At 43.6% G+C, this 1,120,198-nt stretch overlaps 2 protein-coding genes across 3 annotated transcripts; one reads left to right on the forward strand and one right to left on the reverse strand.

Moving 5' to 3' along the window:
* Positions 1-85,324: 85,324 nt before the first annotated feature.
* On the forward strand, positions 85,325-657,133 carry MPDZ (multiple PDZ domain crumbs cell polarity complex component). Of its 2 annotated transcripts, XM_030194291.1 has the most exons (47): positions 85,325-85,396; positions 88,883-88,947; positions 97,558-97,724; positions 129,945-130,160; positions 134,002-134,141; positions 138,488-138,701; positions 158,971-159,099; positions 176,988-177,197; positions 185,638-185,752; positions 218,643-218,731; positions 238,135-238,330; positions 242,409-242,498; positions 264,828-264,907; positions 280,066-280,212; positions 294,822-294,989; positions 307,525-307,611; positions 313,782-313,964; positions 319,747-319,956; positions 345,888-346,004; positions 366,220-366,387; positions 383,871-384,230; positions 395,770-395,890; positions 422,239-422,437; positions 449,116-449,220; positions 483,733-483,825; positions 486,322-486,499; positions 491,683-491,793; positions 507,270-507,429; positions 516,371-516,567; positions 518,299-518,390; positions 518,639-518,729; positions 539,731-539,811; positions 555,507-555,599; positions 555,688-555,762; positions 561,109-561,283; positions 561,744-561,889; positions 570,885-570,968; positions 586,138-586,331; positions 594,609-594,756; positions 599,271-599,357; positions 602,078-602,174; positions 615,342-615,382; positions 627,042-627,164; positions 645,495-645,599; positions 649,289-649,401; positions 654,727-654,850; positions 655,598-657,133. In XM_030194291.1, the coding sequence occupies exons 2-47, from the start codon at positions 88,932-88,934 to the stop codon at positions 655,742-655,744; spliced, it is 6,282 nt and encodes a 2,093-aa protein (XP_030050151.1). In that variant the 5' UTR covers positions 85,325-85,396; positions 88,883-88,931; the 3' UTR covers positions 655,745-657,133. The 2 variants fall into 2 exon arrangements, with proteins under 2 accessions (XP_030050151.1, XP_030050152.1); XM_030194292.1 differs by lacking the exon at positions 345,888-346,004.
* Positions 657,134-1,036,422: 379,289 nt separating this feature from the next.
* On the reverse strand, positions 1,036,423-1,089,559 carry LURAP1L (leucine rich adaptor protein 1 like). The gene is made up of 2 exons (XM_030192441.1): positions 1,088,543-1,089,559; positions 1,036,423-1,037,292 (listed from the first exon to the last, which is right to left on the reverse strand). Exons 1-2 carry the CDS (start codon positions 1,088,756-1,088,758, stop codon positions 1,036,906-1,036,908), a joined length of 603 nt encoding a protein of 200 aa, XP_030048301.1. The 5' UTR covers positions 1,088,759-1,089,559; the 3' UTR covers positions 1,036,423-1,036,905.
* Between the last annotated feature and the right edge of the window lie 30,639 nt (positions 1,089,560-1,120,198).

The raw sequence follows: 1,120,198 nt of genomic DNA on the forward strand, positions 1-1,120,198 counted from the left end.
ACCAGATTGTGCGCTCCACTAGGTCTAGAATTGTTCCCCTTCTTGTTGGTTCCAGAACCAGCTGCTCCATAAAGCAGTCCTTGATTTCATCAAGAAAATTTACCTCCCTAGCATGCCCTGATGTTATATTTACCCAGTCAGTATCAGGGTAATTGAAATCATTCATTATTATCATGTTTCCCAGTTCGATAGCCTCTTAATTTCTGATAACATTTCTATACCCTTTTGTTCATCCTGGCCAGGTGGATGGTAGTACACTCCTATCACTATCCTTTTTCCCCTTTACACATGGAATTTCTATCCATAGGAATTCCAAGATGTGTTTTGTGTCCCGAAGAAATTTTAGTCTATTCGATTCAGGGCCCTCCAAAACATATAATGCTACCCTCCACCAATTCGACCCACCCTATAACTACAATATAATTTGTACCCTGGTATGACAGTGTCCCACTGGTTATCCTCCTTCCACCAGGTCTCAGATGTTTGTTGTTCCTATTTACAAATTTCTCAGCAGTTGACACTGATAATTTGCAACCTTGAAAATCTGTCTGCTTTTTATTTAAATACACTTGGTCTACTATGGTCTCTTTTGCAACCTCTCTATTGGGATGCCCTATCTTCCCTGTTATGGTGATATCTTTGAAAGATACCTTGAATCAAAAGCTAAATCAGGAAATATGGATGGATGAAGAGTGATGGATGCCTGGAATACCCTCCTGAATGAGGTGGCAGAAGCAAAAATGGTGTTGGAATTCAAAAAGGACCGGAATAAACACTGTGGATCTCTAAAGAGCAAGAGGAAGGAAACCAAGAAAGGAGTACCTCATCTCAAAACAGCCATGAAATGACTGCTATGTTCGATTCCCACTTCAGGCACAGGCAGCTCCTTGTGACTCTGGGCAAATCACTTAACCCTCCATTGCCCCATGTACAAATAAGTACCTGTATATAATATGTAAGCCACATTGAACCTGCTATGAGTGGGAAAGCACGGGGTACAAATGTAACAAAAATAAAAAATATAAAATCCTGCAAAATCATGGAGAAACCATGGAGAAAGTACCCTGCAATGTAAAGCAAGTACAAACCTCCCACCCCCAGATATAAAAACAGGCATAGGGAAAGCAACCTGCACTGCACAGCAATGGTAACTCTAAACAGAATGGATGGACTATACTGTTCTTTATCTGTCATCATCTACTCTAAGAGGCATATTTTCAAAGCACTTAGCCTCCCAAAGTTCCATAGAAACCTATGGAACTTAGCCTCCCAAAGTGCTTTGAAAATAAGCCTGTCTGTGTAATATACACAGACTTTTAGATACATTGAGGAACAGCAATTTTCAAACAGTCTATTCATATGGATAAATACTTTGAAAAATGATTTTCCTCTCATGTAACTGTTATATTCTTTGTCTTTTCCAAGTAACTTCATATACTTTAGTTTGTTGATATATTCGGTGCTGTGATATCAAAGGATTGTACTGACACCTACTGGTACAAATCTGCTTACAATTACATTAACATATTATAAATTGAACAAAAATGTGATCAAATCTATTATGTCTGGTATAGTGATATGATTTTTATCCACCATAATGTGTTTTCTTAAAGAAATAGCTCATTGTTATAAATGACCTATTTATAGATGTGAACAGTATGGGAGTAATTTTATAATAGCTTACATAAGCAAACAGCATATTCACATATGTTTGAAAATTGCCCGGGAACACCATGCAAACACTTTTACACCTGCTCTTTGGTGCACATAGTTTTCTTTGTGGGTGGGGGAACAGGCTTGGTTTGAAAATTCGAATGTAGGCTAGTAAGTGCAAATCCCTCTCCTCACCATGGATAAAAGTACATGCATATAGGCCCTACGTGAAAACTTTTATCCACATATTGAGCAGGCGCTTTTGTAAAAGACCCATGGGTAAAAGCACTGTTTTTACCCACAGAAATAGTTTTGAAAATTCCCCTAAGCCTATTTTCATAAGAACAGCCATATTGAGAAAAACCGATGGTTCATCTAGCCCAGTATCTTGCTTCCAGTAGGCCAATCCACATCCCAAATAGTAGCAAGATTCCATGCTACCAATAGCAGACTATGGACTTTTACTCCAGGAACTTGTCCAAGCTTTTTTTTTTTTTACCTGAATATGCTAACCACTGTTACCACATCCTCTGGTAATGAGTTCCAAAGCTTAACTATTCATTGAGTAAAAAAAATTTTGCCTCCTATTCATTTAAAAAGTATTACCATGCAACTTCATTAAGTGTCTCCTAGTACTTTTTGAAAGAATAGACAATAGATTCATGTTTACCTATTCTACACCATTCAGAATTTTATTGACCTCCATCATCTCCCCCTTCAGCTGTCTCTTTTCTAAGCTGAACAGCTCTAACCTCTTAAGCCTTTCCTCATATGAGAGGAGTTCCATCCCCTTAATCATTGTGGTTGCCCTTATTTTAACCTTTTCTAATTCCGATATCTTTTTTGAGCTACGGCGACCAGAATTGTATACAATACTCAAAGTCAGGTCACACTATGGAGCAATACAGAGGCATTATGGTATTCTTTGTCTCATTTTCAATCCCATTCCTAGCATTCTGTTTGCTTTACAGCTGCTTTTGCACACTCGGCAGAAGATTTCAGTATATTATCAACAATGATACCTAAATCTTTTTCTTGAGTGCTGATTCCTAAGGTGGAACCTAACATCAGATAACTGATTTGGATTACTTTCCAATGTGCATCACTTTGCATTTGTCCTCATTAAATTTCATCTGCCATTTGGATGCCCACTTTTCCAATTTCCTATGATCTTCCTCCCAGTTTTTCACAATCCACATGCATTTTAACAACTTTGAAAAGTTTTGTGTCATTTGCAAATTTAATCACCTCGCTCATCATTCCCATTTCTAGATCATCTATAAATGTCAAATAGCACCAGTCTCAGTATAGATCCCTAGGGCACTCCACTATGCACCCTCCTCCACTGACAGAAATGGCCATTTAACCCTACCCTCTGTTTTTTATCCATTAACCAGTTCCTAATCCACAACTGAATACCACCTCCTATCTCTTGGCTTTTTAATTTCCTCAGGACTCTGTCAAAAGCTTTCTGAAAATCTAAATACACAACATCAAGCAGCTCACCTTTATCCACATGTCTATTCATGCCATCAAAGAAATGAAACAAATTGATGAGGCAAGACTTCCCTTGACAGAATCCAAGTTGACTCTGTCCTCTATGCCTTGAATGATGAGCTTATAAGTACATAAGTATTGCCATACTGGGACAGACCAAAGGTCTATCAAGCCCAGCATCCAGGTTACAAGTACCTGGCAAGATTCCAAAACAGTACAATACATTTTAAGCTGCTTATCCTAGAAATAAACAGTGGATTTTCCCCAAGTCCATTTTAATAATGGTTTATGGACTTTTCTTTTAAGAACTTATCTTTTAAGAACTTTTTAAAACTCCGCTAACTGCTTTTACTACATTCTACATAAGTACATAAGTAATGACACACTGGGAAAAGACCAAGGGTCCATCGAGCCCAGCATCCTGTCCACGACAGCGGCCAATTCAGGCCAAGGGCACCTGGCGAGCTTCCCAAACATACAAACATTCTATACATGTTATTCCTGGAATTGTGGATTTTTCCCAAGTCCATTTAGTAGTGGTTTATGGACTTGTTCTTTAGGAAACCGTCTAACCCCTTTTTAAACTCTGCTAAGCTAACCGCCTTCACCACGTTCTCCGGCAATGAATTCCAGAGTATAATTATGCGTTGCATGAAGAAAAGTTTTCTCTGATTTATTCTAAATTTACTACACTGTAGTTTCATTACATGCCCCCTAGTCCTAGTATTTTTGGAAAGCGTGAACAGACGCTTCACATCCACCTGTTCCACTCCACACATTATTTTATTTTATTTATTTATTTTATTGCATTTGTATCCCACATTTTCCCACCTATTTGCAGGCTCAAAGTGGCTTACAAAGTTTTGTTAACATTGTCATTACAGGATATCAGGTACAATTAGTAATATGTAGCGATTAAGTAAGGGAAGAAAGAAGAAGGAAGGGAGTGATTAGAGTAGTTATAGAAGGTGGGCGTTCATAATTGAGTGGGTTGGTGAGGTGGCTCAGTGAGGCTATAGGTTCTCATTGTAGGCCTTGTTGAAGAAAAATGTCTTCAAAGATTTTTGAAAGATAGTTGTTTCATTCATTGCTTTTAAGTCTGTAGGTAATGCATTCCATAACTGTGTGCTCATGCAAGAGAAGGTAGTGGCATGCATCAGCTTGTATTTGAGTCCTTTGCAGCTGGAGTAGTGCAGGTTGAGAAATTTGCAGGATGATCTTGTGGCGTTTCTGGGAGGTAGGTCCACAAGGTTTAGCATGTAGATCTGGGGGTCTGCGTGAATGATTTTGTGAACAATCGTGCAGATCTTGAATGCAATGCGTTCCTTAAGTGGGAGCCAGTGAAGTTTCTCTCTTAGGGGTTTTGCACTTTCATATTTAGTTTTTCCAAATATGAGTCTGGCGGCCGTATTCTGGGCAGTTTGGAGTTTTTTGATTGTCTGTTCTTTGCAACCGGTGTACAGTGCATTGCAGTAGTCCAGGTGGCTCATTACCATTGACTGTACCAGGGTACGGAAGATGTGTCTCGGGAAGAAAGGTTTTACTCTTTCGAGTTTCCACATGGCATAGAACATATTTTTCGTCGTGTTTTTCACGTGAGTATCAAGAGTGAGGTTTCGATCAATGGTGACTCCAAGAATTTTTAAGTTTTGTGAGACAGGAAGGGAACACTATGGTGTGATTATGGTGGAGAAGTTTTTTGTGTTATGTTGTGAGGTGAGTACAAGACGTGGAGGGGCATAATTGATCGAAAACGTCTATCTCCATGGGCGTTTATCTCCGAGAACGGGTCCGTGAAGGGGCAGACCGAACCCTATTTTCGAAAAAAATAGACGTCCATGTTTTATTTGACAATTTGTGAGCTGGGCGTTTTTGTTTTTCAGTGATAATGGAAAATGAAAGCGCCCAGCTCAAAAACGAATAAATCCAAGGCATTTGTTCGTGGGAGGGGCCAGGATTTGTAGTGCACTGGTCCCCCTCACATGCCAGGACACCAACCGGGCGCCCTAGGGGGCACTTTTACAAAAACAAAAAAAAGGTAAACGAGCTCCCAGGTGCATAGCACCCTTCCCTTGTGTGTTGAGCCCCCCAAATCCCCCTCAAAACCCACTGCCCACAAGTCTACACCATTACTATAGCCCTAAGGGGTGAAGGGGGGCACCTGCATGTGGGTACAGTGGGTTTGGGGGGGTTGGACGACTAAGCATTAAGCAGCACAATTGTAACAGGTGGGGGGGGATGGGCCTGGGTCCACCTGCCTGAAGTCCACTGCACCCCCTAACAACTGCTCCAGGGACCTGCATACTGCTGCCAGGGAGGTGGGTATGACATTTGAGGGTGAAAATAAAAAGTTGTGAAACATCATTTTTTGTTTTGGGAGGGGGTTAGTGACCACTGGGGGAGTCAGGGGAGGTCATCCCCGATTCCCTCTGGTGGTAATCTGGTCATTTAGGGCACTTTTTGGGGCCTTATTCGTGAAAAAACAGGGTCCAGGAAAAGTGCCCTAAATTCTAGCTACAAACGCATACTTTTTTTCCATTATCGGCGAAAGGCGCCCATCTCTGTTCGGGTGATAACCACGCCCCAGTCCCGCCTTCACCATGCGTCCGACACACCCCCATCAACTTTGTACGCTTCCGCGATGGAGTGCAGTTGAAAACGTCCAAGTTCGGCTTTCGATTATACCGCGTTATTCATTTTTGGGAGATAAACGCCTATCTCCCGATTTAGGTCGCAATATAGGCGTTTTTGTCTTTCGATTATAAGCTGGATTGTGTTTTTTCTGTGTTAAGTTTTAGTTGGAATGCATCTGCCCAAGTTTGCATTATTTGGAGGCTTTGGTTGATCTCGTTGGTGATTTTATTTAGATCCTGTTTGAACGGAATGTAAATTGTGACGTCATCTGTATATATGTAGGGGTTGAGGTTTTGATTGGCTAGTAGTTTTGCTAGAGGTATCATCATTAGGTTGAATAAGGTTGGTGAGAGGGGGGATCCCTGGGGGACTCCACATTCAGGTATCCATGGGGGTGATCTGTCCGCGTTCGTTGTGACTTGGTATGATCTTGTGGTCAGGAATCCTTTGAACCATTTGAGAACTGTGCCTCCTACTCCGAAGTATTCAAGTATATGTATTAGTATATCGTGGCTAACCATGTCAAAGGCACTGGACATATCGAATTGCAGGAGGAAAATGTTGTTGTCAGTCGCAATTGCCTGTTTGAATGAGTTCATTGCGGACACTAGAACAGTTTCGGTGCTATTGTTACAAGAAATGATTTACTTGGGGAAAAGAGCTCTAGAGCACTCGCTACTGTTTATAATTTAAGAGCAGGTGCTGTATTTATAAGTTTTAGGATATTCATTTCTCCACCAATCACCAAAGGTGATAATTGCAATAAATTAAATAAATTAAGTATATATAAAAGATACCATATACTCAGAACACAAAGAGACCGTATTTTTAGCTTCAAAAACGTTGATTTAATATACAATTGCACACGAGAGGTAGGTTTTAAGAGATCTTTTACAGATAATCTGTACTTAAGTAAGGCAAAGTAGCAGGTCTAGATCAAAAGTTATGTTACTTACAAGTCCTTGTTACAAGCATGCTGTGGTCCAGCTGATTGATGAGCACATGGTTAGGACAGGAATAGGAGAGCTTCTGCAGTAAGTGGATCTGAGTTGCTTGCAGTTGAAGAGAATCTGACTCTTGGGAAACAGCTTTTGCTTTTATATCTTGCAAGCTGCAGGAGGATATGCCATGTGGATCTTTGTCCTGGTTTCCTGGTTTCCACACGACCCTTGGGCATTTGCAAAGCATTGTGGTATCTTGGTCTCATGTCTTATGACATCACAAGACTTGCTGTCTGAATCTTGCTGACAAATGGTCTTTTGATGTGAAAAGGCTTCCTGCTCAGTCTCTGGAGCAGATACACATTACAAGTCCTTCCTTTCTGCACATGTCTGAAAGCTGATGGGAGGGGCAGGTATACCTTTGACAAGCAAATGTCCTGTTTATGGTTTCCCCTCTGAAGTCTGTCTTCAATGGGGTATTCACACCTTTCCCACCTGCTTGTCTCCTTGCCTCTACTGGTTAGGTCCAATCTTTGTTGTGTTGATCAGAGGAATAGAGTCAATTTAAAACTTTAAAGCAGTCTTAAGTCTTTTGTTTAAGGAATGAGATTCCCCAAAGGGAGAGGGAAGAGGGCTTTTGGAATGAAAGCCAGTTCTGCTGCAGTGTATTTTTAAAAGCTGCACAAATATATTGGTGTATATATATGTATCTGATCCAACACAACATCATGCTACACATTTAATTCTGATGATTGGCTTATACCATAACAGTCCCTCTCTTGGTTGTGAGTGAAAATACATTTTTAATATATTGGATTGAGGAACCATAAAATGAACTATAAAAGCTAAAATTAAAAAAAACAACAACTCTAACCTAGCACAGTTGCATAATTTCAAAAGAACAATAGCAAAGGTACTGAACTGTTTACATGGGCATGTGTACTGGAAGAGGTGAATCTTTTAATAATGGACATTGAACAGATTGGACCGTGCAGGTATTTTCCTGCCGTCATCTACTATGTCACATCACTATGAATCTTGGAATATGTCCTTAGCTGGAATATGACTGTTATAAGCAAAAAGACTCATCATTATTACTTTTGTTTACTCATGACTTACATTTAGGCTGCTAGGGTTAAGTTTTCTGTGGTCAGTTTCATTAGGCTTTTATTCAGTCAGGTGGCAGAGTATGGCTTTGCTCTGGTTTAAAATAGGATTGCAAGTACACTTTATATGACTTCAGCCACAGAAGTGTCATTTTGTTCTATTTCCAGAGACCACCTCTTTTTGTGTCACCTGCTCAGGGGCATAGGCTGCTCCCAAGTTTGTGCCACAGGATATCTTACCCAGTATGCTAGCCAAATCAATAGCATGAGAGTGCGCAATTGACCAATTTATACCACCGCAATGGGGTGGAACAATCTATTCAGTCACTATTCTCAGCATTTGACATTCCAAGGAAAATCCTGACACTGTTAATGTTTCCCTATATTCTCTATCTCAGAGGCTAACTGAGGTATTCACAGCAGTGATAAAAGGACAGATAGTTCTAATACATAAGCAAGAGTGTAAATGTGGAGCTATTATACTACTGTTTCATTAGAAATAAGAAAGGCATATGTAAGCAATTATCATAGTAATTTCCTAGGTTACTATTACACACAAAATAATTATTCCTATCAATCCTATGCGATAATATTTACTTAATCATTGACCAAATAAACAAAAACAGAGTCATGGTATAGTGCCAAGAACTACCTTTCAGAGAGAAACTTTTTATTCTTCAGAGAGAAACTTTTTTTTTTTCAGAGAGAAACTATTTATGGGTAATGAGTGTGGTAAAAGGTTACCATATCTATCTGCTTTAGCAGTGTTTAATGTAGCAAATTAATAGACAATACTCATGTGTTTAATGTTGTAAAGAATTTAGAAAAGATATGTTAATTTTGCTTTGCACACAGCCAATATTTCATTCCAGAGAGAGACATTGTGTGCGTACTGGCTGTAATGTAGAATAAACTAAAAAGGTCAGAAACATTCCCTGTACTGATTGTACCTGATAGATCATGTAAAGAGAAACCTTTGCTCATAATTTCAAATATACACATGTGAATATATAACCTTAGATAGCAATTAGTAGACTTATTATATGTGAGCCATAGCTTGAATAATAGTGAACATGGTTTTCTTTTCTATAGCTCGTCTGCCAGTGAAAATGGTCTCTTTTTTTTTTTTTCTTTCTTGGACAATGTGAACTAATGGAGGGACTGTTAGTAAGGAGGGTCTATGAATGTCTGTGTATAGTTTCTTGGGTACCCCATAACATAAAACAAACATGTAACATGGAGACCACATGACAAACAAACAAGGAACTCTATTAGGCCTTTAGGTCTCCAATCGTCCATTCCAGATCCAGGATTGAGCTTAACCTGCAAGTAGAACACAAGAACACAAAAGCAACGTACGCGGCATCCATCTTGGATTGCCAAAGCATTTTCATTCATTTAGAAGTGAGCAACAATTAGCAAAATTAATAAAGCACAAAAAGCACCAAAAGCAGGACCTGCGGCATCCATCTTGGATTACCACCGCAGTTTCATTCATTTAGAAATAAGCAACAATTAGCAAAATTATATATGGTTTTTATCTCAAGTAGAACAGCATAGATCTGTGTATTTTTAAAATATAAGTAGAACAGGATTAGATCTATTTATTTAGAAATATATCTGAGAAAGCCATATATATATTAGTTACTAGCACCATTAAAAATATTAATATCTCATAAGTGGAACAGGATCACTATTTCATTAGAACTTGAACTCTGAAAAAGACAAGAAAAATAAAAACACTTTCACATTAGTTTTAGCAGGTCACATGGCTGGTTCTGGTAGGGGGATCCCTCTCTTGTTCACAGTTCCTTCCCATAATCTTAGACCATTGTATACGAGCAGCGTGCAGTGCAGGCAGACTTTATTTTCTTAAGCTTTAGTTTCTTTTCTATAAAGATAAGCATATCTTGTTAATTCACATTAAAGCACAATATTAAGTTTCAGCTCCAGCGGGAGTTACCTATTATAAGGAGGCATTTTTAAAACTTCTTACCCAGTATTTTAGTTTCAACTCCAGTGGGAGTCATTCATCAGAAAAAAAGACATTTCTGAATCCTTAAACAATATTATATAGGTACATCTATTTCTCAAACATACTATAGTCACAATAGAAGCTACATCTTTAAATCTTAATATTGCAGAGAGACATTATTAAATCTTATACATTCAAAAGAACAATAGAAGCTACATTTTTAATTAAAAGAACAATAGAAGCTACATTTTAAATCAAAAGAACAATAAAATCTACATTTTAAATTCTTATCAGTGTTCAAAAGGTTTATACATAAAACTTTTTCTATTTTCCTGTCCAACATATTTTAAAAATTAGCACCTGGATTTCCCTGCCATCTGCAGAGTGGGTCATGCTGTGGAGAAGTCCAGTCCAGGCTGGATGCGTCTCCTCATGTTTCTAGGAATTAAATTGCAGGAAGAGCTGACAGAATGTCAGTTTCTGGTCCAGCAGGACTTGTGGTTATAAGTTTCTGCTTATTTGGCGGCAAATTTCTCTTTTTATTGTTAGCTATCTGCAATGCCCTTGCCGTAAGGACACTGGTGGGTTTGTTTTCCCCATATGAAATATTCTCCCCATGAGGTTTAAAAATGTCACATGCTTGCTTGTGGTTTGCAGTAGCTACATACTTAGGAGCTGATTTCTTTATTAGAGATTCCCTTCTATGGGAGCTTAGATCAGAATGCAGCCCAGGTGGTGCATCTGTGTGTTGAGGAGCTGAATCATGAGCATTTAAATTAGACTGCAGAACAGGTTGTGCATATATGTGCTGAGGTTTGGGATGCTGTGAGGGGGCCTGGGAACTAGTGGTTCTAGTTGAACCTCCTGCTACGGGTGTGGCCTGTGATACTGTCACCACAGCTGAAACAGGCATGGCTGTATCTGTATTTGGGTCTGGAGGGGCACATGGGAGACCCGTAATGGCTGACCCCTGCAAATGTGAATCCTGTACATGATCAATATTCTCATCTATAGGGGGCATCTGCAGTGTTAATTCCCTGATCAAATGCTTCAAGCCTGGAACTTGGCTGGCCTGCATTTCTAAAGCTAAAATTTGGGCTTTCATTTTAGTCTCCTGTGCTGCCTGCCTTTGCACCTGTATTCTAAGGGCGTCTAATTGATCATTTAAGCAACTAGCCATTGTGATTAGAACATCCTTTTCTGTGTCTACCTGCATGCATTCTCTCTCTTTGGTTAGTAACTTCTCATTCAATTCTGCATGTTCTTTTAAGGCTTTCTTATATATGGTCCACATTAACCAGAGACAGGCAGAATTCCTCTTGCTCCCTGATTTAATTGAATATAAATCAAATTTTGTTTCAATATCAGAGGGGGTGGAAATATCATCAGTTACATTACGGGTCCAAGGATTAGGGCCAGAGGATTCTATGCATTGCTTAGGCAAAGTGGGGTTATCTATGTCCTCTTCAAAAGAAGCTGCAAAATTGGTTTTTATTTTATGCCAGAGCATGCCTAAAGATTTGATTATGAAATACATAAAGTACATGAGTGCATAAGTACCTAAATAAGACCAAACATCCATCCAGCACAGCATTCTAAATATTCTAAATGCCCTGAAAACCTTATCAATTTATCAATCGGAAATTTAATTAATGAAACCTGATACTCAGTTCTCTATAAAGCAGCAAAATACAAAAATATAATTTAAGAACACTGCTACTTGCACAGAATATCTGCCCACATTCTGCACCAATAAATATGTTACAAGAAATGATTTACTTGGGGAAAAGAGCTCTAGAGCACTCGCTACTGTTTATAATTTAAGAGCAGGTGCTGTATTTATAAGTTTTAGGATATTAATTTCTCCACCAATCACCAAAGGTGATAATTGCAATAAATTAAATAAATTAAGTATATATAAAAGATACCATATACTCAGAACACAAAGAGACCGTATTTTTAGCTTCAAAAACGTTGATTTAATATACAATTGCACATGAGAGGTAGGTTTTAAGAGATCTTTTACAGATAATCTGTACTTAAGTAAGGCAAAGTAGCAGGTCTAGATCAAAAGTTATGTTACTTACAAGTCCTTGTTACAAGCATGCTGTGGTCCAGCTGATTGATGAGCACATGGTTAGGACAGGAATAGGAGAGCTTCTGCAGTAAGTGGATCTGAGTTGCTTGCAGTTGAAGAGAATCTGACTCTTGGGAAACAGCTTTTGCTTTTATATCTTGCAAGCTGCAGGAGGATATGCCATGTGGATCTTTGTCCTGGTTTCCACACGACCCTTGGGCATTTGCAAAGCATTGTGGTATCTTGGTCTCATGTCTTATGACATCACAAGACTTGCTGTCTGGATCTTGCTGACAAATGGTCTTTTGATGTGAAAAGGCTTCCTGCTCAGTCTCTGGAGCAGATACACATTACAAGTCCTTCCTTTCTGCACATGTCTGAAAGCTGATGGGAGGGGCAGGTATACCTTTGACAAGCAAATGTCCTGTTTATGGTTTCCCCTCTGAAGTCTTTGTCTTCAATGGGGTATTCACACCTTTCCCACCTGCTTGTCTCCTTGCCTCTACTGGTTAGGTCCAATCTTTGTTGTGTTGATCAGAGGAATAGAGTCAATTTAAAACTTTAAAGCAGTCTTAAGTCTTTTGTTTAAGGAATGAGATTCCCCAAAGGGAGAGGTAAGAGGGCTTTTGGAATGAAAGCCAGTTCTGCTGCAGTGTATTTTTAAAAGCTGCACAAATATATTGGTTTATATATATGTATCTGATCCAACACAACATCATGCTACACATTTAATTCTGATGATTGGCTTATACCATAACACTACAATTCGACCGAAATCCTGATTGAGACTCGTGCAGAATTGAGTGTTTATTTAGGTATTCAGTAAGTTGTTTCATCACTATACCTCTATCATGTCTCCCCTCAGCTGTCTCTTCTCCAAGCTGAAAAGCCCTAGCCTCCTTAGTCTTTCTTCATAGGGAAGTCGTCCCATCCCTGCTATCATTTTAGTCACCCTTCGCTGCACCTTTTCTAATTCTACTATATCTTTCTTGAGATGCTGCGACCAGAATTGAACACAATACTCAAGGTACAGTCGTACCATGGAGCGATACAGCAGCATTATAACATCCTCACACCTGTTTTCCATACCTTTCCTAATAATACCCAACATTCTATTCGCTTTCCTAGCCGCAGCAGCACACTGAGCAGAAGGTTTCAGTGTATTATCGACGACGACACCCAGATCCCTTTCTTGGTCCGTAACTCCTAACGTGGAACCTTGCATGACGTAGCTATAATTCGGGCTCTTTTTTCCCACATGCATCACCTTGCACTTCCTCACATTATACGTCATCTGCCATTTAGCCACCCAGTCTCCCAGTCTCTGGCTTATTAGTTTCTAGTTTCCCTCATTGATAGGGTTAACACTCCCTTTTCTGCCAGACTCTATTTTGGTTTTGCAGTTCTTCCGCACTTACCTTACATTATTATCCACTCTCTGTGTGGTTTGTTTTCAATATGTATTTTGCCTTGTTTATTTAGGCATTTATTTAGCTTTGTGTTAGTGTCATTTTTGCTAATTATTTATAGACTAAAATAGTCTATAAATAATTAACAAAAATGACACTAACACAAAGCTAAATAAATGCCTAAAAAGCTAAGGACTATTGACTCCCTCCTGGAAATAGGTAACTTGACAGCTCTGAGATTGCATTTCTGTTTCTAGAAGGGAGCTTATGGGACTGAAAAAGCTACATATAGTTTGACCATTAGTTCGGCTATGTAATGTTATTTTGGTTACATTTAAATTGACTTCATGGAGCCAAACTTGGCTACTGTGGAGGAGTTGCCTAGTGGTTAGTGCAGCAGACTTTGATCCTGGGGAACTGGGTTCAATTCCCACTGCAGCTCCTTGTGACTGTGGGCAAGTCACTTAACCCTCCATTGCCCAGGTACAAAATAAGTACCAGTATTTATGAATGTAGTTGCAAAATACCACAGAAAGGCAGTGTATCATTTCCCTTTCCCAAACATTTTTTTCAAAGGAAATAGGTGAATATTTTTCTAGTATTTTGATTCTTACTAAGGAGAACCTGTGCTTTACTGATGAGTAAAAAGATCCCCACTCTTCTTTGGTCTCACTGGAGGACAAATCTGATAGCTTTTAACAACTACTCAGTCACATTAGCACCATTATCCTCCAAGAATATGACATCCCTCTGCCATCACTCTCCCCTCCATGTCACTGCAAGCTGCTAACAGAGAGCTAGAGTGCTAACCAGACCTAATTAGTGAACATTAAGTCATTTATTATTTAGGGTCCATCTCTCTTTTTTTGGGCCACCTCAGATGATTGCATTTTACAGGTCAAAATGATGTTCTCAGAGGGCTAGTTTAGGATTACCTACACTTATGTCCACTTCTGCTGCGTTAGAAACATTATGTAAGTTGTCCTCTTTTCAGATCTTTTTCAATTGTTTCTTGTTATGCATTGTCAGTTTATGTGCTGAGCTTTTTCTAAAGTGGAGTAGTAGCCTAGTGTTTAGTACAGCAGACTTTGATCCTGGGGAACTTGGTTTGATTCCCACTGCAACTCCTTGTGATTCTGGGCAAGTCACCTAACCCTCCATTGCCCCAGGTACAAAAAAGTTCCTGTGTATATACTATGTAAACTGCTTTGAATGTAGTTGCAAAAACCACCAAAAGGCAGTACATCAAGTTCTATTTCTTCCCCCCACCCCTTGATAAAATAAAGTGAACATACTGGGATAGATAGATAGATATTCTTTTTTTGTCTTGTTTCTTCTTTATATTGCTCATAATCATAAAGATGGTTAATAAACCCCAATAAATAAATCCATTTCCTTTAATATTGTTCTCTTTATCTTGTAAATGTTTAGTAAAAGCAACATTAGAGCAATAAAGGGAGGTTCTTCTTTTTGATAAAATATTGGTCACAATGAATCTATAGATATTTTAGTAATAAGAATGAAAACTCTTGATACTGACAGAAGAAAACAGAGAGCTTTTTAATTGTTTAAATGTGCATGTACATTGTTCTATTTTCTTTGGTTTCCATGTATGTTTGTGCATTAGAAAGGTATATTTGTTTTCAATGATTACAAAGATTTAAAAGATTTTTAGGCTACAGCAACAAAAAGAACCCTGATATGTTAAGGTCAAAGCAAAGCATTGAAATGTACAAGCCAGGAGGTAGTATTTAATGATTACACTAATTTATTTAGGGGTTCATAATCAAAAGAAAAAAAAAGTCCAACAAATGGTATGTGGTAGATGGAGTGTTTCTCACAGGAAAAAGTTTAAACCTGTCTTTAACCCCATTTGTGAATTTGCTGAGTTGGAGAGTAGAGAGGTGAAAGTGGTTGGTTGTGAGAAATAGTGGAGAATTGCTTAGTGCTTTGTTTGCCCCAGTCTGAACCTTGTGACCCTCACCTTTCCTGCCTTCCCTTCCCTGTGTCTCACCTCCTCAAGTCCTTGCCCAAACCTGCTAGCCCCTGAGCCATACCCATCCCTCACTCTGTATCTGGCCCCTTCTTCCACCAAACTGTCACTGTCTCCCAAACCCCATGCCTCTCATTTTACGTCCCTGCTTGTTGTCTCTCAGTGTATGCTTTTCCAGTCCCAGTTTGTTACTGTGTTATATGCTATTGATGTATGTGTGAGGGTTCTGTGGTGTTACTGGGGGAGTGGGTGCTTTGTGCTGCTGCTCTGTGTGTGAGGACCGTTTGGTGTTGCTGGAGGACTGAGTACTTTGTTTTGTGTGCTGCTGCTGGATCTCACTGTGCACAGTAGGTAGAGGTGTGCACAGTGGTGTTACTGGGGTTACTGGGTTGCAACTGAGGGGGTGGAACACCTGCACGTCATTCATGGATACGCTGAATGCTATTGTGCCTGATGCTTGCTGTCTATGGATGAGAGTTTGGAGGGTAGGCTCCAGAGGAGATACCCCTGTCTGGAAGTATTTAGGTACTGAGGCCAAGATGCACTAAAAAATCGTTAAAGCCCTTCCCTTACCGATTCCCTTAGCGAATCGGTAAGGAACGGGCATGCACCAAAGAAAAGGAATGCAAATGAGCTGCCCGTTGTAGCTCACTTGCATTCTCTATTCCGTCGGTAAACAGTCGGCCAGTCGGCCGATCGAGCATGCGCAGAGCAGCCAAACATTATGCTGGCTGCTCTGCGCATGCCAAATACACCTCTGTGCTGCCCGAAAGGAAGACGCCGCGCCACTCACCCCCTCCACGGCCTGCTGCAGGAAGGCTCTGATGCAGCTCGATCCTAGCAGGAGAGTGCAGTTGAGGACGTCCATCCAAAAAGACGTCTTTTTTGGACATCCCTCCCCTGCAATAAAAACGTCCTTTTTGGACATGCTTCACTCAGCTGAGAAACCTGGAAGTCTCTGAGCCAATCACAACGCGATGGACCTGAGTAAGACAGTTGAGGCTGGCAAAAAATATTTTTAAACTATTTTTTTTAGGGTGGGAGGGGGTTAACAACCACTGGGAGAGTAAGGGGAGGTCATCCCCGATTCCCTCCGGTGGTCATCTGGTCAGTTTGGGCACCTTTTCGTGTCGGAGGCATAGCAAAGGCGGGACTTGGGCATGCCTAACACATGGGTGTCCTCGACCCATAATCGAAAAAAAGGGCATCCCTGACGAACACATGGACAACTTTACTTGGTCCTTTTTTTTGTTACGGGTCGAGGACACCCATGTGTTAGGTATGCCCAAGTCCCGCCTTCGCTACGCCTCCGACACACCCCCGTGAACTTTGGTCATCCCCGCAACGGAAACAGTTGGGGACGCCCAAAATTGGCTTTCGATTATGCTGATTTGGGCAACCCTGAGAGAAGGACGCCCATCTTCCGATTTGTGTCGAAAGATGGGCGTCCTTCTCTTTCTAAAATGAGCCTGCAAGTATACACTGATAGTATATATGCAGCAGCTAGTGAGACTCACCGAACAGATGTCAATATGTAGAACTATCTAAAGACCTCCATTCTAAAATCAAAAAAGATGAAGAGCTTAAGATAAAGAAACGCAAATATATAGAAATGGTTGTATTGTTGGTATGTATAACAGTATCAGATCAAAAGGAAAAAGATGACCTGAAGTGGCTGGTCAAAAAAATATCATATCGCTCTGAGACAAATATATATATAACTCTGAGAGATAAAGAAACCGGGCGCTATCAGCCATGTGAGAGTAAAGAAATCAGACCATGAAGCCAGTATATAAACAAACAGATCTGTGGGAGAATGATTTGTAGAATCCAAATGCAGTAACTGCATCTGACAGTGTCAAAACACCATAATTTTAAATTATATGAAAAAACAGCTATATTGGAGAGCAGATTATGGTGCTGGCAATTAAAAGATGTATAAGAGAACTAAAAGCCACCGGCACATGTGAGGGATAAAATGTATACAAATGCAGCCAGCTAAATTATATATGTAGAACTAAAAACCATCCACTATCATTAAAGAAACAATTATATAGAACCCTGAAGGATATACAATAGTGGGCACTGTAAGCCATGTGGAAATAAAAACTGAATCGGAACATCAAGCCGATTCATAAATAGCATATCCATGGTCAGATTAAGAGTAGTATCCAAATACAAAATGACAACTATTAAATCTGCATCCAACAGTAACAGAACTCTATGATTTTGATATGTTAAAATTGCACATCTTTCTCTCAGACAGATGCCTTCAAAACTAAAACCAGTGAAGTCATGTTACCAAAAATACTCCCTCTTATTGTCCCAGGATTACATTACCTACATTTTCTTGCAACATGGGACAGCAGCAAAAAGGCCAAAACCTAGGGCAATCTAGAGCTGTGCAGGCAATGTTGCCACTGCCTGCACATCTCTCTCAGACAGATTCCTTGGGCATCTCCTCACCACTGATGGGCCAGGGTGCCCCCAGGACCCGGAAGGGGAATATCTGACCAAAAGGTCTTATCTCAGGAAAGGCCCTACTCACAGATGCCCTATGGCTATGAGCTGAGAGAAGGGACTGAAAAGGTCTTGTATGCTCCCCCCTCCCCCACCACCAATACGTAATCTGGTAGCATCTTTCGTATACCATAGACCTGTGTCAGGTGATGGAGTGGCCAACCCAAGTTCAACTGCTATTGCTGGATGTGGCAGACCATAAGATTTCCTGGCACCTCTTTCCTAGCTACTGGAGGCATGGCATAATGGCTTAGGGTTTGGATCTTAGAGGTGGCAGGTTCAGATTTTACTGGGGCTTCTTGTGGTGCAGCACACATTATATCCCTCTTAATTAAGCAGCCCTCTGGTTGAGCACTTGACATTAAGGAAAAGCTGCTGTAAGTACGGACACTGAGGACCCTTTGGACATAGCATTTAAACCACAGCAGTTGTCAGCCTTGCATATTAGAGAATCAACACACATTTTAGAGAATAGAGGCAGAGACCTTTGTAGGTTTATAACTGTAAACATTGTATTTGTAACAAAAATAAAAATTAAACTATTTACAAATGTTGTGGTCCATTGTCATCTCTGTAACTGCTGCTGCTCCTCATGGAGCATCCTGAGCTCTGTAAGGATTTGGCCCTGAATGTCACATCTCTCCACATGCCTATGATATGTATTACATGGAAATTAGATATACCAATTTCTCTTGTGTCATACGTTATATCATGAAGTTTTGTGATAATGGTCATAACTTTCATAATATGACCATAAAGTGTATATGTCAAATTGTTCTTATGTATTTGGGGTTTTTATTATTATGAATGTATTTTTTGTAACTCGCACAGAACTTTAGATGGAGCAGGACATACATTTATTAAATAAATAAATAAATATGTCCATCCAGGGGTCTTCCTTCTCCTCCTCTGCCTCCTGATATTGCTGGATGTGGTCCTGTTGTGGTATGAGGGGCACCTCCCACTGGCCAGGGTCCAATAAAACCTCCTCCCAGGCTCTCTCTCTCTCTTCAACAGGCTGGTCCAGGGAAGGCTGGTCTAGGGCAGGCTAGTCCAGTGCAGACAATTGAGATCAACACATCCTACATGGCTTGCATAGTGGTGCAGCTAGCTGTCGGTAGGCAAGGACAGGGACAGCTGGGGGCTGCTGGTTGTTATCTGAGGGACATCTATGATCTGTGGTACTAATGAGATGACATAGCAGAGAACACCAGAGCCAATGAGATGATAGATGTTTGTCCCCTGAGAGTGTTGTATCCCTATGGCCATACAACATGGATCCTGGCCCTGCTGGAGGGCCATGGGTTAGTAGGTACAGACTGGGAGATAGTATACTACTGCGCTGTTATATGGATAGGACCATTGTTACAGATCTTCTCAGGGATAAGGGTGTGTGTGTCCCCATGCCTATGTGGCCTACAGCTGGTTGGAAGATGGCAGGGGACCCTGTTTGATCCTCCCATCCTTCTGGCCACATCTGCTGGGACCCCTATGAGACAGGCAATTTACATACAGCAAGCTGGGAAACCTAGGTTTGGGGGCATCTGTCTGTGATGTAATCAGGCTAGCTGGCTTGGGGCCTCACAAATGTCAGTGGCTGCACATATCCCCATGACTCCTGGGTATGCGCTTGGAGTGAGTGAGGGGAGGGGAGGAGTACACATAGGTGGTGGTTTCCCTAAGGAGGGGTTTGTGTTCCACTATATATATATATATATTGTAAGGAGGTTGGAGGGTCTAAGCAGGTCAGGAGGAGGTATGGGGCCAGACTACATTCCCCACAAGGCCCTGGGAGAAGGGATCGGGGGGGGGGGGGGGGAGGTCCCAAAACCCGGTATGGCCCCCAAGTGGAAGGGAGGGGGAAAGGACTGGAAAGAGCAGCTGCTATGGCAGACGAGGGCCAGAAGGGGGAGCAGGGATGACAAAGCTCAATTCCCTTGGGTTAGAAATCAGTACAAGCTTCCTTCCACCTGGGATGGGGAGGAGGTCTCCAACCAACAGCCCAGCAGAGAAGCAGAGTTAATGGAGTTTGGAGGAAGGAGAGTCTGGAGGGACCAGCACACCAGGTTTGGAGGAGCCGGTTGACATGGACTGTAATTGTACTTTGGGGCAGAGTTGCAGGGACTGAAGGCAGTGGGTGGTCACAGGAGTCAATTAGCTGTGTTGTGGGCGGTGTACTGCCATTCTGCAACCACCCAAGCGGAAAGACTTTTAAAACTGAAACCCCGGCTGTTGAACGGGGGAGAACTTGGATTTAAAGGGAAGCTTTTTCCTTGTTGCTTTGTTTTGGAAACTGGATGGGACTTTAACCCCCTTGAACTGAGATTTGTGGAGGAGGGGAAATAAACTGTTTGGAACTAAAAGCTGTGTTGTCTGGAAGGACTTTGTTTGTGGACTGCTGAAGGGAGCCTACCACCCCCTGAAGGTTTGCTACCGGGATTACAGTTACTACAATATATATATATACTAGCTGTTGAGCCCGTTAAAACGGGCTAGTATGGGGTTTTGGCAAGGCCCCCTCCCCTCACCGTTGCCCCTCCCCCCGAGGTTGCCACTACCGGTCCCCCCCCCCCCCCCCCGAGTCGCTGCCACCACCCCTGCACCCGGCCCGGGCCCTCTCTTCGGTATTGAACTTACATCAGCGAAACGCAGGCAGCACGCAGATCAGCTGATCTCCCGTCGGCCTTCCTTCTCTGCCTGTGTCCCGCCCTCATGTGACGTAACGTCGGCGAGGGCGGGACACAGGCAGGGAAGAAAGGGCGACGGGAGCTCAGCTGTTCTGCGTGCTGCGTTTCGCCGATATAAGTTCAATACTGAAGAGAGTGCTCAGGCCGGGTGGAGGGGGGGCGGCGGCGACCTTAGGGGGGAGCGGTAGCAACGGTGGCGGCTTCGTGCAGTTTCCTTCTCTGTCCTGCCCCCGTCATCACGTATTGACGTGGGGGCGGGACAGAGAGAGAAGTCTCTAGTGCGCATTTGCGAGTGAGTACGGTCACTCGCCATTTATATGTTTGATATATATATATATATATAGGCAGGGACTCTTTCTTCTATGTTTGTGCAGCGCTGCATATGCCTTGTAGCGCTATAGAAATGCTAAATAGTAGTAGTAGTAGTAGGTTTGCAGGGGCCCCAGCTTGGGCTTTGAGAGATGTTTCACAGGGCACCATACCTAACTTTGGACCTCACAATGCTACAGTATATACAACCAGTGTGGGGTCTGGTCCATGAGAGGCCATTCATTTGGGTGACAACTTATGTTCTTATAGCACTCTGTGGTCAGTGTACTGTCCTCCTTGAATATTCCTTTGTAAGGTACCTGTGTGGGATAAGGGTTATGGCCATGGTCCCGCAATGCAGGTGATGTGGGTTTGATTCCCACTGTGGGTATTTCTGGTTACTGTTTTATTTACCCTGCCATGGCTGCTGCAATGTGCTAGGTAGCTGTGTGTGACATACTGGCCACTCTTCTATTAGTCACAGAAGGATGGTGTCCAACATCCTTTCCCCCTGCCCCCCTTCCTTTCCATGCCATCTTATAGGTTGGCTACAACACACTCTACTGGATATGGGGGTTGTGGGCACACTGTAATATGAGTAGCCGCCAGGGCCGTGCCTAGGGTCTCTGGTGCCCCCCTGCAGACTATCAGTTGGCGCCCCCCCCCCCCCCGTGAAAATGATCGCTCACCACTTGCTACACTGACAGGAATTGTCAGCAATATTCTTAGAAACAAATTGCTATGCATTGCAAAATAAGATAGCAGATGTAAATTCTCAAAGTGGACATATTCCAAACACTAAAATGAAAATAAAATGATTTTTTTCTACCTTTGTTGTCTGGTGACTTGATCATGCTGGCCCAGTACCTGATTCTGCTGCTATCTGTCCTCTTAACTCCGTTTCCAGGGCTTCCTTTCCATTTATTTCTTTACTTTCCTCCTTTCTTCTTCATTTCTTGCCTTACATCCGTAAGTAAAAGCTGGGTCCTCTGCAGACTGTCCAGTGGATTCAGCTTCTGCCTATTTTCTCTATCCATGTGCAGATTTTCTCCCTTTTCCCTCATCTCATCTCCTTCCATCCTTGTCCCTCTCTGCCCTTCCCTCCTCCATCCATATCCAGCAATTCTCCTCTCTCCCCTCCCCTCCATTTCCAGCAATTTCTCCTCTCTCCCTGGGCCTGTCCTCCCATCCATGTCCATCCATGTCCCTCTCTGCCCTACCCTCCTCCATCCATATCCAGCAATTCTCCTCTCTCCCCTCCTCTCCCCTCCATTTCCAGCAATTTCTCCTCTCCCTGGGCCCTGCCCTCCTATCCATGTCCATCCTTGTCCCTCTCTGCCCTACCCTCCTCCATCCATATCCAGCAATTCTCCTCTCTCCCCTCCCCTCCCCTCCCAGCAATTTCTCCTCTTCCTGGGCCATCTGCCCTCCCATCCATGTCCATCCTTGTCCATCGATGCTCCTCTCTGCCCTTCCCTCCTCCATCCATCCTCCCATGGCCATCTGCCCGCCCTCTGAGTCTGGTTTCTTGTATTTAATTTAAATTTACCTCCATCGTGGCAGCAGCTGCGCGTCAGTGAAAGCGCTGCCGACGTCTCCAGCCTTCCCTTCACGCTCATTCGTTCCCTCAGTGTCCCGCCTTCTTCTGACGTCATTTCCTTGCGAGGGCGGGACACTGAGGGAACGAACAAGCACAAAGGGAAGGCTGGAGACGTCGGCAGCAGTTTCACAGACGCTGCTCAGCTGCTGCGACGTCGGAGGTAAAAGATTTAAAGCCCCCAGGGCAGTGCAGAGCTGAGGTAAGCGGCGAGGGTAAGCACCACGGCGGTGCCCTCCAGAGGTCGGCGCCCCCCTGCGGTGCTTACCCCGCTTACTGTGTTGGCACAGCCCTGGTAGCCGCATATTGAGGCTTTGATCCAGGAGATGTAATAGGGGTGCAATATCAGTGGTACTTATATCAGGCCCTGAGGTGTTCTCTGTAGCAGCGCCTGAACACCTCAAGGCCATAGTGGTTGCCAAATCTTCTGCAGAACACAAGTTAGTGTTTAGACAGGGTTCAGGTGATGGGGCTTCTTTGCATCACATGCATATTTTTTATGACATGTTGTGCAATGCTCCTCACATACCCTGCGAAAGATGGCAACACTCAGATTGGGGGGGGCTGAAGGGGTGGGAATGCAGTGCAAAGGCACAGGTATTATGTGAGCTGAGGTGACCATGGGGATAGAGGATAGCATGGTGGCCTTTCTGTGGATCATATGCACTGTTGCTGGGAGGTGGGGGTGGGCAGTGGGGTACAGTAGTGTGCCTTTGGATGGCTGCATCTACTTTGGTGAGCTGATGCCAATGCTCCCATCAATATGCAGGCATGGGGCAGCATGTTGGAGCAGGGGGGATAGGGGGTCCAGATATGTGCAGTCCCTCATTTCAGCATTTCATGGTTAGTGGAGGGGACCCCATAATTTTTCTTGGCAATGAATATTTTGGACATTTCTTATGAAAAATCAATAAATGTATTGCAACAACAAAAGGAGCTCAGTGTATATGATCCCAGGGCCACCGAGAGATTGAGCCGGGCCCGGGGCAAGGCCGCCACCAACGCCCCCCCCCCCCCCAATGATTGCCGCCGTCCCGCTCCCGCCTCCCCCCAATCACTACTGCTGTCACCTCCCTCTCCTGCTCCTAGGCCGCCGTTGCCACAGTCCCCAGTCTCCACCTACCTACTGCGGTTTCCACAGTACAGAATCTGCACAGCAACATCTGTGAGCTGCTTGACATTCTACATTTGTACTTCCCGAATCAAGCCAGATAAATGCCACAGCAATTTCCGCCGATTTTCACTCCAGAAGAACTCATTCCCTTACAGACTATTTCTCTACATAAAGTTCCTATTCCAATACCACCTTTCCCAACCACTCCTGTGAAAGTGTTGATACCACCACCCTCCCCCGCTAGTCAGAGTCTCCGCAGGGAACCAACTGCTGAGAACCTTGCTGCCCTCGACAATATCAAGGAACCTGAGCCACCAGACCCACTGGACATTGGACTTTACCCTGTTGATAAGTGTCACTCTGAGCAGGTATCTGAAACCAATTCCCATTGGTCGAACGACTTCGACGACACTTATTTGGAAGGCGACACCAATCCTGACGACACGGACGGAACCAGCACCCGTCCGAGCGTCGTCTCAGCAGCAGTGACGGTGTTACATCAATACACCCTCTTCTTCTGCTTTCCATCTGCTCGATTGTTTGCTGTTGGACTCGTGTGCATCATCCTACTTTGTATAGGTTTGGTTTTGTTTTTCACTACCCTGTTTACCTATACTGCTGACAGTAACCTCCTGGATCTTTGGATCACACTTACTGCCTTTCCCACTGGCAACGTTACCTTGCCAGCCGGAAACGCCACGGTACTTGTAACTACCCCAGCAGTACTTGCAACTACTTCTGTACTTGCAACTACTCCAGCAGTACTTGTAACTACTTCGGTACTTACATCTACTCCTGCTCCATCACCTACTACAGCAGCCTACACAGAGCCCCAACAATACACCGCATTTACCCGCCTGTTTGGATACAGATCCCCCCAGACGACCTCAAAGATAGGTCCCATTGCCACCAGTCATCCCACCCCCTGGGCAGATACATCTGCCACGACAGACTTTTCAACTGGCTATCCTCCAGAGCCTATTGAAACCTCTGCGACTACTCCTGTCCTCACTGATTCTCCTGTTTTGCATTCTACAACTGTTCCCAATAATATCAGTAGCTCGGTCCATATTGTCCCCAATCTTACAACTACTTTTGAGGATAATATTACCTTGCTTGAATTACGACCCACCCCTCCTCCTAATTCTCTGGTTCCTCCTAGTGACGCTCCTCCTCCCACGAATACTACTTTAGCCACTCCAAACACCACCATCCCAGCCACTCGACCTCCCAGATAGCTCATCATCCTTAAGTAACCATCAATATATGTCCCAGAGTTTACCAGATAACCTGCCCTCTTCTCTGATGCTCTCCTCTTACATAATTTTTTTTATTTTCCTCCTTCCGATTTTCCCTCATATCCTCCTCCCTGGCCCCCATTTATACCCACGACCCGCCTCCTAACCCCTTGTCTAATTCTTGTATTTACGCAATGGTTCTTCATGACGCCTCCTAGCATTATGATTTCTTCCAATAAATTAACCACATAAATTGCACTGTTTAAGTTTTTCCTTTCCCCAGATGGATACAGGAATTCTGTTGACGTCCCTCACCGAGGAGACGACTGCTAGCAAAGAAGAGCTACCCGATAATGTGTCTGATCTGAAGGCTATGTTGCAGCAAAGAATCGCTACATTAAAGGACAGATGCACAGACCCCAACATTACCCGGTGTGAGATACGAGACATTATTGAGTGTGAGTTTCAACAGATACATCGATTGGTCCATGAGCGAAAGAGATAGGCTCTCCACTTACTGGAGTTGCAAGAAGCTTTGGCCTCTACCCTTCTTTCTGAATCGTCTAGCTCGTAAGTCCTGCTGGCCTCCTGCAGCTGAGGGCTCAACCCTTGGTGAATGTTAGTCATCGCAGGTGAAGATTCCATATCTATTGGCGATAGATGGCAACACATTGCCCTCCATACATCAATAACTTGAACATTTACCATCATCTCTAAATTTTTATTGTTAGTTTTTGTACTTTTTTTGTTCCATATACTTAACCATTGTTATTTTGATCATGTGTTCGTTAAAATTACCAATCTGTCTCGCACGTTATGCAAGCCAGAAGTGGGGATATATTATGCACATCCCAATTTGCAAACTACTGGACCACAAGTCTTGGGTCCATGTGAAAGATATACGTGTTTACTCAGTCGCAGAACCTGATGTTACCAGCCTAACCATCTCAAGACCAGCCACTTCCTTCAGCAGGCCAACCATGAAAATCCAGCCCTGTTAGATCTTCCAGATCTCCGTCCAGATTCTTCAGCGCTTCCACCGCCTCAACCATGATCGATGAAAGAGAGTTCAGAACTGATACTTCATTTGAGATTAACTGTTGCTGTTTATGGACATTATAGATTCATATTTTGTTTTATTTTCCAGTTTAGCAGCAATCCTGTCTATATATATTGAAAAGGTTTTATTTTTATTTTCCTATTATTTCCTTTATTGTTCTAATTGTTTTTCTAAGAGTTTCCCCGTTATTTCTGTTTATGTAATGCAGGTATAAACCCTGCTTGTATCAACCTGTTATGCAATTGTTTAACTTTGGTATAGGCTTACTTAAGCTGCATGTCTTTCTGTAGGTTTGACTAAGCTCCAAGTGGGGTAACGGATATATAAAATGCTTCCCATACTTCCAGGTCATTATGCATATGTCAATATCCATGCATGACCTTTGTTAATATAAATTTTCCTAGGATTGACCCTTTTTGCTGGATATGACAACCTCATACTTGTTTAAGGATTCTGAATACCTACAACCTAAAACAGCCTGCAATCTGAGTACTAACCATATATTTGTTGAGCCCATAACAATGCTTGATCGAAACCACTGTTCCTTCTCAAGACCACTGAGATAGATACATTAGATTATCTCCCCATGCACTATGCAACAGATACAATAGAAGCAATAGAAAGACCTGAAAGTATTTATTAGCATGATCCACCTGAAATTGCTATTACCCATATACCTATACTTCATGAGATTCTGTAGATGAACTCATGGATTTGTCCCATTCATAAAACCTCTCTCACTACAGGTTTGAGTAAGTCTCAAGAGAGATGACATCATGATTAAGCCCAAGGGATTGGGTAATATAAAGGGAATTCCATATGCCCATTAATATATCACCTGAGAATGAAGTTTCCTATCTTGCACCATACCTTCTAGCAATTTGTAAGACCAAAACTCCCCCTCTCGTTTGATAGCTTACCACCTTCTGGAATGGATGATGACAAGCTTGACGAGCTTTGTGTCACCCCTCTCCAGAGGGGGTGACAAGTGGGGAATGTATAATTATACTACAGCAAGAGGCCCTCACTGGATGCCCACCGAAAGGGTGGAAGGCCAGATTTTAGGACTCAGGCTGTAAAAATACCAGCTAGGTTTAAAAATCTATGACTGGCTGAGCATGGACTTGCTTTTCCTGCAAGTTAATATGTGTTCTACCCTAAGATCTATCCACTGGAATAGTGGCAGGCCAAACTACATAGCTTTGTACAGCTGAAAAGCACTGCCTAGGCCTGATAACCTACTAATGGCCTTATAGAACAAAATCAGGTACAAATTGAATGTAGCACTTATTAAAATGGAGTTTGTCTTTCTATAAGATGAAACTTAGATCATAAGATAATAAAAAAAGGGGAAGTGAAACTGATATGCTAAGAATAAGATGTTCTGGCAGAAGAGAAAAACATGTTGACAAAAGAGGAAATTGCGAAATAACTTGCAATAGCTGGAACGGAAAGAGTTGGGTACAGAACAACAGATGGCAGGACACGACAGTTTAACCACAGAAATTGAGAAATAGTTGAAAAAAAACAGGTCCCAAATAGGTCCAGCCATAGACTTCTATTGAGAGAAGAGAGTATAAAAGAAGGGTGATTTGGGCTTAATTTCGGAGTCGTCCCCAACGCATCTCAGACGGCAGAGCGCTGTGCCATTGAACCCAGAATCCATCCGATGTCTGTGTTAATTTGAAACTTTGGTAAGAATAAATGCCTTCTAACTGAAACCTTTCTCTGTCTTCATTTTCAAGTACTCCTTACCTGTCACTTATTTTACTAACTAAACTAAACACACACCAGACACTCATTTTGTGCACAAAATACTGATAGATTCTAATAGACTATATGTGGGAACATAAATGGCCCAGGATACACCTAGATCCAGAAAGGCAAAAAGCAGTAGTCATGGGGATCAGTTTTGAATTACGCCTTCTGATGCCTCCCCAGAACCAACCACCCTGGGATTGGAGGGAAACTATAAAGAATCTTCTGGATGAACTTAAGATGTTCCCCTCCCCATTTGGAAAAGTCCAGAAGGGGTCTAAAAGAGGTCAATTTAAAAACACTACCCTTAGCTCCCTTCTATCTGCCATCCGACCGCCTTCATTAAAAAAAATAATCTCGAAATTGGCAGCGCAGCACCTTCTGTGTGAAAGCGGCAGATCGCCTCGGGCGGGCCTTCCCCAGAGGGCGGGACACAGTGAGGGAAGGCCCGCCCCCTCCACTAACCTGCCTGTCTTGGTGAGGGCCCAGATTTTCTCTTAGTGATAAGCATAACGTACCCAATCACAGGTCAATCTATTGAAAGCCATATACTTGTACACCCATCTCGTGTTACATGGAACTGTCACGGAAAAAATGTTCCATTACTTTATTGTGAGTGGATTATATTACATCTGTCACTGCTTAAAGCTTTGTGAGCTCTAGTCACTAATTATTCTGTCAACTACTTTTTCTGAATCCAGCCGTCTAAGTTGCTTTGTTCCTGTTCCCTGTAACATAATTTGACCCCTTCTTCTGTGTTACCAATTAATTCAGGACTTTCAACACATCATTTGTTTTCAGGAATGCCTAGCCTCTACCAAGCAGACTTCGGGATGAATATTTCCAACAGAAGTCATTGATCTTGGGAAGAAGGAAAATGCACAAATTTTCTCAGACCACACTTTGATATAACAGGTTACCACAGGGTGTGTGATACTGATGATCTGCAATATCAGGTTCATACTCATCACTAATACTGTTCTAATCTGTCTTGTTCCAGGTTACCAAAATGAAAGCAAGTACAATCATCTCATGGTTTAACAGAGGCTTATTAATAATCAGTTCTTTCTTTGCAGAGCTGACTGCTTCCCTGGTAGGGCGGAGGGAGGAATAATAATGTATATATTACTAATTTACTAACCCCCATGTTTACTAAGCTGAGTTAGTGCCTGCTGTGTGGCAATACTGACACAGCCCATTCAAAGTGAATGGGCTGTGTCGGCATTAGCACACAGCACAGCTTAGTAAACAGGGGCTAAATCTCTTTAATGTTAACGAGTGTCATATCTAACACTAACCTCTGGGAGGTCACGTGACTAACAAAGAACACCAGTACTGACACTGTTAGTGTTATACTTTTAAGATCAATATTATTGTGACCCCACCTCTTGGCACAATTGCTCACCCTACAGTTACCCTTGGAATACCTCGGGTGAACTCTTGTGAAACGGACAGAGGTGAGGTGCACTTATCACTAACCTCGCTCTCCTGTTTCAAAAACAAGAGGGGAAATTAAACTAAAATGATCAGTTGGACAAAGTTTATATTCCAAATTAATTAAATTTATTTGCTTATTAATGTTTAAAAATAATTCAATTTTTCTTTTTCTCTTTATAGATGTATCGCGGCTAATATCACCAACTTGCAGAGACAAATATCAGATAAGTATATTTCATAAACTTAGCAAAACCCCCCTTTCCCCTCTGACATGTACAGCACAACAGTAATATATTCCCTAAATTCTTCTAAATTGTAAGAGCTGATCCTTTGTTTTGTTTTTTTTTCTCTTTCAGGTACCCCTTCAGGTAAACTTTAAGGTAAGTATAAGTCAATGCTGTTATTTTATTCTCTTTAACAAGTCTCTGTTGAATCCTTTCTCGATGTGCTTTCAATGTTGGTTTAAAGGATACTCTTTTCCAGCTTCCTTGTATTTTCTTCTTTTCTTCTTCTTTCCTTTATCGTTGGACACCATGTAATGTAGCGATGATCTCAGGAACCAGCAACCATGAATCAGTCGGGAAACCTACTACACTATTCTCAATGAAACTCAAAAACCCTAAAAAAATTCTAACTAATTTTGTGTCATTAATAATCCCCAAAGTTAGTTACGTAATTATTTTCCTATCTAACTATCCCAAGTAAAGAAATGGATAATTTTTAATCCCTATACTTTCCCTCCCACACTTACTCAAGCAGAAAGGGTATGTTAGAGGTAGTTTTCTTTCAAAACTACAGGAAATGTAAGATCCTCTGAGACTAAAATAACTCTCAACTGTTTCATATGCACTGCAACTTAAGTTCAGTGTAATATTTTTCCCTTTAAATAATCATTTATGTAAAACTTCAAGGCTTTCCACTTTTAAACTCCTACTAAAACCAATAAGGTTTGATAGGATTTAAGGTGCACTTCAGCCAGCACTTGTATTTAGAGTGGCCACAGAAAGACTTGAACAAAATTCATCACTTCATCAAATCTTCAGTTACTTAGTTTGATTTATGGAATCTATATTATTACATACTAGTAAAAAAGCCCCGTTTCTGATGCAAATGAAACGGGGGCTAGCAATGTTTTCTTCTGTGTGCATGTGGGAGTGTGTGTGTCCCTGCCCTCTGGCCTCTCTCCCCTCCCCCCTCTGAGTCCTTCACTGTTACAGAGCCAGTGATTTGATTTCGTGCTCTGCTGTTTTCCTTCACTGACTGTGTTACAGAGAGGGCGGGGCAGACACTCATAGGGAAACCGGATATCTCGCCCCCTTCACACTTCCGGCTGGAAGCTTCATAGAACGTTGGTGTTGCCTTTTATATAGAGAGATATATATTTTTTAAACCCCACAACGTATTCAGTCACCAGACAATCACCAGGACGGGCACCTCTCTAAAAGCCACCAAAACCGTGCAAGGCTTTTAAAATTAAACAATTAAGCTTTGTCACATTCCTCACACACAGCAACCAGTTTAAAAAAAAACCCAAAATCCATTCTTTTAAACAGATTTCCTACTATAGCTGTTCACAGACTACTAACATATGTCTGTACAGCTTCTTTATTACCACCCAACTGCCAGCCTGAGCTGTTTGTCACTCTCCTGAGAGTTCTATCAGCATGTGGAACACTCAGCGGGTGCACACAGACTACTCAGTTTCACTGCACTGCTCACTATCTCTACACCAGATCTAGAAGGAGCCAGGTAATCTTTTAAAATTTAACCCATAGGGTTACATTATTGCTTTTTTTCTCTTGTTGTATTTTTTTAACTTCATAATGTCCTGCTAGATACAAAATTTAAAGAAAAACAATTTTGAAGCAACATTTTACAAATCTTTCTTTTAAAGGTGGTGCTTGTGTCAAGGATCCATGGCACAAACTCAAAAACTTATTTGGGCCAGTGGGCACCCTTTTACCAATATAATTTTCATTTTGCCATGTGTGTAGTCACTGGTTTTTGTTATGCTGTAGCAAAGAAATAAAATATGATTCAATACTTTTGCTTTGGTTTATAGCCATATTTCATGATTTTGCTAGCAGATAAATTGAGTCATAACTTACTTTTATAAAGGTCCAAAAACAATAACATAAAAAAATGCCTATGTTTAAAAACTGTGGTGCGGCTTTTCAAATTCAAGTTCCAATTCAGTTTCAAAATCATATGCATGCATTTCAAATTTGTTTTCACATACTGAACTTTATAGAATTATAAATGTGTATATATACATATCCTCCCACATACAGGAGGCCATAAGGTACCAGTTTTCTTTCTACATTAATTGTATATGCCCATCATCATAACAGGTTTAGGCATTATGAATTTGGGTCTATAGATACAGGGAACAGTTACTTTCCAGACACTACACTGTCTAATACCAAAGTGTTGTGGTGTCATGTTTTTCTGTAATCTATACTAAGTATCACATTGCCAATTACACCCAAAAACAGAGTGTAACTGTATGCTCTGCACCTCTGGGAGTGAGTTCCACAGTGTGGTGGCTACTCCTGAGAAGGCTCACTGGCAATTATCACATTGTGTGATTTCTTTTGATGGATGTACAGTTAAGGTTGCTCCTTGAGAGGACCTTAGTGGCCTCAATGAGGTGTAGAAGGTTAACTTATTCTTTAGGTAGGGTCTTGAAAATAAAAGTTAAATTTGGCCCTGTAGGCTACTGGCAGCCAGTGTAGATTTTACTGGAAGGGTGTGTCACATCACTTGCAAGATTCTATAAGTCATGCTGGAGCATTCTGAATCAGCTGGAGCTGGTGTAAACTCTTTATGGCCTGACCAGTGTAAAGAGAATACATCTATCTGTGACATTATCAAAGCATGGACCACTGTGATCAGACTCATCATCTCAATATATGTGCAGAGTTTTCTTGGTTGCCACAGGTAATAGAAGCAGATTTTAAAGACTCTCTGCATTTTAAGTTAAGTGATGAATCTAGCAGTATCCCAAGATTTTTGACCTGTGATTTTAGAGAGAGTTCAAACTTTCTAAATGAGATTTTGAGATCAGGTACGACCTTAGGTTGCACCTCACGCACCCTGTGACCAAATCCAACATCACACCATCTCTCTTACCTCCCCCCCTCCCCCCCCCCCCCGGTCTGACATTGCACCCAATTCCCTCCCCCCCCCCCCATCCACAGGGTCTGACATTGCACCAGCTACCTTCCTGTACCACCACCACCACTGGGTCTGACATCATACCGGCTCTCGCTCCAGCTCCCCCCTCCACTCCTCTGATGCTGGTCCTCCACAGTGCAACCTGCATTTCTAGCCAGCAAAGACTTTCTTGTGCATGTTCCACTCACAGTAACTTGCATCACAGAGGTGGGATGCTTACTGGAAAGACTCGGTCAACTAGAAAGACAGGTTTCAGTGCTCTCTCTGCCACGTGTAGAGCATCAGTGGTGGGAGCTGGAGGGATGCTGGACCCATGCAGCCGCAGGAGGGAGGGGAGGGGGACAGGAAGAGAAGCATGCTAGACCCAGGACATGGGGGGACAGGGATGGGGATGGAGAGATGCCAAACTGGCCAGTGGGAGTAAGGCAGAGAGAACTGGAGCACAGGGGAGGGGGAATATAGGGGACAGATACTGAACTGCTGGAGGAGGAGCAGAAAGAAAGACTGGACCAGAGGAGAGAGAGACTGGACCAGGGGAGAAAGGAGGTCAGATGCTGGATCAACAAAGGGAGAGGAAGAGAGACATCAGGTCATGGAGGGTTGGAGGATGCAAGATGAAGGTTGTCAGAAATATTGCTATACAAATTCTTTTCTGCACCACTTGTTCCTCTTCCATACCAGATACCTTGAACACTGTCTCTCTGCTGTCTTGACAATAGGCTTTTTCTGAGCAAACCCAAATGTGTAGATATAGTATTCTCTAATCTAAATTTGCCAGCCCCTTCTCCTCCATTATTTGACGGTACATCACTGGTCTATAGTGAATCTGTTTGAATCTTAGGTGTAATTTTTGATTCCATACTGACTTTTAAAGAGTAGATCGATAAAGTGACCAAATCATCCTTTCTTGCACTCTTGTGTATACTCTCCATCCGGCCTTTCTTATCACTGGAATCTATACACTCTCTCATTTTGGCATTGGTAATTACCAGGTTAGGTTCTGCAACTCGCTGTATGCTGGCCTCCCACTTTGCTCTCTAAAGTGACTTCAATTAGTTCAATCAACTTCTGTTATATAAATACACCGTGAGCACCGTTTTGATCGTGTTACTCCTCTCCTCCAGCTCAAACACTGGCTTCCAGTCTCTTATCATATTAAATATAAGCGTCTCATGCTCACTTTTCAATGTCATATTTTATTTATTTATTTGTTGCATTTGTATCCCACATTTTCTCACCTATTTGCTGGCTCAATGTGGCTTATAATATTACATCATTAATCCTTCTGCTCATGCCTATTTGCATAAACTTCTGGTTCCTTACACTCCTACATGTGCCCTTTGATCGACTTCAGGTAATTTACTTTGTGATCCATCGCCGACGGCTCTTCACTTATCTCTCTCTCCCGTGATACCTCTTTTAGGGCCCTGTTTACTAAGCAGAGTTAAGGGACGCTAGTGTGTTTTACGCTTGCTAAATGCTAAGGACACCCATAGGAATATATGGGTGTCTCTAGCGTTTAGCATGCACTAATTTTAGGCACATGCTAAAAACACTAGCGCGTCTTAGTAAACAAGGCCCTTAGTTATTTAGGTCCCAGGTCTTGGAATGATGTTCCACCAGCTCTTAGAGCTGGCATGTCCCATCAATCATTCAAATCTCTTTTGAAAACTTTTCTGTTCTTGGCTGCCTCTCCCTCTGCTTAATTCACTGTCTCCCCTCCCCTAACCCCCCTAACCCCACCCCCAAGTATCAGAGAGAAGCCACTTGGAATCGGGGCTCATTTTCAAAGCACTTAGCCTTCCAAAGTTCCATAGGTTTCTATGGAACTTTGGAAGGCTAAGTGCTTTGAAAATATTCCACAATTTAAATTAGTCACCTATATAGGCTCAGTTTGCAGTATATCAAGTGTCTGGAAATAAATAAATAAAGGAAAGCTGGACATGGGGAAGGACAGGGACACAGAATGGGTGCTGGTCCTAGAGGGAAAATAGGAACAGTATTTGACACAAGGGGAGGGATAGAGACACAGAGAAAGGATAGTGAACGTAATGGGAGGATAGGGCCATGGACATAGAGGGGAGATGCTGGACAGGATGGATAGGGACACACAGAAAAGGTAAATACAGGACATAGAGAGATGAAATGTCAAAAGAAGAGGAGATCCTGAAAAAAGCAGAAGAGAGATACTAGGACCAAAACAATGCTCAGACAAGAAAACTTAGAAGAAAATTGTTTTTTTTCTGAATGTATTAATTGTAATATGTCAGCTTTGGTAAATGTGCATCCTCACAACCTTCCCCCACCCCTGGTCTCCACTACCTTGGGATCAATGGTATTATAGGGGACCCATATGATTTTTTCTGCCCTAGCTATGCCACTGATGCAGACCGTGTGTTCTTTTCCCAGAAAAAGGGATGTCAAGTGCTAGCCAGTGGTTTTTCAGCTTGTCCTGATCAAAAGAGCTTTTTATCAGTAGGGGCACATACCACTGCTCTATTTAGTGCTGTTGGCAACTGCTTTTCCACAAGAGAGGAGCTGACAATTTTAATTGCCCCTCAGGTGAGGCCTCTGCTTGCTAGCTATACTCTCCTTGCAGTATAAGAGTTGAGGGGGCAGGATATTGACTATAGACCTTTCAAAACCTTTTTTTTTTACAGCTTCCTCTGTTACCTGGTTGAATGAATCCAAAATAGCTATGCATGGGGGGGGGGGGGGGGGGGGGAGATGGGATGAGATGAGAAAGTGTTGTTAATTGGTGAAATTGCCTATAGGAAACTCACTGGTGGTCAAATGTGACTGGGAAAGCTGATGTTGAGGTGGTTTCAGTAGACTGTTTACAGTACTAATTTGAATAGCTACATGGTTGAGTTCTTATGTTCATATAGAGTTTGCAGGCTGAAACAAGCTATTAAATAACTAATAACAGGACAGATTGTCTTTTCTTCATTAGTTTCTTTGGGGATCTTCCAGCCTAAAACACAGTGCTTATGAGAGTTCTGTTTAGCTGGATACTCTAAACCGATTTTCACCTGCAACATACCCAACTAGGCTGGTAATAAAGTTTAGCAGATTAGACTTAAACCTATTTGACAAGATTTAAGCCTGAAATAACTGTGGTTAGGTTTGGTCTGCTAATACCTTTCTACCACCCCAATTCTAACCCCTAGACTGCCCATTCCAAGCTAGGGCATTAGACACATAGAAGAGCATTTTAGAAAGGATGTTAGGAGCTATGGACCAAGAAAGGGATCTGGGTGTTGTCGTCGATAATACACTGAAACCTTCTGCTCAGTGTGCTGCTGCGGCTCGGAAAGCAAATAGAATGTTGGGTATTAATAGGAAAGGTATGGAAAACAGGTGTGAGGATGTTATAATGCCATTGTATCACTCCATGGTGCGACCACACCTTGAGTATTGTGTTCCATTCTGGTCGCCGCATCTCAAGAAAGATATAGTAGAATTGTTGCAGCGAAGGGCGACTAAATTGATAGCGGGATGGGACGACTTCCCTATGAAGAAAGACTAAGGAGGCTAGGGCTTTTCAGCTTGGAAAAGAGACGGCTGAGGGGAGACATGATAGAGGTATATAAAATAATGAGTGGAGTGGAACAGGTGGATGTGAAGCATCTGTTCACGCTTTCCAAAAATACTAGGACTAGGGGGCATGCGATGAAATTACAGTGTAGTAAATTTAAAACAAATCGGAGAAAATATTTCTTCACCCAACGCATAATTAAACTCTGGAATTCGTTTGCGGAGAACGTGGTAAAGGCGGTTAGCTTGGCAGAGTTTAAAAAGGGGTTAGACAGTTTCCTAAAGGACAAGTCCAAAAACCACTACTAAATGGACTTGGGAAAAATCCACAATTCCAGGAATAATGTATAGAATGTTTGTACATTTGGGAAGCTTGCCAGGTGCCCTTGGCCTGGATTGGCCACTGTCGTGGACAGGATGCTGGGCTCGATGGACCCTTGGTCTTTTCCCAGTGTGGCATTACTTATGTACATACGTAGTGTTTAAAGAACTCATTTGTACCGATCAAACTATTTTCCTTAAATGTTTTTATTATTTTAAAGAAGTAATATAACAAACACCAGCCAGCCAGCTAGCCAAGCAGCCCAGCAAGCCAGCTAGACAACCATGGAAACCAGCTATCCCTGAAGAGGGCAGCCAAACAGCTAGCAAACTAGTGAGCCAGCCAATTCAGCCCAGCCAGTTAGCCAGGGAAGCCAGCCAGCCCAGCAAGTAAGCCAGCCAAGCCAAGATAGCCAGCTATTTATCATCATGTTTTTAAATCAATGATTTAGTGTATCTTCATGGGTTAAAAAATGAACTTTATTTATTTGCTGCATTTATATCCCACATTTTCCCACCTATTTGCAGACTCAATGTGGCTTACAATATAATACAACAACAATCACATTGATGGAATAAGAAAATCAGAATATAGATAACAGATAAGGTGCATAAGAATATCATGGCAATCATATTAACAGGGAAAGAATTTCAGCATTATTGCAGTTAAGGTGCATAAGAAAATTATGTATAATAAGAAGTGGATATTATTATTATTATTAGTGCTTCATTATCAGTATTAGTTTAAAAGACAAATAAAATCTTCCTTTCAGCCTTGAGCAGAGAGACATAGGGAAGAAAATTAAGACTGTGGGGATGGTGAGGGGACAGTGAGGTAATGGAGTTTACAAGATCTGCTTGACTGCAGGGATTGGGTGGAGACAGGAAAAACGTTGGGTTGTAGGGAGGAAATGGGCCTAGGGATGAATTTTAGTCCCCAGGTCACTCTCTAGGGAGGAGCACCAGCTTATACCACACCTTGCCTCCTGGGCCGATGATCAGAAGCAAACTCAGGCGCTAGAGGCTCTTAGCAGCTTACTAGTGCCTGCATTTGCTACCAGCCCATGATCAGAGCCCCCAAGTGCATGAAACAACACACTCGCAGGCTCTGAACGCAACTAGCAAGCAAATGCATGCAAAACAGGACTCAGCACAAGTATCATGCAAATGCATGCTAAACCTATTCATCCTCAATGATCAGCGACCAGCGTGTCAAAGATTGGCTCGCTGGCTGTAGCAAGCCCTACTCCAGCTTGGAGCTGGCGTTAGGGTATGCAGACCATTGGGGAGGAATGGTGAGCCCTGTACAGCATGCATTTGCATGCTAGCAGGCCCCCATTCCCCCTAATGCAGCAGCCCCCTGCAGGAACCCTGACCCAACCCTCCCTCCAGCGACAGGGGGCAGGAGGACCGGAAGACCTCCTGTCCCCCGACACAGGTTCAAGGGGGGCTGGAGATCCGGTGGGTCTCCAGACCCCCTAACCCCCCCCCCCCCCAGCATCCCTCAGATGTCCCTGGTGGCCCAATGGGCCATGGGTCAACCCCCTCCAACCTGGTCTACCAGCTCTTCTCAAGCCCCCTACTTTCAGTTAGAGGAGGGAGGTGGCCTTCCTCCTCTTCCATCGGCACCACCTTTAAAATGGCAGCACCCAGCCCTGCCAAGTGTATCCTGGGATGTGCTGGGCAGGGCTTCACACCATATAAGGGAGAAACTCCCTTATATGGTGTGAAGCCCCCCTGAACCTGTGCCATGGGGGTGTTGGGGAGACCGGAGGTCCACCGGACCTCCAGCCCCCATTTTGCTTGGCTCAGGGCAGGGATAGTTGGGGTCTGGTGGTCCCATGGACCTCCAGCCCCTGTGATTGACAGGTTTGGGCTTTTGACAGCCCAAACCTGTCAAACAAGTGCGGGAGGATTGTCAAGTGCGGGAGGATTGTGCCTGAGCGCATGATTGGCACAATGCTCCCGCACTTCTACCCTATGATCAAAGAGAATTGAGAGCTTAAATTTGCACACAATTACCTCTGATCATAGGGGTGTTCAAGTCCCGCGCTGTTCCAGCGCTATTTTTAGAATGCTGTTTGGAACAGCGCAGGGTTTATCATCTGCCTGTCAGTCTGCAAGTATCCTTGAGCTACTCATGAGCCTCAGAAACTAAGGATTCTTCCTCAGCAGACAGCTTCAGGCATACGTTAGTATTTTATACATTGAATTATATCTGTGGGTAAATTCCCTGTTTTTGTTGTAAGAGAATGTTCCTACATATCAACATATTTAATGTTCAAAAGAGTGTTTTAGCATATGATTAAACCTTACAGCTTGTAAAAAAAAATGGGCTTATTTTTGGGCTTGTTTTTGAACTGATATTGCTTATTTTGGGGTTGTTTTCTAAGCAAAACGTGTTTGGTTTTCCACGACTACCTGTAAACACTGCCTGGAAGGTTCACAATTTAAAAAAAAAATGGAAGAACTGAAATGGGATTTTGACCAGAGGCCCCTGGTTCTCAGCTCACTGCTCTAACCATTATACTATTCCTCCACAACTCGGGCATTCGGCACACACTCAGACGTATCAACCCCCGCCCCCTTCAATACCACACTACAAGCCGTATCTTCGATAGAATTGGATTTATTTTGGCCGCAGCCAGGAACATCAAAATTGTTACAACTTAAACAAATTACATTACATCTTCTACTAATCATTATGCCAGCATGCATTTCTACCCGGGTACACAGCTTCTACACGTAGTTGCATATTCTGGGCCACAGGCCAAGCCGTACCAAGCCCCTGTGGCCCCCTGTGCTGTTTTCCAAGCACCCGACGTCACTTGGTGTCTCCCGTTGAAGAAGGCACCTACCACATTTACAAAATGACGTTCTAGGCTTCCCGGCCGCCCAAGCCAGGAGACAAGCTGTATACACGTTGTTTCCCGTTGAAGGAGGCACCTACCACATTTACAAAATGACGTTCTAGGCCTCCCGGCCGCCCAAGCCAGGAGACAAGCTGTATACACGTTGTTTCCTTATAACAAGGCTGCTCACATGCAAGCCTACCATTTGCATCAACTTGATAATTTTCCACACAACTCTTTCTGCAGCAGTAGTTACCCCAAACTTGTAACTGTTATGTGTCAAGCTGCTGTGTACCCATTGCTGGCTGTGCGTAAACATTGTAGTCTAACGCCACAGGCCACGGCAACGACACCTCGTTTGCCGTGGTCCCCCACCCCTCCTAGCTGCGGTCATGCCCTAACGCTATGGCTTGTATCTATTCGCAAGTCATGTGGGATCGTATGACTTTTAATGCACACATGAATGCCTGAAGCATCCCTCCCTTACCTATACCCTGTTATGGCTACTCTATCGCCCTGGCTCCTCTATCGCCCTAACAACCCAGGCTTTCACTGTTTGGTCTCACTGCTGCCCTTCTATGCGCCCACCGCCTTTCCCTGTGCCTAATGTACATACAAGTGATGAGTGACCGCATATCCAAATCCGCTGCAGCTCATTCTGGATATGGATACCTGTAATAGAATATAATGGGAAGCGACATGTTAGCACAGTGCAAGCAACCATTATCACTTTGCTGTGGATGCCTTAATGGGTCCAATGTACCGCTCGTATACACTAGATGGGTCTGATGTAGCGCTTGTATACATTAGGTCGCCATCGGCCCAGTCTTTTGATGGCCTCTATGGACACTCCTAGCGCTGCCACTGCCGTAGCTGCCCTAATCCTAAATGAGTGGGTACTCTACATAGTGCATGAATCAGCAGGCTGGTCTTTGGTCTTTGTTTTAAGTCGGCTTGAAGGTTCAGGACAGGGCATGTCTGTTCCGATCCATTTTGATTTGCGAATAAGTAGGTCAGTTGCCGCGGCTGTAATGGCCGCGTCACGTATTAAGAGGGACATGCCATGGTGGGCATGCTTGTACGTAGCCACCAATTCACTGACTCGCAGAGCACCATGCAAAGCTAATGAGAATGCACATTTGACTTAACGGCCCTCAAACTCACTGTCACTTATCTCCTCTAATGATGCAAAGAGATGGCCCATTTCCCTGCCGGTACTGGGTTTTCTTTTACCTGGGTAGGGTACTCCTGGCCTGCCCCATCCTTTCATCAGTCTCGTGACAACAAATGACCTAGATGGATTTTGGACAGCCACCGCTTTGGCGAGAAAACTGATGGCTGCGAACATGATTGAGACCTGGTTTCTGCTAATTCCCTTCATACATGCCGGGGGCCGGGAATATATCAGTACCACCCTTCTCTTCTAAGTGTTGACTATATGTGCGGTTGTGTATCTTGTCCGCGAGGTATCTGTTAACTATCGCAGCATCGGGTCCCATTTCCAGGTCTGCGCTCTAAAAACGAGAAAGAGCATCCACTATAACCATTCTCCCTGCCTGGTATATGTTTAGCTGTAATCACTGCGGAACTATCTGTCTGCGCACATAACTTGTGGGAAGTGCATGGCGGACAACTACTGCCATATTGTCTGAGGGAATTACAATTGACTTGTGAGATATGCCAGGTCCCCCCAGGAAACATGATATCCTACGTGGTCCCTGCTGAAACCCGAGCTTGCTGCGCACCACGCTCCCTGGAAGTAAATCTGCCGCATCTGTAAAGAAAATGCAGGGCTTCCGTGAGAGTGGGTGAATCGTGCCAAAATGAAATCCCATGGGCCAAGAACCTGCTAAATCTTGCTTGATGTCCTGTGTACGTCTGAGATGAAAATGCGCTTTGTTTGTTCCCGATGTTGCTAAAGCTATTGGGAATCACCCTTATTGCGAAGCCTACTGGACCCAGGAGTTCCTGTATCTGCTTCAGCCTTGCTTTTTTACAGTGCCACCTCGTATTCGCCGCTCTGGCAAGCTTATCAATTTTGTCAGCCGGCAGTCTGGAACATCTAGTTCCAATTCAATACCTATAACGTAAGGATTCGCAGTGGGCCTACTGTTTTTTCAACGGCTAATGGGATGTCCAATTTCTGTGCCAAGTGGATAAAGACCTGTAACACATCCATCCACTCTTGTGATTCCCGGTCTTTGAACAGGAAGTCCTTCAGATGAGGACCAGAGACCTAGCGGGGGCTAGTTGCTCCACTACCCCATGCACAAACATGCTAAGCTCTTTGAAGTATGCGCACTAGATGTGGCCACACATGGGGACACATTTATCGCAATAAAACCTCTCCTGGAACCTGACACCTAACAAGGGAAAGGGCTGTGGGTGTAAAGGCAAGGTGCGAAAAGCCGAATCTCCGTCCACCTTAGCCCAATGTGCCTAGTTGCCTTGCCGCCGAATTATTTGAATGGCATTGTCTACAGATGCATATTGTACTGTACAGCTGCTATGGTCAATGTAGTCATTTACTGATGTTCCTATGTGGTGGGACAAATTACGACTGGGCCTACCTTTCCCCAGCTCCTTCCTTGGTATTATGCCTAGCGGAGACACTGTTGTTGCCGTGAAGGGCGGGTCCTCAAACAGCCCCGCTATGCAGCCTAGCAATAGTTCTTTGGTAATCTTGCCTGCAGCTATCTGTCGATGCATGTGAATCGAGGATGCATTGTTGGGGTAGTGTTGTCACTGTGGTATTGTCCTCTAATATGGAATCATGCAACCTGATTGGAAACCTGTGGTGATGCACCCGTTCTGTCAGGGTAACGGGCTAACCCTGAAGCTTGATGGCTTCCGGACCCTGTCCTGAGTTAATAGGTTGCTTTCTCCTGTCTCATAAGCTTGATGGGGGGAGCGCTAGCTCCCTCAGTACCCTGTCCCGTGTTACTAGATTGCTGTTCCCTGTCTCTGGGGAGCCTGCCTTGCCCTGCAGCATGCCTGCCCGCGCGGGCGTGTCGGGTGCTAGGTGCAATGTCCGCTGCCTCCGTCCTGCCTTTGTCCTGACGGCATTGCCTGACAGGACTACCACTGGTGCTGACCCGATATGAATGGATTGTCTGCACTGCTTTCTTGTAAATTTAATATCTTAGTTAAGCCATGCCTGTCCCCTAAATATCTCATGCGCTTTTAAAATTGTATTCCATATCCCACACCAAGTCCGGGCCCCTTTCCGTTTCCTTCACTATAGTGAGTGTCCTGAGTATGTGAACAGCTGAGTGTCCTAAGTATGTGAACAGCCTACGTCCAGTCCATGAAAGACCCGAATATCTTGGGGTCTTATCTGTTACGCTATCCCTGCCTACGGTACCCTCCTCATGCAACTCCCACACAAGGAGTGAGAAGATATCAATCCACCTGTATTGTGAGAACGGTACCTAATGCATCGCTCCTGTGATTAAGTACTCCCACATCCTGACTGGTCCCCTGTGCACCGACCGGTGCCACAACCGCATTCTGTCCTGCCATATTGGGCTCCGTTACCCGTTCTTATCGTCCCGTACTGCATATCTAGTTATGTCATGCGTCTGCGCTGGAAGGAGTGTGGTGCTGTCATTAAACTTACCCCTTGCCGGTACTGGCGGTAGCCCCGCAACTATGGAGGTGGAGTCTGCGGTGCTGCTACCTCCCTTGCAGGCCCCCGCACCGTCTGTGCTTGTGGTGTAGGTCCACTGTGACTTCTAAGGTCTGGGGCCACAGCACTCCGCGTCTTAGCTGGCGGAATTTTGGTGGGCCGCTTGGCTGGCCTTGCTGATGCATATGTCTCCTTCGCACACTACAATGACATTACTGCAATGGAGAGACTAAAAGAATAGACAATTTAAAGCAAAATGACCTCATAATAACTGATTGTGGTGACGCCGGCTTCCCCAATCTCTGCGTGCATCCTATGGTGCCTGTGTAAACTGTACCCTCCTTGCTCACAGCTACATATCCGACTGCGTGCTGTCTGCGCAGTGCGCCCTTCCTTAAATGGCCGGCCTAAAGCCCCACGGGCGATGGCTGTTACATTCAAATTTGGCCTGGTAGTCAAAACGGCTGCCGTATGCAAAATGGGCCGCTAAAATTAAAATGGCCGGGCCCCTGTAAATCCGGGCAGATAAATCAGTAAGACTGGTGGTCCTTCTATCAAAATGGCCACCGTTTTCAAATTAGCTGCTTTAGTCCACGTGGCCGCTCTAGTCAAAATGGCCGCTAAGTGCACATGGCCCTCTAGGACTAACACTGTTGTACCAACCCTTCCCCCCGTGGACCTGGTCCTAACGGCAGCTGAGAGTAGCATACTGAAACCGATATGTTTGTCTGATGCCCCTAAGTACTGTGTCCCGCTATGGCACCAAACGGTATGATATCAATTGTTCCAGCCTATGCCGTGTGTCAAAGACACATGCGTGCGGTATCCAAGGTGGCCGCTGTGGTTAAATTTGTATTGGAATGTCCATTCTAGTGAATTTTAGCGCCATAAAACTGGCTGCCTTTTCCAAATTTTACTGCTAGTCGGAATGGGTGGTGTATTGAAAGTGGCCACCGTTTTTACAATCAGCACTCATGCAAATGGCCACCCTATCGAAATTCACTGCTGCCGTACGTGCCTCTGTAGGTTAATGGCCGACTGTATGGGCGGGCAATTACAACGCATAGCGAAGCGCATGTCCCGCCAATTTTGGACTCCCCCTAAGTGGCCCGCAAGAGAAGACCCTGACTAGTGAGGATCGCAATGTGGACGTTTCTGCAAAAACCCGCATCTCAAATATCGCATGGCAGGCCAATCATACAGACATGGCGCCGGTAAGTAACGTTTAGGATGAAGCGTAGTCGACCGAGTAGAAAACATGGCATGGCCGTGGTGCTGCGTGACATGGGCAGCTTATACAACATGGCGACTTATACCGCACTAAATTTTACCGAATTAGATAACACGGTGTGGCCGACCACAATGGGGCTTGTATAGCTCTGCGTGGCCTGGGCGGCTTATACAGCATGAGCGACTTATACTGCACTCATTTTTGCTGCATTACATCGAAAATCTGGTGTGGCCGGCCATAACGGGGCTTAAGGTCCGTCGCCGTAGTGGCATAGACGGCTTATACCACATTAATTTATCGAATTTGATAACACGGCATGGCCAGCCACAACGGGGCTCAAAGGTCCGTTGCCGTATAGCGCGTAACTGTCGGCCAAGTATTATTGGCCGGCCATCACCGCATCTTAACATGCGGTGTGCCGCTGAGGCAGGAGAAGAGCAAAAATGACGTACCATTAAAGATGTTTTCGTCTCCCTGAGATCATTTGTGTTTCGGTTCAGTGCTGTGCACAAGGTCTTCCGAGTCGTGCCTCAGTGCCGTGCTATGCACTGCGGATTGCAAGCACTGCATGGCCGGCCAAAAACGGCAACCGCGCTGTGGCAAACCCATCTGCCATGCGCCATGGGCAGCTTATGTGGGACTCTAGCCTAGTGCGCGTAATGCCGTGAGATAGGCAGCTAACCCGAGATGGCCGGCCATCCTGGAAAAGCTAAATGGGGGTCGGCAGGAGAAAGCTAAAATGCCTTGCAGCTGCACAAAGTTTTAAATGTCTACATACCGTAAAATTTGTTCTCAATTTGCTGGAATATCGTGCTCTGCTGTAAGAGCTTCTTTGGCTGTACTCTGCACAAGCTCTGCCCAGGGTTGCTACATGTGCCTGTAAAAATTTCAGGAGCTGCTGCCCAGGGTTGCTCTTCTCCTGCTTCCAAATTCAAAAGGACTTCCTGTGCAGTTCAAATTCCTCTCTCCTCCTCCCTTGCTCCTCCCCTTCTTTCCTGCCCCCTCCCCTTGCTACCCCTTGTTTCCCTCCCACTACTACCTCTGCTCTAGCTAGGCCCTCCCTGTACCCTCCCCCACACTTCTGTCTTCGCTGGCCTTCAGCCCAGTTGTGGTCGGCCCCCCTTTAATGGGTGTGCCTGGTTCTTTCCACGTGGAGGTTTATTAAAAAGTTAATTTAAAGAAATTAATAACATGAATATCCATGGTTCCTGAAGCTATTACAGAGCCTGGTATCCCTTGCTGGTTTCACATTTGGGGGAGGGAGGAGGACAGCAACCATTGGGGAATTATGAGCATCTTTCTGTACCCTGGACATACTGAGTACCAGCTACAAATAAAATGAGTCGCTATTCAAAGCCATTTAACTGGCCAGAAATGGCTCCTGTCTACTTAAATTTCTTGTTCAGAGCTATCCACTGATATTCAGAAGTACTTAAGTGGTTAATAGCACTGAATATTACCACAGACCACTAAATTCAAACCCAACTATTTTGTGGGTGGTCTGGGCGTGGAGTCACCATTTATACGGTTAAGTGTTGATATTCAACACTTAACAGCATAAGTCAGTCCTTCCTTTATGCGGTGCCACTAACGTAGTTAAGTGCTGAATATTGTACTTAACTGCATAAGAGACAGCTGACTGAATAAACCTGGATATTCAATGCTGGTGCCCGGAAATGGCCTGGTATTGAATATCTGGGAATAATGCTGCTGCTGCCAACTATGAAAACACTGAACTTCACTGGCTGAATATTGACCCCAAGTCCATTTTGGGGGGGATATAGATGCCACTTCCCCTTCTGAAATCGGAGTTGGACATCCACATTTTGGCCCCTACCTAGTCCCACCCAAACACACACCCAGACTATGCCCCCTTGCCATAAGGACAAACACGGCAGTTTTAGACATCCACACCCCGGCTTTATAAAATTAGGATTTGGATGTTCATAAAATATGGATGTCTACGTGCAAGTTTTCAGACCTCCAAAAAATGAACAGAGCTTCTAAAATAAGAGCCTTAACCATTCAGTGTGGAAACCTTTTCATCTCTGGGATTTAGCCCTTAACTTTATAGTTAAGCAGCTAGATCCCTTTAATAATGCACCCCTATTTGGCATTAATGTTATCAATTCTTCATTAATTTGTTCAGTGAAAGTTGAGGTGAGGAGGTTAGAATTTTGATGTTATATGAATTCAGCAAATGACCCTTTTCTATTGCGTTGTAGCACGTCCCAGAAGAAAGTTACAGAGATAAGAACTCTCCACAAGAAGAAGTAAGTAGAGAAGTCCACAATATAAAGCAATTTTCACTCTTCAGGGTCAGCCTTTTGAACTCTCTTTTAATTCAGGGTGAAATAAAAGCATATAGCTCAAGCATTACAACTGAAAAAAGAATAAACACACCACCCTGTATCCTTTTTGCAATATTTAGGTTTCAGTTTCATTTGCCATATGTTGCCCTCAAAAGAAAAGAAAAATAAATCCAACAAAGGACCCGGGGGAGCAGTGGTAGAGCTAACATGCACCAAATTGATACTACCGCTGGGGTAGCACAAGTGCCTGGCAATAATTTTGAAGTTGTAATGTGCTGTTTCCTGCAGTAGAAAAATATTTTTCTATTTTCTACCATGGGGGGGGGGGGGGGGGGGGAGGTGTCCCAGTGATAATCAGTGCAGTCACATTGGCATGCACTGCCTGATTACCACACGAGTAGCACGTGAGCCCTTACTGCTAGGTCAATGGTTGGTGGTAAGTGGTCAGGCAGTAAATAGCTGCAAACTACTTTTAATTTTAGTGCACAGCCATTTACTGCCCCATTGTAAAAAGCCCTTTCCCCAGCTGCAGTAAAAAATAGTCCAGCATGTCAATTTCGCGTGTCCAAACTACCGCAGGCCACTTTTTACTACTGCTTATTAAAAGGGCCCCTTAGTGCCAGTTTCCGCACCCAACTCTGGGCACCTGTCTTATACCTGATGAAACCTGGTGTAAATCCTCCTATCCAACTTGAGCATGGAGACCCATTATTCTACAGCACTGCATGCAACCTTTTGACATGCCCATGGCTATGCCCCTTTTGGATTACATGCTATGAAATGTATAGAATACTGCGCAGACAGATAGATGCACACGCATATCTTAATTGGAGTCAATTAATGTCAATAATTGGTTGTTAGCAGCCAATTATTGATGACAGCTCATTAGTCAAATTGCATGCACATCTCAGCAGCACGCCTAAATCTGGGTGTCATATATAGACTAAGGGGAATAATGTTTTATTGTGACATAGCAAAAGAAGCAAACAAAAGCATGAAGGAGTAATGTTTTCTTCACAGTAGGGAAATGGGACTTGATATACAGCCTTTCTGAGGTTTTTGCAACTACAGTCAAAGTGGTTTACATATATTCAGGTACTTATTTTGTACCAGGAGCAATGGTGGGTTAAGTGACTTGCCCAGAGTCACAAGGAGCTGCAGTGGGAATTGAACTCAGTTCCCCAGGATCAAAGTCCACTGCACTAACCACTAGGCTACTCATTACATCAATGTGTACATTTTTAATACTGTTGCATGGTAGTTCTATTATTAGGTTTCAGTTTACTGTTTTATTGTAAGTCTGTTTATTGACGTATTATTTCAACATTACATTCAGAACTTTGTAACAAAGAACATTGCTAAGACAACCATGGTCTATTATGTCTGATACATGCGTCAAGTCAATTTCTTCAAAATATCCCCAATTTATTCCCTCCCCCATCTGACCCCTCCTTATCGTATAGATACTGAAACAGTATGTAATTGTAAACAGCCCACTTATTAGTATCTAGTAGCTATGATAACAGGTATATACATCTGTTAGAAAACATAATCTGAGCTGTGCATGGAAGCCATCGCCCCATTGTTGTCAGTCCAAGATGTTCTTCTTCCTCCACCTCTCCCCCTAAATGCAGTGTTCAGTATCTCTGCTATACTCCCTTTCCTGAGATCCCCTATATCCCACCCCTTCTCCTCCCCCCCCCCCCCTTTACTGCAGGAAAATCTCAAAAACTCAATTAATGTATGTCACCGTAAGTTATTGTTGATTGTGTCATGTAGGAATGTGAGGGTCCCCCAAACGATTAAGTATATAGCTACGGGCTCTGGGTGCAAGAATATGGATATAGCTCTTCCAGGTAAAATATAATTCTTTTTGTCTTTTGACTCTCAGGTAGACACCCCTCAGTTCCATAAGCAACAAGGCATGGAATCTATTACGCCATTGCCAATATGTGGGAGGATCCGGTTTAACCCAATTGATCATTATGCATTTTTTCCCTATTAAGCATGCTTTGTATATCAACAGGTTATGGTGAACAGCACCAGCCCCCTGTACGACGTCCATTCCCAGGATAGCGTGTTCTGGTCTTATCAAAATGTTCTTATGTAGCAAAAATCCTAAAAACCCAAATATCTTGATCCAGAACTGTTGGATCTGTTGGCATTCCCATATAGCATGATAAAAGGTACCAGGGGCTTCTTTACATCTCTCACATGTAGGGGAATCCATTCTTCCCATGTTATAGAGTCTCGATCTAGATGTGTAGGCCCGTAAGATTATCCGACCCTGACATTCTCTTAGCTCTGCGCTGTGTATATTCCTAGGAATCTGTCTCATACTGCTCATCAGCATTTGCATTGTTATCCTTATTTTAGTATCCGTTGACCATTTCACCATAATATGGTCTATGTGTTTATGTTGTTCTTGTTGTTGGAGCCTTTTATGAAGGAGTGATATTGATATAGCTTCGCTTGTGGGTAATTCGTATAGTTTATCTATTTTATTGGGTACATCCTTAACAAGTGATTGCTTCGGAATTCCCATAATATAGTGAGAAATCTGTTGGTATGCAAAGACGTCCATTCCTGTGATCGTTCCCAATCCCAAAGAATCTAAACGTTTAATTTTGCCAGTTAGGTCTACCATATCTTGCACATTATGTATTCCTTTTTGTCCCCAAGTTCTAAATCGGAAGTTGTCCATACCTGGGAGAAAGTCTCCGTTCCCTATGATAGGCATTAACCCATTTTGGTGGGCATCAAACTCCCATGTGCGGCCAAGTTCTCTCCACGCCAGCCTAAGCGGTCTAGCCAACAAACTATTTTTGATATTTTTCGGGAGAGAGGATTGTTTGGCTTGTAACACATATTGCAGTTGCAGCGGATTAACCCATGCTTCCTCCACGGCTCGTGGTGTATGAAACGTTGTTCCCGTTACCCAATCCCCTATATGTCTCATTAAGCAGGCTCTATTGTATCTGAGTAAATCTAGAACACCCATACCTCTCCGCTCCCAATTGTCTAACATGTTTTGCCATTTTATTTGGGGTCTTTTCTTTTTCCAAAAAAATTTAGAGAGCAGACCCATCAATTTTCTCCAGTCTCTTCTCAGAAGATATATTGGTAGTATTTGGAAGCAGTAAAGCCACTTCGGGAATAGGATCATATTAAATAAGCTAATTCGTCCCAACAAAGATATTGGCAAATTAGACCATCTCTCTAATAGGCGTTTTGTATACTCAAATAGGGCAGTGATATTCTTTTGGTATAGCTTTGAGGGATCCCCCGGTAATTGTATGCCTAAATAGATGAATGATCCATCTATTCTCCTGAGTGGGCAAGCTAAGCGAGACCACTCGTCAGCTGTCACGTTTAATGGTTGGATCTCAGATTTGTCTAAATTAAGTCCAAACCCTGAGAAATCCCCAAATTCCTGAATGAGCTCCAAAGTCACTGGCAAGATGTACTAGGTTGGCTGAGGATTACCAGTAAGTCATCCGCAAAAGCGGATATTTTAAAATGTTCATGCCCCACATGTATCCCCTGGATCTCTGTCATCCCCACAATATCTCTAATTAAAGGATCGATCACCAACACAAACAGGAGAGGGGATAAGGGACAGCCTTGTCTAGTGCCTCTTGCTATCTCAATTCTTCGGGATGTCACTCCATTCACCAAAACCTCTGCCAATGGGTCATGGTATAGTGTCTTAATGGCTTCCTGAAAGAACTCCGTTATACCGTAATTCTCCAGTACCGCGAATAGGAAGTCCCACCGCACCCGATCAAAGGCTTTGTGGGCATCAAAACTAATCAGCACTGAAGGGATCTTATCGTTTTTAATTTGCTCCAATGCCAGTAATATCTTCCTCAGATTTTTCGCAACCGATCGGTTTCGTATAAATCCTACCTGAGGATCAAGCACCAATTGAGGTAAAAATCTAGCCAACCTATTTGACAGCACTTTCACAAACAATTTAGCTTCATATGAGATTAGGGATATTGGACGATAGGATTCTGCCAAGGTTGGATCCCTCCCTGGCTTCAATAATACAATTATTTGTGCTGTCCGCAGTGAAGATGGGAGTTCCCCGTGTGTTACATAAGTATTAAAGACCTTTGTTAAACACTCTCCAATCTCATCGATTAAAAGTTTGTACCACTCTGATGTGAATCCGTCTATTCCCGGTGCTTTATACATAGGGCTATCTCGTATACACCACTGAACCTCCTCTACTGTGATAGCTGCATTCAATATCTCTTGCTGGTCCCTCCCAAGTCGGGGGAGATTCTGCCCCTCTAAATATGACATTGCTTCCAGTCCCTCGTTTTCTGGTGGTGAATATAAACTGGTATAAAAGGCTTCAAATACTCTATTAATATTCTCGTTTGTGTGATGTCTAGTGCCTTGTGCGTCTGTGAGTTGTGTTACCCATCTCCTCCCCCTCGTTTGGGTAATCAGCCTCGCTAAGAGTTTTCCTTGTTTATTGGCATATTGGTACATCTGATATTTATAGTATATCAAGGATTTTTGTGTGCAGGAATGAATTAATTGATTAAGTTCTGTCTGTGCTATCACCAATGCTTTCTTGTGGGCACTAGATTGTGTTCTCCCATATAGTTGTCTGAGAGAGCGCACTCTCATCTCCAGTCGTCTCATCTCAGCCTCCCTCATTTTCTTTTTATGAGCTGTGTATGATATTATATGTCCCCGCAATACAGCCTTAGCGGCCTCCCAGAATAGTACTGGATTTAATTGAAAGCTCTCTCGATTGAGTTCCCCATATTCTTCCCATTTTTCCTTCATAAAAGTATGAAAATGGGAATCATAATATAACGCCCTGGGGAATCTCCAGTAAGGAGATCTCGTGGGTTCATTATTCCATTTCAGAGATACCCAAATCATTGCATGGTCCGACACCTGGGTTGGGCCTATCTCCGCCTGTACCAGGTGAGTTGCAATATGTTGTGATACCAACAGGTAATCAATACGTGACTGCGTCCCATGAGCTCTAGATAAATGGGTGTAGTCACGCTCTCCTGGATGTAGCAAACGCCAGGAATCCAACAGCTCCAGTTCTGAGCACACCCAAGGCACTCCCCTGGAATAATTCAGTGGTCTAATCCGAGAGGGGCCAGTGCTGTCCACCAATGGGTCGTACACCTGATTAAAATCTCCACCCACTATCACCGGCATCTGTTCAAATCTCTGTATCTGCCTGATAAGGTTCTGGAAAAAATGCTTATCATATTGATTTGGGGCGTAGATATTAACTAATAGCAATGGTCTATTATTTAATGTGATGTGTTGAATGACATATCTCCCCTGAGAGTCAGTAACCCTACCATGTAATACATATTGGAGCCCTTTTCGAAATAGAATTGCCACTCCCGCTTTTTTGTTGGTCGTGGGACTATCCACTAGGTCCCCCACCCACCACCGGCACAGTTTTTTGTGTTCACTGGCATTCAGATGCGTTTCTTGAAGTAGAACTACTTGTGCTTTTTGTCTATTCAGTGTTTGTAATATCTTAGATCATTTGATCATTTGACTGGTGATATTATGCCCCCCACATTCCATGATAAGATCTTAACCATTTTTCTGTTTAAGTAATTCCATTACGCTGGTTTTTTAAAAAGTACATACCTTTTAGATTAGAGGGATATCCCAGCTTATCCCTCCCCTCAAATATCTGTGGTGACCCGTGAAATCCTTGAGTTTTGTCTTTCCCATCTAAATTTATTTCTTCCTGCAGGCCCAATCTCCTTCCCTTCCCTCTACTACTTTGCCCTACCCCCCTCCCCCATCCCCCCTGACCTTCCTAACCCCGACTCCCCCATATTCTAAAACCCCCATGTAGTTCTATGTAGAACCTGCCACGTATAGGTACCCCACTTCCTCTCTTTATATTGTTGATAAAAGCATTTTGAACATTTCAACAACTAGTTATACAGTCTCTATTAGGACATTTTGCTGTAAGACACCTTCAAACATTAGAAACATCATGTAACTCAAAAAAGAAAAACTATCTTAAAATTAGCTTAACTCAAAGGTCCAAAAGTAACGTGTATTTCCTTTGGTCTCCACCTCTGACGTTGCAACCTTCCCAGTTCTAAATTAGGCCTCATGGTGATCTATAGCAGTACTTACTCCATAAAGCCTCATAGTTTTTCATCCTCCTAGTCCAATCCTCTGAGGCCCTATTCCATGGTAATGGCTGGTGCAGTTGTTCTCGCCCATAAGAAAGTTGCCGTCATCTGATCCATTAAGCGTCCAGAGTCTCTGTGCCCTAGTGCTTCTTCTCTGGCACATTCTCTGCTAATCTCTCAAATATCCTTTCATTTTCCCTGGGTCATGTCCATCTGCCAGTCAATGACTGCTTGTTATATAGGTCATTTTGTTGATCTGGCTGGTAGCGTCTTCAGGAAATCCCTGGCCTTCTCTACTGAGTCATAGTTTTTTTCCACTCCATCCAGATAGAGTCTCAGCTTGGCAGGATAAAGTAGAAAGAATTTTATTTTGCGCTCGTATAGTTCAGCGCATATCGGAGCAAAGGCGCGCCTCGCCGTCGCCACGCTGATCGAATAATCCTGAAAGCATAAAATTTTTTGACTCTCGTATTGCAGTGTCTGGCCCGCTCGGATGGCTCTCAAAATCGCCTGTTTCTGTCCATACTGCAAGAGTTTTAATATAACCACCCTAGGTTTATCCGTTGTTGTACGGCGTGGCCCTATCCGGTGGGCCCTCTCAATTCGCAACGGATCTTGTAAATTATTTAATTGCAGGGTCTCCGTGAGCCAGCGCTCTAAGAAACTCACCAGTTCTGCATCTTTCAGGCTCTCAGGTAATCCAATGAGGCGTAGATTATTTCTTCTTGCCCGATTTTCAAGATCATCTATTTTTTGTTCCATCTCCTTCATTTTCTTTTGAAGCGTTTCTCTGGGTTCCTCGTTTTCTTGCATGCGATCTTCAATATCGCTAATTCGTTGTTGCATATGGTCCAGATCTAAGTGGAATCCGTCTAAGCGCTCGTGAGCAGCTTCTGCTCTATCGTATAGAGCCTGCAGTTTTTTATCTAGCGCCGCTTCCACCACCGCTGTCACCTCTGCAGTGATCTCGGCGGTCCACGCAGAACATACTGAAGCGCTCTGCGGTGGCGGGCTATCCGCCATTTTAGGTTCTGGGACCTTGCTCTTTTCTTTTTCCTTTTTCTGGATTCTAGAGGTCATTCCGCCACGAGGATGTGAGTACCGATTCTTATTTTGTTCGCCTTTCGTTCTAGTGTGCCCCAGGAAGTTAATATTAGCAAAATGCTGTATCAGATATTGATTTTGCAGATTAGTAATCCAGGAAGTGTGGGAGCTCCGCTTTTCAGCGACCGCTCTCCTCCATGGTACCACGTGACCTCCTTCAGTTTACTGTTTTAAAGTTTACCTCATTTATTGTATTTATGTTTATTCTTGGTTATTTTACTATTGTTATGCTGTTAACAAAATTTTAAGTTTTATGTTAAACTGTACCTACTGTACACCAGCTTGGGAGAATCTCTTCATAAAAGCGGTTAATAGATCCCAAATCAATAAATTACAAAATCTTAGAAAACTAATACATTTTCCCTTATGAAATCTAAATCAAAGTATCAGATAGCATGACTCTCACGTCCAAGACCAAAGAAAAATACCTCTAACTGACCCCAATCCAAAAGGAAACTAAAATAACAGCTATACAACTTTCCTCAGACAGGATGCTGACTCTGGTCCTGAGTCCAGAACGTAACAGCTGTCCAACAGTTGCGGATTTTATTTTCCTATGTTGGCTCTAGCCACCCAGTCCTCAGGATGGTGAGCCATGTATGGGATCCATAGATAAGGTCCCAATAGCATACATGGGAATAAATAAGAAAGTCTAATGTCCTATAGTGTTGCTTTGAATGATAGCACAGACAGTATTGCCCTGCAATGTTATGGGCATAACCTGTGTAAGGAAAATTGGCAAAAGTTTGGGAAAAAGACAAATGGCAAAAATCTTTGTCTCTGTAGATAAATTAGTAGCTTCCATCTTTACCAGTGGCATAGACAAATCTCTGACACTGGAAGCACTCTTTAATTTGGATGGATCAGAGATCACTGATGATAAAATAGCCAGACATTTGCTATCACGTGGAAGTCAGATCTACCAGGTCTTCAGTGATAAGATGGAACGCACAGGTACCAAGGCTGGCAGAAAATAGTGGCAACGCTATTGCATTTTCAAGGTCTTCACAGCTAGGCTTAAGGTGGAGAATGGCTTACACATCTGCTTCATTGCAGGAGAACAGTAGCTCTTTAATAATTCATACTTAGGCTGCTTGGCATTTCTATAGCATCACGTCTTGAAAGTATTTTGCAGTAGAATCCCTGTTGGTTTGGTTCTGGTTTCATAGGCACACAAAAGGTTGGTCAGGCTGTGGCCCTACAGGATGACTGGTATTAAACAGAGAGAGTAGCTCCCTGAGGTCTGTGAAAAACTCCTTTGCACTCCAGAATTTTCCAGAGAACGGGTATTTACAGGAATATAAACTCTCACTTGGATCATTAACATATAGTTTCAATATATAGAAGCCCCTTGCAATACAGTAAGTTCTGGATGCTGCACTATTGAACCCACATCATCAAGCACTTTGACTACAGAACCATTCTGGCTTCAGAACAGAATAAGTTGCATAGCCTTCATTGTAGCCACTGTTTGTAGCTTCTGAGATACGAGTACACCAGGTGCACAGAGCCAGCTTTCTAATGTTTTGGGGAGGTTTTGATATGTGGCCACAAGAAAGCAGTAGCCTAGTGGCTAGAGCATCAGCTTTGTCATCTCATCTCCTTGGGCTTTAATTCCAAGGCAGGTTCTGCTTACATAGTCACAGTGAGTTCACCTTCCCTCCATTTAAGGCTGGAAAATTCATACTTGGCATACATTATCTCCAAGAACAGCAGCTATCTTGTTACAACAGTGTTTGCTAAGTCCGGTCCTGGAGTACCCCCTGCCAGTCAGGTTTTCAGGATATCCACAATGAATATGCATGAACGAGATTTGCATATAATCGAGGCACTGTATGCAAATCAAGTTCATGCATATTCATTGTAGAAATCCTGAAAGGCAAGAGGTACCCCAGGACTAGACTTGGGAAATACTGATCCATACCTTCTCTGCGGGTACTTTGTGTGTCTGTAGAGAGCTCAACAGAAATGTTGGTGGACTTAAGAGCAATGGAGGGTTATGTGACTTGGCTAAAGTCACAAAGGTGCTGCAGTGGGAATTGAACCCAGTTCCTTAGGATCAAAGAGTGCCACAACAACCATTAGGCTAATGGTACACCTGGAAAAAATCACTGTATCACATCTTGATGGGGCATGTCTAAAGCAGAGGGATGAGAATGTGAAGCTCAGTGCCTCTGCATGTGACAGTGTATCCCCATGCAGGTTTTGTATCAGGTTTTGAGACAACACAGTGAAAATAATTGTGGAAGAACAAGGCTGTAGGAATCACTGCTACAAATGCCATTACCCTGTAGTACGTGTTTGAGCAAGATCCAGCAGTAGTGGACAGAGCACTAAGCAGAGGTACTTTGCTGTGAAGGAATGATCTAACGATTAATGCTGTGGGCTTAGAGCTAAGTATTTTGGGTTTGATTACTATGGCAGTTTCTTGTGACCTTGAAAAAGTAATTTAAACTTCTGTTACCTCAGGGGTAAAAGAAAATAGCAATTGTAAGCCCTCTGAAGACACAGAAAGTAGCTGTTCATAATGTGCGACTGTCCTCTGCCCTGAAATTGATGGCTACAAATAAGTTACCTTGTCTGTCAAGGGGATGGGGGTGCATGCACACAGAGATGTACATGCAAGAGCAGCACATGCACCTGTTGGGGTTGGAGTTGCAAGCCTGGTGGAAGCATTTTTGTTACATGTATTGCTCTAGTCTCCTGAAGTTGCTAGTGGAGTGAAAAATGAGCTTGTGTCAAGACTAAGAGTCTAAGTTCGAAGTCTTCCAATATTGGTTTCTCTGTGTCTCTGAGCTTGGCTTTGATTGTATGACTCGCGCAACCATTGTGCTATAACACCATAACAAGGCTGTGGGGATTTGTCCATGAATGCAAGCTATCAGTCAGTTATTTGATGATTATGTTATAAAAGGCACTGGAATGCTTCAATTTGATGAAGAGGAAGACTTTAAGAGTAAGCAGGACTCCTGCTGTAAGTGACTATACTTATATGCAGAGAAGCCTGTACTGGAATTTTAGATGTGTCCTTGACAGATCTAGTATCCACATAATTGAAGATTTTATTGGACTTTTTATTGGAGTGTTGATTGAATGATGTACAGTAATTACTCACATATATGATACAAGTTTGTGTTCTCAGTGAAACAGGGAACAGCTTATAACAATTGTTTTAAATTTATTTACTTTTGTATCAATAAAGATTTGTATTGTGATGTTTATTGTAATATAATTTATATTTATGTTTAATTGAATAAGATTAACAGTGAATATGCATGAGAGATTTGCATGCTCTACCTTTAAGGTAGCCAAATATATATGTCATGTAGATCCATAGTGGGTATCCTGTAAACCTGACTGCCTAGGTATGTCTCCAGTCCTGGCCTGAGACACCCTGGCTTCGGAGAATGTTAGTCTATATGGACAGGGTGCTGTTCCCTATGGGACCTGTTGATGCAGCTCTTTACATACAAACTTAGAGTGATCTAGGAGACGAAACAGGGTTGGCCACAAACAGTGAGGAACCAGAAACTTCAGTTGAGTGTGGATAATCATTCTATTCAAACACCTGTGGAAACTCCCATTAGAATGTACTCACTACAGCTGTAGTGTTTGGACCTCTGCCCCTGGCCACACCTGCTATTGCCTACAGCAAGAAGCCACAAAGTACAATATCAATCTAAACATCTTTTAAAATGCCACTACACTATTAGGCAGCTGTTCAAATCTTTGGTTCACTTCACCCTCTGGACATTGTCAGCCTAGACTAGTGTCACTGCTTTCCTTATAGGGAATTCATGTCCAAACCAAAACTCATCGTCTTTCCACCAAAACCCACTTCTCCTCTTCCTCCACTTTCTCAGTTGATAACACCCTCATCCTCCCCGTCTCATCTGCCCGCAACCTCGGAGTCATCTTTGACTCCTCCCTCTCCTTCTCTGCGCATATCCAGCAGATAGCCAAGACCTTTCGCTTCTTCCTTTTTAACATCAGCAAAATTCGCCCTTTCCTCTCTGAACACACCACCCGAACTCTCGTCCACGCTCTCATTACCTCTCACCTTGACTACTGCAACTTACTCCTCACCGGCCTCCCACTTAGCCATCTATCCCCCCTTCAATCTGTTCAGAACTCCGCTGCACGTCTTATATTCCGCCAGAACCGATATACCCATATCACTTCTCTCCTCAGGTCACTTCACTGGCTTCCAATCAGATACCGCATTCAATTCAAGCTTCTCCTTCTTACCTACAAATGCACCGTCTGCTGCCCCTCACTACCTCTCTACTCTCATCTCCCCTTACGTTCCCGCCCGTAACCTCCGTTCACAGGACAAATACCTCCTCTCAATACCCTTCTCCACCACCGCCAACTCCAGGCTCCGCCCATTCTGCCTCGCCTCACCCTATGCTTGGAACAACCTTCCTGACCCCTTACGCCAAGCTCCCTCCCTGTCCATCTTCAAGTCTTTGCTTAAAGCCCACCTCTTCAATGCTGCGTTCGGCACCTAACTCTTACTGTTCAGGAAATCCACACTGCCCCAATTTGACTGCCCCTATCGGACTGACTGTTCACTTGTCTTTTAGATTGTAAGCTCTTTGAGCAGGGACTGTCCCTCTATGTTAAATTGTACAGCGCTGCGTAACCCTAGTAGCGCTTTAGAAATGTTAAATAGTAGTAGTAGTATGGTGTCTTGGAAGGCACAGAGTGATTACATCTAGCCTGGGAAAAAGGTCCTCGCTGCAGGAGCAAACGTCAGGGGACAGTACACACATTTGGTTTTTAACTTTTATTAGTCTGCTGTCTTAGGTGCCTTAACTAATATAACAGAAAAAGGTTTAAGGCCTCACGAGCACATTAAACTATATCCACATTTTTGAAAGTCCAGCCTAACATTTAGATAGCCAACATGTGCTGCAGTGAGTTCAGACTACCTTTTCCAGATCTTTCCTTGCTGGCTGCTGACAGTGATGCTTCTCATCCAACACACCTCACCTTCTTCCCTCTGACCAGAACTTTAAGGGTCACAAAAGTGAGATGTTTATTGCAAATAAATATCTATCACACCTCCCCCCCCCCGCCCCCTATGTGCCAAATGATTATGAGAACTATGCCTGCCTGCGCTAGCATCCTTTCGTAGACATGCCTATAACATGCCCCCTTCTCCTCCCAGATCTGCCCATGTCCACATTAGCCATTAGTGCGTAGATTGCAACACACTGATGCTGATTTTAACACATCTGCAACTACCGCAGCACTGTGCTAGCAGTTCCCACATGCTAATCCATGCATTAACAGCCTAACGCAGTTTAGTAAAAGGTCCCCTAAGGTAGCACTAAAAAATCATCATCATGGCCTTATCTTCTCCACTGTAAGTTCTGGAGAGCCTCGTGTTCACAGCCTTTTTACATGTTTTCACCCCCTAGTCTTGTAAACCTCCTTTCAATTCCTGGTGTTTCATTCCTTTTTTCAAGTTAATAATAGTTTTATTATAATTTTTGAAATGTATAACGTTTCCCTTTGGGGTCTTAAATTTAATTTGAATATTGTAAACTGCATAGATATTCCTTTGATTTTGCGGTATATCAAATAAAATTGATAAGGATTTTTAAATCATAGGGTGTGAAATTAAAAAAAAAAAATATATATATATATATATATATATATATATTTAGAGACAATTTGAGCTGTTCTTTCATTCTTTTCTCACTTATAAAATCTTGGCTTTTTTCATTTTGTACAGAGTAAGTGCCATTTAAGGAGCAATGCTTTTAGAGAGAGCCAGGGGACAGAGATCAGGTGTGTAATAACAAAAAGCACTGCTTGCAACATCTGCAGCTTTCTCATAATCAGATTTTTTTTCCATTGTAATGTCAGTAAGGCTGCTATGGGACTAAGCTTTAATTCTGCCTAATTGTTTTAAGGCGTTAAACAAAAACAAGAACATATTTTTGTTATTGGACTCATTAAAAACTTGGAGAGTAGCCATTTTATAAGCCTTCAGCTAAAGTGTATTTTTAAACTGAAAACATTATTACTACTACTCAGTGTGTTTTTTCTAGAGAAAAAGGTGCCGGTACACAAATGCCAGGCCACCCTTGAGGGCTGGGGTGATCATTGAGGGACCCACCCCACAGCCAGCTGCCCTACAACCAGTCACAGAATCTATGACAAGGCAGAATTGGTGTGTAGGGCCTAAGTTCTTTCATTAAAACTTGGGGACCATGGGCCAATTTTAGCAGACAATGAAAAAGGTGCCGGTACTCAATACCCCCAAGTACCCCCTCAAAAAAAGCCCTGCTACTAATTTCTATAGTGCTACTAGACATACACAGCGCTGTACACTGATCATGAAGAGACAGTTCCTGCTTGACAGAGCTTACAATCTAATCAGGACAGACAAACAGGACAAATAAGGGATAAGAGAATTACTTAAGGTGGTAATGATACAACAGTCATGGGTACTGAACAAGTGAATAGGGTTAGTAGTTAAAAGCAGCCCCAAAATGGTGGGCTTTTAGCTTAGATTTGAAGACAGCCAGAGATGGAGCTTGGCATACTGACTCAGGAAGTCTATTCTAGGTATATGGTACAGCAAGTTAAAAGGAACAGAGTATGGAGTTGGCAGTGGAGGAGAAGGGTACAGATGAGAGCAGGGCCGTGCCAAGGGTCTCTGGCGCCCCCCTGCAGACTACCAGTTGGCGCCGCCCCCCCCCCCGCACCTGCCTGGCTCCAAGGCAGCGATTCCCCTCTCTCCCTGAGCCCTACCCTCCCACCCCGATCAAGCAATTCCCCTCTCTCCCTTCCATGAACCCTGCCCTCCCATCTATGCTCCTCTCTCCCCTGCCCTCCCATGTAGGAACTGCCCGCCCTCTTCTCCCCCCCCAAGATCCCTTTCCTTTTAAATTTACCTTCCTCCGGCAGCGCAGCGTCAGTGAAGGAGGCGGCGCTCCCAGTCCCGACGTCTCTAGCCTTCCATTGGTTCGCTCAGTGTCCCGCCTTCTTCGGCACTTTAGAGCCTGCTACTTAAACCCTTCTCAAACTTAAGACAGTTCCTCAAACGCAAACAGTCAAACACAAGCATCTACTTTCCTTCTCCAGCTGTCATCTTTTCCAGAGAGCTTCCCCAGTGTTTCCATCTACTCCCTACAGCTTTCCACCACTCTCTCAATAAAGCTGCCTGCAACCCTCTCACACCTGGTTCAATTCCCCAATCAACTGCTGGCTTCTCACCCTCCTGCCTAGAGTCCTCCCCCTGACTCTGATTCCCTTGCTGCTGCAGTGCATTCTGGACCTTGTAGTTCCCTGCCTCTTCACATACCCCCCTGGCCAAATTGCTAGTCCGTTTAATTTTTATTCCTTTCTTCAACGGACTAGCAATCCGAGACCCAACATCTGCTAGAGGTACCCCCTTCTTTGCCTGTTCCCCCGGGTTTCCTTCTCTTAGCAGCCACTCTTCCTGAACATCTACCAGCCCCGCTTTCCCTCTCACACAGTGGGGAAAAGCGGGCCAATCTCTGCCCAGAATTAACTCGTGTGGCAGTCTAGGTAATACAGCCACCCACACCCAGTGTGTACCTAAGGGCCCTTTTATCTGAACCTTCTGTAGGGGATATGTGAATACACTGAATATTAACCTTCCGGCCCCTGTTATCATCTCTCCATCTCCCTCAGGAACCGAGAAAGCATAGTCTGGTCCGCTCCTGAATCTAACAGTGCATTAACCCTGACACCCAGCACCTCCACTGTTCGCTGCCATGGCTTCACACCTGGCCCCTGGGAGTAGGAGGTGAATCCCAACCTTACAAAACAATCCTTTGTGTCCCTTTTTCCCACATCTATAACACATTCTCTCCTCATTCACACTCTGCCTGGCCTCTGTTCCCCTGGTCCCCTTTTCCTGAGAAGCCTTCTCAAACATGTTCTTGGACTGGGAGGCACACCCCCCTTGTCTTCCTAAACATTGTGACTCAAGGTAACATTCCATACATTTAATAGCTGCTTCTAACGTTTCACAACCTCTCTTAACCAAGTCAGTTCTTACTGTTCCAGGCAGAGCTTTTAGAAATTGCTCTAATACCCGCTCTTGTAAGATCTGCCTTACTGACTTCTTATCCGGGTCTAACCACTTTGTGGCAAGATCCATTAATTTCTGCGCCAGAGCTTTCGGGGTCTGGCCCTCCGTCCACCTCCAACGGTACACCTGCTCATTGACGCCATACCTGGCCAAGATGGCTCTTTTAAGGCAGCCATAGTCAGTTACCTCAGCTGGAGTCAAACCCAAAATGCCATCAAGGCCTCTCCAGCCAATGCTGGGGCCAATCGAATGGCCCACTGCTCCTGAGGCCACTCTGCTGCCACGGCCACCCACTCAAAGGTTCCCAGATAGTCCTTGATGTCATCCCCTGGAGCCACTCACCTGGCGAGGCTCTCCATACCCTCGTGTTCCTCCGGCCTGCATCCTGTCCTGTAACAGGTCTAGCAGAGGTTGCTGCTGAGCTTGTGACGCCGCCAGGGATTCCTCCAGAAACTTATGGGCCATCTCTTGTTGTTTCTGGAACTGAACATACTGCTTCTTCGGATCCATGCCTCCGGTCATATGCCTCCACCTGCAAAAACACAACACACAGGACCCAAGTGCCGCTCCTCAGAGTAGATATCCTATCTAGAGCCCATGACTTCACCTTTCTCACAATCCTCCCCCAACTCCGTGCCTGCTTACCAGACACCGGTGAGGTACTCGGATCTACTGGCGGGACTTTGACGGATCCCACCACTGCCACCATTTTGTGAGCTGGTCACCCTCCCAGACTCCAGCCAGGGCTGACCCTACTTAGCTTCCTCCACACACACGCGGTCACTGTTAGGCTCTAGCCTTCTCGGTAACTCACAGGATTCTGTCTCAAACACTGGGGAGCTTTCTGCCTCCTCTTCTCCCTTCACAAAACGCTCATCAACACCAGGCTTCTTATAATTAAGGGTTTTATTAATGGCCATTTAACATACTCCTCATGGCTTATTTCTTCTTCTTTAACATAAACATTTCCAAGTCAAACATAACAAAAAGGCACTTTACTCAGAGCCTGCTACTTAAACCCTTCTCAAACTTAAGACAGTTCCTCAAACGCAAACAGTCAAACACAAGCATCTACTTTCCTTCTCCAGCTGTCACCTTTTCCAGAGAGAGTTTCCCCAGTGTTTCCATCTACTCCCTACAGCTTTCCACCACTCTCTTAATAAAGCTGCCTGTAACCCTCTCATACCTGGTTCAATTTCCCAATCAACTGCTGGCTTCTCACTCTCCTGCCTAGAGTCCTCCCCCTGACTCTGATTCCCTTGCTGCTGCAGTGCATTCTGGACCTTGTAGTTCCCTGCCTCTTCACAATACGCACGCCCAGAAGAGGTAAACATGAAAACAATATATGAACTGATGAAAAATGTACAGAACTCACAAGCTCTGCTAATGTCAAATGAAAAACCACCAACAGCAAACAAGCTTGCACAATATTTTGAAGACAAAATAATAAAAATAAGAGCAAACCTAGCTGCAACATAAACAACACTCATAGATTTCCTACATGAATGTGAAATCAACCAGGACCACATCAAGACAGACAGAATCTGGTCCTCATTTAAGATACCAAGCTCAATTAAAGCACTACTGACAAAATATGGACACATCAATTGCCTACTAGACAGCTGCCCAAACTACATGATGGAAAACCAACCAGATTGGGTCATCAAACACTTAACTGAACACATAGAATACATGTTCTCGAAAGACCATTTCCCTTCGGACAAGGGCAACATCATACTCACTCCAATCCCTAAAGACACCACCAGAAAGATCAGTGAACTCACTAATTACAGGCCAGTGGCATTAATACCACTGCTGACAAAAACAATGGAAGGACTAGTAGCACGACAATTAATGGAAAACCTAATGCACTACTCAATCCTTCACAGCTCTCAATCAGGCTTCAGACCATGCTATAGCACTGAAACAGTCGTATAACCACTCTGATCACAAAATTCAGAAGAATAATAAGCCAAGGCTAGTAGTCAATACTACTACTACAATTCGATATGTCAAGTGCCTTCGACCTAGTAGATTACATAATACTAATGACCTTGCTCAATAACATAGGAATAACTGGAGCAGTAGCAGCCTGGTTCAATGGTTTTCTAAGAACTAGATCCTACCTTGTCAAGATATCCAGTGAATTTTCAGCCTCCTGGATCCCTGAATGTGGGGTCCCTCAGAGTTCCTCGATATCACCAATATTATTCAATATCATGATGGCTCCACTTGGCAAGAAACTGGAAAAAAAATGGGTTTAAACCCATTCATATATGCAGACGATGTCACCATCTACATACCTTTCAACAACAGCATCACAGAGATACTGGATAAGGCCAAAAAAGGATTCGGCCTCATGGAAAATTGAGCCACAACTATCAAACTTAAACTGAACTGAGACAAAACCAAACTCCTGGTTTTATCCAGCCAGCACAATCCCACTGCTTACCAAAACCTCATAATAGATCAACAATCTTACACAATCGAAACACAAATAAAAATGCTAGGAATCATTCTCAACAAACATCTGACCCTTGAAGACTAAGTTGCCACAATCACATCAAAATGCTTCAAAACACTATGGAAACTGAGAAGAATCAGAGACTATTTTCCCAGACAGTCATTCCATTTTATAGTACAAACGCTGATATTGACCCAACTAGACTACTATAATGCAGCATATGTAGGCTGCAAAGCAGGGGCGTAGCCAGCCTTCCGTGGGGGAGGGGTCCAGAGCCCGGGGGGAGGGGCACATTTTAGCCCTCCCCCCAGCGCCCCCCCTCCTGCCGCGAACCCGCCGCCGCTGCAGCCTACCTTTACTTTTGCTGGCGGGGGATCCCACTCCCCGCCAGCCGACGTCTTCTTCTCAGTCGCTTCCTGCTCTTCAATTTGTTTGCTGACGTCCTGCACGTTGTACAGAACTGTTCTCTGAGTCTGACGTCCTGCACGTACAACGTGCAGGACGTCAGCAAACAAATTGAAGAGCAAGAAGGACTGAGAAGACGTCGGCTGGCGGGGAGTGGGATCCCCCGCCAGCAAAAGTAAAGGTAGGCGGCGGCGGGGGCGGGTTCGCCGGGAGGGGGTCCGGGGGTGAATCTGCGGTGGCCCCGGCCCCCTCAGGCCCCACGTAGCTACGCCACTGCTGCAAAGAACACCTACTACAATCATTGCAAGCCATCCAAAACATAGCAGCGAGATTGATTTTCAAAAAGTCGAAATATGATAGAGCAACCCCACTACTCAAAATGCTACATTAGCTCCCAGTCAAGGCCAGACTATTTTTCAAGACCAGCACAATCATCTTCAAAATACTGTTTGGCATGACACTGGACTACATGCTTGACATGGTCAAACTATCACCAAGAAATGCAAACCCAGGAACCAGAGGTTACCTACTACTTCACCTGCTGAACTGCAAAAATGTACTATATAAGTCCACCTACACAGCGGGATTTAGCTACCTGGGCTTACAGTGGTGGAACTCAATTCCCATAGTCATAAGAAGCATCACGAACTGCCTCCAGTTCAGAAAAGACTTAAAGACCTACCTCTTCAGGAAATTCTATGAGTAAAATATGCACTAATCATTCTGCAACAACAATACACAATACAACCTCTAACTTTAACACATCTTAGGGGTACTATTACAGTGACAAATACAGTAAAGAAGTATTGGTAAATAGGTTGGGGTGATTCAGACAAAATGTTAGGGTGTGATCATGCGTCGGGGTTGAAAACTGCCCGTTTCCTGATTAAAATGCCATATTTCTTTATTCGGTGTTTATGTCAGATACTGTGGGGTATGCCTTCTTGAACAGGTGAGTTTTTAGTTTTTTTCGGAATTCTAGATGATTATTCGTAGATTTCAGGCGTTTTGGTAGAGAATTCCAGAGCTGTGTGCATATGTAAGAGAAACTTGACGCTTATATTGATTTATACTTCAGGCTTTTACAACTTGGGAAGTGAAGAGTTAAGTATATTCTGGCTGATTCAATTGTGTTTCTAATTGGTAGCCAGTGTAGTTTTTCCCGGAGGGGTTTTGCGCTTTCAAATTTAGATTTTCCATAGATAAGCCTGGCTGCCGAATTCTGAGCAGTCTGTAGTTTCCTTAGGATTTGTTCCCTGCAACCCGCATATACTCCATTGCAGTAATCGATATGTGTTAATACCATTGTTTGAATCATGTTGCGATAAGTTTCCCTCGGGAAGAATTGTTTTACCACATTGTGTGGAACATTGTCTTTGTAATGGCGGTGGCTTGGTTCTTTAGCGTTAGGTTGCTGTCAATAATAATGCCGAGGATTTTCAGGTTATCTGAGATTGGAAGAGTGTGTTCCGGGGTATGTATGGCTGTGGGGTAGTTTGTAAAATGTTGAGATGAAAGAATAAGGCAGTGTGTTTTTTCTTTATTGAGTTTTAGTTTGAATGTCATAGCCCAGGTATCCATTAGGCTTAGGCTGTGTTTTATTATATTGGTGATTTCTGAAAGGTTCGATTTGAAAGATGTATATTGTGACATCATCCGCATACAGAAAAGGGTTAAGGCTTGATTGAAAAGAGACTTGGCTAAGGGGGTCATCATTAGGTTGAAATGGATAGGTGAGAGAGGTGATCCCTGAGGTACTCCGCAGTTGGTTTCCCAGGGTGGAGAGATGTTGGAGTTTGACTTTACTTGATATGACCTTGTGGTTAGGAACCCCTTGATCAATTTGAGTATATTCCCTCCGATTCCTATCCTGTCGAGTATACTTAGTAGTATATTGTGGTCTACCATATCGAATGTGCTAGACATGTCAAATTGAAGTAGGAGAATGTTTTTACCTAGTGCAATTTCTTGCTTGAATTTGGCAAGAAGAGATACCAGTACAGTTTCTGTACTATGGAGGGGTTTGAAACCGGATTGTGATTCATGAAGTATTGAGAATTTGTCGATATACTCCGTGCGTTGTTTGGCTATGATACTTTCCATCAATTTGGTTGTCAGTGGGATGGATGCCACAGGACGATAGTTGGTGATATCATTTGATTTCTTCTTGGTGTCTTTTGGTAATGGTGTAAGTAAAATGTTGCTTTTGTCCTTGGGGAATAAGCCTTGTTGGAACATGTAGTTTAGATGGGATGTAAGATCTGCAATGAATCAGTCAGGTGGTGATTTCATTAAATAGTTGGGACATGCGTAATTCCGTTTGGATTTTTTAATCTCATTTTTGTATTTTCTTTGTGATTCTTTTCATTTGTTTAGTGTTTGGGCATTTCTATTTTTTCTCCACGCACTTTCAAGTCGTCTAGATATTGTTTTTAGTATTTTCAAATCGTTGTTGAACCAAGGTGTTTTATTGGGTTTCTATGAGGTTTTTGTTCGTATAGGTGCTATTTCATTTAAAATGGAAATACAGTGCAATCCGCTTAAGTGCAAGGGTCTGAGACCAAAGAAATACATGCAGTTAACCGGAGTGTGCACTTAACCGTTGTGACCCAAAGAAGCTTGACATATGATAAACATATGTACAGTACTGTTTATTATATGTACAGTATACAGTCTCTGTTAACTGACGTTAAACAGTCTCCGTTAACTGACGTTAGGCTTACTTGAAGTAATCAGTCATAGTCCTCTGTACACTCTTGTGTCTGTGAGTTCCATAGACTACGTCTGCCAGATGGTAAAAACTGTCATAGCACTGACATCCAGTGGCCTCCAGATAGGCCCGCACAGTGTTGAGACTCTCCAGCGCTCTTGCAAAAGTGACAGGAGGTTATTGAATTTCATCAGCATGTGCCTCGCTGCTCATTTCATCATCTGTTTCATCATCAGCCGTTGCCTGCGTGTAGGCGCATATCTTGACATCAGTGCTGTCATCAGCTGTTTGTAGATCGTAATCAACAGCTACGTAGTGATGAAACTCCTCTTCAGTAAAACCGGTTGGGATGTCAATAGCCTGTTCATCTGACGCGTTTGCAACAGCTGCATCTGTTTCGTCCCTCTCCACATCCTTAACAAAGCTTGCCCGCATGTAGCAGTTCACAATGGTTGCCTGTGTGACATGATTTCAGGCTTCTTTCTGCATATGTAGGGAATCCAACAGTGATAGATTACGAACCAGTTCAACAGCACGTTTATCCTTGCCAGTCTGGTCATCCATAACGCTCATCAGACGACGTAGCACAAGAGCCTGATAATGTTGTGAGAAATTGGCTATTATGCCCTGATCCATAGGTTGGATTAGAGAAGTAGTGTTTGGTGGCAGGAAGACCACCTTGACGTTAGACAGCCTGACATCATCACTGTGTGCAGCACAATTATCACAAAGCAACAAAATCTGACATTTTTGTGCCCGCATTCTAGTGTCTAACTTCTTTAGCTACTGCTTCCAAATTTCCCCAGTCATCCATGAATTTGCATTAGCCTTGTATGACACAGGAAGTCGCTTAACAGTTTTGAAGCAACGGGGCTGTTTGCTCTTTCCAATGATGAGGGGTTCCAACTTCTCACTCCCATCCATATTGCAGCAAAGGAGGATCGACAGTCAGTCCTTCGACGTTTTACTTCCTGTAGTTTCAGATTGTTTGAATGCAAGTGTTCCATCAGGAATCGTTCGCCAGTAGAGACCGTTTTCGTCAGCATTGAAAATGTCATGAGGTGCAAACTCGTTCAAGATGGTAGGAAGAACTGAAACAACCCAATTTTCAGCACCAAAGTCATCAGCATCTTGTTTTTCACCATGCTGTTTCTTGAATTTTATGTTGTTCCTCTCCTTCCATCTTTCCAACCATCCAACAGTGGCTTTGAGTTCAGTTAGTCCAAGACTTTCAGCTAGCTGATTAGCTTTCTCCATAAGCAGTGGACCGCTGACAGGAAACTGTCTGCTCCTGACTTGAGAAAACCAACAAAGAAGTGCATCTTCTACATCCTCAGCTTCTCCCGCCCATTTTCGTTTCCTGTGTGGATTTGTATTATTTTGCCAGTCTTCCAGAAGCTGGTCTTTTTGCTTCAAGATACGTGAAATTTGACTGGGATTGACACCATATTCTTTAGCAATAGATGCTTGACTTTGTTTTCTAATTTTTTAAGAACTTCTATTTGTTCAGCCAGTGTTAAATTCTTACAGTTGCGTGACGACAACGATGACTCCAGTGTACACTCTAACAACATTCTTTCGCTTATTCTGCCTGTGGCAGTTAACCAACGAGATTTCAAATTTAGTGCCCCTTTGTCACATGCCAATCGGCTTCCATATTCCATGTGCGCTTATGCGGAGTCTTTCCTGCAGAGGAGCGGTCTTAAACCATACATATAAGTGAATCTTGCACTTATCAGTAGTGCGCTAAACCGAAGTTTGTCCCCAAAGAAGTTGATTGCGCCAATAACTGGACTGAAGTACAGCATGCAGTTAAACAGAGCATGCGCTTATCCGACGTGCACTTAAATGGAATGCACTGTACATCTCTTTTCCCATTCCGCGAGGAAGTATTCAGAATCAGCTAAAACTGACCAGTTCTTGTCATATATCGATTGCCACAACGTTTTTACATCTACGCAACCTCTTATATTGTAAGTTGTTTTTTCTTCTACTTGGTGATGCCCCTTCTTCAGCCAATGTAAGGTTAAATTTAGTTTGAAGTGATCAGACTCTGTTAAATGTAAGCCACATTGAACCAAAACTTGTTTTTGGATAATTATGGGATACAAGCATGAATAAATTTGTCAATATTTAAGCACAAATTATATCTCTCCAACCATCCTGCAATAGCAACTAAACAGCCATTCAGGGAGTTCAGTTTTGGATCATGAGGATCGCAATAGCTGACTGACAATATGTCACTTCTAGCTGGGCTCCTGGTCATCTTTGTGGTCAGGGACTGACTTCCTTGCTTTCCTCTTAACTTTTTCTACCACTAGACAGCATAAGAACATAAGCATTGCCATACTGGGACAGACCGAAAGCACATTAAGCCCTATTTCAAACAATGGCCAATCCTGGTCACAACTACCTGTCAAGATTCCAAAACAGTAAAACAGATTTTATGCTGCTTATTCTACAGTGCTCAAAGTATGGAAACTTCAGACTGCTCTCCAAAATTTATTATTCAAGTCTACATGATAAAAAACTTTGTGGAGGAAAAGGCCTATCTTTTCCTCTAGAGGACTGCTGCTTGAAACTTATCTACCGTTGTGGATTATTTTTTGAAACCATCAGTACAGCTGACTCCATCATATATCAAGGACACAACACATTTTTAAAAATATTTTAAAAAGATTGAGGATCAGTCTACAGAAGTCTTTGTGGTGGCCACAATGGACATTAAATCCTTATTTATTTATGACATTTGTATCCCACATGTTCCCACATAGCCCACAACCATCTACACCAAGGAGGTTGGAGAAAGAACAGGAGATGACATGAGCCTATCTGGCCCATTGTGTGGGCTGAAGACAGTAGGCAAAGTTTGCCACCACATTGAGGTTTCAATCTAATTAAAGTTTTAATAAAAACTCTTGTATTTAAAAATAAAAACTCTGAATGTTGAGCACCTGATTCTCATAATATGATGTCTGTTTTGGTGATCCTTTACTAGGTGCAAAAATCTCAGCACCAATACAATGCCTACTAGGCATTGTCCCTATAACCAGTCCCCTCAAATGACACAATGATTACGGTTTAGTACAAATTGCTACTCTAACTGATAAATGGTTATTCCAATGCCATAGCTCTTCTGTGTATATCTGTATCCTGCACAAGACAGCTTGTTTCTAAATATAACTGAGATAAAAGAACAATGAGCAATGACAACATGGATACAGCTGATAGCCTCCTTGCTTTGTTCTGGTGTACCAATATGGCAGCTACTGGGGGAAATCAGCTTCAACTTTTTTATTTCATGAGTAATCCAAATCATAGTTATCTGATACTAGGGTCCACTTTAGGAGTCAGCACTCAAGAAAAAGACCTAGGTGTCATTGTAGACAATATCCTGAAATCTTCTACCCACTGTGCAGCAGCTGCTGAAAAAACAAACAGGATGCTAGGAAATATTAGGAGAAGGATGCAAAATAAGACAAAAAATATTCTAATGCCTCTGTATTGCTCCTTGGTACAACCTCACCTTGAGTATTGTGTTCAAATCTGGTCACCGTATCTCAAAAAAAAGTATAGCGGAATTAGAAAAGGTTCAAAGAAGATCGACCAAAATGATAGAGGGGATGGAACTGCTCCAATATGAGGAAAGGCTATGAGGTTAGGGCTCTTCAGCTTGGATAAGAGAAAGTTCAAGGGGGGTATGATTGAGGTCTACAAAATCCTGAGTGGTGTGGAATGGGTGGGGGTGAATTGATTTTTCACTTATTCAAAAAGTACAAAGACCAGGGAACACTCAATGAAATTGTATGGAAATACTTTTAAAACAAATAGGAAGAAATATTTTTTCACTCAAAGAATAGTTAAGCTCTAGAATTCATTGCAGGAGGATGTGGTAATGGCGGTTAGTGTATCTAGGTTTAAAAAAGGTTTGAACAAGTTCCTGGAGGAAAAGTCTATAGTCAGTTATTATGATGGACATGGAGGAAGCCACTGCTTGCCCCGGGAATGGTAGCATGGAATGGTGCTACTAATTGGTTTTCTGCCAGGTATCTGTGACCTGGATTGGCCACTGCTGGAAGCAGGATACTGGGCTAGATAGCCCATTGGTCTGACCCAGTATGACTATTCTTATGTTCTCATGTTATGTTCTTATGCTGTCTCTTGTTTTTTTTCCCCCGATCTCCTTGATCTACATCAAGGAAGTTTAATGACAGGAGATGGCATGAGCCTATCTGGCCCATTATCTGGGCTGATGGCAGTAGGCGGAGCTTGCTGCTGTATTGATCAGAACAAAACAATAATAATCACAACTGAAACCAATAGCAAACTTGTGAGGTTTATATTCTCTCTGTTAGCAGGTGATCAGGGGAGAGGGGGATGAAGTCCATTGATTTTCTGATATCAGAAAACCAATGGACCAATGGGAGCAAGTCGATGGATATGTCTGAAACATTTAACAATGTTGAGATTAGCATATATATCCAACCGGGCATTTAAAAGTCTGTCCTCTAATGATGTCGCATATTCAGAAATCATAGCCATAAGTATAGACAGTTATTCAAACATTATCACATGAACACACCAGAATAGGCATCTATACACACACTGCAAAAGTAAACCACAACTTCAACAGTACATAAATTGTTTTTTATTTCTTCTTTTCTAGCTTCCAAAATTCCAGACAACAGATGTACATATCTGTAGGACCCAAAGCAGTCCAAAACAAGTAAAGTCAGAAACAATACAGTTTATACCTAATTGTTCAACCACCCTTTGGTTTCACTTTTTGGTTTAAAAAGCAATATCATGTACATGTAAAGTCTGGATAAATGAATTAAAACCATCAATGTTTTAAGCAAAGTCCCAAATATGTAATACTTGGTAGCAATAATGAAACAGCGATGGAATATTCACATTGCAGGCAGACAAGATTTATTTTCCACTGAAAATAATTAAATTTGTATGAACTTGGTGGCTAATAGTGTGCTGCTTGCATTTACATTCAAACAAACTTTAAGTAGAAATAAATATATACAACAGAACTGGAACATTTAGACTGACTCTGGACTTCTGCATGAAGTAGAGCTTCCCTCATAGTTCAATACCTCTCTTTTAAATAGTAGTAATAAAAAATATCAAGTGCATTTTTATAATATACTACTGCATTCCACAAAACAAAAGGCCCATGTTCCCACATACCATCTTTCTTTTTTGATCTAGGCACAGGAAGAAAAGATTTTAAATACGTGGAGGGGCATAATCGAACGTCGCCGGCGATCTATTTTGGTGGTGGCGCAACAGCTGGCCGGAACCGTATTATCAAAAAGATGGCCGGCCATCTTTTTTTTCGATAATATGGTTTAGACCGGCCAAATGCCTTGGATGTCGCTGGGTTTGAGATGGCCGGTTTGTTTTTCAGCGATAATGGAAAAAAATGTTGGCCATCTCCAACCTGGCGACATCCAAGGCATTTGGTCATGGGAGGAGCCAGCATTTGTAATGCACTTACATGCCAGGACACCAACTGGGCACCCTAGGGGTCAGTGTGGTGGACTTCAGAAACAGCTCCCACATGCATAGCTCCCTTACTGTGGGTGCTGAGCCCCCCTCCCCCCAAACCCCCAAATGTGCACCCACTAAATGTGCTCCAGGGACCTGCACACACTCAGGCCTCTAGGACTTGTTGGTGCTGTATAACCTTGGCACAGCAGTTGACACCTGAAGACTAATGTCTTTGAAAAAGTGCTGTATTTGAATAAGCACCTTTACTCACAGTTAACTGCAGATCAGAGGTTGTGCCCCTCTGGCAAAGAGTCTCCCTGATACTGAGATTAGCAGTAGGTCCGAGCTGGCAGAATGCTGTACAATGCCCTCTTTCAGCAACATTCAAGGTAATAACGTTTTCTAACGTGGGTAACACATGAAAGGGATCTAAAACTGGCTTACAAAAATGGCCACTACCTCATGGACTACCGGAAACAAAACAGGGCACACTCTGACCCAGTTAGCAGAGGGGAAAAGCACCATGGGAGTATAGCCCAGTACCCTACACCCACCACAATGCATTGCTGATGTGACTCTGCAGGGCACCTAACAGAAAAGGTGTCACACTCACCCGAGAGCCACAATGCAACCACAGAAAGGCTGTCAGACGATACAACACATTCTGCTGTCATGGAGGTGGGTACGGGATTTGAGGCTGGCATACAGGCTGGCAAAAAAGTTTTTGATTTTAACTTTTGTAGTATGGGAGGGGGTTGGTGACCACTGGGGGAGTAAGGGGAGGTCATCCCCCATTCCGTCCGGTGGTCATCTGGTCAGTTGGGGCACCTTTTTGAGACTTAGTCGTGAAAATAAAAGGACCAAGTAAACCCGGCCAAATACCGCTTAACGCCGCTTTTTTTTCCATTATTGCCGAAAGCTGGCCATCTGGTAGCCACACCCATGCCCACCCATGCCCCGCCTTCGCTTCGCCGGCAACACGCCCCCTTGAACTTTCACCAGCGAGGCGACGGGAAAGCGGTGATGCTGTTAAAAAGCCAGCTTTCGATTATACACTTTTTAGCCGCTTTTGTGAAATCGCCTGCAATCTCCCGATTTGTGTCGGAAGATCGCCGGCGAAAAGTTTCGATTATAAGCTGGATAGTAACATGGTAACATAGTAGATGACAGCAGAAAAAGACCTGCACGGTCCATCCAGTCTGCCCAACAAGATAAACTCATATGTGTATACCTTACCTTGATTTGTACCTGTCTTTTTCAGGGCACAGACCGTATAAGTCTGCCCAGCACTATCCCCTCCTCCCAACCACCAGCCCTGCCTCCCACCACCCACTCTGGCACAGACCGTATAAGTCTGCCCAACACTATTCCCTGCCTCCCAACCACCAGTCCTGCCTCCTGCCACTGGCTCTGGCATAGACCGTATAAGTCTGCCCACCACTATCCTCGCCTCCCAACCACCAACCCCTCTTCTCCCCACTGGCTCCGCCACCCAATTTCAGCTAAGCTCCTGAGGATCCATTCCTTCTGCACAGGATTCCTTTGTGCATATCCCACGCATGTTTGAATTCCATTACCGTTTTCATCTCCACCACCTCCCGCGGGAGGGCATTCCAAGCATCCACCACTCTCTCTGTGAAAAAACACTTCCTGACATCTTTTTTGAGTCTGCCCCCCTTCAATCTCATTTCATGTGCTCTTGTTCTACCGCCTTCCCATCTCTGGAAAAGATTTGTTTGCAGATTAATACCTTTCAAATATTTGAACGTCTGTATCATATCACCCCTTTTCCTCCTTTCTTCCAGGGTATACATGTTCAGGTCAGCAAGTCTCTCCTCATACGTCTTGGAACGCAAATCCCATACCAATCTCGTAGCTTTTCTTTGCACCACTTCAATATTTTTTACATCCTTAGCAAGGTACGGCCTCCAAAACTGAACACAATACTCCAGGTGGGGCCTCACCAATGACTTGTACAGGGGCATCAACACTTCCTTTCTTCTGTTGGTCACACCTCTGCCTATACAGCCTAGCAACCTTCTCGCTATGGCCACCGCCTTGTCACACTGTTTCGTCGCCTTCAGATCCTCGGTACTATCACCCCAAGATCCCTCTCCCCCTCAGTACATATCAGACTCTCACTGCCTAACACATAAGTCTCTCGTGGGTTTCTACTCCCTAAGTGCATCACTTTGCATTTCTTCGCATTGAATTTCAATTGCCAAACCTTAGACCATTCTTCTAGCTTCCGCAGATCCTTTTTCATGTTTTCCACTCCCTCCCGGGTGTCCACTCTGTTACAAATCTTAGTATCATCCGCAAATAGGCAAACTTTACCTTCTTCCCCTTCGGCAATGTCACTCACAAATATATTGATTCAAACTTATACTGAAGGCAATCTCCCTCTAATACTTTCTAACCGAAAAACCGTGAGAACATGAAGGAGATAGGTAGAGACTCTACTGGCGTATATACTAATAGTTAATTCATTAAATCAAGAGGTGAAGCCTCAAGAAGCCCCCGGCTCAATGATTAAAGAGCTCACGGGAGGCTGGACTTCTTCATCATTGGCAAACACCCCACAGGTCTACTACAAATGTTCTTACAGAATATTATTTTACCTCATATCTCTTTTTTTCTTTTTTACACTTTTTCTTAAAGGTCAAATATATATTACTTAGCTTTATATCCAGGCTCTTAAGACGCTAGATATGACCATGACCAACGGTGGCCAGCGTTTCGTCACCTGCCTCAGGGTCAAATGGTCTGCGTTAATCTGTAAAAAAGAAAAACTATGTAAGAACCACAGACTGAAATAATCTCAGGGTCAAATGGTCTGCGTCAATGAGATTCGTTTGGCACGATTTCCCTCTGGTAAAACCATGTTGTCTCGGATCTTGCAACTTATTGGCTTCCAGGAAATTCACTATCCTTTCCTTTAGCATCGCTTCCATTACTTTTCCAATAACCGAAGTGAGGCTTATCAGTCTGTAGTTTCCAGCTTCTTCCCTATCACCACTTTTGTGAAGAGGGACCACATCCGCCGTTCTACAATCCCTCGGAACCTCTCCCGTCTCCAAGGATTTATTAAACAAATCTTTAAGAGGACCCGCCAGAACCTCTCTGAGCGCCCTCAATATTCTGGGGTGGATCCCGTACGATCCCATGGCTTTGTCAACCTTTAGCTTTCCAAGTTGTTCATACACACTCTCTTCCGTGAACGGTGCTATATCCACTCCATTCTCAAATGTACTTTTGCCAGTCCCTTGTGGTCCTTCTCCAGGATTTTCTTCAGTGAAAACAGAACAAAAGTATCTATTTAGCAAATTGCCTTTTTCTTCATCATTATCTACATAGCGGTTTGCTGTATCTTTTAGTCTCACAATTCCCTTTTTAGTCATTCTCCTTTCACTAATATACATGAAGAAATTTTTGTCGCCCCTCCTTATATTTCTAGCCATTTGTTCTTCTGCTTGCGCCTTTGCCAGAAGTACCTCTCTCTTGGCTTCTTTCAGTTTCATCCGGTATTCCTCCCCGTGTCCTCTTCTTGAGTTTTTCTATATATGCTCCCAGGTTTTAATCTAATTAAGGTTTAAAACTACGTTTGTTGTTAAAAGTAAAAACCTGATTCTCAGAACATGATGTCTGTTTTGGTGGCCCTTTACTAGCTGAAAAAATCTCAGCACCAATACAATGCATGCTAGGGGTTCCCTATAACCAGCCCCTCAAAATAACATAATGATTACGATTTAGAACAAGTTACTACTCTAATCAATGAAAGATTATTCCATTGTGATACTTCCTTAGTGTACATCCATACACTGCACAAGCTAGCATGTTTCTAACTATAGCTGAGATAAAATAACAATGAACAAAGATAGCATGGATACAGCAGCTGCCTGGGGAGATGGCTTCAGCTTTTTGATGTCATGGCTTCTGTCTTATTAAACCTCCTTGATCTACACCAAGGAGGCTTAATGACAGGAGATGCTCCTCTCTGCCCCTAAGGTAGATTACAACAGTTAAGATGAACCCATCAAGAAACAGGATACCCTCACTGAGATTTGGCCATGTATTACTGTATTGTATAGAACAGTGTAAAAAAAATGGGCATAAAATATAGAGAGTTTGCTATTGCTGTTTCTACCAGTTACAATACTTTTTAATGCGTTTAGTGATTTTCAATTTTATTTCATGATATGTATTTACATATGGGAAGCTAAATGTGGTTAATAAATCCCAATAAATAAATAATAAGGCTGTCAAATTAAAACAAAACAAAACCAAATATCATTATTGTCACCATAAGCAAAATAAAGGCATATATCACTGTTCAGGCCTCTAAGACTTGTAGCTTCTAAGTCTTATATCCTGACGTATAACCTCAGTACAACAGTTCACACCTGAAGACTCTATCTCTCTGAAAGTCCTTTATTTGAATAACACAATGTTTACTCACAGTCAACTGTAGATCAGAGATTCTGCCCCAATGGCAAACAGTCTCCGTAATTCCAGGACTTTGGGCTGATGTAAGAGAAAGATGAAGAAAAAAGCAGTTTATATTTAACTGATTTGCAGCTTAGATAGTGTAGATTAAGGTAGGATCGAGCAGTTACCGAAGAATTTCTGGATGGCAGATCAATTAAATCTAGCATGTAAGCAGGGGCTTCCCCATAAATTATCTTGTGAGTCAATGAGCAGATTTTGAAGGTAATATGGTCTATAATGGGGAGCCAGTGTAGGTTAAAACGAAGAGGCTGTGCATTATCAAAGCGTGATTTGCCTAATATTAGCCTTGCAGCTGTGTTTTGAGCAGTCTGGAGATTTTTCAGAATGAAATTTCGGCAGCCTGCATAAATTCCACTGCAGTAGTCAATATGTGATAGAACCAACCAGTGAGTAAGGGTTCGAAAGAGATCCCTTGTGAGGAATTGCCTCCACATGGAGTGGAACATTCTTTTTGTGATGAGTTTAGCTTGGCTGTCCAGTAGCAAGTGATTATCCAACAAGACACCAAGGATGTTCAGACTTTGTGAGATCGGAAGAGTGTAATCCTTGGTGAGGAGTGAAGTCGGGATAATTTGTTGATTACTACTATTTAAAACAAAGATATTAAATAATGAGGGCAGAGCTACCTTCATGCAGAAGTTCAGAGTCAGTCTAAATGTGCTAACATTTTCCAGTTCTAACAGGAGATCAGTAAAGTAAAGCAGGAATTGAATGCACTTAAAGCAGCTTCTAGGACTGCACAAAATCATACTGCAAAGAATCATATCACATTCTCACCTTCAAGCTCTGATGTTGGAGGCAGACTTAGATGTTGTTGCAATCACGGAGACGTGGCTCAATGGTTCCCATGAATGGGATATAAACACACCAGGCTATAATCTATTTAGGAAGGATAGAGATGGTCGTAAAGGTGGAGGAGTAGCTCTGTATGTGCGAAATGATATCGCAGCGACTGAAATGACAGGGACCTGGGGAAAGGAAGAAGCGATATGGATCACCTTAAAAAGAGATGATAGAACCTCTGACCACGTGGGTGTTGTCTACAGACCCCCGACACAATTGGAGGAACTAGATAAAGATCTGATCGCAGATATTCAAAAGTTGGGGAAGAAGAGAGAGGTGCTGTTGCTGGGAGATTTCAATCTGCCGGATGTAGATTGGAAGGTTCCATCTTCAGAATCGGAAAGAAGTAAAGAGATCGTGGATGCTTTTCAAAGTGCTCTGCTCAGACAAATGGTGACGGAACCAACGAGGGAGGGAGTGATGCTGGATCTGGTGCTCACAAATGGGGATAGTGTGTCAAATGTCCGAGTGGGTGCCCACCTGGACAGCAGTGACCATCAAACAGTTTGGTTTGATATGACAGCTGAAGTGGAGGGCGGCCACTCAAAACTCAAAGTCCTGGATTTCAAGCATGCTGACTTTAGTAAAATGGGGGAATACCAAGTGGCTGAGAAAATAAAGGCTAAAGAGTTGGCGTTCCTGAAATACAGAAAAACTCAAGAAGAGGAACACGGAGAGGAATACCGGATGAAACAGAAAGAAGCCAAGAGAGAGATACGTCTGGCGAAAGCGCAAGCGGAAGAACAAATGGCTAGAAAGGTAAGGAGGGGTGACAAACATTTCTTCAGGTATATTAGTGAAAGGAAGAAGACTAAAAAGGGAATTGTGAGACTGAAAGATGCTGTGAGCCACAACCACTATGTAGATAATGATGAAGAAAAAGCAAATTTGCTAAATAGATGTTTTTGTTCTGTTTTCACAGAAGAAAATCCTGGAGAAGGACTGCGATTGACTGGCAAAAGCACGAATGAGAATGGAGTGGATAGTGCACCGTTCACTGAAGAGAGAGTGTATGAACAACTTGAAAATCTAAAGGTGGACAAAGCCATGGGACCGGACGGGATCCACCCCAGGATATTGAGGGAGCTCAGAGAGGTTCTGGCGGGTCCTCTTAAAGATTTGTTTAATAAATCCTTGGAGATGGGAGAGGTTACGTGGGATTGGAGAATGGCGGATGTAGTCCCTCTTCACAAAAGTGGTGATAGGGAAGAAGCTGGAAACTACAGGCCGGTAAGCCTCACTTCAGTTATTGGAAAAGTAATGGAAGCGATGCTGAAGGAAAGGATAGTGAATTTCCTGGAAGCCAATAAGTTGCAAGATCCGAGACAACATGGTTTTAGCAAAGGTAAATCGTGCCAAATGAATCTCATTGAATTCTTTGACTGGGTGACCAGAGAATTGAATCAGGGACATGCTATAGACGTAATCTACTTAGATTTCAGCAAAGCTTTTGACACGGTTCCCCACAGGAGGCTCTTGAATAAACTTGACAGGCTGAAGATAGGACCCGAAGTGGTGAACTGGATTAGGAACTGGTTGACGGACAGACGCCAGAGGGTGGTGGTTAATGGAATTCGGCCGGATGAGGGAAAGGTGAGTAGTGGAGTGCCTCAGGGATCGGTGCTGGGGCCGATTCTGTTCAATATATTTGTGAGTGACATTGCCGAAGGGTTAGAAGGTAAAGTTTGTTTTTATGCGGATGATACTAAGATTTGTAACAGAGTGGACACCCGGGAGGGAGCGGAAAACATGAAAAAGGATCTGCAAAAGCTAGAAGACTGGCAATTAAAATTCAATGCGAAAAAATGCAAAGTGATGCATTTAGGGAGTAGAAATCCACGGGAGATGTATGTGTTAGACGGTGAGAGTCAGATATGTACGGACGAGGAGAGGGATCTTGGGGTGATAGTATCTGAGGATCTGAAGGCGACGAAACAGTGTGACAAGGCGGTGGCCGTAGCGAGAAGGTTGCTAGACTGTATAGAGAGAGGTGTGACCAGCAGAAGAAAAGAGGTTTTAATGCCCCTGTATAAGTCGTTGGTGAGGCCCCAGCTGGAGTATTGTGTTCAGTTCTGGAGACCGTATCTTGCTAAGGATGTAAAAAGAATTGAAGCGGTGCAAAGAAAAGCTACGAGAATGGTATGGGATTTGCGTTACAAGACGTATGAGGAGAGACTTGCTGACCTGAAGATGTATACCCTGGAGGAAAGGAGAAACAGGGGTGATATGATACAGACGTTCAAATATTTGAAAGGTATTAATCCGCAAAGAACCTTTTCCGGAGAGGGGAAGGCAGTAGAACTAGAGGACATGAAATGAGATTGAAGGGGGGCATATTCAAGAAAAATGTCTGGAAGTATTTTTTCACAGAGAGAGTGGTGGATGCTTGGAATGCCCTCCCGCGGGAGGTGGTAGAGATGAAAACAGTAACGGAATTCAAACATGAATGGGATAAACATTAAGGAATCCTGTTCAGAAGGAATGGATCCTCAGAAGCTTAGCCGAGATTGGGTTTCAGAGCCGGTGGTGGGAGGCGGGGCTTGTGGTTGGGAGGTGGGGCTAGTGCTGGGCAGAGTTCTATGGTCTGTGCCCTGAAAATGGCAGATACAAATCAAGGTAAGGTATACACAAAAATTAGCACATATGAGTTTATCTTGTTGGGCAGACTGGATGGACCGTGCAGGTCTTTTTCTGCCGTCATCTACTATGTTACTATTCGCCTTATTTTCGAAAGTGATCGCCGGCCATCTTCCGACATAAATCGGGAGACATAAATCGGAAGATGGCCGGCGATCTCGGAAAAGCGGCAAAATTGGTATAATCAAAAGCTGCTTTTTTGACAGCATCGCCGCTTTCCCGTCGCCTCGCCGGTGAAAGTTCAAAGGGGCGTATCGCCGACGAAGCGGAGGGATATGGAGGGCATGGGCGTGGCTACCAGATGGCCGGTTTACGTGGATAAGGAAAAAAATAGCGGCGTTAAGCAGTATTTGGCCGGGTTTACTTTTATTTTCACGACCAAGCCTCAGAAAGGTTCCCCAACTGACCAGATGACCACTGGAGGGAATGGGGGATGACCTCCCCGTACTCCCCCAGTGGTCACCAACCCCCTCCCACACGAAAAAAAATAAAAATAAAGCACTTTTTTGCCAGCCTCTATGCCAGCCTCAAATGTCATACCCAGGTCCCTGACAGCAGTATGCAAGTCCCTGGAGCAGTTTTTAATGGGTGCAGTGCACTTCAGGCAGGCAGACCCAGGTCCATCCCCCCCTACCTGTTACACTTGTGGTGCTAAGTGTTGAGCCCTCCAACCCCCCCCCCCCCAAAAAAACCCACTGTACCCACATGTAAGTGCCCCCTTCACTCATAATGGCTATGGTAATGGAGTAGAGGTGTGGGGAGTGGGTTTGGGGAGGATTTGGGGGGCTCAGCACCCAAGGTAAGGGAGCTGTGCACCTGGGAGCTTTTTTTGTATTTTTTAAACATATTTAGAAGTGCCCCCTAGGGTGCCCTGGCATATGAGGGGGACCAGTGCACTAAAAATGCTGGCTCCTCCCACGACCAAATGCCTTGGATTTTGCCGGGTTTGAGATGGCCGGCATTTTTTTCCATTATCGCTGAAAAACAAAACCGGCGATCTCAAACCCGGTGAACTCTGGCATTTGGCCGGGCTAAACCGTATTATCGAAAAAAAGATGGGCGGCCATTTTTTTTGATAATACGGTTCCGGCCAGCTGTTGCGCCGCTGCCAAAATAGATCGCCAGTGATCTATTTCGCTGGCGACGTTCGATTATGCCCCTACACGTTATTTCTTCTTCAAGTCAATTTTCAACAGCATTTTCTCAGATATTACCCAAATGCAAACACAATTAGAATGTTAATTAATACGTTTTGGATGTTACTGAATTCTATTATTCTGTCTTATTATATTTCCAGTTTTAGTACAGTATAAGTCATCATAAGGACAAAATATAAGCAAACCAATGGACTGCTTTAGGGGCTTATATCCCATTCAGTTATTTTTAAACAAATGAGAGATCTGCATGAAAGAAAACATACATTTTTATTATTTTGACTTATGAAAACCACTTGTCCCTGAAACATGCTCATAATAGAATAATCCATTTGTACAAAACAGATGAGATGACGATGTGATTCCATGAGCTCCAATTAAGGTTACCATACGTCTGGTTTTACCCGGACATGTCCTCTTTTCGAGGACATGGCCAGGCAACCAGGCGGGTTTTGCTAGCCTGCCTGTTTGTCCGGATTTGTGGACGAACAAGCAGGCTGGCTGGCGGATGGACAGGCGGGCGTCCTATCCTCCCTTTCCGTCCTTTACCTTAATGTGGTGCCCTGGTGGTCTAGTGACCTCTTCAGGGCAGGAAAGAGCCCCCTCTTTCCTCCCCGGCGAATCTGCAGACTGTCTTTCTCCTGGCGCCGATTCAAAATGGCTGTCGAAAGTTCAAGCGGCAGCTTTGAGAGACTTCCACAGAAGTCTTGCAACTTCACTGCTTGAATTCTTGGCAGCCATTTTGAATCGGCGCTGGGAGAAAGATATTCTGCAGACGCGCAGGGCAGAAGGGGCTCTTTCCTACCACAAAGAGGTCACTAGACCACCAGGGCACCACACTAAGGTAGAGGAGGGGAGGGGAGGGGTAGTGAATGGATTCATGTGGGTGGAGGCAGTGGTGTGCTGGAGCCGGCTCGCACCGCGAGCCGGTTGTTAAATTTTGTACCGACTTGCGAGCCGGTTGTTCCCTAGTGCGAGCCGGCTCTCCTCCCTCCCGATCGATCACGTCACTGACTTGACTTCTAATTCTTCGGGGCCGCTACCAGCGCTGACTCTCCCCTGGGTCTGCGTTTAGAGGAGGGGAAGAGAGAGGCTGCCCCCTTCGGATAGGCGGGAGAGCACACGACGGCTGCCTTCCATTGGTCAGAAGTTTGCAGCGGGGCGGAGCTTGCGCTGCTCTCCTTGCGGTCCCTAGAATCACAAAAGGCAACGCAGGGAAGCGCCGAGGCGTCCGGTAGCACCCGCACCCTGCAATCGCCCCTCCAACGAGGTGCTCACCCCTCCCCATTTTCCGCATTTTGTTTTGTTTACCCCTTCCCCTCCCCCCACGAAGATGTGGATTTGAAGAAGTGTGCTCCTCTCCGCCCCCACCCATCTCCCCGCGCACCCCCCCATCTTGGATGGCTAGGTGGAAGAGAGTTACTGCTGTTGCACTTGTAGGTAGAACTTCTGTCGCTGCTGCTTCTTCTGCAGAAAATGATCCTGTGAGTGACTGAAAATCGAACAGAAGGAGAAAAACTTATTATTTAACTCGCGGGACGAATTGAAGGTAAGCTGTGTGGGGGCTAGTCGAGTTGTGTGCGGGGATCGGCGAATGCCAGGGGGTTAGTGGAATCGGGTGCCTTTAGGAGCCGGAGCCCGGCACAGCCTCGCTCCCTGTGCCTGGAACAGGCCGAGCAGGGGGTGAGTTGCTACACAAACATCTCTCATGGTACAAATGCTAGAAACACCCAGCAGAGCGCATGCAGTACTAAAGATCATGGATGCTTCACCACATGCTAGTATTCGTAAAAATCTTCCTGAGTGTGTTTTTCCCCCACCTTAATGTTCTGCTAAGGACAGTGAAATTATTTTACCAATAAGCTGCCCAACATAAGAGGTTATAGTTCTTGGTTGAACCAAGTGGTCTTGATTTTATCTGCAGTCAAAAGTGTCTCCAACCCTGGCAAGTTGTATCGCTGCCGAGCATAAAGCAAGATCTGGAGAACATCAGGTTTATATAATTTCAGTTAATAATAACATTATTACTATATATGCGCGTTCAACCGCTTATTACATGTTGTTTTTTTTTAGTTGCGACTAAAACGTGAGTATTAAAAATACGAAATGCGTAAGAAGTGGCCCGCTTCTTTTTCAAAGTTGATTGGAAGTGCAGGGCAGGGGGAGAGAAGGGTCGCTGGACATGGGTGGATGGAGGGCAGGGGAGAGGAGGGGAGAGAGAAGAAATGATGGACATTGATGGAGGGGAGGGAAGAGTGAGGAAGGAGATGAGGGAAAAGGAAGAAAGGAGAAAAACTGCACATGGATGAAGATGATTTTAAGGAGGAGGAGTGGCCTAGTGGTTAGGGTGATGGACTTTGGTCCTGAGGAACTGAGTTCAATTCCTGGCATAGGCAGCTCCTTGTGACTCTGGGCAAGTCACTTAACCCTCCATTGCCCGCCACATTGAGCCTGCCATGAGTGGGAAAGCGCAGAGTACAAATGTAACAAAAAAAATAAAAAATAGGCAGAAGCTGAGGACCAGAAAGGAAAGAAATAAATGGAAAGGAAGCCCTGGAAACAGATTTAAGAGGACAGATAGCAGCAGAATTGGATACTGGGCCAGCATGATCAGAAAAACAGTCACCAGACAACAAAGGTAGAAAAAAAAATCATTTTATTTTCATTATAGTGTTTGGAATATGTTCACTTTGAGAATCAGGTGCTCAACATTAAAAGTTTATATTTATTTACTTATTTATGGCATTTTATCCCACATTAAACATGAATTAGATTGGAACCTGGGATCATTTAATTTTTTTTCTGGAGTAATGCATTGCCCCCCCCCCCAGGCTCTCGCCCCGGCTATAGCCAGCTCTGCAATTTGGGGGGGGGGGGTGCAGAGGGGGACAGGGGGCGCAGAGGGGGACCGGGGAGAGAGCCTGTTGTTAAACATTTACCAGCACAACTCTGGGTGGAGGCCAGGGAGACTGGAAAATTGGGGAGATCTACATAGGGGACAGAGAGGGAATTTGGCTTTCTTTGGGGGGGGGGGGGGGTCAAGGTGATGGGGTGGGGCACGGTGCAACAGGAGGCAGGGCATGTGTCCTTTTTTTCTTAGGGCAAATATGATACCCTAGCTCTAATAAAAGGAGAGGTTAATTTTACTTCCGATCTTTGCTTCCCAAGGCAGATTACAACAATAGTTAAAGACGAATCCATTGGTAAAGAGAATATCCTCACTGATATTTGGCCATGTGTTACTGTTCGAAGCTGTTTTAGTGATACTTTGTTTTGATTTTATGATATTTATAGCTAGATATTGGACTCTTTCAATAAATTAAAAAGTTGTCAAATAAGTAAACATACAAAAACTTTTCTCCATCTTTTAAGGCACTGCCTATCCAACTGGAACAGCGTTTGACTTTAAATAGACGGAGCTCGCATAGGCAATCCATTATTACTAATAATCTTTTGCTATTTGCTTTCAATATCGTTTGCTATTGTTTTGGGTGTACTTGTGATTACGCCTACTGGCTTCAATTCAACCCATATAACGGGACAGATAGCCTCGTACCGTCTTCTGTTTTCCATCAGCATCTTGGCCTCGCCCCGCCCCCTCTGACGCAATGCTTTTCTTGGCCGCGTCCCGCCCCCATAACGTAGAATCCTGTTTCCGGCGGGGCGGGTCGCGGCCAAGGAAAGTAACGCGTCAGAAGGGGTGGAGCGAGACGGAGGGAAGAACTGCTGTAGGTAAAATTTGTGTGATTCACGGCCGTTGATCTCAAACAAGTTCGAAGGTAGGATGATGGGGAAAGGAGGGGGAGAGATAGAGAGATGCCGGACCTCGGACGGTTAGGAAAGGGGGAGAGATGTTGGATCGAGGAGAAATAACGGACCGCGGGGGGCGGGGCTGCCGGCTTCTTGAGTGCGTTTGAAGGATGTTTGGTGTATGAGCGTATTTGGCTTGTTAACGAATGAAAATTTGTAGTCACTTTACTTATGGCTTGGGCAATTTAGTTGTGTTTGCAGGAACATAGGACAAATGTTGGATTTCAATTTATAGTTGGAAAGATGTTATAGATATATTTTTCCTAAAATGTAATCACTTTAATATGACTTAAGAAAATAATTCCATCCAGGTTGTATAATGAATAGCAGAAAGGTTAGTGATGGTTTTAATGAGCTCTCCATACAGTTATTTAGTAATGAATAGGTCTGTAAGTTTTGTGTAAGATCTTAGTGAGCACGTTCGAAACTGACCTCTGGATTCTGCATAATTTCTGATACATATCAGAAATAATATAGGTAAAGTTGAGTTTTTAAGCATTTGGAGATATGACCGGAGTACAAAAAGTTTATAGTTAATGGCTAGTGTCCTTTAGTTACTCGAACCTAGCAACTTTTTTTTTTAAATTATACATATGATTTGGTAGTATTAATGAATACAAAAATTGTAATAATTAACACCTGGTAGCTGTTTAGGCTGTTCTTTGTCTGTAGAAAAAGGTAGAAAATAAGTTGCTAAAATATAAGAGGTAGGTAGATGCCTTTGGGTACTTCTACTATAACTAATCCATGCACAAAACATCAGTTTTTCAATTTTCATATGAGTGGAGGAGACTGCTTATTCAGGCCTGTTCCTGGACTGGAGGAGTAGCCTAAGGGTTAGTCCAGTGGCTTGTGAATCAGAGGTTCCAGATTCGATTCCCACTGCAGCAGCTCCTTGTGACTGGGCAACTCACTTAGGGGCCCTTACACTAAGCTGTGATCAAAGTGGCCCCCTGCGCTAGTGGTGGCGGCTGTTTTTGCTGCATGCCAGGGCTCTTTTTACCGCAGCGTTTAAAAATAACTTGCCACGCAGACATTTTGGGGAGAGTGCTTACTGCCACCCAGTGAGGTGGTGGTAAGGTCTCCTACGCTAACCTGGCGGTAACTGGGTAGCGTGTGACGCTGCCCGATTACTGCTGGTACCCCCTGTGGAAATATTTTTTCAATATTTCCATTAGCGCCATAAATGGCGCATGCTGGGAGTGGAACTACCACCGGCACCCACGTTACTTGGGCCAGCGGTAGTTCCGGGTTGCCACATGGCAAGCCTTTAGTAAAATGGCCCCTTAGAAACAGAGAAAATGATGGCACATAAAGGCCATATGGCCCATCCAGTCTGCCTATCCATATCATCCATTCTCTTCCTCCTTCTAAGAGATTCCACATGCCTGTCCCATGCTTTCTTGAATTCAGATTCAGTCCTCGTTTCCACCACTTACACTGGGAGGTTATTCCATGCATCCACCACCCTTTTTGTAAAGAAGTATTTCCCTAGATCACTTCTGAGTCTATCCCCTTTTAATTTCAGCTTATGCTTTCTCTTTCCAGAGCTTTCCTTTAATTATTGTACACTGTTTTGACAATTCTTTAAGTGATTAATGAAATTTAAACTGTACCTTGAACCTTTCAGTTGAGAGACCTGCCCCCTGTTCATTTATGTGACGGAAATATTTAAATATCTCAATTACATCTTCTCTGTCTCATCTTTATGATGACCACTGACCATTTTAGTAGCCACCCTCTGGACCAACTCCATCCTATTTATCTCTTTTTGAAGGTGCAGTCTCCAGAATTGTACATGGTACTCTAAGTAGAACCTCATCAGAAACTTATACAGGGGCACTATCCTCTTCTTTTTCCTGCTGATCATTTCTCTTTCTGTGTAGCCACGCCAACCCTCCATTGCCCAGGTAAAAAAAAATGACTACCTATATATGTGTAAACTACTTTGGTTGTAACCATAGAAAAGTGGTATATCAGATCCCATCCCTTTCATTTCCCCACTTTCCTTCCTCCATTTTCTTTCTATTAAGAATTTAATTGAATTGGTTAATTTTTTAAAAATAGTTATAGTTTATTTCATTTACTATACTGATTGGCTAAAATATGTAAGATCACAGCGGTTTACAATATAAAAAAGATAAAAATATACAAAAAATGAAATCCATTAAAAATATGACAGAACCACACACATTATAGAAGAGACAAATTTCATAATCATCAAAAAAAAACCTGATCCCACCAGATTGCTCTTTACATATCAAGAAAGGTGACATTAAATGTCAATTCAAAAAAGTATGCTTTTAATAAATGTGTAAAGTATATCGATGATGACGTACCCCGCATTGACAGTGTAATTGACACAACTGAACTATCTTTTCTTTAAAAAATCCAGCAAGACAATCCACTGCTGGTTTCAGGTCCTGATCAGTGATAACCCCATCACATAGATGGTTTACCAGTTGCATGAGCTTATGTGCTGGGCTTTCAGCCTTCTCAGTCAACTCCTTATAATAGTCCTGCTTAGCTTTTTTTAACCTCCTGCAATTAGCTTTTTTAACCTCCTGCATATAAATCTGTTGTGGTTTGCTGGCGATAAATCTCAATCATATGCTTACACCACAGCTTCTCATAATATCTCACTTGCCTTTTCAATATGTGCAAACCTGCATGATACCAACACTGGCCTTCACGCACCACCTCTCTCTTCCAGAGTGGGGCCACTCGATCCATTACATCATTCAAAATATTATCAAAAGTAACCTTGTCAAGTAAACAATCTAAAAATTTATCAGGAAACTGCTGGGGACACAGTAGCAAGTTCAACACCACCTCCCCCCCCCCCCCCCCCAACAACGTGAATATACCTCCCCCAACTGAGAATTTACAGCCATACTCTCACCTGCCTGAATAGAAAAAATAATTATATATAATTATGAAAACAGTCTTATCGTCTTAATACTGTAGCAGCAATAATTCTTTGCTGTCTGTTAGTTTCTCAAAACCACCCAGAGAATTTGTGATATGTGTTCTTGCTTGGTTGTTCCATGTGCCTTACTCCTTTGTTGCATTCATGTGAAAAATGTAGGGTTTATTAAATTTCCTAATCTGTTTTGCCTCATGTTGAATAGCCTTACTATAGTACTTTTTCAAGTTTCAATAAAAAGTGAAAGGGGGAGGGATTTGTTATACCACTTTTCTGTGGTTACAGTCATAGCAGTTTACATATTAAATACAGGTACTTGTTTTGTACCAGGGGCGAGGGAGGGTTAAATGACCTGTCCAGAGTCACAAGGAACTGCAGTGGAAATTAAACCAAGTACCCCTGGTTCCCAGGCCACTGCAATAACCATTAGGCCACTCCTCCCCTCCGATTATAATTAATTTATTAATCAGGTTATAATTAATTTGTTATCCATTTGTTTTAATGCTTTTTGATCATTTATATTTTTCAGAGACATATGATACAATCCCTGTGTTGTAACTGGTCCAACTCAGAAAATCATGCTGGAATCAATAGGTATATATTTTTAAAATTTTATATTTGTTTCAAACCTTTATTATGTTGAACAGTGATGGGGAAAAAAGTAATAATTTCAGTTTTTATTTAGACTTATTTTTATATGCACGTCCTCAGCTGGTGTGAGGTATTGTTTATTTATTGGGCTTTATTAACTACCTTTATGAACAAAGCGGTGTACAGCAAGTCCTGTGTAGCATAAAACTTAAAATTGTATTACATCATAACAGTAGTAAAATGACCAAATACAGACGTAAATGTAATAAATGAGGTAAACTTGAAAAAGGTCAGTACATTACAAACAATACCATAATAACATGGAAGAATATTCAAATAACATAGATACAATAATTGTTCAAGCTTTCTTTTTTATTTATATACTTAGAGGATCTTTTACTATAGGGCTTTAGAATCTCAGCTTATCGTGTTTTAACGAGAGACTTTCACATGCACTAAGCCAAGATTCAACGTTAGAATTTAGGGCTTTTTTTTTTTTTTGTAGGTCCAAATGTTAATTTTTTTCCATTAGTACATGAGACTTGCAAAAAGGTTTTTAAGATAACACTGCAGCAAATACCACCTCCTATTTAGGAGACACTAAGTGCTCCTGCGTTAACTCAATAGTAGCCAGTTAGAGCATTCACATTAGCTTACACTCTCTGGTTAATGCTTCTTCTATCCCCCCCCCCCCCCATGATACACACCCGCTCTAAAAAGAAAATATATATTAAATAAAATAGCACTCTATCAGGCAAAATACCCAAAACATTTTGTAGTAGCCTGTTTTTGACGCACCTAACACCCCATGCTTTATTCATTTAGACTACGGGAACATTGTATATGCTAGTTTACCAAATATAGAGCTTAAGCGTTTACAAACATTGCAGAATACAACCATCAGAATTCTGGAATGTGCATCTTTGGGATATATACATCACAGATGTTTTTGTATTGTATTCAGTGGCGTAGACAGGTGGCTGATGGTGGGGTTTGAGCCCAAAATGGATGGGCACCAAATTTTCTCTATGCCTGAATGCAAAATATAAATACTTGAGCTGGCAGGGATCTCCAGGTCCCGCCAGATGAAGACTACCTCCTCTGGTCTGGTAGCCAGAAATCTCCCAAGTGCTGCAGCTGGTGGCAGTATCCCTGATCTGCTACTGCTGTGTCTCCCCCCCCCCCATTTGTGTTTGGTTTTCATGCATACATAAAAACCAAGCAGACGTGTGTGTGTGTGTGGGGGGGAGGCGGTGGTGGCAGCAACTCTGAAATACTGCTGCTAGAGAGTTCTGATCGCTTGATCTGAGGAGCGGGAGGAAGTCATCAGCTGCTGAGGCTTGGGATCTCCACCAGCCATAGCAGGGGAGATGTTATTTTTTTTTTGGGGGGGGGGGGGGGCGGGGGTAAACCCAAAGTGGGAGACCCAGCACCCCCCCTTGTGGTTATGCCACTGTCTTCAGTACAAAACGAAGTGCATTTCTGTTTTTATTTCTCCAGTGTTGCATTACTTGTCAAGTTTAACTTCTTGGGAGTCCCAGTTCGGTTTTGGTGTTCATATTTCTATTTCTGATTCCTTGTTCTGTATTTGTTGAAGGTCTGTCTGTGTTTTGTGTGTGAAGAAATCATTTAAAGTTGTATATGTGTGATGGTAATGGCTGTAGGTAACTGTTCAAGAGAATCCGTCAAGGGCGGAGAACTCAAACGTCCCATGGGAAAACACAGAGATAAGACAAAAAAAGTGGGAGTAGGACCACGGATGCCAAAGACTGGAAAGACATTTATTTAAGATCAAAAGTGTGAGTGGAAAGACTCGACACAAACGTTGTGTTTCGGTCACTAGGCCTGCATCAGGAGTCTGTTTAAACAGTAGCTGGTTGCATGCTGATGCGCCGGAGTGCAGGATTACTCGTCTGCAAGGAAATGTTTCAAGGTGCAGGATAAATCGTCTGCATGCAATAAATGTCCAATATAAAAGTGGATGTTGGTCTTTAAAAAGACCTTTGGTAAAGAAAGCGCATTTGCCAGCGAAGCAGGAGTAAACGATTTATCCTGGAACATTTGCTTGCAGACGAGTAATCCTGCACTCCGGAGCATCAGTGTGCAACCAGTTACTGTTTAAACAGACTCCTGATGCAGGTCTAGTGGCCGAAACACATTTGTGTTGAGTCTTTCCACCCAATAAACTTTTGACACGTCTTTCCACTCTTTGGCATCCGTGGGCCAACTCTCACTTTTTTTTTGTCTTATCTTAATGGCTGTAGGTAAGTCAGGTTCGTTGGGTATGAGTAGCTGCATATCATCCACGTAGATGTAGAGCCGAGTGTCCGTCGACCAAATTAGCTTAGCTAGTGGCTTGAGGTAGATATTAAATAGAATAGGTGACAGTATCGATCCTTGTGGTACCCCACAGGTCAGTGCCTAGGGTGGCGATGAGGTGCTGCCTCATGGACTGTTGCCTGTCTGATAGATAGGATCTGAACAACCAAGCAAGTACTTTTCCATTGATACCTGTTTCTGCCAGTCGTTCTAGCATGATGATATGATGCACAGTGTCAAAAGCTGCTGAGAAATCAAGTGGTACTAACACGGAGGCAAATCCTCTGTCTCAGTTTCTGTGAAGATCATTTAGTAGGGATGTGAGGACAGTTTCTTTTCCATAACCGGATCTGCATCCAGATTGACATGGATCTAGCCAGTTTCTCTCTTCTAGCCAATCATTGAGTTGAACACAGACTGTTTCTTCTATAAGTTTTCCTAGAAACAGGATGTTGGATACTGGCCGGTAACTTCCAAGTTTGTCCTGGTCAAGTTTGTTTTTCTTTAGCAAAGGGTGCACCGCTGTCCTTTTTAATGCTGTTGGTAGTTGCCTATTAGAAAGACGGGAATTGACAATTTTTGTGGCGCCTTCTATGAGGCCCATACTTGCCTACAGCACTATATTTGATGGGCATGGGTCGAGGGAGCAGGTAGTTGGTCGAAGGTCTCTTAGGATTTTTTCACGGCTCTCCTCTGTTATTAGGTTAAGTGTCCCATATGTCTGTGTCAGAAGGGGGCGAGTTTGTGCACTCTAGGTTAGGTAATTGGAGACTGGGTGGGATTGTCCGTAAATCCTGGTGGAGACTTTTTAAATTTTGTTGGCAAAGTATGTAGCAAAATGATTTCAGTTCAGTTTTGACTGGGCAGGCTGGTTCTGTTGTGTGGGTTGCAGTAGGTTGTTTACTATACTGAACAGCTGCTTGGTTGAATTGACAGCCTGTTCGATGCATTGAGAGAAATATTGTTTTTGGGTTGCTGTTAAGGCTTGGTGATACTTTGCCGTGTGTTTCCTACAGTTTAGTCTGTCTTCATCCAGGCAAGATTTATGCCATTTCCTTTCCAGTTTCCATCCTTCACGTTTAAGGATCCAATGTTCTAAAGAAAACTAAGGCGAGTGTTTGTAAGTGGGGCTTAAGACCTTTTTTAGTGGATTCGTTTTCTCTAAAGTCTTGGCTAATTGTGTATTCCAAATATCAACCTGTTTTGACACTGTGGTTGCTTTTTCATCCATCCACATGTGGATAATCCAAGGACTCTAGGAAATTCTCAGCGGTCAGCTTTTTTAAAAATGTTTTTGTCTCTGATCTCCTTCCAAACTCTGGGAGGTGTCATTTGTTTTAGGTGGTCACTTATGAAAAACTTTATTAGAAAATGGTCGACCATGATAGGGGCGTTACTTCAAAACTGCTGTCCTGGAATTCTGGGATGTTATCACCTTTGTAGAATACCAAGTCTAGTACGTGACTCTTTTCGTGGGTTGGAGAATTGATTACCTGTGTGAATCCTAGTTCTGTCATTGTGTCCAGTAAGACAGCTGTGGTGGTATCTGGGGCTTCAATGTGTAGATTGAAATCTCCCATGATCACCATCCCAGGGTAATTCAGGGTCACTTGAGTTATCAGGTCCAGGAGTTCTTGCACAGATAATGAGTTGTTACGAGATGCTCAGTGTACCATGAGCAGCCAGATTGGTGGTTTTTCTTCAAGCTGGATTAAAAGAGATTCTAATTAATTTTGTCGGGGGATGGTGATTCTGCGCAGTTTGATTGTATATTGAATCAGGACTACTATCCCTCCACCCATCTTCTTGGTCTTGGTTGATGTTGGATTTTAAAACCTGTTGGACATAGTTCAGCCAGTGGTAGACTCCTGTTTCATCTAGCCAGGTTTCATTTATTTTTTTAACATTATTAACACTTAACATTAGAGTATACTTTGTGGCCATATCATGTTGTAGGGAGCCCATAGCACAATGCACAAGCAGATGATGCATTACCTGCAGAGGTGCCAAGTGTATCAGATCTCCTCTGGCAATGCCACTGCGGGATTTGAGTTTGGTCCTTGATGCTGTAGGAGAGCCTCAAGGGCAGCGTCCCCAGGGAATATCACAAGAGAGGTTGTCTGTGGTAGCTATTACACTGGCCAAGAGAGTCTTGGAGATTTAGGCCTTCGCCTGTAGCAAATCATATGTAATAATGATTTAGGATAGGGTGAATTTGCATATGTTACCATCTTTCTTGCCAAAGATTGATTCAGATTGAAAGGGTGAAATGATTAGTCGTTACCTAGTTCAGTGGGGCATAAGGAAATTATACGTAATGAGGTCAAGAATATCACTTTACCTGGGAGCAAAATAACTGAAAATTTAACAGAACAAGACCAAATTTTACATGGTGGAAGAAGCAATGAAATTTCACCACATAACGCCAGGGGTTCAAGAGAAATACCCACCATAAAATGGGCCAGTGCCATTGTTTTTGGACAAAATGAGAGTAATTTTATAACATGGGTTAAGTGCCTATGTACTCATTACTTTATAAAGAAAAGTAGGTGCCTTTAGGCAACTTACACTATTTTTTTGTTTTTAAATGTGTACCTATGTTGCAGGTGTGGACATACAGCCCTAGAACTTGTGTAAATGTCCGTACTAACATTTTGCAAGTGCACATGTAAATTATAGTACTTGATAATTGATCTTTGTGCTTGTGCATACTGCTCACCCTCACTCTGCCCATGTGCACACCCACCAGCAAAGTATGTGTCTTGATAACCAAAGCGTGTACTCTTATGTGGTTAGTATTTTGTAAGAGGTCAGTTATGTGCCTATGTGGCCTTGTATGTCTGGGAATGACTTTATAGAAATACCATCAATTTGAAAAAGATGAAGCATGTGAAGTCTGAGCCTGCATTAATAAATAAAATAGTGATTGTGTTGCTATGGATGTAAAGAGACTATTTGGCTAACTTAACAGCTGCTAAGTCCCAGAACTAAAACATAAATACCTGCTAATGAAACACCATTATGAGATTCGAGGCAACTAAGATATTAATTTAGGTATTCTGAGGGATAGATATTCATCCAGCAGCGGTCAGTGTTTCGTTTGCCACTGGCATTATGCTCAAATATTCAGTGCAAGGCCATATCCTGGAACCAGCATTGAATATCAGGGCATATTCAGCTGGACAAAACATAGCAGGTAAAGTGTGATATTCAGCACTTAACAGGCTACGATGAACTGCATAAAGTTAGGACTGTGTGTTATGCGGTCCTATTTATGTGGCTGTTCTAAGTGATTAAGTGCTAACTCCGCCCCTGGAACTCCCACAAAGTAGCACTTTTAGTGTACACCTTTAGTGTACACTCTGGTGGATCCTTCTTCCACTTCTATTCCTCTACCAATCGGTGTACCTCAGGTTTCTGTTCTCAGTCGTCTCCTGTTCTCCATCTATACTTCCTCCCTTGGCTCTCTGATATCATCCCATGGCTTTCAATACCATCTCTATACTGATGACTCCCAAATCTACCTCTCTACCCCCGAAATCTCAACCAGCATCCAGACCAAAGTCTCAGCCTGCCTATCTGACATCACTGCCTGGCTGTCTCAACAACATCTGAAACTTAACATGGCCAAAACCGAGCTCCTCATCTTTCCCCCTAAACCTACCTCCCGTCTCCCCCCTTTCTCTATTTCGGTGGATGGCACTCTCATTCTCCATGTCTCATCGGCTCGTAACCTTGGGGACATCTTTAACTCCTCTTTCTCCTTTTCTGCTCACATTCAGCAGATTGCCAAACCTGTTGTTTCTTTCTGTATAACATCAGCAAAATCTGTCCCTTCATCTCTGAGCACACTACCAAAACCCTTATCCACACTCTTATCACCTCTCGTCTTGATTATTGTAACCTACTACTCGCTGGCCTCCCTCTTAGCCGTCTCTCTCCTCTTCAATCAATCCAAAACTTTGCTGCGTGACTCATTTTCCGCCAAAGTCGCTATGTCCACATTAGCCCTCTCCTTAAGTCACTTCACTGGCTCCCTATCCGTTTCCGTATTCAGTTCAAACTTCTCCTATTGACCTATAAGTGCATTCACTCTGCTGCTCCCCAGTACCTCTCCACTCTTGTCTCTTGTCGTTCCCCCTCGAGTACTCCGTTCTGGAGATAAAGCTCTCTTATCCGTCCCTTTCTCCTCTACTGCTAATTCAAGACTCCGTTCCTTTTATCTCGCTGCACCTCACGCCTGGAATAGACTCCCGAGCCTGTACGTCTAGCCCCATCTTTAGCCGTTTTCAAGTCCAAACTCAAAACCCACCTCTTTACCACTGCTTTTGACTGCTAACTCACTTACCCTGTCCTTTATCCTCACCTCTTTATTCCCTTACCCTTAATTGTTCTGTCTGTTTACCTGTCTTATCTAGATTGTAAGCTCTTTGAGCAGGGACTGTCTTCTGTGCATGGTGTACAGCGCTGCGCATGCCTTGTTGTGCTATAGAAATGATAAGTAGATAGATAGAAAGTAGCTGTTTTTTTTATTAGTATCAATACAGTACATGCTTGCCTGCTGCATTACGTGAAACAATCATTGCGATCATTACAATCAGCCCAGTCTTATGCCAATGACCGTCCCCCAACTCATGACTTCATTAACATTTTCTGCTTTTACCCCTACCTGAAAAGTCCCCTCCCTCCCCCCCTCAGATCCCCAATAAACTCTTCCATTCAAAAATGAAAAAAACATTCACTTCTCACTCTTTCCTCCCCTTCCCCCCCCCCCCCCCCCCCCCCCCCCCGCCTAGCTATTAAACAATTTGTTATGGAGCCTTACGAGCTAACTAGCTCCTCGAATGCCTTCCATAACTGTGCATAGTATCTGTTGTCCATGTTTGGGGAATGCTCGTACTTGGCCAGATCCTTTACCTTAATCAACCAACAAGTGTATGGTACCGGATCCTCACTTGTCCAAAACTAGGACCCTTGATCAATTAGGTCTGCTTGATCCCCCAACAACAGCGCAGGATAAGACCACTCCACCATAGCCTGGACCACTTTGTTAATCATTGTAAAGATCTCGTTCCATAAAGTTAGTCTGGGGCACTCTAAAAATGTATGCAAAAAGGTGCCGATTCCTATCTGACACTTCGGGCATTTATCTGACTCCCACAAGTTCATTTTTTGTCCTCTCTCTGGTGTGATATATGCCCGGTGTAACAATTTATACTGCGTTTCTTGCCAATCTGCAGATTTAACCATTTCATTCCCCATCACAAACAACAGGTTAAACTGGGACTGAGAGAACTGTGTTCCCAATTCCCCATTCCACTTGGAAACAGGGCCTGCCTCACATCTCTCTGGGATAGCTAATTTCGTCAGTTTATACCAAGTGGATAATCTGTTCCTTCCTGTGGGCAGGCGCAATATCATCTCATCCAGGCCACCATATGTCCATGAGTTTCCATATTTCCCCCACAGCTTCTGCCAGTAGTGTCTGACTTGCATGTAATGTAACATATGTTTTGTTAGGGACCCGCCACCTATCCTTCACCTGCGAAAAGGACAGGAAACTAGTCCCCTCCGAAGAGACCAAATTCCCCAATGTCTCACACCCATTCCCTGCCCAAGATTGGAATATTGATGGACCCATTCCCGTGGGGAAGTCTACTAGGCCCACCATTCGTAAGAAGGGTGATACAAACGGGTTTCTGGCCTGCCTACTTCGCCATCACTTCCAGGCATATCGCATCGGGTTAAGGAAACTAAATTGCCACTTTACCTTTGTTCCCTTCCCCAGAGGTGTATGCAACAAGTTTATAAATGTGTACGGGGAGCACCAGCCTTCCCACCACTGGGCTGGTGTAAATTTTGACTGACCTGCAATGCCTTCATATACTAGGCGCATTAACGCTGCCACATTATAAAGGCGGAGGTCCGGCAAGTTAAGGCCCCCTTTCTCATTATTTAGCACTAACACCTGATGTCCTATGGATTAAGAGCGTAGAAAGTAGCTGGTTTTGACTTGGGTACTAACAGTGCCGCTGAATATGCCCAGTTAGCCACGGACAAGCTATTTAATTGGCCAGAAGCCATTTCTGGCCGCTTAAATTATTTTGAATGTCAATATAAATGAATGTTTGTTTATATAAAATGTGGGCATATGGGTAAGTGAAATTGAGGGTTCTAGCGTGTGTATGTTTTTTCCTTGTTCAAAATGATGTTGATGTTGAATAGGTGAAATGAAATGGCTATGTTTCTTATTTTGCCCATGGCACTGATGTAATAAGTGTTTTGTGTATGCAGATACATACCGTGCGCTTCAGGCAGTGGAGCGCCTTCAAGCTAAGGTTCGTGAACGAGGTGACACAGCGAATGAAGAGAAACTGAGTTTGTTAAGATCAGTGCTGCAGAGTCCTCTTTTTAATCAGATTCTGAGCCTACAAGCTTCTTTTCAACAAAAGAGAGAACAGGTAGGGGCATTGAAAGAATAATCAATAGCTTACTATATGATGTTGCCTGTCAACTCTAGTAACTAGCTTCTTTCTGTGAATGGACACTAGTATATATCTCTTATTCTTCAGCATTATGAGGAGAACCCGGATACTGCATTTGTGTATGATATTTCAAATGTATTCCTCATGATTGGTAATCGAGTAATGAATGATATTGTAATTCAAAACTTGAAAGTGGACTACCGCTGAGACATGTTAACCATCAGACATACCTGTTTAACTTAATTACTTAAAGGAATTGTTTCATCAGTGCCCACAATTTATTAATTTCATAGCAGTTCAATATGTTATCTTATTTCTGGTTACCTGGTTGCCATTGGTAATCAAAAATTACCAAGGGTCTCATTTTCAAAGCTCTTACAAAGTTCTATAAGTTACTGTGTAACTTTGTGAGTGCTTTGAAAATACACCTCCAAGTTTCTTAAAATTGTGGGCATTATGGCAAGACTACATCTGGTGTGGATAGCAGCAGCTTGCGCCTTATCATTTATCTTCACAGATGACTAGGAGGGGAATTTGGAACAGTGTGAAAGATCCTCAGCATTTCTAAAGCCAATCCACTGACACTGGCTTTGGAGGCATCGTTGATCGATTCCTGGCCAAACTAGAGCCGACCAATATTCAGCCGGTGGCGGACAATGTTTTTTTTGCTGCAATCGGCACTAAAACTTGAAATTCAGTGCCGGGCCTGTATGGGCTTCGGCATTGAATTTCTGGTTTTTTTTAAAGCTGGCTAGTGCATGCCAAGTTAAGTCAATGTTCAGACTAAACATGACAGTTAGCTCTGAATATTGGGAGCTATCCGGACTCCGCCTCTGAAATGTCCTCAGAACACCCCCAATGTAACAGGCTTCTACTTTAATGCTAACTGATTAAGTGCCGCTGAAAATGACCCGATAGCCACATACAAGTGAGTTGGTTTTAGTTTCCAGCCGATTAACTCTGAATATCCGCCATGAGGTTTTTAGCAGACAGTATAGCAAATTGTATTGTATTTGTCATCATCTTTGACACTGAGAGCAGTCTGTTGAGGGAGGCCCAGAAGCATTGACATTGAGCCCCATCAGAGTGTGATGTCAGGAGCACCAAAATACCAGTGGCTCCTGTATCTTCACTACTCCCCTGAACGGGAGGGGGGGGGGGGGGGGGGGTCAAGGCAGCTGCCATGGACCTAGAACCAGGCCACTGATACTCCTCAGATGATTTCAAGAGGACATGGCCTCACCTACTGCATCTTCATTCTTTGCACTGGGAAGCCTTCCAGAAGTTGCTTAACAAGAAAACTAAAAAGAGGTTTCTTTGAATTCTTGCTTGATTCATGCCGCTGCTTTGATATTGTTGGTGTATATGGTCCTGTAGCTGATTATATTTAAGCCTGAGTTGGAATTCATAGGAGGCCTGCTGGATATTACACAGGAAAAATCCTTACTTCTGTAAGAGGTGATCACCATCTTGGTGTCTGTATTTCAAGAGATTGTATTGAGTAAGTAGACATCAGTATGGGACATGTTGAGGTCTCTGGATGGCATGGCCTGAACGTTACATGTTTCACTCTGAGATTGTCAAGGGAGGAGTTACGAGTCCAGTTGACCTTATGAACTCTGTATCAAAATCTCTGAATGGCCTTTGCATAGCAAACGTCTTGTGGATTCTCGTGTTAGTGGGTGTATCTGTCAACAAGTAGGATTGAATTGAGCACACAAATGGTAGGTAACAAGTTGGGATTGTTCTCTCAGTTAAAAGTTTTAAGTGTGCACACCTTCCTGAGTGCAGCAGTTTCTTAAGCTCCTAAGAGTTGCTTTTTCTGCTTTTTTGAACAGATGTAGAAAAAAGCTCTAGTTTTTTTTTCTTTGATGTTGTTTTAGTCCATTCCTTCTTTATTTTGTAAAAGAAAATTGCAAAAAAAAAAAAAAAAAAAAAAGGTTTGCTGAAGTTGAGATGAATTTTGACATTTATTCCAAGGAGTGCAAACATTGTGCTCAAATGTCTCCAAGTGCAGAGGGATTGCCCAAATGGCCTTCAGGAGCATTTTCAAGTCATGAAACAGCTAGTTTGTGGAAAATAGCACAAAAAGAACTCCTGTGTGCAGAAGACTCTTGCATCTGTGCATACCAGTTAGTCTATCCATGGTAGATTCCCATCAACCTCTAGGTGCAGTGACCTTAACAGTTCAGTTGCTCAAGGAGACGACTAGACAGATTTTTAAAAGCCTGAGAAAAAATTGATTAACCCTTGCTAAAACACTGATGAAGCAAATTGTACACCACCTTGGGTAAAATCTCTTCACAAAGGTGGTTAGCATAGAAAATCTTACTTCTAAGGGGAGATGCATAGACTCACTTTCTGCATAACATAAACAGCACAATGTTAACATTTCTTCTGTTGAGCCTCCTGTCACTGTGAAAGATACGTTCTGTGCAGACCAGTCTACCTCTGCGCATTCCTGCTTTCCAAGAGTTGGTTACAGCAGTTGTTGTCTCTTCACCTTTGGTGTCTCTTCAGTTTCCAGAGCATTCTTTTTCCTTTCTAAAAATGATGTTTGCTGCTTTTTGTTAAGTGTTATTTCAAAGACCTATCTGAAGTTCCTTCACCACTACAAGCTAATGAGCCCTCAGATCCCATTGTCTCACTGTTATCTACTTCAGATACAGAGCAGCATGAGCCTGCTTATTTGCTTCATTCCTTCTCTGCAGCTGGTCTCCCATCTAATATAGGGGATCCCTTAGATTTCTTTGATATCCAGACGCTGTGCCCAGATAATGGGGAAGAAAGCTGTACAGGAATTTCATCTGACCGTCCTCCACCGCTGAGGTTAAAGTCTCCTATGATCACCAACCTAAGGAAAGTCAGGGCCACCTTTGGTAATAAGATTGAGAAAGTCTTGCACAGATGATGTGGTGTTACAAGGTGCTTGGTATACTATGAGCAGCCAGATTGTTTTTTTCTTCTAGCTGGATTAAAATGGATTCTGATCCAGTTAGATTTGGGTGTGGGAGTGTGTGTGTGGCAATTCTGTGCAGTTTGATTGTGTCCTGAGTCAGAACTGCTACTCCTACACCCCTTCTCCCTGGTCATGGTTTGATGTTGGATGTTGAAATCTGTTGGGCGTAATTCAGACAGTGTTGTAATCCCATACTAGTTATTTCTAAGACGTCTAGATGCTGTTTACAAATATCATCATGGATCATTGGGGGTTTCCCAGTAGCTGCTGTGGCATTCACCAGACCTGTGATCCCAAAGTATTGGCCACAATACTCCAGGTGTGGTCACACCATGATGATGCAGGATCATTATGACTTTTTCTTTAAATTCCTTTTGTAATAATCCATAACATTCTGTTGGTTTTTGGCCACTGATGCACACTGAGAAAATTATTTCAGTATATTGGCCATAATGATACCTAGATTGATTGTTTTTCCTGTGAGATGTCTCCTAATGTGGAACTCAACATCATGTAGCTATAATTTGGTTATTTCCAATGTACATCACTTTTCACTTGTCCAAATTAAATGCCATCTGCCATTTAGAAGTGCAGTGTTCCATTCTTGCAAGGTCCTCTTGCATTTTCTTAGTACGCATGCAGTCTAACAGCTTTGAATAATTTTATCTCATCTGCAGACTGATCAGTTCATTTGTTCCCATTTTCAGATTTATAAATGTTTAAAAAGCACTGGTCCCCAGCTCCCTCTCATCTGCCCACACTCGTTTTTTCCTTTAAATTAGCACTCTTTATTCCCGTATGACAAAAGAACATGTCATGCTCCTTTGTGTGCTGACTTCAGGCACCCCCCCTTCTGGTTGTTTTCACTAGTATTTTTCTTCATCTTTGGCTTCTGGACCATCTTTGAATTCACTTCCTATTCCTGTGATATGGGATTGATACCTACCTCCATCACCACTTTCCAACCTTTCTAAAGATTTTAGATTTCAAATTAAGCTCTCTGAACCTTCTCTCTTTGACCCCCTTCCCCTATTACCCAAACATTTCCACAAACTTCCCTTCAAATTGGTCTCCTCAACATTCGTTCTATTTGTTGTAAATCACACTTCCTCTGTCATCTTATTTGTCACAAACTTGACTGACTTTGCCCTACTGAAACTTGGTTTACTGACTCTGACACTTTCTTTCTTGAAAGTTCTGCCCCCTTTCTTATCATTTTGCCTTTAATAGAGGGCAAAGGAGAGGTGGTGGACTGGGATATATTTCTCCCTTTTAAGACAACTTGCCTTCATTCCTATTCTTCCACTTTGCTTGAAGGAGTTGCTTTCCGACGCCACTCTTTGCAACTGGTTCTAATTCTCTTGATCTATCTCCCACCTCCTGTAAACCCACACAACACATCAGGCCTTTTGTGATGTAGCTTCTCCCTTCTTAATGGACCCAGCCGCTGTTATTCTAGGTGACTTCAGTATTCACTTCTCTGACCCCACTGCCTCTGATTGTAAGACTTCCCTCTTTGATGCCAATCTAATCTAACATATCCAATCTTCTCTCATTTCTGGGCAGTTTCTTGACCTGGTTATTACCCGTAGGTTCCGAGCTATAGCTAAGTCCCTTGGTCTGACCACCATTTTCTAAAATTTGATTATCCGTTCAAACAACACTGAAATCCTCTTGCCCACAGTATAGGCTATTTTGAAAATTTGGTCATCACCCCTGAACAATTGGCTAGCTATCCTGAATTCCCCACAGGTTTTACCTCTTTTTCTCTTGAAAGCCAAGTCTCAACTTGGAATTCTATTATGTGTGCAACTCTTGATAAGATTGCCCCTGTTCACAACACCAAAGTTCACAGCTGTCAAACTCATCCATGGTATTGTGGCCTTCACCCTTGTCGCCACCTACATTACCTCAAGTGCCAGTGGTGAAGACCTGCCTCCCATCTCATTTATCATTATTCAAGAGCTCAGCATCTCATTGTACCAAATTAGTCTTTTTCCCCTTCCCCCCCCAAATATGCCTATCTATTCTGTAAGGACACTAACCCCTCACGTCAATATCTTTAAATTGCAAACTCATCTCAAAACCGTTATGTCAGATGAGCTCACATCCGCATTTACCAAGAAGATTATTGATCTCCAGACCTCCATCTTACCTACTTTTGTACCCACTTCTGATTTCTCTGTTGGTACTTGCCTCTGGAGCAGTCTTTCTGCTTTTCAAGTGTCTCCTCAATCAGATGTTTCCAAAACTATTTCCTCAATGACTCCCTTCCTAATTACTTTCTAAAGCAACTGTTCATTCATCGCATTTCTTTACTCCACAGTAGCTATGAGCCTTTCTACTGGTGTTTTCCCTCCAGCCTAGAAACTCACTGTTATTTACCCTCATCTTAAAGGCGCCAACATTGATCCTTACAATGCTAGTAATTATCACCCTATTTCAAAACTTACATTTCTTTCAAAACTTACTGAAAAGATTGTGCCTGCACAATTCTTCTTTTCTAGATAAAAGAAATTGTCTTCACCCCTATCAAACAGGTTTTTGGGAGCACTTTCAGAACACACCCTGCTAGCCCTCATATACTTTATTCACTGTATCCTTGATGATGGTAGGGAACTCCACCTTATCTCCCTTGACCTCGGTACTGCATTCAATCTAGTAAATCGTGATATTCTTCTTCGCTGCCTAGAAGAGAGAGGTATTGTGAGCACACCTCTTTTCCTGGTTTAAATCTTACCATCATGAAAGAATATCTAAAGTCCTGTGGTCTGGCACATATTCTCCCCCACACCTGTCTTAAATGTGGTATTCTTCAGGGCGTTGTGTTTGGCCCTATTCTTTTCAATATCTTCCTTTCACCCCTCGCTCTTTTTCTTCATTCCTTACATATCATCTTTTTCATATATGCAGACAATGTGCAACTCCTCTTCCTCTTGGGTCTATTGATTCATTAGTCATCTCTGATATGTCTTGCGTATTAACCCTGATTGCCAACTGGTTTTCTACCCACTGCCCCCTCCATCTCTAGTACACCCATCCCCATTAAAGATGAGACCAGAATTCTTGGGGTCATTATCGAGGGCTGCTTTGCATTCAAATGTCACATTTCATCTATTGTTAGTAAAATCTAATCTAATCCACATTTTATATACCGCTGTATCCCAGGAGGTTTGCATAAAAAGAAACTCAGTCAAAAGTGAGGAATTTACATAGTAACATAGTAAATGACAGCAGATAAAGACCTGTACGGTCCATCCAGTCTGCCCAACAAGATAAACTAATTTTACAAGGTATGTGATACTTTATATGTATATCCATTTGATTTCTCCTTGTCATTCTCAGGGCACAGACCGTAGAAATCTGCCCAGCACTGAAGCTAATGTCGAAGCCCCTTAAAATTTACACTCCAGCCCATCCATAATTAATGATGATAAAATAGAAACAAAATATTAGCCATCATAATTGTCAAATAAAAGTTTTCAAGCTGTTATGTAAATGCATATAATTTTGAACTGGTGGTCCCTGTGCGACCATCACGGATTTTGATGAAATTTTCTGTGAACATTCATACATGTCCCCAATGAACACTGGTAAAGTTTTATGTTCGCCGATGCAATACTTGCTGAGATATAGTAATCTGTTTGACCCCATACTGCAACCTTCGCGCAGGGACCACCAGACCACTTGACATGGAATGACAACTTTGAAAAGAAAACATAGAGCCTAGTTGACGCTTAAATCGAAGATTTCTAAGAGTAGGGTATTTCAATAACAAATTGTCACGAATTCAGGTTGACATATAAAAACAATGAGAAACAAACTGAATTAATAATAATGAAGTATTACAATATAAAATCTGAAAAACTATACATGTGGCTTTAAAACTTAATCCGTGCACTAACGTGAAGCCAGTGAAATTCTTTAAAGTAATTGGATACTTTCTCACTTCTTTTATTCTTTGACAAATATGCTTTGCAAGATCCCTTTTTAATTAAACCCTCACTCCGTCATCTTATCCACTCTTTAGTCATTTTTCGACTTGATTACTGTAATTCTGTACTCCATGGCTTGTCCCAATACCAAGCACGTCAATTGCAAATTATACAAAGTAATGAAATTGGAATATGGCACAAAGTACTTTGCTAGTGTTACTCTGTTACTCTACACTGAACATTGGTTACCAATTCAATACCGGATTGGCTTCAAAATTATTGTTTTGATATTCCATATCCTTCAGTCTGGTCTTCCCCTGTTCCCATTCAAGCACCTCATTCCTTACTGCCCAAGCTGTTCTCTATGTTCTTCCCAGCAGCATCTTCTTGAGATACTGTGCTTCCTTCAAATTCATTCACACTTGCTGGGACTTCTACTTTTTCAATACTTGCCCCTACCCTCTGGAATGCTGGTCCCTGCACTTGCGAGCTGAATTTTCATTTCTTAGATTCAAGGCTTTCTTAAAGCCCATCTTTTCTCTAAGGCATTTCCATTGGAATCTAAATGTTTTAAAGTCTTCCTCCCCAGTTCCTTTCACATTGTAACAAAGACTTGCCATCACTCTCCCATTACCTTCTTCATTACTCCTTCCCCAACTTTTGTGTCTTTCCCTTAAATTTGTTTTTCTTTTTAGATTTTAGTTCCCCTATTGTATCCCTTAACTCCCTTTTGTATGCTTCCTCCCCTTCTTCTTGACCTAATCTATTTTATGATTATAAACTGCTTCGAAAAATATTTTATTTGCAGCACATTAAATGTGATCTGTGATCCCTTGGGTACGCCACTATTCACCTGCCTCCAATGAGAGAATTGGCCATTTAACCCTAATCTCTGTTTTCTATCTTTTAACCAGTTGTCAGTACACAAGAGGACATTGGCTTCTATCCCATGGCTTTTTAATTTCCTTAGAAGTCTTTCATGAGGGACTTTATGAATCTAGTTCTATTATATATCTTCCCACTATTCCAGCACTTGTGGGAATAGTCATGTCCATCGACCAGCAGCTGGAGATAGAGAACACAGAACTGAGCTACACTATATAGACCCTTCTGTCTAGCCCAGTTCCTCAGTATTTTCTATCTGGATGGACATGCTGTTTGGTCTGGGGTTCTGAGGCCTTGGTTGCTGGTCCCCAGATGAGCTTGTCGTGTGGCCACTGTGGAGGAGACATATCTGGTGGTACTTGGTCCCTGTCTGTGGTTCCTGCCTGGGTTTCTTTCCTCCCTCCCTCCTTCGCCTGCCACATTTGATTGGAGCCTGTTCAGCAACAGGCTTTTTTTACTTTTTTGTGGACCGTGGTCAGTTTGTCTTCCTGGGTTTGGGGTAATGTGGCTATCCTGGTTGGACACGGGGGGGGGGGGGGGGGTTGCATTGGCCCTCCGGAGCAGCTAGGGAGGAGTAGTGCAGGCGCCTTGGAGTATGTCTTGGCCTTAGAACAATGTCGGGAGCTGCAGGGAGAGCTCTGAGGGTGTGCGACTCTGGCTGTGTTAAAAAAAAAAGTCTCTTCAAGACCGCGTGGTGGCAATGGCTGCTGACGTGCTGCACCATATGTGGAGGCTGTTGTTTGTCCTCGGGCTGCTGCAAAGTGTGCAGACTGGCAGGCCCGACCGTCAGGGAGGAACTGGATGCAGGCGCCACAGTGTGTAAGAGTGGTCAGCGGCAGCCGCATTCAACAACCTCTTGCTTCCTGACTCAGCAGCAGCGCGGTTCGCCTCTATCAGAGATGGGAACGGGCACTGGATGTTCCCGTGCAGGAGGGACTGGTGATGGGCCTTCGGGGGAGGGGGGGGCAGCTCTGGCACAGTGTGTCGTTTTTGCCTGAGTTTGTGTTACTGCTCCATCAGGCCTTTTTGCTGAAGCAGGGGGCTTTTGTGCCAGTTTCTCCCCCTGTTTCTGCAGCTGTGGGTGTTTTGGCAGCTCTCTCTGCTCCCAAGAGGTCAAGATTGGATATACAGGAAGGTTGTGGTGATCCCTGGACCCAGGATCCTCCTTTTTTGGAGATGGCTTCTATGCTCAGAGGGGACCTCTCTAAGGGAAACTTTGGAGGAGGGCAAGCTTCCTCTGGGAGAGAGAGATGACCCAAGGGTCCTTAGGCTGTTTCTCAGGGAGAAGTTGAGTTTCCTGATTTCTGAGGCCTTGGCAGTGGTCTCTGTTGAGGAAGTTTCGGTGGCGCAGGCTGATAGTCCCTTTAGCAGGATGAAGTTCCTGAGGGGTCCGTTGAAGGTGTTTCCCATGCATCCAGATATTCAGGACCTGATTTTGGTGGAATGGAACAGTCATTACATCACATGAGACCTAGATCTGTGTAATGCGCTATGAAAACTGAGCACCCTTTATACTTTATATAATTTATTTTGGACATTTAGGTTATTTATTTTTATATTTTCATATTTTTTTAGTTCCACTTTTTATTCTTTATCATTGAGGTTTCTGGAGTACTTGTAGTTAAAATTTAATGCCAAGAAGTGCAGACTGATGCACTTGGGGTGCAGAAACCCAAAAGAGAGATACTGAATAGGAGGGGAGAGATTAGTAAGCTCGACTCAGGAGAGAGACCTTTGGGTGTTGGTGTCCGAGGATCTGAAGGTGAAGAAACAATGTGACAAGGCGACAGCTGTGGCCAGAAGGATGCTAGACTGCATAGAGAGGGGTATAACCAGCAGAAGAAAGGAGGTGTTGATGCCCCTTTACAAGTCGTTTGTGAGGCCCCACTTGGAGTATTGTGTTCTGTTTTGGAGGCTGTATCTTGCTAAAGATGTAAAAAGACTGGAAGCGGTGCAAAGAAAAGCTACAAAAATGGTATGGGATTTGTGTTGCAAACTGTATGAGGAGAGACTTGCCGACCTGAACATGTATACCTTAGAGGAAAGGAGAAACAGGGGTGACATAATACAGACGTTCAACTGAGCTACACTATATAGACAGAAGGGTCAATATAGTGTAGCGCAGTTCTGTGTTCTCTATCTCCACCTGCTGGTTGATGGACGTGACTATTCCCACAAGTCCTGGAATAGAACTAGAGTCAGAAAGCTTTTGACAAAGTCCCTCATGAAAGACTTCTGAGGAAATTAAAAAACCGTGGGATAGAAGGCAATGACCTGTTGTGTACTGAAAACCGGTTAAAAGATAGAAAACAGAGATTAGGGTTAAATGGCCAAGGTATTAATCTGCAAACAAACCTTTTCTGAAGACGGGAAGGTGGTAGAGGACATGAATTGAGGTTGAAGGGGGGGTGGGGGCAGGAGTAATGTCAGAAAGTATTTTTTCACGGAAAGGATGATGGATACATGGAATGCCCTCCCGCGAGAGGTGGTGGAGATGAAAACTGTAATGGAACTCAAACGTGTGGGATAAACTCAAAGGAATCCTGTTTAGAAGGAATGGATCCATGGAATCTTAGCGGCGATTGGGTTGGCAACACCAGGAAGCAAAACCGGTGCTGGGCAGACTTCTACAGTCTTCGCCCTGATCGTGACTGAATAGATGTGGATTGGCTGGAGTGTAAATTTTAAGGGGCTTCGCCGTTAGCTTCAGAACTTTTAGTACAAGAACAGTGCTGGGCAGACTTCTACGATCTGTGCCCTGAGAATGGCAAGGACAATTCAAACTCAGGTATACATATAAAGTATCACATAGCATGTAAAATGAGTTTATCTTGTTGGGCAGACTGGATGGACCGTACAGATCTTTATCTGCCGTCATTTACTATGTTACTATCAGTCATTGCCCTGAAGATCTGCAGGACCAGATGCTGGAACAGGCTTTGAAGCAGGCCTTTGAGGTGGCTGTCCTAGGACTCCAGGCATCCATGTGCAGTTGTTTTGTGGTACAGACCTGTTTGTAGTGGCATCACCAGACTGGCTCGTGGGAGGCTGACCATGTTACTCAGCTGGAGGCGGGTTTAGCCTATCTGGCAGATGCAGTTTATGACCTGTTATGGGCCTTTGGCCATGGGCATTGCCCTTGGCAGTTACCGCACAATGTTAGCTGTGGCTGAGGTCTTGGCGGCTGATGCGGCTTTGAAAGCTTGCCTGGTGAAGTTGCACTTTCGAGGCAAGTTGCTCTTTGGGGAGGACCTGAGCAACATGGTGAAGATGCTGAGGTGAAGCCACAGCGATTGCCTGAGGACAAGCCTTGGTCATCTGCCCGTGTTTCGGAACAGTAAGAAGTAAAGGCCTGGCCAGCAGTCCTTTAGTCAGCGGTCGCTCTTTCAGTCCCACCAGTTTTCCTTTCATGGAGACAAGAGGTCGAATGCCCCAATGGGGCTTGCTTCTGCCACCTCCAGACAATTACAATGATGCTGGGCTGGTCCACCCTCCCCTTTCGGTTGGAAGTGCCTCCAGGTGTTTCAGGAAGGTGTGGGCCAGCTATCACCACAGATTAGTGGATGTCCTACAGGATAGGTACGAAGTAGAGTTCTCCCACCTGGTTGCTGCTCTCTTCTTACAGACCCTTTGTCAAGGGGCCACCAGGGTGGCCCAGATTCAGGGCACAGTCGATTCCTTGTTGTTGATTCATACCATTGTGCCCGTCCCTTCCTCAAAGGAAGGCCAGAGTCGGTACTCCCATCTACTTTGTGGTCCCAGAGAAGGAGGGCATGGTTCAGCCAGTTTTTGACCTCAAGGGCCTCAACAGGTGGCTTTGGGTTTCCCACTTTCAAATGGATACACTTCGGTCAGTGATAGTGTTGGTTCAGGTGAGGGAGTTTCTGTCAACCTCAAGGAGACGTATCTGCACCTTCCCATCTGGGTACCACATCAGCAGTTCCTTCGGTTTGCAGTGTTGGGCCGGCACTTTCAGTTCAGGGCCATGCCCTTTGGATTGGCCACAGCTCCACGAATGTTTTCCAAGGTCATGGTCATGGTGGCAGCCTTTCTATGCCATTAGGGGATCCGAGTTCACCAGTACCTGAACGACTGGCTGATTCAAGCATTCTCGTATCTGGACAGCGTGGCGGTGACCTCAGTGGCTGTTCAGCTCTTGCAATCATTGGGTTGGGTGATCAGTTTTGAAAAGATCATGCTTATCCGTTGCAGCGGCTGGAATGTCTGGGCGTCTTGTTTGACAAACAGAAGATATGAGTCTTTCTTATGGAGGTCAGGTGCACAAAGTTGATGCACCAGATCCGGATGCTGTTTTGTCAGGCCAGACCCAGGGTCTGGAACTACGTCCAGTTTCTGGGTTCTCTGACAGTGGTGGTGGAGGTGGTCCTCTGGGCATGGGCGCATATGTGTCCCTTGCAAGGCGTCTTTCTCATCTACTGGTCTTCGGTGTCCCAGGATTACAGTGTTCGTCTGCCATGGATGTGAGCAGCCAAACAGTTTGTTGATGTCTGCTTCCCATGAATCTTTCTTTTGGAGTTTTGTTCCCTAGCTTATATTGGGAAGTAGTTACCACCGATGTCAGGCTGGGGGGTCCATTACAGGGTTCATCTGCCCAGGGCACCTTGTCACAGGAGGAGGCTCGTTGGCCTATCAATCGTCTGGAACTCTGAGCGGTCCCTGTGAGAATGTCCTCTGACAATGCGACTACGGTGACCTACATCAACAAGCAAAGTGGACCCACAGCAACTGGCAGTGGAGGCTGGCCTGCTGATGGCTTGGGTGGAGAAGAATCTCCTCTGCTTATCAGCGGCTCACATTTGAGAACAGTCTCAGAGATTGAGAGCTGTCTGACAAGGCCTTCCAGCTTGAGCGTTGGTGGGGAGTCCCTTTGTTGAACTTGATAACGACCAGGTCAGATGCCAAGGTTCCCTAGATTTTCAGCTGTCACAGAGATCTGGGAACTCTGGGTCTGGATGCTGTTCTGCAGGATTGGCCAAATGACGGATCACTATACGTCTTCCCTCAGTTGGCAGATGGTTGGTCGTTTGTTAAGGAGGCTGGCAAACCATCAGGGCTGTGTCATCCTGGTGGCTCCAGATTGGCCTCAGAGGCCTTGGTATGTGGACCTGGTGCTGGATGGGGGACCCGATGTGGTTCCCTCAGGATTGGGGCCTTCTCTGACAGGGTCCAGTGTTCATGGAAGATCCCTCCCCTATTGGTCTTAGTGCCTGGCCATTGAAAGGGCTTGGCTGAGGGAAAAAAGGGCAACCGACTTAGTTGTTGTGGTCATGATTCAGGCTTTGAAGCGTTTGACTTTTTCTACGTATGACCGTATGTGGCTCTTGTTTGAGGATTGGTGTGCCGAACGGGGGTTGGGTCCTTTCACCTCTGCCATTGGGCACATTTTGGCATTTCTGCAATCTGGTCTGTATAAAGGATTTTTTTTAGGTTCCTTGAAAGTCCAGTCTGAACCATGTGTTACTGAGCACCTCTCTACTTTCCTCTATGTTATAGTTTAAAAGAAAAAAATTCTGTCTCTTTTTCAGATGTTGGCGCCAGCAGCTAGGTTCTACCTCAGTTAAGGTGGACCCCCCCATCTTTTCTGAATAGACTCCTCCTTTCCCAAAATGTTGCCCAGTTCCTAAGAACTAAATCCTTCTTTCCTGCACCATCATCTCATCTACATATTGAGACTCCTGAGCTTTGCATGGCGCTTGGTCCTGTGCATGGAATGCTACCTTGTATGTTATGGATTTCAACTTTGTACCTAAGAGCCGAAAATTGACTGCCAGAATCTTCCTCCCATTCTTTCCTATGTCGTTGGTTTCCCATGTATACTAAGACAGCCGGTTCTTCCTCAGCACTATCTAAAATCTTAGCTATGTGATGCTTTCCTCCTAGAGTGGGGGGGTGGGCGGTCTTCTGTATGTGTATCATCTAGTTCCTTTCATAACAAGGACACCTAAAAATGAAACAGGATCAGGGGACTATTGGCCAAGATAGATATGGTTTCCTCTTCTTCAGGAGATCAATCAAACTGGCAAATTTTCCAACATTAATCATATAGGTTTTTTTTTTTTTTTAAAGAGTATCAGATTGCTCTTCCTCACACCCCGAATGTTGAGACCTTGGCTGCCTTGTCTACCAGTTAGCGTGTTAGATCTTTGTCTTCTATTAGAGACTTCAGTAGATGGTCAAGGTTTTAAGTGGAAGGAGTTGCAGTCTGGTGTGACAGAAATACCTCTAGATTTCAATTTTTTTTAATCTCATATAAAACTGCTTGAATACCTTGTATACTTCTCTGAGTCATATTTAAAAAACAACTCCATTAGGGTTCATTTTTAGTGGAATTGGCATGTATGACCAGGTAGAAGTTAAAATCATTTCTGGAATGATCTGGAGGTTTTTATTTTTGCTAGCATTCATTTCAGCATGCAGTGTTGGTGACTGACACATTGTACATCACATTTTTCAAAAATAGGATGATTCTGCACACTCGTACAAAATTCCTTCTTAAGATGGTATTGGATTTTCACCTTAACAATGAGTTTTCCTTATAGAATTTTTCATTAGGCATACGATGTTTTGCATTGTCAGCTTAACCATTGAACGAGTTGAGGCTCTGGCCCAGGGTGCCGATGATTAAGGGCACCAAAATATCCAGCCTCTGACCTCATGTAGTCTTCAGGTTAAACCTTTTCTACCCCCCCCCCCCCCCAATATTCTGATGCTAGGGTCCACCTTAGGAGTCGGCACTCAAGAAAAAGATCTAGGTGTCATTGTAGACAATATGTTGAAACCTACTTCTCGGTGTGTGGCGGCGGCCAAAAAAGCAAACAGGATGCTAGGAATTATTAGGAAAGGGATGCAAAATAAGACCAAGAATATTATAATGCCTCTGTATCGCTGCATGATGCAACCTCACCTTGAGTATTGCATTCAATTCTGGTTGCCATATCTCAAAAAAGATATAGAGGTGTATTTTCAAAGCACTTAGACTTACAAAGTTACATGGTAACCTATGGAACTTTGTGAGTCTAAGTGCTTTAAAAATGAACCCATTATGGAATTAGAAAAGGTTCAAAGAAGAGTGATTAAATTGATAAAGGGGATGGACCTTATCCCATATGAGGAAAGGCTAAAGAGATTAGGGCACTTCAGCTTGGAAAAGAGACGGCTGAGGGGGGATATGATTGAGGTCTATAAAATCCTGAGTGGTGTAGAATGAGTAACACTTTCATCCTCCCTGTCGCATCAGCTCGTAACTTTGGGGTCATCTTCTCTCTCTTCTCTTCTCTCTCTCTGTACATATTCACCAGACTGCTAAAATCTGTCATATCTTTCTCTGTAATATCACCAAAATTTGTCCTTTCCTTTCTGAGCACACTACCAGAACCCTTATCCATACTCTTATCATCTCTTGCTTAGACTATTGCAACTTCTTTCTCACAGGTCTCGTCTCTATGCTCATGTACCTCTCCACTCTTATCTCTCCCTACACTTCTCCCCAGGAACTCCGTTCACTGGGTAAATCTCTCTTATCTGCACCCATCTCCTCCACTGCTACTTCCAGACTCTGTTCCTTTTATCTTGCAGCATCATATGCATGGAATAGACATACTGAGCCGGTACATCAAGCTCCATCTCTGGCTGTCTTCAAATCTAGGCTAAAAGCTCACCTTTTTGATGTTGCTTTTAACTCCTAACCTTTACTCGTTCAGTACCCATATTTTACCATTCCCACCTTAGTAATTCCCTTAGCCCTTATTTGACCTGTTTGTCTGTCCTAATTAGATTGTAAGCTCTGTCGAGTGGGACTGTCTCATAGTGTACAGTGCTGTGTACGTCTAGTAGTGCTATAGAAATGATTAGTAGTACTGGTAGTTGTAGAATGGGTAGAAGTGAATTGATTTTTCACTCTTTCAAAAAGTACAAAGACCAGAGGACATTAAATGAAATTCAATGGAAATACTTTTAAAACAAATAGGAGTAAATATTTTTTCACTCAAAGAATAGTTAAGCTCTGGAACTCGCTGCCAGAGGATGTAGTAATAGCAGTTAGTGTATCTGGGTTTAAAAAAGGTTTGGACAAATTTCTGGAGGAAAAGTTCATAGTTAGTTATTTAGTCTGTTATTGAGGTGGACATGGGGAAGCCACTGCTTGCCCAAGGATTGATAGCATGGAATGTTGCTACTAATTGGGTTTCTGCCATGTACTTGTGACCTGGATTGGCCACTGTTGGAAGCAGGATACTGGACTAAATGGACCATTGGTCTGTCCCAGTATGGCTATTCTTATTTTCTTATGTTCTGTCTTCCCCCCCCCCCCCCCCTCCTCTTTCCCTGGGTTCCAGCACTGCTCCCTCACTTCTCTCATTATCCGCTGGCCCTGTAAAGTCTACGTCGGTGAGCAGCTACAGCTTGACAGGCTATCTTCGGTCAGCCATTGGGTCTTACCTCTGTTGCATCTCGCCCACAGAAAATCGCATTAGAGGAGGCAGGATGTGGCAGAAGGAAGACCTGGGACTGGCCAAAGGCACATAAGCACCGCCATACTGGGAAAAGACCAATGGTCCATCAGGCCCAGCATCCTGTCTCCGACAGCGGCCAATCCAAGCTTCAAGAACCCGGCAACCCCCCCCCCCCACAAAAATAAAAATAAAAAAAAATTAATTTTCAATAATGTTCAATGGACTTTTCCCTCAGGAATCTGTCCAAACCCCCTTTAAACTCCTTAAGGCCAGCTGCTGTCACTACATTTTCCGGCAATGACTTCCAGAGTCCAACTACACGCTGAGTAAAGAAAAACTTTCTCCTGCTTGTTTTAAATCTACCATATTCTAGCTTCATCTTGTGTCCCCTGGTTCTATTGTTGTTTTAAAGTGTAAACAAACGCTTCACATCTGTCCGTTCTACTCTGCTGATTATCTTGTAGATTTCTATCATATCACCCTTCAGCTGCCTTTTCTCCAAGCTGAAGAGCCCTAACCTTCTCAGCCTTTCCTCATAGGGATGTCGTTCCATCCCTTTTATCATTTTCGTCGCCCTTCTCTGCACCTTCTCCAATTCCTTTGTCTTTTTTGAGATGCGGCGACCAGAATTGGACACAATATTTGAGGTGCGGTCACACCATGGAGCGATACAACGGCATTATAACATCGTCGTGTTTGTTTTCCATCCCTTTCCTAATAATACCCAACATTCTGTGCGCTTTCTTAGTTGCCGCAGCACACTGAGCAGAAGTTTTTAACATCTTATCCACGATGACTCCCAGATCCCTTTCTAGGTCTGTGACTCCTAATGCGGCAGCCTGTCATACTACTGCTGCTGCTGCTGGTGACAGAACTGCGGGGGGAATGAAGGAAGTGAGGGAGCAGTGCTGGACCTGTGAGTAAGGGGAAAGAGAGATTTGACTTGGGGGGGGGGAGGGGTAGAGAGATGCTGAACCCATGGGGAAGAGGATGGGGTGCTAGAAGTGATGTAACATAGAGGGGGGAGGTGCGCCACCAAAGCAGTTTGGCTCAGGGTGCCACTAGCCTTTGAGCCAGTCCTGCGCTTTGGATTATAAAAGAGCCTGAGCCTTTTGCTTGGAGCAGACTACAGCCCCAAGAAAGTCATTCAGCTTTTTGTTGCTTTTGATCCCAGTAAACATAGTACTAGAAAATGTTCACTTTCCAGTTGACTTGCAGATTTCTGCTTCTTTGCTTATGCATAGGTAGGCTTGAGCTATGTCAAAACTCACAATGTTAGTTATGGTTGCATTTCTAGCTTAAGGTTAGCTTCTAGGAGGATATTTGTAGAACTATATGGAAATTAGTCAATTCACTTGGATCTCATTACCTTTAGAAAAGGGATTCTCTATTTGAAAGTAGATTTAAGCAGTCCGTTGTCCAGATTGCCTTTGGGGTTTAGAATGCAATGCCACCCCCCCTGGACCTGTTTCTTGATTTCTAGAATGCTTTGTTTGAAAAGCAGGGGGTGGGGGGGAGGACATTAAATCTAGAGATGAATTGTTAGCACCTCTTTTTCTCTTGAAGGCTTGTAGAACTTGCTACCCTGCTTGTCCTTGGAGAAAGCCAAATTGTTGAACCTGTAGTAGATGTATCCTGTGGTCAGCAGGGTACATACCTTTCCACTTCCCTTACAGTTGCCCTCTACTCTTAGCTGTTCAGTGATATGAGGATGACCTGCATGATAATACAAGTTAGGAAGTTGGTCTCCTGTGCAGTGATGCTTCAAAAAGTCTTCTAGAAAGTTACTAAACTGGAGAATTGTGAGGACTTGTATTCTGCTGTCTACAGAGATGATCTGCTACAGGTACATTGGTTTTAGTTGTAAACTGATTTTAACAATGTCATTTTAATAAATATGAATTGAATAAACATGAACTGCCCACTTTAAAATAGTACAACAGTTTTACTGTCTTATTTATTTTCTATAAGTGGAGTACATTTGGGATTCATTTCCTTTTACTCTGTGTATTGATGGAATATTTTCAACTGGATCTTTCATAATTGATTTGGAAACGCACAATGTTGCTGTATTTATTGATTTTCCCATTAATGGAAAGGAATTTAATGCTGAAGTCTAAAAATGTACAGAATGCATAATGTGGTTGATGTCTGTGGGAGCTAATCAGCTGGAAACAAGGTGCTTCCAAGCATTACCAGGAACTGTTATTGCTTTGTGTGGGCTGCAGAAATAGCATGCATTCTTCATCATTAAGTGGTTGTGATTTGTTTCAACAACAGTGTGCCTTTAACACCTCTGTAACAAGACATACACAGTAAAGATCTCTTCTATGGTACAAACTGAAAAGCAGGAACCTAACACTAATTAAAGAAAATAATATCAAAACTTTCTTTCCTATGGATTTATAAATTAGTGGTTTAAATTTACATACATTTTTCTTTTTCTTTTTTTTTTATTTTTATTATAAATGTTCTTTACAGCAAACTTTATATAACATTTCCTGGTTTGTCTTGGTAGTTTTTTTGATGTGAGCAAATTCCAATACTTTTTGCATAATAGGTCATGTCAGGTGGGTTGGGATTTTCTTCTTAATCCGTTTGCGATGTCTCACAGTGCTCTGTCCTACTCCCCTTTTAAAAATCTTTCTGGCACTCCTGACTTCACTTTCTACAGCTTTGCTGTTGGCTTATTCTTATGTGCTGATGATATCCAGTTGCTAGCTCTACTGGTATTGAGCCTGTTAAGGTATCTTTATTTGGTGGCACACTGACTAGCCCAACACAGGCTTGTTCTGAACCTGCAAAAATCTGAGGCAACTGGTTCTCAAAAAGGAAAGCCTTGCAGGATTAAGGCATGTCTGATTCTTGATAATACCATCAATTTGAAGAAGTGCATCACTGTCCTTGGAATTCAGGTTAACTCTGACCATACAGGCCCCCAAATATCAGCATTGATCTTTCTTGCTTTGTGGATGATTTTATTCTGTGATACCTACTGCTTGAAAATGATCTTAAACTGTTAGCCCACTCCCTTATTCTCAATTGATTGGACTAGTTCAATTCAATGTGTAATATAGTAACATAGTAACATAGTAGATGACGGCAGAAAAAGACCTGCACGGTCCATCCAGTCTGCCCAACAAGATAACTCATATGTGCTACTTTTTGTGTATACCTTACCTTGATTTGTATCTGTCTTTTTCAGGGCACAGACCGTATAAGTCTGCCCAGCACTAACCCCGGCTCCCAACCACAAGCCCCGCCTCTGCCATCCAATCACCGCTGAGCTCCTGAGGATCCCTTCTTTCCGAACAGGATTCCTTTATGTTTATCCCACGCATGTTTGAATTCCGTTACCGTTTTCATCTCCACCACCTCCCGCGGGAGGGCATTCCAAGCATCCACCACTCTTTCGGTGAAAAAATACTTCCTGACATTTTTCTTGTCTACCCCCCCTTCAATCTCATTTCATGTCCTCTAGTTCTACCGCCTTCCCATCTCCGGAAAAGGTTCGTTTGCGGATTAATACCTTTCAAATATTTGAACGTCTGTATCATATCACCCCTGTTTCTCCTTTCCTCCAGGGTGTACATGTTCAGGTCAGCAAGTCTCTCCTCATTCGTCTTGTAACGCAAATCCCATACCATTCTCTTAGCTTTTCTTTGCACCGCTTCAATTCTTTTTACATCCTTAGTAAGATACGGCCTCCAAAACTGAACACAATACTCCAGGTGGGGCCTCACCAACGACTTATACAGGGACATTAAAACCTCTTTTCTTCTGCTGGTCACACTTCTCTCTATACAGCCTAGCAACCTTCTAGTTACGGCCACTGCCTTGTCCCAAACCTGGTCCTGGAGGCACCCCCAGCCAGTCAGATTTTCAGGATACATACAATGAGTATTCTGAGAGAAATTTGCATGCACTGCCTCCACTGCATGCAAATATGTCTCATGAATATTCATTGTGGATATACTTGAAAACCTGACTGGCTGGGGTGCCTCCAGGACCAGGTTTGGGAAGCACTGGTGTAATGGTTTGAAATGTTCCTCTGTAAAAAGTCGAGCTTAATTTGTGCAAGAATGGAGCAGAATGGCATTGTGGCACTTCTTTGGACTCAGGAAGTGATGTTGACACCTGCGACTCCCCCGCGGTCTGGCTTCATTTCCTTCGTGATGGCCTCCCTCTCCTTCCCCCTCCTCATTTATACCTTTTCAAAACGGTCTTGACAGAGGTTGCTGGCAGTGAGCAGTGATTCACAGCGCACTGATTGTGTCAACATCTGAACCTTCTGTCTGATGCAACTTCCTGTTTCTGCACTATGGTATCTAATATGTAAATGTTAAGAAAAACACTGATTATTCCAAGATTTTGTTAATAATGTTGCAGATTTGTACTACTGTGGGTGATATTCTTTATTAACATTTCTAAAAATTAAATATATGAATTTTCCAAGTATATGTACGTACCAGCTTCTTTTTTATCATAGTACCATAGTAGATGACGGCAGAAAAAGACCTGCACGGTCCATCCAGTCTGCCCAACAAGATAACTCATATGTGCTACTTTTTGTGTATACCCTACTTTGATTTGTACCTGTGCTCTTCAGGGCACAGACTGTATAAGTCTGCCCAGCACTATCCCCGCCTCCCAACCACCGGCTCTGGCACAGACCGTATAAGTCTGCCCAGCACTATCCCCGCCTCCTAACCACCAGTCCCGTCTCCCACCACCGGCTCTGGCACAGACCGTATAAGTCTGCCCAGCACTATCCCTGTCTCCCAACCACCAGCCCTGCCTCCCACCACTGACTCTGCCACCCGATCTCGACTAAGCTCTTGAGGATCCATTCCTTCTGCACAGGATTCCTTTATGCTTATCCCACGAATGTTTGAATTCCGTTACCGTTTTCATTTCCACTGCCTCCCGCGGGAGTGTGTGTAAGAGTAAGTTCTCCAAGGACAAGCAGGCATAATATTCTTACATTTGGGCGATGTCATTCACAGAGCCTGGTGCGGACACTGCCGTAGTGCACTGTCACTTTAAAACTTTGAGGCAGTGCCCCCCACCGCGCATGCGCAGGTGCCTTCCTGGCCAACATTTGAGCATGTGACCAGCAGTCTATCTTTTTCTGCGGATCAGAGAAGTTGGTTTTCCAATCTCTTTTCAGCGCGTCAAACGTTTGCCTTTTGGTACCTTTTTCAGGATATATTTTCATATTCTTTTTTTAATGTATGTATTTGTTCAATTTATTCATTTAAAAAAAAAATTATTTTTCATTTTTCAGCCTTTGGGACCTCTGAGCCCTTTTGCCTGGGAAGCACCAACCGTTTTTGGGTACATGGCTACTAAAGCTCCCTGAGCTGTAGAGGCTTTCGACCTTTCATCAGCCGTTTTTCCCTTCATGTCAGCAAAGTTACCAGGCGGCTTTAAGAAACTATTTCAGGCACAGACTTCGTAACTGGTGTGTTCATTGCTTAGGTCTGGAGCACCAGGACATACAGTGTAGCTTCTGCCTAAGCATGAAAGTGAGGACCCTTAAAGCCCTCAGTATCCAGTGTGAAATATATTTTGATTCTGCATCGAACATAGCAAAGGATTTGGCAATCTGCATCAGCATTTACATCGGGTTAATCGACACAACATTGAGACGGTCTGACACTCTGTTCCACGTACTTCCCAAGAACAGTACACCATAGACTCGATATAATGTGGCTTGATATAATGCAGGATCAGTTACAATGTGGCCAAAGTTTGGACCCTAGATTTTTCAAGTGTTTCAGGTGTCATTTCAAGATCATTATTGAAAAAAGTTTAACAAACTGATCATTGATAAGGAAATTTTAACCATCACTGAATGTCTGAAAAAACTAACATTCTCCAGTGTTTTTGGTTTAGCAGGAAGGGTATGGGATGTAATAACCCCATTTACAATTGATAAGTCCTGGGATAGAGGGTTACATGAAGCATTTGTACCTGAAACAGGGGTACCGGAAGGTGAGTCAGACTCCAAAGACAAGGTGGAAGCTGTATTTCACGAACTGTTTACAGAGTGTGGTACTGAGGACACAATGGAATGGATTCGCATTCACGACGAATGCCCTAGATATGATTGTCTAAATGACCAGACAATTGCAGTGAATGCTTTAAGTCCTCAAGCACAAAATGAAAACCCAGCTCAAGACAGCAGTGATGAAAATAACTATCCACCTCCACCACCAAAACTAACATTGGCTTTAGTGGCCATGGATACTGTTCTTTGATGGATGCAACTGGAAAATGTAGACATGGTTCATATTCATTTGAAACTGATTATTGAAATTACAAAACGGAAGAAAGGAGAAGCAACAAAACAGTCAACTCTGGACTCAAATTACTAAAGCAGGATGTTAATTTTGGCCTGCGTTTTCTATGTTGTGATCAGATTTATTTTCCATGTGTGGATATTATGTTTAATAAAGTTCATTTGATTTATCGATGCAGCCTTTTACTGAAATGTGATGTGGGTGCCAGTGTGGGTAATGTAGACCTGATAAAATGCAGATTCACTCACAAAGTGGTGGAAACGTTTGGACCCCGTCTTCCACTTTACATCGAGTCTATGGGTGTACTTTGAAGAGTCAGACTCAGACCTCTCCTGGGAGACAGATCGGGATCCACAGGACCTCAGCTGAGGAGTCCTATGGCATCCCATCTGATCCTTCACCACCGGAGAAACATAGATATCCTCCAGAAAGTATATCCTTTCCTGGCTTTGTCCTTGAGATGGCTCAAGCCATACCTTTCAAATTAGAGACAGAGGACAAATCTTGTTCAGAACTGTTTGAGAATATAGATTGACTCTCCTCCTAGAGAAGGAATCACTGTTCCACCTCATACAATTATGAAAAATACTCTAATCAAAAACTGGGAGACTCTGCTGACAGTTCAAGTTGCTCCAAAGAAAATTGATACAATGTATAGGATACAGAAATGCACTAGGTTTGAGAAAACTCATCTATCTCATCTGCTTTAAATTGCACGCATAGTGTGAGATCTCGTGCTTCTCCTCTGGGCAGAGAAGCTAGAACAATGGACTCATTTGGCAGAAAAACATTTCAGGGTTCAATGCTAACTTAATTCCACAGTTATACTTGAAATCTATAATACAGAATACTCTCTTCTTTCAAGAATTTCTTTCTCCTGAGAAGGGTGAGTTCCATAAGCTTCACAGGAAACTTCTGGGTTGTCAATATCTGGCAAGGCAAGCCTTTATGCCTTTGGAGTGGCAATGCGGCATCTTTCCTGGCTGAGGGTCTTCGACCTCAAATCTGCGGTTCAGGAGCATCTAGCAGATGCCCCTTGTCATGGAGATAATTTGTTTGGTGACAAAGTTGAGGAAGTGGCCAACCTAATTACAAAAGTAAACAGATACGATTAAAACTGTATCCAGACCACAGACTTCTGCTGCCTCCTCTTGTAGAAGATTTGCAGGAGGATTTCGATGCTCCAATTACTATATGTCTATGCATAAGTACATACAGTGGTGGAAATAAGTATTTGATCCCTTGCTGATTTTGTAAGTTTGCCCACTGACAAAGACATGAGCAGCCCATAATTGAAGGGTAGGTTATTGGTAACAGTGAGAGATAGCACATCACAAATTAAATCCGGAAAATCACATTGTGGAAAGTATATGAATTTATTTGCATTCTGCAGAGGGAAATAAGTATTTGATCCCCCACCAACCAGTAAGAGATCTGGCCCCTACAGACCAGGTAGATGCTCCAAATCAACTCGTTACCTGCATGACAGACAGCTGTCGGCAATGGTCACCTGTATGAAAGACACCTGTCCACAGACTCAGTGAATCAGTCAGACTCTAACCTCTACAAAATGGCCAAGAGCAAGGAGCTGTCTAAGGATGTCAGGGACAAGATCATACACCTGCACAAGGCTGGAATGGGCTACAAAATCATCAGTAAGACGCTGGGCGAGAAGGAGACAACTGTTGGTGCCATAGTAAGAAAATGGAAGAAGTACAAAATGACTGTCAATCGACAAAGATCTGGGGCTCCACGCAAAATCTCACCTCGTGGGGTATCCTTGATCATGAGGAAGGTTAGAAATCAGCCTACAACTACAAGGGGGGAACTTGTCAATGATCTCAAGGCAGCTGGGACCACTGTCACCACGAAAACCATTGGTAACACATTACGACATAACGGATTGCAATCCTGCAGTGCCCGCAAGGTCCCCCTGCTCCGGAAGGCACATGTGACGGCCCGTCTGAAGTTTGCCAGTGAACACCTGGATGATGCCGAGAGTGATTGGGAGAAGGTGCTGTGGTCAGATGAGACAAAAATTGAGCTCTTTGGCATGAACTCAACTCGCCGTGTTTGGAGGAAGAGAAATGCTGCCTATGACCCAAAGAACACCGTCCCCACTGTCAAGCATGGAGGTGGAAATGTTATGTTTTGGGGGTGTTTCTCTGCTAAGGGCACAGGACTACTTCACCGCATCAATGGGAGAATGGATGGGGCCATGTACCGTACAATTCTGAGTGACAACCTCCTTCCCTCCGCCAGGGCCTTAAAAATGGGTCGTGGCTGGGTCTTCCAGCACGACAATGACCCAAAACATACAGCCAAGGCAACAAAGGAGTGGCTCAGGAAGAAGCACATTAGGGTCATGGAGTGGCCTAGCCAGTCACCAGACCTTAATCCCATTGAAAACTTATGGAGGGAGCTGAAGCTGCGAGTTGCCAAGCGACAGCCCAGAACTCTTAATGATTTAGAGATGATCTGCAAAGAGGAGTGGACCAAAATTCCTCCTGACATGTGTGCAAACCTCATCATCAACTACAGAAGACGTCTGACCGCTGTGCTTGCCAACAAGGGTTTTGCCACCAAGTATTAGGTCTTGTTTGCCAGAGGGATTAAATACTTATTTCCCTCTGCAGAATGCAAATAAATTCATATACTTTCCACAATGTGATTTTCCGGATTTAATTTGTGATGTGCTATCTCTCACTGTTACCAATAACCTACCCTTCAATTATGGGCTGCTCATGTCTTTGTCAGTGGGCAAACTTACAAAATCAGCAAGGGATCAAATACTTATTTCCACCACTGTAAGTATTGCCATACTGGGACAGACCAAAGGTCCATCAAGCCCAGCATCCTGTTCCAACAGTGGCCAACATTTTATACTGCTTATCCCAGAAATAGTGGATTTTCCCCAAGTCCATTTAATAACGGTCTATGGACTTTTCCTTTAGGAAGCCTTCCAAACCTTTTTAAAACTCTGCTAAGCTAACAGTCTTTACCACATACTCTGGCAACAAATTCCAGAGTTTAATTACCCGTTGAGTGAAGAAACATTTTCTCAGATTCGTTTTAAATTTACTACATTGTAACTTCATCGCATGCCCTCTAGTCCTAGTATTTTTGGAAAGTGTAAACAGACGCTTCACATCTACCCGTTCAACTCCACTCGTTATTTTATAGACTTCTATCATATCTCCCCTCAGCTGCCTTTTCTCTAAGCTGAAGAACCCTAGCCGCTTTAGCCTTTCCTCAATAGGAAGTCGTCCCATCCCCTGGCAGTGAAAGCAGCAGGCTCGGCGCGCCTCCAGCCTTCCCTTCCCTCTCACTGTCCCACCCTCGCGGAAACAGGAAGTACATCAGAAGAAGGTGGGACACTGAGAGGGAAGGCCGGAGGCGCGCCGAGCCTGCTGCTTTCACTGCCGCCGTGACTTGAGGTAAAATAAAAGATATAATCGCAGGGCGGTGGCAGGAAGGAAAGGAGGGCTGTCGGGGAGCTGAGGGCGGGCAGGTAAGCTGGCGCTGGCAGTCTGTGACCCTGCAGGTCAGGGGGGAAGGAGAGGCAAGTCGGCTCGCACTCCCAGAACAACTGGCTTGCAAGATGCCAAAAAATTTAACTGGCTCTTGCGAGCTGGTGCGAGCCAGCTCCAGCACACTACTGCTTAGGAGGATGGGGCAATATATGGAAAAAGAAAAGACTATATTGCAACAATGGGCTGCATCTCATTGTGGGAGGAAAAAGAATAGTTGGTGAGAAATGTAGACAAGATGTTTCTAGGCATTTAAACTAGAAGGCAGGTGTGGGTGGCATATGGAGGCAGGTTACTTCCAGTGGTCACCCCAGTTAAAGACAAGATGTGTCAGTAGTAAAGAAAGCAATGAGTACAACAGACTTAGAAAATCACTTCTTACCAATACAGCAGGAAGTGAGACTAAGCAAAAAAAATAAACAGAAGACGAGACTGCCATAGAAATGTAGCTGGAAAGTGATCACCACAAATGCTCACAGTCTAAGCAACAAAGTTCATGATCTGCAAGCCCTAATGTTAGAGGTATAGTTAGACATTGTTGCAATCACGGAGACTTGGTTCAATGATTCCCATGAATGGGATGCAAACATACCAGGCTAGTCTATTTAGGAAAGATAGAGATGGCTGTAAAGGTGGAGGAGTAGCTCTTTATGTGACAATATGGATCACCTTGAAAAGAGATGATGGAACCTGTGTGCTTATGGGTATTGTCTACAAACCTCCGACACAATCGGAAGGATTAGATAAAGATCTGGGTACAGATATCCAAGTTGGGAAAGAAAAGAGAGGTGCTGTTGCTGGGGGATTTCAACCTGCTGGATGTGGATTGGAAAGTTCCATCTGTAGAAGCAGAAAGAAATAGAGATCATGCATGCCTTTCAAAGTACTCTGTTCAGACAAATGGTGACAGAACCCACAAAGGAGGAAGTGATGCTGGATCTGGTGCTCACAAATGGGGAAAGTGTGTCTAATGTGCGAGTGGGTGCCCACCTGTGCTGCAGTAATCATCAAATAGATTGATCTGATATAACAGCTAAAGGGAAGGGCAGTCACTCAAAACTCAAAGTCCTGGATTTCAAGCATGCTGACTTTAGTAAAATGGGGGAATAAAAGAAAGAGCTGATGGGCTGGGAGGATATACGAGAAGTGGAAAGTCAGTGGTCCAGGCTGAAAGGAGCTATAAATATGGCTACTAATCTTTATGTAAGGAAAATAAATAAAAGCAAGAGAAAAAGGAAACCAATATGGTTCTCCATGCAAGTGGCTGAGAAAATAAAGGCTAAAGAGTTGGCATTCATGAAGTATAGAAAAACTCAAGAAAAGGAACACAGAGTGGAATACCAGATGAAACTGAAAGAAGCCAAGAGAGTTATACATCTGGTAAGCCAAGGGATATATACGTCTGGCAAAAGTGCAAGCGGAAGAACAAATGGCTAGATATGTAAGGAGGGGAGATGAATTTTTTCAGGTATATTAGTGAAAGGAGGAAGACTAAAAATTGATTTGTGAGGCTGAAAGATGCTGTCAACTGCTATGTGGATGATGATGAGGAAAAAGTAAATATGCTAAACAAATACTTCTGTTCTGTGTTCACAGAAGAAAACCCTGGAGAAGGATCAAGATTGGCAAAGGTACATATGAGAATGGAGTGGATATAGCACCATTCAAAGAAGAAAGTGTTTATAAATGACTTGAAAATTTAGAGGTAGACAAAGCCATGGAACTGGATGGAATCCATACCAGGATACTGAGGGAGCTCAGAGAGGTTCAATTTCTGCAAAGCCTTTGACACTGTTCCTCATAGGAGGCTCTTGAATAAAACTTGACAGGTTGCAATTAGGACCCAAAGTGGTGAACTGGATTAGGAATTGATTGACAGACAGACGCCGGAGTGTGGTGGTTAATGGAATTCATTTGGAGGAATAAAAGGTGAGTAGTGGAGTGCCTTAAGGATCGGTTCTGGGGCATCAACGGGAACTGCACTAATTTGGAACATGAGGACAATTCCAGGCAGATTTTTACAGTCTGTTTCCTGCAAATGAGCAGATGGATTTGGAAAGGCCAGAGCAGGCTTTGACATCAACTCCAGTAACTGTAGCATAAGGACAGAGCTGGGCGGACTTCTATGGTCTATGTCCCAGAAACAGCAAAGAAAGACCATGATCAAGTATATAATATCACGTTCATTGTTTAATCTTGAATTGAGAATGAATGTGACTGTTGGGCAGACTGGATGTATCATTCTGGTCTTTATCAGCCTTCACTTACTATGTTTATTTTATTTATTTGTTGCATTTGTATCCCACATTTTCCCACCTATTTGCAGGCTCAATGTGGCTTACAATGTGTTACTATATTAAGGATTGAAGGACATAAGATGGAGAATAAGGGATAGTAAATGTTAACAAATAGGAAGGATGGCCAAACTGGAAAGCTTTAAGACCTTAAATTTTACCCAGAATTCGACTGGAAGCCCATGATGACACTTAAGTAGTGGAGTAATATGGTCTGACCTACTTGCGTGCCAAAGGAGTGAAATAGCTGTGTTCTGTAAAAGTCTGTAGCTGCTTCATCGTAATAGCAAATATACCTGAATTAACCACATTGCAGTAGTCATAAAAAGAGCAAAAAGTATAGAATGGAAAGAATCGTGATTAAACAGAGATTGCACAGAATGCAATTGCTACAGGACAAGAAAACATGATCTACTAAGTGAAAAATCTGAGGTAGAAAAGAGAGTTGTGAGTCATGAACAAATATGCAAGTAATGAAAATTATCTACTTGCTTAATAGTAGTATTGAGTAAAGATAAAGGAGAAGTTGGAGTTGGCAAATGACCCCCCAGCCATCAAACAACAGTTTTTTTATGATTTAGAATGTGATCAGAGAGCCATTGTGTTATAGAATCTAAACAACATTGAAATGGTGCACGATCAGGGTAAAGCAATAGATTGCATAGAAATGGAAAGAAATCGAAAGCCCTTGTATTATGGTGGTAAGAGGGCTCTAAAAGAGATTAAACATGATAAGGGAAAGAATTGACCCCTGTGGAACCCCACATAGCAGATATTAATTGAAGTAGCAGAATATATAAGGACTCAAAGTCCTACAGGTTAAAAAAAAGAGCAAAACCAGGCCAATACAGTGTATGTCAGTCTCAAAGACCGAAGGTGGTTTAGCGAAAAGGAATGATCAATAAGATCAAATGTAGCTAATGGGGATCTCATTTCTCTCTTCCTTCCCTGAGCCTGAAAGACCTGCAAAATGTTTTTTTTTTAATTTTCTGAAGGTCATGGGTGAGAACTTTAAAGCACTTTAAACCTTAAGAACAACAGGCCAAATGTCCTGACTCACACATGGAACTTAGTAGTACTTTCTCTCTAGCCCCCTGGACCATAAGATCGGATAAGATTGTTCTCACTCTGTGGGGTGCACCTGGAAGAGCCCTTTGCTGTGTCTGCGTGGGAGGTCTCTCCTGTTTTTCTCGGACCCCACAGTGTTCTTTTTCAGTGGTAGTTCAAGGTGGTACCTTCAGGTATAGTAGGTGTTTTTCTATTTCTAAGTTTGCACCATAGTTTGTAAGTGAATGCCAATAGGGAAAATTGGCATTCTTGAAGTAATCGCTATTCATTCCCCCCATGTATAATGTTACACTTTTTATTAGTTTTTCTCTGTGTAGTAGTTCATCTAATCTAATATAATAAAACGCACCGTGAACGTTCTGAAGCCAACGTTCTGTGAAGCCGGAAACTTGAAGCCGGAAGCCTGAGTTCTGTGAAGCCGGAAACTTGAAGCCGGAAGCCTGAAGCCTTGAAGCCTGAAGCCTTGAAGCCATCTGACGTCACTCCCAGGCTGAGGCTGAAGGGTTCAGCCTGCCGTCTCTGCCCCGCCCTCGCGACAAAACAAACAAATCCGGAAGCGAAACGTCAGGGAAGGAGGCGGCGCGCCCGACGTCTAGCCTTCCCTTCGCTGTGTTCCGCCTTCAAAACAAGGCGGAACACAGCGAAGGGAAAGCTAGACGTCGGGAGCGCCGCCTCCTTCCCTGACGCTTCGCTGCACGAACCGCCACGGAGGTAAAGTTAAAAAGAATAATAAAAAAAAAAAGGATGCATGGATGCGAAGGGGGGGGGGGGGAGAAGAGGGCGGGCCAGGCTGGGACATGGGAGAGAGCGTAGCATGGATGCGAGGGGGTGGGGGGGAACATGGAAGGGCGAGAGGGGACTTGCTGGAAAAGGATGAATGGAGGCGGCAGGGGACAGAGGAGCATGGATGGGCATGGATTGGGAGGGCAGGACTCAGGGAGAGAGGGAAATTGCTGGATAGGGAAAAATGGAGGGGCCAGGTGACAGATGAGCATGGATGGGCATGGATTGCAAGGGCAGGACTCAGGGAGAGGGGAATTGCTGGATAGGGATGAATGGAGGGGACAGATGGGCATGGATGGATATGGATTGCAGAGCAGGCCTCAGGCAGAGAGGGGAAATGCTGGATAGGGAAAAATGGAGGGACCAGGTGACAGAGGAGCATGGATGGGCATGGATTGGAAGGGCAGGACTCAGGGAGAGGGGAATTGCTGGATAGGGATGAATGGAGGGGACAGATGGGCATGGATGGATATGGATTGCAGAGCAGGCCTCAGGCAGAGAGGGGAAATGCTGGATAGGGAAAAATGGAGGGGCCAGGTGACAGAGGAGCATGGATGGGCATGGATTGGAAGGGCAGGACTCAGGGAGAGGGGAATTGCTGGATAGGGATGAATGGAGGGGACAGATGGGCATGGATGGATATGGATTGCAGAGCAGGCCTCAGGCAGAGAGGGAAAATGCTGGATAGGGAAAAATGGAGGGGCCAGGTGACAGAGGAGCATGGATGGGCATGGATTGGAAGGGCAGGACTCAGGGAGAGGGGAATTGCTGGATAGGGATGAATGGAGGGGACAGATGGGCATGGATGGATATGGATTGCAGAGCAGGCCTCAGGCAGAGAGGGGAAATGCTGGATAGGGAAAAATGGAGGGGCCAGGTGACAGAGGAGCATGGATGGGCATGGATTGGAAGGGCAGGACTCAGGGAGAGGGGAATTGCTGCATAGGGATGAATGGAGGGGACAGATGGGCATGGATGGATATGGATTGCAGGGCAGGCCTCAGGCAGAGAGGGGAAATGCTGGATAGGGATGAATGGAGGGGGCAGGTGACAGACAAACATGGATGGCCATGGATTGGGAGGGCAGGGCTCAGGGACAGAGGGGAATTGCTGGAAAAGGATGAATGGAGGGGGCAGGGGACAGCTGGCCATGGATTGGGAGGGCACGGCTCACACTCTCTCTCTCATATACAGTGTCTTTCTGACTCTCACTCTCACACACTCTGTCTCACACTGTATCACATTCACTCTCTATGTGCCACACAGTCACTCACACACTCGCTTGGTCTCATACACTCACTCAAACAGAGAATCTGTGTCTCACACACACTCTCTCTCTCGCCCACACACACACACTCTCACTCACACTGTGTCTCACATACACACTTGCACACACTCTCATTCTCACACACACACTCTCTCACAAACACACTCACACCCAGACTCACGCTCTCTCTCACACAATCACACTTTCACTCTGACTCTCAAACAGTCACTCTCACATACACTCTCCCAAACATACACACTCCGAGGAAAACCTTGCTAGCGCCCGTTTCATTTGTGTCAGAAACGGGCCTTTTTTACTAGTTTTAATATAATGCTGATGATAATCCTGTTCTTTAACTCAACATCCTTTTGAAAATGGAGCTATTATGCAGTCATCTGAGACCATCGGATGTTTTGGCAGCTCATTTACCCTATTGGTGGCTATAGCTTGCTTGCACTTAATGTGAAATGGTGTCATGTAAAGGACATTGACCATTTCAGCTGAAAAATATTAAGCAAATCTAAGTGACTGTTAATTACTTATGTAAATAATTAGAACCTAAGGTGTTTATTATGTCCCTGTATTAATGTTTTTCTTGTACAGTATTGTCCAATTTCAGTAATAAAAATAAAATAATTATGTTCTATAATCAGTTACATTTTAAGATTATAATTGTATAATGTTTTACATTATTTCTAGGTTAATGGGTCACCACATCTGCCATCACCGAGTGCACATCCTATCCATCATGGTGTCAATTCTATGTCTTTCCAACATAATGAATCCTATTCATTGGCTCAGCAGAATGGTAGTGATGCTAACTTACTGGAAGCACCATCAAGATCTGTCACTGTTCAGATTAATGGTAAACCATCCAGTGAAGAATTTGATCAAATACTAAAAAAAACGGCAATGGTAAGAGCATTAGTATTGTTTGATGATAAAACAGTGTTTTGACATGGTTAAGAAAATGCCAAGATAGGTTTTCATACTGTAATAGCAGTTTATAGGTGTTAGTGGGGTTTTTTTTTTAATGACAGATCTGACAGACATAGAGGCTCATTTTCAAAGCACTTAGACTTACAAAGTTCCATAGATCACTATGGGGCTCATTTTTTACGCATACAAAGTTGTGTAGATTGCTATGGAACTTTGTAAGTATAAGTGCTTTGAAAATACGCCTCTGTGTAACTGTGCAAGTCTGAGTGCTTTGAAAATGCTTCTAATTGTGTGTGACACACTGAACACTAAAATTCACCACCCAACATAAAGGGCTCTGTTTACTAAGGCACGCTAATGCTAGAGACACCCATATATTCCTATGGGTATCTTTAGTGTTAGTGCACGCTAAAAACGTTAGCGCGCCTACAGCGCGGCTTAGTAAACAGGGCCCAAAGACTTCTAAATATTTAGTTGTTTGTTAAAAATAATGAAAGGAGAAGCTAACATATATTCTTAAATAGAGTTACTTTGTTTTATAAGTGGCTATTAAACTGAAAGTTCTTAATATTATTTTTTTCTAGGAATTATTAATCTTCACTTAGCTTTATCAGTGAGAAATCTGGGACTGATGTGTTGCATACAGTTTTTCAAGATGGGATTGAATAAGCAACTTCACACTAAACTTACAGTCAACATCAAAAAACTTATCCATTCTAGAGTCTACACAGATTATAGAGCTAGGATGTTTCTTTTTACAACTTATATTACAACACACAGAAGGGCACTAAAACCATGTTCCCACTATAAATCACATCAACTCAAAAAAGGAGGGAAGCACTAAAAGTGGAGCTTCAACATACAATTTTTCAAATTATATATTGGTATCATAGCCAATTTAAATGAGTATTGTATGTAGTAGATTGACAACTGGTTCTTGTGTCATTCTTTGTCCCACTTGTGCCATTCATGACACAAGTGGGACAAAGAATGTATCTCAAAACCCTGGAGAAAGGCATAGTGTATACCGAAATGCCTTGGTTTATGTACTGTGACTCAAATTTATATTTTGGCAATTATTGTTGGCATTGGGTGATCAAGTCAGAGTGGAGCAGCGCTATTTCAGATAAGTAGCTGCCACTTTTTAGAAGTTTCATGTTTGCTGATTTCATTTGGGCACACGTGTTTAAGGTTGGGCTATAATTTAGAGGACAGATGATTGAAATCATTATTAAGGGTTTGGAATTGTAATAGGTTGTACCTATAAGAGATCCTCTTTCCCAGTAAGACCTGTATTATGATGTCCTCTATACATAAATTGATGAATATATAATCCGAAAAATTGTATGTTGAAGCTCCACTCTCAGTGCTTTCCTCCTTTTTTGAGTTGATATCATCTTACAGCTTGCCATACAAAACAAATGTTTTCAAATTCTGGTTTTGCCTCAGTAACAGCAACACAAAATCCCTCTGCTGCCCTCTGATGTTTCTAAATGATAATTCCATCATCAAGATTGATAACTTTAATCTAAAACTTGATTCAGTTTCAAGAATACAGTGAAACCTCGGTTGGCGTCGATAATTCGTCCAAAAACTATCGACGAAAACCGAGGCAACAAGCCATTTTTCTTTGAAATGAATAAAAAAGACTAGTGTATAGAATAAATGAACATTTAACTTGGCATTTACCTTTCTGAAGACTCTTCTTGGTGTATGGAAGATGGAGAGAGAGAGAGAGGAGCAGAGATTATTGTTTGGAAGGGGGATCCCCCTCCATAAGGACACTATCTGGGGGGGGGTCACTTCCCTTCTTGTTCTTTTGCCACTAGGACCAGCTTCTGGGGGGGGGGGGTTACTTCCCTTCTTGTTCTTTTGCCACTAGGACCAGCTTCAGAGTCTGTGGACCCATGCCGTACAAGAAACGTGTCCAAAGAGGTTTGTTTCTGTCGCCTCTTTAAGATTTGCCTAAAATGGGTCAAGACATTATCATTGAACAAGTTGCAGACACGGCTTGCAACAGCTTTGTCTGGGTGATTTTTCTCCACAAACACCTGTACTTTACTCCACATGGAGAGGATGTCCTTAATCTTTGAAGAAGGCACATTGTCTACTGTTTTTTCTCATTATCCGAAGCAACTTCTTCATCTGCCGTCTGTTGCACTTCTAGTTGAAGGTCTTGCAGCTGTTCAGTGGTGAGTTCTTCACTGTGGTCATCCACCAACTCTTCCACATCCTCACCACTCACCTCCAAACCCATGGAATTACCTAAATGAACAATTGCACAACATGTGTAGGGTCATCAGGTGAAGGATCTAACCCTTCTAAATCTCTCTCATGCACACATCCTGGGCATAATTTCTTCCATCCACAGTTTATCGTCCTGTATGTCACTCCCTGCCAAGCCTTATCTATGAGGCTGATGCAGTTGAGAATGTTGAAATGGTTTTTCCAGAACTCTCTTGACAATTCTGTATCTGATGTCACCTCAAAGCACCTTTGAAACAATGCTTTTGTGTACAGTTTCTTGAAGTTGGAAATGACATTCTGGTCCATGGGCTGGATGAGTGGTGTGGTATTAGGGGGCAAGAACTTCACAGTGATAAAACTGAACTGCTCCAACAGTGCATCTTCCAAACCTGGAGGATGTGCAGGAGCATTGTCCATTAACAGGAGGCACTTAAGGGGCAAATGATTTTCCTGGAGGTATTTTTTCACACTCGGGCCAAACACTTCATTCATCCACTCAATGAAAATTGCCCTCGTGACCCATGCTTTCTTGTTTGCTTTCCACATCACACACAGTTTACTTTTGATCACATTGTTTCTGCTAAATACTCTAGGAGTTTCTGAATGGTACACCAGTAATGGCTTCACTTTACAATCACCACTAGCATTACCACACAACAGAAGAGTAAGCCTATCTTTCATAGGCTTATGTCCTGGCAGTGCCGTTTCCTCCTGTGTAATGAACGTTCTCTTTGGCATTTTCTTCCAAAACAGGCCAGTTTCATCACAGTTGAAGACTTATTGGGGGATGAATCTTTCAGCCTCTAAGTAATCTTTGAGTTCAGACACAAATTTTTCAGTACCAGACTTGTCCGAACTCGCAGCTTCTCCGTGCCTAGTAACACTGTTTCCATATCATCATGCTGACCAATCCATAGACTGGCGGGTTGTGTCCATCTACCAGCAGGTGGAGATAGAGAGCAATCCTTTTGCCTCCCTATATGTGGTCATGTGCTGCCGGAAACGCCTCAGTATGTTCTCTATCTCAGCAGGTGGTGGTCACACACAGCAGCAGCTCTGGCTAGGTCTCCAAGTCTAATTCTTAGGTTTTGTTGAGTACCTGGGGTTGAGGGCTCTTCTTGAGCAAGTGCAAACCTGTCCCTCCTTTTCTCCCCCCTCCCGCTGGCTCTTACCCTAGCTAAGTTAATGTTCAAGCACCTTTCTAACCTCATTTGCAACTTTCTTTAAATTAGTCTCTTATTTTCTTACTCCTGTTACTCTATCTTATATATGTTCCGTCTTTGCGTCCACCCTATTAAAATATTTTATTGTGTTGGCATTGTAACATAACATACTATGCCATACTTTGTATTGTTTGAATATTTTTACTGCTGTAATTGTCTATTCTTTATGTTTGAGTTGTTCTTGCAGTACACTGCCTTGAGTGAATTCCTTCAAAAAGACAGTAAATAAATTCTAATAAATAAATAAAAATGTCTGTTAGCACATGCTGAGCTTTAGTAAAAGGACCCCTAAATTAAAATGTGTCATGTTTGTATGTTTTTATGTGTATTCACTATTTTTTAAACAGGGTCGTCAAACTGAGGTGTTGAAGCTCATTAAACCCCTAGCTGGTGGATTGGGGTTTAGTGTTGTGGGCTTGAAGAGTGAAAACAGAGGAGAATTGGGAATATTTGTGCAGGAGATTCAAGAAGGCAGTATAACCCACAGGTGAGATATTCATAATTGCACATGCATCCCTAATCTCATACAATAACATTCAGAAAGCTAATCTGTTTTATTTATTTTGGATTTACTACACTGCCTTGCTCTTAAAGTGGTGTACCTAATCAGTTGTATAGATATACTGTTTGATCTGTTCATTCTAAAAAAAAAAAAAAAAAGTTTTTAAAGGGCCAAAATCTGTGTAGGAAACTGAGAATAAAATAAGATTTCTGACTGAGGCTAAGAGGAGAAATATGAATAACATTCATGCTGCACTTGTTTCAATAAAAGACCTTATTAAATTACAAAAAAAACAGCAGTTTACTGACACACATCCAACTAGGCATTTGGGAAAACATGGACTGAGAAAAGTTGAAGAAGCTGCTTCAGTGTGCAAATTCCAAATGACCATCAGAGATGTATGGTCTTTTAGAAAACGTTGGAATTTTATTCTATTTGCTGTGATTGGTGAACTGCTATCTCAAGAGAATACCCATTACAGGTCAACAACTTGACCTTCTCTGATTATGAACAGTGGAGTGGAGATTTATTCATTGGTTATATGCTCCAAGTTTTCAAGTTGATTCAGTTCTTGATTGACTGCCCTTGAGTAATCTTTCAGAGTGGTTTGCAAATTAAAATTTATGTAAATGTAATACAATCTTAGAGAAGAAGAAGAAGAATGAAATACAATAAAAATAGGACAGGAGAGTACTGAGTGTCTTCACTCCCCTTTGTACCCACACTATGAGACATTGAAAGTTACTGGAAAGGGTCAAGAACCAAAAGCGTGTTGAAATAGGAAAGTTTTTAGTGTGCTTTTAAATTTTTCTAAAAAAAGACTCCAGATGTACAGAAGAGAGAAAAGCATTCCAGAGAGAGAGGGTCCAAACACATTGAAAATTCTAGAGCGAACAGATTCAAAGCAAATGTTGTGATAGGAGGGGATTACAAGGTGATTTTGGTGAGTTGAGTGTAAAGCTGTAGAATATAGGGTATTAGTAATTGAGAAAGATAGAGGTTTTGTGAACCAGGTGAAGAAGTTTGTAAGTAATTTGGTGTGTTAACAGGATTCTAGTCTTCTTGACAAAGGACAGGAGTAATGTAATTAAATTTCATGGATCGTGAAATATGTCTAATTTTAAAATTTATATTATTTGGTGTCTTTGAATATCTTTTTTAAGTCTGTTTAGTGTCAGAATTACAATAATCAGTACCAGAGATTACCATGGAATGTGTTAGGATACCAAAGAACAGTTTTATCAAAAAGATGGTGTACCAAATAGATCATTCAAAGTTTAAAAAATTAGTGTGTTATGATATTAGAAATTTGAGATAAAATTGATAATGATAATAAGGACACCGAGAATTCAAATGGTTCAGATATAACATTGGAACCTCCCACAAAATGGGGCTGATGAGTGTAGGAGAGCTGGTACCTGAGATCAGGTGTCATTTTGATTTCTGAGGGTTGAATATTAGCCTGTATTTTTGAAATCACGGGAGTAAGCGGCAAAGAAATGTGTTTAAAACCCAGGTTACTGAGAAGAATGAGAAAATCAGCAGACCTGTTTGATTGATGGAGCTAGATTGAAATCTCTTAGGATTAGCAGGATGGATACTCAGATTAGTAAAAAGTGAAGACAGTTCTTCTAGCATCAGAAGGAGGAAAGGAGGATATTCAGGATTGTAAGATGAAGTCTGTGTTCAAACATGTCTTTAAAGTAATGATGGTCTGTGGCACTTACATGTCTAGGTTGTGCTAGGTTCAGCAGACAGGGATACGTTGGAGGACGGAGACCGAGAGGAGGCAGCCCATCCAGAATCCAGCGTGGCCTATGTGGCTGATGCCTTGTAAAATCTCATTAGGACTTCAGATAGGTTGATAGCAATTTCAGTTTTCTTACCATCAGCTCAACTGCTCTGCACGAATGGGTTATTATCCCTTCCTGTCAGCAGGTGGAGGTAGAGAAAAGACTGAATTCTACCCAATGATATCACCGGTAATAAGCTGTGGTGCACCCTGGAAGATTCCAGTACTTTTCTCTACCTTCAGCAGGTGGTAGGTTGCTGTTCAGTGCCCCCAAGTCCGTGGCCTAGCTTCTTGCTTTGCTGGTCGCGGCCATGCAAAGAGGTTGAGCAGATGAAGACCATATGGCTTATCCAGTCTGCCCATCCATGTCATCCATCTGCTCTCCTTGTCATTCCCTTAGTAATCCTATGTACTTGTCCCAAGCTTTGTTGAATTCAGATACTGTTTTCTTCTCCACTTCCACCAGGAGTCTGTTCCATGAATTCACCACCCTTTCCGTGAAGGAAGTATTTTCCCAGGTTACTTCTGAGTCTATCCCCTTTCACCTTCATTCTTTGCCCCCTTGTTTCAGAACTTCATTTCAGTTGAATGAGGCTTTCCTCCTATGTATTTATGATAGAGAAATTTAAATATCTATGCAGCATATCTCCCGTCTTCTGCCTTTTTTCCAAAGTACACATAAGTCTGTACATCCGTTAGGACAATTAAAAAAAAGTAGTATTCTTAGAATTAGCAGTGAAATGCATTCAGAAAGTAGGTGAGTGAGCCAGCCAGGTCTGTGGAAAGTGCAAGCAGCTTAAGCTAATCTCTCTATATAAAACGCACCTCCAACGTTATATGAAGCCTCAACAACTCCGAACATTCCACATGCATGGTGGTGAAACCCGAAATTCACGCATGCCTGATTGCCCTGCCCACGCGTCAAACGTAATGACATCGAGGGCGGAGCAATCACACACAACAAATCGGATCGCCGAAAACCAGCAAAACAAACCGTTAATAAGCGAAACGTCACCAAAGACGCATTGCGGAACAAGCCAGCTAAGGAGAAACAAGAGAAAGGCAGAGACAAGGTGACTAAAGGCGGAGAGAAGCAATGAACTCCCCCACCCGCTTCCTACAATCAAGGAAACAATCGCAAGCAGGTACTTCCAAGACCCGATTGAGAGAAATGGTTGCAGGGGGGAACAAGGGGAGACAGCAGAATCCCAGCCACATCAAATACCCCCCTCCTCCGCCCCGACACACAGCGACCCCCCCCCCCCCCCCAACGCCAACAGCGGCTGCAACAAGCTCCTCACCAATACCAGCGAAAGTGCATAGATACAGCAACCACAATGCCCCGCACCCCCGGGACTGCACACAATCACACCTACCCCCCTCCCCCCCCCAAGGGCCGGAACAACGAGATGATAGCGGAGGGGCGCAACTACTAGGAAACAAGAGAAGAGCAGAGTTCAGGAGACTAAAGAAAAGTTGTTTCTAACAGCATTCAGCAAAGCCAGATGTTCTTATATTATTACATAAAAGGACATCTTATAAGGCATTTGTGAGTTTGGCACGAAACCACTCCTTCAAACTTTGACACCCACAAAGCTATGAGAGAAGTAGCATCAGTGAGGCTGCATCATGGGGAGTGATTGGCGAGGGGGGGGGGGGAACAACAGAGCTTCTTATTTATTTAAGGTGGACCTGCATCAACTTACATGTACTGATCCCATGCTATCTGTCATACCATATATCATAGAGCCTGTGGTGCATTAACTGTCACTCATATACGCACTTGCACATCCTCATTCTCAAACACACACACACACACACACATTCTCTCTCTCACAGACACACTCCCACCCAGACTCACTCTCTCTCTCTGACACACACACACTTGCACACTTACACACACTGTCACAAACACAGTCGCAACCACTCAGTCACACACACACACTTGCACAGTCACTCACACAGACACTCTCTCTAACATACACACTCAGCGGAAAACCTTGCTAGCGCCCGTTTCATTTGAGCCCGAAACGGGCCTTTTTCACTAGTAGGAACCATATCACAGCAGAAACATGAGGTGAAAGAAGAAGAGAATGGAGACCTGGGTGAACTGATCTACTGCAGAGAGGGAATGAGACCACTTCCCTTCTTGAATCCTCAGGCCCTTCACTCCCCCATGTCAATTGTGTTTTGCCACAGTTTGCTGCAGCCTATTGGAAGCAAAACAGAAGGAAATTCTGGTTTATCAGTGAAGTATCTCCGACCCTTCTGGCATCTAGAAAGGAATCCACCAAAAAATCTAATTGGTTAAATGGAGTTGTATCAGGGCAACACCCAAGATCCATTCTTTTGCCTCCTACAAAAATTTCTTGAATACCTTAGTCTTGCCTTAAAATCAAATGGATTAAGTCAAGATCTAGTTCTCCAAAGATACCATGTGGTTATGGTAGGTAAGATTTTCTGTTACTGTGCCCACATACTTAATTTGTCCTTCTGCTGTACTTCCTTCTTCTCAACTTATTTATTTCTTTGTTTATAGAGATGGAAAATTAAAGGAAGCAGATCAAATTCTTTCTATTAATGGACAAGTACTTGATCAGACAATTACACATCAACAAGCCATCGGCATCCTGCAGAAAGCAAAAGAGCATGTAGAGCTTGTTGTTGCCCGAGGCCCATTGCCACAGCTCATGAGTCCTGTAGTGTCCCGAACTTCATCTGCTGCTGGCACAGTTTCGGATCATTCTAGTCCTGTAAGCACATCAAAGCTTAATTTGTAAACAGTTTATTTTTAATGGCTATGCTTTATTTCTCTAATATTTACTCTGTATTGACCCCTTTTATGAGCCACTGGACTTGTCAAATGTAAGTAAGTTTAATTTCTATATTTACCTGTGGGAGAAAAGACCTGATTGTGCTGGTAAGGAATCTGTACTTGAGTATTGTTCTATTGAGAATTTGTGCCTTAAAACTTGTGGAAAAGAGATTGTGGGTTAAACTGAATTAAATTCGGTGTTTATTTGAAAGTAAGAAAGAAAGCAGGACAGATTTAAATACTGTTTAATTAAAATTAAGTTATCAGGGTGGGCAGAAACTGTGTTCCATTCCTAGCCACCCCAGGCACGCTCTGTGATTTATCGGCTATTAAGAGGGTAGAAGGGAAACTTTTCACTGCAGGTCTTAATTGGGGATTTTATGTTTAAATCATCTTTATTAAAGCAGTCGATGAACTATAAACAAACATCACTTATAATTGAGGTACAACAATTGAAGTTCCAGTACATTGGATGTTTACCAACAATGAAATGTAACTTTGATAGTAACTCCCCCCTCACCCCCTTTCTCCCCTCTATATCTACCCTTCCTCCCCCCTCCCCTGAACCTTCAATGGTCCTTTAGACTGTAGAACAATTAAACCACATTGCGAGGAGAATCACAGCCCAGAAAGGTAATGTTCTAAGCTTGATTTAGTAAATGGCTACATGCCATGGGGTGTAATATGTCCCAGAATTGCTTCTAGGTACGCTGGAATTGTATTTTAATTGGGGATTTTAATCAAGTGAATAACTCTGATCTTAGTAACAGATTCATTCTTGGTCCTTCACAGTTCTGTAAGAATCAAACATAAAATAATATCATAAAATATACCAAATAAGGGGCTTTTTAAGTTTGTGTCCCTATTCCCTTACCAACTTAAAAAAAAAACTTAAACAGTCAGTAGTACTAAGATGCAGACAGCAGTCCTGCAGTGAGATGGTGGTTCTCTGGTCTTTTGTGGCAAGTGCTACATGTATGGTCATCTCCTTGGTGAGAAAATATGTGTGCACTTGATCCAAAATGCTCTTGGCTCTCGGAGCATGAGTCTCATGTCTGGAGGCTAGAATGGCAGACAGGTATATTTATTTTATTTATTTATTACATTTGTATCCCACATTTTCCCACCTATTTGCAGGCTCAATGTGTCTTACATAGTACCGTGAAGGCATTCACCTAGACCGGTAGAAACAAATACAAGGTGATATAGTGGTTGAATAATGGTACATGTGTTTTAGGTACAATGGGATCGAGAGGAGGAAGGTTATATATTGTCCATTACAAGCTTTGGTTTTACTGTGTTGCAGGATGTAGGTATTTATGTTGGATCGGTGGGGTATGCCTTTTTGAACAGGTTGTTTTTTAGTAATTTCCTGAAGTTTAGGTGGTCATAGGTTGTTTTCACAGCTTTTGGCAATGTGTTCCATAGTTGTGTGCTTATACAGTGGGGGAAATAAGTATTTGATCCCTTGCTGATTTTGTAAGTTTGCCCACTGACAAAGACATGAGCAGCCCATAATTGAAGGGTAGGTTATTGGTAACAGTGAGAGATAGCACATCACAAATTAAATCCGGAAAATCACATTGTGGAAAGTATATGAATTTATTTGCATTCTGCAGAGGGAAATAAGTATTTAATCCCTCTGGCAAACAAGACCTAATACTTGGTGGCAAAACCCTTGTTGGCAAGCACAGCGGTCAGACGTCTTCTGTAGTTGATGATGAGGTTTGCACACATGTCAGGAGGAATTTTGGTCCACTTCTCTTTGCAGATCATCTCTAAATCATTAAGAGTTCTGGGCTGTCGCTTGGCAACTCGCATCTTCAGCTCCCTCCATAAGTTTTCAATGGGATTAAGGTCTGGTGACTGGCTAGGCCACTCCATGACCCTAATGTGCTTCTTCCTGAGCCACTCCTTTGTTGCCTTGGCTGTATGTTTTGGGTCATTATCGTGCTGGAAGACCCAGCCACGACCCATTTTTAAGGCCCTGGCGGAGGGAAGGAGGTTGTCACTCAGAATTGTACGGTACATGGCCCCATCCATTCTCCCATTGATGCGGTGAAGTAGTCCTGTGCCCTTAGCAGAGAAACACCCCCAAAACATAACATTTCCACCTCCATGCTTGACAGTGGGGACGGTGTTCTTTGGGTCATAGGCAGCATTTCTCTTCCTCCAAACACGGCGAGTTGAGTTCATGCCAAAGAGCTCAATTTTTGTCTCATCTGACCACAGCACCTTCTCCCAATCACTCTCGGCATCATCCAGGTGTTCACTGGCAAACTTCAGACAGGCCGTCACATGTGCCTTCCGGAGCAGGGGGACCTTGCGGGCACTGCAGGATTGCAATCCGTTATGTCGTAATGTGTTACCAATGGTTTTTGTGGTGACAGTGGTCCCAGCTGCCTTGAGATCATTGACAAGTTCCCCCCTTGTAGTTGTAGGCTGATTTCTAACCTTCCTCATGATCAAGGATACCCCACGAGGTGAGATTTTGTGTGGAGCCCCAGATCTTTGTCGATTGACAGTCATTTTGTACTTCTTCCATTTTCTTACTATGGCACCAACAGTTGTCTCCTTCTCGCCCAGCGTCTTACTGATGGTTTTGTAGCCCATTCCAGCCTTGTGCAGGTGTATGATCTTGTCCCTGACATCCTTAGACAGCTCCTTGCTCTTGGCCATTTTGTAGAGGTTAGAGTCTGACTGATTCACTGAGTCTGTGGACAGGTGTCTTTCATACAGGTGACCATTGCCGACACCTGTCTGTCATGCAGGTAACGAGTTGATTTGGAGCATCTACCTGGTCTGTAGGGGCCAGATCTCTTATTGGTTGGTGGGGGATCAAATACTTATTTCCCTCTGCAGAATGCAAATAAATTCATATACTTTCCACAATGTGATTTTCCGGATTTAATTTGTGATGTGCTATCTCTCACTGTTACTAATAACCTACCCTTCAATTATGGGCTGCTCATGTCTTTGTCAGTGGGCAAACTTACAAAATCAGCAAGGGATCAAATACTTATTTCCCCCACTGTATAGGAGAAGCTGGATGCATAGGTTGTTTTGTATTTAAGTCCTTTGCAGTTTGGGTAATGGAGGTTTAGGTATGTTCGAGATAATCTGGATATGTTTCTGATTAGTAGGTCTATGAGGTCCGTCATGTATCCTGGGGCTTGGCCGTAGATAATTTTGTGGACCAGGGTGCAGATTTTGAAGGTAATACGTTCTTTGATTGGAAGTCAGTGTAGTTTTTCTCTGAGGGTTTGGCACTTTCGAATCACGGTTTGCCAAATATCAGCCTGGCTGCTGTGTTTTGAGCGGTCTGGAGTTTCTTTGTGAGTTGTTCTTTGCATCCCGCATAGATTCCATTGCAATAGTCTGCATGGCTTAGTATCGTTGATTGTATTAAGTTATGAAATATTTCCGTCGGGAAGAAAGATTTTATGCATTTAAGTTTCCACATTGAGTGGAACATTTTCTTTGTTATGGAGTTCACTTGGCTCTTGAGTGTGAGGTTGCAGTCGATTGTAACGCTGAGTATTTTAGACTGTTTGAGATGGGGAGGGAGTGTTCTGAGATGGGAGGTTGTGGGTGTGTGTGTATTGTGTTGAGAGGATGAGGCAGTGTGTTTTTTCAGTGTTCAGTTTTAGTTGAAAGGAGTTTGCTCATGAATTCATGGTGTTCAGACCGAGTTTGATTTCGCTGGTGATTTCTGTTGGTCATATCTGAAGGAAATGTATTTTGTGACATCGTCTGCACAGATGAACGGGTTGAGGCCTTGCTTTGATAAGGACTTATCCAGTGGGATCATCATTATGTTGAAAAGTATTGGTGATAGTGGTGATCCTTGGGGTACTCCACAGTCTGCTTTCCAAGGTGGTGATATGTTGAAGTTTGATTTCACTTGGTATGTTCTGGTGGTTAGAAAGCCCTTGATCCAATTGAGTATGTTTCCACCAATCCCAAAGTAATCTAAGAGTCTTAGTAGTATATTATGGTTTACCATGTCGAATATGCTCGACATATCGAATTGGAGGAGAAGTATGCTTTTGCCTGTGGCTATTTCCTGCTTGAATCAAGCCAGAAGAGTGACTAGCACAGTTTCGGTGCTATGGAGGGGGCGAAATCCCGATTGTGATTCATGTAATATTGAGAAGTTGTCTTCGTAGTCAGTAATCTGGTTACCATGCTCTCCGACAATTTGACTACTAATGGGATAGATGCAACTGGGCGGTAGTTGGCGAGTTCGGTTGTTTTGGTTTTTTTCGTATCTTTTGGGATTGGGGTGAGTAGGATGTTGCTGTATGCCTCAGGGAAAAGACCTTGTTGGAGCATGTAGTTTAGGTGAGATGTGAGGTCTGTTATGAAGCGGTCAGGGGCGGATTTTAGTAGGTAGCTGAGGCAGATATCCAGTTTGCAGTGGGTGCTGGAGAACCTTTTGATCGCGTGGGTGACTTTTTCGACGGTGAGGAGCGTGAAATTTGACCATGTTCGGTCAGCTGGGTATTCTCCAGGGTTTGGATCCAAATTATTGATGAAGTTCTTGGTATCAGTATTGTCCTGGGGTAGCGTTTTGCGTAGGTTTGTAATTTTTTCATTGAAGTATTTAGTGAGATTGTCTGCAGATGGAATGTCTGTATTGGTAGCAGTGACCGCTGTGGTGTCTAATAGTTTGTTCACAAGTTGGTATAGTTTCTTCGTGTCTTTGTAATCAGGCCCTAATTTAGTTTTATAGTTTACCCTTTTGTTTTGTCTTATTGCATATTTGTATTTTCATGAATATAGTAGTACAGTCCCACTTCCAAGGCAGCTTGTGTGCTGCCTTGGACGAGAGAAGTTACTTGGAAGAAGAGTATCATTTTAGTATGGCAGGTGGTCAGGACCTGCCTTCTGGGTGATTTATTCTTTTGCATCAAAAATGTATTTCCAGGGGTGTGTAACCAGGCAGGAAGGGTTAGGATGGTCACTGTTGACAACTCAGTCATTAGGAATGTAGATAGCTGAGTGACTAGAGGGCATAAGGATCACTTAATAACCTGCCTGCCTGCTATACCACCTAGATAGGATTGGGTTTCTTTGTGAGCAAGAGGTGTGAAGGGTCCAGGAAATCTAATATGAGCAATAAATAATAAAATAGAATGCCTTTATTATACATCACAAACAAAACCTCAGAGTAGATAAATGATGCAAATTGCAACTGTAATTCAATCTAAAGAAAACACATGGCTATTCCATATCATCAAGCTGATCAATCCATAGACTGGTGGGTTGTGTCCATCTACCAGCAGGTGGAGATAGAGAGCAAACTTTTGCCTCCCTATATGTGGTCATGTGCTGCCGGAAACTCCTCAGTATGTTCTCTATCTCAGCAGGTGGTGGTCACACACAGCAGCAGCTCTGGCTAGGCCTCCAAGCCTAATTTTTAGGTTTTGTTGAGTGCCTGGGGTTGAGGGCTCTTTTGAGCAAGTGCAAACCTGGTGGTGCCAGGTCCCTCCTTTTCTCCCCCCTCCCGCTGGCTCCGTTTAAAAAAAAAAAAAAAAAAAAATTTTTAAACGTCCTTAAAGGCGTTTATTTCGACGTTTATTTAAACGTTCATTGCAGCTACTCACTGGGACACCAGTTCGTTACAGCTCGGAGAGGACAGCAGGTAATTTTTACCTTTTTATAGCGGGCAGGGGGTTCCCCGATTCTTCTCCTCGTGGCATATGGCGTCGGAGGGCGAGGGCGCAAAGGGTCGCTCCCCGGATCGCTTGAGCGCTTCTAGAGGGGATGCGGGGGTCTTACAGCCTGATTCGCCCTTGTTGGGTGACAGTTTCGTGACCGATGAATGTCCCGGTCCTTCCTCCGGCGTGGCGGTTTTTCCCGCCATAAACGCCCATCCCCCGCTCCTCGCCTCCGCCATCTTGGCCGGCCACGCGGCTCGGACGGCTTCTTCGTGGGCCGCCCTTGAGGTTGGAGACATTAATGCCATGAACGCCCTTAATTTGGGCGACGGCACAAAAGCGGCTAAATTTAAGCGCCGTTCTTCCCGCGCGGCTCCTTCGCGGAGTGTCGCGCCGGACGCCATTTTGGATGCGCAGCATGTCTCTCCCCTGCTCTTGCGAGCGCCGGTTGAGGGTGCGTCTAGGGCTGTTGCCCAGGCTGCGGAAGTGCACAGTCTGGGGGGTTTCTTCCCCGTGTTTGTTTTGCTGCTGCATCAGGCTTTCCTCATGCAAAACGCTGCCCCTGCTCCCTCGTCTGGTAAAGAGGTTGAGGTTCCCAGAGGTAAACGCCCTCGGGTTGATTCCCAGGCCTTGGATGACTTTGTCTCCTCCGATGTAGATGAGGGCAGCGTGTCTGAGGTCTCCCAACGGTCCTTTGCGGATTCCTTGGAGGAGACGGATCCCCGCTCGGATGGAGCGGATGACCCCTCTGCAGCGGCTCTTTAGCTCAGAGGTTTTGCCCAACCTGTTAGTGCAGGCCATGGGCATTTTGAAGATTTCCTCTCCGGAGGACGTCTCTCCCTCAGCCCCTGTTGGCTCTGCCATTATGCTGGGGACGAAGCGCCCGCCTAGAACCTTCCACATGCATGATGCCATGCACTCCTTAATTTCGGCTCAATGGGATGTCCCGGAAGCGAGCCTTAAAGTGGCTAGGGCTATGTCCCGCCGCTATCCTTTGCCTGAAGGTGAACGTGAGGCCTTTCTGTGGCCTACCGTGGATTCTTTAATCACTGCGGTGACTAAGAAAACGGCGTTACCAGTGGAAGGTGGCACGGCCCTATAGGACGCCCAAGACAGAGGATTGGAGGCGGCCTTAAGGTCGTCCTTTGAGGTGGCTGCTTTAAGTTTGCAGGCCTCAGTTTGCGGCTCCTATGTGGCCAGGGCGTACCTGACTATGGTGCAGCGGGCTTCCCCCTCGGATCATTCCTTGAGGGCTGTTTGGCCGGCCCTGGAATCGGGCTTAGCCTATTTGGCAGACTTGCTGTATGATGTCTTGAGAGCCTCAGCTAAAGGCATGGCTCAGACAATCTCTGCGCGGCGGTGGCTTTGGCTGAAACATTGGTCTGCTGACCATGCCTCTAAATCCCGCCTGGCTAGATTGCCTTTTAAAGGCAAGCTGCTCTTTGGGGTCGAGCTGGACAAAATCGTGACCGATCTCGGCACGTCTAAGGGCAAGAAGTTACCAGAGGTCAGGGCTCGGGCTAGTACTCGTCCTGGTACCTCCAGAGGACGGGCTCAGGAAGCCCGTCGGTACCGCCCGGGCAGGTCGGGCTCCTCTGCCCTCTCTTCCTTCAAGAGGAACTTCTCCCCCAAGCAGCATTCCTTTCACAGAGACCGCCGTCCCGGAGGTGCTCCCTCCGGTCCTCCCTTAGGGTCTCGTACCCAATGACGGGGCCTTGGTCCACGCCTCAGTGCAGATTGGAGGACGGCTGTCCTCGTTTATGGGCGAGTGGACCACAATAACTTCAGACGCTTGAGTGCTGGAAGTCATCAGAGACGGCTACAAGCTAGAGTTCTGCCGACCCTTAAAAGACGGGTTTGTACTCTCTCCCTGCAAGTCTCCGGTCAAAGCTGTGGCAGTGCAGCAGACCTTGGACAATCTGTTCCGCCTGGGGGCGGTCGTTCCGGTGCCAGAGAATCAGCCTGGCAAGGGATGTTACTCCTTTTTCTTTGTGATTCCAAAGAAAGGAGGTTCTGTACGGCCTATCCTCGACCTCAAGGGGTCCATTGGGCCTTGAAAGTTCGGCACTTTCGCATGGAGACCCTCCGCTCTGTTATAGCGGCAGTGAAGGCAGGAGAGTTCCTGGCATCCTTGGACTTCAAGGACGCGTACTTGCATATTCCCATCTGGCCTCCTCATCAACGCTTTTTGCGTTTTGCAGTACTGGTCGACACTTCCAGTTCAGAGCCCTCCCGTTCGGGTTGGCTACTGCTCCGCGGACCTTCTCCAAAGTAATGGTGGTCATCGCGGCCTTCCTGTGGAAGGAAGGAGTTCAAGTCCATTCTTATCTGGACGACTGGTTGATCCAAGCCCCTCTTATGCAGAGTGCGGCAAAGCTGTGAACCGGGTGGTTGCTCTTTCGAGCTCCCTGAGGTGGATCATCAACTGGGAGAAAAGCCAGCTGCGCCCGACTCAGTCCCTGGAGCATCTGGGAGTTCGATTCGACACCCAAGTGGGCAGAGTGTTCCTGCCAGACAATTGGATTGTCAAGCTTCAGGCTCAGGTGGACTAGTTCCTAGTAGCCTCTCCTATTCGGACTTGGGACTATGTGCAGCTGTTGGGCTCTATGTCGGCCACGATGGATGTAGTGCCCTGGGCCAGGGCTCATATGAGACCACTTCGACAATCTCTGCTGCTGCGCTGGACTCCGATGTCGGAGGATTATGCTGTGCGCCTTCCCTTGGACCCAGCAGTGCGCAAGGCGCTGAGCTGGTGGACGCAGACAGACAAGTTGTCTGCAGGAATGCCTCTGGTGACCCCGGAGTGGATTGTCGTCACGACGGACGCCTCTTTGTCGGGCTGGGGAGCCCTCTTCTTGGGAAGGACAGCGTAGGGGCTCTGGTCTCCTGCAGAGGCAAAGTGGTCTATCAACCTCCTGGAACTCAGAGCCATTCGGTTGGCGTTTTTGGAGTTCATCCCGGTACTGGCGTTGAAGCCAGTACGGGTCCTGTTGGACAATGCCACGGCTGTGGTCTATGTCAACCGCCAGGGAGGTACCAAGAGCGCCCCTCTAGCCAAGGCAGCCGTGAATCTATGCCAGTGGGCGGTAGCGAGCCTGGAGCAGCTGTCAGCAGCCCACATTGCCGGAGTCATGAATGTCAAGGCGGATTTTCTCAGTCGCCATACCTTGGATCCCGGAGAGTGGCAGTTATCGGCTCAGGCGTTCTTGGATATCACGAAGCGCTGGGGCCAGCCGAGCCTAGATCTATTGGCGTCATCGGCCAGTTGCCAAGTGCCGCGTTTTTTCAGCAGAGGACGGGACCCTCGATCTCTGGGAGTCGATGCTCTCCTCTAACAGTGGCCAACACAAGAGCTTCTCTATGTGTTCCCGCCCTGGCCCATGTTGGGCAGGGTGCTAGACCGATTGGCAAAGCATCCGGGCTGGATAATCCTGGTGGGGCTGCCAGTGGAGCAGGGTCTGTTACATCAGGGTCCCGTGGTGATGGAGGATCCCTCCCCCTTTGGGCTTACGGCCTGGCTATTGAGCGGCAGCGTTTGAGGAAGAAGGACTTCTCAGACTAGGTCATTGCCACTATGCTGAGAGCGAGGAAGCGCTCTACTTTTACTGCTTACGCCAGGGTTTGGCGTACCTTTGCAGCGTGGCGAAGCAGGCTCATTTTCTTCATTCACTGCTCCAATTTCTTCAGTGTTGGCATTCCTGCAAGAAGGTCTGGAGAAAGGCCTGTCGCTCAGTTCCCTTTAAGTCCAGGTAGCGGCCCTGGCTTGCTTCAGGGACCGCCTGAAGGGTGCTTCCCTGGCTTCGTAGCCAGATGTGGTGCGTTTTCTCAAGGGAGTTAAGCACCTGCGCCCTCCTCTGCACTCAATGGTGCCTGCGTGGAATTTTAACCTGGTGCTCAGAGCATTACAGAAGCCGCCTTTTGAACCCTTGTTGAGGGCATCTCTGAAAGACCTGATGTTGAAAGCAGTCTTTTTGGTGGCTATCCTTCAGCCAGAAGAGTTTCCGAGCTCCAGGCACTCTCATGTCGAGAGTCTTTTCTGCAGTTCACTGAGGCAGGAGTGACTATTCGCACAGTGCCTTCCTTCCTGCCCAAGATTGTTTCTCGCTTCCATGTGAATCAGCAGCTCTGTCTCCCTTCCTTTCGTAGGGAGGACTACCCAGAGGAGTACTCTGCTCTTAAATATCTGGATGTGAGACGAGTCATCATCAGATACTTGGAAGTGACCAATGATTCCGGAAATCGGATCATCTGTTTGTCCTGTTGGCAGGTCCTCGTAAGGGTCTGCAGGCTGCTAAGCCTCCAGTGGCAAGATGGGTCAAGGAAGTCATTGCTGCGGCTTATGTGGCCGCGGGGAAGGTGCCGCCTATCCAGCTGAAGGTTCACTCCACTAGAGCTCAGGCGGCCTCGATGGCAGAGGCCGGGTCCGTCTCCTTGGAAGAGATATGCAAGGCGGCAACTTGGGCATCGGCCCATACATTCTCCAAGCATTACCGCTTGACTGTGGCGGCACGGGCGGAGGCCCGATGTGGAGCTTCAGTGTTGCGTTCAGGGATTTCTATGTCCCGCCCTGGGTGAGTACTGCTTCGGTACATCCCACCAGTCTATGGATTGATCAGCTTGATGATATGGAAGGTAAAATTATGTATAATCATACCTGATAATTTTCTTTCCATTAATCATAGCTGATCAATCCATAGCCCCGCCCAGATATCTGTATGGTTTCTATTCTGGTTGCATTTCAGGTTCAAGTTTAGTCTTCAGTTACTTCAGGAAGACTTCGGGTTCAAGTTTTTTCACTTGGATTCTTCAAGAGTTGAGACGAGTTTGTGTTACAGTGAGCTGCTGCATTCCTCTCCCCTCCGTTTTACGGGGCTGGATTGAAACATAAATTCTGCCGGCACTCCCTCCCGCTTCGTGCGGTTGTAGGGCAGTTTTGTACCCCTCCCGCTTCGGCGGTGCTAGGGTCAGTCAGCTCCTCCCGCGGTTGCGGTTGCAGGATAAGCCAGATCCCCCCGCATTGGCGGGTGTGGTGTCCCTCCCCCGCTCCACGGGGATGAGCTGGACGGATTCCCCTCCCCCACTTGTGTGGGGATGAGCTGGGTTAATTCCCCTCCCCCACTTGTGTGGGGATGAGCTGGGTTAATTCCCCTCCCCCGTTTCGGCGGTGGTGAGCTGGGCAGAGTGTCCCTTTGTGGGTGTAATTCACTAAGTGCTGAGTCCTGCAGATGGAGCTTTGATATCGACATACTGAGGAGTTTCCGGCAGCACATGACCACATATAGGGAGGCAAAGGTTTGCTCTCTATCTCCACCTGCTGGTAGATGGACACAACCCACCAGTCTATGGATTGATCAGCTATGATTAATGGAAAGAAAATTATCAGGTATGATTATACATAATTTTACCTTAAGCTGTATAGTTCGCTGTTCAATTTTACTTAGTATTCCACAAATAAAATAGTTAAGCAGTTTACAAATTAAAAATATAATTGAGGTTGAAATAGGAGGATGGGAACAAAGGGTAAGTTTGAATACATGGGAAATTTAATAAAATCCAAGAGTGGAATAAGAATATAATTAAAACCATATATATATGTTGAAGACCTCTGAACATGATAGTGTTATTGTGATTATTAAAATGTAATTGTCAGAATGATAGAAATTTTTTACAACTTTTTTACAAATGAAAATAAAATGTAATACTTAATATGAAGAGAGATCGGAAGATCTGAATATGTATACCCTAGAGGAAAAGAGAAATAGGGGAGATATTATACAGACATTTAAGTACTTGAAAGGTATTAATATAGCAGCAAATCTCTTCCAGAGATGGGGAAAGCAGTTGAACTAGAGGATATGAATTGAGGTTGCAGGGTGGTAGGCTTAGAAGTAACACCAGAAAATATTTTATAGAGAGGGTAGTGGATGTTTTTTAAAATTTTGTGGGGTAAACTGAGAGGATGGAATCAAAACATGATTATTGAGGCATTATGAAGAGCTAGAGTGGTGCTTATTTGGCAACTCCAGTAACTGGGAGCTAAGACCAATGCTGGACAGACTTCTAAGGTCTATGACCCGTAAATGACAAAAGACAGATAAAGATCAAGTCTGTGTACTTTATATCACATTAATATCATATGTTAGTGAGTGTGCTGTGCATTTCAAGGGAGGAGGGAAGACATCTTAATTTTGAAATTAGCAAGTTAAATGCTGTTAACAATATTGTAAGTTTAAGCATATATTGTTCCAAATCTGTGTCATGTTGAACTGCCTATATGTGGTTGGCATGATGGCAAATTGCCAACCAGTATATAATCAACAATGAATGTAACCTGTATGTAGTGGCGGGTTGGCCTCTGGCTGCCTTGTTGGACATATTGGAGGGACCATGCAGGTCTTTATCTGCTGTCATTTACTATGGGCTTCTTTTACAAAGCCGCACTAGTGATCCCATTCAGTTTCTATGGGCTTCCTCTCATTTGCCGCAGTGGAATCACTAGTGTGTCTTTGTAAAGAAGCCCTATGTTACTAAATAAAATTTAATATTTATCATTGCACCATCAGTCTTGGTTACAATAAATCCCAGTGATCACTTTTCCCGACTTGACTTTCATGTCATCTGCTTCTGAGGTTCACTTTATTTATTTGGAGTTTGCTGAAACCCTTATCAGAGACTTGGAGAACAATGAACCTTGAAAAAGGGATGATGTGTCATACTTATATAGAGCTACTCAGAGAAATGTAATGACATCAGCACTAAAGGTTTATATATCCAGCATGCATTTACTATAGACTCTCACAAATCAGTCAAACTTTGATCAAGTGTGTATGAAATGTCCATATCGTAATTTTCTGATGACGATGACTCTGCCTTGCTTTCGACCATAGAAACATATTTGGCTTTACACTTGGAACACATTTTTTGACCCGGCTTCACATTTGTTTTCAATTTATTCAAATCATCGGACATGGCTAGATCGACTTTCAACAGTCCATGTTTAACTATGTGATTTTGTTTGTCGAATGGGTTGCAGCACGACTTTTGCTTCATTTCGTACTTTTCCAAATACATCGCTTTGTGATGCAGGCAGATTTGGTCGTCGTCTGTGAACTCAACCTCCGATCGCCGAGAAATGAGCATTTTTTCATTGGCGGACAAGCTGTGGACATAATGCAGCCCAATTTCATTAGAATAAAATGAACCATGGTGGCAAGTTGACGACAATTTTTTTCCAACAACGCAAATGGGCAAAGTGGGATTGTCAGTTGACTCTTTGACATTCATTTTCGCATATTAAGCAAAATCGCAATATTCCTTGTCATCAAGCAGATGCAGCCATTACAGATGGGTTGTATCCATCAACCAGCAGAGGGAGATAGAGAGCACACTTTTTTCAGTGCCTCATACCAGCTTGCTCCACTGCCTCTCTTCAGTATTCTCTATCTCCCCTAGCAGAGTGGCTGCAGCTTCTTCAAGCTCCATCTAAAATCTGCCTGGAGGTTGCTCCTGTGCTTTTGCCAGTTGTTAGCAGGGGTGTTGGAGGCTATAGCAGCTTCACTTTAAAGGCACATAGGTTCGCCCTTTCCCTGCCTTACCCATACCTCCGTGGATGTGGACACATTGCTTAGCTTTCCCTGTCCTTCCCCACCAACAGTGGATGCAGGCACATAGGTTTGCCCTTTCCCTGCCTTTCCCACTCACCTGAGCCTCCGGAGTTCTATTTACCTCTGTTTTCCTCACAGTGTTAAAAAAAAAAAAAAAAAAAAAAAAGTTGCGTTGCGCTTTGGCGCTTGACGCTGGAACAGAGGTTTTTCCTTGCCTTTTTCTGTGGGACCGGAGCTGTGATACTCGGTCCAGTGAGGTAAGAGTGTTTTCTGACTCCTCCGGGGTGGGCCCGCGATCGGGGCGATTTGGCGTGAACCGCCATTTTGAATTTTACCGCCGTTTTCGGCGATGGCTGCGGAGACAGTAAAGCGCTGTTCCAAGTGTGGCAAGCGCAGATCAGCAGCGGGGCTCTGTAAATCATGCTGTACAGACGTTAGAGCCGGCCCGAGCATGGTGAGCGACGATTCTTCGCGCTCTGAGCTGGTAGCGGACGCCATTTTGAATTTACCACATGGCGCGACCTCCACTGAGACTGAGAGTCCTGAGCCCGGGGGGGAGGCCTCGGAGTGAGGCTGATATGAGAGCTACTAGCCCCGGCAGAGATCCGGGTGCCCAGGGTGAGTTTTTCTCTCCTGATTTTGTCTTATTAATGCATGAAGCATACATGCTTAAAAGAGCTCTCCCACAAAGCCCTGCAGGGGCCTCTTCTAATGCACCCCCGGTGGATTCTAGCCTGGGTATGCCCTCTGAGGCGTTATTCCCTGATATTTGGCAGAATATGAAGCGCAGAAGGGCTCTTTCCCCATCAGAGAGTGCTGCACCTCCATTCCCCCCCCCCCCCCCCCGTGGTCGGGCTGCGAGGATTCGGAGGACTCTGGCAGGCCTTCATGGTCTGAGGAGCCAGAGTCTGGTGCAGAAGTGACTCAGGATCTGGACGATCCCTCCGCGGTGAGGATTTTCCACCGTGATGAGCTGCCAGCACTTATTTCTGATGCCCTGCAGGCTCTCTCTATTGAGGACCCTGCCTGTGGCACAGCCTCCTCTGTGAATCCTAGGATGGCTAGTACCAAAAAGCCTGCTCGAGCCTTTCCTTTGCATGACTCCATCCAAGAGCTTATTTCAGCTCAATGGGCTGACCCCGAAGGACCTTTGAAAGTTTCCAGGGCTATGAGGCAATTATACCCTCTGAATGAGAAGCATATGGCTCGCTTTGCTATGCCTAAAGTGGATGCCCTAGTCACAGCTGTGACAAAGAGAACTACCCTCCCTGTTCACGGAGGTGTTGCCCTGAAGGATATTCAAGACCGTAGATTGGAATCAGCACTTAAACGGTCATTTGAAATTGCAGGTCTCACTATTCGGGCGTCTGCATGCAGTTGTTATGCTGCTAGAGCCTGCCTGGCTTGGTTGCAACAGGCAACAGCCCTTTTCAGATGTGGCTCCGCGGATGGCGTCGGCCTTGTCCTTTCTTGCTGACGCCCTTTATGATATTGTCAGAGCTTGAAGAAGCTGCAGCCACTCTGCTAGGGGAGATAGAGAATACTGAAGAGAGGCAGTGGAGCAAGCTGGTATGAGGCACTGAAAAAAGTGTGCTCTCTATCTCCCTCTGCTGGTTGATGAACACAACCCATCTGTAATGGCTGCATCTGCTATGACTAAAGGAAAGAAAATTATCACGGTAAGAACCTAATTTTCCCATTAATAATATGAAGTAAGTGTATTAAATTAATGCGAATCTGAAAAAGAGAAGTTATAAAGATTCTTATGTTATGACAGAAACATACTACACCTGCACAGTACAGAATCCTATAGCCGAAACATGCTAATGCGCGGCATCAATAAGGTACTTACAGAATATTTAACCAATGTCATTAGTGTAGAAGCACCGCTAGTAGACTAACAGATTCATATAGCATACAAAAATGAATTATAAACTTTAAACTTCAGCAGAAATGGAAAGAAAACGACACAATATAGAAAAATGCATGTTGAAGTATATGACGTTGCGATAGCAACGTCCTCAACTTTGTCCCTATTTCTAGGGCCTTATATGCCAGCGATGAAAAACCAACCCTACTTTTTAAAGGGGTTTGAAACATGCTCTTTCTAATGAAAATGATTAAAAAGAGTTTCCAGAAGGTCTTTTTTTGTAAAAGTGGCCTAAAACTACCCTATTTTTGGCGTTTTTGCCAAAATCATCAACTTTACACTCAATTTGTGAACTAATGTAAAATATTAGGAGAATGAAATTTTATATTCGAAAACCTTGTGTTGATAAGTTGTTGTGTGCAAAGTTTCATGTTTATCACACCTTTAATTCCAGAGATACAAAAAGCCAAACCTTACAATTTTTTCGTGCCGCAAATTTTTCGGACCAAGTTTGCTCCAAGTTTTCTTCATGGAAATCGCTCATGAAGATTTTTTTTATTATTTTGTTTAATTGAGCGCAAAAAGTTGTACAAGATGGTCAAGTTTTGTTTCTCTCAACCAAATATTGCCGGAGACAGTGTCTCAAAGTTACCGAAATCACGGAGTCATACCATAGAAGGCTGCAGTATGGGGTCAAACAGATTACTATATCTCAGCAAGTATTGCATCGGCGAACGTAAAACTTTACCAATGTTCATTGGGGACATGTATGAATGTTCACAGAAAATTTGATCGAAATCCGTGATGGTCGAGCAGGGCACTTCTCTGAAATCAGACCACTTGACATGGAATGACCCAACTGTGAGTGTAGTATAAGCATTCCTGTTTGATAGAGCTCAGATTGAGCGGCCTAATTGGGTTTTCCATGTTTCCCAGTGTACGTCTTTGAGCACCAATGCTTGGCTATTTGTAATACTGAACTTTCCAGGCTGCACGATACCCGTAGGGGACGAATTATTTGGAACTACTTTTTTTTCTTCATCCTCATCCACTGGTTGATGGGCATAACTCTCACCTAGACTGGTCTGGTGGGATTAAAGGAAATAAAATTAGCAGGTAGAAAATATTTTTTCCTTATTTCACTAGGACCAATGTGTACCTGGCTGCCATTCAGGTCTGAGCCACCTTGTCAAAACAGAGCGCAAAAAAGCTTTTCAGCATGAACTCCATTGGAATTTCCCGAGATATTATTTCTTCAACTTAATTCTTGGTGGAACAAGGTAGCTTTCTGAGTTCTCAAGAAGAAAAAAAGAGTTCAGATGCAGTGCTTAATAATTAATTCTATGCCAGTTGAGACCTTTTTGTTGGAGTATAAGTGTAACTACCTCCATACTATAGATTGAGCAGCACTGTTTTAGCTGGGACATGCAGCACACTCTTAATCTGCAATAATTGTGGTTTCTAGTTTCAACCTTTTCTTCTGTTTTTCCTGTGCATGGGCTAGCTCAGTGCATTTCTGCATCATCCTGACACTATCAGGGCTGCAGAGCTTGGCTGCAGCATTTCTTGAATATCTTTCATATGGGTTCAGTTAGACAAACCAGTGTGTAGATTCACCAGATCTGCATTTTCTCTTCTAAAAACAATACTGAATTTTAAAAGAAGCCAGCATAGAGAAATTAGTTGGTAGTTCTATCCCATCTTCAGTGCCCATAATTTATTTTAGCTGTAGCGTTCTGTGTAACTTGAAGATAAAATACCTAAGTAGGTTTCATGCTTAAAGTAAGAAATTTAAAAGTACAGGATCATGCATTTAGAGCCTCAGAAACCCAAGGGAGTGGTACAGTATAGGAGTTGAAGAAATCTGTCAGTGAAAGAAGAGAGGGATCTGGGAGTGATCATATCTGACAGTCTTAAGATAGCCAAAAGGTAGAAAAGACAGTGGCAAAAACCAGGAAGATGCTTGGGTGCATAGAAAGAGGAATAGCTGGCAGGAAAAGGTGGAGATAGTGCCTCTGTATAAGTCTGAGACCTTAGAATACTATGTACAATTCTGGAAACCTCACCTTTAAGAGGATATAAACAGGATGAAGTTGGTTCAGAGGGCAGCTGCTAAAATGGTCAGTGGTCTTCATTATAAAGCATATGGTGACAAAGATCTAAAAATGTATAGTTTGGAAGAAAGGCAGAAGATGGGAGCTATGATAGACTTTTAATTACTCTGTGTTAAACGTTCTCAGAAGGTGGACCTCTCATTTTAAAGGAAGCTCTGGAATGGGGACAGTATCTGAATTCAAGAAATCAAAGGACAGACAGAGAAGGATCTCCGAGGGAGAGGAAGAGAGATTGTAGAGCTTAGTAGTTGTTGATGGGCAGACTGGATAGGCTTTTACAAACCTAGGACTCATCTACTAATGTGCATTAAACATTTGAGTTAATCCCAAAATTGGTAAATAGGTCCTATTGAGACTAATGGTAATTGTCTTATTTAAACCACATTAATACACGTTAATTAAAGCATATTAGTAAATGAGATCTTTAGTTGTCCTACTTTTAGAATAGATTTTGCCACATGCATCCTATGTAATAACTAGTAAATAAGGCCCGTTTCAGAGAGAAATGAAACGGGCGCTAGCAAGGTTTTCCTGGGAGTGCATTTGGTTGAGAGAGTGTGTGTGAGAGTGTGTGAGAGAGAGAGACAGCGTGAATGTGCGTGTGTGACATATAGTGAGACTGTGTGAGAATGAGAGTGTGTGTGTGAGAAAGAATGATAGTGTGTGGCAGGGCCCCCCCCCCCCCGGTCTCCCGGCCTCCTTCCCCCTCCCCCTGTCTTCCCTCCCCCTTTCCCTTCCCCTTTTTCCTCCCCTCCCAGCTTCAGGGTCGTGGTGGTCCCCCCCTACCTCCGCCTGTCCCACTCCCACATTCAGGCTGGCTCCCTCCCACTCCCACGTTCAGGCTAAGGAAGGGAGGATTAAGGGATTGAAAAGAAAAGCTTCAAGTCTCTGGGCTCTGTGGCAACATGTTACATCTCTAAGGTTAAACAAAAAACAAATAAAAAGAAACCTTTTCATCTCCCTGGGAAAAAACATCTCCTTCAAAAGTTTTGCAAACTGTACCTCTTTCCCCAGCGAGAGCACAAGTTTGTTGTAGTGTGGTTACGGCGCCTGCGCGATGTGTCTTACCGGCTGGAGGGAGTGAACGGTCCATGAAGAGAGAGCCGGGCTAGGCTTCCACCGCTGCTGCTTTCCAGAGAGAGGCAGTATCGCTCTGCTTGTTCCCTAGTTTGAAAGGTTTTGTGGGTGCAGAGCGAAGGAAGGAGAGACCGGTCCCAGGAGGGAGGTACGGCTATGAGTGGCTCCAGGAATAACCGCGTGATGCTGGAAGGGGTGGGCGCCAGGGTGGCGTGGGGCACGGACTGGAAGTGGGGCAAGCAGGACGGTTGCGAGGGGCACCGTGCGCAGCTTTGAGAGGCCCGAGGAGGTGGTGGTGGTGTGGGACAACGGCACTGCTGGTAAGTTCCGCTGTTCTGGGGCCTACGGCGACGTCATCCGAGGCTTCACCCGGTCGCGGTTTTGTGTGAGGCGTCCGGCAATATTGTGGGACTCTCGTGCTCACTCGCGTTCTCTCTGGTGGCCTGGCGTTCTCGGGAGTGATCTTTGACGTTCCGGACATGTCTGTCGTGATGTTTCGTCGCGTAGCAACGGGTGCGCGATGCGATTCGTTAAGTGTCATTACTCCGCCCTCGACGTCATCACGTTTGACGCGAGGGCGGGGCAAACACTCATGGGCAAATTTCGATCTGCACCACCATGGATTTTAGAACGTTGGGACTTGTGGTAGCTTCATTAGAACATTGGGGTTGTGAATTATGTCTGGATGGGGCGTGGCTGAGGGCGGGTCTATGAGTGAGAGTGAGTGTTGCTGACAGCCTAGCCTACCAACAGTACAGGGCTTCAGTGTTTCCCTGGCACAGAGTGAGCTTCAGAACGTTGGAGGTGAGAATTATTTATATAGGTAATAATAATATAATAATAATAATAAACATGGAAGGCAATATTCAGAGCCTTTTTTGTGGGTAAAATTGCATGTTGCGCCACAGCATCTGTACTTTTACCCACAGTAAGGGGAGACATTCTGGTGGTGGGATTACATTGAGGAATGCAGCAATTGCTAGATGGATTAAAGAGATTATTGTTTCAGCCTATCGTTTGAGCGGCCGGGTTGCGTCAGAGCCTTTGTGAGCTCATTCAACTAGGGTGCAATCCACTTTGTGGGCCAAGACGTCAGTTCTATCTTTGGATGAGGTTTGCTGAGCAGCTACTTGGGCTTCCTTGCATTCTTTCTCACGCCATTATAGGGTGGATGTGGCCGCAAGGTCAGACAAGTGTTTTGTGGTGGCGGTGCTGGGGGGGTGGGGGGGCAAAGGATTCCCTCCTTTTGCTTTGTTACATCCCACCCATTACTGGAGTCATCTGTTGCCTGTGTTAGGGAAGGTAAATTTATGTCTGTCTTGATCATTTTCTTTCCTTTATCTGCAGCAGATGAATCCAGGATCCCTCCCGTATTTGTTACCATCATGTTTACTGTGTATTTTGTTTCTCTTCTGCCTCAAAAAAAAAAAAAAACAACCCTCAATACTAAAAGGAAGTGAAGCATTTAGACAACTTCGAGATTCCAGGATATGGCAGCCTTCTGTTTTTTTACGGTTCAGTGTTGGCTGTTATGGTTCTTCATTGTTCAGGAAGGTTTTCAGTTTTAGTGCCTGATTCTGCTTTGTAATTCGACATATACCGGCTGATAGAGGGGCTGGTCATCCAGTATCACTCACTTCAGTTTGTAACCTCTCTTTCCACCTGCTAGTAGATGGACACAACCCACCAGTTACTGCATTCATGTGCTGCAACTAAAGGAAAGAAAATGATCATGTAAAACATAATTGTACCTTTACAAGTATGGTAAGTGTAGGTAATGTTTTAGTGAATCAGCCCTATTCTGACTCAGAGCTGACAGAACAGTGCTACACAATGCATTGTGTGCATATTGTGTAAAAAAATTGTTTTTATTTTACAGGTTTATTGGCAGCATGTGGAGACTATTGAACTGGTAAATGATGGCTCAGGTCTTGGATTTGGTATTGTAGGAGGAAAATCAACTGGAGTTATAGTCAAAACCATCCTATCAGGAGGAATAGCAGATCAAGTAGGTTTTGCTTTTGAGCTTTATTCATATTTATTTTCTTTGTTTCATGAAAATCCCATCTGAGTGGAAGCTGTCTTTTGATTTTGGAATGATAGGTCCTGTGACCTATCATTATACACTCTTAGGTGGAGAAAGCTAATGGTTTAAAACATGTTAAATGTACACTTAATGTGACAGGCACATTTGAGTCTAGGTGAAGTTGTGAGAAGGGTGTATGTGGTGTATTCTATTTATGTGACAGGTGTAGCTGTGTGTTTGGGGAGAATTTGATGACGTGAAACAGAATGAGAAGGGGGGGGAGTGGGGACGCAGGGGCCATGCAGTGTATGCAGAATGCACATGCCATCCCCCTATCCTCCCTTACACACTCATTCCCCCCCCCAAAAAACAAAAAAAAAACAAAACCTTACTATCACCTACTCATGTTGGTTATCTTCTGAACATCTTCAGGTAGCAGGACGTAGCCTTCCTGCTACCTCTTCTTCATTATCTTTTCTGCTGACTCCTGTACATGCTTGGAAGGCAGGTCTGGTCCATCTTCTGCCAAGGGCTCTTACATTTGCATAGCTGTTGAGTCCTGGCTGTGCTGGCTGACTTTGGGTGGCATGGATTAACTTTCCCATTGCTCCATTGCTTCCTTTTCTGTGTCCCTATGCATTTGTTTTCCTGTGAGTAGGCCGGGTTGAATTGGGCACATAGGTGGTTGAGTCATGGGATAGAGCAGACCTCCCGTAGCTCAACTCAATGTATGCAATAGTCTTCTCAGCACCTCATTTTTCTTTTATACACTAATGAATGGATTCTCTGCAAATTTCTTCTGAAGAAAACAAAACTAAACAGAATTTTAATACACATGTTAGCAGGCAGATTTTAGATTGTGGAAAGGTCAAATCATATGTCCAAGTCAGGATATTGCGGGACGGGGGGGTGGGAGTGGGCGGCGGCGGGGGAGGGTTCGCGGCAGGAGGGGGGCGGCAATGGCGGCAGGGGGGGCGGCGCCGGGGGGAGGGCTAAAATGTGCCCCCTCCCCTCGGGCTCTGGAACCCCCTCCCACGGAAGTCTGGCTACGCCCCTGCTATTTAGTATTTTTATTTACAGACTTTTCTGTCCCCTCAGTTTTTCTCTGAGGGCAGTTGCTTGAACAGCTTGGAAGTTTCCCTCCTTCCTTTGTGAAACTTTTTATACTGGCAGTACAGGCCTACTCCATCCTCATCCTCCTCGACCTATCCGCCGCTTTTGACACTGTCAATCACAACCTACTTCTTGACACACTGTCCTCCTTTGGGTTCCTGGGCTCTGTCCTCTCCTGGTTCTCCTCTTACCTCTCTCATCGTACCTTCAGAGTACACTCTCATGGTTCGTCCTCCTCCCCTATCCCACTCTCTGTTGGAGTTCCTCAGGGATCTGTACTTGGGCCCCTTCTTTTCTCAATCTACACCTCTTCCTTAGGCTCCCTGATCTCATCTCATGGTTTCCACTATCATCTTTATGCTGATGACACCCAGCTGTATCTCTCCACACCAGACATCACCGCGGAAACTCAGGCCAAAGTATTGGCCTGCTTATCCGATATTGCTGCCTGGATGTCCAACCGCCACCTGAAACTGAACATTGCCAAGACTGAACTTATTGTTTTCCCACCCAAACCCACTTCTCCTCTCCCTTCACTCTCTATCTCAGTTGATAACACCCTCATCATCCCCGTCTCATCTGCCCGCAACCTCGGTGTCATCTTCGACTCCTCCCTCTCCTTCTCTGCGCATATCCAGCAGATAGCCAAGACCTGTTGCTTCTTCCTCTACAACATTAGCAAGATTCGCCCCTTCCTCTCTGAGCACACCACCCGAACTCTCATCCACGCTCTCATTACCTCTTGCCTTGACTACTGCAACCTACTCCTCACTGGCCTCCCACTTAGCCACCTATCCCCCCTTCAGTCCATCCAGAACTCTGCCGCACGTCTTATTTTCCGCCTTTACCGATATACTCATGTCACCCCTCTCCTCAAGTCACTTCACTGGCTTCCGATCAGATACCGCATACAGTTCAAGCTTCTCCTACTAACCAACAAATGCACTCGATCTGCAGCCCCTCCTTACCTCTCTACCCTCATCTCCCCTTACGTCCCTGCCCGTAACCTCCGCTCTCAAGACAAATCCCTCCTTTCAGTACCCTTCTCCACCACCGCCAACTCTAGACTCCGCCCTTTCTGCCTCACCTCACCCCATGCTTGGAACAAACTCCCTGAGCCCATACGCCAGGCCCCCTCCCTACCCATCTTCAAATCATTGCTCAAAGCCCACCTTTTCAATGTCGCTTTCGGCACCTAATCACAACACCTCTACTCAGGAAATCTAGACTACCCCAACTTGACATTTTGTCCTTTAGATTGTAAGCTCTTCTGAGCAGGGACCGTCCTTAATTATTAATTTGTACAGCGCTGCGTAACCCTAGTAGCGCTCTAGAAATGTTAAGTAGTAGTAGTAGGATATAGGAAATTCCCATAATATTTTACAAGAGGCTTCCCCCGTAATACAGGCCAACCTACGGCACATGCAAATAACCCCTTCCCGGTTTGCAATTCTCTCCCAGGTATGCTGTTTTTATCACATAATCTGCAACAAATTCAAGAGCTTAATTGTGTGTTGAATTAATAAAATATTCTCTCTAATTTGTTTTAAATGTAGTAGTTAATAATTTTATTGTTTTAAATGTAGTACTTTGTACTTTTTGACAGAGTAAACAACCAATGTGCATTTAATGTTCTCTGCTTATGAATTTTTAGACCATGGTCATCTCCCCTCAAATGTCTGTTCATTAAGCTGATAACATAAGAATAGCTGTACTGGGTCAGACCAGTGGTTCGTGTAGCCTAGTATCCTGCTTCCAACAGTGGCCAATCCAGGTCAGAAGTACCTAGCAGAAACCCGATTAGTAGCATCATTCCATTCTACCAATCTCGGGGCAAGCAGTTGCTTCCCTTTGTCTGTCTCAATAACAGACTATTAACTTTTCCTCCAGGAACTTGTCCAAACCTTTTTTTAAACCCAGATATGCTAACGGCTGTTACCACATCCTCTGGCAACGAGTTCCAGAGCTTAACTATTCATTGACTGAAACATTTTTCCACCTATTTGTTTTAAAAGTATTTCCATTTAATTTCATTGAGTGTCCCCTAGTCTTTGTACTTGAGTGAAAAATTGATTCACTTTTACCCATTCTACACCACTCAGGATTTTGTAGTCCTAACTTGTTTAGCTTTTCCTCATGGGAGAATTATTACATCCTCTGTCATTTTAATTGCCATGCTCTACCTTTTCCTAGATTATTACACCTTGTTTTGAGATGTGATGACTAGTCATGATGCTCGTAGTATTAGGGAGAGATACAATATATTCTCCTTTCCTAGTAATTCCTAATAGTGTTTGCTTTTTTGACTTTCACTGTACCATTTTTTTTTTTGGGGGGGGGAGTCTCTCTCTCTCTCTGTGTGTTTATGAATATATATATGTATATATATATGTATATGTGTGTGTATATATATATATATATATATATATATATATATATATATATATATATATATATAATGTGTGAACTTTTTTCCCAACAAGGTACCTTTTTTTTTCTTCCCCTTTATTCTTTCTGCTCTCATACAGAATCCTGTATGACGCTGGACTTGTTAACTTGTTCCCTATTGGGTTATAGCAGCAGTTCCCAAACCTGGTCCTGGAGGCACCCCAGCCAGTCAGGTTTTCAGGATATCCACAATGAGAGAGATTTGCATATACTGCCTTCACTTCATTCAAATTGCTTTCATAAATATTCATTGTGGATATCCTGAAAACCTGACTGGCTGGGATGCCTCCAAGACCAGATTTGGGAACCACTGGGGTTTATAGTATTGACTTGTATTTTGTGTATTTATGTGTTTAAACTATACTCTTGGTGCTTGTCCACAATTGAACATACAAATCTTTAGATAAAGCAAGCAAAACTATCTCTGTTATCAAGATAACCTTTTTACTAAATAGAGGAAAGGGCTTCAGAAACTCAACAACCGCTGATCCAACTTATAATTGGACCGCTGATTGCTCAGCTCTGCTCTACGTGGCCAATTGTTCGACCCACGTTGGTAGCAGAGTTGAGCAATTAGCGGTCCAATTATAAGTTGGATCAGCGGTTGTTGAGTTTCTGAAGCCCTTTCCTCTATTTAGTAAAAAGGTTATCTTGATAACAGAGATAGTTTGCTTGCTTTATCTAAAGATGTGTATTTATGTGTGCAATAACTTATTGTTTTAGCACTGGTTAGTTTTTTTTTCCTGCTTCCACTCCGTTGCCCTATTTTCTCTTTGTTTGCAGCTGGACTTGCCTCTCCTGTATTGGTGGAGTTGTTAAAACTGGGTCATAATGGATAAAAGTTTGAAGCACTGGATTAATCCACACTGCTGCCCAGGGCTTAATTTGTATACAAAAAGGAAGTGAAATGTAGAGTTGAGAGAGGGTATAGATGGTCCAAGGGCAGGAATGGCAGGAGAGGAGGAGCTAGACTAAGGAGTAGTGTGACTTCTCTGCTCCAAGCTCACCCCTTTCCCTCTTCTTTTTGCAGGATTCCTGGAAGGAAAGCATTGGAGCAGGAACACCCCTTCTCTGTAGTTTAAAAAGAAATGGTGGAACTTTTCTAGGCCATTTTTCCCAGAAATTAAGCTTTGCAGTTATTTATTTTTTCTTACCTGCTAGACCAGTTCAGACTAATGGGTTGTGATCCCCTACCAACAGATAGTGGTAGAGATACTGAACTCTTCCATTGACATCACCAGTATAAGGGATGGTGCAGCCTGGAACACTCTAGTATTTCTCTGCCTCCAGCAGATGGTATAGGTTGGACTGCTGCAGTAGAGTGAAAGCCTGGCTCCCTAGGTCACAATCCATGGCCTGTGTTTTTCACTTTGCAGTCCTTGGCACATACTGCTCCCAGGGTTCAGATTACAATCCTTACCATGGCTTAGTCCAGGGAGGTTCTCTCCAAAGCCGTGAGCTGAGTCCATGGACCCACAGTTGGTAAGGTATACTGTTAAGTCCCATGTAGCCTGTGCCTTTGATGGGTGTGAGGGCCTTCCCCCTTCCCCATGTGACCCTGCAGCTATTTGGAAAACAAAAAAAGAAGAGGAGGGTTTTGACTATTGAGCTTTATTCCGCTATCTATTGTAAAGGGAATAAATCTTCCTTACTTTTTATTTCTTTTAAAGAATTCTTGTAACCCATAGTGGCAGGGCAGAGGGGAGCACTGCTGAACTGGAGCAAGCAGCAGGCATACCTGAGAACCTTGTGGTAGAAGTTTCATTGGGTCCCGGGTACATATGGAGAGGGGCTTCTCGCTAGCCCGTGGCCTTGTGCATGCCTTAATGTGAGTTTTGCAAGAGCCCATGGCTCCTAATGCCCTGTTTGTGATAGGGCTTTTTTGCATTTGGTCTCCAAAAGGGATCCTGGAAGGGGAGCATGGTGATGGCCCACTTCCATTATGGCTGTATCGGCCATGATGGTTCTGTATTTGTTTAAAGGCCATTATGTAGTCTTCATTTCTCAGTGGTGTGGAGTGTGATGGGTTCAGTGTAGCTGAAGGGGGAGGGGGCAGCAGAGGGACCCCTGTGCCATCTGGTTTGGTTGGGAAGCCCAGATTCCTGGTGGCTGTCATCTCATGTGATAAGCAAGGTCTGGCTGGTGAACTCCCCTCAATTGTATGTGAGTGGTGAGGGCGTCTCAGCCTCTGATAGTTCAGGATTCTCAGTACCCAATCCCCTGTGCAAGGTGGCTGTGATATTTTAGTGATGCTTTGGACCTGGATGTTTCTGCTTAGCTCCCCAGCTGAGGATTCATGAGGATTAGTGGGGGAGTCCCTTGAGGGCCCCTTTCAAGAAGATGCCTCCCTGGAGTTAGGGAACCTTTCCCTGTACAATGATGAGGATTCTCCAGTCAACTACTTATTTAGGCGTGAAGAGCTCTGCCAGCTATTAGATTCAGTGATGGCAGCCCTGAGTGTGCATTCACATAAATTTTAACTAGCCATGGTGTATCTAAATTTCTACTGAAGGTAGTCATACCTTTCTACATCAATAATGCCGCATAACTTGCCACTTAAGACAGCTCTCCACACCCCAGACTATAAACAAGCTTTCACTTACCATCTGAAAAGGACAGTCCATCAGGAAATTTGCACAACAGTTTGTCGTCTTTGACTACAACTTGGTAGTACGTTGCCAAAAGTAGTACAGGCTTGGTACTACTTTTGGCAAAGTGTACCCTAGCTAATTAGCATCTTTTATTCAGTTCTGTTAATATGAAGCTGCTATTCCCCTACCAGTAGTATCAAACCTTACCAAGAGGCAGATGCTGAAAGCCAAGCGCAGAAGATCATAATGCAGAAAGGAGTGCAAAGAAATAGCAAAGTGATGCTCAAAAACAAATCGTTTGCAAATGATATGTGTGGTTAATTGGCGCTAACAAACCGAAAGCAAGGAGAGGACCATGTCTGGCACATTCACACAAAGGATTTGTGGAGAGTTCAGCTCTTGTGCGCATGCCCAGATAAACCTGGATGTGCAAACGCACATCGGAGCTGTTCTGTGCTTTAAAATAAGAGCCTTTCAAAAATTGTTTGCACTTTATTATTTTGAAATGTTCATATTTAAGCGCAGAAAATCAGGCATCGATGTTTGCTTTCACTTTTGGTTTTCTTTGGACTTATGCACATGCTTGGTTTTCATTAGCAGTGCTCAAACTTGTGTGGGCTTCCTTCCGCTTACAAAGGGAGACAAAAACCGCAGTGCAGTTTGAAAAACTGACCAGAAATCTTCCGAAAAGCATGTACGCTGCCCTTGAGCTGGTGGTACATTTTCAGCGTTCTGGCCATCATTTCCTTTGGTACCTTATGGTGCTTTCATTGTGCATTGGGAAGGAATATTACCTGACCTTACTATCATGCATTTTAGTACAGTTTGTGGCAATGTTTAGCACAATCATTAACACCCGCTTCCATATCATCAAGCTGATCAATCCATAGACTGGTGGGTTGTGTCCATCTACCAGCAGGTGGAGATAGAGAGCAAACTTTTGCCTCCCTATATGTGGTCATGTGCTGCCGGAAACTCCCCAGTATGTTCTCTATCTCAGCAGGTGGTGGTCACACACAGCAGCAGCTCTGGCTAGGCCTCCAAGCCTAATTCTTAGGTTTTGTTGAGTGCCTGGGGTTGAGGGCTCTTTTGAGCAAGTGCAAACCTGGTGGTGCCAGGTCCCTCCTTTTCTCCCCCCTCCCGCTGGCTCCGTAAAAAAAAAAAAAATTTTTGAACGTCCTTAAAGGCGTTTATTTCGACGTTTATTTAAACGTTTATTGCAGCTACTCACTGGGACACCAGGTCGTTACAGCTCGGAGCGGCAAGCAGGTAATTTTTACCTTTTTATAGCGGGCAGGGGGTTCCCCGATTCTTCTCCTCGTGGCATATGGCGTCGGAGGGCGAGGGCGCAAAGAGTCGCTCCCCGGATCGCTTGAGCGCTTCTAGAGGGGATGCGGGGGTCTTAAAGCCTGATTCGCCCTTGTTGGGTGACAGTTTCGTGACCAATGAATGTCCCGGTCCTTCCTCCGGCGTGGCGGTTTTTCCCGCCATAAACGCCCATCCCCCGCTCCTCGCCTCCGCCATCTTGGCCGGCCACGCGGCTCGGACGGCTTCTTCTTGGGCCGCCCTTGAGGTTGGAGACATTAATGCCATGAACGCCCTTAATTTGGGCGACGGCACAAAAGCGGCTAAAGTTAAGCGCCGTTCTTCCCGCGCGGCTCCTTCGCGGAGTGTCGCGCCGGACGCCATTTTGGATGCGCAGCATGTCTCCCCCCCGCTCTTGCGAGCGCCGGTTGAGGGTGCGTCTAGGGCTGTAGCCCAGGCTGCGGAAGTGCACAGTCTGGGGGGTTTCTCCCCCGAGTTTGTTTTGCTGCTGCATCGGGCCTTCCTTATGCAAAACGCTGCCCCTGCTCCCTCGTCTGGTAAAGAGGTTGAGGTTCCCAGAGGTAAACGCCCTCGGGTTGATTCCCAGGCCTTGGAGGACTTTGTCTCCTCCGATGTAGATGAGGGCAGCGTATCTGAGTTCTCCCAACGGTCCTTTGCGGATTCCTTGGAGGAGACGGATCCCCGCTCGGATGGAGCGGATGACCCCTCTGCAGCGCGGCTTTTTAGCTCAGAGGATTTGCCCAACCTGTTGATACAGGCCATGGACACTTTGAAGATTTCCTCTCCGGAGGACGTCTCTCCCTCAGCCCCTGTTGGCTCTGCCATTATGCTGGGGATGAAGCGCCCGCCTAGAACCTTCCACGTGCATGATGCCATGCACACCTTAATTTCGGCTCAATGGGATGTCCCTGAAGCGAGCCTTAAAGTGGCTAGGGCTATGTCCCGCCTCTATCCTTTGACTGAAAGTGAACGTGAGGCCTATCTGTGGCCTACCGTGGATTCTTTAATCACTGCGGTGACTAAGAAAACGGCGTTGCCGGTGGAAGGTGGCACGGCCCTAAAGGACGCCCAAGACAGAAGATTGGAGGCGGCCTTAAGGTCGTCCTTTGAGGCGGCTGCTTTAAGTTTGCAGGCCTCAGTTTGCGGCTCCTATGTGGCCAGGGCGTGCCTGACTATGGTGCAGCGGGCTTCCTCCTCGGATCATTCCTTGAGGGCTGATTGGCCGGCCCTGGAATCGGGCTTAGCCTATTTGGCAGACTTGCTGTATGATGTCTTGAGGGCCTCAGCTAAAGGCATGGCTCAGACAATCTCTGCGCGGCGGTGGCTTTGGCTGAAACATTGGTCTGCTGACCATGCCTCTAAATCCCGCCTGGCTAGATTGCCTTTTAAAGGCAAGCTGCTCTTTGGGGTCGAGCTGGACAAAATAGTGACCGATCTCGGCACGTCTAAGGGCAAGAAGTTACCAGAGGTCAGGGCTCGGGCTAGTACTCGTCCCGGTACCTCCAGAGGACGGTTTCAGGAAGCCCGTCGGTACCGCCCGGGCAGGTCGGGTTCCTCTGCCCCCTCTTCCTTTAAGAGGAATTTCTCCCCCAAGCAGCATTCCTTTCGCAGAGACCGCCGTCCCGGAGGTGCTCCCTCCGGTCCTCCCCCAGGGTCTCGTGCCCAATGACGGGGCCTTGGTCCACGCCCCAATGCAGATTGGAGGACGGCTGTCTTCGTTTCTGGGCGAGTGGACCACAATAACTTCAGACGCTTGGGTGCTGGAAGTCATCAGAGACGGCTACAAGCTAGAGTTCTGCCGACCCTTAAGAGACGGGTTTGTACTCTCTCCCTGCAAGTCTCCGGTCAAAGCTGTGGCAGTGCAGCAGACTTTGGACAATCTGATCCGCCTGGGTGCGGTCGTTCCGGTGCCAGAAAGTCAGCTTGGCAAGGGGCGTTAGTCCATTTACTTTGTGGTACCAAAGAAAGGAGGTTCTGTCCGGCCTATCCTCGACCTCAAAGGGGTCAATCGGGCCTTGAAAGTGCGGCACTTTCGCATGGAGACTCTCCGCTCTGTTATAGCGGCAGTGAAGGCAGGGGAGTACCTGGCATCCTTGGACATCAAGGAAGCGTACTTGCATATTCCCATCTGGCCTCCTCATCAACGCTTTCTGCGTTTTGCAGTCCTGGGCCGACACTTCCAGTTCAGAGCCCTCCCGTTCGGGTTGGCTACTGCTCCGCGGACCTTTTCCAAAGTAATGGTGGTCATCGCGGCCTTCCTGCGAAAGGAAGGAGTACAAGTCCATCCTTATCTGGACGACTGGTTGATCCGAGCCCCCTCTTATGCAGAGTGCGGCAAAGCTGTGGACTGGGTAGTTGCTCTTTTGAGCTCCCTGGGATGGATCATCAACTGGGAGAAAAGCCAGCTGCGCCCGACTCAGTCCCTGGAGTATCTGGGAGTTCGATTCGACACCCAAGTGGGCAGAGTGTTCCTGCCAGACAATCGGATTGTCAAGCTTCAGGCTCAGGTGGACCAGTTCCTAGTAGCCTCTCCTCTTCGGGCTTGGGACTATGTGCAGCTGTTGGGCTCTATGACGGCCACGATAGAAGTAGTGCCCTGGGCCAGGGCTCATATGAGACCACTACAACAATCTCTGCTGCAGCGCTGGACTCCGATGTCGGAGGATTATGCTGTGCGCCTTCCCTTGGAACCAGCAGTGCGCAAGGCGCTGAGCTGGTGGATGCAGACAGACAAGTTGTCTGCGGGAATGCCTCTGGTGACCCCGGAGTGGATTGTCGTCACGACGGACGCCTCTTTGTCGGGCTGGGGAGCCCACTGCTTGGGAAGGACAGCGCAGGGGCTCTGGTCTCCTGCAGAGGCAAATTGGTCTATCAACCTCCTGGAACTCAGAGCCATTCGGTTGGCGCTTTTGGAGTTCATCCCGGTACTGGTGTTGAAGCCGGTACGGGTCCTGTCGGACAATGCCACGGCTGTGGCCTATGTCAACCGCCAGGGAGGTACCAAGAGCGCCCCTCTAGCCAAGGAGGCTATGAATCTATGCCAGTGGGCAGAAGCGAACCTGGAGCAGCTGTCAGCGGCCCACATTGCCGGAGTCATGAATGTCAAGGCGGACTTTCTCAGTCGCCATACCTTGGAGCCCGGAGAGTGGCAGCTATCTGCTCAGGCGTTCTTGGACATCACGAAGCGCTGGGGCCAGCCGAGCCTAGATCTGATGGCGTCATCGGCCAATTGCCAAGTGCCGCGCTTTTTCAGCAGAGGACGGGACCCTCTATCCCTGGGAGTAGATGCTCTTCTCCAACAGTGGCCGAATCAAGAGCTTCTCTATGTGTTCCCGCCCTGGCCCATGTTGGGCAGGGTGCTAGACCGGGTGGCAAAGCATCCCGGCAGGGTAATCCTGGTGGGTCCGGATTGGCCTAGACGTCCCTGGTATGCGGACTTGATCAGGCTCTCAGTCGACGATCCTCTGCGGCTGCCAGTGGAGCAGGGCCTGTTACATCAGGGTCCCGTGGTGATGGAGGATCCCTCCCCCTTTGGTCTTACGGCCTGGCTATTGAGCGGCAGCGTCTGAGAAAGAAGGGCTTCTCAGACAAGGTCATCGCCACTATGCTGAGAGCGAGGAAGCGCTCTACTTCTACTGCTTACGCCAGGGTTTGGCGTATATTTGCAGCGTGGTTTGAAGCAGGCTCACTTTCTCCCTTCACTGCTCCAATTTCTTCAGTGTTGGCGTTCCTGCAAGAAGGTCTGGAGAAAGGCCTGTCGCTCAGTTCCCTTAAAGTCCAGGTAGCGGCTCTGGCTTGCTTCAGGGGCCGCCTGAAGGGTGCTTCCCTGGCTTCGCAGCCAGATGTGGTGCGCTTTCTCAAGGGAGTTAATCACCTGCGCCCTCCTCTGCACTCAGTGGTGCCTGCGTGGAATCTCAACCTGGTGCTAAGAGCATTGCAGAAGCCGCCTTTTGAACCCTTGTCGAGGGCATCTCTGAAAGACCTGACGTTGAAAGCAGTCTTTTTGGTGGCTATCACTTCAGCCAGAAGAGTTTCCGAGCTCCAGGCGCTCTCATGTCGAGAGCCCTTTCTGCAGTTCACTGAGGCAGGAGTGACTATTCGCACAGTGCCTTCCTTCCTGCCCAAGATTGTTTCTCGCTTCCATGTGAATCAGCAGCTCTGTCTCCCTTCCTTTCGTAGGGAGGACTACCCAGAGGAGTACTCTGCTCTTAAATATCTGGATGTGAGACGAGTCATCATCAGATACTTGGAAGTGACCAATGAGTTCCGGAAATCGGATCATCTGTTTGTCCTGTTGGCAGGTCCTCGTAAGGGTCTGCAGGCTGCTAAGCCTACAGTGGCAAGATGGGTCAAGGAAGCCATTGCAGCGGCTTATGTGGCCGCGGGGAAGGTGCCGCCTATCCAGCTGAAGGCTCACTCCACTAGAGCTCAGGCGGCCTCGATGGCAGAGGCCGGGTCCGTCTCCTTGGAAGAGATATGCAAGGCGGCAACTTGGGCTTCGGCTCATACATTCTCCAAGCATTACCGCTTGACTGTGGCTGCACGGGCGGAGGCCCGGTTTGGAGCTTCAGTGTTGAGGTCAGGGATTTCAATGTCCCGCCCTGGGTGAGTACTGCTTCGGTACATCCCACCAGTCTATGGATTGATCAGCTTGATGATATGGAAGGTAAAATTATGTATCATACCTGATAATTTTCTTTCCATTAATCATAGCTGATCAATCCATAGCCCCTCCCAGATATCTGTACTGTTTTATATTCTGGTTGCATTTCAGGTTCAAGTTTAGTCTTCAGTTACTTCAGAAAGACTTCGTGTTCAAGTTTTTTCACTTGGATTCTTCAAGAGTTGAGACGAGTTTGTACATAAGTACATAAGTACATAAGTAGTGCCATACTGGGAAAGACCAAAGGTCCATCTAGCCCAGCATCCTGTCACCGACAGTGGCCAATCCAGGTCAAGGGCACCTGGCACGCTCCCCAAACGTAAAAACATTCCAGACAAGTTATACCTAAAAATGCGGAATTTTTCCAAGTCCATTTAATAGCGGTCTATGGACTTGTCCTTTAGGAATCTATCTAACCCCTTTTTAAACTCCGTCAAGCTAACCGCCCGTACCACGTTCTCCGGCAACGAATTCCAGAGTCTAATACACGTTGGGTGAAGAAAAATTTTCTCCGATTCGTTTTAAATTTACCACACTGTAGCTTCAACTCATGCCCTCTAGTCCTAGTATTTTTGGATAGCGTGAACAGTCGCTTCACATCCACCCGATCCATTCCACTCATTATTTTATACACTTCTATCATATCTCCCCTCAGCCGTCTCTTCTCCAAGCTAAAAAGCCCTAGCCTTCTCAGCCTCTCTTCATAGGAAAGTCGTCCCATCCCCACTATCATTTTCGTCGCCCTTCGCTGTACCTTTTCCAATTCTACTATATCTTTTTTGAGATACGGAGACCAGTACTGAACACAATACTCCAGGTGCGGTCGCACCATGGAGCGATACAACGGCATTATAACATCCGCACACCTGGACTCCATACCCTTCCTAATAATACCCAACATTCTATTCGCTTTCCTAGCCGCAGCAGCACACTGAGCAGAAGGTTTCAGCGTATCATCGACGACGACACCCAGATCCCTTTCTTGATCCGTAACTCCTAACGCGGAACCTTGCAAGATGTAGCTATAATTCGGGTTCCTCTTACCCACATGCATCACTTTGCACTTGTCAACATTGAACTTCATCTGCCACTTGCACGCCCAATCTCCCAGTCTCGCAAGGTCCTCCTGTAATCGTTCACATTCCTTCTGCGACTTGACGACCCTGAATAATTTTGTGTCATCGGCGAATTTAATTACCTCACTAGTTATTCCCATCTCTAGGTCATTTATAAATACATTAAAAAGCAACGGACCCAGCACAGACCCCTGCGGGACCCCACTAACTACCCTCCTCCACTGAGAATACTGTCCACGCAATCCTACTCTCTGCTTCCTATCTTTCAACCAGTTCTTAATCCATAATAATACCCTACCTCCGATTCCATGACTCTGCAATTTCTTCAGGAGTCTTTCGTGCGGCACTTTGTCAAACGCCTTCTGAAAATCCAGATATACAATATCAACCGGCTCCCCATTGTCCACATGTTTGCTTACCCCCTCAAAAAAATGCATTAGATTGGTGAGGCAAGACTTCCCTTCACTAAATCCGTGCTGACTTTGTCTCATCAGTCCATGTTTTTGTATATGCTCTGCAATTTTATTCTTAATAATAGCCTCCACCATCTTGCCCGGCACCGACGTCAGACTCACCGGTCTATAATTTCCCGGATCTCCTCTGGAACCCTTCTTAAAAATCGGAGTAACATTGGCTACCCTCCAGTCTTCCGGTACTACACTCGATTTTAGGGACAGATTGCATATTTCTAACAGTAGCTCCGCAAGTTCATTTTTTAGTTCTATTAATACTCTGGGATGAATACCATCAGGTCCCGGTGATTTACTACTCTTCAGCTTGCTGAACTGACCCATTACATCCTCCAAGGTTACAGAGAATTTGTTTAGTTTCTCCGACTCCCCCGCTTCAAATATTCTTTCCGGCACCGGTGTCCCCCCCAAATCCTCCTCGGTGAAGACCGAAGCAAAGAATTCATTTAATTTCTCCGCTACGGCTTTGTCCTCCCTGATCGCCCCTTTAACACCATTTTCGTCCAGTGGCCCAACCGACTCTTTGGCCGGTTTCCTGCTTTTAATGTATCTAAAAAATTTTTACTATGTATTTTTGCTTCCAACGCTAATTTCTTCTCAAAGTCCTTTTTTGCCCTCCTTATCTCCGCTTTGCATTTGGCTTGGCATTCCTTATGATCTATCCTGTTACTTTCAGTTGGTTCTCTTCTCCACTTTCTGAAGGATTGTTTTTTGGCTCTAATGACTTCCTTTATCTTACTGTTTAGCCACGCCGGCTGACGTTTAGTCTTTTTTCCCTTTTTTCTAATACGTGGAATATATTTGTCCTGAACCTCCAGGATGGTGTTTTTAAACAGCATCCACGCCTGACGCAAGTTTTTTACTCTGCGAGCTGCTCCTTTCAGTCTTTTTTTCACCATTTTTCTCATTTTGTCGTAATCACCTTTTCTATAGTTAAACGCTAGCGTACTTGATTTCCTAGTTTCACTTCCTTCAATGCCAATATCAAAACCGATCATATTATGATCACTGTTGTCAAGCGGCCCTCGTACCGTTACCCCCTGCACTAGATCATGAGCACCACTAAGGACTAAGTCTAGTATTTTTCCTTCTCTTGTCGGCTCCTGAACTAGCTGTTCCATGAAGCTGTCCTTGATTTCATCAAGAAATCTTATGTCCCTTGCGTGTACAGATGTTACATTAACCCAGTCTATATGCGGGTAATTGAAATCCCCCATTATTATTGTGTTGCCCAGTTTGTTTGCGTCCCTGATTTCCTTTAACATTTCCGCATCCGTCTGTTCGTCCTGGCCAGGCGGACGGTAGTACACTCCTATCACTATCCTTTTCCCCTTTGCACATGGAATTTCAATCCACAGTGATTCCAAGGAGTGTTTTGTTTCCTGCAGAATTTTCAATCTATTTGATTCAAGGCTCTCGTTAATATACAATGCTACCCCTCCACCAATCCGATTCACCCTATCACTACGATATAATTTGTACCCCGGTATGACAGTGTCCCACTGGTTATCCTCCTTCCACCAGGTCTCAGAGATGCCTATTATATCTAATTTTTCATTTAGTGCAATATATTCTAACTCCCCCATCTTATTTCTTAGGCTCCTGGCATTCGCATATAGACATTTCAAACTATGTTTGTTGTTCCTAAGTACATCATGCTTAGTACTTGACAGTATTAATTGGCAATCTTTTGTCTGATTTTTATTGTTATTTAAGGATACCCGATCTACTACAATCTCTTTTGCAACCTCACTATCAGGATACTCTATCTTCCCTGTTATGGTGATATCTTTGAAAGATACCTTATCCCGAACCATGCTCTTTTGAGCGACTGTCGGCCTTACAGTGAGCTGCTGCATTCCTCTCCCCTCCGTTTTACGGGGCTGGATTGAGATTTAAATTCTGCCGGCACTCCCTCCCGCTTCGTGCGGCTGTAGGGCAGCTTTGTACCCCTCCCGCTTCGGCGGTGTTAGGGTCAGTCAGCTCCTCCCGCGGTTGCGGTTGCAGGATAAGCCAGATCCCCCCGCATCGGCGGGTGTGGTGTCCCTCCCCCGCTCCACGGGGATGAGCTGGACGGATTCCCCTCCCCCACTTGTGTGGGGATGAGCTGGGTTAATTCCCCTCCCCCGTTTCGGCGGTGGTGAGCTGGGCAGAGTGTCCCTTCGTGGGTGTAATTCTCTAAGTGCTGAGTCCTGCGGATGGAGCTTTGATATCGACATACTGAGGAGTTTCCGGCAGCACATGACCACATATAGGGAGGCAAAAGTTTGCTCTCTATCTCCACCTGCTGGTAGATGGACACAACCCACCAGTCTATGGATTGATCAGCTATGATTAATGGAAAGAAAATTATCAGGTATGATACATAATTTTACCTTTCGAGCCCACTGAACATTCTGCATTCTGTGTGGGATAATCGGGTGCTAACTACTTTTTAATCCTGGCATTAGTTTTGAGCATAGGCCCCAAATAAGAGCCTTTGTTGTAACCATAGCTCTTGAAATGTGCATCTATGGAAAGCATTTGCAAAGCATCTATCTGATCCTTTCTACATACTGTGCACTATTGCCTGGATTAGTCCTCATTTGATGACAGTGCCTTTAAGTAATACTTGTTCATATGAAGTTTTCAATCCATGCATATATAGGTGAGTGGGTTGCTCCCCAATGATGGAATGATTCTCTCAAAGATGGAGCAACCCAGACCTTGGAAGTTACCCACTTGTGTGTCTGATCTGCTTGTTAAAGAAGAAAAGTAGTGCTTTCTGATCTGTAACAGATGTTCTCCATAAGCAGAATTAATCAGGCGCTTAATCTCACCCACCTCCCAGAGACTTGATAGAGCTTCAAACTAACTGTGGGGACTGAGGAAACTTCTGCATGTGGAAAAGGTGATGATACCCAACTGTGTGCTTGATTAATCTTGTTGGCTATGAGGAAAAGCAGCTATTAGAGGTCAGACATTTTTCTTTACACAAGTGATGTTTAGTTGTACTTGCTGTTAGGGTAGATCACTGCTCAGCTCTGAGAAGTCTTGGAAGTTGTTTAAGGTTTAGATATGGTTTAGGGTCAATTGGCTATTTGTCAGTCTGCAAAAGACAGATATTTGTGGTAAGGTAAGGATATAAGCAACATCCATTTGCTGTTCATTTGGAAGTTGAGCTAGATTTACTAAATGGTGCTTCAATGTCTACAGAAGTAACAGATTCAGAGTATAGTGATATTTGTGCTTATGTACCGTATGCATTGTTTTCCAAAAGAACATTTTCTAATTGCCAAAGGAACTATTTTATGCTTCTTGCCCTCACCTCTCCCTGCCAACAGCATCATTCTGTTTTTGGTTCAAACACTTTTTATTTTAGCTTATTTGTTAGGTGAGATATTATGCAAAAGGAAGAACATTGTCAGTCAAAATATATTTGAATGAATTTGAAATTTGCTTGGACTCAATTTTTCAATTTACTTGGGTAAATACCAATTTATCCAAGTAAAAGTGCTTTCCAAAAAATGTCCTTACAAGTACATGTGGGGTTGCAGAATGTGTAGACTTTTAGGCATTCCTGGGTTTTGTTAAGCTCAGGAGAGAAGAATAATGCCTGTATATTGCAGTTTCAAATGTGCATATTGTGTTTTACATTGGAAAAAAAATCTGGTGCAAATGTTCATAGTACTTGTAATAATGTTTAAAGTGAAAGTATAGTAAGCACATGCATTCATTTCAGAGTTTAGTTCAAATACTGCTGCTAAGATGTATCTGGGCACTGTGAAGCATTGTCCTATTGAAAAATATGAAATCTTGATTTTTTTTCCTCCAAGTTTAGCACTTTGTATGCCACTGGAGAAGCACTTGGCCATTGACCTGGAAGATTTGATTTTTGTTTGTTGATTGATTAATTTAATGAATGCTAGAATGTTGTACCAAGTAAAACTCCTTATTACTTACTGGAAATTTTGTGCCTTTCTTTTTTTCTATAAATGTTTATTATAGACTAAATAAGGGGCTGAATTAGCTCAAGGTAACAGTATTGCTCATAAATTTGAATCATCAAGGTTTGGTGCTACTGACCACAAATTTCACATTTGTGCTAATTCATCTCACTTTATCTGTTACCATATTCCAATGGATGTCCATACTTTGAGTTTTATTATGAAACAGTTATTGATAAACTGTTTCATTTATCTAGCATGGAAGACTATGCAGTGGGGATCATATCTTGAAAATTGGTGATACAGACCTGAGTGGAATGAGCAGTGAGCAGGTTGCACAAGTACTGAGGCAATGTGGAAATCGAGTGAAGCTGGTGATCGCAAGAGGTCCTGTGCAGGAACCTGCTGCAGCAGTCCCAGTGGGTACTCCACTATCACACCCATTTCCATCTTTGTTAGATAAACAGGTAAATTCATATTAAATGCACATGAGTTTTCATTAATTTTTATACTCAACTGCCTAGGTTCTCTCTTTATTTTTAATACAATTCTCATAGGTTGCAGTATTGTCTTTCCTTAATGTCCTCAGCAGACCAATCCAGAATGTGTGGGCTAAGTCCATCAACTAGCAGATAGAGAAATAAAATAGTTCTGTGTGATTCACCCCTTAAGGGTGCCATGCAGCCCCAGATGATCAGTATTTCCATTACATAGCTTCCCACTATTCCAGAACCTATGGGATAGTAGTATTCATCAACCACCAGGTGGAGATAGACAACTGAAAGCTTAGCTGAGACATCTCTCTTGGCATCCTCAGTATTTTCTATCTCTTGCAGGTGGATGGGCACACTTTTCACCTTCTGGTTGTGAGTGATTTGCTCCTGGTCCAGTTGGCCAACTGGTCTTCAGTTGAGCTTTGCAGGTGGCTTGAGTCTGCAGAGTCATACCTGGATGTCTTCAGATCCCTACACTAGTACCCCCACAAATTTGTTTCTTCCCTCCACCTCTCCCCTGTTTCCTGTGGAGCTCTCCTTTTCCAGCACAAGACCCTTTAAAAAAAGGAGAAGGAAAGAGGTTTACTGGAGAGTGTGGGACACTATTGGGCCTGATCCTTTCTCATCTAGGGTAAGATTTTTGGAGACTGTGATCTTGGGGGGAGCAGCCAGGAGTGGCAAGTCTGACTAAAGTTTGAGTCAGAAGTGCTTGGAAGGCTGCAAGTTCTACTTGGTGCAGGGGAGAGATTTCTGACTCACCACTTCGGACCGCATTGTGCTGCTGTTATGACAGTCTGGGTGAATGGTGACTCCTTGCGGAGGCAGTAAGTGGTGTTCCTGCTATGGGATCCGCTGGCCAGCTTTGGGATGTTGCAGTGCATGCAAGACAGGATGAAGGAAATGGTCGGCAGCAGAACATCTTTGGACTTGGTGCAACATCTGAATATGCTGGCGACTTAGGGCTGTCTGGCAGGACTGGTGCACAGTTTGATGCAGGAGAGCGTGGGAATGGGCGCCATTTGTTCAGGGCTGACTGACAGTGAGGAATGGTCTCTGATTACACGCAGAGCACAGCCACTATTTTACAACTTCAGCCTGGCAGAGCATTCAGCTGCATTGGGATTTTTCTTTTCTTTGGAATTTTATATTGCTCTTACACCAGACCTATTTACTGAATCAGGGACAGTTAAAGTTGCTGCAAGGTGCCTCAGTTTCTTGCCTCGCTGCCCTCCAGCTCCTAAGAAATCTTGTTTAGACCTCCAGAAGTGGGCAGATGAGGCTATCTCCGCTTCTCCCTCCTTATCTGATGTGGCCTCAGTCTGTTCAGAGGAGCCATTGTTGAGCCGTTAGAGGAGATCTCCTGAGGAGGAGAATGATCCGAAATTATTGAGGTTCTTTCATGAAGAGGAGCTCAGTACTCTTATTTCTGAGGCACTGACAGTGCTTTCTATTGAGCAGCCTTCTGCTTTTGCTTTAGGAGTTTGTCGATCATGAGGGGGCTTAGAGGCCATTCTAAGGCCTTACCAATGCATCCAGACATTGAGGACCTGATTACAACTGAATGGGTTCACTGGACTCGGGGTTGAAATTGGGAAAAGACGTTACTCGCCTTTACCCTTTGGTTCTGGAGGAGAAAGATAGACTGCAGCCTCCCAGGCAGGACTCCCATGTTACAGCGGTGATTAAGACCACCTTGCTGGTGGAAGGGGGCATTACCCTAAATGAACTACAGGATAGGAAGCTTAAGAGGCTCGCTGAAACAAGCCTTTGAAATGGCCGCTATGGGTCTTCAAGCAACTAGCTGGAAGTGGGTTTGGCCTACTTTACGAGTGCTATTTATGACATGTTACAGGTTATGACCCATGTTATGTCTTTGGCTGTCACGGCATGTCGGCAACTCTGGTTGTGCGGATGCATCGTCAAAATCATGCATAGCTGAACTGCCCTTTTGGGGCAAGTGGTTATTTGGAGACTATCTCAGTAACTTGATGAAAGAACTGTGAGAAATTAAGCCATAGTGGTTGCTGGAGGATAAGCCGCAAGCCTCTGTTCATATGTCTTCAGAGGGCTCTCGAATTCTGGTCATCCTTCAGGAGGCTCCAATCTCAATTTTGAGACAGCAGACGGTACCGACATGCAGTGTTCCCTCTAAGGAGCGACCAGCTGCATGCAAATTTTTTGTTGAGTGAGCGCAGATAATAACCCTATAACCAAAAAAGAGTAGGGAGATCTCCCCCCCCCCCCCCCCCCAAGCTATCTGCGGAGTGGGGGGAGGGGGTCCCCTTGAGCTAAGGAGCAAATTTAGTGTTGCCCATTTCCTCTGAATTGCATGAGTTTTCTTACTTACAAGTAACTCTTATCTTGCAAGCGAGATGGGTTAATATACAGATTCTAGAACTTATTTCTGCATAATAGAACAGTGAAACAATGGGTATTCTCCCAATCTAAATTCTAGAACGTCATACACATGTATAGAACATACCAGTGAGCAATGCTTCCGGTTTCTATGAGTGATTGCTCACACGCTCACCTTAGAGGGAACACTGCCGGCCTGGTCGTCCACAATATGGTCAGAAGTTCTGCTTTCAGGTACGCCAATTTTTCATTCGGACAGGAAATCCTCCTCTTAGTCAGCTGGAGCACCCAGTGCCTCTCGAGTTTCGCAATGATGTGAGACTGGTTCACTGTTCTCTTCCTCTGGTGGGAGGTCATCTTCAGGAGTTCTGAGAAGAGTGGGCCAAAATCGTGACAGAACAGTGTGTTTTGGACATTCTTACAGAAATTTACAAATTGGAGTTCTCCTGCCTCTTTGCTCCTCTCTTCTTGCAGTCTCCTTGTTGAAAGGAAACCAAGGCGGTCGAGGTTCAGTCCACAGTAGATTCCTTGATGGCACTCCGGGCCATTGTTCCAGCTCCCTATCTACTTCATTGTCCCAAAGAAGAAAGGCACTTTTCATCCGGTCTTAGATCTTTAAACTCTAAACTGCTGTCTCTGCTTTTGAATGGAAACACTAAGTGCAGTCCAAGCCTCGATTCAAGCGGGAGAATTTGCCTCTGCCCTCAATCTCAAGGAGGCATACTTGCATATACCCATTGCATCAGAGGTTTCTTCAGTTTGTGATGCTGGGCCATCACTTCCAGTTCAGCGCTTTGCCCATTGGTCTCGCCACGGCACCAAGAACATTTACCAAGGTTATGGTGGTGGAGGCGGCCTTCCTTTGGCACCAGGGAATCAGAGTTCACACGTATCTTGATGACTGGTTCATTCTTGCATCATCCTATTTGGACAGTGTGACAGTGACGGACAATTGTCCATCTTCTGCAGTTGGCTTGGGTGATCAATTTTGAGAAGAGCAGACTAAATCCATCACAGATTCTGGAGTATCTGAGTGTTCTGTTTGACACAGCAAGGGAGAGGATCTGTTTGGAATGCAGAAGGTCGAAGCTGGTTCAACAAATTCATATTCTCCTCAGTCAAGGCAGGTCTAGGGTCAGCGATGATGGAAGTGGTGCCATGGGCAAAAGATTATATGCAGCCACTACAAGAGTCTCTTCTCAGCTGTTGGCCTCCAGTGTCACAGAAGTACGACCCTCATCTTCCTTGGATGCTGGTTGCCAGGAGGGAGTATGCAGTGGTGGTTGTTGTCCAAGAATTTGACTGTCAGTGCTCCCTTTCCATTAACACAATGGGAGGTGGTGACATTCCATTCTTTACATTGAACTTCAAGACTGTTAATACCACTGGGTTCAAAGTGGTTTACACATTTGAAAAGAATAAACTGAGATAAACTCAGAAATTACAATAACATAATGTCGGTAGAAACAAATAATTAACACAGAAACCTTTTTAAAAGAGTAGCGTTAAGATATTTCAAGAAGAGGGCATAACTGTGCAAATGATCTGGCGTTAATGCTACATCTTTCCAGATTCTTGGAGCTTGAAAAGCCAACAATTGCTCAAAAAGACTAAATCTTTTTATTCCCTTAGGAGAAGGAAGTGAGAAAGATAATTGGTTATAGATCTTCTAATCCTATTATGAATCATAAACGCCACATGTGATATTAAATAACATGGGCAATCTTTATTTAAACCATATGTTCAACTGTCCTAAACTCATTTTTTGTTCCAATTTTATCAATAAATTGTCCATATTTCCTCCTCTCCATGGGACAGTTGCCACAGAACAAAAAAAATCTGAATTTCTCAAATCTGTGATTCATTTTCACTGAATCTTCCATCAAAGGTTTATCCAAGACCTTCCTGTTAATGGCACTTTGATGTTTAATAACTCACTTAGGGTGCACTTGGTCTTCCCTATATAAAGCAGCATATAAGGGCAATAACAGGCATATACAAGTTTTACAGTTTGAAAACAAATCTCTTATCAGTAACAGGGAGGCATATTTTCAAAGCACGTAGCCTTCCAAAGTTCCATAGAAACCTATGGAACTTTGGAAGGCTAAGTGCTTTGAAAATATGCCTCCAGGGTGTTACAATGAATTTAGTAACAGGATTAACAGAACAGTTACCACCTGGAAAATGTCCACGTGGTGTGTTTTTCTCTTGTATAGCAGTCCTTTGAAACAAAGAGGGCATTAACCTGTCTTTCAGATTCATGCTTCTTTTGTGAAGATGCTTCAACAGTTTGAATCAGTTTGAACTATTTTCCAACAAAGAATTGTTGATAGAATTCTTTGTTGGAAAATGCTTCAACAGTTTGAATCAAATGCCAGTTTTTATCCAATATTTTTATATCATTCGACAGATGGTTAAACTCCAGAGTACAAACTATTCTATCTGTGTCATGCTTCTTCATGGAATTTAATAGTCCTTTTCTTTTCTTCACACAGGCTGTTTTATAACCCTCATTGATACAGCTATCAGGGTATCCTTTTTCCCTGAATCTAGATTTACGGTCAATCCCACGCTTCTCATATATATAGTCAGAGGTGCCCAAGGCAATCTGCAGCCCGAGGCAGGAGTCTAAAATCTACTGATGTCAGTAAACTCTTGCACTATGATAGCTGTCATAGCAGGGCTTTGAAAAAGATCTTACCCTACTGTCAATTTTTAAGAGCTAAAAGAATTTGCTCGGTGAACTATATACAGTGGCAGCCCTACCATTAAGCCAACTGAGGTGAGGGCCTCAGGTGGCACTGTCCAGGCACTGCACTCTCCTCTTTCCTCCTCAACCCTCTTCCCCACGTTTACCTTATTTTTTTATTTTCCAAAATGCGGCAGTGGCAGCGATTCCCATAGGCTGCCCTGCCGCTGGCACTGGCCTTTTCGCTCTACCGTGTCCCGCCTCTGAGAAAACAGGTAGTTAAGTCAAGAGGTGGGCTGCAGTAGGGATAAGAGGCTGGTGGCATGGCAGCCTATGGGAATTGCTGCCACTGATGCCTTATGGAAAAGAAAAAAATAGGTAAACACGGGGAAGAGGGTTGAGGAGTAAAGAGGAGATGCCGCTCCTGGAGAGTGCCGCCTTAGGATCCAGTAGGCCAGCTGAAGCGAGGGCCTTTCTTGAGAAGAGATGAAAAAAATTGTCTTAGCTAATATAGTCAATTCTAAAGTGTGTGGATGCAAATTTAAAATCTTGCAAGTAACATAGAAGATGAGATTTCTGCCATTTACTCTCTGGATGATGGCATTGTTGCGTTACAAACTATTGATACTAGGGATGAGAGTGCTTCAGGTGGACTTATGATTTAATTTGGATGCAGCTTTATCAAAAGCAGGTGTCATTAGAGAATTCCAGATAGAGACCTGATCATCTAAGATAAAAAAAATTAAAATATGAAGGAAAAGAATCACAGCAGGAGAGAAAATGATCTATAGTAACAGTATCAAGCTTCCTGAATTCTTTTAAGTGAATGTCGGAAACTGGTTGGGCAGAGGAGAAAAGGAAGTAAGTAAATATAAGAAGAGATTGATCAGACTTCTGTACAGGAAGAACATTAGTACTCAAAAGAGGAAGTAATTGCCATGCTGTATGAGTAGGAGATGAAATGTGCTGCCTTAAGAGTACCTCAGATAGGAAAGTATGAAAATTGTTTGCAGTTAAACTATTAGCATGAGAAATGTGAATGTTAAATTCCTTTAAGAGAATGGCTGCTCCTTCCGTAGCCTACACTACCCAACTTCCTTATTGTCAGAAGAGAGAGAATCTGAATCCGCAAGATAGAACAAGCAAAATACAGTGGTGGAAATAAGTATTTGATCCCTTGCTGATTTTGTAAGTTTGCCCACTGACAAAGACATGAGCAGCCCATAATTGAAGGGTAGGTTATTGGTAACAGTGAGAGATAGCACATCACAAATTAAATCTGGAAAATCACATTGTGGAAAGTATATGAATTTATTTGCATTCTGCAGAGGGAAATAAGTATTTGATCCCCCACCAACCAGTAAGAGATCTGGCCCCTACAGACCAGGTAGATGCTCCAAATCAACTCGTTACCTGCATGACAGACAGCTGTCGGCAATGGTCACCTGTATGAAAGACACCTGTCCACAGACTCAGTGAATCAGTCAGACTCTAACCTCTACAAAATGGCCAAGAGCAAGGAGCTGTCTAAGGATGTCAGGGACAAGATCATACACCTGCACAAGGCTGGAATGGGCTACAAAACCATCAGTAAGACGCTGGGCGAGAAGGAGACAACTGTTGGTGCCATAGTAAGAAAATGGAAGAAGTACAAAATGACTGTCAATCGACAAAGATCTGGGGCTCCACGCAAAATCTCACCTCGTGGGGTATCCTTGATCATGAGGAAGGTTAGAAATCAGCCTACAACTACAAGGGGGGAACTTGTCAATGATCTCAAGGCAGCTGGGACCACTGTCACCACGAAAACCATTGGTAACACATTACGACATAACGGATTGCAATCCTGCAGTGCCCGCAAGGTCCCCCTGCTCCGGAAGGCACATGTGACGGCCCGTCTGAAGTTTGCCAGTGAACACCTGGATGATGCCGAGAGTGATTGGGAGAAGGTGCTGTGGTCAGATGAGACAAAAATTGAGCTCTTTGGCATGAACTCAACTCGCCGTGTTTGGAGGAAGAGAAATGCTGCCTATGACCCAAAGAACACCGTCCCCACTGTCAAGCATGGAGGTGGAAATGTTATGTTTCTCTGCTAAGGGCACAGGACTACTTCACCGCATCAATGGGAGAATGGATGGGGCCATGTACCGTACAATTCTGAGTGACAACCTCCTTCCCTCCGCCAGGGCCTTAAAAATGGGTCGTGGCTGGGTCTTCCAGCACGACAATGACCCAAAACATACAGCCAAGGCAACAAAGGAGTGGCTCAGGAAGAAGCACATTAGGGTCATGGAGTGGCCTAGCCAGTCACCAGACCTTAATCCCATTGAAAACTTATGGAGGGAGCTGAAGCTGCGAGTTGCCAAGCGACAGCCCAGAACTCTTAATGATTTAGAGATGATCTGCAAAGAGGAGTGGACCAAAATTCCTCCTGACATGTGTGCAAACCTCATCATCAACTACAGAAGACGTCTGACCGCTGTGCTTGCCAACAAGGGTTTTGCCACCAAGTATTAGGTCTTGTTTGCCAGAGGGATTAAATACTTATTTCCCTCTGCAGAATGCAAATAAATTCATATACTTTCCACAATGTGATTTTCCGGATTTAATTTGTGATGTGCTATCTCTCACTGTTACCAATAACCTACCCTTCAATTATGGGCTGCTCATGTCTTTGTCAGTGGGCAAACTTACAAAATCAGCAAGGGATCAAATACTTATTTCCACCACTGTAGCTGATTTAAGATTAAGATAAATCTGTATTTTTTTCTTTTTGGTTGACCTGCAGTCCACTCTGTCAGGCGTGATGTCTACTGCCCTTTTGAGGATTCCATAGAGATTCCAGACGGCAAAAAATGCTTTTAAAACTGCTGATTTCAGGGTCAATGCCCCAGCCACCATTTATATTTACCTTACAAAGTAGGGTGCGTTTTCAAAATTCTTTAGCTGCTCAGGCAGTTGAGAACAAAGTATTTTGTAAAGTAGATTTTAAGTAGTGTGCCTTTTATGACAAAAACAGTATCTCATAGAATTTTAGGCCTAATAAAACATCATTTTGTTCTCTTCTCGTCTAAATTATTTAGAAGCACTTATTAATCTTTATGATAACTGACCTTTGAGGAAGTAAATTAAATATGTCATATTGTTTTTCATTTTAAAGAATATATATTTCATTTAATTATTCCTTGATTTTTTTTCTTGTCAGGAAAAATGATTTTACAAACTGGCATGACTGCTGAACCAGTTTAACTGCAGTCAGTTTTATGAAGAATGTTTGCTATGTGATGCTATTTCAGTAATTTCTAATAAATGACTGCAAGTAGAAACTCTGGGGTCTCAATATTTTTCACCTTCTTATGATCTTGGTAGATGGTGACTTCTGTAAGTAATGATGTGGACAGTGGCACATTTGATGTGGAATTGACAAAAAATGCCCAAGGTTTGGGAATTACTATTGCTGGATATATTGGAGACAAGAACTCAGGTAATGTTTAAAAAAAATGTTAAGTGCATGTATATATTTCTTTTTGAGCTCTAATTTTTATCTGATTTTATGAATTTACATTTTTTGCATTAGCTTCAGAGAAAGACATATATAAGTGTTACAGAAAAAAAGAGAAAAATGAGACACTTTTAGTGATGTGCTGTTGTTATAGTTTTGAAAGGGCAAAAGTTACATGCCATCTTTAAAGTATGTCTCTTTTTGCCTTTGTAAAGTCCTTATAAGTAAGTGATGTCATCTGATGAAGCATGGTGCAAGAAAAAGCATCTAGTTTGTATAGCTGTCTTATTTGTTTTTGGCTCTGAACTCCTTGGGATAAAGCAGAATATAACAATCAAAATTTTAGAATTAAAATGTATTTATTTAAAAGTGCTTGATATACTGCCAAATTGTACCACAGAAAGGCAGTATCTTAAGGGACTCATTTTCGAAACAGAAAAACATCCAAAAAATAGCATAACGGGCAGATACACGTATTTCTCACAAAAAGAAATGTTTAAAGTGCATAATCAAACAAAACAAAAACCAGCCCAAGTCTGCAAGCAGGCAAAAAGGCGACCCCAGAGGGAGCATTTTGTGGACGTTATATGGGTGGTATTACATGATGAATATTTATTGCTAATAACAGAATGACTTCCTGGGGGCAGAGAGAAAAACGCCCAGAATTAGACCTGCTTTAAAAGCATCTGGAGTAAGGCTAAACATTAGACTCATTTGTGATTTTGCTGAGTTGGAGAGTGGATAAGTGGAAGTGGTCATTTGTGAGAAATAGTGGAGAGTTGCTAAGGCCCCAATGCTCAGAATCAAATTTGGGCACTGGAGGCCACTAGCACTGGACTATCGTTCACGTTTGCTTGTGAACGATGTTCAGAGGCCCTTACCGCGGGGCATAACGAGCTTGCCCTGGAACAGTGCAAGTATAATGCCGTTGTATGTGAAAGCATGCAAATGGCCTCATTTCCTATTCCTCCCTAATGCTTGGACAACAGCGCCCTTCAGAAGGGTGCCCTTACTTTAGCAAACCGTACGCCAGCAGTGCTGGACCTCAGCTGTCCCTGCCTGCCGCCACAACCAACAGCACCAGTGAGCAAGGATGGAGCAGCTGTGCGAGCTTGAGCATCGGCCTGCTATTGTAACTTTACCTAAAGGAATAAAAAATGGAGACAGACGGTGGCAGGAAAGGTAGGAGAGAGTAAAGCAGGATCCCGAATCTTAGCATGTCTCAGTCCACGGGGACAGGAGAGTCTCCTGGGAGTGCAGTGATAGCCTCTCACTAGAGAAGCGGTCAACCATCAGCAGAGGAGATGGACGGCAAAGATGTTCACTTAGCAAAGTACGAAGCAGGTACGGTGTCATTTCTTGAGTGGTGAGAGAAGGGATGAGATTTGGGAAAGGCAGAGCTAGTGCCTCCTCCCACTGGTCATGCAGGCCTCCCTTGTGCACATGTGCTGGGCATATTCCCCTCTTCTTACTTCCCAGTGCTCGGTGCTAACAGCACGCATAAAATTTGTATTCCTTTATCACAGAGCATTGCGAAGTTCTTTGCTGTGTTGTAACGGAGTTTTTGTTTTGAGTATCTGCACCTCCATGCTTTTACTTTTGTGTTTTGCTCCTTTTTGAACCTTTTGACCGTTACATTTCCTGCTTTGCCTTCTCTGTGTCTTGCCTCATCAAGTTCTTGCCCACACCTGCTAGCCCCCCCCTACCCACAACCATCCCTTCCTCTGTACCTCACCCCTTCCCCCGCGAAACCCTCACTGTCTATAAAGCCCCACACCACCTATTCTACATTCCTACCTTCTTGTCTTCTGTTTATCATTGCTCCTTGGTTTGTCCAGTTCCAGTTTCAATGTGGGCCAGATGCACTAAACTTAATGAGCCCTTAACGACCAAGTAGTAGACCCTGGCATGCACTAAACGCCATTTCCCGATCACGGTAGCAGCTAACGAAAACGGAATGCAAATCATTATGAGCTGCAGTACCATTGCAAGGCTATTATAATGATGTGCACTAACGTTTACCGATTCCCCTTACGGTGGAAACCCTAACGTGAGGTCTGCACATCTCGTTAGGCAGGGGCTGCTGTGGGAAAGGAAAAAAAAAAAAACAAGCTGTGCATCTGTGGCTAACATTGACGTTCTTCAAGGACGTCCCCAACGAGCACTGCTTTCTTTTTTCCCTTCCGACGCCCCCCCCCCCGCTCGAGGTCGCTGCCGCCGCTCCCCCTCCCCCCTGCATTGAAAGAGCTTTCCGCAGCCCCCCCCCCCAGAGGCTGCCGCCGCCCCCCTGAGTTTGTCCCCGCTGCCGCTCCACCCGCCCCCCTCCGTCTGCCACCGGACCCTCACAGCGCCTCTCACCCTCGTGTGAAGGTGCTGCACCGGCCGCAGCAGGCAAGAGCTGATCACTTGGCTTCGGGACTTCCCTTCTTTCCTCCTTGGCCCGCCCTCGTCTGACGTAAGTTACCTACGTAAGTTACTTACGTCAGACAAGGGCGGGCCAAGGAGGAAAGAAGGGAAGTCCCAAAGCCATGCGATCAGCTGTTGCTGCTGCGGCCGGTGCAGCGCCTTCACATGGGAGTGAGAGGCGCTATGAGGGCCCGGTGGCAGACGGAGGGGGGAGCGGCGGAGACCTCAGGGGGGGCGGCGGGGGCGGAGCCACGGGGGTGCAGAGTATGGCGGGGAAGCTGTCATTTCAAGAGAGGTGGAAGCGGCGGCGGTGACCTCGGGTTGGGGGGGGAACGACGTTGATAGGCACGTCGTTTTTTTTTTTTTGTTTGTTTTATTTTTGACGTCCTTGGCATGCGCAGAGCAGCCAGCATAACGCTTGGCTGCTCTGCGCATGCTCTACCGGCTGATTCTCCAACCATTTTACGAAGGATTAGAGAATGCAAGTGAGCTGCCACGAGTAGCTCATTTGCATTCCCTTTTTTTTGATGCATTGCCGTTCCCTACCGATTCGCTATGGAATTCAGTAGGGAATGGCTCTAACGACGACTTTAGTGCATCTGGCTCAGTGTAAGGGCTGTGTGCTGTTCCTGGGAGAGTGAGTGCTTTGTGCTACTGCTGTGTATGTGAGGATTGTTTGTGTTGCTGGGCAAATGAGTCCTTAGTGCTGCACCTGTGTTTGTCTGGATTATTTGTTGGTGGTGGAGAGTGAGTGTTTTGGGCAGCTGTTGTGTGCCTGATGACTGTGTGCTGGGTCTCACGAGGTGGTGGTGTGCACAGTGGTGTTTCTGAGGTCAGTGGGTTGCACCTGTGGTGGGACACCTGTATGGCAATCACGGATGTGCTGCATGCTTTGGTGGCTCACTCTTTGCTGGAGGTGGATGAGAGTTTAGAGGGGCGGCCCTTGAGGAGATATCCCTATCAGAGTCTTTAGGCCCCGCACCCGCTTCCTGGACCGTACTGACCTGGGAATGACTTACTAGGACCTGCTTTGACAGTTCTGCCATACAGCACTTCTGTGAACAGCTGCAACCCCCCCTCCAGCCCAGGACACACAGGAATAATCCTGTGCCAATCCACCTGAAGACCACTGTCTCCCTTGCCTTTCTGGCACTGGCACCTTCCAGTCAGTGCTAGCAGTCAATGCAAGCCTCACCCAGCCTAACATTTTCATTGCTTTTGCCTAGTTTCTTGATACCTTCTGCTCCCACACTTCTGGCTATATATTACCTTCCCCATTACTACCCAGGCACTCCAGAACAACATAACTCAGTTCTACGTCATAGACTGCTTCCCCTCGGTCATAGGTGTCATCGATTGCACACGAGGGCACCTACAGGAATAGAAAATCATTTCACTTTATGAACTTACAGGTCGTATGTGATGTCCACGGGGAGATTGTGGATTTGTATGCCTGATACCCAGGCTCCACCCACGATGCCCACATCCTTCAGGAATCTACTGCATGTTTGACCAAGGGGAGATCACTGGTGGTTGGCTCCTAGATAAGCAGTGGAAACAAAGGAGAAAAGGGGGTCCACTCCTTCCACAATAACGCAAGCAAAGCAAACATAGGATGGAAGAGAACGAAGTCCAAGTGACCAGCCCAAACATAGAAGTAAGAGCTCCAACGTTTATTGGGACCCAACAAACTTTGTTTGGAGCTCTTACTTCTGTGTTTGGGCTGGTCACTTGGACTTCGTTCTCTTCCACCCTGTGTTTGCTTTCCTAGATAATCAGTACAGGAATTCTCAAACACCCCATCCCCTCGTAACCTTCAACACACTCCCTCCCTGTAAATGCCCCCAGAACTCACAACCATTACCCCACCTCCACAAGGTCACCATACCAGCCAAAGAATACCCATCTCTGTGATTCTGCTTCCCCCCCCCCCCCCCCACGGGTGACGAAGGCTACCACCTGGAGGAGGAGTAAACAACAGGCTTAAGAGCCACCCGTATTACATAGTAGATGATGGCAGAAAAAGACCTGCACGGTCCATCCAGTCTGCCCAACAAGATAACTCATATGTGCTACTTTTTGTGTATACCCTACTTTGATTTGTACTTGTGCTCTTCAGGGCACAGACCATATAAGTCTGGCCAGCACTATCCCCGCCTCCCAACCACCGGCTCTGGCACAGACCGTATAAGTCTGCCCAGCACTATCCCTGCCTCCCAACCACCAGCCCCGCCTCCCACCGTATAAGTCTGCCTAGCACTATCCCTGCCTCCCAACCACCAGTCCCGCTACCCACCACCGGCTCTGGCACAGACCGTATAAGTCTGCCCCGCTTCCCGATCTTGACTAAGCTCCTGAGGAGTGGCCTAGTGGTTAGGGTGGTGGACTTTGGGGAACTGAGGAACTGAGTTTGATTCCCGGCACAGGCAGCTCCTTGTGACTCTGGGCAAGTCACTTAACCCTCCATTGCCCGCCGCATTGAGCCTGCCATGAGTGGGAAAGCGCGGGGTACAAATGTAACAAAAATAAAAAATAAAATAAAATTCCTTCTGCACAGGATTCCTTTATGCTTATCCCACGCATGTTTGAATTCCGTTACCGTTTTCATTTCCACCACCTCCCACGGGAGGGCATTCCAAGCATCCACTACTCTCTTCGTGAAAAAATACTTCCTAACATTTTTCTTGAGTCTGCCCCCCTTCAATCTCATTTCATGTCCTCTCGTTCTATCACCTTCTCATCTCTGGAAAAGGTTTGTTTGCGGATTAATACCTTTCAAATATTTGAACGTCTGTATCATATCACCCCTGTTTCTCCTTTCCTCCAGAGTATACATGTTTAGTTCAGCAAGTCTCTCCTCATACGTCTTGTAACGCAAATTCTCCGAGGACAAGCAGGCTGCTTGTTCTCACGACTGGGTGACGTCCGCGGCAGCCCCCACCAACCGGAAAAAAAGCTTCGCGGGACGGTCGGCACGCAGGGCACGCCCACCGCGCATGCGCGGCCGTCTTCCCGCCCGTGCGCGACCGCTCCCGCCAGTTCCTTTTTTTCCACGCCTGGAGAGAGTCGTGCCTGTGCCGCTCTCTCTGTTTCAGCCCCGGAAAAACCGTCGCGTTTACGCGAACCTTTTTATTTTCTTTTATATTTCATTTATCGCCGCGCGCTCCACTTTTCTTTTCTTTAAAAAAAAAAAAAAAAGGAGCACGCGCTCCCATTTTCCCTCGCTTCCAGCGGGGACGTAGCGTTGCGGCCTAGTGGCCGCACGGTCGTTTTCATTTTCGAGGTGTGATTTCCGCCACCATCGACGACTTTAATTTCGCCGACGCGATTTTTCCGTCGATGTCCTCGAAGGTCCCGAGTGGATTTAAAAAGTGTGGTCGGTGCGGCTGGCCCATCTCGCAGACCGACACCCACGCTTGGTGCCTCCAGTGCCTCGGGCCGGAGCACAATTTCAAGTCGTGTCCCCTGTGTCTCGGTCTCCGGAAACGGACTCAGGTTGCGAGGCAAGTTCAACGGGACCGTATTTTTGGAACTTGCGCCGGCCCCTCGACGTCGACCTCGACGGCATCGGTATCGACGCCCGGTCCTTCGGTACCGGTATTGATGCCCGAGACATCGGCACCGATGGCATCGACCCCAGGAGAACAGGTCCCGTCGGCCCGCCGGTCCTCCGGTGAGGGTAGAGGTGAGAGGCCGCGTGGGCAGTCGGCCCCGGTCACTCCCTCAGCCCGTGGCCCACGGGACCGAACCCTGTCTGACCCGGTTCCTCGAGACCGAGGGGGATCGTCATCCTCCTCCTCCATGCCTCCCGGCGCCGGTGACGGGCATCGGAAGAAGGATAAGAAGCGCCGTCACCGGTCGCCCTCGATGCACGTCGGAGAGGAGTCGACGCCGAAGCGTCTCCATCGAGAGGAGAGATCCCCGTCGGTGATAGAGGTGCCGACGCAACAGGGTCCTGGCACCTCGGTGCAGTCTCCTGGCTCCCACCAGATCCGGGCACCGACACCCCTACCGGCCCCACCGCCTTTCTCGGCAGCGGGCCTGGACGAGTGCCTCAGAGCCATCCTTCCGGGGATCCTGGAAGGGCTGATGCGCCAGGCTGTGCCGGCGCCGGGGGTGCTTGCGCCCTCGGCGCCGATGACTGTGGCGCCGGCGAGCTCTAGCCCGGCGCCGGGGCCGTCGACACCGCTGCCGCTTGCGGTGCCGTTCTCGACCGCCACGCAGGTGGAGTCCCCGTCGACGTCGATGGAGGGAGCTTCGTCCCCGCCGGCGCGGGAGTCCACCGCTCGACGACACCGAGGCCTTGATGCCTCGACGTCGAGCCGGGCCCGGTTCAGGACTCAGCTACATGAGCTTATGTCCGATACCGAGGATGAGGCCTCGTGGGGGGAAGAGGAGGACCCTAGATATTTCTCCTCAGAGGAGTCTACGGGCCTTCCCTCGGACCCCACGCCTTCACCGGAGAGGAAGCTTTCACCTCCTGAGAGTCTCTCCTTTGCCTCCTTTGTGCGGGATATGTCTATCAGCATTCCCTTCCCCGTGGTCTCTGTGGAAGAGCCGAGGGCCGAGATGCTCGAGGTCCTCGACTATCCATCACCACCTAGAGAGTCCTCCACGGTGCCGCTGCACAATGTCCTTAAGGAGACGCTGCTTCGGAACTGGGTGCGACCATTAACTAACCCCACCATTCCCAAGAAAGCAGAGTCCCAGTACAGGATCCACTCTGACCCAGAGCTAATGCGGCCACAATTGCCCCATGACTCAGCGGTCGTGGATTCTGCTCTCAAGAGGGCACGGAGTTCGAGGGATACCGCCTCGGCGCCCCCGGGGCGGGAGTCTCGCACTCTGGACTCGTTTGGGAGGAAGGCCTACCAATCCTCCATGCTCGTGACCCGCATCCAATCATATCTGCTCTATATGAGCATCCACATGCGGACCTATGTGCATCAACTGGCGGACCTGGTCGAGAAGCTCCCGCCGGAGCAGTCCAGGCCTTATCAGGAGGTGGTCAGGCAGCTGAAGGCGTGCAGAAAGTTCCTGTCCAGGGGTATCTATGACACCTGTGACGTGGCATCTCGTGCTGCGGCCCAAGGTATAGTGATGCGCAGGCTCTCATGGCTGCGTGCCTCTGACCTGGACAACCGCACCCAGCAGAGACTGGCCGACGTCCCTTGCCGGGGGGATAACATTTTTGGCGAGAAGGTCGAGCAGATGGTGGACCAACTGCATCAGCGGGAAACCGCTCTCGACAAGCTCTCCCACCGGGCGCCTTCAGCATCCACCTCCACAGGTGGACGTTTTTCCCGGGCCCGGCAGGCTGCACCCTATTCTTTTGCGAAGCGTAGGTACAACCAGCCGGCCCGAAGGCCTCGTCAGGCACAGGGACAGCCCCAGCGCGCTCGTTCTCGTCAACAGCGTGCGCCTAAGCAGCCCCCTGCGCCTCCACAGCAAAAGCCGGGGACGGGCTTTTGACTGGATCCACGGGAACATAGCCGCCCTACAAGTGTCCGTACCGGACGATCTGCCGGTCGGAGGGAGGTTAAAATGTTTTCACCAAAGGTGGCCTCTCATAACCTCCGACCAGTGGGTTCTCCAAATAGTGCGGTGCGGATACGCCCTGAATTTGGCCTCCCTGCCTCCAAATTGTCCTCCGGGAGCTCAGTCTTTCAGCTCCCATCACAAGCAGGTACTTGCAGAGGAACTCTCCGCCCTTCTCAGCGCCAATGCGGTCGAGCCCGTACCACCCGGGCAGGAAGGGCAGGGATTCTATTCCAGGTACTTCCTTGTGGAAAAGAAAACAGGGGGGATGCGTCCCATCCTAGACCTGAGAGGCCTGAACAAATTCCTGGTCAAAGAAAAGTTCAGGATGCTTTCCTTGGGCACCCTTCTGCCAATGATTCAGAAAAACGATTGGCTATGTTCCCTGGATTTAAAGGACGCATACACTCACATCCCGATACTGCCAGCTCACAGACAGTATCTCAGATTCCGTCTGGGCGCACGGCACTTTCAGTATTGTGTGCTGCCCTTTGGGCTCGCCTCTGCCCCACGAGTGTTTACAAAGTGCCTCGTGGTGGTGGCGGCGTATCTACGCAAGCTGGGAGTGCACGTGTTCCCATATCTCGACGATTGGCTGGTCAAGAGCACCTCGGAGGCAGGAGCCCTCCGGTCCATGCAGTGCACTATTCAACTTCTGGAGCTGCTGGGGTTTGTGATAAATTACCCAAAGTCCCATCTCCAGCCTACTCAGTCTCTGGAATTCATAGGAGCGCTGCTGAATACCCAGACGGCTCAGGCCTACCTTCCCGAAGCGAGGGCTACCAATCTCTTGGCCCTGGCTTCGCAGACCAGAGCGTCTCAGCAGATCACAGCTCGGCACATGTTGAGACTTCTGGGTCATATGGCCTCCACAGTTCATGTGACTCCCATGGCTCGTCTTCACATGAGATCTGCTCAATGGACCCTAGCTTCCCAGTGGTTTCAAGCCACCGGGAATCTAGAAGATGTCATCCGCCTCTCCACCAGTTGCCGCACTTCACTGCTCTGGTGGACCATCCGGACCAATTTGACCCTGGGACGTCCATTCCAAATTCCGCAGCCCACGAAAGTGCTGACGACGGATGCATCTCGCCTGGGGTGGGGAGCCCATGTCGATGGGCTTCACACCCAGGGTCTGTGGTCCCTCCAGGAAAAGGATCTGCAGATCAACCTCCTGGAGCTCCGAGCGATCTGGAACGCACTGAAGGCTTTCAGAGATCGGCTGTCCTGCCAAATTATCCAAATTCGGACAGACAATCAGGTTGCAATGTATTACACCAACAAGCAGGGGGGCACCGGATCTCGCCCCCTGTGTCAGGAGGCCGTCGGGATGTGGCGTTGGGCGTGTCAGTTCGGCATGCTCCTCCAAGCAACGTACCTGGCAGGCGTAAACAACAGTCTGGCCGACAGACTGAGCAGAGTATTGCAACCGCACGAGTGGTCTCTACATGCCAGAGTGGTACGCAAGATCTTCCGAGCGTGGGGCACCCCCTCGGTGGACCTTTTCGCCTCTCAGACCAACCACAAGCTGCCTCTGTTCTGTTCCAGACTTCAGGCACACGGCAGGCTAGCGTCGGACGCCTTTCTCCTTCATTGGGGGACCGGCCTCCTGTATGCTTATCCTCCCATACCTTTGGTGGGGAAGACCTTACTGAAGCTCAAGCAAGACCGCGGCACCATGATTCTGATAGCGCCCTTTTGGCCCCGTCAGATCTGGTTCCCTCTTCTTCTGGAGTTGTCCTCAGAAGAACCGTGGAGATTGGAGTGTTTTCCGACTCTCATTTCGCAGAACGACGGAGCGTTGCTGCACCCCAACCTTCAATCCCTGGCTCTCACGGCCTGGATGTTGAGGGCGTAGACTTCGCTGCGTTGGGTCTGTCTGAGGGTGTCTCCCGGGTCTTGCTTGCCTCTAGGAAGGATTCCACTAAAAAGAGTTACTTTTTCAAGTGGAGGAGGTTTGTCGTTTGGTGTGAGAGCAAGGCCCTAGAACCTCGTTCTTGCCCTGCACAGAACCTGCTTGAATACCTTCTGCACTTATCAGAGTCTGGCCTCAAGACCAACTCAGTAAGGAATCACCTTAGTGCGATTAGTGCTTACCATTATCGTGTGGAAGGTAAAGCCATCTCTGGAGAGCCTTTAGTCGTTCGATTCATGAGAGGCTTGCTTTTGTCAAAGCCCCCTATCAAGCCTCCTACAGTGTCATGGGATCTCAACGTCGTCCTCACCCAGCTGATGAAACCTCCTTTTGAGCCACTGAATACCTGCCATCTGAAGTACTTGACCTGGAAGGTCATTTTCTTGGTGGCAGTTACTTCAGCTCGTAGGGTCAGTGAGCTTCAAGCCCTGGTAGCTCATGCTCCGTATACCAAATTTCATCACAACAGAGTAGTGCTCCGCACCCACCCAAAGTTCCTGCCGAAGGTGGTGTCGGAGTTCCATCTTAACCAGTCAATTGTCTTGCCAACATTCTTCCCCAGGCCGCATACCCGCCCTGCTGAACGTCAGTTGCACACATTGGACTGCAAGAGAGCATTGGCCTTCTACTTGGAGCGGACACAGCCCAACAGACAGTCCGCCCAATTGTTTGTTTCTTTCGACCCTAACAGGCTAGGGGTCGCTGTTGGGAAACGCACCATCTCCAATTGGCTAGCGGATTGCATTTCCTTCACTTACGCCCAGGCTGGGCTGACTCTTGAGGGTCATGTCACGGCTCATAGTGTCAGAGCCATGGCAGCGTCGGTGGCCCACTTGAAGTCAGCCACTATTGAAGAGATCTGCAAGGCTGCGACGTGGTCATCTGTCCACACATTCACATCACATTACTGCCTCCAGCAGGATACCCGACGCGACAGTCGGTTCGGGCAGTCGGTGCTGCAGAATCTGTTTGGGGTGTAAATCCAACTCCACCCTCCAGGACCCGAATTTATTCTGGTCAGGCTGCACTCTCAGTTAGTTGTTCTTCGTAGGTCAATTTTCTGTTGTACCCTCGCCGTTGCGAGGTTCAATTGACCTGGGTTCTTGTTTTGAGTGAGCCTGAGAGCTAGGGATACCCCAGTCGTGAGAACAAGCAGCCTGCTTGTCCTCGGAGAAAGTGAATGATACATACCTGTAGCAGGTGTTCTCCGAGGACAGCAGGCTGATTGTTCTCACCTACCCTCCCTCCTCCCCTTTGGAGTTGTGTGTTTCATCTTTTGCTAGTCATTCAACTGGCGGGAGCGGTCGCGCACGGGCGGGAAGACGGCCGCGCATGCGCGGTGGGCGTGCCCTGCGTGCCGACCGTCCCGCGAAGCTTTTTTCCGGTTGGTGGGGGCTGCCGCGGACGTCACCCAGTCGTGAGAACAATCAGCCTGCTGTCCTCGGAGAACACCTCCTACAGGTATGTATCATTCACTTCCCGTACCATTCTTGTAGCTTTTCTTTGCACAGCTTCAATTCTTTTTACATCCTTAACAAGATACGGCCTCCAAAACTGAACCATAGAATGGATCTTTGGCCAATTCAGCAATCGATTCAGATGTCTGGACTGTTCCAGAGAGGAGCTTCTCTACAGCTCTGAAAAGATTGCCAACATTTTCATGTCCTGCTGCACAACCTGGCTCTCCAAAGAAGACAGGCCCTGCCAGAGGACGGATAGGGCACCCTGACATAATAGCCCTGACAAAAGAACTCCCACAAAACAGCTTTGTAAAAAAACATCTCTTGACAAATCAGCCCCTAACAAAATAGCCCTTGACAAAATAGCCCCCTAGAAAAAAATAACACATCACAAAAAAAGATGATAAACTACAAGTGAAGTCTTCACTGATAAAGGCTCCTACCAGCATTGCATTGTATAAAGCATATATATATAAATAAACAAAATTCTATAGCTACTAACTGGTATTCGACGTGTTCTACTGTTTAAGGAAACTATTCTTCCATCAACATGCTAAGTAAAAAAAAATAAAAAAAAAAAACCCAACAATATTGTCATCATTTTCATAGTCTTACCAACCTTATCCTGTTTGGCAAGGTAAGATTATTAGGAAAAAAATGCAGTGTCATATTCTGGGCAGCCTAATCGGGCCCTTTTGTCGGGGGGCTAATTTGTCAAGTGCTATATTGTGGGCAGTGGCGTACCAAGGGCGGGGCGGTCCGCCCCGGTTGTCAGCAGGTGAGGGGGTGCTCTACACCCGCTGCTCCCACTCCTAAAAAAAAAAAAAAAATCAGTGAAGTGGCGTGGCAGGCAACGCCTCGCGTCTGCCCTGCTTGTAAAACAAGCAAATGTCGTCATCGGGCCTTCCCTCACTGTGTCCCGCCCTCGTGGGAATAGGAAGTTACCTCAGAGGAGGGCGGGACACAGTGAGGGAAGGCCCGACGACGAGGAGGAGATTTACTTCTTTTACAAACAGGGCAGACACGAGGCGCTGCCTGCCATGCCTCTTCACAGGTTTTTTTTTGGCCTTCTTTGTTAGATTGTACAGCGCTGCGTAACCCTGGTAGCGCGTTAGAAATATTAAATAGTAGTAGCAGTAGATTTTTTTAAAGGCAGGGTGGTGGCAGGAGAAGAGGGCTGTCGTCTGTCGACGGAGCTGGTAGTTGGGTTGGGGGGGTTCTCAGATTGGAGAAGGGAACTGGGAGGGGGTTCTCAGATGGTAGAAGGGGGCTGGGGAGGGGGTTCTCAGATGGTAGAAGGGGGGCTGGGGAGGGGGTTCTCAGATGGGAGAAGGGGACTGGGGTGGGGTGGGAGAAGGGGGCTGGAACTGGGGTCTGAAAAGGGGCCATGAGGGAAAATGGGGGCCATGCCTGGGGCTGGTATGAAAATGGGTATTGCCTGGGTTAGGTGGGAAAATGGGTCTGGGGCTGAAAAGGGGGGCCCTAATGCAAGGCATGTGGATGAAGGGGGCTGGAACAGGGGGCTGAAAAGGAGGGTAGGTGGGATAAGGGGGCTAGTACTGGGTCTGGGGGCTGAAAAGGGGCAGGGGCTGAAACTGTGGGGACTAGGGGCTGAAAAGGAGACGGAGAAGTGGCTGGGGCTGAAGCTCAGGACTGGTGAGAGAAAAGGGCTGGGGTTGAAACTGGGGACTGATGGGATAAGGGGGCTGGAACTGAGGGCTGAAAAAAAGGGGCAGAGAGAGGGGACATCCTGGATGGAAGGGGGAGTGAGAGGGAGGGCAGACCCTGGATGGATGGGAGAGGGAGGGCAAATGGTGGATTGAAGGGGCAGAGAGAAAGGGCAGACAGTGGATGGAAGGGATAGAGAAAGGGCAGAAAGTGAATGGAAAGGGGAGAGAGAGAGGGCAGACAGGCAAATGGTGGATGGAAGGAGCAGAGATAGAGGGCAGATGTGGATGGAAGCAGCAGGGAGAGAGGGCAGACATTGGATGGAGGGAACAGCAGAGAGGGCAGACACTGGATGGCAGAGAGAGAACGAAGACAGATGCTGGATGGAAGGAAGACAGTGAAAAGAAGATGAGGAAAGCAGAAACCAGAGACGACAAACTGTAAATAAAATATATTTTTTTATTTTTTTGCTTTAGGATAAAGTAGTATTGTAGCTGTGTTAATAAATGTTTATAGTAGAACATGTAAACAAGGTAATCTTTTTATTGGACTAATTTTAATACATTTTGACTAACTTTCGGAGAACAAAACCCCCTTCCTCAGGTCAGGCTAGGATACTGTAACAGCACTATACTGTATTGACCTGAGGACGGAGGTTTTGTCCTCTGAAAGCTAAATGTATTAGACCAATAAAATGGTATTATTTTATTTTCTATATTTGTTTTATTTCTATTTGTTAATTTGTAAAGTGGTGATTGGTACTTGTTAGTTTTTTCAAATTTACATCTGCTGTCTTTATATTTTGCACAGTACTAGGTAGGGGACATTTTCTGTTTCTGTGGTGTTGCATTGTATGCAGAGTCTGGCAGCTTGGGGGTTCAGTTTAATTTTAGTCTAAATAGAAAGTTTATGATTACTTATTCTATAGTGGATTAGGGTGTATCTGTGTTTGTGAAAAAGGCATGACTTTCAGTTGGCATTGACTGTGCAGGATCGACGATCTGTACTATTCTGTCTGGTTTCGTTTTACAATAGGTGAATTGATGTTCTAGTGCTCACTGTAGTTTTTAAGATGCTTTCCTTTTCCTTGTGTGACTTGTAGAAATGACTGCTTATGGTATGGTATAAATTGCTCTATAGGTCCTGAGGGTTTTGTATTCTCGGCATGCCTAGTATTGGATTTTGGAGGGGGGTGTTAGAAAATGACCAGCCCCGGGTGTCAACTACCCTAGGTACGCCACTGATTGTGGGCAGGCCATTTTGACAGTGACTATCAGCCCTAGCTTTCCCTCAGACCAGATATTTGTTGGCAGCATTGGTATAGGATAATGATAAGATTGCGAACCCCCAGGGGACAGATGGCTACAGAGTGCAGTGGTTTTGTAAGTGTGCAGTCAGCCCCATACTATGATCTATAATGCTGTTTCTGTGACTTGCTTTGTATTCTTATGGCTATGTAACTAGCTTCATTAGGGGATAATCTTCTTTGGTCATTTCACATTCAAAACCTTCCCCTAATCCCCAGAGGGAAACTGGATGAGCTCATGGCTGTAGGTCATCTGGAAGTGGGGCCCTTCCCAAGCTTGACTCATTAGACCAGATCTTTCCCTGCCAGATCCAAGGGGCAGGCCAGCCCCTCAGTTGGTGAGGAGCTGGCCTAGGGATCTGTCAAAGAGACATGTGCATGCATTGGCCACATTCCCTGCACATGTCTTTTAGATATTTGTCTTTACCATCTCTTCACCAACTGAGGGGCTGGCCTGGCCCCAGGACCTGGCAGAGCAATATCTGGCCTCATGACTCAGCCCGGGAATGGCCCCACTCCCAGATGCCCTACAGCCATGATCTGGGAGTTCAGAGAATGGAAAGGTAGACTGTAGTTCTGTGTGGTCCCCTCTCCCCCCCCCCCCCCCCCCCCCCCCGGGGACTAGGTGGCAGCTTCAATGGACCTTACACGTGTGTCAAGTGCTGTAGTGAGCAACCTTAGTTCCACCTTTATTGCTGGCTGTGGCAGGCCTAAAACATTTGCTGTCACCTGATTTTTGATTACTGTAGGCATCGCATGATGGTTTCGGGGTGTGGCCTGGGATCCTGGGGGAGTCCAGGTTGTAGTCCTATAAGGGCCGCCTTCTGCTGCAGTGCCCATTAGATTCCTCTGGTGGAGCACTTGACATTCATGGGGATCTGGTCTTATTGTAGACACTGAGGAGGACTCTGGACAATTCTTTCCTCTGTACCCCTTCCCCCCTCCCTTTCCCAGGGCTTGGCTAGTAGTGTTTAAACCACAGCACCTTTCAGCCTTGCATTTCATGAATTGAACACATTTTTTACAGTGTAGAGACACAGACATTTGTATGTAAACATTATATTTGGAACCATTAAAAACTCAAAACTATGTACAGTGGTGATTGTCTGTTGGCCTCATTGTAGTTGCTGCCACTTCTCATGTAGCATCCTTAACTTTGCCACTATCTGGCCCAGTAGTTTTTGTTGTGCCAGCAGCTCCTGCTGCAGGTCTCTTTGCATGGCTGAGACTTGCAGCAGGAGCTGGACTTAGGGTGTCTTGTTGGGTGGACCAACCAACAGGCATGGCAGCCGTTTCAGGCCAGGACTCAGCTGATGGACCCTCTAGCAAAGCTGTTGGGGGGGGGGGGAGGCTGTTCCTGCACCCCTTCTCCCTCTCAGTGGGGGCATTTCCCTCCAGGGGTCCGCCCCCTTTTCAGCCCCTGATATTGATGGAGAATTGGCACCACCCAGTGTCAATCACTGCTTCCTCCCATGCTTGATCTGAGACTTGCTGGGCCTGGGCAGGTTGTTCGACAGTTGGAGGATGCCCTGTTTATGTAAAATGTTTGCAATTGATATCCTGATATCCAATAGAGACCATTTACAAATATAACTCTAGTTAAATATTAGTGAAAGGTGCTCCTTGAACTTGTGTTTCTCCAAGGACAAGCAAGCCTTCGTATTCTCACAGCTGGGTGATGTCATCCAACGGAGCCCAGCACGGATGCTGACTAGCGAGTAATGTTGAAGTTTATACCAGTGTCCAACTGCGCATGTGCTTGTGCCTACCCACTCAACCCATAAGTGTGGGTACCTCAGTCTTCGTTTATCCACAGAGTTGGGAGGACACATTTTGTATTTTTGCCAGGAAGGTTCAACTGGAGCACCTTTTTGGCTCCTTGAATGCCTATAAATTGATGTTGGCACTGGAAGCATTGACCTCCATGGCTGCTAAGACTTCTACATCCAGTGGGAGTTCACCAACATCGAGGAGCTCTCCTTGTGACTTGACATCGGGCACTGATAACAGACCCCAGGACCGGTCAGTGTTGCATCCAATACAGAGGCTGCTTGCGGGTTCGACATCCTCATTGACACTGAGAGACTGGGATGCTATGCATCGGGGGGAAGCCCAAGAAGCATAAGCACCGGTCCTCCTCGATGCACAATGTCAGGAGTACCGAGGCACCACCGAGCACTGAGAGGAGCACTGTTCCCTCTTTGAAGAGGTGCCGGTGCGCAAGTCACTGAGCAGCTAGGTCCCCACATCGAGTTAGACACTGATGCTTTCTCAGATTGCCTCTCTCCTGGATCCCCTGCCTTTGCCAATGTCCACCTTCGATAAGTGGTTCCGGACCCTACTCGGAGAGGACCTGGTGCAGTTGCTGCAGGGGTATTCTTCACATGCATAGAGGGTGCTTGCGCCACCAACGGACAGCTCAGGCCCCCACTGAAACACGCCATTGATGCTGGTGCAGAGATCCTTGATGCCGGCACCTCGAAAGGTATCAGCATTGACATCGATGCATACAGTACCATTCTCGACGTCAGGGGAGGAAGCTTTCCTGTAATCTGAGGGAAGTGCTGTACCTTGGGGCTCTTTGGGGTGTTCACATAGATCCCCTAGGCCGTGGCAAGTGCAGACCCATTCAGCTAGTTCTGAATATGCTGAAGAGTCTGATTGGGACTGCTTGTGGAAATCAGAGGAGGATCCACATTATTTCTCAGAGAAGGAGTCCTATGAAATACCCTCTGAACCCTCCCCACCTCAAGAGAAATGAAAATCCCCTCCTGAAGGACTCTTTCACTGGGTTTGTAAAGGATATGACTTCTGCCATCTCATTTAAGTTGGAGACGGAGGAAGAGCCCTGGGTGGAGATGTTAACTGTATTGGGCTATAAGTCACCTCCTAGGGAAGGGAGTTACTTGTACCATTGCGCTCTACTCTTAAAGACACACTGATGAAGAATTGGGACTCTCCCCTCAGTGCAGGTCACATCTAAGAAGATGGATACACAATACCGTATTCAGAAGGCTTCTGGATTTGAGAGGGTGCAATTGCCACACCATTCCATGGTGATTGAATCCATTCTCAAATGGGCTAGGAATTTCAGGTCTCATGCCTAGGCTCCTGCAGGTAGAGAGGCTAGGACCTTATACTCATTTGGAGGAGAGACTTTTCAGGACTTGATGCTTGTCCACATCCAGTCCTATCAGCTCTAGACGAGCCTGTACGTGGAATCATTGGTTAACAGTACACTGAGTCTTGTGGATTCTGTCCCTCAGGAGTAGGCCGTAGAGCTTTGCCCACAGGCTAATAACCAGATGGAGTGTCAAACATATATGGCCAGGGGCGCTGTCCAGATTCTCTTCCATGGGTGTGGGGATGCCCAGACTCTCATGGTTGTATGTCTGACCTAGAACCAGCAGTTTAGGAGAGACTTGCAGATGTGCCATGCCGACGAGGCGATCTTCACAGATTGGTTGGGAGAAGTTGCTGACCTCATCAAAAACACACCATCCAATCTTTATTTTTGCACTTTCTATCCGCTTCATCTTGTACTAGAAGATTTCCGAGTGGGCCTTGGTGGTGGTCCTACTACTCTCAAAAGCATAGGTTTCCGCTGCCTTTTTGCTCTACCCAGGCCCCCCAAACGTTGCCAACCCCAGCCAGCTTTCCAGTCAAAGCAGGGAGCGGGCTTTTGACTGGCTCCATAAAAGCATAACCGTCCTGGATGGCTTACCTGTAGGGGGGGAGGCTGAATTTTTACCAGCTCAGACTGGTGGGTTTTTCAAACAGTCCGTCTTGGTTACACCCTTTATTGGCATCAGAGACCACCAGATTGCCCACTGAGATCATCTTACATCAACTCTCAGCACAAGCAAGTACTTGTAGAGGAAATTTCCACCCTTCTGCAGGCCAATGCAGTCAAAGCACTTAGACTTACAAAGTTCCATAGTATCCTATGGAAGTCTAAGCACTTTGAAAATACGCCTCAAAGTGTCCCAACCTGTGCCTTGTAAAGACATGCTACAGTAGGAGTTGCAGTGGCTCCCATGACTACTCCCTTGATTTGCAATTAAAATTGTGAATCAAATACAAAATAATTCTGTTTGATTACTTTCTCTGCCAGGACATTCAAAAATTTGACAGTCTCAAGATATTGATGTCCTCTGTAAATATCGATCTATCAATTGGAGGACTTCTTGTTGAGGGATATTAGTGTAAAGCGCTGTAAAATCCAAGCTCACCAGAATAACTGAAGATCTATTAAATGGAGCCTTTTCCTTCAGAATTTGCAACAAATGAGTAGAGTCTCTGATGTAAGATGGTATTTGAGAGAGGAATGGTTGAAGATGAAAATCCAAAAACTGAGACAAAGGTTCCAACAGTGAGTGCTTCCCTGAAACTATAGGTACCCAGGGGGTCTGTCCAAAGATTTGTGATTTTTAGGGATAAAATATAACACCAGGAGTTGAGGATATTGTTTATTTTGAAGTCATTTTTATTAGAATCATACACAATATACCATACTGGAAAATGAGCTTTTTCAACATGTATACTCCCCCTTCCCTCCCTCCCCCATCCTCCACCCTTCCTTCTTAAGCTCTGGACATTATTAGCCAAAACAATAAGTGAACCACTCTGGCAAGAACATAATTCTATTGATTCAGAAGTCTGCTACGTGCTGCAGGTTGCAGTGTGTCCCAGAAACGCTCCTAGGTCTTTTGGAAGTGGCCTCCCTTCGTTGAGGATATGTCCCTGATTCCACAGCGCTCCAGCTTTAGCAACTCTATCATGTGGGTGCACCACATGCTTACTGTTGGTGCGGTGGTATCTCGCCAGCATAGCAAAATCACTTTTTTTTCCCTATAAGAATAGCTCTTTGTAGGAACTGCTTAAATCCCGGACACACCGGCCTGGAACGCTTATAGTTATCAAACAAAAGTAGGGGCTGCATGTCCACTCTGCAGCTTTCATACCGATACAGTTCTTTCAGTATCTGCATCAAAAATTGTGAGATCTTAGGATATGTCCGTGAGTGTGGCTGCCTCCTGTGCACATTTAGGGGAGACTCCTGAAGACCCAAAGTTTGCTCTATGCGCACGAGCCGGAGAGATATACATGTGCAGAGCGAATTTGTACTGCAGCTCTTTATCTCTCACAAATGGAGTATCGTGCATTATTCTCAAAACATGTGATTTTGAATTGCTCTTCTGTCAGATCCGCTGATAGTTCCTCTGCCCATTTCCTCGCCAGAATCTTATAATCTAAGTCTTCTATCGAGTCTAACAGATATCTATGGTGATATCTCAAGGGCACTATATTGCAAGACCCCAGAGTGAGTGCTGTGTTTAAAGTATCTTGTACATCCTCGCGTAGATTAATCCAGTGCAGCATTGCAGCATAATGTTGTAGTTGTGTAGGCAAAGAGCTCTGTGGGCGGCAGTGCGTAGGCCCGCTGCAGTTCCATGAAAGATTTTAGATTTCCGTCTTCCTGCAATAACTGAAACAGGTAGAGGATCCCCAGCCTCCTCCAACGCCTGAACGTAGATGAGGTCGTCTCTGCTGGGAAATCCGGTTTTCGATACAGGGCCAAGAACGGGGTGGATGCTGCTGAAAACCTATGATGCCTGCACAACCACCACCAGGCCGCTCTCGCTGAAAGCAAAATAGGGTTATGGCATAGCACAGGGTCTGTTTTTCCTGGAATTGTATGTATCAGCCAGCTGATGTGTACTGTGGGTGACCATACTGTTTCCACCTCTGTGGCAGAAAACGTGTGTACATTAGTTAACCAATCTCGTATATGTCTCATGGAACATGCTACCGTTAAGTACCTCAGACTCAAAAGTCCCAGGCCTCCATGTGTCACGGGCTTTTGTATTACCGATAGTGGTAGTCTGGGATGCCGCCCCCTTCATAGAAAGCCCTGGATAAGTCTATTCAATAAACATTCATCTTTCTTTTTTAAGAATAGTGTTAACATTTGAAACACATACAACCACCGCGGGACCAGTATCATATTTATCAAAGCAATCCGTCCCATCAAAGAGAGGGGGTAGGCGTCCCAGAGTTGTAACCATGTTCTAGTTTGGGTCAATAATGAGAAAACATTCATCTCATATAGTTTGTGCAAATCATCTGGGATAGTGACCCCTAGGTATTTAAAGTGATGAGAGGCCCATTGCAAAGGAAACTGCCCCTTCCACTGGGATGGAATAGTCATTGGCAGCGACAGAGCCAGAGATTTTGACAAATTAATTTAAAGCCCGACAACTTGCCATAGTCACCCATCAACCTAAGTAAGTGGGCGAGAGAACTTTGAGGCTCACTCAGTATAAGCAAAAGGTCGTCTGCGTAAGCTAGAACTTTGACCTCTTGGCCTTGGACGTGTAGTCCATTAATTCTATTACTTGCCCGAATCATACACAAAAGTGGTTCTAGCGAGAGGAGGAGGAATAACAGCGGAGACAAAGGGCAGCCCTGTCTCATTCCCCGGCCGATAGCGAATTCTGCTGTCTTGATTCCATTGCCCAATATTGCCGCCCGAGGGCATTCATATAGTGCTTGAACGGCCCATATGAACCAGTCTTGGAGGCCTACCCAACATAGTGTCTCAAACATGAAGGGCCACAGCACACAATCAAAGGCACGTTCTGCGTCTAGACTCATCACCACGCACGGTGTTTCGGTTCTATGCCCTTCCAACATGGCCAATATCAGCCTACGGACATTGACCACCGACTGTCGCCTCCGCAGAAATCCAACCTGGTCACCTGCTACCAAATCAGGTAAAAGGGGCGCTAGCCGATCTGCCAAGATCCTTGACAACAATTTGACATTCACGTTTATCAACGAAATCGGGCGGTAAGAGCCAGGCAGGACCAGATCCTGCCCTGGCTTCGGAACAAGGCTAATTAGTGCTGTGTTGGTGTGGAAAGGAAACTTCTTCTCCTCCACCACAGCGGCATAAAAATCTATTAGAGGTCCCAGGATCTGAGGCTACATCATTTTATAAGATTCACCTGTATATCCATCTTCCCCAGGGGTTGAGAGTAGTTTTATCGCCCCTATAACCTTTTGTATCTTCTTTGCTGTCAATGGCTGATTGAGGGACCACGGGGCCTCCTCTGTGAGCTTAGGCATTCCTGAGGCCTGAAGATATTGCTGTATGGCCATGCTAATGTCTAAGGGCGACGTCTCTGATTTGTACAGTGTGGCGAAGTGTTTGTATAATATATCTGCTATATCCTCCAATCTAGAGGAGATGTGGCCTCCCGGGCTGCGCAGTGCTGAAATAAAATGTGATTTTCTGGCCCCTTTCACAATTCGCGCCAGTAGCTTTCCAGCTTTTTCCTCATGTTTATATAGACTATATTTGCGGTACATTAGTGTTCTTGTACGCTCATGCAGCAGGTTATTTAAGGCTGCCTTGGTTGCCTCAAGCGAATCCAGCAACGAGGCGGTTGGTCTTCGTGCATAACAACATCTGATAGCCCTTACTTTACGCTCCAGGGCCACTATGCCCTGTGCAGTTTAGCGGTTTCTTGCAGATACATACGATATAATATCCCCGCGAAGAACCGCCTTAGCCGTAGACTAGTATAATAAGGGGTCCTCTCTATGCTCTATATTCGAGGTGTCGAACTCCTGCCACTTGGTGTGGTAAGTATTTTGTGAAATCTTGAGAGGAGAATAAGTAGGCTGGGAAATGCCAACCCGGAATCTGTCTAAAGTAAGGCATGGCTTCCAGGTCTACCCATATCAGTGCATGGTCAGAAATCTCCTCTGGGCCTATTCGGGCTGCAAGGACCTGCAACATCAGCTTTTGCGATGTGAATATATAATCTAGGCGAGAGGATGTCTGGTGCTCTCTCGAGACATGGGTAAAATCTCTGTCCTCGGGGTGCAGCAGCTTCCAAGGATCTACCAAATTCAAATTAGTACAAAATGACTCCAGCACTGAGGGGCCTTGGAATCTTTGTCTTTGAGGGGGGCCAGATCTGTCCATGCAGGGATCAAATGTAAGATTCATATCTCCAGCCAACAACATGGGCAGACCTGGATATCTTTGGCAACAAGACAGCAACAGTATCTCCTGTCCTTGCAGGTTCAGTTTAAGGCCTAAGTATCTGCCTTCTGCATCCTTGAACAACAGCTGAGACTATACGTACCGGGTTTCCCACCATGTTAGCCATGGTTTTCCAGAAAGGGAGACCTCAACACCACACCTTCATTTGCCCACCCCGAGGCGCCCAGCCTCCCCTCGGGGCAGTTACTATCCACAATGTCAGGTGATTCATTCAGTAAACACATACATTTCCCAGAGCATTTCAATCTTCCCAAACAGAGCTGCTTACTTCCCTTCCCTCCAGCCTAATCCGCCCCCCAGATCCCTCCCTCCCGCCACCCTCTCTACCCGTTCCTCCCCCCTCTTCTTACCCTTTCCTGTGTAACCCCTTGAAGAAATCCATCTCATTCTCGGGATGGATTACAGAGACTCGTAAGATGCCTGAGGCCCTGCACCCCCTAACAATACTTAACCATGGTGGAACACCATCGTTTCAATATCAAAATCCATATGTTCAGCACTACCGTACTGGTCCTGGAACTTAGCGATTGTCAAAATGTGATTGTAATCCCTTGTTTTGGCCGTGCACTAAACTGCGTGTTCAGTATTTAATCCAGCTACAAACTCCTGTGCAGCTCCAATGTTGTCAAAGGTCTGCCATTGTCCATTGTGTTGCACCTTTAGAATCACGGGGTAGAGTAGAAGAAATCTAATATTTTTGGCATGTAAATGGCGGCATAGCGGCGTGAACTGTTTCCGCCTCTCCTGTAGTGATGACGAATAATCTTGGAAGATGCAGATGGTATTACCATCGTATTTCAGCATTTCTCTTTTCAATCTGTACCTTCGCAGTATTTCCACTTTGTGGATATAGTTGTGGATTTTTAGTGTGACTGGCCGCGGACTCCGTTGGTCATCTTGTTTCTGGCCCATGCGGTGTACTCGCTCCAGGCATAGAGGCCCTGCATGATCAGACAGCGCAAACTCTGCCGCCATCCAGCGCTCCAACACCGAGGATAGGACAGCGTCACCCACCGTCTGTGGCAGACATGAGCGATTCTCAAGATCATCGATTTTAGCAGTCAGGTCTCGTACTGTAGTAGTAAGCGTGCCGAGTGCCTCCGCAGAAGGGGAGCTGCGTCCTCCAATGGTGAGACCCTCTGTTCCAGCTCCCCCGTGCGTTTAGTTATATTCGACAGCAGGGTTTAAAAGTTCATAAATTGTTCCGATAGTCGCCCTATCTTAGGTTCAATCACTTTCTCAATCGCTGCGTTCAGTTGCAGTAGTTGCTCGGCCGAGAATGTCTCCCTCCCTGTAGAGACCTGTCAACCATCTTGCCCTCCGCCAAACGCGGATGTTCTTTCTCCTTTTTTGTGTCTTTGCCTACCATTCCTGTTGGCGAAACTGCCTAATACCTGTCCATCCGGTAAGCAGCTTGTTACTGAGTCAGTTTAAGGATGTTCCAGCCATGGATGTTAGAGTTTAAAGGTTGCAGGGGTGCAGGGGCCTCAGAGAGCGAGAATACACGTCCTTCTATCTCAGCGCATCACGTGGTCTCCAAGGATATTGTTTTTCTCCGAGGACAAGCAGGCTGCTTGTTCTCACTGATGGGTTGACGTCCTCGGCAGCCCCCTCCATCGGAAAGTTTACTAGCAAAGGCCTTTGCTAGTCCTCCCGCCCGAAACCGGCTCGAGCCGGCCAGTCTTCTTTCGTCCGCGCTCGGTATGGTCGTGTTACGCCGTTCGTGCCCCAGAGAGTCGACCTCGCGCGTCCTTTTCGACGTGTTTTTTCGCTGTTTTTTCCTTGAAAAAGTTCGGGAAGCGCTCCGGTAGTGTTCCGGAAGACCCTTTCGGGTTTTCTGCCCTTCCCGTATTTCTCAGTTTTTGCCCCGTAAGTTTTCTTTCGTTCTCGGGGTTGGCCTCTTTTGGCCTCGGTCGAGATTTTTCTCCCTCTAAATTTTGGGATTAGCCCAGTGGAACGTTTTGTTCTCGGGCTCTTCGTCGGCATCGGCACCGGAGGCATCGAGTGCATCGACGTCGTCAGCGTCCGGACCATCTTCCTTGGCTGCCGCTCCATCGACTGCATCGAGGCATCGGACCTCTGCATCGGCGCCGAGGCATCGGGCGACTGCATCGACGTCGGTGGTACCGAGACTTCGTCTGCTGATGTCGTCAGACGGAGGTGCATCGTCAGGAGTGCAGGTGAGGGCTGTCCATTCCCCTGCTGGTGGCGGTGAGCCTTCGGGTGGGTCTCCTCCTACCCTGAGGGCTCCTGCGGTACAGCCCCCCCGGGATCGACCCTCTTCGGTCTCGGCCCCGAGGAAGCGACGGATGGATTCTACGTCCTCCTCGTCGGTGCCGGGGAGCTCCGGTGACATGCTTCGGAAGAAGTCGAAGAAGCATCGACACCGGTCTCCTCCCCATGTCGGCACCGAGAGCTCTGGGTCGCCGAGGGATTCGGCACCCAGCAGGCATCGGCACCGAGAGGACCGCTCACCCTCTGTTCAGGAGGTGTCGATGCGCTCCACTCTGGACAGCCCGGAACAGCCTCCTCGCCCGGAACAGGTTCTAACGTCGACGCCTGCATCGACCTCTCAGCCTTTCTCTGCAGCCGCTCTAAACGAGAGCCTCCGGGCCGTTCTCCCAGAGATTCTGGGAGAGCTGTTGCGCCCTACCCCTCCTGTACCGGCGGTGCTTGCGCCTCTGGTACCGTCGAGCGTGGCGCCGGCTGGCCCATCGCCCAGGTTGAGGTCCCCGACGTCGGTACCGCGTGCGGTGCCGACAGCGGCCACCTCCCAGGAAGGCTCCCCGACTACGTCGGCGGAGGGAGCTTCGCCGATGCGGGCGAGGGAGTCTACCTCTCGACGCCCCCACCGTGGACGGGGTTCCACCGAGTCGAGCAGGGCGAGGTTGCAGACGCAGGTTCGTGAACTTGTGTCTGACACCGAGGGTGAGGCCTCGTGGGAGGAAGAGGAAGACCCCAGATATTTCTCTAACGAGGAGTCTGAGGGTCTTCCTTCTGATCCCACTCCCTCTCCTGAGAGACAGCTTTCTCCTCCCGAGAGCCTGTCTTTTGCTTCCTTTGTCCGGGAGATGTCTACGGCCATCCCCTTCCCGGTGGTTGTGGAGGACGAGCCCAGGGCTGAAATGTTTGAGCTCCTGGACTATCCTTCTCCACCTAAGGAAGCGTCCACTGTTCCCTTGCACCATGTCCTGAAAAAGACATTGCTTGCGAACTGGACCAAGCCACTAAGTAATCCCCACATTCCCAAGAAGATTGAGTCCCAGTACCGGATCCATGGGGACCCAGAGCTGATGCGCACCCAGTTGCCTCATGACTCTGGAGTTGTGGATCTGGCCCTAAAGAAGGCTAAGAGTTCTAGGGAGCATGCTTTGGCGCCCCCGGGCAAAGACCCTAGAACCTTAGACTCCTTTGGGAGGAAGGCCTACCATTCTTCTATGCTCGTGGCTGAGATCCAGTCTTACCAGCTCTACACGAGCATACACATGCGGAACAATGTGCGGCAGTTGGCGGGCTTGGTTGATGCTCTTCCCCCTGAGCAAGCCAAGCCTTTTCAGGAGGTGGTCAGGCAGCTGAAGGCGTGCAGAAAATTCCTGGCCAGAGGAGTTTATGACACTTTTGATGTTGCGTCCAGGGCCGCTGCTCAAGGTGTGGTGATGCGCAGGCTCTCATGGCTGCGTGCCGCCGACCTGGAGAATAGACTCCAGCAGCGGATTGCGGACTCGCCTTGCCGTGCGGACAACATTTTTGGAGAAAAAGTCGAGCAGGTGGTAGAGTCTCTCCACCAGCGGGACACCAGTTCTCCCGCCGGCAGCCTTCAGCCTCTACCTCTACAGGTAGACGATTTTTCGGGGGAAGGAAGACTGGTCCCTATGCTTCTGGTAAGCGTAGGTACAATCCTCCTTCCCGACAGCCTGCGGCCCAGACTAAGCCCCAGCGCGCTCGCTCTCGTCAGCAGCGTGCGCCTCAGCAAGGCCCCGCGGCTCCCCAGCAAAAGCAAGGGGCGAGCTTTTGACTGGCTCCAGCAGAGCATAGCCGACATCCAAGTGTCAGTGCCGGGCGACCTGCCGGTCGGGGGGAGGTTGAAAGCTTTTCACCAAAGGTGGCCTCTCATAACCTCCGATCAGTGGGTTCTCCAAATAGTCCGGCAGGGATACACCCTCAATTTGGCCTCAAAACCTCCAAATTGTCCACCGGGAGCTCAGTCTTACAGCTTCCAGCACAAGCAGGTACTTGCAGAGGAACTCTCCGCCCTTCTCAGCGCCAATGCGGTCGAGCCCGTGCCATCCGGGCAAGAAGGGCTGGGATTCTATTCCAGGTACTTCCTTGTGGAAAAGAAAACAGGGGGGATGCGTCCCATCCTAGACCTAAGGGCCCTGAACAAATATCTCGTAAAAGAAAAGTTCAGGATGCTTTCCCTGGGCACCCTTCTCCCCATGATTCAGCAAAACGATTGGCTATGCTCTCTGGACTTGAAGGATGCCTACACACACATCCCGATACTGCCAGCTCACAGACAGTATCTGCGATTTCAGTTGGGTACACGCCACTTCCAGTACTGTGTGCTACCCTTTGGGCTCGCCTCTGCGCCCAGGGTGTTCACAAAGTGCCTAGCTGTGGTAGCAGCGGCACTTCGCAGGCTGGGGGTGCACGTGTTCCCATATCTCGACGATTGGCTGGTGAAGAACACATCCGAGGCAGGATCCCTGCAGTCCATGCAGATGACTATTCGCCTCCTGGAGCTACTGGGGTTTGTGATAAATTACCCAAAGTCCCATCTTCTCCCAGTGCAGAAACTCGAATTCATAGGAGCCCTGCTGGATTCTCGGACAGCTCGCGCCTATCTTCCAGAGGCGAGAGCCAACAACTTGTTGTCCCTCGTCTCGCGGGTGCGTGCGTCCCAGCAGATCACAGCTCGGCAGATGTTGAGATTGCTGGGCCACATGGCCTCCACAGTTCATGTGACTCCCATGGCCCGCCTCCACATGAGATCTGCTCAATGGACCCTAGCCTCCCAGTGGTATCAGGCCGCTGGGGGTCTAGAGGACGTGATCCAACTGTCCACGAGTTTTCTCAAATCCCTGTATTGGTGGACGATTTGCTCCAATTTGACTCTGGGACGTCCCTTCCAAATTCCTCAGCCACAAAAAGTGCTGACCACGGATGCGTCTCTCCTGGGATGGGGAGCTCATGTCGATGGGCTTCACACCCAAGGAAGTTGGTCCCTCCAAGAACGCGATCTGCAGATCAATCTTCTGGAGTTGCGAGCGATCTGGAACGCTCTGAAGGCTTTCAGAGATCGGCTGTCCCACCAAATTATCCAAATTCAGACAGACAACCAGGTTGCCATGTACTATGTCAACAAGCAGGGGGGCACCGGATCTCGCCCCCTGTGTCAGGAAGCCGTCAGCATGTGGCTCTGGGCCCGCCGTCTCGGCATGGTGCTCCAAGCCACATATCTGGCAGGCGTAAACAACAGTCTGGCCGACAGAATGAGCCGGATTATGCAAGCTCACGAGTGGTCGCTCAACTCCAGAGTGGTGCGCCAGATCTTCCAAGCGTGGGGCACCCCCTTGGTGGATCTCTTCGCATCTCGAGTGAACCACAAAGTCCCTCAGTTCTGTTCCAGGCTTCAGGCCCCCGGCAGACTAGCATCGGATGCCTTCCTCCTGGATTGGGGGGAGGGCCTGCTGTATGCTTATCCTCCCATTCCTCTGGTGGGGAAGACTTTGTTGAAACTCAAGCAAGACCGAGGCACCATGATTCTGATTGCTCCTTTTTGGCCGCGTCAGATCTGGTTCCCCCTTCTTCTGGAGTTATCCTCCGAAGAACCGTGGAGATTGGAGTGTTTTCCAACCCTCATCACACAGGACGAGGGGGCGCTTCTGCATCCCAACCTCCAGTCTCTGGCTCTCACGGCCTGGATGTTGAGGGCGTAGACTTTGCCTCTTTGGGTCTGTCAGAGGGTGTCTCCCGCATCTTGCTTGCTTCCAGGAAAGACTCCACTAAGAGAAGTTACTTCTTCCATTGGAGGAGGTTTGCCGTCTGGTGTGACAGCAAGGCCCTAGATCCTCGCTCTTGTCCTACACAGACCCTGCTTGAATACCTTCTGCACTTGTCTGAGTCTGGTCTCAAGACCAACTCTGTAAGAGTTCACCTTAGTGCAATCAGTGCATACCATTACCGTGTGGAAGGTAAGCTTATCTCAGGACAGCCTTTAGTTGTTCGCTTCATGAGAGGTTTGCTTTTGTCAAAGCCCCCTGTCAAGCCTCCTACAGTGTCATGGGATCTCAATGTCGTTCTCACCCAGCTGATGAAACCTCCTTTTGAGCCACTGAATTCCTGCCATCTGAAGTTCTTGACCTGGAAGGTCATTTTCTTGGTGGCAGTTACTTCAGCTCGTAGAGTCAGTGAACTTCAGGCCCTGGTAGCCCAGGCCCCTTACACCAAATTTCATCATAACAGAGTAGTCCTCCGCACTCACCCTAAGTTCTTGCCAAAGGTCGTGTCGGAGTTCCATCTGAACCAGTCAATTGTCTTGCCAACATTCTTTCCCCGTCCTCATTCCTGCCCTGCTGAACGTCAGCTGCACACATTGGACTGCAAGAGAGCATTGGCCTTCTATCTGGAGCGGACACAGCCCCACAGACAGTCCGCCCAATTGTTTGTTTCTTTTGATCCCAATAGGAGGGGAGTGGCTGTAGGGAAACGCACCATATCCAATTGGCTAGCAGATTGCATTTCCTTCACTTATGCCCAGGCGGGGCTGGCTCTTGAGGGTCATGTCACGGCTCATAATGTTAGAGCCATGGCTGCGTCGGTAGCCCACTTGAAGTCAGCCTCTATTGAAGAAATTTGCAAAGCTGCGACGTGGTCATCTGTCCACACATTCACATCTCATTACTGCCTGCAGCAGGATACCCGACGCGACAGTCGGTTCGGGCAGTCAGTTCTTCAGAACCTGTTTGGGCTTTAGGATCCAACTCCACCCCCCGAGGGCCCTGTTTGTTCTGTTCCAGGCTGCACTCTCAGTTAGTTGGTAAATTTTTTAGGTCAATCTCAGTTATGTCCTCGCCGTTGCGAGGCCCAATTGACCATGGTTGTTGTTTTGAGTGAGCCTGGGGGCTAGGGATACCCCATCAGTGAGAACAAGCAGCCTGCTTGTCCTCGGAGAAAGCGAATGCTACATACCTGTAGAAGGTATTCTCCGAGGACAGCAGGCTGATTGTTCTCACAAACCCGCCCGCCTCCCCTTTGGAGTTGAGTCTTCCCTTGAAGTGTATTGTCTTGCTACATACTGGACTGGCCGGCTCGAGCCGGTTTCGGGCGGGAAGACGGCCGCGCATGCGCGGTGCGCATGGGCGCGCGAGGACTAGCAAAGGCCTTTGCTAGTAAACTTTCCGATGGAGGGGGCTGCCGAGGACGTCAACCCATCAGTGAGAACAATCAGCCTGCTGTCCTCGGAGAATACCTTCTACAGGTATGTAGCATTCGCTATATACAGTGGTGGAAATAAGTATTTGATCCCTTGCTGATTTTGTAAGTTTGCCCACTGACAAAGACATGAGCAGCCCATAATTAAAGGGTAGGTTATTAGTAACAGTGAGAGATAGCACATCACAAATTAAATCCGGAAAATCACATTGTGGAAAGTATATGAATTTATTTGCATTCTGCAGAGGGAAATAAGTATTTAATCCCTCTGGCAAACAAGACCTAATACTTGGTGGCAAAACCCTTGTTGGCAAGCACAGCGGTCAGACGTCTTCTGTAGTTGATGATGAGGTTTGCACACATGTCAGGAGGAATTTTGGTCCACTCCTCTTTGCAGATCATCTCTAAATCATTAAGAGTTCTGGGCTGTCGCTTGGCAACTCGCAGCTTCAGCTCCCTCCATAAGTTTTCAATGGGATTAAGGTCTGGTGACTGGCTAGGCCACTCCATGACCCTAATGTGCTTCTTCCTGAGCCACTCCTTTGTTGCCTTGGCTGTATGTTTTGGGTCATTGTCGTGCTGGAAGACCCAGCCACGACCCATTTTTAAGGCCCTGGCGGAGGGAAGGAGGTTGTCACTCAGAATTGTACGGTACATGGCCCCATCCATTCTCCCATTGATGCGGTGAAGTAGTCCTGTGCCCTTAGCAGAGAAACACCCCCAAAACATAACATTTCCACCTCCATGCTTGACAGTGGGGACGGTGTTCTTTGGGTCATAGGCAGCATTTCTCTTCCTCCAAACACGGCGAGTTGAGTTCATGCCAAAGAGCTCAATTTTTGTCTCATCTGACCACAGCACCTTCTCCCAATCACTCTCGGCATCATCCAGGTGTTCACTGGCAAACTTCAGACGGGCCGTCACATGTGCCTTCCGGAGCAGGGGGACCTTGCGGGCACTGCAGGATTGCAATCCGTTATGTCGTAATGTGTTACCAATGGTTTTCGTGGTGACAGTGGTCCCAGCTGCCTTGAGATCATTGACAAGTTCCCCCCTTGTAGTTGTAGGCTGATTTCTAACCTTCCTCATGATCAAGGATACCCCACGAGGTGAGATTTTGCGTGGAGCCCCAGATCTTTGTCGATTGACAGTCATTTTGTACTTCTTCCATTTTCTTACTATGGCACCAACAGTTGTCTCCTTCTCGCCCAGCGTCTTACTGATGGTTTGTAGCCCATTCCAGCCTTGTGCAGGTGTATGATCTTGTCCCTGACATCCTTAGACAGCTCCTTGCTCTTGGCCATTTTGTAGAGGTTAGAGTCTGACTGATTCACTGAGTCTGTGGACAGGTGTCTTTCATACAGGTGACCATTGCCGACAGCTGTCTGTCATGCAGGTAACGAGTTGATTTGGAGCATCTACCTGGTCTGTAGGGGCCAGATCTCTTACTGGTTGGTGGGGGATCAAATACTTATTTCCCTCTGCAGAATGCAAATAAATTCATATACTTTCCACAATGTGATTTTCCGGATTTAATTTGTGATGTGCTATCTCTCACTGTTACCAATAACCTACCCTTCAATTATGGGCTGCTCATGTCTTTGTCAGTGGGCAAACTTACTAAATCAGCAAGGGATCAAATACTTATTTCCACCACTGTAAATACTTGTATTATTTAATAGAAGTAATGCCCTGGTGATTAGCTGCTGATACTATCTGCATAGTGTGCACAATAGTTCTTCACCCCCTAAACTGTACCATTCCCTTGGGTTTTTGCAGCCCAAATGTGTGACCTTTCTAGTTTTGCTAAGACCTTCCTCATGTTAATCAACCCCATCAGGGGTGTCTACCCTATTGTAGATTTTAGTATCATCTGCAAGGAGTCAAACCTTACCAAACAGCCCTTCAGCAATATCGCTTTCAAAAGTGTTAAATCAAACAAAATAAAACATGGAAAAGAAAATAAGATGATACCTTTTTTATTGGACATAACTTAATACATTTCTTGATTAGCTTTCGAAGGTTGCCCTTCTTCGTCAGATCGGAAATAAGCAAATGTGCTAGCTGACAGTGTATATAAGTGAAAAACATTCAAGCATTGCTATGACAGTCTGACAGGGTGGGAGGATGGGGGTGGGTAGGAAGTATGCATGGGGACATCAAAGTATACCATTGGTATACTTTGATGTCCCCATGCATACTTCCTACCCACCCCCATCCTCCCACCCTGTCAGACTGTCATAGCAATGCTTGAATGTTTTTCACTTATATACACTGTCAGCTAGCACATTTGCTTATTTCCGATCTGACGAAGAAGGGCAACCTTCGAAAGCTAATCAAGAAATGTATTAAGTTATGTCCAATAAAAAAGGTATCATTTTATTTTCTTTTCCATGTTTTATTTTGTTTGATTTCTATTGATAACCTTAAGTGGACTAACACGGCTACCACACTCCTCTACTTAAAAGTGTTAAAAAGATCCGAACCTTGCAGCACACCACTGATCACATCCTTTTCCTCAAAATGAGATTAATTTACCACTACCCTCTGTCTCCTTCCACTCAACCAGTTTCTAATCCAGCCAGTAACTTTACTGCTGTAATTGTCTATAGTTTATGTTTGAGTTGTTCTTTCTGTACATCGTTTTGGTAGAGGATCCTTGATACAATAGGATAGACTGATTAAAAACTACTATCACAAGTCCTCAAAATGCTTCTGAAGTCTCCTTTCTAACCATAGAAATAGGCCTTGAGCAACAGTGCAGTCAGGAAAATACAGCACATGAGTGGTTGAGTCACTAAAAGCTTCTTAAGTTGCCTGAAACTAGAGATTTTTTGTTTCCTGTGGAAGGCTTTGCCAGATATCACTCAGTTGTGTGAGGACCTGAATCATTCTCTAGAAATAAAAAATTTGGTTTATTAGCGCAGCTATATGTACACTGCTGTATATTTGGAGAATGATACTTTTAAAACACCAGTCTTTGTGTTTTAAAAGTAACAGTAATGCTTGTAGTGGCATTTCATGTGGGAAGCTTTCCATTCTGATAGATGTTTTCTGTTATAAAACAGAGCCTTCTGGTATTTTTGTAAAAAGCATTACAAAAGGCAGTGCTGTGGAACATGATGGACGAATCTGCGTTGGAGATCAGATTATAGCGGTAAGTAGACACATGTAATGCTCTGCACGTTTAGCAATTCTGAAAAGTATGTTTAAATAACTTTGATCAGCTTCTAGAATTTATTAAGATTTACCCTGTTGATTAAAACTCAGAAAGTTTAGTTATATTGTTTCATTTGTTTTAGCATCTGAAACATAAATAAAGTTTTTTTTAATGTGAGTTTCGAGACTAATATCAGCTGTTTCAACCATGAAAGCTTGGTAGGGGGAAAGGGAAATGGGACTTGATAAACCGCCTTTCTGAGGTTTTGCAACTACATTCAAAGCGGTTTACATATGTTCAGGTACTTATTTTGTACCAGGGGCAATGGAGGGTTAAATGACTTGTCCAGAGTCACAAGGAGCTGCAGGGGGAATTGAACTCAGTTCCCCAGGATCAAAGTCCACTGCACTAACCACTAGGCTACTCCTCCACTCTAGGAGTTTGAACATTTGTATTACTATTAATTTGTAAGGTACTGTTGCTACCTTTGAGCAAAATAAAGTTCTTACTCTCTGGCTGATGTAATAAACTGTGCTAAGCTTAACGTCTGGGTTTACTTCTGTTTTAGCAATCATTTTTTATGTGCTAAGACAATATCATTAGTAGCAAGGGTTTTGGCACTCAAAATAATTAGCACTAATTTGGAAGTAATGCACCATGCTAATCTTTAATATAGCAAGCATGCCAAAATGAAGAGTTTTAGTGCCCAACGTGGGCTTACCGCTCGCTAAACTGGAAGCACCGCCAGGCTACTCTAGCAGCCCGGCAGTACTTCTCACACCTTGTGTGCCGTCATATCTAGCGATTTATTTTTTTAGCACTGGAATGTACCCAGTGGTAATTGGGCAGTGCTGTGCGGTTACCGCTGGGTTAGCGCGGGAGCCCTTACCGCCACTTCAGTGGGTGACGGTAGGGGTTCCCCCCTGAAATGGCTGCTCAGCAAGTGCTTTACTTGCCGCACAACCATTTCCTGCAGGAAAGAGAGACTTCCCTTTTACCCACTGCAGTAATAGGGGGCCTCTGTGCGTTTGAAAAATATTCGCCGACGCCAGCACAGGCCTCCATTTGCTGCAGCTTAGTAAAAGGTGCCCATACTGTGGTCTTACTACATAAGTCTATATGTTCCATTAAAACTGTTTGCTTTCTTTGCCAAGTGAGCCCATTAATAGTGAGCCACAATTCAAATCTACATTCTGTAGTGTCAGCTTCACTGTTCTATGCCAATGGATGTTATACCTTCCTACTAGCAGGTTGAGGTAGAGGAAACTGACTTCTACCAGTGGACTACCATCACGGAGAAGCCCCAGCCTACATGTCTGATCTAATAGATCTACCACCCAGAAATGCTAAAAGATCATCCCGAACTTTCCTCAACCTCCACTTCCCTAATTGCAAAGGCTTGAAATACAAGGCGCTGCACGCGTCAACCTTTTCTTACATGAGCACGCAATTCTGGAACTCACTGCCGCGCAACCTGAAAACGACCTACGAACAAGCCACCTTCCGCAAACTATTGAAGACCCATCTTTTTGAGAATACTTACGGAAAGAACCAAAACACATAAAGCCCACACCCACGGTTCAATAATGCTTCAATACAGCCACTCTGAATTCTCATCCCCTTAATCTCACCACACTCATATTTCTACTCACAGAAAATGTATGCCATATGCTTTCTTGTTGTTATGTACTGACCCTTTTAGTTTCCCGTTGTTCCCCCAATGTCTAAGTGCTCTTTTCCATTGTTATTCCTTAATGATACTCTGAGTTTGTCTCGCTTAACTCCTCACAATGTAATCCATAACCGAGTAGTAACAAATTGTATTTCTATCACTCACAACTTATTGTAAGCCACACTGAGCCCGCAAAAAGGTGGGGAAATGTGGGATACAAATGCAATAAAATAAATAAATAAAAAAAATAAATCACCAGTGTAAGTTAGGGTGCTTCCTGGAAAAGCATTTTTCTCTACTTCTAGCACTGTATTTTTCGCTACCTTTAGCAGATGGTAGATTGTGCTGATGGTGCTCCTGGTTCCTGGCCTAGCTCTTTGCTGTGCTGGTTGTGGCCGCACAGCATGGTTGAGCCTAATGACCACTCATAAAGATCTGTTCTTGGGAAACTTAGGTTGAGCATGAAGCTTTTCTCTACAGTCTACAGGCACACTTCTTAGTGCCACTGAGTGAAACTTTGGCTCGGTCCTGAAGGGCCTTACTTAAAAGATGTGGGTCCCCATATCCTTATACCTTGTAGTCCATACACCCTGTTTGGATGTGGACTTCCCGGGCTCCTGATGCAGCTCCTAGGTGTACATAAAAAAAAACAAAGAAAAGATTTGGCCTGGGTAGCTTTATTCCTTTGGTCAGGGGATAAAGCTATTGACAAAAAATAAAAAAAAATTAGCTCACTCCCGAGAGAGCCAGGGAATGGCAGAGACACCAGAGCCCTGGGCTGAAGCAGGGCAGGACTGTATGTGTCTTCCAAATGGTTGGGCATGTTGGCTGGAAGACTCTGTGGTGTCTGTAAGAGCCAACAACTCGGTGCAACTGCTGGCTCTGTGTCCCTTGTGGGACGGATCATTTTCTTTAGAAACTTTCCTGGGGGGAGGGAGGGGGGTCCACCAGCACTGGCGGGAATAGCAACCATTTTCCCCCAGGCTGTTTTTTCTCCTGCTGCTGTTTCTTAGAAACAGGAGAGCTCTTGGTCATCGTCAGGAGTTGCCTGGGTACGGGGCCTCCCTTTCTTACCTCTCTTGGTTCCAACTGTGGAGGGGTCTTGATGGGGCCTCTGGGGATTTTTGGTTACAGAACATAACCCAGATGGGGGTGTGGTGGCCCCTGGGGACCAGCAGGAGTTCTGTTGTGGGTTCTAGGCACCATAGAGGGGATACAGGTATCTCGGAAGGTTCGGCCTCCTTGGAGTTGGTAGCAGAGGACTTGGAGTGCCAGTTGTTCAAGTCTTGTGCTGCGGACACCTCTTAAGGGGACCCACTGCTGGAAGTCCTTGTGCAGCCCCCAAAGCATTTCCCACTTTATAAGGCCTTTATCCGTAGTATGCTGGAGGAGTGGGAGGCCTTGACTATGCCCCTCAGAGGATCCAGGGCCCTTGATCATCTCTATACCTTTGCTCCTGAGGAGGTTGAAAAGTTTGGGGCATTGCGTAAGATGGATGCCCCAGTTACCACAGTCATGAAGGTGATCGCTATACTAGTCCAGGGTGCTCAAACCTTAGGGAGTTCCATGAGAAGGAAGTAGAGCAGTTGCTCTACCTGGTCTTTTCAGTGGGGGCCTCCAGCATTCAGGCCACTATTTTTGGTGTCTAAGTAGCTATGGCCATGCTGCTTTGTTTGTAGCAGGAGCTGGAGTCCCCAGAGGTCGCTCACCTGGAGTCAGGGATGGTCTTTTTGGTGGATGTCCTCAGATCTAGTCTGTATGGCCTCTTGTTCTGTGGATGCTTTGGTGATAGGACACTGTTGGTTGTGGCTCCGTCACTGGATTGAGAATTCGGCCTCTAAGTAGCTTTTGAGTCTACTGTCATTTAGGGGGAACTTGTTCTTTGAGGATGCCTTGGAGAAGCTGGCTGAGGCTATGGGAGAGGCACGATCGCTCCATCTTTCTGAGCTGAGGTCAAATGGTGCTCGTCGATCCTCCTCCTCTAGAGAGTGCTCCAAGGGGGTAGGTTAGCCTGGTGTTCTCTGGCCCAAGGGGGGGGGACTGGGTAGACCCTTCAAGCAGAGCTCCTTTTGTGGCTCCAAGAGCACCGGAGGCTTGGGTCCCTCAGGCAGGTTATCACTGTCCAGCTGGTCCAGTGAGAGTGTGCTGGACCCCTAGTTGCATCCAGTGGTGGGGGGGGGGGGGGGGGGGGGGGTCAGGTTGTCTCTCCGCTTCGAGTGGGTCCGTAGTACCTCGGGTCAGTGAGAGCTGGAAGTGGTTGAGAAGGAATACTCCCTGGAATTAGCTCGCCTTTATGGCTTCCCTATATGACTTGGTCGTAAAGCAATAGGCTGTCACCACCATCCATCACTCTGCAGCATCTGTGCGATTTAGGGGCAATGAAGCCCATCCAGCCAGCAGAGTCCTGGAAGGGTCAGGCCTCCATTTATTTTGTGGTCCCAAAGATGGGTGGTTCCTTTCAATCCATTCTGGACCTAAAAGTGGAGAATGCTTGTATGTGAGTTCTGCATTTTCACATGGAAACTCTTCCCTCTGTGATTACCTTGGTTCATCTGGGGAAGTTCTTAATGTACGTGGACCTCACGGAGGCCTACTTATACATTCCTATTTCAGTTCATCCCAAGAGATATTTGCTTCTGTGTACTGGGGCAGCACTTTCAGTTTCGGGCCCTGCCGTTTGGCCTGGCTACTGTGCCGCACACATTTTCCAAGGTGATGATGGTGGTAGCTGCGCATTTGTGGCACCAATCCATCCATACCTGGACTGCTGGTTGATTTTGGGCTGATTCTTATTTGAAGACCAGTTTGGCCACCTCTCAGGTAATTTCTCTTCTGGAGTCTCTGGGTTGAGCGGTGAACTGACCCAAGATCCATCTGATTTTGTCTCAGTCTCTGGATTACCTTGGAGTTTATTTCTTTTCTTTATTTTTTTTTTCAAAATTTTGTGTTTGCTTGTTAATTTCAATAATCAAGTAAGCAAGAAAAAGCTCATCCAGAAAATAGGATAATACAAAAAAATCATGCCCTATATGATAATATATATTTAAGAAAATAAACGTTATCCTCCTGAAGTCCCCAATTTAGGGGGATCCTGAAACATTACAGAAGAAAATATCAAGAAACTAAATTAGAAGAAAAAACCATATTGAAAGGAAGGTGTTCTCAAGTATATACAGTGCACTCCATTTAAGTGCATGTCGGGTAAGTGCATGCTCTGTTTAACTGTATGCCGTACTTCGGTCCCGTTTTTGGAGCCATCAATTTCTATAGGGACAAACTTCGGTTTAGCGCACCACTGACAAGTGCAAGATTTACTTATATGCTTGGCTCCTCTGCAGGAAAGACTCAGCATAAGCACACACACGGAATATCGAAGCTGATTGGTGCGTGACAAAGGGGCGGTAAATTTGAAATCTCGTTGGTCAACTGCCACAGGCAGAATAAGTGAACTAATGTTGTTAGAGTGTACTCTGGAGTCGTCGTCATCGTCCAACTGTAACACTTTAACACTGGCTGAACGAATAGAAGTTGTTAAAAAATTAGAAAACAAAGAGGCATATTTTCAAAGCACTTAGCCTTCCAAAGTTCCATAGAAACCTGTGGAACTTCGGAAGGCTAAGTGCTTTGAAAATATGCCTCAAAGTCAAGCATCTATTGCTAAAGAATATGGTGTCAATCCCAGTCAAATTTCACGTATCTTGAAGCAGAAAGACCAGCTTCTGGAAGTTGGCAAAACAATACAAATCCATACCGTAAACGTAAATGGGCTGGAAAAGCTAAGGATGTAGAAGATGCTCTTCTTTGGTGGTTTTCTCAAGTCAGGAGCAGACAGTTTCCTGTCAGTGGTCCACTGCTTATGGAGAAAGCTAATCAGCTAGCTGAAAGTCTTGGACTAACTGAATTCAAAGCCACTGTTGGATGGTTGGAAAGATGGAAGGAGAGGAACAACATAAAATTCAAGAAACAGCACGGTGAAAAACAAGATGCTGATGACTTTGGTGCTGAAAATTGGGTTGTTTCAGTTCTTCCTACCATCTTGAACGAGTTTGCACCTCGTGACGAAAACGGTCTCTACTGGCGAGCGATTCCTGATGGAACACTTGCATTCAAACAAGCCAAAACTAAAGGAAGTAAAATGTTGAAGGATCGACTGACGATCCTCCTTTGCTGCAATACGGATGGGAGTGAGAAGTTGGAACCACTCGTCATTGGAAAGCAAACAGCCCCGTTGCTTCAAGAATGTTAAGTGATTTCCTGTGTCATACGAGGCTAATGCAAATTCATGGATGACTGGGGAAATTTGGAAGCAGTGGCTGAAGAAGTAGAATGTGGGCACAAAAGCGTCAGATTTTGTTGCTTTGTGATAATTGTGCTGCACACAGTGATGATGTCAGGCTGTCTAATGTCAAGGTGGTCTATCTGCCACCAAACACTACCTCTCTGATCCAACCTATGGATCAGGGCATAATAGCCAATTTCAAACAACATTATCGGGCTCTTGTGCTACGTCATCTGATGAGCATTATGGATGACCAGACTGGCAAGGATAAACGTGCTGTTGAACTGGCTCATAATCTATCACTGTTGGATTCCCTACATATGCAGAAAGAAGCCGTTAATCATGTTACACAGGCAACCATTGTGAACTTCTACAAGTGATGTGGAGAGGGACGAAACAGATGTAGCTGTTTCGAACGCGCCAGATGAACAGGCTATTGACGACCCAGCCGGTATTACTGAAGAGGAGTTTCATCACTACGTAGCTGTTGATTACAATCTACAAACAGCTGACTGATGTTGAGATATGCGCCTACACGCAGGCAACGGCTGATGATGAAATGAGCAGTGAGGCACATACTGACGAAATTGAACAACCTCCTGTCACTTTTGCAAGAGCGCTGGAGATTCTCAACACTGTGCGGGCCTATCTGGAGGCCACTGGATGTCAGTGCTATGACAGTTTTTATCATCTGGCAGACGTAGTCTATGGAACTGTACAGAGGACTATGACTGATTACGTCAAGTAAGCCTAACGTCAGTTAATGGAGACTGTATAACGTCAACGGAGACTGTATACTGTACGTATAAAGAGTACTGTACATATGTTTATCAGTTGTCAAGCTTCTTTGGGTCACAACGGTTTAAAGTGCACACTCCGGTTAACTGCATGTATTTTTTTGGTCCCAGACCCTTGCACTTAAGCGGATTGCACTGTATATATATAACTAGCATTTTCAAAGCTACAAATGTACTTTTCCAGCAATATTCTGCTCACAGAAAAAGCAGGTGGAAGTGACCATGTGTATTTGGAACCTGCAACAAATTTCAAAGGAAAAGTACACATATAAGTTCCGTTTGATAATTGGTACAAAGACCATATTAAATTGATTTTGTGTTAGTGTGAGATTTTTGACCAATTAAACTGTTGAAGTAAAAATCCTTAATGCTGTTAGTGGGCTATTATAAGGGTCCTAAAAAAGCGACATGTATCATGTAAGCCTCAGACTTTGGCATCATCGTTTAAGGAAAAGGTGATATGAAAGCAGAGCAGTGGCTCTGCTCTCATCCAGTGTCAACATTCTACTGCAAAAAGAAGCATCAATCCCTTTGACACCATAGGCAGAAGACTTGGAGATGAAAGTAGTCTTACTCTCCCTGTTTGCTCTAATTAGAGCTCCATGATCACTTGAGCATTGTACTGAGGGGTCATAATGCTGAGGATCAGTTGAAGAAGACAAGTATTGTCACTCATTCTCTTCAATGCATTACTGAGAACTGGGATATCTGGAAGATTGTGCTTCAACAACAAAGCAGCAACAACTTGAGGTTAGCCATGTCTCTGATCCAGTATGGTCACTGTAGCGGTTTTTTAAGATTCAGCTTCAAGCTTTGAACATCCCTCAAGGGGCTGCAGAGGTGATCACTCAGCTTGCCTAGGCCCATTATATCTTTGGCTTCAGTGGGACACCAAGGGAATAGTGGTGGGGTGTCCTGTCCCGCCCCACCCCTGGTACAGGCAATAAGGGGGGATGTATTGTTTGCCAGCACACCCCCTACAAATGCAACACCTCTTCCTCTGCCCACCTCCTTTCCATGAGTCAATACCTCTGTCTTCCTTCCTCAGCCCCTTCCCCCGGATCTTTCAAACTTTGGCTCTTCACGGCAGTGAAAGCAATAACACACTACGTGGACCATGTTAAGAAGCCTTCCCTCTGCCATGCCCTACCCACACATAAACAAGAAGTTACGTCAGAGCAGGACATGGCAGAGGTAAGGCTTCCAGGGCTGGCACAGGCATCGTGTTATCACTACCACTGCTGAGAAAAGCCAAAGTTTGAAAGATCTGGGAGGCTGAGAGAGGTGTGGAGTTGAAGGGAGAGGTGCTTCACCAATTGGGGGGGGGGGGGGGTAGGAGAGACCACAGTGAATGGGGTAGGAAAGAAGGGGAGGGAGAGGAGCTCTACCGGGGGCAGGGAGTTGTTAGAAGGAGTGGTGCTGGATCCACGGTAGGGGAGTGGGAGGGAAGGAAGGTGAGGGAGAGATATTGGACTTACGAGGAGGAGGAGCAGAAAGAAGAGGCACTGTGCATGGTAAAAGGGGGGGGGGGGGAGAGGTGCTGGACCCATGGGTGGGGGAGAGGGAGGGAAGGAACGTGAGAGAGATGCTTGACCCATGCAAGGAGGCACAAGAAATGCTTGACCTTCAGTGAGGATGGGGAGAGAGAGATTCTGGACTCTGGGGATGGGGGAGAGGGACAGGAGAGATTCTGGGGAGGGGGGGTTAATATGTCAGACTATAGGAGGAAGGGGTTTGAAGGTAAGAGGGACTTGCTGGACTGCAGGGATTGGAAGGAAGAGAGGTAGAGAGATGCTGGACGTGGAGAGGGGTATTGGAAAGGGAAGAGACAGAGAGATGCTAGCATATATGGAATGGAGGGAGGAAGGGGAAAGATGCTGGTCCCTCAGAGAGAGGGAAAGAAAGATGTTGGATGGGGGAAGGGGTGGAGAGAGATAGATATGCTGGATCATATGGGGGTTGGGGGAAAGATAGGAAAGATCCTGGGCCATGTTGGGCAGGGAGGGCAGAGAAGGAGGAGGAGCTGGGTTCAGTGTTCAAGATAGAAATAGGATGGTAGGAAGTACAGTCTGTCTTATCAGGCTTAGGATTAACAGCCAGCCATGCCTCCATCATTGACGGAGGCAACGAGTCAAGTCCCAAACAAAATTAATAATTAAAGTCAATATGGGAACCAACTCTACAGCAAAAGCCTGAAAGAATTCATTATTGAAATCAAGCCAAGAGATTTCCTGGTTGGCAAATCTTTGATAACCTGTAAAACTTGCCACACAGTGACCGGAGCTCCAAAATCTCCTTCTGCTGAGAGGACAATATCAGCAATGCCTGAGCAACCAAATAGCTGTCCATATCCTCCATCCTGAACGTATCATTCGCCGTATATAAAGTTCAATAGAAATGATGAAAATATTCCAGAATCTGAGAAGATTTAGCCAAAAATGACCTTCCTGAGTTCTGGAGACATAAAATCTGCCTGTCAGCCCTCTCCCTCCATAGCCTAGTCACTAAAAGGTGACCTGACTTGTTATTACATTCTTAGTGAGTTTGTTTCAAGCGTGCATTAAACTTCAGTTGGTCATCATAAAGTCCTCTGTCTGCTCCTTTGTACATTGGGAGAGCAGTTTCCAGCACTCAGAACAGGGAGAAAGTGGCCTCAATAAACCAGATACTGGTGGATGACATTGCTAACTGTATTATTTAAATGTGTGCTGGCTCCTGAGTTCTTCACCTGCTCCAAGTCCTCTGTCTGCTCCTTTGTACTTTGGGAGAGCAGTTTCCAGCACTCAGAATAGGGAGAAAGCGGCCTCTGTAAACCAGATACTGGTGGGTGACGTCACTAACAGTATTATTTAAATGTGTGCTGCCTCCTGAGTTCTTCACCTGCTTCATCAAAGATCTGTCTTAAATTCATCATATGCAGTAAGTCTACTTCCAGACATTATTTCACACTAGTCTAAAAATGTTCTTCCAATTATTCACAGTAAATTGGCTATGCATTACTATCCTATGTCAAGTTTTAACTGGTTCTCTCTCGCATCGCTTTAAAACCTACTTTAATATCCCAGTCATTATTTTTAACAGGTTTAAAGTTAAAGCAGGAAACCACAACACACAATAGGACAAATTCAATTATTGTAATCAACTAAATCATACATCAATCAAATAACACCTGACTCAAAGACACCATACTCAAAAAAAAAAAAAAAAAAACCCAAAACAAAACATAACCCTTTCTCAACCAGAAAACATCTTATAACTATTAAATGCAACACTTATAATTCACTCTCATTAACACCAGTCCCAATTGGATATGTTAATGCCAGATCTATAATGAACAAAACACAGATAATCAGAGAATGGCTAGAAGAAGAATAATTAGACCTCCTATTGATTACTGAAACCTGGTTAGATGTGCAAGATGATCTAATATTAAATAAACTATGTCCCCCAAGTTACAAAATTGTTCACCAAGCTAGAAAAGGGAAAAAAGGAGGAGGCATTGCTATCTTCTATATAAATAATTCTCACCTCCAACGTTCTGAACCTCACTGTGGGGCAGGGAAACACTGAAGCCCTGTAGTCTTCTAGGCTGTCATCACCACTCTCACTCATAGACCCGCCCTCAGCCACGCCCCATCCACACATAATTCACAACCCCAACATTCTAAATGTAAATTTGTAGTTGCAAGATCCCATGAGTGTCTGCCCCGCCCTCGCGTCACAACGTGATGATGTGGAGGGTGGGGCTATGACACTCATCCAGTCGGCAGTTCCACCGCCCTCCGATACTCCCCCCCCCCGACGCACAGCCAGAAACAATGACCTACGCAGGGCCTCCACCCCCCCCCCCCCGACGCACAGCGACAAACACCGCTACGCAGGGAGAGGAGTGCCGTCCGAACACCTGATCTGCTGGGACCCCGAAGCTGCCGCCCTCCACAAAAAACCTACCCACCTGCACCCTCCCGACGCTACCCTCCAAACACCTCACGACACTGCCGCAGGAAAACCTTGCTAGCGCCCGTTTCATTGCTCACAGAAACGGGCCTTTTTTTTACTAGTAATATATAAATCCTTTTTCAAAGTAGAACTGGTATCTCATATTAACTCCCCTATTCTCGAAACAATTGATTGCAAAATCAACAATGACACTCTCTCTGATCCTATCTGTATCATCCTTTTTTACCGCCCACCTGGGAGGTGGCAATGAACAGAAAACATCTTCACTGAATTTGTATGTAACATATGCACTAAATTTGATAATGTCCTACTAATAGGGGACATCAGTTTACATCTAGATAATCAGAATGACAGTAATACAAAAAAATTTACTTGTCTTTTAAACTACTGGCAAATCACACAACCATTCAGCAATACCTCTCACAATAAAGGTCACTTACTTGACCTATTAGCATATAAATTTGCAAACAACAACTTTCATCTAAGTAACCATACCTAGACTCAAACTCCCTGACCAGATCACAGTAAACGCGAGTTTTCTCTCTGTTGGAGGGAAAATACAAAATCAATGAAAAATAAAAGTACTACGATTCCTCACAAAACTAGAGGAAAAATAAATACCACAACATTCTGGTCTAACGTCTTAAATAATCCTGCTCTTCCTTCAGCAGACAATAACAGCTTCATGATTAAATGGGATGACCTATGTGAAAAGGCTTAAATAACATAGCTCCCCTCGAATCTACATCCAAACCAACTCTGAAAATTTCAGCTTGGTTTAATCAATCAATCCTTCTTCTGAAAAGAAAATGTAGAAAACTGGCGAGAAAATGGGCTAAAGACAAATCAAATGAAAACAAATTAACTTGGAAAATTGCCATCAAAACATATAAAAATGAGATCAAAATTGCAAAAGCTCAATACTATAACAAAATAATCGGTGGTAATTTCCTTACTACCAATAACTTTTCAATCTGATAAAAAGCCTATTATCCACAAAAGAAATAAGCACAACCACACAGTCTCCACCAACAGTAGAGCAACTGGCTAATTTTTTTAAACAAAAAATAGTTAAAATCAGAGAAGGATGGCCAATTTTGTACTTACATTTCCTTGTCTATGTCGTATATTATTTCAATCCAAGAATTTTCAATTTTTTGACCCTAAGCAACTAGAAGAATTTTTTATTTCAAAGGAAGAAATGAATGTGAATGTGCTAGTTAAGTAACAGAATGCACACTGTTTAAGATAGATTGGGAAAAGAGTATAGGTCAATAGCGTATCCTGTTTAATTACTTCAAGTAAGAAGTGTAATGCTACATTTTGTTATTTAATTATTTCCTTTCTTGGATCAGTAATTCCTGAATTTAAAGGTCGATAGTATCATGCAGATTTCAACTTATGTCAATAAGGATTTTTTGGTAGGATTTATAAAATTGCTATATTGTCTCTGATTGCGTGTATAATATATAATCAATAAAGAATAATTAAATATAAAAATCAGAGAAGGAGTCCTCAAATTAAAAGTCAACCATCAAAATATTTACGAAAAACAGTCAGAGACACATACAGGAATAGCCACCAACAGAATCTGGTCTTCCTTCCAACTACCAACCCATGACACAGTAAAACATTACAACTCAAAATGCATACTAGATCCTTGTCCTAGTTACCTTATGAAGGAAGCTTCTAATATATTCATCAATCGGCTTCAGCAGCACATCTCCTTCCTACTATTCCAAGGCACTTTCCCTGATAATAAAGGTTCTATTATCCTAATACCAGTACCAAAAAACAATTCAATCACCATAACTGAAGTAACAAACTACAGACCAGTATCCTCCATTCCTTTGATGATAAAGGTGATGGAAGGAATAGTAGCAGCACAAACTATGGACTACCTTTCACATTTCTCCCTACTACACAAATCACAATCAGGTTTCAGACCATTCTATAGCACGGAGACTGTCCTTACTACCCTAGTATCAAATCTCAGAAATTAGCATAGGGTCTAAGATCTTAATAATGCAGTTCAATATGTCTAGCACATTTGATGTAGTAGATCATAATATCCTACTAGACGTACTAGACAACTTTGGTATATGTAGCACAGTCCACAAATGGTTTCAAGGATTCCTGAAATCAAGATCTTACAAAGTGAAAATGAAAGGAGTGGAGGAGTAGCCTAGTGGTTAGTGCAGTGGACTTTGATCCTGGGGAACTGAGTTTGATTCCCACTGTGGCTCCTTGTGATTCTGGGCAAGTCATTTAACCCTCCATTGCCCCTGGTACAAAATACGTACCTGAATATATGTAAACTGTTTTGAATGTAGTTGCAAAAACCTCAGAAAGGCGGTATATCAAGTCCCATTTCCCTTCCCTTTCCCTCTCCTTGGTCACCGAAATTATCGCCATTCTGTTTAATGATGTCACCACTAGGCAACAGACTAGAAACAGCAAGATTCAAAACATTTGTATATGCTGACGATGTTACCATATACATAGGGGCTCATTTTCAAAGCACTTAGCCTTACAAAGTTCCATAGTAACCTATGGAACTTTGGAAGGCTCAGTGCTTTGAAAATACACATGTTTATCTTAAAAAAAAAAACCCATTAAAGTCATCTTACAAAAGGCAAAACCTGGCTTAAACGTGATGGAAACCTGAGCCTCAGAATCCAAACTAAAGCTAAATAAAGAAAAAAATAAATTCATGGTCATTAGCAACCTATTTGACCAAAACGACTTCAACAGTTTCACAATTGACAATACTTCATTCCCCATTGACAATAATCTGAAAATTCTAGGTATAATTATAGACAAATATTTAACATTTGATACTCAAGTTTCCTCAGTAATCACAAAATCTTTTAGGTCTGTTTGGAAACTAAAAAGGGTAAGACCCTATTTCTCATCAGAAATGTTCATACTATTGCTACAATCATTAACATTATCCCAATTTGATTATTGTAATGCCATGTATGCTAGCTGTAAGGAGTACCTGTTGAAAAAACTCCAAACAGCTCAAAACACTGCAGCCAGGTTCATATATAAAATCTCTTGTTTTGAAAGTGCCTCCCCTTTATTAATCAAATTACACTTCCCATCAAAGCGAGAATTACCTTCAAATTATGTACATTTATCTTTCAAGTATTAAATGGCACAGCTCCAGACTATATGGTACCATTAATAAACTTACCTCAAAGAAATACTAAATATGAGGCAAGAAATTATCTGACTACACCTCCAAATTGTAAAAAAGTGATCTACAAAACTGTCCACTCTGAAGACTTTACTTACCTAGGAACCAAATGGAACTCCTTACCACCCAAAATAAGAAACATACAGGAATATACTAGATTCCGCAAAATCCATTAAATTGTTCCTATTCAAACAAACCCTCAAAAAGAACAACCATATCTCAAATAATTAATTATTACCTGAATTGGTTATTACTGTATTTACCATTAACTTTCTCTTTGCTTCATGTACAATTTCTCATTCATAATAGATTTTCTAAATGTTAAACATCCATAGCTATCCCAGTATGTTTATGATATTGTATTGTAAAATTGGATTCTTACAACAAATTACTTTCTTATGCATTATTCTTTGTTATGTATCCTATACTGTTTATTGTAAGCTACATTGAACTCAGACTTGTTTGGGATAATGTGGGAAATAAATGTCACCATCAAATAAATAAAGATTGGGTAACTCCAGTCTGACAGCCTGAAGCTTTTGAAGGTCCGACACCGACCCAAAGGCCTTATTCTGAGCCTCCAAAAGTCCCAACTGTTCTAAACGTTGAGCCAAACATACTCCTTGAGCCCTGGTTCCCTGACTAACCTTTTGGAGAAAACAAAATCCCCAAGAAACAGCCTTAAAGGCATCCCAAACAATACCCAACAAAGGTCCAGAGTCCATATTAAGATCAAAATACTCCTTTATAATTTGGATAAAATCCTTCAATAACTCAGAATCTTGTAACAAAACATTATTAAAAGTCCATCTATGTTTCCTATCTTCCTTACATAAGGCGGGGATGGTGGCCCACACATGAGCATGATATATGCCCTATAAAGGTAGCAACCCTTATCAGGTAATGTTTTATCCACAAAAATGTAACCTAAATATGACTACGTAGCAAGTGAATAAGAATAAAATGTGTGATCTTGAATGGTGACCAAACCACCAGACATCATACAATCGTAAACTTTCAACCAAATGACCTAGAGCCTTGAACACTTCATAATGAACAGAAGAAGGGGGAAACAGAGTGGTCTAAACCAGGCTGCATAGTAGCATTAAAATTCCCTGCCAAAATAATCCGTCCCTTAGCAAAAGTCTGCAAAGCCAACCAAAGATGAGGAAAAAGGCAATCCTAATGCTCATTAGAAGCATAGACACTGGCAAGAATCACCTCCTCCTGGCAAGAATCACTCCTGGAGGATTGGCCTAGTGGTTAGGGTGGTGGACTTTGGTCCTGGGGAACTGAGGAACTGAGTTCGATTCCCACTTCAGGCACAGGCAGCTCCTTGTGACTCTGGGCAAGTCACTTAACCCTCCATTGCCCCATGTAAGCCGCATTGAGCCTGTCATGAGTGGGAAAGCGCGGGATACAAATGTAACAAAATAAAAATAAATATGCAAAAATAAATAACGACCATCAGGATCACGCGTTACATGTAAAAGGACAGCCACATGAAACAAAACGGGCACTCCACGTTTCTTAGCACTGTGTATATCAGATGCACAATACACTATGGGATATCTAGAATGGAACAGTAGGCCCTCTTGCTGTTGTACCTGAAGCAACTCTTGAAAGAGAGAGTGTCACTTATAAGGGGAATTTAAATCCTTAACATTGTAAGTATAAAGCTTTAAATCAGTCATCAAGACTTAAAAAGCAATTAATCAAAAGTAGATAGTAAGGAGAAAAAGAGAGAATGTGAAGAAAGACACCAAAACAAACTACCCCCACATCCAAAGAACTCCACCCCTGCCCCCACCCCACAACACCACCCGTCCTGTTCTCCATCCACCGTCACACATCCACCACCATCCTCACAATCTCCATCCAACCCAGAGATCTCAGAGTTGGGCAGCTGAGGGCATGAGTCTCCAGACGATATACAACCAGATTCTCTCCACTTCCACTTCTCAATCATACCACCCTAAAGAAGCAGATCAAAGATCCTCCCCATCCAACAGATACATCCACACCTGAGCAACAGACTAATGAATTCAAATATCCAAATGCAAAGCTGAGACAGTGTCATAACATAAACTAAAGTATTCCTCATTCCTCGCCCCCCCCTTTAGATGTTTGCAACAAGTCCAAAGAAAGCAGTATCAAACAGTCAGGGAGGGTACACAGTAGATCACAGATGAGGCGGCTTCTTCTGAGGTTTCTCCAGCTGTTGCCAACGTTGTAATTTCTCACGGGTCGCCAGTGCAACAGTACTCAGGTGCGATGTGGGAGCCAGATCCACTTCATGTAAAATCTTCTGTGCCTCCCCACGTTTGTGCACCCTAAGCACTTTACCTGCCACAGCAAAGTTCAGGGCAAAGGGAAAGGTCCGATATTTAATATGGGTTGAGGACAAAAATACAAAACAGTTTTCAGTACTTTCCGCGTTTGTAAAGTATAGGAGGAAAGATTTTGGTACACAGAAGCCTTGACCTCATTATATACATCAGCTGGGGTGTCTGTCGAGCTTTGTCCAAAATCGGTTCCTTATCCGAAAAGTGCATAAAATGTTCCACAATACCCCTAGGGGTAGAATCTCAGGGTCTTCCCAATGCTGTGTGGACTTGTTCAGATTGAATGGAGGCACCATCACCATTGGAGCCCAAAAGCTGCATGCAGAACAATTTATGTCCACTCATTAAGCTTTAATTTTCTTCTTTATTTCGGCAAAATAGTGCTTCAATTGGTATGGGCACAGAAAGTACAGAGTCAGATTCTGTGGCTGGAGCTGACACAACATGGTGACGCACTGATGTCGCTGGATCTTTGTAGCTGGCCTCCCACTTAGTCACCTCTCCCCTCTCCAGTCGGTTCAAAACTCTGCTGCCCGTCTCATCTTCCGCCAGGGTCGCTTTACTCATACTACCCCTCTCCTCAAGACCCTTCACTGGCTCCCTATCCGTTTTTGCATCCTGTTCAAACTTCTTCTACTAACCTATAAATGTACTCACTCTGCTGCTCCCCAGTATCTCTCCACACTCGTCCATCCCTACACCCCTTCCCGTGCACTCCGCTCCATGGATAAATCCTTCTTATCTGTTCCCTTCTCCACTACTGCCAACTCCAGACTTCGCGCCTTCTGTCTCGCTGCACCCTACGCCTGGAATAACCTTCCTGAGCCCCTACGTCTTGCCCCATCCTTGGCCACCTTTAAATCTAGACTGAAAGCCCACCTCTTTAACATTGCTTTTGACTCGTAACCACTTGTAACCACTCGCCTCCACCTACCCTCCTCTCTTCCTTCCCGTTCACATTAATTGATTTGATTTGCTTACTTTATTTATTTTTTGTCTATTAGATTGTAAGCTCTTTGAGCAGGGACTGTCTTTCTTCTATGTCTGTGCAGCGCTGCGTATGCCTTGTAGCACTATAGAAATGCTAAATAGTAGTAGTAGCAGACTTGTCCTTTTCTTTTCCCTGACCATATTGGGATTTCCTCATAATGACACTCTTTTCAAACGTCTGCCACTCCTGTGCAGAAAATTCCTCTGATGATGGATGCAAATAAAGGGAGATTCACTCAGGAGCAGACAAGAGGGAAAGAACTAGGCTGCCATCAAGCTAGATGACCTCACTTCCTCCCCTCGAGCCATACTTTTACATCACAGTACTGTTTGGATTAGTCTATAGTCAGAGACAGTACAGTCAACCATGCTGTCTGGCTAGTGTGTCTTTTATAACATTGCCAGCTCTCCTGTCTTTATAACTGTCTTTTGGACAGTTGTCAAAATGTAACTGAATTAAGCAGCTCTGAGCAGAGTTGCTCACTTTTGTGCCTGACTTAATTGCATGTCAATAGAAGCAGTATTGTTTCTCACCTGTAGTAGATTTGTTTGGTAGACAGCAGAATTGATCAAGCTCCCAATCCCTTCTGCTTCTGTGAGAATTGCATTCTTTCTTGAGCTGTTGAACTGACTGAAATGAGGAGACTGCTGATCATTGGAAGGGCAACACATCCTCTGAACTTTAGCTCTTTAGTTTTCAGAGAACTGTTTTATCCCAGTGCCACTGAATAATGTCACCTACTACTACTGCTACTTATCATTTCTATAGCGCTACTAGACGTACGCAGCGCTGTACACTTGAACATGAAAAGACAGTCCCTGCTCGACAGAGCTTACAATCTAATTAGGACAGACAAACAGGACAAACAAGAGATAAGGGAATATTAAAGTGAGGATGATAAAATAAGGGTTCTGAACAAGTGAATAAAGATAAACATAAACATTTGTTTGACCAGTTCTGCTTGTCTATGGATATCACTTGTGAAAGGTGAGAAGCAATATTTTGTCTTGCAGATTACCAAGCTCCAGCCTTTTGACACCGATCTATCCAGTTTGATTAGCACATGGTGGCTCTTCCCTAAGGTGGTATCCTGTTTCCGTCCCTCAGCTAATTGTTCTTCCAACATTCTTCCCATTTATAAACATGAAGCTTGTTGAGGCTTTTCCTTTCTATTTTTTTGAAATATTAACAGTTACTTGATTGTCCTGGAGATATATTTTCTTTTGGAAGTGGGACATTTGCTATAGATTTGAACTTCAGGAACAGAATAAACTGTACAGAAAGCCTATTTAGCTTTCTGTTCTCAAGAAGCCTGACCACCCAGTGACAAAAATTACTTTAGTGGCTCAATTTATAGTTTGCATTTTTCATTGTTATACTGTGTACATATCTGACCTTAACCATTGTTATCAGTACTCAGGTTATCAGAGACCAACAATGCCGCACGCCAATCTTAAACTCTCTCTCCTGAGAATAGATTTGCAAGGCTACAAAATCAAGCTATGATCACACACTTAACTATAACTATTGTCTTTATTTGACTCGCTGCTGAAATGTAAGGCTTGGCCTATCCATCCTTAAAGCTCTGTTGGAAGATTAGGCTCCATCTGTGGGATTTATTTTTGAAGGTTTCCAGGGTTGTTTGCTGTCTATGACTTAATTGATGCTATATAAATAAATAAATAAATAAATCAAAAATACAAACAGGTTCATCTTAGAAAAAAATAGTTCTGTGTTCTGATGTGTTTGCTTTGTTTGATCTTTTCCTTTATTTGAAGGCAATGTTTAGCTACTTAGTCTTGTGTATGAAATGCTTTTATCCTGCTTGCCATCAGAAAAAGGGCAGTTGCTTAACTACCATTGTTGTCCTACGATAACAGCAGAGGAGTGTTTAATATAATGCTCCATCTTTACTGTTTTGGATAGTACTGTTGTCCTTTCATAAATTAAGCTTTACTTTGTAAAAGTAAAGAACAGTCTATCCAGCAGTACATGGAAAACCATCCTTAAACATCTTGAAAAGCTTTTACTGGAAAATTCTAGAAGAGACTTCTGTGCTTGCATAAGGTGGCAATCACAGGACCTATGTTTGGATCACTGTTTTGTTTTTATTAGGGAAAAGAATTATGGGTAGGCCATTACTTGTTTCTCTAGGTGGATGGAACAAATCTTCAGGGCTTCACCAACCAACAAGCAGTAGAAGTTTTAAGGCGCACAGGACAGACAGTACAATTGACTTTGTTCCGAAAAGCACCTAAACAAGACATTGACTTCCATCCTGATGAGAGCACCATTATATCCCCAGAGAAGGATCTGACTATACAGAATAAAGAGGACGATGTTGCTAAAGGTAATGCAAAGTACTTAGATTAGTACTTCCGAATAAAGTGTTTACATTACAGTTAGAAACTGTAGGTGCTGTTTGTGGGGTCAGTTCTGTAAAGTGGGCAGAAACAGGTATGTACTGATTATGCGCTTAAATGTTTAGAATACTGGCATATACATGCATACATGTGCACATACGCACATACTGCTGGATTCTATAAATAGCTCCCAAATTAAAATTGTTCTCAATCCTGAGATCCGTGCACAAATTTGTTAATGAACCATTAACAATCAATAATGGGCTGATAACAATCAGTTATTGACATTAATTGACTTTAATCTGGGTTCACACGCTGAACTGGCTTTGCACGATTCTATAAAGTTCCACACCCAAAAGGAGGCATTTCTATGGGAGGGATCATGGGCAGATCAGGGGCATTCCAAAGAATTATGTTCAGTGTTATAGAATTTGGGGGCTGTAACACAGTAACATAGTAGATGATAGCAGAGAAAGACCCTTACAGTCCATCCAGTCTGCCCAACAAGATAAACTCATATATGCTACTTTATATGTATACCTCACCTTGATTTGTATCTGTCATTTTCAGGGCACAGACCGTAGAAGTCTACCCAGCACTAGCCCCGCCTCCCAACCACCAGCGCTGCTACCCAATCTCTGCTAAGCTTCTGAGGATCCATTCCTTCTGAACAGGATTCCTTTATGTTTATCCCATGCATTTTTGAATTCTGTTACCGTTTTCATCTCTACCACCTCTCGCGGGAGGGTATTCCAACATTTTGCTTGAGCTTGCCTCCGTTCCATCTCATTTTGTGTCCTCTACTTCTACCACCTTCCCATCTCCAGAAAAGGTTCGTTTGCGGATTGATACCTTTCAAATATTTGAACGTCTGTATCATATCATTACTGTTTCTCCTTTCCTCTAGGGTATACATGTTCAGGTCAGCAAGTCTCTCCTGATATGTCTTGTAACATAAATCCCAAACCATTTTTGTAGCTTTTCTTTGCACCGCTTCAATTCTTTTTACATCCTTAGCAAGATATGGCCTCCAAAACTGAACACAACACTCCAGATGGGGCCTCACCAACAACTTGAACAGGGGCATCAACACCTCCTTTCTTCTGCTCACAGCCTAGCAACCTTCTGGCTTCGGTCACCACTGTTTCGTCGCCTTCAGATCCTCAGATGCTATCACCCCAAGATACCTCTCCTGTCCGTACATGTCATTCTCCGAGGACAAGCAGGCTGCTTGTTCTCACGACTGGGGTGACGTCCGCGGCAGCCCCCACCAACCGGAAAAAAGCTTCGCGGGACGGTCGGCACGCAGGGCACGCCCACCGCGCATGCGCGGCCGTCTTCCCGCCCGTGCGCGACCGCTCCCGCCAGTTCCTTTTTTTCCGCGCCTGGAGAGAGTCGTGCCTGTGCCGCTCTCTCTGTTTCAGTCCCGGAAAAACCGTCGCGTTTACGCGAACCTTTTTATTTTCTTTTATATTTAATTTATCGCCGCGCGCTCCACTTTTCTTTTCTTTAAAAAAAAAAAAAAAAAAAAAGGAGCACGCGCTCCCATTTTCCCTCGCTTCCAGCGGGGACGTAGCGTTGCGGCCTAGTGGCCGCACGGTCGTTTTTCATTTTCGAGGTGTGATTTCCGCCACCATCGACGACTTTAATTTCGCCGACGCGATTTTTCCGTCGATGTCCTCGAAGGTCCCGAGTGGATTTAAAAAGTGAGGTCGGTGCGGCCGGCCCATCTCGCAGACCGACACCCACGCTTGGTGCCTCCAGTGCCTCGGGCCGGAGCACAATTTCAAGTCGTGTCCCCTGTGTCTCGGTCTCCGGAAACGGACTCAGGTTGCGAGGCAAGTTCAACGGGACCGTATTTTTGGAACTTGCGCCGGCCCCTCGACGTCGACCTCGACGGCATCGGTATCGACGCCCGGTCCTTCGGTACCGGTATCGATGCATGCGCGGTGAGCGTGCCCTGCGTGCCGATCGTCCCGCGAAGCTTTTTTCCGGTTGGTGGGGGCTGCCGCGGACGTCACCCCAGTCGTGAGAACAATCAGCCTGCTGTCCTCGGAGAACACCTGCTACAGGTATGTATCATTCACTGTCCCTCACCGTCTAACACATACGTCTCCTGTGGATTTCTACTCCCTAAGTGCTTCACTTTGCATTGAATTTTAATTGCCAAATATTAGACCATTCTTCTAGCTTCTGCAGATCCTTTTTCATGTTTTCCACTCCCTCCGGGGTGTCCACTCTGTTACAAATCTTGGTGTCATCTGCAAAAAGGCAAACTTTACCTTCTAACCCTTCGGCAATGTCACTGACAAATATATTGAACAGAATCGGCCCTAGTACCGATCCCTGAGGCACTCCACTGTTCACGTTTCCCTCATCCGAGTGAATTCCATTCACCACCACCCTTTGGTGTCTGTCCGTCAACTAGTTCCTAATCCAGTTCACCACGTTTGGTCCTTGCGCTCCATACACCAGGTTCCAGTTGGTGTAAGTCCTCGTGGCCAAAGTTGGGTGTCGGAATACGCGTTAAGTGCAATTCTGTATAAAGCGCTCAGCCCAGACTTCGCTATATAGAGTAACACTGAATGCAGATTTTTTCCAGTGCCATTTACTTAATCTGGCCCATAATGCTTAGGTGAATTTTTGGCATTTATTCTGTAGATATGTGCATGCCTTCCATAGCGTGTATTTGATAGATGAACACACACATTGGTGGAGCATGAGCAGGACTCTCAACATGCATAACTTATAGAATGCTGTAAGTTAGGCACGTATCTCCAGCATTTAGATATGAACATTTCACTGGCTGTCTGGTTTAAGTACTTATATCTAACTGCATAAGCAGTTATATTCCTTGTGGTGCTAGCAGTCCATAAAGGAAAGTAGAGGTCTACTTTCTATTATAGAATAGGCACCACATAGGCACACTCTAGCTGCCTATATATAAGTGCATTGTTATAGAATTGCCCCCTCAATGTGTAAATGGCATTCACATATAGGGCTAGATTCTATATATGGTGGCTAAAAAATTAGCACCAATAAACCTTCTTAATTGGTGTTCTGTAAGCCATGCCTAAAGTTTGGCACAGCTTATAGAATAAATACTTAGGTCGTGTGAAAATTTAGGCGATGCAAATACTCATGCCTAAATTTACGCACGGAGCTCTGTTTATAATTATGCGTGTAACTCAAAACCACACCCTCGAAATGTCTATGACCCTCCCATTTCCGTATCCTCTTTTTCGGGCTGTCTATAAATTTTAGGTGCAGATCCTGTGTCTAACTATGCACATAATCCTCAATTAAATCTAATTAGTGCCAATAATGGCCTGTTATTCTGTTAAATTGTGCGTGCAATCGGGGACGCGCCTAAATTTGCGAGCACAATTTTTGACCACCTTTATAGAATTTTGGTATAAGTGACAATTTTAGAATTGCATTATTTACATGTATAGAAAACAGCCATCAGAGTTTGAAACATAAAAAAGGCATATTTTGGGTATGGTTTTGGCAGTCCTTTGATTAATACCCATATTCTATTTCAGAGTGGTTTTAATAACTGCTCCAAGTCATTCATAGCACACAAACAACTTTAGAACCTTACACTTGGAGGTGTTGTTAAATTGAGAAATTTTGTTCATTTCTCTATCCCAAGGGATGTGGGTTTGAAATTCAAAGTTAGAATTGTGACCCTTCCATGCCACTTCCCCACTCCACCTCCCCTTGAAATCTCTGCATGGTGTGGATCTCCAATAGAAATTGTGGCTTTCTGAAATTATCACTTACACATGTGTGACATATGGGGCTATTTCTACTGCTAACAGCAATGCTGCATACTACCAGTGTTGCTAGCAGCACTGGTTTCTGACTTGGGAGGATAGTGAACTTGGGTCTTGGCTGGGTTCATTTTTTAGCGGTAAATGGAATGAAATAGAATTGGGAAATGAGGGAGCTTGGGGGATGTTAATGGAGGGTAATTCAAATAAATACAAGAAATCTTTCATTAGGACCTGTTGTCATAGCTAGAAGGTAGAAAGTTATATTAATTTTAACTTTCCTTTACAGAAAATTGTGAAAATCTGCAAGGTTCTCCATCTCTAAGGGACACTTCAAAAATGCCATACTTTGCACAGGAAAGCAATTTACTGCAATCAGGTTCTACTTTATTTTAATTATGCACAGTTCTTTTTTTTTTCGTGTTATGTAGACTGCCTGTTGTTAGTCTTGTAAATAACATATGCACTATGATTGTATGGAGAGTTTTTAAACTTTGTGTACAGCCAGTGTTTTCAATATGAATTTGTGTGTAAATGTACTTGGAGCATACAAAATCTAAATCAAAAAGAGTATACAAAATCTAAAATAACAATCAATATTGCAACAACTTTACAAAATAACCATTAAATGAGGTGGGAATTAGTTTTTATATATCTGTGTTTTCTACTTAGTAGGATGGATCATCCACCCAAGTGGGTGACATCATCTGATTGTGTTGGGATGAATTAGCCCTTTCAGAGCTCAGAAAGTACTGGAAAAGAGGATCCAAGATGGTGTTTGAGGCAGACATTTGTGCAAGAGCTCCCTGAAAGCTGAGAGAGTTTTGACTGACTCAAGTCCAGAGATGGGAAAGAGGAAAGTTAAGCGATGATCTAAAATCCTCCGCTACCCCTCAGATTTCTTTGAGTCGGCCAACCTTGGAAGCTATTAAGTTGCTCTGGTCCAGGAGGTGGGCACTTTTGAAAGATTTTCCTTGTCTTGGGAGCAGAGCAATGAAGGAGCCTTGTTGAGCCCTGATGTGTGGACTATACTGTTACAATCCAGAAGTGTTTCATTGGATGTCACACCTAATTCCATATCATCATGCTGATCAATCCATAGACTGGTGGGTTGTGTCCATCTACCAGCAGGTGGAGATAGAGAGCAATCCTTTTGCCTCCCTATATGTGGTCATGTGCTGCCGGAAACTCCTCAGTACGTTCTCTATCTCAGCAGGTGGTGGTCACACACAGCAGCAGCTCTGGCTAGGTCTCCAAGCCTAATTTTTAGGTTTTGTTGAGGGCTCTTCTTGAGCAAGTGCAAACCTGGTGGCGCCAGGTCCCTCCTTTTCTCCCCCCTCCCGCTGGCTCCGTTAAAAAAAAAAAAAAATTTTGGGCGTCCTTAAGGGCGTTTATTTCGACGTTTATTGCAGTTACTCACTGGGACACCAGGTCGTTACAGCTCGGAGCGAGAAGCAGGTAATTTTTATCTTTTTATAGCGGGCAGGGGGTTCCCCGATCGATCTCCACGAGGCCTATGGCGTCGGAGGGCGAGGGCGCGAAGAATCGCTCCCCGGACCGCGTGTGCGCTTCTAGCGGGGATGCGGGGGTCTTAAAGTCTGATTCGCCCTTGTTGGGTGTCAGTTCGGAGGCCGGTCAGTGTCCCGGGTCTTCCTCTGGTGCAGCGGTTTTTCCCCGCCATAAATGCCCATCCCCCGCTGCTCGCCTCCGCCATCTTGGCCGGCCACTCTGTTCGGACGGCTTCTTGGGCCGCCCTTGAGCTGGGAGACGTTAATGCCATGGCCGCCCTTGATTTGGGCGACGGCAAAAAAGCGGCTAAAGTTAAGCGCCGTTCTTCCTGCGCGGCTCCTTCGCGGAGTGTCGCGCCGGACGCCATCTTGGATGCGCAGCATGTTTCTCCCACGCTCTTGCGAGCGCCGGTTGAGGGTGCGTCTAGGGCTGTGGCCCAGGCTGCTGAAGTGCACAGTCTGGGGGGTTTCTCCCCCGAGTTTATTTTGCTGCTGCATCAGGCCTTCCTTATGCAAAACGCTGCCCCTTCTCCCTTGTCCGATAAAGGGGTTGAGGCCCCCGGAAGTAAACGCCCTCGGGTGGATTCCCAGGCCTTAGAGGACTCTGTTTCCTCTGAGGTAGATGAGGGCAGCGTATCTGAGTTCTCCCAACGGTCCTTTGGGGATTCCTTGGAGGAGACAGATTCCCGCTCGAATTGAGCGGATGACCCCTCTGCAGCGCGGATCTTTCGCTCAGAGGATTTCCCAACCTGTTAGTGCAGGCCATGAGCATTTTGAAGATTTCCTCTCCAGAGGACGTCTCTCCCTCAGCCCCTGTTGGCTCCGCCATTATGCTGGGGACGAAGCGCCCGCCTAGAACCTTCCACGTGCATGATGCCATGCACACCTTAATTTCGGCTCAATGGGATGTCCCGGAAGCGAGCCTCAAAGTGCCTAGGGCTATGTCCCGCTTCTATCCTTTGCCTCAAAGTGAACGGGAGGCCTTTCTTTGGCCTACCGTGGATTCTTTAATCACTGCGGTGACTAAGAAAACGGCGTTGCCGGTGGAAGGTGGCACGGCCCTAAAGGACGCCCAAGACAGAAGATTGGAGGCGGCCTTAAGGTCGTCCTTCGAGGCGGCTGCCTTAAGTTTGCAGGCCTCAGTTTGCGGCTCCTACGTGGCCAGGGCGTGCCTGACGATTGTGCAGTGGGCTTCCCCCTCGGATCCTTCCTTGAGGGCTGATTGGCCGGCCCTGGAATCGGGCTTGGCTTATTTGGCAGACTTACTGTATGATGTCTTGAGAGCCTCAGCTAAAGGTATGGCTCAGACAGTCTCTGCGCGGCGGTGGCTTTGGCTGAAACATTGGTCTGCGGACCACGCCTCTAAGTCCCACCTGGCTAAGTTGCCTTTTAAAGGCAAGCTGCTCTTTGGGGTCGAGCTGGACAAAATAGTGACCGATCTCGGCACGTCTAAGGGCAAGAGGTTACCAGAGGTCAGGGCTCGGGCCAGTGCTCGCCCCGGTATCTCCAGAGGACGGTTTCAGGAAGCCCGTCGGTACCGCCCGGGCAAGTCGGGCTCCTCTGCCCCCTCTTCCTTCAAGAGGAACTTCTCCCCCAAGCAGCATTCCTTTCGCAGAGACCGCCGTCTCGGAGGTGCACCCTCCGGTCCTCCCCCAGGGTCTCGTATCCAATGACGGGATCCTGGTCCATGGCCCAGTGCAGATTGGAGGACGCCTGTCCTCGTTTCTGGGCGAGTGGACCAGGGTAACTTCAGACGCTTGGGTGCTGGAAGTCATCAGAGACGGCTACAAGCTAGAGTTCTGCTGACCCTTAAGAGACGGGTTTGTACTCTCTCCCTGCAAGTCTCCGGTCAAAGCTGTGGCAGTGCAGCAGACCTTGGACAATCTGATCCGCCTGGGTGCGGTCGTTCCGGTGCCAGAAAATCAGCTTGGCAAGGGACGTTACTCCATTTACTTTGTGGTACCAAAGAAAGGAGGTTCTGTACGGCCTATCCTCGACCTCAAAGGGGTCAATCGGGCCTTGAAAGTTCGGCACTTTCGCATGGAGACTCTCCGCTCTGTTATAGCGGCAGTGAAGGCAGGGGAGTTCCTGGCATCCTTGGACATCAAGGAAGCGTACTTGCATATTCCCATCTGTCCTCATCAACGCTTTCTGCGTTTTTCAGTCCTGGGCCGACACTTCCAGTTCAGAGCCCTCCCGTTCGGGTTGGCTACTGCTCCGCGGACCTTCTCCAAAGTAATGGTGGTCATTGCGGCCTTCCTGCGAAAGGAAGGAGAAACAAGTCCATCCTTATCTGGACGACTGGTTGATCCGAGCCCCCTCTTATGCAGAGTGCGGCAAAGCTGTGGACCGGGTGATTGCTCTTTTGAGCTCCCTGGGGTGGATCATCAACTGGGAGAAAAGCCAGCTGCGCCCGACTGAGTCCCTGGAGTTATCTGGGAGTTCGATTCGACACCCAAGTGGGCAGAGTGTTCCTGCCGGACAATCGGATTGTCAAGCTTCAGGCTCAGGTGGACCAGTTCCTAGTAGCCTCTCCTCTTCGGGCTTGGGACTATGTGCAGCTGTTGGGCTCTATGACGGCCACGATGGAAGTAGTGCCCTGGGCCAGGGCTCATATGAGACCACTACAACACTCTCTGCTGCAGCGCTGGACTCCGGTGTCGGAGGATTATGCTGTGCGCCTTCCCTTGGACCCAGCAGTACGCAAGGCGCTGAGCTGGTGGCTGAAGACAGACAAGTTGTCTGCAGGGATGCCTCTTGTGACCCCGGAGTGGATTGTCGTCACGACGGACGCCTCTTTGACGGGCTGGGGAGCCCACTGCATGGGAAGGAGAGCGCAGGGGCTCTGGTCTCCTGCAGAGGCAAAGTGGTCTATCAACCTCCTGGAACTCGGAGCCATTCGGTTGGCGCTTTTGGAGTTCCTCCCGGTACTGGCGTTGAAGCCGGTACGGGTCCTGTCGGACAATGCCACGGCTGTGGCCTATGTCAACCGCCAGGGATGTACCAAGAGCGCCCCTCTAGCCAAGGAAGCCATGAATCTATGCCAGTGGGCGGAAGCGAACCTGGAACAGCTGTCAGCGGCCCACATTGCCGGAGTCATGAATGTCAAGGCGGACTTTCTCAGTCGCCATACCTTGGATCCCGGAGAGTGGCAGTTATTGGCTCAGGCGTTCTTGGACATCACGAAGCGCTGGGGCCAGCCGAGCCTAGATCTGATGGCGTCATCGGCCAATTGCCAAGTGCCGCGCTTTTTCAGCAGAGGACAGGACCCTCGATCTCTGGGAGTAGATGCTCTTCTCCAACAGTGGCCGACACAGGAGCTTCTCTATGTGTTCCCGCCCTGGCCCATGTTGGGCAGGGTACTAGACCGGGTGGCAAAGCATCCGGGCCGAATAATCCTGGTGGGTCCGGACTGGCCCAGACGTCCCTGGTATGCGGACTTGATCAGGCTCTCAGTGGACGACCCTCTGCGGCTGCCAGTGGAGCAGGGCCTGTTGCATCAGGGTCCCGTGGTGATGGAGGATCCCTCCCCCTTTGGTCTTACGGCCTGGCTATTGAGTGGCAGAGTCTGAGGAAGAAGGGCTTCTCAGACAAGGTCATTGCCACTCTGCTGAGAGCGAGGTAGCGCTCTACTTCTACTGCTTACGCCAGGGTTTGGCGTACCTTTGCAGCGTGGTGTGAAGCAGGCTCACTTTCTCCCTTCACTGCTCCAATTTCTTCAGTGCTGGCGTTCCTGCAAGAAGGTCTGGACAAAGGCCTGTCGCTCAGTTCCCTTAAAGTCCAGATAGCGGCTCTGGCTTGCTTCAGGGGCCGCCTGAAGGGTGCTTCCCTGGCTTCGCAGCCAGATGTGGTGCGTTTTCTCAAGGGAGTTAATCACCTGCGCCCTCCTCTGCACTCAGTGGTGCCTGCGTGGAATTTCAACCTGGTACTAAGAGCCTTGCAGAAGCCGCCTTTTGAACCCTTGTCGATGGCATCTCTGAAAGACCTGACGTTGAAAGCAGTCTTTTTGGTGGCTATCACTTCAGCCAGAAGAGTTTCCGAGCTCCAGGCACTCTCATGTCGAGAGCCTTTTCTGCAGTTCACTGAGGCAGGAGTGTCTATTCGCACAGTGCCTTCCTTCCTGCCCAAGATTGTTTCTCGCTTCCATGTGAATCAGCAGCTCTGTCTCCCTTCCTTTCGTAGGGAGGACTACCCAGAGGAGAATACTCTGCTCTCACATTTCTGGATGTGAGACGAGTCATCATCAGATACTTGGAGGTGACCAATGATTTCCGGAAGTCGGATCATCTGTTTGTCCTGTTTGCAGGTCCTCGTAAGGGTCTGCAGGCTGCTAAGCCTACAGTGGCAAGATGGGTCAAGGAAGCCATTGCAGCGGCTTATGTGGCCGCGGGGAAGGTGCCGCCTATCCAGCTGAAGGCTCACTCCACTAGAGCTCAGGCGGCCTCGATGGCAGAGGCCGGGTCCGTCTCCTTGGAAGAGATATGCAAGGCGGCAACTTGGGCATCGGCCCATACCTTCTCCAGGCATTACCGCTTGACTGTGGCTGCTCGGGCGGAGGCCCGGTTTGGAGCTTCAGTGTTGCGGTCATGGATTTCAATGTCCCGCCCTGGGTGAGTACTGCTTCGGTACATCCCACCAGTCTATGGATTGATCAGCATGATGATATGGAAGGTAAAATTATGTATCATACCTGATAATTTTCTTTCCATTAATCATAGCTGATCAATCCATAGCCCCTCCCAGATATCTGTACTGTTTATATTCTGGTTGAATTTTAGGTTCAAGTTTAGTCTTCAGTTACTTCAGGAGGACTTCGTGTTCAAGTTTTTTCACTTGGATTCTTCAAGAGTTGAGACGAGTTTGTGTCACAGTGAGCTGCTGCATTCCTCTCCCCTCCGTTTTACGGGGCTGGATTGAGACATAAATTCTGCCGGCGCTCCCTCCCGCTTCGTGCGGCTGTAGGGCAGCTTTGTACCCTTCCCGCTTCGGCGGTGTTAGGGTCAGTCAGCTCCTCCCGCGGTTGCGGTTGCAGGATAAGCCAGATCCCCCCGCATCGGCGGGGTGGTGTCCCTCCCCCGCTCCACGGGGATGAGCTGGACGGATTCCCCTCCCCCACTTGTGTGGGGATGAGCTGGGTTAATTCCCCTCCCCCGTTTCGGCGGTGGTGAGCTGGGCAGAGTGTCCCTTTGTGGGTGTAATTCTCTAAGTGCTGAGTCCTGCGGATGGAGCTTGGATATCGACATACTGAGGAGTTTCCGGCAGCACATGACCACATATAGGGAGGCAAAAGGATTGCTCTCTATCTCCACCTGCTGGTAGATGGACACAACCCACCAGTCTATGGATTGATCAGCTATGATTAATGGAAAGAAAATTATCAGGTATGATACATAATTTTACCTTCAGCTACGTTGAGATCATAAGTGCTGAAGTTGGGTGAGGAGGGAGCATCTGAGGTGCCTGCTTTGCGGAGTACTTTTGCTGGAATTCATGGTGCAGTAATGCCTGATCAAAAGGTGATGGTTCTGGAGCAAGTCACAGTTATGAGGCCAGCAGTCATTACCCTAGGTTTTGTTTGGGAAGCGATTCAAGGTCTAGAGGCATCATTCTCTTTGTTCACTAGTAAGATTAATCAAGATTTGGCAGTTTTACTGATGACTGATGAGGATCAGGAGAAAGATCAGTTACACCAAGCTGCCAAGCTTGTTAAAGTTTAGGAATGCCTGGAGTGTCTTGAAGAACCCATGGGACACTCTGGTGTGGTTTGGTTCTGGGGGGTTATCATAGAGGGGGAGATTAGGGGTTGTTATTATTTTGTGGTTGTCTGTTGGTGGGGTTCTGGGCCTTTGGAGGCTGTGGGGGTTGTAATATTACACAGTTTGCTGTTTTTTGTTTGACACTTTTTTGTACTTTTTACATTTGCGATTTTGTGTATTCTGCTTTTGTTTTGAAAGTAAAACATTTATTGATACAAAAGTTGAGGAACACCTGGGTGAGTTACAACTCAGGTTCATGAGAGTTGGAGTACTTGGAAAACCAGATGAGCAAAAATAATATAAGATTTTTTAATTTTTCTAAGCCAACACAGTTGTCTCCACGTGATTAAAAAAAAAATATAAGGGAAGTTCTTGACTTTACATCTGATAATATATCCCTGATAGTTCGAACACATCATTTGGCCGGGATTGGATCTGTGAATAAACCAACGGTTGGATCTGGGCAACAGGCGTCCTATTGAAGTTATTAACTTGACTGGCTTTTTGAAAGTTCTCTGGAAGTTATTATGGAGAGAAGAACTCCAAACTTTGATGGTTTGTTTTACTCCTGAACCTGATCCTAATACAATCTTAAACTTTATTTTAGGAAAGTGAATGTGAAATTCTTTGGATTAAGATTCATATTTTTCCCCACTTTCTCATGAAACATAGAAGAGGTGTAAGGAGTTCTAGGCCCTTAGGCCAAAGGCTTTAGCCTTGGGTGTGACTTTACTTTGAGATTTCCATGCAGATGTTTTGTGGTGTGACTTTACCTTGAGATTTCCATGCAGATGTTTTGTAGTCTTTGAGAATAAACAATTTTTGTTCTTTAATCTGCATCAATTGGAGAAATTTGCATTAGCTAGAGAGAATACTTCTGTATCTTTGATGCTTAACCCTAATGTGCGTACTTAATCAATCTTGACTTATATTTTTTTGAAATATGTATTTTTTCTTCTTTTACCTGACATTTGGTGAAATGGATAGAATAAGTTTAAAATTGTTATAAAATTAAAATTTTTGAAAAGTGCTGGAAAAGCATCTGAGCATCCATGTTTCTTTCCTGCATATAACACGCCCTCCCACACATCATGTCCCTTGGTAGGTGCCTCTGTTTCTTTATCTTCTCTGCTGAATGGATGTGCCTTTTAGCTCTTTCAGAGCCTCCTGTAGGATTCAGGCTATTTGGGGGGGGGGGGGGGGGGGGTTAAATCCAGAATAAAAATTCATTTTTTCCTTTGCCAAATAATTTTCGAAAATTTCAATGCATATAAAACTGTCTATGTGATAAGTAACATTGTTCCAAGTCCCAACTTGGTCTATGTGTCTGTATCAGAGGAATCAACCACTTCATCATGTTTCTACAGAACCTACCATTTTTATAGGTCCTCTGCCCTTGGAAAATGAGAGATTTATACATGTCATAAAAATGTACATAACCTGCTCTTGAGCAAATGATGGACATTTGGAACCTATGATTATATGTATATCTATCTTAGAATATATATCTATATAAAAGCATTTGTTGTAGTAATACAACTGAATGCTGCCCTTCCTCTTTTCATAAGATAGTTCTTAAGTTAATTTTGAAGGATGTGCATAATTCTTTTTAAGAATATGATTAAACCATTGTGGTTTGGATGAAGACATAGAAACTTTAAAAGGTTTTACATTTGTGATGGGAAGATACACTTCAAAGATGGGCATGGTATCTGCTTACTATGCTTCTGACCACATGAGGACAATTTTACAGCCGTGGTAAATTGTCACTGTAGGCCTATTTAAAGCACAGGCCTATTAGATGCAGAGCACTTAACTACACAGGAATCTGCTACCAACCCCCCCCCCCCCCCCCCCCAAAAAAAAAAAAAAAAAATCTTTAGTCCCAAGGTGTTCCAGATCCCCATCAAGAGAATGGGTTATATACCCTGAATATATTGGCCTTGTGAGTCTTACAATGGTCTGAATAGATGTTTCAGCTGGAGGATCTGATAAACATACAACAAAGCCTTTGTTGCATTGCCTTAAACTAGGCACTACTCTTTGGTGCCAGAAGACAAGCATCAAAGTTCTGTGCTATGATAGCAGTGCTTCACCAAAAATCTGATTCATAGATACTTGATTCAGTAATGCAGAATATAGGTGCCAGAGTGTTGGAGCAAACATTGAGTGCTATCTTCCAGGCATGAAACCTGAACCTTAAAATGTTAACATGTAGTTGGTCAGGTGTCCAGCAAAAGAAAAGAACATGATAATATGATAGTAGGTGGCTCTTTTTCACTTCTTGTTCAGATAAAGTGTGTGTGTGTGTGGGGGGGGGGTGATAATTTCCTTTTACTTTGGTTACTTAAAATAGTAGTCATAGAGGTAAATGGACAACTTTCTGCTTTTTTACCTTATTTTATTTTTTGCTAAATTGGCTGCTAAGACTGCATGGTTGACATTTTTAAGGATTGTCTAGCTTACTGTGAAAACAAACACAGCTGAATGATTCTTTGCAAAAATCCCAAATACTTTGCTATAAATTGTGCCTTTAGAAAGGATCAAGGAAACACCTGCTCATCAAGAAGTATTCTTATCTATCAGTCATTTAGTCTTCAAAGAGGATACTTCTGCTTTCTTTTCTAGATAATCACTAGAAGTTTCTTTCCATGCAGAAATTTTAGAGAATTTACATTCCAGCTTATAATCGAAAGTAATCGCCGGCTATTTCCCGACACAAATCAGGATATGGCCGGCGAAAAGCATATATTCGAAAGCTACATTTGTGATAGCTTTGCCGCTTTCCCTTCGCCTCGCCGGCGAAAGTTCAAAGGGGCGTGTTGGCGGCAAAGCGAAGGCGGGACATGGGAGGCTTGGGCGTGGCTACCAGATGGCCTGCTTTCGCGGATAATGGAAAAATAAATCCCGGCGATAAGCAGTATTTCGCCGGGTTTACTTGGTCCTTTTATTTTCACGACCAAGCCTCAAAAAGGTGCCCCAACTGACCAGATGACCACCGGAGGGAATGGGGGATGACCTCCCCTTACTCCCCCAGTGGTCGCCAACCCCTCCCACACTAAAATTATTAAAATACAAACCTTTTTTGCCAGCCTGTATGCCAGCCTCAAATGTCATACCCAGCACCCAGACAGCAGTATGCAGGTCCCTGGAACAGTTGTTGTTGGTTGCAGTGGACTGCAGAAAGGCAGAGCCAGGCCCATCCCCCCCCTACCTGTTCCACTTGTGGTGGGTAATGTTGAGCCCTCCCAAACCCCCCAAAACCCACTGTACCCACATGTAGGTGCTCCCCTTCAGCCCTTAGGGCTAGGGTAATGGTGCACACTTGTGGGCAGTGGGTTTTGGGGGGATTTGGGGGACTCAGCACACAAGGGAAGGGTGCTATGCACCTGGAAGCTAATTTGGTTGTTTATAAAAGATGTTTGAAGTGCCCCCTAGGGTGCCCGGTTGGTGTCCTGGCATGTGAGGGGGACCATTGCACTACAAATGCTGGCTCCTCCCACGGCCAAATGCCTTGGATTTCGCCGGGTTTGAGATCGCCAGCAGTTTTTTCCATTATTGCAGAAAAACAAAAGTGGCGATCTCAAACCCGGCGAAATGCCCACACCGTATTATCGAAAAAAAAGATGGCCGGCCATCTTTTTAGAAAATACGGTTCCGGCCAGCTGTTGCGCCGCCTCCAAAATAGATCGCCGGCGACCTATTTCGCCGGCGACGTTCGATTATTCCCCTCATTGTCACATATTTGTGCCGTGTGGAAGAGTTGCCTGTGAGTGTTCAATCTCACATTTCACTATCTCCACTTAGGGATACATCTCTGTAAGAGGATAAAATTTATCCAGAATTCGTATGGAAGTTAGCAAAGGAAATGCCTTTTAAGATTCATAAGGAAACAGCCAAGAAAGAGTCATGTTTGCCTTTACCAACTATCTCGGATCTCTCAAGGAATTGACTGCGGTCCCTGTTTACTGGTTGCTAAGAGATCTACAGACAAAGACCTAACAAACTCCAGTGTCCAATCAGAGGACTACTAGGAAATACAGAGTACAGCCTGCTCCTGGTTTCAATAATCTTTGTCTTAAATATGAATCAGTTATTATGGAGTCAACTGTGCAAAAGATGAAAAGATCTAAGATTTTTTGTAATATGTCACTGGGCAAAGATGCAAGGATGCTGAACCAAATAGGAAAGCAGAATATAGTAACATAGTAGATGACGGCAGCGAAAGACCTGCACGGTCCATCCAGTCTGCCCAACAAGATAAACTCATTTGTGCTATTTTTTGTGTATACCTGACCTTGATTTGTATCTGCCAGTTCCATGGCACAGACTGTAGAAGTCTGCCCAGCAGTAGCCCGCCCCCCCACCGACTCTGCCACCCAATCTCCGCTAAGCTTCTGAGGATCCATTCCTTTCGAACAGGATTCCTTTATGTTTATCCCATGCATTTTTGAATTTTGTTACCGTTCTCATCTCCACCACCTCCCGCGGGAGGGCATTCCAAGTATCCACCACTCTCTCCGTGAAAAAATATTTCCTGACATTTTTCTTGAGTCTGCCCCCCCTTCAATCTCATTTCATGTCCTCTAGTTCTTCCGCCTTCCCATCTGCGGAAAAGGTTCATTTGCGGATTAATACTTTCAAATATTTGAACGTCTGTATCATATCACCCTTGTTTCTCTTTTCTTCCAGGGTATACATGTTCAGGTCAGCAAGTCTCTCCTCATTCGTCTTGTAACGCAAATCCCATACCATTCTCGTAGCTTTTCTTTGCACCACTTCCATTCTTTTTACATCCTTAGCCAGATACGGCCTCTAAAACTGAACACAATACTTCAGGTGGGGCCTCACCAACGCCTTATACAGGGGCATCAACACTTCCTTTCTTCTGCTGTTCACACCTCTCTATACAGCCTAGCAACCTTCTAGCTATGGCCACCGCCTTGTCGCACTGTTTCATCACCTTCAGATCCTCAGATACTATCACCCCAAGATCCCTCTCCCCGTCCGTACATATCAGACTCTCACCGCCTAACACATACATCTCCCGTGGATTTCTACTCCCTAAGTGCATCACTTTGCATTTCTTCGCATTGAATTTTAATTTGCCAAACCTTAGACAGTCTTCTAGCTTCCGCAGATCCTTTTTCATGTTTTCCACTCCCCTCAGGGTGTCCACTCTCTTACAAATCTTAGTATCGTCCGCAAAAAGGCAAACTTTACCTTCTAACCCTTCGGCAATTTCACTCACAAATATATTGAACAGAATCGGCTCCAGCACCGATCCCTGAGGCACTCCACTACTCTCCTTTCATCCAAGCGGATTCCATTAACCACCACCCTCTGGCGTCTGTCCGTCAACCAATTCTTAATCCAGTTCACTACGTCAGGTCCTATCTTCAGCCTTTCTAGTTTATTTAAGAACCTCCTGTGAGGAACCATGTCAAAAGCTTTGCTGAAATCTAAGTAGATTACATCTATAGCACGTCACTGATTAAATTCTCTGGTCACCCAGTCAAAGAATTCAATGAGATTCGTTTGGCACAATTTCCCTTTGGTAAACCATGTTGTCTCGGACCTTGCAACTCATTGGCTTGCAGGAAATTCACTATCCTTTCCTTCAGCATTGCTTCCATTACTTTTCCAATAGCCGAAGTGAGGCTTCCTGGCCTGTAGTTTCCAGCTTCTTCCCTATCACCACTTTTGTGAAGAGGGACCACCTCTGCCGTTCTCCAATCCCACGGAACCTCTCCCATCTCCAAGGATTTTTTAAACAAATCTTTAAGAGGACCCGCCAGAACCTCTCTGAGCTCCCTCAATATCCTGGGGTGGATCCCATACGGTCCCATGGCTTTGTCCACCTTTAGATTTCCTAGTTGTTGATACACACTCCCTTCTGTGAATGGTGCTTTCTCCGAGGACAAGCAGGCTGCTTGTTCTCACTGATGGGTGACGTCCACGGCAGCCCCTCCAATCGGAATCTTCACTAGCAAAGTCCTTTGCTAGCCCTCGCGCGCCCGCGCGGCCGTCTTCCCGCCCGAAACCGGCTCGAGCCGGCCAGTCTTCTTTCGTCCGCACTCGGTACGGTTGTGTTTTCGCCGTGTCGAGCCCCGGAAAGTCGACCTCGCGCATCCTTTTTCGACGTGTTTTTCTTTGGAAAATCTTTAAAAACTGGGAAGTGCTCCGGAAACCCTCTCGGGTTTCGTTTGCCCCTTCCCGTATTTTTCAGATTTTGCCCCGGTAAGTTTTCTTTCGTCGTCGGGGTAGGCCTCTTTTCGGCCTCGGTCGAGATTTTTCTCCCCTTAAACTTTTGGTCTCACTTTCGTCATTTCGGATTTTGATTTCGCCGGCGTGATTTTTCCGCCCACGACATCGAAGCCTTCCAGCGGCTTCAAGAAGTGCACCCAGTGCGCCCGGGTAATCTCGCTCACTGATAGGCACTCGTCGTGTCTTCAGTGTCTGGGGGCCGAGCACGTCCTCAGAACTGTAGTCTGTGTTCCCTGTTACAAAGGCGGACTCAGGTAGCGAGATTGGCCCAGTGGAACGTTTTGTTCTCGGGCTCTTCGTCGGCATCGGCACCGGGGGCATCGAGTGCATCGACGTCGTCAGCGTCCAGACCTTCTTCCTCGGCTGCTAGTGTATCGGGTGCATCGAGGCATCGAGTCTCTGCATCGGCGCTGAGGCATCGGGCGACTGCATCGACGTTGGTGGTACCGGGACCTCGTCTGCTGATGTCGTCGGACGGTGGTGCATCGTCTGGAGTGCAGGTGAGGGCTGTCCATTCCCCTGCTGGTGGCGGTGAGCCTTCGGGTGGGTCTCCCCCTACCCTGAGGGCTCCTGCGGTACAGCCCCCCCGAGATCGACGTCCTTTGGCCTCGGCCCCGAGGAAGCGACGGCTGGATTCTACGTCCTCCTCGTCGGTGCCGGGGAGCTCCGGTGACATGCTTCGGAAGAAGTCGAAGAAGCATCGACACCGGTCTCCTCCCCGCGTCGGCACCGAGAGCTCTGGGTCGCCGAGGGAGTCGGCACCCAGCAGGCACCGGCACCGAGAGGACCGCTCACCCTCTGTTCAGGAGGTGTCGATGCGCTCCACTCTGGACAGCCCGGAACAGCCTCCACGCCCGGAACAGGTTCTGACGTCGACGCCTGCATCGACCTCTCTGCCTTTCTCTGCAGCCGCTCTGAACGAGAGCCTCCGGGCCGTTCTCCCAGAGATCCTGGAAGAGCTGTTGCGCCCTACCCCTCCGGTACCGGCGGTGCTTGCGCCTTCGGTACCGTCGAGCGCGGCGCCGGCTGGCCCATCGCCCGAGGTGAGGTCCCTGACGTCGGTACCGCGTGCGGTGCCGACTGCGGCCACCTCCCAGGAGGGCTCCCCGACTACGTCGGCGGAGGGAGCTTCGCCGATGCGGGCGAGGGAGTCTACCTCTCGACGCCCCCATCGTGGACGTGGCTCCACGGAGTCGAGTCGGGCACGGTTGCAGACACAGGTCCGTGAACTTGTGTCTGACACCGAGGGTGAGGCCTCGTGGGAAGAGGAAGAAGACCCCAGATATTTCTCTGACGAGGAGTCTGAGTGTCTTCCTTCCGATCCCACTCCCTCTCCTGAAAGACAGCTTTCTCCTCCTGAGAGTCTGTCTTTCGCTTCCTTTGTCCGGGAGATGTCTACGGCCATCCCCTTCCCGGTGGTTGTGGAGGACGAGCCCAGGGCTGAAATGTTTGAGCTCCTGGACTATCCTTCTCCACCTAAGGAAGCGTCCACTGTTCCCTTGCACCATGTCCTAAAAAAGACATTGCTTGCGAACTGGACCAAGCCACTAAGTAATCCCCACATTCCCAAGAAGATCGAGTCCCAGTACCGGATCCATGGGGACCCAGAGCTGATGCGCACCCAGTTGCCTCATGACTCTGGAGTTGTGGATCTGGTCCTAAAGAAGGCTAAGAGTTCTAGGGAGCATGCTTCGGCGCCCCCGGGCAAAGACTCTAGAACCTTAGACTCCTTTGGGAGGAAGGCCTACCATTCTTCTATGCTCGTGGCCAAAATCCAGTCTTACCAGCTCTACACGAGCATACACATGCGGAACAATGTGCGGCAGTTGGCGGGCTTGGTTGATGCGCTCCCCCCTGAGCAAGCCAAGCCTTTTCAGGAGGTGGTCAGGCAGCTGAAGGCGTGCAGAAAATTCCTGGCCAGAGGGGTGTATGACACCTTTGATGTTGCGTCCAGGGCCGCTGCTCAAGGTGTGGTGATGCGCAGGCTCTCATGGCTGCGTGCCTCCGACCTGGAGAATAGACTCCAGCAGCGGATTGCGGACTCGCCTTGCCGTGCGGACAATATTTTTGGAGAGAAGGTCGAGCAGGTGGTAGAGCATCTCCACCAGCGGGATACCGCATTCGACAAGTTCTCCCGCCGGCAGCCTTCAGCATCTACCTCCACAGGTAGAAGATTTTTCGGGGGAAGGAAGACTGGTCCCTACTCTTCTGGTAAGCGTAGGTACAATCCTCCTTCTCGACAGCCTGTGGCCCAGGCTAAGCCCCAGCGCGCTCGCTCTCGTCAGCAGCGTGCGACTCAGCAAGGCCCCTCGGCTCCCCAGCAAAAGCAAGGGGCGAGCTTTTGACTGGCTCCAGCAGAGCATAGCCGACATCCAAGTGTCAGTGCCGGGCGACCTGCCAGTCGGAGGGAGGTTGAAAGCTTTTCACCAAAGGTGGCCTCTCATAACCTCCGATCAGTGGGTTCTCCAAATAGTCCGGCAAGGATACACCCTCAATTTGGCCTCAAAACCTCCAAATTGTCCACCGGGAGCTCAGTCTTACAGCTTCCAGCACAAGCAGGTACTTGCAGAGGAACTCTCCGCCCTTCTCAGCGCCAATGCGGTCGAGCCCGTGCCATCCGGGCAAGAAGGGCTGGGATTCTATTCCAGGTACTTCCTTGTGGAAAAGAAAACAGGGGGGATGCGTCCCATCCTAGACCTAAGGGCCCTGAACAAATATCTGGTCAAAGAAAAGTTCAGGATGCTTTCCCTGGGCACCCTACTTCCCATGATTCAGGAAAACGATTGGCTATGCTCTCTGGACTTGAAGGATGCCTACACACACATCCCGATACTGCCAGCTCACAGACAGTATCTGCGATTTCAGCTGGGCACACGTCACTTCCAGTACTGTGTGCTACCCTTTGGGCTCGCCTCTGCGCCCAGGGTGTTCACAAAGTGCTTGGCTGTAGTAGCAGCAGCACTTCGCAGGCTGGGGGTGCACGTGTTCCCATATCTCGACGATTGGCTGGTGAAGAACACGTCCGAGGCAGGAGCCCTGCAGTCCATGCAGATGACTATTCGCCTCCTGGAGCTGCTGGGGTTTGTGATAAATTATCCAAAGTCCCATCTTCTCCCAGTGCAGAAACTCGAATTCATAGGAGCTCTGCTGGATTCTCGGACGGCTCGCGCCTATCTCCCAGAGGCGAGGGCCAACAACTTGTTGTCCCTCGTCTCGCGGGTACGAGCGTCCCAGCAGATCACAGCTCGGCAGATGTTGAGATTGCTGGGCCATATGGCCTCCACAGTTCATGTGACTCCCATGGCCCGCCTTCACATGAGATCTGCTCAATGGACCCTAGCTTCCCAGTGGTTTCAGGCTGCTGGGGATCTAGAAGACGTGATCCACCTGTCCACGAGTTTTCTCAAATCCCTGTATTGGTGGACGATTTGGTCCAATTTGACTCTGGGACGTCCTTTCCAAATTCCTCAGCCACAAAAAGTGCTGACCACGGATGCGTCTCTCCTGGGCTGGGGAGCTCATGTCGATGGGCTTCACACCCAAGGAAGTTGGTCCCTCCAGGAACGCGATCTACAGATCAATCTCCTGGAGTTGCGAGCGATCTGGAACGCTCTGAAGGCTTTCAGAAATCGGCTGTCCCACCAAATTATCCAAATTCAGACAGACAACCAGGTTGCCATGTACTACGTCAACAAGCAGGGGGGCACCGGATCTCGCCCCCTGTGTCAGGAAGCCGTCAGCATGTGGCTCTGGGCTCGCCGTCACGGCATGGTGCTCCAAGCCACATATCTGGCAGGCGTAAACAACAGTCTGGCCGACAGACTGAGCAGGATTATGCAACCTCACGAGTGGTCGCTCAACTCCCGAGTGGTGCGCCAGATCTTCCAAGCGTGGGGCACCCTTTTGGTGGATCTCTTTGCATCTCGAGCAAACCACAAAGTCCCTCAGTTCTGTTCCAGGCTTCAGGCCCACGGCAGACTGGCATCGGATGCCTTCCTCCTGGATTGGGGGGAGGGCCTGCTGTATGCTTATCCTCCCATTCCTCTGGTGGGGAAGACTTTGTTGAAACTCAAGCAAGACCGAGGCACCATGATTCTGATTGCTCCTTTTTGGCCGCGTCAGATCTGGTTCCCTCTTCTTCTGGAGTTATCCTCCGAAGAACCGTGGAGATTGGAGTGTTTTCCGACCCTCATCACGCAGGACGAAGGGGCTCTTCTGCATCCCAGCCTCCGGTCCCTGGCTCTCACGGCCTGGATGTTGAGAGCGTAGACTTTGCCTCTTTGGGTCTGTCAGAGGGTGTCTCCCGCATCTTGCTTGCTTCCAGGAAAGAATCCACTAAGAGGAGTTACTTCTTTTTATGGAGGAGGTTTGGCGTATGGTGTGACAGTAAGGCCCTAGATCCTCGCTCTTGTCCTACACAGACCCTGCTTGAATACCTTCTGCACTTGTCTGAGTCTGGTCTCAAGACCAACTCTGTAAGGGTTCACCTTAGCGCAATCAGTGCATACCATTACCGTGTGGAAGGTAAGCCGATCTCAGGACAGCCTTTAGTTGTTCGCTTCATGAGAGGTTTGCTTTTGTCAAAGCCCCCTGTCAAGCCTCCTACAGTGTCATGGGATCTCAATGTCGTTCTCACCCAGCTGATGAAACCTCCTTTTGAGCCACTGAATTCCTGCCATCTGAAGTACTTGACCTGGAAGGTCATTTTCTTGGTGGCAGTTACTTCAGCTCGTAGAGTCAGTGAGCTTCAGGCCCTGGTAGCCCAGGCCTCTTACACCAAATTTCATCACAACAGAGTAGTCCTCCGCACTCACCCTAAGTTCTTGCCAAAGGTCGTGTCGGAGTTCCATCTGAACCAGTCAATTGTCTTGCCAACATTCTTTCCCCGTCCTCATTCCTGCCCTGCTGAACGTCAGCTGCACACATTGGACTGCAAGAGAGCATTGGCCTTCTATCTGGAGCGGACACAGCCCAACAGACAGTCCGCCCAATTGTTTGTTTCTTTTGATCCCAATAGGAGGGGAGTGGCTGTGGGGAAACGCACCATATCCAATTGGCTAGCAGATTGCATTTCCTTTACTTACGCCCAGGCGGGGCTGGCTCTTGAGGGTCATGTCACGGCTCATAATGTTAGAGCCATGGCTGCGTCGGTAGCCCACTTGAAGTCAGCCTCCATTGAAGAAATTTGCAAAGCTGCGACGTGGTCATCTGTCCACACATTCACATCTCATTACTGCCTGCAGCAGGATTCCCGACGCGACAGTCAGTTCGGGCGTCAGTTCTTCAGAACCTGTTTGGGCTTTAGGATCCAACTCCACCCCCCGAGGGCCCTGTTTGTTCTGTTCCAGGCTGCACTCTCAGTTAGTTGGTAAATTTTTTAGGTCAATCTCAGTTATGTCCTCGCCGTTGCGAGGCCCAATTGACCATGGTTGTTGTTTTGAGTGAGCCTGGGGGCTAGGGATACCCCATCAGTGAGAACAAGCAGCCTGCTTGTCCTCGGAGAAAGCGAATGCTACATACCTGTAGAAGGTATTCTCCGAGGACAGCAGGCTGATTGTTCTCACAAACCCGCCCGCCTCCCCTTTGGAGTTGTGTCTTCCCTTGTATCTCTTTTGCTACATATGAGACTGGCCGGCTCGAGCCGGTTTTGGGCGGGAAGACGGCCGCGCATGCGCGGTGTGTGCGGGCGCGCGAGGGCTAGCAAAGGACTTTGCTAGTGAAGATTCCGATTGGAGGGGCTGCCGTGGACGTCACCCATCAGTGAGAACAATCAGCCTGCTGTCCTCGGAGAATACCTTCTACAGGTATGTAGCATTCGCTATATCCACTCCATTCTCATATGCACTTTTGCCAGTCAATTGTGGTCTTTCTCCAGGATTTTCTTCTGTGAAAACAGAACAAAAGTATCTATTTAGCAAATTTGCTTTTTGTTCATCATTATCTACATATATACCGATTTCTCATCTCTAAACTGGCTCATCAGGTACTGCAATATTGGATACCTGGATTTGCCAGCCTCACATGTTCAATCTTTGCAGATAGTCCTGAATCCTGAATTCAGCAGTACGACTACTGTATCATTTGTTAAAATTTGAACATGTTACCCCTTATTTGATTTCATCGTGTTTGCTACCTGTAGCTTATTGCATTAAATATAAATTGTTTCTTGTCCATATGTGTTTTGTACCAGTACTCTTTTTATTTTTGTATCTGAGTTCTGGACTGCAGCAATATGTTCCAACTTGCACACTGTGCACTGCAACTATTTGTAGACTAGTGATCCCAGACTTTCATGCTTTCCATCTTGAAAGCACGAGAGAGAGAGTATTTTTACTGTTGCTAGTCAACTGGAGTGGGAGTGAAACACATTGCCATTGGAGATTCAGTGTGAGAGACACCTTGCAGCTTTTAAGTGGTTGTTAAAACAGCATTTATTATGTCTGGCATATGGGATTGTCTTGACTGGACTGACAGCCACTGTTATTTAAACTTGATGGATCGCCAGTCTTGGCCAATGCCAAATTGAGTTGATATACAAACTTAAAAATTTAAAGAAACAGAAAACGAACTCCAATAAATGAAAGGACAGGCATAAATCATTCACAATGATAGAATGTGTTCTCACACATGGCTAAGGCCAACATTCAACCCACATTCAACAGCAATGCTACTGACACACACAGTCTAGCGCTCCAGGTTCCTCAAAAGCCAGATGGAAAAAATGGGTTTTCAAACTAGCTCTAAATTGCTTGTATGATATCTCTAATCTAATTGAGAGAGGTAAATTGTTCCATAAACTAGGTGCCAAAAAGAACTAAGCACTATGTCTATTTGACTCCAGCTTGGTGGTGTTAGGACCTGGAAGAACCAACCTTTGGTCATTGAACATAATAAATGTTGCGGCACATACGGAACTGTAAGATTTCACAAGATAGTCTGGTAGTCTATCATGAATTGCTTTGGATGCTAGTGTAAGAATTTTAAATTTGATTCGGAACTGTATTGGGAGCCAGTGAAGCTTATGGAATGAGGGAGAAATGGTCCCTACTTTTCGCCCTACTTAGGAATCTAGCAGCTGTATTTTATAAGAACTAAAATCTTCTCAAATTAGCTTGGATAATGCCAACGTAGATCGCATTGCAATAATGTAATTGAAAGCTCATGCCTTCATGTGTAAAAACTGATGAATGGATAACAGCTGATGAAGAGCAAAAAAGCTTGATTGAGGACTGTGGAAATATATTGTGTAAAAAATCAGATGAGTCTATGGTTACCCCCCATATAATGGAATAAATCGACTGGGGGGAATTATTTACCGAAAAGGGAGGAGGGGGGAAAATGATTGGTAATCCAACAGAGGACACAACAAGAAAGAAGAACAGGAACCCTTGTAGCCACACAGACAAATCAGTCACAACAAGGGTGACAAAAAAAAGGGGGGGGGGGGGCAGCAGACGATGTACAAACTTGCACCTTTATTAAACATCCAGGACTCGAGTCGTGTTTCGGTCCGCGAGGGCCTTCCTCAGGAGTTTCTAAAAACATATATACAAATAAAGAAATAAATAAAATTTCATTAGACACAGTATAAATACATAAAAATGTATAAGCGTCATATGTCTTTAAAATGAATGTTTCAATTAATGAGGATAAAACAAACATAATATGTATAAATATAACTTAGGAGCATAATGATTCATAAGAATAATTTTGGTCTATGTAAACAGATATAAAAATACATATTTAAAATATCACAACAAATACAAGTGTACAAAATAGAAATGATTTAAAAATAACCTAAAATATGTTGACAAATATAAAATAACATATTAGGCTGAACCCAAAATGATGTAGGTAATGTTCAGTGTCTGAAACGGGGGTAATTATATAATTTAAAAAATGCCTTATAAGTAGAAGTACTACCATGTTCTTTTTGTGTATATGTTTTTAGACACTCCTGAGGAATGCCCTCGTGGGCCGAAACTCGACTCATGCCGAGTCCTGGATGTTTAATAAAGGTGCAAGGTTGTACATCGTCTACTGCTCCCCCTGCTCCCCCTTTTTTTGTCACCCTGGTAATCCAACAGACCATAATTTTATCTACATTTAGAACCAAGTGAATGCTCTTTAACCAAGAAGCAATAGTATCTAGGTAATGTTGCAAAGATTGGAGATCGGTATAGCGGATCAAGAGAATATCATCTGCTTAAAAATACATGGAAATAACTCTGGGATTGTATCAAAACTTGGAGGGGGCTGACAAAGATATTAAACGATAGAAGTGACAAGGCTGATCCCTGAGGGACTCCACAGTGTAATGGATAGGAAGAAGATGTTTGATCAGTTTTATCCACTATGAAAGTATGACCCTGGAGTAGTGAACTGAACCAATCAAACACCTTACCCACAACACCCCTATCTACCAATCTGCTAAGTGAAATGAAATGGCTTACCAAGTCAAAAGCTGCAGAAAGATCTAATAAGACCAAAAGAGTAAATATCCACTGTCTAATTTACCATGAAGTTCGCTAAGAAGGGAAGTTAGAATTGTTTCTGTACTGTGATTTTTTTTTTTGTTACATTTGTACCCCGTGCTTTCCCACTCATGGCAGGCTCAATGCTGCTTACAGGTACTTATTTGTACCTGGGGCAGTGGAGGGTTAAGTGACTTGCCCAGAGTCACAAGGAGCTGCCTGTGCCTGAAGTGGGAATCGAACTCAGTTCCCCAGGACCAAAGTCCACCACCCTAACCACTAGGCCACTCAACCTTACTGATGTGGATGAAGAACCTGTAATGAAGTAGTGATTTTCGAGATAAAAGTTGAGAGTAGCTGGTAGTTGTTAGGAACTGAGGGGTCGGATTTGTAGTTCTTAAAAAGTGGGTAAACAGCAGCTGATTTCCAGAGATTGGGGAGAGACCCATCAGTTAAACTGTGAGAAACCTATTTATATGCAAATAGGAGAAGTTCCAGAGTTGGCACTCTCAACTAGTCTGGTGGAAAAGAGTCTGTTACTAAAGGTATTTTCTGTGATTTTATTTTTGTGCTGTTTGTATTATATATATTGCAGTGTTTCACCTTGAGCATTTCCGTTTTAAAATATAAAGATGGGATAAAAGCAAATACCATATAAATGTCAATGTTTATTTTGACAACAGCACTTTCTATTCAATTTTAGGGCATCAGCTAGTTTCAACTGCGGAAGAAGACATACAAAGTAAATGGAGGAAAATTATGGGTCCTAATTATGAGATTGTGGTATGTACATTATTTACTAAGTAATAATTATTTCTGCTAATATGCATTTCAAATATGTTAAGAATTCTGTTTCCACTACTGTTTGTATTGATGAATAGGATCCAAGAATATTCTGTCAAGGTAAGTTAAAGCATTTAATTGCCATGAAAATTAGGCAGTATTTATTTAATGGAACATAACTTTTCATTCTTAGAAATCATTGATTATATAAGGAGGTTGGTACTAAGAAATGACTATATTCTTACTGGTAAACTGGTATTGTATGCCAACCATCTGTTGTATTTTATTTATGTATTTATTGGTTCTTATATCCCACATTATCCAAAAACAATAAACCAGTGTCTAAGTGCTACACAATTAATGTAATTCGATATTAGTAAATATGCAGTGTATGAGACCTTCTTTCCTTGTGGCTGCCATTTGGACGCCTACACATTGGTGCTGGATGTTTTGAGTGCCGAAATGGCAGTCTCTGAATGTCCTCTGTATTTCTTTCTGCCTTCCTGGTGTAAGGTGCTGGGCTGGCAGCTGTAGGTGCCACACACAACCTCTGATGCAAGGTATGCATCCTCAGAGCAGCTATGATCTCCCTTTTGCTCTTAGGACGTGCACCTTGCACCAGACGTCAGTCCTAGGTGGGGTGGAGGGGATGATAAAGTGCATAGAAAACTTTTAGATGCTGTCATTTGGGTTCCCAGAAGTCTCATACCCTGGCAGATTTTCCCATAGCCTAGCCTATGCTAACGATATCTGAAACTGAGCAGTTTTAGAGAGGCAATTTCTGTTTTCTCTGAGGACAAGCAAAATGCAAGCCCTCATATATGTGTGTCATCCAACAGAGTTTGTGTGGAGAAAAGTCAAAACTTCTCTAGCTCTGACATTTTCTACTAGCTGAGGCTCTTTTACTAAAGCTTAGTGTGTACTAATGGACATTAGTGTGTGCTATGGGGGGGATCTTTTACAAAGGCATGCTAGCATTTTTAGTGCACTCTAAATGCTAGAGATGCCATAAGAATATACGGGCCTCTCTAGCGTTTAGCACACGCTTATTTTTAGAGCGTGCTAAAAAAAGCTAGCATGTGTTTGTAAATCGGGTCCTAAATGCTGCACGTCCTGTTTTATACCTGTGGGCCATGTGGCACTTAACACACACTAATCTTTAGTAAAATGGCCCCTTCGTTAGGATCTACTTCCCATGTGTAGCACTTCCCATGTTGTGACCTTCAGCAGAGCTCCCTCAGGGGCTTTTTTACTAAGGTGTGTCTAAGTGGCCTGTTCTGGTGTAGGCGCGTGTTTGGACACGTGAGGGTCAATTTTTCAGTGCGCCTGATGGATGTGCAGCAAAATTAGTACCAGCACGCATCCATTTTCGGCCTGATATCTTACCACCACCCATTGACTTAGCAGGAAAAGTCTCACACGCTTACCGGGTGGTAAGCAACCAGCGCATGTAAACTGCCGATTACCGCCGTGTTTTGGGCGCTCGTCAAAAATGGAGTTATCTCCTGGGGCACGCGGTAGCTGGCATGGTTCCAATTTGGTGCGCATTAGACGCATGTAGGCGCCTATACATTTTCGTAAAAGGGCCCCTCGGTTTCTTGTTTTGCATGGAGCTTATTGGATTTGTATTCCTGCCCCTATAATAAAACTGGGTATTTGGCAGTTGGTATTTGGCAGTTTTTTCAAAGTTTTATTCTCCACTGTTTTTTTTTTTTTTTATATGTTCCTGACTTAAAAACAAGTAGAAGCAATACATCAAGATCATATCTGGGTGGATATATCTAATTGGTATTTACAGTACTTAGGACCATATCACACATCACCTCATCAAAATTTGTGTCTCCAAAGACGCAGAGAAAACTTTAAAGCTATGAAGAGCGAAAGGAAGTTCTCTTTGGTATTAGCATGGGGGGCATCAGTTAGGAGCTACACTGGAGGCTAGGGATTCATTGACATTGAGGAAACCTTAATCTTTCCTGATGTTGTATGTTGATGTTGCTAGAGTCCACTGATGCCTTTCTGATGGAGTTTCTTCATTGACACTAAAGGCTGCTAGTGTTGTGCATCATAGAGGTGAAGAGTGCAGCGTTTAAAGCTGCCATATATACCATGCACTGCCAAATGGAGAACTACTAATCCTCCAAGTTATTTATTTATTTATAAGATTTCTAGACCATGTCATCTACAATTCTGAGCAGGTTACACAATACAATCACAATTATAAATATAAACACAAAACAATATAAGCACATAACAAGTACATCATGGACCCTATCCATAAGTAAGTTTTCTAATATAGAAATCCTACATTAAAGAGTTAAAAATACTCTTTGAAATAGTTTTTAAAGCTTTTTTTTATATCAGACATATTCTTCATAGACCTTATCTCTAGAGAAAAAGTATTCCAAAGCTTTGCCCATATGACATAAAAAATGACGTTCCTATACTCATCCAGATAAATCAGTTTAAAATGAGGGAACATCCAAAATATTACTAGATGTTGATTTTAGTCATTACAAGTTGATGTAAATGTAAGCTGGAAGCAATAATGGGAGAAATCCTATTTATCAAAACTTAAGCAATAATAAAATCTTTTGTACTGGATTCTGAATTCCACTGGTAACCAATGCAGTGAGGTGAAAGCTGGAGTAATGTGTTCAAATCAGCTTAGTCCTAATAACACATGTGAAGCAGCAGCATTTTGTGTGTAGAGCATTTTTCGGTAACCCCACAAGCAGAGTATTACAATAGTCAAAATGGGGCATCAAAATGCTTTGAACAGCTAACCGGAAATTCTCATGAAAAAGATAATCTTTCATTTGTCTAATCAACTTTAGCTTAAAGAAAACTGTACTGATTACTTTACCAATCTGAGGTTTCATTTTCAAAGCAGGATTCAGCAGCACTCCCAGAGATCTAATCATTTTATTAAACTTTATTTCAATCCCATTCACTGAAAACGACTTGGGAAAGTCAGCTATTGGAAAACTAGACATCACCATGACCTGTATTTTAGGCATAGTTAAACTAAGGCAGTTAGCCTTCAACCATTGTTTAATTGTTCTTAAGTAAGGAGAAGTTGGATACTTTATCTGCAATATAATTTTCAATTTTAAAAATTGAATGTCATCTACATTAATTCTATAATGAAGTCCTAAGCCCCTCAACAACGTACATAGTGGAAGAAGAAAGATGTTAAATAAATTGATGAAAGAGCAGAACCCTGAGGAGCTCCTGTTGCCAATTTAATGGTATCAGATTTATCCTGTCCCTAAACAACACAAAAACTGGGTAAATATAGGAAAGAGGAAAACCAATCAGCCACAATGCCTACAATCCCAGTCGAGCACAAACGCTTTGACAATAAATCATGGCTAATGGAGCCAAATGCAGCAGGTACATTGAGAGAGGCTATAATGAATGAAGCACCTTTATCAAAACGTGCTCTTAAAACATCTTTCATGGAAAGAAGTAACAATTCAGTATTGTGCCAGCGTTCTAAACTCAGAGATAATTATTAGGATCCATAATTTTCCTCCATTTACTTTGTATGTCTTCTTCCTCAGTTGAAATTAGCTGATGCCCTAAAATAGAATAGAAAGTTCCTTAGCAGTCCCCTGGATTTGGACTCTGTTCACTTATATATCTATCTAGCTTGTAGTAAAGACCGTGCACACGTTTTGACATAGATTGTATGCCATGATTCACATAGCGCCTACTGGCCCAATTATTAATTTAATTTATTTATTTATTACATTTGTATCCCACATTTTCCCACATAGCAGTAGGCTCAATGTGGCTTACAGGTTCCGCAGAGGAGAGTACCAAGTCCAGGAATATATGCAGAGTGGAAAATAGAGTAACAGTAGGTGCAAGGAAGCTGATAGGGTTCTGGAAAAGAGAATACAACTCTGGGACGAATATATATTAGCATATAGAGAGAAGTAATCCCAGTGAGGCTGATAAGTCTTCAGGGATGGGACTACAGCTTCTAGTGAGCAATACAGAGTAGGATAGGGGTTGAAGTTCACTTAATTGTAACTGGAGTGGTAAAATTCATACAGTTTGAAATAATAGGATTATGTGGAAGGGGAATTGTTCATTTCGTAGATTGAAAGATGTGATGCATTGTTCATGAATTAGTTCGCGTCTGCTGGGTAGTTTTTTTGGAAGAGGTGAGTCTTGAGGTCTTTTCGAAATTTTAGATGGGTGTTCACAGTTCTAATGTTTCTAGGTCACGATGGATGTAGAATCACTATACAGCAAACAATTATAATCAATTCGGAAGGCAATCTCCTCCTACCTCTGCTGTTTGTATAACAAATACAATAATGAAGGAGATATCTGAGCACAACTGGCGCTACTTCTGACCAAAGATCGAATCTTTTACTTATAGAGATATTGCCTCAAAAAACCCCCGGCTGTATAGCAAAAAAAGCTCACGGGGGCTGGGCTGTTTCATCACTGGCAAACACCTCATATAAAATTTTATACTTTTACATATATCTAATCGTTTTCATTCACTTAATGCTTCTCTTGCGATATGAAAATATATATACTATACGTCATTCTAAACTTGAAAACTACTTAGCTTTGTAGAAGTCCGATATTTTTTCTTTTTTTCTTTTTTATTTGACGCCAAGCAAAACCACGACCAACGATGGCCAGCGTTTCGTTACCTGCCTCAGGGTCATATGGTCTGCGTCAATCTCAACTCAAAAATCAAACAGCTCCAACGGCTGGCAATGAGGTGTTTGCCAGTGATGAAACAGCCCAGCCCCCGTGAGCTTTTTTTGCTATACAGCCGGGGGTTTTTTGAGGCAATATCTCTATAAGTAAAAGATTCGATCTTTGGTCAGAAGTAGCGCCAGTTGTGCTCAGATATCTCCTTCATTATTGTATTTGAATCACTATACAGCAACATTCCACATGCGGATGGCATAGCTACATGTGGAAGACTCCTAAAAAAAATCCACACTGGACCATCAATACTCACCAGAAACTATTACAAAATTAATCAAATTCATTTTAACTCACAAATACTTCCGCTTTAACAATGATATCTATTTACAAATAATGGGCACTGCAATGGGCACCAGGACAGCACCCCAATATGCCAACCTTTTTATGGCTGAGCTGGAAGAGACATTTCTGAATACATACCAGACCAAACCTCTAAAATACTACCGGTACATCGATAACATTTTTATGATTTGGACGGAGGGGGAAGAAACTGTGAAACAATTTTACTATTCCTTCAATACATACCATCCTACAATCAGATTCAAAATTGACTACTCCCCAGAAAAAGTCAATTTTTTGGACACCACAGTCTCAATCAGTGATGGCTGTATACAAACATCTATATACAAGAAACCCACAGACAGATGCAGCTACCTCCACAACTCCAGCTTCCACCCTTCACATACAAAAAGATCCATTATTTACAGCCAAGCCACAAGATACCACCGTATCTGCTCGGACCCAGAGGATAGAGACAGACACCTTGAAACTCAGACTGCATCCTTCAAACAGAAAGGCTACAACCCCAAAATAATCTCCAAGAATATTGCCTCCTCCCTCAAAACACCCAGGGAAAATCTGGTACAGTACAAGGAAAAAAAAAGCCACAGACAGAATTCCCCTTGTAGTGACATACAACCCAGAGCTGGAGAACCTGAGGAAAATCATAAGAGACCTATAGCCACTACTCCAGGAAGATGAATTACTGAAAGAGATATTCCCATCCCCACCAGTGCTGGCCTTCCGACAGCCACCAAATTTAAAACACAAGCTGATCAGAAGTAAACTTCCAACACAGACGGAAAAAGAAAAGGGCACGTTTCCCTGTCACACAGCCAACTGCAAACTATGCCAAAACATTTCACAAGACCCCACAGTCATTCACAAAGGAAAAATATTCAACATAAAGGACTATTTTACATGCTCATCTTCCAATGTGGTATATATCATTCAGTGTAAAAATTGTAACGAAAGATGCTATATTGGAGAAACAGGCCAGATGCTTAAGACACGAATCAATCTGCATAGACATCACATGAAAATAGCCGGTGCCAGTCAAGCCCCCACCCCTGTGGGCCAACACTTCACAAGACCAGAACATTGCACCAGTGATTTCACAGTAAGAATACTGAAAGGTAATTTTAAAACAGTACAGGAACGTAAGACCTTTGAAATAAGAATGATTGAATATTTTGACACCCAACAAACAGGACTTAATAAGGATCTGGGTTTTCTAACCCATTATAAACCATAAAGCTGTATTTCTCTGTTTATTTCTCTGTTTATTACCCTCCTCTCACCTACCAACACCCATCCTATTAGAATATCAATGAAATGCTTTGATGTCCCCATGCATACCCCTACCCTCCCACTCTGTCAGACTGTCAAAGTAATTCTTTGATGTTTCTCTTATATATACTATCTGCTAACACATTTGCTTATTTCCGATCTGACGAAGATGGGCAACCTTCGAAAGCTAATCAAGAAATGTATTAAGTTATGTCCAATAAAAAAGGTATCATCTTATTTTCTTATCCATGTTTTATTTTGTTTGATTTCTGTTGATAATGTTTCTAGGTAAAGCGTTCCAGAGCTGGGTGCAAATGTAGGAAAAGCTGGATGCATATGTTGATTTGTATTTTAGTCCTTTACAGTTTGGCTAATGTAGGTTTAGAAACATTCTTTTTTTTTTTTTTATTTATAACCATTTAAATTTTTACAAGCGATTAAACAACTTGCAAGAAATACAGAGAAGGTAATATATAGGAATTATTTCAATCAGGTAATTCTATTCTCTTCCTTAGACCACTAACTAGGGAGAGTGAAACAAGACAAGGAGATCAATTAAACAGTAAACAGAAAAAACATGTGGTATGAACCTGTTTTTTCCCCAGATATTACTCATCTAATTCATTATTCCACATTGATCATCTGGTTGGCTTCTTCAAGCCCAATATGTTGTATAGTCAATTCATTTCATTGAAAACATACTTATTATCCAATATTAGAAATAATACATCTGATTGCATTCTTTCTTTTTTAAAAACCTCAGAAGTTATTTAACAATACATATACTTAAGTCTCTAATTCAGATCCCACTGATTAAAGTAATCCCAGTTTTCACAGGCTTCACTCCTTTTAAAGTAATAATTGAGGAAATATTTCTGAGGAAAACTTTAGGAGTCATACCCGGAACTCTGGGAAAAACAGTAATCTCGATATTAATCATCTATAATAATATTCATTTTATTATTCAAAGTTTCTGGTCTATTATCATTGTCAAGATCATAACCACTTCTTGCTCGTGTAGAACTTTTGTTATATAAATTTTTCTCTCTCAAAGGGTTCAGTTAAATTATCCATGTAACTCTAATAAGATTATATCTGAAACAAAATTATTTACTGCCAACATTAGTTCCCGAAGGGCCTTCCAGATGATATTCAATGAGGCATATTTTCAAAGCACTTAGCCTTCCAAAGTTCCATAGAAACGTATGGAACTTTGGAAGGCTAAGTGCTTTGAAAATATGACTCAATGTAACCTCCACGGGAGCCAAAAACTCCAAGCTGATTTCTCTTAGGTGTTTAGGAGTGGTTCCGCCGATTCGGGTTCTGCTGTAAACGTCCTCCGTTTCAGCATATGCCTCTAACTCACTCCTCCACTCCTTTGGACATGCTGGTTGAATAATTCGGGAGCGATGGAGTTGTTTTTTCCAGGTCCAAGAGCATTGATGCTCCTTCGCCGGCGCTAATCAAAGGACTCGCCAACCCTTTCATCTGTGGGCAGTTCGTCGCGCTGCGGTCCCGCACTTGCTACTCGGGACAAAACGCTGGCCATCGGCGGCTGACTGCCGGTTGTCCCCTTCCTCTCAGTTAAAGTAACTGCAATTGCAGAGAGGAAATTTACGTGTTTAGAAACATTCTTGATGATTCAATGATGTTTCTAGTTGGTAAGTCGATAAATTTGGTCATGTAGGTTGGGGCCAGACGATGGATTATTTTGTGGACCAGAGTGCAAATTTTGAAGGCTATTCGTTCCTTGATTGGTAGCCAGTGCAGTATTTTGCGTAGGGGTTTAGCACTTTTGAATCTTGTCTTTTGGAAAATGAGTCTAGCTGCCATGTTCTGCGTGGTTTGGTGTTTCCTTAAGATCTGTTCTTTGCATCCTACATATATACGGCATTACAGTAGTCAACGTGATAGTACCATTGTTTGAATTATGTTACGGAAAGTTTCCCTTGGGAAGAATTGTTTGATCCGTTTGAGTTTCCATATTGCATGGAACATTTTCTTCGTGGTTGCAGAGGCTTGACTTTCCAGGGTTAGGTTGGTGTCAACAGTAATTCCAAGGTTCTTCAGTTAGAATTGATTCCCTCTGATGCAAAGGCTCATAGCTCTACCCCTGTGCAGGCTATTGTTTTCATGGTTAGTCACTCAAAACAAAGACCATATTCTCTATTCCAATCTTATTGTTAGCTCTTACAGCATGGAAATTGAGCAGAACTTAGTCTCCACTCTAGGACTGGAGCCTATTCAAGATATATTAGTTTTTGCAAGAAGGCCATTTACCAGATACATCTATGTTTTTAAGTGGAAATGATTTTGCATTTGGTGCTTCACAATTAGCTGGAACAATGTATGCTATCCAGTTGACACCGTTTTGGGCTACTTTTGTCATCTAGGTGGATTTCAGCTCTATCTTGGCCTATAGTATTCCAGTTGATAGTCTTCTAGCTCCTCAATCTCCTATCATTTTTCAGTTTAAGAAAGGCTTTCTCCATGTCAGACCACCACTGAAAAAGCCGCCTATGCCATGGGACCAACATCATCCTAAAATCACTTATGAAGTGATTGCTTAGGTCCTGATTCTCAAAGCTTACCGTGCTGGCAACATTTGATTTAGACTGATTTGTAGCCAGTCTAGCGCACACTTTATTCAGCATCTAATGCACAAAGGGGTTCTGCGTTGCTTATACCATTTGTGGCAGCTGCTAGCAATAACCCAATGCAGATGTATTACAACAAGCTCATTAGTATTAAAATGAGCATTCCGTGCGATGCACAGAATGGAGCACCTACTTTTAATGTTCAAAATGTTCCAGCAGATCTGGAGCTCTCATTGCATGAGGGCAACTTCTCGGTAGATCAGTCTGCTTGTATTTTTAAATAGTAGTTGCACGTGTATGTTAAATGTGGATTTTCCCCAAGTCCATTTAATAATGGTCTATGGTTTCGTAAAGGAAAAGTCCATAGATCATTATTAAATACACAACGAAACCAAAGCACATAATGTACATAGCATAATTCTTCCGCTCTGCGATTCCCTAATGTGTCTGTTCCACATGAACCTTATTTTACCACAACATCACTTTGTATTTTTTCATACCGGAGTCGGCAAACGCCTCTCCGGTACTATGTAAGCCACATTGAGCCTGCAAATAGGTGGGAAAATGTGGGATACAAATGTAACAAATATAATAAATAAATAAATGGACTTGGGGAAAATCCACTATTTCTGGGATAAGCAGTATAAAATGTTTTGTACTTTTTAGGATCTTGCCAGGTATTTATGACGTGGATTGGCCACTATTGGAAACAGGATGCTGGGCTTGATGGACCTTTGGTCTTTCCCAGTATGGCAATACTTATGTATTTATGAAGTTGCCAGACGAGGCAAAGGATAAAGTGAACGTGCTAAACAAATACTTCTCTTCGGTGTTCATGGAAGAATAAGCTGGGGAAGGACTGTGGTCGGCTGCTGAGGGAGTGTCTGGGAACTGAGTGGATATTGTGCCGTTCATGGAAGAACGCATTTATAAACTGCTTGAGAATATGAAAGTACAAAGCTATGGTGCTGGATGGGATACTCAGCGAAGTCTTGGCGAGACCTCTTAAGGATTTATTTAATAGATCTTTAGAGACGGGAGCTGTTCCTTAGGACTGGAGATGAACTGATTTGGTCCCTCTTCACAAAAACGGAGACAGGGAAGATGTGGGAAACTACAGGCCAGTAAGCCTCACGTCAGTGGTCGGAAAAATAATGGAGTCGCTGCTGAAGGAAAAGATAGTTAACTTTCTAGAAGCCAACGGGTTACATGATCTGAGGCAGCATGACTTTACCAAAGGCAAATCCTGCCAAATGAATTTTATTGATTTCTTCGACTGGGTGACCAAAGAACTGGATGAAGACCTGCGCTAGATGTAATCTACCTGGATTTCAGTAAAGTCTTTGATAGGGTCCCTCACAGAAGACTCATGAATAAGCTGAGAGGACTGACCTTATGACCCAAAGTGGTGAACTGGATAGGAAACTGGTTGACCAAAAGGCAACAGAGGGTGGTGGTAAATGGAATCTCCTTGGAGGAAAGGAAGGTGAGTAGTGGATTGCCTTGGGGTTGGTGCTGATGCCGATTCTGTTTAATATATTTGTCAGAGACATTACTGATGGATTAGAAAGAAAAGTGTGCCTTTTTGTGGATGACACAAAGATAGCCAATAGAATGGATACCCTGGAGGGAGTAGAAACCATGAGAAGGGATCTCCAAACATTAGAAGAATGGTCATGGGTCTGGCAGTTAAAATTTAATATTACAAAATTCGGGAAAATAAAACTAAAAACCTTATCCTTATCAACCTCTATAAATCAATAGAGAGTATCAAAAATAAATAAAATTAAAGAAATATGTAAATGTGGAAAAAAAATTTGCTCAGTTCAAACCATTCAAACCATTACAACCACAACTGGTCATTGGTTGACTGGGGGAACCATCATCGCACATTATTGAAGCATGTATTTGGTGAAAAGTTAATTCATGCTTGTGAGATAAGTAATGTGCTTCATTTTTTTGATGATTATTTGCATATTGTTTATGTTCTTTGTGTATATATCACTTGACTATGATTTTTTTTTTTTGCAGCTAAATAGTATGCCTGGAAAAGTGTCAGGTGTATGTACATAAATATTTGCATAGGAACATAAATGTTCCTCCGGTCAACCAATGACGCGTTGTGGTTGTAAAGGTTTGAACTGAGCACATTTTTCACATTTACATATTTCTTTTATTTATTTTTGATACTCTGTACTGATTTATAGGAGTTAAAATTTAATGCCAAAAAGTGCAGAGTGATGCCATTTGAGCTGCAGAAATCCAAAAGAGATATACCAGATAGGAGGAGAGAGATTGGTAAGCTCGGCTCAGGAGAGAGATCTTGGGGTGATGGTGTCCGAGGATTGAAGGTGATGAAACAATGCGACAAGGCCATGGCCAGAAGGATGCTAGGCTGCATAGAGAGGGTATAACCAGTAGAAGAGAGGAGATGTTGTTGCCCCTCCACAAGTCATTGTTGAGGCCCCACTTGTTCAGTTTTGGAGGTCGTATCTTACTAAGTATGTAAAAAGACTTGAAGTGGCTCAAAGAAAAGCAACAAAAATGGTATGGGATTTGTTTTGCAAGTCTGATCTGAACATGTATACCCTTGTGGAAAGGAGAGACAAGGGTGACATGATAAAGACATTCAAATATTTGAAGGAAGGCGTTAGAACTAGAGGACTTGAATTGAAGTTGAAAAGGGGCAGACTCAGGAATAATGTTGGGAAGTACTTGTGGTAGATACTGTGGAATGCCTTCCCATGGGAGGTGGTGAAGATGAAAACGGTAATAGAATTAAAAGATACGTGGGATAAACACAAAGGAATTCTGTTAAGAAGGGATGGATCCAAAGAAGCTTAGTGGAGATTAGGAAGCAACACTGGTACATAAGTAATGCCATACTGGGAAAAGACCAAGGGTCCATCGAGCCCAACATCCTGTCCACGACAGCAGCCAATCCAGGCCAAGGGCACCTGGCAAGCTTCTCAAACATACAAACATTCTGTACATGTTATTCCTGGAATTGTGGATTTTTCCCAAGTCCATTTAGTAGTGGTTTATGGACTTGTCCTTTAGGAAACTGTCTAACCCCTTTTTAAACTCTGCTAAGCTAATCGCCTTCACCACGTTCTCCGGCAACGAATTCCAGAGTTTAATTATTCATCGCATGCCCCCTAGTCCTAGTATTTTTGGAAAGCGTGAACAGATGCTTCACATCCAACTGTTCCGCTCCATTCATTATTTTATATACCTCTATTATGTCTCCCCTCAGCCGTCTCTTCTCCAAGCTGAAAAGCCCTAGCCTCCTTAGTCTTTCTTCATAGGGAAGTTGCCCCATCCCCGCTATCATTTTAGTCGCCCTTCGCTGCACCTTTTCCAATTCTACTATATCTTTCTTGAGATGCGGCGACCAGAATTGAACACAATACTCAAGGTGCGGTCGCACCATGGAGCGATACAACGGCATTTTAACATCCTCACACCTGTTTTCTATACCTTTCCTAATAATACTCAACATTCTGTTCGCTTTCCTAGCCGCAGTAGCACACTGAGCAGAAGGTTTCAGTGTATTATCGACGACGACGACACCCAGACCCCTTTCTTGGTCTGTAACTCCTAATATGGAACCTTGCATGACGTAGCTATAATTCGGGTTCTTTTTTCCCACATGCATCACCTTGCACTTGCTCACATTAAACGTCGTCTGCCATTTAGCTGCCCAGTCTCCCAGTCTCGTAAGGTCCTTCTGTAATTTTTCACAATCCTGTCGCGAGTTAACGACTTTGAATAACTTTGTGTCATCAGCAAATTTAATTACCTCGCTAGTTACTCCCATCTCTAAATCATTTATAAATATATTAAAAAGCAGCGGTCCTAGCACAGACCCCTGAGGAACCCCCCTGACTACGCTTCTCCATTGTGAATACTGCCCATTTAACCCCACTCTCTGTTTCCTATCCTTCAACCAGTTTTTAATCCACAATAGGACATTTCCTCCTATCCCATGACCCTCCAATTTCCTCTGTAGCCTTTCATATGAGGTACCTTGTCAAACGCCTTTTGAAAATCCAGATACACAATATCAACCAGCTCCCCTTTGTCCACATGTTTGTTTACTCCTTCAAAGAATTGAAGTAAATTGGTCAAACAAGATTTCCCCACACAAAAGCCATGTTGACTTGGTCTCTTTAATCCATGCCCTTGGATGTGCTCTGCAATTTTGTTTTTAATAATAGCCTCTACCATTTTCACCGGCACCGATGCCAGACTCACCGGTCTATAATTTCCCAGATCTCCCCTGGAACCTTTTTTAAAAATCGGCGTTACATTGGCCACCCTCCAATCTTCCGGTACCACACTCGATTTTAAGGATAAATTGCATATCACTCACAGTAGTTCCGCAAGCTCATTTTTCAGTGCTATCAGTACTCAAGGATGAATACCATCCAGTCCAGGAGATTTGTTACTCTTCAGTTTGCTGAATTGCCCCATTACATCCTCCAGGTTTACCGTGAAGTCAGTAAGTTTCTCCGACTCGTCCGCTTGATATACCATTTCCGACACCGGTATCCCACCTAAATCTTCCTCGGTGAAGACCGAAGCAAAGAATTCATTCAGTCTCTCCGCTATGTCTTTATCTTCGTTGATCTCCCCTTTTACCCCTCGGTCATCCAACGGCTCAATCGATTCTTTTGCCGGCTTCCTGCTTTTTAATATACCCAAAAAAAATTTTGCTATGTTTTTTTGCCTCTAATGCTATCTTTTTTTTGTAATCCCTTTTGGCCTTCTTTGTCTGTGCCTTGCATTTGCTTTGACACTCCTTATGCTGCTTCTTGGTAGTTGGGAAGCAAAATCAGGTCTGGGCAGACTTCTACGGTCTGTGCCTTGATCATGGCTGAATAGATTTTGACGGAATATTGTGAAGCTTTTCAGAGGCTTTGACGCTAACTTCAGAAATTTTAGAACAAGGATGGTGCTGGGCATACTTCTACGGTCTATGCCCTGAAAATAGCAAGGACAAATCAAGACAAGGTATACATATGAAGCACCACATATCATATGTAATGAGTCCATCTTGTAGGGCAGACTGGATGGACTGTACAGATCTTTATCTGCCGTCATCTACTATTCTACTGTATGTTAGGAGTCTGTTTCCTTTTAGCATATCACCTGGAAAGCAGTTGGCCTCGGCTAGAAGAATAAATGAATATGAAGTGTTAGTTATCTGTAATCAGTGCATTTAGTTACATCATAATAAGGTGATTCTTTGAACTTATGGCAAATTTTTACCTAGAGTGGTAATATCTTTCAACAAAAAATAGGAAATGGTGCATTCTTTATTCCATTCTGAACCTAATTAGAATCTAGCTGACAAAGCCTTTTTTTACACTATGGACTCTAAATGGGCTCTTGGTTACTCAGAATCCATCAAAGTCTGTTCAACTTTTTGTCTCCTTTGACCCCCCCCCCCACCCCCAAAACAGAAAATTGACATTCCAGTTGCTAAGTGAACTCTAGCAAATTGGCTGGCATCCTGCATCCATTTTCATTATTGGAAATGGAAGCTCCTTTAACTGCTAAAGAAAAATTTCATCAGGTTAGGTTTGCTGCAGCTACTGTGGCTTTCCTAGTCTGCCCTGCTGGGTGCTGTTTGTAAGGCAACTATCTGGTCCTGATTTGATTCTTTCAACTTACACTACTTGCTTGGACCAGTCCACAATTAGAGCGTATTTTTTCAGGCTGTGCTGGCCAATTTGTATAGTACTGCAACTCTTGTACTGTCTTTATGTGAGGTCTGTTCCTGAATAATTGGTAATACATAAACAGATGAGCAGCGTGAGCTTGGGAGTTAGCCACTGTATGCTTGTCTTGAATTCTGCTTGACAGAAAAAAAGGTTTTGCTCACTTGCAGCAGATGGTTTCCACAGGCTAGTGTATGTGGGAAGGGCTGTGCATGCTGAAACCTTTACACTAATCTCTGAGCTCTACTGTCCTAGTGACGTGTTGACATCACCCACGTATGCTCATTCAATCCTTTTGTCTATGTATAGCACCTGTTAGGGTGAGCAACAAGGCTATTTGGAAATCTGAGTAAGCCCAGTCATCATTTTTTGGTGACTAAAGTCAAGGTGCCTAGCTGCATAATGACTGGACCATTTGAATTTGTTCCAGTTTGTTAGTGTATGTAATAGTGTTGTAAACATCAAAAATATTAAGGATCTGCTGGAACTGTAAAAATGTTTTTCTTTCCCTTTTAACTCTTAGGTGGCAGAGGTTAGCAAATTTAGTGAAAGTAGTGGATTGGGAATAAGCTTGGAAGCCACAACTGGACATCATTTCCTACGATCTATTTTACCAGAAGGACCTGTGGGCCGCAGTGGCAAGCTTTTCAGTGGAGATGAGCTGCTGGAAGTAAGAAACATTCTGTAAATTTATCTTGGTGGTCAGTTTTCCAACCTAGCTGTCTGACTTTGGGAATTAGGTACAGTGGTGGAAATAAGTATTTGATCCCTTGCTGATTTTGTAAGTTTGCCCACTGACAAAGACATGAGCAGCCCATAATTGAAGGGTAGGTTATTGGTAACAGTGAGAGATAGCACATCACAAATTAAATCCGGAAAATCACATTGTGGAAAGTATATGAATTTATTTGCATTCTGCAGAGGGAAATAAGTATTTGATCCCCCACCAACCAGTAAGAGATCTGGCCCCTACAGACCAGGTAGATGCTCCAAATCAACTCGTTACCTGCATGACAGACAGCTGTCGGCAATGGTCACCTGTATGAAAGACACCTGTCCACAGACTCAGTGAATCAGTCAGACTCTAACCTCTACAAAATGGCCAAGAGCAAGGAGCTGTCTAAGGATGTCAGGGACAAGATCATACACCTGCACAAGGCTGGAATGGGCTACAAAACCATCAGTAAGACGCTGGGCGAGAAGGAGACAACTGTTGGTGCCATAGTAAGAAAATGGAAGAAGTACAAAATGACTGTCAATCGACAAAGATCTGGGGCTCCACGCAAAATCTCACCTCGTGGGGTATCCTTGATCATGAGGAAGGTTAGAAATCAGCCTACAACTACAAGGGGGGAACTTGTCAATGATCTCAAGGCAGCTGGGACCACTGTCACCACAAAAACCATTGGTAACACATTACGACATAACGGATTGCAATCCTGCAGTGCCCGCAAGGTCCCCCTGCTCCGGAAGGCACATGTGACGGCCCATCTGAAGTTTGCCAGTGAACACCTGGATGATGCCGAGAGTGATTGGGAGAAGGTGCTGTGGTCAGATGAGACAAAAATTGAGCTCTTTGGCATGAACTCAACTCGCCGTGTTTGGAGGAAGAGAAATGCTGCCTATGACCCAAAGAACACCGTCCCCACTGTCAAGCATGGAGGTGGAAATGTTATGTTTTGGGGGTGTTTCTCTGCTAAGGGCACAGGACTACTTCACCGCATCAATGGGAGAATGGATGGGGCCATGTACCGTACAATTCTGAGTGACAACCTCCTTCCCTCCGCCAGGGCCTTAAAAATGGGTCGTGGCTGGGTCTTCCAGCACGACAATGACCCAAAACATACAGCCAAGGCAACAAAGGAGTGGCTCAGGAAGAAGCACATTAGGGTCATGGAGTGGCCTAGCCAGTCACCAGACCTTAATCCCATTGAAAACTTATGGAGGGAGCTGAAGCTGCGAGTTGCCAAGCGACAGCCCAGAACTCTTAATGATTTAGAGATGATCTGCAAAGAGGAGTGGACCAAAATTCCTCCTGACATGTGTGCAAACCTCATCATCAACTACAGAAGACGTCTGACCGCTGTGCTTGCCAACAAGGGTTTTGCCACCAAGTATTAGGTCTTGTTTGCCAGAGGGATTAAATACTTATTTCCCTCTGCAGAATGCAAATAAATTCATATACTTTCCACAATGTGATTTTCCGGATTTAATTTGTGATGTGCTATCTCTCACTGTTACCAATAACCTACCCTTCAATTATGGGCTGCTCATGTCTTTGTCAGTGGGCAAACTTACAAAATCAGCAAGGGATCAAATACTTATTTCCACCACTGTAGCTAGATCATCCCATTTGAGAACTGACTGGAGCTGGTCATTAGGGGTCTAAATTTAGCCAGTCATGAAATGGATAGTTGCAGGGGCATGATTTGGAATGGGGCAGTCTCAGCTGGTTAGTGTTGATTTTCAGCACTAGCTATTTGTTTATCTGGTTACTGAGGTTTTGGTTAACTTATATTTTATACATTTTCAGCCTCAGCACTTATATCACCTCCTCTCCTCCTTTCCAAGCAGTCAAAAGAACCACCCATTTCCTTATTGATTTCAGTCTTCCCCCAACCTTGGCATCCAGTGATCTTTAACACTCGTTTCCCCACTGGACCAAGTGCCTGATTTCTCCTCCAATCTGATCTCCAATGCAGCAGCAAAAATTCTCTCTCTCTCTCCTTTAAGCAGGTTCTCCTACATTTAGTGGGCCTTCCCTCCCTCCCACCTGATCCATGAGATAAGTCCCTGAAAGTCATCCAATCCCCGTTAACATCCAGTCATTTAAAAATAAGTGAAGCTTCTGATACCTTGACCACAACCTGTCTGATATAAAATCGCTTCTTTGAAGTTTCTTTTGCTAAGGTGGCAGGAGGACACAGTATTACGTCTACTGACTTGGTGTCTAGCATTGCTTTGGCTAGATTCCTTACTGTGAAGAGTGGGATTTATTAGAGACATTGGGGTGGGGTAAGATGGGATGAGGGAAGGGGATTGAGATTTATTTTGCAGTAAGTGGATGGGGGAAGGGATTCAGAATGATATTCAAGAGGTGAGGGATTCTTTTTTGAGATTAGATGTGAGGAAGGATTTCCAGCTGATTTTCAGCACTAGCCGATTATGTTTAGGCAGCTGAGACCTGAGCTATCTGAGGTAGCCCTCGAGATCTCATTTTTAGTTGAAAAGAGATTCAGCTAAAAATGAACTTCATTTAGTTGGCCAAAATTTGACTGGTGAAGTTAGACACCCTATCAGTTTTTGACAATTCATCTCTAATTCTTGAAAAATCTTTTAAATGTCAATACAGTAAATTGTTAACACAGTGCAACATAGTTTGTTTAAAAAGGTTTATTCGCTACAATATTAGTAGATGTCCAGAGCCATGTACAATAATTAAAGAAAAAATATATATAAATAATACTTATGGAATAAAAAATAAAAATAATAAAGAACTATTACAAGAAGTAATTAGTACCAGAGCTGAGCCCAATATGCTATCTTCAAAATTGGCAAACGGGAAAGTAAAAACTTAACTGGAGGGGAAAAGACAAGTTGTAACATTTTCTAAAGGTAAGATGCTTGGGCTCAGTGCTAATATCTATTGGAATCTTATTCCATAAGGTAGGAGCTGCAACACAAAATATTTTGTGCCTAACCCAAGCACGTTGTTACTCTAATATTTCAAACATTTTTTATTCAGGATCAAATTTGTGGAAGAAGAAGCTTCATAGCAACATAGTGTTACAACATATGCAGTCATGCAAACAGTCAGTTGTCCTCAGATTGCCATAACCAAGCCAAGGAACAAGCAGATCTCGGTTTTACAGTTATCTTACATCTCCTGTGTCCGACTGAACTCTTCCATACACTGGTTCTCAAAATGTAAATACGATGGCCTTCAGTCTGGACTCTGACCTCAGGCCATCTATGGAGTGTACTGAAACATACCCTAGATTCCCCATCCCAAAACCTATCCCTAAGAACCTTCCCTCCCAACAAAGAACTCCCACATTTTCTGATACAAGTAGGGTAGTGTCATATCATACCCTGAAATCTGTTCAGCACCATGTTCTTTGCCCTGAGTGACAAAGATTGCAGGTAGCAGTCCCAGACTGACAAGGAGGCTTTCTGTTGTTTAGAAGTTTTGTATATGCCTTGTACCCCCCTGTATCATTAAAGCATATAGTCTGTTTCTCTAATACCAATATGAAGGGGGTATATCCTGTAACCAGTGATGTATTAACATTTTTTCCTCGGTATATATGCTTTGCTAAGGAACAGCCGAGAACTGCTACCTTGAGTCCCATTAGCCTCCCACTTTGCTAATATAATCCCTTTCCAGGAAAAAGGTATCCGATGACCCAAAATAGTTTCCAAGTATCTATGAATTGTTCTCCAAAAGGCATGAAGTAGAGTATCTTCCTGCTGACATTTTGACCAAATTGGCATGACAGCCCAACCTGCCCTACAAGCCTGAAGTTGTGAAAAATATGCTTTCTGAAATGTTTTATATTGACATTCTTGAAGCACATCACTGAACACCTGCTTCAGAATGGCTTTAATAGGTTTAAAGTCTATCCCCTCCAGTGATATCCAAGTTCTTTATTCCAAGCCTTCTTAAGAGAGAGCCATAATCCCTGGGGCGGGGACGACGACAGCTACCAATGCTTTGTGCAGCCAAGAGACTGTCACCCATCCTAAGGTGTCCCATTAAAAACAAAAGAGAACAACCCTCTTAATCTTCCCTCCAAGGCAGCCCATTGCATTTGTTTATTTAGTCCTGTAGTCCAGTATAATAGTGACATAATTGCATGTATGCAAAATAGTATGTCTGGCCCAGTGAATTTGGCTGTTGCATTTCCTCAAAGAAGTAAAGCCACCCTTCCTCATTAAGTAAATACCTAGTATACCTGAATGTAACTAGCCTTGAGCTACTACTGAAAAAAAGTAGGAGCAAAATCTAAATAAACATAAATAAATAAATACATGTTCAATCAAAGTAATGCCTAATTCTTGCCATCTACTAAATACCCCATACTCTAATCCTAGTGCAAAATCAGCATTTCCCTGTAGCAGCAACAAATCACTAATGTTTGAGTTTTGATGCTAATAATGCATCATTACATTACATTACTTGCTTATATTCCTCATATGCTTAGTCAGTTCTATGTGGATTACAGAAAAGAGAACTGGGAATAGCCCAGGGAATTACAATATAATCATTTTAACATATAATGCTAATAACTGTTGCTGAAATATCGTTTAAAACGCCATGTTTTCAAACATTTCCTAAAACCCTGATAGACATTAAAACATTTAAGGTCTATAGGAAGACCATTCCAGGTTTGTTTGTTTTTTAATCTCTCAATCTTTATTAAAATATTGTAAGAAGTAACAAACAGCAGAAGCAGATGTGTTCAGTCAAACTTTCATGGTAACAACAGAAGGTACATTTGTACTGCTGAAATCTGTAGTGTATCCTAGCGCATGTATCTCCTAACCTTTTAATCCTTTAGACAAACCACCCCTCACCTCCCAACCCCAACCTTCCATATCACCATGCTGATCAATCCATAGACTGGTGGGTTGTGTCCATCTACCAGCAGGTGGAGATAGAGAGCAAACTTTGCCTCCCTATATGTGGTCATGTGCTGCCGGAAACTCCTCAGTATGTTCTCTATCTCAGCAGGTGGTGGTCACACACAGCAGCAGCTCTGGCTAGGCCTCCAAGCCTAATTTTTAGGTTTTGTTGAGTGCCTGGGGTTGAGGGCTCTTCTTGAGCAAGTGCAAACCTGGTGGCGCCACGTCCCTCCTTTTCTCCCCCCTCCTGCTGGCTCCGTTTAAAAAAAAAAATAAAAATTTTTGAACATCCTTAAAGGCGTTTATTTCGACGTTTATTTAAACGTTTATTGCAGCTTCTCACTGGGACACCAGGTCGTTACAGCTCGGAGCGGACAGCAGGTAATTTTTACCTTTTATAGCGGGCAGGGGGTTCCCCGATTGGTCTCCACGTGGCCTATGGCGTCGGAGGGCGAGGGCGCAAAGAGTCGCTCCCCGGATCGCGTGTGCGCTTCCAGAGGGGATGCGGGGGTCTTAAAGTCTGATTCGCCCTTGTTGGGTGACAGTTTCGTGACCGATGAGTGTCCCGGTCCTTCCTCCGGTGTGGCGGTTTTTTCCCGCCATAAACGCCCATCCCCCGCGGCTCGCCTCCGCCATATTGGCCGGCCACGCGGCTCGGACGGCTTCTTCTTGGGCCGCCCTTGAGGTGGGAGACATTGATGCCATGAACGCCCTTAATTTGGGCGACGGCACAAAAGTGGCTAAAGTTAAGCGCCGTTCTTCCCGCGCGGCTCCTTCGCGGAGTGTCGCACCGGACGCCATCTTGGATGCGCAGCATGTCTCTCCCCCGCTCTTGCGAGCGCCGGTTGAGGGTGCGTCTAGGGCTGTAGCCCAGGCTGCGGAAGTGCACAGTCTGGGGGGTTTCTCCCCCGAGTTTGTTTTGCTGCTGCATCAGGCCTTCCTTATGCAAAACGCTGCCCCTGCTCCCTCGTCTGGTAAAGAGGTTGAGGCCCCCGGAGGTAAACGCCCTCGGGTTGATTCCCAGGCCTTGGAGGACTTTGTCTCCTCCGATGTAGATGAGGGCAGCGTATCGTAGTTCTCCCAACGGTCCTTTGCGGATTCCTTGGAGGAGACGGATCCCCGCTCGGATGGAGCGGATGACCCCTCTGCAGCGCGGCTCTTTAGCTCAGAGGATTTGCCCAACCTGTTAATGCAGGCCATGGGCATTTTGAAGATTTCCTCTCCGGAGGACGTCTCTCCCTCAGCCCCTGTTGGCTCTGCCATTATGCTGGGGACGAAGCGCCCGCATAGAACCTTCCACGTGCATGATGCCATGCACACCTTAATTGCGGCTCAGTGGGATGTCCCGGAAGCGAGCCTTAAAGTGGTTAGGGCTATGTCCCGCCTCTATCCTTTGCCTGAAAGTGAACGTGAGGCCTATCTGTGGCCTACCGTGGTTTCTTTAATCACTGCGGTGACTAAGAAAACGGCGTTGCCGGTGGAAGGTGGCACGGACCTATAGGACGCCCAAGACGGAAGATTGGAGGCGGCCTTAAGGTCGTCCTTTGAGGCGGCTGCTTTAAGTTTGCAGGCCTCAGTTTGCGGCTCCTATGTGGCCAGGGCGTGCCTGACTATGGTGCAGCGGGCTTCCCCCTCGGATCATTCCTTGAGGGCTGATTGGCCGGCCCTGGAATCGGGCTTAGCCTATTTGGCAGACTTGCTGTATGATGTCTTGAGGGCCTCAGCTAAAGGCATGGCTCAGACAATCTCTGCGCGGCGGTGGCTTTGGCTGAAGCATAGGTCTGCTGACCACGCCTCTAAATCCCGCCTGGCTAGATTGCCTTTTAAAGGCAAGCTGCTCTTTGGGGTCGAGCTGGACAAAATCGTGACCGATCTCGGCACGTCTAAGGGCACGAGGTTACCAGAGGTCAGGGCTCGGGCTAGTGCTCGCCCCGGTACCTCCAGAGGACGATTTCAGGAAGCCCGTCGGTACCGCCCGGGCAGGTCGGGCTCCTCTGCCCCCTCTTCCTTCAAGAGGAACTTCTCCCCCAAGCAGCATTCCTTTCGCAGAGACCGCCGTCCCGGAGGTGCTCCCTCCGGTCCTCCCCTAGGGTCTCGTACCCAATGACGGGGCCTTGGTCCACGCCCCAGTGCAGATTGGAGGACGGCTGTCCTCGTTTCTGGGCGAGCGGATCACAATAACTTCAGACGCTTGAGTGCTGGAAGTCATCAGAGACGGCTACAAGCTAGAGTTCTGCCGACCCTTAAGAGACGGGTTTGTACTCTCTCCCTGCAAGTCTCCGGTCAAGCTGTGGCAGTGCAGCAGACCTTGGACAATCTGATCCGCCTGGGTGCGGTCGTTCCGGTGCCAGAAAATCAGCTTGGCAAGGGACGTTACTCCATTTACTTTGTGGTACCAAAGAAAGGAGGTTCTGTACGGCCTATCCTCGACCTCAAGGGGTCAATCAGGCTCTTTCGCATGGAGACCCTCCGCTCTGTTATAGCGGCAGTGCAGGCAGGAGAGTTCCTGGCATCCTTGGACATCAAGGAAGCGTACTTGCATATTCCCATCTGGCCTCCTCATCAACGCTTCTGCGTTTTGCAGTACTGGGCCGACACTTCCAGTTCAGAGCCCTCCCGTTCGGGTTGGCTACTGCTCCGCGGACCTTCTCCAAAGTAATGGTGGTCATCGCGGCCTTCCTGAGGAAGGAAGGAGTACAAGTCCATCCTTATCTGGACGACTGGTTGATCCGAGCCCCTCTTATGCAGAGTGCGGCAAAGCTGTGAACCGGGTGGTTGCTCTTTTGAGCTCCCTGGGGTGGATCATCAACTGGGAGGAAAGCCAGCTGCGCCCGACTCAGTCCCTGGAGTATCTGGGAGTTCGATTCGACACCCAAGTGGGCAGAGTGTTCCTGCCAGACAATCGGATTGTCAAGCTTCAGGCTCAGATGGACCAGTTCCTAGTAGCCTCTCCTCTTCGGGCTTGGGACTATGTGCAGCTGTTGGGCTCTATGACGGCCACGATGGAAGTAGTGCCCTGGGCCAGGGCTCATATGAGACCACTACTACACTCTCTGCTGCAGCGCTGGACTCCGATGTCGGAGGATTATGCTGTGCGCCTTCCCTTGGACCCAGCAGTGCGCAAGGCGCTGAGCTGGTGGACGCAGACAGACAAGTTGTCTGCAGGAATGCCTCTGGTGACCCCGGAGTGGATTGTCGTCACGACGGACGCCTCTTTGTCAGGCTGGGGAGCCCACTGCTTGGGAAGGACAGCGCAGGGGCTCTGGTCTCCTGCAGAGGTAAAGTGGTCTATCAACCTCCTGGAACTCCGAGCCATTCGGTTGGCGCTTCTGGAGTTCATCCCGGTACTGGCGTTGAAGCCTGTACGGGTCCTGTCGGACAATTCCACGGCTGTGGCCTATGTCAACTGCCAGGGAGGTACCAAGAGCGCCCCTCTAGCCAAGGAGGCCATGAATCTATGCCAGTGGGCGGAAGCGAACCTGGAACTGCTGTCAGCGGCCCACATTGCCGGAATCATGAATGTCAAGGCGGACTTTCTCAGTCGCCATACCTTGGAGCCCGGAGAGTGGCAGCTATCTGTTCAGGCGTTCTTGGACATCATGAAGCGCTGGGGCCAGCCGAGCCTAGATCTGATGGCGTCATCGGCCAATTGCCAAGTGCCGCGCTTTTTCAGCAGAGGACGGGACCCTCGATCCCTGGGAGTAGATGCTCTTCTCCAACAGTGGCCGACACAAGAGCTTCTCTATGTGTTCCCGCCCTGGCCCATGTTGGACAGGGTGCTAGACCGGGTGGCAAAGCATCCGGGCCGGATAATCCTGGTGGGTCCGGATTGGCCCAGACGTCCCTGGTATGTGGACTTGATCAGGCTCTCAGTGGACGAACCTCTGCGACTGCCAGTGGAGCAGGGCCTGTTACATCAGGGTCCCGTGGTGATGGAGGATCCCTCCCCCTTTGGTCTTACGGCCTGGCTATTGAGCAGCAGAGTCTGAGGAAGAAGGGCTTCTCAGACAAGGTCATTGCCACTCTGCTGAGAGCGAGGTAGCGCTCTACTTCTACTGCTTACGCCAGGGTTTGGCGTACCTTTGCAGCGTGGTGTGAAGCAGGGTCACTTTCTCCATTTACTGCTCCAATTTCTTCAGTGCTGGCGTTCCTGCAAGAAGGTCTGGAGAAAGGCCTGTCGCTCAGTTCCCTGAAAGTCCAGGTAGCGGCCCTGGCTTGCTTCAGGGGCCGCCTGAAGGGTGCTTCCCTGGCTTTGCAGCCAGATGTGGTGCGTTTCCTCAAGGGAGTTAATCACCTGTGCCCTCCTCTGCACTCAGTGGTGCCTGCGTGGAATCTCAACCTGGTGCTAAGAGCCTTACAAAGCCGCCTTTTGAACCCTTGTCGAGGGCATCTCTGAAAGACCTGACGTTGAAAGCAGTCTTTTTGGTGGCTATCACTTCAGCCAGAAGAGTTTCCGAGCTCCAGGCACTCTCTTGTCGAGAGTTTTTTCTGCAGTTCACTGAGGCAGGAGTGACTATTCGCACAGTGCCTTCCTTCCTACCCAAGATTGTTTCTCGCTTCCATGTGAGTCAGCAGCTCTGTCTCCCTTCCTTTCGTAGGGAGGACTACCCAGAAGAGTATTCTGCTCTCAAATATCTGGATGTGAGACGGGTCATCATCAGATACTTGGAAGTGACCAATGATTTCCGGAAGTTGGATCATCTGTTTGTCCTGTTTGCAGGTCCTCGTAAGGGTCTCAAGGCTGCTAAGCCTACAGTGGCAAGATGGGTCAAGGAAGCCATTGCAGCGGCTTATGTGGCCGCGGGGAAGGTGCCGCCTATTCAGTTGAAGGCCCACTCCACTGGAGCTCAGGCGGCCTCGATGGCAGAGGCCGGGTCCGTCTCCTTGGAAGAGATTTGCAAGGCAGCAACTTGGGCGTCGGCCCATACCTTCTCCAGACATTACCGCTTGACTGTGGCTGCTTGGGCGGAGGCCCGGTTTGAAGCTTCAGTGTTGCGGTCAGGGATTTCAATGTCCCGCCCTGGGTGAGTACTGCTTCGGTACATCCCACCAGTCTATGGATTGATCAGCATGATGATATGGAAGGTAAAATTATGTATCATACCTGATAATTTTCTTTCCATTAATCATAGCTGATCAATCCATAGCCCCTCCCAGATATCTGTACTGTTTATATTCTGGTTGAATTTTAGGTTCAAGTTTAGTCTTCAGTTACTTCAGGAGGACTTCGTGTTCAAGTTTTTTCACTTGGATTCTTCAAGAGTTGAGACGAGTTTGTGTCACAGTGAGCTGCTGCATTCCTCTCCCCTCCGTTTTACGGGGCTGGATTGAGACTTAAATTCTGCCGGCACTCCCTCCCGCTTCGTGCGGCTGTAGGGCAGCTTTGTACCCCTCCTGCTTCGGCGGTGTTAGGGTCAGTCAGCTCCTCCCGCGGTTGCAGGATAAGCCAGATCCCCCCACATCGGCGGGGTGGTGTCCCTCCCCGCTCCACGGGGATGAGCTGGACGGATTCCCCTCCCCCACTTGTGTGGGGATGAGCTGGGTTAATTCCCCTCCCCCGTTTCGGCGGTGGTGAGCTGGGCAGAGTGTCCCTTTGTGGGTGTAATTCTCTAAGTGCTGAGTCCTGCGGATGGAGCTTTGATATCGACATACTGAGGAGTTTCCGGCAGCACATGACCACATATAGGGAGGCAAAGTTTGCTCTCTATCTCCACCTGCTGGTAGATGGACACAACCCACCAGTCTATGGATTGATCAGCTATGATTAATGGAAAGAAAATTATCAGGTATGATACATAATTTTACCTTCCCCCCACCCACCTATGAAGGCTTATTTGATATACACAATAAACAAAAGAAACTAAACAAGGTTAACAAAGAAAACCCAAACATGATTGGTAATCACCACTGAACATTGAGCCCATTGGAGTTTGAAATACTTACTTTTCCCCTATAAGGCAGCTGTAATCTTCTCGTATTTTTGTATCTCAGTGCAAACAAGGAGCCAGCTAGATAAAGTTGGACCTCTGGGATGCCTCTATTTTTACTGCCAATAAGAGAATCAATACCAAACATTCAGATAAAGGCCCCAGCCATGAGAAAGGAGCCATCCCAGCAAGCAAAGCTCAGGACTCAACTGCCACTCACAGCAACTCCACTTCTGCATATGGGACCAAACTCTGCGTCAGAATTGCCGGCTGAGAGGGCATTCCCACCACACATGTTCAAAAGTGCCCGCCACTCCACACCCACTCTAGCACAGTAATGTTTCACTGGAGATGTCGTTGGAAGAATTGATCCTAGTTGGGTACCAATATAGTTTCAAAACTATTTGGAGTTGCAATGGTTGATAATTAGAAGCAACTGAACATCTACACATATACTCATTAATACTAGACCACTCTGCTGCTTCCAACCTGAAACCCAACCAGCGCGCTCAACCTGCTTCATGTACTTGTTGTGGAGAAGGATAAACATCTGTCAAAGACTTGTAAGGAAGAGTTAACATTTTAGCTTTATCCAAGGACGTAAACAAAATGACTTCCGAAATGTGTAGGGATTTGAAAAAATGGGTATGTGCCATCAATTGCTGCAAAAACTCCCTCACTTGACAATATTGAGAAAAGGGAATTTTCATATCCAGTAAGTCTTGCAAATGGAGCCGAGTTGGAAAGACCCCCAATGGGTACAAGTCTTTACAATAAATCAATTCAAACAGCTCTATTTTTTTCCTCAAGGGAGTTAAATGCCCAGAGGTGAGGAGTGAATAGTCTCTGAGTAAACTGTAAAGATGGAACATTCTCACATTACCTACCAGTTTTTGCACCATTTCCCACTGTTATACATAATGCATGTAGAAAAATACATGGGCCATGAGAACATCCCTCTTTGTGCTCACCTCATCATTTTTTCCAGATATATTCATGAATGGAGTAGGGAGTTATATATTCTCGCTCTATTGGAATCCATAACTTTTCTGCAGACAGATTATGATGAGAGCCCGAAGAACTGCCGCTTTATAATAGAGCCCCAGATTAGGAAATCCCACTCTCCCCTTCTTCTTAGGCGTAGACAATCTACTCAGACTAATTTGAGCTCTATACCTTTCCCACACAAAAGTCCACAGAATCTTAACCCATTTTCTGAAAAGAGATCTGGGCAACACCAGGGGAAGTTTCAAAAACATAAATAAATATCTTGGAACTGTCATCATTGTAATCATTATTATTCTACCCATCCAGGAAAGGGATAACCCCTTCCATTCTCCCAGTATAGTTGTAATGGAATGTTCCAGGGGAATATAGTTTAAGCGAAATGTGATGAGGACTTTTCATTTATGTGTATTTTGACATTTTTTCAGTTGGCAACCCTGCCTATTTATGTCGGGGGGGGGGGGGGGGGCATTTTTTATTTGTTTTTTTGACTGGAATAATCCAAGTGTGCTGTGAGGCAAACCATCTGTAACCTCCTTTGTCTTGGAAGGCCGCCATCTGGTGGTGATTAGGTCAAATTATTGCCACAAGAGTCCATGCAATGGTACTTTAAGCACCAAGTGCAGGAGAGGTTCACTGTTAATGTCTTACTGTTCCTTGGATAACTGTCCCCCTTACTTGATGCAAGCTGCTCCTTTGTTTTTTCAAGTGGCTGTGTATGATTAGATTCAGAAACAGCTATCTCACGGTATATATCCATCTGAGTTGGGAGAAATAATTGTTACTTCTATATTAAAGGATTCAAAGGGAAATCTTGCCTCACCAATCTATTACATTCCCCTTTTACCACCCAAATCTCTGTTAAACAAAGAACATGTAATTTACAGTCTCTAGTTAAATCCTATACTGAAGCAGTTTTAGAGATAATTGAGTGAACATTTTAAAAATCCAATGGCCAGGGGTTGTCAAATTAACTTCACATGAAGTGATGGTACAACTTTAAAATGTGAACTTCACTCTTCCGCATCATGTACATATCTTCCCTCCTCATTCCTCTCGCTCAACAATCACATCTTTTCTATATCTTGACCCCAACCTCACTCTTCTCCCCATGTCCACCTCTTTCCATCAAACCCCTGTAGTTTGCCTCTGTCTTGAAACACTTCCCATACATATTTGAAGCCCAGAATAAAAAATGACTTGTAACAGTAATAAATTAAGCATATGAAATCTCACTCCTAACACCTATACACAAGTATAAACCTTTTCCAACTTAGATTTAACTATCAATCTTCTTCCCTGTCTGTCAACTTCTTACCTTGCTGCAGCTATTGCCATTATTTACTTCCATCTGCCTGAATTTTTATAGAAGCAATTGGTGCAGTTCAGTCCCAAAAAACAGAGACTTTGCTCTCAGAGACTGACCAAAATTGATGGTTTTGGTTCCGATGAAAATGAATCTGCGGCCAAAATCTACTGCTTGGTTTCAGCTGTAACCAAAGTTGAAGCAGAAAATGCCCTCCCCTCCCACCCCTATTCCGGCAGGAGCCCTTGTGGGACAGACTTTGGGAGTTCTCAAGTTGATGACTGACAGGAGAATGGTGATTACAGAGGCATAGAAGTGTAGTAATGGGGAGTGGTTGAAAGAGAATAGAAGCCACACAGGTTGCTCGATGGAAGAAATCTTTGAGTTAAGATAAGCACTCAGAAATTCAAGTGTTTTTGAAAATAAATGGAAAAGAATTGTTTATAGATGAAAAGTGGACTTGAAAATTGATCTACATGTTGAAGAATGATAACACAGTTATGCACAATTATAGAATTAAATAAATAGATTTAAAAAGGGACCATAAGGATTTTTGGTGTTGGTAAAGGAAAGTATTCTTTCAAGTTTCCCACCTTCTGATGATCCACAAAAATAATTTTAGTAGTTGAGAGAACTTTGTTGATTGAATGATTAATTTTCTGTTTCTTTAGATTTTAGATTGTGAGAGAATCTATATATAATATGTACACCGCTTTGGTTGCACCACAGAAAGCGATATATCACATGCTTTAACCTTACCTTATATAAACTGTACTAGACTACATATTATTGAAATGACATGAGATTCAGATTTTTTTTTTGTATGGTAACATTTATGCAGAAAATGTTCTAGTTCTGATCAGCATTTGTTGTTGGGGGAGATAGGGTTTTTGTGAATGCAGAGCATGTTTACATTTAATTCATAAGAACTGCCATACTACATCTTTCCAAAGGTCTTTGAGGGTCATGCATGCAGTGTGTCAAGTATGTGAGCATCGTCCATCAGGTGTATCTTGACTGAAAAAGAGCAAGTTCTCAACCCAAGTCTTGGGGCACACCCAGACAGTGGGTTTTTCAGTGTCCACAATAAATATGCAGAAGATAGACTTGCATATACTACCTCCTCTGTATGCAAGAATGGACTGGTATGTGGGCTTTTAATTGAAGTGGGCAGCACCATTTCTGATGAAAAGATAGGATACTAGATTTGATTAAAAAAAAAAAGCAAGAAAGCTATAGATAAGGTTTAATACCTTTCCTTAAGTTTTCTTGCCTTTAGCATAGGAATATGGCATTCTAACAATAGAAATTAGACCTGTGCTTTCAGACCCTTCTTTTAAAGCATTGTATATTTTTATTGCTTTGAAGACAGTTTGCTTATTCTTCTCCAGTAACAGTTTGGTTTTTCTGTGGTAGGTAAATAATATATATTTACTTGGTCAGAATCATAAGGATGTGGTAAATATTTTGAAGGAGCTACCTATCAGCGTGAGAATGGTGTGCTGCCGTCCAATTGTTCAACCTGATAGCCAGTCTGAAAAGATTTTCAGCCTGCCTGAAGAGATTATTCAGCCAGCAGAACAGGTGCTGTCCTTTTTCTTTTTTTCTTTTTTATTACATTTTATAATGTATTTACAATACACCTCAAAACAAAATTGTATAATAAATATTCAAACAAAGCAACCACATCAAAACATTAAAGCCCATATCAAGGGGAAGTCTTACAAAGCTATCTGAGGGGAAAAAAAAGATACAACAAAGCAAATAAAGGAAAATGAGCAGACCTGGAAAACAATTTAAACCCTAATTACCTTTTTCTTATTATATTAACCTCTGAGAAGAAGCCATTGGCTTCTTTCCTCAAAGTAGTAGATTCAGTTGTTTTTTTTTCATATCCTGCAGTTATTTTTTTATCTTACACTGTAATGCTCAAAGTGAGTTACAATCTAAAAACACCCCCCCCCCCCCAATGCCCAAGTAGGTGCATAGGTGCATTTTAGTTTAATACAGCACACAAGACACTCCCCAGCCATACTGCCAACGTACTCCGACTCCATGCAACCCAGTTGAAAGATAGATAAAAATCATCCCATCGACACACACGTAGGGCAAAAAGCTATTTGTTAAATCCTAGCCAACCATCCTTTGAATGAAATCACCCAATGGGCTACTTCCGAATATTACTAAAAATGTCTGAAGCTGTACTTCAGACCATTTCTGTTTTCTTCTTTTTCCTACAGTGCCTTGTAAAATCTTCACACTCGTGTACATTTTTCACATAGTTTAATAATGCAGTTCAAGATGCATTAAAATAGTAGTTTTGTTTCACTAGTTTACGTAACATACGCTGTGATTTCTATGGGAAAGAATATTTACAGAAGTGTTCAGAAGAAATTAAGCATAAGAAGCAAACCCAGATTAACTCCAGTTATCTATCTATCTATCTATCTATCTATTTTGCTCCAAGCCCCATAGATTTTCAGAAAGCTTTTGATAAAGTTCCTCATGAGAGACTCCTGAGAAAATTAGAGATAGGAGGCAAAGGTCTGGTGTGGATTAGGAATTGGAGTGCTACAGGGATCTGTACTGAGACCAGTACTATTTAACATATTTATAAATGATATGGAAATCGGAATGATGAATGAGGTGATTAAATTTGCAGATGATACAAAACTATTCAAGTTTGTTAAAACATGTGCGGACTGTGAAATATTGCAGAAAGACCTTAGGAAATTGGAAGACTGGGCATCCAAATGGCAGATGAAAAGTAATGTGGACAATTGCAAGGTGATGCACATTGGAAAGAATAATCTGAATCATAAATACCTGGTGCTAGGGTCCACCTTGGGAGTCAGCACTCAAGAAAATGATCTGGATGTCGTCGTGGATAATATGCTGAAATCTTCTGCTCAGTGTGTGGCGGCGACGGCCAAAAAAGCAAACAGGATGCTAGAAATTATTAGGAAAGGGATAATGAATAAGAACAAAAATGCTATCATGCCGTTATATCGCTCCATGGTGTGTCCTCACCTTGAGTATAGCATTCAGTTCTGGTTGTTGTATCTCAAAAAAGATATAGTGGAATTAGAAAAGGTTCAAAGAAGAGCAATCAAAATGATAAAGGGGCTGGAACTCCTTTCGTATGATGAAAGGCTAAAGAGGTTAGGGCTGTTCAGCTTGTAAAAATGTTGTAGAAATGAGTAGAAGTAAATTGATTTTTTTTTACTCGTTCCAAAAGTACAAAGGCTAGGGGACACTTGAGGAAGTTACATGGAAATACTTTTAAAACAGAAGGAAAACGTTTTCACTCAACGAATAGTCAAGCTCTAGAACTCTTTGACGAGGATGTGGTAACGGCGGTTATAGTATCTGGATTTTAAAAAGGTTTGGACAAGTTCATGGAGGAAAAGTCCATAGTCTGCTATTGAGACAGGCATGGGAAGCAATCGCTTGCCCTGGGATTTGTAGTATGGAGTGTTGCCATGATTTGGATTCTGCCAGGTACTTGTGACCTGGCTTGGCCACTGTTTGGAAAACAGGATACTGAGCTAGATGGACCATTGGTCTGACCCAATATGGTTACTCTTATGTTCTGAAAAAGGATGGTGGCCAGTCTGAAGGATCAGTACATAAAGTCTGCAGGGGAACCTGTGCAGTAAAAAGGCCTAGAGTGGAGTTTTCAGAAGACCTGGATGATGTGTCCCCTCTATGTGGGGATGAGCTGCTCCTGGGAGAGGAGGAGGATCCTCCGGCTGGAGTGAAGCAGGAGGAAGACTGTGGGTCGGAGTTTCCCTTGGGGGAGAAGATCTCTATAGTGTGGGGTCTTCCAATAGGATAAGCTTCAGGAACTTTTTTCAGGTTTCCCCCACATTGAATTTTGATGAGTCCTTGGGTAATATGGGAACCCAGGAATGTGAACCCCTTGCTAAAGGGGATCTGGAAGCCATCCAAGACTTTTCCCATGCTTCAGGATGTTGGGACGGTCATTCAAATACAGTGGAATTCTCCAGAGTACAGATAAAATTCCCAGAATACTGATAGAATTGAAAAATGAACTTGCGGAACTATTGTTAGTAATATATAATTTATCTTTAAAATCAAGTATGTTACCGGAAGATTTGAGGATGGCCAGTGTAAAGCCAAATTTTTAAAAAGCCTTTCAGAGGAGATCCGGGAAATTATAGACCGGTGAGCCTGACTTCGGTGCCGAGCAAAATGGTAGAGACTATTATAAAGAACAAAATTACAGAGCATATTTAAAAGCATGGATTAATGAGACAAAGCCAACATGGATTTAGTGACTGGAAATCTTGTCTCACCAATCTATTCCATTTCTTTGAAAGGGTGAGCAAACATGTGATTAAAGGTGAACCGGTCGATATTGTGTATCTGGATTTTCAAAAGGCATTTGATAAAGTACCTCATGAAAGACTGCAGAGGAAATTGGAGAGTCATGGGATAGGAGGTAGTGTCCTATTATGAATTAAAAACTGGTTAAAAGATAGAAAACAGAGAGTAGGGTTAAATGGTCAGTATTCTCATTGCAGAAGGGTAGATAGTGGGGTTCCCCAGGGGGGGTCTGTGCTGGGACCGCTACTTTTTAACATATTTATAAATGATCTAGAGATGGGAGTAACTAGTGAGGTAATTAAATTTATTCAAGACAAAATGTTATTCAAAGTTGTTAAATTGCGAGAGGATTGTGAAAAATTACAAGAGGACCTTACAAGACTGGGAGACTGGGCATCTAAATGACAGATGACATTTAATGTGAGCAAGTGCAAAGTGATGCATATGGAAAGAGGAACCCAAATTATAGCTTCGTAATGCAAGGTTCCACATTAGGAATCATCGACCAAGAAAGGGATCTAGGTGTCATTGTTGATGATACGTTGAAACCCTCTGCTCAGTGTGCGGCAGCGGTGGCTAAGAAAGCAAATAGAATGTTGGGTATTATTAGAAAAGGCATGGAAAACAAAAATGAGAATGTTATAATGCCTTTTTATTGCTCCATGGTGCAACCGCACCTCGAATATTGTGTTCAGTTGTGGTCACCGGATCTCAAAAAAGATATAGTGGAATTACTGAGAAGTTAGATGAAAATGATTTTATTTATTTATTGCATTTGTATCCCACATTTTCCCACCTATTTGCGGGCTCAGTGTGGCTTACAATACCTTGTGAAGGATGGAAATACATTGTTACAATACGATTATGGGTTACATTGTGAGGAGTTATGGGAAGACAAAGTCAAGTCTAAAATCGTGAGGGCGTGGAAACCATGTGAAGTTACAGTAGGGAAAAGATAGGCGATAGAACAATTTCAAGAGAACATAGGCTATAACATTGTATCTGTGTTTGGAGTTTGAAGTGTGGTGACAATGCGGGGTGAGAGTAGTTCAGATGGGAGTGTATTGATGCATTTCTATTAGTATGTATGGACTTCATGTGTTTTGATCCTTACAATAAAGTTTCTCCAAGAGATGAGTCTTCAGTTGTTTGCGGAAGTCGGTTAATTCGTAGATCATTTTCAGGTTGCGTGGTGGTGTATTCCAGAACTGCGTGCTCATATAAGAGAAGGTTGATGCATGCAATACTTTGTATTTTATGCCTTTGCAATTAGGGAAGTGGAGATTGAGGAAGGTTCTGGATGATCTTTTAGCGTTTCTGGGTGGCAGGTCTATTAAGTCAGACATGTATGCAGGGGCTTCACCGTGGATGATTTTGTGGACCAAGGTGCATACCTTAAAGGTGATACGTTCCTTGAGTGGGAGCCAGTGTAGTTTCTCACGCAAGGGTTTTGCGCTTTCGTATTTTGGTTTTCCGAAAACGAGTCTGGTTGCTGTATTCTGGGCTGCTTGAAGTTTCCTCAGTATTTGTTCTTTGCAGCCTGCGTATAGTGAGTTGCAATAGTCCAGGTGGCTAAGTACAAGTGATTGCACTAGGCTGCGGAATACAGACCTTAGAAAGAATGGTTTTATTCTTTTCAGTTTCCACATGGAATAAAACATCTTTTTGGTTGTGTTATTCGCGTGAGTCTCCAGTGTTAGGTGGCGGTCAATAGTGACTCCAAGGATTTTTAAAGTTTCAGCGATTGGCAGATTTAGTTTAGGTGTGTTGATAGCGGTAAATTTGTTCGTGTTGTATTGGGAGGTAAGTACGAGGCATTGAGTTTTTCTGCGTTCAGTTTTAGTCGGAATGCATCTGCCCAGGTATTCATGATGTATAGACTTTGGTTGATTTCGTTGGAGATTTCGTTAATGTCTTCTTTGAAAGGAATATATATCGTTACATCGTCTGCATATATGTAAGGGTTAAGGTTGTGATTTGATAGAAGTTTTGCCAAGGGGATCATCATTAGGTTGAGATGGGTTGGCGAGAGGGGGGATCCCTGTGGTACTCCACATTCAGGGTGTCCATGCGGTAGACGTAGTTGAATTTGATGTGACTTGGTATGAGCGCAGGGTTAGGAACCCTTGAACCAGTTTAGGACATTGCCTCCAATGCCAAAATATTCAAGTATGTGTAATAGGATTTCGTGGTCAACCATATCAAAGGCACTTGACATGTCAAATTGTAAGAGGAGTATATTGGTGCCGACAGCAATTATTTGTTTGAATTTAGTCGTTAGGGTAATTAGTACTGTTTCTGTGCTGTGATTTGACCGGAATCCTGATTGGGCATCATGCAGTATTGAAAACTTGTTAGATAATTTGTGAGTTGTTTGGTTACCATTCCTAAGGTTATTTTGGTTATTAGTGGTATAGATGCTACTGGTCTGTAGTTAGTTATTTCGCTTGCGTTTTTCTTTGTGTCTTTGGGAATTGGGGTGAGTAGAATTTTTCCTTTTTCCTTTTTCCTTTTTCCTTTGAGAAGAGTCCGTTTTGTAGCATGAAATTCACGTGGTTCGTTAGGTCTGTTATGAATTGTTGAGGTGCTGCTTTCATGAGGTTGTTTGGGCAAATATCTAATTTGCAATGGGATTTGGCGAATCTTTTGAGCATCTTAGAGATGAGGTCCTCTGACAGTGATTCAAATTCGGTCCAGATCCTGTCTGCTGGGTGTATTCCGTCTTCTGGGTCTAGACAGTTTAGGAGTGTGGCGTATTCAATAGGGCTGGTGGGAATTTTATTTCGTAATTGTATAATTTTCTCCTTGAAGTGTTTCGCGAGGGTCGTCGACCCCTGGTATATCTTTGCTGTGTTTGTAACTGGTGTGGTGTCTAGCAACTTATTTACAAGGTAGAAGAGTTTGTGTGTGTCATTGTAGTTTGGTCCAATCAATGTTTTGTAGTGTAGTCTTTTAGTCTGTTTTATGGTATATTTGTATTTCCTCTGAAGTGATTTCCAGGCATTCATTGTGTGTTCATCTTTCTTTTTGTTTCATGCGCGTTCTAGTTTTCTGACTTGTGTTTTGAGTTTTTTCAGCTCTTCAGTGAACCATGGATTTGATTTTTTCTTACATGATGTTCTGGTTTGGATTGGGGCAATTGTGTCCAATGTTGTTTTACATATGTCATCCCATTCTTGGAGGAATTAAATGGTGTCTGTATTTGTTGACCATTCATTTTGGTAGATCTGTTGCCAGAATGTTATGGGGTCTATTTTTCCTCTCGTGGTGTATGTTGTTCGTTCGTGTTTGTTGATTGCGTTTCTGTGTATTTTTCGCCAGTGGAGGGAGACATGTGCTTTATGGTGGTCTGTCCAAAGTGTGCGTGTCCGTCTTGTGTCTGTAAGTAGGAGAGTTGAGTCTGAGTCGAATTTGTGTGTAATAATGTCTAGCGTGTGTCCTTTTGCATGTGTTGGTTGAGTATTAGGTGCGTGTAGATCCCAGAGTTTTAAGAATTCTTTGCATTCTTGTGTGCCTGTTGAGGTGTCTTCTTCGAGGTGTAGGTTGATGTCTCCTATTATGAGGATGTTTGAGACAGAGACACATGTGTTTGAGATGAAGTCCATGAGTTGCGTTTGGGAGTCTTCCATTTACCTGGTGGTCTATAGAATAGGATTGTGCTGAGGTGTCCTTGTAGGTTCGGATGAGTGATTCTTGTCGAGGCTATTTCAAGTTGTGGTGAGGTGGATTCGCCAGTGGTTGTGATGGTGAACTCGGATTTGTAAATTATGGCTATTCCGCCACCATCTTTTTTCCAGTTCTTGCCCAGTGGGTTATTTTGTAATCTGGTGGGCATGTCTCTTTGATGGCAGGGTCTGTAGGGCTTTGGAACCATGTTTCCGTGATGAATAGAAGGTCTAGATTCTCTGTGGTGATCCAGTCTAGTATATCTATTGAGTTGCTTACTGCTGATCTTGCGTTGATGTATCCTAATCGGATTGAGTGGTATGGTTCAGTAGGGAGGTTAGATGTTTATTTTTATTAATTGTCTGTTTCCTCGGCGGTTGAGTTTGTCATTGTTGTTTTTTTTTCTTTTCTCTTTCTGTTGGTGGTGTTCGTATGTGGGGGTTTTTCCTTTTGGTTGGTTGGTGTATTTTTGATCTGGTGAGTTATTAATAGGTCGTGTATAGAGTTGTGGTTGGGTTGTTGTTGATGTTGGGGGTGGTCCATGCGTGGTGGATTATGGGAATGAGGTAGATTATTATTAGTAGCTTATTAGTATTCATGTTTATAATGCAGTGCACTTAGAGCCAGTTGTAGTCATGTGATAAAAGCAATACATTTAGAGACAGTTATGAGCAGGCGCTAAAGCGCTGATGCAGTGCCTTGCAAAATAAAGTATTGTCTTAGAATTAGAGAGTAGAGCTGCGATATTTGGTCAGTTAGATGTTTAGCAAGTCAGTCGAGGCAAGGCATTGAAAAGCATTTAGAAGCAGGATATTTAGAGCATTTAAAACATTTAAAAGGCCTTTAGAGTAACATATTAACATAGTAACATAGTGGACGACGGCAGGAAAAGGCCTGCACGGTCCATCCAGCTCGCCCCACAAGGCAAACCCACATGCGCTACTTCTGTGTATACTCTACCCTGATTAGTGATCTTAGTGTGGCAGGGCAATACAATCATTTATATTAGCATTAAACGTTTATGTTTAACAAGTCATTTGTAGGGCAAGCATTTAAAGCATTTAGAAGCAGGGTATCTAAGGCTGTTAGAATGTGTTTAACACAGCTATGTTTAGCAATTCATTTAAAGGCTAGGCACTGGAGAGCATTTAGAAGCAAAGCATTTGAAATTTTTTTTTTTTTAATGTGTTTAAAAGTAGCGTTGCCTTTAAAACATATATGCTAGCGAGTTTTCTTAAGAGTCCATTGTTACAATGTTTCAAACCTCCGTCGATCGTCCGGAGCAGTCTCTCATGCAACCTTCTCGTTCTGCGTGGTGTCGTGGCGGCTGGTCACGAGCCGGGTCGATCCCAGAGGGTTCGATGTGGTCGCTCTCAGCTTCATGCAAACAGCCAGGCGGTAACCGGGTTCCAAATTTAGCCCTTTGATTCTTTCAGTAAAAATTTGCCGTCTCTCTTCTCTCAGATGGAAAGTGTGCTCTCCTCTCAGCTTTTAGTGGGGCCTTTTGTCTCCGGACCCACGTTAGCCCTTTCTCCGGTGACTCTGTTCTTGCCCGGAGGAGGTATTCCACCTCTCCTATGGCTGCGGGGGTCTGGAGCTAGATCGCGATCTCTGCGGAGCCTTCTTGTTGGAACTCCGCGCGATCCTCCAATTTCCAGTGGGCTTCGTCAGTTGATTTAGATCGCTGTCTTTCAGGACACAGATCTTGCTCGGGGAGGTGAATCCTTTGCCTATGGCGTCGGGCTCGGATCGCGATTTCAACGGGGCAATTTCGCTTAGGACTCACCTAGAATTTGCTTAGAATTTGGTCCTCTTGCGGAGCTCCCGTCTCGGCGTCCGTTCAGTTCGCCATATACCAGGCAGATCTCAGCAGCGCCGGAGGTTGGAAGGCTTGGGCCCCAGCGTGAGGGAATCTTCCGCTCTCCACCTGATAAAGGGAATGGGACGACTTCCCTATGAGGAAAAGCTAAAGCGTCTAGGGCTCTTCAGCTTGGAGAAAAGACAGCTGAGGGGAGATGTGATAGAGGTCTAAAAAATAATGAGTGGAGTGGAACAGCTTGTTTACTCTTTCAAAAAATACTAGGAGTAAGGGCATGCAGTGAAGCTACAAAGTAGTGAATTTAAAATGAATCTGAGAAAATATTTCTTCACTCAACGTGTAATTAAACTCTGGAATTCATTTCCAGAGAATGTAGTAAAAGCATTTAGATTAGTGGAGTTTAAAAAAGCATTGGATGGCTTCCTAAAGGAAATGTCCATAGACCACTATTAAAATGGACTGATGGAAAATCAACTTCTTATTTCTAGGATAAGCAACATAAAATGTATTGTACTTTTTTGGGATATTTATTTATTTATTTATGGCATTTATATCCCACATTATTCCCACCCATGGACAGGCTCAATGTGGCGTACAATAGTCTATTAAGCAACATTAGTGGGGATGGGACGACTTTCCTATGAAGAGAGGCTGAGAAGGCTAGGGCTTTTCAGCTTGGAGAAGAGACGCTGAGGGGAGATATGATAGAAGTGTATAAAATAATGAGTGGAATGGATCGGGTGGATGTGAAGCGACTGTTCACGCTATCCAAAAATACTAGGACTAGAGGGCATGAGTTGAAGCTACAGTGTGGTAAATTTAAAACGAATCGGAGAAAATTTTTCTTCACCCAACGGGTAATTAGACTCTGGAATTCATTGCCGGAGAACGTGGTACGGGCGGTTAGCTTGACGGAGTTTAAAAAGGGGTTAGATAGATTCCTAAAGGACAAGTCCATAGACCGCTATTAAATGGACTGGAAAAATTCCTCATTTTTAGGTATAACTTGTCTGGAATGTTTTTACGTTTGGGGAGCGTGCCAGGTGCCCTTGACCTGGATTGGCCACTGTCGGTGACAGGATGCTGGGCTAGATGGACCTTTGGTCTTTCCCAGTATGGCACTACTTATGTACTTATGTACTTATTAATACAAAATACAGGAATTAGCGGCAGAGAAGGGAAAGAGGAACAACAGGAGGGAGAGGGAGAGAGGGGAAGGTGACAATTTGTCGATGTGGCTGCCTGGCTCAGAGGGATGTAACACCAGGAGGGCCCACAGCATATGCTCTACCGAGAAGGTCTTGAGCCGCTTCTTAAAGATCGGGTGATCTAGGGTGAATTTGACCACTTGGGCCAGTCCGTTCCAGAATAGAGTGCTAAGATAAGAAAAAGAGGAAGCATAGACAGTCTTATATTTGAGGCCACTGAGAGCTGGATAGTGGAGATTGAGATACGTGTGAGCTGACTTGCGGGAGTTCCTGGGCGGCAAGTTAATGAGAGTATCCATGTAAGCAGGAGCGTATCCATAGATGATTTTGTGCACCAGTGCGCAGATCTTGAAAACGACACGGTCCTTCACAGGAAGCCAATGCAACCTCTCATGTAATGGGCTTGAACTTTCAAAGCTCGATTTGCCGAAGATGAGTCGAGCTGCTGTGTTCTGAGCAGTTTGCAATTTCTTTAGTAGCATGGATGTGCATCCCCCATAGGTACTGTTGCAGTAATCGAGACGACTTATAACTAGGGACTGAACTAGGTAGCGGAATACCTCTCTAGGGAAATAAGGCTGGATACGCTTAAGTTTCCAAAGAGTGAAGAACATTTGTTTGACTACAGAGTTCACGTGCTGCTCCAATGTCAAAGATCTATCAATTATGACTCCCAAGATTTTTAGGGACTCCGAAATTGGCAGGACGAGCTCAGGAGTGATTAGTGTAGGAGGTCTGAGTTTGTTAAAACGAGAGGTGAGGACCAAACAATGTGTTTTCTCGGCATTGATTTTGAGTGGAAATGAGTTGGCTCAGTCAAGCATGGTGTTAAAGCCTTGTCGGATCTTACTAGTTATTTCATTTAGGTCTTTCTCAAAAGGGATGAAGATAGTGATATCGTCGGCATAGGTAAATGGGTTTAGTCCCAGTTTGGAAAGAGCCGCTGCCAAGGGAATCAACATCATGTTGAAGAGGGTTGGCGATAATGGGGAACCCTGCGGCACTCCACAGTCTGCTTTCCAATGAGGTGATAAGGTAGAGTTAGCATACACTTGGTAAGTTCTTGATGTAAGAAAACTTCTCAGCCAGGCCAGCATGTTACCACAGGCACCGAAATAATCTAGAAGCCGCAGCTGGATGCCATGATGCACTATGTCGAAGGCACTAGACATGGCAAACTGTAAGAGCAAAATACTCTTCCCTACTGCTATTTCCCTCTTGAAGTTGGACAGAAGAGTGATAAGCACAGTCTCAGTACTGTGGAGCGGCCGGAAGCCCGATTGCGAGGCATGCAGAATATTGAATCTTGCCAGGTACTTGTGACCTGGATTGGCCACTGTTGGAAACAGGATGCTGGGCTTGATGGATCTTCGGTTGTCCCAGTATGGCAATACTTATGTACTTATTTAGAGTGGTGTGTAACATGATACTGGTACCATATTCCTGAGGAGGATCAGAATATCTCGCTCACAATGACAGTGGATGTGTTGATGTCTGTGGTGCTGAAGACAACTCCTATCCCTAAATGGGGGAATGGCACTCAAGGATTTATAAGGCAGTCACATGGAGACATTGTTGAAGCAGAGTTTTGTTGTTTCTGCTCTGGTGCTGCAGTCAATGATCTGCAGGTGCCTGGTAGCCAAGGCCTGTTTCTGTTGGGTGGAAAGGGTTCTGAATTGTCAGACTGATGACTGGTCCTTAGTGGATCCAGAGATTTCTAAGAATGGGATGGGTGCAACATTATTGCCTGTTCTTTAATTACTTTAGGAATTCATAAGAGAAAACAAATACTAGCTTTAACTCCACTTCCACAATTCCACAATAAGGTGAATTGTAAATATGACAGAATATGTAGAAAAACAGAACTCTTTGTTAGTTGTAGTAACATTTATTAATTGCTTACAGGGTACCAGATGCTGTGAACAGACATTATTGTCCAGAATAGCCTTTTATTTAGGTAAGGTTCTGTGCTGCAGAGAACACCATAGAACTTTAAATTTTTACTTATATTCATGTTTGCTTTAGCAGTCTTTTCCTTCACAGTATGCATCTTTTGAAACAAGTGGCCTAGTTGGTGTTTGGAGGAGGAGTCTAGAGCTGTGGAAGTATGGTCTCAGGAACTACTGCTTCTCCTTGGGCTCTCAGATTTCGATTCATGGTCACTAATTTATTAGATGATTTTCACTTTGTTGGGTAGTACAACTTAATGTCTGAACGCAGAGCTAAAAGAAAACACGACTTCTTTAAGCATATCCATCCCATAAGTCATGTCATTGGAATGCTTCTGTCTTTCACTTATATTCTGATATTTGTCAGCTTTTGCTTATTTCCGATCTGAAGAAGAAGGGTTACCTTTGAAAGCTAATCAAAATGTATTAAGTTAATCCAATAAAAAAGGTATCTTGTAGCGCTATAGAAATGCTAAATAGTAGTAGTAGTAGTATTTTCTTTTCTGTGTTTTGATTTATTTCTATTTATTTCCTTTAAAACCAGGGTCATAGCCAGACCTCGCGGTGGGAGGGGGCCAGAGCCCGAGATGGGTGGGCACATTTTGGTCTGCCGCCTCACCACCCTGCCGCTCCCCACCCACTGCCGTAGCAGATACCTTGACTGGTGGGGGTCCCCAACCCCCGCCAGCTGAAGCATGCTCACTTTCACTAAAAGGAGCGTGCTGGACGTGAGGGGAAGACAGAGCAGGGCAGGCAACGTGGCAGCGCCGGAGACCGATGCTGGACTACACTTCAGCTGGCGGGGGTTGAGGACCCCTGCCAGCAACACCAGGAGCCCAGAGGAAATTTGGGAGGGCCCAGGCCCCCTGTGGCCCCACATAGCTACACCACTGTTTAAAGGTGGATTAACAGAGCTACCACACCACTTTACATCCTATAAGTAAAATCACTTTTCAAAGTTGATGTATTTAAATATCCAGAATACTTAGAAGATACAAGCTTGAAGAAACCTTTATAAATTTACTGTATCTGATTGCTGTGATGTTTTCCTATAAAGCAATATTAAGCATATAATTATTTTTTGTATTCATTGTTTATTTGTATCTAATAATTTTTGTCTATTACAGACATCAGATTTGTTGCTGCCTTCATTCCCTAGTCTGTGGCAATATCAGGAGGAGCAGGCTGAGATTGCAGACAAAGCTATAAGACAGGTATTGCTACTGGTGATAGAACTGAGAACAGTTTTTAAAAGAATCAAGGCGCCTAACTGTGGTGCCTAGATCCTTGTTCTAAAAAGCTTACTTGGGCATAGAGGCTAACTTTTAACTTCATTGTTTCACCATGTGATTATATTCAACCCTTGACAAAATGGGAGGTCTGGAAGATTGGGTTAAGTAGCAATTTTAGGTTATAATTATTGGGTATATGATTTATTTTGATATTTTATGCTGCTTTTTAATGCTATATTTGGAGTATTTCAGTATAGGCCTTTTAAAAATGTGATGGCATGTTTTATGTAGAACCTAGAGATGTCCAGGTCTGATATACTTGATTCCAGTGTTATTATTCAGCAGATTCTGCTGTTTGCTGGCTTGCACAGTGGGAGCAGCCATTTTAGAAATGTACAAGTGGATAAAATGAAAGACACTGCTATATGTAGCTGCCCCCATTTTTATAAGCCTACACATTTAAGTACTCTCAATGAAGTAAGAAAGCTTCAATTTTAATTTGACTTCATTTTGAAGGTGCAAGTAAACAATGGAAGATTAAGGATATTGACTTCCTTAGTCATTCATATAAAGCCCTGATATCTGTTCATGGCTCTAAGCTAGTGTAAAACTTGGTGAGAATTCTTTTCTCAGTAGACATGTATTCTTGTTGTAAAATGTGAAGAATTTTTCCCAGCCTGAGCCTATCCCCACTATGCCCAGTTACGCCCACTTGAAATCTCTGTGTGGTGTGTTAGCCACATATAAATAGTGGCTTTCTAAAATTGATGTTTTATGTGCTTACATGATCTACACTTTTAAATATTGCTATTTACATGTGGAGATGCTTTCAAATAGAGGCCATAATTTAACAGTTTTTATTTTAGAAAATACATGCAAATATTGTATTTAGTTTCCAAATATGTGGGTATATTCCAGCCTATGGTTGACTTTCAGGATTAACATTGCAAGGTATACAGTTGCTATATTTGTTTCTGTGAGGACAAGCTGGATATGAAGTCCTTATTGATGAGTGACATCATCCATAAAAATGGGTACCTAGCTGTTGGTTTTAAAGCTTCCTAGAACATTCTATAGCATATGTGCTGGAGCTCCCATGCCATTCCTGTTGAGCGGCATTGAACCGTTTGATTTCACTTCAGCTATTTTTACTTTGATGTCACAAAAGAAAGGGACTACTTTGTGGCTTCAGCAAGTGAGGGTGGTGTGCTAGTACCATGTCAGTTGATCCCTGGATTATTTTCAGTGCAGTTTTGAGTCCTCTATAGTGCTGGTGCAACTGGGAAATCAGTCAATCGTGCTCTTTTTCTAGCAGATGATACAGATGTTTGAACTGCAAATGGTGCACTATTGGTAGAAGATACTCTTGAGTTAGATGGCTTCTTACTCTATTCTTTTTCTGAATACTAGAAACCGAGTCCCTAGGGACTTAGGTCAGCAATCTGCTTGGGCTGATTTTCCTTTTCCCTTTGGAGGGTCTGCATCTGTCTGACTAGAGTGGGATTCCAGCACAAACAGGTTTAGAAGCCTAATGGCTATGAACTTTGAGTGTGTGGCTGGCTAGCTCAGGAGCCTTGCAGCTGGAAAGAGCCATTACAGTAAAACTTAAAACAAGATAAAAAAAAGCATCAAACTATGTCTCAGTTGACTGGAGCCACGGCCAGAGTGGGACTCGAGCACTGGTAAGGCTTCCATCTCCAAGGATTTGTTCACCTCTTGCCACCTGTAGGGCCCCCCTTATCAGAAGCCATTCATGTCCTTTAAGGCCTTCTGGTCCCTGCCCCAATAGGAATACTAGTGGATGCCACCACACAGGTCTACCAACCCTTCTTTGAAGGCGCGCCTGCACCGCCTTCCAATACGCTTTAGCCTTTGGACATGTCCACCATATGTGTCCCATAGTACCCACAGCACCACATTTCCTCCAACAACTGTCAGGAACCTGCACAAACATATGGTGCAAACACGCCGGAGTGAGGTACCATCGTAAAAACACTTTAATTGCATTCTCTTTCACAGACACCGACCTTGCGGAGTGCATAATCCCCTTTTCCAGCTGTAGCCATTTTTCATCTGCCAAAGTGAAATCTAATTCCTGTTCCCACCTTCTCCTATGTAACAATGAAGGCTTTTGGTGTGCTACCAAGGCCGTATATAAAAAGGTGATCGTATCCCTTGTACTATGATGCTGCACACACACCTCTTCCATTGGGTGTGTTTCCCTCTTAAGACCCCTCCTTACATTTCTAGCCATTTGTTCTGCTTGCGCTTTCGCCAGACGTATCTCTCTCTTGGCTTCTTTCATTTTCATCCTGTATTCCTCTCCGTGTTCCTCTTCTTCAGTTTTTCTGTATTTCAGGAATGTCAACTCTTTAGCCTTATGGTTCTCCAAGCAAGTGGCTGAGAAAATAATCTGTTTCCTTTTTCTCTTGCTTTTATTTACTCTCCTTACAGAAAGGTCTGCGGCCATATTTATAGCTTCTTTCAGCCTGGAGCACTGTCCTTCCACTTCTCATATGTTCTCCCGGCCCATCAGCTCCTTCCTCAGGTATTCCCCCATTTTATTAAAGTCAGCATGCTTGAAATCCAGGACTTTGAGTGGCCGCCCTCCACTTCAGTTGTCTTATTAAACCAAACTGTTTGATGGTCACTGCTGCCCAGGTGGGCACCCACTCGGACATTTGACACACTATCCCCATTTGTGAGCACCACGTGGAACCTTGCATGACGTAGCTATAATTCAGGTTCCTCTTTCCCACATGCATCACTATGCATTTGCTCTCATTAAACGTCATCTGCCATTTAGACGCCCAGTCTCGTAAGGTCCTCTTGTAATTTTTCTCAATCCTCTTGCGATTTAAAGACTTTGAATAATTTTGTGTCATCAGCAAATTTAATTACCTTACTAATTACTCCCATCTTTAGGTCATCTATAAATAAGTTAAAAAGTAGCGGTCCCAGCACAGACCTCTGGGGAACCCCACTAACTACCCTTCTCCATTGAGAATAGTGACCATGTAACCCTACTCTCTCTTTTCTATCTTTTAACCAGTTTTTAATTCACAATAGGACAGTATCGCCCATTCCATGACTCTCTAATTTCTTCTGGAGTCTTTCATGAGGTACTTTGTCAAACGCCTTCTGAAAATCCAGATACACAATGTCAAGCAGCTCACCTTTATCCACATATTTGTTCACCCCTTCAAAGAAATATAATAGATTGGTGAGGCAAGATTTCCCTTCACTAAATCCATGTTGGCTTTGTCTCATTATTCAAAAGTTCGCATGGGCACCATATATAGTAAACAACCTGTACAGTCTCACAATTAGAAACATGAGTGAGAAAATAAAATTTCTCTGTTCTTGGAATAATCATTTTGTCAACTTCAAAAGCAAATTGTCAAAAAATATAATGTCCAGATTTCCAATAACCCTTATCAAGTACAGCCGTGTAGTGTTCGTAATCACCCCGCCCTTGAGGGAACTCTGTATAGTTGCCAGGGAAAGAAACACGACATCAGAAGGAGAAGGGACCAACCAAAAGCCTCGCACTTGCTCTGTGTCCCGCCCTCGGAGGGAAGGGAAAGCTGCATATAATATTCACCCACCGGAAGTTCGTTCCCTTTCTCCGAGTTCCAGGGTCGTCGTCTGTCCCCCTCCCTCCTTCCCAATTCCAGGGTCGTCGTCCCTCCCTCCCTTCTAGTTCCAGGCCCCCTCCCTCCGAATATTAAAAGTCATCCTGACTTACCTTGCGCGGTAAAAAGCGTGCAGGCTCGGCACTTACTTAAGTTTTCCCTTCTCTGTCTCTCAGCTCTGGTCCCGCCCTTGCGAAAACAGGAAATGAGGGCTCATCCCAAGTTCTTACTGAAGATAGTGACACCTTTCCGTAGTAGGAGAGTGCTTTCTACTATCTGTGCAAGACCACATAACCCTCCACATGATGTTCCTTCAGGCTCTGGAGAATAGTTTTTCAATGCTACCTGAAAAGAACAGTCTTTCAGGAAGTCTGCACAGTTCTTTGTCTTGTTTGATCTTATGTATTGCTCATTGATTATTGGGTTCAATTCTGGTTGACGTATCTAAAAATATAGTGGAATTAGAAAATATTCAAAGAAGAGCAACCAAAATAAAGGGAATGGAACTCTTCCCATATGAGAGAGGCTGAAGAGGTTAGGCCTCTTCAGCTTAGAAGAGACACAGCTGAGGGAGGATATGATTGAGGTGTACAAAAGTGTGAGTGGAGTAGAACAAGTAAACGTGAATTGATTTTTCACTCTTTCAATAGTACACAGACCAGAGGACACTCAATGAAATTACACGGAAATACTTTTAAAACAAATAGGAGGAAATATTTTTTCTCTTAACAAATAGTTGAGCTCTGGAACTCATTGCCAGAGGATGTGGTAACAGCAGTTAGCATATCTGGGTTTAAAAAAGGTTTAGTAAAGTTCCTGGAGGAAAAGTCTATAGTCTGTTATTGAGATGGACATAGGGGAAGCCACTGCTTGCTCCGGGATTTATAGCATAGAATGTTGCTACTAATTGGGTTTCTGCCAGGTGCTTGTGACCTGGGTTGGCCACTGTTGGAAGCAGGATACTGGGCTAGATGGACCATTGGTCTGGCCATTATGGATATTCTTATGTCTTATCAGTAGCCAAACAAACTTTGGTAAATTGAGTGGCATCTGTTTCTTTTGTGAGCAAACTGGTCTTCCTGTAACCAGTAAAGTGAAATTATCAAATCGGAACCATTGTAGCTATTGTGATCCCCTTGAAGTCGCTTTTGCTGGATTCCATGTGCAAAGAAGCAACTTGGTCCTCCTAATACCTTTTCATGGTGGTACTCTTTTGATCAAACCATAATCAAGTGAGTGCATTTGATGAAAGTGTGCTGGCCAACCTGTCTTGTAGCATTACAAATCTCATGTCCTCTTGTTAATTGGGTTGCTCCTGGACGGTGGATAGCCTTGAAGTTGTCAGTCACCCACTTGTGTGCCTGACTCAGTCCTGCTTTCTGACAGGAAAAACATTGTTTTTCTCTAGTAGCAGATTTTTTTTCTGTAGACATCGGGATTTATCAGGCCCACAGTTCTCCTTACTAGTTCCATTTCCATTCCTTCTTGACATATAAAATTGACTTGAGTCAACCACTGCACACTGTAAGGACTGCATATTCCTGGAACCTTACACTTAGATATGACAATTAAGAGAGCTGTCCCTTCCCAGTAACATGCAATGATGTTGCTCACTTGTGCCTTATTTATCATTCTGCACACAGAAAATATCTGCTCCAAATGAGAAACACTATTGTATGATTGTGCATCATGCTGGAAGTTACATCTAAAATTATTAGCCTGATTTTAATTGAAACAGGGAGTATTATCAGCTAACATTTTTTTATTCCCTCCCCCCTTCCTTTATAACTTTGGAACAGCTAGCTCTAGTTGCTCAGAACGTTTTGAGTTTGGTATATTGATTGATTGGTCACGGTTTTCAAACGGGATACTAATCTTGATGGGCCTTCGGTCTGTCCCAGTATGGCAACACTTATGTTCTTATGGACATATAATTTTTCTACTGGTCAAATTTAGTAGTTTTTTTTTTTTTTTTTTTGTTAGAAGTGTACTAGATGTAATGGAAGTGCATACCTGTATCTCCACTTATGACTTTGGAGTGAATAGACCTAGATATACAAAACTTTACGTGTGGATATGTTCTTGGTGGGAGGTGAGACTTTGCCTCCCTGGCTTCTTTATCGTTCACAAATGTTCAAAACTAGAAGTAGTAACTTCTGAAATGAAATTCATGGGGTTCAATCAACGACATCTAGGTATAGAAATCTAGATAGTGATAGAGATACCTACACACAGGTTTCAGGATCTGATTCATATGGGTGTGTTGCAGTCTACTCAAAGATCTTAGTGATATAAAATTTACAATAGGATGATGCCTAGTCTTTGATGCTTACCAGATAGTAAAAGAAATAGCAAAGTCGAGAATTTCCAATTAGCATCATTTCATTTTATTTTTTTAAGATTTATCTCTGCCCATCATCACACTTCTAGGTGCTTTATAAAAGAAAAGACATAAGACTTGTAGAACATACACTTACAGAAAACATAATATATTGTCTTTTCTGTTTGCATTCTCAGATAGATTTTGATGAAATCCTTGGTTCCTCAGAAACAGATGATCTCTCTGTGGAAATGACTGCTGTGGGTCAGGAGACTGAAGAGTTCCAGGGATCTTCATTGGCAATGTGGGAAACGGACATTCAGGATATAGAGTTGGAGAAAGGGAGCATTGGGCTTGGTTTCAGCATACTAGACTATCAGGTAACAGCTGTTTTGATTATGGTGGAGCTAGCATAAGTTTATGCCATAAGATTTTGAAGAAGATTTAACAAAACTTTGTTATATCGTTTTTCTATGAAATGTATTTCATTTAGTGCTTGATTTTTGAAGAACTTTTTTTTTTATGTGGGAAAATATTATTGAACTTGGCCTTATATATGTTAACCCTTGGATCCAAATAATTGGAAAAATTGCATAAGGTATTGCATTAATCTATTTTTTTGTCACCAAACTGGAGTTGAGCCTTTCCTCAGCAATCCTCCGGACCCATCAAGATGCTTGGGTTATCCACTTCTACCAGCAGAGGGAGACTGAGAACACTAAAACTTCTTATACAAGTAGCCTGTGCAGACCTTCTACTAACCAGTATTTTCTCAGTCTCAGCAGAGGGTAGATGTGTGCAGCCTGTGCAGTGTACTCAGTCTGGTAGGCCCGTTTGGGGTTTCTAGGTTGGGTTGTAAATGTTAGAGAACCCACACTTGGATCTCTATTACAGGGTGTAAGTCCTAAGGGGCTTCTTATTCCCTGTGGGGTGTCACACCCTGGTGGCCTGGTCCCTCCCCCTGTGCTCTTCCTCTGGAGGATTGCTTGACCTCGGGTACAGACCTCGTTCTGTACCCTTGAGGCGTTAGCAACGAGGTTTAAAAAATAAACGTTTTTAAAAGGCGGCTATTTTGGCCATTCTTGTGGCAGTCCAGAGATAAAACGTCTTCAAGGGCGTTCTTGCCTTAGGCGGTTTTGCCTATTAGTTTGTCAGAGCACAAAGCAACTGTTTTTTTATTGTGTTCGCGGACATTATGTCTAAGCTGGCGCGGTGTCGATTTTGCGCAAAGCGCGGCGTTGAAGTGAAAGCTGGCCAATGTAAATTTTGTGGGGAGCCATTTTGGCTGCGCGTCCCGGGTCGGCCTCGACGGAGCCATTTTTGGCTCCGTACCGGCGCCAGAGGACCCGTGTGTGGCGGGAAGCACGCCTAGTTTAGCCGCGGATCACGCGGACCTGCCGCCTCGGGAGCGAGGGGGGTCCGTCATGGAGACTGCAGGAAGTGTTGTTGGGGCTTCAGCAGCATCGGGGGTGGGGTCTGGCTTCCCCCCTGAGTTTGTTTGGTCTCTGTATAATGCCTGGAGAGCTGGCCCCTCTCAGGCTGTTTGTTCCCCGGAGGCTGCTAGCTCAATGGGAGTTAAGCGCCCACGGGTGGATATTTCGGAGCCTTTGGAGATACTTTCTCTGCTTAGGTCGGATGTTTGGAGTGACCCAGGAGAGGAGGATCTCTTAGATATGTCTGATGATCAGGATGGGCTAAGGCCTGGGGAAGATTCTTCAGTGGTTTGCATTTTTCATAAGGAGGAGTTGTTAGAGCTCATTGATCAGGTGATCTCTACTTTGAAGTTTGCTCCAGCGGCCACTCCCTCTGCGGAGGGACCCCAGGTAGATTCCTTGGTTAAGGGGATTTGGAGAGCCTCCCGTTCCTTTCCCATGAATTCAGACATTAGGGACATGGTTTTTCAGGAATGGTCTGTGCCGGAGGCTGCTTGTAAGGTGTCTAGGGCTATGGCGCGGCTGTATCCCTTGCCTCCGGAAGATTTGGCCCTGCTGAAACCACCTACTTTGGATGCGGTGGTTGCGGTGGTTACTAAGGCTACGGCCATTCCAGTGGATGATGGTACAGCCTTACGGGATCCTCAGGATAGGAAGCTAGAGTCCTTTCTGAAGCGCAGCTTTGATTTGTCGGCTTTGGCCTTGCAAGCCTCTGTGTGTGGGGGCTTGGTAGCCAGAGCTTGTTTCCGTTGGGCGGAGAAGCTCTTGGATGAGCCTGCGTTAGATAGGACTGGTATGGTTCAGGACCTGGCCAAATTGGAGATGGGGTCTTCGTTTTTGGCAGACACCCTTTATGATTTGCTAAGGGCTTTGGCTAAGAATATGGCTCTGGCGGTGACTGCTCTCAGGGCTCTTTGGCTTAGGGACTGGGTGGCAGATGCGGCCTCTAAAGCAAAGTTGTATTCTCTATCTTTCAAAGGTTCTATGTTGTTTGGAGAGGAATTGGATAAACTGATGAGTGGTCTTGGGGATACCAAGGTCTCACGGTTGCCGGAGTTACGGCCTGAGGTGGTTCGGCTAGAGGTCGGTTGAAGGACGCGAGGCGGTACAGGCCGGGCAGATTTGTGTTTCCTTCTAAAAGCCGTTTTTTCCAGCGGACGCAGTCCTTTCGAGGGGGTCGTCGAGGAGATCGGGACTCCTCCGGAGGTGCCGGAAATGGTAATAAGTCCTCCTTATGAAGGTGTGCGGGTCCAGCCTCTGGTGAAGGTCGGGGCGCGACTTAGTCTGTTTTATCGGGGGTGGACCCAAATTACTTCAGATCAGTGGGTGCTGGAGGTCGTTCGCGACAGTTATGCGCTCGAGTTCGAGCACCCGCTGCCGGATCTGTTTCTTCCCTCTCCTTGTCACTCTCGAGTCAAGTTAAAGGCTATTCAAGAGACTCTGGGTCGCTTAATCCAGTTGGGAGCTGTGGTACCCGTTCCTCGGCACAAGCTGGGAATGGGTTGTTATTCCATTTACTTTGTGGTGCCGAAGAAGGAGGACCAGTTTCGACCCATTTTAGATCTCAAGAGGATCAATGGGGCGCTCAAGGTGCCATCCTTCCGCATGGAGACTCTGCGCTCGGTCATAGTGGCTACTCGTCAGGGAGAATTTCTCACGTCACTGGATCTCACGGAAGCGTATCTGCACGTGCCGATTCGAGAGGCCCATCAGCGTTTCCTTCGTTTTGCTGTTTTAGGGAGGCACTTTCAGTTCTGTGCTCTGCCTTTTGGTCTGGCAACAGCTCCATGCACCTTCTCCAAGATAATGGTGGTGGTAGCAGTGGCTTTGCGGAGGCAGGGAATTCTGGTGCATCCGTATCTGGACTACTGCTTGATCCGGGCGAAGTCGCGGACTCACAGTGTGGCGGCGACAGCTCAGGTGGTCGCGTTTCTGGAATTGCTCGGATGGGTAGTGAATGTAGTCAAAAGTCAGTTGATCCCATCGCAGAGTCTGGAGTACTTGGGAGTGCGGTTCGACACGGCAGTGGGTCATGTTTTTCTGCTGGATTCTCGGATCGCCTCTCTTCAGCAGCAGGTCCGGCTGTTAACGTCCGTTCAGAGTCCAATGGTTTGAATGTACCTACGGGTTCTGGGCCTCATGGCAGCGACAATAGAGGTGGTACCATGGGCCAGGGCGCATATGCGTCAGCATCAGGTGGCTCTGTTGTCCCGGTGGTCTCCCCAGGTACACAGTTTGGAGTTGCTGTTGCCATTGAGGGGGGCTCCTCGGTGCAGTCTCCAGTGGTGGCTGAGCTTGGCCCATCTGAAAAAGGGCATGCCGTTGGAACCTCCTTAGTGGGTGATTCTGGTAATGGGTGCCAGTCTGCTGGGCTGGGGAGCTCAGTGTCTCAGTCGGTCCGCGCAGGGGCATTGGTCGACTGAGAAAGCTCAGTGGTCTATCAACCGGTTGGAGACGAGGGCGATTCGGCTAGCTCTGTTGGCGTTTCGCTGAAGTGTGGTCGGAAAGGCGGTAAGAGTCATGTCCGACAATGCGACAGCGGTAGCGTATGTCAACCGGCAGGGCGGTACAAAGAGTCCGCAGTTGGCAATCGAGACGGCTCTGCTCATGAGTTGGGCAGAAAGGCATCTAGTGCAGATTTCGGCAGCGCACGTGGCCAGGGTGGACAACGTGAACGCAGATTTTCTAAGCAGACACATGTTGGACCCCGGAGAATGGTCTCTGCACCGGTCGGCGTTCGACCAGATAGTTCTAAAGTGCAGAATGCCAGTAGTGGATCTCATGGCGTCGGCACAGAATGCTCAGGTTCCTTGGTATTTCAGTCGGCGTCGGGATCCACGAGCGGAAGGGATCAATGCGTTGGTCCTTCCATGACCTCAGCGGGTATTGCTGTACGTGTTTCCCCCATGGCCCTTGATAGGTCGAGTCCTACAGAGGGTAGAATGTCATGCGGGTCCGGTGTTGTTGGTGGCTCCGAATTGGCCTCGTCGGCCTTGGTTCGGGGATCTGATGCGCTTGTTAGAAGGCAAGCCTCTTCGGCTGGGGGGCTCGATGCTGTTGTGTGAGGGTCCAATTGTCATGCCGGATCTGGATCGGTTCTCTCTTACGGTGTGGCCCTTGAGAGGGAATGGTTGAGAAGGAAAGGGTTTTCCCTCGGATGATTCAGACGATGCTGCAGTCTCGCAAATGTTCGACGTCTTTGGCCTATGTGCATGTGTGGCGCATATTTGAAGATTAGTGTGGGGACCGGGCGTGTGTCCCTTCAACAGCTTCTGTGTCGTGCATTTTAGATTTCTTGCAGGATGGTTTTGAGAAGGGCCTTTCATTGTCATCTTTGAAGGTGCAGTTGGTTGCTTTGGCGTGTTTTCGGGGTAAGGTGCAGGGCAGGTCGGTTGCGTCTTCCCCGGATGTGGTCCGTTTTTTGAGGGGGGTGAAGTTGCTTCATCCTCCTCAGTGGCTGGTAGTTCCTCAGTGGGATCTTAATATCGTTCTTGAATCTTCGGCGGGTTCTCCTTTTGAGCCCTTGGAGTCTTGTTCGATAAAAGACCTTACTATGAAGGTGGTCTTTTTGGTAGCTATATCGTCGGCTCGCTGGATTTCGGAACTTCAGGCTCTTTCATGTAGGCCTCCGTTTCTGTGGTTTTCTAAGGAAAAGGTTTTGCTGCGTCCAGTGCCTTCGTTTTTGCCTAAGGTGGTATTCTCCTTTCATGTCAATCAGGTGATTTCGTTGCTGGTCTTGGGGAACCGAACGGGGATGCTTCTCAGCGTCGTTCGGCGAAATTGGATGTGCGCAGAGTGTTGAAGGTTTACTTGCGCAGGTCGGAGGAATTCAGGACTTCGGACAGGTTATTTGTCTTTTATGGGGGGGCCCAAGAAGGGAGCGGCTGCTTCTAAGGCATCTATAGCTCGGTAGTTGAAGGATGCCATCTCTTCGGCTTACATATTGCATGGCCGTATGGTGCCGGTGGGGCTCAAGGCACATTCCACTAGGGGGATGGCGGCTTCTTGGGCAGAGAGTAGTTTTGTTCCACCGGTGGACATTTGTAGAGCGGCGGTGTGGTCCTCCCTGCATTCTTTTATCAAACATTACAGAGTGGATGTACAGGCAAGGGAGGATGCCAGTTTTGGAGCTGCAGTCCTGTCCTCTAGGCTTCGCAGGTCCCACCCTTAGATGTGTTTACTGCTTTGGTACGTCCCAAGCGTCTTGAATGGTCTGGAGGATTGCTGAGGAAGGTGAAATTAGGCCTTACCTGCTAATTTTCTTTCCTCTAGATCCTCCAGACGGTTCAAGAGCCCACCCAGTGTATCGGACAGTTCAGTATGATAATTACTTTAGACTTCAGTTGCTGATATTTCTAGTAGCTCCTGTGATTTGGGTCCTGGAGTTTTACTAAGGGCAGTTTGTGGTACCGTTTGTGCCCATCTGCAGCTGAATTCCCCTGTCTTAAGGGGAGGAGGTCTGAGTGTGGATTTAGTAGTTTTGTTTAGGTGGAGGTGTTTTATTCCTCTGCTTTGTTACTGTTTTACTGGTTAGTAGAAGGTCTGCACAGGCTACTTGTATAAGAAGTTTTATTGTTCTCAGTCTCCCTCTGCTGGTAGGAGTGCATAACCCAAGCGTCTTGAATGGTCTGGAGGATCTAGAGGAAAGGAAATTATCAGGTAAGACCTAATTTCACCTTTATTTGTAATGTTCAGTACAGATAATTGATGTTTTCTTTCCTATTTTCAGGACCCTGTTGACCCTGCAAACACAGTAATTGTAATTCGGTCTTTGGTTCCTGGTGGTGTAGCTGAGCAAGATGGGAGACTTCTGCCTGGAGACAGGCTTATGTTTGTCAATGAGATCAACTTGGAAAATGCTAGCCTTGAAGAAGCTGTACAGACACTGAAAGGCGCTCCTGCAGGAAGAGTTAGAATAGGAGTTGCTAAACCTTTACCTGTAAGAATTTGGTTCTAAATGCATGCTTTCTGTAGTTGCAGTCAAAATATGGGAATCGATGTAATTAAGGCTTCTATTACTTTTATAAATTGTAAATTTAGGTGCTTGTTTTCCAGTTAACTAGGGGTTTTGGAGTGTACAGAAAAATCAGTGTTTTAGTGCCATCAGTACTGTTATCGGTTACCTTTTTAGTGGAAACAAACATGTAATGTTTGTGTCACTCAAGAGTCATTAGCACAGAAAATTGAGTAAGGATGTTTTATCAATTTTTACAGGTTAAAACCTAAAATCAGAAGCTCTAAATATAGTGTAATATTTTAATCTAGGGAAATATTTATGGTTATGACTATGTTGCTAATGACACAAGACTATACTGTAGTGTTAGCACATGGTAACACACATTAATGCATATTTTCTACTAATAGCATTCTTTAATGATGTTAGTGCCTACTAATGCAATAGGGCATTTTAGTTTATCTAGCCTATAATTAAGTACGATATTAAGGGGCTCATTTTAAAGCACTTGTACATACAAAGTACCATAGTAACATATAGTACTTTGTAGTCTAAGTGCTTTGAAAATGAGCCTCTAAATGCCTTTAGGTAGATTGCTTTTTGTAAATATGTTTAGTTGGAGTTTTAACTAACTTGAGTCTTCAAACTTATGATTAACTGTTGATGTCTTAATCTATCAGGGAACACTTTCTTCCCGCCGAGACTAATTTCGTGAAAAGTATTTGTCAGGCTATATTGCACAAGGTTAAAGCATAATTTTAACTCTGCTTGCCTTTCCTGGTAAGTTCATTCCGCTGCTGTGGACCTATTTTTAAATAACTGTTGTTGTATATAACTGAATTCAAGGCAACCAGACTGAACATAATCAACAGGAAGAATGCTTATCCTCTTTCTTGTGTGTTATTCTATGTTGCAAACTATGCAGGACAGAGACTTGATTAACTGAGCATATGCAGCTTGATGACAATATATTCTGGATCTTCTTTCGACTCACCTCTGTCTGATGTGTGTCTGTGTATCTGTGTGTGCACACGTATGCAGGAATGGGAAATCGTTCTTGCTCATAGCAAATAGTAATCCAATTGAACAACAGGCAGCCATTAGGCATTGGCTGTCGGTTCTGCAGCCGCTCCTCTCGCCACTTACGTCGCTGCGCTCCTCAGGGGTCTGCTCCAGGGGCAGTGACGTGAGAGGCGAGAGGAGCGGCTGCAGAGCCGACAGCCAATGCCTGATGGCTGCCTGCCGTGCCGCGCTTGCTTTTTAAAAACAGCTGTTTTTGTATTTGTAGCGGCCGCTGCTGCTCAACAGGAGAAGCAGCTGTGGACGGAAATGGGAGCTGGCGTCGCGTGTTTCGCGGGAGACTTGGCAGGTCTGTGTTGGGTGGGCGAGCCTGGAGGGAAAGTGACTGGGCTTGTGTGGCAACCTCGGGGGGGGGGGGGGGGGTGGAGGGGGCAGCACTGGCTGCGGCGACCTCGTGGGGGTGGAGGGGGAGGGGCGGGGACTCGTGCTGCTGTCATGCGGTTGGTCAGTGTTGCGTATGACGTCAGCCTGGGCTTCGGAGCCTAGCAGACCAACTTTGAAGAAAGCCACGGATATAGGCAGCAAGATAGAACGTTGGAGGTGAGAATTATTATATAGGATAAGAGGTCCCTATTATAGTACCGTGCTCTTAAGGTATGCCCGCTTCAATACCTTTGATGGATAATTCCGATCCTGCAGGTTCTGTTGGAATGCCTGTGTTGTGTTTTAAAATCTTCATCTAGGGTGCATATTCATCTAAACCTCAACATCTGCGAGAAAGGAATACTCTCTCTTAATGATATCGGATGACTGCTCCCATATTCTAAGATGGTGTTTCTGTCGGTTTGACGAATACCTTGGTGTTAAAGGTACGGTTGTTTAACTGAATGCTCACATCTTAAAAATGTATTTGAGTATCAGAAGAAGCCATCGTAAACTGTATACTCCTGTGGCAGGTGTTAAGGCACTCATATAGAACGCGCAACTCATTTTCTGTGCCCCACCATAGCAAGAAAACATCATCGATAAATCTCCTCCATAGGAGGATTTTCTGTTGGAATGGTGACCTTCTAATCCACTTCACTTCGAACACGTTCATAAACAAGTTCGCCAATGTCGGGGTGAAGGTAGCTCCCATCGCTACAACAGACTATTGTACATATAAATCATCCCGAAAGTGGAATAGTAGCAGTATTGATGCAACAGGTCTGTAGTTGGTTATATCATTGGTTCTTTTTTTGGGATCTTTTAGGATAGGTGCGAGTAGGATGTTTCCCTTGTCCATTGGGAATTTTCCTTCTCCAAATATGAAGTTGAAGTGGGATGTAAGGTCTTCAATGTATTGGTTGGGGGCTGATTTCATGATATAGTTTGGACATGTGTCGAGTTGGCAGTAGGCTGGAGAGAATTTTTTTAGTCTTTGGGCTACTGTTTCAGTGGAGAGGTGGGTGAATTTAGTCCAGATTTGTTCCGCCAGTGTTTCGTTTGTTTGTGCGTCAAGTTTGTCTATGAAGGTGTCTAATTTGTTGGACTCGTGGGGGAGTTTTCTGTTTAGTTTGGTGATTTTTTTTCCTTAAAGTATTTGGCAAATGGGAGATCTTTGTCTGTTTATGTTACTGATTTGGTGTCTATTAGTTTGTTTTAGATTGAGTAGTTTTTTTGAGTCTCTATAGTCGGGGCCTAATTGCTGTTTGTAGAATTTTCTTTTGGCCTGTCAAATCTTGTGTTTGTATTTTTTTGTATTTCTTCCTTGTGGCTTTTTCCTTTACCTTTTTATTCTTTGCCCATGCACATTCTTGTCTTCTGCGTTGTGCTTTTTATCTCTTAATTCTTCATTGTACCATGGTGCTATGTTCCGTTTTAGTGTGGTTTTGGTTCGGAAGGACACTATTACATCTAGTGTCATGGTACATCTTTTGTCCCATTCATTTATTTATTCGGTAGAGTTTGTAGTTGTTGACCATTGGTTTTCATAGAGTGCTTGCCAGAATGCTTGGTTGTCAACTTTACCTCTTGATTTGTACGTAATGCTGTTGTCTGTATATTGCGATCCCGACTTCTTCCAGTGGAGAGTCAGTTTGAAGACCATGTTCTGGATAGCTCATAAACAATCAGTGTTATATTTAGGCAATCCCTTGAGAAGTGCATTTCCAAAATCAAGTCTACTAAGTACTAAAGCATGTACTAATTTATGCAAAGATGGCTGATCCAGATTAGCAGAAACTGACCTAATAAAACGTAAGGCAGTAAAATAGTTTTTGACCACTGTAGAAATATGAGAATGAAATTATAATTTTGTGTTAAAAGTAACACCTAAGACAGGTTCAGCTGCTGCATCTTGTTCTAATAATTGGGTGGAGGACACATTTGGAATAGGAAGAACAACTGTAATCCAGGTTACTTGGGACTTACTACTACTTACTACTACTAAACATTTCTAAAGCGCTGCTAGGGTTACGCAGCGCTGTACAATTAGTTTCATTCCCGTTTCCTCTAACCACGAAGCTATAACATGAAGTGATATGTTAAAAGCAGACATCTAAACAGTCATGGTCTACACATGTTATAAGCCGAATATCATCTCAGTGATCCTTAATTCTTGGATATGAAGCAGAAGTATACTGAGATAAATTAAACAATAGTGGTGATAACACTAAGCCCTGTGGAACACTTCATTGCAGCAATTGCTTCCAAAAACACATTGAATTATGTAGTACATAAAAGGAACAATTGTTAAGAAGTGATTCATACCAAGAATAAATTGTTCCTTGAAGACCAGTGTTCTTCAGTTGTGCTAATAGCATCTGATGGTTCAGTAAATTGAAAGTCGCTGAAGTCCAATGACATTATCAGCACAAATTTCCCTCTGTCTAGTTATTCAAAAATATCACTAAGCATAGCTACACACTGTTTCAGTACTGTGATGTTCTCTGAATCCAGCTTCATGGATGTAATAAGTTTCCCTTATCAACAGTCTTTTAGTTGTAAAGAAAACAAGCTCTTTCAACAAGCTTAAAAATGTGTGTTAAATTAGAAACCTATCTATAATGTTATGGCAGAACTGGATCTAGAGAATACTTTTTAAGCAAAGGCTTTACCATTGCTGCCTTTCTCTGCTCTGGAAAACGTCTTGAGCTAAGGCTGCTGTTACTGTAACCTAGAAATGTGGATTGTATAGGATATAAATATTTTAATATGTTTTCAATAAAATAGCTAAGAGAGATGCAGAAGATGAAGTGAATTAATAAGAAATTTGGGTGGAACAATATCTAAAACTGAAGTCATTAGATTAACCTGTTTTAACAATTTATCAAAAGCTGTACTGGACAACAGATTATAAAAGTATGCCATCTAGATTGTAGTGCCTAATTTGGTGAAAGCTTTTCTCCTGATTAGCAGACAAAACTACTAAATCAGGGGCAACTATAAATGATTCTTGTATTTTGCCAGTCTTCCCAGAGAAATAACAGTCTTCCCAGAGAAATAATTTACTGATTGATCTATTGACACATGGAAACCCATTCCATCTATTTGACCTGATAATTCTCTAGTAATTTGAAAAAGTGTCTAATCTGAACAATTACTTGTCTGTATTTAATAATTTCATTTAGCTAATCATCATTTCTTTAAATAATGCCTGATCCTTTCATTTGCTTCATCTGATATAATAGCCCAGCATTACCTCTCAGCTCTTCTAACCTGCCTCTCTAACAGGAAAGAAAAGGAGATTGGACTTGATATATCACCTTTTTCTAGTTACAATCAAAGTGGTTTATGTGTTATTTACAGGTAATTTTTGTGTACTTGGGGCAGTGGAAGATTAAGTAAGTTACCCAGAGTCACAAGGAGCAGCAGTGGGAATCAAAACCATTTCCCCTGGGTCTCAGGCCACTGCACTAACCATTAGACCGTTCACTTGTCTTCTAGATTGTAAGCTCTTTGAGCAGGGACTGTCCCTCTATGTTAAATTGTACAGCGCTGCATAACCCTAGTAGCGCTTTAGAAATGTTAAGTAGTAGTGGTAGTAGTAATTAGACCGTTCCTCCACTAAAGTGATAATCTGGCACGATACAAAGACCCTTTAAGTTCCTATTTCTTCTGTAGTTTAACTAATGGAGCATGGTGGCCGAACGCCTGATATAAGATCTTATTCCACTGAGAGACCATAGAAATAATATCTAAAGGTAAAGAACAGTCTCAGGCTCTGTCTTTGGAATATATCAATACTATGTAGGAGTAACGGATAGACGTGAATCAATTGTTTACTCTTTCCAAAGATACTACTACTACTACTTATCACTTCTTGGACTAGGGGGCATGCAATGAAGCTACAAAGTAGTATATGTAAAACAAATTGGAGAAAGTATTTCTTCACTCAATGTGTAATTAAACTTTGGGATTTGTTGCTAGAGAATATAGTAAAAGCAGTTTGCTTATCAGGGTTTTAAAAAGGTTTGGATATCTTCTTGAAAGAAAAGTCCATAAGCCATTATTAAAATGGACTTGGGGAAAATCCACTTCTTATTTCCATGATAAGCAGCATAAAATGTATTGCACTGTTTTGGGATCTTGCCAGATACTTGTAATCTGGATTGGCTACTGTTGGAAACAGGATGCTGGGCTTGGTAGACCTTTGGTCTGTCCCAGTATGGCAAGTCTTATGTAGTTATGTAAAAACCAAAGTATACGTCTGTCCATAGTAATGATTTTTTTCCTACTACAGAGAGCAGAGATGAAATATCAGATGTAGACAAAATCAAATCTAGAAGATGGCCCTTAATATGTGTAGGACCTACCAAAAGTTGATGTAATGCCAGTCCTTGTAGGGGAAAAAAAGAATAAAATTCCTGTGTTGAATAAAAGCTGGTGAATCCAAATATATGTTAAAAATCGCTTACTATATATAAATTTAACTCCCTGAGAAAAGGTGACTAAAGTATCAGATCCGAAATGTTCTGAATGGCTCCATAAGCAATCTGTAAAAGCTATTTAATTTCTGTGACATTTAAAGAAACGTTTCACATGAAAGGATGGGATAAATGTTGCTCTACCAGAATTCATTAAAACCCCATTTTTTGTTTCTGGAAACTTTAGTCACCTTTTCCCAGAGATGGTCACAAATGTGAGCATTAAGCAACATGTTCCAAAGTATGCTGTAATAGGGCCTATTTAACTGAGATATATATATATATATATATATATATATATATTGGAAAAACCATTTTAAGTGGACGTGAAACCTCACAAAAATAATGCTAAACTGCTCTATCTACGACTTTCTCTATGCCTGAAAAAACAGGTGTAACCTGGAGGATAAATCTCAGTTAAATAGGCCTGTTCCCCTTCCCTCAACCAGGTCTCAGCAATCACCAAAAGTGACAGTTGTTCTTTCTCAGATAAGTCCTGTTTTAAAGTAACATAACATAGTAAATTACGGCAGATAATCCAGTCTGTAGTGTTGGTTCGTAAAGATTTTTTAAATTTTTAGTTCAAAAAGTTTTATTAATTTTCAAGGAAATGTGAAGAAGAGTAAAATTTTATATTGTTGCAGTATCAAATAGAAACAGCAACAACAACAACAAAGCACATGAGCGTCCGCAAGAAAACAATGTGGCATTGCTAAGTATGCATAAAAAAATTAAAATATAGAATATTTTAACAGATTAGCAGTAATTGAGTACCTTAATACATAAGATAAAATAACAGGAAAAAAAGAAAAAGAAGGTAAGCCTCCTTAATATATAAAGATCTAACAATCAATAATCCTAGCTTAAGTTGGCCAGAAGAGTCATTCTTAAAGCTACCAAAATTCTGTAACTAATTACAGATTTTTATATCATAATTCACTTCAGATGCAATATTGCAAAACACAGTTTCATGGGATCTCTAATCGAGATGGCCGTTTAGGGTGATGTTGTCCATAAAGCACTTATCATGTTTTCAAAATACTCAGAATACCAAGGAAATAATACCAAAAAACACTAATACACTAGTTGACCACATGTTCCAAAAGATTTAAGAGAATCACTAACCTGGAAGATTAATTGAAACAGCCAAGGTTCACAATCCTTTACCCTCTTTTGCACTCCTGTGCACATGCTGCAACTAGTAGCAATTTATTGCTAGCTTGTGACGGCACCTCCAGGAAGATTAGGGGTGAGTCTTCAGGATAATACTTGTACAACAGTACAGGTACTGCAAACAGAGAAAACACTCTAGGAGGATTAGGTGTAGATCATGACAGACCGAGAAAACACTGTAGAGATACATAACATAGTAACATAGTAAATGACAGCAGATAAAGACCTTATGGTCCATCCAGTCTGCCCAACAAGATAAACTAATTTTACTTGGTATATGATACTTTATACCCAAGTTTGATTTCTCCTTGTCATTTTCAGGTCACAGACTGTAGAAGTCTGCCCAGCACTTTTTTTGTACTAAAAGTTCTGAAGATTCTGGAATCCTAAAGAGTTACAAGATTCTGGAATCCCAATTAGTAGCAACATTCCATGTAGAACCCCAAAGAGTAACATAGTAATAAAATACAAAATTAAAAGCAGGCTAAAAATCTACATCAAATGGATAGTTGAACCTGGGTAACTTTGGGAAAATTGCACTCTTCTCACTGGCTTCATTTATGCATATAGGTTTCACAACAGGTGTACTTGTAGGTACAGAGAAAAGGCTTAGGTCAAAGATAACACTGAGCATACCTTTATGAGTACTTAGCTTCTTTCTGCTGGTAGTCACTTGGCCTTTTCTTTTAGGCTTACCCCTAATGAAAGAAATAATCAGGATCAGTTCAATGTTAAGAGAAGACACTCAGACTGTGGGTGAGAGAGCCTTCTAATGAGTTCTAGACTTCATATATCTGTAAACCTCATTTTTATTAGCCTACTTTTCGAAACAAAAAAGGTTTATGAGATTACTGTTTGTGTCATTTACTATGTTACTATGTATGTATGTTCACCCAGTAATAATTTAGTCCAGCGTCAGATAGAGTAGTAATTAAAAATAAAAAGTGGAACACTGAAGCTAACAAGAAAGGACTTAAAAAAGATCTGACTCCTTTCCCATTATAAACCATAAACTTTTACTGCTTTGTTACTTGATCACTCATACATTTCTCTTCCTTTGTTCTCCCTCCATCCCTATTTTTCTCCTTTAAGCTGTCATTTGAATACATTTATGTTTCACTTATATATTCTAATTTTGTCATATTTTGTTCATACAGTCCTCACCTGAGCAAGGAGGTTTTGACTTCCAAAGCTAGTCAAAAGATGTATTCCATATCATCAAGCTGATCAATCCATAGACTGGTGGGTTGTGTCCATCTACCAGCAGGTGGAGATAGAGAGCAAACTTTTGCCTCCCTATATGTGGTCATGTGCTGCCGGAAACTCCTCAGTATGTTCTCTATCTCAGCAGGTGGTGGTCACACACAGCAGCAGCTCTGGCTAGGCCTCCAAGCCTAATTTTTAGGTTTTGTTGAGTGCCTGGGGTTGAGGGCTCTTTTGAGCAAGTGCAAACCTGGTGGTGCCAGGTCCCTCCTTTTCTCCCCCCTCCCGCTGGCTCCGTTAAAAAAAAAAAAAAAAATTTTAAACGTCTTTAAAGGCGTTTATTTCGACGTTTATTTAAGCGTCTATTGCAGCTACTCACTGGGACACCAGGTCGTTACAACTCGGAGCGGACAGCAGGTAATTTTTACCTTTTTATAGCGGGCGGGGGTTCCCCGATTCTTCTCCTCGTGGCACATGGCGTCGGAGGGCGAGGGCGCAAAGGGTCGCTCCCCGGGTCGCTTGAGCGCTTCTAGAGGGGATGCGGGGGTCTTAAAGCCTGATTCGCCCTTGTTGGGTGACAGTTTCGTGACCGATGAATGTCCCGGTCCTTCCTCCGGCGTGGCGGTTTTTCCCGCCATAAACGCCCATCCCCCGCTCCTCGCCTCCGCCATCTTGGCCGGCCACGCGGCTCGGACGGCTTCTTCTTGGGCCGCCCTTGAGGTTGGAGACATTAATGCCATGAACGCCCTTAATTTGGGCGACGGCACAGAAGCGGCTAAAGTTAAGAGCCGTTCTTCCCGCGCGGCTCCTTCGCGGAGTTTCGCGCCGGACGCCATTTTGGATGCGCAGCATGTCTCTCCCCCGCTGTTGCGAGCGCCGGTTGAGAGCGCGCCTAGGGCTGTTGCCCAGGCTGCGGGAGTGCACAGTCTGGGGGGTTTCTCCCCCGAGTTTGTTTTGCTGCTGCATCAGGCCTTCCTCATGCACAACGCTGCCCCCGCTCCCTCGTCTGGTAAAGAGGTTGAGGTTCCCAGAGGTAAACGCCCTCGGGTTGATTCCCAGGCCTTGGAGGAATTAGTCTCCTCCGATGTAGATGAGGGCAGCGTGTCTGAGGTCTCCCAACGGTCCTTTGCGGATTCCTTGGAGGAGACGGATCCCCGCTCGGATGGAGCGGATGACCCCTCTGCAGCGCGGCTTTTTCGCCCAGAGGATTTGCCCAACCTGTTGTTACAGGCCCTGGACACTTTGAAGATATCCTCTCCGGAGGACGTCTCTCCCTCAGCCCCTGTTGGCTCTGCCATTATGCTGGGGACGAAGCGCCCGCCTAGAACCTTCCACGTGCATGATGCCATGCACACCTTAATTTCGGCTCAATGGGATGTCCCAGAAGCGAGCCTTAAAGTGGCTAGGGCTATGTCCCGCCTCTATCCTTTGGCTGTGAGTGAACGTGAGGCCTATCTGTGGCCTACCGTGGATTCTTTAATCACTGCGGTGACTAAGAAAACGGCATTGCCGGTGGAAGGTGGCACGGCCCTAAAGGACGCCCAAGACAGGAGATTGGAGGCGGCCTTAAGGTCGTCCTTTGAGGCGGCTGCTTTAAGTTTGCAGGCCTCAGTTTGCGGCTCCTATGTGGCCAGGGCGTGCCTGACTATGGTGCAGCGGGCTTCCCCCTCGGATCATTCCTTGAGGGCTGATTGGCCAGCCCTGGAATCGGGCTTAGCCTATTTGGCAGACTTGCTGTATGATGTCTTGAGAGCCTCAGCTAAAGGCATGGCTCAGACAGTCTCTGCGCGGCGGTGGCTTTGGCTGAAACATTGGTCTGCGGACCACGCCTCTAAATCCCGCCTGGCTAGATTGCCTTTTAAAGGCAAGCTGCTATTTGGGGTCGAGCTGGACAGAATCGTGACCGATCTCGGCACGTCTAAGGGCAAGAAGTTACCAGAGGTCAGGGCTCGGGCTAGTGCTCGTCCCGGTACCTCCAGAGGACGTTTTCAGGAAGCCCGTCGGTACCGCCCGGGCAGGTCGGGTTCTTCTGCCCCCTCTTCCTTTAAGAGGAATTTCTCCCCCAAGCAGCATTCCTTTCGCAGAGACCGCCGTCCCGGAGGTGCTCCCTCCGGTCCTCCCCCAGGGTCTCGTACCCAATGACGGGGTCTTGGTCCACGCCCCAGTGCAGATTGGAGGACGGCTGTCCTCGTTTCTGGGCGAGTGGACCACAATAACTTCAGACGCTTGGGTGCTGGAAGTCATCAGAGACGGCTACAAGCTAGAGTTCTGCCGACCCTTAAGAGACGGGTTTGTACTCTCTCCCTGCAAGTCTCCGGTCAAAGCTGTGGCAGTGCAGCAGACTTTGGACAATCTGATCCGCCTGGGTGCGGTCGTTCCGGTGCCAGTAAGTCAGCTTGGCAAGGGGCGTTACTCCATTTACTTTGTGGTACCAAAGAAAGGAGGTTCTGTCCGGCCTATCCTCGACCTCAAAGGGGTCAATCGGGCCTTGAAAGTGCGGCACTTTTGCATGGAGACTCTCCGCTCTGTTATAGCGGCAGTGAAGGCAGGGGAGTACCTGGCATCCTTGGACATCAAGGAAGCGTACCTGCATATTCCCATCTGGCCTCCTCATCAACGCTTTCTGCGTTTTGCAGTCCTGGGCCGACACTTCCAGTTCAGAGCCCTCCCGTTCGGGTTGGCTACTGCTCCGCGGACCTTTTCCAAAGTAATGGTGGTCAAAGCGGCCTTCCTGCGAAAGGAAGGAGTACAAGTCCATCCTTATCTGGACGACTGGTTGATCCGAGCCCCCTCTTATGCAGAGTGCGGCAAAGCTGTGGACCGGGTAGTTGCTCTTTTGAGCTCCCTGGGATGGATCATCAACTGGGAGAAGAGCCAGCTGCGCCCGACTCAGTCCCTGGAGTATCTGGGAGTTCGATTCGACACCCAAGTGGGCAGAGTGTTCCTGCCAGACAATCGGATTGTCAAACTTCAGGCTCAGGTGGACCAGTTCCTAGTAGCCTCTCCTCTTCGGGCTTGGGACTATGTGCAGCTGTTGGGCTCTATGACGGCCACGATGGAAGTAGTGCCCTGGGCCAGGGCTCATATGAGACCACTACAACACTCCCTGCTGCAGCGCTGGACTCCGATGTCGGAGGATTATGCTGTGCGCCTTCCCTTGGATCCAGCAGTGCGCAAGGCGCTGAGCTGGTGGATGCAGACAGACAAGTTGTCTGCGGGAATGCCTCTGGTGACCCCAGAGTGGATTGTCGTCACGACGGACGCCTCGTTGTCGGGCTGGGGAGCCCACTGCTTGGGAAGGACAGCGCAGGGGCTCTGGTCTCCTGCAGAAGCAAAGTGGTCTATCAACCTCCTGGAACTCAGAGCCATTCGGTTGGCGCTTTTGGAGTTCATCCCGGTACTGGTGTTGAAGCCTGTACGGGCCCTGTCGGACAATGCCACGGCTGTGGCCTATGTCAACCGCCATGGAGGTACCAAGAGCGCCCCTCTAGCCAAGGAGGCTATGAATCTTTGCCAGTGGGCGGAAGCGAACCTGGAGCAGCTTTCAGCGGCCCACATTGCCGGAGTCATGAATGTCAAGGCGGACTTTCTCAGTCGCCATACCTTGGAGCCCGGAGAGTGGCAGCTATCTGCTCAGGCGTTCTTGGACATCACGAAGCGCTGGGGCCAGCCGAGCCTAGATCTGATGGCGTCATCGGCCAATTGCCAAGTGCCGCGCTTTTTCAGCAGAGGACGGGACCCTCGATCCCTGGGAGTAGATGCTCTCCTCCAACAGTGGCCGACACAAGAGCTCCTCTATGTGTTCCCGCCCTGGCCCATGTTGGGCAGGGTGCTAGACCGGGTGGCAAGGCATCCCGGCAGAGTAATCCTGGTGGGTCCGGATTGGCCCAGGCGTCCCTGGTATGCGGACTTGATCAGGCTCTCAGTCGACGATCCTCTGCGGCTGACAGTGGAGCAGGGCCTGTTACATCAGGGTCCCGTGGTGATGGAGGATCCCTCCCCCTTTGGTCTTACGGCCTGGCTATTGAGCGGCAGCGTCTGAGGAAGAAGGGCTTCTCAGACAAGGTTATCGCCACTATGCTAAGAGCGAGGAAGCGCTCTACTTCTACTGCTTACGCCAGGGTTTGGCGTATCTTTGCAGCGTGGTGTGAAGCAGGCTCTCTTTCTCCCTTCACGGCTCCAATTTCTTCAGTGTTGGCGTTCCTGCAAGAAGGTCTGGAGAAAGGCCTGTCGCTCAGTTCCCTTAAAGTCCAGGTAGCGGCTCTGGCTTGCTTCAGGGGCCGCCTGAAGGGTGCTTCCCTGGCTTCGCAGCCAGATGTGGTGCGCTTTCTCAAGGGAGTTAATCACCTGCGCCCTCCTCTGCACTCAGTGGTGCCTGCGTGGAATCTCAACCTGGTGCTAAGAGCATTGCAGAAGCCGCCGTTTGAACCCTTGTCGAGGGCATCTCTGAAAGACCTGACGTTGAAAGCAGTCTTTTTGGTGGCTATCACTTCAGCCAGAAGAGTTTCCGAGCTCCAGGCGCTCTCATGTCGAGAGCCTTTTCTGCAGTTCACTGAGGCAGGAGTGACTATTCGCACAGTGCCTTCCTTTCTGCCTAAGATTGTTTCTCGCTTCCATGTGAATCAGCAGCTCTGTCTCCCTTCCTTTCGTAGGGAGGACTACCCAGAGGAGTACTCTGCTCTTAAATATCTGGATGTGAGACGAGTCATCATCAGATACTTGGAAGTGACCAATGATTTCCGGAAGTCGGATCATCTGTTTGTTCTGTTTGCAGGTCCTCGTAAGGGTCTGCAGGCTGCTAAGCCTACAGTGGCAAGATGGGTCAAGGAAGCCATTGCAGCGGCTTATGTGGCCGCGGGGAAGGTGCCGCCTATCCAGCTGAAGGCTCACTCCACAAGAGCTCAGGCGGCCTCGATGGCAGAGGCCGGTTCCGTCTCCTTGGAAGAGATATGCAAGGCGGCAACTTGGGCTTCGGCCCATACATTCTCCAAGCATTACCGCTTGACTGTGGCTGCTCGGGCGGAGGCCCGGTTTGGAGCTTCAGTGTTGCGGTCAGGGATTTCTAGGTCCCGCCCTGGGTGAGTACTGCTTCGGTACATCCCACCAGTCTATGGATTGATCAGCTTGATGATATGGAAGGTAAAATTATGTATAATCATACCTGATAATTTTCTTTCCATTAATCATAGCTGATCAATCCATAGCCCCTCCCAGATATCTGTACTGTTTTTATTCTGGTTGCATTTCAGGTTCAAGTTTAGTCTTCAGTTACTTCAGAAAGACTTCGTGTTCAAGTTTTTTCACTTGGATTCTTCAAGAGTTAAGACGAGTTTGTGTTACAGTGAGCTGCTGCATTCCTCTCCCCTCCGTTTACGGGGCTGGATTGAGACTTAAATTCTGCCGGCACTCCCTCCCGCTTCGTGCGGCTGTAGGGCAGCTTTGTACCCCTCCCGCTTCGGCGGTGTTAGGGTCAGTCAGCTCCTCCCGCGGTTTGCGGTTGCAGGATAAGCCAGATCCCCCCGCATCGGTGGGTGTGGTGTCCCTCCCCCGCTCCGCGGGGATGAGCTGGACGGATTCCCCTCCCCCACTTGTGTGGGGATGAGCAGGGTTAATTCCCCTCCCCCGTTTCGGCGGTGGTGAGCTGGGCAGAGTGTCCCTTCGTGGGTGTAATTCTCTAAGTGCTGAGTCCTGCGGATGGAGCTTTGATATCGACATACTGAGGAGTTTCCGGCAGCACATGACCACATATAGGGAGGCAAAAGTTTGCTCTCTATCTCCACCTGCTGGTAGATGGACACAACCCACCAGTCTATGGATTGATCAGCTATGATTAATGGAAAGAAAATTATCAGGTATGATTATACATAATTTTACCTTAAGCTAGAGTAGACCAATAAAGTATTACCTTATTTGTTGTTTTTATTTATTTAACCTATCCATACCAGAGTTCAGGACATGCCAGGTAGAACTTGATGACTATGATAGGGGTGGTGGTTTATTATTATTATTTTTGGTTTCTGTTATGATCATGGATATATGCACCCGTTCTGGAAAAGAGACTAAATGAAACCTCTTGTTTTAATTCATCTGTAGATTAATGAAGCTTAAAAACAGTTTTCTAAAAGAGTACAAAATTATTGTCAATAAATCAGAATGGTTTGAGTTTTTCTGGAAGCAGAAACCAGTGGTAGTACAATAAAATGTGACTGCTGCAATAACAGATGAAAAGGTGCGTTCAGAAAAAATGCTGTTGGTATGTTCCATTAATAAAAATGAAATATATGGAATACAGATGCTTTGAACCAGCACTGCAAAATTTAAAATATAAGAATACACAGATATTGCAAAAAAAAAAAAAGAAAAAAAAAGTGCACACCTTTACACTTGCTATAAGTGACACCAAGTCCTCAAACAGCTTTTTTGGGTCCTGGTGCATAGATTGCTGGTGCCAAGGTTAGCTTGAGAATTCGTGGTTGGTCAGTTTTCTTCTTTATACTGATTTTTCTGCTTTCTTGCATGCACTTTCCTTCTTTTTATCCTTATTTGCCCTCTTGTTTGCTTTTTGCCCCTTCTCTATCTGCATCTTATTTGCTTTTTTATCTGTGTCTATTCTGTTTGTCTTCTCATCTAACTTGAATGGTTGGGGATGGCTGAAAAAAAGAAGCCAAGGCAATTAAAAGTCTTCAGGTGAATAAAACATTAAATATCTCTAGAGAAATAGGGAAAAAAGGGTAACGTAGAAAACCGTGTATACCAATGTCTGTAGTATGGGAAATAAGATTCTGGATCTGGAGGCCGTGATGGAAGATGCTGACTTGGATTTAGTGGCTGTCATGGAGACATGGTTCACAGAGAACCATAGGAGCCAGTTTTTCAAAATGATTGCGGGTGCAATGGAGATTCTCTCCTTGGACACTGCTAAAGAGGTTGCTTAATATTGGGTGCTCAAGCACTTTCAGAGCTGGCTTCTATGCAGAGAATCACAACTGAGATTTAATTATACCAGGCTATAATCTGTTCAGGAAGGAAAGAGTAGGAAAAAAGGAAGGAGGAGTGACATATGTTAAAGATAGGTGACTTCAATATCCAAATGTTAATTGGGACATCCTAAATTCTTTGTAGGGAAAATCGTTCTAGCAATTGGTTATTGAACCCACATGGGATGGGGGCCATACCAGACCTGATGCTTACAAATTGGGAGAATGTTGCTAATGTTATAGTGGGAGATCACCGAATGTTAAGGCACGTGGAGAGGGTTTATTCAAAAGTAAAGGTTCTAGACTTCACTTAAAACTAACTTTGACGAGATGGGGAATACCTTAAGGAGGAGTTTGGTGGATGAGGAACAGCTGGGGGAAGTAGAAAAAAGGGGTAGCAATTTTTTTTGTTTTTAGATATGTAAATGATATAACTCATTTAATCAAACTAGGTGTCACACTGATGGAATCCTGGGCGTCCAATTTCAAATTAAAGTTCAACACAGACAAACCTTCCATCCAAAAAAAGAGAGAGGATTCATCCTCCCCTTCGTTGACACCAAGAGTCCAGATGCGTAGTGTCAAGTGGAGTCCAGAAAGCATCCACATACCCTGTTGGAGCCTGGTGTCAAAATATCAGTGTAGTACATTCTCCAGTGCTGCCAACATGACCGTGTATTAAATAGTGCTCATCCTGTTTGATGATGATGGAATTGCAATAGCCTCCAAGGGACCTGAGAAGAAGCTACTGATACTCTACAAGTAACTCAAGAGGTTGTGGCCACTCCTACTTGTCTCCTGGCACCTTTGGCATTGGCATTTTTTGAGGAGGAGCTCAATAAGAAAATCTGCACAGTATGACTGCTTGACTTCAATATTGTTAATGTTGATGCAAAGGCTGTTTCAGCAACTACTAGAAACTCGTGTGCTGCCTGAAGGAAATTCATTGATGCCCAGTCATCAAATGGTCACAGATTCAATACTCGCCACACCAATATTGATATCAGAGGAGGAAACTTCACTAAGGCATTGAAAATCATCACTGTCTAAATGTCCTCATTTCAGATATACAGAGGTCTTATCAGGCACAGACCCAGACTACTACTCTGACATTTTTCTAGACTAGAGATCCAAAGTGCCTCACATTTGACAGGATTCAGAAACAATCCATGGTTATCCAATCAGATCTTGATCTTATCTATTTTTCCTCCAAATTTATCTGAAAAATTGCTATCCCAGGAATCATGAGCTACAATCAGCTGATTATCATCTGCATAGAAATGGGCATGTAACCCTAGATCCTGTATTAATAATTTAATATGTTTTTTTAAATACTAAATAGTGTAGGGGCTAGAACCCGGAGCCTTGGGGAACCCCATAGGTAAAGAAGATGGCTGTTAAAAATTGGTCATTAACAGAAACCTGAAATGTCCTACTTGAAAAGTATAAATGAATGAGTCATGACTGCTTTTAGCTGCCGGGATGCTTGGTGAAACTGCATGTAGGTCTTAATGGAGACCTTTAATTTTGCTTGCAAAGTATATGGCAAAACTATTGTTACTGTTGTTGCAGTAAGCTATTTACTCTTTTGAACAGCAGTTTGGTTGAATTTGCGCCTGTTCAATGCATTCCAAGAAATATTGTTTTTTGCTACTACTAAGACGGTGGTAAATTTTCACGTTTCCTACAGTTGTGTCTGATCTAGTCTAGACAAGATATATGCCATATCTTTTCCAATATATACCCTTGCCGCTTATGAACCATTGATGTATAGAGAGCTCGGGGGGAGGGGGGGAGCATTTGTACATGTAGCATAGGATCTTCTTTTCCAGGGTCACGTTTTCTGAGGCCATTGTTAAATGCATTCCAGATGATGACCTGCTCTGACAATGTAATCACCTTTTCATCTGCTGCAACAGAGATAGGATAGGGTCTCTAGGAAACTCTATGTTCAGTTTTCTCATATTTCTGACTTCTTTCTAAACTCTGGTAGGGGCCATCTATTTTAGGGTGTCATTTAGAGACGTTTTAATTAGAAAATGATCCGCATGTGACGGGTGTTATCTTGACACCACTAGCTTCGTGTTCATGGTTGAGTATTCCTTTGTTAAATGCAAAGTTTAGCATGTCCCATTTCATGGGTTACAGGTTTGATCATCTGTGTGAATCATAGTACTGCCATTGTGTTGAGGAAAACGGTGGTTTTGTGATGGTGGTGTTTCAGAATGTAGTTAGTCTCAGTTGAGCACTAACCTAGGGAAGCTCAGGGTTACTAGATCCAGGAATTCTTGCATAGATGACATTCTATTGCAAGGTGCTCAGTAGATAATGAACAGCCAAATATGCTGTTTGTCACCCTCCTGGATTAAGAGGCATTTTGACTCAGACAGGTGGAAGATATCAACTCTGCATAATTTGTCTTTTGGATTAGAACTGTTGCATGTCCAACCTACTTCCCTGGTCTTGGTTGATGCTGGGTTATTGGTCATAGTTCAGTCACCTGGACTCCCCCAGATTCATCTAGTCAGGTTATTCCCAAGATGTCTAGGTGGTGGTCACTGTTCATGACATGAATTACAGAAACATTTTTTATTGGTCAGCCTGTCATTCCTGAGCTTGTTTTCAGATGGTAGTCGTGCGTGTGCCCTGAGATGATGCATATCTAAATCACTCATCTGCTCTCTAATGGGCAATCTTCACTGTCTATTAATTTAAACCATGAAATAGGCACTATTTTAGTAAATTTTATATCATTTAGATTTTCTTATCAGTTATCAAATGTGGTAATTGACTAATGTGGCTAATTTTAAAATCTACAAAATGAAAAAATTAAGCCCTTTAGTGTAGTGTCCAATGTTCCCATAATAAGCCATATGGGAAGAGATTGATGGGAACATTGGACACTAAAGGGTTACGGTAAAAGATTATTCTCTTAATTTACCTGCAATTCTTGGTGGTGATAGTGTGATTGGGTTGAGGTAAATTGGAGGCTTTTGAAAGCACATAGCTAGAGACATTTCTATTTGTATTGAGAAGAGGCTATAGGTTGGGGGAAGAAAAGTACATATATGAATTACATTTTCAAAGCGTTGCTTATACTTTACAGCAAAACATTGACTGCAGAAAATATAGGTGCAAGTAACTTTGTACCTGTAGCAAAGTTGAAATGGAAAGTACACACACACTTCTCTTTGAAAATGTATGTAAAGCATGCTCATATAAAATAAGGTGTTTTTCCAGATGTGGGTAGCTTTAGAATTGTCCCCTCTGTATGCCAGCCTTTATATATGGGACTACTACTACTACTTATCATTTCTATAGCGCTACAAGGCATATGCAGCGCTGTACACCATACACAAAAGACAGTCCCTGCTCAAAGAGCTTCCAATCCTTGTTAGGATCGATTCATTTAACAAGCTCAATGCCAACAGTTGGTTTTTCCCTCTTTTAGAGTTTTGGAACGTACGTTCAAGTGCATAGCCTATATTCATTTATGCATGCAGTTAATACCTAATAGGGTATCAAGTTATTTAGTAGATATCCGTCTACCTTAGGATAATTTAAGGCATAGATGAAAAAAGTCATGACTTAGAACTAATAATTAGAATAGATTTTAACTTAGGATGATATGAGAAAACTCTTAGAAATCTGTAGACTAAAAACATTCAAAAAAGCTGGCAGTTGTTGATAAAGACAGCAGCCATTGTTATGCCTCATGCAGTAGGGGATGTGCTTTCATTATCACGCATTTGGTCTGTATTGGTGCTTAGAAATTTCAAGTGAACAAAGATTGCTTGGGACCACACTTATACCTATAAATTAACAAGTGGAGGAGTGGCCTAGTGGTTAGGGTGGTGGACTTTGGTCCTGGGGAACTGAGGAACTGAGTTTGATTCCCACTTCAGGCACAGGCAGCTCCTTGTGACTCTGGGCAAGTCACTTAACCCCCCTCCATTGCCCCATGTAAGCCACATTGAGCCTGCCATGAGTGGGAAAGTGCGGGGTACAAATGTAACAAAAATAATAAAAAAAACAATTTCCAAATGCAAAAAAAGGTTAGTGCATGCATATGATGCACTTAAATCACAAATATATGGAAGAACCATGAATATACAAAAATCACCAAAACATTGTTTAAAACAAGCACTAAATGACCTTTTTTTGATGGGGGAGGGGGCATAGGCATACCTATTATGTAGTTAGATGACCTACAGGTATTGGGCATTTTCTGACCATTTTGTAAGTATTTGTGGTGCTTCTGTAGTTACAGTATTATTAAAGCCACTTACAAAAATGAAAGTGGAAACAATACTGAAATGCTGATAATAGATGTGCAAATCACTCTTTTCTTTATTCTTTATTTTTTCTTACTTTCTTTCCTAATTGTTGGGCTCTAAGGTAAGTGTGCCTTTTGCCTTGATTGATTTTAAAGCATAAAAATTGTGTAGAGGGAAGGCTTTGGAGGTTTTTTGACCTATGATGATTGACTGTTCTGCACAGTGTTTTTGGTAAAGAATTTAAGCACAGCGGATGTTTGAGGTCTTTTCCTCCATTTTTTAAATTTTTAGTTAGGAAAGAAAGTAAGAAAAAAAAGTATAAAGAAAAGAGTGATTTGCACATCTATTAGCATTTCAGTATTGTACTTATTTTTGACAAGTGGATTGTTGAGGTTATTAGTGGGATTTATTAAAGCCACAACAGTCTCAATAATCTACACAATATATATCACAGTATGTCTTTAAGAGCGTGTAACCCTTAAATTACTTTGTAGTAATAGCATTGGAGGTGTATAGTCATAAGACTTAAATTCAGCTTCGTACAAAAGGATTTATTTTTAAGTATTAAACTTTTTGTTAATGATGAAAGTATAAAGAGTCATGGAGAAGCAGAAAATTTCAAACTCTTGAATCCATTACCAAAGTATTAGTTCATACTAATGGGTTATGTCTATTGACCAGCAGACAGAGATAGAGAACACTATTAATTTGTGCTATGTCTGGTTCTGTATAGTTATCTTTAGCCAGTATTCTTTATCTCCAGCAGACTGATAGTTCCTGTTCAGCTCTGTGACTGATGCGGTGGTGAACTCTATCCTTCCAGTAAGGTTTTGGGAGTTTTGAGGTCGAGTGGCTTCTATAACCAGGGTGCAAATTTGGTGGTTCAGGTCCCTCTCCCCTTGTTCACCCTTCTTCTGCCTTCCTCTTCCTGTTGTCTCCAGCCTTCTTTAAAAAAACTATAAATAAAATACAAAAGGCTAGCGGCGGGGGAGTGTGTAATCTTTGCTACACTTTTAAGGAAAGCTGTTCACTTGTGCCTCGGATCTGGCATTCCTCGAACTGTGAGTACTTCTTCCTCTTTATTATGGCAGTGGAACATGTTAAGTGTTGTTTCTGGTGTGGCAGCCAGAGAACTGCATTGGGACAGTGCAGGATGTGTGCGGGGACTTCGGGGGGGCCCAGAGCTAAATTTGGCTGACCTGGTGGCTGATGTGCTAGTTTCGGTAGGCTTTTACAGGGGCTTGCGATTCCACCACGGCCATTTTGAAAGATGTGGAGGGCTTGTCCCGTGCACTTCCTGCCCGATTCTCAGGCCCTCTCCTCCTCTTTGCAAGGGTCCAATGCCCCCTCCATGGGAAGCAGTACTTCTGTATTACCTTTCTCCCTGGACTTTGTATTACTTTTACACCAGGCAGTTTTGCTTAAAAGGCAACAGCTGGCTGATCAGCCTTGTGCTCCTCTGGAGGGCCAAATGCATAAAAGACGGAGACAATCCTGTTAGGTAGCCTGAGGATTTTACTCCTTTGTGTCTCCACATGAGTCCAAGGGGGACCTTCTCAATTGCTTTTGAGCTTTCTGAGACTGATTGCGAGGCAGATGAGGATGTACCTAGGGCTGTGGGAGATGATCTGTCGGTGGCTAGATGTTTAAGTAGGAATTTTCCTTGCTAATTACTAAGGTCTTGGAGGTTTCCACATTTTGCCTCCTTCAGGTCAGGGAACTCCATGACCCCCTTCCATAATGACTGACACTAGAAAGCCTGCCAAATGTTTTCATATCCATGAGGCCATGCATGAGTTTATTTCAGCTTAATGGGATTCTTCGGAATGTAGCCTTGGTGTGGCCAGGGCTATGGCTAAGTTTTACCCGATCCTTCCTATGGAAATTGAACAGCTAGGTGCACCTGTTTTCCAAAGCCGGGAGGGAGCAAATTGCAGAGTTTTTTTTTTGTGAAGCTGTGGACTGCTACCGGATGCTCACCTCCCTCCCAAAAGGGGGGGAGGAGAGCCGGGCTGTTGGGACTGTTTAAGGTGGCTCCCCCTGGTTCCAAAAACAGCGGGGATTGAGTTGTTTCCTTTTTGCTTTTTACCCCTGCCGTGCGTGTGCCCTGAGAGTAAAACAAGAGAAGACTGTTTTGAAGGGCTACTGTATTTCTTTTGAACTTGCTGTACTGTGAATCCCTGAAAATAATAGCAGCAGCTTCAGAGAGCATTTTCTATCTCACAGATAGGCTGCAGAGAATACCCTACCCCTCTACACACCCACCCCTAGAGTGACATGTCTTATATAACCTCCCTATCAACCCACTCATTACTTTTACCTCACCCATTTCTATTCTTCTATCACCTTCTCCCACTACTCCAACCAGAGTTACACCTAATCACACTGACCACCCTTCAACATCTTCAGTCCTTCTGTGACTGTTCTCTTGTGCTTGACTGCTTAAATATTTTAAATTTAAATGCTTTACTTTTTGTCTATTAGATTGTAAGCTCTTTGAGCAGGGACTGTCTTTCTTCTGTGTTTGTACAGCGCTGCGTACACTTTGTAGCGCTCTAAAAATGTTAAATAGTAGTAGTAGTAGTAGTACCTAAGGTAGATGTACTGTTTATGGCGGTGACCAAAAAGACTACTATCCTGGTTTAAGGTGGTACAGCACTTAAGTAAACATGTGACTACAGAATAGAGGTTGCCTTAAAGTTATTTTTTTCAGATTGCAACTCTGAGCTTGCAGGCAACTATTTGTGCCTCCTATGCTGCTAGGGACTCCTTATCCTTGGAACAGCAGATTGTTACACCCTCCTGATTTTATGTCGTCTCTCGAGATGGGCTTGTTGTATGTGGTGGATGCTCTCTGAGTTGTTTCGGGCCTCAGCTAAACAGATGGCGGTCACTGTTTTAGCTAAGAGGTGGCTTGGTTGAGTCATTGGTCTGCAGGTGGGGCCTCTAAATCACGCTTGGTGAGTCTTCTGTTCAGAGGGAAGTTGGTTTTTGGAGAGGATCTGGAGAAGCTAGTTAAGGATCTAGGGGATTCTAAATCCCAAGGTTTACCCAAAAGGCTCGGGTTAGAAAGGCAAGGTGCGATAGATCTGGTAAGATGGGCCCTAATCCTCATTTTTCTCCAGATCAGTCTTTCTTTCAGGGAGCTAGAAAATCTCACTCCTCTGCCTCATGCTCCTCTCCTTCCTCAGCGCCTGCCCAGTGACTGGCTGCTGGTTCATTCCTTGCCTGACAATGTGGGAGGATGTTTCTCCCTCTTTTACAAGGAGTGGGCAAAATTACCACAGAGCAGTGGGTTCTGGGCATTATAAGAGATGGTTACAGGCTAGAATTGTGCCGCCCTATCATAGATCTCTTCTTGGAATCTCCCCGTGCAAGACACCGTCCAAGTGTCAGGCAGTTCTGTCCACTCTTCAGTCACTGTTGGCACTCAGGTTGGTGCAGTCTGTCCTTCCTCAGGAGTGGGGATCCGAAATGTATTCCATCTACTGTGTGGTCCCAAAGAAAGGTGTGGCATTTCATCCGGTGTTGGACCTCAAATGTGTTAACAGATCGTTCAAGCTGCATCACTTTCGGATGGAGACGCTGAGATCTGTCATAGCCTCGGACTGGCCGGGATAGTAATTTACATCTTTTGACCTCAAGAATGCTTATTTGCATATCCCTATCTGGCCGATTTGCAGTTCTAGGGAGGCATTGTCAATTCCAGGGTATGCCATTCAGGCTGTCCACGGCACCCCAAACCTTTTCCAAGGTCATGGTGGTGGTATCTTCCTTCCTATGAAAGGAAGGGATTCAAGTTCATCCTTATCTGGATGACTAGCTAATTCGAGCCTCTTCCAAACAAGAGAACATTGTGGTAGCCTACAGGGTGGTGTCCCTCCTGATCTCTCTGGGTTGGGTGGTGAACTTCGACAAGAGCCTCCTTACTCAAACTCTGGAATATCTGGGGGACTGGTTCGATATTCTCCATATAAGGATTTTTATTCATCTTGCTCGCCAAGTGAAGCTCCAGGACCAGATCCACCATTTCTCTTCTCTCCCGTCCCACGATTTGGGATTATGTTCAGGTCCTGGATTCGATGCTTACAAGTCTAGAGGTTGTCCCCTGGGCTCGTATTCCCCATGTGGCCCCTTCAGGCATCTCTGCTAAGTCGCTGGTCCCCAGTTTCAGAGGACTACAAGATGTGGATTTCATGCCCTCAAGAAGCTAGGGGAGCATAGACCAGTGGCTGCTTCCTCATAATCTCTAGGCAGGCTTTCCTCTCGATATGGTCACTCGGTGTGTCATCAGATACCAGCCTGTTGGATTGGGGAGTGCATTATGTCCATCACATAGTGCAAGGGCTGTGGTCTTTGAGAGAGGCCTCTTGGCCCATCAACAGACTAGAGCTCAGAGTGATCAGGAATGCTCTTTTGGTGTTTGCTTCTCTCATCTGGGATGTGCCGGTGAGAGTGTGCTTGGACAACCTGAACCTGACAGTAGTTTTCTGTGTCAACAGACAGGGAGAACGAAGAGTGCTCCTGTGGTCAAGGAGGCCTGTTTTCTCTTCCATTGGGCATATGGGAACGTTCCTCTCCTCTTGGCTGCTCACATTGCGCGAGCTCTGAATACAGAGGCTGATTACCTAAACAGAATGTCTCTTGATCCGGGGGAGTGGCAGCTGTCCAGTCAGGTGTTTGATCTTATCACTTCCCACTCTGGATCTGATGGCAACCAGGGACAATGTGCAGACATGCACCTTTTTCAGTTGTGATAGGGAGGCTGAATTTCGGGGAGTAGAAGCTCTAGTTCAGCCTTGGCTGGCTGTGGACCTGTTCAGTGTTTCCACCTTGGCCAATGATAGAACTCTCATATGCATAGCTCTACATCCAGGCCAGGTGATTCTAGTGGCACAGGACTGGCCCAGGCGTCCGTGGTATGTGGATTTAGTGCATCTACAGGTAGCCCCTCCTTTATGCCTTCCCTGCCCATGGGACCTATTACATCAAGGACCAGTTCTCATGGAGTATCCCTCCTCCTGTGATCTTATAGCCTGGCTGTTGAAAGGGCTTAGGTCGGGAAAGAGAGGGTATGTGGAGGATGTCGTAGCCACCACATCTATGGCCTATGGCAGCGTTTGGAGAACCTTTGAGAGTTGGGCAAAGCAGTGAGCTGTTTCCCCCCTGCAGGCTTCATTGCTGGACATTCTGTTCTTTCTTCAGGACAGTTTAAAGCAGGGTTTAGCCCTGAACTCTTGAAATCTCAGTTAGTGGCTTATTACAGGGGCCATGTGCAACGCACTTCATTTGCGGCTCATCCTGACGTGGTACTTTTTAACATTTTTTATAACAATTTAACATATTTCAAGACCATACATCCTGATACAGAACCTCAATCAGATGATTTTTCCTCCCTTTCTTTTGGAGGTCTCTTATGCATTATCTGAAGGCTACCAGTGACTTCCAGTGTTCGGATCATCTCTTTGTCCTGTTATCAGGCCTTAGGAAAGGTCTGCAGGCTTCTGAACCTACGGTAGCATGCTGACTGAAGGACTCTATTTCTGTGTCATATTTGCTTGTGGGAAAGGCTATTCCCTTGAATGTTAATGCCCATTCTATGTACTCTTTTCTACGTTCTTTGCAGAATCTCAGTCTTTCATTGGAAGAAATTTGTTGCTCGGTCACATGGGCTTCTTTTCATACCTCTTCGAAATACTATCATTTGGATTTATGTGCGAAAGCGGAATCTGCCTTTGGCACTAAAGTGCTGTCTGTGGTGGTGTCTTGCTCCTGCCCTACTTAAGGATTGTTTTTCTACATCCCATTTTTATGGACTGATCCTTTGGTGACAAAATGGAAGGGAAAATTAGTTCTTACCTGATAATTTACTTTCCTTTAGTCCCAAAGGATCAGTCCAGGACCCACTCTTTAGTATCTTGCTATGTTTTGTACGTAGTTCTGGGTTGCTTGTTCTTGGGCATAAGTTGGACTTCCTCTTCTGTATGGATTTCTTCAGTTGGTAAAGAAGGCAGGAGTTTTTTTTTCTTCTGATTTCTATTGGCATCCTTCTGCTGCTTGGTTATCAAACAGTGGCTAAAGCTAACTGCATGGAACCAGATAAGCACAAATTAGTGGTGCTCTCTATCACCGCCTGCTGGTTGATGGACATAACCTATTCGTATGGACTGATTCTTTTGGACTAAAGGAAAGAAAATTATCAGGTAAGAGCTAATTTTTCCTTTTCAACTTGATTTGAAAACAGTTGTTCCTTGAAAGTGTTTTCTATCTTTTGCCTTTGTAAACCTTTTAACATCACTCACACTGCATGTTCTGTATGTTGCTGTCTTGTCCAATTCAGAGGTTTATTCTTTCTGCAGCTTTCTCCAGAAGAGGGTTATGTTTCTGCTAAGGACGACTCATTTTTCTACACTGCACAGTCATTTGAGGAAGAAGAGCCAGCTGAGGCAGCCCTTTTCCATGCTGAGCTGGCTCTGGTTAGTGACAGTAATTTACTAAGCATTTCTGTTAAATAACATTTGTTTCTTATTTGTCCTAACACTATAATAAGCAATCCTTATTTCATTTTGTACTTATTTTAAAAAACAGCATCATTTATTTTCCTAAAACAAGCTTTTGTTTTTATATATATGTATGCTGTCAAATGGATCACCTGACTTACCAAATGTCATCTGGTAAAGCTTCCCAAATTCAGTGTTTTAATATTCTAGAGCTATCCATCACTGGATTTTCTGCAACTGATCCCATTTTCTAATTAGACACCCAGGATTGTTCTGTCATTATTTTTCTCTTGACTTTATATGCAGAAAGGTAAAAAGAGCTGTGAACACATTGGATTACAAACGAGCCTTAGGGCCCTGTGTACTAAACCACGCTATAGGTGCGCTAGTGTTTTTAGTGTGCGCTAACAGTAGAGACATCCATAGGAATATTTGAGGGTCTCTAGCGTTTAACTTGCTCTAAAAATGCTAGTGCACCTTAGTAAACAGGGCCTTTTAGTCTTCCAGGGCCTTTAGTCTTCTACTTTGAGCAGCTGAGGTCACAAAGGGTGTGCATTCTTTTCTAACAAATAATCTGCTGATCCACAGGTTTGTAGGAAATTTGTTAGATTTTTAGTCCACCGTGAAACTTAAGTCTTGAAGTCCTTTATTTGTTGGTTGTTCACACAGCCAAATCAATCCTATTGCAGGAGAGAGGGCATGAATTTTATTTTGTCTAGGTGCTGAAAAACATCAGAGAATTTGGACCTGTTGAAATTAATATCCACAAAGAGATGCAGCCTAGTTAAAAGAAATATCTCATATTCCATTTTAAATGTCCGACATTTCTTTTATCATGTTGTGGCTTATAGTTTAGTATTGGTAATACTACTATTCTCATTATTAGAGATAGGTCTGACAGTATATTTACACAAAGGAGGAATACGTGTGTTTTCTCAAACTGGGTAGGTGACACCTTGGCACTCTCATCCCAACCATACACTATATATATCCCAACCGTATACTATATATATATCATACACTAGACAAGTTATCCAAGAAGAAGAGTGGAATTTATTATGGCCACAGTATTCTGCAACTTACATATGTAAAGACATTTACAATAATGAGCCATTACATTCTTGTATACAGTTTACAGCAACAAACAATTAAATATGACTCGATCTTCTAACTAGAGCATTTCAGGGCAAGGGATCTAACCTTTTGTCACACAGCTCCTTCTACTTCTATCTTACTCACGATGTAGATTTCCTGCTCTGCCCTGGACATATACCGCAGACATGCCTAGGCGCGAACATCACAGCTTTGATCAGGGGATTGCCGTACAAGCATCTTCCCCTTGCATTGGACTTTGATCCTGGGGACCTGAGTTCGATTCCCACTGCAGCTTCTTGTGACTCTGGGCAAGTCACTTAACCCTCCATTGCCCCTGGTACAACCTGAATATACTATGTAAACTGCTTTGAAAGTAGTTGCAAAAACCACAGAAAGGCGGTATATCAAGTCCCATTTCCTTTTCCCTTCCCTTTCTCAACCATTGACACTCTTTCTTGAAGCCTTCAGCCTCCCCATTCTGTCCAAGTCTAAGGTAGGCACCGCTGTTACTCTGGCATTGGTCCCCCTCCATGCAAGAGGGGGGACTACATCATCCATGAACCTGCTAGCATGGGACAAACCACTTCAAATTTAACCTTAATTTGGTCTGAGACATACTGTTGTGTACTCTATCAGGCTAGGACCCACCGCCTGTTGAATGCTGCGTGAGACCCTAACCTCCCTGAGATCGGGTGGGTGGGTGAGCTGTAGTAGTACTACTACTACTACTACTATTTAACATTTCTAGAGCGCTACAAAGTGTACGCAGCGCTGTACAAACACAGAAGAAAGACAGTCCCTGCTCAAAGAGCTTACAATCTAATAGACAAAAAGTAAAGCATTTAAATTTAAAATATTTAAGCAGTCAAGCACAAGAGAACAGTCACAGAAGGACAGAAGATGTTGAAGGGTGGTCAGTGTGATTAGGTGTAACTCTGGTTGGAGTAGTGGGAGAAGGTGATAGAAGAATAGAAATGGGTGAGGTAAAGTAATGAGTGGGTTGATAGGGAGGTTATATAAGACATGTCACTCTAGGGGTGGGTGGGTAGAGGGGTAGGGTGGGTGGAAGCAGGAGAAGGTATTCTCTGCAGCCTATCTGTGAGATGGAAAATGCTCTCTGAAGCTGCTGCTATAAGTTGTTAGCAGGCAAAATGGCGATTGCACCTTTGCATCCATTGCCCTTGTTTCCTCCAGTGGCCATCCTTTTCTATGCCTCCTGGTCTTCCCCTCTGGTTGCCTCCCCCTTACCTTTTTCCTTACTCCTTCCCCCTTACTATCCCCAACCTAACTTGTTTAAGCCTGCCTGTGTGCGCTTTGCTAATTCCCCTCCCATTCCCTCATCCCCGGTTTGTGCTGAGTCACCGCCCATTTGTGCTTCTGACCGCCTATACAGCAGGGTCATTCTCCTTTCTTGTACAACTGACTGCTAGTGATGCCTTTTTCTTAAGCTCATATTTTTTCAGTAGTACTTTAAGTGAGTTAGATTCAGGTTTAGTAGATACTTCCCTGTCATCGGAGGGTTTTCAGTTTAGTTCTGTACCTGAGGCAATGGATGGTAAGCAGAAGAATTAGTAGGATTTGAATTCTTTCAAGGGCCAAGAGATGATAGTGAATCGCCAAAAGCAGTTGTTGTAATGTATGTGATAAATTATATCATGTCCTATTTCATAGAGCAACACCAAAGCAGACACTGTGAAGTCCAAAAGAGTATTTATTCAAACAAGTCTTGTTGTGGCCATGTTTCACCAAATAGGCTGCATCCGGGGTAAGCATAAACAGCTAATCAGATTCACATAGGATTTGCCCTGGCAGTGAGACTGAGTTTCCAAGATGACTTGAATGCAGCTTATTATCCTCAGAGGGCAGAGCAACAGCTTCACATGTCCTATTTCATACCAGTAGAAAATTCACACTAAGGCATAGATTAAAAATAATTTGCCACTTTTCTCCTTTAATAAGAAAATAAGAACAGCCGTACTGGGTGAGACCAATGGTCCATCTAGCCCTATCCTGCTTCCAGTAGTGGTCAATCCACGTCACAAGTACCTGTGAGAAACCCAAATAGTAGCAGCATTTCCATGCTACCAATCCCAGGGCAAACAGTGGCTTCCCCCATGTCCATCTCAATAAAGGCAATGGACTTTTCCTCTAGGAACGTGTCCAAACCTTTTTTAAACCCAGGTACGCTAACCGCCGTTACCACATCCTCCGGCAGCAAGTTCCAGAGCTTAACTATTCTTTGAGTGAAAAAATATTTCCTCCTGTGTGTGTTTTAAAAGTATTTCTATGTGATTTCATTAAGTGTCCCCTAGTCTTTGTACTTTTTGAAAGAGTGAAAAATTGATTCACTTTTACCCATTGTATACCACTCAGAATTTTATAGACCTCAATCATATCCCCCCATCAGCCTTCTCTTTTCCAAGCTGAAGAAGTCTCCCTCTTTAGCCTTTCCTCATACTAGAGGAGTTCCTTCCTCTTTATCATTTTGTTTGCTCTTCTTTGAGCCTTTTCTGAACTCCTGAATGCTGGTTTTCGTGCCTTTTTGCCTGACAGCGTTCAGGAGTTTAGTGGCTTTTAGACAGTCACTGTGAAGCAGTTATACCATGATTCACTTGTATTTGTCTGCTTTATAGCACCACATATATGAGCATTGTTATTTAAAGAGAATTGTATCTGACCTCTGACACAGGTGGTTTATTCTGCCGAATCATGGACCCATGTCGGGTCTAATTTGGTGTTTTGAATAAAGGATTTATATTCTTATACATGTGAAGTCGTGTGTCAGCTTCTACTCCTTGGAACTTATTATGATCTATGCAGAAGTTACAAATTTCGCTTACTCTGTTTCTTATTTCAGTTTTCAAAGGGTTACATGATAGGATTTCTACTACTATTACTGCCAAACTGTGCGTTTATCAGCCAATGAGATTGTTGCATTCCATAAATTCTGCTGTTCTAGTTGTACCCAATTATTGGGATGTTAGGTTGGAGGAATTTTGGCACATATTGCAGGGCCGCAACTTTGGAATTGGCTACTTTAGTGTATTAGAGAATTGCAAGAAATGAGTAGGTTCAGGAAATCGTTAAAAACATTTGTTTCGTCAGGCATATAGTGCAGACTGATGTTTACTGAGTGGGGTCTTTGTGGCATGGACTTAGTTGTATTTACTTTATATTATATTTATGAACTGTATTTGTCTTATTTGGGTCGCATTTTTGTTAATGGCTTAGTTATATATTTGATCTTATTATTATGCCTGAGTTTGCTGTACTCCACCTAGAAAACTATGGATAGAACGGAATATAAATTTGTAGGAAACTGGTGTTAAATATTCTTTTACTGTAGTTTGCCAACTTCCACCACCCTAGCATATCTCTTTGCAAATTGAGCTCCTCAGTTTGAAAAGTCTTCACTTTCTTCTCCAATTTGGTCATTCTGTGTGATTTTATCATCCATATTAACAGTCCATCTATCCCAGTTTAACAGGACAATTCCTTTAATGGAGGAACATGGGTTTACTCAGTGACGAGATGTTTCTACCCATGTAGCTGGTTATACCCTCACCTCCTATTCTTTCTCACCTCATTAGGCCCCCCTTTTTTTCCCTAGACCGAATTTCTGCCTTTCCTTTATCCTGGTGCAATCGCTTATCTACCACATATATCCTTCTTGTAGCTTGAAAGTTACAATCTGTTGTTGTTACTATTATTTCAAACTTGTATCCTTCTTATATCCAAGAATCAGAGTGTCACATTTAATGAGCATCACACAATTGAAACTAGGTTGTCAGGTTTCCCCCCCAGAATTTCTCAACTCTACGTTTGGATTTTCAATTACCATAAAACCTTTCAGAGAATACATTATTAGAACCATTCATTACCATCAATTCTATCATTCTGCTCAGTGTCGCCTAAAGGAACTAGGCCACCATGTAGAAATACATGGACACAACTGCCAAACTTGAGAGACCAGTCACTCTTTATCTCTTCAGGGTACTGAAGAGTCTTGTGGAACCTAGTGCTAACCCTTTCAGGAAGTCATCTACACTCTCCTAAGCTGCTCCTTTCGGAGTCTGACGTCGCTGCACGTTGTACGTGCAGGAGACTTCCTGCACGTACAATGTGTAGCGACGTCAGACTTGGAAAGGAGCAGCTTTGAACAGCACGGACTCCGGAGGACGAAAAAGAACTTTAAAAGACCTTGGCTCTGCTGGCGGGGTTTGGGGTCCCCCGCCAGCCGAAGGAATATTTTTAAAGGCAGCGGCAGGAGGAAGCGAACCTCGGCTGGCAGGGGTTGGGGTCCCCCGCCAGCAAAGGTAGGTGACGGCGGTAGGGGGTCCAGGCCGAAATCTGCGGGGGCCCAGGCCCCCGTGGCCCCACGCAGATACGCCCCTGGGCTGGAGTGGGCTTTGATGGCAAATCCAGTGGTTGGAACATAAGGACAGTACCAGGCAGACTTCTATGATCTATGTCCCAGAAATACCAAAGAAAAATCAGGATCAAGTATTTTATGTTCAGATCTTTATCTGCTATCATCTGCTATGTTAAGTATGGTATCCAAAATAATTAAACACCTATTGGCAGAACAATAAAATGGCTTTCTAGAAAAAAAAAAACATTTTACATCACAATCAGACTAATTTTTCATAGTTCACTTGCTTTGCTCACATGTACAGACTCGCATGGATCAGGATAAAATTATTATATTACTATCCTTAGATTTATCTGCAGCATTTGACCAGGTGGATCATCGGTTATTAATTCATAGACTTCAATCAACGGGTATGATTGAAACTGTTCTATCTTGTTTTAATTATTTGACAGATTCTGTATGGTTATTCCTATTCTGATCCATACACTTGTACATTCTGGATGCTTTAGGGTTTTATATTTGAGTCAGTGTTGTTCAACGTATGGTTCCATTGCTTGGACTTATTCAGTTCTTGAATTATAAGCTTTCGTTTATGCAGATGATTTTAAAATTCTGACAATATTAGATCTGCGTAATGCTTATGAGATTGTTTTGTTAATGTGAAGCTTGCTAGGTTTTCAAACTGGCAAGTTGAAACTAAATCCTGAATAGAACAAGGACATGATTTTCAATAAGAGAAAACCATGCACCAGAAGACTCTTCAAAATATGGTAGTCAAACTTATAAAAGGTGCAAAAAAAAGCATCATGTTCACTAGTAAAAAGAACAATAGCTTCCAGTTTCTCACAGAATAACTCTTAAAATACTAATACTTTTATATAAAGTCTATCACTGGTTTGCCATTCTCCCTTTCCCATTATCTAATTTGTCACGCTCCTCTCAAAAGAATCTTCTGGTGTTCCATCTTTCAGACATATATACACTTAATTATAATTCATCATTCTATTTTTTACTACTAATCATTTCTAAAGCGCTACTAGACGTACGCAGCGCTGTACACTTGATCATGAAGAGACAGTCACTGCTCAACAAAGCTTACAATCTAATTAGGACAGACAAGACAAACAAGAGATAAGGGACTATTAAAGTGAGGATGATCAAATAAGGGTTCTGAACAAGTGAATAAGGGTTAGGAGTTAAAAGCAGCATCAAAAAGGTGGGCTTTTAGCTTAGATTTGAAGACGGCCAGAGATGGAGCTTGACATACCGGCTCAGGAAGTCTATTCCAGGCATATGGTGCAGCAAGATAAAAGGAACGGAGTCTGGAGTTAGCAGTGGAGGAGAAGGGTGCAGATAAGAGAGATTTACCCAGTGAACGGAGTTCCAGGGGAGGAATATATTGAGAGATGAGAGTGTAGAGGTACTGAGGAGCTGCAGAGTGAATGCACTTATAGGCCAATAAGAGGAGTTTGAACTGTATGCGGAAACGAAGCCAGTGAAGTGACTTGAGGAGAGGGCTAATATGAGCATAATGACACTGGCAGAATATTAGTCGTGCAGCAGAATTTTGAAAAGAATGAAGAGTAGTAGGTCTTTCCCTTTGGAACAATTTGCAGTACTTTTATGAATGGAACCGTCTTACCAGATGCTTTAGAAAGATCTTGAGACATTTTTATTCGGGGATGCTTTTGAGACCTGATTATGGCAGGACTAAGTGAGCAACAAAACAAGAAGCGGAAAAAGGAAGAAAGCTTGACAGACGATGGGATAAACAAATAACTTTAATTGCTGTAGTATATAGAAAGTACTTAAGACTCGACACGGCACTGCATTTTGGCAGTGTAGTGCGTGCTTCAGGTGTCTGACAATGATAGAGCTGTAGGACTGAAAATAATGCAGCCAAATACAACAATGTTTGAAGGTCTTTAAAAAGACCGTGCATAGATGAATGCTGCACTTTCCAAACATAGAAAAGATGCTGAGATGAAAAATGCTGGCAAGGTTTTTCGTAAAGGTAGAAGAATTTTCTCCGCGCAGCAAGTCTTGTCAGCATTTTTCATCTCAGCATATTTTCTATGTTTGGAAAGTGCAGCATTCATCTATGCACGGTCTTTTTAAAGACCTTCAAATGTTGTTGTATTTGGCTGCATTATTTCCAGTCCTACAGCTCATATCTTTGTCAGGCTCCTGAAGCAGGCACCACATTGCCAGAATACGGTGCCATGCCCAGTCTTGTGTACTATCTATGTACTACAGCAATTAAAGTTGTTTGTTTACCCCATCATCTGCCAGGCCTTCTTCCTTTTCCTGCTTCTTGTTTTGCTGCTATTATCCCGTGGGACTTTTTGTGTTCAGTTACCTTTTGGTTCCTGTATTTGCACATGACTAAGTGAGGACATGGAACACATGACAACAGTCTTTTTTTTTCCCTCATTATCTCTATTTAGATTTCTTTTTCTCTTTTCTGTTACCTTATTTCTATGTTATGAGCTTATGTTAATGAAGATTGTAAACCAATCTGCTGATATATCCAAATGTTTGTATGGCAAACCTTGAATAAACTGTAAACTTTTAATACATATATGCATGCATCCAAGGAGCTGTCCCTGTAGGAAGACAAAATGCAGAAGCTTCTGGAGTCACTCCCCAAACAACTTATAGAAGTCCCAGCACTTATTCCCCCATCCCCAGCTCTATGGCTTCCCTTTCTCCCATTGCTGCTGTGCTTCTACAGCCTAGAGGTGTCAGTGGAGATAGCTGGATTGTCCCATCTGAGTTGGAGGAGGCAGATATAAAAGCATAGCAGTGCAACTAGTGCTATCGGGCAAAGACAGGAGGTGGGGGGAGAGTTAGGGTTGCCGTGTGTATTTTGTGGATATCTTCTGGTACTTTATTATTTGTCACTGAGCTGGCCATAATGCAAGGAAGAAAAAAAAGAGAAAATTAAGTAGTTTCATCAACCATACTTTTATATGTCATTACCCACTGGTTCCAGAGGCATAGGGGCCCTTTTACTAAAAGATGTTAATCCTTTAATATGGCATTAATGCGAGAAACAAGGCTACTGCAAAATGTTAGTGTTTTGTGGTATTATGCCTGCTTTCGCAGGTTAAGTACATGTTAATTATTTTTTAGAAACATTTTAGTATAGGGGGTATGTCATGGGTGGAGAGAGGGCGTCCTGCACTATCCGGCTAGTGCATTCTGATTAGCACACACTAACCAGATAACACGGACTTAATCCTGGAGCGCTTAGTGCCTCCTAAATAGGAGCAGTAAGTGCTCTCCTGTTAATTTTTAACAGGTTATCCATGCTGTCAGGATCACTCCCTGGGTCCTCACCACTACTTCACAGTCTCTGCCTCATCAGCATTGCACACCATCCACTCCCAGAGTTAAAGGTCTGCAGTCAGTTTCTCAGGAAAAGAGAAGATGCACTGGAAGTGCTCTATTATCCCCTTAATGCAGCGATTCTTCTTTAAGTCTTCTCAGACCTTCTACTCTACCCAGTATAGTCTTACTTTAATCACAGTTCAATTTAATACTGCTCTCAACACCGTTCAATATAGCACTGCTTTCCAATACAGTTTTTCAACACAGTTCCACATAGCACTGCTTTTCCACACAGTTCAGCTTAGCACTGCTTTCAATACAGTTCTGCTTAGCACTGCTTTCAACACAGTTCAATTTAGCGCCGCTTTCAATACAGTTCACTTCCACAGCAATATGGTCTAAATCATTTTCTCACTCTTGGACCTAATGACCCATCTCCCTCATTTGTCAGCACAAATTCACCTGACATCCACCCACCGGGTCAATCTAGCAAGTCTTCATTCACCCTCTCATGTTCAGTTCATAATTCACTTTAAGAGCCCTCCAGCAGTACTTCCATTCTCTCCTCCCCTTCCTCTCGATCTAGGGGCTCCTCCCCCTCCCACATCTGATTCCATTTCCCAATCAACCACAGGCTTCTCCCTTTCTTGCAGAGAATCCTCTCCCTTCACCTGTTCCCTCTGCTGTTGCTGCACTGCCTTCTGGACCTTGTAGTTTCTTAGTTCCTGGTTTCTCTGCTGTTGCCCTGCCTTCTGGGCTTTGTAGTTTCTTTGCTCCTCACAATGCTAATGAAAGCATTAGCGTATGGCCTTCAGTAACTAGATAAAAAGGCCCTAAAAAGCACTGCGTTAAATCTGGGCTTAGTATGCCGGCAAAGTGCTACATTAGAACATGTTAAACCCAGATTCCAAAACACTTTAGTATAAGGGGCCTCGTAGTCTGAATTTCATGAACCAATTTAAGAAAACCTCAAATAAAGAATCACAACACTTAACATGATTAAAATTTGGAATAGTTTTATTGCAATGTAGCAGTTAATTAAGTATGTCTGTTTCTTGTTTATGGTTAAACTTTATTTGATAATGGCACTGTCATCTTTGATAAAATATTTCTCCAACAGCAAGCAGGCAATTGTATTCTCACAGCTGGGTAACATCATCTGACGGAGCCTGGTGTGAATGTTTACTAGCTATATTAACTTTAAACTTTCTAGCAGTGTCCCACTGTGCATACACTGGTGCGTTCCTGCCTGTCGCGCAAGCACAGGTTCCTCAGCTGCGTTCCTCCGCAGAGCAGGGAGAAACACTTGTGTCTCTCAGTACCTACTTTTTCGTTCGCAGTGCCTTCTTGTGCGGGTAATTTTATCCTGTTTTTCAATATTTGTCATTTTTTTCCTTTATTTTATTTCCCTTTAATTTTAGTAGTTTTTTTGGCACATAAGGTTTCCTTTCATTTTCATGAGTTCCTATGCCCGTTTAGACTGGAGCACTGACTTCAGTTTGAATGCTGCTCCTTTTTGCTGCTTACAGTTGAGGAGTTTAATTTGGTTGCAATTCTTTTCTCGATGCCTCAGAAGACCCCCAGTGGCTTCAAAAGGTGTGCCAAATGTAATCAGGTGATGGTGCATTGGGTGCCTTGGCCTAACCATGAGCCTATAACTCTCTTGCTTGCTCTGTTTGAAAATGTAGCCTCAAAGATTGATGCATCATCATTGCCACCGGAAGCATTGGCTTCAGTGGCTACCAGGACTTCAGCAACCACTGCGGCATCGAAAAGGTCTCCACCTCTATTGACATTGGATGCTGAGAGTAGGCCCTGGGGACCGGTCAGCATCGGACCTGACACCAAGGGCATGTGTGGGTTCTTTGATGTCCTCATCGGCACCAAAGGACCATGATGATGAGCATGGGGGGGGGGGGGGGGGGTGGAATTCAAGGAGCACAACACCGGAGCATTGACATTTATGATACCTGAAAAGCACTGGTAGGAGCACACTCTCTCTCTGGAAGAGTTGCTAGTGCGCAAGTCTCCAGGCATCCAGGTCCTGTTAACCAGTTTTGCACTGATGCTTTCTCAGGCTGCCTCTCTCCTGGCTCCCTGCCTTTGCTGATGCCTACTTTTGATGAACAATTTTGAGCCATGCTCAGAAAGGAGCTGGCTGGTGCAGATGCTGCAGCTGCAAACCACTCAGGCATCGAGGTTGCTTGTGCCAGCTGTGGATCAGCCCCAAATGCTTTTTGAGTCTCCATCCATGCCTGTACAGAGATCCTTGATGCCAGCACCTTGAAGGGTGTTGATGTCAACATCAACACATACAGTACTGCTCTTGAAATCAGGACAGTAAGCTTCCCAGAGTCTGAAAGGAGGGCTATAAATCTGCGCTTTTTTGGGTGTGGACATGGTGCCATTGAGCCGAGGCAGGCACAGACTCACTGAGCCCGGTCTGAGTATGGTGAGGAGTCTAAATAGGACTCGGAAGAGACCCCTTATGCTTCTTAAAGGAGGAGACATGGGGATACATTCTGATCCCTCTCCACCTCAAGAGAGATGTAAATCTCCACCTGAGGGTCTCTTTCACCAGTTTTGTCAGGGAGATGGTTTCTGCCATCCCATTTAAGTTAGAGACTGAGAAGGAGCTCAGGACAGAAATGTTAACTGTCCTGGACTACGAGTCTTCTCCTAAGGAAGGGGTCATGGTACCATTGTACCCTATCTTTAAAGTTGCACTGACAAAGAACAGTATCTTTTCCAGAAGGCTTCAATATTTGAGAATACTCAACTGACACACCATTCTTTGGTGGTTGAATCTGCCCTCAAATGAGCTAGGAGTTCCAAGACCAGATAGAGAGGCTCGGACCACGCTCATTTTGGAAGAAAGTGTTTTGGGCGTCGATGCTCATTGCCTGCATCCAGTCCTACCAGCTGTACACAAGCCTTTCTTGTATTCTTTGGTCCACAGTACACTAAGTCTTGCAGATTCTCTCCCACAGGAGCAGGCTGTAGACCTGGACCAATTGACCAGTAAGCAGCTAGAGTGTTGTAGAAAGTATCTGGCCAGGGGCGTATACGACTCTTTTGACATAGCATCCAGACTCTCTGCCATGGGTGTGGAAATGTGCAGACTGTGTGTCTGTGACCTGGGACCAGCAGTTCAGGAGAGATTGACGGATGTTCTTGCCAGGTTACAGTCTGTTTGGAGATGAGGTAGAAGAGGTCGCAGACCTCATAAAGAAACATACTGATACCATCCAGTGACTCTACTGCTCTCAGAGGTGTAGGTTTCTGCCACCTTGTCATTCTGCCCAGAATGGCTAGGGCCAGTGTTCTCGGCATCACCAGGCCCACCCTGAAGAAGGCCCAGCTGGCTCCCCAGTCAAAGCAAGAGACAAGGTTTTGACTTGCTCCAAGAGAGCATAGCCACACTAAAAATAATAGTCTCAGATGGTTTACCGGTAGGGGGGGAGGAGGCTGATTTTTTACAAACACAGGTGGCCCCTTGTAACCTCTAACTGGTGGGCTCTTCATATGGTCTATCTCTGTTATTCCCTGCATTGGCATCAGACCACAAAATTGCCCACTCAGAGCATTGTACATCAAAATTATGGAAAATATTGTGTACGATTTAATTGGGTTTTTTTTTTTTTGAGAGATTTGAAATCTTGGATCCAAATCAATTTGGTTTTAGAAAACAACATGATGTTTGATGTAGTGAGATCTGGATTTGATAAAGGAAAACACTATCTATTGATTACTTTAAATACTTTAAATATGTCAGCAGTGTTTGATACAATTGATCTTCACATTTTGTTGAATAGGTTGAAATCAATTGGAATCGATGACACTGTGTTAAGATGGTTTGCTTCATTCCTTGAGAGGCAATTTTGTATAAGTCAAATTAATTATAAAAAGTTTTGTTCATCTAAAAATGGGTTCCACATGGATTGTGTTTGTCAGTGGTTCTGTTTAATATTATTTTTGTTGCCTTTGTGTAGGCTGTTGATTAATTGCAAGATATATGTGGGTGATATTCAATTTTTGATACCTTTTGAAACTACAATGGATGCTACCTTTAATAAGTTAAGATATGCTTACAATCTATTCAGACTTGGATGAAAGCAAACCATCTTAAATTAGATGTAGCCAAAACTCAGATTCTTTTATTATCTTATTTTGAGGGTAATGATGTGCCTTCTGAATTTGTTTTTGGTTCTGCTACAATTGTGATCTTAAATAAGATTTGAAACTTAGGTGATAATTGATTCTGTATTGAATGTAAAATGGCATGTGCAAAAAGTGATTAAAGATGTATTTTTGAAATTGCATGTATTGAGAAGATTAAAAACCTCGCTGGGACATAGCAATTTCAGAAAAGTGATCCAGAGCATGATTTCACCTTGTTTTGAATAGTGTAATTGATTAATGCTTGGTCTAAAAAAGCCTCAGTTACGAGCTTTACATGTAGCTCAAAACACAGTAGCAAGGGTGTTGACAGGGAAATCTAAATGTGATCACATTACTCCAGTGTTGAGAGAACTACACTGGATGCTGATTGAACAAAGGATTAAATTTAAGATGTTTGATGTTTAAGGTACAAAATAGACATGTCTCATTTTTGGCATAAAAGCTACATATGTACCAGCCTAGACAATGATTGAGATCTAGAGAGCAATAGTTGTTTGATGTGGCTTAATACCAAGTCATTAGGTTGGAGGAATATAGAAATAAGATCTTCTTTATACTTGGTCCAATGCTTTGAAATACAATCCCAAAATGGTGGAGAGAGTGTCAGACTTTGACTGAATTTAAGAAAGAAATTAAACCTTTACTATTCATTGAGGCCTATGATGGACCCTAACTTGTTCAAATTTAGAAGTACAACACGTTGATATATTTTGATACTTGAGAATAATGTATATTAGAGTGAATTATGTCTGTTTCGAGTCTGTTAGTAATGTTGTAAAATGTGTATGAAGTGTATTATTGTGTATACAATTTTTTAATCCACCTAGAACTTTGGCGATAGTGCAGAATATAAATCTTTTAATAAATAAAAATCTATTGACACAAGCAGGTACTTGTAGAGGAAATCTTCGCCCTTCTGCAGGCCAATATGGTTGAACCCGTACCACTAGGGGAAGACCATTCCAAGTACTTCCTTGTGCCCAAAAAGATGAGGGAATGTCATCTCATCCTAGACCTAAGGGCCCTGAACAAATTTCTGGACAGTTCAGGATGATTTCCCTGGGCACCCTTCTCCCCATGATTCAGGAACATGATTGGCTATGCTCTCTGGACTTAAACAATGCCTGTACCTATATTTCGATACTAACCAGTCACAAGCGGTATCTCAGATATTCTGAATAGAGAAACACCACTACCAGTACCGCGTTCTGCCATGTGGCCTCGCATCAGCTGCCAGTGTATTCATCAAGTGTCTAATGGTAGATGCGGTATATTTGCACAGAGTGGGAATATACATGTTTCCCTGTCTGGACAATTGACTGGTCAAGAGCCCATTGCAGAAAGAGGCCTCAGTCAATGCATCTAACTATTCGGGTATTGGCGCTACTAGGGTTCGTTATAAACTATCCCAAGTCCCCCCTCCTCCCGGTTTAGCAGTTGAAGTACATAGGAGTCCTGCTCAGTACATTGCAAGCTCGTGCTTTTGTTCCACAAGTGAGAGCAGAGACCTTATCAATACTTGCCTCGCAAGTCCGAAGCAGCAAGCAAGTCACAGCTCGGCAAATGTTGAGATTGATGGGCCACATGGCCTCAACGGTGCATGTCACACCTTTGGCATCTCCATTTGAGATAGGCCCAGTGGACCATAGTTTTTCAGTGGTCTCAGGTGGCTGAGAATCTAGTGGATGTAATTCAGATTCCTCCAGAGTTAACTCATGCCCTTCTATGGTGGCCAATTCAAACAGACTCCACTAAGATGTGTTACTCATTTAAATGGAGGAGGTTTGTTGTCTGGTGTGAGGGCAAGGCCTTAGATCTCGTCACCTGTTCTATCTAAAATTTGTTTGAGTGCATTTTACACCTCTATGAGTCTGGTTTGAAAATCAGCTCTGTAAGGGTTCATCTTGATGTAATTAGTGTTTATCATCATCCTATAGAAGGTAAGCCCATCTCTCTACATCCTCTAGATGTTTGCTTCAAGAGAGGTTTGTTATTAACAAAGCCAAGCCCCCCTGTCATACCTCGAACTGTCATGAGATCTCAATACTGTCTTCACCCAGCTGATGAAAACTGTTTGAGCCGCTTGATAGCTGTCATCTGAAGTATTTGACCTGGAAAGTTGTGTTTCTGGTGGTGGTCACTTCAGCTCACAGAGTCAATGAGCTGTATGCCCTAGTAGCTGATCCACCTTACACTAAGTGTTTCACCACAATAGAGTAGTTCCCAAGAAGTCAACCTACTCATGATTCTCCCTCTGTTATGTGCTTGAATGGACTTTACTCAAGAAACAGCATTTAATATTGGCTATGTTGGCTCCTCATTTGTGGAATTCATTGCTGCAATAACCTTTGACTTGAAATCTCAGAGAGGAAATTTAAAGTAGACTTAAAGGGTCATGTCTTTGGCATTTGGCCTTCATGTGTTCACTGATGACTGGGGATACTAGCACATAGCTTGACATCTTTGTATTGTCTTTTTCTAAATTTTTAATTATTGAAGCATATTGTTAGACCACCCTGTTGTATGCACAAACAGTGATGTAGTATATTAGTGAAATTAACAAACTAAGGGCCCTGTTTACTAAGGTGCGCTAACGTTTTTACTGTGTGCTAAAAATTAGCATTCGCTAACGCAAGAGACATTCATATCTTTGGGTGCCTAGCCTTAGCGCACGCATCAACACTCCACCTAGTTTCTGACTATTTTCTTTTTACATCTGGTCTCTACGGATTACCAACAGTCTGTTCGTCTGTCCAATTTAGATTGTAAGCTCTGTTGAGCAGGGACTGTCTTTTCATGTTAATTTGTACAGCGCTGCGTAAGTCTAGTAGCGCTATAGAAATGTTTAATAGTAGTAGTAGTAGTTCTCTGCACATTCTCTATTCCTTCCTAAGGTAGTGTTAGAGTTCCATCTTAATTAGTCAATCGTCCAACCAACGTTTTTTCCCAAACCACATGGCCATCCTGGTGAGAGTGTATTGTATACCATTACAAGTGAGCCATAGCCTTCTATCTGGAGCAGCCCAAAGCCCATAGACAGTCCACCCAGGTTTTGGTTCTGTAGACACTGTTGTATATCAGAGAGTCACTTAAACAGCAATTACTCTGGACTTGTATTGCTAAGGATATGATCAGTGCCTAAATTTAGATTTTTGTTAATCTGTCTACAAATGAAGGAATAATGCCAAAATGGGAAAAAAATACAGTGCACTCCATTTAAGTGCACGTCAAATAAGCGCGTGCTCTGTTTAACTGCATGCCGTACTTCGGTCCCTTTTTTGGCGCCATCAATTTCTATGGGGATAAACTTCGGTTTAGCACACCACTGATAAGTGAAAGATTCGCTTATATGTATGGTTTAAGACCGCTCCTCTGCAGGAAAGACTCCACATAAGTGTGCGCATGGAATATGGAAGCCAGTTGGCGTGTGACAACCAACATGATTTTATTTATTTATTTGTATCCCACCTTTTTCCCACCTATTTGCAGGCTCAAAGTGGCTTACATAGTTTTGTTAACACAATTATTCTTGGATGTCAGGTACAATTATTGTTGTATAGAGATTAGTTAAGGGAAGAAGTAGAGAGTAGAAGGAAGGCATTAGGTATAGTGGATGGTAGGTTTTCAGCAATGGATTAGTAAGGTTCTGGGTTTTCGTTGTATGCTTTGTTGAAGAGATATGTCTTGAGGGATTTGCGAAAGATAGTTGTTTCGTTGATTGTTTTCAAATTTACCACCCCTTTAACTGCCACAGGCAGAAGAAGCGAAAGAATGTTGTTAGAGTGTACACTGGAGGAGTCGTCATTGCGGCGGAACTGTAAGACTTTAACACTGGCTGAACGAATAGAAGTTCTTAAAAAAATTAGAAAACAAACAAAGTCAAGCATCTATTGCTAAAGAATATGGTGTCAATCCCAGTCAAATTTTCACGTGTCTTGAAGCAGAAAGATCAGCTTCTGGAAGACTGGCAAAACAATACAAATCCACACAGGAAACGTAAAAGGTCGGGAAAAGCTGAGGAGGTAGAAGATGCTCTTCTTCGGTAGTTTTCTCGAGTCAGGAGCAGACAGTTTCCTGTCAGTGGTCCACTGCTTATTGAGAAAGCTAACCAGCTAGCTGAAAGTCTTGGACTAACTGAATTCAAAGCCACTGTTGGATGGTTGGAGAGATGGAAGGAGAGGAACAACATAAAATTCAAGAAAGAGCATGGTGAGAAACAAGATGCTGATGATTTTGGTGCTGAAAATTGGGTTGTTTCAGTTCTTCCTACCATCTTGAACGAGTTTGCACCTCATGACATTTTCAGTGCTGACGAAAACGGTCTCTACTGTCGAGCGATTCCTGATGGAACACTTGCATTTAAACATGCCGAAACTACTGGAGGTAAAACGTTGAAGGACTGACTGATGATCCTCCTTTGCTGCAATATGGATGGGAGTGAGAAGTTGGAACCACTTGTCATTGGAAAGAGCAAACAGCCCCGTTGCTTCAAGAATGTTAAGCGACTTCCTGTTTCATACGAGGCTAACACAAATTCATGGATGACTGGGGAAATTTGGGAGCAGTGGCTAAAGAAGTTAGACACTAGAATGCGGGCACAAAACCGTCAGATTTTGTTGCTTTGTGATAATTGTGCTGCACACAGTGATGATGTCAGGCTGTCTAACATCAAGATGGTCTTCCTGCCACCAAACACTACCTCTCTGATCCATCCTATGGATCAGGGCATAATAGCCAATTTCAAACAACATTATTGGGCTCTTGTGCTACGTCGTCTGATGAGCGTTATGGATGACCAGACTTGCAAGGATAAACATGCTGTTGAACTGGCTTGTAATCTATCACTGTTGGATTCCCTACATATGCAGAAAGAAGCCTGGAATCATGTTACACAGGCAACCATTGTGGAGTGCTACAAGTGGGCAAGCTTTGTTAAGGATGTGGAGAGGGACGAAACAGATGCAGCTGTTGCAAACGTGTCAAATGAACAGATTATTGGCATCCCAGCTGGTGTTACTGAAGAGGAGTTTCATCACTACATAGCTGTTGATTACGATCTACAAACAGCTGACAACAGCACTGATGTCGAGATACGCGCCTACACGCATTCAACAACGGCTGATGATAAACAGATGATGAAATGAGCAGTGAGGCACATGCTGACGAAATTCAACAACCTCCTTTCACTTTTGCAAGAGCGCTGGAGAGTTTTAACACCGTGCGGGCCTATCTGTAGGCCACAGGATGTCAGTGCTATGACAGTTTTTACCGTCTGGCAGACGTAGTCTATGAAACTCACAGACCCAATTTTGTACAGAGGACTATAACTGATTACTTCAAGTAAGCGTAATGTCAGTTAATGGAGACTGTATACTGTACGTATAATAATAAACAGTACTGTACATATGTTTATCAAATGTCAAGATTCTTTGGATCACAATGGCTAAGTGCACGCTCCGGTTAACTGCATGTATTTCTTTGATCCCAGACCCTTGCACTTAAGCGGATTGCACAGTCTGTGTATATATGTATGTATGTGTGTATGTGTATATATATATATATATATATATATATATATATATATCCTGAGAAGAGATTACCTTCCTAGCTTATCAGCTAAAGTAGGACAATGTCCACTTGTCTGAGCAGAACCTTTCTTGTACAGGCAAAGACCAAAGTTACCTAAGCTGTGAGCATAAGAGGAAAATTCCTGCTTCTCTCACCCTCATGGTCCATAGCTTCAGAGTCTGGTTGAGGTGATGAATCAGCTGCTCCTTCAGTCTCTAGCAGAATTCCCCTGCAAGCCCCTACTGATCAGGATTTAGTTCAGGGTCCATGCTCTGTGCAGCCGGTTACTGTATGTAGAAAGCTGCCAAGAACTTGGCTTTGGGCTGCACTAAGCAGGAGGAATTACAGTTCACAGGTGTTTGGGCAAATCAGTTTCTTTCTCCTGAGAGAGATCGTACACCATGAAATCTTCTTCTCTTCTCTCTGTTCTTCTTTTTCTCTCTCTTTCTTGCCCAGCGTTGCCACTGCCCTTTGGGTCCACAGATGACCATCATGGACCAATCACGAACCATCTGTCCAGGTCATGATGATGAGGTCCTTGTTGGCATCCTGAAGAACCGCTTATCAGTCAGTACCAAACTCATCTCCATAGTTCACAGATGTTCCCGGAGACAATGTCTCTGTGAAGCATGCTCCTTCACACCTTCCCAGGAGATAAATTTGAAGGCTAGTTTCAAGTAAACAACATGTCCTTCAATGAAGTCACCAGCACAGCTGTGCCAAAAAGTAGTTTTAAAAGCTGGTTCATGTTGTATTGAGGCCTCAGGCTCTAGAATTCATATTGATTTTACAAAGATGGTTCAGGCCTAACAAGTCTTCAGACCAGCAAAGGTGAGAGAGCAGGAAAACTCCCTACAGTTCTTTTGATCCAAACTGGATGGGGATAGCTTTCGGCAAACGCACACTTTCTAATTGGCTAGCAGTTTGCATCTCCTTTACCCAGGCTGGGCTGACTCTAGAGGGTGATGTCAAGGCTCATAATATCAGAGCCATGGCTATGTCGGTAGCCCACTAGAATCCAACTCCACCCCTCTAGGCCCAGTCTTCTTTGGTTCCAGGCTGCACCTTCACAACTAGTATGTAAATAGTTTCAGGCTAATTGACTTAACAGGCCTCAATGCTTTGAGGCCCTATTTTCCTAGTATTGTTTTTTGGTGAGCCTGCTAGCTAGGGATTCCAAACTGTGAGAATACAACGGTCTGCTTGTCCTCAGAGAAAGCAAAGTTGTCTGTAGCAGGTGTACTCCAAGGACAGCAGGCCAAGCATTCTGACATACCCTCCCACCTTTCCTTGGAATTGTATTCTTCAGCTTTTTTACAATGACTGAGGAACACATGCTTGCGTAATTTCAGTTGGTCCATGTGATAACACCTATTTACCATTTTGTTTTCTATCTTTTTAATACAGTTTGTTCCAAAAAATAGTCTTTTCATTAAAAAAAGGTATAAACTATTTCAAAATTCAGGTTTAGAAATTAAACGTCTAACTGGTAAACTCAAAACGTTAACTGGCTAATAACTCATTTTTCATGGGCTATAGTGTAAAAAAAAAATACAATTAAGCATCTTCAAATTGATAGTGATAGATATGAAAGTATTCTGTGACAGTAGATAATTTGACTAATTAAATTGCATTTGTTAGGTGGACTCAAGTGAAACTGACTTAGCAGATGCATCAACCTTTGAACCACCATATTCTCAAGAGAATGAGAACAACTTACAAGTCTCTCTTATTGCACTACATGGCAGTTCTTGTAATGGAGATCTGAATTATAGTAGTCAACTCTCACTTCCATCATCTATTTCAGAGGTAAATATAAAATATATATTTTATGATGGGATTAAAGTAAGAACTTGTTTGAAGAATGTTAGCGTTTGTCCATTTGTTGTGAAACATTATAGCACTCTTGATCCATCTGTCCATATGTTCATTATCAGTATTGGCAGGATATATTTTAGACATTTTTTAACTGTTTTTTTTATTAATTTCCAATTATACAAAACAATGCTCTCATTTACATCTTATCATTCACAACATAATGCTGAACTTCTATGCCAACTCTTGCTATTATTCCCTCTCCCCCCTCCCCCCCCCCTATCATCGTGGTGCTAATGTCTGTTCATGTAAGTGTTCATTTAGTTGCCACACTTTGTTAAAGGCTCCCATTCGCCCTCTTCTCATAGCTGTCAGTTTTGCCATCTGGTATAGGAAGTACACTCGTTGCATGACCCTCCTCACCTCAGGCGGCTGTGGGTTTTTCCAGTCTCTGGCTATAGCAAGTTTGGCTGCCACCAAATATTGTGTGGCTAGCTTGTGCTGAGGCCCTGTCATTGAAGCCGGTTTGAAATGAAGAAGGCGATGCACCGGCATGCAGGGGTAGGGGCATTGAAGAACTGTCGATCTCTAGCCTGCAACCCATATTCCTCCTGTAGTTCTGTAAAGCTTATTATCTTGTCAGCATCCCACAGTTGGCCCAGCTTATGGAGCCCCGCCCGTGCCCAGTGTTTGAAGGTTATCTCAGTGGCTCCTAATGGAAAACCTGGCGCCCTGCAGATCCCTGTCTGATGGAAGTATGTGCGTTCTGGGAACCACTGTTTCCTAATTTGGTACCAGGTGAATAAAATGTGCCTAAGTCCAATGGGCATTCTTCACCCTATATTCCTCAGTTCCTTACTTGGTATCCATAGGAGATCCCCCACCTCTCTCATCCCAAGCCAGGCCCTTTCCCAATGTAACCATTTTTTATTAACTGCTGGGTGCCAATCGGCAAGGATTCTTAATTGGACCGCCTGATAATATAAAAAGAAGTTGGGGACTCCCATCCCACCCCTCTCTTGTGGTAGAAACAGTATAGCACGCCTCACCCGTGGGGGCCTTTTCCTTCATATAAAAGCAAACATCTTTCTATTGAGGCGTGTAAAGAAACTCCGAGGGATAGGAATAGGGAGCACCATAAACAGATATAACATTTTAGGCAGCATCATCATTTTAACGGCGCTAATTCGACCCTTCCACAAAATATTTAGACCTTCCCACCTATCAAGTTCAGCTATTAGCTCTGTTATTTTCATCGGAAAATTTGCCTCATAGAGATCCTCTACTTTAGGGGTGATCTGTATCCCCAGATTTTGTGGCCCACACAAACGGGAATGCTGCCCTCATCTGCTCTATCTCATGGTCAGGTATTGTAATATTAAGTAACTCTGTCTTATTAATATTCACCTTGAATCCCGACCTTTCCCCATATTGTGTCATTAATTCTATAGCCCGCCGCACCGATGGTTCAGGGTTCGTCAGTGTCATCAGCACATCATCTGCAAACAGCATTAGCTTATGTTCCCTCTTTCCTCGTACCACTCCTTTTACTCCTGTATCCACTCTTATAATACAGGCCAGTGGTTCAATTGTTAGGGCAAACAATTGTGGTGAAACTGCACAGCCCTGTCTGGTACCTCTTTGGAGTTTAATAGGCTCTGAATAGGAACCATTGACTTTTAATACCGCCAATGGAGCCTGGTAAAGTAATTGCAGCCACTTCAGGTAACAGCCCCCTATCCCGACTCTTTGTAGCATTGCAAATAAGAATGGTCATTCCACTCGGTCGAAATGCTTTTTCTGCATCGACTGATAGCACTACGGCTGGCTCCCGCTCGTCTCTCATTTGTTGGAGTAAATGCAACAAACATCTAGTATTGTCAAAGGCCTGGCGCCCCGTTATAAAACCCACCTGATCTGGATGAATTAGCTTGGGCAGTACTATTTGCATCCTATTTGCTAAACTTTTTGTGAAAATTTTATAATCTACATTTAAGAGGGATATAGGCCTGTAGGACCCACACTGCTTTGGGTCCTTCCCTGGCTTAAGCAATAGGGTCACCGCTGCCATTCTCCATGAGTATGGCAATTCTTGCGCTTGATCAAAGGTTTGAAAGAGCCGCAATAAGAGTGGTGCCAAAATATTAGCATACAATTTATATATCTTAGCGGGGAACCCATCGGGCCCAGGGGCCTTAACCTGCGGAAGGGCTTTGATAGCATCCTTAATCTCCTCTAACCCTATAGGTGCCGATAGTTTATCCCTTTCCCCTGGCGTCAACTGGGGTAGCTCTATCCCCTGCAAGAATTCTTCTATATTATTAGGGGTTACCTCCACTTCAGATTTGTACAGACTCGTATAGAATTCATGAAAAGTAGCTTGAATGTCACCTGTCAATGTTACAGTCTGGCCTTGTTGGGTTATAAGACTATGGATCTGATTACGAGACACCTGCTTTTTCAGCTTATTCGCTAATAATCTACTCGCTTTATCACCCATCTCATAATATTCTTGTTGCACCAGTTGCAATTGGTGGGCCACCTCCGTCATCTGTAACTCATTTAACTTTAATCTAGTTTTATGGAGTTCTGTCATTGCCTTCCCATCTCCTGGGTCAGCTTTATGTTTCCTCTCTGCCTGTTGAATCTGTTCCCTCAGCTCACACTCCTTAGCTTCTTTTGTTTTTTTCAGATGGGCCTTAAGGGCAATAAGCTGCCCTCTCACCACTACCTTCATTCCTTCCCACAGGCTCGCTGGGTGGATATCTCCCACATCATTAAACTCCAAATATTCTTTTATATATTGTTCAATCCTCCCCACATTCTCTGGGTTGTTTAGCATTGCCTCATCTAGACGCCAATATCTTTGTCCCCCATCTACTCTCCCTATCCGTAACCTTAGGAGGACCGGGGCATGATCGGACCATGTGCGTATTTCTATATGTGTCTGCTGCATAGCTTTGGCCACCACCCCATCCCCCAACCAAAAATCTATCCTAGAATAGGAGTTGTGTGTTGCTGAGTAGAAGGTGAAATCTTTATCTTGCCTGTGCGTTGCTCTCCATAAATCTATTAAGCCCCATCGTTTCATAAAGCTGCTCAGAACCTCTCTGTCTTTCCTAGCATATGCCGCTTGCCCCGAGGAGTTGTCCATCAGGGGATCTATTGTCAGATTGAAATCTCCTTCCATCAATAGCTGACCTTGGACATGCTGTTGTAATTTTTGCTCAATTCCATCCAGAAATTCACCCTGCCCTTCATTAGGTGCATATAATGTGACAAATGTATACTGTGTGTTATAAAGTGAGGCCACCACCAAAAGGAACCTGCCTGCCTTATCCGTTACTGTTTTGATAATTTCCCAGGGGAGCGTATCCATAAATGCCATGAGCACACCCCCTTTTTTTGGTTTTGACTACTTGCGGAGTGTATTACTATGGGATATCTCCTATGGACCAGCACTTTCTCATAACAATGTTTTAAATGTGTTTCCTGCAGCATAATTACATCGCCTTTCATTCTTAACATTCCTGTAAACATTCGTTTGCGCTTTATTGGGGAATTAAGGCCCTTAACATTCCAAGTTACAGAATTGAACATTCACTATAATTGCCTCCCCTGTACGCTATCCTAGTCAGCAACCACCAGATACTTAGATAATGACCCCAACCCATCCCTCCTTCCCCTTCCCCCCATTGCCAAAAAAGACATGTCCCAAAGCCCTCTTGAGGCATGTCTATTGCTGAGAGGAGTGACGTCTCCCATTTGTCTCTCAGCTTATTCCATAATTCCATCCCCGTGGTGTGGTTCGCTCACCATTTGTCTATTAAGCCGCTCATCCTTCTGTCAGGTGCCCTTTTGCTCTTTTCATTTTCCTTTTGATGAGCTTAGTTGCTTCCCAGATATCTATCTCCTTAGGCGACCACGGCCTTGCGATACTCTTTGCCATCTGGGCTTCTTATCGTGTGCTGCTTCTCCTTGTGCGTTGTGTCGAGGGTCATCCGTTGCCTCCCTTTGTTTCAGATAGTCTTGCGCGTCCTCGAGCAATACCACTCTCCTCTGTTTCCCTTCACAAGAGAAGGTTAGCGCAAAGGGATATTGCCACTTATAAGGCACTCCTTCCTCTCTAAGTTGCGCTGTTAGTGGGCGCAGCTCACCCCGGCGCTTCAGGGTTATGGCCGAGATATCTTGATATAGCTCAGTCGGGTAGCTTTCCCAGAGCACGGGGCTCTCTAGTCTCGCCTTCTTCATCACTGCTTCTTTTAATTTGAAGTCTGTGAAGCAGGCCACTATATCTTTTGGCTGGTTTGGTCTCCTGGCGCCCAATGCGCGATGCGCACGCTCTAGGTGAATATTAGCTTTATCATAAGGCTGGTCCTCTGTGGATAGAACTTGCGCTGCTATAGACTGCACTATTTCTTCACAGTTATTAAATTCCGTCGATTCGGGTACCCCACAAATTCGGATAGTGGAGCGTCTGCTCCGTTTCTCCAAGTCCTCAATTTTATCCATGAGGTACTGGGCTTCTGCTTTTCACTCAGTAAGCTGCTGTTCAACTGCCTTATTCACTTCTACTTGTTCTTCCTGGCCATTTTCAATCTCCATTACTCGGCTGCCCAGTTCTGATATTTCCCCTCTTAGCTCGGCACTCAATTGAGCAAAGTCTTTGCGCATTTCCTTTAGTTCCGTTTTTATTTCCTGGAACCAAGTGCATAATTTTTCCCATACCTCGGGCTTTGCCTCAGCTCTGTCGATCGATAGCTCGCCTCGTGTTGGTTCTGGGTCTTTTTGTGCTATTGTCGACGCATGGGCGCCATCTTCTTCCGCCACTGATCCATCGGTTTTTGCTTTTTGCTGGTAGGAAAAAACAGCTAAATCCGGCGTTTTAATTTTTGATTGCGACATCTTTCAGCTCGGCGTGCTTTCACCTGCCAAACTCGGCGTGCTTTCACCTGCCAAACTCGGCGTTTTCCGCTTTTCCCCCAGGGACTGGAACGCTATATAATCGCTATTTTAAAGCTGATGGACAGGAGCTCTGTTTTCACCGCTCCATTTGTTAGCGTGACGTCACTTCCTCTATTTTAGACATTTTAACTTTTGAAATAAACATGTAAAATAGAAATAGAAAATGTAATAATGTAAAATATGCAAGTTAAAGCAATGTATAATTCTGGTTTAATTATGTAGGGATCTTTTATAAAGCTGCGGTAGAAAGTGGACTTAGTATATCCTTACACGTTTTTTTTCCCTGCATGCTAAGGCTATTTGTATATCAGCAGAGAAATGGGTGATTTTCTATTTTCAGTATTATTTGCCATGTGCTAATGTCACCGTTAGCAGGTTGCCATTAGAAACAATTCCCTTGTGAGCGCTTGCTGCCACCCTTTTCGAGGCAGTAAGGGCTCATGTGGTAATCCGGCACTAATCAGTTAGTGTGCGGTAAGGTAGATGTGCTTACTGATTAGCACAGACATGCCCACTGTTTGCCTCCAGACACGCCCCTCAACCAAAAAATATTATTTTTTTAGCACATGAATAGTGTGTACACCTTTGGAACTTACTGCAGCATACCTGAGTGCATCCTTCGGTAAACCCTTGTAAACTGCGGTAAAAAGGCACTACCGCTTGTCTCAGCTTTGTAAAAGGACCCCATAGTGCAAATTATGTATTCATACGTACTTAAGTTTAAAATAAATATTTGACCCATTCATTATTTTTGATGCATATTTGATATAGCAAGTTTATACCTATTATTTTTTAACTTTATTATGGTATATCCAATTTACAGTTACATCATAACAGTGATACAGAAAAATGCTTAAAATAAATACAATTTTTGATTTCGGCCACAATTATCTTAGGAGCCAAATAGTCAATAATTAAAGAAATATGAAAAGCAAAAGATGTAAATGATGTGGAAACAAAAATTAAAAGTCTGGAAAGAGAATTTTCTAAATTGAAATCAGAAACTAGCAAGATACATAATGTTCTTCAATCTGTGGCCTAAATTCAAAAAGCCCAAACTGTTTGTATGACAAATCTTTCTGCAATTCTTAAGATTGAAAGTGTTGAAAATTAACATTAGAAGTGTGAACGTAAGAGTTTTGAACTTCCCTTGTTTGTTGGCTATATCTACTGAAGAATGCTTCAAGAACTATATAGAACACTTGAAATTATTATATGTACATCCATTGATTGTACATTTATTTATTATTTGCCTACTCAGAAGAAGGGAGGGCATATGGAAAGGGGTGAACTTACAACTGATTCTTTGGAAGTGGAGGAAAGTGAAGAGGGGCAGTTTGATCACTCTAGAGCAATGGTCTTCGCTAATTTTTAAGACGGGGTCACTTTGGATCCAAATGAGCTGAGGGAGAACCACTAAATATTTTCTCATATGGGGCCACAACACTGCTAACCAGTGTATGTCAGTGGCATCTATCCCCAGCAGCACACCTTTAAATTATTTATTTGGTGTATCCTCAAGGAGGAGGGCTTTTCCAAATATATTTTCTTTGTCTGTTAAGTGCCAAGCATGTGGCTGTTCCTCCCATTCACTTCTCCCTTTGTTGTGAGCTTGGGTAGAGAGACAGAATGTAGCAGAAAAAAAGCTACAATGTCAGTGAGGGCTGCCCCAGTGGTCTTCAGGGGCCACTATTGGCCCCCGGGCCTTGCATTGAAGAATACTGATCTAGAGCTACTTTGGTTGTAACACTAGTGACAAGCACTGATAGACACATTCCCTCCAATATTTACAGCTATTTAACCGGACAGATGGCCACTGACTAGTTAAAAAGCATATCGGCGCCTAATCACTGAATATTGCTGGTAAGCATGACTTATCTGGTTAGGTGCCAGTCTTTTGTGCCTAATTGGATAAGTTTTGTGGTCAAATAGGACTGCGCAAATAGCTGTCTTATCTTTAACCGGTTAAAAGTTAACCGGTTAGCACTGGGTATCTGCATAACTGGTTAACTCTTTAGCAGTTTAAAAAAAAACCCAAGACCCTGGATATTGAATGGCGGTCGCTGGAATATCACTGCCCGCCATGGGCTGAATATCAGGGGGAGGGGTGGGGTGGAATTTTACTTAAGTTATATTTCAGGTCAAGAGAAAAATTATTTATGGTTGTCCAGGAGTTTTGTAGTTGAGAGTTAATTTTTATCTGAAATTTGCCTGCAAATGTATTGTAAACTGTCAGTCTCATACATATATTTTCTGCATTTAACATTTTTGGCTTTTGACTAAGTTTATAGTAGTACTTTAAGAAGTAGAAGGGGGTGTATAAGCTTAGTGCAAAGCTTCTTTTAGTACAAAGCTAATTTTCCTTAATTTCCTTTGTTTAGAGGATTTTCTTGGTCTCCATTTAATATTGGATCCCTTTATAGTGTACTTTAGCTATTATGGTTTATTACATTTAATATACTGTGAGCGATGCAGAAAAGGAAAGGAACTACAATAATGACAGGGAAGATAAGAACTAGAAACATGAGATGTCCAGTAAAATTATATAGCAGAGGTAGATGAGAATAGATTTGTCTTTGGACCTGCTTTGAATTTGAGAGAGGACAATGCTAGTTGCAAATTCTTGGGGAGGGAATTCCAAAGGGAAGGTGCCAAGTAGAAAAAAAAACTGAGGATCCAAGTATACTCTAGATGTGCTGAGGAGAGAGAAGGGAGGCAGAGGTGACGATCATCAGGCGGTCATAAAGTGCATACTGGAGTATAGGGTATAATGTGAGGTGAAAGGTATGGAGGGGAACCATAGTGAAGATCTTGAGCTTTATCCTGGAAACAACCATTCTCCGAGGACAAGCAGGCTGCTTGTTCTCACTGATGGGTGACGTCCACGGCAGCCCCTCCAATCGGAAACTTCACTAGCAAAAGCCTTTGCTAGTCCTCGCGCGTCCATGCGCACCGCGCATTCGCGGCCGTCTTCCCGCCCGAACCGGCTCGTGTTCGTCAGTCTTCTTTTGTCCGCGCTCGGTACGGTCGTGTTTTCGCCGTGTCGGGCCCCGCAAAGTCGACCTCGCGCGTTCGTCGTGTTGTTAAAAAAAAAAAAAAAAAAACATTCTGTGTGGAAAAAGACTCTGTGGTCTTTTTTCCCTCCGCTATTTTCAGCTTTTTCGCCCCAGTAAGTTTTCTTTCGTCGTCGGGGTAGGCCGCTTTTAGGCCTCGGGTCGAAGTTTTCTTCCCCTTGTTTTTTCGGTGCCTTTTCCGCCATTTCGACTTTTGATCTCGCTGGCGTGATTTTTCCGCCCATGACATCGAAGTCTCCCAGCGGCTTCAAGAAGTGCACCCAGTGCGCCCGGGTCATCTCGCTCACTGACAGGCACGCGTCGTGTCTTCAGTGCTTGGGGGCTGGGCACCGCCCGCAGGCCTGTAGTCTGTGTTCCTTTTTGCAAAAGCGGACTCAGGTAGCGAGATTGGCCCAATGGAACGTTTGTTCTCGGGCTCTTCGTCGGCATCGGCACCGGGGGTATCGAGTGCATCGACGTCTTCAGCGTCCAGAGCTTCATCCTCGGCCGCCAGTGCATCGAGGCATCGACCCTCTGCATCGGCGCCGAGACATCAGACAGCTGCATCGACGTTGGTGGTACCGGGACCTCGTCTGCTGATGTCGTCGGACGGTGGTGCTTCGTCTGGAGTGCAGGTGAGGGCTGTCCATTCCCCTGCTGGTGGCGGTGAGCCTTCGGGTGGGTCTCCCCCTACCCTGAGGGCTCCTGCGGTACAGCCCCCCCGAGACCGACCTCCTTCGGCCTCGGCCCCGAGGAAGCGACGACTGGATTCTACGTCCTCCTCGTCGGTGCCGGGAAGCTCCGGTGACATGCTTCGTTCCAAGAAGTCGAAGAAGCATCGTCATCGGTCCCCTTCCCGTGTCGGCACCGAGAGCTCTGGGTCGCCGAGGGAGTCGGCACCCAGCAGGCATCGGCACCGAGAGGACCGCTCACCCTCTGTTCAGGAGGTGTCGATGCGCTCCACTCTGGACAGCCCGGAACAGCCTCCACGCCCGGAACAGGTTCTGACGTCGACGCCTGCATCGACCTCCATGCCTTTCTCTGCAGCCGCTCTGAACGAGAGCCTCCGGGCCGTTCTCCCAGAGATTCTGGGAGAGCTGTTGCGCCCTAACCCTCCGGTACCGGCGGTTCTTGCGCCACCGGTACCGTCGAGCGTGGCGCCGGCTGGCCCATCGCCCGAGGTGAGGTCTCCGGCGTCGGTACCGCGTGCGGTACCGGCTGCCGCCGCCTCCCAGGAAGGCTCCCCGACTACGTCGGCGGAGGGAGCTTCGCCGATGCGGGCGAGGGAGTCTACCTCTCGACGCCCCCATCGTGGACGTGGCTCCACAGAGTCGAGTCGGGCGAGGTTGCAGACACAAGTCCGTGAACTTGTGTCTGACACCGAGGGTGAGGCCTCGTGGGAAGAGGAAGAAGACCCCAGATATTTCTCTGACGAGGAGTCTGAAGGTCTTCCTTCCGATCCCACTCCCTCTCCTGAGAGACAGCTTTCTCCTCCCGAGAGTCTGTCTTTTGCCTCCTTTGTCCGGGAGATGTCTACGGCCATCCCCTTCCCGGTGGTTGTGGAGGACGAGCCCAGGGCTGAAATGTTTGAGCTCCTGGACTATCCTTCTCCACCTAAGGAAGCGTCCACTGTACCCATGCACCATGTCCTTAAAAAGACATTGCTGGCGAACTGGACCAAGCCTCTAACTAATCCCCACATTCCCAAGAAGATCGAGTCCCAGTACCGGATCCATGGGGACCCAGAGCTGATGCGCACTCAGTTGCCTCATGACTCTGGAGTTGTGGATCTGGCCCTAAAGAAGGCTAAGGGTTCTAGAGAGCATGCTTCGGCGCCTCCGGGCAAAGACTCTAGAACCTTAGACTCCTTTGGGAGGAAGGCCTACCATTCCTCTATGCTCGTGGCCAAAATTCAGTCCTACCAGCTCTACACGAGCATACACATGCGGAACAATGTGCGGCAGTTGGCGGGCTTGGTTGATGCGCTCCCCCCTGAGCAAGCCAAGCCTTTTCAGGAGGTGGTCAGGCAGCTGAAGGCGTGCAGAAAATTCCTGGCCAGAGGGGTATATGACACCTTTGATGTTGCATCCAGGGCCGCTGCTCAAGGTGTGGTGATGCGCAGGCTCTCATGGCTGCGTGCCTCCGACCTGGAGAATAGAATCCAGCAGCGGATTGCGGACTCGCCTTGCCGTGCGGATAATATTTTTGGAGAGAAAGTCGAACAGGTGGTAGAGCAGCTCCAGCAGCGGGACACCGCATTCGACAAGTTCTCCCGCCGGCAGCCTTCAGCCTCTACCTCTACAGGTAGAAGATTTTTCGGGGGAAGGAAGACTGTTCCCTACTCTTCTGGCAAACGTAGGTACAATCCTCCTTCTCGACAGCCTGCGGCCCAGGCTAAGCCCCAGCGCGCTCGCTCTCGTCAGCAGCGTGCGCCTCAGCAAGGCCCCTCGGCTCCCCAGCAAAAGCAAGGGACGAGCTTTTGACTGGCTCCAGCAGAGCATAGCCGACATCCAAGTGTCAGTGCCGGGCGACCTGCCAGTCGGAGGGAGGTTGAAAGCTTTTCACCAAAGGTGGCCTCTCATAACCTCCGATCAGTGGGTTCTCCAAATAGTCCGGCAAGGATACACCCTCAATTTGGCCTCAAAACCTCCAAATTGTCCACCGGGAGCTCAGTCTTACAGCTTCCAGCACAAGCAGGTACTTGCAGAGGAACTCTCCGCCCTTCTCAGCGCCAATGCGGTCGAGCCCGTGCCATCCGGGCAAGAAGGGCTGGGATTCTATTCCAGGTACTTCCTTGTGGAAAAGAAAACAGGGGGGATGCGTCCCATCCTAGACCTAAGGGCCCTGAACAAATAACTCGTCAAAGAAAAGTTCAGGATGCTTTCTCTGGGCACCCTTCTTCCCATGATTCAGGAAAACGATTGGCTATGCTCTCTGGACTTAAAGGATGCCTACACACACATCCCGATACTGCCAGCTCTCAGGCAGTATCTGCGATTTCAGCTGGGCACACGTCACTTCCAGTACTGTGTGCTACCCTTTGGGCTCGCCTCTGCGCCCAGGGTGTTCACAAAGTGCTTGGCTGTAGTAGCAGCGGCACTTCGCAGGCTGGGGGTGCACGTGTTCCCATATCTCGACGATTGGCTGGTGAAGAACACATCCGAGGCAGGAGCCCTGCAGTCCATGCAGATGACTATTCGCCTCCTGGAGCTACTGGGGTTTGTGATAAATTATCCAAAGTCCCATCTTCTCCCAGTGCAGAAACTCGAATTCATAGGAGCTCTGCTGGATTCTCGGACGGCTCGCGCCTATCTCCCAGAGGCGAGAGCCAACAACTTGTTGTCCCTCGTCTCGCGGGTGCGAGCGTCACAGCAGATCACAGCTCGGCAGATGTTGAGATTGCTGGGCCACATGGCCTCCACAGTCCATGTGACTCCCATGGCCCGCCTTCACATGAGATCTGCTCAATGGACCCTAGCTTCCCAGTGGTTTCAGGCTGCTGGGGATCTAGAAGACGTGATCCACCTGTCCACGAGTTTTCTCAGATCCCTGTATTGGTGGACGATTTGGTCCAATTTGACTCTGGGACGTCCTTTCCAAATTCCTGAGCCACAAAAAGTGCTGACCACGGATGCGTCTCTCCTGGGATGGGGAGCTCATGTCGATGGGCTTCACACCCAAGGAAGCTGGTCCCTCCAGGAACGCGATCTGCAGATCAATCTTCTGGAGTTGTGAGCGATCTGGAACGCTCTGAAGGCTTTCAGAGATCGGCTGTCCCACCAAATTGTCCAAATTCAGACGTCAACAAGCAGGGAGGCACCGGATCTCGCCCCCTGTGTCAGGAAGCCGTCAGCATGTGGCTCTGGGCTCGCCGTCACGGCATGGTGCTCCAAGCCACATATCTGGCAGGCGTAAACAACAGTCTGGCCGACAGGTTGAGCAGGATTATGCAACCTCACGAGTGGTCGCTCAATTCCCGTGTAGTGCGACAGATCTTCCAGGTGTGGGGCACCCCCTTGGTAGACCTCTTCGCATCTCGAGCCAACCACAAAGTCCCTCAGTTCTGTTCCAGGCTTCAGGCCCACGGCAGACTGGCATCGGATGCCTTCCTCCTGGACTGGGGGGAAGGTCTGCTGTATGCTTATCCTCCCATACCTCTGGTGGGGAAGACTTTGTTGAAACTCAAGCAAGACCGAGGCACCATGATTCTGATTGCTCCTTTTTGGCCGCGTCAGATCTGGTTCCCTCTTCTTCTGGAGTTGTCCTCCGAAGAACCGTGGAGATTGGAGTCTTTTCCGACCCTCATCACACAGGACGAAGGGGCACTTCTGCATCCCAACCTCCGGTCCCTGGCTCTCACGGCCTGGATGTTGAGAGCGTAGACTTTGCCTCTTTGGGTCTGTCAGAGGGTGTCTCCCGCATCTTGCTTGCTTCCAGGAAAGATTCCACTAAGAGGAGTTACTTCTTTCTATGGAGGAGGTTTGCCGTCTGGTGTGACAGCAAGGCCCTAGATCCTCGCTCTTGTCCTACACAGACCCTGCTTGAATACCTTCTGCACTTGTCTGAGTCTGGTCTCAAGACCAACTCTGTAAGGGTTCACCTTAGTGCAATCAGTGCATACCATTACCGTGTGGAAGGTAAGCCGATCTCAAGGCAGCCTTTAGTTGTTCGCTTCATGAGAGGTTTGCTTTTGTCAAAGCCCCCTGTCAAGCCTCCTACAGTGTCATGGGATCTCAATGTCGTTCTCACCCAGCTGATGAAACCTCCTTTTGAGCCACTGAATTCCTGCCATCTGAAGTTCTTGACCTGGAAGGTCATTTTCTTGGTGGCAGTTACTTCAGCTCGTAGAGTCAGTGAACTTCAGGCCCTGGTAGCCCAGGCCCCTTACACCAAATTTCATCATAACAGAGTAGTCCTCCGCACTCACCCTAAGTTCTTGCCAAAGGTCGTGTCGGAGTTCCATCTGAACCAGTCAATTGTCTTGCCAACATTCTTTCCCCGTCCTCATTCCTGCCCTGCTGAACGTCAGCTGCACACATTGGACTGCAAGAGAGCATTGGCCTTCTATCTGGAGCGGACACAGCCCCACAGACAGTCCGCCCAATTGTTTGTTTCTTTTGATCCCAATAGGAGGGGAGTGGCTGTAGGGAAACGCACCATATCCAATTGGCTAGCAGATTGCATTTCCTTCACTTATGCCCAGGCGGGGCTGGCTCTTGAGGGTCATGTCACGGCTCATAATGTTAGAGCCATGGCTGCGTCGGTAGCCCACTTGAAGTCAGCCTCTATTGAAGAAATTTGCAAAGCTGCGACGTGGTCATCTGTCCACACATTCACATCTCATTACTGCCTGCAGCAGGATACCCGACGCGACAGTCGGTTCGGGCAGTCAGTTCTTCAGAACCTGTTTGGGCTTTAGGATCCAACTCCACCCCCCGAGGGCCCTGTTTGTTCTGTTCCATGCTGCACTCTCAGTTAGTTGGTAAATTTTTTAGGTCAATCTCAGTTATGTCCTCGCCGTTGCGAGGCCCAATTGACCATGGTTGTTGTTTTGAGTGAGCCTGGGAGCTAGGGATACCCCATCAGTGAGAACAAGCAGCCTGCTTGTCCTCGGAGAAAGCGAATGCTACTTACCTGTAGAAGGTATTCTCCGAGGACAGCAGGCTGATTGTTCTCACAAACCCGCCCGCCTCCCCTTTGGAGTTGTGTCTTCCCTTGTCTTTGTCTTGCTACATACGGGACTGACGAACACGAGCCGGTTCAGGCGGGAAGACGGCCGCGCATGCGCGGTGCGCATGGACGCGCGAGGACTAGCAAAGGCTTTTGCTAGTGAAGTTTCCGATTGGAGGGGCTGCCGTGGACGTCACCCATCAGTGAGAACAATCAGCCTGCTGTCCTCGGAGAATACCTTCTACAGGTATGTAGCATTCGCTGTAACCAGTGATGTTACTTTAATAACGGGGAAACTTAATCAAAGCGACCATATATTTGATTTCCTAATTTTGGGGCTTTTCTCTATTTAGCATTCTGTACAAGTGATTACCTGATTATTTTGTTTGAATTTACTAAATAAAAACAATTTTTTATAAAAAGGTATTCTCCCCTCCCCCCCTCCGAGATGCATAATGCCCTCATTTGTAGCACAGTGGCGTAGGCATGAGAGGCTTGGGCCCCCCGATTTGGGTTCAGGCCCCCCCCCCCCAAATTGATATGCAGTCTGCAGGTTTGGCTGGCAGGGGTCCCCAAGCCCTGCCAGCCGAAGCTTTCCTCCAACCGTTGCTTGTTTTCAGAGCCGCCGCGCTGCCTGCCATGCCCCTCCCCCTCACTCACATGCTTGGTTTTAGTGAAATTGAGTATGCACAAGGGAGATTTGCTCCTCCTGTGCACATGTGAAAACTGAGCATGTTCAGGGAGCGGGCCTCCCTCATGCAACCTCAATTTCACAAAAACTGAACATGCACCCAGGCAGGCAGCATGGCGGCTCAGGGAGGAGGGCTTCAACTGGCAGGGCATGGAGATCCCCCGCCAACCCAGGTATGTGGAGTTGGGTTGGAGAGTGGCAGGTAGGTGAGGCAAAATTGTGTGCCCCCCCCCCCCCCCCCCACACACACTTTGGGTTTAGGCTCCCCCCAAAACCTGAGGTCTGACTACATGCCTGTCGTAGCATACGATAATGATGATATACAATATGCAGACTTGATCTTCATTTGCCCTTTGCCATTTGCAGGACACCAACTTTAGAAGTCTGCCCAGCACTGGCCTTCAGTCCCAGCTACTGGAGTTGTCAAATCTACATCTATCTTTCTCTATTTGCGGGGCACAGACCATAGTCTGTTTTCAGTGTGACCTTAGTTACCAACTACTGTTGCCCAACATAACACCTCAAAAGTCATATTATATTTCTTCTTGCTATTTAGGCATGCCCTGTGTTTATCCCACACATGTTTGAATTCCCTCACCATTTTTGTCTCCACCGCTTCTACTGGAAGGGCAATCTAGGCATCCACTACCCTTTCTGTGAAGAAATCATTTCCTGACATTACTCCTATGTCTACTATCCTGCAAAAGTTTACTTATCCCATTCCACTCAGGATTTTATTGACTTCTATCATATCTCACCTCAGTTATCTCTTCTCCAAGCAGAAGAGTCCTTACTACTTTTGCTTTTTTTATATGAGAGTCATTACATCCCCTTAATCATTTTGGCTGCACATCTCTGTAACTAGAAACATAAGATTCAACAACTTTGAATAATTTTGTGTCATTTGCAGATGTGAACAATTTACTCATTCCCATTTCTGGATCATTTTTAAAAATGTTTAAAGCACCGGCTATTCTCATGTTCATTTGTTCTTATATAGTCCCTGATTCTATCCATTGAAATCAGTGCTGCAGGTCCCATACTCCATCAGAATGAGATTGCCAGAAATCAGATCTGGCCAAAAATCTCCCTCCTGGAATTTGGTAACTTGGATGCTCTGTTTTAGGAGGGAATGAAATCTCTATGTTCAAGTTGCTTAGTGTTTTCTTTTATTCTTCCCTCCCCCTTTACTGATCAACATACTTCATGCTTGCAGTATGTATACCAAAGTTTCCCTGTTTAGTATTGAATCCTGTAGGAAATTCTTCGTGGATTTTTTGCCTTGTGAATCCTGTGACTTCTGCTTTTAAGAATTACTTCAAAACACTTTTTTGTTGCTGTGTCCCTAGCCCTGTGTGATCTGGGGAAAATATTTTGGAACCCTTGTTAAAAAATTTGTTTAAGTTCTTTGTCATCATGGGGCAGCACTCTCCTGAGGCTTAATCCATTAGCAAGAGGTCTAGGGAATGCAGACTTCAGAATCCAGGAGGTTTCTCAGTCTTTTCTCTCTCTCAGGCACAATACAGATAAAACATTGTCTCTTGGGTCTCTCAAAATATCACAGGACCCCAGGTATTGAGATTTACTACTGCTAGTGATGCAGACACTTAACACCTTGGGGCAAGTCTGAGTGCCAACATCTAGGTTTCCCACTACAGGCATGGATTCCCTTTGTGAAACAGAGAATGTTTGTGTATTTATTTGCTCAAATACTGCTGAAGCCTGGGATAGAGGCAAAAATTAGTTTATAATAAAATCTAAAAAAAAAAAAAAAAATTCAAATACATCATTTAAAATCTAAACTAATAATAGAGGAAACAAGAAAAATATTAGGTAGAGACTGGAAAAAAATAGAAAAAAAACGGATTTTGAGAGCTTGTTTGAATTTGGGAAGGGAAGGCTGGTTTCTGATGGAAAGTGTTAACTCATTCCATAATTTAGGATCCAGGTAACAAAAAGCAGATTCACGAGTGGAGAATATGTTTGATATTCTTGATATACTGCCTTTCTATGATACAACCAAAGCAGTTTACACTTTCATACGTGTTCAGTAGATATTTTCCTTCTCTAGTGGGCTGCATGTCTGTATTGTCATCCCACCTAGACCACTCTCTGTCTGCCCTTTCACTGCTCCCTTGCAGTCTAGATGCACTTAACCTATCTGATACCTGAAATGCCCCTGTTATAAAATGGTATTTAAACATCTGAGCCTCTTTTAACCATCAGGAAACATCTAAAATATGGGTCATAATAATCCCTTAAGCCCTAAATGAGATGTGACTCCAAAAGGAGAAGTAAGCCAAACCACACAACTTAAATAAATCCATACAAAAACAAACTAATTCAAAGTAACAAAAGTAGCTTCTAGGTCTTATATTATCAAAACAGTCTGCTGAGTTACATGGTTCTTGTATTGCTTTCTGACCTGTTTTTGCAATTTGTATTTTAAAAATAGTATGAAGAATCCTTGGTCTACTAAAAACAAAGAATTCACTTCAGCCCAGTAACTGAGTATATACGCATACTATATGTTGCTGAGCCTGTGAACCTGCTGGCAGTCAACAGTACCCCACAGCAACCTGCATAAGAACACCATTGTAGTCAGCCTATAGTGAATTTCTACAGAAATTAACCAAAATCCCATGGGGTAACCACAGATTTTTGTTCCGAATCTTGCCCTTATATAATACTAATATCCTTCATATTTTTATTACGGGATACCCTCGTGGATATTATTATTTACAGCCTGAATATACTCTTCCTTCAATTGGTTTAGTTTGTAATTATGTAACAAGAACTATTTTATAGTTTTGGTTTGCTTTGTGCCAGTGATTAGCTTATATTGCAACTCTGTGATTTCATCAGTAAAGGAAATGTTGATAGTATTACAGACTGTTTATGGTTCATGGAACTACAGAGAAAAATGCAAATCCAGTACTATATGTGAGCTGCTTTTTGAAAAATAGGAAGTCCTGTCTTGTTTATGATCTCTGCTTTCTTTCAACTAACCTTTCAATATGTTTTTAAAAGACTACTATAGTGCTTCCTCAATAACATTGTGACACTGCTATTTGCAAACTTTCAATTCTGTTTTCTAGACTGTCGGACAAGAATCCTATGGGGAAGACTCATTTCCATTATCTCCAGAGCTTGCTGCTGAAGATCAGTTTTTCCCTGTGGAGAAATTTGATCCTACCTCTCAGTCTTGGGCAACCTCAACACCAGCACTAGATTTTAGGATATCCAGCAAAGATATGTACAATATGGAAGTAAGCCAAAAAGTGACAGAGAGCATACCGGTTATCAGAGACATGACTATGGAACCTACTGTTTTTACACACAAAGATGTCTTGGTTATTGATTCTCATGAGAAACAAGTTGGAAGCACAGCTGCACTCACACTGATTGAATCTCAGCCCATGGTTGAAGATCTGCCAAAGACAAATATCGCTTCTGAAGTAGGTTTTTATTTTTAATTTTAAGGTAGCGCTACTATAGTAACTGTACTGTATAGAGAGATATCTATGTCTAAATATAGATAAAGATGATATAGTTTTAGGTCAGAGGGCTTTCCTACTCAGAGCAACATAGTTTGTGTTCTGTTTCTTTTAGCACTTTTGGTGTTTGGAGTTTTTTGCTTCTGCTTATTCCACTGTCGCAGTAGACATTCTAGAACTGCTGGCAAGGAAGAGTTAACATGAGCTTAGTGGAAAAGTAAATGTTTTTCAGCATAAGTCATGTTCATTATGATTGTAGTACAGCTGTATAAAAATCAAGAAATTCAAAATTATGGCTGGCCTGGTATTCGTCAGTCAACATCCAAATGATTTTTCAACATATCCTATGAATGTGTGAAGTGTGGGCCCACACTTCATACAGTTATGGGGTGTAAACAAGACAATAGACCTGGGCCCCAAGCTTTTCTGGAGCTTAAGAAGATACTGCTAGTGGGCAAACTTTCTACGCTGGGTCCCAGCATGTTAAATACCAGCACTGAATGTGCAAGATTAATATTTTCATGTACAAATAAATATAGGAGATTAATTTTATATATATATATATACGCACGCACACACACACAAATTATATAACCAGATATTGTAAATATTTAGTATTTTATGTAGTTCTATACTTGGACAGCAATTAATGTGACGTATATAAACAATGTCTTACAAAGTACATTTTGTAGATTCTACTATTTATAGATGTTGACTCACATTTTTGTGTTTTGCATTGTTGATTGCTTGACTGTTTTAAAGTTGAAAGTATTTGTAAGTTCATTGTCCTTGATATCTCAGAGGACACTGAACCAGGTCAGGTTTTACTGACTTGGGTTGTGGTTGCATACTTGAAAGGATTGACAGTTTTCTTGTCGTCAGTCAGAAGAATCCATAGGCAACTGGGTTATGACCATCTGCCAGCAGGTGAAGATAGTGGACAATACTGAACTCTAATATAAGATGGTGAGCAGCTTGGTTAGTCAGTATTTTCCTTTATCTCAGTAGGTGGCAGACTGTCTCCCAACAACTCTTGGAATTCTGTGGCTCTTGTCCCGGGTATCTGGTTCAGTTCGGGCCGGGGGTCTTAGGCTGCGCTGGGGCCTATCTGGGTGTACATCTGGTGGTGCCAGATCCCTCCCCCCATCTTATGCAAATCTCTCCTTCCTCATATTTAAAAAAATAAAAAGATTTAGAGGGAATAGTGGCTTTTGTCTTCTGTCCACAGTATCCTGTGGTGAGCGATTTTCACTCGTAGGGGTTGAGTGTAGTGAAATCCAGCAATTTGCCTCACATGGAGCAGTCCTGAAGCACATGGAATGCATTTTGGGGCTGAAGTGAGTATGCCTTTAAATTTTTTATTACTGTCAGGTGTTGCCTGGGCTTTGCTTTTATTTTTCTTTTAGGGCCAGTTCTCTCTTCCGGTTCATTTTTGCATTTTCAGGGCAAGTTTGCTAGCCAGGAACAGTATGGAGGATGGTTTTTACCTTAACTTTCCACAGCATTAATGGTGGGTGCGGGTAATCCCTCTGCAGACCTCAGTGCGTTGCAGTCTGTCTCTCTTTAGGTGGGGAATGCTCCGGCAGCCATTTTGGACTCCTGCAGGGTAGAGTCTTTGTCAGGATCTGTTTCAGCTAATTCTGCAGCTGCAGCTTTGGGGTTCCTCTTGCTTACTGCTGTAGCTCCTGACACTGCTGCTGGGCTCTCCTTTTCCTCTGAATTTGTGTTGTTTCTTTGCCAGGCCTTTTTACTGGAATGCTGTCAGGATTCCGAGGGGGGTAGCTCAGGGGGGCTTCCGCTGCTGTTCCCTCCTTGGAATCTGTGAAGCAGAGGTGCTTGGATTCGCCTGTTTTGCCACCTCCATCACCACCTCCTTGTTCCCTTGAAGGGGGAGTTTTCTGCAGCTTCCGTTCATTCCTTTTTGCCTGAGGGGATGGAGGAGAAGAAGCTGCCCATGCATGAGCCAGATGACCTTACAGTGGTCTGAATGTTTCACAAGGAAGAGTTGCCTACCGTTATTACCAAGGCTTTGGAGGCACTGAATATCTCTGCTCTGGGGACCCAGTCACCTGTGGTTTTCAATCCTATGATGACTAGTACCAAGATGCTGCCTCGGTCCTTTCCTGTTCACAAGGTGATACAAGAATTGATTTCAGCGCAGTGGAATACCCCATATTCTGGCTTGAGGATAGCCACGGCCATGGACTAGCTCAATCCTATTGTGCCTGAAGAGTTGGAGAACCTGCAGCTGCTTAAAGTGGACACCTTGGTTACTGCAGTGACTAAGATGAGTACCCTGCTGGTAGAGGGGGAATTGCCCTGAAGGATGTTCAGGATCGGAAGTTGGAGTCCGCCTTGACATAGTAGATGACTACAGATAAAGACCTGTACATTCCATCCAGTCTGCCCAACAAGGTAAAAACATAACATAAGGTATGATGTGATGCTACATATGTATACCTGATCTTGATTAGTCCTTGCCATTTTCAGGGCGTAGACTGTAGAAATCTGCCTGACACTGCCCTTGTTCTCCAACTTTTGAAGCTGTGGTCCTTTGAGGTTTCTGCTTTGGCTTTTCAGGCCTCTATGTGGCTCACATGTTGTCAAGGCTACCTTATCTTGGGTACAGAGGGAGCAGATTCCATGGCCGGTTCAGGATATCCGTATTCACGCACTTTGCCACTCATGGAAACATGCTTGGCCAATCTGGCCAATTCATTGTTCAATTTAGTCTGGGTATTGGCCAAGCAGATGGCATTGGCAGTCACGGCCAGCTGCTTACTTTGAATGTGTTACTGGGCAGTGGATGCTGCTTCCAAGCAGAAGCTTACTTTAGCTAACTTTTCGACTAAGGCTCCTCTTTGGGGAGGATCTGGAGAAGCTGGCGAAGGATCTCGGCAACCCTAACTCACAGAGACTTCCCGAGGATAAGCCTAAATGGCCACTTTGGGGTGGCCAGTCATGTCCACGCTTCAGAAAGTCTAAGAGGTATAGACCAGGGCATGCTGTGTCCTTCTAAAGGCCGCGGTATCAGCAGAACAGATCTTTTGGATTAGCAAGTGAGCCTCCTGTCAGCCTTTCAGATCCTCCTCTGCCTCCAGGGTTTCAAAATGATGCCCTTCTGGTCCACTCCTCTCCCATGGGTTGGGAGTCATCTTGAGGCCTTTCAAGTAGAGTTCTCCTCTTCTGTTGCAGATTTTTTCTTTGAATTCCTGTGCAAGTCTTTGGTAAAGTGATGGGTGGTTCTGGATATGCTGCACTCCTTGCTAGGACGTGGGGGGGGGGGGGGGGGGCGATGATTCCAGTGCCCACTGTCAAGCGAGGCCATGGTTGCTACTCCATCTATTTCATGGGTCCCAAGAAGGGACCCTCCTTCTGACTAGTTCTCAACCTCAAGCATGGCAACAGGTGTTTGTGGATCAAGCATTTCCACATGGAAACTGGTCAGTCATAGTGTCAGTCTGGCCGGGTGAGTTCCTCATATCCCTGGATCTGAAGGAGGCTTACTTTCATATCCTCATTTGGCCCCTGCTCCAAAGATTTCTTTTGGGTTACAATTCTGGGCAGGCACTTCCAGTTTCTGGCCATGCTATTCAGCCATTCCAAGGAACCTTGGACCTTTTCCAAGATTATGGTTGTTATGGTTGTAGTGGCAGCTTTCCTCAGACGAGAGGAGATCAAGGTGCACCCCTACCTGGACTGGTTAATCCAGGCGGATTCTTATGATAGTTCAAGGGTGACTTCTCAGGTGATCGCCTTTCTGCAGTCCCTTGGATGGGCCATTAACTTTACCAAGAATCAATTGGAGCCTTCTCAGACTCTGGAGTATCTGTTAGTTTGCTTCAATGCTCTTTTTTGCAGAGTGTTTCTGCCAGATCACAAGAAAGATGAGCTCCAGCTCCAGGTTTGTTAGCTCCTTCAAATTTCCAGTCCTCGGATATGGGATTATATTCAGGTCCTGGGCTTGATGGCAGCCATTTTGGAGGTGGTGCTGTGGGCCAGGGCTCATTTATGGCCTTTTCTTTCTCTCCTGCCTCATCACTGGCCACTGGGGTTTGCAGGAATATCACCGTCACCTCCCTTGGTTTCCTTGGGCAGTGGTGGCTCCAGTCCAGCCCCCTACTCCGGAAGATGCTTCTAGCATTCCTTCAATGGTTGGTGGTAGTGACGAATGTGAGTCTCAAGGGCTAGGGGAGCTCACATACAGCACCATTCTCAGGGTTTCTGGTTCCCGCAGGAGGCTTTGTGGCTAATCAGTCGGTTGAAGTTCTGGGCGGTTCATCTGTCTCTCTCGGCCTTTCAGTCGTACCCCAGTTTGGGTGCTCTTGGACAATGTTACGGCAGTAGCCTACATCAACAGATAGAGAGGGACGCGCAATGTACAGCTGGCCTTGGAAACACACTTTCTGCTAGATTGGGCAGAGCAGTGAAACAAAAAAAGTGAGGAGAAACCAAGGCATCCTCCTTGGTTTCTCCTCACTTTTTTTGTTTCACTTCTCACGGCAGCGTGAGGTTTCTACCTCCTTTTTTTTTGTGAGGTTGCGCAGAGCGACATGTCCCTGCTGTTTTGGCAGCGCACTGTGCTGGAGAGTTAAACACGCAGGCAGATTATCGCAGCAGAAACTTTCTAGATACGGGAGAGTAGAAGTTGTCTTCTGGGCCTTCCAGAAAATCACAGAATGCTGGGGGATGCCAGTTGGAGACCGCATGCTAACACACAGCAATGCAAAAATTCAAAGGGGATTGACACAGTTCTCCAGTGTTGGCTGGAGTTGGATCTGCTCTATGTGTTCTCTCCGAGGCCAATGATTGGGAAAGTGCTCCACAAAATCCTCTGTCATCCGGGGCAGATGATTCTGGGCTCTCCTGATTGGCCACGCAGGCCGTGGTATGTGGATCTGGTTCAGCTTTGGGTGGCCGAGCCATTTCAGCTGCCTCTTCTTCCAGATCTCTTCTCCCAGGGACCAGTCCTATTGGAGGATCCCTCCTTGTTTGGTCTTACAGCATGGCTATTGAGTGGTCTCAGTTATGGAGGAAGGGTTATCTGGAGGATGGAATTTCCACCGTGCTCCAGGCCCGGAAGCGCTCCACCTCCTCGGCTTATGCTCGAGTCTGGAGGTCTTTGTGATATAGTGTATAGAATGAGCTATTTCTCCTTTCCAGTTGTTGCCTCAAATTCTTACCTTCCTCCAGGAGGGGTTCAAAAAGGGACTCGCCTACAGCTCCTTGTGGATTCAGGTGGCTGGTTTAACACACTGTTGTGAGCTGTTGACTCACTTCTCCTTGCCAGTGCATCCAGACATTGTTCATTTTCTTAAAAAGATTAAGCACCTGAAGCCCCCCCATACATGCTTCCTGTCCTTTTTATCTCAGTCTCATCCTTCAAGTCTTATAGAAGCCTCCCTTGAGCCCCTGATGAAGGCTGTGTTTAAGGATCTCATTTTGAAAACGGTGTTCTTTGTGGCCATCTCCACCAAGATCATTTCTGAGTTACAGGCCTTGTCTTGTAGATATCCGTTCCTTTTGTTCATGAAGTGGGGGTGACTGTTCATGTTGTTCCATCCTTTTTACCAGTGTTTCGGCCTTCCATCTCAACTAGCTGTTGCTCCATCCTTCCTTCAAGACTGCCAGGTGGATTTTGCCAATTTGTACCTCTTGGATGTGTGGCGGGTGCTGGTGTGGTACTTGGAAGTGTCTAATGAATTCCACCACTTGGATCAACTCTTTGTTCTTTTAGGGGGCCCTGGAAAGGGTGAAGTCACCTCCAAGTTATCCATTGTGAAATGGATTAAGAAAGCCATTTCGACTGCCTATATTCTTTCGGGCAAGCTGCCTCCACTGACTTTCTGAGCTCAGTCCATCAGGGCTTCGTTGACCTTCATCTTTTCATTGGATGACACGTGTTGTGTGGCTACGTGGTCTTCTCTGCATACCTTTATCAGGCGGCATGAGCTGGATGCTGCAGCCAGGTCAGAGGTTTTCTTCAGAACTGCAGTACTCTCAGCCGATGTGTCCTGGACCCTCCCTACTTAAGATTGCTTTGCTACATCCCAGTTGTCTCTGGATTCATATGCTTGATGACGAGGAATGAAAAATTATGTTCTTTCCTGATAATTTTCTTTCCTTAAGTCATAGCAGATGAATCCAGATGCCCGCTCTCAGTGATTGCCTTCTTTCTGTTTCAGTTAGTTCAAGTTAATTGCTGTTCATTCCTGCAGGGTTGTTCTTCTGTTAGCTTGCTATTGGTGTGGTTCTTATGAGGAACGAGGGCGCCATGGTTCTGTTTCTTCTGCTTTGTTATTGAAAATACTGACTATTCAATCTTATCTTAAAGTTCAGTATTGTCTTCTATCTCCCTGTGCTGCTGATAGATGGTCATAACCCAGTTGTCTCTGGATTGATCTTCTATGACTTAAAGAAAGAAAGAAAAAATTATCAGGTAAGAACATGTTTTTTCTATGTATGTGTATATATGCCAGTTTTCAGGTAAAAACTAACTTTATCAATAAAGGCATAAGGAAATGAAAAGCAGGATTTAATTTGCAAGTGGCATTGCTGTATATACAGTAAAAAATGGATGTATTTTAATTCATTTGTACTTTTCTTTAAGAAACAAGTAGGGAAAGCATGCTGATTATAACTTATGGAATCTTTTCCAATCCCTCTGCTTGTATGTTTGTGTTTGTCTGTGTCTGTTTTGTGTGTGTTCGTCTGTGTCTTTGTTTTGTGTGTGTGTGGTCATTGAGAATTTTTACAATATACAATCACAAACTCCAAGCAGCAAGTGTAATGCATTGGTTCTCAAACCTGGTCCTGGAGTCACCCCAGCCATTCAGGTTTTCAGGATATCCATAGTGAATATTCATGAAGAGATTTGCATGCAGTGGAGGCAGTTCATACAAATCTTTCTCACTCTGGATATCTTGAAAACCTGACTGGCTTGTGGTGCCTCCAGGACCATGTTTGGGAATCTCTGGTGTAATGAGTAAACATCCCAGCAGCAGCTCATCTGTGTCATTTATAGAGACATATATTCTACCACTTGTCTGTAGTTAATGATGAATTATTTATTTATTTATTACATTTGTACCCCGCTCTTTCCCACATACAGCAGGTCCAGTGCGGCTTATATAGTAAAAGAAAGCATCTTACATGGTAAAGAATACAGTAAAAACAAGGAAATGTAGGAACAGTATTATAAATTGTGATGATCATAACTACTTACATTATGAAAGGCATTACAAAGGACATGTGAAAAGAGCAATGATTCACAATTAGTTTTAATGGAGTAGTGAGCATAAAATCGAAAAGAGAAGCATCTGGCTTAGAAAGGCTTGCAGACAGTACTGACAATTATTCAATGACTATTTTAGCTACTTGTCCACCTGAAATATTTTTGAAATGTATGCCTACACTGTCAACCAAACGATGGTCAACCCTGGGCAATAGTATATGTGTGATATGATGAACTCATTTATGTGGCACACGACCAACATTTAGAGTCTCTGTTTTGGAGATCTTTGAACTGTAAGCAATGCTAGATAGACCCAATGGGTGAAGAAAAAAAAATGGATTTTGTAGCTGAAGCAGATAATGAAACCTAAAATCCATCATTTCAAAAATATGTCAACTGTTTTGGAATAAATTCTACGCCAGCATCTTTCCCAGATCTTTTGACTGCTATGTTCTTATTTATCACTTTCAGGCCTAACATTTTATAGAGTTTGGAGCCTGAGTGCAAGGAAGTGCAAATGAATGAGTTAAATTCTTTATCTCTCGATGTGTGTTTAAACCATTCCACACAAGGGAATGACGGAGTTGTAGAACTGATTATGTAGGAGACCAAATTCAGCTTGTAGTTGTACAGAAGTTTAACATATTGTGTATCAAGTTCATGACCTAGAGTCCATATGCTTTTTGCTTTCCATTGTCCCCAAGATACCATCTTGTTGTTGATCCTGATTTTACTATTGTTCCAGTTACTGATTCATGGAGAACATATCAGTAGATCCAGATATCTTTCCAGATGATTAAAGTCAGCCAGTGTTATAGAGTGGACTAGGAACTCTTGTTCTTGCTGTGGGGTCATGGCTGGAACAGTGTAGAGAGGAAATGATTTGGACTTCCTAGAGGATGGGGTCCAGGATGGCAGCCTAGAGCTGATTTTCTCCTCAGGTGGGTTATTTTTCTTCTGGAATCACTGTATATTCTTCTACAGATTTCTCCTACTTTGCAAATCTGCTCCTAAGCATGGTGTCTCTCAAACCCACTAAATTGGATTTTAATTCTGTGGCAGGGCAAGGTACTAAGAGATTGAAAGTGGAGCCCCCGTCTCCTGGCAAACCCACGGCTAGTAAAGACCCAGAGGTAACATTATTGACAGTGTTGGCGAGGTACTTCAAGTGAAAGATTTGATTAAGGATAACAATGTAGCCCTAGCTGAGATGTGAGAGGAGATGGCAACCATCAAAATTCAGTTGGCAATGATGGTGGGTTGCATAGAAACCCTCTAGTTTCAGGTAGATGTGCATACTGATCAGCTCCAGGAGTTGCTCATCCACAATCAGCAGCTCCTTACCCTGGAAAGTGCTACCAAAGACCAGAACAAAAGGGCACATAGAAACAATTTGAGGCTGATAGGACCCGATGTGGTGAACTGGATTAGGAGCTGGTTGACGGACAGATGCCAGAGGGTGGTGGTTAATGGAATTTACTCGGATGAGGGAAAGGTGAGTAGTGGAGTGCCTCAGGGATCGGTGCTGGGGCCGATTCTGTTCAATATATTTGTGAGTGACATTGCCAAAGGGTTAGAAGGTAAAGTTTGACTTTTTGCTGATGATACCAAGATTTGTAACAGAGTGGACACCCAGGAGGGAGTGGAAAACATGAAAAAGGATCTGCAGAAGCTAGAAGAATGGTCTAAAGTTTGGCAATTAAAATTCAATGCAAAGAAATGCAAAGTGATGCACTTAGGGAGTAGAAATCCATGGGAGACCTATGTGTTAAGCGGAGAGAGTCTGGTATGTACAGACGAGGAGAGGGATCTTGGGGTGATAATAGCTGAGAATCTGAAGGCGATGAAACATTGTGACAAGGTGGTGGTTGTAGCCAGAAGGTTGCTAGGCTGTATAGAGAGAGGTGTGACCAGCAGAAGAAAGGAGGTGTTGATGCCACTGTACAAGTCCTTGGTGAGGCCCCACCTGGAGGATTGTGTTCAGTTTTGGAGGCCATATTTTGCTAAGGATGTAAAAGAATTGAAGTGGTGCAAAGAAAAGATATAAAAATGGTATGGGATTTACATTACAAGACTTGATGACCTGAACATGTATACCCTGGAGGAAAGGAGAAACAAGGATGATATGATACAGACGTTCAAATATTTGAAAGGTATTAATCAGCAAACAAATCTTTTCTGGAGATGGGAAAGCGGTAGAACTGGAGGACATGAAATGAGGTTGAAGGGGGGCAGACTCAAGAAAAATGTCAGGAAGTATTTTTTCACGGAGAGAGTGATGGATGCTTGGAATGCCCTCCCGAGGGAGGTGGTGGAGATGAAAATGGTAATGGAATTCAAAAATGCGTGGGATAAACATAAAAGAATTCTGTTCAGAAGGAATGGATCCTCAGAAACTTAGCGGAGATTGGGTGGAAGCACCAGTGGTGGGAAGAGGGGCTAGTGCTGGGCGGACTTCTATGGCGTGTGCCCTGAAAACGCAGATACAAATCAAGGTCAGGTATACACATAAAGTAGCACATATGAGTTTATCTTTGTTGGGCAGACTGGATGGACCGTACAGGTCTTCCTCTGCCGTCATCTACTATGTAGATCCCGGGAAGAGTTGTGCTGCAGAGAGCAGCTGAAAATAGATAAAGGTAGCTGTATTATCCACTTCAACTGCTGACAGGTTCCAAACTTAACCAATCCATACTCTTTGCTTCATGCCATGCCACTTCAAACAGAAGATCTTTTTATTTATTTATTTTATTTTCTTTATTTAATTTCTTATATGGCACCTGCAAGTCTAAAACAATGTACATTCAGGTATAGGAGGTATTTTTTTTCTTGGAGGACTTGCAATTTGAGTTTGTATCTGAGGCAATGGAGAGTTAAGTGACTTGCCCGAGATAACAAGTTGCTGTAGTGGAATTTGAACTGGGCTCCCCTGGTTCTCAACCACTGCTCTATTAGGTTACTCCTCCACTGAGTTGAACATTAGCAGGTGTTAAAACAAACATATGCAGCTGGATCCTAGGAATTAAGCCCAAGGGAACCTGCTGAGATCTTTTACCAATAAGAGAACATTCAATATATCACAATATCAGCTGTGTTAAATCGAGGCATTGAAAAAGTCAAGAACGCAACAAAATACTTGACTTGTTGGTTGGCAGCACCCAAGATGCTTTCTCTTCAAGAAAGCTGGTGTGCGCCATAGTGGAATTTAGTTGAAGATTCATGGTAGTTAGTTCCTCTCTCAGCTCTGTGATTACATCAGTTACTGTTAAGCATATCTTTCAGTTGTGAGATCTTGATAGCCTTTAGACTTGCACTTTGTGGGGTCTCATTGATAAATGAGAAAATGAAGGCTCTGGTTTCAGTCGATTTACTTCCAGTCTGGTAGGGCCAGAAAACTTCATGTTTGTTTTGACATTGCCAAGTTTAAAAATGTCCGGATGTGTAGCAAAATGATTCCTGTGAGGTATTGTGAGAAATCCGATTGTTAGCTCAATCTTGGTGGAGCTCAGGCCTTATGCCATCATTGTGAACTATACTCATTAGAGCTTATTCTTCCCCTATGTGTATCGGTTTATCTGTTTTGTGTGTTTGTCTTTGTGGGCTGGTATATCTATGATTTGCACGCTTAAAATTTCTAGCGTTCATAAAATGTGTGCTCAAAGAACAAATATTTGAAAGAAAACACACACAAAAAATGACAGTTAAGAAAAATGTGTTTAAAATAATGATGAGCCAAACAGTTTGGCTGTGCACACCCTTACTGGAGAATTCTATAAATGACGCCTGAAGCTAGGCGCTAATTCTGCACCCAACGTTTTGCATGAAAACGCATTCTAACAGATGCAAGGTACTGAAATGGGTCTGAAACGGCAGATCAGTGATGAAATACATTTACACACCCAATTAAAGGATAGCGCCTCAGTGTATCTGTGTACAATTGCAAGGGGGGTGTTCCAATGGGAGGGACATGGGTGGATCAGGGGCGTTAAATTGCACCCAGTATTATACAATACTGTGGATGCATGCCCAACTTGTACACCAGGGTTTATTACTGGTTTCAGTTGGTATAAGTCCTTGCACCAAAGTTGGGTGTGGAATTCAGTGGCCAACACTATTCCATAAAAAGCGCTCATCCTAGAGTGGCAATTATAGAATATTGTTGGATGCCATTTACTGAATCTAGCCCTTTATGTAATCTTATATATGAGCCTCTGCATTTTGTCTTAAATTGATAGTTCTGTTAATATGGTCTTTTTATTATTTTAGGATGACGGACATTCATTAGATAAGAGTTCTCCATTGGTTACAGAAGACTGTAGCACACCATTAGCATCAAAAAGCATGTTTGAGAAGACAATTACTATAGCAAAAGGCAGTTCAAGTTTGGGTAAGAAACTTTTGTTTGCTTTTATGTGTTGGTATGTCATATCAACTTACTGTCCTTTATTTCATACTTTCCAATAGGCATTGTTTTCCCTACATGTAATTTGGTGTACTGTATTACTCAATGGAGTTTGTATATGATCTGTTTTGGGGTTTTGAAAGCTTCTTTGTCAGATAATTTTCTTGTCCAATTTCCTTTTTGTCTGTTGTATAATAGGTTAACTTTGCATTTTAAATGAAAAGTTATTTATAGTGATCTGACCAAATATGTGGAGTTAAAGCTAGATCATTAATAAAAGGGGAGGGAAGATAAAGATTGCATTTAAGGCATGTCCTCCATTGTGTATGGCCAAGGATGGAATCTAGAACATAACTGAAAGAGGACATAAAATCCATTTAAAAAGAAAAAAAAAGTTGCACTGGCATCAGAAGAATTCTCTAGGTATAGATCAGTGGATCCCAAACCTGGTCCTGGAGAAAACCCAGCCAGTCAGGTTTTCTGATATGCACAATGAATATTCATGAGAGAGATTTGCCACATATTTTAGGAAAAACATGTAGATCATTGATGTGAAAGCTACATTGCAGATGATTTCTTAACATTTAGAATTAAATCAGACTCACTCATCCAGTCTGTTAGAATCTTGAGTTTTCCATTGAACCCACAGTTATTTATTTATTTATTTATTTATTGCATTTGTATCCCACATTTTCCCACCTATTTGCGGGCTCAGTGTGGCTTACAATAAGACATGAATAATAGAAATACATTTGTTACGACTAAGTTATGGATTACATTGAACAGAGTTGTACGAGACATTCGAATATCAATGGGAGTATAACAATGGGACATCAACATAGAAACATTAGAAGGAGACAATGGGAAAAAAGGGCATTGAAAGTATCATGGTACATTGTTCCATAGGTAGGTGAATGATTGACTGGATAAAGGGATGTGGGATCAGAAGTGGATGTGTATTGAGTTGGTGAACAGTGAGTGTGGTTTCTAAGTGTTTTGGCTTTTTCCGTAAGTTTGTTCAAACAGGTGAGTCTTTAGTAGTTTACGGAAGGAGGCTTGTTCGTTAGTCGTTCTTAGGTTGCGCGGTAGTGTATTCCAAGACTTCGTGCTCATGTAGGAAAAGGTTGACGCGTATATCGTCTTGTATTTCAACCCCTTGCAAGTTGGGTAGTGAAGGTTGAGGTGAGTTCGGGATGATCTTTTGGCGTTTCTGGGTGGTAGGTCTATTAAATCAGTCATGTACACTGGGGCTTCACCGTAAATGATCTTATGGACTAGTGTGCAAATTTTAAAAGTAACGCGGTCTTTGAGTGGAAGCCAATGTAGTCTCTCGCGCAGTGGTTTTGCCCTTTCATATTTAGGTTTTCCGAGGATGAGCCTGGCTGCTGTGTTCTGGGCTGTTTGAAGTTTCTTCAGTATTTGCTCTTTGCAGCCTGCGTATAATGAGTTGCAGTAATCCAAGTGGCTGAGGACGAGGGATTGCACTAGGCTGCGGAAGACGAATCTTGGGAAGAATGGTCTTATCCTTTTCAATTTCCACATGCTGAAGAACATCTTCTTGGTTATGTTGTTTGCGTGGGTTTCAAGTGTTAGGTGGCGGTCGATAGTCACACCGAGGATTTTTAGCGTTTCTGAGATTGGAAGTTTTAGGTTCGGTGTGTTTATCACGTTGTATTCGGTTGTGTTGTATTGGGAGGTGAGTATCAGGCATTGGGTCTTTTCTGCATTTAGCTTCAGGCGGAATGCATCTGCCCATGTGTTCATGATATGTAGACTTTGATTGATTTCGTTGGAGATTTCTTTGGTGTCTTGTTTGAATGGGATGTATATTGTCACATCATCGGCGTATATATATGGGTTGAGGTTATGGCTTGATAGGAGTTTCGCTAGAGGGATCATCATTAGGTTAAATATGGTTGGTGAAAGAGGTGATCCTTGTGGGACTCCACATTCAGGTATCCATGCTTTGGACGTGGTTGAGTTTGATGTCACTTGATACGAACGCAGGGTTAAGAACCCCTTGAACCAGTTCAGGACACTTCCTCCGATGCCAAAGTATTCAAGTATGTGTAGTAGGATTTCATGGTCAACCATGTCAAAGGCGCTTGACATGTCAAATTGTAGGAGGAGTATATTGTTGCCGGTTGCAATTATTTGTTTGAATTTGGTCACAAGGGTGACTAATACTGTTTCTGTACTGTGATTCGAACGGAATCCTGATTGGGCATCATGCAGTATCGAGTGTTTGTCTAGATAGTTTGTGAGTTGTTTAGTTACCATGCCTTCGGTTATCTTGGTTATTAGTGGTATGGATGCTATTGGTCTGTAGTTCGTTATTTCGTTCGTGTTTTTCTTTGTATCTTTAGGAATTGGTGTGAGTAAGATTTTTCCTTTTTCTTTTGAGAAGAGTCCATTTTGTAACATGTAGTTTATGTGGTTTGTTAGGTTTACTATGAATTTTTGAGGAGCAGATTTCATGAGGCTATTCGGACATATGTCTAGTTTGCAGTTGGATTTGGCATATCTTTTGAGAGTTTTAGAGATGAGGTCTTCTGATAATAGTTCAAATTCGGTCCAGGTTCTGTCTGCTGGGTGTGTTCCTTCTTCTGGATCTAGGCAGTCTAGGAGAGTGGTGTATTCTATAGGGCTGGCAGGTATTTTGTGTCGCAATAGTGTAATTTTCTCCTTGAAGTATTTCGCAAGGTTGTCGACACTTGGTATATCTTTGCTGTTGTTTGTAACAGGTGTGGTGTCTAACAGTTTGTTCACGAGGTTGAAGAGTTTATGTGTGTCTTTGTAGTTTGGTCCTATTAGTGTTTTATAGTGTAGTATTTTTGTCTGTTTGATGGTGTATTTATATTTTCTCCGAAGTTGTTTCCAGTCGTTTAGTGTTTGTTCGTCTTTCTTTTTGTTCCATGTTCGTTCAAGTCTCCTGACTTGTGTTTTCAGTTTTTTCAGTTCTTCGGTGAACCATGGATTTGCATTTTTCCTGTGTGATGTTCTGGTTTGGACTGGGGCGATTTTGTTTAGTGTTGTTGTGCTTATATCGTCCCATTCTTGGAGGAATTGGATGGTGTTGGCGTTTATGGTCCATTCGCTCTGGTAAATCTGTTGCCAGAATGTTGTGGGGTCTATTTTTCCTCTTGTTGTGTAGGTTTTTTGTTCATGTTTGTTGATTGTGTTTAGTTGTGTTTTTCGCCAGTAAAGAGTGACATTTGCTTTATGGTGGTCTGACCATAGTGTAGGTGTCCATCTTGTGTTAGTGAGTGTGATAGTTGAGTCCGGTTCGAATCTGTTTGTTATGATATCTATCGTGTGTCCTTTTTTGTGGGTTGGTTGTAAGTTGGGTGTTTGCAGGTCCCAGAGTTTTAAGAATTCTTTGAGTTCCCGTGTACTTGTTAGTGTGTCGTTTTCTAGGTGTAGGTTGATGTCGCCTAGTATGAGGATGTTTGAGGCTGATACGCAGGTATTCGAGATGAAATCCATGAGTTGTGTTTGGGTGTCTTGCCATTTTCCTGGTGGCCTGTAGAATAGGATTGTGTTAAGGTGTCCTATTAGGCTTGGATGGCTGATTCTAGTCGATGCAATTTCAAGTTGTGGTGAGGTAGATTCGCCTGTGATTGTGATGGTGAATTCAGGTTTGTATATTATCGCTATTCCGCCTCCTCTTTTTTTTCCATTTCTTGTCCAGTGCGTGATTTTGTATTCTGGTGGGCACGCTTGTAAGATGGCTGGGTCTGTGGGACTGTGGAACCAGGTTTCTGTGATAAATAAGAGGTCTAATTTGTCTGTGATGATCCAATCTAGTATGTCTACTGAGTTTCTTACTGCTGATCTTGCATTGATGTATCCTAGTTGGATTGGGTGATGTGGTTCCATGGTGGGGTTTGATGTGTTTATTTTTATTAATTGTCTGTTTCTTCGGTGGTTGAGATTACTGTTGTCATTATTTTCCTTGTTTTGCCGGTGGTGTGCATATCTGGGGTTTATTCCAGTTGGTTGGTTATTGTGTCTTTGATTTGGTAGGTTGTTTAAATATTGTGCGTAGGATTGGTGATATGTAGTTGGGTTGTGATGATTGTTGTTTTGGGTGTGCATTGTGTGTGTGTGAGTGTTGTGCGTATTGTGGGTGGTGGGGTTGTTGCTGTCGAGGTTGTGGGTTGTGTTAGCGTGTAAGAATATAGTGAGTATGATGAGACTCTGGATGGTTATGAGTGTGTTGCTGGTGTTCATGTCTATGTGTTGGGCGCTGAGATAGTTAGGCGTCTGGTTTACATTTGAGTGATTCAGTTTACAATTGCATTTGAGCTTGGCTACAATTCAAGCAAGTTAGTGCTAACATTGTCAGTTGAGCTTAGCAATAATTAGGTTAAAGCTAACATTTGAGCGATTCAAAGTTTACAATTGTATTTGAGCTTGGCTACAATTCAAGCGAGATAGTGCTAACGTTTTCAGTTAGGCTTAGCAACAGTTTAGTTTAAAGCTGGCAGCGGTTCAGTGCTAGGCATGCGCAGTAGTGCTTATAATTGTATTTAATTATAGCAACAATTTAATTTAGAGCTTGGCATCGGATTATTGCTGGGCAAGCCTGCACTGAAAGTTTGGCAACAATTCTTTATTAGGCAAATGAGGTAATATTTGCATTTGCATTAATCTTAACGGGAGTTTGATTTAAAGCATGGCAACAGTGGCTTTCAGTAAAAGTAAGCATAGCAAAACAGGATAAAGCGAGGATTTTTAAATTATGTTAAAGCTAAGCAGTGCATGCATGCAGTTAAAATGAGCAGGTATTTTATACTCAGTTCGGCCACAGCAGGTAGATCTTGTTCAGGCGGTTGACCCTCACAGTCGGTTTTGATTGTCAGCAGTCGTCCTTGGCGGCCCGAGCGGCGATCAGTAGCACGGTCGTTTGGTCAAAGGAGAGCTCGACCTGTTCCCCGCGATCCTCTGAGCTCGTTCCTGCGTCTCGATCAGTCTTCGGCGTTGCGTGGCCTCAGGTCGCCGGTTGATCATCTGTTTGCGTTGGGCTCGGTGGGTCAGGTCGTGCGGTCCCACTGGATTCAGCAGGGTCAGCTCTACGGCGAATCAGGCTCTGCAGCTCCGTTGCTCTGCGTTCGGCGGCGTCCTTTTCGGCAGATCACTCGGAGCCGCCTGGTCAGCCTCGGCTTGCTTGTTGTCTTCCCGCTGTTGGTCGTTCCTCGATTTGCGGCCCGGAGAATCAGACCTGGCGTTTGCCTTCAGGTCCTCCGATTCAAGAAGGTTAGCTGATTCCTTTTAAGGGCCTCGGCTTCGGCACTGTCCGAACCCTTCCGGTGCGGTCAGGGCGTTCTTCGCTGCTTGGGTGATCCAGCGATTCCGCTTGCTCTGGGTCTTGGTCGCCTGCAGGCAGATGGGCCTCGTGGCGTGGTCAGCTCCTCCAAGACTCGCCGGTTACCCTCCCGAACTTTGCCTGGTTGGATTATTCAGTGCTAGGACCACAGCGGTAGGATTCGGTCGTGGTTTAATTCCCTCCCGGTCCGTTCCGGTCCGGTCAGGACGGCTCAGGTAGTCAGTTCGTCTGGGTTTTTGGGAGTTTGGCGAGGGAGCTTCTCAGGGAGCTACTCTTCTGTCGGCCATCTTGTTACTTTTTCTTGATTATTTTCCTCCATAAAAACTATGAGCTGGATGTCATAAGCAAAGCGCTGAAAATCTGTCTTCCAGCTCTCTAATTATAAATTTAAAAGGGTCGTTGATAACAATCCTTGTGGAACACCTCTCTCCAAATCTTAGCAGAGAGCTCATGATTCCATCAGATTGACTGTGTGCGGTGAGAAAAATAAGAGCCAAACCATTGAAAGACTATTGATTTAATTCCAATCGCAAGATGTTGCATTAGCTTTGAATGAGATACAGTATCAAAGGCTACGGTAAGATCTATCTGTACCCATAAGGCATCAAAGCCCTAATCAGCCTTTACCAGTATCTCATTCACTATTTCCAGCAATAGGGATTCAGTACTATAATCACAACGATATCGTTTATATCCAAGAAATAATTTAATTGCAAAAGAACAGACTTTTCCAGAATCTTTGTCAACAGGCATAGATTGGAGACTGGCCTAAAACCTGCATATCCATCACATAAATTCATCCCTTTCTTAATAATTGGAGTGACTATAGCTTCCTTCAACTGAGTTGAAACATTGCCAGTACTTAAAGACAAGTTGGTGAGATGAGTCAGAAATCGGGCAACAGTCTCTTTACATGAAGATAAGTAACAAAAAGGAATTTTGTCTGACAAAACAGCATATGAATTTATGGACCCGAAAAGTTTGATCACTTCAGCCTGAGATACTGATTCAAATTGAGTCCAGACTCCATCCACTTCTGTAGAAGAGAGACTGCGTAAACTGTTCACACTCAACTGAATTTAAATTGAGCACAAAGTTATATCCTTTCAAAGAATTACTTTGCAAACTCACGTTTGAAATGTTACTATTAACATAATCTGAAATCCCAGTAGCAGTCAAAGACTTTCAAAACCACACCAGAAGAGGATGATGAAGTCATGTCTGTAACAATTTTAAAAATATGGTGAGGATTCTCTAATTCTGATAATTTTTTGTTTTTATATTCCTTTTTGCTCCTCAGAATCTCTTGATAATAAAACTTGCTTTGAGCTCTGCACTTCTTACGCAGCTCATCTGAAATATATTTACAACACTCGTGTTCCAGCTGGCGTTGCAAAAGAAACACATCTGAATGATACCATTTATTTCTAGAAAAAACGGAAAAAGCCACCCACTTAGTTTGTAACACTTCATCTTCAATGTTTTTTGAAACCACATGCCACTGTTCAGTTCCCTCATTTAGAGACAAATTCTGAAATGACAGAATCAAAGATGAAACAGTATCCGAAACATTTTTACCTATCATATTTTACTTCAAACTAATCCTCTTTATGTTAACGGACTCTAATTCTTTGGCCACTGGTCCCCGAAACTATGGGACCAACTTGAACTTCCTGAACAGCGTGGCTCAAGCTTACAGAAAGTCATGTCACAGTGGGAAGCAGGAAATATGTGTGTGTTTTTCTACACCATCACCACAACCTGAAAACTCTATTTGGGGCAAAAAAAAAAATTCTGGGTGCCAGAATGCAATTTTTAGGTGCTGTGGAGGGGCATTTTTGAAAGGGACGTCCAAGTTGCGATTTGGACATCCTTTCAAAACGGCAAAATCCAGGGGTGGGGAAACCCATATTTTCAAAGCAAGATGGACGTCCATCTTTCGTTTCAAAAATACTGTCAGAGACATCCAGATCCTTAAATTTGGACGTCTGTAGATTTGGTTGTCCCTAGACATGGACGTTTCTGACTTCCAGCGATTTTCAAAACCAAAGACGTCCATGTCAAAAGTGGCCAAATGCAAGCCATTTGGTTTTGGGAGGAGCCAGCATTTGTAGTGCACTGGTCCCCCTGACATGCCAGGACAGCATCTGGGCACCCTAGGGGGGCACTGCAGTAGACTTCATAAATTGCTCCCAGGAACATAGCTCCCTTACCTTGTGTGCTGAGTCCCCCAAACCAACCCCCCCCCCCCCCAAAAAAAAAAAAAAATCCAAAACCTACTACCCACAACTGTATACCACTACCATAGCCCTTACGGGTGAAGGGAGCACTTATATATGGGTGCAGTGGGTTTGTGGTGGGTTTTGGAGAGCTTGCTGTTTTCTCCACAAATGTAACAGGTAGGGGGGGTATGGGCTAGGGTCCACCTGTCTGAAGTGCACTGCAGTACCCACTGAAACTGCTCCAGGGACCTGCATGCGCTGTCTTGGACCTGAGTATGACATCTGAGGCTGGCATAGAGACTGGCACGACATATTTTGAAAGGTGTTTTTTGAGGGTAGGAAGGGGTTAGTGACCACTGGGGGAGTAACGGGAGGCCATCCCCGATTCTCTCCGGTGGTTATCTGGTCATTTCGGGCACCTTTTTGTGCCTTAGTCGTAAGAAAAACAGGTCCGGGTGAAAACGTCCAAGTTCATCAGGGACATCCTTGTTTTTTTCAATTATGGGTCAAGGATGTCCAAGTGTTAGGCATTCCCAAGTCCTGCCTTCGTTATGCCTCCGACACGCTCCCTTGAACTTTGGCCATCCTTGCGACGGAGTGCAGTTGGAGACGTCCTAAATCAGGTTTTGATTATACCAATTTGGACGTCCCTGGGAGAAGGACGCCCATCTTCCCATTTATGTCGAACAATGGATGTCCTTCTCTTTTGAAAATGAGCCCAATAGAGACCTGGTGCCTGGGGTTTGTCAAGTTCTGTATTAGACAAAGGAAACCTGAGCAAACACGCACAAGGTTTTAAATTATTGCTTAATTTCTTTAAGGAACAAAGCTCCCCCACATCACCCTTGTAAAAATGTAATTGCCCCCTAAACTTTATAACTGGTTGCACCACCTTTAGCAGCAACAATTGCAGCAAAGTGCTTCCTGTCATTTGATATCAGTCTTTCACATTACTATTGAGGAGTCTTAGTCCACTGTTCTTTGCAGAACTGATTTAATTCTGGCACAGGTTTTCATGCATGGGTTGCTTCTTTCAGGTCCTGATGCAGCATCTCTGTTGGATTCAAGTTAGGAATTTTGCTAGGCCAATCCAAAACTTTAATTTTGTTTCTCCTCAGCCATTCAGATGTAGACTTGCTCTTGTGTTTGGGATCATAATCTAGTGTTCTCTGAGGACAAGCAGGCTGCTTGTTCTCACTGATGGGTGACGTCCACGGCAGCCCCTCCAATCGGAACACTTTCTAGCAAAGTCCTTTGCTAGTCCTCGCGCACCGATGTGCACCGCGCATGTGCGGCAGTCTTCCCGCCCTGAACCGGCTCGTGCCGGCCAGTTTTCTTTTGTCCGCGCTCGGTACGGTCGTGTCTCGCCGTTCGCACCCCGAAAGTTGACCTCGTGCGTCGTTTTTCGACTTCGCTTTAGAAAAAAAAAAAAAAAGGTGTCGGAAGGAGACCTTTTCGGTCTGCTCTCTTCCTGTACTTCTAGTTTTGCCCCGGTAAGTTTTCTTTCGTCGTCGGGGTAGGCCCTATTTAGGCCTCGGTTCGAAGTTTTCTTCCCCCTATTTTTGTGGTGCCATTTTCGCCATTTCGAGTTTTGATCTCGCCGGCGCGATTTTTCCGCCCATGACATCGAAGTCTTCCAGCGGCTTCAAGAAGTGCACCCAGTGCGCCCGGGTAATCTCGCTCACTGACAGGCACGCGTCGTGTCTTCAGTGTCTGGGGGCTGAGCACCGCCCGCAGGCCTGTAGTCTGTGTTCTCTTTTGCAAAAGCGGACTCAGGTAGCGAGATTAACCCAGTGGAACGTTTTGTTCTCGGGCTCTTCATCGGCACCGGGAGTATCGACTGCTTCGACGTCGTCGGCGCCCGGACCTTCATCCTCGCCCCCGATTGCATCGAGTGCATCGAGGCATCGGCCCTCTGCATCGGGGCGACATCGGAGGGCTGCGTCGGTGGTATCGAGACCTCCTCGTCTGCTGATGTCGTCGGACGGTGGTGCTTCGTCTGGAGTGCAGGTGAGGGCTGTCCATTCCCCTGCTGGTGGCGGTGAGCCTTCGGGTGGGTCTCCCCCTACCCTGAGGGCTCCTGCGGTACAGCCCCCCCGAGACCGACCTCCTTCGGCCTCGGCCCCGAGGAAGAGACGGCTGGATTCTACGTCCTCCTCGTCGGTGCCGGGAAGCTCCGGTGACATGCTTCGTCCCAAAAAGTCGAAGAAGCATCGTCACCGGTCCCCTTCCCGTGTCGGCACCGAGAGCTCTGGGTTGCCGAGGGAGTCGGCACCCAGTAGGCATCGGCACCGAGAGGACCGCTCGCCCTCTGTTCAAGAGGTGTCGGTGCGCTCCCCTTTGGACAGCCCGGAACAGCCTCCACGCCCGGAACAGGTTCTGACATCGACTCCTGCATCGGCTTCCATGTCTTTTTCCACAGCCGCTCTGCACGAGAGCCTCCGGGCCGTTCTCCCAGAGATCCTGGGAGAGCTGTTGCGCCCTACCCCTCTGGTACCGGGGGTGCTTGTGCCACCGATACCGTCGAGCGAGGCGCCGGCTGGCCCATTGCCCGGGGTGAGGTCTCCCGACATCGGTTCCGCTTGCGGTAGCCTCCCAGGAAGGCTCCCCAACTACCTCGGCGGAGGGAGCTTCGCCGGTGCAGGCGAGGGAGTCTACCTCTCGACGCTTCCACCGTGGCCGTGGTTCCACGGAGTCAAGCCGGGCACGGCTGCAGACACAGGTCCGTGAACTTGTGTCTGACACCGATGGTGAGGCCTCGTGGGAAGAGGAAGAGGACATAAGATATTTCTCTGACGAGGAGTCTGAGGGTCTTCCTTCTGATCCCACTCCCTCTCCTGAAAGTCAGCTTTCTCCTCCTGAGAGCCTGTCTTTCGCTTCCTTTGTCCGGGAGATGTCTACGGCCATCCCCTTCCCGGTGGTTGTGGAGGACGAGCCCAGGGCTGAAATGTTTGAGCTCCTGGACTATCCTTCTCCACCTAAGGAAGCGTCCACAGTACCCATGCATCATGTCCTCAAAAAGACATTGCTGGCGAACTGGACCAAGCCTCTAAGTAATCCCCACATTCCCAAGAAGATCGAGTCCCAGTACCGGATCCATGGGGACCCAGAGCTGATGCGCACTCAGTTGCCTCATGACTCTGGAGTTGTGGATTTGGCTCTAAAGAAGGCCAAGAGTTCTAGGGAGCATGCTTCGGCGCCCCCGGGCAAGGACTCTAGAACCTTGGACTCCTTTGGGAGGAAGGCCTACCATTCTTCTATGCTCGTGGCCAAAATTCAGTCCTACCAGCTCTACACGAGCATACACATGCGGAACAATGTGCGGCAGTTGGCGGGCATGGTGGACCAGCTCCCCTCTGAGCAAGCCAAGCCATTTTAGGAGGTGGTCAGGCAGCTGAAGGCGTGCAGAAAATTCCTGGCCAGAGGGGTATATGACACCTTTGATGTTGCGTCCAGGGCCGCTGCTCAAGGTGTGGTGATGCGCAGACTCTCATGGCTGCGTGCCTCCGACGTGGAGAATAGAATCCAGCAGCGGATTGCGGACTCGCCTTGCCGTGCGGATAATATTTTTGGAGAGAAAGTCGAGCAGGTGGTAGAGCAGCTCCACCAGCGGGACACCGCTTTCAACAAGTTCTCCCGCCGGCAGCCTTCAGCCTCTACCTCTACAGGTAGAAGATTTTTGGGGGGAAGGAAGACTGTTCCCTACTCTTCTGGCAAGCGTAGGTACAATCCTCCTTCTCGACAGCCTGCGGCCCAGGCTAAGCCCCAGCGCGCGCGCTCTCGTCAGCAGCGTGCGACTCAGCAAGGCCCCTCGGCTCCCCAGCAAAAGCAAGGGGCGAGCTTTTGACTGACTCCAGCAGAGCATAGCCGACATCCAAGTGTCAGTGCCGGGCGACCTGCCAGTCGGAGGAAGGTTGAAAGCTTTTCACCAAAGGTGGCCTCTCATAACCTCCGATCAGTGGGTTCTCCAAATAGTCCAGGAAGGATACACCCTCAATTTGGCCTCAAAACCCCCAAATTGCCCACCGGGAGCTCAGTCTTACAGCTTCCGACACAAGCAGGTACTTGCAGAGGAACTCTCCGCCCTTCTCAGTGCCAATGCGGTCGAGCCCGTGCCATCCGGGCAAGAAGGGCTGGGATTCTATTCCAGGTACTTCCTTGTGGAAAAGAAAACAGGGGGGATACGTCCCATCCTAGACCTAAGGGCCCTGAACAAATATCTGGTCAAAGAAAAGTTCAGGATGCTTTCCCTGGGCACCCTTCTCCCCATGATTCAGGAAAACGACTGGCTATGCTCTCTGGACTTGAATGACGCCTACACGCACATCCCGATACTGCCAGCTCACAGACAGTATCTGCGATTCCAGCTGGGCACACGTCACTTCCAGTACTGTGTGCTACCCTTTGGGCTCGCCTCTGCGCCCAGAGTGTTCACGAAGTGCTTGGCTGTAGTAGCAGCGGCACTCCGCAGACTGGGGGTACACGTGTTCCCATATCTTGACGATTGGCTGGTGAAGAACACATCCGAGGCAGGAGCCCTGCAGTCCATGCAGATGACTATTCGCCTCCTGGAGCTACTGGGGTTTGTGATAAATTATCCAAAGTCCCATCTTCTCCCAGTACAAAAACTCGAATTCATAGGAGCTCTGCTGGATTCTCGGACGGCTCGCGCCTATCTCCCAGAGACGAGAGCCAACAACTTGTTGTCCCTCGTCTCGCGGGTGCGAGCGTCCCAGCAGATCACAGCTCGGCAGATGTTGAGATTGCTGGGCCACATGGCCTCCACAGTTCATGTGACTCCCATGGCCCACCTTCACATGAGATCTGCTCAATGGACCCTAGCTTCCCAGTGGTTTCAGGCTGCTGGGGATCTAGAAGACGTGATCCACCTGTCCACGAGTTTTCTCAAATCCCTGTATTGGTGGACGATTTGGTCCAATTTGACTCTGGGACGTCCTTTCCAAATTCCTCAGCCACAAAAGTGCTGACTACGGATGCGTCTCTCCTGGGATGGGGGGCTCATGTCGATGGGCTTCACACCCAAGGAAGCTGGTCCCTCCAGGAACGCGATCTGCAGATCAATCTTCTGGAGTTACGAGCGGTCTGGAACGCTCTGAAGGCTTTCAGAGATCGGCTGTCCCACCAAATTATCCAAATTCAGACAGACAACCAGGTTGCCATGTATTACATCAACAAGCAGGGGGGCACCGGATCTCGCCCCCTGTGTCAGGAAGCCGTCAGCATGTGGCTCTGGGCTCGCCGTCACGGCATGGTGCTCCAAGCCACATATCTGGCAGGCGTAAACAACAGTCTGGCCGACAGGTTGAGCAGGATTATGCAACCTCACGAGTGGTCGCTCAATTCCCGTGTAGTGCGACAGATCTTCCAGGTGTGGGGCACCCCCTTGGTAGATCTCTTCGCATCTCGAGCCAACCACAAGGTCCCTCAGTTCTGTACCAGGCTTCAGGCCCACGGCAGACTGGCATCGGATGCCTTCCTCCTGGACTGGGGGGAGGGTCTGCTGTATGCTTATCCTCCCATACCTCTGGTGGGGAAGACTTTGTTGAAACTCAAGCAAGACCGAGGCACTATGATTCTGATTGCTCCTTTTTGGCCGCGTCAGATCTGGTTCCCTCTTCTTCTGGAGTTGTCCTCCGAAGAACCGTGGAGATTGGAGTGTTTTCCGACCCTCATCACACAGGACGAAGGGGCGCTTCTGCATCCCAACCTCCGGTCCCTGGCTCTCACGGCCTGGATGTTGAGAGCGTAGACTTTACCTCTTTGGGTCTGTCAGAGGGTGTCTCCCGCATCTTGCTTGCTTCCAGGAAAGATTCCACTAAGAGGAGTTACTTCTTTCTATGGAGGAGGTTTGCCGTCTGGTGTGACAGCAAGGCCCTAGATCCTCGCTCTTGTCCTACACAGACCCTGCTTGAATACCTTCTGCACTTGTCTGAGTCTGGTCTCAAGACCAACTCTGTAAGGGTTCACCTTAGTGCAATCAGTGCATACCATTACCGTGTGGAAGGTAAGCCGATCTCAAGGCAGCCTTTAGTTGTTCGCTTCATGAGAGGTTTGCTTTTGTCAAAGCCCCCTGTCAAGCCTCCTACAGTGTCATGGGATCTCAATGTCATTCTCACCCAGCTGATGAAACCTCCTTTTGAGCCACTGAATTCCTGCCATCTGAAGTACTTGACCTGGAAGGTCATTTTCTTGGTGGCAGTTACTTCAGCTCGTAGAGTCAGTGAGCTTCAGGCCCTGGTAGCCCAGGCCCCTTACACCAAATTTCATCATAACAGAGTAGTCCTCCGCACTCACCCTAAGTTCTTGCCAAAGGTTGTGTCGGAGTTCCATCTGAACCAGTCAATTGTCTTGCCAACATTCTTTCCCAGTCCTCATTCCTGCCCTGCTGAACGTCAGCTGCACACATTGGACTGCAAGAGAGCATTGGCCTTCTATCTGGAGCGGACACAGCCCAACAGACAGTCCGCCCAATTGTTTTTCTTTTGATCCCAACAGGAGGGGAGTGGCTGTGGGGAAACGCACCATATCCAATTGGCTAGCAGATTGCATTTTCTTCATTTACGCCCAGGCTGGGCTGACTCTTGAGGGTCATGTCACGGCTCATAATGTTAGAGCCATGGCAGCGTCGGTAGCCCACTTGAAGTCAGCCACTATTGAAGAGATTTGCAAAGCTGCGACGTGGTCATCTGTCCACACATTCACATCTCATTACTGCCTGCAGCAGGATACCCGACGCGACAGTCGGTTCGGGCAGTCAGTGCTTCAGAATCTGTTCGGGGTTTAGAATCCAACTCCACCCCCCCTAGGCCCATGTTTGTTCTGTTCCAAGCTGCACTCTCAGTTAGTTAGTAAATTTTTTAGGTCAATCTCAGTTATGTCCTCGCCGTTGCGAGGCCCAATTGACCATGGTTGTTGTTTTGAGTGAGCCTGGGGGCTAGGGATACCCCATCAGTGAGAACAAGCAGCCTGCTTGTCCTCGGAGAAAGCGAATGCTACATACCTGTAGAAGGTATTCTCCGAGGACAGCAGGCTGATTGTTCTCACAAACCCGCCCGCCTCCCCTTTGGAGTTGTGTCTTCCCTTCTCTTTGTCTTGCTACATATGAGACTGGCCGGCACGAGCCGGTTCGGGCGGGAAGACGACCGCGCATGCGCGGTGCGCATCGGCGCGCGAGGACTAGCAAAGGACTTTGCTAGAAAGTGTTCCGATTGGAGGGGCTGCCGTGGACGTCACCCATCAGTGAGAACAATCAGCCTGCTGTCCTCGGAGAATACCTTCTACAGGTATGTAGCATTCGCTGCATATCCCAATTATGCTTCAGCTCATGAACAGGTGACCAGACATTCTCCGTAATAATTTTCTGGTATAGTACAGAAATCAGGGTTCCTTCAGGTCCTGAAGCAGCAAAACATCTCCATACCACTTTACTACCACAACGTTGTTTGACACTTGGTGTGTTCTTACTGTGGAAATCTGTATTTGCTTTACATCAAACCTAATGGGACCTGTGTTTTCCACAGAGTTCCACTTTTGTCTCATCTGTCCATAGAACATTATCCCAAAGGGCATGGGGTCATCCAGGTGTGTTTTTGCAAATGTGAGACAAGCATTAGTGTTACTCTTAGATTGTATTGGTTCCTGCCTTGCTGATCTCTTATGAATCCCATAGCATCCAATTGGACCTTTTTAAAAAATTGACTCTTCGCATCCTCATCCACTCACTTTTGACTTCAAATGTAGACTATTGCAGTGCTCTTCTGTATGACAAGATATCCACAGGCTGCAATTACGTAGTTCAAAATGCAGCAGAAATGTTGGTGAGGGGATCAAAGAAGTTTGATCATGCTCCCCACTTCTTCTTGAGGAACACTAGTTCCCAGTCACCCATAGGCTCTCCTATCTATAAGATTTTTACTATAGTACAAAAAAGTTTTTATTCAGAGATCACATTATCTGTCTCTCAACTTTTAACAACACTCTGGGACGTGCCCTGTGATTTTCACAGCTTAACCGACTTCATGTAGACACATCTACTTCAATTACTAGATACCTTCTAACATCACTATAAATCAACATTGTTTCTTCACCATCTTTACTTCACATTACATTATGTACAGTTACCAAGAAAAATAAATAATATCACTTTTCTCAGGGCTGGATAATGAATTTGCTAAACATCTTGTTATACTAGTTACTTTACCTACCCTTTCTATTAAGACACAAAAGCCATTTCACTAGTGCTTTTAAATTCATCTATAATATCCCTGTGATATACACCCCTAGGCACTATATATATGGGTTACCTACCTAATAATCCTTTTACTTTCGTATCCCAATACCTGATTCATAATGCTCTAAACATCACACTTCCCACTAACTATCATGACAAAACACTTTCAAAACCTCATACAGCAAATGCATACTCACTAAAGTCCCATTGTCGATTACTGATAAGCATTCCTACCTCCCCCTGCCCATAGGTTATATCATTGCTTGCTTGGTTGTTAACAGAACCAAAATCATTAAAGATTGGATAACTGAAGCTCAATTTGGTCTAACCCTTATCTCTGAAATGTGGCTACGTACAAAAGATGATCCAGCAATCCTAAACGTATGTCCACCTGGATACTCCATTCTTCATTTCCCCAGCGCAGAAAGAAAGGTGGCTTAACTATTATTTATAAATCATTCCTCCAGGTAAAAACTATTACTGAATTTCAATCCCCTAACCTAGAAATTGTTGCCTGCTCTATAAAAGACAATTCCCTATCCAAATCTCCTATTACAATAGCTGGAACCTGGCCGAGGCTGAACTTACTGAATTTATATCCAACATGTGTGTCAATAATGACAATATCATGATTGGACATATCAACTTACATCTTGAAAATGCTATTAATCTACATAAGCAATTCTCGCTGTTCAATGGCATGTCTTCCCACATCAAAGGACAACATCTAGATTTATTAGCAACCAAATTTACAGACCTTATTAACTTTCACATATCAATCGCAATGGTCCCCGATACCTTGGTCAGATCATAGCAGCCTTTCTTTCACGCTAAACTGGAAAGAATCCACCCATTCGTCTAAGCCTACTAACACATCGCATGCCTTCAAAACCAGAGGTAAAATCTCAATATTTTGGTCAAACAAACAATTTGGTAACTTACTTTCCTCTAATCCATATATTAATTTCATCCAACAATGGAACAACATTTGCAAAACTGTTCTAGACAAACTTACACCAATTACAACCAAATCCTGGCCAAAAAAGAAGTTATCTCCATGATTTAATGAAGACTTCCTACTAATGAAACATAAATATAGAAGACAAGAAAGAATTTGGATCAAAAACAAATCCAATGAACTAATTGGAAAAAACTCCTAAAATCATACAAGAACATGATTATCAAAGCAATAACCACTTACTGTTGAAAACTTATAGGCAAAAAAACCAGCTAATTCACAAAAACTTTACACAGTAGTAAACAAGCTATTGAATACTCATCCTGTAACTGCTACAAACGAACCCACGCAACGGCTGATTAATTGGCATCATATTTGAGCAGAAAATAATTAAAATCAGACAAGAACTAAATAACTCCCTAACATTAATAGATCATTTTCTTATTCTGTATGATCCTTCACCACTATGCTCTCAAGCAGACAGAATCTGGTCAGCCTTTCACCCACTTACAACTGATCAAGTCAAATGCACTCTTCACAAATATGGTAAATCACAATGCCTACTTGATAACTGCCCTAGTTACCTTCTCAAATCAGCCCCTAGTTTATTCATAAGCTATTTGTTCTCAAACATAACTTTAATGCTATCTCAGGGCCTATCCCACCCCCTCAAAATGGCAACATTATTTTGACTCCTATACCGAAGAATACCCAAACCATCCTAAGTGTAGTCTCTAAATACAGACCAGTGGCTTCAATCCCATTTTTGGTAAAGGTAATGGAGGAGTTAGTCACGCACCAACTAATGGGCTATCCCCAACTTCACTCCATTTTACATAGCTCACAATCCGCTTTTAGACCTTCTCACAGTACTGAAACTGTTCTCACCACCCTCCTTGCTAAATTTAGATGAGAACTTAGCTTTTGTAATAAAATATTATTACTCCAGTTTGATATGTCCAGTGCCTTTGACACTGTTGATCATAATATCCTTCTAAACATCCTTGTCCATTATGGAATCCATGGAGCTGTGTTAAAGTGGTTCTCAGGCTTCCTAAGTTCTAGATCGTACCACATGAATCAATTGGGTACAATTTCATCAGCATGGTCCCTTGTTTGTGGAGTGCCCCAGGGCTCTCCAATGTCCCCCATCCTATTTAACATCTTGTTGTTTCCATTAGACAATTTACTGGAGAAAAATGGTCTCCCAGCATTCATTTATGCAGACGATGTTGCCATGTGTATTCATATGATTAGGTTAGGTATCTCTCTAATGGAATCTTGGGCATCCAATTTCAAATTAAAACTCAACACCTATAAAACTAAATTCTTAACAAATACTAATCCTCATCACTCTATAAATCTTAAATCATTTACCATTGAGAAAATCACATATCCCCTTGACTCAACTATGAAAATTTTAGAAGTCACAATTCACCATTTCTCACTCTAGATAACCAAATTTCCAAAGTGGTATCAAGTGTCTTCAATTCATTATAGAAATTGAGGTGACTAAGACCATTCTTTGTAAAATCAGTCTTCAGTACCCTAGTTCAATTCCTGGTCCTAACAAATTTTGATTACTGCAACTCTATGCCGTACTTAAAGGGGATCTCCTCAAAAAACTACAAACCACTCAAAACACAGCCACACGTCTCATATTCAGACTACCACGCTTCACCACGCACCCCCTTCTATACGTTTTGCATTGGCTGTCAATAAAAGAGTATCATTCAAGCCTTCATTCACAAAACTTTGTATGGTTGAATTACCCTCACATAATGCCGCTAAATCATCTAGAGAATATCTTATCTTACATTTCCAGAATTGCAAGAAAGTAACCTACAAAACAATCCATACTGCTAACTTTTCATATCAAGGCACTAATATTTGGAACTCCTTACCTAAAACCATCAAATGCATCGATGGTTATTTCTTATTCCGAAGTCTATCAAAAACTCACTTCTTCAGTCTAGCCTTTAAGGAAATAAGCACTCTTCTCAAATAAACTCATGGCATTAATTTTTACCTTCTCCCACCTCCTGTTTATCCTAGCTAACCCTAGCCCTTACCTTTTTCCTCCGTATTTCAATTAATTAGCTTAAATAACTAAGGAGGGCCCTGTTTACTAAGCTGTGCTGTAGGCACGCTAGTGTTTTTAGCGCATGCTAATGCTAGAGCTACCCATAGGAATATATGGGTGTCTGTAGCGTTAGTGCTTGCTAAGTTTTAGCATGTGCTAAAAACGCTAACGTGCCGTAGTAAACAGGGCCCTAAGTATTTACTTACATCTACTCCTAACTCGGGTTTTACTAGTCTAACATTATATGATGTATTTTACTTTTTGTTAATATACTTTGAATATGTTTATGCTTTTCTAATTGTTATGTAAGCCACATTGAACCTGAGTTCTCAGGCTAATGTGGGATTTAAATATAATAAATAAAATAAAATTATGTCAGAAGTAGAGTTTTTTTTTCAGTTTTTTTTGTTCGTTCACTTTGAAACACTCTGCCTTCCAGTTTGTCCTGAGAGATCCTTTAGTTATTTCAAGATTGACTTAAAGACTTTTCTATTTCAAGATGCTTTGGAGTAATATAAATCCCACTGTGCCCACTGTGGGTGATTGGATCTATAGTACTGATACTCTTCTCTGACCTATTAAATATGTACTTCACTTTCTTATTTTGAATATGTAAACCACTCTGAAAGGCCTCTCTAGGGCAGTATGTCAAATATAAATAAACGTAAATCCCATTTTTGCCCAGTTTTTCTTATTGCGGAGTAGTGAAGACTGAACTTTATCTGAGGTAGTTCTTTGAATGTTCCTTTGGGATATTTTGTGACTTCACCCTTGAAGTAATTTTAGCAGATTGGCCACTTCCAGGAAGATTGTCCTAAGTCTTTTTGGAGCTAATGGCTCTGTGTGGTTTGGTGCAGTTCCATTTGGGTTTGTAACCCTTTCCAGACTCATATAGTTGAACCACTTTATTTTTAATCTCTTCTGGAATTTCCTTCGATAATGGCATAGCATTCTTGTTGAAACTTTGTGGTGACTACTTTACTGCCATGGTAGTGTACAATATATAATATTTAGATTCAGTAGGTCTGGTTTCAGTCAACCCTGGTTCTATTCAGTCAACTGAATCTAATTATCAATTAAATTTGGTCAGTTGGTTGATTAAGCAGCAGTTACTTTTTTACATGAATGATATGGGTGTTGGATAACTTGTTTCGTAAATAAATGATGTCATAATTTAAAAACTGTTGTGTTTACTCAGATTCCCTTTGTGTAATATTACATTTTGTTTAAAGATCAGAAACCATTCAGTGTGATATATATATAACTAGTAAAAGAAGCCCGTTTCAGAGCAAATGAAACGGGCGCTAGCAAGGTTTTTGTCGCCAACACCCACCTCCCTCCCTCCCTGGCCAACCCCTTCGTTGTTCTGGCATTGCTCCTCCCCCAACGTCATGACGTTTGACGCGAGGGCGGGGCCCGGAGCAATTTCCCACCCCCCCCGCCTCCCTGCCTCCCTCCCTGCCAACCCCTTCGTTGTTCTGCCATTACTCCGCCCTCAAGGGCGGGGCCCGGAGCGATTTCCCACCTCCCTGCCTCCCTCTCTGCCAACCCCTTCATTGTTCTGCCATTGCTCCGCCCTCGAGGGCAGGGCCCGGAGCGATTTTGCTGACTTCACCACCACGAACCTTCGAACCTTTTTGAAGGAAGTCAGAGCTTGGCTTCACTGACGTCAGTGTCCTCAGAACGTTGAGGGTGAGTTTTATTATAGTAGATAATAGGGGAAATCAGGAGAGGAGTAGTACTTTTTCATATCATTGTACATAACATAATTGTTGAGAAGGGACACAGTAGTTTAAATACCCTAGAGATTATTTTTAAAATTTGGAAATGTGGAGTCCTATGTATAAAAACTAAACTAATGAAGAAGGTAGTGTGATTTTGCCTTGGCTCATTTTCAGAAGGGACTAGTGTTGCCCACCCCTTTGTCAAACAGGATTTCGGTTAGGCTACATGATAGAAACCATCTTGGCGGTCTGCATTTGGATAGAGGAAAAGATTCAGGGGCTGATGCAGAAGGCCTCACAGTAGAGCTGGATTAGCACACAGCTGTACCTCAAAACTGTCATAGAAAAAAAACCTGCGGCATGCTATAAGCCATGAGCAAGCACATTAGTGCCGTGTTAAAATTGCGGCAGTAATCTGCAGCTCATTGCAAAATGTTATCTTTCCTGTCAGTGCTTGAACTGTGATTGGCTCAGGCACTGACAGGAAGGGTGACAAAAAATTGCTGGCAGGCATGGCCCCGAACTCCTCCTTTTTCCATCCGACCTGAAGCCCCACTTTTCCCCTGATATTAAAAGTGCCCTGGAAGTCAAGTGATCCCCCTTCCAGAAAACATCTATTCTCTGGTGTCTAATGGCACCCCCTGACTGACACCCTCCCCTTTTGCAGGTACTCAAGACCCACCTTCCCTGATTAAAAACAACTCTCTTCCTGGTATCTAGTTCTCCCCCCATCTCAAAATAAATTCTCTGGTGTCTAGTGGCACCCACCCAATCCATAACTTATATCCCTGTACCTTAAGTGAGGCAACCAAATAAGGAAGCTGACAATTTTGAGGAGCATTTATTGAGGGAGAGACACATGCAGAGGTTTGCAACTGACTGCTGAATGTGGAAGTTATGGGATTTATATTTGATTGTTATATGGGATTAATGGACGGGGAGAACAGAGTGAGTAGATTCTTAAGTGGATTTTGTAAATAACTTGTAATCTTACAGAATTACAATATGTCAAGCAGGGTAAATAAGTAAATAATGTGTTAAAAAGTGTTTACACTGACTTCATTTAATTTATTAAATCCTGTATAATGCTATTCTGTTCTTTATAAACAAGTAGAATAAAAAATATAAGATAACAAATATTTAATATAAAAATACATATTACATACCCACCACTCAAGCGTTAAGAAGGGGGTAGGTACTTGTAAGTGACTTAACCTGTGAAGGACCCATGAGATTTTTAGAAGGACAGATTACCTTCCTTCCTTTGACATACTTCAGACATTACCACCTGTTTAAAACCTCCTTCAAGGTAACATCTACAACTTCAGTTGTTTTCAACAAGTAAGTTATTGGAGCATTTGTGGGCAGAGATAACTTTTACTGGCCCTGTCATTGAAAATGCCCTAATCCTACCTCATACCTCTATAAATATACTCAAGGCTGACACTTCAAGAAATGGTTTCTCTTGGAGACAGTGTCTCTAAGGATTGTAATTACTAAGGCGTGGCAAAAGTTGACACCTGTGGTACATGAATTAACACAAGTTTTGATCAACTCCTTATATGACATCTTGACTGCTAGTGATAGTACCATGAGACTTCTAGGGGTCATCGGTGTCATTTTGAACCTAGCACAGGCAGGGAAAGGAGTGAGTGAGGATTGTTCATGCCTTGAATTCTCTAGACCATTGGAGATTGGGAGAGATAGACTTAGGTGCGGATCTTCTGGGGGAGGTTCTACAGTGATGATCATGGAAGATGGTGTCTACTAGGGTGTCTTCAGAAGAGGGAGGCACTTTAGCTCGTCAGGTCCTTTAGGGTTCTGTGTGGGAGTATTTGGCCATAGGTTAGTGGCCGGATGTTCCCTGGCAGGAAGAATTGTGCCTAAACAAATTCCTAAACCAATGTTCATCATGGAAATATAATTTAACACATGTAAGAGAGCAAATAACACATCTTAGTAACTGTCCCCCTAAAGAATGTGGTAATCAACATGCTGTACCTCTAAGACGTATTATTTTAAACAGGTCTCATTTTATGCATTGAGAACCACTGTGGTTAGCAGTAAAATAATACTTTTTAACTGTAGCCCACATTGATAACTCCCCCCCCCCCCCCCCCCCCCCCTCTAGCATGCGCACACATACACACACACTTAATATATTTTTGGTTCACACATAACCATTACAGGAAAAAGACGTCTTCTTTCTGGAATTTTTAGATATATATAGGCAACCTATCAAGGTATGGTTTGAAATTTGTTTTTAATCTGACCTCTGTGGCGCCCAGTATGATAGAAAATATTTATCTGTCACATTTTCTTGTTTCTGTCTACATTACTTTGTATTTGAGGATCTTCTCTTTTTTTTCACTCGGCACTGACACCTTTATTATCAGTGCCATTCTCGTGTATTTCTTCTTTAGCACTATTCCCATTTTCCTTGCATTCAGTTGGAATGAGAATGACCCCAGGTGAACACAGCTTGTCGGGTTTACCATAATTCTAATAGGACTGTGATCCCATTGCTTTTCTCGTATAGTGATGATGTAGTGTTTACAAAAGTTCCAGTGTTTGAAATGTGTTGCCACATGCTTTTCTGTATAGAAATTTTCTCCCATCAGAACTTTACAGCCAGCTATTAGATATGAGTAACCATTTTCCACTCTTCCTTACATACATGTCAGTTTTCCCAGTTTTTTTTAATGCTTGCTGTGAGCCTTCTTGTCTGTAGCCCAGGTTTCAGTTCAACCCCTCAACCATTTATGTGTCTGGTTTGATATATGGTTCATGGAATAACGGTTTATATTTCCCATTGCTGATCTAATTTTTTGAAGAACTTTTTTTGTTCCTCTTGTTTTGCCAATTCTGTTGCTTTTTTTTACTATGCGAAGTGTTGGATTCTTAATATTACTTCTACTTTTTGGAATGCTTGCGAAATTTGATTATGGAGCCAGATTGTGGGCATTTATGTGTATTTGAGTATATTGATGCTGTTGAGTAAAAATTAAAGGCCTATTATACTAGATCTATGGATAGTCTTTTCCTGTGAGGCCTGGTTTTCCCTTGGTTTGAGGAATGTACAATCTTGGCATATACCTGGACATGTAGGAGTGAGTTTGTACATCTAATTTTTCAGGATCTTTGAGGCTAGTCTACAGTTCTAAAGCTGCATGAGAATTGAAAGCTGATTAATGGCTTATATCTTAGCCATGCTGTTAAAGTACTTCTCAATGTCAGTTTTAACCTCTTGTAAGTATGCTTTACTGATGTTCTCTAAGTGGTTTGTGCTGGAATATGGCTCTTATCTAAACTCTTAGATATTATTTCCACCTTTCTGTTCAAGTTTCTTTGTTAGTCATCAATCAGAGACATGTGGATGCTTGGAATGCCCTCCCGCGGGAGGTGGTGGAAACGAAAACGGTAACGGAATTCAAACATGCGTGGGATAAACATAAAGGAATCCTTTTCAGAAGGAATGGATCCTAAGGGGCTTAGCCGAGATTGGGTGGCAGAGCCAGTGGCGAGAGGCGGGGATGGTGCTGGGCAGACTTATACGGTCTGTGCCAGAACCGGTGGACAGGTACAAATCAAGGTAAGGTATACACAAAAAGTAGCACATGTGAGTTTATCTTGTTGGGCAGACTGGATGGACCGTGCAGGTCTTTTTCTGCCGTCATCTACTATGTTACTATGTAATGTTGCTCAGTTTTCCTTTAAGGAAGGTTACCTTAGTTTATCTATTTTTTTCAATTTGTTGTTAATATAAATCACTCAAGCCATGATGCAATAAAACAAGAAAAATGCAATTAATTATATATCAAATTGGATTTTTCAGTCTCTTAAGCCACTGCTTTCAGGATGTATGTTTGCCACTTGTCCTTGGACAAGTTGGTGCGATTCTAGGATCTGCTTTGAAAGCTATAGTAAATTTCTTCATTGTGATCAGGGTAGTAAGCAACTGTCAAACCTTTGCTTAAAAGGAGCCGCCTTGACCCCAAAGCAGTTTATAGCTCTGTCCTGTCTCATTGTTGCCAATACTGGCCAAGATGATTGAAAGGATTGCATGTCTCATTTTTGGATAGCACTGCTGTTGGACCCTTTTCGGTACAGTTTTAGTAGAGCACATTGAAACAGCACTTGTTACAGGCAGACTTTGGATAATGAGCACGTAATCTGCGGGGCTATTTTATTTTTCCTTTTTTTAAAATGTGTGTGGTTTGTTGAAATGAATGTGTGTTATTTTGCATGTTACCTTGAACTCCACCTTGGATAAAGGAGATTATAAATTGAAATAAATGAAATGAAATAACACAGAAACTTTACTTTTATCAGTATATGATGTTCTGAGGCAAGGACTGGATAAATGTAGGAGTTTCTTCTTAGTTCAGTTAGACGTCTCTGCTGCATTTGGTATTAATCATCAGATATTATTAAGTAGCTTGCAGTTGTTTGACTTATCTGGCAGTGTGCTAAAATATGTTTTGCATTGTTTCATACAAACATGACACAAGAGGTGTGGGTCAGTGGTGAGCTCTCAACTCAGAATTTAATCACTGGTGTCCCTTAGTTCTCCCCATTATCTATAATTATTTTTTAACTTACACTTAGCACCGCTGTGCTAGAAGTTGATAGCTCTGGACGTACATTATGGAATGTACACTGATGGAATTGGTTTTTCTTTTCATTCAGTGACACTCCTGAAAAAACATTGATTGAACAGCAGCAGTTTTTTACGAGTATTGCTTTCTGGCTTAAGATGAATAGCTTGGTATGGAATGGAAAAAAATTGAAATCGCGGACAGGCAGTAATCTAATTTTGAAAAACTCATACGCTGCAATACTGGCCTAAAGTGTTCAGGTGGGATCAAGGACTTTAACTTAACCAACATAATTTAAAAAAATGAATCTCAATTCATGGTCTGAATTTGAAATTTTGAATGACAGAACAGAATCAATCACTTAATTCTCCATTGCCTCAAATGCAGATTGTGAGCCCTACAGCAACAGAAAAATAGCTACTGTATCTGAATGTACACAGCTTCAATAGTTTTTAGGCTTGCAGCCAGTATATAAGAAATCAACTAAACTATGAAGTGATAGTGGAAGGGAAGATGAATCAAATTGTGAACCAAATTAATAATCTTGGCATATTGATTGAATCTGTTCTGTCATTCAAACCTCAGATTCAGACTGATTTGAGATTCATTTTCTAAATTGCTTTTTAGTAAGTTAAAGTCCTTGATTCCATCTGGGACAGCATTCCAGAGTCAAAGGTGTCTCCCTCCAGCGGGTAGACCCCTCTCCATTATTGATAAGCGGGCATGACGAGAACAGCATAGCTGTATCCTACCAAATCATTGATCAAAAATGCATGCAAAAGTTAATTACTGCCACCTTGGCTTTGTAAATAGCATGACAATGACAAATTAGAAATCATCATGCTATTTGCTTATATAGGTATGTTATCTTTTAATTTGCTTACATCCATTATAAATGATTGCTGATTGGATCCTGTGATACAGTTTTAGTAAATTATGCTATTTTTAACTCATATGGTATATGCTAAATATAGCATGGGTTTAGTATGCCCCCTATTTTGAGCAAAGAGCTATTTTTTCTGGCACTATGCTTTTGTTTGAGTTCTTTATTTTTTAACAGCATCGTCTATCAGTTGATCTTTGTGTTTATCTTTGTGAAAATTGTAAATCAAATATAAATTTCTTAGGTATTGCAGTGATATTGTACTCTTATATTTATATTTGTTAGGAATGACAGTCAGTGCCAATAAAGATGGCACAGGAATGATAGTGCGCAGCATCATCCATGGTGGTTCTATAAGTCGCGATAGGAGAATTGGTGTTGGGGATTGCATCTTGGCTATAAATGAAGAGTCCACGACCAATTTAACAAATGCCCAAGCAAGAGCCATGCTAAGAAGACATTCTCTAATTGGACCAGATATAGAGTAAGTTAAATTCAGGTACTTTTTAGGAGGGCATAGGGGACCTAAACTTACTCTTATAGAGCTCATGTGATGACATTGCTGGGATAGAATCACCTACAATTTGGAGCGGAGTTCTGATATGAGCCACAGTATTCTTTAACACTTATATATTCCTCTTATTGCATCTTTTTGGTGTAATGCGAACTCTGTATGTCACCTTCCCTTCAATAAAGATATTTAAAAAATCAGGTACTTTTAAGATGTAATTTTAAAGGCATTTCCTTTAGCCATGGAAATATCCTCTATAAAATAGCCCTCCTGATATGCTGGTAAAAGCGAGCATATAAATCTTATATGCTCACATTTTTATCTGTATTTGGGAAGGGCATTCTTTGAGTGACAGGATGGGAGCAGTGTTGATTCACTTACATAACTTTAAGTTTTTAAAAAGTATGTGCTTAAACTTTCATTAAAAAAACTAGCTCCACTGTAATTTGTGCAACTAGTTTTTCCAGGCTAATTTCAGAGTGAATTTATATTCATAAGTTTTGCTTTGAAAATTAGTGTAATATAGTGGTTCCAAAACCTGGTCCTGGAAGCACCCCAGCCACACAGGGTTTTAAGATATCCGCTATTAATATTCATGAAGAAAATGTGCATGCAGTGGAGGCAGTGCATTCAGATCTTTCTCTCATGAATATTCATGTGAATATCCTGAAAACCTAACTGGCTGGGAGGTTTGGGAACCACTGTAACATGTTTGTAGCAAAAGTTCAAAATCACCTATATCCTACAGGTTTTATTTTTGGATTAAGGTTTTGTCTTACATACTGAAAAAATTAATATGACTTGATAAAGTGATAGTATTTTTTTTCTTACAGAACTGTACATTTGATTTATTATATGATGCTCACCCTCCATCCATTAAAACATTTATTTTTAAAATTCTGTAAACCGCTTGACTGCAATTTCATTAGACTCCTGGAATCACTTATTGTAAGGACAATGCCATACATTACATGGAATGAGATTTCATTGGTTCATTCAGTTACATACATGTAGATTAATTGGAATCAGTGTGTGTGATATTTTCTGACTCTTAAAGATATGGCATATCAAAAGGTGACATATCAAAAGGTCTTGTCACGTCTCTTTACATCTTTAGACATTTTTCTTCCGCTTGTGCTTTCGCTAGCCATATTTCTCTCTTCGCTTCTTTGAGTTTAATTCGGTAATCTTTTCCGTGATCCTCTCATTGCGTTCTTTTGTATTTCTTGAACAAAGCCTCTTTTGCTCTTATTTTTTAAGCTACTTGTTTGGGTAGCTATATAGGCTTCCTGTTTCTCTTGTTTTTGTTTACTTTCCTTGCGTAAAGATCAGTTGCCATATTTATAGCAGCCTTTGGCTTTGACTACTGTTTTTCCACTTCTCCTACGCCTTCCCATGCCAACAGCTCCTCCTTCAGGTATTCCCCCATTTTATCAAAATCAGTATGTCTGAAATCCAGTACTTTGAGTTTTGTGCTTCTGCACTCTGCCTTTGCATTTTTATCAAACCATAACATGTGGTTACATAGGTGGGCATCCACCCGGATATTAGAAACACTTTCTCCATTCGTGAGCACTAGATCCAGCATTGACCCTTCCTTAGTGGGTTCCATCACCATTTGTCTGAGGAAGGCACTTTGACAAGTGTCCACAATCTCCCTACTTCTTTACGATTCTGCAGACGGGATGTTACAGTCTGCATCAGAAAAGTTGAAATTTCCCAACAGTAGCACGTCCCCTTTCATACCAATCTTGTGAATATCTTCTATCAGATCCTTGTCTAACTTCTTCGTTTGTGCCGGAAGTCTGTAGATAAACCCCCATGTGGATACAGGGTTCTGTCTTCTCTTTCCAGGACAATCCATAAAGCTTCTTCCTCTTCCCAGGTCCACCGCATTTCAGCCACTTTGATATTGTCTCTCACATACAGTGCCACTCCTCCATCTCTTCGGCTCTCTCTATCCTTCCTAAAAAGATTATAGCCCGGTATGGTCACACCATTGAACCATGTCTCTCTAATGTTTTCTTCATACTCAGGGTTTGCAAGTCTTGAACCTTTTTACTTAGACTATGAGCATTTGTGCTCATTGCTTTCCATGTGCTTAGTAAATTTAGGTGGTTTTCTATATTTAGATGACCTTTCCCTCTGCCATCAAGTTTATTCTGGAGGTGACTTTCTGAATTCCTTTGTTTCCTTTTGTCACCCCCACCCTCTAGTTTAAGTGTCTAGAAACATAATGTGAGCAAGTGCAAGGTGATGCATGTGGGAAAAAAGAACCCGAATTATAGCTACGTCATGCAAGGTTCCACGTTAGGAGTTACGGACCAAGAAAGGGATCTGGGTGTCGTCGTCGATAACACACTGAAACCTTCTGCTCAGTGTGCTGCTGCGGCTAAGAAAGCGAATAGAATGTTGGGTATTATCAGAAAAGGTATGGAAAACAGGTGTGAGGATGTTATAATGCCGTTGTATCGCTCCATGGTGCGACCGCACCTTGAGTATTGTGTTTAATTCTGGTCGCCGCATCTCAAGAAAGATATAGTAGAATTGAAAAAGGTGCAGCGAAGGGCGACTAAAATGATAGCGGGGATGGGACGACTTCCCTATGAAGAAAGACTAAGGAGGCTAGGGCTATACAGCTTGGAGAAGAGACGGCTGAGGGGAGACATGATAGAGGTATATAAAATAATGAGTGGAGTGGAACAGGTGGATGTGAAGCGTCTGTTCACGCTTTCCAAAAATACTAGGACTAGGGGGCATGCGATAAAACAAATCGGAGAAAATGTTTCTTCACCCAACGTGTAATTAAACTCTGGAATTCGTTGCCGGAGAAAGTGGTGAAGGCGGTTAGCTTAGCAGAGTTTAAAAAGGGGTTGGACGGTTTCCTAAAGGACAAGTCCATAACCCGCTACTAAACGGACTTGGAAAACTCCAAAATTCCAGGAATAACATGTATAGAATGTTTGTACGTTTGGAAAGCTTGCCAGGTGCCCTTGGCCTGGATTGGCCGCTGTCATGGACAGGATGCTGGGCTCGATGGACCCTTGGTCTTTTCCCAGTATGGCATTACTTATGTACCCTCTTAATTTGTCCCCAAGGATCCTTTTTCCTGTTACAGAAAGATGTAGCCCATCATTACAGTACAGCCTGTTATTTTTCCATGTATTACCCCTTGCTCCTATGTATCTAAAACCTTTTTCTTTATACCAAGACTTAAGCCACTTATTGAATTCCAATGTTTTACGTATCTTTCCTATCCCTTCCCCTATGTAGGAATTACTTCAGAAAAAGCTGCAGTCTGAACCAAAGAGTTCAGTCCCTCCCCAAGCTGCTGGAATGCTCTCTGTACAGTAATCTTGCTATTGTTGGCCAGGTCATTTGTCCCCAGGTGAATTACAACATCATTATTTGAAGCCTTGCTCTCGGATCACATTCAGTATTTGGTTGGTACATCTAGTGGCTGAGGATCCTGGAAGGCATTTCACTAGGTTGGAACACTTGAATTGTGTTCCTAAGTTAATGTCTCTGATAATAGAGTCTCCGAGCAGTAAAAATTTTCTGCTTTTCCCGAATCTGTCACTGTTTGAGGAATGTTGCTTGGGTTGTGTTACTTTCATTGCCTCTGGTTCCACCACAGTACTTCTTTTTTCAACATTATAATGATGCAACGCAGCAAAAGAATTAGACAGGGGCAAAGGTGGGAGAGTGAGTGCTTCTGTGTCACAGGTCTTGGGGGACCTTTTACTAAGGTGCACTGAAAAATGGGATGCGGTAGTGTAGGCATGTGTTGTGGACACGCACAGATTCATTTTTCAGCGCAACTGTAAAAATGCTTTTTTAAAATTTTGCCAGAAAATGGACATACAGCAAAATGAAAATTGACGCGCATCCATTTTGAGTCTGAGACCTTACCGCCAGCCATTGACTTAGCAGTACGGTCTCACGCGTTAACCGGGCGGTAAGGGTGGCAAAATGAAAATTGATACGCGTCCATTTTGGGTCCGAGACCTTACCGACAGCCATTGATTTAGCAGTAAGGTCTCACTTGTTAACCGGGCAGTAAGGGTCTACATGGGTCAAATACCTTTTACTGCCTGGTAGCGCTGCACGCCAGAAAATAAAAAATATTTTGTGGCGCACGTAGGGGACGCGCACCAAAAATGAAATTACCGCCTTTCGCACACATTGCACGTAGGCCCTAACGCGGCTTAGTAAAAGGACCCCTTAGTCTACCAGAGCCTACTGTGACCCATCTACTCCTCTTTTGTTTCATTTTCTGTGGCAGTAGTGGTGGTAAATTGGCCTGGAATTGAGTAATCCTGGATACTTCTTTATTTGTAACTAATTCCTTCTTGAGTTTGTTGATCTCGTTTTTCAAAGCTGATATTTGGAGACATATAGGACAAGCTCTAAGGTTCCAGATAATTTGCCTTAGAATTAAAGCACAACATGTATTGTACTGAATGTTTATGTTGATGTGATTCACAAGTGTGAAAAGGGTAAACTATGATAAGGGACAAGTATCTTCATTACATCATAATTGGTCAATTCTACTCCTTGTTCTATATAAAGGGAGTTCACCTTGGGGTGGGTGGGTGGTGAGTCAGACCCTCTTCAAGTGAAAAGATAGGTCTATTTTTTTGTTGAATGTATCACTGTATTCTATATACACAGTTCAATTTATCTATATACATGTATCACTGTATTCTTGAGAGATTCTTTCTCTTTAGATCTTTGAGATTACACACACATTTTTTGATATGTATATTGTTCCTTGAAGTTCTTTCCGGTATTATTCATCCTGTTTGCATATTAGTGATATCAGACTTACCTGTGCACAGCTATTTCACTTCTGGAACTTTGGCTTTTCTGACACGTAGTTCTCACACTTTTCTCACTTCTCATTTGTTTTTTTAGTAGTTGTTCCATATGGCCCACTACCGACCAAACAGTGTGGTTCACGAGTTCCCATAAGCTTTTCTCTCTTTTTTTCTGATTAACCAGTATAGCCCACTAATTCCCGAACCTGGTCATGGAGGCACCCCAGCCAGTCAGGTTTTCAAGATACAATGAATATTCATGAGAGATATTTGGAGGCAGTGTATGCAAATCTCTCTCATGAATATTCATTGTAGATATCCTGAAAACCTGATTGACGGGGGTGCCTCCAGGACCAGGTTTGGGAAACATTGATGCAGTCCATTAGTGCCGACAAGTTGACTGTTTAGAGCAAACAAGCCTTTCTTTATTTCTAATGCATATGAGAATTTTCTGTCTATTTTATTTATACATTAGAACTGTTGCCCTATCATATTTCTTTATTTCTGTTTTTTTGGTTTTTTTTTTTTTTTTTTAAATCTCTGCCCACTCAGACCAGTTCATCACGGCCAGTTTTGGCATACCAACCTCTAACAGGATAAGTATTGCACTAGGTTAGTACACCCTGCGTTTTATGTTCTATGCATTTTAATATTGGTCATATTTTTGTTTTCTAAGTCTTAATGTATTTGTTTATATATTTTATATCTTTTGGATTCCAATTCTCAATAACATTTATTTATATATTTTATACCTTTGGTATACTTTGGGGCTTATTTTCAAAGCAGTGCTTTGAAAACACGCCTCTTTATTTCATATAACTCAGTGTAACACCGTATGGATGTTTTTAATATTGTGTCCCTGATTTATAAACCAACATACAGTTTTATCTGTTTGAAATTTGGTTACAAATCACTAATTTATAATTTGATCAATATTCTGTATATGTATTTACTAATTTACATATCTTTCCTGACAATGTATTTGTTTCGTGTTTCTACCGAAAGATATAAACAGAATGGAGTCGGTCCAGAGGGCGGCTACGAAATTAGTAAGCAGTCTTGAATACAAAAATTATAGGGACAGGCTTATGAATCTCAACATGTATACGCTGGAAGAAAAGAGGGAGAGAGGAGACATGATAGAAACGTTTAAATATCTCAAGGGCATTTATGTACAGGAAGAGAGCCTTTTTCAAATGAAGGAGAGCTCTGGAATGAGGAGGCATACGACAAAGTTAAGAGGGAATAGGCTTAGGAGTAACCTAAGGAAGTATTATTTCACAGAAAGGGTGGTGGAGGCGTGGAATGGCCTTCCGGTGGAGGTGGTGGAGTCGAGGACTGTTCCAGAATTTAAAAAGGCATGGGATAAGCATGTGGGATCGCTTAGGAACAGGAAGAATTAGGGGTTACAGAGGATGGGCAGACTAGATAGGTCATATGGCCTTTATCTGCCATCATGTTTCTATGTTTCTATATATTTTTTTTGCATTGCTTTATCAAATTGTTATTTTTTCTAGCATATTCATCCTTCATTTATAACACACCTTGAGCATTTTTACTTTTTGTGTTTGTGTTTTTTTATTATAACTTTTCATGCTGTTATTGCATTATTCTATGTAGTTTGACATATTTGTCATTTATAGACTCCTGAGGCAGACACGTTTAGCCGAAACACAGTGCCATGTCAAGTCTTTTGCTACTTACAATAGAGTGTTCCAAAGCTTGGGTGTTCGAGGTTTGTTTTTGAAGAGCCGTCTTCTGTTTCCCACTCCATTCTTTGTGTTCCATTATGGGACTCCAGTGTTTATCCACTTCCGTGGGTTCCATGCTTGAGAGATCTACCTGTACCAGAGATGATTTTCAAGGGTGATGATGCGGAGGGACTGAAAGAAATCTTGGTGAACCTGGAAGATGTACAGAGCCAAATCGACAAATAAAAGAGTAGTAAATCACCTGGACCGGATGGTATACACCCTAGAGTTCTGAAAGAACTCAAATATGTAATTGAAGATCTGCTGTTAGTGATCTGTATCCTGTCGTCGACATCATCCATACTACCTGAAGATTTGAGGGTGGCCAGTGTAACACCTATTTTTAGAAAAGGGTCCAGGAGTGATCCGGGAAATTACACATTGATAAGCCTGATGTCAATAGTGGAAACTATTATCCTATATAATAATTCTCACCTCCAGCGTTCTAATGTGCCCGGTACCGTGGCTCCCTTGGCATTGGCTGTCGTCACTGCAGCCGCTCCTCCTCTCCCCTCCACATCACTGCCCCTGCAGGAAGACCCCGGAGGAGCGCAGCGACGTCAGAGGGGAGAGGAGGAGCGGCTGCAGAGATGACAACCAATGCCAGATGGCTGTCTATGGAGCCGTGTTTCAGGTTTAAAATCATTTTTTGGCTTTTTTCTTTTTGAACCGGCCGCTGCTGCTCAACAGGAGACGCAGCAGCAGCCAGACAACGTTAGTATTGGCGGCTGCGGGTGGCGAGGGGGTTGGCGTGCCTGAGGGGGGGGTAGGGGCTTGGGTGATGCGCTGGGGGGTAGGAGTTTGGGTGATGTACCGAGGGGGGAGGGGAGGGTCACTGGACATGGGTGGCTGGAGGGGGGGGAGGGTCGCTGGACATGGGTGGCTGCAGGGGGAGAGGAGGGTCGCTGGACATTGATGGCTGCAGGGGAGGGCAGGGAAGAGGGAGGTGGGGAGGGGGTCCTGAGACCAGATGGGTGGCTGCAGGGGAGACAGAAGGGACGCTGCAGGGGGGGCAGGGGAGAGAGGTGGGTCGCTGGACATGGGTGGCTATAGGGGGGGCAAGGGGAAAGGAGAGGAGGGTCGTTGGACATGGGTGGCTGCAGGGGGAGAGGAGGGTTGCTGGACATGGGTGGCTGCAGGGGGAGAGGAGAGTCGCTGGACATGGGTGGCTGCAGGGGGAGCAGGGGAGAGAGGAGGGCCGCTGCACATGCGTGGCTGCAGGGGCAGAGGAGGGTTGGTGGGGAGGGGGTCCTGAGACCAGATGGGTGGCTGCAGGGGGGCAGGGGAGACAGGAAGGACGCTGCAGGGGGGGGGATTACCTTGCTAGCGCCCGTTTCATTGCCTACCGAAACGGGTCTTTTATACTAGTAAAGAATAAAATCATTGAACACATAGACAAACATGGTTCAATGGGACATATTCAATATGGATTCAGCCAAAGGAAGTCTTGCCTCACCAATTTGCTTCATTTCTTTGAATGCCTGAATAAAGATGTGGATAAAGGTGTGTCTAGATTTTCGGAAAGCATTTCACAAAGTCCCTCATGAGAGATTCCTGAGAAAATTAGAGTCCAAGGGATAGGAGGCAGTGTTCTATTGTGGGTTAGGAATTGCTTGATGGATAGAAAAAAGAAGGTAGGGTTAAATGGAAAATTCTCCCATTGGAGGAGGGTGAATAGTTGTGTCCCAAGGATCTGTGCTGGGACTGTTGCTATTTAATATATTTATTAATGATCTGGAAATGGGAATGATGAGTGAGGTGATTAAATTTGCAGATGACAAAAAATGATTGAGTTGTTAGAATTCATATGGATTGTGAAAAATTGCAGGAAGACATTTGGAATTTGGAAGACTGGGCATCTAAATGGCAAATGAAATTTAATGTGGACAAACGCAAAGTGATGTGCATTGGGAAGAATAATCCAAATCATAGTTACTTAATGATAAGATCCACCTTAGGAGTCAGCACCCAAGAAAAAGATCTGGAAGTAATTGTAGGCAGTTCGCAGAAATGTTCTGCCTAGTGTGTGATGGTAGCCGAAGAAGCAAACAGGATGCTAGGAATTATTAGGAAAGGGATAGAAAATAAAACAAAGAATATTATAATGCCTCTGTATTGCTCCATGGTGCAACCACACCTTGATTATTTTGTGCAATTCTGGTCACCTTATCTTAAATATGATATAGCAGAAATAAAAAAAAGTTCAAAGAAGGGCAACCAAAATGATTAAGGGAAAGGGGGGAAAGGAAAATGGGACTTGATATACTGCCTTTCTGAGGTTTTTGCAATTACATTAAAAGTGGTTTACATATATTCGGGCACTTATTTTGTACCAGGGGCAATGGAGGGTTAAGTGACTTGCCCAGGGTCACAAGGAGCTGCAGTGGGAATTGAACTCAGTTACCCAGGATCAAAGTCCACTTCACTAACTGCTCTAACCACTAGGCTACTCCTCAACTTCTCTCATATGAGGTTAGGTCTCTTCAGTTTAGAAAAGAGACAGCTGAGGGGGTATATGATTGAAGTCTGCTAAATACTTAGAGGTGTAGAACGGGTAAACGTGAATCAATTTTTTTACTCTTTCAAAAAGTACAAAGACTAGGAGACGCTCAAGGAAATTACAGGGTGCTACTTTTAAAACAAACAGGAGGAAATATGTTTTCACTCAACAAATATTTAAACTCTGGAACTCTTTGCCAGAGGATGTGAAAAAGTTCATAGGCTGCTATTGAGATAGACAGCTTGCTCCTATTTGGGATTCTGTTAGGTACTTGTGACCTGAATTGACCATTCCTGGAAGCAGGATATTGGGCTAGATGGACCATTGGTCTAACCCATTATGGCTGTTCTTATATTCTATATGTTCATAATTCTTGGTTCAAGACCTCAGAGTATTGGCCACATTTTTCAGGAGCTCCTGTACAGAGTGGCACACACGGCACTCTTGAGCTTGTTCTGTGATTTCATAACCTTAAAAGTAACAATCTTTTACAGAAGCCCTGCAGTTTAGGGACCAAAGACTGGCTGGAAGAATGTTGAAAGGTCCTTTTTCACCTCAGAGACCACCCCTGCCCCTTCCCCAGTCCTGGTCAGGGTTTGTCCAAGACTGTGCCAGGAGCAAGGTTATTCAGGCAGCTCCCTCCTTTCCTCAGGAAGATAGTCTGAGTGAAGGGATGCAAGCTGCAGTAGGCTGTGCCTCTGCATAAAGACCCTTGGAGTTTCCTCGCTGTGTGGTGGGCACTGCTCAGAGGAACCACCTTTGTGCTTTCGGTAAGCATTAAAGTTGATGATATGCTGCAGTTAGGCCATGGAATTTGGAGCTCAACGGAGGGTTCTATGCCTGCCTGCTCGGAGGTATCTTAGCAGAATGACAGTCTGCTTTTCAGGTAGTTTCCTGCTAGGCTGTAGAGGGGCAGTCTTCCAGGGTTATCTAACATATAGTCCTAGTTTTGGTATCTGTTCAAAACTACCTCAAGCAGCTAAAAAATTGTGTTGTGGAGCTATGCTTCTTTATTGACTTTCCTTGGAGTGGTGGTTTGTAAAATCTTGTACGTACACATGCAAATATGATTACTTACATGTGTAGGTAGCACAAATGTATGAATTATGGAGGTGATTATATAACTGGCACCCACATTTGTGCATCACTTGTGCATGCGAGTATACAGAATATCTGCCGCATAAATGGCAGCAAAACCGTTTAGTGGTATTCTGTAAGGGCGCATTCAAGTGACGCGGTAAATAAATGCAATGGAAGCATTCGCATGGGCAGACCAGGACCTGCCACTTATGTACACCACTTACAAAATACTGTAAGTTATGCTCACCCTTGCTGCATTTAGGCACCCACACTTACACCAGATGTATGGCTGGTGTATCTGCAGACAACTAGATTTTAGGCGCCCTGATACCAGGTTACCCAAATATTCTATATCATCTTGGTTCCCAAATGCTGATATAGAATAGGTTCTCACTGCATGGCTTCAGGGCATCTAAAGAGAGGTGCCAACTTATAGTATTACCTCCTAAATGTATAAATGCTGGCATTACATATACAAAGGCCCAAGAGATGGCACCATTTTATTGAAAGTGCTTTTTTTTTTCCTCCTTCTGTTAAAATGGCTCTTCCAGCTGAACATATCACCAAATAACACATAAAGCGAGGTCAGAAAGACTCTGCATTCAGAGATCCTTTACAATACACTTAAATTGTGAATGTCAAATACAAAGCTATGCTTATGGGAAATAATTTTACAAATTAAAGGATTTTTTGTTCAAATTGTTCTGTGGTATATGCTTGTTTAAGTACATGGTATGTACTTATATGTGTGTCAAGTAGGCATTTCTGAGATTATAAATCGGGCAGAATGTGAGTTCATATATACTTTTACACCTGCTTCAAAGCAGATGCAAATGTGTGCACTGGCATATGTGCACTATTAAGACGTTGTGGGTTCTTAAAAAAAAAGCAAGCACATAGGTGGCTATGTTGCATTTATAAATAGGCTTAAAACAGGTGCTGTTGTGAACTTCACACATAGTCTGTTATAAGATAAGGCCCATAATGTGTGTATACTGTTTTTCTGTTTGTGGTTTTTTTTCTTTTGAAAGGTTGAGGTACTGTATTTTTTTTTTCTTGTGTATGGGAATGTGAATTTGGGTTTCATTGTGTTGTTTCTGCATGCTAAATCTATTGATTTGTTATAGATATGAATAGGTTGGAAGAAACGTTCTAGCTCTTTAGGGTGGATATACCAAAACTTGTTCTCATTTTGCTCTAGTGCAGTGGTTCCCAAATCTGGACCTGGAGGCACCCCAGCCAGTCAGGTTTTCAGGATACCCACAATGAATATTCTTGAGAGAGATTTGCATGTACTGACTCCTCTGTATCCTATGAATATTCATTCTGGATACACTGAAAACCTGACTGGCTGGGGTGCCTCCAGGACCAAGTTTGGGAACCACTGCTCTAGTGTAAAAAATGGCTTCAGATTTATCAGTTGGTGTTTGATGTAACCAATACCAGTGTAAAACTGGAGCAGTCGTTATACCAGAGCAAGACTATCCTTCATCTTCCCCTTTATTTTCACCCTTGGGTGCATATTGGGAAACCTTTCATTTCAAAAAGCAAAAAAAAGGCCTAACCATATTCATTCAGAAGAACTTGAAATAATCTCAGCAACTATTACAGGTGATAAACAATGCCTTTTCTCTTGCTTCTTTCCGTTTCCAACTCTTTTGGAATCAGATTCCACTGGGCTGAAGTGCCATGATAATTCATTCATAGCTCTCTAGAGTTTTCCACCTAATGTTCTAAACAGAAAATAGCTTAGCAGTTGCAGTGACAGTTTTTGTGTAGTGGCTAAGATTCTTCTTTCCTCTGATTCCACACCTATCCTCTGGTTGTGAAAGGAATTGAATTTTAAATCACAAATGTTCAGGTCTTAAAGGTTTCTATATCATAACAAACCCCATTGTAATTGTTTTCAGCTGTAGCAAATATTTTATCGTCCTAAATCAGTCTTACATATTAGGCATTTATTTCTTTTCATTTTCCTAGTGCAGATGCGTAAAAGAACAACTTATATTGGCTTCCAACCCATTTGTTATAGAAAGGGCTCTAATTTAATTTTGTCATATTGTCAAAGCTAGAATTGTAAGCATTAATCATAATTGTTCATTCATTCATACTTAACCATTTTGTCTCTTTTGCAGCTTGTATTGATGCTTTTAATGTGTTAAAGCGAGCCATAATCAAATCATTGTTGGAATTTGTATCTGAAATTGTGTTATCTCTTCTATGCACACATTCTATTTTGGCAGTGATTGCTGTGTGTTAATACAGACCAAGTGTGACTTGTCCATCTGTATTTTTATCTTGAAATATCAGCAGAGAGCAAAATGGAATTGCAGCAAGATAGCATTGTCATTCTTTGGTAAAATGATGCTCCCAAACCACGAAGAGTGTATTTATTTCCTAGAGAATAAGCAAAAGTGATAGCTCCCTCCCCCCAATAATTCTGTTGGTAGCCAAAACAATCAAAACCCCAAACTACCATATTTTCTGTCTTTAGTTGTTAAGGAGATACCTTTATTTACATCTAAGGTGTCACAAATCTCCTCCTGCTCAGCTGTTCTAACCTTATGACTCCAAAGAAAATCTGAGATTTAGGATTTGGATTTAGCTCACTCTTCTCAATGGTTCAGGGTGAGTTACATTCATGTACCCTAAGTGTATTCTTGCCTCCCCAGAGGTTTTACAATCTAGGTCTGATTCAATGGAGAGTTAATGACTTGCCCAAGATCACAAGGAACTGCAGTGAGATTTGACCCTTGTTTTCCTAGTTCTAAGCCTGCTGCTCCAATCATCAGGCTACTCTTGCACTGAGCAGGCATAAGGACATAAACGTTGCCCTGCTGGGTCAGACCAAAGGTTCATCTATCCCAGTATCCTGTTTCCAACAATGGCCAATCCAGATCACAAGTACTGATAGGATCCCAAAAAGAAGCAAGATTTCATGCTATTTAACACCAGGAATAAGCTGTGGCTTTCCCTAGGTCTTTTAACAATGGATTGTGGACTTTTCCTCTAGGAATTTCTCCAACCTTTTTTTTTTTTTTTTAATCCAGCTATATTAAGGGAGTCTTTTACTAAAGCTTAGCTGGAGTGCCCATTTTATTCCTATGGGCCCTGCTGCAGATAACTCAAGCTAAGCTTTAGTAAAAGACCCCCTAACTGCTTTTACCATTTGCTCTGACAATGAGTTCCTTAAAACAAATAGGGGGAAATATGTTTCCACTCAATGTGTAGTTATGTTCTGGAACTCATTGCTTGACTATACGTTGCGGAAACGTATGTTCTATTTGCTTTAAATGTGCTACTATGGAACTTCAAGGAATGTTCCTAGTCTTTGTACTTTTTGAAGGAGTAAGCAATTGATTCACCTTATGCATTTAGATCCAGTTAGGCTTTTATAGACCTCTTATCATATTTCCCTTCAAACCTCTCTTCATTCTCACTCATATAAAACATGACTATAGTACCATGAGCTCTTGAAAAATGGATGTCTGTGAAAACATGTTACTGTTTGGGTTGTGCAGACCACAAATTTTCGTTTAGTTATTTTTTTTCTGTGTTTGAGATGTTTCATTTTGTATATGATTGTTCTGCTTGGGGAGGGAGGGGGGAGGAGGCAGCAGCAGCAGCAATATTGCGTGATTATAGTGGACAATTTGCAGTGGCATGCACTATTCTCCACTAGTGAACCTATTACAAAATGCTATCACTCAGTTTGTCAGATCAGGTTTTAAATGATTTGAAACAATATGGAAAATGAATGCATATCCCTAGTTTCTGTGCCATGGTTCTTTAAGGTCTCTTCCTATATTAGGAATTGTTATATTCTAGTACCGAAAGATAAATTATTTTTTTCCAATAACTTTTTATTTGTGATTTTTCTCAAAGTATTACAAAAACATTATCAATCAAATAAAAGTTTGGCAGAGCGTTAACAGTATGAAAATAATATAACATATGCAGTGCAAATAATGAGATTAATGAAGTGGTTTACAATAATAGTTTTCTTTTTAATTAAAATAATTATGAAATTTAAATACTGCTGCCTCTTCATAGTTTCTAATGGCACAAAGATGGTTCCACCATTCATGCATATTGAAGGTAGAATTGTTTTTCCATTGATAGACAATGAGGTGGGAGGCGATAGCCAGCATCAAATCAAATAATTTCCTATGTATATCAGATATTGCCAAATCTGGAGTGGAGGATCCTAAAATAGTCGTCTTGTAATTTATAACAGCATTTATATCCACTGAAAGAATTGCAGTGGATTCTTCCCCAAATCATAGTCCAATAGTTGATTACATTAGGGACCATGTTTATTAAGACACGCTAGTGCTGCTTAGTAAACAGGGTCATGGGACAATAAAATAGAAGATGAGAGAGTGAACCTTCTTGGGAAGGGCAGGACCAGCATTTAGGTGGTTGATGACTTCTATTATATTTTGCTATTTTAGTATCCCCACCATCTTACTAAACACCATCTCTCCTACTGTCACCCCCCCCCCCACCCCAATCTGTCATATCCCCAACCTCTCTCTCTCCACTGCAACTGTCCCTGTCACCTTCAAGCATGCTGTAGTCACACCACTCCTCAAAGAAACGTCACTAGACCCTACCTGTCCTTCCAACTACTGCCCCATCTCCCTCTTACCCTTCCTCTTCAAGATACTTGAACATGCCATTCACAGCCGCTGCCTTGATTTTCTCTCCTCTCATGCCATTCTCGATCCGCTTCAATCCGGTTTTTGCCCTCTACACTCGACAGAAACGGCACTCACTAAAGTCTGTAATGACCTGTTCCTTGCCAAATCCAAAGGTCACTACTCCATCATCATCCTTCTCGACCTATCCGCCGCTTTTGACACTGTCAATCATAATTTACTCCTTGCCGCACTATCCTCATTTGGATTCCAGGGCTCTGTCCTCTCCTGGTTCTCCTCTTATCTCTCCCACCGTACCTTCAGAGTACATTCTCATGGATCTTCCTCTACCCCCATCCCGCTCTCTGTTGGAGTTCCTCGGGGATCTGTCCTTGGACCCCTTCTTTTCTCAATCTACACCTCTTCCCTGGGCTCGCTGATCTCATCTCATGGTTTCCAATATCATCTTTATGCTGACGACACCCAGCTTTATCTCTCCACACCAGACATCACTGCGGAAACCCAGGCCAAAGTATCGGCCTGCTTATCTGACATTGCTGCCTGGATGTCCACCTGAAACTGAACATGGCCAAGACCGAGCTGATTGTCTTTCCACCCAAACCCACTTCTCCTCTCCCTCCACTCTCTATTTCAGTTGATAACACCCTCATCCTCCCCATCTCATCTGCCCGCAACCTCGGAGTCATCTTTGACTCCTCCCTCTCCTTCTCTGCGCATATCCAGCAGACAGCCAAGACTTGTCGCTTCTTTCTCTATAACATCAGCAAAATTCGCCTTTTCCTTTCTGAGCACACCACCCGAACTCTCATCCACTCTTTCATTACCTCTCATTTTGACTACTGCAACCTACTCCTCACTGGCCGCCCACTTAACCATCTATCCCCCCTTCAATCTGTTCAGAACTCTGCTGCACATCTTATCTTCCGCCTAGATCTATATGCTCATATCACCCCTCTCCTCAAGTCACTTCACTGGCTTCCGATCAGGTACCACATACAGTTCAAGCTTCTCCTACTTACCTACAAATGCACGCAATCTGCAGCCCCTCATTACCTCTCTACCCTCATCTCCCCTTACGCTCCTACCCGTAACCTCCGCTCACAGGACAAATCCCTCCTCTCAGTACCCTTCTCCACCACCGCCAACTCCAGGCTCCGCCCTTTCTGCCTCGCCTCACCCTATGCTTGGAATAAACTCCCTGAGCCCATACGCCAAGCCCCCTCCCTGCCCATCTTCAAATCCTTGCTCAAAGCCCACCTCTTCAATGTCGCCTTCGGCACCTAACCATTATACTTCTATTCAGGAAATCTAGACTGCCCCAGTATATATTGACTGCACTTTTTGTTCTTTAGATTGTAAGCTCCTTTGAGCAGGGACTGTCCTCTGTGTTAAATTGTACAGCGCTGCGTAACCCTGGTAGCGCTTTAGAAATGTTAAGTAGTAGTAGATATCCAGTATGCTTTGTGCATGATGAAAAAGAACGATTGTGAAATCCCAGCAGATAAAGAGGGACATTTAATTTTAGCCCAGAACATTTGTCAGTTAAAACTCTCTGATTGTAAAGCAAATTCTTTTCCCAGTCTTTTTCCACTTTCGTACAAGGATTAAGTAAGTGTTCATTAGCTTTTTCCATATTTTGGAGGCTTTTTTTTTTTTCTGGAGCACAGCATCTGACAAAAAGAAGAGAGATCCGAGGAGGTTTGGGAAGCTGAAGTAACATTATTTTAGTAGGCAGTTTTTTTAGTTGACACCGTAATCCATATTGATGCATAAGTAAACCAAGAGGTGATTCAAGTTTTGAACCAATGAATGACTTGAGATACTACCAAATTCCATATTCCTGCCATAATGGCCAATTTAAGAAAGAATTATTAATTGTAAAGTCAGAATTATACCACAATGAGGATTCCAGAGGTGAATCATCGGCGAGTTTAATAATGTTCTTACATTCCCTTATAGTAGATACTGTCATTTTAATTATCCTTAAATGATCAGGGTATTGATACCTATCCATAGGTAGAAAAAGAGGGAGAGGGCATGGATAAGCTAAATTTGTTTCAAATGTTAACCGTTGAGGGATGTCAGGTGTCGTTATATTTTGATACCAGTAAATGACTTGGGACATTCTGAAGGCCAAATAATTGGATTTGAAATTGGGTAAATTAATACCACCATTGTACTTGTTCATTTTTAGCTTCTGTAGGGCAATTCTGGGATAGTTGGTGATTTTATTATCCAACTATACAGGCTGCTAAAAATAAAATGGTACTTACTCCAAATTAAATTTTAATTGCCTCCACATGAAAGATAAATTATTTAGACCACATATTCATCACATTGTAAAACCCAACCAACTCATGGGTTTGCATTATTGTAATTTCTCTTTAAGCATCACACTTTTAATGTGGTTATTTTAGTTCACAAATGATAAAAGAATAGTTTGCATGAGCTAATTGTTATTTTATATCTGATTGAAAGACAACTGCATTAGAATGAGTGGCTCATGTTACTGCTAGCTGGTGACCCTTACACAATTAAAAAGAAAGAGCACAAAGGGCCTTTAAAAACGGGAAGGAACACAGTTTTTTTCATTAAAATAATCCTTTAATGGTGAACTTTGATTGAAGAAAGACCCGACACGGGCCGTGTTTCGGTGCTGCCGCACCTGCGTCAGGGGTCTCCAAAAAAAATTGGCGGAACTCGCGCAACAATTTTTTTGGAGACCCCTGACGCAGGTGCGGCAGCACCGAAACACGGCCCGTGTCGGGTCTTTCCTCAATCAAAGTTCACCATTAAAGGATTATTTTAATGAAAAAAACTGTGTTCCTTCCCGTTTTTAAAGGCCCTTTGTGCTCTTTCTTTTTGTTTGGTCTTTTTGTACTTGGTTCCCTCTCTTTGTTATACTATACGACCCTTACACAATTGAAATTCTTAAGTTTGGTCCTCAAGACCCTCAGTGTGATTTTTCTTGCACATTAGCTAGTTATTTAACCACATTTGTGTAGATATTGTTCATATTCATTATGTGTATCCAAGTTTTAAAACCTCTACCTCAAGGATTTAGTAGGCTGGATTTCCTTATTTGTCAGATTGGTGCAGTGCTGGAGGCAGGAGTGAGTGGGCATCTCTCCTGCCTCTTTTAAGGTATTCCTGGGGAGCTGGGGAAGGATCAGGGGGTGCCACTAAAACATCAGGGATTTATTTGTTACATTTGTATCCCACATTTTCCCACCTATTCGCAGGCTCAGTTTGGCTTACATAGTACCGTGAAGGCAATCGCCTAGACTGGTAGAAACAAATACAGGTGATATAGTGGTTGTATAATGGTACAAGTGTTTTAGGTACATTGGTACAAGTGTTTTAGGTACAGTGGGGATCGAGGGGGGAAGGTAACATATTGTCTATTACGAGCTTTGGTTTTGCTGTGTTGCAAGATGTAGGTCTTTATGTTGGATCAGTGGGGTATGCCTTTTTGAACAGGTTGGGTTTTAGTGATTTCCTGAAGTTTAGGTGGTCATAGGTTGTTTTCACAGCTTTTGGCAATGCGTTCCATAGTTGTGTGCTTATATAGGAGAAGCTGGATGTAGGTTGCTTTGTATTTAAGTCCTTTGCAATTTGAGTAGTGGAGGTTTAGGTATGTTTGGGATAATCTGGATATGTTTCTGATTGGTAGGTCTATAAGATCCGTCATATATCCTGGGGCTTGGTCGTGGATAATTTTGTGGACCAGGGTGCAGATTTTGAAGGTAATACGTTCTTTGATTGGAAGCCAATGTAGTTTTTCTCGGAGGGGTTTGGCACTTTCGAATTGTGGTTTGGCAAATATCAGCTTGGCTGCTGTGTTTTGAGCGGTCTGGAGTTTCTTTGTGAGTTGTTCTTTGCATCCCGCATAGATTCCGTTGCAATAGTCTCCATGGCTTAGTACCATTATTAAGTTGCGAAATATTTCCCTCGGGAAGAAAGATTTTATGCGTGTAAGTTTCCACATTGAGTGGAACATTTTCTTTGTTACGGAGTTCACTTGGCTCTCAAGTGTGAGGTTGTGGTCGATTGTAACGCCAAGTATTTTCAGACTGAGATGGGGAGGGAGTGTTCTGGGGTGATTAAGGTTGTGGGTTTGTACGTATTGTGTTGAGATGAGAGGATGAGGCAGTGTGTTTTTTCAGTGTTCAATTTCAGTTGAAAAGAGTTTGCCCATGAATTCATGGTATTCAGACCGAGTTTGATTTCGTTGGTGATTTCTGTTAGGTCATGTCTGAAGGGAATATATATTGTGACATTGCGTAGATGAACGAGTTGAGGCCTTGCTTTGATAAGGACTTGGCCAGTGGGGTCATCATTATGTTGAAAAGTATTGGTGATAGCGGTGATCCTTGGAGTACTCCGCTGTCTGCTTTCCAAGGTGGTGATATGCTTAAGTTTGATTTCACTTAGTATGTTCTGGTTGTTAGGAAGCCCTCGATCCAGTTGAGTATATTTCCACCAATCCCGAAGTAGTCTAAGATTTAGATTTTTAAAGTTGGAAGAAGGGGGAGGGAGAGGGCCTGGTAGACTACTGAGAATTATTATTGGAATATGAGAGGGAGGGTGGATAGCAGATTGAGGTTGGGACCACTAGGCCACCAGAGCTTTTTGGTTTTCCTTAGAGCAGGGTGGCGCAGGATCGGTTTGGGGGTGGAGGGAAGGGACCACTAGACTACCAGGCAAAGGTTTATGCCTTGGGAGGGAGGGTTGGCTCGAGGGGCTTTTCTTAACTGTTCTATGTTGTTGCAGGTTTGAAGCTTCTCTGCATTGTTGCAGATTAGCTAATATCCTCTTGACTATGGTTTTAATATGCTGTGTGCTATCTACCACATGAGTTAATTTGAGTATTGAGCCTTTTTCTGCATCATGCTGCCCATAACAAACATGTGGACCACTTGTTAACTATGCACTTCTGCCTGCAGTTGCTCTCTGCATCACCCCCCCTTCTCTCGGTGTGGCATTTGTATCTGCAAATTCTGTGAGTACATTTGTACCTGTGGTCTCCACTGAACACAGAACTGGTTTTAGTGGTTCAAAATGCAGACATGAAAGGAGAGCTGCTTCCTCCTTTCTTCAAGTTCCTGTGGGATGCATTCCATCATACCCACCCTCCCCTTTAAAGATGTATAGGTGAGCCCATGGATAATGCATTTTACAGCCTTAATGCTACTGGGCCATAGGTATGTGCGCTTTTAAGGGGACAACCCCAACTGCACACGCCTGTTCAGAATGTTCTGTAATTCAAATGATGGTGCCCTTTTCAGGCTGGCACACTGTGTACCGGGAAATCCATACTTGTCAGAATTTTTATTTTTCCTAATTTGGATATAACTTCATCAAAAAGAGAAGAGGACAACAAAACTATCCCTTCCCGTATCGGACACCCTGAAAATTCTTGGAGTCACCATCGATCGACATCTAACACTTGAAAGTCATGTGAAAAATACAACTAAAAAGATGTTTTATTCAATGTGGAAACTAAAAAGGATAAGAACTTTCTTCCCAAGGACCATCTTTCGAAACCTGGTACAATCATTAGTGCTTAGTCACCTAGATTACTGCAACGCACTCTACGCTGGCTGTAAAGAGCAAATCATAAAGAGACTGCAAACCACCCAGAACACTGCAGCTGGACTCATATACGGAAAAACAAAATATGAAAGTGCTAAACCCCTAAGGGAAAAATTACACTGGCTTCCACTTAAAGAACGCATCGTGTTCAAGGTATGTTCTCTTGTTCATAAAATCATTCACGGAAATGCCCCAGCCTACATGTCAGATCTGGTAGACCTGCCACCCAGGAACGCTAAAAGGTCATCCTGCACATTCCTTAATCTTCACTTCCCTAGTTGTAAAGGTCTAAAATACAAACTAACGCACGCGTCAAACTTTTCTTACCTGGGTACACAATTATGGAACGCATTGCCGCGCAACTTAAAAACTACTTATGAACTAACTAACTTTCGCAAATCCCTGAAGACCCACCTATTCAACAAGGCATACCAATAAGATCAGCAACTGTAAACATAATACAACGCGACCTTACCTATTATCAGAACTGTTTTTGTTTATTTCTGCTTGTTTGAATCTCGATTATGCTATTTTCTGTGGCATCTCCACCTTACATATTATCAGTATTGTTCTACTTCTACTTATATCTACTTGTTTAAATTTCGATTATGATATCTTTTATGTAACACTAACTGCCACCTCCCAGTCTGCTATCTACCAATAACGATACATTGTAAGCCACATTGAGCCTGCAAAGAGGTGGGAAAATGTGGGATACAAATGCAATAAATAAATAAATAAATGAAAGAGTGAGAACAAAGATACTTAAGACATAAGTTGCATGCTTATTTTTGACAAAATCTTTTTTTTTCTTAAACCCTAACTTGAGTTTTAAGAGTCCAGGACAGCCAGCTTGCTTCCCAGGTTTTATTATTTTTCACTAAGAACCAGATGTGCAGCCTCCCAAAGAATGCATTCTCTTCTGCTTCTCACTCCACCTTGCCAGGAGTTCTTACATTCTGTGCTATAATAAAAGCCAGGGCTTCGCACTTAACAGCAGCTGCTGCTAACATCTGCTGTCTGATTATGGAGCTGAAACAGAAATTCACCTGCTTTAACCTAAAGTGTAGAATGAATTTCTGATCAAAGAATAACAGATTGATTGCAGTTACATTTTGCCATTCTTGTTAATAATCACTGCTATAGACTCTAGTAAAGAGCAGATGCCTGCTTGGGGAGGTGTAGATACAAGAAAGAATGGGGGGAGTGGGAGAAAGAAAAAAAGAAGGTGCCTACCCCACTTTTAACTACATATGTATGCATCTCACATTAAGCACAAGACACTGACATTTGTTAACACCATTGTAAAAAGATGCTGTATCGTATGCTTCACATGCTAGATCTTCTCCAGCACCTGCTGATCATCAGTTCCTCTTTTATGTGTGAGTATTGGTGATTCAAAGACTCATTATAGCTGTATGTTGCAACTTGTCTGCAAAATCAGTTAATGCTTTAATAACATCTGATTTCATATATACATCCAGATACAGGTGTGTATATTTGTGTGTGTGTGTATATATATATATTTTTTTTTTCTAATAAAGCTAACTTTTACATTAAAAATAAAGTATTGATTCTGACACTGTAAACAAAATTGGAATAAACTTATTTTTTCAAGATTTCAGAATTTGTTAGTACTTTCTGGCCACAGAAGAATTAATAAAAACTATGGGCCCTGTTTACTAAGGCACACTAACATTTTTAGTGCACTCTGCCGCTAAAGACACCCATATATTCCTAAGGGTGTCTCTAGTGTTACCACGTGCTAACTTTTAGCACATTCTAAAAACAGCGTGCCTACAGCATGGCTTAGTAAACAGGACCCTATATGTTAATCTTTTGCTAGTGAACACTAAATGATGCATACCTGACTAGCCTGCTAGCTGGATGAATATAACTGTTTTTATCATCGTCCCCCTCCCGCCCTACATGGCTAGAGGTTCTGGGTTTCATAATTCTTCTTGATTGATATTTTTATTAATTGGTTTTACCTAATGTCTAGGGTGATTTTTTTTTCACATGGAGTTGATCATCCTATTATTTTTTGTTGCTTGCTTTATATTTGAAATGTTTGCATACTTTCTGCAGTTGCTTTTTATATTCTTTAATTGTGTTTATCATATTCTTTCCAACTGCTTTCCTTCAGATTGTCATGATGAAAAGCCACAGGTTTCATCTTAGGTGACCAAGGAGATGTAGGTAAATGGAACAGATTCTTGAAAAAAAAATCCCAAAGACAACATTTTGCTCTTTCTATCATAAGTACATAAGTAATGCCACACTGGGAAAAGACCAAGGGTCCATCGAGCCCAGCATCCTGTCCATGACAGTGGCCAATCCAGGCCAAGGGCACCTGGCAAGCTTCCCAAAAGTACAAACATTCTATACATGTTATTCCTGGAATTATGGTTTTTTCCCCAAGTCCATTTAGTAGTGGTTTATGGACTTCTCCTTTAGGAAACCGTCTAACCTCTTTTTAAACTCTGCTAAGCTAACCGCCTTCACCATGTTCTCCGGCAACAAATTCCAGAGTTTAATTATGTGTTGGGTGAAGAAAAAGCTTCTCCGATTTATTTTAAATTTACTACACGGTAGTTTCATCGCATGCCCCCTAGTCCTAGTATTTTTGGAAAGTGTGAACAGACGCTTCACATCCACCTGTTCCACTCCACTCATTATTTTATATACCTCTATCATGTCTCCCCTCAGCCATCTCTTCTCCAAGCTGAAAAGCCCTAGCCTCCTTAGTCTTTCTTCATAGGGAAGTTGTCCCATCCCCGCTATCAATTTAGTCGCCCTTTGCTGCACCTTTTCCAATTCTACTATATCTTTCTTGAGATGCGGCGACCAGAATTAAACACAATACTCAGCAAATGACATCAGATAGGTATAAATTGGTCTATCTGATATGTTCAGTTTCTCTTAGTCTGTGCAACTAAAGGAGTATCAGCTGCCAGGAGTAGATAACATAGGGCCCCTTTTACAAAGCGGCAGTAAGCCCAATGTGGGCTTACTTACCACTCACTAAAAAGGAAATACCACTGGGCTACCATAGCAGCACAGCAGTAGTTCCCACCCCTAGCGCTCATCATATCCAGTGCTACAAAAATATTTTTATTTATGAATCGCTAGTGTGTACCCAGCGATAATCGGACAGTGCTGCTCGCTGCCCAGTTACCGCCAGGATAGCACAGGAGCCCTTACCCTCCTCCTCAATGTTCACTTGCCACACAGACCTACCTTTTATCTGCTGCTTGGTAAAAGGAGCCTTCAGTAGACTATGGCAAGTGAAGAGCAATTGACCCATTCAGTCTGATCAGATTTGTGTAACAATTGTCTTTTTTTTTTTTTTTTTTTTAATTTGTACTTACACTCTTGTATTTTCTGTAATTTCACCTCAATGTACCTTTTTTGGGGTGAGGAGGTGAGCAGGGACAAAGTGGCACTTACCTACTCTTTAGGGTTTTCAGCTCAGCTGGAATATAGTGCCTTAAATCTTCATTCATAACTGTACAGGGATATCCCCCTCCAAACACACAAAACATTGTTTTGTTTTCTATTTCTTTCCAACTCACCAAGCCCTATCATTGCAGCAACAATCTTGGGTCATGGACTATTTACCAGGGCTCCTTTGAGAGCAATGTTGTTATGGGTTCAAAATCCAGAGACAAAGTATCGCTGCAGAATGATGACAAGGACACCCTCTCCCAAAAGGTTCTGAATGCTACCATTGATTTTTCTTCTGATACCGCTTTCTTCTGGGTCTGTTTTAAGATAAATCTGTCAGTTTATGACAGAGAGGGAACTAACATTTCTGGAATATACTTTAGGAGATGAGGAAAGAGATTTCAATTCCAAGAAAAGATATCCATGTTCATTCCAGGTTTTTATTTCGTTGCTGGTAAATAATATATCCGATATGGGGAGGGTATAGCTTGGGCCTAGACCTTGAGAACATCTTTCAATGAAATTGTAAAAGTTTCTGTAGGAAATATCTTCTCTGATGTAAGGGGAACCAGCATTCTGAAGATTCCTGTATTTCTTCAGGTTCTTGATATGTTCAAGTTTTCTTCTTAGTGCTACTTTGTCATGTACCAACAGAACAGCCTACGTCTGTAAAGATTTGTTTTAGACCAAATGCAGATTTCTTTCTTTTTCATATGTTGAAGACATTCCACAAAACAAATTTACCATAGGTATCGTTCTTTTTTTTGTGCGGCCCTGATTGTCTTCATTCTTGTTTGTTGCAGTTAATAATTTGATTTAGTACTAACTTTATCTTCAGAAAACTGAAAAGGAAATAGTTTTGCAGTTTCAGTGGAAAATAGTTACTATATTAGGAAACCTATTGAATTTGTGGTTACAATTTTGTATTGTTAAAAAAATAGCATGTCATGTTTAATTCAACCAATTCATATGGGTGCTTTACTGGAATAATTGTAAAATTCTGTTTTCTAAAGCTAGTATTTTGTGATTGAAAGCTCTGTCGGGCTTAGCCAGCTGTCAGCCTCAGCAGTCACTGGCCTCAATTTGATGTGTCATGTGTCAGAGTCTTGTTTTCTGCTGCTTTCTTAGCACTATAGAGGAAAATGAGAAGGTAAAGTTGAGGCCAGTGGCAGCTGCAGAATACAGCTGGCTAAAACTTGCAAAGGTTTTAAATGTAACTTGTTATATATATATATATATATATATATATATATATATATATAGATAGATAGATAGATAGATAGATAGATAGATATAGAGAGAGAGAGAGATTTTTCTCTCTCTTTATAGATCTATCTATATATGTGTATACATTGAGAGAAATGCAGTGAATTCTATAACTTATTAGGTTTCAGTAGCCAGTATATAAAAACAAGTCATGTATTTCTGCTGGTTAACTCTTCAAGTTCCTCTATCCCCAATTACACAAAAGACAAAGATGAGTTCCATTGGACTCAAATCTCTTGACCTTTTTGGATATATTTGAGATGTGTGAAGCATAAATGTTTGGAGCTGATAGAGTTTTGAAGGTGTTTCTTCACAAATTAATGTCTAAACTCTGAAGAGAGAAACCCGTATTAGTTTTAGTTTTGTGTGTAAGTACTTTTATTGTCGTGGTAAAAGCAGTTCCCTCAATTTTTCAAAATGTTTTGTGTCACAAATGAAACTTTAAAAAAAAATGTATCTAGACCATAGTAACAAATACGGTGCCTGCGGCTGTTTATCTGGCTCCTACTAATCTGCTTTGGACAGCAGTCAGAAAATCCAGGTGCCAGGCTTTGGCAGATATTCTTTGTGGTGGCATCGGGCTTACTGGCTAGTTTCCAAAGCCGTTAGGTTAGTAGCAGTGGAGACACCACCAGCTGTGCGACTTGATTACAGCCCCAGAAATACCAGAGAATATTGTTCTCAATTTTGAGTTGTTTTATATTTACAACTTCCTTCATGGAAGCCGTTTTATATCCTAGAATAGCTTTTTATTTTGCAAATACATTGTTTGGGACTCCATATTTCCTTGTTTTTTTTCCCCAAAATTACCATGATTGATAGTCTAAGAAGTTGATCAAGTGTATATTTAACATATTAACACATAGATTATACAAGTACGTAGAGTTCACATTTGCTGACTTTACCATCCATTCTCCATATCACTGTTGTAATTGTTATTGAATATATTAATCATGTTCCTAATTACACACTAAATTTACTTTCACTGCATACAAGAAACTTAGACTTAAAAAAACAGAGATCTGAAATACTGAAAAAACCCTGAGGAAAATCATCAATCAAAGTCTAAGTAAATTACCTATGCAGATATCAGAGCTGCAGGCCTATATCTATCCTTATATATATATTTTGGAATATGTTTTACTGTATTCAACTTGTGCATATAATTAGAATGGATACGTGTTGACATTTTTAATTGCTAAGTAGGATAGAGTTTGTTCTGAAAATGCAGGTTCAAAATGTGATAGAATTTTTTTAATATAACTGCAAGGATATTTATAGGGTTGTGAAGCTTCCAAGATCTTATCAATTGTGAACTGATGTTGTAGAATTACTACTGTGATAATATAGCATCTTAAATTACCTAACTAGTTTATATTTCTCAAATTTAGGTAATACACAACATTTTTTGCAACAGAGGAAATATACATTGATAATATTTTAGTCTTGCTAATCCTTGAGCTGCTCAGCTCACCCAGAAAATGATACCATATTATTATTATTATTTTGTATTTGCTTTTTTTTATTCTAGTATTACATATGTGCCAGGACAACATCTGGAAGAGTACAGAAACTCTATGGGACAGAATCTTGAAGGAGCTGTTTCTTCAGATCTGTTCTCTTCACATTCTGTCAGGTAAATTAGATATCATGTCCTTATATATTTTTCCCCTTCTGAAATTCTTTCAACGGGGTTAGTTTTGAACTGTAACAGTCCTGTAGCACCCTATATTCAAATTATAAATAGCAGATGGTGCACAGCACATAGATATCCATTCCGCCATACATTTTAAAATCCTGTTCTAAAATAATAGGGGAAACTTCAGACATCCCAACTTGAAGGTCTGATTTCCTATTTGAATGTTCTTTTTAAAATGCCTTTCATTTAGTTAAAGAACAAAAAAGTGATACTGGGACACTTTTTCAGTGTTTTGTCTTTCATTTCACACTGCCAGGGTGACCTGCAGCAGGGCATTTACTATCAGGGTCGCTGTAAGATGACAGTTTTTTTGTGGCTGTTTTTCTTCCCATTGAGGATGCAAACCTCATGGGGTTGTATGTCATTTATAATGTAATAACCTATTGCTGACATATATCTGCTGTTGGAATTGTATTGCTATAAAGGCATTTCAAATATAGCGGATAGTTTCCAAAACTACATACGCCTGTTCTCTCTGTTCAGCTAAAAGCATACATGGACTTTCATGCATGGGCCTTTGTTTGTCAGGCTGAAAACAGATGTTCCAAAGCAAACTTACAAAGGCGCTTAAGGTTTTAAAATGATATGCTGTTTTAATAGTGGGCCCAACATACACAAGTGATTTTGTGTCTGCTGATTTTCAGAGGGGGATAAAACTGCAGCATGTGTGGTCTACATTTTGAATAATACGGGCTACTCAAAATTAACCTCAGTAGTGCCTACACATTCACAATTTGTTTAATTAAACATGATGGTTCTGCTTTGTGTAAGCTTGATGTTTGGTTGAGAGTGATGGTTTATATGCTTTCTGTAAGTTTACATAATGTATACGTTTACATAATGCATATGTTTTATGTGTGTGATTTTTTTTTGCTTAATACACAAAGGGAATAGTGTTTGTTTATTTTATATCTTTGATATATCACCTAATCTGTGCGGCAGGCCAAGGCAGTTAATAAGTAAAACCATGTAAAGAAAGAGAGCAGTTAAAAACATGTTAAAGAAAGAGAGTAGAACTCTATATTCAGTGATAGGATAGATATAATTATTCAAACCGAAATAGGTTAACACTAAATTAATAAAATTGTAAAAAGACCAAAACAAATAACAGAATGCGTGTGTGAATATGAGTATGGGAGCCAAACAGGTGGCGAAGGGAGATGACACCTGAAAAGTATTATTATTCAGGAGATATAGGCCACTAAGGCAGAAAAGAGGCTCAACAAAACACGTTGATCAAAAGAGCACCACTACAGCATAATCCGTCAACTATTGCTATCTAGCCGCACTGAAACTGAATGCTGTAAACCCACAAGTCTCCTGGAGACTAGATGCTGCTAAAAGGATCAGAGTATAAACTGCTGGTGAAGAACAGGCCGGGAAAGTTGGTGGTGAATTGTAGCCTAGCAGAAGTGTGCTCGTAAGTGGTACCCATATGCAATCCAAGAAGCAGTATGGAGCAAAAATACAATATCCTGCTTAGTGCTGACACAGGGTATTCCATGGGACCCCTGGCTCTGCTCAGAACATCTTACCAACCTCCACTCCCAATTCTGTTCTGAATTAGATAACGACCCCATCATTGGTTTTACTTACCCCACTTCCCATTCCCCCTCTACTCATCCCATCCTTCTCTTCTCTATCTCCCCTTTATTTTACTCCTCCTTACCCCTTTACTCCCAAATTATACTATCCTATCCTGTCCACCCTCTATTATACTAATCATACACTAGCAAGTTCAACTTATAATGTTTTGAAATTTCTATTATATGACTTTGTATTTCAAATTACTATACTACTACTTAACATTTCTAAAGCGCTACTAGGGTTACGCAGCGCTGTACAATGGACTAATTGTCAAGTTGGGGCAGTCTAGATTTCCTGAATAGCAGTTACCTGAGGATAGGCTGAGGCCTTCTTCCAAGGGTCCTGTGTTTCCCTCCTCTTCCAGACCTCACTTCTGTGAAGCTCGCAGGTATTGCTCGGGGCGCTCTACTAGGTTTTCTCAATGTGCCCGTTTTCAGCAGAGGAACTCCTTTCACTCGGACAAACGTTCCACAGCGGCTGGTTCAAGGCCAGGAGTTCAGGGGCGTCCTCCACAATGATGGGACGCCGGTCCACTCCTCAATTCCTGCAGTAGGAGGACGTCTTTCCCTCTTTCTAGAGGAGTGGGCCAAGATTACCTCGGATCAGTGGGTCTTGGACCTGATCAGAGAAGGTTACCGACTGGAATTCGGTGCCCCGGTGAGAGACGTGTTTGTGGAGTGCCAATGCGGCACTGCCGTAAAACGGGCGGCGGTAAAGGAGACCTTACAAGTCTTGCTGCACCTTGGAGCGGTGATCCCGGTGCCTCCCGCCGAACGCAGCTGCGGCCACTATTCCATTTATTTTGTCGTGCCTCGAAAAGGCTGGTCTTGCAGACTGATCCTCAATTTACGAACAGTCAACGAGGCCCTCAGAGTACGACACTTGCGCATGGAAACCCTGTGCTCCTTCATTGCGGCGGTACAGCCAGGAGAGTTTCTCACGTCTCTGGACCTAAAAGAAGCATATTTGCACAATCCTATCTGGCCCCCGCATCAGCGATTTCTCCGGTTTGCGGTGTTGGGACAACATTTCCAGTTTCGGGCCTTGCCTTTCGGCCTAGCCACAGCTCCCCGTACCTTTTCCAAGGTAATGGTGGTCATAGCTGCCTGTCTCAGGCGAGAGGCTATCAGAGTTCACCCTTATCTCAACGACTGGCTCATCAGAGCGGATTCGGCAACTGAAAGTCGTCTTGCCACAGCCAGAGTGGTGGCAGTCCTGCAGGCACTAGGCTGGGTGGTCAATATACCCAAATGTCACCTGACCCCCCTCAGTCTCTCAAGTATTTGAGGGTCCGGTTCGACACGACCTCGGGGTTTGTCTTTCTCCCCGACCAAAGGCGGTGCAAGCTTCAGAATCAGGTCCGTCTGCTCCTGCGGATGCCTCGCCCGCGAGATTGGGACTTTGTCCAGCTGCTGGGGTCGAAGACGGCCACCTTGGAGGTGGTTCCTTGGGCGAGAGCGCATATGAGGCCTCTGCAGATTGCCCTGCTTCAACAATGGTCTCCGATTTCCCAGGAATATCAATGCAGACTAATGTGGCTCCCTGCGGCCCTGCTCAGTATGGAGTGGTGGCTTTCGACAGGATGCTGCGTCAAGGAATGCCGCTTGCGCTTCCTTCTTGGTGCCTGGTGATAACAGATGCCAACCTTTTGGGCTGGGGAGCGCATTGCCAGGGAAGCTATGCTCAGGGTCAGTGGACAACTGTGGAAGCGGGGTGGTCCATCAATCGCTTGGAACTGAGAGCGATATTCCAGGCTCTTATGGCCTTTCAAAAGACTCTGAAGGGGCTTGCTGTCCGGGTCCTGTCAGACAACACAACAGCGGTGGCCTACATAAATCGTCAGGGCGGCACTCAGTGCAGGGCCCTGGCCGCGGAGGCCGCACAGATTTGCCACTGGGCTGAGCTCCACCTGCAGCTTCTGTCAGCAGCTCACATAGCAGGTCAGAGCAACGTGCAAGTCGATTTTCTCAGCAGGCATCAAATCAACCCGGCAGAATGGGAACTGGCAGAAGAAGTTTTTCTTCAGATTTGTGCCAAATGGGGGACACCCGGAATGGATCTAATGGTGTCCAGTGCAAACGCCAAAGTGCCTCGCTTTTTCAGCAGAAGGAGAGATCCTCACTCGGCAGGGTTGGATGCTCTGGCTCAACCCTGGCCCTCGGGCCTCCTGTATGTGTTCCCGCCTTGGCCCTTGATAGAGCGAGTCCTACTTCGGATTCAACTACACCGGGGTTTGGTGATTCTTATCGTTCCGGATTTGCCAAGGTGACCGTGGTATGCGGATCTCCGTCAGATGATTGTGGAGGCTTCATTTCATTTGCCCCTGGTGCCGAACCTGTGGGTTCAGGGCCCAGTGTCTATGGAAGGATCCCTGCCGATTTGGTCTTATGGCCTGGCTCTTGAGAGGGCGCAATTGAGAGACAAGGGCTATTCTAACAAGGTCATTTCCCCTCTCTTGCAGGCCTCAAGCTGTCCACTGTTACGTCTGTGCCGTGACCACCCTCAGACTTACCCTGTTTCTGGGAGTCAGTGGCTGTGCTGGCTTCTGCTTGTCTCTGTGTCTGTCTCTGTCTTAGTTTATCTCTGGCTCTGTGTGCTGATTGCCCTACTGAACCTCACCTGTGTGTGCTATGCCTTTTCCAAGATGGCTGCCGCCGACTCCTCTATGCCAGTATCCAAGATGGCTCCCGCTGGGCTGACTTCTCTGTGTGTCAAGCCTCTGTTTGGATGCAAGGTGATTGCTGCAGCTGTGCCTCTGGTGTGGAAGGGCTTTATTAATCACTTAGAGACTACAGCCCGGGCCTTTGCATTTCATCTAGGGCCCTGGTGTATAGAGTGCTCTGTACACTGTTTCAGTGTTTGCTCTGTGTGAGTTTCTCTGTTTGACTAGATAGCTTAGGCACCGTGTGGCTTGTTAGCCTGTGTATAGCTTTGCTAGTGCTCTGTGTTTGTTTAGACTAGCCAGCTTAGGCACCGTGTGGCTTGTTAGCCTGTGTATAGCTTTGCTAGTTCTCTGTGTTTGTTCCTAGGGTTAGACTAGCCAGCTTAGGCACCGTGTGGCTTGTTAGCCTGTGTATAGCTTTGCTAGTTCTCTGTGTTTGTTCCTAGTGTTAGACTAGCCAGCTTAGGCACCGTGGGGCTTGTTAGTCTGTGTATAGCTTTGCTAGTGCTCTGTGTTTGTTTAGACTAGCCAGCTTAGGCACCGTGTGGCTTGTTAGCCTGTGTATAGCTTTGCTAGTGCTCTGTGTTTGTTTCCAGTGCATGACTTGTTAGCTTGGGCACAGCTTTGTTGTTAGCTGGTGTATAGCTTTCAAGTCTCCTGAGTGTGCTCTATGTATGTTTCTTGTGTATGACTGGTTTGCCTGGGTATAGCGTTTCTATTAGCCTAGCTACAGTTTACTAGTCATTGTGTTTAAACCTGCCGACTGCCAGAACCCGGACAGTCCCTGCCTGTCGGCCTTGCCTGCGCCTAGGTGCCAGGGGGCACTCCTGGATCTTCATTCCTGCTGTTCCTGCTTGCAAGTTCCAGTTCCGGGTTTTCCTGTAAGTCCTACCGGCTGCCAGAACCTGAGGGCTCAACCCTTGGGGAAAGGTGGTCAAGCGTAGGTGAAGCCTAGGTCCAGTGTGTTCCAGTCCAGCGGGTTTCACTCCTGTATGTTCCAGTCCTGTGGGGCCCTCCAGTGTGTTCCAGTCCAGTGGGCTCCACTCCAGTGCGCACCCGTCCGGTGCGTTCCAGTTCCGAGTGTTCCGGTGTAGAACTCCAGTCCGGGGTTCCGGTCCAGTTTTGTCTCATCTCTACCTTGGAGGTGATCTTGCCTGCCACTGCCGCTCCACGGTAGTGGCCCATGGGCTCACGAACCCAGTGCTCCCGGGGAAGAAGCCTGACAGTATGCCAAGGTCCTCGAGCACGCGACATCCACATCTGCAGCTTATGCTCAGATCTGGCGCAAGTTTGAGGCGTGGTGTGTTTCAAAGGCAATCACTCCCATGCGGGCTTCTGTCTCGCCGGTGCTGGACTTTTTGCAGGATGGCTTACAAAAAGGCCTGGCTTACAATTCCCTGTGGGTTCAAGTGGCAGCATTGGCATGCTATCGAGGGAAAGTCTCTGGCTTGTCCTTTGCTGCTCATCCGGACATTGCCCGATTTCTCAGAGGGGTGCTTAGGCTCCGTCCTCCCGTGCGGTTGCCCTGTTCGGCCTGGAACCTGGGGCTGGTGTTGAAGGCTCTCCAGTGTTCGCCCTTTGAGCCGCTTAAACGAGCTTCGGAGAAGGATGTGACTCTCAAGACAGTCTTTTTGGTTTCCATGACATCGGCTAGACGCGTGTCTGAGCTGCAGGCGCTGTCCTGTCGGGACCCTTTTCTACAATTCTCGGAGTCCGGAGTAACGGTATGTACAGTGCCTTCCTTCCTGCCTAAAGTGGTTTCAGCGTTTCACCTGAACCAGCCCATTTTTCTTCCTTCCTTTTCTAGGGAAGATTTCCCAGACTCCTTTGGGCAGTTACATCTTTTGGATGTCCACAGGGTGCTGTTGCAGTATCCACAGATGTCAAATGACTTCAGGACTTCTGATCACCTTTTTGTATTGTTGACAGGTCAGCAAGTATCTCCTCATATGTCTTGTAACGCAAATCCCATACCATTTTTGCAGCTTTTCTTGCACCGCTTCAATTCTTTTTACATTCTTTGCAAGATACGGCCTCCAAAACTGAACACAATACTTCAGGTGGGGCCTCACCAACGACTTGTACAGGGGCATCAACACCTCCTTTCTTCCGCTGGTCACACCTCTCTCTAGGCCACTGCCTTGTCACATTGTTTCGTCGCCTTCAGATCCTCAGATACTATCACCCCAAGATCTCTTTCCTTGCCTGTACATATCAGACTCTCACCGCCTAACACATACGTCTCCCGTGGATTTCTACTCCCTAAAGTGCATCACTTTGCATTTTTTCGCATTGAATTTTAATTGCCAACATTAGACCATTCTTCTTGCTTCTGCAGATCCTTTTTCATGTTTTCCACTTCTTCCGGGGTGTCCACTCCTTTACAAATCTTGGTATCATCCGCAAAAAGGCAAACATTACCTTCTAACCCTTTGGAAATGTCACTCACAAATATATTGAACATAATCAGCCCCAGCACCGATACCTAAGGCACTCCACTACTCACCTTTCCCTCATCTGAGTGAATTCCATTAACCACCACCCTCTGGCGTCTGTCCGTCAACCAGTTCTTAATCCAGTTCACCACGTCGGGTCCTATCTTCAGCCTGTCAAGTTTATTTAAGAGCCTCCTGTGGGGAACCGTGTCAAAAGGTTTGCTGAAGTCTAAGGAGATTACATCTATAGCACGTCCTTGATTCAGTTCCCTGGTCACCCAGTCAAAGAATTCAATGAGATTCATTTGGCACGATTTACCTTTGGTAAAACCATGTTGTCTCGGATCTTGCAACTTATTGGCTTCCAGGAAATTCACTATCCTTTCCTTCAGCATCACTTCCATTACTTTTCCAATAACCGAAGTGAGGCTTACCGGCCTATAGTTTCCATCTTCTTCCCTATCACCACTTTTGTAAAGAGGGACCACATCCGCTGTTCTCCAATCCCACGGAGCATCTCCTGTCTCCAAGGATTTATTAGACAAATCTTTAAGAGGACCTGCCAGAACCTCTCTGAGCTCCCTCAAAATCCTGGGGTGGATCCCGTCCGGTCCCATGGCTTTGTCCATCTTTAGATTTTCAAGTTGTTCATATACACTCTCTTCTGTGAACTGTGCTATATCCACTCCATTCTCATATGTACTTTTGCCAGTCAATCATGGTCCTTGTCCAGGATTTTCTTCAATGAAAACAGAACAAAAGTATTTGTTGTGGAAAATGATACCTGGCATAGCACCAGACTTGGTGAAAAGAAAAATTACCCATTACTGCTGATGGCTGCTGCTGAATAGACTGTGGCATGCTCACTCTGACAGGGAGAATTTGTTTAATAATGCCTTGGGTTTATTTTTTGTTTTTAACAAGTTCTCAAGGACCAGGACCAAGACTAAGAACCATTTCCAACCCCAGACAGATACCACAGAAATCAGAAGAGTAGTAGGAAAAAAAGAACTTCCTTGTTGAGAAAATAAGCTAAACAGCCCTTAGCGACCTCCAGCGTGAGAAGAAGCAGCAAAATAGTGCTGAAAAACCTGGCCATAGAAGCATCTCCTTTTGCCAAGTTTTTCCTGACAACCGCAGCTCTTAAGCCACATGACTGTAGAGTGACAGTTCTGTTTATAATTAGGATCTGCCTCACCCATTTGGGCAGCGGAAGCCATGGGCTCTCTGTACTATCCTAGAGAGAACTGCAAATCCCCTCTAGATACTTAATTACCCCAACCTTAAATCTGCTCATGACAGGCTTACACCATCAAGGCAGTATAGACCCTTGTAATTAGAAAGGAACCCAGTATTCAGTGGATATAATAAGATAGTTTATTACAATCTTGCCAATGGCAGTACAGGCAAGTTAAGCATTCACATAATGGGGCAGCATATCATGGCACATCCTCTCTCTCTAGCCTTCTGGAGTCTTCCTTCTCTGGTCTTCTTCTCCTCTTGTCTGCTCTAATACCCCTCAAACTGCTGCTTATATACAGTTTTGGCCCTATTCATTTCAATGGACCCCAGCTGTCTCAACAGGGCTCCTAGCCCTTATCAGTTTAATTAAAATGACTTCACATGTTCCCAAACCTTTCTCTAGCCCCCCCTTTGGATGTTCTCACCCGGGGTGCCGCTGACCCAGTACTATCTCTACATAACCATAGCAACTCTTGCTCATGACGTCTTGCAGGTGCCAGTCTCAGGATTGTTTATAGAGTAGATTGCCCCCACCCTTGCCAGTTCTCAATTACCTCATTTCAGCACTTGCCACAGTGAAATGTAACTTTGTCAAAGGTGATCTCTTATTTTTACAAGCTAGCTCTCTTTTATATCAGAGATGGTTTTGATTTTAAGAGGCCTAGCTCTTATTATGAGCCATTGGCCTGTATTTTACTGAGAGCAAGGGCTAGCATAACTCTTCATTCCCCTCTTGCCAGGCCCCTCAGAGGGGGCTGGCACACATGACTATTAGTGGGTGTGGCCGTCCTTTCCAGAGTCCTGTGGGGGGGAATGTATAGGGATGAGGTGACAGGAGTGCTCTGTCATGACGTGGGACTTAGGCTATAGCAAGAGTCAGCATGTGGATATATAATTATATGCTGGATGAAATGCAGCATTAGGTTTCCCCTTTTATCATAACCAAGGGGCCTATCTATCTTACACCCACCCCTCTAGGGCGGAGCGAGACTTGGAAACTTGTGAAGTCAATTAAGTCTAGGTACCATACAATGGAATCAATAAGGTTGAGTGTATATGATTGCAATTAACTAATATATACAAAGCTGATGTTGGAAGGCGGAGGAAAGACATTTTCAATCAAAGTTTATCTTTAGTCAAACTTTGAATGTGTAAATATAGCTAAAACTGGTGTTAATAGGGAACAATTATTTCATTTTAGCATTCAAAAAGGATTAATATTGGCCAAATAATGAATAACTACTGCAAACTCAGGAGCATTATAATTACAAGTATTGCAAAGGGTAAGCTATGGGTGTTATAGGCCTACATTATATATGAAGGACCTGCTGCTTGACCCACAGTAGTCTTATAATTATGGGCAAGATAATAGTGTTGTAGTTATGAGCAAGACAATAGTTTTGTAATTATTACACTCAGAGTTTTGCCATTATCTTACTACTGGGTGTAATAGATCTAGATCATATATGAAGGCACTGTTGTATTATAGTGTTTTTGGAAAATACATAGGAACATAATCTTCTTCTTCCTTTGTACAGAAGATAAAGCAAATGTGTGTTAAAGAAATGAATTGATCTACTTCATTTTCTCTTGATGATTAAGAAATCATCAACAGTAGAAAACAGTCTGCTTAGTTACTATTTGAGGTCCAATGATGAAAGGTACAACAGTTTAAAAATGGAAGGAAAACAATCTAAACCTGTCTATACAAATTGGCAAAATGTAACAAACTAGAAAGAAACATATGATAGTTCAATTAAACAGCATAAGCAGAATGAATATCTTCCTTAATAAAAGAGGTATACTTGCGTTACATGCATTAATAGGTAAAATAAATAGCAGTGGTCCTACACAAAATTTATGATGGAAATGTAGTTTGCCTTGTACTGAGAGTAGTAACAAGGAGGCTTAAGACAAACCTCTGAACATAGGGAATAATGTACCAGACAACAGTATCAACACCTGATTTAGTAGCTAATTCTGTTGACTAAGGCAGAAAGGTCTTGTAATGCCTTTATAATGGAATCATCAGTGTCAGTATTACTGGGAATGTTAGTATAACAATGATTTCTGGCTTTAAATTGATCAAGTACCCCTCTTGATAGTAACAATAGAGGATGAAAAACCAAGGATGCCACCCACTTTGACCAATGCTGTAAGTAACATACCAAAAATATACAGGTTCTCTGATAGAGGGTCTGATCGTTGGATGTGTAATCTGTTAATTTTAATTTGTCCACATCCCTGGAAAATTTCAAAGTTATCAAACAAAACAAATGATGATTCGTATTGTCAGGAATAATAGAATTAAATAGAATTAAAAAGGGCAAGTAAAGATTAGATATAGGGTTTCAGTTAAAACAGAGTAAATCAACTGTTGGGGTACCTAGGGTGGATTTTTGTGATTATTGCTATGTATACTGAAAAAACCTGTGAGTCTTATCAAATGTATAATAGATTAGTCCTGGAACCAAAATTAGGAATAATAGAAGTACAACAAGTCCCAATACAGTTGTTGGAGTACAGAGTACAGTGTCCTCTTGTGGGTAGATGGACTTGCATCACATGGTTCCACTGGAAAGATGGCAAGTGCAGTAGTAGGCTCTCTTTGACGTGCAATGTTCTGTTCAGGTATGGTGGTTTCTTCCTGTAAGGTAATGTCTGTAGTTGTCAGATGCTTGGAAAATGTTTTTAGTCCATCAACTTGAAGTGGTGGCGGAGGCTGCAGAACCAGTGGTAACTGCTGAGCTGGTGGTGATGGCTTGAAAGGGACTGAATCAGCAGCCTTGTAGATGAGGATATCTTTTAGGTGGACCCAGGAAGTGTGGCCTTGCAACTTGACTAATTTGGAAGGGTCCTACGTAAATAGGGATGTAATACTTCCGGTGAACCAAATCTCCAACTTTGAGAGCTTTTGGATGACTGGTGGCAGGGGAAGGGCTATCATTACCCTCCCCTCTTCTGACTGAGATTTCCTGTGAAAATCGAAGACAGAAAAAGTAATGATATTGGGTAACACATCGTAATATACAGAATATTGGTCAGGCAGGTGGTTATTAGGATTAGCTTTAAGAAGGCACATATTGTGGCCTGGACAGATCTAAAAAGGAGACAGTTTAAAAAAAAACTGATGGGGTGGCTCGAAGAGCTAACAAGGCAAGTGGCAGAGCATTGAGCCAATTTTTAATTCCATTTAATATAAGTTGTCTCAATGCCTTCATATATGATCTAGATCTATTACACCCAGTAGTAAGATAATGGCAAAACTCTGAGTGTAATAATTACAAAACTATTGTCTTGCTCATAATTACAACACTATTATCTTGCCCATAATTATAAGACTACTGCGGGTTAAGCAGCAGGCCCTTCATATATAATGTAGGCCTATAACACCCATAGCTTACCCTTTGCAATACTTGTAATTATAATGCTCCTGAGTTTGCAGTAGTTATTCATTATTTGGCCAATATTAATCCTTTTTGAATGCTAAAATGAAATATTTGTTCCCTATTAACACCAGTTTTAGCTATATTTACACATTCAAAGTTTGACTAATGATAAACTTTGATTGAACATTTCTTTCCCCCGCCTTCCAACATCAGCTTTGTATATATTAGTTAATTGCAATCATATACACTCAACCTTATTGATTCCATTGTATGGTACCTAGACTTAATTGACTTCACATGTTTCCAAACCTTTCTCTAGCCCCCCCTTTGGATGTTCTCACCCGGGGTGCAGCTGACCCAGTACTATCTCTATCTCTACATAACCATAGCAACTCTTGCTCATGGCGTCTTGCAGGTGCCAGTCTCAGGATTGTTTATAGAGTAGATTGCCCCCACCCTTGCCAGTTCTCAATTACCTCATTTCAGCACTTGCCACAGTGAAATGTAACTGTGTCAAAGGTGATCTCTGATTTTTACAAGCTAGCTCTCTTTTATATCAGAGATGGTTTTGATTTTAAGAGGCCTAGCTCTTATTATGAGCCATTGGCCTGTATTTTACTGAGAGCAAGGGCTAGCATAACTCTTCAGTTCCCAGCAAAAAAAGCCCAAAACACGTTTTGCCAAAAAACATCCACAGGGAGAGCATAATAATAGACCATTTACCTCGGTGAACAGCAAAACTTGAGAGGAGGAAGTGAAGTAAAGAAAGAGAAAATACTCCCTGCTTTAAGAGGTCCACACAAACGTACTGTGCCTTATCCAGTTTTTGCTAGCCTCATTTCACTTGTTATAGGGGAAAAACCCAGGGAAGAAGCACAGCTGGAGGGGGGAGGGACCTGGCAGCATCGAGTTTCACCCCTGCTGGGAGGATGAGTGACTCAGCATCACCTGGAGTCATCTTAACTCATCAGGAACTGCAATGTAGAAAGAAGTCATTTATCCAGCAATAGGAGGAGTGGCCTAGTGGTTAGAGTGGTGGACTTTGGTCCTGGGGAACTGGGTTCGATTCCCACTGCAGGCACAGGCAGCTCCTTGTGACTCTGGGCAAGTCACTTAACCCTCCATTGCCCCAGGTACAAATAAGTACCTAAGCCGCATTGAGCCTGCCATGAGTGGGAAAGCGCGGAGTACAAATAAAAAATAACCTCTGTTCAACTGTCGCCAATAAAAATCTGGTTAGGAGCTTCTAGACCAACACCAAGAAGGAGCTGCATGATCCAGCTACCATCCACTTGGAGTCGGAGAAAAATATTGAACATTCCGGACTGCATGATACCCTTAGGGGCAAATTACTTGGAACTAATTTTTTTTGTCTCCAGCCGCTGGTAAATGGGTATAACCCATTTGTCTGGACCTGTCTGGAATGGATGAAGAGGAACATAAGAGACCTCAAAGAACTTCATCCTGCCTTGACATCTGTGGAGGAAGCTTACCGGAGTTGAGATGGGAGCCTGCTTCTCGATGCCGGTCCTGAGGACATGGCTCTTCTGCAGCGAGGTAGGTTTGGGCTCGGGACGTCCCATAGGGAGATACTGTCCGACACAGAGGAGGAGCACTCCTGGAAGTTGGAGAAAGATCCCAGATACTTTTTCTCAGATGAGTCTTATGGGATTCCCTCTGAACCTTCCCCACCACCTGAAAGGAGACGGTCTCCACTGGAGAGCCTTTCATTTTTGTCTTTTGTCAAGAAAATGTCTGATGCCATCTGTTTACTCTTTCCAAAAATACTAGGACTAGGGGTCATACGATGAAGCTACAAAGTAGTAAATTTAAAACGAATCAGAGAAAAGTTTTATTCACTCAATGTGTAATTAAACTCTGGAATTCGTTGCCAGAGAATGTGGTAAAGGAGGTTAGCTTAGCGGGGTTTAAAAAAGGTTTGGACGGCTTTCTAAAGGGAAAAGTCCATAAACCATTATTAAATGGACTTGGGGAAAATCCACTTCTTATTTCTGGGATAAGCAGCATAAAATATTTTATACTTTTTTGAATCTTGCCAGGTAGTTTTGACCTGGTTTGGCCACTGTTGGAAACAGGATGCTAGGCTTGATGGACCTTTGGTCTGTCCCAGTATGGCAATACTTATGTACTTATTTCCTTTAGAGGATGAGCCCAGAGCCAAGATGCTCGAGGATCTGGACTATACATTTCCTGTTACGGAGGCTGTCACTGTACCCCTCCACGAGGTACTCAAGGAAGTCCTCATCAGGAACTGAGTGTCCCCTCTGTCAGTCCCTGTCGTGCCCAAGAAGATAGACACCCGGTATCAGATCCACAGTGAACCTGGGTTTGTAAGGCCTCAGTTGTCTCGCGATTCCTTGGTGGTGGAGTTCCCTCTCAAAAGAGCCAGGAGTTCTAGGGGACTATGCCTTGGTGCCCCCAGGCAGAGAAGCTTGAACCCTGGATTATTTTGAGAGGAATAAGTACCAGGCTTCAATGCTCATCTCCCGAATACAGTTTTCTCCGAGGACAAGCAGGCTGCTTGTTCTCACTGATGGGTGACGTCCACGGCAGCCCCTCCAATTGGAAACTTCACTAGCAAAGGCCTTTGCTAGTCCTCGCGCTCCCATGCGCGGCCGTCTTCCCGCCCGAACCGGCTCATGTTCGTCAGTCTTCTTTTGTCCACACTCGGGACGGTAGTGTTTTGCCGCCGTTTCGCACCTCTCAAGTTGACCCTCGCGCGTCTTCGCGATTTCGCTAAAAAAAACAAAACAAAACAGAGACCTTGGTCTTTGTCCCTTCCCGTGTGTCCAGTTTGTTTCCTCTACGTAAGTTTCCTTTCGCTTTCGGGGTAGGCCTTTTTTGTGCCCTCGGTACGGGTTTTTTCTCTCTTCCTTATTTTTGGTGCCCTTAGTCACCATTGCGAATTTTGATTTCGCCGGCGTGATTTTTCCACCCAAGTCATCGAAGTCTCCCAGCGGCTTCAAGAAGTGCACCCAGTGCGCCCGGGTAATCTCGCTCACTGATAGGCAAGCGTCGTGTCTTCAGTGTCTGGGGGCTGGACACCGCCCGCAGGCCTGCAGTCTTTGTGCTCTTTTACAGAAGAGGACTCAGGTAGCGAGATTGGCCCAGTGGAACGTGTTGTTCTCGGGCTCTTCGTCGACAACAGCACCGGAGGCATCGAGTGCATCGACGTCGACTGCATCGAAGTCTTCGACCTCGGTATCGACTGCATCGACGATATAGAGATTTCAACCCTCTGCATCGTCGGTACCGAGACATCGGAAGGCTGCGTCGGCGTCGGTGGTACCGGGACCTCCGCTGTTGCTGATGTCGTCGGACGGTGGTGCTTCGACTGGAGTGCAGGTGAGGGCTGTCCATTCCCGTGCTGGTGGCGGTGAGCCTTTGGGTGGGTCTCCTACCCTGAGGGCTCCTGCGGTACAGCCCCCCCCCCCCCCAGACCGACCTTCTTCGGCCTCGGCCCCGAGGAAGACTGTTGGATTCTACGTCCTCCTCGTCGGTACCGGGAAGCTCCGGTGACATGCTTCGTTTGAAGAAATCAAAGAAGCATCGACACCGGTCACCTTCCCGCATCGGTACCGAGAGCTCTGGGTCGCCGAGGGAGTCGGCACCCAGTAGGCATCGGCACCGGGAGGACCGCTCACCCTCTGTTCAGGAGGTGTCGATGCGCTCCACCTTGGACAGCCCGGAACAGCCTCCACGCCCGGAACAGACTCTGACCTCGACGCCTGCATCGGCTTCCATGTCTTTCTCCACAGCCGCTCTGCACGAGAGTCTCCGGGCCGTTCTCCCGGAGATCCTGGGAGAGCTGTTGCGCCCTTCCCCTCCGGTACCGGGGGTGCTTGCGCCTCCGGTACCGTCGAGTGAGGCGCCGGCTGGCCCCTTGCCCGGGGTGAGGTCTCCGACAAGCGGTACCGACTGCGGCCGCCTCCCAGGAAGACTCCCCGATGCCGTCGGCGGAGGGAGCTTCGCCGGTGCTGGCGAGGGAGTCTACCTCTCTGCACTCCCACCGTGGCCGTGTTTCCACGGAGTCGAGTCGGGCACGGCTTCAGACACAGGTTCATGAACTTGTCTGATACCGATGGTGAGGCCTCGTGGGAGGAGGAGGAGGACATCAGATATTTCTCTGACGAGGAGTCTGATGGCCTTCCTTCTGATCCCACTCCCTCCCCTGAAAGGCAGCTTTCTCCTCCCGAGAGTCTGTCTTTTGCGGCCTTTGTCCGGGAGATGTCTACGGCCATCCCCTTCCCGGTGGTTGTGGAGGACGAGCCCAGGGCTAAAATGTTTGAGCTCCTGGACTATCCTTCTCCACCTAAGGAAGCGTCCACAGTACCCATGCATCATGTCCTAAAAAAGACATTGCTGGCGAACTGGACCAAGCCTCTAAGTAATCCCCACATTCCCAAGAAGATCGAGTCCCAGTACCGGATCCATGGGGACCCAGAGCTGATGCGCACTCAGTTGCCTCATGACTCTGGAGTTGTGGATTTGGCCCTAAAGAAGGCCAAGAGTTCTAGGGAGCATGCTTCGGCGCCCCCGGGCAAGGACTCTAGAACCTTGGACTCCTTTGGGAGGAAGACCTACCATTCTTCTATGCTCGTGGCCAAAATTCAGTCCTACCAGCTCTACACGAGCATACACATGCGGAACAATGTGCGGCAGTTGGCGAGCTTGGTGGACAAGCTCCCCTCTGAGCAAGCCAAGCCATTTCAGGAGGTGGTCAGGCAGCTGAAGGCGTGCAGAAAATTCCTGGCCAGAGGGGTGTATGACACCTTTGATGTTGCATCCAGGGCCGCTGCTCAAGGTGTGGTGATGCGCAGACTCTCATGGCTGCGTGCCTCCGACCTGGAGAATAGAATCCAGCAGCGGATTGCGGACTCGCCTTGCGGATAATATTTTTGGAGAGAAAGTCGAGCAGGTGGTAGAGCAGCTCCACCAGCGGGACACCGCTTTCAACAAGTTCTCCCGCCGGCAGCCTTCAGCCTCTACCTCTACAGGTAGAAGATTTTTTGGGGGAAGGAAGACTGTTCCCTACTCTTCTGGCAAGCGTAGGTACAATCCTCCTTCTCGACAGCCTGCGGCCCAGGCTAAGCCCCAGCGCGCGCGCTCTCGTCAGCAGCGTGCGACTCAGCAAGGCCCCTCGGCTCCCCAGCAAAAGCAAGGGGCGAGCTTTTGACTGACTCCAGCAGAGCATAGCCGACATCCAAGTGTCAGTGCCGGGCGACCTGCCAGTCGGAGGGAGGTTGAAAGCTTTTCACCAAAGGTGGCCTCTCATAACCTCCGATCAGTGGGTTCTCCAAATAGTCCGGGAAGGATACACCCTCAATTTGGCCTCAAAACCCCCAAATTGCCCACCGGGAGCTCAGTCTTACAGCTTCCGACACAAGCAGGTACTTGCAGAGGAACTCTCCGCCCTTCTCAGCGCCAATGCGGTCGAGCCCGTGCCATCCGGGCAAGAAGGGCTGGGATTCTATTCCAGGTACTTCCTTGTGGAAAAGAAAACAGGGGGGATGCGTCCTATCCTAGACCTAAGGGCCCTGAACAAATATCTGGTCAAAGAAAAGATCAGGATGCTTTCCCTGGGCACCCTTCTCCCCATGATTCAGGAAAACGATTGGCTATGCTCTCTGGACTTGAATGACGCCTACACGCACATCCCGATACTGCCAGCTCACAGACAGTATCTGCGATTCCAGCTGGGCACACGTCACTTCCAGTACTGTGTGCTACCCTTTGGGCTCGCCTCTGCGCCCAGAGTGTTCACGAAGTGCTTGGCTGTAGTAGCAGCGGCACTCCGCAGACTGGGGGTACACGTGTTCCCATATCTTGACGATTGGCTGGTGAAGAACACATCCGAGGCAGGAGCCCTGCAGTCCATGCAGATGACTATTCGCCTCCTGGAGCTACTGGGGTTTGTGATAAATTATCCAGTCCCATCTTCTCCCAGTACAAAAACTCGAATTCATAGGAGCTCTGCTGGATTCTCGGACGGCTCGCGCCTATCTCCCAGAGACGAGAGCCAACAACTTGTCCCTCGTCTCGCGGATGCGAGCGTCCCAGCAGATCACAGCTCGGCAGATGTTGAGATTGCTGGGCCACATGGCCTCCACAGTTCATGTGACTCCCATGGCCCACCTTCACATGAGATCTGCTCAATGGACCCTAGCTTCCCAGTGGTTTCAGGCTGCTGGGGATCTAGAAGACATGATCCACCTGTCCACGAGTTTTCTCAAATCCCTGTATTGGTGGACGATTTGGTCCAATTTGACTCTGGGACGTCCTTTCCAAATTCCTCTGCCACAAAAGTGCTGACTACGGATGCGTCTCTCCTGGGATGGGGGGCTCATGTCGATGGGCTTCACACCCAAGGAAGCTGGTCCCTCCAGGAACGCGATCTGCAGATCAATCTTCTGGAGTTACGAGCGGTCTGGAACGCTCTGAAGGCTTTCAGAGATCGGCTGTCCCACCAAATTATCCAAATTCAGACAGACAACCAGGTTGCCATGTATTACATCAACAAGCAGGGGGGCACCGGATCTCGCCCCCTGTGTCAGGAAGCCGTCAGCATGTGGCTGTGGGCTCGCCGTCACGGCATGGTGCTCCAAGCCACATACCTGGCAGGCGTAAACAACAGTCTGGCCGACAGGTTGAGCAGGATTATGCAACCTCACGAGTGGTCGCTCAACTCCAGAGTAGTGCGCCAGATCTTCCAGGTGTGGGGCACCCCCTTGGTAGATCTCTTTGCATCTCGAGCCAACCACAAGGTCCCTCAGTTCTGTTCCAGACTTCAGGCCCACGGCAGACTGGCATCGGATGCCTTCCTACTGGATTGAGGGGAAGGTCTGCTGTATGCTTATCCTCCCATACCTCTGGTGTGGAAGACTTTGTTGAAACTCAAGCAAGACCGAGGCACCATGATTCTGATTGCTCCGTTTTGGCCGCGTCAGATCTGGTTCCCTCTTCTTCTGGAGTTGTCCTCCGAAGAACCCTGGAGATTGGAGTGTTTTCCGACCCTCATCACACAGGACGAAGGGGCGCTTCTGCATCCCAACCTCCAGTCTCTGGCTCTCACGGCCTGGATGTTGAGAGTGTAGACTTTGCCTCTTTGGGTCTGTCAAAGGTTGTCTCCCGTGTCTTGCTTGCTTCCAGAAAAGATTCCACTAAGAGGAGTTACTTCTTTTTATTGAGGAGGTTTGCCATCTGGTGTGACAGCAAGGCCTTAGATCCTCGCTCTTGTCCTACACAGACCCTGCTTGACTACCTTCTGCACTTGTCTGAGTCTGGTCTCAAGACCAACTCTGTAAGGGTTCACCTTAGCGCAATTAGTGCATACCATTACCGTGTGGAAGGTAAGCCGATCTCAGGACAGCCTTTAGTTGTTCGCTTCATGAGAGGTTTGCTTTTGTCAAAGCCCCCCCGTCAAACCTCATACAGTGTCATGGGATCTCAATGTTGTTCTCACCCAGCTGATGAAACCTCCTTTTGAGCCACTGAACTCCTGCCATCTGAAGTACTTGACCTGGAAGGTCATTTTCTTGGTGGCAGTTACTTCAGCTCGTAGAGTCAGTGAGCTTCAGGCCCTGGTAGCCCAGGCCCCTTACACCAAGTTTCATCATAATAGAGTAGTCCTCCGCACTCACCCTAAGTTCTTGCCGAAGGTAGTGTCGGAGTTCCATCTGAACCAGTCAGTTGTCTTGCCAACATGTTTTTCCCCGTCCTCATTCCTGCCCTGCTGAACGTCAGCTGCACACATTGGACTGCAAAAGGGCATTGGCCTTCTATCTGGAGCGGACACAGCCCAACAGACAGTCCGCCCAATTGTTTGTTTCTTTTGATCCCAACAGGAGGGGAGTGGCTGTGGGGAAACGCACCATATCCAATTGGCTAGCAGATTGCATTTCCTTCACGTACGCCCAGGCTGGGCTGGCTCTTGAGGGTCATGTCACGGCTCATAATGTCAGAGCCATGGCTGCGTCAGTGGCCCACTTGAAGTCAGCCACTATTGAAGAGATTTGCAAAGCTGCGACGTGGTCATCTGTCCACACATTCACATCTCATTACTGCCTGCAGCAGGATACCCGACGCGACAGTCGGTTCGGGCAGTCAGTGCTTCAGAATCTGTTCGGGGTTTAGAATCCAACTCCACCCCCCTAGGCCCATGTTTTATTCTGTTTCAGGCTACACTCCCTGTTAGTTGGATAAGTTGTTAGGTCAATCTCAGTTACGTCCTCGCCGTTGCGAGGCCCAGTTGACCATGTTTGTTGTTTTGAGTGAGCCTGGGGGCTAGGGATACCCCATCAGTGAGAACAAGCAGCCTGCTTGTCCTCGGAGAAAGCGAATGCTACATACCTGTAGAAGGTATTCTCCGAGGACAGCAGGCTGATTGTTCTCACAAACCCGCCCGCCTCCCCTTTGGAGTTGTGTCTTCCCTTGTCTTATTTTGCTACATATGGGACTGACGAACACGAGCCGGTTCGGGCGGGAAGATGGCCGTGCATGCGCGGTGCGTATGGGCACGCGAGGACTAGCAAAGGCCTTTGCTAGTGAAGTTTCCAATTGGAGGGGCTGCCGTGGACGTCACCCATCAGTGAGAACAATCAGCCTGCTGTCCTCAGAGAATACCTTCTACAGGTATGTAGCATTCGCTTTACCATCGCTTCACGAGCATTTACTTGTGAAAATCGGTGAGACAGCTGTCAGACTTGGTGGATACGGTCTCTCCGGAACAGGCCGAGCCTTTTGACCAGTTGGTCAAGCAGCAGAAGGCATGTTGAAAGTTCTTGGCCAGGTGCATTTACGACACTTTTGATGTGGCATCGAGGATCTCTGCTTCAAGTATAGCAATGCACAGACTCTCATGGCTGTATGTTTCTGACTTGGAACATTCTTTTCCTCAGAGGTTGGCGGATGCCCCTTGCCAGGGGGGATAGCCTTTTTTAAGAGAAGGTTGAAGAGGTTGCTGACCATATTAGGAAACGCACTTATACTATCTTTTCTCTCTCCTGCCGGGCACCTTCTGCATCAACCTCCTCATCTAGGAGGGTTTTTGACAAGCCACTGAGCAGTCCCTACTACTATTCTAGGCATAGGTACACTCCTTCGGCTAGTCAACCTACTCAGCCCCAACGTGCTCGTTCCCATCAACAGTGTGCACCTAAGGCCCCTGCTGCTTCCCAGTCAAAGCAAGGGACAAATTTTTGACTGGCTCCAGCAGAGCATAGCTGCAGTAAAAGTATCTGTCCCGGACGACTTGCCAGTCGGAGGTTAAAATTTTTTCACCAAAGGTGGCGTCTTATAACCTCTGACAGGTGGGTTCTTCAAATAGTCCATCTCGGATATGTCCTCAGTTAGCTCTCCAAACCTCTAATTTGCCCACCGAGAGCTCATTCATTCAGCTCTCAGCACAGGCAGGTACTTGCAGAGGAAATCTCTGCCCTTCTAAAGGTCCATGTGGTCGAACCCTTTCCACCGGGGGAAGAAGGGTAGGGATTCTATTCCAGGTATTTCCTTGTGCAGAAAACGACAGGGGGGATGTGTCTCTTCCTAGACCTGAAGACCCTGAATAAATTTCTAGTCCGAGAAAAGTTCAGGATGGTTTCTCAGGGCACCATTCTTCCAATGATCCAGAAAAACGATTGGCTGTGCTCTGTGGACTTAAAAGGATGCATATACTCACAACCTGATACTTTCAGCCCACTGGAAGTATCTTCAATTCCAACTGAGAATATATCCCAAATAATCTTTTAAGAAATAGCCTCATTCATATTCTGAAAATATTCTTGTTTCCAACTAGCCATTTTCCCCAAAAAACATTTCATCTTGCAACAGAGTTTTTTTTGAAGCGCCAAGATTTCTGCTTAAACAGAGAGGTAGTTATTCTAAACATATTGTAATATAAGCATGATCAGAATTGTGTTGTGGTTTGATTGTACTGGTATGCAGTGCACTAACTAAAGTCTTAGAAATAAACTAATAATCCAAGCATGATTATGACTGATGGGGTGATGAAACAAAATATATAATCCAATATATTTGCATATGTAAGGCGCCTAGCATTCACCAATCCCCAGACCATTACCAGTTGTTGGAATATTTTATGGGATTTGGTAGTCTGCTCCAAGAAGGGTAAATTGGTGTGCAAGGTCTTGAATATATTATGATCCAGATTTAGAGCATCTATTTTAATAGATGCATATTTCTTTTTCACGAGTTGTAATATCACAATAATCAGTCTCCCTTCTGCATCTGCTAGGTGAAATAGGACAGTAAGACAATTGACACTAAAATAGCCATTTTTTTCTACCCGGCTATGACAAATAAAAATGGTCTTGTACCCATTCAATTTTCAGTTTGTTTCATTCATAAGCAGATATATGATTCCTGTAAAAAAATAAATAAAAATAGATGGGGAGAACTTTGTTAAATATAGTAGTATTTTATTTCCTTTTGATAGGCCATGCTATTCCTTTTATATTTAAAGATACTAACTTAAAACTCTCCATACAGTGGTGGAAATAAGTATTTGATCCCTTGCTGATTTTGTAAGTTTGCCCACTGACAAAGACATGAGCAGCCCATAATTGAAGGGTAGGTTATTGGTAACAGTGAGAGATAGCACATCACAAATTAAATCCGGAAAATCACATTGTGGAAAGTATATGAATTTATTTGCATTCTGCAGAGGGAAATAAGTATTTGATCCCCCACCAACCAGTAAGAGATCTGGCCCCTACAGACCAGGTAGATGCTCCAAATCAACTCGTTACCTGCATGACAGACAGCTGTCGGCAATGGTCACCTGTATGAAAGACACCTGTCCACAGACTCAGTGAATCAGTCAGACTCTAACCTCTACAAAATGGCCAAGAGCAAGGAGCTGTCTAAGGATGTCAGGGACAAGATCATACACCTGCACAAGGCTGGAATGGGCTACAAAACCATCAGTAAGACGCTGGGCGAGAAGGAGACAACTGTTGGTGCCATAGTAAGAAAATGGAAGAAGTACAAAATGACTGTCAATCGACAAAGATCTGGGGCTCCACGCAAAATCTCACCTCGTGGGGTATCCTTGATCATGAGGAAGGTTAGAAATCAGCCTACAACTACAAGGGGGGAACTTGTCAATGATCTCAAGGCAGCTGGGACCACTGTCACCACGAAAACCATTGGTAACACATTACGACATAACGGATTGCAATCCTGCAGTGCCCGCAAGGTCCCCCTGCTCCGGAAGGCACATGTGACGGCCCGTCTGAAGTTTGCCAGTGAACACCTGGATGATGCCGAGAGTGATTGGGAGAAGGTGCTGTGGTCAGATGAGACAAAAATTGAGCTCTTTGGCATGAACTCAACTCGCCGTGTTTGGAGGAAGAGAAATGCTGCCTATGACCCAAAGAACACCGTCCCCACTGTCAAGCATGGAGGTGGAAATGTTATGTTTTGGGGGTGTTTCTCTGCTAAGGGCACAGGACTACTTCACCGCATCAATGGGAGAATGGATGGGGCCATGTACCGTACAATTCTGAGTGACAACCTCCTTCCCTCCGCCAGGGCCTTAAAAATGGGTCGTGGCTGGGTCTTCCAGCACGACAATGACCCAAAACATACAGCCAAGGCAACAAAGGAGTGGCTCAGGAAGAAGCACATTAGGGTCATGGAGTGGCCTAGCCAGTCACCAGACCTTAATCCCATTGAAAACTTATGGAGGGAGCTGAAGCTGCGAGTTGCCAAGCGACAGCCCAGAACTCTTAATGATTTAGAGATGATCTGCAAAGAGGAGTGGACCAAAATTCCTCCTGACATGTGTGCAAACCTCATCATCAACTACAGAAGACGTCTGACCGCTGTGCTTGCCAACAAGGGTTTTGCCACCAAGTATTAGGTCTTGTTTGCCAGAGGGATTAAATACTTATTTCCCTCTGCAGAATGCAAATAAATTCATATACTTTCCACAATGTGATTTTCCGGATTTAATTTGTGATGTGCTATCTCTCACTGTTACCAATAACCTACCCTTCAATTATGGGCTGCTCATGTCTTTGTCAGTGGGCAAACTTACAAAATCAGCAAGGGATCAAATACTTATTTCTACCACTGTATATCTAATGTCAGCAAGATTCATGCAGACCAGTAGCAAACTGTAATCCAGTATCTTAATATATTCCAGATAGTACCAGCACATATTTGTCTAGTTTACTTAAGAACTGTTTATATTGCCTTATATCCTTACAAAGGAGAAACAAAGGGATTCAGTTAATATGGCCCTTATATCACAGACAAACAAGTTCCAACCCCCCTCCCCCAACAATTAATTGCATCATTGAGCAATATATTAACTATCCCCAAAAGGCTATCAAAAACAAATATGTCTTCAAAGCCGTCTTGATGCAGGTATAGAAAGCTGATTCCAGTACTGAAATCAAGTTGGGAAATATGTACAGAGTAGAGCCAACAAATCTGAAATGTAAGTGGGTATGCCAGTAAAGTAAACCTTATAGATTAAAACAATATCTTAAAACAAATCCTAACTGAAACCGGCAACCAATGAAGAGCTTTCTAGACTGGTGTAATATAATCAAATCTGCCTGTACCTAGAAGTAATCAAGTAGCTGAGTTTGCTGATTAATATAGGTCATGATATAGAGAATGATAGTAATCAAATTGATTTAAAATAAGCGCAAAAGCTAAGATTTTCAAACACTGAGAAAAAAATAAGGCTTAACCAAACATAATTGCCAAATAGCCTTACCACTGAAGTGATTTGTGCCTCAAAAGTAAAAAAAAAATATATATATATATATATATATATCTCCAAACGAGAAGTCCTTCCTGTATTTCACATAATATTTTTATTATATATTCTAGTTATCATTGCTTTTATTCTGTCATTATAGATTATAGGGCAGGTTTAATTAGGTCAAAAGTAAAAAATGCATCAAATTTAGCACCAGGTGTTTTAATGCAAACCAGAACTGACACAGGAACTTTGTTAAGCAGCAGTTGCATATCTGGAAGAGGAGGATGCCTCCTTATCCACGTTGCCCTAGATTTTGTGGGATTAAGTTTCATGCCATTCTGACATTACCAATCAGCTCCAAAACTGAACTCACGGCCAGATGCACTGAACTTAATGAGCCATTAACGAGCAAGTAGTAAACCCTGGCATGCACTAAAGACTTTTTTCCGACGATGGTAGCCGCTAACGAAAATGGAATGCAGATGAGCAAATTGTGTAGAAACCCCATTGTAATGAGTTGCACTAAACTTTTCCGATTGCCTTAACGCTGGAAAATTTAACGAGAGGTCTGTTCCTCTCGTTGGTGCTGCGCTGGAGCTACAAAAGTAAAGATTGGCAAAAAAAAGTCAAGTGCTCATCAGGGACATCCTTTATTGGCGTCCTTCACTCACAAACAACGTCTTCCCCCCCCGCCCCCCGAAGACGCCGTGCTGCTTACCCCCCTCCGATGCGGCTCGATCCAGAGGTGCAGTTGAGGACACCCATTCAAAAAAAACCGCCCATTTTGGCCATCTTTCCCCCCTCACAATAATAAAAAAAAGTCATTTTTGGCCATACTTAACTCAGCTCAGAGACCTGGAAGTCTGTGAGCCAATCACAACGCGTTTAGCTCAGCTAAACGTGCTGCGATTGGCTCACAGACTTACAGGTCTTTCAGCTGAGTGAAGCACGGCCAAAAAAGTCTTTTTTTTTATTATTGCAAAGGGGGAGTGACGGCCGAAATGGGCGTTTTTTTTTTTTTGGTTTTTTTTTGAATGGGCGTCCATTTGGCTGTCTTTCCCCCCTTGCAATAATAAAAACATCTTTTTTGGCCGTGCTTCACTCAGCTGAGAGACCAGGAAGTCCCTGAGCCAATCACAACGCGTTTAGCCAAGCTAAACGCGCTGTGATTGGCTCAGAGACTTCCAAGTCTCTCAGCTGAGTGAAGCACGGCCAAAAAAGACTCTTTATTATTGCGAGGGGGGAAAGACGGCCAAAATAGGCGGGGTTTTTTGCTGCTCTGCGCATACACGATTGGCCGACTGTTAAGCGATGGAATAGAGAATACAAGTGAGCTACAAGGAGCAGCTCATTTGCATTCCTATTCTTTGATGCATGCCCGTTCCTTACCGATTCGCTAAGGGAATCGGTAAGGGAAGGGCTCTAATGATTGTTTAGTGCATCTAGCCCTCAATTCTGTAAGATCAGGACTCAAATCATTAGCATAATAATGACAACTCACAAGGTAAACTTAAGTTCTGTTTTTTTTTCTTTTACCACACAGCTGTATACAAATTGCCCCTCCTCCAGAGGTATGAAGTCTATGAGTCACCAGGTGCTATGTAACCAAATTGATTGAATTAAGTCTCTGGCACTGAAGATTCAAAATGCAATTCTAATAAACACACCTTTAAGACAGACACCAGAGCCACCAAATTCTGTGTAACCAAATTGATTGGATTAAGTCACCTGGCATAGGTTCAAAACACAGTTCTAATGAGAGCACCTTTAAGACAATTCCAGCATAAAAATATGAAATCACTGGCACAGAAGTTCAAAAGACAGTTCATTAAAAGCACTTTTAAGATAGTACCAGCATAAAAATATGAAATCAGAATGCAACAACAATTTTAAGTTATAGGCAAAAGACAGTTTAGAAACTTTCAGAGGTCAGACCCTCTGCAAGTGAAAAAAGATTTTTGTTTTGTTTTTTTCTTTTAGTAAGATAGAATAGAAAGCAGGTAATCAGGAAGATATTAAGACACAGCTAACATCAGTTTACAATCAAACCAAGTCTGAAAATGCCCAGCGTAGCTCGGACTAAAAGATCAACTTGAATTGTCTCTTTTGTTTATGTTCAGGACAAGGATTCTGTCATGTTACTATTTTCGTTTTCAGAATAGAGAATTTTTTTATCTAAATTGTGGATTTTTCCAGATGTTTGTTTAAAACAAAAAACCATCCAGTACAGGCAAATTTTTTCTCTGTTTCCCATGTAAATGCATGGTTAAGGGCTCCTTTACAATACCACAGTAGTGATTACTGGCAGGGCAAATGTGACGGAGCCCATTCAATTCCTATGGGCTTCATTACATTTGCTATGCAGGAACTGAATCACTACCACAGCTTTGTAAGAGAAGCCGTAAGTTTGGTGAAGCTTTTTTTTTCTTTTGTTTTTGTTTTTTTATTTAACCAGCTCAACTGCTTACTTTTTTGGTTTCTAGAGCAAATATTAAACCAACTAATGTGACCTAATATTATTATGAAGGTTAAATACAAGGTTTAAGGAATAAGCTGGGAGTGTTGGTTGTACTTTCTTTTCTTTTGTTTTTGTTTTTGTTTTTTTGTTACATATATGAACTCTGGTGTTTCTGTTCTTGGATGCCTACTTTAAGGTCTAGGATGTCCTTTTTCTTGTAATAGAAACTATTATTATTTCTTTTTTATTTCCTTGTTCATACTGATTTTGTTAATTGGAACATTTTTATTCAAGATGTTTATCTTATTAAAATTATTGTAAACTTGAATAAATATTTTTAAAAACAAACAAAAAGCTGCACTAACAAGCAAAATTAATGCAGCTCAGCTTCTTTCAGTAATACATTTCTAATTCCGAGGGGTCACCAATGGAGTCTGACCGAATATCTCAACATAAAGCCAGATTGTTTAGGGTATAAAGCACTAGTTTTCTCCAAAAAAAAGTAGTAAACTGAAAATGAACAATTTTCTCCAAAACCTTAGATGGAAAAGGAAGATTTGAAATTGCTCTATAATTATCCAGTTGGGACTGCTCAGATCAGAACATTTCAAAATGGGTCTAATTATAGAATGTTTCAAGCTGAAGGGAAAAACACCTGCAGACAAATTAGTATTAATAATGGTAAGCAAAAATGGCAACAATTCAGACAAATTGTCTTTGATAAAAGATGATGGATAATTATCTGCTGACGTAAATGTAGATGACGTAGAAGAAAGTGTTTTCCTTAAAGATACTGAAGTGACCAACAAAAAAGAGGACCATGTAGAAGAACTGACATAAGCAATAGAATTCACAACAGAGACTGAAGATGGAACATTCATATAAGCCCCATTTATAGCAGAGGATACAAAAATCTGAGCAGTGAGGATTTAAAATCCAAAATTATTGTACGAAAAATCTTAGTTAGTTTGTACCTACTGATTTCTCTCTAACAAACATGCAACCAATCACACCAAACATACAAAACTCAAACAACATGCAATACAGAAAACCCCCACTGGGGAAAACCAGGGGTTGAGGTCTGAGATGTAAGTAAGCAGAGAACAGAATCAGCCCAAATCCAACACCATCATATAATAAAACAATAACATAATAGCCCATATAGACAATAGAGCAGGAGGTCGCATCAACTAAACCAAACCACTAGCATTAACCATACCTTATCCTGCCCCCATATTCCTTCGTCTTATTCTCTATACAATTTGTATCTCTGTAAAATGATGTATCCATAGCTTATATTATCTCTGCTACACCTTATTCCCATTTATTGTAAGCCGCACTGAGCCCATGTCATCTCTGTTACACTTTGTTCCCATTTATTGTAAGCCGCACTGAGCCTGCTATCGAGTGGGAAAAAGCGGGGTATAAATGCTACAAATAATAAAAAATAATAATATATTATGTACTAATATTGGTGCCAGTCAGACAAAATCTATACCTATTGATTTCTGGTCCAAAAATTATTGATCCAGCTGTTTGGGATCAACATATGTTTTGGTAACATTTCTGTGCATAGCTTTCATGTACATTGGAGCAAGGAGCACATATTTTGTCTCCAAGGCCTTAATGCCAAAAAGCATTTGCATGTATCAACTGTTGCTTTGGTTAAATTCACTAATATAGAGATTGCTGCTCCATTACAAAGGCTGAGCAGCTTTAGCAGCATGAAAGATCTTTAATACCTGAGGAAAATGGATCATTTTGAGGACAAACGGGTACGGGAGTTTGAATTGCATTCAGGCATGTTGGGTCTTCATGTGCCCTTTCAGTCTCAAGCGGATGCTTCAATTGCAATTTTAAAAGTTTTGGTAGACGTTCTTCCATAAACCAGAATAGATCCTCAACCTTACAACCTTCTGAAAGATCAAGGATTCTTACATTGTTGCGCTAATTTTGATTTTCTGCGCCCTTTATGGCTGCTTGTAACTCCATTGCCATGTTGGAAACTTTATGCCATGCACTAGCAGAGTAATCAAGATCACCAATCCAGTGCTCCACTGTGCAAATTCTGGCCTCAAAAGCAGAGACCCATGTATGCAGCTGATTTATCTCTATTTTAATATCCTTGATATCGGCACTGTTATCAGTAAGTAGCTTTGTAATAAGTTGCAGTTGTTCAGATATTGCTGCCATGTCTCCACTCTCTTTCTTTTCTTTAATGGGTTTACTTGGCATCTGTGGGTCCAGATTTATTGATTTGACACTAAAGCTCAATGCAAAAGCTACCTCGAGAGAGAGATATATATATATATATATATATATATATATATATATATATATATACACACACACACACACACACATACAGTACACTCCATTTAAGTGCACGTTGAATAAGCACATGCTCTGTTTAACTGCATGCTGTACTTCAGTCCAGTTTTTGGTGCCATCAATTTCTATGGGGACAAACTTTGGTTTAGCGCACCACTGATAAGTGCAAGATTCCCTTATATGCATGGTTTAATACCACTCTTCTGCAGGAAATACTCCGCATAAGCGTGCACATGGAATATGGAAGCCGATTGGCACGTGACAAAGGGGCGGTAAATTTGAAATCTAGTTGGTTAACTACCATAGGCAGAATAAGCGAAAGAATGTTGTTAGAGTGTACATTGGAGTCATCGTCATTGCGCAACTGTAAGATTTTTAACACTGGCTGAACAAATAAAAGTTCTTTAAAAATTAGAAAGCAAACAAAGTCAAGCATCTAATGCCAAAGAATATGGTGTCAATCCCAGTCAAATTTCACGTGTCTTGAAGCAGAAAGACCAGCTTCTGGAAGACTGGCAAAACAATACAAATCCACACCGGAAACGAAAATGGGCAGAAAAAGTTTAGGAGATAGAAGATGCTCTTCTTTGGTGGTTTTCTCAAGTCAGGAGCAGTTTCCTGTCAGTGGTCCACTGCTTATGGAGAAAGCTAATCAGCTAGCTGAAAGTCTTGGACTAACTGAATTCAAAGCCGCTGTTGGATGGTTGGAAAGATGGAAGGAGAGGAACAACATGAAATTCAAGAAACAGCATGGTGAAAAACAAGATGCTGATGACTTTGGTGCTGAAAATTGGGTTGTTTCAGTTCTTCCTACCATCTTGAATGAGTTTGCACCTCGTGACATTTTCAATGCTGACGAAAACGGACTCTACTAGCGAGCGATTCCTGGTGGAACACTTGCATTCAAACAAGCCGAAACTACAGGAAGTAAAACGTCAAAGGACCGACTGACGATCCTCCTTTGCTGCAATATGGATGGGAGTGAGAAGTTGGAACCACTCATCATTGGAAAGAACAAACAGCCCCGTTGCTTCAAGAATGTTAAGCGACTTCCTGTGTCATACGATGCTAACGCAAATTCATGGATGACTGGGGAAATTTGGAAGCAATGGCTAAAGAAGTTAGACACTAGAATGCGGACAGAAAAGCATCAGATTGTGATGGTTTGTGATAATTGAGCTGCACACAGTGATGAAGTCAGGCTGTCTAACGTGAAGGTGGTCTTCCTGCCACCAAACACTACCTCTCTGATCCAACCTATGGCTCAGGGCATAATAGCCAATTTCAAACAACATTATCGGGCTCTTGTGCTACGTCGTCTGATGAGCGTTATGGATGACCATAATGGCAAGGATAAACATGCTGTTGAACTGGCTCGTAATCTATCACTGTTGGATTCCCTACATATGCAGAAAGAAGCCTGGAATCATGTTACACAGGCAACCATTGTGAACTGCTACAAGCGGGCAAGCTTTGTCAGGGATGTGGAGAGGGACGAAACAGATGCAGCTGTTGCAAACGCGTCAGATGAACAGGCAATTGACATCCCAATCGGTGTTATTGAAGAGGAGTTTCATCACTACGTATCTGTTGATTACGATCTACAAACATCTGACGACAGCACTGATGTCCAGATATGCGCCTACACGCAGGCAACGGCTGATGATGAAATGAGCAGCGAGGCATATGCTGACAAAATTCAACAACCTCCTGTCATTTTTGCAAGAGCGCTGGAGAGTCTCAACACCATGCGGACCTATCTGGAGACCACTGGATGTCAGTGCTATGACAGTTTTTACCATCTGGCAGACGTAGTCTATGGAACTCACAGACACAAGAGTGTACAGAGGACTATGACTGATTACTTCAAGTAAGCCTAACGTCAGTTAACGGAGACTGTATACTGTATGTATAATAAACAGTACTGTACATATGTTTCTCCGAGGACAAGCAGGCTGCTTGTTCTCACGACTGGGTGACGTCCGCGGCAGCCCCCACCAACCGGAAGAAGCTTCGCAGGTGGTCCGCACGCAGGGCACGCCCACCGCGCATGCGCGGCCGTCTTCCCGCCCGTGCGTGACCGTTCCCGCTCAGTCTTGTTTTTTCCGCGCTGGAGAGAGTCGTGCGTCGCCGCTCTCTCTTGTTCAGCCCTAAAAACCGTCGCGTTTTCGCGAATTTCTTTAGTTTTGTTTGTTTCTAGGCGCGTTCCGGCCTTTCTTTTCTTAAAAAAAAAGAAAAAGTGTGAACGCGCTTGTTTCCCTCGTTTTCTAGCAGGGGCGTCGCGTTGTGGCCGCACGGCCGATTTATTTTTCGAGGTGTGATTTACCGCCACCATCGACGACTTTAATTTCGCTGACGCGATTTTTCCGTCGATGTCCTCGAAGGTCCCGAGTGGATTTAAGAAGTGTGGTCGGTGCGGCCGGCCTATCTCGCAGACCGACACCCACGCTTGGTGCCTCCAGTGCCTCGGGCCGGAGCACAATATCAAGTCGTGCTCTTTGTGTCTTGGTCTCCGGAAACGGAGTCAGGTTGCGAGGCAAGTTCTGCGGGACCGTCTTTTCGGAACTTGCGCCGGCCCCTCGACGTCGACCTCTACGGCATCGGTATCGACGGCCGGTTCTTCGGTACCGGTATCGATGCCCGCGAAATCGGCACTGATGGCATCGACCTCAGGAGCACAGGTCCCGTCGGCCCGCCGGTCCTCCGGTGAGGGTAGGGGTGAGAGGCCGCGTGGGCAATCGGCCCCGGTCACTCCCTCGGCCCATGGCCCTCGGGACCGAACCCTGTCTGACCCGGTTCCTCGAGACCGAGGGGGATCGACCTCCTCCTCCTCCATTCCACCTGGCACCGATGACGGGCACCGCAAGAAATCTAAGAAGCACCGTCATCGGTCGCCTTCGATGCATCCGGCTCTCGGTACCAGTGAGGAGTCGACGCCGAAGCGTCCGCGTCGAGAGGAGAGATCCCCTTCGGTAGTGGAGGTACCGACGCGTCAGGGTCCCAGCACTTTGGTGCAGTCTCCTGGACCCGAGCAGCTTCCGGCACCGACACCTCTACCGGCCCCACCGTCTTTCCCGGCAGCGGGCCTGGACGAGTGCCTCCGAGCCATTTTTCCGGGGATCCTGGAAGGGCTGATGCGCCAGGCTGTGCCGGCGCCGGGGGTGCTTGCGCCCTCGGCGCCGTTGACTGTGGCGTCGGCGAGCTCTAGCCCGGTGCCGAGGCCGCCGACACCGCCGCCGCTTGCGGCACCGGTCTCGACCGCCACGCAGGTGGAGTCCCCGTTGATGGAGGGAGCTTCGTCCCCGCCAGCGTGGGAGTCCACCGCTCGACGACACCGAGGCCTCGGTGCCTCGACGTCGAGCCGGGCCCGGTTAAGGACTCAGCTACATGAGCTTATGTCCGATACCGAGGAAGAGGCCTCATGGGGGGAAGAGGAAGACCCCAGATATTGCGTTGATCATTTTTGCTTGTCATTCAACTGAGCGGGAACGGTCACGCACGGGCGGGAAGATGGCCGCGCATGCGCGGTGGGTGTGCCCTGCGTGCGGACCGCCCGCGAAGCTTCTTCCGGTTGGTGGGGGCTGCCGCGGACGTCACCCAGTCGTGAGAACAATCAGCCTGCTGTCCTCGGAGAACACCTGCTACAGGTATGTATCATTCACTATATCAGATGTCACACTTCTTTTTTGGGTCGCAATGGTTAAGTGCACGCTCCGGTTAACTGCATGTACTTTTTGGGTCCCAGACCCTTGCTCTTAAGTGGATTGCATTGTATATATATATATTTTTTTTTATTATTATTATTATTTTTTTTTTAATTTAATTTAATTTTATTTATTACATTTGTACCCCGCGCTTTCCCACGTACAGCAGGTTCAATGTGGCTTACATAGTAAAGAAAAGCATTACAAAGTACATGTAAGAAGAATATTATAAACTGTGGTAAATATAATGGCAACAGTGCCCAAGAATAATGAATTGGAGTAGGGGAGGTAGACAAGGAAAGGATAGGTAAAGGGAAGGAGATTGGGGGGAATGGTATAAAAGGTAGAGAATAGAAGAGTGGATTGAGTATAAGGGGATTTGGAAATTAGGTCAGAGGTGTGATTGGTGCCAGATTTAGTGTCATCTTCAGATCAGGGGTAGTGTAGGTGGGCTGGTAGAATTAAGTTGGCTGGTTAGGGTAAACTTGCTTGAAGAAATGGGACTTTAACATTTTCCTTAATGGTAAATAGTTGTTAATTACTCAGATGGGTCTAGGAGGTAGTGCATTCCAAAGTTGACTAGCCAGAAAGGAGAAGCTGGATGCATAGTAGATTTTGTATTTGATAACCTTTGCAGTTGGGAAGGTGTAAATTGAGATACGTTCATGATGATATAGATCTGTTTCTAATTGGAAGGTCTATAAGAGGTGTAGAGGAGTCATCCGGTCCCAACAGCTGAGAGCACAGGGTGCGAATAGTGGCTGGAATGTCTTCCGTCTGATCTCCTTTGGGAATGCCACGAAAACTTAAATTCTTACAACGCTCCCAATTTTCCAGATCGTTCATCTCAAACTACTGCTTCTCCAGCTGCTAAGTATGAGAGGCATGGGATGCAATTGAGTCCGCATGCTCTTCCAGTAAGCTCCGTGTCTTCTGTTCGACCTACCAACTCACGTAGGTCAGAACTCAGCTTCATCATGCGTTCCAGTATCTCATATTTTTAAGATTTAATTTTGGACTGGATCTTGGACAAACACTGGCAAAGCTCATTAGATAGAGAAAGAGGAACTGGGGAAGCATTGTGCATAGGGCCCTTACCGGCAGCACGGCTTAAAGAGCATTCCTTATCTTTCTTTGTGGATAAAGAGGCTTTGCTCATGGTGATGCCAATTCCCCAGGACACTTTCAAGAAGGTAATTCAGAAAAACTTCCCAGGATGGAGTAGGATTAAGCTAATAATAGTGTGAAAGGACTGGAGCTAAGGAGTTAGGCAGACATTCGGTGCTGTGACGTCACTTCTTCCTAAGCTACCTCGATTTTTACCAAGCTTTCCATTACTCATAGTATCACACATAAGACCAAAAGTGGCACCAAAGGGCTTAATATTAATTAAAAAAATTAGTGGTGTGTTCTGGGGAGCTTTCGTCCTATTTCTCCATATTCCTTGAGCTCTTGAGGACCCATACTACCCTTCTTTTGAAGTTTTAAATATTAGTTTCAGTCCTGAGATACTGCGGCAGAGAATTGCGTGGTGCTGATTATATGTGTGCTAAATTTTACAAAAAAAGAAAAACAAAACAAAAAAACCCCTGAAACCTCATAGTAACAGCATGCATGCTTGTGTATTTATTTTTATAGTTCTTTTCCTTGAAGATGTGATGTTCTCACCAATAATTCTCATTGTATAGCAAGTCAGTTTACATCTTTCAGTCATAACTGCTAAACTTCTTAAACCCACAACTGAATGGGTCATATTCAGAAACTGCTTGACACAGATTTGGACTAATACTTTGATAAAAGCAACTGATCTAGATTAATGACAGAGGGATTTCAACTCAGATGATGGTACAAGCAATATAAGCATTTCTTATTGCTTATTAACAGAGAAATCCCAGAATTGCCTGAACGTGAAGAAGGAGAGGGAGAGGAAAGTGAACTTCAGAATGCAGCTTTTAGTAACTGGAATCAACCCAGGCGGTGAGTACCACACAACTAGAGGTAATTTTTATAGTGCGTGTTGTACAGATGTAAAGTGGGTTTTCCAAATTGCATATAAGTCTACATGCAAAACAAAGTAGGGTGGTACCACAAGATTCACCTATTTTTATGTAATCTGTGCATAGGCATTCCTGATGGCATAGTTTTGGGTGAAACTGAGGTGCAGTTGTGATATATATGAATGTATTTTACAAAGTACATGTGTGCATCATAGAAAATGCACATATTTATGCTTCCAGAGCAGATGTAAATTTGTGCAAGAGAATTTGTGCTCTTGTAACAGTTATTTTAGAAGCACACAACATAGTTAAAAGATGAAGTGAAAGAGGCTGTTAGAGCCAAAAGAGCATCCTTCAAAGAATGGAAAAAGGAATCTGAATGAAGAAGAAAAGAAGCAACATATCAAGCTAGATGCAAAGCATTGATAAAGAAAGCTAAAAGAAAATATGAAGAAAAACTTGCCACAGAGACAAAAAATGGATAGTAAAAATTTTTTCAGATACATCAGAAGCAAAAAGCCTGTGAGGAAATCTGTGGGACCGTGGGCACTCAGGGAGGACAAGGCCATAGTGGAGAGATTGAATTAATTAATTTTTGCTTCAGTTTTATGGAAGATGTAAGAGATCTACCTGTACCGGAAATGGTTTTCAAGGGTGACAGTGCGGAGGAACTGAAGGAAATCTCTGTGAAACTTTAAGTCTTCAAGTTAAAGAGTGATAAATCACCTGGAGCAGATGCTATACACCCCAGGGTACTGAAAGAACTCAAAGATGAAATTGCAGATCTGCTGTTAGTAATTTATAACGTTTTGTTAAAATCACCTGTAGTACCTGAAGATTGGAAAGTGGCCAATGTAACATTGATTTTTAAAAAGGGTTCCAGGGGTGATCCAGGAAATTACAGACCAGTAAGTCTGACTTCAGTGCCAGGCAAAATAGTGGCAACTATTATAAAGAATAAAGTTACAGAACACATAGAAAAACATGGTTTAGTAGGACAGAGTCAGCATGGATTCAGCCAAGGGAAGTCTTTTCTCACCAGTTTGCTTCATTTCTTGGAAGGCATGAATAAACATATGGACAAAGATCAGCCAGTTGATGTAGTTTATCTAGATTTTCAGAATGCTTTTGACAAAGTTCCTCAGGAGACTCCTGAGAAAATTAAAACATCATGGGATAGGATGCAATGTCCTTCTCTGGATTTGGAATTGGTTATTGGACAGAAAACAGAGGGTAGGGTTAAATTGCCATTTTTCTCAATGGAGGAGGGTGACTAATTGAGTTCCGCACTTGGACCGGTGCTACTTAACATATTTTTAAATAATATGGAAATCAAAATGACGAATGAGGTGATTAAATTTGTAGATGACACAAAACTATTCAAAGTTTTGAAAACACATGAGGATTGTGAAAAATTACAGGAAGACCTTAGGAGACTGGAAGACTGGGCATTCAAATAGCAGATAAAATTTAATGTGGACAAATGCAAATTGATGCATATTGAAAAGAATAATTTGAATCATAGTTACCTGATGCTTGGGTCCACCTTAAGAGTCAGCACTCAAGTAAAAGATCTAGGTGTCATTTTAGAAAATATGCTGAAATCTTCCCAGTGTGCGATAGCAACAAAAAAAAAAGCAAATGGGATGCTAGGAATTATTAGGAAAGGGATGCAAAATAAGACCAAGAATAATAATATGCCTCTGTATCGCTCCATAGGTCAACCTAACCTTGAGTATTGCATTCAATTCTGGTTGCCATATTTCAAATAAGATATAGTGCAAGTAGAAAAAGTTCAAAGAAGAGTGACCAAAATGATAAAGGGGATTTAACTTCTCCCATATGAGGAAAGGCTAGAGATTAGGGCTCTTTAGCTTAGAAAAGAGATGGCTGAGGGGGGATATGATTGAGGTCTATAAAATCCTAAGTGGAGAAGGACAGGTAAAAGTGAATCAATTTTCAAAGACCAGGGGACACTCAATGAAATTACATGGAAATATTTTTAATAGGAGGAAATATTTCTTTACTCATAGAATAGTTAAGCTTTGGAACTTGCTCATGGATGATGTGGTAACCACAGTTAACGTATCTAGGTGTAAAAAGACAAGTTCCTGGAAGAAAATTTAATAGTCTGTTATTGAGATGGGGGGGGGGGGGGGGGAGCCACTGCTTGGCCTGGGATTGGTATAATGGAATGGCCATTGTTGGAAGCAGAGTACCGGGTAGATAGACCATTGGTCTGAACTAGAGTGTCTATCCTTGTGCACTGCTCTCAATGAAGTTTAAAAAAACAACACAGTGCAAATAATTGCAATTGAAATTACGTCAGAATATATTGTGGCATGCAGTAATGCAGGATTTATCATCTACCATTTCATTGACCTTACTGCCCTGTATTTTGTGATATGTCACAGTATATCACTTATAACATCTTTCCAGTTGATTCTTGTCATTGTTTGTAATAATCTATTTGTAGAATTGAGCTTTGGAGAGAAGCTAGTAAAACACTTGGGATCAGCATTGTTGGTGGGAGAGGAATGGGAAGCCGATTAAGCAATGGTGAAGTTATGAGAGGAATCTTCATCAAACATATTTTGGAAGATAGTCCTGCTGGAAAAAATGGAACTTTAAAGACCGGAGATAGGATAGTGGAGGTACAGTACAAAAATTGTTTTATACAACTGATATTTATTCTTGAAATATGTGTTTGGTTCCCCTCTTTCTTCTCCATTCACATTTCCAATCTTCCTCTTTTTTTAATCAACAGCTTTACATTATTTGAAAAATTGTTCTTTTGTATTTGATGTCTGTCAAACACACATTTGTGCTCGCTTCACTTCGGTTATTGAAACAGATCAATCATCAGTTTCTTCGATTCCTCATATTCTTTTCTCCAAGCCTTTGAAAATACATTCCTTTTTAATCTTCCCCATTATTCCTATATTTCTCTCTTCTTGGATTCTGCACAGGTTCTGTGTGAAATACTGCTGTTACTTCAAAACTGTTCTTCTTGCTCAGGGTGGGAGTCAGGATGGTGCCATGATAAGATGTGTTTATTTCACACTCCTGCACTGAAAAATTTTTCTTTTTGTTGTTTCCTGCAAGATAGGTAAGAGGAAAGGGAAACAAACTCCTACCTTAACAAAATTGGTGTTTCGGGGGCTAATGTGATGCTCATGTGGTCCCTGTCTTGCCTCATGCTGTGAGTGGGAGCATGAGAGTGGCCTCACTAAGTAAGCTCAAATTTTTGTTGAGCTCTGACATCCCATGCCTACTGCCACAATTGCCAACCTGTGCAGAGGAAATTCTTGGATATTTTGTGACTGATTTGGAATGGGAATGAGCTGCTTCTGCCCCCTTTAGGAGGGGGGTGTAATAGCGGGAAGATAACGAGTTTAAGGTGTGAATCCAAAGGTGCTGAGGGGTGTTGAAATCGAGGTAATCATGAACCAGTTGCATGTTGTATGCATATTCCTTAGGGATATCCGGAAAACCTGACTTGTTTGATGACCTTCAAGACTGCAGTTTCATATCCCTGTTTAGAAGGATTAGTGTCTGCCTCAGCAGTAATTACAGCTCCACTTGTATACCACTACTGACCTTCCCAAGTGGAATAGATATCTCCCCCAAGAGTAATTTTTCCAGTGCCTCTAACTTAAAATGAATTCCAAGGCTATCTTAAAATGAAGGCTTCTCCAGATTTCTGTACTGTAACTACACGGTTTCCGTATTCTTCAATCATTGTTCCATTTTCTTTAACCTGTTTTTATGGTCTCCCGCACTCTGCCGTGAAATATCAAAGAAGAGAAACAGATTTAAGAAAAGCTTCAATTTTTCTCAAGGCTTTGCACAGATCTTCCAAGGAAACCTTCCTCCTCACAGAAGCCTTAAGCGCACACCCCCTGTATTCCAGGTGTTTCATTAAGTAATGGAACTGAAGCATGCAAAGTAAAAGGACCCGGCTTGAGTTGCCATCACATTCTCAGCATTCTCAATTTTAGACCACCTACTGCAACTTTGAGTCCTTATCGAGCCTTTGGTCTGGACTATGAAGTTAACACCCAGGATTCACACTTGATGCCCTTTTTCTGTTCAGGAAGAAAACTATCATTTCTGAGAATTCTAGGCTATAGTAGTGATGACTTAAGTCTTTGAGAGATTTAGGTGGTCAAATATGGTTGTTTGCATTCAGACAAACAGTTATTTTCTATTGGAACACACAGGGAGGACTAGGATCACTGATATTGAACTGGGATATCTCTCAAAGGACAGTTTTAATAGCCACATATGACGTGACATAAGATAGCTTCCTGGCTGACAAACTTAATTGAATTTGAGACCATCCCCCAATGGTCTGTGGACAAGGAAGTAGTGGACAAGATGTTTTTTTGAGTGGGGAATGTCTGGGATAGATCTATTTGGGACTTCATTAAGTAGGAGGGTCCTAAACCAATGCTCCAGGAGAGAACCAGAAAGCCGCCTTCCTTTATTGTCTTCTGTGTGTGTACCCTCCGTACGCATCTGATTAGAAGGAACTTGATAAAATTCTACAGAGATCAAGGAAGTATGATTTGTATAGCTCTAACTTGGCTGAGACAGATACAGTGGTGGAAATAAGTATTTGATCCCTTGCTGATTTTGTAAGTTTGCCCACTGACAAAGACATGAGCAGCCCATAATTGAAGGGTAGGTTATTGGTAACAGTGAGAGATAGCACATCACAAATTAAATCCGGAAAATCACATTGTGGAAAGTATATGAATTTATTTGCATTCTGCAGAGGGAAATAAGTATTTGATCCCCCACCAACCAGTAAGAGATCTGGCCCCTACAGACCAGGTAGATGCTCCAAATCAACTCGTTACCTGCATGACAGACAGCTGTCGGCAATGGTCACCTGTATGAAAGACACCTGTCCACAGACTCAGTGAATCAGTCAGACTCTAACCTCTACAAAATGGCCAAGAGCAAGGAGCTGTCTAAGGATGTCAGGGACAAGATCATACACCTGCACAAGGCTGGAATGGGCTACAAAACCATCAGTAAGACGCTGGGCGAGAAGGAGACAACTGTTGGTGCCATAGTAAGAAAATGGAAGAAGTACAAAATGACTGTCAATCGACAAAGATCTGGGGCTCCACGCAAAATCTCACCTCGTGGGGTATCCTTGATCATGAGGAAGGTTAGAAATCAGCCTACAACTACAAGGGGGGAACTTGTCAATGATCTCAAGGCAGCTGGGACCACTGTCACCACGAAAACCATTGGTAACACATTACGACATAACGGATTGCAATCCTGCAGTGCCCGCAAGGTCCCCCTGCTCCGGAAGGCACATGTGACGGCCCGTCTGAAGTTTGCCAGTGAACACCTGGATGATGCCGAGAGTGATTGGGAGAAGGTGCTGTGGTCAGATGAGACAAAAATTGAGCTCTTTGGCATGAACTCAACTCGCCGTGTTTGGAGGAAGAGAAATGCTGCCTATGACCCAAAGAACACCGTCCCCACTGTCAAGCATGGAGGTGGAAATGTTATGTTTTGGGGGTGTTTCTCTGCTAAGGGCACAGGACTACTTCACCGCATCAATGGGAGAATGGATGGGGCCATGTACCGTACAATTCTGAGTGACAACCTCCTTCCCTCCGCCAGGGCCTTAAAATGGGTCGTGGCTGGGTCTTCCAGCACGACAATGACCCAAAACATACAGCCAAGGCAACAAAGGAGTGGCTCAGGAAGAAGCACATTAGGGTCATGGAGTGGCCTAGCCAGTCACCAGACCTTAATCCCATTGAAAACTTATGGAGGGAGCTGAAGCTGCGAGTTGCCAAGCGACAGCCCAGAACTCTTAATGATTTAGAGATGATCTGCAAGGAGGAGTGGACCAAAATTCCTCCTGACATGTGTGCAAACCTCATCATCAACTACAGAAGACGTCTGACCGCTGTGCTTGCCAACAAGGGTTTTGCCACCAAGTATTAGGTCTTGTTTGCCAGAGGGATTAAATACTTATTTCCCTCTGCAGAATGCAAATAAATTCATATACTTTCCACAATGTGATTTTCCGGATTTAATTTGTGATGTGCTATCTCTCACTGTTACCAATAACCTACCCTTCAATTATGGGCTGCTCATGTCTTTGTCAGTGGGCAAACTTACAAAATCAGCAAGGGATCAAATACTTATTTCCACCACTGTATGCTGTGAGGTTAAGTTATCCACCGACTCTGATGATGCCAAACCAAATAAGGGATTTGGAAGAAGTTTGCCATCCTGTAAGAGTAAGCAAACTAGATCCTCTCTCTTTCACTACAAAAAATGAAAACCTACCTATATTTTTATTTTATTTTTTTAAGAATTTGGCTTCAAAACCAGTGTGATCACAAACATGTAAAAGGAAACTTCTTTCTATTTAGGTGTCGGAGTTATGCGAGGCTTCATTTTGTTGAAAAGATGTGCAATGCCATAGGGCCTCATCTTGGTATGGACCCAGCTAATGAAAGTCGTTCTTAGCCCTGATCTGTAGGTTCAGATGTCTAACCTCGAAGTTTGTTTTTGGTTGTGATCACTTTGGCCGGTAGATTTAGCATAGTGCTTTGTATGCATCCCTAATTCCTGCTAAGGAGGTGTCTGGTTTTTACATTAATCAGTCAGTTCTACCAACATTTTTCCCCAGTCCTCACTCATCTAAATATGAACAAGTTGTACATTATTTGGATTGCAAAAGAGCATGTGGCTTTCTACCTGGAGCAAACTAAAGCATATAGGTGGTCCACCTAACTCTTTTTTTTTTCCTTTTGAGCCCAACCAATCTGGGATTGCTCTCACTAAATGAACAATTTGTAATTGAATAATAGATTGCATTTGATTTGAGAAGGTCATATAATGTTGGAGCCATAGTTGCATTTGTGTTCCATCTGAAGAGATGTCTGAAACTTCTTTTCCCCCCACCCCCCTTTTGAGCCCACCAATCTGGGATTTTTCTCACCAAATGATCAGTTTGTAATTGAATAGTACGTTTCATTTGATTTGAGAAGGGCATATATTGTTGGAAACATGGCTGCATTTGTGTCCCATCTGATGTCCACAGCTGAGGCATTTTCCATTGACCCATTCACTTAACTTATTGTTCAGACGTTGATTCCCAGTGCATCAGTAGGTTTGGTCTTCTGTGGGCCTCTTTGATGGTAGAATCCAACTACATCCTGCCTAGGATCCATTTTTAATATTATAGGTTTTCTTACATGTGTTAGGTAAAAATAATGAAAGCAAAAATGTTATGAATGAAATGTATTCCACTAGTCTTATTTTCCTCTTTTTTGTTAACTAGGGATTCTTACTTGTGTGGCTGACTCATACTGCTTGTCGTCAGAGAAAGTAAATTTGCTTGCTTGTTATAGGTGATCTCTAAGGACAAGCAGGTATATTGGCCTCACATTCTTCCTTTCCTTCCATCTTAAAGTTGTTTAAGATGGAAGTAAAGGAAGAATGAGGCCAATGTACCTCACGTTCATATTAGCTATTATATGAGACTGATAATGATTCTGTGAGGTGGCATGTGGACAGGAAAATATGTAATTACTCAGAAAACTGTTTTCTGATTTTCCTAGAATTTTCTATGGGATCATCCATGTTGGTTTCTTTGAATATCATCAACCATTGATTATCCTGTGGTCCTTTGAGAACATCTGTGCATTTACTTTGCCAAATATTTTGAAGTATTTGTGTGCCAAGATTATACATTGTCTTTTTCAAATAGCATTTAGGACCAAATTTGTAGAGTAAAAATTTTATACTTTATGAATTTCTTTGTGATGTTGATCTTAAACTTCCATTCTAGGTGGATGGAACTGACCTCAGAGATGCTAGCCATGAGCAAGCTGTGGAAGCCATTAGAAAAGCAGGCAATCCTGTAGTCTTTTTGGTACAAAGCATTATAAGCAGATCAAGGGTAAGGCTTTAAAGAATGAAATGTGTACATCTTAGAAATATTCAGCACAGCAGTATTTATTTTTAAATCTTAAAATCTAATGTATCGTAAACTACAGAGATATAGTTGACTGTACATTACTAAGAGAGAAAATAATCCATAAATATTGCTTAATCCTAGGCAATTCAGGAGTGTCTATAAACAGTGTTTATATTTTTGTGTGTGTGTGATATGCCTAATTTCTGAAATCAGTTAACTGCTATAATTACCCTTACCAGTTGGCTTCTGCCAACAGCCACATGAATGTTGGTTTATAAATACTAATGTATATGAGCAAGGAGTTTTTATGGGTAATTATATTTCTCCGAGGTCAAGCAGGCTGCTTGTTCTCACATATGGGTCGATGTCCGCGTCTGCCCAGGAATCAGCATTTTGCAAGCAAAATATTTTAAAAAGTTTTTGCCAGAGTCTTCTGGCGCGCGTGCAATGCGCACCACACATGCGCGGACTGATTTCCCGCCCGTTACATAAACGTGTTCCCTCAGTTTTCTTTTTTCCGCGTTGAGGTGCAGTAGGTTTTTATCGCCGTTCCTTTCAGGCCCAGGAAAAGAGACTTTGCAAATTTTTCGCTATTTATTCTTTATTTTGTTCTTTATTTTACTTTTTGTGCAGTTTTCACAAAAAAAAAAAAAAATCCGTAGTGTCTTTTAGATCTCTTCACTTTTTAAAGTTTCCTTTAAACAGGCACAATTGCGTCTTTTGATTTCGCCGAAGCTGTTTTTCCTTTCATGTCATTGAAGACACCCAGCGGCTTCAAACGTTGTACTCGGTGCAACCGGACCATCTCAGGTACCGATACCCACGCCTGGTGTATCCAGTGCCTTGAGCCCAACCGTAGCACAGCCGCTTGTAGTCTGTGTCTTCGTATGAAGAAACGGACCCAAGCGTTTCGAGAAGCCCAACGAAAGAAGCTTTTTGGGGCTCGGTCCGGTCCTTCGACTTCGGTACCGAGGGCGTCGGGAGCAGAGATAATGACTGCTGAGAGACCAGTTCGCGCTGGGAGCATTGAGGTATCGAGTGGGTCTCCACCTGTCTCGAGGCCTCCTGTTATGCAGGCCCCCCAAGAACCGACCTTTGTCGGACCCAGCCCCGAGAAGGCGAAAGGATTCCACGTCCTCATCGGTACCGAGGAGTCTCGATGACGGGCGTCGAGCGAAGGCGAAGAAGCACCGTCATCGTTCTCCTTGGACACGGTGCCGGGAGCTCCAGGGCCTTGAGGGAATCGGCACCCGAGAAGCGTCAGCGCTGAGAGGATCTCTCCCCCTCTATTTAGGAGGTCCCGATGCGTCGGTCTTCTGACAGCCCGGTACCTGCTCCCGAGCTTCAACAGATTCTGCCACCGGCTCCTTTACCAACCCCGCAGCCTTGTCCGACGGCGGCTCTCGACGAGCGCATCAGGACCCTGCTTCCAGAGCTTCTGGAAGGATTGCTACGCCAGTCCGCTTCGGTGTCGGGGGTGCTTGCGCCTTCCGTACTGTCTGCTGCAGCGGCATCTGGCCCTTTGCCTGTGGTGAGGTCCCCTGACATCGGTGCCACCTGTGGCATCGGTGTCGGCTGCCACCCAGGTCAACTCCCCTTCGACATCAGTGGAGGAAGCTTCACCGGAGTCCAGGCGGACGTCGACTTCTCAGCACCGCCATCGAGGACATTGTTCCTCGGCGTCAAGGCGGGCTCTGAGGGATGTCTTGTCCGATACTGAAGATGAGGGTTCGTGGGAGGAAGAGGAAGAGCCCAGGTACTTTTCTTCTGACGAGTCCTATGGGATTCCCTCTGAACCTTCCCCTCCCTATGGAGGTTGAGGATAAGCCCAGGGCAGAGATGCTCGAGGTCCTGGATTATCCTTCTGCGCCTAGAGAGGCTGCAATGGCTCCTTTGCATAATGTACTGAAGGAAGTCCTTATGCGAAACTGGTCGTTCTCTCTGTCTAATCCCATGTTCCCGAAAAAAAAACTGAATCCCAATATCAGATCCACAGTGAGCCTGGATTGCTGAGGTCTCAGCTACCTCACGATTCCATGGTGGTGGACTCCGCCCTCAAAAGAACCAAGAGCACTAGGGACTATGCCTCGGTGCCCCCAGGCAGAGAATCTAGAACCTTGGACTCCTTTGGGAGGAAGACGTACCAGGCCACTGTGCTCGCTGCCAAGATCCAGACATACCAGCTCTTCACGAGCTTCCACTTGCGGAATTCAGTGAGGCAACTCTCCAGCTTGGTTGATGGACTTCCTCTGGAGCAGGCCAAGCCTTTTCACCAGCTGGTCAGGCAGCAGAAGGCGTGTTGAAAATTCCTGGCCAGGGGTACGTTCGAAACTTTTGATGTAGCATCCAGAATCGCTGCCCAAGTTGTAGTGATCCGCAGACTCTCATGGCTGCATGTCTCTAACCTGGATTATTTGGTCCAGCAGTGGATGGTGGATGTTCCTTACCAGGGGGATAATCTTTTTGGTGAGAAAGTAGAGGATCTAGTTGACCAGATCAAGAAGCGCAATGATGCTATGGATTGTCTCTCCCTCCGGGCGTCTTCTGCTTCTACCTCCTCATCTAGGAGGTTTTTTGGAGGGAAGAGGAGTGCTCCCTATTCCTATGCTAGGCGTAAGTACACTCCTGCTTCTCGGCAGCCTGTTCAGGCTCAATCCCAGCGTGCTCATTCTTGTCAACAGTGTGCGCCTAAGGCCACTGCAGCTCCCCAGCAAAAGCAAGGGACTGGCTTTTGACTGGCTCCAGTTCAGCGTAGCCTCAGTAAAAATGTCCGTACCGGATGACTTGCCGGTTGGGGGGAGGTTAATGTTTTTTCACCAAAGGTGGCCTCTTATAACCTCCGACCGGTGGGTTCTTCAAATTGTCCAGTTAGGATACACCCTCAATCTGGAATCCAAACCTCCAAATTGCCCACCGGGAGCTCAGTCCTACAGCTCCCAGCACAAGCAGGTACTTGCAGAGGAACTCTCTGCCCTTCTATAGGCCCAAGCGGTTGAACCCGTTCCACCGGGGAAGAAGGGCTGGGATTCTATTCCAGGTACTTCGTTGTTCAAAAGAAAACAGGGGGGATGCGTCCCATCCTAGACCTAAGGGCCCTGAACAAATTTCTTATCCGAGAAAAGTTCAGGATTGTTTCCCTAGGCACCCTTCTTCCCATGATTCAGGACTTAAAGGATGCTTACACACACATCTTGATACTTCCAGCTCACAGGAATTATCTTTGATTTCGGCTGGGAACACAGAACTTTCAGTACCGTGTACTGCCTTTTGGCCTGGAGTCTGTGCCCAGAGTGTTTACCAAATGCCTAGCTGTAGTCGCAGCGTCGCTATGCAGACTGGGAGTGCATGTGTTTCCTTATCTCGATGATTGGCTGGTGAAGAGTCCATGCGAATGACTATTCAGGTGCTGGAGCTACTGGGGTTCGTCATAAATTATCCCAAGTCCCATCTCGCCCCAGTCCAAAAATTGGATTCATTGGAGTTCTGCTGAACACTCAGACAGCTCGAGCTTATCTCCCCGAGGCAAGGGCGGACAACCTTCTGGCCCTGGTGTCCATGGTTCGAGCATCTCAGCAGGTCACCGCTCGGCAGATATTGAGACTTCTGGGTGACATGGCCTCCACAGTTAATGTAACGCCCATGGCACGTCTACTTATGAGATCAGCTCAATGGACCCTAGCTTCCCAGTGGTTTCAAGCTGTGGGGAATCTAGAGGATGTAATCCAACTATCCACCGACTTTCAGAATTCTCTTCAGTGGTGGACGTTTCTTTCCAATTTGACCTTGGGACTACCATTCCCTCAACCAAGGAAAGTGCTGCAGACGGATACATCTCTCCAGGGGTGGGGAGCTCATGTAGACGGGCTCCACACTCAGGGAGCCTGGTCCTTTCAGGAAAGAGGTCTGCAGATCAACCTTCTGGAATTAAGAGCGGTCTGGAACGCTCTAAATGCTTTCAGCGATCGGCTGTCCAACCGAGTTATCTTAATTCAGACAGACAATCAGGTTGCAATGTTTTACACCAAAAAGCAGGGGGCACCGGATCTCGGCTTCTGTGTCAGGAAGCCATCCAGATGTGGCTTTGGGCTTGTCACAGCATTTCCCAACTGTGAGTCTCCCGGCAGCGGCGTTAAGTATGGCTTATGGCGCCGTCCAGAGGTCGGAGCCCCCCTGCCATGCTTACCGGGTTGCGCCGGCCCTGTTGGCATTGAAAAATGCAAGCAGACTGGTCCTACCAGAAGTCTCCCTCACACAACGACAGCTCCAGACCTGCTGGAAAATTTTGCACATTGAAAGTAGACGGTCCTTTCTGTTTCAAGTTTATTTAGATGTACTAGTCCGCCTGCTGGTGTACTATCTAGGTGGCTTACAATTTATTCAAAAGATTAGAAAACAATAAAATGTGCGTATAGGCAGACAATTTAAAGTGGTGAAAGGGAGAGGAACTCCATGTTTTCAAGTAAAAGAGGGGGAAGGAGAAAACGATTAGAATGCACTTGGTAGTTCAGCTGGGCGCTCTTCAAAAAAGAGATTTAACTGAAAGCGTCTTTAGTTCAGATTTGAAGGTTAAGAGTGAGGTCTGATGTCACAAAGAGGTGGACAGAAGATTCCCGAGATGTGAGCTTTGAACTGAAAATAGTGAGATTCGAATGTGCTCACGGCTAATTTGTTTATAGGTCGTAACAATAAGTAGGTTTTGAACCTGTGAACAAAGAGAATGCAATGGAGAGCACGGGAGCAGAAAGCGGTAAAGAGGTTCCTTTGTAGCTAAGACCTTGAAAACTGTGAATCACTCGGAAATGTCTGTTCATCACTCAGCATGCTCATTTTAATACTAATGAGCTCTTTGTAATAGATTTGCATAGGATTATCGTTACCTGCTACCCCGGATGGTAAAAACCACACAGAACCCCTTTGTGCATTAGATGCTGAATAACGTGATCGCTAGACTGGCTAGAACCAGTTTAAATCAGACGTTGCTAGCACAGTAAGCTTTGAGCATCAGCCCCTGAGATGAGGTATGTTTTCGGGACACCTGGGAAGGCTCGAGATTTCAAAGAGTGTCATACAATGCCCTAATTGACAAAATTAGCAACAAACAATGAAGACATCACCCAGCTGTTTGGTGATTCTTATGTTTTAAGAGAGTGCCTGTTTCAGGTTGACATCTTTACTTTCTCACCTCTCCATCTTTCACCCAATTAATACTTAATTCTCAGTCACATTTACAATTTCCCAGCACTCCATCTGTTTTATTAGTTCCAAGGATTAATCCCAACCTTCCTCCCACATCTGTTTCATACCTACTCCTCCTGCAAGTTTTCCTCATCATTCTCTCTCTTTTCTTAAAATGCTGTAGATCCTCTACTAAGCAGTGATTAACACAAGTCCAGTCTAGCCATAATAAATAGCAAGTTTCTCTAGCAGCCACAATACCTCCATATCATCAATTGGCAATTCCTTTACTTATTGATGGCTCATTGTTGCTGCACATCTGTTGTTCAAGTTAAGTGTGGCTGCCTGCTTAGAGCAGGGGCTTCCTTGAGTTCCTGAAATCTCCTGCAGCAGATCACTGTTGGCATTCTGAATAAAAGCACTCCAAAAAAAAATGTTGTTTATGTTTTCAGTGTTGAGCATTCTAAGCTATTTTTTTTTCTTTGAGTAAAGAATGTATACAAAAATACACTGAATCATATTTGCATTCAGCTGAACTTCCTCATTATAGGTATGATGTGTTTATTTATCATTCATTTACTATGTATCACTTCCTCTTTGTAGATTAAGAGTATGATATTTATAGATTAGTCCTCGTTTAACTTTTGTTCTCCAGCCCGAGTCTTTGTTTTGTGCTTCATCATCTATTTTTTTTCCGTGGACAGAATTCCACTAACCCATTTTACCATCAGTCATCTCAGGTAATATTGCTTGCAGAGTATTACTAAATTGAGTTTTTGCAATTAGCTTGTTCTTGAATGATAGCAATGCTGCTTTATAAGTTGTTTGATATCTGGATGATGCTTTGCTGTGGTTCTCTCCCTTGCTCCTACGCTCTTTGTTATGACCCCTTTTCCTGTTTAAAAACACAAAGGTAACTGAGTTCATTTGTAAAAAGCATACACATTCTTTGCTCTTTGAAGAGAATTTTCAAAATATGTGCATACTTCCATTTTGAACATTATTTCAAGGTATTTATGTACTAACATTTACACCTACAGTACATTTGACTGTACACCAGTTTGCTGGGTTAATTTATTGAATATGCAGAACAGAGCATTCTCACAATTGGGTGATATCACCAACAGAGCACCAAGTCAAATGCTGCCCAGCATACAAAACATTCCTGAAGCCTTTGGCAGGTCTGACTGCACATGCGCAAGTGCCTCCTCACCAGGGATACTCATACGGGATTCCTCAATTTCATCTTTTCCCCTGGAACTGATCAGCTGTGTTGCCTCTTATCTGATGTGTTTTTTTTCTCTGGTATTTTTTTTGCTGCTTTCCTGTACTTACCATAAGTAGCAGGACACTTATTTCTTGTTTTATTTAATTTTTTTCCCTCCTTGCTTAATTTCTAGATTTTGCAGCCTGTTTTTAAATTTTTTGTGGCGTGTGGCCTCCCTTGTAAAGGGAACAAAAGGGAGGAGGAGGAGAAACCTCATGTGGATGTAGACAATGAACAAGAGAGTGAGGACAACTCAAAGAGGATGTCAAGAAGTCTTTAATGTGAACAGCTAAAAATCGACCCAACACTGCCATGTTTTGGCACCAGGACCTGCATCAGGGGTCAAATGTGTCTAAAGAATGAAAATAAAAATCAATAACGTAAGAAATAGAAATCGATAGCATAAGTAATAACAAATGCAAACATATATACAGTATGGGTTAAGCTTTCCTGCCACATCACACGAGGTGTATTTATACTTCATTTACAAGATACCGATTGGTGTATACACACAGTCCTAAGTGCAACCATTACCGATTATTATTATTTTATATTACCTTTTTACTTTTACATTATGTTCTTAACTTGGTATGCTTTATATGTTAATCATCCATATATTAGCATTTATTTATTGTTCTGTAACATTTTATTATTAGTTTTATCAGGTTAACATTGTTGTCCTTTTCATTTGTATTGTATGAAGGTTATTGTTCCTATAACATTTTTTTATTTGCATACACGCATTTTTTACCTTATGGTCCTTTTCAGAGTTCTTTTAATCTATGTGATTCATTTTTTATGATATTGTCCTATATTTTACACTATATGTATGTTTGCATTTGTTATTACTTACGTTATCGATTTCTGTTTCTTACGTTATTGATTTTTATTTTCATTTATTTTCACTTTTTAGATACATTTGACCCTCATGCAGGCCTTGGTGCTGAAACATGGTCATGTCGGGTCGATTTTTAGCTGTTCACATTAAAGACTTCTTGGCATCCTCTTTGAGTTGTCCTCACTCTCTTGTTCATCATTCACTTCCTTGTAAAGGCCCATACAGTCGAACCCATCCCACCAGAGGAAGAAGGGAAGGGATTCTGTTCCAAGTACTTCCTCGTGCACAAGAAAATGGGGGGGGGGGGGGGGGGGGGGGATTTCATCCTATCCTAGACCTCAGGGCCATGGTTAAAGAAGCTTCAGGATGATTTTCCTTGGGCACCCTTCTTCCTATTATTCAGGAAAATGATTGATATGCTGTCTGGACTTAAAGGATGCTTACACCCATATTCAGATATATCCCAGTCACAGGAAGTATCTAAGATTTTAGGTAGGGAAGCATGTACCATGTCCTGCCTTTTGGCCTCACTCTGCTCATAGTAACATAGTAGATGACGGCAGAAAAAGACCTGCACGGTCCATCTAGTCTGCCCAACAAGATAAACTCATATGTGCTACTTCTTGTGTATACCTTACCTTGATTTGTATCTGCCATTTTCAGGACACTGAAAATGCTCCCAGAGTCTTCTCAAAATGCTTAGCAATAGTCACAGTGTCGCTATGCAGACTGGGATTTTGTGTTTACTTATCTGGACAATTGTCTGCTCAAGTGGACATCAAAGGAAGGTGTTGGAGTTATTAGGGTTCATAAGCAACTACTGCAAGTCCCATTTACATCCCGTTCAGCAATTGGAGTACATAGAAGCTCTGTTCGACACAGTTCAGGCTCAAGCCTACCTTCCTCATGTACGGGCGGATGCCCTCATCTGCATTGCCACTGAGGTTCAACACAGCCTGCAAGTCACAACTTGGCAGATGTTGAGGTTGCTAGGCCACATAACCTCCACAGTTCATGTCACACCAATGGCATGTCTCCATTTGCAGGGCACCAAGTAGACCCAGGCTTCCCAGTGGTGTAGTGCCATATGGCATCTGAAGGATGCCATATCAGTCACCCAGATTTGCAACAATCTCTTCTCTGGTGGTCAGTTTGGACCATTATGACTCGAGAACTTTCATTCCAAATTCCTCCTCTGAAGAAAATTCTAACCACAGATGTATCCAACCTAGGATGGAGTGCTTAGGTAGATGGGCTTCACACTCAAGGTCACTGGTCCAAGTCAGGATTCTCAACTTCATATCAATCTCTTGGGGCTGCGGGCAATTTGGAATGCTCTAAGGACTTTCAGAGATTGGCTGTTGAACCGAATATATGTAAACGATCTTCCTCTAGACGAACTTGGTGAAAAGAGGAGGACATCCATTAGGCCAGTGGTTCCCAAACCTGGTCCTGGAGGCACCCCAGCCAGTCAGGTTTTCAGTATATCCACAATGAATATTCATGAGATAAATTTGCATGCAGTGGATGCAAATCTCTCACATTATTAATTCATGACTTTTATATCTCACATTAGCCTGAAATAGACTCAAGTTCAATGTGACTTACAAGCAAACAATAAAATGAATACAACATAATAATATACAGAATATAAAACAAATTAAAATAAGTTCAAGAAGCAAATTAATACATATACAATAAGTAACCAGGGATTTCAATTACCTCAAGGACAAATAATTAAGAGTGGATAGGTGAGAGCATAATTAGGCAGGACTAGATGGGAAATGAGATTAAGAAAAGGGTGTGGGTATCCAGAAAACCTGACTAGATGAGGTGCCTCCAGGACCAGACTTAAGAACCACTGCATTAGGCATCAGTACTCTGGATGGGCGATACATTTTTGACCATTGCTACTTGCCTAAAGGTGTTAAAGTCTAACAGTAAGTAATATCTTAAATTGAATTTACCAAACAATTCGAAACCAGTGACGTTTTAAAAGTTGAGGGGTAATATAATTGTAATGCCTCCGCCCACCCATGGTACGTGGGCCGAATGCCTATACGTCTGTTATTGCCTACCCGATGGTGTGGTCCAAGTATCTATGAACCTGTCACCGCCACCCAATGGGGTGGGCCAAGTATCCATGAACCTGTCACCGCCCACCTGATGGTGTGGATTGAGAATCTGCGAACTTGTCAGTCTTGTTCGCACAGAAATTTCTGGTTTTCTCATAATCAATTAGATCCTTGCCTCCATGCTGTTATTAGAGGGCCTCCGTCCAGTCAGGCCTTACTCCTCCTAGGGTTCAGTTCAAAGCAGCAGTGTCCAACAAAGTTCAAACAGTTCAGTATTATATATCTAAGCATCAACTATCCAGGAAGCTGGCCTTCTCTCTCTCTTATTCACTGAGAGCACACACAAGGATCCAGACAAAACCCATGTAGCTTTGCCTTCAGCTACCACCTTCCTCCTGGCAGCCTTTTAAGCTACTTCCAAAAAAACAAAAGAAAAACACACCAAAAAATAAGTATATAAATCTCTCTTGAATATTCCTTGTGGATATCCTGAAAAACCTGACTGGGAAATCCCAAAACAGATTTGGGAATCATTGACATAGGCTGTTGAGAGACAACATACAAGTAACATATTCACCATAAGCCTTTATAAAATTACTCCAGGAAAAATAGGTACACCCGATTACACCTGCTCTGAGAGGCATAATTCTATGTGTGATTGTGCTGAAGAGAATAGGCGTATATGCATGAATTTTATAAAGCACACGTGAAGGATAATTTTTAGGTACCAAGATTACACATATTTGTAGCCTATTATATAAAGGAAAGTAGTTGCCTACTTTTCTGTAAGGAATACTAGTGTAATAGATCAAATACAGTTCCTGTATTTTAGATGGAAGCACTTACACCAGAGCTAGTATAAATGTTAGTGCTTGGATTTTAAGAGTACATGCATAGATTGTAGCGTTTTATAATCTATATCAGTAAATGTGCCCCCCCCACAAGCTCCATCCATATGTAAAGTATGTGCATCATTGACTATTAGTGCATTCTTATAGAATAGTGTGTAGCCAGAAATGGTCATTTAAGTGGATATGTTTTTGTATATATGTAAATGACTAGAATACCGGTATTATGCATGTTCTTGGCAGCTCTTTATAGAGTTACTCTCATAGCACCAATTCCTTCACACAGCTATTCTTTACCTCCAGAAATGCGTACAGGTACATCCCATAAAAGTAGGTGATCTCTATCTTTTCAAATATTTTCTACATGTCTGTACCACAGGGCAATCTTGTAAGAGCCCATTTGAATGCATAAAACATAGCTATGCACACTCAAGTCCCTTTATAAATTTACCCCCCTGAATCGAAGAAGACCTAAAGTGAGTAAGTGTAAAATAGAAAACAAGGTTTTGCGGTTCTAAATTGGTACCTATTAAGCCCTATGAAGCTCACAAAGTTGTAGTTGTAGTCTAATTTAATCTGAGCCAAATTTCAAATGTGAGTTAGTTTTAGTCAGTTTAAAAAATACACTGTATTTTATAGCCTTCCAGCAGAATGCAGTAGCTTATCTTTGATATAAATATGAATCAGTTTTCAGAGCAGAGTGTTGCCACTTCCCTATGACAGACCTAATGGGAAATTTAGATAATCAGATGGAAGACTGTATTAGCTGTAACCCATATGAAATTTTATGATATCAATCTTGAAAAATAAAAAAAATATCTCAGACTCTAAAAATTCTACAAGAGAATTAAAATGATTGATTGGCATCCTGTGAGTTTTGCCATGAAGCTATAGAAATTCTAAAACTTATTAATATCATGTTCTGATTGCATATTCTGTAAATCCAAATCAAGTATTCAGAACATTGAACTACTTACAGGAGTCTACTTGAGGAGACTTATCACTGAATACAAAAAAGATCTTTGTCCTTACCAAGGAAGTAGAGGGATTCTGTGGGCCTTATATTTAAAAGTACAGCATTAGTTGTCTTTTAAAAATAGGGTCCTATCGAATTGTTCGCTTGTTTCCATGTAATATGTGTTAGTTCAGAACTCCTTGTTCTAAACTGGAGCTTTTCATTTTAATTTCAAGATTTGGAGAATGCCAGAGCACTCATACAATTTTTAGTAATGGATCTGCCATTAGATGTACTTGTATAACAAGCGAAGATCACTGTTAATTTGATATTTTCTCCGAGGACAAGCAGGCTGCTTGTTCTCACTGATGGGTGACGTCCGCGGCAGCCCCTCCAATCGTTGATCTTCCCTAGCAAAGACGTTTGCTAGGCCTCGCGCACGCACGCACACTGCTCATGCGCGACCATCTTCCCGCTCGAACTCGCTCGTGTTCGTCAGTCTTATTTTTTTCCGCGCGCGGGACGGCCGTGTTTATCGTCGTTCTGTGCCCTGAGGGAGACCCCCTTGCTTTTCTTGCATCCTTCCGTTTCGCAAGTCTTCTTTTTTTGTACTACTTCGCGTGTTCTTTAAAAAAGAAAACTTTCCTTTATTTTCGAGTTCTTTTTCCCGTACACGTTTCCTTTCGCTTTCGATAGCGGCCCTGTTGGCCGCCCGTACAGGTTTTTCTCCCTTTTTATTTTTGGTGCCTTTGCCATCATCGCGAATTTTGATTTCGCCGGCGTGATTTTTCCGCCCATGTCATCGAAGCCTCCCAGTGGCTTCAAGAAGTGCACCCAGTTCAACCGGGCTATCTCGCTCACTGATAGGCATGCTTCGTGCCTTCAGTGTCTGGGGGCTGGGCACCATCCTCAGGCCTGTACTCTCTGTTGTTTGTTAAAAAAGAGAACTCAGGCAGCGAGATTGGCCCAGTGGACCGTTCTGTTCGGGGCCTCGCCTGGTGTTTCGATGGTCTCAGTATCGAGGTCATCGGCCGGTGCATCGACGTCAGCGGTACCGAGGTCATCGACTGGTGCTCCAGCATCTACGGTACCGAGATCATCGTTGGTACTGATGTCGTCGGAGGGTGCATCTTCGTCCGGAGTGCAGGTGAGGGCTGTCCATTCCCCTGCTGTTGGCAGTGAACCCTCGAGTAGGTCTCCCCCTGCCTCGAGGGCTCCTGCGGTACAGCCTCCCCCCCCCCCCCCCCCCCCGGGATCGACATTCTTCGGCCCCGGCCCCGAGGAAGAGGCACTTGGATTCGACGTCCTCGTCGGTACCGGGAGGTTCCGGTGACATGCTTCGTGTGAAGGCAAAGAAGCATCGGCACCGGTCACCTTCCCGTCGTGGTACCGAGAGCTCTGGGTCGCCGAGGGAGTCGGCACCCACTAGGCATTGATGCCGGGAGGACCGCTCACCCTCTATTCAGGAGGTGTCGATGCGCTCTACCCTGGACAGCCCGGTACCACCTCCGCGCCCCGAGCAGATTCTCAGTTCGTCGCCTGTACCGGACTCCCAGCCTTCCTCGACAGCCGCTCTAAGCGAGAGCCTCAGGGCCATCCTTCCAGGGATCCTGGAGGAGCTGTTGCGCCCTTCTCCGGTACCGGGGGTGCTTGCGCCGCCGGTGCTGTCGAGTGAGGCGACGGCTGGCCCCTTGCCCGTCGTGAGGTCTCCGGTGCTGGTACCGCTTGCGGTGCCCGCGTCGGCTGCCTCCCAAGCAGACTCTCTGAAGACGTCGATGGAGGGAGCTTCATCGCCGCCGATGCGGGAGTCTACTTCTTGACGTTCCCACCGTAGCCATGTGTCTACGGAGTCGAGGCGGGCACGGCTTCGGACAGAGGTTCATGAACTAGTGTCCGACACCGACGGTGAGGCCTCGTGGGAAGCAGAGGAAGACGTCAGATATTTCTCAGATGATGAGTCTGACGGTCTTCTTTCTGATCCCACTCCCTTCCCTGAAAGACAGCTTTCTCCTCCTGAGAGTCTATCTTTCGCGGCCTTTGTCCGGGAAATGTCTACGGCAATTCCTTTCCCTGTGGTTACGGAGGATGAGCCAAGGGCAGAAATGTTTGAGCTTTTGGACTATCCTTCACCACCTAAGGAAGCGTCCACAGTACCTATGCATCATGTCTTCAAGAAGACACTGCTGGAGAACTGGGCGAAGCCACTAACTAATCCCCACATTCCCAAGAAGATCGAGTCCCAGTATCGGATCCATGGGGACCCTGAGTTGAGGCGGACTCAGTTGCCTCACGACTCTGGGGTTGTGGATCTGGCTCTTAAGAAGGTCAAGAGTTCTAGAGAGTATGCTTTGGCGCCCCGGGGCAAAGACTCTAAAACCTTGGATTCTTTTGGGAGGAAGGCCTACCATTCCTCAATGCTCGTAGCCAAAATCCAGTCTTACCTGCTCTACACAAGCATTCATATGCGGAACAATGTGCGGCAGTTGGCGGACTTGGTGGATAAGCTCCCTTCTGAGCAAGCCAAGCCTTTTCAGCAGGTGGTCAGACAGCTGAAGGCGTGTCGTAAATTTCTGGCCAGGGGGGTTTACGATACTTTTGATGTCGCGTCCAGGGCCGCTGCTCAAGGTCTGGTGATGCGCAGACTCTCATGGCTGCGTGCCTCCGACCTGGAAAATAGGATTCAGCAGCGGATTACGAATTCTCCTTGCCGGGGGGATAATATTTTTGGTGAAAAGGTCGAACAGGTGGTAGAGCAGCTCCACCAGCGGGACACCGCTTTCGACAAATGTTTCCGCCGGGCGCCTTTAACATCTACCTCAACTAGTAGATGTTTTTTATGGCGGAAGAAGGACTGTTACCTATTCTTCTAATAGGCGTAGGTACAATCCTCCCTCTCGCCAGCCTGCTGCCCAGGCCAAGCCCCAGCGCGCTCGTTCTTGTCAACAGCGTGCGACTCAGCAGGCCCCTGCGGCTCCCCAGCAAAAGCAAGGGGCGGGCTTTTGACTGGCTCCAGCAGAGCATAGCCGAAGTCAAAGTGTCTGTGCCAGACAATCTGTCGGTCAGGGGCAGGTTAAAATGTTTTCACCAAAGGTGGGTTCTCCAAATAGTCCGGCTGGGATACTCCCTCAATTTGGTTTCCAAGCCTCCAAATTGCCCACCGGGAGCTCAATCCTTAAGCTTCCAGCACAAGCAGGTACTTGCAGAGGAACTCTCCGCCCTTCTCAGCGCCAATGTGGTTGAGCCCGTGCCACCCGGGCAAGAAGGGCTGGGATTCTATTCCAGGTACTTTGTGGAAAAGAAAACAGGGGAGATGCATCCCATCCTAGACCTAAGGGCCCTGAACAAATATCTGGCCCGAGAAAAGTTCAGGATGCTTTCCCTGGGCACCCTTCTTCCCATGATTCAGAACAACGATTGGCTATGCTCTCTGGACTTAAAGGATGCTTACACTCATATCCCGATACTGCCAGCCCACAGACAGTATCTGGGAACACGGCACTTTCAGTAATGTGTGCTACCCTTTGGTCTCGCCTCTGCGCCCAGGGTGTTCACAAAATGCTTGGCTGTAGTAGCGGCGTCTACGCAAACTGGGGATGGTAGGGAAGGGAAGATCTTTGTTTTATGTTTTTGTAAGATGTTGTTGAATTGTGTGACCTGCTTAGACTTGCAGGGACAGTGTGGCATAGAAATTTAGTAAATCAATAAATTTCTAATTTTTGGTCCTTTATTCTGTAATTGATGAGGGTTGGTCTGTGGTCTGCATGTGATCGAGCAGGTGAGAGTTGCTGCTGGTATGTGGTTTGTATGGGAAACCAATGATGAAAAATTGTGGTAGTAAGCTGACATTTTGCTTGCTTGAAAGATACCACTTCAGATGGTTCCCTAACACTTATTTCAAAAGTTTATATTGTAGGCATCTGTATTTATTTAAGGTGGCAGGTGTTTCTCTAGTGCCCACCCATCCAACCTGTTGGCCCACCCAAAAATTGCCTTCTGGCTACGCCACTGCTGCAAAGGACATATTATAGAGGTACTGCAGTTGGTATATAAAAGACATCATTCTCTGGGAAGAGAAAAAAAAACCTCATTCACTTTCTCCAGACTAGCTGCGTGTCTGCTAAGAAGGTTAATGTTATTTTTGTCCTTTAAAGATTGCAAATCCAGTTGTACCTTAAAATGACAATTCTGTTTCTTGTATTTTTCCATAGAACTTGCATCTGTATTATGTGAATGCTTGTCATATCTCAGTGTTTTCCAGTTCCAAAGGCTGGTTATCATAGCATTGTCTTGTTCTTTACAGGCATCCAGTCAGTCTGATTCAGAACCAGAACAGACTTCATTTTGTAATTTGCCCCTGCCTCCTCCTTCAGAATTTTCTGGAATGAGCAGTGATCTTGCACAGTCAACCTGCAGCATTATCTCAGAAGACCCAGAAGTAGATGAGTTTAGCTACAGCTGGAGTAAGTGAAGTATAGAAGATATAAATTGCCCAGTATTAGTAAGAGTAGGGCTAAATTTTCAAAAATATACATGAGAAATTTCAGTAACCATTTCTGCATGTAATAGTGTCATATGCACAGATATGTGCACAAATATCTCAAACTGCAATTCAGAGATTACAATCCAAAATACTACTGCAAAAATTGTATTAGAGAAACGCAGATGGGAAAGAGCAAATCCTCTGTGTTAATTACATTGGCTTCCAGTGTTGGCACAAATTGATTTTAAAATTTTATGCTTTTTTAAATGTTGTTTGGTTAATTTCCATTTTATTTGGAAAAATATCGAGTCACAAAATTTGGTCTGAGATCTAAGAGATTAGTACATTTGAGCCAATTTAAATTACGATCAGCCATTATTTTCAGGAATCAAGAGGTTTCTAGGTGCAGTGATGGCAGATTTATGGAATTCCATGCCATATGAATTAAGATGCAGGTAGATTATTTGAGATTTAGAAAAGCTTTGAAAACTGTAAAGTATTTATAATTTTTTTTACTACTGTAATTGCTGAATTGAGCAAATTATTCTGTTTTTTAACCATCTTTTTATATAAACCATTATCTTTGTGGTTAGACAGTATATAAATACTATGTTATGTGTGTGTGTGTGTGTGTGTGTGTGTGTGTGTGTGTGTGTGTGTGTGTGTGTGTGTGTGTGTATAGATATAAATAAATAATGTTGGATTCACTGGTGCAGACAGGTTGTGATTCCCATGGTAATTAGCATGTAAACAATGCTATTTTGTAAATAGGGGCCCAGACTGTACATGAAGCGACAGATGATGAATGGGACAGCTGGTGGTGATGTGTCTTACACATGGTCATAGAGTATTGGTGGGATTTGAACCCTGACTCCCCTGGTTCTCAGCTTGATGCTCTATCCACCAAGCAGTAATACTACTATACATGGATGAAATCAAGAAAAAGTGATGCAACTTTGCATAAAATAATGTGAATAAAAAACATAGCAATGAAGAAAAAAATATTGTGCCACCTTGGGAAACGTTACATGTGGACCTCAAACCTTTCTCTTGAATCCAAACTGAGTCAATTTCTGGATCTGTATAACAGAATAATTTATTACTTTAAAGTTTTATATGCTATTTCAAGTTAACAAAAACTATTGAAGTGGTTTACAGTTATAATCACCCTACCCACCCATCCCAAATGCTTACAAACAATATTAAAGACCATTTATCTCCCAAGGATGCCCCACTCCACCTTTACATAGCAGCAAATAAGTAGGATATGCCCTAGCAATAAACAATAAAGTCCTTGCTTCTATCTGACTGCACTGACCGCCCCAGCTTGCTCCAGGTAAGGAACAGACATCTAGTGCGCCCTCTTAATACAAAGTTTTTTAACATTTTTATTTCTCATTATCAGAATAAATGTACAAGTTAAACCACTTGTGACAGAAAAGCAGAAAGAAACAATTTACAAAGGGGTTCTTTTAGTAAAGCACACTAACAGATTTAGCGCACACTAATAATTAGCGTGCACTAAATGATAAGACTTCTATTATATTCCTGTGGGTGTCTTATCATTTAGTGCACACTAATCTTTAGTGCGCCTTAGTAAAAGAACTCCAAAATTAAAAGTCAGCTTAATTATACAAGAAAAGAAAAAAAAAATTCCTCCTTAGACCACCAAAATTGGGAGAAGTCAGAAGTAAAACAAGGAGATCAAATAGAAGCAAACATAAAGTAAGGCTACAAATGTGAGAAACTCTGGCAATAAACTATGGGGCCATTTTACTAAACAGTTGCCATGCGGCAATCCAGAAATATCGCTGAGCTACTGTAGCAGCCCAGTGGTAATTCCACCACCAGTACACACTATTTCCAGTGCTTCCCCTCTGAAATGGCAATGCAGCAAGTGCAAACTTATTGTGTGGCCATTTCTTTTTTCAACCTTTTAAGGGGTCTCGGCGCACAGCAAAAACGCGCACTGCTGCTAGAGCAGTGTCCCTTTTACCGCAGCTTGGTAAAAGGGCCCCTATATTACTTTCTATGTCTATCCATTGGTGATCTTCTTAATGTCCAAGACGGCCTTCAACTGATCTGGTTGAAAAAAAGTATATTCCCAGATAGTTTGCTAAACACTTAACAGGGCTATCTGTCAGATGAAAGGTTTCCACGGGCGCAAGTAAAAATTGCAGCTTTGTAGATCAGCCTCATGGCGCCATCATGCCAGAGTTGTGTACAGCAGCTGGGACAGCCGTCAGAGGCCAGAATTGGGCTGGGTGTTGGGGGCAGGGAGAGTATTTCCTTGCTCCACGTAATGAAAATAACATAGTAGATGGCGGCAGATGAAGGCTTGTACGTCCATCCAGTCTGTCCAACATGATAAATTCATTACATAAGGAATGATGTGATACTTCATATGTATACTTGATCTTGGTTTGTCCTTGCCATTTTCAGTGCAAAGACCATAGAAGTCTGCCAAGCACAACCTTTGTTCTAAAATTTCAGACGTTATCAAAGCCCCTGAAAAGCTCCACTCCAACCCACCCAAATCTATTCAGCCACAATCAGGGTACAGACCGTAGAAGTCTTCCCAGCACTGGCCTAGTTCTCAACTTCTGAAAATGAATCTATCCAGCCACAGTCAGGGCACAGACTCCAGAAGTCTGCCCATCACTAACTTTGCTTCCCAATTACTGGTGTTGCCACCTAATCTCCGCTAAACGTTTTTGGATCCATTCCTTCTAACAGGATTCCTTTGTGTTTATCCCATGTGTTTTTGAATTCCAGCAGCATGCCCAATTAGGGCAGATGAAGATGTGGTTGCTGCACCCAATGCCTCAGTTCCATGGCCGGTTCATTTCGCCTTGTCTGTGATGGAGAGGCAGAGGGGCAGTTGGTTTCTTGTGTGGGCAGTAAATTTGAGCACGGCCAGGGCCTAGGAGGTGTGAAGATACCACCTGCTGTGTCAGTGATGTTTTTCGCATTGGCAAGAGCCATGGCTATTTTGTCAGTGGCCTGTGTGTTTCCTATGCAGTGGGAATTAGTAGGGTGGGGCAGTCCTGATGGTAGAGATACCCCCTGGGGATTCTAGGGGCAGTCGTGGATAGAGTAGACTATTTCTTCCCTTCTAGGGCAGTGTTTAGTGCAGAATATAGCGGACTGCCTCTACAAGGCCCAGGCCTCTCCAGGTTCTAGAATGGAGGGGTGGGGGATGAAGTGCAAATCTCCTGGGTATCGAAGGGAAGCACAGCAGACTCCTTCACAGAACCTAGATATTAAATGACTCAAAACTGGACAGGGGCATAGGAGAGGTTTTGGAGCCCCATTCTGAGATCAGCTCTTGAGGATGAGTGAACCTGAGTGGAAGGAGAAATTTCTCTTTCAGAGAGCCTTTCTCCAGAGGAGGAGGAGGGTTCACGCTCAGAGTTTGAGGAATCCCCCCGTGGTCCCCTTATTTAGGTGGGAGGAATCCTCCTCGAGATGGTAGAAGCACCAGTGGAAGGTGGACAGGAATCCAATCCTGGAGGAATTGCAGAAGCAATCAAGATCCTTCCCACTCCATAAGGCCCTCCGCAGGATTGTCTTCCAAGAGTGGCAGGCCCCAGAAGGGGTGTTCAGGGACACCAAGGCGGGAAAGCTTTATCTGTTTTGAGAAGACCTGGAGCAGCTCTTCTGGCTCACTAGAGTGGACATTCTGGTGAAAGCAGTGACCACAAAGGTCCTAGTTGTGGAGGATAGAATGACCCTAAAGGACTTGCAGGATAAGTCAAAGTGCTTCTGAAATAGACATTGGCATCTTTGGAAGTGAGGGGCCAAACTATGATCTGTGTATGTGGCCAAGAGCTTCCCTGTCAGAATCTCCCTAGTCAGGGAGCCTTTTTGACAGATGTGCAATATTATCTCATTCATATTAGGTCAGATAGGTTGCCTCTGTGATGGTGACATTGTAGGACATTCTGGTTTTTGAAATGGTCAGTAGACTGAAGTTGAAGTGGAGGAATGGCCTAGTGCAGTGGTTCCCAAACCTGGAGGCACCCCACCCAGTCAGGTTTTCAGGATATCCACAATGAATATTCATGAGAGAGATTTGCAATCACTGCCTCCACTGCACTGAAATCTCACTCATGAATATTCATTGTGGATATCCTAAAACCCTGACTAGCTGGGGTGCCTCCAGGACCAGGTTTAGAAACCACTGGCCTAGTGGTTAGAGCCCTGCTCTTGACATCGAGGTGCCTGGTTCAAATCCCACTTTCTGAATTTCACAAGTAACTTTAGGCAAGTCACTTAACCTTCCAATGCCTCAGATGCAAACTTACCCCCCTGTTTTCTAAGCTGTGCAAAATTGAGGCTATTATTTTATTTAACTTTTGGTTTTAAAAATGTTTTTTGGCGCCAGTTTATTAATGACGTTTAACCCACATAGTTGCTGGTTTGCCAATGTTCCTTTTGCAAGCAGTACTGTGGTTTGTCTGTGAGCACACTGCCATCTTCTGGAGAGTGATAGGCAAACCTTCTTTAACTTCTTGAGTTTCAATGGTGCGCTGCCCTCTCCTGGATATCAGCAACCATGACTTTCTTTTTAAATGCCATATTTCTTTCTCTGTCATTTTTGGCTTTCAGATTTTGCTAGGTGTATGATAACTTTGCTGTTTTGTCATATGATACGCTGCCTTTCCCAAAGGTTTCTTTTGGTGAGTTTTAAGTTGTTTTTGTGTATTCTTTGGTGGTAAACAGATTTGTGCACACCTTATAGTTATGTGTTCTATTTCTATTAATACGTTATTTATCACTTTATGGTTATGGGTGCTGATTGTTTGACATACATACATCATTGCTTATGTGTATTGACCCTGAGTTGGTGATTTTGTATTATACATGTCACATTTATATACTTTTATCTGCCTGTCATGGTGTTATGATCGTGGTCATAACCCCTCTCAAACTTACCTTTTTCCTGGGGGTTAGCTTCTTTGCTGGCTTCTGTTTCTTTTGTCTGTCCTTTCTGAGCAGCTGGCTCTCTCTCTCTGTGCTGGCAGCTTCCAGCAGCATGGGGTTAATTGTTTCACTTTACTACAGCTGTGTGTGTAGACGGAGTTAGCTCTAACTCTCTTTGGGTGTACTGGCTTCAAGTGCTTCACGGCGTTGCATTGGTGTGGGTTGGGCCTCTATGGGTTTCAGTGTGCTCTCTGGGTCAGTGTGCTGTTGCCTGGGTCTAGGGAGTGTGACATCATCAGGGAGGGCCTTGATAAGGAAGTGGTGGTGTTTCCTTCAGAGCCTTTGCAACGGTGGTGTTTGCTTTAGGTAGGGTGGTGCAGTGTGCACTTCTGACTTTGTGTCTAGTTTCCCTGCTTGCTTTTGCTAAGGTCCAGGTTAGTGTTAGTGCAGTGTGCACTGGTGTCTGTGTGTTTAGCTTTCCTGCTTTTCCCTTGTGGTTCCTCTGCTTTTCCCTCTTGGTTTTGGAAGCACCTTGTTAGTTTTGTGTCTAGCTTGCTAGAGTAGTGCTTAGGAAGCACCTTGATAGTTTTGTGTCTAGCTTGCTAGGGTAGTGCTTAGGAAGCACCTTGTTAGTTTTGTGTCTAGCTTGCTAAGGTAGTGCTTAGGAGGCACCTTGTTAGTTTTGTATCTAGCTTACTAGAGTAGTGCTTAGGAAGCTTGTTAGTTTTGTGTTTAGCTTGTTAGTTTAGGGCTTTGGAAGTCCTTTTGTTAGTGTAGGCCTAGGAGTGCCCTGGTTAGTCCAGTTCATTGGAGCACTGCTGTCTCTTCTGTTTCCAGTCCTGGTCCTTGTGTCATCCGGTATCCGGTAAGTCCTGCCGGCCACTCGAACCCAAGGGCTCAACTCTTGGGGGGGTAGTGGCCAAGCGCAGGTGAAGCTGTACGGACCAGTCCAGTGTGCTCCAGTCCAGTGTGTTCCGGTCTGGTGTGTGTTCCAGTCCTGTGTCCTCCAGTCCAGGGGATTGCAGTCCAGTGTTCCAGTCCTGTGTCCTCCAGTCCAGGGGATTCCAGTCCATGTGTTCCGGTTCACTGGGCAGTGCCTGCAGTCCCTGCCAGTGTGCTTGCCCAGTGTTGGTTGGTGGGTTTTGCCTGCTGCTGTCGCTCCTCGGCAGCAGCCCAAGGGCTCACGTTTGCTCCAGAGCCTGGCCCCGCAGGCTCTGAACCTGAGAACCTGACACATGGTACTTAGTCTTTGTTTTGTTGTATATTATTAATATATTATTTATTATTGTTTGGACTCTTCATAATTTTGACTATTTAATATTTTGTAGCCCTGTGTTCGGCATCAGTTTGGTTTGTGTTTTATTTATTTATTTTATTTATTTAAAGCATTTATATCCCACATTTTCCCACTGGTTGTAGGCTCAATTTGGCTTACATAGGCTAAATCACTAATAAAGATGTGTTTGTATTTCCCATTGATCTGCTTGGTTTGTTTCCATGTTGGAATTTGTAGATTGGTTGCCCTGGGACTTACCTCTAACTGCTGGCACCCATGACAGCGACCCTGGATCTAGTGCTGTGGGCTAGGGCTCACATGTGGTTGCTTATTTTCAGGTGGTCTCAGTGGTCACAGGACTACAACATTCACCTCCCACAGGACTCTTTCCTGATGGCATTCCCTCAGAAGCTTCTCAAAGGGGTGCCCCAGTGCTCCTCAAGTGATAGATGCTTGTTTTCTGGACTGGGATTTATTATCTGGAACAGGTGGCACAAGGGCCCTGGTCATATCAGGAGGATCATGTTCCATCAGCAGGTTGGAAGCCAGAATGGATCCTGTCAGACAGTATTTCAATGATGGTGTACCTCAACAAGCATGGAGATACCAGACGTGTGGCAGTAGCCTTGGAGATAGCTCTGCTGTGCAAGTGGATCGAGGATCATCTAGTGCCATCTCAGCAGCACACATAGTAGGCATGGAAAATATCCAGAAGAACTTTCTGAGTTGGAATGTTCTGGATCCAAGCAAGTGGAATCTTGGGGCTTAGGCCTACTAGCTTGTGGTAAGTTACTGGGAGATGTCAGTGTTCAGTCTGATGGCATGTATGTGGAATGCCAAAGCCAATCACTGTTTCAGTCAGTGAAAGGAGAAGGGCTCCAAGGACATCAATATGTTAATTCAGTTTTGGCTTTAAGTGGCACTGCTATATATGTTTTTCCTATGACTGTTCATTAGCCACATGGTATGTAAGACTGTGAACCATCCATCTGTGGTGATTCTAGTGGCTCAAGATTAGTTGTGGTGTTTATGGTATGCTGATCTAGTGAAACCTGGGGTTGGGGCAGCTTCTCTGGCAAGGACCTATCTTCATGGAGGATCCAGATCCCTTCTGGCTTACAACTTCACCCTTGAAAGGTGCAGGCTGATGTGAAAGGTTTACTCAGCGGCTGTAGTTTGCATGCTCTTGAAAGCATAGTAGGTTTCTGCCTTTCTGGCATATTATCAAATTGAGCAAGCATATGAGGCCTAGTGTAAATGGCAGGGGTCGGTCAAATGGCAAGCAGATGTTTCCTCGATGTTGGCCTTCTACAAGCAGGGTTTGAACAAGGCCTTGGTTGTGCAGGTTGTGGCACTAGTGTTCTACCAGGGACGAGTGGAAGGTTTCTTGCTGGCAGCGTATCCAGATGATGAACACTTCTCAAGGGGAGTTAAACAGCTGCATCTGCCACACTGGGTGCTCACAGTCTTCCTGGTGGTGATCTATTCAGCCAAACATGTGTCTAAGTTGCAAATTCTGACTTGTAGAGACCCCTAATTCTTCTTTTCACCATATAATAAAATAGTAAGTGACAGCCTTCCTTTCTTCCCAAGGTGATCTCTTCATTCAAATCAGACAATTTATCTCCTGGCCTTCTCTAGGAAAGACTATGATGGCCACATGAGTCCCCATGCTTTGCATGTCTACAAAGTTTTACAGAAGTTAGATCACCTTTTTGGCTTGTACAGTGTCCTGTGTAAGGGAGAGGCTGCCTCCAAATCTTTGCTAGCTCGCCGGATCAAGGAAGCAATTAGCTTGATCTATTTGTTACATAATAGGGAAGTTATGCCTTGTGCTGAGAGCGCATCTGACAAGGGTTCAGGTGACGTCCTGGTCAGAAGATAGAGCAGTGTGTCCAGTGAATATTTGCAGGATGACAATTTGGTCCTCCGCATTCCTTTTTTAAGCACTACAGATTAGACATGCAGGCAAAGGAAGTGTGGGCCTCATGGAGACTTTGTCTTCCTATCTGGTACAGTGAAACTTGGGTATGTCCCATTTGTCTGGACTGCTCTAGCAGGAAGATAAGGAAAGTGACATTTTATCTTACTTGCCAATATTCTGTATTATCACTTGGTCATGGCAAAGGATATGCATTAAATATCACTATTGAAGATGTACAAACAGTAAAAGCATTTTTTAGCGTTAGTGTAAACTGTAACTATAAAATAGTACCCATAGCAATAATGACTTCCTAATGAGATACTTTAGTGGTTAATGCAGGATTAGGTATATAAATGTGATTGTTTTGAAATTTGTCTGAATAACTAGCATAACAATTCTTCTGAGCCACCTGCTTAAATGTTCATCCAGAGCTAGACATCAAAACACAGGCACCAAACCAGATTATTTGTAGATTGTGATACCATTCATTCTACTAATATAAGAATAATTCAAATATTTTACAGTACATGTGCATTCTTGACCAAACCTGTTCTTTCTTCAGATGTAACCCAATAGTGATGTCATCTTTGGAAAAAATTAGCTCATGTAGGTATATTTTATAGGTCTTTGATGGCATCTCTCAGTTTTCTACTGCCAGAAACATTCTGTATGTTAAGTTACTAGATATCTCAGTTCAGTTTAAAGAAATATTCCGTAACAGTAAAACAAATTAGTTTCATTTCCTTTTGAATTGTATTTCATAATGCCTTTCTTTCCCTGTTCATTTATGTTTAGAAGGGATTTTGCAGCGTTATGGAAATCTACCAGGGGAGCTACATATGATAGAGTTGGAGAAAGGGAAGGCCGGTTTGGGCCTTAGTCTTGCTGGCAACAAAGACCGATCCAGGATGAGCGTTTTCATTGTAGGAATTGATCCAAATGGAGCAGCTGGCAAAGATGAGAGGTTACAGATTGCTGATGAATTGCTAGAGGTTAGTTTCAGTGAGTAATGACTTTAATTGCGACATACTGAAATTAATATAGGAATATTACCAGGTGGGTAAAAATAATGTGATAATATAAATCAATTTGAATAATAGAACATAAATAAGATGCCTGGGTTGGTTATTGCTAGTAAGTTACCTGTTGAAAAATGCCTTTGGCAGCACAATGTTGGTAGAAATTTCATTTTTCCATTAATAATAGAAATAATACTGTACAGGTCTGTAATTTTTAAAAGAGGCTATGTATTGTCATTCTACTTACTGTGGTTCATAAGTAAAAGCCCTCAGCTGTCAATTCTACTGTTTCTATTCTGTAATATCACAAAAGGCTTGTCAAAAAGTAAATAATGGAGTCTCAACTGAATCATAATATTAATGTAGCATTTCATCATGGAAGAGAACTTAAACCTTAGGGACATCTGGGTTTTCACAATTCATTCAAATGCTGATGTATAGGCAATTCTAAAAGCCATTTTTTATGTGTAAAGCATTGTTTTATGCTTAGATGTAGGCAGTTATAAAACTGCATGTCTGATCTGTGTGCAAGTTACATTTGTATAATCTATACATAACTCAGATTTAACTAAACAGAACAAAAGTGTTTTGATGTGATGTTGGGGAAAGTGTGCATTTAAGCACATATCTTTAGACATATGTGCATCTGTATAATATAGCCCCAAAATATGTTTGTGGTGAAGTTCATTTGCAAATGTAAGAACATAAAATATCTCTGGGGTAATGTTGAAAAACAGAAGTATGTGAATACTTAGTTTTGAAAATACACTAGTATCCACCCATGGAAAAATATGCATGTGCTGTCTACACCCACAACAGTCAGCATTTTTATATGCATTGTCTGCTATAAGTTGCATTGTACTTTTTTGGGATCTTGCCAGGTACTTGTGACCTGGATTGGCCCCTGTTGGAGACAGGGTTCTGGGCTTGATGGACCTTCGGTCTGTCCCAGTATGGCAATACTTATGTATTTTTCTATACCCCGCTATTCAGTGTCATAGAGGCAAGTTTTGGAAAGCTGTTTCTCTGACTTAACATTGGCGCTGAATATTTGTGGTACCCAGATAACTTCCAGCTCCACCTTAACTCTGTTCTCCAGACCACCTCAGCACTACCTGGATAGAGCCAAGGCAGTTAGACATGATATTCTAGAGAATTATGCAAATGGAAGGAATGGCCTTATGTTTAGTGCTGTGTGCTATGATCCTGGCAAACTGGGTTCAATTTCCACTGCAGCTCCTTGTGACCTTGGGCAAGTCACTTAACCCTCCATTTCCCCAAGTACAAAACTTAGATTGTGAGTCCTCTAGGGACAGAGAAAGTACCTGCATGTAATGTGTACCGCTCTGCATATGTCTAGTAGTGCTATAGAAATGATTAGTAGTATAATGCTGTTGAATATTACTGCCTGGGGTTGGTGAATGCTAGTTATTTGAGCGGCAGATAAACTGGCTTTAAATTTCAGCCCCAAAATTATGCCCTTCAGGTCCTAGAGTGGTTTCCAATGCCAACTAAGTCACTTTCTGCAAATTAGTTATTTATTGCATAATTTATTTCTAAAATGTTTAACTAGAAGTAGACATGAAAGGTTGTCATTGGTGGAAACTGTAAACCTGATTTATTGATATTCCGTGGCTATTCATATTTAAGTTTTGGGAAATGAGAAATATCTCGTGTTCTCATAAGCCTTTTTCATTTATGTAGATCAATGGTCAAATTCTTTATGGACGAAGCCATCAGAATGCCTCCTCAATAATCAAATGTGCACCATCGAAAGTAACAATAATTTTTATCAGGTAAATCAGATCTGTCTAATAAATATGTTTAAAGGTCATATTATATTTCATTTTTATATTAGTGAATTGGGCAACATGGCATGATTAAAGGGTTTATTTATTTATTACATTTGTACCCCACAGCCTCAATGTGGCTTACATGATACCGGAGAGGTGTTGATAGACTCCGGAGTAAAACAAATACAAATAATGTTTAAGTTGAGGTAGGAAGTTACTTACTTTTAATATGCATGTTTCACATTTTGCAGAAACAAAGATGCTGTGAATGAAATGGCTGTATGCCCTGTGAAATCAATGGAACCGTTATCTTCCACCCTAGTGGCTTTTCAAAACAAGGAGGTAAACAATATATCCTTTAAATTAAATATTCATAAATGTTGAGCAAGGAATTAGCAACAGTTACGTAGTAGACTATGCACTGATGAAATAAGTCTCATTTTGGTATCTTCAAGACTTTTGTTAAAAGACTTAATTTTGAATCTTCAACTCAGATTGCCAAAATCTGCGAAGAAAGCTTTTCTGATATAATGAGTAATTTAAGCCATTTTTCAGATAAAAGCACATTTTCCTTTTCTTTCCACCAGACCCCAGTCCACAGGCAGAGAACAACTAATGACGTCACCCTATGTAGAGTTCGCTTCAGTTCGGCTTTCCAGTATATTCTCTCTCTCTCCCTAACAGATGGTAGGACAGTACCCATAAAGCCAACGTTCTGGACAGAAGAAAAGAGAAATTAATTTCTGGGACACTGGTCCTTTGGGGATCTTCCTTCCCATTGAAGCAGAAATAGCTTGTAAATCTGTCGAGCACTGGTCATTCAACCTGGGGGAAGGCAGCAGTTGGTCTGGTTCCCTCACCCCCCCCCTCCCCCACACACACACACACACTATCCTGGTTGGTTTTTGTCACTAGAGCAGTAGGGCCTTCCTCCCTTGTGGCCTGAGTTTCTCTGAAGAACAAAAAGAAAAAACATCAAAAGAAAAGGAGGAGGAAGGTCACTGGAGATGAGCAGCAATAGATTAAAGGTACCCCAAGGAGATGGTGGTGGTAGCCACTCTGTGATCCCTGCTCGGAACAGGTGATTAAAACTCCCCAAGGCACACCACTATGAGGAAATTACCTTGGGCTGACAACAGCATGCGCCACACACCCTATGGTGACATCGATGAGCAGGCATTGCCACATTTTTGAGAAGTCTGGGAGAAGCACTCCAGGGACCTCTCCCATGCATAAGAAGCCTAGTGTATGTTCCCTGATGTCTTAAGTGGAATCAGCAGTGGCCCTGGGGGGACTCCATTTCAACAGGAATGTTGGTCATATTGCTCTGCCAGCCATATGGATGAGCAGGCTACAAGGTCTCCCCTATTATGGTCTGTGAGTTGACATATTCCCTTTTCATCTAGGATTGTGATTATAAATGAGGCAAGGGCCTGCTGAAATGCTTCCTTGTGTTCTATTGGTTCTAGTCTTGACTTCTTGTACTCTTAAGTCCTCCCAAACATCCTAGATGGGTGGAAGAATGGGATCTCAAAAGCTGTTTTTCAGCTCAGGATCAGACCCCCTCCAGGGAAAATGGACTTTTGGGACTTGGAGGAAGGATAGATCCTGACAGTAAAGAGCAGTGACCCTACAGTCTTGTGACTTTCTGTGGAGGAATAGAAATATGACAGCAGATAAGGGTCAAATGGCCCATCCTCAGTAACCTCTAACTCCTCCTCCTCCTTTTCCTAAGAGATCCCATGTACCTGTCCTGCGCTTTCTTAAATTCTGACACAATCCTTGTCTCCACTGTCTCCACCAGGAATATTTTCTTAGATTCCTCCTAAGCCTATTTCCTCTTATGACAGAGACCGCTGACCAATTTTTTAGCCACCCTCTGGACCGACTCCATCCGGTTTATATCTTTCTGTAGGTGTGGTCTCCAGAATGGGGCCTCACCAGAGACTTACACAAGGGCACTGTCACCTCTTTTTTTTCTCTCCTTATGCAACCGAGCATCCTTCTGGCTTTGACCGTCGCCTTTTCTACCTGTTTGACCAACTTAAGATCGTCAAACACAATCACCCCAAGTCCTGCTCTTCTTTCATACACAGAAGCACTTCACTCCCTATATTGAAACCCAGGTGCATGACCCTGCATTTCTTAGCATTAAATCTTAGTTGCCAATTATTGGGCCATTCTTCAAGCTTCAATATATCCTTCCTCATGCTATCCACACCCTCTGGGGTGTCCATCCTGTTACAGAATTTGGTATCATCCACAAAGAGACAAATCTTACCAGATAGTCGTTCCATAGTATAACTCACAAAGATGTTTAAAAAAGCTGGCCCTAGGACCGATTCCTTCAGTATACCACTGACAACCTCATTTACTGACAACATGATTTATCAGAAATCTTCAACGATGTCAAGAGTGGATTGAACACCATGCACTCATGAGCAAATTTATTCCAACTGAAGCTAAATACCGACAAAACGCATTGCCTTATCCTCTCATCCCAGCACAACAACTACAAACCCACAACCTTATTCGTATCAGATCTTTCCCTCCCCATCTCTGATAGTCTTAAAATATTAGGTGTTAATATTGATCACAGTCTTACATTTGAGACCCAAGTCAACTCCACCGTAAAGAAAATGTTTCATTCAATGTGGAAACTCAAGCATATAAAACCTTTCTTCCCAAGGGACGTTTTCCGTAATTTAATTCAATCAATGGTACTAAGCCACGTTGATTACTGCAATGGAATTTACGCGGAATGTAAGGAACAACTCATAAAGAAACTCCAGACGACCCAAAACACAGCAGCCAGGTTGATATTAGGTAAAACACGATTCGAAAGTGCCACACCACTCCGCGAAAAATTGCACCGGCTTCCTATCAGAGAGCGTATCGCTTTCAAAATCTGCACCTTGGTCCATAGGATTATCTATGGTGTTGTCCCAGGTTATATGGTCGACCTGATCAATCTCCCAATCAGAAATAGTATCAGTTCATCACGGTCTTACCTGAATCTCCACTACCCAGATTGTAAAGGACTAAAATACAAGACTATCCATGCGTCCAACTTCTCTTACATAAGCATGCGTCTGTGGAATGAACTGCCAAACATGGTGAAAACAACTCACGATCACCTAAAATTCAGAAAATTAATAAAGACTCACCTATTCGGAAGGCATATCCGAGTGACCCAACTTAAATGCCTCAACCCTGCAACACTTCACTATCAAAGATCGTATTGGACATTCTCCGAGGACAAGCAGGCTGCTTGTTCTCACGACTGGGCGTAAACAACAGTCTGGCCGACAGGCTGAGCAGAGTCATGCAACCACACGAGTGGTCGCTCCATTCCAGAGTGGTACGCAAGATCTTCCGAGAGTGGGGCACCCCCTCGGTGGACCTTTTCGCCTCTCAGACCAACCACAAGCTGCCTCTGTTCTGTTCCAGACTACAGGCGCACGGCAGACTGGCGTCGGATGCCTTTCTCCTCCATTGGGGGAACGGCCTCCTGTATGCTTATCCTCCCATACCTTTGGTGGGGAAGACCTTGCTGAAGCAAGACCACGGCACCATGATTCTGATAGCGCCTTTTTGGCCCCGTCAGATCTGGTTCCCTCTGCTTCTGGAGTTGTCCTCCGAAGAACCGTGGAGATTGGAGTGTTTTCCGACCCTCATTTCGCAGAACGACGGAGCGCTTCTGCACCCCAACCTTCAGTCTCTGGCTCTCACGGCCTGGATGTTGAGGGCGTAGATTTTGCTTCGTTGGGTTTGTCTAAGGGTGTCTCCCACGTCTTGCTTGCCTCTAGAAAGGATTCCACTAAAAAGAGTTACTTTTTCAAGTGGAGGAGGTTTGTCGTTTGGTGTGAGAGCAAGGCCCTAGAACCTTGTTCTTGTCCTGCACAGAACCTGCTTGAATACCTTCTGCACTTATCAGAGACTGGTCTGAAGACCAACTCAGTAAGGAATCACCTCAGTGCGATTAGTGCTTACCATCATCGTGTAGAGGGTAAAGCCATCTCTGGAGAGCCTTTAGTCGTTCGATTTATGAGAGGCTTGCTTTTGTCAAGGCCCCCTGTCAAGCCTCCTGCAGTGTCATGGGATCTCAACGTCGTCCTCACCCAGCTGATGAAGCCTCCTTTTGAGCCACTGAATTCTTGCCATCTGAAGTACTTGACCTGGAAGGTCATTTTCTTGGTGGCAGTTACTTCAGCTCGTAGAGTCAGTGAGCTTCAAGCCCTGGTAGCTTATGCTCCTTATACCAAATTTCATCATAACAGAGTAGTACTCAGCACTCACCCTAAGTTCCTGCCAAAGGTGGTGTCGGAGTTCCATCTTAACCAGTCAATCGTCTTGCCAACATTCTTTCCCAGACCGCATACCCGCCCTGCTGAACGTCAGTTGCACACATTGGACTGCAAGCGAGCGTTGGCCTTCTATCTGGAGCGGACACAGCCCCACAGACAGTCCGCCCAATTATTTCTTTTGACCCCAATAGGAAGGGGTCTCAGTTAGTTGTTCTTCGTAGGTCAATTTCTGTTATGCCCTCGCCGTTGCGAGGTTAAATTGACCTAGGTTCTTGTTTTGAGTGAGCCTGAGAGCTAGGGATACCCCAGTCGTGAGAACAAGCAGCCTGCTTGTCCTCGGAGAAAGCGAATGATACATACCTGTAGCAGGTGTTCTCCGAGGACAGCAGGCTGATTGTTCTCACCTACCCTCCCTCCTCCCCTTTAGTTGAGTTTTACTCATTCCTTTGCTTGTCATTCAACTGAGCGGGAACGGTCGCGCACGGGTGGGAAGACGGCCGCGCATGCGGGTCCGCCCGCAAAGTTTTGTTCCGGTTGGTGGGGTCTGCTAACTGAGAGTGCAGCCTGAACAGAATAAAATCGGGTCCTGGAGGGTGGAGTTGGATTCAAACCCCAAACAGATTCTGCAGCACCGACTGCCCGAACCGACTGTCGCGTCGGGTATCCTGCTGGAGGCAGTAATGTGATGTGAATGTGTGGACCGAAGACCATGTCGCAGCCTTGCAAATCTCTTCAATAGTGGCTGACTTCAAGTGGGCCACTGACGCTGCCATGAGGGTCGGAAAACACTCCAATCTCCACGGTTCTTCGGAGGACAACTCCAGAAGCAGAGGGAACCAGATCTGACGGGGCCAAAAAGGCGCTATCAGAATCATGGTGTCGTGGTCTTGCTTGAGCTTCAGCAAGGTCTTCCCCACCAAAGGTATGGGAGGATAAGCATACAGGAGGCCGTTCCCCCAATGGAGGAGAAAGGCATCCGATGCCATTCTGCTGTGCGCCTGTAGTCTGGAACAGAACAGAGGCAGCTTGTGGTTGGTCTGAGAGGCGAAAAGGTCCACCGAGGGGGTGCCCCACTCTCGGAAGATCTTGCGTACCACTCTGGAATAGAGCGACCACTCATGTGGTTGCATGACTCTGCTCAGCCTGTCGGCCAGACTGTTGTTTACGCCCAGTCGTGAGAACAATCAGCCTGCTGTCCTCGGAGAACACCTGCTACAGGTATGTATCATTCGCTTTATCAAACCCTTCTACCCTAACCCAATTTGACTGTATCTTATCTTCTCTATCCCATTATAGCATCTTTTGTACTTGTCCCCTATCGGACTTGGCGAATGCCTTTACGGTATTATGTAAGCCACATTGAGCCTGCAAGTATGTGACAAAATGTGGGATAGAAATGTAACAAATAAATTTAACCAGTTTTTAACTCAGTCAGTTGCTTTAAGTCCCATACCGAGGGCCCTCAGTTTATTTATCAGTCGCTTCTGCGGAAACCGTATCAAAGGCTTTACTAAAATCCATGTACACCACATCTAGTTCCCCTCCCATGTCCAACTGTTTGTCACCCAGTTAAAGAAATCAGTAAGATTTGTCTGACAAGACCTGACTCTAGAGAAACCATGCTGCCTCGGATCCTGCACTCCATTTGATTTGAGAAGCCTCACAATCCTCCACTTTAGAAGCAGTCTGTAATTTGCAACCTCCTCCTTACTTCCACTCATGTGCAGAGGGACCACATCTGCCCTTCTCCACTCCTCCGGGACCACTCCAAACTCTAAGGAGGCATTGAAGAGGTTACACAGCGGAGCTGCCAGAACTTCTCCAAGTTCCTTGAGTACCCTCGGATATATTCCATCAGGCCCCATCACTTTGCCTACTTGTTGTTAAGCAGTTCAGCTTTATCCTTATTAGCTTCTACATATTATGGCACTTTCTCCTGTCACATATCTAAAAAAATATCTTGTCCCCAATTTTACCATATCGGCTATGTTTTCTTCCATTTGCCTCTTTGCTTTCCTGACAGCTTTTCCAGATTCTCTTAGATTTTTCGGATATTTTTGCCTGTCTTCCTCTTTCTGAGTCATCTTGTAATGTATGAATGCTAACCTTCTTTCCCTTACTTTTCAGCTACTACATTTGAGAACCAGGGCAGCCTTCTTTTTGTCTTACGTTTAAGTAATTTTATAGCATAAAGTTTGTTCACCTTTAAAATATCTCCTTTCAGTTTTGCCCACTGATGTTCTACTTCCTTCAGCTGTTCCCATCCATCTAACTCTTCCTTGAGAAATTTCCCCATCTTGGCAAAGTTAGTTCTTTTGACATCTAGAACCTTCAATCTTGAGTAAGACCGCTCCTTCTTTGTCTTAATATTGAACCACACCATTCGGTGATGACTAGATGCGAAATGATCTCCCACCGTAACATCAGAAACATTGTCCCTGTTTGTAAGCACAAGGTCTAGAATCGCTCCATCGCGCCATGTATTCGTTACCCACTGCTGGAACAATTCTTTCTGTAGAAAATTAAGATCAAACCAGTATTCAGTGTTCAGGAATCCTTTATGGAGACAAGCCTTCAGGGTCTAGAATCACTTGCAGGTTATGAAATCTATGGCAGTGGATCTGGATCTGACCGTCTCAGCACACTGGCTATTTTCATGTTTTCTGTAAAAGCAGTAGTTCTAGCTGGCATTTGAATCTAGTACTAAAGAGCCTCCCTGTGAACCAATTTTAAGAATTTTAAGTTTTTCACTTTTAAAATGGTATGTTTAGTTGCACTCTGTTCAGCTGACATCTGTTTTTCAGCACTATCTTTGTTTTAGATTTCACCCTTGTCTGACTCCAGTTACATACTTTGCTTATGATGATAAAATTTGTTTTGGGTTATGTCCTTTGCTGAACAGGTTTTTTGGGCAGGCTGTGCTGACAGAAAGGCTCATGGGGTCCCTCCTGATTAAAATAGTAATTTGGGTGCATCCCACATGGATGGACAGGTCTGGTGGAAAAAAGATAAAGGGCTCAAACACCTCCCCCACCCCCAAAAAGAAAAACAGCTTGGTTTCATGGCAGTTCAAACTGTCTTCTCCGGGAGGCACAGTGTTGTAGTCAGTGTATCTTTTTCTCATCACATTCTAGTGTTCACCCCTGATGTAGCCCTTACTGAGATAAAACATGGCCATGTTAGGTTATGATTTTTAGGTGAATGAGTAAGGGAAAGGGAATGAGAGTTGATATACCACCTCTCTGTGATTACAGTCAAAGTGGTTTACATATTATATACAGGTGCTTATTTTGTTCCAGGGGCAGTGAAGTGGGAATCAAATCCAGTTCCTGGTTCTCAGACCACTGCACTAACCATTTGGCTACTCCTCCATTTTATGCTGCCCTGGGGAAATCTCTTCCTAAAGGCGGTTAATAAATCCCAATAAATAATAAAATTGTGTTGTATTCTTTGTTGTTTATCTTGGATTTGCTATAGATCTTTGGCTTCTGCAGATCTGTTGCCTTTTTTGCCTTTAATTTAATTTGCATAGTTATGTTTTGCATCTTATATGTAGACCCAGGAATAAAGCAGGTTGCAATACACAAATAGAATATAAATGTATTCCAAATAAATAAAATCAAAGAATACAAAAATGTGAAAGTATCAATTATTGAATGTCTTGCCCCTTAATCACAGAAATTGACAGTCCCAAGCAGAATCTGTGTAATGCTTAGGTGTCTTAGGTTTGCAGGTTTCTTTGAAAATCAGGGCAAACGTGCATATAAAACATAGCTTTAGACTTTGTACCAATGTGAGCAGTTAGAAAGTTCTGTCACAGAAAAATGGTTAATGTCGAGTTGAGCTGAGTACATGGATATTAATCTTCTTTCAACTTATTTTATGTTTCTGTTTTTATGGCTAAATTTTTCTATGTAAAACTGCAAAGCATTTATGGCACAATTCAAGTGAACAAAAGAAAATTTCATGGCAAAATTATAATAGCACGACGTAGGTCCTTTTTATTATGCATCTGTGAATTTGTAAAAAAAAAATTAAAATGAAATAAGTGTTATTCACAAACTGTTTACAAGGTTCATTCTCCATAGTTGGTGCTTTTGGTGTAAAAATTGCCACACATCTAATACAAAGTTTTGTTTGGAAATCTTTGAGCAATCTGTAGATGGTGCCACGTAAAATAATCATGCTACCCACCTCTACCCACAGGGTGATTTGACTAACTTTTTTGTTGTTCACGCTGGTTGCTGCCTTAATTAGGAGTTTTTCAGTGAGTTATTTGCCAAGTCAAGTTTTGTGCACTAGAGTTCTGCACGGGAACGGGGATTTGTGAGAATCCTGTGGGGATGGAATCAGTTTTGCGGGCTTCCTGCGGGGACGGAAGCAGTTCTGAGAGCTTCCCATGGGGACAGAAGCAGTTCCTGCAGGGTTCCCTTGGGAACGGAAACAGTTCCTGCGGGATTCCCATAGAAGTGTAAGCTGTACCTGTGCCAGTCTCTCACCTGCCGAGTACCAAGTTCTTTGAGTGCTGTTTCCTCCTCCTTGCTTCAACAGCACAGATGCGGAAAGCCTTTCATTAAGAAGGTGATAGAGATATCACCTCCTTAAATTGACACGGTTCCCCACAGGAGGCTCTTGATAAAACTTGACAGGCTGAAGATAGGACCGAACGTGGTGAGCTGAATTAGGAACTGGTTGACGGACAGATGCCAGAAGGTGGTGATTAATGGAATTCACTCGGAGGAGGGAAACGTGAGTAGTGGAGTGCCTCAGGGATCGGTTCTGGGGCCGATTCTGTTCAATATATTTGTGAGTGACATTGCCGAAGGGTTAGAAGGTAAAGTTTGCCTTTTTGCAGATGATACCAAGATTTGTAACAGAGTGGACACCCCGGAGGGAGTGGAAAACATGAAAAAGGATCTGCATAAGCTAATAGAATGGTGTAATGTTTGGCAGTTAAAATTCAATGCAAAGAAATGCAAAGTGATGCACTTAGGGAGTAGAAATCCACGGGAGGCGTATGTGTTAGACGGTGAGAGTCTGATATGTATAGACAGGGAGAGGGATCTTGGGGTGTGATAGTATCTGAGGATCTGAAGGCAAAGAAACAGTGTGACAAGGCGGTGGCCGTAGTGAGAAGGTTGCTAGGCTGTATAGAGAGAGGTGTGACCAGCAGAAGAAAGGAGGTGTTGGTTCCCCTGTACAAGTTGTTGATGAGGCCCTACCTGGAGTATTGTGTTCAGTTTTGGAAGCCGTATCTTGCTAAGAATGTAAAAAGAATTGAAGCGGTGCAAAGAAAAGCTACAAATAAGGTATGGGATTTGTGTTACAAGACGTATGAGGAGAGACTTGCTGGCCTGAACATGTATACCCTGGAGGAAAGGAGAAACAGGGGTAATATGATACAGATGTTCAAATATTTGAAAGATATTAATCCGCAAACAAACCTTTTCCAGAGACAGGAAGGCGATAGAACTGGAGGACATGAAATGAGGTTGAAGGGGGGCAGACTAAAGAAAAATGTCAGGAAATATTTTTTCACGGAGAGAGTGGTGGATGCTTGGAATGCCCTCTTGCGGGAGGTGGTGGAGATGAAAACGGTAACGGAATTCAAAAATGCGTGGGATAAACATAAAGGAATCCTGTTCAGAAGGAATGGATCCTCAGAAGCTTAGCAGAGATTGGGTGGCAGCACCAGTGGTTGGGAGGCGGGGCTAGTGTTGGGCAGACTTCTACGGTCTGTGCTCTGAAAATGGCAGATACAAATTATGAACAGGTATATATATATAAAGTAACACATATGAGTTTTTTGTGTTGCGCAAACTGGATGGACCATACAGGTCTTTCTCTGTCATCATCTACTATGTTAGATACAAATGGTGACAATTCAAAAAGGCGTGGGATGAACACGGTGTACAGCAAGAATATTCCTCTGTTCATTCCTCTTCTCCCCCCTCTCACCCAGCAAAAGTGTACCCCCCACCCCATTAGTATTGCCCACTCCAAAAGAACCCCTGTAGACTCTCCTTCCCCCAGAGAACGTACCTTGAGTCCCTTGTGGTCTAGTGTAGGAAGAGCAGGAGCAATCCCTGCACATCGTGGCTCAGTTCAAAATGGTACCACCTATATACCATAGATAACACGCATATAGGTCGTCCTCAAATGGCATCCTGACTTTCACCCTTGAGTATAGGCCACATTCAGAAGCAGTGGCACATGGCAGGAGAACATCTCTTTCCCATTCCTTATCCAAGTATATCCCCAGCATATCCCCTTTTCTTCTCTGCCCCCCCCCCCCCAATCCCCGGGTCCAGTATCTCATCTTCCATTCACTCCCCCAGTCTCTTGGCCAGCTTCTTCTCCCCTCTCCCTTCCCCATGCAGCCCACATTAACCTACCTATTCCTTCATATCTACTTGTGAAGAGCATAAATTCACTAGATAAAATATAGTCTGTCTCCATGTTAAGTTCACTAATTTATACATCCAGACCTTTGATAGAGCGTCCTTCTGTCCCATGACTGTTTATTGCAACATTGGTAAGTAACTATAAGTGAAACTTTCAGAGTAACTTAAGTTCATAAGCATATTTCAAGGGAAATGGCTATATTCCAGTGGATTAAACACTGTTTTAAAACAGGGTCAACTCGGGAAAGTGGCCACGATGGTGGCGTGGACTCTGGCTTTGGTTTCTTTGTCCGGTGCTTTAACTGGTGTTTCTTCTTTGTTTCCTTTCCTACTCGATGCCGCATACAAAAAGAAATGTGGTTGTCAAGACTTTGCATTCACTGGTCAGGACTTCCTCTCTTTCCAACACTTCCTCTACAACCAACACTTCCTCTCCATCCAACAGAAGATAGGCCAGTATGCTGCCAGAACCTCACAGATGAAATCCAGAGGTTTATGCCCTACATTTGAATCTTTAGAGCATAATATAACTTTGTTTGCTCTGGTGGACAGCTCTCCACCATGTCTAGCAGACTCAGCAGTTGTAAGCACGGGGATCCTTGCTTCAGAAGTTGTTCCACAGAAGATTCCCGACAAGGGTGTCCCGCTCAGTGAAAGGACTGCCAAGAGAGAAATCACCAGTGCTGAAATGTGTACAGAGGCTCCCATGATGGTTACTTTGGAGACTGTAGGGAAAGTTCTGTAGAAGTTGGATTCCACTGTTGCCAAGTCCACAGAAGAAGTAACTCTTCTTGTGAGTAAAGTGGATTTACTATCTAAGAACTTGGATAGGGCCTAAGTTAGCTTGTTCAAACCAAATAAAACATGTACAGGAAAATATTAAAGCCCTACAAGAGGCTACAGCTACTATTGTGAAAGATAAAATATTGTGAAAGATTGAACAAATTGAAAACTATAATAGGAGTCTTAATCTTGGTCTTTTGAATACTACTACTACTACTACTATTCAACATTTCTAAAGCGCTACCAGGGTTGAGCAGCGCTGTACAATTAACAAAGAAGGACAGTCCCTGCTCAAAGGAGCTTACAATCTAAAGGACAAAAAGTGCAGTCAATCAAGATTGAGGCAGTCTAGATTTCCTGGATAGAGGTTCAATGGTTAGGTGCTGAAAGCAACATTGACGAGGTGGGCTTTGAGCAAGGATTTGAAGATGGGTAGGGAAGGGGCTTGGCGTATGGGCTCAGGGAGTTTATTCCAAGCATAGGGTGAGGCGAGGCAGAAAGGGCGGAGTCTGGAGTTGGCGGTGGTGGAGAAGGGTACTGAGAAGGAGGGATTTGTCCTGTGAGCGGAGGTTACGGGTAGGAGCGTAAGGGGAGATGAGGGTAGAGAGGTAGTGAGGGGCTGCAGATTGAGTGTATTTGTAGGTTAGTAGGAGAAGCTTGAACTGTATGTGTACCTGATCAGAAGCCAGTGAAGTGACTTAAAGAGAGGGGTGAAATAACGTGAAGCGACAAAGGTCTCCATAGACGTCCCGCTAAAGGAAAATGCTATGAAGGTGCTATACAGGTGGTACCTTACTCCTGATCGCCTCCAGCGCATATACCCAAACATATCAGGTCTCTGCTGGAGGGGGTGTGGTATGAGGGGGACTATGGGGCATCTCTGGTGGAGCTGTTACAAAGTGAGAGCTTTCTGGAAGGCGGTTCAAAACAGGCTGCAGAGCTGGTTACAAACACCCATTCCATGGGCTTCGACGGTGTTTCTTTTTGCTGCGAAAGTAGAGGGCATGCCAGCTGCGCAGCATAAACTGCTGAGGCAGACGGTATGTGTCGCCCGAGTGACAATCGCCCAGCACTGGAAACGACAGGGGGTCCCTTTGGTTAAGAGATGGCACAATAAACTGAAACATGTGTGAGATGGAAAGACTCTTGGCAGTCAGGAAACATCAAACGCACAAGTGGCATGACATATGGCAGTTTTTTGTTAATGCAGCAGGCAATGTTTAGAGCAGGCACATACGAGAAATGTGAGTGGCACATAGTGAGACAGTTGTGTAGGGCGGGAAAATAGATGGGGGTGGGAGGGATTGGGCAGGATTTAGCAATAGAGGGGGGCTGTTGATAAGATGGGGGATAGGGGGGAAAAAATTTTTTTCAATAAAAAGTTGAAGTTTCTACAGTTTATATTTAATTGTTGTATTGTGGCAGTAAATTGCACTACCTGGTTTTCATCTTGTCTGGACTAGATTGTAAACATGCCAGTGTAGAGCGATAAATATTGTATGTTGTCTAATGAGAATTTTCAATAAAAGACTTCTTACAAATAAAAAAAAAAGAGAGGGGTGATATGAGCATATCGGTCTAGGCGGAAGACGCGCAGCAGAGTTCTGAACGGATTGAAGGGGGGGATAAATGGTTAAGTGGGAGGCCAGTGAAGAGTAGGTTGCAGTAGTCAAGGCGAGAGTGGATGAGAGTTCGGGTGGTGTGCTCAGAGAGGAAAGGGCGAATTTTGCTGATATTATAGAGAAAGAAGCGACAGGTCTTGGCTGTCTGCTGGATATGGGCAGAGAAGGAGAGGGAGGAGTCGAAGATGACTCCAAGGTTGCGGGCAGATGAGACGGGGAGGATGAGGGTGTTATCGACTGAAATAGAGAGTGGAGGGAGAGGAGAAGTGGGTTTGGGTGGAAAGACAATGAGCTCGGTCTTGGCCATGTTCAGTTTCAGGTGACGGTTGGACATTCAGGCAGCAATATCAGATAAGCAGGCCGATATTCCCAAATCCCGTGGGATATCACCTGGAGACTTATTAAAAAAAAAACCAATTGACGTTTTGAAGTGCTCCCCCAAATCTATTCCCCCTTTAAATAAGATTTGCTTCATTCCAGTTTCTACAAAGAATATACCAGTAGAGACTCCAGTGGATCAAATTCAGGAAGGAAGAATTGATGTGAATAATTTGCCAGCAATTTTGGAAGAATCCTTACTGGAAGAAACTGAAAGGGCCACTCTGTTGGCATTTTTTGTTTTTGGGAAAGATCTAAATGCAGTGTTAAGATTATGCTTCTGGAATTTTCATTATCTTATGACCAAAAATGTTGGATATATCCAGATGTGACTAAAAACACCCAAGGAAATGTTTTTCGGCCATAAGACAGAAAACTAGAAATTTTGGACTGTTTTTTCTGAGTTTTATCCATGTAAATCTTTGGTTCAATATGCTGGGACTAAATATATATTTCTTTGCCCTGGAACAATTAGCAGCTTTTTTGGACTTAAAATGATCTCAGGTGGAAATATTTGTGTTGTTGGTTGGCTGGCTATTTATAGTTATAATGGGGATTTGCTTCACATGAGGCCTTATGTTCTAGTCTATAATGTACTTAGTTCAATCTCCTTATTTTTTTTCGACTCCTCTATTGGATAGTGGTCTAATGAAGGGTGAATGATTGTTTCCTTTCCTTTTTTCTACTTATTTTATGTGTTTACTTTAACAAGTATATACTTGTGTTAATGTTGCTGAAATAAAAATAAAGTAAAACAAAATACAGATATAAAAACAGGATCACCCCTTCTTTACAAGTTTGAATATTGAATGTTCTGAATCCCATTAGCTTCTTTCACACTTAACTATAAAGCACATTTTTAACTTGAAGCACAAAGATAAATATTTTGTGTCCCTTTCCTTACCGTCTCACCCCAGATCCAGCATCTCCCCATCCCCCAAAGGTCCAGCATCTTTTTCTCATGTTCTCTCCCCTGATCCCACAACCAGCATTGTTTTCCCCTTCCCTTCCGCGTGCTTCCACTTTCAGCCTACCTTCTCCCATGATGCATTTCTCGTCAGGGAGGGAGTGGGATGTGGCTGCACTTGAGCATGGGCTTGTACAGGAATACCCCCACCCTAGTGAAGAGCACCTTTAGAGTGTCAGAAGAGGTATAGGGCACAGTAGCTGCATAGGGAAGGGAGGGGTGAGACGATGCTGGACCTGAGGGAGATACAAAGGGGAAGGGGAGGTGCTGGACTCAGGGTGGGTGGATAAGGAAAGGAAATGCTGGATCTGTGGATCAGCTCACCTATAGGTTGCCTCCCTGACATTTAATGTTCAAGTTGGTCATAAATTTTGCAGCCTATATGTGAGGATCTATGGTAGATTTCTGTGTCTTTATAAACTAGATTTCTACAGTGATTCTTACAGCCATAAAGATGCACTCTCATACATTTACACCTGCTTCAAATGAGGAGTAAATCTTTGCATGTAAACCTCCAAGATGTAGTTTTCAGTTGGCAGTTTATTACTTCTGGGAGTAGAGGAGTGTGGTAGCCGTGTTAGTCCACTCTTAAGGTTATCAATAGAAATCAAACAAAATAAAACATGGAAAAGAAAATAAGATGATACCTTTTTTATTGGACATAACTTAATACATTTCTTGATTAGCTTTCGAAGGTTGCCCTTCTTCCTCAGATCGGAAATAAGCAAATGTGCTAGCTGACAGTGTATATAAGTGAAAACATTCAAGCATTATTATGACAGTCTGACAGGGTGGGAGGAGGGGGGTGGGTAGGAAGTATGTATGGGGACATCAAAGCATATCATTGATATTCTAACAGGATGGGTGTGGATAGGTGAGGGGAGGGTGATCAACAGAGACATACAGCTTTATGGTTTATAATGGGCTAGGAACCCCAGATCCTTGTTAAGTCCTTTCTGTTGGGTGTTAAAATATTCAATCATTCTGACTTCAAAGGTCAGAATTAAGTATTAAGTTATGTCCAATAAAAAAGGTATCATCTTATTTTCTTTTCCATGTTTTACTTCTGGGAGAATTCTGTAAAAATCTTTGAACATTCTGCACACAGTATTTAAAGAATTCTGCAAAATTCTGCATTGATTTTTGTAGAATTTTTGCACAAAATTTCCCCATCATAAGGCTTGAAATTCCTTCTGTCTTTTCCCTTCTCAGCTCCAGCCTCTATAGTTCCATTGCTCCCAACAAGATCCCTAATTCTGCCACAAAAGACTGCTCCCACATGCATATCACCACCTCTCATTCTCCCTTCCCCCAGGCTTTCACCTCCACTTATTCTTTCTCCTGCTCTCCCCAGCTATCATTCTATTTCCGCCATCCTGCCTACGACACACCCTGAAGCTTAATTTCCCCCTTTCCCCACACCAGTGCCACAGTCTCAGCTTGTTCTGCACTGACCCCCCACCCGCATTGCACAATCTTGGCTTTCATTGTCCCCTTCCTCTGAAACCACAAGGTACATTCTCATCCCGCTTTGCGCCCCCTCCTCACCCACCCCGCATAGTGCCCCCTCCTTGTGCAGCACCCTCTTCCCCTATCCACTCCCACAGAGATCATGTGGCAGGAGGAGGAGAAAGTTAACCACTATGCACTGGGTTACTGCCTCCTCCTCTGCCATCTTAGACCCAAATGAGTACATGAATCAAGTGGTTTGTATACATAGAAGCCAGTAGAGAAAGCGACCTGATGTGCAGGAATACACTTCCTCCTCCTGCCATGTAATATCTGTGGAAGAGGGGGAAGAGAGACCCAATGCTGGCATTTTATAGAATTCTGCAAAAATTGTGCACTGCACGGTTGTGCAGATGTCTCCCTGGATTAGAATATCAAGTATTATATAAATAAATGTTACATAAAAAATTTGCATAAAAAAATAAATATTTCAAAAAGTGCCAACTCTCACTATTTGGAGAGTGAGGAGGAGAAAGCGGACCTGCTAAGCAAATACTTCTGTGTTCATAGAGGAAAATCCTGGAGAAGGACCACAGCTGGCTGCTAGGAGTCTATTTGGGAATGGAGTAGATGTTGCACCATTCACAGAAGAAAACATTTATGTACAACTGGAAAAATCAAAAGTAGATAAAAGCATGGGGCTGGATGGGGTATATCCTAGAATATTGAGGGAACTTGGAGAAACCTGGTGGGGCATCTTAAAGGTTTATTTAATTGATCCTTGGAGACGGGAGAGGTACCATGGGATTGGAGAAGAACAAATGTGGTCTTGCTTTACAAAAATGGGGACAGGGAAGAAGTGGGAATATACAGGTCAGTAAGCCTCACTTTGGTGTTTGAAAAAGTAATGGAAATTTTGCTGAAGAAAAGGATAGTGAACTTCTACAGTCTAATAGGCTGCAAGATCTGAGGTAGCAAGGTTTTCCCAAAGGAAAATCCTGCCAATCTGATTGATTTCTTTGACTGGGTGACCAGATAACTGGATAAAGTATATGCGCTAGATATAACCTACTTGGAGGTCAACAAAGGTTTTGATTCCGTTGCTCACAGGAGGCTCATGAATAAGATGAACAATATAGTTAGGACCTAAAGTGGTAAATTGAATTGGAAATTGGTTGAGTGACAGATGATAGAGGGTGGCTGTAAATGGAACCTGCTCAGAGGTAAGGAAGGTGAGTAGTGGGGTGCTTCAGGGATCGGTGTTAGGTCCAATTGTATTTAATATACTTGTGAGCAACATTGCTGAAGGTTTAGGAGGAAAGGTTTTGCAGATGACACAAAGATTGCAGACAGGTACCCCGGAGGGAGTCGAAAACATGAGAAGAGATCTACAAAATTAGTCTAAGGACTGGCAGTTGAAATTTAATATGAAAATGTGCAAAGTGATGAATTTGGGATGCAGAAATCCAAAGGGAATGTACCAGATTGACGATTTGAGACTGATGAGCCCAAGCCAGGAGAGGGACCTTTGAGTGATAGTGTCTGAGGATCTCAAGGCAGCAAACCATTGAGACAACGTAGTGGCTGTAGGCAGAAGAATGCTAGGATGCATAGGAAAAGGTATAACCAGCAAAAGAAAAGGTGTTGATGCCTCTGTACAAATCATTGGTGAGACCCCACTTGAAGTATTATGTTGAGTTTTAGAGGCCATATCTCACTAAGGATGTAAGAAAGGTTGAAGCAGTTCAAAGAAAAGTAACAAAAATGATGTGGGGTTTGGACCAAAAGATGTACGAGAAGAGACTCTAGGAACTGAATATATATATCCTAGAGGAGAGGAGGGATATGGGTGATATGAAATCTTATCCAGAACAGGGGGAGCAGTAGAACTAGAGGATATGAATTGAGTTTGCAGGCATGTCGACTTAGGAGTAATGTCAGGAAGTACTTTTTCACAGAGAGGGTGGTGGATGCCTGGAATTCCCTCCCTTGGAAGGTGGTGGAGGCAAAAACAGTAATAGCATTCAAAAATACTTTAGATAAACACAAAGGATTCCTATATAGAAAGAGAATAGAATCAAAACAAAGTGTAATGGTGCTTAGACAGTAACTCCAGTAATTGAGAAATATAGCTACTGCCAGGCAGACCTCTGTGGTCTGTGTCCCAATTATGGCTAGTCAGATCTAAATGGGATGGAGTGGGCTTCGACGGCAGCTCCAGTAGTTGTGGAGTATGTCCAGTGCCAGGCAGACTTCTAAAGTCTTTGCCCTGAAAATGACAAGAATAGATCAAGAACAAAAATATGTATGTTATATTGCATCATATGCTATGAATTTATCTTATTGGGCAGACTGGAAGGACTGTGTAGGTCTTTATCTGCCATCATCTATAGGGTGCGGCAAAAAAACAGTAACCCCCCTAGGGTTTTTTTTTTCTGTTTTCTCAGCAACCACTTGGAATTTAAACTTGACATTTTAAAGCTTTATTTGTTGTTACTATCTGCGTTTATATGCTGTGTGGAATGAGATCATCTTTAAACATGGTGGTTTGACTTTTTAGCATGACCACCCTGCAATTTTCGCATGTTCAAAAATATTTGCACTGTAAAACTACCATTATTTGAAAAAAAAAAAAAAAAAAAACCTGGCTACCAGCCAAGCTAAGTTAGTGACGTAGACTTTTGTCTAGCGAGCAATGTTGGATGTCTATCACAGACTCCACCCAACGCCGCAAAGAGTTGCTGAACTCAAAGAAGCTCTCCAAATAATCTGGGGCAGCCTGCCACAGGGAACGATCAACTGGAGGCCTGTGCTTTCCCCATTTGTTTTGCCCTACTTTTATTCAAAACTTAGGCTTGGCCCTTAAATTTAATACCTAAAGAGAGAAGATGGACACTTTGTACATTCACAATGACTGCAAAATTCTGACACACTATTAATTGTATCATTTGAATGACATTTTACTGTGTGTTAGCTCGAACATTTTTAATGTGCAAAAATCGCACGGTAACACTAAAATGTCAGTAATATCAACATAGCTTATGATAATTAAATATTGTTTAATAGTAATCTATAAGTATAATGAGTAAATAAGTGCATAACATTTCTTGTTGAAATTCAAAGCAGTTGCTGGGAAAATGGCGAAATGTCTAGGGTTTCTTTTTTTTTTTCCCCTCCTTACCCTGAACTACTGTGTTGCATTTCTGCTCCATCTCTACTCAAACTACACTTATAGGAACACTTATGCCCAGATTGTGTAAAGGTAGAATGCTATCTTGCGATGTGCTTATGTTTTGTGCATCTCTACTTGCATACAATTTTATAGGAACCTGTTTCTGCATTGTTATTACCAAGAGGGTGCCCGAGCCCAGGCTTTTGAACTGGCCTTTAAAAAAATTTTTTTAAAAGCCTCAGATGAAACACCCTTTCTTGAAGAACAGGATGTACAAGGGGACAGGGACGTACCTCGAGTTGGAGTAGGACTAGAAGGGAGTGGAGATCTCAGATGCCTAGAAAGCTTTTCTGTGGGAAGGCTAATGAGGGGATAAACCCTGGGGAGGGAGAACCTTCCTGTGTGTACAAACAGTATATAATGGCTTCCAGCAGGTCCAGAAGTGTGGAGCTCCTTCATATTCCTGAGACCCCTGTTGGAGCACAAATGACTGAGCCTGACCATATGGACTGTACTGATTTGGAAGCTAAGTTTGAGTACTAGTGTATGGAGATGTGAAAGGAGGGGGGGGTTAGAATTATAACCATTCTTTTGAGGAAAGACACATGCTGTTTTACCAGTGTTTGTCAGCTATGGTGTGGTGGATAGTGTCATTTGTTTGAAGTGAAACTATTCTAAGGGGAGTTGCTGTCAGAGGCCCAATGAGAAAACACTGAGGACTGTTTTTTTTTTCATTGATAGACTTGGACTGAGAAATGCCACAGGAAAAGACTGTTAAAAGCAACATTGGCTGGGCTAGAAGCCAGACAGCAGTGCTTTGCTTCCTTAGAGCCTCATTTGCATATACAGTTATGGACTGTTTGAGCCTTTGGAATTACAAGTTGTTTGCGGACATTATAGGTTTGAAATTGTTAAATAGACTGCTAAAAACACTTATCCAATGATGCAAAGTAAAAAGTCTGTCGCCAAATTTGAACTTATTTATTCACCCTAAGTGTGAAGACAGCAGAAAACAAGGATCTTGGCATGACAATGGCAGTAGCCTTGCAGATTCCTCAAGGTTGCCCAACAGTGATGATTAGTCTTGTTGTGGAGGACTCCTTACGTATTACCGAACATAAAACATGCTTTTATAAAATTATTCCTCACTACACTGTGGGAGTATGCAAACTAGTATACACACATTAAATGCATTTTGAACGTGCACATGTTACATTGTGAGATTTGTAACAGAAAACTTTTCCACTTTTCTCGGAGGATGACATATCGTATTTGTAGTAAAATCTATGAGGGACCTGGTTTGTGTGATTTATAGAAATCCAGTACAACATGATCATTTTTAATGAGAAAAAATACTAACAGCTACTGGTGCAATTGCCGTAAGAGATTTTCATCATTATTCTTTGATTAAAATTATTCTGGGATTTGGTACAAATTCTGTAATGGCTTTCAATGGGAAAGTATCCTGAATGATACGGTTACTATCCTTACAGACTAAACAGATCAACTGTTGAGAATGAAGCAACAGGTAAATTAGTGGATCACCCTTTTGGTTGCTGAAATACTACTAGAACTAGATTGCACAGCAACCAATCTCTTTTAAATTGGCATACGTTATTTTGCCAAATTATAGCAATGGAGAAGGTTAAGGCTTTGATTAGAGCAGTACTTGTCAATATTTTTGTGGCTGTGACCCCATGATTGTGACCAAATAAAAATGCGTGACCCCCATGAAAGTTCTGAATAGTGATACACCTGTGGAGAGCCCACACATTTCACAACCCCAGAAAAGGGGTTTTGTGACCTCATTTGGGGTCCAGACCCACAGTTTGGGAAACTCTGGATTAGAGATACCAGGAAGAAGTTGATTGAAGTTTGGAATGTGTTCGATATTTGTTTGCATCAACTAGATGAAATTGAAAGATAAATGCATCAGATGTGTTTCATATTGAAAGAAAATTAGTGCAAACGCATTTCTAAGATGTACACGTTTTCCTTGTTAATGTGATGCATGCTGACCTCCACATATAGCATTAGATTGATGTTTTAACTGTGTGTCCTCTGTACATAAAACCTGTGAATAAATGGAAAGTTAAAAGGGAAGAAACATTTTCCCAGGAAATTGTAGTACTTTTACACTCTCATTGGAAGCACTTTGTTTCTGGTTATTAGACCATTGTTTGTATGCACAACTACTACAAATCAAGCACAGTTCTTCCATGACCTATGCTGAGCAAATATTTCTTCTCCCCCTTCATCAGATTGAACAAAGTGCTGCAAATTCTGTAACTGCCACAAACTTCAGTTCATTCAAAAACGTCCAGCAAGTAGAGCTGCCAAAGGTAAATGTGTGTTATCTGTGTACATTGTCACATCAGTTCAGACAGTTAACTCTGTTACCTCCCAGTTAATTAATCTTTTGTGCTTATTGTGATCAATATTTTTTGCATCCATTATTTTGGTCTACTTTCTATGCTATTTGAAGATTAAGGACAACCACACTATCTCTATCATTACAGAAATCGAAACCTAAATAGTATCTCACCCTCTCAAAATGTTTCCCTTTTACCTTGATTTCTTGCTCTATTGATCATATTTCAAGACTTTCCTTCTTTTTTTTCTTTTAAGATGCTTTTATTATCTTTAGGGTTTCTGTATCTATAGACAATAAAAGGCATGCACATATTAAGAGCATATTTTCTAAAATGCATTTCTTATACATGCATGCTGATTTCCATGTCTGAATAAACTTTTCTATGTGGAAGTTTTGTGTAACCATTTACCTTCTAATGGGTTAATTTTATAACAGTGCACCTAAGCTTTCATGGCACATATTTTGTTCCTGTTTAAAAAAAAACATCACATATACACCTATGTCCTTTTTTACAAAACACCTTACTTGAAAGCTGCTACACAAATTTACACCAGCTACGAGGCAGAAGTAACTTTGTATATGTGCCAGCAAAAATCATTTCATATTTGTGTATTTTATAAAATAGACATCATAAGTGCTGGTCGTGTCTCTCCCCCCCCCCCCCCCCCCCCCCCCCCCCCCAACTCTATCCATTCTTTGCTCCCAGGAACATCTAATCTTATGTTGCTTAAAAGTAGGTGCTTTGTTTTCTTAATGCCTACTTTTATGTGGTATACCTCGGGCAGTTCCGGGAGCCTGTACTTGAGTGTGTAAGTGCTGTTCTATAGTCTCAAGTTGCTTATAAAATTACAACCTAAAAGATCTTTACCTCTTAGTATAGTCACATGCCAATTTATTAAAATTCCCCTTTCCTGAATCTGCATCTATGCTTTTTGTAGTGCAGACCTATTTTATGTGTATCAGTACGTTCTTTAGTTTTTCTGGATGTCTTTGTGTGTGTTCTAAAGTGGCTTTAGTGTCGTGGTCTATTGTAGTATTTCCCAAGTCGGTCCTGGAGTACTCCCTTGCCAATAAGTTTTTCAGGATATCTACAATGAATATGCATGAGATTGATTAGCATACACTGCTTCTATTGTATGCAAATCTCTTTCATGCGTATTCATTGTGGATATCCTGAAAACCTGGCTGGCAAGGGGGTATTCTAGGACTGACTTGGGAAACCCTGGTCTATTGTCAAACGACTGTGAACCTTAGGATAGTCTTGCTAAAAAGATGAAGTTTTAGGTTTAAAATGTATTTGATTTACTGCCTGTTTTAAATTATCTTAGCCGTTTCCAATTCTAAAACTAATTTTGCAATTCTCATAAAATAATAAGGCAAAGTAGAATGAAAAAAGGACTTCAGGGTGGAGAAACTTCATTCTCTTTTTATGCAGCTCCAAGTACATTAATTTACTAGCTCAACTGCTAAATAAAACTAATGCAAAGAAAGGCAGTGCAAGTTAAAAGTAAGCTTAAAGTACATCTTTAGATCTTATTTGATCCAAGAGTAAGACATTTCCAGCCTTATATCAGAGGGTAGCTCACAATAGAAAGAGAGCGCAACAATATTGAAGTCAGTGCACCTAGTGGTTTTCAGTCTGATTTGAGGGCCCCTTTTACAAAGCAACGGTAAGCCCAATGCGGGCTTACCGCTCACTAAAAGAGAAGTACCACTGGGCTACAGCAGCAGCCCAGTGGTATTTCCCACCCCCAGCGTGCCATCATATCCAGCACAACAAAAATATGTTTAGTTTTATAGAGCCAGTATGTACCCAGCAGTAATCGGGAGTGCCATGCACTGCCCGATTAACGCTGGGTTAGCACAGGAGCCCATACCGCCACCTCAATGGTGCATGGCCATTTCCTGCAGCAAAGCAAGACCTATCTTTTACCCACTGTGGTAAAAGGGGGCCTCGGTGCACGTCGAAAATGCATGCCATTCCAGGCCCCCTTTTGCCACAGCTTGGTATAAGGGGCCCTTAGTGTATTTTGAAAAAAATTGATCTGAGATGAAGGGAGTTTGCAACAGGGTGTAAGGAACAAGTAAACATGGAAAAATCAGAGACATCAGAATAGAAAACCAAGTGAAATATGACTAAGATGGAGAAGACTGGGAGCTAGTATTGTTGTTTGAGCAAAGTAGTTATGTGGTCATATTTTCTGGCACCACAGAGGCGGATGATTGCCATATTTTGTACCAGCTGTAAGTGCCTAATAGGTTCTAGTATAGTCATTAGCAATGATCTAATCTATTTAGCTAGTTATTTATTATGAGATTGCTACCCTGCATTTTCCCAAGAAAGCTCAGGTTCAGTGTGGTTTGCATAACAAATTAAGAAGAAACATTACAAGGCAATTGATATTAATACAAAAATAGAACTATTAAAAGAAAATTGATTAAACAAGTATGGATAAGGATGTGCATGATCCTGGAGTCCAGAATTAGATGGGTAGAACATATTGGCCTCAGCGCATAGAAAGATCTCTATACTACTGTAGGTCTGAAATATGCTGATTTGATTTTAATAGAATCTTTATTAAGTATAGGTGGCCCTTTTATACAGAGGGAGCAAGCAATAGTTGGAGTGCCACTTCTTTAAAACAAACAAACCTTGCTTCAGTTTTCTCTGGATTCAGTTTGTGTTTTCTCAGCCAGCCAGTATTATGAAGGTTTGCCTTGGAAGTTGTATAAATCTGATTTAGTTAACAATTTAATGTCATCTGTATGCAGGAAAAGAATTAAGTCTAGATTGTGAAGCAGATTAAGATGTATGGCTAAAAAGATGTTAGCAAAGGATACCACAGTGGAGGAGGTATAAAACAGAGGTGGAATTATCCCAGTAAATATGAAACAGCTTGTTGTGCAGATAAGAATGGCACTAATCAAAAACAGGTCCTTTCAGACCCAGTTCACGGAGATAAGCAGAGAAGGATCCATGAGATTAAAAGCCACCAACATGTCTAGTGAAATGAATACTTAAAAATCAAGCAACTAAGTTTAAACATAGTGTGACTCTCAACTAGATGCCAGTGCAGTTTTACCAATAAAAGAGAAACTTTTTTCAAATTTTCTGGCATAACAGTAACCTAGCTGATGTCTTTTTGCAGCTTTTGTAGTTTGACAAAGGTTTTCATGTACATCTCACACACAAACCTTTACAATAATTAATTGAGTTCAGTTAACAGATTAAACTATAATTTTGAATTGGTAAAACTGAAAATAACTTCTATGTTTAGAAAGTTGACTCATCTTTCAAAAGATCTTTCTAATTAAAGCATTCTTTCGGTATTCCATTGAGAGCAATAGGTCAAGAATTAACCCAGCACTTTTAGTGAGATTTCAAATGGGAAGTGAGAGCAGCCAATATCTGTACTTCGATCTCACATTTCGCTTCTACTACATTAAAACATTTTTGAACAGTAGCTATATTCTTTGTTGCCAAAGAATGTAATGGGATGAGCAAAGTAATAAATGCATACCTATAGTAATACATCCATTTCCAAAGGTTTTGGAAGTAACCCCAAGAAAAATAAATTGTGTATACATGTAGTAAGCCAATTAAAAAAAAAAGAGTAGTTTTCGGTAAATAAGTAGGACAAATATCTAGTGAGCAATGCAGTTCAGTAAGTTAAGAGCTTTTGAACTTCTGTTAATTGAATTAGGGAAAAGAATTCCTCAATTTATCAGCTGGAACAGCAGAATCTAGAGTTAATTCTGAACAATTATTAGGAATGGACAAATGTTCTTTATTTCTTAAATAAACTGCCAATTCATCAGTCTTGGGAGTGGATGATGGTGATAGATGAGGTGATATCTAAAATCTGACACAACTTTATACAAGGATACTTGTGCCGGAAATGGTATTTAAAAGTGATGAGCTGTAGGAACTGAAACAAATCTCTGTAAACCTGGAAGATGTAATAGAGCAAATTGAGAAACTAAAAGTAACAAATCATCTGAACCGGATGGTATACGTCCTAGAGCAGTGTTTCCCAAGTCCAGACCTGGAGTACCCCTTGCCAGTCAGGTTTTCAGGATATCCACAATGAATATGTATGAACGTGATTTGCGTACACTGCTTCCATTATATGCAAATCTCTTTCATGCATATTTATTGTGGATATCCTGAAAACCTGACTGGCAAGGGGTACTCCTGGTCCAGACTTAGGAAACACTGTCCTAGAGTACTGATAGAACCAAAAAATGAAATTACAGATCTACGAGCAGTGATTTGTAATTTTATCTTCAAAATCAAGTGTGGTACCAGAAGATTGGAGGGTGGCGAAGGTAACATCAGTTTTTTAAAAGGGTTCTAGATGTGACGCGGGAAATTATAGACCTGCGAGTCTGACGTTGGTGCAAAATAGCAGAGACTATTATAAAGAACAAAATCATTGAACATGTACATAGGCATGTATAAATGGGACAAAGCCAACATGGATTTAGCCAAGGGAAGTCTTGCATCACCAATCAACTATATTGCTTTGAAGGGGCGAATAAACATGTGGATGAAGGTGAACTTTAGGTTGATATTATATGTCTGGATTTTCAGAAGGCATTTAACAAAGCATCTCATAAACGTCTCCTGAGGAAACTAAAAAGTAATGGGACAGGAGGCAGTGCCCTCTTGTGGATTAAGAACTGGTTTAGAGATTTAAAAAAACGTAGAGTAGGTTTAAATGGTCAATGTTCTTAATGGAGAAGGGTAAATAGTGGGGTTCCTCAGGGTTCTATGCTGGAACTACTGCTTTTTAACATACTTATAAATAACCCATAAAGAGGAATAGCAAGTGAGGTGATCAAACTTGCTGATGATACAAAATTATTCAAAGTTGTTAAATCACAAGAGGATTGTGAAAAATTGAAAGAGGATCTTACGACTGGGAGATGAGGCATCCAAATGGTGGATGATACTTAGTTTGAGCAAATGCAAAGTAATGCATGTAGGGAAGAGGAACCCAAACTGTAGCATCACGATGCAAGGTTTCATGTTAGGAGTTGCTGTCCAGGAAAAAGATCTAGGCGATGGTACATTAAAATCCTCTTCTTAGTGTGCAGCAGCGGCTAAGAAAGCAAATAGAAAATTAGGAATTGTTAGGAAAGGAATGGAGAACAAAAGTGAGAATATTATAATGTCTTGTATTGCTCCTTGGTGTGACCACACCTTGAATATTATGTGCAGTTCTGGTCACCGCATCTCCAAAATGATACAGCAGAATTAGAAAAGGTACAGAGAAAGGTGACCAAAATGATAAAGGGATTGGGACAACTTCCTTATGAGGGAAGGGTAAAGAGGCTAGGGCTCGTCAACTTGAAGAAGAGATGGCTGAAGGGAGATATGATAAAAGTTTATGAAATCCTGAATGGAGTGGAAGGAGTAGATGTGAATTTCTTGTTTGCTGTTTCCAAAATTAGAAGGATAGGGGGCATGCAATGAAGCTAATAAGTAATACATTTAAAATATATAATTAGGCTCTGGAATTTGTAATAAAATTAGTAAGCATTGTAAATTTAAAAAGGTTTGGACAAGTTCCTAAAAATAAGTTCTATGAAGATCCCTTGTAAAGAGGCAACCACCACTGGGGCGTGTGTTCAACTTCAGGTCTATCAGATCACCAGGTTGGTACTGCAGAGGTGGAGGAGTAGTATCTGAAGGAATCTACAGACAAGCAGTCTGTATCATGTCCCTAACAACAAACAGCTGAAAAATATAAAGCAAAATCATCATTTTCTTCCAGTCAAAAGCATAGGGGGGAGGGGTCAAACTGAGTGAGAAAGAGGCATATTCCTAAGAGAAAAATAGAGGGAAAGAGTGAGAAAGAGGCATATTCCAGGGAACGGGTAATGCTTGCAACCAGGTGAGATCAGTAGCTTCAAGACTCTTCCTTAATTTGTTTTTTTTTTTCAACAGGAAATCCAAACCTAGGAAAAAATTTCACTAAGTGAGGCATAAGCAACAAATTCTGCAGATTCATGAGTTAACATATTTCTACAGCAAAGTTTTCTTATCAGGAAGCCACCTGAAGTTGTTGCATCATACACAGCACAGAAGTATTTGGAAAATTTTGGTTGGACAAAAATAGAACCAAGATACTGACTACTAGAATCAGAATATTAAGAGCAACAAATAGTTCAAAATCACTATCCCTTCTAAGTACATAAGTAATGCCACACTGGGAAAAGACCAAAGGTCCATCGATCCCAGCATCCTGTCCACAACAGCGGCCAATCCAGGCCAAGGGCACTTGGCGAGCTTCCCAAACGTACAAACATTCTATACATGTTATGCCTGGAATTGTGGATTTTTCCCAAGTCCATTTAGTAGTGGTTTATGGACTTGTTCTTTAGGAAACCGTCTAACCCCTTTTTAAACTCTGCTAAGCTAACCGCCTTCACCACGTTCTCCGGCAACAAATTCTAGATTCCAGATTCTAGATAGGGTTACCATATTTTGTCCTCTCAAAAAGAGGACACATGTCCCACCCACCCACACCCACCCCTTTTGTATCCTTGCCCCGCCCCCTGTCAGATATTCCCCTCCCCCCGGGTCACATATCCACCTCCCCTCCCCTTACTTACTATCTACTGCCCTGGTGGTCTAGTGACCTCTTCGGGGCTGTCCTTGCACCGCATCCTGTTGCTTTGATGGTCTCGGGATTCAAAATGGGCACCGAGAGTTGAAGTCTCGCGTGGCCGCTTTAACTCTCGGCGGCCATTTTGAATCCCAAGACCGTCGCCGCAACAGAATGCAGGAAAAGGACAGCGTTCCGGGCAGGAAAGAGGGGATTCTTTCCTACCCCGAAGAGGTCACTAGACCACCAGGGCAGTAGATAGTAAGTAAGGGAAGGGGAGGCTAGGATAGGCCTGCCCACCCATTTGTCCAGAAATCCGGACAAACGGGCGGACTGGCAAAACACGTCCGGACGCCCGGACATGTCCTCAAAAAGAGGACATGTCCGGGTAAATCCGGACATATGGTAACCCTACTTCTAGAGCCCAACAACATTTAATTACTTAAATCATTCAGTTATTTATTTTCTTTTTCTTTTTTTTTCTTTTCCAAAGCATTTCTATTGGCAGTCAGTGGTAAAATTCTTTGTTATCCTTTCCTGTCACTAAAATAGGAAATTATCATCTTAAATCTAAGCTGATGTTTAAAACAGTCAGTACATGAGCCCTCCCCCTCCTTCCTCCCAATCCCCAGTTGCAATCCAGGGGAAAAGGAAGAAAAGACTTCCTTAAATCTGCTGTATGTTACATTTTAGTTATCAGACTTAGAACTCAGGGGAAAGAACAGACCAGGCACATTTAAATCATTGGATTCACTTCCTCATCCGTTCCCAGCACACAGACAAGACACTTATTAGCAAGCTTTATCTGTACTATTTTTACTAAAGGTTTTTTGTTCCTACATTTTGGCTTAGATCTTCTGACAGATGACAAAGTTAAACAAAGAGTTGCCAGCATGTGACTGCAAATCAGTTACAGGGACTGCACATAAGATTAACCACAATACATGACTTGTTTGTGTTGTAAAAAAAAATCATCTTATTTATTTTCAATTTCTATACCTCTTAAATGTAAGCGGTATACAAAATACAAACAAAATATACATTAAAGGAAATTAGAAATAAAATTACAAATAAAATAAACCCACACACTCTCTGCTGATAATGCAACATGCTGTTTTAACTACTCCATATATTACTGTTCCAATCTAGAATTACAGAAATACCTCAACAAATAAAAAGGTCTTCAAATAACATTTAAATTATGAAGCTTCTGTACACAATCGTAACTGCCCCTTCAAAGAGTCCACATGGAAATCCCAGCTATAGAAAAGGTTGAGAGCTTTGTATCATTGTATATCACACCAGCAGATGAATCAAGTGAAAAACGCATTGCTGCCTGTGACCTCAGAGTCCTACGTGGGCGATAAATGCAAAAACAATCCTTTTTGCATCTACCGCCCAGGTAGGACCTTCAGATATTGTGGTGCCGGCAAGTAAATCGCTTCATAAACAAAACAGAGTACTTTAAACTGTATACGGAAATAGACTGGCAACCATTGCAGTTGTTTCAAAATAGGGGTGATATGAGTAACCCTAGGCACACCAGTAACCAGCCTTGCTGCTGTTTTCTGTGCCAACTGCGGCACCTAATCCTGTATTTACATAATCCTAATCCTGGATTTACATAATCCAAGATGCAGAGCATTGCAGTAATCAATCTGAGACAAAACCATACTCCGTATCACACTACAAAAATCGCTTAATAGTAACATAGGCTTCAGCCTAAATAAGAGACAGAGTTGAGCAAAACAAGTCTAAATAATATTCACCACTTGATATGTCATTGTCAAGCCTGAGTCCAAAAACACCCCCAACAGTTTCACCACCCTTTGAACAGGTAAACTCATCCCATTCAACAGCAAGAAAGAGGGCCAAAATTCTTCAACATTTCTACCCAAATCATAACCTCAGATTTTTTTCAGTATTCAAAAGTAGACCACGTTCACGCATCCAAACATTAATTTCATTCATATATGACTGTACTTGTAAATCCAAGCAAGCATCCCATACAGTAATAGGGAAGAAAATTGGATATTGTCAGCATATAAATGATAACTGAAGCCTAAGTTTTGAAAAATGGTCCTTAAAGAGGCCATATACACTTTGAACAATAGGGCAGAACCCTACTTCACCCCTTTCTCTAAGTAAACCTCATGAGAAACTTATCCCTCACTCCTCCCACTCGAAGAATGTCCCACCAAGTAGGATGCGAACCAATGTAACACTCCATCTTTCATCCCTAATCTACTTAGTTTAGATAACAGCTGGGCGTTCACAGAATCAAAAGCCCCTGAAATATTCAACAATATGAAAAACAAGCAAATATTTTTATCAAACCCTCTCCTTATCTCATCTATTGTAGATGAGCCCATGAGCCCTGTGAAAACCAAACTGACACACAACCTACCTTCTCAACAAACTTCTCCAGTTGGCACAATACAATTTTTTTCAATACTTTCCTAAAAAAGGAACAACTGAGATTGGTCTAAAATTACTCATGACATCTAACCCCTCTTTCTTCAATAATGGTTTCACTGTCGCTCGCTTATAGTCCAATGAACAAGTACCCTTTACCAAAGATTTATTAACAATCAACAGTTGAGTTTCACTGATATTTCTCCCTGCTTTTCTTCATTTGTGCATTGTATCCATGTATCCATATGCATTTTATCCATGTATGTAATGTGTCTAAGCAGTACTTAGGGGTCCTTCTTTTGGCCAAGATGTGTATAAATGTGAGTGAAACATTTAAGGGTTTTTTTTTTGTTTGTTTCTAAGCGTTTAATAAAGGAAGCTTTTAGCTTGAATATGAGATCATAGGGCCTCTTTTACTAAGGTGCGCTAGGGTGTGCTAAATGTTAGCGACATCCATAGGATTATATGGATGCCGCTAACATTTAGCACGCCCTAAATATTACAGCGCACTAAAACACTAGCACACCATAGTAAAAGACCCACATAGTAACTTTTTGTGTTGGAATATTTACAATGAATATTCAAGAGAGATATTTGCATGCACTGCCTCCACTGCATTCACATCTTTCATATGAATATTCATTGTGGATATCCTGAAACCCTGACTGGCTGAGGTACCTCCAGGACCAGGTTTGGTAGCAACTGAGTCAAAGGATACTGTTTTTATAATGTCACAGTACATATGGTGCAGTTTGTAAGCCTATTAAGTAGTAAGAATACGTGGGTTTTATTTTATGATCTCCAAATATATTTTTCTCATTTTTATGTCAACTGTTAGAAGTTTGGGACTACTACAGTGTTCTCCACAGTGCTTTCTTTTATGTATTAGAAAGTTTTAGTTGTTTCTTACTGTTATCTCCAGACCATTCCCCACAAGTGGGTATATGCCTTCTTACCAGCAGTTGGGGGAGACTGAGAACACCTGAATCACATCACCTAATAAGGTGGCATGCAGCCCTAGGTCAGCCAGAATTTCTCAGTCTCCTCAGCAGATGGTAAGTGAGTGCAGCCCTGCATAGATATTTATTGGCATGGCCTATTGGTCCCATGATAAAGAGAAAGAGAAGCCAGTTCGTAAAGACCAGGAAGTTTTCCCTCTGACAACGGACTTAACCCATTAGTGCCCAGTGTTCCCATTTTATGGCTTATTATGGGAACATTGGGCACTAATGGGTTAATTTAAGAAAGAAAACAAAAAGAAAAAATACATCCGGGAACTCTGTGCAAACCTGGTTTGGGTCTGCTGCCACCGGTTGAGGCGTCTCACTTTGGAGCTTGGCCCCGGGGGTGCACACGCCAGACTCCAGGTCCCTTGACCTACTGTTTGAGCTTGCCTTGGCCTCCTCCCACTTCCTGAAAGGGGGGGTGGGGTTCCTTGAGACCTACTCTTTGGGTACTGGAATCAACCCTGACTGCTTGTCTGAAGGGAAAAAAAAGAAAACAATAAGAATGGAAGAGTCCAGTGGAGCTTTGAGTCTCACCTGTTTGTTCCGGTCTGGGGGTTGAAAGTGTCAGCACTATTGGCAGAGGGAGGCTGCACTGGGCTCTGTGTATTTTCTGTTGGTATGCAAATGGTGGCTATAGCGCCTGTGATGCTGCGCACCAAGTTTCAGCAATTACCAGTCTCTGCTGTGTCTATTCTGAAGCAGGTGCGGCAGACACAGCACTGAAAGACTGCTGGCAGTGGTCTCTCTGAACGCCAGATCAGTGTGGCTGAGAACCTATGGAATACTTAAGAAGCCCCCATTTCAGTGGCAATTTCAGCAATTTTTGGTTAGTTTGAGGGAGCAACAGTCTGTGCTCCAGAACGCTGATTCTATCCAGGCAAGTTGTGGGGGTGTGGACCATCCCCTTCCTGCAATTTGTGCTGCTGCTTCATCAGGCATTTTATTTGAAACAAGGCCTCCCTGTTTCCTCTGCTCTGCAACCTCTAGGGATTCAGGAATTCAGTGAGCCCTCAGGGTAAAAGCAGTGCCTGTCTCTGAGAGAAGAAGCAGAGGACTTTGATTCCATGTCCTCCCTTCCTCCTTTGGGGGAGGATGAGAACAGGTCTGGATGAGGACTTAGAGGACTCTGGACAATACTTCTCAGGGAGGACTCCTCTGCGGTCTGTATTTTCAGGAGACCAGAACTACCATATTCGATTTCTCAGGCCTCTTAGTTTAGAGGATGATCAGCCTCAGGTGCTCAGAAAGGGAGGGAATTTGTCATCCCTCCCAAAGCCTGTCCCTTCAATGAGGATCTCAAGGAAATGGTGGAGGCTGAATGGCAGTCTCCAGGTGCCACCATCAGGATTGATCGGGCTGTGGCAAGACTTTACCTGCTTCCCATACTGGAGAAGGAGAAATTCTGTTTGCCTACTGTGGATTTGCTGGTCACAGCGGTCATTAAGCAGACCACTATTCCAGTGGAAGGCTGCTATTAAGGACCCTCAGGATTGCCAATTGGAGGCACTCTTGAAAGAGGTCCTTTGATTTCTCCACATTGGCCTCGCAGGCAGCAGTTTTTGTTGTGGGGGGGGGGGGGTATATGGCCAGAGCCTGCTTTTACTGGGTGGAGAGGCTCCCTGATTGTCCATGGGAGAGTCCGGACATGGTCATTAACCTGGAGATGGTCACTGCCTTTTTGGCTGATGCCTTCTATGATTTAGTTCAGACTTCAGCCAGGAATTTGGCCTTGGCAGAGTCTAAGCGGCATTTTCCTTGGCTCAGAAATTGAGCCACTGACCTAAAGTGCATCTTAGTCAGTTGCTTTTTGGGGCAAGCCGATGTTTGGAGAGGATTTGGAGAAACTGGTGTAAGACCTTGGTGCATGCATGGTGGCCGCTTTAAGGAGGCCTGCAGATACCACCTCAGCAGGGCAGGTTCCTCCCAGAGGGTGCATTTTTAAGAGACAGTCCTTTCAGTCCTTTTGAGGGGGCCGCCAAGGTGATCGAGATCCTGAACAAGTGGTGTCCACATCCTCCCAGTCTGCCCAGTGAGGGTTTGGGGACTCATCCTACTATGATTCCCATTGCGGGTCATTTGCAATTAAGAACATAATAACATAAGAATTATACTGGTCTATGTAGCCAGGTATCCTGCTTCCAAAAGTGGCCAATCCAGGTCACAAGTACCTGGCAGAAATCCAATTAGTAGTAACATTCCATACTACCAATCCCAGGGCAAGCAGTGGCTTCCCCCATGTCTATTTCCATAACATACTATGGACCTTTCCTCCAGGAACTTGTCCAAAACTTTTTCTAAAACCAGATACGCTAACTGCTGTTACCACGTCCTCCAAGAAGTTCCAGAGCTTAACTGTTCTTTGAGTGAAAAAATATTTCCTCAGGTTTATTTTAAAAGTATTTCCATGTAGTTTCATTGTGTCCCCTGGTCTTTGTACTTTTTGAAAGAGTGAAAATTTGATTTACTTGTACCCGTTCTACATCACTTAGGATTTTGTAGACCTCAATCATATCTCCCCTCAGCCTTCTCTTTTCCAAGCTGAAGAGCCCTAACTTCTTTAGCCTTTCCTCATATGATAGGAGTTCCATCCCCTTTATCTTTTTGGATGCTCTTCTTTGAACCTTTTCTAATTCCGCTATACCTTTTTTTTTTTTAGATAAAGGCAGCACAGTACTCAAGGTGAAGTCACATCATGGAGCAATACAGAGGCATTATAATATTCTTGGTCTTATTTTGCATCCCTTTCCTAATAATTCCTAGCATTCTGTTTGCTTTTTTGGCTGATGCCGCACACTGACCAGAAAATTTCAGTGTATTGTCTAGAATGACACCTAGATCTTTTTCTTGGGTGCTGATTCGTAAGGTGGACCCTAGGATCAGGTAACTATGATTCGGATTATTCTTCCCAATCTGCATAACTTTGCATTTGCCCACATTATATGTCATCAGCCATTTGGATGACCAGTATTCCAGTATTTCTAAGGTCTTCCTGCGGTTTTTCACAATCCACATGTTTTTCTTTTACATCTTTCAGTAGTTTTGTGTTATCTGCAAATTTAATCACCTTACTTATTCCATTTTCCAGATTATTTATAAATATGTTAAATAGCACCTGTCCCAGTACAGATCCCTGTGGCACTCCACTATTCACCCTCCTACATTTCGAAAAATGGCCATTTAACCCTGTCTTCTGTTTTCTCTCCAGTAATCAATTCCTAATCTACAGAAGGACATTGCCTTTTATCCAATTAGTTTTAATTTTCTCAGGAGTCTCTCATGAGGAACTTTGTGAAAAGGTTTCTGAAAATCTAGATACACTATATCAACCGGCTCACCTTTATTCACATTTATTTATTTTATTTATTACCAGCCTTAATATTCCGCTATGGCCTAACACAAAGGCATAAAGCGGTTTACATGGTATAAAATTTACATAAAACAGCAGTTGAAATAACAAAATATACAATATACGGTGCAAACAGAGCCATGGAAAAATAAAGTTGAGCATTGTGAAGGAGAGGGGAAGGACAAGGAAAACAAAGGGGTCTTCAGGGCTCATTTAAAGGTCGGGAGAGAAGGTTGATTACGGATGGTAAATGGGAGGTTTTTCCAAAGTTTTTTCCTAGATAACTGAAAGCGGTCTCACGAGTGGTAGACAAATCTGTGTAGGGGAGGAGAGGGTGAAAGATTATGGTCAGCAGAACGAAGGAAATGTAAAGGTATATATGGAATGAGACAATCAGCAACATAAGAAGTGGTGGAAAAAAGCTTGGACTTAAAAAAAAAAACAAGAATAAAGATTTTATACTGTATCTGAGCTGATGATAAAGGGAGCCAATGTTCAGAAAGAAGAAGGAGGTGTAACCTGTTCAAATCTACATGCATTGTAAAATAGTTTAAGGGCCGTTGATTGAACTGTAATTCTTGAGAGAGTGTAAAGGGAGACCGGCATAAAGAGCATTGCAGTAATCTAAATGGGAAATGACTAAGGCAGGAAAGGACGCACAGCACAAATTTGGCGAAGAGTGAAAAAAAAGCAGACCAGAGAGCTTCATCAATTTGAGGTTTGAATGAAAGATCAGAATCAAAAATTTTGATGTCGTCTGCATAACAGAAGTGGGTACACCCTTGATCCTGAATAAATATTAAAAAGGGCTGGGGAAAGAATAGAACCCTGGGGGATTAAATCATGTACTGCTGCTAGCAAAGTCTCTGTACTTTGATGGTGATGAAAACCAGATTGAAATGGATGTAGAACATTACTGTTTTCAATATGCTGGTGTAATTAATTGTGAACTAGTTTTTCTGCAACTTTTGCCAGATATGGAATGTTAGAAATTGGTTGAAAACCAATGAAGCAGATTTGAGAGGCAAGACTTCCCTTGGCCAAATCCATTCTGACGCTGTCCCATTAATCTATGTTTGTCAATGTGCTTCTTAATTTTATTCTTTATAATATCCACTGTTTTGCCCGACACTGAAGTCAGTCTTTCCCTTCTGTAATTTCCTGAAGCACCCCTGGAACCATTTTAAAAAAGACATTACATTTGCCACCCTCCAATCTTTAGGTACTACGAATGATTTTAACGAAAGGTTACATATCACTAACAGCAGATCAGCAGTTTCATGTGTTCTTCAGTACCCTGGGGTATATATACCATCAGTCAATTTGACTCAGTATTTGACTCAGTATGTCTTCCAGGTTCACTGAGATTTTTTCAGTTCCTCGCATCATCACCTTTGAAAACCATTTGTGGTACAGGTAGATCACATCTTCCATAAAGAAAAAAAATCAAAGAATTCATTCAGTGTTTCAGCTATGGCCTTGTCCTCCCCGAGTACCCCTTTTGCTCCTTCATGATCTGATGCTCCCGCGGATTCCTTTACAGGCTTTCTGCTTCTGATGTACCTGAAAATGGTGTTACTGTGAGTTTTTGTCTCTTCGGCGAATTTTTCTTCATATTCTTTTTTTTTTTTAGCCTTTATCGATGCTTTTCATCTAGCTTGATAGTGCTTACGTTGGTACTCATTTGCTCTAACACTGGGGGACAGCGTTTTCATTTTGATGACCGTGCAGAAGAGCAAGTTTTACCACCATACACGGTCCTTATACCTTCGAGATCCCTGACGCAGGCTCTGTGCGCCAAAACACAGCCCATTGGGTTATTGTTTGAAGATTGTTTCCTAAGTTGTGTGATTAAAGGATTCTTGTCCCAATTTCTGAAGGCTCTTGGTGCTTTCTTTTTGCTACTTGGACTTTGTCTTGTGCTTTGTACTCTCTCTTTGTTGTATTATTTGGGTTTCTGCCAGGTCCTTGTGACATGGATTGGCCACAGTTGGAAACAGGATACTAAGCTAAGTGGACCATTGGTCTGACCCATTATGACTATTCTTATGTAATTGATGAGTGGGTTTGCCCGATGTGGAAGGAGGGAACTAACACCTCAGAAATTCTGTATCATTAGTTTGCTTCCCCCTAGAGCAAGCAGATAAGCTCCTTTTAAAAAAAAATCTAGATCCCCTTCTACTAAACAACAGAAGATAACCTCACAGCTAACCCTACAATATAAAACTAGAATTTCAAAAATCCCTTTTATAAAGAAATGCTCTTACTCTTAATTACACAGGATCAAGATGGATTAGGTATTGCAATTAGTGAAGAGGATACAGTTAATGGAGTACTTATCAAAAATATAACGGACTATGGAGCAGCAGCAAAGGTAAGACTTCTAAATGCTGGCCTGGTAAAAGGAAAGTATTATAACAGGATAGTATTTGTTTTAATGCTTTTTCTGATTGCTTTCATAGGATGGACGAATCAAGGTTGGTGATCGAATCTTAGCAGTGGATGATGAATGTGTTTTGGGCCATCCAACAGAAAAGGTGAATAAGGAAAATAGTTATTATGGCACACAGTCAGCACAGATTTTGACAGCAAGCGAAGTTAGGAACTCCTACATTAGTATTGAAAGATTTTGTTTTGCAATATTATTTTGCATAAGACCATCTTCCAGGGGCAAGATTTAACTTCTCTTTCACTTTCCAGACATGCATACTCTGCAGATTTATATAAATTGATATTTGTTGTCCTTATGTTGCTTTATTTATTTTTTTTTTTACATTTTGTTCTCTTTTCTGCACACGGGAGCAATTCTGTAAGTGGGTGCCTCCACTTAGGTGCCACGATGTCAAGTGCTGAGAGTCGGTTCTATAATAGCTTCTAGGTGCCCAGATTATGTTATAGAATATAGCGTAACCCGATTTCAATGCGCTTTACATTTATTTGTCCATAGTTATTCCAGCAGGGATGCGTGTAACTTACAGTATTCTGTAAGTTACATGTGTAAGTGGGAGACACACCGATATCCTGCCCATGTGAACCCCCCCTTACATTTATTGCACAATGCCACTTACATGCACTGTTACAGAATAGTACTTAGATGCCCTGCTGGCACTTTTCTGGGCAAATATGCTCTTACACATGTTAGCTTTAGTATTCTGAACATTTATACATGCAAGGGGTGTGTAAGGGTGAGTGCCCAGTAATTGAATTGCCCTTTACATGTATTACACTTTGCTCTTAGCAAATTAGATGTTTTTCTTTTGTGAACAGCAGAGCTTTCCAAACCGTGGGCCATAAAACCCATGCTTATGGTCGTAACCTGGGTGGGTGCTATACAGGACAGAATTTTTCTGCGCTCACCAGGGGTTGTTTGAATGAGGGTCGCAGCTGCTAAAATATTGGTGAGTGCTGATGTATGGCAAAGTAGTCATTTACTTCAAAGGTTCTAGTAACCTAAACAGCCCTTTCTCTACCTGTTGAAGCTATAGACATCCCAACCTACTGTAATTCTTTATTTTGTTTCCTAATTGTAGTTATTGAAAAGTAGACTTAAACAAAATCCTCACTTTGAAAGTTGCCGAATTAAGGGTCATTGACTTGATATTCTGCCTTTCTATGGTACAGCCAAAGCATTTACGTATTCTATGCAGGTACTTTTTCTGTCCCTAAGGGGCTCAAAATCTGTTTTTGTGCCTGGGGCAATAACAATAAAGGGTTAAGTGACTTCCCATAGTCATAAGGAGCTGCAGTGAGAATTGAACCCAATTCCTCAGGTTCTCAGCCCACTGCAGTAACCATTAGGCTACTCTTCCTCTAAATCATGAACGTGTTTTTAAATGACAGTCTGTGTGATTTTTATTGATGTCTCTTATTTGCTAACATGTTTCCTTATCAACTTGCTAGATGGGGTCATGTCACTCAGCCAATGGAGGCAGAGAACACTGATTTCCACTGACATTATTAGCAATATAAGGAAACAAGCACATCTTATAATAGCTGACCTAGATTCAGAAAACTCGAACGAGCATGGAGAAAAACAAAAGACGAACACACACGCAACACATGGAAACAATCACAAAGAAAATACAAATACTCAATAAGGCAGACCAAAAGATCATACTATAAAACTAAAATAGGGACAGATTACAAAGACACGAAGAAATTATACCAACTCGTGAACAAACTCCTAGACACCAACTTGGTCACTATATCGAATACAGACATCCCATCTGCAGACAATGAAAAAATTGCAAACCTACGCAACACGCTACCTCAGAACAACACTGACATTGAAATATTCCTTAATGATTTGGACCCAACCACGGGAGATTACCCGGCTGACCGAACCTGGTTAAAATTCGCCCTCCTTACCGTTGATGCAGTTGCACAGGCGATCATCAGGTTCTCCAACACTCACTGTAAACTAGATACCTGTCCCAACTACCTAATGAAATCCGCCCCTGACGCTTCATAGTAGACCTCACATCCCACCTAAACTACATGCTTCAGCAAGGTCTCTTCCTTAAGGAAAATGGCAATATCCTACTCATTCCAATACCAAAAGACACCAAGAAAAAAACAAATGAAATCACTAACTACCGTTTAGTAGCATCCATTCCGTTATCAGTCAAGCTGATGGAAAGCATGGTAGCCAAACAATTTACAGATTATATAAACAAATTCTCAATATTACACGAATCACAGTCAGGTTTTCACCCCCTCCACAGCACAGAAACAGTACTACTCACTCTCCTAGCCAAATTCAAGCAGGAAATAGCAATAGGCAAAAAACATCCTCCCTCTCCAATTCGACATGTCTAGTGCATTCGACATGGTAAAACCATAATATATTAATATTACTAGATAAGTTTGGGGTTGGTGTAAACATACTTAGCTGGATACCACAAGAACAAGTGTGAATAAATTCTGAAAGCCACATCTCACACTTAAAAAAAAAAAAAAAAAAAAAAAAAACACAACTCTCTTGGCTCCTCTAATTACCAATTAATGCTTTTTGATCATTTATCTTTGTTTTCACATTTCATTAAAGAGGCTTATGAAATCGGCTGATCTCCTTCATTTGAGGTTCCTTGATCTAACCAGTGAATTCCTAGCTCAGGGTACCACTGATGCTCACCTTCTGGGATCAGCTAAACCTTTTATTTTATGGGTGCAACCAGATGACTTGAGGAACTCCTGCTTATTGCCCTTGGAGGCACCTCTTCAAAGGCAGAATCACCTGTGAGATTGGAAAAGAATGGGTTAATTTAATGTGTTGCAGTGATGGATTTATGCGGAAAGTTGACAGTCCTAGACCTAGAGATGGGAATAACTAGTGAGGTAATTAAATTCGCCGATGACACAAAATTATTCAGGGTCGTCAAGTCGCAGGAGGAATGTGAACGATTACAGGAGGACCTTGCGAGACTGGGAGAATGGGCGTGCAAGTGGCAGATGAAGTTCAATGTTGACAAGTGCAAAGTGATGCATGTGGGTAAGAGGAACCCGAATTATAGCTACGTCTTGCAAGGTTCCGCGTTAGGAGTTACGGATCAAGAAAGGGATCTGGGTGTCGTCTTCGATGATACGCTGAAACCTTCTGCTCAGTGTGCTGCTGCGGCTAGGAAAGCGAATAGAATGTTGGGTGTTATTAGGAAGGGTATGGAGTCCAGGTGTGCGGATGTTATAATGCCGTTGTATCGCTCCATGGTGCGACCGCACCTGGAGTATTGTGTTCAGTACTGGTCTCCGTATCTCAAAAAAGATATAGTGGAATTGGAAAAGGTACAGCGAAGGGCGACGAAAATGATAGTGGGGATGGGACGACTTTCCTATGAAGAGAGGCTGAGAAGGCTAGGGCTTTTCAGCTTGGAGAAGAGACGGCTGAGGGGAGATATGATAGAAGTGTATAAAATAATGAGTGGAATGGATCGGGTGGATGTGAAGCGACTGTTCACGCTATCCAAAAATACTAGGACTAGAGGGCATGAGTTGAAGCTACAGTGTGGTAAATTTAAAACGAATCGGAGAAAATTTTTCTTCACCCAACGTGTAATTAGACTCTGGAATTCGTTGCCGGAGAACGTGGTACGGGCGGTTAGCTTGACGGAGTTTAAAAAGGGGTTAGATAGATTCCTAAAGGACAAGTCCATAGACCGCTATTAAATGGACTTGGAAAAATTCCGCATTTTTAGGTATAACTTGTCTGGAATGTTTTTACGTTTGGGGAGCGTGCCAGGTGCCCTTGACCTGGATTGGCCACTGTCGGTGACAGGATGCTGGGCTAGATGGACCTTTGGTCTTTCCCAGTATGGCACTACTTATGTACTTATGTCCTATTTTTCTCTGGTTCCCTGCATGATGTCTCTGATGCACTCCTGTGTTGTTTGCTCGTTGGGTTGCCTGGTACCTGGGACTGAAAAATTCTGGTACTGGTTTAACAGCTTTTCCACAGACTGTGTAGGTATCTAATGATTTTCGGTGTACGTTTCTATCTCCTGACCCATGAGTCAGAATTTCAGAGAGAAAATGGAAAGCACATATGTATAGTTAAGGATTTGTTTGCAGGGGAGAGGTATAAATCCTTAGCACAGATATTAAATAGTGAGGAGCATCATTTTTAAGGACTTTATGTATTAACAGTAAAATTTTGAACATCCCATGAAATTGTACCAGAAGCCAATGAAGGGTCTCCAACTTGGTGGGGGGGGGGAGGTAATATGATGATATCTAGAGACTCTTAAGCATGCAGCTGCATTCTGTACAAGTTTTAAAGACTGCATAGAATTCAAAGGTAAGCCTAGAAACAGAGAATTACAGTATTCGAATTCAGGAGGTATCATAACTTGAACAGATCTAAAATCCTCCTGAGAAAGATTGCTCATTAATCTTTCCAACATTCACAACTTGAATAATGCATCTCTTACCATATTAGGAGCAGCTTTCAAACACTGTAAACAAATGGCATCTTAGAAACTGAATACAAAACAAAATGAAATAGTTCTAACTAGTAAATCAAATATCTGATGCAGTTTATTCCTTTAAGGCTATAAATTGACCATCTGGAGATATCACTAAGTAAAAATTGGTTTTCTTGATTTTCTGTGTGACTGCTTTGTTATTTCCTACATGTTTGCTCAGTTTATTTCTATTCCCAGTTCCTGAACAGTGAACACAGGCATGCCAAGGTTAGATGTATCATTTTGTAGCTGAAACTAGTTAGGTAATGGTGATGCAATTATTTGATAAAAGTTAAAGGAAAGTCATATTCTGTGAACTTCATATTCCAGCTGCACATTCATTAAGTAAATTGACATATGTAAGAGGGTTTGGGCTGTCCAGGTTACCCAATATATGCATAAATGTATAATCTAAAGGATTTGTATAGTTTGTTTGTTCTGTGGATGTCAACAAAGCTTTTGCATTGGTTTGATTTTGAAAGTTGCTATGGTTAAAAAAAAAAAAAAACTGCAGGGTAAATATTCAGCCTGCGGCAGTGAGTATTTTGCTGATCACTGCTGAAATTCAGTGCTGATCCGTGTTCGGGATTTGGCATTGAATGGCGCTGGCTTACACATAGATGGTTAAATCAGTGTTCAGAACTTAACCAACCATGGGTTGCCGCATAAATATATAACTGCTTTATGTGGTCCCATTTATGCTGTTACCCTTTGAACACCCCCAAAGTAGCCAGCTTTCATTTAGGAGTTAATCGCTAATTTTCAGTGGCGATAAACACTTAAGTGCTGCTGAAAATTAACAGATAGCCCCAAATAAGCAATTTTAACTGGTCAGAGGCTGTTTCTGGCCAGTTAAATCATTTTGAATATCGACCAGTGCAGTTCATATCTTCTTTATTGATGAGCTTATAATACGTTATTCATCAGGTTATCAATCTGTTGATAAAAGCAAAGAATACTGTAAAGCTGACAGTCAGTGCAGTTGAACCAGATATCGAGAAACCCCTTCCCTCAGCACACTCATTTGGCACCACCAAAATGGAGAGGAAGAATAGTCAGCAGCCTGCTGTAGCATCGTTCCCTGAAGCTGAACCAGTCGAAAGTAAGACTGTAATTACCTTATCTTTAATTACATTAAGGGAGAAAAAAGAAATCTCCTATGTTATACATTATACTCAATTTAGCTTAGAAGACCAAGTTGTAGTGCTGTTTTTTTTTTTTTTTTGGGGGGGGGGAAGTTACCAATGTGGGATACTATTAAGACTTGTTATCTTATTATTAATCTGAGTTATTAGTAACTAGGTCTCATTTCATAAAATGGGACCCGTGGTAAAATAGCGCATCATAACGATGGCCTACATTGATATCTGTGCCCCCTGTTGTTTGTGTCATTGCTGCTTTCATCTTTATCAATAATCTTCAGAAATGCAAAACCTCTTTAGTGAGCTTAAACAGGTACCGGCTATATCAGCATGTCAGTAATACTCTGATATATTCCATTTTGTGTTTCTAGGAACCATATCTCTAGGTTACCATTTATGTTGTATGTTTTATGATTTCAGGTGCAAGCAGATCATCAACCCCTGCCACTATAACCTCAGATCCAGCTACTTGTCCAGTTATTCCAGGATGTGAGACAACCATTGACATTTCCAAGGGGCGCACAGGGCTTGGACTGAGTATTGTTGGGGGTGCAGACACTTTGCTGGTGAGTTTGTTGTGCCATATTGATGTCCCATATCAGCACAGAACACAGTACTAAAATATTGGCATTTCATGTGTGTCTGACAATCCTTCTATATCAAATATTTTATTGACAAGTCATTAGTTTAAAAATTCTTTATGCTGCTTATCTGCACGTCTCCTGCATTCTGGAAAGCGACCATGATAAGGCGAGAACCACTAATTATATTATAATCTTTAGAGGGAATTGGTTCCTGTCAATTGTGGTGTCACTCATGATTCAAGTACAAGGTAGGTAAAACAGAGTCTTGCCATTCCTGTAGTTTAAGGAAATGGAAGGATAATACTGTCAAAAATTTTATAATGGTCGCAAAGTAAATTGTTTCATTGGAACAGAGTGGGTATCATATAGCAAGTACTAACATAAGTATTGCCATACTGAGACAGACTGGAGGTCCATCGTTCCAGTATCCTGTTTCCAACAGTGGTCAATCCAGGTCACAAATACCTTTCAAGATCCCAAAAAAGTACAAAACATTTTATACTGCTTATCCCAGAAATAGTGGATTTTCCCCAAGTCCATTTAATAATGGTCTATGGAGTTTTCCTTTAGGAAGCTTTCCAAACCTTTTTTAAACTCCGCTAAGCTAACCATCTTTACCACATTCTCTGGCAATGAATTCCAGAGTTTAATTACACGTTAAGTGAAGAAAACATTTCTCTGATTCTTTTTAAATTTACTACTTTGTAGCTTCATCGAATGCCCCCTAGACCTAGTATTTTTGGAAAGAGTAAACAGATGCTTCATGTCTACCCTTTCCACTCCACTCATTATTTTATGGACCGCTATCATATCTCCCCTCAGCCGTCTTTTCTCCAAGCAGAAGAGGCCTAACCACTTTAGCCTTTCCTCATAGGGAAGTCATCACATCCCCTTTATCATTTTCATCGCCCTGCTCTGCATCTTTTCTAATTCCACTATATCTTTTTTTAGATGCAGTGACTAGAATTGAACACAGTATTCGAGGTGCGGGTCGCACATGGAGCGACACAAAGGCATTATAACGTCCTCATTTTTGTTTTCCATTCCTTCCTAATATTACCTAACATTCTCTTTGCCTTCTTAGCCACCACAGCAGACTGAGCAGAAGGTTTCAACGGATCATCAATGAATACACCTAGATCCCTTTCTTGGTCAGTGACTCCTAACATGGAACCTTGCATTACGTAGCTATAATTCGGGTTCCTCTTTCCCACATGCATCACTTTGAACTTGCTCACATTAAACGTCATTTAGACGCCCAGTCTCATAAGGTCTTCTTTTTCACAATCCTCTTGGGACTTAACTTTGAATAACTTTGTGTCATCAGCAAATTTAATTACCTCACTAGTTACTCCTATTCTCTAGGTCATTTATAAATATGTTGAAAAGCAGCGGTCCCAGCACAGACCCCTGGGGAACCCCACTAACTACCCTTCTCCGTTGAGAATACTGACCATTTTAACCCTACTTTCTGTTTTCTATCTTTAACCCAGTTTTTAATCCACAGTAGGGCACTACCTCCCCATCCCATGACTCTCCAATTTCCTCTGGAGTCTTTCATGAGGTACTTTGTCAAATGCCTTTTGAAAATCGAGATATACAATATCAACCAGCTCACCTTTATCCAAATGTTTATTCACCCCTTCAAAGAAATGTAATAGATTGGTGATGCACAATTTTCTTTCACTAAATCCATGTGGCTTTCAGGCTTTTTTTTCAAAAGGAGAAGGGCGCCCATCTTTCGACACAAATCGGGAGATGGGTGTCCTTCTCCCAGGGTCGTCCAAATCGGCATAATCGAAAGCCGATTTTAGGCGCCCTCAACTGCTTTCCGTCGTGGGGATGACCAAAGTTCCCGGTGGTGTGTCGGAAGCATAGCGAAGGCGGGACTGGGCGTGCTTAACACATGGGTGTCCTCGGCCAATAATGGAAAATAGAAGGGCGTCCCTGACGAACACTTGGCCGACTTTACTTGGTCCTTTTTGTTTTTACAACCAAGCCACAAAAATGTACCCTAAATGACCAGATGACCATGGAAGGGAATCAAGGATGACCTCCCATTACTCCCCCAGTGGTCACTAACCTCCTCCCACCCTTAAAAAAAAAAAAAAACTTTAAAAATATTTTTTGCCAGCCTCAAATGTCATACCCAGCTCCCTGACAGCAGTATGCAGGTCCCTGGAGCACTTTTAGTGGGTGCAGTGCACTTCAGGCAGGCGGACCCAGGCCCACCCCCCCCACCCCCACCTGTTATACTTGTGGTGGTAAATGTGAACCCTTCAAAATCCACCAGAAACCCACTTTACCCACATGTAGGTGCCCCCTTCATCCCTTAGGGCTATGGTAGTGTTGTACAGTTGTGGGGAGTGGGGTTTTGGGGGGCTCAGCACCCAAGGTAAGGGAGCTATGCACCTGGGAACTTTTTCTGAAGTCCACTGCAGTGCCCCCTAGGGTGCCCGGTTGGTGTCCTGGCATGTGAGGGGGACCAGTGCACTATGCTGGCTCCTCCCACGACCAAAGGGCTTGCATTTGGTCGTTTCTGAGATAGGCGTCCTTGGTTTCCATTATCGCCGAAAACCGGGGACAACAATCTCTAAGGTCGACCTAAATGTTGAGATTGGGCGTCCACGACCGTATTATCGAACGAAAGATGGACGCCCATCTTGTTTCGATAATACGTTCCCCGCCCCTTCACCGGGACGGCCTGCGAGGACATCCTCAGGAAATCTTGGGCGCCCCATTCAATTATACCCCTCTTTGTCTCATTAATCCATGGTTTTGAATATGTGCTGTAATTTTGTTCTTTATAATAGTCTCTACCAATTTGCCCGGCACTGATGTCAGGCTCACCGCTCTATAATTTCCCGGATCTCCTCTGGAACCTTTTTTAAAAATCGGCGTTACATTCTCCACTTTCCAATCTTCCAGTACCACGCTCTATTTTAAAGATAAATTACTTATTACTAACAATAGTTCCACAAGTTCATTTTTCAATTCTGTCAGTTCTCTGGGGTGGATACCCATCCGGTCCAGGAGATTTACTACTCTTCAGTTTGTCAAATTGCCCCATTACATCCTCCAGGTTTATAGAGATTTCATTCAGCTTCTCCAACTCGTCAGCTTTGAATACCATTTCTGGCAAAAGTATCTCTCCTAAATCTTCCTCGGTGAAGACTGGAGTAAAGAATTCATTTAATCTCTCTGCTATGACTTTGTCTTCCCTGATTGCCCCTTTTACCCATTTTACTATTTACTTATCAAAATATTTCATAATGTAGAATAAGCTGTTTTCTTTTACATATCCTGATAAGTTGTTAACTACCTGTTCATAATAACTCTTCCTCAGCAAGAAATCTTTTGCGGATTGTATTTGAGGTTAATCCAAACTCTACCTAACACCTCCTGGTGACCTCTTTTATGACAATTATGTCCCACAGCAAATTCTAAATATAAAAGCTTATTTCTTTTAGCATTCTTCTAATATCTGAAGAAAGAATCTTTTCTGGTTTCAAAAATACATGTTCCACTTGTTTTGTTTGTTTGTGGTTGTTGGCCAAAGGTACAGAATCATGATTTACAAGATTATTACTTAAGGTACATTAATGCCAGATTTATTCTGTAGCTATGTGCTATGGTAAGTGCTGAAATCTTTGCAGATATCTTTGCTAGAAATTAGATATTTCCTGTTTGCTTTTTTTTGTACCAAATCTGTGTAATTTACTACTGCTGGAGACTTAAGTACTACTTAGCCAGATCTGTTAGATAATACTTTCTGTGGAAGCCATTGGTTAAGAGGGTCCAAAGGCATAATTGCTTCAAATTATGCTGGTATTTTTTTCTTATTTTCATTATTGTATTTATTTTGTTTCTGTTTAATGGCTGCTTTATTCTTATAACTAGCCATTCAGCCCGTAAAAACAGGCTAGTATAGGAGGGGGGGTTGAAAGGCCCCCACCACGCCGCCGAGTTCACCGCTGCCGCTCCCCCTCCAAGTTCGTCCCCCCCCCCCCCACCCGGAGTCGCCGCAGCCGCCACCCACCTTCCACCCAGTCGGGCCCTCGCTCCGCTACTGAAACAGCGAGGGCACGCAGCACACAACTCTACTGCTGAGCTGCCGTGGCCTTCCTTCTTCTCTGCCTGTGTCCCGCCCTCGTGTGACGTAACGTCGTCGAGGGCGGGACACAGGCAGAAGAAGAAGAAGGAAGGCCGACGGCAGCTCAGCAGAGCTGTGTGCTGCGTGCCCTCGCTGTTTCAATAGCGGAGCGAGGGCCTGACCGGGTGGAAGGTGGGTGGTGGCAACGACTCCAGGTGGGGGGGAGCATTAGCGACGGCGGTGTCCCTCGCAAATGCGCAGTAGAGACACTCTCTGTTCCGCCCTCGTCATCACGTATTGACGCGGGGGCGGGGCAGAGAGGGTCTCTACTGCGCATTTGCGAGTGAGTACGACACTTGCCATTTATATATATTGATTGTAATCCTCTTTGTGTTTTATTGAAGTCCAAAGGGTCCATACATATAGCTGTGGCTTTAGCATGCCTTTATGTAGGTCTTTCCCGCACACTAAGACCATTTCTACTGTAGCCGGTAATACCCACCCTGCTAGTACCCTGCGGGTACTGTACCCACCCTGCAAGACTGACTATGAGAGACTGTTATATACACTGTCAGCTACCACATTTGCTTATTTCTGATCTGACGAAGAAGGGCAACCTTCGAAAGCTAATCAAGAAATGTATTAAGTTATGTCCAATAAAAAAGGTATCATCTTATTTTCTTTTCCATGTTTTAATTTTGTTTGATTTCTATTGATTACTGTAGCCGGAAAATGGCCGATTTTCTATTTTCTCAATTAATGGTCATGTGGTAATGTTGCCTTTTACCACGTGGCCATTAACAAAAATTAGCACATGAGCCTTTACCTCTATCTATTTTGTAGACGGTAAGGGCACACTTGCTAATCTTGTGCTAATCAGTGTGTGGCAGTGCCGAACCACTATCTGATTAACGCATAAATGCCTACTCTCCACCCCCCCCCCCCCCAGATATGCTGCCCTCAGCCAAAAAAAAAAAAAAGCAAGTTGGTAATATGCGTGCATTTGGAATTTACCATGGACACCTCAGGGCATCCCTCAGTAAACCCTTTTAAACTGCTGTAAGCCCGCATTAGTTCTTATCGAAGCTTAGTAAAATGACACCCCCCCACCCCCAATTCAAACTTTCTATTGGCAAGCAGGATTGGATTGGGCACATAAGTGGACAGTATTATAGTGTGAAGTTCTGAGCATATGCATTCTCCTCTGTGCCTCTGTTTTGATTTTTTATTTTCCATTCAGCCTAATGGATGTGAAAACAAAACATTTATTTTGTTAAAATTTGTCTTTTTTTTTTTTATTGTTCAACTCTTTTATTAACGTCGTCAGAGAAAAGAATGACAAATTGAGAGGTCCTTTTACCAAGCTGCAGGAGAAAGGGCCCTGCTCTGTTGGCTGGGGCTGTTTTTCCTACACACCAGGGCCCTTTATAACGCAAGTAAAAAGCCCCCAGACAAACATGGCCATGCGATAAGAGAGCTCCTACCCCATGGCCATGCAGTGAAGAACCCTTACAGCCACCCTTTGAGGTGGCGATAAGGGCTCCTGCTGTAACCCTTACAGCCATTTCCAGGGGTTTTCTTTTTCCCCTGGAAATGGCACACACTCGGGGCGGAACTACCACTTGTCAATTGAGAAAGCCAAGCTTCTTATGTATTATAAGTGAGAAAGCCAAGCTGCGAAAGCCAAGCTGCTTATGTATTATAAGTGTGCTCCGTAGATAGCAGAATTAATCAGGAAGCTAGTCTCTTCCACATTCTCAGTAGTTTGTGTTAAGCTTTAGATAATCTGGCTAGACTCTGAGGACTGCTACAGATGGAAAGGACTGCACATGCTCATACATTTACATTAATTGTGACTTTTGAGAGAGCTGTTCCATCCTTTTGCCATGGAAAGACACCACCCACTTCTGCATCAGTAATCCTGCTGCCTACAGAGTAAACATCCATTACAGATAAATAATTTTATTTTACTGGCTTACTCCTAGGGCTAGGTTCACTAAACAATCGTTAGAGCCCTTCCCTTACCGATTCCCTTAGCGAATCGGTAAGGAACAGGCATGCATCAAGGAATAGGAATGCAAATGAGTTGCTCGTGTAGCTCACTTGCATTCTGTACTCCATCGTTTTATATATATATATATATATATATATATATATATATATATATATATATATAAAAAGACGAGCTGTGCCTATGCACGTCCTTTATGGACATCTCCCCCCCCCCCACCCCCCCCCCCCCCCCATAAAAGAAAGCCAAGTGCTCATCAGGGATGTCCCTGAAGGTTGTCCATGTAGGCAAGGACGTCCCTGACGAGCATTTGGGACACGCAACTTCTTTTTTTTTTTTTACATGAGTGTTAGGTCTTCATGGGTCCCTTCACAGCAGCCCCAGCCTAACAAGAGGTGCAATAGTTATGTACTTATGATGTTTTGCTGAAAATGTCTAAAATTCTCATCCTGAAGATAGCAATTTCTGAACGGAAAAAGTCTTTTTTTGTTTGTTTGTTTGTTTGTTTCAAAAATCGCTATTTTCCAGACATTTTTGTGCTCAGTATGTATTTTTTAGGTACTGTTTAAAATAAATAAATAAAAAGTCCTAGAGAAAAATGCAGAAAAACAAGTCATAGGTATGATTGTGTGCCACCATTCCTAGTAAACTGGCCACAGGGACATCCCAGCAGATCATAGGGGCAGCCTAGTGGTCAGTGCAGTGGACTTCACATACAGGGAACCAGGAGAAAATCCCACCTTAACACCCTTATTTTGTATTGTGAGCCCTCCGGGAACACCTACAATCCTACTGTAGTTTTCACCACTACAAAAGTCCTCAAGTCTGCAGTTGTCTCCTATCTCTAGGTACAGTTGGTATTTTGTGGGATTTGGACGGCTCACAATTTCGACCATAAGTGTACTAGTTAGAGTGGGATATGGGCCTGAGTCCCTTTCTCTGCAGTCCACTGCACTGACCAGTAACCTACTCCTGGTACCAGCTTGTTGCTCTAATAGGAGTATCCATAGTATATGAAGCTATCACAGAGCCTCAAATGTACTGTCAATGTCACATTTTTTGGGGGTGGGAGGGAGGTTGGTAGCCACAGAGGGGGGGGGGTCATGCCTTAGTCCCTCCAATGGTCAGTTAATTCACCTTTTTGTGACTTAGACCCAGATGCACTAAACTTTAATGACCCTTTAACAACCCTTTAAAGAAGAATTTTTGAACCGTGGCATGCATTAAAGGCCATTTTCCGACCACGGTAGCAGAAAACAAAAGCGGAATGCAGATGAGCAAATTGTGTAGAAACCCCATTGAAACGAGTTTTCCGACTACCCTAACGTAGGAAAACTGCCGAAAGCTAACGAAAGCTGTCGTTAGGGCTATCCGACTAAAAACTTTAATGTAAAAAACAAAAAAAAAAGTGAGGGGGCGAAATCGCGCGTCAGGAGCGTCTTTTATTGACGCCCAAGGTCGCTGCTGCTCCCCGCTCCCCCTGCATCACTATAAAAGTGAAAAAAAAGGTTCAGGAGGGGGCAAAGGCGCTCGTCAGGAGCGTCCTTTATGGACGGCCTTGCCCCCCGCCCGTGGTCGCCGCTGCTGCTCCCCGCTTCCTCCACCAGCATTAAATAAAGAAAACAAAAATCAAAGCTTTAAGAGCCCCGGACCCCCTCCCTTCCTGTCTCTCAACTCTTTCTTTCTGTACACAGCTCCGCCCCCGCCATCCTCCGCCCCCCCTGAGATCGTCGCAGTCGCTCCCCCCCCCCCCGGGCCCCCCCCCCCCCCCCCGCATTACCGGACCCGTGCAGCGCCTCTCACCTCTGTATGAAGGCGCTGCACGGGCAAGAAGACCATCAGATTGCTGCAGTCTTCAGGACGTCTCTCTCCTTCTCTGACCTGACCCCGCCCCCGTCTGACGTAAGAAACCTACGTCAGACGGGGGCGGGCCCAGGTCAGGGAAGACGAAGGAGAAAGACGTCCTGAAGACTGCAGGGATCTGATGGTCTTCTTGCCCGTGCAGCGCCTTCATACAGAGGTGAGAGGCGCTGCACGTGCCCGGTAATGCAGGGGGGGCCCGGTGGGGGGGGGGCGCGGCGACGACGACCTCAGGGGGGGCGGGGCGGAGGGAGGCGGAGCTGTGTGGAGAAAGAGTTTAGAGACAGGAAGGAAAGGGGGCCAGGGCTCCTAAAGCTTTGAGTTTTGTTTTGTGTTTTTATTTAATGCTGGGGAGGACGCGGGGAGCAGCAGCAGCGACCACGGGTGGGGGGGGGCAAGGCCGTCCATACAGGACGCTCCTGACAAGCGCCTTTGCCCCCTCCCGATTCACGTGTTTGTGGGTTTTTTTTGTTTGTTTGTTTGTTTTTTGACATTTGTGACATGTGCAGAGCAGCCAGCATAACGCTTGGCTGCTCTGTGCATGCTTTAGGGGCCGATTACCGACGGGGATTCCACCAGATTGATGCATAGTACTTTACAATACCGCACCGAACATGTGCGACTTGTTTTTTTGGAGCATTGTTCGTTTTTTAAAATTCGGTAACAGCTTTTACGTTTTTGCTTCTTTTACGTTTGGTTGATGCATCTGGGCCTTAGTCATGATTGAAACAGGTCTAGATAAAAATGTCCCAATTTTTGCCCTTTACATTTTTATCTTGTTCCATTATCCCTGAAAAACGTCCAAATTCTTGGCCTGCACGAAACATGCCCTCTTTCGATTTTGATGAACTGCAGAGAAAACCTTCTCAAGTCTGAGTTTTGAAAATCATTAATTTGGATATTTTCCTTTGAAAATGTCCATCTGATGTGTTGTTGTTTTTGAGACTTTTTCTCTTTTGAAAATGAGTGCCATAGTGTGTAATGTTGCAATTTGTTTTGTTGGGCAATTCCAGGGAGCAATCATTATTCATGAGGTATATGAAGAGGGAGCAGCATCCAAAGATGGAAGACTCTGGGCTGGTGACCAGATTTTGGAGGTACAGTAAATTTATGTACTTATTGACTAAAATTTCTGTAAATGATTTATTTTATTTATTTGTTACATTTGTATCCCATATTTTCCCACCTATTTGTAAGCTCAATGTGGCTTACATAGTACCGTAAAGGCGTTCGCCAATTCCTGTATGAACAAAAAACAAAGTGATATTGTGGTAGAATAAGGTTCATGTGTAACAGACACATTAGGGAATCGTGGAGAGGAAGAGTTATTATTTGGTTTCGTTGTGTTGCAGGGTTCAGGCATTTAAGTTGGGTCGGTAGGGTATGCCTTTTTAAACAGGTTAGTTTTTGTGATTTCCAGAAGTTTAGGTGGTCATACGTTGTTTTCACGGCTTTTGGTAGTGCATTCCATAGTTGTGTGCTTATGTATGAAAAGCTGGATGCAAAAATTGATTTGTATTTGAGTCTTTTGCAACTTGGGTAGTGGAGATTTAGGTATGTTTGTGTTGAATTACTTCGCCATATGTACAAATTGTCATGCCTATAGAGTTTCTTGAATCTGAAATATTTTTATGAAAAGGAAGAAAAATAAATAAGGGATTATGGGAGGTGTTAAGATGGCGGCCCAAGCTTGAGGTGTCGCAGGTTGTGTCGACTGTATTTCTCTCGAATTCACACAGAGAATTGAATCTTAAAATGCCACATACCAAGAGAAGGGGGTGGTAAAAGTTATTTATAGTTTAATATTAGCTTCATACAGTTTATCCAGAGAAAGTGGTAATTGGACCCCTAAATATCTGGTGACCTCACCTCCCCATGAAATGGAAATTGCGCCTCTGCTAAATCTTCACGAGTAACATTGATAGGAATAGCAACTGTTTTTTGCCAGTTAAGCTTGGAGTTCTCGTTTTTTCTGGATACCATGTAAATCATATTCCCCCGGATTCTGTACATGGCACCCATATATGTGCACAAAAATTAATTGAATAACGAGCTGTAAGCCATCAGTAATTGGTTGCTGTTGTTAATTGGCACCCATTAAAATTTCTATGGACATCTGGCTGTGCGCTATTCTATAAAGCAGGGCACCCAACTCCCATAACGTTCATCTCAAAAGGGGTGTGACCATCGGAAGGGCATGGGCGTATCAGGGACATTCCAAAATGTTACGCATGCAATTACAGAATTGACTCCTGTCTGACAACCAAAGAGAGAATTTTTAGTTTTTTTAAGAACAGGTTTATCTAATAGGAACATCTCTATATGAGTAAGATCAACATAAGAATAGCCATTCTGGATCAGACCAATGGTCCATCTAGCCCAGTATCCTGCTTCCAACAGTACCTGGCAGAAACTCAATTAGTAGAAGCGTGTAGAGGAGTCCTAAAGGAACATAGTAGAGAAGTTCTACCTCCAGCCTGGCAACGTTTGAGCTGCCATGGTGGAGCATAAAAACATAAGAATAGCCATACTGCGTCAGACCAATGGTCTATCTAGCCCAATATCCTGCTTCCAGTAGTGGCCAACCCGGGTCAAGAGTACCTGGCAGAAACCCAATTAGTAGCAACATTCCATGCTGCCAATCCCAGGGCAAGCAGTTGCTTCTTCCATGTCCATCTCAATAGCAGACTATGGACTTTTCCTCCAGGAAATTGTCCAAACCTTTTTTAAACCCAGATATGCTAACCACTGTTACCACATACCACATTCTCCAGCATTGAGTTCTAGAGTATTCTTTGAAAAAAATAATTTCCTCCTATTTGTTTTAAAAGCATTTTCATTTAATTTCATTGAGTGTCCCCTGGTCTTCATACTTTTTTGAAAGAGTGAAAAGTCGATTTACTTTTAGCCATTCTACACCACTCAGGATTTTATAGACCTGAAACATATTCCCTCAGCTGTCTCTTTTCCAAGCTGAATAGCCCTTACCACTTTAGCCTTTCCTCACATGAGAGGTTTTCCATTCCCTTTATCATTTTGGTCACTCTTCTTTGATTCTTTTCTAATTCCACTATATCTTTTTTGAGATAAGGCAACCAGAATTGAACGCAATACTCAAGGTGAGGTCTCATCATAATATTCTTAGTCTTATTTTGCATCCCTTTCCTAATAATTCCTATCCTCCAGCTCAGCAGAATCTGCATAGTGTAGAGGCAGTCTGTAAGAATGTTCAGAAGCACTATCTAGATAGAACCTCTGAATATCCCGGTGCTGTAATCCACATAAATGGTATGAAATATTGACCTGACAGATTTTAATTCAAATTTGTATGTAACTTTTCATAAAATTTTAAGCGTGCAGAAAATAGGTGCAAATATTTGTGACAGTTTTCAATGGAAAATTGCTTGTGAACTCTCCCTTTCTCTGTTAAGTCGTAAGAACATCTAGCCCAGTATACTGCTGCCATCAGTGGCCAGTCCAGGTCACAAGTACTTGGCAGAATCCCAGAGAGCAACAAGATTCCATGCTTCCAACCCCAGGGATAAACAGTGGCTTTCCCTGAATCTATCCTGATAGCAGTTTATGGACTTTTCCTCCAGGAACTTTTCCAGATCTTTTTTTTTTTTTTAACCCAGATATACTAACTGGTTTTGCCACATTCTCTGGCAATAAGTTCCAAAGCTTAACTATTGAGGGAAATAATATTTTTCCTATTTGTTTTAGAGGTATTACTATGTAACTTTATGATGTGTCCCCTAGTCTTTGTACTTTTTGAAGGCATAAACAATCCATTCATGTTTACCCTTTCTAATCCACTCAGGATTTTGTAGACCTCTATCATATCCCTCATCAGCCATCTCTTCTCCAAGCTGAAGAACCCTAACATCTTTTCTCATATGAAAGGAGTTACATCCCATTAATCATTTTGGTCGCCCTTTTTTTAACCTTTTTCATTTATTTACAGACATTTGATATACCACTAATCTCAAAGAAGTATCGAAGCAGTTAACAAAAAATTCAGAAAGAGGGAACATACGAGAAGAGAGAGAAAAAGAAAAATTTGCTCTTATTTTCATTTGCATTCCCCTCTCTTTCCTTTTCTCTTGTCTTTCTTTTCTCCTCCTCTCTCTCATCCTTTATGCAGAGAAAGCACAAGTAAAGAGAGGTTTTGAGAGATTTGAATAGCATAATATTTGAATATCATCGGCATAACAGTATGGACTGCAACCGGCGAATTGAATGAGTAATTAGAGATGAAAGACAAAAGATTAATAGTAATGGAGTGAGGATGGATTATTGAAGGACACAGTTGGTTTTCGGTGTGGGGGGGGGGTTTAAATTTTTTTATTTATTGCAGTTTTTACAAATCATCACACAAGTGTCCACTTGCTCTAGAAAATAAGACTAAATAACATAGTAACATGCATCAATTGAACCAATTGAATAAGAAAAAGACTCAGTCCTCCTTAGACCACAAAGTAAGGGAATGCTCAATTAAGGATAAGGAGATCCCAAAAAAAGTAACATTAAGGAAAAAGCTTAACATGAATATATACACAAAAATATTCTTAAACACAGTCTTCTTCATATCAGTGAAAGCTTATGTTGCTCTGGGACAAAGAAATTTTATTTAGTCCACCTAGCTTGACTAAACATTTGTAAGGCTATGCAAGAAGGAATGTGGCTCCTAGATCATCATTTCTTGTTGTATTGCAAGAATGTTTTCCTTCTCTCTTGTGTAGTCTTAGTAACATCAGGATAAATCCACATTTCTGACCACAAAATAATTCATTACAGTTTCGAAAGTAAAGTTTCATCACCAAATTTAAATCTTGCTCAAAAACAAGCTAACCAACAATGTGGCCCGCTGTGATATTGAGAGACTTGTTTTCAAAGCACTTAGGCTTACAAAGTTCCATAGGCTACTATGGAACTTTGTAAGTCTAAGTGCTTTGAACATATGCCTCATAGTTTTCTAAAATTGCGAAAATACTGTTTAAATTCACTTGAACATTTTGAACCCCTTGAACTGTTACCACACCCTGGGAATCTTTCAAGGCAACAGGCAAATACATTTTATTTAGAGGTGGAAGAGGATTGAAGAATTTTCAAAATTTCCAAAAGGTATTTTTTAAACAAATTCTGGGTGGGCATAACTGGATAAACTGGAAAATTTAACAAATGGTGGTTAAGCCTTCTGTTACAATTCTCAATTTGTTCGATTTTCCTATGGACTAAATGTCTATCTTTTGTCATAATTATTTGAAAATCCTGGAATACCTTCACATTCTCCTGCATTTGCTGAATCTTACCAGATTGGTCTATCTGAATTAAATAGTACAAGTTAAAGAATCAACTTTAGCAACAATTATTGTTACTTCCTGTGAAGTTTTAATAGTTGTCTGTCTCAAGTCCTGTAAGAGCTTCCATAAGCTTTCCATTGTCACCACCGCAGAGGGCACTGGCAATTCTGTCGGTGCTCCTTCATTGTTCAGCTTCCTTGTGGCATTCTTCAGCGTCTCACCTGTGCATGCAGGTGAGACGACTTCAACTTCCGGACTCTCTAGCTGCACTAAAAAAGCCATTGATGATAAGTACATAAGTAATGCCACACTGGGAAAAGACCAAGGGTCCATCGAGCCCAGCATCCTGTCCACGACAGCGGCCAATCCAGGCCAGGGCACCTGGCAAGCTTCCCAAATGTACAAACATTCTATACATGTTATTTCCCGGAACTGTGGATTTTTCCCAAGTCCATTTAGTAGCGGTTTATGGACTTGTCCTTTAGGAAACCATCTAACCCCCTATTAAACTCTGCCAAGCTACCGCCTTCGCCACGTTCTCCGGCAACGAATTCCAGAGTTTAATTATGCGTTGGGTGAAGAAACATTTTCTCGATTTGTTTTAAATTTACTATACTGTAGTTTCAATCGCATGCCCCCTAGTATTTTTGGAACGCGTGAATAGACGCTTCACATCCACCTGTTCCACTCCACTCATTATTTTATATACCTCTATCATGTCTTCCCTCAGCCGTCTCTTCTCCAAGCTGAAAAGCCCTAGCCTCCTTAGTCTTTCTTCATAGGGAAGTTGTCCCATCCCCGCTATCATTTTCGTCGCCCTTCGCTGCACCTTTTCCAATTCCACTATATCTTCCTTGAGATGTAGCGACCAGAATTGAACACAATACTCAAGGTGCGGTCGCACCATGGAGCAATATAACGGCATTATAACATCCTCACACCTGTTTTCCATACCTTTCCTAATAATACCCAACATTCTGTTCGCTTTCCGAGCCGCAGCAGCACACTGAGCAGAAGGTTTCAGTGTATTATCGACGACGACACCCAGATCCCTTTCTTGGTCCGTAACTCCTAACGTGGAACCTTGCATGACGTAGCTATAATTCAGGTTCTTTTTTCCCACATGCATCACCTTGCACTTGCTCACATTAAACGTCATCTGCCATTTATCTGCCCAGTGTCCCAGTCTTGTAAGGTCCTTATGTAATTTTTCACAATCCTGTCGCGAGTTAACGACTTTGAATAACTTTGTGTCATCAGCAAATTTAATTACCTCGCTAGATACTCCCATCTCTAAATCATTTATAAATATATTAAAAGCAGCGGTCCTAGCACAGACCCCTGAGGAACCCCACTAACTACCCTTCTCCATTGTGAATACTGCCCATTTAACCCCACTCTCTGTTTCCTATCCTTAACCAGTTTTTAATCCACAATAGGGACTTTTCCTTCTATCCCATGACCCTCCAATTTCCTCTGTAGCTTTCATGAGGTACCTTGTCAAGCGCCTTTTGAAAATCCAGATACACAATATCAACCGGCTCCCCTTTGTCCACATGTTTGTTTACTCCTTCAAAGAATTGAAGTAAATTGGTCAGGCAAGATTTCCCCACACAAAAGCCATGCTTACTCGGTCTCAGTAATCCATGTCCTCGGATGTGCTCTGTAATTTTGTTTTTAATAATAGCCTCTACCATTTTCCCCCGGCACCGACGTCAGACTCACTGGTCTATAATTTCCCGGATCTCCCCCTGGAACCTTTGTTGCTGGACACGGTGGAGTACTCAGCTGTGAAAAAGAAAGTGAAACATCATGTCCCAAGGAGGCAGCTGCTCCTTCATGCTGCCCCACAGCAGGACCTACAACTCCAGTAAAGTTTGTGGTTCCAGCAATGAACTGGTCTATCAAGCTGCAATGGGGAAGAGGCATGGGTAGGCATGGAAACTGCCCTCACCCTATCCATTTTCTCTTAGTATGGGGCATCGATAAAAGGTAAAGAATAGAAAACAGCTCAGGATAGCATTAACACAGTTCACCAGCCTGGAGTCGTGCCGTCATCTTGGCCATTCCTCAACCACAGTTGTGTCACAACTGTGGTCGTGACTCTACTTTCAGTCTCACCTTTTCTTCTGGTGGTCAGCTTCAGAGGGTAGCTCCAGTCTGTTCTTTTCTTGCATTGTTGCCTCTGCTAACGCTTCCTGTGTGTTCCAAGCCTCACTTTGGTGTTCAGTGTGTTTCCAGTCTATTTCCTGTAGTCTTGACATCATCATGGAAGGCCCTCATAAGGAAGGTGAGGATATTCATTCAGGGCCTTTGCAAAGTCAAGGTTCTCCAGGTTTGTCGGTGTGCTTGTGAAGGAGTTCTGCCCTGTTTCGAGTTGGTGTGCTTGTGTAGTTACTTTTGTCATGTTTCCTAGTTACTGTACTAGAGTTAGCACTTCTGCTTTAGTTCTTCTGTTTGTCTATGTGCTAGGGTTAGCACTTCTACTTGAGTTCTTCAGCTCGTTCTGTGATCAAGGGTAGCAATTCTGCTTGGTTTTTGCCTGTTTGATCTGTTTGTTTGTGTGGCCAGCCTTGAGCTCTGCCTATCTGGCCTTGCCTAGAGCTCTGCTAGTCTCCTTTGCTTCTGCTGTTGGTTGGGTTCCAGTTTGGCCTTGTGGCCCGCATGAGAGGGCTTTATGTGCATGGGTTCCAGGTCGGCCTTGCGGCCCATTTGTGTGTTTTCTGGCTTTACTTGGTTCTGTCCCTGTGTTTCCTGCCTAGTCCAGTCCTGGTTTGTATCTTGGTACAGCCTGTGTGCTCTGTGCACTTCTGGTCTGTTCCTGCCTGTGTGAGTATTGCACTTCTAGTCTGCTCCAGTCCTACTTGCTCAATCCAGTCCTGGTTTGTTTCTTAGTACTGCTTGTGTGCTCTATGCACTTCTAGTCTGATGCAGTCCTGCTTGTTCAGTTCAGTTCTGGTTTGTGTTTTAGTACAGCCTGTGTACTCTGTGCACTTCTGGTCTGTTTCTGTCTGTGTGCTTATTACACTTCTAGTCTGTTCCAGTCCTGCTTGTTCAGTCCAGTTCTGGTTTCTGTTTTAGTACAGCCTGTGTACTCTGTGCACTTCTGGTCTGTTTCTGTCTGTGTGCTTATTACACTTCTAGTCTGTTCCAGTCCTGCTTGTTCAGTCCAGTTCTGGTTTGTGTTTTAGTACAGCATGTGTGCTCTGTGTACTTCTGGTCTATTTCTGCCTGTGTGCCTATTGCATTTCTAGTCTGCTCCAGTCCTGCTTGTTCAGTCCAGTCCTGGTTTGAGGGGCTGCCTTCTGCTGCCATTTGTCAACAGCAGCCCAAGAGCTCACGCTGTCCCTGAGAATGTGACAGTTTGCTATGACCCTGACACCGTGACAAATTGTAATTGACTGACTCAGAAAGGGTATTATGAATTGAGATTTGAAAAGAGCAGTGAGATAGGTATAAAGAGAACCAAGAAGATACAGTAGATGAGATAGCCGTAGAGGAGAGGTGATGGAGGAGAAGCGAGTGGTCAACTAAATCAGAAGCTGGAGAGGTCTAAAGAAGCAACAACGACTGATGATTTTTTAGGCAAAAAGAAGTGACCCCCCTAGAGTTTTTTGCTGTTTTCTCAGCAACCGCTTGGAATTTGAGCATAAATTTTTACAGCTTTATTTGTTGTTACTATGTACATGTATGTGCCAAGTGGAATGAGATTGTCTTTAAACACAGCAAAGTTACAGACTTTTTAGCGTGGCCACCCAGCAGTTTTCACACATTCAAAAATATTGCACTGTAAGACTACTATCATTTGGGGAAAATAGGGTACCAGCTTGCTGTTAATGACATCTTAGTAGGACTTTTGTCTAGGGAACAAAGTTGGAGGCCTATTCAAGCTCCACCCAAAGCTTCAAACAATCGCCGAACTCAAAGAACACTGCAGATGATCTGGACAGCCTGCCACAGAGACTAGTCAACAAGGCGAGAACTTCCCAAAGCGGCTGAAGACCTGTGTTAAAGCTTGGGATGGACACTCTGACCATTCACACATATAAAATCTGATTTTAGAAAGCCAGTATTTAATACCTTTCAAGTGACTCTGAAATTCTGACACATTGTTTATATGACATTATTTTACTGTGTTTTAGCGCGAACATTCTAACTTGAAAAAGTTGCTAGTAATGTGAAAATGACAGTAACATCAACATAGCTTAAGATAATTAAATGTTTAATAGTAATACATAAGTATGATGATAAGTATGTAAAATTTCTAGTTGAAATTCAAAGCGGTTGCAGAGAAAACAGCAAAAAACTATGAGGTTATTTTTTTGTGCCTCACCCTTTACGTATTTTATTATAGAGTGCCACAGTAGAGTTTCAGTGTTATGGGCAGTACGGAAATCTGGCCTGCCTAGGATATAGAGCAAAAGTTTCATTTCAGAAAGAGATTAATTTGAGCAAAGATTATTTTTTCAAGTAATTTAGCAAAGGGGAGAAGATTGGAAATGGGACAATAGTTGAGGGGATCCTTGGATCTAAATTAGGCTTCTTCAAGATAGGGATTACAACAGAATGTTTCCAGATTACCGTCACCAATCTTTTTTTTAAATGCAGCAACAGAATTGCACACAATACTTGAAGTCGGTCTAGAAGGTGGCTACAAAATTGGTCAGCGGTCTCAGTCATAAACATATAAGGACAGGCTCATGAATCTCAACATGTATATGCTGGAAGAGAGGCGGGAGAGAGGGGATATGATCGAGTCATCGTTTAAATACCTTAGTAGGGTTAATGTACAGGAGGTGAGCCTTTTTCAAATGAAGGAAACCTCTGGAATGAGAGGGCATAAGATGAATGTGAAGAAACTGTGTGTATTAAGCCTGTAAAATATATTAGATATTTTCCTGAAGTGTATTTCTCCTGTTTCGCCAGCAGGTGGTATTCTTTGCTGTAAAGCTGTTATAGGGAATTGAATTACAATTTATAATATTCTCCTTACAATACTTTGTAATTCTGATTACTATGTAAGCCACATTGAACCTGCTGTGTGTGGGGAAAGCGAGGGGCACAAATGTAATAAATAAATAAATGTTCTTTTTTCTTTAACACAAGCAGGAAGCAAGCAGCAGTATACCTTTAAAACTTATTGACTAGGTTCTGATTAGCATGGAGTTGAAATTACCCCAGCAGTTGTTGCTTCAGTTTCAACCCAGGAGAAGAGAGAGAGCTCTTTGCTGAAGCCCTGTAAAAAACAGTTATATTTGATAACTTGTGAACAGTGGAGGAGTAGCCTAGTGGTTAGTGCAGTGGAGTTTGATTCCCACTTCAGCTCCTTGTGACTCTGGGCAAGTCACTTAACCCTCCATTGCTCCTGATACAAAATAAGTACCTGAATATATGTAAACCGCTTTGAATGTAGTTGCAAAAAAACTCTGAAAGGCGGTATATCAAGTCCCATTTCCCTTTCCCTGTATATGTCCTGATCTCCCCAGGTACTTCTAGGAAGTATGCAGATGTTTAATTAGTTTTCTAATTGATCTATTTTTTTAGTTACTTGTTACTGTTTGCTATTTGCACATTTTTTGTCCATTGTTCCAAGTTCTGAGAATAAACACATTTGTTTGTTCGTTCTGCCTGTCGGGACTGATAAAGAATCCTGGTGGTTTGTGTGTTGAGTCTGAGTGCTTTCTGGAAACTATTGGATCACTGGGAGTGTGGCTTCAGTAACCTAGAAATCACAGGGGATAATTTGAGAGCAGGAGACACGCCTAGAGGTGGTTGTGACCCAGTCGGTGGGAGGAGGGTGCTAGTGTAGAGCACAAGTGGCGGGTGCAGGTGGACATGAGCTGTGCTGGGGATAGACCCTCTAAGGGGACATGGGGTAACCCCAGGCAGGTGGCTAGGCGTTTCATGACAATGAAAGAAATAGGCTTAGGACGAATCTGAGGAAGCATTCTTTCACTGAAAGGGTGGTAGATGCGTGGATTAGCCTCCCGGTGGAGGTTGTGGAGATGAAGACTGTGTCAGAGTTTAAGAAGGCATGGGACAGACACATGGGATCTCTTAGGAAAAGGAGGAGTTAGCGATTCCTAAGGATGGGCAGACTGAATGGGCCATACGGCCCTTATCTGCTGTCATGTTTCTATGTACCAATCCATACTAGTACTATTGTTTCATTGTTTTATTATTTGTTTTTTCATTGTTTTACTGGATTATATTTTAAGTAGTGCAGTCCAAGCTCTTATATTATGCAGTTTTTTGCCCATGTATTTTTTCTATTATGTATTCATATAATATTTTGCTTATCATGTGTTTATTTATGAAGCTTTTATATTCAGTAACGAGTGTTTAATGTATTTGATATATGTTTTTATACAGTCCTGTGACCCCTGAAGCAGGCGGCAAGTCCGCTGAAGCACAGACCCATGTCGGGTCTGTCTTTGGTGCCTTAATAAAGACTGTTCGTCTACTACCTCTGTCTTGAGAGTCGCGAGTCACCGTTCTACTTTGTGTTGCATCTTGAGTCCTTTGTAGAGGCTTTCTCCTGTTTTTCTAGTTTAAAAGCGGCCATCTCCTTTTTAAATGTTAGCACCAGCAGCCTGGTTCCACCCCAGTTAAGATGAAACCTTTCTTTTCGCAATAGGTTCTCTTTTCCCCAGAATATCACCCGTTCCTAGCAAAACTAAATCCCTGCACCATTGTCTCAACCATGCATTCAGACTCCAGAGCTGTGCCTGCTTCTTGAGTCCTGTGTGTGGAATTTGGAGCATTTCTGAAAATTCTCCCAGGAGGATCTGGATTTCAACTTTCTACCTAAGAGCCTAAATTTGGCTTTGAGGCCCCTCTCCCGCATACCCACACACAAACACATTTTCCTATGTTAATGGTACTCGCATATACCAAGACAGCCGCTTCTCCCCAGCACTAGGCAAGTGACCAAGCGATCCTCACTTCCTTCGGTCACTCAACTATCTCCATGCTTAATGATCTAATCACCAACTAAAGCGGCCTTTCTAATCCTTCCCTCTTGGATAGAAGCCCCTGTAGAGACATCCTCAGGGCAAGAGAATATTCTATCTCCTGGAGGATAGGTCTTGACTACAGGCTCACTTCCTGCTTCATCAGGGCAATGCTGTCCTTTCAGTTTAAGATACACATAGGGAAATCCACTTCTTGTCTACTATTTGGGATTCTGCCAGATACTTTTGACCTGGAGTGGCCACTGTTGGAAGCATGATACTGGGCTATGTCTGTTCTTGTGTTCCACCATGGCAGCACAGAGTTTTCCAGGCTGGAGGTAGGACTTCTCTGCTATGTCCCTGTATTCTACATACTTCTCTGTCTGCATTAGCTCATCCAAGTCTGCTACTCTAGGCTCCAGGGATCAGACTCATTCTCTGAGTCCTAGGATCTGTTTTCACCAAGATACACACATGACCTGTCACCAACTGACAGCCAGATTGCACAAAGATCCCAGTAAAGAATTGCTCTGTATTTCCACCTTGGTAAAAAAAATACTGATTTGGAAATACAGAGGGATTCACAAAGTGAATTGTATGCAAATGAGCTAGTCACTGCCTTTGCGATCAGCTCATTTGCATGTGATAGTGGGTGAACTCAGTCGGTGAGCTGAGCATGGTCAGAACAGCCAATCGCTAAGCATGACTGCTCTGCGCATGATACAGACTTCTTTCATATGAAGCCAGCATAGCTTTTTTTTCCCCTTAATGTGAGGGTGGGGTTGTGCATGGTGAATTGCTTTCCTCCACCTCCCTCAACAGGCAGCTTGGAACTACCCATCCACTTCTGATTGGCTATTAACATGAATGAGCCCCTGGATGAAGCAATGAGCTGCAGACACGGCTGGAGCACACACCCATTCAGCATGTGACTGATAATGGAGGCTTGTCACGTGTGGTGAGGTTAAAGTAATTGTCACTATCAGTGGGGAAGTGGCCTGTAGGGCAGAAGACTTCCAGCTGGATGAGGTTCTTCATGTACAGACTCTGCATTTACTTGGCGCTGCTGTGTGGGAATGTGTTCATTATAGTGCTGTTGGGGCCGGAAACTGCCACAGTCATGTTGCTGATGCCGGGAGTGTGTACTATTCGGTGCCTTCCACTCTCCTGCTTGCAGAGGTTGGGGGGAGGGGGGTTGCAGACCCAAATAGTGGAGCAACTTTAAGTGCTGATGCTGGCCCTTTAAGGAGCGTGCACTCTTCCCCTGCCCAGCCCACTGCAGAGCCTGCAGCCAGGTTTGTTGTTTGAAAAGGTGTATTTTTTTCTTGACTGGTGAATGGTGGGTGCCGGCAAGGCTGCTCCAGTGCATCTTGTTTCTCCCTGCGGGTCCTTCTCCTCTTGCAGGAGTGGCAAAGGAGGTGGCTGTGGAGCACTTGCAATGAAGGACTGTCATTACCGACAGCTCCAGACCTCCCATTAAATTTTCCACAATAAATGTAGGGACTGCTTGTATGCATTATTCGGAAAACGGGTGTGCATTGCTTTGCATGCACATTTATATAGTAATTAGCTTATTATTGTAAGCTCTTTGAGCAGGGACTGTCTTTCTTCTATGTTTGTGCAGCGCTGCGTACGCCTTGTAGCACTATAGAAATGCTAAATAGTAGTAGTAGTAGTTATTATAATACCTTGCATACGATTTCGTTAGCTTCTACCGTGACAGGAAAAGAGCTCGCAGAACCCTTTTGTTTATGGCTGTATTCTGTGCTTGCTGAACTGGCTAGAACCAGTGTAAAAACCACATTGCTGGCTCATTAGGTTTTGTGTATCTGGGAGTGGGAGATTATCAAACACAGGGCCGTGCCAACACGGTAAGCGAGGTAAGCATGGCAGGGGGGCGCTTCCCTCTGGGGGGCGCCACCGCACCATGCTCACCTCGCTCGCCTTCCCCCAACATCCCTTTTCTTTTTTTTTCTTTTTAAATTTACCTCCGTAGCGGTTCCGGCAGCGCTGCGTCAGTGAGGAGGCGGCGCTCCCGACGTCGCTAGCCTTCCCTTCGCTGTGTTCTGCCTTCTTCTGACGTCAAATGACGTCAGAAGAAGGCGGAACACAGCGAAGGGAAGGCTAGCGACGTCGGGAGCGCCGCCTCCTTCACTGACGCTGCCGGAACCGCTACGGAGGTAAATTTAAAAAGAAAAAAAAAAGAAAAGGGATGTTGGGGAAGAGAAGAGGGCGGGCAGTTGAACAATGGGAGCGGGAGGGGCAGGGGAGAGACGAGAGCATGGATGCGAGGGGGGGTCATGGAAGGGAGAGAGGGGAATTGCTGGAAAAGTTTGAATGGAGGGGGCAGGAGACAGAGGAGCATGGATGGGCATGGATTGGGAGGGCAGGGCTCAGGGAGAGAGGGGAATTGCTAGAAAAGGATGAATGGAGGGGGCAGAGGACAGAGGAGCATGGATGGGCATGGACTGGGAGGGCAGGGCTCAGGGAGAGAGGGGAATTGCTAGAAAAGGATGAATGGAGGGGGTAGGGGACATAGGAGCATGGATGGGCATGGATTGGGAGGGCAGGGCTCAGGGAGAGAGGGGAATTGCTGGATAGGGATGAATGGAGGGGACAGATGGGCATGGATGGATATGGATTGCAGGGCAGGGCTCAGGGAGAGAGGGGGATTGCTGGAAAGGGATGAATGGAGAGGGCAGGGGACAGAGGAGCATGGATGGGCATGGATTGGGAGGGCAGGGCTCAGGGAGAGAGGGGAATTGCTGGATAGGGATGAATGGAGGGGACAGATGGGCATGGATGGATATGGATTGCAGGGCTCAGGGAGAGAGGGGAATTGCTGGAAAGGGATGAATGGAGGGGGCAGGGGACAGAGGAGCATGGATGGGCATGGATTGGGAGGGCAGGGCTCAGGGAGAGAGGGGAATTGCTGGAAAGGGATGAATGGAGGGGGCAGGGGACAGAGGAGCATGGATGGGCATGGATTGGGAGGGCAGGGCTCAGGGAGAGAGAGGAATTGCTGGAAAAGGATGAATGGAGGGGGGCAGGGGACAGAGGAGCATGGATGGGCATGGATTGGGAGGGCAGGGCTCAGGGAGAGAGAGGAATTGCTGGAAAAGGATGAATGGAGGGGGCAGGGGACAGAGGAGCATGGATGGGAGGGCAGGGCTCAGGGAGAGAGGAGAAATTGCTGGACATAGAGGGGAGGGAAGAAAGATGAAGGAGATGAAATAAGGGAAAAGGAAGAGAGGAGAAAAACTGCACATGGATGAAGAAAATAGGCAGAAGCTGAGGACCAGAAATGAAGAAGAAAGGAGGAAAGGAAAGAAATAAATGGAAAGGAAGCTCTGGAAACGGAGTTAAGAGGACAGATAGCAGCAGAATCAGATACTGGGCCAGCATTATCAGAAAAAGAAAGTCACCAGACAACAAAGGTAGAAAAAAATCATTTTATTTTCATTTTAGTGTTTGGAATATGTCCACTTTGAGAATTTACATCTGCTATCTTGTTTTGCAATGTATAGCAATCTGTTTCTAAGAATATTGCTGACAATTCCTGTCAGTGTGGCAAGTGGTGAGCGATCATTTTCATGGGGGGGGGGGGGGGGGGGGGCGCGCGCCAACTGATAGTCTGCAGGGGGCGCCAGAGACCCTAGGCACGGCCCTGATCAAACATATGATACTCTGTGCAAAAAACTGGATAGCCCCCGTCTCACTATTGTACTGCTATCTGCATCTTAGTAACAGTGAGTTGTTAATTAAGTTGATAATGAAGTAGGAGTATGTAAACTAAAGTCCCTTATGACTACTATTTATATGCTGTGCTTTGCTGCTATTTAGTTATTTATGTTTAGCTTTCATTCTAAGACCTAAAAACACTGTATTGATAAAAGCTTACTACATACATTAAGAGTTCCCTGGACTTTATACCAAACAGGGTAGTTTAAAAATTGCTCTCTTAATAAAGACTTGCTGAACAGTCTACTTATACTATATTTGCATTGCAGGTGAACGGAATTGACCTTAGAAACGCCACTCATGATGAAGCAATAAATGTACTTCGACAGACACCACAGAAGGTCCGTCTGACTGTGTACAGAGATGAGGCCCAGTATAAGGAGGAAGATATGTATGACGTGCTTAGTGTGGAACTTCAGAAGAAGCCAGGCAAAGGACTTGGATTAAGTATAGTTGGGAAAAGGTAGTACTTGATCGCATATCTAAAAATGTTGAAAATTGCAATAAATATAATTTTAATCATAAACCCCAGGATTCTATATAATACGATGTAAGTTGTGCACGCAAATCCAGTCATATTCTAGATTTGCATGTGCAACTTAATTAGTTAACAAGGCAATCAGCACTGATAATTGCCAATTACCAAGCAATTATTGACAATTGGCATTAATTAAAATGTACACACAGAACTGTCTAAGTGTATTCTATAATGTGATGTTCATAAATTTTAAGTCGCATAGTTGAAAAGGGGGCGTGGGCATGAAATGGGCAGGTTCTGGGCATTTCTGAAATCTGCATGTGGTTACAGAATACACCCGGTATGCAACTAATTTATTCATCGGCATTTATACCAAGGTTTACTTGGCAGAACTTCCCACGACTAAATTTAGTCACACATATGGGCAGTATATTTTATAAACCACACAGAAATCTAGGCTTATGCTATAAAGCATGCCTAATACTTTATAGAATACGCCTAAGCATATTTCATTTTGGTGCTGATTTTTTAAACGTATATAGAATCTCGTGCAAAGTTTATAAAATAACATTGAATTATAGCCATATGACTTAGCAAATGTCTCAGGCTGATAGAAAAGTCTTAGGGCTGGCCTAGTGATTCAGTAGTATGTGTAGCTCAGTGAAGGTCCATCAAGGCGGAGGAACATTAAGATCCCATGACAAAATACTGGAGAAACAAAAGACGTGGAAAATAGACCATGCTAGCCTGGTCTATTTCCCACTTCTTTTGTCTCTGCGTAGCTCAGTAACATGCAGGCAGCCTATGTTTATTCCCAAGCCAGTAGTCTGCTTACCAGGTCATTTTGTGCTTTCCCGGGGAATAGCACTCTGTCAGTGGTGATATGTGAGTGATCATTTCATAACAAGATGACTAAGTAATATGTCTAAAAAAAGGTGCCTATTTTATAAAGACAGATCCAAGGTAATGTCCAAAAAAGGTGAAAATATCAAAAAGTCCTTTCAACCCACTTCTTTAACCAGATTTAGGGTCTGTGTTGGCTAGTTTTCATAAGAAATTATAGTTTGTAATTACTGATCAAGAACCTTGAGTGTGGTAAGTAAAAATAGATGAAAATTCTCTACATAATTGCAAGTTAAGGCTTATGGTGCTGCAGACTAATAGAAGCTAAAAGGAAAAGGAAGAAAATACCAGGACAAAAATGTTCCTATTATGCTATGTCAAACCATTCTAGACAAGTGGGTTATGTCCCTTTTCCAGCAGACAGAGAAAAAGAAGGTTCAGAGCTGACTTCCTATAGGCAGCTAAAGATCGTATGGCCTATCCAGTCCGTCTTTCCATGCCATCTGTTCTCCCTATCACTCCCTTAGAGATCGTATGTATTTGTCCCAAGCTCTCTTGAATTCAGATACTGTTTTCATCTCCACCACTTCCACTGGGAGGCTGTTCCACAAATTCACCATCCTTTCCATGAAGAAGTATTTCCTCGGGTTACTTCTGAGTCTATCCCCTTTCACCTTCATCGTATGTCCCATTGTTCCAGTACTTTGTTTCAATTGAAAGAGACTTGCCTTCTGTGCATTTATGTTGCATAAGTATTTAAATTCTCTATCATATCTCCTCTATCCTGCCTTTCTTCCAAAGTATACATTTTGAGATTTTTGCCCTTATATGCTTGATGACGAAGGCCACTGACCATTTTAGTAGCTGCCCTCTGGATCAACTCCATCCTGTTTATATCTTTTTGAAGGTGCAGTCTCCAGAATAACCTTGACCAGGGCAAGCTTGAAAGTTACTGGCTAGTACTTAACTTCCCATTTCTAGGAAACTAACAGAACAAATTATCTGCATTTAGCTGACCAACTAACTAGAAGAGAGAAACTGATTAGTTCCATGTCTATCTGGATTCAGATCCGGTTATAGAACGGAGATAATCCTTGTATCCCCTACTAGATGATCTTCATAAAAACCAAGACACGGAACTCACCTTTATATTAGTACTGCTAGATTTCTCAGCAGCTTTTGACACAGTGGACCTTATTATCATATTAGCATGACTGGCAGAAACAGTACTTGCCTGATTTAGATCCTATTTGCAGAATATTACAAGGATTAATACTGTTGCCTGTTTTGTTTAATATCTGCTTCAAGACACAAGCCAAGTTGATTGAATCAGAAAGCGCTCAGTTCTACATCTTACATCAATGACGTGCAGCTATTCTTATTCATTGAATCAGACTTACCTACATCCCTGAATAAACTGATTACCCGTTTAACAGCAATTCAGTAATAAAACTTTGCCAGAATCCAAGTAAAACTGAACTTATATGGGACCCTAATAGAAGCGGTCACATACCTGACATCAAAATTCCTTTTTAAAGCATTGTAAAGCAGAAGAATGGGTCTTGAAAATATTCGTCCTCCTCAGTGCAGAAGTTGGTTGACTGCACAGTCCAACGGGTTGTCTTCTATGGGTGATGCCTTCTTTCTCTTAGGGAGAGGCCTAACTAGAGATTAGCCATGTAGAAAAGAGATGTACCATATCTCTTTGGAGCAGACCATGTACTGGCTGAAATATCTTGACTGTCAGCACACAGAACCTCTGTCTGTGTACATTAGTCTTAGCAAGGAGCAACATGTCAAAGCACATACTTCCAAAGAAGCTGCTAAATGGTACTCAAGTGCAAAAGACAACAATTACAGCACAAACCAAAAACAAAAGAAAGTTCTTGCATCTCGTCTTACTTCTCTAGCACCCTAAAAGCTCCACCATTAGTATTCCCGTGCAAACCAAACTCTTGTGCCATATTAGGTTCTGAGATCCTTGGCAGTTGGTGCTGATTTTGGAGCTGTGCCACAACACAGAAAGTCATCAGGCCCAGATCAAGCACAGGAGTCCTTTCATCTCCATGGCCTTTGCAAATCTTTGGGAGGTCTCCAAACCTCGGTAAATTCACTCTTATACTAAAAAGCCACTGATACCAACTCAAATTTTAGTTATAGTAGCAGATGATTCCACTCCTCTCCTCTCATATCCTTGCCACCTCCAGAATAACTATTCTTAAAAAAAAAAAAAAACATATAATTAGTGATTTTAGAAAAGGATATTTCAAGGAAATGCCAGGAGTCACTATTCTCCAACTTGTGCCACAGCCTACTTAGTCCACTGAGATTACACAGACACAAAGAAGGGGCATGGTCTTCTCAGTATTCTGTGATTCCCCTCTCATCTTTATTGATTCTGGATCACAAGAAAAGCATTCCTTGTCTCCTCCTCCCTTAGCATACTCTCAAGCTATTCTGGAAGACTTTGTAGAACCACATTCCCTAGCTTATGACACTATCCAATCCAGTTCATCTCCACCTCCTACAAGAAACTCTTCACAGTATAAGAAAATATCATATTCTAGATTCATGTGAAAGATGATTAAGGAAGTATCTTTCTCATTGCAACAAGAAGCTGGACCCCAAGGATTGATTACTGTAACGTTATGTATTTAGGTTGTCCCAAATCCCATTAAAAAAAAAAACAAACTTCAAACTCTCCAGAACACCGCCATCCAACTTCTTTTCCATGCATGTTGTACAGATCATATATCACCATTACTCCAAAAACACCACTGGCTTCCTGTAGAACAAAGAATTATTTTTAAATTATTATTTCTCACCTTTAAGGCCCTGAGATCGGCATTCCTAATTACCTGTCATCCCTTACTATTCCCTACACTCCATCCTGTTCACTCCGCTCCCTTAGTGACCATTGCTTTATCCTCCCAAACCCTAAACAAACAATTCTACTCCAGATACTCAAAGCTGTGGGGACTGCAGCCCATTCTGGACATTAGGAACATCACCCTTTTCCTCCAAAAGAAGAGTTTAAAATGAGTACCCTAGCCACTATTCTCTCTTCTTCAACAAAATAGATTTGGCTGCATTTGCTGGATATCAGGAATGCCTACCTTCCTATCTTCATTCTTTTCAGTTGCAGACATTATCTTCCATTTGTCCTCTAGATTGATCATTATTAGTATATAGTCCTTACTTCTAGTCTTCTCTTGGCACCCAAATTGATCACCAAGTGTCTGCTGATACTAGCAGCTTATTTATGCAAACAAGGTTATCTCAACAGTTTACTGCTGATAGACCCATCCCCAGATCTGCTAATCTCACTGAGAAACAAAGCCTTAACTCTTTGGTCCTTAGAGTTCCTTATAAACTTTCTTCTGGAAGTCAGACTACAGTGCTGCTTTCAGATAGTTCAGTCTCATTCACAGCCTACTTTCAAATGCTGTATCATATGTCATTCACAGTACACATAACTCCTTTTTCTCATCTGAAGATGAGGAATCGGCAATGGGCCCTACAATTCCAATGGAATCAACTCTCGCCCATGTTTTCCAAAACGTCCCCTCTGCTCATTTGCATACCATGCTCCGGTGGTGGACTACAGAAGCCAGCCACCTTTGTGAATTTGTTTACCCCACGATCATCGATGTGTATTCACCATAGATGATTACTCTATCTTCGACACATACAAGGCATTTGGACCATGACTGAGAAGCTTCTTCACATCGTTCATCTGAGACTGAGAGCAACAGTTTACTCTCTTTGTATCAGTCAGTGCTGATCTAAACCAATAATCAGGTGGCAATGTTTGATATCAACAAGCTAGCAGAAGAGGAATCCCTTCAACTATCTGGAGAGGCAGCACAGATGGGATTTTGTGATCATAATTTAGATATCTATTCAGGGCGACATCCCTGGAAAACCAAACCACATAGCAGAGAGATTCGGCAGAGCCGTGAACCTCACAAGTGGTCACTGGACCTGTAATTTTTCCACTCTATCTTCCAATTCTTAGGAACTTCTCAAATAAACCTGTTTGCCAGCAGCAAGAATAACAAGCTAACTTATCTCTTGTTCAAGACATTTGTCTTCAGCTTGTCTTGTGGAAAAAGAATGGGCTTGATCGCTTCTCTATGCATATGCAGCAACATTTCTAATAGCAAAAACTCATCATAAGTTTCAATGTCCAAGCACAATGGTTCACATAGAACCTCATTGGCCTTGAAAGAACTGCCCTCTTAAGAGTTTACATGTTCAGATTACCACTGATCCCAGCCCTAATAATCCAAAATCAGTGAATGTTCTTGCATTGTCTTAATTCCCTATTGCTCAATAGCCGCACCTAATTGCTTACTTGGAATGCAACATGCAGTCCAAGAAATAACAAGTGGCTGCAAAGAGACCTTTCATGAGGAAATACTATTCAATCAAGGGGAAAAAGTTTTCCATTTGTTGTGTGTGACTAAGATCTTTAGATCTTTTCACATGCCCGCAGAATGCTATCCTACAATACCTATGCCTATTCTATCAGCAGAGTCTCCAAACATCTTCTTGCACCTCAGTACCCTATTGACCTATGAATCTGATTGTTTCCAAATTCATGAAGGGATGACTTCATATTAGTCCTCCACTTCAGAAACCTGAACTTGTACTTTATTCTCTCATGAAGCCACTTACTGAACCACTAGAACTCTAACCACTAGCACATATCTTAAGTGTAAAGTAAGTTTCCGAGTAGAAGTTAGTTCATCCAAAAGAATATTGAATTCATGCTTTCATCACATCTTAAGTTCCTATCAAAGGTAGTCATTTCTTTCCAAACCAATGAATAGATATCATTTCCTACCTTCTACCCAAGACCTCATAATCATGCACGTTGGAAAGTTTTCCATAACCTGGACTGTAAACAAGCTCTTGCTTACTACCTGAAAGACAGTCTGTCAGGATATCTGTGCAGCTGTTTATTGTGTTTTACTACAGTAGACTTATGTTAGTCTGGTTGTGAGCCCTTGGGCCCCGGCCGAGGCCTAGTATAGGGGTTAGGCCAAGGAAGAGGGTGGGCCGAGCAGGCACTACACACTACCCCAGCTACCAAGCCCTGTACACACACACGCAGCAACCAACTTGCACCTCAGAAAAGGGAAGATAGGGCAATCAGGCGGGCCTCACGGCCTATCTGGAACCGATTCACTCAGAATTCAAGCATGCGGGCCTCACGGCCTAACTGGAACCGACTCATACTTAGGGAGGGTAGATAACTGACGTCAGAAGAGGGCGTACACAGGAAGACAAAGGAGACATCGGAGGAGACAGAAGAGCTAAAGAATAGCTGATCCATCCTGTGCAGCACCTTCAAACTTAGGTGAGAGGCGCTGCACCGGCCATTGTGGTGGAGGGGGGGTCCGGTGGGGGGGGGGGGAGCAACGGGGACGAAATCGGGGGGGGCGGGGCACGGAGGTGGAGGAGGGCAGGAGGCGGAGCATTGCCGACTAAAGAAGAGAGACACAGGAAGGGAGGGGGAGCCCAGCAACTGCAAAGGTTTATTTTTAAAAGCTTTTATTTCTCAAACGGAGCAGCGGGGACTTCGGGGGGGGGGGGGGGGGGGGCAAGGCAAGGCAAGGCCATCCATACAGGACGCTGCTGATGAGCGCCTTTGCCCCCTCCCGATCCTTTAATTTTTGTGGAGACATGCAGGGGAAAGTGGGGAGCCACGTGTTTGTGTTTTCTTTTTTTTTCTTATGTTTCTGGCATGCGCAGAGCACCCAGCATAACGCTTGGCTGCTTTGCGCATGCTTTACGAGCCGATTACCGACGGGGATTAGTGCATCGTTCTTTCCAATACCGCACCAAACTTTTTGGGGCTGTGTTTTTGGAGCATGCTTCGTTATTTGAGATTCGGTAAAGGTTTTTACGTTTCTGATTTTTTTACGTTTGCTTGATGCATCTACCCCAAAGAGTTAAACCAAGCTCAGCACACAGCAACCAGAGGCAGGGAACACTGCAGACAACCAGTGAAAAACAAACAACCCCCACAGAGAGAAACAAAGGGCAGGACCTGCCAAGCAGAAAACAAACACAGCAGGAAGGGAACTCTGAAGGAAGGGGAAGAAGCAAAACAAACCAACTGGAACAGAATGAGGAGGAACTCACCACACAGCACCAGAGCAAACAGAGAAACCCAGGTGTAGTGAGAGAGGTAATTAGACACACACAGGCAGTAGCCGGCAGACAGAGACTGAGCAATAGAAAACTGCAAGCCAGGAAAGGAATAACAAGTCCACACAAGCACAGTGCTAATAGCTCAGACAGAGCAAAGGTAAGGCTTCAGAAGAATTGGAGAAAACGCCAAAGCAGGGGTTGACAGGAGAGGTGAGCTTAAGTAGATCAGACTGACATCAGCTCAGTCCCTGATGGACCAATCAGGAGTGGCTCCAAGCATTCCCCTGTCTGACTAGCAGAATTCTAACAGAATCATAACAACTTAGTTTTCAAGTGGCAAAGTTTTCTTTATCTATTTGGTTAGTGTCGTATATACAGCTGTGTTATGATCATGATTGTATTCTCTTGCCCAGCAGTGTCAAACCTCATCAAATCAAAGCCACTGCTTAACTGTAGCTCTTTTGAAATCTGAACTTTAATTTATTTATTTTAAAAACTTATATACCACTTACAGCTAATTGAAATTCTTGAGAGCATCTGCAAATCAGCTCCTCATGGCATGCTTTTACATTATACTACTGGCTGAGTCAGTTAGTTAGGCAGTGCCCTTGGTTAAGCTATACTAAATATGTCCATGTGAGCTTTTTAACTATTGTATATATAAACTATACAAGCAGCTTGCTGCTCGATAGTGGGTCAATTCTTTCAGATGTGGAGCATTCCTGAGCTGAAGTCATCCACTTGTGTAGCTAATTCAATCTTACTTGTTGAGAAAAAAAAAAAGCTACATTTCCTGACTGTAATAAATGTTATCCATAGTCAGCCAGGTTAATCAGGCACACAGCCCTGCCCACCTCACAGAGTTGGTTCTGATCTTTAAACTATAGAGGAGACTGGTGGTTCTGGGGTACATGAGAAGGACCGCAAATGTTCTGAACTTGTAGTTATGAACTTTGGGAGACCTATTTATCCCAGCATCATCAGATGATGTCACTCATTTGTGTGCCTGATTAATGTTGCTGTCTACAGAGAATACCCGTTACAAGTAAGCATCTTTGCGTTAAGGGATTCGTATAAATAAGAGGATGTACCATATCTTAAGTATGTTGCAGTGTGACAACAACTAGCTGTTGAAACCAAACTGCTATCATTCTCAAAAAGTGCTTGGAAGAAACAGTATAAATGAAAAATGAAATTTGTATGACTTCAGAGGTTGAAAATCAAGTTGTATACAAATAAAGAACTGTGTGTTTGCAGAAACGATACTGGGGTATTTGTGTCGGATATTGTAAAAGGAGGAATAGCAGATGTCGATGGAAGATTAATGCAAGGAGACCAGATATTAATGGTGAATGGAGAAGATGTTCAAAATGCCACTCAGGAGGCCGTTGCTGCTTTACTAAAGGTAATTGAAATGTAGTGATGTCATAGTGTCACATTGAGGATAATTCTGTAAGAGGGTGCTTAGATTTAGGAGTGAGAAAAGTGTCTGTGTGAAGCCTATTCTGTAAAGAAAAGTGTACTCCATTTTTTTTATAGAATACAGTGCAGTCTCGTTTATCCGACCTTTGCTAATTCAATCATCTGGCATATCTGGCAGCTCCCTCCCCCGGTTATGTCATCGCGTCACCGTTAAGAAGCAAGCAGTTTCTCTTTCCATTTTCGTTAAGAAGCAAGCAGTTTCCCTTTCCATTTTCCGGCGTAGCACAGAGGGAAGTTTCACACCTGAGACGATCAACTTCGAACCTTGGACTCTACTTTTACTGCAAAACAGCACCATTGTGACCCGGAACCCTGCTTTTTCTTCAAAAGAGCACCATTGTGACCCAGGACCCCGCTTTTACTGCAAAACAGCACCGTTGTGACTCGGGACCCCGCTTTTTCTGCAAAACGGCACCGTTGTGACCCGGGATCTCGCTTTTACTGCAGAACTGCACCGTTGTGACCCAGAACCCTGCTTTTACTGCACAATGAGTTTTATTCTTTTTTATTTTTTTTCAACATTTCTGTAGCATTTTTAATAGGTACATAATACACTACAGTACTGTATTTTTATTCTTCCCCTTCAGATCTGTAGAAGATCACTTCTGAAACAGCCAATCAAAATAGGAAAAAAGCTATTTTATTTATAGAGCAGAATCTTGACACTTAAACAGACTTTACAAGGATAAATCCATCCAAAAAATTGCAACAGAACTATGAGGGGGGAGAGTAACAGTTGTATTAAAGCAGCATGCAGTTCCCAGGAGTAGCCTAGTGCACTGTAGAGAAGGGTATATTATATTATAAAGTATATTATATTCCTGTTAAATATGCGGGGGGGGCCCAAGTGATGCCTTTGCAGAGGTGATACAAGAGGCTCCATTGGATGATTTGAACTTGTCAGCATTATTGGAAGCATCTTTGAATGAGAACTCAGAGTGGACGATGCAGGTTGCATCTTTTGTGTTTGACAGCAAACAAGAGAGGATCCAAAAGTACATAGAGGAAACCAGCACAAAAGGGCTTCCAGAACTGTAACAATGGTACAATCTTAAATATAATAGACCCGACACAGGCCTTGTTTTGGTGCTCAACAGCACCTACCTCAGGGTTTCTGTTCAGCAGATTGTACCAAGCACTCTCAACCACCATATAGGCTTCTGAAAAAAATTAAAAACATCAAAATGCAGGACACTGTTAAGAGACTGTACTTTAGGAATTCTCAGACTGTCTTCTATGGAAGAAAAGTGTGGATTTATTTGGACATAACTAAACAGACTCAGGACTACAGGAAGGCCTTTTTGGCCTTATGTCAACAAGTATTATCTTTGGGGGCCTCTTTTTCTATTGACTTATCCTTGCAAATGTTTAATTAAATTTATGGGGACAAAGTGTGTGTTTTTTCAACCTGAGCAGTTAAAAATCCTTTTTCGATTTCGAGAAGATGACAGGTGAAATGTCCTAAGCAAGTTGGATTAAGTTTATGTGGATGGGATGTATATCATGTTAATGATCTTTCTTTATATATTTTTTTCTTTTTGCCTCTTTAGAGCTTATCTTTATTTGCTATTGCAACTCCCTCTCTCAGTTTGTGGTCTAAGAAGAAATTTTTGCTTTGTATTGAAATGGGTTTTTTTTCCCCTGATATAATTATTTCTTTCTGTTTTTCTTAAGCAAGTGGTTTAACTTGTATTGTTATTTGGAAATTATGAATTAAAAAAAAGAGAGAGAAGGGGACCGCCCATATCATACTTTGTTGCATTTTTGGTGGAAAATGAAAGCCCTCTAAAACACACAAAAAACATACTGTACCTACTTATAGGTAACACCTGCAGCCATAAGGGCTTTTGTAGTTGGTACAGTAGGCTTTTGGTTGGTTTTGGAGAAAACACATTGAGCACAAAACATCTAGGAAAGGGCCATTTTTAAAATAAAAAGACATTTTTCTTATTCGAAAACACTATATTCACCACTTGATTCGTGGACATTTTCATCAAAACATACAAGATGGGATTTACATGTCATCAAAAATGTCCCTCTTAGAGCAGCTAAAATATGCCTGGGCTTCCCTGAGGGGTAATAGAGAATAGAAAAAAAAATGGGCTTAAATTTGATTTCCCCCCCACCCTAGCTATCCACAAAAGTAGCAAGTGTATTTAATATGTAGGCAAATGTACAGTAAATCACTGATTAGTTTGCCTTTGAAGGTACCTATGTACTTTACATTGTGTGAGCTATTGAGAATTGTCCCTTTAAGGTAGAAAATATAACTTAATGCCTGGTGCACAAAGTTTACCGTGCTGTCAACGTTTGCTTTAGACTGGTTGTAGCCAGTCTGAAGCAAATGTTATCTACTCAGTAATGCACAAAGGGTTTTTCTGTGGCTGTAACGTGTGCCGTTAGCAGCCACCGAGAACCCTATGCAAATTATTACAATTCCATGCAATGCAGAGCTCCAGAGTATCTTGCTTTAATGAACTAGATTTCACGGCTTCTCTGGCGCTGTCGAAGGGGAGGGAAACAGGCAGCTGTGAAGACTGGCTGCTTGTGCTTCCTACATTCCCCTCCCAACCCCCCCTCTCCCCCCCCCCCCCCCCCCCACACACAACCCCCCAAACCAAAAATCTCTGGTGGTCCAGTAGACCCTGACACCCCATCCCGACCCCCCTCCACCCAACCATCAATCCCTAGTGGTCTAGTGACAACCCCCCCCCCCCCCCACACACACACACACACACACTCTTACCTTAGATCTGCATGAGAGCAGAAGCAATACCTCTGGGCTCAGCTCTCTCAAAATGTCAATGCCCAGCCCCTGCATGGTGCATCCTTGAATGCACTGAGAGGGACTAAACACCATATAAGGGGGGGGCTCCTTATATGGTGTTTAGCCCCTCCCAGTGCCTCCTGCGGATCTAAGGCACGTGGGGGTGTAGGGGAGGTCATTCAACAGGGAGTGATGGCTATAGTGACAGGAGGGGGTTCTGCTTGGATGGGTCTGGGAAGGAGTAGGGGGGGTATCAGTTCACTGGACCACCAGGGAATTTTTAAGACATCATTGGGGGGTCGGGAAGCAGTCCGGGTCGGGTCAGGAGGCAGTCCACTGGTCCACCAGGGATTTCGTGCAAGCTGTTAAATGCATCTCATTTGCATGTGATCCCCTTTGTACATTGGTCACTGTTTGCAACAGGGTACGTTTTTCCAGCCGCACCCATATTTACTGGGTGCCTCTGTGCATCAGCCCCTTACAGGCTTATTTTCGAAAGAGAAGGGCGCCCATCTTCCAACACAAATCAGGAGATGGGCGTCCTTTTCTCAGGGTCGCCCAAATCGGCATAATTGAAAGCCGATTTTGGGCGTCCTCAACTGCTTCCCGTCACGGGTACGACCAAAGTTCACAGGGGCATGTTGGCACCGTAGCGAAGGTAGGACTGGGGCATGATTAACAGATGGGCGTCCTCGGCTGATAATGGAAAAAAGAAGGGTGTCCCTGACGAACACTTGGCCGACTTTACTTGGTCCATTTTTTTCTTGCGACCAAACCGTGAAAAGGCGCCCGAACTGACCAGATGACCACCGGAGGGTATTGGGGATGACCTCCCCTTACTCCCCCAGTGGTCACCAACCCCCTCCCACCCTAAAATAAAAAACTTCAAAAAAATTTTTGCCAGCCTCAAATGTCATACCCAGCTCCATGACAGCAGTATGCAGGTCCCTGGAGCAGTTTTAGTGGGTGCAGTGCACTTTAGGCAGGCGGACCCAGGCCCCTCCCTCCCTACCTGTTCCACTTGTGTTGGTAAATTTGAGCCCTCCAAAACCCACCTGAAACCCACTGTACCCACATGTAGGTGCCCCCCTTCACCCCTTAGGGCTATGGTAGTGGTGTACAGTTGTGGGGAGTGGGTTTTGGGGGGCTCAGCACCCAAGGTAAGGGAGCTATGCACCTGGGAGCAATTTGTGCCCCCTAGGTTGCCCAGTTGGTGTCCTGGCATTTGAGGGGGACCAGTGCACTACGAATTCTGGCTCCTCCCATGACCAAAGGGCTTGGATTTGGTCGTTTTTGAGATGGGCGTCCTCGGTTTCCATTATGGCTGAAAACCGGGGGACGACCATCTCTAAGGTCGACCATCTCAATATTTAGGTCAACCTAAATGTTGAAATTTGGGCGTCCCCGACCGTATTATCGAAACAAAAGATGGACGCCCATCTTGTTTTAATAATACGGGTTTCCCCGCCCCTTTGCAGGGCTGTCCTGCGAGGACACCCTCAGGAAAACTTGGGTGCCCCATTCGATTATGCCCCTCTTAGTGTGCATAAAACACCTTTGAAAGTTTATATGATATATTTTAATAACAGTATAGGATAATGATATTTTAAATGTAAATTATCTATAATGGTATGCCCTAGAAAATGTATAAAATGTGTTCCATTCTTTAGTGCTCAATAGGTGCAGTGAAACTCGATGTTGGAAGAATAAAAGCAGGTCCATTTCATTCTCAAAGGAGGACATCTCAGAGTAGCCAGGTTAGTAAAAAGAAAGTAAAATATGAACTGAAAAGTCTGCAGTTTAACTGTAGAAATTAAATTTTGTAGGTTCTCTTGTATTCTCCATGAATTGAGGACTTTGGTTTTAAGCTTATTTATTTAATAACTTATATTCCACTCTTATTAATAATCTTCTAGGCAGTATACACCAATAACAAGCATAATCATTAGATATCATAAACAACTCTAAAATCTATATATACAGACAAACAAAACAAACAATACAACACAGAGTCCACATACAACATCTCAATATTGCTAGCAACCCATCCCTCCCCAACTGCTCCCCCTATACAGCACCTTCACCTCCTAACATCATAGTTCAGTACACGCTTCTCTCCCTTCCCTCCAGCATCTCCCTCCCACGGGTCCAGCGCCCCTCTCCCTTCCCTCCATCATCTCTCTCCCATGGGTATAGCGCCTCCCCTCCAGCAGCCCTCCTCCATGGGTCCAGCAGCTCTCTCCCTTTCCTACAGCGCCTCTCTCCCCTTCTTCCAGGCCCCTTCTGCCATGGTCCAGCCACTCTCTACTTTCCCACCAGCCCTCTCTCCCTTCCCTCTTGCCCCCTCCTCTGTGGTCCAGCACCTCTCTACCTTTCCTCCAACCCCCCTCAGTGGTCCAGCAGCTCTTTACCTTCCTTTGTGGTCCAGCCACTCTCTCCCTTCCCTCCAACCCCTCTCCTTCACAGTTCATCTATAGTGTGTCCAAATCTCAAGGGAGCGTGTTGTGGCCATATTGAGGGTGGGATTTGAGCGTTCTAAGACCTGGGCATTTTTCAGCCATAATAGAACAAAACGAAAATGTTCAGGACTAAAACTAAGACGTTTTGAGCTAGACTTGTTTTAATAACAACTAAGCCACAAAAAAATACCCTAAATGACCAGATGGCCACTGGAAGAATAATGGATTGACCTCCCCTTATTCCCTGACCCCCTCCCACCCCCCAAAGATGTAAAACAAACAGTATATACCAGCCTCTATGACAGCCTCAGATGTTTTAGCCAGTCCTATTAGTGCAGCAAGCAGGTCCCTGGGATAGCCTAGTGGTCAGTACAGTGCATTGTGGAGGAGACCTAGGCCCATATCCCACTTGAATTGGTTACACATGTGGTGGAATGCATCACCCTCCAAAACTCACCAAAAACCTCCTGTACCCACATACAGGTGACCCTTCACCCATAAGGGCTATTGTAGTGGTGTACAATTGAGGGCAATGGGGTTTGGGTAGGTTTTGGGGGGCTCAGCAGTCAAGATAAGGGAGCAATGGTGAGATGTGCACCTGGGAGCTTTTATATGAAGTCCACACAGTGCCCCCTAGGGTGCCAATTGCTTTCCTGGAATGTCTGTGTGGTCAGTCTACTAAGAATGCTGGTTCCTCCTACATCCCAGTGGCTTGATTTTCTGTGTTTTGCACTTAGACGTTTTTGTTTGTTTGTTTTTTAAATGAGCCAAAAAGATAAACGCACAGAGCAGTAAAACACCTAGCATTTGACCATTTTCAAAAACACAAAACAAAAAAAGTATTTTGCTGTTTCAATAATGGCTATATTTCCTATTTGGATGTGGGACGTTTAGTGCAAAAAGTCCAAAATCCGATTTAGATTTCATATCAGAAATGCCTCTCATAGCAATCCAAGCAACCTATTATAAAATTATGGAAATAATTTTACAAGGCACTTGAGTTTTTGACATTGTATGTACATAAATGGTAAGCACAAAGACATTGACACAATATGGTGCTTAGTTTAGAAGTGCTGTTCACATTTTAGACATGCATAGACCTGCATTTACACATTTATATTACATAAATATCTAAATCTAGGATATACAGATCTAAAACTAAAAAAACATTCATATAGCAAGGAGGGTTGTGATCTGGATTTTTATTTTGGGTGGGACTAGGGCTGGCCAAAAAATAAATGATCCCTTTTCATCCTAACTAGACCAGTCGAGAACCAATGGGTTATGCCCATCACCCAGAAGATGGAAACAAAGATAAATGAGCTGAGATCTCTGTAGTAATAAATATTAATGCAACAACAGCTCGTCTATGTCTCCAGCAGATATTGTTGAGCATTCCATGTTGGTCTGGTGAAGAGCTCTTGGGCCCAGTTGAACTGGTTTCCCAGTAGAGCTGTTTGGGGCAAAGAGGATCCAGGGCAGCCAAGTATTCAGAGGAGATACTTGGAGTTAAGGTCCCTCCACTGCCTTACCAGTCATTCAGCAGTGGGATTGATTTATCCCTCACTTTATTATTTTAAAAAGAAAATTGCCTTAAGTGGAAGTTTTTAATTCCTCGTTTTCAGAAAGGTAGTAGTGATGTAGTTACTAAGCAAGCAAACAAGATGACAAAAGGGCAAGACCTCCAGAGAAAAGGGTTTTTTTTTCTTTTACTTTGAGACAGTATAGTAGTATTGAGGAAAATAGTTGAAACAGCTGAGCAACTGATTGGCAAGGACAGATGAGGAACAAATATGTGCATTTTATTCTACCATGTTAGGCAGAGATGGACTGTCCAGACCTTTATCTAGCATCATTTACTATGTTGCATAAAGGAACGATGATTGGAAAGACAAGAACAAAATAAATAATTAGATTGTTTAATTCCTGACCTATGCATGTTTTAAATTTCACAGTTAGGTTTGTGTACTGAAGAGCACAAACAATTTAAAATATGTTCTTGGGTATTATTTTCTTAGGTCAGTGAAGAAAGTAGCAGTCTGTCATCATTCAGTTTTCCAGTATTGGGATCAAACGTACCCGATACATTTGAAATTGGTCCAAAGAAGCTTGCTGGTAAGATTCCTGTTTTTATCTTTAAGATCTTAGTGGTTTGGTAAGCCACATTAAAATCGACCATTATCCGATGTTAGCAGCTAGTTTGTACAAGAACATTAGTAAATCTCAAGGAGGTTTGATTGAGAACAGGAAACGATACGAGGCTATCGTAGCTTTGTGTCAGTAGGCGAAGTCACAAGTACACCCAAAGCAAAAGCAAACACTATTGAAAGCAATAGTAAAAGATTATTTGAAATAATGGACTGCCTATGCATGGTCCATCTGAAAAAAAAGTCAAAAGCTGTTCCAGTTGGATAAGCAGTGCCTTAAAAGGTGGAGGACAAACGGATTTTTTTTTTTTTTTACTTGACAGCTTTTTAACTTATTTGAAAGCATCCCATATGTAGATATAAATATCATGAAATCAAAACTGAATATCACTAAAACAGCTTCAAAAATTATTGTAGCTGGTGTAGAGAGGTGTAGCTGGTGGAAACAGCACGAATAAAGGCTGTATTTTGTGCTGACTTTTCTACACTGTTCTATATAATACAGTAATACATGGCCAAATTTCAGTGAGGATATAGGTTCATCTTAACTGTTGTAATCTGTTTTGGGAAGTCTGGTGTTATAAAGATTGGAAGTAAAATTAAACTCTCCTTTCTTTGAGGCACATGGAATCACATCTTCACCTCATCTATTTTGTACAAATGGATTTTTCTGTTTTGAGCATGTTTCAGGGACAAGTGGTTTTCACAAGTCAAACTAATAAAAAATAAATATTTTCTTTCATGCAGATCTCTCATTTGTTTAAACATAACTAAATGGGCTATAAGCCCCTAATGCAGTCCATTGATTTTCTTATATTTTGTCCTTGTGATTACTTATACTGTGCCAAAACTGGAAATACAGTGAGACAGAATAATAGAATTCAGTAACATCAAAAACTTAATTAACATTATAATTGTGTCTGCATTTGAGTAATAAATAAGAAAATGTTGTTGAAAACTGACTTGAAGAAGAAATAAATATATCTCCCAGAACTGGAAAATGTTTGCACCTTTAAACTGACTCTGGACTTCTGCGTGAAGGTAACTCTGCCCTCATTTAATATCTTTCTTTTAAATAGTAATAAACTATATTAAGTGCATTTTTATAATATACCACTGCATTCCACAAAACAAAAGGAGCAAGTTCCCACAAACCATCTTTCTCTTTTGATCTAGGCACAGGAAAAAAAAAGATTTTAAATGCTCCCAGGATTCAACCTAATTCATGTTTAATGTGGGACATAGCTGCCATAAATAGATAGAAACTCTAAATGTTGAGCACTTGATTCTCATATCATAATGTTTGTTTTAGTTGCCCTTTACTGGGAGAAAAATATCTCTGCGAATATGACACACGCTAGGGTGTCCCTATAACCAGCCCCTCAAAATAACACACTGATTACGATTTATAATAAATTAGTACTCTACCTTTGAAAAGTTATTCTGTTATTATACTTCTTTTATGTACATCCGTATGCTGCACATTTGAAAATATAAGTGAGATTAAATAAAAATGGTACCTACAATAAAGAACAACACCATGAATGCAAAGCTCATAGGGTTTTTCTTTGTTTTGAGTGTACGCAGAAAGACTGCTGCATGAGGAAGGAGATACATAGACTAACCTAAGTGGCTTCAGCTTTTTGGTGTCATGCTATCTCCTGTTCTCAGTCAAACCTCTTTAGTAAATCTGGTTCCAAAATGGATTTTTCAACATTTGAAATACTCGTATATTGCTTTTGTGATAAAGTAAGGCCACATCTGCTATAGCTGTTGCGCGCTGTCTCGGCTTGTTGTCTGATGATAAAGGTAAAGAGCTGCGGCAGGGAGGGAGGGGAGGTACTGCATCCAGAAGACAGCAGGCAAGTGCTCATATTTTGGGGGTGCCTATGTCCTTGGTTTTTCATGGTCAGTTACTCCATACTGGTTAGTTTAGCATATACCATGTTAGGAACAAACCTAATTCCTAAGCCATGGTCTTTTGGGCATGATCTGAATCTCTCAAATATTTTTAAAAAGCAAACCAAAGAATCCCAGTAAGATGTTTCCAAGATTATTCAGCAGGGGTAGCAACACGGAGGAGACAGTTTTCGGAGGTTTGCTCAACGCTATTCCAAAAGAAAATAAGATTTGCACTACAATACCCTGCCAAATTGCGGGTCACGCATAATGGCATTACTAAGACATATGAGACGGCAGGGGCGGCTAAAGAATTTCTACAACAGCTGGGAACATTATCTTCAGATGCAAGTTGAACAGCATAGAAAGAGAACACTCTGAGAACACTGAGTAATATCATACGGAGAGGTCAGCGGAGACCTGATTGGTCAAGATATGACACTACAGTAATCTCCCAGCCAAGAACAAAGATGGACCACTTATAGTAGCAGAAAGATTGGCAAGAAGGCTGCAGTTGGAAAGTTAAGGTCCTATGGTTTGTGAGTTAGACTTGAACGTTGATTTTTATTTTTTTTTTTTTTATTTTTTTTTTTTTTGCTGTTAATTAAGACACTATATGGCAGACACGGCCTGTGGGTGAACCGATTTGAACCCCTGGTAAGAGGGGGGAGACCCTGTAAGTGTCTGCTCAGCTTGACAAGAAAGTTATGTTTTATGTTTACTGTAACATTGTATAATGCGGAGGGGGGAGGGAGAGACGTAAGGAAGTCAAGGTCCTAATTGGTGGACCTGAGAATAAGGGATATAGGGTTTGGGGGGGGGAGGGGGTGGGGGGAGGGAAGAAGGATGCAAGCAGGGCACAAGTCTTAATTAGTAAGGATGTAGAACATAACAATGAAGTTGACACAGTGGAGGTGCAAGTGGGGGGGGGGCAGAGGCTGGGATGTCCCCCTCGAGTACAACAGTGGACATTTATGGAGAAAGGCACACACTTTCAAATCCAAGAATAGTAAGAATACTAACGTGGAATGTAGGCGGAGTTAATTCGCCAATCAAACGTTCTAAGATTTTACAGCAATTAAATAGGCAAAGGGCGGACATAGCACTCTTGCAGGAGACGCATCTGAACCAGATTGAACATGCCAAGCTCAGCACCTGGTGGGTCGGGGATTGTATAGCAGCAAATGCACAGGGTAAAAAGGGAGGAGTAGCGATACTAATTAGAAAAGGCATAGCCTCTGTAATTAATCCACTTCTGATTGATACTGAAGGCCGCTATGTTATATTGGAAGTGGTAGTTGGGAGACAGAAACTGCTAATCTGTAATGTTTATGCTCCAAATAGATATGATCGGAAGTTTTATCAAACTTTGATAAATTTTTTGCTTAGGCAACCGCACGCAGCTATAGTGCTGGGGGGTGATTTAAATGCAACTTGGGACCCCTCCCTGGACAGATCAGCCCCGGAGACGGCCTCTTCATGTTATAATAATAGAGGCCTCTTACAGTTGAGCCAGATGTTGGGCCTGGTTGATGTGTGGCGGGTGCTGCACCCAGGTGAGAAAGACTATACACACCTGTCGCGGGCCCACTCCACTCAGTCGAGAATTGACTATATTCTGACATCACGTCAGATGTTTGGGGAAGTGACAACAGCGGAGATAGGACCGTACATGGTGTCGGACCATGCCTGGGTTAAGATAGAATGGATACCAAGCGGTACAACTCCACAGGAATACAAATGGCAATTTCCCCTGGAGTTCAGTTCAGATCCAATGCTTAAAGGCAGGTTACAAGCTTGCTGGGCGGAATACAGTACTCATAATCAAGAACACATAGAAGACCCAGTTTTGTTTTGGGAAGCGGCTAAGGCGGTTCTTAGAGGTGAAGTGATAAGTCATGCACACTTTGTGAGGAAGACACGAGATAGAAACATCTTGCGTTTGAGTACCCAACTTTGTAAGTCACGGAAGAGATATGGGGAGACACACGCGATAGGTGATAAACAACAAGTGCTGGAACTTCAGACCGCCTTAAATGTACTTTTGCAAGAAAGGGCACACAAGTCACAGTTATACTATAGATATATGCTCTATAAACATGGTAATAAAACAGGCAAGTTGATGTCCAAAATAATTAACCCCCGGGGAGGGACTAAGAATATTTTGGCACTGAGACAAAGGGGGGGAGGGCTCCACACATCAGACAAAGCAATATGTGAAACTTTTCGGGCCTTTTATCAAGAGCTGTACGCTTCCCCAGAGGAAGACGGTCTGCTAAACCAGATGTATTTAGAAAATCTGGCTTTACCAAAGCTTACAATACAAGAGCTGGATAGTCTCAATCAATTAATTACTGAAGATGAAGTCAGTTTGGTTATTGCTCACAGCCCACGACTAAAAGCCCCGGGACCAGATGGTTTAAGGGGAGAATTCTATAAATTAATGGAAGGAGGGGTTATACCTGCAATTACTAGATTTTTGAACCAAGTGATAGAGAGACAAAGGTTACCCCCAGACTTGAATAGGGCTCAAATAATAGTTTTGTTGAAACCGGGGAGGGACCCTCTAGAGCCGACATCGTACCGGCCTATCTCCCTGTTAAATTATGATACCAAGTTATTGGCAAAAATCTTGGCTAATAGACTGGCGAGGCTGCTCCCAAGGTTGATTCATGAAAGTCAAGTAGGATTTGTGGGAGGTAGAGCTGTGAGTAAAAACTTGAGAGCAATATTGACATCACTAGAACACAGCTCGCAGGCGAAGGTAGCATCATTGCTGATCAGCTTTGATGCGGAAAAGGCCTTTGATAAGGTTCACTGGAAGTTTCTTTTTGACACGTTGGAACAATATGGATTTTCAGGGAGATTTGTTGAAGCAATACATGCTTTATATGCCAACCCATGTGCCACTCTGAGAGTAAACGGGATAGAATCGGAAAGTTTCTGTATTAGGAGGGGCACGAGGCAGGGGTGCCCATTGTCCCCTCTTCTCTTTGTTTTGGTTTTAGATCCCCTTATTAGAGACATCATGGCAAACCCTTTGATCCGGGGAGTTGGCTTAGGGACACACATGTTTAAGATTGCAGCATTTGCGGATGACATTTTGGTACATCTCACAAACCCAAGGGAATCCTTAGATACGTTATTGGAAACCTTTCGTGAATATGGCGACTACTCAGGTTTCCGTATTAATCTAGACAAGTCAGAAGCGCTGGCTTCGCCAGAGGTGAACCAGAGGGACTGGGCTCCCGAATTTCCGTTGAGATGGGCCAGAGAGTCCTTTAAATATTTAGGAATCCGACTCACAATGAATACATTAGATTTATATCAGTTGAATGTTAAAATCTTACTGGAATATACAAAAACTAAATTGGACTCTTGGATGAGTCTGCCACTGTCATTAATGGGACGGATACATGTAGTACAAATGGTGTTGTTTCCGCGCTGGTTGTACGTTCTTCAAACTTTACCCATACGTCTATCGCGAGTTGATTTGAAGCGGATGATGCGCCTTTTCAGTAGATTTTGTTGGGCAGGCAAAAGCCTAAAGTTAGCCAAAATCAGTTAATAGGGAGCTGGAGACAGGGGGGAATGGGTATCCCGGATGTGTTCCTATATAATCAGGCGTGTTTGCTGCGCCACTTAGTAGATGTGGTGAATGCCACGCAGTATTATACACCTACGGGCTTGGAGGAAGCTTTTTTTGCTCCCTATGATATATTAGCATTGCTCCACTTACCTCGAAGTCAGCTCCCCTCTAAATTTAAAAAAAGTATCATACTACAACCCCTTCGGGAGGCGTGGCAGTGGTGGATGCGGCAAATGGGGGGCCAACCACACGTTACAGATCAAATCCCAATCGTAGGCAATCCTGCTTTTGAGGCAGGGATAGATAACCCGACATTTGGCAGGTGGCAAGGGCTGGGCATCACAAGATTGGAACACCTATTGTTGGACAATGGGGAAATGATAACATTTGACGCTCTTCAAGATAAAGTGGGATCAGCTTGGGGTAATAGATTTGCCTATGCACAGGTCCGACACTATGTGAAGTCCCTGAGCCAAATATCCCTGAGAGGGCAGATGGGAGAGCTGCTAAGGGTTTTCTTTGAGGAGTTGCAGATGGAGAAACAATCTGTATCAGCACTGTATGGGGCACTGGCTAGGCGTAGGCCTCAGAGGCAATACGTTGATCTTAAGCGAAAATGGGAACAAGATTTGGGGATCTCCCTGGCAACATGGGATGTGTCAGCTACCTTGAAGGGCATACGGGCGTTGGTAACAGATGAGAGGCTGAGGGAGTGTGGTTATAGAGTGGTCTTACGGGGGTATATGTCTAGAACACAACTGGCTCATATGTTGGGGCCGGACAACTCGGGATGCTCTAAATGCGGAGGGGGTCCCAGCTCGTTATATCATGCATTGTGGCAATGCCCCAAGGTGCGCATGTTTTGGCAGAGGGTAAGAGGGTTTTTGATTCGATTGGGGAACAGAGTTCAAGGAACGGAGCGGCAGTTTCTGTTGGATCAACCAAGAGCGTTTGCCCCATTAGGAGCCCCCGCTATAATGCTATGCAGAAAGCTGAGCTTGGTAGCGCGAAAATGCATTATGCAATACTGGGTCTCATCGGAAGGGCCAGCTTACTGGCATTGGCGCAATCAGGTGCATCTCCTGGCCTCTTGGGAGGCTAGGGATTCAAACGATCGCCTAAACGAAGAGTGCGATTTCTGCAGATTTGGACACCATACCTGCAAATGCTTAGTCCGAGGGGACGTAGTCTGCTTGTTAATGCCTGATAAATAGTAGAATAATGGAGAATACGGATAGCCTGGAGTAGATAATTTAATCTAAAGTGGAATTCTGCTTGCAAGGGGGGGAGGTATTGGGGGGGGGGGGGTTTGGAGGGGTTGAGTGAGACGTAAATGGCTAAGCTTGGCAGTGATCTAGAGTTTTGATGTTTAGTTACTGATATTTTGTGATAAGCACTATTTTACCTAATGAAGTATTCGAGAGTATGATATTAGGAACAAGAGCCACTCAAAACCTAATGTTAGCATGGGACAAGGAATTATCAAAAGGGGAGGGGGAAGGGGGGGGAAAAAATTGGGGATGAAAAGTGTTTGGCGAAGTTGAATATGTTGTAAAAATGCTGTTTTATATATCAAACAATGCTATATGCATATTCTACATCACTTTGTATTGTGAGAATTGTTAATAAAACAGTTTAAACATAAAAAGCAAACCAAAAACCTAGTAAATGACAGCAGTTAAAGACCTGCACGGTCCATCCAGTGAATATACTACTACACATGCCTTAGTGTTTGCAGTTTGCCAAAGAAATCTATTTTATGGAGTTCATAGGATGTAATATGCAGGAGTAACATTGCTAAGTGTGCTTGGAAATTCCTTTTTAATCAGTCTATTGGTGCCAAGAACAATCAGAACAATTTTTGTGTTTTTCAGCCACTTCTTCCTAGTCTCGATTGGATTGCTTGGTACTTGTGGAGCTTCTCTTTCTCCATCCTTAGCATTGAATATTAGCTTGATACAAAAACTGCCCATTAATATCTTTCTTGTCATTTTCTTCTTTGCCACTGTGTCCAGTTTTTTTGCATCAAGCTTTTTAGCAGTTGAATTGAAAATGTTCCAAATGATCACAACCTCTTACTTCTACAGTTCTGTTAGGGTCTTGTTTCCAGTATTTCTCTGTTACAGGCAAAGTTAGTGCTGCTAGGACAGTCAGCACTGAAGTCCCTGCACTTTCCAATAAGACAAGTTTCTGCAAAGATACTAGGCAGCTCAGTAGAAGGGAACACTGTTAAACAGGGATAAATCAGATAAAAACACAAAGAGGAAGAGAAAGGAACAAAAAACAAGGCAGATTCCTCCCTTAATATATCAATGAGAAGAGGAGGGAAGGAATGCAGAGACTGGAAGTTAAGGGTTTCTCCTGACTTCTGAGACCCTGTTGGTCAGTCAGGAAAGGAGGAAGAGAATGTAACGAATAGCAAAAATACTGACTGATATCATTTCCTCAGAGTCAAGACAGGGTTCTTTGTCTGCCCTACCTGCTAGGGATTGAATCTGAAGCAGATGCTGTTCTGTTGTGCTACAGCTCTTTTATTGAGTAACCTATGTACAACAGCATTCCAGCCAACAAGTCCAGGTTTTCAGTGCTGCCATCAACGTCCTCTCCTCCACATTTCCTTTTACGTTTTTTGTACTGAAGCATTAATTCAACGTACTTTATCAACTAACTGGACACTCATACTATACAACCACTGCTGTCTCTGTCTGCCTGCCTTGCCTTAGTACCATTATGGTCTGATATGGTGTTGTGTACCTAAAGAAAGCACAGGCTTACTGTTCAGATGCATGTGGCATCCGTTATAATGGTTTTTGTGCCTGTTCTTTGTCACTCATACAGTTTTTGCTCAATTTGCCTGTCTGCCTGCCTCAATACCATGAAGTTTGGAGATGTGTTCCCAGATATGGAGGAGAAAAGAGGACTAACCCCACAGATGGACAATAACATAAGAACAGCCATACTGGGTCAGACCAATGGTCCATCTAGCCCAGTATCCCGTTTCCAACAGTGACCAAGCCAGGTCACAAGTACCTGGCACAAACCCAGTTAGTAGCAACATTCCATGCTACCAATCCCAGGGCAAGCAGTTGCTTTCCCATGTCTTTCTCAATAGCAGATTGTCTAAACCCAGATATGATAACCACTGTTACCACATCCTCCAGTAGATTATCAGGAAAGCAGGAGTGGTGGAGAAAATTGTATATTGCAATTGTGGATAGTCGATACCCTGCCCTCTTGGTTCTGGCGTAATAACTTTCATGTGCTCATGTTGCTGGAACTGAGAGGGGCCCGATTCACCCCCCAAGAGGAAGAAAAGTTTTATTAATTTGGAGTAAATATATTCAAATGCTTTCACCTAGAGCATGCAGCTTGGTATTAAATACTTTCTGAAGGAGTAATGATTTGAATGCTGCCCCTCCCCCAAAGGGAAATATAGGAGGGATAACAGGGAAGATATGAGGGGAGGGGCAGATGCAATGGAATGGGATATGTCATTGGTGGGAGATTTATGATTAAGGCGGCAAGAGGGATTATAAGAACCAAGGTTTCTCATGCCTCGATTACTCTACCTTGAAGAGAGGTGGGAGGAGGGGAATTTTTATTTTTATGTAATGTAATCAAATAGTTTTGGATTTTTTTTTTTACTTTATTTTTCTATATTTTCTGAGGGTACAACAAAGCATAGCGTTACAGTTGGGAAGAACAAAATTGTTTTTTGTCTCACTGTTGATGTTACATGTGTGACGTTTGTGAGCTCTTGGCCCAGAGGTGGCCACGTGAGAATCACTCAACCACCTCTGGGTAGACCAAGTCCCCTCACAACTAAGAGTCCTCCCAAGAACTGGACTGGACCACAAGTGGAGATGAACTGAGGCAGCTTCATTAGTAGCAAAAAACACAAGGCTAAAAGGTTAGCCAAACGGCACAGAAAGGAAAACAGGCAGCCTAGCTATACAGTCTAACCTAGCTGAAGCAAGGCAAACATAAAACATCGAATAAGGTAAAGTAGAACAGCCTAGCTGTATAGGGAAATCAAACATAAGCAGCCTAGCTGCGCATCTCAATACTGACAGAGCAATGCAAACATATGGCATACAGTAGAACACAATAGACTAGGCAACGGGCCCACCCTAGCGGGACAAAGACAAACAGGCAATAGGGTTCATACTGTCAGTACACTCAGATGAGCCGCTGAACAATTGTGGCAAGCTCCCTCAAAACTAGAGTGGAGCAGAAGCAAAACAAAAGGAAAAGAAAGAGTCTCTTGAGGACCTGCACTGCAGGTAGAGGCAAGAGCGAGTCACTCCGCTCACAGAAGACTAGGGATGTCGCCTAAGACAAGCAAACAGTCACAGAGGCACCCGAGCCGAATGCTCCCAAGGCAGGCAAGATAAAGCAACAAAGCCTGGGCCAACGCTCCCAAGACAAGCAAGGTGAAGAAGCCAAACCTGAGCCGATGTTCCCAAGACAGAAGACTAAACAGCCCTGCACAGCACCTGAGGGCAAGGAACCGCCCATACGGACCCCTCCGCGCTCCAAGCACCACTCCCTCGTCCAGAGATGCCTCGAGATGTGGCCTCAGCCGCTTCACCTGCAGCACTACCCGTCATCCAGCCCACACAGTCCCAAACAAAGTACAAAGCCTCTCTCTGCACACAGCGACCAAGGACTCACGGTGGGCGACAGGAAATTCAGCTGAGGCACGGAAGGCTCTGGACTCACAGGCTTGACAGGCAGGCTTCACTGGGTCAAAGCAAAGGTGAAAGCTGAAGACAAAGCTTTTACTCCTCAGGACTGCCAGGCTTGAAAGCAGGCTTCACAGGAACACAGCATAAGGTGAAAGATGTAGACAAAGCTTTTACTCCTCAGGACTACCAGGCTTGAAAGCAGACTTCCACTGGAAAACAGCATAAGGAGAAAGCTGTAGCAAAGCTTTACCTCTCAGGACTACCCAGCTTGGAAGCAGACTTCCACTGGAACATGGCATAAGGAGAAGCTGTAGGCAAAGCTTCAGGCCATGGCTTCGCAAAGAAGCAGAAGTTGGAACTAGCAGAGCCCCAGGCAGGCCTGGGCTGAATCAAGGATAAATTGCCAGAACACTGAGCACACTCATAAGCCAGCTTAAGAAGAGCTCAGTGCTGATGTCACCACCAGCTTGGCCTCCGCCACTCTACAGTGACCCCACAGGTCACTGACTGGAACTGCAGGTAATTTTAAAAGGTTGAGCAAGGCACGGATGTCGCCGATGACAACCTTGACAATATGGTTTAATATATTATATGTTAATAAAAAAATATGAAACAAAGTTACCATTATCAAGGGGCAAGGGGAAAAGGAAAGAGGGGGAAGAAGAGCCAAAAGAAGGGTAGAGAGGAGAGATGAATGGGAAATGGCAGAAGTGGTGAGAAGGAAGGAAAGTAAGATAAAGAAAAATGAGAAAAGGGGGGAATAAAAAATGGAACCTAGCAATAACATAAGCAAAAGAAAGTTGACAAGATAGAAAGATCTAGAAGAAAATTTGTGAGAATAAAATGGGTAACAGGAGAAGAAAACTTAGAAATGTGGAAAAAGAAAAATGCTAGAGATATGAAAATGAATCTAAAATTTAAAACAAAGAAATACTTCTGTTTGAAAATAGTTTGTGTCATGCTCCTACATACCCAACTGAACATATGGCAAGGTTGGGGCTGGTGGTGGCAGACCTGGGAGAAGGTGCATGTTATGGAAATTTTCCCTTTACCGAAGAAACTCGCAGAACTCTGGGCTCAATTATATAAAGATCTTTATTTGTAAATCAAACCTGCATGCAGGGAGACTGCCAAACATAAGGAAACTCAGTCAGCAGTCTGTCAATACTGATTTAATGTAACCTTAAATAGTCAGGAATATTATCCCACAATCACCAGGTGCTATAGTTCTGGTTAACAAATAATAAGAAAAAAGAAAATATAACCCTTCCTTGCCCCTCCAGCTATTTTTTTTTAGATAAGGCACATACACCTCCTTCATTCTCTCAGTTAATTAAAACATTCCAAACTCCTGAGATGATTCTGGCCTACTTCTCACTAACAAGCTAGTTAATTACAAGCATGACATATATGTGACCTTTCTTACTTTAGCAACTTATTTCAGTGATTATTATATTCTGCAGTAAGATCTGATACAATTTTATTCTACAGCGTGTAAATTCTATAACAAAGAAAGCATGATCATAATATATATATATATATAGAGAGAGAGAGAGAGAGAGAGAGAGAGAAAGAATGATCTTGATTTCCATTACAGTCCGGGTTGATAAAATAAGTGTGTGTGCCCATCCAAGAAAAGGAAGAGAAAGCTCATACCGCCCTCCCCGCCTGTTTTGCCCTTCAATGCAGGTAGACTATGCCTATATTATACCCTGTTCCTTTGTTATTTTTGATGCTTCTTTCAATTTTTAGGTGCGCGTGCTTTGTATATCCTCTAAATTTTAAATGTAGGTTTTAGGGCATGAAACTACTAGTATATTATCTCCTTTTTCAGTTCTAGCTAATGCTCTTGAACTTTAATAGTTTCTACAGACTGTCTCCTGCTGCATTAGGTTCATGAGTAGCTCCATCATGGCATATAGCTACACCAGGGGTGTCATTTCTACCTGAAGCATCTGCACTAGCTTTACCACCAACAGCCCCAGTGATTTAGTTAAGGGTATGCACATGTTTATCCTGGACAAGGATGTAATGGTTGGTGATTTCTTTGTCCCTTTTCTTCTCTTTTTCTCCTGTCCCCTTTCCTTCTTTACTCTCCTATTTTGCATTGTAATCCTTTTCCCTTTTCTGGATTCATTTTAAATTGTTAGCCACTTTGTGCTTACTGAAAGGTAGTATATCAAATAACTAATAAACATAAAGGAGTGGCCAGTATGAATTTTTTCTTTTTTTCTGTTGGTAATCATCAAAGTACTGAGAGTTGGTATAGATGTTAAACAGTAAAGTCACCATTAGGCACTTAGGAGCCTTTATACTAAAAGCATTAAGCCCTTACCTTGGTGATAGCATGGGAAAACAAGCTATTGCAAAACGTGTTAAGGTATTGTACAATATTTTGTGCCTGTTTTCACGTGCTAAGTGCATGTTAACTATTTTTTTAATATATATTTTTAAAGTGGGCATTCTGCTGGTGTTATCCAGTTTAGCACATTATGATTAGCACATGCTAACCGGGTATTGCAAGATTAACATGGGAGTATTTAGCACCTCCTAAATAGGATGCAGTAAGTGCTCACACATTAATATTTTGCAGGTCTCACATGCTAAAGACATTAGCACACAACCTGCAAATAAAACAAAGCGCCATGTTAAATCTGGGCTTAGCACATGGGAAAGTCCTGCCTTAGAATGTGTTGAGCTAAAATCATATCACAAAAATGTTGCTTTTAACTGACCTGTCACTGCCTGCTTTTTTTTTTTTTACCATTGTCTGTCATTTTTCACAGTATATTTTGTAGAGTGCTTTGGGTAAGAGCATCTCATAGATACAGAAATAAGTAAAAAATAAATGAACTTATTGCTATAGTAGATTTTTGAATTAATAGCTGAATAAAGCTGTTGAGAGACAATATTTTGAAAACAATTGAATATATTTTTACTAAATTATGTTTTATTGTAGCATCTGAAATACAAGGCCTAAGAAAAGTGGAAATAAAGAAGGTATGTATGAGCATGAAATGTGCATGCACTAGCCAACCTGATGATCCAGATGTTAGTGCTGCAGTGTCATATGAATGAAATTTGTCACCTTAATAGAGATGTAAAGTAGAAGTACTGCTTCCACACCAAGCTTCGTCAAATTCTGAAACAGATACATAGACAAAGATATATGTTAGCAAATTTCATCCAAATTTAACACTTCAGGAGACATATGGGAGCTCAGAGCCCCCCACCCCACCCTCAGTGGTCATAGAGGAAGTGAGCATCAGGTCTCTGAGCCCCTCCCTAACCATCTTCAAATCCTTACTCAAAGCCCACCTCTTCAATGTTGCTTTCGGCACCTAACCTTTTACCTTTCAGGAAATCTAGACTGCCCCAGTTTGAAGACCCCTACTTGTCTGACTGTACATTTGTCCTTTAGATTGTAAGCTCTTTGAGCAGGGACTGTCTTTCTATGTTAAATTGTACAGCACTGCATAACCCTGGTAGCGCTTTACAAGATAACATAGTAAATGACGGCAGAAAAAGATCTGCATGGTCCATCCAGTCTGCCCAACAAGACAAACTCATATGTGCTACTTTTTGTGTATACCCTACTTTGATTTGTACCTCTCCTCTTCAGGGCACAGACCGTATAAGTCTGTCCAGCACTATCCCCGCCTCCCAACCATCAGCCCCGCCTCCCACCACTGGCTCTGGCACAGACCGTATAAGTCTGCCCAGCACTATCCTTGCCTCCCAGCACCGGCTGGCTCTGCCACCCAATCTCGGCTAAGCTCCTTAGGATCCATTCCTTCTGAATAGGATTCCTTTATGTTTATCCCACGCGTGTTTGAATTCTGTTACCGTTTTCATTTCCACCACCTCCCGCAGGAGGGCATTCCAAGCATCCACTACTCTCTCCATGAAAAAATACTTCCTGACATTTTTCTTGAGTCTGCCCCCCTTCAATCTCATTTCATGTCCTCTCGTTCTACTGCCTTCGCACCTCCGGAAAAGGTTCGTTTGCGGATTAATATTTTTCAAATATTTGAACGTCTGTATCATATCACCCCTGTTTCTCCTTTCTTCCAGAGTATACATGTTCAGGTCATCAAATCTCTCCTCATACGTCTTGTAACGCAAATCCCTTACCATTCTCGTAGCTTTTCTTTGCACCGCTTCAATTCTTTTTACAACCTTCGCAAGGTACGGCCTCCAAAACTGAACACAATACTCTAGGTGGGGCCTCACCAACGACTTATACAGGGGCAACAACAACTCCTTTCTTCTGCTGGTCACACCTCTCTCTATACAGCCTAACAACCTTCTAGCTACGGCCACCGCCTTGTCACACTGTTTCGTCGCCTTCAGATCCTCAGATACTATCACCCCAAGATCCCTCTCCCCGTCCGTACCTATCAGATTCTCCCCGCCTAACACATACATCTCCCGAGGGTTTCTATTCCCTAAGTGCATCACTTTGCATTTCTTCACATTGAATTTTAATTGCCAAACCTTAGACCATTCTTCTAGCTTCCTCAGATCCTTTTTCATGTTTTCCACTCCCTCCCGGGTGTCCAATCTGTTGCAGATCTTAGTATCATCCGCAAATAGGCAAACATTACCTTGTAACCCTTCGGCAATGTCACTCACAAATATATTGAACAGAATCGGTCCCAGCACCGATCCCTGAGGCACACCACTACTCACCTTTCCCTCCTAGCGAATTCCATTCACCACCACCCTCTGGCTTCTGTCCGTCAACCAGTTCCTAATCCAGTTCACCACTTTGGGTCCTATCTTCAGCCTTTCCAGTTTATTTAAGAGCCTCCTGTGGGGAACCGTGTCAAAAGCTTTGCTGAAATCTAAGTAGATTACGTCCATAGCTCGTCCCTGATTTAATTCTCCTGTCACCCAATCAAAGAACTCAATGAGATTCGTTTGGCACGATTTCCCTTTAGTAAAACCATGTTGTCTCGGATCTTGCAACTTATTGGCTTCCAGGAAATTCACTATCCTTTCCTTCAGCATCGCTTCCATTATTTTTCCAATAATCAAAGTGAGGCTTACCGGCCTGTAGTTTCCAGCTTCTTCCCTATCACCACTCTTGTGAAGAGGGACCACCTCCGCCGTTCTCCAATCCTTCGGAACCTCTCCCGTCTGCAAGGATATGTTAAACAAATCTTTAAGAGGACCCGCCAGAACCTCTCTGAGCTCCCTCAATATCCTGTGGTGGATCCCATCCGGTCCCATGGCTTTATCCACCTTTAGCTTTTCAAGCTCTTCATACACACTCTCTTCCGTGAACGGTGCTCTATCCACTTCAATCTCATTTATACTTTTTGCAGTCCATCGCGGTCCTTCTCCAGGATTTTCTTCTGTGAAAACAGAACAGAAGTATCTATTTAGCAAATTTGCTTTTTCTTCATCATTATCCACATAGCGGTTCGCAGTATCTTTTAGTCTCACAATTCCCTTTTTAGTCATTCTCCTTTCACTTGTATACCTGAAGAAATTTTTGTCACCCCTCCTTACCTTTCTAGCCATGTGTTCTTCCGCACGCGCTTTCGCCAGACGTATCTCTCTCTTGGCTTCTTTCAGTTTCATCCTGTATTCCTCCTCGTGTTCTTTTTCTTTAGTTTTTGTGTATTTCTGGAACGCCAACTCTTTAGCCTTTATTTTCTCAGCCACTTGCTTGGAGAACCATATCGGTTTCCTTTTTCTCTTGCTTTTATTTACTTTCCTTACACATAAAGGTTTGTGGCCTTATTTATAGCTTCTTTCAGCCTGGACCACTGTCCTTCCACTTCTCGTATTTCCTTCCAGCCCATCATCTCCTTCCTCAGGTATTCCCCCATTTTACTAAAGTCAGCACGCTTGAAATCCAGAACTTTGAGTTTTGAGTGGCCGCTCTCCACTTTAGTTGTAAAATCAAACCAAACCGTTTGATGGTCACTGCTGCCCAGGTGGGCACCCACTCGGATATTTGACACGCTATCCCCATTTGTGAGCACCAGATACAGCGTCGCTCCCTCCCTCGTGGGTTCCGTCACCATTTGTCTGAGCAAACCGCTTTGTAAAGCATCCACGATCTCTCTACTTCTTTCCGATTCCGCAGACGGAACCTTCCAATCTACATCCGGCAGATTGAAATCTCCCAGCAACAGCACCTCTCTCTTGTTTCCCAACTTTTGAATATCTGCAATCAGGTCTTTATCTAGTTCCTCCAATTTTTTCGGAGGTCTGTAGACAACACCCACGTGTATAGAGGTTCTATCCTCTCTTTTTAAGGTGATCCATATCGCTTCTTCCTTTCCCCAGGTCCCTGTCATTTCGGTCGCCGTGATATCATTTCTCACATATAGAGCTACTCCTCCACCTTTACGACTCTCTCTATCCTTCCTAAACAGATTATAGCCTGGTATGTTTGCATCCCATTCATCCGAACCATTTAGCCACGTCTCCGTGATTGCAACAATGTCTAAGTCTGCCTCGAACATCAGGGCTTGAAGGTCATGAACTTTATTGCTTAGACTGCGAGCATTTGTGGCCATCGCTTTCCATGTACATTTCCTGGTATGTGCTTCAACATTTGTGATTTGGGGTTGTCTTTTCTCTTTGGGTACCTTCATATCCTTTTGTTCCAACTTCATTTCTTTCTTTAGAAATGTTAACTAGTAGTAGTAGTATTCTAGATAAACATCTATCACCAGACAATCAAATAGTAGCAGTAACATCAAAATGCTTCAGAACACTATGGAAATCGAGAAGGATAAGAGGCTACTTTCCCAGACAATCATTCCGGATAATGGTACAATCAATGATACTATCACAACTAGACTACTGCCACATGGCATACGTAGGGGTGCAAGGGAAACACTATAAAATCAATACAAACTGTCCAAAATAGAGCGGCAAGACTTGTATTCAAAAAGTTGTAATACGAAAGAGCTACCCCACTACTCAAAACACTACACTGGCTACCAATCAAGGCAAAACTACTTTTCAAAGCTAGTACCCTCATTTTCAATATAATATTTGGAATTTCACCTGTATAAATGCACAATATTATTAAACTATCTCCAGGGAATGCAAACCCAGAAACCAGAAGCTGGAAGACTGGAGGGTAGCCAATGTTACTCCGATTTTTAAGAAAGGTTCCAGAGGAGATCCGGGAAATTATAGACCGGTGAGTCTGACGTCGGTGCCGGGCAAGATGGTGGAGGCTATTATTAAGAATAAAATTGCAGAGCATATACAAAAACATGGACTGATGAGACAAAGTCAGCACGGATTTAGTGAAGGGAAGTCTTGCCTCACCAATCTAATGCATTTTTTTGAGGGGGTAAGCAAACATGTGGACAATGGGGAGCCGGTTGATATTGTATATCTGGATTTTCAGAAGGCGTTTGACAAAGTGCCGCACGAAAGACTCCTGAAGAAATTGCAGAGTCATGGAATCGGAGGTAGGGTATTATTATGGATTAAGAACTGGTTGAAAGATAGGAAGCAGAGAGTAGGATTGCGTGGCCAGTATTCTCAGTGGAGGAGGGTAGTTAGTGGGGTCCCGCAGGGGTCTGTGCTGGGTCCGTTGCTTTTTAATGTATTTATAAATGACCTAGAGATGGGAATAACTAGTGAGGTAATTAAATTCGCCGATGACACAAAATTATTCAGGGTCGTCAAGTCGCAGGAGGAATGTGAACGATTACAGGAGGACCTTGCGAGACTGGGAGAATGGGCGTGCAAGTGGCAGATGAAGTTCAATGTTGACAAGTGCAAAGTGATGCATGTGGGTAAGAGGAACCCGAATTATAGCTACGTCTTGCAAGGTTCCGCGTTAGGAGTTACGGATCAAGAAAGGGATCTGGGTGTCGTCGTCGATGATACGCTGAAACCTTCTGCTCAGTGTGCTGCTGCGGCTAGGAAAGCGAATAGAATGTTGGGTGTTATTAGGAAGGGTATGGAGTCCAGGTGTGCGGATGTTATAATGCCGTTGTATCGCTCCATGGTGCGACCGCAGCTGGAGTATTGTGTTCAGTACTGGTCTCCGTATCTCAAAAAAGATATAGTAGAATTGGAAAAGGTACAGCGAAGGGCGACGAAAATGATAGTGGGGATGGGACGACTTTCCTATGAAGAGAGGCTGAGAAGGCTAGGGCTTTTCAGCTTGGAGAAGAGACGGCTGAGGGGAGATATGATAGAAGTGTATAAAATAATGAGTGGAATGGATCGGGTGGATGTGAAGCGACTGTTCACGCTATCCAAAAATACTAGGACTAGAGGGCATGAGTTGAAGCTACAGTGTGGTAAATTTAAAACGAATCGGAGAAAATTTTTCTTCACCCAACGTGTAATTAGACTCTGGAATTCATTGCCGGAGAACGTGGTACGGGCGGTTAGCTTGACGGAGTTTAAAAAGGGGTTAGATAGATTCCTAAAGGACAAGTCCATAGACCGCTATTAAATGGACTGGAAAAATTCCTCATTTTTAGGTATAACTTGTCTGGAATGTTTTTACGTTTGGGGAGCGTGCCAGGTGCCCTTGACCTGGATTGGCCACTGTCGGTGACAGGATGCTGGGCTAGATGGACCTTTGGTCTTTCCCAGTATGGCACTACTTATGTACTTATGTACTTATGTACCTGCAGCTCCATCTACCCAACTGCATGAACATAACATACAAAACCAATCTACACAGCAGGTTTCAGCTACCTGGGATCCAAATGTTGGAACTCAATACCAAAAGCCACAAGAAGCATCACTAACTATCTTCAGAAAAAAACGGAAAACATGCCTCTTCAAAAGAAATTCTACAGCTAACCACATAAGCTACAAATGACATCTTTAAGTCACAACTGTACAACAATACTGTAATTTTACTGTAAACTGTAAGCCACTTTGAACTGAAACTTGTTTTTGGATAACACTGGGATACAAGTATAAACGTTTAGCTGCATGCCGTACTTCGGTCCCTTTTTTGGCACCATCAATTTCTATGGGGACAAACTTCGGTTTAGCGCACCACTGATAAGTGCAAGATTCGCTTATAGTAACATAGTAGATGCGGCAGAAAAAGACCTGCATGGTCCATCTAGTCTGCCCAACAAAGTAAACTCATATGTGCTACTTCTTGTGTATACCTTACCTTGATTTGTATCTGCCATTTTCAGGACACAGACCGTAGAAGTCTTGCCCAGAACTAGCCCCACCACCCAAACACCAGCCCCGCCTCCCAATCTCGGCTAAGCTTCTGAGGATGCATTCCTTCTGCACAGGATTCCTTTATGTTTATCCCACGCATGCTTGAATTCCGTTACTGTTTTCATCTCCACCACCTCCCGCGGGAGGGCATTCCACGTATCTACCACTTTCTCCGTGAAAAAATACTTCCTGACATTTTTCTTGAGTCTGCCCCCCTTCACTCTCATATCATGTCCTCTCATTCTACCGCCCTCCCATCTCCGGAAAAGGTTCGTTTGCGGATTAATACCTTTCAAATATTTGAACGTCTGTATCATATCACCCCTGTTTCTCCTTTCCTCCAGGGTATACATGTTCAGGTCCGCAAGTCTCTCCTCATACGTCTTGTAACGCAAATCCCATACCATTCTCGTAGCTTTTCTTTGCACCGCTTCCATTTTTTTTACATCCTTAGCAAGGTACGGCCTCCAGAACTGAACACAATACTCCAGGTGGGGCCTCACCAACAACTTACACAGGGGCATCAACACCTCTTTTCTTCTGCTGGTCACACCTCTCTCTGTACAGCCTAGCAACCTTCTGGCTGCAGCCACTGCCTTGTCACACTGTTTCGTCGCCTTCAGATCCTCAGATACTATCACCCCAAGATCCCTCTCCCCATCCGTAACTATCAGACTCTCCCCACCTAACACATACTTCTCCCGTGGATTTCTACTCCCTAAGTGCATCACTTTGCATTTCTTCGCATTGAATTTTAATTGCCAAACCTTAGACCATTCTTCTAGCTTCCTCAGATCCTTTTTCATGTTTTCCACTCCCTCCCGGGTGTCCACTCTGTTGCAGATCTTAGTATCATCCGCAAATAGGCAAACTTTACCTTCTAACCCTTCGGCAATGTCACTCACAAATATATTGAACAGAATCGATCCCAGCACCGATCCCTGAGGCACTCCACTACTCACCTTCCCCTCCTCCTAGCGAATTCCATTCACCACCACCCTCTGGCTTCTGTCCGTCAACCAGTTCCTAATCCAGTTCACCACTTCGGGTCCTATCTTCAGCCCTTCCAGTTTATTTAAGAGCCTCCTGTGGGGAACCATGTCAAAAGCTTTGCTGAAATCTAAGTAGATTACGTCCATAGCTCGTCCCTGATTTAATTCTCCTGTCACCCAATCAAAGAACTCAATGAGATTCGTTTGGCACAATTTCCCTTTGGTAAAACCATGTTGTTTTGGATTTTGCAACTTATTGGCTTCCAGGAAATTCACTATCCTGTCCTTTAGCATCGCTTCCATTACTTTTCCAATAACCGAAGTAAGGCTTACCGGCCTGTAGTTTCCAGCTTCTTCCCTATCACCACTTTTGTGAAGAGGGACCACCTCCTCCATTCTCCATTTGCACGGAACCTCTCCCGTCTCCAAGGATTTATTAAACAAATCTTTAAGAGGACCAGCCAGAACCTCTCTGAGCTCCCTCAATATCCTGGGGTGGATCCCGTCCGGTCCCATGGCTTTGTCCACCTTTAGGTTTCCTAGTTGTTCATACACGCTCTCTTCTGTGAACGGTGCTAAATCCACTCCACTCTCACATGTACTTTTGTCAGTCCATCTCGGTCCTTCTCCAGGATTTTCTTCTGTGAAAACAGAAAAAAAGTATCTATTTAGTAAATTTGCCTTTTCTTCATCATTTTCTTCATAGCGGTTCGCAGCATCTTTCAGTCTCACAATTCCTTTTTTAGTCTTTTTCCTTTCACTAATATACCTGAAGAAATTTTTGTCACCCCTCCTTACCTTTCTAGCCATTTGTTCTTCCGCACGCGCTTTCGCCAGACGTATCTCTCTCTTGGCTTCCTTCAGTTTCATCCGTGTTCCTCTTTTTGAGTTTTTCTGTATTTCTGGAACGCCAACTCTTTAGCCTTTATTTTCTCAGCCACTTGCTTGGAGAACCATATCGGTTTCCTTTTTCTCTTGCTTTTATTTACTCTCCTTACATAGAGGTTTGTGGCCCTATTTATAGTTTCTTTTAGCCTGGACCACTGCCCTTCCACTTCTCGTACGTCCTCCGAGCCCATCAGCTCCTTCCTCAGGTATTCCCCCATTTTACTAAAGTCAGCACGCTTGAAATCCAGGACTTTCAGTTTTGAGTGGCCACCCTCCTCTTCAGCCGTCATATCAAACTAAACCGTTTGATGGTCACTGCTGCCCAGGTGGGCACCCAGTCGGACATTTGATACACTATCCCCATTTGTGAGTACCAGATCTAGCGTCGCTCCCTCCCTTGTGGGTTCCGTCACCATTTGTCTGAGCAAAGCACTTTGAAAAGCATCCACGATCTCTCTACTTCTTTCCGATTCCGCAGATGAAACCTTCCAATCTACATCCGGCAAATTGAAATCTCCCAACAACAGCACCTCTCTTTTCTTCCCCAACTTTTGAATATCAGCGATCAGATCTTTATCTAGTTCCTCCAATTGTATCGGGGGTCTGTAGACAACACCCACGTGGACAGAGGTTCTATCCTCTCTTTTTAAGGTGATCCATATCGCTTCTTCCTTTCCCCAGTTCCCTGTCATTTCAGTCGCTGTGATATCATTTCTCACTTACAGAGCTACTCCTCCACCTTTACGCCCCTCTCTATCCTTCCTAAAAAGATTATAGCCTGGTATGTTTGCATCCCATTCATGGGAGCCATTGAGCCATGTCTCTGTGACTGCAACTATGTCCAAGTCTGCCTCCAACATCAGGGCTTTGAAGGTCATGAACTTTATTGCTTAGACTGCGAGCATTTGTGGTCATCGCTTTCAATCTACATTTCCTAGTATGTGTTTCGGTTTTAGTGATTTGGGGTGTCTTTTCTCTTTGGGTACCTTCATATCTTTTTGTTCCACCTTCCTTGCTTTTTCTTTTTCTTCCGCCTCAGTTTTATTTTCAGGAACATCACAGTGCTGTAGTGGAGCAAAAGAATTCTGTAGGGGCAACACTTGTGAGGGCACATGCTTCTGTGTCACATAACGAAGCCTGCCTGAGCCTACTGTGAACCATCTATTCTTAGGTGGTATTATCCTTTGAGGCAGTGGTGAGAATTTGGTATGATTCTGTGCAGTATGATTTTGTGCAGTCCTAGAAGTTGCTTTAAGTGCATTCAATTCCTGCTTTACTTTGCTGAGCTCCTGTTTTAAACTAGCGAGCTGAAGACAGATAGGACAAGCTTTAAGTCTCCAGATGCTTGGCCTTGAAACTAAAGCACCACAATTATTACAGAGAATAAATGTCATCCTGATTTGTTGAAATGGGTATGAGCAGGTGTACTATGATGGGGTTGTAATTAGGGTGGTTATATATGCATGGTTTAAGACCGCTCCTCTGTAAGAAAGACTCTGCATAAGTTCGCGCACGGAATATGGAAGCCGATTGGTGTGAGACAACCAACGAGATTTCAAATTTACTGCCCCTTTAACTTCCACAGGCAGAATAAGCGAAAGAATGTTGTTAGAGTGTACACTGGAGTCGTCGTTGCCGCGCAACTGTAAGACTAACACTGGCTGAACAAATAGAAGTTCTTTAAAAATTAGAAAACAAAGTCAAGCATCTATTGCTAAAGAATATGGTGTCAATCCCAGTCAAATTTCACATATCTTGAAGCAGAAAGACCAGCTTCTGGAAGACTGGCAAAACAATACAAATCCACACCGGAAACGAAAACGGGCGGGAAAAGCTGAGCTCTTCTTCGGTGGTTTTCTCAAGTCAGGAGCAGACAATTTCCTGTCAGTGGTCCACTGCTTATGGAGAAAGCTAATCAGCTAGCTGAAAGTCTTGGACTAACTGAATTCAAAGCCATTGTTGGATGGTTGGAAAGATGGAAGGAGAGGAACAACATAAAGTTCAAGAAACAACATGGTGAAAAACAAGACGCTGATGACTTTGGTGCTGAAAATTGGGTTGTTTCAGTTCTTCCTACCATCTTGAACAAGTTTGCACCTCGTGACATCAATGCTGACGAAAACGGTCTCTACTGGCGAGCGATTCCTGATGGAACACTTGCATTCAAACAAGCTGAAACTACAGGAGGTAAAACGTTGAAGGACCGACTGACGATCCTCCTTTGCTGCAATATAGTTGGAACCACTCGTCATTGGAAAGAGCAAACAGCCCCGTTGCTTCAAGAATGTTAAGCAACTTCCTGTGTCATATGAGGCTAATGCAAATTCATGGATGACTGGGGAAATTTGGAAGCAGTGGCTAAAGAAGTTAGATACTAGAATGCGGGCACAAAAGTTTCAGATTTTGTTGCTTTGTGATAATTGTGCTGCACACAGTAATGATGTCAAGCTGTCTAACATCAAGGTGGTCATTCTTTCGCTTCTTCTGCCTGTGGCAGTTAACCAGCAAGATTTTAAATTTACAGCCCCTTTGTCACGCGCCAATCGGCTTCCATATTCCATGCATGCGCTAATGCGGAGTCTTTCCTGCAGAGGAGCAGTCTTAAACCATGCATATAAGCGAATCTTGCACTTATCAGTGGTGCGCTAAACCGAAGTTTGTCCCCATAGAAATTGATGGCGCCAAAAATGGGTCCGAAGTACGGCATGCAGTTAAACAGTTAAACACGTCGCTTATCCGACGTGCACTTAAATGGAGTGCACTGTACTTTCATAGTAAAGTAAACTTTGTGTTAGACAATGAACTCCAAAGCATTTTAATTTTTAAGTAATTAAATACCAGATATATTTTCTAAAAATACTCAATTAGGTAAAGTACATAAATACTTTTGGCTGGTGTAGTCTTAAACAGATTTTGAAACACAAACTACCATATAGTTATATTTAAAATAGATATTCTATACAGATATGTACCCTGTATTATTTTTTAACTTCACCCCCTTCTAAAAGCATCTCCTATACCATCTCTCTCCCACCGTCCTTCTTGACCCCCCTGTCATACCAAGAAATCACTCCCTCCCTCAAATATAGCTACTGTAGCAGGAGGAAGTATGCTTGCTTGCTTGCTTCCTTCCTGTTCCAGCATCTATTACAAATAAGGGCATTAGTAGTGCAACTGTTTTCAGTCTATTGTGTCCATTAGATTAGTGTACTTTTAAAATGTTTATTTAAAAATTTGATTTACTGCTCACCTTTTTCAAACCAGAGCAGTTTACAGTTAAAATGTCCAGTAAAGATTTCATATGAAAATAAAAACTCCATAAAACAATAAGATAGACCTATTCCATACAAGCCAAGTCTAAATACCATAACTATACAACAGTTTTATAAGGGTGGAGTAGCCAGCATTAAAAAGATTCATAAAGCTTATCTGTTGCAGGAAATGTGTTGCCTTTCACATTGTTTCTAAAGAACAACATAGGCCATAGATAGAGCATTGATATGTAAGACCTTATAGCTACCTACTTGAGTAATTCTTAATAAATATTTTAATCAAATACAGAATCTGATATTGTTTCATTAACATACTAATAGGGCCCTTCTGATTCACTGGGAATTAGCATTGCCGGAGGTGTTGGAAGTCCCCTTGGCGATGTTCCCATATTTATTGCCATGATGTATCCAAATGGAGTTGCAGCTCAAACTCAGAAACTAAGGGTAAGTTTGACTTTTTCCATAAATTTATGGAGCTAAATCTATAACTTGAAATAATAACTGCATAGTTTTCTAAAAACTGACAGCCTATCCAACTGAAAATGAGTTTGTTTTGATGCAGACACAAAATAATTCAAAATCCCTTATATATTTTTTTTTCTACTGTTATCATATAAATGAAAATGTGGAAGGAAAAAGCCTCAAAATCCCAATCAGTAGTAGTAAACTGTTGACTTTAAGGAACATTATATCACTGGCTCAAAAAAATCTTACATTGTATTATATGAAAAAACTTGCATTCACTTATCTTAAATAACATTTTTTTAAAAATCACACATCTGTCCCACCAACGGTGGCCAGCGTTTCACTTTTCACTGCTTCTGGAAATAAGGGCTGTGCGCTCTAGAAATAAAAAACACAAAATTACTTCATAAGTACATAAGTAATGCCACACTGGGAAAAGACCAAGGGTCCATCGAGCCCAGCATCCTGTCCACGACAGTGGCCAATCCAGGCCAAGGGCACCTGGCAAGCTTCCCAAATGTACAAACATTCTATACATGCTATTCCTGGAATTGTGGATTTTTCCCAAGTCCATTTAATAGCGGTTTATGGACTTATCCTTTAGGAAACCGTCTAACCCCTTTTTAAACTTCAGTATGTCCAAACACCCATTAGAGAAAGCATTGCATACTTAATATATTCATATATCATTTAAATCACAGAATGTGATTCTTGTGCTCTTGACTCTCAAAAACCGCTGTTTGATCTTATAAATGCCTTCATTCTGTTAACATGCAACCTTATTTCCCACTTTTACGTCACATGTTGTAGATGCATGTTTCAATACATCAGTGTGTAGAGTGGTCTCAGCCTCAACTCCACAGCAGTTGTCTTTGTCAGAAAACGTATTGGGACAGACTTAAAGATCTCAATATGTATACTTAGGAAGAAAGAAGCGAGAGAGGAGATATGATATACCTCCGTGGCATAAATGCACAGGAGAGGAGTCTCAATTGAAAGGAAGCTCTAGAATGAGGGGACATAAGTTGGAGTTGTGGCTGACTGCATCTTCTGGTGATCTTTGTTCTCCTGGTGTCATAGATATGGCTGGAAAGTCAGCTTTGACTTCACTGACCACTATAGTTAATGCCCCCCTACATTTAAAGACAACCTGGCCAGCTGTGTTCACAACCCACCATGCTTTGTTTTCCTTTTTATGGGCTTGGTAATGTGTGCTGAATTGAGCACCCCCAATCATTATGAAAAGTTGGCTCCAATGATATAAATGCTTATTGATTGTGCATATCGTGAAAACCAAACTGGCTGAGTGTGCCCTAACAACTGGGCTTGAGAACCACTGGACTAGGGGAATGTCATTGATCACAGGAGGAGCAGGAGACACCAAATGAGGGGTGGGAAAGTAAATGGCTTCACATTTGGCTTGATTTTAAGAAATAATTTGTTGCCACTGAGGCAAGTAGTGACTGCTTTAAGGCAGGTTCTCACAGCCAAGGAATCAGATGCAGAAGCAGGGAGCATAAATAGAATTTGTAAGTCATCTGCAAAACAGTAGGAATGGGAGGCCTCCAAGCCTAATTTTTAGGTTTTGTTGAGTGCCTGGGGTTGAGGGCTCTTTTGAGCAAGTGCAAACCTGGTGGTGCCAGGTCCCTCCTTTTCTCCCCCCTCCCGCTGGCTCCGTTAAAAAAAAAAAAAAAAATTTTGAACGTCCTTAAAGGCGTTTATTTCGACGTTTATTTAAGCGTCTATTGCAGCTACTCACTGGGACACCAGGTCGTTACAACTCGGAGCGGACAGCAGGTAATTTTTACCTTTTTATAGCGGGCAGGGGGTTCCCCGATTCTTCTCCTCGTGGCATATGGCGTCGGAGGGCGAGGGCGCAAAGGGTCGCTCCCCGGGTCGCTTGAGCGCTTCTAGAGGGGATGCGGGGGTCTTCAAGCCTGATTCGCCCTTGTTGGGTGACAGTTTCGTGACCGATGAATGTCCCGGTCCTTCCTCCGGCGTGGCGGTTTTTCCCGCCATAAACGCCCATCCCCCGCTCCTCGCCTCCGCCATCTTGGCCGGCCACGCGGCTCGGACGGCTTCTTCTTGGGCCGCCCTTGAGGTTGGAGACATTAATGCCATGAACGCCCTTAATTTGGGCGACGGCACAGAAGCGGCTAAAGTTAAGAGCCGTTCTTCCCGCGCGGCTCCTTCGCGGAGTTTCGCGCCGGACGCCATTTTGGATGCGCAGCATGTCTCTCCCCCGCTATTGCGAGCGCCGGTTGAGGGTGCGTCTAGGGCTGTTGCCCAGACTGCGGAAGTGCACAGTCTGGGGGGTTTCTCCCCCGAGTTTGTTTTGCTGCTGCATCAGGCCTTCCTCATGCACAACGCTGCCCCTGCTCCCTCGTCTGGTAAAGAGGTTGAGGTTCCCAGAGGTAAACGCCCTCGGGTTGATTCCCAGGCCTTGGAGGAATTTGTCTCCTCCGATGTAGATGAGGGCAGCGTGTCTGAGGTCTCCCAACGGTCCTTTGCGGATTCCTTGGAGGAGACGGATCCCCGCTCGGATGGAGCGGATGACCCCTCTGCAGCGCGGCTGTTTAGCCCAGAGGATTTGCCCAACCTGTTGTTACAGGCCATGGACACTTTGAAGATTTCCTCTCCGGAGGACGTCTCTCCCTCAGCCCCTGTTGGCTCTGCCATTATGCTGGGGACGAAGCGCCCGCCTAGAACCTTCCACGTGCATGATGCCATGCACACCTTAATTTCGGCTCAATGGGATGTCCCAGAAGCGAGCCTTAAAGTGGCTAGGGCTATGTCCCGCCTCTATCCTTTGGCTGTGAGTGAACGTGAGGCCTATCTGTGGCCTACCGTGGATTCTTTAATCACTGCGGTGACTAAGAAAACGGCGTTGCCGGTGGAAGGTGGCACGGCCCTAAAGGACGCCCAAGACAGAAGATTGGAGGCAGCCTTAAGGTCGTCCTTTGAGGCGGCTGCTTTAAGTTTGCAGGCCTCAGTTTGCGGCTCCTATGTGGCCAGGGCGTGCCTGACTATGGTGCAGCGGGCTTCCCCCTCGGATCATTCCTTGAGGGCTGATTGGCCGGCCCTGGAATCGGGCTTAGCCTATTTGGCAGACTTGCTGTATGATGTCTTGAGGGCCTCAGCGAAAGGCATGGCTCAGACAATCTCTGCGCGGCGGTGGCTTTGGCTGAAACATTGGTCTGCTGACCACGCCTCTAAATCCCGCCTGGCTAGGTTGCCTTTTAAAGGCAAGCTGCTCTTTGGGGTCGAGCTGGACAAAATCGTGACCGATCTCGGCACGTCTAAGGGCAAGAAATTACCAGAGGTCAGGGCTCGGGCTAGTACTCGTCCCGGTACCTCCAGAGGACGGTTGCAGGAAGCCCGTCGGTACCGCCCGGGCAAGTCGGGCTCTGCCCCCTCTTCCTTCAAGAGGAATTTCTCCCCCAAGCAGCATTCCTTTCGCAGAGACCGCCGTCCCGGAGGTGCTCCCTCCGGTCCTCCCCCAGGGTCTCGTACCCAATGACGGGGTCTTGGTCCACGCCCCAGTGCAGATTGGAGGACGGCTGTCCTCGTTTCTGGGCGAGTGGACCACAATAACTTCAGACGCGTGGGTGCTGGAAGTCATCAGAGACGGCTACAAACTAGAGTTCTGCCGACCCTTAAAAGACGGGTTTGTACTCTCTCCCTGCAAGTCTCCGGTCAAAGCTGTGGCAGTGCAGCAGACCTTGGACAATCTGATCCGCCTGGGCGCGGTCGTTCCGGTGCCAGAAAGTCAGCTTGGCAAGGGACGTTACTCCATTTACTTTGTGGTACCAAAGAAAGGAGGTTCTGTCCGGCCTATCCTCGACCTCAAAGGGGTCAATCGGGCCTTGAAAGTGCGGCACTTTCGCATGGAGACTCTCTGCTCTGTTATAGCGGCAGTGAAGGCAGGAGAGTTCCTGGCATCCTTGGACATCAAGGAAGCGTACCTGCATATTCCCATCTGGCCTCCTCATCAACGCTTTCTGCGTTTTGCAGTCCTGGGACGACACTTCCAGTTCAGAGCCCTCCCTTTCGGGTTGGCTACTGCTCCGCGGACCTTTTCCAAAGTAATGGTGGTCATCGCGGCCTTCCTACGAAAGGAAGGGGTACAAGTCCATCCTTATCTGGACGACTGGTTGATCCGAGCCCCCTCTTATGCAGAGTGCGGCAAAGCTGTGGACCGGGTAGTTGCTCTTTTGAGCTCCCTGGGATGGATCATCAACTGGGAGAAGAGCCAGCTGCGCCCGACTCAGTCCCTGGAGTACCTGGGAGTTCGATTCGACACCCAAGTGGGCAGAGTGTTCCTGCCAGACAATCGGATTGTCAAACTTCAGGCTCAGGTGGACCAGTTCCTAGTAGCCTCCCCCCTTCGGGCTTGGGACTATGTGCAGCTGTTGGGCTCTATGACGGCCACGATGGAAGTTGTGCCCTGGGCCAGGGCTCATATGAGACCGCTTCAACTCTCTTTGCTGCAGCGCTGGACTCCGATGTCGGAGGATTATGCTGTGCGCCTTCCCTTGGACCCAGCAGTGCGCAAGGCGCTGAGCTGGTGGATGCAGACGGACAAGTTGTCTGCGGGAATGCCTCTGGTGACCCCAGAGTGGATTGTTGTCACGACGGACGCCTCGTTGTCGGGCTGGGGAGCCCACTGCTTGGGAAGGACAGCGCAGGGGCTCTGGTCTCCTGCAGAGGCAAAGTGGTCTATCAACCTCCTGGAACTCAGAGCCATTCGGTTGGCGCTTTTGGAGTTCATCCCGGTACTGGTGTTGAAGCCTGTACGGGTCCTGTCGGACAATGCCACGGCTGTGGCCTATGTCAACCGCCAGGGAGGTACCAAGAGCGCCCCTCTAGCCAAGGAGGCTATGAATCTTTGCCAGTGGGCGGAAGTGAACCTGGAGCAGCTTTCAGCAGCCCACATTGCCGGAGTCATGAATGTCAAGGCGGACTTTCTCAGTCGCCATACCTTGGAGCCCGGAGAGTGGCAGCTATCTGCTCAGGCGTTCTTGGACATCACGAAGCGCTGGGGCCAGCCGAGCCTAGATCTGATGGCGTCATCGGCCAATTGCCAAGTGCCGCGCTTTTTCAGCAGAGAACGGGACCCTCGATCCCTGGGAGTAGATGCTCTTCTCCAACAGTGGCCGACACAAGAGCTTCTCTATGTGTTCCCGCCCTGGCCCATGTTGGGCAGGGTGCTAGACCGGGTGGCAAAGCATCCCGGCAGGGTAATCCTGGTGGGTCCGGATTGGCCCAGGCGTCCCTGGTATGCGGACTTGATCAGGCTCTCAGTCGACGATCCTCTGCGGCTGTCAGTGGAGCAGGGCCTGTTACATCAGGGTCCCGTGGTGATGGAGGATCCCTCCCCCTTTGGTCTTATGGCCTGGCTATTGAGCGGCAGCGTCTGAGGAAGAAGGGCTTCTCAGACAAGGTCATCGCCACTATGCTGAGAGCGAGGAAGCGCTCTACTTCTACTGCTTACGCCAGGGTTTGGCATATCTTTGCAGCGTGGTGTGAAGCAGGCTCACTTTCTCCCTTCACTGCTCCAATTTCTTCAGTGTTGGCGTTCCTGCAAGAAGGTCTGGAGAAAGGCCTGTCGCTCAGTTCCCTTAAAGTCCAGGTAGCGGCTCTGGCTTGCTTCAGGGGCCGCCTGAAGGGTGCTTCCCTGGCTTCGCAGCCAGATGTGGTGCGCTTTCTCAAGGGAGTTAATCACCTGCGCCCTCCTCTGCACTCAGTGGTGCCTGCGTGGAATCTCAACCTGGTACTAAGAGCATTGCAGAAGCCGCCTTTTGAACCCTTGTCGAGGGCATCTCTGAAAGACCTGACGTTGAAAGCAGTCTTTTTGGTGGCTATCACTTCAGCCAGAAGAGTTTCCGAGCTCCAGGCGCTCTCATGTCGAGAGCCTTTTCTGCAGTTCACTGAGGCAGGAGTGACTATTCGCACAGTGCCTTCCTTCCTGCCCAAGATTGTTTCTCGCTTCCATGTGAATCAGCAGCTCTGTCTCCCTTCCTTTCGTAGGGAGGACTACCCAGAGGAGTACTCGGCTCTTAAATATCTGGATGTGAGACGAGTCATCATCAGATACTTGGAAGTGACCAATGATTTCCGGAAATCGGATCATCTGTTTGTCCTGTTTGCAGGTCCTCGTAAGGGTCTGCAGGCTGCTAAGCCTACAGTGGCAAGATGGGTCAAGGAAGCCATTGCAGCGGCTTATGTGGCCGCGGGGAAGGTGCCGCCTATCCAGCTGAAGGCTCACTCCACGAGAGCTCAGGCGGCCTCGATGGCAGAGGCCGGATCCGTCTCCTTGGAAGAGATATGCAAGGCGGCAACTTGGGCTTCGGCTCATACATTCTCCAAGCATTACCGTTTGACTGTGGCTGCACGGGCGGAGGCCCGGTTTGGAGCTTCAGTGTTGAGGTCAGGGATTTCAATGTCCCGCCCTGGGTGAGTACTGCTTCGGTACATCCCACCAGTCTATGGATTGATCAGCTTGATGATATGGAAGGTAAAATTATGTATAATCATACCTGATAATTTTCTTTCCATTAATCATAGCTGATCAATCCATAGCCCCTCCCAGATATCTGTACTGTTTTTATTCTGGTTGCATTTCAGGTTCAAGTTTAGTCTTCAGTTACTTCAGAAAGACTTCGTGTTCAAGTTTTTTCACTTGGATTCTTCAAGAGTTAAGACGAGTTTGGGTTACAGTGAGCTGCTGCATTCCTCTCCCCTCCGTTTTACGGGGCTGGATTGAGACTTAAAATTCTGCCGGCACTCCCTCCCGCTTCGTGCGGCTGTAGGGCAGCTTTGTACCCCTCCCGCTTCGGCGGTGTTAGGGTCAGTCAGCTCCTCCCGCGGTTGCGGTTGCAGGATAAGCCAGATCCCCCCGCATCGGCGGGTGTGGTGTCCCTCCCCCGCTCCGCGGGGATGAGCTGGACGGATTCCCCTCCCCCACTTGTGTGGGGATGAGCTGGGTTAATTCCCCTCCCCCGTTTCGGCGGTGGTGAGCTGGGCAGAGTGTCCCTTCGTGGGTGTAATTCTCTAAGTGCTGAGTCCTGCGGATGGAGCTTTGATATCGACATACTGAGGAGTTTCCGGCAGCACATGACCACATATAGGGAGGCAAAAGTTTGCTCTCTATCTCCACCTGCTGGTAGATGGACACAACCCACCAGTCTATGGATTGATCAGCTATGATTAATGGAAAGAAAATTATCAGGTATGATTATACATAATTTTACCTTCTTGATTCCGTGCTTATTTTTCGTTTTGCTAAGGTTATTAGTTCTGCCATATAACTTGGTGCTAGACCGAATATGATTTTTGTGTGCTATCTTACATAGTTTGAAGGATATTCTTGCTTTGACTGGGAGCCAGTATAAGGCCTTAAGTATTGGTGTGGCTCTGTCATAGCGTAATTTTCCATGAATCAGCCTTGCTGCAGTGTTTTGTGCCATTTGTAATTTTCTTTGGACTTGATCTTTGAATCCTGCATATATCCCATTATAGTAATCTAGGTGTGCTAAGATTAATGTTTGCAGTAGCTTGCGGAAGATTGTTCTTAGAAAGTAGCATCTTATGCGCCTTAGTTTCCACATTGTTCGGAACATGTTTGTTACGGCATTTGATGTCTGTTGTTCGAATGACATGTTTCTGTCTATTGTGATCCCTAGGACTTTCAGGCTGTCTGCTATCGGGTGGGTATATCCATTCAGAGTGATGCTGAGGAAGGTGTTCTTGCAGTAGGTGGATGTGGGAATTAAGAATTGTGTTTTCTCGCTTTTAATTTGAATGCAGTTGCCCAGGATGCTAGGATACTTACTCTTTGGGTTATGTTGGTTGCGATTTCTGTCATGTCTTTGTCAAATGGTACGTAGATTGCTACATCATCTGCATAAATGAATGGGTTGAATCCATATCTTGCTAGTCTGTTGGCTAATGGGACCATTATTATGTTGAAAAGTAATAGTGATATTGGTGATCCTTGTGGGACTCCACATTTTGCCATCTATTTGGGGAAGAGTGTGTTACACCTCTTTACTTGGTATGATCTGCATTTTAGAAATTACTTGAACCATTCTAGTACTTCTCCACCGATGCTGATTTTGTCCATTAGTCTTATCAGGATCTGGTGATGAACCATGTCAAAGGCGCTTGACATGTCAAATTGGCGGAGCAGGATTTTCTTGCCTTTGCTGATTTCCCTTTTTAAGTTGGCTAATAGTGTTGTTAGTACTGTTTCTGAGCTATATTGTGGCCAGAATCCCGATTGTGAGTTGTGAAGTATGAAGAAATTGTTGAGGAATTCCGTGAGTTGTTTGGCTACTAGGCCTTCCATAACCTTGGTTATGAGAGGTGTGGAGGCCGCTGGTCTGTAGTTGGGGCGTTCATCTAGCCAACAGAATGGAGTACTTTTTTACAGTTTGATTAACAGTGTCAAATGTGGTAGGATTGAATGATATCCAGATTTGGTCCGTGATGATGCCTTCATGTTTCTTTTCCATTTCATCTATGTATGTGTCTAGGTATCTGTGGTAGGTTGTTAGTCCCTCCTTTAGGTCTTCGATTTATATATATATATATATATATATATATATATATATATATATATATATATATATATATAAGTTTGACATAGATAAAACTAACGAACCTGTCTTTGAGCTTCTCACAGAATTTTCTGTGCCTTGGAGTCTCTCAGTTCCTAAACCTCCCCCCCACCCCCCACCACCATCTTCACTTTTGGGATGAGTCATTCCTTGGTCCCTCTTTCTGCCTCTGGGAGTGGGCCTTTGAGTGCTCTTTTGGGACTCAGAAGGAGAGAATGTGCAGTGGGAAGAGGCAGCATATTTCATCCAGCTCTGAGTTGCATGTCCCTGCCATGCTGCAAGAAATTCAAGAAGGTTGTGTGCCAGGTGTGTGGGGAGCCCATCCCTGGCACATTGGAGGCTCTTGTTGTGTGGCCCTAGCGCATGGAGGATATCGCCATGCTGTCAGAGATCCAAGCTGTTTGTGTCCCAAGTTTGTGGGAAATCCATCCATGGCAGTTCCAGCCTCAGTGGTGGGCTCAATTGCGGGTCAGAAAAGTGATTCCCTCAAGCTGTCTCAATTGAGGCAGTATCCAAGCAGTTCCAGCCTCGGTGGTGGCCTCACTTGCAGGTCAGAAAAGTGATTCCATCAAGCTGTCTCGATTGAGGCAGTATCCATTCCAGCTGCAGGAAACCCATTATTGGCAAGAAACTCCACAATTTTGCCTCGAGCTGCCTACACAGCTTTTTGTTTAAAGAGAGATGTGGTGCAGCTGGTTGACTGTCATTTATCCTGGCCAACGTTGAATTCTGAAGGCCAAATTCCATCTAAGAAGCTGAGGAACCTTATAAGGTAGTCTGTGTATGGTCAGGTGGCTCTCATAGCTTGTTGGAGGATCAGCCAGACATGCAGGAGGACCTGGTTTCATAGATAATGGTTTGATCCGTTCAGTTCCCCACCACCACCACCCCCCAAGTAAGGATTCCACTCTGATGAGAATATTTCACTGGGGGAGTTGCTGGCTTTAATTGTTCAGGTCTTGGCAACTTTGAAAATCTCTGATGAACATCCTGTGGACTCAGGCAAAGGGCAAGATCCTCTCTTGGGTGGAATTAGAAAGTTTTTGAGGGCATTCCCTATCCATAGTGCCATTAAGAAAATGATTGAGGCAAAATGGGAATCCCCAGATGCAGGTTTTAAGGTTGGTCATTCACTTAAGTTCTATTTAATTTTGACCAATGTAAAAGATAGTTATTGTGTTTATAAAGTAGATACTCTAGTATCGACAGTTACCAAAACAATGCTTATTCTGGTGGAAGGTGAAATTGCTTTGGAAGACCCTCAGGATCATCATATGAGGCTATTTTGAAGCAGGTGTTGGTGGTTTCTGCCCTGGATTTACCAACAGTTGTTTGTGGTGGTTACACTGCTAGGGCTTGTTTTAGATGGTTGGTGCAGTTACCTGAGGTGTCAGTCCAGGATTCTGTGGATAGAGCTTCTGTAGCAGATTGGCAGATATGTTGTATGACCTGATTCATACTTCTGTTAAAAGTATGATATTGGCAGTAGCTGAGAGAAGGTTTCTTTGGTTTAGGAATTGCTCAGCAGACATAGCATCTAAAACAAGGCTTAGTAAGCTTCCTTTTAATGGGTGATGTCTCTACAGAGATGAATAAGTTGGTGAAGAGCCTATGAGGTACCATGGTTCCCGGAAGACCATGGTGAATGTCTGCCTGAAGGGCCTCCTATTGGAGATACTGTAGAGAATTCAGGAGGTATAGACTGGGTAGAGAAAGTGCAACTCAAACATCTTAGTTTGTGGGCAGCAGGGGTGGCATTAGGAGGTAGCAAACATGGCAATTGCCCTTGGCCCCCATGCCACTGGGGGTAACAGGGTGCCCCAATCTGCCTGAAGCTAAAGGAGACATAGCTTGCAGGCAGGCTTTGGAAGTCTCTTCCTAGTTTCTGCCCCGGACCCATCTATGTCTAACACCTGCCCTGGAGGACAGAGATTAGTACTTTCATGGTGGATGCTAAAGGTGGATGAGATTCCAGAGCAGGAGTTTCAGGAGCTGTTTCAGCACAACAGTGAGGCCTTAGAGGCCCATGCTGTATTTCACATAGGGGGCAAAATTTGACATTTTTACCAGAGGTTGTTCCACTTCAGATCGGTGAGATCTCAAAGTTATTTGGGAAGGCTGTGCTCTAGAGTTTTCCCACCCTCTGTCTCTTTGTCATTCTTAAATCAAAGCAGTTGCAGTGAGGAGCACCTTGGACAGACTAATAAACCTGCAGGTGGTAGTGCCAGTTCTCCTAGGTCAGAGAAGAACAGGAAAGAAATCCATCTTATCAGTACTTCATAGTACCCAAGAAAGAGGGTTTGTTTCATCCTATTCTTGATCTCATAGGTGTAAATCAAGGCTTAAGAGTTCCACATTTCCCAGGGAAATCTTGTGATCAGTAATAGTAGCTGTTCAGTGGGAGAATTTTTGACATTCCTGGACTCATGGAGGCCTTTTTACACATTCCCATCAGAAGGGAGCATCAGCATGTTCTCAGGTTTGCTATTCTAGGGCAGCATTTTCAATATCAGACTCTGGCATTCCATTGGGCTAAGCGCAAAGGGCATTTTCCAAAGTGATGATAGTAGTTGCTGTAGATTTGTACAACGAAAGAATGTTATTGGATCCCTGTTTGGATGATTGACTCATTCAAGAATGTCCTTCAGAAGAATTGAGAATGCCACATATCAAGTGGTTTAAGTTCTCCAAGAGCTAAGGTTAGGTAATCAAACTGGCCAAGAGCAAATTGCCGGAATATCTGGGGACACGGTTCATCACAAAGCAGTGGGAAGTTTTCCTATTAGAAGATCATATCAGGAAGCTTCAATAAGTCAAGACCTTAGGCAACAGTCTCAAATTAATGGTGTGGAATTATCCCTAGGTTTTGCATTCCATGGCAGCAACTCTGGAATTGGTCCCTTGAGTTCAGTCACATGTGAGGTCTCTTCAAAGAGCTCTTCTTTCCTGATGTTTGCCTCAGTCACAAGACCTGAAACAGATTTTGCCTCTCCTATTGACAGCAGTTTTACCTGGTGATTGTGCACCATCAACTTGAAGTGAGGAATTGATTTGGAGTTTCCACAGTAGCTGGTAGTTACAATGGATGCCAGCCTCTTTGGTTGATCAACAATAGAGAGGTCCTGTTCAGTTATCTTAAAGCGAGAGGCATCCAGTCGGTGTTGCTGAAATTCCAGTCATGCCTTCTGAGCAAGATGGTGCAAGTGTTATTGGACAATGCAACAGTGATGTTGTATGTAAGTGCTAAGGAGGAACAAAGACTCAAGTAGTAGCACCGGAGGGCGATCTGTTGATGCATTGACAGAGAGTCATCTTTGAGTCCTGTCTGCATCTCACATAGCGGGAATAGAAAATGTTTGGGTAGGTTTTCTCAGTTGAAATGTTCTGGATCCAGGCAAATAGAGTCTGACCAAACAGGCATTTGGCAATATAGTACTACGCCGGGGACATCTAATCATGCATCTGATGGCTACTTTCCAGAATGTGAAAGCACCCAGGTTATTCAATCACAGGAGAAAGTGGAATTAATTTGATAAGAGGTTTTACACTGTCATCCCTTAGTGTTCAGTTAGCAGTAGTGACATATCAAGGTTTAGTGCAGGATTGGTCTTTGGAGGCTCACCCAGACGTTAACAGGTTTATCAAAGATGTCAAATTATTCAGACCATCAAGACATCTGATGGTGCCTCCTTGGAATCTCAGTTTAGTAAATGTAAAGGGTTAAGGGTAATGTATTTGATATACTGCCTTTCTGTGGTACAGCCAAAGTGATTTACTTTTATTGTATACAGATTCTTTCTCTGGCCCTAGAGAGCTGCCAAGCTAAGTTTGGGGTTTTTTTCTATTCAGGGCAATCAAGGGTTAAATGACTTACCCAAGATCAAAAGAAGCCACAGTAGGAATTGAACCGACTCCCTCAGGTACTCAGCTCACTGCACTAACTATTAGGCTACTCCTCCACTCTTCATAGCTATTTACCTCTTTCAGCTTTGGTATAAGCTCCCTCTGAAACGATACCTTGAAATCTTACCTTCAAGCCAATTTTTCTGGTTTCTGCCTTCCTGTCTGTTCATCAAGAAGAGTGTCACAGCTGTCACAAACTGTTTTTATTTTAATTTTATTTTTTGGGAGGGAGGGAGGAGAAAAAAGTGGTAATTAGACCAGTTCGTTCCTTTCTTCCTAAAGTAATATCTCACTTCAATCATCCTTCTTACCAGACTTTAAACAGTCTGGAGATGGGAATGGGAACCTTCGTGGTTATCTCCATAAGTTGTATATGGGATGGATGCTTCATTGTTACTTATCTGGAACCTGTAAAATAAGGACATCAGAGAGGCTTTTTGTGCTATTTGGTGGGCCCAGAGTGGGAGAAGTTACCTCGAATGCTGCTGTTGCTCAATGGATTAAGGAGGCAATTGCTTCAGCATACCTTTTATCAAGCAGACCAGTTCTCTCAATTTTCAAGTCTCATTCGACTCGAGGGCAAACATTGTTGTGAGCAGGTTGATTCTGCCTCAAGAGGTTTCCAAGACGGCCCCTTGGTCATTCTTGAATGCCTTCGTTCAACATTAGAGGCTAGATGTTCAGGTAAGGCAAGATGCTTTTGGAGCTGTGTGTTGTCAGCAAGTGGCTCTAATTAACGCCGTTAAAGAATATAGCTTTGGTACATCTCATGTATGTAGACTGGCTGGAGAGATAAGGAAGGTGAAATTAGGTCTTATCTGCTAATTTTCTTTCCTTGAGTCCCTCAGTCAGTCCAGAACCTGCCCAATGACTCGGTTATAAATAGCTATGGTGGTTCTCTTGCTCAAGTCTCTCGATTTGTAGTTCTGTTAATTGATTCTTCAGATGTTTACATTATATGTGTAATTGGGTTCTCATAGTGTTTATAAAGGGTTAGATTCACTGCTTTTTTAAGAAGCTACTGGCTGATGCTAGGCTGCACAGAATGTCATAATTTAGTAGTTCTCAGTCTCCACTTGCTGGCAGGAGATCATATACCCAAGTGTCTGCACTGTTCTGGATGGACTCAAGGAAAGAAAATTAGCAGGTAAGACCTAATGTCACCTTTCTACCTGTTACCATAATTGGAGTTCATTGAGGCCTGTTGGCCCAAATAGGGAGTCTGAAACAACATGGCCTGAGCAAAGGAGGCAGTTGAAATTTATTAGGCATCAATACTTAACTTTGGCATCAGTATTGGTTCCAGAGGACTAGAGACAGGCAATTATTTTTTCCACCTCACGAAAGGTAAAGTGGGGAACAGACTAAACACTGTAGGCCAGTTAATATGACCTTAGTGGGGAATGAATTAACAGAATCGCTGTTAAAACATAGAATAGAGTGATTTCTAGAATTAATACAATACAGTCTCTGAGGTAGGTATTGTCAGACAAATCTGATTTCTTTGACTGGGTGATTAGATAGTTGGATCAGACATAAAACTATGTGCATGAAAGAAGAGTGAGATCTGGGATTGATCATGTCTGATGGTCGTAAGATGGCCAGACTGGTAGATAAATACTTCTATTTTAAAAGCATCTCTACATGTAAAATAGCAGCATTTACATGTGTAACATAGTAAATAAATAACGGCAGATAAAGACCTGTACAGTCCATCCAGTCTGCCCAGTCTTAACAATAGATGACACATGCATTTTGAACGAACCTTCCAGGTACTTCAGATGGCAGAAATCCAGTAGATTGCACACACCTGTAAAAGATGATTTTAGAAAGCCATTGTTTATATGTGGAGATCCACACCATGTAGAAATTTCATGGGGATATGGTTTGGGCAGGGCTTGCTTGAGGCACAGATCTACACATGTATTCCTCGTTTCACAAAGGGAGTAATTGTCTATGGGGTAAAATATTTCCTTTGGGTTTTACCCCAGTTCAAAGCCACTTACAATGTTTTTTTAACTGCTCATTTTGGCAAGTGCTTTACACAAAAAATTGAGGCGCCTTCAAAATACTGCAGTTAGACTCCTTTGCCATGCCCAATGGCTTGATCATGTTTCCCCTCTACTCCACAGCGCCCATTGGCTTCCAATTGAGCAGCATATATCATTCAAGCTTTGTATGCTGACCTTCAAGGCAAGACAGGGTTACTGCCATATCTGTCTTCCTTTAAAATTCCATATTCTCCAACCCGGTTACTTTGTTTGTTAAACGACCATTACCTAGTCCTACCTGGCCCGAAACAAGCTCTTTTGGAATCTGCCAGACATCATGCCTTCTTTTTTGCTGCACCCACTGTATGGAACTCTTTGCCTCCCCACGTTTGAGCTGAATTCTCACTTGAAAAATATAAAATAGCCCTTAAAACTTGTCTCTTTCACTGCGCTTTTGATGCTACCTAAATTGCTTGTAGGACTCCTGTCATTCAGTTAACCCCTTATTTTATTTCTTTGCTTTTCACCGTACTCTTTCTCCCTTTTGCCGCCTTCTCCCAATTTCTTCCCTGTACTTCTCCATGTTGTATGATTATTGTTCTTTCTTGTCATTTTTTGTACTTTCTTTTCCATCCATTTTTATCTTTTGTTTTTAAAATTGTAAAATTGCTTTGATCAGCAAGTTAGCAAATGCCAAGAAATAAATAAACCGGAGCTTCATTACTTAATTGGAGGCATTTACATATGTAGGTTTGTAAAATGGGGCAGCTGACTCATATGAATGCTGCCACTTAAATGTGGTATTTGTGGTTTCATGCCATTAGTTTTATCTATGTGTGTATTCTTAAATTGGCTGCTTCATGTATGTGCTCACAAATATATAGAGAGCCATTTCTAAAATACTTTTCATACTGAGCACATCCCAACCTGAACATCTCAGACTTGATTTGTACGTTCTGTGTAAAATGAGCCTTCACATGACAGTAACAGCCAGAAGAAAGCTTGGGTGCGAAGAGAGGAAAATGGCCAGCAAGGAAATGGATGTGAGAATGCCTCTGTATAGCCTCTGTTGAGACCTTACTTTGGAGTTCTATGTGTAATTCTGGAGTTTGTACCTTCTGAAGGATATAAACTGGGTGGAACTGGTCCAGATGGTGGAGACTAAAATTGTCCTAATGCAAATCAGGAACAAATATAGGCACCTGCAATTGCAGCAGCCATGGTCTTGGCATAACTGCAGATTCTTAACATAAGTGGCAGCATCGTCCATACCCCTCTCATGCTCCATGATAATTTCTCCTTGCATTTCAGTGCTATGCCATTAACAAATGCTCTTACAGAATAACATTTTGGTGCCACTTACGCACATAATTGTACACTTATCTGGGAAAGTGATGGTATTCTAAACATTTACATGCATAACTGGTGCTTCAGTGTGGATGTCCAGTTATAGAATTGCCTTTATTGTGAACCAAGTTGTTTTTCATATGATGATCCTAAGGGTCACTTGTTTGACAGGAAGTGAAGATACCCTAGCAGATAAATACTAGCAATATCCCTCTAAGAACTGATGTCTTGTATGCAAAATTTTCAGCCTATGTGCAGAAATTTCCACTGACCAAATTTGCAAGCAGTTCTATGCAGAAGAAGCTCTTGATTTAAAATCATAATCAAAACAAGGCACAAAATTTGGAAAAATATAAAATGTGTATTATTACATTAGTATAGTAATAGCATGTATGTCTGTCTTTAACATAGTAGTGTAGAACAGGTAAACATAAATCAGTTTTCTTACTCTTTCAGAAAGTGTAAAGACTAGGGGGCACTCAAGGAAGCTATATGGTACTATTTTATTTTTTCACTCAATGAATAGTTAAGCTCTGGAACTCATTGCCGGAGGATGTGGTATCAACGGTTAGTGTATAGTGTATCTCAGGGGTGTAGCTATGGGAGGCCACGGGGGCCTGGGCCCCCACAAATTTCATCCGGGCCCCTGGTTTGGCTGACTGGGATCCCCAACCCCCCCCCCCCCCCCCCGCCAGCTGAAGCCTTCAGCACGGTCTCCGGCGCAGCCGTGTTCACTGCCTGCCCCCTGCTTTTCTTTCTGAGCGTCAGCATGCACAGGAGGAGCAAGGAGAAAGAAGAGCAGGGGGCAGGCAGTGAACGCGGCTGCGCCGGAGACCGTGCTGAAGAAGTTTAAGGAGTTGGGGACCCCCACCAGCAAAGATATTTGTTTGTGAGGGGGCGAGGTGAAGCGGTGGGGGGGGGGGGGTGAGGCGTGGCGGTGGAGGGATGGCACTCAAAATGTGTCCCCAACTTCGGGCTCTGGCCCCCTCCCACCTTGAGGTCTGGCTACGCCCCTGGTGTATCTGGGCTTAAAAAAGGTTTGGACAAGTTCCTGGAGGAAATGCCCATAGTCTGCTATTGAGATAAACATAGGGAAAGCCACTACTTGTCCCTGGGATCGGTAGCATGAGTCTTGCTACTGTTTGGAATTCTGTCAGGTACTTGTAACCTAAATTGGCCACTGTTGGAAGCAGGGTACTAGGCTAGATGGACCATTGGTCTGACCCAGTATGGCTATTCTTATGTTCTTAAGCCACCTTCTTTCTTCTATCTATGATAGCAAAAAACATAATGAAATCAGAACCTCATCGTTATTATACCACACTGACTGAGATAGGTGTGATTCCCTTTCTTAATATTTGTCAGAGAATGCATTATGCAAGGACCTTCTCCAAGCCAAATAACTCTAAACCAAGGATCATAAATCCCATCCTAGTATTACCCTCTAGGTCTTACAGCCTGTTGTTGAGATTGTAGTAATAATGAGCAGAGGGCTTTCTGAGGAAGAATCGCTGGGCCTTCTGGCTCAGAGTCAGCCTATCAGAAGGTCAAAACTGCTTAGGTAGTTTCTACACCATGTTAGTGCAATTGGTGTATCCCACCATCTTGGAGAAGTGAGCAAATTGTATTCATCATTATTTGACAATATATGTAGAGCATGCTTTATTTGAAGCCTCCTGCAGCACAATGTCTTTGGTATCAACTTTGTTGAAAAAAAAAACTTCCTTTGATGGTCTCAACATGAGGGAGGAGCTGTGCTTCACATATTAGATTACAAAAGAAGACTTCCCATGTGTTAGTTTGTCCATGGAAAATGCAAAGTTACTTGCCTATAGCAGGTGTTCTCTGAAAACAGCAGGGTACAAGTGCCCATGATATCCACTTGCCTCTTGTAGGTCAAGACTTCTAGCAACTGTATGGCTATAAACAAAATGAGTAACCATGCATAACCATACATATGCATGATAACCTTTCTGATCACTTCACCCATGTTTGAGCATTTATATTCTGTTGTCTTCAGAGAACCCTTGCTACAGAAATACTTTGCTGTATCTTTTTGTTAGACCATGCAGTCTTACATAAATGGGTAAACTTAAACAGATAGCAGCTTAAAATCATCACTATCTGTTAACTCACCCCAGCTTTTTCTAAATGGGTAACTTTTGGCTGAAAATCAAGTTGTCTAGCTTAGAAGTAATACGCTAGCTAGCCCCAAATTTAGAAAAAAATAAAAGCATTGATATGGCTAACTCCTTTAGAATATCAACTCCAATGCGTTCATTTAACATGTACATCAGAGTTCTGTTTTCTTATATTTAGTGTTTTTCGATAATGAGAACCCACCATTCTCTTTCAAAAACTTATCATCTGCAATAGAATGTTAATGGGTATGACATGATTTCACAATACTGAGCAAGAATTTACAATTGTCTTCCCCCACCCCAAAGGTTGGAGATAGGATTGTGAGTATTTGCGGAACATCCACTGACGGCATGACACACTCCAAGGCTGTCAGTTTATTGAAAAATGCTACAGGCACTATTGAACTACAGGTAAGAAGGTTCCTGGTAGAAACATTTCAGATAAAATTTATTTTGGGACTGCAAAATAAAAACATAAATGCTTTAATCAAAACATCTAGTAAGAAGAATTGTATCTTGATCTTTTGCAAGTAAATTCCTTCCATGAATGTCATGTCAGTAGACAAGGTAAATTATGCTTTTCTTAGGGGTATGTTTGCTAAATGTTAGTTAATGTATGGATACAGTAACTGTTACCACACTGGCACAACAGCACATGCTAATTTGTGTGTTAATTTCATGCCGTGTTACAGGCCAGGGAATTGACGGAGAATGGGCATGGACTGCACATTACAGTTAGCACATAGTACTTACTGCACAGTGTCACCTGTGCAATTAGCATGAGTACACTTACCACCTCCTGAAGAGGAGGCATTAAGCATATCTATGCCTATTTGGGGAAAAACGCACAACAAATACCCTTTTGTGTAATAACGGCAGAGGATGAGTTGGGCATGCTCTCAACAGTTACCGCATAGCCTTTGCACTTACCATGCAGTAACTTTCCCCGTTAAAGTGCAGTGCGTGTGGAACTTTACCACACTTTACTAAACAGGATCCTTAGTCTAAGATACCACAGAGCAAATCTATAAGAGGAAAACTTAGCTATTTCTTCATCTTGGATCAAGAAACACAGAATCAGACTTTGAAATGGTTTACAAATGGATATTTTGATTGTATGTGATGCATACAGAATACAGCTTGATCTAGGTTAGCTAAATTGGTTTTGTAATTGATGAGAGTAAAAGAATTGTATGGTGTAACTAGTAAACAGAACCAGACGGCATGAAGGGGAATTTTATGGTCACACCTAGTTAACATACTGTATGTTTTAACATTCCTTTTTTATGTCTCCTTTATAAAATACTAATGTAGGTGCCAAAGAACACATGTGCATGTAAGTGCTGGCATGTGCATCACCTCTTTGGCTGGTGTAAATACTAGCATGTACTTTACACACATATAACCATAAATTAAGGAATTTTATAATCTACACACGTAAGTGCAAACCCTTGAAATTTTCATGCTTGCTTTCATTCAAATCGGTATTTTATGTCACTTACATGCATTAATAGTCATTTATGTGTGTAAGTGGCTAAAATACTGGCATTTGCACTTACCTCCTAATACTAGGTGCTCATGGAAAATTACCCCCTGGGTGTCTATTTTTATTAAGGAGGACTTCTTTTACAAAGCTGTTCTAGCGATTCCCATGCAGCAAATGAGAGGAAGCCCATAGGGATTGAATGGGCTTCCTCTCATTTGCCACACTGAGAATCAGCAGCGCAACTTTATAAAAGAGGCCCTTATTTTGCTAAATGATTTCTTTGATGTTATGTACTTCAGGTCCTTTGTGTGATTCATGTGAAATGTATTGATGAGGTGCCTTTGGTTTCCAAAGGTAGAATGTGATACTTGTAAGGAAAAAAACACAGCTGGCAATAATTGGCACCCTAGTGAGCAGTCCTTACAGATGAAAAATTAATCAGCAGGACAATTGAACCACCATCTCAATTAAAATATGATTCTTCTAGATGGTTTTGAGGCACTATACAACACCTACACTGCCAGGCTCTGGATCTGGATAGAAAGATTATGATTTCCAGTGTGGTCAGCCTGGCACATTGAATATGCAATTATTTCACTAGAAAAATAAACAGTACTTCATGATTTTAAGAATTAGAGGCAGTAAGTATTTTCTTGCCTAGTGTTTTAATGGAAGCAATCAAAATTGACATGTAGGAGGAGGTACAGCTCCTGCATTTGAAATATGCAGAAATTATGGAAAATACAGGATCATGCGTTAGGATGTAGAAATTCAGGGAAATATTATATAATGAGGACAGAAATAATGTTGGTCACCAAGCAGGAAAGGGACTTCAGCATGTTCATATCTGATTATCCCAAGGTGGCAAAACAGTAAGTTTTGCTTCTGACTCTGACTTCACAGCCCTGGTTGTGAGTGCAAGGTTCTGAACAGTGTTTCCCAAGACCAGTCCTGGAATACTTCTTGCCAGTCAAGTTGTCAGGATATCCACAATGAATATGCATGAAAGAGATTTGCATATAATGAAGGCAGTATATGCAAATCAAGTTCATGCATATTTATTGTAGAAATCCTAAAAACCTGACTGGCAAGAGATACTCCAGTACTGAACTTGGGAGGCATTGATCTAACCTATCAACATATTTCTTGAATTTGATAGGTACACTTCCGATTGCGAGAGAGCCATCACCTTTTACCTGTGGTGACCTAAAAACCTCAGAAAGGCAACCTAGGTTCTCCTTCCCAAGACTGAGATAATCATGTAAAAATTGGATTGTACCAGTTTAGATAGATTGCATATCCTTCATTTATCCCCAAGTGGGTTTAACCTTAGAGTGGTATGTCAATTTTCCTAATACCACAGCCTGCATTGGTAAGCCAATTTAAGTTCAGCCTCTGTTGATGAAAAGATTTTGCAAGTTTGGGTGGTCATTAAGTTTTCCCAGCTTTATTTTGAGCATATCCTTAGGGTAACACACTTTTTGCTAGACTTGCCCTCAAAATTAATTAATTAAGCTACTTATTGTAATGGGTAGTCTTTGAGGACAGTAGTTCACCAATCACTTTCCCTTCTGGAGCTGAATTCATTGGCTTAATGAGAGGAATGAGTTAAGCTATGGGCCCATGGCTGCACATGAACTGCTACACTTTACTGGAACTGAAGAAGCTCCTTGAAAGCTCAGGAAGAGAATGCATCATCCAGTTGTGTGACTGGTGAACCATTATCCTTGGAGAAACCCGTTAAAAGCATGTATCATCATTTACATACCCCCTAAGACATGTAGTCCTGGTTTGGATAGACAATTACACATTAAATGAGGCTAACTAATCAAGAGTTAGGAATAAAGCAACACCAGCAAGGGTTGTTCATTAATACTTAGTAGTAGTATTAGGACTAAAATTGACACTTGAACTTGGTGGTTTATGATTTTGGTGGAATAGTGTATAGATTTGTGGCCTAGGTTTCTGATTAATTTTAGAACACATAAAACTATAATTCCTGAAGATCTATTAACAGTAACAGTAATACCAATATGCATGATTAATATTAAGGACACTGGGGGGTTTTCTTATATATAGGATAGGAGTTTATAGAACCTTAAATGTATTTATTTATTTGTTACATTTGTACCCCACATTTTCCCATGTATTTGCAGGCTCAATGTGGCTTACATAGTACCGTGAGGCGTTAGCCACCTCCGGTGATGAAACAAATACAAAGTGTTGTATTGTCAATGAGATAAATGTGTTACAGACACATTAGGGAGTCGTACAGAAGAGGAGTTGTATAGTGTTCATAGTGTTCATTACAAGTTTTGGTTTCTTTGTGTTGCTGGGTTCAGACACTTAAGTTGGGTTAGTAGGGTATTCCTTTTCGAACAGGTTGGTCTTTAGTGATTTCCGGAAGTTGAGGTGGTTGTACGATTTGAAACCTTTGTTTATACTTTATTGTCCTACATTATTGGTGATTATTGTAATGTGAAAGGTAAAAGTGAAATTAGAATATTTCAACTTAACGTAAATAAGTCTTCAGCTATTGAAGTTTTACTGCTATACTTCTGTACTATCATATCTTTGCTTTCTTTGTTGTAATTCTTCTATTTACAATTCCAAGGTGGTAGCTGGAGGTGATGTCAGTGTAATAACTAGCCAGCAACAAGAACCAGCTGGATCCAGCCTCGGTTTTTCTGGTCTGACTTCAAGCACCATTTTTCAGGATGATTTAGGGTAAGCATCTATCATGTATTTTTCAGAGCCTTCTATGTTACATTATTACATATGTATATAATATGTCTAATAGATGACAACTGTGGTAACTTTCTCTCCATCGATGTTTTCTGATTCCGGCTGAGAAGGGGTGCTCTGTGCAGTATAATGTACATACATAGAACAGACAGCACACAGTTATTGAAACACCATGTAGGATGAGGGAGAAAGCTGCAGGGAAAGAGACAGGCATCAGGAACACCAAGCAGGGTGGAAGAGGATAGTCAAAGCAGAAGCCCAGAATGAGAAGGTATGCTGGAAGCAGCCTGGACTGGTAGGGGAAATATGCTGGGGAGATGAGGGAGTGAACCAGTTTTGGACATGGTGGGGCCCAGGGCAGAAATTAAGGAGGGGGGCCCTGATCCTCAATTCCCCCTCCCCACTAGTATCCTCACCTGCATTGCAACTATACATGGTCCAGGCATCTCTTACTCTTCTTACCATCACAATCCGTCTCCCTCTCTCCCCCTCACCTTGTGGTTGCCTTTAAAAAATGTATTTCCCTTCTCAGAGGAGCCCCATCCTCACAAGCTGCCTCGAAGCTTTCCCTCTTTGTCGCCTGCAATTTGCCCAGGTGGAAACAGGAAATTGTGTCAGAAGGGGGCAGATCATGGTAGATAGGGAAAGCTTCAGGGTAGATAGAGGTAGCTTGTGAGGATGGCCGCACCGGGGCCCCTCTGAGAAGGGAAATACATTTTTAAAGAAGATCGGGAAGGTGAGGGGAAAAGAGGAGGAGACGGACTGTGGTGGGGAGAAGGGGAAGAGATGCCTGGACCGCAGGGCCCAGGGCAGCTTCCCTGTATGCCCCCCCCCCCCCCCCCCCAAATGCTGACCCTGTGAAGTGCAGTTGCTGACATCTGCCTAAGGAAGTAATGTTTTAAGGATCTCCTATCTCTTATGATGTTCATGGAGCTGAGAAGTATCTTGACAGAATGAAGATCTATGATCAAGACTTTATAATCATATGTTGATATGATTATAAAGTCTTGATCATAGATTTTCATTCTGTCAGTAACATATGTTGTTTCTTCATGTGGCAAAAAACCTGTCTCTCTTCACAGGTGCTTTACTGGATATTATGATATCACCATCATAGATTGGGAATGTGTATGCTTACCTATATGGAATATTGGCTAGTCAAAGACAGTTTTAAGGCAAAAGCCAACAGATCTGTGCAGATTGTAAGCTCCTTTGAGCAGGGACCGTCCTTCTTTGTTTATTTTGTACAGCGCTACGTAACCCTAGTAGCACTCTAGAAATGTTAAGTAGTAGTAGTAGATTGTCACAGAGATGTTGGTGTTTTCAAGGGTCATGTCTCTGATTCCCATCTAAGACAACCACCCTCATTGTAATTTATAGATGCTCTGGATGATATCTCAAGCCAAGAACTGTCTTCACCAAACAAGAGCACAATGCATCATTACCTAAACTAGGAATAATAATATAATGTCAGTAGACTTCAAATAAGTCCCCAACAAAAATGATAGGTCACACCTATTATCATTCTTATTGTTAATCATTTGTATAGTGTGTACCAGATGTGCAGAGATATTTCCTTAGGTGAATCTTCTGCCTTACACCCCCTCCCCCTCCATTAACTTTCAGACTCCAAGCTTCTGTCACTCTTAATACCACTCCTTCCCCTGAAAGATCCTATTAAAATGCATAAGTAGATTATATAAATATAGATAGATATAATACATACACAGATAATGAGGGAGATTCCAAAAGCCATGCTCCCTATGGGTAAACATATGTGCTAATGCATCTGTTAGTGAAGGTTTAGGTTTATTAACACTTGATATACCGCAAATCTTAAAGTCTTGACGGTTTACAAATCAACATAACATATTAAAAGAAAGAAAATAAATCCATTACTGATAAGATAGACCTATTCACACACACAACCAAAGAGCCACTATTAGACATCAATAGTCCACCAACCCCACCCCCTACCATCTAAACATATTTACTGTCTGTTTCTCATTCTGAAAGCATTGACCAGCTTGTGCTTGCATCAGTGAACTAAGCTCTCCTTGTTGTGTCAAGTGACTCACTACCTGTGTTGGTAACCAGTGTACAGTGCACCTGTCATGAACGATTCAGCTCTATTAAGGATGTTTTGATGTGCTCTCTGTAAAAAAAAAAAGGGGGGGGGGGTTCATTATAGGCAAATTAGGAATGTTCCCTCTGCCATAGCTTTTCAACAGTCAGGCAACTTTTTCTGAGAATCTACTTTTAATACTGAAACATGATCCATTAAAGATCTGAAATGTGTACACTCATGCTCAGAAGGCTATTTGAGATCATCATATAGGGCAAACAAATTTGGATCTGAAGTATACTCTTCTGATTTCCATGTTTAAGCACTCTATGCCACAGCCTAGGAATAGTTCCCCACTGAGTATATCCCTAACTGATTTTGTTTACATAATGTCAAAGGCCATTCCTATAGAGTTGTAGGTTGAGGGTGAACCCGGTTGTACCCCTTTTTGACTACCTCAAATATATGGATGCACTAAAAGGTCTAGTGGTATTAAGATAATACAGGAAACTCCATACCCTGTTTCCTGTTAGTAAGGAAGCAGTTATGAAACATTGTATCTGGGCAACTGAGTGATTTGGCAAATCCCAACTTCCATGCCTGGTTTTCAAATCTTCCCTAAAACCCAGTGGCGTTCCTAGGGTGGCTGACACCCGGGGCAGATCGCCGATGCGCTCTCTCCCCCCCCCCCCCCCCCCCGGGTGCATTGTGACCCCCCCCCCACCCCCCAGTGAAAGGACACCTCCCCCCGGTGAAAGGACACACCCCCCCCCCCCCCCCCCCGGGTGCATTTTTACCTGCTGGGGGTGTGCCGCGCGCCTGTCTGCTTCGCTCGTTCCATTCTCCCTCTGCCCCGGAACAGGAAGTAACGTGTTCCGGGGCAGAGGGAGGACGGAACGAACGGAACAGACAGACACGTGGCACCCCCCCCCCCCCCCCGCCCCAGCGGCGTCCTCCCGGGGGCAGACCGCCCCCACCGCCCCCCCTTGGTACACCACTGCTAAAACCAGAAAATATATTTTCTGTTCCCACTCATGAGAGACTCCTGAGAAAATTAAGGAGTCATGGGATATAGGAAGCAGTGTTCTGTTGTGGATTAGGAATTGTTTATTGGACAGAAAGTGGGTAGGGATAAATGGTCATTTCTGTCAATGGAGGAGGATGAGTAATGGAGTGCCACAGAGATCTGTACCGGGCCCGGTGCTGTTTAATATATTTATAAATGATCTGGAAATTAGAACAAGTGAGGTGATTACATTTGCAGATGACACAATACTATTCAAGGTTGTTAAAATGTATGCAGATTGTGAAAAATTGCGGGAAGACCTTAAGAAATAGGAAGACTGGGCATCCAAATGGCAGATAAAATTTAATGTGGACAAATGCAAAGTGATGCATCTCACAAAACTCCTAGCAGCCCACCTGAGACTACCCCGCAGCCACTTAGAGGGTCTATCCCCAGCATAGCTAAGGTCTGCCTGCACCTGCCGCTTGTGCTCTACACTAACACCCTCCTCCCACCGACTAGATCCCAAATGCTACTCTCAAATTATCCCCATTGATTACTGAGGCCATACTCTCAGTGGTCCCACAGTTCCTAGAAAGCACCCACAGGATTCTTAGGCCAGACAAGCAGAGGCAATAAACTAAAAATATTTATTGTCATGAAAAATTAGAACAATGAACAGAAAAGGTGCAATCAGCATACAATAACAGGTAACTGAAATATGGATCAATTATAACACTATCTAAACAATTAGTCACTACCAGAATAGTGCCTGGGGAGACCAGGACCATAGAGCTGCTCACGGGCTATCAAATATAGCTGTTCACAGGGCCTCAGCAAAGAGATTTTTCTCGCTTTTCTCCCTGGCTAAGACTGAATACATCCTAGATGAATTGCGCTCCTGGGCCAATCAGAGCCCAGACCACCAAGTTTTGAAAGTAGCTGGCCACAGCACTGCAGGTTAGTTCTTATGTGTGTTAACTAAAGAGGGAACTGTCATTCCTCTGCAACAGCTTTAAAAATAAACATGCACCACCTGCTGGCCAAACTAGAGAAATACACTTCAAGAAATAATACAGTTCTATAGGCTTAAAAACCTACTGTTTCATCACAGTGCACATGGGGAAGAATAATCTGAATCATGGTTACCTGATTCTAGGGTCTACTTTGGGGGTCAGCACCCAAGAAAAAGATCTAGATGTTGTAGACAATACGCTGAAATTTTCTGCCCACTGTGCGGCGGCAGTGAAAAAAAACAAACAGGATGCTAGGAATTATTAGGAAAGGGATGGTAAATAAGACAGAGAATACTATAATGCCTTTGTATCGCTCCACGGTGCGACCTCACCTTGAGTATTGCATTCAGTTCTGGTCAACGTATCTCAAAAAAGGTATAGCAGAATTAGAAAAGGTTCATAGAAGAGCGACCAAAATGATAAAGAGGATGGAACGCCTCTGTGTGAGGAAAGGCTAAAGAGGTTAGGTCTCTTCAGCTTGAAAAAGAGACTGCTGAGGGGAGTTATGATTGAGGTCTTGATTTTAATTGCTTATGGGCTTGTAGAGTTTTTCTTTCAAAGTGTCATGCCTGGTGGGTACTATGTCTCCACAGAATTTGTAGGTGCAAACTCCAGAGGTTGTTGGAGACGTCTTAAGGTTGAAATTAAAGCTACATTGTTGGATTATTAGTTTGTGTGATTGCATCATATATAGCTGCCTATATGTGGCTGGCATGGTGATGAATCACCAACTGCCCTGTTTGTAATTGGGAGGGGGGAGGGAATGGGACTTGATATACTGCCTTTCTGTGGTTTTTGCAACTACAATCGGTTTACATAGTATATACAGGTACTTATTTGTACCTGGAGCAATGGAGGGTTAAGTGACTTGCCTACAGTCTCAAGGAGGGACTGCAGTGGGAATCGAACCCAGTTCCCCAGGATCAAAGATCGCTGCACTAACCACTAGGTTACTGTTCTGTTGTGAATAAGTGTAACCTACACAGAGCAGCGGGTTTGGCTCGGGCTGCCTTGTTGGGCAGACTGGATGGACCATGTGGGCCTTTATCTGCTGTCATTTACTATGTTACTGTAAACTCCATATATACTTTTCAAGGACAGCCCTGGTACCACACCATTCATCTGAAGTTGGGGATGGGAATAACTGAAATGAGTTTTCTTTGCAGGCAGTTGAGCCCTGTAATACAGTCCTCTAACTTTTTAAATATTCTCTGTTGTAGACCTCCCCAGTATAAGACCATTACTCTGGACAGAGGACCTGATGGCCTCGGCTTCAGTATTGTAGGAGGATATGGAAGCCCTCATGGGGATTTGCCTATTTATGTGAAGACAGTATTTGCTAAGGTAAATGCTTAGGCATAAACAGTACTTCATTATTTGTGGTCAAGAATTGGTTTATTAGTTCATGGCCTGGGGTGACAAGTCAGTGATGATTATCAGTCTACCACATTGCCTCAGCACTCTCTGCCACAGTATTTCATGAAAAATAATCTAGATTTGGAGACATTAATGAGATACATTACATTTGTGAGCTTTGTAAATAAGTTTTACAAGTTACATCCCTTGACCTACTTGTGTATTTTTATGATGGATAATGTACATGGGAATATACAAATGCATGTTTCAGTTTTATATAACAGTGTCAGTCAAAATAGTTGGGTTTGTTTACAGCAATATCTACAGTCTGTAGTTTTTGTTTATTTACGTGTTACCTGAATAGAAAAGGACAGAAATATGTTGACTGCATATAACCTCCATTTTACTGGTGAAATATGTGCAGTCAAAACTGACACATGAGCCTCAGTTTGGTTTTAATGAGCAGAAACTGATTCTACTTAGTAAAGAGAAATGAGGAGAAACATCCGTATATAGTACTATATTTGCAGACACCTTTGACACCGAGAATCCCAATTTTACTTCCTCAGTAAGAATCTGTTGCAGAGAGGCAATATGGGGAATGAAAGTTTATCGATAGTATTCAAAAATTAACAATGTCATTAATTTTTACACAGTTCTTTGTACAGTCAGTGCAATCAGGTTAATATAGAAATGCATAGGTTTGCACTTCTAAGCAGTTTGTTATGCTTCTAGGGTGCAGCCGCAGAAGATGGACGCCTGAAGAGAGGTGATCAGATTATTGCGGTGAATGGGCAGAGTTTGGAAGGGGTCACCCATGAGGAAGCAGTTGCTATTCTGAAGCGAACAAAAGGGACCGTCACTTTGACTGTACTTTCCTAAGCTGGCAATCTCATAGCGTATTGATAGTTGAACATATATATTTAAGTAAAGAGATTTGGAAATGCTTATGTAGGATTCCTGCCATTGCAGTATTACCAGACTAGGTTACAAAATGAATGTGTTGCCTACATGTTTATTTCTAGTAGGGATTTGTATGCTATTTTCATTTACTGGAATTAATTTATGTACACAGCGTTAATTTTCTTAGCAGAGTAATGTATTTAAAAATACAGGTAAGCTTATATTAATGACTGCACTGCAAAATTAGAATATTTGCAGTTGTTTAAAAAGTTGAATAATTGTTACAACAAAGCAGACTACCTGAAAAGAATAAAGGTCAACAACATAAAATCACAGAGAGTAAAATGAATTAGAACAAAATATAAGCCAGAAACTAAAATAAAGCAGAGCAAGTACTGAGCAAATTGTTTGCTACCGTATAGAAAAGACTCCAATGCTTAGAACAGGTATATCCGACATTTAAAAAAAAAAGGGGGGGGGGCACTGGCATTTTTTATTAGCACATATCCTGTAAATTAACTTTTATAGCTGTGTGTTAGAATATTCTGCACTTTGTAGCAAGCAGAACAATATGTAGATCATGGATTATGTTAGTGCTGATTTTGAATATAACATTAAAACACTAACAGGGCAATATAGAAATACATCATTTAAAGGATGCACCCTTTATTTTTTTACAAGTGATCAATACAGTACTAAAATATTTGAAAACAGAATCATTTTACATCTGAGTGTTAAATACAGAGAAATTTGCCATTAATTTACATATAAAGTACATACTACACCAGAAAATTCAAAAAGAGAGAATTTCCACTAACCAAAAAAATGACCACTTCAGGAATGAAAAAGGCCTTAATATATTGCACTCAGCATGAATATTGACACTTAACTTTAAAGTCTGTACTGGTCTGGGGATCTCTTTGCCACATAGAGTGCTCTGCTGCACTATCTTCGCCCTCTAATCCCGAGCCGACGATGGCCAGAGTTTCGCGCTGCTGCTTCAGGGTCTCGGTCAAGGTGCTGATCTGCTGACAAATCAAAAACACATGCCAGTCAGTACAGAAAAAGTATCTCTAGACTTATTCACAGACAAGTACACAAGCACCAACATTAACAGTACTTGGAGCAGCCACAACTCCTCTTTCCAGGGTTCCCCTCAACATCTGATCAAGCGCACTGCATCTGCATGATATGGCTATTGTGACATCAGACGCCATCTGAAAATCTGCCAATAGGTAACTCAGAAAAAATAATAAGTGCCTATTGGGAACTCAGAAAAAATGACACCACTCTATGTGGGTAAAAAAGTATAACAAATCAGTATTTCCCCTTTCTTTCAGTGTCTGTTTACGAACTACTTTGACAATAACACACATAGTAACATAGTAGATGACGGCAGAAAAAGACCTGCGCGGTCCATCCAGTCTGCCCAACAAGATAAACTCACATGTGCTACTTTTTGTGTATACCTTACCTTGATTTGTACCTGTCCTTTTCCGGGCACAGACCGTATAAGTCTGCCCAGCACTATCCCCGCCTCTAAACCACCAGTCCTGCCTCCCACCATCGGCTCTGGCACAGACCGTATAAGTCTGCCCAGCACCATCTCAGTCTCCCGCCACCGGCTTTGCCACCCAATCTCGTCTAAGTTCCTTAGGATCCATTCCTTCTGAGCAGGATTCCTTTATGTTTATCCCACGCATGTTTGAATTCCGTTACCGTTTTTGTTTCCACCACCTCCCGCGGGAGGGCATTCCAAGCATCCACTACTCTCTCCGTGAAAAAATACTTCCTGACATTTTTCTTGAGTCTGCCCCCCTTCAATCTCATTTCATGTCCTCTAGTTCTACTGCCTTCGCATCTCCGGAAAAGGTTTGTTTGCAGATTAATACCTTTCAAATATTTTGAACGTCTGTATCATATCACCCCTGTTTCTCCTTTCCTCCAGGGTATACATGTTCAGGTCCGCAAGTCTCTCCTCATACGTCTTGTAACGCAAATCCCATACCATTCTCGTATCACATCTTAGACAAAGCAGACACCTTGGATTTTGTCATAATAAGTAAGAACCACCACCAATGGATTAAGTCTGAGATTTGTCAAAAGAGGTTTTACAATAATAATTTTGACTTTTATGTGGGACTGTATTCAGGTTGCCCTGAAATAACTGTAAGGAAAGGCAACATAGCAGAAAGCTGTGCTTAGATATAAGGATTTCCCAAGAATACAGAAGATTGGAAACATCTCGCTTCTTATACAGACATGTCAATTATGGTCACTGTAGCTTGAAAAACTCAAAATAACCACCAAAAAACCTAAATTGGCTATTCAAAAAAAGGAGGACAAGACCTCAATAAACTGGTGCAAAGTCCCCTGATTACTTGGAACCTTTTTTCTTAATCAATCATGGCTGCAGCCAGTTCAAGTGGAGCAGTGCTGTGGGAATAAACTGCAGCCGTGTGGAAAGAGAGTGCTTTTGCTACAAGACTTCCACTAAGCTAAGAGTTTTGTTTTGTTTTTGAATAGCCAATTTAGGGTTTTTTTGTGATTATTTTGAGTTTTTCCAAATTTCACTGTATTCACTATTTTGATTTAAGGTTGCACCTGTAAGTATTTCAGTGAATAGATCTTGTGTATCGAATTCTGGTCACTATCCAAACAATCATTTTTTGGTCATCTCTCCTATACCACACAGTTAAACATGTTGTAAAGTTATTCCGGTAAAAGTCATATTTAATTGAAAGCATTTGACTTGTCCTTTTGAGAGCACTGTATATGATATCCGTTATTATATGAACATCTTTTTTTTCCAAATGTACTATGATTTTGATTATGTCTCTATAGGAATAATGGTTGGAGCACTGAACTATAGTTTAACAAAAGTCCTAGGAAATGAATTGAATCCTCCCCTCTGCCTCCAAATGTCTTTGTGATCTGAGACAAGTTACTTATCTCCGTTTGGATCCATTGCCCAACTACAAACATGATGTTGGCTACAGAATAGCTTGTCCTGTTGAAACAAAAACCAAATAAAGACTAATAGGAGTAATTAGCTTAGGATTAGTGCTATAGCACAGTTTCCAAGCATAACCAGTCAGAAAACCAAAATTTCTTTAGTTATTCAGCAATTTATCACTGTGGTACTTCTCATATAAGAGAATCAGGTTTCATTCCTTCTTCCACCTCATACTTTGTAGTAACCTCTTTGGGTTATATAACTTGGAATTATGCATTTTATGTTGTACAAGGCTGTATACACTGGAAGTAGAGTTTAAAATGAGTTGTAAACCTACCCAGCCCTGTGACTGCATTACTATAAAAATAAAATACAATTAATTTCTGCTCTGAGTCTCTGATGTTTTGCTGTTGTTTAGTCTTGTTTGAAACAAATACAATTTAAAGAAGAATGAGCAAAAACTGCCATCAGTTTCCACAAAACTCAGCCTCTCATAATGTTTCTTAGATGAAAGTGTCATAGAGCACAATACTCAAGAATATGTGGATGAATGCCGAACATATCAAAAAAGAATTTGAGACATTAAGGAGGCAATTTTAGAAGGCTTTTATATATAAACAAGACTATCTAAATGTGTAAGTTGTCATACATGAATAAGAAGCAATATTAGAAGAGGTGCACATGGAACATAGCTTTGAATAGACTTTGAAATTACATATCTATACCTTAAAGGCCTATTCAAAGTTTGGACGAGTTCCTGAAGGAAAAGTCCATTGTCTGTTATTGAGATGGACATGGGGGAAGCCACTGCTTGCCCTGGGATTGGTAGATGGAATGTTGCTACTAATTGGGTTTCTATACTAAAGTAAAAGGGCAAACAAAAATATATGTATATACACACCCTCCCTTAATATAAGTCAATAATAATGAAAAGAAATGTAAATAAGTGTAGCAAACTCCCAAAGTAAATGAATTACAAAAACTTTTTTGTTGAATGTACCGAGAAGGCAAGTTGGCATCAGATATACATAAGAACAAGCTATAACCACACAGCTATTTCAGGGCGCACAGCTTATGTGAAAGCATCAGTCATTTGCCTACATGTCTCTCAATAATTTTTTACTTTTATTCAATACTTGACAAAAATGATAATCTCCAAAAATTATATATATATATATATATAATCAAAACAGAGACTACTTATCTTCAAGAGTGCCCACCACACTGTATGCTACCAACCAAACAATATTATGTATTTGTGTGTTAGACATTTAAAAACCAGCATTTAGATGTCCAATTTTATAAAGCCAGGAAAGGGGTGTCTAAAAATACAGTATGTCCATATGTGAAGGGGTGTGTTTTGGGTGGGTCGAGGGAGGAACCAAAATATGGATGTCTATCTCTGATTTCAGAAGGGGAAGAGATGTCTTATATCCAAAAAAATGGACTTTGCCATTTAGACCTGCTTCCCCTGATGACTAAGTGATTGAGCATCACTCCACTGAAAGGAATGGAAGTCACCCACTTAATCCCTCCAGTTGTTGCTGGCCCCCCCTGAATGCTAAACTGGCAAGATGTAGTGGGGTCTGTGACAGCATCAGGAAATATGGACATTCATGGAACTAAACTGGTGAGTGTAAATGTTCACAGTGCCGGGCAGTGGATGTTCCTGTGCTACCACGTTGGCAGCCATGTCCCTATTATTGCCCTGTTCATATATTAGGTATGTTAGATCAGGCTCTACCATCAACAAATCTCGTTCTAAAATACTAGCACCACCAGTGCAGTATTGACTTGGACGTTCTTGTTAAAATACCATTCTGTATGTCTGGGTGAACAATAAATATACACTTTGCTATCTCTCCACACATTTCTATGCAGGCTTTTTCCAGGCCATAAATGATTAAGCATGTAAGCATTGCCTTACTGGGACAGACTGAAGGTCCATCAAGCCCAATATCCTGTTTCCAATCCAGGTCACAAGCACCTGGCAAGATCCCAGAACAGTAAAACAGGTGCTGGTTATTCTAGAATATGCAGTGTATTACTGGTTCTCCTGCATTCAGAAGCTTTAGGCGTCCTACATAAATCATGATGTAAAGTTTTTCACTTTAAGGTGGAACTTAATATTTTTAAAAATGTAAATTTACAGAAGAAATAACTGGCCCTTTTTAACATCTTTGTAAGTGATATTGTGGAAGGGCTGTCTGGTAAGGTTTGTCTTTTTGTGGATGTTACCAAACTCTATAATAGGGTGGACACCCCGGAGGGTGTGGATGGCATAAGGAAGGATCTAGCGAAACTTGAAGAATAGTCTGAAAATTGGCAACTAAGATTTAATGCTAAGAAATGTAGGGTTATAATAATCCAAGGGACTGGTACAGTGTAGGGGGTGAAGTGCTTCTGTGCATGAAAGAAGAGCGGGACTTGGGGGTGATTGTGTTTGAAAATCTTAAGGTGGCCAAGCAGGTAGAGAAGGTGACAGTCAAAGCCAGAAGGATTCTTGGGTGCATAAGGAGAGGGATGACCAGCAGGAAAAAAAGACGTGATAGTGCCCTTGTATAAGTCTCTGGTGAGACCTCATTTGGAGTACTGCGTGCAATTCTGGAGACCGCACCTACAGAAAGATAGGATGGAGTTGGTCGACAGGGCGGCTACCAAATTGGTAAACTGTCTCTGTCATAAAACATATAGGGACAGGCTTATGGACCTCAACATGTATACGCTGGAAGAGAGGCGGGAGAAAAGGGGATATGATAGAGAAGTTTAAATACCTCAATGGTATTAATGTACAGGATGTGAGCCTTTCTCAAATAAAGGAAAACTCTGGATTGAGAGAACATAGATTCAAGTTAAGAGGAAATAGGCTTAGGAGGAATCTGAGAAACTATTTCACAGAAAAGGTGGTGGATGCGTGGAATGGCCTCCTTGTGGAGGATATGGAGATGAGGACTGTGTCGGAATTTAAGAAAGCATGGGACAGGCATGTGGGATCCCTTAGGAAAAGAAGGAGCTAGTGGTTAATGAGGAAGGGCAGACTAGATGGGCCATTTGGCCCTTTTCTGCCATCATGTTTCTATATCCACAATGAATGTGCATATAAGAGATTTGCATGCATTGCTTTCTTGATATGCAAATCCTCATCCATCTTCATTGTGGATATCCTGAAAACCTGACTAGCTAGGTGCACCCTTACAACTGGGTTGAAAACCACGGATTTAAACTAAACTGTACATTTCATAAGTGCATTGCAACTACAACTCCTATTACATAAGTACATAAGTAATGCCACACTGGGAAAAGACCAAGGGTCCATCAAGCCCAGCATCCTGTCCACGATAGCGGCCAATCCAGGCCAAGGGCACCTGGCAAGCTTCCCAAACGTACAAACATTCTATACATGTTATTCCTGGAATTGTGGATTTTTCCCAAGTCCATTTAGTAGTGGTTTATGGACTTGGCCTTTAGGAAACCATCTAACCCCTTTTTAAACTCTGCTAAGCTAACCGCCTTCACCACGTTCTCCGGCAACAAATTCCAGAGTTTAATTATGCGGTGGGTGAAGAAAAATTTCTCTGATTTGTTTTAAATTTACTACACTGTAGTTTCTTCGCATTCCCCCTAGTCCTAGTATTTTTGGAAAGCGTGAACAGACGCTTCACATCCACCTGTTCCACTCCACTCATTTTATATACCTCTATCATGTCTCCCCTCAGCCATCTCTTCTCCAAGCTGAAAAGCCCTAGCCTCCTTAGTCTTTCTTCATAGGGAAGTCGTCCCATCCCCGCTATCATTTTAGTTGCCCTTCGCTGCACCTTTTCCAATTCTGCTATATCTTTCTTGAGATGCGGCGACCAGAATTGAACACAATGCTCAAGTTGCGGTCGCACCATGGAGCGATATAACGGCATTATGACATCCTCACACCTGTTTTCCATACCTTTCCTAATAATACCCAACATTCTATTCGCTTTCCTAGCCGCAGCAGCACACTGAGCAGAAGGTTTCAGTGTATTATCAACAAGGACACCCAGATCCCTTTCTTGGTCCGTAACTCCTAACGTGGAACCTTGCATGACATAGCTATAATTTGGGTTCTTTTTTCCCCACATGCATCACCTTGCACTTGCTCACATTAAACATCATCTGCCGTTTAGCCGCCCAGTCTCCCAGTCTCGTAAGGTCCTTCTGTAATTTTTCACAATCCTGTCGCGTGTTAACGACTTTGACTAACTTTGTGTCATCAGCAAATTTAATTACTTCGCTAGTTACTCCCATCTCTAAATCATTTATAAATATATTAAAAAGCAGCTGGCCTAGCACAGACCCCTGAGGAACCCCACTAACTACCCTTCTCCATTCTTCATGTGTGTGTGTGGTTTACGGTAAACCTTTCTATGCTTCTCCAAGCATTAATCAAATTAGTGCAGAGAAGGGCGACAAAGATTGATACAGGGGATGGGACAACTTCCCTATCAGGATAGGCTGAAGAGGCTGGGGTTCTTCAGCTTGAAGAAAAGGCGGCTGAGGGGAGATAGAGGTCTATAAGATAATGAGTGGAATGGAACGGGTCGATGTGGAGCGGCTGTTTACGCTTTCCAAAAATACTAAGACAAGGGGGCATGCAATGAAGCTGCAGTGTGGTAAATTTAAAACGAATCGGAGGAAAACTTTCTTCACTCAACGCGTGGTTAAACTCTGGAATTCGCTGCCAGAGAAGGTGGTTAAGGTGGTTAACTTAGCAGACTTCAAAAAAGGGTTGGACGGCTTCCTGGAGGAAAAAGCCATAGAATGTTATTGAATGGACGATGGAATACAGTATTTCTAGGATGGGCGGGACAATTGCTTGTTCTTTTGGCCGCGGTCAGTGACAGGGTGCTGGGCTCGATGGGCCCTTGCTGGCTTATTTTCGAAAAAGAAAGACGCCCATCTTCCGACACAAATCGGGAGATGGGCGTACTGTCTGGGTCGGCCAAATCGGCATAAATGAAATCCGATTTTGGTCGTCCTCAACTGCTTTCCGTCACGGAGATGACCAATGTTCACAGGGGCGTGTTGGAGGCATAGCGAAGGCGGGACGGGGCGTGGTTAACACATTGGCGTCCTCGGACGATAATGGAAAAAAAAAGGGCGCCTCACGAGCATTTGGCCGATTTTACTTGGTCCCTTTTTTTTTCACTACCAAGCCTCGAAAAGGTGCCCAAACTGACCAGATGACCACCAGAGGGAATCAGGGATGACATCCCCTTTCTCCCCCAGTGGTCACCAACCCCCTCCCACCCCAAAAATAAATATTAAAAAACATTTTTCCAGCCTCTATGCCAGCCTGAAATGTCATACCCAGCTCCATCACAGCAGTGTGCAGGTCCCTGAAGCAGTTTTTAGTGGGTGCAGTGCACTTCACCCATCCCCCCTACCTGTTACACTTGTGGTGGTAAATGTGAGCCCTCCAAAACCCACCACAAACCCACTGTACCCACATCTAGGTGCCCCCTTCACCCATAAGGGCTATGGTAGTGGTGTGCAGTTGTGGGGAGTGGAGTTTGGGGGGCTCAGCACACAAGGTAAGGGAGCTATGCACCTGGGAGCTTTTTCTGAAGTCCACTGCAGTGCCCCCTAGGGTGCCTGGTTGGTGCCTGGTTGGTGTCTTGGCATGTGAGGGGGACCAGTGCACTATGAATGCTGGTTCCTCCCACGACCAAATGCCTTGGATTTGGTCGTTTTTCAGATGGGCGTCCTCAGTTTCCACTATCGACGAAAACCGAGATCGCCCATCTCTAAGGCCTGCGATCTCAACATTTAGGTTGACCATCTCTAAGGTTGACCTAAATGTTGAAATTTGGGTGTCCCCAACCGTATAATCAAAATGAAAGATGGACGCCCATCTTGTTTTGATTATACAGGTTGTCCCGCCCTTTTCCAGGGATGTCCTCAGAGATGGGTGCCCTTAGAGATGGTCGTCCCCATTTGAAAATGCCCCTGTTGGTCTGTCCCAGCATGGCGATGCTTATGTACTTATGATCAATCTACTACTATGGTTGGCAATGAGTGCAGTTGATGTGGCAGCCACCAAATCAGGAGACCTAACCTAATATGGTCCCCTGAATGTTTGCAGGCAAACAGATGATGGTTCCAGTTAATCTCAATTATGCTTCCAGCTAAGAGCCAGAATTTGCTACTGCTATTCAGAAGTATGTGCTGCCTTGTTTTCATTGTCATTATTTAAAAGACTTATACTTTGGTGTGCTGGTGGACTTGTGAGGTATACACTCCATATGGACCATAAAGAAATAACCACTTATTACATGTAGCAAGATCTGTTTCATCTTCTTTCTAAAATTTAATAGCAGTGCTTACTTGCAAGAGTTGTGTTGGCATGGCTTTAAGTGAAGTGAAGGAAAACTCAGGTAATTCTTTTCAGTGGCTCAAACCATGAAGAGCTTCGAATATGAGCACACTTTCTCTTTGAAAATCAGTGCAAAGCATTCAGAGGTGGAGATGCGGGCCATATCCCGAGGCTCACGCTGGCGTCTCATTTGCATACATCAGTAATCAGGAGCTAAAAAGTGGGGCTTTGTATATAAAGCACAGTGGTTCATTGAAAGGTCCAACTCCGTTTTTGGCACCATCAATTTCTATGGGGACAAACTTTGGTTTAGCGCACCACTGATAAATGCAAGATTTGCTTATATGCATCGTTTAAGACTGCTCCTCTGCGGGAAAGACTCCGCATAAGCCCATGCACGGAATATGAAAGCCGATTGGCACGTGACAACCATTGAGATTTCAAATTTACTGCCACAGGCAGAATAAGCAAAAGAATGTTGTTAGAGTGTACACTGGCGTCGGCGCGCAACTGCAAGACTTTAACACTGGCTGAACAAATAGAAGTTCTTTGAAAATTAGAAAACAAAGTCAAGCATCTATTGCTAAAGAATATGGTGTCAATCCCAGTCAAATTTCACGTATCTTGAAGCAGAAAGACCAGCTTCTGGAAGACTGGCAAATCAATACAAATCCACACCGGAAACATAAACAGGCGGGAAAAGCTGATGATTTATTTATTTATTTTGGTGCATTTTTACCCCACATTTTCCCACATGAGCAGGCACAATGTGGCTTACATAAATTCAAGAGGATACAATACAATACAGAGAAGGCACAGATTCAGAGTGTGACAGGAGGGGAAGGAACATGGATGGCACAGGTTAAACATTGGATTAGCTAGTGGAATAAGCCTTGTCGAAGGAATGTTTTTAAGGACTTCTTTGAACAGTTGAAGGTCAACTAGCTCTTTGAGCTGTTTTGGCAGGACATTCCAGGATTTTGGACTGATGTAGGGGAAGGACGAAGCATAAAGGTTCTTGTATTTAACATTCTCCGAGGACAAGCAGGCTGCTTGTTCTCACAACTGGGTGACGTCCGCGGCAGCCCCCACCAACCGGAAAAAGCTTCGCGGGCGGTCCGCACGCAGGGCACGCCCACCGCGCATGCGCGGCCGTCTTCCCGCCCGTGCGTGACCGTTCCCGCCAGTCCTTTCTTTTCCGCGCCTGGAGAGAGTCGTGCTGTTGCCGCTCTCTCTTCGTCAGCCCCGGAAAACCGATCGCGTTCATCGCGAATTTGTTTATTTTTTGTTTATTTTTGTTTCTGTTGCCGCGCGCTCCAGTTTTCTTTTTTCCTTAAAAAAAGGAGAGCACGCGCTTTATTTTCCCTCGTTTCTAGCGGGGGCGTCACGTTGCGGCCTTGTGGCCGCGCGGTCGATTACTTTTCGAGGTGTGATTTACCGCCACCATCGACGACTTTAACTTTGCCGACGCGATTTTTCCGTCGATGTCCTCGAAGGTCCCGAGTGGATTTAAGAAGTGGTCGGTGCGGCCGGCCTATCTCGCAGACCGACACCCACGCTTGGTGCCTCCAGTGCCTCGGGCCGGAGCACAATATCAAGTCGTGTTCGCTGTGTCTTGGTCTCCGGAAACGGACTCAAGTTGCGAGGCAAGTTCTGCGGGACCGTCTTTTTGGAACTTGCGCCGGCCCCTCGACGTCGACCTCGACGGCATCAGTATCGATGGCCGGTTCTTCGGTACCGGTATCGAGGCCCGAGAAATCGGCACCGATGGCATCGACCCCAGGAGCACAGGTCCCGTCGGCCCGCCGGTCCTCCGGTGAGGGTAGGGGTGAGAGGCCGCATGGGCAATCGGCCCCGGTCACTCCCTCGGCCCATGGCCCTCGGGTCCGAACCCTGTCTGACCCGGTTCCTCGAGACCGAGGGGGATCGACCTCCTCCTCCTCTATTCCACCTGGCACCGATGATGGGCACCGCAAGAAATCCAAAAAGCACCGCCATCGGTCGCCTTCGGTGCTCGGTACCGCTGAGGAGTCGACGCCGAAGCGTCCACGTCGGGAGGAGAGATCCCCTTCGGTTGTGGAGGTACCGACGCGTCAGGGTCCCAGCACTTCGGTGCAGTCTCCTGGACCCGAGCAGCTTCCGGCACCGACACCTCTACCGGCCCCCCCGTCTTTCCCGGCAGCGGGCCTGGACGAGTGCCTCCGATTTATCCTTCCGGGGATCCTGGAAGGGCTGATGCGCCAGGCTGTGCCGGCGCCGGGGGTGCTTGCGCCCTCGGCGCCGTTGACTGTGGCGCCGGCGAGCTCTAGCCCGGTGCCGAGGCCGTCGACACTGCCGCCGCTTGCGGCACCGGTCTCGACCGCCACGCAGGTGGAGTCCCCGTTGACGTCGATGGAGGGAGCTTCGTCCCCGCCGGCGCGGGAGTCCACCGCTCGACGACACCGAGGCCTCGGTGCCTCGACGTCGAGCCGGGCCCGGTTAAGGACTCAGCTACATGAGCTTATGTCCGACACCGAGGAAGAGGCCTCGTGGGGGGAAGAGGAGGACCCCAGATATTTCTCCTCAGAGGAGTCTGCGGACCTCCCCTCTGACCCCACGCCTTCACCAGAGAGGAAGCTCTCGCCTCCTGAGAGCATCTCCTTTGCCTCCTTTGTAAGGGTCATGTCCATTTGCATTCCCTTCCCCGTGGTCTCTGTGGATGAGCCGAGGGCTGAGATGCTCGAGGTCCTCGACTATCCATCACCACCTAGAGAGTCCTCCACGGTGCCGTTGCACAATGTCCTCAAAGAGACACTGCTTCGGAACTGGATGAGACCACTATCTAATCCCATCATTCCCAAGAAAGCAGAGTCCCAGTACAGAATCCACTCGGACCCAGAGTTAATGCGGCCCCAATTGCCCCATGACTCGGCGGTCGTGGATTCTGCTCTCAAGAGGGCACGCAGTTCGAGGGATACCGCCTCGGCGCCCCCAGGGCGGGAGTCTCGCACTCTGGACTCGTTTGGGAGGAAGGCCTACCAATCCTCCATGCTCGTGACCCGCATCCAGTCGTACCAGCTCTATATGAGCATCCACATGCGGAACAATGTGAAGCAACTGGCGGACCTGGTCGATGAGCTCCCGCCGGAGCAGTCCAGGCCTTATCAGGAGGTGGTCAGGCAGCTGAAGGCGTGCAGAAAGTTCCTGTCCAGGGGTATCTATGACACCTGTGACGTGGCATCTCGTGCTGCGGCCCAAGGTATAGTGATGCGCAGGCTCTCATGGCTGCGTGCCTCTGACCTGGACAACCGCACCCAGCAGAGACTGGCCGACGTCCCTTGCCGGGGGGATAATATTTTTGGTGAGAAGGTCGAGCAGCTGGTGGACCAACTGCATCAGCGGGAAACCGCCCTCGACAAGCTCTCCCACCGGGCGCCTTCAGCATCCACCTCAGCAGGTGGACGTTTTTCCCGGGCCCGGCAGGCTGTGCCCTATTCTTTTGCAAAGCGTAGGTACACCCAGCCGGCCCGAAGGCCTCGTCAGGCACAGGGACAGCCCCAGTGCGCTCGTTCTCGTCAACAGCGTGCGCCTAAGGAGCCCCCTGCGCCTCCACAGCAAAAGCCGGGGACGGGCTTTTGACTGGATCCACGGGAACATAGCTGCCCTCAAAGTGTCCGTACCGGACGATCTGCCGGTCGGAGGGAGGTTAAAATTTTTTCACCACAGGTGGCTTCTCATAACCTCCGACCAGTGGGTTCTCCAAATAGTGCGGTGCGGATACGCCCTGAATTTGGCCTCCCTGCCACCAAATTGTCCTCCGGGAGCTCAATCCTTCAGCTCCCATCACAAGCAGGTACTTGCAGAGGAACTCTCCGCCCTTCTCAGCGCCAATGCGGTCGAGCCCGTACCACCCGGGCAAGAAGGGCAGGGATTCTATTCCAGGTACTTCCTTGTGGAAAAGAAAACAGGGGGGATGCGCCCCATCCTAGACCTGAGAGGCCTGAACAAATTCCTGGTCAAAGAAAAGTTCAGGATGCTTTCCTTGGGCACCCTTCTGCCAATGATTCAGAAAAACGATTGGCTATGTTCCCTGGATTTAAAGGACGCATACACTCACATCCCGATACTGCCAGCTCACAGACAGTATCTCAGATTCCGCCTGGGCGCACGGCACTTTCAGTATTGTGTGCTGCCCTTCGGGCTCGCCTCTGCCCCACGAGTGTTTACAAAGTGCCTCGTGGTGGTAGCGGCGTACCTACGCAAGCTGGGAGTGCACGTGTTTCCATATCTCGACGATTGGCTGGTCAAGAGCACCTCGGAGGCAGGAGCCCTCCGGTCTATGCAGTGCACTATTCAACTTCTGGAGCTGCTGGGGTTTGTGATAAATTACCCAAAGTCCCATCTCCAGCCAACACAGTCTCTGGAATTCATAGGAGCTCTGCTGAATACCCAGACGGCTCAGGCCTTCCTTCCCGAAGCGAGGGCCAACAACCTCCTGTCCCTGGCTTCGCAGACCAGAGCGTCTCAGCAGGTCACAGCTTGGCAGATGTTGAGACTTCTGGGTCATATGGCCTCCACAGTTCATGTGACTCCCATGGCTCGTCTTCACATGAGATCTGCTCAATGGACCCTAGCTTCCCAGTGGTTTCAGGCCACCGGGAATCTAGAAGATGTCATCCGCCTCTCCACCAGCTGCCGCACTTCACTGCTCTGGTGGACCATCCGGACCAATTTGACCCTGGGACGTCCATTCCAAATTCCGCAGCCCACGAAAGTGCTGACGACGGATGCATCTTGCCTGGGGTGGGGAGCTCATGTCGATGGGCTTCACACCCAGGGTCTGTGGTCCCTCCAGGAAAAGGATCTGCAGATCAACTTCCTGGAGCTCCGAGCGATCTGGAACGCACTGAAGGCTTTCAGAGATCGGCTGTCCTGTCAAATTATTCAAATTCGGACAGACAATCAGGTTGCAATGTATTACACCAACAAGCAGGGGGGCACCGGATCTCGCCCCTTGTGTCAGGAAGCCGTCGGCATGTGGCGTTGGGCTTGCCAGTTCGGCATGCTCCTCCAAGCCACATACCTGGCAGGTGTAAACAACAGTCTGGCCGACAGACTGAGCAGAGTCATGCAACCGCACGAGTGGTCGCTTCATTCCAGAGTGGTACGCAAGATCTTCCGAGAGTGGGGCACCCCCTCGGTGGACCTTTTCGCCTCTCAGACCAACCACAAGCTGCCTCTGATCTGTTCCAGACTACAGACACACGACAGGCTAGCGTCGGATGCCTTTCTCCTCCATTGGGGGACCGGCCTCCTGTATGCTTATCCTCCCATACCTTTGGTGGGGAAGACCTTACTGAAGCTCAAGCAAGACCACGGCACCATGATTCTGATAGCGCCCTTTTGGCCCCGTCAGATCTGGTTCCCTCTTCTTCTGGAGTTGTCCTCAGAAGAACCGTGGAGATTGGAGTGTTTTCCGACTCTCATCTCGCAGAACGACGGAGCGTTGCTGCACCCCAACCTTCAGTCCCTGGCTCTCGCGGCCTGGATGTTGAGGGCGTAGACTTCACTGCGTTGGGTCTGTCTGAGGGTGTCTCCCGTGTATTGCTTGCCTCTAGGAAGGATTCCACTAAAAAGAGTTACTTTTTCAAGTGGAGGAGGTTTGTCGTTTGGTGTGAGAGCAAGGCCCTAGAACCTCGTTCTTGCCCTGCACAGAACCTGCTTGAATACCTTCTGCACTTATCAGAGTCTGGCCTCAAGACCAACTCCGTAAGGAATCACCTTAGTGCGATTAGTGCTTACCATTATCGTGTGGAAGGTAAAGCCATCTCTGGAGAGCCTTTAGTCGTTCGATTCATGAGAGGCTTGCTTTTGTCAAAGCCCCCTATCAAGCCTCCTGCAGTGTCATGGGATCTCAACGTCGTCCTCACCCAGCTGATGAAACCTCCTTTTGAGCCACTGAATACCTGCCATCTGAAGTACTTGACCTGGAAGGTCATTTTCTTGGTGGCAGTTACTTCAGCTCGTAGAGTCAGTGAGCTTCAAGCCCTGGTAGCTCATGCTCCATATACCAAATTTCATCACAACAGAGTAGTGCTCCGCACCCACCCAAAGTTCCTGCCGAAGGTGGTGTCGGAGTTCCATCTTAACCAGTCAATTGTCTTGCCAACATTCTTCCCCAGGCCGCATACCCGCCCTGCTGAACGTCAGTTGCACACATTGGACTGCAAGAGAGCATTGGCCTTCTACTTGGAGCGGACACAGCCCCACAGACAGTCCGCCCAATTGTTTGTTTCTTTCGACTCTAACAGGTTAGGGGTCGCTGTCGGGAAACGCACCATCTCCAATTGGCTAGCAGATTGCATTTCCTTCACTTACGCCCAGGCTGGGCTGGCTCTTGAGGGTCATGTCACGGCTCATAGTGTTAGAGCCATGGCAGCGTCAGTGGCCCACTTGAAGTCAGCCACTATTGAAGAGATTTGCAAGGCTGCGACGTGGTCATCTGTCCACACATTCACATCACATTACTGCCTCCAGCAGGATACCCGACGCGACAGTCGGTTCGGGCAGTCGGTGCTGCAGAATCTGTTTGGGGTGTAAATCCAACTCCACCCTCCAGGACCCGAATGTATTCTGGTCAGGCTGCACTCTCAGTTAGTTGTTCTTCGTAGGTCAATTTTCTGTTGTACCCTCGCCGTTGCGAGGTTCAATTGACCTGGGTTCTTGTTTTGAGTGAGCCTGAGAGCTAGGGATACCCCAGTCGTGAGAACAAGCAGCCTGCTTGTCCTCGGAGAAAGTGAATGATACATACCTGTAGCAGGTGTTCTCCGAGGACAGCAGGCTGATTGTTCTCACCTACCCTCCCTCCTCCCCTTTGGAGTTGCGTTTTCATCTTTTGCTTGTCATTCAACTGGCGGGAATGGTCGCGCACGGGCGGGAAGACGGCCGCGCATGCGCGGTGGGCGTGCCCTGCGTGCGGACCGCCCGCGAAGCTTTTTCCGGTTGGTGGGGGCTGCCGCGGACGTCACCCAGTCGTGAGAACAATCAGCCTGCTGTCCTCGGAGAACACCTGCTACAGGTATGTATCATTCACTTTCTAGCAGTGGGAGATATTGTGATGCAAAGTGGGAGATAAGCGGTGCAAAGAAAAGCTACGAGAATGGTATGGGATTTGTGTTACAAGACGTATGAGGAGAGACTTTCTGAGCTAAACATGTATACTCTGGAGGAAAGGAGAAACAGGGGTGATATGATACAGACGTTCAAATATTTGAAAGGTATTAATCTGCAAACGAACCTTTTCAGGAGCTGTGAAGGCGGTAGAACAAGAGGACATGAAATGAGATTGAAGGAGGGCAGACTCAAGAAAAATGTCAGGAAGTATTTTTTCACGGAGAGAGTAGTGGATGCTTGGAATGCCCTCCCGCGGGAGGTGGTGGAAATGAAAACTGTAACGGAATTCAAACATGCGTGGGATAAGCATAAAGGAATCCTATGCAGAAGGAATGGATCTTCAGGAGCTTAGTCGAGATCGGGAGGCTGGCTAGTGGTTGGGAGGCGGGGATAGTGCTGGGCAGACTTATACGGTCTGTGCCCTGAAGAGCACAGGTACAAATCAAAGCAGGGTATACACAAAAAGTAGCACATATGAGTTGTCTTGTTGGGCAGACTGGATGGACCGTACAGGTCTTTTTCTGCTGTCATCTACTATGTTACTAGAAATTCTTAAATAAATAAAAAGATGCTGCCATTGGAAAGAAACTCCAAAGCACTACATGGCTACTTATACATGTATTTTCTACAGCGCTACTAGACATACACAACACTGTACACAGTATATGCAGGTACTTTATCTCTAATGGGCTCACAATCTAAGGTTGGGGGGGGGGGGTAGTGCCTGTGGCAATGGAGTGACATGGCCAGCATCACAGGGAGCTGCAGTGGGACTCGAACCCAGTACCCCAGGATCTCAGCTCACTGCACTAACCATTATGCTAGTGCACTACAGTAGAAGTGATGGGGGGATAAGGTGTACTCTTCCTCACAGCTACTACTCTTACTCATAGTATAAGGACTTGCTGGGAACACCACTGGAATCACACGGAAATGCGCTCTTGCCATCTAAATTTCTCAGGTTAGTTTCCACTGTGCCCCCAAAAGCATTAAATGAAGGACATATGGAAGGTTGTAAATTGGTCTCCAGTTTTCAGATCTGGTGACATTTATTGTCAGTTTATCTCACAGCTTTTCAAATTTGGAACTAGAACCCCAGTGTATCCATATCTGAAGGGAGCATGTTCTGGATATGTTTTAGGCGGAACTAGCAAAGGGCCAAAATATGAATGTTCAATTCCAATCACAGAAGAGGAAGTGATGGAGTGCTCTATCTGAGGTCCCACCCTATTGAGAGGTAGTTGTGGAGGAGGATAAGACACTGTTACTGCAGTTCTATCTTGCATTTCCAAAACCATGAACACACCTGAGAGGATGCTGCACACTTCAGTGTCTCCTCTCTTCATGCAGTTTCTCATAAGTTTATCCATGGACTGCTCCCCTCCCCCTTTCTCCATACATGAGAGAGCAATTAATATCCCCTAATCTAAACTCATGTTGTTTCTGCTGACCAATGAGTCAAATGCTATTTTGTCTCCTTTGTGTAAAACCATTAACAGTAATTCATGTCACCTCTCCTTACCTCCTTAGAGCAGCCTCTTTTTTCTTCTCTGTAACATCTGAGGATCCCCCTTTGGTAATTGTTCGGTTGTCCAGTACTACAGAGCGCAGCACAACTTCTGACATAGCAGCCAACTTTTCAGAATGATTAGTTGTGCTAAACTCACCCCAAATTATTCCACCTTGGACAAAGTGAAGGGTGCTCAAGCACCTGATTTAATTCTGGCATTTATAATCCGTTTAATCATCAAGTTCAAGGCAGAGAACAATCACACAGTATGAGCAGGTACTTTCTCAGTCTAGTAGGCTCTCAATCTAAGTTTTTGTACCTGAGGCTATGGAGGGTTAAGTAACTTGTCCAAGGTCACAGGGAGCTACAGTGGGAATCAAACTTGGGACCTCAGTATCACAGCCTTCTACACTAACCATTAGGCCACTCCTCTCAGCCCTGCCCATGGGGTGCTCCTGATGGCCTAACAAGGATCAAAGACTGCAGGCCCATCCCTGAGGCTCCCTGAGGTTGGAAAGAAGAAATTAGAGTTCTGCCTCACAGCAGATATAAAACTGTTTAGGATGCACTCACTTTAGAGGGGTTGCATCTGCCTACTGACAACAATACCCAGAGGTAGGTTCGCTAGGCTGGAGTAGGGAGAGAGAGGAAATGTCCAGAAGCTGCTTGTCAATTAAGAACAAGAGAGAGTAAAGTGAAGGAAGACTAGAAGAGAAAGAAGGAAGGGTGGGTGGAGCAGGTGAAAGAAAGCACTTGGGAGGGGGGAGGAGTTAAGGGCTCCCGGGCAGAGATGGGAGTATTTGAGGGGGTTATTGAAAAGGAATAATTGGGAGAAGTGAGGGGATGGTTGGTGAAGAGGGTCAATGTGAGGATGGTGGTGGCATTAAGTGGAAGCAGGGTTGGGGGCAATAGGCTAAAAGATCCAAAATAAATGTATTATGGAAATATCCTTTCCTACCCCCCCCCCCCCTTCTTCCCTTGCTCCCTGTAGCCCTAGTAGGTCCTTTCTCCCAGCCTACTGTTCCAGTTATTAGTGGTGAAGTGGTAATTGGAGCAGGAGCGATGCCCACTCGCTCCTTCCCGGGCTGGCTCCATCATCAAAATGGCTGCTTCGAGAAAGCTGCTAGAGGTCATTGCAGCCGTTTTGAGGATTGAGATGGCCTGGGCAACAGCAAGTGGACATTGCTCCTGCCCCAAAGACCACTTCACCATCAATGACTGGAACAGTAGGCCCGGGGGGGAGGAGCCTACTAGGATTGGGGGCTACTGGGGGAAGAAGGAAAGAAGGTGGGCCTTGTTCATGCGGGAAAGGAAATAGTGCATCCCCTTATGTGGGTCACAACTGAATATTGGCCAATACCTGCATAAGTCCTGGCACCAAGAAGCAGTCCAGTCATCCCTGAATATTCAGTGTCCGTGGCTGGACATTGCCCAGCATTGAATATTAGGGCCCTATTTTGCCCGTGGTCATCAGTGTTTTAAAAAATGATCACTGCCACCTGCTGAATATTGACTGGAGACTTTTTTTATGATAAGTTCTATGGGAAATGTCCTAGTCTGCTCATTGTTTAGGGGGGAGGGGGTTGTGGATGCAGAGTATATGTTTAAATTTAACATTGTTATGGTCCTTTGTACAGCATGCCACATATATGAGTGTAATCTGTTAGTTATGTCTTGACAATGAGAAAGTTGAGAGCCACTGGATTAGAGGATAATCATGGGATTCACACAAGTAATATAGGATGCCACTCTTGTCATAGGATAGAAACAGCCCTAGGGTCTTTGGTAGATGATCTAAGAAGGAAGCTAAATAAAAGGATATACTATCTAGTGGTTCTTTTGTATTTAAGATTGGCTTTTCAAACAATAACCCATGCTATTTTGATATACCAACTGATTCTGTCTGCCTAACAGAGGTGTAGCTAGTTTGGATGCAAGGGGAGCAGCCGCTCCCTTAAATAGATTTTGAATGAAACAGCGCCTATGCGTAGCAACCCTTCAGCCTCACACTGACACCTATTTTACTATGTAAAAACTATAACATGACTTATGGTGAATACTAGGTGCATACTGCAAGTCATGTTATGGCCCTAAAATGACAGCAAAATAACGCCTAGTTTTAGCTGAGGTTATTTTACTGCCTTGGAGCATCAGATCACCAAGTCAAGGCCCGATGCTCCCAGATATCACTTTATGGAGTTCTGCCACAGCCCTGATGTCCTCACCGCCCAAGTCTCCTCCCTCTTGAGCAATTCACCTGCTCCACCCAACCTCCCACCCCACGGTCAATCCCTCTCCAGGCAAGCTTCTTACCCCATGGACATACTATATGGCCTTGTGCTCCAGTGGGTGTTTGGGCAGGATCAATCCCCAATCACCCTCTGCCCTTCTGCCACTGTTCCTCAAAATGGTGCCCCAGCCATAGTCATACATTAGTACCACTAGGGGTCATGTTTCCTTATAAGTAGTACAAGACTACCAAATAGTTTGTGATGCAGGATGCTAGCATTATGGGTGTGCTCATGAGAATCAGGCTTTTGAGGCCTACATGATTGCCAGAAACACTGTTTTTTTAAGAATCATATTCTCTGATCTAGCTGAGAGATTTCTAAGCTGTTGCCAAGGCATATTTTTTCCTTTCCTGCATAGTTTACATTCCCAAATAATACATGCTAGGCCCTTTTGTTATCAGCTATGCCTGGAGCAGTGGCATAGGCACAGGTGGGCGCAGACGGGCAGGGGCCCACCCAGTGGCGGCACACATCATTAGTGCAGCTGGCAGGGACCCTGAGCTACACCATCTGAAGAGTCCTCTTTGGAGTTCCCCCTTCCTCCCCCCCCCCCTCCCCTGGGCAGTCAGCAGAACGTTTCCAGCTGCCGATGCTGGCACTCCACCTCCCACACATGCTCAGTTCAGTTGGCACCCCAACGCATGAGTGCATTGGGGATAGAAGTTGAACTGAGCATGTAGGGGGGGGGGGGGGCAATGCTGGTGACAGCATCCTTAGCAAGATACAGCCTCCAAAGTGGGACCTCACCAATGACTTATATAGGGTCATCAACACCTCCTTTCTTCGACTAGTTATACCCCTCTCTATGTAGCCTAGCATCCTACTGGCAATGGCCACTGCCTTGTCACATTGTTTCCTCACCTTGAGATCCTCAGACACCATCACCCCAAGGTTCCTCTCCTGAGCCGAGCTTACCAATCTCTCTCCTCCTATCTGGTTCATCTCTTTTGTATTTCTGCACTCCAAGTTTATCACTCTGAACTTCTTGGCATTAAATTTTAACTCTATTATCAAGAACTTTACTACTTTACAAAAATCATTTATAATCAAACCATCCATTATCCATTATTGCCAGGCATCATTGCACCAATTCCCTCCCTACATGCCTGTTCTTGATATACCACCAGCTGCTTGATAGACCAATTTGTAAATTAATGCAGTATATATCACTTAGCTTAGGTGAGATAGTTGATGTCCTACGTTCATGCAAATGATGTTGATACTCTTGCAAAATTGCTTCAAAGGAGCACTTTGTGAAATGTGACCCTCGTCGATCCTGTTCTCAATATGAGTCCATGTTTTGCTATACGAAGCATCTTCAGGAGAACAAACTCAAATGAATCTATCATTCACTTCTTTACCATGAACCCAATCTCCGTCTCCTTCTAACAGCGCTCTCAACCAGAAACCGTAAATGCCTGGCAATAGTGGATGATTCACGAAATTGGAAACATTCAGGGCGAGTCACTATAATCACTATCACTCTGAGCACCACATAAATTAAAAAATTAAGATTTATATAGTTTGAACTTGAATATAAGTATATTATGAGAAAATGATTTGATGATTGTGAAGTAGGAAGGTTCTTGATAATAGAGATAAAACTCATATAGAACTTGGTGTTATTTGATATCCCAGAAATCTTCATGTCATCCGCAAAAAGACAAACTTTTCCTTCTAACCCTTCAGCAATGTCTCTCACAAATATATTAAACAGAATTGGCCCCAGCAGCAACCCCTGAGGCACTCCACTGCTCACCTTCCTTTCCACAAAGTGGATTCCATTTACCGGAATCCCTATGTCTCTTCTGAGACCTCAGCTAAATGCTATGATTCTCTGCTGTGAATATATCCTATCTGCTTATCTAATTGTTTGCTGATGAATAATCCAGTGGCCCAACCGATTCTTTTGCCGGCTTCCTGCTTTTAATATACCGAAAATAATTTTTGCTATGTTTTTTTGCCTCTAATGCTATCTTTTTTTCGTAATCACTCTTGGCCTTCTTTATCTGCGCCTTGCATTTGCTTTGATACTCCTTATGCTGCTGCTTGTTATTTTCAGGCGGTTCCTTCTTCCATTTTCTGAAGGCGTTTCTTTTAGCCCTAATAGCTTCCTTCACCTCACTTTTCAACCATGCTGGCTGTCTTTTGGACTTCCGTCTTTCTTTTCTAATCCGCGGAATTATGCAGGAACATTAGTGGTAATCAGGTATCATTACTAAATAACATGTGTTATGTATCTGAACCAAAACATTCTGTTGTCAATACAGGGACAGCGTCAATGTCTTACTTGGACCCTGAGTTGGTCTCTGCTAAAGTGAAAATGCAGGATGCACCCTGTAGCAACTCCTTGAACCCAATTCAAGAGCTAGCCAATCTCTTGAATCATGACCATATGTCAGGAGTGCCTGTTAACTCAGGAGAAGGTACACATGGGAGATTATCACCACAATGTGTGTAATCATTTTTGTCAAGTAACAACATGCTAACCACTTCTGGGTTTCCTTTCTCTACTAGCCTCAGGGACTTGTTGTTTGTGATGGGGCTTATCAGAGATATCAAATTGCTAGGTTGTCTCAGATCTTACAGCCAGTGGGTGGAATCTCACTGACCCCGCAAACATCAGCAATAATTGGCTGCACCTCCTTGGTATCACCAACTGCAAATAAAAAGCTTTTACATTTTCGGTGAGTCCAATGTGAATTTGTTTGCTCCTCATCTACGAGCCATGCATAGAATTGTGAGCTGTGGCACTATCTGGGTTATCGGTGGCCACACAGCAGTGTAAACCAGTATATCCATGAGATATGGGGGAACTTGACTTTTACAGCTGGGGAACTTGAGGGGGGCAGATAAGAGGTGTCCAGATTGGAATGGGTTATTGCTGGGGGTGTTGTCCAGAAGGGGATGCTCAGATCAGGGTGAGGAGTTGCTTGGGGGGTGTATGGCTTGGGAGGGCTTGCTCAGAGTTTGCAGGTGCTAATTGGGAGGTTGTGGTTGAAGAACAGCACTGTGTGTCCTTTCAGATGTGGCCTGGGCTGATGGGCAATGCAGTACATGTACACATTGATAACTTCCCCTCTTAATATTTAGGTTAAACCTTTGCCAATGGATTACCAGAGTTGGACTAGCAGAAACTCAACTCCGGGCTCAATCGGTGGGCGCCGGAGAGTAAAGCTGTCTATTGTCCGCTGTTTAGGAGAGGATGCAAGAGCTGGAGAAGGTAAAACTCTAATAATCCCCTTTCTTTTGGTATGCGGCATATTGGCACAAAGAAAAAAGTTTAACTGCAGCAAGCATTCGATCACCTAGGCCACTCCCCTCCTGACAGAACTTCCTGTTTCAGACAGAGGCTTGGAGCTGGGTGACACGCAGCGTGCTTTGAGTGCAGTGGCTGTGAGAAGCAGGGAGAAGGAGCTGCAGAGGAAAGGAGTGTGCTGGAGAAGAAAGAAAAAGTGCAGACAGAGCAATGCTGGATGTTTACAGGTGGGGGAGAGAGAGGCGTTAACTTACATTAAAACTTTTAATGAGAGTTAAACATTTAACGTGTTAATCATGTTATTAACATATTAAATGCACAGCCCTAATTAAAAAGCATATTATTTAACCCACAGCCATGTACAGCTGTGCTCTGAGGTATACCACAGGGACATAATAACCAGAAACCTACAGTGAGGTCTGAAACATGCAGAGAAAGCCTCTGCAGTTTGTATCAGCCCTATCAACCACTCTTTCAACCCAACCCCCTGCCCTACCAGAAATAAAAATAAATTCCCTTATGTCTAGTGGTACCCTCCCACCCACCAACATGATTCCCTGCTTCAATCTACTTAAACAGTTAGCACCACCCTCCACCCTCTCTCAGACATCACCCCTTCCCTGACTTTAAAAAACACTGGTGTTTAAAAAGCACTGGGCACACCCTACCTCTGACCCTGACTTGACTTTTCAAAAAACTTCCTGATGTCCACTGGCCCCAACCACCCCCCCCCCCCCCCAGGCCTATCTGTGTCTGAAAGAGGAAGGAGTGATACCCACTTTCTCCTTCCTCCAGTTCTGTCAGCTTGAAAAATGGTGGCACCTGGCCTCCCCACCCCATGGTTCATCTGCCTGACTACCAAATAAGAGACAAATCCCTTATATGCAGACTGACCCTGCCCAGTGAATCGTAGGATGTACTGCATAGAGACAAGTACTACCGTTTTTCAAAGATGGCAGCACCAGGGCAGCTCAGATCAGCTCAGAGTCTTTCCCCAATGATCATAGTAATCCTTTACATTGTTTCCTTGAAGTTGGTTTCAGTGAGTGCCAGTAGAGCTGTAATGAAGGTGTGTATTGGACATGATTCTTCCTCTCTCCCTTCAGTAACCTGAGTTTTGATTCCCCCAGGAGTCAATGTTGTCTTTACTTTTCATCCAATGATCCAACCCATATCTGAGACCTCCCCAACCCCCCACCTGCAAGCTAGGTAGGCTCTCCCAGGCCTACCTGTGCTCTCTGGTGATCAAGTGGGGCACTGGGGGCAAGAGCAAAGCTCCCTCACTCCTGCCCCTTATTCCCACAGGGGTCATTGACCCCCATCCCACCCCCCCAAAGATGCGAATAAAAATAGTACTCACTTGCCTCTATGACAACTGCAGCTGTTATAGCCACTTCTGTTAGAGCAGCAAGCAGGTCCCTGGAGTAGTGGAGTGGTTGGTGCAGTGGACTGTAGAGAAGGAGACCCAGGCCCATATTTCATTCTACCTATCACACTTCTAGTGGAAAGTGTGAGCCCTCCAAAACTCACCAAAAGCCTACTTTAGCCACATATAGGTGACCCTTTCACTCATAAGGGCTAGTGTAGTGGTGTACAGTTTGGAGCGATGGGCTTTCGGTGGGTTTTGGAGGGTTCAGCAGACAAGATAAGGGAGTGACGATGAGATGTGTACCTTGGAGCTTTTATAAGATGTTCACAGCAGTGGCCCATAGGGTGCCCCATTGCTTTCCTGGGATGTGTATGTGGCCAGTCTACAAAGATTGCTGGCTCCTCCTACATCCCAATGGCTTGATTTTGTGCATTTTGCACTTGGACATTTTTTTTTAGTAGACCAAAAAGATAAATGCATGGTGCACAAAACTATCTAACGTAGCCATTTTTGAAAAAAAAGTTAGACATTTTGCTTTTTCAAAAATGGCTATATTTCCTATTCGGATTTGGGATGTTTAGCACAAAATGTCAAAAGTCCAACTTAGACGTCATATTGAAAATGCCCCTCATATAGTCACTATGTAATGAATTCAAACTTACTTTTTTGTTTATTAATGTTTGATAGAACCTAATTATCTTTGATGATTCTCTTTATTCATCTTGACCTATCATAAGATTATTTTTTTTCCTTTAGTGTTTTCTGTACTGTTTTTATATACCCTGATGATTTCAGGAAACAAAAGGACTGATCTGTATCGAACATCCTAGGATATCTGATGTCCTTCAATGTCTGTTGCAATGCAGATTCTGTAGTAACTTTCAGCCAGGCAAACCAAAGCCAGAGAATCAATTCTGGCTGTCCTACAGCCATGCATGAAGCTCCAAAAACCAGCATAATATAAATTGGTTCCATGGAAGATTAATGAGGATATGGGTACTAACATGTGCTTAATGCCATCAATATCATCTGCCCATTATACAACAGATGGTTCTTGAAGCTGAACTGTGCTCCAAGGAGAAATATTCATGCCATTTGTGAATACACAGTATTTATGACAATACAATCTGCACAGTTCACCAAGTTGCCTGGTGTTAAAACTGGTGTCCCCACACTAGGAAATTAATACATAAAACAAATTGTATTCTGAATCCAGGGAAAGCACATTCTTGGCAGAAGGAGATTTAATTTCCTCACTGGAGCACATCAACCTGGTTGTTCCAATCTAGTTTAACAGTTGCAATTAGTATTCAGGGTTACACTTAATGTAGATAGATTATATTTGTTCTGCCATCCTGAAACTGGTATTCTTTTCTCACTTATTAGATTACTGGAACAATATATATCCTTTTTTTTTTTTTGGCTTATCTGGGAGCCTAATTTATCCAACTGAAAAATTAAAATCTGTTTGTTGTTGTTTTTTTCTTAAAGTTCAGCTATGTTCAACTGATCAGATTCTATTAAATGTACGTTTTCTGTTGCATTGAAGCCTATTCTTATGAACTGGAAAGACTGTATACCAAATGAGATACAAATCACTGACTGGAACACCATCTGTAAGGTATAGAAATATCAGGCCCCTGCAGCTGAAACATGGGAACCTGCAAATGTCTTCAGTGGAATATTGCAATATTTTCTTTTTCTCAATTAACATAGTAACATAGTAGATGACAGCCTGTACGATCCATCCAGTCTGCCCAACAAGATAACCTGATAGCATAAGGTATGATGTAATACTGCATATATCACAATTATAGAGGAAATCCCAATATAAAAAAATTCAGTACCAAAGGAAATTTAAAAATATATATATATTTTTATGGACAATCAGATGGTGGGTTCTTCCAGGTTTTTTTCATGTGTGTGACCAACACACACATAATCACCTCACCCTTTTTCCTCATCGGTCCTTATTTTTAGCCATATTAATTTCAAACTTCTCTTTCATTGATACTTTCCTTTTACTAATGCTTTTTCATTTACAATGTACATATTATTCAACTTCTTCAATAAGTACTTATCTGAAACAATGAAGTCTTCAGCGTCAGCCTCAGCCTCATCACTTATCAGGTCGTCTTACTATACAGAGACTATATCAGTATTACAACATAAGAATAGACATACTGGGTCAGACCAATGGTCCATCTAGCCCAGTATCCTGTTTTCTAAACAGTGGCCAAGCCAGGTCACACATACCTGGCAGAAACCCAAATTGTGGCAACAGAATCGGCCCCAGTACTGACGCCTGAGGCACTCCACTACTTACCTTGCTTTTCTTTGAGTGTATTCCATTTACCACCACCCTCTGTCATCCCTTGGTCAACCAGTTTCCAATCCAGTTCACCACTTTGGGTCTTAAGTTTAACCCTTGAGTTTAGCCCTTAATTCTCATCTCTTTGAATAAACTGAGAACTTTGTGGACCATTTTCCACTCCAGAGACTCAAAGACTTTATGTTGTTCATTTTTTGTGTTTTCTGTCTCTTATTTCACCTCCTGCAAGACCTGTAAGAGAGAAGTCACCAGAGCAATGGTGAACCAGAGACAAGCAAGAAGTTGCCAAGCTTTAAGATCCAGATATAATTGGACTTTTGCATGCTTATAATGTTTTTAGTTTAAAAACACCAGGCAGGTAGTGGTCTGTACAGAGGGGATTAGTGACCACTGGGGGAGTAGGGGGAGGTCATCCCCGATTACCTCTGTCACTTAGGGCACATTTGTGTGGTTTGGACATAAAAAAAAGGACCAAGTAAAGTCGGCCAAGTGTTCGTCAGGGACGCCCTTCTTTTTTCCATTATCGGCCGAGGACGCCCATGTGTTAAGCACGCCCCAGTCCCACCTTCGCTATGCTTCCAACATGCCCTCATGAACTTTGGTCGGCCTCATGACGGAAAGCAATTGAGGGCACCCAAAATTGGCTTTCGATAATACAATTTGGGTAACCCTGGGAGAAGGACGCCCATCTCCCGATTTGTGTCGAAAGATGGGTGCCCTTCTCTTTCGAAAATGAGCCCAATAGTAGATCAAGAAAGGGATCAGGCACTAGAACAGATGCTGATCACAAAGGTATGCTAGAAATATTGGGCTCTCTTCTACAGTCCCCAGGGGAAGACAGAAGTCTGATCCTAGCCCAGAACTAAGAGCCAATAGAGAATGTCCACAATACACAGGAGGCAAGGATACATGCTCAGAAGTAGTCAATCATAGGAAACTGTGAACTATAGGGATAGTAGCCTAGTACACAATACTATCTATACACAGACAATGCAATTGAAAACAAATAATACTTATACTAAATATACATAACAGTGTACCCTGCTCCCACCCTAAAAAAAAATGTTAAAATATTTTTCCAGCCTCTATGCCAGCCTCAAATATCATACCCAGCTCCTTGACAGCAGTATGCAGGTCCCTGGAGCAGTTTTAGTGGGTACTGCAGTGCACTTCAGGCAGGCGGACTCAGGCCCATCCCCCCCCCCACCTGTTAAACTTGTGGTGGTAAATGTGAACCCTCCAAAACCCATCAGAAACCCATTGTACCCACATCTAGGTGCCCACCTTCATCCTTAAGGGCTATGGTAGTGGGGTACAGTTGTGGGAAGTGGGTTTGGGGGCTCAGCACACAAGGTAAGGGAGCTATGCACCTGGGAGCTTTTTCTGAAGTCCACTGCAGTGCCCCCAGGGTGCCCGGTTGGTGTCCTGGCATCTGAGGGGGACCAGTGCACTACGAATGCTGGCTTCTCCCATGACCAAAGAGCTTGCATTTGGTCGTTTCTAAGATGGGAGTCCTCGGATTCCATTATTGCCGAAAATCGGGGACAACCATCTCTAAAGTCGACCTAAGTGTTGAGATTTGGGCATCCCCGACCGTATTAACGAAACTAAAAATGGACGCCCATCTTGTTTCGATAATACGGGTTTCCCCACCCCTTCGCTGGGATGTTCTGCGAGGACGCCTTCATTAAAACTTGGGTGCCCCGTTCGATTATGCCCCTCCACGATTCCATCAAGATTCTTCAGCACATTTATGTCCCTTTTGAGTATTACAGTTCTTCCACTCAGCTAGGATGCATCAGGAGTCTAAAAATGACCAAATAAAATATCATAAAACAATTTTGTATTTTTATGCATTTATGTATTTATTTGGTTTGCAAGGGTTATTGTTGACTTCATGTATTAAGTCAGCACTGCTGCCAGTTTCTATGGACATAATGTCATGTTTTTGTCACCTCCTTTTATAATTGTTTTGATTTGTTGTGTACAAGAATCTCTTTTCTTTTAATTTGGTTTCTGTACATGCTTCCACAGACTGGTTGATGACATCTTTTTATCAACTATGAATCTCTTTGATGTTAATAGAACTTGTTATCCCTAGTTTTTTATATGCTTTTCTATGGACATCCAATGTTTTAAATTATTGAATATCTATTGAACATCAAAGTCCAGTTTGGTGTCTATTCAAGGACCATATATGCATTTATCCACTATGAGGAATCTTTTATTTAAATGTTTATGTTCCTTTTCTAGTCTTACTCTATTTACTTCAGTATCTCCTTCATAATTATTAACCTTATATACCATACACAATTATTTACTTATTTCCGCTATTTCCTTCAGTAGACTGGATGAACTCTGTTTATTTCCTTTCCACTAACTCTAGCAGAGATGATTCTCTTGTATTTTTTGCGGTTCACACAAAATGGGTAACACTCTTTGAGCTGTCGTTTGTTTAAAAGGATATTGCTTGACATAACCACAGATATTTTGGTCTTTTAGCACCTTCTTGTTCCATGGAGTTTTTTTTTAAAGAATAAACTATTCTTTTGGCAGGTTGACACGTTCAGACTTACTTTGAAGGTATTATAATATCATGCAAACATTTACACCCCTGTTTACTAAGCCACGTGGCAATGCTGACACAGCCCATTCAAAGTGCATGGGCTCTGTTTTAATTAGCGCATTCAAAGTGCATGGGCTCTGTTGGAATTAGCGCACATCAGCCGCTACAGCGATTTAGTAAACAGGGGGGTTAATGTTCTACCAGAGATCTCGATTGCATAAGCATAGTGTCATTAACATTTCCATTACCATGTCTTTAAATCTCCTGCCAGAAGACCAGGCTAGGTTTTGCTAATACTGGAATTCAGCATTGAACTGCATTGAATGTGTCAGATGATAAGAATACAAAATTTGAGTATAGAATGTGCCCTTGCAGTTCAGTAAAATGGCAGGTTCTTTTTCTATTTACTGTGAAAAAGGAGTTTTGCTTAGGGGCTTTGCCAGTGAGTTTGCTTAGCATTTGGTTATTTTATTGTACTCGCAGAGAATTTTCCACTTGTGATTTTTGCACTAGTCAAACCATTGAGCTGACACTATAACAACATCTGGCGCAAGCCCAGATTGTCCATATTTTTTGCGTTGTTAAAAACGTTAAGTCTGTTTCTGTTTAGGTTCACTTTATCAACATGAAAACAAACAGGAGGCAGCCTACTGCAGAATAGAAGCAAACAGGACAACAGCAACAGCGATCCAGAAAGTTTTTTTAAAGTTTTTTTTCAAGTTAAGCACTGTTTGCAGATAGTTTTTACCAACTCTGTGGGTTTCTTTTAGTTTTTTTTTTGGTTTTTTTTTTTGGGGGGGGGATTAGAGCTTTATACTAGTTTTTTTTTTACCATTGTGCAAGGATTACTGTTTTTAAGTTACATTGATCTTTGTTTTATACATCTTTTTACTTATTGTGTTTCGGAAGTTGTACAAGTGTACCTTGGTCTAATATAAGTTTTTATATAGCGTTTTTAAAACTCTCTTTGCCTAATAGCAGCAGTGCATATGTTTCTTTCTGTAGCACAATTTTTTCATCATATCTTTCATTATGTTTATCTATTGCACTATTGTAATGTATATTGTTAATGTGTAAGCTGGCATTATATCATTAGTGTTGTGCCGATTTTTAGTACTTTTTTTTAAAAAGCACAGAACAGTCTTATGTTGATATATTGGCTTTGAGTGTGGTAAGATATGCTGTGCTATAGTTTTGCACAGCATTATTGAGCATGAAAGATCATTTTAAATTGAAAATGGCACATTGTTTGACAGCTTGAAGAATTTTAGCACTTTTTTGCAGATTTATTTTTTGGTAAGGAAAGAAAAAGACATCTGTGACATCAGAATGGATATGGATGTCTTTTTTTTTTTTAAGAGGTCCCTTTACAAAAGCACACTGAAAAACAGCTTGCGATAATGTAGGGGCAGATTTTGGACACACGCCGATCCATTTTTTAGCGCACCTGTAAAAAAGGCCTCTTTTTTGTGAAAAATGGACGTGCGGCACAATCAAAATGACCACGCGCTCATTTTGGGTCTGAGACCTTACCGCCAACATTTGACCTAGTAGTAAAGAATCTGGGCGGTAATGACCTACGTGCATCAATTGCCACTTGGCATGTGTCCGTTACACGCGCCAGAAAATAAAAAAATGTTTTTCAGACACACGTAGCGGACACATGCCAAAATTGAAATTACCGCAAGGGCCACGCGGTAACCGGGCGGTAACTCCAATTTGGCGCACATTTAGTAAAAGACCCCTAAATTTGTTGCATTACTAATTTACTTGTATTCGTGGCTGTGTTTGTAGCAGTTTTGTGATATCATCTTCTTTAAGATTATGTGATTGGGTCATATAGATTGTCTGTTTTGGCATGTTTTTATTACAATGCATTCACAAAGTTTCTTCATGAAAATTCTTATTATTATTTATTCTTACATCCCACATTATCCAAAAGGCACATTTCAGTTCAATGTGGCTTATTTATTTTATTTATTTATAGTACATTTCTACCCCATATTTTCCCACGCATGCAGGCACAATGTGGCTAACATAGGATAAGTAAAATGACAATACAATAAGAGAAATGGTAAGAGACAAAAATTAGGCAAGGAAGGGGAAGGGGGCATAACAGTTTCAGGGGTATGTAAATGGGGCTATTGATCTCTAAGAGTGTAAGGGGAGTAGACCATTCCAAATAGGTGGGTTTTCAGCAGCCTCTTGAACAGTTGGTGATCCATTTGCAGTTTTAAGTATTTTGGCAGGACATTCCAATTCTTGGCAAAGGAGTATTGGAAAGACGAAGTGAAGATCTTCTTGTATTTGACGCCTCTGCAAATTGGGAAGTGCAGGTTGAGATACGACCTCGAGGTGGCTACTGCCTTTCTGGGTGGGAGGTCGATAAGGTGAAGCATGTATTCCGGAGCTTGTCCGTAAATGATTTTATTAGTTAGTGAGCAAATTTTGAAAGAGATACGTTCCCTCATGGGCAACCAGTGGAGAAGGAAACGCAGAGGTTGAGCATGCTCAAAACGTGATTTGCCCAGGATTAGTCTCGCCGCTGTGTTTTGTGCAGTCTGGAATTTTTTCAAAAGATATTCATGGCAACCTGCGTAAATCCCGCTGCAGTAATCTAGGTGTGATAGCACCAACCAATGAACAAGGGTGCGAAACAGTTCTCTAGTTAGGCAATATCTAACCTGCCGAAGCCTCCACATTGCAGTAAACATTCTCTTGGTGACAACTAGTACCTGATCATCCAGATGCAGATGCTTATCCAAGGTCACCCCAAGGAGCTTTAGACTGCCAGAGCCGGTGGTTGGGAGGAGGAACTGGTGGTTGGGAGGCGGGGATAGTGCTGGGCAAACTTATACGGTCTGTGCCCTGAAGAGCACAGGTTCAAATCAAAGTAGGGTATACACAAAAAGCAGCAAACATGAGTTATCTTGTTGGGCAGACTGGATGGACCGTGCAGGTCTTTTTCTGCCGTCATCTACTATGTTGCTATGTTACTATGTAAGTGATTGGGACAAGCATCCAGGCCACAGTATTTGCTAGAGAACTTACGCAGGGCTTTGGATACCGTATCAACCGGGACTCCACTAAAAACAGTGAATATAACAGTATACATATATTGGAATGAGATTTCTGCATTAATGATTATATAAAGAAATATATTTTTTAACAGATAAGTTTTTAAAGCTTTTAAGAATACAAGACAGGAGCTTATGCTTCTGATTTTATTTTGGAATGAGATTCCACCATTTGGATCCTAGATAACCAAATCCAGTTGTATGTTACATTTTTACAACTAGGTAGATGTAATAGCAAATGATATATACCAAACATTGGTTATGTTGTGGGATAAAGATGTACATTGTGTTTCCATCAGGTGGTTCATTTGTAATTATGAAATTTGTTATTTGTATAATATTTTAATATAAATCATACTAGTAAGGATTACTTATTGTTGGAAAGAAGCAGAGAGATCATGAATGACTGTCAAAGTGCTGACAAACTACAAGAATGAACATTTCATTATGTTATATAATAAATTTCATAATCCCCATAGTTCCTACCTTAAAAATGAAGGTATCGTTACTAAGGGCCCTGTTTACTAAGGTGTGCTAGCGTTTTTAGCGCATGCTAAAAATTAGCATGTGCTAACACTAGAGACACCCATGGGTGCTTCTAGCATTAGTATGCACTAATGTTTTGGTGTGCACTAAAAATGCTAGCGCACCTACAGCACAGCTTAATAAATAGGGCCCTTAGCATCTAAGACAGTGGCGTAGCTATTGGTGGAGCTGGGTGGGCAGAGGCCCACCCAATTTTGGCTCAGACCCACCCAACTTCAGTGGTACACTACTCTCTTCCCGCCTCTCCTCCGTGACATCCCTTTCCCTCCACGGTGTCAGTACAAGTGTCTTCGGTGCCTGCAGCGATTCATTCTTGCTGCTTGTGCCGGCCCCGCAGGCTTCCATCTTCCACATTCTGCCAGACTGGAAACAGGCAATGACATCAGTGAGGGCGGGACATGGCAGATAGAAGCCTGTGGGGCCGGCGCAAGCAGCAAGAATGAATCGCCGAGGACATCTGTACTGACATTATGGAGGGACAGATTTCAGAGACAGGAGCGCAGATGCCGGGATGCCGCAGAGGAGAGGGAGAAGATGTGGGGTAAGTGAAAAAAAACCCCTCTATGTTCTTAAAAAATAGCTCTAGGAAGATATTTGTAGTATGTGGTTGGGGGGGGGGGGGGGGGCACATGAGCGTGGAAGGGTCCATCCAATTTACCTTTGGGCCCATCCAAAATACCGAGTCTGGCTATGCCTCCGATCCAAGGCATCTCAATGAGTTAGTCGTATCAGAGAGCATATATAATCATCCACCCACTTAATAATGAAAATTTAATTGAAGTATGATATTCAGAATTACAAAATTGAAATTGAAATTATCAATGCTAAGAGGTAAAACTTCAAAGCATTGTACACCAAGGTCTGCCTCTTGCTGTGTTCCTGCCTTCTGGTGCTATGTCTCTGGTGCTGCTCTCGAATTTGTTGTTGGAGAATGTAATAAAATCAGTTAGTGTAGCTGTGTTTGAAAAAGGGTTGGATAAGTTATTAGAGGAAAAGTCCATAAACTGTGGGATGATTTTCCATGAGATGCTGAGCAGAGATGGTGACAATCTTTCAAAGAAGGGAATAAGTGTCTCCAGCAGCAGAATGGTTAACTTATTGAAAAGGGTTTTAATGTAGAATTGAGCCTGCAAAAAGGTGGGAAAATGTGGGATACAAATGCAACAAATAAATTTATAATTCTATTTCCAGGAATTACTTATTGCATCTTTCTTTTTATCTCACCTTCATGTGGGCAATGTTACATTAATTCTAATATTTATTTTATCATTTATTTATTAGGATTTATCACCTTTTTGAAGGAATTCACTCAAGGTGGTGTGCAGTAAGAAAAAAATCAAACCTAAGCAATAGACAATTACAGCAGTAAAAATATTCAAATAACAATACAAAGTATGGCGTGGAGGGGCATAATTGAACGAAAACGTCTATCTCCATGGGCGTTTATCTCTGAGAACGGGTCCGTGAAGGGGCGGACCGAACCGTATTTTCGAAAAAAATAGACGTCCATGTTTTATTCGACAATTTGTGAGCTGGGCGTTTTTGTTTTTCAGTGATAATGGAAAATGAAAGCGCCCAGCTCAAAAATGAATAAATCCAAGGCATTTGTTCGTGGGAGGGGCCAGGATTCGTAGTGCACTGGTCCCCCTCACATGCCAGGACACCAACCGGGCACCCTAGGGGGCACTTTTACAAAAACCAAAAAAAGGTAAAAGAGCTCCCAGGTGCATAGCACCCTTCCCTTGTGTGTTGAGCCCCCCAAATCCCCCTCAAAACCCACTGCCCACAAGTCTATACCATTACTATAGCCCTAAGGGGTGAAGGGGGGCACCTACATGTGGGTACAGTGGGTTTGGGGGGGTTGGACGACTAAGCATTAAGCAGCACAATTGTAACAGGTAGGGGGGGGGGAATGGGCCTGGGTCCACCTGCCTGAAGTCCACTGCACCCCCTAACAACTGCTCCAGGGACCTGCATACTGCTGCCAGGGAGGTGGGTATGACATTTGAGGGTGAAAATAGAAAGTTGTGAAACATCATGTTTTGTGGTGGGAGGGAGTTAGTGACCACTGGGGGAGTCAGGGGAGGTCATCCCTGATTCCCTCTGGTGGTAATCTGGTCATTTAGTGCACTTTTTGGGGCCTTATTCGTGAAAAAACAGGGTCCAGGAAAAGTGCCCTAAATTCTAGCTACAAACGTATACTTTTTTTCCATTATTGGCGAAAGGCGCCCATCTCTCCTCGGCCGATAACCACGCCCCAATTCCACCTTCACCACGCCTCCGACATGCCCCCGTCAACTTTGTATGCTTCTGCGATGGAGTGCAGTTGAAAACGTCCAAAATCGGCTTTCCATTATACCGATTTATTCGTTTTTGTGAGATAAACGTCTATCTCCCGATTTGGGTCGAAATCTAGGCGTTTTTCTCTTTCAATTATAAGGTGGATAGTATACTACTTACAAAGTCAACACAATATGTAATAAAACATTTTCATAGACCGCTTAGGGTATAAGCAAAGACAGATCATAGATAGGTAAGAGAGTAAGAGGAGTAAGAAAACAAGGGGGCCCTTTTACTAAGGGGGCCTACGCATGTCCAACGCGTGTCAATTTGGAACTACTGCCTGGCTGCTGCGAGCTCCAGGCGGTAATTCAATTTTTTATGTGCGTCTGATATATGCAGCAAAAAATATTTTTTATTTTTTACAGCATGGCACTAACTGGGCGGTAATTGGCAGTGCACACACTCTTATGATTACCACCCGGTTAACGTGTGAGACCTTACCACTAAGTCAATGGGTGGCAGTAAGGTTTTAGGCCCAAAATGGACGCGCTCCAATTTTTATTTTGCCGCACATCAATTTTCGGCAAAAAAAGGCCTTTTTTGCATGTGCACTGAAAAATGGACCTGAGGTTGTCCAATACACACGTCTATACCAGCGCAGGCCACTTTTTGACACACCTTAGTAAAAGGACCCCAAGGGGACCAATTTAAAGAAAATTGTACATGAGATCAGAAAGGTGATTAAATATTATCTCGGCTAGGGTAGGAGTGGATAAACATTTTGTTTAAAATTTGACAATACTATCTTGCCTATTATATGCTGTAACTCCAATAAAGAATCTAATTTCATAAGGAAGATATTAGTTTTTTGTATTGTTTCAGACCACTAGATAGCACTAGAGAATAACTAAGGAACTCCTGGACCGTGCATCAAAAAAGCTGTATTTTTCCTGCTTTCTCTTTCTGTGTTGTAACGAGGCCCAAAGGCATAGGCATGCACATTGTTGAAGGTTATTGCATCTGTTCTTATGTTTCCAGCTTCTGTAGCATCACTTCAAAGTTAAAGTGGAATATTAAATGGAAAAAATTTGGGGGGAAAAAAAGAAAAGAATCCAGAACTCAGCATTCCGGTTTACATCATTCTGAATGCTTCAGAGGAGCTATAGAAAAGACCATATTACAGCCCAGTGGAAAAAAAAGTCCATGCTTTCCTTTAACACTTGGAACAATAATAAGCCCCTAGTGTAAAAGTATACTCTATAAAAATGTGGATGAATAACAGAAACAATTATTATCTAGGAGAAAAGTCAGTTAGTCTATTTTATTCAACTTTTTCCTGTATAACAAGGGGCCCTTTTACTAAGCTGTGGTAAGTGTCCTGTGCTAGTGTGGGTGCGTGAAAAAATTAGCACTCACTGGGCCAATTTGTACTGTGGCAGGTAAAAAGGCCTTTTCTTAATGGGGCAGTAAATGGTCGTGAGCTAATATTAAAAGTAGTGTGTGGCTATTTACTGCCTGAGCACTTACCACCACCTGCAAGGGCTCACACGCTACTTGTGCGGTAATCAGGTAGAGTGCAGCAATATGGCCGTGCTGCTGATTACCACCAGGAATGCTCTCCTATGGTACAAAATAAAAAGTTATTTTCTATCAAGGGGAACATTGCGTGCTAACTTCAGAATTACCGCCAGGTGCCCGCACTACTCCCAACAGTAGTGCTGATTTGGCGGGCACTACCTACATGTTACCCCTACCATAACTTAATAAAAGGGCCCCTAAATATTGTAAAGAAAATTCTATAATCTAGGCACCCGCATTTATCCACCCCTTGCTTATTTTTATTATCTGACTTTATATACCGCTTTTCATAGTACATAACAAAGCAGTTTACAATATAATATATATTTAGAAAAATGGAACACAATTATAGTAAAAGGACTACAGAGCTAGAAAAGTGAGAAGCAGAAGCAGTGGCGTAGTTAGGTGGGGCCATGGGGGCCTGGGCCCCCCAAATTTCATCTGGGCCCCTGGTTGTGCTGGTGGGGGGTGTGGCAGGGCGGTGAGGTGGTGGTGGTGGTGGGGAGGTCGGTGGCAGGGCGGCAGACTAAAATGTGTCCCCCACCTCGGACTCTGGCCCCCTCCCACCGCGAGGTCTGGCTACGTCCCTCAGCAGAAGAGAAGGGGAAAACTAATGACAGAACAGGAGAAATAAAGGCTACAGATGAACAGAAGGTTTAGATCTGTTATCTTGATCCCATGCAACTTGCCAGTTCCCTGAAGGCCAGATTAAACAGGGGAGTCTTAAGGGCAGCCCTAATTTTCATAAGAGAATGTTCAGATTGTATTGAAGAAGGGAGAGCATTTCAAAGCAGGAGAGCCAGGCAGAAGAAAGCACTCCATTGGGCTGATTTAAGACTTACTTGAGAAATCGATGGGATACATAAGTGGTGATTGTGCAAGGAGAGCAGGGTATGAGCTGGTGTATGAGGAATGGAGGTGTATGGTATGAATTATCTTACAGATCAAGGTTAGGATCTTAAATCATGCACAGACTCAATAAGAAGCCGGTGATGAACTAATAATGTAATGTCATTTTTTTAGCTTAACAGGGAATCCTTATAGACGTAGAAATGTTTCAGGAGAGAATAATCGATACCTGTTTGGATAACTTTGTAATAATCAAATCTAGAGGCCACTAGAGCATAAAGTAAGGTCAGGTTAGGCAGATTTGTTAAGAAATGATCATACTGCATGGAACTGTAGCAAGGCTAAGAAGCAGCTACCTGATAACCAAATGAGAGTTGTTAGTCCAATAGGATTCCAAGCATCTAAAATGATCAACCAGGATGGGAGGGGCAGAGAATAGAGGAACATCTGTGGGTTGAAATAGATGCCCAGTTAACCAGGAAGCTACAGTCTTGGAAGGATTAAGAACTAAGGGGTCCTTTTACTATGGCATGCTGAAAAATGGCTTGTGGTACTGTAGGCGCAGGTTTTCGGCATGCACCGATCCATTTTTTAGCGCGCCTGTAAAAAAGGCCTTTTTTGCCAAAAATGGATGTGTGGCAAAATGAAAATTGCCGCGCGTCCATGTTGGGTCTGAGACCTTACCGCCAGCCATTGACCTAGTGGTAAAGACACATGCGGTAACTGGGTGGTAATGACCTACATGTGCTAAATGTCACTTGGTGCTTGTCCGTTACGCGCGCCCAAAAATAAAAAATATTTTTCAGGTGTGCGTATCGGATGTGCACCAAAAATGAAATTAATCACAAGAGCCACGCAGTAGTCAGGCGGTAACTCCATTTTGGCACACATAGACGCTTACACGGCTTAGTAAAAGGACCCTTGAATCACTCACAAGTACAACCGTGAAACAAAATAGTAAATATAATGAAATTTGAAAAGCCTAAAAAAAAAGACCTAAATTATCCATTCAAAAAATAGGAGGAAAAAAAGACCTCATCAAACTGGTGCAAAGTCTTTTGGTTACAAGAGCCTTTATATATAATCACTCTTAATCATCAGTCAGCAAAACCTCCTTTAAAGTGTCCAAAATCAGTTAAAATGTGACCTTCTATACACCAAAATCCAAATAATAAATAATTGTGTCTAAAAGTCAAAAGCACACTCAGCTTTGTAGAGATCTTTCAGCAAAAGCAATCTCATTCTGCAACAGATTTCTAAGCATCCAGGCAATGCTGTGGCTTTCCATGCAGTGCTGCTCCACTTAAACAGAGAGGCAAGATAGCATTGGTCCCGACAGGGACCCTTCGCCAACGGCTTCTTCTGGAGACCACACCACTGATTCTCTGCCGCTCTTTCTAGCTCAATGTTGCAGAATGAGATTATATTCACTATTTTGTTTCAGGGTTAAGAACTAACCAGTGATAATGTAGCCAAGATGCATCTGTATCAAGTCAGAGACAGATACAAGCCAAATCTGGATTGTAAAGATCCATGTAGAAAAGAAGGAAGATGTTATCAGCATATAAAACAGCATTAATTCCAAACTTTTGAATTAATGTGACCAAGGAACCTAGGAAATATATTGAACAATAGGGGAGGCCAGGATGGAGCCCTAGGGGACCCCACTAGTGAGACTGATTGGGGAGGAAATAGACCCAGAAAAAGAAAGAGTGAAAGCATGACCTTGCATGCAAACCCTCAAATTCTGTATGGGTAACCCAAAGTTAGGTGTGCAATTTAGGGCACAGATCACAGATACACGTATAAAGTAATTTATACATGTATCTGTGATCTGTGCCCTAAATTGCACAGTAATTGGCTAAAATGGTGATAAGTACATCTAGCCCAGCATCCTGCTTCCTGCAGTGTCCAATCTAGGTCACAACTACCTGGCAGAAACCCAAATAGTAGCAACATTCCATGATACCAATCCCATTGCAAGCAATGGCTTCCCATGACTGTCTCAATAGCAGACTATGGACTTTTCCTCCAGGAACTTGTCCAAACGTTTTTTAAACCCAGATATGCTACTCGCTGTTACTGCATTCTCCGGCAATGAGTTCCAGAGTAATAATATTTCCTCCTATTTATTTTAAATGTATTAGCATGTAACTTCATTGAGTGACCTCTTGTCTTTTGTACATTTTGAAAGTGTAAAAAAATCAATTCACTTCTACTTGTTCTACACCACTCAGGATTTTGTAGACCTCAATCATATCTCCACTTAGCCATCTCTTTTCCAAGCTGAATAGCCCTAACCTCCTTAGCCTTTCCTCATATGCGAGGAGTTCCATCCCCTTTATCATGTTGGTTGCTCTTCTTTGAACTTTTTCTAATTCCGCCATATCTTTTTTGAGATACAGTGACCAGAACTGAATGAATACTCAAGGTGAGGTCACATCATAGAGCAATACAGAGGAATTATAGTATGTTTGTTCTTATTTACCATCCCTTTCCTAATAATTCCTAGCATCCTATTTGCTTTTTTGGCCGCTGCCGCACACTGGGCAGAAGATTTCAGCGTTTTGTCTACAATGACACCTAGATCTTTTTCTTGGGTGCTGATTCCCAAGATGGACCCTAGCATCAGGTAACTCTGATTTAGATTATTCTTCCCAATGTGCATCACTTTGCATTTGTCCACATTAAATTTCATCTGCCATTTGAATGTCCAATCTTCAATATTGCTAACAAAGCAATATAGGCATTAACAAGATGCTAATTGGAACTAATTACTGGTTACATGCATATCTGTTCTGCCCCCCTATTCTATGACCTATGCACCAAATGTATCTCATGTTCAACTCTAAAGGGGTGTGGCCAAGGGAGGGGCATGGATGGGTCATGGGCATTCTCAGATTTTAGGTGCAGAGTTATAGAATACTTCAATTTCTGCACCTAAATGCAAATAGTTAAGCGCAAGCATTTACACCTGCCTTTGGCAGGCGTTAATGCTCACATCTAAATTTATCTACTAAATACTCAATGCAACTTAATGAATGAGTGAAACCAGCTTCTCTACAGATGTCTTGTTATAATTTGATGTGAAGGGCTGTAAGCCTCAGCCGTGCTGCACTGTGTCCATACACTTTTATGCAGAGACTTATGCGCTCACCTTGTCATTGGCTCAACAACCCCCACAACCTCCAATTATTAATTCAACATATGTAACTACTTTTCTTAGTTTTCTAGTGAAATTTATGCTCATCTTAAATGTGAACTTTAGTATATTGTCGACAATAGGGGTATAGTGCTCTGACATGGCACGTGTTTCGCAAATGCTTTATCAAGGAGGTCCCCTACAAAATACAAGGGTAAAATGTTAAATACACCCCATTCATATTGAAATAACCCACCATCTATCTTTTCCCACTACATTACTTTACCTAGTAATCATTTTATTCCAGCCTACCGACATCCTGCTTTGATCAAGATGACGGCGGTGTCTACTCACAGGTTCTTATAGATTCAAGACTCACGATCCCCCACCAATCACAGGACAAAGAATTTTTAAAGGGACATCTATATTGAAGACATCCACTCAATTTCCGCATTCAAGCCACTAGGGGCAACAGTATTTAGTGTGAAAATCTGTTGTTGTTCCTTGTAATTCAACCATGATTCCTGATTCCTGCCCTCCCACCCGATCTTAACCTGATCAATGACTCTCCAACGGAGGTCTGCCACCGAATGATTTTTTAATAACCAGTGGGTGACCAGAGGTGCCTGTTCAGTCCTAGTGCTGATCTTTGACTTATGTTCATTGAGACAAATTTTTATAGGTCTACTGCTCTGTCCCACATATACCAATTTACACGGACATTGTACGATATAAACTACATTAGAACTAATACAAGAGGTGTGTCCTCTAGCTTGTATTTCCAAACCTATCTGGTCATCGATCCACAATGGTCCCATCATAGTTAATGGGCACCATTGGCATCTATTACAAGAAGTATGTCTCCCTATATCTGTGTCCACACTATCTTGGCCATATCTTTGCTTGGATACTATCTCCCCTATAGTTCTCCCCCAACTGTATGGAATTAACGGAAAGATATCAAACATTGGGAGGACCTGCAATATATGCCAATGGGACCATAATATCTGAACAAATTTTGGAGATAATGAATTAAATGGCATGACATAAGTTAGAGTGTCCTCTTGAACGGGATGTTTATCCTACTATATAAATGAGCTCTGACCGAAGTGTTTGGAATATGTCCAATTTGAGAATTTACATCTGCTGTCTTATTTTGCACTGGGTATATTGGAGCTGTAACAGCTTACAGAAATTATTTATAATGAAAAAAAATCACGTTATTTTTTTTCTCCTGTACTAGTATAATATTTTCAATGATGTCTGTTATATTTGCCATATTTGCTTACTTTATTTATTTTTTGTCTATTAGATTGTAAGCTCTTTGAGCAGGGACTGTCTTTCTTCTATGTTTGTGCAGCGCTGCATATGCCTTGTAGCGCTATAGAAATGCTAAATAGTAGTAATAGTAGTAGTAGTAGACTGGTAAAGGGGGTGTGGTTAATGTGGGCATGGCTATCATAGGTGTGTAGCCATATGTGGTGACCCCGCCCATAATGAGTACCGGCACACTTTTTTCTACAAAAAAAGCACTGAGAATATGGTGCCCAAAATTAGGCACTTGGATAATGTGTACCAAGCACAAATTCTATAAAAGAAGTTCCATGTGGAACTTTCTTTATTGATTGCTAGCTTAAGTCATTATCATGTCTAACTTTAAATGTGCAATAAACCAGTACCTGGCATAACACCACCTTTTGCTGGTTCCTCACAAACACATCTACTAAATACTCAATGCAACTTAGAAAACTAAGAAAAGTAGTTACATATATTGAGTGAAACCAGCATCTCCACAGACATCTTGTTATAATTGGATGTGAAGGGCTGTAAGCCTCAGCCGTGCCGCACTGCGTCCATACACTTTTATCCAGAGACTTATGCACTCACCTCAACATTGGCTCAACAACCCTCACCAACCTCCAATTATTAATTCAAAATACGTAACTACTTTTCTTAGTTTTCTAGTGAAATTTATATTTATCTTAAACATGAACTTTAGTATGTTGTCGGCAATAGGGGTAAAGTGCTCCAAAACGGCATGTGTTTCGCAAATGCTTTATCAAGGATGTCCCCTACAAAATACAAAATAAACTGTTAAATACACCCCTTTCATATTCAAATAACCCACCATCTTATCTTCCCACCACATTAATGCTGAGAAAACCCATTGCCTAATTCTCTCCTCTCCCTACAACAAATTCACGCCCCCAATATTAATCACTCCTGAGCTTGTCTTGTCAATCTCAGAATCCCTAAAAATATTCTGTTTCCCCGAAAGTAAGACATCCCCTGAAAATAAGACCTAGTAGAGGTTTTCCTGAATTGGTAGATATAAGGCTTCCCCCGAAAGTAAGACCTAGCAAATTTTTGTTTGAAAGCAGGGCCGCCGAGAGCTGGACAAGGCCGCCCCCCCGGGCCGTCCCCCCCACCCGAGGTCGCCGGGCCCCCCCCCTCCACCCACCCTCCATCGCTCCCGGAACTAACCTTAAATGCCTCCGTTCACCTTCGCAGCAAGCAGCAGCAGGGCAGACCTCTCCTTCCTTCCATGCCCTGCCCTCACGGACGTTACGTCAGGCGAGGGCGGGACACGGAAGGAAGGAGTGGCCTGCCCTGCAGCTGCTTGCTGTGAAGGTGAAAGGAGGCGTTTAAGGTTAGTTCTGGGAGCGACGGAGGGCGGGCGGGCCAACCCCGATGTTTCCCCGAAAAATAAGACAGCCCCTGAAAATAAGACCTAACGCATTTTTGGGGGCAAAAATTAATATAAGACATTGTCTTATTTTCGGGGAAACATGGTATTAGGTGTCATTGTTGATAAAACCTTAACCTTGGAGCAGCAAGCGAACTCTACAACCAAGCAAATGTTCTTCTCTCTTTGGAAGCTTAAGCATATACAACCTTATTTCCCTAGAGAAGTATTCCGCAGCTTAGTTCAATCACTAGTTATAAGTCGCCTTGATTACTGCAATGGAATCTATGGGGGATGCACAGACATGCTTCTAAAAAAACTACAAACTGCCCAGAAAGTATATCGTAGTGATAGGGTGGACCGGACTGGTGGAGGGGTAGCATTGTATATTAACGAGAGCCTTGACTCAGATAGATTACAAATTCAGCAGGACACAAATCACACCTTTGAATCATTGTGGGTTGAAATTCCATGTATAAAAGGGAAAAAAACAGTGATAGGAGTGTACTACCATCCGCCTTGCCAGGATGAGCAGGTAGACACAGAAATGATAAAAGAAATCAGAGACGTAAACAAAATAGGCAATGTGATAATAATGGGTGACTTCAATTATCCAAATATAGACTGGGTAAATGTAACATCAGGACACGCTACAGAGATACAATTCCTTGATGAAATCAAGGACAGCTTTATGGAGCAACTGGTGCAGGAGCCGACGAGCGAAGGAAAAATTCTAGACTTGGTCCTTAATGGAGCGCATGATCTGGTGAGGGACGTTATGGTACTGGGGCCGCTTGATAACAGTGACCATAATATGATCAGTTTTGATATCGACCTTGAAGTAACTGTACACAGAAAGTCAAATACATTAGCGTTTAACTTTAAAAAAGGAGACTATGATAAAATGAGAAGAACGGTAAAAAAAAAACTTAGGGGGGCAACTGAGAGAGTAAAAACTGTACAACAGGCATGGACGCTGTTCAAAAATACCATCCTGGAGGCCCAGGCCATACACATTCCGCAAATTAGAAAAGAAAGACGGAACTCCAAAAGACAGCCGGCCTGGTTGAAAAGTGAGGTGAAGGAAGCTATTAGGGCTAAAAGAAACGCCTTCAGAAAATGGAAGAAGGAACCGTCTGAAAATAACAAGAAGCAGCATAAGGAGTGTCAAAGCAAATGCAAGGTGCAGATAAAGAAGGCCAAGAGGGATTACGAAAAAAAGATAGCATTAGAGGCAAAAAAACATAGTAAAAGTTTTTTTCGGTATATTAAAAGCAGGAAGCCGGCAAAAGAATCGGTTGGGCCGCTGGATGACCGAGGGGTAAAAGGGGCGATCAAGGAAGACAAAGACGTAGCGGAGAGACTGAATGAATTCTTTGCTTCGGTCTTCACTGAGGAAGATTTGGGTGGGATACCGGTGTCGGAAATGGTATTTCAAGCGGACGAGTCGGAGAAACTTACTGACTTCACGGTAAACCTGGAGGACGTAATGGGGCAGTTCGGCAAACTGAAGAGTAGCAAATCTCCTGGACCGGATGGTATTCACCCTAGAGTACTGATAGAACTGAAAAATGAGCTTGCGGAGCTACTGCTAGTGATATGCAACTTATCCTTAAAATCGAGCGTGGTACCGGAAGATTGGAGGGTGGCCAATGTAACGCCCATTTTTAAAAAAGGCTCCAGGGGAGATCCGGGAAATTATAGACCGGTGAGTCTGACATCGGTGCCGGGGAAAATGGTAGAGGCTATTATTAAAAACAAAATTACAGAGCACATCCGAGGACATGGATTACTGAGACCGAGTCAGCATGGCTTTTGTGTGGGGAAATCTTGCCTGACCAATTTACTTCAATTCTTTGAAGGAGTAAACAAACATGTGGACAAAGGGGAGCCGGTTGATATTGTGTATCTGGATTTTCAAAAGGCGTTTGACAAGGTACCTCATGAAAGGCTACAGAGGAAATTGGAGGGTCATGGGATAGGAGGAAATGTCCTATTGTGGATTAAAAACTGGTTAAAGGATAGGAAACAGAGAGTGGGGTTAAATGGGCAGTATTCACAATGGAGAAGGGTAGTTAGTGGGGTTCCTCAGGGGTCTGTGCTAGGACCGCTGCTTTTTAATATATTTATAAATGATTTAGAGATGGGAGTAACTAGCGAGGTAATTAAATTTGCTGATGACACAAAGTTATTCAAAGTCGTTAACTCGCGACAGGATTGTGAAAAATTACAAGAGGACCTTACGAGACTGGGAGACTGGGCGGCTAAATGGCAGATGATGTTTAATGTGAGCAAGTGCAAGGTGATGCATGTGGGAAAAAAGAACCCGAATTATAGCTACGTCATGCAAGGTTCCACGTTAGGAGTTATGGACCAAGAAAGGGATCTGGGTGTCGTCATCGATAACACACTGAAACCTTCTGCTCAGTGTGCTGCTGCAGCTAGGAAAGCGAATAGAATGTTGGGTATTATTAGGAAAGGTATGGAAAACATGTGTGAGGATGTTATAATGCCTTTGTATCGCTCCATGGTGCGACCGCACCTTGAGTATTGTGTTCAATTCTGGTCGCCGCATCTCAAGAAAGATATAGTAGAATTGGAAAAGGTGCAGCGAAGGGCGACTAAAATAATAGCGGGGATGGGACGACTTCCCTATGAAGAAAGAATAAGGAGGCTAGGGCTATTCAGCTTGGAGAAGAGATGGCTGAGGGGAGACATGATAGAGGTATATAAAATAATGAGTGGAGTGGAACAGGTGGATGTGAAGCGTCTGTTCACGCTTTCCAAAAATACTAGGACTAGGGGGCATGCGATTAAACTACAGTGTAGTAAATTTAAAACAAATCGGAGAAAAGTTTTCTTCACCCAACGTGTAATTAAACTCTGGAATTCATTGCCGGAAAATGTGGTGAAGGCAGTTAGCTTATCAGAGTTTAAAAAGGGGTTGGACGGTTTCCTAAAGGACAAGTCCCTAAACGGACTTGGAAAAATCCAAAATTCCAGGAATAACATGTATAGAATGTTTGTACGTTTGGGAAGCTTGCCAGGTGCCCTTGGCCTGGATTGGCCGCTGTCGTGGACAAGATGCTGGGCTCGATGGACCCTTGGTCTTTTCCCAGTATGGCATTACTTATGTACTTATGTACAGAACACAGTGGCGGGGCTCATCTTTGGTAAATCAAGATTTGATAGTTCACGACCACTGCGTGAGAAGCTGCACTGGCTTCCTGTGAAGGACCGAATTGCTTTTAAAATTTGCACTTTGGTGCACAAAATCATCTATGGTGAAGCCCCTGCTTATATGGACACCCTAATTAACCTGCTGCCTAGGAACTCTCACAAATCAGCTCGTTCGTGCCTAAACCTCCATTACCCAGTTATCTATGGCCTCAAGAATAAGACCACTTATGCATTCTCCTTCTCCTTCTCCTATCTCAGCACTCAGTTCTGGAATGGGCTGCCTCAATTGGTCAAACTTACTCTTGATCACCCGACCTTCAAGAAGCGCCTCAAGACCTTCCTCTTTAGTAGAGCATACGCTTCAAACCCGCCTGGCATCTCTTCCTTCTGAATTCCAAGTGACGTAGCGACACATTGTTCACCCCTACTCTTTCCCCTTTTCCCTCCTTAGCTTTTTCCCTTACCCTCAGTGGTGTACCAAGGGGTGGGGGCGGTCCGCCCGGGTGTCAGTGGGTGGGGGGGGTGCTCCGCTAGCGCAGGCGCTGCAGTCAGCACTCATCTCCTGCAAGAAAAAACAAGTGGCGTGGCAGGCAGCGCCTCGCGTCTGCCCTGCTTGTAAATGAACGAAGTAAATCTCGTCATCGACTCGTCGAGGGCGGGACCCAGTGAGGGAAGGCCCGACGAGTCGACGACGAGGAGATTTACTTCGTTCATTTACAAGCAGGGCAGACGCGAGGCATGGCCGCAGGACAACTGTGAAGGAAGGGCCTGAAAGTGATGGCAAGAAGAGAACGGTGTGGGGGACCTTCTGGGAAGCGCCGTCGTCGTCGGGGCTCTGAGGCAGCTGCTAGGCGCGCGCGCTGTGCGGATTGGCTCCCCTTGGTTTCAGATGGGAGAGGGAGGAGTTTCAGATGGGAGGGGGGTTTCAGATGGGAGAGCGGGGGTTTCAGATGGGAGGGGTGGGTTCAGTGGAGCTGAAACTGGGGGTTGAAAAGGGGGGGCTGGTGGGAGATGTGGGCAGGGGCTAGAACTAGGGGCAGGTGGGATAAGGGGGCTGGAACTGGGGGCTGAAAAAGGGGCAGAGAGAGAGGGGATAGATCCTGGATGGATGGATGGATGGATGGATGGGGGGGGGCAGAGGGAGGGCAGACCCTGGATGGATGGATGGATGGATGGATTGGGGAGGGGGAGGGCAAATGGTGGATGGAAGGGATAGAAAGGGCAGACAGTGAATGGAAGGGGGAGAGAGAGAGGACAGATGGTGGATTGAAGGGGCAGAGAGAAAGGGCAGACAGGGGCAGATGGTGGATGGAAGGGGCAGAGATAGAGGGCAGATGTGCGTGGAAGGGGCAGGGAGAGAGGGCAGACATTGGATGGAGGGGACAGCAGAGAGGGCAGACACTGGATGGCAGAGAGAGAACAAAGACAGATGCTGGATGAAAGGAAGACAGTGAAAAGAAGATGAGGAAAGCAGTAGCCAGAGACAACAAACTGTAAATTAAAATATATATATATATATTTTTTTTTCTTGCTTTAGGATAAAGTAGCATTGTAGCTGTGTTAATAAATGTCTATAATAGAACATGTAAATAAGGTAATCTTTTTATTGGACTAATTTTAATACATTTTGACAAACTTTCGGAGAACAAAACCCCCCTCCTCAGGTCAGGTTAGGACACTGTAACACACTATACTGTATTGACCTGAGGAAGAAGGTTTTGGCCTCTGACAGCTAAATGTATTAGTCCAATAAAATGGTATTTTATTTTCTATATTTGTTTTATTTCTATTTGTTAATTTGTAAAGTGGTGATTGGTATTTGTTAGTTTTTTTCAAATTTACATCTGCTGTCTTTATATTTTGCACAGTACTAGGGGACAGTTTCTGTTTCTGTGGCATTGCATTGTATGCAGAGTCTGGCATCTTGGGGGTTCAGTTTAATTTTTGTCTAAATAGAAAGTTTATGATTACTTATTCTATAGTGGATAAGGGTTTATCTGTGTTTGTGAAAAACACATGGCTTTCAGTTGGCATTGACTGTGCAGGATCTACGATCTGTACTATTCTGTCTGGTTTCGTTTTACAATAGGTGAATTGATGTTCTAGTGCTCACTGTAGTGTTTAAGATGCTTTCCTTTTCCTTGTGTGACTCGTAGAAATGACTGCTTATGGTATGGTAGAATTGCTCTATAGGTCATGAGTGTTTTGTATTCTCGGTATGCCTAGTACTGGATTTTGGAGGGGGGGTGTTAAAAAATGACAGGCCCCGGATGTAACTACCCTAGGTACGCCACTGCTTACCCTTTTACGACATTAATTGTTTGTTTGCTGAATTGTTATATGTTTTTATAGACAGTTGTACGCCACATTGAGCCTGCCCTTGGGTGGGAATATTGTGGGATATAAATGCTATAAATAAATAAATAAGTTTACCCAGTCATCATTTTATTCCAGCCTGCCAACATCACTGAAATGCAGCAGTCGCTCCAAATATTTAGAGATACGATTAGACTGACCAAAATCAAGAAGTTCAGAAGGGATGAAATGGACTATCAGATTGGGTCTATTTGTGGGCTCAGTAAAAGCATCTGCCTGGGAGAAAGAAGAAGGTAGCCTTTGAGGGCTCATCGGGGGATTCCAAGGGTCCGAGTGAGGAAGGGTAACCCTTAGTGAACCCTATACGGAAGCCATGTGGAACAACAGTGATAGGCAGGCCCCAGGAAGGACTTGGGCCAAAGAGAAAGGGAGAGATCGACCCGCTCAGGTGACGAGATTGTGGACGAGATCGAAACCCAATCAGCGACGCCTGTGATAAATTTATCATCAAAACATTTGTCAGAGGAAGAGATGGCAGTATTATCTTTAGGTTTGGGTTTTGTTCCAATGGTTGCATATGATCTGTTCAAGATGCGGATTGCCCTTTTTCAGTTTTTACATAAGCTACAGTTAAAAGTGTATTTCAACGAGAATCTGCCCTCTCCTGATATATCAGTATGCTACTCGAAGTCAAGCTGGTGTCCTCCAGGGACAATGAACCCTTGGATCTGCACTTTTAAAGAACTTGTGCTGAGAGACCTTTCACAAATTGAATACACATCCCCTCTGCCTCGGTGGGAGGGCTAATCTCACAGGATTGGAAGCCAGAGGTTTGAAACAATTACAAACATCCACTTCACTACTGGTGTTGAAAGCCTATAAAGGAGGGGCAACTGCATAGGCGTAGTTTGACTGTTTCATTTGGGGGGGCAAAAAATGGGCGGAGCATATTAGCATATCATTTGCATATATACATATGCAAATGAATATGCTAATATGGAGGAAGGAAATGAAATTTACAGGCAAAATATCACAGATGCACATTTCAAAAAGCTGACACATTTCAATTAATAAATTATGAATAAAATAAACTTTTATTTACCTTTGTTGTCTGATCATGTAGTTTTTCTATTCGCTTTGATCCCAGTGTCTTCTGTTTTATGCAGTGTCTTCTTTCCAGTAGGCTTCCCTCTGCTCCCCACCCTCCCAGTCCCATCCATCTCCTGCTCCTTCCCTCTGCTCACCTCCTTTCCCAGTCCAATCCAATTCCTGGTCCTTCCCTCTGCTCCCCACCCACCCCTCCCAGTCCCATCCATCTCTTGCTCCTTCCCACCCCTCCCAGTCCCATCCATCTCCTGCTCCTTCCCACTGCTTCCCACCCTCCCAGTCCCATCCATCTCCTGCTCCTTCCCACTGCTTCCCACCCTCCCAGTCCCATCCATCTCCTGCTCCTTCCCACCCTCCCAGTCCCATCCATCTCCTGCTCCTTCCCACTGCTTCCCACCCTCCCAGTCCCATCCATCTCCCACTGCTTCCCACCCTCCCAGTCCCATCCATCTCCTGCTCCTTCCCAGCCTCCCAGTCCCATCCATCTCCTGCTCCTTCCCACTGCTTCCCACCCTCCCAGTCCCATCCATCTCCTGCTCCTTCCCACTGCTTCCCACCCTCCCAGTCCCCTCCATCTCCTGCTCCTTCCCACCCTCCCAGTCCCATCCATCTCCTGCTCCTTCCCACTGCTTCCCACCCTCCCAGTCCCATCCATCTCCTGCTCCTTCCCACCCTCCCAGTCCCATCCATCTCCTGCTCCTTCCCACTGCTTCCCACCCTCCCAGTCCCATCCATCTCTTGCTCCTTCCCTCTGCTCCCCACCCCTCCCAGTACTATCCATCTTCCCTCTGCTCCCCACCCCGCGCGAGGTCCAAGATGGTGACTCCGTTTACCCCCTCTCTTCCTCCCTCCCTCCGGCGCAGGCAGCAGTCTTTTCCAGCGTTCCTGGCAGCTGTAGCGATATACACGCTGCCTTCGGTCTGCCCCGGAAGCCTTCTCTTCAAGTTCCTGTTCCCACCTATGCGGGAACAGGAACTTGAAGAGAAGGCTTCGGGGCAGAGCCAAAGGCAGCGTGTACAACGCTACCGCTGCCAGGAACGCTGGAAAAGACTGCTGCCTGCGCCGGATGGAGGGAGGAAGAGAGAGGAGTAGACGGAGACGCTCCTCTCCGTCCGATTGGCTTCCCTGCCCTCTCTGTCTGCGTCCCGCTGAAAGGAAATGACGTCAGAGGAAGGCGGGACGCAGATAGAGAGGGCAGGGAAGCCAATCGGACGGAGAGGAGCGCGTGCCTGCATGTGTTTTTTTTTTTTTTTTTAACTTTTTTTTTTTTTTTTTTAACTAATGGAGCGGCAGCGCCTCGCGTCGTTTGGGGGGGCACTGCCCCCCCTCGCCCCCCCCAGTCTACGCCTATGGGCAACTGTGGTACAATCCAGAAGTGATTATCATGAGGAGGCTTTAAGGCATTTGCCTGATGCTACCACATATTTTAATCTACAGGTGGATCCAGTGCAAAATCTACAGGAATGTATTGAATCTTTGGTGATGCCATTGTTGAAGCGGGGCATGCTTACTTCTAAGGAAGCCACTTTTCTTATGGAGCAGGGGCGTAGCCAGACACCCAATTTTGGATGGGCCTGGGACCAAGATGGGTGGGCAAAAGAACCCCACCCCATCCCACAGGTGATTTGGTCTCTCCCTCTCTCGCCTGCATGCCATATGGTCTCTCAAATATCCCCCCCCCCTCTCCTGCACACCTTTTAAATAGCAGATTTTCACCGGCAGTAAGCAGCAACTAATACACAGTACTTATGTTGGCCCCACATCCTTCCCACTGATGCAGCTTCCTGTTTCTGCATAGGCGGGAATAAGTCAGAGGGGAAGGCTTTGGGGCCAGTGCAAGCAATATGTATCAGTCACTGCTTCCTGCAGGCGAAGATCTGCTATTTAAAAGGTATGCAGGAGGGACAGTTGTTGGGAGTTTTCAGCTTGGGAATCTCTGCCAGCCACATCATAGGTGTGCTGCTACTGGTGGGCCTGAGCTCAAAGTGGGTGGGCCTGGGCCCACCCAAGCCCACCCTTGGTTACGCCACTGTTATGGAGAAGCATCCAAGGACACCAAAGATCTATTTTGTACCCAAGATTCATAAGAGTTTGGAACATCCACCAGCATGTCCCATTGTCTCTATAAGAAATTCCATTTTGGAGCCTCTTTCACAATTTGTGGATTTTTTTTTTTTTTTGAAACCTTTAACCTTTGAAATTCCATCCTATATAACAGATTCTACTCACTTCCTTCAATTATTATAACAGGTTGATGTCAATATGGAAGGGTTATGGTTGGGATCATTTGATATCATTTCATTATATACTAATATCTCCAACAAGGTGCTCTGAATACCCTCAGGGTAGCTTTATCTGAAAGACCATTAGATGCTTGGATTTCCACTGACTTTTTGGTAAATCTCTCAGAGCTGGTTATTAAGCATCACTATTTTTGGTATGAGGAGGAATTTTATCAACAAATACAGGGGGTGGCCACACTAGCCCCATCAGTGGCCACCTTATATGTGGCTCAGTTTGAGCATAAATTATTGTACAACTCTCATCAGTTCCAAAATGTGGTATTCTGGAAGCGGTTTTTGGATGATGTATTTTTTCTTTGGAAGGGCTCTGAGGAGGATTTACAATTGTTTGGAAGATGGATTAATACTTTGGATATCCATCTCCAGTTCACGTTGAAATATGACTGGATTAAGTTGGAATTTTTGGACATTTCAGTATCCAAAGATTGTCATCAAATTTTTCAGACAGCCAATTGAAAGAAACATCTTTTTGCATTTTTGAAGCTTCCATCCTTACACTCTCAAATTTAACTTGCCCATTAGCCAGTATGGTAAGAAGGTTATGTAGTGACTTGTTGGACTTTAAAATACAAGCAAGAAAATTGACTGCTAGATTTCTATGAGGTTATCCTCATTAGGCACTACGTCAAGCCTATCTTAGAGCAAGCTATGCTAATAGAGATCTTTTATTACAGGACAAACCGTAAAGCCCGTTAAAACGGATGACATTTTTGTTGTGAAAAATGTAATGAAATAGCCAAAGCAAGAAGTGAGAGTGGATGTCTACAGTACACTTTTATATTCTACGTTCTTTGTGAAAACAGAATTTGAACCTTGTTATTGTTTGACTTATTTGATTTCCCATGTCCCTTATTGTTCTAATATTTTGTGTGTGTGTATGAGAGAGAGAAAAAAAAAGTGTGTGTGCGTCTGTCTGTCTGAAAGAGAGAGAGAGAGAGAGAGAGAGAGTGAATTCAGAGAGAGCGAGAGAGAGTGTGAGAGTGAATTCAGAGAGAGAGAGAGAGAGAGATGCTAGGAGTCCCTGTGACAGTGGAGGGTCAGTCGCTCCGTATAGCCAGTTGTTTGAGGCAGCAAAGCAGGGCTCGTTTTTGAGTTGCCTACCCCCCCCCCCCATACATCTTCCTGTAACCTATATGGGGTATGTTGCGGTTTTGTTGGACTTCAATGAGTTCACTGTATGTGTGGTGTGTGTGAGCAATGTGCCTCGGATCCATTTCCGGCGTCGCTGTCCCACTGTGTGTGTGTGTGAGAGAGAGAGACAAAGTGTGTGTGTGTATGTGTGTGTGTGTGTGTGTGTCTGTGTGAGAGAGAGAGAGAGTGAGAGTGTGTGTATGTGTGTGTGTGAGACAGAGAGAGAGAGAGAGAACGAGAGCTGCTAGGAGTCCCTCTGACAGTGGAGGGTCAATCGCTCATTGTAGCCAGTTGTTTGAGGCAGCAAAGCAGGGCTCATTTTTGAGTCTCCTGCCCCCCTCCCCCATACATCTTCCTGTAATCTATATGGGGTATGGTGTGGTATTGTTGGACTTCAAGGACTTCACTGTATGTGTGTTGTGGGCGAATGACATCCCTTATGGTTGTAATAATATTTTGTGTGTGTGTGTGATAGAGAGTGTGTGATAGAGAGAGAGAGAGAAGTGCCTCTGATCCATTGCCGGAGTCGGCTGACTTGCGCTTTCGTTGTTGAAACTCAGCGGGTGCTTTCCAACTGCACCCAGTAGTGGCTGCAGTTGAAAAGCGCGAGCCAGCGTCAGAGGTACTGGGTGCATTTGAACAGCAAAAGCACGAGTCAGCCGAAGGTGCGGGACATCGATGCCACATTTGAACAGTGAAAGTGCGAGTCAGCTGAAGAGGTGGGACAGCTACGGTGGCAATGATACGTCAGTCAGAGCTGAGACCTGCTGTGTTTGGCGCATGCGCAGCACGATTGGAGGCACATGGCTCAGAGCTCAGACTTGCTGTGTTCGGCGCATGCGCAGCACGTTTCGAGGCACGTCGGTCAGAGCTTGCGGCGTCGACCTCGTGGGATTGGAGAGGGGTGGTAGCGGCGGCGTTGTGGGTGTAGTGACGCTGTTCTGCACATGCATGGCACGTCAGGAGAAACCTGTGAAGTGACATTTACGCCAAATGCGTACGCCTACGCCTAAGTTAGGCGCAGAGTGGGTGTTTCTGTAACAGTGCACATTGTTTCCAGAAATGTCCACGATCTGCCCATTCCTTGCCCATACCCCTTTTTCCAATCTGTGTCTTAGAATTTACGTGCATCACTTCATAGAATACTCTTAGAAAGTTGTGCGCGTAAATTCTTATTAAAGCCAATTAGTGTCAATAATTGCTTATATGGCGCTGATTGGCTTCTTAAGATAATTAAGTTGCACGTGCTAGTCAGAATATGACCTGATTTGTGCACACAACTCAAAGTCACACTATATAGGATCTGGGGGTTAATGCAGAGAAAAAGTTGTCTTCCGTTGTGCAGGGGCATCTAGATAGATAGGCCCAAAAGTGAGATATCTTGCATAAGGATTTGCTATCTGCTATGTTTTTCTCTAACACTCAGTCATTTTGATATGTTTTAGTTATGTTTACCTTTTTTGCCCTTTGAAGTGCTTTGCACCGGAAAACCTTTGTACTTTGGGGAGAAATATAGCCTGTTATGAGCCTACTCAGGGTAGTTTGCAGAACATTCCTACTAGACTTTAGGTCCATCTGTAATATTGAAGGTCTCATGGCTTTATAGTAACTGCACTGTTAATATGAAATAGGCTTTCTTTTGTCATGAGAAGTGAGACTAATCATTTAGGGAAAAGCTTACTAAAAAGTGCTACTTTAAGTAGTTACCACTTATAATGGCTACCATGCCTTAAAAGGGACACCAAGAGCAGAGGTGGTCAAACATGGAGTTGCAACCACAGGTCCAAGTGTAAGTTTTTTATTAATAACTGACCCGACACGGCCGTGTTTTCACACAATGCCTGCATCAGAGGTCATTGCCTTAATGTACAGCAGATATCTGTACCACACTCATGAAATCCAAAAATCAAATAATCTGAAAAACAGATATGTATGAAGTAACTCAATGCTTAATGTAGCGTGGTGCTTCAACAAAAGCAGTTCTCAGCCTGGTATCCACTTCTTCTTCAGATTTTTTCCTATTCTCAGTTATATTTGCATAATGACGAACAGCATGTAAGTACATCTTTCATTGTTCTCTGACTATTACTGATATGATTGTTACAAGCCACTGTTATCCAGTCAGTAATGTTGTATTATAGCCAGATTTAGTTAAGTTCAGTTTCCGTACATGCATATGAAATATCATCATCATGCTGGCATCTTTCCTTTCATTCCTGTTATCCCTTTCTCCTTTTGCCGTTTAGCATTTAAGAGGAGTTTGTAGAATTGTTTCTTATTTTTATTCTGGTCAATATTCAAAGAGATTTAAGCAGGCCAGGAGAGGCTTCTGTCTGCTTAGTTTGGAACCAGCTAACCACCTAAATTCAGCGGCACTTAATCGAGAAGTGCCACTGAATATCAGCACAAAAGGGCCATTTTTGAGTTAGGCTGCATAGGGGCATTACGGGGGCAGAGCTGCTGGCAACATTCAGTGCCGACAACCACATAGCTAACCGGGCAAATTTAGGACTGCTGTAGGTACTTTGGTAGTACTGTGGTCTCACAACAATCATGTTTTAGAGGCAATCGCTAGGGGCAGGAGTCAGGGGGATTCGCTACTGCCCCCCCCCCATCGCACTGCTGGACCACCAAGGAATTTAGATAGGCATAATGGGGGGGGGGGGGGATTGGGAGAAGGGGTTGGACCTCTGGGGTTGGGAGGGGGTGTAGACCTTGCTGAGGGTGGTAGAGGTCTAGGCCTTACCAAAGGGGGGGAGGAAATCAGGGCCAGAGTGGTGGAAGGGTGAGAATCGGATGGGCCGAGAGCGCTTTTTTATGTGATATGGGTCTCGGTCAATATTCTGCTGAGGCCCCGGCTGAATATCAGCCAGGACCCACGTATGCTCCGCTGGCCATTACATGCTCGATTAGTCCCGGATATTCAGTGCTATGTCCCGGACATGGCCTGGCACTGAGCATCAGGAGCTAATTCTGCCCACAGTGGTCAATGTTTAAAAAATGATGATCGCTGCGGGCTGAATATTGACTGGACTACTATTTTGATTATTTCTCTGTTTCTGGAGGGTGTTTGGCATGTTCAGTTTTAAGCTTCCTTCTTTACTTTCTTTCCTGTTTTTTTCTTTGCACCTGCAATGGCCATTGTATCTAAAACTTCCTGCCAAGACACGCTCATTTTAGTACTGTAAAAACAGCAAGAAGACTGGATCAAACAGGCTACTCACGAGATAGAGCTTGGCACTGAATCAGAGAAGGACAGCTTAACCGAGCTAATATTCCAGATGTGCTGGACTATGTCTCTGTCATGTTTGACATATGTATAAAGGAGGACAGTGCCTGGTAAAATAAGGATCAACAACAGTTCAAGTTTTCATGAGTTATTAAAGTAAACTTATTCATAAGCAATTTGCATGGATAATAGTTAGTGGTTTCTACGTAATAAAGATATTTTAAAAAAATTGGGGAGAGGTAGCCCTTGAAAAATGTGAGTGCTTGTTGCTAGGGTGTCAAAATCCATACGATCACCAAAAATGCTCTATAAATGGCTACACCACATCCTAATAACTGAATGACACTGCATGTGATAGAGATGTATGGAAACATACTTAATTCATTTTTTCATCATTTTCAGATTTTTGGCTGGTTTCCTGACATTTCCTTGGTTTGGTTCAGAATTCAGTGCTTATAAAATATGAGTAGTGCATGTAAAAATCATTTAATGCACATAAATCCACTTTATATGCATTATGGATGTTTTATGCAAGTAAAGTTGATTTACTACACATTGCTTATCTGCAGAAACTTTTCTGAACCAAAATGAAGAAGGGCAACCTTTGAAAGCTAATCAAGAAATGTATTAAGTTATGTCTAATAAAAAAGGTATCATCTTATTTTCTTTTCCATGTTTTATTTCTATTGATAACCTGAACCAAAATTGGAACCCGAATGCACATCTCTAACATGTGGAGTCTATATGGGTGGAGGCAAGGTTTCATGGACATAAAAATCAGTTCTAGATTCATTGAACTACACAAAATTTAAATGTGGCTGAAAATTCAAGATGGCTGCCACAAGAAATGCACGGTGAGTTATAGTCTTTCGTGGATTCTCTCTTGCCACAACAAATGGTAATTTGCCTTAGCTTTACAGCTAAAAAAATATTTTTCAGCAGCAGTTTTTCCTTTTTAACTGTTCAATTTTTAAGAAGGTAAATGTCAGTAGAGAAATCATAAGTGAATATTCTAAAAATCTGTATATATAAAATAAGACTTCTGTTGTATACTAATTACACAAAGAGTTTAAGAGAAAAATACAACACATGAGTTTCTTTTACTAAAGGGTATATAGGAAGTATACAGAACACTGCCCCTCACCCTTGAGGATAGTCCCTCAGATAGCCTGAGCCACCTTAAACCCATTAGTCCTACCTAGCTGGAACCAAAGATACAGGAAGGAGGAATATAAAAGAGAGGGCCAGACTGGGGTAAAAAAGGCCCAGAGAAGAAAGTTGGTATGGCCATCTCCCTCTCTCTCTCTCTGGCAGCCCCTTACTCAGAATCTCTCACTCTTTGCTTCCTCCTGCCATGGCTTCCTCCTTCCCTGCATCTTTGGCTCTACTCCTGTTTGGCCCTGTCAGCCATAGGCCCTGGATAAGACTGCATTCGTTAAACCAAAGAGTTTTCACCTTGTGTTCCTGGCCCAGTGATGTAACAGGCTTCAGGTTTTCCATTAATAAAGTACTTATTTTAAGTTTACATCTTTGTCTGACTGTGTTATGGTGCAGGCCTACCCCCACCCCCCCCCACCCCAACCCTCACTTGCAGTATCACAGGGTAATACTTCTATAAAAAGCTGCCTAGATTTAGATGGGAAGCACACATGTAAGTTCCAGTAGTCTGGTCATCTACATGTCTAAATGATAATATTCCAACTATGTGTTATGCTATAAGTATGCACCAGTCTTCGGTGGTACATACTTTGCAGGTAAGCATTCATATGGGAAGAGTTTAGGCAGATACACAATTATATGCATAAATTATAGAACATTTTTACTTACGCATATCCGTTAACAATTTAGGGCGAACATTTATAGAATCCGGCCCATAGCACCTTTAAAACTTCCCCCTTCACATGAAGTCAGGCCACTATTATATACTACCAAAGCCAGGAACAGGCAAAGTTTCTGACTGTGACAATATTTTATTTATTTCAATACCCTACGTGGCCTGGGAAGTATTTTCATTTTTTACGCACGCCAGAAATTTTCTAGCGTGCGGCGCTAACCGGGTGGTAATCAGCAGTGTACGCGCACTGACATTTACCACCCAGTTAACACGCAAGACCTTACCACTAAGTCAATGGGTGGCAGTAAGGTCTTGGGCACAAAATGGACGCGCGCCAATTTTTATTTTGCCACATGTCCATTTTCAGCCTTTTTTTGCAGGCGTGCTGAAAAATGGACTTGTGCGCATCCAATACACGTGTCTACCCCTCAAATACTGTGTGCAGTTCTGGTTACCGCGTCTCAAAAAAAGATATAGTGGAATTAGAAAAGGTACAGAGAAGGGCGACAAAAATGATAAAAGGGGATGGGACGACTTCCCTATGAGGAAAGGCTAAAGCGGCTAGGGTTTTTCAACTTGAGAAGAGATGGCTGAGGGAGGATATGATAGAGGTCTATGAAATACTGAGTGGAGTGGAACGGGTAGATGTGAATCGCTTGTTTAATCTTTCCAAAAATAGTACGACTAGGGGGCACACAAAGAAGCTACTAAGTAGTAAATTTAAAATGAATTGGAGAAAATATTTCTTCACTCAATGAGTTGTTGCCAGAGAATGTGATAAAAGCAGTTAGCTTAGCAGGGTTTATAAAAGGTTTGGATAATTTCCTTAAAAGTCCTTAAGCCATTATTAAGATTCACTTGGGAAAATCCATTGCATATTCTAGGATAAGCAGCATAAAATCTGTTTTGTTGTTCTGGAATCTTGTCAGGTACTTGTGACTTGGATTTGCCACTGTTGGAAACAGGATACAGGGCTTGATGGAACTTCATTCTATACCAGTATGGCAATGCTTATGTTATGTTATGAATGAGCAGTTTATTGTTTTAATGCTGTGCCAGTATTTTGCTCTGACTGAAAATAATTTAGCATCATAAAATCTGTTTTGTTGTTCTGGGATCTTGCCAGGTATTTGTGACCTTGGAAACAGATACTGATGGGCCTTTCGGTCCGTCCCAGTATGGCAATGATTATGTTATGTTATGGATTAGCAGTTTATTGTTATAATGCTGTACCAGTATTTTGTGCTGACTGATGATCATTTAGCTGAATATTATGAGTATTAAACTTGTCTCCTGCCCTTATTGACTTATTCATTTTCTATTCTGATAGCTCCTTTTTTGGGGGGCTCTTGGATGGTGAAGTTGACCCTTTATATTTACCAGTATAGTTTCTGTTCACTCTGTGGTGCATTAATAAACCCCAAGTTAAATACAGAGGACAGACTTGTAATTAAGGCAAGAAATATGACAGTCACTTAAGACTGAGACTCTCGATTTTAATTTTTCTCTCAGCATTGACCCAGCTGAAATCAAGACATTACTAAAAGTGGACACAACCATTCTTTTTGGGTGTTCTCATAATAAGGTCTCTGGAGACTCTGTCCAGGCTGTTTCACTCTTATCATAAAATCTTCACGCAGATTTCCTCTAATGGAATAACGTAGATAGCTACTGGCTTGGCAGAATCATCTATATTCAGATTAATGTATTGCCAGGGATATATGGCTGGTTCCAAGCACTACCAGTCAGGGTATCTACAAACATTGCAGGATTTGCAGAAGAACATTCTAGTTGTTTGAAATCCTGAAAATAAAGACCCACAATGCTAAAGATATTGCAAGAAGCAATAGTTTTTTTTATTGCTGTAAACCAGCATTTCCCAAACTGTGCGCCACAGCTCTCTGGTGTGCCGCAGCTAACTCTCAGGGGTGCCATGGCACCTCTTGACTTCCCTCTCGCTGCCTATAATCCAGCATCACTCCCTACTTTCCCCTCCCGCAGGTCCAGAATCTGCCGTTTCCTGCTTCTTCCCCCACCAGTGCAGTGCTTGCAGCTTACATTTTCAGGCTATCTGTGATTCATTCAGGCACTGCGGGGACTTCCCTCTTCCACATCACAGAGGGCCGGACACGGCAGACTGGGAAGGCCCTGGAGTGTCTACCTATGTGAATTGCGGATGGCCAGAAAATGTAAGCTGCAAGCACTTCAGCGGCAGAAGGAGAAAAAAGTGGCAGTGATCCTGGACCTGCAGGAAGGAAGGTAGCTTGTGATGCTGGATTTGGGGAAGGTAGAGGTGTGCTGGACTTTCTGAGAAGAGGGAGCTGCAGGGAAAGGGAAACTCATGTGGCCAGGGGGAGGGGTGCGGAGACCCATGTGGCCAGGGGGTGCTGTGAAAAATTGCTCAGACACTAAGGGTGCCATGAGCCCCAAAAGAATTGGGAACCCCCAGTAGAGGAGTGGCCTAGTGGTTAAGGTTGTGGACTTTGGTCCTGGGGAACTGAGTTTGATTCCCACTTCAGGCACAGGCAGCTCCTTGTGACTCTGGGCAAGTCACTTAACCCTCCATTGCCCCAGGTACAAATAAGTACCTGTATACAATATGTAAGCCGCATTGAGCCCACCATGAGTAGGAAAGCACAGGGTACAAATGAAACAAAAACAAATAAACACATTTCTTGACTAGCTTTTGAGAGTCCAGGGGAGGGGGTGCGGAGTCCCATATAGTCAGGGGGGCTACCACGAAAAATTGCTTGAACACTAAGGGTGTCATGAGTTGAACATGTTTGGGAACTCCTGCTGTAAACACATTTCTTGACTCGCTTTTGGGAGTTAACACACCCTTTCTCAGGTCCCAATAATATAGGCAACTTAGAGAGAAAGACAACATGATAGGCAAATTTCATGATTCCAATACCTGATAATACTTTCTATTATTTTTGTTCTAAATAAATATTGGATATATTCATGACACAGATAATCTATGGGGGTCTTTTACTGAGCCGTGATAGCATTTTTAGCTGTGGTAGAAATCAGCTGGCAGTAAACGCTGAGACACTTGTGAGTGGGCATCTCAGCATTTACCGCCAGCTGATTTCTAGCACAAGCTACCACCAGTAGCTAGCCTTCCGACAGCCACCCAACTTAAAACACAAGCTAATTAGAAGTAAGCTCCCAACACAGACTCAAAAAGAAAAGAATAGCACACATCCTTGCAATATATCCTCCTGCAAACTATGCCAAAACATTTCACAGGACCCCACGGCCATTCACAAAGGAAAAATATTCAACATTAAGGAATCTTTCACGTGCTCATCTTCCAATGTGGTATATATCATTCAGTGTAAAAAATGCAATGAAGGCTGCTACATTGGAGAAACAAGTCAGATGCTAAAGAAGAGATTTAATTTACACAGACACCATATGAAAAATGCTAGTACCAATAAAGATGTCATGCCTGTGGGGCAGCATTTTACAAAACCAGAACACTGTACCAGTGATTTCATGGTAAGAATCCTAAAAGGGAACTTTAAAACAATACAGGAACGTAAGACCTTTGAAGTCAGAATGATTAAATATTTTGACACCCACCAGACAGGACTTAACAAAGATCTGGGTTTTCTAGCCCATTATAAACCATAAAATTGTACTGCTTTGTCACCCTCCTGTCTCCATGCATATCTCCCTGTCCCTCATCCACCCGACTCTTCCTGTCTCTCACCTATCCACCCCCATCCTGTTCGACTGTCACTGGAATGCTTTGATATTTTACTTATATATACTGTCATCTACCACATTTGCTTATTTCCGATCTGACGAAGACGGGCAACCTTCGAAAGCTAATCAAGAAATGTATTAAGTTATGTCCAATAAAAATGGTATCATCTTATTTTCTTTTCCATGTTTTATTTTGTTTTATTTCTATTGATTACCACAAGCTAAAAATGCTACCGTGGCTTAGTAAAAGACCTCCTAAACACCCCAAATCCTTGGGAACTATGTTTTAATCTTATATGTTGTTTTCTGTATGATTGAATTCTGCATGTTATTTAAAATGGTTGAGGTTGTAAATAAATAAATAATAAATATGGCAGAATTTTACATTTTATAGGTTATTGGTACTTTCTATACCGCTTGGACTGGCCAAGTAAGGCTAAGTGGTCGACATACTAAAATACAAATAGGAAAGGAAAGGAAAGGAATGCCATTGTTTAATAGAAAAGGACAGTCATTCACTCTCTATAGAACACTCACGAAAGGAAGTGAGAGGGAAATAGAAGGGAAGGGAAACTTTTTTAAATATAAAGGGGGACAGAAACAAGAGGGTGGGTGATAGAAATAAAGTAAGTATTAGTGAAATGTATGCTCAAGAACTGTGAGGTATTGGCCTCACTGTATTTGTTTTAAGGCTCCTCTCCACCCTTCGCCCAGTGGATTAACCCTCTCCACTATATTCCCCTCCACCGTCCCCTAGTGTTTTTCTGGATTATTTCAGGACTAGGTCAATTATATGAGAATGGTATAGGCAGTCAGTAAGGCTTCACTCTAATCAGTCAGCACACAATAATATAGCATAAGAACACTCACTCTCTGTCCATGACATGTCCCCTGAAAAAAATTTATTTAGTGCATGGTTAGCACGTGCAGGTTTTACAGTTACATAGGGGACCTGAGCGTATCCCACAGTACTTTAAATTTTTTTTTCTGTTTTAGGTACATATCATTCTCCGAGGACAAGCAGGCTGCTTGTTCTCACGACTGGGTGACGTCCGCGGCAGCCCCCACCAACCGGAAGAAGCTTCGCGGGCGGTCCACACGCAGGGCACGCCCACCGCGCATGCGCGGCCGTCTTCCCACCCGTGCGTGACCGTTCCCGCCAGTCTTTTCTTTTCCGCGCCTGGAGAGAGTCGTGCGTCTGCCGCTCTCTCTTAGTCAGCCCCGGAAAACCGTCGCGTTGTTTGCGAATTCGTTTATTTTTTGTTTCTGTTTTCGCGCGCTCCAGTTTTTTCCTTTTTCATTTAAAAAAAAAAAAAAAAAAAAGAGAGCACGCGCTTTATTTTCCCTCGTTTTCTAGCGGGGGCGTCGCGTTGCGGCCTTGTGGCCGCACGGTTGATTATTTTTCGAGGTGTGATTTACCGCCACCATCGACAACTTTAACTTCGCCGACGCGATTTTTCTGTCGATGTCCTCGAAGGTCCCGAGTGGATTTAAGAAGTGTGGTCGGTGCGGCCGGCCTATCTCACAGACCGACACCCACGCTTGGTGCCTCCAGTGCCTCGGGCCGGAGCACAATATCAAGTCGTGTTCTTTGTGTCCTGGTCTCCGGAAACGGACTCAGGTTGCGAGGCAAGTTCTTCGGGACCGTCTTTTTGGAACTTGCACCGGCCCCTCGACGTCAACGGCATCGGTATCGATGGCCGGTTCTTCGGTACCGGTATCGGTGTCCGCGAAATCGACACCGATGGCATCGACCCCAGGAGTACAGGTCCCGTCGGCCCTCCGGTGACGGTAGGGGTGAGAGGCCGCGTGGGCAATCGGCCCCGGTCACTCCCTCTGCTCATGGCCCTCGGGACCGAACCCTGTCTGACCCGGCCCCTCGAGACCGAGGGGGATCGACATCCTCCTCCTCTGTTCCACCGGGCGCCGATGATGGGCACCGCAAAAAACAGAAAAAGCACCGTCATCGGTCCCCATCGGTGCGCCCGGCCCTCGGTGCCGGAGAGGAGTCGACGCCGAAGCGTCCACGTCGAGAGGAGAGGTCCCCCTCGGTAGTGGAGGTACCAATGCGTCAGGGTCCCAGCACTTCGGTGCAGTCTCCTGGACCCGAGCAGCTTCCGGCACCGACGCCTCTACCGGCCCCCCCGTCTTTCCCGACAGCGGGCCTGGACGAGTGCCTCCGAGCCATCCTTCCGGGGATCCTGGAAGGGCTGATGCGCCAGGCTGTGCCGGCGCCGGGGGTGCTTGCGCCCTCGGCGCCGTTGACTGTGGCGCCGGCGAGCTCTAGCCCGGTGCCGAGGCCTTCGACACCGCCGCTGCTTGCGGCGCCGGTCTCGACCACCACGCAGGTGGAGTCCCCGTCGACGTCGATGGAGGGAGCTTCGTCCCCGCCGGCGCGGGAGTCCACCGCTCGACGACACCGAGGCCTCGGTGCCTCGACATCGAGCCGGGCCCGGTTAAGGACTCAGCTACATGAGCTTATGTCCGATACCGAGGAAGAGGCCTCGTGGGGGGAAGAGTAGGACCCCAGATATTTCTCCTCAGATGAGTCTGTGGGCCTTCCCTCTGACCCCACGCCTTCACCAGAGAGGAAGCTCTCGCCTCCTGAGAGCCTCTCTTTTGCCTCCTTTGTAAGGGACATGTCCATTTGCATTCCCTTCCCCGTGGTCTCTGTGGATGAGCCGGGCCCGGTTGAGGACTCAGCTGCATGAGCTTATGTCCGATACCGAGGAAGAGGCCTCGTGGAGGGAGGAGGAGGACCCCAGATATTTCTCCTCAGAGGAGTCTGTGGGCCTTCCCTCCGACCCCACGCCTTCACCAGAGAGGAAGCTCTCGCCTCCTGAGAGCCTCTCCTTTGCCTCCTTCGTCAGGGATATGTCTATTTGCATTCCCTTTCCCGTGGTCTCTGTGGATGAGCCGAGGGCTGAGATGCTCGAGGTCCTCGACTATCCATCACCACCTAGAGAGTCCTCCACGGTGTCGTTGCACAATGTCCTCAAAGAGACACTGCTTCGGAACTGGATGAGACCTTTATCTAATCCCATCATCCCCAAGAAAGCAGAGTCCCAGTACAGAATCCACTCGGACCCAGAGTTAATGCGGCCCCAATTGCCCCATGACTCGGCGGTTGTGGATTCTGCTCTCAAGAGGGCACGGAGTTCGAGGGATACCACCTCGGTGCCCCCGGGGCGGGAGTCTCGCACTCTGGACTCGTTTGGGAGGAAGGCCTACCAATCTTCCATGCTCGTGACCCGCATCCAATCTTACCAGCTCTACACGAGCATCCACATGCGGAACACTGTGAAGCAACTGGCGGACCTGGTTGATAAGCTCCCGCCGGAGCAGTCCAGGCCTTATCAGGAGGTGGTCAGGCAGCTGAAGGCATGCAGAAAGTTCCTGTCCAGGGGTATCTATGACACCTGTGACGTGGCATCTCGTGCTGCGGCCCAAGGTATAGTGATGCGCAGGCTCTCATGGCTGCGTGCCTCTGACCTGGACAACCGCACCCAGCAGAGACTGGCTGACGTCCCTTGCCGGGGGGATAATATTTTTGGCGAGAAGGTCGAGCAGCTGGTGGACCAACTGCATCAGCGGGAAACCGCCCTCGACAAGCTCTCCCACCGGGCGCCTTCAGCATCCACCTCAGCAGGTGGACGTTTTTTCCCGGGCCCGGCAGGCTGCGCCCTAAGCTTTGCCAAGCGTAGGTACACCCAGCCGGCCCTAAGGCCTCGACAGGCACAGGGACAGCCCCAGCACGCTCGTTCTCATCAACAGCGTGCGCCTAAGCAGCCCCCTGCGCCTCCACAGCAAAAGCCGGGGACGGGCTTTTGACTGGATCCACGGGAACATAGCCGCCCTCAAAGTGTCCGTGCCGGACGATCTGCCGGTCGGAGGGAGGTTAAAATTTTTTCACCAAAGGTGGCCTCTCATAACCTCCGACCAGTGGGTTCTCCAAATAGTGCGGTGCGGATACGCCCTAAATTTGGCCTCCCTTCCACCAAATTGTCCTCCGGGAGCTCAATCCTTTAGCTCCCATAACAAGCAGGTACTTGCAGAGGAACTCTCCGCCCTTCTCAGCGCCAATGCGGTCGAGCCCGTACCACCCGGGCAGGGATTCTATTCCAGGTACTTCCTTGTGGAAAAGAAAACAGGGGGGATGCCCCATCCTAGACCTGAGAGGCCTGAACAAATTCCTGGTCAAAGAAAAGTTCAGGATGCTTTCCTTGGGCACCCTTCTGCCAATGATTCAGAAAAACGATTGGCTATGTTCCCTGGATTTAAAGGACGCATACACTCACATCCCGATACTGCCAGCTCACAGACAGTATCTCAGATTTCGCCTGGGCGCACGGCACTTTCAGTATTGTGTGCTGCCCTTTGGGCTCGCCTCTGCCCCACGGGTGTTTACAAAGTGCCTCGTGGTGGCGACGGCGTATCTACGCAAGCTGGGAGTGCACGTGTTCCCATATCTCGACGATTGGCTGGTCAAGAGCACCTCAGAGGCAGGAGCCCTCCGGTCCATGCAGTGCACTATTCAACTCCTGGAGCTGCTGGGGTTTGTGATAAATTACCCAAAGTCCCATCTCCAGCCAACCCAGTCTCTGGAATTCATAGGAGCGCTGCTGAATACCCAGATGGCTCAGGCCTTCCTTCCCGAAGCGAGGGCCAACAATCTCCTGTCCCTGGCTTCGCAGACCAGAGCGTCTCAGCAGGTCACAGCTCGGCAGATGTTGAGACTTCTGGGTCATATGGCCTCCACAGTCCATGTGACTCCCATGGCTCGTCTTCACATGAGATCTGCTCAATGGACCCTAGCTTCCCAGTGGTTCCAAGCCACCGGGAATCTAGAGGATGTCATCCGCCTCTCCACCAGTTGCCGCACTTCACTGCTTTGGTGGACCATTCGGACCAATTTGACCCTGGGACGTCCATTCCAAATTCCACCGCCCACGAAAGTGCTGACGACGGATGCATCTTGCCTGGGGTGGGGAGCTCATGTCGATGGGCTCCACACCCAGGGTCTGTGGTCCCTCCAGGAAAAGGATCTGCAGATCAACCTCCTGGAGCTCCGAGCGATCTGGAACGCACTGAAGGCTTTCAGGGATCGGCTGTCCTGCCAAATTATCCAAATTCGGACAGACAATCAGGTTGCAATGTATTACACCAACAAGCAGGGGGGCACCGGATCTCGCCCCTTGCGTCAGGAAGCCGTCGGGATGTGGCGTTGGGCTTGCCAGTTCGGCATGCTCCTCCAAGCCACATACCTGGCAGGTGTAAACAACAGTCTGGCCGACAGGCTGAGCAGAGTCATGCAACCGCACGTGTGGTCGCTCCATTCCAGAGTGGTACGCAAGATCTTCCGAGAGTGGGGCACCCCCTCGGTGGACCTTTTTGCCTCTCAGACCAACCACAAGCTGCCTCTGTTCTGTTCCAGACTTCAGGCACACGGCAGGCTAGCGTCGGATGCCTTTCTCCTTCATTGGGGGACCGGCCTCCTGTATGCTTATCCTCCCATACCTTTGGTGTGGAAGACCTTACTGAAGCTCAAGCAAGACCACGGCACCATGATTCTGATCGCGCCCTTTTGGCCCCGTCAGATCTGGTTCCCTCTTCTTCTGGAGTTGTCCTCAGAAGAACCGTGGCGATTGGAGTGTTTTCCGACCCTCATTTCGCAGAACGACGGAGCGTTGCTGCACCCCAACCTTCAGTCTCTGGCTCTCACGGCCTGGATGTTGAGGGCGTAGACTTCGCTGCGTTGGGTCTGTCTGAGGGTGTCTCCCGTGTCTTGCTTGCCTCTAGGAAGGATTCCACTAAAAAGAGTTACTTTTTCAAGTGGAGGAGGTTTGTCGTTTGGTGTGAGAGCAAGGCCCTAGAACCTCGATCTTGCCCTGCACAGAACCTGCTTGAATACCTTCTGCACTTATCAGAGTCTGGCCTCAAGACCAACTCAGTAAGGAATCACCTTAGTGCGATTAGTGCTTACCATTATCATGTGGAAGGTAAAGCCATCTCTGGAGAGCCTTTAGTCGTTCGATTCATGAGAGGCTTGCTTTTGTCAAAGCCCCCTATCAAGCCTCCTACAGTGTCATAGGATCTCAACGTCGTCCTCACCCAGCTGATGAAACCTCCTTTTGAGCCACTGAATACCTGCCATCTGAAGTACTTGACCTGGAAGGTCATTTTCTTGGTGGCAGTTACTTCAGCTCGTAGGGTCAGTGAGCTTCAAGCCCTGGTAGCTCATGCTCCATATACCAAATTTCATCACAACAGAGTAGTGCTCCGCACCCACCCAAAGTTCCTGCCGAAGGTGGTGTCGGAGTTCCATCTTAACCAGTCAATTGTCTTGCCAACATTCTTCCTCAGGCCTCATACCCGCCCTGCTGAACGTCAGTTGCACACATTGGACTGCAAGAGAGCATTGGCCTTCTACTTGGAGCGGACACAGCCCCACAGACAGTCCGCCCAATTGTTTGTTTCTTTCGACCCTAACAGGCTAGGGGTCGCTGTCGGGAAACGCACCATCTCCAATTGGCTAGCAGATTGCATTTCCTTCACTTACGCCCAGGCTGGGCTGGCTCTTGAGGGTCATGTCACGGCTCATAGTGTTAGAGCCATGGCAGCGTCAGTGGCCCACTTGAAGTCAGCCACTATTGAAGAGATTTGCAAGGCTGCGACGTGGTCATCTGTCCACACATTCACATCACATTACTGCCTCCAGCAGGATACCCGACGCGACAGTCGGTTCGGGCAGTCGGTGCTGCAGAATCTGTTTGGGGTGTAAATCCAACTCCACCCTCCAGGACCCGAATTTATTCTGTTCAGGCTGCACTCTCAGTTAGTTGTTCTTCGTAGGTCAATTTTCTGTTGTATCCTCGCCATTGCGAGGTTCAATTGACCTGGGTTCTTGTTTTGAGTGAGCCTGAGAGCTAGGGATACCCCAGTCGTGAGAACAAGCAGCCTGCTTGTCCTCGGAGAAAGTGAATGATACATACCTGTAGCAGGTGTTCTCCGAGGACAGCAGGCTGATTGTTCTCACCTACCCTCCCTCCTCCCCTTTGGAGTTGCGTTTTCATCTTTTTTGCTTGTCATTCAACTGGCGGGAACGGTCGCGCACGGGCGGGAAGACGGCCGCGCATGCGCGGTGGGCGTGCCCTGCGTGCGGACCGCCCGCGAAGCTTCTTCCGGTTGGTGGGGGCTGCCGCGGACGTCACCCAGTCGTGAGAACAATCAGCCTGCTGTCCTCGGAGAACACCTGCTACAGGTATGTATCATTCACTGTACCTAATGCAGCTTAGTAAAAGGGCCCCTTAGTTATTTAGGACCAGATATACCAAACGTTTGTCCCATAAACACCAAGGGGCCTATGCAATAAACTCAATGGCTTATGCTATTCATGACATTTTGCTTTGCACGCTAGCAAACAGGACATTGAGAAAACAAGACCCATTTGTTCTCAACCTTTTTTTCCAAAGATTATTTAACCACACTATCTTTTTCCATCTTCTCCTTTCATCTCTTCCCTTTTCTTTAAAGTCCCCATATTGTTTGTAAACCACCTTGACGCCTATGTGCAGATCTTTAGCGGTAGGGTATTGAACTAAATATAATATTGTCACAGTCAGAAACTTTGCCTGTTCCTGGCTTTGGTAGTATATAATAGTGGCCTGACTTTATGTGAAGGGGGAAGTTTTAAAGGTGCTATGGGCCGGATTCTATATAACTCACCTAGAGATCTGTTCCAAAATCAATGTACATTATTTAATTGACTTAACAAGCTAATCAGCATTGATAACAGCACTTAGGGCCCTGTTTACCAAAGTGTGTCAGTGTTTTTAGCACTCATACACTTAGTGCATGTGCTAACCATGTAGGTGCCTATAGGGATATTGTAGGCACATACATGGTTAACACACGTTAAAAATGTTAACATGCCTATAATGCTGCTTAGTAAACAGGGCCCTTAACAAGCAATAATGAGCACTAAATTGGCAATAATTAGAATTTATGCGCACAACTCGCTAAGTGTATTCTGAAATGAACTGCGCCTAAATTATAATGTGGGCAGTTCAAAAGGGGTGTGGCTATGGGCAGAGAAATGGGGATTTCATGGGCGTTCCAAAATTTATATTCATAGTTATAGAATATGTCCCAAAGTGCATAAATATACAAGAAGACATAGCTGCCGAGAGGGGGGGGGGGGGGGGGGGGGCAGGGGGGACAAAATTCTCCAGGCCCGGGCCTCCAAGGGGGACCCGGCGGCACAGTCCCACTCGCCCTCCGTCTTCGACTGTCTGCCACTGGGCCGGGCCCCCTGCATTGAAATCACAGTGCCTCTCACCTCCATGTGAAAGCGCTGCAGGCAGCAGGGCAGCAGATCGCCTCCCTTTGGGCCTCCTTCCCTCCTTGTGCCCCGCCCTTGAGGAAGTTACATCAGATGAGAGCGGGACATAGGGAGGGAAGGAGGCCTGAAGGGAGGTGATCTGCTGCCCTGCCTGCAGCGCTTTCACACGGAGGTGAGAGGCGCTGTGATTTCAATGCAGGGGGCCTGGCCCGGTGGCGGACGGAGTCGGGTGGGTGGTGGGGGAGCGGCGGGGGCGGGGCCCCGGGGGCTGCCTTGCCCCAGCCCCGGCCAAGTCTCTCGGTGGTCCTGCAAGCAGAGCCACATTTTCATTTGTGTAAATAGATGCACATAGTTTTAGGTGCTTGGATTTCAACTAAGCAGATTCTATATACCGTGCCTAAATCTAGGTGCCACTTATAGAATACGTTTAAGGTGGCCCTTTATGTCAAACTTCCTCCTTCCCCAGTTGCTGAAATCTGTAGTGGGTCATAAGAAGGAGTAAGGAGCACCCTTTCTTTCTTCACTCACTCACAGCCATGGCCTAGGCAATGCCTAAAAATATCCTCTTTATTGAAGCCCTACCTCTCTGAAACCTCACTCTCTTAAATACAAATGACAACATAGTTTCTACCAAGCATACTCCAAAGTACCACAGCAGTAGAGGGCTCCTGCCAACTTGGAAAATGGCACTAGCTATTCCCTAGCACTTCTTTTCAATTTAATGCTAGGGATAAGTTGGCATCAGTGGGGTAGGAGTGAATAGGATTCACTCTTACCCTTTGGGCCCTAGGGATGTGCATAGTTTGCCTAATAGGCAATTATTTCAAGGGTACCCGGAGGTATAACACTGCTCTTGATTCTGGATGATTTTACCAACATTACTGTGTGTGGGAGATACTTTCTAAAATTTTTCTAATGTGTTTGACAAATGACAGATTGACAGGACTAGATACAAGGTCCTTCTTTTATTCACAGAACTCATATGTCATGGAAGACGATAAAAGAAAGAGGAAGACCACAGAAGCGGAAGACAGAGGTCCACTACATATAAAAGTCCACACAAAAGGAGTAGTGTGACCAGCAAGGCTCTCTCAATAACAACAGGAAGACATAACTACAGTGGAAAGACTGTATTCTTATAGTGCCCAACACATAACCGTGCTTCGGCCAAGTGCCTGCCTCAGAGGTCTTAAATAGCCAAAGTAAATAGGCTTAAAAGTATAATACACTTGTTGTCTTGAAAAAGGCGCAAAGTACAGATAGAACCCAAAAGTCCACAATGAGGATGATGGCTGCAGGAAGATGATAATGCATACCTCCTCACACTGCCCTACCAAAGTGCACTGGACCCATCTCCAAGTGTGAGACAGGAATAAGCCGGTCTTCATGCCTGTGCAATTTGTGGTTTCTCTTCTGAGACTACCAACAGTGTCCTTTAATTAATGCCACACTGCAATGAGGTTCTTTTGGATCTAGGCTGCCACTTCCTTTTCCATAGACCATCAAACGACTTTCAGATGCTAATGGCTTTTGGTCACTTCCTACCAGAGATGGATTTGAAGTGGTGACATAGGAAAGCTCTGACAACCCTGGGCCAGTTCCCTGAGCTACTATATGTGCTCCCATGCAAATTCTTATTTCTTTTCTATTAAGGATAAGTACTTTACAGTGTATTAGCAATTACAATGTGAAACAATGCTTTCTTGAGCTGAAGTAGGTTTTGGTTTTGAAAGCTAGTCAAAAAATATATTAAAGTTAGTCTAATAGAAAGTATCACCTTATTTTCCATTTTGGAAAAGAGATGGCTAAGGGGAGATATGATTGAGGTCTACAAAATCCTGCGTGGTAAATGTGAATTGACTTTTTTACTTTTTCAAAAAGTACAAAGTCTAGGGGACACTCAATGAAGTTACATGGAAATACTTTTAACAAATAGAATGAAATATTTTTTTCACTCAAATAATAGTTAAGCTCTGGAACTCGTTGCTGGAGAATGTAGTAACAGTAGTTAGTGCATCTTGATTTAAAAATTTTGGACAAGTTCCTGGAGGAAAAGTCCATAGTCTGCTATTGAGATAGACATTGGGGAAAGTCACTGCTTGCCCTAGGATTGGTATCATGGAATGTTGCTTCTATTTGGGTTTCTGCCAGATACATGTGACCTGGATTGCTCACTGTTAGAAACAGGATACTGGGCTAGATGAATTGGTCTGACCCAGTACAGCTATTCTTACGTTCTTATTTATTAATGCATGGCAATGACAAAGTAAAACTACATCATGAAGACAAAATGATTCGCCAGTCCTAAAACAATTAGGTGGGGGACGTTATCAACATAAGCTACCATTAAGACATGTTATTTCACTATTAACTCCAGTTATTAATAACTAGGTTTCATTGCATAAAATGGGACCTGTGCTAAAACATTCACTAGCAACGGATATGATACATTGTGATATGAGACAGTATAATATATGGTTTGTTTTATGTTGTGTGGCTGTCTATGCTTTTATACCTATGACATTTGCTCGTTTCCATTTTGATTTTCATTCTTTTCTAGATAGACCTTGTCGACTTGCCACCCAGGAATGATAAAAGATCAGCCCGCACATTCCTCAATCTGCACTTCCCCAGCTGTAAAGGTCTAAAGTACAAACTAACACATGCATCCAGCTTTTCCTATATGGGCACGCAATTATGGAATGCACTACCACGTCACTTAAAAACTATCTATGAACTAACTAACTTTCGCAAACCTCTGAAGACCTATTTCTTCAGTAAGGCATATCACAACGATTAATAATCGAAACCGTAACACACCACCACTTTACCTTAAACTCTGACTGATTCTTTCAATGCCTTTTTACGTAACTCTACTATACCATCCTACTCTTATGTAACACCAACTGTAACTATTACTCTGGAATGGCGAATGCCATAGCGGAACATTGTAAGCCACATTGAGCCTGCATATAGGTGGGAAAACGTGGGATACAAATGCATCAAATAAATACAGTGGTGGAAATAAGTATTTGATCCCTTGCTGATTTTTGTAAGTTTGCCCACTGACAAAGACATGAGCAGCCCATAATTGAAGGGTAGGTTATTGGTAACAGTGAGAGATAGCACATCACAAATTAAATCCGGAAAATCACATTGTGGAAAGTATATGAATTTATTTGCATTCTGCAGAGGGAAATAAGTATTTAATCCCTCTGGCAAACAAGACCTAATACTTGGTGGCAAAACCCTTGTTGGCAAGCACAGCGGTCAGACGTCTTCTGTAGTTGATGATGAGGTTTGCACACATGTCAGGAGGAATTTTGGTCCACTCCTCTTTGCAGATCATCTCTAAATCATTAAGAGTTCTGAGCTGTCGCTTGGCAACTCGCAGCTTCAGCTCCCTCCATAAGTTTTCAATGGGATTAAGGTCTGGTGACTGGCTAGGCCACTCCATCACCCTAATGTGCTTCTTCCTGAGCCACTCCTTTGTTGCCTTGGCTGTATGTTTTGGGTCATTGTCGTGCTGGAAGACCCAGCCACGACCCATTTTTAAGGCCCTGGCGGAGGGAAGGAGGTTGTCACTCAGAATTGTACGGTACATGGCCCCATCCATTCTCCCATTGATGCGGTGAAGTAGTCCTGTGCCCTTAGCAGAGAAACACCCCCAAAACATAACATTTCCACCTCCATGCTTGACAGTGGGGACGGTGTTCTTTGAGTCATAGGCAGCATTTCTCTTCCTCCAAACACGGCGAGTTGAGTTCATGCCAAAGAGCTCAATTTTTGTCTCATCTGACCACAGCACCTTCTCCCAATCACTCTCGGCATCATCCAGGTGTTCACTGGCAAACTTCAGAAGGGCCGTCACATGTGCCTTCCGGAGCAGGGGGACCTTGCGGGCACTGCAGGATTGCAATCCGTTATGTCGTAATGTGTTACCAATGGTTTTCGTGGTGACAGTGGTCCCAGCTGCCTTGAGATCATTGACAAGTTCCCCCCTTGTAGTTGTAGGCTGATTTCTAACCTTCCTCATGATCAAGGATACCCCACGAGGTGAGATTTTGCGTGGAGCCCCAGATCTTTGTCGATTGACAGTCATTTTGTACTTCTTCCATTTTCTTACTATGGCACCAACAGTTGTCTCCTTCTCGCCCAGCGTCTTACTGATGGTTTTGTAGCCCATTCCAGCCTTGTGCAGGTGTATGATCTTGTCCCTGACATCCTTAGACAGCTCCTTGCTCTTGGCCATTTTGTAGAGGTTAGAGTCTGACTGATTCACTGAGTCTGTGGACAGGTGTCTTTCATACAGGTGACCATTGCCGACAGTTGTCTGTCATGCAGGTAACGAGTTGATTTGGAGCATCTACCTGGTCTGTAGGGGCCAGATCTCTTACTGGTTGGTGGGGGATCAAATACTTATTTCCCTCTGCAGAATGCAAATAAATTCATATACTTTCCACAATGTGATTTTCCGGATTTAATTTGTGATGTGCTATCTCTCACTGTTACCAATAACCTACCCTTCAATTATGGGCTGCTCATGTCTTTGTCAGTGGGCAAACTTACAAAATCAGCAAGGGATCAAATACTTATTTCCACCACTGTAAATAAAATAAAATAAAGGGAAATGGGACTTGATATACTGCCTTTTTGAGGTTTTTGCAACTACATTCAAAGTGGTTTATGTATATTCAGGTACTTATTTTGTACCAGGAGCAATGGAGGGTTAAGTGACTTGCCCAGAGTCACAAGGAGCTGCAGTGGGAATTAAACTCAGTTCCCCAGGATCAAAGTCCACTGCACTAACCACTAGGCTACTCCTTCACACCACTCAGAAGGTCTGTCCTATGGGCAATATATCAAATTTTAAATAAACTTGGAAACTTGGTAAAATAACGTCTTAACAGTAGTTTTAGGTACTGGCATATCAACTAAGCCTATTCTATATACAGTGGCTAAAACTAGGCGCCGCTTATAGAATACAGTTAGGTAAAACATTTCCACATGGATTTTTTTTAGGAACCATCTATATACATAGAATCCCCCCCTTAGTGGTTAGCCTGGTCACTGACTATGTTGCACGACGTAGAGGGGCATAATCGAACGGCGCAGGCCAAATAGATGGCCGGCCATCTATTTGGCTGACGCCGCAAAGAGCAGCCCCGAACCGTATTATCGAAAAAGATGGCCGGCCATCTTTCGTTTTGATAATACGGTTGGCAAATGTCAGAGATAGCCGGGTTTGAGATGGCCGGCATCGGTTTTCGCCGATAATGGAAACTAATGCCGGCGATCTCAAACCCGGCCAAATCCAAGGCATTTGGTTATGGGAGGAGCCAGCATTTGTAGTGCAGTGGTCCCCCTGACATACCAGAACACCAACTGGGCACCCTAGGGGGCACTGCAGTGGACTTCAAAAATAGCTCCCAGGTGCATAGCTCCCTTACCTCGGGTGCTGAGCCCCCCAAACCCCCCCCAAACCCATTCCCCACAACTGTACACCACTACCATAGCCCTTAGGGATGAAGGGGGGCACCTACATGTGGGTACAGTGGGTTTTGGAGGGCTTAACATTTACCACCACAAGTGTAACATGTAGGGGGGGGGGATGGGCCTGGGTCTACCTGCCTGAAGTGCACTGCACCCACTAAATACTGCTCCAGGGACCTGCATACTGCTGTCAGGGGAGCTGTGTATGACATTTGAGGCTGGCATAGAGGCTGGCAAAAAAAATATTTTTTGGGGAGGTGGGAGGGGGTTGGTGACCACTGGAGGAGTAAGGGGTCATTGGTCAGTTGGGGCACCTTTTTAAAGCTTGGTCCTGAAAAAAAGGGACCAAGTGAAGCCAGCGAAATGCTCATCAGGTCCGGCTTTCTTTTTTCCATTATCGGGCGAAGCCGGCCATCTCGTGAGCACGCTTTGTCCCGCCCCCGTCCCGCCTTCACTACCCTACCAACACGCCCCCTTGAAGTTTGGCCGGCTCCACGACGGAGAGCAGTTGGCGCCGGCCAAAATTGGCTTTCGATTATACCGATTTGGCCGGGTTCAGGAGATCACTGGCCATCTCCCGATTTGTGTCGGAAGATGGCTGGCGATCTCCTTCGAAAATAAGCTGGATAGCCAGCTAGCACCAATATTCATTGGCTGACCGGCTAAGTTTAGTGGCCAGATAGACCTGGTGAGTTGATAAATATTAGCTTAACTGACCTTTTTTAGCAGGGGGGTGGGAAGGAAATTCAATGCTGGTCACCGGATACAGCCTTGGCATTGAATTTTGGGGTTTGTTGCCAACAGCTGGAGTTAGCCAGGCTCCCTCCACAGTCTCAATATTGGGCCCTGTGAGAACAAATGACTTATAACAGCAGGTGAAACACATGCTGGTGTCAGCCCTGGTTTTCAGCGAATGCCGGTTTATATTATTCATATATTCTAAGGCATTGAAATCAGGCAGATTCATACTCATTGTGACAAAGATGATCTTGAGGATACGCAAGTGGATGTACCACTATTGACTTTTTCTTCTGTTAGTCTAATTATTGTTTTATCCCTCTGCTTTTGGAGTGCTACAATTAACAGTTTGGCAAATACCCCATATAGCTACAATTAAGTCAAAAATAGAGCAAGCAGCTGTTTTTGCATTAATTAAATCAGGCAGCACAAATTTAGGAATGCGGAAAACCATATTTGTAAAGCATAATTTTGACTCTTGGCATTAAAAAAAAAAAAGGCTCAGCCGTACACCCTACACCATCTGTTTGAAGCAAGGTTCCAGTAGTCACAGTATAAATAACCACACATTCCTCCTCTTGACAATAGAAGAACATGCACAGATTCTTGAAGCCTATATTTAAGGATTCTTTTTTTCCAGCGGCAAAGCAAAACATATTCCAAGCTGTTATCTCTTTGAGGACTTCAGTACGGTGTGCTTCCAAATAAAACTCTGGAACGATATTTTTCTTTCTAACAACAAAATCATTGTCATCACAAAAGTCACAGAGAATCAGTTTCGTTACTAAGTCACTGAAGGCCTTTGGAGAGTTGAACATGCTGGATTCAAGCTTTCAAAATGGGTTGCCTATGTCCCACATGTCAGCTGGGAGAAATATTTCCAAAACAGTCACACTAGGGTACCGCAGTTGCTCCTAAATGAGGCTAGCTGCAATGAATATTCATGAGACATATTTGGACATCTCTGATCCAGGGAACTGGGAAATTTGTATACTTTTGATATTTTGTAAACCAGACATGATTAAGGGTCTCTAGGTCAGGGTTTGAGAACCACAGCTGTGTACGAGTCACATACAAAAGACAAATGGTCAGTTTATTCTGCCATGCTTCCTAATCAAGTATTTTAGCAAATGAGGATAGTCCACAGGAAGAGAATCAGTCAACCACCATAAACACTGAAATTATATGCCATTGGAAAGTTTTCAGTTCTTTTTTTCTTTTTAAGTTTAAAAAGCTCAGCAGAAAAACCTGTCCACTAACTTTGCAGTGCTGTACTCAGCTTTCTATCTCTCAGTATTCAGCAGCTGGGGTATCATACATTTTGCTTCCCTCTTCTCCATTTCTCCTAATATTCAGGTCAAACCTAGTATGGCTGTGATGTTCCATTAGTCATATATAAAACTTGAAATCAGCCAATCATGTCGTCTCTGCCTGACTTTAGGGTCTATGTTTCAACCTGTATTGAAATTAGCAAGACAACACACATTATCTGCTGCTTATAATGTAGTAGGAAGTAGGTAGTGCACGTCCTCAGGACACATTTAGCCAACCAGAATGAAAATGAACGACATAGATTGCATGAACTATCTTCATTGTATGTAAATCTATTTCACTGTATGTAAATCTATATGATGTATTGTTATATTTCTGGGTTGTAAGCCAGTAAACTACTGTAATCCCCTGTTAAATTAGGATTACTAATGAGAGTAAGTCCCTGAGAGAGAGTCGCTGAGGGGAGTGACTGCAAGTTCCCTGGATTGGAGAAAGCCCCAGCCCAGTGGGAGTGATTAGGGAATAAGATGCAGAAAGATAGTGCATAGGTTGGAGTTAGTAACAGTTCTGGGAGGAGATTGGAGGAATAAAAGTTTTTGCCTGTGTAAACACAGGGTCCTTGGTTGCCCAGAGGTCTTAGGATCACCTACAAACCCCTATCAAGTGACCAATGAGGAGGAAGGGTGTCCTGGATTGCAGGGTAAAGTTTGGGCTGAAATTAAGGAGCAGTTATTGTTCTATTCACAGTAACTGGAGAAGAAGCCAGAGCTTTGGGAAGATTGGGGAGTCCTGCCCACAAACGGGGTTCAGGGCAGGATGGTGCCTGCTCAAGGCTGGGGTGTAGCCCTGCGAGGTGCATCCTTGGAAGGAGGACAGCCGGAAGGGTCTGGGCCTTAAGGTACATCTGGATTCCAGGATAGGCATGGACAGTGTTGCTGATATGTACATATCCTTGTAAATAATCTCAAGAAGGGCAGTGGTAAAGGTGTTCCTCCTGGGAGCAACGGAAGTCTGGATTTAACATATTTAGAAACTAATTAAATGACTGGTTGGAGATAAATTTAATTTGCCACCTGCCTGTTGCAGAAAGTTCAATAAAAGTTGAGTTATTGTTTAAGCCGCTGGAGTGCGGTGTGGTTCCTGGACTGTACAGTAAGTGGAACCCTGAATGGACAAGTATCTCCCAGACCCCCTGGATTGCTAATCCAGACCATCACCCACTCCCAGCTCAACTGGAGATCAATTATAGCCTGAATGAGTGGTATATGTCTATGTGCCCAGGAGCAGAGCTAGAACCGGGTGAGACCTGGGTTACACTACGATAGATTGATCTCATGCCAGCTGGCCAAGGAGAGCAGCTATGCCTCAGTAGGTCAGGGGACGGGTGGACAGGCAGGATGAGGAGCTAGGCCCCACTGATCATGGACAGATACAGTGGGGGAAATAAGTATTTGATCCCTTGCTGATTTTGTAAGTTTGCCCACTGACAAAGACATGAGCAGCCCATAATTGAAGGGTAGGTTATTGGTAACAGTGAGAGATAGCACATCACAAATTAAATCCGGAAAATCACATTGTGGAAAGTATATGAATTTATTTGCATTCTGCAGAGGGAAATAAGTATTTGATCCCTCTGGCAAACAAGACCTAATACTTGGTGGCAAAACCCTTGTTGGCAAGCACAGCGGTCAGACGTCTTCTGTAGTTGATGATGAGGTTTGCACACATGTCAGGAGGAATTTTGGTCCACTCCTCTTTGCAGATCATCTCTAAATCATTAAGAGTTCTGGGCTGTCGCTTGGCAACTCGCAGCTTCAGCTCCCTCCATAAGTTTTCAATGGGATTAAGGTCTGGTGACTGGCTAGGCCACTCCATGACCCTAATGTGCTTCTTCCTGAGCCACTCCTTTGTTGCCTTGGCTGTATGTTTTGGGTCATTGTCGTGCTGGAAGACCCAGCCACGACCCATTTTTAAGGCCCTGGCGGAGGGAAGGAGGTTGTCACTCAGAATTGTACGGTACATGGCCCCATCCATTCTCCCATTGATGCGGTGAAGTAGTCCTGTGCCCTTAGCAGAGAAACACCCCCAAAACATAACATTTCCACCTCCATGCTTGACAGTGGGGACGGTGTTCTTTGGGTCATAGGCAGCATTTCTCTTCCTCCAAACACGGCGAGTTGAGTTCATGCCAAAGAGCTCAATTTTTGTCTCATCTGACCACAGCACCTTCTCCCAATCACTCTCGGCATCATCCAGGTGTTCACTGGCAAACTTCAGACGGGCCGTCACATGTGCCTTCCGGAGCAGGGGGACCTTGCGGGCACTGCAGGATTGCAATCCGTTATGTCGTAATGTGTTACCAATGGTTTTCGTGGTGACAGTGGTCCCAGCTGCCTTGAGATCATTGACAAGTTCCCCCCTTGTAGTTGTAGGCTGATTTCTAACCTTCCTCATGATCAAGGATACCCCATGAGGTGAGATTTTGCGTGGAGCCCCAGATCTTTGTCGATTGACAGTCATTTTGTACTTCTTCCATTTTCTTACTATGGCACCAACAGTTGTCTCCTTCTCGCCCAGCGTCTTACTGATGGTTTTGTAGCCCATTCCAGCCTTGTGCAGGTGTATGATCTTGTCCCTGACATCCTTAGACAGCTCCTTGCTCTTGGCCATTTTGTAGAGGTTAGAGTCTGACTGATTCACTGAGTCTGTGGACAGGTGTCTTTCATACAGGTGACCATTGCCGACAGCTGTCTGTCATGCAGGTAACGAGTTGATTTGGAGCATCTACCTGGTCTGTAGGGGCCAGATCTCTTACTGGTTGGTGGGGGATCAAATACTTATTTCCCTCTGCAGAATGCAAATAAATTCATATACTTTCCACAATGTGATTTTCCGGATTTAATTTGTGATGTGCTATCTCTCACTGTTACCAATAACCTACCCTTCAATTATGGGCTGCTCATGTCTTTGTCAGTGGGCAAACTTACAAAATCAGCAAGGGATCAAATACTTATTTCCCCCACTGTACAAGCAACAAAGTGGGAACCCACTCACACACAGGGGCTGATGGCTTATCAGGAATCCACTCTTACACTGAAGCTGGCAGTTTCACTGGAACCCACTCAGACAGAAGCTGAAAGCAGTAGTCACATTACTGTCCCCATAATTGCATAAACTTGGACACCCAACTGTACAATTAACATGCAAAGCTTGGTGCCCAAGTTTCACAATAGTCAGTTGCATGCCTTTTGTGTGTGTGGGTTCCAGCTATGTTGTTTGCTCTGTGATGTTCCCTGTAGCCTGTATCAACCAATTACCAGAGAGATACAGCCAGTAATAGCCAGAGCTGGTACAAGGTAGTGGATGCCCTAGTCTGCGCTAATTTTTAAGCTAGGGCCATTGTGGGTCCAAAAATGCTGAAGGAGAACCAACAAATATCTTCATACTTGGGGTTCCTACCAGAACACTTGGCCTTGGTCACACATGCAGAACACAGACAAGACCTCAAACAACACTCTAAGATGTCAGACTCTGCAAGCTGTACAACACCAGAGAAATACAAAGAAATGCATTTCTTCCTGACAGGGTCACCGAGGTGGGGGGAGGGGGGGGGGGTGGCATCAGAGTCTCTCTCTCTCTCCTACTCCTGACAGGATCCAGGTGATCATGTCCCAACTGGAGCAGGAGAGACAAGAGAGAAAGAGCAGTCGCAGGGGCAGGCCAAGTGGCAGAATGAAGAAGAGCAGTGCTGGAGGAAGATCTCTTCTGCTGGTGGGGCCTGGGGATCCCCGGCAGCCAAAGTATTTACAGTTGCAGTGGGTGGGGGACGGCAGCAGTGGCGGGGGGGCAGTGGCAGTGGTGTCAATGATGATCCTTGGGGGAGGGGCGGCGGTGCTGCCCCGGCCCGGTTCAGTCTCTCGGCGGCCCAGCTTCCTGAACAATGTATTGTTTATTGTTTATTATTTACTATACCGTTACTTATTGCTAGCAAAACAGAACGGTTGACATAAAAGAAAAAATTTAAAACATATAAAAACACTCATAATAACATCTAGGAAATCCAATAATTGATAGGAAAGCACAGCAAATCAAATATACAATAATTAGTAACAAACTAATAATCCTAAATAACCACATGCTTAACATGCATCATAATTCAAGCTATAAGACTAACATCTCTTTCCTAATTTTTTTTTATCCTTTATTCTGCATTGTTATTAAATGTATTTTGAAAAAGGTATGTTTTTAGAGCTTTTTGGAAACAAATATATGTATCTTCAAGTCTTAGTAGTTTTGGAAGACTATTCCAAAGTGAAGGCGATAAATAAAAGAAAGCTGACTTTCGTGTGGATTCTCATCTAGCCCTTGTTAATGGAGGAATAACTAATCTGTTATCTGTTAACGATCTAAGGGTACATATCGGTGCGTAAGGTATAGAGGGGCATAATCGAACGAAAACGTCTATCTCCATGGGCGTTTATCTCCGAGAATGGGTCCGTGAAGGGGCGGATCGAACCGTATTTTTGCAAAAAATAGACTTCCATGTTTTATTCGACAATTTGTGAGCTGGGTGTTTTTGTTTTTCAGCGATAATGGAAAAAGAAAGCGCCCAGCTCAAAAATGAATAAATCCAAGGCATTTGTTCGTGGGAGGGGCCAGGATTCGTAGTGCACTGGTCCCCCTCACATGCCAGGACACCAACCGGGCACCCTAGGGGGCACTTTTACAAAAACAAAAAAAAAGGTAAAAGAGCTCCCAGGTGCATAGCACCCTTCCCTTGTGTGTTGAGCCCCCCAAATCCCCCTCAAAACCCACTGCCCACAAGTCTACACCATTACTATAGCCCTAAGGGGTGAAGGGGGGCACCTACATGTGGGTACAGTGGGTTTGGGGGGTTGGACGACTAATAAGCAATAAGCAGCACAATTGTAACAGGTAGGGGGGGATGGGCCTGGGTCCACCTGCCTGAAGTCCACTGCACCCCCTAACAACTGCTCCAGGGACCTGCATACTGCTGCCAGGGAGGTGGGTATGACATTTGATGGTGAAAATAAAAAGTTGTGAAACATCATTTTTTTGTGGTGGGAGGGGGTTAGTGACCACTGGGGGAGTCAGGGGAGGTCATCCCCGATTCCCTCTGGGGGTAATCTGGTCATTTAGGGCACTTTTTGGGGCCTTATTCGTGAAAAAACAGGGTCCAGGAAAAGTGCCCTAAATTCTAGCTACAAACGCATACTTTTTTTTCCATTATTGGCGAAAGGCGCCCATCTCTGTTCGGGTGATAACCATGCCCCAGTCCCGCCTTCACCACGCCTCCAAAACGCCCCCGTCAACTTTGTACGCTTCTGCGATGGAGTGCAGTTGAAAACGTCCAAGTTCGACTTTCGATTATACCGCGTTATTCGTTTTTGTGAGATAAACGTCTATCTCCCGATTTAGGTCGGAACTTGGGCATTTTTCTCGTTCGATTATAAGCAGGATAGTAAGATTAGCCAAATATAATGGAGTTAGTAAATGTAGCGCTTTATATGTCAAAATATAAATATAAAAGCTAAAGACAACAGATGCAAATTTTCAGAACTCACATATTTCAAAAACTAAATGGAATTTGAAATCATATTTCCTACCTTTGTGGTCTGGTGATTTTATTTTTCTACATAAGAACGTAAGAGTAGCCATACTGGGTAGGACCAGTGGTACATCTAGCTCAGTATCCTATTTTCTAAACAGTGGCCAAGCCAGGTCACAAGTACCTGGCAGAATCCCAAATTGTGCCAACACTCCATACTATAAATTCCAGGGCAAGCAGTTGCTTCTCCCTGTCTGTATCAATAGCAGGCTATGGACTTTTCCTCCAGGAAATTGTCCAAACCTTTTTAAAACCCAGATATGCTAACTGCTGTTACCACATCATCCGGCAAAGAGTTCCAGAGCTTAACTATTTGTTGAGTGAAAAAGTATTTCCTCCTATTTGTTTTAAAAGTATTTCCATGTAACAAAGATTTACTTCTACTCGTTCTACACCACTCAGGATTTTGTACATCTCAATAATTTCTCCCCTCATTAGTCTCTTTTCCAAACTGAAGAGCCCTAACCTCTTTAGTCTTTCCTCATGCAAGAGGAGTTCCATCCCCTTTATCATTTTGGTCGCTCTTCTTTGAACCTTTTCTAATTCTGCTATATCTTTTTTGAGATACGGCGACCAGAACTGAATGCAATACTCAAGGTGCGGACGTACCATGGAGCAATACAAAGGCATTATAGTATTTTCAGTCTTATTCACCATCCTTTTCTCATAATTCCTAGCATTATATTTGCTTTTGTGGCCACCGCCGCACACTGAACGGAAGATTTCAGCATATTACCTACAACGACACCCAGATCTTTTTCTTGAGCGCTGACCCCCAAGGTGGACCCTAGCATCAGGTAATTATGATTTGGATTATTTTTTCCAATGTGCATCACCTTGCATTTGTATTCACCATCTCTTTTCTAATAATTCCTAGATATCCTATTTGCTTTTCTGGCCACCACCGCACACTGAGCGGAAGATTTCAGCATATTATCTACAATGACACCCAGATCTTTTTCTTGAGCACTGACTCCCAAGGTGGACCCTAGCATCAGGTGATTATATTTCACAGTCTGCATGTGTTTTAACAACGTTGAATAGTTTTGTATCATCTGCAAATCTGATCACCTCACTCATCATTCTGATTTCCATATCATTTAGAAATGTGTTAAATAGTACCGGTCCAAGTACAGATCCCTGCGGCACTCCACTGTTCACCCTCCTCCACCGAGTCTCTGGTTGCACTTCTCTTTGTATGTGCTCTTAATTCTGTTTCCATGGCCTCCTTGTTCATTTGTTGTTTCTTTTCTCTTCTTCTTCACTTTCTGCCCTACATACGTCCACTTTTAGCACTGATTTTTCACTTTCTTACATTTTTCTGCCTCTTCAGATCTATCTACATTTCCATCTCTTCACTTCTCCTGCATCCATGTGCACCATCTTCTTCCTTTCATCTCTCCTGTTCTCCAGCCTTAGTGATCCTCCCTTTCTCTTCACGTCCCTTGCATCCAACATCACTCCTCTGCATCCCTCCTGTCTCCTTTTCTCGAGAAATGTCCCTCTGTGTCCCTATTGCTACATTCTCTCCCCATCCAGCATCTCTTTGCTGTGTCTCTTCTCCTCCCCCCAAAGTCCAGGTAGTCCAACATCTCTTTCATTTTCCTGCATCCCATGGTAAGCAGCCCCTCATCCCCTGTCTGGCATCATTCATTCTAGCTCTCCCTCCCCAAGGATGGCATCTTCTCATCTCCCCCCCTCCAGGGCAGATCTTTGTGACTCTGGGTAAGTCACTTTGCCCCAGGTGCAAAATAAATACATATCTATCTATCTATCTATCTATCTATCTATCTATCTATCTATCTATCTATCTATCTATCTATCTATCTATCTATCTATCTATCTATCTATCTATCTATCTATCTATCTATCTATCTAAATATATATGTAAACCACTTTGATTGCAACCACAGAAAGCTGGTATATCACATCCCATCCCATCCCCTTTCCATAGTTGCTGGATTTGCTCCTATATGTAATTGCAAAACCTCCAAAGCATTTTGGATGGAAATTAAAACACACTGATTCTCTCCTTTTCCTAATGTACTGCCTCAGGGCATGCAACCTTAGTCTAATAGCCTGTTTCCAAAAACCATCTTTCAGCACCATTTAAATTGGCATGAAATTGAATTTCTGCTTGCTCCATGCTGTTTTGTTGCACAGATTTTGTACTTCCACCAGCCTTAAGAAACTGTTACTTCTATTTGTATATTTTATCGATGAGAGGTTTTCATTCCTGACTTGCTTTCCAAATGTTCTTTTTTTTCTCCCATTTCTTCTAATCATTCTGACTGTTTTAGCCCTTTTTATGAAGTTGCCAACAACAATAGCAGTTGTTCTGTTTCTCTAACTTTGTAAGCAGAGGTCTGTGTTTTTAATTGTTTTTCAAAAGACTTTCCTCTTGAAAGAAAGAAATCTCCTTGACCACATCAGTTCTCTGGTGTTGTTTTCTTTCTTTGATTTTGATCTGAGGCTTTCATATCATGTTGGAATAATCTATGAAATATCCAGTGTTATCCAGAGGTTACGGATTTTGAACATCTGGATCACCTTGAGATTCCATAGTTCTTTTCTGATTTATGTTGATAGAAAAGTTGGCCAGATCTGAGGGATAAAAGTTTTATCATCACATTATGCCAATTGTAGGCTCTAGCCTTCACATGATCCTACTCCCTGGTGTCTTTCATTTCCATCTCTCCTGTGATTTTTCCTTAAGGGTACTCTTTGAATTTGTACACTAGGTGAATCCGATTGCACTATTGAAACCTGCGGTGGTTTCTCAGGGGCCAGTACAATCATCTAATTTTACCATGTTTGGGGTTTATTGGGGTGATAGTATCTGAGGATCTCAAAGAGGTGAAATAATGTGACAAGTCAGTGACCAAAGTCAGACGGATGCTCAGCTGCACAGAAAGGGAAATAAACCAGCAGAAAAGAGGCGATGCTAATGTCTTATATAAATCATTGATGAGGCTTCCCTTGGAGTACTGTGTTCCGTTTTGGAGGCTGTATCTCAGTAAAGATATAAAGAGACTGGAGGAAGTTCAGAGGAAAGTGACCAAAATGGTGAGAGGTCTGCATGAGAAGCCATATGAGGATATATTAGAGGTCTTAAATATGTATACCCTAGAGGCAGAAGGGTCATAGGAGATATCATACAGACCTTTAAATTCTTGAAAGGTATTAGAGAATAAATAAATCTTTTTTCAAAATAAAGCTTTAGAACTAGATAACATAATATGAAAGGTAGCTGACTCAATAATTGCACTGGGAAATATTTTTTCACAGAAAGGGTGGTAGATGCCTGGAATGCCCTCTCAGCAAAGGTGGTGGAACAAATATAGTGAATGAATTCAAAAAGGACTATGATGTACAGAGAGGATCCTTAAAAGACAAGAGAATGGAAACCAAGCATAGAATGTGTCAGCTTAGAAGAGCAGTGAAATGACATTTTTTGCACTTCTAAGGTTACACCCCTTACTGGGCCAGATTGATCTTATCTGCCATCATTTACTATATTACTCTATGATCTATCATCATTTTGGTCCTGTACCGCCAGTGCACAACTCGAGCTAACACTCACTTGTGAGGTTCACCTTCTTCACCTCCACCTCTGTGATGGGTGAAGTGTACCTAATTAATTCTCACACAACCGGTTGTCAATTCAGCAAATAGCAGTCAATAATCATAAGTGAAACCAAAGTGCAAGCAACTACTAATACATAGAAAAAGAGGAAAAAATAGATTACAATTGGGAAGAGCTAGGAGACACCTGGCTTCCCAATTGCCCGGTTGGAAATACATAGATAAATGAATAAATTGGTGAAAATATACATCTGAAGTAAAGCAAAATAAAATGAAGTAAAACAAACAGGTTCTAAGCATATAAAATGCACGATATGACATATAAAACTAATGGTAAAGACATTTAGAATATATAAAAATATTATTGATTATATAAAATAAATATTGTTACATGTATTAATGTTATTGGATATACAAAATAAAGGATATTTGTATCCAATTTGTATAAAAATCTTATAGACATCCATTATGCAAACACATGGGTAATATTGTGATTAAAAAATGAAAAACGGGTAATCAATAATAATGAGTGATGATAAAAAATAATAATAAGGAAAACAAATATAAAAAGTTATATGAATTCTAATAAAGTAAGATGAAAGTGGAAAACATGTGTGGCAAAAAGAATAAATGAATTGGTAATAAATTGTTTTGTGGTACCTCTGGTGTTGCAGTGTAATATTAAACACTGGAGAGAGATAAACACCCTGGTCTTGGAAGCAAAATCCTTCATTTGTCTATACTGTATATAAGTGAACAAATACATGTCATTACATCAAGATCAAAAAATGGTTCCTAAAAACAGTGTGTTATGATAAGCCAACATCAACAGAAAGTGTTAATGTACAGCTGACACAAACGACGTGGGTGAAAATATGTAAAATATATGAAGAGTGGGTGGATTCAAAATGGCCGCCAACTAGATTGGACGCTCAGCAGCTCTCGGAGAAAATGCCGAAGAGAAGGGGCCGCGTTTCCTCCTCAGCAGCCCCGCCGTGGCAAAATCCTCAATTAACCCAAACCACCATGACCGCTCACCTCCGAAGGATAGAGATACTGACGACATCGGGACCGGACCCGCTAGGTCTTCCGGATGTAGATGGAAACGCAACGGAGACCTCTGGGTTGGAGCTGTTGCTCAGCCCCGATGCTAGAGCACCTCCCATGCAACACTCGGGAGCGAGCACGTCGACGCCGGTTTCTAGTGGGACGCCGCCGATGAGTGAAGCAGTCCTTTGGACTGAGGAGGGGAGACATCACGCGGAGACTGCAGGCCTACGAGAACAAGGCACCTTGAAGAGGGTTGAAACAACGTCTAATTCCCATGAACAGATGGCAGCTGGAAGTCAAGAAAGAGTGCAACAATCCACAGAAGCTGCAGAGGTACTATTTCCTTTTTTTCAAAAACACACTGAAATTACACTAGAGTCTCTTTGGACATTGATTGTGGACTTGGGGAAATCCCTAAGTCCACAAGTAAAACAAATCTCACAGGACGTTGCTAGTCTTGACCAAAGAGTTCAAGTCACTGAAACCAGGGTAGAGACTATGGTGAACCGACAAACAGAAATGGAGAAAGAATTGAAAATTGCACAGTTACAACAAGACACTATGATGAAAGATCTGACTAATTTAAGGAGAAGAACTGAGTTTCTGGAGAATGTAACTAGAAATAATAATAATATCCGCTTCTTGAATTTCCCCCCCAAAATTGGGGTTTTACCAAGGGAAATGTTAAGGAAGTATATCATAGAGATATTAGGTGTCTCAGAAGAAATGGTTCCACCATTTACGCAAGTATATTATATACCTCAAAAAAATCAAACACCTCAGACAAATACTGCATTAGATATCTCGAGGATCTTGGAATCCTCATATACTGAATTCGTTAATGTTTCCACTTTAATTGCCACAGTAGCTCTGTCGTCAGATAAAAACTGGCTGATGAGGCTTTTCTTTCAAAATAAAGACAAAATTTTCCTTGGCTTGAAGGTTCAACTCTTCCCGGATGTTACTAAGGAAACTCAAAAACGCCGACAGAGATTTTTACTTTTGAGACCTGGAGTACTTCAGATAGGGGGGACATTCTTCTTAAAGTACCCTTGCAAATGCCTAATAAAGTATGATTCTAATAAGTATGTATTCTATGACCCCTCATAGCTGTCCTCTTTCTTGGCGGCAAAGAGGCAAGGGACTAATTAGATCATAGCTTTAGGTTAAATGAATGGTATCCTAATGAGCAACTAATCTAGTGAGGTTTTCCTAATTTTTATTTTATTCTAAAATTCCATATCATAAATTTTGAATCACCATATTGTGGACTTTAATTAACTAGCTGTACCCACTTGACCTAAATAGTTTATTTCCTTTGTTTTTGAATGTACAACATAGTTATTTTCTTGAGAAGTGAATATTCTTGTTTGATGATATATGTAAATGAATAAATAAATAATAATAAAAAAAATATATGAAGAGTGCATGAAAACAACTAGTACATGAATTAGGCAAATTGGAGACCTGACCATGTTAAAATAAATGGTCCTATTAGAATGAAGAGTTGTATGATAAAAGTTGTGTTGATGGTTTGAGTGCAGCATGAATAAAGAGTGTATATTGGAGAAGAACGGACAATTTGAATAGCATGGTAAGAAAAGACAACAAAGCTGATACTGATATAACAGTGAATTTTAAAATACAAAGACATCAAAACAATGTGAAGCAAAACATATGTGTATTAATGAAAATGGAAAACTATAACCGCTATATAAAAAATGTGCTATATACATTTTTACTAACAAGATCTTAATAGCGGTGGGACCCTGTGCTTTGATTGATAGAGAGGATGTTGATGACGTATTTTGTGAAAAAGGTGCTAAAAAAACTGAGATAGTAAAGTGAATACTATATACGATGCGCAACGTTGTGACTTGAAATTGAAAAAATCTATTTGGAAAATATGGATTGTGAAATGATATATTAAAACCTTTTATTTATTTATATACCGTGTCTGAATGACTCTCGGATACTGTACTTTATTGGTTAAGAGGATGTTGACGTCAAAGTTTTGGAAAAGGCGCCAAAATCAGGAATGTATTAGTCGAAATAAAGCTATATCAATACCATGAATGAAACAAAATGTGGCTTGAAGACCTACCTTCAAATCAGACAAGTATAAATTTATTCTATACTTTTGTGTTGTCTAGTGGCAACGAAAATGTGAAAGTTGAAAGAAGTCTAACCAAGTCAATACCATTGGCTGTTATTATTATTAAATAAAAAACGGAGTAAGTGCAAGCTTGTAAAAAGGTGAAGCCCTTACCTCCTCTCTTGTAAAGCCGCTGAGTACCAAAACAACGTGCTGTTTGCTACAACCAATGATCCAAACTGGTGTAATCGGAATGAAGTTAATTAAATAGACTGAATGAAAGGACATGACGTCTATCCAAAGAATGTTAATGGAAGGACATGACGTTTGTGTTGATGACGTGTTTGATGAGTAATTGAAGTGAATGATAGCCAGTCGCCAAATACAAGAGATTGGAATCAAGACTATCGACTTTGAAGATGAGCTTCACAGGTACAGGTCTGATCATAAAGTCATTGAATAGCTTAAAATGGATCTGGAGAAAACTAATAATAGATCCTGATGCAATAATATTTGTCTACTTGAAATCCCAGAGGGTGAAGAAGGCACTCAGTCTATATCTTTTATGGAGGAATTTATACCAAAAATGTTTAATCTGAATTTTAAATTACCCTTTGAACTGGAATGTATGCATAGAGTTCCCACTCACAAACTCACACCTATGAGGGGACACAGACCTTTTGTGATCAAGGTTTTACGATACCAACAGGTAGTAGAAATACTCAATAAAATAGAAACAATTCCGGAGATTATTTGGAATGGATCCAAAATCACAGTGGGCCCTGATATTCAGACTGTGGGAGCTCTTTGTTGAACCTTTTCTAATTTCACTGTTATCTTTTTTGAGAAACGGCGACCAGAACTGAATGCAATATTCAGGGTGCGGTCGCACCATGGAGTGATACAAAGGTATTATAGTATTTTTGGTCTTATTCATCATCCCTTTCCTAATAATTCCTAGCATCCTGTTTGCTTTTTTGGCCACCGCCGCACATAGAGCAGAAGATTTCAGCTTATTATCTATAAAGATAGTTAGGGAAATTCAGTGAAATAAATTAGTTAGGGATTTGGTTTCTCCCTTTAATTTTGTAAAGAATAGTGTAGTAGGTTCAGCCGGACCTGGTTCCAGTTATTATCAACACATCGTGATCTTACGGTCCCACAGATTCTCTTACAAGCTTTCTGCTTCTGATGTACCTGAAAAAGTTGTTTCTATGAGTTTGTGTACCTGGGAACATTTAAGTGACGTCTACTGCAGTGCACCCTGGGGTGCCCCACTGCTTTTTTGGGATGTTTGTATGGCCAGTCTACTAGGAGTGCTGGCTTATTCTACATTCCAATGGCTTGATTTTGTGCATTTTTCACATGGCCATTTTTTTAATGAACCAAAAAGTTAAATGCAAAGAGCACAAAAACTTATTGCATGTGGCCATTTTTGAAAAAACAAAATAGACGTTTTACTGTTTTGAAAATGGCTTTATTTGCTATTCGGATTCTGGACATTTTGAGCAAAATGTCCAAAGTTGGACTTAGATGTCATATTGAAAATGCCCCTCTCTATGTACAATTTACATCAGTTTTGGATAGATTTAAGTTTATATATGTTTAAATATTTTTGAAAACAAAAACTTAATATTGTAGAATATTCTGCTCTTCCATTTGCTGGTGTTGACTTTTATCTATTGGCAGATTATAGTCATTGGGATGAACAACGCTTTTTTTTTTAGGTTATAAGGGATGATGTAGTTTCAGGTGAATAATTGTGCTACAAGAAACTGTCCTCAGACCACAGCTCAGTAACTTGAAATCATTCTCCACAGGGTATCAAGTGCAAAACATAGCTTTTGAAATCCATGTATAATCCTCTCCTTTATCCACACCAATGTTGTGGGAGAGCTCAGGAATCTGAAAATCTTTCTGGGAAAGGATGTGCCAAGCTACGAATGTCAGCAAAGGGGCATAATCACTTTTAAATTGCAGTTTCTCCTACTTTCTGTTTTCTCCTCCCTCCACCCCACGCTACAACTTTGGAGCTTTGAAAATTTTGAAAAAGCTGGTTCCCTGGGTAGAAAATTTAATTTAAATCTCCTATCTGATCTGTAATAATCTTTTATGGTAAAATTATTTAATGATTTTAGTTACTGACTTTTCTTTCCAAAACAAGCTAGGATGTGGCCAAACCTAAAGCCCTGTTTGCTTTACAGTGGTCAAAATCCTTGCATAATTACAGAGGTAATCTTAGGAACTAAGAGCTATAAAAAAAAAACTGTGGGCACCTCTGCAATGGAGTAGTCAAATGGAATCTCATTTACTGGGACATTGGTGTATGTTGCATTGCACTATATCTATCATGATGGTTTGTTATAGCTTTTTAACACAGGGAAATATGACCTTTTTTTTGCAAGATACTGGCCAAAAGTTTACACTGTTTTATAAGTCGGTTATACCTCTGGTATAAATCAGATTTAGGGCTTTTCAATACACATCCTCACTTGGGACAGGGTGCAATTTGATCATGTAGTGTGCCTGATGCCATTTGTCATATCACAACCAATGTATTTTAATCAGAGTGCCTGAGGTAATTTCTGGCTCATGCTGACATGACAAGTTGAGAGGAACTGTATAAGAACTACTTTTAAGCACTTGGGGGTCTTTTACTGAGCTGCATCAAACAGCTAACTGGAGTTTTACTGCATGGTAGATGATAGTGTAGACCTGCAATAATGTCTACTACATGTTAAAACTAGCAGTTTGGCAAAAAACCTATGGGCCCCTTTTACAAAGCAGCGGTAAGCCCAACGCGGGCTTACCGCTCACTAAAAGGGAAGTACTGCTAGTCTACCACAGCAACTCGGCAGTAGTTCCCTCCCCCAGCATGCATCATATCTGCTGCTACACAAAAAATGTATTTTTGTAGCGCTGGTGTGTACCCGGTGGTAATTGGGCAGTGCCGCGCACTGCCTGGTTACCGATTGGTTGGCACAGGGGACCTTACCGCCACCTCAGTCAGTGACAGTAAGTGCTCCCCCCTCAAATGGTCATGCGGCAAGTGCTTCACTTGCCGCACGGCCATTTCCTGGAAAAAAAAGAAAGACGTTCCTTTTACCCGCTGTAATAAAAGAGGGCCTCGGTGCATATCAGAAACACGCACTGACACCAGCACAGCCCAGTTTTGCTACAGCTTCGTAAAAGGGGCCCTGTGATAGCTGCCTAACATGAGTAGGGGTGGGAGCTGGGTGTGACACAGATGGGTCAGAGAAATGGCCTGCTGTGACAGCTAGCATGTGGGTGTATACCACACACTAGCTTTCGTGAATGTGATAGCGCAGCTGCACTTACTGCTGACTTAAGAGGGGGCCTTTTTACAGAGCGGCAGTAAGCCCAATGTTGGCTTACCGTTTGCTCTTCTGGGACTATCGCTGGCCCAACGAAGCCACCGGTGGTAGTCCCACCCCGAGCGTGTGCCATGATGTCCAGGGGGAAAAGAAAACTCCCGGAAATTCACGGCGATAACCCAGCGGTAATCAGGCATCGCCATGCACTGCCTGGTTATCGCCATGTTAGTGGAGGAGTCCTTATCATCACCTCAATGGGTGGTATGGACTCCCCACTGCATGGCCACACAGTAAGTGCTCACTCACTGCATGGCCATTATATGGGGGGCTTTTACCGGCTGCGGAAAAAAGGGCCCTGGTGTGCGGGAAGAACAGCCCCTGTCGCCAGCGCAAGGCCCTTTTTCCTGTAACTTTGTAAAATGCACTAGTGTGGCCAACGGAACTAATGTTGCCAGTCCTCCACCCCCGGCTGTGGTAAAAATCGCTTTAGTGTGTGGGAGAAGCTATGTAAATGTGTGCTAAGGCCTATTTTTATTGTAACTTAGTAAAAAGGACCCCTTTAGTAAGACACTCCCTTAAAAAGACACAAAACAGCACTTTTTCATTGGAATAGTGTGAATATTAATGGTTTGACATGGGTATGCCTGAAATACTTCATAATGTGTTGCATATTGTTTAGACTGCAGTCCTCTTTCCCAGTGTGTGTGTAAGGAACTACATGCTTAGTCATAAACCTCTGCTGGAACAAAACATTTATGTCAACAATTTTAGAATCATAAACATTTATTTTTCTTGAAACTGTCACAGAACTCAGTATCCCTCGTCAGTTTTAGCTTTTGGGTTGGGGTGTGGGGGTGGGGAACCATCAACCACTGAGCTACTAAGGGAGTGACCTCCCCTAATCCTTCTAGTGGAGGTTCAATTAACCTAGACATCCTGGGTAGCAGGTATTTATTTATTTATTTATTGTTATTAATATCCCACATTATCCGATTTAAGATTATCAGTTCAATGTGGCAAACATACCATTAAAGTATTACAATGAAAAGAATATTAATGAACATATAGATTACAAGAGTAATTAGATATGTCAAGCAAATGAAAAAGTTATAGAAGCAGTCATGATAGGATTAGACATCTTGTAATAGAAACTTTTTAAAAAGGAAAGTTTTCAGGAATTTGCGGAAGGTCAGATAATTGTTGATGAGTCTTATTTCCTTTGGAATGGAGTTCTGCCATTTAGAACCGAGATGAGAAAAGCCTTTGTTCAGTTTTGACTTGTATTTTATAAATTGATGGGTTGGAAAGTGGAGGATCATCAGATAGTCCCTGGCACCTGGTATAGTATTGTGAGTTGGGAGGTCTATTTGGAATCTGCATGTCATTCTGCTTTCTACTTTCTTGGTCCTAAACTTTGGAACGATTTACCTCCCTCTATTCAGTCTGAATCTTCCTTTAAGAAATTAAAAACTTTACTTAAATCCAATTATTTCTCTATTGCGTTTTGAAGGGTTCAGTGTTGATGTTTTTCTTGACTGGGAGGATAATGTATAATGTATGAATTTTTTCAAAAAAATTTTAAAGTATTGCATGTTTTCTGGAGTGTACGTTATCTTTACTGTCCTAATGGAATTCATGTTTTCTTCTCTTTTTTTATCTCTTGTTTTTATTTCTGTTGTTTTTATATATCCTGTAAATGCCCTGACCTCTTTGTTCAGATAGGGTGGTATAACAAATTTTAATAAACATAAACATATTATATCTTGCATGTAGTCAGGTGCCAGCCCATATAAATCCCAATGTTGATCTTTCTGGATATACATGTGCATGCCCCTTCTAAGATGTGAAATACATGTTTATATCTACCCTAGTCCCACCCAAAAAAAAAAAAGTCTAAGCAATAACCCCTTGCCAGATGCACATTATTCACTTTTAGACACATATATCCAAGCTTTGTAAAATTGGGACTTAGATGTTTTTCGCAATATAAGAGGCCCTTTTACTAAGGCACACCCAAAAGTGACCTGCGCTGGTATAGGCATGTGTTTTGGACACACGCTGGCCCGGCTCCTGAGCAAGCCTGGAAAAAAGGGATTTTTTTAATGTGCCGGAAAATGGACGTGTGGCAAAATGAAAACCAGCTCGCGTCCATTTTCGGCCTGAGAACTTAACACCACTCGATGACTTAGTGATAAGGTCTCATGCGCTAACCAGGTAGTAAGCATTTAGCGCGCCAGCTGAAACACCCTGTGGTAGAAAATAGAAAATATTTTCTACCGTGTGTTTTGGGTGCACACCAAAAATGGAATTACCACCTGGGGCATGTGGTTGCCGGGCGGTAGTGCCAATTTGACGCGCGTTGGATACGCATAGGTGCCGCCTTTGTAAATGCTGGTTTATGTACACCTAAAACCTAAATAGTACTTCTAAAATAAGTACCTTTGACTAAAGATTAGTTGCTTTGCATGATTCACAGCTCATTATTACTTAATGTATGTTGTGGCTAATGTGGTAAAAATTCCTGCATTAATGGCAAATATAATATATTAGTGCCATTACACAGCTTAGTTTAATAGGCTTTTATGTTTTGTATTTGAAGCTAGAGAGGATGAAGTGATTTCCCAAAGGTCAGTCAATGGGAGAAGTGGGATTTGAACCCTTTTCCAGACTACTGTTCTAACATTTAGTCTATTCCTTCTTCTTCAGAGCTTAATGTTGCAATCCTTGTCTGTTGCAGAGTGAATATACAGGCAAGAGGCAGCTGTGCCAGAGTTCAGGCAGCTAGAATGAATTTTCCTATTCAGAATATCATTGGTTGGATGGGGGAGTTGAGAGGTATTGTGTGTTTTGGCCCATGTTCTGCCACGTAAACTTAAACTATTGTAGGATCAGATGGTTTCTCCCTGACCAAGGTACAAGTTCCATCAGAAAGACTCGAATGACTGCATTCTGCAACAAAGCTCACTTATGAATTCCTTTACTTGCTCGTATTTGGCATTAAGACTTATTTGAAGCCCATGGGGAAACAGATGTAGTTTTCCTTAAACAGAAATGTGATTTGCAAGTAAGGACTGATCCATACTTTGATGACTGGTCCATAGGTCCCATATAGAAAGGAATTAAGTATTTAAAAAAAAGTAGAATTAGACAATCAGATTAGTGAGTTTGGCTTATCTCAGTATAAGTTCTTCAAAATGCTAAGCAATTTACAATAAATATCAATCAAAATCAGATATGAGAAAGACAATGTATATGCAAGAAATGTTGCATAGAGTTCTAGAGAGTGGGGGAAGGGTGCATGGCAGTGTTTAATTACCATATGTTATTATTCCCAGAAGAAGAATCAAGTAATACCTATTGGGAATTTTGCACTTCCTCCAAACATCTGGTTTTTATGCTGTATGTCATTATAATAAGCAAAATTTAATTACTTCCACTTTTCTATGCTGTGCATCCTATTTTCTGGATTTCTGTCAATTGTCCTGCAGGTTTTCGTGTTTTTATTGCAGACAGTAGAAAAATCAGCAAATAAGGCATTTCTTCATGCACCTAGACCATGTGTATTTATCCTACCTTCCCATCTCTAGAGAGCATTTTATCTAGAATAAAATGCCTTTCCTTAGTTCTAAGGAGCTCTGCCCAGTAGACAGCCTCAAAATAAATACATGGGAGTTTTGGTATTCCTTCATAAGAACATAACTATTGCCATACTATAACAGACCAAAGGTCTATCAAGCCCAGTATCCTGTTTTCAACAGTGGCCAATCCAGGTCACAAGCACATGGCAAGATCCCAAAACAGTAAAACAGATTTTATGCTGCTTATCCTAAAAATGAGCAGTACATTTTCCCAAGTCCATCTTATTAATGTCATATGGACTTTGCTTTTAGGAAATTAGCCAAACCTTTTTTAAACCCTGCTAAGCTAAATGCTTTTACCACGTTCTCTGGCAACAAATTCCAGAGTTTAATTACACATTGAGTGAAAAAATATTTTCTCCTGTTTGTTTTAAATGTACTACTTAGTAGCTTCATTGCATGCACCCTAGTCCTAGCATTTTTGGAAAGAGTAAACAAGTGATTCACGTCTACCCGTTCCACTCTACTCAGTATTTTATAGACTTCTATCATATCTCCCCTCAGTAATCTCTTCTCGAAGCCGAAGAGCCCTAGCCACTTTAGCCTTTCCTCATAGGGAAGTCATCCCATCCTTTTTATCATTTTTGTCACCCTTCTCTGTACCTTTTCTAATTCCGCTATATATTTTTTGAGATGTGATGACTAGAATTGCACACAGTATTCTAGGTGCACTCGCACCATGGAGTGATACAAAAGGCATTATAACATTCTCATTTTGTTTTTCATTCCCTTCCTAATAATTCCTACTATTCTACTTGCTTTCTTAGCCATAGCTGCACACTGAGCAGAGGGTTTCAACATGTCCTCAACGGTGACACCTAGATCTTTTTCTTGGGCAGTGACTTCTAATTTGGAACCTTGCATCACTCCTAATGTGGAACCTTGGGTTTCTCTTTCCCAGGTGAATCACTTTGTACTTGCTCACATTAAAAGTCATCTGCCATTTAGATGCCCCGTCTCCCAATCTCGTAAGGTCCTCTTGCAAATTTTTACAATCTTCTTGCAATTTAACAACTTTGAATAACTTGGTGTCATCAGCAAATTTAATTACCTCACTAGTTATTCCCATCTCTACATCATTTATAATTATATAATTAAAATGCAGAAGTCCTAGCAAAGATCCCTGGGGAACCTCCCTATCTACTCTTCTCCATTGAGAATATTGACCATTCAACCCAACTCTCTGTATTCTGTCTTTTAGCCAGTCCTATCCCATGACTTTCTAATTTCTTCAGCAGTCTTTCATGAGGTAATTTGTCAAATGCCTTTTGAAAATCCAGTATAACTGGCTAGCTGCTAAATATTGTCAGATAGCCGGTTATAAGGCATCACTTTTATCTGCATGGTTATTCATCCCTTCAAAGAAATGTAGTAGATTGGTGGGACAAGATTTCCCTTGACGAAATCCTTTACAAATCACCGCCTTCATACTCTGCATGAACTCTGATCCCTTGAAAAAGCTCAGCGAAACAGGAGCCTGTTGGGATTTGGAGAGCTTGCAGCAAGCAGAGATAAGTGACCCGATAGAGAGCATTATTACTCACTGCCATTGCCTGTCATAATATGTACTAAAATATTTCAAATTCAAAAGAAAAAATCTGTTTGTATAAATATAGATATACATTTGGTTGGAAGGGGTTTTTTTTGTCAATGATTAAGCCAGTCACAAAAAGGGTTCCATCCATATATTGGGTGCCGATTGTGAGAATCATGACCCTGTGACAAGTATGAGACTTTTTCTCCCCCCATATACCAAATTTGTAGTGAACCCACAATCTACTGTTTTGGAGTTATGTGGACTAATCAGGGATGACATTTGAAGATTATTATTATATGTGTTGTGTGGGGTAATGGCTGATGATTTAATATATCTGTGTTAATTTTAATAAAGATGCAGCTGGTTACTGTCACATGTCAGTAGTTGATTTATTCTGGTAGAGCGGGAGGGAAGGGAAGAATACTGAAAAGATAAGAAGGGGAAGTGTGAATGCTTATATTAAGTATTATAATAATATGCATAACCCTGTATCCCACTCACACTCAAATGTATACACATCTGCAAACAACATGGTATTGATGATATTTCCTTAGTTATAGAATAGTGCATAGGTGTGTATCCAGCATTTGCATGTGTATGTACACATATATTCTAATGTTCTAAACAGTTACATGTGTAACTGGTACATAAATATTAGTACTTACTTTACAGGATTGTCCCTATACTGTATATACCTGTCTTTGTGTACTTTGCAATGAAGTGTAAATTGCTCCAGTTCTTACCAGGATGTCAAAGGTTTCTTGTCTTATTGATTACCTTAAGGTCTTGATGGAACCTGATAACTAGTTGTGCTAGGTAGCTTACAATGAAATTTCTGCTGAACTGGAAAAAGATTGTCATATAAGGCTAATTAAATGGGAAATTACAGCCTGGACAGAGATAAATCACTAAAGCACATTACTCACTATATCCATGATACTTCCTCTGCAGATGTACTCAGCTATGTGTCTCCCTGGGTTTAGGATATAGAAAAACTTTATTATTTTAGTTCTTTCAGTTCCAACTTTCCAGGCATTGATGCTGTCTGGTTTCTTGCAAGAAAAAGGAGTGACCTCAGAATGCCCCACTGATTCCTCATGCCTTTCCGAATCTAGTAACAAAAAAGAAAAAAATCTTTCATGCATAGAAAATGTTATGTGACCTTAAAATTCCTTCTCCTGTCACAGTTGCTACTACAATTCCTGCTTCTTCTCCCCACTCTACCCCCAATCTGAAGGCAGGGTGTTATCTGCATCTCCACCAAAAATATCAACTAGCTTCTATCTGACCAGTTCTTTCCAAATACTGGTTCAAAGTTCATCTTTTCCCATGACTTTGATTTTTGCTGTAATTTCTCCAGCAATCCTCTCTCTGATCCAATTTTTTTAAAGGTCTCAGCTTTTACCTTGTTCCTTTACTGTCTTGTGTTTACACTCATTCTACGTTTCCCTCTCTCTGAACTATTTTACTCACATTGTTATCATTTCTGGAAAGTGTTTTGGGATGCACTAGAATGAAATAAAATATTACATTGTTTTATTATTTATTATTATGTACAGCTGTGACTCAAGGTAGTTCCTAATGTATCAACAAGCTATTCTATGTGGTGTTATGCATTGAAAAAAATGAAATGGAAACCATCAAGCTTTTCGTGCTAATGTTCCAATTACTGTAATGCTTTGACTGTAAGAATGTACAGTACTGCTTAAAGGATGCCTCAAGATTTAACTGATGTATGAGAGATTGCTTTAGAAATGACAACTTTTGTCCTAGTGGGAAGAGTAGTGCCAGATGAGATTTGATGTGAGCATGTATGAAGTCATACAGTTGGGGCACAGAAATAGACAACTTCATTACACTTTGAAGATGTTAGTAATCGATAACACTAACCAGGAGAGAGACCTGGCAATAACGATGGTGATAATTGCAAAAACCAAGAAGGAGCAACTGAAGTAGGGAACATGGGTACAGGCAAAGCAACAAAGCAGTCAATATCCGCGGGAGGTGGTGGAAATGAAAACGGTAACGGAATTCAAACTTGCGTGGGATAAGCATAAAGGAATCCTGTGCTGAAGGAATGGATCCTCAGGAGCTTAGTCAAGATCGGGAGGCGGGGCTGGTGGTTGGGAGGCGGGGATAGTGCTGGGCAGACTTATACGGTCTATGCCAGAGCCGGTGGTTGGGAGGTGGGGCTGGTGGTTGGGAGGCGAGGATAGTGCTGGGCAGACTTATACGGTCTGTGCCCTGAAGAGCACAGGTACAAATCAAAGTAGGGTATACACAAAAAGTAGCACATATGAGTTATCTTGTTGGGCAGACTGGATGGACCGTGCAGGTCTTTTTCTGCCGTCATCTACTATGTTACTATGTTACTATGTAATATGTAATTAGGACCTGAATGCATAACTTCATAAGCTCAAATCAGACAGCTTATCCATATAAATGCACCCTTTCTATTTCTAGGATTGGATTTAAATGCAAAGTTATCTATAGAGTGGCTGAATATTGTTGCTGTATGCCACAAATCTCAACCAGATTCGAAATGTATATTTCCGGACATTCAGAAGCAGTTGTCTGGGTAGCAGGTACTGCTATCCGAATAAATACTGCTGATGGGGTCCACTCCAGCATTTTCAGCAACATTATCTGGACAGTGAAGTTAACAATCTCTGCTGACCTCCTGGGCGCTGTTGGGATTGTGCTCAGGGTGGTCTGGGTCAGAGTCCGGGCAGTTACCCAGACACCAGTGATATTCAGCACCTGTATCCAAATACATATCTAGATAACTTAGGAAAGCAAAATAGAGGCCCTGTTTACTGAGCTGCGCTACACTAGCATTTTTAGAATGTGCAAAAAATTAGCACGCGCTAAACACTAGAGAAGCCCATAGGAATATGGGTGTGTCTAGCATTTAGCGCGCGCTAATTTTAGTGTATGCTAAAAAATGCTAGCACACCTTAATAAACAGGGCCCTTGCTATCTTAAGTTAATCTGGATAGTTATCCAGGTAATACCTCTAAATATTGTCATTACCTGGATAATCATGGCTTTGCTTATTAAACCTAGATATTCAGTGTGATGTAGAGATGACATCAGATGCCAAGGTTTAAAGTTGTTATCAGTACGGCATTTGGATTGAATATTCACTCATGTGCTTATATTTTATTGTTTTATTGCTTTTGGTTGTTTTAGAATCTGCATTCTGCTAATTTGAAAGAAAAACACTAGATATTTTATGCATGGATTTTACTGAACAACTAAAGTCATTTGGAATGAAAAAAAAATCTCAAAAGATTTTGTCTAGGAGAGAGGTGGCAAACTTTAATCTATAAAGCAGATGTCTTTCAAAGTTTTAAGGAAACCTATTGACTTCAAGCAAAATAGCATATTTTTCATTGCCACTTTGCCCATCCTGTGGTTCAGTCTGGCAAGGTTTGAAGGGCATATGAAAGCCATTCTGTAATACTGCATATATTTAAAATGCACTTTCCATGTGAGAGTCTCAGCCTGATTATATTTTAAAAAAATAGTTGCTGGTGTTTCTTGGAGTCAGGTTTAGTTATGATGCATTAGCATTTTTTAAAGATGACATAATTTGAATCTGCTAGACACTCTTCATTTCATGTCTATGTGGAGTACAATTACAGCCTCTTGTTACCTCTCCTACATGAAATGGTTTATCAGAGTTTGGGATGATCAAAACAATATCCTGTTTTATGATGATTACTAGAAAGGCTTAATTCTGTAATAAATCTTTGTGTCTACTGCAGGAAACAGATCAGTTTTATTACTTTCAATTGGGCTGACGACAGGTTTCACTTCAATGGTCACAGCAAATCTGTGGTCCATTATGGGGAAACAAGCATTTTCCATTGGTGTGATATAATTTTTGCATAGGAAAAATGTACTGTATTTTCACGCATTGATTTTTACAAACCATACATACCCCCTGTGTGCTATATGCATGGGTGCATTGTAGCAGTTATTTTTACTAAGACATATTTACTAAAAAATTAGCAAATTAGTTTTTAAGGCTTTTTCTTTTTAGGTTTTTGCAGGTTTCATGCAGTAATAATGCCTGCAAGAACCTAAAAAGGAAAGCCCTTAGAAACCAATGTGTTATTTTGGCAATTAGCTTGTCTCAGAAAAATAAAGCAATATAGTACATGTTATGGACCAAATTTATAAATGTCACCAAAATATTGGCGCCAAACAATAGCAATAAGCGATATTCTATAAATGGTGCTCCAAGTTGGGATCCATGACTAACTTTACCCACGAGGATTTACACCAACTGAGCCTTGGTGTAAAATCCTCATGCCTAAATTAGGCACAGATCCCCCTTATTCTATAACAGTGCGCACAAATGGCGGGAATGTCCTGATCCACCCATGACCCTCCCATGGCCGAGATCCCTTTTTGGAATCATATATAAACATTACGCGTGGATCCCGGCACATAAATAGGTGTGCGTAAATTTAAATTAATCCAAATTAGCACCGATAATTAATTATTAGGACCCAATTATTGGCGTTAATTGGCTCATTATTCAATTAAATTGAATGCACACCTAAATATGCATGCAGAATTCCAAGCACTATGTCTAGAATTCTGGAGTACATGTGGGTGTTATATTAATTTATTTTTACATTGACTCACAATTTGGAGCATTATGCCCGGGATTCTATATATCATGCCTTAATGTCCGTGTGGAAATTGAAGCGTATTCTATAACAATGTGCATAACTGGTTAACTAGATAATCAGTGCTGTCAACTGGATGTTAACAAGCAATTATCAGCATTAATTGGCATTAATTACGATTTAGTACAGAATTCGCTAAGTGTATGCTGTAATGTGGTGCACATAAATTCCAAGTCGCACAGTTGAAAAGGGGGCATGGTTATGGGCATGGAATGGGCAGGTCATGGGCATTTCAAAAATCTATGCACATTGTTATAAAATGCACCCGCTCTGCACCTAATTTAGGCATCAGGATTTACGCCAAGTAAAACATGGCCTAAATAGAAGCAACCAAATTTGGTCACGTGCAGAAGCATGCAGTGTTATTCAATATACCACATGGAACTTAAAGCCTATCCTATAGCATTTTAGCGTACTTTAGAGAATAAGCCTAGGCATATTTTTTTACCGCGCAGATTTTTCAGGCGCCATATATAGAATCTAGCCCTATGTGTGTGGGTGTATTATGGGTCACATTCCATATATGGTGCCAAAAAATCATGCCAGAAAAACACATGCTTAGAGATATTCTATAAACCTCACCTAAAGTTAGGCACAGTTTATAGAACATGCGTAGCACCCATCCCAAGATTAAAATTTAAGCGTAGCCATTTACTCAGGGAAATCCAGAAAAGGAAAACAAAAGTTCTGCAGAAAGAGCAGTACAGTCCACAGAAGCAGAACATACATCTTCTAACAGTTAAAATCTATTTTCCCATTCATATTTCTGATCAAAATATCTAGAAAGGGGTTCTCTCTCTTATCATAACTCATCTTAAACTTCAAATTCAGATCACATTGATTAATCCATAAATGGAATTCATATTTTTGTAGAAATGCTTCTTTAAAACGTATGACATGTAAATTTGCAATAGAAGGGGCCATAGATGACCCCATTGCGGTGCCTTTAGTCTGTTGATAAGATCTTTTAGATTGTAAGCTCTTCGAGCAGGGACTGTCCTTCCATGTTAAATTGTACAGTGCTGCGTAACCCTAGTAGCGCTTTAGAAATGTTAAGTAGTAGTAGTAGTAGTAATCTTCTTTCAAACATGAAATAATTTTCTTTGAGTGCTATGCTTGCCAACTGTAATTTAAATTCTGTTGGTATTCTCTTAACCTCTTTACGTGTAATCAAAGAATTCTTTATAATATCTAGTGCTTCATCTAACGGAACATTCATATACAAAAATTCTATGTCCATAGTTACCAAGTAGTGTCCCTCATCACAATTAATGTTTAATAGATCATGTGAGATCTATTTTTCACAAAAGAAGGTATTGTTGGTACTAATGGATTCAGAAACTTGTTCATGAATACTGATAAAGGTTCTAAAACTGAACTGATACCTGAAACAATAGGTCTTTCAGGGGGACACTCTAAGGACTTATGTATTTTGGGAAGTGCATAAATATCTGTCCCTCTGATAAACCCTCCCTCTGCCTCTTCCTCTTCCCCTTATCCCAAATAGATCGAACCTTGGTCTCTCTTGATCCCTCTTTGCTTATCTGTCAGTCGTCGAATCCCTTCTCCACAATTCTTCCATCCGAAAAACCTGAGGGTTTATATTGTTCTTTGTGGGCGTAGTGTATCATGAGGCAGAAGGGTCAAAAACCTCCTCAGAGGGACAGATATGGCTACAATCAGAATGTGAACAGGAACAATCAGTATATGAATCAAGGCAATTGGAACAGTTACAACAGGAATCAAGGCAGTTGGAGCAACAAGTACCTACCATTAGCAGAAGACAACCTCTAGAAAGGGTATATAATTTATTTGATAGACATCTTTCTATAGATGAATATGCAGTTTTGGACAAAGGTATGACATTTGCTCCAGCCCCTCATTACAATGCTTTCAACAGAAGGACTGATTTATTCAAATTAACTAGGACGCAGTATTGATATGTCTATTGTTAAGAAGGACAGTAGATGGATTCCTTCAGGTAATACACACCATGCCATCCAAACATATGAAAGCCTTGTAACAATGCATGCAATTTTCAGGAATGCCCATGACCCGCCCATTCCCCCACCCATGGGCATGCCCCCTTTTGTGATCCATGCATTAGAATTTATGCAGGCCATTTTACAGAATACTCTTAGTAAGTTGCATGCATAAATTCTAATTAGTGCCACTAATTCAGAGGCGTAGCTAGGTGGGTCTCCAGGGGAGTGATCGCTCTCCAAAATGGACTTCTGATGGCACCGGCGTCTAATTTTCACGTGATCTGTCACGTGAAAAAAAGACACCAGTGCCATCAGCAGTCTGCTCTCCGCTTCTTATGAAACCTCAACCTGGCTACGCGTCTGTGATAAATGCTAGTTATTGGCCAATTATTGGTGCTGATTAGCCTGTTAAACAATTAAGTTGCTCAAGTAGCATAAAAACATGATAATCATTTCTAGATTCCATCTCTGGGCACAGCTCTTATATTTGGATATTCTCTTTGTTCTATGGGCCTCCTCACTTTAAGTTACTCTGATAAAATGGCTCCTGCCTTCTTGCCCAACAGCTTCAGACTCAAGTGAGAGACTTTCTGTTTAAGCCCAAATAGGACAATTCTGTAAAATGACATTTACGTGCATATTATGTGGGTAAATGTTTAGAATATTAGCATATACACTGTGACGATTCCAGGCTGTCTTGGACATGGATCCTCAATGTTCTAGTGTCTTCTATAGGCCAGTGAGACAACCCTGCCAGCAGTCCCACTACTTTCAAGGGCCTCATACATAGCAGAACCACACTAAAACTTTCCAATATCAAAAACTTTTATTGTTCTTAACAACAAAAAAATTCATGCCATCTCTATATCACTAACTTGGGATCCTTTCCTTTCCCAGTTATAACCATTCAACAGGTAATTCCTTATATCCCCCTTTTACAATTCCTGTTTTACATGGCATTCTAGTCCAGGTTTTCTAACACACACAGCAGTGCCTTGATACAAAGTCTATGCACTGAACTGCAGTCCCCCTTTCCAGTACTGCCCAGCTTTAACAGACCTTCTTTATTGTATACCTGTTCTTCATATTTCAGCCTGGGGCAACCTTTTTCATCTGCAGGTGCACTCTTAAACTTTCAATCTCTTATCCCCTCCCTTCTAGAATCTGGATAAGAGAGCAAATCTCCACAAACTAGAAGCAAAGTTTTCTGTGAAGCAAACTCACAGATAGCTTCCTGGACACCTCTTTCTTCCTGGACTGTTTTTTACCCTTTCACCCACAGGCTTTTAAATACCTTAAACTTCTTAAGCAGTTGACATGAAAGCCTGTTGGAAGCTAACCGCTTCTCCTTCCACAGACTCCCAGCTACCTACTGTGGAGACCAAACAACTTAATCTAGGGGAAATCCTTCCTCCTTTCCCTGTAGGCTGTGTACCCTGGCTGTGCCCCTTCTAAAAGACAAAACTTTCTTTTAAAGTCCCCTCAGAGCAAGATATGGGTCAGTAATCAGGCACTTGGGAGCTTGCTAGTTAGCTGTCTTCCCAGGTTCCTGAAACACATGCTTCCTCCAATTCCAGCCCTACTGCCTTCTGGGAAATGCAGTCCAGCTTTCTGAAAGAAGTCTATGCTTTATATTTCCTTATGCTTAAGGAGTGTAAGTTAACCCTAAGTTTCTCCCCACCCCAACCTCCTCATATGACAAGTGCTTCCTAGCTGCTTTTCACAACACACAAAAATGCATATGTACATACGTATATGCCAGCATGCTGCATAAGCTCTATTTTCCAAATACCCATTTAACTTACCAAGTGTATTTTTACAAGGGGTTGTAGGCAGGGGTGGAGCATGGGTAGGACATAGACAGGGCTCCCAACTTAAAGAATTCTGTACATTACACAGGTACTTCCCACATTTAGACACTTTCACACCGAGGGGTGGCCCAAGACAATCTGCCACATGAGACAAGAATTGAGCTGTCATCCTGGCTCCTCCACCACCACCACGCCTGCCCGCCCTGCCTTCCCCAACCCCCTTTTCCGAAATTACCTTTTATTTTTTTCTCCCTTGTTTTTCAAAAGAAGGTGGTGGCAGCGACACCCATAGGCTGCCCTGCCTCTGGTCCCAGCCCTTTCTCTCTACTGCATGTGACCTGCCTCTCTGATGTAATTTCCTATTTGCTTGGAGGCGGGCCACCTGCAGTAGAGAGAAGGTCTGGGACCAGCAGCAGGACAGCCTATGGGAATCGCTGCTGCTGCCTTCTTTTGAAAAATAAGAAAATGAAAAGGTAATTTTGGGTAAGGGGGTTGGGGAGGGAAGGGTGGGGGTGATGCCACCTTACAAGAGTGCTGCCTGATGCCCTTGCCTCAGGTGGCCTAATGATAGGGCCACCACTGTTCACAGCAGCTCAATGGCTGGCATAAGAGCGAGCACCTAAATGGTAGGCCCATTGATACCTAGTTGTGCTAGTATTCTATAAAAGAATGTAGGTACCTATGTACCTTTATAGAATAGGGTCCTAATGGATGTCCTCTGGGTACTTAAGTCCAGGCATCCAGTTATAGAATTGCTCCTGAACTGTGCAGAATAGTTAAGGCCTGTGGCAATTCTCTTCTAGATTGAGACTTGATTCCTTTGTAGAGATGTCCAAGTTTGTAAAAATAATTTTCCTGAGTTTCAGTGATGCTAATGAAGCAGATTTGCAGGTGAAAAGAAATATTTTTATGGCTTCATGCTGAGGGAGCAGCAAAACGTATATACAAATTGTGGAGGCTGAAGATTAGGCAAGATTAATATTTTGCCAGTAGAGGGAGACCAACCAAAAGGAGAGGGAGTCAGTGGCACAGTACAAACAGCACATCAAAGAGAAAGCACAATGGGCCTCAGGAATGGGGCAGTCTTTATTTAGAAACCCGACATAGGCTGTGTTTCGGCAATATGCCTGCTTCAGGGGTCAATTGTTGTTATTGTTCCAAAGATACATAATCCAATGATTTATGGGTCAATATGTATTCAACTGAGCTGCAAGCACACTGTGTGTGATGCTAAAACAGTTTGAACTGTGGAGCACAGTGTATGTCAAACTAAAACAGCTCTCAATGGCGATGCGCCTGATGCGATCGCTGCCAGAAAAAAACTGGATTACTTATCACTGAAACAATAACAACAGCTGACCCTTTATGCAGGCATATTACCGGAACACATTCCCTTGTCAGGTCTTTTAATAAAGTCTGTTCCATTCCTGATGTCCATTGTGCTTCATGTCCAGTAGAGGGAGACAACAGAAAGAACAGATCCTGCTAAACTGGGATAGACAATGGGATATTTGGTAATGATGTGAGTGTGTGTGTGTGTGCAGGGCCACTAAGAGGAGGGGCAAGGGGGGTAAAATTCCCCGGGCCCGGGCCTCCAAGGAGGGCCCAGCGCTGGGGTCAGGCTGCTGGCGCTGCAGTTCCCGGTCTCACTTGCCTGCCTCCTTGGCTCCGGGCCCCCTGCAATCGAAGTGGTAGTCACAGATAGCCTCCCTTCGGGCCTTCCCTCCCTGTGTCCCGCCCTCGTGGAAACCGGAAGTTACATCAGACGAGAGCAGGACACAGGGAGGGAAGGCCAGAAGAGAGGCGATCTGCGACTCAAGTGAGGCAATCTGCGACTGCCGCTTGGAATGCAGGGGGCCTGAAGCCGTGGAGGCAGGTAGGTGAGACTGGGGACTGCAGCGGCAGGGGTGCGACGGGGGGCGGCAGCGGTGTGGGGAGCGACAGGGAGCTGCAGCAGCGGGGGTGGGGTGGAGTGGAGGCAAGGCAGCCTAGCCCTGGGCCCGGCCTAATCTCTTGGCAGCCCTGTGTGTGTGTGTGTGTGGGGGGGGGGGGGGGGGGGGGCAAAGGAGCCAAAATATGATTCTAAAGAAGGGTCCTCAAACCCAGTTCTTGAAGTCCACAACCCAGCCTTGTTTTCAGGATTTCCACAATGAATATGTACGGGATTTATTTGCATTCACTGCTTGGATTGCATGCAAATAGATTTCATATATATTCATTACGGAAATCCTGAAAACCAGGCTTGGTTGTAGATCTTGAGAACTAGATTTGAGGACCCTTGCTCCAAAGTAATGGCATTATTAAACACCAACTGGTAAGACCATACTTTGTACCACAGGAAGTAATAGGAAGCCGAAAGGAGAAGATAGAGGTCAGGAACACAAATGAAGAGATAGTGGGGAGTAAATCAAACATGCAGCTAGACAAAGGGGAAGAGGTCAAAGGTAGAGAAACAGATCTGGTTGAGGTTGACTTAGAGGTGATATTTAAAACTAGAGTGTTTGATCCTGCAGTGAAGTGAAATTTCCTGTGGTTGTATTTTGAGTTACCAGTATATCTTGTGCTCTGACTTGAAGGAGAGGAGCGGTTGTGAGAGAAAGCATAAGAAGAGAAAACCTGTACAAGATAAATAAAAATATCTTCAGAACAGGGGAGAACCACTGTGAGGTAACTGAATCTTTTATGTGGGTATGGTTCACTCAGTGTCATCAGTTCAGAGAAAAACCAATACACTTTTGCCAGTTTACTTGACAGACAGAAGCCTAAAGCTCATGAAAACTAGTGCAAATTGATTTGGGGATAAACACTTCCTGAACCTGTTGGAATGTATTAGGGAGTGCTCCATTTCTATTAATCTTCCTTTCTTGCAATCCGTAGTTCTAAAAGGATAAGGTTCATTTCCAGGCTGCCTAGAGGAGGAGTCTTACTCTTTGATTTTAGCCCAAGGATAATGTTAACAACATAATATATCCCAGTGTCAGCCAGTGTTACAGAGTGACTCAGATTTTGAAAGTGATTTAACAAATTGACTGTGGTCATTCATGCTCGAAGGAAGCAGTGGAGAGGAAGGATGAGAAGCAAATTGTTCAAGTGGAACAGCAATAACTTAACCAAAGCAAATTTGAGGTCATCGAGGTAATGTAATAATCAATCTCATTATTTCGGGTCAAAATGGTCAAGCATACTAAAGTCAATGTCAGATAGGTTATCTCCCTATTCGTTTAGAAGACCCAACAAATAAAAAGGAAAGATTATTTCATGTTTCAAAGCAGAAGGTCACAGAAGGAGAGAGACAAATTAGCTGCCTGTTTTGGAACTATGGGGATCATTTTCAAAAGAGAAAAATATTCAAAAAGTGGCATAAAGCAGCATTTGGACGTTTTACTTGCCAAAACATTCAAACCAATATTTTTTAAACCTATTTTGCAGACGTTTATATATGCATTTCATCTGCAGTGTATCCAAATCACAAAGGGGTGTGTCGGGGGCAGGATTTGGGTGTTTCTAACAGACATTTTTCTGCCGTAATGGAACAAAACAAAACAAAAACATCCAGGACTAAAACTAGGATGTTTTGAGCTAGACCTTTTTAAAATAATGACTAAGCCTCAAAAAAGTGCCCTAAATGACCAGATGACCACTGGAGGAATAAAAGTATGACCCCCTTCCACCCCCCCCCCCCAAAGATGTGAAAGAAACAGTACATACTAGCCTCTATGACAGCCTCAGATGTTATGGCCAGTCCTATTAGAGCAGCAAGCAGGTCCCTGCAGTAGCCTAGTGGTTGGTGCAGTGCATTGTGGAGAAAGGGACCCAGGCCAATTATCCACTGTAACTGTTACACTTGTGGTGGAAAGTGTCAGCCCTTCAAACCCCCCCCCCAAAAAAAAATAAAGCCTACTGTACCCCAGGGGCATAGCTAGGTGGAGCCACGGGGGCATGAGCCCTCACAGATTAAGCCCTGGCCCCCTCTACTTTGGACCCCCTCCTATCACCGACCCCCCCCCCCCGCTGCTACCGACCCTCCTCTGTCACCGCTGCCGCCAGGTACCTTTGCTGGTGGACTCCTCAACCCCCGCCAGCAGAAGTCTTCTTCAGCGCCGGTCGACTCTGGCGCCTTCGCTGATGATCTGTTTCTGACTCCTGACATCCTGCGTGCACGTCCTGCACGGGGCTACATACAGGACGTGCACGCAGGACTTCGGGAGTCAGAAACAGATCATCAGCAAAGGCGCCAGAGTCGACCGGCGCTGAAGAAGACTTTGGCTGGTGGGGGTTGGGGACCCCCGCCAGCAAAGGTACCTGGTGGTGGCGGCGGCGACGGGGGGGGGGGGGGGGGGGGTTGGTGTGTGTGTGGGGGGGGTTTCGGCGGTGGGAGGGGGTCCAAAGTGGCGGGGGGGGGGTCGGCGGCTGGGGGATGCGGGCTAAACTGTGCTCCCCATCTCGGGCTCTGGACTCCCTCCTGCAGAGGTCTGGCTACGCCCCTGCTATACCCACATATAGGTGACATCTGCAGCCATAAGGGCTATTGTAATAGTATATAGTTGGGTACAGAAGGCTTTTGGTGGGTTTTAGAGGGCTCACTGTACAATATAAGGGAGCAACGGTGAGATGTGTACCTGGGAGCTTTTAAGTGAAGTCCACTGCAGTGCTCCCAAGGGTGCCCCATTGTTCTGCTGGGATGTCTGTGTGGATAGTCTGCTGAGAATGCTGACTCCTCCTACATCCCAATGACTTGATTTTGTGCCTTTTTCACTTGGATTTTATTTTTTTTTTCAAAAATGGACCAAAAAGATAAATGCACAGAGAATGAAAACATCTAGCAAGTGGAAAACAAACAAGCAGATCAATAAAACATCAAAAGATTATATTAGTGATAGTGTATACCAGAAAAATGCCCGACACAGGCCGTGTTTTGCCCAAAGGGGCTGCGTCAGGGGCTAAAATAGACAAACACATAAAATTACAGACAGGTAGACCCAGGCCCATACCCCCCTACCTGTTACATTTGTGGAGGAAACAGCGAGCCATCCAAAATCCACCAGAAACTCTCTGTACCCACATATAGGTGCCCCCCTTCACCCATAAGGGCTATAGTAGTGGTGTACAGTTGGGGGTAGTGGGTTTTGGGGGGGCTCAACACACAAGGTAAGGAGCTGGGTACCTGGGAGAATTTTATGACGTCCACTGCAGTGCCCCCTAGGGTGCCTGATTGCTGTCCTGGCATGTCAGGGGGACCAGTGTACTAAAAATGCTAGCCCCTCCCACATCCAAATGGCTTGACTTTGGACGTTTTAGACTTGGACGTTTTTGTTTTCGAAAATGGCCAAAAATCAAACACGCCAAATGCAAGGACGTCCAAATCCAAGGACTTCCATGGTATTTTCGAATACAAATATGGATGTCCATCTTTTTTTGAAAATGATCTTCTCCCCACCTCCGAATATGAACGTTTTACAAAGACGTCCAAATTCCAACTTAGACGTTTCTTTCGAAAATGCCCCTCTTTGTGATATTAGCCCATGCTTCTAAGCACGAAAATTCTAAAGTGTGGATCTCAAAAGAGGGCATGGCCACGGGAGGGTTAATTAATTAATTAGGATTTATTTACCGCATTTTTGAAGGAATTCACTCAAGGTGGCGTACAATAAGAATGTGGGCATTCTTAAAAATGATGTGCATTGTTATAGAGCATTCCCAATTCGCGTATAAGTTAGGCACAGGCATTTGTACCAGGTTTTAGCTGGTGTAAATGGTCGCACCTAAATTTTAGTCACAGGAATGGGCGCTATGTGTATTCTATAAACTGCGCCTAACTTAAAGTGAGGTTTACAGAATAATGCTAAGTGCATTTTTTTCTGCATCAGTTTTTTAGGTGCCATATATAGAATCTGGTCTCATATGGGTTGTGGACACTAGGCTATTTAATAGTTTAACTCTTCAAAGAAATGCAGTCAGAATCTCTATTAAGAGGAATTACAAAGCTGTTGATTACATTTTTTTTTGAGTGGGGAGCTGTGCTGTGTGTGCTTATTGGAGAATTAGACATGCTTTTTTTCTGGTGGATTACAAAGCACAGTGGAGTGCTGAGACGTGCCTGTGCACCCTCCCTTGAGGAGTAGGCTGAACAGCTTTGCAAGCAGTTGAACCTATTGAATTTAAGGTGGATTGCTATTTGTAGCCCAGGAGGAAAGAGATTGTTCCTAGTTAGGAAGTAAAAGGGAAAGTAAAAACAAAAAAAGTGGGAATATAAAGGCCAGGCTATCCAAAGATTGGAACCAAACTGAAATTAAAATAACCAGTGTTTAATAATTTTCAAACAAATATTAATAAAACAATTACACATAAATATTGACTCGACACAACGTTGTGTTTCAGCCGGATAGGCCTACATCAGGAGTCTTATGCTAAAATACTGAAATGAGAACATCAACTGATATAATGATTGAATCTCAAAACATAAGTGAAGGATTCCAAAAATAAAAGAACTGCAGACAGAACCTAACAAGTGGTCTTTAAAAAGACCGTTGTGCAAATGATCTGTCTGTCACGCTTTTGCGGAGTTTCGCTGTGACAGACAGATCATTTGTTCCCGTTACAGACTGCAGTTGGAGGTGCCCAAAATCGGCTTTCGATTATACCGATTTGGGCGCCCATGAGAGAAAGGCGCCCATCTCCCGATTTGGGTCGAAATATGGGCGTCTTTCTCTTTCGAAAATAAGCCTGTAGGGCTTTCAGCTTGGAGAAGAGACGGCTGAGGGGAGACATGATAGAGGTATATAAAATAATATGTGGAGTGGAACAGGTGGATGTGAAACGTCTGTTCACGCTTTCCAAAAATACTAGGACTAGGGAGCATGTGATGAAACTACAGTGTAGTAAATTTAAAACAAATCGGAGAAACTTTTTCTTCACCCAACGTATAATTAAACGCTGGAATTCGTTGCCAGAGAACGTGGTGAAGGCGGTTAGCTTAGCAGAGTTTAAAAGGGGGTTAGACGGTTTCCTAAAGGACAAGTCCATAAACCACTACTAAATGGACTTGGGAAAAATCCACAATTCCAGGAATAACTTGTGTAGAATGTTTGTACGTTTGTGAAGCTTGCCAGGTGCCCTTGGCCTGGATTAGCCGCTGTCGTGGACAGGATGCTGGGCTCGATGGACCCTTGGTCTTTTCCCAGTGTGTCATTATATCTACTTATAACTACCCTCTCCGTGAAAAAGAATTTCCTGACAATACTCCTAAGTCTACTACCCTGCAACCTCAAGTTATGCCCTTTAGTTTTATCGTTTTCCCTTCTCTGGAAATTATTTTTTCTATATTAATATCTTTCAAGTATTTGAATGTCTGTATTATATCTATTAATATCTTTCAATTATTTGAACATCTCCCTTGTCCCTCCTAGGGTATACATATTCAGGTCTTTCAGTCTCTTTTCATATGTCTTTTAGCGTAAGCCCAAACCATTTTTGTCATCTTTCTCTTTACCGCTTCAAGTCTTTTTGAATTCCTAGTAAGATATGGCCTCCAAACTGATTACAATACTCCAAGTGGGGCCTCACCAACAACTTGTACAAGGGTATCAACATCTCCTTTCTTCTGCTAGTTACACTTCTCTCTATACAGCCTAGCATCCTTCTGGCTATGGCCACCGCCTCGTCACAATGTGTCATCACCTTCAGATCCTCAGATACTATCACTCCAAGGTCCCTCTCCCTATCCAGTTATAATCCAGTTTTACCTGCACTTGGATAGGCTTGTCTATTTACTATGCTGCATTATGGTAAATAGTACATGTTTGTAAATTAACATGTGTTAATATACAGTAGAATGCATTGCTAGCCAATAATTCAGTTTGATCCCCTGCTAGCATTCTGGGGTATCCTTGTAGGTACTGTGGGGCAGAAGTGATGCCCAATCAATCCTGCCTCAGCAGTTCCTTCTTCAAAAATGCTCATCAAGGATCCTACAGCAGTAGTATTTTGAGATTACTGCTAAGGGCCTGATGCTGTCATTTTTCAGGTGGGATCAATCTGGACAGGAGCACCTGGGGATCGTTCTGGGGATATTCTAGAAGGTGAAGGGTCACCAATGTTGTGAATTGAGGGGTCCAGAGCCCCCCAAGAAGGCTGGAGTGACCTTAAATCTGACTCCATCTCTAAATAGCATTAATACTGGGGTAATCAAGGAGTTGTGAAGTTCTAAAAGGAATTGCCACTAAGAGAGATGTTAGGTCTAAGGAAAAGATACCAGCCTTATGACAAACTGGATTTAGATTACAAGTTATACAATGCAGAGAAAGATAGCCTGATACAGCAAAAGCATTTAAACTTACAGCCTTTCATCATTAAGTGAAGCCCACAAATCATCATTTGGAATGAGGAGTTTATTTGCCAAGGTACAAGTCAAATCAGTGATTGACAACAGGCACGTACAATCAATTAGTTATAGGAATATAATAATCCAGCTGCAAACAGGTGTTAATTAGTTCCTAATCTTTTATAATTTCTCTTACCAATTAGAGGTTTTACAAGGGAAAGCAATTTGTCAATTCTGCTGGACACATTGGTTTCCCTTGGAGAGAGAGAGTGGCAACCCTTTTCTCTCTAACTTAAACCAGGAAATACCCTGATTTTTATAGGTGCCCTCAGGATATGGATAATATGACAGTAGATATACCTGATTGGATGTATGCTAATGTCATGGTTGTCACTGATTGGCTCATGCTAATGAGTAGCTTCTATCTTGCTAACATGGTTTTGTCTTTAGCTCGCTTGACCCTGCATCCAGCTACACCTTTCCTTTCTCACACCATGGCTGACCACAATCCTGCTCACAGGAAAGTCTCATTTCTCAAGAGAACAAAGGAATTTCCTTTAAGCAATATTTTAAAGAGTCATTTTTATTTTTTAGCATTATGAAAAAGATGGGAGTGGGGGATCTGATTGGTTAGGAACTGTTCATTTGTGTACAATTTTATACTGAAGAGTTTGTGGTTTAGGGTTGCTTTAGCTTTAATGTATACTTCACATACTAATGAAGCCAATTTACTTTTTGCTTCTTGACAGAGTTTGCAAAGTTAGCTGAAGGGGCTCTTATTTTACTGGGGATTTTAATATGATCCAATACCCTTCATTGTACACAGCCAGCCCAGTTTCAAAGTCTCTTGCAAAGGAGGTAAAGTTCTTTAGCAATCATTTATTGGCTTTTGGTATCTTTGATGCCTGGCAACATCTCCATCTGAGAGATATACACTTTTTAACCATCCCTGCATGATTCATATTCAAGGCTGGGTTTTTTTTTTTGCTGCTAAAACTACATTATTCAGACTTATGTAAGTATCAATTGCCTCTGGTGATGCCCCTCTGTGGCCTGAGTTGGGAAAATTTGCAAGCTGGAAACTGGAAGATTCTTTTCTTAAAGATCTGCAATTCCATGACTCTATTGTGGAGACCATTGCTGAGTTTTTGATATAACTGATACTGGAGAAGTATTGTTACTAGCCCTGTGAAATGCTGCTAAATTTGTTATAAGGGGCAAGGTTATTGTGCTTATTCTTTCCAAATATCTTGGAGCTCCTCAGTAAAGTGAGCTAGGGTATGCCCATAACAGCTACAAGAATGCACTGGTCTTCCTTCTCTAAGGACCTTTAAAAGTGCAGCACTTCAGGACTTTCTTCTTGAGAAAGCTGTCAAGATTATTTTAAGGTTGAAATAGCAGTTCTAAAAAGGGGACAATAAGGTAGGGAAATTTCTGGCGCATTGTTTTAGATTATCATGAACAATAACCACAATCATCTCCCTATGGACTTTAAAGTCTGCCTTGGTCACAGATAGTACAATAATTTTACCATGTTTGTCAAACTTTAGAAGTCCTCATCCAAGAGAAACTGTTTTCTGGTTAGTCTGACTTACCCAAACTTCCAGAACAAGCTAGGGACAAAATTACTCTCCCTGAAGTGCTCCTGGCAATTAAAGCTCTTAAGATAGGAATAACCCTGGGAATAGACAGATTTAGGCTGATGTTGGCTTTCACCTAATAGTTAGCCCCAATATTTGTAAGGGTCTTTATCTCTGTCCTGGTAGGTAGTGGGCTACCTGACTCAGGGGGGAAGTTATCATTGTGGACCACCTGAACTTGATTGGGATAATGCGGGGTACAATTGTCATAAATAGATAAATAAATATAAGTACATAAGTACATAAGTACATAAGTAGTGCCATACTGGGAAAGACCAAAGGTCCATCTAGCCCAGCATCCTGTCACCGACAGTGGCCAATCCAGGTCAAGGGCACCTGGCACGCTCCCCAAACGTAAAAACATTCCAGACAAGTTATACCTAAAAATGAGGAATTTTTCCAGTCCATTTAATAGCGGTCTATGGACTTGTCCTTTAGGAATCTATCTAATCCCTTTTTAAACTCCGTCAAGCTAACCGCCCGTACCACGTTCTCCGGCAATGAATTCCAGAGTCTAATTACACGTTGGGTGAAGAAAAATTTTCTCCGATTCGTTTTAAATTTACCACACTGTAGCTTCAACTCATGCCCTCTAGTCCTAGTATTTTTGGATAGCGTGAACAGTCGCTTCACATCCACCCGATCCATTCCACTCATTATTTTATACACTTCTATCATATCTCCCCTCAGCCGTCTCTTCTCCAAGCTGAAAAGCCCTAGCCTTCTCAGCCTCTCTTCATAGGAAAGTCGCCCCATCCCCACTATCATTTTCGTCGCCCTTCGCTGTACCTTTTCCAATTCTACTATATCTTTTTTGAGATACGGAGACCAGTACTGAACACAATACTCCAGGTGCGGTCGCACCATGGAGCGATACAACGGCATTATAACATCCGCACACCTGGACTCCATACCCTTCTTAATAACACCCAACATTCTATTCGCTTTCCTAGCCGCAGCAGCACACTGAGCAGAAGGTTTCAGCGTATCATCGACGACGACACCCAGATCCCTTTCTTGATCCGTAACTCCTAACGCAGAACCTTGCAAGACGTAGCTATAATTCGGGTTCCTCTTACCCACATGCATCACTTTGCACTTGTCAACATTGAACTTCATCTGCCACTTGCACGCCCATTCTCCCAGTCTCGCAAGGTCCTCCTGTAATCGTTCACATTCCTCCTGCGACTTGACGACCCTGAATAATTTTGTGTCATCGGCGAATTTAATTACCTCACTAGTTATTCCCATCTCTAGGTCATTTATAAATACATTAAAAAGCAACGGACCCAGCACAGACCCCTGCGGGACCCCACTAACTACCCTCCTCCACTGAGAATACTGGCCACGCAATCCTACTCTCTGCTTCCTATCTTTCAACCAGTTCTTAATCCATAATAATACCCTACCTCCGATTCGATGACTCTGCAATTTCTTCAGGAGTCTTTCGTGTGGCACTTTGTCAAACGCCTTCTGAAAATCCAGATATACAATATCAACCGGCTCCCCATTGTCCACATGTTTGCTTACCCCCTCAAAAAAATGCATTAGATTGGTGAGGCAAGACTTCCCTTCACTAAATCCGTGCTGACTTTGTCTCATCAGTCCATGTTTTTGTATATGCTCTGCAATTTTATTCTTAATAATAGCCTCCACCATCTTGCCCGGCACCGACGTCAGACTCACCGGTCTATAATTTCCCGGATCTCCTCTGGAACCTTTCTTAAAAATCGGAGTAACATTGGCTACCCTCCAGTCTTCCGGTATTACACTCGATTTTAGGGACAGATTGCATATTTCTAACAGTAGCTCCGCAAGTTCATTTTTTAGTTCTATTAATACTCTGGGATGAATACCATCAGGTCCCGGTGATTTACTACTCTTCAGCTTGCTGAACTGACCCATTACATCCTCCAAGGTTACAGAGAATTTGTTTAGTTTCTCCGACTCCCCCGCTTCAAATATTCTTTCCGGCACCGGTGTCCCCCCCAAATCCTCCTCGGTGAAGACCGAAGCAAAGAATTCATTTAATTTCTCCGCTACGGCTTTGTCCTCCTTGATCACCCCTTTAACACCATTTTCGTCCAGCGGCCCAACCGACTCTTTGGCCGGTTTCCTGCTTTTAATGTATCTAAAAAAGTTTTTACTATGTATTTTGCTTCCAACGCTAATTTCTTCTCAAAGTCCTTTTTTGCCCTCCTTATCTCCGCTTTGCATTTGGCTTGGCATTCCTTATGATCTATCCTGTTACTTTCAACTTATTGCATAAAATGGAACATATTCTAAAATTGCACAAATTGATGTTAAAATAACACATCTTAATGCTATCCCACATTACTAATGCCCCTCAATATTGATTGTTCATATTCAGTCATCTATAAGGTGTACAGTTCTCTCCTAAATTATATGATGCTAAGATCTGGGCAAAAGTCCTGGCCATTGCAATGGAGAACTTTCTCCTGTTGCTGGTGCACAGAGACCAAGATGGGGTTTATTCACAGGCACCAAGGCACTGATAACGTAAGGCATATTGTTAATTTGATCCACCATAGAGATAAACAGAGGGATTCATGTTAATTTTATTGGACACTGAAAAGGTGTTTGATAAGGTAGAATGGCCTTTTCTTGTCGCAACACCCAGGGCATTTGGGTTTAGACACACTTTCTGAGCTGAGTTCAATCTATATTAGGCTCTGAAGGTACAAATTAAGGTTAAAGGCTTTATTTTTCACTTGTTTCAGCTATCTAGAGGCATAAGACAGGATTGTTCTCTGTCCCCACTTTTCTTTGGCCTAGTCATGGAGTTGTTCATGATAGTGACCCGTGATCACTCTGAGTTTTGGGGGATTGTGGATCTGGATGGTGAATAACATCCATCTTTATGTTTCTTTTCCAACCCTATCTCATGTAATTCAATTTTTAGTTAGTTTACAGGTTATAAAGACTAACGCTTCTAAAAATGAGATATTGGTTATGCAAGTCTCTCCTAGGCTATAAGTATATTTACAAGACACTTTCCCTTATATATGTTATAAATCTTCTCTGAGATATTTGGATATTCTACTCTGTGTTGATGTGAATCAGTTATATAATTAGAATTTTCTTCCCTTGCTGAAGAAAATTAGTGTAGATCTAGAAAAATGGTCATTCTTCAACTTTCATGGTTTTGGAAGATTGCAACTATCAGCACAAGTATTCTTTTTCAAATAAACTTCTCATTTGACATACTGCCTATCTTCATTTCCCCATAATTTTTTTAAGAAACTCCAAAAAAATCATTTGTATGGAATCAAGAAGCCAAGGATCTCTTAAAAGATTGCTTTCCTTAAGGACAAAGGAAGACAGGGTATTCTGAAACTCAGGAGATGTTATCAGGTGACCCTACCTAAGAGAATTTACTAGTTGGACTCCAGATATGTCGACAATCACTGGATCTTGTTAGAACTTAGCATGATTTCAGAGGCCAAGCTGTTCCCCCTTTATCTGGGGACCATTCTGATTCTGATGGTCTACAGTAGCCCATCACATTAACCATATGCTTATTTTTCCAGTTCTAGATGTATGGGGAGATTCCTTCTCAAGATTTTCTCTCATTCTTACTGATAAGAGGTGGCCTAAGTTTGTGAGGCCTTCTGTCGTGATGCTTTCCAAAAATATCCCCTCCCGCATTCTGAAGGTTGCTTCTATGCTCTTTCAAGGACAGCACTTTATTCTCTTTGATGTGTTCAGGGCTCAGTTCTAAGCTAAGGGTTGGTCTTTTTTTGGATATATGCAGCTTCACAACCTCCTCTTTAAAGAGCTATTTAAGTCAGGTTACAGCCAATCATTGATTCCATTTGAAAAGTGGTTGTTCTTGCTCACTATGAATAAAAACTTGATAGAATTTGCTAGATTTTAGCCTCTTGTGATATACCTACATTGCAGAGGTTAAAGCTGACTTAGGTAGCCAAAACAGGTGGCAGCCTTTCAGATAGAGGGACATGATAAATGCTACGGTGTAGGAGAATGGATATAAGATCTTTTATAGGTGATACTATTCCACTGAGAGGCAGGATAAGATGTATTGGCTTTCATCTCCTGCATGCTAGTGTCTGTGTGGGAAGTTAGTTTTGGAGTTTCCATATTTCATAGTTGTGCCCAGTGGTCTGAAATTATATCTTGGATCCATAAGACCACTGGGCTCCAACATTCTTTCCAGCCTGCTCTCGTGCTGCTTGGCCTTGATTTGTAGAAATTTAGACCTAATGTTGACAGAAATGCATGAGTAACTGACCATCTATTGGTTGCATGCAGGTGGATCATTGCTTCTTCCTGTAAATTACCCACAAAGCTCCTCATATCTTTATGGCTGCATTACACACACTCAATGAAGAAACTTTTGCTGTTAGTTAAGGATAATAATCCTAATGGTCATTTCCATTAGAAACCCATTACAGACTTTTTAAAAAAGTTGAATAATTAGATTGTAAGCTCTGTCGAGCAGGGACTGTCTCTTCATGTTCAAGTGTACAGCGCTGCTTACGTCTAATAGCGCTTTAGAAATTATAAGTAGTAGTAGCAGTAATTCTGCAACAGTCTTGTGATAGCATGTGTCTTGCTTTAGTGCTCACTGTTAGACATTGCTTAGGATTATGTATGGAAGGGTAGAGCATGGTGATATTTTTATCTGTAGTCAGGAGAGTTAAATCTTTGTTTAGTTTATTTCCTGATTGTGGCCCTCAAAGGCTGTGTGGAAAGGGCAAACCTCTTTTTGTTTGCATTTCCATTGCAAGAACTGAGCTTACCCCTCCTTCGACTGGACTAGGATACGTTAGTGTATTCCTTTCTGGTGAAATATTGTGCTTCCTCCAGCTGTATGTTTGAATAAAAAAATGACAAAAGAAGCAATCACACTGTAAGAAGTAAAATGACTTTTAGAAATAGTCCTTATAACAATTTAATTTTAGAACTGTTAACAGTAAGTTTTAGCTGCAATTTTGTCATTTCCTAGTCAGAGTATCAAAGGTAAGTCAGTGGGAAACAGAAGAACACAGTTGGCCATGATAAGATTCCTAAAATGTAAATAAAGTTACAAGTTAGTATATAAAAGCAAATGCAAACAGCTGTTACCTTGGTGAAAAGACAAACTCAAATAAACTTCCCTGAGTAGTAGCATTAAGCAAACATTTGTAATATTAAATTGCACATTCCCAGTGACACCAAAAGACGCAAGCTTTTGTCCTTGGGCTATTGAGAACTCTATTGGCTTTTCAGCTAAGGGTCATGGCAGACTTGAAATGGGAGCCTCTTCAGTCATCTGTGATCCATGATGATGCTCAAAGAAGCTTTTGCAAACAGAATCTACACAAAGACCACAAGTGCCTTTTCTGGGGAAGTTGGAAAAGGTCTGCTGTGGTTGGAGTGCATTCCTCTTGCATACTCACAGTTCATGGGCAGGTATGTTTGCCAATTCAAACAGTAACATTTTTTGTGTGTGTCTTTATTGGAAGGGGTGGAGTGTGTTTGCAAAGAGTATTTGGCAGGATGATAACAGGGGGCTGGGGAAGAATATTATACTTAGAACATGTTGCTATTATTGAAATATACCGTAAAGCATGTTAATAATGCCCTACAACATGACTACTGAAATGATATCAATCAAGGAAGTGATGTCCTCTCTAATGCTGCTCAGAAGCATCAAATATATTCTAAAGGTTAGTGAGGGCAAATTATACATGCTGCGTTGGCTTATAGTAAGCGGTACATTTTCAGCGTTAACTGTCTTTTGCTGTAATAAGAATAATAGACTGAAATAACAGGAAAGAAGACACCCACCCACCCACTGAGTAAAACCATAGGATTTATGGATGTACATAGGAAAATGTTTAACATGATTTATTTTCCAATCACTCACCCATTCAGTTCATTTTCAGATAGAGGGGCATAATTGAACGCGAACGCCCATCTGCATGGGCGTCTATGTCCGAGAATGGGTATGTGAAGGGGCGGAACAGACCGTATTTTCGAAAAAATGGGCGTCCATCTTTTTTTTCGATAATACGGTTTGTGCCGGGCAAATGCATCGGATTTGTGCGGATTTGAGCTGGGCGGTTTCGTTTTCCAGCGATAATGGAAACCGAAGGCGCCCAGCTCAAAAACGAACAAATCCAAGGCATTGGGTCGTGGGACGGGCCAGGATTCGTAGTGCACTGGTCCCCCTCACATGCCAGGACACCAACCGGGCACCCTAGGGGGCACTTGTAAAAAGTAAAAAAAAAAAAAAATTAAATACCTCCCAACTCCATAGCTCCCACCCCTTGGGTGCTGAGCCCCTCAAATCTCCTCCAAAACCCACTGCCCACAACTCTACACCATTACCATAGCCCTTATGGCTGAAGGGGGCCACCTACATGTGGGTACAGTGGGTTTTGGGGGCGGTTTGGAGGGCTCCTATTTACCAGCACAAGTGTAACAGGTAGGGGGGGATGGGCCTGGGTCCACCTGCCTGAAGTGCACTGCACCCACTAACAACTGCTCCAGGGACCTGCATACTGCTGTGATGGAGCTGGGTATGGCATTTGAGGGTGGCATACAGGCTGGAAAAAAGTTCTTAAAGTTTGTTATTTTATGGTGGGAGGGGGTTATTGACCACTGGGGGAGTCAGGGGTGATCATCCCCAATTCCCTCCAGTGGTCATTTAGGGTACTTGTTCGTGAAAAAAAAAAGGTAAAAAAAATGACCCAAATTCTCGGTAAAAACTCCTTTCTTTTTTTGATTATCGGCCGAGGGCGCCCATCTTTCCTCGGCCGATAACCACGCCCCAGTCCCGCCTTCACCATGCCTCCGACATGCCCCTGTCACCTTTGCCCGTTTCCGCTACAGATTGCAGTTGAAGACGCCCAAAATCGGCTTTCGATTATACCGATTTGGGTGCCCACGGGAAAAAGGAGCCCATCTCCTGATTTGGGTCGAAATCTGGGTGCCCATCACTTTCGAAAATAAGGCGGATAATCATTCAGTTCTATTAAACTCAATTGGACAGGCAGTTTTGTACTATAGCAGGGGGTTTTACACTCGTGTTCACTGAATCTTGCTTGAAACTGGATGAGAGGAGTAGCCTAGTGTTTAGAACAGTGGGCTGAGAATGAGGTAATACAGGCTTCAAATCCCACTGCTGCTCTGTTGTCTCAGGTACAAACATGAAGGGCAATTCTGTAACTGTGTAGTTATGTGCTTGTAAGTGCACAGAATTGCACCACAAGCAAGTAAGGGCACTACCTGCTCTTCTATGAGTTGGCATGTAATGGCACGTGGGCATGGACATGAAACCAAAAACATTATAGGAAAGGATAATGGATGATACTAGGAAGTGCAAGTCAATAGATTTACGAAGAAGTCTATGGGAAGAGAAAGGTTTTTAGCCTCTTCCTGAAGCTGTTAGCTGTTTTCTGTTCTGATGGCAATAGGTAGAGAGTTCCATATTTTAAGTCTAGAGAGCTGAAAATCTTCTGATTTCTTTTGAAATGATGAGGCTAGCATCAGTTGTTCTTTTAATTTGTTAGACTGGACCAAACATAACGAAGCAGTCTTAGTCAGCAGTTCAGAAGTGAAACTCTGTATGATTTGAAAATCTAAACAAGCAGCTTTGAACCTGAGTCTTTCTGCTATGGAAAGCCAGTGCAGTTTGTTAAGATGAGTTGAAATACTAGCAGGGCCGGTCTTAGGGCGAGGCGACTGAGGCGACCGCATAGGGCCTCGCGCTCAAGGGGGCCCCGCGCAGCGTGCCTGAAGTCGCCCCTCCCCGACCACCCGAGCTTCAGTCCCCCCTCCCTTTGGATTTTAAAAGTTACCTCGCGTTGACGTCGGGATGGGTTACAGCGCCGGCAGGTAGCAGCAGCAGTCAGTAAAAGTGTGTGAGCTGCTCGGCGCTTCCTTTCCCTCGCTCAGTTCTGGTCCTGCCCTAATTTCCTGTTTCTATGAGGACGGGACCAGAGCTGAGCGAGGGAGGGAAAGGAAGCGCCAGCAGCTTGCACACTTTTCACTGACTGCTGCTACCCGCCGGCGCTGTAACCCGTCCCGACGTCGATGAGGTAACTTTTAAAATTCAGAGGGAGGAGGGAGGGAGCTGGATGGGAGGGAGGGGGGCCTTTGGAGGTGGAGGGGGGGCCTGTAGAGCTGGGAGGGGGGCCTTTGGAACTGGGAGCTGGGCCTTTGGAGCTGGGATCTGGGAGGGAGGGGGGCCTTTGGAGCTGGGCCTTTGGAGCTGGGAAGTGGGAGGGGGGCCTTTGGAGCTGGGAGCTGGGCCTTGGGAGCTGGGAGCTGGGAGCTGGGCCTTTGAAGCTGGGAGGGAGGGGGGCCTTTGGAGCTGGGATCTGGGAGGGAGGGGGCCTTTGGAGCTGGGATCTGGGCCTTTGGAGCTGGGAGCTGGGAGGGAGGGGGGCCTTTGGAGCTGGGAGCTGGGAGGGGGGCCTTTGGAGCTGGGAGCTGGGCCTTTGGAGCTAGGAGGAGGGAGGGGGGCCTTGGGAGCTGGGCCTTTGAAGCTGGGAGCTGGGAGGGGGCCCTTGGAGCTGGGGGCCCTAGGGGGGAAGCCCTGGAGCTGGGGCCCTAGGGGGGAGGGGGCCTTGGAGATGGGAAGGAGCGGTGGCTGGCCCTGGAGCTAGGGTGGGGGCGGGGCTAGGGTGGGGCCCCTTCAAATTGGTCTGCATAGGGCCCTGCACTTGCAAAGACCGGCCCTGAACACTAGTATATCTATTCAATCTGTATATTAGTCTAGCAGCTATATTCTGTATGATTTGCATTTTTTTATGATATTGACACTTAATACCAAGAAATAGAACATTACAATAATCCAAGTGAGGTAGGACTAACATTAGTAGTGCAAAGCATTTTGGTCGAAGAATTATCTGACTAGACGTAGCTGTCTCATTTTGGATAGTGTTTTCTTCCATAACTGGTTAATATGGGATGAGAAAGTGAGTGAAGAATCAAGCAAGACCCCTAGTACTCTGGTTCCAGACTCGACTGTAAAGCTTTGACCATTGGACAAATATATTGATGATGGGACCTCAACTCCCTGATTTCAGAACCACAGGACCTTAGTTTTTTGTGCATTCAGTTTCAGACTAGACTCGAGACAGGCCGTGTTTAGCCAATAGGCTTATATCAGGAGTCTAAAAAGCAAATAAACAAATAAAAAACACCCATATGAAAACTATATACATACTTCATAGATATTGAATGATATTGTATGCAAGGCTATTGACCGAAACAAGACCCATGTCGAATCTAGTCTTATCTACAATAAAAAGCTTTTCAGCACCCACAGTATTGCTTTGTTTTTGTGTCACCTCCGCTGTTCTGTTGCCTAACCTTAGGCATGCCAGTGCCAACTTATGACAGTAATCTGTAGTTGAAATCCAAAAAATGTGGTCACAAATTCTCCACAACAAAGTAACTTTACATACAGAAATCAACCAAAAAAGTTCCCTTATAATCGCTATTTCAATAATATTTGTAAAGGACCATCAGAAGGTGAAAGTGACAGTTGTGACTTGACTCTTTTTACACACCTCATATCGTCATCGGTCCATTTTTTTTTATTTTTGCATACATTTTTTTCATATCTTCTGCTGCATTGTTAGTTCAAACTTTTATAATTTCACTTACCTTAGAATACTGCGCTTGAAACCACATTTCTCCTACTGGTTCACAGAAACCCAAGCTACTTGGTTGCACTAAACCATTCCGACAAAGCGCTACGTTTCGCTAGTCCAGCTGCATCAGGAATTCAGGGTTTCATTTAGTTTTACTTCAGGCATATACTTCTGATATCAGCAGAATTCAACAAGAAATTTTCTGTAGTGGCATCTTGTGACAGATGTGGTTATAGAATTGGTGCTCAGTGTGCAGCATTGGTGCCCTGTTATAGAACTGGCACCTTAGAATGTAACTCACTTTGACCTACTACTGAAAAACTTTGAGCTAAATCCAAATATTTTTTAAACTTTCTGACAGATATGGAGGGGCATAATTGAATGAAAACGCCTATCTCCATGGGCGTTTATCTCCGAGAACGGGTCCGTGAAGGGGCGGACCGAACCATATTTTTGAAAAAAATAGACGCCCATGTTTTATTCAACAATGTGTGAGCTGGGCGTTTTCGTTTTTCAGCGATAATGGAAAATGAAAGCGCCCAGCTCAAAAACGAATAAATCCAAGACATTTATTCGTGGGAGGGGCCAGGATTCGTAGTGCACTGGTCCCCCTCACATGCCAGGACACCAACCGAGCACCCTAGGGGGCACTTTTACAAAACCAAAAAAAAAGAGCTCCCTGGTGCATAGCACCCTTCCCTTGTGTGTTGAGCCCCCCAAATCCCCCTCAAAACCCACTGCCCACAAGTCTACACCATTACTATAGCCCTAAGGGGTGAAGGGGGGCACCTACATGTGGGTACAGTGGGTTTGGGGGGGTTGGGACGACTAATAAGCATTAAGCAGCACAATTGTAACAGGTAGGGGGGATGGGCCTGGGTCCACCTGCCTGAAGTCCACTGCACCCCCTAACAACTCCTCCAGTGACCTGCATACTGCTGCCAGGGAGCTGGGTATGACATTTGAGGGTGAAAATAAAAAGTTGTGAAACATCATTTTTTTGTGGTGGGAGGGGGTTAGTGACCACTTGGGGAGTCAGGGGAGGTCATCCCCAATTCCCTCCAGTGGTCATCTGGTCATTTAGGGCACTTTTTGGGGCCCTATTCGTGAAAAAACAGGGTCCAGGAAAAGTGTCCTAAATTCTAGCTAAAAACGCATACTTTTTTCCCATTATCGGTGAAATGCGCCCATCTTTGTTCGGCAGATAGCCACGCCCCAGTTCCGCCTTCGCCACACCTCTGACACGCCCCCATCAACTTTGTCCGCATCCGCGACGGAGTGCAGTTGAAAACGTCCAAAAATCGGCTTTCGATTATACCGCGTTATTCATATTTGTGAGATAAACGGCCATCTCCCGATTTAGGTCGGAACTTGGGCGTTTTTCTCGTTCGATTATAAGCAGGATAGTAACAGAGACACAAGAATGTCATGAGGACCCCATAGCACTAATGGAGGGACAAAGAACACTAATAGTGGCATCTCTAAACTACCATGAGAAGGGTAAAGAGGCACAGACAGTGGAATGAACACATCAGAGCAAAGTGGAAAAACATCTGCAGGAAGACCTCAAAGTAATATAGAAAGGATAAGGTGGTAACAATATTGGCAGTGTTCTTTCCAGTATATTTTCTATCAAGTTTTTCACTATAGAAATGTCACTATAGAAATGGTGTGCTCTGAAAAACTAAACAAGCAGCTTTGAACCTGAGTCTTTCTGCTATGGGAAGCCAGTGTAGTTTGTTTAGATGAGTTGAAACACTAGTATATCTATTCAATCTGTATATTAGTTTAGCAGCTGTGTTCTACATGATTTGCAATTTTTTCTGATATTGACACTTAATACCAAGAAATAGAATGTTAAATTAATCCAAGTGAGGTAGGACTAACATTTGGACTAGTAGTGTGAAGGCATTTTGGTCGAAGAATGATCTGATTAGACGAAGCTGTCTCATATTAAATAGGGTTTTTTTCCATAGCTGAGTAATATGGGAAGAGAAGGTGAGTGAAGAATCAAACTAGTACTCTGGTTTCAGATTTGACTGTAAAGATTTGACCATTGCTCAAAGATATTGATGATGGGACCCCAACTCCCTGATTTCAGAACCACAGGACTTTGTTTTTTTGCGCATTCAGTTTCAGTTTATTGGTCAGGGCCCAGGTGCTAACAGCAGTCATAACATTTGCTACAGACTGAGCTGGATCTATGTTTGAAGATGTCATGAGTTGATGGTTTCCTTAATGGCATGCTGTACTTGCATTATCCCCTGAGTTAACATTCAGAGGAAAAGTTTGTTTGTTTTTTATTCCACAACGCACATGTTCAGAGGGAATTCCCCAAGCTAACACATGGTGTGAATTTTATCTGTGATCCCTGAGGCAGGCGCTCTTTGCGCCAAAACACGGACCTTGTTGGGTCCTTTGTGCAAGTTGTTTTATTAAACGTCTTCAACATCATTTCCCGAGTTGGTCTGTCTATCAGTCAGCCTCTACTCTCGTTGGTTTGCTTTACTTTTCGTGGAGGCTACTCCTGTCCCTTTGGTCCTTCCGCATAGGATAATAGTTCATTAAGTCCTAGGTTTATTGAGGCAAGGGATGACATAAAGAGATTGATCAGGATAGGTGAGAGGGAAGATCCCTGTGGGCCCCCACAGTTAAGAGACCAGAAGTTGGAAAGTTGGTTGTTTTGCTTGACAGAATAGCTTCAAATTGATAGGAATTCATTGAAGCTCAGGTATTGAACTATAAGGATCAGAGAGGTACAATAACACATCATCTGTTAGGTTTAGGTATTACAGTGATAATTGCTTCAGAGAATAAACTGTGTGATACGTTATCTGGAGATAAAGAATTAAAGAGAGAAAGGAGAATAGTGAGAGATCAGTTTTGAAAAGTTTGTAGAACTCTATCGGAATCCCGCCTGGTCCTGGAATTTTCTTTTTGGGGGGGTCTCTAATTGCATGGTGAAGCTCTTGCTCTGTGATCTGTTTCCTGAGGGATTCAATATCATTTTCCGACCATCATGGTCGCTCCATTGAGGATAAAAAGTTATTTACATTACCACGAGTATTAAGGGATTCTGATTGATACAAGTTGGAATAGAAATCATAAAATGCCTTAGAAATGTCCTCTCTCGATGTGCTAGTTGTTTGTTTGGACAATTTAATAGCAGGAATTTGAACTTTGAGTCGTTTTCTTTTCAGGTAATTTGCTAGTAATGGAGTTCTTTTATCTTTTTCAGCAAAATATTTAGGATACAGCTCAAATATTTGTTGTGCTGCTTTAAGACTAAGCAGTTTATTGAATTTGTATTTTAAGTTGCAGAAGGTATTGAGTAAAATATTCCCTGATTGAATATATTTAGCTTCTGTAACTTTGATTTGTGATTCCAATTCATTAATTTGAGTTCTTTTTTTGCCTTGTATGAAGCCAAAGAAATAAATTCACCCCTCAGGGCAGCTTTAAATGCTTCCCAAACCGTATTGGTGTTTATTAAAGTAGGAGTATTATTTTGAAAAAATTGCTCAGTAAAAGATTTAATTTTTGAAAGAGCTTCTTCATCACTAAGAAGACTAGGAGATAATCTCCATAATGGAGACTTCTTGGGAGAAAAAGCTGACCAATTTATAGTTAAGGAGACTGGTCCATGATCAGAGACTAATATCAGGGCCGCTGAGAGGGGGCAGGGGGGACAAAATTCCCCGGGCCTTCAAGGGGGGGTTCAACGCCGCAGTCCCACCCACCCTCCGTCGTCGATCGTCTGCCACCGGGCCGGGCCCCCTGCATTGAAATCACAGCAACTCCGTGTGAAAGCGCTGCAGGCAGCAGCAGATCGCCTCCCTTTGGGCCTCCTTCCCTCCCTGTGTCCCGCCCTCGTCTGATGTAACTTCCGGTAGGGAGGCGATCTGCTGCTGCCTGCAGCACTTTCACACGGAGGTGAGAGGCGCTGTGATTTCAATGCAGGGGGCCCAGCCCGGTGGCGAACGGAGGAGGGCGGGTGGAGGGGGAGTGGCGGGGGCGGGGCCCCAGAGGCGGCCTTGCCCCTGACCCGGCCCAGTCTCTCGGCAGCCCTGACTACTATAGGTGAGATGGAGGAAGTCTTAATTGCCTCAACTAGAGAACTGGAGATTAAGAAGTAGTTCAATCTGGAAAAACTTTTATGTGGAGCAGAGAAAAAGGTAAATTCTTTAGTGGTAGGATTGCATAATCTCCACGGGTCAACAAGGTGTAACTGGTCAATAAATGAATGTAAAGTGGTAAATGATTTAGAAGGTAATAGTTTGATTTGTGAGTTTCTATCTAGGTGATAATCCATAGGAATATTGAAATCTCCAGCCATAATAATGGGAATAGGATCTTGTGACTGAATAATTTGAAAATTATTAGACAAAAATTCAGGGGAGTCAACATTGGAAGCATAAATGTTGACCAGCAATATTATTTATAGAAACTTTAACAATTATCCATCTACCATCAGGATCAATATACTGGTCCAGGATGGATGAGTTGCTATCTTTGTGAAATAAGATTGAACTCCCTTTTTTCCTGCCTTGTGCTGGAGAGGCTAATTATTTATTTATTTATTGCATTTGTATATTGAGGTGGAAATCCAATTAAATTGCTTAATAAATTATGTAGTGTTTGGAGAATGAGTTTCTTGTAAGAAAATAATTTCTAGTTTGAGTTTTTTAAGATATATAAGATCCTCTAAATGTCTTATAAGGGGGAGCTAACTATTATATAATAATGTTGAAAGCTCCCACGGCTGTCTGTGAGAAAGAGATGGTATATAGTCACGTAGTATACCTACAGAACTTATTTTATTGAAAACTTATGGGGGGGGGGGGGGGGAGCCTAAAAGTGCCTGGATCGAAAACAATCACACAAGCAATGATAGATCCTGTTGACCAATCACTCGGTCTTAAGGGGATCTGCTCTTCATCATAGGCAAAAAAAAAAAACACCCCAAATGAAAAACAAAAGAGGAAAATGCTGGGAACCTCCATAATAATTCCTCACTCAATCAAAAGAGGAAAGATACTAGGAACTTCCCTAATAATTAATTCCTCCTTACTGTCCATCGTTAAGGTCTTTAACACAGTGTAGGTTGCTGCTCCATATGTATCCATTCTTCACATACACAGACGTTGACCAGCATTTCGCTGTGCTTACAGCAAGCTCTAGCTGCTTCAGGGTCCGTGTAGGAAGATCAATGTCTTCAAGAAATAATGACATCTCCTGAAATCCCACGCCTATGCTGACTTCATACATGTCAAATTCTTGATGACCTCCTTCCAGTCTGCTCTTTCACTTGCCAAACAGGACTACTACATCAAGTTGACAAACTCTTTTGGCTCCAACCCTTGGCGCCACATAGAGCCTGCCTTGGTTGGATTATGCAGGATATAAATGTTCACAATAAATAAATAAATAAATAAAAAGTCAATTTTTTGGACACCACAGTCTCAATCAGTGATGACTATATACAAATATCCATATACAAGAAACCCACAGACAAATGCAGCTACCTCCACAACTCCAGCTTCCACCCTTCACATACAAAAAGATCCATTATTTACAGCCAAGCCACAAGGTACCACCATATCTGCTCTGACCCAGGGGACAGAGACAGACACCTCGGGATCCTGACTGCATCCTTCGAACAGAAAGGTTACAACCCCAAAATAATCTCCAAGAATATTGCCTCCTCCCTCAAAACACCCAGGGAAAATCTGCTACAGTACAAGGAAAAGAAAGCCACAGACAGAATCCCCCTTATAGTCACATACAACCCAGAGCTGGAAAATTTAAGAAAAATCATAAAAGATCTACAGCCTCTACTCCAGGAGGATGAATTATTGAAAGAGATATTCCCATCCCCACCAGTGCTGGCCTTCCGACAGCCACCCAACTTAAAACACAAGCTAATTAGAAGTATGCTCCCAACACAGACACAAAAAGAAGAGAATGGCACACATCCTTGCAATATATCCAGCTGCAAACTATGCCAAAACATTTCACAGGACCCCACAGTCATTCACAAAAGAAAAATATTCAACATTAAGGAATCTTTCACATGCTCATCTTCCAATGTAGTATATATCATTCAGTGTAAAAAATGCAGTGAAGGGTGCTACACTGGAGAAACAACTCAGATGCTAAATTAATTTACATAGACACCATATGAAAAATGCCAGTACCAACCAGGATGTCACCTCTGTGGGGCAACACTTTACAAAACCAGAACACTGTACCAGTGATTTTATGGTAAGAATCCTAAAATGGAACTAAAAAACAATACAGGAACGTAAGACCTTTGAAGTCAGAATGATTAAATATTTTGACACCCACCAGACAGGACTTAACAAAGATCTGGGTTTTACAGCCCATTATAAACCATAAAACTGTACTGCTTTTTCACCTTCCTATCTCCATGCATATCTCCATGCCCCTCATCCACCCGACTCTCCCTGTTTCACCTACCCACCCTCATTCTGTTAGACTGTCACTGACATGCTTTGATGTTTCACTTATATACTGTCATCTACCAACATTTGCTTATTTCCGATCTGACGAAGATGGGCTACCTTCGAAAGTTAATCAAAAAATGTATTAAGTTATATCCAATAAAAAAGGTATCATGTTATTTTCCTTTCCATGCTTTATTTTGTTTTATTTCTATGGATATTAAGAGAAATTTTAGCAGCAGCAGTGTTCGCATCAAGAACAGATACAAATGTTAGAATGTATTGTCTTAGGAACTGTATTGTCTTAGGAAAATGTGTTCCTTTTTTGAGGTAAAGCATTTTTCAGTTCTGGCTCAGGTGGTAATTCTATTTAAACTGGACTACTGTAATGGTTTATATTGTCTCCTTTCAGCTAGTTTGATTTTGAGATTACAAGTGATTCACAATACTGCAGCTAAGATGATTCTGGGACAGAAGACGTCAGATCATGGTATGCCCACATTGATAAAAATTCACTGGTTACCTATTAAAGCACATATTATTTTTAAATTTTCATGTTGGGTTTATAAGATGTTTAGAGGTAAATGTCCAGAATATGTATTTTTTTAATTCTCCTTTCTACTGTCTCCTTCTTCATCTTGAACCATAGATCCTTATCAAATCTATTTTCCATCTTTTGTGAAAGTTAAATATAAAAAGTCTTCATCAACTTCATTTCCTTACCAATCAATTTCTGTGTGGTGTTCTTTACCTGCTGATCTCAGAATGATCTCTTCATATCTACTATTTCATAAAAAATTGAAGGCCTGCTGTTTGTTTAAAATTTATTTTTTATTAAGGCGGTATCTTATACAGCTTTTATATCTCTTTTATTCTATTTGCTATTTTGAAAAATTTTAACTGTAATAATATTATCCACTTTGAACCTATATAAGGGAAATGGTGGACTATAAGAAACATTACCATTACCATATTTATGAAATGCATTTGTAAATCATGATTTTTCCACATTCTACCTTAGTTCCACTTCTATGCACAACTACTGTAAAACTGCCTGCCAGCTTTCACTGTACACTATAGCCCCCCGAGCCTCAGTTGGACCCTCCCCGGTCCCACCTTGAAGGGCCCTGGTGGTCTAGTGGACTCTGTGGGTGCAGGAAAGAACAACACTCCTTCCTGTCTGCAGCCGCTATTCTGCCTGGAACCATGCTGCTGTGTTTTAAAAATGGCTGCCAAGACTCCCTGTGGCAGCCTTGCGAGACTGAGACCCACGAGAGTACTACGGAAAGTCTCGGCAACCATTCTGAAAACATGGCAGCACTTGGCTGAATACTGGTAGTGGGCAGGAAAGAGTGGGGTTCTTTTCTGCCCTGGAAGAAGGCACTAGACCACCAGGGCTCTTGAAAGTTGGAACGGGAAGGGCCCACTGAAGCTCAGAATACTGTAGTGTATGGGAGGGGGGCAGCAGCTGCTGCGGTAGGGGGGGGGGGCTGTGGTGTGTAGGAGGGGGCGGTGCAGCATGGCTGCGGGCAGTGGCCAGGGGGGGTCCAATAACCTTTACTGCCTGGGGGCCCAGTTTACTGTCGGTCTGTGCTTGACTATGTGTACTTATAGGATTGGCCTAATTTTTATAAAAGCCAATTGACACACCTAAAACTTTATTTTAGGCGCAAACCCCTGGATTCTATATATGGCGACTAAAGTAGCACATGCAAATCAGCGTGTATAACCAATTTGTGCACACAAGACAATTGATTAATGAGTCAGTCAGAAACAATAATTGGTTGTTAAAAACCAATTATTGGCATTTAATTGGTCTTAATTGGGAGTTAAATGCACATCATTCATTCATTCAAGTATTTACGTATATACTGCTTAGACCTAAGCGGTTTACAGCTTCACTTTACAGGTACTCGATCTGTCCATATTGGGCTCACAGTCTAGGTAGTACATTGTACTACTGTTGTACCTTGTGCAATAGAGGGTTAAGTGACTTGCCCAGGGTCACACGGAGCTGCAGAAAGAATTGAATGTGATTCCCCAAGATCTTAACCCACTGCCAACCATCAGGCGGATGGTCGAAGTAAGACATCTGGTAGTCCGAGATCGCACAGCAAACTCCCCTTGACAAAGCCAGGAGGGCGAAACAGGCTCCTGTCGGGGTGTGCTGAATTCCAGACATACAGATAAGTTATGTACTAAAGTCTTAAAGCCATCTCCAGCTATGATGTGAATAACCAGCTAGTAGTGCGCTAAAAAATTTATAAAAATAGTGAACACTGTAATTATAAGTGCCAAAAAATAATAGCGGGTTACGTACTTTTAATCGATGGTAGGAGGGCGGGCATGAGTCAATGATTAGAATGTTGACAGCCATAAGGATATGAATATAGGCTGCTACCAGTATATGAGATCTTCCCTAAAAACAACTCCACCATATTAACTCTCCCATAGATCTCTACTTTTGCTTTTTGGTGTTGATATTAGATAAACTAGGTAGAGTGTTACTGCGTTGTTTTGGCAACCATCAGGCAGTAGCAGGAATTGAAACCAGTTCCCTGGGTCCACAACCTACTACACTAACCATTAGGCCACTCCTCCACTCATCATATTCAATAACTGCTATAGTGCATCATTTCAAGGGGTATGTTTAGGGGGCATTTCTATGAGTTGCACCTAATTTATTGGATATTTTCCTGTATTGTGTTCTGAAGTGTATTTCTCCTGTTTGGTGAGCAGATGGTGCATGTTTATGCTTAAAGCTGTTACAGAGGACTGACTTCTCTTTCATTATTTGGCACACAGATAATAGGAAGTGTCTGTAGTGATGTAATCAGGTTTTATTTGAAACTAGACTGTTCTGATTGGCCTGGAGTGTTGAAAATTACCCAGTAGAGTTGACTGTTGCGTCAGTCTTAGCCTGGAAGAAGAAAGATACCTTTTTGCTAAGGCTCTGTGAACAATTATATGTCCTGATCTTTCCAGGTACTGATTAGACAGAATATACATGTTTAGTTAGTGTTCTAATTGATCCATTTTTTAGTTGCTTGTTACTGTTTGCTATTTCCACAGTTTGGTTCATTGTTCAATTTTTATGAGAATAAACAAAATTGTTCGCTCTGCTTGTCTGGCCTGATAAAGAATCCTGGTGGTTTGTGTGTTGAGTCTGTAAGTGCTTTCTGTGAACTGTGGGATCACTGGGAGCATGACTCCAATAACCTAGAAATCACTGGGGATAATTTGAGAGTGAGAGACTTACCCAGAGGTGGTTGTGACCCAGTTGGTGGAAGGAGGGTGCTAGTATAGAGCATGAGCTGCAGGTGCAGGCAGATCTGAGCTGTGCTGGGGATAGACCCTATAAATGGCCATGGGGTAACCCCAGGTAGGTGGCTAGGTGTTTCATGACATGTGGATTAAGCACTTATGTGCTATTCTATAAAGTGCGGATACCCTTTCTAGAATAGCGCTCGACGTGTAAATATTTCTACAATTGTTTGGCACAATTTACTGAATCTAAGATAAAATGGTTTATCAAATTTCCCTTTGCCTCCATTTAATACGTTTGTTGAATTTGATACCTTTATTGGGTTCATTTCTTGAGCTTGATATTCAGTATTGAAGTTTGCATATACATTTGTCTATTGGGTTGGTTTTTTTTCTTTTTAAATCTTGATGTTATTTTTGTTCATGTGGACTTTGATTTAATCCAGTTTTGTGTGACTGGTGTATACTCTTGCAGTAGTATCATCAAAATGACAGCATTATGCAAGTTTTCTCATACAATAGCTGAATCTATGTAGAATCTCTTGATGTATAACCCAGTTAACAGAGAAAAGTCCTCATATCATGAAACTATGAGTCCTTTTTACTTTTATTTTTTTTATTAGTAACATATTACACATAGACACAGAATCAGCAGATTTTTAATGTTGCACTTCAGTTCAGTCTAAGCATGCTCAGCTATTCTGAAATGTTCCCCATGGATGGAAAGCAGAAAAATAGCATTAGATATCTTTAGTTAGAGGTCATAGCTTTCTAATGAAAACGTAGGATTTCAGAGCTTTCTTTTGGCTCCCATACAAACAGCTGCTATAAGAACTCAAGATTGCCTCTAATAAACTCAGCAGGTGCCTAGAGTGCCACCAAGAATGGAAGGATACGTTTTCTCAAGTGTGCTTTTAGTTGTGTTATATTGAGAAAATGATTTCATAATCAAGATGTTCTCTTTTCGACTCAGTAGTTTCTTCCTGCTCCTCTGGATTTCCAACTCAGTTGGAAATGAGATCTGTTCAACACAGCACCACACTTTTTATTCTTTTTTAAAAAATATGTTTAATATATCTGATTTGTTTATTAATTGAATGGTTTATGTTATATATATATATATATATTTTTTTTTTATTGCATTTGTATCCCACATTTTCCCACCTCTTTACAGACTCAATGTGGCTTACAATACATCATGAACAGTGGAAATATATAAATTTATATATAAAATATATAAATTTACGTTCAGTGTGGCATAAGGATATTGGGTAACATGTATATATAACATAATTCTAACTCAGGTTCAAATATAGACAAAGGTTGCACATAAGTATCAAACTATAAACTATCAAGCAACTGTACAGCACTTATTAACCAATTCAATCTTTATTAGTTATCAAAATATCAAAAAAACTAAACATAATATACTGTCATCCTTTCACATTTACACACTCTCATTCATACCCACATGCACAACCTAAAATCACTACACATAAACATTAAAGGATTTAAAACTTATACAATAACTACTATATGAAGATCTGCAGCAAATCTTTTCATAATGTTGTGGAAAATCTCTTGCTCAACGTGTAAACTCCTTTTCTGAGCAGATGTAAATAGTCATTGCTTGACGCATAAACTCTGAAATGAGCTCACTCTGCGTGTTCACCGCCAAATCATACCATACGCTGTAAAGTGGCTCAATGCTCAAGGATCTGCAGGATCTGTTGCATAATAGTCAATAAGCACTGCAAGAGTCAGTCACAAAGGTAGCTGCACACTCAATAGTAGTGCCAATTCAGCTTAAGCAATCTTGTTCACTGCCTTCTCAGCAGTAAATTCAGCTTAACTCAACTGGTGATAATGTTCAAAAAAGACCGACATGGCCATGTTTCGCTAGCCAGCGTCTTCAAGGGTCTTTCACTCTAAATCAAGAGACAATATATGTAAACTTAACCCACCTTATATAAACTTCACAAACACAGTCAAACAAGGCAATAAAATTACTTACTAACTACTCTCCGTAGTCAGGAACTCGTCCCAGCAAGCAGCCGGTGGAACCATCAAAAGGACGCCCATGCCTGCGCACTAGCTGGTTGAGACTCCCAGCGGTTTAAATATACTCCTAGATGCTCAGCCAATCAATCTCTTTATTGAGCCCACCTGGGGGCACCCTAGCCTTTATTTGCTGTCTTGGCAGAAGCTGCTCTTAGAAGGTCAAGCTCTCTACTGAGAACTTACTGCTGAGCTATCAAATCTGATAAAGATAGTGTGACAAAATTGGAGGCAGAAAGCTCTAAAACTACCCCAGTCTCATTGTCAGCATGAATCACCCTCTCTACAGAAACTGAGGATAAAAGAGGAGCAGCCTCCACTACAGATGTGGAAGGGGAGAGAATTCCTTTTCCCTGGTGACAAGAGCATCCCACTCTTTCTGAGAAAGTTAAACAGACAAGTGAAAGAAATGACAGCTCCTCAGATCAGGTGGAGCAGTTCTCAGAGCTTGTATGCTCCATTAACTTTTCCAGCCAAACACATGCTACAGCCATAAGTCCGTTTCATATACAGAGCATTAGTAAGGGATGTGCTAGTGCCTCTTCATTTATTTATTTATTTATTAGGATTTATTTACCGCCTTTTTGAAGCTATTCACTCAAGGCGGTGTACAGGAAGAATAGATCAAACATGAACAGGAGGCAATTAGAGCAGTAAAAATATTCGAACAACAATACAAAGTATGGCATGTTTACTACTTGCAATGACAACACAATATGTACTAGAACATTATAATTGGTAGTGAAGGGTAAGGCAAAGTTGTAGCATATAGATGAGTAAGAAGGTAGGAAGAATTAGAAAGTAAGGTGATTGATTTGAAGAAAGTTGCATGTGAGGTCAGAGAGATGGTTAAATATTATCTCAGCAAGGGTAGGAGTGGATAATCATGTCCCACTGCAGTATGAGCAGCCCGAGTCGATCCTTTTTTGTGTTAGTTACTACTACTACTACTATTTAGCATTTCTATAGCGCTACAAGGCGTACGCAGCGCTGCACAAACATAGAAGAAAGACAGTCCCTGCTCAAAGAGCTTACAATCTAATAGACAAAAAATAAATAAAGTAAGCAAATCAAATCAATTAATGTGAACGGGAAGGAAGAGAGGAGGGTAGGTGGAGGCGAGTGGTTACAAGTGGTTACGAGTCAAAAGCAATGTTAAAGAGGTGGGCTTTCAGTCTAGATTTAAAGGTGGCCAAGGATGGGGCAAGACATAGGGGCTCAGGAAATTTATTCCAGGCTTAGGGTGCAGCGAGACAGAAGGCGCGAAGTCTGGAGTTGGCAGTAGTGGAGAAGGGAACAGATAAGAAGGATTTATCCATGGAGCAGAGTGCACGGGAAGGGGTGTAGGGAAGGACGAGTGTGGAGAGATACTGGGGAGCAGCAGAGTGAGTACATTTATAGGTTAGTAGAAGAAGTTTGAACAGAATGCGAAAATGGATAGGGAGCCAGTGAAGGGTCTTGAGGAGAGGGGTAGTATGAGTAAAGCGACCCTGGCGGAAGACGAGACGGGCAGCAGAGTTTTGAACCAACTGGAGAGGGGAGAGGTGACTAAGTGGGAGGCCAGCAAGAAGTAGATTGCAGTAGTCTAAACGAGAGGTGACAAGGGTGTGGATGAGGGTTTTGGTAGAGTGCTCGGAAGAAAGGGGCGGATTTTACGGATGTTGTAAAGAAAGAAACGACAGGTCTTGGCAATCTGCTGGATATGAGCAGAGAAGGAGAGAGGAGTCAAAGATGACCCCAAGGTTTCGAGCTGAGGAGACAGGGAGAATGAGAGAGCCATCAACAGAAATAGAAAACGGGGGGAGCGGGGAGATGGGTTTGGGGGGGAAAATGAGAAGCTCGGTTTTGGCCATATTTAATTTCAGGTGGCGTTGAGACATCCAGACAGCAATGTCAGACAAGCACGCTGAAACTTTGGTTTGGATGCAAGGTTAGATATCAGGGGTAGAAAGGTAGATTTGGGAGTCATCAGCATAGAGATGGTAGGAAAAGCCATGGGATGAGATTAATGAATCAAGGGAAGAAGTGTAGATAGAAAAGAGGAGGGGACCAAGAACAGAACCCTGAGGTACGCCGACAGGCAGAGGGATAGAAGTAGGAGGATCCACCAGAGTGAACACTAAAGGTGCGGAGGGAGAGGTAGGAAGAGAACCAGGAAAGGACAGAGCCCTGGAATCCAAGTGAGGACAGGGTATCGAGAAGTATGCTGTGATCGACAGTGTCAAAAGCAGCGGAAAGATCAAGAAGAATGAGGATGGAATATTAACCTCTGGATTTAGCCAGTAATAGGTCATTGGAGACTTTATTAAGCGCAGTTTCGGTTGAGTGGAGAGGGCGAAAACCAGATTGTAGTGGGTCAAGAATAGCATGTGGGGAGAGAAACTTACTTCTGACTACCCCCCCCCCCCCCCACATTGTCCAATAGTGAAAGTTTTTTCCATTACGCTAATGTCAACAAAGCAATTAACTGTCCAAACATATTCAGTGTTTCCCAGTGATTCTTTTGCACAGCAAAGAAAGTCCAGAAGCAAACCCAAACACACATTCTGTCAGAGAAGAGGTCAGAATGAATGGGTGAAGCTAGGTTACCGAGAATTCATATATGTAAAGAAGCAACTGCTAAAGAATTTTCCCTGATCATCCTAGCATTGTGAGAATCAGGGGTGTAGCCAGACCTCGAGGTGGGAGGGGGCCAGAGCACAATATGGGGAGGGCATATTTTGGTTTCCTTCCTGCCGCTGCCCCCCTCCGCCACTGGCTTGCTGCCCTCCCTCCGCCACCCATTGCTGCCGCTGTAACATCTTGGCTGGCGGGGGTCCCCAACCCCCGCCAGCTGAAGACTTCATCCAGTGCTGGTCTCCAGCACCACCACATTCCCTGCCCTGCTCTCTCTTCTCCTCATGTCCAGTATGCTGCTTTTAGTAAAACTGAGCATGCTCAATTTCACTAAAAGGAGTGTGCCTGATGTGAGGGGAAGAGAAAGCATGGCAGGCAATGTGGCGGCACCGCCGCAGACCAGTGCTAGACGAAGTCTTCAGCTGGTGGGAGTTGGGGACCAGAGCAAATTTGGGAGGCCCAGGCCCCTGTGTCCCCACCTAGCTATGCCACTGGTGAGAATACATGGAAATTTTCAAACATTTAATCTGCTGTGCCGTATTTCATTAGGTAACGAATCAGAGCATTTGCAATTTTAAGAATCAAGGTTCCACAATCTATGTAATAGTTATTCCTAATCCAGTTTTGACTTTATTCACAGAATCAAAGAAGATTGTATTACCACCAGACTACAAGCATGTTTATCTAGTGTGTGAATGTGAATAATTAATTAATTTTTCTTTTTCCTTTTTCAGCAGAGCTGACCTGAAAACATGACAGGGGCCATGGGGTGGGGTGTTAATATGCTAATATCCGAATCTGGGAATGAGTCACATGATGATGCTTACTAACCTACTAACATCTAACATGTGGAATTAACAGGATAACTTCAAACATAAATTGATCAGGGCCGCCAAGAGATATAGCTGGGCCTGGGGCAGAACTGGACTGCCGCAAGCTGCCCTCCACTTGCATCGCCTTCTGTCTTTGCCTCCAAGGGGGGCCTGATCTCGGCGCCGGCAAGCCACTTCCTGCATGCCTGCTCCCATGGTCTGTCCTCTCCTGCTTCTCACTGTGCCGGGAGTCAGGACCCAGTTGATTGCAATAATGTGATATGCTGATGCAATTATCCAGGTCCTGGGCAGCATGCAGGAGCAGGGGAGGACAGACCCAGAAGCAGGCAGCAAGAAGAAGCTTGTCAATGCTCCCCTTAGAGGCTGGGTCAGGGGGATTTGTCACCCCATGCCCCCCCTTTCGGTGGCCCTGAAATTTGTAACCTTGTAGTTCTACTTTTACTATAGTTTTCATGTTTCATATGTGCATATACCCCTTTGAGGATCCGCTTTTATCTTGTACCATTTGTTTTTTTGTTTTTGATTTTACTTGGGGCTTTTCCCATTGGTTTTCCTTTTTTGTTCTAGACAGAATCACATAATGTTTTTTTTTTCTCCTAAACTGCCCAGTCTATTTTTCCAGGCAGATTTATAGTTGCTGTTTTGTGTCACAGGATCCATGACACATTACATAACTCATTTTTGCCTTTAGGCATGTTTTAGTTTTTACCATATGTAAATGGTTACTGGTTATCTGTTTTATGCTATAGGAAAGAAATGGCTCAAAAGTGGAAATTCATATCCCAGTTTCAATGCCAGTGCATTCCAAATTTGAATTCAAGTGTCTCAATGATCTGAGAATTGTAGAAACAAAATGCTATGTGAAAGATTTGAACCATTACTGTTATATGTGTACACAGATATACCTGCCTATCCTTTCTGCATCTACTCTGCATAATTACCACAGATCCAGGTACTGCTCAGTTACACATACCTAGCCAGCACATCTGTCTTTCTTGGGTATCTCAAAGAGGCTCTCTCTCTTTACACATATATGTTCTTTCCTAAATTTTCCTTTTCTTGACATTTTATCTAAGGTTTTTTAAAAAGGTTAGGTCACATATATGTTAGGTGCAACTTGTATGTTAGAAAATGTCATTTGATGCGCTAAAGGCAGGTTAGCGTTTTTAGCGCACACTAAACATTAGTGTTTGCTTAATGCTAAATACACCCATATATTCCTAAGGGTGTCTCTACCATTTAGCGCATGATAATTTTAGCGTGCACTAAAAACACTAGTGCGCCTTAGTAAACAGGGCCCTGTGGGGGTCTTTTACTAAAGATTAACTGAAGTTGTCTGCAGCAGGGTCCATTTTATTCCTGTTGTCCCTACTGCGGATAACTTGAGCTAATCTTTAGTAAATACCACTTAAGTTTTTACACCACACACATTTCTGGTACAAGTTACTTTCCATATTATACTGCATATACACTATGATTATTATTTCTTCTGATACCAGTGTAACTTGAAAAAAGTCTTACACATCTTAAATGTGTTACATGTTCTTATATCAACACCAACAGAAGGTAACCACTACACTGAAGATCAAATGCCAAGCAAAGGATAGTGGAGCAAAAAACCTCTCTCACTTGGTGTTCACAGTAACATCTTTATTCAAATGAACAAAATGGGAGACCCGACATGAGTCGTGTTTCGGCCCTACTGGTCTGCATCAGGGGTCTACAACAAGTAATAAGAAATATAAAAATGTCAATGCATAAACTTATAAATAATGAAACAAATAATAAAATGAAACAAAATAAAATATATATCATTCATATAAGGAAGAAAACATACTTAGGAATTTGTGAGACAATATATATTCCTAGAACAGTCGTATTACAGCCAAATCTCCTATAGTGTATAAATAAAAACGTAATGTTGATCAAAATAAATATACATATATAAACATAGGATAAAGCACATAATATACAGGTCACAAATATAAACGAAAATGTAAAAGGCTAGGTCATTATCAGGCTTATTTTTGAAAGAGAAGGGCGACCATATTCCAACCCAAATCGGGAGATGGCCGTCCTTCTCCCGTGGGCGCCTAAATCGGTATAATCGAAAGCAGATTTTGGGCGCCCCCAACTGCAGTCCGTCGCGGAGACGAACAAAGTTCCCAGGGGCGTGTCGGAAGGGTAGTGAAGGCGGGACAGGGGGGTGCAGGGGTGTGCTTAAGAGATGGCCGCCCTCGGCCGACAATCGAAAAAAGAAGGGCGGCCGTAGCAAAAATTTGGTCCGCTTTTTTTGGGCACTTTTTTTTCACGACATAGTCCCAAAAAAGTGCCTGAACTGCCCAGATGACCACCGGAGGGAATCGGGGATGACCTCCCCTGACTCCCCCAGTGGTTACCAACCTCCTCCCACCAAAAAAAACAACTTTAAAAACTTTTTTTGCCAGCCTGTATGCCAGTCTCAAATGTCATACCCAGCTCCATCACAGCAGTATGCAGGTCCCTGGAGCAGTTTTTAGTGGGTGCAGTGCACTTCAGCCAGGTGGACCCAGGCCCAACCCCCCCCCCCCCTACATGTTACACTTGTGGTGTTAAATGGGAGCCCTCTGAACCCCCCCCCAAAACCCACTGTACCCACATCTAGGTGCCCCCTTCACCCATAAGTGCTATGGTAATGGTGTAGAGTTTTGGGGAGTGGGTTTTGGGGAGGAATTGGGGGGCTCAGCACACAAGGTAAGGGAGCTATACACCTGGGAGGTATTTTAATGTTTTGTTTTTATTTTTAAAAGTGCCCCCTAGGGTGCCAGGTTGGTGTCCTGGCATGTGAGGGGGACCAGTGCACTACGAATCCTGGCCCCTCCCATAACCAAATGCCTTGGATGTGTTCGTTTTTGAGATGGCCGCCTTCAGTTTCCATTATCGCCGAAAACCGAGGCCGGCCATCTCAAATCCGCCCAAATCCTAGGCATTTGGCTGGCTCCAACCGTATTATCGAAAGAAAAGATGGCCGCCCATCTTTTTCGATAATATGGTTGGGACTGCCCCTTCTCGTAGCTGTTCCTGGAGATGGGTGCCCTTAGAGATGGGCGGCCCCTTTCGATTATGCCCCTCTATATGTATCCATTTAGATTACAATTTATATATAGACATCTAAAATTGAAACATATTAACAAATAAGCCAAATAACAAATATGCCCGATTACCGCCAGGTACATAGAGGCGCTACAAAAATTGAAATATTTTTGCAGTGCCGCAAATGGCATATGCTGGGGCGGAACTATCACCGGGCTGCTGTGGTAGCCCGGTGGTACTTCCCTTTTAGCAAGCGGTAAGCCTGTGTTGGGTTTACAGCCACTTTGTAAAAGGGCCCCAACTGTTGTGGTAAAAATGGCCTTAGCCAAGGGGCACTAAGACCGCTGTTTACTGCAGCTTAGTGAAAGGACCTCTTATTTCGCATGCGCATTAGTTGTCAATTGAAGCAACAAACTTATCAATAGCTAAATAAAATTCCTAAAACACTGGTTCCAAAACACTCTTTCCAGTTTAGAAGAAGACATTCTATATGGGAAATAAATCTAGAGGACAAATGAATTAATAGACATTAGCTCCCCAGAAAGATAAAACAATGATATTTGCATGACATCACTTTCTCCAGAAGACATTTCCATCTTCATATAACATGCAATTAGGGCAAGGGGCATGGAAATTACAGCACATACACGGCTTTATATTTTTCTTCACATTCATCATGCTGCAGCAGTTTCTTGAAAGGAATATTTATTTAATATAGCAGTTAAATAATATAGCACAGGGATGCTTAACCCACTCTGGAGAGAGCAAAGAATTCTGTTCTTGAAAGCAGTCTTTTGGTAAAGAATCCAAGAGAAAGAATGACTTAGTTCAATTATAATGATACCTCCTCCCTAGTATGCTGAGGAAAATGGAGAAGGGGGGAGGAGATAATAGATTGGTAAGGTCTGTTATTTTTATTATGTGATGTAATGTTTAAGAGGTTATGATCTCTTGGAGAAAGGAAGGAAAGAAAGTACATTAGTGTTACTATTGTAGGTTTGCACTGCAGGACATAAACAGTAGCTATGAAAAGCCTCATATTTATTGATGTATACGTTAGTGACAAGTCATCAATCCCACACATCTCTCCTCCAAAAAGTTCAGATTTAATTCAGACTTTTATGATTACCTTCCTGTTTTTGCAATGTAGATGTTAAAAATTTGCTCCCAGAAAAATAACTACCGTGTATCCTTGATCCCTTTAAAAGATAAGAGTACCCTCTGGACTGCCCCTCAACTGACCACACTGATGATACCTGTAACATTAAAACATTCTCCAAACCACCAACCTCAATCCATGTTAAAATAGAAGACATCTGTACCCTTCTCCTCCACTGCCGACTCTAGACTCCGTTCTTTTTATCTTGCTGCATCATATGCCTGGTATAGACTTCCTGAGTCAATGAGACAAGCTCCGTCTCTGGCCGTATTCAAAGCTAGGCTAAAAGCCCATCGTTTTGAGGCTGCTTTAAGCTCCTAACTCCTATTCACTTGTTCAGTACCCATGTCTGTTGTAATCATTCCCACTATAAGTAATTCCCTAATCTCTTATTTGTCCTGTTTGTCTGTCTTGATCAGATTGTAAGCTCTTACGTGTTTACCCCAGAATTCTATAAAAGTCGCTAAAAATTGCATGTGCAATTTTATTGAATAACAAGCCAATTAGCACAGATAATTGAGCCCTAACAATCAATTATTGGCTTCAGTTAGAAATTATAAGCTAGATTCTATATATGGCACCTAAAAATTCCACGTGGAGGAAAATTCTGCCTAAGCATATTCTATAAGATGTAGTTGCGATATTTAGAATACGCCTAGGGGCCAACAAGCATGCACGGTCCGTGACTTTCTGTTTATGTGACTAAATTCCCTTGTTCCACACAGTATATAGAACATGCTTGAATTTATGCACCGTATATAGAATACGCCTACCAATCAGTGCGGATATGATGTCACAGCATTATATCCGCAGGGATATTTGTAGCAATGGCACCAAAGAGAAGAATGCCCAATTTCTGCCTGGATGACACCAAAGCCCTTGCAAGTCTGTTCCTCCGCAGGAAGGAATGGTACTTTGTCAACCCAGACCACAGAAGGGCGTACTTATGCTACAGAAGGGCAGGGCCACCGAGAGACTGAGCCGGGCCCGGGGAAGGGCTGCTGCCCCCCCCCCCCAGGATTGTTGCAGCCGCTCCCCCAGGATCACTGCCACCCATCACAACTGTAAATACCTTGCCTGGAGGGGATCCCAAGGCCCCTCCAGCAGAAGAATCTTCCTTCAGTGCTGCTCTTGTTCACTCTGCCGCAGGGCCTGCCCCTGCGGCTGCTTTTTCTCTTATGTCGCGCAGGCTTGGTTTCAAAAAACAGCTCTTCTGCCATTCTTAAAAAGCAGATGATCCAGCTTAAAAAGGTGCTCTTTTTTGGAAAGAAAAAGAAAAAAGAAAAACAAATACTTATTTTTCTGTGTCCTTTTTTAAAAAGAATAAAAGAAAAAACAAATGCCTATTTTTCTGTCCTGTGAGATAAAAAGGTTAAGGTACACATGCACATCTAAATTCCACCGAGGCTATAGGGGGCGGTGTCATTTTTTTAAACTTAACTTCCTATCACATGCCATCTTAAAAAGGGGGCATGGCTGTGGTGGCCATTTCTGTGACATCACCAAAAGGGGTGGAGTTTGGGGTGGAGTTATGAAATGGGGTGGGGGTCATGGCAGGACTGTGCAAATAAGGTGTAGCAAGGGTGTGTTTATGCAAAGGGGTGGGCTTTGGCAGGGTCAAAGTATCATATATGGTGATGTCATCCAAGGGGGCACGGAGTGGGCACGGCTGGGATGTGGTTCAGGCTGTGACATCATCAAATGGCGGAAGTGGCACGGCTTGCGCATATCCTCACTTCTGACTGCCTGAAAACCCAGAAGTGGACAAATGCTGGTGAGGTACACTACTAATTTGTTTGTGTGCGCATCTTGGATCCGTGCCGAAAGTTTGGTGCCATACATAGAATCTGGGGTACAGTGGCTAGGGAAGCAGGAACCAAAGATCTTTCCCTGCACTGTGTGGTTTGATGGCAGTGGAAGAAGGAGCCAGAGACAATGGATTTGAAAATGGGCTGGGTATTTATGCCAGCATACTTTCCCTCAGAATCTGTGGGCACTGTTCCCTCTAAGGCAGGGGTTCTTAACCCAGTCCTCAGGACACACCTAGCCAGTCAGGGTTTTAGGATATCCACAATGAATATGCATATGAGTGTGCACTACCTCCATTCTATACAAATGTATCTAATGCTATTCATTGTGGTATCCTGAAAATCTGACTGGCGAGGTGTGTTCAGAGGACTAGGTTAAGAACCCCTGCTCTAAGGTAAGTTGAAGTCCTCCACCTACAGTCCTGCCTGTGGGTGGTGCTGTTTCACTATCACATTCTCAATAGTGAGGGAGAGGCAAACACTGCAGGACTCCAGGGAACCTGCCTGTCTCTAGCAATTGAAAACAGGAAGTTGAAGCACCACCCCCCAGTAGAAGCAATGCAGTTGGAGGGAGCTCAGCTTAGAGGGAGCACTGTCCATGGGGTACGCAAAAGCTAAATTATAATTCTCAGGTAGAGCCAATGAAGCATGAAGGTCTCTGCAATTCCTTAAAGAAACAGAATCTTAAATCCTCTGCAGTTTTTTTTTTGTTACTTAGTAGGCAGCTTTGAGAAGAGAGTGTCCCAGAATAATATAACTGTACCTAATATATATTTTAAACAGGATGGTCAAATTGGAATTGAGATGTCCAAGACACGATGTCTCAAGTTCTACTGGTATTTTAGAACAGAATCTCCCAACATAGAGCCTGTTCTAAAATACATAGAGAAATGGGTGTTTTTACAGTGGAACATCCATTTAGGAAAAATAATAGTGAAATATCAACATGGTGAAATAGGCAAAATGGGCATATACATGTTTATATACTGGCACATGAACATTTAGTACTACTACTACTTAACATTTCTAGAGCGCTACTAGGGTTACGCAGCACTGTACAAATTAACGAATAAGGACGGTCCCTGCTCAGAAGAGCTTACAATCTAAAGGACGAAATGTCAAGTTGGGGTATATGAGATTTCCTGAGAAGAGATGTAGTGATTAGGTGCCGAAGGCGACATTGAAGAGGTGGGCTTTGAGCAATGATTTGAAGATGGGTAGGGAGGGGGCCCGGCGTATGGGCTCGGGGAGTTTGTTCCAAGCATGGGGAGAGGCGAGGCAGAAGGGGCGAAGCCTAGAGTTGGCGGTGGTGGAGAAGAGTACTGAAAGGAGGGATTTGTCTTGAGAGCGGAGGTTACGGGTAGGGACGTAAGGGGAGATGAGGGTAGAGAGGTAAGGAGGGGCTGCAGATCGAGTGCATTTGTAGGTGAGTAGGAGAAGCTTGAACTGTATTCGGTATCTGATCGGAAGCCAGTGAAGTGACTTGAGGAGAGGGGTGATATGAGTATATCGGTTAAGGCGGAAGATAAGACGTGCGGCAGAGTTCTGAATGGACTGAAGGGGGGATAGATGGCTAAGTGGGAGGCCGGTGAGGAGTAGGTTGCAGTAGTCAAGGCGAGAGGTAATGAGAGAGTGGATGAGAGTTCAGGTGGTGTGCTCGGAGAGGAAGGGGCGAATTTTGCTAATGTTATAGAGGAAGAAGCGACAGGTCTTGGCTATCTGCTGGATATGCGCAGAGAAGGAGAGGGAGGAGTCGAAGATGACACCGAGGTTGCGGGCAGATGAGACGGGGATGATGAGGGTGTTATCAACTGAGATAGAGAGTGAAGGGAGAGGAGAAGTGGGTTTGGGTGGGAAAACAATAAGTTCAGTCTTGGCCATGTTCAGTTTCAGGTGGCGGTTGGACATCCAGGCAGCAATGTCGGATAAGCAGGCCGATACCTTGGCCTGGGTTTCCGCAGTGATTTCTGGTGTGGAGAGATAAAGCTGGGTGTCGTCAGCATAAAGATGATAGTGGAAACCATGAGAAGAGATCAGGGAGCCTAAGGAAGAGGTGTAGATTGAAAAAAGAAGGGGCCCAAGGACAGATCCCTGAGGAACTCCAACAGAGAGCGGGATAGGGGAGGAGGACGAACCATGAGAGTGTACTCTGAAGGTACGATGGGAGAGATGAGGAGAACCAGGAGAGGACAGAGCCCTGGAACCCAAAGGAGGACAGTGTGTCAAGAAGTAGGTTGTGATTGACAGTGTCAAAAGCGGCGGATAGGTCGAGGAGGATGAGGATGGAGTAGTGACCTTTGGATTTGGCGAGGAACAGGTCATTGCAGACCTTAGATAGTGCTGTTTCTGTCGAGTGTAGGGGGCGAAAGCTGGATTGAAGTGGATCGAGGATGGCATGAGTGGAGAGAAAATCAATGCAGCGGCTGTGGATGGCGCGTTCAAGTATCTTGGAGAGGAAGGGTAGGACGGAAATGGGGCGGTAGTTGGAGGGACAGATAGGGTCAAGTGATGGTTTTTTGAGGAGTGGTGTGACCACAGCATGCTTGAAGTTGTCCGGGACAGTTGCAGTGGAGAGAGAGAGGTTGAGGATATGACAGATGGTGGGGGTGATAGTAGGAGTGATGGTGATAAGTAGGTTGGTGGGGATGGGGTCTGAGGAACAGGTGGTGGATTTCGAGATGGAGAGGAGATGGACGGTTTCCTCTTCGGTGATAGCAGTAAAAGAGGAGAAGGAGGCCTGGGTAGGTTGGTTGAGAGAGTGGGTTATAGGATGAAGAGGAGGAGAAGGTTTGGTGGTGAATTCGAGGTTGATCTTCTGGACCTTGTCACGGAAGTAGTCGGCCAGAGATTGAGGAGAGAGTGAGGGGGGGGGGGTGGGAGCATGAACATTTAGCCCCAGATTCTATATACAGCGCCCAAAATTGCGCATGCAAATTTGACCGCATGCCCAATTCGTGTGCACAGTTTAATTAACAAGCTGATAACTAGCAAGAATTGGGCATTAACAACCAATTATTGCACCTAATTGGTTCCAATTAGGATTTACACATGTATCTTGCTAAGTGCTATTCTATAAAGATGTGCATGCAAATGTTTTAGTGCACAAATAAAATGGAGGTGTGGCCATAGGGGCATATGTAGGCCATGGGCTTTCTCTAAAGATGCATGCAGTAGTATAGAATTTGGGGGTTGTGCCTAATTTATTTGTGAGGATTTACACCAGGTTTCAGTTGGTGAAAATCCTCATGCCCAGAGTTGGGCGTGGATCCCGGCGCTATGCACTAGTCTATAAATGGTGCCCAACTCGGAGTGCTGTTTATGGAACAGCGCTCAGCATGCATTTTTTCCGTTGCTCAAATTTGGCGCCATTTACTGAATCTAGTCCTTACTGGATGTTGTGGAATAGCAACATAAATGTTTTTGTCCCTGAACATGGACATTTGTCACTACCGTTTTAGAAACAAACTTTTCTGAAACTGTCACACAGTCCAGCATCCCTTACCAGTTTTGCTTTCGGGGGGGGGGGGGGGGAAGGACATCAAGCACTAAAGGATTAACAGAGTGATCTCCCCTTGTTTCTGTAGTGGAGTGCTACTCAATAGGAACACGTTTCCAAAATCTAGACGTCCTAGATAGCAGGTGTAAATCCAATACATTGATCTGTTAGTATGAAGATGTTAATTCCCCTTCTGAAATTGGGAATAAACATTTGTTTTTTTAGGCCCATTCTAGTCCCACCGAAAACATACCCAGACCATGCTCTCATGCCGTTTGCCAGAATCCACAACAAACAGGAGAAACACCTCTACGGAGAGTCAAAGGAAAGCAGAAATGTAGAGAGTGCAAATATGAGCTTCAACACAGGAAGTGCTGAACAAATCACCTTTATTAAACCAACGGCGCCAAGGAGACTTTTGGATAGTGTTTTTGGATCTGGGTGATTCCATTACATATAACTAATCTAGGATAACATCACCACAGACACTGAAAACTTCCTTGTCTCACCAGCAGTGGAATTCTTGACCCACTGATGCAGGCAGCTCTTTCTGCTGAAACACGGCCCTGTGTTGGGTCTCTGTTTGGTTCAATAAAGGTGATTTGATCAACACTTCCTGCATTGAAGTTTGTGTTTGCACTCTCTACTTTTCTGCTTTCCTTATACCATTTGCACCACCTTCAGCTTTAGATATATGTACCTCTGCTTTGTAAAATTGGAATTTACAAACAACAAAAAAAGGAACCAAGGGCCTCCAGAACTGGTATAGCAAGTAGATCTTTATTGTCAGATCCTACACGGGCTGTTTCGGCATCTACACCTGTGTCAGGGGTCAATGTGGTAATTCTTCAGAAAGATTAAAAACTATCTGAAATGGAATGGTCCAGTCAATTGATATGATGATCAAATCCAAAGGCATCAGGTCCACCTTGAACAAGCATTAATAAGCCAAGCAAATCATGACAAAACTGTGAGCTGTTTGGCGTATTGACGATTGTACAAGGTGGACTTCTGACGCATTTAGATTTGATCATCTTATCAATTGACTGTACCATTCCATTTTGGATAGATTTTGTTCTTTCTGAAGAATTACCACATTGACCCCGGATGTAGGTGTAGATGCCGAAACACAGCACGTGTCGGGTCGGGTCTGAGAATAAAGATCTATTTGCTATCCCAGTCCTGGAGGCCTTTGATGCTTTTTTAGTTGTTGTTTCATGTGTTGTGCTTTGGTTTCCCTCTCTCTGTGCCAAAATTGGGACTTAGACATTTATGCATGATTGACGTTTAAGGGCCAGTTCATGCATATGTAAAACATGAATGGTGCTTGTAAAATAAGCACCTTAGCAAATAAACCTACACGGAAGTAAAGAGCAGTGAATATATATAAAAATAACAGGTCCATTTTTTCTATAATTTGACTGTAGATTTTAATAAATGTTCTAATATAGCTTCAGTGCAATAAATCTAGTAAGTATGCTGGTATTTCTGCTATTTCTGTTTTCAGCCCTCTCTATTCAGTCAGTTTAGCTAGTTGTTAACCTTGATCATAAATATACTTTAATGGCCTACTGTAATAAATAAGGCTGGATTGTGTTGTCAAGTTTCCCTTAACACTCTATTACACATCTGGGTATGCTGACTTTACCTTTAGATGTACCTATCAAAATTAAACTTGCCCTGTCAAACTACTTGAATTTTGTTTTCAGCAAATATGTAAATAACTTAAGCTTTTTCCATTTACAGACATCATAACACCAAGCTACTCATTCGAATAATACAACACAGCATGGTAAAGTCAGGATGAAAGCTAACTTTTTTCCTACTTGAGTATGGCATTTCATTCCAGAGCTGGTATCAGTTTAAAAAATGTAAATCCTTCCTCGGCATTAAATTAATCAGCTTACCTAGCTTCCATTCATATTTCTGTTTTACTAGTTTGCTTTGAACTGATTGCCATCTCTTTTTGTGTGTGTGCTGAGGAGGAGGGAGATGGATATAGCAACATTTTTAACACTGACACAGGGAGGATACTTTTCAAAGCCTTTATGGGGGGAGGGGGATTAGAACAGTGCTTTTCCTATGGAAATGTGATAAAAATTGTCCTGCCCCCCATGCAGGTAAAATTCTGAATATAATTACTAATGCCAAAATGGCACACCAGCTAAAAATGACCACCTCCCCATTTTTCTGAGGAATTATCTCAGCGAGAATGTCATCTTAAGCATTATCACAGTTCATGAGATTTGTTGATTTCTCAATATAGGTAAAGTTCTTGTGATTCAGAAGGTCACCACTAGGGCCGACTCAACCTATGGACCAGCTGAGGCACTGGCCCAGGGCACTAGTGCTAAAGGGCGCCAAAATCCCAGTTTGATCTACCTTCAGACTCCTAGAGGGATAGATGCCAGACTGGGATTTGGTTCCCCACATCACCAGCATCCTGAACCAGTGCCTCATCTGCTCCAGTATGAGGAGGGGACTTCAGAGAGAGGGGGAGATACTGGATCATAGGCAGGGGTGGGTGAGAGTAGAGAGAGAAATATCAGATTGAGGTGGGGGGGCACCAATGAAAAACTTGGCTCAGGGTGCTAAGTCCCTTGAGCCGACCCTAGTCACCTACAAACCTAGAAGGGACTCGGAGTGTGCTTGTATCAGGATCATAACTGGTTATTTGATCCCCTGGGTGTGCCTCAAGGGAAATTATGGCCCCTGTTTTCTATATAGTTATATGGAGCAGCAGACAAATACAGATGTGATGAACATTTTACAAAGTGTGTATGCTAAAGTGGGGGAAAGAATTATCTGACAGAGATTTTACATGTTAATGGTGCCTGCTAATGTAGTACCACATGTCAGAAGGTCTAGCTGTTGTCTCTATGGTAAGTCTACTGACACCATTCAATAGCTGTAGCTCAGCAAGTTGTCTGGAGTGAATTTCTAGAGAGAAGTACATTACCTGATTCGTTTGCTACCTTTCTTGATTTAAAAAAAATGGAGATGAAAAGAAAAAGAATTACAAAAATTGGGGGATTGGTGTAGTGCAATGGTTATGAGGAACAGGGCAAGCTGAAGAGGATGAGCTGCCCTGTGCCAGCTTTTGCTCTGGGGCCCCATCTTTGGGCCAATGATGCATCCCAATGATGAGCTGTGCAGATAGGGTACATTTTCAGCTAGAGGAGTCAACCGGCTTGAGTTAGATGCTGACACCAGCATTTTAATTAATATATTTGATGTCACTTAGGGGTCCTTTTACAAAGGTGCACTAGCAGTTTTAGGGCACGCTAATCATTAGCGAACGCTAAACGCTAGCGATGCCCATAGAAATATATGGGCGACTCTAACGTTTAGCATGTGCTAAAATGGTAGTGCACCTTTGTAAATGGATCCCTATATGAATTAGGAGTGGTGCTGAAAATACAGGTACTCTAGCCTTTCTCCTCTTCTAATCACATAGAAGGGCATGTTTGAAACAATGTCCAAGTCAGAATTGGGACATTATGAGCTGGGCCATCTCCCAGACATTTTCGAACAGGAAAGATGTCAGGAATTCTTGTTTGAAAATACGTAGAGCGTTCTTTCCCTGAAATATCCAAAATGAGCAGTCATTTTTCAAAATGAAACATACAAAATACAAATGCCAAAAATGCAGCATTCGCACAAAAATGGACACACAGACGTCTTTGCAGAGCAGAGGGGCAGCCTAGTGGTCAGTGTCCAGTGCACTTTGAACAATAGGACCAAAGTAGAAATCCCACCTTTACGTGCTATTGTGAGCCCTGTAGGAACAGTCAAAAAACTACTGTACCTAAAGATGCACCACTATAATAGCCATCACACTTGCAGGTGTCTTACAAATGCAGGTACAGTAGGTATTTTTATATTCCAGGAGGGCTCCCATATTTGTACATAAAAGAGTTAAAAGTGGGAGCTACATCTGCTCAAAGTCCACTGACCATTAGTCTACTCCTTATAGTTGCTTACTGCTCTATTAGGAACGCTCATAATACCTGAAGCTGTCATGGATCCTGGTATCCACTGTCACTTCCACTTCTCAGGGGGGTGAGAGGAGGTCAGTAAACAGTCTATCCAAATCTGTCTTGTCATTTATGGGACACAGATCATAAATGTCTGCCTGGCCCTGTCTTCACGTTCCAAATTACTGGAGTTTGTTGAAGCCCTCTCCAGTTTATCCTAAACTGGATTGCCATATACAGGACCCAGACCGCACAAGCCTGCCCAGAACCGTCCTCAGTTCTTCACAGCCAGAGATACCATCTAAAGCGCTACTCAACATGCAAATCCACATGCAACCATTTAAGTTTCATTTTTTATACCATTCCATTCATTTTCTAATTAGAGATGCTCTGTGTTCTTCCCACGCCATTTTGAATGCCACCACCATTTTTTTCTCCACCATCTCTCTTTGGAGAGCATTCCAGGCATCAACCACCCTCTCCGTGGAAAAGAATTTCTTGACATTAATCCTAACACTGGATCACTTACAGGCTTATTTTTGAAAGGGATCGCCGGCAATCTTCTGACACAAATCGGGAGATCGCCGGCGATCTCTCAATCCTGGCCAAATCGGTATTATCAAAAGCCGATTTTGGCCGGCCCCAATTGCTTTTTCGTTGCGGCACCAGCCAACCTTTAAGGGGGCATGTTGGTAGGGTAGTGAAGGCGGGAAGGGGGGTGGAGTGAGGCATGGTTATGAGATGGCCAGCTTCACCTTATTATGAACAAAATAAAAATGCCGGCTCAAACGAGTATTTCGCTGGGCGGACTTGGTCCATGTATTTTTAGGACCAAGTCCCAAAAAAGAGCCCCAACTGACCAGATGACCACCGGAGGGAAGTGGGGATCACCTCCCCTTACTGCCCAAGTGGTCACCAACCCCCTCCCACACACACACAAAAAAATTAAAACATTTTTTGCCAGCCTGTATGTCAGCCTCAAATATCATACCCAGCTCCCTGACAGCAGTATGCAGGTCCCTGGAGCAGTTTTTAGTGGGTGCAGTGCACTTCAGGCAGGTGGACCCAGGCCCATCCCCCCCTACCTGTTACACTTGTGGTGGTTAATGTTGAGCCCTCCAAAACCCACTGTACCCACAAATAGGTGCCCCCTTCACCCCTTAGGTCTATGGTAATGGTGTAGACTTGTGGGCAGTGGGTTTTGGGGGGGGGGGATTTGGGGGGGCTCAGCACCCAAGGTAAGGGTGCTATGCACCTGGAAGCTAATTTTGTTTTGCTTTTTTAAAGAATTTTTAAGTGCCCCCTAGGGTGCCCGGTTGGTGTCCTGGCATGTCATGGGGGCCAGTGCACTACAAATGCTGGCTCCTCCCATGGCCAAATGCCTTGCATTTCGCTGGGTTTGAGATGGTCGGGTCCGGTTTCCATTATGGCTGAAATTTGGACCTGGCCATCTCATCTAAACCCGGCGATCCGCTGGCGATCCTATTTTAAACCCGGTGAGCGATTTGGCCGGAGCCAAGCGTATTTCGAAAATACGCTTGGCTCTGCCTGCTTACGGCACTGGGCCCGAAGATAGCCGGCCATCAATTTCGCTGGCGCCGTTTGTTTATTCCCCTCTTAGCGACTCCTATATAGGAGGTGCTAAGCTATTCAGCATTAACTCAACTGTTATCTAGTTAGCACACGTTATCTAAAAAGTGCTACCTAGCAGGACGTGTCCATGCCCATGCCACACTTCTCCCAGACAAATTCTCTAATGTACACACTAACAGGTATATTATTGCTGAATGCTTTAGCGTGGTTATGCAGTACTCCTGTTAGCATGCATTGAGGCTTAAAACCCTTTAGTAAACATAACCCTTTACTGAATAAATACTAGGGAATCTGCTGGAAATTCTGCCTATCTTAAACATGAAAGATTCACCATTCCTTTTTTTTTTTTTTTTAATCTACAGAGCCATGCAGTCTTCTGCTATTCTGAAATTTACTACTGATATATCCAAAACAGTTAAATCATAATAAAAAACAAAACAAAACATTACCAGTTCAACTGCTATGTGTGTGTGAGAAAAAATGGGGAGTAAGAGCTTCTCTTTACAAACTGACCCTTTCAGTGACCTAACTTTGCAAACTGCAGAAAGGAAAATCAAATACATCAACATAGGATACTCTTAAGATGGAACCCCTCCCCCATCAGTTGACACAGTTTTTCCCACAGTGATTCTGTAGCATCAATCTTTCTGAACCTGAGGAGATCAGCAGAAAGGGGAGTTTTGTACCTGTGCAATCTCTGATGGGATCCATATGTCTTGTGTTGAGAATTTTACAGCCTTAAGTTAGGAAGTGTGAGTTTTAGATGGATATACTGTATATAGTGTGTGTATCTGTCTATCTAGTTACACACAGAGAGACAGAGAAATAAATACAACTTCAAGGATTTGTTGGAAAGTACTAAGGAGTATCATATTAATCCACCAAATAGTAAATGACGGCAGAAAAAGACCTGCACGGTCCATCCAGTCTGTCCAACAAGAGAAACTCATATGTGCTACTTTTTGTGTTATCTTACCTTGATTTGTAACTGTCATTATCAGGGCACAGACTGTGCAAGTCTGCCCAGCACTATCCCCGCCTCCCAACCACCAGCCCCGCCTCCCGCCACCGGCTCTGGCATAGACCGTATAAATCTGCCCAGCACTATCCCCGCCTCCCACCACCGGCTCTGGCACAGACTGTATAAGTCTGGCCAGCACTATCCCCGCCTCCCAACCACCAGCCCCGCCTCCCACCACCAGCTCTGCCACCCAATCTCGGCTAAGCTCCTGAGGATCCATTTCTTCTGAACAGGATTCCTTTATGTTTATCCCACGCATGTTTGAATTCCGTTACCGTTTTCCTCTCCACCACCTCTTGCGGGAGGGCATTCCAAGCATCTACCACTCTCTGTGAAAAAATACTTCCTGACATTTTTTTTGAGTCTGCCCCCCTTCAATCTCATTTCATGCCCTCTAGTTTTGCTGCCTTCCCATCTCCGGAAAAGGTTCGTTTGCAGATTAATACCTTTCAAATATTTGAACGTCTGTATCATATCACCCCTGTTTCTCCTTTCCTCCAGGGTATACATGTTCAGGTCAGCAAGTCTCTCCTCATATATCTTGTAACGTAAATCCCATACCATCCTCGTAGCTTTTCTTTGCACCACTTCAATTCTTTTTACATTCTTAGCAAGATAGGGCCTTCAAAATTGAACACAATACTCCAGGTGGGGCCTCACCAACGATTTGTACAGGGGCATTAACACCTATTTTCTTCTGCTGGTCACTCCCCTCTCTATACAGCCTAGCAACCTTCTACTTACAGCCACCGCCTTGTCACACTGTTTCGTGGCCTTCAGATCCTCAGATACTATCACCCCAAGATCTCTCTCCCCGTCGGTACCTATCAGACTCTCATCACCTAACACATACGTCTCCCGTGGATTTCTACTCCCTAAGTGCATCACTTTGCATTTCTTCGCATTGAATTTTAATTGCCAAGCCTTAGACCAATCTTCTAGCTTTCGCAGATCCTTTTTCATGTTTTCTACTCCCTCCCGGGTGTCCACTCTGTTACAAATCTTAGTATCATCTGCAAAAAGGCAAACTTTACCTTTTAACCCTTCGGCAATGTCACTCACAAATATATTGAACAGAATCGGCCTCAGCACCGATCCCTGAGGCACTCCACTAGTCACCTTTCCCTCCTCCGAGCGAATTCCATTCACCACCACCCTCTGGCGTCTGTCCGTCAACCAGTTCCTTAACTATGAATACTGAATGAAATCTAAGATTTTCTTCTTATAAAGTATTATAAATATTTTTTGAAGTTTGTTTGTTGGCTTATTTATCTTGAAAGCTCACTGAAACAATATGAGCTAGAAACATTATTTTCTAAACAGATACTACTTGTGACCCAGGTTGCACTTAACTGGATTTGTTATATCTTGAAATCAGTTCCCTCAGATCCTGAAAAAGGACACACATTCATCCACACACACATACCCCATGTTGGAACCCTGCACCCACCCCAAACACACTCATTGACACAACCACGTACTTCCATTTATGCACACCAACACATTAACCCTCCATGTTTACTAAGCTGTGTTAGCGACTGCCACGCGGCAATGCCGGCACAGCCCATTCACTTTGAGTGGGCTGTGTCATCATTATCGTATCGCAGGCACTAGTGCAGCATAGTAAACAGGGGGGTAAATATCCATAGACACCCATTCACCTTCCATGCACAGACACCACCCATATACAGACAGCACACACAAACTCTTACATACCTCTACCCTCCAGTCTTCCATTGGAAGCCCCTATACACAAATCCACAACCTACACATGACTATACTTTAATTCCCATCATCCACACAATCACATATGCCTATCCATCCAAATGTACATATACACATCTCCTCATGAATACAACTCCACCCCCCACATAATATACACCCCTATACATCCCACCTACATCTCCCCATTTGCCTTAAATAGACTTCCAACACAAATCATACTCAAGCTTTACATACAACCCTTTTACAAATCCGTGATGGAAGTCATAGATTATCTTCTGCCCACTATTTTCCCTCAGGTGTTATTTCATCACACAATGGCACTCATTTCCATTCCCCATAATGCCCCCCCCCCAAAAAAAAAAGTCCATCTGCCAAAATGTCCAAACTGTGATTTTTGAAAGGCAGAATTTGGACATCCTACACTGCAGTCCGTCCAAATAGCAAGGTGGCAAGTTGTTGGCATATTTAGGGCATGTCCAAATTTAGGACGTTCCCAAATTTAGAATGTCCAACAGCAATAATCAAATGGGAAGAAATATTCAAGTCAAAAAAGAAGGGTGCCCCATGTTACACCTGCTTCAATCATGTCCAGGGTATAAAAAAAGTGCCTAGATGTTGCTAATCACTTGGGGGGAATTAAGGTATGACCCCTCATGAATTCCCCAGTGGCTACTGTCCCCCTCCCTCACCACTAAAAATGACCCAGGAAAGGGAAATAGGCTCCCTGACAACATCAGGTGCTATGGGCATTTTGAACACAACAGCAAACAGGTCTGAAGGGTAGCCTAGTGCATAAGTACATAAATACCTTGCCATAGTGGGAAAGACCAAAGGTCCATCAAGCCCAGCATCCTGTTTCCAATAGTGGCCAATCCAGGTCACAAATGCCTGGCAAGATCCCAAAAAAGTACAAAACATTTTATACTGCTTATCCCAGAAACAGTGGATTTTCCCCAAGTCCATTTAATAATGGTCTATGGACTTTTCCTTTAGGAAGCTGTCCAAACCTTTTTTTAAACTCTGCTAAGCTAATCACCTTTACCACATTCTCTGGCAACAAATTCCAGCGTTTAATTACATGTTGAGTGAAGACAACTTTTCTCAGATTCGTTTTAAATTTACTACATTGTTGTAGCTTCATCGCATGCCCCCTAGTCCTAGTATTTTTGGAAAGCGTAAACAGACGCTTCACATCTACCCGTTCAACTCCGCTCATTAGTTTCTAGATCTCTATCATATCTCCCCTCAGCCATCTTTTCTCCAAGCTGAAGAGCCCTAGCTGCTTTAGCCTTTCCTCATAGGGAAGTCGTCCCATCCCCTTTATCATTTTGTCGCCCTTCTCTGCAGCTTTTCTAATTCCATATTTTTTGAGATACAGCTACCAGAATTGAACACAATATTTGAGGTGCGTTCACACCATGGAGTGATACAAAGGCATTATAACATCCTCATTTTTGTTTTCCATTCCTTTCCTAATAATACTTAACATTCTATTTGCTTTCTTAGCCGCAGCAGCACACTGAGCAGAAGGTTTCAACGTATCATCAACGACGACACCTAGATCCCTTTCTTGGTCCGTGACTCCTAACGTGGAACCTTGCATGACGTAGCTATAATTCGGGTTCCTCTTTCCCACATGCATCACTTTGCACTTGCTCACAATAAACGTCATCTACCATTTAAACGCCCAGTCTCCCAGTCTCATAAGGTCCTCTTGTAGTGGTCATAAGGTCCTTTTGTAGTGGTCAGTGCAGTGGATTGTAAACCAGGGGGCCCAAGTTCAAATCCTACTTGAACTCTTGTTTGTTTGTTTTTTTACACCTTTAAATTGTGAGCCCTCCAGAAAAAGAGATATACCTACTGTACTTAAATAGTAAAGATACCGACAAGCCTCAGGGCTATTGAAGTGGTGTACAGTAAAGTACAATATGTATTTCCCTGTCTCTGGAGAGCTCACCATTTGAAATAACAGAGTTGCGGTGGAATATGAACCTGGGTGTCCTGGATTATAGTCCATTACACTAACCATTAGACTGCTCCTCTGCTCTGCAGGGACATCTGTGTGACCATTTTTGTACAAATGCTGCCAGACAGATGTCCTTGTCCCAAGCTTTTTCACAGTCATAATTTGGCTGTTTATTTTGTAAAATGGCTGTTCATTTGGGATGTTCTCATGTATTTTTGAACAAGAAACCTTGACGTTTTTTCTTTAAAAAATGGCTGTGAGATGGACATTTACTTGGACATTATGGGGTAAATTTTATATATGGCACCAAAAAAATCAGCACTGAAAAAAGCACTGTTCTACAAAACGCACTTGAAGATATGTGTTTTTTTAATAGAATAGCGCTTATGCCCTGGAATTGCACCTAACTTTAGGCGTGGCCAATTGCACCAATTAAAATGTGGCGCAAATACCCCCACGTAAATTTAGGCATGGATGCCCTTATTCTCTAACTACGTGTGTAGCTTAAAGAAATGCCCTGACCTGCCCATCACCCTCCCATTTCCACACACCCTTTTATGACTCAAGCATAAAATTTAGGTGCAGATCCCACACCTAAATGTATGTGTGTACATATCAATTAAATCTAATTGGTGCCAACAATTGCTTGTTAAAAAAGTCAATTACTGGTGCTAATGATCTCATTATTCAACTAAATTGCATACTTAAATTGGGCACGTGCCCAAATTTGCTCGTTCAATATTAGCGACTTGTACAGAATTAGGGGGTATAAGTGGGATGTCTCAATTCTGTCTTGTATTTTATTTCGGAAATACCCTTTCATGCATGTTGTAACCCGTGTTTCAAAATTGACTTTGAGGGGCATACTCGAACGTCGCCAGCGAAATAGATCACCGGTGATCTATTTTGGCGGCGGCGCAACAGCTGGCCGGAACCGTATTATTGAAAAAGATGGCCGGCCAGCTTTTTTTTTCGATAATACGGTTTAGCCCAGCCAAATGCCAGAGTTCGCCGGGGTTGAGATCACCGGTTTTGTTTTTCAGCGATAATGGAAAAAAATGCCGGCCATCTCAAACCTGGCGAAATCCAAGGCATTTGTTCATGGGAGGAGCCAGCATTTGTAGTGCACTGGTCCCCCTGACATGCCAGGACACCAACCGGGCACCCTACACCCTAGGGGGCACTTCTAAAAATGTTTAAAAAATACACAAATAGCTCCCAGGTGCATAGTTCCCTTACCTTGGGTGCTGAGCCCCCCAAATCCCCCCCAAACCCACTCCCCACAACTCTACACCATTACCATTGCCCTTATGGGTGAAGGGGGCACCTACATGTGGGTACAGTGGGTTTAAGGGGGGGTTGGAGGGCTCAACACTTAGCACAACAAGTGTAACAGGTAAGGCGGGGATGGATCTGGGTCTGCCTGCCTGAAGTGCACTGCACCCATTACAAACTGCTCCAGGGACTTGCATACTGCTGTCAGTGAGCTGGGTATGACATTTGAGGCTGGCATACAGGCTGGTAAAAAAAGGTTTTTATTTTTATTTTTTTAGTATGGGAGGGGGTTGGTGACCACTGGAGGACTACGGGGAGGTCATCCCCCATTCCCTCCGGTGGTCATCTGGTGAGTTGGGGCACCTTGTTGAGGCTTGGTCGTAAAAATAAAAGGACCAAGTAAACCCGGCGAAATACTGCTTAACGCCGCTTTTATTTTTTGCATTATCCGCGGAGGCCGGCCATCTGGTAGCCATGCCCATACCCGCCCATGTCCCGCCTTCGCTACGCCACTGACACGCCCCCTTGAACTTTCGCCGGCATGGCGATGGGAAAGCGGCGATGGTGTAAAAAAAGCCGCTTTTGATTATACCGATTTTGCTGCTTTTGAGAGATCGCCGGCCATCTCTCGATTTATGTCGGAAGATCTCTGGCGATCACTTTTGAAAATAAGCCTGTTTATCACACACAAAAAATTTACCAACACTATAAAATAAAAGCATCACAATTTCTGTGGAAAATATTGTTCTTATAGCTGTAATAATTGGGTGAATGTTATTGTGAATTCAAATCCCCATTTTTTTAAATTAGGGAACTCCATTTCCATGTGAAACATGTAGCAAATGAAACAAGAACAGTAACAGGGCTGCACAAAAGGGGAAGACATATTAGATCCAAGAATACCAATGATACCTACAGATGAAAGATTACAGCTTCCCCTCTGCCTAACATTTGTCATGTCTATTAATAAATCACAAAGACAAACATTCAAAGTTGCTGAAGAAGACTTTCAATTTGATTAATTCAAGTCACGTGGAACTATGCATTGTTACTTTAAGGGCTGAAATGGGGAATATTCTGTATGATCTTCCTTGAAAGGAGGGATATGAAGGCTCAAGCTTAAGGTTCAGAAGCAAAGCTTTCCAAAGTTGTGGGCCAATGTACGCAAAGGCAACAGCTTAAGTGGTATCCAAGAGTATCACAGAGGGAGGGGGAAGGTGAAGAAGGTGCTGCTGAGAAGAATGTAGTGAATGGAGGGAATAACATGGTATGAGTAATCTTGAAATATAGCCTGGGGTTGAAGGAAGCAAAACTTTATATACCAGAAGTGGCTTGTAAGTAATCCGGAAAGAAACAAGCAACCAATGTTCGAACTGTAGGAGGGGGGTAACGTGATCAAATTTCGGAGTGTTATGTAAACGTTTCACTGTAGTAGACTGTATAAGTTCCAAACGTTGTAATAAGGATAGAGGGAGGGAGTTGCAGTAGTCTAGATAGGCAATAATAAATGAACATAAAAGAATATGGATATATGAGGTGGAAATGTAAGACCTAACCGATCGGATCTTTGTAAAGCAAGGAAGGATAATTGAATGATGCTATTAATATGGTGTTTGAAAGAAAGAGTTGGATCAAAAATGACCCCCTACACATGGACCTTATCAGTAAATATGAGTGTGTGACCTTGAAGAATTAGGGGGGGGGGGGGGATGGAGGTGGGAACAGCACAGTAGGAGTTATCAAAATGTAGTACTTCAGTTTTGGAAATGTTCAGTGATAGCTTATGCTTGTCGAGCCAGGTAGCTACTTGCTCAAAACAAGAGTTCAAGGAAGAGGAATCTTTGGAATCTGAAGCATAGGAAAGTAGAATTTGGATGTCATCCATATAGAAATATGAACTGCAGCCAGAAGACTGAATAAGTAAGACAAGATGCGAAAGAAAAAGATTAAATGATATTGGGGAAAGAATAGAACCTTGGGGCACATCTAAGGTGCAGTGGTATACATCAGAAGACAGGTGTCATGATCCAAATAGGAAAGAATGATGGTGTAGATAGGAAGTGAACCAGGCTAAAACCGTGCCTGAAATTCCCAGAAAAGCATGACAACCCAGAAGAAGATCGTGATTTATCATGTTGAAGGCAGATGACAGATCCAAAGATTCCAGAACCACAAACGACTTTTATTCCAATGAAACAAGTATCTTGTTATAGAAGGCAGTGAGTAGAGTTTCTGTACTGTGTGATGTGCAGAAGCCCGCTTGTCTTGGATGAAGTATTAATATTTTATCTGAAAAGGAGATTAATCATTTAAGAACAGTTTTTCCAGGATTTTTGAAAAGATTGGTAAATTAGAGATGAGACGATAGTTAAGAGCCAAGGAGGGGTCTAAATAAGGTTTTTTTTAAGGATGGGTGTGATAATGGCCGATTTCCATGTGTGGTGAACTGAGCCTGAATCCAGGCTCTTTACAATGAGAGAATGAAGAAAAAGCATGAGGACCAATATTAATTGCTTCACTAATGTAGCTTACCAAGAATCGAGAGCTGAGGAGGTCAGATGGATAGAAGACCACAGGTCAAGTAAATCTTGAATTGATGGAAGAGTAAAAGTGTGCCAAACTGCAGTGGGCATGAAGGTGGAGTCTTTGGTATTTAGAGGAGAAACTGACTGATTCATAGTACTTCTGTGGTTATCAATTTTACTTTGCCAAGCCAGAGCGATAGTATCAAGGAAAGTAAAGAACTGTGAGAGAGGCAGGGGAGATAAATCAGGAAGAGAAATAGATTTTATTATTTGAAATAGTTTCTGTGGTTTATTACTGGCAAATTTAATAGTCTCTTTTGGCAGCAAATAAATAAATAAACATTGGAACACAATATTCAGTGTATCTAAGCTTGAAATGATTGTGAGACTTACGTCATTTCCTCTCTTCCCTAGTGAATGCTTCTGTAAGCACAGCACTAATTGTGCTAGTTTTTTTCCAATAAAATATTCTTTGTTAATGTAATTAATGTAATTCATTCATTACTCTTTTTACTTTATTTTCCATGGAAAATACCAGCCATTTCTGCTAGTAATAAAATTAATTAGGGATGACATGAGAAGCAGAAGTTGATCAAATAAAAACACAATCATAAGGGGACCAAAATCAGGGGCCCTTTTACTAAGCTTCGGTATGCACTAGCGCATGCTTACCGCAGGTTAAAAAGGCACTACCTTGGAATGTGCTCAGGCATCCCACTGTAGTTTTGGAATTGGTGCACATTTCTCACACACTAAAAAATTGATTTTATTTTTTGCTGCAGGGGCGTGTTTGGAAGCAGAGAGTAGGCATACCCTGTGCAAATTGGTTAATGCGTGGGCATTAGTACAGGATTAGTGGGGGAGTTCCTACTGCTTACAAAAATAGGTGGCGATAAGGGCTCTTGCAGCAATGCTAATTGGGAAATTAGCGTATAGCCATTAATGGAAATAAAAAATTTGCATCCATTTTTTAGCCATACTAAAATTGGTCTCAGTGCATGAGAAACCCACGTGCTAAAAATAGAGCAGCCCGCTTTTTAACACAGCTTAGTAAAAGGCCCCGCAAAGAGGTAAAAAGAAGGAAATGGAGATTTCTTGAATATTGATACTCAATCCTATTATCGGGATTTGTCCGGCTAGTCTGGCATTCAAAACAATCACTATAAATATGCATGAGCTATGAATATGGATGGATACAGAGTGGAGGGAATTCAGTAAATGGCACTCAAAGTTGGGCATGCAAATATGGGCATGGACCCTACTACTACTACTATTTAGCATTTCTATAGCGCTACAAAGCATATGCAGCGCTGCACAAACATAGAAGAAAGACAGTCCCTGCTCAAAGAGCTTACAATCTAGTAGACAAAAAATAAAGCAGACTAAACAATTAATGTGTAGAGGAAAGAGGAGAGGAGGGTAGGTGGAGGCGAGTGGATACAAGTGGTTACGAGTCAAAAGCAATGTTAAAGAGGTGGGCTTTCAATCTAGATTTAAAGATGGTCAAGGATGGGGCAAGACGTAGAGGCTCAGGAAGTCTATTCCAGGCTTAGGGCGCAAGACCCCGGATAAAAGCCTGAATTATTTATTTAATTAGGTGGTAACAATTAATTATTGGCGTTAATTGGCACTAATTAGGAGTTATACGTGCAACTGTCCTGCATCCTATTATATAACATGCATGCCTAATTATCATGGCATTTAACTACAAAGACAGTGTGGCCATGGGAGGGGTGTGGGCAGGTCAGGGCCATTTAATATTATAGAATACTGTCATTTCTGTGCCTACGTTGGGTGCCAGGATTACAACAGCTTTTTGCCGGCCTAAAGCTAGTACCCAAAGTTGGGCATGAGATTTATTTATTTATTTGTTACATTTGTATCCCACATTTTCCCACCTTTTTGCAGGCTCAATGTGGCTTACATGGTACCGTAATTGGCGTTAATCGATTTTGGTATGAACAAATACAAGTTGCGATTAATATCAAGGTGATATTATGGTACAGTGAGATACATGTATGGTAGAAGACAATTGGGGAGAACTTAGAGAGGGAAAGGAAAAGTTAGGATAAGCCCGTTACGATCTTTGGTTAACTTGTGTCACAGATGTCTAGGTTTTTTATGTTGGGTTGGTGGGGTATGCCCTTCTGAACAGTTCTGTTTGCGCACCAAAGTAGTATTCTGTAAAGATCATTCTGCATACAGTACCCTTTACAGAATACTAGCTTAGCTCAGATCATTTCGGTGTCTAACTTTGGGCATCATTTACTAAAATTCCCCCAGTATGCAGATATTCTCATTCATATTCATTGTGGTTGATTCTAATCTAATCATATCTAATTCATGTCTTATATACCGCTCTATCCCAACAGGAAGTTCCAGGTGATTTACATAAAAAGAAACTCAATCAAAGATAAGAAATTTACATAATGATAAAAGTAATTAAAAAATATATAAATTTTAACCATCACAATTATCAAATAAAAATGTTTTCAGCATCTTACGTAAGTGCATATAAGTTTGAACTGTTCAAATTGTACCCGGTATATTATTCCAGATAGCAATTGCTTGAAAAGAGAACATACAGCTTAGTTGACGCTTGAATCGAAGATTTTTAAAACAGGGAATTTAAATAACAAACTATCATGAACGCGGGTTGACATACAAAAAACACTGAGAAAAAAAGCTGAATATTACCAAAGTATTACCATATAAAATCTGGAAAACTATACTTCATTGATTTTCCATTTCCTCACCTAGAAAATCATCCGAACTGCTGTATTCTGTAATAATTGCAATTTATAAAGTAGCTTATTACTCAAGCCAACATATAAAGAGATACAATAATCTAACTTAGACATAACCAACATCTGAACCAGAAGAGCAAAGTGAGAATTATGAAAAAAAAAGATCTAATCAGCCTCAATTGACATAAACGAGAAAAGGACTTCTTCCAAACTTGATTGGGTTGAAACCTGGAGAATATGCTAGAGGAACCAGGAACAAATTATAGTTTATAGTTTATTCACGCTTTCTATGCCACCCAAGTTGACTAGGAGAATTGGGCAGTGTACAAAGCTAAAAAATGAAGTGAAAAACTTTAGGAAAAGAACTACAATGTATTGACAGGAAAGGTAGTATCACTCAGACTGTAGCAGGCACTCAGCAAGGTGAAGCAACATGTTGTCATAAATTATGGGTATGCTTTCAGTAAACTGAGTCAAAGAGCAGCCCTTGTAAACACAGTGAATTGCAAAGAAGGGGAGCAAAGTGGATGAATGACAATAGCATCAGGGTATGAGAACCATTAGAAAAAGGACAGAATATACAAGGAGAAATATGATGGAGGTGATAGATGGAAGATGAACTTTGCAGACTCCAAGAGAGAAAGATGATGAGCTTAACTAAGGTGTATCCCGAGTCAGGAGTAGAGCAATGACAGGATGAAAAAGGATAAAAAGCACTGTATAGGGCATTTGAGAAGAAAAGAGCATCCAGTTTAAGATAAATTGAGAAGGCAATGATTGTTCCAACATTTTTGCAAGATTTCTGCTGGCAAATCTTCAAACACCACTTCTATTATGAATGCATTTGAAAATGTTTGACCTGAGGGAACTAAATTCCCTGGTTCACTTTCATTATTAAATACATCTACTTCACAAGTCTGTCAACTTGTCATACAGGTATCATCTTTGTGAAGCCACTGAATGTGGTAAACTGTATCAGGTATATTCTGAATAATGTACAATAACTGCCTTAACATGTTAGGAAGAAAGTCAAGCTGTCAAATGAAACAGAGATGAATGTGTCATCCTGGAAATCCGAGGGAAATGCTACAGAAAGAATGTTTTTCATTGTATATTTTGTGTGGATGAACAAGCTTGGTCCAGGATCACTGAGAAAAATGGATTGAAACAAATTCAATTAAAGTTGAATAAAATGTAAAATTCACTCTCTTCTCATTTTCTGCTTTCTCAAATCTTAAAGCCCCTCTGATCTTACTTTCTCCCATCATATCCTCTCCACCTCTAATTTCTTTTCACACCCCAAAAGACCTCTGATCCCCTCTCTCTTTGTTTCTCACTTCTACCCATTCAGCCATCCACCTGCACCATCTCCAATCATCTCAGTCTACTCACCTTCCTGCATGACCTCTGCTTGCTTTGCCCTCTCTCCCTTGAATCTTATCACTCTGTCCCTGCAACCTGCCTCTAATCCCTTCACTTGCATCCTGCAGCCCTCTGATCACCTCATTTATTTTCTTTCCTCCCTGAAACATCCCCAAAATTCACCAATCCCTGTGATTTATTTATTTATTGCATTTGTATCCCACATTTTCCCACCTGTTTGCGGGTTCAGTGTGGCTTACAATATGAGATGAGTGATGGAAATACAGTTTGTTACAAATTGGTTATGGATTACATTGTGCAGAGTTATGCGAGACAATCGAGGTGTCGTTAAGGAATGTAACAATGGAACACAAACATTGAAACATTGGAAGGAGACAATGAGAGCTTAGAGGGCGATAATAAGGCATAAAGACATATGGGGTCTCTTGGTTAGGGGGTGGAACATAGGAGACGACTCTGTGGGTGCTGTGGGTGCTTGAGCACCCTCAATATTGAGAAAAATTCTTGTATATGTCTAGGGAGGAGTTATTTCCACTGGGCATAGCACCCCCAATAATTTTGAAAAGTTGGCTCCCATGGGGTGGAAGCATGATTCAGGGGCTAGGGAGTTCTGGATCAGGGGATGGAAGTGCGATCAGTGGGGTAGGGGGTCTTGATAGGTGTTGGGAGTGTGATCAAGGGGTGGGAGTGTGATCAGGGGTGGTCTGGGTTGGCATCACATTCCCTTAAACCTATGTCCCAGGAGAATTGGGCCACGGTTTTAGCACTGCTTGTGAGGTGGCTCACAAGCAGTTATTCATTTACCATGGTGTTTACTGCATCTTGATAACTCTCCCCCACTATGGCAATTATATCCAAGGCCAAAAACCAAGAAAGCTGATATCCCAGTTCTATCCATTAAAGAATGCCTGCTGAAAAAATAAGTTCTACATTAGGAGCAAAATAATTCCAAGTTAGTCAGCATAAACCTTTATTCGGCATTCCTCTGGCTCTGCTTTGAAAAAAAAAGAAAAAAGAAATAACCCTCAGAGACCAGAAAAATGTCATTAAAGCAACCCTATTACTGTATTGTAATTCTGTATTACTCTACGTCTGAGGAACATAGAAAAACATGTCATACAGGAACCTGGTCTGTAAAGCTAAGTAGGGGCACTATTTGAGCCCTGTCCTCTACAACTTGTGTTTTCCAGATGCTTTGTGGTATGCCAAGACTTGGAGCTGCTAAGGCAGTACTTCAGGCACATATGCCAAGAACACAGGCCTCTCATCCAGTGCATGAGGCAGCACTTGGCAGAGGAAAGTGACTAGCAGCTACCTTGCATCACAATAACAGCCATATCCTGAAGCTATGTATGTGTATGCAGCAACCTCAGCACAGTGCAGCTACAAACCCCACATACACTACAATGTATTGGCGCTAACACAAAACATTGATAAGGCGTTTAAAGGGTGGAGGGATGGTATGTGCCCTGACATTCTTCAGTACTAAAAATCAAAGCACTGAACATCCCACATACAGGTACATATCACATAGTGGCAGCTAGGGTGGGGGAAAGGAACCTGTCCAGATTCATAAGGAGCTGCAGTGGGAATCAAACCCAGTTTCTCTGTGTGCAGTGCCCACAATCCTATCCCTTAGGCCACACTTCACCCATACCTTACAAGGTAGCATTCACAGAGGACACAACAGGGACCACAGGCACTATCACAGCATGGGCAAAAGTCTATTATGTAAAATATCTAGCCATCACACCTTTCATCACCCTCAGTAGGAGCCATTAAACTTCTAAATAGATAGGTTTCCCCCCACTATAGCCAAAGCACAAGGTTGGAATAATACCCCCACCCCCACCCAGAACATGCTCCTTATTTTGATTCATTTAGTAGATCTTTTTGAAGATTAAATGAAGAGAATTCACAGTGACTTTCTGGGGGAAGAGAGAAAGTTTCCCATGTATGAGAAGAGAGTATCCAGAATCATTTACTCAAGTTCGTAGACTAGAGTTTCAGTTACCTTTATAAAAGATTAAACTGGGGTATTATAACCTGGATCACTTGTCAGATTATGGTTTATGGTTCATTACATTTGATATACCACCTTTCCAGAAGGCATCACAAGGCAGTGTGCATATCAAAGAAAGAATGGAAAGGAACGTCAAACTAGATTAGGAAGGAAGCAATCATTCAAATATCATAAATCAAAGTAGTAATCCAACACACAATGCATACGCCATGCACTCTTGATCAAGTCTTTTAGGTTTGAGTTTTTGTTGTATTCAGTTCATGTGATTAATAAGTCTGTGACCTTAGGGTTGGTGCCTTAAGTACTGAATAACTCAATTATAAAACTGATTAAACACTGAGTCATCTTAGGTTTATTTTAATGAAAGCTGTAGACAAGAAATAAACCAACCACTCTGGGCTGAATTACTGTATAAAGTGCAATTAGGCTTGTACGCTACTGTAGGTGTGTTCAGGGATGAAGTTGGGCAAAGTGTGCTTAGAACTGCAGTTTACTTACATAGTTTATAAAATATGCATGCAACATGAGTAACTAGTAGATCACGGCAGATAAAGACCTGTATGGCCCATCCAGTCTGCCCCTTCAGACCCCACATAGCTACGCCACTGGGGCACAGACAGTAGACATCTGCCCAGAACTGGTGTTGCTTCCCATTACTGGTGTTGCAATTAATTACTGCTAAGCTTGTTTGGTTCCATGCATTCTATACAGGATTCCTTTGTGTATTTTTTTAATTCCGTTACTGTTTTCATCTCTACCACCTCCTATGGGAGGGCATTCCAGGTATCTACCATCCTCTCCGTGAAAAAGTACTTCCTGTCATTATTCCTGATTTGGCCCCCTGCAACCTATCTGTATCATATTACTCTTATCTCTCCTTTCCTCCGGGCTATACATGTTCAGGTCCTCAAGTATCTCTCATATGTCTTGTGACGCAGACCTCATATCATTTTTGTCACTTTTCTCGAACTGCTTCAAGTCTTTTTACTTCCTTAGCAAGATACGGTCTCCAAAATTGAACACAATACTCCAAGCGGAGTCTCTCTAACAGGGGTATAAACATCTCCTTGTTTCTGCTGGTTATACCCCTCTCTATGCAGTCTAGAATCTTTCTGGCCATGGCCACTACCCTGTTGTATTGTTTGCCACCTTGAGATCCTCAGATACCATCATCCCAAGGTCCATTTCCCGAGCTGGTGGATAAATGTCCATTTCTCCATGTATTTTAAAACAGACTAAATATGAGCCGATCTTATCCTAAAATACTAGCTAAACTTGATACTTTCTGACCAGGACATCTCAATTCTGATTTGTATATCCTCTCACCTGTTTAGTCACTCTGAATATACAAATTGTTTTTAAATGTATTTATTCAACAGAAAACTAACACTCTAATATTGGAGAGGGGGGGGGGGGGGCACACTCTATATCAAAATTTGTTGTACATCTATTCATATTTTTAAACATTTTTGAAATCCAGCTTAACAAATCAACCAAATTCATCTGGTTCTCCCCCCAAATTTCTCCAAAAATTAAAAATACGATGAGAAATTATTCAATTTAGCAGAATTATTAATTGGCACTTTACATGACAACACCCTGCCCCCTCTTCCTCATTACAATTATTGCAACTCTCTCCATTTCTGGTAGGGCTACCAAATTTTTATGAAAGGCCCTATATTATTCCATCATAGTGCAGTGAGCTTTGACATTAAATATATGTATCGATCTTGGCTAGAACTTTATCCCTTGGGGATACTTTGCTTTGTTTCCATAGTCACTTGTCTGCAGTAGCCATTAACACAATCAGCCTCTATACTGATATAGTATTTTGTAGCCATGCTCTATCAAGTTACTAGCTATGGGAACTTTAAGGAACCTTCTATACAGTGGCGTAGCCACAGGTGGGCTTGGGTGGGCCAGGGCCAGGGCTTTTTTTGAGGGGGTACTTGGGGGTACTGAGTACCGGCACCTTTTCCACTGTCTGCTAAACGTGATCCATGGTTCTCATATTTTAATGAAAGAGCTCAGGTTCTACATGCAAATTCTGCCTTGGCATAGATTCTATAACTGGTTGCAGGGGTCCTGGCTATTGTGGGGTGAGTCCCTCAATGATCACTCCACCCCTGAAGGGTGGCCTGGTATTTGAGTACCGGCACCTTTTTTGCTAGACAAAATGCATTGGCCAGGGCCCACCCATTTATGGTTCAGGCCCAGCCAACAGTAGCACATGTTTAGTGGTAACTGGTGGGAATCCCAAGCTCCGCCAGCTGAAGATTTCCCCCTGATGGTAACGAAAATGCTACTCTCCACAACACCGGCACCTGCGCATACTCAGTTTACAGTGCATGCTTCTGCCAAGGTGGAAAGAAGTGTTTTCCCACCAGCTGAGATTTTTTTTTGGGGGGGAGGAACACTTGGTGCCCACCCAATTCTTGCCTAGGCCCACCCAAAATCTGTTGTCTGGCTACGCCCCTGCTTCTATACACCTGCTTTCACTGTTTATCCTCTAGAGTAATGGTTCCCAAACCTGTCCTGGAGGCTCCCCAGCCAGTCAGGTTTTCAGGATATCCACAATAAATATTCATGAGAAAGATTTGCATGTTCTGCTTCCACTGCATACAAATCTCTCTCATGAATATTCATTATGGATATCCTGAAAACCTGACTGACTGTGGAGCCACCAGGACAGGTTTAAAAATGTGCAGCTGCTTACAACATTTCTTAATCTTCATACTGCTTTACCAGATCTGTCCTAAAAATCCTCTACTGGCAAGAGGCACTTTTCTGCTGCTTTTGTCTATGATTATTATTATTACTATTGTATTTATATAACTCATGCTAGATGTAAGCAGATCTGTTCAGAGACACATAATAACTCATCGTAACACTTTGGAGTCAACAACCTAATCGAGACAGACAAGACACACAACGAGAAACAAAAAAGTGACTTAGAACTAAAGGCAGTAAGGCTATGAAGATGAAAGAAGGGTTAAGTCTGCACAGAAGTACATCACAAGTCACTTTATTAAATGCTGAAATGGAAACCTGCAGACAAGTCAAGCACTGACCCCTTTTACCAGAAGAAAACTAATCCTACACTGAAGGAATTTAAATTATCAGTAAGAGCCAAGGTATCTTACTTTGATGGATGGGCTCTATCAGTAACATGTCTAAATGTTGCTGCTTATTCAGTGAGATGACATGAAACATGTAAGCGATAAATACTAGCAGGTAAAGATACACATATCAGTGCTGGATTTCTTCATTGCAGAAATGGCTAGCATATGCTTGTAAGACATACCTACATACACACAAGCATACTGAGCCCTACATGGCTGAATTTCTTCAAAGAATGCTGGCACAAGGGTAGTACTGAGAATAATTTACAAAATATGAAATTGTAAAAGTACAAAAATGTTAAGACTCCGTAAAATATAAAATCATAAGCAGATGGGAACAACAAAAAGTTAAGTCCCATTCATATTGAAATAACTCACCGCATATCAGCTGGTAAGAACACAACAAAAATTCAAAAGTAATGAAAGGTGAAATGCTGAAAAAAATATAAAATTCTGAAAACTGATCTAAAAACATTTTAAAGGAAGCACTGGCTGGGGAAGTTGAGAAGACTTGTCCAACATTCAGCCATGGCGTCTTCTATAACACAATTCAAGATGGCGCGCCAACAACGTCACTCTGCAAAAATAAATAAATAATTAGAACATGATGTCACACAATAACTTTATTTAAACTCAAAGTTAAATTAAAGCACAATAGTCCTTTCAATATCATCATTAAGACCCGTGAGTGTCATGACTGTGGTCGTGAGTCCTCTCTGACTCACCTTATGTCCTGATGGTCAGCTGCTCTGATGGCTAGTGTCTGCATGGTTTCTTTCCTGTGTGTTTAAAGCCTCACTTTGGGTTCTATGTATTTCCTGCCTCTGTCCTGTAGGGTTTACACTTCCTGTGTGTTTCAAGCCTCACTTTGGTGTTCAGTGTGTATTTTCTGCCTCTGTCCTGTTTATAAGGAAATGGTGCACTTTCATTCAGGGCCTTTGCAATGCCAAAGGTCTCCAGGTTAGTCTGTGTGCAGTGTAGCACTTCTGCCTTGTTACTACTACTACTTAGCATTTCTATAGCGCTGCCAGGGTTACGCAGCGCTGTACAAGTTTAACACGGGAAGGACCGTCCCTGCTCAAAAGAGCTTACAATCTAAAGGTTACAAACTATGTAGTCAGTGTAGGTATCAAGAGTGGGGAAGGTGGTTATGCGCCAAAAGCAAGGGAGAAGAGATGGGTTTTGAGTAAGGACTTGAAGATGGGCAGGGAGGGCGCATGACGTATGGGCTCGGGAAGGCTGTTCCAGGCATATGGTGATGCGAGGCAGAATGGGCGGAGTCTGGAGTTAGCGGTGGTGGAGAAGGGTACAGATAGGAGTGATTTGTCCTGAGAGCGGAGGTTACGGGTGGGAACATACGGGGAGAGGAGGGTAGAGAGGTAATGGGGGGCTGCAGATTGAGTGCATTTGAAGGTTAAAAGGAGAAGCTTGAACTGTATACGGTAGCGGATCGGGAGCCAGTGAAGTGACTTGAGGAGAGGGATGATATGAGAGTATCGGTTCACGTGATAGATAAGACATGCGGCAGAATTTTGGACAGATTGAAGGGGGGATAGATGGTTAAGCGGGAGGCCAGTGAGAAGAAGGTTGCAATAGTCAAGACGAGAGGTGACGAGCGAGTGGACGAGGGTTTGGGTGGTCTGTTCAGAGAGGAATGGGCGAATTTTGCTAATATTATAGAGGAAGAAGCGACAGGTCTTAGCTGTCTGCTGGATATGGGCAGAGAAGGAGAGGGAGGAGTCGAAGATGACTCCGAGATTGCGGGCTGAAGCGACAGGGAGGATGAGGGCATTGTCAACAGAGACAGAAAGTGGGGGAAGAGGAGAAGAGGGTTTGGGTGGAAAGACAAGGAGCTCAGTCTTTGCCATGTTCAGTTTCAGATGCCGGTTGGACATCCAGGCAGCGATGTCTGAAAGGCAGGCCGAAACTTTGGCCTGGGTTTTGACCGTGATGTCGGGAGTGGAGAGATAAAGCTGGGTGTCATCAGCATAGAGATGGTACTGGAAACCATGTGATGAGATCAGCGAGCCCAGGGAAGAGGTGTAGATCGAGAAAAGAAGCGGTCCAAGGATAGAACCTTGAGGAACCCCAACAGAGAGCGGGATGGGGGTGGAAGAAGAGCCATTAGAATATACTCTGAAGGTGCGATGGGAAAGATACAAAGAGAACCAGGAGAGGACGGAGCCCTGGAACCCGTATGAGGACAGTGTGTCAAGAAGTAAATTATGATTGACGGTGTCAAAGGTGGCAGATAGGTCGAGGAGGATGAGAATGGAATAGTGACCTTTGGATTTGGTGAGGAACAAGTCATTACAGACTTTAGAGAGTGCTGTTTCTGTCGAGTGCAGTGGGCGAAAGCTGGATTGGAGGGGATCGAGGACGGCCTGCGAGGAGAGGAAATCAAGGCAGCGGCTGTGGACAGCGCGTTCAAGTAATTTGGAGAGGAAGGGTAGAAGAGGGGGCGGTAGTTGGAGGGACAGGTGGGGTCAAGTGATGGTTTTTTGAGAAGTAGTGTGACTACAGCGTGCTTGAAGGTGTCAGGGACAGTAGCAGTGAAGAGAGAGAGGTTGAGGATGTGACAGATTGCGGGGTTGACTGTAGGAGAGATGTTGTTAAGCAGATTGGTGGGAATGGGATCAGAAGAACAGGTGGTGCACTTAGAGGAAGAGAGAAGGCGAGCAGTTTCTTCTTCGGTGATCTCAGGGAAGGAGGAGAAGGAGGAGGAGGCCAGGCTAGTTTGGTTGGGGGAGTGGGTTAAGAAGTCACAGGGAGGAGAAGGCTTGGAAGTGAATTCAAGGTTTATCTTCTGCACCTTATCGCGGAAGTAGTCAGCTAGTGTTTGAGGAGAGAGTGAGGGGGGGTGGGGTGGGAGCGGAGGGCACTTTAAGTAGGGAGTTGAGGGTGGCGAAGAGGCGACGAGGGTTGGAGCCGAGAGAATTAGTTAATTGAGAATAGTATTCCTGTTTGGCAAGGAATAGGGAGGACTGTAAGGAGGATAGCATGAATTTGTAATGGGTGAAGTCTGACAGGGTGCGAGATTTCCTCCAGAGTCGTTCAGCAGATCGGGTGCAGGAGCGAAGGTAATGGATGCAAGGGGTTAACCAGGGCTGAGGATTGATGCGCTTAGTGGGTCGAGAGACAGATGGTGCTAGGGTACCCAGAGCAGTGGAGAGAATTTCATTGTAGGCAGAGACAGCCGTGTCGACAGATTCGGAAGACGAGATGGAAGGGAAGAGATTGGAGATGTGAGAGGATAGGGTAGGGGGGTCAACGGCCTGGAGATTCCTGAAGGCAGTGGCTATAGTTGGGCGAGGTTGAGGGGGAGGGTGATGAAGTGTGAGGGTGATTAGGTGATGATCTGAGATAGGAAGGACTGAGGTGCAGAAATTGGAAGGTGAGCAGGAAGAAAAGAGAACGAGGTCGAGACAATGGCCATTACGGTGAGTAGGGGTGGTAGAGCATAGTCGGAGGTTAAAGGAGGATGTCAGAGTGAGGAATTTAGAAGCGTAGGAGTTGGATGGGTCGTCAACGTGAATATTAAAATCACCAAGAATGAGGGATGGAGATGAGGGGTCAAGAAAGACGGTGAGCCAAGCGTCGAAGTCAGTAAGGAAGGAAGAGAGGGGCTTATCAGGGGGGGCGGTAGATGACTGCAACTCTGAGTGGTGTCGGGTAGAATAGCCGGATGGCATGAGTTTCGAAGGATGAGAAGCAGTGAGACTGTGGCAGGGGGAGGGGTTGGAAACTACAAGAGGGTGAGAGAAGAAACCCAACGCCTCCACCGTGTGCGTCTGGGCGGGGAGTGTGGGAGAAAAGATATCCTCCATGGCATAGGGCTGCGATGTTCTAGTCTGTGTGCCTGTGGGCACTTCTGCCTTGATTTCTTGTTGCTTTGTTCATAGCCTGTGTGCCTGTGGGCACTTCTATCTTGATTCCTTGTTTAGGGTGCCTGTGTGCACTTCTGCTTCTGTTCTTCTCTGTCTGTTTGTGTGCTAGGTTCAGTCTTCAGCCATAGTTCTGTTGTTTGTCTGTGTGGGTCAGCCTTGTGTCCTGCCTAGTCTGCCTTGCTTGTTCTAGTCCCCTCTACCTTAGCTTCAGCCTTAGTTCTGTTGTTTGTCTGTGTGGGTCAGCTTTGTGTCCTGCCTAGTCTGCATTACTTGTTCTAGTCCCCTCTATCTTAGTTTCCGCCTTAGTTCTGTTGTTTGTCTGTGTGGGTCAGCTTTGTATCCTGCTTGTGTCTGCCCTGTTTGTCTTCAGATCCAATCCCCTTCCTGCTTGTCTCTGCCCTGTTTCCTTTCAGCTTCTGTTCCTGCCAAGCTTGTTTGAAAATCCTGAATCCTGCTTGAGTATCCTGAATCCTGTTCCTGCCAAGCTTGTTTGAAAATCCTGAATCCTGTTTGAAAATGCTGACTCCTGTTCCTGCCAAGCTTGTTTGAAAATCCTGAATCCTGCTTGAGTATCCTGAATCCTGTTCCTGCCAAGCTCGTTCACGTATTCTGAATCCTGTTCCAGTCAAGCCAAGTCTGTTCCACTTTTTGGTTCCAGCCAAGCCAAGTCCTTTCCGGAATCCGATTCCAGCCAAGCCAAGTGCATCCTGAATCCTGTCCAGTCCTGCTTGGGGGGGATTTTTGCCTCCTGCTGCCGCTTGACGACAGTAGGCCAAGGGCTCATGTTGTTCCAGAGTTTGTGACTATTTATTTAAAGCCTGGGATCGTGACAGTGGGTCTAACTGTATGCAAGGTGAAGATCCAATACTGTTCACAAGAAAGCAAAAACACTTTCATGTCTGCTGATATGAATCCAAAATCTGTTCAACAACAAACCAGACCAACTGAGAAAAGGAGTGGTTATTGTCTAAACAATGGGAAACCATTGGAGCTGTGAATCAGAGAGTATTCATGCGACTGTGATGTTCGCAAATTCTGATTTTGACAGGTCTAATGGTGCAATCCACATAGAATATTTTACAGGGGCACATAATTATGTAAACTACAAAAGAAGAGGTATAAGATGTAATAGATGATAAACAAAAAAGGGTTTTTTTTTTATCACTGCTACATTCTATGAAAATAGAATGTCTGTCTATGAAAATGTTTTATTATGTATTGTATTGACATTGTAATATGCCATACTTTGTATTGTTGTTTGAATATTTTTACTGCTGTAATTGTCTAATGCTTCTGTTTGACTTATTCTTGCTGTAAACCACCTTTAGTGAATTCCTTCAAAAAGGCGGTAAATAAATCCTAATAAATAAATAAATTCTGAAATGAGGATTTCAATGTACTTTCTCTGATGACCCTAAGACCTTTTTTTTTGGGGGGGGGGGGGGGGGGGGGGGGTGGGGGGGGGAGGGGGGATGATGACTCCTAATACAGAACCTAGCATCTTTAGTTAGGATTATATTTTCTTATATGCATCACTTTGCACTTGCCCACATTAAATTTCATCTACTCTTCTGGGAGCCCTTAACTCTTATCAGGTCCTACTACAAAACTCCCAATCTGTTTGTGATTTGAATAATTTTGTGTTATCTGTGGATGTAATCACCTCAATCACTCTTCCTTTTTCCAGAAAAGTAATAAATATGTTAAAAAAAAGCTGAAGTCCAAGTACAACCCCACAGTCTGTCATGTGCCTGGAGCCTGGAACAGAACTGAGGGTCTCTGTGATTGAATTGTGTTGCAAAAAGATCCACTGAGGGGGTGCTCCACACTCAGAAGATCTTGTGGGCAATGCCCATGTTGAGTGACCACTCATGTGGTTGCATGACCCTGCTCAGTCTGTTGACCAAGCTGTTGGATTTGCCCACTAGGTAGGAGGCTTTGAGGAGCATCCCATTCTGGACTGCTCAGTGCCACATCTGGACAGCCTCCTGACACAGTGAGCATGATCTGGTACCCCCCCCCCCCTCATTTGTTGGTGTAGTACATTGCAACTTGATTGTTTGTTTGAATGAGTACAGTTTGGTTGGACAGCCGATCTCTGAAAGCCTTTAGTGCAGTGGTTCCCAACCCAGGTCCTAGAGGCACCCCAGCCAGTCAAGTTTTCAGAATATCCACAATGAATATACATGAAAGAGATTTGCATGCACTGACTCCACTGCATGCAAATCTCTCTCATGAATATTCATTGTAGATATCCTGAAACCCTGACTGGCTGAGGTGCCTCCAGGACCAGGTTTGGGAACCACTGCTTTAGTGCACCTAGAGCTCCAGGAGGTTAATCTGAAGATCTGATTCCTGAGCTGACCAAGCAGCCTGGGTGAGAAGCCCATCTATATGAGCTTCCCACCCTAGGTGAGATGCATCCATCATCATCACCTTCTGGGGCTGAGGAATTTGGAATAGAAGTCCCACAGTCAAATTGAACTGAATTGTCCCCAAAGGAGAGACTGAATCAACTCTGGTGTTACCTGGATGACATCCACTAGGTTCCCCCGAGGCTTGATACCACTGGGAAGCTAAGGTCCATTGGGCAGTTCTCATGTGAAGATGTGCCATGGGCATGACATGGATAGGGGAGGCCATGTGGCTTAACCTCAACATCTTTTGAGCTGTGACCTGGAGGCTGGCTTTGACCTGACTAGCAAGAGCAACAAGAGTGTCTGCCCTCAGCACAAGGAGAAAAAAAGCCCTTGCCTGCTGTTTGTCTAGCAGGGCTCTGATGAGCTCCATTTGCTGAATGGGATGGAAATGGGGTAGTTTGAAAGGTACCCTAGTAGCTCTAAAACCTGAATAGTTCTCTGCATGGACTCTTGAGAACCATCCTTCAACGTGCTCTTCACTAGCTAATCATCCAGATAGGGGAACACATGGACTCCCAGTCTGAGTAGCAATGTTGTGACTATTGAAAGACAATTGGCAAATACTCTGGGAGCTGACGCAAGGTCAAAAGGCAACACGCGGTACTGGAAGTGAAATGTCCCTACCTGAAACTGACCTGGAAGTATTGGGATGTGAATGTAAGCATCCTTTAAGTCCAGAGCGCATAGCTAATTGTTTTCCTGAATCATGGGAAGAAGGGTGCCCAGGGAAATCATCCTGAACTTTTTTATTTGACCAGGAATTTCTTCATGGCCCTTAGGTCTAGGATAGGATGCATCCCCCCTGTTTTCTTAGGCACAAGGAAGTAGCTGGAATAGAATTACTGCCTTTCTCCCCTGGTGGAACTGGCTCGATTGCATAGGCCTTTAGAAGGGCGGAGAGTTCCTCTGCAAGTACCTGCTTTTGCTGAGAGCTGAAGTGAGACACTCTTGGTGGACAATTTGGTGGTCATTGATGCTAATGCAGGGCATAACCGAGATGGACTATTTGGATAACCCACCTGTTGGAGGTTACAAGAGGCCAACTTTCTTGGAAAAAATTCAGTGTGCCCCCAACCGGTAGGTCATCTGAGATAGTCACTTTGACTATGGCTATGATGTGCTGGAGCCAGTCAAAAGCTTGTCCCCAGCTTTGACTGGGGAGATGACTGGACGTTGGGTACATTCTGTTGATGAGAATGAGTGCACTGGGACTGAGCCTGCTGAGGCTGAAAAGAAGAAGGAGCATATCTAAGTCTCTGAGAGTACTAAGAGACTTAAATATGCTCTTTCTTCTTTTCAAGCACCCTTCTTTGACTTGCTCAAGACATCCAACGAGAGAGAGTGTCAATAATGTCAGTGTGTTTCTCCTCCACCTTGTCTCCAATAAGATCATTTCTCCTGTGCGTGGTATCTGGACCACAGGGTCCAAGTAAGAGACACCAAACCATGAGAGTCTGTGCATTGCTAAACTCTGTGCAGAGATCCTGGATGCTACATCAAAGATGTCATAGGCACCTCTGGCCAAGAACTTTCTACACACCTTCTGCTGCTTGATGAACTGGTGAGGCAATGATGACGTCACTGCCCTCGGTATAAGTAAAAGGCGAAACGGGATTAAAATGGAACAAAATGCAAACATTTTTTATATATAAAAAACTGTAAGGACATATTGAGCATACCATAAGCTGTTACACCAGATGGCAAAGCAAAAAGATCAAGCCTTGGGAGCGCCTGACGAAATGCTGGCGGCATTGCAAAAAGATAAAGCCTTGGGAGCGCCTAACGAAATGCTGGGTACTAGATAACGCTCTGATTGTTCTAAAGACAAAATACCTTCGCAAAATCAGCACTGGTTAGTATGAAAACTTAATGAAAGCTTACTGAACACCTGAAAATAAAAATCAAAATAAAAATACTCACCATGCACGAGAATGCGCTGTACAGCTATGTGTACACGATTATAAGCAAAACGTCGAACAGCTCACAGCCGCCAGCATTTCGTCAGGCGCTCCCAAGGCTTGATCTTTTTGCTTTGCCATCTGGTGTAACAGCTTATGGTATGCTCAATATGTCCTTACAGTTTTTTATATATAAAAAATGTTTGCATTTTGTTCCATTTTAATCCCGTTTCGCCTTTTACTTATACCGAGGGCAGTGACGTCATCATTTTTTATGGCGCAGCGTCATGTTCATAGATGCCGATATTTTCTCAGTTTTCTTCTCATTTTTCTTGTTCTTGCACGAATTATGATCATAGGATCGTTTAATGTAACATCTGCAAGGGTTCATATATAGGGCATATAGTTGTTTTCCCTTATATCACGTTGTGTTTTTATTGCAGTTTAATGTGTGATTTGATAGGTCCTTTCCAGTACACGCCACATATTAGTTTCATTATATTTTTATTGTCATCTCCATATTTTACCACTATTTTAAGTGTTATTATTTTTTAAAAGCAATATTAGTTATTTTTGTTTCACCATTGTTTTGTCAGGCATTTATACTGCCTTCGGCATTTGCCAAAAACTTTTTTCGGCGGATCGCCATAGTCTTGCTTTATTCCCATTCTCATTTTCATACATTTTTTATTTTTGATTTGTCATCTTCACACGTTTGTGTTTACCAACATTATGTTTTATAGTTCATCATTTCATGAATTAATTGGTTCTGAGATCCCGGTCCATATTTCTATTCCCTGCTCTCATTATAGTTATTCTATCATTTCTGTATCCTGTTATACATGATTGAATGGACAGTATGTATTTATTCATTTCATTGTTTTACATATTTATTATAGATATCGTTTTTAGCAATTTTAGTGCTATTTCTTTACTTGACCTACGTGGCACTTTTTTCTACAGATACGCTAGGTATGTTCCTTATTTTGACATTATATAATGCTGTGTATTATAATTTATTTCCTGTCTTCATTATCTCTGCATGGATAAGTTCATACCATTTATTTACATTTATATTTCCATATTCCTTTTATAATTTATTTTTCATTCTGATGTTTTAATTGGTTCATATATATAAATTAGTTTATGTTGATGTTCATGTTTGTATTCGTTTTTAAGTACATTTGTATTTTTATACATTTCTATGTTTATTATGTTGTTGATTATTATTTTATAGACCCCTGACGCAGGCCGTACGGCCGAAACATGTCACGTGTCGGGTCTATAGACCCCCGACACAATTGGAAGAACTAGATAAAGATCTGATCGCTGATATTCAAAAGTTGGGGAAGAAAAGAGAGGTGCTGCTGTTGGGAGATTTTAATCTGCCGGATGTAGATTGGAAGGTTCCGTCTGCAAAATCGGAAAGAAGTAGAGAGATTGTGGATGCTTTCCAAAGTGCTCTGCTCAGACAAATGGTGAACGAACCCACAAGGGAGGGAGCCACGTTGGATCTGGTGCTCACGAATGGGGATAGTGTGTCAAATGTCCGAGTGGCTGCACACCTGGGAAACAGTGACCATCAAACGGTTTGTTTTGATGTAACGGCTCATGTGGATGGCGGCCACTCTAAACTCAAAGTCCTGGATTTCAAGTGAGCTGACTTTAACAAAATGGAAGAATACCTGAGGAAGGAGCTGATGGGCTGGGAGGACATACGAGAAATAGAAGGACAGTGGTCCAGGCTAAAAGAAGTAATAAACAGGGCCACAGAACTTTATGTAAGGAGGGTAAATAAAAGCAAGAGAAAAAGGAAACTGATATGGTTTTCAAAGCAAGTGGCTGAGAAAATAAAGGCTAAAGAGTTAGCGTTCCAGAAATACAAAAAATCTCAAGTAGAGGAACATGGGGAGGAATACCGGATGAAACTGAAAGAAGCCAAGAGAGAGGTACGTCTGGCGAAGGCGCAAGCGGAAGAACAAATGGCTAGAAATGTACGGAGGGGAGACAAAAACTTCTTCAGGTATATTAGTGAAAGGAGAAAGACTAAAAAGGGGATTGTGAGACTAAAAGATACAGCAAAACGCTATGTAGAAAATGATGAAGAAAAAGCCAATTTGCTAAATAGATACTTTTGTTCTGTTTTTACTGAAGAAAATCCTGGGGAAGGACCGAGAGGGACTGGCAAAAGTACACCTGAAAACGAAGTGGATAGAGCACCGTTCATGGAAGAGAGTGTATATGAACAACTTGGAAAGCTAAAGGTGGACAAAGCCATGGGGCCGGACGGGATCCACCCCAGAATACTGAGGGAACTCAGAGAGATTCTGGCGGGTCCTCTTAAAGATTTGTTTAATAAATCCTTGGAGACAGGAGAGGTTCCGAGGGATTGGAGAACGGCGGAGGTGGTCCCTCTTCACAAAAGTGGGGATAGGGAAGAAGCTGGAAACTACAGGCCGGTAAGCCTCACTTCGGTTATTGGAAAAGTAATGGAAGCCATGCTGAAGGAAAGGATAGTGAATTTCCTGGAAGCCAATAAGTTGCAAGATCCGAGACAACATGGTTTCACCAAAGGGAAGTCGTGCCAAACGAATCTCATTGAATTCTTTGACTGGGTGACGGGAGAATTAAATCAAGGACATGCTATGGACGTCATCTACTTAGATTTCAGCAAGGCTTTTGACATGGTTCCCCACAGGAGGCTCTTGAATAAACTAGAAGGGCTGAAGATAGGACCCGAAGTGGTGAACTGGATTAGGAACTGGTTGACGGGCAGACGCCAGAGGGTGGTAGTGAATGGAGTTTGCTCGGAGGAGGGAAAGGTGAGTAGTGGAGTGCCTCAGGGATCGGTGCTGGGGCCCATTCTGTTCAATATATTTGTGAGTGACATTGCCGAAGGGTTACAAGGTAAAGTTTGCCTTTTTGCAGATGACACCAAGATTTGCAACAGAGTGGACACCCCGGAGGGAGTGGAAAACATGAAAAAAGATTTGAAGAAGCTGGAAAAATGGTCTAACATTTGGCAATTAAAATTCAATGTGAAGAAATGCAAAGTGATGCACTTAGGGAGTAGAAATCCAAGGGAGGCGTATGTGTTAGGTGGGGAGAGCCTGATAGACACGGACGGGGAGAGGGATCTTGGGGTGATAGTATCTGAGGACCTGAAGGCGATGAAACAGTGCGACAAGGCGGTGGCCGTAGCGAGAAGGTTGCTAGGCTGTATAGAGAGAGGTGTGACCAGCAGAAAAAAGGAGGTTTTAATGCCCCTGTATAAGACGTTGGTGAGGCCCCACCTGGAGTATTGTGTTCAGTTTTGGAGGCCGTACCTTGCGAAGGATGTTAAAAACATGGAAGCGGTACAAAGAAAAGCTACGAGGATGGTATGGGAGTTGCGTTCCAAGACGTATGAAGAGAGACTTGCTGACCTGAACATGTATACTCTGGAGGAAAGGAGGAACAGGGGTGATATGATACAGACGTTCAAATATTTGAAAGGTATTAATCCGCAAACGAATCTTTTCCGGAGATGGGAAGGCGGTAGAACGAGAGGACATGAAATGAGATTGAAGGGGGGCAGACTCAGGAAAGATGTCAGGAAGTATTTGTTCACGGAGAGGGTGGTGAACGCTTGGAATGCCCTCCCGCGGGAGGTGGTGGAGATGAAAACAGTAACGGAATTCAAGCATGCGTGGGACAGGCATAAAGGAATCCTGTGCAGAAGGAATGGATCCACAGAAGCTTAGCTGAAATTGGGTGGCGGGGGGAAGAGGGGTTGGTGGTTGAGAGGCTAGGATGGGGGAGGGCAGACTTATACGGGGTCTGTGCCAGAGCCGGTGATGGGAGGCGGGACTGGTGGTTGGGAGGCGGGAAATACTGCTGCACAGACTTATACGGTCTGTGCCCTGAAAAAGACAGGTACAAATCAAGGTAAGGTATACACATATGAGTTTATTGTGGGCAGACTAGATGGACCGTGCAGGTCTTTTTCTGCCGTCATCTACTATGTTACTATGTTACTATGACTAAAAAGGGGCACTCACCAGAAAAAATTGAGGGACAAACGCCCGACTGGAATGCAGGTCTAAGAGGGCCTACAGAGTGTGCTAAAAATAAAGAAAATTTAAAAGTGGGAAAAATTAAACTAAAACTCTATAGGAAGGGAGAGGAACTTTTCCAAAGAAAAGAAAAGAAAAAAGCAGTGTAAAAAACCCCGAAGGGAGGGCACAAAATCAAAAAAATAATGTTCATGCACTAGATGCTGTGAGGAGCACGGGACAACTGCGGTCTCTCCTCACTGCGGATGAGAAGAAACTGATGGTCCCGCACTCTCGCAGCAAGTGGGAAGGCACTCGTGCATGCACAGTGGGGACGCTGCGCATGCTCTTAAAGCTGTGAAAGCTTTGCACTGGGCGGTGTGGATGATATCACCCACATGTGAGAATATGAAGAAAGGAGGTGTTGATGCGCCTGTACAAGTCGTTGGTGAGGCCCCACCTGGATTATTGTGTTCAGTTTTGGAGGCCATATCTTGCTAAGGATGTAAAAAGAATAGAAGCGGTGCAAAGAAAAGCTACGAGAATGGTATGGGATTTGCATTACAAGACATATGAGGAGAGACTTGCTGACCTGAACATGTATACCCTGGAGGAAAGGAGAAACAGGGGTGATATGATACAGACGTTCAAATATTTGAAAGGTATAAATCCGCAAACGAACCTTTTCCAGAGATGGGAAGGCAGTAGAACGAGAGGACGTGAAATGAGATTGAAGGGGGGCAGACTCAGGAAAAATGTCAGGAAGTATTTTTTCACGGTGGATAATTGGCATGCCCTCCCGCGGGAGGTGGTGGAGATGAAAACGGTAACAGAATTCAAACATGCGTGGGATAAACATAAAGGAATCCTGTTCAGAAGGAAGGGATCCTCAGAAGCTTAGCTGAGATTGGGTGGCAGATCCGGTGTGGGGAGGCGGGGCTGGTGGTTGGGAGGCGGGGCTAGTACTGGGCAGACGTATGGTCTGTGCCCTGACAATGGCAGATAGAAATCAAGGTAAGGTATTTATTTATTTTTATTTATTAATTGCACTTGTATCCCACATTTTCCCACCTATTTGCAGGCTCAATGTGGCTTACAAAGACCTGTTATGGCATCACCATTTCAGGGTACAGAAATACAATTGGAGTTACAAATATATTAAGAGTAACAAGGCTAACAAGTCAATCTAATCAAGCAATTGTGGAAAGAAGGCAGTTATAGTAAGGGCGGAGTGGTGAAGTGTTGTGGTTGGTTATGGATTTTCATGGTAGGCTTTGGTGAAGAGATAGGTTTTCAGCGATTTACAAAAGTTTGTTATTTCGTTAATTGTTTTCAAGTGATTTGGAAGTGCATTCCACATCTACGTGCTTATATATGAAAAGCTGGATGCGTGAGTTAGTTTGTATTTTAATCCTCTGCAGCTGGGGAAGTGAAGATTGAGAAAGGTATGGGCAGATCTTTTAGCATTTCTGGGTGGGAGGTCTACAAGGTCAAGCATGTAGGATGGGTAAATAATTTTATGAACAATTGTACAGATTTTGAACGTGGTCCATTCTTTAAGTGGGAGCCAATGTAATTTCTCTCTTAGGGGTTTTGCGCTTTCATATTTTGTCCTTCCAAATACAAGTCTGGCTGCGGTATTTTAGCCTGTGTAAAGTGCATTGCAGTAGTCCAGGTGACTTAATACCATTGACTGTACCAGGTTTCGGAAAATGGCCCTTGGGAAGAAAGGTTTTACTCTTTTGAGTTTCCATATGGAGTGGAACATTTTCTTAGTAGTATTCTTCACGTGGTTTTTAAGCGTGAGATTTCGATCAATGGTAACACCAAGAATTTTCAGAGTATTAGAAGCACAAATGAGTTTATCTTGTTGGGCAGACTGGATGGACCGTGCAGGTCTTTTTCTGCCGTCATCTACTGTGTTACTATGTTACTGTGTATGACCTGCTTGTCCTTGAAGAATTCTCTTTTCACTTTTTTTGAGCTTTATGTATTATTCTTTTCTATGCTCTTCTTTTTGAGTTTTTCTGTACTTCATAAATATCATCTCTTTTGCCTTTATTCCTTCAGTTTTTTTGTGAACAATATCCATATCCATTTCCTTTTGTTTACTTTCCTTACATAAAGATCTGTTGCCATTTTTATAGCTCCTTTCAGCTTGGACCACTGACTTTCCACTTTTCTTATATCCTTCCATTTTGCTTAGTCTTTCTTCCGGTACCCTTTCATTTAACAAAAGTCAGCATGTCTGAAATCCAGAACTTTGAGTTTTGTGTGTCTGTACTCCACTTTAACTCTTATATCAAAACTAGCAGTTGAGCCCGTAAAAACGGGCTGGTATTGGGGTTTTCCTTCCTTCCCCCTCCCTCCCTGCGAGGTTGCCACCGCTACCGTACCCCCCCCCCCCGGAGTCGCCGCCATCCCTCCACCTGGCCCGGGCCCTCTCTCTCTAGTCCGCTACTAAACTTACACATCCATTCGCCGGAACACAGCACGCGCATCAGCTGAGCTGCCGTCGGCCCTTCCTTCTCTGCCTGTGTCCCGCCCTCCTGTGACGTAACGTCAGCGAGGGCGGGACACAGGCAGGGAAGGAAGGCCGATGGCAGCTCAGCTGATGTGCATGCTGCGTTCCGGCGAATGGATGTGTAAGTTTAGTAGCGGAGAGAGGGCCCGGGCCGGGTGTGTGTGGGGGGAGTAACGGTAGCGGTGACCTCGGGTGGGCGGGTGCAGTATCAACCTCGGCGGCGCAGTTTCCCTCTCTGTCCCGCCCTCGTCATCACGTATTGACGCGGGGGCGGGACAGAGAGGGAAGTCTCTACTGCGCATTTGCGAGTGAGTCGGTCACTCGCCGTTTATATGTTTGATATATGGTGTGATGATCACTATTGCTTGGGATGTACCCACCTGGACATTAGACACATTTTCCCAGTTCGTGTGCACAAGATCTAGTGTTGCCCCTTCTCTTATGGGTTCTGTCACCATTTGTCTGAGCAGAACACTTTGAAAGACATCCACAATCTCTCTACTTCTTTCTGATTCTGGACAGGGAATATTCCAGTCCACATCCAGCAGGTTGAAATCTCCCAGCTACAGCACCTCCCTTTGATTTCCAGCCTTTGGATATCTTTAACTAGACCTTTATCCAGATTCTCAGTTTGTGTTGGAGGTCTGTAGACGACACCTGTGTGAACAGAGGTTCCATCTTCTTTCTCCAAGATGATCCATATCACTTCCTCTTTTTCCCAGGTACCCTGCATTGCAGATGTTTTAATGTTGTTTTTCACCTTTCTGGCCATCTCTATCCTTCCTAAAATGATTATAGCCTGGTATGGTTGTGTCTTATTAATGGGAGTCATCAAACTATGTCTCTGTGATAGCATGAAAATCTAAGTCTGCCTCTAACATCAGGGTTTGCAGATCCTGAACTATGTTGCTTAGACCTGTGAGCATTTGTGCTCGTTATTTTACAGCTATATTTTACTGTCTCTCCTATTTCATAGTTTTTTTCCTAGTCTCCTTTCCACTTTGTCGCTGATAAATGATTTGGTAAGATAGTTTATGTTATTATTTCTCTCACTGTTGTCCTACTTTTGCTTTGCTGGGGGGTGACTTCTTGAATTCAACTGTTTCTGTGTGCCGTACCCACCAATTAGCTTTCTAAAACATGAATCTATACCAGAATTGTTGGTGGGAATATTGCTTGAGTTATTTTATTTCCTGTCACTGTTTGTCTTGTCCAAGCAGTTGAAAGAAACAGTGTGCTTACTAGCACTCAGCTGTCTCCCGAAAACACCTTAATGCAAACACAAGTGCACAATGTATAGATAAATAATGACAAAGACACACAGTTTTAAATAAAATGTTTTATTCTAAACAACCCTGTCGCCTCTTCTTCAGCAATTTTTCTTTTCTTTTTTTTTAATACTGAATATGTTGACACAAATACAGAAGCCAAATTGAGGCATACCATTCACTCGATATGTAACATAAGAATCCCATCGTGCCTTCTACAAGTCTATGTAGGAAAGTATTACCAAACACATGCTGCTACATATTTCCCCATTTGTTTTGGCTTACTTTGCTTTATTTTGGCTTTCCTCATACTCTCTTTTATCTCTCTAGCCATTCCCCCCCCCCCTTGACTTGGATCATTCCAGCTTCTACTTGTCTGTGGTTCCTTCATCCCTGGGTTCACCACTGCGTTGGTTCCTTCATAACTGGTCTGCCAACCACACTACTGAGGCACAGCTCCCAAGGGCAGAACGCCCGTGATCCGTTTCCTTCACTTTCTCAGAAGCATTAGCACAGCTCTTCCTTTTTCCATAACCTCATTCCCCCAGCAATGCCACACTCATAAACTTGGTGAACACATAGACATAACACATAAAAAAGAAGTGTATCCCTTCAAAGAACCCAAATTTAAAGAAGAACTATACTTTAAGGGAAAGGGGATGTGATTTGAGATTCTACCTTTCTGTGTTTACAGTCAAAGTGGTTTCCATATTATATTCAAGTACTTTTTTTTGTACCTGGAGCAATGGAGTGACTTGCCCAGAGTCACAAGGAGCTGAATTTATCCTGAACAGTCTGCTTATAAGATTTTGTGAAGCATGCTTGTCATTCATAGTTTGTTAGGGGTTTGCAGTGAAAAATATGTTGTTTTTTTCCATTTTCATGTTTTTTTGTTGCTTTTTCCTTTTCTTTCTTCCTGCTTGTTGGCTTTTTCATTTCATTATGGGGGAAATTCATCAAGCAGCGTGAGGGCCTTAAGTCGCATTAACCTGATTTAACTACTACTACTACTACTTACCATTTCTGTAGCGCTACTAGACGTACGCAGCGTTGTACACTTGAACATGAAGAGACAGTCCCTGCTCGACACAGTGGCGTAGCCAGACTGCCAATTTTGGATGGGCCTGAACCCAAAGTGGGTGGGCACAAAATTTTCTCTCTACCCCCCTCCCCCAGCAAAATTTAGTCACGCTAATCAGATGCATTTGTCACACAGGGTAAAGTGCTGCTTTTCAGTGCATCAGATTTCAGAAAATGTATTTAATAGCCTAACACCCTTTTCAGTGAGCTTTCAGAGGCCAAAACCTCCTGCCTCAGGTCAGTATAATGCTGTTACGGTATCCTCGCCTGACCTAAGGAAGGAAGTATTGGTCTCTGAAACTTTATTAACACCATATTACTTTATCCTAAATTAAAAATACAATTATTTTCTTTACCTTTGTTGTATGGCCATTTACTTTTTCTCATTGTGTTGCTCCCAGTCTCTAGATTCTGCTTTCCTTCGTTTTCACTTAACTCTTCTGCCACGGTTTCCTGGCCATTTCTCATTTTTCTCTCCTTTTTCTTTGCTTTCTTCAATATTTTTCTGCCTCTCTCTCTCTCTCTGTCCTGATTTAATTCATTCTTACTATCCATTCTTTAATTTCCTTCATCTACTTATGGCTTTTCATCTTTTTCTCACCCTTGTTCTCCCCATGCCCCTTCCTCTTATTCTCCAGTCTTTCACTACTCTCCTTTTCCATCCTGCAGTTCTCTTCTTTCTCTCCCCATCCTTCCAGTCTCCCCTCTCTTGCCCCATCCTTCCAGTAGTCTCCCCTCTTTCTTTCTGCATCCTTCCGTCCAGTGTCACCTTTCTCCCTACCCTTCCATCCAGCGTCTTCCCTTTCTCTCCCCATCCTTCCATCCATCTACCCTCTCTCCTGATCCTTCCATCTAATGTCTCTCTCTCCCTCTTTCTAACCAGTGTCTCTGTATCACTCTACCCTTTTCTGTTCAGTGTCCCTTCTCTCTCCACATCCTTCCAGTCTCTCCCCTTTCTCTCTGCATCCTTCCAGTCTCTCCCATTTCTCTCCCCATCCTTCCATCCAGTCTCTCTCCCCATCCATCCGTTTTCCCTCTTTCTCTCCCCATCCTTCCATCTGTTTTCCCTCTTTCTCTGCCATCCTTCCATCTGTTTTCTATCTTTTCTCCCCATCCTTCCATGTTTTCCCTCTTTCTCTGCCATCCTTCCATGTTTTCCCTCATTCTCTGCCATCCTTCCATCTGTTTTCCCTCTTTCTCTGCCATCCTTCCGTTTTCCCTCTTTTCTCCCCATCCTTCCATGTTTTCCCTCTTTCTCCCCATCCTTCCATGTTTTCCCTCTTTCTCCCCATCCTTCCATCTGTTTCCCTCTTTCTCTGCCATCCTTCCATCTATTTTCCCTTTCTCTGCCATCCTTCCATCTGTTTTCCCTCTTTTTCTCCCCATCCTTCCATCTGTTTTCCCTCTTTTCTCCCCATCCTTCCATGTTTTCCCTCATTCTCTGCCATCCTTCCATCTGTTTTCCCTTTCTCTGCCATCCTTCCATCTGTTTTCCCTCTTTTTCTCCCCATCCTTCCATCTGTTTTCCCTCTTTTCTCCCCATCCTTCCATGTTTTCCCTCTTTCTCCCCATTCTTCCATGTTTTCCCTCTTTTCTTCGACGAGGCCCGCCCTGCGTGCCAGCGCCAGCCCCAGCTCCCATTGCCAGCCACTGCTGCTTTTCCTGTTGAGCAGCAGGGCCGGCGCTACAAAAAGAAGAAGCGCTAACGGCGCTAAGGAAGACGAAAAATGTAAAAAAAAAAAAAAAAGCGCGGCACCGGCAGGCACTGTCTAGGCAGCCTTGAGGCATTGGCTGCTGGCTCGCAGGCTCCTCCCCTCTCCTACGTCACTGCAGTGACATAGGAGATGGGAGGAGCCTGCGAGCCAGCAGCCAATGCCTCAAGGCTTCCTAGACAGTGCCTGCCGGTGCCGCGCTTTTTTTTTTTAAACATTTTTCGTCTTCCTTAGCGCCGTTAGCGCTTCTTCTTTTTGTAGCGCCGGCCCTGCTGCTCAACAGGAAAAGCAGCAGTGGCCGGCAATGGGGGCTGGGGCTGGCACTGGGTGGGCCTGGGCCGAAATTGGGTGGGCCTGGGCTCAGCCAGGCCCACCCGTAGCTACGCCCCTGGCTCGACAGAGTTTATAATCTAATTAGGACAGACAAACAGGACAAATAAGAGATAAGGGAATATTAAAGTGAGGATGATAAAAATAAGGGCTCTGAACAAGTGAATAAGGGTTAGGAGTTAAAAGCAGCATCAAAAAGGTGGGCTTTTAGCTTAGATTTGAAGATGGCCAGAGATGGAGCTTGACGTACCGGCTCAGGAAGTCTATTCCAGGCATATGGTGCAGCAAGATAAAAGGAACGGAGTCTGGAGTTTAACACCTCTTGAACAAAAATACTGCACTAATATTTAAGCTGTCACAGGTTAGATAGTAATGAAAGGCAAAATATGCATGTTTTCATCTCATTACTATGCACATATTTTAACCTACCATGTGGTGATACACCACAAGTTGCATTAGGGCCCAGAAATCACAGTAAAATAAACCTGAGCCACCAGATCAGGGTCATCCCAGGATTCTGTACTCCCTGACTTACCCTCCTCTGTATAAGAATCACCCATCCCCCACAAGAACTAGTCCCCTACTCCTCCTCCCCCACTCCCACCAGTTGGTATCATTGGTGGTCCAGAGGGGTCCAGGGGTCTTTCTGGGGTTTGGGGGCCTTCAGGCAGGAGCAATACTTAGTCACTCCTGCCCAATTCTGTGTCAGCTTCAAAATGGCACCCTTAGCGGTATCTCATGTGATTACCACTAGAGGTCATATTTCCATATAAGGAAATTGTAGTTGTGCCATTTTGAAGCTGGCGCAGAACTGGGCAGAAGTGATTGGGGATTGCTTCTTCCCAAAGACCCCTCAAGGACTTCAGGAAGACCCTGCCCTGGAATTCCTCCTGGACCAACAATGATACAAAGAGGTGAGACTGTGTGCTGACAAACTGCATAGCAAATGGTTTAGAAAATGGGTTTTGAAAATAGCAATTTGAATATTTTGGTAAGCAAAACATCCAAATGCCACTTTATATCACTTTTTAAACATTTTTCTCTTTCAAAAATGAGCCCCTTAGAGATACAAGCTGACAGAAAGTGGTTAAACCTACAGTGTGCAGATTTGAATCAGAGATGTGTAATAAATGTATTTATTTATAGCATTTATACACCGCTCTTTCCCGCTCGATAGCAGGCTCAGTGTGGCTTACAATGTCTAGGTACATATTGGCATATTTTCAAAGCACTTTGGGAGGCTAAGTTCCATAGGTTTCTATGGAACTTTGGGAGGCTAAGTGCTTTGAAAATGAGCCTGATAGTATCACAGGGTTAGCACATTTTAAGTGTACGAAGTATCACAGAGGTACTACAATGTATGGGTAAAAAGTATCATTAGGATAATACAGTTTTATAGAGAAGGATAAAAGGAAGAGATGTGGGGGAAGGATTGAGGCATGTTTAATGTTAGTGGTGTGGGTTAGAGTCATAACTTAAGTTGGGTTGTTTGGTTGGAGGAAATCACTTGGGATTAAGTCATGCAAGTGGATATAAAAGTAGCTGTATGTTAACTGAGGAAAGTTGTTAATACGTCTAGGAAAGATTCCCCTCTAAAGTACTGGGTCGATATTCAGAAGGTTAGGTGCAAGATAAGTGGACAGCTGTGGCATTTATGCCGGCAGCAGTGCCATAATCAGACAAGTATGACATACAGTTGTGCCGGACAACAGAATATTTGCAGTGACTGCCATCAGAAGCCTTGATAAGTGCGGAAGTGTGTCAGGGCATTCCAGGGGCATTGTCACAAGTTAGTGTAGACCATGTCAATATTCAGCGCTGCATCTGCAGACAGCTGTTGATGCTGACCCGGTCATACTTAGGACAGCTTTTTCTGCAGTTGCCTTTTGTCAGTTTTGAATATTCAGGCATAGTTTGTGCAGTCAGATATACTCTGACTTTGAATATCCAGGTCTAAGCTACCCGGCATCAGTGCCTAGATTCTTACTTCATCCCATCCATGTTTTTTTTTTCCATAGAAAGTGTGTCCTTATCACAGTGCATCAGTGTTGCAGCAACTGCACTCATCCAGTCCACTTCATGACCACTATCAGCCTGCTGCATAGTAGAGCTTGTTGCTATGTACAGATTGCCTCTTGTTATTTTGACTTTGTGCTAAACTCTTACCTCTGGTTGGACCCTTAATATTTGTGTATGGCAGTCTGTTGTGTTAGGGTTTTCTTTCAGCACTGAACCAAGCACACATGTTTGGGAGCCATATTGATCTACCCATGTATCACAGCCATACAACTGCAGGGGTCAGTGTGAAAAAGCTGCAATTGGCAGATGACACATGGATTCCATACCTCCTCCTCCTTTGTATAGCACTACTAGATGTACACAGCACTGTACACATTATATGTAGGTACTTTCTCTGTCCCTAGAGGGCTCACAATCTAAGTTTTTGTACCTGGGGCAATGGAGGGTTAAGTGACTTGCCCAAGAAGGCACTGCAGTGGGACTCGAACCCAGGTCTCCAGAATCAAAGCCCACTGCACTAACCATTAGGCTGATCCTCCACTCCATACCTCATACCCAACATGCCTTACCCAGCTTAGGAAACATACATGCTAAGATGAAAAACTGTGGGAGTTTATCTTACCTTTCAAGCCTGCTCTGGAACCTTCGCTATAAATTCTGGGAGGTGTACATACAACCCCTCTGATTTTCCAGGTACATTTGTGCCTCATGCCAGAGAAACAGTTTGCTCAGCTGTAGGGCCTCCTCCTTTGAGAAATTCAGGAATCTCTTATGAAAGGGCATCTCGGTGTTTGTCTCCAAGCCACAGAGGATGGGTGGAATTTAGTAAATAGCACAAAATGGCACCCAAAGTTAGGCACCAGGATGATTTGTGTGAAGCTAGCATTCTATAAAGGGAGCTTTGCACCAAGCATCTCTATAGAATACTAGCTTAGTGCTCATTTTGTATCTAACTTTAGTTGGCAACACTTATGCCTGCCAAAACCTGCTGTTGGAAGTTGGGGGAAGGCACGCCCCTTTGGAGTTGCATGCTATGAAATTTAGGCACTCGTGTTCTAGAATAGTTTACAGGGCAGACACACACCTAAATCCTAATTAATGCCAATGAACACCAAAAATTGATTGCTATTGGCTGATCAATTAGTTTAGATGTGGATCTGGTATCTGTGCCCAAAATTACCCGTTCAACTTTGGGCGACCTATATAGAATCTGGGGAGAGATGCTAGAAAGAGGGCAGCACAGCTCCACAGAGTACAGCATGCCCCCAGATATGAAGCATCGTATACCCTATTATGTAAGCAAATACCCGCTTCCCAAGCCACCTGCACCTGGGAACAGGGTACCACCTACCTGGTTACACTGGTACTAGCAACCAGTTACAAATGGCCACATATCTGGTTACAACACCATATGCACCTGTGTACATGGTGGCGGGTAACATAATTTCATCGTCTGGGTGGCACTCACACAATGTCTGGTGGAGGAAGCTCAGCTTCTCGTTCCCTGGTTAGAGGTTCTTTCTCAAATTTATTTTGTTTGGCGGGCTGCTGTGTAGGCATGCAGATCTAGTTTGGCTTCTAGTGGAGCTTCTCTGCAACCACTACTTCCTTCATCCAGATCCCCTTTGGTCATTTGGTTTGGCCTTTCGGATGCTACGGCTTAGGTTGAAAGACTGCTTAACGTGGTCATTGCAACTGCTTTGCCTCTGAATTGTCTGCTCTAATTGGGGCATTTTTCAGAAATGGTGCTCCAAGTGGATCATATATTCCTTTTGGGTCTTGTTGGAGTGCATTTTGGCTTCTTCCAGGTGGACTGGACTCAGGGATCGGTTGGCACTTCTCTCCAAGTGTAGGTGTCATGGTCGTCGTCGGTGACATCTGTGCCTTGCTCATCAGGGCACTCGTCAGTGCCCTGTTCCTCCTTCTAAACCTTCAAATATTACCTGCAGTTCCAGTCAGTGACATGCAGGGTCACTGTAGAGTGGTGGAGGCCATGTTGGCAATGTCATCAGCACTGAGCACTTCTTAAGCTGGCTTCTGAGTGTGCTCAGGGTTCAGGCAATTACCCTTGATGGGGCCCAGGCCTGCCTGGGCTCTGCTAGTTCCAACTCTGTTTCTTTGTGAGGCCATGGCCTGAAGCTTTGCTACAGCTTTCTCCTTATGCTGTGTTCCAGTGGACGTCTGCTTCTAAACCAGGGAGTCCTGAGGAGTAAAGCTTGGCCTACAGCTTTCACATTATGCTGTGTTCTAGTGGAAGTCTGCTTCCAAGCCAGGGAGTCCTGAGGAGTAAAACTTTGCCTACAGCTTTCACCTAATGCTTTGTTCTTGTGAAGCCTGTTTTCTAGCTTAGTGGTCCCGAGGAGTAAAAGCTCTGCCTACAGCTTTGCTTGGGTCCAGTGAAGCCTATGAGTCCAGAGCCTCCCATGCCTCAGTTGAGTTTCTATTCACCCACCGTGAGTCCTTGGTCGCTGTATGCAGCGAGTGGCTTTGTGCTGTGTTTGGGACTATGTGGGCTAAATAACGGGGAGTGCTGCAGGCCATGTCTCGAGGCATCTCTGGATTAGAGAGTGATGCTTGGAGCGCAGAGGGGTCCGCGTAGGCTGATTCTGGCCCTTCGGTGCTGTGCAGGGCCATTGAGGTTTCTGCCTTGGGAGCATCGGCTGAGGTTTGGCTTCTTTATCTTTCTTGCCTTGGGAGCGTCGGCTCAGGCTTTGTTGCTTTATCTTGCTTGCCTTGGGAGCATCCGGCTAAGGCGCTTCAGTGACTGTTTGATTGTCTTAGGTGACATTCCTAGTCTTCTGTGAGCGGAGTGACCCGCTCTTGCCTCCACCTGTAGTGCAGGTCCTCAAGAGAATTTCTTTTCTCTTTGTTTTGCTTCTGCTCCACTCTGGTTTTGAGGGAGCTTGCTGTGGTTGTTCCGCGGCTCATCTGAGTGTACTGACAGAATGAACCCTTTCCTTCACTAGTGGTGTTATCTCTGTCAGCCAAGTATTGTCTGTTTGTCTTTAACCCGCTAGGGCAGGCCCTTTGCCTAGTGTATTGTGTTCTACTGTATGCCATATGTTTGCAGTGCTCTGCTAGTATTGAGTGGTGCAGCTAGGCTGCTTATGTTTGATTTCCTTATACAACTAGGCTGTTCTACTTTACCTTTACTGTATACTTTATGCTTTGCATTGTTTCTGCTAGAAGTGAGATGCACAGTTAGGCTGCTTGTGTTTGATTGCCCGATACAGCTAGGCTATTCTACTTTAGCTTATTCTATGTTTTTGCCTTGCTTCAGCTAGGTTAGACTGTATAGCTAGGGTGCCTGTTTTCCTTTCTGTGCCGTTTGGCTACCCTTTTAGCCCTATGTTGTTGCTGCTAATAAAGCTGCCTCAGTTCATCTCCACTTGTGGTCCAGTCCAGTTCTTGGGAGTACTCTGAGGGGACTTGGTCTACCCAGAGATGGTTGGGTGATTCTCACGCGGCCACCTCTGGGCCAAGGGCTCACAAACGTCACAGAAGGTGGCTGTTCCCACTTGTACTCAGGGTAGAATTCTGCTTTTTTCCCCACACATTGTTCCCATTGGCGTTCATCTCTTAATAGGGGTACTAGGCTCTGCCCTTCTTTCAGTCAGCCAGATCCTGACTTACCACTTATTCTGGTGCTTTGTGTTCTGAACTTTTTGAGCCTTTGCAACAGATGGCTCAGCAGTCATAGCCACTGCAGTCTGTTTCCTAGTTACTCACTCATGGGCACATCGGGAGCAGCCCTGCAAGCTGTCTTAGCAGAGGCAGGTGCATGCTGTGCACGGTCTTTCCTATCTCCAGAAGTTTCCTCCTTTTCTTTCAGACACCTCTTTATGTCTTTATTCCTGTTTCAGGAAGGTTAGGCATGGAGGTGATCTTCTGCCAGTTCTGGAGGGTTGGTGCGTTTGACTTCAGTACCTCATGTTTACCATAGAGTTTTTGCCATTCAGGTCCCGTGTTACTTTTCTTCCCTGGACCTCGTGGGAGTTAGGTGACTTTTCAGTGACTTTTGTTTGTGTGGTCACAGGCTATTGTGTCTCGGTTTCTTCTGTCGGGGTGCCACATTCCGGGCAGTCTTTGATGCTTTCTCTCCGTCCCTGGTGCTCGCATTTGTTTGTTGGCTCATTGGGTGAAGGTATGCTCTGCTCGGCATCTTGTTACTAGGCACTTTCACCTAGAGGTTGCTGCGAGGTTGGAAGTATCAGTGGAAGCGTCAGATCTTTCCGCGAGAGTTTTAGCTTCCCACCCTTCCTAAGGACTGCTTTGCTATATCCCACGTCTCTGGATTCATCTGCTGCAGACGCTAAGGAACAAAAAATGATACCTTATCTGATAATTTTCTTTCCTTTAGTCAAAGCAGATAAATCCAGAATACCACTCTGGCTTTCATTTGATGTCATTTGTTAGTTGCTATGGCTGGGTTGGGACAATTCTCTTTCTTTCGTAGGTTACGAGTTTACTATGGTTACAGTTTTTTTGTTTTTTTCTGTACTGTGAGGAAGGAGAGATGTTATGATGAATGTTTTCTTCTGCTTTGTTATGAGAAATACTGACTAAACAAGGAGCATCCCATCCTATAAGGCAGAGTTCAATTCAGTGCACTCTATCTCCACCTGCTGGTAGATAAACACAACCCACAACCCCTGCCATGACTAAAGGAAAGAAAATAATGAGGTAAGGCATAATTTTTCATTAACAGCATTAGCATGTACTAGTGCAGTAGCTCACATTCATAACTCTAGGTGCAAATTTGTTAGCATTCCTAATTTCTTTTACCATTTCACCATCTGTCCTTTCATTCTGTGCAGAAGGATTGGAGTATACTTCCACCACTATACTCTTTCCCTTTACACATGGAATTTCTATCCATATAAATTCCACATTTCATTTTATGCATCTGTACACCAGATAATTTTAGAAAGGATGACTTCTATGTATAAAACACAGTTTTACATGCTGGAACAAATTTTTAAATTTGACTCATAATTTGTGACCGCCTCATTACTTTAGTGCTTTCTGCAGTTTTTATGTTTAGTATGCCTTGCTCAATTGAATTTTACTGTAATGCTGCTACATATTTCTCATTCAGAATTGGGCTAACAGACACACAGAGAACACAGAAACTTGTTTAGACTGAGCTCCATACTTGCTCTTGTACCAACAGTCTTAGAGAAGTCTGTAACGGAGGTTGAGCTGGTAGTTCACCTTAGTTTTCAGAAAAATCCCTGGAAAAAAAACTGCTCCCTTCAAAAGTCTGATCATAATCTAGTATTTCAATCAGTAAAATATGCAGACTAGTCTGCCTCTCCTTTATTGCTGTGCTAGAAACCATTTAGGGTAGCATCTTACAATTGGGAGTCAGTCATAAATTCAGTCTCTCTCAGTGCAGCTTCAGCTTTTACAGAATGTCCACTAAATGAAGGAGAGTAAATAAAATGAATACTGCTATTAATAATTATAAACAAATCTGTAATACCTCATAACTATACACACAATTCATACCCCCTATGGTACTGGTGCATGGTACTATGAGAAACTACAAGAACGTGTCTGGTTTATTTCTAACCTCTGCCTACAACATAGCTATTTGATGAAAACAGTGACCACACACTATTGAATAAACTTCTTCTCAATGGTATTTATGGTATTTCAAAGTTTATTTAAAAGATATTTTCACATGCTATGCTGCAAAGGAGGATTCCAATTGTGTACTTAGCCAAACAGCAATCTACTGGAGTATGTATGCAACTGAAAGAAAAGAAATTGTACGGATTAGAACAAGACAGACAAAGGGATATGATTTAATATTATTCTAATGCAATATCATTTCCTTATTTAAAAGATATTGGAAAAATGAAATTAAATGACCCATAAGACATTGTTCAGGATAAAATATTCATGTTATTTGCTGAGGTCTTCAGATAGCAATGGATGAAAATCATCATTAATTGTAATTATTACAAATTAAGGGGCATGCTTAACAATCACTACTGTGGGCCGCACTCAGGCATCCCGTGGTAATTTTAGCATCTGTGCATGCTTCCCAAGCGCTAAAAAATACTTTTTATTTTTAATGCTGGAGGTGTGTTTGGGGGCAGAAAGTAGGCATGCCCAGCTCTAATCGGTTAGTGCAGCTACATTGCCGCATGCTAACCGATTAGCTCAGTATTAGCGTGGGAGCTCTTACTGCCTAGAAAATAGATATTGGTAAGGGCTCCCACACTAATGACCACACACTAATTGGGAAATTAGGAGTCTTTTTACTATGGTGTACTAACGGATGTAGCGCACACTAATTATTCATGCTCACTAAGGGCCCTGTTTACTAAGCTGCATTGTATGCGTGCTAAAAATTAGCACGCTAATGCTAGAGACACCCATAGAAATATAATGGGTGTCTCTATCATTAGCGCGTGCTAATTTTTAGCATGGGCTACAAAGTTAAAGCGCCTATAGCATGGCTTATTAAACAGGGCCCTAAATGATAAGATGCTATAGGAATATAATGGGCATCTTAGCATTTAGTGCATGCTAATTGTTAGCGTGCACTAAATCTGTTAGTGCGCCTTAGTAAAAGGACCCTTTAGTGCATGTCCATTAATTTGAGGAAATAGAAAATGAGGCCATTTTACAGCTACATTAATAGTGGCTTCAGCACATGGGAAACCCAAGTGCTAGTCACAGCGCAGGCCACTTTTTAGTGCAGCTTAGTAAAAGGGTCCCTAATTGTCTGTGTCTGGTTATAATTGGAACAGGTTTTGTTTGCCTCTATACCAATGATGGCCAGTGGTTTGCTTAGCTGCTTTAGGGTCCCAAATGGAAGGGCAGTTCTAAAAGTAAAAAGGAAGAATCACAGAGGGTTCTCCATACTGTAAACTGCAACCTAATTCACTCACAATCTCATACTTCTATAGAAAGCACTCTGGAACCATGATAATGGTCGTATCCACCCAAGTGCATCCAAAATGGCTTCCCATTTGTAGAACAGTGATGTATAAGATATGCAGAACCCTCTGTGATTCTTCCTTTTTCCTTTTAGAACTGCTTTGCCGTCTGGGACCCTGAAACAGCTAAGCAAAATGCTGGCCATTGACCCAGGGGTGAGTGAAAAGTTGGAATGATTCTGCATAGTCACCTGGATGTTTATCCTGCAGCTTATTTTCTACTAATGATAAGTGCTTTTTCATATTTGCATCATTAGTCATTGATAAAAGACATTGAATGCTTGAAGATTATCAGGAGTGCACTATCTTGATTTTTTTTTTTTTAATTAAAATGGTCAAAAGAGACTAAAAAATTTTTGGAAGGTTTTTATCAATGATAAAGTGAAGATCAGTTTGATCACAACAGCTCTGTAAATCATTTTGATTTTGAGCTTCTTTGAGGCTTTTCCTTCCTTCCTTTTTTTCTGAAAATATTAGTTTGTTTGGGTTGTATAGGTATGCTCTGTATGTTTATATTGCGTGGATTATTTTGTGTTTGTTTTTTGGTTAGTTTCTCATAACCATTCCTTTTAGCAGGGTCTGCTGAAACTTTGGATAGCAGTGGGATAATAATGCTTCCTCAAAGGTACCTTATCATTCTATGAATATTTCAGCTTGGAAGGTTAAATGGAAGCTGTGTTATTTATTTTGCATAATAACTTGTATTGCACTAAGAAATCATTTCATCATGTGTTCGGGGCAAATGACACACAATTTTGCCAGTTAACACATGTTATTTGGCAAAAAAATGCATTATTCTCTAAAGACACATGACTAACTTTCCTTCACAGCTGTTTAAAGTTGGCCAGGTAGAGGAAGCCAGTTAACCAATTAAATGTTTAAATACCTACTGCTTGGTGACTAGGCTGCTGTTCACCTATTTTCTTTTCTATACACTTTAGTGACTCAGCATGTTTGGGGAAAATTCTTAGGACAAGTGCACCCATGGCACTCTGATTCAGCGTTGGTTCTGTGTATTGCTATGTGGAAGACATGGATTCAATCTGTGAGCCACAAATCTACTTCCTGGGCTTGCTGGAGATGCTGCAGAGGACGTACTAGCAGTGCTTATGGGGAGGGAGTCACTGCCTTTGCTTTATGGTTCTACCTATTGGTCAGACTCAGGGGCCATATTGGTCAGAATCTGGGGGAAATTATGGTCAAGGAGTGTTGCTATGACGGCATGGCAGTATTAGGAAGGAATATAAAATAGGAATAAAGAACCTCCCTGAATTTGAAGGCTTATGTAACATAATCCAAAAGAGACTGATTGCAATTATACTGTATGACCTAAAAAGAGCAGAATTTATTTATTTAAGACATTTATAGCCCACATACTCAAATTCAATGTGACTAACAATTGAGATTAAGTAGGCAATAATAAGTGTACCACAATCATCTTACAATACAGTCAATATTTGAAGCACTGACAAATAAGAGAAGATGCAACATGCACTATTTGGATAACATAGTAACGTAGTAACATAGTAGATGACGGCAGAAAAAGACCTGCATGATCCATCCAGTCTACCCAACAAGATAAACTCATATGTGCTACTTTTTGTGTATACCTTAACTTGATTTGTATCTGTCATTTTCAGGGCACAGACCGTATAAGTCTGCCCAGCATTATCCCTGCCTCCCAACCACCAGCTCTGGGACAGACCATATAAGTCTGCCCAGCAATATCCTCGCCTCCCAACCACCAGCCCCGCCTGCCACCACCTGCTCTGCCACCTAATCTCAGCTAAGCTATTTGGATAAGTAAGGACATAGTTCATAGCTGATATGAAACATAACATGCAAGTTAATTAATCCTGGAATTCATAAACCATTGATAAGAAACTGTGAACAGAAATGTTTTTAACATCTTATGAAACTGTGTGTAATTATGTTGATGTCTACCAGATTTTGGGAGAGAGTTCCAGCATTTGGTGTCCTGATAAGTGAAATAATTGATTTGTACACAACATTTTTACAATTTGGAAAGCAGAGTCTTAGGGTAATCCCTTGCACCAAGGAAAGCATTACACAGGGGAAGATCAACAAGATGGTGCATGTAATCTGGGGCCAAGCCATGTAAAATTTGGAAGATGAAAACACAGAGCTTGAAGGTGAGATTTGATGGGGAGCCAATGTAATTTAACTGCTAAACTGTCAAGCAAAAACAAAAATGACCCCAAAAGTCTAAGATTAGCAATATAAATGAGTCAAGTAAGGTTGCCAGCTGGATTCAGATTTGCCCAACAGGGATGATCCAGTTCAGGGTTTATCCCATTGCATGCAGAGACTTGTAGTCTTGCTTTGGTTAGGGAATGCAATGGGGATATCAGAACTACAAGTCCCTGCATGCAATGAATTAAATTCAGGACTGGATGAACTCTGCCAGGCAAATATGGATCCGATTGGCAACTCTAAAATCAAATAAGTCACAAAATGATGTAGGGAAGGTTGTACTTTAAACATAAAAAGAATTCTACTGTTAAGAAAGAAAGCTCCATAGTAATACGATAAAAATCAGTAATAAGAAAAAGACCAGTATTCTGTTTCACTATCTTTTAGCTCATAAGCACTCAAAGTCACAGTTCGCTGATCTACTTCCTCTAATTTTAATTAAAAGTCATTCCTACCCAAAGCCTAAACTAATCCCCAAGGGTTATAGATACTAATCCAAATTAAAGAATGGCCTAGCTGACAGAATTCAGGATTTGCCATAGGTAGGGATCTAAGATTTGATTTCACTCTGGAATGAGTAACCGCCAAAGTCTGTAATTCATCTTTTGGTTTGATTTATTTGACTGTCACAGCTGGACGCCACTGAAACCTCCCACTGCAAGTTTTATATTAGACAAACAGAATCTGAGCAAAACTCAGTTGAAACTCTGAGAGTTCCCAATGTAGTGACTGAACTGCCATAGCTATTGCACCTAGTGTGTTGTTTTCAAGTACTAATTGAATTCTAACTTGTTTTCCTTCCATCAGGTCATTAAACTCTGTAGGAAGATTGTCACATTGGTATTGTTTTACACAGCATTCATGACCTTGAAATTTATAGTACTATATACATAAAACATAGTAGATGATGGTATATAAAGGTCTGCATGGTCCATCCAGTCTGCCCAAGAAGATAAACTAAAATAGATGATCAAATATAAATAAATTTAAAAGAAAAAAAAAGAAAGAAAAGTGAAGAGAGTTGGAATTAGATATCAAAGTAGTCTCCTGTATGCAGGTACCACACCATGAAGAATTTATGATGGCCACCACCTACATGACAGTTAGGCAGGCTATTAGTGGGGTGGCTTGCCATTTCCTTCTCTGGTCATCTTTACCCCTCAGTTCAGATTGGATAGTCATTTACTAACCAAAAGTAGATACATGGCTGATTGGACAATATCTTGCTACCTGATGAAATCCCAGTTTGGAATCTGAATTCAAGTTGTGGGTACAGTAGGCAAGCAAGTAAGTAAGTCGGTGCTCCATAAAGTCTCATGGATAATAAGACAGTATTGTTAATACATGGTGTCTTCCACTGCCTTTACCATCAAGCACCAAGGTTGTGTGATACTTCCTGCTCCTTTGCCTGTTCAGTTCAGCCATGGCTCCTTTAACATCTGGTTATAACTGCACCTGCTCCAATGGGATTTTAATAGCTCCTGTCCCCACTCATGCCTCACTCCTGTCTCCTGATGGATTGCAGTGTCTAGGCAACATGATCAAAGTCCAGATTATTTTTGAAGGAGAAGGGCGGCCATCTTTCAGCACAAATCGGGAGATGGCTTGCCTTCTCCTAAGGCCGGCCAAATCGGTATAAATGAAAGCCGATTTTGACCGGCTTCAACTGCTTTCAGTCACAGGGACAGCCAAAGTTCAAGGGGGTGTGTCGGTGGGATGGGGGCATGGTTAAAGAGATGGCTGTCCTCGGCTGATAATGGAAATAGGAAGGGCGGCCCTGACAAACATTTGGCCGACTTTAATTGGTCCCTTTTTGTTCATGACTAAGCCTTGAAAAGATGCCTGAACTTACCAGATGACCACCGGCAGGAATCGGGGATCACCTCCCCTTACTCCCCCAGTGGTCACCAATCCCCCCTCCCAAAAAAAAAACAAAAACATTTTTTCGCCAGCCTCTATGCCAGCCTCAAATGTCATACCCAGCTCCATCACAGCACTATGCAGGTCCCTGGAGCAGTTTTTAGTGGGTACTGCAGTGCTCTTCAGGCAGGCGGACCCAGGCCCATCCCCCTACCTGTTACACTTGTGGTGGTAAATGGGAGCCCTCCAAAACCCACCCGAAACCCACTGTACCCATATCTAGGTGCCCCCGTTACCCTTTAAGGGCTATGGTAGTGGTGTACAGTTGTGGGGAGTGGGTTTTTTGGGAGGGGGTTGGGGGGCTCAGCACACAAGGTAAGGGAGCTTTGCACCTGGGAGCAATTTCTGAAGTCCACTGCAGTGCCCCCTAGGGTGCCCGGTTGGTGTCCTGGCATGTGAGGGGGACCAGTGCACTACAAATGCTGGCTCCTCCCACAATCAAAGGGCTTGGATTTGGCCGGTTTTGAGATGGCCGCCATTAGTTTCCATTATTGGCGAAAACCAATGTTGGCCATCTCTAAGGGCGGCAATCTCTAAGGGCGGCCCAAATGTTGAGATTTGGCTATCCCCAACCGTGTTATCAAAACGAAAGATGGCGCCCCTGTTCGATTATACCCCTCATATGATGCACAACTTATTAGAGTTCTCTATTTCAACCTGCTGGTGGATAGTCACAACCCATTTGTCTGGACTGATCCTTTGGGACTAAAGGAAAGAAAATTATCTGGTAATTAACTAATTTTTCTAAGATAAGTGTGCTTGAAGTTTTGATCATATGAACTATGTTGGATGTACTATGAAAATGCTTTTTTATTCATAAGAAATGTTATTAAAAAGGAAGATGTTATATATAATAAAGTGACTGTATATAAAAGGAGATTTTTAAGGTTTTTTTTTGGCCAATGATGATTGCAAGTCTTGGTGGTGAATTTATGTGTGAAAGCACTGAAGCACCACTGCGCAATAAATTAAACCTAGCGTCTAAGATGAAGCCATTGAAAATAGTATTTCATAGTATGGATCTATTTTTATATTGCAGTACATTTGCACAGATACAACTGTAGCTTAGAAAGAATACTGTAAGAAAGTGGGCATAGTTGATTAACAAGAATGGTATTGTGATCTGTCTTCCATTACTCAGTAATGCAAAGTAAGTCTGGTAGATTATCAGTGTACAAAATCAAAGAATAAAGTAATCTTGTTCCTAACCAATCTTGCACCAACTAAAGCAATAAGACATTTATTGAGCGAGTCAAGCTCACCATTATGAGCTCTCAATGGGATAGAAATAAACACAGGTCTTTTCCTCTGTAATGGATAAGGAAGAGGAATCCTTTCTTATTGATTCTGGCCAAGTATAACTGGAAAACTCTGAATATCTAAGTTAGTCTCCATTATAAATATTTTGTTAAAGAAACTGGCGCATAAATCATGTATCAGAAACCTAATTCTGTACAAGAGGCTGCTTTGTCATGCTCCTTCATTGGCATGATGCAGTTTCTACCTCTAGCACATTGAGTCTCTGGTGTCAGTGTCTCAGGTTTCTCTTGGTACCAAAAGTGCCCGAACTGACCAGGTGACCCCCGGAGGGAATCGGGGATGACCTCCCCTGACTCACCCAGTGGTCACTAACCCCCTCCAACCCACAAAAAAGAACTTTAAAAACGTTTTTTTCCAGCCTGTATGCCAGCCTCAAATGTCATACCCAGCTCCATCACAGCAGTATGCAGGTCCCTGGAGCAGTTCTTAGTGGGTGCAGTGGACGTCAGCCAGGTGGACCCAGGCCCATCCCCCCCTACCTGTTACACTTGTGCTGGTAAATGGGATCGCTCCAAACCGCCCCCAAAACCCACTGTACCCACATCTAGGTGTTCCCCTTCAGTCATAAGTGCTATGATAATGGTGTAGATTTGTAGGCAGTAGGTTTTTTTTGGGGGGGGGGATTTGGGGGGCTCAGCACCCAAGGGAAGAGAGCTATGGACTTCGGAGGTATTTTAATTTTTTTTTAATTGTTACAAGTGCCCCCTAGGGTGCCTGGTTGGTGTCCTGGCATGTGAGGGGAACCAGTGCACTACGAATCCTGGCTCCTCCCACGACCAAACGCCTTGGATGTGTTCGTTTTTGAGCTGGGCGCCTTCGGTTTCCGTTATCACTGAAAAACGATACCGCCCAGCTGAAATCCACACAAATCCGATGCATTTGCCTGGTACAAACCATATTATCGAAAAGAAAGATGGATGCCCATCTTTTTCGAAAATACGGTCTGTCCCGCCCCTTCACGTACCCGTTCTCAGAGATAGATGCCCATAGAGATGGGCGTTCGCATTCGATTATGCCCCTCCAGGTGTACCAGTCAGAAAATGTCTGTCAGATAATCTTTGGATCTAAGAGAAGCGTGAATCTGATTTTACAATATGTAAACCGGATTTCATGCTTAATATTTAAAATTTTATATGGCTTGTGTCTGGATTATCTTGGTCATCTTATTTATTTATCACACTAAGACTCCCGTAGTATATTTTTACAAAACACCTTTTATTGCATCTACTAGTAAAAAAGGCCCGTTTCTGACACAAATGAAACGGGCGCTAGCAAGGTTTTCCTCGGAGTGTGTATGTTTGAGTGTATGTAAGAGTGACTGTGTGTGAGAGAGAGAGTGAATGTGCAAGTGTGTGTGTGTGAGTGAGAGAGAGTGAGTCTGGGTGTGAGTGTGTCTGTGAGAGAGTGTGTGTGTGAGAATGAGAGTGTGTGCAAGTACGTATGTGAGACACAGTGTGTGAGAGAGAGAGTGTGTTTCACACAGATGCAGTGTGTGCGAGAGAGAGAGAGAGTGTGTGTGAGACACAGACTCTCAGTGAGCAGTGGTGTTCCTAGGGCGGCTGACACCTAGGGCGGATCACCAATGCGCCCCTCCTCGGGTGCAGCGCCCCCCCAGCAAAATGACACCTCCCCCCGGCGAAATGACACCCCCCGGGTACATTTTTACCTGCTGGGGGGGGGGGGCGCGCGCCTGTTCCGGGGCAGAGGGAGCATGTAACGAGCGGCGCCAACAGGCGAGTGGCACCCCCCCCAGTGGCTTGCACCCGGGGCGGACCGCACCTACCTCCCCCCCCCTAGGAACGCCACTGTCTGTGAGACTGAGTGTATGAGACCAAAAGAGTGTGTAAGTGACTGTGTGACACATAGAGTGAATGTGATACAGTGTGAGACATACAGTGTGTGAGAGACAGTGTGTGAGAGTGAGAAAGACATTGTGAGAGAGAGAGAGAGTGTGTGAGAGAAAGAGAGTGTGTGTGTGACAGAGATACCCCCCTCTCTGGTGTCAGGCCCCCCTCCCTCCCTCTCTCTGGTGTCAGGCCCCCCTCCCTCCCTCTCTCTGGTGTCAGCCCCCCCTCTCTCTCTCTCTGGTGTCTGAGCGTTACTGTGCAGGATGCTGAGCTCTGGCTGTTGTCAGGATTGCGGGAGGTCTTTTTTGTCTATTAGATTGTAAGCTCTTTGAGCAGGGACTGTCTTTCTTCTATGTTTGTGCAGCGCTGCGTATGCCTTGTAGCGCTATAGAAATGCTAAATAGTAGTAGTAGTAGGTCAAAATTATTGCTGGACATACATATGCATAATATCAAACCAGCTTCTGACCTCTGATAAACTCTCCCCCCTCCCCTTCAGGAACCACTGAGGATGGCACCAAATGGTGGTCAGAGGCCTGATAGCCCTTTGATTTCTCAATTACTCTTGATTAACATACCTTTTGTTCTGTGAGCAGGGATTCAGAGCAACCAAGGCCAGACATAGAGGCTCCATCACTAGGGATTTCAAAGAGGTACAACCTATGAAATTTGTCACCTTTCTTCCTGACTTCAGAGAAGCTTTCCTGACTTCAAAAAGTAATTGGAGTTCAGTAAAGGAAATAAGTGGGAAGGAGAGAAGTTATTTGATCTCTTTCTGCTCCTGTTCCCTCTCAGTTCTTATTAGGTATAAAGCAGAGCTCAGGGCACTACGTGGGGGCTGTCTTTCTCTGTGCAGCAGAGCACAGAGCTCTGCTTGGGGTTTACTGTCTCTCTCTCTCTGTCCAGGGCACTGCTCTCTGCCCGGGGGGCACTTCTTGCTCTGTCTCTTGGCCGCAGAGCACAGGCCTTTGTTTCTTCTTTTTCTTTCTCTGCACACCTCCATCTTTAGCCACCAGAGCACCTGGCTCTGCTCCCCCCATTCTCAGACAGCCCTATTCCAAGTTTTCTTTCTTCTTCTGAACAAACACCCTATCCTTTCTTTCTCTCCCTAAACACACACAGATACAGCCCTGTACCAGTTACCTGTACTAAGTGCTGTGAGCCAATACATATATGCAAATATAATATACTTTATATATCCAAATCCGTGTGGATTGCGTATTCGTTGGGAACCCACTGCCTCTGTGAACTGGACCCCGGGACCACCCTAGACAACGATAGCTGACAGCTGTGCTTCAAGGAACTGACCAATCCTATTTAATAGAATGCACCTCCAACATTCTGAAGCCGAGAAACCTCGTGTGGTTGGTCACTTCTGCTTGTGACGAACCCGGAAGTACGTGATGTCAATTCAGGAGATGGATACAGATAGCAGGAATGCCTCAGCCATGCAGTCAGCTTCAGAATGTTGGAGGTGCATTTTATTATATAGGATGTGCCCTTACTAATCAATTGACACAAATAATACATAAAAGCATTCATTCATCCCCATTCATCCACCACTCAACCATTACACCTAAATCGTTGATTTAACTATCAGTAATCAGCCTACATATGCTTGAATATATCATAAACATGAAAACTCAATGCTATACTCGTTATGGGTCACAAATGTCCACAAAGTGAACTACTATATATCTTAATTAGCAGTGTGTGCTCTATAAATTATTGTCCAATGCAGCTAGTCCATGAATCAAACATCAAAAAGCATGACATTTATCACAACGCCAGTCAGTTTCTGTCGATTAAGATGTCATCAACGTTCAAATTGCAAATGTCAATAGCACGCTGCCCAATGCCATCCATTGTAATCAATTGTAGGTCATGGAAGAGAGGTGCTTAAACCACCTTCAGGACAGATATACTTCTCCTTCTCAAACCGGTTCCCCAATGCTGGACCGTATTTCATATCACTTCCTCAGGAGGAACCACGTTTCATCTATAACATTGTAATGATAATATCACCGTTGAAATAAACCTTTTTTTTTATATACAATGTATACCCATCATTAATCACTTTAAATAATACTTACTATCTTGCTTATAAGCAACTGCTTGCCAGAGGGATACTTGCACAAGCAAGGGTCGAAGACCACATCACTGAAATTCACTGCTAGGGCATATACTTCCTGGTTAAATAACTGGCGTTTAACACCACGCCCACTGAAATTTAAAGCCACACAGCATTACACCCATTCGATCTCTTGATTGAGGCCGTACGGAGCCACCGTACCCCATGTAAATATATATCATTGTTCAATGGCCAATAAACGAGCACTAATATCACTCCCTCTAACAAGGGGAGGAACCTGCACCAGTATAACACTACGAAGCTGGTCAATGGAATCATTACATTCCCTCCAATGGGCTACCAATGGAGTTTCCAATTTATTAAGATGCAAGTTGCTGATATGTTCAGCTAACCTATTTTTCAATTGTCTTTTCGTGTGGCCGATGTAATACAAACTACATGAACATATGATACAATATATCACTCGTTCACTGGTACATGAAGTATTTTGTCTCAATAGATACCGTTTATTAGTACGGGGGATGATGACCATACTGGTGTCACAGGCATACTGGCAATACACGCATCTGCCACAAGGGGAGTGCCTTGTCACTCTTGTCACCTCTCGTTTAGACTACTGCAATCTCCTTCTTGCTGGCCTCCCACTTGGTCACCTCTCCCCTCTCCAATCGGTTCAAAACTCTGCTGCCCGTCTCATCTTCCGCCAGGGTCGCTTTACTCATACTACCCCTCTCTTCAAGTTGCTTCACTGGCTCCCTATCCGTTTTCGCATCCTGTTCAAACTTCTTCTACTAACCTATAAATGTACTCACTCTGCTGCTCCCCAGTATCTCTCCACACTCGTCCTTCCCTACACCCCTTCCCGTGCACTCTGAACCATGGATAAATCCTTCTTATCTGTTCCCTTCTCCACTACTGCCAACTCGAGACTTTGCGCCTTCTGTCTCGCTGCACCCTACGCCTGGAATAAACTTCCTGAGCCCCTATGTCTCACCCCATCCTTGGCCACCTTTAAATCTAGATGAAAGCCCACCTCTTTAACATTGCTTTTGACTCGTAACCACTTGTAACCACTCGCTTCCACCTACCCTCCTCTCCTCCTTCCTGTACACATTAATTGATTTGATTTGCTTACTTTATTTTTCGTCTATTAGATTATAAGCTCTTTTAGCAGGGACTGTCTTTCTTCTTTGTTTGTGCAGCGCTGAGTATGCCTTGTAGCGCTTTAGAAATGCTAAATAGTAGTAATAGTAGTAGTGCCTGCCATTGCCAATATCTCTGTTCTTTTCAATAGCTCTCCTATGTTAGAATAGCCGTTGAGCCCAGAGATATTGGCAATGCCCTCCACCTGGCCCGAGCAGCACTGTAAACTTACATCAGCATGCAGCAGCAGGCACATCAGCAAAGCTGCCGTCAGGGCGGGCTTCCTTCTCTGCCTGTCCCGCCCTCGTATGACGTAACATCGGCGAGGGCGGGACAAAGACAGAGAAGGAAGCCCGACGGCAGCTTTGCTGATGTGCCTACTGCTGCGTGGTGATGTAAGTTCACAGTGCTCAGGCCAGATGGAGGGGCGGCGGCGACTCCGGGGGAGGGGGAGGGGGAGCGGTTCCGACGTGTGCAGCACGCCAGTAGAGACTTCCCTCCCTGTCCCGCCCCGTCATCACGTATTGACGCGGGGCGGGGCAGAGAGGGAAGTCTCTACTGCGCATTTGCGAGTGAGTACGGTCACTCGCCGTTTATATGTTTGATTGACGTCTGTATGCCACTTTCGGGTGTTCACTAAATTCGGGGTGAATTGCAAGAACATGCCAATACTTATGTATAATGGAAGCTATGGGATACAAATGCAATAAATAAATAAATAAATAAATAAATAAATCCCAGCACCTCTTCGAGAAAATGGAATGACACATGCCATACTATTTCGAGGGGTTTGTTGCCTAGGCAAAAGCAACCACTGGCAATGGGCATACAGGGCCCTTTTAAATGCGCTTCTAAGGACCCCCATGGAGTATCCCCGGGCTACAAATCTAGCCATCATAGCCCTTGCTTGTTTCTTAAATTCAGCTGTGGAGGAGCATAAGCGACTCGCAAAAATTGACTGACAGGAACACCCCTCCTCAGAGTACCATGATGGAAACTCTGATAATGCAGTAGGGTGTTCTTGTCAGTGGGCTTACGAAAAATGGTGGTAGTAAACTCACCTTCTATCGATCTAATGATTTTAATAGCTAAAAAATCAATCTCTACTTGATCTATTCTCAAAGTAAATTTTATATGAGGATCTGCCGAATTTAGTGCCCCCATGAAAACCTGCAACTCACTCAAAGGACCCCGCCAGAATAAAATCACATCGTCGATGTATCTTTTCCACATGGCCACATACTTATATAGAGGAGAAGTGTACACATGGTCCCTTTCAAATTGGGTCACATAGAGGCATGCCAATGAGGGCGCTTTAGTAGCCCCCATTGATACCCCTCGAATTTGCTCGTAAAACTGATCACAAAACTCTAAATAATTACGACAGATAACAAACGTCATAAGTTTTTTTAACACCTCAGTTTTAGGATCAGGTACATGTATCTCAGCAAAATAACTACAGGCCAGCTGTATGGGCTTATCCTGGGGAATATTAGTATAGAGAGCGGTAACATCGAGCCCTATCATTAGGTGTAATGGTTGAGTGGTGGATGAATGGTGATGAATGAATGCTTTTATGTATTATTTGTGTCAATTGATTTGTAAGGGCAGATGCAATAAAAGGTGTTTTTGTAAAAATACTACGGGAGTCTTAGTGTGATAAATTACAACTGTGTAACTCCAGTTTTTCAATATTACCACCTATCAGTAAGTTTGTCATCTTATTTCTTTACCAGCTACTCACCATACAAGTAGGTTGCTTCATAAAAACAAATTTTTCTTTCCAAGTTCTGTATTCTTCACGTAGGAAGACTTTCTGTTGTGCTGCTATAAGACTTTGAAACTCTTTTCCCTTGGAATTATGGACTAAGCATGATTACCTGAGGTTCCATAAATTACTTAAAACTGGGCTATTTAACAAATATTTAAACATCAGATAGATGACTGCTATTAGTTAGTGATTTCTTAGATTTGTTTTTTGTATATTGGAATATTGGAATGTTTTTATGAACTGTTCTGAGCTCTTAGGGTTTGGCACAATACTGATTGTTCATTTTAAAGGGCTAGTAAGCAAAACAATATTATTGAAGAGGTGAAACTTACTATGATACACTTAAGTATACCGGAAAATAGGGTTTTCTTTCCTTTTATTTAATTAAAGTTAGGAAACAGGTGAAACTTTTCATCCGCAAGTCTCTGGAGATCGGAGGACATCGTACAAACCTAGCCAACACAAGAGAGATCAAAGAAGAAGGCTAAAGGCCCTGTTTACTAAGTCATGCTAGAGACACGTTAGCGTTTTTAGCGCACACGCTAACTATGTAGATGCCTTTAATATTCCTATGGGTGTCTACACGGTTAGCGCACAATAATATTTAGCACGTACTACAAATGCTAGAGCTCCTCAGTAAACAGGCTCTTTGTGATTGAGCTATTGATAGATGAAGTATGCACAGTGGGGTGAAGTGATATAAATACTAGGAATAGATAAAGGGGCAGACGCATGAAAGAAACATAGAAGAACCGAAAACGTAAATGTGCACGTTACAAGATACCGATTCTGAAAAAACGCCGGATGCTAAAAAAAAGAAGTGCATGCAAATAAGCCAAGCGGTAGTACAAAGGTGGATGCATGAAAGTCTCGCTAACCTGTTGAAATCCCTGATAGCAGTGTAGCAGACACATGCGCACAATAGTTATTCACTAAGCAAGGCAAGCGTTGTAGCTGTTGTAAGCATATCTAAAAAGATCACATCATAGACATGTGTCCTGGGTCTGTGATATAGACGTCACTCATAAGTACAGCCTTATAGGTCCCTATCTGTGCTTGATTTTTAAATTGCTCTGCAAATGGCTACTGTCGTGTGGTTGTTTCTTCAGCTCTTCAACCTGGAAAGCAAGAGGGCTGCAAGTGTCATTATGATCCCAAGCATGACAAAAGAAATAAAGGACAGAAGAAATCAATAATATGCTATCATTTTGGTTTTTTTTTTGGTTAAACACACATTATGAACATCCATGTTATGTGTATATATCTATATCTATATCTATCTATCTATCTATCTATAGATAGATAGATAGATAGATAGATAGATAGATATCAATAAAATTTAATGTATAATATTCAGGGAGCAGTACAAATGTTTGATAAGGAAGGCACGAGGAAGGAGGAAAGGGGAGAGGAAGGGACATGGCAAAACTACTTACAGATCTCGGGTATGAAGACTGCCTGTTGAAGAGGTGCTGGCACCTCCCATCCTTCATCCATTCTGTTTATGTTTCTCCTCTTCCACTGTCGGGGGAAGAGGCGCTTTTCATTTACCACAATGAGCTGCACGAGCCAGAGAACATCCATGTCGGAGAAGTTGGTCTTTCTCCCGCGGGGACCATGTGTAGCCATGGCTTCTCCAACCCAGATGTGCATGCATGCACGTGCGTATACACGCATAAATACCACGTCAATGGCAGGGCTTATGCATTCACTTTATGGACGTGTTATGATGGCAGATGACAGCTCTCTAGTTACCGGCAGCCCCTGAGCACCCGTTAAATATATCACTTTAAAGGTGTGCAGACCTTTATGTACATTGTCTGTAAATAGCTGTGAATCATGCGTTACCTTCATTTAAATGAGAACCATATTATTACAATACATTTGCATAGCGTTTTCGTTCTGCGTTCGCTATGGGCTTTGACACATTTGTAGCTAGATACCGTGATTGCTAAGCCGGTTCAAACTGGCTCAAGACGATTGGTACTGGCACAGTGAATTTGATGCATCTGGGCCAATGTTAGCACAGAGGTAGAGAAGTAACAGACAGTAAAAAAATACATACTTACCTGTTGGAAACCTGTGATTGAGTTAAAACCAATGTAGAATCTATAAAACAAAAAGTGGGAAAACAATTGAAAGAATCTAGTTTTTAGATGAACAAATGATTAAATTATAAAACTTATGTGAGAATGTTCTTATTGTGCTGGAATACATTGATGATTTAGTCTGGAAGTGCTGTAGCTGGACAAAAGCTATTAATTTCCAGTATTGTGAGAGTAAATTTTTAAAGAGCTTCAATCTTATTTATTAAACATGTAATAAAATCTCCCTGTCTCCTCAGCTCGAAACCTTGGGGTCATCTTTGACTCTTCTCTCTCCTTCTCTGCTCATATCCAGCAGATTGCCAAGAACTGTCGTTTCTTTCTTTACAACATCCGTAAAATCCGCCCCTTTCTTTCCGAGCACTCTACCAAAACCCTCATCCACACCCTTGTCACCTCTCGTTTAGACTACTGCAATCTGCTTCTTGCTGTCCTCCCACTTAGTCACCTCTCCCCTCTCCAGTTGGTTCAAAACTCTGCTGCCCGTCTCATCTTCCGCCAGGGTCGCTTTACTCATACTACCCCCTCCTCAAGACCCTTCACTGGCTCCCTATCCGTTTTCGCATCCTGTTCAAATTTCTTCTACTAACCTATAAATGTACTCACTCTGCTGCTCCCCAGTATCTCTCCACACTCGTCCTTCCCTACACCCCTTCCCGTGCACTCCGCTCCATGGATAAATCCTTCTTATCTGTTCCCTTCTCCACTACTGCCAACTCCAGACTTTGCGCCTTCTGTCTCGCTGCACCCTAAGCCTGGAATAAACTTCCTGAGCCCCTACGTCTTGCCCCATCCTTGGCCACCTTTAAATCTAGACTGAAAGCCCACCTCTTTAACATTGCTTTTGACTCGTAACCACTTGCCTCCACCTACTCTCCTCTCTTCCTTCCCGTTCACATTAATTGATTTGATTTGCTTACTTTATTTATTTTTTGTCTATTAGATTGTAAGCTCTTTGAGCAGGGACTGTCTTTCTTCTATGTTTGTGCAGCGCTGCATACGCCTTGTAACGCTATAGAAATGCTAAATAGTAGTAGTAGTAGTAGTAATATTTTAATATTAAATTCCATAGTTGGTGTTGAGTTTTTCTGGGAAACTCATTAACTGTGGTCATGACTCACTAACACCAATATTATTATCAAGTGCAATACCTTTCGTTGCCACCGGGGGGGGGGGGGGTCTATATTATGCAGGTAGGATCCTCTCCTGCCCACTTAAATTGTTTTGAATATTGGCCAGATCAGACAGAAGCTTCCAGTGAAATATGCCCCCCCCTCCCCAAAGAATACCCAGTGCATTTATATGGGAAAAGGAGTTCCAGCTTCTGTAGCATAGAAACTTACATACAGAGATACAAGTTAGGCAATTTTTCCATTCATACTGCATCTCCCCAATCTCCACTGTCCCAACCACCCAAGCTATCCCTACCCCCAAAATATTTCCTTGCACAGCCCCACCCCCTAAAAATACCATCTACAACTTCCCCACCATCCCACAAACTGGCCACCCCTCTCAAACTACCCCCATAACTGTCCCACCATCCTGTAAACCATAAAAACTGTCGCACTTAGCTGCCTCACCTCCTAAATTTCCTCCTCATAATTGTTCCAATCCTTTCCAAATTGTCCCATGACCAAGAATTACCCCTTCCAACTACCCTAAAAGTACCATTCCACAACTATCCCAGCACCCTTCAAACTGCCCCCCCAAAACTACCCCTCAGACTTGCTCAAACTTCCTCAAAATGCTCCCTGCAACTGTACCACTATCTTGCAAACTGCCCCACTCCCAAAAAACTACCCCCACTAATACAGCATCACGTCACAAACTGCCTTAACCCCAAAATCTACAAACTGCTCCAACACCACCCCCTCAAATTACCCCATGCAAACTGCACAACCACCTCCAGTTTTGCCATAGTGGACTTAGAAAAAATATCATGAGCCATGTTATGCGTACTTTCCCCTCTTGTTTCTTTATACATTATTTTCCTTCCTTCGATTCAACTCTTTGTCTTTCTTGATCTCCCTTTTCTTTTGTTCTATTGGGACGCATGGGTTGGGGTTATAACTATTTTCCTGTTTTTTAAATTGCCTTAAATATTTACTTTTCTTTTGTCTCTTTTCTATTTCAAATTGTTTTATGAATAAAAATTAGAATACTATATAAATTAAAATGTTATGTTAGAGCAATGAGGAAATAACAGGAAGTGATCCAACTTCCTTTAAAAGGTTTAGAGACTGTGCTTGAGTTGATCATTTCCACTGTTACACATTTTTGGAATTTTTATATAGTTAGTTTTCACATATATTTGAGAGTTTTTGAAATTTGAAATAAGAACAAGTTTGCCTCTGGGTAACGTTTATAAACTTTTAGGATATAGTAACCTTATGGATATTTTCTTGGGGTCAATGAAAGAAGCTACAAGTGAACCTGGGCAGTCGTCACCTTTGACCACATATATTCAGTACTTCTTGCTATCTGGATGGAAGTGCAGAATAAACAGAATATATCTAAATTGCATGGATATAGGACTCGTGGAGGGGCATAATTGAACGCCCCACCCAAGATTTCCTGAGGATGTCCTCGCAGGGCATCCCCACGAAGAGGTGGGGAAACCCGTATTATTGAAACAAGATCTTTCGTTTCGATAATACGGTCAGGGATGCCCAAATTTCAATATTTAGGTCAACCTTAGAGATGGTCGTCCTTAGAGATGGTCATCCCCGGTTTTCGGCAATAATGGAAACCGAGGACGCCCATCTCAGAAACGACTAAATCCAAGCCATTTGGTCATGGGAGGAGCCAGCATTCATAGTGCACTGCTCCCCCTTACATGCCAGGACACCAACCGTGGACTTCAGAAATTGCTTCCAGGTGCATAGCTCCCTTACCTTGTGTGCTGAGCCCCCCCAACCCCACTCCCCGCAACTGTATACCACTACCATAGCCCTAAGGGATGAAGGGGGGCACCTACGGTTTCTGGTGAGTGTTGAAGGGCTCATATTTACTAACACAAGTGTAACAGGTAGGGGGGGAGGTGGGCCTGGGTCCGCCTGCCTGAAGTGCACTGCATCCACTAAAACTGCTCCAGGGACCTGCATACTGCTGTCAGGGAGCTGGGTATGACATTTGAGGCTGGCATAGAGGCTGGCAAAAAATATTTAAAAAGTATTTTTTTTTTTTAGGGCAGGAGGGCATTAGTGACCACTGTGAGAGTAAGGGGAGGCCATCCCCAATTCCCTCCGGTGGTCATCTGGTCAGTTCGGGCACCTTCTTGAGGCTTTGTCATAAGAAAAAATGGACCAAGTAAAGTCGCCCAAGTGCTCATCAGGGACGCCCTTCTTTTTTCCATTATCGGTCGAGGATGCCCATGTGTTAGGCATGCCCCAGTCCCACCTTCGCTATGCTTCCGACACGCCACCTTGAACTTTGGCCGTCCCCGCAACGGAAAGCAGTTGAGGATGCCCAAAATCGGCTTTCGATTATGCTGATTTGGGCGACCCTTGTTAGAAGGACGCCCATCTTCCGATTTGTGTCGAAAAATGGGCGCCCTTCTCTTTCGAAAATAAGCCTATAAGTATATCAGTGTTAAATCATGAAGACCTGGAAGTTGAGAGAAGATCTGCATGGCAGGGGAGAGAGGCTAAGAGAAGATGCTGGATGGCAGGAAGGAGAAGGAGATAGACAGGCAGATAAATAGGAGATTCTGGTTGGAAGGAGGGAGAGAGAGAGACAGACGAGGAAATCCTGGTTATTTGCGGAAAGAGACAGTTGACAGATCCTGGATGGCAAGTTGGAGAAAGAGATGGAGATAGAGGATGCTAGAAGACAGGGAAAGACAAAAGATGCTGGATGGCTAGGAAAGAGAGAGATGCACACATAGATGAGATCCTGGATGGCAAGGGGAAGAGAGAGGCACAGTGAGGAGATACTGGATAGCAGGGGGAAAGAGGGAAGAGTTTGTGAAAGACTGGGGAGTATGAGGGAGCAGAATGAGAGGGCTTGGGTGAGGGAAAGAGATGTAAAACTGTAGGTAAATGTAGTAAAAAAAAGTTAGATTGAAGACTCAATGGTAAAAATGAATAGAAAATTGAATGGATAGAGAGTCAGATAAAGACTGGAAGAAAGATGAAAGGAAACTCTCAATGTTGTAGATGGATGTAGTAGAAGAGTTGAATAAGACATGAGGAAAGTAAAAAAATGGAATGAGTTAAGAGAAGACAGAAAAGCAGTAACCAGAGAATGGGACCTATATGATTAGAAATATTAAATGATCAGACAACATATTTTATGTGTTCATCCAGAGTGAGTATAGAGAGGTACAAATATGAAAACAGCATTTTCCCCCCAGGAACTAAGGCAGGCACGTGTTGCTCACACTAGGTGAATCAGTGTTCAAGGCTATCACCGCTTTGTACGCAAATACAGACAAAGGGTGTGTGCATTCAATTAGAATACACTTTGCTGCCACCTAGTGATAGGAGGTACTATTTACATTGCTTAACATATTCCATGTAGGGTCTTATACTCTTTCGTGATTTATGCAGCCATTGAGGTCTTTCCCCCTAAATAATGCTATATCAAATAGTCAGGGGTTTGGACTCTATATTCTGTGTTGCACACAGAACTTTCTAGATTCCTTTTTTCTCATCAGTTGTGATTTTCAGGCTATATCATCTGACACCTTTATTACTAAGACATTTCAAACTGTGTAGAGGCACATCCTTTGAATACTTCTAGAAGCATTAATTATCAATGGTATTTCTAAATGTTAGGTTTCCTGCTAAGATGCAGTTTGATCATGTTCTTGCAAATGGATTAGTTAAGCTTAGTCTTACAGGATTTCAAGACAGGATGTATACTGATTTTAGCATGTCAAAGTATTTTAAAAGATATTTTCTTATGAATTTCCTGATTTCTTAACTGTACAGACAAGACAAAATTATTATTTTAGTATCATAGAATTTACCAGAACAGTCCTCAGGAACCCTGATATTTCCAGAATTAGGTATATCATCAGCAAAATGTGCATGTTGTCTGGTATCCAGGCCAGGAGTTGAGTGATAATATATCAATAACAGGTGATTAAGTTCCTTTTCCTGGGAGCACAATAGACAGATTGTTTAATCTTTAAACAGCAAAACATCCTCATTGTAAAAGCAAAGACAGGTGTCAGATACCTCTGTAGGCTAGACAAATGTTTAAGCAATGAAAGACCTCCCAGAAAGAAACAAATAGCCCATATGGTGGATGACAGAGATTAACTAAGGGTGGTGGTGGAGGGGGGGGGGGGGGGGGGAACCTTCCCTGTTTAAGTCAAGCTTTACTGGAGTTCTTTTTCAAAACACGTGCTTTGATTCCCTGGTCCTGTCTTGCCACCACCAACCACAATAAAATGCAGAGACAAGGGGATTTCTATAAAGAATAACACAGGAAAATAACTGTAAGCTAAAGAAATAAGATATGGAGCTATGTCTGAATGCACATATAGGCAAGAGAAGTGTCAAAAAATAACATTCACTGAATTTTTTTAGATGGTTTTTAATGGGCATGTAAAAATAAAAGATTCAAAGTTGATCATTCTCCCTGAAAAGTTGGGTAGGTTTAATTGAATTTGGATTTCTTTGACCCCAAACCATTTGATATAAATTCCACGGTCTATGGATATATAAACTCATAAACTGTTGTTTCTCAAACACATATGAATAGCCTCTTCCCTGGGCTCCCTGATCTCATCTCACGGTTTCCAGTATCATCTCAATGCTGATGACACCCAGTTGTATCTCTCCACACCAGACATCACCACTGAGACCCAGGCTAAGGTATAAGCCTGCTTATCCGACATTGCTGCCTGGATGTTCAACCGCCACCTGAAACTGAACATGTCCAAGACCGAGCTCATCGTCTTTCCACCAAAACCCACTTCTCCTCTTCCTCCACTTTCTATCTCAGTTGATAACACCCTCATCCTCCACGTCTCATCTGCCCGCAACCTTGGAGTCATCTTTGACTCCTCCCTCTCCTTCTCTGCGCATATCCAGCAGACAGCCAAGACCTGTCGCTTCTTCCTCTTTAACATCAGCAAAATTCGCCCTTTCCTCTCTGAACACACCACCCGAACTCTCGTCCACGCTCTCATTACCTCTTGCCTTGACTACTGCAACTTACTCCTCACCGGCCTCCCACTTAGCCACCTATCCCCTCTTCAATCTGTTCAGAACTCTGCTGCATGTCTTATATTCCGCCAGAACCGATATACTCATATCACCCCTCTCCTCAGGTCACTTCACTGGCTTCCAATCAGATACCGCATTCAGTTCAAGCTTCTCCTTCTTACTTAGAAATGCACTCAGTCTGCTGCCCCTCACTACCTCTCTACCCTCATCTCCCCTTACATTCCAGTCTGAAACCTCAGTTCACAGGACAAATCCCTCCTCTCATTACCCTTCTCCACCACCGCTAACTCCAGGCTCCGCTCATTCTGCCTCACCTCACCCTATGCTTGGAACAACCTCCCCGAGTCCTTACGCCAAGCCCCCTCCCTGCCCATCTTCAAGTCTTTGCTTAAAGCCCACCTCTTCAATGCTGCGTTCGGCACCTAACTCTTACCTTTCAGGAATTCCAGACTGCCCAATTTGACTGCCCCTATCGGTCTGACTGCTCACACGTCCTTTAGATTGTAAGCTCTTTGAGCAGGGATTGTCCTTCTATGTTAAATTGTACAGCGCTGCGTAACCCTAGTAGCGCTTTAGCGTTAAGGTAGCGTTAAGTAGTAGTAGTAGTAGTAGTAGTAGTAATGTTTAAATGCAAAATCAGTAGGGGCTAGGTTTACTAAGCGGTGCTATGGGCATGTTAGCGTTTATAACGCGTGTAAATGGTTTAGGCGCGTTAAACGCTAACGTGCCCATAGAAATGTATAGGCGCTTTAGCGTTAAATGTGCCTTAAATTTACAGGTGCGTTAAAAATGCTAACGCACCTTAATTAACATACCCCTAGATTTGTTCTTGGTCTTTCATGGAACAGTTTTCCTTAAAATTTCAGTTTGTGCCTTAATCTATTTCTTCCAACATGCTTTATAGATATGGAGCAGAATTCTCTGATTCTTGGTAAAATGTACAGTAAATTTCTCATTTTAAAAAGAATAGTTTCTGGATATTTTTAGTTTACTATGAAGTATGGCAAATCTATGGATTTTTTTTACAGAGAAGAAACAGGCACCTACTTGAATTCTGTATCAAACGTACACTATTCACACATCCTTTCCCTCTTGCCTTACGAAAGAAAAAGAAAAGCCAAAATATTGTTTTATAGTTTGCTTATTTATTTTGCTTAATTAGATTTTATAGCACACTTTCACCTTATCTTCTCAGGATGCTCAGGATGATGAATAATAAAACTACAAAAATACAATATGAACATTAATAGGTTCACACCATAACTACTACTACTACTACTACTATTTAGCATTTCTATAGTGCTACAAGGCGTACGCAGCACTGCACAAACATAGAAGAAAGACAGTCCCTGCTCAAAGAGCTTACAGTCTAATAGACAAAAAATAAAGTAAGCAAATCAAATCAATTAATGTGTACAAGAAGGAGGAGAGGAGAGGAGGGTAGGTGGAGGCGAGTGGTTACAAGTGGTTATGAGTCAAAAGCAATGTTAAAGAGGTGGGCTTTCAGTCTAGATTTAAAGGTGGCCAAGGATGGAGCAAGACGTAGGGTCTCAGGAAGTTTATTGCAGGCGTAGGGTGCAGCGAGACAGAAGGCGCGAAGTCTGGAGTTGGCAGTAGTGGAGAAGGGAACAGATAAGAAGGATTTATCCATGGAGCGGAGTGCACGGGAAGGGGTGTAGGGGAGGACGAGTGTGGAGAGATACTGGGGAGCAGCAGAGTGAGTACATTTATAGGTTAGTAGAAGAAGTTTGAACAGGATGCGAAAACGGATAGGGAGCCAGTGAAGCGACTTGAGGAGGGGGTAGTATGAGTAAAGCGACCCTGGCGGAAGACGAGACGGGCAGCAGAGTTTTGAACCGATTGGAGAGGGGAGAGGTGACTAAGTGGGAGGCCAGCAAGAAGCAGATTGCAGTAGTCTAAACGAGAGGTGACAAGGGTGTGGAGGAGGGTTTTGGTAGAGTGCTCGGAAAGAAAGGGGTGGATTTTACGGATGTTGTAAAGAAAGAAACGACAGGTCTTGGCGATCTGCTGGATATGAGCAGAGAAGGAGTATACAGAAGGCACAATAGTGCACAAATAAAAAAATGAAATAAAGGCATACTGCCCTTACTGCAGCAGACATGTTTAGCCACTCCTATCCTAGCTGAGATAATATTTAACCATTTCTCTGACCTCATGTGCAACTTTCTTTAAATTAAGTCACCTTATTTTCTAACTCCTCTTACCTATCTATATGTTCTATCTTTGTTTTACCCTTCACTATCAATTAAAATGTTCTATTACATATTGTGTTGAACTGTAAGTAGTATACTATCCAGCTTATAATCGAAAAAGAAAAACGCCTATATTTCGACCCAAATCGGGAGATGGGCGTTTTTCTCGCAAAGGCGTCCAAATCGGTATAATCGAAAGCCGATTTTGGGCGTTTCCAACTGCACTCCGTCGCGGAAACAAATAAAGTTGATGGGGGCGTGTCGGAGGCGTGGTGGAGGCGGGACTGGGGCGTGGTTATCAGCTGAGGAGAGATGGGCGTCTTTAGCTGATAATCGAAAAAAAGGCGTTTTGACCGCGATTTTGGGTCACTTTTTTGGACCCTTTTTTCTCACGAACAAGTCCCAAAAAAGTGCCCCAACTGCCCAGATGACCACTGCAGGGAATCGGGGATGACCTCCCCGGACTCCCCCAGTGGTCACTAACCCCCTCCCACCAAAAAACCCCCCACTTTAAAAACTTTTTTTCCAGCTTGTCTGCCAGCCTCAAATGCCGTACCCACCTCCATGACAGCAGAATGTGTTCGATCCTGTCACAGCCTTTCCCTGGGTCAGATGTGGCTGTCGGGTGCACTACAGGGTCACATCAGCAATGCATTGTGGTGGGTGTAGGGTATTGGGCTCCGTGATTTCATTAGCTTGTGTTACAGTCTCACGATGTTGGTAGTTGGTAGGCTCTTCTCCCATGGTGCTTTCCCCCCCTGCCTACTGGGTCAGAGTGTGCCCTGTTGTGTTTCCTGTTGTAGTCCATGCGGTAGTGGCCATTTTTGTAAGCCAGTTTTAGTTCCCTTTCCTGTGTTAGCCACGTTAGAGAACTTAGTTCTTCCTTTGAATGTGGCTGAAAGAGGGCATTGTACAGCATTCTGCCAGCTCTGACCTACTGCTAATCTCAGTACCAGGGAGACTTGTTGCCAGTGGTGCACAACCTCTGATCTGCAGTTAACTGTGAGTAAACGCGGTTATTCCAATAAAGGACATTTTCTGAGAGATTAATCTTCAGGTGTCAACTGGTGTGCCAATGTTATATAGCAGCAACAAGTCCTAGAGTCCTGCGTGTATGCAGGTCCCTGGAGCACTTTTAGTGGGTACCGCAGTGCACTTCAGTCAGGCGGCCCCAGGCCCATCCCCCCCACCTGTAACACTTGTGCTGGTAAATGGGAGGCCTCCAAAATCCACTGTACCCACATGTAGGTGCCCCCTTCACCAAAGGCTTGTTTGAAGTAGTAAGTTTTCAACAATGCTTTAAACGTAATAAAACTCCCTTCTGCTCTCATTTCCTTAGGGATGTTATTCTATTATGAAGGTGTCACTTGGCTTACAGGGAACAGTAGTTTCCTTGGCAGAAACTTAGAGCTTCTCAGTGGTAGTTTGGCTCATTATGCTAGTTGGCTGTCCAATCCTTAGACTTTGGCTCTGTTTGTCGACCTCTTGTCTAGGATACAAACTCAGGAACTGTTTTTATATTCTGGTTCTTCCAGATTCATATGCTTCAAGGACTGGAATTTTGAGCCCCTCCTCCATGACCACTACGAACACGGAGTTAAAGTGGGGCCTATGCCCTCCATAGAGCTATCTGGGGGGGAAGAGGTCTCTTCAGTGTTTTTGTTTTCTAGGTGCTTCCTCACTGAAGACCCTAAAGTCACCATTGAATCTGAGGAAATGCTCTACACTCACTGGAAGTTGCTGTGAGCTATAATAACTCCCAGTCATATAACTGGCTGATATCTTCTGAAAGCCTAAACCATTGGTGACCCCTTGTTTCAGGAGTATGGTGCTGTCACCCAAAGGCCAGGATTTTCAAATCACAAAAGCAGATGAAGGGTATAACACCCTCTCCTTCAGCTTATACAGTAGCTCCCAACAGGAAAAATAGTGGAGCTGTACCAATATAGAGGCCTGCTGCAGATGGCAATGGATGCACTGCATTTGTTTCATGTCATCCAGCTTATCCACCACCACCCAAGTTCACAGAATAGGCATTAAAGGGTTCACACAATTTTCATGACTAAGAATACATTTTTTAAAAAATCTACATTGTGTCATACATCATATCTGTGTTATATAGGGACAATTTTGGCATTTAAGAGTATGCTGAATAAATGTAAAGGAATGTGATTGATCCACTAATTCCTTGTTCAGTCAATGATGGTAAGTCATCCAGGTCTTGATACAGTAAAGTAGCTCTTTTTTATTGCAGGTGATTTGAAGATTCATGGATCAATCAGGAAAATAATGAATAGAAATGCTGTGTATGTGAGAGGATAGCTTAGAAAAGTAACCACTGTGCTCTATGTGCTCTATATTGAACACTGCCAGGTTTGCCCAAGAGCATCTGGATAATAGATGCATCAGAATTGACATTTGTAGTCAAATAACTTTTTTTTTTTTTTTTTGGGGGGGGGGGGGGGGGGGGGGAAGGGGGTAAAAATCAAACTCAAACCAAATCAAGAACCATATCCCAACTGTTAAGAAGAATGTAGATGTTTTATGATGTGAGGATGCTTTACTGCTTTAGGACCTGGATGGCTTAGCACCATTGATGAAACTACAAAATCTGCTTTATATCAGAAAATTATAGAGGGGAATGTTAGGTCATCCATCCATGAGATGAAGGTGAGATGAAATTAAGTCATGCAGCAAGGCAATAACTTTAAACATTCAAATAAGTCTAAAATACTTCAGTGGCAATGTAAGATACAGATAATCTGTTATAAGAAATCTTAGTTGAAGTTACTGCTGCCTAAGGAAAAACCTTGAGTTACTGAATGAAGGGTTGAGAGCATACTTTTTCACACAAGGATACTTATTATCAGTGCTTTTTTTGTAGAAAAAAAGGTGCCGATACTCATTATGGGCGGGGTCACCACATATGGCCCCACCCCTATGATAGCCACACCCACATTAACCGCACCCCCTATACCAGCCATGGTGCATATAAACAGACATCATTGAAAATATTATAGTACTATAGGAGAAAAAAATAACCTGAATTTTTTTCATTATAAATAATCTCTGTAAGCTCTTACAGCTCCAGTATACCCAGTGTAAAATAAGACAGCCAATGTAAATTCTCAAATTAGACATATTACAAACACTAAAATGAAAATAAAATTATTTTTTTCTACCTTTGTTGTCTGGTGACTGTTTTTCTTTCCATATTGGTCCCAGTCTGTGATTCTGCTTTCCTTTCTTTTCGCTTAACTCTTCTGTGCCATTTGTCATTTTTGTCTCCTTTTTCTTTGCTTTCTTCAATATTTTTCAGGCTCTCTCTCTGTCCAGATTAATTCATTCTTACTATCCATTCTTTAATTTCCTTCATCTACCTGTGGCTTTTCATCTTTTCCTCACCCTTGTTCTCCCCATGCCCCTTCCTCTTATTCTCCAGTCTTTCTCTATTCCCCTTTTCCATCCAGCAGCTCTGCTTTCTCTCCCCATCCTTCCAGTGTCTCCCCTATTTCTTTCTGCATTCTTCCATCCAGCATCTTCCCTCTTTCTCTCCCTATCCTTCCGTTTTCCCTCTCTCTCGCCCCATCCTTCCATCTGTTTTTCCCTCTCTCTCTCTCCCCATCCTTCCATCTGTTTTTCCCCTCTCTTTCCCCATCCTTCCATCTGTTTTCCCTCTCTTTCCCCATCCTTCCATCTGTTTTTCCCTCTCTCCCCAATCCTTCCATCTGTGTTTTTCCCTCTCTCTCCCCATCCTTCCATCTGTTTTCCCCTCTCTCTCCCCAATCCTTCCCTCTGTTGTTTTCCCTCTCTCTCCCCAATCCTTCCCTCTGTTGTTTTCCCTCTTTCTCTCTCTCTCCCCAATCCTTCCCTCTGTTGTTTTCCCTCTTTCTCTCTCCCAATCCTTCCCTCTGTTGTTTTCCCTCTTTCTCTCTCCCAATCCTTCCCTCTGTTGTTTTCCCTCTTTCTCTCTCTCCCCAATCCTTCCCTCTGTTGGTTTCCCTCTTTCTCTCTCTCCCCAATCCTTCCCTCTTTCTCTCTCTCCCCAATCCTTCCCTCTGTTGGTTTCCCTCTTTCTCTCTCTCCCCAATCCTTCCCTCTGTTGGTTTCCCTCTTTCTCTCTCTCCCCAATCCTTCCCTCTTTCTCTCTCTCCCCAATCCTTCCCTCTTTCTCTCTCTCCCCAATCCTTCCCTCTGTTGGTTTCCCTCTTTCTCTCTCTCTCCCCAATCCTTCCCTCTGTTGGTTTCCCTTTTTCTCTCTCTCCCCAATCCTTCCCTCTGTTGGTTTCCCTCTCCCTGCCAAGTTTCCCGCGAACGGCGCGAAGTCGCAACGCACGTGGCACCAGCCCCTATTTCCGCCCGCTGCTGCTTCTCCTGTTGAGCAGCAGCGGCCGCTACACAAAGAAAAAGAAGATTAAAAAAAAATTGAAACCTGGCTGAAACGCGGCACCCCGGCACTGTAGACAGCCATTAGGCATTGGCTGTTGCCCCACAGCCGCTCCTCCTCTTGCCTCTACGTCACTGCCCCTGGAGGAAGACCCCGGAGGAGCGCAGTGACGTAGAGGCAAGAGGAGGAGTGGCTGCGGGGCAACAACCAATGCCTAATGGCTGTCTACAGTGCTGGGGTGCCGCGTTTCAGCCAGGTTTGAATTTTTAAAAAAATCTTTTTGTTTGTGTAGCGGCCGCTGCTGCTCAACAGGAGAAGCAGCAGCGGCCGGAAATGGGGGCTGGCACTGCGTGCGGGACATGGACTCACGGGGCGGGGGGAGCAAAAAAAAAAGGTGCCGGTACGCCGTACCGTTGCGTACCGGCACAAAAAAAGCACTGCTTATTATTGAATCTTTCTGTTGAATAAATAATCCCAAACAGCAAGAAAGAGAGGGTCCAAAAGTACACAAAATATAACAACAAAAGAAACAAAGCAAAAAGGCCACCAAAACTGGAACGATGACACTGAGGGGTATAATCGAACGGGGCTTCCAAGTTTTGCTGAGGGGTGGGGAAACTCGTATTATCGAAACAAGATGGGCGTCCATCTTTTGTTTCAATAATACGGTCGGGGACGCCCAAATCTCAACATTTAGGTCGACCTTAGAGATGGTCAACCTAAATGTTGAGATGGGCGACTTTAGAGATGGTCATCCTCAATTTTCGGTGATAATGGAAACTGAGGACGCCCATCTCAGAAATGACCAAATCCAAGCCATTTGGTCGTTGGAGAAGCCAGCATTCGTAGTGCACTGGTCCCCCTGACATGCCAGGACACCAACCAGGCACCCTAGGGGGCACTGCAGTGGACTTCAGAAATTGCTCCCAGGTGCATAGCTCCCTTACCTTTGGAGAAAAAGCAGCTGCAGGGGCAGGCAATGCAGCAGAGTGAAGAGCAGTGCTGGAGGAAGACTTCTTCTGCTGGCGGGGCCTCAGGATCCCCAGCCAAGGTATTTGCACTGCATTTGCGGTGGGTGGCAGCAGCGGTGGCGATCCTCCTGGGGGGCGGCAGTGGTGACATCCTATAGTATATCTCCTATCAAACTGAGCTCTCTTTTTCATCAAGCACTGCCATTTCCTCCCCTCACCCTCCCCACTGACAGTTTGAACTTCGTGGGTGTGGCTTGGATCTCTTTCAGGGAGAGAAAACTAACAACTTATAGCAGCAGCTTCAGAGAGCATTTTCCATCTCACAGATAGGCTGCAGAGAATACCTTCTCCTGCTTTAGACTTAATCCTACCCACCCTACCCCTCTACCCACCCACCCCTAGAGTGACATGTCTTATATAACCTCCCTATCAACCCACTCATTACTTTACCTCACCCATTTCTATTCTTCTATCACCTTCTCCCACTACTCCAACCAGAGTTACACCTAATCACACTGACCACCCTTCAACATCTTCTGTCCTTCTGTGACTGTTCTCTTGTGCTTGACTGCTTAAATATTTTAAATTTAAATGCTTTACTTTTTGTCTATTAGATTGTAAGCTCTTTGAGCAGGGACTGTCTTTCTTCTGTGTTTGTACAGCGCTGCGTACACTTTGTAGCGCTCTAGAAATGTTAAATAGTAGTAGTAGTAGTAGTGACAATCCTAGTGGGGGAGGGGGGTAGCAGTGGTGGCAATCCTCCTGAGGGCCCAGCTCAGTCTCTCGGCAGCCCTGATGGGGAGTAAGGTCTGTGGAAATCCATCATCCAGCAGTATAGTGGGATCAATAACAGGGGCCATGCAAGATCTGCAGGATTTCCAGAGGATCTATCTATAACCTGGCATTGCTGCAGTGCCCCTGATTAGATTAGATTAGATTTATTGGTTTATAAACTGCATTTCAAACAGATTTTACTGTAAAAAGTGACAATCAACATTCAATGAAAATAGACACATAAAAAAAAATCTCGATCAGTAAAGGTACAGAATAAATCCATCAATATTAACATTATAAGGGGCCCTTTTACTAAGCTGCGTAGGCATGTATGCGTGTTCTACGTGTATCAATTTGGAGTTACTGCCTGTCTACCATGTGGCCCAGGCAGTAATTTCATTTTTTACATGTGTCTGTTGCGTGCGCCGGAAAATAATTTTTATTTTCCTGTGCACAGTAGAAACCAGGCGGTAATTGTCATTCTACGAATGTAGACGATTACCGCAGAGTTACCACATGAGACCTTACCGCTAAGTCAATGGGTGGCGGTAAGGTCTGAGTCCCAAAATGGACATGTGCCAATTTTTATTTTGCTGCACGTCCATTTTTGGCAAAAATTTTAAAAAGGTCTTTTCTACAGGTGTGCTGAAAAATGAAAATGCGCATGCCCAAAACACACGTCTACACTAGCACAGACCATTTTTCAGCAAACCTTAGTAAAAGGACCCCTAAGAAATTTAGTGAATTGTAGAGATGTGTTATCTGAGTGTTGTTAAAGCTATTAGCCTCTATAACTGTACCTACCATATATGTACCTCATTCTACAACAATATTGCTTTGAATTAATCCAAACCATGTATTTGTTCAGACCGGAATCAGCTAACGCCGTTAACGGTAATATGTAAGCCACATTGAGCCTGCAAAAAGGTGGGAAAATGTGGGATACAAATGCAACAAATAAATAAATAAATAAATTATTAATTGACCCTATACTCAAAGGAATCCTTTTTTTAAGCTGAAGTAATCACTAATGCATGCTTACCACAATTTAAAATGCCTTATCATGAGGCGCACTCAGGTGCCATGTGGTAATCTTGGCATTGGCGTGCACTACCCATGTGCTAAAAGTAGATTTTATTTTTTAGGTCAGGTTTAGGAGGTGGAAAGTAGGTATGTTCTGTGCTAATTGGTTAGCACAGCTACATTGCCATGTGCTAACCAATTAACATGTGCTTAGTGCGTGAGCTAATGGCCACATGCTAATAGAAAAGAGCAGAAATTTGGCCATTCTATCTATGCGGGAAAAATGGCCTTAGCTCATGGGAATAACCCATGAAAGCACACACTAAGGCCACTTTTTACTGTAGTTTGAGTAGAGAGGTGTGGTAGCCGGGTTAGTCCATTTTAAAGGTATAATCAATAGAAATAAAACAAATTAAAACATGGAAAAAAAAAGATGATACCTTTTTTATTGGATATAACTTAATACATTTCTTGATTAGCTTTCGAAGGTTGACCTTCTTCGTCAGATCGGAAATAAGCAAATGTTGGTAGATGACAGTATATATAAGTGAAACATCAAAGCGTTTCAGTGGCAGTCTAACAGGATGGGAGTGGATAGGTGAGAGACAGGGAGATATGCATGGAGACAGGAGGGTGACAAACAAAGCAGTACATTTTTATGGTTTATAATGGGCTAGAAAACCCAGGTCTTTGTTAAGTCCTGTCTGGTGGATGTCAAAATATTTAATCATTCTGACTTCAAAGGTCTTATGTTCCTGTATTGTTTTAAAGTAATCTTTCAGGATTCTTATTATGAAATCACTGGTACTGTAATAATAACATCTATTTCTATTCTATATTCTATTCTCCACCAATTACCTTTAAGGTAATAAGATTTACACTTGTAAGAGAAAGGGGGAATTAAATATTATATTTGTTGAATTACATTAACCTGCACTGCAAGGTTTAAGGACATGTGCTCAGAACATAAAGACCATATATTTAACTTTAAAAAGGTTTATTTACAATACAGGTAATGTAATAATGTTACAAGAGAGAGGCAGTTTTTAAGAATCTTATCACAAGTGGAAATGTGCTTTCAAGATAAGTAGTCTGAATTATAAATTATGCTGGATATTAATTCACTTTGATAGAAGTTGGTAGCTGGTTGGAGTGAAGAAGGAAGCCTCTCTGCTAAAGAATTCTTTTGTTGCAAAGTTATTTTCTGGAGCCTGGAGAAAATCTTGTCAGGGTGTCTGTGAAGTCCAGCAGAGAGGCAGGAGGTCAGTCCAAACAGAAGCAGATCCCAAGAGAGAGACCTGGGCTTTTTCCAGTCTTTTTATATTTTCTTGCTGGACCCTAGGCTGCTGTCAGGTAGGGTGAACTTGATCCAATAAAAACTCAGGGATAGCTGAAAACTGGTTTCATCTAGTTTTGAGATGGGGCATGGTAACTGGTCCCATGTTTAATGACATCATAAGACTTCCTGTCTGGACATTTGTGGCAGATACACATCCATAAGGCATCTGACAGGATTACAAGAGTCTGTCTGAGGGGCTTCTTTTGTCAGATAGCTAGATGGGCTTTTCAGTCTTTTGTTAGGTGTAGTCTCTGTGTTTGATTCTTTGGAGATGTGTTAATGGGTTTAGGTATACACTCAGATAGTTTTTTGTTATCAGTAGTCAAGGTGGAAGGGGGAATGTGAAATGAAAGCCAGACCAGTTTACCAATAAGTCATTAAAGCTGTATATATATTGGTATCAGATCCAGCAAAACCAATAACTCATATTATGCTACAGTACAGTGTTCTGGTTTTGTAAAGTGCCGCGCCACAGGTGTGACATTTGCTTATTTCCGATCTGACGAAGAAGGGCAACCTTCGAAAGCTAATCAAGAAATGTATTAAGTTATGTCCAATAAAAAAGGTATCATCTTATTTTCTTTTCAGGTAGGCCGCCGAGGGGCATGCTGAGCAGCCGCACATAACATGGCGGCTGCTGCCCGGCAGCTCCTGCGTCAGAGCGACCCTTCCTTTCCGGCTTCCCCATCGGTGATTGAGATGATGTGGCAGGAGACCCCCTTGCTGTTGGTTGGGAAGCCGGAAGGGGCAGGGCTACAGGGGAAAGCATAAAAGCTGCCAACGAGGGCTAGGGAGCCTCTTGTTGGCAGCGAGCGGCGCGGGAGTTTCCCTCCCCCATTCCCTTCCCGCGCCGCACCGGGGGAGCTAGACATGTGTACTAATGGGGGTCATGATCATCTTATTTTCTTTTCCATGTTTTATTTCTATTGATTACTGTAGTTTGGTAACAGGGACCCAAAGACTTTTATTACAGGAAGATATACAGTGGTGGAAATAAGTATTTGATCCCTTGCTGATTTTGTAAGTTTGCCCACTGACAAAGACATGAGCAGCCCATAATTGAAGGGTAGGTTATTGGTAACAGTGAGAGATAGCACATCACAAATTAAATCCGGAAAATCACATTGTGGAAAGTATATGAATTTATTTGCATTCTGCAGAGGGAAATAAGTATTTGATCCCCCACCAACCAGTAAGAGATCTGGCCCCTACAGACCAGGTAGATGCTCCAAATCAACTCGTTACCTGCATGACAGACAGCTGTCGGCAATGGTCACCTGTATGAAAGACACCTGTCCACAGACTCAGTGAATCAGTCAGACTCTAACCTCTACAAAATGGCCAAGAGCAAGGAGCTGTCTAAGGATGTCAGGGACAAGATCATACACCTGCACAAGGCTGGAATGGGCTACAAAACCATCAGTAAGACGCTGGGCGAGAAGGAGACAACTGTTGGTGCCATAGTAAGAAAATGGAAGAAGTACAAAATGACTGTCAATCGACAAAGATCTGGGGCTCCACGCAAAATCTCACCTCGTGGGGTATCCTTGATCATGAGGAAGGTTAGAAATCAGCCTACAACTACAAGGGGGGAACTTGTCAATGATCTCAAGGCAGCTGGGACCACTGTCACCACGAAAACCATTGGTAACACATTACGACATAACGGATTGCAATCCTGCAGTGCCCGCAAGGTCCCCCTGCTCCGGAAGGCACATGTGACGGCCCGTCTGAAGTTTGCCAGTGAACACCTGGATGATGCCGAGAGTGATTGGGAGAAGGTGCTGTGGTCAGATGAGACAAAAATTGAGCTCTTTGGCATGAACTCAACTCGCCGTGTTTGGAGGAAGAGAAATGCTGCCTATGACCCAAAGAACACCGTCCCCACTGTCAAGCATGGAGGTGGAAATGTTATGTTTTGGGGGTGTTTCTCTGCTAAGGGCACAGGACTACTTCACCGCATCAATGGGAGAATGGATGGGGCCATGTACCGTACAATTCTGAGTGACAACCTCCTTCCCTCCGCCAGGGCCTTAAAAATGGGTCGTGGCTGGGTCTTCCAGCACGACAATGACCCAAAACATACAGCCAAGGCAACAAAGGAGTGGCTCAGGAAGAAGCACATTAGGGTCATGGAGTGGCCTAGCCAGTCACCAGACCTTAATCCCATTGAAAACTTATGGAGGGAGCTGAAGCTGCGAGTTGCCAAGCGACAGCCCAGAACTCTTAATGATTTAGAGATGATCTGCAAAGAGGAGTGGACCAAAATTCCTCCTGACATGTGTGCAAACCTCATCATCAACTACAGAAGACGTCTGACCGCTGTGCTTGCCAACAAGGGTTTTGCCACCAAGTATTAGGTCTTGTTTGCCAGAGGGATTAAATACTTATTTCCCTCTGCAGAATGCAAATAAATTCATATACTTTCCACAATGTGATTTTCCGGATTTAATTTGTGATGTGCTATCTCTCACTGTTACCAATAACCTACCCTTCAATTATGGGCTGCTCATGTCTTTGTCAGTGGGCAAACTTACAAAATCAGCAAGGGATCAAATACTTATTTCCACCACTGTAAACAAAAAACACAGCACCTTTTTCTAAAAGAATCACACTTAAATGCATTTTTTACATACTTGTAAGGTTTTTATATGCAAATAAAAGTACACTAACAATTAGGCTACTCCTCCACTCTATTAAAAGTGCTTAACAACAATTATTGATAGCACATAATTAGCTAATTAGTTAAGTGCAAATCTATGATCTGCACCAAACTTGCACATTCAACTTTGGGTGACTTTTACGGAAATTCCCCCCCCCCCCCCCCCCCCCCATTGTGCTATTTGTCAAATAAAAGAGAGCCTTTGCAGTTAACTCAAATCACTGCATGCTAACATGTTAATACATGTTAGTAAATGACGCCTATGCAGATCAATTCTATAAAGTACACTCTCTCAGTAACATGCCAGTTATTAGGCTTATTTTCGAAAGAGAAGGGTGCCCATCCTTCGACACAAATCGGGAGATGGGCATCCTTCTCCCAGTGTTGCCCAAATCGGCATAACTGAAAGCCGATTTTGGGCATCCTCAACTGCTTTCTGTGATAGGGAAAACCAAAGTTCACAGGGGCGTGTTGGAAGCACAGCGAAGGCGGCACTGGGGCGTGCCTAACACATGGGCGTCCTCGACCCATAATGGAAAAAAGAACGGCGTCCCTGACGAGCACTTGGGCGACTTTACTTGGTCTTTTTTTTGTTACGACCAAGCCTCAAAAAGGTGCCCGAACTGACCAGATGACCACTCCCCCAGTGGTCACCAACCACCTCCCACCCTCAAAAAAAATCTTTTAAAAGTATTTTTTGCCAGCCTCTATGCCAGCCTCAAATGTCATACCCAGCTCCATGACAGCAGTATGCAGGTCCCTGGAGCAGTTTTAGTGGGTGCAGTGCACTTCAGGCAGGCAGACCCAGGCCCATCCCCCCCACCTGTTACACTTGTGGTGGTAAATGTGAGCCCTTCATAACCCACCACAAATCCATTGTACCCACATGTAGGTGCCCCTTCACCCCTTAGGGCTATGGTAGTAGTGTACAGTTGTGGGGAGTGGGTTTTTTGGGAGGGGGTTGGGGGGCTCAGCACACAAGGTAAGGGAGCTATGCACCTGGGAGCAATTTCTGAAGTCCACTACAGTGCCCCCTAGGGTGCCCGGTTGGTGTCTTGGCATGTCAGGGGGACCAGTGCACTACGACTGCTGGCTCCTTCCATGACCAATTGGCTTGGATTTGGTCGTTTCTGAGATGAATGTCCTCGGTTTCCATTATCGCTGAAAATCAGGGACGACCATCTCTAAGGACGACCATCTCTAAGGTCAACCTAAATTTAGTGATTTGGGTGTCCCCAACCGTATTATCGAAACAAAAGATGGACGCCCATCTTGTTTTGATAATACGGGTTTCCGTTTCCTGCGAGGACATCCTCAGGAAAACTTGGGCGCCCCTTTCGATTATGTCCCTCCACGTGTGTAATTCATTAAAATAATACAAAACGGATGTGGATTACCAAAGCACTACAGCAAAACCACTCACTAGAAATCCACTCAAAGTAAAATAACCAATGTGTTTGACAAAGGAAGGAAAAAAGCCTCAAAGAGCTCAAAATCTATGCATATTCGCAGAGCTGCAAGGATCTAAGTGATCTCTTACTCTTTCATCATTAGCAAAAAACCTTACAAAAATATTTTATGGGTACTTCAAAATCTTCCCATAGTATTTCCCAATTTTCTCAATATTCTATTTCATTTTATTTCTCATTTTCACTTATTCATTATTACAACAATGCCCATATCAAAATGCAGCACAAAAAAAAAATCACTTATCTTTAAAGAGCTAGAGGATATGCAGGAACAGAGTCAAGCTGTCACTTCACAAACGGTTTACAATGCCCTCAGGCCAACAATGACCAGCGTTTTGCTTTGCTGCTTCAGGGTCCCGAATGGCGAAAAGTCTTAGGTTTCATCACAGTACTCTGCAGAACTTAATGCAATACTCAGTGTAAAGCATGGAGCACCCCTTATAGTATACGAGCTTAGCACGGATTTTTCCGGCACCTAACCTTGTGCCCCATTTACTGTTCCCCCCATTTGTGTGCATTCTTATCGGTGAATATTTGTTTCAAATGACAGCCCATCCCTAGAAGCAAGCAATACAAAAAAACCCCCCACACATTTAAAAAGATTTATGTGTTTTTACTGGCGACATCCACTTAGTTTATAGACCATAAATCATGACTTGTTTTTCTATTGTAATTTTCTTCCTGCCAGGACATCAGTTCACTTGGCAAATCTTATACTTTAGGAGCATTCATTCAACTATCTCAGGATATAATGCTTGGCTACTCATTTTAGTGTGCCAATAGGATTTTCTATTACTCTTGCTTGCTCCAGCTTCCGATCTAGTTTAACCGCTTGGTTCCATAAGCTGTCATGAATCTGTTTTCGTTCTGCAGAATGAACAAATCGTGAGAATACATGTCTTTTCACTCACTTTCAGTAGCATGCTCTCCCTACAGTGACTCTATTGTTAACCGAAAAGGGGAATGCAGTTGAGAATAACGTGAAGCCGAGGTAACCTCTACTCACTGCTTCACATTGAGTGATGAAGGACAGGACTGGTGTTTGCTAACACGGGTGCGGTTAAAATCCTTTTGTGGTCTTGAACAAAAGGATACATACAAAGCTATGATGGTGAAATGGAAACACAAATGTGTTTTGTAACCCCCAGAGTTCTAAGGAATCAAAGTTCTGTGGTGTAACTGGTTCATTTCATTGTACTGTGCCATATTTTCCACAGTTCAGGTTGTGAACAGGTAGTAGTGCCTTACATTGCACAGATATTTGTGAGCTGAGTTTTATCTCCTCTGATATAAACAAACCTCAGAAACAGATGCAAACGTGGACATTTATAGATTGGTTTTGGATCATAGAAATGTGAATGAATAAAGTTTACAGGCTAATTAGACCAGTTCGATAACAGAGGAATAGAGCTGCAAAGACTGTGTCTACAATTCTTATTTTCAGTAAATGTCTTTGATTGTCTTACTGTACTATTTCTTTTGGAGGATCTCCAAAAGTAATCCTGAGCTCAGATTCCCAAAGTCTTACATGGCCTGGTATTCTACCAGTGAATTCCCCAGAGTTCACTGATGAAGTGGTCCTTCTGGCAAGTTGTAATCTTTCACGGATGGAGGAAAACACAAATCTTGCAATAGTATTAGGTCCTCTGCCAGCAATATGGCATGATACTCTTCAAATGTGTCTTGGCCTTCTGCAGATGACTGGAAATGCTGCTCCTCTGTATTGTCTCCATATTCCACAGCTACGGAAGGAGCTACTCTTCTGGAATCTTTCTGTTTATAATGTTAGACATACAGACTAGCTCCAGGGGGTGAACTAACACACCTCCAAAACAGTGGCGTAGCCACAGGTAGGCCTGGGTGGACCAAGGACCATCCAGTTAGGGCTCAGGCCCACCCAACAGTAGCACACGTTTAGTAGTAGCTGTTGGGGATCCCAAGCTCCGCCAGCTGAAGACTTCATCCTGATGGTAACAAAAACGCTGCTCTCCACGGTACTGGTACCTGCGCATTCTCATTTTTCAGCGCATGTCTGCTGCAGGCTGCCAAGGTGCAGAAAAGCATTGTCCCGCCAGCTGAGATATTTTTTGGTGGGGGGTGGGGGGGAGAACACTTGGTGCTCACCCACTTCTTGCCTAGGCCCACCCCAAATCTGTTGTCTGGCTACGCCCCTGCTCCAAAACAAGACTTGTAGAGATTTTTCCCAAACACCTTAACTCATTCCTTAACTTTACAATCTAATTCTTACACGTTATTTACATATTTAAGGGGTAAGAACTTTCCACTATGCCAGGGAAAGATGCAGAAAATGGTGTGTTAGAAGCATGAGGGAATAGAGAAAGCAACTGGAGGTGAGCAGGACGAGAAATGGCTGAGCAGCTGCTAATTTTGGGAAGGGCTTGGATATGAAGCAGCTATAAATAAGGAGGGACAGAGGAGCAATAACTGCTAATAAAGGAGAGCTGAAATAGTGGAAGTTGGAGGCTAGGATGGAGAGAGGGGTGGTGACTGGGAACAATTACTAACACCTGACAATGCTTTCTGATGAATAATGCAGCTCTCAGAACGCAGAGGAAGCAACCCTCTGATGTCACTTTGGGGTCCTTTTACTAAGCCACGGGGAAAAGAGGCCTTAGCATGCCCTTGTGCAGGTTTTTCCCACACACTAAGGCCATTTTTACAGCAGCCTGGCCAATTTTCTATTTTTTGTATTAATGGTTATTTGCTAATGCTGCCGTTAGCGCACAGCTATTTAAAAAAATTAGTGCATGAGCACTTACAGCCACCCATTTTCTTGCAGTAAGGGCTCAAGTGGGTGTGTCATGCCATACCTGTTGGACTTGGATCACTAACCCTGCAGTGTGATGATGCTCCAACACAGAGACATCAGTTACACCTGCTCTAAAGTCAGACTTCTGCATGCTCGAGCAGAGCAGAGACTACTGCGATTGGAAACATGTCCAGGTATACTTGCCTAAAAAAGACCTGTGACCCTGCTATCTGGCTGTTGAGAGGCAAAGGGATATGGACAATGCAAAGAGAAACATCCAAAAAGTGTCATAATGCACCATTTGGAAGATTTTCTTCTCAAAACGTCAAATCGGTATTTTCAAAACCTATTTTGCATACATGTATCTATGCAATTCATCTGCACTGCATCCAAATCACAAGGGGGTATTTCAAAGGTGGGTCCCTAGAGTAGTGTAGTGGTTGGTGCAGTGCACTATGATGTCAGCAAAATAGGTTTTGAAAATACTGATTTAGATGTTTTGAGAAGAAAAACGTCCAAATGGTGCTTTATGACACTTTTTGGATGTTTTTCTCTTTCAAAAATGAGCCCTATACTAACCTATGGAACTTTGTAAGTCAAAGTGCTTTGAAAATACGCCTTCACAGTTACAACTTGCACATCTCTGTCCTACCACTAGGTGGTGGATATTTTGTTACTTCTACAGCACCAGCTGAAAAAAGGTAAGTTAGCTACAAGCATGCTGATTCCAAGGCTAAGAAAGAGAGCAATGTTCAGCCCAAGGTGATGATTACCTTGTATTTTATTTTTATTTACAATTTACAATAAATCACAAGTGAAACAACAACACTTGAAAGAAAGGTTTGTGACAGGGTGTTGTTTGCTGATCGGTTTGCTGTTCTTTTGTTTTCTCCGTGGATTAATTTGTTTTACAACCATGTGCATACATTAAGGATTTATCCAAGCCAATCAGCTACTTTTCAGAGAAAGTTGTTTGTGACCCCTGAGGCAGGCGCTTTGGCGCTGAAACATGGACCGTGTCGGGTCCTTGATATGAATATTCTGAATAAACTGTTTTTGATATTATCTCCCTATTGGTTTGTATATTTGTCAGCCTCTACTTTTGCTGTTTTGTTTTGATTCTCCGTGGAGGCTATTCCTGTTCTCTTGGATTTCCCCTTCAAAATCTACCATTCGTGGGGAAATTGATGAGGCAATATCAACAGCATGGGTGCTTTATTCTATGCTGCTAGGATCATGATCTAAGGTGTGACTCTGAAAAGGAAAACTGTTAAGCTGAAGTTCCCATGGAGTTTCAGGTTTGTGCTTTACTGAGCTGGACATAAAAATGATGAACCAATACTCAAGTAAGACATGGACTATTACCCACAACTTAAGGGAAATATTTCTTAAACAACCAAGTTTTTCAGGCCTCTCCGAAATAAAGGGTAACTCTCATACTGTCGAATAAATAAAGGCAATGAGTTCCATACATTAACTCCCACAAAGGAGAAGGCCGATTGACAAGATTTTATAAATCTAATTCTTTTGACAGAAGGTAAGTGTAAAACCAAAAAAATCTCTACCTTTTATATAACAACTTTGCACATTATCAGGCTTGATTATTAATAGGAGAAAAAAAACTGATTTTATCTTTACAGCAAAACTATAATCATTGTCTTCCTGCCATTAAGGGCAGACACACAATACAGATGAAGAACAAGAAACACTCAGCCAGTCTTACTTAATGAGGATTTTTCTTTTGAGCTCAAATGTTTTTATTAAAATTTTTGAAACAAAGAAAAAAGAATAAGAAGAACATTAACTAAAAACTTTTAAGAAGCCCTTGGTGATTTATAAAGATTCACAAATATAATCAAATATACAATCCTCAATCAGATAATCAATAGAAATAAAACAAAATAAAACTTGGAAAAGAAAATAAGATGATACCTTTTTTATTGACATAACTTAATACATTTTTTGATTAGCCTTCGAAGGTTGCCCTTCTTCATCATATCCTCTACCCTGAGTTTGACGTTATAATGGATTTATAAAGATTGTCATATTGGAATCCTTTCTGTCTGTGTTTTGTTCCCTTGTGCATCATTATTTCAACATAACACCATTTCTGAATTAAGCTTAGCTTCTGGTTCATAGTGATGTTCAGTGTGTCATTAATCTAGGGATTTCTTACACTTGGAAAGTCAAACCCCCACCAGCACAGCACTTAGCGGATAGATGGTCATATCATGCAATAAAACAAGCTATCAAACCTATAAATGGCAAGTGACCGACTTACCTGCAAATGCGCAGTAGAGACTTCCCTCTCTGTCCCGCCCCCGCGTCAAGACGTGATGACGGGGGGAGGGGGCGGGACAGAGAGGGAAACTGCACGGAAGGGGAGGGAGGGAACCGCTGACGTAGCTACCGCTCCCCCCCCCCCAAGGTAGCCACTACCGCCCCCCCCCCCCGGAGTCGCCACCACCCCCCCTTCACCCGGCCCGGGCCCTCTCTTCGTTATTCAACTTACAGCAGCGCCGAAACAGCAGCAAGCAGCTCAGCTTCAGCTCCCGTCGGCCTTCCTTCCCTGCCTGTGCCCCGCCCTCGCCGACGTGACGTCACACGAGGGCGAGGCACAGGCAGTGAAGGAAGGCCAACGGGAGCTGCTGCTTGCTGCTGTTTTGGCGCTGCTGTAAGTTGAATAACGAAGAGAGGGCCCGGGCCGGGTGAAGGGGGGGGGCGGGGGCGACTCCGGGGTGGGGGAGGCGGTAGCGGCTACCTTGGGGGGGAGGGGACATGGGAGGTCTCAGAAGGAAGGAGGGCCTTGGAGCTGGGAGGGCTGGACTGAAGGGGGCCTTCCAGCTGGCTGGGAAGAAGGCACGGGGGGGGGGCAGGGGGCCTTGGAACTGGGAGGGAGGGCAGGGGGGCCTTACAGTTGTGAGGGAATGGGGCCCCTTACAGTTGTGAGGGAGAGCAGGGGGCCTTGGAACTGGGAGGGAGGGAAGGGGGCCTTGGGAGCTGGGGGGGAGGGCCTGGGGCCTTGGAACTGGGAGGGAGGGAGGGCGGGCAGGGGGCCTTGCAGCTGGGAAGGGGGGAGGACTGGAGCCTTGGAGCTGGGAGGGAGGGACAGAGGGGGCCTTGGAGCTGGCAGGGAAGGAGGATGGCAGGGGGCCTTGCAGCTGCAACGGGAGGGGGGCCTTGGGAAAAAAAAACATTCCAATACGCGCCCGTTTTAACGGGCTTAATGGCTAGTCCACTTATATTCAGCGCATTGCTGGCTAAGGGGCCTTTTTACTAAGGCGCTCTGAAAAATAGCCTGCGCTGGTGTAAGCACATGTATTGGACGTGTGCAGGTCCATTTTTGAGTACGCCTGCAAAAAAGGCCTTTTTTTGTCCGAAAATGGATGTGCGGCAAAAAAATAATGAGCGTGTGTCCATTTTGGGCCTGAGACCTTACCACCACCCATTGACTTAGCGGTAAGGTCTCATGCATTAACAGGGTGGTAATCGTCAGCACACATACACTGCCGATTACTGCCCGATTAGCACCATATGGCCCAATATTTCTGTCCAAGGGGGAGTTCCAGCAGCTGTAGCATAGATATATTGGAACATGACAGCTAGGAAATTGCTCCTATTAAACTGTGCCTTCCCTTTCCTGGTCATAAAGACACATAGAGCAAATACGGACACTTACACAACACTCCTATTCAAAATATACCCCTCCCCTCACACCACACACACAAATAGTGGATTAAAGGAGTAGCTTTGTGGTTAGAGCATTGTGCTGATAACTTGCTGCTACTCCTTGTGATCTTGAGCAAGTCACTCAATCTTCCATTGCCTCCAGTACAAAATTAGACTGTAAGCCCTCTGGAGATGGGAAAATGCTTCCTGTACATGCTGTGATTCAGCAAGGTGCCTGCGTCAGGCGTCTGTACTGTTTTCCTATCTCTCCTGATGCTATGCCAAAAAAACTTCTGTATAAAAGAACTTCAAAACAATATACTGCAATCACAAGCACATAAACATCATTAGGTATATAAAAATCTTCAGATTGCATGTCTCCAGCTACTGTCAACTATGGCACATACATAACAGCTTAGCATGTTAAACCGTATCAGGAGAAATAGACCCCTGAAGCAGGCACCTTGGCGAAACATGGGCCATATCGGGTCCCTTAATGAAGAAACATCTTTACACCAACCCATTTCTGAAGGCCCTTTGTGCTTTTTTTTAATTTGTTGGTTTGTCTTGTCATGCTCTGGACTCCTTCTCTTTTGGCTCCTGTACATGAATGTCGCTCACCTTCAGCCTCTGTTAAAATGGGGGTGTCAGCTAAATATAAATAAACATACACAGACATAGAGGGATATTCATGCATGCCTACAGACATGAACATGTATGCAGATGGCATTCCTTTTAGTGGTTTAGGTGTATATTTCATTTTCTTATGGAATCTCCTAGGAAAACTGGTGAGAAGGGAACATGCTGTGAGAGTTTCTGCCAGGGGTAGGCTCAACTCTCATAGTGCTTTTCCCCCTGCTTACTGGGTCAGAGTGTGCCCTATTTTGTTTCCGGTAGTCCATGAGGTAGTGGCCATTTTTGTAAGCCAGTTTTAGATCCCTTTCAAGTGTTAGCCGCGTTACAGAACTTAGTTCTTACCTTGAATGTGGCTGAAAGAGGGCATTGTACAGCATTATGCCAGCTCTGACCTACTGCTCATCTCAGTACCAGGGAGACTCGTTGCCAGTGGGGCACAACCTCTGATCTGCAGTTAACTGTGAGTAAGCATGCTTATTCCAATAAAGGACGTTTTCGGAGACATTAGTCTTCAGGTGTCAACTGGTGTGCCAATGTTATATAGCAGCAACAAGTCCTAGAGGCCTGCGTGTATGCAGGTCCCTGGAGCACTTTTAGTGGGTACTGCAGTGCACTTCAGCCAGGTGGACCCAGGCCCATCCCCCCTACCTGTAACACTTGTGCTGGTAAATGGGAGGCCTCCAAAACCCACTGTACCCACATGTAGGTGCCCCTTTCACCCCTAAGAGCTATGGTAGTGTTGTACATTTGTGGGTAGTGGGTTTTGGGGGAGGGGGTTGGGTGCTCAGCACCCATGGTAAGGGAGCTATGCATGTGGAAGCGTTGTCTGAAGTCCACTGCACTGACCTCTAGGGTGCCCAGTTGGTGTCCTGGCATGCCAGGGGGGCGAGTGTACTATGAATCGTGGCCCATCCCACGACCAAATGGCTTGGATTAGGACGTTTTTGAGCTGGGTGTTTTTGGTTTCCATTATCGCAAAAAAAAACAAACGCCCAGCTAAAAAACGTCCATTTTTTCGAAAATATGATCTGTCCCGCCTCTTCACGTATCCGTTTTTGGACATAGATGCCCATGGAGATAGGCGTTCGTGTTTGATTATGCTCCTCCATGTAACTCCTGGTCCGAATGCCCAGAGTGTTTGAAGGCTACACTTAATTGTAAATTCTGTTGGGAAACCTAATGAATGAACTATATAATTTACATGTTGAAAGTGTCCTTAAACAAAATGTCTTTAGATGCCTCTTAAACATTAGATATGATTTTTCCAAATGTAAAAATTTGGTAGATACAGTGGGGGAAATAAGTATTTGATCCCTTGCTGATTTTGTAAGTTTGCCCACTGACAAAGACATGAGCAGCCCATAATTGAAGGGTAGGTTATTGGTAACAGTGAGAGATAGCACATCACAAATTAAATCCGGAAAATCACATTGTGGAAAGTATATGAATTTATTTGCATTCTGCAGAGGGAAATAAGTATTTGATCCCCCACCAACCAGTAAGAGATCTGGCCCCTACAGACCAGGTAGATGCTCCAAATCAACTCGTTACCTGCATGACAGACAGCTGTCGGCAATGGTCACCTGTATGAAAGACACCTGTCCACAGACTCAGTGAATCAGTCAGACTCTAACCTCTACAAAATGGCCAAGAGCAAGGAGCTGTCTAAGGATGTCAGGGACAAGATCATACACCTGCACAAGGCTGGAATGGGCTACAAAACCATCAGTAAGACGCTGGGCGAGAAGGAGACAACTGTTGGTGCCATAGTAAGAAAATGGAAGAAGTACAAAATGACTGTCAATCGACAAAGATCTGGGGCTCCACGCAAAATCTCACCTCGTGGGGTATCCTTGATCATGAGGAAGGTTAGAAATCAGCCTACAACTACAAGGGGGGAACTTGTCAATGATCTCAAGGCAGCTGGGACCACTGTCACCACGAAAACCATTGGTAACACATTACGACATAACGGATTGCAATCCTGCAGTGCCCGCAAGGTCCCCCTGCTCCGGAAGGCACATGTGACGGCCCGTCTGAAGTTTGCCAGTGAACACCTGGATGATGCCGAGAGTGATTGGGAGAAGGTGCTGTGGTCAGATGAGACAAAAATTGAGCTCTTTGGCATGAACTCAACTCGCCGTGTTTGGAGAAAGAGAAATGCTGCCTATGACCCAAAGAACACCGTCCCCACTGTCAAGCATGGAGGTGGAAATGTTATGTTTTGGGGGTGTTTCTCTGCTAAGGGCACAGGACTACTTCACCGCATCAATGGGAGAATGGATGGGGCCATGTACCGTACAATTCTGAGTGACAACCTCCTTCCCTCCGCCAGGGCCTTAAAAATGGGTCGTGGCTGGGTCTTCCAGCACGACAATGACCCAAAACATACAGCCAAGGCAACAAAGGAGTGGCTCAGGAAGAAGCACATTAGGGTCATGGAGTGGCCTAGCCAGTCACCAGACCTTAATCCCATTGAAAACTTATGGAGGGAGCTGAAGCTGCGAGTTGCCAAGCGACAGCCCAGAACTCTTAATGATTTAGAGATGATCTGCAAAGAGGAGTGGACCAAAATTCCTCCTGACATGTGTGCAAACCTCATCATCAACTACAGAAGACGTCTGACCGCTGTGCTTGCCAACAAGGGTTTTGCCACCAAGTATTAGGTCTTGTTTGCCAGAGGGATTAAATACTTATTTCCCTCTGCAGAATGCAAATAAATTCATATACTTTCCACAATGTGATTTTCCGGATTTAATTTGTGATGTGCTATCTCTCACTGTTACCAATAACCTACCCTTCAATTATGGGCTGCTCATGTCTTTGTCAGTGGGCAAACTTACAAAATCAGCAAGGGATCAAATACTTATTTCCCCCACTGTAATTCCAGGGGGTTAGCGCGGGAGCTCTCACAGCCACCTCAGTGGGTGGTAGTAAGTGCTCCCCCTACATGGCCACATGGTAAGAGCAATCTTACCTCATGTCCATATCTTTTTTTGGCCTTTTTATTTGCTACGGTAAAAAAGGGCCTCAGTATGCAGTAAAAATGACCCCTGCTGCTATCACAGGGCCCTTTTTACTGCAGCTTAGTAAAAGGGGAGGCAGACTTTTTTTAAAATGTTATTTAAAACCATAACATGTTTAACAGGAAGAAGATAAAGATGACGACTCAAGACAGATGAAGCAAAAAAAAAAACAAAAACAAACAAACCAAAAACAAGAAAGATAAAACATAAATAAAGAAAGAAGAAAAGATTTAAGGGACTTTTGGACATTTAGAACATTTAAAGAATGAAACAGGCAACATATACACATACTTACCTGGCAGGATTCTTTAAAATAATTCTGGAAAGGAGTCCTGTAAAAGAAAAATAAATATATCACACAAAAAAAAATTCTAAATATTAGTTTATGAAAATAATTTAAATTAAAGTAATTTTGGAATGCTTATCTGACAATTGTTCTGAAATTGAAGCAAAAATTGAATCATAATTCACTTTTTCAGTTCTGCTGTTTGAAAATAGAAAAAGCAAGGGATAGCAGGATTTTAACTTACTTGTTTTTAATTACACTATTTGTTCAATAAATTCCATCATTTGCACTTTTAATTCAGTGTCTATTCCACTGTGTAATACCATAATTGATTCCCCATTAGAAATGTAATTACACATTAGATTATTTTCCTTCGGATTGGAGTTAGCCCATCCAAAAGTGGTCAGTTTCTTTTCTTCACTCCCATCTTGAACAAAAGTATTGGTCTGAGGTGTCTTGGCCATTGAAGACCAAAATTGGTAAAGCAAGGCCAAGTATCCTGTCTCAGCTGACCTGGGATGACCTGAGTTATGACACTTCTGGCATGACTCAGGTCATCACAGGTCACCTTTTGCTGGCTCAGGGTTTTAATTCACTCTGGGGAAACCCTCGGAGTCTTTGGGCATTTCTGCTCATTTCTGCGCATGCGCAAATGATGAAGGCAATGACATCATCACATGTGGCATCATCGTGCATGCACATAGATGTCTCTGGTAACTTGCCCCAGGCTTCAGTTCAGCCTGGGGCTTTTCTGCCTCAATCCTCTGGGCTTTCTGTGTTCTCAAATGGACCAAGATGGCTGCAGTGAGGCCGGACATGTGACCTGGATGACCCCCACACCCAGAGTCTCCTCAAAGTCTTCTCCATCCCCGCAGACCCAGGTACTCTATATATTATGTTCTGTAAGTGCATGCTCATTAAGAACAGATAAGAAGCTATGGGGCCCTTTTACAAAGGCGTGTAAGCACCTCAAATCAGCATTATTGCCCAGTTAGCATGTGTACCTGGTGGTAATTCCGAGTTTGGCATGTGCCGAAAATCCATAGTAAAAAAATAATTTTCTATTTTCTACCGCGGGGTCATTTCCAACAGTAATAGGCAGTTGGAGCATGTTGGACAGTTACTGTGTGGCATAGGAGCCAACTTTTCAAAATTATTGGGGGTGCTAAGCCCAATGGAAATAACCCCATTCCTGGATATATACAAGGAATTTTCTCAATATTAGGGGTGGTCAAGCACCCACAGCACCCACAGAGTTGGCTCCTATGCTGGGCGGGTAACGTGTGAGCCCTCACCGCTAAGGCAATGGGTGGTGTTAAGGGCTCAGGCTGTAAATAGACACAGGCTGGTTTTAATTTTACTGCACGTCCATTTCCCAGCCCCAACCCTCTCCCCCTTTTTCCAAATGTGATAAAGAAATTGTCCAGTGCACGTCCATTACACACACCTACACTACTGCAGGACACATTTTGGTGTGCCTTTGTAAAAGGGTCCCTTTGTGAGATACTAGATTAGCAGTACTGTGTCAAGTCTCCAACAACTAAAAGCCTTTTTGAGAAGTTTCAGACTGTTGTCCTTGTCTCTTGAGTCCATGGTCGACTTCTAACTTTCTTCCCTCCTTGTGCACTGTTTGTAGGAATTCAACACTCTTCCACCCTGGTGGATTTTCCTGTGAAGTATGTTGAATTCCCACAAACAGTGCACAAGGAGGAAAAAAAGTTAGAAGTCGACCATGGACTCAAGAGACAAGGACAACAGTCTGAAACTTCTCAAAAAGGCTTTTAGTTGTTGGAGACTTGACACAGTACTGCGTTTCGGTCACAGGCCTGCTTCAGGAGTCTTAGGAACCTGGTTTGATATGCAAAAACTCTGATGTATACTGTGGTGGAGTAATAATTGGAAAGCCTGGTCTTGAAAAAGACCTTGGGTATCGGTGTGGTGCCAGAAATCAATGTGGTGCCAGAAAGTTTCACACTGTTGTCCTTGTGTCTTGATTACATGGTTGAATTCCCACTCATAACCTTCCCATGACAATGCCCCTTTTCATTTTGCACTAAAGAATTTGCACATGCATCTTTATAACATAGTGCTTAGTAAAATACACGCACAAATCCAAATTGTTGCAAAATTAACTCTCATTATTCAATTAAATTGCATGTGAAAATTGGTGTGCACCCAAGTTTGCATGCTCAGTTTTGAGCAACATATGTAGAATCCAGGGGATAGTGACAGGGTCGCCAAGAGACAGAGCCAAGCCTGAAGCAGGCCCGTCACCACAGTCACCAGCCGCTGCCCCCTGCCTCCTTACCTTCCTGTGTCTGCTCCTCTCCCATCATCTGCCTCTCTCCTGCTCTGGTGTGCTAGGACCTGGGTTATCGCGTTAGCGCCATCACCCATTTCCTGACACACAGGAGCAGGAGAGAGACAGACCCCGGTGCCAGGCCCGGGGATTCTTGCCCTCCCTGTCCCCCCCTCTCGGTGGCCCTGTATAGTGTGTAAAAACAAGGGAACATTTGCTTGGGCGGAGCATGGCAAGGACATAAGCATGTCCCCCACTTATGCATGCAACTTACAGAATCATGTAAGCTATGTGTACCCTTGCTGCATTTACATGACCACAAGTTATGTCAGGTCTATGGCTGGAGTAACTTTGGCCAGGTAAATGTTAGGTACCCCGATGCCAGGTTACTCTAGTATTCTGTAACAGAATCTGGGCACCCAGGTGTTGTTCTAGAATAGGATTTCACTAGGCAGCACTTGAGCTCCTGAAAAGGGGTTCCCAGTTTTAGAACTGGGTTAAGAGGGTAAGTAGGCATCTACAGTATTTAGGTGCTATCTTATAAAGTTACATAGGTGCCTATGGTGTCTTCATAACATATCAGCGTAAGAGGCAGAAATTGTTCCTATCTTGTAGGTGCAGATATTTACACCTGTCCCTGAATTATTCAAGTAGACACATGTAATTTGGCACATTTTATAATCTACATGGGTATTTGTGAATTCTGCCTACACTTTGCCCAAATTCCACTCCTGTACACATGTACTAGCACAGTACACACCATCATGTTAAAGTGCATGTTTTAACCCTAGTTGATATTGTATAAGAGGTCATTTATGCTATATGTGGCCACTTAGGCATAAAGGGCTAGATTCTATATAATCACACCTAAAAATTGGCACTGAAAAAAGCACCTAGGTGTATTCTATAAATTGTGCCTAAATTTAGGTGCAGTTTATAGACTACACCTAACTCTAGGCATAGTTTATAGAATGCACCCAATACCCATTTTCTGCCACTATTTTTAGGTGCAGCCATGTACGCCAATGAAAATCTGGTGTAAATGTCAACGCCTAAATTATACATGGAATGGACATATTCTATAATACTACACACAAATTCTAGAAACGCCCACACCCTACCCATGCCCCTCCCATGTTCACACACCCTTCTGAGATCCGCACAGAAGAATTTATGTGGACTACTTTATAGAATATGCACGTAAATTCTAATTTTTGCCAATTAGTGCCGATACCTGCTTGTTAACATCCAATTATCAGCGCTGATTGGTTCTTTAACCAATTGAGTTGCATGAGCAAATTCAGAATACATTCAGAGTTGCCCACACAACTCAAGTTGTACTATATAGAATTGGGGGGAGGGGGAAGGAAATGACTTCATAATTTAGCCCCCAAATATTGTTCTTCTACTTCTAAAGGGGATATAAAGAGTTGTTACTGCCTATCTTTAAACTAAAAAAAGAAATTCTTAATTTTTTTTTCTAAATTCTCTTTGGTACAGAAATGAGGCAGACATCGATCACTCTGGGGGGGGGGGGGGGGAGTTATCAACATGGGCTACTGTTATCTTGGGTTATTTTAGTACTGGGTCTCATTTTATGCACCAGCCCACCTCAATGAAGTTATTATCACTTGCAGCATTAGCCAGAATGAGCCAATAGTATGGCTTAGCAAATTTTAAAAAAATATTTTACCAAATTAACTCTGAAGAGAAAAAAAAATGTTATGAATATTAGAGGAACAAACTCCAACTTAACATGTACTCATTACTGCAGTGTACATCGATCCATTGCGAGCATGTCATGATGGATGCAGTTTGAAAAGAAGGACTTAAATGAGATGAGGTAGAATGTGAGTTAGTGAAAGAAATAAAACCAAAGGGGTTGGAAGATTAAGGGAGATAACTTGTGGGAGAACAAGCAGAGCACAAAGATAATAATCCTTCACAAGCGCTGCAAAATGAGATGAGGACTGAGAGAGGCACTTAAATATCAATTAGTTTAGTGACAGAAGGCAGCCAACCTTTATCTGCTTAGATTTAAATTGGCTGCTGAGGGGAACATGGTAACAGAGTGATTTCAACATTCTATAGTAAAGTCATTTTGTCCTTGTCACCATCCGCCTTTCCTGATGTGAAAAGAAACAAAAAGTAAATGGAAAGCCGAATGTTAGTAACCTGCAGTCTGAAAGGGAACACTACAGGATAAATGCTAATGTCATTCTTTCAAGATAGAGACACGGAAACGTTATAACGACACAAGGCCGCAAGAATGGATAGTTCATTTTTTCAAGACCATGTTAAAATGCTGGAAAGGCACAATGAATGAGCCCCATTCATGGGCACACAAGACTTTTGCAAATGTGACGCTGGCTGTTAGCCTTTCTCTCCTATAAATAAACTTTAATGTGACTCTCTATTCATCCTAAACAAATTAGCATTTGGGAAATAATTTCCCTGCTTCTAATGAAGTCTTTTTTTTTGTTGTTGGATAGTGTGAGAGCCTTATGTGGAGAAACATGGGTATATCGGACTAGTAGACATTTCAAATTAATGTAAGACCTTTCAAGAAATCTTTTTCTGAGATGCTATATAAGGCTTATTTTTGAAGCCGATATTTTAAAAATATAATTACAAATGTTAAAATGATTTTTATAGAACTGTACAGTTTAGGAATCACCTCTATAATCTCACAAGCATCTGGATCAGTGTAAAGGAAGGATACTAAGTAATTTCAAAAGCAGATGTAATCTCAAACTATGGGCATGAAATCAAAATTATTTGCCTGCAGCATGATGGTTGCCTCACTACCCCTCCCAGATTAGAGGATGTTGATTGAAATCCCAAGAATGCTTCTTGATGAAATTGTATGACTTATGTGAATAAGAAAAAAGTCACTACTAGTTGTTTATTTATCAGCCCAGCTGCAGTATCTCAATGTGTAGAACATAAAAATTAGTTTATAATTTCAATTACACTAAAGTGTCTATTCCACTATAAGCCACAATTGGATCAATATGGATTTCAATGTACAATAACAGCTAGGTCAACATAGGAATAATACAACATCATACATAATCTACCAGAACTGACTCAATTCATCACAGATAATTTCAGTAGACTATTTAACTTCAATATATAGAAAATAACTAGGCTTTTAGCAACTTGCAAAATTTCAGGTAGGATGAAATCAATTTCTGCTCCAAAGGAAGAGAGTTCCAGCCTTGCACCGAACAATAAACAAAACCTAATTCATGGATAGATTTATACTTCACATTTTGAGAGTAGGATACTGCAGTAAGATCCCTACATCTAAGTGAACACCCTACAGTATCTAAAACAAATGACTCCACCAAATAATCCAGAATATAACCATAAAACATCTTATGTACTAAAGCGCAGAGCTTAAACATACATTGAGCCTCTATTGGAAGCCAATGAAGGGTTCTCAAGAGGGGAGTCACATGATCAAATGTACACCTGCCATAAAAATCAATTTTGCTGCAGTATTCTGCAGAGTCTTCAGGCCCATAGGTCCAAGTCCCCCAGTAGGCATCAACTGATGGTCCTTACCAAAAACAATAAAAGATTTCAAGAAAGCATGGGATCAGCACTGAGGAGAAGAAAAGATAGAAAAGCCAAGTTCAACTATAGTTTATAGCATTTACACTAAAATACATTAAGGAAACAACACACATTTTTTGGCAAATAATATGTGCTTAATGACAAAATTGTTAGAGATGGGCAGCCAAAAAATATTTATGTTGTTTTTTTTAAATTTTTTTTTTCATTCTAGAATGAATGTTGTCAAGAGTAGACGTTTTATGTACACTCACTCTTTCCTGATAGAGTATTCCCTCTTTGCACGAGAGGCAGTAATCTGCAAGACTTGGAAATGTAGACAGGAACAGACCGGGACCAAGAAAAGATAAAAATTAAACTTTATTACTACAACATATGGAGAAACAGGTAAGCCCATGCAAGGGCATTAGACCCATCAGCAAAGACTCCTCACAGGTCTAATGTCTTGGTAGAATAGACAACCAAGCCTTGCAGCAACTATATGTGCAGAGCAGAAGGGGTCAAAAATGCATTCACAAAATATAATTCTAAAACCTCTGAGTGATAGTACAAATCTCAAATGAGGAAAAACAAAGTGAAAAAGGGGGCAATAGACTCACTAGCAAAGTCTCCTCACATCCATAATGTTGTGGTAGAATAGGTAGCCTCTGGTTAAACAAATTGAAGACAGAATGCAAGAGCACTTAAGGATAAATTATATGGGGGTTTGCCTAAAGGTGGCAATTTGGGATGGCTTGAAGGTGGTGATCCAAGGGCAATGTGTCAGTTTACCAGTGAGCCAAGATGGAAGAGGCAGTACAAGGAGGTCAGATTGAGCGCTTTGAAAGGCAATTTGGAGAAACAGCATAAAGGGGCAAAGGGGAGGGGAGGGGTGCTGAAAGAGGTATGTAAATATCTGATAGAAGCCAGGGAAAAGCTAAATGACCTCTTTATGGAGAAACCAAAGGAGTAAATATTCAGCTGGCAGTTCCCCTACCTAGTGTTGTTCCTTTTCCCTTGCTTTCCTATTATGATTATTGTAGGTCTCCCCCCCTTACCCTTCTATGCTGTCTGTCTTTACCTGTTCTTTCTTTTCCTCTTCACTATTACTGTTTAGTCTGTAAGCCGCCTAGCAGGCATCACTGATAGGCAGGATAGCAAGTTCTAAATAAACTTGAAGCTTGAATTAACATATCATCATAATTAAAATGAAAAGAATGCCAATTAAGATAGGATAGAACCAGTCATACAATGCAAGAATTAGGGAAGAGACAGAAACATTTATTTAGTTATATATTTATGTAGTCCTATATATATCTGTTAAAGCATAACACACATATATATATATAGGACTACAAAAATATATGTATAAATAAATAAATATGGGTCAGTGAATCTGCAGAGCATCACCATTGTTTGCTGGTGCAACATCAAAGGCCTTCTGGAATAGATATGTTTTTAAAGCAGAATGGAATTTGGGATATGATAGTTCTTAACGTAGTTGTGAAGGAAAGGCATTCCAAAGGGAAGGAGCAGTGTAATAGAAAGTACTGTTTGTTGTGGATTCCAAAAATGCATTTCTAGGAGAAAAAATCTGTAATTTGTAATAATTTAGGGATTTAATAACCTAGGTGGTGTACATTGAACAGTCAATGCCACAAGATACGACGGAGTGGTACAACAGAGAGCAGGTCTGACTCACGAGATTGTGGCATTAGAGTTACCATTGATCGACACCTAACATTTGAGAGTCATGCGAAAAACACAACCAAGAAGATGTTCCATTCAATGTGGAAACTAAAAAGAGTAAGACCTTTCTTCCCAAGAACCGTCTTCCGCAATCTGGTACAATCAATGGTACTCAGTCATCTAGATTACTGCAATGCACTCTACGCTGGCTGCAAAGAGCAAATAATCAAGAAACTTCAAACAGCTCAGAACACTGCAGCTAGACTCATATTCGGAAAAACAAAATACGAAAGCGCCAAACCCCTACGAGAAAAACTGCACTGGCTCCCACTCAAAGAATGAATCACGTTCAAAATTTGCACCCTAGTCGACAAAATTATTCACGGAGACGCACCAGCCTACATGTCTGACCTGATAGACCTACCACCCAGGAATGCTAAAAAATCATCCCATACATTCCTTAATCTTCACTTCCCAAATTGTAAAGGTCTTAAATACAAACTAACGCATGTGTGAACCTTTTCCTACCTGAGCACACAATTCTGGAATGTGTTACCACGAAACCTAAAAACGACCTATGAACAAGCCAACTTCCGAAGTCTACTGAAGACCCATCTCTTCAACAAGGCATACAACAATGATCAACAAATATGAATTCCTGTACACACAGCCAGAATTACCCCTACAATATTTGCTTGCCAAACTACTATCTTGTTTTTCATTATCATGTTACCCAAGATCTTCTACTATTACTAAATGCATTGGAGCCGACTCTGTGGGTGCTGTGGGTGCTTGAGCACCCCCAATATTGAGAAAATTCCTTGTATGTGTCCAGGGGAGGATTATTTCCATTGGGCTTAGCACCCCCAATAATTTTGAAAAGTTGGCTCCTATGACTAAATGTATATTTTCTTTATAATTCTTATATATTTCTTAAATTTCTATTAATATGTTTGCTTGTTAAATAATAGCACCACGGGCCTTTAAAAATGGAACACAGTTCTTTAATGAATGAGCCTTGACAAAAAGACCCGACACGGGCCGTGTTTCGGTGACTAGCACCTGCGTCAGGGGTCCCCACGTCTCATATAGTAAAAGCTACAAAGGAACAAGGCACTTTCACTTTCTGTATCCAAATGGATACAGAAAGTGAAAGTGCCTTGGTGCTTTGTAGCTTTTACTATATGAGACGTGGGGACCCCTGACGCAAGTGCTAGTCACCGAAACACGGCCCGTGTCGGGTCTTTTTGTCAAGGCTCATTCATTAAAGAACTGTGTTCCATTTTTAAAGGCCCGTGGTGCTGTTTTATTTTGTTTGAACTTTAGTTTGTACTTCGTTCCCTCTCTTTTGTTATATGCTTGTTAAATAATACCATGTTCTATCATTATCATATTACCCAAAAATTCTTCTGCTATTACTAAATGTATACTTTCTCATGTATTCTCATTATTCATGATGTATTGTAAGCCACATTGAGCCCGCAAAGAGGTGGGAAAATGTGGGATACAAATGCAACAAATAAATAAATAAAATAAATAAGATGCGACGGAGTGGTACAACAGAGAGCAGGTCTGACTCACGAGATTGTGGCACCCTGAGCCAACTTTAGCATCTGCAGCCCCCCCCCCTACCCTCGGGTACTTCCCTCTCTCTCAAGTCCCCCCCCCCCCCACACACACACTCTGGTACTTCCCTCTCTCTCAAGCCCCACCCCCCGCTGGTGATAAAGGGCTCCGAAATCTCAAATCCGAGCCTGCCATCTCTCCTTCCCCCCACTTGTAGTGGGGATGGAAGAGAGAGGGGAAGATGCCAGATTGGGATTTTGGCAATTTTTATCATGAGTGCCCTGAGCCAGTGCCTCACCTGCTCCATAGGTTGAGCCAGCCCTGATGAAGAGCTTTCAACATAAGGATGAAAATCTTGAACTGTATGCAATAGATAATGTGAAGTCAATGGAAGTACTCCTTGTGAGAGTCCAAAGTGCAGTATTTTGAACTATTCGTAGTCGATACAAAGAAGATAAGGGTAATCCTGAGTAAATGGTATTACAGTGGTCCAGCTGGGAATCTATGAGAGAATAGAGAAGTGTTTGTTGACTGCGGTCATTCAGAAAAGACTGAACAGTACGAAATTGATGGAGGAAGTAAAAAGATGTCTTAAGCAGTAGTGCAATCTCTTCCTTAAAAATTAGTTCTTGGTCCAGGATAATTTCAAGATATCTCAAAGAATAGGCAAGTTGAATAGGCTGACTATTAATCAAAGGAGCTATAGTGGGCGTGTAAGGTTTGCCAGTAAACCAAGTGTAACTGTTTTTGAGGAGTTAAGAAGCAAAAAATGCTCTTTTAGCCAGGCTGAAATAGTTTTCAAGGCAGCACTGAGTTTAGAGAGATCAGGGTGAAAGGAATCAGTGCGGAATACTATCAGGATTTCATCTGCTCTGCCTGGGCAGCTAGGGTGGTTAAGCAAATTCAATAAACTATCATTATAAACTATATGCATAATAAAACACATGCCCCCCCCCCCCCCCCCCAATATTCAAAATTATTTAACTGGCTATGGTGAATAGCAGGCCTATCTTTGATCGCTAAAAGGTTAACCAGTTAGTGCTGAAAATCAGCAAAGCTGGTTAATTTTTTTAGCAGCCAAAAAAAAATAAAAAAAAGTATATTCAATTGCAGTCACTGGAAATGACCCAATTCTGAATATCTGACGTTAGCGCTGTTCAATGCACTTATGAGGGCTGCCTCCCATGGACTGAATATCAAGCCCATGAAGTCCAAGACCCTGTATGATGGTTGCAAGGGGACTAATGAAAAGGTTGAACAGCAAGGGGGCCAACACTGAGCCCTTGGTACACCACAAATATATGGTTGTCCTTTATGACATGAATTCCATGGTAGACTATAGCCATGATTTTCTGTACCCTTAGCGACTGAATTATTTCAGCTTTGGGGCCCAATATACCACCATTGTAAAGACTGCTCTTTCCTTCCATTGTGATGTGTGAAATCCAGGTTTCCTCACCAGTGACAATGTGATTGAGAAATTCATCACCTTCATTATGATAACATGGCAAAAAGGTCAATGCAGTCATCACATATATCTGTTTGTGATCGTTTGTCAACATTTTTGGCACCTATCTGGTGTGATGTTTCCTGTAATGGAAGTGCTCCATAACAATTTTGTGGATCAGAGCTCAAGACATTAGCATAATTGCCTGTTTTCCCAAATTTTTGCAAGCTATTTCAGCCATGATCAAAGACGGGTACCTGCTTTGTTCTTCATGCACATTTGTCCTGCCTTCATTAAACAACCTATATCATTTCCTCAAATTCTCTTCAATCATTACACTTCACCATACTCTTCAACAATCTGCCTGTGAATTTCTGCCAGATGAACATTTTTAGCTTTTAAAAATCGTTTCACTGACTGCTCTTCACAAGTAGTGGGATTTTTAAATTTTCTTGTCCATTTTTATGACTACTGTACAGCAGATGGGGGAAAATATTTTATGCTACTATGCTAGCCAATACACATGTTCCCCTTGAGATACCACAGGTGGCTGACTTCGCATGAAGTATGCGTGCCACCTGAGTGGTTGCTATGCACAATCAGCTCTTACTTTCTGGATGTGCCTCAAGTCTATGACCCTTTATTGGATACATTATCTGAGTCTGGTGTGAATGAATACTCTATGGGTTTTATGCTCCATGCATAACAGTGTTTTAAGCTGATTGCCCTTTTTCAACTTAGCAAAATTGTAGAATTCTAGGTCCTATGCCATCTACCTTGGTCAAGGTTCCTGTTTTTGGCCTTAATCCTTTTATCCTGGGTATGGTTCACTCTAGCTTGCAGAAGGGCTCCATCCCTTGCTTTTAGAAGGAGACAATTCTCTGTCCTCTTTTGAAAAAGTAATCCATGGACCCGTTGTCTCTATCAATATACATGTAATGCTCCCTTTGTGAGTGCCCCTGGGTTTGGGGCCCATCCTGGCAGGAGTCCCCCATTAGGTAAGCTCCATTGTCTCCATTTGGGGCAAAAAGGTGTTAGTGAATGAGATTGCCCTCCCTTCTCTCCAGGAAAATTAATCCAATATTACTGTGAGTTTAGCTCTCTTAGGATTTCAGTCCTCGGTTATCTATAATTTATACTGAGGTTTTTCAGTTCAGAGGAATCTCTCTATATTAACTCCTTTAGAACCTCAGCCCTCTTTTGGCCAAGGTCTGTAACTGCAGCCTTTTTAGCACTAAAATATCCCTCTAGTATGGGGGTGGGCAACCTTGGTCCTGGAGAGCTGCAACTCAGTCGGTTTTCAGTATTTCCCTAATGAATATGTACGAGATCTATTTGCATATACCTATTGTATACTAATAGATCTCATGTATATTCATTGTGGAAATCATGAATTCGCGACTGGGTGGTGGCCCTCAAGGACTGAGGTTGCCCTCTCCTGCTCTAGCAGCTCCTTCAGGATCTGAGCCCTCTTTTGGCCAAGACCTGTAACTGTAGTCATTTCAACACTAAGAAATACCTTTAAGTTAATGCTTCCCAATCTGTTTTGTGCCATGACCCCATGATTGAGACCATATAACATTGTGTGACTCCCCTGGAGGTGCAGAATAATGACGTAGCTATGGAAAGTTCACCTAGGTCGTGACTCCAAAAGCAAGTTTTGTGACTCCATTTGGGGTCTCTGACCCACAGTTTGAGAACTTCTGCTCCAACTCCTTCAGGATCTGAGCCCTCTTTTGGCCAAGATCTGTAACCACACCTTTCTAGCACTGAGGAACCCCCCCCCCCCCTTCTCAGGCAAAGTGAAAGAGATGGAGAATTTCCATCCTTTTGAATTCCAGCCCTCTGTAGGCTTTCAGCTAAACCCTGCTTCTATTTTCCTCCATTTCTTTCCAACCATAATCTGTTCTAGTAATAATCCAATTGAGTGCAATCCCATTCTTATTCCTATCAACTTTTCCCCTAGCCAATCACTGCATTCATCATTCCATCACTTAAAGAACCCCCCTCCCCCATAGATTCTATTAGAGGTACCTCAGCTGTCCTCTTTCTCAGGATGAAACATTTGTTTTATCACCAAAAAATGCTTCCATTTCCCATGCACAATAACAGGGGAATTCTATATATGGTGCAGAACATAAGACACTACTTTCTCACTGAATGTTTGGACTGGAATAGCATTCTAATGGATGCAAGGCACCAAAATGGGGCAGAAACAGCAGATATGCGCAGAATCACACTTACGCACCCATTTATAGCATAGCACCTAGGTATTTCTACGTGCATCTGCAATGAGAGCATGGCCATGGGAGGGGCATGAGTAGGTGAGGGAATTCCTTTAAAATGCATGCACTGTTCTACGGTACTGCGGATCTGAGCTGAATTTGAATGCCACGATTTACACCTGATTTCAGTTGGTGTAACTCCTTGCACTCAAAGTTGAGCATGGATCTTGACACTACGCACTAGTCTATAAAGGGTGCTGATCCTGGAACACCTGTTAGAGAATACTGTTCAGTGCTGATTTTTTCCAGTGCCAACTTCGATTTCCTTGTAAATGTTTTTGTGGTATATCAAAATGTTCAGTACATTTTTTATGATTTAGCTCAGTTAAGACTTTTTTTCTGGAAGGGAAAGGTGCTATTCTTCTTTGACACCCAGCTTTTTAGGGTCAGTTTGGGTTTATTAGGTGTTCAAAAGGTTTTTTTTTCCCTTTTATTCTATTTATTTTCCTATATCCATCTTCCTATTGGTTTACTATTTTGAGTGCCATTTACTGAATCCAATCCCATGTGCCTTTCTTTAAACATATTCTGGTCCTTTCCCCTATTCAGGCATGCCTAAGGTTCACATGGAATTCTACATTCTACATAATAGCTCTCCTCTGGAATGCATTGTTTCATTACCTTCAGCTAAAATTGCCTTTGCTAAGATTTAAGGCTGGATTAAAAACATACTTGGGTTGGAGATGCAAGGTTAGTGCCTATGGGAGCTTTTGTTTACTGTGTTATTTTTCTTCTGTTTTTTTCTGACTTTTATGTGTTGTAGTTATTGTAAACATCTCTGATGCAGAGTGAAGGATGGTATGTAAAGTCTGGTAATAAACAGTTTAGTTTATTGAAGTCGATATTCTGCTTCTCAAACATATGGCACAGCAAAATGGTTTACAATTGGAAAATAAAAATAGGTAGAAACAGAAGGATATATGCAGAAGTGAAAGAAGGAAAAAATCAGCAATTACAATAGAAGACATTCAAAGACAGTAGATAAAACAGAGAAGAAACATTGATCTGGGAGCTGTGTCATCACAGATAGGAGTTCTGCCTTTTGCTTCGGATGTTGCTCCCCTCTTGAAACCACTGGTAAAGCCGGATACAAAGGCCTTGGATAAGCTGTGGACTGCCATCAAGAATTTGGATAAGGTTTACTCCTCAATGGTTTCAATTTCTACAACTTCTATTAAACTACAGGACTTGGAGACTAAAGTTAACTCCTGCACCGTCAGGGTTGACAAGTTGGATAAATCTGTAGCAGATTTAAAACCTTCTCAATTGCTTTCAATGCAGGAAAAATCATTAATGTTGACAAAAAATGAAAACTAGGAGAACTCTCAATGAGGTCTCAACTTAAGATTTTTAAATTTTCCACAATCTAGATTGATGCTGATGAGAGATCTTTTTCACAATGTCTTGGAAACTGTCTTAAAATTTCCAGAAGTGGCTTTTCCACCCTTGCAAAAAATATTATATGTGACTTCAGTTAAAAGGAAAGTGACCCAAGTCCCTTTTGATCTGAATATTTCAGAAATTTTGGAATCTAGAGTTGGAAGCAGCAGCTAGAGCTACTTGATTGGTTTCCTTTGTTTTCCATCAAGGGACCCTTTTACAAAGGCGTGTAGAAACAGGCATATTTTCAAAGCACTTAGCCTCCCAAAGTTCCATAGAAACCTATGGAACTTAGCCTCCCAAAGTGCTTTGAAAATAAGCCTGAATTTGTGTGTTCAACGCATGTCAAATTGGCACTACCACCCAGCTATCGTGTGCCCTGGGTGGTAATTCCATTTTTGGTACACACCCAAAATACGCGGTACAAAAATCAGCAGTTGACATTCATTGGACGCTTACCGCCCAGTTACCGCATGAGACCTTACCGCTAAGTCAATGGGTGGCGGTAAGGTCTAAGGCTGAAAATGGATGCGCGCTGGTTTTCATTTTGCCACACATCCATTTTCCAGCACATAGAAAATTGCTTTTTTTCCAGGCACACTGAGGAAATGGACCAGCGCACTTGCAAAGCATGCGCCTAAATCAGCGCAGGCCAGTTTTAGGCATGCCTTAGTAAAAGGGCCCCCAAGATAGAGATTCGGTATTGAGATTGTATGGGTGAGAAAGTGCAAGTGTTTCCTGATATGTCCAAGTGGACACAATCCAGAAGGAAGACGTTTTTGGAATTACATTCTGCAGTTACTTATTTAGGAGCTTCCTTCCAATTTAGATTTCCTTTTAAATGTTTTTGTGGTATATCAAAATGTTCAGTATATTTTTTATGATTTAGCTGAGTTAAGACTTTTTTTCTGGAAGGGAAAGGTGCTATTCTTCCTTGACACCCAGCTTTTTAGGGTCAGTTTGGGTTTATTAGGTGTTTGAGAGGGGATTTTTCCCCCTTTTACTCTATTTCTTTATTTATTTTCCTATTCTTATATCCATCTTCCTATTGGTTTACTGTTTCTTGGTTTCCTTCTTTAATGTGGACTTAGTTAAAGATATGTTTCTTTTATGTGTTCTTTATGGAACAATTAGTTTTGTTTTTTGATTGTATTATAATGTTCTGGAATTTCTTATGAAAGTGTTTTCTTTGATGTATTATTCTAAATGCAAACTGCCCGGTTTAAGAAGGGCAGCCTTACAACCCAAAGGCCTGGAGAAAACGATAAGTCTTGAGAACAGCTTTAAAGTAAGAATGGCAGGTCTTAGACCTTAAGGCAGTGAGTTCCATAATACAGGAGCAAAATAACTAAAAGCAGTAACACCTAAGTATATCTGGGTAGGATGAGGCAATGCAAGCTAATTGATATATTGCATGAAAAGAGGCCTATCACAACTGTAGGGGACCAGTATCTGGGAGAGGTAGGCAGGTGAATTTGAATACAGCAGTTCATGAATCAGTAAGTGAACGCTGAAGTAAATCCTGCAGTCAATTAAAAGCCAATTAAGTCTGCTAAAAGGGTGGAAATCTCAAAATGGCTAGCTCCAGCAAGAAGATGTGAAACATTATTTTGCACAATTTGAAGTCTATGAATCGTAAATTGTCTAATACCACAGTACAATGAATTACAATAATCAAGATGATTAAGAAGCGACACAAAGACTAAAATTCTATGGCCTTTTTGATCAAAAAACAGTTACACAGATTGGATTTGTCTGTGTGAAAAAGGATATTTTAATAATCACTGCTGAAACTGGTTGTCCAGAGGTAACAATTGGTCAAAACAAAAGTCCAAGATAGTCATGCATTCCATCAGGGATATAAGGTTCCTTTAATGGAAGGAACCATAGTAGGAAGAGGGGAATTCAACCAGCATAGCCTTAGACTTCAAAGTGTTCAGTTTCAGACCATTCTCTAACAGCCAGTCAGCAATACATTCAAAGCAATGATCTAGATGGGAGAGATCCAAAGAAGCTGGGTCCAAGAAGGTTAGAATCTAAGCATCATCAGCAAAGTTGTAACTGCTGAAGCCCAGACTACAGATAAGGGTCACCAATTCTCAACCAGGTCACCTCCACCTCTCCTTTCCTTAGTCCATTCTCTCAACCCTCCAACCCCTGCCTCCTTTTCTTCTTTTTCTGAAATCACTGAAGAGGAAACTACGCATCTTCTTTCCTCCTCAAAACTAACTACCTGTTCCTCTGATCCTATTCTCACCCATCTATTTACCACTATCTCTCCTACTGTCATCCCGTTTATCTGTCATATCCTCAATCTTTCACTGTCCACTGCGACTGTTCCTGATGCCTTCAAACATGCTGTAGTCACACCACTCCTTAAAAAACCTTCATTAGACCCTACCTGTGCTTCCAACTATCACCCCATCTCCCTCCTCCCTTTCCTATCCAAGATACTTGAACGTGCTGTTCACCGCCGTTGCCTTGACTTTCTTTCATCTCAAGCTATTCTTGATCCACTTCAATCTGGCTTTCGCCCCCTTCATTCAACTGAAACAACGTTTGCTAAAGTCTCCAATGATCTGTTCCTAGCCAGATCCAAAGGTCTCTATTCTATCCTCATCCTTCTCGATCTATCTGCTGCTTTTGACACTGTTGATCACAGCTTACTCCTTGATACGCTGTCTTCACTTGGATTTCAGGGCTCTGTTCTTTCCTGGTTTTCTTCTTATCTCTCCCAGCGTACCTTTAGTGTATACTCTAGTGGATCCTCTTCTACTTCTATCCCACTGTCAGTTGGTGTACCTCAGGGATCTGTCCTGGGACCTCCATCTATACTTCTTCCCTTGGTACTCTGATCTCATCCCATGGTTTTCAGTATCATCTTTACGCTGATGACTCCCAGATCTACCTCTCCACACCAGAAATCTCAGCCGAAATCCAGGCCAAAGTATCAGCCTGCCTGTCTGACATTGCTGTCTGGATGTCTCAGCGCCATCTGAAACTAAACATGACCAAGACTGAGCTTCTTATCTTTCCCTCTAAACCAACCTCTCCTCCTCCCCCATTCTCTATTTCTGTGGATAACACTCTCATCCTTCCTGTCTCATCAGCTCGTAACCTTGGGGTCATCTTCGACTCCTCCCTCTCCTTCTCTGCACATATTCAACAGACTGCTAAAACCTGTCGTTTCTTTCTCTATAATATCAGCAAAATTCGCCCTTTCCTTTCTGAGCACACTACCAGAACCCTCATCCACGCTCTTATCACCTCTCACTTAGACTATTGCAACTTGCTTCTCACAGGTCTCCCACTTAGCCATCTCTCTCCTCTTCAATCTGTTCAAAATTCTGATGCACGACTAATATTCCGCCAGGGTCGTTACGCTCATATTAGCCCTCTCCTCAAGTCACTTCACTGGCTTCCTATCCGTTTCCGCATACAGTTCAAATTCCTCTTATTCACCTATAAGTGCATTCACTCTGCAGCTCCTCAGTACCTCTCCACTCTCATCTCTCCCTACATTCCTCCCAGGGAACTCCGTTCACTGGGTAAATCTCTCTTATCTGCACCCTTCTCCTCCACTGCTAACTCCAGACTCTGTTCCTTTTATCTTGCTGTACCATATGCCTGGAATAGACTTCCTAAGCCGGTATGTCAAGCTCCATCTCTGACCGTCTTCAAATCTAAGATAAAAGCCCACCTTTTTGATGCTGCTTTTAACTCCTAACCCTTGTTCACTTGTTCAGAACCCTTATTTTATCATCCTCACTTTAATATTCCCTTATCTCTTGTTTGTCCTGTTTGTCTGTCCTAATTAGATTGTAAGCTCTGTCGAGCAGGGACGGTCTCTTCATGTTCAAGTGTACAGCGCTGCGTACGTCTAGTAGCGCTATAGAAATGATAAGTAGTAGTAGTAGCAATGGAAGAAGGAACAGATTCAACAAAGGGTTCCTAATATTTAATCACCTTGGGACCAGGGGAGTAGCTAGGTGGGGCCACGGGGACATGGGCCCCCAAAGATTTAGTCCGGGCCCCTGGTTTTGCTGGCGGGGGTCTCTGGCATGCCACATTTACTGATCTGTGCTGCTTTCTTGAGTCCTGATATCCTGCACATTCTCTTAAGTGAAACTGAGCATGCTCAGTTTCACTTAAAGGAACGTGCAGGCACGCCACGTTCGCTGATCTGTGCTTTCTTCCTCCTGACGTCCTGCACGTGGTAGTAACTGCTATTACAGATTATTATTATTATTCATCTTATTAAAAATGGTACTCTGATTTTCCTTTTCCCATGCACATTTTCTCTACAATAATTATAGCCAATGATTATTTAGTTACAGTTGTGATACTGTACTGTTTTATCCTAAGTTTTTCCATCTTATGTCATTAGATGAACAGATGAAACAGGTTAAGTTACTCAGAGGCATGGAATAGTTGAAAGCTGCAGCTCTCCCTACTCTGGCAGGATTCTCCACAGCAGGCACAGAAACTTCTACAACACTGATGCCAATCGAGCGATTTATGGTCTGGCTAATGGTTGCCATGGTAATTGGCGACACTACGCTTGATCTGGCATTGACTGGAAAGAAAAGTGATGAAATGGCAATAGAGTTTCAAATCGGTCAGAGCTGAAACCCATGGAATCACACAGCAGGAGATGAATCAGAGCAGTCTGGTTTGAGCAGACTGGTTTATCCGCTTAAGGAATGCAGTCTTGCAGGGTGCTATAGAAGATGCTGGAGTTGGACTGATTGGGTATTCCAGGGAACCATGCCCTGGCAAGTGGTCTACTTGGCTGCTTGTGAAGTTCTAGCCACAGATGAGGGTGAATGTAATAGAACTAAGTCAGGCTATTTTGCTTATCAAAAGAATCTTAAATATGTTTGTCTTAATGGATTCTAAACTAATAACATACTTTGTTGTATTACTCAAACATCAGAAAAGGCAATAAACAATAATACTAGAAATTATTAATCCTCACTCAGTTTGAAAGTGCTAAGGTAGCACAAAGAGGCTTTTTCATAAGCGATGAAGGATGCCTTCTCTTTTTTGAAGAAAGAAATACATTTGAAGAGGCCAATGTACTAAACTGGGACTGGCTTTGCAGAATAGCCCAGTACAAGATTTTCTCATGATATCAAGACATGACATTTACATGTGTAAATAGTGGTATTTATATATTTAAATACCCATAAAAGAACAGGGTTTTATATTCAAACCCCAAGTGATGCTGTTCTTATTGAACAGGCTTATCAAAGTAACTGTTTCTACTGGTTATAATGGTACTTGGACATGTATTTCCTGAGATCTTTATATGCTTTTTATAAAAGGCTTTATATTCAGTGTGCCTTCTGTAGTACACCAAGGGAACTGTGCTCATCCCAACTTGGATGTTGTAGGGATGCTTCCCTTCTATCTCACCTTTGCTGGTCTAAGATCTGTTAGGCATGAACCATCTTTTCTGAGCCAATATGGATTTTGCAGCCTGAGGCCAGGTTACAACCTGACAGGGGCGTAGCTACGGGTGGGCCTGGGTGGGCCCAGGCCCACCCAATTTCAGCCCAGGCCTGCCCAGCGCCAGCCCCAGCCCCCATTGCCGGCCACTGCTGCTTTTCCTGTTGAGCAGCAGGGCCGGCGCTACAAAAAAGAAGAAGCGCTAACGGCGCTAAGGACGAGAAATGTAAAAAAAAAAAAAAAAAGCGCGGCACCGGCAGGCACTGTCTCGGCAGCCTTGAGGCATTGGCTGCTGGCTCGCAGGCTCCTCCCGCAGACGGGAGGAGCCTGCGAGCCAGCAGCCAATGCCTCAGCAGCCAATGCCTCAAGGCTGCCGAGACAGTGCCTGCCGGTGCCGCGCTTTTTTTTTTTTTTACATTTCTCGTCCTTAGCGCCGTTAGCGCTTCTTCTTTTTTGTAGCGCCGGCCCTGCTGCTCAACAGGAAAAGCAGCAGTGGCCGGCAATGGGGGCTGGCGCTGGCATGCAGGGCGGGCCTCGTCGAAGAAAAGAGGGAAAACATGGAAGGATGGGGAGAAAAAGAGGGAAAGCAGATGGAAGGATGGGGAGAAAGAGGGAAAACATGGAAGGATGGGGAGAAAAGAGGGAAAACAGATGGAAGGATGGCAGAGAATGAGGGAAAACATGGAAGGATGGGGAGAATGAGGGAAAAAATGGAAGGATGGGGAGAATGAGGGAAACATGGAAGGATGGCAGAGAAAGAGGGAAAACATGGAAGGATGGGGAGAAAGAGGGAAAACATGGAAGGATGGGGAGAAAAGATAGAAAACAGATGGAAGGATGGGGAGAGAAAGAGGGAAAACGGATGGATGGGGAGAGAGACTGGATGGAAGGATGGGGAGAGAAAGGGGAGAGACTGGAAGGATGCAGAGAAAGGTGAGAGACTGGAAGGATGTGGAGAGAGAAGGGACACTGAACAGAAAAGGGTAGAGTGATACAGAGACACTGGTTAGAAAGAGGGAGAGAGACATTAGATGGAAGGATCAGGAGAGAGGATAGATGGATGGAAGGATGGGGAGAGAAAGAGGGAAGATGCTGGATGGAAGGGTAGGGAGAAAGAGGTGACACTGGACGGAAGGATGCAGAAAGAAAGAGGGGAGACTACTGGAAGGATGGGGAGAGAAAGAAGAGAGCTGCTGGATGGAAAAGGAGAGTAGTGAAAGACTGGAGAATAAGAGGAAGGGGCATGGGGAGAACAAGGGTGAGAAAAAGATGAAAAGCCATAAGTAGATGAAGGAAATTAAAGAATGGATAGTAAGAATGAATTAAATCAGGACAGAGAGAGAGAGGCAGAAAAATATTGAAGAAAGCAAAGAAAAAGGAGAGAAAAATGAGAAATGGCCAGGAAACCGTGGCAGAAGAGTTAAGCGAAAACGAAGGAAAGCAGAATCTAGAGACTGGGAGCGACACAATGAGAAAAAGTAAATGGCCATACAAGAAAGGTAAAGAAAATAATTTTATTTTTAATTTAGGATAAAGTAATATGGTACCTGTGTTAATGAAGTTTCAGAGACCAATACTTCCTTTCTTAGGTCAGGCGAGGATACCGTAACAGCATTATACTGACCTGAGGCAGGAGGTTTTGGCCTCTGAAAGCTCATTGAAAAGGGTGTTAGGCTATTAAATACATTTTCTGAAATCTGATGCACTGAAAAGCAGCACTTTACCCTGTGTGACAAATGCATCTGATTAGCGTGACTAAATTTTGCTGGGGGAGGGGGGTAGAGAGAAAATTTTGTGCCCACCCACTTTGGGTTCAGGCCCATCCAAAATTGGCAGTCTGGCTACGCCACTGGAGTGGTATAATGGCAGGTGTCCCTAAAAACGTTCCCTCACTGATGTTGCAATCAAGCCACCTTAAAGCAGATGGTGCTAATCTGTCATGTCAGAGACTGAGTGACAGGGGCAGGGCTCAGGCCAGGAGGTGGTTAATGCCCTGGAGCAGAGGAGATCAGAGAGGTTCCCAGGGAAGAGGTCTCCAGGAGAAAGAGCCCGAGTACAGAGCAGTGGCATAGCCAAGGGTGGGCTGGGGTGGGCCCAGGCCCACCCACTTTAGGTTCAGGCCCATCAAGTAGCAGCACACCTATAATGTGGCTGGCAGGGACCCCAAGCCCCACCAGCCAAAAACTCCCAACAACCTTTTGCTGCCGGTGAAAATCTGGTATTTAAAAGGTATACGGGGGAGAGCGGATGTTTGAAAGACCATATGGCATGCAGGCGAGAGAGGGAGAAACCAAATCACTTGTAGGACAAGGTGGAGTGATGCCCACCCACCTTGGGTCCAGGCCCACCCAAACTTGGGTGTCTGGCTACGCCCCTGCAACCTGAACCATCTTTTCCACATGAAAAACAACATGGATTCTGCATTTCTTCCTGGCAGCAATGTGCTAGTGACTTTATTCAAGGACATATTGTTTACTGATTCTCCTTCCCATTTATCTCCTGGGAAGTTGTCTAGGAGAGCTTCACAGAGTCAGTGTCTCTGATAACATCTGTGAACTGTGCAGGGGAGTTTGGCACTGCCAGACTACTATTGATAATATGTTTTTGCTGGAAGCCCACCAGGCTCCTCATTGCCATGACCGTATGTAACCTCTTGGACAGAGGTACACAGTTCGTGATTGGTCCCTGTTTGTCTTCTGGACCTGGAAGGTGGGGCCAACACTGGACTTGGGAAAAGGAAAGCAAGGAACAAAGGAGAAGAGAAGAAGATCTCATGGTGTATGCATCTGTCCTGGAGGAGGAAGACTGAATTACCCACGGGGACACCTGTGACCTGTAATTCTTTGTGCTAAGTGCAGCACAAGGTCAAGTTCAGAAGCAGCTCTGTGGCTTCCCAAACACTGAGTATATACTGTGCTGGACAAGATCATATCTGACTATGACCAGATTACAGGGGTTCACTGCCAGTAGCTAGCTGGAGCCCTGAAGAGGGACCGAGTCTACACCCCATCTGGAGCTGTTACTGCATACCATTGAGTGTGAGAGAAAAGGGATTTCTTCCTACAGAGAGGGAACTTTGAATAGAGACCTGTGTTTTTGCTAGCGAAGAATTGGTTATTTCTCAGGTACACGGTCTAGCCTAATTTGGCTGCTAAGATGCTAATATCTTTGCAGGATATAGTACAGTTGTATAACCATATGTAATAATCAGTATATGTGGACAGCCTAGCTAGAACTAAGGCCAACAACTTAGGTACTCTCACACCCTTAGCCACACATGTCCAGTGTAATTGCTATCTGAGTGATTACCTGTCTAGTACTGCCTACATAATGGGAGCTCATCCCTTGGAGTTCTGTCAGTTGAAGGGATTTTTGATGTGTGCGTTTGCAGTATTGCATTTCTTGCACCTTTGTTGTCCGAGTTGGAGATTTCTGTTTTTTCTAGGATTGCCTCTGTTGTTTTGGGCCAGTCTATGCCGGATGGTTATTTTGACTCTCTGCTGAGACAAGATAGTAATTTTATAAGTCCATTTTCATGCTTTTGTGGCCAGAGACACATGTAATGGCCTCCAATAAAATACTGACAAGAGTAATGTACACACATAGTAACGTGGAGGGGAATAATCGAACGTCGCCGACGAAATAGGTCGCCGGCGATCTATTTTGGCGGCGGCGCAACAGCTGGCCGGAACTGTATTTTCAAAAAAGATGGCCGGCCATCTTTTTTTTTCGATAATACGGGGCCCGGCGAAATGCCTTGGATTTCGCCGGGTTTGAGATCGCCACTTTTGGTTTTCCGCTATAATGGAAAAAACTGCCGGCGATCTCAAACCCAGCTAAATCCAAGGCATTTGGCCGTGGGAGGAGCCAGCATTTGTAGTGCAATGGTCCCCCTCACATGCCAGGACACCAACCGGGCACCCTAGGGGGCACTTCAAAAATCTTTTATAAACAACCAAATTAGCTTCCAGGTGCATAGCACCCTTCCCTTGTGTGCTGAGTCCCCCAAATCCCCCCCCAAAACCCACTGCCCACAAGTGTGCACCATTACCCTAGCCCTAAGGGCTGAAGGGGGGCACCTACATGTGGGTACAGTGGGTTTTGGGGGGTTTGGGAGGGCTCAACATTACCCACCACAAGTGGAACAGGTAGGGGGGGATGGGCCTGGCTCTGCCTTTCTGCAGTCCACTGCAACCAACAATAACTGTTCCAGGGACCTGCATACTGCTGTCAGGGTGCTGGGTATGACATTTGAGGCTGGCATACAGGCTGGCAAAAAATGTTTGTATTTTAATAATTTTAGTGTGGAAGGGGGTTGGCGACCACTGGGGGAGTAAGGGGAGGTCATCCCCCATTCCCTCCGTTGGTCATCTGGTCAGTTGGGGCACCTTTTTGTGGCTTGGTCGTGAAAATAAAAGGACCAAGTAAACCTGGCAAAATACTGCTTATCGCTGGGTTTTATTTTTCCATTATCCGCGAAAGCCGGCCATCTGGTAGCCACGTCCAAGCCTGCCCATGTCCCGCCTTCGCTTCGCCGCCAACACGCCCCTTTGAACTTTCGCCGGTGAGGCAAAGGGAAAGCGGCAAAGCTATCACAAATGTAGCTTTCGATTATACGCTTTTCGCCGCTTTTGCGAAATCGCCGGCGATATCCCGATGTGTCGGGAAATAGCCGGCGATCACTTTCGATTATAAGTTGGATAGTAACATAGTAGATGACGGCAGAAAAAGACCTGCACGGTCCATCCAGTCTGCCCAACAAGATAAACTCATATGTGCTACTTTTTGTGTATACCGTACCTTGATTTGTACCTCTCCTCTTCAGTGCACAGACCGTATAAGTCTGCTCAGCACTATCTCCGCCTCCCAACCACCAGCCCCGCCTCCCACCACCAGCACTGGTACAGACCGTATAAGTCTGCCCAGCATTTTCCCCGCCTCCCAACCACCAGCCCCGGCACAGACCGTATAAGTCTGCCCAGCATTTTCCCCGCCTCCCAACCACCAGCCCCGGCACAGACCGTATAAGTCTGCCCAGCACTATCCACACCATGATATAATTACATTTACTTTGTCAGTATGCATGTACAGGAGCAGAACATGGGAGGAACATGGGCAGAGTTTGAAGTAGGCATGTAGATCAGTGATTCCCAAACTGGGTAGTACCTCCCCCTGGGGGGGGGGGGGGGTGTTAGACTAGTCTAGGGGGGCGTTGGAAGACAAGGCGGTGGTTTGGGGGCACTGGAAAGATAAACACAATGTGGAGATGTTATTTACATGGCAGCTAATAACAGACGCAAAAGGAGAGTCATTATTTGGTGTTGTTGAGCAATTCTTTAAGGACAAGGAAATTCTACTTACTAATATACTCACATTAGCAACTAATGAAGCACCATCAATGATAGGCCATTACTGTGGATGTATTGCTTATTTGAAAAATGTAATACCAAATGTTTGTGCCATTCATTATTGGGCTCATTTTCGAAAGAGAAGGACGTCCATCTTTCGACATAAATCGGAAGATGGATGTCCTTCTCCCAGGGACGTCCAAATTGGTATAATCGAAACCCGATTTAGACTGTCTCCAACTGCACTCTGTCGCAAGGACAGCCAAAGATCAAGGGGGCATGTTGGAGGCATAGCAAAGGCGGGACTTGGGCATGCCTAACACTTGGACGTCCTTGACCCATAATCGAAAAAACCAAGGACGTCCCTGGCAAACACTTTGACTTTTTCACCTGGACGTGTTTTTGTTACGACTAAGGCATGAGAAGGTGCCCAAAATGACCAGATGACAACCAGAAGGAATCGGGGATGACCTCCCGTTACTCCCCCAGTGGTCACTAACACCCTCCCACTGTCAAAAAACATCTTTAAAAATATGTTGTGCCAGTCTCTATGCCAGCCTCAGTTGTCATACTCAGGTCCATGACAGCACATGCAGGTCCCTGGAACAGTTTTAGTGGGTGCAGAGCACTTCAGGCAGGCGGACTTTGGCCCATACCCCCCTAGCTATTACATTTGTGGAGGAAACAGCGAGCCCTCCAAAACCCACTGTACCCACATCTAGGTGCCCCCCTTCACCTGTAAGGCCTATGGTAGTGGTGTACAGTTAGTTGTGGGTAGTGGGTTTTGAGGGGGTTTGGGGGGCTCAGCACACAAGGTAAGGGAGCTATGCACCTGGGAACTTTTTCTGAAGTCCACTACAATGCCCCCTAGGGTGCCCGTTGGTGTACTGGCATGTCAGGGGGACCAGTGCACTACAAATGCTGGCTCCTCCCACGCCCAAATGGCTTGCATTAGGACATTTTTGACATGGACGCCTTTGGTTTCGAAAATCGCCGAAAGTCAGAAATGTCCATGTCTAGGGCAATCCAAATCTAGGGATGTCCAAATTTAAGGATTTTGAATTCCCTGACGGTATTTTTGAAATGAAAGATGGACGTTCATCTTGTTTCGGAAATATGGGTTTCCCTGCCCCTGGATTTCACCCTTTTGCAAGGATGCAACTTGGTCGTCCCTTTCGAAAATGCCCCTCCACATGATTCATCAACATTTGGTTGCAAAAAATCTGAGTGATTGGCTGCAAAAGCATTGCTCTATGTTATTACTGAAGTTAATAAAATCAAAGCTTATTCGCTCAATGACTGATTATTCCAAAAGCTGATGAAGATTTTAAGCATTTGCTCCTTCATACAGAAGTTTGATGGTTCTCAAAAGGCAACTGTGTGAGCCACTTTTATACCCTTTTGACACTGTTGTTGAATTCTTTGATGACAAGGATGCTTTGCTAAGAGACAACCTCCAAGAGATCAGGAGTCACACTTTGTCAGATCTACTTGCAAAGTGTAATGAATTTGCAGCTGTAAGGGAATGACATCAATCTTATTAAGGTCAAGACTGTTGTTACTACATTTATTTGAAAGCTAAGTCTGTTCAAACGCAATATGGGATGTTGTGAGTTATACCAGTTTCAGAACTTTGCTGGTCTAGAAGAGAAAAGAAAGAGACAAAGAGCTGATCTTCAAGTCTATCGTAACCATTTGGATATGCTGCATAAAGACTTGTCTGGATGATTTGAAGATCATCTTTTGATGGAAATTCCAGATTGGGTTATCAATCCATTTGCAAGAATCGAGGAAATTAGAGCAATAACATCGCCATTGGAAGAAGAACTAATTGAATTACAAAATTATTTGGAACTAAAACCAAAATTTAAGAACAGTTATCAACAGTTTTGTTTACAGAAATAAATTTCAGATCGCTATCCTATACTATGGACCATAGTGAAAAAACTGCATTTTGCATTTCCAACATCATATTTGGTAGAACATGATTTTAGTGCAGTGGCCTAACTTCTGACCAAACAAAGGCATTGACTCCAAATAGTTGAATGTGGAGATCTAGGGATCCTATTCATTAACTTTAAACCAGATGTGTTCAATAGATCAAGTAGTTACACTATTTTATTAAAATTGTTTTTTAAAACATGTGAATTGCTTTTGTGTTGTAAATTAAATAAAAAAATTAAATTCCATCATTAATATTAATAAATGATATTTTATATTATTAATGAAATAAAAACTTTTATTGACATTTTGAATGAATTTTTTTGGAGTAATAGTCTCAGTGGGTGAGGGGGGAGCACTGTAATAAATTTATGGAACCAAGGGAGCAGTGGGCTGAAAAAGTTTGGGAATCACTGATGTAGATGATAAATTATGCTATCCTATACATGTGCATCAATACAAAATTACATTCACAATGAAACTCAGTCCAAAAAAACAGAAAAAGAATGGATCCCTATCCCAGGGTTCCCCTCTAATAAAGACTCAATGAGGGGCATAATCGAACGGAAAAGCCTATCTCCATGGGCGTTTATCTCCGAGAACGGGTCTGTGAAGGGGCGGGCCGAACTGTATTTTCGAAAAAATGGACGTTTATGAGCTGGGCGTTTGTTTTTTTTATCGATAATGGAAACTAAAAACGCCCAGCTCAAAAACATCCTAATCCGAGCCATTGGTCGTGGGAGGGGCCAGGATTGTTAGTACACTGGCCCCCCTGATATGCCAGGACACCAACTGGGAACCCTAGGTCAGTGCGGTGGACTTCAGAAAAAGCTCCCACATGCATAGCTCCCTTACCAAGGGTGCTGAACACCTAACCCCCCTCCCCCAAAACCCACAAATTTTCAACACTACCATAGCTCTTAGGGGTGAAGGGGGCACCTACATGTGGGTACAGTGGGTTTTGGAGGCCACCCATTTACCAGCACAAGTGTTACAGGTGGGGGGGGGGGGGGGATGGGCCTGGGGCCACCTGGCTGAAGTGCACTGCGGTACCCACTAAAAGTGCTCCAGGGTCCTGCATACACGCAGGCCTCTAGGACTGGTTGCTGCTATATAACATTGGCACACCAGTTGACACCTGAAGACTAATCTCTCCGAAAACATCCTTTATTGGAATAACCGCCTTTACTCACAGTTAACTGCAGATCAGAGGTTGTGCCCCACTGGCAACGAATCTCCCTGGTACTGAGATGAGCAGTAGGTCAGAGCTGGCATAATGCTGTACAATGCCCTCTTTCAGCCACATTCAAGGGAAGAACTAAGTTGTCTAACGTGGCTAACACAGGAAAGGGAACTAAAACTTGCTTACAAAAATGGCCACTACCGCATGGACTACAACAGGAAACACAACAGGGCACACTCTGACCCAGTAGGCAGGGGGAAAAGCACCATGGGAGAAGAGCCTACCAACTACCAACATCGTGAGACTGTAACACAAGCTAATGAAATCACGGAGCCCAATACCCTACACCCACCACAATGCAATGCTGATGTGACCCTGTAGTGCACCCAAGAGCCATATCTGACCTAGGGAAAGGCTGTGACAGGATCAAACACATTCTGCTGTCATGGAGGTGGGTACGGCATTTGAGGCTGGCATACAGGCTGGAAAAAAAGTTTTTAAAGTGGGTTTTTTTTGGTGGGAGGGGGTTAGTGACCACTGGGGGAGTACGGGGAGGTTATCCCCGATTCCCTCCAGTGGTCATCTGGGCAGTTGGAGCACTTTTTTGGGACTTGTTCTTGAAAAAAAAGGGTCCAAAAAAAGTGACCCAAAATCGCGGTAAAAACGCCTTTTTTTCGATTATCAGCTAAAGACAGCCATCTCTCCTCGGCTGATAACCATGCCCCAGTTCCGCCTCCACCACACCTCCGACACGCCCCCATCAGCTTTATTCGTTTCCGCGACGGAGTGCAGTTGGAAATGCCCAAAATCGGCTTTTGATTATACCGATTGGGCGCCTTTGTGAGACAAACGTCTATCTCCCGATTTAGGTCGCACTATAGGCATTTTTCTCTTTCGAAAATAAGCTGGAATGTCTCGTAAGGACTCACTGCCGGATTCTATATAGTGCGCCCAGCATTCCATGCTGAAATCAAAGAGTATTCTATAACAACACACATAACTTAATTGGCTTAAAAAGCTAATCAGCATTGATAACAGCACCTAACAAGCAATAATGAGCATTAATTGGCAATAATCAGAATTTACACGCATAACTCACTAAGGGGTCCTTTTACAGAGCAGTGGTAAGCCCAATGCAGGCTTACTGCTCGCTTTTTAGGGATTACTGTTGGCCCAATGCAGCCGCTGGAGGTAGTCCCACCCCAAGCGAGCACCATTTGCAGGGGAAAAAGAAAACCTCCGGAAATGGCTTGTGCGGCGGTAACCCGCTTGATTAACGTGGGAGCCATTATTGCCATCTCAATGGGTGGAAGTAAAGGCTCCCCCTGCATGGCCATGTGGTAAGAATTCTCTCACCGAGCAGTCATTCTTTTTTTGGGGGGGGGGGGGGCTTTTACCGGCTGAGGAAAAAAGGACCCTGGCACACAGGAAAAACAGCCCCCACCGCTACCGCAGGACACTTTTTCCCACAGCTTAGTAAAAGGACCCCTAAGTGTATTCTGTAATGAACTATATCTAAATTCTAATGTGCGCAGTTCAAAGGGGGCGTGGTTATGGTAGGGGAAATGGGCATTTCGTGCGTGTTCCAAAATTTAAACATATAGTTATAGAATTTGGCCCATTGCACAGGGATTTACACCACATTTTTGTTGGTATAAATGGAGGTGCGTAGTTTTAGGTGATGGGATATAAACGAAGCGTATTCTATATACTGCACCTAAATCTAGGTGCCGCTTATAGAATTTGCTTAGCCGGAAATGTTTACTGCAAGGATTTTTTTAGTTCCCTTATATAGAATCTGGCCCTCAGTGTCTTATAAATATGAAATACAGCAGATATCTCTAATTGCTACAAAATTATCCTACCACACCACTTTCAAAAACCTTATCTGAAAGTTGTTTACAGCATCCCATCTGCAGCTGTTTAAAGCTTTACTTTATTTATTTTTTGTCTATTAGATTGTAAGCTCTTTGAGCAGGGACTGTCTTTCTTCTATGTTTGTGCAGCGCTGCGTATGCCTTGTAGTGCTATAGAAATGCTAAACAGTAGTAGTAGTAGTAAAGCTGCTTCTTGTATTCATTGTATTATCCACTGTATTCATGTTAAATGTCAGTTGTAGTTGCTGGAAGCCTCTTGTGCTGATTCTGTGCTATTGCATCAGAGATCAAGGTTCCCACCAATGCTCTGCGATAATGGTGGCTGAAACAATGTGGTCCTTCAATCACAGATGCTAACTACACTCACATGTAAGATCAGCATGCCGTCATACTATCCACATCTAGCAAGCATTAATATAGTGGATATTGTTTCACTTCAGAGTGTGCATCCTGTGATTGTCATCGGTGGAGCTATAAAAAAAACATTGGATGAAACATCCATATTGAATACTTCCGTAGTTGTTATTTTTAAATGGGAAAATGTCTGTATTGCCTTTGAAAGTCCTTTGGATAGAAGAATCTTACAGGCTCATTATCCAATGACATTTCCTACTGTATAAAATCAAAATTGATTCTGAACATCTGATACATGTGAATATTGACTAGGCAGAGAACTCAAACAAACATCAAACTGTAAGACAGTAAGTACACCGGCTGGGAACAATGCACAATTCATTCCTTTAATAATGTTTAATTTCCCCTTCAGACAAATAATTTCATCAGTATATAATACAAGGTTTTCAGTCAGGATCATTGACAAATTGGACATTTTCTTGGATTGATGCCATCATCTTGGATCTAAACATGTGGTTTTTTTTCTTTCAGAGCTTTCTCACACTGAACCCTGGAGAGAGAACACACACTTCTATCAATTCTAGATTATCAGATCAGAATCTAAGAGACTTTCTGTTTGTGTCATGGAAGGGTAATTTCTTCATTCTCTTTATCTTAGCTAGGAGGATAATTTCAGGAGCAAGGAAATAATGGGATAATGGATGCTGCAAGAATAATGTAATGTCACAAGACTTACAGTGGTGGAAATAAGTATTTGATCCCTTGCTGATTTTGTAAGTTTGCCCACTGACAAAGACATGAGCAGCCCATAATTGAAGGGTAGGTTATTGGTAACAGTGAGAGATAGCACATCACAAATTAAATCCGGAAAATCACATTGTGGAAAGTATATGAATTTATTTGCATTCTGCAGAGGGAAATAAGTATTTAATCCCTCTGGCAAACAAGACCTAATACTTGGTGGCAAAACCCTTGTTGGCAAGCACAGCGGTCAGACGTCTTCTGTAGTTGATGATGAGGTTTGCACACATGTCAGGAGGAATTTTGGTCCACTCCTCTTTGCAGATCATCTCTAAATCATTAAGAGTTCTGGGCTGTCGCTTGGCAACTCGCAGCTTCAGCTGCCTCCATAAGTTTTCAATGGGATTAAGGTCTGGTGACTGGCTAGGCCACTCCATGACCCTAATGTGCTTCTTCCTGAGCCACTCCTTTGTTGCCTTGGCTGTATGTTTTGGGTCATTGTCGTGCTGGAAGACCCAGCCATGACCCATTTTTAAGGCCCTGGCGGAGGGAAGGAGGTTGTCACTCAGAATTGTACGGTACATGGCCCCATCCATTCTCCCATTGATGCGGTGAAGTAGTCCTGTGCCCTTAGCAGAGAAACACCCCCAAAACATAACATTCCACCTCCATGCTTGACAGTGGGGACGGTGTTCTTTGGGTCATAGGCAGCATTTCTCTTCCTCCAAACACGGCGAGTTGAGTTCATGCCAAAGAGCTCAATTTTTGTCTCATCTGACCACAGCACCTTCTCCCAATCACTCTCGGCATCATCCAGGTGTTCACTGGCAAACTTCAGACGGGCCGTCACATGTGCCTTCCGGAGCAGGGGGACCTTGCGGGCACTGCAGGATTGCAATCCGTTATGTCGTAATGTGTTACCAATGGTTTTTGTGGTGACAGTGGTCCCAGCTGCCTTGAGATCATTGACAAGTTCCCCCCTTGTAGTTGTAGGCTGATTTCTAACCTTCCTCATGATCAAGGATACCCCACGAGGTGAGATTTTGCGTGTCGATTGACAGTCATTTTGTACTTCTTCCATTTTCTTACTATGGCACCAACAGTTGTCTCCTTCTCGCCCAGCGTCTTACTGATGGTTTTGTAGCCCATTCCAGCCTTGTGCAGGTGTATGATCTTGTCCCTGACATCCTTAGACAGCTCCTTGCTCTTGGCCATTTTGTAGAGGTTAGAGTCTGACTGATTCACTGAGTCTGTGGACAGGTGTCTTTCATACAGGTGACCATTGCCGACAGCTGTCTGTCATGCAGGTAACGAGTTGATTTGGAGCATCTACCTGGTCTGTAGGGGCCAGATCTCTTACTGGTTGGTGGGGGATCAAATACTTATTTCCCTCTGCAGAATGCAAATAAATTCATATACTTTCCACAATGTGATTTTCCGGATTTAATTTGTGATGTGCTATCTCTCACTGTTACCAATAACCTACCCTTCAATTATGGGCTGCTCATGTCTTTGTCAGTGGGCAAACTTACAAAATCAGCAAGGGATCAAATACTTATTTCCACCACTGTATCTGTTGCAGCCTTAATTAGGACTTGGAGAATAAGTGAGTAAAAGTATACTCCTTTTTAGAAGACACAGAAATTCCAAAGGTATCCTTTGTCAGCAGAGCAGCACATGCATGTACAGCTTTGATCTGCACCAAGACAGAGTGATGAATGAACTAATATAGGTTCTGTAGCAGCATGGGTGAGAGAGTAGCATGGCACCCCAACAAACACAGTCTCTCAGAATGGTGAAAGTAAAACAAAAACATTTTAAGTTCACAAGTATGTCAAGCCTGTTTCATTCACAGGCTGGATAAAATAAGCACAAAGGTCTCATTAAGTTCATTTAGTATTCTTTCTGCAGCTCAGTCCCTGACAGGGCCCCACAGTCTCAGTGTGAACTGGTCTTGTCTTAAAGGTTAATCAAAATCAGGCCTGGCTCTGGCCTGGCCTCCAGGATCAGCAGTTCATAAGGTTTCAAGCAGGTAAAACTTGGCCTACCTGAATTAAGCTTCTACTGCTTACAGATATATGTGGTGAAAAGGCATCTGCTGAAGAGCTTATCTTGTCTTCCCTGGGCCTCTCTGGCTTAGAAGTGCTGAGGAATTTTATCCTTTCTGGACCACACCCTCCCTGCTGTGCCCTCACTGAGCTATGCCCTCTCTGATCTGCATTCCACAGTTTAAAGTAGCTCTATGAGGGAGTATTATTAAGGGAGACTTGTAACTTCCTATACACTCCCTTACAGGTTTTCTCTACTGAGTTCTTTGCCTATCCCACATAGAACATGTACAGTGGGGGAAATAAGTATTTGATCCCTTGCTGATTTTGTAAGTTTGCCCACTGACAAAGACATGAGCAGCCCATAATTGAAGGGTAGGTTATTGGTAACAGTGAGAGATAGCACATCACAAATTAAATCCGGAAAATCACATTGTGGAAAGTATATGAATTTATTTGCATTCTGCAGAGGGAAATAAGTATTTGATCCCCCACCAACCAGTAAGAGATCTGGCCCCTACAGACCAGGTAGATGCTCCAAATCAACTCGTTACCTGCATGACAGACAGCTGTCGGCAATGGTCACCTGTATGAAAGACACCTGTCCACAGACTCAGTGAATCAGTCAGACTCTAACCTCTACAAAATGGCCAAGAGCAAGGAGCTGTCTAAGGATGTCAGGGACAAGATCATACACCTGCACAAGGCTGGAATGGGCTACAAAACCATCAGTAAGACGCTGGGCGAGAAGGAGACAACTGTTGGTGCCATAGTAAGAAAATGGAAGAAGTACAAAATGACTGTCAATCGACAAAGATCTGGGGCTCCACGCAAAATCTCACCTCGTGGGGTATCCTTGATCATGAGGAAGGTTAGAAATCAGCCTACAACTACAAGGGGGGAACTTGTCAATGATCTCAAGGCAGCTGGGACCACTGTCACCACGAAAACCATTGGTAACACATTACGACATAACGGATTGCAATCCTGCAGTGCCCGCAAGGTCCCCCTGCTCCGGAAGGCACATGTGACGGCCCGTCTGAAGTTTGCCAGTGAACACCTGGATGATGCCGAGAGTGATTGGGAGAAGGTGCTGTGGTCAGATGAGACAAAAATTGAGCTCTTTGGCATGAACTCAACTCGCCGTGTTTGGAGGAAGAGAAATGCTGCCTATGACCCAAAGAACACCGTCCCCACTGTCAAGCATGGAGGTGGAAATGTTATGTTTTGGGGGTGTTTCTCTGCTAAGGGCACAGGACTACTTCACCGCATCAATGGGAGAATGGATGGGGCCATGTACCGTACAATTCTGAGTGACAACCTCCTTCCCTCCGCCAGGGCCTTAAAAATGGGTCGTGGCTGGGTCTTCCAGCACGACAATGACCCAAAACATACAGCCAAGGCAACAAAGGAGTGGCTCAGGAAGAAGCACATTAGGGTCATGGAGTGGCCTAGCCAGTTACCAGACCTTAATCCCATTGAAAACTTATGGAGGGAGCTGAAGCTGCGAGTTGCCAAGCGACAGCCCAGAACTCTTAATGATTTAGAGATGATCTGCAAAGAGGAGTGGACCAAAATTCCTCCTGACATGTGTGCAAACCTCATCATCAACTACAGAAGACGTCTGACCGCTGTGCTTGCCAACAAGGGTTTTGCCACCAAGTATTAGGTCTTGTTTGCCAGAGGGATTAAATACTTATTTCCCTCTGCAGAATGCAAATAAATTCATATACTTTCCACAATGTGATTTTCCGGATTTAATTTGTGATGTGCTATCTCTCACTGTTACCAATAACCTACCCTTCAATTATGGGCTGCTCATGTCTTTGTCAGTGGGCAAACTTACAAAATCAGCAAGGGATCAAATACTTATTTCCCCCACTGTAGTAGCCAGTAACACAGACTTATCCAGTTAAAGTTAAAAGGATAAGTTATTCAATTAATTTTAATTAGATGTTTAAAGATATAGCAGGTTAAAGGGCATTGCTGAATATACCCAGATAAAGAGAATCAGATAACACAGCTTTATTTTTATACGTGAAATTTATGTAGCACTACCTGGTTAAAAGTTTACTTTGCGCCCTATGATGTCTCTAATTCATATTCTTTTTAACCAGCTAACCTTTTTATTGAGTTATTTAGCCAAACACTAATTGGTCTGTGACCTCAAATTTTTAAAAATCCATTCTATTCCATTTATTATATTTATAGTTCACCTCTACATTAAAAAATGCTCTCACATAAATAAAATCTTCAACAGAGAGGGGAAAATCTGAACACAGGGATTGGTAGGGACACAGAATATTGATGCTGGGTATAGGAAGAGCATAGGGACAGGAATGCAGAGGGGCAAATATGAATGGGGAGAGGATAGGGATGCAGAGGAACAATGCTGGACCTAAAGGTCATATGGGCAGAGAGAGGCAATGCTGTACATGGGGGTGGGGAATATGGACACAGAGGTGAGATGCTGTATGTGGAGGATCATAGGGACAGGGGCTCAGAGGTAATAAGTGGAGGACAGGGACATAGACAGGTGATGCTGGACACGGAGTGGACAGGGACATGGGGCAATGCTGGATAAGGGGGACAGGGGCACAAACAGGCAGTGCTGGATACAGGAATAGGTACAAAGATGGGTGATGCTGGACATGGAAAGAGAGGAACTCAGAGATGGGAGATTCACCTTAGATTGGTTGAATATCGATCTCTTTTTCTTTTCCATTTGTTCTACATTCATTACTATCACTGCTTTCTTTAAGAAAGCATGTAGAAACGTATTTTTTCAAGAAGCCTTCTCTCTTTCATAGGGTTTAGTTGTCTTTTTCATTAGGATGCTGTTTTATTTATAGTACTTACTTATAGTAGTTGTGAAGTCAGGTGTTTTTGCAATATATTAGTATGATATAATGTGGTATTGAAGCTCTCTAATATTTTTGGCTGTCGTGTTGCTTGTTATTTTTTTATTGATTTTATTTTAGTGATTTTAATGTATATTTGTTTTAGGTTTTTATTATGTATGTCCTTTGTTAGCTGCCTAGAGTTAGAAATAGTGTAAGATACAAAGAGGGGCATTTTTGAAAGAAATGTCCAAGTTGCGATTTGGACGTCCTTGCAAAACAGCGAAACCCAGGAGCGGGGAAACCCATATTTTCGAAACAAGATGAACATCCATCTTTCGTTTTGAAAATACCATCAGAGACGACCAAATCCTTAAATTTGGATGTCCCTAGACATGGATGTTTCTGACTTTTGGCGCTTTTCGAAACCAAAGACATCCATGTCAAAAACATCCAAATGCAAGCCATTTGGGCATGGGAAGAGCTAGCATTTGTAGTGCACTGGTCCCCCTGACATGCCAGGACACCAAGTGGGCACCCTAGGGGGCACTGCAGTGGACTTCATAAAATGCTCCCAGGAACATAGCTCCCTTACCTTGTGTGCTGAGCCCCCCAAAACCCACTACCCCCAACTGTACACCACTAACATAGCCCTTACAGGTGAAGGGGGCACCTATATGTGGGTACAGTGGGTTTGTGGTGGGTTTTGGAGAGCCCGCTGTTTCCTCCACAAATGTAACAGGTAGGGGGGTTAGGGGGCTGGGTGCGCCTGTCTGAAGTGTACTGCAGTGCCCACTAAAACTGCTCTGGGACTTGAGTATGACATCTGAGGCTGGCATAGAGGCTGGCATGACATATTTTTAAAGATGTTTTTTGAGGGTAGGAGGGGGTTAGTGACCACCAGGCGAGTAACGGGAAGTCATCCCCGATTCTCTTCAGTGGTCATCTGGTCATTTCTGGCTCCTTTTTGTGCCTTATTTGTTAACAAAACATGTCCAGGTGAAAACGTCCACGTGTTAGTCAGGGACGTCCTTGTTTTTTTCGATTATGTGTCAAAGACGTCCAAGTGTTAGGCACGCCCAAGTCCCGCCTTCGCTATGCCTCTGACATGCCCCCTTGAACTTTGGACGTCCTTGCAACGGACTGCAGTTGGAGATGTCCAAAATCGGGTTTCCATTATACCGATTTGGACGTCTCTGGGAGAAGGACGTCCATCTTCCGTTTTATGTCGAAAGATGGACGTCCTTCACTTTCGAAAATGAGCCCAAAAGCCAAACAGAGGGAGATAAAGAGGACAAAGCAAACAATCCAAAACAAAAAGCACCAGGAGTCTTTAAGACCGGAACATAACATCTGATCTTATATCCCGCTTACACCTTGCAGGTAACAGTAACATCAAGAGCCAGAACAATCCTCTGGGAGGATAGTTAAAAAGAGTGACAATTAAAATTAAATTATGCTTAAAAGCTTTTTGGAGTACACATTTCTGAAAGAGCACAGTCTTAATATTCATCTTAAATGACAGATAAGAATGAGATAACTGAGATGTCCTGGCAAACTTTTTCCAATCAGTGACAGCTTGAAATGCCAGTGTCATTTCAAACATTTTTAGTCTATTCCTTTCTCTTGGCAAAAGAAAGGAAAACACAGTTGGATAATTTAGCCTTCTGTCTCTTAAGGAGACAGCAAATTGGAAATGGGAGTATAAATACTTTGGCATCAGTCCATGTGATATCTTATATATAAAACAGGCCATTTTAAAAAGAACTCTAGTCTCAATGAAGTTTAACATAAGATAAAGAAATACTGTCGTATTTAGTTAAACAAAAATCAGGCGAACTAGTGAGAAGCAAGATCTCAACAGAGACCCAAAAAGAAGAGAATGGCACACATCCTTGCAATATATCCAGCTGCAAACTATGTCAAAACATTTCACAAGACCCCACAGTCATTCACAAAGGAAAAATATTCAACATAAAGGAATCCTTCACATGCTCATTTTCCAGTGTAGTATATGTCATCCGGTGTAAAAAATGTGACGAAGGTTGCTACAGTATATTAGAGAAACAAGCCAGATGCTAAAGAAGAGATTTACATAGACATGATATGAAAAATGCCAGTGCCAATCAGGATGTTACCTCTGTGGGACAGCACTTCACAAAACCAGAACACTGTACTGATGATTTTATAGTGAGGATACTTAAAGGAAACTTTAAAACAATACAGGAACGCAAGACCTTTGAAGTCAAAATGATTAAATATTTTGACACCCACCAGACAGGACTTAACAAAGATCTGGGTTTTCTAGCCCATTATAAACCATGAAATTTCATTGCTTTGTCACCCTCTGATCACCATGCATATCTCCCTGTCCCCCATCCTCTCAGCCCTCTTTGTTTCTCACCTAGCCCTCCCCTCCTTCATCCTTTCAGACTGTCACTGAAATACTTTGATGATTCACTTATATATGCTGTTACTTATCAAAATGTGCTTATTTCTGATCTGACGAAGAAGGGCTACCTTCGAAAACTAATCAAAAAATGTATTAAGTTAGTCCAATAAAAAAGGTATCATCTTATTTTCTTTTCTCTGTTTTATTTTATTCTATTTCTATTGACTGGCTTTAGAAGTGGACTAACATGGCTACCACATCTCTCTAAACAGCTGGAGAATCTGAAGGTGGACAAAGCTATGGGGCCAGATGGGATACATCCCAGTTCACTGAGGGAGCTCAGAGAGGTACTGGCGGGACCTCTTAAAGATTTATTTAATAGATCTTTAGAGATGGGAGAGGTTCTTCGAGATTGGAGATGAGTGGAAGTGGTCCCTCTTCACAAAAGTGGAGACAGGGAATAAGTGGGAAACTATAGACCGATAAGACTCACATCGGTGGTAGGAAAAATAATAGAGTTGCTGCCGAAAGAAAGGATAGATAACTTTCTAGAAGACAACGAGTTACAGGACCCAAAGTAACATGGCTTTATCAAAGGAAAATCCTGCCAAATGAATCTTATTGACTTCTTTGACTGGGTGACCAAAGAACTGGATGAGGGACGTGCATTAGACGTAATCTACTTGGATTTCAGCAAAGCCTTTGATATGGTCCCACACAGAAGACTCATGAATAAGCTAAAAGGGCTGAACTTAGGAATAACGATGGCCATGGCCAGAAGGATGCTACTTGCAGTATTGTGTTCAGTTTTGGAGGCCGTATCTTGCTAAAGATGTAAAAAGACTGGAAGCGGTGCAAAGAAAAGCTACAAAAATGGTATGGGATTTGTGTTGCAAACCGTACGAGGAGAGACTTGCCAACCTGAACATGTATACCTTGGAGGAAAGGAGAAACAGGGGTGATATGATACAGACATTCAAATATTTGAAAGTTAGTAATCAGCAAACATATCTTTTCCGGAGACAGGAAGGCAGTAGAACTGAAGGACATGAATTGAGGCTGAAAGGGGGCAGACTCAGGAGTAATGTCAGGAAGTATTTTTTCATGGAAAGGGTGGTAGATACATGGAATGCCCTCCTGCGGAAGGTGGTGGAGATGAAAACGGTAATGGAATTCAAATATGTGTGGGATAAACACAAAGGAATCCTGTTTAGAAAGAATGGAGCTACGGAATCTTATCAGAGATTAAGTGGCAACGCCGGTAATTGGGAAGCAAAACCAGTGCTGGGCAGACTTCTACGGTCTACGCCCTGATTGTAACTGTATAGATATGGATGGGATGGAGTGTAAATTTTAAATGGCTTCAACATTAGCTTCAGAACTTTTAGTAGAAGAACAGCGCTGGGCAGACTTCTACGGTCTGTACCCTGAGAATGACAAGGACAAATCAAACTCGGGTACACATATATAGTATCACATTCCATGTAAAATTAGTTTTATCTTGATGGGCAGACTGGATGGACCATTCAGGTCTTTATCTGCCATTGTTTACTATGTTACTATATGTTCAGCATCTGTCACATCTCTTTGAGACCCATTATGATGTCCAACTGCTTGACACATCCCTTTAGAAAACTGACTCCAAGGGGACTAGAATAGCAGTGAAGGAAAAGACCACATAGATCAAATGAGATGTGTGACAACCAGGGGCGTAGCCAGCATTGGCTTTTGAGGGGGGGGGGGGGTACCCAGGGGTAGACTGGAGGGGGCAACACATTTTCTCCCCCCTGCCACTGCTATTTCTGCCATGATCTTACCTTCTCTGGCAGGGATGCCAATACCCACCAGCAGAAAAGACCTGCTGCCCGAACTGCCTCAGCAGGAAGAAGTCAGTGGCCTTCTTTCCAGAAGCCAATGTGTGTACTCTCCATGCATGCTCAGATCATACATGAGCCAGAGATAATTTCTGTGAGTTTGTAGGTAAGGTGGTGTTAAATTCATCCTACAATATGTTATTAGGGGACATAAATCTACATTTTGAACTAGCAAATAATACAAATGTAACTTAATTAAAAGCATTTTTGGAAGGATTAGACTTTATACTGCATGTATTTTCATCAACTCATGAGAAGGGCCATCATTTAGATCTACTGGTTCATTCCCATGGGTTTGCAAAGGATATTACTTTTTCTGATCTAGAATAGAATCAGATTATTTGGTCTGTTCACTATTGGGCATCCTTCACCGTATAATGGTTGAAAGTTTCACAAGATAGAGAAGGCACTCTTAGCTCTAGCCCAATGACAAAATTTTGTAGACAAAAATATGATCCATTTCATTTTTGAAATGATATAAATCTGCTAATTCCTCTGATGAAGGAAGATCAGATTGCTTGGATAAATGATTGGAATAAACACAGTATAACAGCGTAAAATAAACTAGCTCTTATTTGTGAGGAAAAAAAATCAAACAGGCAGGCAATAAATGGTTTACATCAGAGTTAATGGACCTAAAGTGCAATTGCAGGTCTTTGGAGGGACTGTGGAGAAGAGATAAAACTAATTTATGCAGGTCGAATTGGAGGAGCGCTATCAAACATATAAACGGCAAGTGACCGACTCACCTGCAAATGTGCAGTAGAGACTTTCCTCTCTGTCCCGCCCTCGCGTCAAGACATGATGACGCCAGAGAGCGGAACAGAGAGGGAAACGGAGTCGGAGTCACTATTGGACGCTGCCGCCTGGAAACGAACATCGCACACACCAACCTCCCCCCTCCCCCCATCCCCGCCGCCGCTCCCACCCTCCTCCGTATTGGGCCCCCTGCACTGACCTGACAGCGCCTCTCACCTCCGTGTGAAAGCCCGGCACGGAGGGGGGAGGGAGCGGCGGCGAGGAGGGTAGCTGGAAATCTTGCCCGTTTCAACGGGCTTAACGGCTAGTAACTTTATATAAGAAGGCTATAGTTAATGCACATCAGTCTCAAACATCCTAAGTTATATGCCTAGTAAAAGGGAATATTTTGCACTGAAGTGAGAGCAAAGAAAATACATACTTGTAGCAGAAAAATTCAGCCACTGAACTTATAGATTATATTTAAGTGATGAGAGGTAAATGACACGTTTAAAGGTTATGCTTGGATTGTCAGCACTGTCACTTATACAGATAACGTCACTGAAAATATGTATAACTTCAAAAGTTAAACATCCTTTTAAAGGTAAACATTTGGCAACCTGTGGAACATTGACCTGAGAGGTTTTTTTGCCTTTAAAACTTTTGCCCCCACTGAGCTTCTAATTTTAACATCCTAAGGGTACATTTATTAATATATGTTAAAATGGCACTTTTTCAGTGATATTTTACTGCTGAAAAATTATGTTGGGATTTATAACTCATGTTACTGTGGCTGGGAAGAATGTGTATTCTTAGCTATATTAATGCCAGATGCTGGGCCCATCTTTTAATGGGCTATGGGGCCCTTTTACTAAAGCTACATTAGCACTGCTAAATACTGTGTATCTTATTTTATACCTATGGGCTACATGACACTTAGCACATTCTGATGTCCGTTAGTGCAAGCTAATGTAACCAATCCCAGGGCCAAATATATCAGGCCAAAAGTTTTGCTGATGTTTTCAGTCATGACCCTTCAAACCAGGCACAGTATGGTCGAGGTGTATGTTTCAACTAACCTCGCTCCCAAATTTCTAAAATAAATGAGGGACAATAAACTAAGAAAAGGATTCTTACCCTCAGGAACCAAGTTAGATTGTTCAATGGTTTTATTTGCTTTTCCCAAATTTCTAACATTCAGCAATATTTTATAAAATAAGAGTTCCTGTAACAAGTTGCTTTTGGTAAGTCTGAAAAGCTTGTTTAACTTAGCTACTATAACTCAAATATTGAATAGAGCTGTAGTCTTCAATTACACCAACCGGACCATACGACCATTGACCAACAATGAAATTTATGGGCCAAAAATGGCTTGAAGACATCCCCTACTACCTGGACCCCACCCCAGGTAAAATTATCTTTTTTTTACACTAAGCTTTGTGTTCTATAATTTTATTTTTATAATAGTTTCCACTACTTTTCCCAGTACTGATGTCAGGCTTACAAGTAACAATCATCACCAGAGGACGGATCGACAAAGAAAGATTTTGGCAATAAATATATAATTGCAACTGGTCTACACAACCCAACTCAAATTACTTCCTCACTGAATGGGACAACAGATACAAAAACTATACTAGATGAAATAGCCCTATTACGTACAAAAAACCTACACAGACGCAACCCAGCACCATGGTTCAATGACCTACTAAAAACCCTAAAATCACAAACCAGGAAACTAGAAAAAGCATGGAACAGATCTAGAGATACACCCACCTACAATAAATGGAAACAGTCACATAGGAATTACAAGAATGCCATCAAACGAGCCAAGAGATCCTACTACACATAAACAATTATAACCAGCGGCACAAACATAAAAAACAATACCAACTCATAAAATATCTTCTCAACACCAACCCAGTCACATCATCTTCCTCAAACTGCCCATCGGCCAACCAGCTGGCAAATTACTTCAATGACAAAATTACTAATCTTTGCAACACAATTCCACAAGACTGTACAAGTATCGATTCCTTTCTAGATGAACTAGACCCTCAAGGAGACGAAATTCCAGCCGACCGTTCATGGACTAACGACAGAAGTCTCTGTGGCAATCAACAAACTTTCCAAATCTCACTGCCATCTTGACCCATGTCCCAACTACTTAATGAAAGATGCCCCAGAACGCTTTATCATAGATCTTACCTCCCATCTAAACTTTCTGCTACAACAAGGTTTATTCCCCTCTGATCACGGCAACATACTACTAACACCAATACCAAAAAATCCTAAGAAGCCAGCGAATGATGTCACCAACTACTGCCCTGTCGCCTCCATTCCTCTACTAATTAAACTGATGGAAAACAGGGTGACCTCTCAAATCAACAAATATATACAAAAATTCTCCATTCTACACGAGTCACAATCGGGTTTCCGCCCAGCCCACAGCACAGAAACTGTCCTACTCACCCTAATATCCAAATTCAAACAAGAAATTGCATTTGGAAACAACATCCTCCTTCTACAATTCAATCTATCCAGTGCATTTGACATGGTAGATCATAACATACTGTACTAACCAAACTACTGGACAAACTTGGAATCGGCGGAAGTATTATTAACTGGATAAAAGGATTCATCACCTCAAGATCCTACCAAATTAAATCACCCACTGCTATTTCATCACCTTGGTCTCCAATCTGTGGTGTACCTCAAGGATCCCCCTTATCACCGATACTCTTCAATCTGGTCCAGGTGATTTACTACTCTTTAATTTGTTGATTTGGCTCAGTACATCTTCCAGATTCACTGAGATGTCTTTCAGTTCCTCCACATCATCACCTTTGAAAACCATTTCCGGTACAGGCAGATTTTCTACATCTTCTTCCGTAAAGGCCGAAGAAAAAAAATTCATTCAGTTTCTCTGCTATAGCCTTGTCCTCCCTGACTACCCCTTTTGCTCCTTTGTGATCTAACAGTCCCATAGATTCCCTCACAGCCTTCCTCCTTCTGATGTACCTGAAAAAGTTGTTATTGTGAATTTTAGCCTGTGTGGCTAGGATCTGTTCATATTCTCTTTTAGCATTCTTTATTAATGCTTTGCATCTGACTTGCAAGAGCTTATGTTGTTTCTTATTTTCTTTATTTCAGTCCTTTTTCTATTCTTTGAAGAACATTCTTTTGGCTCTAATAGCCTCTTTCACTTCACCTTTTAACCATGCTGGCACTGTTGTTTTCTCTTCTTTCCACCTTTGCAAACATGTGGAATGCATCTGATCTGGGCTTCCAAGATGGTATTTTTGAATAATGTCCATGCCTGATTAGTGTCCTAACCTTTGCAGCCAATCTTTTTAGTTTTTTTTTTAACTATCTTCCTCATTTTATTATAGTTGCTTTTTCAAAAATTAAATGCAGCTACAGTAGATTTCCTTTGTGGGTTCAACCCAAATAGTAGTTCAATCTTCATTATGTTATGATCACTATTTCTCAGGAGACCCAACACCACTATGTCTCACACTATGCCCTGCATGCCACCAAGGACCAAATCCAAAATGGCTTCCCCTCTTGTCAGTTCCTGGACCAGTTGCTCCAAGAAGCTGCTCTTTATTTTATCTAGAAATTTTATTTCCCTAGCACTCTATCTTAACATTTATCCAGTCAGTACTGGGGTAATTGAAATCATCCATTATTACAGTGTTGCCCAATTTGCCAGCTTTCCTAATTTCTGTCTGTTTATTCTACAAGATGAATAGTATTAAGAAGGTCATTTTACAATCATCTACACTCATAAAACAGCAGCATTTACATATGTAGATTGGTTCAACATAATAGTAATTAATTTTATAGTAGGGACCATGGTTAGGCATCTACTTATCTTTATAAAATGCTAGAGTTCTTGGCAGCCATTTTTAAGACCAGGAGGCCACAATACAAGAACAAGTGGGCATTGCCCCAGCCCCACTAGACAACAGGGGCACCTGATAAGCTGGGGTCTAGGTCAGGGAATATGAGGTGGAGGGTCATGTGACCCAAGGTCCATTTTTGAGGACCTTGGGTCCTGAGGGGAAGAATTAGGAGCAAGTTGTCACATGTCAGGCTAGTGAGTAGTCTAGTGGTTAGTACAGCAGACTTTGATCCTGGGAAACTGGGTTTGATTCCCACTGCAGCTCCTTGTGACTCTGGGCAAGTCACTTAACCCTCCAGTGCCCCAGGTACAAAACAAGTACTTGTATATAGTATGTAAACTGTTTTGATTGTAACCACAGAAAGGTGGTATTATCAAGTCCCATTCCCATAGTGCCAACATGTGGGTGCTTCTGGAGGGGGGAACGTATTTGATGTTGGAGAGGTTCAGGAGTGATGTTGAGTGTCTCAGGTGTGATGTCGGAAGGATTGGAAAAACTGGCATTGGGGTGGGGACATGATCAGTTGGGGGGGGGGGGGGGGCTGACATTGCAGGGACCAGACATGGGATTTACAGCTGCACCTACAGAGGGCATTTAGATGTGCCTCACAGCAGGTGTAAATTTTAATGTTCAGGTTCCCAGGGCAGCTGTGCATTCCCTAAGTGAAATAGAGAATGCGCATCTGTATTGTTGCTTTGCCCAGATCACGCCCTCTCCTCATCCTTGCCACCTAGACATACTCAGTTTCTCCATAGCTGAATGGCCCCTGTTCTGAAATGGCATTTAAATGTCTTATCCTCTCCAGACATTTCAATGCTCCCATTTAGATGTGAGAATGCTTCTAAAATAAGCACCCTAGTAAGATGCACTGAATACACATGTTGTACAGTGATCCCCCACCGCTATGAATTTAATTTATGCTAGATGGAAAAGTTCAGGGTGTTAGTTTTTATTTCAGACTGTTCTAGTATAGTGGCTTATCACTAGTAGTCAAAATATTGTTCACAATTGCCAGTAAGATACTGAAAGTAGAGCCACACAGCAATTGAAGTTAAACAGAAAACTGGTAGATTTCGGTTGTTTGGGTTCTGAAATTTATTCCTGTCCCCACCCCCACCCCCACCACCACCACCACTACCACCACTACACGTGCACATTTCTCCTGAGGAAGTCATATTTTCCATGCTGAATCTGTGAAAAAAAGAATAAAATAACTGAAAAAAATTCTGAAGCATGTCTGCTGAGTCAAAGCAATCTGTTTTAGATTCTCAACCACTGGAAGCAAATTTTTCTGCCAGAGGTTTTCTTTAAAAAAAAAAAAAAAATTATATTGACTAAGAAGTTCTACTGCCATTTTTGCACCAGACCCTATAATCTAAAATTAATATCCAGAGAGCATTATACAATGTTCCTGAAATCTCTGGTGCAGTGAGGCTGGGGCCTCTCAGACTTTATGCCACCATTTAGTTTCATTTGGGAGTTGTGACTGCTTCCATTGCTTAGCCAAGGTAATTCTTGCAACTGAAACCAAGTATACCACAATGTTTTCATTTAGCTAATGGCCACACATCCCCAAGCCATAGTTTTGGTAAGATTATCTCATGATCAAGGGGAAAATCTAATTACAAAATACCTACAATATTTGTGTGAACCATTTCCCAATAAGCCTGAATTGCATGGCAGCTGTACCACATGTGAAAAAACATTCCTTGCTCACCACAGTCTTTTCATAATAAATTACATACTGTATCATTCCATTTGGGGGTTGTAATTTCACTGGTATTTAATCGGTTCTGAACAAATGTTTAATGAAAATAACCTACAAAGGAGAATCATTTGGAAATTTAGTGAAGGCCTCCCAGGTGTTTTTCTTTCTTGGTACAATGTAAAATACAATCTTGAGACCGGCTTTGCAAGACATTTAAGTTCTGTATATGCAAAGCCATGAATAGTGCAAGATTAGACCCCTTTCCACAAATATAGGACTAGATTCATTAAATGGTGCCCAAATTTGGGCATCAGAAAAAATGAGAAGGTTCATTTACTAAGCAGAGGTAAAAAGGGGCCTGTGGTAGTGTGGGTGGGTGTTTTTGGCACGCTCTGGGCCATTTTTTACCACAGCCAGGAAAAAGGGCATTGTTCAATGGGCTGTGAAATGGGTGTGGACTAAAATGATAAATAGCATGTGCCTATTTATGGCCTGAACCCTTACCGTCAGCCATTGACCTGGCGGTAAAGGTTCATGCGCTACTCACATGATATATTCCTATGGGAGTCTCATCGTTTAACGCCAGCTGGCTTTTAGCGTGAGCTAAAAATGCTAACGTACCTTAGTAAAAGACACCTTTAGCCCTCTATTGCCCCAGGTTCAATATATAACTTAGATTTTGAGCCCTTTAGGGACAGTGCAAAGTACCTGTAATAGAAATTGTAAACTGCATAGTTGCCTCAAGGATCATTGCGGTATATCAAGTGCTGAATATAAGAATAAATAAATAAATAATATACAAATAAAGCTGTACAATTTCACATTGAAATTCCAAGCAGTTGCTGAAAAAGCAGCAAAAATCTCACCCTGTATATCTAAAAGTAATGTGTGATTTCCCTGTTAAGCTGAATGAGAATGATGATATGAATACCAAGTGGAAGTGTTGGATGTGAGTTTCTGAATATTTTTCAGAGATAATGCCAAAAAAAAAAATGTCCAAAGAACTGTTGGAGAGTGCCGTCAGTAAACTAATTAATCATTAGCAACACTCTTTCTGCCAGAAGAAAAAAACAAACAAACCAACCAAAACTGACCTTAGTGGTACCTGCATCATCTTTCACTGTTTATAATTTCTTTTCACTTGTAAGGATGAAGCAGTTGCTTGTTGTTCTTATCTTTTAAACTTTTCTACACATAAAAAATATCGCCTTTCTTCTCTAATTTTCTTTCTCGCTGAACTTTCGTCCTGCAGCACAGCTGTTGTTAAGTAAAGCACAGCTGGAACAATACCACATGCTTTTGCTGCTGTATCTTCCATCCCTCGCTGCTGTCAAACTCTTGATCTGTAGCTGTATTTCACTCTCTGTCTTTACTGTCTCCATCAAACAGCTATGAAATATGCTCCCTGCTGGAAGACTAGGGTGTAAACGAAATCTGGATTTCATCTGACACCTACCAAATACACATTATCACTTTTCCATGTCTTTCTTTTCCTGCATATGTACAGATTAATAATGGCTGTCTGGCACAATGACAAAATACAGTACATTTTTGTGAGAAGATACTCTTGGTACCATGGTCACTATCAGTGTTGTTTGGTATAGCTTCCAGCACATTGCAATGTTGAAGCACAGAAAAAGGAAAAACAGACTTGGAAGAGGAACCTAAGACTCTTCATTGAATCTGTGGTTTTATAATTTCTTGTAAACATTCGGTCTGATATTCAAAAACAATTTAACCAGGCAGGAGAGTCTCCTGCAAGCTTAGTTCATGAATTTATTAGTTTTGTTTAAGCACTAAAACAACTCAGAAACTGTAACACAACATTGCCAGATGGTGTGGCCCACACCCTACCCTACACCCACCCTCTTCTGACAACCTCAGCAAAAGTCCACCCAACTTAGTCCGGTAATGTTAAGTAGTAGTAGTAACCCCATATGACACTGAAAGGGAGCCCAAATGACAGAGAAGGTGTCAAATGTTCAATTCATTCTGCAGCTATCGCCTCATATTTATATAGCAAACACACAGATTTCCATCAGAAAGTAACATTCAGTACTGATGCATTTTTCCAATTCCTCAATATTTCTTGAAAAGCAACTGGTACCATCAGGAGCGGCCCAAGGCAATCTGACGCCTGAGGCAGGGATGAGATGCACCCCGCCTCCATCCCCATGCCACGACCGATCTAGCATCACCCCCCTTCCCCACGTTATCTCAATTTTCTTTCCAAAAGGTGGCAGCGGCAGTGGCAGTGATTTCCATAGGCTGCCCTGCTGCCGGCACCAGCCTCTTTGCTACTGTGTCCTGCCTCTGAGAAAACAGGAAGTTACATCAAGAGACAGGCTGCAGTGGGAGAAAAGACTGGTGCTGGGCAGCCCGTGAGAATCACTGCCACTGCCGCATTTTGGAAAAGAAACAAAAAAGGTAAAGGGTTGAGGAGGGAGGGGAGAGTGCCGCTCCTGGAGCATGTCGCCTGAGGCCCTTGTCTCAGATGGCCTAATAGTAGGTCCGCCACTGACTACCATAAGTGTATAAGGTTTGCCACTACATGGGAAGTTATTCACAAAGAGGGGCATAATCGAACGCGAACGCCCATTTGTAAAAACGTCCATCTCCGAGAACGGGTCCTTGAAGGGGCGGGCCGAACTGTATTTTCGAAAAAAATGGACGTCCATCTTTTTTTTCGAAAATACATTGGATTAGGGCATTTTTTGAGCTGGGCATTTTTGTTTTTTAGCGATAATTGAAACCGAAGCGTCCCAGCTCAAAAACGACCAAATCCAAGGCATTTGGTCATGGGAGGGGCCAGCATTCGTAGTGCACTGGTCCCCCTGAGATGCCTCTATGCCAGCCTCAAATATCATACCTAGCTCCATGACAGTAGTATGCAGGTCCCCAAAGCAATTTTACTTTAGTTGGTGCTGCGCAGGACCCATGCAGAGAGGAAAAATCGGAAGAAAAAAAAAGCAAGCAAGCAAGTGCAGTCAGGGACGTCCAAATTAAAAGATAGTAAAAGGGGGAATTGAACCAGCAACCTTTTGATTACAAGCTTAGTGCTCTAGCCAGTGCACCACTGATTAGACGTCCTTCCTTTTCCATTAAGTCTCTCCAAGTTTCTGTCAGCCAATCACAGCTCATTTAGCTGACATCTGTGTCAGCTAAACAGCGGTGATTGGCTGACAGAAACTTGGAGGGACTTAATGGAAAGGGAAGGACATCTAAGCACCTGAATAATGTGGCTCACTGGCTAGAGCACTGTGCTTGTAATCAGAAGGTTGCTGGTTTGATTCCCCCTTTTACTAGCCTGGTAATTTAGACGTCCCTGACTGCACTTGCTTGTTTTTTTTTTTTTTCTTCCGATTTTTCCTCTCTGCATGGGTCCCGCACAGCACTAACTAAACTAAAATTACTTCGGGGACCTGCATACTGCTGTCATGGAGCTGGGGATGACATTTGAGGCTGGCTTACAAGTTGGAAAAAAGTGTTTAACATTCGTTTTTTTTTGGTGGGAGGGGGTTAGTGACCACTGGGGGAGTCAGGGGAGGTCATCCCCGGTTCCCTCCGGTGGTCATCTGGTCATTTAGGGCACTTTTTTGGGACCTGTTCGTGAAAAAAATGGGTCCAACAAAAGTGACCTAAATTCTCTCTGAAAACGCCTTTCTTTTTTCCATTATCGGCCGAGCACGCACATCTCTGCTCAGCCGATAACCATGCCTCAGTCCCGCCTTCACCACGCCCCCATCAACTTTATGCGTTCCCGCGACGGAGTGCAGTTGGAAACGCCCAAAATCGGCTTTCGATTATACCGATTTGGGCACCCACAAGAGAAGTACATAAGTACATAAGTAGTGCCATACTGGGAAAGACCAAAGGTCCATCTAGCCCAGCATCCTGTCACCGACAGTGGCCAATCCAGGTCAAGGGCACCTGGCACGCTCCCCAAACGTAAAAACATTCCAGACAAGTTATACCTAAAAATGCGGAATTTTTCCAAGTCCATTTAATAGCGGTCTATGGACTTGTCCTTTAGGAATCTATCTAACCCCTTTTTAAACTCCGTCAAGCTAACCGCCCGTACCACGTTCTCCGGCAACGAATTCCAGAGTCTAATTACACGTTGGGTGAAGAAAAATTTTCTCCGATTCGTTTTAAATTTACCACACTGTAGCTTCAACTCATGCCCTCTAGTCCTAGTATTTTTGGATAGCGTGAACAGTCCATCTCCTGATTTAGGTCGGAATTTGGGCGTTTTTCTCTTTCGAAAATAAGCCTCAAAGTCTCCAGGAGGACCAAATAAAAGGCCAACACACATCAGTGGAATTGCAAACTGAAACAGTTTGCAAATTCTACTCTGCACCTGCTCCCAAAATGCCTGCACCATCTGGCAGGAGAAAAACATATGCTCCAATGTCCCGATAGATGATGCAGAGGTTCAATACTGATTAGAAACTGTAGGGTCCACACGCTGCAGATGAACTGGCATCCACATTGCCTATGCATCAAGAAAAACATGGATTGTGTCAAAGATTGTGAGGCAGTACTCCGCATCATTTTTGTCTGGTCAGCCTAACCACTAAAATCCAGCAGCACTTAACTAGATCATGCCATTGAATATTAACACAAACTAGCATGGATTGTGCTGGGGTGGTCTGGGGGCAGAGTTGAGATGGACCCAGAAGTTATCAGGTGTTGGATAGCTAACTTGGCATATTGGATCTCGTTTAGGGGCCCTTTTACTAAAGGGCGGTAGGGCTACCGAGCAGGTAGTGCGTGGTGAAATAGCACTACCGTGGGGCGTGGCCAGACACCCTGCAGTAGTTCTGGCTTCAGCACGTACCATTTCCCATGCTAGAAAATACAAATTATTTTCTGGAGCGGTGGGTAGGTGTTCCCAGTGGTAATTGGGTAGCGCACATCCATCACCATGCACTGCTTGATTACCAGCAGATTAGCACACCAGTCCTTAATCCCAAGTAAATAGGTAGTGGTAAGGGCTCAGGCAGTAATAGCCACCCGCTAATTGTGAAATTAGTGCATGGCCATTAAGGACGCCAATGGAAAAAAAGGCTGTTTACAGTCATGATAAAAAGTAGCCTTGGCACACGGCAATCCCACACGCCAACACTACTGCAGGCCACATTTTAATGCGGCTCTGTAAAAGGACACCATGATGCAGTCCTAACTATGCCCTATTAATTATATAGGCTCTCAGCATCAGCCATGCTCAGATTACTTCTGGGTGCCAGCAACACCCGCATATTAACTGCTGTTACCCGGATAGGCGGCGGAACAGGATATCTAGACTGAATTCTGCTTGTGCTGGTCAGCATTATCAAAAATGCTGAACACTGCAGATGAATATCAGCCAAATTATACCATTATTTGATTACACATCTGAAATTCCAGACATCAAAGGAGGCTTAGAATTCAAACATCAAAAATAAGTCTCTAAAATTAAGGAGTGCTTTTACTAAGCTGTGGTAAGCACTAATATGTGTTCACCGCAGGTTAAAAACCACTACCGCAGGGTGCGCTTAGATGTCCTATGGTAGTTTTGGGATCGGCATGTGATTCCCATGTGTTAAAAAAACAGATTTTACTTTTTTAGAATTAGGGGCATGTCTGGGGCGTGGAGAAGGTGTGCACTGCCCTAATCGGTTGATGCAGCTACATCATTGCAAGTTAACCAATTAGAAAATAGGTGTTAGTAAGTGCTCACATGCTAATGGCTACATACTAATGGGGAAATTAGTGAATGGCCCTTAATAGAAACATAGAAACATGATGGTAGATAAGGGCCAAAAGGCCCATCCAATCCGCCCATCCTCTGTAACCACTAAATCTTCCTTTCCTAAGGGATCCCACATGCCTGTTTCATGCTTTCTTACATTCTGACACAGTCCTCATATCCACATCCTCCACTGGGAGGCCATTCCTCCCTTGGCATCTGTAGATATAGGCATGTTGACATTTGTAATAAAAGTGAATTTTAAAGATTGTTTTTCAACTCTGCCTTGACCGACCAGTGCACTCGGGGTCTGTATTTGTGATTAGAAGTAATTCTGTTTAAAAATGATTGTTTAACTTTGATTGTGTGAAACTAAGTTGGAATGTAGAAGATAAGACACAGCTCTAATTAATTTGTTATGTGAAGGGAAAGATGGGGCCTGTTTTCGAGTTCAGACTGGCCACCTGCACTAGGAAACATGTGACCACATTCCCACAGTATGGCTTGTTTACCTAAACAGAGAAGCATCCTGTAATTTTCCTTAGCTCTGAACATGAGTTCTAAGCCTAATAAAAAGGGGAGTTTCTTTCAGTGAAATTGGGAGCTCATCTGTGAGTAACATATGAACTGCGCAGAGAACCATGTTTCCTGGTCAAAGAAACTCCTGGCTTTCACTGTGAACAGGGCCCCCCCTCAGCTGATGATAAGAGCCTGGATGATGTAAGGACCAGTGATGATTGTTCTATTGCTTCTTTTCCTGGTCTAGGAACTCTTAGCATTGATTAGATGCAGAGACCAGTGATGTAATGATTGTTTATAGATATGTATTGTTTCTTTTTAGTTATATAGCTAATCATTGTGTGTGTATATAGCTAATCATTGTATATATCTTAATCATTGTAGATTTTAGCACCTCTCATTTACCTAATACAAATCCAAAAGAATCCACAGTAATTATTGAATAGTCTGTGTTAGTGAAGCAGGTTGTAAATCCATAGCAGTATAAAATTGGATTACAATCATCCATGGGATTGTCAGATGTTAGCACTGAGGGAAAATTGTGATGGTATTTGTAGCAGTGGCAATAGACAGAAAGGGGAGATTTTTCTTCATCTACTACTGATGACTGTTCTGTAACCGCAGTTGTGGCCTTTAGCATTAGAACATCATGAAAGTTCTAAGCTACTGTATCTACTACTACTACTACTACTACAGTGCCTAGAGGATGTAGAAGGAGATGGCCATTCATTTGGAGCTTCTCTACACAACTCAGAGCTTCCACAGGGGCCCTCTTCACCTAAGACACACTCCAATTATCTCTCATCAATCCTCCCATCTCTCTAAACTCTGGAATGTCACCCTTCTATGACATGCCATGACTTGCTGACTCTGGCGCTTTGATATGACATTCCAACTCAGTAGCAAACAGATTCTCAAAGCACAGTTCTCCCTCACAACTATGGACTGCTTCAGGAGTCTTCATCCAGGAGACCCAGTTGCCTCTAAATAATCTCGTGATTTACTCCTTGGCCTCAGTTACCTGGCCCTTATCTCTTTAAAAGAAATGTTAAAATAATACTAGATAGACAACAAGGATAAGAAGTGATTCAAGTTCTTATTGAAAAAGGACTTTTCTTTGTGCCTCAGGAAAAAAAAAAAAAAACAGAAACAAACATTTACCCAGAGCAAAGCAATAGTATGTTGGCTGTATAAAGCTGTATTTGTACTAAGGGTTATATTACCCCTTAGCAAAGTTTTTCTCTCTCTTTGGATAATGCATAAAGAATTTTAATTGCTCTCCTTGTCATAGTAAAAAGTTTTTCAGATTACTTTCCCTAAGTAATCATGTGACAGCAAATTGTCAGACAATAAAGGACACTGTATTCTCAAGAGAAAAAAGTCAGAACCCCTTTGTCAACAAAGCCTTAAAACTCTTAAGAATGAAGGAGGAAGAAATAGCTGAATTAATGGTATTCAATTATATTGTTTTCTCTATTCTATATATGTTCTTTGTGCTAGAGGAATAGCTCATACAGTAAGTATCTGTAGGGAAATTATTTCATAATTAGAAGACCTGGACATGAAAAGCAGTTTGAAACCAATATCAATCTAAATTGGGTAATAAAAGATTATTGGTTAGATTTCTAATTATTTAAAAGGGGTGAAAGAAAGAAAAAATCCAAGTTGAATGTAATAATATCCAAGGATTTTATCTATATGCTTCTATATCTTTATTTATTTTTATTAAGAAACAAACAGAAACAAACATTACATACACTACGGGATCGATCCCAACTCCTTTGCTATTAAAATAATTCTGGGACTTTTAACCCCAGGAGATATGCCTTTTTTATGGGCCCTTCTACTAAGTCATGTTAAAATATGGGCTTCACGCGTTTTAATATGGGATTTTCCCAAGTGCTAAGCCCATATTTAAAGCACCAGTATATTAAGAGGTACTTTTACTAAGCTGCGCTAAAATGTGGCCGGCGCTGTTGTTAGTGTGTGTGGGTTTCCCTTGCGCTGCAGCCATTTTTAGCATGGTGGTAAAATGGGTGCATCTGTATATTTTTCTGTAATGGCCACACAGTAATTTCTCAATTAGGGGTCCTTCTACCAAATTGTGGATAGTGGCGGGGGCCTTTTTTCCACACACTGTGGCTCTTTTTACCGCAGTGGGTAAAAAGGCCAAAAAATGGCATGGCCATGTGGTAAAATTTCACCTGCCATGTGGCCATGTAGGGGAGAGCACTTAACACCACCCATTGAAGTGGCATTAAGGGCTCCCACACTAACCTGGTGATAACTGGGCAGTGCACGGCGCTGCCCAATTACTACTAATTTAGCACTGCACTAGAAAATAGCTAGCTATTTTCCTGGCACTGTAAATTGCGCACGCTAGGACTGAAATTATTGCTGGCACCCGTGTTGGGCCAGTAGTAGTCCCAGATTAGCATACAGTTGTCACGATTGTGCCCCTGTTTCATGCTCTCATTCATCTCGCCACCTGGTGGTCTGACCTGGTAACTGCAATGGACTGTCTGTTTGCTGTTTCCCATGTTCCAGAAGTCATGCTGGTCCGGACCTTCCAGCCTTCCAGACTTTGCCTTGGCAACAGAGGTCTTCAGTCCTGTTCTTGTCCTTGTTGGTCTGTTGTGATTCCTGCCCTGAAAGCTTGTTTTGCCTGTTTTTGACCTTGCTGGTTTCCTGGTTTATTCTGCTGTCTGCTGCCTGCCCAAGACTCTGCTTGCTTCCTAGTTTGCTCTATGGTCTGCTGCCTGCACAAGACTCTGCTTGTTTCCTGGTTTGTTCTACTGTCTGCTGCCTGCCCAAGACTCTGCTTGTTTCCTGGTTTGTTCTACTGTCTGCCGCCTGCCCAAGACTCTGCTTGATTCCTGATTTACTATTGATTGCCGCCAGCCTACAGACTCTGCGTGGTTCCTGGTTTCCCTGCTGCTTTGCTGCCTGCCGGTAAGACTCTGTGTGATCCATGGACTACTCTTTTGCTTCTGCTTAGTGCTTCTGCTCCAGTCCAGCTGCTCCAGTCTGGCCTGTGCCCGTTTGTCTGTGGTCTGCCTTGCCTCCTGTTTGGGTGATTTGCCTGCCGCTGCTGCTCCTCGGCAGTGGCCCAAGGGCTCACTTTTCCTCACCAGCGTGATAACAGTAAGCCTGTATTGGGTTACCGCCACTCTGTAAAAGAGTCCCTTAATGTGTGTGTTCATTATTGCAAGTCACTTACCGCCACCCATTCTGTAGGTGGTAAGGGCTCCCACACTAACCCTGTGCTAATCGGGCAGCACACAGCAATGTGCCCATGCTACCTGATTAGCACAAGGCATGCCTACTCTTTGTCCATTTACAAGCCTCCCTCAGTAAAAATAAAAAATATTTTTTAGCACCTCAGCGCGACCCGTGGCAGTGCTGTAGTATAGGTCATTCCTGTGCGGTAAGACAATTTTTTTTCTGTAGGGTAAAGGGGCCGATTTTTCTATTTTCAGTATTGACGGCCAAGTGCTAATTTTCTCATTAGTGTGTGGCCACTGGTGCATGAGGCCCTACCAATGCCTATTTTGCAGATGGTAATGGCTCACGTGCTAACCATGTGCTACTCGGTTAGTCTACAGCAATGTAGCCGCACTAACCAATCAGAGCAGAACACGTCCGCCCTCTGCTCCCAGACCCACCCCCAGCACTGGGAAAAAAATTCTTTTTAGCATGTGGGCAGTGCACATACATCAAAAAATTACCACGGGATGTCTCAGCGCGCCCTGCCATAAGGCAATTTTTGCTGTGGTAAGCATACGTTACTGATTAATGCAGCTTAGTAAAAGAAACCCAAAGTGTTCCCACATTAAGTTCACATTATCCAGTTAGAACGTGCTAACTCAGAACACATGAGCTGGATAATGCTGTCAAGTCTATTCATGCCCCATCTCCCCCCCCCCCCCCCCCAAAAAAAAAATAGCATATGATTAGTTTATGCAAACAGGCAAATTACTGCAATATGCTTTAACACACTTTTGTTGTCTTTATTTGTGTGCTTACTAAACGCTTGGGCTTAACGCCCTTTAATAAAAGGTCCCCTATATTCTCATGCCTCAGTTTTGCAAAGAATGTTTTGTCAGTTCGCTGATACCTGCATTACTAGTCTTACAATCAAGACTTTCCTAAGAACAATGAAAAGTTAACAAAACATGTTCCGCGGCATTATTAATTACAGCTGTGAGCTCACCCAGCTCTGGTTTGCAGAATGGATTTGTTTAGTGCTGGGAGGCTGAGTTTCAAGGAAGTTCAAAACAGTCATGGCAGGCAGAAGAACTGGATGAGCCAGCAGCCTTGAGTGACAACTACCAAGAACTGGTCAAGTTCCTTTTCAACAGTCTATCATCTTACATTAATGCTTAAGTACAAGGATTATCAGTCATCTGCATTTTTTAGAGACATTTCTGGTGCCTATTTAGATTTGAATGAAAACAAACTTTAGATGTTGTTATCATGTCATTTGTTCTCAGAAAACGTGTTCTTTCCAATAAAAAATATTCAATGCTATATACTTTAGTAAAGTTAACCCTAACTTCAAAAGCCTGTGTGACAACAATTTCCTCAACAAGGACTTACCCCCGGATTCTATATAGTGTGCCTAGAGTTATGAGTGGGTCTGTGCATAAATCTAGGCATATTTTATAACTATGCATATAGATTAATTGTTCTAACAAGCTGTTAAGCATTGTTATCAGCTCTTAACAAGCAATAATGAGTACTAATTGGCAAAAATTAGAATTTATGCACGTACATTGCTAAGTGTATTCTGTAATGTACTGCACCTAAATTCTAATGCGCGCAGGCAAAAAGGTGCGTCCTTAGGGGTGTAGAAGTGGGCATTTCATGGGCGTTCCAAAATCTACACCTGTTATAAAATATGCGCGGGGTACAAATGTAACAAAAAAAACCTACATGCAGCAATTTACGCCAGTTGGTATAAATGGATGCATGTAGATTTAGTTGCACGAACTACACTTAAGCGTATTCTAAGTACCGTGTGTAGATTTACATACGGTATTTAGAATACGCTTAGGCGTAATTGCCTAATGCACGTTAATTTTAGGTGCCATATATAGAATCAGGCCCTTAAGGAATAGTTTTGCAAAGAATATTTTGCATATATATATAGTTGTATACCTATGTTGAATGCTACTTATAAACTTTCCCCTACATAAAATTGCAACCAGAAGACAATTCTAGAACTGGGTGCCAGCACACTGAATGGTATTTCTATAATGGCATCTGTGCACCAAGATTCCATTCCAGAACACTAACGTAAATCCACATTTATGAGTCTACAGCTAGGCATGTCCACTAAGGCTATGTCAATAAGGTTAAGGTTATTTTATTTGATAGGCCACTTAAGGACAACCATTAAAGTGGGGGTACAAAAAATTACACCTGTACAAGTAAAACGATCAAGAAAACGAACACCAAACAAATATAAAAGAAAGTAGATATAATATTAAAGAAAACAACAGGAGAGGCAAAGCACCAACTTCCCGGCACTCAAGGCTGCCTGAATATAAGTGATCATGCCTAGTAATGTCAGCTCAGCATTATGACCTGGATGAAAGCCTGTTTGATGTGAATGGAGAACAGATTTTTCTTCAACGATGGCAGAAAGGTGCTCTAATAACAGGTGAAAATGTGTTCACTTAAATGGGACACTTTCGCCTGGATTTTATATATAGTGTTAAAAGTTGTTCATGTAAATTTGTACACATTCCCCAATTTACATGCACAATTTAATTGAGTAACAAGCCAATTAGCACTTATAATTGGATGCTAACATTCAATTATTGGCACAAATTAGCAACAATGTGGATTTATATTGCTAGTCACTATTCTATAAATATGCACATGTAAATCTTTTAGCGGGCAACTGAAAAGGGGGCATAGCTATGGGAGAAGCATGGGCCAGTCAGGGGCATTCAATAAAGATGCTATGTTATGCTATGCTATGCTGTGCTACAGTACTTATAACTCACAAAACTCCCAGCAAAAGCAGATTAAGAACAAAAAAACAAATACGATTTTTCATATTCCTCCAATCTTATTTTGAAAAAGAATATTGATAGGAACTAATTGAATAGTCAGAGGTATGGAATTCCAAATCTTTACTGAGAAATATGGAAAGGATCTTCTATAAACTGATGTTAATTTTTTACCCTTCATAGAACGAAAGGTCATAAGTAGATGAGAAAAATTAACCCTACAACTGATTAACCTAAATGAGACAAAAGAACCAAAATCTTCAGGAACCTGTATATACAATGTTTTTTTAAAACCATACAACAAATCTTAAAATCAATACGTGCTGTCACAGGGAGCCAGTGAAGCTTCAACAGCATAAGTACATACCTACGTAAGTATTGCCATACTGGGACAGACCAAAGGTCCATCAAGCCCAGCATCCTGTTTCCAACAGTGGCCAATCCAGATCACAAATACCTAGCAAGATCCTGAAAAAGTTCAATACATTTTATGCTGCTTATCCGAGAATTAAGCAGTGGATTTTCCCCAAGTCAATTTAATAATGGTCTATGGACTTTTCCTTTAGGAAACCATCCAGACCTTTTTAAAACCCCGCTAAGCTAACTGCCTTTACCACATTCTCTGGCAATAAATTCCAGAGTTTAATTACACATTGAGTGAAGAAAATTTTTCCTTGATTCGTATTAAATTTACTACTTAGTAGCTTCATCACATGCCTCCCTAGTCCTAGTATTTTTGGAAAGAGTAAACAAATAATTCATGTCTACCCGTTCCACTCCACTCATTATTTTATAAACCTCTATCATATCTCCCCTCAGCCATCTTTTCTCCAAGCTGAAGAGCCATAGCTACTTTAGCCTTTCCTCATAGGGAAGTTGTCCCATCCCCTATATCATTTTCATTGCCCTTCTCTGTATCTTTTCTAATTCCACTATATCTTCTTTGAGATACAGTGACCAGAATTGAACACAATATTCGAGGTGCGGTCACACCATGGACCGATACAAAGGCATTATAACATCCTTACTTTTGTTTTCCATTCCTTTCCTAATAATACCTAACATTCAGCACACTGAGCAGAGGGGTTTCAACGTATCATCGATAACAACGCCGAGATCTCTTTCTTGGTCGGTGACTCCTAATGTGAAACCTTGCATGACGTAGCTATAGTTCGGGTTCCTCTTTCCCACATACATCACTTTACACTTGCTCACATTAAACGTCATCTGCCATTTAGACGCCCAGTCTCATAAGGTACTCTTGTAATTTTTCACAATCTTCCCGCAATTTAATAACTTTGTGTCTTCAGCAAATTTAATTACCTCACTAGTTACTCCCATCTCTAGATCATTTATAAATATGTTAAAAAGCAGCAGTCGCAGCACAGATCCCTGGGGAACCCCACTATCTACCCTTCTCCATTGAGAATACTAACCATTTAACCCTATTCTCTGTTTTCTATTCTTTATTTTTGTTACATTTGTACCCCGCGATTTCCCACTGATGGCAGGCTCAATGCGGCTTACATGGGGCAATGGAGGGTTAAGTGACTTGCCCAGAGTCACAAGGAGCTGCCTGTGCCAGGAATCGAACTCAGTTCCTCAGTTCCCCAGGACCAAAGTCCACCACCCTAACCACTAAGCTGATATCATTTTAATTGTCAGGATTATTGAAATATGTAGCATAATTATTGATTATGCTGAATCAGATATACCCATATAAAAATACAGCTTTAAAAACATATTGAAACTGCAGCAATGAAACTGGCTTTCATGTCAAGTCCCTCTTTTCCCCTCCCTTTTCCTGGGAACTTCTGATAGCAGGGCTAGTCAATTACAAACACTTAACAGAGACAAAAGGTACTGGCTTCACAGAGATATAACTTCCTCTGCCCTCCTACCTAAAAGACCTAACAAGGACTGGTAACAAAAGCTGACTGGGTAGATCACCAAGACACCTCCAAAGATCAAAGATACAAGGAGACAGAAAGTCTGGAGAAGCGATTGAAGACAAAGGCTTCAGAGAAAACCATAAACAAAACATTTGCCTGTCATCAGATGTATACCTGCCCCCTCCCATCAGCTATCAGACAGGAAGATGCCAGGACATGTGCAGAAAGGAAAGACTTATAATGTAATCATGTGAACAGACTACATTAACCATAATGCCTTGCAAATTATCCAGTGCAAACCAGGAAGCAAGTGCAGAGGTTCATGTGATCATGTCCTGCTGCAACTTGCAATGTATAAAAGGCAGAAGTTGTTCCACACAGCTCTCAGATCTCTTCTACCCTGCTGCAGCCCTGATCGTCCCCCTGCCACTGCTACAGAGACTTTCCCTCCTCCTGCAACCATGTGCTTACCTCATGCTGCTTATGCTTTGTAACAAGGACTTGTAAGTAACTTATAACTATCTACTATAATAAAACACACCCTGAACGTTCTGAGGACAAAGGTTTCTGAACTCACAGCACAAGGGTTTGTAAGTTCATGGTGGTGAAGCCATCCCACTATGACTCGGAGCCCCGCCCTCACGTCAAACGTCATGATGTGAGTTCAGAACCTTAGCAAAAAGAACCTTCAGGGAGCGTTTAAAAATAAAAAAAAGTCAAGGAAAAACAAAAAACAAACAAGCAGGGGGAGCAGTAGGGAAACACACGGAGCGTGTTTCCCTACTCCTCCCCCAGGATGTGCAACACCCACCCCCTGCACCGCACAGCCCCCACAAAGCCACACACAGACACGACAAACCGCAAAAAAAAAGAAAAAAACCCAGCCAACACATGCTACAGGTGCAACAAACACACCCGCGCCCCCCCCCCAAGGCCACCCACGAAAATCCTGCAAAAAAAAAAAACCACGCAACACAATCCACATGAAGGAACCCCCACCTCTACCCACCCACCGACGTGTACCTTTGCCGCCGGCACCAAGAAACCCAAAACCCCACAAGAACACATCTGGCGTGATCTGCCGGCAGGGCTTATGTGCATCTGACGTCATGCACGTGCACGACGTAAGACGCACATAACTCCACCCTGCACAGCCTAGATGCAGAACATCAAGCGGCACTCAGCAGAGCCCATGACGAAGGACTTCTGCTGGCGGGATTTTGGGTACCCCGTGTAAATTTTAAAGGCCCTCTTTGCGCCCCAGGAATACCCTTCTCCAGGGACAAAGGGTCTGCGCTTCCACTATCTGTTGGGCCGCCTGCCTAAATTCTTTTGATATTCCATCCCAGTGATATTTCCGTTGTGGAGGCACCAGAAGGCGTAACTCTAGGATAATGCCCATGACCTTGCCCTTCTGTCTATCAGGATCTAAGTGAATCCTTGGTCATCTATGTTCCCACATATATTATGAGTCCTTAAATTAGTGCAAAGAGTGTGTATTATTTGTATGTGGCTTAGTTTGTAGTATAAATGACAGGTGGAGAATACTAGAAAATAGAGACAGAGATAGATTTCAGAAAGAAGGCTTTAATCTTACCAAGTTTTCAATCAAGTACAGACATCAAACAGATTCTGGGTTCAATAGCACAGAGCTCTGCCGTCCGAGAAGTGTTGGGGAAGGACTCCAACTCTATGTCAAAATCTTATCTCTTTTATAGCCCCAGATCCCAATGCAAGCAAATGGCAGGACCCATTTTTTCTAATATTTCACAATTTCTGAGATCATATTTTCCTATCCGGCCAGGTGCTTCCGTTCTAGCTATTGCCAGTTATTGTGCAATTTCCTCTTTTGTCAACATGTTTTCTCTTCTGCCAGAACATCTTATTTTTAGCATATCAGTTTCACTTCCTCTTTTTTTTTATCATCTTATGATCTAAGTTTCATCTTATAGAAAGACAAACTCCATTTTAATAAGTGCTACATTCAATTTGTACCTGATTTTGTTAAGACTCATCTATAAGGCCATTAGTAGGTTATCAGGCCTAGTCAGTGCTTTTCAGCTGTACAAAGCTATGTAGCTTGGCCCACCACTATTCCAGTGGATAGATCTTAAACTAGAACGCATATTAACTTGCAGGAAAAGCAAGTCCTTGCTCAGCCAGTCATAGATTTTTAAACCTAGCTGGTATTTTTACAGCCTGAGTCCTAAAATCTGGCCTTCCACCCTTCCGGTGGGCATCCAGTGAGGGCCTCTTGCTGTAGTATAATTATACATTCCCCACTTGTCACCCCCTCTGGAGAGGGGTGACACAAAGCTCGTCAAGCTTGTCATCATCCATTCCAGAAGGTGGTAAGCTATCAAACCAGAGGGGGAGCTTTGGTCTTACAAATTGTTAGAAGGTATGGTGCAAGATAGGAAACTTCATTCTCAGGTGATATATTATTTGGGCATATGGAATTCCCTTTTTATTACCCAACCCCTTGGGCCTTAATCTTGATGTTACCCTCTTGAGGTAATAGCAATTTCAGGTGGATCATACTAATAAACACTTTCAGGTCTTTCTATGGCTTCTATTATATCTGTTGCATAGCGCATGGACAGATAATCTAATGTATCTATCTCAGTGGTCTTGGGAAGGAATAGTGGTTTTGATTAAGCATTGTTATGGGCTCAACAAATATATGGTTAGTACTCTGATTGCAGGCTGTTTTAGGTTGTAGGTATTCAGAATCCTTAAACAAGTATGAGGTTGTCTTATACAGCAAAAAGGGTCAATCCTAGGAAAATTTATATTAACAAAGGTCATGCATGGATTTTGACATATGCATAATGACCTGGAAGTATGGGAAGCATTTTATATATCCGTTACCCCACTTGGAGCTTAGTCAAAGTTAAACAAATGCATAACTGGTTGATACTAACAGGGTTTACACCTACATTATGATCTCATAGCCAGTATTAGGGTTTGATGTTACCCTTGTATCTGAGCCATATCAACTTCAATTTAAATTACATAAACAGAAATAACGGGAAAACTCTTAGAAAAACAATTAGAACAAAAAAGGAAATAATAGGAAAATAAAAATAAACCTTTTCAATATCTAGACAGGATTACTGCTAAACTGAAAATAAAACGAAATATGAATCTATAATGTCCATAAACAGCAACAGTAAATCTCAAATTAAGTATCCGTTCTGAATTCTCTTTCATCGATCATGGTTGAGGCGGTGGAAGCGCTGAAGAATCTGGACGGAGATCTGGGTTTTCAGGCTGGCCTGCTGAAGGAAGTGGCCGGTCTTGAGATGGTTAAGCTGGTAACATCTGGTTCTGCGGCTGAGTAAACCCGTATATCTTTCACATGGACCCAAGACTTGTGGTCCAGTAGTTTGCAAGGTGTAAAGATTATTGCCACAACCTTGGGGGATCTAACATCATTTGGGCCTGGATAGATCTTGAAGACGTACTTACCAGGGATCTGAATAGATGTCAGATCACCAGTATCTGGTGTTGGATGCGAAGAGGAAGATATGATATAATGGGTAGTGAGCAACATCACCTAATATATATAATGACGGAACCTGGTAAGCAAGTGGTCTACAAATAAGCTCCAGACCTGTAACATGCTATAGAAAAATGAATTAGGGTAGTAATATATATATTGATTAGATCTAGAACCTGGTACAAGGTCAGTGGTTCAAAAGGCAGCTTCAGGGATAGCAAGTAGACCTAGAAATGAGAATGTGCTAAAAGTTTACAAAAACATGCAATGATTATCCTGATAGTAGAACATGCAGAGACATAACACATTCATACTCACGCATCTGCTAATGTACTCCAACATAGGGACCCAAAATAAAAATTACTAATTGGCGGAAAGCTCAACGCTTTTACTGCAAGTTACATTAGGAGAAAGCAAGACAAAAACTGCAAACAGAAATGCAACTAAAGAGTGGGTGTATAAGTGAATAAATACCTAGTGTCAGCTTACGTATGTATCCTACTCTAAAATAAAGAAAACTGTTTCCCCAGGGTAGGCTTCTACAACTAGGATTCTGCTCTACTGGTCGCCAAGATTCAACTCCATTGGCCATGATTCACTCCAATGGTAGAACCCTCAAAAGAGGGGAGGCTACTACCCCTGAAAGGGTCCAGGAAGCTGCGAAACAAGTTCCCTGAACTCGGAGAACAGATACACTATGGATTTTCGCTGGTTAGGAAGATTCTGCTCTATTCAAATGAAGATTCCACTCAATTCAACTAACCTCCACAGGATATTTTAATTTACAGCTAAAAATTTAGAATGAAGATTCTGCTCAATTCAACTGAAGATTCTACTCGATTCAACAAACCAAAATACACTTAAGAATTTAGATTCGCCCGAGTCACCTTGTACGCAATCACAACTAAAGTCTTAGACGTCTCTTTATTGCCCTCAGCGGTCATGTATACAAGTAACTCCTATGTGGGCAATAATACCGAATCCGCAGGCCACTCCGAAAATGGAATGGAATTCTGCTTTAAATCTAATAATTGAGATACCGTCATCCATTGAAGGATCACCTCCAATGGGTGTAAGCCCCAGGCATCGATATCAAACCCAATAGTTATAGCGTGACACTGGTATACAAGAAAATAGAAATAAAAAGCAGAATAAAAATATAGCCTATCCCAGGGAAGAGCCCCTGAAACAAACTGCAAAGATAGTAAAAATTTAATAGATCTTATTAAAAAAAGAAATTGAAAGAAAGAATTGTAACACTGAACACATGTAAGCTCTTGGGGGATGGCACCATAAAAGAGTCACTAGACAATATATTTTCCACTCAACAAAGCACGAGAAGGAAACTCAAAAGCATTATGGTACCGGATAGGTTGGAAGTAGCATCTAAACAGGAAAATGTAAGAGAAGCATATTCTTACACCAAAAACTTCCAATGATACGGCATGAAACATACATACTACTCAGTGACTGAAATGATATGTCTAAATGATGACAAACAGAACAGCTGCAGCATTAGAAGGAAAGAGAAGGTGGGTTGGGTTATAAAGAACCAACAGGAAATAACTGAAGAAGTGAAGCAACGCTGTATTCTCATGGCACACAGCCATCATCTTCTCAACCGGAAAGGTAAAACTTATTTTATATACATATCTATTAAGATAAAAGCAAAGAAATGTTTCTATATAGTACAGAATACTTCCACTATCATATAAGTTATATAAGGGGTTATCTAGCTCTTAATGTAACAATTAACCATTGTAATTTCAAGTAACTTTCTGTGTTGGATCCGAGTTCACAATGCTGTCGAGTAAAAACAGAAAACTTGTTATAAAGACTTACACAATTTAATTCTTTATGGAACCATATCATTTAAAAGTGATTGTCATTCTCAGGACGTGGAAATATTCATTAAGAAACATTATAACATAAGTCATTACTGCAAGTGTTAAAAATAAGCCAGTCCAGGCTGTATGCACTCGGAGGACAAAAACCACAATGCAAGCGAGGAAGTGCAGCATTTCCTGTAGATAACGTTATAATATAGTCAGGCTCACCGATTATTAAAATTATCAAAAAGCATCCTTCAAATGAGACATAAATATGAGGACAATTTATAATTTTGACAATCTATAATACTGTTCAAAACCAGGATTCAGAAACCCATGTTTCCTGAAGATAAACAGGCTTGTGGTATTATTTAAAGTCAAACCATTAACTAAAACGATATTTCTTTTAAACGAGTACGCCATTAAAACAGAGCACAAGAAACCAGAACTATATGAGTATCGGAAATGCAAAGCATATGAGAATCTTATCTAGAGAGTGAATGAGATCCCCTCATATCTAGCGCAGTATAACACAAACAGTAAAATGTCCATATATAGTACAAGCAATAGAATCTAATGGGCGGGGACAGCATAGCCCCTAGCTTATAACGAGAGCAAGATATAATCTATATAGCGTCTAAACAGCAAACTGTAAAGGTATGTTTCCTAATTATGTCACAATGAATACCCATTTCAAACTACAAATTCAGGGAAACCTCGGCAATTATATATGAAATTATGCACAGCTTGGGAGAAAGAAACATCTGCTGGCATTGTCAACAACAGGAAACCTTAATATAAAAGTGAATTCAGAACCGATTACACAAGCTAGAAGGGTCCAAAAGCAAATGTCAAATAGGAAAATAAATGACAAACCTTAAGCATTATTAATTGAAAGCATAACATTGTCCCAAAACAAATTGTAAATTAAAAGGGTGTGATAACAGCTACTAGGACAAGTACAAATTTAAAATTACAACTGAAAATAATAGCCAAGAGACCTTTTGCAAGGAAAAAGTATAGGTGGAAGCGAGATAAATTTAACAGTCTTACAGCCGAGGCTGTGACAGGAGAGAGGGGGTACAGAAAAAAGTGGCAAATTCACTCAGAGAAGCAGTAACAACGGGAGCTTAAGGCAGACAACTGTCAGGATTAGTGCAGGACTTTTAGCAAAGACAAAATACAAAGGTAGAAGGCTTAGAGCATAGTAACAGTTTCATATATAGTGAGTATGGCAAAAAGATGTCGAAAGTGGCAGAGACGGGGTCTATGCAGCGAAAATTAAACCCGGAAGCATCTTAAGTGGCTGCGGGGAACAGAGACAGAATACAGACCGGGACTTCTCAAGCGGAGATTTCTAATGTTATGAAAGTTTCAGACGGGGGGTTTCCAAAGCAGGCATAGAAATAAATGTGGTTTATCAAGTATAAAGCTGTATGACAGGAAGGAAGAGGGGGGGAAAGGAGTTATCAGAGCGGAAGATGGTTACAGCGTACGAACGGACAGCAAGCTCTCAAGGCATGAGACGCACTTGCAAAATAGAGACACCGGTTAACAATACTTAGAACTGGCAACAGACCTGTCATAGGGAATATTTATAATCAAAGAAATAACTGACAAAATGGTATGGCAGAGAAATAACTAACATAGAAGAAAACGTAACCTTACTGACAGATAGCCTGTATATAGGAGCAGGGAACATAGCCAGAAGAAAAGGAAGGTGCCGTAGCAGTAACCAACGGAGGCAAATACAAAGTACAGGGCAAGACGTTATTACAAAAGATTATGATAGATTCCAAAGCTAGAGATTAGTAGATACGAGAGGAAGAAAATGCAGAGAAGAGGAAGGAAGTGGGCACCACCCAAGGTGGGGGTTCTGTGGGCTGTCAGTTTTGAAGAGTAGTTCAGAAAACACACGGAATGATTTTAAAGGAGGGATATAGGATTTCAGGGAACTGCAGTGAATAGGAGCGCAGACAAAAGTAGGAACACAAGATCTACAGGTAGGGATGGAGGGAAACATAACGGGGATAAACTTCAACATACACTGAATAGCCTAAAAAGACAGAAGAAGCTTCGCTCAAGGGAGAACGGAGACTTAAGACACGAAATGTCAAGGCGTTAGGCTAAGAATAGCCAGCATGAGACCGCTAATGACAATCGTGGCGAAACGAGAAAAAACAGCCAGCATCTGCTAGGCGTGGTCTCCCAGCCTAGAACCTAGATGCCACTCATACCCTTACACACACCAAACACTCGAAAGGGACAGTATATAGATGATGAATAAAAGAAGAGATATAAGGACAGTTATCAGATGGACAGAATCACAAAAGGACAGGAACAGAGAAACAAGTGCGGCAGTCCAGCGCTGGAGAATAAGGCGTTAAGGGAACAAAGGAAGAAGGCAGAAAAATAGAAGAGTATTTGAGGGAGGGGTGAGAAAAAGAACGGACAGAATACCAGTGCCCAGTACCCCTCAAATGGGCAATGTCCGTGAGAGGCAGGAAAAGAAAAATAAGGAAAGACAGAGAAAGGACATCATAGGGGGGGGGGAATATGAGAGAAAAAGAGAAAGGAATATTGAGTGACAGAAATAAAGCATTGAACGCACAGATTAAAGTATCCCCTCTTGCGTTCAAATGGCGGGCGGGAAGGTAAGCGGTACCAGTCAGCGATCGGGAGTCACCAAATGTAAATTTTAAAGGCCCTCTTTGCGCCCCAGGAATACCCTTCTCCAGGGACAAAGGGTCTGCGCTTCCACTATCTGTTGGGCCGCCTGCCTAAATTCTTTTGATATTCCATCCCAGTGATATTTCCGTTGTGGAGGCACCAGAAGGCGTAACTCTAGGATAATGCCCATGACCTTGCCCTTCTGTCTATCAGGATCTAAGTGAATCCTTGGTCATCTATGTTCCCACATATATTATGAGTCCTTAAATTAGTGCAAAGAGTGTGTATTATTTGTATGTGGCTTAGTTTGTAGTATAAATGACAGGTGGAGAATACTAGAAAATAGAGACAGAGATAGATTTCAGAAAGAAGGCTTTAATCTTACCAAGTTTTCAATCAAGTACAGACATCAAACAGATTCTGGGTTCAATAGCACAGAGCTCTGCCGTCCGAGAAGTGTTGGGGAAGGACTCCAACTCTATGTCAAAATCTTATCTCTTTTATAGCCCCAGATCCCAATGCAAGCAAATGGCAGGACCCATTTTTTTCTAATATTTCACAATTTCTGAGATCATATTTTCCTATCCGGCCAGGTGCTTCCGTTCTAGCTATTGCCAGTTATTGTGCAATTTCCTCTTTTGTCAACATGTTTTCTCTTCTGCCAGAACATCTTATTTTTAGCATATCAGTTTCACTTCCTCTTTTTTTTATCATCTTATGATCTAAGTTTCATCTTATAGAAAGACAAACTCCATTTTAATAAGTGCTACATTCAATTTGTACCTGATTTTGTTAAGACTCATCTATAAGGCCATTAGTAGGTTATCAGGCCTAGTCAGTGCTTTTCAGCTGTACAAAGCTATGTAGCTTGGCCCACCACTATTCCAGTGGATAGATCTTAAACTAGAACGCATATTAACTTGCAGGAAAAACAAGTCCTTGCTCAGCCAGTCATAGATTTTTAAACCTAGCTGGTATTTTTACAGCCTGAGTCCTAAAATCTGGCCTTCCACCCTTCCGGTGGGCATCCAGTGAGGGCCTCTTGCTGTAGTATAATTATACACCCGCCAGCAAAACTAAGACACGGTAGGCTGGAATGACGGCGGGAGGGGGGGGGAGCAACGCGTGGCGGCAGCGGGTGCATCACGCGGAGGAAGCGGAGACGGAACACAACAAACAACCCCAGAAAGCAGCCTCCGCTTCCTTCGAAATTCAACACAATACAATCCCCCACCCAAAATGAAAGAAAAAACACACACACACACTCTCACAACAGGCACCGCTCCATGAAACCCCAGCCCCCACCCCCACACACAATCAAGCACTCATCTGGCAGCGGTCCCAGAACCCACCACCCAAAAAACAAAACAAAACACTTACTCTTAATTGGCCACAACTCCTCAACGCACCCCCCCCCAACAGACACACACACACTCACTCACTCTGTAATCTGGCAGCACTTCCTCAAACCCCTGCCCCCCCCCCCCCCCCACACTCATACTCTCATTTTGCAACAGTTCCTGAACACCCCCCCCCCCCCCAACACACACACTCACTCTCTCATCTGGCAGCGCTTCCTGAACCCCACCACACACACACTCTCTCATGTGGAAATGCACAATAAACACACCCTCACACACACACTCATCAACTGCCAGCGCTTCCATAACCAATCCCCAAACCCCTCTTCTTCCCTGCTGAAACCCCAAACACACACACACCCCGACACCCCTACAACACACACACACACTCTCTCTCTAACTATGGCAGCGCTTCCCCCAAACCACTCTCTCACATCTGGCAGCGCATCCTAAAACCCCGTACACACACACACTCTGTCACTCATCTGGCAGCGCTTCCTGAAACCACTACTACTACTACTACTACTACTTAGCATTTCTATAGCGCTGCCAGGGTTACGCAGCGCTGTACAAGTTTAAACACGGGGAGGGACAGTCCCTGCTCAAGAGAGCTTACAATCTAACGGTAATAGACTGCGCAGTCAGTGTAGGTAACAGGAATGGGGAAGGTGGTTAGGCGCCAAAAGCAAGGGAGAAGAGATGGGCCTTGAGTAAGGACTTGAAGATGGGCAGGGAGGGCGCATGGCGTATGGGCTCAGGAAGTCTGTTCCAGGCATAAGGTGCTGCGAGGCAGAAGGGGCGGAGTCTGGAGTTAGCGGTGGTGGAGAAGGGTACAGATAGGAGTGATTTGTCCTGAGAGCGGAGGTTACGGGTGGGAACATACGGGGAGAGGAGGGTAGAGAGGTAATGGGGGGCAGCAGATTGAGTGCACTTGAAGGTCAATAGAAGAAGCTTGAACTGTATACGGTAGTGGATTGGGAGCCAGTGAAGCGACTTAAGGAGGGGGGTGATATGAGAGTATCGGTTCACGCGGTAGATAAGACGTGCGGCGGAATTTTGGACAGATTGAAGGGGGGATAGGTGGCTAAGCGGGAGGCCAGCGAGGAGAAGGTTGCAATAGTCAAGACGAGAGGTAACGAGTGAGTGGACGAGGGTGCGGGTGGTCTGTTCAGAGAGGAAGGGGCGAATTTTGCTAATATTATAGAGGAAGAAGCGACAGGTCTTAGCTGTCTGTTGGATATGGGCAGAGAAGGAGAGGGAGGAATCGAAGATGACTCCGAGATTGCGTGCTGAAGAGACGGGGAGGATGAGGGTGTTGTCAACAGAGACGGAAAGTGGGGGAAGAGGAGAAGAGGGTTTGGGTGGAAAGATAAGGAGCTCAGTCTTTGCCATGTTCAGTTTCAGATGCCGGTTGGACATCCAGGCAGCGATGTCGGAAAGGCAGGCTGAAACTTTGGCCTGGGTTTCAACTGTGATGTCGGGAGTGGAGAGGTAAAGCTGGGTGTCATCGGCATAGAGATGGTACTGGAAACCATGACATGAGATCAACGAGCCAAGGGAAGAGGTGTATATCGAGAAGAGAAGCGGTCCAAGGACAGATCCTTGGGGAACCCCAACAGAGAGCGGGATGGGGGTGGAAGAGGAGCCATTAGAAGATACTCTGAAGGTGCGTTGGGAAAGATACGAGGAGAACCAGGAGAGGACGGAGCCCTGGAACCCAAATGAGGACAGTGTGTCAAGAAGTAAATTATGATTGACGGTGTCAAAGGCGGCGGATAGGTCGAGGAGGATGAGGATGGAGTAATGGCCTTTGGATTTGGCGAGGAACAGGTCATTGCAGACTTTAGAGAGTGCTGTTTCTGTCGAGTGTAGTGGGCGAAAGCCAGATTGAAGCGGGTCGAGGACAGCCTGAGAGGAGAGGAAGTCAAAGCAACGGCTGTGGACAGCACGCTCAAGTAATTTGGAGAGGAAGGGTAGAAGAGAAATGGGGCGGTAGTTGGAGGGACAGGTGGGGTCAAGTGATGGTTTTTTGAGAAGTGGTGTGACTACTGCGTGCTTGAAGGTGTCAGGGACAGTAGCAGTGGAGAGAGAGAGGTTGAGGATGTGACAGATTGAGGGGATAACTGTAGGAGAGATGTTGGTAAGCAGATTGGTGGGAATGGGATCCGAGGAACAGGTGGTGCACTTGGAGGAAGAAAGAAGGCGAGCAGTTTCCTCTTCGGTGATCTCAGGGAAGGAGGAAAAGGAGGCCGGGTTAGGTTGGTTGAGGGAGTGGGTTAAGAAGTCACAGGGAGGAGAAGGCTTGGAAGTGAATTCAAGGTTGATCTTCTGCACTTTATCGCGGAAGTGGTCAGCTAGTGATTGAGGAGAGAGTGAGGGAGGGGTGGGAGCGGAGGGTACTTTAAGTAGGGAGTTGAGAGTGGCAAAGAGGTGACGAGGGTTGGAGCCAAGAGAATTGGTTAATTGAGAATAATATTCCTGTTTGGCAAGGAATAGGGAGGATTGGAAGGAGGATAGCATGAATTTGTAATGGGTGAAGTCTGATAGGGTGCGAGATTTCCTCCAGAGTCGTTCAGCAGATCGGGTGCAGGAGCGAAGGTAACGGATGCAGGGGGTTAACCAGGGCTGCGGATTAGTGCGCTTAGTGGGGCGAGAGACAGATGGTGCTAGGGTATCCAGAGCGGTGGAGAGAGTTTCATTGTAGGTAGAGACAGCCGTGTCGACAGATTCAGAAGACGAGATGGAAGGGAAGAGATTGGAGATGTGGGAGGATAGGGTAGGGGGGTCGACAGCTTGGAGATTCCTGAAAGGCGTGGTTATAGTTGGGCGAGGTTGAGGGGGAGGGTGATGAAGTGTGAGGGTAATTAGGTGATGATCTGAGATAGGAAGGACTGAGGTGCAGAAATTGGAAGGTGAGCAGGAAGAGACGAGAACGAGGTCGAGACAATGGCCATCACGGTGAGTAGGGGTGGTAGAGCATAGTCGGAGGTTAAAGGAGGATATCAGAGTAAGGAATTTAGAAGCGTAGGCATTGGATGGGTTGTCAACGTGAATGTTAAAATCACCAAGAATGAGGGAAGGAGATGCGGGATCAAGAAAGACGGTGAGCCAAGCGTCGAAGTCAGTAAGGAATGAAGAGAGGGGTTTGTCAGGGGGGCGGTAGATGACTGCAACTCTGAGTGGTAATGGATGGAATAGCCGGATGGAGTGAGCTTCGAAGGACGAGAAGCAGTGAGACTGCGGTAGGAGGAGGGGTTGGAAACTACAGGAGGGTGAGAGAAGTAGCCCGACGCCTCCACCGCGGCCATCTGGGCGGGGAGTGTGGGAGAAGAGATAGCCTCCATGACAGAGGGCCGCGACTGAGGCAGAGTCGTCAGGGGAGAGCCAGGTTTCAGTTAGGGCGAGCAGTTGGAGGGAACGAGAGATGAAGAGATCGTGGGTGAAGGCCAGTTTGTTGCCGATCGAGTGGGCATTCCACAAGGCACATGAGAAGGGGAGGGAAGAGGGGGGGAGGAGGGGAATAGGGACGAGGTTGGAGACATCACGGAAGCGTTTGAATGGAAAGGAGGAGGACAGGTGGGGGGGGCCTGGATTAGGGTTAATGTCTCCCGCGGATAGCAGGAGGAGGAGCAAGAGAGTGCGGAGGAGGGTGGGGGAGGTCGGGGCGACGAAGGCGACGAAGACGGGGTGCACATAGGAGGAATGGTGAAGGGTTAATGGTAGGAAGGAGATGTTGGAGATTAAGGGCTAGGAAGGAGGAGGGGGACAGGAGAGATGGTGAGGTGGTGAGGGATGCCGTAGCGGGCAGGATGGGAGGGAACACAGGAGGGCAATGGGTTCCAGCGGTAGACAGCGGTAAGGGGAGGGGAAAAAGATTAGGAAGGGACAGGGCAAGGAAGAAGATGTGGACAGGGGCCATAAGTAGTGGTTACAGTGTGACAGGTGTAAGTGTAGTGACAGAGCGAAGAGCCGGAGGCTTGGAATTGGTGGGATTGATGTACTGGAGAGTGGGTAAGTGCGTGGCTGGCAGGTTAGGAGGCAGGCAAGTGTGGCAGTGGCTGCAAGCTTGTAGGCGGGGTGAAGCAGGCTGGTGCGGATGGACAGGAACGAGCAGGGAGAGGCAGGTGGGCTGGAACAAGCAGTGAGGCAGGTAGGTTGACAAGTTAGCAGGTCAGCAGGTAAATCAGTGGGAGACAGGTTAGCGGGCGGGTTGGGGCATGCTGGTGCCGATGGATAGGAATGAGCAGGGAGACGCTGGAGAGCAGGTAAGTTAAGGGCTGACAAGTTAGCAGGCGGGCTGGAGCATACTGATGCAGGAGGACAGGAGTGAGCAGGGAGAAACTGGAGAGCAGGTATGTCAATGGCTGGTGAGTTAGCGGGCTAGTAAGCTAGTAGGCAAGTAAGTCAATGGCTGACAAGCTAGCAGGTTGGCTGGAGCAGCTGGTGCGGATGAATAGGAACGAGCATGGAGAAGCTGGAGCAGGCAGTCTGGAGCAGATGGACTGAGACAGGCAGGGAGAAGCTGGTTCAGGTGGATTGGAACACGCTGGAGCAGATGAGCTGGAGCAGGCAGGCTGGAGCAGGTACTGGAATAAGTAGGGAGAAGCTGGTTCAGGCGGACTGGAACACGCTGGAGCAGATGTGCTGGAGTAGGTAGGCTGGAGCAGGTGTACCGGAGCAAGTAGGCTGAAGCAAGCAAGGAGAAGCTGGAACAGTCGGACTGGAATGCTGGAGCAGGTGTACCGGAGCAAGTAGGCTGAAGCAAGCAAAGAGAAGCTGGAACAGTCGGACTGGAATGCTGGAGCAAACAGGGAAGCTGGATCGGTGGACTGGAACAAGCTGGGATTGGAGCAGGTGTATCGGAGCAAGTAGGCTGAAGCAGATGGGCTGGAACAAGAAGGGAGAAGCTGGAACGCTGGAGCAAACAGGGAAGCTGGATTGGTGGACTGGAACAAGATGGGATCATGCAGACTGGAACGAGCTTGGAGCAGGCGGACTGGAACACACTAGAGCGTTTGGACTGGAACAAGCAGGCTGGAGTAGATGGACTGGAACAAACAAGGGGGACGCTGGATCGGCGAACTGGAACAGGATGGGCTCAGGCGGACTGGAACAAGCTGGGAAACTGGAGGGCCGGAACAATCTGGGGTCAGGCGGACCGGATCGGAACAAGCCAAGCTGGGATCAGGCGGACTGGAACACGGTAGACCGGCTGGATTGCAGCAAGCAGGGGGGAGCTGGATCAGCGGACTGGAAGAAGCTGGAACCGTCAGACTGTAGCAGGCAAGCGGAGAGAGGCAGGTTTGGGTGGACCAGGGAAAGCTGGAGTAGCTGGGGTGTTCTCAGAGCAACCGAGCAACTGAGCTGGGCTGCCCTCAATCAGCAAACGAGTTTTGCTGGAGCGTTAATACTTCCTCCTGATGCAGGGAGATTTGCTGATCCGTGGTGCCTGTGGTGCCTGTGGACTGCTTCGTTGTGCACCGACAGCCCCACACACACACGCACTCACTTAATAATCTGGCAGCCGTCCCTAACCCCCCCCCCCCTCCACACACACACTCACTATCATTTGGCCCTGCTACCTCAAACTCCCCCCCCCCCCCCAAACACACACACTCACTCTCTCTTCTGCAAGTGCTTCATGAACCCACGCCACAAACACACACACACTCATCTGACAGTCACACAATCACTCACACACTCGCTTGGTTTCATACACTCAGTCTCACAGAGCATCTCAGTATCACACACACTCTCTCTCACGCACACACTGAATCTATGTGAAACACACTCACAATCACACTGTGTCTCACATACGCACTTGCACACACTCTCATTCTCACACATACACTCACACCCACACTCTCTCTCTTACACACACACACACACACACACACACACACAAACACTTTCACTCTCTCTCTCACACACACTCACTCTCACATACACTCTCCCAAACATACACACTCCGAGGACAACCTTGCTAGTGCCCGTTTCATATGTGTCAGAAACGGGCCTTTTTTACTAGTAATTCATATTTAAACCTGTTGCCTTGCTTTAAAAGCACAGATTCTCTGTAAGAACTACCTCTCACTTGCAATATTATCTACATGATTTGTATTTTAAATAAATGGTCTTTACGTCCTGAATACATGTCTTTTTAAAACTTGCACTGCAGGTTAATGCACAATAGTTAATTCCTCTCATCATTGCAATTGTGAGTCTCATCACCTTAATAGGTGAATAAATTCTTTTTAAAGTTAAAAGTGCACAGCCTTTGTGTGAAACCACATGGTCGGACCACATGCTCTTAAAAGCTTATAAATATTAGCGAGTGCCCTGGAGCAATATCCCCAAGTATAAATTCTTATTACATAACCAGTTTTTAATCTACAATAGGACACTACCTCCTAACCCATGACTCTCCAATTTCTTCTGGAGTCTTTCATGAGGTACTTTGTCAAACGCCTTTTGAAAATCCAGATAGACAATGAGGGGCATAATCGAACGCGATCGCCTATCTCCATGGGCGTCTATGTCCGAAAACGGGTACGTGAAGAGGCGAGACAGAAAGTATTTTCGAAAAAATTGACATTTTTCAGCTGGGCGTTTGTTTTTTTTTAGCGATAATGGAAACTAAAAACGCCCAGCTCAAAAACGTCCTAATCCAAGCCATTTGGTCGTGGGAGGGCCACGATTCGTAGTACACTCGCCCCCCTGACATGCCAGGACACCAACTGGGCACCCTAGAGGTCAGTGTGGTGGACTTCAGACAACACTCCCACATGCATAGCTCCCTTACTACGGGTGCTGAGCACCCAACCCCCTCCCCCAAAACCCACTACCCACAAATGTACAACACTACCATAGCTCTTAGGGGTGAAGGGGGCACCTACATGTGGGTACAGTGGGTTTTGGAGGCCTCCCATTTACCAGCACAAGTGTTACAGGTGGGGGAATGGGCCTGGGTCCACCTGGCTGAAGTGCACTGCGGTACCCACTAAAAGTGCTCTAGGGACCTGCATACACGCAGGCCTCTAGAACTTGTTGCTGCTATATAACATTGGCACACCAGTTGACACCTGAAGACTAATCTCTCCGAAAACATCCTTTATTGGAATAAACACGCTTACTCACAGTTAACTGCAGATCAGAGGTTGTGCCCCACTGGCAACGAGTCTCCCTGGTACTGAGATTAGCAGTAGGTCAGAGCTGGCAGAATGGTGTACAATGCCCTCTTTCAGCCACATTCAAGGTAAGAACTAAGTTCTGTAACGTGGCTAACACGTGAAAGGGATCTAAAACTGGCTTACAAAAATGGCCACTACCTCATGGACTACCGGAAACAAAACAGGGCACACTCTGACCCAGTAAGCTGAGGGAAAAGCACCATGGAAGTACAGCCTACCAACTACCAACATCGTGAGCATTTGCCACAAGCTAGTGGAATCACGGAGCCCAATAATCTACACCCACCACAATGCATTGCTGATGTGACTCTGCAGTGCGCATAACAGAAAGGTTGTCACACTCACCCGAGAGCCACATCAGAACCAGGGAAAGGATGTCACAGGATAGAACACATTCTGCTGTCATGGAGGTGGGTACGGCATTTGAGGCTGCCACAGAGGCTGGAAAAAAAGTTTTTAAAGTGGGTTTTTTTTGGTGGGAAGGGGTTAGTGACCACTGGAGGAGTCCGGGGAGGTCATCCTCGATTCCCTCCAGTGGTCATCTGGTCAGTTAGGGCACTTTTTTGGGACCTGTTCGTGAAAAAAAGGGTCCAAAAAAAGTGATCCAAAATTGCGGTCAAAACGCCTTTTTTTTCGATTATCAGCTAAAGATGCCCATCTCAGTTCCGCCTTCACCATGCCTGTGACACGCTCCCATCAACTTTACCCATTTCCTCGACGGATTGCAGTTGGAAACGCCCAAAATCGGCGTTCGATTATACCGATTTGGGCGCCCACGGGAGAAAGACGCCCATCTCCCGATTTGGGTCGCAATATAGGCGTTTTTCTCTTTCGATTATAAGCAGGAATAGCAACCAGCTCGCCTTTATCCATATGCTTTTTCACCCCTTCAAAGAAATGTAATAGATTGGTGAGGCAAGATTTTCCTTCACTCAATCAATGTTAGCTTTGTCCATTAATCCATCCTTTTCAATATGATCTGCAATTTCGTTCTTTATAATAGCCTCTACCATTTTGCCCAGCACCGACGTCAAGCTCACTAGTCTATAATTTCCTGTATCCCCTCTGGAACCTTTTTTAAGTATCAGCGTTACATTGGCCACCCTCCAATCTTACAGAACCACATACGATTTTAAAGATAAATTATATTTTACTAACAATAGTACTGCCAGTTCATTTTTCAATTCTATAAGTACTCTGAGATGAATATCATTTGATCCAGGAGATTTGCTACTCTTCAATTTGTCAAATTGCCCCATTATATCCTCTAGGTTTATAGAGATTTCATTCGGCATCTCCGACTCGTCAGCTTTGAATACTATTTCTGGCATTGGTATTTCTCCCAAATCTTCCTCGGTGAAAACCAAAGCAAAGAATTCATTTAGTCTCTCTGCTATGGCTTTGTCTTCCCTGATTGCCCCTTTTACCCCTTGATCATCTAGCAGTCCAAAAAAGTTTTACTATCCAGATTATTTTCGAAAGAGAAAGACGCCCATATTTTGACCCAAATCGGGAGATGGGCGACTCCAACTGCAGTCTGTCGCGGGAACAGACAAAGTTGACGGGGGCGTGTTGGAGGCGTGGTGAAGGCGGGACTGGGGCGTGTTTATCGGCCGAGGAGAGATGGGCGCGCTCCGCCAATAATGGAAAAAAGAAGGGCGACAGAAGCGAGAATTTGGGTCACTTTTTTTGCACCCTTTTTTTTCACAAACAAGTCCCCAAAAAGTGCCCCAACTTCCCAGATGACCACCGGAGGGAATCGGGGATGACCTCCCCTGACTCCCCCAGTGGTCACTAACCCCCTCCACCCAAAAAAAAGCACTTTAAAAACTTTTTTTCCAGCCTTTATGCCAGCCTCAAGTGTCATACCCAGCTCCCATCACATCAGTATGCAGGTCCCTGGAGCAGTTGCTAGTGGGTGCAGTGGACTTCAGGCAGGTGGACCCAGGCCCATCCCCCCCTACCTGTTACACTTGTGCTGCTAAATCGGAGCGCGCTCCAATCCGCCCCCAAAACCCACTGTGCCCACATCTAGGTGCCCCCCTTCAGCCATAAGTGCTATGGTAATGGTGTAGAGTTGTGGGCAGTGGGTTTTGGGGGGGATTGGGGGGGGCTCAGTACCCAAGGTAAGGGAGCTATGGACTTGGGAGGTATTTTAATTTTTTTCTAATTGTTACAAGTGCCCCCTAGGGTGCCCAGTTGGTGTCCAGGCATGTGAGGTGGACCAGTGCACTATGAATCCTGGCCCCTCCCATGACCAAATGCCTTGGATTTCTTCGTTTTTGAGGTGGGCGCCTTCGGTTTCCATTATTGCCTGCTAAGTGAAAGCCTGCTAAGCCTGCTAAGTGAAAGCCTGCTAAGTGTACACAATCCAGGAAGGAACTAAGCCATAAGGGTTTGTGTAGCTGCATCTCTCCCCTTCTTACTCTCTCTCGCTCCTCCTCCTCTGGTCTGCCATCTTCCGCTTCTCTTCCTGCTTTCCATCTTCATAACACCAGGCTTCCCAAAGCAGATTACACTAGTTAACATAAAGTTTAATTTATCAGGAAACAGGATATCCTCACTGAAATTTGGCCATCTGTATAATATTGAGCAGTGTAGAAAAATGAGCACAAAATACAGAGTTTTTTTTAGTGCTGTTTCTACCAGCTACAATAATTTTTAAAGCTATTTTAGTGATATTCAATTGTCATTTCATGATATTTATATCTACATATGGGACGCTTTCAAATAAATAAAAAAGCTGTCAAATAAGTTAAAATAAAAAATATTTTGCCCTCCACCTTTTAATGCACTACCTACCCAACTGGAACAGCTTAAACATTTTAGGATGGACCATGCATAGGCAGTTCCTTACTTCTAATAATCATTTTTTATATTGTTTTGGGTCAAAAGGCTAGATAGCCTCACCCAGTCTCCTGTTTTGTCTAACCTCCTTGCCTTCAACCCCCCTCCCTGTGTCCAGTACCCTCTGTTTCCCCTCTCTCTCTCCCCCCTGCCACCATCAATCCCCCTCCCCAAGTCCAGCATCCGGTTTCCCCTTTCTCTCTCCACTGCCATCAATCCCCCTCCCCAAGTCCAGCACCCTCTGTTTTCCCTCTCCCTCTCTCTGCTGCCACCATCAATCCCCCTTCCCAAGTCCAGCATCCTCTGTTTCCCCTTTCTGTCTCCACTGCCATCAATCCCCCTTCCCAAGTCCAGGATCCTCTGTTTCCCCTTTCTCTCTCCACTGTCATCAATTCCCCTCCCCAGGTCCAACATCCTCTGTTTCCCCACTGCCACCATAAATCCCCTCCCCGAGTCCAGCATCCTGTTTCCCCTCTCTCTCTCTCTGCTGCCGCCATCAATCTCCCTCCCTGAGTCTAGCACCCTCTGTTTTCCCCCATTACTGCTGACGCTGCCACCTGAACCGTCAAGCCTGCTCTGTTTAGCTGTTCCCTACAGCGATAACAGGCTGCTTGCCTGAGCCGGCGTTGGATCCTCCGCACCTCGACGCAAGTGTACTTTCTGTTTACGTGAGGGTGGGTCACGCAAGCAGAGGGAAGGATCCAACACCGGCTCGCTCAAACAAGGAAGGCAGCCAGTGAGCATGTTATTGCTGCAGGGGCTGCTAAAGAGTAGGCTTGACAGTCCGGGAGGGGAGGGAGGGGGGTTGGAAGAGGGAGAAGAACAGAAAGTGGTCTTGCACTTGCTGGAATGGTGGGGTGAGAAGGAACGGAAATGGAGGGGAGAAAGTTACTGCAAATTTTTTTTTTAAATCTTTGCTGCAGTGTGCCGACCATGCCGGTAACTGCATAGGCGCCATTTTTTAAAAAATCCATTTGGGGGAGTGACCACTCCCCCTGCGCCCCACCTAGCTACGCCACTGCTCAGTTCCCCAGGACCAAAGTCCACCACCCTAACCACTAGGCCACTCCTCCACATCCGAGTTGTACTCCTGGATGTCTTTGTTTTGTTCCAATATGGCTCAAAGCTGTCCAAGCCTTAGGAACGCCCAAGTCCCACCTCGAATACGCCTCCGATACACCACCTTGAGATTTGGATGTCTTTGCGACAGACTTCTGACAAAGACATCCAAAATGCGGTTTCGATTATACCGATTTGGACGTCTCTGTGAGAAGGACATCCAAGTGCCGATTTATGTCACTTTTTGGATGTCCATCTCTTTCGAAAATGAGCCTGATAGTATACTACTTACAATGTCAACACAATCTGTAATAGAACAGTTTAATTGATAGTGAAGGGTAAAGCAAAGGTGGAACATATAGATAGGTAAGAGAGTAAGAATAGTTATAAAGTAAGGTGACTAATTTAAAGATGGTTGCATATAAGGTCAGAGAGATGGTTAAATATTATCTCAGCTAGGGTAGGAGTGGATAAACATGTCCTGATGCAGTATATGCAGCCCGAGTCACTCCTTGTGTGTGCGAGTGAGACTAACAAGATTAGTTACTTCTGGTTGAAGAGCCAAGCTTTCACCTACTTCCTGAAGTACAGATAGTCTATGAAAAGTATCTACCATGAAGTGGTGTATCTGTGTTGTAGTCTGCAGCACAATACAAATGGTGTTGAACATCACACCATCATTGTGGCACAGGGCCTCACTTCACTAACTATAGCAGAGAATAATATATGCACTGAAATCCTTCAGACCAGTTGGCAGTGGAGGAGTAGCACAGAGAAGTTGTGCACCTGGGAATATGGGATTCAAATCCTACTTCTTTCATTGATATATATATATTTTTTTTTACAAAGCCATGCTAGTGATTCCTGCATGGCAAATGAGAGGAAGCCCATTCAGTTCCTATGTGCTTCCTCTCATTTGTTGTGTGAGAATTGGTAGTGCAGCTTTGTCAAAGAAGTCCTCTGTGTTCTTGAGCAAGTCACTTCACCCAACTTTGCCTAAGGCACAGCTTAGACGTGAGCACATTTGAGCAGGCAAACAATGCATGTACCTGAATACAATTCATCTTAACCTTGGATTTGGAAATGACAAGCAATGCATCTAAAAATACAGTAATGCACCCCAGAAACTTCCATTGCTAGTTATCCAAACACCAGCCCATGCTTGAGAAATGTCATTAAAAAGAGCTAGGAAAATGATCTGGGGAAATGTCATGAGCAAGAGATCTTCCAAAGCAGCATACTAGTAGGCCAGATGCTTTCTGCTTCTTTCTAAACAAAGATAGGCAAACATCCAGCTGCAAGGAGAGTTTTGCCTCAGCTATCCATGTGGGAAAGAACTTGTTTACTTTTTCCAAACATACAAGGATTAGGGGGCACGCAATGAAGATACTAAGTGGTAAATTTAAAACAAATCAGAGAAAATATTTATTCACTTAATGTGTAATTAAATTCAAATTTGTTGCCAGAGAATATGGTAAAAGCAGTTAGCTTAGCAGGGTTTAAAAAAGTTTTGGATAATTTCATAAAAGAAAGACGAAAAGCTATTTTTAAGATGGACTTGGGAAAATCCACTGTTTATTTCTAGGATAAGCAGCATAAAATCTGTTTTATTCTTTTGGGATGTTGCCATGTACTTCTGACCAGGATACTGGGCTTGATGGACCTTCGATCTGTCCCAGTATGGTAACACTTATTTATTTATTTATTTATTTAGATTTTGCTCGCACCTTTTTCAGTGGTAGCTCAAGGTGAGTTACATTCAGGTACACTGGATATTTCTCTGTCCCAGGAGGGCTCACAATCTAAGTTTGTACCTGTTCTTAACTGTGTCCTGCACAATATGTACCAAGTAGGATGGCATAGTGTTTAAAAGGTGCAAAATGTAGCTCTAAGGCAACAACAGAGTGCTGAGATGTAGAAGTTGCAATGTCTAGAAAACCTGGGACATCCTAAGTTCTAGTTGCAAATAATAACATTGGTGTGTCTTTTGGTGTCTTCCGCTGGTGTTTGTAAGAATATAAAATAATAAACTTACAGAACTTCAGCTCATGCTGCTGTTAGGAGAATTAAGAGACAAGCATTCAGTGGTTTTCCTCAACTCTCATACTGGCCAAGTATGCACTATCTCAGTCATGCTCTTTGTTGCAGCTTGTCTGCTCCACGTCATATACAGAAATCTGCTATTCTATTGACACTTTGATTTTCTTCTTTGTAATTGCTGGGTACTCCTTTTAATTATCACCTTTATTTGAATGTTTAGCTAAAGTTTTTGTGCCAACAAAATATTTACACAGTTGGTAGAAGTTAATGTTTTTAGTGACTGTCTAGGGATTGTGTGGGCTGCCTTTTACCTGTCTCCACCTGTTTTGAACTATACAGTTAAGGACACCACAAACTATCCAAGTTTACTCATGATCCTCTCTCTTCTCTCTGTGGCCTTAAAGAAAGCTGCCACTACATATGGGATACTGTATATGTTTCTCCCAGGATGGAGGGACCACATTTCCTGAATACAGGTGCATTGTGTGGTGGTACAGTACCATCAGACATTTTAGAACAAGCTGTAAGAACTGAATATTATGAGATCCAGTTATGTGAACTGTAAGTTCTTACTGTGTCTTCAACTGGGACTATGGAAACATATAGTATTTTAAACATATGGTTGAGCAGTTTTTGAGATCTCATAGTTAGAGTTTCTTTTCCTGATATAGTTAGACTGATCCCAGGCAGAGCATTCCTGCACCTATGCTTACTAAGGTAAACTATGGGCACGTTGGCGTTTTTAACGCATGTAAATGGTTTACACATGTTAAACGCTAATGCACCCATAGAAATGTATAGGCGCATTAGCGTTTAATGTGCCTTAAATTTAAAGGTGCACCTTAGTTAACATACCCTCCTCAGTCTTTAAACCAAGAATTCTTGCACTGAGGGGTAATGTTTTTGTTTAAAAAAATTGTGCATGTGTTTTGTAATATATGGTGGGATTGATTACTTTTTTGTGATCCTAAACAGCTAGTAGAATTTTTGTTAGTGAGAGAATTATCAGTTGTGATTGGTTTCCTACGAGTATCCTTAACGAGCTGTCATCAAAACTCTGCTGTCTCTTCTGGTTTTGATTTTTATTTCCTTAGATTATATTTTTGTCTTGGTTCCAAAAATATGGTGGGCAAAAGTTTATTGATGATTGCATTGATATTCCCTTTAAGCTTTGTCTTTTTTTCTGTTTCATTCAAAGTTGTTTCTTTGGTTGTTAATTTAAAATGAAAAATAAAAAAAATTTGCACAGGTTATTTCTGATGGAAAAAGCAGACACAAATCTCTTAGGTACCCACACTAAACCCCATGGGATTTGCCAGACTACAGATGATTTGATTATCTAGATCTGTGAATAAATAGAATTAATTAAATGAAAATGAAGAAGTTAATATTATCTTTGATTGATTTCAGTTCTCATTTCCACTGCTATGCTTCTATGCAGACCCATCTTAGAACATAGAAATCTGAATTGATATGTTCAGATCAGGATGTGTACTATTCTGGCAGGTTTTGAGAAAAGGATCCACTGATACGGAGCCTTTTCTAAAATACATGCAGGAATGTGCATATGTTCACCTACATGAGCAACAAGAGTAGCTATTTTACAAAGATACACGTTGAAAAAAATGAATGGAGGAAGCCCCAACTTACACATGTAAATGACATATGTACACCTACCATTTTGGAAGCCTACATGTATACCTACCACTAATTAACAGCTGAAGCTGCAATCCTTACTTATTTTTATTTTGGAGGGGGGAAAAAGCAATGGTGATTAAGAGGGAGAACTTCCTTAATCCCTTCTGTAATGGGCTGGACCAAATGAATACTTTTTACAAGACGTAGCTGTAAATCCTGACATTGATATTTTGACATATAGATGTGCACTGTTCTTCAATGCATGGTCCGTAAGCCAATAGCAGCTCTAGTAGTCCTCTTCGGTAGCTCTCATCCATCCCCCCACCCCCAGATATCCCCAATCCTCTTATTATCATATTGACATTCCCCTGATTCCTCTTAAACATCCCTTCAGATATTCTCCCAACACTCCCCCAATTGCCACCCCAAACAGTCCCCTAGACACTCTTCTGATCCTCCCACCTAAGGACACGTGTCTTATTTCCTAACTCCAGCTGTTTCTAAATGCAGGACCATCTTTCGTTTCGATAATACGGTTGGGGCCGGCCAAATGTCACAGATGGCCGGCATCAGTTTTCGCCGATAATGGAAACCGAGGCCGACAATCTCAAACCTGGCCAAATCCAAGGCATTTGGTCATGGGAGGGGCCAGCATTTGTAGTGCACTGGTTCCCCTCACATGCCAGGACACCAACCGGGCACCCTAGGGGGCACTGCATTGGACTTCAAAAATTGCTCCCAGATCCATACCTCCCTTACCTTGGGTGCTGAGCCCCCCAAATCCCCCCCAAAGAAACCACACCCCACAATTGTACACCATTACCATAGCCCTTAGGGGTGAAGGGGGACACCTACATGTGGGTACAGTGGGTTTGGGGGAGTTGGAGGTCTCCCATTTACCACCACAAGTGTAACAGGCAGGGGGGATGGGCCTGGGTCCACCTGCCTGAAGTGCACTGCACCCACAAAAAACTGGGTATGACATTTCAGGCTACCATAGAGACTGGCAAAAAAGGTTTTTTTTAATTTTTTTTGGGTGGGAGGGGGTTGGTGACCACTGGGGGAGTAAGGGGAGGTGAGCCCCGATTCCCTCCGGTGGTCATTTGGTCAGCTGGGGCACCATTTTGAAGCTTGGTCCTGAAAAAAAAGGGGACCAAGTGAAGTCGGCAAAATGCTTGTCAGGGCTGGCTTTCTTTTTTCCATTATCGGGCGAAGCCAGCCATCTCCTGACCACGCCCCGTCCCGCCTTTGCTACCATACCGACACACCCCCTTGAAGTTTGGCCGGCTCCGTGACGGAAAGCAGTTGGTGCTGGCCAAAATCGGCTTTCTATTATACTGATTTGGCCATGTTCAGGAGATCGCCGGCCATCTCCCGATTTGTGTCGGAAGATGGCCGACGATCTCCTTCGAAAATAAGCAGGATAGTCACTTAATGGAAGATTTAAAGCAGGCAAAGGATGAGGTGAGAAAGTACATGGGGAAGTGCAATTTTTATGATGTTTATTGAATACTTTATTTATTCATTTATTTATTTAACTTTCTGCATGTTTATCAGTTAAAATCTAAAGTCGGAAAGTCTAATAAGTGAAATCACTATAATTCTTCATTGATGAAGAGAGATCTAAACTTACCACTACTCTGTAAAAGGGACCCTCAGTAACTACATCTAAAACAGATTCATTAAATTATGAGAAGTATGATAAAATCATTGACCAAATAGAACATTTATATAATAAAGCCAGAAAAAGTTGTAAAATATAGTTTACAATAATCATCATGGCTGCAAACATGAACTTAATCCAAACAATTCATACATTGGAATTTAAATAACAGACTGAACTAGAGGCCAACAATCTCCAACCTAACACTATTTCTTCCCCACCAAAAGTGGTGACAGCCTTAGGTTGTCACCATTCCCTGCTAGTTGTGGCCTGTTTGCCTTTAACATAAGCCTCCAACAAATCTTGAATATCACTTAAAAATATAACATCCCCAATAGTGGATAAATGCACATTTTCTGAGCAGTTTTTTGACAACGAATCATGAGACAGGATCATTCCTCTTAGAGCAATAAGAAAACAGACAATTTTAACTTCCACCCGTTTTCTCAAATGTTCTATCATTCTTATGTATTTATTTACAGAAACTTGATATACCGCAAAGGTCCAAAATGGCATCCATATGGTTTACAATAAAAACAGTTACAATTTACTACCACCACAAAGTAAAAGTACAGTTGAGATATAGATTAGTACTAATTTGAACCACAAACTGTAGTAAAGAGATGAGTTTTTAAAGCTGCTTTAAATTTTGTGTAGGATGACTGGGAATGGAGGGGAGGAGGAAGCATATCCAAAGCGTTTAACTTTTTGAGCATCCTTCCATACCAACCTAGGTACAATATTAGACCAAACAAAGCATGTGAAAGGAAAATAACAAGTTGCAACAAACAAAGTTCTCTTAATCATTTGTATCAACTCCACACAAATGGAACACAAATAATTACCCTCAACATTAATTACTATTAATTCAGGAGAAGAAAAACACCTGGCTTGCAGAAACAAAGGCAGCAGTTGTTTCTGTAACATGCCACGTAGGCCAAGCCATTGAATCTGCACCCCAAGCGCAGCTAATCCCAAATTACTTCCAAATTTCGACTCTCTCAATCTCAGCCCAGTGGATGTAGGAATCCCTGAACAGCCATACACAATGATCAACTGGCAAGACATCTGGAACAGAAACTACAAAATATGAAATTAGTATGTCATGTCCAACTCACCCAACCTCACATATTCCTTAAAACAGATTTCCAGCAATAGATCCTCCTTTTTGAGCAGCAACAGAAGCTGCCCCAATACAAAATGAATGGGTTCCATAAACACTTGGATCCCTACCTATCGCACCTTATCCCTTCTTCAGGGCAGCTGAAAGCTGAAAGCATGTCAAGGGAGAGCCGTCATGGTGAATTAATCAAAATAATCCACTAACCAGGCAACTTTCATATATTCTTTTGCTAACTGCACAGGGCAAACAGATAGGAAGGTGCTTGCTGCAACACCATTAAATTCCCTTTTCCACGCTGATCAGTCTTAGATCTATGAATACAAAGTTGTAACCTATGCTTCTCAATCAGTACATCATTCAATAGCAATCCATAATAGAAACAACTAACTCTTCCAAACAGAAAGCTAAAAAAAAAAAGCCACTGAAAAAAGCCAATTTAAATAAACACATAGTAGATGACAGCAGAGAAAAACCTGTAAGGTCCATCCAGTCTGCCCAACAAGATAATGTGCTACTTTATGTGTGTACCTAACTTTGATTTGTATCTGCCATTTTCGGGGCACAGACCGTAGAAGTCTGCCCAGTACTAGCCCCGCCTCCCACCCACTAGCCCCACCTTCTGCCACCACCAGCTCTGCCACCCAATCTCCACTAAGCTACTGAGGAACCATTCCTTCCGAACAGAATGCCTTTATTTTTATCCCACACATTTTTGAATTCCGTTACCATTTTCATTTCCACCACTATCTCCGTGAAAAAATACTTCCTGACATTTTTCTTGAGTCTGTCCCCCTTCAATCTCATTTCATGTCCTCTAGTTCTAACACATTCCCATCTCCGGAAAAGGTTTGTTTGCGGATTAATACTTTTCAAATATTTGAACGTCTGTATCATATCACCCCTGTTTCTCCTTTCCTCCAGGGTATACATGTTCAGGTCAGCAAGTCTCTCCTCATATGTCTTGTAACACAAATCCCATACCATTCGTGTAGCTTTTCTTTGCACCGCTTCAATTCGTTTTACATCCTTAGCAAGATACGGTCTCCAAAACTGAACACAATACTCCAGGCGGGGCCTCACCAATGACTTATATAGGGGCATCAACACCTCCTTTCTTCTGCTGGTCACACCTCTCTCTGTACAGCCTAGCAACCTTCTCGCTACAGCCACCGCCTTGTCACACTGTTTCGTCGCCTTCAGATCCTCAGATACTATCACCCCAAGATCCCTCTCCCTGTCTGTACATATCAGACTCTCATCGCCTAACACATACGTCTCCTGTGGATTTATACTCCCTAAGTGCATCACTTTGCATTTCTTTGCATTGAATTTTAATTGCCAAACCTTAGACCATTCTTCTAGCTTCTGCAGATCCTTTTTCATGTTTTCCACTCCCTCCTGGGTGTCGATTTTATTTATTTATTGCATTTGTACCCCACTTTATCCCACCTTTTTGCAGGCTCATTCTGTTACAAATCTTAGTATCGTCCGCAAAAGGCAAACTTTACCTTCTAACCCTTCGGCAATGTCACTGACAAATATATTCAACAGAATCGGCCCCAGCACCGATTAACACACTTCAATGTGCGCTAGATAAGTGATTTGTATCTGCATTGTTGAATAATAGAGATAAGAGACTTTGATACAATATTAACAACTTGTAGTAATAGGAAGGACACGCAGGCCCAGTGCTGTGATGGATTGATGTTGTGGTGCTAAATGAAGTTACCATTACTAATGGTACAAAAGCACAAGGATGATACTGACTCAGCAGTTCATATTAAAAACTAAAAAATTTAATTGAGCAATATAGATATTTGATTTGTACTGGTGGTAATTGTAGTTAAAATTTAATGCCAAGAAATGTTGCGTGATGCACTTGGGGGTGCAGAAACCCAAAAGAGAGATACTGAATCGGAAGGGAGAGATTAGTAAGCTCGACTCAGGAGAGAGACCTTGGGGTGTTGGTGTCTGAGGACCTAAAGGTGAAGAAACAATGCAACAAGGCGACGGCCGTGGCCATAAGGATGCTAGGCTGTGTAGAGAGGGGCAAAACCAGCAGAAGAAAAGAGGTGTTGATGCCCCTCTACAAGTCATTGGTGAGGCCCCACTTGGAGTATTGTGTTCAGTTTTGGAGGCCGTACCTTGCTAAAGATGTAAAAAGAATTGAAGCGGTGCAAAGAAAAGCTACAAAAATGGTATGGGATTTGCTTTGCAAACCGTATGAGGAGAGACTTGCTGGCCTCAACATGTATACCTTAGAGGAAAGCAGAAACATGATACAGAACAGTGCTGGGTAGACTTCTATGGTCTGTGCCCATAGAAAGGCAAGGACACATCAAACTTGGGTATACATATAAAGTATCACATACCATGTAAAAAGAGCTTATCTTGTTGGGCAGACTGGATGGACCATACAGGTCTTTATCTGCCGTCATATACTATGTTACTCTCAGGCTTATTTTCGAAAGAGAAGGGCGCCCATCTTTCGACACATATCGGAAGATGGGCGTCCTTCTCCCAGGGTTGCCTAAATTGGCATAATCGAAAGCTGATTTTGGGTGTCATGAACTGCTTTCCGTCGCTGGGATGACCAAAATTCATGGGGGTGCGTCGGAAGCATAGCAAAGGCGGGACTGGGGCGTACTTAACACATGGGCGTCATCGGCCGATAATGGAAAAAAGAAGGGCGTCCCTGATGAGCACTTGGCCGACTTTACTTGGTCCATTTTTTCTTGTGACCAAGCCTCAAAAAGGTGCCCAAACTGACCAGATGACCACCGGAGGGAATCGGGGAAGACCTCCCCTTACTCCACAAGTGGTCACTAATCCCCTCACACCCTAAAAAAACTTTTAAAATATTTTTTGCCAACCTCTATGCCAGCCTCAAATGTCATACCCAGCTCCCTGACAGCAGTATGCAGGTCCCTGGAGCAGTTTTAGTGGATGCAGTGCACTTCAGGTAGGCCTGGGTCCATCCCCCCCCCCTACCTGTTACACTTGTGGTGGTAAATGTGAGTCCTTCAAAACCCACCAGAAACCCATTGTACCCACATCTAGGTGCCCCCCTTCACTCCTTAGGTCTATGGTAATGTTGTACAGTTGTGGGGAGTGGGTTTTGGGAGGCTCAGTACCCAAGGTAAGGGAGCTATGCACCTGGGAGCAATTTGTGAAGTCCACTACAGTGCCCCCTAGGGTACCCAGTTGGTGTCCTGGCATGTGAGGGGGACCAGTGCAGTACAAATGCTGGCTCCTCCCATGACCAAATGGCTTGGATTTGGTCGTTTCTGAGATGGGCGTCCTCGGTTTCCATTATTGCTGAAAACCGGGGATGACCATCTCTAAGGTCGACCTAAATGTTAAAATTTGGGTGTCCCCGACCGTATTATCGAAACGAAAGATGGATGCCCATCTTGTTTCGATAATATGGATTTCCCCTCCCCTTCCTGAGGATGTCCTGCGAGGACGCCCTCAGGAAAACCTGGGTGCCCCGTTCGATTATGCCCTTCCACGTGCCATTTCTGCAAGCCAAAATCCACATCACGCTACCCACAAGTATCATACTTATCTCTAGCTAAGTCTTTATGGAACACTTCATCATAATTTATCCAGGTCAACCTCCATAAGACTTATAGGCCCTTAAAATGACATCAGAATGCCTCAAAAGACCTAGATGCTTTGCCGGCTTAGCTTCCCCAAGACCACTAGAAAAAAGTATGTAAACCCAATAGCCAATTGAATTTTTTTTTTTTGGCACTCCATTTTTTTCTCTTCTTGTTCTCGTCTTTACCATCATTTTTCATCTTAGAAATATCAGGGTCAATATTTGGAGCAATTTAAGTGAGCTGGAGAGGTTCTGGCCTGCTTAAATCATTTGTCCGTGCTTAACCGCCGATATTCAGTGGCACTAAACTGGGCAGTGCCACTGAATATCGCCTCTGACGACTCAAAAAAAAGTGAGCCATTAGAGGAGGGCCAGAGGGCGTGTTGGGGAGGAGCCAGGGATTATGCGGGTGCCAGCAATATTCAGCTGATGCCCACATAAGCTTAAGTGGGTGAATTTAGGACAGCTCAAAAGCTGTCCTAAATTCACCTGCTTAAACGGGCCCCATCTGAATATCGGGCTTGGACCCACATAATTTATTTTTAATTGAAGTCCTCCCTGAGCCCCAGACATGTCGCATCCCCTCCCTCTCCCCCTGCAAACCCATGGCCACAAGTCACTCCCCCTTGCAAGCACCAGAGAATACACACAGGAGTAAAACCGTTCACACGTGCTGAGTGTGGTAAAAGCTTCTGTCAGAATATACTGCTCACTATTCACAAAATGAAGCATAAAGGATTAAAACTATTGTGAGCACGTACTGAGTGTGGTAAAACTTTAAGCATGGAAGGGCAATGAACGTGGCCAAACTGATGACCTCTCCAGAAATGAAAAGCCAGAATCGCCCTGACACTGGACTATTGAGACCCGATCAGCGGTCTGTAGAGGCCGCAGTCCGGGTCTCTCTCTTAAGTGGGGAGGTTTGTATTTTAAGCCTGTAAAATGTATTGGATATTTTCCTGCAATGATTACGTTCTGAAGTGTATTTCTCCTATTTGGCCAGCAGGTGGTGTTTCTTTGCTGTTTCAGAGAACTGAGTGTGTTTTCTTTAGTTTGACACAAACAAGAAGCAAGAAGCAATATATATTTGAAACTTTGTTGACTGGGCTTTGATTGGCCCAGGAGCTCATCTCATTTGGACTTTATGGACTTTACTGGTTTTGAGTTCAGTTTCAGCCTGGGAGAAGAGAGAGAGAGAGAGAGAGAGTGCTCTTTGTTGAAGCCCTGTAAATAACAGTTGTATTTGATAACTGGTGAGCAGCTATATGTGTCCTGATCTCCCCAAGTACTTTCTAGGACATATGCAAATGTTTAGCTAGTATTCCAATTGATCCATTTTTCAATTTCTTGTTACTGTTTGCTAATTGCACATTTGTTGTCCACTGTTCCAAGTTCTGAGAATAAAAACATGTGTTTTTTCATGCTGCCTGTCTGGACTGATAACGAATCCTGGTGGTTTGTGTGTTGGGTCTGTGAGTGCTTTCTGTGAACTTTGGGACCACTGGGAGTATGGCTCCAGTAACCTAGAAATCACTGGAGATAATTTGAGAGCGGGAGACCCACCCAGAGGCAGTTGCGACTCAGTCAGTGGGATGAGGATGCTAGTGTAGAGCACGAGTGGCAGGTGCAGGCAGACCTGAGCTGTGCTGGGGATAGACCCTCTAAGTGGCTTTGGGGTAACCCCAGGCAGGTGGCTAGGCATTTCAGACAGACACATGTACTTTACTGGAATATTAACTGAGCATATTTATTTATTTTAGATCATTTATACCCCGCTTTTTGCCACTAAAGCAGCCCCAGAGTGGCTTATAATGAACTAATGAAAAGAATTACAATGACAGTTGGAGGCAGAAGGGAGGGAAGGGAAGATAAATATAAAATATAAAGAAATAAATATGCAGCAGGTAGGGGAAGGAAGAGAAAGTAAAGAGAAATGAGAAATGAGTCCAGAATCAGATCTTGACTTGCCGAGACACAGAACATCAGATCTTGCGACCAGGAGTCGGGAAGGCAAAAAAAGTCCCATCATGGCTAGGAGCCATTCTCCAACTTCTCCAATCAGACAGACAAATAATGAAGGCAGAGGTAGTGCAGTGCAGGAGGCAGTCTCAAACTACGAATGGCCGAGAAGCTTGTCAGCAGGAAAGAGCTCTTCAGCGATTAGTCCATTGCAGAGGAGGCGGTACAGGTCGAGGGGTGAAATGAAGAGGGCTCAACCAATTCGGGATACCAGAGGCGATCGGAAGCCAGGCGACCCCCAACAGCAGGGCGACGATGATACCGAGAGTCGAGGGGTGAAATGAAGAGGGCTCAACCAATTCGGGATACCAGAGGCGATTGGAAGCCAGGGGACCCCCAACAGCAGGGCGACGACGATACCGAGAGACAACACCGGGAGAAATTGCCCCCACCACAAAAGTGCACAGGACAGGCCTCAGATGGCCAGCGGTTGGGCTGCAGGAACGTCAGTGAAGAGCAGGGCAGACTAGGCTAGGCAACGGTTCAGCCCACCTTCTATACCACCACTCCGTGCTCCACTCCCGCTGACAGGATCATGACTCCGCAGCTGCCGGGACGCCTCCCGCGTTGCAATCACCCAGCCATCCTGCGACAGGACCGCTGATGAACCCCACACAGAGCCCCACAGATGAGTCATCCTGTGGCACTGCAGGCCTGGACGCCGACCCTCCCGACATCGGCCACCCTCAGTGTCGCTGATGGTGACAGAAAAGCAAGCAGGAACATACCGCACCTAAATGAAGGCACAGCTTATAGAATATGATTAGTGGAGTTTTTAGGCACCATATATAGAATTTGGCCCATAGCGACTTTATGTTCATGGATACATTAGCACTTTGAATCAGTGGCATAGCCAAGGGTGGGCCCGGGTGGGCCTAGGCCCACCCACTTTGGGCTCAGGCCCATCCAGTAGCAGCACACCTATGATGTGTGGCTGGCAGGGATCCCAAAGCCCCACTAGCCAAAAACTCCCAACAACTGTCCTTCCTTCACACCTTTTAAATAGTAGATCTTCACTTGCTGCGAGCAGCGACTGATACATACTTCTCGCACTGACCCCACAGCCCTCTGATGTATTCCTACCTATGCGGAAACAGGAAGTTGCATCAGAGGGAAGGCTGTGGGGCCAACAGGAGCAGCATGTATTAGCTACTGCTCACTGCCAGTGAAAATCTGCTACCTAAAATGCATGAGGGGGGAAGGGGATGTTTGAGAGATCATATGGCATGCAGGTGAGAGAGGGAGATACCAAATCACTTATGGCACAAGGCGAAGTTCTTCTGCCCACTCATCTTGGGCCCAGGCCCACCCAAAATTGGGTGTCTGGCTACGCCCCTGCTTGGAATATGTCACTTCTTATGGTCAATCAAAAATAGCTAAAATGGTTAAAAATTAGTATTATTCACATGGCTGTTATTGATTGAGCATGAGTCTAAGAACGTTTGAATTGATATAATTGAGGTTGATTTATTGATATCCAAACTTCTGAAAGATTGTTAACCCTCTTTAAAGTAATTTATGTATATTCATTCAGCACATGCTATTGAACCCTAGGAGAATTAAGAAGATGTAAAGATTTTGTTCCACAGTGATTGAGCTGTGCTCTATTTATCATTAAATACATTTAAAGACATTTCAAAAAGAATAAAACGAAGCTCAGGATTGTATGCAATGGTAATAAACTCTTTTCCCAGTGGAGGGTCTGGAGAATGAAATGAGAGCCTAAACAGACAATTGATGTAACACTGGTAGGCTTGGAAGTCAGCCTGCAGAAACCAGACTGCACCTGTGTGGCCTTCTCTATAGTGTTATTTGTGGAGTCTTCCCGTCCTGTCTCTCCTTTTGTTCTTGCGCTCCCTCCATATTTCTCTCTGCTGACCTCTTTTTTTCTTTTGCCTTTCCCTCATTTCTCTTCTCATTCTTTCCTTAAGCCTCTACTGCTACAACTTACTGAACAGCACAATAAAAGGCTTGACACCTTAGTGAAACAAATTGTCCTGTTAAGTGTAGACTTTTATTCTTTAACACAATGTATATTTAATGCCACTCCCTAAGTGCTATGTGTTGGGTTTTTTTTCAAAACCAGGACTGCCTTAGCTTGTCCATTATGACCTTGACAGTTCTGATAACCTTCTAAATGCTGATAACTTGCCCCTATCTTTCACCCCGTGTTTTCCACTGTTCCATTCCCTGCCTGTCTCAATTTGAAACTGACTCATCTTTGCATTGTATTTTTTTCCTCTTGAATTATTGTAAGCCACATTGCACCTGCTCCTGTGGGAAAATGTGTGGTACAAATGCACCAAAATAAATAAATAAATAACTTGATCCCCAAAATAACAGTCTTGGCCAGGGTACAGTGGCGTAGCCACAGGTGGGCCTGGGTGGGCCGGGGCCCACCCACTTAGGGCTCAGGCCCATCCAACAGTAGCACATGGTAATGAAAATGCTGCTCTCCACAATACTGGCACCTTCGCATGCTCAGTTTGCAGTGCATGCCTGCTGCAGACTACCAAGGTGGAGACTGGAGAGAAGCATTTTCCCACCAGCTGAGATATTATTTTTTTGGTGTGGGGGTGGCGGAGAGAACATTTGGTGTCCACCCACTTCTTGCCTAGGCCCACCCAAAATCTGCTGTCTGGCTACGCCCCTGCCAGGGTATATCACATTCAACTTCAATTGACTGCACAAAGTGGAGGTAATTCTATAGGAGTCATCTAGATTTAGGTAGCCAGTATGCACGTAAACTCTGGAATTCTAGGGGTCACTATTCAACATGATTTAATCGGCCAGAAATGGCTCCTGGCCAGTTAAATCACCTGTTCAGGACTAACCAGTCATTTTCAGCAGCACTTAATGGGTTAACACTCCTAAAACAACCGCTTAGGGCCAAACTCCAAACTCCTTTGCACGTCCTGTGGTTGTGTTCTTTTAGTGTTCAGTAGGCCCGCGTTAGGTCTACCATACTTTACCAAAAGGACTCCTAAGTGCTGAATATTGCTATGTGTTAGATGGCTCCACAAAACCAGATATTCAATGCCAAAGCCTGGACAGGGCCCAGCATTGACTATCTGGGAATAATGCTGGCAGTGGTCAGCAAAATGCTGAGGGCCATAAATATCAACCCATTAGTCACTTCCATGTATATGTGAACACATCTGCATGTAAGTGTCAATATCCCAGCTATACACTATCCTGTAAGTACATGCCTAGAAGTGATGACATATTACTAGCATAATCTATTTTGGAGCCTAGAGTATGCTGATAATTTAGGAGCATAAATGTGTCCCATAAATTTAGGAATATAAATTTTAGGAGCATAAATTTAGGAGCATAACCTTTATAGAATAAGGCCCTTAGCGCATAAACTGAAATCAGCTAATTTGTGACTGGTCCTGGGGTGGAGTCGGCACTTAAGCAGTTAAATGCCAATATTTAGCATTTAGCTGCATCTACAGTTCAACTTATGCAGTTAAGTGTTGAATATTGCACCTAACCACACAATTTTATTTTATTTTTTTATTTGTTGCATTTGTATCCCACATTTTCCCACCTTTTTGCAGGCTCAATGTGGCTTACATATTACCATTGACGGCATTAGCCGATTCCAGTCTGAACAAATACATGGTATGAATGAATATAAGGTGATATTGTAGTAGATAAGGTGCATGTATGGTAGGTACAATTGGGGGGAACTTAGAGAGGGAGGGGGGAGGAAGAGTCAGGTAATGTCCTTTACGTTCTTTGGTTGCATTGTGTCGCAGGTGTCCATGTATTTTTATGTTGGGTCGGTGAGGTATGCTCTTTTGAATACATGTTGTTTGCCTACGTATACCTGGATATTCAATGCTAGTAACCGGACATGGCCCAACATTGAATATCCAGGAATAAAGCCGGCAGCTTAATATTGGCAGGAGTGCTTTCTAAGCATATACCATGGATCAATTGAGTGCAGAGCTGATAGTAAAAAGTAGGTTCATCTTCAATCAAATGTACTGTATTTGATCCTATGTACAAGGATATAAAACAGAATGTGTACATTTTATTCTACCCAGTCTATCAACATTCTCCATCTATGCACATGCATCTGAACTAAAATATTATTATTCTATTATTTCAACATTTTACTTTGTACTCTGTGGCGTGGTAGCCATGTTAGTCCACTTTTAAATGTAATTAATGGAAGTAAGACAAAACATAGAAAATAAGATACCTTTTTTATTGGACTAATTTAATACATTTTTGACTAGCTTTCAAGGGTAACCCTTCTTCTTCAGATCAGAAATCAGCAAATGTTGACAAATACCAGAATATGTAAGTGAAACACAAAAGCATCCTATGACAGTCTTACAGGAAGAGGGTGGGGAAGGTTAGGTGAGAAACAGGGAAAATTGGGTGGGTGAAAGACAGGAAAAGATGGATGACTGATGAGAGGGTGACACCCACCAGACAAGACATAACAAAGATCTGAATTTTCTATCCTATTATAAACCATAAAATTCTACTGCTTTGTCACCTTCTTATCAGCCATCCATCTCTCCCTGTTTCTCACCCACCCAACACTCTTTGTTTCTCACCTAACCTACCCCACCCTCTTCCTATGAGACTGTCATTGGAATGCTTTTGTGTTTCATGTAAATATTCTGATATTTGTCAACATTTGTTCATTTCTGATCTGAAGAAGAAGGGTTACTTATGAAAGCTAATCAGAAAATATATTGTTGGTCCAATAAAAGAGGTATCATCTTATTTTCTTTTCTCTGTTTTGTCTTATTTCCAGTTATTACTCTATTGCTATCTTTGCGACGGTTGAAGAGAAGACTCTATATGCATTGGAACTTTAACTCAGAGATGAGACACAGCAGCAGTACACATTAGACGTTTTCCCAGGCCAATAAGTATTAATGTGATGACAGGTAGAAATTTCCTTGGAGAAAATCCAAGGCTCACAACGTCTGGAAGGTATAAAATGCTCCTCACACGTCACTGCATGTTGTTATTTTGGAAAAATAATCACCTGCTAGTTGATGTTAATGGTATGAAAGCTGCGGGAAGAAACCCAGACTTCAAATAGTCCCATATCAATTCTGTCCCTGCTGTGAGACAGTAAATACTGCTGAAGATACCTAGCAGACAAGTGAATAACTTGTGCAGGCCTGGGCAAGGATACCGTGACACACATTCATCTCATATTTGTAATAGTTTGCTATTGAGAAAGTGATCTCATAAACCTCATTCGATTGAATGATCCATTGCCACACAGTCTGGGACACAAAATAAATGAGGAAGGAATGCTCAGCCAGTTCAATCTAGAAGACTCCCTGGTTCTTTACAATGTACTTGCATGGCATCCTTTTGCCTGACAAAGACTCCTTTTTTATTTAGACAAATGCTATAAGATTAGCACATTACTTACCCTCTGATACTTTTAAAGTATAAACAACTCAAAGATGAAGAACAGTAGAATCATATGGAACTTAATGTAAATATATCTACGTAAGCATGTGAGATACCTGTCATTAAGTATCCAGTAATTATATTGTGAGCCTCAGTATGTCCTCAGCGCTAAGCTATTATTTTTATTTATTTATTTTTAAGTATAGGTTTCAACAAAATACAACCAAATAAATCCACTTTGAACTGATAGCTATATATATATATATATATATATATATATATATATATACAGTGGGGGAAATAAGTATTTGATCCCTTGCTGATTTTGTAAGTTTGCCCACTGACAAAGACATGAGCAGCCCATAATTGAAGGGTAGGTTATTGGTAACAGTGAGAGATAGCACATCACAAATTAAATCCGGAAAATCACATTGTGGAAAGTATATGAATTTATTTGCATTCTGCAGAGGGAAATAAGTATTTGATCCCCCACCAACCAGTAAGAGATCTGGCCCCTACAGACCAGGTAGATGCTCCAAATCAACTCGTTGCCTGCATGACAGACAGCTGTCGGCAATGGTCACCTGTATGAAAGACACCTGTCCACAGACTCAGTGAATCAGTCAGACTCTAACCTCTACAAAATGGCCAAGAGCAAGGAGCTGTCTAAGGATGTCAGGGACAAGATCATACACCTGCACAAGGCTGGAATGGGCTACAAAACCATCAGTAAGACGCTGGGCGAGAAGGAGACAACTGTTGGTGCCATAGTAAGAAAATGGAAGAAGTACAAAATGACTGTCAATCGACAAAGATCTGGGGCTCCACGCAAAATCTCACCTCGTGGGGTATCCTTGATCATGAGGAAGGTTAGAAATCAGCCTACAACTACAAGGGGGGAACTTGTCAATGATCTCAAGGCAGCTGGGACCACTGTCACCACAAAAACCATTGGTAACACATTACGACATAACGGATTGCAATCCTGCAGTGCCCGCAAGGTCCCCCTGCTCCGGAAGGCACATGTGACGGCCCGTCTGAAGTTTGCCAGTGAACACCTGGATGATGCCGAGAGTGATTGGGAGAAGGTGCTGTGGTCAGATGAGACAAAAATTGAGCTCTTTGGCATGAACTCAACTCGCCGTGTTTGGAGGAAGAGAAATGCTGCCTATGACCCAAAGAACACCGTCCCCACTGTCAAGCATGGAGGTGGAAATGTTATGTTTTGGGGGTGTTTCTTTGCTAAGGGCACAGGACTACTTCACCGCATCAATGGGAGAATGGATGGGGCCATGTACCGTACAATTCTGAGTGACAACCTCCTTCCCTCCGCCAGGGCCTTAAAAATGGGTCGTGGCTGGGTCTTCCAGCACGACAATGACCCAAAACATACAGCCAAGGCAACAAAGGAGTGGCTCAGGAAGAAGCACATTAGGGTCATGGAGTGGCCTAGCCAGTCACCAGACCTTAATCCCATTGAAAACTTATGGAGGGAGCTGAAGATGCGAGTTGCCAAGCGACAGCCCAGAACTCTTAATGATTTAGAGATGATCTGCAAAGAGGAGTGGACCAAAATTCCTCCTGACATGTGTGCAAACCTCATCATCAACTACAGAAGACGTCTGACCGCTGTGCTTGCCAACAAGGGTTTTGCCACCAAGTATTAGGTCTTGTTTGCCAGAGGGATTAAATACTTATTTCCCTCTGCAGAATGCAAATAAATTCATATACTTTCCACAATGTGATTTTCCGGATTTAATTTGTGATGTGCTATCTCTCACTGTTACCAATAACCTACCCTTCAATTATGGGCTGCTCATGTCTTTGTCAGTGGGCAAACTTACAAAATCAGCAAGGGATCAAATACTTATTTCCCCCACTGTATATATATATATATATATATATATATATATATATATAATATCTAAAGGGGTCCTTTTACTAACATTTAGCAAACACTAATGTCCATTAGCATGCTCTAAGCTTTAGCAAAGGGCCCCTGTACAAAGAAACTAAGAAAAAGTTCTAAATACACTTTTTCTCAATAAGCAAAATTCCACCATAATGAGAGGTCTAATATATTTAGAGGTAGCTGCTATATTTGAGACTTGTTATATTTAACTGCTGCTTGTACATTTTATTTTATATTAAATTTTAACTTGTGTCTGAATGTCTTCTGATTATTTGTTAGCATTTTTTATTATGTATGTTCTTTTGGAAACTGCCTAGAATTGCGAGATAGCGTGGTTTATAAGAGGGGATCTTTTATAAAAGGCACACTAACATTTTTATCACACAATAATAATTAGCATGTGCCACATGCTAGAGACGCCCATAGGAATATATGGCCATCTCTAATATTTAGTGCATGCTTATTTTTAGTGCATGCTAAAAATGCTAGCGCACCTTTCTTAAAGGGCCCTTTAAATTGTTTAAATAAATAAGATTGAAAATTAAGAAAAAATTTGAAGAAACAAATTACGGGCTCCTTTTACAAAGTCAAGCTAGCAATTCCTGTGTGGCAAATGCAAAGAAGCCTATTCAATTTCTATGGGCTTCATTGCATATGCTGCGTCAGAATCACTAGCATGGCTTTATGAAAGGAGCCCTATGTGTTAGAAGTGAGAGAGAGAATTCATTGCTAATCTATTCTGTGTGATTATTTTAGTAGGACTCTCACTTGCCTTTGCCTATATACGTGTGGTGTGACATAGTAGAAAGGGAAGTACTTATAGTAGTTGGCATTCCCCACTGAGAATGACTGAGGGAGGAGCTGATGGTATCACTTGGAGCATTTATAGAGGAAAGCTTCTCCTTTCTGCCAATCTAGCAAAAACTACTACTACTATTACTACTACTTAACATTTCTAAAGCGCTACCAGGGTCACACAGCGTTGCACAATTTAACAAGGAAGGACAGTCCCTGCTCAAAGGAGCTTACAATCTAAAGGGCGAAGTATGCAGTCAATCAAATTGGGGCAGTCTAGGTTTCCTGAATAGAGGTAAATGATTATGTGCCAAAAGCTACATTGAAGAGGTGGGCTTTGAACAAGAATTTGAAGATGGGCAGGGAGGGGGGCTTGGCGTATGGGCTCAGGAAGTTTATTCCAAGCATAGGGTGAGGCGAGGCAGAAAGGGCGGAGCCTGGAGTTGGCGGTGGTGGAGAAGGGTACTGATAGGAGGGATTTGTCCTGTGAGCGGAGGTTACGGGTAGGAGCGTAAGGGGAGATGAGGGTAGAGAGGTAATGAGGGGTTGCAGATTGAGTGCATTTGTAGGTTAGTAGGAGAAGTTTGAACTGTATGCGGTATCTGATCGGGAGCCAGTGAAGTGACTTGAGGAGAGGGGTGATGTGAGTATATCGGTCCAGGCGGAAGATAAGATGCACAGCAGAGTTCTGAACGGATTGAAGGGGGGATAGATGGTTAAGTGGGAGGCCAGTGAGGAGTAGGTTGCAGTAGTCAAGGTGAGAGGTGATAAGAGAGTGGATGAGAGTTTGGGTGGTGTGCTCGGAGAGGAAGTGGCGAATTTTGCTGATGTTATAGAGAAAGAAGTGACAGGTCTTGGCTGTCTGCTGGATATGGGCAGAGAAGGAGAGGGAAGAGTCGAAGATGACTCCGAAGTTGCGGGCTGATGATACGGGGAGGATGAGGGTGTTATCGACTGAAATAGAGAGTGGAGGGAGAGGAGAAGTGGGTTTGGGTGGAAAGACAATGAGCTCAGTCTTGGCCATGTTCAGTTTCAGGTGGCAGTTGGACATCCAGGTAGCAATGTCGGATAGGCAGGCCGATACTTTGGCCTGGGTTTCCGCAGTGATGATTGGTGTGGAGAGATAGAGCTGGGTATCGTCAGCATAAAGATGATATTGGAAACCATGAGATGAGATCAGCGAGCCCAGGGAAGAGGTGTAGATTGAAAAAAGAAGGGGTCCAAGGACAGATCCTTGAGGAACACCAACAGAGAGCGGGGTGGGGGTGGAGGAAGATCCATGAGAATGTACTCTGAAGGTACGGTGGGAGAGATAAGAGGAGAACCAAGAGAGGACAGAGCCCTGGAACCCAAATGAGGACAGTGTGGCAAGAAGTAAATTATGATTGACAGTGTCAAAAGTGGCGGATAGGTTGAGGAGGATGAGAGTGGAGTAGTGACCTTTGGATTTGGCAAGGAACAGGTCATTGCAGACTTTAGTGAGTGCCGTTTCTGTCGAGTGTAGAGGGTAAAAACTGGATTGAAGTGGATCGAGGATGGCATGAGAGGAGAGAAAATCAAGGCAGCGGCTGTGAACAGCGCGTTCATGTATCTTGGAGAGGAAGGGTAGGAGGGAGATGGGGGCGGTAGTTGGAAGGACAGGTAGGGTCTAGTGATGGTTTTTTGAGGATTGGTGTGACTACAGCGTGCTTGAAGGTGTCAGTGGAGCCCTGGGTGCTGAACAAAAACTTGGACAAGGGGAAGAAGAGGTGGAAGGTTTTGCCTCTTTTCACATATGCATCCTTCCTCCCTTCAATCCCCCATGGAATACACCCCAAAAAAGTGACTACAATGACATTACAATGCAGGGCTTCTGGCATTTTGGATTTATTGACATGCATTTCTGGACACCCACATGGTCAAATACTACTACTACTACTTAACATTTCTAAAGCGCTACCAGGGTCACGCAGCGCTTTTCAAAACTCAGCTGCATATTTTACCAGCTGTATGAAATACCTTGCATGGCTACACAATCATATTAATATGGTAATTGTAACAACTGTGGTTTTTAAATGAAAATTATTTTTAAAATAAAAGAATGGGTATTTGCTAAAGTTTCATGTTGCTCACATAAACATTTATTTCAAATTAATAAAGGTTCAATTAAAATAAAATAAATCCTTTTATTTTCTTTGGTGCAAGAGTTTCCAATTTGGTGGACTTTTATTGGTTTTCAGAATACTCACAATGAATGGAGTGGCCTAGTGGTTAGGGTGGTGGACTTTGGGCCTAGGGAGCTGAGGAACTGAGTTCAATTCCCACTTCAGGCACAGGCAGCTCCTTGTGACTCTGGGCAAGTCACTTAACCCTCTGTTGCCCCATGTAAGCCGCATTGAGCCTGCCATGAGTGGGAAAGTGCAGGGTACAAATGTAACAAAATAAAAAAATATGCACACAGCTTTGGAATACACTACCAAAACACCTGAAATCCATGAATAATCATCTTGAATTCTGAAAAAGCCTAAAGACTCACCTTTTCAAGAAGGCATTCCCCACAGATCTGACATGAATACCGAATAATGTAATATAAAACAATCAAAACATACACTTTAAAAATGTTTAAAACAAATTCAAACCCAACATGGCTGTGTTTCAGTAAACAACTGCATCAGGGTTATATACAATATGATGCATCTTTTAATCAGTCTCAATACATATCTATGATGTCTCTCAACAGGATCAATTTTCTAACCTTTTTGGCCATGAGCAACGTTTCAAAAGTGGAAATAATAGCTCACATGTGAATTCAACAAGAAGATTAACCCTCAGATTTTATATAGTGTGCACGCAATTTAAGTCATATTATGTATTGTGCATGCAACTTAATTATCTTAAGCCAATTAGTGCTGATAATTGCCAATTAACAAAAAATTATTGATACTAATTGGCTTTAATTAGAATTTACATGTACAACTTGCTAAGCGTATTCTATAAAGTGATGCGCGTAAATTCTAATGCGTGCTGCCAAAAAGGGGGGCATGGCCATGGGCATGAAATGAGCAGATCATGGGCTTTACTAAAAATTATATACGCTGTTATAGAATACACCCGCTCTGCGCCTAATTTAGTTGCTGGCATTTACACCAAATACTTGGCATAAATTCCTTCTACTAGATTTAGTCATGCAGACAGGCCTTAGGCATATTCTATACATCACTCTTAACTTTAAGCATAGTTTATAGAATTTGCTTAGATATAAATTTTTGGTGCTGATTTTTAAGGTACCATATATAGAATCTAGCCCTAAATGCCTATTTTATATGTATGGAAACATCTTATATGAACTATTAATTGTATAACATAGGGCTCCTTTTACTAAGCCATGGTAGTCATTCCCGTGTGGCAAATGGAACGAAGCCCATAGGAATTGAATGGGCTGCATTACATTTACTATGCTAGGAACCAGTAGCGTGGTTTAGTAAAAGGGGGTCTATAATCTTTCACATATCTCAACAAAACAACATTTATACATAATCCCTTGGATTCTATATATCACACTGAGATTTCCATACAGAAATCGAAGTGTATTCCATAACAACCCACATAACTTAATTAGTTAACAGGCTAATCAGCACTGTTAATTGGATGTCAGCAAGCAACTATCAGCACTAGTTGGCATTAATTGAGATTTATACTTACAACTCGCTAAATGTATTTTGTAATATGGTGTGTCTAAATTGTAAGTCGTATAGCTGAAAAGGGGGCATGGCCATGGGTGAGGCATGGGTGTTTCTGCAATCTATGTGCATTATTACAGAATACACCTGCTCTGCACCTAATGTAGGCGTCAGGATTTACACCAAGTAAAACATGACCTAAATGGACATGATTAAATTTGGTTATGTGGAGAGCCGCTCGATGTATTCTATACACCGTGCAGAACTTTAAGCCAATTCTATAATTTAAATGTATTTTAGAGAATACACCTAGGTGTATTTCTTTCCTGGGCAGATTTTTAAGGCGCCATATATAGGGGTATGTTTACTAAGGTGCGTTAGCCATTTTAATGACCCTTTAAAGGTCAATACATTCCTATAGGCGCATTAGCATTTGACACATGTTAGCATTTAATGCATGTTAAAAATGCTAACGCGCCTATAGCGTGCCATTGTAAACACAGGCGATAGAATCTAGTGCAATACTCTTATGTTGCATTCTTTAAAAGTTATCTCCTTGATTTTGTGGCTGAAGTGGTTTTTAGGGCCAATAGGTGCCTCCATTTTTGCAGAAAAAGCTAATCCAGTTTGGATTTTACCCCACTATATAGAGGGGCATTTTCAAAAGAAATGTCTATGTTTGGTTTTGGACGTCTTTGTAAAACGTCCAAATCCAGGGGCGGGGAAAACTGTATTTTCAAAAAAAGATGGACATCCATCTTTCGTTTCAAAAATACCAAGGACGTCCTTGAATTGGATGTCCCTAGATAGGGACATCTTTGGCTTTCGGCGATTTTCGAAACCAAAGACGTCCATGTCAAAAATGTCCAAATGCAAGCCATTTGGACATGGGAGGAGCCAGCATTTCTAGTGCACTGGTCCCCCTGACATGCCAGGACACCAACCGGGCACCCTAGGGGGCACTGCAGTGGACTTCATAAAATGCTCCCAGGCACATAGTTCCCTTATCTTGTGTTCTGAGCCCCCCAACCCCCCCCCCCAAAAAAAACCCCACTATCCCCAACTGTACACCACTACCAAAGCCCTTACGGGTGATGGGGGCACCTATATGTGGGTACAGTGGGTTTGTGGTGGGTTTTGGAGAGTTCGCTGTTCCTCCACAAATGTAACAGGTGGGGGGGGGGGGGGGGGGTATGGGCCTGGGTCCTCCTGTCTGAAGTGCACTTCAGTACCCACTAAACTGCTCCAGGGACCTGCATGTGCTGTCATGGACCTGAGTATGACATCTGAGGCTGGCATAGAGGCTGGCACGAAATATTTTTAAAGATGTTTTTTGAGAGTGGGAGGGGGTTAGTGACTATTGCGGGAGTAACAGGAGGTCATCCCCGACTCCCTTCGGTGGTCATCTGGTCATTTCGGGCACCTTTTTGTGCCTTATTTGTTAAAAAAAAAACACGTCTGGATGAAAATGTCCAAGTGTTCGTCATGGACGCCCTTGCTTTTTTCGATTATGGGTCAAAGACGTCCAAGTATTAGGCATGCCCAAGTCCTGCCTTTGCCTTTGAAATTTGGACGTCCTTGCGACGGACCTCAGTTGGAGACATCCAAAATCGTGTTTCGATTATACCGATTTGGACGTCTCTGGAAGATGGACGTCCATGTTCCGATTTATGTCGAAAGATGGACGTCCTTCTCTTTCGAAAATGAGTCTCATAGTCTTGTAATTGTCTTTTATAAGGAAAAATAAATCAACAGGGAGATTGGGACCACAAGTTCACACAAGTAAAAGGAGGAAAGACTTAGACTGGATCGGTCTGCTCTGAAATAAAATAGACCCAGCTGGCAAATATACTTGCGATGTCCTCGACATATTATTACTGCCTTTAAAAAACAATATTGCTTTTCATCTGTTTTAAAGAATCTAAGCAGCACTTTTACTAAGTTGCGCAGGTGCCTACGTGCACCCAACGTGCATCAGTTTGGAATTACTACCCAGCTACCGTGTGGTCCGGGCAATAATTTCATGCGACAGAAAATAATTTTTATTTTCCGGCGTGCGGCGCTAACCGGGTGGTAAAAGGCATTCTACACATGTAGACCATAACTGCCCGGTTAACGCATGAGACCTTACTGCTAATTCAATGGGTGGCAGTAAGGTTTCAGACCCAAAATGGACTCGTGCCAATTTTCATTTTGCTGCACATCCATTTTTGGCCAAAATCCTTTTTACAGGTGTGCTGAAAATGGATCTGCGTGTGTCCAAAATACAAGCCTACACCAGTGCAGACCATTTTTCAGTGCACCTTAGTAAAAGGACCCCTAAACTTGTCATTCAGTTTTCGTTATATCTGAATTAAACTCATTCCCTTGAAATTGAAAATGGTTCAAGAAAATGCAAGAGAAAGCAGGGTTCAAAAACTCTCAAAAAGAGGCCAGTTACTGAAAGATTTCTGAAGTTATGTGCTCCACTCCTCCTACAGACTGCATTTTTCTGGCAAGAGTATTGTGGAAAAGTGCCAGCTCTGTGATGCTAGTGGGATATTCTTTGTTGTTCATACAGAACACAGATACATTTTAAACACTGCAGCCTTTGAGGGAAGTGGGAAGATGACTCTTGAACATGATTTATGATTACATTTTTCTGCATTTGGGCCTAATAATTATGCTCTTGGGCCCTTTATGTGCATGATTTTTAATGAGGAAAACTTGTGGAGGGGCTGTACCCAATCAGACAACTAGATGATTTAAACTTCTAAGGACAGAAATAATTGACACTAGTCCTTATAACTCCCCATAAGACTGTGTGGTGTTTTACAAGTATTATTATTGAATACCTTTGTTAAAATAAAGAAGAACACAGGTCGCAGATCTAAGAAATCAGTCACACAAAGCAATGTTTGAAATAATTTTGTTTACTGTCAGGGTCATTTTCAAAACAGAAGGACGCCCATCTTTCGACAGAAATCGGAAGATGGGTGTCCTTCTCCCAGGGTTGTCCAAATTGGTATAATCGAAAGCTGATTTTGGACGTCCCCAACTGCACTCCGTTGTAGGGACGGCCAAAGTTCAAGGGGGCGTATTGGAGGGGTAGCGAAGGTGGGACTTGGGCGTGCCTAACACATGGATGTCCTTGACCCATAATGGAAAAAAAAGGGCATCCCTGATGAACACTTGGACGACTTTACCTGGTCCTGTTTTTCTTATGACCAAGGCACAAAAAGGTGCTCGAAATGACCAGATGACCACCGGAGAGAATCAGGGATGACCTCCCCTTACTCCTCCAGTGGTCACTAACCCCCTCCCACCCTCTAAAAACATCTTTAAAGATATTTTTTGTCAGCCTCAGATGTCATACTCAGGTCCATATCAGCTGTATGCAGGTCCCTGGAACAGTTTTAGTGGGTGCAGTGCACTTCAGGCAGGTGGACCCAGGCCCATTCCCCTCCCTACCTGTTACGTTTGTGGAGGAAACAGCGAGCCCTCCAAAACCCACCAGAAACCCACTGTGCCCACATCTAGGTGCCCCCTTCACCTATAAGGGCTTTGGTAGTGATGTACAGTTGTGGGTAGTGGGTTTTAGGGGGGGGTTGGCGGGCTCAGTACACAAGGTAAGGGAGCTATGTTCCTGGGAGCATTTTATGAAGTCCACTGCAGTGTCCCCTAGGTTGCCCGGTTGGTGTCCTAGCATGCGAGGAGGACCAGTGCACTACAAATGTTGGCTCCTCCAATGACCAAATGGCTTGCTTTTGGTCGTTTCTGAGATGGGCGTCCTTGGTTTCCATTATCACCGAAAATCAGAAACGACCAAGTCTAGGGATGACCATCTCTAAGGACGACCAAAATTTCAAGATTTGGGCATCCCCAACCGTATTATCGAAACGAAAGATGGATGTCCATCTTGTTTCGATAATACGGGTTTCCCCACCCCTCCATCGGGATATTTTGCAAGGACATCCTCAACAAAACTTGGGCGTCCCTTTCGATTATGCCCCTCCACGTGTGATAAAGGAATAAAACTAAATAGTCTAGTGGTTAGAGCAGCCTGGATTCAGAACCTACTAGTGTTCATTGTAACCTTGGATAAATCATTTCACCCTCCATTGCCTCAGTTACAAACTGACTTAAGCTCTTTGAGGATAGGAAAATACCTGCTGTACCTAAATGTAACTCACTTTGAGCAACCAATAAAAAGATGTGAGCTAAATAGAAATAAATATATAAGGAGCCCTTCTACTAAAAGATGTTAAACGCGTACAGGTAAATTCTATAAATGACGCCGAAAAAAAGGCTTAAGCAGTATTCTATAAGCCATGCCTAAACTTTGGCAGTGTTTAAAGAATATGCAATTAATCGGAAAGTCGTATGTAAATTTAGGCATGGCCATTTCCACCAATGAAAATGTGGTGCAAATGCCCACGTTATTCCATAATTACGCAGGTAACTTGAAGCCACGCCCTGTTCTACTCCAAAATGCCCATGGCCCTCCCATTTCCATGCCCTCATTATTGGAGCACATGTCAATTTTAGGCATGGATCTCACGCCTAACTTTACACACAATGGTCTCAATTAAGTCTAATTAGTGCCAATAATTAGTTATTAAAAAGTCGATTATTGGCACTAATTGCCTTCTTATTCATTTAAATTGTGAACACAACTCAGGAATGTGCCTACATTTGCGTGCACAATTTTTAGCGACCTTTACAGAATCAGGGGGTTAACACGCAGTTAATGTACAGCAACAGGGGTTTTGCAATGTGTATTACTGAATTCTTTGAAATTTTTCTGTTGGGGGATGTGGTATGGGCTGAGAGTGGGCATGGCAGCATTGGTCAGTTAGCGTATTATACTTACCACGCACTAACTGGCTAACACAGGACCACTTACCACATTCTAAATGGTAGGCTCTAAGGGATCCTTTTACTAAGCCATGGCAAAAAGTGGCCTGTGGTAGTGTGAGCACCTGTTTTTGGTGTGTGTTGGGCCAGTTTTTACCACGTCTGGGAAAAAGGGCTTTTTTTCAATAGGCCGGGAAAAGGGCCTATGGTAAAATTGAAACCAGTGTGAGCCTGATCCCTTAATGCCATCTACCAGTAAGGGCTCACGCGTTACATATGCGGTGACTGGTCGGCGCTTGCCATCTGCTGATTAATGCTGGAAATGCGGCACGTGGTAGGAAATGAAAAAATAGTTTGTCCCAGTGGTATGGGCACATATCAAATCCCAGAAGGCAAAAGTAGAGACTAATAGACGATTCACCACTGGAGACGTGAGTCCAACAGTCTTTATTATATCAAAGATAACGACCCGACACAGGCCGTGTTTCGATGCTAAAAAAGCGTCTGCATCAGGGGTCAATAAATACACCAAGTAGTGAATGCAAAATGAGGAGTCCTACTTGTATGTGTGTTGTCAACTCACTAATCACATAGCACGGAAGTATCAAATCCAAAATTACCACCAGGACAGCGTGGTAGACTTGTGGTACTCTTAGTTTGGCATGCACTGCATGATCATAGAGCCTACTGTGCCTTTGTAAAAGGGCCCTTCTGTACTTCCGTGTTAATCAGAAGCAGGTACCATGCATTCATCCAAATGATAATGCATGACCTATAATAAAAAAAATACAGGGAGCACCCCTTCTTGATGCAACATTAGTTTTGGGCTTGCTGCTTTAAAATCCACTTTAAGGTGCATTAAGCCCAAAACTTAACACCCTTTAGTTGAAGGGTTTATATTGATTCTCTTTCAGAATAGAAAGGGGAGACTCAGTGGTTCCTACGACAGGAAGAATTACTGTGAGTTGGCTTATGAGACATTTGAAATCTTCAAATTTGTCCAAACCTTTTTAAAACCCAGAAATGCTAACCGCTGTTACCACCTCCTCCGGCAAAGAGTTCCAGAGCTTAACTATTTGTTGAGTGAAAAAATATTTCCCCCTATTTGTTTTAAAAGTATTTCCATGTAACTTCCTTGAGTGTCCCCTAGTCTTTGTACTTTTGGAATGAGTAAAAAATCGATTTACTTCTACTCGTTCTACACCACTCAGGATTTTGTAGACCTCAATCATATCTCCCCTCATTCGTCTCTTTTCCAAGCTGAAGAGCCCTAACCTCTTTAGTCTTTCCTCATACAGAGGTGTTCTATCCCCTTTATCATTTTAGTCACTCTTCTTTGAACCTTTCTAATTCCGCTATATCTTTTTTGAGATACGGCAACCAGAACTGAACGCAATACTCAAGGTGCGGACACACCATGGAGCGATACAAAGGCATTATAGTATTTTCAGTCTTATTCACCATCCCTTTTATAATAATTCCTAGCATCCTGTTTGCTTTTTTGACCACTGCTGCACACAGAGCAGAAGATTTCAGTATATTATCTACAATGACACCCAGATCTTTTTCTTGAGTGCTGACCCCCAAGGTGGACCCTTTGGCACTCCACTGTTCACTTAGGCAGTTAAGTGCTGAATATCACATAACCATATAAGAAATAGCCAGTCACATAAACCTTGATATTCAATGCTGGTGCCTGGATATGGCCCAGTATTGAATATCTGGGAATAACACTGGCGATAGCTTAAAAAAATGCTCACCACCCCATGGAATTTGGCTACTGTCCAAAGTCATCTATAAGGAAGGCCACAGTATGAAATTACTACTGTCATATATTATTAAAAGATCGCACAGTATGTATTTAGGGTGTTCATATAGGGGAAAGAGTGAAGGGTGGACAATGCTGTTGTCATATGTGAAATACACATGGCTGCCAAATGTACTCAGAAATGAGTGCTGAAAAAAAATAAGCACTATAATTGGTACTTTGCAACCAATTAGTGACACTAATTGGCTTTAATTAGAATGTATACGCACAACTTTCTAGGTGTATTCTACAATGCGGTGCATGTAAATTCAAATGCATGCAGTCAAAAAGGGGGTGTGGCCATGAGTGGGTTGTGGGTGTTTCAAAAAACTATGCGCATTATTATGGAATACACCAGATCTGCACCTATCTTAGGCGCAGGTAGTTAGGCCTGGTTTTAGGTGGTATAAATATGTGCGCCTAAATTTTAGTCACATGAATAGCATGTGAGCATTTTCTGTAAACTACGCTTGACTTTAGGCGTAGTTTACAAAATCATGCTAACTGCATGTTTTTTGGCGTCGATTTTTAAGGCACCATTTGTAGAATTTAGTCCTAAGTCTTATTCTATAAAGGGCATATGCACTTTATAGAATGGTGCACAGAATTAGTACCCTGCCTAACTTTAGGAGCCAGACTTAAGATTGCTGAAGCCTGGTGTAAATGCTGGTACCCAAGCTAGGCACACTAAGGCAGTCTTCTCTAATTATGCATGCAACTTTTCGGAATGCATTGACACACCCATGATCACGCACCCTTAGGAGTTATGTGCTATTAGAATTAGGCACCATGTCTTATAGAATAGCATGCAGCTAGATGCACGTGCAAATTTTAATGTGTTAATTAACATTAGCAATTGTTAGCACTCAGTTATTGATGGTTAAGCCAATTTATTTGTGTGTACATATCAGCATCATGCCCAAATTTGGATGCCATATATAGAATCTGGGGGAATGTGGATAAGAACCAGGTATGGCAGTACAATAAGATGGGAGGAATACTTTGTAATGTGCCAGAAGAAAATTATAGAGTCAGTAACTTTCTTTAGTTAATTTTTTTCAGTCTAATTGCTGTTCCTATATATTATAAAGATACAACTATGTACTCATTCTGTAGTGTTAAATTTATATCCCTGGGTAGTTCAAACATTTTTTTAGTCACACAGCAAGTTAAATTGATGCTTCGAATACATACGATGAACAGAAAGTACAGTGTGCTTCAGTCCATCCACACCCCTTTATCCCAAAGGGACATTCAACATAATATCAGTGCTCACTTGGCACACCATAGCTTTGATTTAAAAAAGAACAAGACTTTATTTAGTGGTTTCCTTAACATCAGTGACCTAGAAAATTAGCAGAAAGAATTGGCAGGCTTTCTGAATCCTCTGAAATATCTCAGTTAAAAGAATGTGGATTATTGTCATTAGTTAGTGGTTTCATATACAACACAATTTATTCATAAACTTTTCCAGCCAATGTCATCCCACCATTGAATGTGTTCCACAATTCTATGGGGAAAAAGATTTTAATCTAAGCTACATGCACTATTTTCATCACATTGAATTCATGCTGTCAAATGCATGCAAGGTCCTTCTGGCTGCAGTTAAGTGAAACCTTTGCTCTAGGGTGAAATGGTAAGTGATTTAATACAGGAAAAAGTGTATGAGGATCCTGGGGAGATTTCTAGAGAATTTTTCTCCTGAAGACCTATGAAGCTACTAGGATCCCTGAGGAATTAGGAGGGTATTTGGAGATTCTGATACCCCTAAAATCACATAAATCTTTCCGGCAGGACCCTAGAATAGATACTGTGAACAGGATCCATCCTAGCACTGGCAGTCCTGAGGTGCCACTCTACATGATCATGTGCAAAACTCTCCTAAGATCTTTGGCATGATGGCCAGACAGTAGCATGTTTTTGGATCTATCCATGTGAACTGGGCACAGATGGTGTCTTTACTGTCCTAAACTAAAAGATTTCCCCCTGTAATTTTGAAAGCTCATTCAACACTCTAGCTAAAAGACCAGTACCTGATTTCTGAGGAGCTGGGACTGGAGTGAGAAGGCATCTGTATCAAGAGGGACATAATCGAAAGGGGCGCCCAAGTTTTCCTGAGGACGTCCTCGCAGGATGTCCCGGTGAAGGGGCGGGGAAACCCGTATTATCAAAACAAGATGGGCGTCCATCTTTCATTTTGATAATACGGTCGGGGACGCCCAAATCTTGACATTAAGTTATCCCTAGAGATGGTCGTCCTTCGACTTGGTCATTTCTTATTTTCAGCGATAATGGAAACTAAGGACGCCAATCTCAGAAATGACCAAATGCAAGCCCTTTGGTCATGTGAGGAGCCAGCATTCGTAGTGCATTGGTCCCCCTGACATGCCAGGACACCAACCGAGCACTCTAGGGGGCACTGCAGTGGACTTCAGAAAAAGCTCCCAGGTACATAGCTCCCTTACCTTGTGTGCTGAGCCCCCCAAAACCCACTACCCACAACTGTACACCACTACCATAGCCCTTATGGGTGAAGGGGGGCACCTAGATGTGGGTACAGTGGGTTTTCTGGTGGGTTTTGAAGGGCTAACATTTACCACCACAAGTGTAACAGGTAGGGGGGGTATGGGCCTGGGTCCGCCTGCCACAATTGCACTGCACCCACTAAAACTGCTCCAGGGACCTGCATGCTGCTGTCATGAAGCTGAGTATGATATTTGAGGCTGACATAGAGGCTGGCAAAAAATATTTAAAAAATTTTTTCAGGGTGGGAGAGGGTTAGTGACCCCTGGGGGAGTAAGGGGAGGTCATCCCTGATTCCCTCCAGTGGTCATCTGGTCAGTTCAGGCACCTTTTTGTGGCTTGGTAGTAAGAAAAGAAGGACCAGGGACACCCTTTTTTTCATTATGGGTCAAGGACGCCCATGTGTTAGGAATGCCCAAGTCCCACCTTCACTACTCCTCCGACACGCCCCTGGTAACTTTGGTCATCCCCATGATGGAAAGCAGTTGGGGATACCCAAAATCTGCTTTCCATTATACCAATTTGGGCGACCCTGTGAGAAGGACGCCCATTTTGCGATTTGTGTTGAAAGATGGGAGTCCTTCGCTTTCGAAAATAAGCCTGAAAGTGATTGCACACGGGCTATTCTTTTTTTTCCTATGTAAATATCTACAGCTGCTTTACCTAAAAATTAAATAGAAGCCTTTGAAAACAACAGCACAGTGCATGGATTTTAAAACTTATTTTGGGCAGAAGACCAGATGCTTTTGTGCCGGCAAAAGAATTGGTTGGACCGCTAGATGACCAAGGGGTAAATCAGGGTAGGCAAAGCCATAGCAGAGAGATTAAATTAATTGCTTCGGCCTTCACTGAGTAAGATTTGGGAGAGATATCAGTGCCAGAAATGGTATTCAAATCTGATGAGTCGGTGAAACTGAATGAAATCTCTATAAAACGGGAGGATGTAATGGGACAATTTGACAAATTGAAGAGTAGCAATTCTCCTGGACCAGATGGTATTCATCCCAGAGTACTGATAGAATTGAAAAAAGAACTTGCAGAACTAATTTTAGTAATATGTTATTTATCCTTTATCAATAGAAATCAAACAAAATAAAACATGGAAAAGAAAATAAGATGATACCTTTTTTATTGGACATAACTTAATACATTTCTTGATTAGCTTTCAAAGGTTGCCCTTCTTCGTCAGATCGGAAATAAGCAAATGTGGTAGCAGATAGTATATATAAGAGAAACATCAAAGCATTACTTTGACAGTCTGACAGAGTGAGAGGGTGGGGGTATGCATGGGGACATCAAAGCATTTCATTGATATTCTAACAGGATGGTGTGGGAAGGTGAGAGGAGGGTGATAAACAGAGAAATAAACAGAGAAATACAACTGGGGCCCTTATACAGAGGGGCGGTAAGTCCAACATGGGCTTACTGCACGCTAACCTGGAAGTACCACCAGCCAAATGTGGGCACCAGCGATAGTTCCAGCCCCGGTGCACACAATTTGCTGCGCTATGGAAAATAGCTATTTTTTAGTGCGGTGCTAACCCGGCAGTAATTGGGCACTGCCACACACTACCCACTTAATGCAGGGTTAGCACAGGAGCCCTTAATGCCACCTCATTGAGTGGCATTAATTGCTCTCCCCCTGCATGGCCACATGGTAAATGAAATATTACCGCATGGCCATGCCACTTTTTGGCCTTTTTACCCGCTTCGGCAAAAAGGGCTGCAGCACGTGGCAAAAAGGGCCCCAGCCGTTAGTGCGGGGTCCTTTTTACTGCAGCTTGGTAAAAGGACCCCTTAATCCTCCATTGCCTCAGGTACAAACTTAGGGGCCCTTTTACTAAGCTGTGTTAGGCGCTAATGTGGTAAGTTTGGAATTAGTGTGTGCAAAAGAACTTTTGTCGTTTTTCCATGGAGGGGAGTGTCAGGGGATGGAGAGTGGTTGTTTCTGCACTTATCAGTCAGTGCATCTACATTACCTTGTGCTAACTGAATAGTGCAGGATAAGTACATGAGCCCTTTCCAACTACAAACTGGATGGTGATATATGTTTACATGCTAATTTTTGTTAATGGCTATGCATTAATGGCAACATGAATGGCCATTAATAGAATAATTAGACAATCAGCCGTTTTCTGGCTAAGGGGATCACCCGGGAATAACTGTCCCTGCTTACAGAGGCCTACGTTCAAAGAAGTATTTTACAGCTGTATTTTCACATCAAGCTTCTCAAATTTGGAATCTTCTACCAACTTTGGTGAAAAAATCTCAATCATGCTATTTAGCTTTTCATAAGCTTCTAAAAACAAACATTTTTAGAAAATATGTGCTTTTAGTTAGACATTGACATTTTACATGCATTCCATTACCAACTGCCAGAACTGTTCTTCCTGTAGTGAATACAGGATTTCCCTACTTCTAGATAGCACTACAGCCACAAGGTCCCAGTCAACCTCTGGCCAACTCAAATGACCACTAGCACTTCCCCTTTCACAGCAATATTGTGAACATTTTCAATTATATCTCTATTTCTTCTGCCTCTGAAGGAGGTCTGTATATCAGATACGACAATCCAGATTACTACCACTACTAATAATTTCTATAGCGCTACTAGACATACGCAGTGCTGTACAATGAACATGTAAGAGGCAGTCCCTGCTCGACAGAGCTTACAATATAATCAGGACAAACAGGACAAATAAGGGATAAGGGAATTACTTTAGGTGGGAATGATAAAACAGACATGGATACTGAACAAGTGAATAGGATTAAGCCACAGTGCCTCCTCCCTATCTCATAAACTATTCATCCTTTTCTTCCTACCGTTTCCTTCATGAATAGATTATAGCCTAGTTTAATGACAGTATACCCAGTCATGATTCTCCATGTCTCTGTATCTGTCACAGCTTGTAGATCTTGATTTCTGCTCAGCTCTTGAAACTTTTTTTATTTAAAGATGCTTTTCCCTCCTCACCCTGCCAGCATCCTTATTTGAAAAGGATCTTCCTTGATCACAGCTGCATCAGGTCCTGCATAGACTCCATAACCAAGCTTTAGTGTTCTCCATCTTTATGCTATCTCTTTTCTTTCTTTCCTTTTAATGACATGGCGTTCCTTTTTTTTTTGTGCTTCTTTCCATGTTTCTGGGGGTCTTTTACTAAAGCTTAGCTCGAGTTATCTGCAGCAGGGTCCATAGGAATAAAATGAGGCCTGCTGCAGATAACTCGAGCTAAGCTTTAGTAAAAGACCCTCTCTATTTACTATTTACCTTGAATATTATTTTACTTTTAGTTAGTTTTATTTTATCTGTATATTGTACATCGCTCTGAAGGCTCCCCACCCTATGGCGGTATACTACATTTTTAATAAACTTGGAAACTTTACTTCCCAAACTACGGGCATGCATATACACAGCTTTTCAGATGTTGCTATGACTCCTTTTATATAGACTTGTGTATTGTTTTATTTAAGTGTGCAACTCTGGTTCTCCAGAACAAGCACATAATGTATTTCTAGTCTTGGACATGCTTTAATCCAAGCAAGTACAACATCTGCAGGTCTGCAGCACTGGAGAAAGTAATGATAGCAAAGTGAAAATAGAACCCAACAATCTAGAGGAGTATGTTTCCTTTTTTAGAAAAATCATATTTTGTATGTCAGAAAGAGGAACCTACAAGTTCATATTAAAGATGTTTGGAATACTGGACAGGTATAAATCTTGACTGTTTCCCTTGTTATTACTATAAAAGGTCTATGTTATTAAAGTTGACAAAACAGAGAAAATAGGCCAATCACATGAAAAACATAATTTGATACTTCATGCTGTAATTTGCTGTGGTTTGCTCATCAAATCACAGGCTTACAAGATTCATAAAGTGCATGCAGAACTTTCCAACATATACTGAAACTCCAAGCACTGGAAACCTGCCCAAGTTTCAGGATTACATTTTGTATCCACCATTCCAAATTTCAAAGAATGGGAGCCTTCAGTTAAGACATTCTGCAGGCACTAGTCTTTCAGGCAGAGGGCTTTATACATTAGACAAGTGAGTTAATCAAAGATAATGGCGAATATGGACTCTTCCTGGAAACAAAAGCTTCAGGTCAGGACAACTCTTCATTTGTAGTCAGTTATAGTAATTAGGGTAACAAGCAAGGAGTGATCTTACAGAGTTTTAAATACATTTCATTACCATCTAAGAAGGAAACACTAAATAAATCATACAATACACTATATAAACTAAAAGACACTTTTTATCAGGCTAATATCCTTAATACTGTAGCAAGTTTTAAATTATTGAAAAACTCAAAAACACTAAGATGGAGTCAGCAGTCCAGCAGCAAGAGGGGTGCTATCTAGTCTTTTGCATTGAGTGTCATATGTATGATTATCCCCCAGTTGGTGAGATGTCATATGTGTGTGCCCGATGCAAAGAGATCCTAGCTCTTAGAGAACGTGTCCGTTCTCTTGAGGCTAGAGTAGCAGACTTAGTGGAGCTGAGGGAGACAGAGAGGTACATAGAGGAGACCTACAGGGATGTTGTAGAGAAGTCCCACCTCCAGTCTGGTAGCCCTTGTGCTACCTTGGAGGAGGGAGGTCTCCTAGAAGGAGAGCATCACCCTGGTGAAGTAGGAAGTACTCATGTAGCCAGGACCTGCCCACCAGGGGATGTACTATCCTCTCGCACCGAGGATATGTCTCCAAGTGCTGCCCGGGAGGGAAAAGTTAGGACAGCTGTTGTAGTTGGTGATTCGATCATTAGGCATATAGATAGCTGGGTGGCTGGTGGACGTGAGGATCGCCTGGTGACTTGCTTGCCTGGTGCGAAGGTGGCGGACCTCACGCATCACCTAGATAGGATTTTAGATAGTGCTGGGGAGGAGTCGGCTGTCTTGGTACATATGGGTACCAATGACATAGGAAAATGTGGGAGAGAGGTTCTGGAAGCCAAATTTAGACTCTTAGGTAGAAAGCTCAAGTCCAGATCCTCTAGGGTAGCATTTTCTGAAATGCTACCTGTTCCACACGCAGGGCCAAAGAGACAGGCAGAGCTCCAGAGTCTCAATGCGTGGATGAGACGATGGTACAGGGAGGAGGGTTTTAGATTTGTTAGGAACTGGGCAACATTCTGGGGGAAGGGGAAGCCTATTCCGAAAGGATGGGCTCTACCTTAACCAGGGTGGGACCAGGCTGCTGGCATCGGTATTTAAAAAGGAGATAGAGCAGCTTTTAAACTAGAAATGGGGGGAAGGCCGACAGTCGCTCAAAAGTGCATAGTTCGGGCTAAGGTATCTTGCAAAGATACCTCACAAACAGGGAAGATAGGGTTTCTGGATAGTGAGGTTGCACAACAGACCTTGGTAGGCCAGGTGCCCTTAAATACAACTAAAGATCAGACAAAAGATGGCAAATCAATCGTGGCAAGTACTAAGCATCATGCAAATAGGAACAACAAACATACTCTGAAATTTCTATATGCAAATGCTAGGAGTCTAAGAAATAAGATGGAAGAGTTGGAATATATTGCACTAAATGAAAAATTGAATATAATAGGCATTACTGAGACCTGGTAGAAGGAGAATAACAAGTGGGACACTGTCATACCGGGGTACAAAGAATATCGTAGTGATAGGGTGGACCAGACTGGTGGAGGGGTAGCATTGTATATTAACGAGAGCCTTGACTCAGATAAATTACAAATTCAGCAGGACACAAATCACACCTTTGAATCATTGTGGGTTGAAATTCCATGTATAAAAGGGAAAAGGACGGTGATAGGAGTGTACTACCGTCCACCTCACCAGGATGAGCAGGTAGATGCAGAAATGATAAAAGAAATCAGAGACGCAAACAAAATGGGCAAAGTGATAATAATGGGTGACTTCAATTATCCAAATATAGACTGGGTAAATGTAACATCAGAATACGCTAGAGAAGTACAATTCCTTAATGAAATCAAGGACAGCTTTATGGAGCAGCTGGTGCAGGAGCCGACGAGAGAAGGAAAAATTCTAGACTTGGTCCTTAGTGGAGCACATGATCTGGTGAGGGACGTTATGGTACTGGGGCCGATTGATAACAGTGATCATAATATGATCAGTTTTGATATCAACCTTGAAGTATCTATACTCAGGAAGTCAAATACATTAGCGTTTAACTTTAAAAAAGAAGACTATGATAAAATGAGAAGAACGGTTAAAAAAAACTTAGGGGGGGCAACTGAGAGGGTAAAAACTGTACAACAGGCATGAACGCTGTTCAAAAATACCATCCTGGAGGCCCAGGCTAAACATAGTCAGCGAATTAAAAAAGAAAGACGGAAGTCCAAAAGACAGCCAGCGTGGTTGAAAAGTGAGGTGAAGGAAGCTATTAGGGCTAAGAGAAACACCTTCAGAAAATGGAAGAAGGAACCGTCTGAAAATAACAAGAAGCAGCATAAGGAGTGTCAAAGCAAATGCAAGGCGCAGATAAAGAAGGCCAAGAGGGATTACGAAAAAAATGATAGCATTAGAGACAAAAAAAACATAGCAAAAATATTTTTTCGGTATATTAAAAGCAGGAAGCCGGCAAAAGAATCGGTTGGGCCGCTGGATGACTGAGGGGTAAAAGGGGTGATCAAGGAAGATAAAGACGTAGCGGAGAGATTGAATGAATTCTTTGCTTCGGTCTTCACCGAGGAAGATTTGGGTGGGATACCGGTGTCAGAAATTGTATTTCAAGTGGACGAGTTAGAGAAACTTACTGACTTCACGGTAAACCTGGAGGACATAATGGGGCAGTTCAGCAAACTGAAGAGTAGCAAATCTCCTGGACCGGATGGTATTCATCCTAGAGTACTGATAGAACTGAAAAATGAGCTTGCGGAGCTACTGTTAGTGATATGTAATTTATCCATAACGTAGAGCGTGGTACAGGAAGATTGGAGGGTGGCCAATGTAACGCCGATTTTTAAAAAAAGGTTCCAGGGGAGATCCGGGAAATTATAGACCGGTGAGTCTGACATCGGTGCCAGGGAAAATGGTAGAGACTATTATCAAAAACAAAATTACAAAGCACATCCGAGGACATGGATTACTGAGACCAAGTCAGCATGGCTTTTGTCTGGGGAAATCTTGCCTGACCAATTTACTTCAATTCTTTGAAGGAGTAAACAAACATGTGGACAAAGGGGAGCCGGTTGATATTGTGTATCTGGATTTTCAAAAGGCGTTTGACAAGGTACCTCATGAAAGGCTACAGAGGAAATTTGAGGGTCATGGGATAGGAGGAAATGTCCTATTGTGCATTAAAAACTGGTTGAAGGATAGGAAACAGAGAGTGGGGTTAAATGGGCAGTATTCACAATGGAGAATACTGCTTTTTAACATATTTATAAATGATTTAGAGGTGGGAGTAACTAGCGAGATAATTAAATTTGCTGATGACACAAAGTTATTCAAAGTCGTTAACTCGCGACAGGATTGTGAAAAATTACAGAAGGACTTTACGAGACTGGGCGGCTAAATGGCAGATGACATTTAATGTGAGCAAGTGCAAGGTGATGCATGTAGGAAAAAAGAACCCGAATTATAGCTATGTCATGCAAGGTTCCACATTAGGAGTTACGGACCAAGAAAGGGATCTGGGTGTCGTCGTCGAAAATAAACTGAAACCTTCTGCTCAGTGTGCTGCTGTGGATAGGAAAGCGAATAGAATGTTGGGTATCATTAGGAAAGGTATGGAAAACAGGTGTGAGGATGTTATAATGCCGTTGTATCGCTCCATGGTACCACCGCACCTTGAGTACTGTGTTCAATTCTGGTCGCCGCATCTCAAGAAAGATATAGTAGAATTGGAAAAGGTGCAGTGAAGGGCGACTAAAATGATAGCGGGGATGGGACAACTTTCCTATGAAGAAAGACTAAGGAGGCTAGGGCTTTTCAGCTTGGAGAAGAGACGGATGAGGGGAGACATGATAGAGGTATATAAAATATTGAGTGGAGTGGAACAGGTGGAAGTGAAGTGTCTGTTCACGCTTTCCAAAAATACTAGGACTAGGGGGCATGCGATGAAACTACAGTGTAGTAAATTTAAAACAAATCGGAGAAAAGTTTTCTTCACCCAACGCATAATTAAACTCTGGAATTCGTTGCCAGAGAACATGGTGAAGGCGGTTAGCTTAGCAGAGTTTAAAAAGGGGTTAGACGGTTTCCTAAAGGACAAGTCCATAATCCACTACTAAATGGACTTGGGAAAAATCCACAATTCCAGGAATAACATGTATAGAATGTTTATACGTTTGGGAAGCTCGCCAGGTGCCCTTAGCCTGGATTGGCCGCTGTCGTGGACAGGATGCTGGCCTTGATGGACCTTTGGTAGTTTCCCAGTGTGGCATTACTTATGTAAAATATGGACAAGGCTTCAATGAACAGATGAAATTTACCCCCCTCCCCTTTTTACAAAGCCGCACTAGCGGCTGCCAGTGTGGTAATGCTGACACGGCCCATTGAAAGTGAACGGGCTTGTCGGCATTACTGCGTAGCTTTGTAAACTTATGTACAAAGATTAAAAAAATAATCCAAACCTGGATCTTGAAGACATTGCAGATAATATGTTGAAATCCACAGCACAGTGGGTGGTGACAGAAAAAAAAAGCAAATAGAATATTAAAGAATTATCCAGAAAGAATGGGGAGGACAACTTTGGTATATATTTATGGTATGACTACACTGTAAGTAATGCACGCAGTTTTGGTCACCGCATCTCAGAAAAAAAACACAGTGGAAGATACAGAGGGGCCCCTTTTACTAAACTACAGTAAAAAGTGGTCTTAGCGTGCCTTTATATGGGTCTTTCCCACATGCTGATGCCTGATCCACACCTACCTCATCTGACCACAATATAACTTTGTATCTGCTATCAACCGAATTGGCAAACGCCTCTACGGTACAATGTAAGCCACATTGAGCCTGCAAATACGTGGGAAAATGTGGGGTACAAATGTAACAAATAAATGAATAATAAATAAATAAACAAGGCCATTTCTATGACAGCAGGAAAATGGATGCGTTTCCATTTTCCCAATTAATAGCCATGCGCTAATATTGCCATTATCATGCGGCCAATAAAAACAAAATAGCACATGAGCCTTTACCACCACTTATTTTGTAGGCGATAAGGGCTCATGCGATAATCAGTTAGTGTGCAGTAATGTGGCTGCGCTAACTGATTTACATTGTCTTGCCCACTTTCTGCCCCCTAGGCATGATCCCTCTGAGAAGAATTCAGGCAATATTTTTAACATGTAGTTTGCGTGCGCACACATCAGGATTTTACAGCAGGACGCCTCAGCGCGACTCATAGTAAGCCTTTTCAAGTTGTGGCTGACGCTTACTGCAGCTATGCAAAAGGACCCCAGAGAAAGGAAAGTAAAATAAGGGGAAGGAGCAGCTCTCCACTGTTTTATGAAGTTAGGGCTCTTCAACTTGGAACTGAGATATCTGATATGGGAAACTATAGACGTTTATACCAGTAGGAAACAGTTATAGTACAAGGACTAGGATATATTCCATGAAAATGGTACCAGATTTAAAACAAATTTGACATGGAGGGGCATAATCGAACGGGGAACCCAGGTTTTCATGAGGGCGTCCTTGCAGGATGGCCCTGTAAAGGGGCAACCCGTATTATCGAAACAAGATGGGCGTCCATCTTTCATTTCGATAATACGGTCGGGAATGCCCAAATCATGAAATTTAGGTTGACCTTAGAGATGGTCGTCCTTAGGTCGTTTTTGAGATGGTTGTCCCCAATTTTCGGCGGTAATGGAAACCGAGAACACCCATCTCAAAAACGACCAAATCCAAGCCATTTGGTCATGGGAGGAGCCAGCATGTGTAGTGCACTGGTCCCCCTGACATGCCAGGACACCAACTGGGCACCCTAGGGGGTACTGCAGTGGACTTCAGAAAAAGGTCCCAGATTCATAGCTCCCTTACTTTGGGTGCTGAGCCCCCCAAACCCCACAACTGTACACCACTACCATACCCCTTAGGGATGAAGGGGGGCACCTACATGTGGGTACAGTGGGTTTCTGGTGGGGTTTGGAGGGCTTACATTTACCACCACAAGTGTAACAGGTGGGGGGGGGGATGGGTCTGGGTCCGCCTGCCTGAAGTACACTGCACCCACTACAACTGCTTCAGGTACCTGAATACTGCAGCGATGGACCTGTGTATGGCATTTGAGGCTGGTATTGGGGCTGGAAAAAAGTATTTTTAAAGATTTTTTTTAGGGTGGGAGGGGGTTAGTGACCACTGGGGGAGTAAGGGGAGGTCATCCCCGATTCCCTCCAGTGGTCATCTGTGCAGTTCGGGCACCTTTTTGATGTTTGGTCGTGAAAACAAATGGACCAAGTTGGCCAAGTGCTCTTCAGAAACGCCCTTCTTTTTTCCATTATCGGCCAAGGACGCCCAGCTCCTAAGCACGCCCCAGTCCCGCCTTCGCTACGCTGCTGACACCCCCCCGTGAACTTTAGTCGTCCCCCGAACAGAAAGCAGTTGAGGGCGCCCAAAATCGGCTTTCGAATTATGCCGATTTGGGCGACCTTGCGAGAAGGACGCCCATCTCCCGATTTGTGTCGGAAGATGGGCGCCCTTCTCTTTTGAAAATTCAGCTTATAGTGTATTTTTCATTCAGTGTAGAATTAAGCTGTGGAATACATTGCTGGAGGATGTGGGTAAATTCATTTAGCATAGTTTGGCTTAAAAGAGGTTTGGAAAGTCTCATGAAAATCCATAAACAATTATTATTAGGAACACAAATTTCAACCTCCTTGGTACGAAGATCTAATGTCATGTACTTAATAGTATAAATGCGCATACATTGAGAAAGCCATCAAAGCATTAAAAATGTCCTTTCCATTCTGTTCATCCTGTAATTTTCTGAATAAGGCAAAAAGATGTATATTAAAATGTAATGCAAGAAAGCACAGAGGGTGACAAATGTTTTCTGATGAAGCTCTGTGTATACAGACAATTTTCAAATCCTTCTGGATTTAGGTTGTGAATTGTCAGTAAGCGAAAAGACGTTTCTGTCTGAATTTTGTACCACAGTGAATGGTTAATAGCAGATTAATAGTAAATACAAGAAAGACTGAGGTATCAGTAATGAGATGTGTTTTCATATGTTATCCTCCACCTAATGTAATAGTTGAGAGTTGGATTCTAATTAAACAAGAAATTAAAAATTTGGAGGCTATTTACAGAGGTGTAGCCAGGTTTTGACATAAGGGGGAGCAAACCTTTGTAAAATAGGTGCCAATTGGTGTCGTTCAGGCAGCAGTGCCAGTGTTGTCATTCAGGTGTGGTAGCTGTGGACAGCACTGATTAACACAGGTTGCCCCTGCTGCATCTGGCCTAAGAGGAAACAAGAAATTACATCAGAAGGCAGGATGCAGCAGAGATCTCAAGACCAGCCAGAGAAGGAAAGCCTGTCTTCTTAACTATAATTAAAAATATTGATATTGTGGCCATCACCTCTGGAACAGCGTACACACTCCTATTACATAAGAACATAAGATAGCCATACTGGGTCAGACCAATGGTCCATCTAGTCCAGTATCCTGCTTCTAACAATGGCCAATACAGACACAAGTACCTGGCAGAAACCCTAGTAGCAACATTCCATGCTACCAATCTCAAGGCAAGCAGTGGCTTCTCCCACATCATTCTCAATAACAGACTATGAACATTTCCTCCAGAAACTTGTCCAAACCTTTTATATACCCATATACACTAACCACTGTTACCACATTCTCCTGCAGCGAGTTCCAGAGCTTAACTATTAGTTGAGTGAAAAAATATTTCCTCCTATTTGTTTTAAACATATTTCCATGTAATTTCTTTGAGTGTCCTCTGGTCTTTGTACCCGTTCTACACATCTCACGATTTTATAGATCTCAGTCATATCTCCCCTCAGCTCAGTGGCGTATCTGCATGGGGCCACAGGGGCCTGGGCCCCCGCAGATTTTGCCCTGGACCCCCCTACCGCCGTCAACCCTCCCCCATGCTGCGACGTCAGACTTCGTCCGAAACTGGAAGGGAAGGGATGCAGCTTTTAACAGCACAGCACGAGGAAGAAAACTTAAACAACACCTTGGCTGGGCTGGCGGGGGTTGGGTCCCCTGCCAGCTGAACTAAAAGGCACTGGCAGGCAGGAGGAAGCGGACCTCGGCGGGGATAGTTGATGGGTGTAGAATATAAGATATTCCTATGACAGTATGAGACTTTCCCCTTAAAACATATTAGTTGCACACTCAAGAAGGAATCATCTACTATTTTGTATTGAATTCACGTAAGAACATAAACATTACCAAACTGGAGCAGACCGAAGGTCCATCAAGTCAAGTATCCTGTTTCTAGCAGTGGCCATCCAGGTCGGAAACAGGATACTGTATAGAACTGTTGAGCACACATCTCACATGCATGTGAGTGTTACATTCACCTGCGCTAAGTGCTAGAATTTTATAATCTTAGAAACTAATTCAGTTACTTGTCCGAATTTTGGCACTGAAAAATTGGCACCCAGCTCTATTCTATAAAGGGTGCTCCGGATTGAGCACACTCTGAAAAAATAACATGTAGAGCCAATTCCCACACCCAAATTTGGGCACTAGGACTAGCACCTGCTGAAATTAGGTGTAATTCCTGGCACCCAATTTGGGCATGCGTCTATAGCATAGGCGCCCGGTATTGAAGGCTTGGGGAGGCTAAGCCTCCCCAGCCGCAGCGAGCCGGCTCCTCCCCCTCCCTCAGGATCCGGTCCCGGTCCCTCACGTTACCGACCTGACTCTTCGTCTTCGGAGCTGTCAACGCTAACTCTCCCCCGCTGTGCTAGCGCTGCCGGCGTTCGCACTTTAAAAATGGCCACCGAGACTTCCAGAGGCAGCCTCGCGAGACTTCTGCTGAAGTCTTGGAGGCCGCCCTGTAAGTCTCGGTGGCCATTTTGAAGCGTGAACGCCGGCAGCGCCAGCGCAGCGGGGGAGAGTTAGCACTGACAGCTCAGAAGAGTCAGGTCGGTGACGTGAGTGGACCGGGTCCGGAGGGAGGAATTCGCCGAACAACTCGGGAGGGGGTGGCAGGGGAGAGAAGGGAGTCGCTGGGCATTTGTGGAAGGAGGGGAGAGAAGGGTCGCTGGGTATAATGGGTGCATGCAGGGCAGGGGAGAGGAGGATCATTACTGGACATGGGTGTATGGAGGGCAGGGGAGAGGAGGGTTGCTGTGTATGGGTGTAGGGCAAGGGAGAGGAGGGGAGAGAGAAGAAATGCTGGACATGGATGGAGGGGAGGGAAGAGTGAGGAAGGAGATAAGATAAGGGGAAAGGAAGAGAGGAGAAAAACTGCACATGGATGAAGAAATTAGGCAGAAGCTGAGGACCAGAAATGAAGAAGAAAGGAGGAAAGAAATAAATGGAAAGGAAGCCCTGGAAACGGAGGTAAGAGGACAGATAGCTGCAGAATCAGATACTGGGCCAGCATGATCAGAAAAACAGTCACCAAACAACAAAGGTAGAAAAAAAATCATTTTATTTTCATTATAGTGTTTGGAATATGTCCACTTTGAGAATCAGGTGCTCAACATTAAAAGTTTATATTTATTTACTTATTTATGGCATTTTATCCCACATTAAACATGAATTAGGGTGTTTTGTGGCTCTACATGAGAATTGTGATGATATGATCTCATATTGTTGACAGTCTGCATTTTCCGTATGGGTGGTATATTGGTGTATTAGGTTCTGCCCAGTGTAATATTTATGGTACAGTAAGGTTCTGAGTGTGTTTTTGCACAAAATTGTGCATAGTGTTTTGCAGTTGAGCGATTGTGGTTAGTATATGCTTTGAGCAACCACTTTATTCTTTGACATATGATACATATCTAATATCTATATTTAATAAAAGGTATTAATTGTGACTTTTATTTTTTTCTGTGTGTTATCAGACAGTTATGGATTTAAGCTCCACCCCTGGCTCCACCCCTAACCCCGCCCCCTTTAGCCTCCCCAAACAGTTGAGCCACCGACCGCCTATGGTCTATAGTATTCTATATCACTGTGTACAAATTTCTGGAATGGCTCTGACCCACCCATGCCCCTCGCCTGGCCATGCCACCTTTAGGTTTGCACACTATGGGATTTGGTTGTACACTGTATAGAGCAGCCCACAGAAAGATGGATTGTGCCAATTAGCATCAAATTTAGTTGCATGTGCATCTCAGGATGGTGCCCAAATTTGTGTGTGCAATTTTGTGTGCCCTTTACAGAATCCCCTTGCTACTGGCTGAAACCGAATCCTCAGCTACCATAGTGAGATTGGCACTGGCATAAGCAAGACCAATCTGCAATCGTTCTTACTTATGCCGGAGCTAATCTCAAAATGGCTGTCGAGACTGCTGGGGGAAGTCTAGGCACCCACCATAAGAGCTTAAGGTAGGCCCGAGGAAGGCCTACTGATTGTCAGAGGTGAGGGGCAGCTTGGTGGGGAGATTCATTTTCTTTCGGGGATGGGATGGGGTGACAGGGTAGTCAGTTGGGAGGCTTACAGGAGGGAGGTGGCATATTTGGCTGAAACCCAAACCTGGATTTCGGGTCAATTTTGGTGCTGAATCAGAAACCAAAACTGAAATTCGGTCGGCCTCCACTAAAGTTATAGAATTAGGGGGCACCTGTATAATCAGCAGTGCTGAATATCTGGATAGTGAGTCATCACTTAGCCTCATCTACTTAGTTTAGGCTTGCTATTCAGCTGAATATTTGCACTAATTGGAAAATTTCTTGGCATATCTTGGCTCCACCTTCTTTTTGCCCCTTTTTATTATTGAGCTGATCAGACAGATTTTTAGCTCAATACTATCCATATAATAATTGATCATACAGTGGTGATAGACCGATTTCACCAAAATCGGAAAATGTTTTGTATTATTGAATTTAGCTCACATACTTTGCCTGAATGTAACTCTTGAGCTACTGCAAAAGAATAGCTAGCTCCCTTTCCCCAGAGGGCTTAAAAACTAAATTTGTACATGAGGCAATGGAAGGTTAAGTGACTTGACCATGATCGGAAGAAATCTTCCCTCTAAGCTGTGTGGAAGTCCTCCACCTATATTTCTGTCAGTGGGAGTGCTGTTTCAGTATCACATTTTCAATAGGGAGGGACAAGCAAGAACCTAGCAATTAAAAACGGAGTACTGAAGCACTACCCCCACTGGCAGAATTACAGTTGCAGGACTCCCACACAGCTTTGAGGGAACCTTGATCACAAGGAGCAGCAGTAGGATTTGAATCAGGCTTTCTTGGTTGTCAGCAAAATGGTCTAAACACTAGGCTACTCCTCCACTCCACATTATCTACAAGAAAAGCTGGGAGGAAATGAGCACTTAGATAAAATAATAAAAAATAATCCTTGCAGAGGTGTGTGTATGGGGGGGGGGGGGGGGGTGAGAGTTTGTAAACCTGGAACCAAATTAAGGGATCCTTTTATAAGGAGTGGTAGCGTTTTTAGCATACACTATAGATAAGAACATGCTAAACGTTAGAGACGCCCATATATTTCTATGGGCGTCTCTAGCATTTAGCACACGCTAATCATTAGCACACACAAAAAATGCTAGCACACCTTTGTAAAAGGACCCCCAAGTCACCAACTATGCTCTAGCAAAGACAGCAAATTATTACATTTACATTTGCTAATAGGGAAAAAGAAAGATGTGGAAAACAAAAGTTGTTGGATCCTAAGATTTAAACAGCGATGCAGTTCAAGCATGTTGTTGGCTTTATGTAGGGTTACCATATGTCCGGATTTACCTGGACATGTCCTCTTTTTGAAGACATGTCCGGGCAACCGGGCGAGTTTTGCCAATCTGCCCGTTTGTCTGGATTTCTGGACAAACGGGCAGATTGCTAGCCTCCCCTCCCCTCCCCTTACTTACTACTGCCCTGGTGGTCTAGTGACCTCTTCCGCCTTTGGTGCAGGAAAGAGCCCCCTCTTTCCTGCCCGGAGTGCTGCCCTGCATGCATCCTTCCTGTTCGTGATCTCAGCGCCGATTCAAAATGGCCACCGAGAGTTGAAGTGACCTCGCAAGACTTCAACCCTTGGCGGCCATTTTGAATTGGCGCTGAGATCATGAACAGGAAGGATCCATGCAGGGCAGCGCTCCGGGCAGGAAAGAGGAGGCTCTTTCCTGCCCCGAAGAGATCACTAGACCACCAGGGCAGTAGTAAGGTAAGGGGAGGGGGCGGAGCAAGGGCATCAAAGGGGGTGAGGTGGGGTGTGAAAGGGGGGCGGGGCATTTGTCCTCCTTTTGGGGGGACAAAATATGGTAACCTTAGCTTTATCAAGATCCTGGGGATGGAATAGAGGGGAAAGTGAGGCTGTAGTTTTGTGCTGAAAGTTGGATTTTCTTTGAGGTATTGGGGTGGGTGTTGGGGGAGTGTGGAATAACAACTTATGTACTATACAAGGGATTGATCCCATGTGATTAGTTGGGATGGATCATATCACTTGCATAGGTTGTGCATGCATTTTAGTTAGAGGAATGTGATAATAATTACAATCATTATGGAAGCTGAATTATCTGTACCTTACATTGTACTGTAATTACTATTTATTTGAAAATGTTCTATTCCACACAATCTGAAATTCTTGGCAGATCACAAAATAACAACAACAACAAAAATTTTTTTTTCAAAACAAAACAATCAATGTATTAAAAGAACGAGAAATGCAAGATCCAGGTACTTCAGGCAGTTTTATTGTCAAACAGGATGATGGCAATTTTTCCTTGTAAAGGAATCCCTGATGCTTTAGAAATGATGCTTGTTTTAACATTTTTTTTTTGGAACTGCAGTATGGCATTTTAAAATAAAGGAAATAATTACAACAATAAATTAAGAAAACATACAGAAGAAAACAAAAACCACCCAGACTAAGAAACAGAAAGGACAGTAGTAAAGCTCCCCCAGGTGCTTCACGATACGATCTCCTCAGAGGAGCCTTCTTTTGATCTTATATTTGTATGTAAAGAAAAATTTTCATTAACCACCTTATTTTTTTTCAAATGATATCTAAAAACGTTCAAATATCAGCAGATGAAAATATATGACTTCCAGAAGATTTTCTTTAACAACTCACAATTTGATTGAGCAAAGAGCATAGTAGCAGCAGGAATGGGAGTAAGTACAAATTATATGTCTGTAAGATCCATTTTTTTTGTTAACCAAAGCAGTAGTACTCATCCGAATTATTTTTGCTATGCTTTTGAAAGGATTGACTACCTATGGAATCTCCAATATGATGGGTATCATCAAACTGGTCCAATTCAGAAGGGGTGCAATGACCAGGAACATCATCGGCCAAAGTATCCAGGTAACTCCCCACTGATATTCCATCCATCCCATCGCTGCAATCTTGTAAACTGTTATAGCTCCCATGTAGTGATGTTTCTTGGCTCTCCAATAAACTGCACAGACTGCCACATAAACTGCTATCCCTGCTAGTAATTATACTCTTCTCTTCAATCATCCACTTGATGGACTCAATGCTTTCATTGATGATGAGTAGCTGGCGCATCAGTTTGACATCAGTGGCTCTCAGATGAACCTGTGTGCAAGACAAACACGATTCAATGATGTTTGACCCCAATTATTATATACCAGTAAACAATGACTACAAAAAGGATTTAAAAAAAAGTTGACTAGTCAAATAAAACAGTTTCAAATCCTGTACAGAAAAATCACCATTTATTTCTGGGCAAATTAATTCACTACAGGTACCATGAGATTGCTGACATTCCATCCATCATGATTTATACTTTCGATGCCACTATTCCAAAAAGAGCAATTTCTATCGTAAGTCCCTTTTCCTGAACATTTTAACATATCATGCCATGCCAATACAAAAAAAGTCAATGAGTGCTAAGTTAAATCTCACACCTTGATTAATGGATTGAACAGTATTTCTTCCCTGAGCAAAATATTGCTTTGCCCCATTGTAGATGACACAGATCATTTTCTTTGATTATCATTGCCTCAGAACCCTACATTTAGCTTTGAAACTGTTTATCCACATAGCCCTTGATAACTTTGGTGATACTTCATCCATATACCATGGATGACAATTCTGATTTCATTTCATTTTTTTCTCTCTTTTGAATTTTGCACATCTGGTGATAATTTAGGGGCCCTTTTACTAAGGGGGTGTTTTACTAAAGATGAGCTCGAGTTATCTGTAGCAGGGTCCATAGGAATAAAATATACTTATATATACTGTTATTTATCAACATTTGCTTATTTCTGATCTGATGAAGAAGGGTTACCTTTGAAAGCTAATCAAAAAAATGTATTGTTAGTCCAATAAAAAAGGTTATCATCTTATTTTCTCTTCTATGTTTTATTTTATTTTATTTCTATTGATTAACTCATCTTAACAAATTGCACTGGCTTCCCATAGCAGAAAGACTCAGATTCAAAGCTGCTTGTTTAGTTTTTCAAATCTTTCAGAGCTTCACCTCTGAACTGCCAACTAATACCACTTCGCTACATTTGTTCCAGTCTAACAGACTAACAGAACAACTGTTGTTAGTGCCACCGTTTCAAAAGACAATTTAAAATCAGAAGATTTTCAGCTCTCTATTCCCTACTTGGAGTTAAAATATGGAACTCTCTACCTATTGCCATCAGAACAGAAAACAGCTACCTTAGATTCAGGAAGAGCTAAAAACCTCTTTCCAAAGAGTGCTTCATAAACAACCCATTTACTTTTACCTCCTAATATCATCCATTATCCTTTCCTATAATGTTTTTGGTCTCATGCATTACATACTCCTGCCAGAATTCTGCGTGGCTACGGAGTGCAGAATTTGTCCAGAATTCCCCAGTTGTACAGAATTCAACCTTTTCCCGCAGAATCTGTGGGCCACAGTAAAGGATGGACCCCCCCCCCCCATCACTCAGCTGACTCCTCGCCCGACTCTCCGCCCGTTGCCTCCCGGCCTACCTGTGCATTTCCTGGTGGTCTAGTGGCCTCTTCAGAGGGATGGGGGTAGGAAAGAACCCCACTCTTTCTTGCCCCACTGCTGCCACTATCTTGCTGGTGCTATGCTTTTTCAAAATGGCCACTGACACTTCAACTGGTAGTCTCATGAGACTACCGCTTGAAGTGTCAGCGGCCATTTTGGAAAAGCATGGCACCAGCAAGACAGCGGCGGCAGCAGGGCAGGAAAGACTGGGGTTCTTTCCTGCCCTCAAAGAGGCCACTAGACCACCAGTGAATGCACAGGTAGGCCGTGCAGTAGTGGGTGGAGAGTCGGACGAGTTGGCAGGGAGTCAGCTGAGCTGCGAAGATAGAGTGGCTGTCAAAAAAAAGGGAGGATGCTGTGGGTGGGTGGGTGGGTGGGAGGGAGGGAGAAGGCTGCAAAAAAATTGAAAACTTTGTGTGCAGAACTTTGCAGAATTTGGAAACTTTGTGCACAGGATTTTAAATTTCTTGGTGCAGAATTCCAGCAGGAGCATTACACCAATGGTCTCTAATTGTTCTTGTACCTCACACTAACATTATCAGCTTTTGTCACACCTAGAATGTAAACCGCACTGAACTCTGGAAAGGGAATATCATCGGTACACAAGAATTGATTTGATTTGAGTTATATAGAGGCTCATTTTCAAAGCACTTAGCCTCCCAAAGTTCCATAGAAACCTATGGAACTTAGCCTCCCAAAGTGCTTTGAAAATATGCCTCATAGTATTATAGGCTTTCACTGTGCCACCTTTATTTAGGCGCCCACTTTAGAACTGCCTCCTAAATTCTGGATGACTTTAAAAAATGATCATTTGATTAAAATAGCCATTTTGAAATAGATGCTAACTTGTTAAAAAAATAGTGCATGTATTATCTCAAGTAGCGCTAATGACTTTCCATTTCCAGACACTAAAAATTTACTGATTAAGGAGCTAAAATTACAACGCTTCCAATAAATGCACGCATCACTTTCAAATTATGTGTATTCACCTATCAAATAATATATTGTATTTCTCCATCTTATAAGCAGAACCTTATTGAGTTGCCAATGCACAACGCATTGAAATCTTCCAGAGATGTCCTTGTTCTCCACTTCTCAAATTGCAACAAAACTCAATATGAAACAATTCATAATGCTGGATTCTCCTATCAATGTACTAAGAGATGGAACTCCCTTCCGAAGTGATTATGCTAGTGATTCCCAATCCTGGTCCTGGAGGCACCCCAGCCAGTCAGGTTTTCAGGATACCCACAATGAATATTAATGAAAGAGATCTGCATGCACTGCCTCCACTGCATAGAAATCTCTCTCATACAAATAAGCCTCCAGGACCAGGTTTGGGAACCACTGGATTATGTCATACAACTTTCTATTTCATATTTCACAAATTGTTAAAAATGTACTTATTAAGATGATCTCTCATTGATGAAAGCAACTAATTCACCATTCAGTCTCTAAGATGTGCTATTCCTGTTGATTTTTGTATTCTATTATTGTATTACATTGTATTGATATAAGTTTCTGTCTTTATAACTAACATAACTTGGATTTGTTATCAAATGTTCTACTTTTGTGAGCCACATTGAACCTGACCTTGTTTGGGATAATTGTGGAATACAAAGGTCATAAATAAATACATCATTTAAGGTGGTATAAATTTCAGAGAAGTAAGCACAGTATGCCCAGATGGGAAAGCAAATTAATTGGCTAATGAGCTAATTAGCATCAATAATTGGGTGCTTACAACCAATTATTGACATTAATTGGAAGGCATTAAAATTTGTGCGTGCTTATGGCTGCACGCTACTCTATAAAGCACGGCGCTTGTAATAATGGGTAACTCACAAGCGGGTGTGGTCATGGGCATGTCAGCAGTGTTCTATAAAGGGTGCACATCCTTTATAAAATCTCACTTAGCACCAATTTTTGAACTATGTGACTTAGAATTTAGGTGCACTGTGTTATAGAAAACACTTACCCCCCTCTTTATTAAACTGCGTTAGCAGCTGTAGTGCATTAATGCTGACACAGTCCATTCACTTTGAATGAGCTGTGTTGGCATTGCCGCGCAGCTTAGTAAACGGGGGGGGGGGGGGGGGGGCTAGTGAGTTGTGCCCGTAAATCTCAATTAATGCCAATTACTGTTGATAATTGCTTGTTAACATCGCTGAATATCTAGTTAACCAATTAAGTTATGTGCACTATTATAGAATACGCTTCGATTTCTGTGCGGAAATTCAGGTGCCATATACAGAATATTGGGGTAAGTGCTATTCTATAAAATGCACTTATAGAAATCTAATGTAAATGCCAGTGCTAAGGCAGTATTCAATAATAACACTCTTCAGATATGCACCATGACAGGCGCCAATCATTATGGAATGGAGCGCAGCTAGATGTCAACTGCAATAATTGGTTGTTAGTACCCAATTATTGCTAGTTAAGGGCTCATTAATTAAGTTGTGCATGCAACTTTGGGCACCATATATAGAATCTGTAGGTAAATGTTGTATCTCTACAGGTGTCTAAAGATCTGATGGAAAAAAGGGACTACAAGAAGATTCTGTTGTAAGGAGCGAAGTGTACATGAATTTGAGTACAGGATTAATTGGCAGGAAAGAAATTTTGGTTGACTTGAATAACAGACTTTAGGAAACAAAGTCAAAATTTGATAGTTAATGCAAGAGTCAACTGATAGCCACTGTTCTCTTTTCAGAAGCAGGGTGATGTGGTTGAATTTCTGGCCACCAGTCACAAGCTTTATTGTGATGTTTTGTATAAGTTGAATACGTTTGTTTCTTTTTGGTGTAAACTTTTGAACATAGCATTGCAATAATCAGAGATAACCAAAGCATGTACCAGGATACACAAGGCCTTGGGTTCTAGCAAACTACAGATAGAACAAATTTGTTGCATCCTTTAGAAACACTTCTTAATAACTGAGAAAACATGCTGGCAAAAATTCAAGACTGAATCTAGAATTACACCAAGAATTTTAATAGAGTAAGAACAGTGATAGACTTAGGAGGTTCAGTTTTTTGGATTCTTAATAAATAACACAGCTTTGGTCTTAAGATTTAAATGTAGCTGGTTGGTTTGTAGCCATTTAGCAACAGACGATAGTACCCGCAAGGCCTGCAAACCCCACAGAATTTTTAAAGATATCCCCTAAAAAGTAAAAGCAATTTATCCCACTCTTAACAGATGCATTTATGGATAATAAAAGTTTATTACCCTTTAGTACATCTACTGTAGAATCTGTAGCCTAGTCCTGACTTCCCTTCCCACCTACAATGCTAACAAAGGAATAATATTCAAGGCATTATACCCATTCTCAGGAATGTTCTCAAACGCTTGTTAGTAATAGGGATTCATTATGTTTCTATATTTAAATGAGAGGAAAAGAGATCCGTTTCACCTTAGTCTGTTGATGTAAGTGTCTTGCTTACAAAGCGTAAACAACATTTCTGAAGACATAACAAAAAGTGCACCTGAACTGGCATCATGTCAGACAGGAAATATAACAATCCCTGTAATCTGCACTTACAATGCCAGACCTTTTAGACATTCACAAATCCATCGCATTTTACGGATTTGCTGTGGGTTGTTGTGGCAACCTTCTATTGGGTCCATTCAAGTCCACACACTGCTAGAAGTCTACAAATCTGGCACTGTTTATCATGCTTTTTATCCAACATGCAACGTTAAATATCAGAAGAGTGCGGATAGTCACTGCATCTAAGGCTACTAACACTGGTATCTCAATTGTCTGGCCACTTTCAAAAAGGACAAGGAAGATGGAATGAAGTTAATTTTATTAGAAGTCATTCCAGTTGAGTATGCACAAGTACAAAATGATAAAGATACAACCATTACAGGGGGTCTTTTACTAAGGAGCATTATCGTCTTTAGCGCTTGTTAAAAATAGGTGCATGCTAAATGCTAGAGATTCCTATGGGCGTCTCTAGCGTTTAGCGTGTACTAAAAATGCTAGTGTGCCTTAGTAAAAGAGCCCCACGGTCTTTGATGGAGTATATATGAATGCAGGACATTTGAGAGTAAGGAAATTTTCAAATGGGGAGGGTAAATCAATTTGCAGTTCTAAGAGCTGGATGGAGCCTTTTAAACTCAAGGAAAACTTAAGAAATGCTACCTCTTACAGTTAACAGGGGGGGGGGGGGGGGCTGTCCACATCCTGGTACTCGACAGGCAGGACATTCCAAAGGACCAGATAAATCCCAGTGATAGTTATTAAAATAAAGCTGTAGTCCATGTGGTTGTCTACATAACAAGACTCCATGTTTCACAATACAATTGGGCAAAGGGAATTTTTTTTTTTCTGGGGGGAAGGGTGGAGGATCTAGTGAAGGAAAGAAAAAGGAGTCCCATGGGTGTGGCTGGATAGGGTGGTCAAAATATGCATATCAAATTCCAACCTGGTAGTTCCTTATTGTAAACATAGAAGAATGATGACAGATAAACATTTGGCCTATCTAGTCTGCTGATCCACAACCCCTTCTTTACCCTCAGGATATCCTTTATGCTTGTCCCATGCTTACTCAGATACAGTCTTCTCTCCATCACCTTCACTGGAAAGTTCTTACATGCATCCACCACCCTTCCCATAAAGAAATATTTCCTACTCCAGTCTATCCTCTTTCATGCTCATCTTATGACCCTTTGTTCTAGAATCTCTCTCTCTCTTTTTTTTTTTTTTTAAACTAAAAGAGGCCTGCTTCTTGTGTATGTATACCTTGGAGGCATTTAAATGCCTCACCCTACGTTTCCTCCAAAATCTACCTGTTTAGATCTTTAAGTCTCCTACTTTATGATTTATGAAAAAGGTCATTCATTATTTAATAGCCATCCTCTGGGGCTAATGCAGAAAGCTACCAGAAGCCGAACAGCTCATTTAACATGGTATGTATGTTACCAGCCAAACAATGCAGAAAAGGGCTCAGCATAGGCATTAACTCTCATGGTTCACATGGGTGCATTAACATAATTGGCAATGAAGTCATACATATACATTTAGAGAGAGAGTGAGAGAGGGAGAAAGATAGACAGACAGATATATTGAAGGCAATTTCCAAAACTGCAGGTGAAAGTACATTAAGAAGATTCTTTGGGTTTGGATGGTTGTTGTAAGTTATTATTTTCCTTCAACTGCAGCTGTCCTTTGCTTCTCCTCCCTAATGTTGCTACCTTAGACTCCCATTTAGTCTGCCTGGTGGTTAAGCCTGTTCTGTTGAGATCTCATCTACAAATGGAACTGCAGTACTGTAGAGAAGAGTAGCAAGTGTGAAATTCTACTGTATATGCTGCATATTGGAAATGTAACATTAGAAATTAGAACCAAGACTGAAACTGCTGCTCCACTGACACAGCTAACAGCACTGCTGACAGTAAACTTTTTCTTACTTTTTTTCAGCTTTTATGAAAGAGTGCCCTCAGCAAAAAACAAACACTTTTTTAGGCAATACATTTCTTTGCCAAGTGGTATAGCACTTCATTCATTGGTCTACTCTTTGTGGTAATGTGTGCTATAGCCAGTCTAAATAGTGCTACAACGTAAGTATTCAAATAAATCAAAACATGAACTTATCTTTAAACGCTCTCAACAACGTGCATAATGTTGCTCACTGGTCACTTCACTCTCCTCAGTCACTGTCTCTGAACGATTAACTGGCTTCCCCTGGAAACGCCCGACTCCGCGGGTTTCAAACAATCTTTCATAAGGGACTTGGGTTAGAGCCAGACAGAAAAATCAACGTGGGGGTCCTGTTTTTTCCAGACAAATACTTCAAACTGAGGGGCTCTTTTATTAAAGTTTAGCGGATACTAATTCCGTTAGCACATGCTAAATAATAAGAAGCCTATTCTATACCTATGGGCTTCTTAGCATTTACCCCCGGATTCTATAAAGTTATTATTTTCCTTCAACTGCAGCTGTCCTTTGCTTCTCCTCCCTAATGTTGCTACCTTAGACTCCCATTTAGTCACCCAGTTTTAAAGGTGCTCTGGGTAGATGTGTGCACAAATTAGTTAATGAGTGATTAACAATCAATTATTGGCATTAACTGGCACTAATTTGGATTTACGTTTGCATCTGCTTACATGATACTCTATAACGCTGCGTGCCCAAAGTGTCTCAAAAGGGGGCATGGTCATCAGAGGATGGGAGGATGGGGGTGGGTCGGAGGTATGTCCCCATGCATACCTCCGACCCACCCCCATCCTCCCACCCTGTCAGACTGTCATAGTAATGCTTGAATGTTTTCACTTATATACAGTCAGCTAGCACATTTGCTTATTTCCGATCTGACGAAGAAGGGCAACCTTTGAAAGCTAATCAAGAAATGTATTAAGTTATGTCCAATAAAAAAGGTATCATCTTATTTTCTTTTCCATGTTTTATTTTGTTTGATTTCTATTGATATACTACGCAGAAATTTAGGTGTACTTTAGAGAATATGCCTAGGCGTATTCTTTTTTTCCATGCAGAATTTTCAGGTGCCATATATAGAATCTAGCCCTCTCTATATAATTTTTTGTGGTATCTCTGGCTGTGTCAAATCCCCTCCCTTTACAATGCATGAATTCTGGCTGTTCAGAGACCCTGAACAGCAAAAATTTATGTGTGATATGTGGGTGGGAGGAGGGATTGTGAAATTTTAAATAAAAGCATATGAACTCAGTACCTGCTGGTTACATAAGTGCTTTTCATTATTGTCCCAGAAGTTTCTAACTTGCAGACGACATCTATAAGGCTCAGTTATTTCTGTAAGAAAATTGCATTTTTCTCAATTGCTGACAGCACTGAAATTTCTACCTTAGAAAAAAAAAATCGGTAAAATAAAAAAAATTGAAAATGTTGCTGTTTCAAGGAGGTGTAAAAAATAGTACTTTGGCTTTTAGGCATAATTTAATACCATAACTTCCTATGAACCCCTTGCTAAATTATTTTATGAAAACAAAAAGCGTCTCAATGGGTGACATGCCAGTGGCAATGAGTCTCTTGATATGACATCAATAACTCATCCCAGCAAGGAAAAACCATAGGAATTCCCAGTCTTTGGCAGAACGTTGACTTCAATATCATGTGCTATAGAGTAGACAGTAATTGTACTTTTTAAAAAGTAAAACAAAAAACATTTGCGTATTCACAGCACTATTTTGAGTAAGCAGTGTAAACATATATTTAAGGTGCCTTGCCTCCTGGAAAATTAAAGAGGGGGGGGGGGGGGGGGGCGGTTGCACCATGGCATGTTTATTCTTCAGAATATAATTATAGCCAAACAATATATAATACAGCAGTGGATAAATGAGCCAGATTACTGTCATATCCAGAAAGGAATACAATGTTATACTATATTTGCTTAAACAGTATGTATTTTATCTTTTTTCTTAGTACACTGTTTCTTTTGGCCTGGCAGTGTGCTCCTGTTCCTTTGGGCTTCCAGTTCACGGATTTGATATACTGCCTTTCTATGGTACAACCAAAGCCATTCAATCGGGATTTGCCTCTTGTAGGCTATGGAATGGAGTGGCCTAAAAGCACATTGCTTCTTAACCCTCATCTGAAGGCACACCTTTCAGGATTAGCAAAATAAATATGCACGAGACATGTTTGCATTTGAGGCCCTTTACAGAATACTAACTTAGAGCACATTTTCCTGCGGATTCTATATATTTATTTATTTACTTATTTGTAACATTTATACCCTGCACTTTCCCACTCACTGGCAGGTTCAACTAAAGTTATGCATGCAATTTCAGCCATGCGGCTAAACTGTGGGTGTAACTTAATTGCTTAAAGAGCCAATTGGTGCTGATAATTGGCCACTAAAAGCAATTATTGGCACTAAATTAGAATTTGCATGTACTGCTCGCTAAACACATTCTATAAAGTTGTCCACGTAAATTCTATTGTGTGGATCTCAAAAGGCGGTGTGGCCATGGGAGGAGCATGGGGTCATGGGCATTCCTAAAATTAATGTGCAGAGAATACACCTGATCTGTGCCAAAGTTAGGCACGAGTTATTTAGCCTAGGTTTCAGACACAGGAACTGGCGTATTCTATAAACCACGCCTAACTTTACATGAAGTTTATAGAATAGCACTAAGCACATTTTTTTTGTCTTTGATTTTTATTGGTGCCATATATAGAATTTGGTCTTTTGTGCCTAACCTGGGAATGAGCGTTAACACCTGCCAAAGGCTGATGTAAATTCTACTGCCCAACTAATGGCACTTAGGCGAGCAAATGCAGGTTTAACATTGAGCCCCTGACCTGCCAATGCCCCTCCCATGGCCATGCTCCCTTTGAATTTGAGACCTATGAAATTAAGGCACGCATGTTACAGAATACAGCATAGGGTGGATCCACACAACTCCTAATTGATGCCAATTAAGTACTTGTTAACACTTAATTGACTAAGTTTACGCACGCATCTGGGGGTTACTGGATCCCCAATATATGCAAATCTATTACACACATACATTCATTGTGGTAATTCTGAAAACGGCTAGCTAAGTGAGCCTCCAGGTGATGCCTGAGGTGCACTAAGCTAGTGATTAGTGCACTAGGCTGAGGAGTAATGAAGCCAGGGTTGCAATCCTGTTTATGCTCCTTGAGATCTTGGGCAAGTCACTTCACCTTCCACATCTTTATGTACAAACTTAGGCTGTAAGGCCACTTGGGGAGGGAAAGTACTTGAACATCTGACTAGAACTCATCTGATCTTGGATTTGGAAAACACAAGTTGTTGAATCTAAAATCCAAATGGCAGCATGAGCCTTTCTTAAAAACTACACAAAGCTTTTTCCTTATTTTTATATCCCCATTTTCCACAAATCTAGTCCTAACATTGCAATGCTAGCCTTTAGCCGGATGGCTGCAGATCAATATTCCCTCTAGAACAGGGGTGAGTAACCACAGTCCTTGAGGGCCACAATCTAGTCAGATTTTCAAGATGTCCCCAGTGAATATGCATGAGATTATTTGCATACAATGGAAGCAGTACATGCAAATCAATCTCATGCACATTCATTGTGGAAATCTTGAAAGCTAGACTAGGTTGTAGCCCTCGAGGACCAAGGTTGCCCTGCAGTGGGTTTTGCAGAAATAAGTGCTTTCATGTATAATTAAGGTCAGTACTATAATTGAACTTTTGGTTGATTTTAATGATGTAGCTGGCTTCTCACTAGTAGGTGAGGTTAGCTCCTGAGGTCCTATACAAAGGGGATTTAGAAGGTTGACTACTGCTTTTAAACAGAAAAAAAAAAGCAACCCAGTGAATCTAAAGTAAAATAATGGGCCTGATAGGTAGAGGGAGATAGAGCTTAAGGACTAAATTGGAGGTAAAAGAAACAGACATAAAACCCACAAAAAGGTTATGAGGACACCAACAGATATTATTTAAGAAATTTAATTTGATGATCCTCAAAAAAACAATTTTCAAAAGTTATGCAAAAGAACTACAAAAATCAAAACTAGAAATTTTAAGTTCTCCATAACACTTTTCCATTCTATTCTAGCGATGGCAGCCACAAATTTTTCATTTTGTATTGTTTCCCATACTATTAACAGGCGCTTTCTTTTTGCTCAGTCGTCCCCCCCCCCCCCCCCCAATTTCTTTCATTACAGGAGCAATATCTTTCACATAGATGGGGGCCCAATTTCCAAAAGAGGCACCCTCTTTTCCAATAGTGCATGCATGAACACACTATTAGGAAAGAGGATGCATTATTAATGACAAAACACACATACACAAAACAATTCAGATTTTCCTGTTGTTTCAAGCAGAAAGCGACATGAAACATGGGAAATATTGAAATGAATGCAAATCCTTACACTATTCTCCCTTCCGATGTTCTCTCGGTGGATACCTGTCTTCTCAATCTTCACCAGCACTTTGGCTCTTCCTGTAAGAGACTGTAGATATTTGGGCACCTACTTCCCATAGTGTGTATCTCAGAAGGGGGGGGGGGGGTATGGCCATGGGAGGGACATGAGTGTGTCAGGGGCATTCCAAAATGTTGCTCATGTAGTTAAAGAATAAGTACACCTAACTCAGGTGCTGGCATTTATACCAGGTTTCAGCAGGTGTATGTTTGGTGCACAAAGTTAGGGCATGGGAATCGACGCTAGGTAGTATCCTACAAAAGGCTGCACACCCTAGGCCCTGCAATGCCTTACCTAAGCCCTGTTGGTTCTTTCACTGCAGACGACATGAAAGAACAACAATCCTAGTCAAGACAGAACTGCTTATAGATTACGCTACAACCCCCCCCCCCCCCCCCCACACACACACACAACCCAAATTCAGTTGGACTATGGCTTTAATAACTGTGACATGATGCTGCTACCATGCCAGAAGCAGGTCAGAAACACTAAATTAGTTGAGTTCTGCAGGAGAAATACAGACATCTAACATATGGTGGAAATGAAACCACAAGAAATCAGATATTTCCCCAATGGTCCTAACTTTAACAAAATACAAATTTGAAGGTGGGATTTAGTATCAAAGTGATCCTAACTTAAAAGGAGATAGCCTTGGCGTGCTTTACTTCATATGTAAATGGTTACTCTAAAATGTTTATTGTTTTAGCAGCTGCACTTCAAAGGACATGGAAAAAATGACAAATGTGATTGCATGATTTCCTGGCAGGCATCATAACGCAGGTGCAAACATTCCATACACAGTGGCAAGAAATGGCTACCGGTGTCAAAAAGTGTTATAGCAGATGATGTATGATTAAGTCATTAAAATGTGTTTCTGGCTCGACATCTGTGAACAACCACTCCCCCTTTTGTATCATCTGCACACTTCAACACATCTGCTTACACAGGTGAGCAGATTTTCATGGCTGGCAAACCAGCCACAGCCCTGAAGTGATGGCAGCTTCTCCAGCATGGTCAGTGATGGCGGCATTAGCCAGACAGGGTCTGGAAGGCGGCAGCAGCAGAATAATGGGGCAAGCTGTGGAGTGTGTGAAGACTAGATGGGGATGAGACAGGGAGTGGGCTACATTGGGTGGGAGTGAGAGTTGGTTGAGGGAAGAGAGTAGTACAGGAGCCACTGTTCCTAAGTGACAAATTCCTAAAGGAATTTCTGAAACCCTGATCATATGGCACATTAAAATTTTAAGCTGGGGCTTCTAATGAGTTGAAGGAGAGCCATCACATACCTTTCCATGTGGGGCCACAACACTGTTGATCAGTCTGTGTTGATGACATCCATCCCTAATAGCGCACCTTCAAACTTCACTGGGGCGTGTCCTCAAAATTGTGAACATTTCCAAATGAATTCTTTTCAGTCTATTAAGAAATGCCTTGTCCTTCAATATGTGGCTCTTCCCCTATCCACTTTCATCTTTCTATCCTGAGCCTGGGTAGAGAGGCAGAGTAGCAGGGGAAAAAAATAATAATAAAAAATCTCCAGAGAGATTACGGGAGCTGCCCCAGAGGTGTCCAGGTGTTGCATTGATCCCTGGGCCTTGCATTGAAGAACACTCATCTACATCATCAACCTTTACTCTGTCACATATACTGAGAATATTGGGCTATTCAGTCATATTTTCAGTTCAATATTATTTGTATCATTTTTGAAAATAAATGGCTAGAGAAGTTAAAATGTTCACTGGCTGCTGTCTTACATTTATACATATAGCTATACGGACAAAGATTATGTATCAGTGGCTATCCATATACCCCCTAATTCTATAAAAGTCACCAAAAATTGTATTGCAAATTTTGGCACACACCCAATTTGCATGTGCAATGTAACTGAATAAAAGTTAATTAGAACCAATAATTGACTTTTTAAACAATTATTGGCACTAAAATATTTCATTGGCATTTACATGCATAAATTTAGCCGCAATCTGAAAAAAGGGGTGTGGAAATTGGATGGCCATGGGCGTTCCATGTTTTTAGAAGAATTTTGAATAAATTTTGGTTTGAACATCAGCTGTGAGAAGTTTCGTTGCTCTACTTTTCTACCTTTTTAGTGCCCTCTTTTTTCAGTAGAGCACTTTCCTTCTGTTTGCGACTGCAGTGCGCACTGATCCCAAGATTACTGTGGGATGCCTGAAGAGGTAAAGCTTTTTTGCTGCAGTAAGCATGCATTAGTGTTTACCTCAGCTTTATAAAAGGGCACCTAAATATATTAGTAGATAACCAGTATATGGTATTTTTTTTCAGATATTTGGGATGGCTGGAGGGATATCTATTTGTATCTCACAAAAATATATTCATTCCTTGACTACTGCTACTGTATCTTGACAAAGGCCTCCATGTTATCTTGGTGAAGATATTAGTCATGGACCTACCTAGGATGCTAATTACAGGCACAACAAATCTTCCTACTCACACCCTACCTGGTTTGCCAGCTAGAAGAAAAATTGCAGTTACTGTGTGTCATCACCTAAGACAAAATGAAGGAAGTTCAAGTTCGTCATAAAAATTTAGGTTTCAGTTCTGTCCTAGCTGCAGGAGGGGAGAAGCACACTAATAATAGTAATAACAATTGTTCCAGTTGACTCCGAAACCTGGGCAAAACTCCAAGCTTTGATGCACTCTTGATTCAGAATGTAGCCAAAAATACGAAACTTAGCTCCTCCCCATTACTTTTCTTTTTACTGTTCCCACAATGCACTTTAGTGACATATAAAACAAAGTGAATAAGTGGCTAATGTACTGCAACCAAGCTACCAATTTTATTTATACATAAAAGTGTTTGACATTTTCCACTGCCAGCACTAGTTTTTGATTGCCACAGGACTGGTTTTTCAAGTTATTTAACACCATTGATGCAGTCTGTGAAGAGCAATCACACGTTTGTAACACAATTTTGATGTCGTTATATAAAGCTAATCGTAAATAAGTTTCTCATAATCTGCTGGCAAAATCATTCCTGTATTTTGGTGAACTCAAAATCTTTCTTAAAATAATCCGTCACTTTAGTCTACAGTGCTTTAACAAATATGGAAAACCCTTTTCTTTGTGAGCCTTTTTTTTTTAGGTTTTTCTGAAATTTCTTAAAAAGTGAAGGCTTTCCAATTTTCCAAAGTATCTGATTAGTAACTGGGGGGGCCCTTTTACTAAGCCGCGTAAGCGTCTATGCGCGCCCACTGTGTGCGAAAATGGAGTTACCGCGTGGCTCTTGCGGTAATTTCATTTTTGTCACATTTCCGACACGCAAGGCTGAATTATTTTTGACGCGTGCCAAGCAGTATTTGGTGTGCATAGGTCATTACCGCCTGGTTACCAAATGAGGCTTTACCGCTACGTCAATGGCTGGCGGTAAGGTCATAGACCGACAATGGATGCACGGTAATTTTGATTTTGCCGCACATCCATTTTCGGCAAAAATAAAGAGAGGCCTTTTTTTACAGGCCCACACTCAAAACCCATGCCTACACTACTGCGATACTGGAACCAAGACTAAGTATGCTGTGATATAAATTGGGCTAGCAACCTTATAAAAAAGCTTAATTTCCTTTTTTGAGCAATAGAAATGAAGACTTCACATTGAGTTCCTGTTCGGCTTTAACCCAAGTCCCTGATGAAAGAGGTGTTGAAACCCGCGGAGTCGGGCGCGTTCAGGGGAAGCCAGATTTGGTCAGAGAAAGGGCCGACGAGAGAAGTAACAAGCTGAGAAACACAGTGCACAACGCAAGAACGTTAAGAGATAAGTTCACATTTTGAGTTATTTATTAGTTTAAGCGCTATATTATTGGCTACAGCACACACAAAAATTTAAGAGTGGCCCGATGAAAGAAAGTGCTATACCACTTGGCAAAGAAATGTATTGCCTTGAATAGTGGTTTTATACTGAGGGCACTCTTTTATGAACTGTAAAGGAAAATGAAAAAAGTATAAAGAAAAGAAGCTTTTTTATAAGGTTGCTAGCCCAATTTATATCACAGCATATTTAGTCTTGGTTCCAGTATTGCATGGTATCATCATTTTCCAAAGACTGTGGGATTTGATTTGATATATGTCCATTGTTACACTACTGCAAGCCATTTTTTCCGACAACGTTAGTAAAAAGACCCCTGGATTTCCAGAATTGATAACACTTTCAAAGGCAATTTTAGTGAAACTAGGAGACATAATATTGATTGTATCTTAGGCATTGGTGACTTTAATATTCCTGCTAATGATCCTTCCAACTCTTATATTTCCAAGTTACTCGCTTTAACGTTCTCCTTTAATCTCCAACTATGCTCCACCTCCCCCACTCATCAAAATGGTCACTGTCTTGATCTCATCTTCTCCTCCAACTGTTCACCTTCTAGTTTCCTTGCCTCTGATCTTCCCTCCTCTGATCACCATCTTATAACTTTCACACTTAAATCTCCTCCCTCCCAGTCCCGTCCTATCTTATCTAATTTATCTAGGAATCTTCATGATATTGACCCTTCATCTCTATCCTCCCATGTTTCAAACCTCCTCTCTACTGTGGCACCATCCACGTCTGTCAATGAGGCTGTTTCTTCTTACAACAATACTCTATCCTCTGCTTTACACACTCTTGCACCTTTGATGACCCGCCCCGTAAGGCGTACAAAACCCCAACCTTGGCTGACTTCTAATATCCGCTACCTACGTTCCTGTACCCGCTCCGCCGAACGCCTCTGGCGGAAATCTCGGGCCCTTGCTGATTTCTTACACTTTAAGTTCATGCTGACCTCCTTCCAATCTGCTCTTTTACGTGCCAAACAGGATTATTATATCCAACTGACCAACTCTCTCGGTTCTAATCCTCGACTTCTCTTTATCACATTGAACTCTCTCCTCAAGGTGCCCCCTCCCCCAACTCCCCCTTCATTATCTCCTCAGACCCTTGCTGAATTCTTTCACAACAAGGTTCAAAAGATAAACCTTGCTTTCTCTACCTCACCACCTCTCCCTCCACTAGTCCGTTCCCCTCTCTCTCCTTCCCCTCATTCCCTTTCCTCCTTTCCTGAAGTTACTATTGAGGAAACTACACTTCTCCTTTCTTCCTCAAAATGTACCACCTGTTCCTCTGATCCCATTCCCACCCACCTTCTTAATGCCATCTCTCCTGCTCGTATTCCTTTTATCTGTCACATTCTCAACCTCTCACTTTCCACTGCGACTGTCCCTGCTGCCTTTAAACATGCTGTGGTCACACCTCTCCTTAAGAAGCCTTCACTCGACCCTACTTGTCCCTCTAATTACCGACCCATCTCCCTCCTTCCTTTTCTCTCCAAATTACTTGAGCGTGCTGTTCACCGCCGCTGCCTTGATTTTCTCTCCTCACATGCAATTCTTGACCCACTACAATCTGGTTTTCACCCTCTCCACTCAATCGAAACTGCACTTACTAAAGTCTCCAATGACCTATTACTGGCTAAATCCAGAGGTCAATATTCCATCCTCATTCTTCTTGATCTTTCCGCTGCTTTTGACACTGTCGATCACAGCATACTTCTCGATACCCTGTCCTCACTTGGATTCCAGGGCTCTGTCCATTTCCTGGTTCTCTTCCTACCTCTCCCTCCGCACCTTTAGTGTTCACTCTGGTGGATCCTCATCTACTTCTATCCCTCTGCCTGTCGGCGTACCTCAGGGTTCTGTTCTTGGTCCCCTCCTCTTTTCTATCTACACTTCTTCCCTTGATTCATTAATCTCATCCCATGGCTTTTCCTACCATCTCTATGCTGATGACTCCCAAATCTACCTTTCTACCCCTGATATCTAACCTTGCATCCAAACCAAAGTTTCAGCGTGCTTGTCTGACATTGCTGTCTGGATGTCTCAACGCCACCTGAAATTAAATATGACCAAAACCGAGCTTCTCATTTTCCCCCCCAAACCCATCTCCCCGCTCCCCCCGTTTTCTATTTCTGTTGATGGCTCTCTCATTCTCCCTGTCTCCTCAGCTCGAAACCTTGGGGTCATCTTTGACTCTTCTCTCTCCTTCTCTGCTCATATCCAGCAGATTGCCAAGACCTGTCGTTTCTTTCTTTACAACATCCGTAAAATCCGCCCCTTTCTTTCACAGCACTCTACCAAAACCCTCATCCACACCCTTGTCACCTCTCGTTTAGACTACTGCAATCTGCTTCTTGCTGGCCTCCCACTTAAGTCACCTCTCCCCTCTCCAGTTGGTTCAAAACTCTGCTGCCCGTCTCATCTTCCGCCAGGGTCGCTTTACTCATATTACCCCTCTCCTCAAGACCCTTCACTGGCTCCCTATCCGTTTTCGCATCCTGTTCAAACTTCTTCTACTAACCTATAAATGTACTCACTCTGCTGCTCCCCAGTATCTCTCCACACTCGTCCATCCCTACACCCCTTCCCGTGCACTCCGCTCCATGGATAAATCCTTCTTATCTGTTCCCTTCTCCACTACTGCCAACTCCAGACTTCGCGCCTTCTGTCTCGCTGCACCCTACGCCTGGAATAAACTTCCTGAGCCCCTACGTCTTGCCCCATCCTTGGCCACCTTTAAATCTGGACTGAAAGCCCACCTCTTTGGCATTGCTTTTGACTCGTAACCACTTGCCTCCACCTACCCTCCTCTCTTCCTTCCCGTTCCCATTAATTGATTTGATTTGCTTACTTTATTTATTTTTTGTCTATTAGATTGTAAGCTCTTTGAGCAGGGACTGTCTTTCTTCTATGTTTGTGCAGCGCTGCGTATGCCTTGTAGCGCTATAGAAATGCTAAATAGTAGTAGTAGTAGTAGCATTGCTTTTTGCTTGTTGATTGGTAGAGAGTAATTTTAATGGTGGTGACATTATGGGGCCTTTTTACTAAAACGTGCTAGAATCAGAGAAGGCAGGATTTTTCCACGTGCTAATCCAAGATTCAATACAGCATGTCTTAGAATGTTTTAAAAATATTTTATGTGGGTCATTTGTTAATGTAGCCATTAGTGCATGCATCACGTGCTTGGGTTAACAAGGGAGCACTTACTGCCTCCTAGTTAGGCCGTGCTCAGTGCTCCCACATTAACAATGCGTAATCCAGTAGTCAGATAGCACACGAATGCCTGCTTTCCGCCCATGACAAGCCCCCTCCAAAAAAAAAAAATTTGTAAAAGTCAGTTAATCCATACGTAGGAGTGAATTCTATAAATCGTGCGTAAAAAAAAAATAAAAGTCAGTGGAGATGCAAAAATACTCTAGAAGCTGAGCCTAGAGTTAGGCATGGTTTAGAGACTAGCACTTAAGCGCAAGGGTCAAACATACATTTAGGCAATTTGAACCAAGTGCACGTGCCCCAGCCTAAATTTACATGCGGAACAACCTTATTCTATAATTGCATGCATAACTGGAATCCATGCCCTGCGCCGAAATATCCATAACCCTCCCATTTCCGTGCCCCCTTTTCTAGAACATGTGTAAAATTTGTGTACGGATCACACACCTAAATTTACGCACATAGCTGTTAATCGATTTCAATTAGCATCAATTATTGGCACTATTTTGCTCATTATTTAATTAAATTGCGTGTGCAAATTGGGAACATACAATTTTTGGTGACTTTTATAGAATTAGGGGGTCTGTGCATGAAATCTAGAAAAATTACCGCAAAATGCAGGAGAAGGCTGAAGAGAGATAGATATCAAGCAGCATATTTATCGACATAAGCTACTGTTAAGAAGGGTTATTTTTTTATCATTAATTTGTACTATTTTAGCACAGGTCCCATTTTATGCAATGAGACATCATTACTCATAACTGGGGTTAACAGTAAAACAACATCTTAACAGTACCTTTGCATCACTGAATGGAATAGCAGATTGAAGATTTTGAAAGAGGCGCTTCTTGAACTAACTGCTCCTAACCATTAATAGCTGGTACATAAGATCATTGCCAAAAGTGAAGCTCAGTGCAAATAGCTCGTATTTATTTTTAATTTATTTATTTATTCATACTTGTATCCCACAATTATTTAAAAACGAGTTTCGGTTCAATGTAGCTTACATTAAACAGCTGTTAGAGATTACATTGATTTAATTACATTTACAAGGTTCTATGATGCTGTGTTTTACAGTGGTTGGCAAGATAACTATTAGTGCTTATGGATCAGTCATTGGGTTTCTTCAGAAGGTATGTCTTAGTTCATTTCTTATATGAAAAGATGCGTTACAGTTAAAGGCTGTGTTGTGTATTGTTGTTCCAGAATGATTTGTGCATATTTTACTCATAGAATTTCCTGAAGAGGTAGGTCTTTAGGTCTTGTCTGAACTGGAGATAGTTTGCGATGCTTCTTATGACTATGGGAATTGAGTTCTACCATTTTGAGCCCAGGTAGCTAAATCCTGCCGTGTAGGTGGACTTGAGCATAGATGTTTAGATCTAAGCCACTTAGGGTTCCTTTTACAGGCAAAAGAGGGCCTGTGCTGGTGTGTTTTTGAAACGCTGAGGCCCCCTTTTACAGCAGCATGTAAAAGGCAGGTCTATATTTTTTTCAAGAAATGGCCATGTGGCAAGTGAAGCACTTGTCGCATGGCCGTTTTTTTTTGGGGGGGGAAGGAAGGGGGGAGAGCTTATTGCCACCCATTGGGGTGACGGCAAAGGCTCCCAAGCTAACCTGATGGTAACCGGGCAGCACAGGCCACTGCCTGATTAACATCAGCTACACACCGGTGCTACAAATATTTGAAATATTTTTGCAGCGCTGGGAATGGAACGTGCTGGGGGAGGGAACAACCGCCGGGCTGCTACGGTAGCCCAGCGGTACCTTCCCTTTTAGCGAGCGCTTCATAAAAGTGCCCCTAACAGGCACATGCTGAAACATGGCCAAGTTGGGTCTATGAACTAGTAAAATTTCTCAAAAGATGACTTCTGTGGCACTTTAGTCTTCTTAGCCTTCTCCACTCTGCCTTCGGCACCTAACCACTACACCTCTATTCAGGAAATCTTGACTGCCCCAACTTGACATTTCGTCCTTTAGATTGTAAGCTCCTTCGAGCAGGGACTGTCCTTCTTTGTTAAACTGTACAGCGCTGCGTAACCCTAGTAGCGCTCTAGAAATGTTAAGTAGTAGTAGTAGTAGTTAACAGTATAACAACATATCTAAATGGTAGCCCATGTTGATAACTTTCCCCTTCAGTTGTACATGATTGTTTGAATCTTTGTGTGTGTTTTACATTGCAGACCACCATGGGACCATATGGGTAAGGTGATATATCAAATTTGATAAAAAAAATAAAGATCACTTAGAAAAAAGAATGGAAAGAAAAAAAAAAAAAACAATACCTGGAAGCACAGATGAAAGCTGAGTGGGAAGGAATGTGAGGACAGTGAAGCTAGAAGTGGTGTGGGGGGAGGGCAAAGCATGGAGGGATAAATGAAAAAAAGAGAAAGAATGGAAGAGCAAGTAAAAAAATAATTAAAAAAAAAAAGAAGAGCGAAACAAACCTAAACATATCAGATAAGGAAAGCAAAATTAAAAAGCCAAATAAAAACAGCAAGCAAACTAACCCCACCTCCACATATCCTCCCTGCCAAAAAACGAATAATAATTAAAAAAAAACCATAACAAAACTAAAGAGTGAGGAACATGAAGGAAACAACTATCTGGCTCCTAAAACATTTTGACTGGTGCCTGCATTTTCTACATATTTTTCAACCATTGCATATCTGAATTATAAATCAATCTCTAATATTTTGTAAGGTAGGCAAAAAAAAAACACAATTTGTTACAGAAAAAAATCTACTTTGTGGAACAGATGTGGGAAATGTGCCTGTAAGAATACTAAGGATATAAAAATAGTTCAAATTAGATGCTTGTGGTTACATGGAATATGATATTCTGTTATTTTAAACTTCCAGACTAGTTCTGTAATATGTTTACTTGAATGTTCTACTAGGTAAAATTTTGAAATGCAAATGAGGCTTTTGAAATGAAGAAAGAAGCATTTATCACCAGGGTTAAAATACACAAAATAGCTAATGTATTATCTGAACTTACAGAGATTTAAAAGTAATGACTGGTTTACCCTTCCAATTAGAACTGAAAAGATAGCACACACACACACCAAAAAAAAATTTATTTAGGATTTGGAACCATAGAACTTGATTAAATATGGTGATAGGATGCAGGCCTCAAAACTGAAAATTTGGTTTATGAGTGTGGGGGACAAGATAACAATGGAGTAGGACATTGGTGTACAGCACTCTCTCTTAATGTCACTGTTTCCTTCTTCTATTACCTGAAACAGGAAGGAAGAATTTAGGGATTTCTCCCACTTCTGTATCTGCTTCAGTGCCTCACCAGATGGCCACCAACAGCTATGTTCAACTTCAAACATAAGGAGGAAGGGAGTAGGACAGGTAGGCTCCTTCCAAACACGAAGGAGATGTATGGATTTCCAAATCTTTATTGAGGAACGATCAAATGACTCAACATAGTTGCCATGTTTCGGCACAGATGCGCCTGCATCAGGAGTCTTATAATGGGATAACCAGGCTTTTCCTACTTTACGTAGGAAGCAGCGGAGAAGGCAGATGACGATATTGCTGAACTGTCAGCTGATAGCCTAGACCTGACTAGATTATTAGAACAATCTGTGGATAATATGAAGGCTTGAGCAATGTTACTGTTGTCTTTTGTATTTGTGCAAGATGAAGAAGCTGTTCTGTGACTGAATTTTCACCATCAGGAGGTCATATTTTTGGGTGGAAAACTACAGATTATTTCCTGATATTTAAAATGGAATCACAGTAGAAGACAGCAATTTCTAGCTCTCTGCCAAGAAGTGGTTTCTATAGGATCAAGATATGCCTTACTCTTTTCCCATAACTAGTAGCCTAATGGCTAGTGCAATGGACTGAGAACTTGGGGAACTGGGTTCAATTCCCACTGCAGCTCTTTGTGACTCTGGGCAAGGTCACTTAACCTTCCTCTAGTAACTTGGCTTGTGGCTGGCTGCAGGACATCACAGACACAGGCAGACAAGAGTGTAAGAGTAAAACAGAATAATTATTTTACTGGGTTCTAGTGTTCAAACGCCAGTCACATCACAGCTTAGTATAGTACTCAGTGTTCTTGTAGAACCTTAAGGAAGTAGTCTCATTAGGGCTTTTTCTGGCCACACCCCAAACACAAGGTGTGACAGAACAGTAGGTTTTAAGCCTGTAAATTGTATTAATTATTTAGTTTGGCCAGCAGGTGCTGAATGTTTATGTTTTGGAGCTGCTGCAGAACTAAGGCTGTTTTCTTGGTTTAAGCCTTTTGGAAAGGCAGTCTGCCGTATACTTTCAAATATTGTTGTTCTGATTGGCCCAGGATCTCATTTCATTTGGATTTTACTGACTTTTCCCCAGTCTTAGCCCTGGATAAGAGAGAAACAGATCTCTTTGCTGAGGCCCTGTGATCAGTTATATTTGAAAATCCGTGAGCAGCATATTTCCTGATCTTCCCAGGTACTTTTTAAAAAAGTAAACAAATGTTTAGATAGTTCTATAATTGATTCATATTTCAGTTATCTGTTATTGTTTGCTGATTGCACTTTTTTTGTTCATTGTTCAATGTTTTAAAGACATTAAACACTATTCAGTTTATTACCTTTGCTGTCTGATAAAGAATTCTGGTGGTTTGTGTGTTAGGTCTGTGAGTGCTTTCTAGGAACTGTGGGACCACTGGGACTATGGCCTCCAGTAACCTAGAAATCACTGGGGATAATTTGAGAGCAGGAGACTCGCCCAGAGGTGGTTTAGACTCAGTCAGTGGGAGGCGGGTGCTAATGTACAGCACAAGCGGCAGGTGCAGGTGGACCTGAGCTGTGCTGGGGATAGACCCTCTGAGTGGCTGTGGGGTAACCTCAGGCAGGTGGCTTGGTGTTTCATGACACAAGGTTACAGTTCCAAACCAACACAGACCAACACAGGCTTGCCTTCAGCCTGTACATACAACATGTGAGTCTTCAAGGTAACTGCAGAAACATCCTATCTTGATTGTTTTCCCACATAGACTCTGGAGATATAAGCTTGAGGGCTACTCTGCTTCCCTGAGCCTCCCCCCCTCCACATTATAGGCCAATGAACTCCTGGGAAGGATTTCTTCCCTCACAGTCTTCCTCCATGAGACCTCTGCACTTGGAGGACTCGATTCTGAAGACCTCTTGCCTCCCTAAACTACTCAACTGCTGGGCATTTAACCACTTCCCGGCTTGAGCTCTGTCCCTCTTTTTCAGCCTCTGAGGTGGCTTGTTAGCGCCACCTGCCATAAGGTGGTTAAACTGCAGTCTCAGTGAGGGTGTGTTCTCAGGGCTACCCGCCACTATATCACTCACTCCCTCACACCTCCATTGCTCCAGGTACAAAATAAGTACCTGTATATAATATGTAAACCACTTTGACTGTAATCACAGAAAAGTAGTATATCAAATCCCATCCTCTTAAATGTAAGATTTGGCATAAAAAAGTACAGTATATTTTCTATGAACCCTCTCAACTGTTTAGGGAGATATCAAAACCCAGTTTATTCAGAATATTCATATAAAGGACCTGACACGGTCCGTGTTTCGGCGCCAAAGCGCCTGCCTCAGGGGTCACAATCAACTTTCTCTGAGAAGAAGCTGATAGGCTTGAATAATTCCTTTATGTATGCAAGTTAATCCACAGAGAGAACAAAAAAACAGCCAATCGATCAGCAAACACCTATCAGCTTCTTCTCAGAGAAAGTTGATTGTGACCCCTGAGGTTTGCGCATTTGTCAGCTTTGACTTTCCGTGGAGGCTTCTCCTGTCTTCTTGGATTTGCCCTCTCAACTGTTTTACAACTTTGGCTCTTGCTCCCTCCTCATGACTGTAGACTGAAATGCTGGAAAATATTAGTATTGTATTTTTGATTTATTATACACAATTGGATTTTTCTTTCTTTTTTTCCTCTTCATCTTTTCCTTATCAAAGTGTAATCTTGTTATATATGTTTTAGAAATTTAATTTTAAAAGAATCTGATTTATGAAAGGATGGGGATATTTTTATATCATTCCTTTGTTATTCAGAGTGAGTGTACAGATTTTCTGTCATACCAATTTAGTGAAAAAAATGACACTGAAGAGCAACATGGTCAAACACCTTGGCCTAAACCCAAGAAACCAAATTAAATTAGCAGCAATGGAAATATCTTCTAGAACCAGTAAATGGTTACATTTGGGATGCAGTACATTTCAGTAGGTTTTCCATCAATGGGTCTTAGGTGTTTAAACATGGCTTTTAATGCATGCTAATGCTGTGGCATCCTGGTAACAGTTAAAGCAATGCTAAACATCCAGAGGTTAATTTTATAAAGCTTTTTCCATGCGAAAATCCCAATTCACATGCCCAAAAGGGCTTTTATAAAGTTGCATGCCTGCATATGCACCGAAAGACTGCACCGATCTTTACATGATCTGCGTGTAGGTTCTTCAGGAGATGTAGTTTGGCCAAAAGAGAGGTATTGTTACAACATGCATATTTTATAACCTACTTGAGTACATGTAATATTTATACCTTGCTCAAAGCAGGATACAGTACATTTGTATATTGGTGTGCTTGTGTTATTAGAGCACAACCTGAGAGCCTGTCAGGCTCATTTTCAAAACAGAAGGACGACTATTTTTGACACAAATTGGAAGATGGGCGTCCTTCTCCCAGGGTTGTCCAAATCAGTATAATCGAAAGCCAATTTTGGACGTCCCCAACTGCTTTCCGTCGCAGGGATGGCCAGAGTTCAAGGGGGTGTCTCGGAGGTGTAGTGACGGCGGGACTTGGGCGTGCCTAACACATGGATGTCCTCGATCCATAATGGAAAAAAAGGGCGTCCCTGACAACCACTTGAACGACTTTACCTGGTCCTGTTTTTCTTATGACCAAGGCACAAAAAGGTGCCCGAACTGACCACCAGAGAGAATTGGGGATGACCTCCCCTTACTCCCCCAGTGGTCACTATCACAAGTTTGATTCTAACTCTTGATCCAATTATTCTTTAATACAGTTATTCAAAGGATATGGAAAAACAAGACTTACTATTGAGATGTACTGGAATAAGAGTTGCTGCCTTCTACAAACTAAGAGTTTGTTTTTTAACCAGCCCTCCTAGGCAAGAATGCCGCACACTGGGGGTGGAACTTTAGTAAAAGGGCCCCTCTGTTTCTTATGAATCGCAACATACCCAACAGAGTTCAATGTGATTTATGTGGCAAGAAAGCTGGACATACATTTTAGAAATAACAATAAAAGCACCTTGAACTATGTGAGATGCCTGGGCAGACAGCACGGAAGCCTGTGCTATCAGCCCAGTCATGTAACAAAGCTCCAATGCTAACTCTCAAAATGACAGCTGGCTGGCGCAGCGTAACCAGTTTGCTCTCCCCCTAAGACAGCTATGACCCCCCCAATCTCTTCCCAAAGACAGTTACTACTCCCAACCCCAATACAGCATCCTCTTCTACTCCCCTATTGACACTTCAGTCCTTTCTTCAAGCACAAGCCCACTCTATTCAAGAAACCTCACCCCTAGAGCCCCTCCCTCTCCTGGGACTTACCCAGTGGTCAGCACTGGTGGGACAAGGGTCCCAAAAGGCAGCAATCCCCCCACTGCTGCCATCTGGGTTGGCACCTGAATCCAAAATGGCAGCAATGACCCCCAGTGGTAGTCTCCACTGAATGGTAAAACTCATGCTAGCTATTTAACGTAGTTTAGTAAAAGGGCTTTTTATTATTTGGGGGGGGGGGGGGGGAGTTACCTGCTACTGAAAATAAAGCGGCACAAGCAGTGAAAGGACTGAGTCCTTCTGATTAAATAGCCTCAACATTTCAAAGTGGAGAATTACATTTCAAGTACAAATATAACACCACTATCCAGTTGAACCACTTATCAAGGCTTAATACAGGTGCTACTCATAATGGTTTTTTGGGGGGGAGAAAGAGACCTCAGAGACCTATCAAAAAGGCCATGTCCATGCTTTTTGCACTGGAACATTTCTCTTTCATTGGTCTCAAAAACTCCCTCTTTTATCTAATCAAGTGTTACCAATTTTCATGCACGTTTTTTTATGCTTAAAATTTGAGTGGTGAATCTGAAACAGTACAGAGTCCATAAGGAAGCTTTAAAAAGTGGCCGGGCAGAAAAAGACAGATAAGTGCTGGATTTATAGCATTGTTAAATCACCACAAAGAGCTAATGGTTGTTCAGTATGGTTAAAATTTAAGCATAAAAAGCAGACCCCAACTGGGACAGCATGTGCCTGGAGAATTCAGAGATTTAGTCAGGGGACAGCAGTTTTCTCAGTGAAGATATGAAGCAGATAAAGCTTAGAACCAAGGCCTTCTCCATGGTTATGGAATGAACTGCCAGATGATCTGAGATATGAACTGAATTATGGAGCATTCCATAAGAGGAAAAAAAAATTAAATATCTCTTTCCTGAAGAGGGTCATCTTGGAGGAAGTAATTGCCATGCTGCTGTGATCTGCTATTAGTTGGGATTAAGTGGGTAGTAGAGATACATTTGATAGCACATATTTGGGGCTGCTTATTAAAGGGCATTACAGTTTGGACTTAGTGTGACTTAAAAGCTGGACTTTCTTGTATGCTGGGCCCAGATTCAATACGGTACTTTAAAAAAAAAAAAAAAAACATTTTCCTTTTTTTTAATTCAGGCCATGCACTGATGCTAACATTAGTGTGTATATCTTCAAAAACTTAACACTGGAGCACTAAGGGGCCGATGATCAAAACTCCAGCGCTATTAAGACCAGTGCCATATAAAATACTGCCATAACAGTGCAGAATAACATCCTAATGCTCAAAGCTAATGAGATGCAAATATAGGCCCCTTCATAGCTTTGAACATTAGGGAGATTGGTGGGAAGATTGTGCTTGGCACATGCGCAGTAGAGTTCAGCGGTAAGCTCAGCTCCTGTGTGCATGTGCCTGGTAAAACCCGAACATGAAGCACACACTGGCATCTGTTTTCTGCAGCATAAATATAGGCATTTTAATTTTTTTCTAGGATGCTTAGATTTACATGCAAGTAACAGATTGCAAAGTGTGCTTTGAATTTTTTTTTTTTTAAGCATGGCCACGTTAATTTAGATGCAGGACAAGAATGCCAATGTGTGCTTCACGTTTGGGTCTGCTGTTTCTTACAACCAATGCTCAAGGGCTTGGCAGGGGCTTCCTTCTGCTTCCAAAAGCCATCAAAATTGGTAGATTTTGAAGAAATAATCATGAGAGAAGCATGAGAATCATAGGGAATCCTCTCTTCTAACACCCTAACGCATGCACGGACCTGGCATTATTTTTTTACAGCAGTAAGGCACCTCTGATTAGGGCGCTCTTTTCTGATCATTGGGGAGGAAGAGAATGACCTCATTTAAATGAGCTTGACTACATTTACATGCTATCTGCACTAAGGCTGTGTAGACTACTCTGATCACTCTGCACGTAAATGCGGGTGTTAGTACGGCGCTAATGGCCTCTAGCGCCCGTGTGATCCAGTTAGTGCGCAGTAATTAAAGAAGTGTTAGTTGAATAACACTTCCATGCCCACTCCCCACCCATGACATTTTTAAAAATTAAAGCACAATTAGAGGCCCTTTTACCATGTACTGCCACGTTGTCATGTACCAAATTGGGCCTACCGTCGGGCTCGTTCAGGAGTATGGCGGTAGTTCCGGTTTGTAGTGTGCGGCAACTAGAGTGCTAGAAAATACTTTTGCATTTTCTATTGCCAGGGTTGTGCCCAGAGGTAATCGGACAGAAAGGGAAGGGAAATGGAACTTGATATACTGCCTTTCTGTGGTTTTTGCAACTACATTCAAAGCGGTTTACATAGTATATGCAGGTACTTATTTGTACCTGGGGCAATGAAGGGTTAAGTCACTTGCCCAGAGTCAAAAGGAGCTGCAGTGGGAATTGAACCCAGTTCCCTAGAATCAAAGTCCACTGCACTAACCATTAGGCTATTCCTCCACCTAAATATGAGGTGGTAAGGGCTCCCCCAAGAAATGGCCATGTGGCAAATGCTAAACTTAGTGCAGGGCTATTTCCTTCTTTAAAACAAACAAGAAAAAAAGCCTTTTACTGGTGGCAGTAAAAGGGGGTCTCAGCTCACGGCAAACCCACACACCAACGCCACTGTAGAGATCCTTTTACCACCACTTAGCAAAAGGACCCCTTAGTGCGCAGAAAAGGAGAAATTACCACAGAGACTTTAAGGAGTTTTGCCATTAAGCATTCTCGCACTTCAGGGCTTAATGCCCTTAAATAAAATGGCTCCTTGATTTGTTAGTGTACCTTAAACAATGCAGTGCATGCAATATCAATTTATTGGCCATTAATCTACAGAGTAATGCACTAAAAAGTTGTAATGTATGTCAATCATTTATTAGAAAAATGTGTGAAATAAATGAGTGTTGTATATGGATCTAGTATGTGTTTTAATCATCAACTTTAATTTAATTCTTTGTTTTAAAAAAAATGTATGTACCACTCTTCCAATTCAATATAAAATGTGAAGCAGTAAAAAAGAAAACAAATTAAAAATGATATCAAACCACCATTAGGGATGCAAATAGGCATAAAAGTTTTGGCTATGTACACGGGATCAGTGTAAGGAATAGGCGTTCCTGACAACCCTTCAGACTTCCATCCTCCAATTAACTTTAGACCCATTGCTGCTGCCCCCCCCCCCAAAAAAAAATTGAGATTACCATAATAGCACCCCTCTCAGAATAACATAAGAACATGGTCTATTTGACAAATGCACAACTTGTCTGTCTGTCTGTCTGTCTGTCTGTCAGTGGAGGAGTAGCCTAGTGGTTAATGCAGTGGACTTTGATCCTGGGGAAATGGGTTCAAGTCCCACTGCAGCTCATTGTGACTCAGGGCAAGTCACTTAACCCTCCATTGCCCCAGGTACAAAATAAGTACCTGAATATATGTAAACCGCTTTGAATGTAGTTGCAAAAACCTCAGAAAGGCGGTATATCAAGTCCCATTTCCCCCTCCCTTTCCCTCTACTGCTTCCCCCGCCTCCCCCCCCCCCCCCCCCCCGGGGCTGTTGTCTAGTCTTGCCAAATGGTTGGCCCAACTTTGATTATTCATGTATCAGATATTGGTTTGTGGTTGAATTTAATATGCTTCAAATGCCAGTTAAGTAGTGTGGAAATAAAAAATTACCTTTCATGTCTGCAAGGGGTAATAAAGAGTCTCAACATCATCGTGCAAAGCCAAAAGTAATTTTAACTGCTGGGCTTCGCATCAACAATGAGAGCAAAACAGTATGGTCTATTTGGCTGTCATCACTGAATAACAAACTATTACCAGTAGAGATCTGTGCTTGCTTTTACTGGGTGCATTTTTTGTAAGCAAGGTGAGTTGCAGTTTTCAAAAGTCATTGTTCTAATATTATGGCCAGCAGAGTGGCGTAGGAACTCTGAAAAAAGGAAGTATAAAGACAGGCCCCTTTGAACTTCAGTGAACACCAGGATCTTTGAAGGAATGGTAAAAATGGCAAAAATTCAGGCATACTCGAAATGTATGAAGTCCCATCTAGGGAACAGAATTGCTCTTTAAATTTTTTTATTTTATTTGTTGCATTTGTATCCCACATTTTCCCACCTATTTGCAGGCTCAATGTGGCTTACATAGTACCGTACAGGCGATCGCCAGTACCGGTATGAACAAATACAGGGTGAGGTTATGGTAGAGTAAAGTTCATGTGTGACAGACACATTGGGAATCATAAGAAGGAAGGGTTAAGTTATGTCCAGTACAAGCTTTTATTTTGTTGTGTTGCATGATTAAGGCATTTAAGTTGGATCGTTGGGGTATGCCTTTTTGAACAGGTCAGTTTTTAGGAGTTTCCGGAAGTTTAGGTGGTCATATGTTGTTTTCACGGCGTATGGTAGTGTGTTCCATAGTTGTGTGCTTATGTAGGAGAAGCTTGGGGGGGGGGGGGGGGGGGGGGGGGATGGGCTAAAACAGCCAATGCATGAAAGACTAGAACAGGAAGCAGTTCTGAAAAGAGGGCAGAGTCTTCTGGGAGCTGTCATACTGAGCCTAGCTATCTGGCAGATGAGGAGGAAGACTTTCTGGCTGCCCTATCAACTAAGGAGAGAGAGGTGCGGCTGAAAATTTTCATACTGGCCAGTATATCAGAGGGTGGAAGTAAGTCAGCAAGCAGCATCGGACTTTTACCTAACTGAGAAAGATGGAGCAGACATTATCCTGAGCCAGGAGCACCTCTATAGGGAAAGGAGGAGGAAATAAAAAGGGCAGACTACTGAGGTAGGGACTTTTCATCTGGCAGCCCTGTTTTGGGGTTAAAGAGGGAAGCCCTTGACAGAGAGGTAGAGAAGCGGGCAAAAAGGGTAGATGTGTGATGTCCCTGGTGTTCCAGAAGGTTTAGGTGTTATTTGCAAGTTCCTTGCTAGCTGGGTGAGAGACCTTGGTTCAAACCCAACACTCTACCCTGAACAGTGGCGTTCCTAGGGGGGCTGACACCCGGGGCGGATTGCCGATGTGCCCCGCCCCCGGATGCAGCGCGACCCCCCCCCGGTGAAAGGACACCCCCCCCGCGAAAGAACCCCCCCCGGGTGCACGCCGCTGGGGGGTGCCGCACACGCCTGTCCTTCGTTCGTTCGCATGAAACGAAGGACAGGCGCGTGCGGCACCCCCCCCAGCGGTGTGCACCCGGAGCGGACCGCACCCACCGCCCCCCCCTAGGAACGCCACTGACCCTGAAGGTTCTAGTGGAAACCCAGTAGACCCCTAAGAAGTCCAATGGAGCCAAATTGCAAATAGCAGAAGCACTAGGGAGTGCAACTGTAAACTAGAGAGGGCTCTTCTGGAAAAGGGGTGAGAGAACAGAAAGAGTTTGGGATGGTTGACTCTGGGATCAATTAAGCAGAGTAAGTATTAAAATCATTCCTGGATATGGTGATGTTGCAAGCAGGAGTGGTAAAAAAGGCGACACTCCTGTATGTGTTTGATATGATGAACTAGAGGCAAAACACTAATAACGTTCTTGTTTGTGTTTTATGTTGAAACAGATGTGAACCAAACATGTAGTAGTTGGTTTTGGCCTTAAACTGAGTTGGAAATTCAGGGTGTGGTTTTGGCCAGGTGTAACCTGAAGAGACTTCCTTGTCCATAAGCTAGGTGCAGCAGATGTACAGACTGAGTGTTCTTTGTAGATACAAGAGGAAGCAGACCTGTACTGAATTGTGTAAGGGGGATTAAGGAAATGCACTGAAGAAATGATTAATGTATCCCTGGAATTAATAAGGAAAGACATTGAGAAATGTGTAATATTTTCTTTGCTGTTAAAAAGGAAAGCCACAAGGGTTAGGTCTAAATAGAAACATAAAAACATGACGGCAGGGAAGTGCCCATCCTCTTTAACCCAATAACTCATCCTTTTCCTAAGGGACCCACATGCTTATCCCACACTCTTAAATTCTGACACAGTGCTTGACTCCACAACCACCACCGAGAAGCCATTCCATACTTCCACCACCCTATCCATGAAACAATACTTTCTTAGATTCCTCTTAAGCCTATTCCCTCTTAACATCATCATATGCCCCCTCGTTCCAGAGTTTTCCTTCAGTTGAAAAAGGCTCACTTCCTGTACATTAATGCCATTGAGATATTTAAACATCTCCTCTCTCCCTCCTCTCTTCCAGCATATACATATTGAAGTTCATAAGTCTAACCCTAGTTCAAGACCGCTTACCTATTTTGTAGCTGCCCTCTGGACCGACTCCATCCTGTTTTTATCGTTCCGTAGATGTGGTCTCCAGAACTGCACACAGTACTCTAAATGGGGTCTCACCAGTAGTCAGCATCAATAAAAGGTTGGTTCCTTACACTTATGAACTCTCAGGTGTGAAGTTATTGAGTGTGCTTTAAGGTAGCAGCCCAGTTAAAGAGGCAGGATAAGCAGTCTCTTAGAATAGCCCAGAGGGCTAGGATTGAAGAGGAACTGGTTCAAGAATAGCAATAAGGCTGTGGTAACAGGGCTAAGAGGTGCCTACAAGGTAATTAAGTCTCACCGAACCATAAAGGGAGAAGTGTCCTGGTCCTTCTAGAACCTTCTAGTCCTGTGCACATTACAGGGGTGGAATACAGATCACACAATCCAGCCTTGCTCTACTCATGTGACTGCTTCTTCAGTCCATGAACTGCAGCATTGATGTTATTTTACATCATATATAATTTTACCCACAGATTGAAAATTGCTTATCCTAAGCCCTGACTTCCACGGATAAAATGTAAAGATGTGCATTCATTAGTGCATCCTGAAAGTTTTGCATATGAACTTCATGGCTCTGAAACGTGTAGAATTTGGGCTAGACTCAGTAAATGGTGCTCAAATATCAGTGTCGAAAAAAAAAAGTAAGCGTTCAATGCTATTCTATAATAGACAAAGATGAACAGTTAAATTTGGGTACCAAGACTTATGCCTGCTAAAACCAGGTGTAATTCCCAGCACCTATTTTTGGCATACATCCCTGATATTCAATATTGATTAACACTGCATACAAATTTTATGAACACCACTGACCCACCCTTGAATCTCCCATGGCCATGCTCCCTTTTGGATTACGCACATTGTTATAGAACAGCGAGTAGCAAGATGTGCACCCAAATCCAAATGGGTGCCAATTAGCACCCAATTATTGGCACTAATTGACTCCTTAGCCAATTTTGTTGGGTACAAATCTTGGATCGGCACCCAATTTTGGATGCCATATATAGAATCCAGGGGTTTTGTATGCACTGAAAATTTTTAATGGTCATTTTCTTTTTAATAAATAGATTAAATGAAAAACACCCTAAAATCAGGAAATTTAAAAAAAATCCAAAAAGAAACAAAAAACAACATGTCTATGTACAACCTCCTTTAATACTCTTTACCCAAGATGAGGGCTTTTATTATTTACATCCCTTGGGTACAACACTAGACTCAAGCCCTGGCACCTAAATTCACACGTTGATTGTGTAAATTTAGAGAATACTAGCACTTGTGCATGCAGGTGCTAGTTGAGCACTCAGCGCTTTTCTATAAATGACATTTGCAACTTCCTCAGCACGTAAATGCGGGGAGCAACACAGGCAGGGCATGTGCAGGACCAACACCTGTGCATAACTTACAGAATCAACAAGTTACATACTAAACAGCCATATTTAGTCACACCCATTTACTCCTGCTATTGACGTGGTGTAAGTGGGCGTGCCTACATATAGGCACATTGATGCTGATTTACACTAGTATTATATAATGGAATCTTGCAACCAGATGCCATTAAAAAATTAGCTCCCAGTACCCTGCATCTACAATCTCGATTATTCAACGTAAATGGGATAAGTGAAAATTTGGATAATACGGAAAATAATGATAATCCCTTAAAAAATGCACGGAAAATACAGTTTATGCATAAAGAATCTGTATTTAAAATGCTATTAATACTAATCTGCAATGAAAAAAATTGTATAGTATAGGGCATGACAGTTTGTCTTGTACTGCAGGCAATTTGAGCACAATACAGAGCAGTATAGAGTATTTCAAAACAGAACAATTGTATAGAGGCAATGTGAACAGAAATATAGAACCGAGCGAAGGAACCATGTTTATCTACTATATGTTCATCCTCACTTGAGTTGTCTTCTACAGCAGGCAAGGTGAACAGAAATACAGAACTGAGCAAAGCATGATTGGAGCCCTATTTCTCAAGCTATTGCTTTGTCTTCTCCAGTCAATAACAGTATGAAGCAGACATCAAGACAGCAGAACTGAACCTAAAAACTCTCCACATTCCCGAGTTCAAAGGCAAAACAGATCTAAGAATGAGAGTAAGAATAAAGAAAGTGCTGTAAATGAAAAAAACAGGAATATGCATACATACAGTACTGCATAAACCTCACCGTGCACAAGAATCTTACCATGGTTTTGTTTCTACAAAAGCATGGCCTCAGATTAAAAATGGTTGCCTGGCAGGAAAAGCAAGTTCTCAGCTGAAATCATGTTTAATGTTTACTTTCATTTAGGACTTCCTTTACCATCATCTGATGCTCAAACAAGCATTGCAAGAAGCAGCATCTCAGATAAAAAATGGTTCCTCGCTCCAAAAACGGAATCCCAGGTCCAAAAATTGCTGCTATGCTATAAAAGCAAGGTCTCAACTCAAAACTGGAAGAGAAACTGCGGGCCTCTTAATGGCGATAAGGGGTGCATGAAGGAGTATCAGTTGCAAAGCATGGTTCCCTCGCACAGAAGCACGGTTTCAGCTCAAACATGTCTTCCATGCAGCATGTGAAGCCAGAAAACAGGAACAGAAGCTGCACGCATTTTAACGGAAACGTGATGATGTCACTGGGGGGGGGGGGGTCTGTCGGATATGCCAGATGGTCGGATTAGCGAAGGTCAGATAATTGAGACTATACTGTACTTAAACTGTGGTGCCCAGTTATAGAATAGCCGCCATGATGCTTTATTATATATATATTACCAGTGACTTATCTAATTCACAGGCTTAGGACTAGGTCTACTAAATTGGACTATTGTGCTGGCTCGTGCTAATATACAAAATATTATTTACCATGGGCCTAATTTTATTTAAATAGGATCTATTTACCAATAAATCATGCTAATGGTGATTATTCATGTACTAACACTATAGCAGACTTTAGCAAATCTAGCCCTTAGTGTGTGAGACATTTTTGTCTTTGTAGGCAAATCATGGGAATATTCTGCTTTTGAATTTGGCCAACATCATTCTTAGGTTTTATCAAACATCCCCTAGGGCCTGATGCAATAAATTTGTATGCTAGAACCCTTGCATATGCACTGCAAATGAATTATGCAGGAAAGCCCTACCAGGCATGTTAAAGTGATCCAGAAAGACGTTGGCTGGAGCACACTAAAAAATATGCATCTTCCTGCGTGCAAATAGATATACTTCATAAGCAAAGAAGACTTTAGTGTGTGCTTAGCAAATAACAATTGTAATTTTACCCTCTATATTTACCAAGTGCTTGTTAAATGAATGCTATTCAATACTTGTCTCAGGTAACTGCATGATATAGAGACAGCTCCACTAATTACAAAATGAGAGCCTGAAAACTGAAGGTCATAGAAAGGAGATAGCAAGGTTTCACCTTAAGAATCACCGCCCAGGAAAAGGATCTAGGTTGATGATACGTTGAAACCTTCTGCTCAGTGTGCTGCTGTGGCTAAGAAAGCAAATAGAATGTTAGGTATTATTAGGAAAGGAATGGAAAACAAAAATGAGGATGTTATAATGCCTTTGTATCACTCCATGGTGCGACCGCACCTCGAATATTGTGTTCAATTCTGGTCGCCGCATCTCAAAAAAGATACAGTGGAATTAGAAAAGGTGCAGAGAAGGGCGACGAAAATGATAAAAGGGATGGGATGACTTCCCTATGAGGAAAGGCTAAAGCAGCTAGGGCTCTTCAGCTTGGAGAAAAGGCGGCTGAGGGGAGATATGATAGAGGTCTATAAAATAATGAGTGAAGTGGAACGGGTAGATGTGAAGCGTCTGTTTACGCTTTCCAAAAATACTAGGACTAGAGGGCATGCGATGAAGCTACAATGTAGTAAAATTAAAACGAATCGAATAAAATTTTTCTTCACTCAATGTGTAATTAAACTCTAGAATTTGTTTCCAGAGAATGTGGTAAAGGCAGTTAGCTTAGCGGAGTTTAAAAAACAGGTTTGGGCGGCTTCCTAAAGGAAAAATCCATAGACCATTATTAGATGGACTTGGGGAAAACCCACTATTTCTGGGATAAGCAGCAAAAAATGTTTTGTACTTTTTTGGGATCTTGCCAGGTATTTGTGACCTGGGTTGGCCACTGTTGGAAACAGGATGCTGGGCTTGATGGACCTTTGGTCTTTCTCAGTATGGCTGAGAGGAGATATGACAAGGTCTGAGTGGAGTGGAACTGGGTAGTACTTATGTATGGCTGAGAGGTGATATGATAAGGTCTGAGTAGAGTGGAATGGGTAGAGATGAATCGCTTGTTTACTCTTTCCAAAAATATTAGGACTTGGGGGCATGCAATGAGGCTACCAAGTAACTGAACTCAGGAATTCGTTGCCAGAGAATGTGGTAAAAGCAGTTAGCTTAGCAGGATTTAAAGGTTTGGATCATTTCCTAAAAGAAAAGTCCATAAGCTATTATTAAGATGGACTTGGGGAAAATCCACCGTTCTGCCCCCATGTTCATGGTAGCAGGGGCTCATTGTTATATATATTTAATATGAGTATTATTTATATTTAATTGTATTGACTGTGTATAAATGAGCTTTCCCTATTGGCTCCTTTTGAGCTTTCCCTATTGATCTAGGGCCAGCCCTCTCTCTCTGCCCCTGTGGGCTGTGCAAGAGTCTCCCAATTTTTGCTACCATGCCTTTGTGATCAACAGCTGTTCTAGGGGTTGATCCCTCCTTAATCTACTGTAATACCATCAAGATTTTTCAGCATCTCCCAAAGTCATTCCCTATTCAATTTTTTTGTTACATTTGTACCCCGTGCTTTCCCACTCATGGCAGGCTCAATGCGGCTTACGTAGGGCAATGGAGGGTTAAGTGACTTGCCCAGAATCACAAGGAGCTGCCTGTGCCTGAAGTGGGAATCGAACTCAGTTCCTCAGGACCAAAGTCCACCACCCTAACCACTAGGCCACTCCTCCGCAAGTTACTCCACTGTATTCCCCTTTTTGAGTGTTACAGCTTGGATGAGGTTCTTGCCATCTCTTTGCCTCTGAGGTGGGTAGGTGCAGACTCTATGTGCAGAAGGCAATAATTCTGTCCATGCAACTGAACCGTAAATTGGATTTTCTTTGTTTATTATGAGTACTACAATAAAAAGATTTGCTTACGATTTGAGAGTCTACTCGTAAAGCTTCTACTTGGTGATGGTTTAGCTGGCTGTTTAAGCTACACTATACTTTGCCTAGAACAGCACGAGCAGCATAAAATCTGTGTACTGCTCTGGGATCTTCTTAGGTACTTCTGAGCTAGATTGGCCACTATTGGAAACAGGACACTGGACTTGATGGACCTTTAGTCTGTTTCAGTAAGGCAACGCTTATATTCTTATGTTCCAACTGAACCCATAGGCCCCTGAAGATGAATACGTACCAGTGCATTTCTTTTAGCAAAAAAGGTGCCGGTACTTAAATGCTAGGTCACCCTTCAGGGGTGGGGTGATTACTGAGGGAACCGCCCCACAATAGCCAGGCCCCCTTCAATCAGTCACAGAATCAATGACAAGGCAAAATTGGTGTGTAGAGCCTGAGCTCTTTCATTAAAACTTAGGGACCATGGGTCAATTTTAGCAGACAATGGAAAAAGTGCCGGTACTCAGTACCCCCAAGTACCCTCTCAAAAAAAGCCCTGCGTATAACCACAGTTCTCTTTGCCAAAACAAATATACAGCTAGTGCACACTTTTGTCACAACGTTTTACACAAATATCTTTTCCCACAAACACGTTATACATCATAGAGCTTCTTCAGGCATTGCCCCACACCTCACAAAATAAACAGTGTTGAGATGTCATTCGGGTGTGGAAAAAGACAGGTTCCAATTTATTGGTATGATTCTGATAATCATTCTCATCACTGCTGCAATCAGTCTGGATACCAAGATCTATAGACTTTCAGACACTTCATCCTCAACAACAATGCTTGTGGGGAACCCAGCCCTATACTCAGGCTAGTGGGCAAGTGATTAGCCAGTGGATTCACACCTTTCTTTTGTTCCCCTCTGCAAAGTGAAAAGAAAGTTTCCATGGGATAGCAGCACGAGAAGAGTGGGAGAGAACAGAGGAAAATACACAGAAATCCACACTTACACAAGGCAAATGTATCCTCAAGTGGTAGGTTAAAAGAATACAAAGACTTTTGCTTTTTATCATTTATTAAAATTTGACATATCATCTAGCTTTATCAGATCAAGGTGTAGTTTACCATAACCTAAAGTATAAACACTAAAAGAAAGGAACTCCATAAAACAAAAAAGATACATATGCAAAATAAAATAAAAGCAAAACAGGTACCTTAAAGTACCTCCCCAGACACACTCATTGAATCCTATCCTCTCCTTCCAGTTGATTACTAAAAGCCTGGGTAAAGTAGTAAGCTTTTAGCCTAAGCTTTAAATCTTTTGAAATTTCCTTCATTATGAATTAATCTTGGAAATCTAATTCCACAAAGTAGGAGCTAACAAAAAGAAAGTACTTTCACAAGTGGATTCCCAGCATGCTTTTCAATAGGTGGTGCCACCATTCTGTGATCTTGGAGACACCTTAAGATCCTAACTGGTATATAGGGAATATAGTTAGAGACTGTAAGTATTGGGGGAGAGTATGAGTATAGAAAGCATCATGAACAATAATCAAAATTTCAAAACCTTTTCTACAATTGAATAGGTAACCAAAGGTAATGTTTAAACAGATGTGTGATATGAACATATTTTTAGATGTCCCCTAACACCAAAATGGCTGCATTTTGCAATATCTGTAAACATTGTCTGTCTAATGATTTGGAATACAATAAGTTCTATATTATGTCATCAGTTTCTGCTGGGATGTTTTTAATTGACCCTTAAGGGGTTGTGGGGGGTGAAAGGGGTGGGGTGATATGTGACAGGTGGCGGAGTGGGGTGTGACAGGGGCATGTGTCCTTTTTTTTTTAGGGGGGGGGGACCAAATATGGTAACCCTAGGAAAAGAGAACATGTTGGACTGCTACCGTTTCCTACACAGAACCCACAAGTTAACAGAATCCTGCATCCCGGTTACATATGGAAAACAAAAGACCATCACATAGAAAAGAATAAGATTAGGAATTAGAAATAAATATACAGATTAAAAAATGAAATTGAAACACAACAAAACAAACCCCCATTAGCACTGATGAAAGGGAAACAAAACATTTCCTTCTTCAATGAACAAAATACAAGATATGCACATTTTCAAAGCTGACATTTATTTTCAATTTTTAAAGAATGAAACATTTCGTAACTTTGTCGGGAAAAACAAAATGATCAGTTGGGATAGTCCTGCCCTCCCTCCCAGTTTTGCTTGTTTTTCTCATAAGCCCTTTTCCAAGATCTGAATTCCATTTCCAATATTTTTTTTACTCCGTCTTCTTCCCATCCTCCATTACACCTGTCTTCCTCTATCCTGTCTCATTTGCCTCTGCCTCTCCTGTCACTCATCCCCTCTCCACCTTCAGTTCCTTCCTTATGTCTTACCATCTTATCCAGCTCCCATTCCCTTTTCTACACTCCCATTTCCACCTTCTCATTTCCTAAGACCAGCCCTCTTTGATTATCTCACCTTTTCTATAGCTTTTTTTCCTCTTTGTCTCCTTTCCACAACATCCATTGCCCATCTCTCCTACATCCCTAGCATCCATTCTCTGCCTCTTCCCATATACCCCATCACCAGCATCTGCCCACCTACTCATTTACCTTGCCTTCTTTCATCTCCCCCTCCCCCAAACGCATTCTTCTGCTCTTCCATGTCCACACTCTACTACATATACCCTTGCTTTACCCCCTCCCAGTTACATCCCTACTGTTCCTTTCACTTCCCTGCATCAGCCTCCTTCTTACACTGCCACCTGCTAGCACCAGTCTCATCTCTCAGCCTCATCACCTGCCTGATTTAGCCCCTTCTCCTATCCCCAGCCTCCTCCATCCATCCTGAGCATCAGACCCCTTCTTTTAACATGATGCCTCCCTTCTCCCATCCCCACCATCTGTCAGTTAGTCCCCTTATTCCTTCTCCAGCCTGCACATGGTCTACCATCTCCCCATCTTGCCTCTTCCTGGCTCCTCCTTTCTCCTCCCCAATCCGCCTCGCCCCTCAAACCTCCTTTATTCTTGCGATTACAAAGCGAGGGTCTATTTTAAATAAAGAAGAAGTGACAGCAGAACCTGGTGCTGAAGCACTGTGCAAAGCTCTTCCTGCCCTGCCCCTGGGCAGCAGGAAATGCATGTCAGAAGGGGTGACACAGGAAGTGCTTTGGCATTAGGCTCCACAGCTCGTTTATTCAATTAAATTGTGCGCGCAAATTGGGCACATATCCAAATCAGCATGCCTAATTTTTAGCACTTTATATTCAAGTCAGGGATTAGTGACTTAAGTCAATAATCAGTCAATGTTAAAAATGCCCAAAAGACAATGCAACCATCCCTTGAACTTAAATTGGCCCCATGGTTTGGATAATATCCCTCTTCTAGTGTTTAAACTGGTCAGATAAGTTTTTCTTTTATGTGCCTTTCTTCCAAAAAAAAAAAAAAAAACGACAGTAATTTTTCTTGTTCTGAGACAGGTAGTCAAATAAAACTGCTGTCAACATTCAGTGTAGCACAGGCCAGCTTACAAGCCTTGTCACTTATTATAAAGGAGAAAGCAAACAATCAAAAAGGAACAGAATGAAAACAATACAAACAGGCATTAAACCCACTGGTCGTATTTACTATTTTAAAGATTTGAAAATATACCTTATTCACCTTAATGTTAAGCCGTGATGTGAACAGTGAGAAAAGCCTCACCCAATATGGCAAAGGGCCTATATTCAATCACTCTTTCCTCTCTCGAGTAGCCTATTGGTTAGTGCAGTGGACTTTGATCCTGGGGAACTGAGTTTGATTCCCACTGCAGCTTCTTGTGACACTGGGCAAGTCACTTAACCCTCCATTGCCCCTGGTACAAAATAAGTACCTGAATATATGTAAACCGCTTTGAATGTAGTTGCAAAAACCTCAGAAAGGCGTATATCAAGTCCCATTTCCCTTATATCCTGGGATGCCCGATGTTTCAAATTTCATGCCAGAGAGTGCATATTAACTTATCATCCCAATATGTTTTGAGAGTAGGGAGGTGGTCAGTGGAGGAGCAAAGGAAGTTCAACCAATTTTATGGGGGCAGGTGCACTAGCAATAACTCACAAGTGTTGAACCATATTGAACGTGACCTGGGCTGGTGCAAAATAAGTGTGGATTGGAACCAGAGTAATGTACCTTCTTCACCATGCTGAGGAAGACTGGAGCCAGGATAGGAACTTCTAATCAAACAGCCCTTCTCTTTCATACTCCGAGGTCACAAGATGCCATGAACCCAGAATTCAAGCAGACCTTACAGAGAAACTGCTGGTAAATGAACTATACAGATCCTGGTGCCTCCATTCACCGTAGCTGAGGCAGGTTGCTCAGCTTAGTTCACTGTGCTGAATTCCTCAGTGGGTGATGATATTGGCATGCATGTGCATGAGCATCTGCAGCTGGCACACGACGATGCTGTCATTAATCAGTGCCTGGAATTAAGTTCTCAACCGATATCAGAACAAACTCAAAGCTGTCCACCTAGAATTTGCCAACTGCCGGCAAGTTATCTTGCAGTCTCTTGAAGCCTCAAGTATGTGAGAGGTGTACTAATGCTCCAATGCAGAGCTGCAATGACCAGGGCTGGTGCTACTTATTTTCATTGCCCTTTGCAAACGACTGTTGTTCTGCCCCCACCCCTATGGATTATGGAGGAGCCCTTATTAAGTTACTGCTGGGGCAGAAGAAAAGCTTGTTAAGTACATAAGTATTGCTACACTGGGACAGACCAAAGGTCCATCAAGCCCAGGATCCTGTTTCCAACAGTGGCCAAACCAAGTCACAAATACCTAGCAAGATCCCAAAAAAGTTCAGTACGTTTTCAGATGCTTACCCCAGAAATAAGCTGTGGATTTTCCCCAAGTCATTTTCCTTTAGGAAGCCACCCAAACCTTTTTAAAACCCCGCTAACCTAATCGCCTTTACCACCTTCTCTGGCAACGAATTCCAGAGTTTAATTACACGTTGAGTGAAGAAACATTTTCTCCGATTTGTTTTAAATTTACTACTTTGTAGCTTCATTGCATGCCCCCTAGTCCTAGTATTTTTGGAAAGAGTAAACAAACGATTTACGTCTACCCGTTCCACTCCACTCATTATTTTATAGACACATAAAGCTAGATTCAATAAATGATGCCCAAAGTTAGGCACTAGAGAGTTGCACGGGGACAGAAATCTAACCCGTCCCCACCACAAATAATCTCCTCCATCCCCAACCCACCAAGGCGCACCACATCACACTCCGCCGCTCAGTCACCTTGACCCCCCCAAGAAATCAAGATTCTATAAGCAGTGAAAATACTGTGAAAAGTAACAAATGCATTTTCTTCTTACCCTGCTAAATATATAATTTAAAAAGATGTACATTTTCAAAAGAACCAAACATCCATGAGCAGCATATCCCCCTTTCCTTTCCCATGGGCTTTATTTCCCCCTTTCCCCTAACCCTTCCATATACCACTCTTTATCCAGCTTCCCTCCCTGCTCCCACACTCCATCCATTTTTTTTACACAGCCCCCTCCCACCTATCTTCCCAATCTTATTTTCCAGAACCCCCTCCATCCACCCACCTTTTTTTACAGTCCCCTCCCACCTACTTCCCTTTCTCCACCTTTTTCTTATAGCCCCTTCCCACCCACAAAGACCCCATTCATCCATCCAATCCACCCATCACCCATAACTTTGTCTCCATCTCTCCATCATTGGGGTGGTTCTGCAGGCAACCACCCCAAAGACAAACCAAAAATTCACTTTTTTGCCCTCCTGCACATACCTCTATGCACCCTGGTGGTCTAGTAGTCTCTTTGGGGCAGGAAAGATCCCCATTTTTTCCTGCCCCACTGCCACTGCTTTTTTAGAATTGCTGCCAAGAATTCAAGTGGAAGTTTTGCAAAGCCGCCGTTTGAAGTCTCGGCAACCATTTTAGTAAAGCGGCGGCAGCAAATGGATTAGTGGCAGTGGGGCAGGAAAGAATGGGGTTCCTTCCTGCCCCAACGAGACCACTAGACCACCTGGGTGTATAGAGGTACGTGCAGGAAGGGTATCCTGAGGTTCGGGTGGGGGAGACCTGGGTTCATCCCCACAGAATCCCCATGGGCCTGGATCCATCCCCATGGGATCCCTGCTGTGACCGTGCAGCTCTCTATTAGGCACCAGGATGATCCGTGCTAAGCCAGTATTTTCTAAATGGCATTGTGCACAGAGAGCCCTTTGCAGAATACCACCTTAGATGCCATTTTACTAAGGTGCACCAAAAAATAGTTTGTGCTGGTGTAGGCATGTGTTTTGGATGCGTGCGGGTCTATTTTTCAGCGTGCCTGCAAAAAAGGTCTTTTTTTTGTGGCCGAAAATGGACGTGCGGCAAAATTAAAAACAGCACGTGGCTAGTCTCAGCCTGAGACCTTACCGCCACCCACTGACTTAATGATAAGGTCTAATGCATTAACCGTGCGGTAATCGTCAGCGTGCATACACTGCCGATTACGCATATCAAAAATGAAATTACCGCCCGGGGCACACAGTAGCCAGACGGTAGTTCCAATTTGACACATGTTGTACTTGTGTAGGTGCCTATGCACCTTAGTAAAAGGGCCCCTTAGTGCACATTTTGTGCTTAAATTTGGGCATGAGCACTTAAGCCTGCCAAGGGCTGGTATAAATTCTGCACCCAATGGAAGTCAGGCACCCAAATGAAGGCAACATAACATAACTGATGATTACCAAACTTTTAGAAGTCTTCTAAAAACACATTTCTTCAGTCTGGCCTTTCGGAATACAAAGAACTCTATTTAAATTTTACCCACACCCTTTTCGTAATCTCGTTTCCCATCTAGTCCTGCCTAATTACGCTCTCACCTACCCACCCTTAATTATTGGTTTGTCCTTGAGATAGTCTAAATCCCTGGATACTTACTGCACATGTATTAATTTGCTTCTTGAACTTACTGTAATTTGTGTTATATTCTGTACATTATTATGTTTTTATTCACTTTATTGTTTGTTTGTAAGCCACAATGAACTTGAGTCTATTTCAGGCTAATGTGGGGTATACACGTCATGAATAAATAAATAAGGATAACAATATTTCTTACATTCTCCTACTTCCAAAATGAGTTCTAAGCAGATAGCAAACAAAGAAACTAGAAAATCATCTAGGAAATACATTAAAAAATCATTCCAATTATAAAGCCCCTGGCCATACCCCCTTTGGATTTGCACAATATGAAGTTTAGGCATTCGTGTTAGGGAATAGGGCACAGGGCAGAGATGTGTATTCTCTTAATAAACTACCAATTAAGTGCATGTTAACACCAATAATTGATTATCATTACCTAATTAGTTTACGCATGGATCTGCGATCTACACCCAAATTTGGGTGACCAGTAGAATCTGAGGGTTAATGTGAGTGTGTGAATACAAATTTTAAATTTTGCAGTGGGGTTAGAGTAAAGCTGCCAGATTTCTACATGACTTCCCTTCAGAGCCAGCTGTCAGGTGCATTAAGAAGTACTGTAGATGCTGAGTGCAGGGTTTTAGAGTAAATCTGCCATATTGTATCAGCACTGCCTAGACTCACACACTACCAACCATACCTCTGAAAAGGCAGCATTACAATTATTACAGTTTACCCTAGAACAGCAACACACCTATAACTGGGGAAACAGAACAAAGGGGATTGCTACAGCCTAGGGGGTCCTTTTACTAAGCCGCGTAGGTGTCTATGTGTGCCCAAAGCGCACCAAAATGGCGAATTGCTGACCAGGTCCAGTTGGGATGGGAGGGTGGAAATGCTGGACGTTTATTAAATTATAAAGAACAAAGGTGGATTTTTCATTTACAAACTTTGCATCCGGGGGGACTGAACTCAGAAATTGATTGGTGGTCGTGTATTTGATTGATGGTAGCCTGAGATCCATGGCCCTATCAGAAATGAGCATTATGATCAGCTGGGAGCTATTTAAAATATGGCGTCCGCGTCAGACGCCGCAGTCATTTTTTTTGCATTTGCAAGAGCAGACCATGAGTTGGTAGAGTTACAGTCCTTATAGAAAATAGAAAGTGTTTTTTTTTTTTTTTTAAAGGATAGCAACAATTTACTAACTTTACTTTCTTTCACAGCAAACCTCTACCCTGATGGAGAATTACGAAACCTGGCCATGTCGGCAGAGGTTTGACTCGGTGGTACAATTGCTGCCAAAGTTAAGTACAACTAATTGTAGTTTAAAAGCTATAAGTTATATAAGTTACATGCTCTTTGGAATGACTGTTGAAGATGGTAAAAACAAACAAAAAAATGTGAAAATATCGAGTAGATCTATGAAGATGTACACAGCGCCATCATTGTATGGGACGCTGTGCCCAAATGGGAAATGCTGTTGATTATTCTGATGATCCCCGTTCTTCAAAAAATTTTTAAAAGAAAAGGACTGTGGAATATATAAAATTGTGCATGCCTAAATTTAAGCATGATTCCCAGATATAAGTGCTATTCTATAAACCACACCTAACTAAGTGCAGCTTATATAATAGTGCTTTTTCGGCACACTATATAGAATTCAACCCTAAGGTGCCCCTTTGTGGCGTGACTTTAGAGAATGGTCACCTTAGTGAATAATGTCCAGAGCTTACAACAGTACCACTGCTTGCAGGATCTGTACCAGCTCCCTCCCTAAGGCAATGTTAATTTTATCAGAATTGTTATCTGTTTGCTTAGTACAGGCTAGATTTGCTCTTGTCACCTGTCTTTATGGATCAGGACCTTCTTCCTTACTTTAAAAACATCTGTCTGCAGTATACCTTTAAAATATTTTATTTCAGTACAGGCTTGTTTGCTGGTGGTGGTGGGGGGGGGGGGGGGGGGGGGGACAACAACTCCACTATCCCTGGGTTTCATTCACAGGATCTCCTTTTGCTAAATAATTCAACTGCTTTAACTCCTTCCACATCATTGTTTGTTGTTATTTTGATTTTCAAATGGGCCTCAATCTTAAATTTTACCTTCATTTGCATGGGCCTCAGTTACAATACTGCTCACTGCATGAGGTTCACCCAGAATCCTCCCTCCTAGCAGGGGTCCACTCTCAGCATTCTCCATCCCTACCCTCATCCTCTCATGGGATGCCCTCTCAATATCCTCTCTCCCCCTACAGAAACCTTATGCTCAGTATCTGTGTGGCACTCAACTGTAGCAGCCTAACTTTGGCCCTTCTGAATTTCTGGACAGTTTTTAACTGAAATAGCAAGACTCACAAAACAAAACAGTTAGGAAAAATATTTAGAAATCCTGGATGTCAGCCAGGAATTGAGGAGCCAGCAATTTTTTTGTTTTGTTTGGTCTATTGGCTTTTATGATTTATTGTTGTAGCCAATTTTGGCTTCCCCCCCCCTACTTTTGACTGACTTCTCTCTTCTTCCACTAGGTACTTTTTCTTTTCTAATTCTGGATTCTGCCCCCCCTCCCCCCCCCCCAACCCACTGCTCTGCCTTTCACCCAGCTTTTAACTGTATCAGGGATGGAGTGGACGAGCAGACTACGAACCAGGGAAAGTGGGTTCAGTTCCTACTGCAGGTCCTTGTGACTCTGGGCAAGTCACTTAACCCTCCATTACCCCAGGTACAAAATAAGAACCTGTATATAATATACAAAATTGCTTTGATTCTAACTACAGAAAGGTGGTATATCAAATCCCATTTCCTTTCCCTTTCTTGCTCAGGCCCAAAGGGCTGCAGTGGCAGGTCATTAGGCACTCCAAATTTTTCCAGCCCCCAACACAACCTTTTTTTCTGTGTGAAAACTGGCATAAATATCTGAGCTGCCAAGGGGGACTGATCTTTGAGAGGATTTTAAGCCACACCCTCTGCTTTGCCCCACTCTGCCCAGCCACACCCCCTGACCCACCCACTCCTTCCTTGGCTCCACCCCCTGACAGACCTCAGCAGTGGTACCAACAAGCCCCCTCTCCCTAGGGCAGCAAGAAGTACCTTAATATAATGTCATATTCTGCTGTTACAGGACCAGTTTCATGATAAGAGCTGTGTGATTTTGCAGTTCTTATCACGAAACTGGTCCCATGGCAGCAGGAGATGACATTTTATTAAGGCATCTCCTGCTGCTGATGGAAGGGGAGGCTGCACTGTGGGGGTTCTTAGCTCCCCAGTGGGACTGCAGGAGATGACCCATGAAAGCAAGAGTCTCTCACAACAGGCCCAATGCTCAGAAGGAAATGCGGACGCTAGAGCCCATTAGCGCCCGCAGTTGCTAATGCTGAATGCTCAGAGCTGGCAGGCACATGAACCAACAAGATCGTCAGCTCCAAGCACAATGAGCATAGAAATGCATGCTGATTAGGTGACTTCCTATTCTTCCGTAATGCAAAAAACAAAGGCTGCCCTCTGCAATCTTGGCGTCTCTGCGTCGTGATGCTCCACGCGTTTGTATAGCTCCGCTCTCTATCGTCCCGCGTGGCCTTTCAGGGTTCTCCCTTTCCCTTGCTCCTTTCCTATTGGCTACTGCTTGTTCCCTCCTCCTGCTCTCTCCCTATGGCTGCTCTCTCTCACCCTGCTAGGCTCTTGCTGACATCAGACACCAGCACTTTCTGCTGATCTTCCCTTGGGCTCCATGCTTCGGCTGCTACTCTGGTAGGTGTTTTTGCGCTGTTTGCTTTCTAACTGCTTGCTTCCTCGTTGCTGACTTCTGTCTGTATCCTGACTACTCTCTGTGCCTACTGCCTGCCTATTTGACCCAGCGTGTCTCCTGTCTACTTTCGGTGCCTGTTCTCTAAGTCCTGTCGGCCGCCTGCACCTGGGGGCTCAACCTCCGGAGAATGGCTTGCCGACCTCCGAGTCAGGACCTGGGTCCTCCTCTTTTCCAGTGTTCTACTCGGCACAAGAACTCACGGGTCTGACACATTTGCAATGAAAGGTGACACTTTACACAGAATAACTTTTCTATATCAGCCCTTTTGGAAAAAAGCTACAGCTCTATTCACTCAACAGGTGAGCTCAGGAACTGCTTCAACATTAAATAGAATAGGGAGTTACTTAAGGTGGGAGCTTCTAGGGAGGGCAGCAAAGAGCTGGACAGTCAAAGCAAAACAGCTTTTGATGCCACCCTAACTCCACTGGTATATATGGAACTTTAACCTACAAGGAGGCCTATCAATAACCTATTTACCTGGGTATATGGAGTTTAGAGATTGCCCTCATATATACACGGGGGCCGATATTCAGACCGTGGGAAGCAGCCCAGCTACGTCCCATGGTCAAGAGTGAGGTCAGATATTCAATGCTGGATCATTTCTGGTGACTGGTGTTGAATATCCAGCCAAGCCAAAATTCAGCCGTATAAGTGTCTACGTGTGCCCAACGCGTGCCAAAATGGAGTTACTGCCCGACTACCACGTGGTTCTTGCGGTAATTTCATTTTTGGTGCGTGTCCGATATGCGGGTCTCAAAAATGTTATTTTGGGGGGGGCGTGTGTAATAAATGCGCGCCAAGTGGCATTTGACGTGCGTAGGTCATTACTGCCAGAATTCTTTACCACTAGGTCAATGGCTGGCGGTAAGGTCTCAGACCCAAAGTGGACGCGCGGCAATTTTGATTTTCCCGCACGTACGTTTTCTGCAAAAAAAAAAAAAAAAAGAAGCATTTTTTGTAGGTGTGCTGAAAAATAATTTTGCGTGTGCCTAAAACATGCGTCTACACTACCGTAGGCCACTTTCAGCGCACCTTACTAAAAGAGCCCCTAATTTTATAGTGGCCAAAGATAGACCTGCCCTGAATATTTGCAGATAGCCAATTATATCATGCGATATTACTGGTTAGCCACTAGGAGCCAGATTCCATATATGGCGCCTGAAAATTCCAGTTGGGAAAAAAGTACACCTAGGGATATTCTCTAAAGCACCTTATATTTTATAGAAAAGGCCTAAAATTTCCACGCGGTATACAGAATACGCCGAATGCCTCTCCACGTGACCAAATTTAGTCGTGGCCATTTACGCTGTGTTTTACTTGGCGTAGATCCTGATGCCTAAATTAGGCGCAGAGCGGGTGTATTCTATAACAAAGCACATATATTTTAGATTGCCCATACTCCGCCTATGGCCACACCCCCTTTTCAACGATGCAACTTAGAATTTACGTGTACCACCTTACAGAATACGCTTAGCAAGTTGTGCGCATAAATCTTAATCAGCGTCAATTAGTGCTGATCATCCAATTATCAGCGCTGATTAGCTAGTTAACCAATTAAGTTACACGCACAGTTATAGAATACGCTTCGATTTCCATGCAAAAATTAAGGTGTGATATATAGAATCCTAGGGTAAGCGCTGACCAGGAGGTATTCAACAGGAGATAACCGGCTATCTGCTGCTGAATATTTGCGGATAGCTGGTTAAGCACTGTTTAACTGGCTAGGAGCCATTCCTGGCCAGTTAAATAGTGCTGAATATTTGGGGGGGGGGGGGAGAATGACTATATACTGTAGAAAAAAAAATTAATATTTAAAAACTGGTACCAATTATGCATTTTTATATGTTTGCTCTGGGAAGGCTGATGTTGGGGTGCCCACAATTACCAATAACTTGATAATTAAATTGAACAAAGAGGTTAGGGGCCTGAATGCTTATTTATGAGGGCACAAGAAGACAGACAGTGAACTTACAGTAAGTTATCTAATATCCGTGCACAGACTGAACTCGGTATTCACAATGTAGCACCCTTCACGCACCCCTAAAGTCCACAAGCACCTTTTAAGATATAAGAATTTTAACTCATTATCAAAAATTGTGCGCAACGGTAGTTTTTAATTCCTGCCCCTAACTTCCAAAACAGTATGTGCACTAAGAAAAAGCCAGAAAAGTCATTCAAAGCAATACCACAATAATGCTAAAAATCTCTTTTATATTAACCTGTAGTACCTTAAGGCAAGACACCTCACTCAACAGGCTGGCACTGCTCCCGTCAATTGCAGGCTCTCAGCTTCATATTAACAGCAAGTCCAGAGACTGGGCCAAATGCACTTAAAGCTTTTCACAACAGACACCGAGGGTCATACGTGCTAAAGCGCATCGGCACCAACATTTCAAAATAATTGGAGGGTGCCAACAACACAGGCAGTCAGTGCAAGAGTACTGGGCACTCTAAAACAAACTGTCAGCCTTATACCCCTCCCCCTTTCAGGCCTCTAATCTGCTTCCTCCACACATCTTGCTTTTAAATATTAAATTAAACACCAATAGTGAGGGCAGCCAGTTTCTATGCAGATAAAAATATGTACCAATTGTGGAGTTTGTGTGGCTCTTAAGGCCTATTGTTTTGCTTATGACTGTGGCTGTGCTTTGCTGCACCCTCCTGAAAAAAAAATTCTGCTGCCCTAGGCAACCACCTAGTCTTGCCTAATGGTTGGGCAGGTCCTACATATAAATTACTCCTCTCTGAACACAATGGAGCTTGCTTAATATTGGGATGCTCAGAACCACTGGCACTCACAGAGCTGGTTCTTATGCTACAGGAGTCTTCTTATTTGTATCACCGGGGAGGGGGGGGGGGCGGAGGCTGGGGAGTGGAGCACTTGACTCCTAACCACTACTCACTTGCCCTGTCCTTTAACCTCACCTATTTATTCCCTTCCCCTTAATTGTTCTGTCTGTTTACCTGTCTTATCTAGATTGTAAGCTCTGAGCGGGGACTGTCTTTTTTGTGTATGGTGTACAGCGCTGTGTATGCCTTGTAGCGCTATAGAAATGATTAATAGTAGTAGTAGTGGTACACCTGAACCAGAACCTCAGAAAGTAATGTGATTCTGCCACTGTCACATGGAATTGCTAACTGTCTGGAAGCCATCCCTCTCGCCTATCACTCCTGGAAGCCTTACCTGTCTGTGCACTGCTAGGGAAAAAAAAAAAAGTATTTACTCACCATTTCCTGTTTTAAAAGGTGGATCCTGGTCTCCAACCTCTCCAGCGCACTGGAGCTCTGTAAAGCAGCCGGCGCTTGAGTAAACTTGGGATGATCCTCCCTGGCTTCCTTCAGGCGGCTGCCTTGCTCCTCTCGCAGGGATTTCAGCAAGCTCTCAGGTACCTTACGCCCCAACTTGATCTCTATGTCCCTCAGGTCAGGCAAGGAATCTTCCATTTTTCCTCTCCCAAGGGGGAAAGAATACTTAAACCGAGTAGGACTACTAGTAAAATAAATGATCTGTCAATGTTTACAACAAATCAGGGTTGCGCTCCATACAATCAGCTGTAATGATTGCTGCAGCCTGCTGTCTCTGGTTTTGTTTAGTCCTTAGCGGCATGCGTCAGATGGCAGCCAGAAAAAAAATGATTTGTTAACTTTCTGACTGTTTCAAGTAGCCATGCAACAGGACAGGCAACTTCCTTCCTTCCTTTCCTTAATATTATTTTTGAACAGCGAAGGAGACGGACGGCAAACAGGGCTCTGCACTCGTGCCTTGGAAGGAGGCAACTGTCAGCTCGTCGCTGTCCATGTGGATCGGAAAACAGTGCCTTCAAAGGGACTAAAATGCCAGTTGAATGCACTCTTCGGCGCTTCTAGTTCTTCATTTCAGTGCCAGAGACGTCCGGTCATGTACACTGGACACCCGATACTACAGCAGGTCAGCAGCCGGCTAACCTCCTCCGTGATGTAAGCAGACTGTGCTGCTACACATCAGACAGTTTGATCCCAGGCATTGTGTTTCCTGATCTGCTGTAACTTTACACCCCACCCTCCCCAGCAGGTGGAGAGACAAGGCTGACCCTCCTACCGTAATCCTCAAAGCAAAGGAGCACACGCTGCCTCTGCACGCTTCTTTGGGCTGCAACAGCAAAGCGTAGGGCAGCTCTTTAACTTTGGTTTGTGTTAAGACTAAGAAAATAGTCAAGGGTTAATATGTACAAAATAGGGGGTTGCATATAATTCTTCTGGGTTTGGCCCAAATAAATAAAAGAGCTGGCACAAGATAAAACAAGCATGTGTTACTTGCCTACCTCCTTCTTTTTAACCTGGAAGGGCTGGGTGTAGTCCAGAAAGCAGTTAAGTAAAGCCAGTCACGTGCAGCAACCAAGTCAAGTTTTAAGGTTCTCCTAGGACAAGCAGGATGCATCAGCCACATATAGGTGACGTCATCTGACTGCTCCCATTGGATAGAAAAAGCTCTCCAATAGCTTAGAGGGGTTTTTTTTTAACCCTATGAACATGTGTAGAGTTCCCCCCTCCCTTATAGTTAGAAATGCCCCTGTACTTCCCCTTCCTTTTCCAGTCTAAGGGGCCCTTTTACTAAGCCGTGTGGGCGCGCGTCAATTTTGAGTTACCACCCGGCTACTGTGTGGCCCTTGCGGTAATTTCATTTTTGACACACGTGACGGAAAATATTTTTGTTTTCTGGTGCGTGGGCGGTAATCAACATTTTACTCGTATAGACCATTACTGCCCAGTTACCACATGAGACCTTACAGCTAGGTCAATAGCTGGCGGTAAGGTCTCAGACCCAAAATGGACGCGCGGCAATTTTCATTTTGCCGCACGTCCATTTTCGGCAAAAATGTTAAAATACATTTTTTACAGGTGCACTGAAAAATGATTCTGCGCGTGCCGAAAAAAACACATCTACACTACCGCAGGCCATTTTTCAGCACACCTTTGTAAAAGGGCCCCTAAGTTTTCCACCGTTCCCAAAGGTTGTTTTTTTTTCTTAGCTCTCAAAAAAAGAAAGAAAGAAAACTGAAGCAACACAGCTCAATCATGCTGGAGAAGGAGAAAACCAGCTTCAAAGGGTGCCCGGGCTGCAGCAAGAGGATTAGCACCCAGGATCCACACAATTCATGCATCCGGTGCTTGGGCCCAGATCACGAAGCACAGCCCTGCTTGCAATGTGACCACATGTCTCTGCATGCATGCAAACAAAGGAAACACACCCTCCGGGACTACTTGAAGAGGAAGAGCACAGCAGAGTAACCGACCACGTTCCCGGTACCGGTACATTCCCCTGAGCATCTCCAAGTCGCATAGCATGTGCTTTTCCCCTTGCACGCCACACCAGAGGCCTGTGACATGGGAACCATCTCTATGCCTCTTCTCACCACTGCGATCCTCCCCACCGCCCAAGGAACCAGCCGCGCCTCCTGCTGTGACCAAGCAATAACTCCGGGCATGCCCATCAGCCCCGCCACCGCAGAACTCATCCCCCAGCTGCTGGGCCACACTAGCAGCCCTGCTACCACCGGAGCACCTCCCCCGCTTCAGGGAATCGCTACGGGCGCACTCCCAGCTACTGCTTCTCTCCCGAACCAGCACAGACAAGCCACAGAGGAAAGATAGCCTCTTCAGCCTATCCCGGACCCTTGCAACGCCTCCTCCATGTCGGGAGCACAGCAACCAGGACCCGCACTCCCCCTCTGCATCAATGCTGGCACCAACTTCAGGACCTGGGCCACGCCCCCTGAGATCGCCCCGGAGGCTCTCTCTGGGGAGCTCTGAACAACCGCGGAGTAACTGTGTATAATTGTCCTTGAAGTATTTATTGTAGAGTGACTGAGTTTTAGTAGCAGAGGTAGTGGAGGGGCGAAATGACAATCAAGTAATAATGTTTGAGATGTCTTGTGTTATTGCAGAAGTTGGATTGGGGTCTTGGTAATCCTATATAATAATTCTCACCTCCAACAGGATGTGCCTGGGACCGTGCCTGCCGGAAGTGGTCTGCTAGGCAGGCACGCACTGACCTCAGTGACATCAGTGACAGACAATTTGGCAAAGCAAAACAATCTGAGTGCTGGCCATTAGGACACAGGGTTGATAGGAGAGTTTTAAAAGACTGAAGGAACCCAAAGTGTTAAATGGAGGGGAGGGAGAGAGTTCTGAAGGACTGAAAGACATGAACATTTGGGAAAGGAAAACAATCTGAATGCTGGCCATTAGGACACAGGGTAGATAGGAGAGTTTTAAAAGACTGAAGGAAATGAAAGTGTTAAACTGGAGAAGGGGGGGGGGGGAGTTGTGAATGACTGAAAGACATGCAAATTTGGGACAGGAAAACAATCTCAATGCTGGCCATTAGCACACAGGGTACATAGGAGAGTTTTAAAAGACTGAAGGAACCAAAAGTGTTCAGGGGGGGGGGGGGGGGGGGCAAGTTCTGAATGAATGAAAAAAATGAAAATTTACGAGAGGAACACAATCTAAATGCCGGGCATTTGTACACAGGGTAGATAGGACACTTTAAAAAAAAAAAAATGAAGGACGTGAAAGTATTACATCTTGGGGGAGGGGTGAGGAGGAAAGCAGTGGGGTATCCGGATACTGGGTGTTAGGGCCACGGGGTACATAGACTTTTGAAAGCCTTAAGGAACCCAAAGTGTGGGAAGGAGGAGGAAAAGGAGGGGAGGGAACGGGGTGAGGGGCATTAAGAACAGGGGAGGGGGCCCTGTCACACACTCTCATTCTCACACACACACTGTCACACACCCGCACATTCACTCTGGCTCTCTCTCTCAAACATACACACTCCCAGGAAAACCTTGCTAGCGCCTGTTTCATTCGTTCCAGAAACGGGCCTTTTTTTTACTAGTTTTTATTATAAATATGAATATCTTATTGCTTTTGTAATTTATTACAAAGTATTTAACATGTTGTACTATCTCTGTTTAATACCATCAAACATTAGCAATTGATACAAACTTAAAGAAACATATACAAGTGTTTCCATTTAGTTTATTATTTAATAAAATATCTAATATTTTTCTTGTCAAACCCCTTGGTTGTGTGGAGCGTATTTGGGAACCCTACTTGAAACTGTGACATCTCTATTTTCCTCTATTCTTTTATTTACTTGTTGTAGATACTCACTCCACCACTAGGGGGTTTACAAAAGCAGTGATCGAGATCAGAGCACTGGTACTGAAGCTCTGATGTTTGAGAAGTAAGGCTCAAAGAGTGTGAGAGTGAGAAAGCTTTCAAATGAGTGTAACACACTTCTAATGAGTGAGACTTGGTATCCCTGTATACAGGGCAGGATTAACCCTTTGGTGGATCTTAGACAAAAAAAAAAGTCTGTTGGTCCCCCCATGGTAATATAAATACATTTTGAAACGCCTGAAAAAGAGCTTTGTGTGGTTGAGAAGAAAACTGGCAGGGTAAGAAGCAGCAGATAAGTATGATTGCCAACTCCTTACGCTGAATGAAGGACAATGTGAAGAGGTAGGAACATAATAATATAAAAATAGCCATACTGGGTCAGACCAATGGTCCATCTAGCCCAGTATCCTGCTTCTAACAGTGGCCATTCCAAGTCACAAGTACCTGACAGAAACCCAAATAGTAATAACTTTCCATGTTTCCAATCCTGGGGCAAGAAGTGGCTTCCCCCATGTCTATTTCAATTGCAGACTATGGACTTTTCCTCCAGGAACTTGTCCAAACCTTTTTAAAACCCAGATAGGATAACTGCTGTTACTACATCTTCTGGCAACGAGTTCCAGAGCTTAATTATTCTTTGAGTGAAAAAAAATAGTTCCTCCTATTTATTTTAAAAGTATTTCCATGTAACTTCACTGGGTGTTCCCTTGTCTTTGCACTTTTTGAAAGAGTAAAAAATTGATTCATTTTTACCCATTCTACATCACTCAGGATTTTGTAGACCTCAATCATATCTCCCCTCAGTCATCAAGCTAAAGAGCCCTAACCTCTTTAGCCTTTCCTCATATGAGATGAGTTCCATCCCCTTTGTCATTTTGGTGAGTCTTCTTTAAACCTTTTCTAATTCCGCTATATCTTTTTTGAGATACGGCAACCGAAATTGAATGCAATACTCAAAGTGAGGTCACACCTTGAAGCGAATATAGAGGATTTATAGCATTCTTGGTCTTACTTACCATCCCTTTCCTAATAATTCATGTATGCTTTTTTGGCCACCGCTGCTCACTAGGCAGATTTCAGCATATTGTCTACAATGACACCTAGATCTTTTTCTTGGGTGCTGACTCCAAAGGTGGACCCTATCATCAGGTGATTTGGATTATTCTTCCCCATGTGCCTCAGTTTGCATTTATCCTTATGAAATTTCATCCGCCATTTGGATGCCCAGTCTTTCAACTTCCTAAGGACTTCCTGCAATTTTTCTCAGTCCGCTTGTGTTGTAACAACTTTGAATAGTTTTGGGTCATCTGCAAATTTAATCACCTCACTTGTTCCAATTTCCAGATCATTTATACATATATTAGATAGTACTTGTCCCAGTACAGATCCCTGTGGCACTCCTCTATTCATCCTCCTCCATTGAGAAAAATGACTATTTAACCCTACCCTCAAGCGTACCAAGGGTGGGGCTGATCCACTGCTCCGGAACAGGAGGCTGATCTCAGAGGGGGCAGGGGACAGGCAGAGCCAACAGCTGCTCCACGCAGCCCATTGGTGGGAGGAGGGGGAGGGTGCTGTGCCTGGTGGAGTGTTCCACCCCAGGTGGCAACTAAGGTAGGTATGCCACTGACTCTGCTCTCTGTTTTCTGTCCAATAACTAATTCCTAATGAACAACAGAACATTGCCTCCTATCCCATGACTCTTTAATTTTCTCAGGAAGACTTATAATGGCAATGGATTCTCTCTCATCTCATCCCCCCCCCCCAAAAAAAAAAAAATATATATATTTTTTTCTACCAGCAGCTGATTTACCTGGGCAAAAATCTACCTTGGGAGCCACTGAATTAGCACATTTCAGACAGGGGCGTAACCAGACCTCACGGTGGGAGGGGGCCAGAGCCCGAGGTTGGAGGCACATTTTGAATGCTGCCCCGCCACTCCCCCACCGCCTCGCCTCCTCGCCCTCCCCACCACCACTGCCTGGCCTCCTTGCCGCTTCCCTTCACCGCCTCTTCGTTCCCCCCGCAAAAGCAAATACCTTTGCTGGCGGGAGTCCCCAACTCCCGCCAGCCAAAGCCTTCTTCAGCGCCGGTCTCCACTGCAGCTGCATTTGCTGCCCTGCTCTTCTTTCTTCTTCCTCCTGTGCACGCTGACACTCCTCGGTTTCACGTAAAGGAGTGTCAGTGTGCACAGGAGGAGCAAACCAGGTGCCCGGATGAAATTTGCAGGGGCTCAGGCCCCTGTGGCCCCCCATAGCTATGCCCCCTGATTTGAGAGTGCCTTTCCTAAATATTTGAGTCCTAGGCACTTACCTAATTCACCTATTCCAGTGGTTCCCAAAACCTGATCCTGGAGGCACCCCAGCCAGTCATGTTTTCAGGATATCTACAATGAATATTCATGAGATAGATTTGCATGAGGTGGAGGCAATGCATGCAAATCTCTCTCATAAATATTCATTGTAGGTATCCTGAAAACCTGACTGGCTGGGGTGCCTCCAGGATCAGGTTTGAGAACCACTGGCCTATGCCTTAATCCTGCCCTGTAGGCCTAAATGGATGATGCACTTTATTTCAAAACCAAATGGTGGATGAACCCTTGCAGCATCTACAGCATCCTATCAAGTGGTCACGTCACAGCAGTTCAAGGGTGCCTGTAGGCAAATTTGGCACTCCTATCTTGGAATCAGTCTTGTGGTATGAACCATGCAGATATCAGTATTCGTCCCACAAGAAAGGTTCCTCACCAGAAGAAATTTGGGGGCCATTTTACAAAGTTGTGGTAAGCCCTAATGCATACTGACCATAGCAAGAAATGGCTTATGTGCCTTGCGGCAATTTTGGGATGTGCATGCGCTACCCCTGCAGGGGTGGATCTGGGAGCAGAGACTTGGCATCTTCTGCACTAATCGATTAGCGCAGCTACATTGCTGTGCGCTAACTGATTAGCGACTTCTTAACATGTGAGCCCTTGCCACCTACATCAGTGTTTACCCAAGTCCAGTCCTGTAGTACCACTTGCCAGTCAGGTTTTCTGGATTTCCACAATGAATATGCATGAGAGATTGTCATATAATGGAAGCAGCGTATGCAAACCAAATTCATGCATATTCTTTGTGGATATCCTGAAAACCTGACTAGCAAGGAGTACTCCAGGACTGAACTTGGGAAACACTGACCTACATTAATGGGTGGCAGTAGAGGCAGTAGAGGCTCACATGCTAATGGGAATTAATAAAGAAAATAGAAAAATTGACCATTTTATCCTAGCGATAAAAATTGACTTTGACACTCAGGATTTACCTGCGTAAGGGCATGCTAAAGCCACTTTTTAATTCTGTTTGGTAAAAGGGCCCTTGTTGTAGCTTAACTGCCACTGCTTAGCCATTTTTGAGCTTAAAAGTACTCCACACATTTAAATCCCAGAGATGGACCCACTCCAGAAAAGAGCACTTTCTTAACTTCTGTTGTTGCTGCCATGTCCTGCCTCCTTATCTGTGCATGTGCAGACTCAACACCTTCTCTCTCAAGCTTCCCTTACAGCTCCAGTGAGTCTGGTAGCAGTGCCCAGCAAGCTCTAACCACAGCCATAGGAAGAGAGCAAATTGTGCAAGTGAAAATGCAAACCCAGCTCCAATTGGCCACTGAGCTTGCACTTTTGATTAACCACTTTTGATTGTATTTCAGCAACCCATTAAAACTACCTTTATAATTTAATGTCATTCCAATGTATATTTTTAATATAAATCATATAAAATAATTATTCCTTCACAAACCAAACAATAAAACTCCTCTGACAACTCAACATGAGAACAGAAAGTACCTGTTCTTGTGTTTAAACTTGCAGTGGTGCTGGTGGAAGTGTAAGATGGAGAGTACAGCAGAGAGAGCAAAGCCACTGTGAAGGATAAGCCAGGTGAGGCAGGCTTCTGGACCCTTGAGCTTTGGGCCAGTTCATATCTTAAGCCAGCCTTGGGTTGTCATCCCGATTTAGGGAGGGGGGGGGGGTCTATTTAAAATACCTTCTCAGGAGTTGCAGTAGACGTACAGGTGAACTCTCATTCAAATTGACCAGTTTTCTCTCTGAAATATGCATCTCTCTGGGCTCTCTGAATCTCTAAAGGTTTTTATGGGGTCCTTTTACTAAGGTATGCCGAAAAATGGCCTGCACTGATGTAGCTGCGTGTATTGGACGCACGCAGGTTCATTTTTCAGCGCACCTGCAAAAAAAGGCCTTTTTTTTGGCCAAAAATGGGCGTGTGGCAAAATAAAAATTGGCACTTATCCATCTTGGGCCTGAAACCTTACTGCAACCCACTGATTTAGTGGTAAGGTCTCATGTGTTAACCGGGTGGTAATCGTCAGTGCATGTACACTGCTGATTACCACCCAGTTAGCGCCACAAGATAGAAAATAAAAAATATTTTCTGCTGCGCATATCGGACGCGCGTAAAAGATGGAATTACCACCCAGGGGATGCGGTAGCCGGGAGGTAGTTCCAAAATGACGTGCACTGGACGCACATAGGCCGCTACGGACCTTAGTAAAAGGGCCCCTTAATTAATTATTGTTTTTGTTTTGTTGCTGATCTGTAAGCTAAAAATACAACAGTCTCTCTCTCTCTCTCTCTCTCTCAATCCATCTCATGGTCCTCTTAATGTTCACATACCAAATGGAATTTCTTTCTGGCGATCATAGGTGTACTGTATACATGCAACATATTAAATGTTTTTTGGGGTTTTTTTAATGAGGCCCATGGCATCAACACAATTGGGCTTCATTCTGTATCTTTTAAAAATGTCTCTGTCTCTGATTGCATCCTCTGGTACAAGACCTTCTGTCTCTCCATATGCTGTATGGAGCAGCCACTTGGCATTGACACTGCGATTAACCATGTCATTTTTGTGTTGTTGTTTTTTTCCTTTATCAAAGTGTTCAGTTTTTTGTGCTTCAAGCTTTCTCCTGGTTGGCATGAGAATGTCTCAGGTGATTACAACATTTCACTCTCTGCAATTCTGTTATCATCAGGATCCCAGTGTTTTCCTGATACAGTGATGTTCTAGTGACTTTCAGTGGAAGAGCTGTGCTACCTTGTTGTGCCTCTTTGACATCAACATGTTGCATCAGGGGATGAGATGTGTAACCATTTCCAGTTCTGCTTCACAGAATCTACATTTATATATCTTACACATTATTTCTATGCTGGCCTTTAACCCTTTTATCTGTAAGTGAATTCAATTCCAAAAGCAATTCCTTAGTTCTGACTGCCCAGACTGAATATTGGGCTGATAGGTTACTGGGTAGAGGGGTCCTTTTATTAAGGAGCAGCTAAACTCTAAAGTGGGTTTAAGAGCGCTAAAACATATGTACCACATGACATGCTATAAAGCATTTTGTGGTAGCTTTCCTCTTTGCTAGTGCTATTTTTTTTTTTTTTCGGAGGGGGTGTGGCATGGGTAGGGAATGAGTGTGGAAGCATTGTCCAGCAGGGGAGCAGCCTAATGGTTATTGCAGTGGACTGATAACATTGTGACCCTGGACAAGTCCCTTAACCCTCCATTGCCCCAGGTACTACTGTCTCTGACAAACAGTCAAGGTAGTTTACAATAAAATGTTAAATTAAAAAGAGAGAGAGGAAGTCCATAATTAAAATATAGGGTAGAAGTAGAACCAACTCACACAAGCAAAGGCAAACTAGAAAGAGCACACAAATACCAGGGAATCCTGGGGAGAAATCTCAGTACCAGCAAAACTAGCCACCAAAGTCCAATTTAAACTAATTAGTTTTTAATAAAAATAGGTGTGGTAGCCGTGTTAGTCCACTCTTAAGGTTATCAATAGAAATCAAACAAAATAAAACATGGAAAAGAAAATAAGATGATACCTTTTTTATTGGACATAACAATACATTTCTTGATTAGCTTTCGAAGGTTGCCCTTCTTCGTCAGATATAAACTTTTTAAAGGACAATTCCTTTTTCAATGGAATAGGGAGCAAATTCCACATAGAACAGGGCAAGAAAAAAGAAAGCTGTATTCCAAGTAGACACCAAGTGAGCTTGAAATGGAGATGGAAGAATAAAATGTTCACGTAGTGACCGGAGAAAATGGTCAGGGACACGAGAAAAGATTAAAGGTACTAAATATGAGAGAATCCCTTCGTTCTGAGCCCGATGAGCCAGCATAAGAACTTTAAACTGAAAATGAATAGGCAACCAGTGAAGTCTCTGAAGAAGTGGAGAAGAATATTCATTAACTACTTCACAAGCAGGAAAAGTAGGAAACAAAAGCAACATGTTAAAAATACAGGATAGATGCTGACATTCTTTTTTTTTTTTAAGTGATTGTAATTATAATTATTTACTATGTAAGCCGCATTGAGCCTGCAATGTGTGGGAAAGCGCAGGGTACAAATGTAATAAATAAATAATCTTTATTGAAGAATGAGATAGAACACATAACAAATGAAGCATAATATAGCATTCAATTCCAGTAAATTGACTAGGCTAAACAATAATTCTTAAGGATATATTTAATTGATCTTTAGAGATGGGAGAGCTTCCGAGGGATTGGAGACAAGCAGATGTGATCCCTTTTCACACAAGCGGGGACAGGGAAGAACTGGGAAACTATAGGCAGGTAAGCCTCACATTGGTGGTAGGAAAAATAATGGAGTCACTGCTGAAGGAGAAGATAGTTAACTTTCTAGAATCCAGCAGGTTGCAGGATCTGAGGCAACATGGCTTCACCAAAGGAAAATCTTGTCAAATTAATCTGATTGACGTCTTTGACTGGGTGACCAAGGAAATGAACGAAGGATGTGCACTAGATGTAATCTACTTGGATTTCAGCAAAGCTTTTGAGAGGTTCCACGCAGAAGACTCATGAATAACCTGAGAGGGCTGAACATAAGACCCAAAGTAGTGAACTGGATAGGAAACTGGTTGACCGACAGGTGGCAGAGGGTGGTGGTAAATGGAATCCGCTCGGAGTAAAGGAGATAAGCAGTGGAGCCCTCAGGGGTCGGTGCTGGGGCCGATTCTGTTTAATATATTTGTAAGAGATATTGCTGAACGGTTAGAAGGAAAAGTTTGCCTTTTTGTGGATGACATGGAGATAGCCAATAGAGTGGATACCCTAGAGGGAGTAGAAACCATGAGAAGAGATCTACAAAAATTAGAAGAATGGTCAAAGGTCTGGCAGTTAAAATTTAATCCTTAATAATATGCAGTCACCCCACAAGAGACTAACTGACCAAGAACCATCATAGCACGTCAGATGTTCTTATATCATATTGCCAAATAAAGTCAAACAGTGATAATGATACCCACATGCTGTCAAAATTGATGCAGTGGACACAGTTCAGAATACGTACAGTTCATAGAGTCTGCAATTCTAAACACTCACAGTGATGTCTCTAAAAGAAGTAAGCAAAAAAATGGAACTTAACCATCAGCTGTCTATGTAAAGATAAGTTCCCGCAAATCCACATGCACCCGACACTGTGCAAAGAACAGTTAGCTCTTGTCCCAAAACCTAAAATATAAAATTAAACAAAAATGCTTCATGCATTCTTCATCTCCTCTTCATCTCCTCAACCCAGACCTGAGTTTCGCCAAAGCTTCATCAAGAGGAAATATATATCTAAAAATAAATTTATTTTTTGTTATATTTGTACCCTGTGCTTTCCCACTCATGGCAAGCTCAATGTGGCAATGGAGGGTTAAGTGACTTGTCCAGAGTCACAAGGAGCTGTCTGTGTCTGAAGTGGGAATTGAACTCAGTTCCTCAGGATCAAAGTCCACCACCCTAACCACTAGGCCACTCCTCCACTCCTATATAAACCATACCCACAAAACCTAAGCAGACTTCCAAATTAATAAGCAAATTTTTAACTACAATGCACACAAATCAGCAACACTAAAATACAGATTCTAATAACATTGTTAATTTTTATTCCATTACATCTGCTCAATGGGCAGGCACCAAATGCTGGACCGAGCACATCACTTTCATTCTTAATTTGATCTTCTTTTTTATATTTTTACATATTGCGTTTGTATATTGTTATTTGTTAGTGCATATAAATAAAAAAAGAAAAAATTTTTGGATCTGTACCAGTTTATTAAGGATTTATATATGGTGGGGTACAGTATTGTAATACATTTACTCCCTGATGTTATTTGCTTGAGTTAAAATTTGATGCCAGGAAGTGCAGAGTGATGCACTTGGAGTGCAGAAATCCAAAGGAGATGTACTAGATAGGAGGAGAGAGAATGATAAGCACAGCTCAGGAGACGGACCTTCAGGTGATGGTGTCTGAGGATCTCAGGCTGTCGAAACAATGCAACAAGGCAGTGGCCATGGCCAGAAGGATGCTAGGCTGTATAGAAAGGAGTATAAGCAGCAGAAGGAAAGAGGTGTTGATGCCCCTTGGAGTATTATGTTCAGTTTGGGAGGCCGTATCTTGCTAAGGACGTAAAAAGACTAGAAGCAGTTCAGAGAAAAGTGACAAAAATGATAGGGGGTTTGTGTCACAAGATTTATGAGGAGAGACTTAAGGAATTGAACATGTATACCCTGGAGAAAAGGAGAGACAGGGGTGATGTGATAAAGATGTGACCCAGGTCTCACGCTCCAAACCGTGTCAACTCAGTCTGACCAGGGTCACAGGGAAAACATATTTCTCGCAATACTCCATTCTTTCTCCACTCAGCTCACCATTTATGCAGTCACAGGTTCCACCACCAAGCTTGGGGAGTGGGTCAGTGTTCCAGAATAGAGATCCTGGGGTTTGGGAGTACCAAAGAGACCTTTTGGGTTGTTGCTGCTTTCACTTTCTTACCAATAACCACGCTGTACACTGGTCATTTTATCAAATGCAAAACCAACTTTACTGGAACTTCTCCAACCAACAATGAAACTTTTCAACTCTTCATAAACACCAATCTCTTCAAGATCCTTCTAGGTAATCTTGATCCTTTCAGTTCTGCCACTCAGGATAGTTCATAACTATCTGGGTTTAAAAAAGGTTTGGACAAGTTCCTGGAGGAAAAGTCCATAGTCTGCTATTGATATAGATATGTGGGAAGCCACTGCTTGCCCTGGGTTTAGTAGCATGGAATGTTGATGCTATTTGGATTTCTGCCAGGTACTTGTGACCTGGATTGGCCACTATTGGAAGCAGGCTACTGGGCTAGATGAACTGCAGGATACTGGGCTAGATGAACCTTTGATCTGACACAGTGTGGCTATTTTTATGTTCTTATGTACTCATCCTTTTATTAGTAGGAGGAAATCCAAGGCAGTTTCCACTCTTCCTAGTATCAACCCAAATTCTTTAGACTGTCCTTCTTCCAGTAGTGCAACTCTCAGGGCTACAGTCCAGCCTTAGACAGGCTTCCCCTGTCCCAATCCTGCTTCCAGGCAAAACTCCCCTTGTCCACATGAAGCTCAAATTCTCTTTCTCATTACCACTTAGAGAGGTAGCAAGTCCTCCTAAATCCAGCCAGCATTTACTTCTTTCACTCCAGGATCCCTCAATGCTCCCAGTGGTTCTAGTAAGGGTACAGGCAACCAAAGACCTAGTGTACCTAACTGCAGACTCTTGTATGACTTTTTACTCTGCCCCAGCTGTCACTCTTTACAGGGAAACCACTTTATTTCTGCAACTTCTCTGCCAATCCCTCCCCTTGGCAGGCCTCCTAACACACACTCCAGCCCTCTGGCAAGGACCTTCCTCCCCCCAGGGCCTCTGAAAAAACTCCAAAACTGTAGGCTCTAGTAATATTTATATCATGGGATATTGTACAGACATTCAAATATTTGAAGGGTATAAATATACAAACAAACCTCTTCCAGAGACGGGAATGTTGTAGAACTAGAGGATGTGAATTCAGGTTACAGGGGTGCTGACTCAGGAATAATGTCAGAAGGTACCTTTTCACAGATAGTGTGGTAGATACCTGGAATGCCCTCCCATGGCAAGTGATGGAGTTGAAATCGGTAACAGAATTAAAAAATGTGTGGGATAAACACAAAGGAATCCTATTTAGATGGCATGGAACCAAACAAGCTTAGTGGTGATTAGACGGCAACACCAATAATTAGGAAGCAAAGCCAATGTAAGGCAGATTTCTATGGTCTGTGCCCTGATCGTGGCTGGACAGATTGAGCTTCAGTAACTGGAGAACAAGGTCAGTGCTGGGCAGACTTCTACGGTCTATGCCCTGAAAATGACAAGGACAAATCATGATCAAGTATACGTCTGTAGTTCAAATACTTTATGCGATGAGTTATCTTGTGGGGCAGACTGAATGGACCAGATACAGGTCTTTATCTGTGGTCATCTACTATGTTACATTAGAAAACAACTAGAAACAAACAAAAATTTGTCTCACAATTTTGAAAAAATAACATGAGCATTACCATCTGTCCAGTTTTCTAAGAGTCCTCTTCCACTATCCCTTCTGTGTCCCAGCTGATCTCCCAAGCCACCCACCAACCCATCTGAGGTAGTCATGCCATCTGGGGTATCATGAAATGTATCAGTGTATGAATGCCAAAGAGCACAATGGGGTGAATTCTATAAATTGCGCCTAACAAATCGGCGTGGAAAGAAACCTCTTAAGCACTATTCTATAAGCTGCACCTAAAGTTAGGCATGGTTTATAGAATGGCATTTAAGTGCAGGGGTTGTGCATAAATGTGGGCGTGTCCATTTGCACCAATGAAAATGTGGTGCAAATGCCCTGCCTAAATTTATATGCAGAACCCCCTTATTCTATAATTGTGCATGTAACTCACGCTCCACCCCGAAATGCCCATGGCCCTCCTATTTCCATGCCCCCTTTTCCACACCACATGTAAAATTTATGAATGGATTATGCACCTAAATTTACACACGTACATAATTGATTTCAATTAGCGCCAATTATTGCTTGTTAATTGGCTCATTATTTGATTAAATTGTGCACCCATATCTGTGCACACAATTTTTGGCAACTTTTATAGAATTAGGGGGAATATGCTTTAAGAAGGTCCTACTTACAGTATTGATATCCAGTGAGTTTCCAGGGGGTCCATGTCTTTCTGTTAGTCCTCCTTCATGGATCAAGGCTCTCCTCATTAGAATACTTCTCTGTTCTGTCCTCTTGGAAATTTCTCAGTAGGGCTTCTTGGTTCCTTATTGCTCACTGGGCTCTGAGATGACACCTCACACAGTCAATGCTGTAGGTTCCTGGAACCCAGACAAAATCCCTCTTTGGATATCTGCCCCCCAAAATAGGGCAAAATTCTTGTAAGACAAAAAAGAAACAAGGAATTGTTAGTCCTCTCCCCCAGCTGATTATAGGCAATGCACAGTCTTCCTTTTCCAATAACTCTTACTCTTTTGCCAAGACATCAGGCCAGTACTGCAGGATCCAAACGCCTATGATCCCTCTTCAGCTTGGCTGACAAAAAACTAATTACGAATATTTATTTCTTTTCATCTTCTATGTTATTTTCTAGGTCCTGGTCCTTCAAATTTGGAGCTTTAAGCAGGTTGGGCTTACAGCCTTAGGACAGTAGAAAAGAGGTGCAAAACATCAATTTCTCTGGAAATTAGTGTATTTCTCTTAATTGCCCCAAGGCTGAGTTAGCACTTTGGAGCCTGCCCTCTTGTGGCACCTGGCTAATGTACAGAAAAGAATAAAGAAGACTGTTTCCTTTCAAAACATCTCTGTCTAGTAATTCTGTTGCCTACATAACTCTTCCCTTGATATTCCATGTAGGAAAGACAGCTAGAAGACTCTCATATCTTATATTTTTGGCCTAGAGCTTGCAGCAAGTGATATCACAGCCTGCTAACTAAACACATTGCACCAACAATGGGCCATCTTAAATCGGTATCATAACATCAGGGTCAGTATACTACAAATGAGTGTTCATGGAACCTTCAAAATAATCACAAATTGCAGCCTAAGCCCATAGGTGACCATCAAAAGTATCATCCATGAATGCTCCTTACTCAGTAAGTGGAGCACTGAGTATTCTTACTGACTTGGTACAATCTCCCCCCCCCCCCCCCCCAAGTTCAAGGAGGGCTGGAGATCTGGTGGGTCTCCAGCCCCCCCAACCCCCCAGCAAATGGTCCGTGGTGGTCCAGTGGGCGCCGACCAAGCCCCCCCCATTGACGCGTGATAGCCATTTAGAATGTGCATTTCTTAAAATTACATATGAAGCATTTCCCCATTGAAAAACGTAACACTTGGGAGTGATACATTCCTTTTCTTTACGTTTTCTGTTTTGTTTTGCTTTTTAACCTTAGATTGGTCATCTTTTTATTTATGAAACGCTCCCGATTTTTGTCTTTACATTTTTTAACGCACATTCAGGTGTTCAGCTTGTCTGGCTTCCCTCCTTTTTGGTTACAAAACATTTTTAATGCGGTTTTGTAAGCGTCTCTGCCCTTTCTTTTTTGAGTTTGGTCAATTTTGAGTATATATTATCATTTCGGTTTGACATTAGACTTTCCTTTTTATGTTAGCACTCTGTTTTGTATTGACACTTTGTTTTATTTTGAAAATCTCTATTTTTACACTTTGTTGCCCCCCCTTTTTGATAATCTTTTATATTTCCTTATACAACAACCGGAATATATAAGGAAGTTTTGTATTTTATGTTTTTTAATTTTTTATACCTTTGGAACATCATAAGGTCAGTAGCCTAGAGCACGCTCTATAATCTATGGCATAAGATATAAGTGTATGCCTACATGTAAATAGGTATTTTTTTTACATTTATAGAGCTCTGTTCCTTACTTGTTTTTAGAGATTACACATATTTCATTTTATTTCATTGTACTCATTTTTAAGTAATATCTTATAGCCATATATACACTGGTTTTACATTTATATTTTATTGGATTTCATTGGATTTAAGTGTAAGTCATACACTAGAGTCATATCTTATTTTTTAGATGATTTTGTATTCATGTTTTTCACTCATACATGTGTGTGTTTTGATTTATAATCTTTTTATATATTTTAGTATTTTTTTGTATATGTTTTTCTAGACTGCTGAGGCAGGCACGTAGGCGCCGAAACACAGCTGCTGTGATGAGTCATTTGATGTTTGCTAATAAAGACTGATTTTCTAGACGTCTCCCTGGGTAACATAGTAGATGACGGCAGAAAAAGACCTGCACGGTCCATCTAGTCTGCCCACGATAAACTCATATGTGTATACCTTACCTTGATTTGTACCTGTCTTTTTCAGGGCACAGACTGTATAAGTCTGTCCAGCAGTATTTCCCGCCTCCCAACCACCAGTCCCGCCTCCCATCACCGGCTCTGGCACAGACCCCGTATAAGTCTGCCCTCCCCTATCCTAGCCTCTCAACCACCAACCCCTCTTCCCCCCGCCACCCAATTTCAGCTAAGCTTCTGTGGATCCATTCCTTCTGCACAGGATTCCTTTATGCCTATCCCACGCATGTTTGAATTCCGTTACCGTTTTCATCTCCACCACCTCCCGCGGGAGGGCATTCCAAGCATTCACCACCCTCTCTGTGAAGAAATACTTCCTGACATCTTTCCTGAGTCTGCCCCCCTTCAATCTCATTTCATGTCCTCTCGTTCTACCGCCTTCCCATCTCCGGAAAAGATTCGTTTGCGGATTAATACCTTTCAAATATTTGAACGTCTGTATCATATCACCCCTGTTCCTCCTTTCCTCCAGGGTATACATGTTCAGGTCAGCAAGTCTCTCTTCATACGTCTTGGAACACAACTCCCATACCATCCTCGTAGCTTTTCTTTGCACCACTTCCATTTTTTTAACATCCTTCGCAAGGTACGGCCTCCAAAACTGAACACAATACTCCAGGTGGGGCCTCACCAACGTCTTATACAGGGGCATTAAAACCTCCTTTCTTCTACTGGTCACACCTCTCTCTATACAGCCTAGCAACCTTCTCGCTACGGCCACCGCCTTGTCGCACTGTTTCATCGCCTTCAGGTCCTCAGATACTATCACCCCAAGATCCCTCTCCCCGTCCGTGTCTATCAGGCTCTCCCCACCTAACACATACGCCTCCCTTGGATTTCTACTCCCTAAGTGCATCACTTTGCATTTCTTCACATTGAATTTTAATTACCAAATGTTAGACCATTCTTCCAGCTTCTTCAGATCTTTTTTCATGTTTTCCACTCCCTCCGGGGTGTCCACTCTGTTGCAAATCTTGGTGTCATCCGCAAAAAGGCAAACTTTACCTTGTAACCCTTCGGCAATGTCACTCACAAATATATTGAACAGAATGGGCCCCAGCATCGATCCCTGAGGCACTCCACTACTCACCTTTCCCTCCTCTGAGCGAACTCCATTTACCACCACCCTCTGGCGTCTGCCCGTCAACCAGTTCCTAATCCAGTTCACCACTTCGGGTCCTATCTTCAGCCCTTCTAGTTTATTCACGAGCCTCCTGTGGGGAACCGTGTCAAAAGCCTTGCTGAAATCTAAGTAGATGACGTCCATAGCACGTCCTTGATTTAATTCTCCTGTCACCCAATCAAAGAATTCAATGAGATTCGTTTGGCACGATTTCCCTTTGGTGAAACCATGTTGTCTCGGATCTTGCAACTTATTGGCTTCCAGGAAATTCACTATCCTTTCCTTCAGCATGGCTTCCATTACTTTTCCAATAACCGAAGTGAGGCTTATCGGCCTGTAAATTCCAGCTTCTTCCATATCACCACTTTTGTGAAGAGGGACCACCTCCGCCGTTGCTAAGGCCAGACCATCCTACTCCTCTTTGCTGTACTATTTTTTTGTAGGATTGTGGGTTCCTCAACTCTCTGTGGTCGTTCCTTGCACACAAGAGATTATGCCATTTGGGCTCTCCAATGCCCCAGCTGTCTTCCAAAACTTTGTGAATGACATCTTCCAAGATCTGCTGCAAAGCTGCATTCTGGTTTACTTAGATGATATTCTGATATACTCCAAGATGCTTGTACAACACTGTAAACCTGTAGACCAGGTCCTGCAAAGGCTCAGTGAGAATCACCTTTATGCAAAACTGAAGAAGTGCATTTTTAAATGGAACGAGTTGGATCTAGGCCTAAAGATGGATCCCATGGAGATATCTGCCATCTGTGATTGACTGTGACACACTAGAATTGTCTTCAACACCATACAGTGTGAACCAAGCAGAGCTCACAGTTTTGTCTTCTCCAGTCAATAACAGTTTGAAGTAGAAAAATCTGTTGTCTGGCTACACCCCCGGCCGTACTATAAAATCAAGGTCTCAGCTTAAAGCTTTTTCAATGGTTCCCTCGCTGTAGAAGCAGGGTCTCAGGTCCAAAAACTGCTGCAATACTGTAAAAACAAGGACTTAGCTTAAAACTTCTTTGGTGGTTCCCTCGCTGCAATAGTGGGGTTTGAGGCCCAAAAATTGCAGCTGTGCTATAAAAGCAAGGCCTCAGCTTAAAACTTCTTCAACAAAAGAGAAGCCGCACATTTCTTAATGGCAATGAGAGGCACATGAAGGAGTATCAGCTGCAAAGCATGGTTCCCTTGCAGAGAAGCAGATCTCAGATCAAAAGCATGGCTTCCTTGCAGTGTGTGAAGCCGGAAAACAGGAAGAGAAATCACATGCTTCTTAACAGCAATGTGATGATGCTACTGGGGGATTTGTCAGTTATGCCAGATGGTCGGATTAGCAAAGGATGGATAATTGAGGCTGTGCTGTACTTTGTAATTTAATAGCATGTCCCCTAATCTTTTTTCTTATTTTTATTTAATAAAACAATTTATGTTTACCCATTCCACTCCACTCTAGCATGTGTAGATCCCTGAGCCTTCTTTTCTCCAAGTTGAAAAACCCTAACCTCTTTAGCCTTTCTTTATTGGAGAACTGTCCTATCCTTGCTAAATTCTGTCACAGTTCAGTTCATTTCATTTCATTTATTCATTTTTATATCCTGCATTATCCAAAACATGTTTGTTTCAATGTGGCTTACATCATAACAAATTCAACAGTAACATGAGTAACATTGGCAAGCTCAAGAATTAACAATAAAAACTTAAACAATTTGACATTGTGACAGGTTCAATAGTGACATAGGTAAAGCTTACATAGACAAGGCTTAATATGTAGCAGTAAAAACAAAAGAAAAAGGAAAAATTCTACTCACCCCAATACCCAAAGACACAAAGAAAAACACAAGCGAAATAACAAACTACAGACCAGTAGCATCTATACCACTAATAACTAAAATAACCGAAGGGATGGTCACCAAACAGCTCACAAACTACCTCAACAAGTTCTCCATACTACATGACTCCCAATCAGGATTCCGGTCAAATCATAGCACAGAAACAATGTTAATTACCCTAATGACCAAATTCAAACAAACGATTGCAACCGGCACCAATATACTCCTACTACAATTTGACATGTCAAGTGCCTTTGATATGGTAGACCACGAAATCCTATTACACATTCTCGAATACTTTGGCATTGGAGGTAATGTTCTAAACTGGTTCAAGGGGTTCTTAACCTCACGTTCATATCAAGTCACATCAAACTCAACTACGTCAGCTGCATGGACACCTGATTGTGGAGTACCGCAAGGATCCCCCCTCTCACCAACTATTTTCAATCTAATGATGACCCCCCTGGCAAAACTTTTATCTAACCATAACCTTAATCCACATATATATGCCGATGATGTAACGATATATATACCATTCAAAAAAGACATCAATGAAATCTCTAACGAAATCAGCCAAAGTCTACACATCAAGAATACCTGGGCAGATGCTTTCCGACTGAAACTGAATACAGAAAAAACTAAATGCCTCATACTTACCTCCCAATACAACACGAATAAATTTACCACCATCAATACACCTAAACTAAATCTGCCAATCTCAGAAACCTTAAAAATCCTTGGAGTCACTATCGACCGCCACCTAACTCTCGAGACTCATGCGAACAACACAACAAAAAAAATGTTCTACTCCATGTGGAAACTGAAAAGAATTAGACCATTCTTTCCAAGATCTGTCTTCCGCAGTCTAGTGCAATCACTCGTACTCACTCACCTGGACTATTGCAACTCATTATACGCAGGATGCAAGGAACAAATACTGAAGAAACTTCAAACAGCCCAGAATACAGCAGCCAGACTCATCTTCGGAAAACCAAAATACGAAAGTGCAAAACCCTTACGGGAGAAACTACACTGGCTACCACTCAAGGAACGCATCACTTTTAAAGTATGCACCTTAGTCCACAAAATCATTCACGGTGAAGCCCCTGCATACATGTCCGACCTAATTGACCTGCCACCCAGAAACGCTAAAAGATCGTCCCGAACCTTCCTCAATCTCCATTTCCCTAAGTGCAAAGGCATAAAATACAAAGTACTGCACGGATCGACTTTCACATACATGAGCACACAATTCTGGAATACACTACCACGCAGCCTGAAAATGACTTACGAACTGACCAACTTCCGCAAACTACTAAAGACTTATCTCTTCGAGAAAATCTATGGCAAGGATCAAAACACATAAAGCCCATACAATCTCATAGACACGCACCAATACACTCTCTGAACCTCTACTCCCGCATTCTCACCGCTCTTAAACCCTACCCACAGATAAAATTGTCAGACCTCCCTGTTCCCTCGATGATGCTTTGCCCCCCTCTCAACTCACCACTGTTATATTCCACTGTTCTATCCCCAAGAATATCCTGAATTTACTCTGTCTTATATAATTCTTCACAATGTAACCCATAATTGTACTGCAACCAATTGCACTTCTATCTTTTACAATGTATTGTAAGCCACACTGAGCCCGCAAATAGGTGGGAAAATGTGGGATACAAATGCAAATAAATAAATAAATAAGTTTTAACAACTCTAAATAAGGAACCAATGTGGGTCTAACATGTATGTTTCTATATTGTACAGCATTCTTGAATTATTTTGTGCAAAAGTAGTCATAGTATTTTAGAAGTAGCAGTAAAATGACAGTGAACGTAAGTAAGAGAAATATACATTGGGACTGTGAGCAGATAAGGATAAGTGAGGATAGAAATATGTGCTATCCAGAGGTGTAGCCAGATCTCAGTGGGCGGGGGGGTCCAGAGCCCGAGGTGGGGGGAGCACAGTTTAGCCCGCTGCCACCCCCACCACTTTTGACCCCCCCCCGCCAACCCTCCCCCACCACTTTCGGCTCCCCCCCCCCCCGCTGCCGACCCTCCCCCGTTGCTGCTGCCGCCAGGTACCTTTGCTGGTGGGGGTCCCCAACCCCTGCCAGCTGGTCTCCTTCAGCGCCGGTCTCGGGGCACGTTTGCTGATCTGTTTCTGTGAGTCCTGACTCCTGACATCCTGCACGTGCTCAGGACATCAGGACTCAGGGCTCACAGAGACAGATCAGCGAATGCGCCGGAGACTGGCGCTGAAGAAGACATCTGCTGGCGAGGGTTGGGGTTCCTCACCAGCTAAGGTACCTGGCGGTGGGGGAGGGTCGACGGCATAGGGGGGGTCGAAAGTAGAGGGGGGCACAGCTAAATCTGTGGGGGGCCCATGCCCCCATGGCCCCACTTAGTTACGCCCCTGGTGCTATAGTTCAGTTTGTGTAATTTGTTTTTGTAGTTAAATGATCTTGAAGAAACTGAGAACTATAAGAACTCATTGGGGCACTTTTGTTAAGCTGCTAACCTCTAACGCACATTAAAACAGCCAGAGCAGCAAAGCCGCTTAACACAGTGAGTGGGCATTACAGGGGCAAAGCAGAGGAATGGCCATCAGGGACAACTTATGCGCAGATCGGTAATGCATGCTAACTCTCACAACTACCCATAGTGGGGTAAATTCAGTAAATGGCACCTAAAAAACTGCTCCTGAAGAAAACCTCTTAAGCATTATTTTATAAGCCACACCTAAAGTTTGGCATGATTTATATAAGTACATAAGTAATGCCACACTGGGAAAGACCAAGGGTCCATCGAGCCCAGCATCCTGTCCATGACAGCGGCCAATCCAGGCCAAGGGCACCTGGCAAGATTCCCAAATGTACAAACATTTTATACATGTTATTCCTGGAATTGTGGATTTTTACCAAGTCCATTTAGTAGTGCTTTATGGACTTGTCCTTTAGGAAACCGTCTAACCCCTTTTTAAACTCTGCCAAGGTAACCGCCTTCACCACATTCTCCGGCAATGAATTCCACAGTATAATTATGCGTTGGGTGAAGAAACTTTTTCTCCAATTTGTTTTAAATTTACTACACTGTAGTTTCATCACATGTACCCTAGTCCTAGTATTTTTGGAAAGCGTGAACAGACGCTTCACATCCACCTGTTCCACTTCACTCATTATTTTATATGCCTCTATCGTGTCTCCCCTCAGCCATCTCTTCTCCAAGCTGAAAAGCCCTAGCCTCCTCAGTCTTTCTTCATAGGGAAGTCGTCCCATCCCCTTTATCATTTTAGTAGCCCTTTGCTGCACCTTTTCCAATTCTACTATATCTTTCTTGAGATGTGTCGACCAGAATTGTACACAATAATCAAGGTGCGGTCGCACCATGGAGCAATACAATGGCATTATAACATCCTCACACCAGTTTTCCATACCTTTCCTAATAATACCCAACATTCTATTCGCTTTCCTAGCCACAGCAGAACACTGCTGTACATGGTTGTACATAAATTTAGTTGACCATTTGCTCCAATGAAAATGTGGAGCAAATGTCTGTGCCTAAATTTACGCATGAGCACTATTATTCTGTAATTATGAACATAACTCAAAATCATGCCCCAAAACACCCATGACATCCCCCTTTCATGTCCCCTTTTTTTTGGGCAGTGTACTGTATATCATACAGTGAAATACTTAATCGAGGAAAGGAAAGATTAATTCACACAGAATGTTAATCCTCAGGATTATGCAATTTGGCTACATCAGAAACTGGATACTAAAAAATCAAACTCAGATTCTGATAATTTAGCTTTGCCCACATCCAGAGAAGAAGTAGTGGATCAAGCTTGGAATTCCTTCCGCATGGTGGATGAGGATACCATAGAGAAATTTGTAAAGAGCTTATCGCCCACCAGAGCTCAGGTAGATCCCTGCTCCTCGATAATACTTAGATCAATGCTAGAGAAAATTGTTCAATTTTTGAAAAATCTAGTGAATAAATCTCTCCAAGAAGGTTTACTAGTGGACTTGATTAAAGAAGCGACTATTAAACCGTTACTAAAAACATCAACACAATTCAAGAATAATGAATAATTACAGACCGATTTCTGTTCTTCTGTTCTTAGCAAAAATCATTGAGAAAGTTGTGTTACACCAACTAATAGAGTTTGTTGAAGAAAATCACTTGTTAAATTATTTTCAATATGGCTTTAGACCCAACCATAGTAAGGAATGTTTGCTGCTATCAATGGTAGATGAACTCAGGATTGGAATGGACCAGAACATTAATTTCTGTGCTATCACACTTGATATTGCATTAGTATTTGACACGATTGACCATCAGCTCATAATTAGCACGTTGTCAGATTTTGGCATTGGTGGTCAAATCTTATCCTGGTTTCTTTCATACTTGCAAAGAAAAAAATGTCATGTCAAAGTATATGACTCAGTTTCCATGAGTTTCCCGTGCGGTGTGCCGCAAGGTTCATCCCTATCAGCAGTACTTTTTAACTTATTTATAGTGTTTTGTCATCTCTGTCAACAAAAATGATCAGGATTTATATATACAACTGAAGAATATTTTTGACAAAATAGTTGATTGGATGATACAGGCAAAAATGTCATTAAATGTTGCAAAGACAGAAATAATATATGTAGGTAGGACTATTGACTCATCTCTACCAACAATATTTGAATATCAGGGTGAAAAAGTGATCATGAAGCCCTTTCTCTATAGTCTGGGAGTTTTCCTAGACATCAATTTAACAATGCAAAAACACATAGACCATGTGATCTCTGCCTCTTTTTTTCAACTTTGTGTGTTGAGCAAGTTGAAAGATGTGGTCACACCATATGACTTAAGGATGATAATACAGAGCCTAGTACTGATAAAAATTGATTACTGTAATTCTTGTTTAGTCTTTTTGCCCTCTTCAGATAAGAAACTACTAAAAACCCATAGCCTGGAGTGTCCACCATGCCAGGCAATAAAGAATTTATCACTCACCAAATGAAGAGACAAAAAGATGCAGAAGCCTATAGATATATGAGAATAGTATTTTTATTTTACTAACCAATCGATGATACAGGATATAATTTGATAAGCTGAGTAGTACAATCAATTCTCATGTGAGAGACTAACCGTGACACGTGTGACCACTGGTATTAGTTCTCTGGCAACTCTGATCCATGGTTCTAACTTTTATAACTTTGTTCTCCATATACTTATCATTGAAAGTGTATAATCATCATGTAAAAGCATATTTTATTAGACTTACATGTCAATCAAATTATAAGTGCAAATTCATCATGTTAAAGCATTTTTCTTAACATCATCAAAGTCATTCTGATTTGCAAAATTATCTTCCCTGCAACCATATTTGGGCTGCTTCCGTGGTTAACAGAAAATTCCCCTTACATTAGCAAAGTTATAAACCATATTCTCTAGTCAAGCATATTTCTGTTATATCTCCATGTCAGCTCATTTTTCCCTTTCATAAGCAGAAAAGGACATGAGACTCTGTGTCACCCTTGTTTACCAGCTTCTCAATGACTTGCTCTTTTGACCTGTACTGTGAGGCCTAGCTTTGCTCACAACTGTCAGGCTGCCATAGCAGGCCTGTCATTTAGGTTCATGTCCAGCATGTCCTATTTCTACATTCTCTATTTCTGGGAATACCATCATCCTGAATCCAAGCTCTGCAGGTCATCCAAAACACAGCTGTGTGATTGATTGATTGATTGATTGATTGATTGATGGAATTTCAAGGTATGAACACATCACTTCAACATTTAAGAAATTACATTGGCTCCCTGTAATGTACAGCATTCAATTCAAGACTCTTGTGTTGACTCATCAACGTATATTTGGGACTGCAAATCATATAAACCGAAACAAACACTGAGATCTGAGGTGTTCTATCAGCTCTATTTACCTTCCATGAAGTCATATAACTATGTAGACAAAACTACAGGTCTTCTCTATCACTGCCCCATCCTTGTGGAATGCTCTACCTAGATACCTGAGATCATGCAAAGATAGTCAACAATTTAAGCAGTTGCTAAAAATACATCTGTTTGTAAAAGCCTTTTTGCTACATAAGGACTTACCTGTTTTTTGTTCTGGTTTTTCTATGATTACAGCCATGTTATTGATCATGTTTCATCATCATATGCTTAGTGATTGCTACATGTCTAGGACCATGTATGGACCCATTGTTTAAGTGAAGGAGTGGCCTAGTGGTTAGAGCACCCATCTTGCAATCCAGAGGTGGTCAGTTCAAATCCTGCTGCTGCTCCTTGTGATCTTGGACAAGTCACTTAATTCTCCATTGCTTCAGGAACAAACTTAGATTGTGAGCCCTCCTGGGACAGAGAAATATCCAGTGTACCTGAATGTATCTCACCTTGAGCTACTACTGAAAAGGGTGTGAGCAAAATCCAAATAAATAAATATTAATGTGAATATTGTTACTTGCCTTGGATTAAGGTGGGATAAAAATGTAGTAAATAAGTACATGCATAAAACACCTAATTAAATCTAATTAGTGCCAATAGTTGCTTGTTAAAAGCCAATTATTGGCACTGATTGGCTTGTTATCCTATTAAATTGCATGTGCAAATTGGAACAGCACCTAAATTTGCATGTACAATTTTTGGTAAGCCTTTATAGAATCAGGTGGAATGTGTCTGCACTTACCACCACCTCACAAACAGGTAGTAAGTGCAGCCTGCCATCTGATCCCTACTGCATTTGAAACAAGTAGATCACTTATTACTATCACCCCCCACAATTCCAACTATAGCTCCAACCATGGTTTGGCTCATTTAGAACTTCTTCGGGAGATCAAGTCCTAGTATTCTTTGCTCACTCAGCACTTCACCAGGGAGAAGTCTATAACAAGTCATACATTTTGAAAAGATTTTTTAATTTTCATATAAATTGTTCATAAGATTCATCTCATTTCAGAGTCCAGCGTCATGGTTATTTTCACAAGTACATAAGTGTTGGACAGACCGACGGTCCATCCTGTTTCCAACAGTGGCCAATCCAGGTCAAAAGTACCTGGCAAGATCCCAAAACAGTGCAATACATTTTATGCTGCTTATCTCAGAAATAAGCAGTGGATTTTCCCATGTCCATTTTAATAACGGCTTATGGACTTTTAAGAAGCTATCCAATCCTTTTTGAAACCTCGCTAAGCTAACTGCTTTTACCACATTCTCTGGCAACAAATTCCAATTACACAATGAGTGAAGAAATATTTTCTCTGATTCATTTTAAATTTACTATTTTATAGCTTCATTGTGTGACCCCTAGTCCTAGTATTTTTGGAAAGGGTAAAGAAGCGATTCATGTCTACCCATTCCACTCCACTTCACTCAGTATTTTATATACCTCTATCATATCTCCCCTCAGCCATCTTTTCTCCAAGCTGAGGAGCCCAAGCCATTTCAGCCTTTCTTCATAGGGAAGCCATCCCATCCTCTTTATCATTTTCGTCGTCCTTCTCTGTATCTTTTCTAATTCCACTATATCTTTTTTGAGATGCAGCGACCAGAATTGCACACAGTATTCAAGGTGCGGTCACACCATGGAGCGATACAAAGGCATTATAACATCCTCACTTTTATTTTCCATTCCTTTCCTAATAATACCTAACATTCTATTTGCTTTCTTTGCTGCCACAGCACACTGAGCAGAGGGTTTCAAATTATCATAAATGATTACTCCTATATCCTATTCCTGTACCCTTCTATCAGACTACACCACAGGATGACACTTTCACCATTCTTTCATCCTCATAAAAGGGCTGCAGGACTGGAAACATCAACACCTCAGGGTACTGAGTGAGGTATTTTGCTCTTTCATTTTTAATGTTTTTGTATTTTGGGGATACAAAATCTTAGTGGAATAAAGATAGCAGTCTGAGTTGCAGCAGCAGCAGCAAGAGTGGCAACAACATAGCAGGGCAGTGAGTGTCATCAGTTGTATTGTCATTCATGTGATAAATGTGGAAAACCAAAGGTTTATTTTAGAGAAGGTCAACTTTTCTAGCTTCACTTCCAAAGCCCTTCCTCTTCCTTAAAAAGGGTCTGGCCCATCTACACCTGCCCTGGCCCAGACTTTCCCCTAAGTTCTCAACTTACCCCAGAGGATTCAAGAAGCAATGGGGTCACAAGGAATCCCCACTCACACCTGACATTGTGGCTGTCTTTCCAAACTGGCACTGTTGACCCCTAATGGCAGTCTTGTCTACTGTAAGATGACCAAATAAGAAGTGTATAGCCTAACTTGAAGCATATCCCTACCAGCCCTTAACAACTTCCTCTGATATCCATAACAGAAGTTTCCTACCCCCTAGACCCCTCCCAGAATCAGCAGAACAACCTTCTCATTCCTCTTGGGAGGCTCCAGCAACCGCCCCCCCCCCCCCACACACACCATCCTCTTAATCCATCCCTATTCTTTTATTGGAGGTCCCTACTGACTAGTGAAAGGCTTCTACCCCATTGGTGACCTGGGTTCAAAATGACAGCCTTGACCCCTACTGATAATCCCACAGTACCACTAGGATTCAAGGTGCCAAGTAAAGACATACTACTAGTATTGGTAACTAAGGGTCCCTTTTACCAAGCTGCAGAAAAAAGGACCTTGTGGTGACATCGGTGTGTGGATTTGTAGATGAAAGAGTTAACAAAAAGGAAATAGCTGCGCAGTACATTAAACACTTGCCATGTGGCCATTTCCTGGGGGAACCTTTATCACCACCTATTTAGAAGGCAGTAAAAGCTCCCGCACTAACCCGGTGGTAACCAGGCCACCACCGCCGGGTAAGCCCCCGATGCTAAAAATAAAAAAATATTTTTGAAGCGCCGGAAATGGCGCATGGTGGGGGCAGGCAGAATTGCCGGGCTCCTGCGGTAGCCTGGCAGTAGTGCTGGATTGCTGCCCTTTAGTAAAAGTGCCCCTAAAGGATGATATGAAACCTTTCTCAGCAGTAAGTGAAAGCAAACATTTTTTTCTTAAAGAGCAGATATTTCAAAATGTAAATGTTTCTGTTATCCTCAGTCCACACAAAGAGAAATTCAGGAGTACTTCTATGGGTAATCATTCTGGGTTATATTTACTGAACAATCTACTGCCTTAACACATGCTAATGTCATCAAAGCACATATTATCCTTTTTGTTAAGTCTGTCCTCTGTTTTATTAATCTTATTAAATTTTAGACTTGTCAGAGAATGAGAGAGAGAGAGAGAGAGAGAGAGAGAGAGAGAGAGAGAGAGAGATTCTAAAACTTGTATGTTTAATTATTTCTGAAATTAACTTATCTATACTTCATTAACTATGTATGATAACATTTCGATCTCCAGAGCTGTATCTGGAGTGAGAGCCAGCAGATGTTTGCTAAAACGTTTCATTCCAGTTATGAATTGTCAGTTCCTGATAGATTCATTTGGCATTTGGGTCAAGGTTTCTTGAATAGAACGGTGTAGTTGATATTTAACCTGGTATTACATCACCTTGAATTGTGCATGAATAGGGATTAAAAAATAGATTGGTTAGTTTTCAGGAATGCAGCCTCTGTATTGCAAGACTTGAATTTCAGGCGGTAAGAATAGCTGTTCTTTTGTGTTGTAAAATCATTCCTAATTATACGTGAGCAGTCTACTCTTAAAATGATATGTCAGGACAAATCACTCTTATTGAAAGGCAGTTCATTCACATTGTTGAACTGAATTGTTGTAGACATATGAAATGCTTGTGACATTACTGAACTTGGAACATCACAAGCTTTTGATTTCAGATCCTTTCTGCAAATGTCCTGAGTGCCCTTGGGGCAGCTTGGGTACAGTGTCTTTGAACAGAGAGTTTATAGTCATCCGGTCTTACCTGTGCTGCTCATTACCTGGCACAGACTCACTGGATAGCAACACAGTCCTAACATGCTTGAAAAGAATGACTGTAGGGAGGAGCATTTAAAATAATTGAGGGAGGTTCTCTGGCTAGGGAAAGCACATTTTAGTCACTGTTGCTTGGCATAATCCTTTTCTAAAGTGAGCTTGTCTTTATGTGTATGCAGTAAATCATGACAGCTTCCATATTTCAATAAGTAAAAGACAACCATGGAAGTGCTCAGGGAAAGTGTACGAAACAGTTTGTTTCACTCTATTGCTACATATAAGTCGTGGGACCCTCAAGTTTAAAACAAATGTTTATTGTAATCCTTTGATATTAGGTAGCTAGTTATTAATAGTCAAGATCACCTAGAAGTGGTTCTGCTGAATACCTGATCAGTAAGGAATAAGATCCCTGTAATTTGTGATTGTATTGAAAACTATACCCCTCATTTCATAACATGGAATCTAAATTGGTGCCCAGGTTTTGTTATCGAATTAGCACTTGCTTCAATAATGGCACCCACCAGGGCTGATGAAGTGGGGGGGGGGGGGGGGGGGGGAAGATTCCCTGGGCCCAGCCTCCAAGGAGGGGGCCCGGTGCCAGCAAGGCTCCTGGAGGCAGGCAGAAGGTTCTGCTCCCTCAGTCTGTCTCTCTCCTGCTTCTGTGTGTCGGGACCCGGGTGATTGCATTAACATGAGAACCTGGGTCCCGGCACACAGTAGCAGGAGAGTGACAGACCGAGGGAGGAGCACACACAGGTAGATAAGGAAGGTGGGGGACGGTGGTAGCCCAAGTGGGGAGGGCGGTGGCAGGCAGCGGTAGCCCAAAGGAGGAAGCAATGGCGGCCTGTGATTGTGTGTGTGTGTGTGGGGGGGGGGGGGGGGCAGCAGCAGCAGCTCAAATTGGGGGAGGGGGTGGCCCTGCCCTGGGCCTAACTTTCTCTCTCAGCGTCCCTGGCACCTTTTTATAAAATTGCTTCTTATAAACCTGATTTTTTTTTATAATTCCAACATAAGTGGGGTCTGCAGCTGTGATTTTCAGCCAAATCTGTCTACCACACTATGAAATATTTTGTGAACCATGAGGGAATGGAAATTGCTAAGAAGAATATAGGTTTTTGTTGGTTGAATATGGGGTTGAGATCATCATGATTGTAACCCAAACCAACCACTATCCCCCTAATTCTATAGTAGTCCACAAAAATTGCACATGCAAATTAATTGAATAACAAGCTAATTAATGCTGATGATTGGCTTTTTAACAAGCAATTATTGGCACTAATTAGATTTAATTGGAACTTACGCACATAATTTAGGCACAGGATCCATGCCTAAATTTTACGCATGAGAAAAAAAATGGGGGAAAGGAAATGGGAGGGTTATGGGTGGAACAGGGGTTTTCCTAGCATTTACATGTATTGTAATAGAATATGGGGTGCAAATGGCCATGCCAAAAGTTAGGCGTGAGTCCAAGGCATAAGCGCTATTCTATAAACTGCACCTAAGTTTAAGCACAGCTTAAATAGCACTTTTTGGCGCCAATTTTCTAGTTGCCATATATAGAATGCACCCCTATATTTTTATTATCAATCTCCCAAATTAGGTTAATACACTTTTTAAATA

Source organism: Microcaecilia unicolor, chromosome 2 (assembly GCF_901765095.1).
Source record: "Microcaecilia unicolor chromosome 2, aMicUni1.1, whole genome shotgun sequence".
Taxonomy (NCBI): domain Eukaryota; kingdom Metazoa; phylum Chordata; class Amphibia; order Gymnophiona; family Siphonopidae; genus Microcaecilia; species Microcaecilia unicolor.

Bases quoted from the DNA above. Each gene is read 5' to 3' on its own strand.
- LURAP1L (XM_030192441.1), bottom strand. From the start codon at position 1,088,758: ATGGAAGATTCCTTGCCTGACCTGAGGGACATAGAGATCAAGTTGGGG. The intron at 1,037,293-1,088,542 runs GTGAGTAAATAC...TCTTGCACACAG, and splicing joins ACCTTTTAAAACAGGAAATG to GTTCATCTGAGAGCCACTGA.
- MPDZ (XM_030194291.1), top strand. The intron at 177,198-185,637 runs GTAAATTCATAT...TGATCTTGGTAG, and splicing joins CATCTTTGTTAGATAAACAG to ATGGTGACTTCTGTAAGTAA. The intron at 319,957-345,887 runs GTAAGAATTTGG...TTCTTTCTGCAG, and splicing joins GAGTTGCTAAACCTTTACCT to CTTTCTCCAGAAGAGGGTTA.